Source organism: Schistocerca gregaria, chromosome 8 (genome assembly GCF_023897955.1).
Source record: "Schistocerca gregaria isolate iqSchGreg1 chromosome 8, iqSchGreg1.2, whole genome shotgun sequence".
Lineage (NCBI taxonomy): Eukaryota > Metazoa > Arthropoda > Insecta > Orthoptera > Acrididae > Schistocerca > Schistocerca gregaria.
In genome coordinates this window covers 269,448,365-270,601,797 of record NC_064927.1, presented here as the reverse complement: position 1 = coordinate 270,601,797, position 1,153,433 = coordinate 269,448,365, and the positions used below count along the sequence as shown (strand labels likewise).

General features: G+C 43.1%; 2 protein-coding genes, 2 long non-coding RNA genes and 1 pseudogene across 11 annotated transcripts; 3 read left to right on the top strand and 2 right to left on the bottom strand.

Annotated features, from left to right (window-relative positions):
* Positions 1 to 9,143: 9,143 nt before the first annotated feature.
* On the bottom strand, positions 9,144 to 56,315 carry LOC126285145 (uncharacterized). Its single transcript, XM_049984461.1, has 4 exons — positions 56,238 to 56,315; positions 20,764 to 21,521; positions 10,125 to 10,500; positions 9,144 to 9,509 (listed from the first exon to the last, which is right to left on the bottom strand). The coding sequence occupies exons 1-4, from the start codon at positions 56,313 to 56,315 to the stop codon at positions 9,144 to 9,146; spliced, it is 1,578 nt and encodes a 525-aa protein (XP_049840418.1).
* Positions 56,316 to 224,361: 168,046 nt separating this feature from the next.
* Positions 224,362 to 1,132,988, top strand: LOC126284616 (CB1 cannabinoid receptor-interacting protein 1-like). 8 transcript variants are annotated; one of them, XR_007551513.1, is made up of 7 exons: positions 224,370 to 224,440; positions 422,809 to 423,082; positions 891,252 to 891,396; positions 1,041,874 to 1,042,034; positions 1,058,311 to 1,058,507; positions 1,088,992 to 1,089,148; positions 1,130,409 to 1,132,988. XR_007551513.1 is itself a non-coding variant. In XM_049983682.1 (6 exons), the coding sequence occupies exons 1-5, from the start codon at positions 395,760 to 395,762 to the stop codon at positions 1,058,492 to 1,058,494; spliced, it is 840 nt and encodes a 279-aa protein (XP_049839639.1). In that variant the 5' UTR covers positions 395,386 to 395,759; the 3' UTR covers positions 1,058,495 to 1,058,507; positions 1,130,409 to 1,132,988. The 8 variants fall into 8 exon arrangements, 5 of the variants coding, with proteins under 5 accessions (XP_049839643.1, XP_049839642.1, XP_049839639.1 ...); XR_007551512.1 differs by lacking the exon at positions 224,370 to 224,440 and adding an exon at positions 395,386 to 395,835; XR_007551514.1 differs by lacking the exons at positions 224,370 to 224,440; positions 1,058,311 to 1,058,507 and adding an exon at positions 395,386 to 395,835.
* Positions 514,167 to 514,501, bottom strand: LOC126284618 (uncharacterized). Its single transcript, XR_007551516.1, has 2 exons — positions 514,383 to 514,501; positions 514,167 to 514,299 (listed from the first exon to the last, which is right to left on the bottom strand). It is a non-coding gene; the product is annotated as an uncharacterized LOC126284618 (long non-coding RNA).
* LOC126284617 (uncharacterized) lies at positions 518,548 to 518,944 on the top strand. The gene is made up of 2 exons (XR_007551515.1): positions 518,548 to 518,728; positions 518,812 to 518,944. It is a non-coding gene; the product is annotated as an uncharacterized LOC126284617 (long non-coding RNA).
* Positions 839,477 to 839,594, top strand: LOC126285696 (5S ribosomal RNA; annotated as a pseudogene).
* Positions 1,132,989 to 1,153,433: the final 20,445 nt, after the last annotated feature.

Here is a 1,153,433-nt window from a genome sequence, read left to right as displayed (position 1 = left end):
CCTTTGAATCACACATTTATGTTAAAAAAATGGTTCAAATGGCTCTGAGCACTATGGGACTTAATATCTTAGGTCATCAGTCCCCTAGGACTTAGAACTACTTAAACCTAACAAACCTAAGGACATCACACACATCCATGCCCGAGGCAGGATTCGAACGTGCGACCGTAGCAGTCCCACGGTTCCGGACTGAAGCGCCTAGAACCGCACGGCCACCACGGCCGGCCACACATTTCTGTCTTCTGAAATGTCGTACTTACATCTTTTTGACGTCCGCCTCCGTGACTTAGCGGTAGTGTTACCGTCCACCACGCAACGGACTCGGGTTCGATTCACAGCAGGAGACTGGGTGTTGATGTCTTTCATCATCATTGAGTCGCAAGTCGTCGCTGTGGCTTCACATAAAACGGACTTGCAATACGGCGGCCGAACTCCCCCGAATGGGTCCTCCCGGCCAACAATGCCATACGACCATTTCATTTTTATATTTTTGCCACCTTCAGCCGGAAGCTAGTACAGAAGATCTGTCAAAGCTCTAATGTTAGTCTTCGTGTTTAGGTCTAGATATCACGCCACAGACCACTGTCCAGATGAATCACGATCTGTCCTAGTAATCATATGGGTGCAAAACTAGGTCTTGCAAATGTCAAGTTGTCATTTTAGAAAAATTGTCTGTTTCGAAGAAAATAATCAATCAATCGATGTCCAACAGATTTTATTTTCCGTCTAAATTATATTCATTTTTAGATCTGTTTCCAATTCCCGGTCTAAATGGAATATTCAGATCTCGACAATGTGAAACGCATGGTAATCTGATTTTGGCAGCCCATTAAAAATATCTTACCATTGAATTCAGCGAAAAATGTCTTCCTGTCCTTCTCGTTGGTGTCCCTTCACTGTATCAGAAAACGGTGAGGCTCTTGGGTGTAACTTTGGATAAGCAGAAACTACAGTCTCCACGTACAGGAAAACATTCACTTGCCCTCCAGGATCTTCGGAACATATTTTCACACTACGTGAAATGTGTACTTGAACAATCAGTTGTTCTTCTGGTCCTCTACTGTTGCGATGTAATCCAACAAGGCACGAGTAAAGAAAATTCTAAACGGTTACAGCTAACCACCAATACCTTTATACTTTAGAGCGGTTCTAGGCGCTTCAGTCCGGAACCGCGCGACTGCTACGGTCACAGGTTCGTGTCCTGCCTCGCTCATGGATGTGTGTCATGTCCTTAGGTAGTTAGGTTTAAGTGGCTGTAAGTTCTAGGGAACTTATGACCTCCGAAGTTAAGCCATTATACTTTGCATCTGCAACGTCAGACAGTTCGAATACGTCAGTGGCTTACACGTCCTGTTAGGATGACAGCAGCTATACGAGTTACATAACTTCCGTACACTATACAAACTAAATCAGCTCCATAGTATGCAAGTATCCCATTATGTAACATCTGAGACAAAGTAATCTCAATATAATGTCTGATATTTAGTACCCTAGCTGCGCTCATCTACAGAAAGGTCAGACTTTCTTACTGCTGCTCTGACTCGGAACAAGCTGGCTTGTAGTCTGCGCATTATTCAGTGCCCTACTGCGTTTAGTGACGATGAAGAACCCCCTTTTGCCAACGACATAGCTATCATCCGAAATTTAACAAGTAAGCCCACTTTAGCATCTGTAAACCATTGAAGCAAATGCCACCACCTTCTCCTGTCATGCCGAACAGTCTGCTCGAGCTCCGTTTTGATGAGTCTGCTGTCGTGCTGCTGCAGACGCGCCTTTCAAGAGTTGCTTTCAGCTGCACTAAAGGCGCCATTGAATAAAGCGTGCTCCTACGCCGCGTAACTTCCGTCGCCGCCTCTTTAGTCTGCAGGTTTGGTTATATCGTTCCTCGAGGTTGCGTACGTTCACTGTAACAGCCGTACCAGATTTCCCTCTCCCTTCTTAGACAAACTTTGTGAACTGAACAATGCTTTCTCGGAAACCCATAGATATTACTAAAATGGGTATATGTATGAATGCCCCACGTCTCTACCTAAACAATTTGATCGATTTCAACCGAAAAATGGTTCAAATGGCTCTGAGCACTATGGGACTCAACTTCTGAGGCCATCAGTCCCCTAGAACTTAGAACTACTTAAACCTAACTAACCTAAGGACATCACAAACATCCATGCCCGAGGCACGATTCGAACCTGAGACCGTAGCGGTCGCACGGCACCAGACTGTAGCGCCTAGAACCGCTCGGCCACTCCGGGTGGCGATTTCAATCAAACTTGGTACCCATATCACTGGTTGGAAAGAACTACGGAAGAACCGCCAGCCTATCAAAGGGACACATTGTACGACACATAGTTCAGCAGAAAAACTGAACTGTGTGAAAATAAAACTGCAAGGCGAAATCCACTAGAGATACAGGTGGAACATGTGTACAGATGTATGTGTAATATGTTAAATATGTTCAGAACCAGTTTGTAGAACTTTAGACCATAAATGATCATAATGACTTCAATGTCAAAATTAGTCAGCATGCTCGGCCAGCTACTGCTGTGAGTACACACATCCGATGGCATCTTGTAACATGGCCAATTAGTCGGCATGTACAATCACACCATGTACTAGGACAAGAGACGCTTCTGTACTGAGCGGTTAACGGTTTATGCTGTTTCTGTCTATTAAAATACTATCACTGGCCTAGTAGATCGTGTCTTCTGTTGTGTCTTTATTGTTTTGGAACTTTTAAGTGGTTAATCAAACGCATTCGTACCTCTGTTACTATTATACGCACTGCGGTGACAAATACTGTAAGAGAGATACGCACCATACAGATGGCGTTAGTAAGGTGTACACTAGGTATAAAAGATAAGTGCATTGGTAGAATTCCCATTTGTAAGCAGATAATTCATGTGGAAGGGCGTCCGACGTGATTATGGCCGCACGTTGGAAATTAAGGTTCTGTACGTGGAATAGTAGTTAGGGCTGGACGCATGGGACATTACATTTTGCAAAACGTTAAAAAATTCAATATTCCGAGACGCAGTGGTAAGAGTGGGCCTAGAATAGCAAATTTCACACATTACCTCACACAACGCATTGGCCTAGGGTAGGGCCTTCACTTTCACTTATGCGTTTGCGTAGCGTTGCCAGTGCTAGCAGACATGGAGCACCGCGTCAAATAACTGTAGAAATCAATGTGGGGCATAAGATAAACGTATCCGTTAGGATAGTACGGCGAAATTTGGTGTTAATGGGCTGTGGCAGCAGACGATCGACGCGAGTGCCTTTGTTAATAGTGCGACGTCGCCTGGAGCGCCTCTCTGGGGCTCTTGACTATCGGTAGGACCCCAGACGATCTAGTCTGGTTAGGTGGGTCAGGATTTCAGTTGGGAAGGTTAGAGTGTAGCGCAGACCCCACGAAGTCATGGATCCATGTTGTCAACAGGGCACTGTTCAAGCTGGTGGTGGTTCCATAATGGTGTGGGCTATTTTTAATGGAATGGGCAGGGTCCTATGACCCAACTGAACCGATACTTGACTGGAAATGCGGCCATACACGTATCTAATGTTCCCAAACAATGACAGACTTTTTACAGGTGACAATGCTCCATGTCACCGGGCCACAGTTCTTCACGATTGGTTTGAAGAACGTTCTGGACAGTTCGAGCCAATTATTTGGCCACCCAGATCGCCAGAGATAACTCCCATGGAACATTTATGTTATGTAATCGAGAGGTCAGTCGTGCACAAAATCCCGCACCAGCAACACTTTTACCGTTATGGACGGCTATAGAGGCAGCATGGCTCGACATTGCTGCAAGTGACATCCAACGACTTGTTCGGTCCATCACACCACGTCGAGCTGCTGCACTGCGCCGGGCAGGAAGAGGTACGACACGATATTAGGAGTACATACGTATATGGATATGGACATGCCCGAAAGAACAGACACCATATCCATGTAAGTATATCGTTCTGGCAATACTGGTCATGACCTTCCTCTTCTGTGCGGATGCACACATATTAACCGAACTCTTACTGGACTTGATAAGAATGTCTTCCACGAGTAATGAGTGTGTTGGATAGGGACACTACGAATGTAGTGTGTGGAGATATAAGATGAGAATGTGGGTCTCGCGGGAGGCGTGCGCGAGATAGTCCCTGCAGTCGCGCTATACTTTATGCACTCTTTGGCTCAGATGGATAGAGCGTCTGCCTTGTAAGCAGAAGATCACGGGTTCGAGTCCCGGTCGAGGTACACATTTTCACCTGTCCCTGTTGATATGTATCAGCGCCCGTCAGCAGCTGAAGGTATTACTATATAATTCTAATCTCGATATTAGGAGGTATCCCCATGAATTTTGTCACCTCAGTGTAATCTTACTTTCATGAAATTTAGAGATAAAATCTGAGACCTGCAAACTTTACTCTTGATCACTGAAATCCCCGAGCCTCTATCTTTAAACAGTGTTTCGCCATATCTTCTACAAAGATAAAGTACTCTCCTACATGTTCTGTTACCCTCAAGTTGTTAGTGAGTACCGCTTGTATACTTTCATTTTTTCTTTACATTGTTTTAAAAATACTAATAGACCCACTAGTTTGATGTTATCAATTGTTATGTCTAGTTTGTTTTACGGCACCAACTGCTAGATTATAATATTGCCATTGACTGCACCAGATTATTTCATTCTGAGCACCACTGTCTTAAAAAAGAAGTCCGAGAGTCACACCGATCTTATGCCCTGAGTATTCTGTCCAAAAAGTCTTAATTACATGAATATTTCCATATCACTCCCATATCCACCGCCATCGTTTACTCTAACACCACTCTCGACTTGTGAGGCTGAGGCCCCCTGCTGTCACAAAAATTTGGCCTTTCTTCCAGCGCTTTGTTGTCCCTGCATTGCACGCTATGCTTCTCATCGATAGCATCACATGACCTCATGGGATTCCTATAAAAAATTCCTTATCTTGTCGCTGCTTTTCCTTATCAAACATAAACATAAAATTAGAACTGACTTCAACGTGAATTCAACTATTAATTAACCTTTAAAAAAGTTTTAATTATTTTTCCGAAGATGTGGTCACCTCAACAGATATTAGCAACAGGTAACTATACTCATGGTCATAAATGAAGGATTATTGCAGAATGTTGTGCCACACAACGTGGCACTACACAAAACTGGCGCTAATAGCATAGACACATAAGGAACACACACGACACAGATCTATTAGTCCACGGTATTGGCGGTAAGTTGAGAAAACCGTCCCGAAACACATCTGCTACAAAACGCCACTGCTTCCTGCGCATGTACCCCGACATCAATATGGGACATGATCACCATACACATCTGCACAGGCCGTACAATCGGTTGGCATACTGTGCATCAGATGGACGAGCAGCTGCTGGGGTATAGCCTCCCATTCTTGAACCAGTGCCTGTAGGAGCTCCTGAAGTGTCCCAGGGGTTTGAAGACGTGCTGCGATAGGTCGACCGAGAGCATCCCAGACGTGCTCGATGGAGCTTAGGTCTGTAGAGCAGGCAAGCCACTCCATTCGCCTGATATCTTCTGTTTCAACATACTCATCCACGATGGCAGCTCGGTGGGGCGTGCGTTATCATCTGTCAGGAAGGAGGTGGGACCCACTTCACCCCTGGAAAGGTGGACATACTGGTGCAAAATGACGTCCCGATACACCTGACCTGTTACAGTACCCCTGTCAAAGACATGCACAGGTGTAAGTGTACCAATCATAATCCGACCCCACACCATCAAACCACGACCTCCATACACGTCCCTTTCAAAGACATTAAGGGGTTTGTATCTGGTTCCTGATTCATGCAAGATGAAAACTCGGCGAGAATCACTGTTCAGACTGTACCTGGACTCGTCCATGAACATAACCTAGGACCACTGTTCCAATGACCATATACTGTGTTCTTGACACCAGGTTTTCGAGCGCTCCTGTGACCAGTGATGAGTGGAATGCACCTTTGAGGTCTCCGGGCGAATAAACCATGTCTGTTCAGTCGTTTGTAGACTGTGTGTCTCGAGACAACTGTTCCAGTGGCTACGGTAAGGTCACGATCAAGGCTACCTGCAGTACTCAGTGGCCGTCTGCGGGCACTGATGGTGAGACATTGGTCCCCTTGTGGTGTTGTACACTGTGGACGTCCGCTACTGTGGCACCTGGACAAGTTTCCTCTCTGCTGGAATCTTTGCCATAATCGTGTATCACCATTTGTGGCACACGGAGGGCCAGTGCTACGACCTGCGGTGTTTGATCAGCCTCCAGTCGCCCTAGTATTCTACTCCTCATAACGTCATCAATATGTGTTCTTTAGGCATTTTCAACACACAGTCGCTATTAGCACATCTAGCTAGCTAGCTTCAGCCTGACAGAGACAGATTGGTCTCTGTTGTTCGGTGGAGTCTAAGCTGGTTGGCTATTCCTCCAAGCTGGCGGTGTGTGTGGGTTGTCCTTTCGTTGTGTTTATGTCCTTTCAGTCTGCTGGGACGGCGTTCCTGGCGTGCTTGCAACTTATTGGTCGCGAAGCAGGTGTGGCCATCTGGTGGCGTTGAGACGCTGCACACGGTGGCCTAGTGCTCGGAGGAGCGGATTTGTTGACTGCATGGTCTTCTCGTAGAAGAGTCGTGCAGCCTGGCGAAACCTCTCTCTAACAGTTGGGATGTTGGAGACTCGGTTAAGGTCGTCCGACGGGAAGTCCCGAGGGAGGTGCAACGCCAGCCGTAGGATCCGGTTTCGGAGTCGTTGTAGTCTTCCGACGTGGCTCGCTGCGGCGTTGCCCCAAACCACAGCGGCGTAGTCGATGAGTGGACGGATTAGAGTCAGATACATCGCAACACCCAGGTCAGGTGGGAGTGCAGTTGATGGATTGAGGAAGGGGTAGAGCTGTGTCATTCTACCCCTGACCTTTTTGACTATATCATCGATGTGTTGTCTCCAAGTGAGCTCTGTATCCAGCGTCACACCCAGGTACTTTGCTGTAGTGCCCCAAGGTACGGCGGTTCCCCTAATGGTGATCTGCGGTAGAGCAGCTGGAACATGTTTCTTCGTGATGAGGAGGGCTTGCGTCTTAGCCCCATTGAAGCTGAGGCGCTACCTCCTGGCCCACTGACTAAGTGTCAGCTGCTGCTTGCATGCGTCTTTGGAGTAGAGCTGCATTCATGCTCCTTGCGTACATCGCCGTATCATCTGCGTAGAGGGCAAGGTGGACCCTGTCCATACACGGCATGTCTGCAGTATACAGGATGTAGAGTATGGGGCCGAGGACGGAGCCTTGGGGAACTCCAGCCCTGACCAGACGGCGCGTAGACAAGTCCTCCGTGCGGACATGGAAGCTTCTGTCGGCGAGGTAAGATTGTAGGAGGCGGACATGCGGCAGGGGCACACCGAGGTCCAGAAGCTTGAAAAGGAGCCCCTCATGCCATACAGAATCGAACGCCCGTGAGACATCCAGGAAGATGGCCCCGAAAAACTCCCGTCGTTCGATGGCATCAAGGGCCTCTTCAACTAGTCGAAGCAGTTGGTGCGTTATTGCATGACCAGGGCGAAAACCACATTGTTCGTCCGGCAGTAGACGTTCTTCCTGAATGTGACGTTGTAAGCGTCTGAGATAAAGTCTTTCAAAGACCTTGCTGACCGCTGGTAGTAAGCTGATGGGCCTGTAGCTACTTGGTAAACGAGGGTCCTTCCCAGGCTTCTGGATGGGCACTACCTCCGCATGTTTCCATGCTTGAGGATAGTGTCCAGTGCAGAGAATGTTGTTGAAAAGTCGAGCCAGGTGTTCTGTGGCTGCTGGTGGCATCTGTCGCAGCATTTCATTTGTGAGCTGGTCAGGGCCTCCCGCCTTGCGCTTGTTGAGTCGCCGAAGTTCTACGGAGACTTCATCAGCATCCACCTCTTCGATGTGATCGTCGCCCACAGGTGCATTGAGGAATACCGGAAGACGTTGAGTAACCAGTCGAATGTGATCCGGATCCATGGGGTCCATGATGGGCTGGAAATTTCGTTCAAAAACATCAGCGATGGCGTTGGCTTTGTCCGCTGGGCTGCTGGCGATGTTTTGACCGACTTGTAGCGGCGGTATCCTCTGTCGTCGGCGGAGGAAGAACTGCGTGGCTTTCCAAGCAGTACCATCATCAACCCGAAGAGTGGCCAGGCGGTTGGACCATTCCTGATGGCGGTGAATTGCAACGGCAACCTTTATCTCTCTCCTCATCCGGTTTAGTGCCCTCTTCGTTGCTGCGTTTCGTGTCAGCTGCCATTCACGGAATAGGCGATTTTTGGTGGTTATCGCCTCCATTAGATGTGGTGGCAGTTGCCGAGACCGGGCAGGTGGTTCAGATCGCGGCCGCGGTGTGGCCCGGTGCACCGCCTGTATAGCACAGTCTTGAAGGAATCGGGCATAGCCATCAACTCCAACCTCAGCAGCATCTGGTGCATCTCGGAGGCCCTCAGCGATCAGCTCCTGGTATCGGATCCAGTTGGTGTTCCTGGTCTGGATTCCTCTCCGCGACACTGGCTGAGCATCGACATCGATGTCAAAGATAACTGGAACATGGTCCGAGGATAAGGCGTTGCGAGTGCTGGCCACCGCAATGTCTGGAAGTCCACCATTGTTAGGAAAGTGGGTGGGATCATGAGGTCCGAGGATGATGGCGTTCCACCGCTGTGCGACTCGGAGAAGTTTTCGTCCGTAGTTGTTGGTAAGACGAGAATGCCATTCAGTATGTTTTGCATTAAAATCACCGCGGGCAAAGACCTTTCCAGGTAATGTCAGCAGCGCTTCAACGTCCTGTTGGAGTAACTGCCTGCCAGTTGGACAGTAGACAGCCACAAACGTGATGCGCCCATGTGAGGTGTCAACAGCTACAGCAGTTGCCTCCATCGCTTGTAGTGGCGCCAGTGAAGTCCGGACGTAGACCGCAGTACCACCGCCATGAGTTGGTCTGTCAGTCCGATAGCACACGTAGTTAGCTGCTCGGACGTGAACTCCAGGCTTGAGAAAAGTCTCCGAGACGAGGCAAATGTCAACGGCTTCATCTCGCAGCAGCTGACGAAATTCGCCATCTTGGGTGCGGATGCCCTGGGTATTCCACACGCATACAGTGACTCCTCGTTGACTACGGGCCATGCTGGGTCTTCAGTGGTCCGGTGGTGATTGCCTGAACGGCTGCACTAACAGCGGCGATGAGTTGCCGCGGGATATCCCTGAGAAGCTCCCGAAGTTCTTGCAGGAGGAGTTTCATTTCTTCCATGCTGGAATCGGCCGCCTGGGAGGGTGCAGATGCAGCGTGTGGGTGTTGAGCTGGGGTTTCCACGACGACAGCCTGGCGTCCCTGTTGGGAGCGGTCGTGTTGTCCCTGGTCTTCACTCTGTTGCTGATCAGGACGCAGTGCTGGTGGTCGCGCTGTGCCTCGTGGACGGCGGGCCTTCTTGTTGTCTGCAGCTGTTGCAACAGGGGCTGGCGCCGTCGCAGGTACGGGGGCCTGCGGAGAGGAGCCAGGGGAAACAGCAGCAGCAAAACTGACTCCAGGTCTGACTGGTGCAGGCCGCTTTATTGAGCCAGGGCGCTGGCCACGGCTCCGTGCCGCAGCCCGTTGGAAGCTGGAACAGCCGCGGTAAGAGGCAACATGTTCTCCCCCACATCCAGCGCATTTGGGCGGTCCATCTGTCCGCTGCCGTGTGCAGTCGCGACTAGCGTGCTCCCCTGCACACTTAACACAGCGTGGGGGTAGCGTGCAGAACCGTGCTACATGCCCAACCATTTGGCAGTTGTAGCACTGAGGTTCTCCCCTCTTCGAGCGGAGTTTTTCTGTAGTGACTGGTGTCGCCGCTATCTTCGTGACCTGCCACAGCCCACGGTTGTGTGGGATATCACAAGTGACCACTAGGACCAGCGGCGTCTCCTTTCTGGTTCGGCGAGACGGTAGGCGGGTTATCGACCTGAGTCCAAATCCATAGCCCATATCCTCCAGTTGCTGCCGGATGTGATCCAGGCTGTAGTTTCGAGGGAGCCCTCAAAAGACGATCTTTAGCGTCTTGTCCGTTGCCGACGGATAAGTGTAGAACGGCTTTTCCTGTTCTCCGAACGCAGCCGTAACCTTTCTGTAGTCATCAGCTGTTTTCAGTGTGACCTTGTACAGGTTGGTGCCAGCAGGCTTGATGACAACGTTGTCTTGGCCAACAAGACGAAGCAGCATCCTGTAGAGGCCGTCGTAGTCTTCAGTATGTTGGACCACAATAGGCGGCGGCCTTGGTTCACTCTTCTGAGTAGGTAACTCCACACCCTCAGCGAGCTCATCATAACTGTTTGTCGTCGGAATCGGCGGTGCAGATGACAGTTGAGCCTTCCTGGCCGGCCGTTTGACGAGTTGAAAACCTTCCTCATCGACGACGACATCCGCCGGTTTTGCCTTCTTTCCCTTAGGAGGGGCTCGAGTAGTTCCTGTGGTGGTGGTCGCCCTTCTTTTCGTCGTCCTGGTGGAGGTGGACGCTTCATGTCGTGCCGCCGTCTGATTCGGGCAGCGGTACTTGCAGTGCAGCCGATTCGAAATCCGTAGTCGTGTCCAATGACGATGCCTGGGTCGTCTTAGGTGGGGGGGGCCGGATGGGGCCGCCGGCAAAACAAGCTCTGCCGGACGGCGATCCGCCACACCCTTCGCTGTACGGACATCCTCTCGCTCCGACATCTCAGTGCAGACTATTAGCACATCTGAAAACGTCTGCATGCTTACTCACTGCACCGTACTCTGCGTATGTGGACTGCTGCCAGCGCCACCGTGCGAGACCGCAGGTCAAATGCACCGCATGGTCATACCCCGAGGTTATTTAAACCCACAAACCAGGGCGTTGTTTCACCAGGTACCAGCATTATCCTTAATTTATAAGCATGAGTGTATTTAACAACTGCACAACAACTTCTTATAAACTTTATTTATTGTAACATCGTTTTTTCCCGCTTCACAGATGCATAAACATGTTCCAGTATGAAGAGGTGGATATGTTTTCGCTATACGCCACACATTTCTACGTGAAATATAAACATTAAACGTAAAGACTCTTCCAAAAGGCACCTCACATCTTGCCTATGAGCGATCTACGGTTCGGTACAGGTGTAGATGGAGGCGTAGATTGAGTAATGGCTATAGCACGCAAAAACAGTTAAGTTTGTCGTTGACTTTAACGCCTAACGACTGAATTACAGAATTTTGCCGATTTTAAACCGCTTAGAACCTAAGAGTATGGTACAATGTTTTTCTCCTAATCTTCCCAGAACTTGTTCATAAGTTGGCTGAAGACTTGCTTCTTTTCAGTTGCTCACCCTTCTAGGCTGCGGTTTCTGTTCTTGGATAGGATATTTTGTAGTACTGATCAGTAGCCTGAAATTTTCCCTATCCTGCATGTGTCTTCCGTGACGTTAAGTTTTCTCATTTCATATCTTCTCTCTTCCAGCCATCTTTGGTGTTTAGTAATCAGGAAATCAAATAAATATTTTCTTCGGTAGCCTATTGTCATTCATTCTGTAAATATGACCGTATATCTTTAATTTCCTCTTTGTTATTGTAACTGATTGTTTCTATGTTTTTGTTTAAATTTCATTTATCTTCGTCCAATTATTACGTCTGTTCTTTTGAGGTCCAAAAATTTTTCTGAGTATTTTCCTTTCTTTATTTTCCAGCTCTTGTCCACCTCTTTATTTAGTGCTGTATTCCGTTTCCTCATTCGATATTTGTAATACGGTTTTAGCCGCAATTTTTTGAAGTTTCTGTCACTATCTTTGAATGTGTTTTGTCCTTAGAAATGATTGTATTACCGACAGTAGATCCAAGACGTATAACCTACATCTTCCTCTTCCCTATCCTAGATGGATTCCTTCGATGTTATTCTGTTTTTCTGTTTTAATTGTTTATTGCATTCTCTCATGATTTTGGTACACCGGATTGAAGACAATCGATGAGTGTCCATCGCCCGACCGAGCTGCTGCGTTAATTAGGTTCAGAAACTTCTCCGGGGAGTTTAACTCATGAGGTTGTCTGTGAGTGTCTTTTCGACATTGCCTGATAGTTTTGTCGATACCTACTTGTTCCATTGTTATAGTGTACAGAACTGTTGTCATTTCTAAAATCAATTAATATAACGTTTATGATAAGGTTCCGCATTACTTTCAAATTAAAGATTTGCTCTGGGGACGACGTACTTTTTCTGAGCCCAGACTGGTACACGCCAATTGCGTGTTCTGCTTGCTCTTGTATCCTATTCAGTAGAACTTTGGATATAACTTTGTAGGTAATCGGAAGTAGGGATATACCTTGGTAATTGCTGGTGTCTGTCCTGCCTCTATTCTTACGTAGCGAGTGGATTCGGCCTTGTTTCCAATCTTACGGTATTCCTCATTTCTCCGAGCACACTCTGTTTTCCCCGTTTCATCTAACGCTTTGTTTTTCAGCTGACCAATGTGTTGTTCAGTTTAACGCGTTGAAGGTGGTTATGAAGGTAGATTTTCCTTTGGAGACGGTCTGAAAATTAGTCATTCTGTTCTCCCTCGTAATTTAAGATTCGTGAAGAAGTTTGCTAGCAACTTGAAGTTACGTATGTTACTCGTAACCAGTTTGCCTGTTGAGTCTTTGAGATGAAGGCTTACTGAATCTTATTATTTCATGTTTCAAAATTTCGTAAAAGTCCCTAGTGGTGATCTGACTGAAATTTGTACCTATTTCCTCTAATCGTCATTTGTCATATTTCTCTGTTCGAATAATTTTTTATGTCTGTCTTCTGATCTCAGTGAATGCGTTCGTTTCTTTTTCTTTTTTCCCGCTGTTCAATTTTTCCAAGCTGTTAGTCTATACTCTATCGCTTCGACTCGTATCTTATTCCACCATCTTCGTTTCTTTTTGCTTGTTGAATGTTTTACACTGAAGAGCCAAAGAAACTGGTACAGCTGCATAATATCGTGTAGGGCCCCCGCGAGCCCGTATACGTGACGCAACACGATGTGCCATGGACTCGACTAATGTCTGAAGTAGTGCTGGAGGGAACTGACACAGTGAATCCTGCGGGGCTGTCTATAAATCCGTAAGAGTACGGAGGGGTGGAGATCTCTTCTGAACAGCACGTTGCAAGGCATCCCAGATGTGCTCAATAGTGTTCATTTCTGGAGAGTATGGAAGCCAACGGACGTGTTTAAACTCAGAAGACTGTTCTTGGATCCACTCTGTAACAATTCTGGACTTGTGGAGTGTCGCAATTTCCTGCTGGAATTGCCCAAGTCCGTCGTAGTGCACAACAAACGTGAATGGATGCAGGTGATCAGACAGAATGCTTATGTACGTGTCACCTGTCAGAGTCTTATCTAGACGTATCAAGAGTTCCACATCACTCCAACTCATGATTAATAAAATTCTTTTCCGGGCTATTATGCCGTGGTCTGATGGATTTCGCATTGTAACCCAACGTTTCGTCCCCATCTGCGGAGGACATCTTCAAGGGGGTTCGTGACTTCTGTTAACTTCCGAAAGTTAACAGAAGCCACGAACCCCCTTGAAAATGTCCTCCGCAGATGGGGACGAAACGTTGGGTTACAATGCGAAATCCATCATACCACGGCATAATAGCCCGGAAAAGAATTTTATTAATCATGACAGTTCCGGCCGTGAAAGTTTACATTTTACAATCACTCCAACTGCATACGCCCCACACTGTTACAGAGATTCCACCGGATTGAACAATCCCCTACTGACATGCAGGGTCCATAGATTCATGAGACAGTGTCCATACCCGTACACGTCCATCCACTCGATACAATGTGAAAGGCTCGTTCGAAAAGGCAATATACTTACAATGATCAACAGTCCAAAGTCGGTGTTGACGGGCCCAGGCGAGGCGTAAAGTTCTGTGTCGTGCTGTCATCAAGGGTATGCGAGTGAGCGTTCGGCTCCATAGCGATGATGTTTCGTTAAATGGTTCGCACGTTGACACTTGTTGATGGCCCAGCATTGAAATCTGCAGCAATTTGCGGAAGGGCTGCACATCCGTCAAGCTGAACGATTCTCTTCAGTTGTCGTTGGTCCCCTTTTTAAAATGGTTCTGAGCACTATGGGACTTAACTTCTGAGGTCATCAGTCGTCTAGAACTTACGACTACTTAAACCTAACAAACCTAAGGACATCACACACACCCGTGCCTGAGGCAGGATTCGAACCTGCGACCGTAGTGGTCACGCGGTTCCAGACTGTAGCGCCTAGAACCGCTCGTCCATCCTGGCCAGCGGTCCCCTTTTTACAGGTGTCATTTCCGGTCACAGCGATATCGGAGATGTGATGTTTTACCGGATCCCTAATATTCAGGGTACAGTCGTTAAATAGTCTTAAGGGAACATCCCAAGTTCGCCTCGAAAATGCTGTGTCCACCCCTCGTGCGCCGACTATGACACCCCGTTCAAACACACTTAAATCTTTATAACCTAACATTGTAGCAGCAGTAAACGATCTAACAACTAGAAACTTGTCTTATATAGGCGTTTCCGACCGGAAGCCGTATTCTGCATGTTTTATCTCTGTATTTGAATACGCATACCTGTATCAGTTCTTTGGCGCTTCGGTGTACTTCTTTCACTGTTTCTATAATTGCTTCACTGATCTCATCAGAGTTTCCCCATCTGCTTTGTGTGAACATTTTTAATAAAATCGCTCTTGTTGTGCCGTCCGTTGTACCCGACCGGTTCTAGGCGCTTCACTCCGGAAATGCCCGGCTGTTACGGTAGCAGGTTCGAATCCTGCCTCGGGCATGGATGTGAACGATGTCGTTATGTCAGTTAGGTTTAAGTAGTTCTAAGTTCTAGGGGACTGATGACCTCAGAAATTAAGTCCCATAGTACTAAGAGCCATTTGAACACCGCATTATGATATGTAATTAAGCTCAAATATTTGTAACTGATAGCACTTTCTTATACTCCCTTTGTTTTCCACACGGTTACGTTTGCAACTAAAAATTAGGTATAAAATAAAAATTATACATAGGGAACATTACTGCTGGTAAAAGACCAGGTATCAGTCCATCACCATCATTCCTACGGGATTCTACATAATGACATTGAGAGACATTAGTTTGGTGTACTACAAGGCTGAATATAAAATGAAATTTAAGCTCATCGATTAGATGACATCAGTCATTCACCAGAACAAGGGAGAAAGTCTAATATCTTCCCACAAGATTTCATCACTTTTTGAATACCTAGAAAACACCGATTTACACATTCTCCAGATAATTTAGGGCATTACTCTGAAAATGTTCTGTAATTATACAGGGTTACGTATTAGTACCTCCAGGGTTTCGGAAGACGAGTGAGCGAGAAACTATGAGAAATCACCACATGACTGTGGTCGGAGTGATTCTGAAATTTTCGTTTCTTAACACGCACCGTGACGCCGCTGTAGATGACACCATGAAAGCGCAAAAGTGTAAGCAATTTCTCCACTTTGTATTGTAACATCGAAATAGTTCGCGTCCGAAAGCAGGCAATGCAATGAACGGATTTGTAAAACGAGCTCCATCGCTCCTTCTCGCTGCAGTGACTTGAATGAAATCACAGACATACTGACGTATGATACATTACACAGCTCCCATACTGAGCACCTTTAATGTGAGTTAAGATTTTGGAGGGAAAGTGTGTGCACTGATTTGCTGAGCTTATGTATGCCTCGTAGTTCTCACGGGATTAGCCGAGCACCCGCATCTCGTGGTCGTGCGGTAGCATTCTCGCTTCCCACGCCCCTGGGTTCGATTCCCGGCGGGGTCAGGGATTTTCTCTGCCTCGTGATGGCTGGGTGTTATATGCTGTCCTTAGGTTAGTTAGGTTTAAGTAGTTCTAAGTTCTAGGGGACTGATGACCATAGATGTTAAGCCCATAGTGCTCCGAGCCATTCGAACCATTTTTTTGATTTGCCGAGCGGTCTTGGGCGCTGCAGTCCTGGACTGTGCGGCTAGTCCCGGCGGAGGTTCGAGTCCTCCCTCGGGCATGAGCGTGTGTGTTTGTCCTTAGGATAATTTAGGTTAAGTAGTGTGTAAGCTTAGCAGTTAAGTCCCATAAGATTTCACACACATTTGAACATTTTTTGCGTAATCATTGTAAGCTCTGGAGGCACTTACGAGTAATTACGGATTTGTATTTTCGGAAGGATACCAATAGTGTTCTTTTTGTCTTGTTGTTGGACTAGTATCGGCACGCGCCCATCTAGAACGGCATCTGTTCTGCAGAAAACGAAATACGATGTGCAGTCACACTGCGCTGACTGTCAATGCTAGAGGTCAAAGCGCTATAACCACTCAGACGGAGGGTATATAAAGTGCCAGGGGGACATGAAAAACAGTGCAGTCGTTGTCGTAAAGTGGAAACTGAGTGATTTATGAGACGTCCGAAACGACATGATCATCAGCTTTCACGCCAAAAGTGGAATCATTTTCAAATCGGCTAAATCTGTAAATGCCATTATTCAAAACGAGCGCCAGGACAGCATGGAGCTCAACGGGTCATAGATGACAGTGGTGATCGACGGTGGTAGAGCAAAGCTAGCTTTGGGGTGTGGCAGGTCTTTGGAGGCGGCAAAATTGTGTATTTTAATATGATTGACAAGGAAAAATTGATAAAATGAAAGTTTTGCGTGAGTGGAGAAGTAGTGTGAGAATAAGTGGGAAATAGAGATCATTCATAAAGTTTAGTATCTTACTGGAAATCTATGGTATTGCAAAACGGATGCCAAATGAAACTCTTGAGTTAATCGCCTAGGGAGCGTCTTTCAAAATAGCAAAGTTTACTATTGGCAGTTTCTACCATGTACCTACACAATACTTGAAATATACTTACGTCAGTTTGAAAGACCCTACAGAAACGAAAATCTTTATAATAGAGAGGTAAAAATAAATGTCGGCATATGACAGCGTAACAATTGCTATACAACATCCTTAAACACCCATGGCAGTATCCTGAGAAAACACTTTGTAACAAATAAATAAAGAAAAAGTAAAATTTGGACTATCTTCACATGCCGTAGTGTCTGGAACGAGACACGTGATTTTGAAGTGTTTACGCGTTGAAAGATGCATGGAAGTCTTTCCCCACCACTCCATCTCCTTTGGACCTGCCATTTACATTGCTCTTCTTCCTCCGACGCTCTTCTTACAAGTTTTCAGTTTCTTTTCCTTTCTTTGTGTTAAAGCCTTAACCATTTGTCGCGAAATCATTCGAAATAAATATATTATGTACTACAGACACACTAAATGAGCACCGCCGATTTATACACTCCCATTCCAACAAATAAAACATTTACACTTACGTCACTCTGTGCCATGACACTCTGCTTTGTACAGCAGAAGCAACGATGATACCGCCGACAATGCAATACTCAGCTGTGTGAGTTGCTACAGGTCTCGCGCGGCAGCTGTCTTCGGTTATGCCACTCGTCTGCACGGCTGTGGCACAAAATTACCTCTCCCGGTTTCCATCAATCGATGGTTGACAGTTTCACTGTAAGGAAAAAGAAAAGGAAAAACGTGTTTGTCGCTGATTCAGGTCTGTATGTACTGTGCTTGTTAGAGCCATATTTCATTTATCACACAAAAATTTGTTTTTTACTATTAACTTCGAACAATAATGATGTACGTGAAAAACACTTTGTCGTTGGACTTACCATTCCTGTTGTAGCCTGACCAGAAGAAACAACCGCAACGATCGTGTTAAAAGTTAATATCTGTACATTCACCTGACAGAACCCAGCGATTTGTGATTTAAAGTGAAAAGGCTTCCTTCCTGAGGCAAGAAGTGTTTTCAGCGGGCTACATAGCGAATGTTATAAACTCTTACAATGTGTAACGGCAGGAGGTGCCTCTCAGGAAGGCAGTATAGAAAAAAATGAGCTCAAAACAAAGTGCAGATCAAAAATAGAAACTTTCGTTACATAAATGTCTTCAACCCGAAGGTCGTTTTGGTTAAGACGATACATGCACGAATACAGATGCAAACATAAATCTAGGTAAGACTTCGGTACGTGGAGATGTAACATCAGCACAGATTAAACTGGACACTGTGCGCGAACTCTCTAAAGAATGCGATGCTGTTCCAGCTCATTCTATCAACTGTATATCTCAAGATCAATTGCCTTCGTGCGCAAGAGGCCGCACCAATCGTTCCTTTCGGACTATCTTGCACCTTTCCGCTGGTACTGTATGGATGCTGTGACTCGCAAATGCTTATTCACAGATTAAAAACATGGAATATGCCCTCGTCAGAAGACAATACACTTGCCGAGAAAGTAAGACTCCGATCAATTTCGCCCATAACACCACATCCATCCATCAATCCATCCGATCAATTCCTTCAAGCATTTCACATGCAAATCCATAGCGCGTTTGCTTGTCATCGTGCTTCGTGACCTGCGGAATCTGCACCTCGTATTCATGCAGGTGCAACCGCTTTTTATGGACCTCATGCACAGTTGCGCTTGGTTTCTGAAGTTACCGTGTAGCCTAATGAATTGATTTAAGCTGATTTCGTTGGAATGCTTAGCGGAAATTCTCTTCTCGTTCTTCAGAGACCGTCCATCTGCAGGCCGCTTTAGAATGCTGCCAGTGTCCCGAAACTGCCTATGCTATGCTGATATCCTCTTGGTTTCTGGCGCTACGATCTTGTAAACAGAATGAAACTTCCTATGCACTATCACAATGGATTTACAGTCATGTACCAAAACACAGTTTGTGCCTTCTCTGAACTGATGCCATTTTCGCTTGGGCAAGCAACAATGAAACAACGTTAAATGCAACAAACAATGAAAAAAATTAGGCAGCAACGGCACTGAAAGGAGAAGTGAGATCTGAAGCAAATGAAGATTTACTTCTATTTTACAGATCCCGATACTGTCCGACAATTAAAAAAAAAAGGGGGGGAGGCGAGGTGTGAGCAGGACTCGGGCAATGAGGGTTCTGTACAAACTTAATTATGTATGTAGATAATTCATCAACCTCAGGAATCGAGAATCTCAACGATTTTGCCTGGTATCTATATCGACACTGATAAGACATTGCTCCTTGGAGTTTCAAGTTTGTATCAAAATCCGTACAGTAGCTCCTGAGACTAGCTTTGTCACACAATAAGTGAGCAGGGGATTTTAGTTTATATATGTATAGATAGAAGAGTTAATAAAATATTTTATTTTATTTACTAAAACATGACTACAAATTACATTTTATGTCTGCATTCAGTAACATTTTCTTATTACACTTTTGATGGACTTTGAGTGCAATGTAAGTTATAATGGCAAAAAGATATTTTCCGTGTAAAGTAATTACAAAGTAACAATTTTTGTTTTTTTCCTATATTTGTACTGTGAAACCTTGCTTCTTGCCTATTTCGTGAAACTAGGTCAACGGTTTTGATGAGTGAGTTTCCGAGTACCAAATATGTATTTGAACTTTATACGCCTACGCATTGCTGAGAGAAAGTGGTCTAACCAGACGGCCATACATACACATGGATAAAAAATGGACAAAGAAATATTTTTTCGTGTGATGTAAATTCAAATTAACAATTTTCAAAATTTTTCCTTAACTTGTGCTATGAAATTTTGCTTTTTGCCAAATTTAAAGATTCCGGGGCAAAGTGAAGTGACCTGTATGTCTTGATGAGTTATTATGAAATGCATGACCGAAGAAACATTGCATCTTACTCCTTAACAACACAGGAACTGCTATTTCCTCTTTATTCTCTAATACCAGGCTCTCGACTCTCAGTAAATGATGGTGATGTTTCGTTTGCGGGGCGCTCAACTGCGCTGTCCTTAGCACCCGGACAAATTCCAATTTTTACGTACTCAAATTTTTCACGCAATCCTATCGAGCCACTGACACGGATGATGATGATGATGATGATGATGATGATGATGATGATGATGATGATGATGATGATGATGATGATGATGATGATGATGACAGCACAACCACGCAGTCCCCGCGCAGAGAAAATCCCAAATCTGGCCGGGAATCGAACCTGGGACCCTGTGATCCAGAGCCAGCAACGCTAGCCACGAGCTTCGGACTCTCTCAGTAAATCTGTCCCTCCTGGACGGGAATGTACGGAAAGTACGAGTACCGGGTGTGACTTATGGACGACATATGGAAGTTTAAGTGTGTCCGTAGTTCGTGCTCGGATGGCCGAAGTGGGAAATCCTGTTCTAATTCCCAGTCCAGTACAAATTTTCATTTCCATCAATCCAATATGCATCCGAGGGTGGTACATATTCAAAACTACAAATACATTTCCTGTATTAAATGAGTGAGTTCGGGAGTATCAAGATAGGTCACATAAGAGGCCATTTCTTTTTGTAGCATTGAGTTCAAACTTATCGTTTTTTACACAGACAAGGAACCATAGACATTAGTATGTGACATAAATCTCAGCTTGAGGAAAAGGATTTTTGGCAGCTGGACAGACAGATGGAAGTCAACAAAGTGATCCTGTGAGGGTTTCGGTTTTGCCGTTTGAGGCACAGAACCCTAAAAATAAATGGGTTCTCTTGGACACCTTACAAGACATATTTTCAGTATTTGCAAGCCGCAGAGCGCCATTTCTTTTTTCTTTTATTTCCTTTATCGAGTTTAGATTCCTCCCAAGGTGGGCGGGCTGGGAGCAGCTTAGTACGCTGTACTCCAGCCTACAGAATTTGTTTTTTTAAAAAATGAAGATAAATCTGCGACTTGGAAATCTGCGACTTGGAAATCTGCGACTTGGAAATCTGCGACTTGGAAATCTGCGACTTGGAAATCTGCGACTTGGAAATCTGCGACTTGGAAATCTGCGACTTGGAAATCTGCGACTTGGAAATCTGCGACTTGGAAATCTGCGACTTGGAAATCTGCGACTTGGAAATCTGCGACTTGGAAATCTGCGACTTGGAAATCTGCGACTTGGAAATCTGCGACTTGGAAATCTGCGACTTGGAAATCTGCGACTTGGAAATCTGCGACTTGGAAATCTGCGACTTGGAAATCTGCGACTTGGAAATCTGCGACTTGGAAATCTGCGACTTGGAAATCTGCGACTTGGAAATCTGCGACTTGGAAATCTGCGACTTGGAAATCTGCGACTTGGAAATCTGCGACTTGGAAATCTGCGACTTGGAAATCTGCGACTTGGAAATCTGCGACTTGGAAATCTGCGACTTGGAAATCTGCGACTTGGAAATCTGCGACTTGGAAATCTGCGACTTGGAAATCTGCGACTTGGAAATCTGCGACTTGGAAATCTGCGACTTGGAAATCTGCGACTTGGAAATCTGCGACTTGGAAATCTGCGACTTGGAAATCTGCGACTTGGAAATCTGCGACTTGGAAATCTGCGACTTGGAAATCTGCGACTTGGAAATCTGCGACTTGGAAATCTGCGACTTGGAAATCTGCGACTTGGAAATCTGCGACTTGGAAATCTGCGACTTGGAAATCTGCGACTTGGAAATCTAGTAGACAGACAGTTAAAAACATGGCGACAATCTGGTTTCTGTGCACAAGAGATATAAAAATCACACCCAGCAACAGCTTGATTTCGGTTTGCAACGCTTTGGAAAGATGCACAACATTGAACACTGCACTAAAAGTTGGCACAAATGTCACACCACAGCTGAGGGCAGACGGGGGGAACCTGGATAGATGATGGGAAAGAAAAGGGGGAAAGGAAAGGAGAAACGAAGGTGGGGGAGGGGGCAAGGAGCCGACGGTGGACGAGGACTCAAAGGGGGGAGCAGTGAACAGATGTGAGAGGAAGTGGAGGGGAATGCAAAAGACCTCGGGGGAGGGGGTGTAGAGAAGGGTGACAGAGAGAGAGTATGACGGAAAAAACAAGATGGAAGAATGGGGGGAGGGGGTTAGGGGAGCTCAGGGAAAGGACGGAGGAAAGGAGGAGGAGACGAGGATCAGAGTTGATAGGAGGGATAAATGGAGGGGGAGAGAGCATCATCTGGGAGGGGGAGTTGATGGAAGCCACCTTGGGAAAGGAGATGAAGGGTGTAGAGGTGGAGGGTAGGGGGGACACAACAGTGAAGGCGCGGCAGAGGGCAGGGGTTCGAGAGGAGCAACCAGGGGATGAGGGGGATCAAGGTGGCGGGAGGTGTAGAGTATGCGGATATGTTCGAGGAGCCATGTATTACGCACGCACTCGCCATTTTTATCTTCAAATAACGTATTTTAAAAAATTAAGCCAAGGTAAATGACTGTCGGCGTTGCTACAACACGAAAACACGTTCATGGTTGAGACTGTGCGTGTGTGCGTGTAGCTGCGTACGTCCTGGCTGACGTCAGTTAAACAAATCCAGGCCGAGGGAATGTGAGGCGGCCTCTGGTGTTAGCCTACACGCGGCAGAGCTAATATGGCGTGCAAGACAAGCCATCCAGGGGTTTCGGCCATCGTCCTCAGGCCACGGTGGCGCTACGCGCTGCCGGGTCGGGAGGCCCACTTTAGATGCAAAGCGACGCCCCTCAAGGCTGCCCGGGATTTGGACGTCGGAATGAAGGACTGCGGCGAGGCGCGGGGCGACGTCACTGGGCGTTCCGCTCGCAGATAGATTTATTACAGAAATAGTGGAGTAATAATAAGCGAGCCGTAAACTTAACTGCGTCAGGTTACAGGTGGGAAGACCATAATCGTAAATACTGTTTAAAGTGCCGTGTGGTCTTCATTACTTCCTTTTATTTTTCCGGCAGTTTTCGAGTTTGTAGCTTCTGCAAGTAAACAAAAATCGGTCTGGATGGAAAGTATCATTTTTCTCTCTCGTGCCCACGACATTGCAGTCACACTGGCTATTAGGTTTCCCTGAGCTTCCCATAATCGCTTCACGCTTGTATGGCTCCTCCGAACAGAACACTCCAGTTCCCTTTATCACTCTCGTCCAGTTGATCTAGTACCGCGTCTCGGGTAATCTGAACAAAGACTGGCCTGTGTGGATCCTTGTCCACTTTATTTTCCCAAATTTCAGTATGGACTAAAACACTAGAAAATAATTGAAACAATTAGTAAAAAGAGTAATAGCTACAGCAGAACCAGGGCTGATTCTAGAAGTCGGTCAACGAGGGGGCTAATGGGGGGGGGGGGGGAGGGGGGAAGGAGGGGGAGGGGGAGGGGGTTTGCGGAATATCGCTTAACAAAAGGAGAGTTTGGGTCCTCTAACGACAAGCTGGTAAAATTTAGTGTTGCTTAAAGTAGTAAAGTGGTACCTGTTTTGGAGTCAGGGTAAAAAATGTGGTTTAATAAATAATTAGACGCCTATTTTAAGTTAAATGATATTTATTGGTCCACTCTTATTCTTTTGTTAAAATGTGTTTGAAATACATTGTAACGTATATTACTACATAATTATTTTTTAAAAAAATACTCGAGTCTGTTGGAAAAATATATTCGCTGATTTCTGAAGTCATTTTGTACAGTGTAATATGATACTCCAGTGGGGGGGGGGGGGGGGCGGCGGCTATAGCCCCCATACCTCCCCCCTTGCCACCGCCCCTGAGCAGAACTATACTAGGTTACAGCCTGTCCTGCATGAAACATTGGACTTCCCACCGCATTGTGAAACACTAGTATCGTGTATTTAAGGTTCTCGCTTTCCTATGAGGCTTTTGTAGCGAGTCATATGAAACTAGCTGACAAATCCGGCATTTCTCGGGTATTAGTTTTCCAACTTTCTGTTAGAAACGAAAACTTTCTGTTAGAAATTCATTTTCATGTATTCGTAATAACACCTACGCAATCACGGAAGTCGTACAAAGAAACAGGCATAATTTACAGATATATATAAATACAGTGTCCAAAATAAGAGACATAGAATTCCTGTGTACTGGGTGCAGCTGTTCGGTTGTCTACAGTGCGACATTTTAAACGTCTCTACGGTAACGCCTCTTCAGAACTCAATAGAAAGTTACTGTTTCTGCCTACAGCCGTTTGCGCTCCGCGGTTGAAAGCTGTCAAGAGCACAGCCAGATGTCAGGGATTTCTTTAATTTGATTAGATTGCAGGAGTGTCAAATTTTCTTTCTGGTGTGTAAGGAAGTTCCCGTACCCACATTTCGCCATTTAGCCCGTGCACTTTCCAACTTCTGCTCAACACACTTACTCAACATCAGCTCGGTCCTAGTACGTACATGTGTCTGACAAAATCTGGACCTCTTAGTTAACCACAAGAGCCTACTACTAATCGCGAAAGCACATGTAAGTAATGTGAAAAATTAGATGGTACCTTACACAGAATGGCACAGGAAAATGGGAACTTTTGAAATGCGTAGTGGCAGCCATCTACAGTCCGCATCGTTGCGGTACAGAGACCTTGAGCTCTAAACGGTATTGCAATTTAGTAATCATTGTCCAACAGCGTTCTTTTTGCCGTAAATATATTTTACATAAACGGCACCTTGCAAAAGGAGCAGAAGGCGTTTCGACGCTTTGATAACTTGCAGCTTCACGGCCGATCTCTCTCGAAACACGAGGTAAAAAACTTGGTTTAAAAATTTAGAAGAGATTGAATCCGCTCTAAAAGAGACCAACGAGACTACCGTGAATTGCTCGTAGTCCACAGAATACCTTACGCCACGATTTTAAACATGGCTGAAACAGGAACTGTTGAAAACCTTGAGGGTAAATGATGACAGCCAAAACAGTTGCAGGATAAAGATTTATTAAAATTCTTGGCGAAGGTTTCAGTATATATAAATATACGTTCATCAGAAGTAAAATGTCCTGAACAGGAGGACACTTTCATTAGCAAAAACTTAGCATCGGAAATGATATAAAGTAACACTATAGCTTAAGTAACCGTAAAATTACCAGAGTATTACAGGAACAAAAACTTAGTCACTTATTAAAATTACATCCTGTGATGGAGATAAATAAAACAATTGTGCCAAAGACGTCGTCAGTAGTTAAGACATCATCTCCATTTATACAACATGATTATGGACACAGGGTCAATGCGAACACAGTTTAGCATCATATCTCGCCTATGAACAACAGTGACGAGAGTGTGGAAGCCCTAGGGCAGATGGTTTCGCCGAGAGAGGGCCCTTGTGGTATGTGCTAGACACTCGTGCACATTAAAATCCATGGATACATATACATGCGCATTAAATTATTAAAAGTTGTGTTAATTCAAACCTCCTGTCTTAATAAATAAAATATATCAGAACCATTTAAAAACATCTATGTAAAATATAAAATATACAACTAATTTACCTGTGTCCTTTTTCTTTATCATTTCCGATACTAAGTTTTTGCTAATGAAAGTGTCTTCCAGTTCAGGATATTTTATTTTGATAAAGGTATATTTATATGTACCGAAACCTTGGTCAAGAATATTAATAAACCTTTCTCCTGCAACTGTTTTGGCTGCCATCATTTACCGTGAAGATACCTTACTTCAGTCTTACGGAGTCTACAGCGTTCAATCCTTAAGCGGCGTGCAGGGTGTCCCGAGAGTGTTAACTGAATTCTCAATTGTGATTCAAAATTCGTCCGTATAAGCTGCAGATGGTGCAAAAGCTAAAGGATAACGATTGCCTGCTGCAATTACGAGAAATGTAAAGGACAAGGCAAGCTGTGGATGTCAGATGAGGCCTATCTTCATCGCATAGGTTACGTGAATAAACAGAACTACCGTTACTGAGTAGACAACAGCCGTAATGAAGTTTATAAACGCCCTTTACACACCAGTTAGGTGACATTATAGTGTGGAGACTCGTCACACGGGCTCATTTTCTAAAATGAAGACCGGATCACAGTGGTCGTCTCTTATGTATGTTGAGGTGCTGCAATCTTTTGTTGCACCTGCACTGAACAATATTCCACAACTTCGCGAAACCGGGTTTCAACAGGATGGCAATCAATGGCAGCTGTGCGCGAATTGTTCGGTAACCGTGTCATCGCAAGAGTCTTTAGGTCGAGTCCACACGACCCGGCCAAGGACCCTGGATGAAATGAAACCAAGGATTAAAGACGAAATTCGTTGCATGCCAACTGAGATGTTGCAGCACTCATTGTGGAACCTCAGGAGCAAGCTGGAAGGACGCGCACACAGCGTGCGACGCTACCTACAGCACGTAATTTTCAAACAATAATAATCCGGATCACAGTCTCTTAACAGGAAAGTTGTAGTGGTACAAATACACTCCTGGAAATTGAAATAAGAACACCGTGAATTCATTGTCCCAGGAAGGGGAAACTTCATTGACACATTCCTGGGGTCAGATACATCACATGATCACACTGACAGAACCACAGGCACATAGATACAGGCAACAGAGCATGCACAATGTCGGCACTAGTACATTGTATATCCACCTTTCGCAGCAATGCAGGCTGCTAGTCTCCCATGGAGACGATCGTAGAGATGCTGGATGTAGTCGTGTGGAACGGCTTGCCATGCCATTTCCACCTGGCGCCTCAGTTGGACCAACGGTCGTGCTGGACGTGCAGACCGCGTGAGACGACGCTTCATCCAGTCCCAAACATGCTCAATGGGGGACAGATCCGGAGATCTTGCTGGCCAGGGTAGTTGACTTAGACCTTCTAGAGCACGTTGGGTGGCACGGGATACATGCGGACGAGCATTGTCCTGTTGGAACAGCAAGTTCCCTTGCCGGTCTAGGAATGGTAGAACGATGGGTTCGATGACGGTTTGGATGTACCGTGCACTATTCAGTGTCCCCTCGACGATCACCAGAGGTGTACGGCCAGTGTAGGAGATCGCTCCCCACACCATGATGCCGGGTGTTGGCCCTGTGTGCCTCGGTCGTATGCAGTCCTGATTGTGGCGCTCACCTGCACGGCGCCAAACACGCATACGACCATCATTGGCACCAAGGCAGAAGCGACTCTCATCGCTGAAGATGACACGTCTCCATTCGTCCCTCCATTCACGCCTGTCGCGACACCACTGGAGGCGGGCTGCACGATGTTTGGGCGTGAGCGGAAGACGGCCTAACGGTGTGCGGGACCGTAGCCCAGCTTCTTGGAGACGGTTGCGAATGGTCCTGGCCGATACCCCAGGAGCAACAGTGTCCCTAATTTGCTGGGAAGTGGCGGTGCGGCCCCCTACGGCACTGCGTAGGATCCTACGGGCTTGGCGTGCATCCGTGCGTCGCTGCGGTCCGGTTCCAGGTCTACGGGCACGTGCACCTTCCGCCGACCACTGGCGACAACATCGATGTACTGTGGAGACCTCACGCCCCACGTGTTGAGCAATTCGGCGGTACGTCCACCCGACCTCCCTCATGCCCACTATACACCCTCGCTCAAAGTCCGTCAACTGCACATACGGTTCACGTCCACGCTGTCGCGGCATGCTACCAGTGTTAAAGACTGCGATGGAGCTCCGTATGCCACGGTAAACTGGCTGACACTGACGGCGGCGGTGCACAAATGCTGCGCAGCTAGCGCCATTCGACGGCCAACACCGCGGTTCCTGGTGTGTCCGCTGTGCCGTGCGTGTGATCATTGCTTGTACAGCCCTCTCGCAGTGTCCGGAGCAAGTATAGTGGGTCTGACGCACCGGTGTCAATGTGTTCTTTTTTCCATTTCCAGGAGTGTAGTTGTAAGACGTGTATATTTCTTTTGTGAAACCACAATTTATGAAAGATGTTTATATTTTATTAATATGATTAAGTAGTAATAATTAATATTTGTCATGTTGGAAATAATTGTGGTAGCAGGGAATGTCTGCACCAAAGTATTGTTGGCGGGAGAGGCCGCACTTTAGCGATCGTAGGAAGTCTGTAGTAAGCGAGATAATGAAGCGAGTCGGTAGCAGGTCAGAAGCGAGAGGTTGAGAGGAGCGGTGTGCCTGTCAGCCACCAACTATGATTTACAAGAGATTATAAACGGATGTACAGAGACATCAGCTAACAGCCAACAGTAAATATTTGAACAATCGGTTTCAGAATATAATTAATTTTTGCCAGAAATATTGCATTACTGATTGTAATGCAAAATTTTATTGCGGTCAAGATAAAGTTTAACTATGAATTACGTAACTTCAGTCAAATTAATTAAATAATGTCAGATTTGCTGTTAAAGAGTAACGTCAGCTTTGGTAATAAATACAGCCACTTATTATGACAGCCCACCAGCAATTCGATGAAACAGTCAGATGGCGATCCAGTAACAGTAAAAAAGCTGAGGAACAGTTTTGGGTTATTGCAGGTAACGACTGAGGGCCACTTTTAATAAGCAGCATTTAAATTTGTATGCCAAGGTTGAGAAAGAGAATTAATTTCAAAGGGAAGGTTTCATTTGTTATTATTAAGCAAGAGACAGAAATCCTAAGGGAAGTTCAAAATAGTTCAAATGGCTCTCAGCACTATGGGACTTAACTGAGGTCATCAGTCCCCTAGAACTTAGAACTACTTAAACCTAACTAACCTAAGGAGATCACACACATCCATGCCCGAGGCATGATTCAAACCTGAAACCGTAGCGGTCACGCGGTTCCAGACTGTAGCGCCTACAGCCGCTCGGCCACCTCGGCAGGCTCTAAGGGAAGGTTTCATAGGTTATTGTAGAAGGGAAGGTTGCGTAACAAAAGATATATAGAGGAGACGGGAAGATTTCATTGTCATACGTTTGCTTGGATTTATCTATTTTTACTGGATGTTCCCAAAGTTCTCCTCTGGTTTTATCATCATGTACCACTATGCAAGATCTCAGGACAGCTTGGTGAGACTGCACAATATTTCGACTTAACTTGTCCCATATTTTCTGTCCACACTTGTATGACCTGGTATCGTTGGTCATGTATTGCGTACAAACCGAGATATTCACGGATGAAATTGTTCGCACGTGGGACCACTGCTTCAGAATATGAAATATTCATTTCCCACTGGTGTATTAACTGCATAATTTCGCCATTCTCGCGTAAGTTGCGGTAGACCAGTGCTGCGTATAATGTGCATACTGATCGACGCCTCTATTTGCGGTAATGCTTTGCACGATATTCTCGTGTTGACAGCGGGAGACTCGTAAATTGTTTCACCTGCGTAAAGGCGGGGAATTAATTTGGTCTCATTAAAATAAACTTTTTCTATTACAGTCTACTGTAATTACGCAATGCTAGGTGTACTGTGGAACGTGCGTTTCAGATATGCGAATACTCTTGCGTGGGACGTGGGCACAGTTTCAGGTACTTCACTATTCAAACTTCGTGAATCGACTTTCTAGTCTACACAGTAGTTTTCTACAGGTAATTATATGTTCTGACACGACCTTTATGGCCGTCTGTTTAATATTCAGAGAAAACTTGGGCACCGTTTCCGTTTCCGTTTTCGTGTGAGCGTGTGTGTTTTTGGGTTGCGCAGATATCACACTCGTAGGATGGTAGTTGGCATTCTGATCCGCGCGTAGCGTAATGAATTTGTAATTACATCCGAAAGTCCAAAATTACTTCTGACGTCTTAGTTAACAGTTGTTGCGAATGAGGTTAATACTAGGTTTCTATACACTGCCACAAACCGTACGGCTCACACTATATATGAATGAATACTTGTTACCCATTATGGTTAGCTCAATCACAGACGAAAAGTCTGTCAATAGCTTTATCCGTTTCTCTCTTCTTATGGGCTTTATTCGAGAATTCATGATATATGATTAATTACTGTAGTCCTTCACTGCAATAAGTTGCATTTCTGCTAGTGTGTCATCTTCCTTTGCAAAAACGTTTTTTGTCTTAACTGAGGTCGGGGGGAAATTTCATATTACAAAATTGTTAAGGCTTTCGTGGCCACTTGTCGACAAACTGCCCATTGCCTTCTGTCTCGGGTTCTTCGGCCGACGTTCATCTAATGATTTTACTGACGTTCCGCCAGCACGAGTGGCTGGCATTGTCAAAGATTCATCCTCTATTGACGTCTTCTCTGCCGGTGAAGATACAGAGAAACCTGCGCAACACAGAAGCCCTACCACCTCCGCTACATGGATTACCAAAGATCCGTAAGAACAACGTTCCACTAAGACCGATTGTTAGCGCTCCTGCCTCACCGACGTATAAGTTGGCAAAACACTTGGCCTCTCTGCTCCAGCCACACGTGGGGAAGACCGACACATACATAAACGACTCAGGACATTTGATTGAGAAGCTGAAGAAACTTAAACTTGCACCACATGACATCCTGGTCATCTTTGAGGTTGTTTCTTTGTTTACGAAAGTGCCACTCAGTGACGCTCTGGAGCACATCGGTTCCATTTTCCCGCAAGACGTCACAAATCTCTTCCATGCATGTTTCACCCCGAGATATCTCACGTGAAATGGCGATTTCTACGAACAGCTGCAAGGCGTCGCCATGGAAAGACCTCTGAGTCCAGTGGTGGCCAACTTCTTCATGGAACAATTCGAAGCACAGGCACTGGACTTGGCGACTTGCAACCCTAAGGTGTGGTACAAATACGTCGATATACTTTCGTGGTGTGGAGGCATGGTGAAGAACAGCTCGGTGACTTCCTAAGACACTTGAACTGCTTCAATGCCAACATAAAATTTACTACAGAAGTAGAAAAGGACAAAAAACTGCCATTTCCAGATGTGCTGGTCACAAGGAATGGCGAAAACGTGGGACACAGCGTGTATAGAAAACCGACACATACGGACCGATAACTGCACAAACTATCAAACCACCACCCGAGCCAGAAAAGAGGCATGATTAATACGCTCGTAACGCGAGCAGGACGAATAAGTGAGCCGCAGCACCTCAGGCGCGAAATAAAACACCTGGAAAGTGTTCTGAGGAGCAATGGTTACGCCACAAATTATATTATATGTGTAACAAAGCCAAACACTCGGCGAAGTAAGGAATCAGAAAAAGGAATGTCGGGTACGGCCTTTCTGCCGTACGTTCCCAGAGTGACTAATAGAATCAGCCGAATAATGCGCAAACATGGTGTAAAGACGATTTTCAAACGACAAGGAAAATCAAAATGTGTCTTAGATCGGCAAAGGAGAAAATGAACCCACTTGCAATGTAGGGAATGTACAGCATACCGTGCACATGTCGGAATGACTGGACGATCAATCAACACCAGGATCAAAGAACACGAACGACATTGCAGGTTGGGGCAGGTGGAGAAATCGGCCGTGGCAGAGCACGCACTGAGCGAGACCGACCACATAATAAAATTCGCCGACACGGAAGTTCAGGCTGTAGAGAAGCACTATTACACGCGCTTGTTCAGAGAAGCTGTAGAAATACAGAAACACGCGAACAGTTTCAACAAGAAAGAGGAAAGCCTTGACGTAAACGGATCCTGGCTTCCCGTACTGCAGCGAACGACCTTCGCAGGTAGCAAGAGGAGAACCGCAACGGAAATGACGGCAGAGAAGCCCTCGGACGTTGGCGCGCCTGGTACATATAGTCTGCGGCCGCGAGATCGGCTCTCGTTCACCACCGACAATGGAGGGTGAAGCTTTGACAATGCCAGCCACTCGTGCTGGCGAAATGTCTGTAAAATCATTGGATGAACGTCGGCCGAAGAACCCGAGACAGAAGCCAATAGGCAGTTTGTCAAATTGCATGTTACATGGCGTGAGGCTGACTTATGTACATTAGAGAATCTATCGCGAAGACCTTCAGTATTGAAGGGACTATAAGTATTCCCCTGTTCATTATTCGTAGAACTATGTTTCGTTCATTTATTGTGGGACATATAAAATTCGTCGTCTTCTGAGTAAAAAAAAATAAGGATTCACAATCTCAAGTCCATAGTAGCTCCTATGCACCATTCAGGAGTGTACAAAATCACTTGTGATACGTGTTCCGTTTATTGTACAGGACTCACTGGAAGGTATAAAGTGTCGGCTACAAGGAACACTTATTGTAAAAAAGAGGCACTAATGTACACCATTTCACTTTTGCTGATCATCTGCTAATTTCACGACACAAACCGAAACGGGTTGAAGAAATTTCCATTTTATATAGAGAAAAGAAAGGTCAGTGGCTCGATGTACTTCAAGAGTTTGGAGATTTTCAAGCATATTTCTAAAAGCGATGACTTCATCCTCAGTCAACAGCTGCAACTACTTAACAAAAGTTTTTTCAGTGGTTTCAATCCGCTGCTCGCGGACTTTTGATTCCCCTGTTTTTACTAAATTTTCCTGCGTTTAGTTCATAAACACAATCATCTTCGAATCTCATAGATAAGTACTACTAATGTTACCATCATGCAGATATTTTCTGGATTTACAGCTGTTCGTAAAGAAATTTTTCTATATTATTCTGTCCTTCACGTAAGAGTAATTTCTGTAAACATAATAGGTGGCTTTTATTTATACTTAAAGTGCCTGACTACTGTGTATTTTCAAAAATACATTAACCTCTCTTCCTTATATTTTGTTTTTAAAACTGTCGGTTTTTTCCAAATATTTCTGTTATAATGTATCAAAAGGGGCACATGTCACTGTCCGCGCCAGATAAGCGGCGCAACTTCTGTTGTTTTCGTCCAGCAATGTAAACCACTGGGCCTATCAGTCTGATGACGTTACTAACTAGGCACACGTGGCAAAGGCTGCAACGATTTATTTAATTTTTGATTTGAGCACAGCTGCTCTAAATTCGGGCCTTTTCTTTTTCGCAATGTAATTTTACGTAAGTAACCTTTGTAGCTCATGACAATTTTCGTCTTGGTTCAAATGGATCTAAACACTATGGGACCTAACATCAGAGGTCAGCACGCCCTTAGACTTAGAACTACTTAAAACTAACTAACATAAGGACATTACACACATCCATGCCCAAGGCAGGATTCTAACCTGCGACTGTAGCAGCAGCGCGATTCCGGACTGAAGCGCCTAGTAGCCGGCGTGTAGTCTTGGTTAATGTGTTCTATTTTTGCCACACGAAATGTTCTTTGTATTATTTTACATGGTTTATCAAACTTTCTTCCTGATAAAGACACCCTTAGTACGTGTCAAAACCTAGTCATTGTACCAAACAGTAATTTGTCACCGGTTAACTGCATAATCTTATGTTGAAAGCAATATACGGTTGCTGAGTAACAGCCATATTTAAAACTGATTGATTCATTGATGAAACTAATTTACACTCCTGGAAATTGAAAAAAGAACACCGTGAATTCATTGTCCCAGGAAGGGGAAACTTTATTGACACATTCCTGGGGTCAGATACATCACATGATCACTCTGACAGAACCACAGGCACATAGACACAGGCAACAGAGCATGCACAATGTCGGCACTAGTACAGTGTATATCCACCTTTCGCAGCAATGCAGGCTGCTATTCTCCCATGGAGACGATCGTAGAGATGCTGGATGTAGTCGTGTGGAACGGCTTGCCATGCCATTTCCACCTGGCGCCTCAGTTGGACCAGCGTTCGTGCTGGTCGTGCAGACCACGTGAGACGACACTTCATCCAGTCCCAAACATGCTCAATGGGGGACAGATCCGGAGATCTTGCTGACCAGGGTAGTTGACTTACACCTTCTAGAGCACGTTGGGTGGCACGGGATACATGCGGACGTGCATTGTCCTGTTGGAACAGCAAGTTCCCTTGCCGGTCTAGGAATGGTAAATGGGTTCGATGACGGTTTGGATGTACCGTGCACTATTCAGTGTCCCCTCGACGATCACCAGAGGTGTACGGCCAGTGTAGGAGATCGCTCCCCACACCATGATGCCGGGTGTTGGCCCTGTGTGCCTCGGTCGTATGCAGTCCTGATTGTGGCGCTCACCTGCACGGCGCCAAACACGCATACGACCATCATTGGCACCAAGGCAGAAGCGACTCTCATCGCTGAAAACGACACGTCTCCATTCGTCCCTTCATTCACGCCTGTCGCGACACCACTGGAGGCGGGCTGCACGATGTTGGGGCGTGAGCGGAAGACGGCCTAACGGTGTGCGGGACCGTAGCCCAGCTTCATGGAGACGGTTGCGAATGGTCCTGGCCGATACCCCAGGAGCAACAGTGTCCCTAATTTGCTGGGAAGTGGCGGTGCGGTCCCCTACGGCACTGCGTAGGGTCCTACGGTCTTGGTGTGCATCCGTGCGTCGTTGCGGTCCGGTCCCAGGTCGACAGGCACGTGCACCCTCCGCCGACCACTGGCGACAACATCGATGTACTGTGGAGCCCTCACGCCCCATGTATTGAGCAATTCTGCGGTACGTCCACCTGGCCTCCCGCATGCCCACTATACGCCCTCGCTCAAAGTCCGTCAACTGCACATACGGTTCACGTCCACGCTGTCGCGGCATGCTACCAGTGTTAAAGACTGCGATGGAGCTCCGTATGCCACGGCAAACTGGCTGACACTGACGGCGGCGGTGCACAAATGCTGCGCAGCTAGCGCCATTCGACGGCCAACACCGCGGTTCCTGGTGTGTCCGCTGTGCCGTGCGTGTGATCATTGCTTGTACAGCCCTCTCGCAGTGTCCGGAGCAAGTATGGTGGGTCTGACACACCGTTGTCAATGTGTTCTTTTTTCCATTTCCAGGAGTGTATTTTTAAATGATCATCATCATTATTATTATGACAATTTTGGAGTTTAAGTGAACCAACTTTGGATGACTCTAATGTTGATTATGTAATTTATTAACAATTATTCTTTTCTCAGTTACTATCGTTAAAGAGCGATACTCACAATATACTTACTTTGTGCTTTGTACCATACATGTACGGCAGTAACAATGAGACTTATATGTAGCAAACGAAGAATATATCATGAAAATATATTCTCCAAGTTCTAGATAGTTCCTGCAATAGAGACACAAATGAAAAAATTGACATTATGACACAACAGTGACTACTCAAGGAGTACTATAGTGCTATACACATTATTATTATTATTATTATTATTATTATTATTATTAGAAGAAGAAGAAGAAGAAGAAGAAGAAGAAGAAGAAGAATGGTCAGACTCAATTCATTAACAATCAGAAATTTTCCAGTTTGTTAGTTTAGAAAGAGGATACCGGCAATGAAGTGTTGTACAAACAGCAAGTACGGTGCATACATTTTAACGTGTTTGATTTTAGGTGGGGTACGGGTTGCAGATGAAGCAAGTGCCGCCAGCAGTAGTGCAGGAGAAGTACGAGTATGTTTTGTACCAAGTGCTTGGCATCAGTATTGAGAGTTAGCTTCATTATCTGAGAAAGAATTGTAGGTAATACTCGCAATGCACTGGGAACAATTTGATATTTCACCTTAAAACACTCACCCGCGCGCGCGCGGAGAGAAATATGGCATTCAAGATTTTTGACGATGATAGCAGTGAAAGTAAAAACAAAGAAATGAATGGATTTGGAGCATGATTTATGATGCGCATTCACTTAGAACAATTCACGCATCTCTTAATAACACATCTACAGAAACTAAATGTCATTTACCTTTCATAATTTTAAATCTAAGTGTTCAAAGAAATTTTCTTAATTCCAAAGTTTAATATATGTGCTGAAGTTGCTGATGCGGCGATAGCGGATCTGAGGGGAGAAAGATGGTGGTGGGAGGGGGCGGGGGTGTTGCAAGCAAATACTTGATTGCACTCAGAGGTAGTGGTCTAGGAAAGGTACTGCTCCAGAAGGTACGACGGCAGGCTGTTAAGCATCTCTAGCCTCAACAATGAGTTTTACGGTCTGTTGTTTTGGAATGTGCGGCAGCTTAGCTGAAGTTCTTTGGGAGCGTTGAAACGTTGTCGGACGCAAACTTCTGGTCGGTGAAAACGAAGTCCTGTACTAAAACTTACGGTCGCGTTCGGACGAATACTCGATGGTAGTTGCACCTAGGAAGTGCCGTCCAAAACCGACGTTCCATAAGAATCTTGTGGCGATCTTAACACAATTATTAAATAACAACGTTTGACAATGGATGTAATGAAGTATAGGTTGACTTTTACACAGAAGATTACACCGACTAACCATTTTTTACAATGCTATTTATTTATTTATTTATTTAAATAACGCCGTTCCGGTTTCAAACCGACTGGTTCATCTTCAGACGGCTATTTCACATTTTACATTAGCTTTTACCTTTGTTGCCTCACCTGACGAAACATCATTCGGGTGGTGGTGCCGATGAAGAATCCGCGCCATTATGTTTCAGTGCAGGTTGCTTATCTTGCAGCAGCGAAAACTGTATAATGCTTTTTGTGTGTATATGTATATACAACCATAGCGCCATCTTGTTTCCTCCTTCAAGTTAGACGTGTTTCCGTCTTTTTAGGTTTTTTTTCGTTTGATACTTATTTCGTGAGATATTTGGCCCGGTCACTATCAATGGACCACCCTATATATATTACTGACAACCTTGGGAGAGCCAGTCCTGACAAAACTCTACCATCTGGTGAGCAAGATGTATGAGACAGACGAAATACCCTCAGACGTAAAGAAGAATATAATAATCCTAATCTCAAAGAAAGCAGGTGTTCACAGATGTGAAAATTACCGAACTATCAGTTTAATAAGTCACAGCTGCAAAATACTAACACGAATTCTTTACAGACGAATGGAAAAACTTGTAGAAGTCGACCTCGGGGAAGATCAGTCTGGATTCCGTAGAAATATTGGAACACGTGAGGCAATACTGACCCTGCGGCATATCTTAGAAGAAAGATTAAGGAAAGGCAAACCTACTTTTCTACCACTTGTAGACTTAGAGAAAGCTTTTGGCAGTGTTGACTGGAATACTCACTTTCAAATTCTGAAGGTGGCAGGGGTAAAATACAGAGATATTGTATATTGTATATTGAGCAAGCAGTAAAGGAAACAAAAGAAAAATTTGGAGTAGGTATTAAAATCCAGGGAGAAGAAATAAAAAGTCTGAGGTTCGCCGATGACATTGTAATTCTGTCAGAGACAGCAAAGGACTTCGAAGTTGAGTGGAATGGACAGTGTCATGAAAGGAGGGTAGAAGATGAACATCATCAAAAGCAAAACGAGGATAATGGAATGTAGTCGAATTAAGTCGGGTGATGCTGAGGGAATTAGATAAGGAAATGGGACACTTAAAGTAGTAAACGAGTTTTGCTATTTGGGGAGCAAAATAACTGATGATGGTCGAAGTAGAGAGGATATAAAATGTAGACTTGCAATGGCAAGGAAAGCGTTTCTTAAGAAGAGAAATTTGTTAACATCGAGTATTGATTTAAGTGTCAGGAAGACGTTCCTCAAAGTATTTGTATGGAGTGTAGCCATGTATGGAAGTGAAACGTGGACGATAAATAGCTTAGACAAGAAGAGAATAGAAGCTTTCGAATTGTGGTGCTACAGAAGAATGCTAAAGATTAGATGTGTTGATCACATAACTAATGATGAGGTATTGAATAGAATTGGGGACAGGAGGAGCTTGTGGCACAACTTGACTAGAAGAAGGGATCGGTTGGTAGGACATGGTCTGAGACATCGAGGGATCATCAATTTAGTATTGGAGGGCAGTGTGGAGGGTAAAAATCGTAGGAGGAGGCCAAGAGATGAATACACTAAGCAGATTCAGAAGGACGTAGGTTGCAGTAGGTAATGGGAGATGAAGAAGCTTGCACAGGATAGAATAGCATGGAGAGCTGCATCAAACCAGTCTCTCAGGACTGAAGACCACCCTCACACAGAAGTTTCAACACATCCATGTTAACTAGTCATCTAAAAATGAAACCCCTACGAGACCCACATTCTCACCTTGTATGTCCACACACTACATTCGTAGTGTCGCACCCCAACACACTTATTACTCGTGGAATACATCCTTACCATGTCCCGTAAGAGTTCGGGGAATATGTGTGCATCCGCACAGTAGAAGAACGTCATGGCCGGTGTTGCCACAACTATATATTTGTTTTGGATATGGTGTCCGTTCTTTCGGACTTGTCCTGCAGCCGTCTAGAACTCTTATGGGACTTGGTAAGAAGTCTACAAGGATGAAGTATTCTGCTACACATGCATATAATCTGTTCTGGTACCCTAAAGTTATTGGTGAGTTTCGCTTGTATACTTTCATTTTTTCTTTACATTGTTTTAAAAGTTCTAATAGACGTACAACTAATACTTTTGTATTATCAATTATTATGTCCAGTTTCGTTCTAGACGGCTGCTGGTCATCAGTGGTGTCTGTTCTTTCGGACATGTCCGAAAGAACAGACACCATATCCAAACAAGTATATTGATGCTGAAGGCTGACACATATGACTCCACACTTTGTTTGAATGTTGTTACTTTTGATGTTCCAATGATGGGCTGTGCCTGAAACTCGTCGGTAAATAAGGATCGAAGAACAGGGAGTGAGCAGTTCTGCTCAGCAGCGGCGTGAGACGATTCAAATTTACGTCGTGCTTGCAGACCTTATGAGCAACTTCTCGCACCTTAAGTTAGTGATGAAGCTATCTATCAAAGACAAAGACAAGGGTAATTAATATGTGAGACGGTATAGCAGGGGTCTTCGAACTGATTGTCGCTTATTTTGTTCTCTACTTCATCATATTCCTCCTCATCAGTTCATGGAATTCGTGTGATTGTGCCTTTCCTTTCAGTGTTATTGTGCGTTAAATTTACGGCAGCGCTCATCTCGAAGAAAAAAACATTGGGTTTCCCTCTTCAAGTGAAACTCTTGAAATAATTAATTCAGTAACGGTGACTTCATAACTAAAAGGTGTGGTATGTATCCTCACCGAGCGAGGCAGTGCAGCGGTGACCAGACTGAACACGAAATCAGAACTACAACGGTTCAATGTCTCTTCCGGCCAACCAGACTTAGGTTCTCCGTAAATTCTTAAATGACTCCAGGCAAATGCCAGGACGGATCCTTTGAAATGGGCACGGCAGATTTCCTTCTCCATGCTTTCGTAATCTGAGGTTGTGCTCCATGTTTAATGACCACACTGTCGACGGGGCGTTCATCTAATATTCCTTCTTTCTTTCCTACCTACCTACCTACCTACCTACCTACCTACCTACCTACCTTTCCTGTCTAAAACATAGCCTGAGTACAGAAAAACCAGGAAACAAAGTGACCATTATTAAATTAAGAACAAAATATATTTGGAGTTATTAATGACTCGAATTTACGTGGGTGTTCAATATGTATAGAACACTACCCCTGCTACTGTTATACCATATATTCAGAGGCAGGGGACAGTACGTGTAATGAAACTATGTTGTTAAATCTATTGTGGCATTTAGAAGCAGTGCAATGTTACCGTCTGAAAGAAATTTTGTTGTTTTGACCGTGATGTGCCCAAAGGAGGTTGCCTATTGGACATAGTCAGAATTACGTAATTATAAAACAAGTAACAGATAATATTTTACCTGTTTAAACTGTTCAAATGATAAAGGAAAACGGTTTTCCAGGTTAATTAGGCATAAGATATGTAACATTCCTATTCAAAAATAGATTTAAGTAATTTCAGTGGATAGACACAGCCTATACTTTACCACAAGAGAGTATAGTGAACCCAGTCACAGTCAAATGTTAACGTTAGAGTGCTGACAGTTATAGCAGAACAGACCTATTTGCATAAGCATAACATATAATGACACACACTTTTGTTTTCAAGGCTTGGTCAAACTGAACGGTTTCAATAATATTACTATTAAAGTGCACTTAAGAATTATAAATTGGGCATAGCTTTAGTATCACTTTTCAAACACTTTCCTGTCTGACATGAGATGTGAGTAAAGTCCACTGCAAAATAATAAATTGGGCATAGGTTATGTCTGTCTTTTACCAATTACTTTTCTAACTGACATGGGAGTAAAAAAGTATGCACTAGCAAACTATTTCTCACTGTCCTCTGAATAAAAGAAGTTACTGTTTTCATAGATAGTGGTCTTTCTGTTAGTTGTTATGTATCATGAACAAAATGCACTTTCAATACACAAGAAAAACAAGCACTTAGCAAGTATGAGTATATAACTTTCCACAGTTGCAGTTCTCAGCTTTTACTGCAGTGAGACAGAAAATTGACATATTTGTAAGATACTAACTCACCTTTTGCCATTTACAACAGCCAGCACAATGATCATTGACTAAGAATAACGTTATAAGCCTCAGTTTCAAGAACTTTTAGTTTTGAAACTGACCGTAAATTGTTTTAATGAATGTTTGAACTACTCTACTGCTTTGTATTCAATTATGTGTTTTAGTCTTTGGAAAGCAGTTCCGATTGCAAGCTTACTTTCGACAGACATGATTTACTTTAGCATACTCTTTTGCCACATTGACTTTAACTTTCATTTTACTATATTCAAGATGCATAAATCAGTAAAACACTGGACTTCAATATTTTCTCGATAAGGACACTCGATAAGCAATTTAGCACGGGAAGGATCCTAAGTCGATATGTGGCAGAGGATAAATCAACGTAAGTTTTCATAGATGGTCTTTTTGTTTAACTTATAACTGAAAACAAATAAATCACCCGCATGAGCTGATCCTTCACTGTACATTTCTACGATTCTTCTATTCCGTTATAGTGATTGCGCAATATGCAATATGGTGGCGAGTTCATGTTGGTAGGTGGATTTGCAGTTAGAAATGCTCCAGTCTGTCATTTCTTGGTGGCGATGATAGATACCATTTCCAGAATAGTCCCAGCTATTGATCCATCCATCCGAGGCTTTGGCACATTGGAAAACGGCAGGAAAAGCCTTTCTCGGCACCAGCACAATACACAATTTGTACATGAGCAGCTGGCGGGTAGATAGCTCGTCCCAGCTCTTGTCCCACCTCTTCCTTCATGCCAACCACATTTTGCGCGCGCTGCATAATTCTGTTCCCGAGTGGAACTCCTTTTCACCTTACAATTAAAAAAAATCCTAAGTGAGGATCAGCAATTACATAACAGCAACCAAACATATTAAATAAAACGGAACATCTGTACATATTGACATTTCTAAAAAAAATTATTCACCCGAATTCCAAATAAATACAGTAAGTTTTGTCTCCCTCCAAATGGGGCAAAGTGTTTAACTAATAAAGACAATACATTGTATATATTTTTACCAGGACATCAAAGTTTTTACAAAGAAAAAAAGTAAAATCTCTTATGGTATCGAATTAATCGTACAATAATTACAGAACTCAACGATGGAATGTTGAACAAAACAAAGCAAAATAAATCAGCAGAGCATTAGAAGTATGGTGTTACAAGTGATGCATCACATTTTTATTGGCTAGTTTCGGTTGAAAAATACAAAATGTGTTGTGGGACATCCTGGATTATTCCTATACAGCCCCTATAATTTCATGACGTTTCGATAGGTAGCGGCGATATAAGTAGCCTTCAAAATGGCGTCTGTAGCAGAGGTGCATTTATTCTAAGCAGAGAAGTGTCACTGAGTTCATTTTGTATTGTCCGTGCTTGCTCGAAATGGGAAGAGGAATTACGCCTTATGCAACACCTTTTGTCTGTTTTGTTTAACACGACATCTTTCAGCACATTTTGTGCCATCTGCAGAAGAATATTGTTTTCGTTTTCTAACAGTTTGAAAACAAAAAATAAAAAATAAACTCACCGAAGATCGTCCATGGTACAAAAAACGGGTCAGACACTGTTGTAGAAACAACGAAAAATATGCCAAATTTAACCGGGCATAAAGTCTCAAAGATTGGCGATCTTTCACAGAAGCTCGAAATTTATCCTGGACTTCAATGTGCTGAAACATGTCTGGGTGAAACAAAACAGAAAGTCTTGCATAAGGAGGAATTTCTCTTCCCGTCATTGAGTTGCTTTTGCAAAAAGTCAGGTCATCGCAGATATTAACAGGAGCTTCCAGAATGTCTACGGACACCTGGCAGTGGACAAAAGGACTGTTAGTTGTTGGGAGAGGCGTGTGTCATCGTCGTCTCGCAAACTTGTCCGATCTCATGCGTGTAGGCAGGTCAAACACAACCGTAACCCGTGCAATGTTGGAACGTGTGGATACTCTCGTTAGAGGTAATGCACAGATCACAATCAAACAACTCGCTGCTCAACTGGACGTCTCTGTTGGTATCGCTGACACATCTGTCCACCATTTGGGGTACTCAAAGGTGTGTGTCCACTGGAGCAAAGACGGGTCATCTGCACTGAATTGCTTGCGCCTTACGAGCCTGATCGTTACAATTTTTTATCGGACATCGTAACAGGCGATGAAACATGGGCTCATCGCTTCGGACTGGAAAAAAATGGCAATCCAAGGAGTGGCGACACGCCCTCCGAAGATAAAGTTAGAACATGCACACTCAGCCGCTTAAGTCAAGGTCCTACGGGACTAAAGGGGCTATTTTGTTTGATGTCCTCCCTTATGGTAGTGTACAGTGCCACCATCAGGAAACTGAAGAAACGACCAGCACGTTCGTCCCCACAAAAATGTACACGAACTACTTCGTGACCTTTTTGGAAACTTGAAAGGTCTATGGGACCGAACTGCTGAGGTCATCGCTCCCTATGCTTACGCACTGCTTTGGAAGGACTCGAACTTCCGACGGGGGGAGCCGCGCGAACCGTGACAAGACGACCAAGGCCGCACGGCTACCTCGCGCGGCAAATTGTGCTCTTCATGACAATGCAAGGCCTCACACAAATCTGTAGACTCGAAAGGAACTCAAAAAGCTTCATTGGACTGTTCTTCCGTCTTCCACCTTCCATCTTCAATCTGTCTGACCCAGTAAATAATGCACTCCGCTCGAAGCAGTACATGGCTGAGCATCAAAACGGATACAAGATAAGTGAACACGGGATTTCGTAGCGAGAGTGAATACTGTAACCCCCAAATCCTCCAAAAATAAACGAAAATATGCCTATTCAAAAGACCAGATAAAAATTAACATTTCGCCTTCCTGACATACAATCTCCAATCCTTCCAAATTAGCAGAGTAAGTGTAGACCAGGTGCGGCAGTAATTGAGAGATTTATACAAAATAAAGTAACAAAATACGGAGCTTATCGTCCATGGTACTGAAAACGGGTCAGACACTGTTGCAGAAACAACAAAAAATATGCCAAATTTAACCGGGCATAAAATATCAAAGATTGGCGATCTATCACAGAAGCTCGAAATTTATCCCGGACTTAAATGCCAGATTCTTGTAATAGTTTTCACAACGAAACTTTGTCTCGAAACCTCGCAGAAAATCCAAAAGGATTCTGGTCGTATGTGAAGAATGCTAGTGTCAAGGTACAATCAGCGCCTTCTCTGCGCGATTGCAATGGAAATACTATCGACGACAGTGCTACCAAAGTACAGTTACTAAACACAGCCGTCCGAAGTTACTCCACCAGAAAAGACGAAGTAAATATTGCACAATAAGATAAAAAAAAGTCAAATAGCTCTGACCACTATGGGGCTTAACTTCTACGGTCATCAGTCCCACAGAACTTAGAACTACTTAAACCTAATTAACCTACAGACATCACACACATCCATGCCCGAGGTAGGATTCGAAACCGCGACCATAGCGGTCGCGCGGTTCCAGACTGTAGCGCCTAGAATCAAGATCAGCTGCCAACATGAGTATCGTAGAAATAGATATCCTCGGAGTAGTGAAGCAACTTATATCACTTAACAAAAGGAAGTCTTCCGCTGAAGAATGGATTAGTTAGATTTCTTTCAGAGTGTACTGACACACTAGCGCCATACTTAACAACCATGTACAACCGTTCTTTCGACGAAAGATGTGTAGCCAAAGACTGGAAAATTGCACAGGTCACATAAATATTCAAGAAAGGTAGCAGGAGTAATCCACTGAATTACAAGCCCATATCATTAACGTCCATATGCGGCAGGATTTTGGAACATACATTGTGTTCGAACATTATGAATTACCTCTAAGAAAACGGTCTATCGACACAAAGCCAACACCAATTTAGAAAACATCGTTCTTGTGAAACACGACTGGCATTTTACTCAAACGAGTGATATTGACAAGGGATTTCAAATTGATTCCTTAGTTCCAGAAGGCTTTTGACACTGCACCACAAAAGCGACTCGTAGTGAAGTTGCGTGCTTATAGAATATCGTCTCAGTTATTCAACTGGATTTGTTATTTACTGTCAGAGAGGTCACAGTTCGTAGTAATGGACGGAAAGTCATCGAGTAAAACTTAGAAGTGACTTCTGGCGTTCCCCAAGGTAGTGTTGCTGGCCCCCTCGCTGTTCATCTATATAAACGATTTAGAAGACAATCTGAGCAGCCACCTTAACGTTGTTTATAGACTAGTAATGACTTCAGAGGGTCAAAACAAAATGCAGACAATTTAGAAAAAATATCTGTATGGTGCGAAAATTGGCACTTGACCCTACATAACGAAAAGTGTGAAGTCATCCACATGAGCACTGAAAGGAATTTGTTAAACTTAGATTACACTATAAGTCAGTCAAATTTAAAGGCCAATAAATTCAACTAAATACTAGGAATTACAATTATGAACAACAATTGAAAGGTACACACAAAAAATATTCTGGGGAAGGCTAGCCAAAGATTTCGTTTTATTGGCAAGACATTTAGAAAATGTCACACATCTACCCCCCCTCCCCCCTCCCCCCCTCCCCCTCTTAAACCATGGACCTTGCCGATGGTGGCGAGGCTTGCGTGCCTCAGCGATACAGATGGCCGTACCGTAGGTGCAACCACAACGGAGGGTTATCTGTTGAAAGGCCAGACAAACATGTGGTTCCTAGAGAGGGGCAACAGCCTTTTCAGTAGTTGCAGGGGCAACAGCCTAGATGATTGACTGATATGGCCTTGTAACATTAACCAAAACGTCCTTGAAGTGCTGGGGTAATGCGAACGGCTGAAAGCAAAGGGAAACTACAGCCGTCATTTTTCCCGAGGACATGCAGCTTTACTGTATGATTAAATGATGATGGCGTCCTCTTGGGTAAAATATTCCGGAGGTAAAAAAGTCCCCCATTCGTATCACCGGGCGGGGATTACTCAAGAGGACGTCTTATCAGGAGAAAGAAAACTGGCGTTCTACGGATCGGAGCGTGGAATGTCATACTCCTTGATCGGGTAAGTACATTAGATAATTTAAAAATGGAAATTGATAGGTTAAAGTTAGATATAGTGGGAATTAGTGAAGTTCGGGGGCAGGTGGAACAAGGCTTTTGATCAGGTGAGTACAGGGTTATAAATACAAAATAAAATAGGTTTAATACAGGAGCAGGTTTAATAATGAATAAAAAAATTGGAGTGTGGGTAAGCTACTACAAACAGCATAGTGAACGCATTATTGTGGCCAAGATAGACACGAAGCCCACGCCTACTACAGTAGTACAAGTTTATATGCCAACTAGCTCTGCAGATGATGAAGAAATTGATGAAATGTGTGATGAGATGAAAGAAACTACTCAGGTAGTGAAGGGAGACGAAAATTTAATAGTCATGGCTGACTTGAATTCGAGAGCAGGAACAAGGGAAAAAAAGGAATCATAGTAGGTGAATATGGATTGGGAGTAAGAAATGAAAGAGGAAGCCGTCTGGTAGAATTTTGCACAGAGCATGACTTAATCATAGCTAACACGTGCTTCAAGAATCATAAAAGAAGGTTGTACTCAAGGAAGAATCCTGGAGATACTAGAAGGTATCAGATAGATTATATAATGGTAAGACATAGATTTAGTAAACAGGTTTCAAATCGTAAGACATTTCCAGGGGCAGATGTGGACTCTGACCACAATCTATTGGTTATGAACTGTAGATTAAAACTGAAGAAACTGCAAAAAAGTAGGAATTTAAGGAGATGGGAGATGGATAAACTGACTAAACCAGAGGTTGTACGGAGTTTCAGGGAGAGCATAAGGGAACAATTGTCACGAATGGTGCAAAGAAATACAGCAGAAGAAGAATGGGTTGCTTTGAGGTAGTGAAGGCAGCAGAGGATCATGTAGGTAAAAAGACGAGGGCTAGTAGAAATCCTTGGGTAACAGAAGAAATATTGAATTTAATTGATGAAAGGAGAAAATATAAAAATGCAGTAAACTAAGCAGGCAAAAAGGAATACAAACGACTCAAAAACGAGATCGACAAGAAGCGCAAAATGGCTAAGCAGGGATGGCTAGAGGGCAAATGTAAGGATGTAGAGGCTTATCTCACTAGGGGTAAGATAGATACTGCCTACAGGAAAATTAGAGAGACCTTTGGAGAAAGGAGAACCACTTGCATGAATATCTAGAGCTCAGATGGAAACCCAATTCTAAGCAAAGAAGGGAAAGCAGAAAGGTGGAAGGAGTATATAGAGGGTCTATACAAGGGCGATGTACTTGAGGACAATATTATGGAAATGGAAGAGGATGTAGATGAAGACGAAATGGGAGATGAGATACTGCGTGAAGAGTTCGACAGAGCACTGAAAGACCTGAGTCGAAACAAGGCCCCCAGAGTAGACAACATCCCATTAGAACTACTGACTTGGGAGAGCCAGTCACGACAAAACTCTACCAGCTGGTGAGCAAGATGTGAGAGACATGCGAAATACCCTCAGACTTCAAGAAGAATATAATAATTCCAATCCCAAAGAAAGCAGGTGTTGACAGACGTGAAAATTGCCTATCTATCAGTTTAATAAGTAACAGCTCAAAATACTAACACGAATTCCTTACAGACGAATGGAAAAACTTGTAGAAGCCGACCTCGGGGAAGATCAGTCTGGATTCCGTAGAAATATTGGAACACGTGAGGCAATACTGACCCTCCGGCATGTCTTAGAAGAAAGATTAAGGAAAGGCAAACCTACTTTTCTACCAATTGTAGACTTAGAGAAAGCTTTTGGCAGTGTTAACTGGAATACTCTCTCTCAAATTCTGAAGGTGGCAGGGGTAAAATACAGGGAGCGAAAAGCTGTTTACAATTTGTACAGAAACCAGATGGCAGTTATAAGAGTCGAGGGGCATCAAAGGGAAGCAGTGGTTGGGAAAGGAGTGAGACAGGGTTGTAGCCTCTCCCCGATGTTATTCAATCTGTATATTGAGCAAGCAGTAAAGGAAACAAAAGAAAATTTTGGAGTAGGTATTAAAATTCATGGAGAAGTAAAAACTTTGAGGTTCGCCGATGACATTGTAATTCTGTCAGAGACGGCAAAGGACTTGGAAGAGCAGTTGAACGGAATGGACAGTGTCTTGAAAGGAGGATATAAGATGAACATCAACAAAAGCAAAACGAGGATAATGGAATGTAGTCGAATTAAATCGGGTGATGCTGAGGGAATTAGATTAGGAAATGAGATACTTAAAGTAGTAAAGGAGTTTTTCTATTTAGGAAGTAAAATAACTAATGATGGTCGAAGTCGAGAGGATATAAAATGTAGAATGGCAAGGGCAAGGAAAGCGTTTCTGAAGAAGAGAAATTTGTTAACATCGAATATAGATTTATGTATCAGGAAGTCGTTTCTGAAAGTATTTGTATGGAGTAGCCATGTATGGAAGTGAAACATGGACGATAACTAGTTTGGACAAGAAGAGAATAGAAGCTTTCGAAATGTGGTGCTACAGAAGAATGCTGAAGATAAGATGGATAGATCACGTAACTAATGAGGAGGTATTGAATAGGATTGGGGAGAAGAGAAGTTTGTGGCACAACTTGACAATAAGAAGGGATCGGTTGGTGGGACATGTTTTGAGGCATCAAGGGATCACAAATTTACCATTGGAGGGCAGCGTGGAGGGTAAAAATCGTAGAGGGAGACCAGAGATGAATACACTAAGCAGATTCAGAAGGATGTAGGTTGCAGTAGGTACTCGGAGATGAAGCTTGCACAGGATAGAGTAGCGTGGAGAGCTGCATCAAACCAGTCTCAGGACTGAAGACAACAACAACAACAACAACAACAACAACAACACATCTACTATAAAGACTACCTACGCTACGCTTGTGAAACTTCCTGGCAGATTAAAACTGTGTGCCGGACCGAGACTCGCCCGTGAAAGGCAAGAGCCCCTAGTTCAAGTGCTCTACGAACTAAGCTACCCAAGCACGACTCACGACTCTTTCTGAGAATTTTACTTGCGCCAGTACCTCGTGTCCTTCATTCCAAACTTCACAGAAGTTCTCCTGCGAAACTCGGTCTGGCACACACTTCTAATCTGCCAGGAAGTTTTAAAATCAGCTCACACTCCGCTGCAGAGTGAAAATTTCTTTCTGGAAATATCCCCCAGGCTGTGGCTAAGGCCATGTCTCCGCAATATCCTTTCTTCGAGTAGTGCTAGTCATGCAAGTTTCGCAGAACTTCTGTGAAGTTTGGAAGGCAGGAGACGAGGTACTGGCAGGCGTAAAGCTGTGAGGACGGGTCGTGCGTCGTGCTTGGGTAGCTCAGATGGACAGTCTGCGTTCGGCAGGGCAGCGGTGCGCACCGCGCTCGGCCGCCCACGCCGCTGCGCGCGCGGAGTGTTTTGTTTACTTCTTCGTCACAGCGCTTCTGAGTCGAACAAGCTCTAATGGCCAACTCTTACAGGAAGAACACTCTTAAGTTCACCTTCTCAAATGAATACGCACGACCCACAGCACTGGCCGTCGAACGCTTCCTACGCGAAGACGTGAATATCCCCCGTGACGAACTTATCGGCATACGCCTATCGATCATTAGCAGCGTCGTTTATGTTAAGATGACTTCCGACGCTTGCAACAAGATTATTCAAAGACGCGACGTGGACTAAAATTTCGGCACTCCGACGAAACGTCGGGCCTGTGATGTCAACCATGCAGGAATTGGCCTTCGGACGATCCGTGTATTCGAACTGCCTTTCGAGGTGAATGAAGATGAAGTCATCGCGGCGCTAAGCCCGTTCGGAAAAGTCAAGAGCCACGGGCACAGTTTACGACGTATCTGGTGCTTAATGATGCGAGACAAGTCCGAATCGATCTCAAATGGCACGTTCCATCGTACATTTCTATCGGCGGCTGCAGAGCGGTGGTCATTTACGACGGACAACCTCGAACATGTTCCGGTTGTGGCAAAGAAGGCCACGTCCGTAATGAATGCCTGCAACGCCGCATCACGCAACTAAGGCACGACGATACGAACACCGACAGAACCACAACTACCCTTTCAGTCACCTACGCAGCGACACTGCACGTCCAGCCCTCACAAGACGCCGTTTATGAGCGTCTCTCTGGTCCGATACACCCGGAGGCGTCCCAGCACCTTGACACCGGCGATGCCGCAACATGTCCAACAGCCGGACACACCCACGCTATAAGATCACGAGGATACCAATGAGAGTGTTCTGGAGAATGAAGACCGCATCATAGCACCCACGGCTTTTGTACCGGAACGACGTGAATCTCTTCCTCCCTCAGACACCGAAACTCATTGCCGAAAGCAGAAGTCGCCCAAACGACGAAAAAACGCCGCAAGACATCAGAATCGACCATTGAGACCCCTCCCCAGGACGCAGAAATGGCACATCACTCTGACGGAGAACACGATCACACTTTCTCCTCTGCCACGGAGACGCGTCATCCGCAAGACGGTGAACCATCCAACAGAGATCGTGCGCAAGCCCCGCGCCCAGAAGCCATGGAACATAGCACGCCTGTTGTCACCGACGCGATTGAGCCGACTCGGCCGGCGCTGCCACCTCTCGCCGATGTCAAACCTGTCGGACATTTTTCATGGGCAGATGGCACGGATATCCCACCTCCATCTGATGCTGAAATGAGATCTGTTCCTCTGTTGGACCAACACTAAAATGGGGGAAGTTTCTACTGCGACTCCTACGATTTCTATGGACTTCCAGCATCCTCCACGACAATCTTCACCAGCTACGAACCTATCGGAAGCACGGATCTCCCATCAGGCGTACCGAATAGCTACTATCAATACTAATCATATCGGCTCCCACGTTAAACTTCAACTGCTCCGTGACACGCTAAGAGTAGCGTACATCGACATCGCCCTGTTACAAGAACTGAGGACAGCAACTTGGACTGGGTGTTATGGATATGAGACGTACGCCGCCCCTGCAGCTATGGAACACACAGGCGCAGCCATCCTCCTACGAGAAGGGATTGCAGTTGCCGATGTCGCATACCTCCCAACGGCGCGAGGGGTGGCCGTTACAGTTGAAGGACTCAAAATCATAAATCTCTTCTCCCCATCGGGCACTGATAAACGGAGGGATCGCTCCCAGTTCTACGCAGAAGATATCATGCCTTTATTCCTCGGCCGATACGATCATCTCATCGTAGGTGGAGATTTCAACTGTGTTCTCGAGCGCACAGAAAAATAACCCCATTTCACCACATGTCCGGAACTTCGCTTCCTCATCCGCCGCCTTCGTCTCGTCGACACTTGGCGAGTGGTACACGGCGACCGCCCGGGGAATACACACATCACGAGCCACTCCGCCAGCCGACTTGACAGAATATACATCTCTGACGCTCTAAAATCAGCTCTCCTCGACGCGGAACGTTGGCCGTCTGCCTTTTCGGATCATGACATCTAAATCTGTACCATGAACCTATGTCGACAATCTATATGGCGCAGTGCGTAACCTTGGAAACTCAATGTCACGCTACTGCGGAACCCTGAATGTCGACAACAGGTCACCGACACGTGGCACACCTGTGTTCAACGCATTATGCGTTACGAGACCACACTGCAATGGTGGTTGCTGTGCGCCAAACCGGTTATCCGACACACATTGACACACTATGGCAGAGCCAAAGCCAGGTGGAATCACCACACAACTGATTTTTACTATAGCGCTCTACGTGAACTCATGGATCATCCTCCAACCCCGGATCGTCTAAAAGCAGCTCAACGCAAAGGCAAACATTTTAACCTTGACCAGATGCCGTCTAGAGGGAGCCATTGTAAGACCACACAGCCAAGATAGGGTTAACGGTGAAGAACCTTCAATGCATCATATTGTTCAAAATGTTCGTCGACGCCGACAGGCTTTAATGAAAACTTAAGACCTACGTGATGGACGACGGCTGACTTCGCAAGCTACCATTGAGGATGCATTCACAACGTACTATATACTTTTCTATCAAGAAGTGCCTGCCGATGAAGAGGACATTGCTGAGGTTGCCCAGGAGATACTTGGTACTCTAAACGCAGCAGCTGCATCCCTTCTAACTTCTGAAGTGACCACCGACGGCGTCCAAGGCGCTGTGGTCAAAGGGTCTCTGAATCGATGTCCCGGCCCGAATGGTTTACCCCTCGAATGTTACAGAACCTTCCAAGATTTGATGATGCCACGATGGAGGGACACGTACTGGGAACTTTTGTCCGGCGCGGCGAACTCGCCACCAATGTTCATGGAAGGCTTACTTGTACCAGTCCCGAAACCAGCAGGAGGAACACGACTTGACAGTTGTCGTCCGATAACGTTACTCAATTCCGACTTCAAGATTTTCACACGCCTTCTAGCAGTGCGACTCAAACATGTCTTACGAGACATTGTTTCCCACGAACAAACATCCTTAGGAGGCCATCATAATTTTACAGACAGCCCTCAGTGAATATCGAGATGTGATCGCTGTGGCAACACACTCGTGACTGCCAGGCGCTTTAATCTCCATCGACTTCAAACAAGCGTTTGTCCGCGTCAATCATGCATTCCTCAACGCAGTGATGGACCGAATAGCAATTCTGCCGACGTTCACGCAAATGATTATGCGGCTCCTTCGTGGAGCAACGTTCAGACTCCTCGTCAACGGCAGACTTACAGAACCTATACGGATTGAACGCTCAGTACGGCAGGGTTGCCCTTTGTCAACGGTGCTTTATGTCATTGCGATGGAACTACTCATTTGCGGATTACGGCGACGTTTGACAGGTATTCCACTCCGGGATCATATGTTCCGCTGGCGAGCTTACGCGGACGACTTGGCTCTCGTCGCCGTTCAGCGGCCGACGTACAAGCTGTGATGTGGTGGATTACCCGTTACAGTGCAGGGGCAAGGAGCGCTATGAACGTGGAAAAATCATGCGCCATGAAAATCGGCCGCGGCCTTCCCGCAGACAGCGTAGTCCCATTTCAACTGGTGGACACCCTTCGTTGTCTCGGATTAGTGTACACGCGAGACATTCGCCGCACTTGGGCCATCAATTTTCGGGCGCTACTGCAACGCATCCGGGCCAACATACAAAATCACATACTACGCCCGCTGAATATGTGCCAGAGAGTCACCTTCGTCAATACCCATCTGGCAGCCTGGATACCCCATATAGCGCAGATTCTGCCCATTACTGCGACAATGGCGGCCAGTTTACAGGCGGCTTTCGGCTGTTTTATTTGTTCTGGACACATCTTCAAAGTCCAGTATGAAGCTCTCACCTTACCGAAGCGGGACGGTGGCCTCGACCTGGTTAATGTGAGAGCCAGGACTACGGCACTTTACACCAATACTATGCTCCGGTTATGGAAAAGCCAAACTGCTAGTTTTACTGGAATGTTGACCACCGAGCTCGCACCTGTTTCGAGACGCCCACCGACGTTTCTGGCACACATCTCACCTCCGATGTCACGTATCGGTCGTTTGTTTTTGGAGTACAGCTACATATGCACCGAGCTCCCCAGGACCAGGAAGACGACTACACGCGACATCTATTGCCTTCTCCGAAAGTCTCCACCCCGCAATCCCGCCGAAACACATCACTCCCAGGTTTCATGGCCTACAGTTTGGAAAACGATCCACCAACCATATCACACCACTGACACCATCTCTATGTGGTACCTTCTCGTCAACGGCAAGTATACTACAAGACAGAAACTGCATCGCATCGCACTGGTGGACCTGTGCCTCAAGTACAATATCAAAGATACAGGTTTACATCGTTTTGAGTGTGGGACAGCAGCAGCGGTCTGGACCCTCGTACAGAAGATTGTGGCTTTCTACCTCCGAGTACCACCACATCATGTTTCTCCTACTATGATGATATATCCTGACACGACCTACTTTCCACCGGCTAAGTGGCACGCCGTCACATGGATCAGTGGCATGGCTGTCAACTACCTCTTCCGGGACGACATCGTCGATCCGGCGGACTTTTGGACACGCCTCCAAGTACATCACCACACCCTTCGCCGACATCGACACTTTCGCCACTTTCGCGAACTATTTACAGAGTATTTTCACCAACCCGCCTCAAAGCTGGAATCTCAACGAACCATGCCAGCCAAGAATGGACGATCCCACGCTCCCCTTTAATGTTCAATGATAGAATGCATTTTGTTCTGATGGCGCGCCAAAGTGGAGCATGGCGAGGAAAGTATTCCTATTTTATTTCACTTCTCTTTTCTCCTCCTCTTCTAAGTTTTTTTTCCTTACACATGTTTATCCTTTTCACGCATAGCTCTCTATCTGCAGCCTATTTGTTTTCTTTCTCCTGTGCTGCCCCCCCCAAAAAACATTACAAATAAAAAAATAAAAAAGGCCTTTGCGGAAATATAGATACCTTTCATGTTTTACATTTTCAAAGGATATTGTGTTATTTTATGAAGAACGTTGTCTTTTATTTTCATACACAAGAGGTTGTTATTTGTTTCCTCCTTACGTGTAATATATATATTTAAAAGAAAGTTGGTAAAAAATAAAGTGGCGTCAAATCGGAAAAAAGTTGGTAGAGCACTTGCCCGCGAAAGGCAAAGGTCCCGCGTTCGAGTTTCGATCAGACGCACAGTTTTAATCTGCCAGGATTTTCAAAATCAGCGCACACTCCACTGAAGAGTGAAAATTTCATTCTGAATACACTACACGTGTCTGTCTCCTTTTAGAATACTGCTGCACAGTACGGGATCCTTACCAGAGAGGATTAACGAAGTACGTCGAGAAAGCTCAAAGAAGGGCAGCACGTTTTGTATTATCGCGAACTAGGGGAGAGTGCCACTGAGATGATACAGGATTTGGGGTGGACATCGTTAAAGCTAAGGCGTTTTCTGCTGTGGCAGAATCTTCTCACGAAATTTGAATCACCAGTTTGCTCCTCCGAAAGCGAAAATATTTTGATGACGTCGACCTCCATAGGGAGAAACGATCACCATAATGAAACAAGGGATATCAGAGCTCGCACCGAAAGATATAGTTGTTCGTGTTTTCCGATCGCTGTAAGAGATTGGAACAATAGAGAATTATTGTGAAGGTGGTTCGGTTAATCCTCTTTCATGGTCTCAAATATGATTTGCAGTGTATCCATGTAGATGTAGACGGGGAGGTTACTGATGTAGCAACCATACAGATCCTCCCAGTAACGTGGTGTAAGGCATCGCATTGAAAGAAGACTATGCTGAAAAATACGGTTTTGTAGCCAAAAGACTGGCGAATAATTTGGTACATTAAAATCTTGACTAAAACAAATCTGCTTTCAGGAATAAAAGTGTTACATTACTCACTGAACGCCCTTCGTACTATCTGCTGCCAGTTGCTCAGTCATAGAGGATGTTAGTGGTATAAGTACAGATACTATTATAATTGGTGCATTAATATATACCCACTTCAGTGTGTTAGTTGTCTTTTCTATGCGTCTGTCTTTCCACAAACACGTTACATACTTCACTACCTCATGTTTTCTGCACAGTCATAACTGCAGCACTATGTGGTATAGACTAATCGTTTTGCATCCACATGTCGACCCTTGAACACATGATCTGCTGTCCAGGGCAAACACTGTCCTCAGTCACCAACAAAAAATATATCAAACTATACCCCCTAACACCCTCTATATGAAATGTAGTCACAGAAATACAACGTATCAAGCATTAGACATCTACAGAGACACAATTTTGTGGAACTAAAATCAACTTTACCTTATTTTCCTTTGGCAGAATTGCCGTCTGAACACTGTTATCAAATATTGAGTGTTTTGCAAAGTACAATAAACGTAAATCCATAATAGCCTTTTCGTGTGAAGCCATCCTCTCCTGCTTGGGAACTACGTGTTAGTGGAGTCTCTGGCACCTAGCGGTTAGCCTGAGAATTACGAACGTTCTTGCGAAGTACAGTGCATTCCGAGAACAAACAGTAATAGAATGGATATATCATATGTGGCATATCATATGTGGCATATCATATGTGGCATATCATATGTGGCATATCATATGTGGCATATCATATGTGACAGAAGGAACCACTAGAGGTTATTTACGAATGTTCCATCTCTCTAAAACTGACGCTGCGACGAAGTTCCTTTCCCAGTGCCAAAAACCTTTGTGTTGCCCGACAAACGCCACTCTCAGACGTTTGGCTACATAAAGTTAAGCAGAACGCATAAGCTCAAGTAATTTTTGCCTCACGCTTTAACCGGAGCAAGCGCGAAGTAACCCTAAGCGTATTCTCTTCGAGAAACCAAGGATCCTTTCTGTTTACCCAGGCATATCTTTTTTCATTAACGCTGTTTCCCGCCGTCTGAGATGAATGGCGCGCACGTGCTGTAAATGAAAATTTGCAAGGGTACTTCTCGCAGGGACGGCGAGAGTGCAGGTTTACCTTGAATGTACAGATGAGATGCAGAACGACTTATAAAGGAGAACGTATAGGGCCGGGCTAAGAGATCGACTTCCTCTGAAACTCATTGTGATACGCGATACTGATGAAACAAGTTTCCATAAGACGCATATTGACGTCGGATGGTTCAAATGGCTCTGAGCACTATGGGACTTAACATCTGAGGTCATGAGTCCTCTAGACTTGGAACTACTTAAATCTAACTAACCTAAAGACATCGCACACATCTATGCCCGCGGCAGGATTCGAACCTGCGACCGTAGCGGTCGCGAGGTTCCAGACTGAAGCGCCTAGAACCGCTCGGCCACGGCACCCGGCCTTGACGTAGGAACGCAGTATTTTGTGACTGATCTCGATGTGATACGTAAGTTAACTGTAATTAGGGAAATAGTCTATTACCTGATAATGCCGAAAATTCACTTGTTATAATCTTTATCGTACGTTTATTTCAGCATATTGTGGTCCACCTACGTTTATATAGAAGTGAAAACCTTTTGACTAAAGATACGCATATAAGTGGCCTCGTCAGTCTGACATAACTGTTAGTCTCCAGAGTAATAAATGAGGAAGTCGTTAGCTCTGACATTAAACCAGTATCACAGTTCAGTTTATTACATTGAAAGTGCACCATAGAACACCTGACAAAGATGGACAAATCGAAACTAATACCATGGCAGGACTGATTAAAGAAACAAGAACCCTCTCAGACACAACCACTTCACACAGCGTTTGAAGCCCTTTCTGGGGGTTTGTTTGATCGTCGGACCAGGCGGATTGTGCGTACGCTAGATTCACCAGATTTGGAGGACCGAGCTGCCTCCTCTCGGAGGCTCCCATCTGCTTGGCTGTAAACGAACACCATCCCGGCTTGTTCCCGACATGAATACCGGGCCATTCTGTAGCATCAGTCACACAGCTTGCAACACAAGGAACGTGGTCAGAGGAACTTCCATTCATCAGCGCCATTTACCACGGCGAAGACTTATTTCTGGATACATGTTCATAGGATCTTTTTTCCTATATTTCCAGTCAGGAAACCGAGCCTACAGTTTGCCGTTTTGATTTATGCTCACCCTGTATAATAACGAAATTAAACCGGAAAAAATTATACACCATCCACAGAAAAAGTTGCGAGACTTATTTTATTCCTGGCGTGTAATAGAAATTAGCACATTAACTAAGCTGGCAGATTGAATTAGCGACTGTAAAGAACAGATGTCCATTCAACTAGCCAGTGTTAACTAGTGGACGTGTGATCGTAATGTGTTAAGGTTTTTGTGTCACAAGTCGCAAAGGACCAATGAAAATGAAATCGCTAAACCAAATGTTGGATATTTTCCAGGATGTTTCAAGAAGAGGAGAGTGTGCATTGTTTGCCCGCAAACTCACATGCACGGTAAACAACTAATCAACATGTGGAAAACGTTTGTTATGTGGTGGTACTGCCAAACATGGACAATTCTTTACTGGAAGAAACAACGACCTACCACAACGTACAGAATGGGTCTCCGATGGCTCGTCCAGGCCGAAGAAAGTCTGAATGTGATGCGAGAGTTAAATAACAAGCCAAAGAAGAAATTTTCTGACGGTCTTTGAGGGAGAACGACGGTTCAAATCGGCGTCCAACAATCCAGAGTTAGATTTTTCGTGATTTTCCTAAATCGTTAATGCCGTCTCCAACTTTTTTGGAGTGACAGGGGGTATACACCTGGTTGCAGAATACTCATAAACTGCGTAGAGATTAGGACCATGCGTCCATGTTTTTTTCATTCTTTGATACATGTGGCCGGCGGCAGTGGCCGAGGGGTTCTAGGCGCTTCAGTCTGGAACCGCACGACCACTACGTTCGCAGGTTCGAATCCTGCCTGGGGCATGGATGTGTGTGATATCCTTAGGTTAGTTAGGTTTAAGTACTTCTAAGTTCTAGGGAACTGACGACCTCAGATGTTAAGCCCATAGCGCTCAGAGCCATTTGAACCATTTGACAAATGTGTTGTACTGCAAAATGATGTATTGTAACTGTATCTTGTTATTACATAAAAATGGGTATAGGCCTGAGTGTGGTGGTTAGACAACTGTGTCGTATAGGCATCTGCTTTTTCAGATTTAGAAATCTTTTCATACTGTGTCGAAACTGGCTGACAATAACCTGTTCCACTTTGGAAAAAAATAGCCAAAAAGAAGGGAATAAAGATTATGGTTTAAAATCTCTTCAAGAGCTAGGCGATCAGAGACGAGAGTGAGTCCGCAGCACGTGGTGCAGTGGCTAGCGTTGCTGCCACTGGATCACGGAGTCCTGCGTTCGATTCCCGGCCGGGTCGGGGAGTTTCTATGTCCGCGGACAGGCTGTTGGTGTTGTCCTCATCATCATTCTAGACGTGGGTAGATTGGAAGTGGAAAGATTTGGAACTTGTACGGACGCTGATGACCACGATGTTGAGCGGCTCCACAAACCATCATCATCGTCATCATCGGATGGTTCAAATGGCTCTGAGCACTATGGGACTTAACAGCTATTGTCATCAGTCCCCTAGAACTTATAACTACTTAAACCTAACTAACTTAAGGACATCACACAACACCCAGTCATCATGAGGCAGAGAAAATCCCTGACTCCGCCGGGAATCGAACCCGGGAACCCGGGCGCGGGAAGCGAGAACGCTACCGCACGACCACGAGCTGCGGACCATCATCGGATGATAGACAGTCACGTTTATGCTCATAAGGAGACATGAGTACACTGAAGCTCTATCTAATTTATAGAAGAGTGAGGTAAATGAATGGGACACCCTAATATTGTTGATTCATAAAATATATTATGTCTAAAACTACATTACAATTAATTCACATCGTTAGTAACTATACACCTTAAGTGACAGATTCTGAAGCAACAGTTAAGTTATTTAATGTTACTTAAAGTTCGTATTACTCTTAACATACTATACAGGGTGTAAGTTTTAAGCTGACAAACCAGAATAACTCGAAAAATAAGCTTCACACGAAAAAACGTGTAGAGTCCAAAGCTGATTATTTTCAAGGGGGACATCTGCTGGTGCTAAAATTAGCTCGCCACCCCGCAGCCCCTAGGGGGTGGGGCGAGAGGCAACTTTAAAATTTCAAATTGGAACCCCATTTTTATTGCAGAATCATATTCTACATAAAAATTACGTACATTTTGTTTTAAACATTTGTTTTGATTCTTGGTAGTTGGCACTGTAATTCAAGGAAATGAATGTTCTCGTTTTTGCGTGGAAAACGGTTACGGATAAATAAAAAATACTTATTTAATTCGTAAATTTTGATTCGCTAAAATTAAAACTCTTCCCATAGGGTGGGGTTTGAGAGAGAGGAATTAGTTTTACAAACGTTGACCCAATCCGAATCTGCAGAAAAATTAATATTTCGGTCAACATTTGTAAAACTCTAATTCCTCTCTCTCAAATCCCACACTATAGGGCTAATTTTAGCACCAGCAGATGCCCCCCTCGAAAATAATCAACTTTGGATTCTACACATTTTTTTCGTGTGAAGCTTATTTTTAGCGTTATTTTGGTTAGTCAATTTAAAATTTACACCCTGTATATAGCATAAAACTAGGCCATCGCTTTCGACAAGAAGTTTCTTAAGAGATCTACGACTATCTTTACCACTGAACTTATATTAACATCTCATCATTAAGCGTTCTGGGATATCCTAATCAGGTCTGTGGTATAAACATACAAGACAAGAAATTAAATTTAAAGATTCACAATTGAACATTGCAGTCCAGAGAAACAAACGTATCTGACAAAACCTGTCATTCCAGCAGACGATTAGCGCCCAACCTGATACAAGCAGTACAATGTTACACACAGTGATAAATTTTTGCCAGTAGTTGGCATTTGTTACAGTGTACTTTAGTCAACAGACTGCATTATTATATGTGAAGGCTTAATGAAACTTGATTTATTTAACATAAATACACTGGTGTGCAAAACTTACAAACGAAAGAAATTTCCATTTTATGCGTCACTGACCAGTAACATAGCTCGATTATACTTGAAACGTACATAGAAAGGACTACTTCAGTATAGTACAGAAATTAACTGAAAGAAGTACGCAATGAGACGAACAGAAAAGTCAGTTTTATTCAAAGACAATAGTTACACTGCAGTTACTTCCAGCAGGACAGCTCGAATGGTCCTGAAGGTGTCGAATAGATTGTTCAGGTGTACGCTCCCACCTCAAGACACCCTGACGAAGAAATTGAATCCTTTTATGGAAGTCTGGATAGCACCTGTAAAAAAAAAAAAAAAGAAAAGTAGCGATTGTCACATCCAAATGGTCATTGGCGATTTCGATGCAAAAGTTGGCACCAAGAAACAACGCGACACAGTGGTGGGCAACTATGGGATTGACGACCGAAACGATAGAGGTGAGAGGTTAGTCCAGTTCCTTGAATACACCAATATGCCCATCATGAATACGTTCTTTAAGAAGCACCCTGAACAAAAATGGACTTCGAGGAGCCCAAATTTCAGTGTCAAAAATTAGATAGACTTTATTCTGACAAACATTCCGCAGATTGTAAAAGACGTATCAGTGCTAAATCAGTTACACTGGCAGTGATCACCGTCTTGTGAGAGCAAGGGTCGAACTCAATGTAAGAAATGAAAGGAATAAACTTATGAAAGGGAAGAGAAGGGTAATCAACCTCAAAAACCTGGAAGAACATTCCTCGAAATTCCAAAAAGTTCTCCAAAGCAAGTTTCACGTAACTAAAGATGGTGATTTGGCGGAAATGATTGTTTCAAGTTCACAAGAAGTCGGTGGCTTATGCCACAAAATAAACAACCAAAGGAATTCAGTGCCAAACTGAAACTCATTTACAACATAGGAGAGACTTGAAAATCCAAACCAATCGTGACATGGTAGCACATTCCGAACTATGTAAGGCAGTGCGAAGAAAATGAAAACTGACATACAGAAATCCACTGAAGACACCTTACGAGCAAGCTTGGAGAACAAGACAATTTTGAACTCAGCCAAACGCAAACTCACAATCGGTAAAAAGCAGATTATCGCACTCGATGGAAATGACAGTCGGATCACTGAAATGGAGATTTTGAAGTTCATCACTTTTATAGTAATTTGTATTGCAATCCAAGGGAAAATTTGAGTGTATCTAAATTAAATGATGTACCTAGTGTTCCAGATATACTCCCATCGGAAGTTAAGTGTGCTCTGGATGGCATGAAGAAGGGAACAGTGCCGGGTAATGATGAGCTCAGTGTTGACATCCTCAAACTGGCATTAGAGGTAACAATAAATCACTTGGAAAAAGTATTTACTTCCTGCCTGTACTACGCTTCAATCCCACTATCGTGGAATAAGGCTAAGATTATTTTGATACACAAGAAAGGAACTATTCACAATATTAAAACCTACCGTCCTATCATCTTGCTCTCAATTTTGTACAAAATTTTCACAAAGATATTGTTAAACCGAATTAGTTCCCCCTAGACACAGCCCAACCTGTAGAACAAGCAGGATTCCGAAACAATTTTAGCGCTATTGACCACATTCTGAACGTTAGTGAAGGGATAAGCAGAGCGAATGAATACCAAGTGCCTCTTCAAATGGTTCAAATGGCTCTGAGCACTATGGGACTTAACTTCTAAGGTCATCAGTCACTTAGAACTACTTAAACCTAAGTAACGTAAAGACATCACAAACATCCATGCCCGAAGCAGGATTCGAACCTGCGACCGTAGCAGCAGCGCGGGTCCAGACTGTAGCGCCTAGAACCTCTCGGCCACCACGGCCGGCCAATTGCCTCTCTGCATTGCCTTTGTTGACTTTGAAAAGGCATTTAACTCCGTTAGCCATGTAGCTGTCCTCCAAGCTTGGAGTGAGCAAGGAGTGGGAGCAGCATACATTGAAGTGCTCAGGAAGCTACGAGAATTCTTCAGCTTATATTAACATCGGCGAATCAAGTCAAGAATTCCGCATCATGAGGGGCGTCAAGCACGGTGAAAACATCTCCCCAAAACTGTTCTCTGCTGTATTGGAAATGGCTATGTCAAAGCTGAGCTGGGAAGGTAAGGGAATTAGAATTAATGGAAGAAGGCTTACCAACTTGAGATTTGCTGATGATATTGCCTTACTGGCCAAAGACTTTGCAGAGCTCCAAAACTTAGTTACAGATCTTGGATCGGAATGTCAGCTGGTTGAACCTTTCCAAAACTAAAATGTCCAACAAATGTGTCCCAGCTGGAGATGTGATAGTCTATTAGAAGAGGTCAGTGAATATGTCTACCTTGGCCAGATTATAAATATGAAGGGAGCCGTAAGGCCAGAAACCTATCGACGCATCAAGCTTGGCTGGCAAGCATTTGGGAATAATTCAACAGTATTCAGATCAAAAATACCAGTGAATCTGAAGAAAGCGGTATTTGATCAATGCATTCTTCCTGTGATGACGTATTGCTGCGAGACATGAACTCTGAAATCATTTACAAAAGGGAAACCTAGGACAGCACAGAGAGCCATGGAGAGATCAATGCTGGGCTATACAAAAAAGGATAGGAAAAGGGCAGATGACATCCGGTCTGTAACGAAGGTTAATGATACCTTAGAGACAGTAGGTTCCTTGAAATGGCAGTGCGTTGGCCACGTCGCAAGAAGACACTACAGATGGACAAAGCTAGTACTGGAGTGTAGTCTGAGAGAGCACCGGAGGCCTAGAGGGAGACCACTAGACAGATGGGACAAAGACATCAATAAGATCGCTGGTAACACCTGGCAAAGAACTGCCCAAGACCATCCCACTTGGAGAAGACTGCTGAAAGTCTACCTGAATCCACGACTCGAAGAGGCCACATCATTTAATGATTGAATTGAATTGGATGATGATGATGAGTTACACTGCAGTCAGCGCGACTTATGATAGTCGCCTGAGCGTTACAAAAATGGGACATGGTTATTAATAGGGTGTTGGATGACAAATGCATGCTTAGCAACGTACTCTCATGCTGGATACAAGTTTGGTGGGAGGTCTTGCAGAAGGACGTTCCATTCCACCATCAGCGTTGTTGACAAATGCTGGATAGACGTTCGCGCACGTGGATGTGATGCTGTATGTCTCCCAAACACGTCTCACACATTCTCCTTGCGATTTAAAGCTGGAGGACGAGCAGGTCATTCTATTCGCCAAATATCCTCTAGTTCCAAGAGCTGCTCCAACTGCAGTGTTCGATGCGGTTGTTCATTGTTATATATAAACATGAAGTTGGACCGAGTGCAACCACGTAGCGCCGCACGGGTACAGTATCTCAGTAATGTTGACCGCTGCGTCTACCATGTTCAGGGAGCTGATGGTTAGTACACCCTGCACCATTATGCTTCCACAAAAGACCTGGGTGACCGAAACAATCACGTTCGACGACGTTCCTTGGTGCACACTATCTTACCACATTTCGCCATACGAGAACAAGTCCAGGAATGTCGAACATGATCGTTCCTGTGGTCCAGGTGTTACGGTGTGGGTAAGTATAAAGTTGTGTGGGTGAACCGATTTGCAAATTTTTTGAACACAATACAATCAGTCACGTTATGGTGACTCTGTACTCCTCTTCCATGCACGTCACTTCTGGGGTGCAGTCGACCCTGACTTCATTTTTATGGGTGCCAGTGCGCGACCACATCGAACGGCGCAGGTGAGGGAGCTCTTGGAACGAGACGACATTCAGTGATTGGACTGGTCTGCCCGTTCCCACTCAGCACATGTAGGATGCCTTAGGGAGACATACACTCCTGGAAATGGAAAGAAGAACACATTGACACCGGTGTGTCAGACCCACCATACTTGCTCCGGACACGGCGAGAGGGCTGTACAAGCAATGATCACACGCACGGCACAGCGGACACACCAGGAACCGCGGTGTTCGCCGTCGAATGGCGTTAGCTGCGCACCATTTGTGCACCGCCGCCGTCAGTGTCAGCCAGTTTTCCGTGGCATACGGAGCTCCATCGCAGTCTTTAACACTGGTAGCATGCCGCGACAGCGTGGACGTGAACAGTATGTGCAGTTGACGGACTTTGAGCGAGGGCGTATAGTGGGCATGCGGGAGGCCGGGTGGACGTACCGCCGAATTGCTCAACACGTGGGGCGTGAGGTCTCCACAGTACATCGATGTTGTCGCCAGTGGTCGGCGGAAGGTGCACGTGCCCGTCGACCTGGGACCGGACCGCAGCGACGCACAGATGCACGCCAAGACCGTAGGATCCTACGCAGTGCCGTAGGGGACCGCACCGCCACTTCCCAGCAAATTAGGGACACTGTTGCTCCTGGGGCATCGGCGAGGACCATTCGCAACCGTCTCCATGAAGCTGGGCTACGGTCCCGCACACCGTTAGGCCGTCTTCCGCTCACGCCCCAACATCGTGCAGCCCGCCTCCAGTGGTGTCGCGACAGGCGTGAATGGAGGGACGAATGGAGACGTGTCGTCTTCAGCGATGAGAGTCGCTTCTGCTTTGGTGCCAATGATGGTGGTATGCGTGTTTGGCGCCGTGCAGGTGAGCGCCACAATCAGGACTGCATATGACCGAGGCACACAGGGCCAACACCAGGCATCATGGTGTGGGGAGCGATCTCCTACACTGGTCGTACACCTCTGGTGATCGTCGAGGGGACGTAAGCGGAAGACGGCCTAACGGTGTGCGGGACCGTAGCCCAGCTTCATGGAGACGGTTACGAATGGCCCTCACCGATATCCCAGGAGCAACAGTGTCCCTAATTTGCTGGGAAGTGGCGGTGCGGTCCCCTACGGCACTGCGTAGGATACTACGGTCTTGGCGTGGATCCGTGCGTCGCTGCGGTCCGGTCCCAGGTCGACGGGCACGTGCACCTTCCGCCGACCACTGGCGACAACATCTATGTACTGTGGAGACCTCACGCCCCACGTGTTGAGCAATTCGGCGGTACGTCCACCCGGCCTCCCGCATGCCCACTATACGTCCTCGCTCAAAGTCCGTCAACTGCACATACGGTTCACGTCCACGCTGTCGCGGCATGCTACCAGTGTTAAAGACTGCGATGGAGCTCCGTATGCCACAGCAAACTGGCTGACACTGACGGCGGCGGTGCACAAATGATGCGCAGCTAGCGCCATTCGACGGCCAACACCGCGGTTCCTGGTGTGTCCGCTGTGCCGTGCGTGTGATCATTGCTTGTACAGCCCTCTCGCAGTGTCCGGAGCAAGTATGGTGGGTCTGACACACCGGTGTCAACGTGTTCTTTTTTCCATTTCCAAGAATGTATATATACTACTGGCCATTAAATTGCTACACCACGAAGATGACGTGCTACAGACGCGTAATTTAACCGACAGGAAGAAGATGCTGTGTTATGCAAATGGTAAGCTTTTCAGAATATTCACACAAGGTTGGCGCCGGTGGCGATACCTACAACCTGCTGACATGAGAAAAGTTTCCAACCGATTTCTCATACACAAACAGCAGTTGACCGGCGTTGCCTGGTGAAACGTTGTTGTGATGCCTCGTGTAAGGAGGAGAAATGCGTACCATCACGTTTCCGACTTTGATAAAGGTCGGATTGTAGCCTATCGCGATTGCAGTTTATCCTATCGCGACATCGCTGCCCGAGTTGGTCGAGATCCAATGACAGCAGAATATGGAATCGGTGTGTTCTAGAGGGTAATACGGAACGCCGTACTGGATCCCAAAGGCCTCGTATGACTAGCAGACGAGATGACAGGTATCTTATCCGTATGGCTGTAACGGATAGTGCAGCCACGTCTCTATCCGTGAGTCAACAGATGGGGACGTTTGCAAGACAACAACCATCTGCACCAATAGTTCGACGAAGTTTGCAGCAGCATCGACTATCAGCTTATTAGCTAAACATATAAAGACAGGAAAAACACACATACACAAGGGTACATATACACATAGCGGAATAACACAAAAGGAAAGGACAGGGTTCATTTTCAGTGTAACATTTGGTGTGCTGCAGACCAACCCAAATCTTCATCCCATAGATCTTTCCTCTGATTTCAACATTTGTTCCAGCAAAAAAAAAAAAAAAAAAAAAACCTATCCAAACCTGTTGTCCCTAAAGCCTACTGTTTTGTTCATATCCTCTTTCAAAATAATTATTTCTCATTGTACAATACTCATTGTGTCCCAAATCTTTTTCATATAACTTCTCAATGCATTCTTTTCCTATTCTTCATAACTTATTCTCTTATATAGCCTATCCCCTCTTAAGTTAACTTAAATCTACTGAGCTTAGGATGACGCAATGTAGCAGTGCAGCAGCATAAAAATTAACACAAACAACAATGACAAAAATTGCAAATTGGCAAAGCAAGCAGCAATATATCTAAATTATTAAAGCAAATGCAACATTACAACTAATATGAGCCAGTGTGGAGCAACAAGAAAAATAAATTAGTAGTAAAACTAGCTTAACAGAGTAATACAAAGTGAAATTCAGTAGCACTATGCCTTGCAAACAGAAGCAGCAAATGCAATAATGTATATCTAAACATGACAAACCCACAAGCAGAAAAAATAGTACACTAAAGACAACAATGCAGATAAGGAAAATGTCTATTTGCATCTTAATGTCCATGTCATTAAAGTGGTGCACCACAACAACTTGTTCTACAAAAAAAATTACCAGGTACTTGAAAAGAAAATTATGTATGCAGTTACTGTTATTAGTCCCTTTTATTGTTCTTTCCTTTCCAAGTTCTCCTTTTTTGAAGAAAGTGGATCATAAAATTATTTAAAAGATCTGTTGACAGAAAGTGTTCATATTAGCAAATGCATTTAATTTTATTTTATAAAACCACTGCTGCAACACAGCTGGTAACCAGATATCAAATGAAATAAGCAACCATGTACAAAGCAAAGCATAAAAACATCATTGAATAGCCATGTGGCATTTCATAAGTCAGTGGAAATTCTCTCAACTCTCGTAGAAAGATGTAAGAATATTTCCCATCAGTTCATAAACATTTCAGTAAGTTGCACACAGTACGAGCTCCAAAGTGTAATCATATGTTTCCAAGTAATGAGCGTGTCGTATTTGCGATGCTTTCTACAAAGGAATGTCAATAGCGAGGTTAATGGCCTGTTTTTCTCCACGTAATGGCTTTTTCACCAGGCAACTGGCGCAGCTGGGCGCCCATAACACATTACGTCAGGGTTACTTAGCTTTCTTACCGAAATATTTACGACAGCAGCTTGTGCTTCAGTGACAGTCTCATATAAAAAATTTCACAGGTCGAGAATTTGCATTACAAACATGTAGAAACAAAATCCTATAAATATAACAGTGTCCAAAAAATTTTCGCTGCCATTGTGATACATTCAGGCATGTACACACATTTCATAATTCTTAAAGTTCGATTCTTGGTTTCCAACATCCTTTTCACAAATCAGAGTCCCTAACCACTACTCATTATTCCTTACTTTATTACGCATATACATCTTAGTCGACATTTCCTCAATGTTTCATCATAATAAATATGTGCATAATCAAATTCCTCATATAGCATCAGCTTATTTATCATAAACGTACCTCAACAGCATAATACACATCGTCATAATAATATCATAACAGATCAGTCACATCTCAAAATCGTCACAGGGTTTTTTTCAGTAATTTCCAAACCTTCTATAAAGTCCTCTACCTCAAACGTACTTCAAAAATCATGATCCCTTACCAAATACGACATTCAAAGCTCACATAGTGTCACAATGGTTCCGAAAAAATATGAACAGTTCACAAAGTACAGACAGAATACAATTCATAAGTGTGAAGTTATCCAACTGTATATTTACGTAAACATGTGTCACTGACATAGTACAAAAAATGTTAGTGTCTGTTAAATAATCAGATAGCTGTCTAATTCTGCGTTAGAGAAATATGGTACCGTTGTGTAAAGTTGTATAAGCAAATATCATATTAGCTAGGGTTCCTAGTGCTCGCTACATGCTTACCACACAAAGTAGGCGTGTACCCCCTGATGATTAATGTAATTATACCCTCAGGTGCTACAGATTACAGCAATGGAATGAAATGTATCACGGAAAACCTTTGTATCTTGTAATTCAAAAATATTTAAAAAAATAAATGTTTTAAGTACAAAATTAATCGTTCAAATACATGTACTGTGGCGCTAAACTGTATGTCTTGTTGTAAAATAATATCTGTCATTACTGAAGTGTACAAAATGTGCCAAGTGTCATAATTATCGTCGTCCATAAGAAAAGTTCTGTAGAAGTCAATGTACTTACCTCGTAATAAACAATAGTGAAATGCTATGCGCATAGATATCGTAGTTATAATGTACATTGCTGTGATCTAGAAAGTACTATACGGTAACGTATTGTTGTGCTACGTAAAAGGCTGTCTCATTGTAGCTATACCACAAAAGTTACTACTGAAACATGTTTTACTTTCCAGAAGAATTCAGAAAACTGTGCAGATACAGCACAAAAGCAATAATAGAGTTTGTGTCACTTATTAGTAGCATCATGATATAATCATGTAGCTCTCAAATAAACTAAACACTGTATCATCTGGTATCTCTCAGAAAGTACTTTAAATCCAGAATGTCTTTTCAAGTAAACCAACATGTTGCACTAAAATCTCATTAGCAGTACCAGTATGTGAGAGCCCTATAGTCGTTATGTAATAGTGCAACTAACAAGCAAGAATGAACACACACAATAACACTGTGTCGCCTGTTCACTATAACAATGCATTACTGTCTAAATATGTTCCCTAGGTTCTTGACTAGTTAGTTAACTTCAAAACATTGTTGCATGTTAACTGTTTCTAAGTGTGACAAAGCGTGCTAGTAACGTGAGGTAAAAATTTTATATCAAAGACTAAGTTAAAAAGTAGATTATCTTTCAAGAAACGGTTTTACATGTGGAATGTGGTGCAATCTTTTACTGTTTCTAGTGAGCAGAGTTTCAACTTCAAAGCAATTATGTTGTATACGTCGGTACGGAATGCTAAAATTTTTCTCTCAAGATAAGCGTCTGTTATATTTCTCTGAGCCAGCCGGCGCTCGTGTCTGCCTACGGTGTGAGTCATTGTCGGTCTCTTTGTTGGCACGTGTCGTTATGAGAATTAGGAGACCTAACTTCTACAAATTCACCTTGTGGAGAAGGCCCTGCCCTGTTTGAATCTCTCCAGTTCTGATAAAATTCAGGTCTGTCGTTATGTTTATACCGTCTGTCATGTCGATAATTTCCGTAATTTGTTTCTTGTCGGTCACGTGGTAGAGAACTTCTCCCTGAGTCGTAAGTGCGCAGTGGACCGTTGCGTCTGAAGTTATTCTGTCTCCCTTGATAATAATTGTTTTGGTTCCGCTATTGTCTGTTTCTATGGTTGTCTCTGTCACATTCATTACTATGGAAATGCGATCTTTCTCTGTAATTATTTTTACTCTGCCAACAGTTGTCATACGGGTGGTGTCTGTTTTGGTCACGATTTGAGTTGCAAAAAGAGACTTGTATCCAGTTATTGTTTATATCGTCAGGGAATTGTCATATGTGACCTGTAATTATTGTTTTCCTGTTTTCGCATCGCGCGACTGTCTGTGTCAATTTCTAATTCTTGTCAGAGTTCCTGAAAAGCTTCAATGTCGTCTTTGCAATGTCCTCCCAAATTAATATGTCTTAAATGTTCAGGAAATTTGATTAAGCAAATGCAGAGGAGTTCTGAGGGCCTGTATGGGTTTAACAGGTACTGAGTCTTGTGCGACATGTCTTCAAAATATTTGACAAGACTGGAAAATTCAGATTGTTCAAAGTGTTTCATCATCATGATGCTATGTTTTACGCGATCTTGAGTAGCTTGAGACCAATATGATGAGAGGAAGGCATGATAAAATTCTCCTTGACTGCGACAATCGTTAATGACCGATCGCATTGTTACAGCTGGTGCGTTCTCTAAGTAGCCACACACCAATTCTGTGCTCCAATGACCAGTATAGGAGAAAACAATGAGAGAATTGATGAAGCCACATTTGTGGATGAATGTCGTTTCCAGAATTCTCAAATGTTTTAAATTTACGTGTAGTAATGAACAGCTTATAGTCAAAGTCATCGTGTCGGCGAGTCGTATATCGGTCATTTTTACGTCGTGTGAGCGGTTCCATCTCAAAATTCGGTGCACCTTGCCAATTTCTTTCATAATTTCCGAAATGCCCTGTGTTATTATTATGTGGCTTTTTCGTATTTCCCGTGTTGGAGCGCGAGTCTCCTCTGAAATGGGTAATTCTTGTATTACTTGTGCCAACTTATCTTATACTTCCCGGATTTCTCTTTTGTGTTGAGTATTAATTTGATTTTTATTTTGTTTAAATTTCTTAATTTGTTCATACTCTTCTGTGTCAGTGAAGGCTACGGATCTTGTGTCATTCAAATCATAATCTACATTTGTAGATAAGTTAGTGAACTGATCCGAAAGTTCGGCTACTTTCTCCAATAATGAACACATTTCCTCAGTGTGTTTTTCTGAACCAAGTTTCAGCGTGTCCATTTGTGTTGAAATCGAATCTACTGTGTCCTTTAAGTTTTCCTGAGTTTTTGCAAGTTGCGTAACCGAATCGGTAGATGCAACTGAGCCAGTTTTAGCTTGCAAGGTGTCGTGATTTTCATGAACAATAGTTTGCAGTTCCTTTATGCCTGCTTCGTGATTCTGTAATGCATATTCATGACGCGAAAAAATAGGCTGGAAAGGCTCACAAATTTGTGTTTTTACGTCATTACAGTCTTTTTGACTTTTCGATTCGATTTTAAGTAACTCAGCAGTTAAACCTTCACGTGTTTGTTCAAGTATGGTGTCTAACTTTTGAAGTTGTTGCTGTGTTTGTCTCTGGTGTTGTTCCATTGTGTCTAACTTTTGAAGCTTTTGTCCCATTTGTTGCATTAATTGTAATAACAATGCAGTGGTGTCTGAAACATGATCCTCTGTACTTTTCGGCAGTGCGTTTGCACCGGCAACATTCGCATTTTGAAAAGCAGAAAATGTCTTGACTTGATTGAGAAACGGGTAATGACGCAAAACCTGAATCTACGGTATTTGCAAAATTATGTCCTGTCTTTTCGGATTTCTGTGGAGAGCGGTAGCTGACCGACCGATCGACAATACTACCCTCTTCAGTAGCTGTTTCACTGTCTACACGATTATTTATTGCCTGTTCCATTCCCCTGTGCACAATTACCAAATTACTATGTTGGAAATTAGTTGATTCATTACACGGTGGCGCTAACACACAACTCTCGTCTTCCCTGCGATTTCTCAGTTTACTTTGGAGCCTAGTATTACGTTTTTCACACACCATTATTGACACCATATTTCACACGATAACACAGAAAAGCACAATCTGAAGAGCAAAAAAGGAAGACACATTAATATGGCCCTGAAAATAATATCTAACTGCAATCGCAGTTGCGAAATACTTGGTGCTAATCTACATGCATGCCACAAATGTTTTACTGTCCAACAATGAAAAACTGCAACTACAAAAGAGATTCTCTCTACAATTACGCGCTAGTAATAAAGAATAGCTACACTAATTACACAAACTACAAGAAAAGAAATAGAAGATTCCAGTGAGATATCCTCGGCTAAGGGTCGACAATGAAACATCCCCCTCGAAAATTTTATGCATTACAGTACTGGTTAACCCCTTACATTATTTGATTTTCAAACAGCTGAGCAAAACTCGAAGTACTCAGACATTAAGGGCAGCACAATTTGACTTTCAATAACCCCTACAAAAGAATGGCCCTGACTAACAATAACCTATACCTTTCATGAATCACTTACCTCACAAAAATCTTCGTTACTCAAACTACTGCAATACAGTGTGCGCCAATACTGACAGCTGAATAAAAGATTCTAACTACTGATAGGCATAGTTAGCAAATGAAAGATTTTGATAGAGAACAAACAATGTATTTACGTTAACAATGTTCAAAAGTCATGTTCATGATATCCAATATTACAAATTTACTCTTTCTGGTGGACACACGTCCAGATCGTCCGCTCTCAAAATTCTGCCATCTCTCTCCCTACATTCAATGCTGGCGGCTCACCTCCAACTGCGTAACGCTACGCGCTGTTCACATCCAACTGCCCAACACTGCAATAGCACATATTTCAACAAAGCAAACCAGCCACAGACTTCACACAGCACACGCATTTTCATATAGAGCGCTACGTGGCGTTACCAAAATGAAAACCTAAAGAGCCTACTTACAAGTGTCTCAGATCGGCAAAGGAGAAAGAGAGACGTACTTGCAACGTCGGGAAAATACCGCATACCACGCACATGCAGAAAAGTAATGACTAGACGATCAATCAGCAGCAGGATCAGAGAACATAAGCGACATTGCATGTTGGGGCAGGTGGAGAAATCGGCCGTGGCAGAGCACGCTCTGTGTGAGGCCAACCACGTAGTAAAATTCGCAGGCGGGGAATGCTCTGGCTGTAGAGAAGAGCTGTCACACCCGCTGGTTTAGAGAAACTATAGAAATGCACAAACACAAGAATAGAACTAAGCCTCAAGGTAAACGGATCCTAGATTCTCCCGCTGCAGTGAACGACCGTTGCAGGTAGAAAGAGGGGAGCCGCACCGGAAATGACCGCGGAGAAGCCCTTAGACGTTGGGGCGTCGGGCGCATATAGCCAGCGGCCGTGGCCTCAGTTCCAGTTTGGAGGATGAAGCTTTGACAATGCCGACCACTCGTGCTAACGAAATGCAGAGAAACGCGAGGCGGAAGCCAACAGGCTGTTTGTCAGCAAGTGGCCACGAAAGCCTTAACAATTTTATAACAGATTGTCTTCCTGTTTCGCATCTCAATAAATCAAATTCTTTTCAAATTAACGTTCGAGTTTTGTTATAGCTTCTGATACTTTCTTACTAGTTTAATAAACTTATGTTCCATAATATTCGTCCTTATGTAAATAAAAGTGTGTTCTAACAAGTGAGTTCCATTGGTTTAACCTCCACGAGTTTCCACCACTTGTGGCAAGACATTTCTCACTTTCTCGTTTGAAGTTTTGTACTGTATTTGACGCGTTGTAAATATTCTGGTGCTGAATAGGGATAGTTCAAAAGGTTCAAATGGCTCTGACCACTATGAGACTCAACTGCTGAGCTCATAAGTCCCCTAGAACTTAGAACTACTTAAACCTAACTAACCTAAGGACAACACACACATCCATGCCCGAGGCAGGATTCGAACCTGCGACCGTAGCGGTCGCGCGGTTCCAGACTGTAGCGCCAGAACCGCTCGGCCACCAGCGGCCGCCAATAGGGATAGTGCTCAATTAAGAATGACCTAAGGGTTCTACAAAAAAAGTGAGAACGATGATATAATTTTTATCTTATGTGGACAACTACTTTAAATTTGTATAGCACTGTTTTCAATGGAACTTCCATAAACCGATGTCACCATTAACTAGACATGGTGCTTTACTTTTTCCCTTATAATATGTTAATGGATATTGAAATTTTCATTTGTGTGTACTGTAGACAGAACAATACATTTGACTCGCATTCGGGAGGACGACGGTTGAAACTAGCGTCCGGCCATCCTGATTTAGGTGTTCCGTGAGTTCCCCAAATCGCTGCAGTCAAATGCGGGAATGGTTCATTTGAAAGGGCAAGGCCGACTTCCCTTCACCCCCCCCCCCCCCTTAATCCGACTGGACTGATGACCTCCCTGTTTGGTCCCCTCCTCCCAAAAGAACAGAGAGGAAATGTGCGTTTTAGTACAGCAACGTGAGAGTTTTAATCCAGTCCATTTCGTAAAGAATGCGATTTGCCAACTAGATACATCCGACAACTGCCGCTGGAGCGTGGAGCAATCGCATATACCACGTTGAGTCACACCTGCCGTAGACACAAGTCGCATCGTTTTTGGGCATTCAGCAGCACGCTGAACTCGAAAAGCATCGTTGACGTTCAAAAGCACTGTCCGTGTGCCGAAGGCTTAATAGCACCCAGTGGCGCTCGGCTCAGATGTAGAAAATCTGTATCCTGCTAGGGGAAGAAATTTTCGTCATTGTTGTTTGACCGGAAAGAGAAAGAGATTAAATGGAACAAAAATAAAACGGTGATTGGTAACAGTGAATTTTATCTCCACGACGCGTTTCAAAGGATTAAACCTCTATAATCAGGTGGTTCAAATGGCTCTGAGCAGTATGAGACTTAACATCTGAGGTCATCAGTCCCCTAGAACTTAGAACTACTTAATCCTAACTAACCTAAGGACATCACACACATGCATGCCCCAGGCAGGATTCGAACCTGCGACCGTAGCGTTAACGCGGTTCGACTGTAGCGCCTAGAACCTCTCGACCATTCAGGCCGGCCATGATCAGGTGGATTTAGTTAGCATGACATGGGTGCGAGTATTGTGTTACGATTTTTTGGAGGAACTTGTCGCACTGTCTAGTGGAGAAACAAGACACTATTTCCGAACATGGTTTTGCGTTTCTTCTGACAAAAAATTAAACTTATATCTAACGGTAAACATAAGTAAAATAGAGTACCTCCAGTGGTCACAGTGTTCCTTTCGCAGTCATAACACATCACTTGTATACTGTCATTTTACAAATATGACAGCTAAAGGAACCATGTGAACACTGGAGGTACTCTATTTTTCTTATGTTTACTGTTAGACATAAGTTTAATTTTTTTTTTTCAGAAGAAACGCAAAACCATGTTCTGAAATAGTGTCTTGTTTCTCCAGTAGACAGTGCCACAAGTTACTCCAAAAAACAGTAACACAATACTCACACCCATGTCATGCTAACTAATGTAAATCCACCTGATGTTAGAGATTTAAACCTTTGAAACGCGTCGTGAAGATAAATATAACGGTGGCTGGTAACAGTAAACTTGTTTCATTTAATGTCAATAACAGTCACGGTAAAGCCTAACCTAAACTGCCGGCCGCGGTGGTCTCGCGGTTCTAGGCGCGCAGTCCGGAACTGTGCTACTGCAGGTTCGAATCCTGCCTCGGGCATGGATGTGTGCGATGTCCTTAGGTTAGTTAGGTTTAAGTAGTTCTAAGTTCTAGGGGACTGATAACCACAGAAGTTGAGTCCCATAGTGCTCAGAGCCATTTCAACCATTTTAACCTAAAATGTTCGCATTTAAAGAGAAAGAGAGTTGATTTCGTGAAGTCTGTTACCACCAGATTTCGGGCCCGCGTCCTAGATGATATTCCGAGCCTCTTCGCAGTGTGTCAAGGCATTTCCTCTTGGTATAACTCGAGAGTAGTAGACTAACTGAAGACATCAGCTACATGTAATCCACATTAATGTGGCAACACATATGTTTGAAGTCAACGTGCAATAACCACTCACACCAGGCAGGTGGCATTACTTAGTGTGGAGGATAAATAAAGCGTATCGGAAAGGGGGGGGGGGGGGGGAGGAACAGAGGGACGCGGATTTTGTTGCAGTTTTGTCGTAATGCGGAAACGGAGCGCTTTAAAGACGTCCAAAGGGTGAAAGCACTTCTGAAACGGCTACGTTTCTGAACTGTACGAATGCTGCTGTAGTTAAAGTGCACCACGCTTGGCAAATTGACGCTACCGAAAGCCGGCGAAGAGGAAACTGTAGTGCAATACGACCTATGGATGATGGGGGTGCACGACGGCTGCGGAGATATGTACGGACGGGCAGACGTGCAACTGTTGAGCAACTGAACACCAAGGGGCTACCAGCAGTGTTCGGCGAACATTGCTGTGTGTGGTCCTCCGCCGCAGACCCCGTTCATTCACCCGTGCCCTCTGCTGTTCATTGGTGACGAAGGTTGGAATTCGGACGTCAATATCGTAACTAGAGTTTCTCTGAGTGGCGGTAGATAGCCCTTCAGATGAATCAGATGGCACTTGACGTGTATATCGCGAAACGTCTGATCCCAAGAGGTCTGTTGCGGAGGAGTGTGCGTTATGGTCTAGGTAACTTTTTCGTGGCATTCCCTGGACGATCTGTTCATTCTGGAAGGCGCAATGGATCAACAAAAGTGTACTTTTATCCTCGGGGGCTCTTCATCCGTATATGCAGTTTGTTTTTCCTCGGCACTTACGACATCTACCAGCAGGACAGTGCAAAGTGTCACACAGTTCACAGTGTACGGGCATCGTTCGAAGAGCACCAGGATCGGTTTACGGTACGCCACTGGCCACCAAACTCCCCAAGATGTAAACCCAATCTAAAATCTGTGGAACCACCGCGATCGAGCTGTTCGAGCCATGGATTCTCAGCCGAGGACACTAACGCAGCGGGCAGCAGTACGAGGGTCTGCATGGATCCACATCCCTGTCTGTACCTTCCACAGCCTCACCGACGCTGTTCCTGCACGTCTCGCAGTGCTCTGTCCTGCAAAAAGTAGTTTTTCGTGTTTTCCATACTTGATCACAGCGCAACTAGACAGTAATTATGGTATGGAAGTATGGATTAAAGATGAAGTCTGCATACACATTGTACGGGTTGTTCAAAAAGTCTTTCCGCAGTGAGGTATGACTGTTAGCCGCGCGTGCCGTATGATTGTTCGCCTGCCTTAGCTACTTCCCTTGAAGTGGACTCTCCCAACATTCCACTGTTTCGCTTATATCAGCCAGCGTCAGTAGAATCGTTGATGTGCGTCGTTACGTGTTGAAGTGAACGTTTCAGTTTAGTTCCTTTGTTTCGTTTTTGTCATTGTTAAATGCTAACAATTGAAAAACGTTTGTTTGTAGTCGAATAAGTGTTCAAAGCTGGCGGTAAACAAAGAGTTTCGGTTCGTCAAACATTTAATTCAGTTTTCCTGGAGACAACACACTCACATCGCGATACTGTGTGAGATTTGGTTAACAAATTTCGAAGTACGGGTTCAGTGACAGATGCACCGAGAAGTGGTCGTCCTAACGTTTTGTCTGAAGACAAACTACTCGATATTTCCGATAAAATGTTCATGAGTCCGAACAAGTCAGTAAGAAAACCTGGCCAGGAAATCGATGTTAGTGTCGGAACGGCCCACACAGCTGTAAGGAAAAATTAGAACTTTTACCTTACAAAGGGACTGTCGTTCAAGAACTGAAAAATACTGATCATGGCAAGAGACTGCATTACTGTCAATGGTTCAAAACTTTCGTTCAACAAAATGGAAAGGATATCCTTAATGAAACGTTTCTCACTGATGAGGCGTGCTTTCACTTATCCGGATACACGAACTCGCAAAGTTCTCGTATGTGGAGTACTGCAAATCCATTGTGTATTCATGAGAAACCACTTCAGCCTGTGAGAATAGGAGTTTGGATTGCAATTTATAGACGTTGGATTGTGATCTCATATTTGTCAACGTAACAATAAACGCACAACGATACTGCAGTCATATTCTGTACCCATTCATAGGAGAATTTGTGTTAAGTGAAATACTGAAGTCATTTTCAGCAAGGTGGCTCAAACGCGTATACAGCTCGCGTTTCAATGTCACTGCTTGCTGATGTTTTTGGTGATCGCATAATGCCACAGGGACTTTGGCCTCCACTATCGCCTGATCTAACACCACCTGACTTTTTCTTCTGCGGCGCAACGAAAGCAACTGTCTATAAAAACAGTCCAAAATCCATCGATGAATAGAAAACTGCAATATCCACTTTCACTGTTTCTGTTGTGTTTGGAAACATGATTAGACGAACTGAATTGTGTATTCAACTACAGTAGGGACACTTTCAACATTTAATGTGAAAATTTGTAATTAGAAATGAATATCAATAAATTAATAACTTGTATTTCACTGAGTTTCATTTCGGTATATTCACTGTGGCATACGGCACGCGAGGCTAACAATCATACAGCACTGCGGAGTGACTCTTTGAACAGCCCGTATTATGTAGATCTTGTTTATCAGTAAAAGCACTTTCGCAGCAGCAAAAAATTTCAAAAGCCGAAGAACAAACATTTTTGTCCAAGAGTAAATAAATTTCCATAATTCGCGTAATACTCTACAAATCATTAAATAGCTTGTACTACACACTTTAAAAAGTACCTCATGTTACTTCTCTCCATACCAGATTTCATCAATATCGCTTAAGCAATTTGGTCCTGAAAAGGTAACAGAGACACACACTTCCGCATTTGTAAAACTTCAATTTACGATATTTGTTTCCGATTCCGGATTGTGATGAAATAAAGTATACGCACAGTGATTAAGCTGCTGTTAACGGTTTCGTTTTTCGCAACCCACACTGTCGTATTTTATTTTCAACAACCACCCACGATATTTTCATATTCCCTCGGTCACTACTCGTAAACTGCCATATACTTTTAAAGGAAATTTAATGTGGTTTAATTTTGTTGTGTTCTACGTTTCCGCTAGAGGCCGTAGTTTTCTAGCTATTCAACAAAACCTAGGAAAGTAACCTTCAAACGTTGCCCACGGCCACGCTCAGCACTAATTGTTCAGTATTTCCATTATGTTGTTCATGGCAAACCTCTTACCACTGTACATAAATTTGCGGCTGCACGAATTATTACCAGCATTTGGCCTTTTTAGGTCTTCATTGATTGACTTATTACGCCATCATCTTAGTCGAGCACTTACAAATTGTAAAATTGGCACCTGTGTAAATTTTACTTAACAGCATAATATAAACATTTACAAAGTTGTATTCGTCAGCCTTTCTGACAACGAAACTACTGTGTAAGGCTTACGTTGGGACGGAACTGCCAACGTAATTAGATTTAGCGTGAAGTTTATGAATATCTTTCTTTCATTACACTCACAGGCACGTTTACATTAATCATGCTGACGAAGCAGTCGTCTGTGCTAGTGGCATAATAACCCAATCAATACAGACCAAAGAAGATTGAATATCGGGAGCAGTTCTTGTGGTGGGAAAGTTTCGTACAGTGATAGGAGGGAGTGCCGCCAGCAACGTACTGAAAAAATTTGGAAATTTGTGGTAAGATCTTATGGGACCAAACTGCTGAGGTCATCGGTCCCTTGGCTTACACACTACTTAATCTAACTTGAACTACCTTACGCTAAGGACAACACACACACCCATCCCCGAGGAAAGACTCGAACTACCGACAGTGGGAGCCGCGCAGGCCGTGACAACGCGCCCGAGACCGCGCGGCTGCACCGCGCGGCAACGACATACTGGAAATCCTGATTGATGAGGGATGAATGACGGGATGGAGGTGGGTTTGAAGGTCACTTTTGTAAGTTTCTCTTGAATCCTATTCACGTCACATTAATGGGAAAGATGTAGTATGTTTAAAGACACTATGAAATTTTGAAGTGAATTACAGATATTTAAGCCTTTGAATCAAAGAATTTGGGAGCCAGGCAGAACCATATCAGAGTACAAAATTTAACTACATTAAATTTCTTGCAAAAGGTCCGGCTCGTTTTGAGTGCAGGGATAACAATTTGTGCGTAGCGAGTGAGAGAATATGAAAATCTCGCGTATGGCTTTTGAGGGTATAACATTTCGTATTGAATAGAACGACTTCGGTAGGGTCAGCTAAATCACCTTGTGTGTTACTATGCTCAAGTAACCTGAGAAAAAAGATGAAAAGCCGTCTAGTCGTTTTGTTGATCAGCATGTTTAGACACAGACACGACTGTATACAGTTTTGTTATTAATACGTGTGTACATAAACACTTACGACACAACTTTCATACACAGCAGGGAAACTGTGTATTGTGAACAGAGAAAGAAAACACTTTCCTAACATACAGTTCAATAATCCCTGTGATCTACCAGGCAACAAAGCCATACGAGTCTTTCTTGTTTCTTTATCCAGTTGAGGACAATCGCGATAGCAGGCAGATAGGAAAACATTTGTAGCTTTCGAACTCTGTGATAGGAAAAAAAAATAATTTCTGGCGATAATCTTTTGCTACATCATGTTGTCCACTTCATGGGTTATGTCTTCCGTTTTATACTACTTCTAGAGAAAACATCTGCCCTTATTTTCACGTGTAGAATTCTTTTGAAATTCATCACTTTTTTGAGTTTGCACTTATCATTCACGGGACATCCCGAACCAGCAGGGCATTTCCGAGAAATTACATTACGAAAACATGGTATAAAGTTAACAGAATCTAATTCATAACATAACGTGGATGATGTATAAACTGATAGGCAATGATTAATAAAAACTTAAAACTAATGACAAAAACGAAGGAGTAATTGCTGACACATAATGGAAAAGTAAATGAGAAAAAAAATCTTATATATATTTAAAATCACGACACACGTTTTTGAATCCTATGTGAGTCACATTAATTGGAAAGATGTAGTATGTTTAAAGACACTATGAAAGTTTGAAGTGAGTTAAAGATTTTGAAGCCCCTGAATAGATCTGACGCCTGTACAGAATTGGACATTCTTCAAAAGAATTTTGGAAGTCATATCTTACCTCATACAGGTCTCCGATACTACGAAGGAAAAAGTGTGGTTTTATATACTGTAAGTAGTTACTGGTGTAGAGGATTGGTATGAAAAGTTATGCAAAACGAAACATCTGTTTGATCGGAAATGATGTGGAAAAAGAGAATGTGCGACACCGTTTGGATCGCAGTGGAGCTGATACGATGTGGAAGAATAGTACGTGTACACTTCAGACGATCCTCATTTCCGGAAGCTTTGGCGGAATTACCTGAGTCGTGCAATTTGTTGGAAGCCTCATTCAGCTTCTCAGGCCTTCGTCTATGACGGAATCCGGTCAAAATTGTCTTTAAATCCTGGTAAACGAGCACTATACGACTGTCGATGAAGAATTTTTCTCGACTTGACACGTTTCTTCTGTTTGACCTTTAGGGAACTTCGATGGCATATCTACCATGTTTCGCTAAGCGAGTGACAACCACCTTTGGAAATGTCAGAGAAACTTGGCAGCGGCAACAAGGCGGAGACCTTTTCTCTTAATCTTAGTTAGAGCGGTTCTTGTTCATTCTCGCTTTCTCTTTCTTAATAATCTTGAAAGAGGCACTTGAACTCGCCTACACTAGTACTACTGAAAAGGGCAATTTTTAAATAAAATTGATAGGTTAATACTGAAATCGTCAAAACAGTAACACGACTCCTCTGAAGAAACGTATAAGAACGCTTGTAACCAAAATGAGCCTGACGTTACTGATAAGCTACGTGAAAACACACACGTTACACAGCTGTTTGAGACGTCACAATTTCATAAGACACTGTGATATGAAACTTCCATATGCAGCTATCACAGGCTCAAATGTGTTATTGAATGACAAAAGGTCTGTATACATACCCGCTGTAGCGATTCCTTCGGTTTAAAATCCACAGAATCTTGATCTCGCAATACTTTACAGCATCTGAATATACCAACCTTGTAACTTCTCCATTAAGTGAAGTTGCGTATGAAGGGATGTTGTGGATAAAGCATGAGGTTCAATTCTGGCAGACGGCCCTCAGTGGTCAGTTGATGCCTTGAGGTCTACCTACCTCATCAATACATATTATAAAACTGAACGTATGTATGTACACAGTATGTACTTATATTCTACATCCCCTTCTAGTCCTCCGCTAGTGGTCTCGCTTCCCGAGCACGCGGTCCCGGGTCCGATTCTCAGGGGGGTCAGGGATTTTCGCCTGCCCCGAGATGACTGGGTGTTTGTGTGTCGTCTTCATTAGCTTTATTCATCCCCATGAGAACCTTGCGTAGTACAGCAGTGCAGGTCTCCCGCATCGTTCCTCTACGCTCTGTTAAGAAGCATGAGACTTCATTTCCATCTCCTCCTGCACAACTGGATCGATTACAAATGGCTCAAATGGCTCTGAGCACTATGGGACTTAACATCTATGGTCATCAGTCCCCTAGAACCAAAAACTACTTAAACCTAACTAACCTAAGGATCGATTTCAACCAACATTGTTACACATATCGGTCACTGTATGGAAACGAGTTTGAAAGTAGGAACCTCCTACCTCTCAAAGGGGCGGGAGTGAAAAACGAGTGCAACTGACGACGTGCAATAGCCAGACTATATTCATCCAGCACTTAGTGACTTGCAACCAACTTTACACATACCTTCAAACGTGTAAGAGATGTTTTTTAGATGACATCCCCACAAAACGAAGAAAGCAAAAAAGTTTTTCTCGCCACATTTTCGCTACTTATGCATTAAAATTGTCAAATAGGGTATGACCTTTCAGTTTATTACTTCCTTACCACTAACTCTGTTAGCAATACATTTCGCAGAAAGCGTCCACATATATCACTAGATGTACAGTCGTGCTCAAAAGTGTCCCAACGATTTGAATTGCCTTTCGCCTGATTCGCATGCACCCCACATAACGCAGCTGTCTACCAGGTCCTCTAATCGCTCCTTGGTACAGTCGTTTGACTATTAAAAATGGTTCTAACAAGTCACCACTAGAAAAAACTGCTCTGTATCGCAATAACTCAAGATGTAAAGTAATACCGCGATACAACAAATGTCACGGAAGACCTTATAACAGATAATACTGTCCTTAAGGATTGTAAGCTCACATTTATTACAATAAATGACATACCTGAAATGTTACCACTCTCGCTCTTACGTCAGACAGGTAACGCACGTAGTAAGTTCTTCGTATTCATCATTTCCTCTTCAAAGTAACATACCGTACTTATTATTTAACACAAATGACATTAAAAATTTAAGTTATTCACTAGCAGCTAGTCGAGAATATGTATGAACTTCAAATGACACGACGAGCCGTCACGTTCTCCATGTGGATTCAAAGCCAGGTCATGCAGATTAAGCAAAGATTTCGTGACTGACTGAAACTAACAGTCATTCCTGATTAGGAATACAGAGAGTGATATACCTCGATTTAAGTCAGTATTAGTTAGCGAATATCAACTTTCAATTACATAACGCAAACATTTTTAACGGACGTGAATTCCTACCCAGCACCTATTGTCCCTGTTAATGAACTACGAGAGATGTTAAATATTGCTTCTTAACAAGTAACTTACTCGAAATGCCGTGAGGTAAAGCTTTGCGCTGGACAGGGATTCGAACCTAGAACGTAATCGGATAGATATCGAAGCACAGTCAACTGTGACATTTCGGATTTTCTCGGCAGTCGCTACATGTTTTTACTGAAAGGATGAGACGAAACATTAATTTTTTCCTTCCCAGGACTCCAACCCGGCACCTATCGCTGTTATATTCTCGAGAAAACGAACGTTAAAAATGGTTGTGTAGCACCAGCAGCGACATTTGAGCATGTTTGAACTAGAAATAACATGACGAAGAGTTCAGTGCTAAGTGGAAACCGAACCCCACACGTATCGTTGTTGACTACACACAAAGAGACGTCAGCTACCGAATTTTTCTCCACCAGCATCTTGAACTTACAGTGATCTCGCAAACAGTTCTGTGTCTCACTGGGAGTCAAAAACGTCACATATCGTTAGTGTTGACAAAGAACGAAAATACATTAAAAATCAAAACTATTATCCACCAGCAGATAGGCGTTCTCATACTAGAGCTTGATAAAACATAATGAAATCTTTAGTGCCGGATTAGGATTCGAACCCATTCACGTGCAATATGTGGAGATGTTGAGGAATCTGCAGTTTTGAACAAACAACAAATTGTAGCCGAGCTGTATTGTCACGAAGTGATCAGATTCCGCGTTAAGGGCGGTCTGAGTTGCATTCCCAGTTCAGAACCAATTTTATCGACATACAGAAGCTCAGATAAAAGATGGAATAAGTGTCCTGTGATACTACATAGCGTTTGTTTCGTCACTAGAAATAAATAACTAGTATAATAAAGGTTACTGGTGATAGTTTCTACACGTCACCACTGCAGGATTTATTGTGGTTCAACTTAATGTCTACTTGGTAGAGCAGGAATATCATTTTTAATGCGAATTTCAGACCACAATGCTATTATATCTTCTTCACTCGATGTAGCCAGAAGATAATGGAATCTGTCTCTCCTTATCTAACATCATTGATCGAAGTTGGAATCGAACCCAGACCATAGATATATGAACTTACCATCAGCCCAACAGACCACCAAATCCTCTTCTCTGTGGCTCGTTTTTCTGTCGTAACCCCGTTGCGCTACACTGGATGAGAACTCTGACACACAGGCTCCCTGTAGCGATTTGCAGCATGTTCAGTAAATTCATTTGCTTGGTTGACCGAATCACCATGAACTAGCCGTCTCAGATACCCAGTGCGTACATTCGACTCTGTTTTGTAATCACCAAAATAAAATCACGTAACTGCCACCTACAAAGTACTGCCAACAGTGTAGGATGAAGAAATTTAAATAGGAAGTGTTCCTTTCCACTTGAGCTACTCTATTGCGCTATCTGTTTGTTGAAAACATCGTGAAGTGCAAAATTAAGGAATAACTGTTTGTCTCTCAGAAGTCTAAACCCTGCCATAGCCGGCCGCGGTGGTCTCGCGGTTCTAGGCGCGCAGTCCGGAACCGTGCGACTGCTACGGTCGCAGGTTCAAATCCTGCCTCGGGCATGGACGTGCGTGATGTTCTTAGGTTAGGTTTAAGTAGTTCTAAGTTCTAGGGGACTGATGACCACAGCAGTTGAGTCCCATAGTGCTCAGAGCCATTTGAACCCTGCCATATGCATTATCTCAAAGCGCTGTGGAATACAGTTCTGGAGGAATTGTTTTTGAGTTCTGCAGCTGTTGTAGCTATACATCAGTACGTCAGTTAGTAGCGTAATGGTAAGTGTGGCGACACGTAGATAATATGTCGCGAGTTCGAGTACATACATTGCTATATTATTTAAAACGCGTTTCTACTGTCTGATAAAGTTATCAATGTAATGGAACTTGTAACGAAATTCCCTTCACTTCTCAACCCAAAATAGTCGAATGTGGAAAAAGGGCTAACTTCTGCGACATTTTGTTCTTTTCAGGTTTAATAGACAGCCAGGCGTCAGATGCATCTCGAAACTTTTGTATTATGTATGGGGAGAGCGCATCGTGCCAAAATACGTCAGAAAAGGATTATCTACATTAGCTGTCGTCTGGTAGTGGCATTTTATTCTTCTTCAAACCTTGTTTGACAGCTTTAACTCAGAACAAGTTTTCTACAAGCATGTGATCAATGAACTGCATGTGCATTTTCAGACTGTTATAGATAACACCAGAGAATTCGCATATATCGTTGATGATTAATTTCTCTCTCATGTTTACTATTGTTTTAACAACACTAAAGGAAACCTAACAAAAATTGTGAACTGTATTATAAAAAATGAAATAAAACTACCAACGATAACATTATGACGAAAGTCTGTTTTAATAAAACTGAGTATCTGTACACAAGCGCGCCTCTATCGACACGAATTAGTAAAATACTACTCATTTAGATTTTGATTGGGTCTGTGTTTAATTGTTATGTTGTCTCATACTCAAGAGGTATGCGAATGTGGCATTTCATAAATAAAGTTATGCATTCCTAGAAACCCAAAATTTGCTTGTCAGCAGCGGAAAGAGGCGTTACCTGTTGTGCAGCATTGTAAGTTTTTCACCATTGCACTATGAGCCGAAAGTATTTTCTTGCGATTTCCTTATCGATCTTTGATCTAACTGCCTGTAGCTCTTTCACAGAAGGGATAAAAACGCTACAGTCAATGAGACTGGAACTGCGAACCGTAACAGACGCTTTTTCACAGGTCAGCACGTTACCACAGAGGTGGCGAAGTAGTGTGTGTCTGGGCTTCCTCTTACAAGATCAATAGCGACTATAACTCATGAACAGCTATTTAAAGGACGAGATTAGTTGCGATTTCCACGTGCAGCGATTTTCCTGGGCTGAAAACCGTCAATTTACATTCTTTTGTTACACCTCAAGCGGTAATAACTCAGGTTATTCAGTGGAAATGACAGGTAGAATCAAGTGAACTTTCAGGCTTAATTCCGTGCACACCAGGAAGTAACTCGTTGATCACAGAGTTGCCAAACATACGTTGCCTTGTTGTCAAATCTTAGTTACAGTACCAGCAGGAAGAAGACGAAGCGATGTGATCCTACAGCGGGCTGGGAAGTGACCATAGCTGGTGTCTCCCATGGCGGCTGCTACGGCCTGGAATACGTAATGAGTCTGATTAGAGTTTCTGTAACTAGGTTCAGGGACTGGAGCGTAGTTAGTAATAATACTTAGAACTGACTGCAAACTAAGCATCATAAATCAATAACTCTTATAGTTTTTATATTTCTTTCGTAAATTTACTCAAAACTAAGAAACTCATTCACAGACGTTTTCGTGCCTCCTTATAGTCGTGCACAACAAAGAAATAAATTAAAAAAAGAATGTGTGTGAGTGTGTGTGTGTGTGTGTGTGTGTGTGTGTGTGTGTGTGTGTGTGTGTGTGTGTGTGTGTGTGAAAGGGAGAGGGAGAGGGAGAGAAATAAAAAGAATGAGAGAGGGAGAGTAAAAAATTGTTGTATAGAAATTGAATCATGGTATCTAAAGAAATCTTTCATTAAAATGACCTACCACATCATTACGAAATATTGTATTCATGATCTATGAAACAAGAATTAATCAAATCTAATCATATCATATTGATGGCTAGCCATGAAGAGTCATGAGGTACCGAAATTTTTGCCAATACCAGTAACCAAATCTAAACTGAAAATAAAAGACGACAATTTTTGTAATAAACAGGAACTTCTATCAAGACCCTTTCGTCCCTGTTAATTAACCAAGAAAGATGTCTGATATACTTCCATTCTGAAGTAACAAAGTGTGCATGCATAAAAAATGAAGTGCATGATGTGAAGTTCTGCGACGGAGATACGAACCCAACACGCAATCGGATTGTTGACTGATTAAAATCAAATGTTACATATCGGTTTTTCTTACCAGCTGCTAGGTGTTTGAATCTAAAATAAGGATACAAACTTTTGTGCCTAAGCGACAATCGAACTGCACACCTACCGTGCGTCCACAACTATAGCATAAGTATCACTTGCTTACTCACCAACAGTAAGATGTGTGCGTGTTTGACCAGAAATAACGACACCTATTGCGATTATTGGCAACACATGAACAGACATTAAAAATGTACGTTAATTTTCACTAGCAGTTCATTGCGCACGTGATAGGGCTTGTAATGAAATTATGAATATTTTTGTAATGGATCAGGATTCGGTCCCTTATACTTACCTTTGGAGGAGACCTAGGGAAGATTTTGTGTTAAATAATAAGTATGGTTCGAAACTTTGAAGAGGAAATGATGAATACGACGAACTTACTATGTGCATTACCTATGTGAGGTAATAATGAGAGTGGTAACATTTCAAGTATGTCATTTATTGTAATAAATGTGAGCTTATAGTATTATCTGTGATAAGGTGTTCCATGATATTTGTAGTATCGTGGTATTACTTTTCATCTTGGGTTATTGCGATACAGAGCAGTGTTTTCTAGTTGTCACTTGTTGGAACCGTTTTCAATAGTCAAAAGACTGTACCAAGTAGCGATTAGAGGACCTGCTAGACAGCTGCATTATGTGGGTTGCATGCGAATCAGGCGAAATGCAATTCAGGTCGTTCGGATACTTTTGAGCATGACTGTACTTGCAAAGTTATATAATTGTAGAACACATAGTTAACGAGATATGATGTCATAAACTTTGAGCTGCGTCAAAATGAAACTCCAGTGCGAAAATCACAAAGTTGAAATATGTTTACAAATAAGTATAAAATGTGTTAAATATTTGTGAAACAGACATCATCATACACGGTTGGAGCTCTGGGTAAAAATGTTCTAAATGGATCGATTTCAGCCAAATTTGATACACACAGTGCTTTCTGTCTGGAAAGAAATACTGGGGGTGAGGGGTAAGAACTGGCATCCTCCTACTGGAGTGGGGATCATGATGTGGAGAGAGAATAAGCAAGGAGGAAATGGAAAAAGAGAGAAGGAGGGGGAGGAGGTGGAGAAGGAGGAGGAGGAGGAGGAGGAGAACATAGAGGGGGCGAGGTGGAGATAGAGGAACAGAAGATGAACAGAGGGAGTAGGATTAGATGGGCAGAGAAAGGGAAATGACACAGGGGAAGAAGAGATGAATGGAGTGAGGGAAGGAGAAAATGGACAGGGAGACAGGAAGTAGGAGACAGACAGGATGATGGAGGAGGAGATAGAGTAGGAAGAAATGTGAAAGGAGTGGGGAGGAATGATGGGCAGAGAGAGAGGAAGGAGGATATGGGTGGGTTGAGGCGTATGAAGAGATGAATAGGAAGATATGAAAAGGAGATAAAAAGGAGAGGGCCATGAGAAGATGGACAGGGAGATGGGGCAGGAGGTGATAGGCAGGGAGAGGGGTGAGAGAAGATATATGTAGAGGGGGTGAGGCGAATACAGAGGAGGTTACGATGGTCAAAGAAAGGAAAAAAATGGACAGACACAGAGGGAAGAAGGGATGGCTGGAGGGAAGGGGAGGAGGAGATGGATGGGGAAGGGAAAGGAAGGGATGGACAGAAGAGAGTGAAGAGGATATGGACAGGGGAAGGTGGGAGGAGGAGGTGGGCAGGACGATGTGGTAGGAGAATATGAACTAATTAAAGAGTGGAATTACATTCAGCAGTGAAAATCATTTTGGTGATTCGGATCGCTGTTTTTGTGACTAAAATAACCTGTAAAGTCTTTCATGTAAGAAATTCCGACGCTAACTTGTTTGTCCGAACACAATAATCAGCACTTACATCTAGAACTATGATCAAATCAGTGCCATGTTGTAGGCAGTAATGACACGATAGTCACGTCTGCGGGTAATGGCGAGCACTGTGACTAATGTACGTAATATCGACTGCATAGGCATTTCTGATATAACAGTTCTGGACTCTTAATTCCGCCGTCTTCAGGAGCGACGCTGCTGCCGCTAATTAGCCCAGCTAAAAACTCATACCAAAGCTGGACGCCTTTGTGCTCTATAGTCCCTAGTACTCTATAGGGCGTGTGCACCGCCCAGGACAGATGGTGCCATATCGCACTCAAAGACCATCCTCAAACACTCGGACAGCAAAGAAAGCTGCGTTTCATTGCGAGAAAGCACAGAGCTCCCAAGTTAAACTAAGGAGAAAACCGTTGTCTCTATCAACGAGATTATCTGCCAACCTGTCTGGTGCTGCAAAAGAGATTAGAAGGTGATCATAAATCAATCTTATTGAGGTTTGAGATAACACTCTGAGATGGCAAAGGAGGTTTCTGGGCGAAACATCTATGGAAGATTTCACCAAATGCTCATAGCCAGTTGCACATCAGTCTCCCTCCCTCCCTCCCTCTGCTCCCCCTCTGTCCACCCCACAATCATCTGACCCCCCCCATCCTCTGACCCCCCCCCCCTCTGCCCTCCCCTGTCGCCCCCCCCCCCCTTTGTCTGCTTCTCTCTCTCTCTCTCTCTCTCTCTCTCTCTCTCTCTTTGTGCAAACTTACCTATCAGCTAGTTGCTGGTCTCTCATAATGTGCTAGCAAAACAATACGTGCACTTGCTTGAGTGGTTCACAAATGTATTCTTCCTGGAACCTTCCGATGATTATATGTAGCCTTCTCACTCGTAGCTGCTACGACATCGAATACACCACATTTTGGAGATATCCAGTTTAATGATGTTATGCATTTCATTATATTTCGTAACAGCATATGCAATTATTTACGTTACATAGCCTGTATATAGCTGCATACGTGCAATAATTTACAGTACCTTAAAACAAAACTCGAAAAATATATGAGGATATCATGACACCTTTGCCATGTCGCATAACAAACAATAGCATTTAACTTCCAGGGGACGAAGAGATCAGCTTTCATGGGAGGAAGATCGGGTAGGAAATGGTCAATCTCTTCTCCTAAAACCATAGTCAGTGACCTAACTCCAGTCCTCCCAAATGCGAGAACTGTGCCTTAGCGATTCTTTCTGGACATACATGGCTATCACAGAGGCATGCTCAGAAGATTAGAAATATCTCCGACTGACACTCGTCATTGACTTCGTGTTCTCCTGTGTTTGAGTGTTCTCTATTTCTTCAGGCTGCTGTCATAGACCTGTATGGAAACACAGGATACAATGCTGGTGAGTGTATGTGTACGTCATTTCAAGTTTTATTGCTCTGGACAGTCCGTTGAAAGAATGCTGCCTTTGTATACATGCATAGCATTGCTTTAATCTTTCATTTTTCATAGTTAAGTTATTACTAGTGGTAATGCTACTAGAATGAATTTTCCCCCTGCACCGGAATGTGCGTTTGTTTCAAACTACCTGTCAGTTTAAAATAAATACATCATGGGTTCATTAACTGTAAACCTTGCACTACTTTTCGTCAAAGTCGCCAACGACGTTGGGACGTTTGTCATAGCGTGCAATCACTTTGAAGAAACCACTCTCGTAACACTGTATGCCCTGCTGTTCAAGGTATTGTCGCAGAGCGTGTACTCTAGCAATGTTGTTTTCACTCACGGGTGTTGATGGACACCCACTTGGAACTTCTTCCTTCGCTCTCTGCGTTCCTTCGAATATACAAAACAGCGACCAATCAATTGACGAGAAATGACGTATTATTCACACATGGTCGACGAGCGTCCATGGATGATAGACGCCGGCCGGAGTGGCCGAACGGTTCTAGGCGCTGCAGTCTGGAACCGCGCGACCGCAACGGTAGCAGGTTCGAATCCTGCCTCGGGCATGGCTGTGTGTGACGTCCTCAGGTTAGTTAGGTTTAAGTAGTTCTAAGTTCTAGGGGACTGATGACCTCAGAAGTTAAGTCCCATAGTGCTCAGAGCCATTTGAACCATTATTTGATGATAGACACAATAGTCCCATGTACCCATTCATACCGGATAACTGCATGCACTTCGTTGTCAGTGACATTCGTCTGCTATCGTGATATGTATTCGAATAACCTCGGACACGCTCATATGCTGATACTCTGTTCCTCGACTCTGTGCGCATGCGTCATTCCTCCTCCGCTAAGGCCCTACCGTCAACGAAATAGCAAGTGTCGACTCACATGACGTTTGTTTGTGTCACCTAGTCTTTCACTTGCTCTTACAAAAACAATGACGAACCTTTCTTTCGCAACGTCCGTCGTGTGTGCAGGACTGGGATTCAAACCTTTCGCGGTCAGGTCTCTTCGCACTGAATTAATTCGGCACGTCATCACAGCTCCTTTTGTGCCAGAACATGTCTCCTATCTCTCTAACTTCACAGAAGTTCCGCTGCGTAACTTGCGCGACCAGTGCCCCTGGAAGACACGATTCAGGAGAAAAAATGACTTAGCACAGCCTGGGGGATTATTTCCAAAATGAATTCGCTCTGCAGTGGAGTATGCGCTGGTGTGAAACTTCGTGAGAAAGAGGCACTGGTGGAAGTCGAGCTTGGAAAGCTCAGTTAGTAGAGCACTGTCACGCGGAAGTCTAAGATAAGAGGAGTTTTAATCTGCCAGGAAATTTTATCCTACAATACAGGAGACGAGTCTTTGGTACTGACAGCTCAGTAGCGTCGTTGCCAGAGACCGAATGAAGCCAGTTAGGGATGGACTGCACCTAAGCAAGTAGCTCAAGCCAACTTGCGCACTACAAAAATTACAGGCTCATGTCGAAAAGCAAGCACCAGTGAGTGTTAAGCGTAACCGGTGCTGTTGTTTCGCTTTATTCAGCTAGAGGTCTAGTTAAAGTAGAGTATTTCGTTTTCGCTATTTTTGTTATTATTCGCTTGTATTTAGTTTCAGACCATGTAGGATACGACAAATGGTGCAAACCCAAAAAGTGAAATGAAAAAGAAGCACAAAAGCATACTACTCAGCCAGGGTAGGACCGCGTATTCGTGTGCTCGGTAAGGATCTGATTTGAGAAAGAAGAAGAAAAATATGAGATGGTGTTTGCTTCTGGTAACGTTCTAAAGAGAATTACAACAGCTTTGATAGTAAGCAAGAGCACTATTTCAGCAGTAGGGAAAGAACAGAACAGTACAATACACATTGTGATGGGAGTGTTACAACAAGGCTTCCACACACCAGGAAAGAAGTGGTCCAGAAAGACGCAAATGAAAGCTTAGGACGACTTTCAGAAATATATATATATATATATATATATATATATATATATATATATATATATATATTCAGTTTTTACATTAGTGCAATGTCCGTATTTGACAGTGTTAGTGAAGTTCTATGCAATGTTCCATTGGGTATGCATGATGTCCGAAGGAACGTTGCATCACGCTTTACAGAGACCCACATGCAGACACTACGCTAATGTATTTTTGTTTCCTGTAAATTGTATGGCTGTGGTGCTACCGTATTCGTAATAAGCAAGTACACTTCATTATTCAGTTTTTAATGGACGTAAAGTATTAATGGAAAGGACAGATAAAGTTGCGTGGCATTACAGATTTATGTACAGACCTCTGGTTGCGACATTGGAAAGTTTGGTGTGTCTCGATGAAATTTGGGTTCATTACGTAGAGGCTGGAGTGATGGAATGCCTAAGGGGAAAGTCGAAATATGTGCTGGAAAAGGAGGGCGAACTGTTGTTTCCATACATGCAGGTCCACCGAACGGTTTTGTGCCAAACTCCTTTAAAATGTCTCGTCCGAAAAAGACAGGTGATTATTATTAACAGAGCAATAATACAGTGTTTCAAAAGTGGTTCAACTCATTGTTTGACAAATATGACAAGGTAATCACTGATTTTAATGAATATTGCCCCATATCACCCAAATGTTCAAAATCAGACGCCAGACTTGGCAACATGATGCTATCTTTCAGCGGTTGAACAGATGAGATGTGGAGCCTAGAAGATTTGAAGAACGCAGAACTGGTGCAAATTGTGGCACGAAGTAAAGCACACTTTCCAACAAACACCGTTGTGATAGGCATGAAATCGTTCGGCTCCCTCCACACCATAGCGATTTCAGTGTCACTGAAAGGGTACGGGCACAAATAAAAAATTACATTATAACCAAGAACAAAAAGTTCACTCTCTCTAATCCTGGGAATCTCTGTGAAAACTGACAAGTGGTTTGAGAGACATGAAAGAAAATCGTGGAGAGCACTCCAGGCGCCATCGTAAATGCAGCAAAAACGAATCCATCCTGGAATATTAGCGCAAAAATTAGTTGTCCATCTGGGAGAGAGTAGTGATACTCCAGCAATGCGAAGAAGGCTGTTTTAAATTAGATTCTAACAGCGATGTGAGTGGTGTTCTCCCATTATCTGACCTGCAGCACGCATCACGTTGAGTATTTTTTCAAAAAAATGGTTCAAATGGCTCTGAGCACTATGGGAGTTAACATTTGTGGTCATCAGTCCCCTAGAACTTAGAAATACTTAAACCTAACTAACCTAAGTACATCACATACATCCATGCCCGAGCAGGATTCGAACCTGCGACCGTAGCAGTCCCGTGGTTCCGGACGAGCGCCTGAACCGCTAGACCATCGCGGCCGGCAGTATTTTTTTTTCAGATCATATCTTCTAATGTACTGATAAATAACGCTGTATCTCGTGGTACAACCAGTTAATAATGCAAATATTTAAGAATGGAAAGAAAAAAGAGCGAATTGCAAAAATAATTTGCATTTCTGTTGTGAAGGATAACAAATAACTTCGATATTTCATAAGTAACTCTGTGATATTGTCACTCTTTCGAGTTTTGTATATTGCAAACTGAAGATCGTAAATGTATTCGTACATACAGATGCGACTTGCAAGTGGTCGTGGCTCTTTTTGTTTTTGCCGCTAGAGACCTCGAGTAGTATCGACCGAGTACAGATTGCCGAAAGCCATGTCTACCTTCACTACCACCTGATCTCGCGAATACCTGTCATTCGTCAATACCAGTCTCACGGTCTGCCATCTTAACTGAGTCGTAACGTGTTTGCCTACCATGCAGCGGACCTGGGTTCGATTCCCGGTCGGATTGGAGATTTTCTGCGCTCGTGGACTGGGTGTTGTGTTTTCATCATTATCCCACCATCGACGCGCAAGTCGCCCAATGTGGCCGAACTTTGGCGGATGGGACCTCCCTACCAACGATCATTTCATTTTTACCAGTCTCACGGAGTTTAATGTAATGTGGTTCTTCCTTCCTTCGTCCAGAGTAGTGGACAACTGACTGGCAGTCAGTTTCGAGTAATTAGTGTCGTATGTGCGAGACCGCTTATCGGAATGCTGATATGTGGAGATGTCCGCTCAGAGAGAGTCGCCCGGACTGTGACGTGGTGTACCCCACGCCAACCGCCAGCGGCAGATCGCGGTTCGCGTGCCGTGCCAGCTGTCGTGGGTGACTTGGGAGAAGTGCGACGTCGACTGCAACTATCGACCAGGAAACCGTTGCAGTGCCTTGCACACAAGACACGGGCGCCACAGACCAGCAGAAGAAAGCCGAATGCACGCCTCCTTTCCAACAGTGTTACAAGGACTGGAGTTAGCTGGGGCTTAATTGTGAGAACTTAGTTCAACTGAGATTTGCATGGTTACCCTGCAGTAAACACATTAATGATTTCCTTAAGAGTCTGAAAATGACTGTACTTCAACAATTGTGCATGCAAGAGCGCCAATCGACTGGAAATAACAGCCAACCAGCTGGAAAATACAAGCTTGTTAAACGTTGTGCATCATTTCGACATTTCCAAAAATGTCTTCTCCGGAAAGTGTTATACGTAGAATCACATGTCACCTGTATCCGATGTGAGAGCCATTGCACGCCACTAGCTCCTTACTTGGCACATTTACGCTCTGTGGGCTCCGATGTCACATTTTATATTTTAATATTATCTTTCAAGTGGAACGCTACACGCTGTTGGATCCGCTGTCAAATGTGTGGTACCGGTATTTCAAAAAGTTTAAATACAGAGCTCCACTGTTGGGAGCTACTACTTTTATATCGTGTGTTTTAAATGGTGGTTAAGTAGATGATACGCACATGTTCTAAATTGTCAGTGACTCCCACATCGGATATAGATAATATGTGATTCTACGTTCAATACCTTCTGAAGAAGACGTTTGTAAAACTGTCGCAATGATGGTCAATGTTTAATAAGCCTGTATTTTGCAATTGGTTGGCTGTTATTTCCCATCCACTGAAGCATTTTAATTTTTGGCAGAGAGTTACTAAAGTCGATTAAAAATTATTGCTTGACCGTCCCACTGTCGAATAGCACGTGGTAAAAATGGTCACTTAATGTTTTCGGCCGAGGTCTCTTATTTCAAATCGATGGACATTTTTTCTTACGTAATTGGAAGCAACCTATTTGCTTTGACTTTCGGAGGAGAAATTTAGCATTACCACCACAACTCCCTTAACTTATTAATGACACACTCCCTTTCTCACGATTGAGAAAAAGAGCTGCCCTTCTTTGGACTTGTCCAATATCCTTCGTCAAACCTATCTGCTAAGAATCCCATACCTTACAATAATACTTGAGAAGAGGTGGACAAACGTAGTGTTGACAGTCTGCTTAGACCTCTTGCATATTCTGAGTGTTCTACCAACAAAACTCGACATAAAAGTTTTTTTGGTAGTAGACCCAGAAGAAGGCCGCTGCATCCGTGGCCGAAATGTTGGTTTTTCTCCAGGAGCAGTAGTTTTATACATTATGACGCAGTACCATACCCAGAAAACTTTTATGTCCACTGACACTGGCCGAGGAAGTCTACGCAAAACGTACTCGTTCATTCACCGTCTTCACATCATTTCCTGAGACATGTCTTCAGCTTAAGTTTTAATAACTGTAGTTCGTATGTATTTAGTTGAATCGAGAGCCTTTAAAAATCTGTGATTTACCTTGTAACCGAGATTTAACGGATCTCTTGGGTAGTACACAATTTTAGTTGTTTAGGATCATTTGCCACTTTTCATGCCATGCAGCTTTCTCGTCTAAATCATTTTTCAATTCCTTTTTATCTTCTAATGACCTTATTAGACTGTATACGACAGCAGAAGCTACAATCAATGTAGGAGGGCTGCTCACACTCATTCCTAAATCGTATATTTATATTAAGACATCACTTAGATTTAAATAGTGTACTTTCTGTAAATCACTGGGAACCGAGCGCTTTTATGACAGGTTATCACCAATCTAGACGGACAGCTGACTTAATACTCCATCAACGTAGGACATTTTAATGGCTTCGGCATGTCAAATAAAATAACGTTGCTGAGTTTGGAAAACAGTGTGCAGAATCAGAACTCCGATCCAAATCATATTGCGATTCATTTTTTCATTATTATTCCACTAAAAAGCGAGTAACGTTTCCAGGTACATTGGGTATTCAGTTTAGTTTACGAAAAATAATTCAAAAATTTTTTACGTTCTGTTAATTGTCTTCAGTTGTAATTAATGCAAACGATTCGTCTGTCTATGTGTCATTATTACTAATTTTCACTAAATTCATTCCGGTTTGTTGACTGTATATTATTTTACCTTAAGGCAATCGGTTTTCAGGCCTGCTTTCAAACTTGCCTTATGTTATGTTATGTTCACAGGGGACGTAGAAACGTCGGAGAGGCTCCGTACCCGCCACAGCCGCTGTGGTCCGCAAGCCCACGACGACTACCGCAGTTCACTTCACCCCTCCGCCGCCCCACATCGAACACAGGGTTATTGTGCGGTTCTGCCCCCAGTGGACCTCCCCCCCCTCCCCAGGGAACGTCTCACAGCAGACGAGTGTAACCCCTATGTTTGTAATGGTAGAGTAATGGTCCGCGTACGTGGAGAACTTGTTTGCGCAGCAATCGTCCACATAGTGTAGCCGAGGCAGAATAAGGGGAACCAGCCCGCATTTGCCGAGGCAAATGGAAAACCGCCTAAAAACCATCCACAGACTGGCCGGCACACCAGGCCTAAACGCAAAGCCGCCGGGCGGATTCGTGGCGGGGACCGGCACTCCTCCTCGTCCGCACGGCAAACTGGACGGGCAAACTTGCCTTACTAAGTTAAATTTGTGCTGAAGTGTTTGTGCAGTAGAGGCGACCAGTGCGATGTCGTCAGGAAAACAGAGGTGGTTCAGGTGGGATCCATCAGGAACCAGAAAATTTGCTCTAGAACTGCTGAGGGTAATTTCGGTGAGGTGGGAGATCCGTTCCGGGATACACTTTCTATTGACACTGAGCACTATGCGACTTAACTTCTGAGGTCATCAGTCGCCTAGAACTTAGAACTACTTAAACCTAACTAACCTAAGGACATCACACACATCTATATGTATACACATTCATACTACTGAAGTCTAATGGAACCTGTTGAATATCTTACATTACACCATCAGCATGAACCACACCTTAGCTCTCAAGGTATTTCAGTAAATATTTTATGAAGGCTGTCTAGGAAGGCTGGGTTGATTGGAACTTCTTTCTTTTTCATTTATTTGTCATACTTTATTTTCAATTGAGTACAGCAAATGATTTGTGTAAAAAGGAACTTGCTAACATGCTATAGCCGGCTGAGGTGGCCGAGCGGTTCTAGGCGCTACAGTCTGGAACCGCACGACCGCTACGGTCACAGGTTCGAATCCTGCCTTGGGCATGGGTGTGTGTGATGTCCTTAGGTTAGTTAGGTTTAAGTAGTTCTAAGTTCAAGGGACTGATGACTTTGTAAGTTAAGTCCCATAGTGCTCAGAGCCATTCGAAACATTTTAACATCCTAGAAATTCAAGCCTTGAGACCGGATAAAGCTATGTTTGGAGCTCAGCCCTGTATAAATACAAAATGATGGTAACAAGGAAACTAAATGAATAGAAGCCGCTAAAATATGAAAGTATAGGATGCTGTTGAACATTGAAAGGTGGCTACACTGAGTCACAGCGCCAGAGATTGCGCCAAACAGTATTATTCCGCCGCCTTCACTGGGCAGTAATTGTTCAGAGAATGTCGAGGGCAGTAGTAGTTCAGAGGTTGCCGTGGACAGTACTTGTTGAGAGGATGTCGAGAGCAGTACTAGTTGAGAGCATGTCGTGTGCAGTTGTTGTTCTGTTGGCCGAGAGAGTTGATGCTGTTCGGTTGGTGCAATGTATATTTGGAAGATGTTACAATGATCACAGTGTATTTTTCGTCAATATATGTGGAAGTAAGAGAATTTTTTTTTATTTCATATCTCCTTAATAATAATGCGTCTTGGTCACAGGTTGAGTCAACAAAGCATCTAGCCCGTGTTCATGTATTAGACTTGTAATTCTGCAATTATTGTATTTCTGGTTTTTTAATTAGTTCGTTGTAAATGGTGTTTGAAATTTCTTGTCGCATTGACGAAGTACCGTGCCAGATACATGTACGTTGAATCACACTACCACACGCAGAACAGTTACACTTGTGCTTTGTTGTTTCGTAGCTTTTGTAGTTGCTGGGGACGTAGTTAATCAATTGTGTTAACGGAAATTTCCTTTCATTCTTTATTGTCATTTTATGCAGTCAGATTGCGTACTAATACTACTCAGGGCAAACCGGTTACGAGACTTCGTAACCGGACACACAACTACTAAAATTATTTTTATTGTATATTAATTAAGTCCCCATGCAACATCAGCTTGTTAGATTGCGTAAGGAATGAAGTCTTGCTGCAATTAGCGATGAGAACAACCAAATGAAAGCAATAGACTCACTCGGTTGTTGTTTCACATATTGGTTGATATTACCATTGTTATTATTTCACGTGACTCCATGACCTGGTGCAAGTCTGAACGCCACTTCGCCGACTTGCGTGTTCCTAACCTAACCCAGTTATCGAACCGCAGAAAGGAGACCTACAATTGACCGTGGAATCCGAATCACGTGTCGTTCCTGACGGCTCCTCACGTCGTTGAGAGGTGAAGGCTACGTTAGAACGCAGACTGAAAAATTCGTGAAACGACAGGTATTTGATTCCGCAACGTCTCAGTTTCCAGATAAGCGCTTTACTGCAAGACCACCAGAACCAAATGAACACAACCGAATGGATAGTAGTTTCACCTAACAGTTGGATTGTTATTACTTCACTCCTTTCGAGTTAAAGTATACGAGAACAACTGAATAAAAGAATCGACACAGTCCGTTCTAGTTTTGAATATCGAGTGAATTATTTATTCTTTCTTTTCAACTGAAGCCACTATGTACCAGTTCGTCGGATCTGTCGGCCAGTCTAGGTGTGATTTTTAGGCTGTTTCCCCACACTGTCTTGGAGAAGGCTGGGCTGATATACCATGGACACAATATTAAAAAATTGTGGCAATTATTTTTCGCCAGAAAATTCACGAAAAAATAACAGTACATGCTTCAAAAGCAAGTGTCTAAGTAACCGAACAATTAAAAATACATCTTACTTATTTTATGCTCACATCACCTCAGCATTTACGGAAAGAGAATCATCGGTGATGAGTACAAACCGACTGGAAGCGAGAGAGAGCTTCAGTAAATTTAAATGAAAAAAGTAATCGTTTCTTTCTTCAAACATAAATTTACAATGTAATACCAGTTTTTAGACTTCTAAAGCAACCCAAACACTGATATCTAATGCCAGAAGTACGAAAAATTTGTATTTAAGTAAATAAATACATAAATTTCGGAAATAATTCATTTACAAAAATATATGTATTTTTATTCACCTCTACTTGAAACAACACAGCTTATTTACTACAAAAGAAGTTGTTAGCATATATTAGAAAAGTGAAAACAAGTGCGTAAGTGGAAAACCAACCTGAAGACGAAATGGAAACATTCATATAATTGACGTAACCGTCCCTGACTTGTTAGTCGAGTGTCTCACACTGACGGAAGCTCCACAAACCCTGGGACTGAGTGAAAGATATTTTATAGCTGATGTGGCCGCAGGTACCAATGTCATTCACTTGTTTCATTCGACCCGAAAACCCGACTGACTGAAACAAAATACGACTGGCCAACTAGTTGTTAAAAACAGCCGGTTTTGCCATCATTAACTGCAAAGATACAACGTCCCTGATAAATTACGTGATAAATAGGATGGTACAGGGACTGGACACAAATAGGATAATCAAAAGTGACGCAATCTTATGGAAGAAATTTTTTGTTCGTTCCTGATTAATTAATGAAACAATGAGTAACATAGTACACATCGAATAATCACAATCTCTCAATACGTTAGCAGTGTCAGTTATACCGAGACTCAGAACACGTTGATAGAAAATTATGGTAAGGATGCACCTAGCAAGACTACTATCAAGCGGCATACGACAGTCTCCCCAGAGCAAAATATGTGACAGTAGCTGACTGAAAGTGCCAATACCAGAAAAGCTGATACACACAAGCTGCACATTTTCTGTGTACCTACACCATGTGATCAAAAGTATCTGGATACATAGCGGAAAATGACTTACAAATTCGTGGCACCCTCCATTGGTAATGCTGGAATTCATTATGGTGTTCGCCCACCCTTAGCCTTGGTGACAGCTTCCATTCACACAGGCATACGTTCAGTCAGGTGCTGGAAGGTTCCTTGGGGAATGGCAGACCATTCTTAACGGAGTGCTACACGAAGGAGAGGTATCGATATCGGCCGGTGAGGCCTGGCAAGAAGTCGGCCTTCCGAAACATCCCAAACGTGTTCTAAAGGATCAGATCAGGACTCTGTTAAGGCCAATCCATTACAGGAATGTTATTTTCCTGCAACCACTCGGCAGCAGGCCGTGCATTATGAACAGGTGCTCGATCGTGTTGAAAGATGTAGTCGCCATCCCTGAATTGCTCTTCAACAGAGGGAAGCAAGAAGGTACTTAAAACAACAATGTAGGCATTTGCTGTGATAGTGTCACGCAAAACAACAAAGGGTTCAAGCGCCCTCCATGAAAAACACCACCACCTCCGAATTTTACTATTAGCACTACACACGCTGGCAGATGACGTTCACCGGGCATTCACCATACACACACCCTGCCACCGGATCGCCACATTGTGTACCGTGATTCGTCAGTCCACACGATGTTTTTCTACTGTTCAATCGTCCAATGTTTACGCTCCTTACACCAAGCGAGGCGTCGCTTGGTAATTACCGACGTGATGTATGGCTTATGAGCCGCTCGACCATGAAATCCAAGTTTTCTCCCCTCGCGCCTGTCATAGTACTTGCATTAGATTCTGATTCAGTGTGGAATTCCTGTGTGATGGTCTGGATAGATGTCTGCCTATTATACATTACGACGGTCTTCGGCGGTGGTCTCCGTCAGTCAACAGATGAGGTCGGTCTGTAGACTTTTGTGCTGTACATGTCCCTTCACATTTCAACTTCACTATCACATCGGAAACAGTGCACCTAGGGATGTTTAGGAGTTTGGAAATCACCGTACAAACGTATGACTGCTCTCTGCTGTCTCATGATGTCTAATAACTACTAAGGTCGCAAATACGGAGTACCTGGCAGTTGGTGGCAGCACAATGCACCTAATCTGAAAAACGTATGTTTTGGGGGTGTCCGGATACTTTTGATCACATGGAGTAACTCTACGTGAAACCTGCAATACGGATATGGTCTTTACGGTTTTAGGGTTCAAAAATCATTGTGGAGGACTTTAAAGATGCACCCCTACAGAATTCCTTTTTCATGAGTTGATACTGAAGACAATGGAAAAGTGTAGCTTTGTGTCCGTGGCTCATATTATTTGTAACTTGAGATGGAAGAGTTACTTGTTGCAGACATCAGTTGAAGGCAGCATACAGGACATGTATAAGTTATTAGCTTCTGTGGCTACGTGCCAGACATTTACAATTTCCTAAATTGGCATATATTTCACATTAATCAAAATTTTATTTTTCAGTCCTAGCCGTGTAACTACACTTAGAACTGTTTTTGTTTTGTTTTTAACGGGATACTATTTTCATACCAAAATGCTTCAATGGTACAGAGATGTTGAGATGAAATGACTTAGTTTGATTATAAACTTTGTTTACTGTCTGTCAGATATGTTATGTTGTTGGGCAAACGATCGGAAAAGTTACATGTGTAATTGAGTGCTGACGGTCATTTTTCTTTTGTGTTGTAGGTATGGACATGGCTGTTATTTTCCAATTCTCACGGATCATTTATGGCGGATATATACGGTGCTGTTAAAATGTCTGACTTCTCCAAAATGGTACGTACAAGATGACTGTGAGTGAGCGCCAGGTATTATTCTTATTGTTCCCTTTGGTGTATCAATACTCTTCCTTTCTAAGACATCAGTTAAACTAGAAGATTATTCCATAGGATATTATTCAGTGGAAGTATGCGAATACGTTAGGAGCGTGATTGTTTTCATGGCTGACAATTATTCGAAGAGCAAAAGTAGCTGTAAGCAGTAATTTAATCGTTAGAGCTGCTCAGTAATGTGCTTCTTTCAGTTCAGCTTGTCGTAAACATGTAGACCAAAAAATATCGAACATTCTACCCTGTTCGCAGACTGCAAGAACTCGGTGATTGGTTTTAGTCTGATGAGGTGTGATTCCACGTTGATAATTATGTGAAACCATAGAACGTGCCACATGATTTACGGGGAATTTAGCTCAGGTGTACGAGCCCCCCGTCTGTACGCACAGAGGTGGGTGTTCGGTGTGCGATTTACGTAGATGATTGACCATTGCTTTACTTCATGACTCAGTGAACCATACATTCAAATGGTGTGACAATTTGCATACAGCGTGTCAAAAGACTTGCCGCAGATCCCGTGGTTTGACTGGGACAATGCTTCCGTTCATACAACATGACGTACTTGGATCGGTCTCTTCATTTACACGTGATGTCGATGGGGTTGTGGCCACCTGAGCGGCTCGTGATTTACCTTCGTGAGTATGCTGCCGGAAACCTCAGTCTCATAATATTCTCGAATTGCAGAAAAGACGGGGACGATGTGTTTTTGCAATTCCTGAAAGAACGCTACAACATGTCATGATGAACGTGCATCTTTGTATTCAGTTCTGTGAATTGTACAGCAGAGCTCATTTTCAGCAAATTTTGTAGTTTAGTAGTTTACCATAAGTGTTGAAATGATGTCATACAACGCTTGTAAATTCAGGGATTTATTTTGCTGTTATAGTTGCCGTGTTCACGCCACTGTGAACCACAGTCGACTCTTTGACAGTTTAACGTAGTCACTTCATACATACATTACAAAATTTAGATACTTTCATGGAAATTAGTTGCGCTTGTGATTCGCTTTTATAATTAACTGAAACGAATTACGACAAACCAGTGATGAAAAGGACGTTGTCAGATAAATGATAAAGCTTTTGCGTTTACTTTATTTTTATTTATCTTTGATAAACGATTAACAGGACGCGGATTTTTATTTCGTAATAATCCAACACACTCCGCAGCAAACGTTTTTCAATCGCGAGACCGTTACAGACATCGACACAGTCATAGTTATAGATGAAGCCCAGACAAAACTGCAACGACGAACATTACTAGTGTTACTACTACAGTGGCTGTTACTATTAAGCAGTCTCCACCATCTACCGATTTAGAAACGTGTAACCATCACATGACTGAGATATACTGTTGTTTGGATTACATAAGTTTGCTTTTGGTATTTTACATTATTTACTGTATTGTAGGACATTTAGCTTTTTTTCCCTTTCCAGTAGTATTTATTCGTAACAAAACGATATTGACATTAATAAATTTTAAATTTACTGCATTATTTTTCACTTTCCAAAAAACTTTTTTTTTCATTAATATTAGACGGAGAGTCACATGTATTATTTTAGTTTTTTAACGTTGATTGTAATATTAAATTAATTTTATCTTTTAATGTCACAGCTTTTCATTAAGCAGAAATTTAATTAAAGTAAACCTTGGACTGCTCCATAGACTCCATTCTCAGACATTGCTAAGTTAACCAATTACTAGATTCAAGTTTGAAATGAGAGAAAATTCTCTGATTAACAACTAACAATCAAAAAAAGGAACTTTCTATGCGTAACTCAACGACAGTGAAAAGAATGAAGAGAGAAAGTACTAATCTGAAACAGAAATGTGTCTCCAGTTATGCTTCTATGTACCGCCTTCTACACTATTTGAATTGGCAGTCAAATGACAACAGTCATAAGCGCGAAGACATCTTTCCAAAAATTTGTATAGGCTGAGGACCCACTTAACAAGTATTTAGTTTCCCATGAAGTTACGGAATATTTTGAACACGATGTATTACGTAACGAGTCGTTACTGAAAACTGTAGCTGAGTAGACGATGGAATGAAAGAATGTCGGTGACAGAACTCGACACGGGTATGTAGTGGGCATTACCAGAAAATTGGAGTGCTGTAGCTATGCTTCTAACACAGCCTACACGTTCAGGGTATTTTTCAGCCTCTGTGATTAATTTGTAAATTAATATAAAACAAAGTTTTTTAATGAATTGTAAATTTCACGTGTATATTTTCTATGTTTTTTTTTTTTTTTTTGGTAAAGAGCGTTGACCAACTGGGGTAATCGAAAGGAAAGGTTATATAAACTGAGGTAAATAAATGAAGGCGGGGAAGCCCCCTCGTCGCAGAAAGACATTTAGTCTCCAAAGGGAAAGAGAAAAGGTGCGAATCGCTAGAAAAACCACAGGAAATGCAACCTGTCGAGCAGTGGCCATCTAGAAAGCTTGAGTGGTGAGGCTAGTGCAAGGAGTTTGACCTCATAGCTACGGATAGTGTGTGAATTTATGTCTAAAATAATGATAAGCAATGCTCCACAGCCTCTTACCGAAAGTGGAACCGGGAAGAGAAGCCTAAATCGCATAGAAACTTCTCTTTGTGTACAGTATGCAGAGACGTAAAATACGTGGTAAATTAGTGTTACTACAATATCTGAGTAAATCAGAGTTATAACACAACTTCTGAGTCCTTCTTACATACGGTTTAGTTAGCAGGAAACTAAAACTCATCTCGCAGTCTGCTTAAATTTCTTAGCTTGTTGTGGGCTTTAGTGATCATGTACTTTAAGCCCATCGGTTCCTATAGAGTAGTGTTCGTATTTGTGATTTACATTCTGAAGTTTTATTGTTAGCTAAAGATTTTGTTTTGTACCTGCATCTGTCAGTGCACAATACTCAGTATTTACGTTTATTAGTGTCATTTAGACTCGATACATTGAAGGTAGCAGTTTTTATAGTTTTATAAGGTCATTTTCGCGTGTACGTAAATGTTTGTTTACATTATAAATATGAGGGATACTCAGTAGTTGTAGCTTACCGTAGGTTACTGTTTAATTCCTTAATAATATTCTCTTGACAGCCCCTAGCAGTTTACTGTAGATCACTGTTTTTTTCTCTCTTTAGTATTCACTAGGTAGCCCCTAACAGGAAAATAAGCACCAAATCTAGCTTCTACCATACATTTTTATTGTTTTTCACTGTTGAGTGTCAATTCTGCCAACTAGAGTGTGTTAACCTTGTGTGGGAGTAGGTTTCCTTAAGTTTATTATAGTAAATCACATATTAGCTAGATGGAAAGGGACTGTGTCTCTTGTGTGCGGATTGGCCACACTCCAAACGCTGCTGGAAGCTTTGTTGGCCACAGTCAACAGGCTCCAGAGCGCCATCTTGAGGTGAGGTGGGGATGGGGTGGCAGGGGCCGCCTCTGCTGTACAAGATGTGCTGCGACCTCAGGAGCGACTGAGCCGGCAGGCCCACTCTCGTCTCGGTGTGGGTAGCGGACTGTGTCGAGGTCTCGAGCCGCATCAGAATGCACCTTCGGCAGGATAGTGCCGCTCATTCAGCAAGGTTTGGACAGGCACTTAGCGATAGGGGCTTGTTAGTTATTGGAAGCTCCAATGTTAGGCGGGTCATGGAGCACCTCAGGAACATATCGGTTAGGGCGGGGAAGAAGTCCAACGTTCTGTCGGTGTGCTTGCGGGGGCCCTTCTCCGGGATGTGGAAGAGGCTCTTCCGGCGGCTATCGAGCGTGCGGGATACAGCCAGCTACAGATTGTTGCACATGTCGGCACCAATGACGCTAGTCGCCGGGGTTGCGAGGAAATCCTTGCGTCCTTTCGACGGCTGGCTGCATTGGCGAAGGCGGTCTCCAATTCTCGAGGAGTGGAAGACAAACTGACGATTTGCAGCAGCGTATCCAGGGTGGACCAGTGTCCTCTGGTTTGGAGTCGAGTGGAGAATCTAAACTAGAGGTTACGTCGACTCTGTGACGAAAATGGTTGTAGATTCCCCTACCTACGCTATTGGGTGGAAGGTTGTAGGAAGCCCCTCGATAGATCAAGGGTGCTCTACACACAGGAAGTAGCTACATGGGTTGCACAGTACTTGTGGCGTGCACATGGTTGTTTTTTTTTAGATTAGGTACCTCCCTGCAGTAAAAACCGTTCGCCTAAAAAATTACCAGTTCATGACACTGATTTGGGTATGCCAGCTGTAGAAATTGGTAGTTCGCCTAAACACGTCATTCCAAATGATTTAAATATGATAAATGTGTCTGTAGCAAGATCCCCGAATTACTCACCCAAATAAACAGCAGTAATGCCAACATTATATTAGGTTCCGAAAGTTTGCTGAAACAAGACATAAATAGCAGTGACATTTTGAACTCGGACTGGACAATATTTAGGAAGGATAGTATTGATGCAATGGGAGGTGGTGTGTTCATTGCAGTTAAAAGTTCTTTTAACGTAGTTGAGATCGATACTGTCATCGGACTGTGAAATAGTCTGGATAAATATGTCAATCAGACAAGGAGTGACCATTTGTACTACGATGTTTTTATAGACCACCAGCATCTGCAACAAACGACGCTGAACGTTTCAGGGAGACTTGAGTACATAGGAAATAAATATCCAAATTATCCATTACTTATAGGTGGAAACTCTAATCTGGGGTCCACTAACAGGGAAAATTACACATTTATCATAGGGTGCAGAAGCAAAGTCTCGAGTGAAGTTATTTCAGGAGTGCTCTCAACATACAACTTTCAGAAATTGGTTAGAAAACCAACTCGAGATGGGAACGTATAGGATATCTTGGTGACAAACAGACCTTATCTTTTTGATGAAGTTAATCTAGAAGAAGGTTTTGGCGACCATAATGTCGTTGTGGCTTCTGCGAGAGTGGAAGATTAAAAAAAAAAACAACGTAGAGTTTTCTTGTTTGGGAAAGCAATTAAAAGTGTCATTGATGAATATCTTCATAGTCAGCTCCAAGCATTCAGCGCGAGACTCAAAGATATTGAGCATCTTTGGCCTGAATTTAAAGTTATTGTTCACCACATGCTAGAGAAATATGTCTCTAGTAAAAATATAGGGGAGGGAAAGGATCCACTTTGGTACAACAAATTTATTAGGCAGTTGCTCAGAAAGCAGAGAATTTTACAGACTTTTTAAACGTAGTCACTGCCCCGCTGACATACGAAAATTATGTGAAATGAAAGAAGCTGCCAAAAGGTCAATGAGAAATTCTTTTAACGAATTTGAAAGCAATATTTTATCAGCAGATTAAAAAAAAACCAAAAAATTTTGGTCGAACGTAAAATTAAATACCTTCCGTTACTGACATTACGGGCAATGTAGCGGATGGTGATAAACAGAAGTCCGAAATTCTAAACATAGCTTTCTAAAACTCGTTTACGGCAGAGGACTGCAGCACCATTCCCCCTTGCAATTATCGAACAAACACAAGGCTGGCTGACATAGTGTTTAGAGTAACTCGGATTGTAAAACAGTTAAGATCCTTAGACGCCAGGAAGGCATTTGGCCCAGATGGTATCCCAGTAAGATCCCCCGGACTATGCTACAAATATAGCACCATTCTTATCCATCATCTATCAGAGATAAAGGTAATAAATCGGATGCACATAATTACCGGCCAATCTCACTGACATCAATTTGTTGTAGAATCATGGAACATATTTTGTGTTCAGACATAGTGACCTTTCTAGACTCTGAGAAGCTCATCTGCAGAAACTAGCACGGCTTTAAGAAATAGCGCTCATGTGAGACGCAGCTGGCCCTCTTTGTGCATGATATACAAAAGGCTCTAGATACCGGCTCCCAGGTTGATGCCATATTCCTCGACTTTCGAAAGGCGTTCGACTCAGTTCCGCACTGTCGCTTGCTCCAAAAAGTGCGCGTTTACGGTCTATGCGATGACGTATGCGGTTGGACCGAAAGTTTTCTAACAGACAGAGAGCAGTATGTCGTCCTGAATGGGGTGACTTCAACAGAAACAAGCGTAACTTCAGGTGTGCCCCAGGGCAGGGTAATAGGTCCGCTGCTTTTTACGATTTACATAAACTGTTTGCTGATGATGCTGTAGTCAGCAGGAAAGTAGTATAAGACGAAACTTGTGAACAAATCAATGAGGATTTGCAGAAAATAAATGCGTGGTGTAATGACTGGCAGTTATCTTTCAATATTACTAAGTGTAACCTACTGCGTGTAGCAAAGCGAAAATCACCATTAATGTACGAGTACAAAATAAATGCCCAGAGCTTGGAAGCGGTAACATCCATCAAGTATCTGGGTGTGACTATTCGAAAGGATCTCAAATGGAACGATCAGATTACAAAAGTAACGGGTAAGGCTAACTCTAGATTGAGGTTTATTGGTAGAATCCTGAAGCCATGCAGTCCTTCAACAAAGGAAATTGCTTACAATACTTCCGTTAGTCCAGTCTTGGAGTACTGTTCGTCTGTATGGGACCCTTACCAGTTGGCTCTGAGTAGGTGGAATGAAGAGCGGCAAGATTCGTGACTGGTACATTTAGCCATCGCGAGAGCGTTACAAATCTCATAGCAAGTTTGAAGTGAGACACACTTTTAAATAGACGAGGCGCTAAACGGAAGGGGCTACTCACTATATTCCAAAATCCGATATTCACCGAGAATGTGGAGCATGTATTATTACAAGCAGCTTTCAAATCGCGCAATGATCACCATTCAAAGATAGGGAAAATTGGAGCTGGTACTGAGGCGTTCAGACAGTCGTTTCTCCCACGCGGGATGCGCGAGTGGTGGCGGGGGGGAAGGGGGGTGGGGGGAGAATATGACTTTGGCGCGAATAGTGCCGTCCGCCACACCCCGCTTGGTGGCTATCGGAGCAAATATGTAGACGTAGATTTAGATTCTGTACGGACGACGATAACAGACTTCCGCCACGACACAAAAACACGCCAATTCCTGGACCAGTGTCATTTATAGTTGCAGATGCATGTAACAGTGTGTATTGAATGTGCAACATAAATTATGCATGCACTTCCTACGTGGCTATCCTACTTCATGTTTACTGGGACACGCTCCGCCTTCCCAATGGTACATGCAGGTAGATACAATGTTCAAATGCACTATGGGACTTAACTTCAGACGTCATCAGTCCCCTAGAATTTAGGTACAGTTTAAACAACTGTCAGATTTAATACATTCATTGAGTTATAAAACAACTGCCAAAGGCTCTTCAAATCCCCCATCTTCCCGTGGAGCGCGCCTTCCCGCCACACCCGCAGACAGCGCACCTGCCGGTGACAGCGACGTTGGGTGGCGCCATATTGATATGACTGTATCATACAGTGTCGTAAAATAAAATTCAAATAGGATTTAAATTCAGAAAATTGAGACTGACTGTCAGCATTGAATACTAATATAGAATACTAATTAATGCTTGATAAAATTTTGCACAGCAGATCCAACAACGTAATAGGTATTCAGGAACGATCCGTGTAAGTTAATATTTCACTTTAAAGTGGAATCATAAGGTTCACGTACCGTTGTGAACATTGCCCTCTTAACATTACTTAACTCCGAATGTCCTTTCTATTCATTTCAATTTAAATTTTCCAACATTCACGGGGGTCAATAGTTCCTGTAGGGATTGAAACCGATTGTCATTGAGAAGGCGTGGCACTCGAATACAGTTTCCGTCGATTAGGATCTCTGCGCGACCACTGTTGTTGCATCAGTTGCATGGCTTCGAATAGTACACCATTCCTTGTAGAAGGGTTCCTCAAATTTATTATTTCCAGTGGAGGAAATCGTTAGTGGTATCGAGTACCCAATAAATTTTATCACTCGCCATGTCTCTTTTTCTCGCATGAAGTACTTCTCCGATTCGGACGGAGTCGGCGGTATTCTTAATACACGGATTCCCGACGCATCGATTTCTGCCACGATGCAGATCTCTGGCTTTGTAATAACCCACAGTTTTAAACAAGTGTTCTAACAGAGATAAGGCTCGTGGCTGTAACAAGAGTGCTACCGTAGGGAGTAATTGTCATGTAGGCCACTATAGGCCTACATGAGACAGTGGCGTGGCGATTTAGTTTGGAATTATTATGATATGACGAGTTCGCCTCTTGCAACTGCAGCTACTGCCTTTAATGCCTGTACAGGCACGTTGACCATCCAAAAGTACGTGGAAGAAGAAAATGTTTTCAATGAAGAGAAACTGCTCAAATAACGCATTCACCAGCACGGTCACACCCATAACTTTATATATATATATATATAATGTGTGTGTTGTTGTTGTTGTTGTCTTCAGTCCTGAGACTGGTTTGATGCAGCTCTCCATGCTACTCTATCCTGTGCAAGCTTCTTCATCTCCCAGTACCTACTGCAACCTACATCCTTCTGAATCTGCTTAGTGTATTCATCTCTTGGTCTCCCTCTACGATTTTTACCCTCCACACTTCCCTCCAATACTAAATTTGTGATCCCTTGATGCCTCAAAACATGTCCTACCAACCGATCCCTTCTTCTAGTCAAGTTGTGCCACAAACTTCTCTTCTCCCCAATCCTATTCAATACCTCCTCATTAGTTACGTGATCTACCCATCTAATCTTCAGCATTATTCTGTAGCACCACATTTCGAAAGCTTCTATTCTCTTCTTGTCCAAACTAGTTATCGTCCATGTTTCACTTCCATACATGGCTACACTCCAAACAAATACTTTCAGAAACGACTTCCTGATACATAAATCTATAGTCGATGTTAACAAATTTCTCTTCTTCAGAAACGCTTTCCTTGCCATTGCCTGTCTACATTTTATATCCTCTCTACTTCGACCATCATCAGTTATTTTACTTCCTAAATAGCATAACTCCTTTACTACTTTAAGTGTCTCATTTCCTAATCTAATTCCCTCATCAGATTTAATTTGACTACCTTCCATTATCCTCGTTTTGCTTTTGTTGATCTTCATCTTATATCCTCTTTTCAAGACACTTTCCATTCCGTTCAACTGCTCTTCCAAGTCCTTTGCTGTCTCTGACAGAATTACAATGTCATCAGCGAACCTCAAAGTTTTTACTTCTTCTCCATGAATTTTAATACCTACTCCTAATTTTTCTTTTGTTTCCTTTACTGCTTGGTCAATATACAGATTGAATAACATCGGGGAGAGGCTACAACCCTGTCTCACTCCTTTCCCAACCACTGCTTCCCTTTCATGCCCCTCGACTCTAATAACTGCCATATATATATATATATATATACATAAGAGGTCTGCATCACTTCGGTTCCGATAGTTGCGGAACCTGTACAGAAAAGTGTAATAGCGATCAACATAAACACCATTTCCGCCCTTTTTATTGCTCATGAAAACCACACATTGCATTTTGTACCACCATACAGTGAAACCATCAGAAGTGGTGGTTTAGATTGCTGTACACACCGGTAACTCTAATACCCAGTAGCACGTCCTCTTGCATTGACGCATGGCTGTATTCGTCGTGGCATACTATTCACGAGTTCATCAAGGAACTAGTGGTCCAGATTGTCCCACTCCTCAACGGTGACTCGGCGTAGATCCTTCAGAATGGTTGGTGGGTAACGCCCAAAAACAGCCGTTTTCAGTTTATCCCAGGCATGTTCTATAGGGTTCATGTCTGGAGAACATGCTGACCACTCTAGTCGAGCGATGTCGTTATCCTGAAGAAAGTCATTCACAAGATGTGCACGATGGAGGCGCGAATTGTCTTCCATGAAGACGAATGCCTCACCAATATTCTGCCGATATGGTTGCACTATCGGTCGGAGGATGGCATTCACGTATCGTACAGCAGTTAAGGCGCCTTCCATGACCACCAGCGACGTACATCGGCCCCACGTAATTCCATCCCAAAACAGCAGGGAACCTCCAACTCGCTGCACTAGCTGGACAGTGTGTCTAAGGTGTTCAGCCTGACCGGGTTGCCTCCAAACAAGTCTCCGACGATTGTCTGGTTGAAGGCATATGCGACACTCATCGGATAAAATAACGTGATGCCATTCCTGAGCAGTCCAGTCGGCATGTTGTGGGCCCATCTGTACTGAGCTGCGTTGTGTCGTGGTTGCAAAGACGGACTTCGCCATGGACGTCGGGAGTGAAGTTGCACATCATGCATCGTATTGCCCCGTTTGAGACGTAACACGACGACCTGTGGCTGCCCGAAAGGATTATTCAACATGGTGGCGTTGCTGTCAGGGTTGCTCAGCGCCATAATCCGTAGGCAGGGGACACGCACTGCAGTAGCAGCCCAGAACGGCCTGAGCGAGGCATGTCATCGACAGTTCCATGTCCGCACAATATCGCTATGGTTCACTCAGAGACGCCCGTACACTTCTCTTGTTGAGAGTCCTTCCCGGTGGAATGACTGGAACCGATCGGCTGTCTGACCCCCTCGGTCTAATAGGCGCTGCTCGTTCATGGATATTTACATCTTTGGGCGGGTTTAGTGACGTCTCTAGTGTAATGGACTGAGGCAGTGACACAATATCCACAGTGAACGTCTATCTTCAGTTCTTGGAATCAGAATGATGCAAAAAATTTTATGATGTGAGTAGTTCTGTGTAACGACTATGTCGGTAATGTATATATGTATTTCAATAACAAAAGTAAGGAGTAGAGAATGCTTAGTGACACATGTGTCTCGACAAACACTTCACGGCATTAGCTTCAGAACTGCTACCAATTCGTCGGGCAATAAACCGCGCCGCTCGAACTGTCACTACAACTGTCCCTGCTAAGAGTATCGTACGACTTCCATATCACTGGCAACGGGTTATACACGATGCTGGTGACTACTCTAAAGGTCAGTAAAACTTTGAAACATGTATCTATTTTATACGAGCTGTAAATAAATAGTTGCCGGTATTAAAGTTCCAACCATCGTACATACATACATACATACAGATTTAATATATAAAGAGGAAGCGTTGTTTCCACAAATACCGAAAACTTCTTGACCGATTTACTTCCACTTTTTACACTATATTGTAATGAAAATTCGGACGGAAATAGGTTACTAATTTTTGTAACAGGTCACGTATATAAAAATATATTTAATACATAAAGAGAAAACGTTGTTAGCAAAAATCTCGGAAAGATCTTGACAGATACTGCACAGTGTGTGTGAGGGGGGAGGGGGAGGGAGAGAGAGAGAGAGGAAGAGACTCATATAATTACCATATTAATTAGCAACTGCGGAGCATTGCCAGGTTCGCTAGTGCTGAAGAAATACGATAAATATTTAATTTTTACTTTTACTGCTGTCGTGTCACGTCCACCTGGCAAGTTCTACAGCATCTGCTGCACTCCGACGTGATGCAACACCGGTACTTTTAACTTCTGCGTCTTAAGTTTGCATAAGCTGTAGAGTGAAATGATCGTATGGCATGGGTAGCTGGTAGTCCCCACCTGAATAAGTTCGGCTGCTGAGTTGCTTTTCAGTTGACACCACACTGAGCGACATGGGTGTCGATAACACAACACCCAAACCCGGGCCCGCTGCATGGGAGTCAGACTCACTGACCACTCAGCTGAGGGCTGTGGGATGCGTTTTCCTCTACCGCGACGAGTGCGAGATCATTAATGGTGCCTTAATAGGAACATATTTCCTTATTAACAACAGTATTTAACGTTATTGATCCAAATAGCGGTAGTGGTTAGTGGGCACCTCGTGATAGCCCCGGCTCAATGTTGTCAGCGGCGGCTGACTCCAGGCAGTGACTTTGCTGATGCAAGTAGTCTTGTCAGCTCTATGACTGTAGTGTAACCACGTAAGTTTTGTATAAATGATTTTCTTTTGACATATGACCATGTGCAGACATCGTCACCAACGTCAGTTACAAAACCTCTTTTTAACGTTGTCGCTGAATGGTTCTTGAACGAAACTGTAATGAAAACATCATCATTTGAGTCGTATGCGCAGAGTTACGTCACTCAGTCCAATTGGTTTGAGCAAACTTTTTCCAATTTAGATGTCGTTTGTTTCTTCTCAGAAATTATATTAATGCAATTTATCTGCTTTAATAAATATTAGAACCACATTGAATAAACTGTCAAGACTCAAACTAGCGATGAACATTGTCAAAAATTAATAATCTTGCCAAATAAATTAGTAATACTTCTTCCTTAACATATATCTTCATAAATAAATTCTCAGAACACGTATTTAAACTTTTGTAGTATACACTAGTTTATTATCTTCCTATATACTACATATAGACGTGAACCTGAGCCTTGACAAGATAGGACTGAACATTTGCAACATGATTAAACTTTCTATGACGTCATTGTTGTAGAAACATTACAAATTCTTATTTTTTCAGTTTTTAGAAGCACGACGCAACAACTCGGTTTCAGGATCTTCTGTTGCTGTTTGGCTGGCGACCCGCGACGTATAGTGGCCAGCAATTTTCTCTCTGGTCCCGGCAGCGAAGATGCTGTCTCCGTTCGTTGCGCCGCCCTCTCCGTACATGAAAAATAAAAATAAATACAAAACTTTAGATAATTCACAACCATTACAAATATTACAAAATACATAAACAAAACACTAAATTAAACTTATATTCACCTGCAAATTGGGCTGACACTGGTGGATGGGTGACGCTTCAATTGACGTAAAGCCAAGCCGTGCGGCGGAGTACAGCCGACGGTCTGTTGCACTGGTGAGAAGTGTGCAGGCCATCCGTCAAACCCAGAACCCTCGCAGACTATATGGAGTGTCAGGCGATGGCACCTGCTAGGAGGCCTCGCCTCGGTGGATCCAGATGAAGCTCGGAACCGTCACAATTGAATGATGGCTGTGAGCCTTTATCCTAGCTGTTGATGTTGCTCTGTGAGGCTGTACTAGCTTGTAGGTTGGCCACCAGTGAGTGGTGTGGAGACTGCGCTGTCGAATGCACAGCTCTAGAGAATGCTTTTACTGCCTGAGGGGAACATTTATAGTCGACCAGGCCAGGTGTATTATGGGGAGAAGTAGGCTTCTGTCACTTTGTACTATATCATGCAGCAACGCAGCCATCCACTGACGGTAGAATACCGCTCTTTAGCATAGGGCGCCACCACTGTAGAACCACAATGCGCAATATAAGTAAACCATCACTTTTTCGAAAACCCGTAATTGTTTCCCATTGAAACGCAGAAGTTTGAAATGTGGCTCAAAGGTGGCTCTGTAATGGTGCAAAAGCGTGGTTCCCAGTGACGTCACTCTCGGGCTCAACGACGCAACAAACAGCAAGGTTTCGACAGATGGGGGAAAAGGGCCAAAGCTCAGAAGTCCATGTGACGCACAAGGTGGGTTAATGATGTCACAATGGCACCAAATTTCGAGACAGTTATCCGAGTGCCACTGTGGACGTGTCACGTGATTTGATGTTCACAGCCCCACCACTTACCATTATTTCGTCCCTACTGTTGACGGCACCTTGCTTTGAAGGGGTGTAAATGGGTTGCCTCTCTGTTAGTGCCTAGGACTAATTCACACTTTGCCTCTGCACCAGTACATTCTTAAACTGCCTAATAAAAGCCAGCAAGTGCCATCGAGGGTGTTGTCGAACTGAGCATGTGAAACGGAAACTTTCTTTGGTTTATTCACGCATAATTCAACATCTCAGCCCCTCTAGATCGCATCACATGAGGGTGCTCAAGAGTCATAACCAGCATTTGATGCTTCGGATAATTTTCAAGTTTCGTTGAATGGATTTGAACGGTCCATAGTGGTTCTGTCCTGTGTACCAGAACAATAATTCCGGTGGCGATGCACTTCAAAGTCGTGCGATCATGTTCAGTGGGGATACTCACCCTCAATATCCTTCGACAAAGTTAGCGTCAACAGTGTGTAAGCTTGTCACGTATGTAGTCGTGTTGTTCACCCTACTGTGGAGATGGTGGTGGTGGTGGTGGTGGTGGTGGTGGTTAGTGTTTAACGTCCCGTCGACAACGAGGTCATTAGAGACGGAGCGCAAGCTCGGGTTAGGGAAGGATTGGGAAGGAAATCGGCCGTGCCCTTTCAAAGGAACCATCCCGGCATTTGCCTGAAACGATTTAGGGAAATCACGGAAAACCTAAATCAGGATGGCCGGAGACGGGATTGAACCGTCGTCCTCCCGAATGCGAGTCCAGTGTGCTAACCACTGCGCCACCTCGCTTGGTCCTGCTGTGGAGAGTTGATCTCGACCGCGAACTGTGTGTGTTGGAATCATCGCCCCCAAGGAAAGAGGTGGTCTCCTTGATGGCCTTTACGGCGCCCTCCGAGGCATTTTCGTGACGATATTGAGAGGCGATGTGTTAAAAATGTTTTTTGGGGGTACCCATAAGAAAATCGCGTGATTTCAACGCCGCAAATCACGGTTCTTCGGTTCTTTCCATCGCAGAGCCATCAAGAGGAGAGACGAAATGGAGGTAAGAGGAAAGTGGAAGTGGAGGGTGTGACAACCTTCTCATCGCGCTACTCATGTAAGTTGACGTTGAGAAGAACTATGGTGTAATTTGATACCAGCGTGAGACCGTTAACCTACCTCTCAGTTCACTTGTACTGAGCTCTGGCCGTTCTTTCGCATGTGTCGACTCCTTGCTGTTTGCAACGCTCCTGAGCGAGAGGATGACGTTGCAGGGTACCACACTTTTGCACCATACAGGCGAAGGTTGTAGGCACCTTTGAGACAAATTTCACACTTTCCCGTTGCAATGGAAGACAATTAGGAAGTTTTGAAAAAGTGATCAGTTAACTCTGTTGCACAGTGTGCATCCAAGGGTACGCGGCGGTGCGGTTTGTATTACGTTATGCCTTCCTATTAACATACGAAATGCTCACCTTAATGAGTTCTGCAGAAACATGGACTGTCCTGAAGCTACGTACAGTGCTACTCCTGTTCATCATCTAAAAAATACGTAAAAATTAGCTGTTCTACGTGTGTCAACAGCGCGTATTTAACTGTCGTATACTATTGAAGTCCGATCACAATAACTGACGAGAACCAGGAGAGCGGTTTGCTGACCACATGCCCCTCCATATCCGTATCCAGTGGCGCCTATGGGCTCAGGATGACACGGCGGTCGGTCGGTACCGTTGGGCCCTAAAGACCTTTTCCGCCGGAGTTTAGCTTTTTATACGGTTGAGGTGAGCTAATTTTACGAAGTTTGTAACTACTAAATGAGAAAATTAGAATATCTGTTCCACATTGTCACTCTGTATACACAAATTTGCTTCCACTTCCATCCTAGCATACATGTCAAGAAATGAAAGAACGAAAATAAGCAGATTTTATCCTAACCCTTTGACACCTACATCACTTCTCCTCTCTCTAATATCTAGTTTAACGTTTTAACTCAGACGCCTTACTCAAAGAACCGCACTTTTCATCAGTTTAACTGTTTGTGTAAAATATACGGTGCATAAAAGTTTGAATATTCACACAAATACTAAGCAGATCATTACTTTAGGACTCGCGTTATGACTGTCCAGCATGCTAAACGGAATTTACACCCTTAGAAAAAGTCTCCATACTCACTAAAAAACGTAATTTTCACAGTCGTCTTCCACGAATGATCATAAACATTTAGCGATAAATCATATTCTTCAAAGAACCACTATCACTCAGTTTTGAGGAAAATGCCTACAACTTTGGGCTATGTGACCTTTCGTCAAAGGGCTTGATAGGGGGCTTTCATAGAGTTCTGCAGTCTCTCTTCTGTGTCTGTGTTTTGTCATGTTCTTTACCATGCCATGTAGGAAGATAATGCTGAGAACCAATTTGAGTGTGTGCTATTTTCATTTTTATTACGTCTCATATTCAGCACACCAAGTATCTTTAATCACCTTTCCTAAACATGAATGATTTTTAGTTTGCGTGAGTGTGGATGTAATCGGAAAGGAATGAAATTTGATGAATGTAGGCGGGGATTCCTGGTCTAGCTTTGTACTAGAGACCTGCAAACGTCCGCTGAGTTTAATTTTCAAAGCTGACTTGAGCCACCTGACTGGTGGGACCTTGTATCCCGGTCTTTCCTAACTGCGGCTTCGCGGTTGGTTCTCTCTGGCCCACAAGCAGGGCACGCGTTCGTTCAAATTTCGGACGTTAAATTTTATTGGAGGAGATGTCTGGTATCACTGAAAAGTCGTCTTACACATTGGCCCGTTCACTTCGCCAAATTTTTTCTGTCTCTGTGCTCAAAAGCCAAGGAGGTAGCATGGTGTGCGGAATTTGTCAGTTGTCAAATGAGTATGTGCTATTTCGGTGTGCCCTTCGACGCTAGTTTTGGATGGGAGTTAGTTCATTTTTTCGGGCTATGAGCTTCTTGATAATATTAAAGCCATTTGTCAAAAGCGTTTTGGGATTCTCGCTAGCTACATTTTTGCTACTGCTTAACCGGATTCAGACGATTCAGAACTTGTTTTTCATCCAAATTCACTTCATGCCTTGTGGTCCTGACAAGTTTCTTTCATTTGCGAATCGCAAGCCAGTTATGACGATTCAACTGTTGATAGAATACGGTGAATTTTACCTCCTGTTTTTCACTGAATGTTTGAACATTTTTGTGTGTCATCAGATGTTGTGTTTCTTGTTCAACGTAATACTCGCGGAGTAACGGCGATTACTATAATGGCAATTAGTTTAGCCTTAACGAACCATAGTGTTAGGATTTTATATGCCTTAAATGTCTACTGAAGTACAGTAGTACGTTCCATTTTATGAATAAGTATCCATTCACATTCGACTTAGTTTCTTAAACTTTTCCACAATGTGCTTACGAGGTCTGCTGTGGTTTTAATCTCGTGCAACCTACCAGAGTGTGGGGCGGCGGGTTGAAATTTATATTGCTGTCGTTCTCACCACAGGTTCTCTAACTGCAATGTTGGCAACCAGAAAGTGATTAGCAAACACGTGATGCCTGTAATTAAAGTTCACTACCTCCCCTCTGATGGAGGGATAAAGTCATTGATCATTTTAGTTCATTACGCTGAGGATTTAGGATGATGTCTGGGATTCATAGAAAATGCAGTTCACTATAACAATTTTCACTATATGCTGTAAATGATAAAGCGTAAAGTTCCAGACAAAAGTTTACCCAAGCATTGCTACTATCAGCTCTTGTACTATCAGAGCTGTTCAGAGTCTATTGCGCGGATCCTATTATCCCTAGATAACGAAACTGTTCAATAATCGTTATCAATGTAAATGTTCAAAATGAATGCTCGCCAAAATTTGATGTTAATACTCATTAAACGCCACGCTAGTAGTGATAGATGGTCTGTCCTGTGGAGACACGTGAAATTACGACATACGCAAACTCATAATAAATCACGGAAGGCGTTCCACAATGAACACTTTAACACAATTCGAACTCATCGTTACGTGCATACCGAGTTACGTAATACGGCATCCAAGGCTGTTCCTTGAATCTGCACAGACGCGATGCCGCTTCTGACACACAGTGCGCGCTGATACGAATCTAGAAGAGAACTGGGGACTGAATCCACCTCGCAGTGCTCTTATTTATATGGCCGCGGTGCGGACCGCTGAAAGCGCAAGCGACAAAATTTGCCTTCCTGACTAGCCGCTGGGGCTAGTAGAGCATCACTTCAAATTACTAAATAATTAATTGCTTCATTCGCTGAAGGCCGATGAAGGTCTCTATTTATTTCTGTAACCAGCACACAAGTAAGTATCTATAATAAAATTCTGATATGGCTAGATTAAATACTTTTGGCGAGAGAATTCTTTTAGTTGCACTGCTTGCAATAGATGAGCTCTGAACTTGCCCTTTGGAGAGACACTACAGCTATAGTTTTATAGCTACCTTTTGGAAACTTCTCACATCTTTGTGATTATAGCGTATCTCAATTCTATAAATCGAAACATCCTAGCTTTATCTAATCACTTACTTAATTTATCTTGCTTCCATACTTTTTGGACACAAGAACAGGAAATGATGTATTTCAACCAAAATATTACTTATTGAATTCCAGCATGCTGTTTCCATTATATTAAATTAAAAAAGGAATCCAAATATAAATTTTGAAGTTTCTACCTCCTTCCTGTTGCGCTGATGATTTTTACATAAAACGACCAAATTTCGAAAACTGTAGAAGTTACTAAACTCAAACTTACATTATCATTTTAGCATCACTCCTAACTTGCTATTAACATTTCAGATTATTTACTTTACTTTTAAGGTATTGCGCGACATTCGTGACGTCATAGCTACTTACAGTGGACTAGGCTGCCACACAATGGAAAGCATACGAATTCTATGTGGCGTGACTAGGCTGCTTCTCTACAAGAGAAAGATGATAGGAGACATTTAGTAGAGTTCAATACCTGATTAGTCGATTTGAATGACAGTAGTCAAATTTCCGTTGCGTGCTGTTTTTGTGACAGAACTTACCGTTAAATTCAGTAAATGTTTCTGGGACTTAAGATTATTTGGCACTCACTGGAAGTTAGAGAGCGATAAGAGCTGTTTCGGCAATAGGAGGCTCACGGCTACGAAAGATTCAGTTACGTGGCGAAAGAGAGTATAACCGAAGAAGTGATTACCGATGTTCAGAAATTTTCACACTTCCCTGTTTGGCCGAATAACGTAGTGGGCAATAACATTCATATTTCGAGTCACGCAACTCGTTACCTGCCCAATTTGCACGAACCCCCATAAAAAATCAGTTTCTATGACAGTACATAATAATACCTACCCAAAAATCAAATAAATACAAATCAGCCCCAGCTTCAATCGTCTGAAGTTATGAAGTGAGTTTAAAGTTTCTAAAATACCGATACTGGCCGTTTTTCGATTAATTTTCTCCCCTACAGATGTTATTCATGTCGAGGTTACATAATCTGATTCCCACGCTTTCTTATACTTAATAACACACAGTTTCAGTGACTCACATTTTATACACGTGCGTGTTCATACTCTCGTACAAAAAAAAAGACGAATGAAAATAGCATTATTTAGAAGGCATTGAATTTTTTTACGTAATTTTCTCCATCAGGGTGTTGTTTACTCAGTGTTTTGAAGGTCAGCGGTGACTTCGGGCCAAAACATAGAAATATGCCAGGAAATTATTTCTGAAAGAAAGTCATAAATTCTACACTTTTGGATATCTTTTTGTATTCAAAAAATTACTAAACGTTACAAGATAAAATTCATTGTTTTGTTATGTCACAAACAGCGCTTCAAAAAAAAAAAAAAAAAAAAAGCCGCGCGGGATTAGCCGAGCGGTGTAAGGCGCCGCAGTCAGAGACTGTGCGGCTCCTCCCGGCGGAGGTTCGAGTCCTCCCTCGGGCAGGGGTGTTTGTGTTTGTCCTTAGGATAATTTAGGTTCAAATGGCTCTGAGTATTATGGGACTTAACTTCTGAGGTCATCAGTTCCCTAGAACTTAGAACTACTTAAACCTGACTAACCTAAGGACATCACACACATCCATCCACGAGGCACGATTCGAGCCTGCGACCGTAGCGGTCATGAGGTTCCCGTCTGTAGCGCCTAGAACCGCTCGGCCACTCTGGCCGGCGATAATTTAGGTTAAGTAGTGTGTAAGCTTAGGGACAGATGACCTTAGCAGTTCAGTCCCATAAGATTTCACAAACATATGAACATTTTTTATTGAAAAAAATTAGTTATTACAACCCTTATAATAATACATAGCAATGTTTGCAATATTCGATCCTGTTCAGCGCATATACACGATCAGAAGAGGCGGCTGATTCAAGAGTGTACTACTATCAGCGTCCGAAGAACGTTCTCTGAAGCCATAAATCACTGTGTGTAACAAGAGTTTATGTGGGATTCGCAACAGAGGATGTACGCTCCTGGGTCCAGATGGTCCGCATGTCTGTCAGCTGAATGGGACGGGCAGCAACAGAAGCGACTAGTGTGCACTTTTAAAGCAGCGACCAATATTTTGTCCCGCGAGCTTAACTGCTGAGCGCGCAGCAGCGTTGTTTATTAGACAAAGAGCGCCGGAGCCGCAACGCAGAGCTGCTCTCGAGTGTTACAGCGGCTGCTGGGCTGTTACTGCTGCCCACGCGAGTCCGCGGTGTGGGGTGGGGCGAGACTGCAGGTTCGAACACTGGGGCGCTGGCGGGTCCCGCGCATAATGTCAGCTTGGCAGGCAGCGCTGGCTGTCCGACAGGAGGATACACGTCGCGGTGGCTGCGGCGTACTGGCGCGGCCGGCGGGAGCCAATTAGGGCCCGCGGCCTGACACCGCCTGGCAGAGCGGCAGCCCGCATTGCACGTCGCATCACCGGGTGGAATACTGGCAGGCGCGCCGAACCCGAGTTTCGGCACTGTCGTGCCCTGGTGTGGCTGTTCGGGTAATCGGCTCAACATGTTTCCTCCAATCCAGGCGCTTAGTAGTCTTAATTTCAGTATTTAAACGGCAAGATGTATGAGAGAGGCGAAATTCCTTCAGACATCAAGAAGAATATGATAATTCCAATCTCCAAGAAAGCAGCTGTTGATAGATGTGAAAATTACCACACTATCAGTTTAATAAGTCACAGCTGCAAAATACTAACAAGAATTCTTTACAGACGAATGGAAAAACTGGTAGTAGCCGACCTCGGCGAAGATCCGTTTGGATTCCGTAGAAATGTTGCAACACGTGAGGCAATACTGACCCTACGACTTATCTTGGAAGAAAGATTAAGGAAAGGCAAACCTACGTTTCTAGCATTTGTAGACTTAGAGAAAGCTTTTGACAATGTTGACTGGAATACTCTTCCAAATTCTGAAGGTGGAAGGGGTAAAATACAGGGAGCGAAAGGCTATTTACAATTTGTACCGAAACCAGATGGCAGTTATAAGAGTCGACGGACATGAAAGGGAAGCAGCGGTTGGGATGGGAGTGAGACAGGGTTGTAGCCTCTCCCCGATGCTATTTAATCTGTATATTGAGCAAGCAGTAAAGGAAACAAAAGAAAAATTCGGAGTAGGTATTAAAATCCCTGGAGAAGAAATAAAAACTTTGAGGTTCGCCGATGACATTGTAATTCTGTCAGAAACAGAACAGCAAAGGACTTGGAAGAGCAGTTGAACGGAATGGACAGTGTCTTGAAAGGAGGGTATAAGATGAACATCAACAAAAGCAAAACGAGGCTAATGGATTGTAGTCGAATTAAGTCGGGTGATGCTGAGGGAAATAGATTGGCAAATGAGATACTTAACGTAGTAAAGGAATTTTGCTATTTGGGGACCAAAATAACTGATGATGGTCGAAGTCGAGAGGATATAAAATGTTGACTGGCAATGGCAAGGAAAGCGTTTCTGAAGAAGAAAAATTTGTTAAGATCGAGTATAGATTTAAGTGTTAGGAAGTCGTTTCTGAAAGTATTTGTATGGAGTGTAACCATGTATGGAAGTGAAACCTGGACGATAAATAATTTAGACAAGAAGAGCATAGAAGCTTTCGAAATGTGGTGCTACAGAAGAATGCTGAAGATTAGATGGGTAGATCACATAACTAATAAGAAAGTATTGAATAGAACTGGAGAGAAGAGGAGTTTGTGGCACAACTTGACTAGAATAAGGGATCGGTTGGTAGGACATGTTCTGAGGCATCAAGGGAGCACAAATTTAGTACTGGAAGGCAGCGTGGAGGGTAAAAATCGTAGAGGGAGACCAAGAGATGAATACACTAAGTAGATTCAGTAGGATGTAGGCTGCAGTAGGTACTGGGAGATGAAGAAGCTTGCACAGGATAGAGTAGCATGGAGAGCAGCATCAAACCAGTCTCAGGACTGAAGACCACAACAACAACAACTCACATTGTCGCGACACTTTGTTAATTCTTGTTATACACTGCGACAGCAAGTTTTCAAGCGAACAATAAACTACAACGTAGAATGCAGTGTCATTTACATTCAGTTGCATCACATTTTGTACAAAATGAAGGGTACGTTGTGCAACATGCTGTAATAATAACAAAAAATACACGAAATTTGTACTATTATAGATTTCCTAATGAACACAAGGCAAGTGAAACTGTAAACTACAGGACTATTCAATTATGATTTGCTTATAACTGGCAGACATTTAATGGAGAACGTTTCTTTTTCAGAACAACAAATAGTAAACCGACAGACATGATAAACTGAGCAAAAGACGGCGTATGTCTACTCAATATCGTTTAGTTTTGTTGAATAGATTTCGAAATAATCGCGTTTATGAGTGCGTAGAATAGAAAACTAATATGGAATGCAGCAGCTACATTATTCAACGTACCAGATAAGCCACTTTAGCTATGGCTGAAGAAAGAACTGCTACGCCTCAACCTAAAAGAAGCAAATTTCGCAATTTCTGGTACGTCATAGCCACAATCGTCATAATTTTTCAACAAGGTCGTGTTTTAAAGGAATAGTAATTACATTAATCAAATTTTTGTGAATTGGGAAGTTGAATGAAGTGTAACGCTCAGCAAATCTTTAGATTTCATACAATTTTGTTGCCTGCTGCCCTACTGGTACCACTAAATTATTTACATCAGTCTACCTATCGACGTTCTTACTGCGGCGCCAACTAAAAAAATATCCTGCGTCATTGCACACAATAGAAAAATATATTATATAGTTAACAGTAGTATGCTGTAGTACAGTTTATTAATCTTCGTGCACTGTCATAAGCAGGTTCCTTCCCCTTGGGTGGTGTGCAGTCTGCATACTAATCGAAATAAGGACGCTGCCATAGATGCAGACTCTTAGCGAGTTAGATGAACTAATTTCATGATTTCCAGCATACAGTGGAGTGAGTATTTCAAAAAGCTGTACAAAAAAACTCGCTCAGAACGGATTGTATCTTCTTAACGTGAGAATCACAATATATTAATGTCGGTCTGCGGAAACTTCTCACGACACTCGTAGACAGTAGATATGACGATTGGGGGTTATAACACGTACGTTTAACAAAAGAGATCTTCATACGAAACTCTACACCTGAAGCAGAGGTGTGGCGAAGAGGCTGAAAGTGAAACGTAGACAACAGGAAACCGAGATAGGTAGGATGTGCAAACACTTTGTTTGGTGCAGACTGGTGGCAACCAGTTGACGGAAAAGTAAATATCAAGTGATGACGTTTTAGACGTAACAGAAAAGTAACCTACGGAAAATTAATAGTGGTATGAGATGGATTTGTACGGAAGATTGAAATGTGATGCTGAGATTATATTCAAGCTAAAAAGAAAGAGGCTGACATTAGGAAGAAATCAGTACAACATGAATAAAGCTAATTATAAACAAGAAAATTCTCCCACGCCGTACGTAGTGAATACACTTACGTTTCTAGAAGAATACATGAAGTAATCAAGTTTTTAATGTAAGAAGCGATAAAAAACGTAGCATGTATATAAGCACCGACATGTAAGCAAAGGGATTAGTGTGGCATTCGAGTCTTGCTTAGGTGCCTGCGATAAATGCGAAAACGTGAATCAAGGCGATGTTATTACCAAATGCGTCGAGACAGGACCAATGTGCTGCTATTCTTTCCTTGCTTGCCGAAGGACAAACGCCGGTAGACAGCCACGGGAAATGAATGTGTAATGGGCAGCATGTATGTCGAGAAGCACCGTTGTAGAATGTTGCGCCAAGTTCCTTGCTAATCGCATTTCGACGCAAAACGTCAGTCGATCTTCTCAACTCTGTGACTCAAGTGGGAGACACACGAGCACCTGCCCTATAGTCCTGATCCCTTCCCATGCGAATATCGTGCTATCGGTTCCTTAAAAAAGGCCTAGCAGTGTCCACGATTCCCGTCGGACGAGAACGTGCAACAAGCAGTTACGGACTTCTTCAAACAGGACGACACGTGTTCCACCAAACGACTACCTTCAACCTGGTGTGTCAGCGGATTGCTTGGATTTTGCTTAATTGGCTTACTGATTCTGAACTGCACCGCCTTCGAATGAAAACTTTTTGATCACGCCTTACATTAATCCCCGTGTGGTATGTATAATGACACAGTAGATTTTGATGAATAGTTAAGCAAATGCTAAATAGAGAGAGAGACAGAGAGAGAGATAGATAGAGAGAGAGAGAGAGAGAGAGAGAGAGAGAGAGAGAGAGCTAGAGGAGACATTCAAAACTCATAGTCGCACGTACTGGTTTGTTTGGCACTGCAAAGTGAATTTCCAACCTCAGAAATACGTCAGCCAAGCCACCAGTCAATGCGAATCGACTAGAAAGGAACGAAAGTGTTAGAGTGCGACGGAACTGGTCAGCACAACTTTCCTTTTCTGCGGCGTGAAGCCCCAAACTACTCTGAATGGAATGGCCAGTTGGGGTCGGAGCAACGACGGAGAGATAGGGGGTGGGAGAAGGGGTAGAGGGGAGGGGCTGGTCTCTCGTGATCAGATGCGCAAGTTTGGCACTGCAGAGTGCAGACGAACTTTCCGTTCGTTGTGAGTTATCAATTAAGGTGAAGGCTGCAGTTATAACAACCCGTCTTACACATCTCTCTATATACAGGTCGTGTGCTGTTACTTCACTAAATTTTTAATATGCTCGTGTTACTAATAATTTGTGTGGGTAGTCGGAAACAGCACTGAACTGTACAGTATTCCGCTAAACATAACATAATTAGCGTAAAAATAATTGTAAATTGTTTTTGTTAGGTAACACAAAATTATAGTTACGAATTGTAGCGATGTAAAATTATGATCGCCAGTCTCATTTGGACTATGTCATTTTGCACATTTTTTTTTTTGCATAATACTGTAAGGATAGCTACTTTCAGATTAATGATTATGTTATCATGAAATTCAAATCGTATTATAACAATCCTTAACAGCTAAATTTCGAACCTTATTCGACGAGACTAAATTGGCAAAATGATTTTCAAGATAAGACAAGTCTCTGACAGTGCTGGTTAACGAAATATGACAGATTTTCGTTATACGTATGACGCTATGGTTATTTTAGGGTTCCGGTCAGAAACATAACACAGGTAACATGACATGGATCCATAACAGTCCGTGCGCAAAATTAAATTAAATTTCTCACCAAGCTGATAAAATAACACAATAAATACTGGCCCATGCAATTTACAATACTAAAAAGAATCAGATATACATTCCCAGGAGCCAACGGTTCGAAGTACTGCGGAACGTCGTCGAATATTACGTCGTTTTAGCCTCAGATTTTTGTCATCTTCCCCTAGTAAATAAATCACACGAAATACCCGGTAAACATTCCACATCGTTAGCAGCGAAGGCAAAATTCTTCACGGTCTCTAATTTCTTATGCAGTGTAGACCGTAGTCTCGCATCCAAGCCGGGGTGTGCGTGATCTGGTTGCTGGCGACTACTAGATAAAATGGTTCTCATTTGGCGGGCCTTCCACCTTTTCTATTTCTTTTGCCTCCTTAACAAAATGGCACTTCACTTGTGCTTTTCCTATTCTATCGTTACATTCCCAATCATTAACCAAAAACTAGGACCATTAGGCTAATTATACAATAATTCTACACATTACAATGTATGTACACAAATTGTTTATATTCAGAACAAAAATCACAAGTGAACATAGTGATAAGTTATACACAAAATGCAGGCAACATTTTTTATTAACAGCTGAAAATTTGGGATAATATGTTATGTTACACAATGTTTGATGCGCTGTTCTCCAGAGTTGTTTCCTTAGCTATAGTAACGGCTGAAAAACTGTGTTTTCAAAAATTGCCTGACTAAGGAACCTTTTCTTAAGTTCTCAGTACTTCTCTGACGAAAGAAAATTGCTACGTACAGCCCTCTGTTCAGCGAAGTAAATCAAATTCGGTTCTCAGTGATTCTAAGTAAATCACAATGTGTTCAAAGTCGTGATTGGGTCAGTTCGCCTTGTCTGCAGACAGAATGTATGCTCTAGTGGAGTGCGCTGTGATTTGAAACTTCCTCGTAGTTCAACGCTATGTGTCGGACCGGGACTTCAATCTGGGAATTCACATCTTCGGTTCCGCCACGACGTGAGTCGTACTTCGCTAGCTCAGTCGACTGTAAAGACGAAGTTTCCATTTTCGAGTCCATGTTCAGTATACAGTGTTACGCTGTCAAGCAGTTTCAACACACCTTGTTCACAATATTCAGTCTCAACATGCCTCGAGAGGCCATTTTAAGCTTAGATGGCGTTCTAGTTATCGTTTTGCGACAACTTAGCCTATGGTTTGAGAATAGACAATGCACTCGTAAACTAGTCACCATGAATGCAATTGTGATGGAAACTAGGAAAAATAAAATCAAATTTGCTAATCTTCGCTCCTACCTTACGCTGGAAATACATAACAGACTGCAAGCTTTCTCGGCGAATTTCGATGAGGAAGTCTTCTCGGCTGATGATCCGAGAAGAGTTCATCCTCATAAGAGGGGCTGACAGCATTGCATATTGCTCTCTAATTGACGAACAACAGCTGATGACCAACACCGAGCTTTGTGAGGATGGTGGACAAGAGGAAACGTGGAAGCTGGGTCTCTCCAACGTCGACAGCCGATGAACAATAGTCGGAACCAAGTGCCTCTTTTTCGCGAAAAAGAGATCATTCCTTCGCTAAGAGGAGAATAATATCACAAAAGTCAGAGCAAGTAGAGGAAATCACAAATAGTACTTGGATATAGCTTAAAAAGAACTGGAAATGCGCTTCAGAGAACAAGAAAGAAAGAAACCAAAGAGAAAACTGATTCTAATCAACAAATCAAAAAGAACGCCAAGCAGATTAAAATAGTTTGCCACATAAACTTCCAGCTTCTCATAGTCCAGAAGTGAAATACCGGAGTCATTATTTAAAGTGTCAGGAGTGAGGCACGAATACTGCTCTTGTTCTGAAGATTTTGGAAGCTTCATTTGTCATCTGCTAAATTGCATTTGTCCTGGTTGGCATATTACACTCATTTGTTTGTCTTGCTCAAAAGGCTTAGAATAGGTCATTAAATCAAATTTTCTGTTAACAGAAATAATTATTTGTTGAAAAAGGTGTGTATTACACGAGGGTATACTCTAAATTAGATAACAAAAGAAATCAATACAGCATGTGGTTATATCATTTTAATAATAATGCACAAAGGTAATCGCAGTGAATACGCAGTCTTCTTTCACAGTCGGGGATTTGCATAACTTTCTCGTTTACAAAGTATGCATTAGAATCTCTGTTTTTCACATCCCTTTCGGATTCTGTTATATGATAGCCAAAGTTCATACGAAATGCCAGATAATATATCACTGAAACTCCGAAAGCCATCTTCACCGTGTCGCTAACTAAACTTTAAGTGCGAAATCTTGCTTCGCCTCGCTCTATAGGACTTCATGAAACATTGAGTGACCCGAACAGTCTTCTGATCACTTGGCACGTTTCGTCTCTCCAGTGATCTTCAATAGTCAGCTGCTAGAAACGGAGCGAGCAATGTCTGTAATATGCCGTAGAGTAACTGCCAGGAATGCAGAATCCTTCATATTCTCCGAATACGATACAGCTATAAAGAGCATGCCATTTGAGGACTCTTGCTCACCCAGCAACGCAAGGCAACGAACGATGAAAAGGAGAATGAGGCGACTCAGAAAGAAAATAGCATGCTAGAAACAGTGACGCGATAGGAAGGAGGAAGTATGAACTACAAGTATAGTGGCAGGAGAGTGGCAGAACTTTCTGAACTGCTCAACTAGCCTGCGACATTTTTGTTAACTCTTCTCTCTTTCGTTAATTTTTGTTGTTTCCTGGTGTTGCGGAATGTTACAGAATTCAGAGACAGGCGCCGCCATGAAAGATAACTGACAGTCGACAGTACGAGAATCGTCGTAGTCAACTAAGCGCTGCATGTGGTTCTTGTTACCGTGACAACACTCGTTTGTGTCCAGTGTGTGCTGGACCACAAGCGAGCGCCAGGTGCTGTCGATGGTGCTTAGTAATGCGTGGGTAGAGAGGTGTGGCGGCGACAACGCAGTTATCGTGTCCCAAAGGACGTACCGGGTATGCCGATAACGACCGAGCAACTGCGGTCTCCCGTGAGAACGTGTTGGAGGGTCTCAAACATGCCGTCTGTGAAGCTGTTACGCGGTGTCCCGTGCTCAAAATACCGATGATTCAATCGAAAACTGTTTTCATCACTCCAGTCCTTTAGCTCGTGGCACTGGCGTAATGTGACTGCAGACATTTAACTAAATTAGCTGCCCGTTCTTTAACAAAGAAAAATCATTTACCAGTGTTTTACACTACGCTTTACTCCTGAAAATCAGAATTAAATGGGAGAAAGTATTGCTGCTATCTTGAAGTTAGAACTGACCAATAATTATATGTACGGTTTTATTGTTAGTTTATCAGTAATTTACACTAATTAAAAGATACAAGAATAACCATATCTCTAAGAACGTAAGTCCATTATTATTATCATTATTACTAGAATTTAATTTCGTGGCTCAGGACAAGTTCATCGGGCAAAATATTGGTTACCCCTTAAAAGAGCGCACATGTAGCCTTGGAAACCTATAAACAGCGTGTGACTGGTTCTCGGAGGTTATTTGATCCTCCTCCGCAGACGTAAATAATGGCACTGAAGTCGTGGATAAGTATCAGTCTGTTGGACGGAAATAGCGCGGTCAGATCGGTTGATATGGAGAAGCGACAGAATAGGTTATTTACCGGTTTACTCCTAACATGCTCTTTTCCCTCCTGAATTTCAGTATTCTTTTATAAAAACAGAAATGAAGTTGGAATAATTTGAAATCACTCTAAAACGCTCCATTCGAGTTATGTGATGTCTGTGACGTCACTTGCTAGCTCGCTGCTCCTATTGTCGCAATTTACATTTCAGAAAATGCATTAGAAATGGTGTGTAGTAAAATACTGTACAAATACATTTATAAATACTTCTGAAAATTTGTTTTTCAAAAAAAATGGTTCAAATGGCTCTGAGCACTATGGGACTCAACTGCTGTGGTCATCAGTCCCCTAGAACTTAGAACTACTTAAACCTAACTAACCTAAGGACATCACACACATCCATGCCCAAGGCAGGATTCGAACCTGCGACCGTAGCAGTCGCACGGTTCCACACTGCGTGCCTAGAACCGCGAGACCACCGCGGCCGGCATTTGTTTTTCGTTGCTGCAGGGAATAAGAGGCGTAAAATGTGGTTGCACTGTACCGGCAAATTGCCACTACGTCGACGCACAAGTTCACTGCCTTAACTAAAAAGTGTTGGACTGTGGAGTTAATGTTAACTTGCCTAAGAGATATCCTCTCCTACTGGTACAACGAGGGAATGCGTCTTTCGACGAAATAAACACCTAGTGAAAATTGTTTTACCCAATCATTCGGTAGTTCAGTTGTTAGAGCGGTAGATTGTCGAATTTTATAAGGCTAGGTCCATAGATCGCCAGTTCGAATCTAACCTGAAAGAATGTTTTTAACTTATTTGTAAAACGACTCTACAGTCGTCTCTCACGTAAACCAAATCACAGATTACAAAAGTTCACCACACCGATCAAAAACAGAATATTGTGTTTTCCTTTCTGTTTACATGCGCGTACATTTGCTTTCGCTGCTCACACATGTCACGTTCAAAAAGATATTGTCTAGTTTAAGTTACCACACACTTTGTACCTTACTGGAAACAATGTTTCTGTCTTCGTAGTGTCCACCTTTTATCCTTGTTGTTTAAACTTTCGCCGATTCATCACTAACATCATAGCCCTGCATGCTATACACACTTTATATCTCTCTGTACAGAAAACTTCATCCTTCTACACCTCTTTCCACTGTAGGCATATGGTGATGTCTTAACTACTAGCACTGGTTTCCAAAAAAGTGAATTGTTTGCTCTAAAAGTAAATCCATTTGTCCTCTGTTGTCCATTTATCAGACTGACCAATGTGGAGCAATATATAATACATTCCATAATCGAAAAAAACTGTTACATCAGTTCTTTCTAACGGCATTTTCGTATAGCGTGTAAAACATTTAAAAATATATCATCCATCCAGGCTTCCAATATTATCTGCAGTCGGATGGGATATTCGTTGCGCCTCCGAACACCTGCTACATGCAGTATCACTGCTGAGAGTCTTCCACATAGGAAATCGGCATTAAGTTTTTCCAAAGGTAACTTTATTGTGCTTTGAGTCGTAGCTTGTTACTGTTAGTCAAAAATAGTTCAAATGGCTCTGAGCACTATAGTACTTAACTTCTGAGGTCATCAGTCCCCTTGAACTTAGAACTACTTAAACCTAACTAACCTAAGGACATCACACGCATCCATGCCTGAGGTAGGATTCGAACCTGCGAGCGTAGCGGTCGCGCGGTTCCAGACTGTAGCGCCTAGAACCGCTCGGCCACCCCGGGCGGCTACTGTTAGTCAATTTAGTTAAAATATACGGAACCATTTGCAAAAGTTCTGCATTTCCTTAGTTCTGAGTGAAGCTAATGACGTCGCAGGGAAAAGCATGTCCGTCGTTGCACACATCGCCGCTCTAAACCGCGGAAACGCATCAACTTTTGCAAGGCTTCCACTATCAACGTCCACAAAATTTCTTTCTATTGTTACTTAAAAGCTGTAATTGCGTTATCCATCTCTAAATAGCTAAACTGTTTGCAGAGAAAGAGGTAAAAAACCTCTTAACTTCTGCTAATGTTCCTTAACACACGTATAGCTTCCTCTTAGTTCTAGCCTGTGATGTCAGCGGAGCATCAGCCACTAACGGAACGTTTTCGATCAAATGACGAGATCTTGATATTTAATGATTCTTAAGCTTTAATTACAAAAGAATAAGATATTTGTGAAAATATTGACTGTAAACACTATTTGGATGCCATAATCCGCCGGCCGCGGTGGTCTCGCGGTTAAGGCGCTCAGTCCGGAACCGCGTGACTGCTACGGTCGCAGGTTCGAATCATGTCTCGGGCATGGATGTGTGTGATGTCCTTAGGTTAGTTACGTTTAAGTAGTTCTAAGTTCTAGGGGACTGATGATCACAGATGTTAAGTCCCATAGTGCTCAGAGCCATTTGAACCATTTTTGCTATAATCCAGTGTTTTTCAATCTGTGGGTCGCAACCCCCTGGGCGGTCGCAAAGCCTTGCTGAGGGGTCATCTTCGCATTAGAAAAGAAACTTGTCCATTTTATGCCCGCTCAGAGCGAAGCGCGAAAACAATCACGTCCTTACTTGCGGGCGTACTCGGACAACAGATTGTAGTGACCTACAACAGATTGTAGTGACCTACAACGCACGACTATTCCCCCGCTGACCCCTTCTCAGCCACACGCCTCTACTGCGGCAAATAATATAATTATATATCTACCCGCAGAGCACTGCAACCTCTTTTCACATTGCACATGATTTCTCGATCAGTACAGTATCAATAGAAAGAAAATTAAATTTGTTGCCTTTAAAATGGCTGACATACTTTGATTACGGTTCGGAGTGGTTCTGAGGGTCACCAGAATATTTTTACTTGGAAAGAGATTTTGCATTCAAAAAGGTTGAAAGACACTGCTATAATCAATTAGAAAAACAACAATCCGAACCATATTTTAACATAGGAAAGTACCCTATTGCAGAAAGCAGAATGGAAAGCGAAAACGGCACCACACTCGGAGGAGAGATTATCATTTATATTCCATATTCAGTACGTACCAGAGTTAGCTCTTTTGCTGTCCCATTTTTATCGAGAACATCTTGAAAACGAATAGTCTTCTTTGAATGAGCAAAAGATGTAAAAGATTGGATACACAGATTTACGGATAAATATCGCTGGCGGCCATCTATTCGTCGATCCTATAGCATCCCTAAGCTCAAACATTCCTTTAAAAAATGCTTCTGTCATAGAATCACTACGGATTCAGAAAAAAACGATCGTGTGAAACACAACATATTGCAAACAACACATGCAGGTGAACAGGTAAACGCCATTTACCTAGATTTTGAAAGGCTTGCGACACTCGTCTACTAATAGCCACTGGCGTTAAATACTCAGTTTTCTTTAATAATTGGAATAGGTCATCTAAAATGAAGTTTTGTCTGTGTTATGAACGCCTAAAAAGGGATCGTTGCATGGAGGTGGAGGAAAAGGGGGGGGGGGGGAAGGGGTCTACATAGTAATCCACATTCCCTCTCTCCACGTTCAAGACAAATTATTTGAGGGTACTTAAGTTTGTCCGCTAGTAGCTGAATAGCAACGAAAAGCAAATAAAATAAATGTCTTTTGCCGTGACAGGAGAAGCACAGAAAGAAATAGAATACAACTGAAATGCTAAATTGTATGGATTTTGTGATTTCCGTAATGACTGGTAACAGGAGCTTAGCAGCTAGATGACTTGGGTTGGTTTGAGGAGAGACTGTTAATGATTGTCCATGGCCCGTTACGAACATAAACGACGCTAGTGCTCCCCTCAGACCACAAAGTGGTAATTGTGGTTTAGCATGAGATGTTTGGGTAGGAGTAGACTCCTCGACCTGTAACGCTAGTCTCCCTTCCTTGGATGGAAGGAAAGGGACTGTCTTTGTCCCCGGCACATTCCAGAGTATGCATCGCAAATTACCTGCTGTTCGCAGAACGGAAGACGAAACTGTTGACTTAACCGAGTAGAGAAAGGGCGGTGGCACAAGGGGAGGTACAAGAGGAAGGTGGGTAGTTACGAGACACTTGTCGTTTGCAGCTAGAGGAGGAACAGCGTTTTCTTAGCTGAGGTCGCAGGTACATAAGCTGTTCGCGTGTACATTGTATTTAAGCAAACCGTTGTAAAGTGCTATGTAGGGTCTTCCATATATTACGCAATTTAAAAAAATGCAATAATTAAATCAAAAATGGATCGAAATGAAAATTCTTTTTTTTATTTTCATCTGCATACACCTCCCTTTAAGTACGAAAAACTATCAGTCATATGTCCACATCCACCGTCTCGGCTGGCAATTACTCGGTCTATGAAGTTCGTGACGACCCTTTCACAGACATCTCTCTTGATGTCGTCGAAGACACATTGAATTTCTTTCTCAAGTTGGAGAACACTTTTTGGTTTGACCTCGTAGACCTTGGACATCACATAACCCCATAAAAAGAAGTCACATGAAGTAAGGTAACAAGATCTGGGAGGTCATTGCTAGTCTGAGATCAGACTGAGGGAATTTTTCGTTTAGTAGGGTCATTGTCTCGCAGGATGTGCGACACGTACTTGCGTCCTGCATAAAAACTCATATTGGTCGTGTCCATATCATAGAGCAGGCCAAAAGTTTTTCTTATCATTTCACGATAACGCTCACCGTACTTAATTACCATCGAAATCTTCAAAAAACAAGGGACCGATCATAAGCCACATCAAACAGTGGGTCGCAGTGGATGCATGTGGATCTCTTCGATCATCATAGGGTATTCTTGACCCCAAATACTTAAATTTTCTCGATTAACGAACTTACACAGACTGAAATGTACCTCATCACTGAAAATTATTCTTTTTACAAAATTATTGACCTCTTATTGTTTCCAGAGAACCCATCGGCGAAATTTCTCCATTTCGAATGATGTATGGGGATAAATATTGCGTCGACTGAATATTGTATAGGTGCATATGAAGGTCCCTTTTCAAGATTGTTTGCAAAGAGGCTGCCGAAATTCTCAACTGTTGAGAACGACGTTGAAGCAACTGGTGAAGACTCACAGCCACACTCTCTTGCATCAATGCAATGTTTTGTTCCGTTCGAGCTGTACAATTTCATATGCACGATTCTATGGTTGCTCTGGCCTGGTTGAATCGAATTTCCTTATCAACCGTGGAATTGGTGACTGTGTAGGAGCATTATTATGTCCGAAGATTCTGCGAAGTCTACGAACAGTTTTTGTTTAGCACTCCGGTTCTGTAATAGTAAGCGGAATGACAATCGATGTTAATCGTAGTAGATTCAGTGCTGTAAACTTGAAAGCAATATTTTACCAGTGAATTTAGAAACTGTTCATCTACAGAAATAAAATACTGTATTAAACAGTTCAGTTACAGTGGGTATGGTATTGAACGGATTTGTAACTGATACATTTGTTTGTGTAAATCGTTGCCACCCGCAAGACTACTACTTTCTAGAGACTTCCTGGAGGAAGTGATAAACTTTGTGTTTGTAAGACTGTACAAAACACAATGTTGTTCCGTTTTTATACTTTAACAAATACGTTTCGATATGTGTGTGTACTCTTCAATGGTACTCTTTTTATGTCTGTAAAATATCGTAGAAAACATTTGGATGTTTTTTTCTGTTTTTGGCTAAAAACTGTAACAGGGTCATTTTATTATGTTGTGATTGCTCGCCTGAAACAGCATCCCTTTTAAAAATGGAATAGTTCAGGTTGTCCCGCATTTAAGCGCTAATCGCCTACAGCAAAATAACTGCAAAGTGGTAGGAAGAAAGCAGTACAAAATGTAGTTATATTTGCATGCTTTTTCCGGGGATAGCAGTAGTGTATACGCTGTTTTTTCATCGTATCGTACATCCTTTGTGTTTCATGAAGACTTACGATAATATAAGTTACATTACTTTTTACATCTTTTTCAGTTGGCAGTCACAAATTGTAATAAAATGCAACGATATTTAGATAAACCACTTATGACCACTTACTGGTAGACTTTAGGCTACTGATACTGCTCATACGTTAATCGTATTGGCGATGTCCAATGTGGCACAAATTTTCAATGTCGAGAGTGACTTTCTGTGATGCCGATAAATGAATCGAGAGGTCTACACAAGGAGGAAGAATCCGTAAGTACAGTGAACGACTTGTGAAAGTCACGTGGTATAATTTTTTGGGGGTCACACTAAAAAGCAATATGAAATGGGACGATCACATAAAATCAGTATTAAGAAAGGGGAATGAAAGATTACTGGAGGAGTTCTGGAAGAATGGGGTGCGTCTGTGAATAAAATGGCATACGAAACCCCAGTGCGACCTGTCCAAGAGTACTACCCTAACGTTTGATGTCTTTTCGCCCTACCTTCCTACTCATAACGAATTCTACTCCCAATATAACATTTTCTGCTGCTGTTTGTATTAGACTGTACTCGTCTGACCAGAAAGTTTTGTCTTCTTATCATATCACGTCATTGAGGGTCGGCATTTCCCTTTTCAGATTTTCTAGCTTCCCTATCAGTTTCAAACTTCTAACATTCCACGCCCCGACTCTTTATCCTTTTGTTGGTTATCAGTATTTCTCTCATGCTCATTTCCACCCTGGTAGTCACCTACCGGAGGCGTGAACGGAGAACTGGTCCGTAATGTAGAATGACTAATCATATTACGGACTGGTGCGTAATCTGTTGCTATTATCATGCCTAATAATCTTCAGGGAAACCTTTGGCATTCAAAACAGCTTCCAGTCGTCTCGGAATGAAGAAATGCAGGTTCCGTACGGTTTTCAAGCGAATCTTGTACCAGTCATCTAGCAAAGTAGTGGAATGTTCAGGTAAAGATGTCGGCGGTGGATAGCGATCACAAACCCTTCTCTTCAAAGTAGACCAGAAAGGCTGAATAACTTAGACTTAATGACGGAGGTGACCAGGGGAGATGCTACAATTAATCCTCGTGTTTACAAAAACAGTCCTGGAGAATGCGAGCTGTATGAAGAGGGGCCTTGTATTCTTGCAACACAACATTTCCAATGAGGAACAAACATTGTACCATGGGATGCATCTGATCAGCACAACGGCCACAGAATCCTTGGCAACCTTGGGAGACTAACCTTGAAGCCCGTAGAAATCAGGATATGGCTACCCAAATGATCACGAAAAACCTATCGTGTTTCATAGGCCATAAACTCGACCAAAAGTTGGAAAAAGTGTGCGACAATATGCACGTTTTCCTGTCACGGGCATTTACATCACTGACGAGTTATTTTGGAATTCCAGCCTCTCTACAGGTCCCTGTTTATGGAGCTCCCTTCTTGTTACGGTGCTGCAGGATTGGCAAATGCTACATTCATCCCTGCAGTGACTTCTTCAGCTGTCGTGTTCGTATTTTCCGTCGCAATCCTCTTCAATGACCATGCGTCAGGATCACTCAACACACACTTTCGTCCGTGTTGTGACTTTTTCAGCTTTCCTTGGATGCGGTATAAATCTTCGACAAGATGCCTCTAGAAAATACCAAAGACTGCGTCTACATTGGTTACAGAAGCTCCCACCATGCGGGACCAACATTTTGCCGTTGGTCGAATTCACTTAACTCCAGTGTAATACATTCACAACTATACATAACACTTGTGTTTCCCGTCCGACCTCCTGCCTAGGGACGCCAGATGAAAGTTTATGTCGTCATGCCCTGAATGAAAACTGCGCAACGGATAACTGGGGAGGGGAGCTTGAGGGCGCTACATAGAGAGCGTGCCATTTCTGTATGGTACTAGACAAGGGGCTGGAGGGCTCACACGCTGATGTGTGGTTTCCTGCATTGTATATCTTTTATTTTAAAAGAATTCCTTTAACTTGACTTCTTTGTGATTTTTGAGGTATGTTAAAGATTGATGACAATTGATTACCTATTTTTTTAAACATTATCACTCGATTTTACAGCGATTGTAGCAATTGTTCCAGTTTACAGATACTACAATTTTACAACTTATACCTCGTGTATGTTATATACTAATCTGCATGCACATTTCTACGGCAAGACGCAATTGCGTTGGCCAAATGTATACCACCAAAGTCTCTCAATATTTTACATAAGACATCCACTATGTGAGGAGGATAACGGGCAAACCTAGTACCAGATACGTTAACACGCGGGGTCAAATTTCCGAAATGAAACTAGAACATTCATTTCATTACACAATCCAAAGCTTGAAATAAAAGAATTAGTACAAATATTCAAATACCTTTCTTCCATGCGTGAACATTGAGACAGACGCATTGAGGGCACGTCTGCTCACTTACCCGTCTTCTGTAACACTCCACGAATATGGCAGGCACCCGGAGGTCTTCATGGGCCCCTGTGGAGGGAATGGTCGAACCACTTGGCCGTGACCAACCTCTCCACCCCAAATCTTGTGACACTGGAACGTCTTTGACTTTTACCTGCCTGTGATTCTGATCCCCTACCCAGGAGTGAAGTTGGCACTACTATTCTACAGAACTACTTCCCAGCTAAGATTTGGCCACGCTTTACGGAAAGGTGTGAGAAGGATTACGAAAGTTCATGTGCAGATTCACATTCACGTACAAGAAATGAATAACACACGTCACATATAAATACGTATTATGAAGCCTGACACATTTCTTTCCACCCGTCCACATGGTTTCTGTTGCACCCGCGGCCGGCCGCGTCGTACAATAAGATTGGCGGCAGAGCCGCCTCTGTATTTCTCGGTGCGAGCGAGCAGCCAAACCAGCTGCTTATAGAGCGGAAACTACTGTACGGTTTCAGACTGTTCTGAACGTATACAGGTGCCGTTCGCAGTCAAATACAACAAACAGTACGACCTGCAGGCTTGGATAGCATCTGCATTTATGTTCAAGTACGCCTCTGTCACTGTGTTTCCATATTTTTGTTCAGTCACCGTAGATCTCGCTTAGGAATAATCACAATGAGATACGTGGGCTTAGAGTGCTTCAGAGAGATGTAGACAGTCATTTTCGCCCGCACAGTACGCATTAAAAGATACCTGTCATTCATCACACGAAGTGGAAATTTTGTCCAGCTCCTCCTGCATTTGTTTAAGCTCATCCGATGAATGCAGTTTCTACTACACAACCACATCGTTGATGATTCAAAAATGGCTCTGAGCACTATGGGACTTAACATCTGTGGTCATCAGTCCCCTAGAACTTAGAACTACTTAAACCTAAGGACATCACACACATCCATGCCCGGGGCAGGATTCGAACCTGCGACCGCAGCAGTCGCGCGGTTCCGGATTGAGCGCCTAGAACCGCTAGACCACCACGGCCGGCCGTTGATGATTAATTCGGTAGTACTGTTGACCCTATCTGATAAATCATTCATTTGTGTTGAAAACGTTAGACCTCCAGTTCACCGAGCGAGGTGGCGCAGTGGTTAGCACACTGGACTCGCGTTCGGGAGGACGACGGTTCAATCCCGCGTCCGGCCATCCTGATTTAGGTTTTCCGTGATTTCCCTAAATCGCTCCAGGCGAATGTCGGTATGGTTCCTTTGAAAGGCACGGCCGACTTCCTTAATCCCTAATCCGACGAAATAGGTGACCTCACTGTCTGATCACCTCCCCGAAAAACAACCCAAGTCCAGTTCACTTCCTCCAGCCACACGTGATATTACCGTTGTTTCTCTAGAACATTCGCCGTCCAGTATCACATCATGGATTCTACCAATCAAATTTTCTTCTAGCCAGTAGCGTATTCACGTATCTGCCAATATATTCAGTACTGTAGTATAAATTATATAATGGGTGGTAAAGTAATCGATGTGTATCAATGAGCAGTCGATGATGTGCTACATGGTCGAAGAGCTTTCGGCAATCTAAGTAGGTAGAATGTGCTTGCTCACATGCATCTCCTGCTTGCAAGATATTGTGTAGAAATAAACCAATCTCTGTTTCACACGAATGATTTTTACCGAATTCGTAGAGTAAAAGCTTAGTTCATCCTAGAACGTCATAAGTGCTGCGACAAGCAGACGTCACAGAGACTGGTCTGTAATGCTATGCATGTGGCCTTTCGCCCTCTTCTGTAAACAGGAGTGACTATTTTTCGGTTACTGCAAAACAGGCAATGGCAATGAGCACTTGGAGCTAGAGAAAGTACTACAAACTGGCTGACGACTGATACCAAACTCTCTACTCGCTGGATAACAGGACCATTCCGCACTTCTGCAGCAGATGTCTGAACACCACTATGTTCATGACGTTTTACTGCGGCGGCTTCTTGTTCGAAAAACCGCTGTTGGGCACAGTATTGCGCCACACGATAGGCCATACATATCTTCATTTCATTGTCTCCTAGTCTCAGCGCACTCCAACGAACTGCAACGTTAATACACTCCTGGAAATTGAAATAAGAACACCGTGAATTCATTGTCCCAGGAATGAGAAACTTTATTGACACATTCCTGGGGTCAGATACATCACATGATCACACTGACAGAACCACAGGCACATAGACACAGGCAACAGAGCATGCACAATGTAGGCACTAGTACAGTGTATATCCACCTTTCGCAGCAATGCAGGCTGCTATTCTCCATGGAGACTATCGTAGAGATGCTGGATGTAGTCCTGTGGAACGGCTTGCCATGCCATTTCCACCTGGCGCCTCAGTTGGACCAGCGTTCGTGCTGGACGTGCAGACCTCGTGAGACGACGCTTCATCCAGTCCCACACATGCTCAATGGGGAAAAGATCCGGAGATCTTGCTGGCCAGGGTAGTTGACTTACACCTTCTAGAGCACGTTGGGTGGCACGGGATACATGCGGACGTGCATTGTCCTGTTGGAACAGCAAGTTCCCTTGCCGGTCTAGGAATGGTAGAACGATGGGTTCGATGACGGTTTGGATGTACCGTGCACTATTCAGTGTCCCCTCGACGATCACCAGAGGTGTACGGCCAGTGCAGGAGATCGCTCCCCACACCATGATGCCGGATGTTGGCCCTGTGTGCCTCGATCGTATGCAGTCCTGATTGTGGCGCTCACCTGCACGGCGCCAATCACGCATACGACCATCATTGGCACCAAGGCAGAAGCGACTCTCATCGCTGAAGACGACACGTCTCCATTCGTCCCTCCATTCACGCCTGTCGCAACACCACTGGAGGCGGGCTGCACGATGTTGGGGCGTGAGCGGAAGACGGCGTAACGGTGTGCGGGACAGTAGCCCAGCTTCATGGAGACGGTTGCGAATGGTCCTCGCCGATACCCCAGGAGCAACAGTGTCCCTAATTTGCTGGGAAGTGGCGGTGCAGTCCCCTACGGCACTGCGTAGGATCCTACGGTCTTGGCGTGCATCCGTGCGTCTCTGCGGTCCGGTCCCAGGTCGACAGGCACGTGCACCTTCCGCCGACCACTGGCGACAACATCGATGTACTGTGGAGACCTCACGCCCCATGTGTTGAGCAATTTGGCGGTACGTCCACCCGGCCTCCCGCATTCCCACTATACGCCCTCGCTCAAAGTCCGTCAACTGCACATACGGTTCACGTCCACGCTGTCGCGGCATGCTACCAGTGTTAAAGACTGCGATGGAGCTCCGTATGCCACGGCAAACTGGCTGACACTGACGGCGGCGGTGCACAAATGCTGCGCAGCTAGCGCCATTCGACGGCCAACACCGCGGTTCCTGGTGTGTCCGCTGTGCCGTGCGTGTGATCATTGCTTGTACAGCCCTCTCGCAGTGTCCGGAGCAAGTATGGTGGGTCTGACACACCGGTGTCAATGTGTTCTTTTTTCGTTTCCAGGGGTGTACTTGCTAATGAGTTTTATTTTAGCAACGTTTTAAAATGGAAGAAACAGAAGAATGAGTAAATCCCGTTAATTTGTGATGGGAAAAATGCGAGCCCATTGAGATACTATTTCAAGAACTTACCGACGATGTCGGTAATAAACACAATAAAAAGTTCCTGAAGGCTGTTGTTTACGTGTTGCAACCAGAACTGAAAGGGCCTCACTTTTTCGTAGGGACGAAGATCTTAGTCTTTGCAGACACCTTTCTCGATCATTTGATGTGAATACATCGGCAGCTCTAAAGATAATGTCCAGTTATATGTTTCCAGTTCCCGAAGATACATATAATGTTGTGCTTCGAAGTACTGAGCAATTCACTGCACGCTTTGAACTTTGGTTCTAGTTTTTGTATACAGCTGCACCTATCTGTGGGTTTTATGCATATCGTAAAGGTATCGAAAACCACGTGCAAGATTTTAATATTCTCTCACTTGTTTCTGCCAAATAGTCTTATACGAAAAAAGAAGAACAAAGACCTTTTCGTGGGATATGTAAAGAAGGTAAATTTGGTACTGGGGTTCGTTTCCGCTGTAGGCGATGGTTTCAGAGTTATTTAAGAAAGGCGCGTTAGAAGGTAACTTTTGCACGGTTTTCGTGAGTATTCCGAACACTACGACCTCTAGCGGAAACGTAACCCAGTACAAAATTTAACTGAATTAAGTTTCTTACAAAAAGGTTCTTTTTCATTGTTTTCTGTAGGAATAGTAGTTTTGCATAACAGGACCGAGAATTTGAATATCTTGCATGTGGTGTTTCAAGGCACTGTGGGTGGAATAAAACCTATAGGTAGTGCCAAATGGATCACCCTGTATACTGGATGAAACAGAATTCCAGCGACAAGCTTACGTAGGTCGTTCAGGGTCAAATCGTGACAATTTTTTTATAAGGGATCCACGCTGTCCGGCAGCTCGTTGTCAAGTAATGATGTAATTATGACTCACTCAATTTTTTACAGCACTCAGCCTACTTCTTTGTGAAAATACCTTCACAACTATGCATAAGACTTTAATACGCAATAATCGAAACGTACAACGCGTATCACAGAGTAATGCTACAGTCCTCACGTGAAGCACTGTTATGTGATGCGATTGCCGACTTTCCGTCTCAGTGGGATCAGTTCACTGTAGCATCCTTACACCGCTCTTCCATTGCATTCACCGGACGCGCACACGAACTGCGTATTGCCTAATTCTTCATCACTAAACCTACCCCTACCGCTGTGTATCACCGTTAACGTACAGCTAACACTGCCGGAAAAACAAAGCCCAGGCAGAAGTAAACGGTACTGAATGCAACAAAACGAGCGTTGTCGTGTTGGCAGGCCAACCGATACTGCGTGGGGAGGCAGAATGTCGTACGAATGCACTGATCCCCGAATGTTTGAACGCGGTAAACTCGCAGTTCCACTTTGTGATGCTGCATCACTTCTCTGCGTGCGTCTTCTCGGGGTTGCATTCGGCCCTGACTTCAATTTTATGGATGAAAACGCGCGGCCGCATCGCAGAGCACAGGTGGTGGATCTCTTCGAAGGAGAGAGTATTCGGCAAATACTGGGCTGCTTGTTCCCTCTACTTAAATCCCATCGAGCACGTGTGGGGTACGGTGGGAAGATTACTGCAGCACGTCCACATGCACCAATGACGACCCACAGAACGTCGAGTGTCCTGGTCGAAGAATGGAACGCCCCACCACAAAAACTCCTGACGAACCTCGTAGCTAGCTTGGGAGCACGTTGCAGAATATGTATTGCTGTCCGTGGTGATCGCACAACCAGTTAAGGACCATGTCCCGTTTTTGTAAAGCCCAGAGGACTATCATGTATCGCTGGACTTCAATGTAATTATTGCCTATGAATAAATGTGTCATTTCTGTTTGTCTCTTTTTCAATTTCTTTCAGTTATCTTCTGTATTATACTGTCGTTCCATCGAGCTATGTTACTAGTCACTGAGACATCACGTTAAAGTTACTTTCGTCCTTAAATTTTGCACACCAGCGTAAATGGGGGATTGCGTGGTCACGCAAATTTTGCATGATTAACGTTAAATATTTAATGCATTGAATTATTCGTTATCGGACGTTCGAAAGATGGGAGTTCGATTCTCTAAAGAATCTAGCGTGAGGAAATTGCAGGTCTTATTATTAAAAGGTTTACGCGTCTGTGGCTCGTTGAAAGTGAGTGTCATTGTAAGTTATTCAGGGTGTTTCAGAAGTTATAGCCTATTAAAGCACATGGAAAGCACATGCCAAAAGCAGTTAAAAAGCTCCAATAATCACGTGTTCACAAATCATTCGTTGTCGAGATACAAAACATTTTCTGTGGCGGTTCATCAGTTTCTAGGAATACATGGCACCTTTAAATCTTAAAGTGGGTGCTGGAAGCGTTGTCTATGCGTCTGAATGCAACACTGAAATCGTCTCTGAACTGAGTTGCTAATCCTCTCAGGCAGTCCTGTGGAATTCTGTAACTGCTGGAAGGCTGCTTCAATCTGCAAGCGTAATTCCTGAAAAGAGTTGACATAAGTAGCTTAGACCAGGCTTTTGACATGACCCGACACACAGACATCCATAGGATTTGAATCCGGAAACATTAGAGGCCTTGAAACAGGCCCCACTCTACTTATCCATTGTTGAGCATACGTCCGAGTTAGAAACCGACGACCTCGTAAATGAAAATGTGCTGGAGCTCCGTCATGAATGAACCACATTTCCAAACTTTGGTTCAGTGGGGCATCATCATATACATATGGAAATAAAGTCCGCAGAAACGGCATGCACTGCTGTCCGGTTACCCTCTGCGATAGGAAGTGTGGTCCAATTGTGCCGCCTCCGAGCAGTCCTGCCCAGACGTTCAAGAAATAACGCTGCTGGTGTGATATGTGTGTTGCATAGGATTGACATCGACCCGAATGTGACAGTCATGGTAGTTAAAATTTTCGTCAAGGGTAAGTAAAGGCTCATGCCTGAACGGAATACTGCTTACAGACAAGAAAGTCGGGGTACAATGTTGTTGGACGCACTGGCAGAAATTTTCTCTAGGAGAGAAGTCTGCATTGTTGAGGGCTTGCTTGCACTCGCTAGACATAATATGGATAGAGCATTTGGCCATGTTAACTCCACCACACCCTGGTATGACTGGACACGCTCTAGGGTAGCAATCCTCCTTGCTGAAGTACTCTGACGTTCGTGTGAAATGCGGAACACCCTTTTCTCAAATATTGTTGTGGATCTGGCTCGACCTTCTCGTGCATGGTGCACGAAACTCCCGGTTTCTCTAAGGCTCCGATGTAACTGGCTAAATGAACGCCTGTCGGGCTGCCTGCGGAAAGGAAAAGCTTATCGTTTAATCGTGAAGCCTCAAGGGCACTGACATTCGCTTTAGCATACCTGAAGTGAATGTCAGCGTATTCTTCATTGACGTAACCTCTGCCCATGGTGCTTTTACGTACGGAACTGGTTGTGAAGCCGGTACGGTACAGTGCACGGAGGGGGAAAGGGAATTAGCTGTGCATACTTTGTAACCTCCCAACGGATTAATCTAGTAACCTCGCAATAATAATGGTGACTAACTCTCAACAAAAATGTGACAAATATATAAGCTTTCAATAAATAACTGACTGTGAATCAAAACTGGTAAATATGGACGTCAGCAATGCTGCGTCATGGCCCTGAAAAGTCATTTTGAATAAACCGAAAATTCTTACCTCAATTATGTCGCCGGATAACGAGTACGAGTACATATCTGTTCCTATAAAAAAAAATTCTGGCACAGCCCAGTGGAATGCTGGCCTCTAGATTTTGTTATGTATGAAAAACAACTTATTTTATTTACCATAATTGGCATGACTATGGATAGGAGAAATTAGTAAAAACTTTAAATTCAGATGAATGACTGTCAAAAGTTACCTTTATAAGAAAGATTGTTATTGAAAAATTATTGAAAATATTTACACGTGCCTTTGGTATAACAATAGTACAAAATGACTTGATGCAAATTACATATGGGCGCGGCAATAAATGACAATAATTTTTGCTTTTACCTTATACTATATCTCTCAGGCACCGCCATCGTTCTCCACGACTGGCCTTGGTAATTCCACATAGGACATAAGTGCTCCCTGTGAGCTACACAACTAGACAACTGCTCTCTAAGAGCGACCTGACTCAACCACCCGACTGCGAGCTGCTACTGCTACTGCTGCCGACACTGCTCTCTGGTCTGCGATTCTACTGTAGCTTACATATCGCAGGCAGCGCGTGAGAAATCCATCGAAGTTACATCTGCTAGAGTGCGATAGCAATAAATTCATTATTCATGGACCAGTTACAACTTAAACAACAGATATTCGATCCCAAACCTTGACAAACCAACGTAAGTACTGCGATATTCAGGGGGCGTTTACAGCTGACTTCCAACTCGGATTGCCGGCTGCTGTGGCCGTGCGGTTTTAGGCGCTTTAGTCTGGAGCCGCGCTGCTGCTACAGTCGCTGGTTCGAATCCTGTCTCGGGCATGGGTGTGTGTGATGTCCTTAAGTTAGTTAGGTTTAAGTAGTTCTGAGTTCAAGGGGACTGATGACCACAGATGTTAAGTCCCATAGTACTCAGAGCCATTTGATTTTGAACCAACTCGGATTAATGCGATACCTCGGCAACGATAGATTTGCGGGCCCACGTTTATTGGAGCTTTTTAGCGACTTTGGTCCTGTACTTCCCACGTGTGAATTATTGAGCATCACTTCTGAAACACGAAGTACTTGTAAGGTGCGGGGGAGGGGGTCAGTAAAAAATTTTACCCCTTTCCCCTCCTCACACGCCTGCCAGTAGCGTGTGCTGCAGACAGGAAGCGGTGACTATTAAGTGGCGCACAGGTGGCGAGCTCACCGCCTTTATTAGGTTGTCGGCTTCCCACGCTGCGTGACTAAGGGTGGAGACTACACGTGTGATTGCCGACAGAAGCCCCGCGGCCGCCGCAGAGCCAATTGTCCGGCAACAGTGACGACGCGGCCTTGTCCGGTCGCGACCGCGGCGGGCTTCCACTACACGCCGCCTGCCGCCTCCGCTTGGCTGCGGCTGAATGAAAGCGTAGGGCACAGATCGTGGGATGGATGGGTATTCCAAAAACAGCAGGATTACGTCTACCATGGCTAAAGTACCTATGTCCCAAGATTATTAGGCACAAAAATGTTCTGTGAGTGTAGTAGCGTTATTAGCGTTTTTTTACCATTGTAGCTTCACGTCCTTCAGCTTCTGACATCAGAATGTTACAATCTTCGGTTCTCCATTACTGATTACAGTGACATTTACCTTCTATTACAGAGCACCTTCGAAACAGACCACATTTATTTAGACTGCCCGGCAAGTGCTCCACCAACTGAGCCACCCAAGCACGACTCACGCCCCGTCCTCACAGCTTTACTTCTGCCAGTACCTCGCCTCCTACCTTCCAAACTTTACAGAAGCTCTCCTGCGAACCTTGCGAGAACTAGCACTCCTGAAAGAAAGGATATTGCGGAGATATGGCTTAGCCACAGCCTGGGGGATGTTTCCAGAATGAGATTTTCACTCTACAGCGGAGTGTGCGCTGATATGAAACTACCTGGTGGAATTAAAGCTGTGAGGACGGGGCGTGAGTCGTGCTTGGGTAGCTCAGTTGGTAGAGCACTTGCCCGCGAAAGGCAAAGGTCCCGAGTTCGAGTCTCGGTCCGGCACACATGATTTCTCTGACGTACTGTTAGAGTTCCCTCTACAACTAACAGTCGTGACTTGAAATACCCTTTGGCTCCCCATAGCATGATGTCAAGAGTAACATATCTGCGCCTCTCCAAAACATTGTAAGAATGGGACATTCCTCCATGTCAGCGCCATACTTGTCGACGATGGGCGTCCGGAAAGTGTAGAACCGCAATTCATCACTGAAAACAATTCATGAGCACTCCATGCTTCCCTGTTGCCACACCACCCAAAACGGAGCCGTTTGTATTGTGGTGCTACCAGAAGCCTATGCATGGGACTGCGATTCTCTAGTCCAGCAGTTACTAAATTTCTGACAAATGGTAAGGGGTGACACTGAATGTCACTGCGAGTCCACTGCTTATTCTGAGATGCCAGGCCCTGCTGTGAAGCGATGACGGTATGCTTGGTGTCAAATACAGCGATCGTACCTTGTGGTTGTCAGGCGTGGTCAACTGGCAACTGGACGAAGAGTGTGGCAGCTCTGACTTCCCCGAGCTGTAAAATGTCAGGCCACTATCACATCTGAATGTCTCGCATATCTTGATACTGCACGATTCGTCCAGCCAGCCAAATGGAGATTGACAGTGATGCTCCTTTCAAACTCTTTCATTCGTTGATAACGTCGTCTGACACGTGTCTCCGTGTTGTTCAGTGGTGACTCAAAACATAAGGCTGTTCGCGCCCGTTACACGTACTGCCATACCTGGTAATAACATCAAATACGAACAACACTAATGCACAGAGAACTGAAACACTAATCATTTACATACCCCCTAATATTTGTGTATGAAGTTAGTGATATCCAACCATGTCGTCGGGGTATTTCACTTGTTTTGTCAGGCTGCGTACTTTGAGTGTGTTTTGCGTGTTTAATAACATTTTAAAGCAAGGATAGGAAAAATAATAATGTGCTAGGTTGGAGTTTAAAATTGTCACGTTAGTAGACTGAAAACCACATTTGTGTGACCAAAATAATTTTCTCTGTAAATATTCTGTAAAACGCGTTACACTCGGTCTACCAGTTGAAGAATATGCGTTATGCTACAAGGAACCAACAGCATTTGTACGTATCTGTGAGTGTAATTTTGTAATGTAACTAACAATGTTTCATAATTTTTAAGACTTAACCAAAAATCACGAAGTCTAAGAAAAGCGTTACGTGTGAAAATTTAAAATTTTTCTTTGCCATTTTTCCTAGTTAGGGGTGTGTGCCACATACCTTTCTGCCAGAATATCGCTCGTTTCTCACGTAGAGCAAATTTTCGCATTTATTCTTGAAGATAGATAAACGACAAAGGTAACACCGAGCCATCCAGGCGTTATTGTGCATCAGTATGTGCGTGGAGACACATACTCTTGTATTACCTTTGCGTGTTTATCGCCTTTGCATCAAAGCGCCCTTTTCATTCTCAAAATTAGGCTTACATGAAATTTACACGAAAGATTCACTAAAACCATCATTTTTGTCTTTTTTTATCTATAACAGCTCCCTTGCTTCACGGAAAACATCACAAAATTTAACGGGGCAATTTTAATATGCGAGTCTCTTGTCAGAGGTTATCCCATATGTAAATGCGAAAGTTTGTGTCAGTGTTTGTTACACGAACACCCTGAAACTGCTGGACGGATTTCGAAGGAATTTGGAGGATAAGCTTATATCTTGCATTAATATATAGTCTGCTTTTAGAAGTGCCTATTACAAGATTTTATTGGTTTGCATAATATAGAGCGAAATGTGGAATATTAATCACTCTTAGGTAAGCTATTTACTCTGACTTTTGAACTGTATCGTCTTTGTGAAAACGCTTTTATTGTTTAATATATCTTACATAATACGATTCAACATAATCAGTACAATGCTCATATAATCTTCAAAGCGTTTAAACCATGTTATGTTATGTTATGTTAACCGGGGACCTACAAACGACGTAGAGGCTCCGTCCCCGCCGCAGCCGCAGTGGTCCACAACCCCACGAAGACTACCGCAGTCCACTTCACCCCTCCGCCGCCCCACATCGAACCCAGGGTTATTGTGCGGTTCGGACCTCGGTGGACCACCAGGGAACTTCTCACACCAGACAGAGTGTAACCCCTATGTTTGCATGGTCGTGTAATGGTGGTGTACGCGTACGTGGAGAACTTGTCTGCGCAGCAATCGCCGACATAGGGTAGCTGAGGCGGAATAAGGGGAACCAGCCCGCATTTGCCGAGGCAGATGGAAAACCGCCTAAAAACCACCCACAGACTGGCCGGACCGACACTCCTTCCCGCCCGGAAAGCCGTGCGTTAGACCGCACGGCCAACCGGACGGGCTGTTTAAACCATAGTTTAATACAAACCCGATGCATTTTAGCTCCTGAGCGACGTGCGTATCTTACACATTCTGAGACATTTGAAGACGCAAAACGATGCTACGGTGAGATTTAAATGCTGTGCGACAGAGAAACCTCGTGACTTTACATTCAGAACGTGCTAGGCTTTCAGTGAGGCTGGCTTATATTATGATACAGGCACGCCCGTGAGGACAGATGACGTCGTAACACGTACAAACATTATAAAATTGGAGCTTCACTGAACTAGAAATTGCAGTTTTTCTTTCTTCAACGGTTTGTAAGATTGTTACTCCTTCATTCTGAAGCGTCAATAGTTACAATGAGAACATGAGACGATGCTACTACATATCATGTAGAGCATAAATGAGCGATGGGATAGCCACGCTGCCGGAGTACCTGCATGAGCGTGAGCAGAGCTGAGAGCAGCTGGCGTACATTTTAACAGTTGGTGCGTAAATACTGGATGGCGATATTCGAAGTCAAGGCGCAAGCGTAGCCACAGCTATGTACCTGGCTGACTATATTATGATACAGTGCGTTGTCTAGTCGAAATAGCTAGTAAAAGCAATACGGTAAAGCGGTGTTCTATTTTACAGTTCAACTATAGTTGAGAGTGTGATTACTTGCTCACCGAAAGCGTAGGTGTAGTACAATGTTTTATACATGGTAAAATATTACTCATTGATACGCCCCTCTAAACTCGCAGGACAGGACAGGTGGTTTAAATTGTAGAAAGGGGCCAAAATAAGAGGCTGTCAGCTACAGTCGAACATACAACTTTGTTTATTCGACCAAACATTACTAGAGCCAAGAAAATTAAAAAAAAACAGCATTAATTTTTGGAACTGAATAACCGGCTGAATACGCCATGCAATGTCATGCCTTAAGGGCAAGACCACTTTAATTTAAAATCGGCCGAAAGCCAATAACTTAAAACTCAAACCAAAATCAGAAATTTAAAAGACAGAAGGACTTATCTTAAATCAGTTCTTTCAATTAGGCTGAAGGCCCAAAGGATCTCACACCTTAGGAGCAAAACAACTTTAATTAAAAAAAAAAACGGCTGAAGGCCCATCTCTTAAGATTCAAACCAAAATTAAATTTTTAGAAGACAAAGGCCTTATCTTTAAAACAATTATTTAATTAGGCTGAAGGCCCAAACAATCCTACACCTTAATAGCAAAACAACCTTAGTTTAAGAATCGGCTAGAAGCCATAAAAATATAAACAAGAAGAACAAATAAGAAAAGGCAGTACACCCAACGGCACTCAGAAGTTTCCGAGGGTCGGCCTCGAATTCAAACACTGACGCTCGCTTAGGTGAGACAGGCAGTCGGCCCAACCACTCTCGATCCGACGACAACCCAACAGACAGACAGTCAACGGACCCATCGACAAGATAACTTCCGCTCCACCCGACCAGCGCACAACAATGAGTTCAATGGAACAGCGTAGAAGGTACTGACGCCCACAACCAATTTATACATTGAACTCTCAAACTACACACCGTACTGGACAGAGACAACACGATGAGGAAAATACACTGCCTGAATTAACTTCAATGGCCAGGGCAGGTAACCGAAACGTTAACGGCCACAAGGCAGAAGATTCCGTTGGTGCATATCAATTCAAAATAACCCAGTACAGTTAAACTCCACTAAAATTTGCCAACATGGAAAACACACGTTGTTGCTCGCGGGAATGCCCCAACAGTCGACAATGAAATCCAAACGGCACAATGTAAACAGTCGTGACTTGCTGGTAGATTAAGTCAAAACTCAACTTTCGTGTCCAGGATCGGTAGCCACGGACGTCGTAGCAATGGGAACAGCACCACACACTCGGATCGCGCGTGGACGCCGCCTGCGGTCTCGGCCAAACCACACCCCGCGGAGATTTCATGGCTGCTCCACGCCAACCGACCAACTGATCGCACACAGCACAGCCGGAACTACAAGCGCCAGGCCAAAGAGGCTGCCTGAACTCTATCGACATACTGATGTAACTGCTCCTTACCCCACTGAACTCCCCAAATGTAACGACACTCAAGCTATTTACGAATCCTAGTGGTCAACCTTTGCCTAATTACGAGCTCCCTAGATGCTGCAAGGAAAACCCTTCCGCCATGGCTCGCGAGAGGAGGTTCTGCTACTCGCCTCTAGCTAACGGGTACAACAACGACAAAATTACTTAGTGCGGAATGCGAAAGGCTGCCGTATGTTGTTCTAAGCGAACCAATAACCACAATAATTTTTTCATATGATCAAGTGGCTCCACAACAAATTCAGTAATATCTCGGAAGAAATATGTCAGAGGATTAGGCAACTGGGCAAACATAGCATCTAACTTGACAGCGAATGTAACAGTACCAGGCATAAGAAAAGTACAACTTAGAATTCCACTACAGACTACATCACTTCAACCAGTATGCAAGTGTAGAGGGTGAAATACGACTTAATCTTCTTAATAGTGTACGCGATGAAAGAAGTAAAGTAGAGGTATGTTGTACTTACATACGATATAACCTAAGTACGGTGCCTAATAAACCAAATTTTCGTTTGAAATGACAAATTCGTCAATTTATTACACATTAATGTGATGCCTCTTCTTCCGATGCAGCTGTTCGTGCTAGTTACAGAATAACTTTGCTGGTCGCCCGTTCTTGCCGACCATTTTGTGGCGGCGAATTTGTGAAGCAGGATTTGGAAGTCGTAGCAGACGAAATGTGCCCACAGTTAATACATTCTTTCGCGAGTTTGAGTCTGTCACGGGGCACTGTAATTCATCGTATCGAACGTTCGTCAAGTGATATTGTGAATGAATTAATGGATGTCTTTTCGAGCGTCTTGGTGTATTCTATTGCATTAAATGAGAGTAACGACTTACCGGACACAGCCCAGCTGGCAATATTTATTAGATATGTTGATAAAAGCTGAGTAGTAGGGGAGGAATTGGTTGATTTATGTCCTATCAAACACGACAGGTAATGACACACCGCAGTGCGTGGAAGATGTGTTTATTAGTTTTGGTCTAAAATGAGCAAAGCTCATTTCAATTACCACTGATGGAGCACCCTGCACTGTCGGATGTAGAGAAGGGCTTGTGGGTCGCCTGAGAAGCAAACTACTGCATTACGACGTGAGGTACATACCTGTGCATTCTTCGATTCATCAACAAAACCTGTGAACAAAAAACGTCACAACGGCAAATGTAACGACCATAGCAGTGAGAACTGTTTATTTTTTTAAGTCATGCACTGAGCCACAGATAATTCGAAGCTCTGCTGAAGGATATAGAGTGTACATTTGGAAATTTGTGGTAAGGACTGTAGGACCAAACTGCTGAGGTCACCGTACCCTAGGCTTACGCACTACTTGATCTAACTTACGCTAAGGACAAAACACACACCCATGACCGAAGGAAGACTAGAACCTCCGACGGGGGCAGCCACGCGAGCCGTGGCAAGACGCCCTAGACCTTACGGCTACCCCGCGAGGTGGAATTTGGTAATATTGTGTACTTTTATCAAGTTGATTCATTCAGCAGAGGTAATATTTTGAATCGGTATCTTGATTTGCTGGACTAAATCGTTTTATTCATGGAAAGGAAGGGGCGTCCCGTCCATGAATTCACTGATCGTAAATGGATTAATGAGTTAGGATTTATCATCGACATCACCCCACATGAATAAACTTAATGTTAAGTTGCAGGGAAGCAACATACTTGTTACCCATTTTGTAGACAGTATTGCTGCTTTCAAGCAAATGTTGGAGCTCTCGCAGCGTCAAATGTTGAACGTGAGTTAGCCCATTTTCCCAAATTGTCAATGCAAAAATCTAGTTAAACTCAAGATCAGTTCCAGGCCTTTTCAGATACTCTCACGGGTCTTGTGAAGGAATTTTCCATCCCATTTAGATATTTGGACGATTTATCGATGGATTTGAAAGCGTCTGCTGCGCCCTTTCCAACTGCTACAATAATTGATGCTGTTACGTCCGCTATACAGTACGAGTTGCTCGCAATTCGATGTGTTAATGAATTGAAGACTAAATATGAATCACGAACAAGCCTTTAACATTTTATCAAAATTTTTCAGATATCCAAAAAATTGCTACCAAACAGCTATCAGTGTTCGGCTCAACATATGTGTCAAAATCTGTTTTATCTAGTGAAGATAAATAAATCTCCACGAAGAGCCGCTCTATCTGACATACATCTAACTGAAGTTCTGCGAATTGCAAGTGCGAGATCTATATCACCGAATCCAATTCGTCGTCTTCAGCGAAAAGAGACTCAGTCACCCCATCATCTGCTGAAGGAGATTTCAGACGTATACCAACACTGAAGCGTATCTTTTGTATGTGGTGAATTATATCGCTTTATTTATTTATGTGCTTAACCTAGAGATAGTTTGTCGTTCGTTGGCTAAGCTGTATTCTAAATGAGATTTTATGTTGGCCTACTGTCTTTTCTCGATAGCAGGCAGTAGTCAGTGGAGTATTTGTCAGATGTCAAAGTAATCACTATTATTTCCTACGCATAATCTAATGAAAGGAATATAATTAAACGAATTTATTTAGCACCATAATGTAATGCACTGAATAAAACGAGACATTAGACACCACAAAAATATCACAAGTTTACACCTGGATTGATACGCGTGCCTACTCGAGTTGTTAAGGCAAGCCCTGCAAGCAGCTACAAAGTTAACTTCCGCCACAGCGCAAACTCTGCTCTTTTTCCTGTCTGAACTGGTGCGCTGCTGCTTGAGCCGATTTGTGCCCGCCTCTGCTGTAGAGTTTCTCAATTCGTCAGACTTGTCAGGTGCGCCGTCCCCCACATTCACGCTGAAAGTCGGTGCGCTTATCACACTGGTGCGAAGCCTGGATGCACCAAGACTGCTTAGTGGCACAAGGGTAGCCATCACAACGCTGAAAGGCACATCGTGCAGCCCGCAGTCATCACTACTGACCTAAAGGAAAGACGGTATTCATGCCATGAAGTCCTATCATCCCAACAAACTTGCCTTTCCAGTTCCCTTTGAAATTGGCCTTTGTCGATCACTATGAATAACTAAGACAAACACTAAAAGTGGCAGGTATTCATCTGGGTACGCAGTGTTTTTCGCACGAACAGCACCACGTTGGCTGCTCGCGTGTATCGAGAGCCAGAAATCTCTGCGTACACTCGGGGAGCAAGAAGCCTCGGAACGCTGTTTACGCAGACGTATTACAGTAGATTTCCGCCTCTTCATATATACAGCCAAACGATTATGTTCTTTACCGTCCCAAGAACGTCTTGAAACTATTTAACACGTTTCCTGGTACATATTGTAATTCGCGTAAAAAAAATTCCCTAAACAAACGAGTGAATTGTGAGCGTGGTGTATTCTGTCAGCTTCTCCCACCTTCTCAGAACGCGGCAGTTTTTCCTCGATGTCGCGCGGTTTGCTGGGGCGCAAGCGGCTGACGCCTCAATATATCCAAGAGATGGCGCATACTAGTGAATAATGAGTTTCGACGGTAATGGATGCATGCTATAAAACGGACTGCCAACTCTTTGAGTTCAGTGGAGCGAAAGCGGCGGAAACAGTCCGAAATATTTCCGCCGTGTATGGAGATAATGCAATTGGACACAGCACGGCTGGAAAATGGTTTTCTCTTTTTAAGGAGTATAGTTATCACATTTGTGACTCTCCACGTTCAGGAAGACCTTCAGGGTTTGATGAAGATCATTTGAACGTATTGATCTTCAATGATTCACGTCAGTGTAATCGAGAACTGGCAGCCGTGATGAGTTGTGATCATTCTACCACCGTGCGACATCTGAATGCAATGAATTAAAAAAAAAAAAATGCTTCGAATGGCTCTGAGCACTTAAATTCTGAGGTCATCAGTCCCCTAGAACTTAGAACTACGTAAACCTTACTAACCTAAGGACATCACACACATCCATGCCCGAGGCAGGATACGAACCTGCGACCGTAGCGGTCGCGCAGTTCTAGACTGTAGCGCTTAGAACCGCTCGGCCACCACGGCCGGCACAATGAATTACAGACTCAAAAATCGGGTGTACGGGTACCACATACTCTAAGCCAATTTCGCAAAATGTCTGTTTTGTAAAATTTTATTTTTGTTTGTTTATAGACGCAATCACATTCTTATGACACAGTCATAACCGGTTCGGCCATTCAATGACCATCTTCAGATTCTAAAACAATACAAAAGAAAATTTATATTCAAACCTAAAAATAAATGCAATATTTAACCAGGCTTATTAGTAATTTCACAAAATTTATGCGAAATACATATGAAACTAGATATAAAATGTCACGTAGGAACTATTCCGAAATCTAAAATTTTTCTTATTGAAATGAATTTTAGCTCTGTTTCTAAGTTCTTTAAGTTTTAAATTCAGAAAGGCCCAAACATATTTTTAGGTTTTAGTATAAATTTTCCTTTGCATTGTTAAAGAATCTGAAGATGGTCATTATATGGGCGAAACCGGTCATGAATGTGTCATAAGAATGTGATTGCGTCTATAAATAAACAAAAAATTTATACAAAATAATCATTCACTCACTCCATAGACAAAATGTCGGCCGGACGGAGTGGCCTAGTGGTTCTAGGCGCTACAATCTGAACCGCTCGACCGCTACGGTCGCAGGTTCGAAACCTCGGGCATGGATGTGTGTGATGTCCTTAGGTTAGTTAGGTTTAAGTAGTTCTAAGTTCTAGGGGACTGATGACCTCAAAAGTTAAGTCCCATAGTGCTCAGAGCCATTTGGACCATTTGAACAAAATGTTTTTTTGCATCTCTGTTTGTTTGTTACCAATTAGCTCATAAACAACACCCACCATTAATATCCTGTATCGTTACTGGTGGCTATAAATGGTGTCCATACGATAAAATAAGAAAAGGAACGGAATGGGTGAGCCCAAACAAAGCATCAATTCCCCATACAAAGGCCTGCATGTTATGAATCTGATGGAACAGTGGCGGTGTGCTGCACTAAGAATTGAATTGTTTTACCGAGATGTGAGCTTCACTGCTGACATCAGTTGTTAACAACTGAAATGCCTCACAAACGCAATCCAAGAATAACGACCAGGAAGAGCGCGTGATGTGATGCTACTCCACGATAATACCCGCCCGTATTCAAATGGCTCTGAGCACTATGGGGCTTAACATCTGAGGTCATCAGTTAGTTAGAACTATTTAAACCTAACTAACCTAAGGATATCACACACATCCATGCCCGAGGCAGGATTCGAACCTGCGACCGTATCGGTCACGCGGTTCCAGACTGAAGCGCCTAGAACCAAGTGCGAACCCAAGATCTGAACTGGGGGGGGGGGGCAGGTCATATTAGTCTCAGGAAACAAGGACCCTAGAGAAAATACAGCACTTCTTACTAAATAAAACAGTAAACTAGTGAAAAACTGCTTTTAATAAACATTTTAAATACAATAATGCACTTATACAATCCGAGAAAACATGCAGCATTTCGTATTAAATAAAACAGTAAACTAGTGAAAAACTGAATGCACCTGTTTAAAAATACAACTTTTTGATTCAGTAATAATCTTCTAGGATTTGCCGCAAATTTCTCAATTCCTTTCTTCTCTAACATCCCATAGTTTTCTTTTACATAATTGCGGTGTACTCTCATCAGGCACAATCATGTGAGCCTTTCTTCTCCAATTGTGCTTCTGAGCCACGTCTTCACTCTTCGAAGAGTGTTGAAGGATCCGTCCACAGTCGCTGTTTTGCATGGAATAGTGCTCAAAATTATTAGTGCTGTTTTCATGCTAAGGAAAAAAATATTCGTCTCGACTTCCATATCCTTTAATTTAGCTTCAGTTATATTCTTTTTCCTCCACAAACTGTACCATAGTTACAGTTCTCCGGCAATATGATCCAACCCATAAAATGTTTTAAACAATTCTGCACTTTTAAGGAAGTCTGTTACACTATAATTGCTCATGTTCAAAGGATGTAGCTTATTTAGAGCAAAAGCTGATGTATTTTCTGCTGAAAATTGTACATTTAATGGTGACATGAATGGTTCGATGTATGGTATTACCAGCGAACGTCGCCAGTATTCGTTGTCATTTTGGGATGGTGGATTCCGGAACCGTGCGACTGCTACGGTCGCAGGTTCGAATCCTGCCTCGGGCATGGATGTGTGTGATGTCCTTAGGCTAGTTAGGTTTAAGTAGTTCTAAGTTCTAGGGGACTGATAACCACAGCAGTTGAGTCCCATAGTGCTCAGAGCCATTTGAACCATTTTTGATGGTGGATTGTTTCTGAATTTTTGCTTGCAATCAAAATGGGGATCAGTAATTTCTATTTCCAGTTGCTCTGCTATAACTTGTGCTTTTGCGAGTAATCCGCTAGTTACTCTGTCTGCTTCCTTTCGATCATTACTGAGCACGCCAAGGACTCCTCTGATGTGTTCTCTCACCGCGATCACATCTACAGACTTAGACTGCAGACATTAGCTACTAGTTCCAAAACTGCTGAGTATTTGGCTATTGTTTGTAAAGATAAGATGAACACTGGTTTAGCCGGCCGCGGTGGTCTCGCGGTTCTAGGCGCGCAGTCCGGAACCGTGCGACTGCTACGGTCGCAGATTCGAATCCTGCCTCGGGCATGGATGTGTGTGATGTCCTTAGGTTAGTTAGGTTTAAGTAGTTCCAAGTTCTAGGGGACTGATGACCTCAGATGTTAAGTCCCATAGTGCTCAGAACCATTTGAACCATTTTTTTAAAGGCATTTTCAGCAAAATCACGAAAACTACATTCATCATAAGTCAGTTTGAACACCGTCTCCGAAAAATCAAGAATTTATTTTTCGGGTCTCTAGGTGGAAAACGATCTCTTGCGATATGTTTGTCACTTAAAAGCAGTGGTTCCCTTCAACGCCTCTAAACAGTCTAATATTGGCTGGCTCTGAGGACTATGGGACTCAACTGCTGTGGTCATTAGTCCCCTAGAACTTAGAACTACTTAAATCTAACTAACCTAAGAACATCACACACATCCATGCCCTAAGCAGGATTCGAACCTGTGACCGTAGCAGTCGCGCGGTTCCAGACTGTAGCGCCCAGAACCGCTCGGCCACCATGGCCGGTGACAGTCTAATATTTTGTAGATATAGTTTCCTTACACCTTGTGTATTCCCAACGTACGTAATATATAAACGTTTGATTATGATGACAATGAACAAAATTAAGTTGAATGTACTGTGTTGTCGCGCCTCGCATTATTTTTTAGGCGACATGTTTCTTAATGTGAGTCATTGTGCTGCCTGCATATACTTCATGGGTATTGAAATACGTAACAGAGAACATTCACTTCATTCTAATCGTAGTTTAATTAGTCACGAACTGCCAAGAAGTTCTTTAAGTCTTCTTCTTTGCTGGCAGCGTAGAGCTGCATCTCGCCTGCTAATTATAAACAGACTTTCTTATCGCTTTCCACGGCTCTTAGCGAAGGCTTATCAGCGCTCACCAAAAGTCCATTAGCGTTCGCCAGCAGAGCACAGCACCCCATTTTCTGAGCTCTCACAGGAAACGCGGATATTATCACCCGAGAGGGTTTTATCTCACACCCAGAATCCGAAAACAGCGCTGAACCTCTTGAGGAGAAATTGTAGACTGGTCCACAAGGCCAATTTCCTTCTCTCTATTCCAGCCATACCCGTTTTCAACTTATTGCTAGTCTATATGTTCCGATAATACGCTTCATTAGTTAACTAGAATATTACAGGAGCATTCTCAGCGCCGTTCAGCTATGTAATAAGGAAGCTAAACACTACCTAAAAACTGATGATGATAATGTTTGTGAAATCACACTCGAATTTTCGTTTAGGATACGTTATATAATAACGAATTTAACGGTTCTGCTGTCATGCAAAAGCATAATGCAAATGTGTTTAATAATATTGCGGAATCTTCAGTACGGTTTCCTTTTATTGCTTCTGAAGTATATAAATACAAAATTTATGAGGATTAGAATATGAATAAGTTGATATCAGCGTTTTTCTGTTGTTTAGACGTTTCCAGCATTTTTAGACTTAGAGAAAGCTTTTGACAATTAGATTAGGAAATGAGACACTTAAAGTGGTAAAGGAGTTTTGCTATTTGGGGAGCAAAATAACTGATGATGATCGATGTAGAGAGGATATAAAATGTAGACTGGCAATGGCAAGGAAAGCGTTTCTGAAGAAGAGAAATTTGTTAACATCGAATATAGATTTATGTATCAGGAAGTCGTTTCTGAAAGTATTTGTTTGGAGTGTAGCCATGTATGGAAGTGAAACATGGACGATAACTAGTTTGGACAAGAAGAGAATAGAAGCTTTCGAAATGTAGTGCTACAGAAGAATACTGAAGATAAGGTGGATAGATCACGTAACTAATGAGGAGGTATTGAATAGGATTGGGGAGAAGAGAAGTTTGTGGCGCAACTTGACAAGAAGAAGGGATCGGTTGGTAGGACATGTTTTGAGGCATCAAGGGATCACAAATTTAGCATTGGAGGGCAGCGTGGAGGGTAAAAATCGTAGAGGGAGACCAAGAGATGAATACACTAAGCAGATTCAGAAAGATGTAGGTTGCAGTAAGTACTGGGAGATGAAGAAGCTTGCACAGGATAGAGTAGCATGAAGAGCTGCACCAAACCAGTCTCAGGACTGAAGACAACAACACAACAATAGACTAAACACGTCAGTTGGACATTATCTTTCGTTACATAATGTGTGACTTGCGGCCCCATTTGCACCTGCCGCTACTACAGCTGTTGATCTATTTTCAGATGTACTTACCTAAAAACAAATGACTTGTTAATTACTTCCACGTTTAAGGTACTTGCGAGTTCTGTAAATTTGTTGTTGTTGGTTTTTGTTTTGTAAGAAATCTAGTATGATGGCCTATTTATAAACGGTGTAATACATCTTTGACAGCGTTTACTTAAGTTTTCCCGTGCTGACTGGCGGATTTTGGTTATTTCAGCACTGTTGCTTACACAAACTTTTCATCGCACATTTACCCTTATATGTACCGTACTGCCATTTTGTTTCGCTGTTTGGTTTACGATGTCGGCACGAAGAGTGTGTGTGTGTGTGAAGAGAGGGGGGGGGGGGGGAGCGGACGATCTCCTTCTGTTGTGTATTGTTTAGAAGTTCGCCTAGAGTGCGGAATAATGTTCTGTTGCAGAGTGCTGTTTAACGAGCGTTTGACAGTGTTTCGCATGTACAAAATTTTCTTCTATTCCTACTAGAAGGTACCGTCGGTTACAGCGCCTTAGGAAACGTGGTTCTGTTTCTGCTGCTGGGTGACCATGGTTTCCAGTGAGGAGTATGCAAATGTTGAGTGTGAACTATCACTTTGCACCCGTGTTAAATATTCAGAGATCTACTTGTGTGTCCCACATATTAATTCGCATAATCTTTACAAGTTAACTGACGTATATATCCTCAGCTGAAGCAGTCTGAGATTTTGTTGGGTGTCTTATTTTTTCTGTAGTGTAGTGATTGCCATATGTATTCCCTGCTTTCTAGTAATGTTTCCTATTCTGTAGGTTATTTTATTGTCAAACATGGATTTCGATCACCGGTTTTAAACCTACTTTGTTGCTTCAGTGTGCATCGTGTGTTCGACAACACTGAAGTAACGAAGTAAGTTTAAAACACATAATCGAAATCCATGTGAAGGTAAACAGAGCACTGGCGGGAAAAATTATTTTGCTCTGTTTTGAGTAGTCACAGGTGCATTATGCATTTTATTACAACCAGCTACGATAATTATAACTAAATCCATGGTAAAAATTACATGGGCAAGTAAAACAAGAAACCAAGAAGCAACAAAAAAATAAACGAAGGGCTGTCTCCTTGAGAGAAAGAAAATTTAGCATGTCTCCTAATGTCTCCGAAAATAACTCACCTGCCAACGGACGGCGTAGGGCAGGGGAAAAAAACTGAAGGTTAGACAAAGTTGACATTGCGCAACATTTTATGGAATATGTTGGGTATATAGACAGATATAGATGAAAGATTTATCGCAAAATTGGAAAAGGTGGTAAACGTCATCCAAACGTGATGTTACATAGGGAAGTCTCTAGTGCTGGAATACTGTATTAGTCTGGCTGCACACACACACACACACACACACACACACACACACACACACACACACACACGACAGTGGCTATCAAATAAAACTAAAGCAAACCTCTGGCATGCCACAGGGGTGTGTTATAAGACCATTGCATTTCACAATATATATAAATGACCTAGTAGATAGTGTCGGATGTTCCAGCAGCATTAGAAAATTGTAGCGAAATGCAGAAAGAACTGCAGCGGATAGGCACTTGGTGCAGGGAGTGGCAACTGACCGTTAACATAGACAAATGTAATGTATTGCGATTACATAGAAAGAAGGATCCTTTATTGTATGGTTATATGATAGCGGAACAAACACCGGTAGCAGTTACTTCTGTAAAATATCTGAGAGTATGCGTGCGGAACGATTGAAGTGGAATGAGCATATAAAATTAATTGTTCGTAAGGCGGGTACCAGGTTGAGATTCATTGGGAGAGTCCTTAGAAAACGTAGTCCATCAACAAAGGACGTGGCTTACAAAACACTAGTTCGACCTATACTTGAGTATTGCTTATCAGTGTGGGATCCGTACCAGATCGGGTTGACGGAGGAGATAGAAAAGATCCAAAGAAGAGCGGCGCGTTCCGTCACAGTGTTATTTGGTAACCGTGAAAGCGTTACGGAGATGTTTAGCAAACTCAAGTGGCAGACTCTGCAAGAGAGGCGCTCTGCATGGCGGTGTAGCTTGCTGTCCAGGTTCGAGAGGGTGCGTTTCTGGATGAGGTATCGAATATATTGCTTCCCCCTACTTACACCTCCCGAGGAGATCACGAATGTAAAGTTAGAGAGATTAGGGCGCGCACGGAGGTTTTCAGACAGTCGTTCTTCCCGCGAACCATACGCGACTGGAACAGAAAAGGGAGGTAATGACAGTGGCACGTAAAGTGCCCTCCGCCACACACCGTTGGGTGGCTTGCGGATTATAAATGTAGATGTAGATTTAGATATTACAGCAAGGAAAGTACAGAAATTTATTTTTATATATAGCGATGGATTCATTCGGTTACAGTTACATAGATAACAAGGGATGGACATATTTGGAAAACATGCAGTTTTATTTTCATGTAGCATTACACAACTAGAGAGTAATCAGTAGGAATAAGTTAGCACGCTGCTAAAACATTGCGCTTCGGTATAGTACATAAACTTGCCACTAAAAAGTCGCTTAATTAATTAGGTGCCAGTAAGTAATTAATTATATTTGAAAACGTAAGTATATACTACCTTGAATGATTTTCTGTGTGTCGAACATGACGCTGTGTTGGTAGTGGAAAGTTCTAAATTTGTTTAAATCATGCTATTAATGACAACGGCCGGGCATGCTTAATCCATGATCACGTTTTTTTTGGAGCAGCCGTTAACTTCCACATAATAAGTAAATTAATTAATGCGGCGTTTCCTATGTTTGTGGTCGACAGCAATTAAAACCTCGGGCCCCATTCAATGATGTCACAAATCCGAGTTCTGGATTTCGTCAACGTCATGTGACGAATTTTAACGGCTTTAGTCAGTTTTGGATTTTTGGTCTCAGTTTAATTTGTGCCGTCAGGTTTCTCTATGCGTCATGTAAATACTGATGAGTCAACTCATGTATTCGTACAACAACTCATAAAAGAATTTCACAGCAACAATAGGCATCGGATATGTTGTTGCACTGCCGCGTGGGATTAGCCGAGCGGTCTTAGGCGCTGCAGTCATGGACTATGCTGCTGGTCCCGGCGGAGGTTCGAGTCCTCCCTCGGGCATGGGTGTGTGTGTGTGTGTGTGTTTGTCCTTAGGATAATTTAGATTAAGTAGGGTGTATGCTTAGGGACTGATGACCTTAGCAGATAAGTCCCATAAGGTTTCACACACATATGAGCGTTTGTTGTTGTACTGTTGCCAACCCGTTCAGAAGGTACCCATAGAAATTAACTTATTGTAAGTCTGAGCTATAACGCCAGTTCTCTATGAACTGCCTTCTGATGTCTGTCTGTTTATAGACAAACCTCCCCTAATCGGTTTTAGGGATGTGAGGTTATTTAAACGAAGTAAAAGTTTCTCTTCACTAATAGACTTAAGCTGTTTAAAGGTTAGTGCTATTTTTATTTATAATTATTATTAACTATAAAATGTTTTCCTTGCATATAAAACTTGTTTGAATGCATACTAATGTGGTAGCAAAAAAATATGAGTCTACTGTTATTTCGCCGATTCTTTCTGCAACCTTAATTGTGAAGGAAATTAAGAACTACTGAGCATTGATGAGTAAAGTCTAATCGCAATTGAATTTTCGTAGTGATTCCAAAACTGGCCCCAGATTTTGCGAGTCTGTAACATTTCCAAAGTTATGGAGAATTTGTCATTGATTTATATTTTAGTAACGTTAATTCGCTGATGTGATACGGTTGCAGTGGTATGTGTGAAACATGAAACTTCCTTCTCCAACTTCGAATTAATAAACGCTGCTTTTCAAAACAGTCTTTTAACTGAAATCTGGTATTGCGTCGCTTCTTCCTTTGTTAATTAGTGATAAAGTTTTAGAATTAGCCAAATGAGTAGGTCCCACATGAAACTTGTTATTCTGGTATGGTCTTTAGTTGTTGTAGATGACTTCGTTGCAGCAAAATATGGAGTAACGAATGAAACAGGTTTGAATATTCGAAATCTTAATCAGAAATCCTAAAACACAGTTTCAGAAGGGTTGGTAGCATATCTATAGATTCAGCAAGCAATCCGCAATGTTTTTCTGTTGTGATAAATGCGTCTTACGTATATGAAGGAAGTTCATGCGACATAAATTTAGGTTAGGGTCAAAACGTTTGTTGCTACATGTCGCGATCGACTTTGCTTCTACACTACTGACCATTAAAATTGCTACACCAAGAAGAAATGTGGATGATAAACGGGTATTCATTGAACAGATATTTCATACTAGAACTGTGATTTCATTTTGACGCAATTTGGGTGTATAGATCCTGAGAAATCAGTACCCAGAACAACCACCTCTGGCCGTAATAACGGCCTATATACGCCTGGGCATTGAGTCAAACAGAGCTTGGATGGCGTGTACAGGTACAGCTGCCCGTGCAGCTTCAACACGATACCACAGTTCATCAAGAGTAGTGACGTGTATTGTCGTCTTACAGATCCTCAATTTTCTTCTCCCTTTTTATGGGTATTATTCTTGTCAACAGCCTGGGTACATCAACTTTTGAGCGTGCGATAGTTCCCGCATTTGCCGGTTCTTGCAGTCTTATGAATTGTGTAGATGATGTTTTTTTCTGAACGTGTGATGGTATACGAATAGTCAAATGCGATCTACACACCAACATGAGTAGTAGTTTCGTTGACGTTTACTCTATCGATTTTAGAACTTTCGATAGGATGTTTTCTATAGCTTCTTCTTCATTTGGCCTTAAGTCTTCCAAAGCTCTTTTTATCCTGATTCTAATACGGGATCCCCTTTCTCTTCTCTATCATCTCTTGTTTCTTCTTCTGTGACGTCATCAGACAATTCGTCCCCATCATACAAGCTTTCAGTGCACTCTTTCTCCCTGTCTGCTCTCTCCTCAGCGTTTAACAGTGAAATTCTCATTACTCTTAATGTTACCGCCCGCGCTTTTAATTTCACCAAAGGTAATTTCGAATTTTCGAAATGCTGAGTCAGTCTTTCGACAATCATTTCGTTCTCGATTTCTGTGCATTTGACGTGCACCCATTTTGACTTGAATTTCTGTATTCCTGAATTTTCCTGAACATTTTTTTGCTTCTTTTGTCGATCAACTCTATGGCGTTGGTTACCCTGGTTTCTTCTCAATTATCCTGCTTATAGATATGTTTGTCTTTTCAATTCCTGTGATTGCCTTTCTTAGAGATGCCCATTCCTCTTCAACTGAACGAAGTACTAAGCTATTCGCTATCGTAGTATCAGAGAACTTCAAGCGCATCTCTTCTTTCCTTAGTGTTTTGCGTACCAAAGTTCTTTACGCAGTGGTTCTTCCTGACTAGACTCTTGTACTTCATTCTACTCTTCATCAGTATTAAATTGTGGCTTCAGTCTATATATTGTACTGGGTACGCGTTACAATCCAATACCTGATTTTTGAATCTCTGTCTGACTATTGTGTAACCCAGTTGGATCCTTTCCACGTCTTCCGTCTTTTCCAAATATACCTCCACCTCTTGTGAGTCTTGAACAGAATATTTGCTATAACCATCTGAAATTTATTGCAGAATACGTCTTTCTCGTGTCTCTTCCCTACTACCAAGCCCATATTCCCCCGCTCCCTAACCCTTTCTTTTATTCGTTCACCTACAGCCGCATTCCAGACCCTCATGATAATTCAACTTTCATCTCCCTCTACATACTGAATTACCCATTCAACATCTTCATATACTTTCTGTACATCTTCAGCTTGCGATGTCGACATGTATACCTGAATTATTGTTGTTTGTGGTGTCTGGTTGTCGATTCTGATCAGGAAACCTCTATCAGTGAACTGTGCAGAGTAACTCACTCTCTGCTCTAATTTCCTATTCATAACTAATCCTACATAATTTATACCATTTTCTGCTGCTGGTGATATTACCCTATTTTTATCAGTCCAGATATCCTTGTCTTCTTTCCATTTCACATCATTGGACCCCACTATATCCACACTGAGCCTTAGGATTCCCCTTTTGAGATTTTCTAGCTTTCCCGCCTGGTTCAAACTTCAGTTCCACGCCTCGAAGTGTAAAACGTTATGATTTCGTTGGTTAGGCAATCTTTTTCATTTCCAACTTGGTAGTCCACTCCCAGAGATACAAATAGGGGCTAGTTTGGAATCTTTTGCCAATGGAGAGATCATCATGATAGTTTTTCAGTTACATACCACATGTCCTGTGGGTAAGTATTAGTTCATTATGCGTCGTTAATGCAGTGATTTTCATTGCCTTCTGCATCCTCACGAAGTTGATTCTTCTGCCTTTTAGGGGCGGTTTCCCAGCCCAAGTTCAAGTTAGTGTCTCGAATCTCTGAGCACTCCTCCGTCCTGTTTGACAAAGCCGTTGGCAGAACGAGGGTGACTTTTTAAACCGGCTGTATTCGGCCGCCATTGCTGATGATTTTTATTCAAAATTTTAAGCATCGGCAAGTTTCTAACCTGGGGACCAGGATGTTTTGATTACTAACCGCGTTCGATTCCCGGCGGGGTCAGGGATTTTCTCTGCCTCGTGATGACTGGGTGTTGTGTGCTGTCCTTAGTTGGTTCTAGGGGACTGATGACCATAGATGTTAAGTCCCATAGTGCTCAGAGCCATTTGAACCATTTGATTACTACACGAAGACGCTACAACGGATCACCGGTGCAGCTATAGCCACATTTAAACAGAGCTCCTGCACAGAAAGTGGAAATTTTATCAAAGTCCTTGAGCAATCACTTACGACTGAACGGTTGCGATAGTCTCCAAACACAACGGTATCGTTTATGAATCATCTGATAACGCTACTGAACCTGCTTGTTAAAGTGGCTGTGTGTACTGAAAACATCAGAGGTCCAATTCCGCTTTCCTGTGCACACATGTTGTTGCTTTCGTTTCTGTGGAACGTTCGCCAAGCAGAATATCATCCTGGGATCTAGTGAAAAATTGAAATTGCCAGTCAAATATCTGAGAACATATTTCATGCGATAGTATATTCGTTATTGTGCCGTCACTAGACATTACACGTCAACGGCAATTTGAAGTGATGGACAAACAGAACTGCAGCTGTGCCGCATTGCGATGAAACGGCGGTGCTAGTGGAGCAACGATTTACCAGTGCTGTCTGGAGCCAGTGTGGGAGGCCGACGTTTGCTGCAGACAGCTTATCACAGAGAGGCCCCAGAAGGCAGAGCGGAATGATCAAGCAGTAACCACTGATAGATGCACTTTGGGTGTAGTTCGCACAGAGTAACGCGGCCACCAGATCGCCAGTCTGTAGGGCACTCGTGGGGATAGTGTCACCTGGGTGTCAGCTGATGCCGCCCATAAGAAGGCTACGGGACGTCAAACAGCTAAGTTCTCACGTCTCCTTGACAAACCATCTCTTCAGGTTCCGTGCAAGACTGTCATCAATTTGAGTGGCATGGTGTTGAGTGATGATGCGGTCTCGGTTTTGCAGAAAGGTCTCAACTTCGCTCCCACCCCCTAGTTCACTCCGGTCGCAGAAATTGTTAGTGCTGTTGAACAGGTTGCAGCTCGACTTCCGCCAGAATCAGCCGAGGAAATACGTCGTTAAACTTGTCGTGCGTTGACGAAATCCAAGCCGATGAAGTCAAATATCAGCAGTAAAGAGACGGCGGCCATTCGTGATCTGAGGGAACGCTCTGAAATTGTTGTCTTACCGGCTGACAAAGGCAATGCTACAGTTGTTGTCTCCCATAAGGACTACATTGATAAGATGCAGAGCCTGCTAAATGACGATTCCTACCGGAGGATCAGCGTTGACCCTACAAAGAAGGTGGAGAACAAGACGAGGGTTCTTCTCAAGGACGCAGATTTACCGGAGGGTGACGCCAAGAAATTGTTACCCCAAGGTCCGGTACCGCCTAGACTATATGGACTCCCGAAGGTTCACAAAGAGGGGGTACCATTACGCCCCATTGTCAGTACCATCAGGGCACCTACATATTTGTTGGCCAAATACCTGATGGGAATATTAAGTCCTTATGTGGGTAAATGCCCTCATCACATCCGTAATTCCGTGGATTTTGTTAAACGCCTTGATAGCTTCAGGATGGATGAGTCAGATATCATGGTGAGTTTTGACGTCGTTTCCTTGTTTACGAGGGTACCCCTGCGAGAGTCGCTAGAGTTGATTAGTCAGAGGTTTGACGAGAATACCACTGAACTTTTTAGGCATGTTTTGACTTCCACGTATTTTCTTTTTAATGGAGAATACTACGAACAAACGGAAGGAGTCGCCATGGGTAGCCCACTCTCACCGGTGGTAGCGAATTTGTACATGGAGAACTTCGAGGAGGAAGCCCTGTCGTCATCCGAATGGAAACCTACTTGCTTTTTCCGGTACGTGGACGACACGTTTGTCATCTGGCCACATGTTATGGATAAACTCCTTGACTTCTTTACACATCTAAACGACATACACTCCAACATCAAATTCACTATGGAGACTGAAACGGAGGGTAAATTACCTTTCCTTGACGTCTTGGTCAGGAGAAGGGCTGACGGCACCCTAGGTCATGGGGTGTATCGAAAGACAACACACACTGATCTGTATTTGCACGCAGACAGCTGCCACCACCATTGACAGAGGAATGGGGTACTTAAAACTCTAGTACATAGGGCGCGCGCGCACTATCTCTGACACAGACAGTCTACCCCAGGAATTGGAACATCTGAGAACTGTATTTCGAAAAAATGGGTACTCAGAGTGGCAGATCCAACGTGCTCTCCGCCCAACCACTGCATCACAACCTGTTGAGATGGATGAAGTCACGAGGGAGGAGGTAGGCACTGCATTTATTCCATACACAGGCGCACTCTCGGGGAAAATCGCCCGCATCCTGAAGAAACACCGGGTCGGAACTGTGTTTTGTCCTCCGAATAAAACTCGTGCACTGGTGGGGAGCGCCAAAGATGACCTCGGTTTGAGGGAGGCCGGCGTGTACCAGATTCCGTGTCAATGTGGCAAGTCGTATATTGGTCAGACGATGCGTACCGTCGAGGATCGATGCCGTGAACACCAGAGGCACACTCGACTGATGTATCCGAGCAAGTCGGCGGTCGCTGAACATTGTTTATCGGAAAATCACGCTATGGAGTATGACCGCACGAGGATTCTGGTACAGACGTCGAGATACTGGGACAGCGTTGTTAGAGAGGCCATCGAAATTCGCACCAATGACGACCTCATAAACCGTGACTGTGGCTATAATCTTAGCAAAGCTTGGGAACCAACGATTGGGTTAATCAAGAGTAAATCGAGCAAACGCATAGTTGTGACGACCACGGCGGACAGAGCCATCACACCGACGTCATCTCAGACGCCGTCGCAATCTGTTTCACCGCGCTACCGTGGCGCGGGGCGCGGAAGGCGGAGGGAGCGCGCCGCGGGCGGAGGGTATTTAAATCTGCCGCCGCCGCGACCGAATCCAGTTCCCCCTGAGCAGCCATAGCGCACAGATCTCCGTGCCGGCGCGTTCACAGGAGCTCAGTCCGTCAGTTCACCTGATGATGGCGACATGTTTGATCGCCGAAATATTGTGCACGTTGGACACTATAGACCGGCAGTACACCCGTGGATATTTTGATTATCAAATACGCCGGGAGAAACTCAAGAATCACATATCAAGTTTTGATTATTTTGTAAGACGTCCGGTATTTCCTATACGTTCGGTTTCCACGTAAGTGAATGGGCCGAGGTGCGCCAATTACATGATAGCAACGATTACTGGATCTGACACCTTTTGACTTTTTCTTCTTTGGAATCATCAAGGGTACCTTGTTTGTTTCACCTCTACTGGGTTCTCTGGCACAGCTCAGAGCTAAAATCTTCTTTACAAATGTCCAACTCACGCCTGACGCTCTGTCGCGGTTTTTGCGAGAAATCGACATCAGATGGAATGTGTGCCACACAACCAGTGGAAGCCACTTTTAATCTGTTTAGGTATATGGTAAAAAAACTTGATGTATTTTGATATAAAATGACGCCGGATCCTTGTCTATAGGTTCAATGAGAAAGTCCATGACTTTTCAAATTTGTAAAGTCCTTTGTGATACACCTTATATTATGTACGGTGGAATTCTCTTTCTGTTATGTTTGTTTGTAATAGTATAAATATGCTACCTGATTTTAATATTTTTTTATTATTAGAGTTTTTTACGTTTTGCAGTTTTGCAATCACTCTGAATTTAAATTACAAGCTGTTGTCTGTTGCATTTTACTTCTACTGAAGAAGCGCTCTCTTGTCAATAAATTCTAGTTGTCTTGACTGTCGAAGAGATTGATTCAAAATTGAAAACATTTTGAATGAAATTTTGTTAACTAAGATTTTATGTATTTTAATAAATGTTCGAATATATGTATGTATGTTTTCTCACATCTCAATCCAATTCTACCACTCTTGCTACCATCATTAGGGTTGTTAGTGGACGATGAGGAAGATCAGTTACTAAGTAGTTTTGACGCAGAACAACAAATGGTTTTATTTCTTACTCTCCAGGCAGAAAAGCAAATTGCCAACAAATATTAACTGTAAATATAATTTCCGCCAAACACAATTCACAAGTCTGCACCCCTTATCTGTCGGAAAATTCCCAAAGTAGAGAGAACATATTTTATACAAGTGTACCGCTGAATACGTGCCTGATCGAAAATATCGACCTTGTCTTTTATCGGCGGTGATGCTACCGTCATAGCCGGCCCCCAACAAAAGACCGCAAAATGAACACGTGTGCCACAAAAAGTACGGTGTCCTGAAACGGGCAGTTTGTGTCGACTGGGGAAAATGAGTAGAGGCCTAAATCAGACGTAACTATACCACAAAATTGCGGGAGGGCTTAATAGACGGCCCCTCCCAGCATAAAAAGTTCGCCTCATTTACCAGCAGCAGAACATAAAGCCACTATCTGGCGATGGCCGTTTTCACCGGGGCTCTATCACGCAACGCCGCACCCACACGTTACAGTAAGTGCGGCGTAGGTCTGCCGCTTGCAACAGCGGTAACTGCACAAAGGCCGGCAGCTGGGACGTTAACAATAGGCGCCTGATGACCGTTAGTCTGGCGAACGATACGCCTTACTTGCGTGCGATATTACGCCCAAGAGTCTCATTCTTTAGAGCGCAGTTATCATCATTCCCAGTTTACACGGTATTGCCCCACTGTCAGGATCACGATACGTTAATTATTTCACCTTTTATAGCACTGCGTCAGCACCAAAAAGTGTATCTAATGGAAAATCTCCAACACCTCACAGTATCCCGAGTTACTACGTCGGTTACTACATGTAGTTTGCTGTCGGTTTTGGCTGAGCGGTACTAGGCGCTTCAGTCTGGAACTGCGTGGCCGCTACGGTCGCAGGTTCGAATCCTGCCTCGGGCATGGATGTGTGTGATGTCCTTAGGTTAGTTACGTTAAAGTAGTTCTGAGTTCTACGGGACTGATGACCTCAGATGTTAAGTCGCATAGTGCTCAGAGACATTTTGAACTACATGTAGTTTGCTGAAAATTATCAGAAGGATAATTCTTCCCCTTGGTATTTCTTTATAAATCAGTAATTTATTTCACTATAGCTGCACTGCAACACGAAAAGGGGAAGCACTCTGAAGGAAAGGGGGAGCAAACGAAATGGAACCTCACGGTTTGAGAGGGTATGGGATATTATTTGGCTGATTACAAAATCGAGCCAAATTTACAAAGAAATTAACACGGTGACCCCATTTGTTATTACGATCTTGCATGTCCTCAGCCCCGGATGCGTGCGTTGGTTCAAGTGTGTCATAGAGCTGTTGTATTATCTACTGAGGCAAGGTGATCCAGAACTGATGCAACTGGTCGTTGACATCCTCGAGGCTGGCTGTTGGCACTAGGATGTAGTTGACATTTGAGCTGGTGCCACACACATTCAGTCGGGGCCAGTCCTGAAGTCTTGCTGTCCACAGAAGGACCTCAACATCACACACAGTTCATAGACACATGTCTCACGCACGAACGCGCACTGCCCTCTTTAAAATAGGCGCTACGATACTGTCACAGGATAGGTAACACGTGAGTAGAAGTGTAAGCAGGTTGTCCGTGAGGTACCATTCTGCCGTCAAAGTCCCTTCAATCACTACCAGCCACGACGTTCATTCATACCCGATGACTGCCTGTACCATGACGCCAAAAACCTCAAAGCTGTGTATCCCAAAAAAATTGGAAGAATGGGACCTCTCCCCAGGTTGCAGCCACATTCGCCGACGATGATCATATGAGGCAGTGCAGAACCGCGATTCGTCCCTCAGCACAGTGCGATGCAGCAGGCCATGCTTCCCCATCTCACAAGGGAGAGGCCTCAGACACGGCACACCGATTCGGCTCAGATCTGGCGGGTCGCTTGTGTACAACTTAAAACGAAGGTATCTAAGATATTTTGGGTCAACACCCCCGCGTTTTTGAGAAAACTACCTTTAAAGGTTATGACGAGCAATCGACTCAAAATTGGCGGGATCGATAAATAATTGTAAAAAGAGCATTTTTCATCGTCAGGTATGGGGTCCGAAAACGAATACTCTTCCAGAAATCGAGGTAAGAAACTTTACAACTGCGGCTTCTGTACTCACATGGTAAGAGCTTCTCGCCGACGGCACCGATAGCGCAACTGCCAAGGTAACTGGCAGGGACTGGGAGAACCTGGGTTCGAAACTCGAAGGAACCTAGTGGATGTTGTTCTTTTCTTTTGTATTTTTCCATATCTCAATTGATAGGGATAGAAGGGTTATAAGGTAAGTAAATTAATAAGGAATGATAATAATAAGGTAGGCAAACTAATTTGCCAAACGCCGTGAGTTAGTAAAGTATTAAACTTTTGAGCCTTGTCACATGGAAACAACACCGAGTGCTGCGAATTCCTAACGAGGGATCACAGATAGCCAACCGCGCGTCGCTTGTTTACAGCGAGGCACGGGACAGAATTCACGCTGGGAGAGTTCTGTTGTCCCGGTTGGCTCTTCGTCATATTATAGTTGTGGACATGGAAGAGTGAAGGTGTCCAGCATGAGCCTTACAGAAGTCAATCGGAAAGAGTTGTTTTCCGTCATTAGGCTGCCGCGAACCTCGCGCATACGTGTAGTGATTTTTCCATCGTTAATGCGCCGCATGAAACACGTTTTGTGAATGAATACAGTCATCTTCCGTAAGTAACATATGACGAGTACTGTATGTAGTTTGTAGTAATTAGCTCGTCTGTTTATGCCGTAGTAACTAGTTATTGTTTGTTGTCACATCTTGCAGGTGCATAATCTCAATAATGGAGGATGTACACCCTTCGACAAGCGCTGTACCATGTGAGTACAGAAGCGGCAGTTGTAAAAGTTTCTTTCCTCGATTTCTGGAAAAGTTTGCGTTTGCGGACCCCATACCTGATGATGAAAATACTCTATTTACAATTATCTATCGATCGCTCCAGTTTTGAGTCGACTGCTCGTCATAACCTTTAGGGGTGATTTTCTCAAAATTGTGGGAGTGTTGACCCAAAATATCTGAGAGTTCTTAGTTTTAGGCTGTACACAGGCGACCTGCCAAATTTGAGCCGAATCGGTGGGCCGTGTCTGAGGCCTTCCCCTTGACAGTACCAATCCAAATGCAGTCATTTGTAATGTAGTGTTAACGGGAGTCGACGCATATACCCTAGTCCGCCTGCTACTAGTCTGACTGCTAGTGTAAGATGACAGCAGAATCCTGCAGGGAGTCCATTACTTGTTCTCCAGTACAAGGTGCCGGTGTGAAGGGGCCACAATGGGCTTCGTGTGCAATACGCCGATCGCCCTTTGTGTTGGTCAGACACAGTAGACTGAAACCTTGGTGACGACTATACCCACCCACAAGTTTCCATGCCGTCCAACATTGGATCTGCGGCACTCCTGAATGCCTAACAGATCTGATATTGCATGACTCGACCAGCCGGCCAGATGGGAACTCAATACGAGGTCCCATTGAAAGTCAATCACGTGCTGATAACACCGTCTCATAAGAGCACATGGGGCCTCCGTGTCTTTCACTGATCGCTTAACATTTGACTCCGTTCACGTCCCATTTTACATATACTACTATATAGGTCTGGTAACAACGCTAAACATGAACTGAACTAACGCACTCTGATGGCCATTATACCTCACAGGAAATTTCAACTGTAAATAAACATAATCGTCGATGGTGGGTACGTGTACGGAGTTCCATTAACATCTGGACGTATCTTCTGGATGCTTCACTTTTTTCGTCATGCAGCGTTTAATACACTACTGGCCATTAAAATTGCTAAACCACGGAGATGACTTGCTACAGACTGACGTGCTAGAGACGAGAAATTTAACTGAGAGGAAGAAGATATTGTGATATGCAAGTGAATAGCTTTTCAGAGCATTCACACAACGTTGGCACCGGTGGCGACACCTACAACGTGCTGACAGAGGAAAGTTTACGACCGATTTCTCATACACAAACAGCAGTTTACCGGCGTTGCCTGGTGAAACGTTGTTTCGACTCCTCGTGTAAGGAGGGAGAAATGCATACTATCACGTTTCCGACTTTGATAAAGGGCGGATTGTAGCCTATCGCGATTTCGGTTTATCGTATCGCGACATTGGTGCTCGAGTTGGTCGAGATCCAATGACCGTTAGCAGAATATGGAATCTGTGTGTTCTAGAGGGTAATACGGAACGCCGTACTGGATCCCAAAGGCCTCGCATCACTAGCAGTCGAGATGACAGGCATCTTATCCGCAAGGCTGTAACGGATCGTGCAGCCACGTCTCGATCCCTGAGTCAACAGATGCGGACCTTTGCAAGACAACAACCATCTGCACGAACAGTTCGACGACGTTGGCAGCAGCATGGACTATCAGCTCGGAGACCATGGCTGCGGTTAACCTTTACAGTGCATCACAGACAGGAGCGCCTTCGATGGTGTACTCAACGACGAACCTGGGTGCACGAATGGCAAAATGACATTTTTTCGGATGAGTCGAGGTTCTGTTTAGAGCATCATGATGGTCGCATCCGTATTTGGCGACATCGCTGTGAACACACTTTGGAAGCGTGTATTCGTCATCGCTATACTGGCGTATCACCCGGCGTGATGGTATGGGGTACCATTCATTACACGTCTCTGTCACCTCTTGTTCGTATTGACGACGCTTTGAACAGTGGACGTTACATTTCACATGTGTTACGGCCCATGGCTCTACCCTTCATTCGATCCCTGCGAAACCTTACATTTCAGTAGAATAATGCACGACCGCATGTTGAAGGTCCTGTACGAACATTTCTGTATATAGAGAATGTTCGACTGCTGTCCTGGCCAGCACATTCTCCAGATCTCTCACCAATTGAAAAGTCTGGTCAATGGTGGCCGATCAACTGGCTCGTCACAGTACGCCAGTCACTACTCTTGATGAACTGTGGTATCCTGTTGAAGCTGCATGGGCAGCTGTACCTGTACACGCCATCCAAGCTCTGTTTGAGTCAATGCCCAGGCGTATAAAGGCCGTTATTACGGCCAGAGGTGGTTGTTCTGGGTACTGATTTCTCAGGATCTATGCACCCAAATTGCGTCAAAATTAATCACATGTCAGTTCTAGTATAATATATTTGTCCAATGAATACCCGTTTATCATCTGTATTTCTTCTTGGTGTAGCAATTTTAATGGCCAGTGGTGTAATTAACCTGGGTTCGATTCCCGGTACTGTGAAGGATTTCTCTTTGAGGTGAGTACCGGTAGGCACTGCAGTCATCTTCGTGATGCTAATTAAGGAACTACTTGGCCGAATAGTAGCGTCTTGGCAGTCTGGGAAGTCTGCAAACAGCCAGAAGTGCTGTGTGCTGACCACATGTCCTTACACACAGCATCCGTATGACACCACAAGACAGAGCATGAAAAGGCCGCTGGTAACCATCCCTTGCGTCTTCAGCACCTGGAGGAGGAGGTCGTTAGTGTATGATCATTTCTGCTGACCCAAATTGCAATAACGCCAAGCGTTAATTACTTTATCACAGTTTGCAAAATATTTTATTTTTCAACGCAGGGCTTGCTTATGCCTATGCTTTTTTTCCACTTCGCATCCTCTGCTCTAAGGAGCAGATTTGACTGACCCACATGCCGTTCACTGAAGCATCGCGGTTCTGTCTGACCAATTGGCGCAGCAGCCTGAGAGTGGAGCAGAGGAAATTCCAAGAGGGAGTATGTGAGGGGGGACTTCCAGACTTAAGGTTACAGCATCCGCCTGCTGTTTCTCAGAAAATGTAGATTGTGTTTTTTCCTATATATTTTTTTTCTTTTAGGGGAACGCTCTTTCACTGTGTACCCAAAGATATATGAAGTTAGTTGCAACTACCTCGTGACGTATGAAGATGGTGAGTAATGCTCTGATCTCAGATACTATATCCACCATATCGACTCTTTCTGTTGGGGGTAACACCCATCTCACAAGACTTCGCGCAAACGTGGCGTCATTTTGAGTCACAAGCTTTATCGAAGACGGAAAGAGTTTTCTGTTGACTTTCATCGTCGTATTGTTCACAACATGTGAGGCGAACATGACGTTCAAAACAATGAAATTCGCCTCAGTTAGAGAGAACTGGAGGTTATGCATTTTCTTTACTGGATACATTAGCCAAGGCGTTATGTTGTATATAAATCTGTCAAGTCCCGCATTCATGTGGAATGGGCTGTGGATATGGGAGGGATTAAAATGTTTGCAAAAATTAATTCCAGAACTTAATGAGAATGTTGTACTGCATATTCTTAATCAGCCTCGAATGTGAGACGACTTGCTGAAGCCACTCAACGTATATACTGAACATTGTGCTTGACTCCTATGCACTGGGCCCAGGTTTTAATCCTGGCCGGGTTAGAGATTTTCTCCGCTTGTGGACTGAGTGTTGTGTTGTCCTCACTATCATTTCATCCTCATCATCGGTCGCAAGTCCCTCAAGTAATATGGCGCCGACTGAAATAAGACTTGCACTTGGCGGCCGAACCCGGATGGGACCTCCCGGCCAACAATTCCTTACGATCATTTCGAACATTAACCGAGTTCCAGTCATAACACCCGAGCTAGAACGAGAAATACGCTATCTGTTCAGCCGTTAGCAGCGTTCCTTCGCCGCCGGTCAGTCTATGCGTCAGTCATTGGTCGAATGTGCGATCAAGCAGCTGCAGTCTCATCTAGCAGCGTTATCAACCAGGTGGGGCCGTTAGTCCACCAGCATTCGGTTAGCCCTGCGCTTCTGGACTGAAACTTGATTTTCTGATGTGAGGCCACCCATTGGTGCCATCCCACCTAGTCCTGTCCTGACAGTCATTGGTTCGATACGGGTCGTCGGCGCGCCGTTACCAGCCGCTTTGGCCGCGTGCAGTGTACACCAATTCAGCAAAAGCGTAGCAGCCAGCGGCTGCTACACTGTCCCAGAATTATCGTCTGGTCCTGTCTTGCTGAACCCTTGCGAAGATTCCCAGAATATCACACATGTATCCAGCTGCTTTTTGTATTTTCCGAGATGATCTGGTAGTGATTCCATGGTTGGTTCGTACACCAGCGTTTCCATTTATCCCCAGAAATGAGTCAGCCAGGTTGGCCGAGCGATTCTACGTGCTACAGTCTGGAACCGCACGACCGCTACGGTCGCAGGTTCGAATCCTGCCTCGGCCATGGATGTCTGTGATGTCTTTAGGTTAGAAAGATTTAAGTAGTTCTAAGTTATAGGGGACTGATGACCTCAGATGGTAAGTCCCATAGTGCTCAGACCCAGTTGAACCATTTGAACCCAGAAACGAAAATCCAGCAATTCCAGATTCAGTGAGCAAGGGGGCCATATTATTGGGCGTCCACGTCCTATCCATTTGTTGCTAAAGCTGTCATCCAAGTGCCCTCCTCCCCTACTTTCGAAGTGTGCTGGAGCGCCGTCCTGCTGGAATCACGTTGCATGAGGAATGGGCAAGGTACCTCGTCCAACAACCTTGCTAAGACCTCTCCCAGAAATTAAAGTAAAAGGAATCATCAACACGCATGAGGTGCTGATCTGTGACATAGTCATAAATGGGACCTGCCCATTCGCTGACAGCGAAGTGACATTGGTGGCCCAGATGTGTAGCCCGTAAGGATTTTCTTCCATCCAAACACGGCGATTAAGGTTTTGAACATGCCTTTGCTGTTAGAAGTGCACTCATCAGAAAACCAGATACATCGTAAGACTATTGTGTCTCCTTTGTTCGAACAACCATCGGAAAGAGTTGACGAAGAGACTCATCCCGAGTTATCGCATGAGCCTCCTGGAGCCTGTAGGGATGAAGGTGCTCACTGGGCCTTACTGCCATGCGGTTCACACCCTCAGTGTGTTCTGCAACTTGAGTGCTCGCAGAAGGCTGCTCTGCAAAACGCTGACTTACGACTTCTACAAACTGTGGTGTACGGCGTGTCCTATGGAAGCCGGTGTGGTGGACATTGAAACCTCAGCTGCCAATTCCACGGAAAAGCCTCTCCAGTCTTGCTTACATGGTGTAGGCTGGGTGACGCCTGTTGGGGTAACGTTCTCCATAGCCGACAAGTGTCTCTTACATTTCTTTGGGCTTGCCCATAGACGAGACGCATTTCGGTGTACTCCGGAGTTGTGTAAAAGACCGATATTTTTCATTCGCGTTTTGCAATGGCAACTCGAATGACTGAACACTACGTAAGGTATGAAACTACGGAACACAACACAGTATGGTACTCTACTTTATCTACATAAGACTGTGGAGTGCTGTGGTTTCGTTGCGAAGTGCCAACCTTGCCTTGGCACACCATTCTCGTTTACTAACTTCCTAGCTTGTGTGGTACAAACTGCCTACATTTCAGGGACACTTGCACGCAAAATAAGCGTTTTCAAAGTCACGTTCATTAGCAAAATGTGCTCCCATGATATACATCAGCCAACCACCACGTCTCGTAACGTAGTTTTTTATACACCTTATATACATATATATATAGGGTGAGTCGCGTAAAACCCCCTTTATTCCGGGGGCGATTGCACGTATCGGTATGCGAATCATAGCGGACTATGGGGCACATACGTTAGCACATGCACAATAATCACAACGTTTATATAGACCGAGATAATGATGAAAGTACATGTTTTTTTGAATATGACGCTGTACTTTTTTGACCATCATCCGAACGCTCTGAAAAAGAAGCGTATAGTGATGTAACGCATGTTGCTATTGTGATTCAAACTTCGCTTAAAAAACGCTGGGAAATATTGTACGATTGACGGTCGAGGCGATCGGAAGCGACTGCAGACTTTAAAAACGCCGCAGGCCGAGTTGCCGTGCTCTATGCAGCATGCACGGCCTACGCTACGTAGGTAAATCCCCATCCGACCTCTTTTAAGCAAAGTTTGAATCACAATAGCAACATGCGCTACATCACTATACGCGTCTTTTCTAGAGCGTTCGAATGATGGTAAAAAAGTATAACGTCCCATTTAAGAAACAAGTACTTGCCTCATTATCTCGGTCAATATAAACGTTGTGATTATTGTGCATGTACCAACGTATGTACCCCATAGTCCGCTGTGATTCGCCGAAAACCTCATGCCGGTACGTGCATTCGCCCCCGGCATAAAGGGGGTGTTAAGTCTTACGCGACTTATATATATGTCAGTGTGTGTGTGTGTGTGTGTGTGTGTGTGTGTGTGTGTGTGTGTGTTAACATGCCACACAAAAAAAAAGAGCATAACTGGAAGTTAGACAGTAAAATAATTAATGAAAGAAAATTCTGTCACAAAAGTCCTGAGGAAGTTTTCTCTGTTCAATGAAGGAACTCTCTCTTGTTGACTTTCCAGTGACATTTACGCTTCGCTAAGTTTGCTGGCCTGTGTGTAGCTTGTGGGAAAGCATCCAGATTACAATTGCAGCTGTTGCGAAAGTTATGTCGGTAAGAGGGTAAATTAGCCGACAGGTGGACCTCGGGACACGTCGACACGGGCTGACACTCGCCATTGCGTTCAAAAAAGAGTGACAGCCGTGTTTCCAGATCGTCGAAGCCGACCAGCGGGAGTTATTAATCGCCGCTGCTGGTACCTGTCAACACGATGGACGCAGCCGGCGGGCAGCTTTGACCGCTCAGAGAGCTCGCGTTCTGTTTGGACAAATAGTCACAGGTCAGGCAGACCGTCCCTGCCTATGGCGTATCGCGTGCTCGCCAGTACAAAGTCACAGCTAAATACCACAAACTACACAGACCTATAGTCTAACTCACATTAGTTGCTATCTGAAGTTTCGGCAAAACAGGGGAGAGAAGCGGAGTAGGTGGTGGACCTGGGGGTGAAATACTATTCTCGGAGGTTCTTGCTGGGCTGTGAAATTGTGCCTCACGCAACGGCAATAAATATCACTTGTCTCTTGCTCAAGCAATTTAGGCTTCTACGCCTACTTTCAGGAGCAAAGTGGGGTTTGTGTCCTGCGCTTTGGATGATGGCGAATTCAGTATTTACTGGCAAAGGGCAGACTCTCTCTTCCCTCGTGCAGTTCATGGACGCACAATAATCCTACATCCTCCCACTCCACAACTACGTTGCAACAACCTTAGTGATACATTGTCCGTAAGACAAAATCTAGATTGCAAATGACAGCAGAAGCTTCTGCGACCTAGACTGTGTTTCTTACTAAACACAAAAATCATACTTATAACAGAACTAACCTAGTACCTTATTAGTCCAAATTCTCCTTCCTCCTCGCTCTGCCAATCTTCCCCTACCTCTCGCTCTTTCTTTCTCCTTGTTCTTCCTCCCACAGAATTGGTGCGGATCTCCACAAACATCCAGCTGCGGCCTCGATCGAGAGGGTCCAAGAGGAGTAAGTAACCGGTCTCCCAACAATGAGACGCTGGTAGCCTTATAGCTTCTCCGTTCTAATGTGTCCATTGGGGGGTTCCTCTATACTTGGTTCAGAATGCCAACTGCCAGCACCTCGCAGTGGTGGCAAGAGGCGGTCACATAGTGCCTAAAGCAGCTGCGCTGTACAGTTGGTACCGGATAGTCGGAAAACATGGTATCCCTACACGTTGTTGTTATGGTCTTTAGAGACTGGTTTGATGCCGCTCTCTATGCTTCTCTATCCTGTGCAAGCTTCTTCATCTCTCAGTACCTACAGCAACTGGTTCAACTGGCTCTGAGCACTATGGGACTCAACTGCTGTGGTCATCAGTCCCCTAGAACTTAGAACTACTTAAACCTAACTAACCTACGGACATCACACACATCCATGCCCGAGGCAGGATTCGAACCTGCGACCGTAGCAGTCGACCTACAGCAACCTACATCCTTCTGAATCTGTTTATTGTATTCATCTCTTAGTCTCCCTCTATGATTTTTACTCTCCACTACCCTCTACTACATTGGTGATTCCTTGATGCCTCAGAGTATGTCCTACGCGTAACGGCCACAAATTTCGCTCTTTTTCTCACACTCAGAATTACTTTGCAGCTTTCCTGTTCACTTTTGCAATATCACTAAAGTGTGGGACTGCCTGATCTCGGCATAAACAATTTTGTATTACCTTCAGATGGCGAATTAAAGTCTGGTGCTGTAAAGATAGCCATTTATAGGGTTTTGTTGCTCAGTCTGTAAAAACGGAACGCTTATAGTATCACTTTTTTGTCTGTCTGTCTGTCCGAATGTTCAAACATTTCTCAGGAACGAGCAGACGTATCAAGTTGGAATTTATATCACATACTGAGGCCTATACCGGTTTGTTGGAGTAAATGGAATGAAAAGATACTGCCATTTATATCACATATTTTCGATACTCTCAAACTCATCCTTTAAAATCCATAGAGTACTTCCCCTACACATAGAATCGTGAAATTTGGAAAGAAGGGAGGATCCACAATCCACGTAGAGGATAAAAATCCGAAAATTGTTAATTTATAAAATTTCTTATGTCATTTCAAACTTGAAACAAAAACATTCCCGAATATCTTAGAATCCATGGGACCGATACCTTTCCAGTGTCAATGTCGATAACACAGGAAGATTGTCGAGGCCCACGATTCCCAGAATGGACGAGCTGTCTACATACGTAATTAACTTTGTACAGAACCCTAAGTACACGAGTCCTACTCGCAACTAGGCATCCATTTTGAAAATGTAATGCGTCTGATGTTGTCTAGCCAGATAAATACTGGACGTCCCAATCGCATGCCGCTATGTGCATTTGAGTGGAACGATCTGCACTGGTTGGACTGGCCCTCAGTCAGATCGCTCTTCATGTGCTCATATCCATTTAGTAAAAGGTGTCGCGCAACACATAACTAATAAGACAGGGATGGCCTTATTAAACATCAGATGTAAGTGTTGCACCTTACAAAAGGTAACAAACAGGGTGATCATTTAACTAGGAAATGAAACAATGGTCCACGTTAATCCATGGTTGCTACAAAGTCCCATGCTGTGATATGCATGAACAAGAATTTATTACAGCATCTATTCGATATCAAGAAATGCATAGAATACCAAAGTTGACCGTTATTGGCAAGGGGCACTACTAACCGAACACTTGAATGTCCCGACAGTGACAGGTTAGTTTTGGTTGAGATACAACCTTAATCAACGAATGGGTAACGGGGTGACAAATTTTCAGTGGACACACGACGATTGCGTAAACCATCAGATGAATGGGTAACTATCTCATGCAAATAACACTACTAATGGAGTCACGAATGAGTCTTCAGGCACTTACGTTCGCAAAAAGGTAATCGATCCTTATAATTCGCGTACAAGCGCTCGGTAATTCTCGTATCTTGCTCGCCAAGCTGCAATTTTTTCACCATACTCAGCTCCCAATAGTGTGGATAATTGCAAGTGCCGTGATTCGCTACAGACAGCAACACACCTTCTACCGACTGGCAGAACATCCCTTCTTTACATCTGCAGACGCCATCGTCTCCTCCGTGTCCTCAGACAAAGTATACTGCCTCGTGTCTGCAGCGAAAGTGTACTCAACGAAGATGCAGTTCTTTCTGCTCTCTAAGAGTTCATAGATGAAAATGGTTCTGCGAAATGCTGACCAACAACATTTTCGATAGCAAGACAATATTCTCCCCTACTAGCAAATGTTTTACAACGTAAACAATTCATTTCGCTCCCGTGTATACATGGGACAATGGACACATTTGAACTTCCAAACTTGAGCTAAGGTTTTGCCTCCCGCCAATATGCCAGTCTCCACGTCCGCATTTCCCCGGGACTGGCGACCTTCCACTCACTGCCATTTTTTAAACGATTAATCTATGAGGAACATTCTTAAAACTTTTTAGACACATGGATATTCTTCCCACGTAAGTGGATGCCAGAACGTCAGATCATCGCTTTACAAAGACAAAAGAATTTGTGACCACAAAAGAGATCCGTCGCTTCTCACGGAACACAGACATCTTTGTCTGCTGCTGGCTTCCTCCTGCACAGCATTCTCCGAATGTCACTCGTTGGGACAAGATAAAGCTCCTTTGAAATAAGAGCGTTATTCGGAAAGTAAGGAACTATCGGTCGCGAAATGGAAACCACAGTGAAAAACCGATGAAGTTCTGCAAAGGTGTGTTGGACAGTGTCTTTACTATGCCTGTCGCATTACGTCGTTCTTTTTAGTTCTGAGCACACAGGGAGCACATGAAGGTACCTAGAACAATAGTGTCTCCCGCCAAGTACGAGGGTCTGATGATAAATTTCGCCTGAAGCTATGCATCCAACATTACATAACTGTTGTGCGTTTTCTTCTTCAAGACAGTTTTCGACCTCATTCTGCAGGGGCAATGAAGATGCCCCTGCATGTTTTCAATTGGAAATGTTTTATTACCCGCAATACAGCCCGTAATTGCCCCACGTGAACCGCTGGCTATGGAGACAACATTTTCGCACAGACAACGGACTGTAGGCCAGCGTAGAGAATTGACGGAAAGTACTGGTGGTTGCCTTCTGTAGCGAGGGTATTGGAAAGTTGGTGCAACGCTACGACAAACTTGTAAGTCGGACCGGCGAATATGGAATAAGTAGCTGGAAGTTGTAGCTAAATGGTGCAAATAAAACAGATCTGATTTTCGCCGTGGTTGCCATTTTGCGACCTATCGTTCCTTACTTTCTGAGTAGCCCTCGTATTTATTGGTCAGACGACGCTGCTTCTAAAAACTAAGATTCTAAACAAGGCATGGGTTGGTCACAATACGTTATAGAACTTTTCTGTATGTAGGCATGGGCTAAAAAATTTTCTGCTACGTCTGAGTACGGGCAACAAAAGAAAATGTCGATAAAACGAGTAGTATTCCTGGTTAATTTTCTATAGGTTCGTCTCTGCTATATAGATGAACGAGGCATTCACTTAGGAGGTTGGCATGTGGGTTGGGAGGATACCAGATTATGGTTGGAAAAGTAATAAATTTCAAAATCTAGTTCTTCTGTCCGTTTACATTTTTACAAATTATTCCCTCTGAGCACCGTCCTACGAAAACATTAATTTTTGATCCAATTCGTTAGCATAGCAGTGCGTTTTCAATAGAGAATTAAAATACACACATCAAAAAGAGTTTTGCATCACCTCGGTTGCGAGAGTTCCGGAACCTGTACATAAAAGTGGAATCGAGATCAACATAAATATCATTTCCTCCCTTTTTATTGTTCATGAAAACCAAACATTTAACCTTCAGAGGTGATGGTCCAGACTGTCGCACACACCAGTACCTCTAATACCCAATAGCACGCCCTCTTGCATTTATTCATGCATGCCTGTATTCGTCGGGCATACTGTCCACACGTTCGTCAAGGCACTGTAGGTGCATATTGTCCCACTCCTCAACGGCGATTCGGCTGAGATCCCTCAGAGTGGATGGTGGGTCTCGTCGTCCATAAACAGCACTTTTCGGTCTATCCCAAGCATGTTCGATAGGGTTCATGTCTGGAAAACATGCTCTAGTCGAGTGATGTCGTTATCTTGAAGGAACTCATTCACAAGATGTGCACGATAGGGGCCCCAATTGTCGTCCATGAAGACGAATGCCTCGCCAATATTCTGCCTATATGGCTCCACTATCGGTCAGAGGAAGGCATTCACGTATCGTACAGTGCTTACGGCGCCTTCCATGAACACCAGCGATGTGCGTCAGCCCCACATCATATTACCCCAAAACGTGAGGGAACCTCCACCTTGCTGCACTCGCTGGACAGTGTGTCTAAGGCATTCAGCCTGACCGGATTGCCTCCAAACACGTCTCTGACGATTGTCTGGTTGAAGGCATATGCGACACTCATTAGCGAAGAGAACGCGATGCCGATCCTGAGCGGTCCATTCAGCATGTTGTTGGGCCCATCTGCACCGCGCTGCATGGTGTTGCGGTTGCAAAGATGGACGTCGCATGGAGTGAAGTTACGAATCATGCGGCCTATTATGCACAGGTTGAGTCATAGCACGATGTCGTGTGGCTGCACGAAAAGCATTATTCAAGAAGGTGGCGTTGCTGTCAGGGTTCCTCAGAGCTGTAATCCGTAGGCAGCGGTCATCCACTGCAGTAGTAGCCCTTGGGCGGCCTGAGCGAGGCATGTCCTCGACATTTCCTGTCTGTCTGTATCTCCTCCATTTCCGAACAACATCGCTTTGGTTCACTCCGAGATGTCTGGACACTTCCGTTGTTGAGAGCCCTTCCTGGCACAAAGTAACAATGCGGTCGCGATGGAACCACGGTATTCGCCGTCTAGGCATGGTTGAACTACAGACAACAAGAGTCCGTGTCCCTCCATCCTGGAGGAGTGACTGGAACTGATCGACTGTCGGACCCCCACCGTCAAATAGGCGCTGCTCATGCATGGTTGTTTATATCTTTGGGTGGATTTAGTGACACCTCTGAACAATGAAAGGGTCTGTGTCTGTGATAAAATATCTACAGTCAACATCTATCTTCAGGCGTTGTGGGAACCTGAGGGATGCAAAACTTTTTTTGATGTGTGTGTATATACATCTACATCAATAAGTTAAGAAACAATGTTTACGAAAGGTTACGTATATATGTGAACTTCTTTTCTTTGGTTTGTGGTTGCTAAGAATTCTTTCAGTCTGTTTTTGATAAAGTCATAATAACGCTTCAAAACGTAAGCTAGTCCAACAATACAGTGGTGATTTTCCGGCTCTAGCACAATTGTTGCACGCAGTGACATGGGATCCTCGTAATGCTTTGTCATACTGGGACAACGCATAGCATACAATGTGAGTCATCAGTGATGAGTCCTGCTTCGAACAGATCCCCGTTGATCAGCTACGTCTTGCACGGTATCCCTCAGGACATCAAACAACTGTATCAATTAATGCCAAGTCGAACAACTGCTTGCAATAAGGGCCCGAGGTGGACCAACGCGTTGTTGACTTGCTAAATTTGCGAAGGTCATTCGAATAAATCTCCCATTCTTTTTCTGAAATAGTAATCTGTCGTCTCTCTGTGCATGTAGATCACATCTACCGAAGTCCGTCCCATTCTGATAATACACTCCTGGAAATGGAAAGAAGAACACATTGACACCGGTGTGTCAGACCCACCATACTTGCTCCGGACACTGCGAGAGGGCTGTACAAGCAATGATCACACGCACGGCACAGAGGACACACCAGGAACCGCGGTGTTGGCCGTCGAATGGCGCTAGCTGCGCAGCATTTGTGCACCGCCGCCGTCAGTGTCACCCAGTTTGCCGTGGCATACGGCAGTCTTTAACACTGGTTGCATGCCGCGACAGCGTGGACGTGAACCGTATGTGCAGTTGACGGACTTTGAGCGAGGGCGTATAGTGGGCATGCGGGAGGCCGGTTGGACGTACCGCCGAATTGCTCAACACGTGGGGCGTGAGGTCTCCACAGTACATCGATGTTGTCGCCAGTGGTCGGCGGAAGGTGCACGTGCCCGTCGACCTGGGACCGTACCGCAGCGACGCACGGATGCACGCCAAGACCGTAGGACCCTACGCAGTGCCGTAGGGGACCGCACCGCCACTTCCCAGCAAATTAGGGACACTGTTGCTCCTGGGGTATCGGCGAGGACCATTCGCAACCATCTCCATGAAGCTGGGCTACGGTCCCGCACACCGTTGGGCCGTCTTCCGCTCACGCCCAAACATCGTGCAGCCCGCCTCCAGTGGTGTCGCGACAGGCGTGAATGGAGGGACGAATGGAGACGTGTCGTCTTCAGCGGTGAGAGTCGCTTCTGCCTTGGTGCCAATGATGGTCGTATGCGTGTTTGGCGCCGTGCAGGTGAGCGCCACAATCAGGACTGCATACGACCGAGGCACACAGGGCCAACACCCGGCATCATGGTGTGGGGAGCGATCTCCTACACTGGCCGTACACCTCTGGTGATCGTCGAGGGGACACTGAATAGTGCACGGTACATCCAAACCGTCATCGAACCCATCGTTCTACCATTCCTAGACCGGCAAGGGAACTTGCTGTTCCAACAGGACAATGCACGTCCGCATGTATCCCGTGCCACCCATCGTGCTCTAGAAGGTGTAAGTCAACTACCCTGGCCAGCAAGATATCCGGATTTGTCCTCCATTGAGCATGTTTGGGACTGGATGAAGCGTCGCCTCACGCAGTCTGCACGTCCAGCACGAACGCTGGTCCAACTGAGGCGCCAGGTGGAAATGGCATGGCAAGCCGTTCCACAGGACTCCATCCAGCATCTCTACGATCGACTCCATGGCAGAATAGCATCCTGCATTGCTGCGAAAGGTGGATATACACTGTACTAGTGCCGACATTGTGCATGCTCTGTTGCCTGTGTCTATGTGCCTGTGGTTCTGTCAGTGTGATAATGTGATGTATCTGACCCCAGGAATGTGTCAATAAAGTTTCCCCTTCCTGGGACACTGAATTCACGGTGTTCTTATTTCAATTTCCAGGAGTGTACATTTGCGTTTCGTCGGATTTTTTTAATTCTTTTTTTTTCTTTTGTCTTGGAGAGTGTATGTAATAATATACTTCACGGCAAAGCTACAAAGTTACAAATTACCAAGAACAAGTAAATTTATTGCTATTTTGCAACACGAATCCGCTACACCTACAAGCCCAGAATCAATGGCCCTCTATTGCTCTCTGCCTTAGAGGTAGCGCGCGAAAAGTGATAGATTTCCTCAGGGAAATGTGGGTGCAGAGGGCAAGTAGCACGGCCGCTGAGTTCGAAAAAGTTTTCTCTGCAAGCCAAGCCCAAGGAAGTTAGTAATAACTGCTAAGCTTATTTTTAGTATAGTACTGAATTATTTATTAAACACATTGTCTATTGATCATACAGTCCTATTAAAAGTGCAGTATATCAGTGAAAATATGATTTTTAAGTTTTTATTCAAATGGTTCAAATGGCTCTGAGCACTGTGGGACTCAACTGCTGTGGTCATCAGTCCCCTAGAACTTAGAACTACTTAAACCTAAATAACCTAAGGACATCACACACATCCATGCCCGAGGCAGGATGCGAACCTGCGGCCGTAGTAGTCGCACGGTTCCGGACTGCACGCCTAGAACCGCGAGACCACCGCGGCCGGCAAGTTTTTATTATGTCCGTCTATTCTATCTGCGTCCGTTACGGAAGATCAATCAGTTTTGAATTTAGAGATTCTTTTCGACAAGCTTGCGCCCCCATTTTAATATTATCACGTCGCCCCCCCTTCCCCCCTCCCGGCGCCTCTAGGGGGCCCCTCTCCACGGGTTGATAATCGCTGCATTACTCCGTTAGTGTAAATGTCAAATATTATGAAGGCAGGAAAATTAGGGTTCAAGGTCTCATCGACATTGGCGTCATTAGAGATGGAGCACAAGCTTGGAATATTTGAAGGATGGTAAAAGAAATCAGCCGTGCCTTTTCAAAGCAACCATTATGGTATCTGCGTGGAGAAATCACGGACAACCGCAGTCTGAATGGCCGGACGCGGATTTGAACCGTCGGCCTTTAGAATGAGAGCCCTGTGTGCTAACGACGGCACCACCTCGCTTGGTAAATAATACCTTGTTGTTTTTTTTTTTTTTTTTTTTTTTTTTTTTTTTTTTTTTTTTTTTTTTTTTTTTTTGAAATGGGAAGATCACACTTGAAAAGCTCGAGGGACGACTATAGGAAGAAAGTAAATTGCTGGAAGTATCCCGAGGAATGGAGTGCTTCTGTCGAGGAACTTGCATACATTGTATTTTGTTATAGAGTTTTACTCCAGTGATTTTCGTGTACTAATCAAGCACAAGTGATGGAACACGCCAAAGAAATTCGCTGCTGTGGTCGTAACAGGCTGATTAAGCCCATAATAAACTGTAGCAGATATTCAAGAAAGTGAGGTGGGAATAGTAGGAAGAAAGACGTTGTTCTCGGGAAAGGCCGTTGTATAAATTTAATGAACCACTAAATCAGTCATTGGGCATTATGGGATGGCAGAACCTGAGAGGCCTCTGAGCAGTGTAATTGGGAGTTAGTCCACGCGTAGCACGAAAGTTACGTGATAAGTATGCTGGCGGAGGAAAGAAACGGCTACGCCAAGGAGGACATAAACGAAAACTGTTACGCGTCTTTTTATATCTAAAAGATATATATTCAAATTTCGCTCCAGCCGTTCTCTAGGAGAATGCAAATTAGGTTTGCTTCGAATATGAACTGTAACGGTCGTGAATGTTAGTTACCTTTGAGATTGGACGTGGCGAGTTAATACGAGGGCTATTAAAAAAGTAGGCAACATTTTGGCATTAAAAAAACTAAGTACAATAAATACATTTTATTATACACATCTGAAAGAGCGACTGACATACTGCTTTTCCACATAGTCACCAAACACATTGAGGCACTCATTGCGACAAGCTTTGAAAGACGTTCGTCGTAAAATTCCGCCGCCTGAGACTTCAGCCAGTGAGTCACGCCTGCCTGGAGTTCCGCGTCGTCATCAAAGCGCTGAGTTGCAAGCCAGTTCTTCACTTTCATCTTGGGAAACAAGTGGAAGTCGCTTAGTGGAAGATCGGGGCTGTAGGGAGGATGAGGGAAAATTTCCCATTTGAATGAATTAAGGAGTTCTTTATTGTGGTTTGCCGTGTGACGGCGGGCATTGTTGTGCAAAAACAAAATTTTGGGTGTCAGCTTTCCTCGGCGTTTGTTTTGAATTGTGCTTTCTAAGGCTGTGCAAAGTTTGTCAGTATCGGTCAGAATATATGGTTGCTTCACGTTCGAGAAAATCAATAAGAAGCACACCTTGCCTATCCCAAAACACTGTCGCCATCAGCTTCCTTGCTGACAAGGTTTGCAAACGTTTTCTTGGTTTTGGGGGGGGACCTTGTGTGCCCCCACACCATGGGCTGTAAGTTTGTCTCGCAATTGACGTGTTTCACCCTAGTCTTGTCACCGGTTATGATTCGATCCAGTGTTGAATCACCATGTTTGTGGTAGGCCTCCAGAAATGTCAACGTTCCCCCATTTGCTATTCTTTATGATGCCCTGTAAGCATTTTGGCTACCCATTGTGCACAAAATTTGTGTTAGCCTAGCTTTGAAGTGACAATTTTAAACAACATAGTCCATGACACTTGTGGAAAAGAAAGCTGAAGTTCCGTTATTGTGAAGCTACGGTTTCCACGAATCGTTTCATCAACTTTAGCGAGAAGATCGTGTCACAATGCTGGGCTTCCACTCTTATCTTCATCACGAACGTTGGTTTGGCCATTTTTAAACCGAATGCACCATTTCCGGACGGAACATTCACTCATTACGTTGTTTCCGTACACTTCGCTCAGTTCACGATAAATTTCTCTAGGTTTTAGGTTTTTTTTCCAACAAAAACCGTATCACAGAGCGCACCTCACAACTGGCGGAATTTTCGATTGCAGCGCACATTTCAAATTCGAATATAGAAAAAAACAGACTCGCAGAGACGTTCCCGCTGTCACGGATGGATGCCGACTGAGCTGCTGAGCACGCACATATTAAAATATACGCGCTGGCGCGCGCCTAGCGAAGGAAACGTTCCCTACTTTCTGAATAGCCCTCGTGTTAGTCAGGAATGCCTTTATGGCGACAAATACACCGTCATCATCTCAGTGAATTTGAATGAAGTCGTTTAATAGAGCTACTAGAAGCTTAATGTAGAAAGACTTGGCAGGAATGTAACGAGTATACATGACTGATGGAAGCGGTGGTCACCAGAGTGTACGATCAAAAGAAGCTCGGGTTCCGGACTGCCACATGCCACAACGGAGAGGGAAATGGCTCTGGAGCATTGTACTGTATCTGCAGCAGCAATCTGAGCAGCAGTTGACACACACAGTGACAAAACAAACTGTCAAATATCGGTTACGTCGAGAACAACTACGAGCCACACGCTATGTAGCGTGCATTCCATCTAACTGAAACCACCGCCATTTGTGAGTCAGTGATGTCAAGCGAGAGCTCATTGGATGGCAGGTTGGAGGTCTGTTGTATTTTCTGAGAAAGCCAGTTCTGGTTCGTTACCAGTGATCGCTGTGTGTTGGTTAGGAGACCAGTTGAGGTTCTGCAACCAGACGCTGGATCCTTGACACACTGGACCTACACCTCGAGCTATGGTATGGGATGTGATTTCCTATTACAGCAGGAGCACTCTCGTAGTTATCCCACGTACCCTGACTGCAAATTTCAACGTCAGTTAGCTGATTCGACCTGTTACGGTACGCTTCATGAATAGCATTGCAGCGGTCGTTATCAAACAGAAAACGCTCGCCCACTTACCGCTGTTGTAACCCAACATGCTCTTCAGAGTGTTAAAATGTTGCCTTAGCCTTCTCGATCACCAGATCTGTCTCCAGTCGAGCACGTATACGACATCATCGGACGACAAGTCCAGCTTTATCCATAAACAGCCATAACCAACCCTGTATGAACCGTCCAAATGTAACAGGCACGGAAGTTCATCCCACAGTCGGAACCCCGTCTCCTGTACAAAACAATACATCCATGTTTGCATGCTTGCATTCAACATTCTGGAGGTTACACTGGATATTAATGTACCAGCATTTCGCATTTGCAATAGCTTATCTCGCGCTTACATTAACTTGTGATCTTGCAATGTTAATCATTTAAATAGTTTACGTAGATAATGTATTCACGACATTTCATTACTCTACAGTAATTATTTGTTTGTGTTTCGATTTTTTTCCATCAGCGTCTGATGCACCCAGAAGACATGATCGAATGTTATTGTAACTTCATACACGTGCACAATATCTGCAGGTATGTAGTTTAATTTCTCTGTGAAAGATGAATCTGCCACGACCGTTGTTGCTTCACGAAGGGAACCGGATCAGACGGAAAACGGTCAGAAAGACGTTGAGCAAGAATTTAATCATGGAGTCTGGATATTAGGATAAAACCAAGTGAAAATGCTCAAAATAATTTACAGAAAAAGAGGAAAGATGTGAACGTACATTACTTAGCGCACCAGTGGGTCCTCAGACAAGTGTCCCAACATTGCGCCTAGCTTGCTTACAAAACCACCGTTTTGTGTAAGAGGTCTAGCTGTTGAGCAAGCGTCCCTGTCATGGGGTACCGGAACGTGGTCTGCTGCGAGACTTCAGCGCTCTGCTAATACACCCAGCGTCACGGGCCGCGGGTAGAAACTAAGCCTGGCGCCACCAGAAGTGTCTGGTGGGACGTCTGCGGTCAGAGCACCGGCTGCGTGTGTGTCGTATCTGTTTGGGGTCTTGCGTCACTACTCTCTCTCTGTGTCTTAAACCTTGCAAGCTGCTTAAGATTGTGTAGCTTTCGACTTAGGCCGGGAGTGCTAAGTGTGTGGGCCCGCATCTGACTATGTAGTATGGACACTCACGTTTTCGCGAATTCTTTCGCATCAATGCGGAGTTAATCAAATGCGCAGCAATTTCCTTTCATCTCGGACTCCTATAGTTCACCAATTTGTGCTCGCAGAGGCGCTAAATCCCAAGCTCGTGGAACACGGCGGATGTTATCTCCATGTTGAAAAATGTCAACAGAAGTGAATGTGGGCATTAATCTGCTCAACATAGCCTAAAAGATCTACTAAAAATCTCGATCAATAGAATGACAGTTATAGTTGAGACACTTCTCCAAGAGGACCAAAGTGGAGTTAGAAAAGAACTCTCGTGCAGTAACAATATATTTACAATACAACGACTCCTAGAAAAGCATAGGGAAAATAAGGGGGGGGGGGGGGGATAGGAAGTCAAACTGGCCGACTTGGAGCAGGAGAGGCACCACAGGACATTTTAATTTCCACTGTCTATACTTTTATAAGTAAATTCATAAAACTTTGACAGCATGACCAGGAAGGATTCAGAATTCACACTTGTAGCAGCGGAAGTTCAAAAACATAAAAAATAATTTTTTTACATTTGAAATTTCGTCATGTTTTCACTTACTATTGGCTGCATTTCTTGCTATAGGTACACTTTTCTTCATAAGTAGGAGAGACCCATGAATTTTCCACAGCATACAAACCATAGTTACAGGTGTCTGAAACTCTAGAATCCACTTAATTTATGAAAAAATGAATGGGCTGTTACGTTTTAAACTTTGTTTAGAAAAAAATCAAATTTTGTAGTTAATTATCTCAATTTTTACGACAGTTTTTAATAGATTTGGAAAATCCTAACCTAAGGACATCACACACATCCATGCCTGAGGCAGGACTCGAACCTGCGACCGTAACGGTCGCGCGGTTGCAGACTGAAGTGCCTAGAACCGCTCGGCCACATCGGCTGGCCCGAATAAGTGTTTGGATAAAAGTCAGAGGTGGACCAACGCGACATTGAGTTATTCAATTTTTGAAATTGTAATCATTTCTTCGGGTGTACAGGTACATAAGATTTGCCGTTTCACGCCCTATTCAGATACATGTGCACATGTGGTGTGCTCCTGTTTTCCTTAGAATGTAAAATATCAGCCACAATGGATTGCTGTGCCTAGCTACAATACGTGATAAGTGTATCAAAAGCTACTATCGTTATACAGGAATAGTAATGAATGCAACAGAGGAGAGATCAATGAGATAAAAATCAATGGAGGAGTGAGACACGTCCCCCTCTTTGTGGCATTCATATTGACTACCTTCCTAAAAACTGCCAGAAAGTTTCAAATCAGCGCACACTCCGCTGCAGAGTGGAAATTTCTTTCTGGAAGCATGTCTTAGCCTTTGACAGTTAATTACTGTTTTTTGAATGTTAACTCTGCTTCAGCTGCCGCTTATAAGCAACCCAGCGGCTACATAAACAGCGGCATTTAGCAAGGAATTAGTGTGGCATTCGAGTCTATCTGACGTGCGTGCGGTAAATGTGGACACGTGAGCTTTGGCGACTTAGTTATCAAATCAGTCCTAACAGGACTGAACTGTTGTTGTTCCTGTTCTACACTCCTGGAAATTGAAATAAGAACACCGTGAATTCATTGTCCCAGGAAGGGGAAACTTTATTGACACATTCCTGGGGTCAGATACATCACATGATCACACTGACAGAACCACAGGCACATAGACACAGGCAACAGAGCATGCACAACGTCGGCACTAGTACAGTGTATATCCACCTTTCGCAGCAATGCAGGCTGCTATTCTCCCATGGAGACGATCGTAGAGATGCTGGATGTAGTCCTGTGAAACGGCTTGCCATGCCATTTCCACCTGGCGCCTCAGTTGGACCAGCGTTCGTGCTGGACGTGCAGACCGCGTGAGACGGCGCTTCATCCAGTCCCAAACATGCTCAATGTGGGACAGATCCGGAGATCTTGCTGGCCAGGGTAGTTGACTTACACCTTCTAGAGCACGTTGGGTGGCAGGGGATACATGCGGACGTGCATTGTCCTGTTGGAACAGCAAGTTCCCTTGCCGGTCTAGGAATGGTAGAACGATGGGTTCGATGACGGTTTGGATGTACCGTGCACTATTCAGTGTCCCCTCGACGATCACCAGAGGTGTACGGCCAGTGTTGGAGATCGCTCCCCACACCATGATGCCGAGTGTTGGCCCTGTGTGCCTCGGTCGTATGCAGTCCTGATTGTGGCGCTCACCTGCACAGCGCCAAACACGCATACGACCATCATTGGCACCAAGGCAGAAGCGACTCTCATCGCTGAAGACGACACGTCTCCATTCGTCCCTCCATTCACACCTGTCGCGACACCACTGGAGGCGGGCTGCACGATGTTGGGGCGTGAGTGGAAGACGGCCTAACGGTGTGCGGGACCGTAGCCCAGCTTCATGGAGACGGTTGCGAATGGTCCCCGCCGATACCCCAGGAGCAACAGTGTCCCTAATTTGCTGGGAAGTGGTGGTGCGGTCCCCTACGACACTGCGTAGGATCCTACGGTCTTGGCGTGCATCCGTGCGTCGCTGCGGTCCGGTCCCAGGTCGACGGGCACGGGCACCTTTCGCCGACCACTGGCGACAACATCGATGTACTGTGGAGACCTCACGCCCCACGTGTTGAGCAATTCGGCGGTACGTCCACCCGGCCTCCCGCATGCCCACTATACGCCCTCGCTCAAAGTCCATCAGCTGCACATACGGTTCACGTCCACGCTGTCGCGGCATGCTACCAGTGTTAAAGACTGCGATGGAGCTCCGTATGCCACGGCAAACTGGCTGACACTGACGGCGGCGGTGCACAAATGCTGCGCAGCTAGCGCCATTCGACGGCCAACACCGCGGTTCCTGGTGTGTCCGCTGTGCCGTGCGTGTGATCATTGCTTGTACAGCCCTCTCGCAGTGTCCGGAGCAAGTATGGTGGGTCTGACACACCGGTGTCAATGTGTTCTTTTTCCATTTCCAGGAGTGTAGCTTGTGAAGGACCAACACTAGTAGACATCCATCGGAGAATGAAGAATGTGTACGAGGCAGTACGTCTGTGGAAATCTCAGTTGTGGACTGGTACGTCAAGTGTTCATCAAAAGGCACGTCCCCAAGTAGCAGATGTCGCAGAGCAAAAGTTTGGCGAACTCAAGTGGGAGACGCGCTAGTAACCTCTCTACAGTCCCTATCTCTCCCCATCAGATTATCACGTCTTCGATCCCTTAAAAAGAACCAGAAGGGTCGACAGTTCCTGTAGGACGAGGATTTGCAGCAAGGATTTACGGACTTCTTCACCCAGCAGGAGACGCTGTTCTACCAAATCGATATCTTTAGCCTGGTGCATCGGTATGGTGATTGTCCCAATACTCGCAGTGTTTTTGCCTGGTTGGTATACCGATTCTGAACTGTCTGGCCTTCTAACGGAAACTTCTTGGTAGCCCCTTATAAATAACAACAATTCTATCAACGCTAAAACTATCAATATTATTCCCTTTCGGGTAAAGTAGGATATACATTTAATCTTGACACTTGAAGTCTTGTAGTGGTTTGACCCCAAAGGTAACAAAATAACTCCGACATATATTTTGATAGTTCTGGTTCACTTCCACACTCCTGGAAATGGAAAAAAGCACACATTGACACCGCTGTTTCAGACCCACCATACTTGCTCCGGACACTGCGAGAGGGCTGTACAAGCAATTATCACACGCACGGCACAGCGGACACACCAGGAACCGCGGTGTTGGCCGTCGAATGGTGGCGCTAGCTGCGCAGCATTTGTGCACCGCCGCCGTCAGTGTCAGCCAGTTTGCCGTGGCATACGGAGCTCCATCGCAGTCTTTAACACTGGTAGCATGCCGCGACAGCGTGGACGTGAACCGTATGTGCAGTTGACGGACTTTGAGCGAGGGCGTATAGTGGGCATGCGGGAGGCCGGGTGGACGTACCGCCGAATTGCTCAACACGTGGGGCGTGAGGTCTCAACAGTACATCGATGTTGTCGCCAGTGGTCGGCGGAAGGTGCACGTGCCCGTCGACCTGGGACCGGACCGCAGCGACGCACGGATGCACGCCAAGACCGTAGGATCCTACGCAGTGCTGTAGGGGACCGCACCGCCACTTCCCAGCAAATTAGGGACACTGTTGCTTCTGGGGTATCGGCGAGGACCATTCGCAACCGTCTCCATGAAGCTGGGCTACGGTCCCGCACACCGTTAGGCCGTCTTCCGCTCACGCCCTAACATCGTGCAGCCCGCCTCCAGTGGTGTCGCGACAGGCGTGAATGGAGAGACGAATGGAGACGTGTCGTCTTCAGCGATGAGAGTCGCTTCTGCCTTGGTGCCAATGATGGTCGTATGCGTGTTTGGCGCCGTGCAGGTGAGCGCCACAATCAGGACTGCATACGACCGAGGCACACAGGGCCAACACCCGGCATCATGGTGTGGGGAGCGATCTCCTACACTGGCCGTACACCTCTGGTGATCGTCGAGGGGACACTGAATAGTGCACGGTACATCCAAACCGCCATAGAACCCATCGTTCTACCATTCCTAGACCGGCAAGGGAACTTGCTGTTCCAACTGGACAATGCACGTCCGCATGTATCCCGTGTCACCCAACGTGCTCTAGAAGGTGTAAGTCAACTACCCTGGCCAGCAAGATCTCCGGATCTGTCCCCCATTGAGTATGTTTGGGACTGGATGAAGCGTCGTCTCACGCGGTCTGCACGCCCAGCACGAACGCTGGTCCAACTGAGGCGCCAGGTGGAAATGGCATGGCAAGCCGTTCCACAGGACTACATCCAGCATCTCTACGATCGTCTCCATGGGAGAATAGCAGCCTGCATTGCTGCGGAAGGTGGATATACACTGTACTAGTGCCGACATTGTGCATGCTCTGTTGCCTGTGTCTATGTGCCTGTGGTTCTGTCAGTGTGATCATGTGATGTATCTGACCCCAGGAATGTGTCAATAAAGTTTCCCCTTCCTGGGACAATGAATTCACGGTGTTCTTATTTGAATTTCCAGGAGTGTATATGAATGACAAAAGTAGATTAGTTTCATTTTCTCTGACACCTAATGTCCATATCGATAAATTGTTGTCGTCTTCAGTCCTGAGGCTGGTTTGACGCAACTCTCCATGCTACTCTATCCTGTGCAAGCATCTTCATCTCCCAGTACCTACTGCAACCTACATCCTTCTGAATCTGCTTAGTTTATTCATCTCTTCGTCTCCCTCTACGATTTTTACCCTCCACGCTACCCTCCAATACTAAATTGGTGATTTCTTAATGCCTCACGACATGTCCTACCAACCAACCCCTTCTTCTAGCCAAGTTTTTCCACAAACTTCTCTTCTCCCCAATCCTATTCAATACTACCACATTAGTTATATGATCTACCCATCTAATCTTCAGCATTCTTCTGTAGCACCACATTTCGAAAGCTTCTATTCTCTTCTTGTCCATGATTCACTTCCATACATGGCTACACTCCATAAAAATACTTTCAGAAACGACTTCCTGACACTTAAATCCATACTCGATGTTAACAAATTTCTCTTCTTCAGAAACGCTTTCCTTGCCATTGCCAGTCTACATTTTATATCCTCTCTACTTCGACCATTATCAGTTATTTTGCTCCCCAAATAGCAAAACTGCTTTAAGTGTCATTTCCTAATCTGATTCCCTCAGCATCACCCGACTTAATTCGACTACATTCCATTATCCTCGTTTTGCTTTCATTGATGTTCATCTTATATCCTCCTTTCAAGACACCACCCATTCCGTTCAACTGCTCTTGTAAGTCCTTTGCTGTCTCTGACAGAATTACAATGTCATCGGTAAACCTCAAAGTTTTTATTTTGTCTCCATTGATTTTAATACCTACTCAGAATTTTTCTTTTGTTTCCTTTACTGCTTGCCATTATAAATGAGAATTCCTTCTATCTGGGACGTAGTAGTTGCCTCAGTGATACCTCCCAAGCTTCAGCCTTAGATCACATGGAAATACCAACCAGCGACTTGTACTGTAATATTAGATGTGGAGGCAAGGTTTGCAGCACGAATTCCGGAAGGATGTCATTCACTTATCATATGCAACGACAAACGAAATTTGCAGACTAAAGACTGAGATGGAGCAGTGGTAACACGCTGGACTCTAGAGTACTGCCGTTCATATCAACGTCCGGCAAATTAGATAAAGGTTTGGCGCGATGTCCCTGGCTAGCTTGACCCAAATGCCGATTCATTTCCAAATCTTATGCAGCCTAGTAATGTGTTCCGTCTCTAACGACCTCATCGTCAACAGTACGTTAAACCATAATCTCCCTTCACTCATAAAACATACAGATTAGTACGCTTTATTAATTATCTGTTTCTATGTGTTATTCTTTACGAATTATAAAAATGTTTTACGTATGTATGTTCCACTTCTCCTCCTAAATTACTCGATCGATATAAACCGTACTTCGTGTACATATCCTTTATTCTCAGGCAACGATCACTGCGGGGTTTCACTGCGGGGCTAAAAACGACTTGCCTATCATGACGTCATAAATAATGATCTGCGTTAATAATTGCTGGCCATATGGTTTGAGGCGCCATCTCACGGATTGTGCGGCCCCTCCCGCCGGAGGTTCGAGTCCTCCCTCGGGCATGTGTGTGTGTGTGTGTGTGTGTGTGTGTGTGTGTGTAGGACCGATGACCCTAGCAGTTTGGACCCTTAGGAATTCATTGCATGAACTTTTAACTTATCTTTTACTCCTAAAAGTCCGCAGCTCGTGGCCTTGCGGTAGCGTTCCCGCTTCCCGCGCACGGGGTCCCTGGTTCGATTCCCGGCGGGGACAGGGATTTTCCCTGCCTCGAGACGACTGGGTGTTGTTGTGTCGTCTTCCTTATCATCATTCCAACTCATTACGGTCGGAGGAAGGGAATGGCAAACCATATCCGCTAGGACCTTGCCTAGTATGGCGGTGCCGGTCTCCCGCATCGTCACCTACGCTCATCGGAGTATGGGACCTCATCATCATCACTCCTAAAACTTCCCTACAGTTGAGTCAGTTTAGGAAAATCCCTAGCACCTGGCAGGGCTTTGACTGCTTTCAACTGTGAAACGCAGACTGCTGTAGGCGAAAACAGCCGCCTTTAGCTATAAAGAGGCGTTGCCATATTGACGTTTACAAAATGGTTCAAATGGCTCTGAGCACTACGGGACTTAAATTCTCAAGTCATCAGTCCCCTAGAACTACTTAAACCTGACTAACTTAAGGACATCACACACGTCCATGCCAGAGGCAGGATTCGAACCTGCGACCGTAGCGGTCTCGCGGTTCCAGACTGTAGCGCCTAGAACCGCTCGGCCACTAGGCCGACTATTGACGTTCACAAAATCGCGCGGTAAACACGCGAAGCAATTGCGCCCACCGAACAGGAACTATTTGGGATACTGCGCTTGTAGATAAGTGCGGTATGAGTATTTCTCATACGATTGTCTCACAGCTTCGTGTTTTCACGAATATACGTGAATGAAATGTTTTCGATATTACACTGCACAGTTCTCTTTCGTACTGGAAAATTGGAAAAAATAAATATCCAGGCAGTGCCGAGTTTGTCAGCTAGTTCTTTTATGAATTAATGTTAACGTGTTAACTTTACTTTTCTCTATGCTTCCTTTTTGATACTCCCGAATTCACTTCTGTTTCGAAATATATAGAGAAACAGGCATAAAACTTAATCAATGATTCTTATGCATCCACCACGTACGGCATGGAATGTGTAATATCCGAAATGATAGAGCTTCGGTTGTGTCACCTTTAGGGCGTTGGAGTTGGAATTGATGGGGCAAAAAAAGGTGGGGGGAGGGGCTGGGGCGAGATACGTCTGAAAATTTTCACATATCGTTGAGCATGAGGTGTCGGCTGTGTGTGAAGACGGACTTTCTCGCCATCCTGGTTCTCGCCTGAACCATCTCATCATATGAGTCAGTCGTTGGTATTCCCAGGAGTACTGCAACATTAATTAGGACGAATGTCGCAGCCGAGGCTTGGCGTCACAGAATTCTGCGGCAGAGGGCCACTGCGGCAGAGCCACGTCTGTGAAATGCACGCTACTGCTTCGCGGCGACATCGCGACACAGCGATCCTTCACGTTACGTTAGTCTTATACATACCTTGTATCCCATGTGCAGGGGGCACCGCGTGTGGAAGTAGGGAAAGAGGAACATTTCATCTAAGATTAAATGAATTCACATTACGAAAATTGGTGAATTACGTTTCTAAACCTACAATATTGAATTTCAAACGTTGTGTGAAAATACACTATGTGATGAAAAGTATCCGCACACTTGACTGAAAACGACTTAGAAGTTAGTGGCGCCCTCCATCGGTAATGCTGGAATTCAATATGGTGTTGGCCTAAACTTAAGCTTTGATGACACCTTCCACTCTCGCAGGCATATGTTCAATCAGGTGCTGGAAGGTTTCTTGGGGAATGGCAGCCCATTCTCCACGGAATACTGCATTGAGGAGAGGTATCGATATCGGTCCGCGTTCCAAAACATCCCAATGGTGTTCTGTAGGATTCAGGTCACGACCCTTTGTAGGGCAGTCCAATACAGGGATGTTGTTGTCATGTAACCACACCGCCACAGGCCGTGCATTACGAACAGGTGCTAGATGCTGCTGAAAGATGCTACCGCCATCCCCTATTTGCACTTCAACAGTGGGAAGCACTAAGATGCTTAAAACATCAATGTAGACCTGTGCTGTGACAGTGCCCCGCAAAACAACAAGGGGTGCAAACACCCTCCGTGAAAAACACGACCGCACCATAATGTTGGCACTACACACGCACTGTATTGAAATCGTACGTGTTTCGCTTAATGGATGTTGACCTGCTGTGTGGCTCTAAGCACTATGGGACTTAACATCTGAGGTCACCAGTCCCCTAGACTTATAACTACTTGAACTAACTAACCTAAGGACATCACACACCTCCAGGCCCGAGGCAGGATTCGAATCTGCGACCGTACCAGCAGCGCGGTTCCGGACTAAAGAAGTACTTTTGATGCAAGTACAGTTTTTATGTGCAAACATAACAAATATATATAATTATTGTTGTTATTTTGTACTCACTACAAGGTTGTGTGTTCCTGACACGGTTAGTGTGGGACGGCCCGCAATGTGTGGTAACTGAAGAAAACTTCTCAAGGCAAGATCGTTATAAAAGCCTTGTATTGGGTGGCCGATTTCGACAGATAATATGCTGTCGTGGATAATATGCTGTAAAAATCCAAAGCCATAAGGTTCGGTGGTGACAGCATAGCACTGTCGAAACCTGTCATCCAATAAAACGCGCTTTTAGCAAGCTTGGCTTGCAAAGTTTTATTCAGTTACTGTCAGTAGAACATTATTCTTCATTATCAAAGACAAAACTTTCCTATCGTTAATGATAAATGTGGAAATTGTTTGTTACTAACACATGTGTTTTATATAAGTTCAACAAAGTACTGATTCGATGTTTGATATATTACTGTTTTGCAGTTTTTTATTTTTATCTTTTTGTTTAGGATATTGCATTCTCGACCGCTGCATGATAAACCTGTATTGTTTTGTTTATTTTTACTACAACACCCAAATGTTTCAGTTACTTAACAAAAGTTTTCGAATAAATCTTGAATTCAACTTTGACAGCTTCAGTTACGCTATAAATACTGTGTAAGTACCAGACAAGAGTACAACTATGTAGAACAAAAACGTTTAGTAGGTTACCCAATCGCTTACATATCTTCACTCAGTTTCCTAACGATTAATTGCTTCAGATTTTTAGTGGACTCTAGTAAGATACTAACCGCATACGCAAAGAATTCGATCGTTGTTAGGTAATGGCCAATAAGTATGCAACACACCTATTGAGCAGGTAACATGGGTGCGACCTTACCTGACAAGATTCTAAGGAAAATACCATAGTCAACGCTTACTTATGCTAGTCTACGGTAGCCTACGCTAGTTTTACAACTATGTACACTGCACCTACCGCCACCATTTGCACTGTTATCATGTAACACAGATGCGAAGCTAATTTGGGCAAGACATGGAAGCGCAGTAACTGTAAATAGCCGACGGAGACCCTGGACCCTTTGCATCAAAATATTCAGAATATATCACTCAACAACCTTTGAAACCTTGTCGGTGGCTTTCTGATTCACCCTGTATGAATGACACCCCATACATCTGACCCTTTTGCTTACTGAAATTAACCTCTTGAAGTGTCTGTATAAGTTTTTTCTATCCCAGTGTTATAATCATGCTTATCACTATTTATAGACAAAAAAGTGCCCGTGGTCTAGGGGTAGCGTCTTTGATTCATAATCAAAACGTCTTCGGTCCCGGGTTCGATCCCCGCCACTGCCTAAATTTTGATAAATAATCAGCATTGGCGGCCGAAGACTTTCGGCATAAGAAGTCAGCCTCATTCTGCAACGGCCTGCAAAGAGGGCGGAGGAGCGGATAGAGGTTCAGGGCACTATCTTGTCCTAGGGGTGGGAAATTGCCCCTAAAGGCGGAAGAATCAGCAATGGTCAACGACATGAGGATGCAGAAGGCAATGGAAACCACTGCATTAAAGACACGTAACGTGAATCCACAGGACATGTGGCCTGTAGTTGAAGAAGTGTCATGATGGTCTCTCCATTGGCAAAGGATTCCGGAATAGACCCCCATTCGGATCTCCGGGAGCGGACTGCCAAGGGGGAGGTTACCATGAGAAAAAGATTGAATAATCAACGAAAGGATAACGTGCTACGAGTCGGGGCGTGGAATACCAGTAGCTTGAAAGTGGTAGGGAAACTAGAAAATCTGAAAAGGGAAATGCAAAGGCTCAATCTAGATATAGTAGGGGTCAGTGAAGTGAAGTGGAAGGAAGACAAGGATTTCTGGTCAGATGAGTATCGGGTAATATCAACCGCAGCAGAAAATGGTATAACAGGTGTAAGATTCGTTATGAATAGGAAGGTAGGGCAGAGGGTGTGTTACTGTGAACAGTTCAGTGACCGGGTTGTTCTAATCAGAATCGACAGCAGACCAACACCGACAACGATAGTTCAGGTATACATGCCGATGTCGCAAGCTGAAGATGAACAGATAGAGAAGGTGTATGAGGATATTGAAAGGGTAATGCAGTGTGTAAAGGGGGACTAAAATCTAATAGTCATGGGCGATTGGAATGCAGTTGTAGGGGAAGTAGAAGAAAAAAAGGTTACAGGAGAATGTGGGATTGGGACAAGGAAAGAAAGAGGAGAAAGACTAATTGAGTTTTGTAACAAGTTTCAGCTAGTAATAGCGAATACACTGTTCAAGAATCACAAGAGGAAGAGGTATACTTGCAAAAGGCCGGGAGATACGGGAAGATTTCAATTAGATTACATCATGGTCAGACAGAGATTCTGAAATCAGATACTGGATTGTAAGGCGTACCCAGGAGCAGATATAGGCTCAGATCACAATATAGTAGTGATGAAGAGTAGGCTGAAGTTCAAGACATTAGTCAGGAAGAATCAATACGCTAGAAGTGGGATACAGATGTTCTAAGGAATGACGAGATACGTTTGAAGTTCTCTAACGCTATAGATACAGCAATAAGGAATAGCGCAGAAGGCAACACAGTTGAAGAGGAATGAACGTCCCTAAAAAGGGCCATCACAGAACTTGGGAAGGAAAACATAGGTACAAAGAAGGTAGCTGCGAAGAAACCATGGGTAACAAAAGAAATACTTCAGTTCATTGATGAAAGGAGGAAGTACAAACATGTTCCGGGAAAATCAGGACTACAGAAATACAAGTCGCTGAGGAATGAAATAAATAGGAAGTGCAAGAAAGCTAAGACGAAATGGCTGCAGGAAAAATGTGAAGACATCGAAAAAGATATAATTATCGGAAGGACAGACTCAGCATACAGGAAAGTCAAAACAACCTTTGGTGACATTAAAAGCAACGGTGGTAACATTAAGAGTGCAACGGGAATTCCACTGTTAAATGCAGAGGAGAGAGCAGATAGGTGGAAAGAATACATTGAAAGCCTCTATGAGGGTGAAGATTTGTCTGATGTGATAGAAGAAGAAACAGGAGTCGATTTAGAAGAGATTAGGGATCCAGTATTAGAATCGGAATTTAAAAGAGCTGGAGGACCTACGATCAAATAAGACAGAAGGGATAGATAACATTCCACCAGAATTTCTAAAACCATTATGGGAAGTGGCAACAAAACGACTATTCACGTTTGTGTGTAGAATATATGAGTCTGGCGACATACCATCTGACTTTCGGAAAAGCATCATCCACACAATTCCGAAGACGGCAACAGCTGACAAGTGCGAGAATTATCGCACAGTCAGCTTAACAGCTCATGCATCGAAGCTGCTTACAAGAATAGTATACAGAAGAATGGAAAAGAAAATTGAGAATGCGCTAGGTCACGATCAGTTTGGCTTTAGGAAAAGTAAAGGCACGAGAGAGGCAATTCTGACGTTGCGGCTAATAATGGAAGCAAGGCTAAAGAAAAATAAAGACACGTTCATAGGATTTGTCGACCTGGAAAAAGCGTTCGACAATATAAAATGGTGCAAGCTGTTCAAGATTCTGAAAAAAGTAGGGGTTAGCTATAGGGAGAGACGGGTCATATACAATATGTACAACACCCAAGAGGGAATAATAAGAGTGGACGATCAAGAACGAAGTGCTCGTATGAAGAAGGGAGTAAGACAAGGCTGTAGCCTTTCTCCCCTACTCTTCAATCTGTACATCGAGGAAGCAATGATGGAAATAAAAGAAAGGTTCAGGAGTGAAATTAAAATACAAGGTGAAAGGGTATCAATGATACGATTCGCTGATGACATTGCTATCCTGAGTGAAAGTGAAGAAGAATTAAATGATCTGCTGAACGGAATGAACAGTCTTATGAGTACACAGTATGGTTTGAGAGTAAATCGGAGAAATACCAAGGTAATGAGAAGTAGTAGAAATGAGAACAGCGAGAAACTTAACATTAGGATTGATGGTCACGAAGTCAATGAAGTTAAGGAATTCTGCTACCTAGGCAGTAAAATAACCAATGACGGACGGATCAAGGAGGACATAAAAAGCAGACTCGCTATGGCAAAAAAGGCATTTCTGGCCAAGAGAAGTCTACTAATATCAAATACCGGTCTTAATTTGAGGAAGAAATTTCTGAGGATGTACGTCTGGAGTACAGCATTGTATGGTAGTGAAACATGGACTATGGAAAAACCGGAACAGAAGAGAATCGAAGCATTTGAGATATGGTGCTATAGACGAATGTTGAAAATTAGGTGGACTGATAAGATAAGGAATGAGGAGGCTCTACGCAGAATTGGAGAGGAAAGGAATATGTGTAAAACACTGGTAAGGAGAAGGGATAGGATGATAGGACATCTGCTAAGACATGAGGGAATGACTTCCATCGTACTAGAGGGAGCTGCAGAGGGCAAAAACTGTAGAGGAAGACAGAGATTGGAATACGTCAAGCAAATAATGGAGGACGTAGGTTGCAAGTGCTACTCTGAGATGAAGAGGTTAGCACAGGAAAGGAATTCGTGGCGGGCCGCATCAAACCAGTCAGTAGACTGATGACAAAAAAGAGAGAGAGAAAAGGGAATTATGTGTAGCGACACAGGACATTTACACATTTACATAGTGGAGCAGTTGTACAAGGGCCAAGATTTTTAATGTCTCTGGAGGAAGTTCTAAAACAGACACCAGCGATAAATCTTCAAACGTATTTTATGTATTCTGAAACTACCAACACCATAAGATGAGATTTCCGCTAAGATCTATTGAGTGACAGATTTCCTTTCGCGTCCAGAGTTTATTGAGATCGGAGAGAACATTGTTGTTGTTGTGGTCTTCAGTCCTGAGACTGGTTTGATGCAGCTCTCCATGCTACTCTATCCTGTGCAAGCTACTTCAACTCCCAGTACCTACTGCAACCTACATCCCTTTGAATCTGCTTAGTGTATTCATCTCTTGTTCGCCCTCTACGATTTTTACCCTCAACTCTGCCCTCCAATACTAAATTGGTGATTCCTTGATGCCTCAGAACATGTCCTACCAACCGATCCCTTCTTCTAGTCAAGTTGTGCCGCAAAATCCTCTTCTCCCCAATTCTGTGCAGTATCTCCTGATTAGTTATTCTTCTGTAGCACCACATTTCGAAAGCTTCTATTCTCTTCCTGTCCAAACTATTCATCGTCCATGTTTCACTTCCATACATGGCTACACTCCATACAAATACTTTCAGAAACGACTTCCTGACACTTAAATCTATACTCGATGTTAACAAATTTTCTCTTCTTTAGAAACGGTTCCCTTGCCTCCTACTCAGAATTTTTCTATTGTTTCCTTCACTGCTTGCTCAATATACAGATGGAATAACACCGGGGATGCCTACAGCTCTGTCTCACTCCCTTCTCAGCCATTGCTTCCCTTTCATGACCCTCGACTCTTATAACTGCCATCTGGTTTCTGTACAAATTGTAAATAGCCTTTCGCTCCCTGTATTTTACCCCTGCCACCTCCAGAATTTGAAAGAGAGTATTCCAGCCAAAATGTACAAAAGCTTTCTCTAAGTCTACAAATGCTAGAAACGTTAGTTTGCCTTCCCTTAATCTAGCTTCTAAGGTAAGTCGTATGATCAGTATTGCCTCACGTGTTCCAATATTTCTACGGAATCCAAACTGATCTTCCCCGAGGTCGGCTTCTACTAGTTTTTCCATTCGTCTGTAAATAATTCGCGTTAGTATTTTGCAGCCGTGACTTATTAAGCTGATAGTTCGGTAATTTTCACATCTGTCAACATCTGCTTCCTTCGGGAATTCTTATATAATTCTTGAAGTCTGAGGGTATTTCGCTGGTCTCATACATCTTGCTCACCAGATGGTAGAGTTTTGTCAGGATTGGCTCTCCTAAGGCCGTCAGTAGTTCTAATGGAATGTTGTCTACTCCGGGGCCTTGTTTCGACTTAGGTCTTTCAGTGTTCTGTCAAACTCTTCCCGCAGCATCATATCTGCCTTCACTATCTGAATAATTTCTTTTATTTCATCATACATTTCTTCATTGTCTTCGTCATCTGCAGAGCTAGTTGTACTACTGTAGTAGGCGTGGGCTTCGTGTCTATCTTGGCCACAATAATGCGTCCACTATGCTGTTTGTAGTAGCTTACCCGCACTCCTGTTTTTGTATTCATTATTAAGCCTACTCCTGCATTACCCCTATTTGAATTTGTATTTATAGCCCTGTATTCGCCTGAACAAGGGTCTTGTTCCTCCTGCCACCGAACGTCACTTCACTTCACTAATTCCCTTTTTAAATCTTCTAATCTGCCTGCCCGATTAAGGGATCTGACATTCCACTCTCCGATCCATAGAACGCCAGTTTTTTTTTCTCCTGACAACGACATCCTCTTTAGTAGTCCCGGCCCGGAGCTCCAAATGGGGGACTATTTTACCTCCGGAATATTTTACCCAAGAGGACGCCATCATCATTTAACCATACAGTAAAGCTACATGCCCTCGGGAGAAATTACGGCTGTAGTTTCCCCTTGCTTTCAGCCGTTCGCAGTACCAGCACAGCAAGGCCGTTTTGAGGGAACACATAAACGGGAAAACTTATAGAAGACGCGAGATACAACAACGTCTTGTACGAGAAGCTGTATAGAGGTCAATAGCAATTTGAAGAAAGCCAAACCAACGGTGGAAATAGCCACTAAATTTCTTCATGCGATACAGAAAAATTGAAATGAAAAAACTTTGATGACTGCTGTGTTTCTCACAAGGTACCCATGGAGGTTGTACTGTATCTGAAACAAATGGGCATCCCTTACTCTTCCCTCCATTGTTTTTTGCAGTTTATTGTGCACTGCTCAATGATTCTTTTGCTACATAATGCAGTTCCGTAAGACATTCTTGCGATATACGAAAGTACATGTAAAAAAAACCGTATCCATGTGTTCCCAGTTCGTAACACATTCTGTAGTAATCTCTAAAAACTTCTCTCTTCATATTGATATCATTTTTAGAGATCCGTACGGGAAAAATGACACCCATACAGAATTACTGTGTGGCCCTTCTATCTGTCCAGCAGTTGAGATTCCTTTTTCTCAGGAACAGTGTAAGGCATCAAGTTGAGATTTATGTCACGTACTAAGGTCTATGGTTCCTGGGTGGTGTGAAAACTGAAGCTTCTAAATCAATGCAGTCAGAAGGTACGGCCATTTACGTTACATATTTCTGTACTCGCAAACTTATCAAAACCTATAGAATATTTCCATTGCGCTGAACCATGAAATTTGACAAAAATGAAGGTTTTATAGGGCAGGTAAACTAAAAAGATCCTAAATCGTTTATCTGTAATCATACCGAATTAAAAAAGATCTTTTTGCCGGTTGTCTGTCAGTCTGTCGGTCTATTCCTTAAAACCCCTTCTTCCCAGGAACGGATAGAAGTATCAATTTGAAATTTATTTCACCTACAAGGGTCTACACTCCCTTGACAGTTCAAAAAACGCGAGCTTCTAAGTCGGTCCACTCAAAAGATACAGATATTTAAGTCACCCATTTTGATACTGCCAGACTCACTCATCAGAACCTATAGATGAACTGTCTATAATTAGTTACTTAGTTAGTTACATGTTCCATAGATTATTTGAACTATTCTTTTGTCGAAATAACGGAAAACGAATCAGTTTATAGGATATGCATATATGACTAGTATTAACATTAATGAACACATTAATTTTAGACCTATTCATGGAATTACGCTTAATTTTTTTCTGTTTTTTATTTCTTTTACTGTATATCAATTTTTAAGTAGAATAGTAGTTGTGCAGGAGAACTCATTTTAAATTAAATTTAAAACTTGCTTCGCTATGTATCAAACATTGTGATATTGGGAATATGGTCAAAAAATTTTGTTGCTCCATATTGAATTCCGTTCTGAGCCACTGGCAGCATTAACAATTGGTAACGTAGGCCATTTTATCCTCTAGTGTTGAAGGTATGTATATGACTGTTCTTGTCAAATTGTGATGGAGCATTTCTGGAGAATTTCATCAGCTAATATATGTATCGTGACGGGCGCACTTAAAATGCCTAGCTGCCCCAATCACTTAAATTTTCTACTTTTCCGACATTGAATCATTCATAACAACCTTCCGTATTCTGTTTAAGTATGGTTCAAGTCAGCTGTTCATAAAGCCATATACCATACAAAACTTAAGTTTTTCTAAGAGTAGCATGCTCTAGAAATCAGCGCCTTGGAAAGATCACAAAACATACCAGCTGGCGATATATTAATTATGGCTTGTACTATTTGATTAGTGAATAGCATTCTCAGTCAAGTAACCACACCGCAATTTAAACTGTTTCCACGTAAGTGTGAGAGTACTCTTGAGCACATTACTTGTTCGAATATTTTTTGCCCGCATCTCGTGGTCGTGCGGTAGCGTTCTCGCTTCCCACGCCCGGGTTCCCGGGTTCGATTCCCGGCAGGGTCAGGGATTTTCTCTGCCTCGTGGTGGCTGGCTGTTGTGTGATGACCTTAGGTTAGTTAGGTTTAAGTAGTTTTAAGTTCTAGGGGACTGATGACCATAAATGTTAAGTCCCATAGTGCTCAGAGCCATCTGAACCATTTTTTGAATATTTTGGAAAAAATATCAGTAAGCAAATTGGACGATAATTACATTTCAAGCTTTTTGGTCTAGCCGTAAAGCACATTGGAGAACGAATCTCGGTCGGAACATGGATTTTTCGGTGTTCTTTTTAACCTAGCCATCACCTGTCTGCGATATGAGCAGCCACGTGAAACAAGAAGTGGTTTGGATTCCAAATGAAATTGTAAGCGGCCTACGGACAGACAATTCGCCGAAATGGCATCCTGTAGACTAGCACCAGCTCATTTATTCACAGGAAATTATTGTTGTTATTGTTATTATTATTTATACACATAATTAAGTTTGTACGAAATCTTCAGAGCGCGAATCCCACTCGCACTTGACCGGTTATTATTTCCTTTGAACTCCATTCCTTTCTGTAACGTAATAATAGCTGATATAGATCTAGGCCAAAGTAGACGTAAGTTCTTTTCAGTCAAATTCCATCGAGCTGGGAGCAGACGAAATCTCAACTGAGAATACACACAGTATGTTTCAGATAAGTTGTTTGATACTTAACTTAAAAAATAATCAGTGAAAATAGTATTTAATGAGGTAGGCAAACGTAAGAAATATTACTCTCTCTGTACAGTTACGAACACAGTTTATTAAGTTATTGACTAGAGAGCTACAGCAACGAGCCATATTTTTTTTTAATAGAACGTTTCTCGTTCACTCCTGCAGCTGAAGTATTTGAACGAACCGTGTACAAACCGGTTGAAATCAAATTCTTATCATTTTAAACACGGAGTTCAAAGTTTTAGGGCTGGAAGCACGTGCAGTAGTATATAAAGGTGCTGTTGTAGAATGACAGGCTTCCTCGATGGGCTGTTTGAAGTTGTCTGAGGTTGGGTATTCAGTGAGATAAAAACTATTATTTAAGTATAGCCACAAAAAGAAATCTACTGCTGTTAAATCTGGTGACCATGCTTCCCATTCATGGCGATTTAGACCAACTTTCAGAAAATCTGTTAAGTTCTTGCACAGCATCACTCGTGGAACTGGTTGGGCGATCATTGTGCTGCATACATAGTTTGGCATTTTAAAGGACAGCACCAAAACTGCCGGCACCAAAGCTCGATATATCTCACCTGTCAGACTACCTGCGAGTAGTGCCGACCGAAGATTTTATCTGTAGGATTTCCACACAACACATAAATAGATCGCACCTAATGACGATCGACATGATGTACCCAAATAGGACTATCCCTGACCCAGTAACGCTTAATATGATGGTTCACTGTACGCTAATTTTTGAACGTGGGTTTATCGGAGAGTTTTGTTATGCGTCCAGAGGGGAATAATTCCCGGCGCATTCGCACAAAGTAGCTCTCCGATTTAAATTGTTCCCACGCAGCTACTGTGTCAGTGACAGGTGGCACTCGTGAAACTTCTGACCATGTACTATTCGCCACACAGATTTAAGATTATACCAGTGACTGCAGCAACGATTCGTACGCTGATACACAGTTCGTGGTATACTACAGCTAAAAGAAACCCTTCCACTTCTAGCCATTCATCGGCTGCTACCGACGCGCTTTCTTAAGATGCTTGTTTCTGGAAGTAATGGTTGATAGAGGTCATCGACCAAAATATCTCACAGTATAATGCATCGCTGCTTTATTGTCAGCAAATCATATCATCAGCAACGTATCAAAGTACTCGTTGGATGCTTATGCCACATTTATTCCACGTCATTGTCGACAAGAGACCGAAGCTTGATTGATTTTGTACTCCGACCTACCTTGTATATGGCAATGTAAGGATACTTTTTACAGTGTAACGAAACTAACTTGAAGGAGCGTATGGAAGGATCAGCTTTGAACATCTCGAACACTGTTACAAAAAATTGATATAAATTTGATTTAAATTCATTTGATTGATATTGAAGGTGAAGAGGGGAGGAAAGGAAAGGGCAGCAATCACCGCTTTCAGCTGCGTTGGGACATTACGCGGAATCGGCAGCGATGAGTGAAAATGTGCACCAGACCGGGATTCGAATCCGGGATCTCCTGCTTAGTAGGCAGGTGCAGGAACCACTGCGCCATCCGGGCCACGGTGTTAACGCAACTGCACGGACTACCTCGTCTCGCCTCACGGCCGACCCACACTCCTATCTAGCGCCACCTATCCTCCAAATTCGCTCTTCCGAGATTCCCACAGGAGGTTGGACGTATTCGTGCATCCGCACTGAAGAAGATGGGTTCATTGCCGAGCTAGGCCTATCAAATTATATGAATGTGTGGTGTCTGTTCTTTCGGACATGCCTGAAAGAACAGACACCACGCAGAATCCGCGCAATATTCCAGTGCAGCTGACATCAGTGATCCCTTCCCTCTACTTTCCTTTCTTCCCCTCTCCGCCTTCAGTTTACACATAATGTATAAAGCTGTGGAGAATTTTTCAACCACATCAACAGCAACCATCATAAAATCGGTTTCACGATAGGATTAGAGACAGTTGGTGCCTTGTCATTTCTAGATGTCCCCATCCGCCGGAATCTGTGTCTCAGCCACAGTGTTTATCGAAAACCCACTAACACACACCGATATCTCCATGCTACCAGCTATCACCACCCTTCGCAAAAAAGTTCTGCTCTGAGGACATCGGTGCATCGAGCGAAAGCCATTTCAGACGATGAAAGCCTTCCGAAGGAACTGAGCCACATGAGGAAAGTCGTCAAAGAAAACGGCTACAAAAACTGCCAGATTTCGCAAGCCATCTTGCCCGAAAAATCATAAGCAGAAAACCTCCGAAAAGAACACGAAGCAGCTTACTTTCTTGCCGTTCTGTGGCTCAATAACACGACTGATTAGCCGGCTTCTATAGAAGCAGAAAACCGATACGTTTTTTAGGGCACCGGGTAAAATTCGACAGCTAATGAAGCCTGTGAAACACGATGTTGGACACAGAACGCCAGGAGTATATAAAATACCGTGTGGGTGTGGAGAGTTTGTTGTGGTTGGCAGGAGAGCCAACACCGTGTTACTAGAGGAGGCCGAAAGGCACGCGATTTAGCTCACGCAGGCTGGCGTGAGGCCTGGAACAGGACAAGAAAATTAGAATTTAGAAAAACGGACGTAGCTGGTGGAGTACTTAACTTTACTCCATTAATGACGAACGTCGGTTTTGACGGTACATAGTTCATCATATCAATAGTAACTGATAATGGCGCCTTGCTAGGTCGTAACAAATAACGTAGCTGAAGGCTATGCTAACTATCGTCTCGGCAAATGAGAGCGCAGAAGTCAGTGAACCATCGCTAGCAAAGTCGGCTGTACAGCTGCGTCATGGGCAGTCCCTCCCCTGGTCAACAGTTCAAAAGATTTTGCTCCGCATTCTGCTCTGGTATCCCTACCACGTTCAGAATGTTCACCAACAAAGTCTCCCTAGACCTGCCGTGTGACGGCGCTCGGTCTGCAATCACTGATAGTGGCGACTCGCGGGTCCGGCGTATACTACCGGACCGCGGCCGATTTAAAGGCTACCACCTAGCAAGTATAGTGTCTTGCGGTGACACCACATTCCTCCCCCGCAAATCGGTGTACGGTTGTGGCATAAGGCTTCCGCCCGCCGTGGGGAGGACCACATGTTGACGTATGCGACGAGGTGGGGAGCCTAACAACTGGCGAGGCTGTGCCACCCGCACCCTGCCATTCGGACCGCGGGGAGCTAGGAAACGACTGAAAACCTGCTCCAGAGTGCACGCCAACATGCGGTGTATGCGCCCGTAGAGAGACAGGAGGGGCCGAAGGGTCGACCTCCATCGGGCCGGGGCACCCGACGGGCGAAGACGACATATGGTCCGGAGCGGGCAAGAGTTCCATGTCGGAGGACAACTGGTCACTGGAAGCGATCGGCGGCGCGTGACCCAGGGATCGTGACCCAGGGATGCGCCCGGCGGTTGCAGCGGCGCGTCCACTGCGGGCGTCGCCGGCGGGAGAACAGGCGGCGGCGGCGGCGGCGGCGGCGGCGGCGGCGGCGGCGGCGGCGCCTGTAACACCTCGGGCTGAGGCGAGCCAGTAGATGGGTCCCCGGGGCGCTGACCGGACGGCACCGTTACTGAAAGCAGACGTGTGAGTGGCAGATCCCGTGCGACGACAGAGGCGCAGCTGATTGAGATGCCGACGCACCTCACGAGAGGCCCCCAAAACCAGATACATTGCGCTGCCGAGGCAGTGAAGAATGCACCCTTCGAGCCAACGCCGTGAACCTCGATAGTGGCGATAGTAGACAACGTCGCCTGGAGGAAAAAGCAGGTGTCCGCCGCTGCACAGGAACCTGATGCGGGGGATGTAGCAAAGACATCAAGGTTCGATGATGACGACCGTGGAGCAACTCAGTAGGCGAGCAACGATCTCGGGGCTGAGAGCGATACGAGAACAAAAAGAGCAATAACGCGTCCTCCCGAGAATGCGACTCTTTCAACATCTGTGACTTGAAAGTCTTGACCAATCGTTCAGTGGCACCGTTTTACTGTGGCGAAAACGGCGCGGACGTCAGATGTTGAATACCATTGGCCTTGCAGAATGACTGAAATTCTGCGGACATGAATTGTGGGCCATTGTCGGAAACAATAGTCTGTGGAAGACCTTCAATGCAAAAGAGAGCATATAACGCTTGGATGGTTGCAGATGACGTCGTGGAAGACATCTGGACAACAAAAGGGAAATTACTGAATGAATCTACCACAACCAACCATCGTGCATTCCAGAATGGACCAGCAAAATCGATGTGTAAGCGTTGCCAAGGGGAAGTGGCTTTTGGGCATGCAAAGAATTTCCGCGGCGGTGTTGATTGTTGTTCAGCACACACCATGCAAGAAGAGCACATATTCGTAATCGCGGCATCGATTCCGAACCAAGTACAGTTCTGACGAGCAAGTTGTTTCGTACTCACTATACCCCAATGTCCTTGGTGGAGAAGCTGTAAGACAGAGGACTGTAACGAACGTAGGACCACGACCCTGGACTGATCATTATCAGAACGCAACAGCAAAACACCACGTCGTACAAAAAGTCTCTCCTTGTGAGCAAAGAATCGGCGAACCAACGGGTCCCCTACCCGTGACTTTGATAAGGGCCATTGCGTAGCAACAAAACGCAGAACGGGAGCAAGGACAGGGTCGGCAGCTGTGGCTGTAGCTACACGACGAAAATCAATCGGAAACGATTCGACCACGTCATCGGTTTCCGCATCAATGGACATGCAAGCAAGTTCGGAGGAATCGAATTCCCTATCCTCAGCAACAGGCAAGCGGGACAACGCATCGGCGTTTCCGTGCTTAGCAGTGGACCGATACAAGATATCGTAGCGGTACTGCGAGAGGAAAATAGACCAGCGAATGAATTTCTGCGCTGTACTTGGCTGTACAGGTTTGGTCGGATGAAAAAGCGATGTCAAAGGTTTGTGATCCGTGATTATGGTAAAGTGACGACCATACAAGAAATCATGAAACTTTGTAACACCAAATACGAGAGCCAATGTTTCTTTCTCGATCTGTGAATAATTTCTTTGAGCAGACGAGAGCAATTTGGACGCAAAGGCAATAGGGCGATCGTGCGATCCATCTTTGTGCGCAAGCACAGCACCGATCCCGAAATCCGATGCATCCACCATCAACAAGAGGGGCTCCTGGGGATCGAATGACGTAAGGCAAGTATTGGAAAGCAACGCCGATGTCAACTGGCGAAAGGCGCGTTCGCATTCCGTCGTCCAGACGAACGGAACACCTTTACGGCGTAAGCGATGAACCGGAGCTGAAATGGAAGCGGCATGTGGCACATATCTGTTATAATACGTAATTTTTCCCAGCACACTCTGTAGCTGCTTCAAATTCTGCGGCGAAGGCAAGACTTGTATGGCACGAAGGCGCGTGGGACTGGGATGTATGCCTTGGGCATTGAGTACTTGGCCCAAGTATGGAAAGTCACGAGCAAAAAACACACATTTGTCCTTCCGCAAGCAAAGACCATTTTGTCGCAAGACCTGAAATAATGTTCTGAGATTGGCCAAATGTTCTTCTTCCGTCTTTCCGGAGATCACAATATCGTCCAGATAATTTGCTGCTGTAGGGAGCGACGCACAAACAGTTTGTAGACATTGCTGAAACAATGCAGGGGCGGATGCACACCCGAATGGCAGTCGTTTGAATCGATACAAACCAAGATGCGTGTTAACCACCAAAACGCGCTGGGATTCTTCGTCCACCGGTACTTGCAAGTACGCATCTGCTAGGTCCAACTTCGAAAAATATTTACAGAGGCACAGTTTGTCAAAGATCTTCCGGGCGGGGTAAAGGAAAAGTTGCAGTCACTAGTTGTGGATTCACTGTTGCCTTGAAGTCCACACAAAGTCCTAATTTGCCGGAAGATTTTGGCAAAATTACTAAGGGTGAGGCCCAGAGAGAAGCCTGCACACGTTCTATTACACCTTGTAATTCCAATTCGTGTAATCTTTTTGCGACCTCATCACGCAATGCGTGAGCAACATTGCGCGCTCTGAAAAATTTCGGTTGCGCGTTTACTTTCAGTTCCAAATGTGCTTTATAGTTCTTGGCGCAACCGAAGCCCGGTGCAAAAAGTCTGCAAATGCTTCACATAGACGAGAAACACTGTCTGAAGAGACCGTCTAGTTCACTGATAGGACCTGATTTACTATAGACAAGTTAAACAATTGAAATAAATCGAAACCAAACAAGTTCACTGCGGAAGAAGAACGAAGGACGTAAAATAACACAAGTTTTGTTTGTCCTTTGTATGTTGCAAGAAGGCTGCACTGTCCTAACACAGGGATATCTTGACCTGAATAACTAGTTAACATTTGCGGCACGCAATGGAGGTGTGCCCAGCAGTTTGTAAGTGTCTTGATTCAGCAGTGAAACTGCAGCTCCTGTATCGAGCTGGAATGGTATCACTTTGCCGTTAATGTCCAAGTCGACAAAAACTTTATTGTTCTGCTGACGACAAGAGCGACTGTCTCGTGCAACGTGAACTGACACTGGTACATAATCACTTGCGACTTGACGGGAGTGCCGGCGATGTCGACGCACACTATTTGTAGGACGAACACAGTCACTATTAGAGAGAGTGGCAGTGCGCGGAGTGGAATGAACTACATGAATTTCCATGGGCGAAGTTTCGCGAGCCTGGGTATCCTTGGTTCGATTCCGATTCCGGCGCGAAGCAAAGAGCCTGGAACGGATTTGAGCTTCCGATCTGAGCTTTTTCTGGCAAACACTCTGAGCATGGCCTTTTTTATTACAATAAAAGCAAATAGCTTGGCGTGACGGGAAATTCTCACGCGAATGTTTAGTAGCACACCGCGGGCATGATTTGATCACTGCATTTGCTTGCCGGCGCGGCACATGTGGCTGAGAGCCTGGCGGCAGCGGCGCGGCCGGGCGCGAGGGCTGTTTACTGCTCCGTGCAGCTCGCCCGGCTGGCCGGTTAACCTGACACTGCTGGCGCGGTTTCAAATGATTCCTGAGCAAAATCAAGTGTGTCCTGCCGATCCAATATGTCCATCACTTGTTGAAGGGAGGGATTGACTAGTTTCAAAATCTGTTCCCTTACACGAACATCGGAAACGTTCTGTACAAATTGCATCACGTACCATAGTATCTGAATGAGGGAGTCCACATTGACACTCAAAAGCAGAATCCCTAGTAAGGCGTTGCAAGTTTGCAACCCACTCCCGATTAGTCTGACCTGCCGTACGTTTTGTACGAAAGAAGGTATACCGTTTGGCGACTACATTGACTGATTCTTTGAAATACGCATCTAATGCATACAAAATTTCTTCGTAGGACAGAGTTGCCACATCGCGTCGGGGAAATAATTTGACTATCACACGGTACGTTTGTACCCCGACGGATGAAAGGAGAAAATGCCGCTCGTTACCTTGAATTCTGTAGGCGGCGAGATGGAATCCAAATTGGCGTGACCATTCCGTCCAGCTTTCCAGTGCCGCATCAGAAGGTCGAAAAGTTGGTGCAACAGCGTGTTGTGGCTGCGTTAGCGGTGAAACGGCTGCTGCCGCATTGTTTTGCATCGCACATTGACCCTGGACAAGCTGTCCAAGGGCATCCAGTAAGGCCTGCGTCTGCTGATTCTGTAAGCGATAAAATTCGGACAGTACATCTGGAGATTGTGGCGAAGCCATTACACAAGTAAATCAGGGCAATATCGATAAGAACGCGGTTGGGCCTCGTCGCCAATGTTGTGGTTGCCAGGAGAGCCAACACCGTGTTACTAGAGGAGGCCGAAAGGCACGCGATTTAGCTCACGCAGGCTGGCGTGAGGTCTGGAACAGGACAAGGAAATTAGTATTTAGATAAAACGGACGTAGCTGGTGGAATACTTAACTTTAATCCATTAATGACGAACGTCGGTTTTGACGGTACGTAGTTCACCATATCAATAGTAACTGATAATGGCGCCTTGCTAGGTCGTAGCAAATAACGTAGCTGAAGGCTATGCTAACTATCGTCTCGGCAAATGAGACCGTAGAAGTCAGTAAACTATCGCTAGCAAAGTCGGCTGTACAACTGGGGCGAGTGCTAGGAAGTCTCTCTAGACTTGCCGTGTGGCGGCGCTCGGTCTGCAATCACTGACAGTGGCGACACGCGGGTTCGACGTATACTACCGGACCGCGGCCGATTTAAAGGCTACCACCTAGCAAGTGTAGTGTCTGGCGGTGACACCACAGAGTTCTATAGCGGACAGACTCTACGTAGTATTGAACAGCGCCGTGTGGAACACGAGAGATGTTTTCGCCTACGTTACCATCAAAAACCAGCGGAAGCGGAACGTGCTTTAGAAAACGGACACCGTTTTGCATTTGCCGACACACCTTTTATTACTCGGACTACTAGTTTTCTGGACAGTGTTCTAAAAGAAACGATCGAGTTAAAAAATTTTGACATCGTCCTCAATAAAGACGGCGGTCTCCAGCTAAGCACAGTTTGGAACCCGGCCATCGGAAAGTAGAAGCCGGCGCGGGATGTGCTCAATGAAAACATTACCATTAATGGCGATGGAGCGAGCACCAGTGACGTCATTGAAGAAATCGCGGCTACATGAGGACGGCAGCAGTAATCATTCCACAGTCATCACTTGACAGTGTCCGAGGAGAACTCAGTCGAAAGCTCGTGGATTTTAAATCACTGGACGCGCCAGGGAGGCCGAGAAAATTTAAGCTGCAGTTTAAATTGTTTTAAGAAATAAAGAAACGTTACATTATGATCAAACTGTTAAGTTCACCTCTCGGTCTCAGTAACACCACTCCTAAAATCGTTACAAAAGAGAAAATTCTGGAAATACGCTTTCCACATACAGATTATAAATTGCACTGGAGCCGCGATGCAGCAACATTAGCTCAAAATCTTCCTATTTCTGAATAAATCCTTAGCAAATCATATTTCCAATAAGCAACAGCCTCAGCATTGGCATATTTGCTTTCGCTAGTTATTTCCAGACCACTCAGCAGCGTAACCAACACCCGACTCCCTCACTTCTCTCTAAATGATACTGCCAACAACAATCCCACTGACAACCAAAGTTCACATTGCTTGTACTCAGAATCTCTGTGGAGTAAAATATCGACTATTGAAGGATTCTGTTTGAAAAATATCTAATGTAAAAATATGAAGTATCACACATACAATAAAAAGAGAGCTAACATCATTTTCGTTGAATATAAAAAGTATGCTATTAATCGTACAATAATCATTCAATGTTCATTAATCTGTGTGCTCGTGGAGTACGCTGAAAAAAATAATTCTTCCACTTTCTGACACCGAGTGAAAATATGGCACTGTAAGCAGTCAGAGAGTGAAATGTTTCCTGCTCTGACGGGGTTAAGAGTGTTTAAGGTTTCCGTACGGAACACAATGGTTATTGAGAAGAAGTACCGTCCACTGCTGGTAAAGTTGTTTTATCCGATCGTCAGCAACAGCCAGTGCTGCATTGTAGGAATATCGCCGACAGAAAGAGTAGCGAAGAGGAGTTATTTGAATAAATGGGCTGAAGGATATTCAATAAATTTGAAGAAACAGGTGAATTTGGTGATGTAGTAGGGGAGGAGAGGCGACCAGTCTCATGCAGTTGTCGGTGAAGTTCCTGTAGCTATAGGCAACCCTGCAGCACATGCGTCAAATTCTGCTCCCATTGCTCATGTTGTGTCAAGGGAACTTCGCTCCCCTGGTCAACAGTTGGCAAGATTTTGCTGCGCATTCTACTCTGGTATCCCTACAACGTTCATAATGTTCACCAAATGAAGCCCAAAGACAGGCTACAACGCCGCGACTTTTCCCTTCGTTTTACGGCACACATGGAAGTCGATGACATGTGGCCAGGGAATATTCTTTGTATGGGAGAGGCACATTTTACTCTGCACCGTGCCGTGAAGGTACAAAACTGTCGCATGTGGAGTTCTACTCCGCATCCTATCGTGCAGGAACAGCCATTGCACTCAGCATATGTGACTGTGGTGTGGTTTCACAAGCTCCATGATTCTGGGTCCACTTTTCTTCGAGGAGAAGACACCTCGTAGTGCTGTTAGGAGTGCAGTGAAATCTGCACTTTTGCAACACATGAGTGCAGCTTTTCAAGAATGCAACCGCGTCTACACCGTGTCGGAACCAGATGTCGTATGTCGTTTACCACGTGAAATATTTGCGTCGAGAAAACTTCGGTAACAACCGCATCATTTCTAGGCAATTTAGAGACGAGTGGCCTTCCAGATCTGGTTCTGGAAATATTAAAACTTGTCAATCCAGTATGTATCCGGACTATTCATGATGTTAAGGATAGCATATGACAAAATATCGCTCTGATTACACCTGATATACTGCGAGCAACTATCGACAATGCCGTGTTTCGGCTGTAGCATGCTGCAGATTCTGGAGACCATACTGAACACATGCTGTAATGTGTGACGATATCCTAATAAGCGTGCCAGACGCACCATCACCATGTGTTTGATCATTACCCCACTTTCCCTGCACGCACACCACATTCTCACTACTTTCGGCACCATATTTTCACCTGGTGGTAGAAAGTGGAACTATTAACTCTTAGAGGGTACTCTACGAGCGCACCGATTAATGAAGATACTAGGCGCTTCAGTCTGGAACCGTACGACCGCTACGGTCGCAGGTTCGAATCCTGCCTGGGGCATGGATGTGTGTGATGTCCTTAGGTTAGTTAGGTTTAAGTAGTTTTAAGTTCTAGGGGTGATGACATCTGCTGTTAAGTCCCGTAGTGCTCAGAACCATTTGAACTTAAGATATTTCAGAGTCCTGCAATGTACACAGCCCACACTTCAGCACTCGAAACACCGTCGCCGAGCGGCTCTAGACGCTTCAGTCTGGAACCGCGCGACCACTACGGTCACAGGTTCGAATCCTGCCTTGGGCTTGGATGTGTTTGATGTCCATAGGTTAGTTAAGTTTAAGTAGTTCTAAGTTCTAGGGGACTGCTGACCTCAGATGTTATGTCCAAAACCGTGAGGTCAATTGTCACCACTCTGTACTATGGGGAACATTCAACTGGACTTCTATGGCACCTTTGGTAACAATCAAAGGCACTATCGCAGCTGGGGGCTACATGATCATTGTAGCGGAGCACCTGCATCCCACCATGGTCGATGTCTTCTCCAACAGCAATAATATCTTCAAGCAAGTTAACTGCCCGAGTCACTAGGCCAGAAGCATCCCACAGTGGTTTAAGCAGCGTGATAGCTCGATCACGAAATTCACGTGATCTGAGGCCGATGAAATATATTTAGCAGGCAGGTCTTTGATCAGAAACAACAGACCCGTAATTTAAGGGAAATTCATGACCTGCGCGTAGACGTCTGGAGCCACGTAACTCCGGAAAGATTCCAACGTCTTGTAGAATCCATGTACGCAAAATACGATTAACTATTGCACTGCGTTGAAAGATGCTATTAAGAAGGCTGCCATACAATTTTGGCCCATTGATGTTTATATTGCAAGCAGTAGTTCTCCCAAAGCACATGTGGAAGGAGGTAAGAGTGGAGGAGGCGATAGAAGACAGAGATGGAGGCCCACGCACAGCCACCCTTGTAACTGTCAATGGAAGACACCTCACCAGACATATGCTGTTGTTCCTATCTCTGGAGGTAGACGGCGTTACGGAGTATGTTGGGAACCATTGTATAAAGTGGACTGCTGCTTTACTTCTTCGACTAATTCTGTCTGCAGCTGCATTACTTCACCATTACTGACATGGATAAGTCGACATAGCACATCATCCGTAGAAGTGAGCAACCAGATTGAATAGCTGACGCATAGACATGGTACCCCACGTGGTGTTGGCAAGTCGTCTATCTCCAATTAATTGCCCCGCGATCGGAAACTCGTACCGTAGGCCTTTCCGGGCGGGCGCGTCCACAACGTGGAAGCTAGTGAGTGGTGCACCCCTGTGATACTTCTACGCAGTGGAGCACGATAAGTTGGCGGATTACGCATGTCAGGAGTGTGTCCCCAAGTTACACTAAGACGGACCTTTCTCGATGAAATACGAGGTGAGGCAGAGCGCGGACACCTGAACCGCTACAGAGCCCTACCTGAGCGGCAGCCGCGTCGCCTAGGATACGGGCGATGTCGCCTCGGCCAGTCCTGTGTGTGTGTCCCGAGGCGCCACTCATTAGGTAGCGACGGCGAGCGGCCGCAAGCGTATCGCCTGTCACTGACGTCATAAGGCGACCGCCGGGGATTTCGTGTGAAGACCGCGGCGCGCTCCTGCGGTCAGTGTGACGACGACTCGCGCCGTGGACGCCGGCCGGCAACCGCGTTGTGGTCGAGGAGAGCGCGCGTACACATGGGGGGATCAGGTAAGCGCACCGCACCGGGCGGCACGGCGAGTCCACAACTTCTTGCTTGTAAATAACTTACCACAAGATTACTGGTGAACTTCTGAGGACGTCAAGAACTTCTGAGGACGTCAGATTGTTCAAGTGCCTAGTGCTAATACTAGAAGGGGAACCTCCCCATCGCACCCCCCTCAGATTTAGTTATAAGTTGGCACAGTGGATAGGCCTAGAAAATTTAAACACAGATAAATCGAGAAAACTGGAAGAAGTTGTGTGGAAGCAAAATATACAGACTGAGTAGTCCATGCGTAAGATATGCAACGTCAAGGTTATTGTGATCTCAGGAGCGCCGTGGTCTCGTGGTTAGCGTGAGCAGCTGCGGAAGGAGAGGTCCTTGGTTCAAGTCTTCCCTCGAGTGAAAAGCTTAATTTTTCATGTTCAGGTTATGTGATGAACTCTTATGTTTTCATCACTTTTTTGGGAGCGATTATCACATCCACAAGAAAACCTAAATCGGGCAAGGTAGAAGAATCTTTTTACCCATTCGCCAAGTGCACAAGTAAGGTGGGTCGACAACATATTCCTGTCATGTGACGCACATGCCGTCACCAGTGTCGCATAGAATATATCAGACGTGTTTTCTTGTGGAGAAATTGGTTGACCTATGACCTTGCGATCAAATGTTTTCGGTTCCCATTGAAGAGGCACGTCCTTTCGTGTACTATTCGCACGGTTTTGCGGTGCGGTCGCAAAACACAGACACTAAACTTATTACAGTGAACAGAGACGTCAATGAACGAACGGACAGATCATAACTTTGCGAAAATAAATAAATCACACTTTTCACTCGAGGGTAGACTTGAACCAAGGATCTCTCCTTCCGCAGCTGCTCACGCCAACCACGGGAGCACGGCGCTCCTGAGCTCACACTACCCTTGATGCTGCCTATCTTGCGCATAGACTACTCAGTTTGTATATTTTGCTTATTTTTTTCATAGTTCCACACAACTTCTTCCTGTTTTCTCTATTGATCTGTGTTCCCTTGTAGGTAGTAAATCTACCCAAGGAATATATTTAGACTGTCAACATCTTTGGATATATTGTAGTGTATACGAAAATAAAAATCCATGTTTTTCTATGCGCGTCCATGCCGCTGTGAATGAGGAGAAATACACCCTTGAAAGAAATTGACTAATATTTTTGAATGAACACCGATGAAATGGTAACACACATAAAAAACCACTTCCAATAAAAGTTCTACGGCAGACCTGCCAGGAAGGTCTTTTTGGTTTTTTTCGAAATGCTCCCACTCCCACTATTTCGTTCTCATTTCGAAATCTGACTAATAGCGAAACGTATAGCACCATTAATACCAAATTCAGTCGTACATGATGAAGTGGTATTCCAAAGAAACATTTGTCAGAAATAAGCTATAAAAGTCTCTGTCATTGTATGCGCACCCATTGTTTGTCCGCTTCAGAGCCAGTTGCCATTTAGGGTCTTCACGCACAAATATGTTGTAAACAAATATTCTTCATATAATGCTCTACATATATATTCTTTTAATTTTATGAAATATAAAATATCATTTGTTATATTTGGAGAAAGCAAAGAACTGTTAAGATGAAAAAATGCTGAATACTCTTTGATTCTGCATAAAATTAAAAGAAAAAAAAATATATCGAATTATATATGTAGAACATACATTAAAAATACATTTATGTGGAAAAGACTTATTAACCAACGCAGCATGACAACTGGCATTAAAGCGGACACACACATGGTGCTCATACAGTGATACAGAGATATTTCTAGTTTATTTATTACAAATGAGGCTTTGGAACATCAGTCCGTCATACGTGGCTGAATTTAGTATTAAGGATGCTATATCTTTTGCTATTAGTTAAATGTCGAAATTAAAACAAAAAAGTGTGGGGACGGGATTAAAAGTATTATTTTTTCGACGAATTTTGGTGCATCGTTGTAACGTACATTAAAAACCATAGAACTTTCATTTGACGTGGTTTTTCTTTGTATCTCATACCGTTTCAACGGCATTCATTCTTTTTTTCAAGGGGGTATTACACCCTATTTACATCGGTATGGGCATGTATAAAGATATACGGGTATCTTATTTTGGTGTATACTACAACATATTCAAAGCCAATCAAAGTCGAAATGCATCACTTGGGTAGGTTTACTTGTAAGAAGTGGTATGAAATCAGATGATCTCTTACAAGTGGCGTTATGGAAGGCACACAAAGAGACAAGCCCTCTTCAGTTTTCTTCATGATCTTGTAAGGGTGTTGCAGGGTAGGCCGCTCTGAGAAATCATTGTTAAGAAAAAAATTCGATGCGTTGTGCCGTTTCAGAATTAATTAGCATTGATCTTAGCCATTCAGGTCGTTGTGCGTGCGAATTCGAGGAGCCCGCCAGACGCAGTGTCACCAACATGTTTCAGATTTGGTTTCCACAAACCGAAGAAAAGTAGCTTTTCCTCAACGAGCTTAAATTTATCACTTCCGTAAAACGCAAATTTTAACTGGTAATGGCCATTTCAAGACGTCGTAACTCGGGGACCCACAGATTTCTGTGCAATACCACTTTTAAAGCGCGTAAAAGTGCTTGAATATGTGCACGAAGCGACCTGCCTGTCTAACTTCAATGCTAAATAACTCGGAAACCGTACAACGAATCGAATTCTTTTATGAATAGTTACTTAACGGTACAACGTCCTCTGCCACACCCTTACAATCTTCTCAGGCTGTTTCTGCCTATCCTGTATACGGGATGTCCAGGGACGAAGGGACAATATTTATAGCTATGACAGGAAAGATCATTCGAAGTAAAAAGTGCAGTAAACATGGCTCTCAAATGCATACCTGAAGAACTGTGAGCACGTATTCTTCTTCGCGACTGAAAATATCTCTTCCACTGAACAAGTGCCCATAGATTTTAAGGTAAGCACTTTAGAGTCCAGGTTCACTAGACGTTTTGGTTCGCATGATTGTTTCTGTTATATCTCCGATGAGTTTTTATCTGTAATGGATGCAGTCGAACTCCGTGACTGTTTCTTTATACACTGTGGAATAGTAAACACTACTAGCCTCAATAGGTGATTTTTATTTAACACACGACCGTTTTCGGGCTTGTGACCATCATCAGGTGGTTTACATTCGCTGACATGTTTCCACATTGAATGTTGTAATGCATACTTTCATTAACAAGCAAATAATTAGATGGTGACTAGATAGACATAAGTGAAACTGGAGGTAGCTAAGAGACAAGTGTTGACAATATTAATGTACTTACAGTTGGAATATCTCTAATTCCAACATTACATTTATCATATATTTCAATGTTTCACACGTTAACATTATATTGGTCTCCCAGGTAGTAGCGAACTGACATATTACGCTTTGACACAGCAGTGGAACTTTGTGCGTTATTTGGCCATAGCCTACGTTTTCCAACGTAAGCAAGTTGGATTATGTGAGCGAATGTTACTAACATGTAAAGTATCGCTATCTATCAAAGCATAATACGGAAGTTCCAACAATCATCTTTGTGACTAACGTACAGTTGACGCGTGGAAATCGATATGTGCTCGTAAAATGTGGTATATGTAATGTGGAAACGAGATGGATACTCAGCTACTTATATGTAATTCTTCAGAATTTTGCGGTGAGGCGTTGTCATGTTGAACAAAGGAGTTTCTGCCGATTATTCGCATCTTTCTTGCACGATATTTCAGCAGCATGACTCACAGTCTTCTCCAGGTGCTGTCTGATACTGAGTTCAGTGTGGAACGAGTTCGTTATTTACGCCAAAGTTGTGCTAGGCGGCCAGTCTACGGCCCATGCAACGTCAGGCGCTCTGTCTGTTGTACGTGCCGACCAATAGCAGCGACTATGCGCTGAGCGCGTACTTTGTGGTTATTATCCGTTGTCAGTCTCGTTGTATGAAGTTCTGAATGACGTTCAAGTCGTGCTAGACATTTCATCTGAAGATTGTCGTCATTTAAGCCCTCCTGTGATCAAGGACGTTCTGTTACTGTGACGTGCCTTGTTCGGCGTTCCATCCGAGGTCTGTACCCGCCAGGAGCGGCTGCAGTGTTATTTTCAGGCCGCTGGTGTTCAGATTGCCACTCGAGACTCGGTAAAACCTCTTCAGGTATTGGGTCTATTGTATGAGGTACCGTTTCACGTATGTTACATATACTGTGAAGTTTTCTGTAACTCCATCTTCATATTTGTGTCCCCTGGGGTATTGGTGTTGCCTCCGTTGTGTCTTCAGAAGATAGTGCCGGGTTCCAACTAGAGTTCAGCTGTAATCCAGTATTACCGTTAATGAGATTCTCCACGACCTTAATCTCAATACAGGATATCAAATCATACACCTTCCAGCTGTCTAATTTCCGAACTTATTTGGCTACTAGTTTCGGTGATTTACTACATCATCTTCAGGCCGTTGACCGACGTGTAGGAAGATTCAAACCTCGGTTCCGGTCAAAATAGGGGCAAGCATTCAAATACTGGTATGTCTAGATTTTTGATACAGCGATCACTTCAGCATGAAGAGGGCGTCGTAAATCGCCGAAACTGGTAGCCAAACAAAGTTAAGTTTGGAAATTATACGGGTGGAGCGTGTTTCATTTGACATCCTGTAGCGAGCAACCGAGTTCCGCAATGGTCTCTGAAAAGGCGGACATACATAGACTTAATCTCAATAGATTCTTTGATGACGTTGTTCCAGTATCTCGATCTTTGTGTTAGAACCTTGGCATCATTACAGTTCATAGAATGATTTATATGTAAGTACAGTAATATTTTCAACCCGCGTCACATAGCCACTACCAATTATTTCAGTTGTGTGTATTAAGTCACCATCAAATTATTTGTTTTTTATTTAAACAATGAACTTCAACACTGAGTGTGGAAGCTGCTCGTGTGTTAAATAAAAATCAGCTTCCGCTGTGACTGGTAGTGAGTATTGTTCTAAACTGTATCCCTGAAAACTGACTATTCCTCCTTGGACGCACAGTACAGCATTTCAAGGTCACAAACTGCACATCAGTTTCCTATAGCAGTACAAGACATTTCACGGAAAAGGGTAAATAATCGCCTTTAAGAATTTGAAGATTTTCGATTGCCATTAAGCGGGGAACATTTAGAGCACAGAACAAGGCCGTAGCCAATTGAGAGCGCAGCGTATCGATGTTGTAATTGTCAAGTCGATGGTTCCATTCTCGCTAGTGCAGTTTTCCTATTTTTCTTCATATTCTGTTTTTATTATTATCAAACTGAAACTGTAATTAAGATGTATCGAACCATACTTTTTAATAAAAATAGCCTCTTCTCATTTATAATTACTCACTGCGTGAAATTCTGAGTGTTGGCAATGAATTCAAATTTTGTACGAATCTGTGAAACATCCAATAGAACATGAGCTTTTTTTATTTCTAGAATTATTCTTTGTCTGATACATAATTTTTCAATTTAATAATGAGTTTCGCATTTTTTTACTCACTGTTTCATACAATTAGTAACTGAAAATAGTTTATTTTTTAAATATGGTTCAATATATGTCAGTTAAAATTTTAATTCGACGACAAATGTAGAACAGAAATAATGTTTAAAAATGTTGTAGACTCACAGCTCGATTCTAGCCAGAAGCAAATACAAGACTTCGCGCTACCGACAATTCCGTTACAACGCTCAAATTTTTTTGTAACTATTAGCGCTTATATACCTTCAAATTTTCAAAGACTGGCCTACAAATTCTATAAATTGTTATGTTTTAATGAATCTATAACAGTTTCACGTGGCACAGACAGAAAATTAAATATACATATTTTGTGAATAAAAGTCCCCTTATTGGCTACACTTCCATATTTCTGTGGTTTAAGAGCGAAGCCTCCACCGTCGGAGGCTTATAACACCCACTCGAAGTTTCTCATCATGACCAGGAGCTGTAAACTGAACTGCATCTCCCAGGGCCTTCTTCACTGGGGGACCGTGCTAAAATTCCTCTAAGGTTTTGTCGTTACATAAATACATAGTTAACAAAAATTGTCAAAGCAATATTTAATGGAAGGGTTCTGGGAAAATCTTACACATGTGTAAACGAAATGAAGTACAAAACGATTGTCAGAGAAATTCGCAGTAGTGATCCAGTGTTAGGAGTCCTTATAAAGTGGGCATGACAATACACTGGACGAGTTCAGAAGCGCGCTGCCAGCATAGAAACAGTTCGGTTTAGTCCAAACGATGGCGTAACAGAAATACTCGGGAAAATTAAATGAGAATCCGTGGAATATAGATGACGTTGTTCTAACGAAAATCTGTTGCGTAAATTTCGAGAATGAGTATTCGCAGAAGACCATGCGATCATTGTGCTGCCGCCCACATACCTCGCGTACGTAACATCAGAAAAACATTACAGAGATTACGGCACGTACAGAGGAATACTGATACTTCTTTCCCCCCGCTCAGTACGCGAACAGAACAGCAAATAAAGTCGATTATAGTGGTTCGATGCACCCTCTACCATGCATAGTACTGTGGTTTGCGGATTTGCAGACATACTAAATTGGGCACATCTGACATTCAGTTACTTCAAGAATTGCAGCAACCTTCCGCCTTTTTTGAACTTCATACCTGTCGGGTTTATTTCAAATGCAGGCGTTGGACTATTGTGCAAACTAATCCGTGCAAAATGTCACCTGGATAATACTGATTAGGGTACTCTTCAAAATAAGCTAACTGTAACCATCATTTACATCCGACAGTATATCTTTTTTGTATACAGGGTGAACCAGAACTTTAGGGACAGATTTGAGATGTGGCACTATGGACCAAAACAAGAAAAACGGGTCCAGTAAACATGGGCTCTAAAATGCATACTTCAAAGGCTATGAGCAGGCTCTCTTAGCTCTTAAAGTACGTATTTTAGAGCCCATGTTTATTGGGCTCCTTTTCTTGTTTTGGTCCATAGTGCCATCTCCGAAAGTTGGTCGTTGGAGTTCTGGTTTACCCGGTGTATTGCAATCTTAAGCTTCCCATACAGGCTTCTCGCTCAACGGCTCAACCTAGCAAACGTAGTTTTTCAGTCATATAAGGTTCCTTGTCGACCACAAATAACGCACCTGCTATTTTGCAATGCAACGTAGCATACACAATGGAAATGTTTCCCATTGACATGTATTCTTCTACAAAAACTAAACGTCTTCATCATTAATTTACGCAAGAAAGGTTACTCAGGACTTAGTAACGGACAGTAACTTAAGAGTTGTAGTTACCGATAAAAACAAGTGTAAAAGCTATTACAAGGCCAATGAAGCATTACAATACATACTTTAACAGAAAGAATATCCTCTTAAATAGTCAGTTTTATACATGTAGTCCTTCCTTGCCAATTGTGAAGAGAACCTCACTTCTTAGCTTATTAGTCCACGAAATTTTCAGTATCCTTCTGTGACGGTACATTTCAACATTGTGCAATGACGTCCTGATAGTTTTCACTAAGATGCTGAGTTAGAAGCAGTCAAATGAAAACGAGACAGATGCAAAAAGTAAGCTAAATTTTTATCATTTTAAAAGTGATCGCTATAACCGTTAATACATTTATCGCACTTTGAGACAAGGTGGTCAGTGTCTCCATGGAAAAGCGTTTATGGCGATTACTTCTGAAATAAATAAGTTGATTAACTTTTTACTACTTCGTACCTCAGAAGATAAAAACGAAACCCTAGAATCGCTTTCTTTTCCACCTTTCTGTCCGTGTGTCCGTCGGTCCGTCTGTCTGACTGTTAATAACACTTTTCCTAAGGAAAGAGGAGCCGTAGCAAGTTGAAATTTGTCACATTCTAAGGTTGATGTTTGATGACCCCTTGGTGGTGTACAAAATTTTAGCTTCTCAGTCACTTCAGTCAAAATATACGACCATTTGTGCTAACTGTTTTGACACTCGCAAACTCACTTGTCAGAGCCTATAGGGTATTTCCGTTGAACTAGAATCGTGAAATTTGGCAAGAAGCAATGATTCAGAGTACTAGCAACGGAAAAAATCGAATTTTTTATTTATTAGTCATCCTCAAAAGCAAAATAGAAAAATATTACTGCATGCAAACATAAAATATAAATTGTTACGTTTTAGTAAGTAAATAAAAATTATTTTGTTAAATCCTCTCTCTCTCTCTACATACAGACTGTTTCACAATTCATGTTACACACTTACAGAGATTGTAGAGGGCAATTAGTACATAGTAACTCATGTTCATATATGTCATCCAACGATGCTTCAGGTCGTCAAAGGCGCCTGTAAATGTACTTATAAACAGGGAGATTCTGCGATGTTACAAACTTTCTAAGATGATGGAGAAGGATAAATGTATCAATCTGAGGTAAGGGTCCCCGTACTGGAAACGAACGAGTCGAAAATTATAAGCGAAAACCGTTCTGATATCTCTGTCAGTGGAATGCATGTACTTGTACTGCTGTTCCTAAGATTGTAGGGTAGGACACTTTCACAGGTGGTAGTATGCACTAAAACAAGAAAAATTGTCAGGTAAACGACGACTTTAAAATGTATACCTTTAGAGCCATGAGCACTTTTTCAATATGGGAGATGTGTTTCACAGTAGCGAAGATGAACAGGTGCTCGTAGCATTTTAGAGCCCATGCTCACTGGATATTTTTTCCTTCTTTTGGTCCAATTATTACCCTGAATGTGGCCTACCTTAAAATCTTTGCAACAACAGTGTCAGTACACGTACTCCTTAATCATCCTAAAAAGTCTGTAACATCACCACGAAATATTAACAGGCGCTGGTTATTGGTGCGGGACAGCGACGTTGGATGACGTTTCCGGACATGGATTCCCTGTTAAAACTTCATCTACTAAGTCTCCCCCACAATCTCTATAAGTATATACATGAATTATGAAACTCCCTGCATATAAAGTGAACTCTCCTGTTCGCTCTGTGTTGTACGTTCACGGTAATTTCCGTAACTGGTGTACAGATTTTTATACTGTGCTGGAATTCCCGTGACCGATATCTTGTCAGTGTCGATATTGATAACAGACAAAAATCGTCACACACGTAATGGAGTTTGTACGGAACCCTCAGTATGGGAATCCTATTCGCACTTGGCTAGTTTTTATACCCATGTGTTTCGTTTTCATTTGCATGTCCCTTAACTTTAGGAGGAGAGAGGTATCAAGACTGGATAGTTACGCACTGTTCCCGTTCTTTCTGTGGGAAACCCTACCAAAACCTCACGTTAGCCCCTGTTCCTTTAACGTGACGCCGAAGACTGGGCACGGTAGCCTAATGTGACACAGTTGGCCTTCTTTCTACCCTCTCCTATGTTGTGCAACATCCCATCATGTGAAATTCTATAGCGATCCTTGAACCACAACAATTCAACCTTGTGAATATCATCAGATCTGCCTCTGCTGTAGATTTACAGTATTCTGAAAGCCATCTAGTGGTCTGTGGTGGAGGGTATTTCTGGTATCTCGCTCTCCATTTCTCTTTCCATTCGCGAATGACACGCAGGAAAAATGGATGCTTGTAATGCTTCGTATTACATCTGACTTTCGTTATCTTGTCGCCAACATCATTTCAAAAGATGTATGTGGGAGTAAGTCACGTTGCCATACTCTTATTCCAACGAACGCTCTCAAAATCTCAACAGTAAACATCATGCACAACGCCCCTCCTGTAACCTCTGCCGTTGCAGATTGAACACCTCCGTAAGGCTTCGGCGTCGAGTATTCAATTCCTTGACGAAATGCGCCCCTGGAATTTCTTTATCTCTCCTGCTAGTTCCATTCTGTAAGTGTTCTTGATGTGAACAGTACTCAAGAACCGGTAGAACGACTATTTTGTAACCCAACTTTTTCGTCACAATTCTCCTGACCAATCACAATCTGGCGTTTCGGTAGAGATTTAAGGCGTCCCAACAGTCCCATAGAGAACAGCATCATCCGCCAATAGTCTCGCCGAGCCACCAAAATTATCCAATAGTGTCAAGACTGTGCCGAGAATACCAAATTGCAGACATTACCTCTCATCGCGGGCGATGCAGTGGCCGAGGGCCTTCACTTAACGACCGAGAGCAAAGGCGCTTGCGTAGAGTTATCAGTACTAACTGATAAGCAACACTGCGTGAAGTAACTACAGACGTTAATGTGGGACGCGCGACGAACGTATCCGTTAGGACAGTGCGGTGAAATATGACGTTAATGAGCTTTAACAGCAGATGTCCGACGTTAAGTCTCTTTGCTAACAGCATGTCATGGCCTGCAGTCCCTGTCCTGGGCTCGTGGCCATGTCGGTTGGACCCTAGACGTTTGCAAAACCGTGCCTTGATCAAAAGATTCCCGATTTCAGCTGGTTAGAGCTGATGGTAGGATCAAAATAGCTCTGAGCACTATGGGACCTAACATCTGAGGTCATCAGTCCCCTAGAGCGTAGAACTACTTAAACCTAACTAACCTAAGGACATCACACACATCCATGCCCGAGGCAGGATTCGAAACTGCGGCCGTAGCGGTCGCGCAGTTCCAGACTGAAGCGCCTAGAACCGCTCGGCCACACCGGCCGGCAGCTGATGGTAGGTTTCGAGTGTAATAGAGGCCCTATGACTCCATAGACCGAAGTTGTTAACAAGGCACTGTGAAAGCTGATGGTGGCTCCATAATGGTGTAGACTGTATTTATATGAAATGGACAGGGTCTTCTTGTCCAAATGTTTGACTGGAAATGGTTATGTTCAGCTACTTGGAGAACATTTACAGCCATTCATGGACTTCATGTTCCCAAACAAAGATGGCATTTTTATGGGTGATAATGTGCCATGTCACAGGGCCACAGTTCTTGGCAATTGATTTGAACATTTGAGAATGAGGGCAGTTAACGGCATTCGAGAAACTTTATACATAATTTCAAAAATTTTCGAACCTTTTCTTTTCCTGCTTAGTCGTCAAAATTGTGTTGTCTAGGAAACCGTTCTCGGATCGCTAGACAACATTCAAACAAAACGTATTAATCAGTTTTATTACTAAAGAAGCAATTACAATACTTAACTTTGGTTTACACGAATGTATCGCAAGCAAAGGGCGACATACGAAATAATCAAGTTTCTTCAGTATAACAGTTCCAAAGTTTTATACATAGAGGAGTCAAGCGAAGTAATGAGCTTTGACTCTTCTATGCAGTTCGTTAGTCTTGAGGCTGCTGTTCGACTGGGCCGCTGCTGTCGTCCTAGAGAGGAGTCGGTCAGCGTGCTACTGGCTCACTTCTTCTCACTTCCATCTCTTCTCTCTCTCGTTTCCGACTGGCATGCCGGCGGTTCACTTTACGACGTAACACCTTTTCTCGCTGACACACCTCAGAAAATAGTGAATGGGTAAAAATAACATATATTTTAGAGTGGGGTCCGCTTTTAGCAAAACACAATATTGGGTTTTGTCCCAGAGATGTTTCACTGCAGTTGCAGCATCATCAGCGTGTTCTTTTTTTGTTTTTGTTTTTTTTGCTATGGCTGTTAAACATAAGGAATGTTCTTTACTGTTTGAATACATACAAATATTAGTTTCTAAATCGTAATTACAGGTTTTTGAGGAGTACATAAAATTCTGTCATCATACCTTCTTACTACATGGTGTGTTTTTCCTGCTGAATTACGTTTTTATAGTATCTGTTTTTCTTTACAGTTTGTCACCTGCAAATATATAAAACTTAATGCAAGCAAAACATTTACTCAAAAATAACGATTGCTAAACTGTTGTGGCTATGCCTGAGATTAATAATTTACGTGAAAAGTTGTGTGTGTGTGTGTGTGTGTGTGTGTGTGTGTGTGTGTGTGTGTGTGTGTGTGTGTGTGTGTGTGTAATGAAAGAGAGAGAGAGAGAGAGAGAGAGAGAGAGAGAGAGAGAGAGAGAAGAGAGGGAGGGAAGGATGGAGGTAGGGAGTGAGTGAGTGAGTAGGTTTGAGAGTTATATTATATATATAGTTTTATGTGTGTGTATGTATGTATCTGTGTGTGCTATAGAACTCCCCCCCTACCCCCTTCCCCCCTACACACAGACACATGCATACAAACACATAAAATTAAAAATGATTAAATAGATTAATATAATAATAATAATAAAATCCTCAAACCTACTCTCTCTCTCTCTCTCTCTCTCTCTCTCTCTCTCTCTCTCTCTCTCTCTCTCTCTCTCGCTATTCCTCCATTTCTCCCTCCTCCCCTCCCTTCTTTTTTCACACACACACACACACACTATGAAATTCAAAACAACCGCCAATGATATCTTCAACTGTTCCCCTGTGTGCCATCTTGTTTTCACACCTTCTACTGTTCCGCTGTCCGCCATCTTGTTATCACAGCTGATAGACCGTGACAACTCAAAACACTGAACTTGACCATGAAGAAGATGACTAAAAGAGAAACCGTGTGAAACATAATGTAAATAGACAAACACACACACACACACACACACACACACACAAAACCTTTCACATAAATTATTAATCTCAGGCATGGCCACAACAGTTTAGAAATTGTAATTTTCGTGTAAATGATTTGCCTGCATTAAGTTTTATATAGTTGCAGGTGACAAACTGTAAAGAAAAGCAGACACTATAAAATCGTAATACAGCAGGAAAACCACACCATTTGGTAAGAAGGTATGAATACACAATTTTATGTACTCTTCAAAAACCTGTAATTACGATTTAGAAACTAATTTTTGTATGTATCTAAACAGTAAAGAATAATTCTTATGTTTAACAGCCAGAACAATAAAAAAACACTGTTGATGCTGCAACTGCAGTAAAACATGTCTGAGTCAAAAACAGACGTTATTGATAAAGCAAACACAGACAAGAGCTTCAACATGAAGATAATTAATGGGTAAGAAGTATATCGCTTACTACATTTTCACTGTTCATGTGGTAAAACTTCAGTATCAAGTATGACATTTAAGTAATTATTTCATTACTATTATCTCCATTCGCAACACGTTTCGCAGACATTACGCAAATTTACCCCTGAATGTACCTGACGGTTGTGTCAGAGTGAAAAGACACATTTTAGGATAAAAATGGGTCTTAGCGCTATGGGACTTAACATCTGTGGCCATCAGTCTCCTAGAACTTAGAGCTTCTTAAACCTAACTAACCTAAGGACATCACACACAACCATGCGCGAGGCAGGATTCGAACCTGCGACCGTAGAGGTCACGCGGTTCCAGACTGAAGCGCCTAGAACCGCACGGACATACCTGCCGGCCACACTGTTTAGGAGATACATCATAAACACTGAGATACGTGAAAAACCCTGTTCTTAAAACGGAGGTCGATTCTTTACAAGGCCGTTTGTCTTTGTATGTGAGGGACGGGGGGGGGGGGGGGGGGGGGGGGGGGGAAGGGAAGGACGTCACTGGTTCGGAACCAATTGTGATATCTCTGTGTAGATTGCAAAATATGCAATTAACGTGCTATTAGTCGCAAATTGGTATCGCTTCCCTGTCGTTCCATTTAAGAGCTCCTTGTGCAAATGCCCAACGAGAGTTACGTTCATTACGACGATGATCGCGTAATTGTTACTCAGCGAAACCATTAGCGATCCAGTTTCCATGCTGTGCCGTCTGTCTTACCAGCCCCCATAGAAAAACCATTTTCGTAATGTCCGTTCCCAGCTAAATGCGCTGTAACGATGTGTTATGTTCGTCTTTTACTCAGACGAGTAGCAGAAACTCTGAATTCACAGTAACACGACATGCCCAGCCATTCCGTTCGCTGACGGGTCGGGTATGTAAGCACTTTCTCTCTCCCTATGTCGAAACTAATTCAGTTGCACATCACTGTAAAGTTAATCACTATGACAATTTGTCATGGTGGCTGTTAAATAGCTTTCTTTGATATCGCTCACAAATTGCAACACGTTCTATACTTTTCACCCCAATTAAGGCTGCAGAAGCGTGGTCTTTCCGGATGAATTTCTGACCGAAAAGCGATTCTGGTAGCTGGAGTCTGAGGTTTTTGTCAATCCTACTTTATGAGTTCTTATGCTGAAATTTCCATAGAAACTTTCATTCCCTAACACATTTCTTTACTTCAAACTGAAAAGTGAAATACAAATTTTCATAGATTCAACTTCAAAAATGCCTTCATAATGAAATATTTTCATGAAAACTATCACCCTTATCCTTTCACGCCCACATGGTTGAATTTCCAAAAACGCTGGAATACATACTTTTTATTTGTAATCGAGAAGCCAAATACAAGTTTTTATAGATCTACCTTTAAAATTATTTCATAATTAAATATTTTCATAAAATTTTCATCCCCTATTTCACCTCCTTACGGGTGTAATTTCGAAAAATTCCTTCTTGAGCGTTGTCCACAGAGTGAAAGCGACACCCTCTCCAAATTTACAGTTTCTTTCCCTTCCAGCTTGGTCTGTGGGCTGGCTGTTGATGACATAGGGAATCAATCAGAACATTTCCTTTTGTATACAAATAGTTTTGGGTAAACAAAAATACCTTCCCAGTGCTGGGCATTGTACAACCGACGAAGATTTCAAACAAGGTACGAATTAAACGTGGCAGTCCATTGTTAAAATTTACCAACGACGGAAAATTAAAAAAGATAGGAGCTTAAAGATGAAATCAATTTTCAGGAACTGCCACTAGCGCAATCGATACCAATACAGTCGATTAAAAGAGTGGCTCACATGTTGTTGTTGTTGTGGTCTTCAGTCCTGAGACTGGTTTGATGCAGCTCTCCATGCTACTCTATCCTGTGCAAGCTTCTTCATCTCCCAGTACCTACTGCAACCTACATCCTTCTGAATCTGCTTAGTGTACTCATCTCTCGGTCTCCCTCTACGATTTTTACACTCCACACTGCCCTCCAATGCTAAATTTGTGATCCCTTGATGCCTCAAAACATGTCCTACCAACCGATCCCTTCTTCTAGTCAAGTTGTGCCACAAACTTCTCTTCTCCCCAATCCTATTCAATACCTCCTCATTAGTTACGTGATCTATCCACCTTATCTTCAGTATTCTTCTGTAGCACCACATTTCGAAAGCTTCTATTCTCTTCTTGTCCAAACTAGTTATCGTCCATGTTTCACTTCCATACATGGCTACACTCCAAACAAATATTTTCAGAAATGACTTCCTGACACTTAAATCTATATTCGATGTTAACAAATTTCTCTTCTTCAGAAACGCTTTCCTTGCCATTGCCAGTCTACATTTTATATCCTCTCTACTTCGACCATCATCAGTTATTTTACTTCCTAAATAGCAAAACTCCTTTACTACTTTAAGTGTCTCATTTCCTAATCTAGTTCCCTCAGCATCACCCGATTTAATTTGACTACATTCCATTATACTCGTTTTGCTTTTGTTGATGTTCATCTTATATCCTCCTTTCAAGACACTGTCCATTCCGTTAAACTGCTCTTCCAAGTCCTTTGGCGTCTCTGACAGAATTACAATGTCATCGGCGAACCTCAAAGTTTTTACTTCGTCTCCATGAATTTTAATACCTACTCCAAATTTCTCTTTTGTTTCCTTTACTGCTTGCTCAATATACAGATTGAATAACATCGGGGAGAGGCTACAACCCTGTCTCACTCCTTTCCCACCCACTGCTTCCCTTTCATGCCTCTCGACTCTTATGACTGCCATCTGGTTTCTGTACAAATTGTAAATAGCCTTTCGCTCCCTGTATTTTACCCCTGCCACCTTTAGAATTTGAAAAAGAGTATTCCAGTCAACATTGTCAAAAGCTTTCTCTAAGTCTACAAATGCTAGAAACGTAGGTTTGCCTTTTCTTAATCTTTCTTCTAAGATAAGTCGTAAGGTCAGTATTGCCTCACGTGTTCCAACATTTCGACGGAATCCAAACTGATCCTCCCCGAGGTCCGCATCTACCAGTTTTTCCATTCGTCTGTAAAGAATTCGCGTTAGTATTTTGCAGCTGTGAGTTATTAAACTGATAGTTCGGTAATTTTCACATCTGTCAGCACCTGCTTTCTTTGGGATTGGAATTATTATATTCTTCTTGAAGTCTGAGGGTATTTGGCCTGTCTCATACATCTTGCTCACCAGCTGGTAGAGTTTTGTCATGACTGGCTCTCCCAAGGCCGTCAGTAGTTCTAATGGAATGTTGTCTACTCCGGGGGCCTTGTTCCGACTCAGGTCTTTCAGTGCTCTGTCAAACTCTTCACGCAATATCGTATCACCCATTTCGTCTTCATCTACATCCTCTTCCATTTCCATAATATTGTCCTCAAGTACATCACCCTTGTATAAACCTTCTATATACTCCTTCCACCTTTCTGCCTTCCCTTCTTTGCTTACAACTGGGTTGCCATCTGAGCTCTTGATATTCATACACGTGGTTCTCTTCTCTCCAAAGGTCTCTTTAATTTTCCTGTAGGCAGTATCTATCTTACCCCTAGTGAGATAAGCCTCTACATCCTTACATTTGTCCTCTAGCCATCCCTGTTTAGCCATTTTGCACTTCCTCTCGATCTCATTTTTGAGACGTTTGTATTCCTTTTTGCCTGCTTCATTTACTGCATTTTTATATTTTCTCCTTTCATCAATTAAATTCAATATTTCTTCTGTTACCCAAGGATTTCTAGCAGCCCTCGTCTTTGTACCTACTTTATCCTCTGCTGCCTTCACTACTTCATCCCTCAGAGCTACCCATTCTTCTTCTACTGTATTTCTTTCCCCTATTCCTGTCAATTGTTCCCTTATGCTCTCCCTGAAACTCTGTACAACCTCTGGTTCTTTCAGTTTATCCAGGTCCTATCTTCTTAATTTCCCACATTTTTGCAGTTTCTTCAGTTTTAATCTACAGGTCATAACCAATAGATTGTGGTCAGAGTCCACATCTGCCCCTGGAAATGTCTTACAACTTAAAACCTCGTTCCTAAATCTCTGTCTTACCATTATATAATCTATCTGATACCTTTTAGTATCTCCAGGGTACTTCCACGTATACAACCTTCTTTCATGATTCTTAAACCAAGTGTTACCTATGACTAAGTTGTGCTCTGTACAAAATTCTACTAGGCGGCTTCCTCTTTCATTTCTTAGCCCCAATCCATATTCACCTACTATGTTTCCTTCTCTCCCTTTTCCTACACTCGAATTCCAGTCACCCATTACTATTAAATTTTCGTCTCCCTTCACTATCTGAATAATTTCTTTTATTTCATCGTACATTTCTTCAATTTCTTCGTCATCTGCAGAGCTAGTTGGCATATAAACTTGTACTACTGTAGTAGGTGTGGGCTTCGTATCTATCTTGGCCACAATAATGCGTTCACTATGCTGTTTGTAGTAGCTTACCGGCATTCCTATTTTCCTATTCATTATTAAACCTACTCCTGCATTACCCCTATTTGATTTTGTGTTTATAACCCTGTAATCACTTGACCAGAAGTCTTGTTCCTCCTGCCACCGAACTTCACTAATTCCCACTATATCTAACTTTAACCTATCCATTTCCCTTTTTAAATTTTCTAACCTACCTGCCCGATTAAGGGATCTGACATTCCACGCTCCGATCCGTAGAACGCCAGTTTTCTTTCTCCTGATAGCGACATCCTCCTGAGTAGTCCCCGCCCGGAGATCCGAATGGGGGACTATTTTACCTCCGGAATATTTTACCCAAGAGGATGCCATCATCATTTAATCATACAGTAAAGCTGCATGTCCTCGGGAAAAATTACGGCTGTAGTTTCCCCTTGCTTTCAGCCGTTCGCAGTACCAGCACAGCAACGCCGTTTTGGTTAATGTTGCAAGGCCAGATCAGTCAATCATCCAGACTGTTGCCCCTGCAACTACTGAAAAGGCTGCTGCCCCTCTTCAGGAACCACACGTTTGTCTGGCCTCTCAACAGATACCCCTCCGTTGTGGTTGCCCCTACGGTACGGCCATCGGTATCGCTGAGGCACGCAAGCCTCCCCACCAACGGCAAGGTCCATGGTTCATGTGGCTCACATGCGGGACTGTAAGTATCGCTTCTCAATCTGGACGGTTGTGGTTCGCGCCAGCTGCAGCTGCTGAAGCGTGGCTTCGACAGTACGTTCGGGACTTCGTGCTGGACTAGGCCAACGTGAAGAGGTGTCAGCTGTATATCGTCTAGGCGCATTGCAGTAATCATTAATGGGAAGTAATGGTTTCAGTGGACTATTTTAAGAGTCGAGGAGCATGTAGTGATTTGTAGTAATATGCGAGAGTGCTGGTGATTTCAAGAAAGTAAATTAATTAAGGGCAAGACTTGTGCAAATTAAATGAATTCTTAACAATGTCTGTTAATAGCTAATCTGAGCGAGGACCTTTGTTGAAACTCAAAGCGAGTGAAATACGACTATTTGAAGCTTCATTCATACGGCACACCTTTCTGCACAAGAGTTAAGGAAGTCAGATCCAAAAGCAGGTTTGGTTTCTGCCAAGTATTAACTGAGTGAAAGCTGCTTATTCTTGGGAATAAGCTAATACTATTAACAAGAAATGATAATAAGGAATATACATATTGAGAGGCGAATGTCAAAATACCCAGGCTCGTGAACAGAGGTCGACAAGAAGTTCGTGAACTCACACTACTAATTGCCCGAACCGCCCGTTTCTGAGCCAAAAATATCCTTTTAGAATGTGAAGAGTTTGCCCAAAATATAGTACCATACGACATAAGCGAATGAAAATAAGAAAAGTAGACTAATTTTCGTGTATAACGATCAGTCACTTTAGATACCTTTCGAATAGTAAAAATGACAACAATAAGTCTCTGAACAAGATCCTGAACGTGGGCTTTCCACGACAGTTTACTATCTATCTGAACACCTAGGAATTTGAATTGTTCAGTTTCACTAATCATATGCCCATTCTGTGAAATTAAAACGTAAGGTTTTGTTGAATTGTGTTAGAAACTGTAAAAACTGAGTCTTACTATGATTTAACATTAGTTTATTTTCTACAAGCCATGAACTTAGGTCATGAACGGCACTATTTGAAACCGAGCCAGAGTTGCACCCAACATCCTTTACTACCAAGCTAGTGTCATTAACAAACAGAAATATTTTAGTTACCCGTAATACTAGAGGGCATATCATTTATATAAATAAGGAATAGGAGTGGCTCCAACACTGATGCCTCAGGCATCCCCCACTTGACCATACCCTACTCAGACGCCACATCACAGCCATTCTCAACATTGTGAATAATGACCTTTTGCTGCCTGCTGCTAAAGTAATGACCTTGAGCATCTAGACCACTTAACAAGCAGCTAGACTAGAGATGATAACCGGTGCCTTAGGCACCCCGGATTTATATGAGGCACTCTGTATTTATTGAGCTCGAAACACTAAAATTACCGGTCTATGATCGTGAAATTATGTTTAATGGTGGAAGCAGTGGTAGACTGAGAGGATATGACAAGTTAGGAGTGAGTTTGTCAAACCAGAAGGTGAAAGATCTTTAAAAAACAAGACCAAAGAGTTGAGTTTATAGCAAAAGATATAGTGAAAGTCCGAGAAAAGAAGACGTGTTATCTGATAAAAATGGTGGATTAAGTTGACAGCATTAATGATGAGGTTATTTCCAATTAACATCATGTAACAATAAATATAAGAAATGTCATATGAAAATTGCAAGTGCATTTCTCTCTGTTTGCACACTAAAATGACACTTTTTCTCAGAACTACTCAACTTGTTGGTCAAAAACTATTACGTGTTCCTTCACAATCGTCCATTGAAGCGTACATATACTGTCACAAATATACGTTCAACTGGGTTTAATTTATGTACATTGCTTTGTGGAAATGGTAACAAAAACGCAAGTACAATCGTGGAGTAAAAAGTTATGAAACCTTCCGTTATAAAGTAAAGCCCTTCATTGAAGATCAGGAGAATAACAGTACAATAGTTATTAAGTGATGGAAACTGAAATGGCTGCTCATAACAGGCTGAGATAACTGGTCACAAACAACGGAAATTTAGCATCAACAATCTAGGAGCTCGGTTCTCCCTCTGAGATGGTGGACATCTATTCGGAGTAGCACGCCTCGAATTCCCGTATGACCTACCTAATTTAGAATTTCGACGATGCCTGTAAAGCGTATGAAGAGAGTGCATGATGGTTGCTTCAAAGCAGCCCCCCTCTCATTTGTGTATAAGCGCAACCCTATTTCAGTTTGCGTCTCTGAGCGATATCGAAGTCACCAGGATGTGACGTAGCGAGCTCAACACACTAAAGACGTTGGGAGCGTAATCACAACGCGGTGTGGAAGACGCCCGGAACCGAGCAACCACGTGCACGGATACGGCTTCAGTGGCACAAACTGTTGCCGGGGTCACGTCACTTCACACCCACTGGTATGGCTTTCCACACGTGCACAGAGAACACGTGGGCGGCATGTTATGTTCACCGTCCTCCCCTTTTTCTCTCCTGTCGCCCACCCAAGCAGCTAAACAGTTTCCGCACAGGAACTCGCTGGCAAATTTTCTGCTTCGTTCGTTGTACGACGTAGCACAATTAAGTCGGCCACCATTGGCAGTAAATACGAGTTGTATTCGACTACGAACAAACAAATAGGGTAGGCGTGAGCAGATGTGCGCTCTTATCAAAGTTCAAATGGCTCTGAGCACTACGGGACTTAACATCTGAGGTCATCAGTCCCCTAGAACTTAGAACTACTTAAACCTAACTAACCTAAGTATATCACATACATCCATGCCCGAGGAAGGATTCGGACACGCGACCGTAGCGGTCACGAGGTTCCAGACTGAAGCGAATAGAAACACTCGACCACACCGGCCGGCAAAGAAACTGATTTTTTTCTTTTTTTGTCATCAGTCTACTGACTGGTTTGACGCGGCCCGCAACGAATTCCTTTCCTGTGCTAACCTCTTCATCTCAGAGTAGCACTTGCAACCTACGTCTTCAATTATTTGCTTGAAGTATTCCAATATATGTCTTCCTCTACAGTTTTTGCCCTCTACAGCTCCCTCTAGTACCATGGAAGACATTCCCTCATGTCTTAGCAGATGTCCTATCATCCTGTCCCTTCTCCTTATCAGTGTTTTCCACATATTCCTTTCCTCTCCGATTCTGCGTAGAACCTCCTCATTCCTTACCTTACCAGTCCACCTAATTTTCAACATTCGTCTATAGCACCACATCTCAAATGCTTCGATTCTCTTCTGTTCCGGTATTCCCACAGTCCATGTTTCACTCCTGTACTCCAGACGTACATCCTCAGAAATTTCTTCTTCAACTTAAGGCCGGTATTTGATATTAGTAGATTTCTCTTGGCTAGAAATGCCTTTTTTGCCATAGCGAGTCTGCTTTTTATGTCCTCCTTGCTCCGTCCGTCATTGGTTATTTTACTGCCTATGTAGCAGAATTCCTTAACTTCATTGACTTCGTGACCATCAATCCCGATGTTAAGTTTCTCGCTGTTCTCATTTCTACTGCTTCTCATTACCTTCGTCTTTCTCCGATTTACTCTCAAACTATACTGTGTACTCATTAGACTGTTCATTCCGTTCAGCAGATCATTTAATTCTTCTTCAATTTCATTCAGGATAGCAATGTCATCAGCGAATGGTATCATTGACATCTTTCACCTTGTATTTTAATTCCACTCCTGAACCTTTCTTTTATTTCCATAATTGTTTCCTCGATGTACGAATTGAAGAGTAGGGGAGAAAGGCTACAGCCTTGTCTTACTCCCTTCTTAACACGAGCACTTCGTTCGTGATCGTCCACTCTCATTATTCCCTCTTGGTTGTTGTACATATTGTATATGACCCGTCTCTCCCTAAAGCTTACTCCTACTTTTATCAGAATCTTGAACAGCTTGCACCATTTTATATTGTCGAACGCTTTTACCAGGTCGACAAATCCTATGAACGTGTCTTTATTTTTCTTTAGCCTTGCTTCCATTATTAGCCGTAACGTCAGAATTGCCTCTCTCGTGCCTTTACTTTTCCTAAAGCCAAACTGATCGTCACCTAGCGCATTCTCAATTTTCTTTTCCATTCTTCTGTATATTATTCTTGTAAGCAGCTACGATGCATGAGCTGTTAAGCTGATTGTGCGATAATTCTCGCACTTGTCAGCTCTTTCCGTCTTCGGAATTGTGTAGATGATGCTTTTCCGAAAGTCAGATGGCATGTCGCCAGACTCATATATTCTACACACCAACGTGAATAGTCGTTTTGTTGCCACTTCCCCTAATGGTTTCAGAAATTCTGATGGAATGTTATCTATCCCTTCTGCCTTATTTGACCGTAGGTCCTCCAAACCTCTTTTAAATTCTGATTCTAATACTGGATCCCCTATCTCTTCTAAATCGATTCCTGTTTTTCTTCTATCACATCAGACAAATCTTCACCCTCATAGAGGCTTTCAATGTATTCTTTCCACCTATCTGCTCTCTCCTCTGCATTTAACAGTGGAATTCCCGTTGCACTCTTAATGTTACCACCGTTCCTTTTAATGTCACCAAAGGTTGTTTTGACTTTCCTGCATGCTGAGTCTGTCCTTCCGACAATCATACCTTTTTCGATGTCTTCACAATTTTCCTGCAGCCACTTCGTCTTAGCTTCCCTGCACTTCCTATTTATTTCATTCCTCAGCGACTTGTATTTCTGTATTCCTGATTTTCCCGAAACATGTTTGTACTTCCTCCTTTCATCAATCAACTGAAGTATTTCCTCTGTTACCCATGGTTTCTTCGCAGCTACCTTCTTTGTACCTATGTTTTCCTTCCCAACTTCTGTGATGGCCCTTTTTAGAGACGTCCATTCCACTTCAACTGTGTTGCCTACTGCGCTATTCCTTATTGCTGTATCTATAGCGTTAGAGAACTTCAAACGTATCTCGTCATTCCTTAGTAGTTCCGTATCCCATTTCTTTGCGTATTGATTCTTCCTGACTAATGTATTGAACTTCTGCCTACTCTTCATCAGTACTATATTGTGATCTGAGTCCGTATCTGCTCCTGGGTACGCCTTACAATCCAGTATCTGATTTCGGAATCTATGTCTGACCATGATGTAATCTAATTGAAATCTTCCCGTACTGACTGGAAAAGATGCAGTACTTACAAGTCACATATTAAAAAAGATATGAAACGGAAAGGCGACGTCATGAACAGTTGTGAGATGACGAGCCGCTAAGGACTGCTCGTACTGTGAACAAGGATTGCAACAAGACTGAGGCGCTCACTTTAGAAAGTGTGGGCAAGTAAACATGATGTTGCTACGAGCGCCATCTAGTAGCCGCAGAAACAACTAGGCTACTGTACATTCAAAATGAGACACATGAAATTGTGATAGAGCTGATTCAGGCATAACGTAAGAATTAATAATAACAGGATGAAGTTACATATTTATCTGCTTTAAATTGTTCGCAGTACACGTGATGACAGGTAGTGTTCTCCAGGCATTCGGATAACCCAAACATCGGATAGCCACAGAGCATAGCGTGATTCATAACTCCAAATCACACGTTTGCACTCATCCACTGCCCAGTAACGAAACCACAAGCGTCGCTTAGCGTCGACTGCAAAAATGAGTGTCTTATCAGGAACTACTCGACAATTATATCGCATTGTTTTAAACACTCTACGTATGGTCATGGTGCCAGCACTTTGGAATTCGCGAGTGAGCTCTATCCTCGATTTCATGCATTTTTTTTAGGCTACCCTCCACAATACTCGACTATCCGTGTGCGTCAGTTCATTATCTGCTCCTTGTCTTGGCTTCGCTATGGTTGTGTGGTTGTTCTTTCACTCTCCTGATATTTAGTGGACAGTTCCGCCTTACAGAGAAGTGTCTGGGTACTTTGTCAGGCGTGTACGTTGGTGTCCAAAATTAAAGCAACAAACAGCTATCTCCCCGTTCTGTGTCTAATTAACTATATAATCATACAAACTGTCAAAAGATGTCCTTATGATCGTGTTCAGTACGGAAGACGGCATTCCGATCAACGGACAACCACGCCAGCAGGGCACCTATCAAGCAGGATCGTGTTTGTAGGGTAGTCCCACATTCACAATCGCTATGTACACATTCACAGTACAGCACAGGGAAGACACCTACCAGACTCTCTGCTGTGGAGGGCCATAGGAAGAATGGAAGGAGGAGAGTCGCAAACTGACATGGCTCTATGGCTTGAAGTGAATCGTTCTGTTGTTTCTCGGACGTGGCGACAGTTTATGGAGACAGAATTGTACCGCAGAGACCTGGACTGGATCGACCACGTGTGACATCAGAGAGATTGGATCTTATTTGGCTGTAGAAATGGTTTGAATGGCTCTAAGCACTATGGGACTTAACATCTGAGGTCATCAGTCCCCTAGACTTAGAACAACTTAAACCTAACAAACCTAACGATATCACACACATATGAATACCCGAGGCAGGATTCGAACCTGCGACCATAGTATTTGTCTGTTGGGGCATGACGGTACCGCCTTAGTGCTGCACTGCAATAGGCATCTGGCCTCGCAACATCCCCTGGACATGTTGTACTGAGGCAGATGGTGCGCAGAAGGCATCAGAAGTAGCCTTTATTGTTGGAGGCCTGCTATCTGTTTACCTCTGGCGTGTCTTCACGGAAGGGAACGTCTGGAGTGGAGCCGTCAACATGTCACCTGGACAGTCAAAGGGTGGTTTAGTTTTCTTCTCACATTTGTGTCCCGATTTGGTCTAAATCTTCATTCTCGACGTATTCACATCTGGAGGGCAAGTGGAACATGATTTTGGGACCCAAACAGAGTGGAAAGAGACAGATATCATGGAGGATCCTTAATAGTGTGGGCAGGGAGTATGTTGACCACTCGATAACATTTGTTGTACGGGTGAGTCGACGAGGTTTAACTGGTGTCAGGTATCGTGAGGAGATCGTGGGACCTCAACGGCGGCTTTTGCAGGATTGATGGGCGATAATGCTCGACTTCATAAAAAACAGGTGGCTGATGTTTTCTTAATAACAGAAAAGATATGGCGTGGTATGCTGGCTCTCTCGATTTGAATCCCATAGCGCATGTCGAATGCACTATAGAGACGGGTTGCCTCACGTCAGCATCGATCAACCACTCTCCAAGACTTTTGGGCAGCTCTGCAGGAAGAATGGGCGTTATTGCCTCAACATCAGGTTTATAACGTCATTCACAGCATGTTCCGTCGTTGTTGGGCAAATATTGGTGCCAGACGTAGTCACACCCCATGGTGAACACGTAACCACTTTTCAGAATGTGCAAATCCGTTAAGTTGGAAAAAAACGAAGAACATTTTTGTCTACCGTTATTCATTTAGCAGTTGATAACATTTTGTATTCTTTACATTGTTTCTACATTACTATCATTTGGTTATACTGTTTTGTGGCAAAATAAAGGCAACCTTGCAATTTTGCTTAAATTTTGGATACCAGTGTACTTCACAGTCCCATTGGTATCCAGCCAACGATTACACATAACAGGACAATTGGAGCATCTGAAGACGAATGGTTCGGTCGTCGTAGTACTTTGCACAAAACAGATACAACTCGGCTAGGTGATAAGAACAACACGGTTTATGAATCACGACGAGAAAATCTGAGAAATCACGAAACTTGATGTATGCTTACTGTTTGATAGTCTAGCTAACGAGAAAAGGACAGGTGTCATAGCCCGATTTCGAAACTTCGCTCTGTGAAAGAGAGGTCAAAATGAACGAACACGTGTGTCGGCTTATCCGTACTCGACCGTTTCCGAGAAAAACGACAAAGTTTTCCAGGTATTTTATGTGCCTTTTAGTGCATAATAAGCTTAACCGAAGCGGTGGCACAGTGGATAGCGTTGCGGCTTCACACTTTCGCACCCCGTGTTCGGAACCCGACTGTTGTTTTCATTTTTGTTTTTCATTTATCTACCCATGTCAACAGCACTCCGTCTTCAGGTAACAAGTGGCCTATCGGGACCATTCGACCGCCTTGTCATCCTCAGTTGAGGATGTGGATAGGAGGGACGTGTGGTCAGCACACCGCTCTCCCGGTCGTTATGATGGTTTTCTTTGACCTGAGCCGCTACTGTTCGCTCGAGTAGCTCCTCAATTGGCATCACGAGGCTGAGTGCACCCCGAAAAATGGCAACAACGCATGGCGGCTGGTTGGTCACCCATCCAAGCGCCGACCACGCTCGACAGCACTTAACTTCGGTGAGCTCACGGGAACCGTTGTATCCACTGCGGCAAGCCGTTGCCCCTGTCCGTAGAATATTTATTAAATCCTGCGTGGTCACGAGTAGTGGAGTGTCTAGGAAACCTGCTTTCTCGAATCGCTAGACAAACAATTAAAAAAAAGTATTAATGAGTTTTATTACGAAAAATAAAAGACAATACTTAGAATTGAGAATTGTATAGAGTTGTCGAAAGCAAAGGGCGACATCTGACATGAACAAGCTTCTTCAGCATAATAATTGTAATACAAGCGAAGTAATGAGTTTTGACGCTTCTGAGCTCGTCGCTAGTCTTGAGGCTGCTGTTCGACTAGCCGCGACCAATGGGGTGCAGCACTTATGTACTCTTCGCATAGGAGCTGCTCCTGTAGCATTGTCATCCTGGAGAGGCATCGGTCAGCGTGCAATTGGCTAACCTCTTCTCAAAGACCCCTCTGCTCTATCGTTCTCGACTGGCATGCCTGCAGTTGACTATAAGTCGTAACAGTATTTTTTCTTCGTTTTCAAAAGTATGTTGTCATTATTAGTCTACTGATTGTCTGTCTGCAGTATGAATTTTAAGAAAGAGGCAGTTATTTGAAATTCTTTTCATTGAAATTCCAGTATTGTATCCTGATTCACAATCAGCTGCAAGAGGCAGTTTCCGGTTAAATGATGCATTATGTGCGGTATATTGCTAATTTTATGGTATTTTATGGTTTTGTAGACACGATTATCATGTATTCTTGGTTTTCAAATAGTATATTGAAATGTCAATTGTAACCAAACTCGCCTTTTGTCTGTTTTGTCGTATGGTAATTTCTTGCTGTCACAGATTTCTTGTTGCATGCTCTTCAGTCCATTGAAAGTCTCCGTGTTCATTTGCAGGTTCGTTCGCCAATTAGACAGCGTCTCTCCAACTCCACGTCGACGTAGTATAGCTGAAACATTCGATAGTAATTATAATGATTAGAAAGAGTAATATTTATATTATGAGTCTCACCTACTTATTAAAGATTGGCACTCGTTTATTTCTTCCTTGAATACAACTTTTACTGTCGATCTGTAATACGCAATAGTCGCAATTACAAGGTCCCTTCTTCTTTATCAGAGCAAGACAAAGATAGGAGGTATTACATTCAGCATCAGAGATAATAAAAAATCAAAGATAATGTAGTGATAATGTTCGGTTTTCTTATGTAAGAAGTAACGTCTTTGGTTCCAACACACAGCACGGTATCTGGCACAGTTATTCCCGTAATAAAACTTGATATTACAGTGGTTTGCTATGAAATTATTGCTAACCGAATGAAATCTTCAGCCATGCTGATAAAGTTTCTTTCCCGAGTTAGATACGTAGGAAGAAATGTCACTGTGGCAAACCTACCGTCATGAGAGACTCAGGCTGTTCCGAAAGCTATGTTTAGAGTGTTTCTATGATCGGCTTCATCTAAGAGACTGCATCGAATCTTCCTGGAGAATAAACATAAGAATAAAATGTAAAAATTAATACAAGAACGATATATAAGAATATGAGAATGAAAAGAGATTGTATCGTCTGAAAATACAATACATTTATGAATGTACGACATTTACCATGAAACCCATTTTAATTTTACATTTAATCTAACGCCCTTGTATGGCCTAATTTGCTAAGAAACATTTGTATAGTAATATTCTACGGGCATTAATCGATAAAATAAAAACCATAATCGGGTTTCGGATATGGGTCCAAAAGTGTCAAGCCGCTACGCTACTCATTTCGCCACCACTTCGGCTGCTCTTACCACCTGCTATGAGGTATAAACATTACGTGGAAACTTAGACCGTCACTTTATAAGAAACGGTAGAATGTCTGTGGATAAGCCGAGACAAATATTCGTTTATTTTGACCGCTCTTGCACAGAACAAAGATTTTGGGAAATCGGGCGATGGCATTTGTAGTGTTACCCTCTTAAGAACAGCTGACAAAAGTTCGGGAGAACGGTCATGCAAGTCCCCTCGGAGTCAACGATATTTAGGTTCTCCGTGGTTTCCTCAGAACAAGTAGAATAGGAGGATAGTTAACATAGAAACGGACGCTGTCAAGTTCCTTCCCGATCCATATTTATGATCACCTCGTTTTCGTGTTTCACAAAAGAGCTACTTGCGAAGAGTGAGCCATAAAACAGTTCTGAGTGACTAAGCCACGCATGTAGATGTGTGGTGAGGAGGGGTACGGAGGGGGTATGGGGGTGGGGGAAACGCGGCGAGCCGGGGCCATAACCCGGCACGCAGCCGTGCTGTCGTGTCGTAATGCCTGCAGCGCAGCGCAACGCAGAGCGGCGTGGGTCGCCGTAAAGGGCGCTTTTACGGCCGTGGCTGCTTCCGTCATGTCGGGAACACCTGAGTGGGTAACACACAACGTACACGCACAGCGACAGGCACTGCACTGAGCAACCAGTAACCAAAACCAGAGAGAAATATGACGCAGAAGCAAAAGTCATGGAGAAAAAATAAAAACTTCTAGGTTTGCCGATGACTTTGTAGTTCTGTTGAAAAGGTTAATGTGAATTCCGAGTGGCATTGTTGACTAGAGCATCCGACGCCGCGGGCTCAGCAACATGTTGAAATTAATGTTCTTCCTATGTGAACACGTGCCATATTGAAACTTCCTAGCAGATTAAAACTGTGTGCCGGATCGAGACTCGAACTCGGGACCTTTGTCTTTCGCAGGCAAGTGCACTACCAACTGAGCTATCCAAGCACGACTCACGCCCAGTCCTCACATCTTTACTTCTGCCAGTACCTCGTCTCCTACGTTCCAAACTGTACAGAAGCTCTTCTGCGAGCCTTGCAGAACTAGCATCCCTGAAAGAAAGGATATTGCGGAGACATGGCTTACCCACAGCCTGGGAGATGTTTCCAGAATGATATTTTCACTCTGCAGCGGAGTGTGCATTGATATGAAACTTCCTGACAGATGAAAACTGTGTGCCGGACCGAGACTCGAACTCAGTACCTTTGCCTTTCACGGGCAAGTGCTCTACTAACTGAACTACCCAAGCACGACTCAGTTGGTAGAGCACTTGCCGCGAAACGCAAAGGGCGCGAGTTCGAGTGTCGATCCGGCACACAGTTTTAATCTGACAGGAAATTTCATATCAGCCCACTCTCCGCTGCAGATTGGAAATCACATACGTGCCCTATCTTCTTGGTGTGTATTTGGTGACTGTAATGGATGTCTGTATGGTGTGGTGTCATGTTTGTGTTGATGATAATGATGACGATGGTTAAAGACGGGAGAGGGTAGAGCCTTCTTGTCGAATGGCAGCAACGGAGCTGCCGAGCTTCACTTTCTCATTCGACAGACGGATGAAGGTCAACAGCGTCGCATGCCCTAACTACACGAGACACTGCGGATAGGTTTGGGATTCAATCCCGGACATTGGCGCAAAGACTGGTAATCAGGAACCTCACGCCACAAGATCTTCTCCCCTTACTGGCTCGCTGTTCGGGAGTGGAATAGTAGAGAGATAGTATGATTGTGGTTCGATGAACCCTCTGCCAAGCACTTAAATGTGAATTGCAGAGTAGTCATGTAGATGTAGATGTAGATAGTTTCATCCACTACCAGGATTGGGAGTGGCTTATCTCAGAGTCGGCAACGGCCTTGCCACAGTGGATACTACGGTTCCCGTGAGATTACCGAAGTTAAGCGCTGTTGGGCGTGGCCGGCTCTTGGATGGGTGACCGTCCAGCCGCCATGCGCTGTTGCCATTTTTCGGGGTGCACTCAGCCTCGTGATGCCAACTGAGGAGCTACTCGACTGAATAGTAGCGGCTCCGGTAGAAGAAAGCCATCATAACGACCGGCAGAGCGGTGTGCTGACCATATGCCCCTCCTACCCGCATCCTCAATATGACATGGCGGTCGGATGGTTCCGATGGGCCACTTGTGGCCTGAAGACGGAGTGCTTTGTGCTTTTACCTCAGAGTCGACCGCACAGTCTACCTCGGCCGTGGAGGCTGGTATTCTCTCAAAGACGACAGTTTACAAGGGGAGATAAAAAAATATAGACTTCCTCGTCCTTTTCTTGTAAACTTCATTGAATCAGCCAGGACAAAAATACTCACACCTCATTTTCCTGCATAGTATCCTGACTTTGCTACACATTTTTCCTATCGAATTGGCAACTTTTTGATGCCATTCTCGAAGTAAGAATTGGGACGTGGTTCAAATTGCTCTGAGCACTGTGGGACTTAACGTATGAGGTCATCAATCCCCTAGACTTAGAACTACTTAAACCTAACCTAACTTAGGACATCACACACATCCATGCCCGAGGCATGAACCGAAACTGGGACCATAGCAGCTGCACGGTTCCGTACTGAAGCACCTAGAACAGCTCGCCCACGGCGGCCGGCTTGGGACGTGGGCGCAGCCACTTGCACACGAACTCTTCTACCGCTGCCTCGTCATCAAACCGGTATTCAAGTTCTCCTTACAGCGGTAATCAATCTAAGCGGTAAGGAGGTGTTCCAAAGTTTGGCAGTGAATTTCCTTCAGTTTTTCCTTCGTTAAAGCAGCAGCGTACAGCCTTCCATTGTTGTGCACCAGAATCGCGTTCGGATCGACTGCGGTATGCGGCTTTTGCCTGAACCAAAAGCCGGCAGAACGCGCCTACCTTCTGGAGTAACGTCTTATAAGGCACTAATGTTATCCCCTGTGAGCTTATTCATGGTACTCTTTCGTGAGTTATGAATAAATGTTTTACGCCATTCATACATTTGAATCTTCGGAAAGGTTTCATGCCCAAACTGCGCACGGAGCCTCCTCAGAAACTCCGCAAGTCTGGTGCCTTCTTTCGCAAGGAATTGGCAGACAGTGCACTGCGCAACAGGTCTACCTATTTCTCGCACGTGGCGGCTGGACTCGAGCGGTTGCGTCATGCTAACATCGTCATCACATTGGTATTCCAGACGTCACAGGAACATCGCATGAAGGTCGTACTCATTTTCGTCCACTACCACAGCCGGCAGGTTTAACCCCGTCTCATATTTCAAATGTACAAGGGTCGGTCAAAAAGTAATGCCTCCCATTTTTTTTCTACTTAAAAAAATTAAGTTAAGTGAAAAATTTGAATTTGGCGCCATTCCTCAAACCTTCTGCAATCCACTGCAGTAGTAACTTTCTGTGTCAACAGGTGGCAGCACAGCAGAAGTTTGTAAGATGGCCGACATCGATGTTCGTTTGAGACAGCGTTGTGTGATTGAATTCTTGAATGCAGAAGGTGAAACGCCCAAACGCATTCATGAAAGACTGAAGAAGGTGTATGGTGTTGTGACAGTGGATGTCAGCACTGTTAGACGATGGGTTCGTCGTTGTAAGGAAGCTGAAGGGCAAACACCGTTGACTGACGAAAAGCGGAGCGGCAGGCCGGTGAGTGCAGTGACTCCACACAACATTCAGCAAGTTGATGACATCATTCGTGGTGACCGTCGGGTGACTGCAGATGAAGTGTGTCGCATTATTTCTCTTAGTAAAGGCAGTGTGATCACGATTATTAAACAATTGGGGTACTCAAAAGTTTGTGCACGGTGGGTTCCAAGAATGTTAACCGATCAGAATAAAGAGGCAAGGAAAACAATACCCTCCCAACACTTGCAGCGCTTCCGTTTGGAGGGATATGAGTTTCTGAAAAAAATTGTGACCGGGGACGAAACATGGGTGCATTTTTTTGAACCCGAATGAAAGAGGCAGTCAATGGAGTGGCGTCTCACAAGCTCGCCGAGGAAGAAAAAATTCAAAACTGTGCGATCGGCAGGGAAAGTTATGGCAACAGTTTTCTGGGATACAGAGGGTGTGATTCTGGTTGATTTTTTGGAGCAGGGATGCACAATAAATTCTGTTCAATACGTCACAACCCTCAAAAAACTTAAAGCACGTCTTCAGCGAGTTCGCCCAACAAAATCAATGGCAGATGTTCTTCTTTTGCATGACAATGCAAGACCACACACCAGTCGTCACACCTCTGACGAGATTGTCAAAATTGGATGGGAAGTTTTGCCTCATCCCCCATACAGCCCTGACCTGGCACCATCAGACTTCCATCTGTTCGGGCCACTAAAAGAAGCTCATCGTGGGATTCATTTTGAAGATGAGGAGGCCGTCAAAACATCCGTGCGTCAATGGCTTATGAAGCAGAGCTGTGATTTTTACCGTGCTGGGATACATGCCCTTGTTCAAAGATGGACCAAAACTGTAGAGATGGGCGGAGATTACATTGAAAAATGACAAAATGATCCTCAATGTTGTGGTTTTCAACCTATGTAATTGCATTTCAATTTCCTGACAATTAAACGTAGAAAAAAAAAGGAGGCATTGCTTTTTGACTGACCCTCGTAGTTAAATGGAATGGACAGTGTCTTGAAAGGAGTTGTAAGATGGATACCATAAAAGGTAAAACGAAGATAATGGAATGTAGTCGAATTACATCAGGAGATACCGACGGAAATATGTTAGGAGAGGTGACGCTAAAAAGAGAAGAAGAATTTTGCTATGTAGTCGCAAAGTAACCAGTTGTGGCACCCAGGGCATAAAATGCAGACGGGCAATAGAAAGAAGAGTTTCTGAAAAAGAGAAATTTGCCAACATTCAGCATAAAATTCAGAGTTAGATGTATTTGTCTTTTGTGATGTACCAAAGAATGGAGAAGATTAGACGGGCAGATCTGATAAGTAATGAGGAGCTACTCTATCGATATGGGAAGAAGAGTAACATGTGGCACAACTTGACTAAAAGAAGGTTTCGGTTGATAACATACGTCTTGAGGTATCAAATACAAAATGTGGCTGGAGAAATATATATGGTGAGGCAGTGAAATTTGTGTTAAGATGGGGAGGGGAACGTTGTTGAATAATATCACCCATGAACTACGGCAAGCAGGTTGAATTGGATATGGTATATTGCAGTAGCTATTCTCACATCAAGAGAATTGGTATGGATGGACTAGCGCGGAGAGCTGGACAAAAGAAGTCTTAGGACAGAAGACTTCAGCAACAAAACGTGCCTAATTTTTTTTTTCATATCAGTCTATAATGTTGTTAATATTTCTCGTCAACTGAATTCAGAGCTTTCACTTCGGATTGACGTTGCCTTAGATTAAAACTGATTTTCATGTAAAATCCAATAAGAGACTCAATTGTTTCAAGATGACGCATATTTAGAGTCCGTCATCGATTTGTGCAGCCGTCCAAGTACCCTTAATATTGAGGAAAAAAGTTATCTGGAAGATAAAACCATTATTCCATACGAGGGCACAAGGGCACAAAATAATGGTAAAAACGCCCGACGTGAACATGACTCGCGGAAGAGATGTGTTTAAAACGCCACAGCTCACAAGCGTTCGTAAAAATTAACAGATGATAGCTGTTGATTGCTTGTATTTGTGAATATGATCGGTGCCACATGACGTGTGAGTGGTTATTGCACTTTGACGTCAAACATATGAGACTATCCGATTAATGTGACTAGACGGCCTAACAGCACGCAGCTTCGTGGGACATTATTTGAGTCAAGGCACCGGTTATCGTCAGATTTCATTATTTCTTCTTCCCTTACCGCTTGCAGAAATTCATAGTTGCTCTTTTTGGGATACATCACGTAGAAAGATGTTATGAAGCGGCTGACATACCTTACACAGTTGTTCAAACACAAGGATACTTACATGTGTGTTGTCTTAGGCTTATATCGCCCGCAAGTTAGGAACGTTACTGCCCTACCATTGTTGATGCATGCGTTCATATTCCGTCTTCTCTACAGCATCGCTTGTTATTTCATTGGGAAGTGCCGATTGTATGAGGACCAAATTTCCTCCAGCTTATCCACTGAAGTCAGATATTTGTCATGACATACAGCCAGCAAGCTCAATTTTTTGAGCGATGTAGGCATGACTCTGACGAATGTATATGAGTTTACGAGCCACAAAAGGAGCGCAAAGCAGAAAATTACTTGAAATTTTTAATTTTGGCATTCTGTTGCCATAGTGGGTGGTTCAAAGAACGATGACAACGGCAGATTGCTGAAGGTTTTGCACTTGGTGTTGGGATAGATCGCAGAGCTACAGGATGAAAGTCACTCGGTAGCCCCGTGTGAGGAAGGACTTAGGGCCCTGTGGACGTAAACAGCAGCAGCAGCAGCAGCAGCTACTGCTAGCCACACCACGTACTGCGCGGCGTGGAGTTTATGTCGGCACGTAGCGCGCCGTCAGCTCCGTGTTAGAGCGTACGTGACAGCGGAAACCGTTAGCAGGTGAGCGGCAGAAATGGCCAGCGTGCAGGGAGCTGTCTTGCAACGAGTGGGCGGCACGTACTGCACTGAGTTAAAGGCGACCTCGTAAACAGGCGGCTGTCACCGTAAAAATCACTAAAACGCAAGGAATGAAGGTCGGAGAATAACGTAGACATCGATTTAAGAAACGACAGGGGAGAATCTCTGACGGAACAAAAGTGAAAAGAGATGTCGGCTGTGTCCCTGTCCGATAGGTATTTATTTCAAAATTTCAGGCATTTCGAAACGGTATGCCATATCGGGACTGCATCCATACTCTGTAAGCCATCTTATGGTGTATCGAGGAAAGCACTTTTTGTCCCATTCTCACTTCCCTCCCCGCTCTCCTTTGCTAGTTCTAGTCGCAAATTGTGTATTGAAAGAAATATTGCTTGTGGGCTTACGTGTGGAATTGAATCTGTGTAATTTTAATTTCGTGCTCTTTTCGCATGATAAACGTAGGAGGATATAATGTACTTATTGCTATTTTAGAAACGTACGCTCTTAGAATTTTAACAGTAAACTATTTCGTGATATACAACGCCTATCTTGAGTATGCCGATGGATGAGCGTCTCTGTTACGCTTTCGCGCTTACTAAACGATCCTGTAACGAAAGGCGTTGCTCTGCTTTGGATATTCTGTATTTCCTTCGTTATTGTCTCGTACAGACTTGCGTACACGTTCGATACATACATTATACACTTCGCCTTCCCCCTCTCTATGTCCAACTCTTCCTCCTTGTCCTCTCTATGTCCTTCTCTCACTCCACGCTCTGCCTGTTCATCTCCTCCTCCTCCTCCTTTTCTTCTTCTTCTTCTTCTTCTTCTTCTTCTTCTTCTTCCTCTCTCTATATCCCTCACCCGATCCCTCTCACTCACCATCCCTTCCTCGCCTCCTCTCTATCTCCATCTCATCCCGCTTCACGTTCCCTCTGTCCACCTCATCCTCCACCCTCACTCACTATCCAATTTCTCTCATTTCCACCCTCAGCCTGCTGTACCCAAACACACGTGTAGCCACTGCAAGGCATTCCAAAATATTCTCTTCAAACATCTCTCTTTCTATCCGTCTCCTTCCGCTACCTCCACTCATTTCCACCCTCCCTCTCTATCCAACACCCCCCCCCCTCTCTCTCTCTCTCTCTCTCTCTCTCTCTCTCTCTCTCTCTCTCTCTCTCTCTCTCTCACACACACACACATTCATTTCCTCCCCCTTCTGTCATTCAGCTGTGCCCACCCCCATATGTAGCCATAGCAACATAGGTCGCTAAACCAGGTCTGTTGTTGTTGTGGGCTTCAGTCCTGAAACTGGTTTGATGCAGCTCTCCATGCTACTCTATCCTGTGCAAGCTTCTTCATCTCCCAGTACCTACTGCAACCTACGTCCTTCTGAATCTGCTTAGTGTAGTCATCTCTTGGTCTCCCTCTATGATTTTTACCCTCCACACTGCCCTCCAATACTAAATTGGTGATCCCTTGATGCCTCAGAACATGTCCTACCAACCGATCCCTTCTTCTGGTCAAGTTGTGCCACAAACTTCTCTTCTCCCCAATCCGATTCAATACTTCCTCATTAGTTATGTGATCTACCCATCTAATCTTCAGCATTCTTCTGTAGCACCACATTTCGAAAGCTTCTATTCTTTTCTTGTCCAAACTATTTATCGTCCATGATTCACTTCCATACATGGCTACACTCCATACAAATACTTTCAGAAATGACTTCCTGACACTTAAATCTATACTCGATGTTAACAAACTTCTCTTCTTCAGAAACGCTTTCCTTGCCATTGCCAGTCTACATTTTATATCCTCTCTACTTCGACCATCATCAGTTATTTTGCTCCCCAAATAGCAAAACTCCTTTACTACTTTAAGTGTCTCACTTCCTAATCTAACTCCCTCAGCATCACCCGACTTAATTCGACTACATTCCATTATCCTCGTTTTGCTTTTGTTGATGGTCATCTTATATCCTCCTTTCAAGACACTATCCATTCCGTTCAACTGCTCTTCCAAGTCCTTTGCTGTCTCTGACAGTATTACGATGTCATCGGCGAACCTCAAAGTTTTTATTTCTACTCCATGGATTTTAATACCTACTCCGAATTTTTCTTTTGTTTCCTTTACTGCTTGCTCAATATACAGATTGAATAACATCGTGGATAGGCTACAACCCTGTCTTACTCCCTTCCCCACCACTGCTTCCCTTTCATGTCCCTCGACTCTTATAACTGCCATCTGGTTTCTGTACAAATTGTAAATAGCCTTTCGCTCCCTGTATTTTACCCCTGCCACCTTCAGAATTTGAAAGAGAGTATTCCAGTCAACATTGTCAAAAGCTTTCTCCAAGTCTACAAATGCTAAAAACGTAGGTTTGCCTTTTCTTAATCTAGCTTCTAAGATAAGCCGTAGGGTCAGTATTGCCTCACGTGTTCCAACATTTCTACGGAATCCAAACTGATCTTCCCCGAGGTCGGCTTCTACCAGTTTTTCCATTCGTCTGTAAAGAACTCGCGTTAGTATTTTACAGCTGTGACTTATTAAACTGATAGTTCGGTAATTTTCACATCTGTCAACACCTGCTTTCTTTGGGATTGGAATTATTACATTCTTCCTGAAGTCTGAGGGTATTTCGCCTGTCTCATACATCTTGCTCACCATATGGTAGAGTTTTGTCAGGACTGGCTCTCCCAAGGCCGTCAGTAGTTCCAATGGAATGTTGTCGACTCCGGGGGCCTTGTTTCGAGTCAGGTCTTTCAGTGCTCTGTCAAACTCTTCACGCAGTATCTTACCTCCCATTTCATCTTCATCTACATCCTCTTCCATTTCCATAATATTGTCCTCAAGTACATCGCCCTTGTATAGACCCTCTATATACTCCTTCCACCTTTCTGCTTTCCCTTCTTTGGTTAGAACTGGGTTTCCATCTGAGCTCTTGATATTCATACAAGTGGTCCTCTTTTCTCCAAAGGTCTCTTTAATTTTCCTGTAGGCAGTATCTATCTTACCTCTAGTGAGATAAGCCTCTACATCCTTACATTTGTCCTCTAACCATCCCTGCTTAGCCATTTTGCACTTCCTGTCGATCTCATTTTTGAGACGTTTGTATTCCTTTTTGCCTGCTTCATTTACTGCATTTTTATATTTTCTCCTTTCATCAATTAAATTCAATATTTCTTCTGTTACCCAAGGATTTCTACTAGCCCTAGTCTTTTTACCTACTTGATCCTCTGCTGCCTTCACTACTTCATCCCTCAAAGCTACCCATTCTTCTTCTATTGTATTTCTTTCCCCCATTCCTGTCAATTGCTCCCTTGTGCTCTCCTTGAAACTCCGTACAACCTCTGGTTCTTTTAGTTTATCCAGGTCCCATCTCCTTAAATTCCCACCTTTTTGCAGTTTCTTCAGTTTTAATCTACAGGTCATAACCAATAGATTGTGGTCAGAGTCCACATCTGCCCCTGGAAATATCTTACAATTTAAAACCTGGTTCCTAAATCTCTGTCGTACCATTATATAATCTATCTGAAACCTGTCAGTATCTCCAGGCTTCTTCCATGTATACAGCAAACTGCAAAACCTATACTGACTGTGGAGTTGAAAGTGTTACGTAAGGTAAGAGAATTAAGCATGGCGATAAAAAGCCACTGCATTTATCGTTGAATCGGTCCAGATATCATGAGAAGCACATTATTGGTCGGAATGTGTAAAGGCACGAGGCTCTACGCTCAAAGAACATTTTTCAAATGGCTCTATGGGACTTAACATCTATGGTCATCAGTCCCCTAGAACTTAGAACTACTTAAACCTAACTAACCTAAGGACATCACACAACATCCAGTCATCACGAGAGAGAGAAAATCCCTGACCCCGCCGGGAATCGAACCCGGGAACCCGGGCGTGGGAAGCGAGAACGCTACCGCACGACCACGAGCTGCGGACAAAGAACATTTTTAATACAAAGCAAAGGTGAATACTGATTCCTTCGCAAAGGTAATCTAGTATTGGAGAACTTTAATTACAGGGCACGAAGTCCCATATGGACGATTACAAACAGTCTTAAGTGTTCCATAAAACCTGTCAAATCCCTAGTTTTATAAAAATGACAAGCAATAAAAGCAAGGTCCCTACGAATCTATGTGTGATAGAGAATGAGAGATATAGAGACTGAATGACACGAACGAGAAGTACAACTGAATGTCGTTATCTGTATACGCCCATATTTTCGAGCTGATTGCAAAGGAATTCTGAAAGCTGAACAAACATGTGACAGACAATTTATTACATATGAACTCTGACACTCAATGACGGAGGGGGTTTCTCTTTATCTTCAAACTACAGCTGATTGTGTTTAGCTTCTACACAAACGGAAAATGCCATCACAGTGAGAAATAGTATATTTGTCGCTTGCGGGTAGCATAACCATGGAAAGTTTGTAGTACAGTTAGAGTATGTTGAAATCCAAGTCAAGCCTGAGTATAGTTATTTTTCATTTGCTTTTTGTGATGCAATTCACACAAAACTGATACAGAACGAAGTTCTATAAAATCTCAACAGAACTGACACGAAATAACGCTAACACTGTGGAGGTATGCCGAATCATATGGAAGGCTGCGTGGAGAAATTTGAGCAAGACTTCCTCTTCTGGGCAGCTGTCTAATTCAAAGTAAAGATTCGCCGACTGAACTGTGCTGTCCTTTCTCTTTCTCGCGGTATAAATAACTTATTACTCTAATGTAAAATTTTCCGGTGCACATGTAACGGCTATAGTATCGTAGTCTTGATTTCAACAAAACGAAAGGCTGTTATTCAATCATGTACAGAAATTCCTAATTAGAAATTCAAAATATATATGACAGTTCCTGTATCAAATGTCAAAGGTTTTTGTGTGGCTGGCAGCTATTCTGATTTAAAATTTCCTTTACTCGTTTCAGTCACAACCACTTACCTTCTATTGATCTTTAGTGAAATCCATGCCAACGTCCATATCCCCGTCACGATTCGTGGATTGGCGAGAGGGGGGGAGGGGGCTGGTTTCAGACGTGGGAGACATGACTGTCGAAGCTGATGAGTCCAGAGGGGGCCCTCATCCACGATTTTGCCTGCAGCCCTGCTCGATCCCTTTGCTTTCATGCAACCTTTTATCTCTGGCATTAATATTGCCCCCATTGCCTCGATTTCACCACTCCTACATGCTGCCACGTGTTGGAGAGGTTCCTGACAGACGGCATTAACTCCTGTCTGGCTCTCCCACGATCAAAGTACTGACACACTCGCTGTTTGAGCCCTTAACTCCAACTAACCTACATCTTTATATGTACCCGCAAGTCATTTTATCGTGTGGTCACAGTACTCATTATCCCACTTTCCTGTTCCATTAGTACATGGTTCATGGGAAGAATAACCATCAGTAAATCGTTGTATGAGTCCTAATTTTTTCTCATTTCGTCGTCACTGACGTTTCCCGAGAGGTAAACTGTCTGATCAAAGGTACGCGGACAGCTATTAGTGGACATTAATACGGGAAGTGTCCACTCTTCACCTTAATGACAGCTTGAATGCTGGGGCCACTTTCAATGAGGTGAAGTGCTTTAATATCTGAACATGAATAGCAGTTCATTCTTCAATAGCAGAAACCAGCTCACTCTCTACCTCAAAACATTGCTGTTCCATAGGGTTAAGGTCGGAACTCCCGGCAGACCGTCCATGTCAGTAATTATATAAGACAAGGTGCATTGTCATACTGATAAAATTATTCTCTCGGAACTATTCCTCCACTGTACATAGTACACAATGTAAAATGCGTTTATACACTTCCGCATTTAGAGTCTTCTTAAATGCAGTAACGAGAGCACAAGCTAACCACGAAAACTCCCATACCGTAACACCATCCGTCGTTTCACGCTGCTAGGAGGACCCCTGGTAGCAAGTAGCATTCTCTAGGCATTTGCCAACCCAAGGCCTTCCATCGGTTAGCCACAGGGTACAGCGTGATTCATCACCCATTCGTTTTCGATTATCCAGGTTCCAGTGGCGTCACTCTTTACTCCACCTCAACCATCGTTTAGCACTCACAACAGAAGTGTGCGGCTTATAAGGCGCTGCTCGATGATTGAATCCCATTCTTTAACTTCCTATGCAGAGTCATTGTGCTGGTAGCACTTTAAAACTCACGAGTGGTTCATTCAACCGATATCATAACCACACTCTACGATGATAGACGGTTCCTGTCTATCAATACATGAGGTCTACAATGGTCGTATTTTAGCTATCATTATTCCCTCGCGTTTCCACATCGCAATCGCATCAGCAATAGTCGACTTGGGTAGCTCTAGAAAAGTTGAAATGTCTCTGATGGATTCGTTAATCAGGCGACATTCGATGTTCGATGTTCACGTTCGAAGTGACTGAATTCACCTGATGGACTCATTCCGCCGCCAGTGCTTCTACTGACAACACAACAGTCACTGCCTTCTATTATACTGTCAAGTCTACCTAAAGTGACAGCTAATGGTCATTTCCGCTTTAAATAAGGGTGTCGGGATACTGTTGATCAGATAGCGTATCTGGAAGAAATCAATACCTTCCCAGTCTCTTCTTTGAACGTAAGTTACCAGATTTGTATCAATAGACTACTTCGTAATGCACACAGTCTCCCTGCTAGCTTCTATACCGTTGGGTGAGCATCCCAATTACGCTCTCAAGCTTACTAAATGAACTTGTAACAAATTATGCTAATTAAATTTATCAGGACAGACACAAGTCGCAATCAGTATATGTTACTGACCGGTTTCTCTCCTTAATTTATCAAGAGCATCACCAGAAGTTCCGAAATTCACAGTTAAAAATACAGTATTTGGCTGCTGTCAGAGATCTCTGATCACGAAATGCCAGCAGCTCACAAGAATCGGTCGAACGAAGGTATTGAATGCTACATCTTTCGTGGATCAATCACACTTCCTTTTGGTTTTTCCATCAATGTCAGCGAGGGATCCGCTTTCCTACTTCGAGTATTACATAGTCATATCGTCGTAGGTCTCTCCGGAGAATAAGCGAACTGAAGTATCTGTGTCCGCCTCAGAATCGCTGGCTGAGTGTGTCGAGAGGCAGTGGCGTGACTGCTAGTGAGTCATACGTTGTCGGTGGCCCGGTTGTTGCCGGAAGTGTGGTCTACAAAACGCTAGATGTTGTTGCAAAAACGGGTTAAAATCTTTACGTTGGAAGTTGTATGTTTTATATCAGTTGTCCATAATTCAGTGAGTATTGAGAGAGAGAGAGAGAGCTGTAAATTACGTGCAGTTAAGGCACATACTTTTGTTCATATATCATTTCACGAGATCAACAGCATCCTGTGCTGTGAAACTGTTACACGTACACTAGTGAAAGTGATCGGTAGCGTTATTATGATGCCCATTGCAAGAAACTCCACTGACTGCAAATATCAAAACTAATTATCCTGTTCTAATAGCGTCATAACGTATACAGAGATTAGTGAACTCAAGGTCATTCTAGCGAGGCTCAAAACCATATCAACCAAAATCACTATAAATAAATGCAAAATATATCTATTTAAAACAGTGAATAAAAATTTGCTTTAAGCCTCTCTAAGAGAGAGTCTCCATTCCTTCCAAGCTAATCATGTAAGTGTAGGCCTGATATGGCTCAAATTCAAAGATACAGTATCGACAACAATAGATAGATTCATACCACATAAGTTAATTGGGGACTGATCCACCAAAGGTACACAAAACACGTCAGAACACAGCAACGATAAAAGCATGCCAAATTCAGAAGAAAGCAAAATCCTCAAGACTGGCTAAGTTTCACGGAAGCTCAAAATATAGTGCTGACGTCAACGTGACATGATTTTAATAGTTTCCACAATGAAACATTGTCTCAAAATATAGTAGAAAAAGCAAAGAGATTCTGGTCGTATGTAAAGTACACCAATGAGAGGGGAGAAAAAAATAAACAGTCAATGCAGTCACTGCGCAATAGCGATGGAAATGTTACCGATGATGGTGCCACTAAAGCGGAGTTACTACATACAGTTTTCCGTAATTCCTTCACGAAATAAGATGAAGTAAACATTCCAGAATTCGAAACCAGAACAGCTGCTAGCATGAGTGACATAAAAGCAGATATCTTAAATGTTGCGAAACAACTCAAATCACTTAATGAAGGCAAGTCTTCCGGTCCAGATGGCATACCAATCAGGTTCCTTGGAGAGTATGACACAATAGCGCCTTTCATAGCAATCATACACAACAGCTCACTTGACGAAAGGTCTGTTCCTAAAGACTGAAAAGTATCACAGGTCACACCAATATTCAAGAAAGGAAATAAGAGTAACCCATTGAGTTGCAGACCCATATCAGTAACTTCAATTTGCCGTAGAATTTTGGAGCATACACTGTACTCGAACATTATAAATCACCTTGAAGAAAATGACTTATTGATACATAACCAACACGGATTCAGAAAATAGAGTTCTTGTGCAACACAGCCAGCTCTTTATTGCCTTGAATTAATTAGTGCTGTCTGCAAGGGATGCTCGATTCCCTATTCCCAGATTTCCAGAAGGCTTTTGATACCGTTCCTCACAAGTGACTATTAATCAAATTGCGTGCGTATTGTGTGACTGGGATCGTGATTTCGTCTCAGAGAGGTCACAGTTCGCAGTTATAGACAGTAAATCATCAAGTAGAACAGAAGTGATATCTGGCGTTCCGCAATGTAGTGTCATAGGCTCTCTGCTGTTCGTGATTTACATAAATGATGTAGTCTGAGCAGCCCCATTAGAATGTTTGCAGATGACGCTGTAATTTACCGTCTAGTAAAATCATCAAACTATCAATTCCATTTAGAAAATGATCTAGAGAGAATTTCTGTATGGTGCGAGAAGTTGCAATTGGCACTAAACAAAGAAAAGTGAGGTCATCCACATGGGTTCTAAAAGAAATCCGATAAATTTTGGGTATACGATAAATCGCACAAATGTAAGGGCTGTCAATTCGATTAAATACCTAGGAATTACAATTACGAGCAACTTACATTGGAAAGACCACATAGATAATATTGTGGGGAAGGCGAAAGAAATACTGCACTTTGTTGGCAGAACACACAGAAGATGCGACAAACCCACTAAGAGACAGCCTAAATTACACTTGTCCGTCCTCTGCTGGAATATTGCTGAGCTGTATGAGATCCTTACCAGGTAGAATTGACGGAGGACATCAAAAAAGTGCAAAGAATGGCAGCTCGTTTCGTGTTATCGCGCAATAGGGGTGAGAGTGTCACTGGTCTGATACGCGAGTTGGGGTGGCAGCCACTGAAACAAAGGCGGTTTTCTTTGCGGCGAGATCTATTTACGAAGTTTCTATCGCCAGCTTTCTCTTCCGAATGCGAAAATATTTTGGGGACACCCACCTACGTAGAGAGAGGTGATCATCATAAAATAAGAGAAATCAGAGCTTGAACGGAAAGATTTGGGTGTTCCTTTTTCCCACGAGCCAGTCGAAAGTGGAATGGTAGCGAAGTAGAATGAGAAATGGTTCGATGAACCTTCTGCCAGGCATTTAAGTGTGAATTGCAGAGTAACCATGTAGACATAGAACAGTGATTTTAAGTGACTGAGGTGCTAGTAAACGAACAGTGCGACTGGAGAGCACGACAGTAGACTGCAGTGTATTGCAAATAGACCACCGTAGCTAACGCACTAGTTATAATTTACGTCTATAGTGTGATCAAATCAGTGTATTAGCAGTGCAGCCCACATTAATGTCTTTTACTGGTAGAATGTGTGTGGACATTTACCTGTCCGTATACCAGCGGGCTTCCTCGAGGGGGAAGCGCGCCGGCCCCGATTCAAATCCGTCAACTGGACTAACGATGAGGGCCGTATGCAAGCCAGCCTCGATGTGGCTTTTAGGCGGTTTCCCACATCTGACTAGGTGAATATCGGGGTGGTAAGCACGTCCCCCCTCCGTTACTCGCTAGGTAAAAGTTTGGAAAACCTTCTGATGCTTGAACTTGGAATTTAGAAGCAAACAGACGACGTACATTGATCTTGTTCTCACGGTTGAGTAGGAGACTGATGACGTTAGATGCTTAGTCCCCTTAAATCCATAATTAGCTTCACGTGGTATTTTGGCAGATATTTGTGGTCCTCATCATGTGGATGCTCCTCCAAGCTGCAGGTAATCAAATAAACAATCAGAGGATTAAATTTTGGTTGGTGGTTGCAGCATTGAGAAGTCTAGTGCAGAGCGGTATCAGGGAAGTAAGATCTGTGTACGCGGACATTGAATATTTCGATCCACGTGCCTGTATTTTGTAGCATTAGATATTTGTGAGTGTTTCCTGTATTCATGGGAAACTGAGCAACAGATTACCCAACTCCCTATGTGAGCCCTCTTCTCCCTCCCCCCCCCCCCCCCCTCATGGTTGATTGCAGTATTGTCACTCTTAGGTACCATATTGTACTTTTTCCTGTCGCTTATAACCAATGCTGTTGATGAGTAGCAATGGATCTCATCGCCTACTTGTGCGTAATACGTTGTATTTATTTACGTTCAGCGTAAATTATTTGCCACTGCTTTTTGCTACAGTCGTTCCAATTTAGGTCAACGTACACTATGTGATTAAAAGTATCCGGACACCTGGCTGAATATGATTTAAAAATTCGTGGCGTCTTCCGTCGGTAACGCTGGAATTCAATATGTTGTTCCCCCCCTGCGGGTCTGAGTGTAAGAATAGGCCCGAGGTATTCCAGCCTGGCGACTAAAAGAGTTTCACACGTTTCGGCTTTTATGTGATGGTCCCCTGTAGGGTTTGACCTACATTCTTCAAAATGCTTCCTAAAAGCGAGTCAATTGGGGACTGGCGCCTTATATGGTGCATCTTGTCCATCATGCCTTGAGATCCGTTGCCGACTTTCTAGTCCTCGCATTGCAGTCCCGCCCATTCTCCATCTCTTGGGCGAGGAAACCTTCCTTGTTGCGTTTTGCATCATGCACTATGCAGTGTCGCTTTCTGCGTCGACGATGACCATGGACTTTTTTTCATCTGATATCCAGCACGGCAGCCAATCTATTGTGGTGGGGCCGCCATGTACCCTATTGGCTGTAGCCCCGTGACAACGCAGGATCGCTCTGCTGATGCTTGCACCATTAACTCCACACATATGCCAAGGAGTAGATGCCTGACACCCAGTGGCATCCGGACTCCCGACAATGGCAACCCTGACAGGTGGTCTTTGCTGCGGCTGGGTGACGCCCATGGCGGGGACCGCTGGTCTGAGTGGGTGGTATCAAGGAGGATGACGCGCAATGAAGCGTACTGCTACATCACTTGCTAGTGATCATACACCAGCAATCTATAAGCGTTCTAAGTCTCAGTACACTGCAAGGAAGTATGGCCCTAAACAATTCCCCTCCCTGGCTACACCATGGGAGGAACACCAGGCTAGGGATGGCAGCGAACCTTATTCAGCCCAGAACCTCATATGTGTAAGAAGTAGTGGGGACTCCTTTGTATCAATGAAGCCACAGTTTTTCGTAGAATGTTTAGAGAACAAGTTTGGCGAGGTGGAAGGCTTGTTCCAAAATACACTCTGTGTCAGTCTTGATAAAAACAGCTTCTTCTGCCCAGTCGCTTGTAACAAGTTGGGGGATGTTTCTGTTACCATCACGCCACACAAGAGCTTATATATGGTCCGGGTATTATATTCCACCTCCTTTTGCAGTGTGACGACGAGCTGCACGCCAATTTAGAAACGGCGAGATGTTCATTTCGTGCAGCGCGTCCATCGGGATCCGAGGAATAATCAGGTTGTCACCGGTGCCTTCATCTTGGCCTTTGAAGGTGACACCTTACCTGAGAAAGTCAAGGTGATGGTCTACATTTGTGATATCAAGCCATATATCCCTCCCCTGATGTGGTGCTTTAAGTGCTGGAAGTTCGGCCATACGTCTTCCCGCTATACTTCCAGTGACACATGTCGAGATTGTGGACATCCATCACATCCCAATACCCCATCTCCCATGTGTGTCAACTGTGGAGAGTATCATTCACCTTGGTAGCCAGACTGCAGAATTTTACAGAAAGAGAGGAAAGTCATGGAATACAAGATCCTGGACTGACTGACCTACATTGAGGCCAAGAGAAATAGAGCGCCTACATCCTGTGGCTATGACCACCTCATACGCCGTCGCTACAAGAACAGTTATAGCCCCAAGAGTTCCACTAGTTCCAGTCGGCTCAGAAGGTTACACCTTCCCCCTTGATGGATGGGGGGAGGGGGGGGGGGCAATTCCGCCCTGTTGCTCTCACACCACTTACCTCAGGATCACTGCTCCCCCAACTATCAGGGATACCAGTCCCACTTCTGCGCCAGAGAATCGTAAGTCTTCTTCAGCTCCTCTTGCTAGGAAGGGATCCGTTGGGTCACTCCCTTCCATGGTTTATGCTAGTGGGAAAGATGACATTGGCTGAAGAGCCCAAAGTCCGCTGGTCGTAGGGCTTCATAATGCTCCTCAGCCGCAGAGACTGAATCAGAAGCTACCCCAGCGACAGAAGCTCAAGTAGAAGTCCAAAAAGAAGACTCCTAAGATCAAGGAAATTGCGGTGGCACCCACACCTACAAGCTCTGCATCTGAGGATGAGGTAGAGATTCTGGGGTCTGCTGAGAACCTACATTTCGCTGGACCCTCAGACACAATGAGTATAGACTGCTCAGGCAATAAGTTGGTGGCAGCAGGTGACCCTGAGGCCTAAAGTGCCTCATTGAATGTTCCATGCCTTCCCAGTCTCACGATGTCATCCTCCAGTGGAATTGTGGTGGTTTGTTCCACCACCTGGCTGAGCTATGGCAAGTGTTAAGCTTTACACCTGCTTTCTGCATTGCCCTCCAGGAAACCTGGTTCCCAGTAATGCAGACCCCTGCCCTCCGTGACTATAAGGGATATTACAGGAACCATAGCGACTATAATCGAGTGTCAGGTGGAGTTGGTGTTTATGTCCTAAACTCAGCCTGTAGTGTAACTGTGCCCCTTCAATCTCCTCTTGAAGCCACGGCTGTCAGAATAAGGACAACAAGGGAAATAACTGTCTGCAGTGTAAGTCTTCCTCCAGATGGTGCAATACCCCTGAATGTATTAGCTGTAGTGATTGATCAACTCCCAAAACCTATCCTATTTTTGGGAGATTGTAACGTCCATAACCCCTTGTGGGGTGGCACCATGCTTACTGGCCGAGGCAGAGATATCGAAACTTTACTGTCTCAGTTCGACCTCTGCCTCTTAAATACTGTGGCTGCCACACATTTCAGTGTGGCTCCTGGTAGCTACTCGGCCATTTATTTATCCATTTGCAACCCAGGACTTATATCCATTGGAGAACACATGACGACCTGTGCAGTGGTGACCACTTCCCCATCTTCCTGTCACTGCCCTGGCGTCAGGCCCACAGAGGCTGACCCAGTTGCGCTTTAAACAAGGCAGACTGGGAAACTTTCACCCCTGTGGTCACCGTTCACTATCCCCCCACACGGTAACATCGATGTGATGGTTGAGCAGGTGACTACAACAATCGTTAATGCAGTGGAAAACGCGATTACACTCTCTTCAGGGTGTCCCTGGCGAAAGGCGGTCCCTCGGTGGTCGCCGGAAGTATCTGAGGCAATTTAGGAGCATCGGCAAGCTCTACAGCGGCATAAGCGGCACTCTTTCCTGGAGTATCTCATAGCCTTTAAGCAGCTCTATGCCCGTGTTTGCCAGCTTATCAAAAGATGAAGCAGGAGTGTTGGGAGACGTACGTGTCAACCATTCGTTGCCTCCCTAGTCTGGCCGAAGAAAAGATGTCTTTTTGGGTATCAGACCCCAATAGGTACCCCTGGCATTAACACCAATGGCGTTTTGGCTACCGACTCAGACGAGATTGCTGAGCACTACGCTCGAGCCTCTGTGTCGGAGAACTACCCCCCCCCCCCCCCAACCTTTTCCACCCTAAAATGGCGGATGGAAAGGAAAGTCCTCTCGTTCGCTACACTCTAGAGTGAATCCTATAACGCCCCATTTACAGAGTGGAAGCTCCTCAGTGCCCTTGTACATTGCCCCGACACAACTTCTGGGCCTGATCGGATCCTAGGTCAGATGATTAAACACCTCCCATCTGACTATAAGCGACATCTCCTCATCATCTTCAACTGGATCTGGTGCGACGGCGTCTTTCCATCGCAATGGCGGGACAGCACAATCATTCCGTGGCATAAACCCGCTAAAAAACCCGCTTGATGTGGATAGCTATCGGTCCATCAGCCTCACCAACGTTCTTTGGAAGCTGCTGGAACGTGTGGTGTGTTGGCGGTTTGGTTGGGTTCTGGAGCCACGTGGCCTACTGGTTTCCGCCAGGGTCACTCTACCACTGATAATCTTGTTTCCCTCAAGTCTGCCATCCGAACAGCCTTTTTCAGATGCCAACACACGGTTGCCGTCTTTTTTGATATACGAAAGGCGAATGACACCACTTGGCAACATTATATCCTTGCCACATCATACGAGTGGGGTTTCCGAGGCCCGCTCCCGATTTTTATCAAAAATTTCCTGTGGCTTCATTCTTTCCGTGTCCAAGTTGGTGCCTCCCATAGTTCGCCCCATAACCAGGAGAATGGGGTCTCGCAGGGCTCCGTATTGAGTGTATCTCTATTTTAGTGGCCATTAATTGTCTAGCAGCAGCTGTAGGGCCGTCTGTCTCACTGCCTCTATATGCAGATGTCTTCTGCAATTCGAACTGATTCACCAGTACCGGTGTTGCTGAGCGGCGCCTACAGGGAGCCATCCACAAGGCGAAATCATTGGCTCTAGCCCACGGTTTCCAGTTTTCGGACGCAAAGTCGTGTGTTAAGCACTTCTGTCGGCGATGTACCGTTCATCCGCTCAACCCCAAGTGAGTCATTTCTCTTGTGTACTGACTCCTTGAGCAGCCTACAAGCTATCGACCAGTGCTACCCTAGTCATCCTTCGGTAGCGACCATCCAGGAGTCCATCTATGTCCTGGAACGATCCGACGTTCAGTGGTGGTTGTCTGGATCCTAGGTCAGTCGTAATCCCGGGCAACGAACTTGCCGACAGGCTACGCAAAAACCGCTTGTGGAGATCGGCTTCTCTGAAACTGACCTGCGTTCAGTATTACGCCACAAGATTTTGCGGCTCTGGGAGACGAATGGCATAATGTTAGTACGCACAACAAGCTGCGTACAATTAAGGAAACTGCGAATGTGTGGAAGGCCCCCGTGCGCGCCTCTCGCAGGGACTCTGTGGTTCTCTGTCGGCTCCGCATTGGCCATACGTGGCTGATGCATGGTTACCTCCTCCCTCGTGAGGACCCATCTCGGTGTCGTTGTGGCTCACGAATGATAGTCGTCCATCTCTTGCTCGACTGCCTAGTTTTAGCAGCTCTATGGCGAACTTACATCCTTCCCAGCACCTTACCTTTGGTGTTGGGCGACAATGCCTCAGCAGCAGCTTCAGTTTTACGTTTTATTTGTGAGGATGAGTTTTATTGTTTGCTCTAGCACATGCCCTTTGTCCCTGTGTGTCCTCCACCCTAATGTTTTCAGGGTGGGGATTTTAACGTGTTGCAGAGTGGCTGGCTTTTCCGTTTTATCCTCATGGTCAGCCAGCCATGGTCACCTGCTTTCTTGTGTTAACCTCTTCTACATGCTTGTTGCGTCTTTGTTGATTTCTTGTCCCCTTTTGTCTATTTAAATCTCTGTTGCCCTTCAGTATTTGTTGTGGTTTTCCATTTCATACTGTTTTGTGTTGTCTCGTAGTTTTATTCTCACCCTTGAGCCATTGTTTCCTTCGGAACAAGGGACTGATGACCTCATAGTTTGGTCCCTTCAACCCTCTTTGAAACCAACCAACCAATATGTTGTTGCCCCACCCACAGCCTTGATGACAGCTTACACTCTCCAAGGCATACGTTCAATCAGGTACTGGAAGGTTTCTTGGTGAATGGCAGCCCATTCTTCACGAAGTACTGCACTGAGGAGAGCTATCGATGTCGGGTGGTGAGGCCTGGCACGAAGTCGGCATTCCAAAAAAATCCCAAAGGTGTTTTGTGGAATTCAGGTCAGGACTCTGTACAGGCTGGTCCAATACAGGGATGTCATTGTCGTGTAACCAATCAACCACAGGCCGTGCTTTATGAACAGGTGTTCGATCTTGTTGAAAGATGCAGTCGCCATCCCCGAATTGCTCTTCAACAGTGGGAAGCAAGAAGGTGCTTAAAACATCAATGTAGGCCTGTGCTGTGATAGTGCCGCGCAAAATAACAATGGGGGCAAGACCCCTCTATGAAAAACACGACCACACCATAACACCACTGCCTCCGGATTTTACTGTTCGCAGTACACACGCTGGCAGATGATGTTCACTGGGGATTCGCCATACCCACACCCTGCCATCGGATCGCTATATTGTGTACCGTGATTCGTCATTCCACACAACGTTTTTCCACTGCTCAGGCGACCTATGTTTGCATTCCTTACACCAAGCGAGGTGTCGTTTAGCATTTACCGGCGTGATGTGTGGCATTTGAGCAGCCGCTCGACCAAGATAGCCAAGTTTTCTCACCTTCCACCAAAATGTCATAGTATTTGCAGTGGATCCTGATGCAGTTTCTAATTCCTTTGTGATTGTCTAGATAGAAGTCTGCCCATTACACATTACGACCCTCTTCAACTGTCGGCGGTCTCTGTCAGTCAACAGACGAGGTGAGCCTGTACGCTTCTGTGCTGTACGGGTCCCTTCAAGTTGCCACTTCACTATCACATCTGAAACAGTGGACCTGGGGATGTTCAGGAGCGTAGAAATCTCGCATACAAACATATGAAACAAGTGACACCCAATCACCTGACCACGTTCGAAGTGAATTCCACGGAGTGCCCCATTGTAGTCTCTCACGATGTCTCATGACTACTGAGGTCGCTGATATGGAGTACCTGGCAGTTGGTGGCGGCATAATGCACCTAATATGAAAAACATACACATTGATCACATAGTGTATATTATACTACAAACTTCCTCTCTTCTGCTGGTTTTCAACACAGAGCTGTTGAGAAACAAACGTGAAGACTTCGCTCAGGTGAAAGTCAACTTCCGTGCTTCGGGGTGTGTAGCTGGACAATTTAATGCTGTTCCAGGCAAAGGGAGGTCCTGCATCATCCATGGTATAGCAGCGAGTGTTGAGAGTAATGTGGTTCTTGCAGAGCAAGTGGAGAATTTCCCGTTGGACATTCAGCCAGAAATGTAGTTTATGAATAATGATTGGGTAACATCCCATTTCCTTGTTAATGGTCGACTTCTCTTAGGTGATACTATGACGAATTCCCAGTCACCAGTAAGTTTGTTGTATGTCAGCCACACTCAGCAGAACTCAACCGGTTAGATTCTCTTATTGTGGAGCTATAGTACCTTATTGGTATGTGTTTTTCCAGTGATGTGTGTGAATGGTCTGCGAGATTAGGTTATTTATACAATGTAAGTGATCTTAATATGTGTGGAACGTTAATATGAATGAGATAGTCACTACAGCGTACAATATTACAATGACTTTAGTAGAGAATTTTCCCGTGTAACATCGGACCTGCCACGCCTCAGTTACGAGCAATCACTGCGTACGCACTGCGTGAGTACTGCAGTGTCACGTGTGCTATGCTTATAAACATGCGTAACTGCTCAAAGATTAACTTTGTAAAACTGTGAGTTTTTTTATTCATTTATTATGTCTCATGTCTGACATAAGGCGCCCGCAGCTGTAATTATAAATTTTATCACATGGCAGTTCCAGAAGCATGAAAATGTTACATGACCGGGTTCGGCCATTATAAAGCTGTCAGTTATGTACCACAACATGAGTCACGTTGTTATAAATAATTGTGCACCTGATAATGGCCTCGAGGGTGAAACGGGCCGTATAAATAAATACATTTCCGCTTATATGGAGTTGCCGATAATGATTACCGCGTGACGGAACATTGATTGGTATGTAAGCATTACTGAACGGGTACCTTACATTGCGATGGATACAGCATATCTAACAGCAGAAGTAGCACTTGTAATAACGATGATTTGATATGAAGAGAGTACATGAACTCTCAAGTGTACAGTACCCATCTTCATATAATTGCATACACACAAAGGAACACACAAAAACATATGAAACCACAGACGTAGAGCAATAAGATGATGTAGCTGTGCTACGAGAAACGTGTATGCTTTGACTGACGCGCTCACACTAAGGGGTATAACGCACTAGGCAGTGCGATTGTAGTGGCCTAGCTGATACAATAAAATGTTGAGCAGCCAGTTTAGTGCGCCAGCTCTAGCTGCTAACTGGCGGTCAATGGTATACGATCAATCGAATTGGATGGACGTGAAAGAAGTTATAATTATTTACTTTGGCCTCATAACGAACGGGAAGCCACATTATTCTGGTTCATTGTACCATAATTATAAAACAAATTCATCGTTTTACTCGCTTTATACAATGCAGATTGGGAACTCGCAAATATAGATCTCGGAGAATACGGGGAATGCAGTGACTAGTCTGTTTTAATCGTTCGATTCTACATGAAAAACTCGTTAATTAAACTTTACGAAAACCGGAGAAGATCCTCAGATCATACATGAAGAACCGCCGCCTACGTCATTGTCTGACACGAGGCACTTGGCATATCCGAAAATGTAATGCGTCCATGTGGAGGAAGAGATTTAACAAATAGCGAAAAAAGAGGTACAGATGTGCTCGAGCTAGGTCGTTTACAGTATGCACGATCAGCATTCTGGCAAATAAATTGACAATTTTCAGCGCCCAATGGACGTTTGAGAGCAATAATTTTACAGTCCGTGGTACAACATTGCTATGTTTTACATAATTATCTGCGAGAAAGAGATGGCTACAAGTTTGAAGACAAATGGCACTTCCCTCCAGAACTGGAAATTCTCCCATATCCTGCAAGCAGTTGACTCGTCAAGAATTTTGTTTCGGAATGCAGACATAGGTCCGGCAGCTTAGAATCGTCCACGGACAATGAAGGCGGGCACGAACGTTCTCCAGGCGACAGACTACTCACAACCAACTGCGTGGAGCCAGCTGCCTGGCGCGCAGTCCGACGTGTTTTGTTCTGATGGCTGCCGCGGCCAGAAAATGCTAGCTGTCTAGTGCGAGCACTGCAGCGAACTGCCATCATTGTTGTATTGGCTGCCACAGTTAGGCTAGGCTGCCTAGTAGTCCTTAAAAAAAAAAAAATTAAATGGACGATAAAAATCATAATTAATAATTGACGGAAGTGTCATGTGAATTTGAATTCTGACTGGAAAGCAAAACTTCTGTTTGATTGTAAGTTCAAGATAGTTAATAGGCTCATTTCTGTTGTTCAATAGTAACTGGATGTTTTAGTTTCTGTTTTGACTAAAATCTTTTGAAGACCTCAGGAGTTACATTAAATGGTTACCTGATTCTCCCAGTGCTAATAGTTATGATTGAACAGCAGAATACTGTGTATGTTCCACAATATTAATTTATTTTCTTAACCGGTTTTCGCATTACAAGGCCACCAATAGAAATTAACAAAATAAACAAGAACTGCAGAATGTATGTAGTATTCTGTAATTCATTTGTAATTATCTTAAATGCAGAAAATTTGTTCCTGCTTTTTATATGTCTTACTCGATTAAGATTCACGAATTTGATTGTTACGGGATATGGCCCCTTTAGTATTTGAAAAGAAACACCGTTTCAACAATCGCTAGATTGAAATTTATTGTTCAAGGTCTAACCAAGAGCATAAGATCAACTGGTGTCTGATGGTAGGGGCAGACGTCATGTCAAATGATATGTCACTGTGTCGAAAAACATTCTCGAACCAGTCGTTCCTGTACGAGTTGTCTCCTTTGTGTTTTTAGAGTGCTGCAGCTTGTAACAAAACGAATTTAGAATCGCCATCGACATAAATATTTAATTACAGTTAATTAAACTAACTTGCTCTAATCTGCCCTCCTCACTCTAACCAGTTCATCCAATGAATAAGTATTACATCGGAAAGGCTTTTCTAGAATGGATAAGTCTTAATGATTTACTAGGAAATGCAGAGAGATACACCCTACCACCAAGTAATACCTATGTCAATATATAGAGCCCCTGACAAAAAAGTGAAGCACTCAGTGATGGTCTGGGGAGAAGGGGGCGATAGAAAACGAAATGAAACTTCACGGGTTGAAATGGTTTGTAATGTTACTTCAGTGACTAAAATGTCGAGTCAAGTTCACTAAGAACTTGGCTGTGTGAGCCGACTTACCCGTATCTCGTTGCACCCCCTCTGGCCTGGTTGCACGGCCTGATTCTTTTAGGACTCTCTTTGTAAACTCTCCTGGGGCAAGCTGACCCGCAACTGTTGTAACTGTCCCTTGGTTTCCTGGATACTGGCCCTGGATCGAAATTGATATCAGAGTTGGTCCTACACGTATTATAGCTGGGGCAGATCTGCAGGTGTTTCTGGCCTTGAAACTACCTCAACATTACATACAGTTCATACATACATGTGCTATGTGCTGTGGGATGTACACCAATACGTGAAGCCTGTGAAATACTATATTTGATACAAATGTGTTTCATACGCTGACATAAAGGCTTGGGCCTTGTCCACCACCCGAGCTCAGAACACCAACTGTGTAATACACATTCTAAAATTGTATAAACTATCACGCCTCCTACATAAAATGTAGGAAGAGGGAGGGAATGAGCTCAGAGTGCGTGGTTCAGCTCTCCACATAACAGGTATTGTGTCACTAAGACGTTTTTCCTTCGAACGATTGGAAGATTTTAATGCATACTAGCCACCTATTTGTATCTAAATTTTCAGATATTCTGCAGAAATCTTTAAAATATGTGTTCCTGGGGAATGGTCGCAGCATTTTCGAGTGTGGGAACAGACGCTTTTCACACCACGAGATGCATATCTGATATTCAGTGAGCTGCCTCTTAAATACTCCTTACGAATTTTTATTTCCCTGATGGAAGTATGACCTCCGTTACGGTGCATCACAGACCTTGGTTCCAGACTTCACATAAAAACAAACAATTTTAATTTTATGCATACAGGCTGAATCAGTGAGCAAAAATTTGTGCTAAAGCCGCGAATTGAACCCGGGTTTCTTGATTACTAGGCAAGTACTTTAGCCGCTAACCCATCCAATTTAAAGTAGAATGACGTTACGGTGAGAATTTTGATCGAGGAAGGAGGCGTCTTAGGATAATTCGTGCCGTTGTGTAAATCACTGTGCCAGTGAGGATTATTGGTTAGCTGCACTCTGTAATAAAACGCTGAGTGAATAGATCCACAATGAACTTTAATGGGGATCATGGGACATCAGCCCCGAACAAATGCTACTAGCAATAACGAACAAAATCAGATCAACAATAAAAAGTGGCTAATGCACCTGCCTAGCAAGCATGAGACAAAGTTCAAACCCCGGCCTTCGTACATATTTTCAATCGCTGCTATAGTCTATATACGTAAAATTATATCTGTATGAGACCAGTTAAGTTCCTAAAATTGTGTCGTATCATCTGTATAGTTCTACTCTTTCTTCGTTCACAATGTGTACATTTTTCAGCAACAAATCCAAGCAACAGTACAGATTGTGATGATTTATGGTTGAGAGGGTTAAATAGCAAGGTTATCAGTGCCCGCAAAAACACATATTAGAACCATTAATACTTCAACGCCGATTTGTAAACATCTTTTTCCATAACAGTTCAAACACGCCGGAATAGTTACAATAAAGACAGGTAATGAGAGGACACAGTAGAGCAACGGCAGTGTTTTGGCATACGGGTGACGCAAGCGTAATAAAATGCAAGCGTAATGTAGGCGTAATACCCTGCACGCAACAAAAGTCTGCCGCTCCTACCAGCTGGCCCGTTTCCTCTTCGTGATGCGGCTTTGTGTCGGGAATCCACTAAGCAGCTCCATTAGCAGTTAACTTTTACGATTTCTTTCGGAAGCAAATGCATATGGAACTGCGTTTTTCGCTAAATTCATTTCAGTGCGCTCATGCTTGAGTTCGCCAAAGCTCTTCTATTCTCAGCCTGAAGAAATTTTTCATAATATTGGATGTTTCAAAAAGATCATGCGGTTGTCGGTAACGGTCTCCTTGGAGAAGCTAAGTCGTCATTCATTACCCAAAGTGCACGAGCTCCAGGTGGCAATACCACAGCAACAAAAGGCGTTATGCAGTCTCCGTTTAAAGAGATGCACCTCAGTCGCAACTGTTTGGTGTCGCTTTCGTCGAGAATGCGGCATCACACTTCCCATCAGAATTAAGGGGCCTAGCCGGAGTTCTTATCTCGCATTGCACCATTGGCCTTCAACGTCACCTGATCTCGCAGTGAGGTTTTGAATGGGTGTTCATAAAACGCCCAGACTACGTGTTTGTTCTATTATGTATTACGGCTCAGGAGTGTTGAGGCAGGAGGTGGCAGTATTGATACTAGTTTAGCATTTGCTAGATAAAGCAATGGGTGAGTGTAATAATGCTCCAGATGTTTCTAAACTGTTTTTCTATGCGTTTAAATAAGCAAAATGCTACTATGTCTGCTGTTGTGATATAAAAGGTTACGTGTGAGTTCAAGTAATAAATACTGTTCATTTTAACACTAAGCAGTCCATATTTTAAATGTTAAGTAGCCTACTTATATTAACGGTTACCAGATGGCACTCTTGGTGTGATGTTCAGCTGTCCGCACTTGTTAACGCGGGCGCCTCAGTCCGTTGCTACCTGCGGCTTTACAGATATGAGCAGCCCATAGTGGCTCGCCTTCATGCAAACTTTTTTAAAAAGAATTGTGACTACATCCCTTCTGGCCTGTTATTTATTTTATACGTGACATGTAAGTACTGAGTCTGTCTTATATTGTTAGTCAGTACTTATACTTTTATATGAAAAAATTTCTTTTCCTATAAATTTGTAATTATGTTATTGGCCACTTTAAACATTTAAATTCTGATGAAGCCACTCTAAAAATTGTGACCGAGGGCTCATTTGTTTCAACTTCTACTACTACTATTTTACAATGCGTTCCAAAGCTACCACATTTCAAACATTTTGTGCAGAAAGGCAACAACTGTAAGCAAGCCACTAAAATACCGCGAGTAGCGCCTAAATTATAGATGGGTGTCGTGTTGAACAGAACAGCTCTATTATTGCCACAGCGGATGGCATGATTCAGCATGTGACGCAACTAGAGTGAATCCAGAAAACTCGTCCTACGATCGGCGCATTAGTCCATCACTGGATGTCCAACAAATATTCACTGTCCATTCACATTAATGCGTCCACCGCCCACGCTCGACGTCAACATGCAGTAACGACCCACACGTGGCAGCACTAGCAGTCGAGGGTATATTTAAACGGGAGAGGACGGAGGGAGATACGTGGGAAAAAGTGTAGGCTTTGCTGTAATGCAGGAACGACGGAGCGGTTCATCTGACGGCCATAAGGGCAGCCGGCACGGTAGCTCAGTGTATTCGGTCAGAGGGTTACGCGCACTCTGTAATAAAACGAACATAAATGGATGTCTTACGACGTTCGCCCCGAGCAGAAAAACCGAACAAAATGAGATTAAAAAAAAGAGGCATGAATATTGACTTTCGGGTCAAAGGTGGAAACATTTCCAAAACGGCTGTGTTTGTAAACTGTACCCGTGTCGCCGTGGTTAAAGTACACTACTGGCCATTAAAATTGCTACACCAAGAAGAAATACAGATGATAAAAGGATATTCACTGGACCTATATATTATACTAGTACTTACATGTGATTGCATTTTCACGCAATACGGGTGCATAGATCCTGAGAAATCAGTACCCAGAACAACCACCTCCGGCCGTAATAAACCCTTGATACGCCTGGGCATTGAGTCAAACAGAGCCTGGATGCGTGTACAGGTACAGCTGCCCATGCTGCTTCAACACGATACCACTGTTCATCAAGAGTAGTGAGTGGCGTATTGTGACGAGCCAATTGCTCGGCCACCATCGACCAGACGTTTTCAGTTAGTGGGAGTTCTGTCGAATGCGCTGGTCAGGGCAGCAGTCGAACATTTTCTGTATCCAGAAAGGCCCGTACAGGACCTGCAACATGCGGTCGTGCATTATCCTACTGACATGTTGGGTTTCGCAGGGATCGAATGAAGGGTAGAGCCACGGATCGTAGCACATCTGAAATGTAACGTCCATTGGTCGAAGTGCCGTCTATGCGAACAAGAGGTGAACCAGACGTGTAACCAATGGCACTCCATACCATCACGCCGGGTGATACGCCAGTATAACTATGACGAATACACGCTTCCAATGTGCCTTCACCGAGATGTCGCCAAACACGGATGCGACCATCATGATGCTGTAAACAGAACCTGGATTCATCCGAAAAAATGACGTTTTGCCATTCTTGCACCCAGGTTCGTCGTTGAGTACACCATCGCAGGCGCCCCTGTCTGCGATGCAGCGTCAAGGATAACCGCAGCCATGGTCTCCGACCTGTTAATCCGTGCTGCTGCAAACGTCGTCGAACTGTTCGTGCAGATTATTGTTGTCTTGCAAAGGTCCCCATCTGTTGACTAAGGGATCGAGACGTGGCTGCACGATTCGTTACAGCCATGCAGATAAGATGCCTGTCATCTCGACTGCTAGTGATACGAGGCCGTTGGGATCCAGCACGGCGTTCCGTATTACCCTCCTGAACCCACCGATTCAATATTCTGCCAACAGTCATTGGATCTCGACCAAAGTGAGTACCAATGCCGCGATACGATAAACCGCCCTCGCGATAGGCTGCAATCCGACCTTTATCAAAGCCGGAAACGTGATGGTACACGTTTTAACTCGTTACACGAGGCATCACAACAACGTTTCACCATGCAATGCCCGTCAACTGCTGTTTCTGTATGAGAAATCGATTGGAAATCGATGTCAGCACGTTGTAGGTGTCGCCACCGGCGCAAACCTTGTGTGAATGCTCTGAAAAGCTAATCATTTGCATATCACAGTATCTTCTTCCTGTCGGTTATACACTCCTGGAAATGGAAAAAAGAACACATTGGCACCGGTGTGTCAGACACACCATACTTGCTCCGGACACTGCGAGAGGGCTGTACAAGCAATGATCACACGCACGGCACAGCGGACACACCAGGAACCGCGGTGTTGGCCGTCGAATGGCGCTAGCTGCGCAGCATTTGTGCACCGCCGCCGTCAGTGTCAGCCAGTTTGCCGTGGCATACGGAGCTCCATCGCAGTCTTTAACGCTGGTAGCATGCTGCGACAGCGTGGACGTGAACCGTATGTGCAGTTAACGGACTTTGAGCGAGGGCGTATAGTGGGCATGCGGGAGGCCGGGTGAACGTACCGCCGAATTGCTCAGCACGTGGGGCGTGAGGTCTCCACAGTACATCGATGTTGTCGCCGTACACCTCTGGTGATCGTCGAGGGGACACTGAATAGTGCACGGTACATCCAAACCGTCATCGAACCCATCGTTCTACCATCCTAGACCGGCAAGGGAACTTGCTGTTCCAACAGGACAATGCACGTCCGCATGTATCCCGTGCCACCCAACGTGCTCTAGAAGGTGTAAGTCAACTACCCTGGCCAGCAAGATCTCCGGATCTGTACCCCATTGAGTATGTTTGGGACTGGATGAAGCGTCGTCTCACGCGGTCTGCACGTCCAGCACGAACGCTGGTCCAACTGAGGCGCCAGGTGGAAATGGCATGGCAAGCCGTTCCACAGGACTACATCCGGCATCTCTACGATCGTCTCCATGGGAGAATAGCAGCCTGCATTGCTGCGAAAGGTGGATATACACTGTACTAGTGCCGACATTGTGCATGCTCTGTTGCCTGTGTCTATGTGCCTGTGGTTCTGTCAGTGTGATCATGTGATGTATCTGACCCCTGAAATGTGTCAATAAAGTTTTCCCTTCCTGGGACAATGAATTCACGGTGTTCTTATTTCAATTTCCAGGAGTGTATTTCGCGTCAGTAGCACGTCATCTTCGTGGTGCAGCAATTTTAACGGCCAATTGTGTGTACCGTGCGTGATAAACTGGCAAGATATGCAAGTGTTCCGTAACTGACACATGAACGAGAGGATACCAACAGTATCTCCTCAACGACCGTCTTGTGAACATTGATCAGTATGGCCCTCCGCAGCAGGCCCCTGATCTATGTATCCATACTGATTGCTGTTCCTCGGAGACGAGGAGTGCAAGTTGCACCCTACTACCGCAGCTGGACGTCCGGAGCTTGGCAACAAGTAGCCTTTTCTGATGAGTCACTTTTTATGTTTCATTGGACAGATGGTCGTTGGTGTTTACGGCGTAAAACTTCGGAAAGCAAACATTCTGCAACCAAGACCGAGCGTATAGTTTGGGTAACGTTTTCGTGGCATTCCCTACGTTATTTCGTCATTCTGGAAGGCAGAATGGGTCAAAATATTTATTGCTTGGTGTTCTAGAATAGACCGTAATTTCAGAATCCAATCGTATTTCTCCTTTCACTTTAAGATCTGATCATAGTCGGCTACTAAAAACTGCAACTTTAGGGATGATACCATATACACTGTTCATTCAGTTTGCGTATGTAATACAGAAGGAGCAATACATGACGGAGTATGTAGATGGTATGTGAGCGTACAGGGTGTGCAATTTAGTATACAGAGCACCAATCTCCGGCAGAAACACTCGCAATAACACGATTGGTCATCGATACTAACCGAGACTGAAGCACAGATAAGGATACATCATTCCATGTTGCTTCGACTCTGCGCCAGAACTGATCAATCGTCGTAGCTGACGAGTATTGCAGGCCAGCCTGTCGGTAGCTCACGACCACGTACGTTCAATGGTTCGGAATCGGGAGAATGCAGGGGGCACGCCAACAGTCGAACACACTTCGAACAAAGGAAAGGCAGGACTGCACGGAAAATATGGGATCGTGTATTCTGTTGTTGGTAAATACAAGAAGACAGGGCGCATTCACTTGTCTTTCTTCTGATCTGATGCGGTCCGCAGCAAATTCTTCTTACGCGAAAATTTTCATCGCAGAGCAGCACTTGCAACCTACGTTCTCAATTATTCCCTGGATGTATTCCAATCTCTGTTTTCCTCTACAGTTTTTATCCCGTATATTTCCCTTTGTGACCTACAAGATGTGCCCAGATGTCTGAACACACATCGTATCATACTGTCTCTCCTTGTATTTTTCAATTTCCTTACTCCTCCTCAGTCCTTACTTAATTATTCCATCTAATTTTCAATATTCTTCTGTAGCACCTCATCTCAAAGCTTCGATCCTCCTCTGTTCCTTTTTCCCCCACAGCTCACATTTAACTACCTTAAAATTCTGTGATTTAAACGTACATTGTTGCTCCGTACGTCAACGTTTATGTGGCTGCCTAGATAGCAAAATTTCCAACGGCTTTGTTGCAGTGGTAAAAACGGTTCGGTCAGATCTCCGAAGTTACAAGGTTTAGGGCTGGGATAGCACTTACATGGGCGACCATCTCGTCTGCCGAGCGCTGTTGGCAAGCGGGGTGTCTCCAGCAAACTGAGGAGCTGCTTGACTGGGAAGTAGCGGCTCTGATAAAAAAAAACTGCAAACGGTCGGGAGTACGGTGTGCTGACCACATGCCCCTTCCTATCCGCATCAAGTGATTTCTTTGGGCTGAGAATGACACGGCATTTGGTCAGCACCGTTGGGCCTCCGAGGCCTGTACAGGCATAGTTTTTTTAGTTTAGATAGAATACCTTAAGTTCGTCTACTTCGTGTGAACCAATCCTGATAAGTTTTTTGCTGTTGTCATTTCTGCTACTACTCGTTACATTCGTCTTTCTTCGATTTGCTCTCAATCCATATTTTGTACTCATAAGTCTACTTGTCCTCTTCAGCAGATACTGTAATTGTTCTTCATTTTCGCAGAGCAATTTTAATTTCACTTTGAACCTTTTTTTCATTCCTTTCATTGCTTCTTCAATGTATAAATTGAACAGTGAGGTCGGGAGACTACATGCCTCTCTTAACACTCGTTTTATATAGCTTGCCCCTGTTTTTCTCAGAATTTCGAACATCTCCTGGCCAACAAACCCTATGAACGTATATTGATTTTTCTCCTGTCTTGCTTCCATTATCAATAGTAAAGCCAGAACTGCCTCTCTGGTGCTTTCACCTTTCCTAGAGCCAAACTGATCGTCGTCTAACACACCCTCACTTTTCTTTTCCTTTCCTCTATACACTATTTCTGTCAGCAACTTGCATGCATCAGCTGTTAAGCTGATTGTTCAATTTTTCTCGAACTTGTCTGCTCGTGCTGTCTTCGGAATTGTGTAGATGATGTTTTTCCGTACGTCTAATGGTATGCCGCCAGTGTCATATCCAAAAACATAAGTATTCTATGTAACAGCTTGAATAGTCATTTCGTTGGCGCTTCCGCCAACGATTTTAGAAATTCTGTTGCAATATTTTCTATCCATTGTGCATTAATTAATCACAAGTCCGGCAAAATTACAGATCAATAGCCTTTACTTCAGTTTGCTGCAGAATCCTTGAATATATTCAGTTTGAATATGATGAACTTTCATGAGACTGAGACGGATCACCAATGTTTTAGAGCGCATCGCTCGTGCTAAATTCAGCTACCCCTCTTCTCACATGATATATTGCAAACTACAGATAAGGGGCAGCAGGCTGATTACGTACATACCTAGATTTCCGGAAAGCATTTGACCCGGTACCACATTGCAGGCTGTCGACGAAGACCGAGCATGTGGAATCAGCTCACAGATATGCGAGCGGCTCGAAGACTTCGTAAGTAATGGAACCCAGAATATTGTCCTCGACGGCGAATGTTCATCAGAGAAAAGGGTACCGTCAGGAGTGGCCCAGGGAAATGTGCTAGGACCGCTGTCGTTCTTTATATACATGAATGATTTGGCGGACTGGGTGATCAGCAACCTGCCGTTTTTCGGTGATGATGATGATTATGATGATGATGTGTACAGGAGGGTGTCGAAGCTGAGTGACTGTAGTAGGATACTTGAGGACTTAGACAAAATTTCTGGTTGGTGTGATAAATGGCAGCTAGCTCTAACTGTGGAACAATGTAAGTTAATGCGGATGGTTGGGAAGATCAGTCGTGTAATGTTCGCATACAGAATTACTAGTGCCATGCTTGACACATTCAAGCCGTTTAAATGTCTGGGCACAACGTTGCAAAGCGATATGAGGTGGAATGTGCATGTGAGAAGTGAAGTAGGGAAGGCGAATGGTGGACGTTGGTTTACTGGGAGAATTTTAGGTGTTTGGTCATGCCCTCTCGTCTCGTATAGGGTGCCTACGGGACGCTGCGTTCTCGGAATGCTATACAACAATTCAAGCAAATAACATTAGTAGTTTTATTTCAGTAACGCAGATTGACAATACTTAACTTGGATGTACAAATGTTGTCGCATGCGATGAGGGACAAGCAATATATTTTCAGAGTCCTTGGCTGTACATAATGTTCCTGCAAGTTTGACACACGTCACTAATAAATGTTCTTGTAGCTCTCGATGCTAGGCCGTGCTAATATTAAGCGAATACTCCACTAATGTCCGGCCAAGGCTGCCAGGAGCGGCGCTTATATTCACTTCTTGCAGGTGTCGCTCCTGTCGTGGCGCGGTTCTAATCAGCGCACCATTGGCCGACATCGCTTCACTGCCTTCTCTGGTCTTGCGTTCTTCGTCTCTGTTCCGGCGCTTGTGGCTACACCAGAACATTAGGAAAGAGTGGTTCAGCTGTAAAGGAGACCGTATATAGGACGGTATTGGTGATAAGTTGAGGAAAGCGTCCCGAAACACGCGTGCTACAAAACGCCACTATTTCCTGCGCTTGTACTCCGACATCAGTATGGGATATGATCACCATGCACACGTACACAGACCGCACAATGGGTTGGCATAGTCTGGATCAGGTGGTCGAGCAGCTGCTGGGGTATAGCCTTCCACCTTTACCTGTCGGAGCTCCTGAAGTGTCCTAGCGGTCTGAAGAGGTGCAGCGATACGTCGACCGACAGTATCCCAGACCTGCTCGATGGGGTTTAGGTCTGGAGAACAGGCAGGCCACTCCATTCGCCTGATATCTTGTTTCAAGGTACTCCTCCACGATGGCAGCTCGGTGGGGACGTGCGTTATCATCCAGGAGGAGAAAGGTGGGACCCACTGCACCCCTGCAAAGGCTGACATACTGGTGCACCATGGCGTCCCGATACCCCTGACCTGTTACAGTTCGTCTGTCAAAGACATGCAGGGGTGTACGTGCACCAATCATAAATCCACCCCACACCATCAAACCACGACCCTCATACAGGTCGCTTTTAAGGGCAGTAAGGGGTTGGTATCTGGTTCCTGGTTCATGCCAGATGAAAACCCGGCGAGAATCACTGTTCAGACTATACCTGGAGTCGTCCGTGAACATAACCTCGGAGCACTGTTCCAATGACAATGTACTGTGTTCTTGACACGAGGCTTTACGGGCTCTGCTGTGACCATGGGTCAGGGAAGTGCACCTTGTAGGTCTCCGGACGAATAAACCATGTCTGGTCAGTCGTCTCCAGTCTGTGTGTCTGGAGACAACTGTTCCAGTAGCTGCAGTAAGGTCCCGAGCAAGGCTACCTCGAGTACTCCGTGGCCGTCTGCGGGCACTGGTGGTCAGACATCGGTCTTCTTGTGGTGTTGTACATTGTGGACGTCCCGTGCTGTAGCGCCTGGACACGTTTCCTGTCTGCTGGGATCGTTGCCATAATCTTGAGATCACACTTGGTGGCACACTGAGGGCCCGTGCTAAGACCTGCTGTGTTTGACCAGCCTTTAGTCGCCATAGTATTCTACTCCTCATAACGTCATCAATATGTGTTCTTTGAGCCATTTTCAACACACAGTCACCATCAGCACATCTGAAAACGTCTGCACACTTACTCGCTGCACCGTACTCCGACATGTATCAACACGCCTCTGCTCATGTGGACCGCTGCCAGCGCCACTGTGCGACGACCGCAGATCAAATGCACAGCATGGTTATACCCCGAGATGATTTAAACCCGCAAACCGCCCACCAGAGCGTTGTTTCGCTATGTCTCAGCATTATCCTTAATTTAGGAACATGAGTGTAGTTTTTTTACCTGTAGGTTGAAACAACACGGAAGCGATACGGAGATGCTTTGGGAACTCAGATGGGAATCTGAGGGGAAGGCGACGTCCTTTTCGAGAAAAACTACTGAGAAAATTGAGAGAACCGACGTTTGAAGCTGACTGCCGAACGATGCTACTGCCACTAATATACACTTTGCATAAGGATCGCTAAGATGAGATACGAGAAATTACCGATCATGTGGAGGCCGACAGACCATCGCATTTTCTTCGCTCTATTGGATCAGGAAAGTATGTGACTAGCATTAGTACAGGGTACCCTCTGACACTGACTGTACGATGGCTTGAGGAGTATCTAAGTAGATGGAGATGTAGGATGGATCCTCCATCTCTTTCAAAAACAGGTCAGACATGTACCGGCTGCTGTCAGAATTACCGATCATGTGGTGCAGAGGTGATCATATTATGTACGACCCAATGGCTCCCCCTGTCGTCATGCTAGGTATTAGACTCATTTGATGATTACGTATGCAGTCTACCAACGTTCGTTACCCTGCCAAGCCTCCGCACACGGTTACGTCGGTCCATATGCTGCGCTCAGAACTGGGCCTCGTCTGGAGATAGGACGTGGTGCCACTCCTGCGTCTATCGTTGTCACTGGGTGCACCAGTGTCGGCGCGCTTCTCTGCTGCAGCAGCAACGGTCGCTGTGCTTACAGTCTGTGGTACTCGAGACAACGTCCCACTCACCGTGTGGATACAAAGTGTGGCTATAAAATAAGTGGACCGATGCTGTGCGGATGCATCAAAAATGAACGACGAATGGTTGTGAAGCGGGAAGCCTTTCCCGTGGAATGTGGCATCTCTGGTGTCTGTAGAGAAATTAGTGTGGTCGATGACTTCGTTTGTGTACTAGCTGTTATTTTGTTTTGCCGGAAAAATAAGTGTAATAATAGAGCAACGAACTGTCGTGAAGTTTCGCATGAGACTTGGTCAAACTGCTATTGAAACCTATCTTTTACTAAAAGACGTGTATGGCGTAGACTGTTTATTACGTACGCTAGTTTTTGAGTGGCTCAAGCTTTTCCAATATAGCCTAGAAGACGTTAAAGGTGACTCGGGCCCGTGTCGCCCTTGAAGATCAAAAACTGATGAAAATATCGAAAATTAGCTAATCTGATTCAGTATGATCGTCGGTTGAACATTCGATCGATGTCTGAAACTATAAGAATTGACAAAGAATGCGTAAGGCATATTTCACATAACCACTTTAACATGAAATATTTGTGTGTGAAACTCACGCGGAAAACTGATGATCGAACAAAAGGAGCTCGTACAAATATTTGTACTTTGAATAACATTAAATATGATCGTATTTTCTTGGAGTGATTACATGTGACAAATCTTGATTTTTTACTTATGACCAATAAATTAAGTGCCAATCCATGCGTTATGAGGGCCTGTCTTCACAGATAGCCAAAAAAGCTCGAATGAGAAAATCGAGATTCACAGCGATACTGTTTTAGTTATTTATTTATTTATTTTGCTTCGATGTCCATGGAATTGTGTGTCTTCATCGGATTCCTGAAAGGAAAACTATTAACGAACATTACTACTTCGTGAGAAAATTAGAAAAAAAGACCCGAATTGTGGAAGAACACGTCATCGAGACAACACAGGAGTTCATACCGCACTGGCTGTTAAGAAAAGCCGGCCACGCTGGCCGAGCGGTTCTAGGCGCTTCAGTCTGGACCCGCGCGACTGCTACAGTCGCAGGTTCGAATCCTGCCTCGGGCGTGGATATGTGTGATGTCCTTAGGTTGATTAGGTTTATCTAGTTCTAAGTTCTAGGGGACTGATGACCTCCGCTGTTAAGTCCCACTGTGTTCAGAGCCATTTGAACCATTTGTTAAGAGGATTTCTAACGAAGTACTGCATCTCAGTATTACACTGTCCTATTATTCGCCTCACACAACACCACGTGACTTTTGTCTATTAACCAAGGACAAATCTGCATTTAAGGGAGCAAGATTTCAGTCCATTGAAGCAGTGAAAGGAAAGGCGGAATTCGTCATCAAGGGGCTCACAGAGGAAGACTTCCAGAACTGTTCCCTTCAATGATAAATTCACACGGAGTTTCTAAGGGATAGAGGAGTTGTGTATATTGAGCGTGACGATAACGAAATATTCGTGTGTGTGTATTTTTGAAAAAAAAAATTGTAAAGCAGTAACGCCGCTACTTTAAAGCGCCACCTCGTCTTCCCATAAACAAACCCAAATGAGTTAACATCATGAGAATAAGAAAAGAGAAATTAGAACATTTGCATAAGAACTGAGAGTATCGTTTTTCCCACGATCTGTACATGAACGGAATAGGACAGAGAAAATATAATATAGGTACGGTTTACCCTCCGCCATACACTTTCCACGTACATACTGGAGCACTGTACGCGTGTGAGCGGCGTTCCTTCCCCATCACTCGCTTTCCAAAAGTTCCACAAACGGGCGTCTGGCAGTTGCCTCACTCGACATCAGGCGAGCGAGCGCTCACTGAGATCGGAGCAGCAAGCGAATCGTCTTCCCATGTGGCTAAGCAAACAAGGAGACGATACAACTTCGTCACAATGGAGTGACACTACAGGGCATGACAAGTGTTAGAATGCATTTAGAATTAAAATTTCTTTTTGGCTCTCGGTTTTCCATGTTTTCTGTGGGCGTAATGCGTGCTTTATCCCTGTGAGTCATTAAATATTTCCGTATCGACCAACAATGATTACATAAAACGAAAATTATAATGATGATCGAATACTGAACGTCACTAATTTACCTGTGGATCTGCAGCTTTGTGGGAACGAATAACTGAAATAGCAATGCTCGTATTTATTCTGCAGCTAAAATAGCACTGACAGTGAGACATAACACGCTAACACGAAACGACGCACCTCGAGTGAATGGAAATCGATAGATGTTTTGTACATTACATGAACAGACAAGCAAATTATTACAATTTCAGAAAAATTAGACTATTTATTCAAGAGAAAGAGCTTCACAAATTGCGTAGCTCAGTAACGCGTTCGTCCACCTGTGGCCTTATGCAAGCAGTTATTCAGCCTGGCCCTGACTGATAGTTGTTGGAGGTCCTCCTGAAACAATTTGTGCCATATTCTGTCACATCGGTGCGTTGTTGTTGTGTTCTTCAGTCCTGAGACTGGTTTGATGCAGCTCTCCATGCTACTCTATCCTGTGCAAGTTTCTTCATCTCCCAGTACCTACTGCAACCTACATCCTTCTGAATCTGCTTAGTGTACTCATCTCTTGGTATCCCTCTAAGATTTTTACCCTCCACGCTGCCCTCCAATGCTAAATTGGTGATCCCTCGATGTCTCAGAACATGTCCTACCAACCGATCCCTTCTTCTCGTCACGTTGTGCCACAAACTCCTCTTCTCCCCAATTCTATTCAATACCTCCTCATTAGTTATGTGATCTACCCATCTAATCTTCAGCATTCTTCTGTAGCACCACATTTCGAAAGCTTCTATCCTCTTCTTGTCCAAACTATTTATCGTCCATGTTTCACTTCAATACATGGCGACACTCCACACAAATACTCGTACTCTCAGAAACGACTTCCTGACACTTAAATCAATACCCGATGTTAGCAAATTTCGCTTCTTCAGAAACGCTTTCTTTGCCATTGCCAGTCTACATTTTATATCTTCTCTACTTCGACCATCATCAGTTATTTTGCTTCCCAAATAGCAAAACCCTTTTGCTACTTTAAGTTTCTCATTTCCTAATCTAATTCCCTCAGCATCACCCGACATAATTCGACTACATTCCATTATCCTCGTTTTGATTTTGTTGATGTTAATCTTGTAGCCTCCTTTCAAGACACTGTCCATTCCGTTCAACTGCTCTTCCAGGTCCTTTGCTGTCTCTGACAGAATTACAAAGTCATCGGCGAACCTCAAAGTTTTTATTTCTTCTCCATGGTTTTTAATTCCTACTCCCAATTTTTCTTTTGTTTCCTTTACTGCTTGCTCAGTATACAGACTGAGTAACATCGGTGCGTTAGATCGTCAAAATTCCGAGGTGGTTCTATGGCCCTGCCCATATGCTCTAAATGTTCTCTATGGTGGAGAGGTTCGGCAACCTAGCTTGCTATGGTAATGTTTGGCAAGCACAACAAAAAGCAATAAATCTCTCACCATTTGTGGGCTGGCATTATCTTGCTGAAATGTAAGGCCAGGAATGTCTTATGATGGTGGGCGACAAAACGAAGAGTGGAATATCGCCGACGTACCGCTGTAAGCATGCTTGGATGGTAACCAAAGGGGTGTTACTATGAAAACAAATGGCACCCAACACGATCACTCATGGTTATCGTATCATATGACGAGTGGCAGTTATGTTGGTATACCACCATTGTTTGGCGCATTCCTAGACATGTCTTGGCCTGAAATCTCACTGAATGGAGTAAAGTTGTCTTCTAACCGCCGTCTGCTTCACGTCTGCTGTGCAGCGAGCTACCTTAATTTAAGTATTAACTATATTTTTCTTACTTGTCACTTCTTCTTCGGTGTGTTTTTGCTTTTAGGAAGCTTTAATTGGCGAGTGCTAGTAATAGTGTTCCATAGATTTCGTGTTTGTTTTGAATACAGTCAGAGAGAGTCCCATTAGTCAGCCATAGTGCCAGTAGTGCTAGTGCTTGTTTTGAATACAGTCCAGAGACAGGTAGTGCTATTTTCATTGTTTTCTACAAGAAGTGGTTAGCAATCACAGTTTAGTCAATAATCAGCCGCCTTTAGTGAATTAGCTGTCTAGTTAAAAGTTTATTAAGTCTCTTCAGTAAATTGATTCCTTAGGATGGATAGGATGTGTGACTGCTGTGTACGGACGCAGGAGGAGCTGGCCACTCTTCGCGAACAGCTAAGCGTGTTGATGGCCGCGGTCAGCCGTCTTCAGGCTGCTGCCTCGGAGTGTAGCGGCAGTGGGGAGTCTGGTGCGTCGCAAGGTACACCCCAGGTGTTACATGCTTCACCCACTGTCCCTGCTGTCGAGACATCTTCGCGGGTACCGGGCGCGGTTGGCCCACCCTCTCCCCAAGGGGAGTGGCGGGTTCAGTGGCGTTCGCGGCGCACGAGGCGGAGGGTCAATGTGGAGGCTGGCCGTGTGGCATCGCCCGCTCTGCCTGTGAGTAAACATTTGGCTGCTCCTTCAGCAAGGTCCGAGCAGGCACACGGGGTTTATAAGTTATTGGGAGCTCCAACGTTAGGCGGGTGATGGAGCCCCTTAGGGAAATAGCGGAAAGGTCGGGGAAGAAGGCCAGTGTTCACTCTGTCTGCTTGCCGGGGGGTCTCATCCAAGATGTGGAGGAGGCCCTACCGGCGGCGATAGAGAGCACTGGGTGCACCCCACTGCACATTGTTGCTCATGTCGGCACCAATGACTCCTGCCGTCTGGGTTCAGAGGTCATCCTCAGTTCGTACAGGCGGTTGGCGGAGTTGGTGAAGGCGGAAAGCCTCGCTCGCGGGGTGGAATCAGAGCTAACTATTTGTATATCGTTCCCCGAACCGATCGCGGTCCTCTGGTTTGGAGCCGAGTGGAAGGCTTAAACCAGAGGCTCAGACGATGCTGCGGAGAGCTGGGGTGCAAATTTCTCGACCTCCGCTATCGGGTGGAGAAATGTAGGGTCCCCCTGAGTAGGTCAGGCGTGCACTACACGCCGGAAGCGGCTACAAGGGTAGCGGAGTACGTGTGGAGTGCACATGGGTTTTTTTTTTTTTTTTTTTTGGTTAGAGAATTCCCTCCCTAGGCCCGATAAGACGCCTCCTGAGACGCGGCAAGGCAGGAGTAGGCAAAATGCAACAGGGAATAACAATATTAATGTGCTAATAGTAAACTGCAGGAGCGTCCATAGGAAGGTCCCAGAACTGCTCTCATTAATAAACGGTCACAACGCCCATATAGTACTAGGGACAGAAAGTTAGCTGAAACCACATGTTAACAGTAATGAAATCCTAAACTCAGATTGGAATGTATACCGCAGAGACAGGCTGGACAGTGAAGGGGGAGGCGTGTTTATAGCGATAAGAAGTACAATAGTATCGAATGAAATTGACGGAGATTCGAATTGTGAAATGATTTGGGTGAAGGTCACGGTTAAAGCAGGCTCAGACATGGTAATTGGATGTCTCTATAGGCCCCCGGGCTCAGCAGCTGTTGTGGCTCAGCACCTGAAGAATAATTTGGAAAATATTTCGAGTAGATTTCCGCACCATGTTATAGTTCTGGGTGGAGATTTTAATTTGCCGGATATAGACTGGGAGACTCAAACGTTCATAACGGGTGGCACGGACAAAGAATCCAGTGAAATATTTTTAAGTGCTTTATCTGAAAACTACCTTGAGCAGTTAAACAGAGAACCGACTCGTGGCGATAACATATTAGTCCTTCTGGTGACAAACAGACCAGAACTATTTGAATCAGTTAATGCAGAACAGGGAATCAGCGATCATAAAGCGGTTACTGCATCGATGATTTCAGCCGTAAATAGAAATATTAAAAAAGGTAGGAAGATTTTTCTGTTTAGCAAAAGTGACAAAAAGCAGATTTCAGAGTACTTGGTGGCTCAACACAAAAGTTTTGTCTCAAGTACAGATAGTGTTCAGGATCAGTGGACAGAGTTCAAAACCATCTTACAATATGCTTTAGATGAGTATGTGCCAAGCAAGATCGTAAGAGATGGAAAAGAGCCACCGTGGTGCAACAACAAAATTAGAAAACTGCTGCGGAAGCAAAGGGAACTTCGGAGCAAGCATAAACATAGCCAAAGCCCTGCAGACAAACAAAAATTACGCGAAGCAAAACGTAGTGTGAGGAGGGCTATGCGAGAGGCTGTCAATGAATTCGAAAGTAAAGTTCTATGTACTGACTTGGCAGAAAATCCTAAGAAATTTTGGTCCTATGTCAAAGCGGTAGGTGGATCAAAACAAAATGTCCAGACACTCTGTGACCAAAATGGTACTGAAACAGAGGATGACAGACTAAAGGCCGAAATACTAAATGTCTTCTTCCAAAGCTGTTTCACAGAGGAAGACTGCACTGTGCTTCCTTCTCTAGATTGTCGCACAGTTGACAAAATGGTAGATATCGAAATAGACGACAGAGGGATAGAGAAACAATTAAAATTGCTCAAAAGAGGAAAGGCCGCTGGACCTGATGGGATACCAGTTCGATTTTACACAAGTACGTGAAGGAACTTGCCCCCTTCTTGCAGCGGTGTACCGTAGGTCTCTAGAAGAGCGTAGCGTTTCAAAGGATTGGAAAAGGGCACAGGTCATCCCCGTTTTCAAGAAGGAACGTCGAACAGATGTGCAGAACTATAGACCTATATCTCTAACGTCGATCAGTTGTAGAATTTTGGAACACGTATTATGTTCGAGTATAATGACTTTTCTGGAGACTAGAAATCTACTCTGTAGGAATCAGCATGGGTTTCGAAAAAGACGGTCGTGTGAAACCCAGCTCGCGCTATTCGTCCACGAGACTCAGAGGGCCATAGACACGGTTTCACAGGTAGATGCCGTGTTCTTGACTTCCGCAAGGCGTTCGATACAGTTCCCCACAGTCGTTTAATGAACAAAGTAAGAGCACGTGTACTATCAGACCAATTGTGTGATTGGATTGAAGAGTTCCTAGATAACAGGACGCAGCATGTCATTCTCAATGGAGAGAAGTCTTCCGAAGTAAGAGTGATTTCAGGTACGCCGCAGGGGAGTGTAGTAGGACCGTTACTATTCACAATATACATAAATGACCTTGTGGATGACATCGGAAGTTCACTGAGGCTTTTTGCGGATAATGCTGTGGTATATAGAGAGGTTGTAACAATGGAAAATTGTACTGAAATGTAGGAGGATCTGCAGCGAATTGACGCATGGTGCAGGGAATGGCAATTGAATCTCAATGTAGACAAGTGTAATGTGATGCGAATACATAGAAAGATAGGTCCCTTATCATTTAGCTACAAAATAGCAGGTCAGCAACTGGAAGCAGTTAATTCCATAAATTATCTGGGAGTACGCATTAAGAGTGATTTAAAATGGAATGATCATATAAAGTTGATCGTCGGTAAAGCAGATGCCAGACTGAGATTCATTGGAAGAATCCTAAGGAAATGCAATCCGACAACAAAGGAAGTAGGTTACAGTACGCTTGTTCGCCCACTGCTTGAATACTGCTCAGCAGTATGGGATCCGCACCAGATAGGGTTGATAGAAGAGATAGAGAAGATCAAACGGAGAGCAGCGCGCTTCGTTACAGGATCATTTAGTAATCGCGAAAGCGTTACGGAGATGATAGATAAACTCCAGTGGAAGACTCTGCAGGAGAGACGCTCAGTAGCTCGCTACGGGCTTTTGTTAAAGTTTCGAGAACATACCTTCACCGAAGAGTCAAGCAGTATATTGCTCCCTCCTACGTATATCTCGCGAAGAGACCATGAGGATAAAATCACAGAGATTAGAGCCCACACAGAAGCATACCCACAATCCTTCTTTCCACGTTCAATACGAGACTGGAATAGAAGGGAGAACCGATAGAGGTACTCAGGGTACCCTACGCCACACACCGTCAGGTGGCTTGCGGAGTATGGATGTAGATGTAGATGTAGATGTAGTGACGAGTCCCTCTTCGAAGTGAGTCCCTATGACCAGGGAACACGCATCTGGTGGAGACTCCGCAGACAAGGGTGAGATACGAACCTGACAGTCGCCCGATATACGGCCCGACAACCAGGAGCAACGGTCTGGGGTGCCATTTTATTTCATAGCAGTGCCACTTTGGTTGTCACCCGTGACATCCTTAAAGCACAGTGGTACGTCGACGATATTCTACGCCCCGTCTCGTTGCCCTTCTTGGCAAGCCATCGTGGGCGTACACTACAGCAAGATAATGGCCGCCCGCATACTGTGAGAGTTCCTACTGCATGTCTTAGTGCTTGCTAAACCCTACCGTGGCCAGCAAGGTCGCCGAATCTGTCCCCAAATCAGAGCGTTTGGAACATTATGAACACGGCTCCTTAATCAACTCGGGATTTTGACGTTGTTATGCGCCTGTTCTACAGAATTTGGTATGATATCCGTCAGGAGAATATCCAACAACTCTATCAATCCGTGACAAGCAGAATAAACAAAAGATGTGGACCGACTCGTTACTGTCTTGCTCAACAAATCTTTTTCTTGAATAAACGATCAATTTTTTTCTGAAATTGTAGTTACCTTTTGTACAGCTACCAATTTCCCTCACGTCGGATAGTTCCATCGTGTTGCGTCGTTTTCTTTGAGTTTTGGACACAACAAATGGAAAAGATTTACGCTGAACTAATGATTGCGTTAACGACATTGACGGCAAAGAAGAGGTGATAAGATCCACGTGACCGTAAACAGCGCTCGTTTAGCTGTGTCATAAGGCTAGGCAGTATCGGTCAATTTCGGCAACTTCCCCAGTCCATGTACAGTTAATTCGCATACTCCCTCGCGCATCGCACCCACGTGTAGGCAAGTCGGACGGGCCGCTCGCCTGCAGGGCTCTAGGACATACTTCATGTCTTGCGTTCTCCACTGTCAGACAGGCTAGAGGCACAGTAAGAGGAAAATGCCGTGTGCACATGCGCAACACAATGAACCGAGCCTTAGCTCTAAGTATGAACCGCCTCATTGATAGTGTCTAAATGCGGCCAACGTTCGTATTTTTCCTTTGTGCTAGATTACGGTCCTGTAGAAGTTTTTGAAAGAAATTTCCTCCATTTTTATGCACATGTGCGTTCGTATATTTCACGAAATCATGATTTCGGCTTTATAACCATTCTCAAGTACAATTTAAAATCTCGAAAAATGTTAACTTCCCTAAATGGCAATTCATCGTCAGAAAAACATTTATCTATCGTTATAAACCAGTCGTCGTGTTAAAGGATAAGAGTACATATGTATCTTTGATATGTACTCATATTCTTCAAAACGATGACTCGTTTATGAGATCAGATGAATTTTATTCCGATGATGTCTAGTCATTTAGACATTTTTTAAACTTCAAATTGCGCTTGAGATTGGCTATAAAGCCGATATACTAATCTACAGTCAAATGGCGGAAATTTCCTTTCAATGTTGGCAGCTCAGACTGTAGTGACAGTTTCAGCGCCAGCTGAAGCGCTAAAGAAACTGGTATAGGCACGCTATTCAAATACAGAGATATGTAAACAGGCAGAACACGGCGCTGCGGTCGGCGACGGCTATACAGGGTGTTACAAAAAGGTACGGCCAAACTTTCAGGAAACATTCCTCACACACAGAAAGAAAATATGTTATGTGGACATATGTCCTGAAACGCTTACTTTCCATGTTAGAGCTCATTTTATTACTTCTCTTCAAATCACATTAATCATCGAATGGAAACACACAGCAACAGAACGTACCAGCGTGACTTCAAACACTTTGTTACAGGAAATATTCAAAATGTCCTCCGTTAACGAGGATACATGCATCCACCCTCCGTCGCATGGAATCCCTGATGTGCTGATGCAGCCCTGGAGAATGGCGTATTGTATCACAGCCGTCCACAATACGAGCGAGGAGGCCATGGAATTGGTCCGCCTGTACCAATACATCGGTCACCGAATCTGTTGTTGAGAAGCGTACGAACACTTCGACTGAAATGTGCAGGAGCTCTATCGTGCATGAACCACATGTTGTGTCGTACGTGTAAAGGCACATGTTCTAGCAGCACAGGTAGAGTATCCCGTATGAAATCATGATAACGTGCTCCATTGTGTGTAGGTGGAAGAACAAACTAAAATGAGCTCTAACATGGAAATTAAGCGTTTCCGGACACATGTCCACATAACATCTTTTCTTTATTTGTGTGAGAGGAATGTTTCCTGAAAGTTTGGCCGTACCTTTTTGTAACACCCTGTATAAGACAAGACGTGTCTGGAGCAGTTGTTAGATCGGTTACTGCTGCTACAGTCGCAGGTAATCGGGATTTAAGTGAGTTTGAACGTGATGTTACAGCCGGTACACACGCTATGGGACACAGCACCACCGAGGTAGCTATGAAGCGGGGATTTTTCCGTACTATCATTTCACGAGTGTACCGTGAACATCAGGAATCCGGTAAAACATCAAATCTTCTACAGCGCTGCGGCTGCAAAAACATTCTGCAAGAACGGGAGCAACGATGACTGAAGAAAATCGTTAAACGTGACAGAAGTACAACCCTTCCACAGGTTGCTGCAGATTTCAATGTTGGGCTAAGTGTCAGCGTGCGAACCATTCAACGAAACGTCATCGATATGGACTTTCGAAGGCGATGGCCCATTCGTGTACCCTTCATAACTGCACGACACAACCCTTTAGGCCTCGCCTGGGCCCACAACACCGACGTTGGGCTGTTGACTAGTCGGACGAGTCTCGTTTCAAATTGTATCGAGCGGATGGAAGTCTACGGGTATTGCGACTACCTCATGAATCCATGGACCCCGCATGTCAGCAGGAACTGTTCAAGCTGGTAGAGGCTCTATAATGGTGTGGGGCGAGTGCATTTGGAGTGATAAGGGACCTCTGATACGTCTACATACGACTCTGTCACGCATCCTGTCTGATCATCTGCATCCACTCATGTCCATTGTGCATTGGGCTATTCCAGCAGGGCAATGGGACACTCCGCACGTCAGGAATTACTATAGAGTGGTTCCAGAAACACTCCTCTGAGCTTAAACACTTCCGTTGGCCACTAAACGCCCCAGACACGAACATTATCGAGCGTATCTGGGATGCCTTGCAACGTGCACTTCAGAAGAGAGTTCCACCCCGTCGTAGTCTTATGGACAGCCTTGCGTGATTCATGGTCAGTTACCTACAGCACTACAGACATTAGTCGAGTCCATGCCATGTCGTGCTGCAGCACTTCTGTGTGCTCGCGGGCCCCCTACACGATATCAGGCAGGAGTACCAGGTTCTTTGGCTCTTCAGTGTATAAGCTTCTCCGGCGCGCATATAAAACAGTGTCGTATGTGCTGGCGCCACGTGTGTCCAATATTTTGCTACACTACACTACACTTCACGTGGACAGTTTGCTGTGTAGGCTGTCTGCGACTTTAGGGTAAATGATATTAATGGATTGGCTTTTGTATATCACCGACGTCCTAAAATGTGGACTGCCATTCAGCCCAATCTCGTCTTGGAGGCGTCAGCCAATCTTGCGCGCTTTCATGCTCTGTCCAGAGGCCACCATGGTCTCCGCATGCAGTCTGTACTTGGCGCTTGGACTGTGAGAAGAGTGTAGAGGATCGGCACAGAAGCACTGATGATGTGGTACCACTAAATGCTATCCTGGATGCGCTTGTGGAATGTTGATCTTTGGAGATATGTCCAAAGGAGACGGACGTAAGACACACAATCCCCGTGGCTCTACTAGTTCTGCCAGCCTATTTATAGCAAACAGACTTCACTGATTTGCTGCCAGATAACATAATGTAAACGCAACAGTATTTCATTGGAGCAACTGTTGAGTGCTTTTGGTTGTCACTGCTGCAAGACGGGATTGGTTACATTCGCGGTCGGCGTCCAAATTTATAGGAACACAAGCAGGAATCATACATATGTGCAAAGGTTCTTACAGGCTGACGAAAACTGCGCTCATAGTACCCTGCCAGGAGTCGAATTGAGGCCTTAGATGCCTGCGCCGGGGTCAACGGGTGTTCTGCCGGACGCTGCTGCGGACAAAAGCTGAATTAACACTCTGCAGTACGCAGCGTCGCTCTGTAATCGGCGGTTCTTGTACATTCTATTTTAATTAAATGTCAGTCGGCGCTGGATTCCAGACAGAGCTTAGTTAGAATCCCACATCCCTGTTAATGAGATAGTCTGCTGTACGGGTACGTGTGGTTTTCTTCAACACACACTCCAAAAACGAAACGTTTAGGATAATACTACAGTGCTCTGCTACTGCTGGTTTACCAGGTTGACTCTGGAGCATATGATGATAGTGTTTCAACACTGCAGCTTTGCACAGTGCGAAATTTTTGATCAAAATAAGACTTTCCACGCTACGTAATCCAATGGTGGTTTTGTCTTTGGCCGAAAAATCAGACTCTTCAGTTTTGCTGTGGGCACACAAAGCACTTCCTATGTGAGGATCGTTTCAATTCTTAACGACATGTCCACTGTTGGCTGACAAGAGAAAGCCATTGGTACAAGTCACTACTAGTGTGTTGCTGGGCGTTTTTGATCATGTTGTTTATGTCGTGATGTATTTATTATATTATTCAATTGATGAATGTAATTTATTTCAGTTGCCGTTATTAATTGCTGATAATGCACCGGAATGTAGCAAACTGCAGTGAATTTTTAGATGCTTCTTTGCAGATCCATGACAGTATCACAAAGGCCGAAATCATAGTAACACAACAGAAACAGTTACAGCCAAATGCGGAAAATGGCGTTGTATAACGAACTGCAGTGACATAGACTGACCAAACTAACGCGCTTGGTGCAATGGTTGATGTCAGTGAATTTAAATGATTAGGTATGCTTTCTGCAGGAATATAATCAAAGCACACCATAGCTACTTTTTTTCCACAAATTATCCATTTTTCGCAACAGCTAAATTTATGGCAGGTACCCGTTATAATGTTACTAATACTTTACTCTGAAGTGTTTAAATGAAACTAAATAATATTGTCGCGACGGAATCTAAGATGTAAATCAATTAATATGCTCCTTTATTTTTAAGTAGCTGCGTCAGACAGGCGTTGCAGCGCCTTTTTTAATAAGTGGGTGCACACATACCTAGCAGACAATTACATACACACAATAAATAAAACATGTACATGTCTATAGTAGCCGGCCGCGGTGGTCTAGCGGTTCTAGGCGCTCAGTCCGGAACCGCGGGACTTCTACGGCCGCAGGTTCGAATCGAGCCTCGGGCATGAATGTGTGTAATGTCCTTAGGTTAGTTAGTTTTAAGTAGTTCTAAGGGGACTGATGACCACAGATGTTAAGTCCCATAGTGCTCAGAGCCATTTGAACCATTTTTGACCCACCCGTAAACATGCGACATTTGACTATACAAGAAATATGGTTTTTCCAGATTTAATCCACACGCTTGAAACTGTTTACCGTGGCTTCACATGCATACGCATATCTCAGCTATATTTCACACATACATATATTTCACATACACTTAACTTACTTCACACACAATTTTGCACATATTGCAGCAGTATGTCTGGTGAATTTCGTCCCACAGTTCCACCTGAATTCTGAGGAAACTTGTAGTTCTGCCAGTAAGTGATAATCGTTTTGAGCAAAAGGAGTGTCGCTGGCAACTGTCAGATCCCCGACTGCTTTACACGAAGCGGCTCTAGACAGGACGCTAAATTTATCTGAGTTGTTGAACCGTATGGCATAATCTTTAGCTCCAGAACATGATGATAAAATTATTGACCCGCCAAATGTTCATTCTCACGATGTAGTTGATGCAGTGAACAACGCAAATAAGACAGAAATGGCTCTTCGTGTTTTCAAAGTAGTTTGTTCGGTCAACTGCAAGAAGGAAATGCCAATAGGTCGTTTTCAGACAATCCCCTTCTCATCTTCACATCCGCTTCTAGCTGTAGTAGTGGCAACTCACTGCTCCAGTATTTTACGCAATTAATTAGCCATATATACACCAAATTGGTTGAAACTGCTCGAGATTTTTCTGTTATATGCTTCGATGTCACCCATTTTTAGCCCAAACCCTCGTCGATAGTGACGCTAGATGAATCTTATTGTCGAAGTACATTTTTTCCAAATAGCAAATGAAACGTGCGTCAGTTTCGGTAAATATTCATTTAGGCGTTACAGAAAAATGCTGATATAACACTGTCTTTGCAGCCATCCCCTTCCGGCCACGTTAACTATATAGACTGAAGTGTCTTAGTGATAGTCACCAATGATACTAAGATGAGTCGTTATTGGATAGTTTACATGTCATGCCATCTTACCTCTATCCCCATCCCCCGATGTAGTGCGTATTGATTCATTTATTTATTTAATATGATCTGATTAGGGCCGTCATGGTCTTTTGCATCGGACCACGTTTCGACAATACAGTAGTTTTTGACATCGCAGTTATCTAAGAACTAATGTTAAAACGACAAATAGTACACTACTCGCCATTAAAATTGCTACACCACGAAGATGACGTGCTACAGACGCGTAATTTAACGGACAGGAAGATGATGTTGTGATATGCAAATGATTAGCTTTTCAGAGCATTCACACAAAGTTGGCGCCGGTGGCGACATCTACAACGTTCTGATATGAACGTTTCCAACCGATTTCTCATACAAAAACAGCAGTTGACCGGCTTTGCCTGGTGAAACGTTGTTGTGATGCCTCGTATAAGGAGGAGAAATGCGTACCAACACGTCACCTCTTGTTCGCATTGACGGCACTTTGAACAGTGGACGTTACATTTCAGATGTGTTTCGACCCGTGGCTCTACCCTTTTCGATCCCTGCGACACCCTCCATTTCAGCAGGATAATGCACGACCGCATGTTGCAGGTCCTGTACTGGCCTTTCTGGATACAGAAAATGTTCAACTGCTGCCCTGGCCAGCACATTCTCCAGATCTCTCACCAATTGAAAAGTCTAGTCAATGGTGGCCGATCAACTGGCTCGTCACAATACGCCAGTCCCTACTCTTGATGATTTGTGGTATCGTGTTGAAGCTGCATGGGCAGTTGTTCCTGTACACGCCATCCAAGCTCTGTTTGACTGAATGCGCAGGCGTATCAAGGCCGTTATTACGGCCAGAGGTGGTTGTTCTGTGTACCGATTTCTCAGGATCTATTGCGTGAAAATGTAATCACATGTCCGTTCTAGTACAATTTATTAGTCCAATGAATACCCGTTTATCATCTGCATTTCTTCTTGGTGCAGCTATCTGAATGGCCAGTAGTGTATTAAAATGATTTGGATGTCTATAGAGACAATGTGAGTAAATAGTACTGAATATGAACCAATAAAGTTAATACTGGCAGGAATTGTACTACTGCGTCTGCCGCCACTAACAGTGACAAAGGTCTTGGTGGTGGTAATACTGGTAATAATAGCAGTAGTGGCTGAGCCATGGTCGGCTCGCGTTAATGCCGTTTTGCTCTTTGGGCATTTTGTTACCATCGAGTGGTGTCTAATTCCTCCCTCAGTTACTATATGAACGAGTTGCTCACTTGCCTCCATCAGTGTCAGAAACAGCGTTTATCGATACTGGTACTGCTGTAACTTCTTTGGTGTGGCAGTTATATTTCCGTGTCATCGCGTGTGTGGAGTTGGGCGGTTGCGGAGGAGCAGCGAGGAAGCCTCTGCGGCGTGTGATTAGGCCGGGGCCGCTGGCGGCGTGCACAGGCGGCCGGAATTGTGTGGCACAATCTGGGAGAACTCCCAAGTTCTTCGCCCACCGCACCTGCATACTGCAGTTGAGTAATCGGTGAACCTGTCATGGAAGCTCAACTGTTGTGACATCTCCTAGTTGAGTGCTGGTTGTTGCATACTGGGCTGTCCCCACAAGCAGCAACGTGGTGGTTTATTGGAGTTAGCAAAATTTTGCAGCCGTCTCCCTGTACAGCGTTTACACCTTTGGAAATGATTATAATTTATTGGTGAAGTGCACCAGCGGTATCTTCTGCCTTGTGGCCATTGACGTTCCGGTTACCTGGCCGGGTCGTTTGTGTAGTTTTGTGGCAGTGTGTTTTCCTCGCCGTGTTGATGCTGTCCGGAACGGTGTGTAGTTCGGCAGCTAGGTGTTGTCCCTTTTTCTCTTTGAGTGTTTATTATGCCTTGACTGTGTTTATAGGCCAATTATTAAGACATAATCCTGCTGCGATCCTCGCCTTCGCTGGTACCTAGGATCGTCGTGCTGTTGGTCGGGTGGAAGGCGTTAGGTTTGTTGGTTTGTCAGTTGTCCATATGTCTTGCTGCAACCCAGTTGTTTAGTGTTACGCTTGGCTGTCTGTCTCGCCTAAACTGTGGTTAGCGTTTCCTCCCCAGACCGACCTTTGGAGCACTTCCTGACACCACTGTTTGTTGTTTTTGATTGTCATTTTATTTGCTTGCAGGTCCTGTACCAGGCCTTCAGCTGTGTATCAATATTGTCTGTTTTATGTTTAGTATCTGGCCTTCAGCCGAACTTCATAACAACTTTAAGATTAGGCCTTCAGCCATGTTTATTTCAAATTATTGTTGCTCTGTATTTAGGCCTTCAGGTGCGTTTGTTTCAGAATCTGTGCCTTTAATATGTAAACCCTTGTCTGTAAGGTTTCTCTTTCATTATTTTGAATTTTTGAAACAGCCTTCAGGTTGTCTTTAATTATTCTTGAGTAATTTCTTGGACCTTCAGTCGACAAGATACGTACCAGCGTGACTTCAAACACTTTGTTACAGGAAATGTTCAAAATGTCCTCCGTTAGTGAGGATACATGCATCCACCCTCAGTCGCATGGAATCCCTGATGCGCTTATGCAGCCCTGAGAAATGGCGTAACTGGTTCTCCCGAAGCACTCTCCATAAAGTGACGTGGTCAACGTTACCTTGTACAGCAGCAACTTCTCTGACGCTGACATTAGGGCTATCGTCAACTGCAGGAAGAATTGCTTCGTCCATTGCACGTGTCCTCGTCGTTCTAGGTCTTCCCCAGTCGCGAGTCATAGGCTGGAATGTTCCGTGCTCCCGAAGACGCTGATCAATTGATTCGAACGTCTTCCTGTCGGGACATCTTCGTTCTGGAAATCTGTCTCGATACAAACGTACCGCGCCACGGCTGTTGTCCCGTGCTAATCCATAGATCAAATGGGCATCTGCCAACTCCGCATTTGTAAACATTGCACTGACTGCGAAACCACGTTCGTGATGAACACTAACCTGTTGATGCTACGTACTGATGTGCTTGAAGCTAGTACTCTAGAGCAGAGTCGCATGTCAACACAAGCACCGAAGACAACATTACCTTCCTTCAATTGGACCAACTGGCGGTGAATCGACGAAGTACAGTACTTACTGACAAAACTAAAATGAGCCCTAACATGGAAAATAAGCGTTTCCGGACACATGTCCACATGACATCTTTTCTTTAATTGTGTGTGAGGAATGTTTCCTGAAAGTTTGGCCGTACCTTTTTGTAACACCCTGTATAGTCCATGACCAGGTAAAAACCACGTAAGCACAAATAACCGACTAGACGAATACCAATCAGATTTCTATAAACATTGTAGTTCAACTTCTGTCTTAATAAAGGTAACAGATTACATTAAGCTTGCCATGGATGCACAAGAAGCAACTATCATGTGGTTCATCGACTTCAGCAAAGCGTCTGACGCTGTCGACTTTGACATTTTAGTTTCCAAACAAAGCAGCTTAAATTTCTCGCCAAGTGCATTCCAATGGTGTGGGTCACATCTGACATTTCAGTAGCAGTGCTTCATTTTCCGGCACCATAAAGTCACAGTGGAGGTAGTTAGTATCAGTCGCCCCCTCAGAATACGGTATTACGTCCTATATTCTTTTCTTTGTATATCAATGATTTTCCATCAGTTTTGTCTTACTACAAATGCCATACGCAAGCTGACAACCGCCAGTTGTATCCAAGTGCAAAACCAATGAAGCTGAAAACAGTTTCCGAGAATCTCGATTACTGAAGTGTGGGCACAATCAAAGTTGACGCAGAATTTAGGGTGAAGGTCACCCATCAAAAACCCAAGCGGTACTAGTTGGTTATTCTACGCTGATTAGCCCAAAATATCGGGAATCCCTACCCTCTTTAGTCCTACATGGGTCAAATATCAACTTCTCTCCCTCATAAAATAATCAAGGAATAACAACAGGTGAAAATCTAAATTAGACTGAGCACTCAGAGTGGAATAATGAATTGGCATCTCTCCATGCTCTACAAAATGTAAGAAACACTTCCCTCTTGACTTGAAAAAGAAACTTGTACGAACACTTGCATTCCAATTGTCTCAGAAAAACTCACTGCATGTGGAACTGGTTATGATTAACTGTCCCGATATATCTCTAACGCTCGACCCTTTGATCACATTGCCCATCACATGCACAGCTATCCCTGCTGTGTGCAGAAAAGTGCAGAGATTTCGATATACTCGTTTCCTCTATTGTCTTAACGTACTTTGCCCCTCATATCTCGCCTCAAACTTAACGCTGTTGTCTAAACAACATGGCAGTAACACCTGTTTCCATCAGAGCAAAATCCTTTGTGTCCCACTCCACCGTTCAGCCTGTTTCTCGAAGTCTTTCTCTCGTTTTACATTAGGAAAGTTAGAGAACTGAATAACATCTCCAGCTCCAGTTAATGACATATCTACTAAAGCAACAGTAATGTTTACCGTTGTCCGTGTGCACACCCATTACCGTTGTACATCCTTCTTTCCAACCAGATCTTCCTCTTTTCCCTGTATTCTTAGCTGTTGCAGGTCTCCTTAAAATTCATTCTCCAGAAGTCGCTATACCAGAAAGCATCTACTTTGTACACATATAACTCACATATAACTCTTTTTTTATATCTTCCACTGAAATATAGTTCGCAGGACAGAGCGGATCAGGTTGTGGAAAGGGGCCAAGGTCAATTGCTGTTAGCTATACAAGAACAAACACAACTTTATTCCTCAAATCAATGCACAGTTTTCTCTTTAAAACAACAAAGATCTGTTGCTGTGTGTTTCCATTCCATGATTAATCTGATTTGAAGAGAAGTAATAAAATGAGCTCTAACATGGAAAGTAAGCTTTTCCGGACCCATGTCCACATAACATATTTTCTTTCTTTGTGTGTGAGGAATGTTTCCTGAAAGTTTGGCCGTACCTTTTTCTAACACCCTGTATAGTCTAAGGCCTTGGACAGTACGGGTAGAATGCAAATAGGCCGGTAATCAGAGGGTGCTCTGGCAACGTCCGTTTTGGTATTGGTTTAACTAGTCCCTATTTCCAGATCTCAAGGAAAACACTTATTGTTAAGGAAAAAAGAGTGGTTGAAGATGTCTGTGTTATTGGATGGTAGTGGTCCGGTAATAAACCTCATCATCTGGACAGTGCTGTCATCGTGTCCAGTAGATAGATGCTGATCTGATACTCATGATAGCTTGCTTATTGGTATTGCAAGTAACGAGTTTTAAACTTCCTGGCAGATTAAAACTGTGTGCCGGACCGAGACTCGATCTCGGGACCTTTGCTTTTCGCAGGCAAGTACTCTAGCAACTGAGCTACCCAAGCATGACTCACGCCCCGCCCTCATAGCTTTAATTCCACCAGTACCTAATTCTAGTAACCAGTTTTAGTTTCATGGCTGAAGTCATTTACCTCTATAAAGTAATCAATGAGTCTCTGTTTCTTTCGCAGTTTAACTGTAGTTGTACATAACGTACATACCAGTTTAGTTGTTCAGCTGGGGCAATGGGATAGCTGCATCTTTTACTTTGCAGATACCGTGACTATGTAGGTATTGCCACAGGACAGAAGATCTGTTTCTGTTGTCGATTAATGTATGGGCATGCGTGAGTTTAACATTTCTTACAGCTTGACTGACGGTTCCGCTTCTGCTTGTTATCAATATGATTTCAGGCATGCGCGCAGTTTGTATACCTGATGTGCAGCGTCTCTGAGATTGATAAGCTGTTCTAGATCTTCAGTTATCGAAGGTGCATGTTTCCTTCTTACTGTTTCGGTTTTTAGGATGTATATTTGTTATATAGTTCAGTAATCATATACTTCAGTAATCCATGAAGTTCTTCGTTCATGTCCGACAAGGGAATAGACGATGTCCTCCAAAATATTTCTTGTGCTTCATTTGCAAGTTCACAGAAAGTAATGTGTTTGGAGTCTCGATATGTAGTCAGTTGCAGTTTCTTTTTGGGGCAGTCTAGTAAGTACGTCATGGCCAGACATGACAAGTGCAGATTACTCTGAGGATTTCGTTGCAAATATATCTGTTAGACTGTGTTCACTAAGCAGGTGATGTGTAGAAGCAAGCTGAAGTAGCAACACATTTGAGGAAGAAAGCATCCGCTTGAATTTCAGACTTGAGGGATTATTGTATAAAAAATTCTGGTAATATCACCATCTATAATTATATGCTCGTATGTAGATTCGAGATTTGAAAGAGCAGTTTCGAAGCAAGCAAACCTACCCACTACATATGTTTGGTATGGACACGTATTCGGCACTTTCTTTTAAATGATTTGATCTCTATGAACATACATTACACTTGTTACCTTTATTATTGCTAGATGTGTATAGCACAGTAGATCATTAGAGCGTATGTATGCCCCTATTCCACCCTCTTGTCCAATACATCTGACGCGTCTTACAATTTTGTAGCTATCTAGAATTACTAAACTTGAGGGATCACTTGGTTTGCTCGAGGTCTCTGTGGGAATTATTACATGGATATACAGGAGGAGTGACTAAGTACTGCCAGCAAGAATAACTCCGAAAGTATGATGGGGTCGCTTCAGAGATATGAATGTCAACTTCTTTTTCCTTTAATGGTACTTATTTTCTGGTAACATCGAGACGAATACGATGATGTGTAACAGTAAGGTCTGTGAAGGTTCGTAAAAGACATTGTTTAAAAACACGTTTCAACTGCAACTGAAGATATGCGAGAGGGAATTGTCAGAGCGTGTGCTTCGATAAATGCCGAAGCGATAAGGAATACCACTCAATCCATGATTGATACAAATGATCAATACTCCGAACACCGTCTGTAAATGGACGTTCATGCCACCTTTTTGACCTTCAAAGACCTTACTGTGACATATCATTGGATTCGTCTCTGTAGCCGCTATAAGAAAATAAGTATCCCATTAAAAAAAAAAATTGCCCTTCATATCTCTGACGCGACCCCAGTTAGCAACCAAAAACCAACGTCATATTATGGCCCCCGTTGTCCCATCCAACATTTTTCCCCACAAACTTTTCAGCTGCTATCATATTTTCGGAGTTATTCCAGGTGTCAACAGTCAGTAACCACCCTGTATAAGGAATGATGGAGATGAGCTGACAGAAATTGGACAATAGTGTGTGCAACATGGAGCCTGGTGCGTTCAGCTGAAGAACGTGCGAGGATGCCACCTATGGATGTTTGTGACTGTGGCTCAATGCTGGCGAGGGAAAATGCATAAGGAAACATGCTAAGGTGGGGAGCCTAGGTTCCCGGAAGTGACAGCGGCAGATATCTTCAGGGAGGAGAGAGGTTTTGTGGCTAACATCACCATGGAGGAGGAAGAGGAGATTAGTGTTTAACGTCCCGTCTACAACGAGGTCATTTGAGACGGAGCACAAGCTCGAATTATGGAAGGATGGGGAAGGAAACCATCAAAGGAACCATCCCGGCATTTGCCTGATCTAGGGAAATCACGGCAAACCTAAACCAGGATGGCCGGACGTGGGATTGAACCATCGTCCTCCCGAATGCGAGTCCAGTGTGCTACCACTGCGCCACCTCGCTCGGTACACCACCATGGCTTACAGCGGTCATTTAATGGTAAAGTGGTGACAGGAGAAGAATCTGTTGGAGCATCTGACTAACCAACCAGAGTTGGAGCAATCTGCATACAACAGAACTGAAAGTAAAATAAACGGACCAAAAACAGTGTGTACTCTTAGTGGCGCTAATGACGAGTAACAAGAGTAATGCGACAATAAACTACTAAATAAGAGTGGAAGTGAGACTAAGTTAGTACAGTAATTGACGAAGCAAATAAGAAACTATAAAATACAGGAACTAGCAATGAGGTAAAATAAATCAGATAACATGTTAGTTAAGTTATGGCTAATTTATATATTCTACAATACCGATATACACACACAGTAGCGGCAGCAAGACTTGACATTTTCTTAGCTCTTAAAGCATAGGCCTCAGTGTTTATTTCAATTGTAAACACATTTTTTTCCATTTTAGGTCTTGATGATTATCCTGCAATCATTTATTCGTACGTTTAACAGTCCATGTCTGGAAATAGTGTTCTTCAAAATTTTTAATCTTTCGATTTGAGAACCTCTCGTATTGTCGGACTCCCTAGATTATTTTTATACAAATAATGAGATATGAGTATACAAAACTCGACTGATATGGCTCCAGACGTTCCTAAGTTAAGTTGCAAGTGTGCATGCAACGCACCAAAATTTCGTTGGAATTGGTTGAATGGTGTAGGAAAGCTACAGAGTGAAAAACACATTTATCGCGGAGATTATTATCTGGATAGCCTGAAACTAAGAAAAGTGTTTTTGTGTCCCAACGTAGAGCATTTCAGATTCAGCATGTACGTTGCGTCCCTTTGTATAATTGTTCTGAAGGTCCAAGGCTTCCTGAAAAATTCTGCTGGCAGAGGGATGACGCCATCTGACGGCTCCTTCGACAGCGTGCAGTCCACTGTGGGCATGTAAACTCACGAATTTTTATCGCCATCATCGCTTCGGAGCGTCGAAATGAGTTGGCCAGGCGACGTAGGTCTCCTTTTAGCCCTGCCTATGCTATGGGTTGAGGCGCGTAACAGGCAGGTCCAGGTAGGCAGTTTTGCTGCCTGTTTAGCCGCACGCATTGTCCGCACAGCAGTGCGAGAAATTCTTGGGACCAGCATTCTGCCTATGGTACTGCTTGGAGACTTTCCTTATGCTAATAGCTGCACGTGGCTTCCAAACTCCAAACGCCCACTGCAAGATCTACTGTGGAATGACCAAACTGCCTGCTTGTTCTCAACTCCAAACGATAGTATTTTAAGGAGAGCCGCCATAAAGAACGCACATACATTAACAATGCACATGCTCTAATCAATAGCTGCTCATGCTGATAACTTCCTGTCGCCTCACAAAAATGACGTCTTAAGAGTGTAATCAACATTAAAGAGCAGCCTTGAGTATATGGAATAGTCAGAAAGTCCTCTCTGTGTTAAAATTTTTGAGAATACTTATCTCGGTATACTGTTGTGAAACTATCCCCCCTTTCGCCCACATAGCAGTGACTATTACACAATTCATTCAAAGAGCCAAGAAACACCCACTGCATTGCGTTAATGGTAATCACTCTCAACATGAAAATTTTAGGTAGGTGCACTGGTCCTTTACCAACGTACCTGTCACTAATTATTGTTTCTCTTTTGTTTCAGGTAAGCCACCACAGAGGATAAACGTGACATCCTGCTACGGCGACATACTGAAGTCAAATTACTCTGCAGATCCAAGAGTAGCCCATAAGTATCCTTTGACAGTAAGTTGTTGCTAGTACTTGAGACCGCACAATGAATCTAAGTAATGATTTCTAATGGATTCAGAGAATTTTGTTAATTTTTGTTTTGGTGGTGGTGGCGGTCTTCAGTCGAAGATTGGTTTGATGCATTTCTCCGTGCTATTCTATCCTGTGCGAACCTCTTTTTCTCCAAATAATTACTGCAACCCACATCATTATGAATCTGCTTACTGTATTCATCTCTTGATCACCCTCTACGATTTTTACTACCCACACATCCCTCCTGTACTAAACTGGTGATCGCTTGACGTCTCATAATGTGTGGTATCGACCAATCCCTTCTTTGTGCCACAACTTTCTTGTCTTACCAGTTCGATTCACTAAGTCTTCGTTAGAAAGGTTTTTCAATGTAAAGAAAATTTGTTTACCTGACACAGCCATCCCAACTTCAGTTTCCCATGGTGCTCTCAGTTAGTTACACATTAATGCCAATAGGTTTCCTAACATCTTCCATTTTCCCTGCCTACTATTATGCTTTGTGAAATGAATTGCTATCACATGTAGTTATTATTATTATTATTATTATTATTATTATTATTATTATTATTATTATTATTATTATTATTATTATTACTAATACTACAGTAAATACATAAAATGATGATTTTGGTGGTTTTCGTATTTTCTAACCAGTCCACACTTACCTTGTGCTTAGGACTGTGTGACGTGTTGGTGGATGGTTTGTGCAGGTCCCAGTACAGTGGCTTTTTGTAGTTTTCATGCAACTGTGTTATCAATACCAGTGGTTTCCCAGTGTCCATGCAGATCTTCTGTCTCTGCTTCCAGTGCGCTGACAGTCACTGGGACCACTTCCACTGGTTTACGCCAGAGTCACTGTAGCTAAATTTTCAAGTTGACCCATCTGGCAACTGTTTTGTTCATCGTCGATTCGGTGTTTGTTACGGCGTTCTCTGATTTTTTTTTTCTTTTGACGGTTTCAGTGAGACAAAAAGTAAATAAAGAACTATCTAAATTTGCTCCACCTGGAAGTAGACATCACTACAGAATCGTTGTATACCACTGTTGGAGTCATATTTGAGATATTTGGAATACAGTCGCTTAAGTAAATTTAATTAGAGAAGCAGCTGACGCAACGTAGGTATAGAATGTTTGTACCATCCTTGCAGCATCTCTGCTAACGACAGTAAAAATTGTACAATCGTCCTTTTAAGACCATGTGCATTGTTTATCGTGTATGAAACCGGGGACCTAGAAACGGCGTAAGGATTTCGTCCCGCCACAGCCCCCAGTGGTTCACAGCCCCACAAGAGGCCACAGCAGTCCACCCACCCCTCCTCCGCCCCACCCCGAATCCAGGGTTATTGTGCGGTTCGGCCCCCAGCGGACCCCCCACCCCTCGGGAACGTCTCATTCCAGACGAGTGTAGCCCCAAATGTTTGCGTATTACAGTAATTATGGTATACGCGTATGTGGAGACAGTGTTTGAGCAGCAATCGCCGACCCAGTGTAACTGAGGCAGAATAAGGGGAACCAGCCCGCATTCGCCGAGGCAGATGGAAAACCGCCTTAAAAACCACCCACAGGCTGGTCGGCACACCGGACCTCGACCCTAATCCGCTGGGGACCGGCACGCCTTCCCGCTCGGGAAGCAGCGCGTTAGACCGCGAGGCTAGCCGGACTGGCTGACACCATGAGTTGACATGTATAGCAACACAGCAGTGACTGCTTGGTTCGTTAATTGTGCGTTTGTCCTTGCAGGGGACAGAGCGCCCATCAGTGTCATGTGCGCGCCCAACTATTACCTAGCAAGGGCATAATTTTTATCAACAGGACTTGCCTTTCAGGTGTCGGAAGATGAAGCGATACGTAATTACTTCAATAGCGTCTGTTCAGTGAGCAGTGAGAACCGTTGCATCTTCCTTATGAAAGCCACTGTGTAGTTGGTTTTGTAACACACAGACATAGTATTTACGAAATATAAAGCACTTCGATTACATTACCAGATGAAAACAGCCAGATAACAATAGTGCTTAAGCCATAGAATAGATGTAGGGAAGGAGGAAGAGAGGGAGAGAGATGGGGGAAGAGAGAGAGAGAGAGAGAGAGAGAGAGAGAGACAGAGAGAGAGAGAGATAATGTGGCTGATGCACAGTCACCAATTTTCGTCCAAAGCGGTGCGTGAGTTCATTCGTTTGTTCCAAAGGGGAGGCCAACACTGTCTGCCAGTCGACGATGATAGAATCATAGCGCAAGCCCTGCAGTGTTTCTCAAACGATTTTACACAAACTGTTCGGTAAAAGAAAACCACTTTTGCTTTATTTGCAGAGTTATATGTCAGGTTCATTATGATGTGCCTATAATTTCGTCAACGATCGTTGCTATTGTGATATTTATATGTAAGACACTGTAAAATTCAGAAAAGTGTGAAATGAAAAATAGGGGTCGCTGTGATTTTGCGTTTCGTGCATGTTACATAAATGTTGCTGGATATACATTATTTTTTTCTTTAGACTTGGTTGGAGATCTCTGTCCATCACCAATCTCGAGAAACCTGATCTGTCTTAGCACACTCATCTGCGATCGCGGCGCGCCACCAGTAAAGCCAGAGGTTGGGTTGATTTGATGGAAGAGAAAGAACAGCAAGGTCATCGGTCTCATTGGCTTGTGGAAGGATGAGGAAGGAAGTTGGCCATGCCCCTGCAACGGAACCACCCCGCTTGCCTGAAGCGATTTAGGTAAGTCACGGAATAGAACCATCGTCGTTCCTAATGCGAGTCCAGTGTGCTAACCACTGAGCCACCTCGCTCGTTCAGTAAAGCCAGAATGAAATATCCACAAAATTCCTGATATTTCATAAACGGTTTGAAGTACCGAAACGAGACTTTGGCATGCAAATAGGAGAATATTTTTCCGTGTGGTTATCATGAAAAAATTCATTATCTATCGTTTTATTCCACTAACTACAGACTTTTTGTATAAAAGAATGTAATTTTTAAGGGCGGTCGATAACTGGTGAAGCGAGAAATGCTATGGGTTTTTGGAAAGACATAGGTGAAGACATTACACACTTATTTTCTACAGACTACGTGCTTTTTCATAAGATGCTGACTCACTTGCTGTTTCTCAGATTCTTACCTAATAAACTTGACAAATCACTGTTTCATAATTCTCTCTCAACTGCGTCTGCACAACATGTTAGTGGGGTGAGACTGTAAACTCCGCTGTGTTTTAGTAGAAGAACTAAATTTTAACGTGGTGACTATAGAAATGTGAAGGTTTTAGTCAAAATTCGCCACTCGTGACTCTTCTCTGAAAGTTACAGATACGTAACAAGCCAGTCGAAAATAAATCGCTCCATTTCCTGCGGAATTCTGTTTATATACTAACCAAAGCAGAGGTGACAGATCTTCCTGAATGGTCACCATGAAAATGTGGGCGTGAAGGAGCCCTGCTTAATATTTACAAAACATGTGAATGTAGGCTTCCGTTTTTGAATGGCACTTCCCGTCCAGCGCTCGACATTTCCCTTACATCACGTACCCATAGCCCATAGCCCCCCTCCCTCCCTCCCTGCCCCCCCCCCCCCCCCCGCACCACTACCGCTCTTTCCACGAGTGTCCTGCTCTTTGTGCATCTACCAATCACGGTATTCTGCGTGGATTCTGTCTGATGCCTAGCAACCCTCGCAGCCGCCCAAAGATTGTTTTAATATTTCTTTCAGTAAACAATGTAATTCGAAACCATACATTTCCCTACAATGAAAGAAATTAGTCTCTGTCCATATAAAAGTGTTTCATAGTGATTAATATTTCAAAGCATGTACACGAATGCATGTCTTGCCAACAAATTGAAGAACTTTGCAGCTCTGATAAAACTGACATAAAGTTAATTGTTATACACTGTCCAGTCACACTGATGTGACCAACGTCTATATTCGACGTCAACGTGGAATAACCAGTCACAGATGGGAAGTGGCAGCACTAGCAGTATATAAAGTGTGTCTGGTAGATGCAGAACACACTGCAGTCGTCGTCGTAAAGCGAAAACAGAGTGATTTATTTTACATCCAAGTGAGCATGGTCGTTGGTTTTGGGTCAAGGGTGGAAGCATTTCAGAAACAGCCAAATTTGTAAACTGCTCATGTGCCATTGTGTTACAACATACTGAGGCTATGCAAAACTGGCGGCGAGGCGACTGTGGAGCGATATGGACAATAGACGACTGGGGTGAATGACGGCCGTGGAGATGTGTACGGGCGAATAGACGTGCAACTGTTGAGTAACTGATCTTCCACATGAACCAAAGGCTACGAACAGTGTCTCTTTAAAGAACATTCAGCGAACTTTGGTGTGTAAGGACCTCCGCAGCAGACGTGTGGTTCATCGGCGACGAAGGCTGGAATTTCCATGCTAACACCGCAGCTGGACGTTCAGTGAGTGGCGACAGGTGATGTTTTCAGATCATCCACGTTTTATGTTCCATCGGACAAACAGGTACTGGTGTTTACTGCTCCACAAGAACCTTCGGAAGGGACCACTGGGAATATGAAGTGTTATGGTCTGTAGAATATTTTTGTGACATTGGCTCTGAGCACTATGGGACTTAACATCTGAGGTCATCAGTCCCCTAGAACTTAGAACTACTTAAACCTCACTAACCTAAGGACATCACACACATCCATGCCCGAGGCAGGATTTGAACCTGCGACACTAGCAGTCGGCTCTTCCAGACAGAACCGCTCGGCCACCGTTTTGTGACATTTCCTGGGCGATGTCATTCTGGAAGGCTCAGTAGGTCGACACAAGTATGCAAGTATCCTTGGGGACATCTCCACCTCTACATGCGGTTTGTTTTTCCACGGCACTATACCATATACGAGCAGGAAAACGCGTGTCACACAGCTCGCAGTCTACGTGTGCGTTCCGGAGACCACCAGTATTAGTTTGCCATATTCTCTTGACCATCAGACTCCCCATTCGAGAATATGTTGAACCACCTCGACGACGCTTTTCGTACCATGGATCCTTAACTGAAAACGTAGCGCAGCTGATCAGGCCACCGGAGTCATGTCTCCACATCCCTGTCGCTACCTTCCAGAACCTCATTGACATTCTTCCTGTACGACCGTGCTGCAAACGGTGATTATTCAGACTCCTGACATGTAGTCGCATTGTTACTGGACCATGTAGTACTACATGACCACTATTCATACCTTCAGGGTATGAACATAAAAATATTGAAATTTTCATAACGTCTAAATTTGTACAGGCACATGTCGCCTTTATTACGCCTTGAAGGCACACAAATCTCTAACACCCACATTAAATTTATATATAGTACTCGAACTACAGCAGTAAATATTGAGAATGGTATGTGATTCTTACTTTTAAGTCCGACTTGCAACAATGTGTCACTAACTTGTAGTTAGAGTATTACATTGGCCAGGATGGTTTGGGTAGTTAAGGGATGAAGTACATTCATTGATCGTTATAATTAAGACAAACAAGTAAATTTATTATAAAAAAGACAAACTTCTTTAATAACGCAGAAATTACGAGAAACCTGCCTATAATTTTCACTTAAAAATCTGTTTACTTCTGTAATCAACACAATCAATTGGACCCAAACTGCCTTCATAAATTAAGAGAAACGAGGTTGCTATTAAATTGAAAGAACTTTTTAAATCCAGTTTGGTTTTATAATTTAAGAAACACCACATGCTTTTAGATTTACTGAACCGTGGTTTAATTTCAAAGAATATTCTTAAGAATTTATTTTATTTACTAGCAATTCATCAAGAACATAAACACATTTAATCACACTATGTAAGCATGGAAGTAGTTGTAACTGATGAAGTCATAACCAAATTCCTTGCAACATATCGGAATTTTATTAAGTTCAATAGTGCCTAAAAGCATTTTTTTATAGAAACAAATTTAAAATTATGATCAGAAAGCACCCTCTAAATATCAAGCTACAATTTATTCAGAGGCAGAAAGAAACAAGTTTTGACTGTATGAGCTTTCGGGCAGAGAACCTTGCCGCTCCCTTCCGTCACGGCCGTAGTTACGGCCGCTCACAACAGCCTCTGATAAACTACACTGGTGCAAATCTGCAACACACCATATTACATTTAACTAAAAGTTTTAACAATTTACACAAGCAAACACACAAACTATGCACCTCCGTAAGAGGGACGGAAATGGTACAAAACACTAACAATTAAAATATTAACTTTGCCACCGAAGGTGCAACTTTATTTTAACTTCTAAGAAAAGTCTTACGGTGAAAGAGTGGCAACTTTATATACTAAAATGATCATTTAAATAAAAGCGCATGAAATGCAAATCTTATATAAAATTCTACAAGGTTGGCCAAACAATAGCTAAGATGCTCTACAGTACACAGATACTGCCTCTCAAAATGATAGGCAAGATAAAAACATATTTCAGGTATTGGGCCGTTACACTCCCAGCAATAAATTCGTTAACACGCCAAATCCGACAAACATGACAAAGGCAGCTCGGAACGACGGACACTAACTGCCTAACAATTGCGGACGAGAGACAGACGAGCAAGCTGCGGGCGAGAGACTGACCAAGAAAACAAGCAGAATTTAACAAGAGTGATTCACACAACATATCACCAATCACTTAACTTCTAATAAACTGCGATTTCTCGAGAAGACCTGGCGCAGCACCCCCAAATCGCTCTCCCGAACCGTCCGCTGCCAGCCGCTTCAACGGACGCAGGAAGGCGCGCCGATCTCCCGTCTCACGGCGTCATATCCCACACCGGCCAGACTGATGTCGTGGGTTGACTGCTGTTGCTGTCGTGTCGACCGCGAAGCCACTACCCCTCGCTATACGGCGCGGCCCACTAGACTCACTTGGCGCCCTCACATGCGCCGACGCTCAAGACGGACAAGTCATCTTGTGTCTCAGTGAGCGACCGACCAACCGATCGATCCAGCCGCCAATGACCATTGCCTGAGCAAACTCGAGCAGACGGGCGGCCTAACGCGCAGACTCAGATGCAGGAACTAAGCCCCGACCGGTGGACCACCCGCTGAGTTCTCTTACTGGCGGAGTAGAAAGGCCCTGATTTTGCCGGCTTTAAAGGTTGATCCGAAAGACAGAGAGACACCAACTGCCTAACAAATGCGAACGAGCTCAAAGCGCCCCTTAAATGCACGTGAACAGGCAACCTTTCCCCTTTCCCACCAGAGGGAGACACCAAAGCTGTGATTGCCACGGCGGCGCCACCGCCAGAAACGTTTGACTATTGCTTCACACTACGCGCTGCGGCGCAGTCTTCTAAACAGCAGTTTTTACCACGGCTCCTTTACAAAGCTAAAATGGAACTATTTTGCCAGCAGGTTACATAGTGTACATACAAAAGCTGCAAAGTTACATAAACACAATACAAAGCCGCACAATAAAATGGTTTCAGTTTAGAGCAGTACAGTACAATACAATACAATAAAATACAACATAGTACACTACTCGTTTTTATTAATGTAGCAGTAACCAGCTCAATGGATGACTAGTCCGAGCAGAGACGGAACTGAGAGTAGGGAAAACCATGAGAAAACATGCGCTTAACCTGACCTACAGTATGGCTGCACGTGCCCTGCGGCAACGATTAAACACTCATTAGCGTTCCCACCGCAAGCAATGCCAGCTCATCGAAGCTCATCGTATAGAGCCCTCAGTGCCGGGCCACGGAGCTGCCGCTGTCACTGCAGCTCGCTAACAGCGCGGCTTCGTGGGCCGTCGCCTAGATGGGGAGCGGTCCACCGTTCAGATCGAGGTTAGACTCCAGTCCAGGCTGTGCCTACACCACTGACCACGTGGCGTGCCTCCAGCTTCGTGACCCACCTCGCGGGTTGCCGGGACGTGGACAGGGCGCCAAGTACACTCATGGGTCATCCTCTCGCTCCAACGTACCTGCCCCCAATCCACTCCATTCAAGACAACACCTCGCCATAGCGAGTCCCACCTCCCTTCCCTTCACATACGTACACGCTGTATTACATCATTAGCCCAACTGCTCTCCACCCTCTTCAGTTGAAAGTGAAATAAGTAGGAATAACTTGAAAAAAAGAGAGCATTATTTTATTTCAAATACTTCGCTAAATCGAAATGTGTTCTTAACAATCTATCTCCAATTTATCAAGAAATGAAATAATTACACTACTGGCCATTAAATTTGCTACACCGAGAAGAAATGTATATGATAAACGTCTACTCATTGGACAAATATATTATACTAGAATGTGATTACATTTTCACGCAATTTGGGTGAACAACCAACTATGGCCGTATTAATGGCCTTTATACTCCTGCGCATTGAGTCAAACACAGCGTGCATGGCGTGTACAGGTACAGCTGCCCGTGCCGCTTCAACACGATACCACAGTTCATCAAGAGCAGTGACGGGCGTATTGTGTCGAGCCAGTTGCTCGGCCGCAATTGACCAGACGTTTTTAATTGGTGAGACATCTTGAGAATGTGCTGGCCAGGGCAGCAGTCCAACATTTTCTGCATCCAAAAAGGCCCGTACAGGACCTCCAACATGCGGTCGTGCATTATCCACCTGAAATGTTGGGTTTCGCAGGGATCGAATGAAGGGTAGAGCCACGAGTCGTAACACATCTGAAATATAACGTCCATTGTTGAAAGTGCCGTCAATGATAACAAGAGGTGACCGAGAATTGTAACCAATGGCACCCCATACCATCACGCCGGGTGATACGCCAGTATAACTATGACGAATACACGCTTCCAATGTGCGTTCACCACGATGTCGCCAAACACGGATGCGACCATCGTGATGCTGTACACAGAACTTTGATTCATCCGAAAGAATGACGTTTTGCCATTCGTGCACCCAGGTTCGTCGTTGATGCAGCGTCAAAGGTAACCGCTCCCATGGTCTCCTAGCTGATAGTCCATGCTGCTGCAAACGTCGTCGAACTGTTCGTGCAGACGGTTGTTGTCTTGCAAACGTCCCCATCTGTTGACTCAGGGATCGAGACGTGGCTGCATGATCCGTTACAGCCGTGCGGATAAGATGCCTGTCATCTCGACTGCTAGTGATACGAGGCCGTTGGGATCCAGCACGGCGTTCCGTATTACCCTCCTGAACCCACCGATTCCATATTCTGATAACAGTCATTGGATCTCGACCAACGCGAGCGGCAGTGTCGCGATACGATAAACCGCAATCGCGATAGGCAACAATCCGACCTTTATCAAAGTCAGTAATTTTCAAAGAACAGTGTAAGTTTGAATATCTCGGTAAAATGTTAAATAGCTGATGAAATGCATTAGCTTAGTGACCTCAATTCTTGTCTTAAACGCGTTTTTCCTCATTCTTGTTTGTCCAGACTTGTCCATTAATAATATTTCTACATTTTCATCTTTACTCGAATCAGTGTGAACAGGGTGATTGATGATACTTTTACTGAGCCGTGGATTGACCTCTGCTCCTCTTCCACTCGGAAATGGTGCAGATGAAGAACGAATGTCTCTACGCTCCAGTGCGAGCTATTATTTCCGTAACTTTATCTGTACGAACTCTACGGGATAGATACGTAGAAGGCTAAAACTTTTCATGGTTTCTGGAGCGCTGACGTTAGCCATGGAGCACGTTAGCTTGGATGAAAGGCTCCTTCACCAGTAAGCGCCTTAGCCTTGTGTTAAACCTTTTATTTTGTCAAACAAGCGAGGTGTGTTGCCTTCCCGAGCGTGGAAACCAGCACGTGACTTCCTTACTGACCAGCGTGCGCTCTGCCCTCTTCTCAAAAGTCAAAACAAGACCGCCGCCCCCCTTCCGCGATTGTGTCCCGTTTAAAACTATTCCAGACCGCTGGACGTGCCATATCGCTATGAGCAGCACTTGTCACTCATTGCGGCAGTGAAGCCGAACCGGGAGAGAAGTAGATGTGAGAAATGTACGGAGCATCGCTTTGAGTTCCATCAATTACCGAACGCTTTGTATCCAACGGAAGTTGTTCTTAATAACGTGATCTGCCCCCCCCCCCCCTCACTCCCCCGCCCCTCCCTCCTCCCCCTAGACGTCTGATTCAAAGACTTAGAAACAACCTAAACATATTTAGCTTAGAAAAAATTGCTCAACTTTTGCAACAGCTATTGGTTGTATTAGATACATCAGAACAGCTTTAAATAAAGTTCTTATCAACATTAGCTATGCTGCAAACAAATGAGAAACGCCATAAGATAATGTCGTTGAAGAGCGTAAGTGCTTCCTCTTTAAAATCTTCGTTGCAAGTGGCAGCCAGTGGCCTGAGGAATGCCAATACGTGGAGACGCTCTATCCGTGAATCTGAATGACACTCAGGGTGCAGGAACTGATGCAGTAAAGTTTTTGGGAAAAATTAAGTTGCCTATCGAAAGAATAGGCTAATAGGAAAATCGAAAAGGTCTATTTGTCGTTAAAATGGCTCTAAGCATTATGGGACTTAATATCTGAGGTCATCAGTGCCCTACACTAAGAAATGCTTAAACCTAACTAACCAAAAGACATCACACACATCCATGCCCGAAGCAGGATTCGAACCTGCGGCAGTAGCAGCAGCGCGGTTCTATTTGTCGCAATAGACAAACTCAAATCCACCGAGACAGAAACTGGAACTCCATTTGAAATTGTTTTGCAAAGACTCAGTATCAGGGACGGGCATAAAAATGGTAACCGGAGCCATCTGTCGTCCTGATGTGATCAAAAACTTCAGAGAAAAACTCAGTTCACTTTTACGTAAGTTACAGAATTACAATTTAACCATTCAACAATCAAAGGGAAAATTACAGTTTTGTTAGTGATGGGTGTGATAAGACATCCTGTGAAACACAACTAAATGCCTTCTCTGAAACCACTTAGAATAGATATTTCGGAACCCCACTCATAATGGAAATCTATTAGATCTAATGGCAACAAAGAGGCCTGGTCTCTTTCAGATTATCCACATCGAAACTGGCGTCAGTGACCATGTTGTGGCAACAACGACTACCAAAGTACAAGGGACAACTAAACAAGAAGAAATATGTATATGGTTAGTAAACTAGGTAAAAATCAGTAGTACCATACCTCAATGAGGAAGTTGACATTTTCACCTGAGGGCAGCAGTATGCAGAGCAACTGTGGCTGAAGTTTAAAAGAATAGTTGATCATGCACAGGATAGATACGTACCCAGAAGAACACTTCATAATGGAGGGACCCTCAATGGTATTCAGTCACTGTAAAAACACTTATAAAGAAACAGAGGTTGCTGCATAATAAATGTAAAACAAATCTTAGGACTGCAGATAGAGAACTGCTGAATAAACAACGAGCGAAATCAGTATTAGAGTCTTTGGTGTTGAGAAACAGCTGAAATCGTTTAAATTGAACCAAGTTCCAGGGTCCTGTTGTATCTTTACCAGATTCTGTACCGAGGTAGTCCCTTTTCTAACCAAAATCTATCCCTCGAACAGAAAACAGTGTACAGTAATTGGAAGAAAGCACACGTCAACATGAAAGGTAGTAGAAGTGATCCATACAACTACCGTCCAATAACCTTGACATTAATTTGTTGTAGAATAGTAGAATATATTCTCAGCTGAAATGTAATGAGTGAGGTACCTTGAAGAGAATTGAGATCCCCTGCTATACCTGCAGGACAGGACAGATAATTTAATTTGTCGAAAGGGGCCAAAATGAGTGGCTGTCAGTTGCACTCGAACATACTACTTTATTCATTTGACAAATATTACAAGAGTAAAGAAAACATTAAAAACAGAGCAAGCCGTACATTGAATTTAAAACTTAATTCCAGGCTAAATGCGCCATTCAATCTTACGCCTTAAGGGCAAAACAACTTTAATTTAAAATCGGCTAGAAGCCGTTTATAAACATACAACAACGACAAATAAGAAAAGGCAGCACATCAAACGGCACTCAGAAGTTTCCAAGGGTCGGCCTGGAATGCAAACACTAACGCTCGCTTAGGTGAGACAGGCAGTCGACCCAACAATCCTCAATCCGACAGCAATCCAACTGACAGACAGTCAGTGGACCAAGCGACAGGATAACTTCCACTCCACCCGACCAGCACACAACAGCGAGTTCAATGGAACAGTGCAGAAGGTATTGGCGCCCACAACGAATTACACATTCAGCTGTCAAACTATATGCCGTGCTGGACAGACACGACACAATGAGGAAAATACACTGCTTGAATTTACGTCAACGCCCAGGGCAGGTAACTAGGCAGAAGATTCCGCTGGTGCACTTCAATTCAAAAATAATAAAGTTACACTCCACAGGAGGGCGTGTAGAATTCCGCAAACTTGAAAACACACATTGTTGCTCGCGGGAATGTCCCAACAGCCCACAACGAAATTCAAACGACACAATGTGAACAGTTGGGGCGGCTGGTAGATAAAGTAAGGACTCAACTTTCGTGTCCAGGATCAGTTAGCCACAGAGCTCGTAGCAATAGGAGCAGCCCCTCACACTCTGACCATGCGTGGACGCTGCCAGTGGTTCCGGCCAGACACGTACCACGGAGACTTCCTCCACGCCAACCGACCAACTGCCCGCACACGGCACTGCCGGAAACTATCAGCGCGAGGCCAAAGATAGTACAAGGGTGCGAATATCGATACACGCTGCTGCTGTGACTCACGGAGAGAGAGGATAACAGCATAATCGCGATAATCGTGGGAGACTAATCACAGAATAGGAACCAAGGTTTAATGCAAAGCATAACACGAACCAGCCACGGCTCAAGCATGACCTCCTCCATGCCAACCAGCAGGGATTTCGAAAACATCGATCATTTGAAACCCAACTCTCACTTCTCTCACGTGACACACCGACAGCATTGCACCGAGGCAGTCGGATAGATGCAGTATTTCTCGATTTCCGAAAATCATTTGACTCGGTATCATACCTATTGTTGTTGTCAAAAGTATGGTCATATGGGGTATCAGTGAAATTTGTGACTGGATTGAAGTCTTTTGCGTAGGGATGACGTACATGTTATCTTGGTTGGAGAGTCATCATCAGATATAGAAGTAACTTCGGCTGTGTCCCAGAGAAGTGCGTTGGGACCCTCGCTTTTCGTGTTGGGTACTAATGACCTTGTGGACAATAATAACACTGACCTCAGATTGTTTGGAGATGATGCACTTGTCTATAATGAAGTACTGTCTGAAAGAAGCTGTATAAATAGTCAGTCAGATCTTGATAAGATATAAAAGTGGTGTAAAGTTTGCAAAATTTATTTAAATGTCGGAAAAGGAAAATTGTGCGCTTCACTAAAAGAAAAACTGTTGTATCCTATGACTGTCATACCAATGAGTCACACCATAAATCGGACAACCTAGGCTAACAGTTTGTAGCGATATGAATTGGAATGATCACATAGGCTCACTTGAGGGTAAAGCAGATGGTAGACTTCGGTTTATCGGTTTATTGGTTTAAGACTGGGGAAGTGCAATTAGTCTGCTAAGGAGATTGCTTGCAAATCACTTCTCCGACCCATTCTAGAATATTCCTCAAGTGTGTTGCACCGATTTCAAATAGGACTAACAGGGAATATTAAACGTACACAGAGATGAGCGGCATGAATGGTCACCGATTTGTTTAACCTGTGGGAAAGTGCTGCAGAAATGCTGAAGAAACTGAACTGGAAGACTTTTGAAGATAGACGCAAACGATCTCCTGAAAATCTACTAAGAAAGTTTCAAGAACCAGCTTTAAATAATGATTCTACGAATATACTAGAACCCTCCACATATCACCCATGTGGGGATCGTGGGGACAAGGTCATAATAATTACAGAGTACACAGAGGCATCTTCCCGTGCTCCATACGTGTAATGGAACGGGAAAAAAACCTTAATAACTGTACCGTGGGACCCGCCCTCTGCCATGCACTACACGGTGGTTAGCAAAGTATGGATGTATATGTATATGTACATGTAGATGCGTGCGAAGAGCCTTCGAATTCACTGTTCAACAGCCATGTTGCATCTGTGATATGGTACGTCACTTACTGCGTAATTTGTTGTGTAGAAACCGAATCTACCTTTTAAAACATTCTAGCACATTAGTTTTTATAGTTTTTAAGTGTGTTTAATTGTTTATTCTATGTATTTCGCTGTTTATTACTCTTTTCTTCAGATGTCTTTTGTTTGTAATTTTATTAATAAATAGGAGATCTAAAAATCGTGCTCTGAGGTGGAGGGTAGCCTGTTCCTCTTTGTAACTTGCAAGTCATGTTTTCAGGCCCAGAATTAGTTACTTGGTAGTCTTTCAAAGAAATTGTGAACGGATTTTTGGGCAACTGAACATAACTATTTTTCCATTGTAGATTCTCTGTTCGACAGCTACAAGAACATGATTTCTTTCCGAAATATCTGGAAGCCACACGCGATGAACGTGGTGAGTTCTTTCACCAAGACGTCCTTACAATGCAGTACTGTTACCAAGGCCACTGTCACCTTTTGATGGTGGGCAACTACTGATGGGGTCTTATTGGGAAAATTGATGAAATGTCAAACGAAAGAACAACATCGTTATCACATTTTTCGAGTATCAAAAAAGATTGTTTTAAATATGTTGTGGACTAATTCAGACCACCTCCTGGCGTTATTTCCATAAGTACATACTAAATAGTACTGAGTTCTAAAGTACAGAATATGTGTTCTTGTCTGTTTTAATACTGTGAGTGAAGATTAGTACTGCTTCTGATTATGCTGTGTACCTAGGAAATGTGAAGTGTGGAGAAAACCTGATTTTACCAGTGAATGCAACACCCAGAAGAAGAATAAATCCAATCGTTTAAAAACCAGATGCAGAAAAAAGGTTTAAAATTATTAGCAAGCTTTAACAGTGACAGGAGGGTCAGTTAGATCTCTTTTTTTAAATTACGATAGACGTTTTACTCCCTTTTTTATCGTTAGGGACGAACCTCGTCGTGTTCCTGGAAAAAAGACCTACCATCCAATAAGAGGTGTGCCTGCTGCAAACGATATAGTAAATCCCGTCGATATCTCTAACACCTTGAACCTGCACTTCGCAGTTCCGCATACTACCATCTCGTCTTCCTAACTCGGACGAGAGTGTCGGAAGCCCAGATCTTTCCCCATTCATAATAGTGAATGCTGCAATGCTGTTTTTACTGCGAAGGAACTGCATGCCCTTCTCATCATCACATTCACGTTCAGGTTTTGCGACGCCTAACTTGTGAGGGAAAGCGTTTTCTCCACCATATTTACAATGGTAACCGGAAGGATGGTAGATTTCCTACCTGAACGAATCCCATTGCGTAAGCCTTTTGAAGACATAGACTTTCCTTCCAGCTACCGTACCATTTTCTTTACTAATAGTTTTTGTAAGGCGATGGAACGAATGATCAAGAGCTGGATAGTGTAGTGACTGGAGGCTCGCCAATCCGTAATAGATGTTCAGCGTGGCTTTCGTAAGCATCACTCAGCAGCCGTTCCTTCACCCTGTCGATCCACACCACGGATCAATTTCTGCGTAAGTGCCAGGCTGTAACCATAGTTTTTATTTGGAAAAAAGGGGTATGAGATTCTCCTGAGGATGGATACCCCATATACAATACATAAATGGGCTTTCTGAAGCCGCCTGCCTCACTTCATTAGGAAAATTTTCAAAAGATAGGGTTTTTAACGTACACGTGGGCCCATATTTATCGGACGTTCTTATTCGGGAGAACGGGGTACCTGAAGGCTCTGAAGGGAATTAATCTCCATGAGACTGTTCCCACGGTGAGACGACAGCCGGACGTTGTCGCCGAGCGGTTCTAGGCGCTTCAGTCAGGAACCGCGCTGCTGCTACGGTCGAAGGTTCGAATCCTGCTTCACGCATGGATGTGTGTGATGTCCTTAGGTTAGTTAGGTTTAAGTAGTTCTAAGTCTAGGAGACTAATGACCTCAGATATTAAGTCCCATAGTGCTCATAACCATTTGAACCATTTGAAGAGACGACAAATTATTGTCTGAGGTCATTTGAATGGACTGAACAATTAAAGGCTTAGTTAGCACAGCTTCAGCCTTGACAGCCGCCGTCAGCATTCTCAGTCCCCTGCATCTAGGAACTTGAACAAACGACACATTAGTGCCAGCGAGTAAATGAAGACATGCCTGAATCTATTGCACAGGGGTTATTTTTAATCAAGGTACGATCGGCCGTGATATTAAAACCACAGTGAAAATCAAATTAAACTTACCGCAGATTTGTTGCATAGTGTCTCTAGTGTGCCATCGAAATAAGTGTCCAAGGAATAGAAAAGCAACTGGAATCACTCAACAGAGGAAAGTCCACTAGACCTGACGGGATACCAATTCGATTCTACACAGAGTACGCGAAAGAACTTGCCCCCCTTCTAACAGCCGTGTACCGCAAGACTCTAGAGGAACGGAAGTTCCAAATGATTGTAAAAGAGCACACGTAGTCCCAGTCTTCAAGAAGGGTCGTCGAGCAGATGCGCAAAACTAAAGACCTATATATCTCACATGTCGATCTGTAGTAGAATTTTAGAACATGTTTTTTGCTCACGTATCATTTCGTTCCTGGAAACCCAGAATCTACTCTGTAGGAATCAACATGGATTCCGGAAACAGCGATAGTGTGAGACCCAACTAGCTTTATTTGTTCATGAGACCCAGGAAATATTAGATACGGGCTCCCAGGCAGATGCTATTTTCCTTGACTTCCGGAAGGCGTTCGATACAGTTCCGCACTGTCGCTTGGTAAACGAAGTAAGAGCTTACGGAATATCAGACCATCTGTGTGGTAGGATTGAAGAGTTTTTACCAAAAAGAACACAGCATGTTGTTGTCAATGGAGAGACGTCTACAGACGTTAAAGTAACTTCTGGCGTGCCACAGGGGAGTGTTATGGGACCATTGCTTTTCACAATTTATATAAATGACCTAGTAGACAGTGTCGGAAGTTCCATGCGGCTTTCTGCGGATGATGCTGTAGTATACAGAGAAGTTGCAGCATTAGAAAATTGTAGCGAAATGCAGGAAGATCTGCAGTGGATAGGCACTTGGTGCAGGGAGTGGCAACTGACCCTCAACATAGACAAATGTAATGTATTGCGAATATGTAGAAAGAAGGATTCTTTATTGTATGATTATATGATAGCGGAACAAACAATGGTGGCAGATACTTCTGTAAAATATCTGGGAGTATGCGTGCGGAACGATTTGAAGTGGAATGATCATATAAAATTAATTGTTGGTAAGGCGGGTACCAGGTTGAGATTCATTGGGAGAGTCCTTAGAAAATGTAGTCCATCAGCAAAGGAGGTGGCTTACAAAACACTCGTTCGGCCTATACTTGAGTGTTGCTCATCAGTGTGGGATCCGTGCCAGTTCGGGTTGACGGAGGAAATAGAGAAGATCCAAAGAAGGGCGGTGCGTTTCGTCACAGGTTTATCTGGTAAGTGTGATAGCGTAACGGAGATGTTTAGCAAACTGAAGTGGCAGACTCTGCAAGAGAGGCGCTCTTCATCGCGGTGTAGCTTGCTGTCCAGGTTTCGAGAGGGTGCGTTTCTGGATGAGGTATCGAATATATTGCTTCCCCCTACTTATACCTCCCGAGGAGATCACGAATGTAAAATTAGAGAGATTCGAGCGCGCACGGAGGCTTTGAGACAGTCGTTCTTCCCGCGAACCATACGCGACTGGAACAGAAAAGGGAGGTAATGACAGTGGCACGTAAAGTGCCCTCTACCACACACCGTTTGGTGGCTTGCGGAGTATAAATGTAGATGTAGATGTAGATCGCATCACGTCAAAACTGCCAGTTCTCAGTGCACAGTGAGCCTGTAAGGATGGCTAGAATAATAGTGTCTCTCGCCAAGTGTAAAGCGTGTGCAGTCATTCAATGACTTTATGCTCCAGATTTCATGCAGCCCACTTAAAGTAACTATCATGGGTGACAACAAAGTGCGTCAATGTTGCAGGCAGGAACTTTGAAGGAGGACGCACTGATGTTCGTGATGCAGATAGTCATGGAAGAAAGCGAGTGTCAGACGTTGATCTTGTTCAGCTAGTGGATCAGGCGATTCGAGAAAATCGTCTACGAAGCGCAATTTAGAAGAAGCGAGGAGACATATCGTCCCACTCCCCCAGTGTTTTACATAGGAAATATTTAATTACCTTTGATACAGCCCGGAGTTGGCTCTCTAATTTTCATCTCTTTGTTCACAGTAACCATTGGCTTTGACGACAGCATCTAGGCACAGACAATAGGCTGCAGACGGGCATAGAGAAACGTCAGAAAGCTCTGATTGTAGCTTTGTATGATGCGAGTTTGGAAAGTCAGTACCACTCTACGAGACTATTTAGAGAAGTAGTTGGAAGGTGAAGCTAAATGTTGAAAATAATTTATTTTTGATTTTCACTGTGATTTCCATTTTGCGACCCATCGTACTAAAGAATGGTAGCCGTACCATACACGGAGGCATTGTAGATCACTTAGGGGATCAGAATGTATGACAGATTGGGAAATTCCATTTCACCTGACCCACAAGGAGGCCTGATACAAGGCAAGCAGTTATACACTGAAAATTAGACCACTGATCTCTGAGGCTATATCTAAGGACGCCAACAACAAAGGTGCCACGGTCATTCTTAAAGTAATCGGTACAAATGAAGGAGGCCCCCCAAACTGTGTAGGGAACTCCAGAGGTGTCGAGCGAATGACCGAAGCCCGAGTGGTGTTCTTTGGAAGCGAAATGGGTACAGGATGCACAGATTTATGGGTTTGAGGAGGGCGGGAGGGGAACTGGGAGGGGCGGAAGATTCTCACAAATCGGGGACGTAAGAGGTAACGTGGGATGAAATTTGCGAATTAAGATACGAAAACTAATTCTATTATGCAACAAAACAAGTAGAGCTTATATTATATTGACGGCTGAATGACTGATCAAAAAAGAAAGCATAATTCTGGTGGTCAGATGTAGAATACAGTGAGCGAACATATTTGAGGACGAGGACATTGTACCGGAATGACAATGGATACTCGGCATCTTCCGAGTAGGGGTTCATAGATTCCGTGTGGTGAATCGTATTGAGGTGACGTAAGACAGACGGTCGTGCAGATGAATACACGATGTAATCCAAGGACCATACAAGTGGAGGACCAACCGGTCCGCTTTGGTGTCACTTAACCGCAAGGTCATTCGCTGAACGGATACAGAGAGCAGCTAAATAGGATACATGGGAGGACCAACATAGGTTTTAACCAATACTAACTACTAACTCCAAGAATTTCATCGCTTTGACGAATGAAAGACCAATTAGACGTGATTTACAGACGGTGTCTTTCGGTGGAAAAGTGGAAGCCATTGTAGATGCTCCACGAGTAGACGTGGTCGATACAGTGCTGAAGAGAGCGTCTGAGACGCTCAGAGGTAGACAGTCAGTAACGGGGTTAATTGCTGTAGCAGGCTTGCTATCATTATGCATTATACTTTTAGCCACCTACTGATGCCGTTTAGCCTCCTGTTTCTCGACAAACTTCAAGCACCGCAGAGTGCTTTAGCTATAAAAGTCCTAATCTGGGTGCTTTTGACCTCGGCTGTTTCGCTGTTTTGTGCCCTCCCCCCCCCCCCCCCCCCTCGCCCTAACAAGGCGGCATAAACAAAAAGAGGCTGTGTCGCCAAGCATCCGTATATAACATACTTCATTCTTTAAAATCAGGTATTTAGTTATTTAGTTGCGAATAAATGTAGTCAATCATCAGGTAAAAAAATGGATGGTACCTTGCGCTCAGTTACTGGCTGAGGTGCTTCTCCGCTGCTTTAATTCATTTGTTAGACAATTTATGCTCAATGGCCCATCTTTTACAGATATATTAAGTATGATCAAGTAGTTTATAGCATTACATTTCCATGCTACCTATTTATGAGAGTAACAGAGCGACATGTCGCAGTGAAAAACACTTGACACTCATTCGGTATGATGGCGATTCAAATCCCCGTCCGCCCTATCCTGCTGAGATTTGCCACGGTCGGTCTCTAAATCGCTTGAGGCGGATGGTGGGATGGTCAACTTGAAAAGGATACGGCTGATGCCCTTACCCGTGCTTCCCCTGCACGAGCTTGCGCTCCGCGTCTTATGATCTCGTCTTCTACAGGACGTCGAATTAGACTTCACCTTCATATCTGACAGTGATTGTTTTATACTTATCAGAGAAAAGGGTAAGATATGGTTTTAATATCTACTGCTGCACTTCATTCATTATTTGTTACTTCTACGAATTATCTCTGTCAGTGAACCAGGAGGTGTACAAATAGTTTATCTGCTAGCCCAACGCGACGGATTTGTTGCCTCCTTCGAAGTATTCACGGAAGAAATTTTTAAACCCTACCACGTAGCATGCTATGACTAAACAATTTATTAGTTTTGAAATACAGAGCTGCTTCTTGGTTGGCCTTTGACATCACTCTATGTTTGATCACTAAATTCAAATTATGACTTGATTCATTTTTTCACACCGTTGTATACTCAGCTGATGACAGATGCTCCGTCATGGCGTTGTTCGAATACTTCCTTACATATAGTAATTTTCGTTCCTTATTTTCAGTTGAACGATGTTCGTATCATAGTGCTGACTGATCGTTAGGCGGTAAATGATTGGCATATCTTTACGTCAGAATGATGGTCAAAGCGATTTTTGATTATTTTAACTCAATGAAAGACTTCTCTCGTCTGATCAAATTTATGACTTTTCGTTTCTCCTTTTTTCCCCAGAGGCATCTTATCCTCAGGGGGCATTGCCCCGGTTGTCCCAGCCTAGGTGCTGCCCTGCTTTTATTGCCGTATAGTTTCCTTAATTGAGCGGCAATTGTTTGCCGCTTATGCTCTTAGAGTGCAAAACGAGCCACGGACATGAGGCGGATCTCAACAATACAGGGTTCCCTGCAGCGGGCAACGACATTGCTTAGCATCAAGCTGAGACGGGGCGAATGGCGAGCAACCTGGAATGCACCCGACCCCAGCCAGCAAAACGCAAAGAAAACCGTGAAACGCAGAAAGAGCACAGAGCGGCAATAGCAGTCGAAAGGTAAGCCGTCAAAAAAAATCTGAGCTCTGCTAATCCGTGCCAGCCAAAACATAGGAGTCAAACTGATTGGACCTTTCCGCGGAAACGTATTTTAAATTCTAACAGGCACGGATATTTACTGAATAGAAATTTTCGACACTCCTGTTATTTTCAGGGTAATCTGATTTTTCAAACCAGCCACTCAGACGGTTTCTCGAGGTTCGTCTGTGGCAGTTTGTGTTGGGAAAGCACAAATTTGTCTAATCTTGTCATAGGAAAAAAGAAACACTACAGATTATACATCATTCTACGGATTTTCCTTTCCCCTTTTTTTTTTGTCATTATTCTACTGACTGGTTTGATGCGGCCCGCCACGAATTCCTTTCCTGTGCTAACCTCTTCATCTCAGAGTAGCACTTGCAACCTACGTCCTCAGTTATTTGCTTGACGTATTCCAATCTCTGTCTTCCTCTACAGTTTTTGCCCTCTGCAGCTCCCTCTAGTACGATGGAAGTCATTCCCTCATGTCTTAGCAGATGTCCTATCATCCTGTCCCTTCTCCTTATCAGTGTTTTCCACATATTCCTTTCCTCTCCAATTCTGCGTAGAGCCTCCTCATTCCTTACCTTATCAGTCCACCTAATTTTCAACATTCGTCTATAGCACCACATCTCAAATGCTTCGATTCTCTTCTGTTCCGGTTTTCCCACAGTCCATGTTTCACTACCATACAATGCTGTACTCCAGACGTACATCCTCAGAAATTTCTTCCTCAAATTAAGGCCGGTATTTGATATTAGTAGACTTCTCTTGGCCAGAAATGCCTTTTTGCCATAGCGAGTCTGCTTTTGATGTCCTCCTTGCTCCGTCCGTCATTGGTTATTTTACTGCCTACGTAGCAGAATTCCTTAACTTCATTGACTTCGTGACCATCAATCCTAATGTTAAGTTTCTCGCTGTTCTCATTTCTACTACTTCTCATTACCTTCGTATTTCTCCGATTTACTCTCAAACCAAACTGTGTACTCATAAGACTGTTCATTCCGTTCAGCAGATCATTTAATTCTTCTTCACTTTCACTCAGGATAGCAATGTCATCAGCGAATCGTATCATTGATATCCTTTCACCTTGTATTTTAATTCCACTCCTGAACCTTTCTTTTATTTCCATCATTGCTTCCTCGATGTACAGATTGAAGAGTAGGGACGAAAGGCTACAGCTTTGTCTTACTCCCTTCTTAATACGAGCACTTCGTTCTTGATCGTCCACTCTTATTATTCCCTCTTGGTTGTTGTACATATTGTATATGATCCGTCTCTCCCTATAGCTTACCCCTACTTTTTCAGTATTTCGAACAGCTTGCACCATTTTATATTGTAGAACGCTTTTTCCAGGTCGACAAATCCTATGAACGTGTCTTGATTTTTCTTTAGCCTTGCTTCCATTATTAGCCGTAACATCAGAATTGCCTCTCTCGTGCCTTTACTTTTCCTAAAGCCAAACTGATCGTCACCTAGCGCATTCTCAATTTTCTTTTCCATTCTTCTGTATATTCTTGTAAGCAGCTTCGATGCATGAGCTGTTAAGCTGATTGTGCGATAATTCTCGCACTTGTCAGCTCTTGCCGTCTTCGGAATTGTGTGAATGATGCTTTTCCGAAAGTCGCATGGTATGTCGCCAGACTCATATATTCTACACACCAACGTGAATAGTCGTTTTGTTGCCACTTCCCCTAATGATTTTAGAAATTCTGATGGAATGTTACCTATCCTTTCTGCCTTATTTGACCGTAAGTCCTCCAAAGCTCTTTTAAATTCCGATTCTAATACTGGATCCCTAATCTCTTCTATATCGACTCCTGTTTCTTCTTCTATCACATCAGACAAATCTTCACCCTCATAGAGGCTTTCAATGTATTCTTTCCACCTATCTGCTCTCTCCTCTGCATTTAACAGTGGAATTCCCGTTGCACTCTTAATGTTACCACCGTTGCTTTTAATTTCACCAAAGGTTGTTTTGACTTTCCTTTATGCTGAGTCTGTCCTTCCGACAATCATCTTTTTCCATGTCTTCACATTTTTCCTGTAGCCATTTCGTCTTAGCTTCCCTGCACTTCCTATTTATTTCATTCCTCAGCGACTTGTATTTCTGTATTCCTGATTTTCCCGGAACATGTTTGTACTTCCTCCTTTCATCAATCAACTGAAGTATTTCTTCTGTTACCCATGGTTTCTTCGCAGCTACCTTCTTTGTACCTATGTTTTCCTTCCCAACTTCTGTGATGGCCCTTTTTAGAGATGTCCATTCCACTTCAACTGTGTTGCCTACTGCGCTATTCCTTATTGCTGTATCTATAGCGTTAGAGAACTTCAAACGTATCTCGTCATTCCTTAGTACTTCCGTATCCCACTTCTTTGCGTATTGATTCTTCCTGACTAATGTCTTGAACTTCTGCCTACTCTTCATCAGTACTATATTGTGATCTGAGTCCGTATCTGCTCCTGGGTACGCATTACAATCCAGTACCTGATTTCGGAATCTATGTCTGACCATGATGTAATCTAATTGAAATCTTCCCGTATCTCCCGGCCTTTTGCAAGTAAACCTCCTCCTCTTGTGATTCTTGAACAGGGTATTCGCTATTACTAGCTGAAACTTGTTACAGAACTCAATTAGTCTTTCTCCTCTTTCATTCCTTGTCCCAAGCCCATATTCTCCTGTAACCTTTTCTTCTACTCCTTCCCCTACAACTGCATTCCAGTCGCCCATGACTATTAGATTTTCGTCCCCCTTTACATACTGCATTACCCTTTCAATATCCTCATACACTTTCTCTATCTGTTCATCTTCAGCTTGCGACGTCGGCATGTATACCTGAACTATCGTTGTCGGTGTTGGTCTGCTGTCGATTCTGATTAGAACAACCTGGTCACAGAACTGTTCACAGTAACACACCCTCTGCCCTACCTTCCTATTCATAACGAATCCTACATCTGTTATACCATTTTCTGCTGCTGTTGATATTACCCGATAGTCATCTGACCAGAAATCCTTGCCTTCCTTCCACTTCACTTCACTGACCCCTACTATATCTAGATTGAGCTTTTGCATTTCCCTTTTCAGATTTTCTAGTTTCCGTACCACGTTCAAGCTTGTGACATTCCACGCCCCGACTCGTAGAATGTTTTCCTTTCGTTGATTATTCAATCTTTTTCTCATGGTTACCTCCCCCTTGGCAGTCCCCTCCCGGAGATCCGAATGGGGGACTATTCCGGAATCTTTTGCCAATGGAGAGATCATCATGACACTTCTTCAACTACAGGCCACATGTCCTGTGGATACACGTTATGTGTCTTTAATGCAGTGGTTTCCATTGCCTTCTGCATCCTCATGTCGTTGATCATTGCTGCTTCTTCCGCCTGTAGGGGCAATTTCGCACCCCTAGGACAAGAGAGTGCCCTGAACCTCTATCCGCTCCTCCGCCCTCTTTGACAAGGCCGTTGGCAGAATGAGGCTGACTTCTTATGCCGGAAGTCTTCGGCCGCCAATGCTGATTATTTATTAAAATTTAGGCAGTGGCGGGGATTGATTATGAACTAAAGACGCTACCCCTAGACCACGGGTAAAACTTTACTTGTGACTTCTGTATTCTCTTGAGTAGATATCGTTCGACAAGTCCAGTCTGTCTCCTTTTGTTCCGTGCATATTTAAAGGGTGATACATTTTTATAATAATTTCTACCAATTACAGATGGATTTCAAACATTAACCTGTATTACTTATGTCAGAAAACTAATTTGCCTTTTAAGTCATAGATGGCGAAAAAACGAAATGAAAAGCGATTTGAAACTCTTGTTTCTGCTTAAGCGTCCTCAGTCCCACTACAACGTGCCCACATTTTCTTATCTTCTATTCTCCCTTGCACTGAAACGGCAGAGAACGCTGTAATTCGAGCTGATATGGTGACTTATCTCACTGCTGACATACTGTTAGTGACACTGCGTCCAACATGCCTAACGACACAGTCGTATTTGTTTAATGCTGTTTTATTTGGGTGACAAATAATGTGTACAGTGACTGTCATTCGCACATAATCTTATACGGCACTGTGCACCCCTTGACCTGACACAAGAAATATTAACTGTTAATTGTGAGAAGACTCCCGGACCAAGGGCTGACTGAAATAGCTGCTGAGATAGAAGTTGGAGGACTGGGTATGACTAAGGACTCATATTCAAATGGTTCAAATGGCTCTGAGCACTATGGGACTCAACATCTTAGGTCATAAGTCCCCTAGAACTTAGAACTACTTAAACCTAACTAACCTAAGGACATCACACACACCCATGCCCGAGGCAGGATTCGAACCTGCGACCGTAGCAGCCCCGCGGTTCCGGACTGCAGCGCCAGAACCGCACGGCCACCGCGGCCGGCGACTCATATTCAATCCGCTACCAATATTGTGTACACAGTATCTTCATTGAACGTGTTAGTAAATATAAACCATTTCAGATTAAATATTACATAGCATTCCCGTTATATCCAACTCCGCGTGCTAAGCCTGCTTTCCGCTAAGGGTACAGTAATGCAGTGAACACAGCAACAGCTAACTGACGTTGACTGAAAGACTTACCTGTCTTCACATCAGAATGATTTCCAAAACGAACTTTTATCGTTTAAAACTAGGGAAAGAGTTCACTTGACTCATCGATTTTACTAATTTTTTGTTGTTCTTTTTTCGTTTCTTTCTTTCGTGTGCCAGGGGTTCCTCAACCTCGATAGCCTGGGACAACATCCCAGTTGCCCGTCCCCGCACTCTCCCGGCTTTTTCGGAATCGGACTTCAGGTCTTTGCTGCACTGCACTCGTCCATGGCGCCACCTCAAGGTTTCTCTGAAGACGAAGGCCCTGCTGCATTCGACATGACATCTTTCTTAAGAGAAAAAAAACTGGTTTAAGCAGGTACTGTGTGTTCCTCCACAAGTATCAGTTACGTTTCCTCTGGCGTTTCGGCAGGTATTTCTAGTAGCACTTTGGCTGTGTGTAGCTGGAGTCAGCCCAAACAAACAATGCTCATCACTTCTTTCATGCGATGCCAAACTTTTACGGAAAGCGTGAGTTGCTTTCCCTTTACAAACAAAATTATTTTTAAAGCTAAATTTTACGTGCCCATACGACAGAAAGGTATTAGATTAGTGCGCTATTCGTTTAAGCGGTATATCTTAACAGTAACATGAAAATAAAGAATAACCTGTACTCCAGCAGCCGGCCAGAGCGGCTGAGCGGTTCTAGGCGCTACACTCTGGAACCGCGCTACTGCTGCGGTCGCAGGTTCGAATCCTGCCTCGGGCATGGATGTGTGTGATGTTCTTAGATTAGGTAGGTTTAAGTAGTTGTAAGTTCTAGGGGACTGATGACCTCAGAAGTTTAGTCTCATAGTGCTCAGAACCATTTGAACCTAGATCGGTGGCTGCTCTCCATTATCGAGAGTAAAACTCTCGTTCCCACATCATTTAGTGTTTGCGAACATTGCAAGACTAGCTCTTCAAGAAAAAAGAATTTTGCAGGGACGTGGGTTAGACGCAGACTGGGGTAATGTTTCCAGAATGAAGTTTTCACACTGCAGCGGAGTTTGCGCTGATATGAAACTTCCTGGTAGATTAAAACTGTGTGCCGGACCGAGACTCGGAGTTGGGACCTCTGCCTTTGGCGGTGAATCCTCTACCAACTGAGCTACCGAACCACAACTCACGACCTGTCTTCACAGCCTTGGTTCCGCCTGTACCTTGTTTTCTACGTTTCTTATCAACACACACTCCGCTGCAGAGAGAGAACCTCATTCTGGAAACGTACCTTAGGCTGTGGGTAAGTCATGTCTCCATGTCTCCGCAATATCTTTTCTTCCAGAAGTTCGCAGGACACTTTCTGTGAAGTTTGGAAGGTAGCAGACTAGTTTCCGGCGGAATCAAAGCTGTGAGGACGGGTCGTGAGTCATGCTTGGGTAGCTCAGCTGGTAGAGCACTTACCAGCGAAAGGCAAAGATCCCAAGTTCGAGTCTCGGTCCGGCACATAGTTTTGATCTGCCGGGTAGATTCATTTATAGCACTATTCGAGATGTCAGTTTGTGCACAATTTCCAGCACCGGCAACACTTTCACAATTACGGACGGCTATAGAGGCAACATGGCACAGTATTTCTGCAGGGGATTGCCGTAGGCTTCAGTCCATGCCGCGTCTATTTGCTCATATATTCCGGACAAAAAGTGTCCCGTCACGATGTTAGCAGCTATCCAAAGACCTTTGTCACCTCATTGTAATACACTTTAAACGGTTAAATAAATCGTACACAACATAATCATCTTAATGATGTAATGTTAAAGTTATTTCATTAGCTGTTGCAAATATGCTTATATTTGTTAGTTTCAGAGTTAAAGGGGTTAGTCTTTAAATTACAAAGAATTTTAGTTCAAAAATGAGAGACCGATTTTATCTGCCCTGACACTGAAAACAGCGAAAAAGAAATTTGGCCCTTAAGAAATTCTAGTTACGTTGCACATTAATTACACCACGAAATTGGCTCATTGTGTAGCGCATCGAATGGTTCCTTGTCACCGGAGAAGAGCGTAGAGTAAAGGAATGTATACGCAGAGCATCACTGTAATATCACCAACGCCTATCTTTTCAGTATCCGCAGCACAGTTTTACTTTTTGAGGTTCCTGGAGGAAACCCAGCGTATTTAATAGGATCTGCACGGATTTATGAAAAGTTACTCAAGCGAAACGCAGCTTGCTTTATTCATACACTGCATTTTGCAAACATCATATTCATATAAAGTGGTGTATTTCGTACTCCTAGATTTCCCAAAAGTCGTTTGGCTTTGTAACCATTCATAGACTATTCACTAAGATGCGATTATGAAGAGGATTTTCACAGGTATTTGGTTGGCTCCAGGAATATTTTGATAATAGAACCCAGTACGTTGTAAGCTACTGCAAATGTTCCACAGAAATGTAATATCGGGTGTGCACCAAGAAAACGTAATCGGACCTCAGATGTTTTCCATGTACGTAGTCCATACATATCGTAAAAATGTATGTATGTATGTATGTATGTATATATGTATCTGCATATGTCTCACATTTCTTCTTAAACCACTGGATTGATCTTAAACAAATTTGTTACACATACAACTCACAGTCTGGAAACAACTGCTGTGGCCTAAGAACCATGCACCTATCAAAGGAGTGGGGATGGAGGTGAAAATGATTCGTAGCCAACGACGAACGAATACGCAGAATATTTGAGAATGAGAGTGCTTAGTGACTTGCAACAAACTTTACACACAATTTCAAACCTTTACGAAAATTTTACCGCTGCTCACCTCCCAAAAATGGTGAAAAGAGAGAAGTTTATCGGTTATTACATATCAGCTTTTCACGCGGAAAAATGCGGCCTCAGGCGTGAGTTTTAATTTATTTCATCTGTACCACTTTTTACATTCGCGACCTATTTTGGAGAGAGTATTCACATAAACACTGAATTTAGTTGCAAAATCACATCATTGTAAGTCTCGTGACCATTTTGGCTGAACATGCCCATTCCATGGTACAGTGTTTGATCCCGTGTGGTGATGCTGCATTCCAAGACACAGTCCGAGTCGTGCAAATTTGTTTTGTAAGCACGTGGATGAAGTATCCCATGTCCCCTGGTCACCACAGTTACCAGAACTCAATATTATTAATCCTTCGTGGTCTAGTTCGGAGAGAAGGGTGTGTGGTCAGCATCCACTTCCACCATCGTGGCTTGAACTTGTCACTATTTTGCAGGAAGAACGGTATAAGAACCCACTGGAAACCGTGCGAAACCTGGATTCATCCATTCTGAGATGCCAACGGTTGTCCTACATGGTACTAGGCATGGTGATGTATTTTGCTTTCTGTGGTTTCATATTCCTAACCGTGGTCGATGGTGAGCGGTTTGAGCAAACCACAACGCATAAGTATTTAGTCAAGTAAATAGATGCAGTATAAAATTGATCGATCATGTAAAATCAGTAGAATGTAAGACTTATGGAAGACCTAGAAACATTGGGAAGATTCCGGGAAAATAGAATGCATCTGTGGAGGAAAATCTCATACAAGGCGCTTGTGCGATCATTTCTAAAGTGTTAGGAGTCCTCGTCAAGCAGCCATGAAGACATCGAACTTGAAACATAGGCTGCGAGATCGTAACAGGTCGGTACCACCCGTACCGAAGTGTAACGGAAATTTTCTGGAATTTAAATGCGAATCATTATCGCGAAATTCTGTTGAGTGAACATAGATAAGCTCTATTTTAAGAAAACTGAGCGGGCATTATGATTCCACCAAACAATGTGTCGTGTAGGTATCGCGAGAATAAGAAAGGTAAAGGCACTTGTAAGGTACATGCAGGGTGATCCAGAACTCCACCAACAAACTTCAGGAGGTTGTTTAGGGAAACCCTCTGAGTATTTTGGTACAAGGGACCCATGGTCTCGGGCAGCTCGTTACAGAGGTACTGTACTTCATTTGATTTCTTACCCTTCTGAGGTATGTATCTACACTACTGACCATTAAAATTGCTACACCACGAAGATGACGTGCTACAGACGCGAAATTTAACCGATAGGGAGATGATGCTGTGATATGCGAATTATTAGCTTTTCAGAGCATTCACACAAGGCTGGCGCCGGTGGCGACACCTACAACGTGCTGACATGAGGAAAGTTTCCAACAGATTTCTCATACACAAACAGCAGTTGACCCGGGGTTTCCTGCTGAAAAGTTGGTGTGATGCCTCGTGTAAGGAGGAGAAATGCGTACCATCTCCTTTCCGACTTTGATAAAGGTCGGATTGTCGCCTATCGCGATTGCGGTTTATCCTATCGCGACATTGCTGCTCGCGTTGTTCGAGATCCAATGACTGTTAACACAATATGGAATCAGTGGGTTCAGAAGGGTAATACGGAACGCCGTGCTGGATCCCAACGGCCTCGTATCACTAGCAGTCGAGATGACAGGCATCTTATCCGCATGGCTGTAACGGATCGTGTAGCCACGTCTCGATCCCTGAGTTAACAGATGGCGACGCTTGCAACACAACAACCATCTGCACGAACAGTTCGACGTCGTTTCCAGCAGCATGAACTATCAACTAGGAGACCATGGCTGCGGTTACCCTTGACGCTGCACCACAGACAGGAGCGCCTGGGATGGTGTACTCAACGGCGAACCTGGGTGCTCAAATGGCAAAACGTCATTTTTTCGGATGAATCCAGGCTCTGTTTACAACATCATGATGGTCGAATCCATGTTTGGCGACGTCGCGGTGAACGCACACTGGAAGCGTGTATTCGTCATCGCCATACTGGCGTATCACTCGGCTTGATGGTATGGGGTGCCATTGGTTAGACGTCTCTGTCACCTCTTGCTCGCATTGTCGGCACTTTGAACACTGGACGTTTCATTTCAGATATGTTACGACTCGTGGCTCTATTCTTCATTCAATCCCTGCGAAACACTACATTTCAGCAGGATAATGCACGACAGCGTGTTGCAGGTCCTGTACCGGCCTTTCTGGATACAGAAAATGTTCGATTGCTGCCCTGGCCAGCACATTCTCCAGATCTCTCACCAACTGAAAACGTCTGGTCAATGGTGGCCGGGCAACTGGCTCGTCACAATACGCCAGTCACTACTCTTGATGATCTGTGGCATCGTGTTGAAGCTGCATTGGCTTCTGTACCTGAACACGCCATCCAAGCTCTGTTTGACTCAATGCCCAGGCGTATCAAGATCGTTATTACGGCCTGAGGTGGTTGTTCTGGGTACAGATTTCTCAGGATCTATGTGCCCAAATTGCGTGAATAATCACATGTCAGTTCTAGTATCATATATATTTGTCCAATGAATACCCGTTTATCATCTGCATTTCTTCTTGATGTAGCAATTTTAAAGGCAAGCAGTGTATATGACACTGAAAATGTCTGCATAATGATGCAAATGTTGTTGGTATGCACTATGTGTCTTGTTCGAAGCAAACTTGCATCATTCGCTTACTGTATTTGTTGATAGTAAATCCCGCTCCACCCGTTGCCCTCAAATTTGCATCAGTATTGCTGGGTTGTGTCCCGGATTTTCTTTTCCAGTAGTAGTATTGCATAAACGGTGATACACAGCAGTACAGACAGGTTCACTAGGATGAGTTGTCGATATGCAGATCTTGTGAGGGGCTCACACAATGCAACAGAAGAGCGATCAGGTAACCATAAGCTGAGCTGTTCCTTCAGCGATGGCAATCGCATTAAAATACTTTTACATCTCAGTTGTCGCATGAAGTCGTGTTTTGCGTTGTGCATTTTATCCACTGCATATAACAGGCTTCTTTACTGTTGTGAAGGTTTTTTGGATCCCTATTCCAAAATACTCAGAAGTTATCCCTAAACATCCTCCGAAAATCTGTCGGTGCAGTTCTGTTCGCTCTGTACATACTCATTTATCCCTCGCACAATACGCAAATGTAACAGGAAACTAAACTGGTAAGACTGGTATGATGTGTCCTACGCTAAGCAGTCTACAGTGAGTTTCTGAGTAAGAGTGTAAACGCAGATACAGAATAATGGCAGTAGGTACTTCGGTGGCGCTTGCATAAAAGACGTCGTATCACGGAACTGTCGCAGGGTCACGAACATGAATCTATGTAGCCCTCTGCTGCCTACTTTGCTGTACACCTGGGACGACGGGCAATATTTACGGCAGCAGTCCGCTGAATTGCACGCATGGAGAGCAGAATTTTTGCTCCCTCGCTTAATATACGACATTGCTTCCACGCGCCTGGGTGGAGTAAGCGTGAAATTGGGCCCATTGTATTTTCACAGCCAGCTGGTGGCAGTAATAAGTTACAAGCCGTTGGCCGTCGCTTTTGCTTCCGGCAAATACCTTCCCAGTCTACGGGCTCTCCTGCAGTTACACGATATTTCTGCGTTCCTATTTCTGAGGGCCGACCAAACGAAGGCTGTGCCTGACGGTGTGACGCTGTTGTCCTGTGAAGGAAAACAGATGTAGCCATGATCAGGGTAAATGAAGAACGAAATACTGTCTGCAATATCCTACACTCCCTGATGTTCTCCCGGAAACAGAAGGAACACACGAGAATTAGCAATGCAAACGCGCCGGCGATTAACAATTTCGGGTACTTGTGAAATGCACCTTTGAACTTTTAGTTAGATATTGTGCTAGGCAGGATTACATACATGATGATCCAGCTACGCTGTTCACTTCAAATATTTCCAGAACCGTTGAAGATACAGCAATTCTCTTTACACCATGTGAATTCTAAGAAGGTCCTCAATAAAAGACCTTAACTACGCATTACACCTTATCGTAGCTATATTATTTACAGAGATACTCGTGTCAACTTTTTTTTATAAAACTATATGAATTTCTGCTTCTAGTAGCTCTAAAACAGTTGAATTCAACGACGTTTCACACTCCAAAAGCCGATAACTAATTTCGGGGTAATTTCGAAAAGTAGCAAACAGTCTTATATGTAGGGCATTCACAGCCAAAATAATTATACATGCTGAAAGGAACACTCTAATTACATTGTACTGACATGTCGAAATGTTGATAAAACTGAGAGTCCGATTTGCCACGTCAGCTGTTTCATTGCAGTCGCTCAGAAAGCGGTACAACAGTTTTCCTGCCATACAGGTATATTCTCAGTTGCATTTAATGTCTAATGTCGCATGTTATCTCAGTTGCTTTTTTGTGCGTGTTCCAATGTACACAAATTTTGTAGTGTTCTGTTGCTACTTGGACTCTGCATGTTCTTCACGCAGACTATGTCGTCCTTCAAGCCAGGAAGCCAATTCTGACAGCCCTTCTATTACTACTACTACTACTACTACTACTACGATGATGATTATGATGATGATGATGATGATGATGATGATGATTTGCGGGGCGCTCAACAGCGTGGTCATCAGTGCCCGTACAAGTTCCAAATCTTTCCGTTTCCAATCTCGGACTTCGCGCATGACGACGAGATGATGAGGACAACGCAAACTCCCAGTCCCTGGGCGGAGAAAATCCTCGACCCGTCGGGAATAGAACCTGGGACCCCGTGATCCAGACGCAGCAACGTTAGTCAGTAGACCATGAGTTGCGAACCCCTACCACTACTACTATGCAAAGTGAATGTTCATTCTACAAACAATCTGATGGTGTCAAAATGGGAACGACAGACATTGGTATATTTTCCGCTCTCATCTCACTATTTATATGTTGAACAGCCTAGGCAGTTTGACATTATTGCATGGACGTCTAGAGTTCATCGAACGTAAATTATCTGTGACAGTTGGCTTCGTAAAGTTTGACTTCCGTTAGTGGTTGCGTCACTATTGCTCCTCATTTCCCCTTGGAACAGGCGTTAAGCCATTCACATAACATGGGACATTAGCCCTTAAATACACCGGAGAATGTACCTGCATGGTACGAAACTGGTAGTACCAGTCTCTGAGATACTACAGAGAAACAACTAACGTGGCATCAGTTTTACCACCACTTGTCAATCTAATTATATTTTATATTGTTTGAGTGTGCCTTTCGGTATGTATACAAGATGTAGAGCATGATTTCTCTATTTTGAACATGAATCCAATCGTTACATTATTCAGAAATTCATTATTTAATTTCCAAATAAATACGTACGTCATCTCGCCTAAGGAGAAAACAGAGCGTTGCGCTGCGGCCATACAGGTGAAAAATGAGCACAGAGGAATTCTATAGATTCGTTCTGTCGGCGTCGTTAACGTGTGTCAAATGCTGGTTAGATTGAAAACACAGCTATCTTTGCCGAACCAAACCACAGTAGATAAGATAGCTGTTTATAGAGACTGCAGAAGAATGCGAATTGAATAGATGAGCTGTGCTGACAAATGTGTCCCTATAGACAATATCCAACAAGCATAATTCAGCAAATGCACAAAAAAATGTTACTCGAAAGGCACTGGAATACTACACAGACGGTAGAAAGCAAGCCTCTGACTAGTAGAGTGACCGCAATAAATGTTCTGGCAACCGCTGCTCAAAATCCACGGTTTATCTCCAGAGAAACTGCAAGTTTCCCTGAAATAAGGCAGCTGAAAAAAGTGTCACTTCACCTCATAAATCAGCGGGATTGCAAAAGACACAGGGCAATCTTTCGGTTATTTCTGATGCAGCATCGTGGTATTAAGTTCTGTCGTTATAAGATTTTCTTTACCGATGAAGCTAACTTGACAAATCATGGGAAACTGAAAGTCAGGTGTGTCCATTATTGAGCTTCTGAAAATCTGTAATGACTCAGGCAGGATGAACAACTGAGGTGGCAGTGTCATATGAACATTTGTTAAGAGATTATTGGAAGTTATGTGGGGGTTCCTTACTTCACTGGAGAAACTGTTACAGGTAAAAGATAAGCACAATTCCTTACCAAAGTGTGACCTCCTCTAATAGAGGAAGTAGTACTTGAAATACGGACATCTATATGGTACGAGCAGGACGTGTTTCTGGCTCACTGTACGCTTGTGGGTAGGAAACGTTTAACCGGCTCTTCTCTGATCGCTGGATAGGATATAAAGGCGGTATCTGACCACCTCGTTCACCTGATTTGATGCCACTTGTCTTTTTCCTCTAGAGTAAACTGAGTGACGAAGTCTATGAACAAGTTCCGACATCCCAAAATGATTTAAAATGTCGTTGATGGAGCATGTGCTATTATGTCGACGTAATTTTTTCTCTGTCCATAGGTCACTACACCAGCAATGCAAACCCGCGTTTCAGTAAACGGTGGGCGTTTTAGACACTTGATGACTGAACTGGAATTTTAAGGAAGTGTTTATAACCACATTATTTTGGGATTTCCTGTTTGTCGGTGATGTAATTTTCCAATGTAAGTGTGTATCTTGATATTAAACTCATGGCGCAGACTTATTATCTAACATTCTTTGTACCTGAGCAGCATGTAATTGCAGTTCCGGGTACAGTCTGCATTGCTGCCAAATTTCTGACGACATACTTTCTTCTATTACACCGTGCAGTGTTTCCAGATTTTTCCATCTCCCACGCGACGCCCCCTGCTCCACTAATGTCACAATGTCGCAATCCAGGATGCCGTAAATAGTCCACTGGTGCTGAGATGGGAAATAAAAAAAAAGATAAAATATCCTAACCGAACAAGCCCTGGGGTTTTGAGTTTAAAATCATTGGAAATTCAAAACATTTCTCTTCTGGTAGCGATAAATTCAAAACTGCCGCCTATACTATTTCAAAATAGCGAGCAATCCCCCTTCTGCTAAGTTTAGTTTCAACTCATTCCCTATTTAACATATTATAACACGGAAACTAATTACTGCACGAGTAACAAATTTGGTAGCAGAGTATGAGCTGCATGATTTCCATGCGCCACAGCGTCACCGATCAGTTCCAACTACGGCCACCAGGTGCTGTGATCAGTCATCGTGATTCATAGTCACTTGTTGACGTGTCAACAAGAGCTTGCACAAAAGGAGCAGGGTATTATTGGTGAAGCTCTGTTATCGAAACAGCTGTACTTTGAGAATATCGTCGGCTGAAAGGATTGCGGAAGCGTTCCCTTTCTCAACCTGCTGTTCGCAGCGTGAAGTAGTTCGAATCAACTGGAGAACTGGGCGTCGCTCCAGTAAGAGACCGGCGACCGGTAGCACCTTAGGTGATTGATGAAATCGCTGTTGCTATGGCAGTGAACGCTGTGCGCAATTCCCGTCAGGCTGTGCGCGTGCTTTGTTACGACAATTGAAAATCGCGTGGTCCACTGTGCTTCGAACCATTCTCAAATGGTATCCGTACAAGAGCCATATCGTACAGCACCTTGCACCACAGGACGCACGACGACGTGTAGACTTCTCTCTCCACTTTCTCGCAAGGACTGAAGTTGAGGAGGGCTGGCGCTGGAGCATCCTACGGACAGACGAACCTCATTCTTTTCCGGCGGGTGAAGTGAACACACAGAACTTCCGAATGTCGGGATCTTCACCTCCAGCCACTGTGCATAAAGTTACTCTGTTTAGTGAACGGCCACCGTATGGTGTGGCTTCACGGCTACGTTCACCATTGCCCATTCTTTTTTTAACAGTTTGCCGCTCAAGGTCCAAACACGTACAGTGTGACTGCCCAGCGTTAATGCGATATGCTTCGCCAGCATGTCATACCCGCCCTACGGGAGAAAGACGCATTGAACTCAACAATTTCATGCAAGATGGGGCCTACCGCATATCGCTTGTAAAGTTCATCTGCTTCTCCGAGACACATTGGAAACGGTCGAGTTATCAGCCGATCGTTTACAAATTCTTGTTCAGCACGATCTCTTGAACTCACTACCTGCGATTTTTAGTTATGGGGCTACGTGAAGGACCAGGGAATCATTCACGCGTGTGTTGATCTGAAGCGCAGCATATCAAGAGGGGTGGCCAGCATTCCTAGCGATATGCTCCGTTCTGACGTGCAGAATGCAATCCTGCGCTTCCAGACTCTTCTGGACACTGATGGGCGCATCTTGAGCCCCTTTTGTAGCAGTAAAAGTACCGATATGGAATGATATGATGAACCGTAGCAGCACATTAAAAGTGTTGCAATCGAATTGATAACAGTATTTCTCTTCCCCATCTCCTTGACATTCATGTTACCAAGTTTGCTCCTCGTACGGTAATTAGTTTCCGTGTTATAGCGTTCTAAATACGAAAGTTTAATTACAGCCACACGGTACATTTAAAATTAAAACAGGTGTCCCCTCCAGTTCGTTGTACATTAGTGGTGTTATCACTGTGTTTTTGTAGTTGTACAGGAATGATTTTATTTGAGCATCTGTAAGCGAGTCCCGTGCCAAGCTTCAGATACCTGCCGGCAGGAAGCATTCACTGAGCTGATTGCCACCGCTTACTTACTGAAACTACTGGAGTGTCACAATCGGTGACGTCTTGGATGCGCTGATTTGAGGTCGCCTCGAACATGGGCTGGTCGCACCGTTCTGCATGCCGTCCATCCACCACTGTTGGACGCTGGCTGGCACTTCAACTCCATGCCACACCACGTGCTTGACGCGAGGCCCAGCGACTTCAAACCGTTCTGTAGAGGGGCAGCTACTACCACTGCCACCAGTCAACCATATCGCATGGCCAAGTGGTTGCGGAGGACTTACGCACGCCATACTCACAGACTGACCAATTATACATTAGTTGTATACTATTTCCGCCCAGCGCCAGTCTGGCGCTAGAATAGTGTCTGACATGCCTCCAACTACATTTACATCTTCATACATACTCTGCAAGCGACTTTATGGTGCGTGGCAGATGGTCTCTTGTACAACTACTAGTCATTTCCCTTCCTGTCCCACTCGTAAATGGAGCGAGGAAAAAATGACTTTTTAAACGCCTGCTTGTGAGCCTTGATCTCTCTACATTCGTGGTCCTTAAGCGAAATGTACATTCAGGGTAGCAGAATCATTCTCATGTCAGCGTCAAATGCCAGTTCTCTGTATTTCATCAACAGTGCTCCTCGAAAAGAACGTTGCCTTCGGAGCAGCGATTCCCATTTGAGTTCCCGAAGCATCTCCATAATATTTGCATGTTGTTCGAACCTAGCGCTAAGAAATCCAGTAGCCCGCCTCTCAATTGCTTCGATGTCTTCCTTTAACCCTATTTACTGTGGGTCCCAAACACCCCAACAGTACTCAACAATGGGCCTCACTAATGTCATATATGCGGTTTCCATTACAGATGAACCACACTTTCCTAACATTCTCCCAATAAATCGAATTCCACCGTTCGCCTTCTGCACTACAATCCTCACATTTTCATTTCGTACGTGACTGTGCCTAGCAACATATTATTAATGCTGTAATCGAATATTGTGGGTTTCTTTTTCCTAGTAATCAGCATTAACTTAAATTTTTTTCTAAATTTACTCCCACTTTTCATCGCAGCAACTATAAATATTGTCTAATTCAGTTTGTATCCTCCTACAGTCACTCATCGCCGACACTTTCCTGTACACCACAGCATCATCAACAAACAATCGCAGATTGCTGTACCCTTGTCTCTGATGAACACTAGTCACCGAGTACAACATACCGTGTTCCTTTCTATCTTTACAGACTTAACAGCCAGTGAAAAATTTTAGCAATACTGGGAATTGACCTCGGATCTCCTGTTTACTAGGCTGGTGCGTTAGCCACTAAGCCAGGCACAGCGGTTCACAGAACTGCACGGGTTACCCTACCACGTCTCCATCCTCGATAAAATTCTCATTGGCGCACCAATCTACTTTAAATACTCTCTTCCACACGAACAGGACTGCCGTATCATAAATGGGCGATCAATCCTGAAACCCATGTGCAGGTACTTATACAAATGAAATGATACAATTTGAGAGATTTTATTGGTCTCGCACATATGATTTTACGTATGAGACCAATAATGTCCTGGAAATTGTCACTTCATTTGTACTGTGTTCTGTTACTTAAGAAGTCTTCGCGCCCTTCACACATCTGGGAATCTATTCCGTATGCTTGTACCTTCCTTAAGGGTAGGCAGTGAGGTACCATGTCAAATCTTTGCGGAAAAAGTAGGACTATGGGATCCGTCTGTTGCCTTTCATCCATAGTTCGCAGGGTATCATGCGAGAAAAGGGAAAACTGAGTTTCGCAAGGGCGAGCCTTTCTAAAACCGTACTGATTTGTGGCCAGAAGATTTTTCCCTCTCAAGGAAATTTACTATATTCGAAATGAATGTTAAAGTATACTGCAGCTAACCGATGTTCACGATATTGACCTGTAATTTTGTGATCCGTTCTTCTACCCTTCTTATATTTTAGAATCACCGGCGCTTATTTCCAGTCGCTTGGGAGTTTGCACCTAGTGAGATATTCGCGTGAAGTGCCAGCGAAGCAAGGGGCCAAAGCTGTAGAGAACTCTTTGTTAAACCCAATTGGGACCCCATCAGGACCTGACGACTTATTCGCTTTCAGCTGTTTCAGCTGTTTCAGTTGTTTCTCTGCGCCAGGGGTAATTATTACCATATTCCCAATATGGGGCTCTGCGGGACTGTCGAACGACGGTATATTTGTACTATTCTCCTGCGTGAATGATTTCTTAAACACGAAATTTAAAACTTCAGCTTTACTTTTGTTATCTTCCACTGCCACACCAGACTAATCAGCAAATGAATGGATAGAATCCTTAGACCAAATTAGCGATTTTACATAGGACCAGTATTTTCTTGCGTTCTCTGCCACGTATTTTGGTAAAGTATGACAGTGGTGGTTGCAAACTTCGCGCATCGGTCTTTTTGTTGACGCACGAATTCCTAGTAATTTTTGCCTGTCGTCATCTGCGCGTCCTCTTCTGAACTGAAAGTGAAACAGCTTTTGCTTCCTCAGCACTTTTCGAATTTCATTGTTGAATCACGGTGGATCTTTTACATCCTTAATCCACTAACTCTGCACATACTTCTCCAGAGTATGATTTACAACACCTTTAAACTTTTCCTATAATTTCTCTGTGTCCCTCGTACTGGAACTAAATGATGTCAATTGATCGTCCAAGTGGGATGCTAACAATTGCCTGTCTGCTCCTTCTAGCAGAAACATTCTCCTAGCCTTCTTCACTGGTTTATTAACGTTACTAACCAGAGCTGATATGAAGACTTCATGGCCACTAGTCCCTGTCTCCAAACCACGCCGTCGATCAGGTATGACCTATTTGTAGCTGCAATGTCTAAAATATTTCCATTGCGTGTCTGCTGTCGGACTAGCTGCTCAGGACAGTTTTCAGAAACCATGTTCAGAAGAACGTCTCAGGATTGTTTGCCTGTACCCACTGCGATGAACCCATATACGTCCCAGACCAAAAGACGACTTCGCCTAACATTGGGTGCTGTGTGTATTTCCATGCTGTTGAACGTAGGCTTTCTTTGAATGACTTTAAAACCACCACACCGGGGTTGGATAGTCGGTAAAATAATCCAACAGTTAACTTCATTTCACCTAGATCTGTTATACGTGACCAGATATTTTCACTGTCACACTCAAATCCGACGTCAATAGAGACTATGTTTGTCAAATGCAATAAACACACCACCTCTTATGGTGTCTAATCTGTCTTTTCGCTATACGTCCCATGAATCGCTAAACATCTGAGAGCTTTCCCTTTCGGCTTTCAACCAGCACTCCAGAAAAATGCACCCAAGACCATTACAGAGTCTACGACTCTCCACTCCAATCCAAACCAAAGGACCCTGATCTAGTCTGAGAACCATTCTGTAAATTGTGAGCTCTCTTTGCACCCTGCGAGCGAGGCCAGCGGCTTTCAACGGCCACGGTAACCGCTTGTATGAACTGAGGATGGCCTCAGAACCCAAGCGATAAGCGTCGTTGGTGCCAACGTGAGCCATAACTTGCAGACAACTGCAGCCAGCACGCTTGATAGCAACAGGCAAGGCCTCCTCCACATCTCGGATGACGCCCCATGGGAGATATACCGAGTGCAGCTGGCATTGTTTCTGACCTTGAATGCTATCTCGTTAAGGGGTCCATAACGCGCCTAGCGCTGGAGCCCACAGTAACTAGTAAACCCTTCCTCCTGTGTGCCTGCTCGTCGTATAGATGTGGATTTGTCTCTTACTCACGAGTTAGATAATAGAAGAAAATTGTCCTCCCGCTCGTAGACATCAAATCAGTCGAGAAAAATCTGTTAAAGCTGTTGTAAGCGTCTCAGATTTTGACGAAGTAATGACTACATTCCAATATTTTGCTGCACACTCATAAACCTTTTTTTTTTTTTTTAATCATTCGACCAAAACAGCCAATACTCTGTTGTAGGCATTTGTCGATTGTTGGAAATATTTTTTCAGAAAGGATTAGAACATACTGCACTGTACACAAGTAGCCTTTTTCATATTTCGGTTCATTTCCAGTGCAAGTAAAGAAATACTTGAGTAGTGAAACGTTTGCAAAGCGCTGAAAGAATGTCTCCATATTTGTCACAGACTCATAATCGGTTCAGCTAGGAAGCTGAGAGCTGCACACACAATTATATAGTTCGCTATTCCTTTTTAGGTTAGAACCAAGTCTCAGGCACCTCGTTTTGAAAGAAGTTGCTATAACAGAAGAGCCCCACAGGAATGTACAGGAAAGTAACGTTAGCTTATTCCACCAAAATATTAGACGAATTAGTAATACGGTAGAAGAACTTCTTGCCTGCTTGCAAAATTTAGAGGAAAAGACAGACATTCTGTGCCTGTATGAGCACCACATAACAACAGGGTTAGACAAGTTACATATAAAATATTACAGTCAAGCAGTTTACTCTTGCAGACCTAATATTGGAAAATGAGTTGTTGCATATATTAAGATAGGACACAAGTTCAAAAGCATTGATGCTAGTAGATTATGTAGTGATCAGTACATAGAAGTGTATGCTTGTGAATTAATGCTGAAAAACAGTTCACTTTTAACTGCAACAGTATATTGATCCCCAAATAGAAATTTTGAATTATTTATGAGGAACCTGGATTCCTTACTATGCTTTCTATCAGACATGAGCAAGCAGTTAATATTCTGTGGTGACTTCAATGTAGATTTTCTAAAGGATTCTGATACGAAATTAATCTTGGAAACCTTCTTTGGATCCTACAAATTTCTCTCAGTAGTTAATTTTCCAAGACGGGTGGATAAAAACAGTAGGTCCCTAATTGATAATGTTTTCTTTGATGTGACACAAAGCAAGAAAATAGCTGTTTACCCAGTAAAAATGGTCCCTCTGGAGTTAGTCAGGATAAATGACATAGTGCCTTACAGTGTGGCTACGTCTCAGTAGAAGTCAGTTAGAATCATTAATGACTGCAGGGCAAATGTTTTAAAGAGTAGTTTACAAGAAAGAATCTGGGATGAAATTTATAAAGAACTAAATGCCCATATACAATTTAATCTATTCCATGATAAATTCTTATCAGTTATTGGAAAATAGCTGTCCGCATAAGCTAATCAGAAGGGACATTAAACAGCCATATAAAAACCATGGACCACTAAGGGGATTTAAGTATCTTGTGAAAGGAAAAGGGAAGTGTATCATTTGGCAAGAACAAGTACAGACCCTGCAGTAGCTTCACACTACAAAAATTACTCAAAATTACTAATAAAGGATATTAAAAACAAGAAACACGCATATAACGTCAGAAATCAGTTCGTCTAACAACAGAGTTAAGGCAATATGGAATATAATGAAGCAAGAGACAGGACAACCAACCACAGAAGGAGATAACCTTACTATTGAATTGAATGGAAGGGTTATAAATGAGAAGTCACAGGTAGCAAATTTATTTAATAATCATTTCTTAAAGATAGCAGAAAGCATAGGGACCAACATTTCAAGAGAGATCACAGCAATATGTTGAAGAAGTAACTCTTATAAAATTACATCATGTGAATGTACCCCCAACTTCTACTTCTGAAATTAAGAGGGTCATATATTCTCTCAAGAATAAAGGCTCTTCTGGTTTTGATGGTGTTTCCAATAGAGTACTAAAGATTTGTTCCCATATAATATGTCCAGTAGTGTCCGAAATGTCTAATGCATCCCTAACTCAAGGCATTTTTCCAGAGAGACTAAAATATGGAATTGTTAACCCCTCTTTAAGAAATGGGATAAGAAAGATGTCAGTAACTACCGACCTATTTCACAGCTGACATCATTTTCCACAATTTTTGAGAAGGTGATGTATTCTAGAACAGTATCTTACCTTGGCAACAATAATGTCCTCAGCAAATCACAGTTTGGGTTTCAGAAGGATTGCTCTACTGTGAATGCCATTTACATGTTCACACACCAGTTATTACAAGAATAAATACCAAAACAGTATCGGTAGTTATTTTCTGTGACATATCCAAGGCATTTGATTGTGTGAATCATAGTATACTCCTAGATAAATTGAAGTTTTATGGGACTGATGGTGCTGCCAAACAATGAATCATGTCATATCTAACCAAAAGAATGCAGAAAGTAGTGCTCAGTCGTAATTCAACCAACAGAATCCAGGGACATAATTCTGACTGGGGAGAAATCACACATGGGGTTCCCCAAGGCTCAATCTTAGGTCCACTACTGTTTCTCATATACGTAAATGATCTACTGTCTACCAGCACTGTATTAACTCCCAGTATACATACAGAAATGGAAGAAATGGTGAACAAAGTTCTCAAAAGTCTCATTGACTAGTTTTCTGCTTATGGTCTCACCCTGAATTCACATATTCCGTTTGCACCTCTAGGGGTAAGTGTAACACATGGTGATGAAATAGCATATAGAGTGAAAACTTCAAAATTCTTTGGTGTCGATATTGACGAGAATTTAAATTGGGAAAAAAAACACATTTTGGATCTCCTAAAACAACTTAATTCAGCCACATTTGAAGTGAGAATCATAGCAAATTTTGGGGAGAGAAAAATCAGTAAGTTGAAGTATTTTGCTTATTTTCATTCACTAATGTCATATAGAGTAATGTCCTGGGGTAACTCCTCTTTAAGAAAGAAGGTCTTCATTGCCCAAAAACGTGCTGTAAGAATAATATGTGGTGCTCACCTGCTATCATCTTGTAGACATCTGTTTAAGGAGTTGAATATTCTGATTATTGCTTTGCAGTATATTTATTTTCTCATTAAGTTTGTTGTAAATAATCCACTACAATTTAAAAGGAACACTGAGGCCCATAACAACGATACTATAAGAAAAAATGACATTCATTACCCAACAAAAATTTTTGACCACTTGACCAATGATATAAAACGTCTGACAGACAGCAAGGTAAAGTTTGAAAATCAATTGGTAAGGTTTCTCCTCGACAACTCTTTCTATTCCGTAGGAAAAATTTCTATGTTTGTAATGTGTAAAAGGTCGTGGGTAGGAATTGCTAACTCAATCTGTATATCTTGTTTTTATTTCGGGTGATAATAATAGTAGTAGTAGTAGTAGTAGTAGTAGTAGCAGTAGCAATATGGTGATGTTCAGAGGACAAATATGTGTACAAATTAGTTTGAAATATTAATGTCAAGTGACTCGTTCCACATCATGACGATTTACCGTGCAAAATGATCCATGGAACATGAGAGTAACTAACTAACTAATTAACTAACTAACTGAATAATCTGATGTAAATGCTCCTTTTCTGGAGCGTAATTTCTGATTGCCTATCAGGCTAATACTTGAGCCTCTGGCTGTCAAACTGTCTGCTACATTTATGGAGTTGTCAATAATCTGTAAAATCGGACATACCAGACATTTTTACGAGATCAAATCACAAGTATACAGCAGTCAGTCACTGCAAGTATATTAGAGGCTTATAGAGATACCGTATCTAGTGTACTGTCATATATGGTTCACGGAGTAACTCATCTGTTATTGGAAGAATAACTCAGTTTCGTTCTAGGCACAGTACGGCGTCAAAGACGATTGTGACGGATCTCACCAATGAAGGTGACGGCTTAATATACGTCTAGAGCAGGCATGGCCAACATTTGATGGTACGCATGCCTGCTTGATCTATATGCTACATCTCGTAGGACACCTAGTCATGTGACGCTGCAGCAGGGCTCGTAGCCCACGAAGTCAACACTGTAGCGTCAGTGGTGTTAATTTTTACTGGGTAACGCACCGGTATCTCAACATGTGATGAAATCACTCATAGCATGCTCCGTCGTCGTTAGTCCTGTATTGCTCCAAAAGGTGGTCACACCCCATACTGAACACATTATCAGTTGTCGGAATGTGTGTGTGTGTGTGTGTGTGTGTGTGTAAATCCGTTAAGTTGGGAAACAAAAACGCGAAGAACATTTTTGACTATCGTTCTGCATGTGCAATTGCTTACTATCTGTATTCTTTACATTGGTCTATCTTACTATCACCTGTTTCTGATGCTTTTTGGCAAAATAAACGTAACTTTGTAAAAATTCCGTTTGTTGCTTTAATTTTGGACACCAGTGTAGATGACATTTTGAATGGCTGTTCATTTCGTGCGACAAGATTTGGACTCCCAAGGCGATCAAATATTCCAAAATAATTCCACACTCAATTGACCGAGAATATCTGGGATTGTTTTGACGATCGTGAGGTCGAAATAATACTCTTGAAGAATGATCACATTTAAATATTAACGAGTCGTTGTGGTGAAGTGTAATAGTAATGACTGGCCTAATAATCTTCCCATCTCTAAGCAGTAATGGTAAAAAACGACATTGACATGCATCTAACAGGTGCATGAAACGACCCCAGAACAATGTCTGTCAAAAAGGATTCTACAGAACATTTTGTGGCCATTAATATTATGTTCCCTAAAACAAGGAAGATGAAGGACGGAGAAAACTCAGAAGATGTCAAACAGCGAACAGTTGCAGTATATTGTGGTGGTGTCCTTCATTACAATAAGGGTACAGAGATAACATGTGGATGATTTTTACATCGAGAAACGAAGAAGGATGAAGTGACACGGCACAGGTACTAGAAAGAGAGGTGGCGGTCGACCGCGGCCAACTACACCAGCAAATAACCACTACGTTGTGCAACACGCGAGACGGAACCCACGCCAAACAGAGATTACAGTTGCAACCACGTTTAAAAGATGTACAGGGCGCGCAATACCTCATTCCATAGCGGCATGGCGACTGCGTTGAGATGGTCTCTTTGCCCGATGACTAGTAAGGTTGTGTTTCGTTCCTACCTGCATATCATCAGCATCATTCCGAGCGTAGTGACTGGACCAAGTGAACCGTAAAGTTAGTACTGGTTCACCAAAGGTTATTAATCTCAATCAATACACAAAATGTAGTGTGGAAGTAGGTGCCAAGGAATAACTGGTGAAATTACACACAATTTTGAGTACCACTTGTTATTCAAATTTGGTGCAAGACTTTACGATATTTTAAAAACTAACAATCATTTAACAAATAAGTCACAATTTACGATATGAAAGGACTTTTAAATTATTAAATTATTATAAAAAATTTCACGCCAGTAAAAGGCAAGTACAGGCAAGCAATTTAACATATACAACGCGACGCTGTATAATATTTCCAGCTCAGCTAAATTACAGGTGAATTTCCCTCCATTCCTTAAATGGCGCCGAATATAACTTGTCTGCAACATATAAAGACAATGCTGTTTACAAAAGTTCTCAAAATAGAAACACCAAAAGGCATGAGTCATGCACACGAGGGACACTCACAGTTAATAACATTTTCAAAAAATATATAAAAAAACAAATTATACAAAATTCTGCCAGTTAACTTACGGCAAACACACACGCTCGCCAGGTAGGACTTGCGAACTTTTGCAACATTCTCCTTTCTAGGCAACAATTTCTACCCGTAATGAAATGGCGAACCTTTGCATGGCAAGTGAACACACTAATAACCAACTACCTGTATAAAACACATAAGCACGTTGAGTAAAAGTCATAAAAGGTATTGAATTGGAAAAACACACAACAGTTTTTGCTGACTAGAAACAATATAAAAAAATCTACTACGGCGTACATTAACAACCTTGCTTACCTATAGCCAAACATACATAAACACAACTTGACGTAAGTTGCAGCTTCCAGATGAGCAGGAATTCATTATGCAATTGATTAATACTTACCACGAGGCAAAAGGAATCTTTCTCCTTTCTCAGAGTACGTTTCACACGTGAGTCTAGTAATACTAGTTATGGCAGGCGAGAGAATGGATCAGGTCTTAGTGCCTCGCATTTAAAACAGTACATTCATTGGTGCCTTAGACTTTCACAGACATGGCAGAGTCGAATAAACCCATATAAACCCGTAGGTAAGCTGGGAGGGGAAAGAAGCAATCCGAACAGCAGATTTACTCTGACTCCCCCCCCTTTCGTCCTCAAAAGGGGACAAACGGACCACCCTTTGTAATATTACCATCTTCCCGCGAGTGGACAGACGAGCATGAATGGCGGAACCCCCCCCCCCCCCCCCACCACCACCACCACCACCAACACCAAAAAAAAAAAAAAAGGCTGTTATAATTAACAAGAATAAGTAAATTGAATTCAATTAAACTTCATAAAATCTGTTAACAATCAATACTCAACTTCTGGTGCGTTACGACTCCCAGGACTGAACCAACGCAGCACCTCCAAATGCTCTGCCGAGCCGCCCGCTGCCAGCCGTTTCAACGGACGCAGGCAGGCGCGCGGATTTTCACAACCTCCTCACCTGTCGACAGAATACGGCCGAACTGCAGATTAGGCCCCTTGCGGATCCACGCTCAGGAAGATTGCTTTCGCGACGAGCAGTTAACGCCCCATACCACGGAGCCGCTGCTCGCGTCGCTTACGCTGATACCGCGATCTGCGTGCTGTCCCTCTAGCACATGGAGAGAAGCCGCTTCTTGATGGCCCCGACTGCCAACTCTCCACGAGAGCCCATACAGCCACTTCTTAAAGCCACGCGAACAGCCCACTTTTCCCCTTTCCCGCTAGAGGGAGACACCGAAGCCTTCAATTGCGACAAGGCGCCACCGCCAGAAAAGGAGTGCGACTGCTTCACGCTACGCGCTGCGGCGCGCTTTCTTTTCAAATCTAACTTTGCTACGGCTCACCAAGGAGCACTCAGTTCGAGTGCTCTTCTCAGATGAGAGTAGAATTTTTACTCTGCACATATTCTCATAGGGTGAGAGGTCGGAACACAAAATGCATCAAATAGCAATGTTGAAAACGAACGATTTGGCTGTCCAACTCTTCGGAGTGGGGAAGCTTAATGTTGCATGGGTTTACAGTCCTCCAAATCTTTGAACACGGTGTACTCTTCCTCCATGTGCGTCTTTCCATGGGTGCATTAGGCACTGTCTTCATTTTTAGGACGACAATGCACGACCGCATCGAAGAAAGGTGGTGGAGCAGCTCTTGGAACGAGAAGATATTCGGCGAATAGATTGACCTGCCCGTCCCCCTCACTGAAATACCATCGAACTCGTGTTTGATAGGCTGGGGATGCGTATTGCAAAGCGTCCACGCGCAACAATTCCATCCAACACCGTCAGGCGCGCTGGAGGAGGAATCGACCGCCCTATCCACCTTGTGCCCCGTATAGGAGCACGTTGCAGGACGTGCATTGCTGTCGGTGATCACACGTCCTATTTAGAGCCATATCCCGCCTTTTTTAATGACCAGGGGACCATCCTAAATCTCGGTGACTTCAGTGTAACTATTGTCTTTGGAAAAATAGTCATTTCTGTTCGTCCCATTGCCTCTTTTTCTCAACTGCATTCTGTACAATTGTGCAGAAATTCTTTCTATGTATAGTAGAAGTTTCATCGAGCTATGATACTTGGCAGTGATATATAGTGTGGAAGTTACTTTCTTTCTTAAGTTTTTTCTCGACAGTGTAATTAAAACTATAGGAGGATAGAACGTAGTTTACAAACTTTTTACGGCCAGGGACGTTTACTTGTCAACTTTCGGACATTCTTAGTTCTCTAGTAGCCAAGTCATAAAACGCTGTTAAATACGACGCAACAGTTGTTCTGCAAGCTTTCCAATGGTTTGTACCACATACGAGCAAATGACACATTATAGATACTGCCTGCCAGCATTTAATACAGTTACGTAGTCTCCGCAGAGTCAAACAGGTCATCCATTCTGTAGCTGAATGCCAATTCTGATGGTTCCATGTTCTTTAGCCGAGGAAAGCATAATAATGTTTATCTGTACATGTTATGCAATCGATGAGGTGCTTGCGAATACATTCGTTAACTCCTACGCTTGTAATATATCGTTATTCTGCAGTTTGGATGTTTACAAAAATGGTTCAAATGGCTTTGAGCACTATGGAACTTAACTTCTGAGGTCATCAGTCCCCTAGAACTTAGAACTACTTAAACCTAACTAACCTAAGGACATCACACACATCCATGCCCAAGGCAGGATTCGAACCTGCGACCGTAGGAGTCGCGCGGTTCCAGACTGTAGCCCCTAGAACCGCTCGGCCACTCCGGACGGCGGATGTTTACAATCACATACAATTTTCATAATACCACAACACTCACCGATTGTCAATATTTGTTTAGTCAGTTACGATTTCGGTCATTATAATCTACCTCTGCATCTACAGCTACATGACTGCACTGCAATTCAGAATTAAGTGCGTGGTGGAGGGTTCACCCTCAAGCTATTTCAGCCCACTTTCTAACAGGCGATGGAAAAGTGAGCTCCGATTTCTCTTGTTGCATTATGATAATCATTTTTCCTTATGTACATGGGCGAAAAAAAAAAAATTAACTCTCCGAGGAGGATGTTGGTGATTGAAAGTTCGTGAAAATATCCTGCCGTAACGAAAAACGCCTTTGTTTTAATAACTAATTCGCGTATCCTATCCTTAGCACTCCCTCCCCTATCAGCGAAAATACAGAACGAGCTGCCCTTGCGCGAAGTTCGCCGGTGTCCTCAGTCAATCCTATGTGATGCGCATCCCACACTGCACAGCGAGACTCGATAAGAGGGCGGACAAGCGTAGAGTAACCAGTCCCTTTTGTAGAACTATTGCATTTTACATGTACTATGCCAGTAAATCGCAGTCTTTGGTTTGCTTATCCCCACCGTTATCTACTTGATATTTCAATTTAAGTTATTTTGAATCGTAATCCCTAAGTATTAGTTGAGTTTACATCCTTCAGATTTGCGTAGTATATCGCGTAACCGAAATTTAGCGGATTCCTTTTAGTATATATGTGGATGACGTCACATTTATCATCATTTAGAGTCAATTGCCACTTTTCGCATTACACAGGTATCTCGTCTAAATCATTTTGCAATTGGTTTTGATCATCTGATGACTTTCGAGACGGTAAGTGGCTGCGTCATCTGCTAAGAATCTAAGAGGACTGCTCAGGTTGTCTCCTACAACGTTTATGCAGATCAGCAAGAGCAGAGGGCCTATAGCACTTATTTGAAGAGCGCCAGATATTACTTTTGTTTTTTTCGACGCCTTTCCGCCAGTTGCTACGAAGAAAATCTGGTCTCTAGCAGCACAACTAGACGATACTCCACAGGGACTCAATATCAGTAGAAGTCGCTTGTGAGAAACGATATCTAAAGCTATACGGGAAACTAGAAGCCACGCTGGATTAGCCGAGCGGTTTGAGGCGCTGCAGTCATGGACCGTGCGGCTGGTCCCGGCAGAGGTTCACGTCCTTCCTCGGTCATGGGTGTGTGTGTGCGTCCTTAGGGTAATTTAGCTTAAGTAGTGTGTAAGCTTAAGGACTGATGACCTTAGCAGTTAAGTCCCATAAGATTTCACACACATTTGAACATTTTTGAAACTAGAAACATGGAATCCATTTGAGATTCCCTATCAACACTCATGCTGATAAAGTAAGGATAATGCCGATACATGGTGGAACAACGCTTTGGTGGGCGGTTTGCGCGTTTAAATCACCTCGGGGTATGACCATGCGGTGCATTTGACCTGCGGTCGTCGCACGGTGGCGCTGTCAACAGTCAACATACGCAGAGGTGAGTTGGTGCATGTCAGAGTACGGTGGAGCGAGTAAGCGTACAGACGTTTTCAGAAGTGAAAATGATGCCTCTGTGTTGAAAATGGCTCAAAGAACACACATTGATGACGTTATGAGGGGTATAATACTAGAGCGACTGGAGGCTGGTCAAACACAGCAGGTCGTAGCACGGGAGCTCCGTGTGCACAAAGTGTGATGTCAAAATTATGGCAACGATTCCAGCAGGCAGGAAACGTGCCAGGCGCTACCATAAGGGACGTCCACAGTGTACAACACCACAAGAAAACCGATATCTCACCATCAGTGCCCGCAGACGGCCGCGGAGTTCTGCAGGTAGCCTTGCTTTGAACCTTACCGCAGGCAATGGAACAGTTGTCACCAGACACACAGTTTACAGACGACTGAACAGACATGGTTTATTCGCCCGGAGGCATGCAAGGGGCATTCCACTGAATCCTGGTCACAGGAGAGCCCATGAAGCCTGGTGTCAAGAACACAGTACATGGTAATTGGAACAGTGGTCCCAGGTTATTTTCACGGACGATTCCAGATATAGTCTGAACATTGATTCTCGCCGGGTTTTCACCTGGCGTGAACCAGAAACCAGATACCAACACCCTAATACCCTTCAAAGGGACCTGTATGGAGGTCGTGGTTTGATAGTGTGGGGTTGTATTATCATTGGTACACGTGCACCCGTGCATGACTTTGACAGAGGAATTGTAACAGGTCAGGTGTATCGGGACGTCATTTTGCACCAGTATGTCAGCCTTTTCAGGGGCGCAGTGGGTCCCACCTTCGTCCTTATGGCCACATGAATGATAACGCAGGGCCCCATTGAGCCACCATCGTGGAGGAGTACCTTCAAACAGAAGATATCAGGTGAATGGAGTGGCCTGCCTGTTCTACAGACCCAAACCCCATCGAACACGTCTGGGATGCTCTCGGTCGACTTATCGCTGCACGTCTGCAAACCCCTGTGACACTTCAGGAGCTGCGGGGGGCACTGGTGCAAGAATGGGAGGCTATACTCCAGCAGCTGCTCGACCACTTGCTCCAGAGTATGCCAACTAGTTGTGCGGCCTATGTATGTGTGCATGGGGATCATATCACATATTGACGTTGATTTACATGCGCAGGAAAAAGTGGCGTTTTGTAGCACGTGTGTTTCGGGACTGGTTTCCTCAACTTATCACCAATACCGTGGACTTACAGATCTGTGTCGTGTGTGTTCCCTATGTACCTATGCTATTAGCGCCTGCCTTGTGTATTGCTAAGTTGTGTGGCACCACATTCTGCAATTATCCTTAATTTATGAGCATGTGTGTATCTGAGATTCCCTTCATGCGAATAAAGAGCTAGTTGTTTGACAAGTGCGATGTTTCCTGACTCTGTGCTGACTGTGTGTTACCAGACTGTTATCCTGTAGGTCATTTATAATGTTCGAACACAGTATACGTTCCAAAATTTTACAGCAAATCGACGTTACAGATAGGGACCTGTAATTCAGCGGACCACTTCACTTTCTTTTCTTATCTTGGGTTATTGGTGTGACTTGTGAAACTTTCCAGTCTTTAGATACGGATCTTCAGACTACGGAACAGTTTTATATGATTGTTAACCATGGAGCAACTGTGTCAGGGTACTGTAAATGGAACTGAGGTGTATACATTGTGGACCGGAGGTCTTGCCTTTAAAAAAGCCGTGAATGGCACCGTCAAGTAGAGTAAAATCGTGATAAAATGATAAAGAATCATGGCCCGTTATATCGCGCCGTCGCTGACATATATAGCCTACAACTACAGAGCAAACAGCTGAGGAGGAGTTACTAGATGTAGCTGGCTCAAGGCAGTTTTCAGCTGCACAAAACAAATTCGGTTACATTAAAATGTACTTAAAGAAAGAGAGAGAGTTTTAACACAGGTACAGAGAGAAACATTGCTTAAATTATTGAAAGTAGCTGCAAATTAGTGTCTGTGGCATATTAAAGGATAAAAAAATGTCGCAGGCACAGCTTTTTATTTGCTTATTAACTTCACTATTTTCATCTAAACGGTTTAATAAGCGTTCGGTCCTGGAACTGATGTGCCCCACTATATTTAAAGTTTTGCGAGTTTGTGGAGGAGAAGAATTAAAATAGCATATATATCATGAAGAGACTAGATCGCGCTAAGATATTAAAATATGTGTAACTGAGACATACGATGTCTGTAGAAGGCTGTCCGATCTAGTGTCAAAGCTGTGTACAGGATATTACGAGGTGGTTCAATGGGTTATGCGACCAGATACCCCGAATTACGTGACCTAATGTATATCTATAAGTAAAAGGCTTCTGTCTGTACGTACTGACAGACTTTCCTCCGTGTCCACCCACTGCCAACTATACATGGTTGCGGTGGTAGATACCCTTGCTCTCATGCCGGTAGTGACAGAGTCTGCTTGCGATGGCTAGCAGTCGACGAGTGTAGAGTGCAGAAATCCACAAAATATGGAGCGATACATACTCTTAGGAAGAACTGTATTCTCTGCGACTTCACCGTACATGTGAACATGCGTTAATTGTTTCATTCGTCCGACATAATACGATGCTTGCGCGGTTTTGACATTCGTACATTAATAACGACCTGTAATATCAGATATATCAGTTTTAATCTCTCGGCACGTTTTAGTGAATCACACTTCACCGACGATCAACACAGACACAAAGGAAAAACATCGAGATGAACTCAAAGATAAAGATACTAGTAACTGACAATGTATAATCGAAAAGTATACTATAGAGATTTCGGACAAACATTTCACTTATTCTTCGTGAGTATAATCCTTTCCAGCTTTATTTGAATACTATTATTAAGACAATATTACTAAGGTAGCATTGGCCCAGTGGTTTTACCCATAGTCAAATATGTCTGGATAATGCAATATCGAAACGTCATGCAGAATATGGGTTTCGAGTATATTAACTTAATACTGTAACGTCATATATAATGTGGCATATTTAAAGACAACTAAGTGTTCCACATCCCGCATTATATTGAGACATTCTGCCAACCACCATCACCCACTTCCACCCACCACAATATGGATGAAACACGTTCAGGACTCTATCACCATTGCATTTCATCGTGAATGAAACAATAAAAACTTATTTATATATATGATAAAGTGCGTACATCATATATTATTTAGCTTTAGCTAAGAACATTTATTGCTCGATATTTCACAGGTTTTCCTCACCACACTCACCCGTTGCCACGCAACGCTCCCAACGTACTTATTGACTGGATAACTGCATTCATTATGTCCTCAATGAACTACACGTCTGCACTCATCTCATATCTAAAATGGTACTCATGTTCTCTCTCATGCTACGTTTAAGTTCTGACCTGCCCAACGCTGGGTTTTCGTTTTCTTGTACATTCAGAACCGCACTAAAAGCAGCATTAAGTCATATATTTTACTTTCCAAAACTTGCGTGGGTGAACGGATCGCCTATCTCCATTGAAAAATGTGTGAGTTGCTACTGACGACAAGATGTTGTACGTAATAAACTGCGTTCACCACCTAACACCTTTGTTGCCGTAACGATAGCAAAAAACAGTTTCCTCGTTAGCTTTCCCTGTAGCAACCATTTTCACGGAGTGGTGATGGTAAATAAACAGTTGAGTGTCGAGTTTTAACGCTGAATACCGTAAATTTCGGAGCGTATTGTCACAACTCCCGTGACAGATAATGCCAATCTTCTGCTACGCATTTTCGATAGCACAGAGCCGTCGTATCGCGATAGATTTATCTGCTGCAGCCTGTTGTTAATTGCTCTGCGATGCAGTGTTGTGGGATGCGATGGAACAGAATAGCGTAGCTCGTGGCGTGACGTCACAACTGTGCCCGTAGTAGTTTGTGTTCGTTCATCCGTCTGGAAGATATCCGTTCCACGAGGTCGTCCTGCCTAGTTAGAAGCACACCGTAGATTGTCCCTGCAGTTATTTTAAACATTACATAAGGGGTTGCGGTGTTTAGTGTACTAAACTGTGTTCTTAGCTGCGTTGTTTCAATCTTAACCCACGTGAATGAGCAGGGTGATTGGATGAGAGTATAAATACACTACTGGCCATTAAAATTGCTACACCACGATGATGACTTGCTACAGGCGCGAAATTTAACCGACAGGAAGAAGATGCTGTGATATGCAAATGATTAACTTTTCGGAGCATTCACACAGGGTTGGCGCCAGTGGCGGCACCTACAACGTGCTGACATGAGGAAAGTTTCCATACGATTTCTCATACACAAACAGCAGTTAACTGGCGTTGCCTGGTGAAACGTTGTTGTGATGCCTTGTGTAACGGGGAGAAACGCGTACCATCACATTTCCGACTTTGATAAACGTCGGATTGTAGCCTGTCGCGATTGCAGTTTATCGTATCGCGACATCGCTGCTCGCGTTGGTTGAGATCCAGTGACTGTTAGCAAAATATGTTAGCAGAATATTGAATCGGTGGGTTCAGAAGGGTAATACGGAACGCCGTGCTGGATCCCAACGGCCTCGTATCACTAGCAGTCGAGATGACAGGCAACTTATCCGCATGGCTGTAACGAATCGTCCAGCCACGTCTCGATCCCTGAGTCAACATATGGTGGACTTTTGCAAGACAACAACCATCTGCGCGAACAGTTCGAGGACGTTTGCAGCAGCATGGACTATCAGCTCGGAGAACATGGCTGCGGTTACCCTTGACGCTGCATCACAGACAGAAGCGCCTGCGATGGTGTACTCAACTACGAACCTGGGTACACAAACGGCAAATCGTCATTTTTACGGATGAATCCAGGTTCTGTTTACAGCATCATGATGGTCGCAACCGTGTTTGGCGACATCGCGGTGAACGCACATTGGAAGCCTGCATTCGTCATCGCCATACTGGCGTATCTCCTGGCATGATGGTATGGGGTGCCATTTGTTACACATCTCGGTCAGCTCTTGTTCGCACTGACGGCACTTTGAACAGTGGACGTTACATTTCAGATGTATTAAGACCCGTCGTCTACCCTTCATTCGATCCCTGCGAAGCCCTACATTTCTGCAGGATAATGCACGACAGCATGTTGCAAGTCCTGTACGGGCCTTTTTGGATACAGAAAATGTTAGACAGCTGCTCTGGCCAGCACATTCTCTAGATCTCCCACCAATGGTGGTCGAGCAAGTGGCTCGTCACAATATACCAGTCACTACTGTTGATGAACTGTGGTATCATGTTGAAGCTGCATGGACAGCTGTACCTGTACACGCCATCCAAACTCTGTTTGACTCAATGCCCAGGCGTATAAAGGCCGTTATTACGGCCAGAGGTGGTTGGTCTGGGTACTGATTTCTCAGGATCTATGCACCCAAACTGCTTGAAAATGTAGTCACATGTCAGTTCTAGTATAATATCTTTGTTCAAGGAATAACTGTTTATCATCTCCATTTCTTCTTGGTGTAGCAATTTTAATGGCCAATAGTGTACGTTAATGCTGCATAGTCAGAGAGTACAAAGTGAACTAAAACTCCTCTACTATGGACCAAAAGTCCAGAAAACATGTCCTCTAAAGTGCGTATCTTAAGACCTCTGAGCAACTGTTCAGTAGAAGAAATGCATTTCAAGGTAGCGAAGATGAACAGGTGCTCGATGTTCTTAAGGTACGCCGTTTATTAACAGCCTTTTTTTATTGTGGTCCATACTACCACCTCTGAAAGATTTTGTGTGGAGTTTTGGTTCACCCTGTACATGAAGCATGTTACGTGATTGGAAGACAGGCTAGACATTACTATAGACACATCATTACTGTAGGTGCGCTAAACATGTGACTCACGTGGACACAAGAAGTAAAATAAAAAATAATCATGACAATTATATGTAACAAACTTTGTATCTGGACGCATCAGTACGAGTTATAGCTCTTAACAAATGTATGGACTGGTCTAACCTCAGCACGAGATCCAGAATCAGGCCAAGCGTTCTTTCGCCCTGAAAAATTAAATACCAACGAAAAGAGAACAGAAATGGAATGAATTAAAAGAATTGCTTCGACATGAATCATACTACCAAAATGTGAGCCCTGAAATCCTCGATGCGAATGTATTTCTCTCACTTTCACTCTGCGTGGGTCTCATCGTTCCCATCTTAAAATTTATGTAACGTCTTACTGTTTTATCTGACAAACCTTATAAAAAATTCCTTATGAAGCAACATGAGTAGCTCTTACGACCAGTTAGAAATAAACAAAAAAAGGAACAAAGTAAATCTGGCTTCTGCGTGATAATTGCACCTCCATAGCATTCTACAGCTCTAGATGTCGTGCATTGTGAGCTCAACCAGTACCCACAACACACAAGATTAATATCGATCACCACACCTTCCTATTCAGCTGCAGCCGAAAACCCGCCGCCATAGATAACTAGTGCAGCCCACAAGTCAAAGAAGTTAATATGACTAAGCGACCAACGATTTATCTGCCACATTACTTACGCACCAATACATACGTGAGGTAAAGCTGAGGAGGCTGACGGAAGCAGTGAAAATTCGACAAACCTCCTTTCACAGCTGCCTATTTTTAGCTTATCCAAAAGTACTGTATGGCCGATACAATTAAATGTTTTCGTTAAATCGAAGAAAATACATACTGTCATCAACCTGTTGTTTAGTAAAGTTAGGTCTCACACCCAAAAGAAAAAGGACATTGTCTACTCATACTCCTTTCCTGAAGAAAAATTGAGAGTCTGGCATCAAATTATCTGTATTGAGATTCGCCGCTATTATCCTACACATTACTTTCTCAAAAACGTTTGAAAACATTGGTAAAAATTGGTTCGTAATTGTCCAAGTTATCTCTTTCAGCCTTTCTATAAAGTGGTTTCACTAACCAGTATGTCAGTCTGTCAGGCAGTTGGCCACACCTGAAATACACGTTGCACATATGACCTGATGCAGAACAAATGTATTGTGCATGATTTTCACATTCCTACTTGAAATATTGTCATATCCATGCCAGTCTTTACTCTGGAAAGATATAATAATTGATTGAGTTTTATCATAGCATGTTCTCCGTAGTTGCATGTGATGTGGTTACCTCTGAACACCAGCTTACAAAACTTCTACAGATTTACCTGTTCCGAGAAAATTCTGGTTTAATTTGCCACCTATTGACAAGAAGTGATTATTAAATATTTAAACAACTCTGATGGTTCACTATCACTTCCACCCGTATTCAAGAAAGGTGTAATGTGTTAAACACGTGCATTCTCTCCTGACGTCTGCTTAACGATTGACCACATAGTTTTAATTATATTCTGAGAGCTTTCTATTCTCTTCTTGTAATGCGCTGTATTGACCTATCTAATGACACTGCTTATCATTTTGCAGTATTGCCCATAGTAAACTGCTAATACCGGGCTCGGGCTGTCTTTCACATTACTGTACAGCTCTCGTTTCCCACTACATGATATTCTAATGGTATTATTTATCCTAATCTATTACTTATTGCTGCTGCGTATCTCTCTGCAAATGTTAAAAGTTTGGCAAGTTAGCTCTTCAAAATCAACTTCAAATCTTTCTTAAGAAACGATCCTAGCACAGCGTCAAGTCTGAAGAGGAAAGCCATGTGCTTTGAACAGAAGGATCTGTAAAGCCTCCCCTCCCCCCCTCCCCCCCTCCCTCCCTGAAGTAAAAAGACTTTTCCTTGAAAATAAGGCTCTTCTCCACATCATCCAAATAGATGGTCTTCACAATGTTTTGAATGTCAACTCTTTTGAATGAGACTTTTCCCTTAGAATAAGTGGCCACTCCGTCCCTCTGCAACGAACTCCTCGAATAGAAACTGTGTAAGGTAAACCACTCCAAATAAAATGTTAGTATTTCTTCACTAGGTAACTGACGCCATGAAATACAAATAATGTGTTAAGATGAATTAGCAATTCAGCTGCCACAGCTTAATTCTCATAATATTTTCATGAAATAAGAATACTGCTTATTCTGATCTATATTCCCCATTTATTGACCTAACATCCAGCGTCGAAGGAACCTCCGTCAAGCACGGCTACCCCATTCTTGAGTTCATCTTAAAGTACGGTCTAGCCTTTCTGCACGTCAGCCTTCAGTGAATCCAAATATATATACTAAACTCTCACTTTCAAGCTTCATCAACCATCCTTTCCTAGTCACATTTAGGTGTAGGCAGTGCCTAATAAAGTCGAACCTACGGATACTCTTAACTGACACGCGGATGGCAACGCTGGCCTCCACAAACAGGTGCTGTAATTTGGCGAAAGTCGTCACTGGCGAAGGTATCCCATCTGCTGCATTTCACGATTCGGTCGAATCCTACCAGCCATTTCGTCGAGCGCTTACTAGCGTCTCCGGAAAACGTTCAGTGGTACCTGATGTGCAACGAACTTACTCCTGTTATGGAATCACCCTGTCTCCTGAACGTATGGATCTTAGGAACAGTGAACTGCACAGTGAAGCTGAAATCCGAAAGCAGGGGTGTCAGTCAAATACAACACTTAGCAAGGAAAGCACGCTTACTACGAAAGTGAATGTACAGCCAGAACTGACCTCTTGCATGAAGAGAGCAGCTATTTACACAAACATCGAATATTCCATAATTGTAATATTAGTACAAACAGCGAATACTCTAGAATATACAAACACTACAAAAGTAAACCATTTGAAGAACATGCCGTAAATGATAAGTACAACATAACAAATAACAGCTGGCGGACAGATTTGAACTGGCGATCCACAGAACGCCATAGAGTGATGCTGATCACGAGGCAAAGCTGCATGCACTTGTATCAAAAGAGCTTGCATAAAACTACGTGTAGAAAACATAGCTGTTTAGAGGAGATACAACGAAACCCGTTGTTATATGAGAAAAATGTCATAGTTTCATCGTTTTCCCGATAGGGATCAATGAAAGTTTTGATATTAGTGATGTTCAGAGAGACGGTATTTCAACTGCCGTGTAATGAATACTGTTTTCAAGATGTTGCTGAAAATGCCAGTTGCGCATTAAAGTAAACAGACATCTGCGTACTAATGTCTGTATTGGTCACGAGTGTGTAACTGCGCCGTGCCTTCTGCCTAACAAGTTCGACGGAGGAAATTACCGTATCTTTCTCCTTTAGGTATTACTGGATGTGGAACACCTCCAGCTAGCAGCCAGGCAACGACTATCTTTCCAGCATTAAGGCACCACTATATAGTTTGCACAGTGTTCCGTCTTCTGTAGGTATTTTCTGTAAAACTGCAAAAACATTTTAGGTCGTTCAGAACATGCATGTCTTAGACAGGAACAAATTTATATGGGTTGTATATGCTGTTTACGTCTAAAAGCTAAGGCATGGCCATGTTTGGTACATTACATGGATCCGAAGCATGTTACCGCAAAATAGCGATGTTAAATCCTTGTGTTTCCAGGAAAAATGAGTGCATAGATCCTGAGAAATCAGTACCCAGAACAACCACCTCTGGCCATAATAATGGCCTTGATGGTTCAAATGGCTCTGAGCACTATGGAACTTAACATCTGAGGTCATCAGTCCCCTAGAACTTAGAACTACTTAAATCTAACTAACCTAAGGACATCACACACATGCATTCCCGAGGCAGGATTCGAATCTGCGACCGAAGCGGTCATGCGGTTCCGGACTGAAGCGCCTAGAACCGCATGGCCACTCTGGCCGACAACGGCCTTGATACTTCTGGGCACTGAGTCAAACATGGCTTGGATGGCGTGTACAGGTAACAGCTGCCCATGCAGCTTCAACACGATACCACAGTTCATCAAGAATAGTGACTGGCGTATTGTGATGAGCCAGTTGCTCGGCCACCATTGACCAACGTTTTCAATTGGTGATAGATCTCAGGAATGTACTGGCCAGGGCAGCAGTCGAACATTTTCTGTATCCAGAAACGCCCGTACAGGACCTGCAACATGCGGTCATGCATTATCCTGCTGAAATGTAGGGTTTCGAAGGAATCGAATGAAGAGTAGAGCCACGGATCGTAACACATCTGAAATGTAACGTCCACTGTTCAAAGTGCAGTCAATGCGAACAAGAGATGACCGAGACGTGTAACCAATGGCACCCCATACCATCACGCCAAGTGATACGCCAGTATGGCGATGACGAATACACGCTTTCAATGTGCGTTCACCGCGATGTCGCCAAACACGGATGACATCATCATGATGCTGTAAATAGAACTTGTATTCATCCGAAAAAAATGACGTTTTGTCATTCGCGCACCCAGGTTCGTCGTTGAGTACACCATCGCAGGCGCTTCTGTCTGTGATGCAGCGTCAAGGGTAACCGCAGCCATGGTTTCCGAGCTGATAGTCCATGCTGCTGCAAACGTCGTCGAACTGTTCGTGCAAATGGTTGTTATCTTGCAAACGTCGCCATCTGTTGACTCAGGCATCGTGACGTGGCTGCACGATCCGTTACAGCCATGAGGGTAAGATGCCTGTCATCTCGACTGCTAGTGATACGAGGTTGTTGGGATCCAGCACGGCGTTCCGTATTACCCTCCTGAACCCACCGATTCCAAATCCTGCTAACAGTCATTGGATCTCGACCAAAGCGCATAACAATGTCGCGATACGATAAACCGCAATCGCGATAGGCTACAATCCGACCTTTATCAAAGTCGGAAACGTGATGGTACGCATTTCTCCTCCTTACACGAGGCATCACAACAACGTTTCACTAGGCAACGCCGGTCAACTGCTGTTTGTGTATGTGAAATCTGTTGGAAACTTTCCGCATGTCAGCAAGTTGTAGGTGTCGCAACCGGCGCCAACCTTGAGTGGATGCTCTGTAAAGCTAATCATCTGCATATCACAGCATCTTCTTCCTGTCGGTTAAATTTCGCGTGTGTAGCACGTCATCTTCGTGGTGTAGCACTTTTAATGGCCAGTAGTGTATAAACGCGTAGATTTGTAAGTATAATAGTAGCTATCATGATGTGCTAATGTTTCACTATTTTCTGTAATACATCTGAGCCGTATTGTTTTCGCGTTTCTTCTATTTGTCGTACCTTTATTTTACACTAAAAGACTAATAACGAAATACAGAGAACACAATGGAAGAGAACTGTCAATGCTACTCTCGTTTTGTGGCATCTCCCTCCCCCTCTTATACGCACGAGTTCGCTAGCACTCATTATCTCAGATCCCTAAAGTTTGTGCACACGAAAGTTCGGCCGCGGCATGTAGGTAACATTTGACGGTTATCTGAAAGTAATATCAAGTTCGGAACCCAAGGTTGTCATTGACTAAAGCTTCCTTTTGTAAACTGAATTGCGCTGTGGCAGCTCATTCGTTTAACTGGCATGGCCAGTCGTTTCAATTCACAAGTCCCGTGTCAGATTATTCTATAAATAATTCGCTAAAGCCTCTCAGAGATACGTCGATCACAGTGAGTTCAGTTTGAATTTTTATGACTCTACGTAATGTGAGCTGCGGCGCGCGACTGCTGCTGTTGCAGTTTTAATGAACGCTCTGACGCTAGTGACACTCAAATCTACGGCTGACAGCTTGCACAGAATGTAAGCCAGACCAGCGTCAGGCGACACTCCCATCAAACAAAGCCCTTCCAGACTGACGAGTATATTTTGGATTCCATAATGCCCTGTATCCTTCGTTGACATCCCAGTGTGCAGGGTGTATCTCGTGACATGAATGCTCACAAAGTGTCATTATAAAAGTATATAGAACAAAGGGATAGCGTAGCCAGACTGTCGTCTGCGATCAAAATCTGAACGAAGCCAGCTCTAGCTTTAGAAGAGCCATTCGTATAGTCTTCAACTAATTCGTAATTAAAATGCCGCCGTTCCAATAGAAAATCCTAGAACATTTGTTGTTATGTAACTCAATAAATGGATTAAAACCATTCATTCAGACCCTTATGGCATCGAAAGAGAGCATGATTGATGCCGAATTATTAAATTTCTTGATACAAACTGGAAATTTGTGGTAAGTTCCTATGGATGCAAACTGCTGAGGTCATCGGTCGCTAGGCTTACACACTACTTAATCTCACTTAAACTAATCTACGGTAACGACAACACACACACTCGTACCGAGCAAGGCGCCTCTGATCGCGCGGCTACATCGGCACGGCTTTAACCCAAAACTGTTACACTGCGGAGGGCACTACTGTCGCTCCTCTAACATCAGTATGACCGATACGAAGCAAAGGACCACGAGATACCGTATCAGCTAAAATCGCTTAATACAGAAAAGGCATTTGGGCATGATGGAATACCAATGCAATTCTGTCTCTTCTAGCAACCATATTCCATAAGTCAAAAGAGGAAGGAAGTGTTCCAAGTGATGGTAAAAGTACGCAGGTCATTCCCGTCTTCATGGAGCATTGTCCAACAGACACACAAAACAATAGCCTATATCGCTGACGTCAGTCTGTCGTAGAACACATTCTATACGCAGGTATTATGACCTTTCTGGAATCAGAAAATCTCCTCTGTAGGAATCAACACAGATAACACAAACAGCTACCATGTGAACAGTTCGTCTAGGAGAACCAGAAGGCAGCAGATACTGACATCTAGCCCCCTAGGGGGTCCACAACTCTTTTGTGGATACATGCGTAGTGAGCATGGGACCCTGAATTAGAATGGCCTTCCTTCCTTTCTGGGCTGCATACCTTCCTTTTCAACATCCTTCCCCATCCCCCATCTTCCACACATACCCCTCACCTCCGCCCTCCACCTCTTCCCTTCACTTTCTCCCCCTCTGAGAGTATGTTTAGTGCCTACGTCCGGAGACGGACGCTCGAAGCTGTAAAACAGTCTCTCTTCTTCACTTTCTCTGCTGGCATGTCTTTGTCCTTCCTTTGTCCTTCTATTTCCTTACCTCTTGTCTTTACCAATTTCTCCACTGCGGCGTTTGAGACCTCTCTTCTTAGAAAAAATGGTTCAAATGGCTCTGAGCACCATGGGACTTAACATCTAAGGTCATCAGTCCCCTAGAACTTAGAAATACTTAAACCTAACTAACCTAAGGACATCACACAACACCCAGCCATCACGAGGCAGAGAAAATCCCTGACCCCGCCGGGAATCGAACCCGGGAACCCGGGCGTGGGAAGCGAGAACGCTACTGCAAGACCACGAGATGCGGGTCCCTCTCTTCTTTCCTTTCCTTTCCTTTGTTCCTCTCTTTCTCTTTTTTCCTCCCTGTGCGTGTCTGAAGGCTGACGCACGCATTCCCATGCATAGCCGGTGACGGGGTAACGCGTAATTCCCCGCCCCGGGTAGACAGGTAGGACACGTACGTACCCCCTGGTAATGGCCAGGCCCAGGAAGGGGTGATTACCCGAGCTGATACCTTCCGAAAGTGCCGATTGGTCCCTGCGTCCGTTTCTCGGGAGGTGTGAGTAATCACCTAAGGCGAGAGTGCCCTCAGAGAGGGCCCCCACAAGGAAGGAGCGCGCCATCGGAGACGCCGGTAATCATGGGTGATGCTTCTGCAATGGTTTCCTCTTCATCTACTATGTCTGCTCACAAGCGAAAGTTAAATGAGTATCAAACACGGACAATTCTTCCATTGTTGCCACAGTTGCTTGTTGTTTGGCTGTTGATACACTTTCCGGGATGTGAGGTCGTGGTCCAAGAACTTTTCTGCTCCTTACGTTTCGTCCAGGACTGCGCTGGGCTTCCTCAGAGGCGCTGATCCGCTGACTCTTGCCGACTGACTGGTCGGGTGTCTGAGAGCGACTTATATATTGTGAGAAAGGGGGACGTGGTTCAGGTGACACGTGATGAGCAGTGATAATCCATAGCAAAGATAAGGTTGACTATCGATTACCACCTTGTCAAAGATAAAAATTGTTAGCAATTTTGTAGAGCCACTGTCCATATATCGCTAAGTTTCATAGCCTCCTCTTTCCTATTAAAATTATCGTGATGTTTATAAATTTCAATAGCTTCTCTATGTAGCTGTGGATAGTAATTTAACGTTGTAGATAAAACTTCGGTATCCGAAAACTTCACTTGGTGGTTGCCTGGTTGAAGAGCATATTCCGCTACAGCTGATTTTTCTATTTTTCCAAGTCGACAAAGACTTTTGTGTTCTGTCAGTCGCGTATTTACGCTTCTTTTGGTAGTACCAATATAAACTTTACCGCAGGTACATGGAATTTTATACACACCACATGTCGACAGGGGAGGGCGTTTATCCTTCACAGATCGTAGTACTTGACTTATTTTCTTTGTTGGTTTAAAGACCGGTTTTATGTCATGTTTTCGTAAAATCTTACCAATCCGATCTGTTACTTTTTTAATAAAAGGGAGGCGCGTTCCTGGCGGCCGATCAACCGGCTGGTGGCAGAAGCTGCTCCTGAACAACCTATGGATCAGCTGAGTGCCGTTCCACGCTGTCGGTCGCAAGCTCTGAGCAGTCGTTGAGTTGACGGTAACCTTGGTCAAATTCTTCCATTTTCTGTCCACCCTATGTCCATTATCCATTGGAATATCCGTGGCACTCGAGCCAATCGGGATGAATTGTCGATCCTCTTACGATCGCTGGTCGTCTTCTGTCTCCAGAAAACAAAACTGCGTCCCCACGATCGCTTTGTTTCCCCCCATTTTCAGTTAATCCAATTTGATCTCCCCTCTGTTGAAGGCACTCCAGCACATGGAGGACTCATGATTCTTGTCCTCGATACTCTCCATTATCACCCAATCCCCATAAACAGTTCCTTTCAAGCTGTCACTGTCTGTCTTTCCCTCTCTGTGTACACCTTCTCTCTTTATACTGTATACATTCTATCGTCCACACCAATGGCAAAAGCTGATCTCCTTCATCTTCTTGGTCAGCTTCTGCCCCCCCCCCCCCCCCCTATTTGCTGGTTGGGGACTTCAATGCCCACCACCCGCTTTGGGGATCTCCGCGTCCTTGTCCGCGCGGCTCACTATTGATAGATGTCTTTCACCAAGCGGATCTTGTTTGCCTCAACACTGGGGACCCTACATTTTTCTCTGACTCCACGACAAATTTATCTTATTTGGACCTTTCGGTCGGTACTGTTCCGCAAGCTCGGCCCTTCAAATGGTTCACTCTTGCTGATAGACACTCGAGTGACCACTTTCCATGTGTCCTTAGATTGCAGCCACAACTGCCATAAATGCGCCCGAGACGCTGGAAGTTTGCCCAAGCCGAATGGACACTTTTTTCGTCTCTAGCGACATTCGATGACCGTCATTTTCCTAGCGTCAACGATGAGCTCACTTATATTACAGAAGTTATTCTTACAGCTGTGGATCGTTCAATACCTCGCACCTCCGATTTGCCCCGGCGCCCCCCAGCTCCTTGGTGGAACGAGGCATACCGTGACGCAATACGTGAACGGCGATGTGCTCTTCGCGTTTTCTGGCACCGTCCTACTTTGGCCAACTGTATCCGTTATAAGCAGTTCCGTGGGCGATGCCGTCGCGTCATCCGCGATAGCAAGAAGGCAAGCTGGGACTTCCTTACTAGCACATTTAACACCTTCACTTCCTCCTCAGCAGTTTGGAGTCGGATTCGACGGTTATCGGGCGCGCCTAGTTTCTCCCCGGTCTCTGGGCTCACTGTCGCGCATGATACATTAGTGGACCCCATCGCAATTTCTAACTCATTGGGTCAACACTTTGCTGAGATTTCGAGCTCTTCAATTTAACCTCTAGCTTTTCTCCCGAAGAAACGTGCAGCGGAAGTTCAACCTCTTGCTTTCTCCTCTCAAAATCCCGCAAGTTATAATACTGTTTCCTCCATGCGGGAACTCCAACACGCACTCTTCTTCTCGCTCTTCCGCCCCAGAACCAGATGGCATCCACATCAAAATGTTGCTGCATTTATCATACCATAGTCTGCGTTACCTCCTTCGCCTTTATAATCGAATTTGGACCGACAGTACTTTTCCCAGAAGCTGGCGGGAAGCTATCGTCGATCCTGCTCCAAAACTTGGAAAGGACAAACATCTCCCCTCTAACTATCGCCCCATTTCTCTCACGAGTAGTGTATGAAAGGTTTTGGAGCGTATGGTGCATTGCCGTTTAGCCTGGTGGCTGGAGTCCCGAAGCCTTTTAACACCTGCCCAATGCGGTTTCCGAAAGCATCGTTCTGCAGTTGACCATCTTGTTGCTCTGTCCACTTATATCATGAACAATTTTCTCCGGAAACACCAAACAGTAGCAATATTTTTTGATATGGAGAGAGCATACGATACCTGTTAGAGAACAGGCATCCTCCGCACACTGTTCTCTTGGGGATATCGAGGTCGGCTGCCCCTTTTTCTTCGTGAATTTATGGCAGAGAGCACATTTAAAGTGCGGGTGAACACTACTTTCTACCGAACTTTCTCCCAAGAAAACGGGATACCCCAGGACTCCGTGCTAAGTGTTGTAATGTTCGACATTGTCATAAATCCAATTATGGATAGTGTCCTTCCTGATGTCTCGGGCTCCCTCTTTGTGGACGATTTTACGATCTACTACAGCTCTCAACGGACCAGCCTTCTTGAACGACGTCTTTAAGGATGTCTCGATCGCCTCCACTCTTGGAGCATCAAAACCGGCTTCCGCTTTTCTCCCAGTAACACCGTTTGTGTTAATTTTTGGCGTTGTACGGAGTTTCTTCCACCTTCCTTACATCTAGGCCCTGTCAACCTTCCGTTCACGGACGTCGCTAAACTCTTGGGTCTTATTTTTGACAGAAAACTGTGCTGGTCCTTCGACGTTTCCTATCTTTCGGCTCGCTGTCTGCGATCCCTCAACACCTTCCGTGTCCTGAATGGTACTTCCTGGGGAGCGGACCGAGTGGTCTTTCTCCGCCTCTATCGCGCCTTTGTGGGCTCGAAACTGGAATATGGAAGCATAGTTTACTCCTCTGCTCGGCCATCTATTCTTCGGCGTCTCGACTCTGTCCACCACCGTGGATTACGTTTAGTGTCTGGAGCTTTTTAAACCAGCCCTGTGTGGAAAGCCTTTATGCTGAGATTGCTGAACCTCCGCTGTCCAGTCGGCGAGCTGTCCTTCTGAGTCGTTATGCTAGCCGTCTGTATTCCATGCCTGCTAATCCAGCCTCCTTGAATTTAGGGTATGCAGGCCGCCCTTCCTCCCTACTACCATTGGGATTCCTCTTCCGTCAACTGCTACATTCTCTTTCCTTCCACTTTCCTAAGACTTTCTTGACAACTTGGGGTACAGCACCGCCTTGGCTCCCGCCCGGGACCTGCCTGTTCCGTGACCTTTGTCAGTTTCCCAAGGATGGTACCCCTTCTCTTGTTTATCGTCGGGCATTTTAGCAGATGACACGTGCTCAGCCGATCGCGTTCTCGAGTTTATTAGTGCCAGTGAGATGACGTCAGTCATTTGAAGCTCTTTTTGAGGACAAACAACCCCCTTCTATAGTGTCTTTTTAAGATTTTCTTCTGTTTTTAGTTTCCCCACTTTCTTGAGTTTCGCTCCCATTGCTTCTGGTTTCCAGTTTCGTTTTCTTTACCTTTTCCTAAGTCACAGACCGGGCGCTAATGACCGTAGCAGTTTTGTGCCCTAAAACCTTAACCATAATGAAAAACCTGACATCCAGGAATTTTCCGTGTTCCGCGACTTCCGGAAGACGTTCGAAATATACGGTCCTTTCACACCTCTCGGAATCCTGACTAAGCACCTTTAGAAGCGCAGACCATTGCGAGACTCGCAGGAAGAGTGTCAGCGAGGTTCTTGAAGCTACAGATAGGGATGTGGAGACACGCCGACTCCACTGCCGTGGCTAACGGCGATAGGTTTTGTAAGGTGTCAGGCAAATCCAACACCTTCCATGAAAACCCTGACATGATAAGCAAATCCAGTAGTATGTCACGTAGCTCCGAATAAATCGTGGCATTACATTAACCAAAGTAATACGAGTAGCGTGTGAGCAAATGGAATACCACAGAGTAACACATGAATGCCTAAATGCATGTCATACCTTCCCACCATGAGACAGACGCAGTTCTGAGGGGAGAAACGAGAACAGAAGCCGAGAGCAGAACCGTGTTAAGCTAGAAGGCCCTACGATAAGGGACAGAGAGGACACCCACGTCGCCAGTTAACTACTAGGACACTGCCAGCTGCAAGTTGTAGCGTGAGACTTTTTCGCGTCTTTGTTACGTCAAGGACCACCCCCCAGTCCATGTTAAAAGATAGAGCTCTCCAGAAAAACAGTATAGATCTACCACACTAGCTCCAAGTTTCAGCGTGAGACTTTTTCGTGTCTCTGTTACGTTGCAAACTTTAAAAACATTACCCCACCACGAAAAGTATAACGTTTCTCATTGGATAGACAGAATTTTTGTATGCGGAGCTTAAGGTTAACATTGAGACTCTGATTGGTCAGATGAAAACACAGCCACATAGGTTTTTTTTTTAAACCTACTTCGGTAAATGGTAGTAAGGAGAAGTTAGGAGAGAGTTGCTTCCGAGATGGCGAGGTGAGCGGAGCTGTGCTGTCCGCCGCCGCCCTGACCCTGCCTAAACACCGACAAGGTAATGAACGCGCACGATGCCGCATTTTTGAGCGCATAAGGCTTCACTCAGAACTGCACAAGTCTCATCTGTTACACCCCCTTTTTGCGTAATACTAGTGTCGATCGTCAATTAAAGCTCATGGTGTTTCACATTTGCCACTTGAAGTAAAAATCTGAATCGCGATGATTTTTCTGTTATATAGTTATTGAGAAGCCGCATCAGCCACTGTAATTTACGACAAGTTACATATGTAATTAAAGATAATTGAGGCTCACTGCAGACCATTTTGATAGTTTTCTCTTTTGTGAAACTTAATTTAAACCTAGATTATAGATGTGATATGGCATAGGTCATCCTTCGATCCATTGTAGAACTTGGAAACCCATTCAGGGAATATTCGTTCACATTTTTGTTGAACACAGTTGGTTTTTACCATCCTGTATTAAAACACTTCCATTTATCAATAGTGCAATTTATAAACAATGTTTTGTCAGTACAAAAAAAATTTCCAATGGTGAACTTAACTGCTTTTTCGACGTTATTTTACCAGCTAACTAAAAATAGGAAAGCCTTGAACCCCTTCCACTAAATTTAGTTAGTATTAAGATTCTTTTACAGGGAGTGCAGTGGAGCTGACGCTGAAATCATTAAGTATTTGGTTATATCATGACCAGTCTCACTGAACTCTTCTGAATTCTACATGTCATGTGTGGTCTGGCGTCTCCTTACCAGCAACAGGTCCCAGGTTCAAACTAGTCAATTCCCTAAAAAAAAAACACGCTCAGAGCGTCGCTGCGCGAAAGTGGTAGGGAGACACGATATAGAACAAACAGACAGCAACCATGAATGTTAGAGTTTCTCTGATGAGGAACAGTGTCACCAACAGCCCGACCGAAGTGGTCCCACAGACTGAAGATTGGATTCAGTGGATTCAGATTCGGGAGGTGCGGGAAGGAGGGGGGAGGCGGGGGGGGGGGGGGGTGTTGGCCAGGACAGTAACCGTCCGGTGGAGCATAAAACTTGATTCATAATAGCAGTCAGCATGGGAGAATAATCTAGTGAGTGCTGCGGAGGCTCATATACAGCAAAATTCGCTGAATGTTGGTTGAGGAGGCACTGTTCGTAATCCCTCTGTTCAGCTAAGCTGTCAGTCGCACGTCTATTAACCCGTACACATCTCTGCAGCCGTCATTCCCTCCTGTCCCCTATAGCCCGTGATGCACCACAGTTGCTAGGTGCCGGCTTTAGGTACTGACATTTTGCCATCCGCTGTATACTTTTAACGACGACTGTACGGGAACTGTTCACAAAGTTAGCCGCTTAGGAAATGCTTCCACCCTTGGCTGGAAAGAGAATGGTCATGCCTTTTGGGACATCAAATAAATCGCTCTGTTTCCTCATAATGACAAAGATTGCTAAGTTTTCAACGTCCTCCAGTCACACTTTACAAACCAAAGGGCCAAAAAAACTGCTAAATCTACCTAATATCGTGTAAGGCCCGCGCGAGCATGCAGTAGTGCCGCAACACGACGTGGCATGGACTCGACTAATGTCTGAAGTAGTGCTGGAGGGAACTGACACCATGAATCCTGCAGGGCTGTCCATAAATCCGTAAGAGTACGGGGGGGGGGGGGGGGGGGATCTCCTCTGAACAGCACGTTGCAAGGCATCCCATATATGCTCGATAATGGTCATGTCTGGGGAGTTTGGCGCCCAGCGGAAGTGCTAAAGCTCAGAAGAGTGTTGCTGGAGCCACTTTGTAGCCGCTCTGTACGTGTGGGTTATCGCATTGTCCTGCTGGAATTGTCAAAGCCCGTCGGAATGCACAATGGCCAAGAATGGATGCAGATGATCAGACAGAATGCTTACGTACACGACACCTGACAGAGTCGAATCTTGACGTATCAGAGGTCCCTTATTACTCCAAATGTACACGTCCCACACCATTATAGAGCTTGGAGAAATAAAAGTTAAGGAAATCTTCTGTTTGATGTGTTAACTCGTTCGCTAATCGCTTGTGCTCCTGTCCAGCTTTCCTGCGACGACAGTTGCCGCACCACTGTAACCCACCTGAACTTACTTCGTACACGATGCAGTACACAGCGAACTGGTCCCTGACTTATATGAAGAGTCCACACACAATCCATTTCCTGTTAAATAATATATTTTTATGTGATACTTAAACTTGCCCTACCGCAATTGCTGATGAAATATTTCGCGGTTGAACAGCCGAATGTCAGTTCCCAAAAGACACATTACCATCAGTTGCGCTGACAAACTGTCTGGGAGCTGATGCACGGCTTATAAGTTTTTCCCTTTCATCTGACCCGAGACTCTGTATGCGGTCCGCGCCCAAGAGCGGCTGTGCGAACAGTATCTCCTCCCCATCCTCCCTCCCCCTACCTCTTCGCTCCCCTCCCCTCCCTCCCCCCCCCCCCCCCCCCCACAAGTTGCTCCATCGGGCGTTGGCGCACAGGGACGAGTGCTGGCGGCGTCTCTGCTATTCCTTTGCCGTCCCCGAGGTCAATTCATTGTCAAATATCTCCCTCCTCTTTTTTAATCTAATTAATTGCGGATTCACAGACTTTATTAAGGAAGTAGCCATTATCACGATTGATCAGCAGTTCTTTTACTTGAATCTCGATGGATTCTTTAATGACACAACTCTAGAAGTTGGACGTCTGTACCAGAACCGTAGCACGGCTACGCACGCATAACGTGTTGTTCCGATAGGCCGGCCGGGGTGACCGTGCGGTTCTAGGCGCTACAGTCTGGAACCGCGTGACCGCTACGGTCGCAGGTTCGAATCCTGCCTCGGGCATGGAGGTGTGTGATGTCCTTAGGTTAGTTAGCTTTAAGTAGTTCTAAGTTCTAGGGGACAGATGACCTCAGAAGTTAAGTCCCATAGTGCTCAGAGCCATTTGAACCATTGTTCCGATAGGCGATGTTGATTGGCTGGTTAATATGGTTGAGGAGACCAAACAGCTAGATCATCGGTCCCAACAGATTAGGGTCGGATAGGGAAGGAGGTCGACCGTCCCCATCCCAGCATTTGCCCGAAGCTCTTCTGTTTCGAAAACAATGACGAAGCATAAAATTCGGAACGTCCTAAACGTCAATGAGTGTCATCTTACAGTACACTCTGTGGCCCGCTGATCTTCTTACCAGAACGTCCAGAAAGGAAAGCACTCCATCAACTTATATTTTAATGATATTGAAATTGATGATCTGCTTTATAAAACTGAGTTGTATGAGGAAATCATTTAGCTTGTCTCTTCCACTGAGTTTAATTAAGAACAACAAGATGTCCCACAACGAACTGAAAGGAACTGACTTCGGCATCAGGCAGAGGAACAGCGGAATCTCTAGCACACGTCCCTGTGCGCGAATCTCGGACTGGTGTATGCGGGGGTGGTTTGGGAGAGACGAGGGAGAGGGTGCTGGACGCTTGAGCGCTGACTGAATACAGAACATCACGTCGGAGGGGGCTGCAGCGTAACAGATTACGAGCCCTGCGCCAGTTCGTACGCCGTCAGATAGTCAGATAGTCAGATGACGGCAACATGGTCGCTTGTTCGCTGACTACAGTCGTTCATCCACCTACTTTTTAACACATTTTACTAATGAGAGCTACCCAGAGACGCGAGTAGGTGGCGTTACAGGGAACCCAACCTTCATCGTCTTCGAAGATAAACGAGCATACTTGCTAGGACTCATTTACAGCTAACTGATATAAAAATGTATTGATATTTTGGGGTCAAAACCACAATTCAGTACCCATTTCCGCATAATTGGTTTACTAGCTGTGTCTCTGAAAGCCTGCAAGGAGAATCCTTGCGTTTCCAAATGCATAGGATATTATTCTAAAAGTATGTAGTATTGAATTTTTCAGACTGTAACAAGGATCTAATTATGATTTTACATCATCGTTCAGGAGTTGCGATAGTAAGCTGCCTTAATCAGTCAAGCTACTATGCCCACAAACATTCGAGGCAAGTGTCGTCTCATACCCATTAATATGGGAACTCTACCCTTCGTGTTACAAATATTGGCCACTTTTGACATGATTTTCGGGGCGCTGAATAACAAAAGAGGTATTGATTACGACGCTGTGTCCAGTTTGGATCAAATCAAATGGCTCTGGGCACTATGGGACTTAACTGCTGAGGTCATCAGTCCCCTAGACCTTAGAACTACTTCAACCTAACTAACCTAAGGACATAACACTCATACACGCCCGAGGCAGGATTCGATCCTGCGACCGTAGCGCTCGCGCGGTTCCATACTGTAGCACCTAGAACCGCTCGGCCACTCTGGACAGCAGTTTGGAACAGCTGTAGCCGATATGCCCATTTATCGATCCCTTCTACAGTAGATTTTTTCCTTGAATTGTATAACTACCGTCGGCTACGGTAGGTATCGTAAGCAAGTGTAGACTACGGTAGTTAGTAGCTTTGATCAGTTAAGTTCGTAACGGCGTTACCTTAAGTTATGTGTGTTGCATACCTGTCGGGCGGTAACTCATTTCTATCGCTTTGTTCACGTGTGCGGTCAATGTATTACCAGATTCCCCTAAAAATTTGAAGCGGCGAACCGTCTAGAAATACATAGTTACCCTCCTGTTTATTACCTAAAAATAAAATGTACTTATAGCAAAATTGAGACTGTCTGATTGAGGTTTTATTCGACAATAGTCGATTTATAACGTGAAACAGAGGGATTCTGTAGTAAAAAAATATAAAAGATAATGATATAACGCTAGAAAACGCTGTCTCCTCAGAAAAGGTAAAATTAAAAAAGCGCAGAACAAAAGCGTATCAAACGTCGCTTCAATACTTCTTCGAGCTTTTACAATGGGTTATTCCGATCTGCGGTATATAATACGTGTTACACTGCGTTCATGGGGGCAATGTACGAGTGTTCAACGTACGTGACAAAAGATTTTAAATACAGGGGCTAGATTGTTATCAGAGGAGGCAATGTGGTTTTCCGATTTCGTCCTCTTTCCGAAATATTTTATTTTTCGACTGAACTTTCTAAAGGAAATTCACACAAAATTGTGTTAGAACGTACCATATGACCACAAAAAATTCCGAGACTGATTTTATTCCCGGAGTACAAGCAACATCTGAACAGTAACTACAGCCTAGCGGCAGCTTCAACTGAAAACTGTCAACTACAGATGTGTCTGCGACAAAGCAGGCGGTCTTCAGTAGTGGACCTGAGACCGTAGTGTGTTAAAGTAGTCATGTCAAAATCGCAGTGAAGCAACATCTCTAAATAAAGCGTTTAAAACATTCTCCAGAATGTTTTGTAGAAGAGACGGTGTGTGCAAAGTACGTCTCACACACCGTATCTCCGGAACAAAGACAACAAAGCATGGACCCCTGCCGCGACGTATTTGAAATGCAAATACGCGGATAAGTCTCTTCTAGAAAAAATTATCATGGGTGATGAGACTTGGTGTTATTAGTACGAACGTACCGCAAAAAGACAAAGCCCAGAAAACCCAAAGGAAGGCTCAACGCTTCGACGCCATAACCAGCAATCAAGCCAGTGTGACGCTCGCGCTGAACAACATTTCAACACATACAATGAAGGCTTTCACGACCGGATGTCTCAGCTGCCGAGAACTCTTCCGACAAGACTCAGCACAACTAGGAGCACCTCCAAGGATGTCCAACGTAGCTGTGGACGAAACGTCAGGGACAGAAGAGGTCCATGGATCACGACCATACAACCCTGGAGATTTCTCGGCAGCATTCCCACACATAGTTCTCCATGGTTGTATGATCATTTTCTGCTTTGTCCTCGAGACGGAGAGGGAGAGGGAGAGGGAGAGGGAGAGGGGGGAGGGGGAGAGAGGAGGAGGAGTGAGGGAAGAGATATCAGAAATACTTGCACAACACTTTTCGTCATTTTCAAGTTAACGTAATGGGTAAAATGAATTGCAAGGAAAAGTACAGAATAATTTAAACTAAAATAATTTTTTAAGAAGCCACGTTTTCAAATCAGACTAAAAAGTATAAAATACTTTCTCCTAACTCACGCTGATTCCTAACACCATACAGATACTCTGAAAATTTGCGATTGTGTACATTTTATAGCTGTGCAAATAGTTGTAACTTTTAAAACGGAAAAACATGGGGAACATGTGATAGATAACATTAGGGACATGGGCTGTTCATGCATCTATTATGTATTGCCTAAGTGCCATGTTTATCATTTTAAATCCTACGAGTATGTTCAAAGCTATTAGAAACCAACAATCAGAAATTTTTAGACTGTCTCCGTGGAGTTAGGAAACTGCAGGTCTCACAGAAACTATTTTATACTTTCTTACTCTCGTTTGTGGGACATTTTGTTATCGATTTCTAAAATTTGGTAAAATTACAGCAGAGATACGTGGTAAATTTCAGGTGTATTTCATTTTATCTTCACCTGACTCAACCAGTGTCTTGCTCCCCACGTATATCCTGCGAAAACATCTCGAAGATAAAAATTAGAGCGATTCCAGTTCACATGCAGCCATAGCATGCAGTTGTTGTTCTCACAAGGCACTTGCGACTGAAACAGGAAAAGGGAGAAATGGCAGTGGTACACAACTTTCTCCTCCCACACTGGACAAGAGAGAGAGTTGATATTGAATTGTCATATGGTTTTGAGCAATGTTAAAAATTTCAAATCTCTGGCTCATCAGAAAACTGGTCTAAAATCAATTGCAACATTTTTAGTGAAAAGACAGACACAGTATTGGCCGCTATCTATGTTCAGATGCGCCCATCCGCTCGCATACCACCTGGAATGCATTCTGATGCCGGCCGCTGTGGTCGAGCGGCTGTAGGCGCTTCAGTCCAGAACCGCGCGACTACTACGGTCGCAGGTTCGAATCCTGCCTCGGACATGGATGTGGGTGTTGTTCTTAGGTTAATTAAGTTTACGTAGTTCTAAGTTCTAGGTGACTGATGACCTAAGATGTTAAGTCCCATAGTGCTGAGAGCCATTTGAACCATTTTTGCATTCTGATACTACCTGTACACGTCAGTGCTGCAGGTCAGCCGAGATGTCAGGTATTACCAACTCTTTTTCACTCCAACCCCCACTCCTGTGGGAGCTAGGAAGAAAGAAGTGAGTTAAAATTGCGTGGTCATCCAGTTGCGAGCTACGTCTAAGACAGGCTCATCCAATAATTGGGCCCGGCGGGCGCACCCGCGCCACGCGGCCGCAAGGCAGTGTACTTCGACGGCGACCGTGTGTCGCTAGTGTCGCCATAGGAGCGGGCGCGCGCGAGTGAGAGAGAAAGACAGAGAGAGACCGAGACCGAGACCGAGACCGCACAGCACTGCTCTGCGCTGGACTGTCCCGCGGTCTGATCCAACGTAAACAAAATATTCTATTTCAGAAACAGCTTTATATAAGGGATATAGTGTCTGATTATTACTGTTAGTAGTTACAATGAAATATTTTTTGTTATACTTCGAGCTGCAGTTTTTTCTAGCCCTTCGCAGAGTTTAGAAATCGGATCCTTAGTTTGCTGTTTTGTACGTAATAATTTTAACTCACCAAGTTTGAAAACTTATTAAAAATAAAATTAAGGTTATAAAGCTCTTTAATTCTTAAAGTCTACATTGTTAAAGAAGACAATTAACATTTTACACGTTTTTCTTTTTCGAGGAAACGATTTTGTCTAGGTTTGCTACAATATTCTGTGAGACTGCTAACCTCAAAGAATTAGTCAAATTTTTATCGGCAAGTAATGGACGTTTCTTAGTTTTAGTAACCTTTAAAAGAGAGAAAAAGCGCTCGCAAATATACGTAGAACCAAACATTGAGAGAAATTTGGCACCGTGCTTGTGCAAAAGAGGATATTTCTCTCGTGGAAGACATCTGTAAAAGTCATTCAAAGCTTTACACATAAGAAACCGGTTCTTCAGGCGCATATCGCACTGAAGGTCAATCAGCTCTAGTTGAAGCACTTGTGAGATGTCCTCTGCCCGAAGGGAAAACGAGCGAACAAATATATATATAAAGCCGGTTGAAGCTCACTTATCTCCAAAAATCTGTTTTCAAACTGTTCTTGTAATTCGTAAATGATTTGAACATAATCTGAAAAATCCACATCTTCTTCAACACTGTCTAGTGCAGGAAAGTGTCCACAATTCTTCTCGCGCAACTGTTTTCCCCACAGCCGGCCGGCCGTTGTGGCCGAGCGGTTCTAGGCGTTTCTGTCTGGAACCGCGCTACCGCTACGGTCGCAGGTTCAAACCTGCCTCGGGCATGGATGTGTGTGATGTCCTTACGTTAGTAAAGTTTAAGTAGTTTTAGGTTCTAGAGGACTGATGGCCGCAGATGTTAAGTCCTGAGGTGCTCAGAGCCATTTGAACCATTTTTTTCCCATAAAATAAGTTTTTTTTTAAATGATTGAATCGTCTGCACTTAATCAGCAACAGAGAAAAATGTCCAAAGTACACTCCTGGAAATGGAAAAAAGAACACATTGACACCGGTGTGTCAGACCCACCATACTTGCTCCGGACACTGCGAGAGGGCTGTACAAGCAATGATCACACGCACGGCACAGCGGACACACCAGGAACCGCGGTGTTGGCCGTCGAATGGCGCTAGCTGCGCAGCATTTGTGCACCGCCGCCGTCAGTGTCAGCCAGTTTGCCGTGGCATACGGAGCTCCATCGCAGTCTTTAACACTGGTAGCATGCCGCGACAGCGTAGACGTGAACCGTATGTGCAGTTGACGGACTTTGAGCGAGGGCGTATAGTGGGCATGCGGGAGGCCGGGTGGTCGTACCGCCGAATTGCTCAACACGAGGGGCGTGAGGTCTCCACAGTACATCGATGTTGTCGCCAGTGGTCGGCGGAAGGTGCACGTGCCCGTCGACCTGGGACCGGACCGCAGCGACGCACGGATGCACGCCAAGACCGTAGGATACTACGCAGTGCCGTAGGGGACCGCACCGCTACTTCCCAGCAAATTAGGGACACTGTTGCTCCTGGGGTATCGGCGAGGACCATTCGCTACCGTCTCCATGAAGCTGGGCTACGGTCCCGCACACCGTTAGGCCGTCTTCCGCTCACGCTCCAACATCGTGCAGCCCGCCTCCAGTGGTGTCGCGACAGGCGTGAATGGAGGGACGAATGGAGACGTGTCGTCTTCAGCGATGAGAGTCGCTTCTGCCTTGGTGCCAATGATGGTCGTATGCGTGTTTGGCGCCGTGCAGGTGAGCGCCACAATCAGGACTGCATACGACCGAGGCACACAGGGCCAACACCCGGCATCATGGTGTGGGGAGCGATCTCCTACACTGGCCGTACACCTCTGGTGATCGTCGAGGGGACACTGAATAGTGCACGGTACATCCAAACCGTCATCGAACCCATCGTTCTACCATTACTAGACCGGCAAGGGAACTTCCTGTTCCAACAGGACAATGCACGTCCGCATGTATCCCGATCCACCCAACGTACTCTAGAAGGTGTAAGTCAACTACTCTGGCCAGCAAGATCTCCGGATCTGTTCCCCATTGAGCATGTTTGGGACTGGATGAAGCGTCGTCTCACGCGGTCTGCACGTCCAGCACGAACGCTGGTCCAACTGAGGCGCCAGGTGGAAATGGCATGGCAAGCCGTTCCACAGGACTACATCCAGCATCTCTACGATCGTCTCCATGGGAGAATAGCAGCCTGCATTGCTGCGAAAGGTGGATATACACTGTACTAGTGCCGACATTGTGCATGCTCTGTTGCCTGTGTCTATGTGCCTGTGGTTCTGTCAGTGTGATCATGTGATGTATCTGACCCTAGGAATGTGTCAATAAAGTTTCCCCTTCCTGGGACAATGAATTCACGGTGTTCTTATTTCAATTTCCAGGAGTGTATTTAAATGACCAGTAAGGTCACTCAATAAAGCCAAATTCGCCATCCACTTAGGATCACAAAGTAATTCTTCTGGACGTCCTTCCATTTCAAAAAGGCATTTATTTCACCCCTCAAGGAGAAAAACCGATGAAGCACCTTTCCTCTGCTCTGCCATCTTACTTCAGCGTGGTGGGTGATGTCCGGGTATTCCGCTTCGATATCAGCCAGAAATTCTTTAAATTGGAGATGTGTGAGTCCATGCGATCGAAGATAATTAACCGTTCGAAGAACTGTGTGCATAACAATTTTTATGTTGACAATCCTTGCACAGAGTGTCTTCTGGTATGTCAGACAATGGACTGCCGCGAATAAGGAACAGCCGACTTCAGCCATTTTTGACCTGACGTAACACAGGAATCCAGTGCGTATTCCTCGTAGGGCAGGGGCTCCATCCGTTGTAACACTGGTCAGGCGTTCCCATTTTCAACCCATTGACGGTAAAGCGTTTTCCACGGCTGGAAAAATGTACAAACCCGGTCGGGCGGTCCGTACGGCCAGCTGAGCGACACAGCTCGGCCACTGGGACAACATACGAATTCGCCCGGGGCGCTGGCCGCGGGCGATCGCGGGCGCTAGCACCCCAGCAGTTTGGACGAGCCTGGTCAGATGTCTACCTCGACAGAGAGTTAGTTAAAAACCAGTTGCAAAATTTTGTGACGAACAGACACGCAAAATAAAAAGCGAGCTAATGCAGCCATCGTTAAAAGGCATAGAATCAAAGTCGATATACATGCGCGTAGGACCCTCAAGCACAGCTCCAACTAGCGACGGCTTGGGTCTTCAAGTGTGTGTGTGTGTGTGTGTGTGTGTGTGTGTGTGTGTGTGTGTGTGTGTGTGTGTGTATCTTGCAACACACTAACTTCTTTAATTCTTGAAATATCGGAAACAAATCATGATCGTCATATGCACCGTAACGTTTGTTTAGTTCCGAGTGGTGTTAATTACAGGTGTCCCGAAATTGATCCTGCTCTTAGCCTTCCCTTGCCGGTGTGGTCCGCGCGAGGTAGCTGAGAGGACGGCGATTACCGGCGACCGCGTGCGCGGCTATTATTGTCGTAAAACAGGAGAGCGAGCGCGCGTCGGGAAGGCGTCGGGGCGCAGCGTCCCTTGTTGCGCGCGGGCCGCGTTTAAAAATACGTCGTGCGCGCAGATAGCCCGCCTCGGCCAGGTGGCGGCTCTTCCGTGGTCTCTAGTCTCTACTGGCCTCTGGTCTGTGCGGCCGCAATAAACCAGCGTCCTCGGGGCGGGTACTCGGGGTGTACCCCACGACGCGACCGTCGTAACGCGGTACAAGCGTCCGCTCTAATATTCAACCGCCTGTCGATGCACCACTCTCCTGCTCCTCGTTCCCTACCTACTTTTTCAGCGTAATAACCGAATTTTTAGTATGTGGATAGTGCTGCCATAGTAATCTGTTCTGTGCTTTGTTCCTGTGACGCAAAGTGTGCGAGATGCAGAAATTTACCTTCAGTACACAGGTGCCAGTTTTGTAGGAAACAACTTGGCTGTCGTTCGATTACCTGTAAAAAGCTGACGTGTGATTGGACCAGTTTCCTCAAGATATCTTGGCTGTCGTTCGATTACCTGTAAAAAGCTGACGTGTGATTGGACCAGTTTCCTCAAGATATCTCCTAGCTGCACCGTGTGAATGTGCTGTGACATAAGAAATCGTGCATGATCTGCCTCCCAGCAACAGTGACGTTCTGACCTGCGTATTTAGTAGGTTTTGCTAGCATATGTTAGCATAGGAAGATTTATGAGAGTGGGACACAGCAGGACTGTAGTGTTTCCAGACGTTTATCAGCGTAGCATCTCGCACATTGGACATGGTCATTTCTTTCGGGGCTTTTAGTCAAAATATGGAATTTACTTTAAGGCAGCTGCGTTCACTTGGTCCTGTAACGTGCTGACTGCAGTGTTTCAACAGAAATGGCACGAGAGTGGATATGTGTGAAACGTCACCTGTGGTAGTTTGTGGTTACGGAGAGCCAATCACATAGCAGTCAGTGGACCGGACATACTGTAATGGCGCCCGGCGATATCATCAGCATCGACTGTTGTCGCTTCTGGGGCAGCAAGCGCCACAGGAGAGACTTAGCCGGTAAGTCTACAAATAAATCTACGGTTGGGTTGAACCTACCGATACCGGAAATCGGTTTTAACCCTGACGTAATGATGTTGTGGAGTGTGATCTCATACGAGAGAAAATGTTGAAATGTATGTGAAGTCCTAATGGACCAAACTGCTAATGTCATCGGTCCCTAGACTTACACACTCGTTAAACTATCTTCAACTAAATTACCCTAAGGGCAGTACACACACCCATGCCCGAGGGAGGATTCGAACCTCCGGCGGGAGGGGCCGTCATACGAGAGAAACATAGATAGAATAGAACACTAACAACACTTAATTTGCTTCTAAATTACTTTTTTATAAGAGGACAGACTGAACTGTAGCCTAGCCAGAGAGCTACCTTAGTCCGGATAGTAGCAGTTCGCTTGTGAGTTGACTAGACCAATAAAATACTAATTATGCTTAACGTAGATTTATACAAGTGGTTTGTATCCACCATTTTGATGGATTCATGGGTCTAAGCAGATGGCTGGTATGGGCTGCTTCACCGCGGGGGGTAGCCGCGCGTTCTGAGGCGCCTTGCACGGTTCGCGCGGCTCCCTCTGTCGGAGGTTCGAGTCCTCCCTCGGGCATGGGTGTGTGTGTTGTCTTTAGCGTAAGTTAGTTGAAGTTAGTTTAACGAGTGTGTAAGTCTAGAGACCGATGATCGCAGCAGTTTGGTCCCACAGGAACTTACCACAATTTTTTTCGGCTGCTTCTGCGTTTCCCAAAACTATTCCCAGCAATGCCAATGATCCCTCCAGACCAGTTGTCAAACATTTTTGCTCAAGAATATTACCGGCATTATTGGTCGATACCTCGGGCCGCGCATGTGCCGATCTTGATATTATTTGATGATCCACATAAATTAGTACGTTATGAGCCCCCGATTGGCTACATGTAGTAACGACGCGATAAGCTGACAATCGGCCGCTAAGGAGTGGTCGTTAAAAGCCGACTCCATTAGCATCGCTTCGTGCAGAATGTTGCCTGTTTCAGATAGCTGCCACCCTCAACGACCCCAAAGTTGTGATGTTGTAATTGCCTGTCATCATTTAAATTGCTGACTCTGGTCAAAAAGTTCAAAAAACATTTAATATCTGGGCCGTATCGGATTATTTTCCCTGGCACAGGCGGTCTGTCGACAATAAGTCCTCCCATTGCCACCACTTACTTGCGACGGAAATAGTTTCTGAACAAATTCTACACAGGACGTGCCAGTGTTGACACTTTTTGATTTACAAATCACTATTAAGTATTTGGCATTTTGCATCGGGAAAAAAATAATAGACTGTTATTGTTGAGGATTTAGGGGGTTTAACAGCGTGGTTATTAGGATGAGGACAGTTAAAAAAATAATCATAGGATGAAAATGAAACCATGACTTTTATGTGTGAGTGCAGGCTTTCTCGGCGAATTTCATATATGAAGTCTTCTCGGGTTGTCAACCGAGTAGCGTCGTCGTCTCGTAGCAACGTTTCGATGGAATGCGTCTCCATCATCTCCAGCTGGATCTTCCACTTCGTCTGAAGATGATGGAGACACATTCCATCGAAACGTTGCTACAAGACGACGACGCTACTCGGCTGACAATCCGCGAAGACTTCATACAAAAAACAAAGACTTGTTAACTCTTAACAAATATTAAATGATACCAACATACCTAAAGCAGCGTGTTTTTAGTATCGAGATAATATACGGTTGAGAAAAAAAAAGGGAACACAAAGGAGGAGTTGTGCGACTTAAACGAGAGTTCCCAGAATGAGATTTTCACTCTGCAGCGGAGTGTGCGCTGATATGAAACTTCTGGCAGATTAAAACTGTGTGCCCGACCGAGACTCGAACTCGGGACCTTTGCCTTTCGCAGGCAAGTGCTCTACCAACTGAGCTACCGAAGCACGACTCACGCCCGGTACTCACAGCTTTACTTCTGCCAGTACCTCGTCTCCTACCTTCCCAACTTTACAGGAGACGAGGTACTGGCAGAAGTAAAGCTGTGAGTACTGGGCGTGAGTCGTGCTTCGGTAGCTTAGTTGGTAGAGCACTTGCCCGCGAAAGGCTCGGTCGGGCACACAGTTTTAATCTGCCAGGAAGTTTCATATCAGCGCACACTCCGCTGCAGAGTGAAAATCTCATTCTGGAAACATCCCCCAGGCTGTGGCTAAGCCAAGTCTCCGCAATATCCTTTCTTTCAGGAGTGCTAGTTCTGCATGTCTCGCAGGAGAGCTTCTGTAAAGTTGGGAAGGTAGGAGACGAGGTACTGGCAGAAGTAAAGCTGTGAGTACCGGGCGTGAGTCGTGCTTCGGTAGCTCAGTTGGAAGAGCACTTGCCCGCGAAAGGCAAAGGTCCCGAGTTCGAGTCTCGGTCGGGCACACAGTTTTAATCTGCCAGGAAGTTTCTTAAACGAGAGTTGGTAGGCGTGTGTCTACCTCTGAGGGATTACGTCTACTCGCATTTCGCGCCAGTCGCGCAAGATTGGCGCTACGAGCACCCTCTTGTTGTTGTTGTTGTTGTTGTTGTGGTCTTCAGTCCTGAGACTGGTTTGATGCAGCTCTCCATGCTACTCTATCCTGTGCAAGTCTCTTCATCTCCCAGTACCTACCGCAACCTACATCCTTCTGAATCTGCTTGGTGTATTCATCTCTTGGTCTCCCTGTACGATTTTTCCCTCCACGCTGCCCTCCAACACTAAATTGGTGATCCCTTGATGCCTCAGAACATGTCCTACCAACCGATCCCTTCTTCTAGTCAAGTTGTGCCACAAACGTCTCTTCTCCCCAATCCTATTCAATACTTCCTCATTAGTTATGTAATCTACCCATCTAATCTTCAGCATTCTTCTGTAGCACCACATTTCGAAAGCTTCTATTCTCTTCTTGTCCAAACTATTTATCGTCCATGATTCACTTCCATATATGGCTACACTCCATACAAATACTTTCAGAAATGACTTCCTGACACTTAAATCTATACTCGATGTTAACAAACTTCTCTTCTTCAGAAACGCTTTCCTTGCCATTGCCAGTCTACATTTTATATCCTCTCTACTTCGACCATCATCAGTTATTTTGCTCCCCAAATAGAAAAAACCCTTTACTACTTTAAGTGTCTCTTTTCCTAATCTAATTCCCTCAGCATCACCCGACGTAATTCGACTACATTCCATTATTCTCGTTTTCCTTTTGTTGATGTTCATCTTATATCCTCCTTTTAAGACACTATCAATTCCTTTCAACTACTCTTCCAAGTCCTTTGCCGTCTCTGACAGAATTACAATGTCAAAGTTTTTATTTCTTCTCCATGGATTTTAATACCTACTCCGAATTTTTCTTTTGTTTCCTTTACTGCTTGCTCAATATACAGATTGAATAACATCGAGGATAGGCTACAGCCCTGTCTCACTCCCTTCCCAACCACTACTTCCCTTTCATGCCTCTAGATTCTTATAACTGCCATCTGGTTTCTGTACAAATTGTAACTAGCTTTTCGCTACTTGTATTTTACCCTGCCACCTTTATAATTTGAAAGAGAGTATTCCAGTCAACATTGTCAAAAGCTTTTTCTATGTCTATAAATGCCAGAAACGTTGGTTTGCCCTTCCTTTTAATCTAGCTTCTAAGATGAGTCGTAGGGTCAGTATTGCCTCACGTGTTCCAACATTTCTATGGAATCCAAACTGATCTTCCCCGAGGTCGGCTTCTACTAGTTTTTCCATTCTTCTGTAAAGAATTCACGTTAGTATTTTGCAGCTGTGACTTATTAAACTGATAGTTCGGTAATTTTCACATCTGTCAACACCTGCTTTCTTTGGGATTAGAATTATTATATTCTTCTTGAAGTCTGAGGGTATTTCGCCTGTTTCATACATCTTGCTCACCAGATGGTAGAGTTTTGTCAGGACTGGCTCTCCCAAGGCCGTCAGTAGTTCCAATGGAATGTCATCTACGCCGGGGGCCTTGTTTCGACTCAGGTCTTTCAGTGCTCTGTCAAACTCTTCACGCAGTATCGTATCTCCCATTTCATCTTCATCTATATCCTCTTCCATTTCCATAATATTGTCCTCAAGTACATCGCCCTTGTTTTATATACGCCTTCCACCTTTCTGCTTTCCCTTCTTTACTTAGAATTGGGTTTCCATCTGAGCTCTTGATGTTCATGCAAGTGGTTCTCTTATCTCCAAAGGTCTCTTTAATCTTTCTGTAGGAAGTATATATCTTTCCCCTAGTGAGATAAGCCTCTATATCCTTACATATGTCCTATAGCCATCCCTGCTTAGCCATTTTGCACTTCCTGTCGATCTCATTTTTGAGACGTTTGTATTCCTTTTTGCCTGCTTCATTTACTGCATTTTTATATTTTCTCCATTCATCAATTAAATTCAATATATCTTCTGTTACCCAACGATTTCTAGTAGCCCTCGTGTTTTTACCTACTTGATCCTTTGCTGCCTTCAGTACTACATTCTTCTTTTACTGTATTTCTTTCCCCCATTCCTGTCAATTGATCCCTTATGCTCTCCCTGGAACTATGTACAACCTCTGGTTCTTTAAGTTTATCCAGTTCCCATCTCCTTAAATTCCCACCTTCTTGCAGTTTCTTCCGTTTTAATCTATAGTTCATTACCAATAGATTGTGGTCAGAGTCCACATCTGCCCCTGGAAACGTCCTACAATTTAAAACACGGTTCCGAAATCTCTGTCTTACCATTACATAATCTATCTGAAACCTTCTAGTATCTCCAGGATTCTTCCGTGTATACAACCTCTCTTTATGGTCCTTGAACCAAGTAAGTCTTGTTCCTCTTGCCACTGAAATTCACTAATTCCCACTATATCTAACTTTAACCTATCCATTTCCCTTTTTAAATTTTCTAACCTACCTGCCCGATTAAGGGACCTGACATTCCACGCTCCGATCCGTAGAACGCCAGTTTTCTTTCTCCTGATAACGACATCCTCTTGAGTAGTCCGCGCCTGGAATCCGAATGGGGAACTATTTTACCTCCGGAATATTTTACCCAAGAGGATGCCATCATCATTTAACCATACAGTAAAGGTGCATGCCCTCGCCGGCCGCCGTGGTCTGGCGGTTCTATGCGCTCAGTCCGGAACCGCGTGACTGCTACGGTCGCAGGTTCGAATCCTGCCTGGGGCATGGATGTGTTTGATGTCCTTAGTTTAGTTAGGTTTAAGTGGTTCTAAGTCTAGGGGACTGATGACCACAGCAGTTAAGTTCCATAGTCCTCAGAGCTATTTGAACCATTTTGCATGCCCTCGGGAAAAATTACGGCCGTAGTTTCCTCTTGCTTCCAGCCGTTCGCAGTACCAGCACAGCAAGGGCGTTTTGGTTAGTGTTACGAGGCCAGATCAGTCAGTCATCCAGACTGTTGCCCTTGCAACTACTGAAAAGGCTGCTGCCCCTCTTCAGGAACCACACGTTTGTCTGGCCTCTCAATAGATACCCCTCCGTTGTGGTAGCACCTACGGTACGGTACGGTACGGCGACAACATTTAATTTGCTTCTAAATTATTTTTTGGGTGTAGAGTGTAAGGACAGATTAGTCTGTAGCGTAGCCAGATAACTGCTTTAGTCCGGACGGTAGCAGTTCGGTTGTGAGTTGACGAGACCAATAAAATCCCAATTATGCTGAATATAGATTTATAGAAGTTGTTTGTATCCACCATTTTGATGGTTTCACGGGTCTAAGCAGACGGCTGGTATCGGCCGCTTCGCCGTGCGTGGTAGCCGCGCGTTCTAGGACGCCTTGCCGCCATTCGCGCGGCTCCCCCTGTAGGAGGTTCGAGTCCTCCCTCGGGCATGGATGTGCGTGTTGTCGTTAGCGTAAGTTAGTTGAAGGTAGATTAAGTAGTGTGTAAGCCTACGGACCGATGATCTCAGGAGTTTGGTCCCACAGGAACTTACGACAAATTTTTTCGGCTGCTTCAGCAAAACTATACCCAGTAACGCCAATGATCCCTCGAGACCAGTGGTTGTCAAACGTTTTTGCTCAAGAATGTTACCGACATTATGTGTCGACACCTGGGGTCGCATATGTACCGATCTTGCTATTACTTGATAATACACATAAATTAGTAAGTTACGAGCCCCCGATTGACTACATGTAGTAACGACGGGATAAGCTGACAATGGGCCGTTGAGGAGAGATCGTTAAAAGCCGACTCCATTAGCATCGCTTCGTGCAGATTGTTGTCTGTTTCAGATAGCTGCCACTCTCAACGACCCAAAAGCTGTGACGTTATAATTGCCTGTCTTCACTTAAATTGCTGAATCTGGTCAAAAATTTCAATGTCCCAGTATCTGGGACATATCGGATTATTTTTCTTGACACAGGCAGTCTGTCGATAATAAGTCCGCCCTTTGCAACCACTTACTTGCGATGGAAATGGTTTTTGAACAGATTCTACACAGTACTTTCCAGTGATGATTTTCATTATTTGACTCTATTTGTTTTACAAATCACTATTCAATATTTGGAATTTTGCATCTGGAAACAAGAATATACTGTTATTGTTGAGGATTTAGGGGGCTTAACAGCGTGGTTATTAGCATGAGGTCAGTTAAAAGAATTGGCACGGAACGCTAATGAAACTATGACTTTTATATGTGAGTGCAGGCTTTCTCGGCGAATTTCATATATGAAGTCTTCACGGGCTGTAAGCCGAGTAGCGTCATCGTCTTATAGCAACGTTTCGATGGAATACGTCACCATCATCTTCAGCAGGATCTTCCACTTCGCCTGAAGATGGAGTCACAATCCATCGAAACGTTGCTACGAGACGACGACGCTACTCGGCTGACAACCCGTGAAGACTTCATAAAAAAACAAATACTTGTTACAGTAAATCATAACGAATATTAAATGATACAAACGTACCTAAAGCAGCGTGCTTTTAGTATCGAGATAAAATACGATTGACGAAAAAAATCACAACACGAAGGAGGAGTTGTGCGACCTAAACGACAGTTGGTAGGCGTGTGCCTACCTCTGAGGGATTACGTCTACTCGCACTTCGCGCCAGTCGTGCAGGAGTGGCGCTACGAGCACCCTATAAGGATGGAAATCAGTTTTGCTTTAAACTCACGCTGCAGCTGTCGTGAGCTGAGAGATGGGACCTGCTGAGTCGATTTTAGTCAGGAGTGCCTTTAAGGCGGCAAAGACGCCATTTTCCAAAACTCACTCAGTTCGAACGAGGTCGTGTAATAGGGCTACGGGGAGCTGGATCTTCCTTCTGCGATACTGCAGAGAGACTTGGTAGAAATGTAGTCACCATATGTGACTCCTGGTAGCAGTGGTCACGATAGTGTACTGTCGCAAGCAGACCGGGATCCGGACTACCACGTACATTGACGGGAGGGAAGACCATCGCGCTGGGCGTTTGGCTCTGGAACATCGTACTGCACCTGAAGTGGCAATATGAGCAGTGGTTGGCACCACAGTGACACCACCAACTCTTACTTCATGTACAGATCCCTGCCTGACGCCCTATAGCGTGCACTCCACTAACCCCAAACCAATCGCATTTGGTACTTTACTATTGTCAAGCCAGAGCTCATTGGAGGGTAGGGTGGAGGTCTGTCCTGTTCCCTGATGAACGTTGGTTCTGTAACTGTGATAGTGGTGGCCGTGTGTTAGTTAGAAGGAGGCCAGGTGTGTTTATGCAACCATCCTGTGTGTGTGCTAGATACACTGGGCCTCGGATTGTTGTCTGGAATGCGATATCGTATGACAGTAGGAGCAGTCTCGTTGTTATTCCACGCACGCTGACTGCAGTTCGTGCGTCAGTCTGACGATACGGCCTGATGTGCTGCCATTCATGAACAGCATTCCAGAGGATATTTCCCAACGGTATAACGCTCGTCCACACACCTCTATTGTAGGCCAACATGCGCTACAGCGTGTCGACATGTTGCCTTGGCCTGTTCGATCACCATATCTGTCTCCAATTGAGCACATATGGGATATCCTCTGACGACAACTCTAGCGTCATCGACAAACAGCATTAGCCGACCTCGTATTGACCGAACAAGTTCAACAGGCATGCTACTCTATCACACAAATTGATATCCGGGACTTGTACAACAACGTGCATGCACGTTCGCACGTTTTCATTCAACATTTTGATGGTTACACCAGTTATTAATGTACCAGCATTTTACTTTTACAGTGGCCTATCTCGTGTTAGTAATGTTAATTGCTTAAATTATAATTTTATTTAATATTGTGTTTATACTGGATGATGGTGAGGAGGAAAGTTAGTTATTAGTATTTTATTAATGATCTCATTCATAAGCAGCCATATTACAGTCATCACAGTCGCTCAAGAAAGTTATAATTAAGCTTTACTTGTTTAATCAGAATCGGACGATGAATCTCCTTGTCCGCAGTCTTGATGATTCGAAGCGATCTGCAATCCTGTGTAAATAAAATGTTATGGTTTTCTTCCGTTGCGTAGGCAGTCGTGAAACCTCAGATCAAGCGGAAAGTTTGCTTTGATAGAGTTTAATTATCCGATGAAATAATGGAACTCTTGGATCTAATAATTGCAGGTTCGTTTCCAATTCATCGGAAGCTCCCATCTGATTACCAACGAAACGACACCTCCGTGCAAATTTCCAATTAGAGAATACATACAGGGTGTTACAAAAAGGTACGGCCAAACTTTCAGGAAACATTACTCACACACAAAGAAAGAAAAGATGTTATGTGGACATGTGTCCGGAAACGCTTAATTTCCATGTTAGAGCTCATTTTAGTTTCGTTCTTCCAACTACGCTCAATGGAGCACGTTATCATGATTTCATACGGGATACTCTACCAGTTCTGCTAGAACATGTGCCTTTTGCAAGTACGACACAGCATGTGGTTCATGCACGATGTAGCTCCTGCACATTTCAGTCGAAGTGTTCGTACGCTTCTCAACAACAGATTCGGTGACCGATGGATTGGTAGAGGCGGACCAATTCCATGGCCTCCACGCTCTCCTGACCTCAACCCTCTTGACTTTCATTTATGGGGGCATTTGAAAGCTCTTGTCTACGCAACCCCGGTACAAGATGTAGAGACTCTTCGTGCTCGTATTGTGGACGGCTGTGATACAATACGCCATTCTCCAGGTCTGGATCAGCGCATCAGGGATTCCATGCGACGGAGGGGGGGTGCATGTATCCTCGCTAACGGAGGACATTTTGAACATTTCCTGTAACAAAGTGTTTGAAGTCACGCTGGTACGTTCTGTTGCTGTGTGTTTCCATTCCATGATTAATGTGATTTGAAGAGAAGTAATAAAATGAGCTCTAACATGGAATGCAAGCGTTTCCGGACACATGTCCACATAACATATTTTCTTTCTTTGTGTGTGAGTAATGTTTCCTGAAAGTTTGGCCGTACCATTTTGTAACACCCTGAATATAATGAAATTCCTTACACACCTTTGATGTAAATGCTGAGTATATATTTTCTTGAGTAGCATACAATATATTTTCAGTCTCTTTCTTCCAGTAATCTCGATAGCAAAATTACAATTATTCAATGCGGTTATTCGGCACGGAGAAGATCTTAAAAGACCCCTCAACACACCAGAGAGAATATTACAAAGAGTGATTATGCGCTCATGGAATAGTAATAGTACTGTACTACTTTTCGCATCGATTCTGCGAGTATATAGATGGTCAACTACGAAACGTAATTCACTCATAGAATCGTGCAGGGATAATTAGTAGAATACAAAGAGATATTACAAAATACGTTACATAGGCAAATTTATTTCCTAAATTTCATTACTCTGCATTAATTATTATTTGATGGTGGGTTTTTCCGTCAGTGTATTTGCAGCACGGACGTATGGAGTGAAACTTAAAATGCCATAGTTGACTCTTCTGTGCAGAATTGGCTGGCGGCAGGGACTGCAGTGCGGTGCATGCGATCGTCGATTGTCGGAGCCTTCAAAGATGTGTTGAAAACATGTGTATAGGAGAGCGTCTAAGCGTGTTTGCTACTTTTTTAAAATGTAAAACCAACGAAAGTACTTACGCGCTAGTCTTCGTTTACTGAATTTTAACTAAGATTCTTAAAAAGTATTTATTTCCAAACAATCGAAGTTCCCCAAGCGCAAGACAGATCCAGGTCTGTCTAAGACCATTTGATAAAAATGCTCGAAGACGCACCCAGACACCCCCAAAACCATTAGAAGTCCAGGGAACCCTGGACGTAAGGCAGCCATAAAATTTCCTACATGTTGTGTTGTCTGCGTGAGTGAGTGATTAATTTATTAATAAGAGTGCAATACGGAAAGAAATACTAAATATTTTGGACGTCATTTTTCCTTCTGCTCATTGCATTGTTTCATAATAGCGTTAATAATATAATGTTCTTTGGTACAAAAAATACCATGTTTAATGATGACTGTCTCTGTAATGCGCAACCACGAATTCATGTTACTTCCGTGTCAAAATTTAGAAACAAAGTGGTTGCAAACAGCTGCAAAGTTTTCCTAGCTGACAATTTAATTCCGAATTGTTATATTGGTTCTCCGACATATATTATTAATGTTACAGATATATTTAAACTATTAAAAATAAGTGCACATCTGTGAAAAATGCTTGAATTCTATAAAGAGTTTTGTGCAGAAAATAATTTACCACCTGTTAAGGAAAATTGCTGCAGATTTGTGTTCAATACGGCCGTCAGTCTGGGTTACCATACACCTTGTACTGATTCTTGGGTGACTTCCAACAGATTGAAGAATTTCATAGTGCATGGAAACACAAAAATGTTCATGTACTGACTCTTGAAAAGGAATTAAATTTACGTAGGCAACATATAAGCAAAAGGTAGGCCAAAAGAATGATTAAAAGAAAACAGTTCGCAAATTGCAATATGTTTTGACCTACAGAAGACTCCTAGAGCTGTGTTTTATTGCAGCAGAGCGTACAGTGCAAGACAGCTGTGAACCTACAGTTTTCGCATACACGATTTATCCTCTCGAGTAGCAGACAGACATTTGGCATGATGGTAAAGCTGCCCTTGGACAAGAAGAAATTAACTCTTGCCTTTTACCTTATGCAAGTAGATTGCCACACCAGTTAAACTCATCACAGCTTTTAGTGACGACGCGGGGGATTAAAATAAAAGTAAATACATTGTTAAGTTCTGGTTTTACGTTACTTAGACTACATACATTGAAACTGCAGATCACAAATTCATGATTTCTGGTCATTCCTACATGGGAAGCGACCAAGATATTGGAATTATTGAGAAGGTTGTCAGGAAGAATCCTTCGATTCTTGTACCTGATCAGTGGACACTGCAAGTTTCTGAGGCCAACAAGGACTTTTAGGTAGTCCAGATGACTGTCGATGATTTCATCACACCAACTCAGTTGATTATATCAAGGACTCAGTGGAAGGGTTGGGGAAAATACGGCGGTTGCAATTCCAAAAGAAATCACTCATCATGTCTTACAAAAAATCTCTCACTGAATAGCTGGAATAATTTCAAGATGTTAATAACAAGAAAACGCATCGTTGTGTCAGGAATATCAGTCTTCCCTATTCTGTAAATAAATAATGAAAAACTTTAAGTTCAAATATCTGAAGTACAGAGACCTTTAGAAACAGACTCGGAGTAGAATCATAGTCATGTTCAACTCAAGTAACAAGTTCACACGTGCCTTTACAGTCTTCATCTTAATGTCACTGTGATCCATGGTATTTAATCAGTAATAAAAAAATTACTGACAAAATTCAGCAATGATTGTTCTGAATAAGGCAGGCAATAAAGATTCAAAAGTGGGCAAATAATCATGCGCACCTTAAGTTGTTCATGGAATTTTCTGGAGTGCCTCAACTTGGAACTTTATTTACGCAATTGAATTGTCCCTCTCAATACATCCTTGTGCACAACAGCGAACCAACACTTCCTTCACGTTGTCAATATTATATATCTGTTCCTGTTTTCTTTCTTACATCTGATCTGCTAACAGTATGCACTTCTGCTCACTCACAAGAACTAATCAAATTTTTTCCCCAAATTTTAATCCACCTGTTGCATTGGCATTAAGTTCTGTAGGTATCATTATTACCATTCAATAAGGCTATAATTAGAGATTGCTTAATAGAACATCAATAAGTCTGACTTCTTTGTGTGCTATGTGTATTGTGACATTGTGTGTCTTTTGATATGAGAGCGCCTGAAGGCCTAACCATGCCAGCTGATGTAAATGTGTATGTAACGTAGTACATAGAATAAGCCGTTCGTAATACAGGACGGCGAATACTGAACAGAAGGAAGACTTTTTAAATAACACTGCCGCCATTTGACTGTGTGTTGTTTGGTGTATTATTTCCACTACCGCGATTTCGGCTTCTGACACATTATCAAGTACAGCTGGGAAGGTCTATAGCTCATTTCGCTGCTTCTGGCGTTGCCTTGCTTTCCACGCAAATAAATTTATTTTCCGTTCATGTTTTTTTTAATATAATACACTCAGTTGTTTTTACCAGCTTCATCTTCATACGCTGGTATTGGAGAACATCCCGATATGGGCGGTTAGACAAACAGTCGATGATCTTGTACTCAGATTTCCGATCTTTCCTTTGCTGGAGACCAAAGTCACACAACACTCACTCCAAAAGACTTCATACAGCATCGAATGCAGAAGGAAATGCTGTCGACTTTCCCTAACGTTCGATGTGGGGTGCCTGGGACTCGATATATTAGATTTCGTATGAACACTAGCGTGTTTCTGTGTTATGGAAGTACACCGTGCCAAGGCAACGTCACAGCAAAGACTTATAAAACCACGTCGTTCTTGGTGCGATTTGTATAATTAAAGTAACTACGATGTTCTCTTAGGTCATCGTGGTGTGACGGTTATATGCGTTGAGATGTGAAAGCAATATCGTATAAAGCAGTGGTTCCACATCTAGCAGTTTACTTACGTTGTGTAGACACGTTAATGAACAGTGTTGAGTATGGATTCAGTTTCTTTTTGCTTGTAAATCAGCAAGTCGTCTCTCATTCAGTGTTGATTAAGATGTTTTAGGAAAAACGCTCAGCTCAAGTTTTTTAGTAAATTGCAGAATTAATTCTTGCAAAAACTTCAGTCTCTCCCATAACCAGAGCCCAGTCCACATGAGTATAAAACTTTGCACATTGTACACCAGTTACATTAGGCTGTTTCTGCATCACTTTTGTTTCCTACAACATCCGCCAATAGGCCCCCGTGTTTGGAATTGCTGCCAGCTGTGTGCTGTGCGCAGCGAATAAAAACCCTAATCGCATTTAAGCCGACGCGCCGCGTAAAATCAGCTTATAACACGTTCGCACGAAGTCTCGTAAGATAAGTGTTACCCCCTCCAAAGCTGCTGTCGCAAAAAGGGTTATTGCAGAAAATAGTTCTCATCAAAATTATAATAAACTGCAAATTACACGAATTTTGACATTCAAAGATATTCTTAAATGTTGAATTTAGCTGTTTTTAAGGAACTGCAGTTATCGTATTCTACAAATAAGTGAAAATTCTCCAAATGTTGACCCAAGGCTACAAACACATTCAATATGCGTAATAGGTTGGAACTTCCGCCAGACACGACTGGTAGCCGCAGGTAATATCTCTTACCTTAAAGTCTCTAGGCGTTCCGTCTGCTACAAGTTAAAAATAGTACTGTAACGTTTTAATATGCTTCTGAATGTCGAAAAATTGAAATATTATATTAAGAATATTGTTTCTGGTTTAAGATGTTACACAATTTCTAGCATCTATGATTCCAGGGCGTGTCTGGTTATTTCTCCGTGCTTCTTACTTCTCCCATAAGTCTTCAGGAATATTCTTCCCACTCATTAATGACTGAAACCCCTGCAACCAAGTATTACGTACCCGCCCCTTTTTTTCTTCTCCTTTTTCTTTTGGCATCCAGACCATCATATGCTTTCACTTTGTATTTGGAAATATTGCATGAGCCGTACACCAGTTACATTAGGCTGTTTCTGCATCACTTTTGTTTCCTACAACATCCGCCAATAGGCTTTTTTTTATCAGGTGATTTGTATTCCATGAACAGAAGCTGGCCAGTTCCATCAGCACTCAACCTGTAAAATGCTTTTTCCATTCACCTTTGCTAGTTCAATACCGAAAGTGAGAGACAGGAAGTGATACTTTTGATCTCCTCTAGATAATTTATTCCCACAGTTCTCTCCATACCTGTTAGGCATACCCCTATTTGTACCTGAGAAGACACCCAATGGGAAACCAGCAGCTATATCAGCTATAACAAATATGCTTGGTCCACTTCATGCACACGCCGGAAATCTTCGCAGTAATGAATTGTTTATCTAATGTAAATCAAATGGTTCAAATGGCTCTGAGCACTATGGGACTTAACTTCTGAGGTCATCAGTCCCCTAGAACGTAGAACTACTTAAACCTAACCAACCTAAGGACATCACACAAATCCATGCCCGAGGCAGGATACGAACATGCTACCGTAGCGGTCGCGCGGTTCCAGACTGTAGCGCCTAGAACCGCTCGGCCACCCCGGCCGGCATCTAATGTAAAGAACCTCCAAATAACATTATACAACTTAGCATACAAGAAACACTGTAAACGCATCTGAAGACGAATCTTAACAATTGTTGTTAATTAATTCACATACCTGACAAAACTAGATGAAAAAGGTCTGAAACTGCTGCATATCCAGCAACTAACACAATGCAAGCAACAACACAAACATTCATTGGGCTACTGCAACTCCAGGAAGACAGAGCGCACTTTGACCTGGAACCGTACAGTTTCGTTTAACGAACCGAACGGTAACGTCAACATGCGGGCGTGACCAGGTCTGCAGGTCAGGTGCGGAATCCCGCCACCCTCCACCCCCTCTGTGTTTGGAATTGCTGCCAGCTGTGTGCTGTGCGCAGCGAATAAAAACCCTAATCGCATTTAAGCCGACGCGCCGCGTAAAATCAGCTTATAACAGCGCGCATTTGTAATGTCCGCTAACGCAACAGCGTGGCATTCCAGTGATTACTGATTGCCGTAATGGGGTCGTGGGTTGCACTGGCTTTCACCGCGGGATTAAAATCATAATCTTTCATTCACTGTTTTGGACAGAAACACTGTCTGTCATTCATCCTGCTTTTCCGCCTCCGCTAAATTCGAAAAACAGGCAAATATATACGTGAGACAGTAGTAAAGTTTTAATTATCATCCTGAAAAGAATTACGCAATGAAGGTTCTATTTCTTCGTAGGTACATGTCTGCAGTTGTGGTACACACGGTAGTCCCCTGGCCACGATACCGTGCCATGCCGCAGTTCGACTTCGTCAATGGACTGCAACATATTTTTTGGCTCTCCTAGTGACAGGCTCGGCTTATTCTAAGCTTATGTCAAAATGATTTGTACGTGTCCAGCAGCAAATTCCGAGTATGCTGGGGCTGATACTGACACCAGATTCTCCCCTGGGTGAGTGATCCCTCAGAAGTTGCAGAAACAACTTCTAAATTCACAGTTAAGTCACATTAATGTGACCACTTGTCAAAAAAATAAATAAGCACAGTTTGCTGTGGTGCCGTCGATGAAGAGTTTCTACATTTATACTCCGCAAGCCACCCAACGGTGTGTGGAGGAGGGCACTTTATGTGCCACTGTCATTACCTCCCTTTTCTGTTCCAGTCGCGTATGGTTCGCGGGAAGAACGACTGTCTGAAAGCCTCCGTGCGCGCTCGAATCTCTCTAATTTTACATTCGTGATCTCCTCGGGAGGTATAAGTAGGGGGAAGCAATATATTCGATACCTCATCCAGAAACGCACCCTTTCGAAACCTGGACTGCAAGCTACACCGCGATGTAGAGCGCTTCTCTTGCAGAGTCTGCCACTTGAGTTTGCTAAACATCTCCGTAAAACTATCACGCTTACCAAATAACCCTGTGACGAAACGCGCTGCTCTTCTTTGGATCTTCTCTATCTCCTCCGTCAACCCGACCTGGTACGCTTCCCACACTGATGAGCAATACTCAAGTATAGGTCGAACTAGTGTTTTGTAAGCCACCCCATTGTTGATAGACTATATTTTCTAAGGACTCTCCCAATGGAACTCAACCGTGCACCCGCCTTACCAACAATTAATTGTATACGATCATTCCACTTCAAATCGTTCCGTACGCATACTCCCAGATATTTTACAGAAGTAACTGCTACCAGTGTTTGTTCCGCTATCATATAATCAAACAATAAAGGATCCTTCTTTCTATGTACTCGCAATCATTACATTTGTCTATGTTAAAGGTCAGTTGCCACTCCCTGTACCAAGTGCTTATCCGCTGCAGATCTTCCTGCATTCCGCTGCAATTTTCTAATGCTGCAACGTCCTTGTATACTACAGCATCATCCGCGAAAAGCCGCATGAAACTTCCAACACTATCTACTAGGTCATTTATATATATTGTGAACAATGAGGTTCTGGAAGGTACCCGCCGGTATGTGGAGACATGCCGACTCCAAGACCGTGGCCAGCTCGAGGAGCTTTGATGCGAACAGATCGACGTGGTTCCAAAGAATGTCGGCTTGGTTGTAATCCGAGGACTTTGGTGGCCAATAGGGTACCATAAACTCTCCTGGTACTCTTCGAATAACTCACGTAGATTGCGAGCTGTTCGACTCATTGCAATGCCTTGCTGGTAGATGCCGTTGGGCCCAGGAAAAATATACTGCATGTAGAGGTGGGTATGACCTCCAAGGACATACGCATACTTCGGTTGATGCAATGAGCCTTCCAGAATAAGGAGATTACACATGGAATGCCATGAAACCATTGCTCAGACTATAATGCCCGCTCCTCCCGCCTGAAACTTTCCGGCGGTTAAAGCAGAGCCTTATTTACCAACGGCCATCTGTTTTATGGGACATAAAGCGTGATTGAAACTTCCTGGCAGATTAAAACTGTGTGCCGGACCGAGACTCGAACTCGGGACTTTTGCCTTTCGCAGGCAAGTGCTCCACCAACTGAGCTACCCAAGCACGACTCACGCCACGTCCTCACAGCTTTATTTCTGCCAGTACCTCGTCTCCTACCTTCCCAACTTAACAGAAGCTCTCCTGATAACCTTGCACTTAGTAGAGCACTTGCCCTCGAAAAGCAAAGGTCCCGATTTCGAGTCTCTGTCCGGCACACAGTTTTAATCTGCCAGGAAGTTTCATATCAGCGCACACTCCGCTGCACAGTGAAAATCTGAATCTCTAAAGCGTAATTCATCCAAGACCACCTGTAGCCACGAAGTGAGCGTTCAGTTGCGGCACTGGCATGCAGATTCCAACGTTCGCCGCCAATGAACAACATTCGACAAGAAACAGCCAAATATTTGTGACAGGGAAGGAGAAAGGATATTAATGTTGTTGCTTTTCGTTTCACTCGCAGAAATACTAGCTGTCTGTTAGTTTCCTGCCTAACCACACATTCGAAAATCGTGACACATAACAAAAAACAGTCAAATATTTTGTGACAAAGAAAGTAATATAAATTTCATTGTTGCTGGTTTCAGTCCCAGCAGTTTCATCCTTGTTTTCTGATCAGCCATATGCCACTAAATCGTAGAAACTTATTCTTTTGAGAGCAAGCTCTTACACATAAATAACGTGAAACATTGCAGAAGATACTTGTATTTTATTCATAAGAAAGTCTCAGAATACGTTAAAAAAGCTAAGATGAAAAAAGATTGGCGTTTTGAAAGATCCAAACTTAATTTCTTGGGTCCGTAATTCAAATCCTTCATCATTACGATATGCCGATGATATGCAATTTTGTTCATATTAGTTCCTGAAGGCTTTTACCACCGGTGAGAAAATATGTGGCATTTAATAATAAGAAATCGTACTAACGGTGACGTTTTTGTGAAAATTTTCCATGTGCCGTCGCCTTTTTATGTATACTGACACTACAAGTAAGCGAAATACGACGACATCAACATGGTATCTGTTGCATCAAGTGACACGTCATTTTCACGTCTCTTCCTAGTGAGCTGATTACGTACCTAACTTCTCCCCTCTAGTGACATGCTACCATACTGCAACGCAATACACTACTGGCCATTTAAATTGCTACACCACGAAGATGACGTGCTTCAGATGCGAAATTTAATCGACAGGAAGAAGATGCTGTGATATGCAAATGATCAGCTTTTCAGAGCATTCACACAAGGTTGGCGCCGGTGGTGACACCTACAACGTGCTGGAATGAGAAAAGTTTCGGACCGATTTCTCATACACAAACAACCGTTGACCGGCGGTGCCTGGTGAAACGTTGTGATGCCTTGTGTATGGAGGAGAAATGCGTACCATCACGTTTCCGACTCTGATAAAGGTCGGATTGTAGCCCATCGCGCTTACGGTTTATCGTGTCGCGACATTGTTGCTCGCGTTGGTCGAGATCCAATGACTGTTAGCAGAATATAGAATCGGTGGGTTCAGGAGGGTAATACGGAACGCCGTGCTGGATCCCAACGGCCTCGTACCACTAGCAGTCGAGATGACAGGCATCTTATCCGCATAGCTGTAACGGATCGTGCAGCCACGTCTCGATCCCTGAGTCAACAGATGGGGACGTTTGAAACACAACACCCATCTGCACGAACAGTTCGACAACGTTTGCAGTAGCATGGGTTATCAGCTCTGAGACCATGGCTGCGGTTACCCTTGACGCTGCATCAGAGACAGGAGCGCCTGCGATGGTGTACTCAACGACGAACCTGGGTGCATAAATGGCAAAACGTCATTTTTTCGGATGAATCCAAGTTCTGTTTACAGTATCATGATGGTCGCATCCGTGTTTGGCTCCATCGCGGTGAACGCACATTGGGAGCGCGTATTCGTCATCGCCATACTGGCGTATCACCCGGCGTGATGGTATGGGGTGCCGTTGGTTACACGTCTCGTTCACCTCTTGTTCGCATTGACGGCACTTTGAGGAGTGAACGTTACATTTCAAATGTGTTACGACTCGTGGCTCTATTCTTTATTCGATCCCTGCGAAACACTACATTTCAGCAGGATAATGCACGACCGCATGTTGCAGGTCCTGTGCGGGCCTTTCTGGATACAGAAATTGTTCGACTGTTGCCCTGACCAGCACATTCTCCAGATCTCTCACCAATTGAAAACGTCTGGTGAATGGTGGCCGAGCAACTGGCTCGTCACAATACGCCAGTCACTACTCTTGATGAACTGTGGTATCTTGTTGAAGCTGCATGGGCAGCTGTACCTGTACACTCCATCTAAGCTGTGTTTGACTCCATGCTCAGGCGTATCAATGCTGTTATTACGGCCAGAGGTGGTTGTTCTGGGTACTGATTTCTCGGGATCCATGCACTCAAATTGCGTGAAAATGTAATCACATGTCAGTTCTAGGATAATATATTTGTCCAATGAAAACCGGTTTATCATCTGCATTTCTTCGTGGTGTAGCAATTTTAATGGCCAATAGTGTAAATTCAGTGTGTAGCAGGACTGAAGACTTACCTACCGACATATAAAACTTTAATTAAGTTATTATTCATGGTGAATACGAGAAGTTAATGACTATCCCCGTAAACATGAATACAGTTTGAAACGCCACAGACAAATGATTTACTTTCATCGTTCAGTAATGGAAGACAGTAAGACACATATTCAAATCGCCGAGTATCGTTCTGTAAAAACTGTGTTGTCAGGGGCACTGTATTGTGGACGTGCGCATAGCGGTATGATTATTTCGTACACTTTTCCAAAGAAGATATCAATTATATACGGACGTTGTTGCCGGCCTTTTAAGGAAGGCAGACGTGTTTTTCATTCACTCACGAACCGCCGCGCGAGGCGATCAGCTGTTGCCGCTGTCACTGTGACAGCAGTCTCCATTAGGACCAAAATCAATGTCAGCTGCAACAACAAAGAACCATTTACTTGGAGTTTGGTTGTAAGCAATATTGGTGATCACCAGTCTTCCTCTCCTATGCCATCACCGTGTCTCCCTCCTCTCGTGGTGTACTGAGTATGTGGTAAAAGCTTTGTTTACTGATGGGAGCAGCTTCAGTCCTGGTGTGAGTAATGATCGCTTGCTAATTTGTCGTCAGTTAGGACTGTACCATGCAGTGACACAGGACCAACGCTGAAGTTCCTGTTGGGGGCAGCCACAGCGTACACTAATCGTACACCTCTTCTGATGGTGACAGAGGAACTATTGACAGTGTACTTGGCGTCTCGCACTTCATTCAACCAGTAGAGGTGCAGTTCCTGCAACGTGAGGAAGATTCGATCTTCCAGCAAGATGTTCCCCGTGGAACTGAAAGACTGTGTCCCAGCGAGATCAAATATTCAATCCCCCTGGTCATCATATTTAGCAGGTCTCTTTCTAGCGATGGGGTGAACTATTAATTGTGAGAGTTAGATCACAGTTTCTTGCTTCCAACCAGGTAATAGGTCTCCTGTGCATTGCTTCCCAGACCGCTCGTCATCCACTTTTTTGATCCTCCCACTGTGGTGAGCCTACGATAGCTCCCCTCTTCACGGAGCTGCAGCAGTAACGTTCTCCACGCTTGAGCTCTCATTTTGCACTGTACTCAGCTTGAGACCTCCATCTCTGAATAACCACTATTTTGTGTGCTGAGAGAGCCTATAACCTCCTCCCCAGACCGATCGTATGCATTATGCTGAACCTGTGACATTCTCTAATGTGTTGCTGCACTGAACCTGAGATACCTCTCCTCCTCTCCTGTCCTCCTCGCAACGGCGATGAAGCACAGACATGCTCCATGCTTGAATTGTCGTTATTCGCTGTATTGAGCTCGAGATTTCTCTCTTTGTCTTGCATAAAAATGATCCCACCCACACATCCACGCTGTTGGAGAACTGGAATGACGTGGTTGCGCAAAAGACACTCACAGATCTTACCAGTGACGTTACAGATAACAGGGCCTGAAGCACCTGTCTCTTCGAAAAATTATAGCATTTTGATAAATGATGCCATAAACCCGCACCACACAGTGGCCTTTTCAGGATGAAGTGGTACTGGTTGATTAGCGTGTCGATTTTGCGTTGCCCATATTCAATAATTCTGTGTATTGACATATCGTGTCAGATGGAAGTGGGCTTCGACTGTCCACAAAATCTTCCACTGCTAACCATTGTCTACCTCCATGCGAACAAGAAATTCTAAAGCAAAGGTCTCTCTTGCTGGCAGGTCAACAGAAAGCAACTCGTGCATAAGGGTAATTTTGATTGGACAGCAAAGAATGATGTTTTGTAGGATATTACCCACCGTGCTCACGGTTATGTCCAATGTTCGGGCAATTCTCCGTGCACTACAAGTTTGCACACCACCACTCGTCTCCTCCTGCACTGCTGTGGCCACTGCTTCCACTGAGCTCGAATTAATTCGCTTCTTCCGTCTACCAGATTGCACACCAAAACAACCCGTCTTTTCGATTTCCGAATTATTTTCTCCAGACCCACGGCAGTCATCGGACCAACGCTTTTTTTCTCACCCTTCCGTGTCGGGATCTTCTGCAGAGCGACGTGTGCGGAGTCATCAATCCTGTAATACAGCAGAGCGCGATCCTGCATTGAGCGAGTCATGGCGAACGCCGCAAACGCGAAAGGAGGAAATGCCGTGTAACCGGCGTGTTTACACCAACTTCAATGGGTCGTACGCAAGACACGTGTATTCATTTACGTATTCTGACACATACAGCACCATTTATTGATCAATTTTCACACTATTTTTCTTCTGCCATACGGTTTGCCTCATTCTCCGATAATATTCCGTTGCAGTGTGACGCCATTCTGATCAAGGGGGTAATTTCTATAGCGTTTTGATCGTTTAATTATAATCACCCTGTGTGTATGAGTAATATTATATTGTATGTGTATTAATTTTATATATATATATTATTATTTTGTAACTTTTATATACATTTTATTATTTTGTAACTTTTATATACATTATATTCATGAAATTATATGGCCATCCATTGATCGTGATCGGGCCAAATATCACGAAATAAGCGTCAAACCAAAAAACTACAAAGAACGAAACTTGTCCAGCTTCAAGGGGAAAACCAGATGCCGCTATGGTTAGCCCGCTAGATGGCGCTGCCATAGGTCAAACGGATATCAACTGCGCTTTTCAAATAGGGACCTCCATTTTTTATTACATATTCGTGTAGTACGTAACGAAATATGAATGTTTTAGTTGCACCACCTTTTTTCGCTTTGTGATAGATGGCGCTGTAATAGTCAAAAACATATGGCTCACAATTTTAGCGAACAGTTGGTAACAGGTAGGTTTTTAAAATTAAAATACAGAACGTAGGTTCCCACGCCCGGGTTTCCGGGTTCGATTTCCGGCGGGGTCAGGGATTTTCTCTGCCTCGTGATGACTGGGTGTTGTGTGATGTCCTTAGGTTAGTTAGGTTTAAGTAGTTCTAAGTTCTAGGGGACTTATGACAATTGATGTTAAGTCCCATAGTGCTCAGAGCCATTTGAACCATTTTGAACAGAACGTAGGTACGTTTGAACATTTCATTTCGGTTGTTCCAATGTGATAAATGTACCTTTGTGAACTTATCATTTCTGAGAACGCATGCTATTACAGCGTGATTACCTTTAAATACCACATTAAAGCAATAAATGCTCAAAATTATGTCCGTCAACTCTCAACAGCGAGTAGTTCGCCTTTCGTAATGTCTGTACATGCATTGACAATCCGCTGACGCATTTGTCAGGCGTTGCCGGTGGATCACGATAGCAAGTATCCTTCAACTTTCCCCAGAGAAAGAAATCCGGGGACGTCAGATCCGGTGAACGTGCGGGCCAATCCACCTGTCATGAAATATCCTATTCAATACCACTTCAACCGCAGGCGAGCTATGCGCCGGACATCCGTCGTGTTGGAAGTATATCGCCATTCTGTCATGCAGTGAAACATCTTGTAGTAACATCGGTAGAACATTACGTAGGAAATCAGCATACATTGCACCATTTAGATTGCCATCGATAAAATAGGTCGCAGCCATCGTGGATTTTCCGCTGCCCAGTAGTGCATATTATGCCGGTTTACGTTACCACTGTTGGTTAATGATGCTTCGTCGCTAAATAGAACGCGTGCAAAAAATCTGTCATCGTCCAGTAATTTCTCTAGTGCCCAATGGCAGAACTGTACACGACGTTCAAAGTCGTCGCCATGCAATTCCTGGTGCATAGAAATATGGTACGGGTGCAATCGATGTTGATTTAGCATTCTCAACACCGACGGTTTTGTGATTCCCGATTCTCGCGCAATTTGTCTGCTACTGATGTGCGGATTAGCCGCGACAGCAGCTAAAACACCTACTTGGGCATCGTCATTTGTTGCAGGTCGTGGTTGACGTTTCACATGTGGCAGAACACTTCCTGTTTCCTCAAATAACGTAACTATCCGGCTAACGGTTCGGACACTTGGATGATGTCGTCCAGGATACCGAGCAGCATACATAGCACACACCTGCTGGGCATTTTGATCACAATAGCCATACATCAACACAATATCGACCTTTTCCGCCATTATTGGTAAACGGTCCATTTTAACACGGGTAGTGTATCACGAAACAGATACCGTCCGCATTGGCGGAATGTTACGTGATACCCCGCACTTGCACATTTGTGACTATTACAGCGCCGTCTGTCACAAAGCGAAAAAAGTGGTCCAACTAAAGCAGTCATATTTCTTTATGTACTACACGAATATGTAATAAAAATTGAGGTCCCTATTTAAAAAAAAAACAGTTGATTTCCGTTTGACCTATGGCAGTGCTATCTAGCGGGCCAACCATAGCGCCATCTGGTTTCCCCTTTCAAGCTAGACGAGCATCGTTCTTTGTAGTTTTTTTGTTTGAAGCTGATTTCACGAGATATTTGGCCCGGTCACTGTCAATGGACCACCATATATAAAATACAAAATTAAATGTTTTTCCAATACTTCCAGAGTAGATTCTACAACAGGATTAACGACAAAATTTTAAACTATAGTTACAATACAAATTCTAATACAGTTTCATATTGGAAAAAAATTGTGCATATTTTGTAAATTAGTTCTGTTTATGAAAAAGGTGTAAGAATGAATAAGGTTGTTAAATTTAATATTTTGATTCAATTGGATTGTCAGGAATTCAATGTGAGTATGGTATGTGACGAAGTGCCTTCAATAAGTTACGCAATTTTTTTTCTGGGCCAGTTTCGGTTAAGAAAAATGCGCAATTTTTGTGGGACATCATGGAATATTCCCGCTTTAGTCCTTACAGTTTTTACAAGTTGTTATAGGTGATAGCGCTATATGTAGCCTTCAAAATAGTCCTTAACTGAGATACATTCCAAGCAGACAGCTGGTATTGAGTTAGTTTTGGAGGGAAACGAGAATATCTCAGATATTCATAGGTGATGGCTGTCATCATCGCAACAAGCCCGCGCAAACCTGTCTGATCTCCCTCGTGACTCCTGAAATGTTTATACGTGCGGAGACTCTCATTCTAGGTGATGCAATTGAACGTCTCTTTTTCTATGACTACTCAAGGGCTCACAAACGTGTGCGTACCCGAGATTAGCTGACAGGACTTCATTGGACTGTTCTTCCTCATCAGCCGGCCGCTGTGGCAGAGCGGTTCTAGGCGCTTTAGTCTGGAACCGCGCTGCTGCTACAGTCGCAGGTTCGAATCCTGCATCGGGCATGTATGTGTGTGTTGTCCTTAAATTAGTTAGGTTTAAGTAATTCTAAGTCTAGGGGACTGATGACCTCAGATGTTAAGTCCCATAGTGCTTAGAGCCATTTGAACCATTTCTTTCTCATCCATGCTACAGCCCAGATCTCGCACCTTTCGACTTCTAAATGTTTGTACCAATGAAGAATGAACTCCACAGGAAGCTGTACTTGGATGATGGGGAGGTTATTAATGGGCAACACGTTGGTTCCAGCGTCGACCAATACAGTGGTACCATGCGGGCATACAGCCAATTCCAGTAAGATGGTGTAAGGTCGGTGCATTGAACGAATTTTATGTTGGAAATATGCTTTTGTAACCAAAAAGGCGAAGAATAATATGGTTTATTGCAATCTTAAAGGGAAACAGCCTGCTTTCAGGAAATAAATGTTTGTCATAATTTATTGAATGCCCCTCTTACAATATGTGATGGAGATGGGGGCACTTGCCAGTTCCACCACACCTTCCCTTGTCCCCTGTGCTGAATCTGACGCTGCTCTTCAATCATCCAGTTCCTGTGATCGTGAACCCCTATATCTCTTACCTTCCATTGCTCACTGCCCACTGAGCTGGACTTGAGACACTCCTCATTCATCATGCACTGCCTTCAATCATGAGCACCTATGCCTCTGGACTTCCAAGGCCCACTGTCCAGTGTGCTGAGCCAGCAAAGCTCCTTATCAATCACACACTACCTCTGATAACGAACATATACACCTCTGACCTTCCACTGCCCACTGTCCAGTGTGCTGAGCCTTTGATGCTCATCAATCATGCACTACTGCTGATCACAAACACCTACACCTCTGACCTTCCACTGCCCACTGTCCAGTGTGCTGAGCCTCTGAAGCTCAGCAATCACACACTACCTTTGATCACAAACACCTACACCTCTGACCTTTCACTGCCCACTGTCCAGTGTGCTGAGCCTCAGGAACTCCTCATCAGTCACTGATCACGAACACCTACTCCTCTGACCTTCAATCACGCACTACATCTGATCACAAACACCTACACCTCTGACCTTCCACTGCCCACTGTCCAGTGTGCTGAGCCTCCGGAACTCCTCATCAGTCACTGATCACGAACACCTACTCCTCTGACCTTCAATCACGCACTACATCTGATCACAAACACCTACACCTCTGACCTTCCACTGCCCACTGTCCAGTGTGCTGAGCCTCTGAAGCTCAGCAATCACACACTACCTTTGATCACAAACACCTACACCTCTGACCTTTCACTGCCCACTGTCCAGTGTGCTGAGCCTCAGGAACTCCTCATCAGTCACTGATCACGAACACCTACTCCTCTGACCTTCAATCACGCACTACATCTGATCACAAACACCTACACCTCTGACCTTCCACTGCCCACTGTCCAGTGTGCTGAGCCTCCGGAACTCCTCATCAGTCACTGATCACGAACACCTACTCCTCTGACCTTCAATCACGCACTACATCTGATCACAAACACCTACACCTCTGACCTTCCACTGCCCACTGTCCAGTGTGCTGAGCCTCTGAAGCTCAGCAATCACACACTACCTTTGATCACAAACACCTACACCTCTGACCTTTCACTGCCCACTGTCCAGTGTGCTGAGCCTCAGGAACTCCTCATCAGTCACTGATCACGAACACCTACTCCTCTGACCTTCAATCACGCACTACATCTGATCACAAACACCTACACCTCTGACCTTCCACTGCCCACTGTCCAGTGTGCTGAGCCTCCGGAACTCCTCATCAGTCACTGATCACGAACACCTACTCCTCTGACCTTCAATCACGCACTACATCTGATCACAAACACCTACACCTCTGACCTTCCACTGCCCACTGTCCAGTGTGCTGAGCCTCCGGAACTCCTCATCAGTCACTGATCACGAACACCTACTCCTCTGACCTTCAATCACGCACTACATCTGATCACAAACACCTACACCTCTGACCTTCCACTGCCCACTGTCCAGTGCGCTGAGCCTCTGAAGCTCATTAATCACGCACTACCTCTGATCATGAACACCTACACCTCTGACCTTCCGCTGCCCACTGTCCAGTGTGCTGAGCCTCAGAAACTCCTCATCAATCACGCACTACCTCTGATCACCAACACCTAAACCTCTGACCTTCCACCGCCCACTGCGCTGTGCTGAGCCCCGGACGCGCTCTGCCCACAGGGCGTCAGCATGCGAGGGGCGGCGGCAGTGGCGCCCCCGCACAGCACATGCAGAGCCCGCCCACGCCCACGGCCGCGCAGGCCGCGCGGCAGCAGTCTCCCGGCGCCGGCGGCACCTTCCGCGTCACGCTCTCCATGAAGAAGGAGCCCGACGGCGGGCCCGTGTTCTGCAAGATGGAGCAGACGCAGCGCTTCAAGCAGCTCAAGACCGTCAAGCTGCACACCGACACCGTCTACCGCATCGACGTCAGCTTCAAGCCGCCGCGCGCCCTCCAGTGAGTACCCCTGGCACTGCACTCTCATTCCAGCCCACACGCCGCGAACAAAGTCTTGTGCTGCCTGACGGGGATTTTAATCTCTCTACTCACTCCACAGCTATCACCAAAGATGTTACTCTAGTACAATTTTTTAGAAATTGTTTCAGTAGCACCCTTAGAGCAATTTCATTGTCTCACTTTCGTAAAAGCAGATACAGTCACACACTGTCATTGCGCATCATGAACAACGGCAGTCAAACAATTTTGGCCCCTTCTTGGTTACGATGATAGTAATTGTAGAAGTCTCAGTTATTGATTCAGATTCTTTTATAAACTGAAGAGCCAAAGAAAGTGGCACACCTGCCTAATATCGTGTAGGGCCCCCGAGAGCAGGAGTGCCGCAACGCGACGTGGCAACGACTCGACCAATGTCTGAAGTAGTGCTGGAGGGAACTGACACCATCAATCCTGCAGGGCTGTCCATAAATCCGTAAGAGTACGAGGGGGTGGGGATCTGTTCTGAACAACACGTTGCAACGCATCCCAGATATACTCATAATGTTCATGTCTGGCAAGTTTGATGGCCAGCAGAAGTGTTTAAGGTCAGAGGAGTGTTTCTGGAATCACTCTGTAGCAATTCTTGTAGTGCGGAGTGTCGATTTGTTCTTCTGGATTTGCCAAAGTCCGTCGGAATCCACAATGGGCATGAATGGATGCAGGTGATCGGGCAGGATGCTTAGTACGTGTCACCTGTCAGTCGTGTCTACACGTATCAGGGATCACATATCACTCCAGCTGCAGGAGCCACACATATTGTCTACCAGCTTGAACAGACCTCTGATGACATGCAGGGTCAATGGGTTCACCAGGCTGCCTTCATACCCCTACAAGTCCATCCGCTCGATACAATTTGAAACGAGGCTCATCCGACTAGCAAAGTGTTTCCAGTCATCAACAGTCCAGTATCAGTGCTGACAAGCTCAACGAGACGTAAAGCTTTGTCTCGAGCAGTCATCAAGAGTACATGACTGGGACTTCGGCTCCTAAAGCCCATACAGATCATGTTTCGTAGAATGGTTCGCACGCTGACACTTGTTGATGGCGCAAAACTGAAATATTTGCAGAAGTGTTGCACTTCAGTCGTCGTTGGTCCCCTTCTTCCAGGATCTTTTTCCGTCCTCAGCGATGTCGAAGATTTGATGTTTTATTTGGTTCCTGATATTCACAGTACGTTCGTGAAGTGGTCATACGGGAAATCCCCAGTTCATGGCTACCTCGGAGACGCTGTGTCCCATCCCTCGTGCGCCGTCTGTAACACCACGTTCAAACTCTCTTAAATATTTGTAACATGCCATTGTAGCAACAGTAACCGATCTAACTGCTGCGCCAGATACTTGTCTTATGCAGGTGTTGCCGACCGCAGCGCCGTGTTCTGCCTGTTTATGTATCTCTGTATTTGAATACACATGCCTATAGCGCTCCAGTAAGTATTCTCTCACAATTGCCAGTTACATATACCACTGTAGGTATAAAGATCACACACATATTGACCTATCCTCCATTCAGACATTTTGGTCCTTGATAAAATGCATATTTATGCTTGAACTTGTAGGCTAATTAATGGGTTCAGTTTATGCTTAAGTGATTCAACTAACTAATGTGATTTGTTGATAACCCAAGACAGTTAAAGAAAAACGCCTCAGTGAGCAGAAACTCCTGAAACAGATGATGACAGGAAACTGACACGGAAGTACGGTCTGTCAAGTGACGAAACATTAACTTTGGTAAGCTGGATCATTGTAAATAATCGTAAAGAGCACGACTAATAGCCAATCGTGGCTGGATGACTGAGAAGAAGTCTTTATTAATGGGTTGCTCAGACAGCTGAATTCTCGCAAGATATATTGCTTGTGATGTTTAGGCATATGTTTTATGAAAATATTTAGAATATAGTGACCCAAATTCCACAAAAAACGAGAGCGTGCTGAAAAGTAATGTCTCCAAATTTTTTATGTGAAAATTGTTCAAGCTTTTTAAATAAAATAAACTTCATTAAGATTCTTCTTCTTTATTCTTCACTCAGCCTGTGACGAACACATTTCTCTCAACGAGAGATCGGGGAATGATGTCCCTGTAGTTTGGTCTCTCTATCCCTCAAGCCAACAAACAAGAGATCAGTTTGTTGATATCGTCACTGTATAATGTTTGGCTTTGTTGGCGAATCATAACCTCACCTCTGCTTGCACAGCTTAATCACTATCAAACTGAAGTCCCCTAAGGTGTTCTGTAAGTTTTAGAAACATGAACATTGGCTTCGGCCATGTTGGGACTATATGGAGAATGATCGATGATAGAGAACTCAAGGCATCTGACTGTCGCAGCGCTGGTGTGAAGTGCCAAGCTAAAGAAGAGGGTGCTCCACATGTGGACGAAACCATGAAATCCGTGCTTTCGGTTTTCCGAGAGAACACAGTACACTGTTTCTCATGCACCAACTTGTTACACGCTACGATTGAAAGCGCTCTCTCGGCAGTGGGTTGTAAGAACATCCGTGACGCAAGAAAGTCGACTGAATAATACGCATGACATGTAATACTTCAGCTGACATTGAGAACAGAATAAAAATTTCTGAGGGCTCATTTTTCAGTATGTCCTCGATTAGGGGTGTAATCGTGCAAGTTTTTACCTCTTATTCGACATAAAATAAAGATAACCTACTGACGATAGTGAAATTTTACTGAAACATGAAAGTGCGAAAAAATAAGAAAGCAGTATTATTCCATCATCTTTCGGGAGCGCATCCGGTACAGTATTGTTTATTTTTCGGATATTTCGGCTAATAGCTTTACAGCTATTTTCAAGGTAAGTCTCTGGCAGAATTGAATCCGCTTGACACCATACTGTGTAGTAAACGTACGTGCGCCAAAGATAAAATACCTGGCAGCAAGAGCGTAAGTCATAGATAACACATTACGCATCTACGGATAAATCAAAGCAAGCGGAAAGTAAGGAAATGCAAAATCTTACGAATCATGTCGTTAATTATTAAAATGAATGGCATTTTTTGGAATACTAGACAATGGAGACTCAGAACAATAATTGCTATTAGAGCGCAAAGGAGAATGACTCGTTTCCATGATTTGTTGAGATGGAAATCCTCGTTTCGGTTGTGCACCTTGTGTGCTAATTATGTTTCAACAGCTTCCTTCTCCAATGAATGTGGGTGGGGAGAGGCAGAGGTCAGAATCTTGACTTTCTCGTTATCTATGGAATGGCCTGTGGAAACAAGATGTTCAGTCACTGCTGATTCCTTGGGCTGTAGAAGTAGAATGTGTCGCTGGTGTAGTAGGCATCATCCTTGTATTGTTTGTCCTGTGCACCTTTTACTACACTGACAAGTAACTTCATGTATATCCGCCTTTTGCAAAAGCAAGTTATCTTCCAAACGTACCATGAGAGGTGCCGTCATGGCTGGTGGGTGGAAGATCACATACACTTTATGCTTGTTGATTATTATGCCATTTTCCCCTTACTTTGGTTAATCTGCCATTTTCGCTTGCAAAGCTCTTAGTTGGATATTTTGTATATCCATTTTTGCTAAAATCTACTTTAAAGCGTACCAGTTCTCCCTGTAGGCTGTCAGTGTCAAGCACTATATGGGCCATATGTACTAAAGCTTTAAGAATGCTAATAGTTTGTGTAGGGTGTTGGCAGCTAGACGTCTGCCAATATAAATAACTACGAGAGGGCTTATGGTACACGCAGTGCCTACCGGGAAAAATTTCAAGCAAGAGCATACAGTTTCCTGAAGCCGAAAAATCCCCTTCCAAAACATATTCAGTTATTCTACTGAGGAATTCGTCCACTTCTCAACTGTCTTATCCAAGTTAAACATTTAGCTGCCTGATATGTCCAACTAATGCGCATGCCATTAGCTTAGTTTCTTTCGTATGTGCATGTTACAGTTGCAAGTTAGCACTCGCCCCACTTCATTAAATACCTGATTCAACTTTTTCTCACTTTCGGCGATTACTGCATGTCCCAAGCGAATCGTATCATGATGATTTTCTTTCCGTGACAAACAACTGAGAGTCCGCGAGAACAGCTAAGACGTTTCTGGGGATGCCCCGGACAGCAATGGGATACCTACCTGTCACCCGACATACAGCCCGACAACCATAAGTGACGGTCAGGGGTCCCATTTCGTTTTACAGCAGGACCCCTGTGGTTGTCATCGGTGGCGCCCATGAAGGCACAGCGGTACGTGGACGATATTCTACGCCCTGTTTTGTTGCCCTTCGTGGCAAACCACCCTGGGCTTACATTTTAGCAAAATACTGCCCGCCAGCACACGGTGAGAGTTCCTACATCTTGTCTTCGCCCTTAACAAACCAAACCTTGGTCAGCAAGGTGGCTGCAACTCTCCCCAGTTGAGAACGCTTAGAACGCTACGAGCACGGCCTTCCAACCAGGTCGAGATTTTGACGGCGTTAATTGGACAGGATATCTCACGATATCCATCAGGATCACACCCAACAACTCTACCAACTGCCAGGGTATTAGGGTCACAGATGGACCAACGTGTTATTCCTTGCTCGGGTCACAGATGAGCCAACGTGTTATTCCTTGCTCAATTTGTTAAAATCTTTCTCTGGAATCAGTCATAAATTTTTCTGCAATTGTAATCATTTGCTTGTCTGTACATGTACGTCACATTTAACTATTTTCTTCCAATTTGGATAATTTCTTCGTGGCAGGTCGTTTTTTTTTCTTTTTTAGTTAGGACTTCCAATAAATTTTAATAATTTCTAAAAGGGAAACCGAATCTGAAAACTTGAGCTAAAACTTGAAATTTGGCAAGTATACATAAAACTATTGACATGTAAAAGTACCGAGCGAGGTGGCGCACTGGACTCGCATTCGGGAGGAAGACGGTTCAATCCCGCATCCGGCCATCCTGATTTAGGTTTTCCGTGATTTCCCTAAATCGCCTCAAGCAAATGCCGGGACGTTTCCTTTGAAAGGGCACGGCCGACGTACTTCCCGTTCTCCTCTAATCCAATGAGACCGATGACCTCGCCGTTTGGTCTCTCCCACCAAATCAACCCCCAACATGTGACGATAAGTTCAGGCGATTTTTCGTTGTAGCCAATAAATCTGTTGTGTTACATCAGAACAACAATATTTACGCTATGATGAACGAAGAGCCTTTTTCCTGAAGCAATCAGACGTAGATAGAGTCCTTGTTACCAGTATTTTCTGCATAAAACCAGCAAATAATTTGATAGAATCACATCGTAACATGTAAAGGCAGGTGTAGAGAAATCATTTACGATGATCACAGTGCTTGAAAAAATGTGAAGTCTCCAGGTGGGGAGGATGAAACGAAATGAACCTTCACGGATCGAGAGGACATGTGCCGTTATTTCAGTCATTGCAATGTCGAGCCAAATTAACAAAGAATTTGTGCAGAATGAGCCTTCCTCCCTGCCTGTCTGGATGCATACACTGATTTCGATTGGGAAGGGTTAACAACCGCCAACGCTTTTATTATACTTCTTAATGTTGGTAATTGAATTTGTATCTCTTAATGTAGGGCGAGCATTTTCCACATAACATGGATATGGTGGAGCCAAGTATTCCGTATCTCGAGCAGGCTGTGATTCCCGTTGTCCGGTTCCTCTGACTGAAATGTAGTTTGAAGACATACTAAGTTTTCATTAGAGTGTAGTTCAATATATAATTGTGAAAATGCGCAAAGGATAACTGACAAGAAGACTTCAGAACGATCGATCAGGGATAGACATAAGTTACTGCGTCAAGCCAAGGTTTTAAGGCTTCTCTTAGAGAGTATCCGTGGTTAATGAATACAGAATGCTGAGTGGAGTGCTGGAGTGCACATCAAGATGAATAAGATGAAGAGTGACATTTATGTACAAAAGTGGAGTGCACTCCTCAACTTGGGCACACAGTTAATATGAAGTCACCTAAACACCTCGGTTTCTTAAGAGGGTGGCGATCTCTACAAAATCCTTACATATTACTTAATCAACAAGGAATAATGTCGTCAGAGGAGCGGAACGTGAATACCCGTGTGCGTAACTAAAAGACTGAAACATTCAGTACAGATAAAACTAGAAGACAAGTTCACCATGTATAATTATATTGGAATCATTTCTATAAACCCCAAAAAACCTCGTATGTCCGGGCTTCTGGTCCATCTGTAAGTTCACGAAATTTTCTTGGAACCCGATACATTAAGTGGCTCGTGTATAGATCTAAACACAAAGTCGACCATAACAGAAACTAAGTGCGAAAACCACATAATTCGGTTGCGGCGGCAAATAAATTTCATAACCACGGTGAATTCCTACCTACGACACGAAAACTAAACGAACGCCCATCCAAAATATTCTTTTTAAGTGGGCATGGAGGCTGCACGTCTTAACCATGTATGTCGAATCGACCGAAATCTCCAATTGTCCTTACTCCTTAGACCGACTGTAGGAAAAAATTTGTGGGGCGGGACGCCAATCGAGAAAACACGCCGCAGTGATTCAGGACTATTCTTCAGTCAGATGAAACTCAAAAACGCCTGTGACCGCTTATCAAAATTTTCCACCGGTTTAAAGCCGAAAATATGAACGTGCGCTCACCTTATTCGTTGGTCTTAGGGACCAATCGCCGAGCGGGATAGACATAAGTTACTGCGTCAAGCCAAGGTTTTAAGGCTTAAATTCAAGTAACATTCCTACGCCTTATTGCAAGACCAAACCTTGAGAGCTATATCCATCTACTAACGTACATACATTTCCAGCCATTCACACATTCGTAAATTAGCGTTTATCCACGATTAGCAGTATGGATGTGTAGCGTAGAATGAAGATGTCGAACATAACGAGAAATTGAATGAAATTAATCAACCTTTTTCCCAACGCGACATTCCCCCTTCGTGATGAAAATGAGCGTTTGGAGTCATTGGCCGGGAGGCCCATTGCGGGGCAGGTCCGGCTGCCGTGGTGCAGGTCTTATTACATTCGACGCCACATTGGGCGACCCAGCCGGGAACCGAACCAGGCCCCGTAGGACGGCAATCCGTCACGCGGACCACTCAGCTTGATTACAAGAGCAGAATACCCGGAGAAAAGGCGCTCTGCTGAGCGCACTGAAATGGTTGATTATTCACATTTCATGCGATTACAAACTGTCACCTTTCGAGGTGTCTTCAAGCTGTTGAAGTCTCTCTTGAGGCATGCTGGCCCACAACTGTTATAAGTGTTAAGTGGCCCATTCATATCCTGGATAGTGGCAGAGCTGACGTCCGAGCTGACCCCACTCGTTTCTCGGGGAAAGACGTGGAGATGTTGCTGACCACAGCAGTGCCTCAACATCCTGCGCACGTTAACATAAAGACACGTCCCATGGGTGGACGAGAACTGACCAGTTGAGGAAAGGCCCCACGATACTGTCGTATGAGAGGCAGCATATGAGGGTGCAGGGTATCCGTGACGCATCGCTGTGATGCCATTAACCACTATAAGCCATCACTCGAAATTATACGGTCCGCAGCTCGTAGTCTCGCAGTCGCGTTCTCGCTTCCCGAGCACGGGGTCCGGGTTCGATTCCCAGCGGGGTCAGGGATTTTCACCTGCCTACAGATGACTGGTTGTTTGTGTCCTCATCATTTCATCATCATTCATGAAAGTGGCGAGACTGGACTGAGCAGAAGTTGGGAATTTGTATGGGCGCTGATAACCGCGCAGTTGAGCGCCCCACAAAGCAATCATCATCATCATCATTGTCGAAGTTATACCCGTTGGCTCCCCACACCATGACGCCGAGAGTAACCTCTGCGTACACATTGGAAGACTGTGTGACCTCTCCCAGGACGACCCTCCTCGTCGACAATGGGCATACGGTGTAGTGCAGAGACGCGATTCATCGCTGAACACAATGTTACGAAGTTCTTCAGCATTCGATGCTTCCAGGACACGCCACCACTCCATTGGTCGCGATGTTAACGGCAACCTATACACAGGACGGTAATTCCCTAGTCCGGCTGTTGCTGTGCGAGATGACACAGTATGTCACATAGTCCATTACTTGTTGTCGACTAGCAGGTATCGATGTTGAAATGGTTATGATGTGGCTGCTGCATAATGCGGCGATACTCCCTTGTGGTGGTCAAGCGTGGTCGATCGGAACTTGATTACAAGATACCAGCCCTCAGGTTCCCACGCAGTCCAACATTGGGCCAATGCCACACCCGAATGCCGCAAAAATCTGGATATTGCATGACTCGACCATCCGGCCAAATGGAGGCCCACAACGATGTCCCAGGCACTGATAAATCTCTCCCGCACGAATAAGAGCACCTCCGTGTCCTTCAGTGATCACTCCACATCTGACGCTGTTAACGTCCTTTATACTCTACATGGCCTAGTAAAAACACTATAGTAACGCGGTAATCTTTGAAGTCATTTTGACCATTTTCCGACCGTGACTGTCTCAAGAAATATGTAACGGTTTTTTTAAACTACGGCTACCAGTCACAAACGTTGTTAACTATTGTATTATTTATTTAGTTTGCTACATGTTTCGAGAGAGTACCTCAAGTTCAGGCTAAATGGTATTACAAAAACAATTTCACTACAAGATTATACTGATGTTATATAGTCTTTTCATGAATGCTGTGGTTATCCTATAGAAGAAAAGGAAACTTAGTAAGAGGAAGCTAGACTGATGTTACACGAAAATATTATGTAACAGTCACTCACTTGTTCTTCTGGCGTGGCAGTCTCGTTGTGGTGAGCTGAGGTGTTTCCATTTCCGTGGCTCTCGTGGCTTTCTTGATCACTGTTCACAAATATTCACTAACGTAACAGTAACTTGGAAACATGAACACAAAAGCAAATCTGTAGTACAGTGGACAAGATGTCTCTGTTTAAGAGCACAGAAATTCCCACTTGCTGCTGCCAACAATGAGACAGAAATGAACACTATCAAATAATTTGCACATAATAATGGCTATCACGAACATGAAATAGACACACTATCACAACGCACAACTAAAAATAAAAACAAACAATCTGACACAGCTTCTCCACACAACATCCAAAATCCCAAGTATATAACATTACCATATTTAGGTATCATTACCATATTTATGTGTCATACCAGACAACACAGCCAAGCTGTTGGAAGAAAAAAAAAACAGACATCAGGATCATCTTTGCTACTAACAAGAACTTAAAGAAAAAACTGATACATGACATCTCACATCCCACAGAGAAAATTAACAAATCAGGAATTTGTAAAATTACATGCAGTCATTGCAACAAATAATACTTTTGGGGAAGAAGTTTTAAAGCCTACCTTAAAGGACACATTGACTGTTTCAGACGTGAATGAGATTTTCACTCTGCAGTGGAGTTTGCGCTGATATGAAACTTCCTGATAGATTAAAACTGTGTGCCGGACCGAAACTCGAACTCGGGACCTTTGCCTTTCGCAGGAAAGTGCTCTACCAACTGAGCTACCCAAGCACGACTCACGACTCGTCATCACAGCTTCAATTCTGCCAGTACCTCGTCTCCTACCTTCCAAACTTCACAGAAGCTCTCCTGCGAAACTTGCAGAACTAGCACTCCTGGAAGACTCGTCAAACCGAATAAATCAGCTATAGCGAAAAATATAAATGAACAGGACACGTTGTTACAATAGACAACGATCTCAAGGTACTACATAATTTATAAAAGAGCTGGAAAATGGACATCTTGGAAGAAATGGAAATATTCATCCACGGAATATGGGAATAACCAGATCATGAATGATATGACAGACTTCAAAAATTCACATTTCTTTTCAAAATTCACTACATTACTCTTAGAATAAAAGATACATAACATGACTGCCGTTTGACTCTAGGTCCAGCAATAGCTTACAAATATGTAAAATAATTACTTCATATCATGATTTGTACAATAATATTGTAACAGGTGCTCAATTTGTCATGAATTTTGTCAACTTACCTCTGTAATACGATAACAAAACGTGCAGAAGACTATGAACATCTGACACCACGTAGATAGACAGAGCGATAGTCGAATCTAAACCAGCTGTATTTTGACCGCCATCTTGTCCACTCCACTACAGATTTGTTCTTGTGATCGTGTTCCAAGTTACAGTTACTTTAGTGAAAATTTGTGAACAATGATTAATAGTGACACGGAAATGGAAACACCTCAGCTCAACACAACGAGACTGCCACGTCAGAAGAACAGAGTGAGTGACTGTTATAAATCATTTTCGTGCAAACATCAGTCCAGTTTCCAAAGTGACATCGCTTCTAACTAAGTTTCCTCTCCTTCCACAGGATAACCACAGCATTTATGAAAAGACTATTTAATACCAGTATGATCTTATCGTGAAATTGGTTTTCTAAGGCCATTTAGCCTGAAGTTCAGGTATTCGCTCGGAACATGTAGCAACGTAAATAAATAATACAATAGTTAACAAGGTTTGTGACTGGTAGCAGTAATTTAAAAAGACATTTACAACACGGTAGGCGTTCTACCTGTCATAGAGAATTGCAGCTTTGTAATCATATGCATGTCCGCCGATGATGTGAAAGTTGTCGGAGTTACATTTGCATTGACAGGTCTTCTGACATGTTCCACACCCAAGAGAATCATCTCACTTTTTGTCTATTGAACGAAAATTGAATCAAATCTCTTCTCTTTTCGTCACGTAGCACAATTTTATTAATTAATCTGGATGGATTAATTAATCTTAATGCGCCAACCGTCAACAGTGACAATCCAAATATTTAAACTCAGTCACCAGGCCTACAAGAGTCCTTGCATGGCGTCAGTTAACAAGCAGATAATTTAAAAATTAATGGTAATTCACTTTGTATCCCACATCTGTTGCGAGAGTAAAATAATACCAAGGGGAATGTACTTAGCAGTGTACAAAGATAACAAGTTACATTTGTGAGTCCACTGGCAATGTGTGTACACTGGTAACATGTCGACCCGACGGAGATCGAGGAAGCATTTCAAATATTGCAGGATGCACAGATATAGGTGGTAATGACGCAAATGACAGTATGGTTTCTAACGACGAGATTATCGCCGTTTATACATCTGAAGACAATGACGATGGTGGTGATGTATTAGAGAAAGAAGTTAGTGATCAATCTGAAGACATTACAACGGATGCAGAGTCAGAAAGATAATGCATTATTTCGAATACCAGGTGGAAACTACTTTCGTTGAAATAAAGCTGGTTGACACGCTTGCGTGATCAGGTTGCACAGAAACGAAATACGGATCTGGCTCAAAATGAACGTCTTAATTATTTCTCTGTATAAAACTGTACCATTCTTCCCACTCCATGGCACGTCTGTTACAGGGACTGTAGATGATATTTCGGAAGTAAAACAGACTTAATTGTATGGGAAACAACACTTTTACTAACGCGTTTCCCTCTTCTAGGGCACCATCAAAAAAATCCATAAGAGAAAGGAAATAATGTTCATCGGGCTACGGTCATATCCTGCAGAGCTATATTGGTAATTAAAAGATTTATCAGAGGACTTACTTTAATATACTGCAAAATCCGCATTCATCACCTCTTTGTGGACCGTTGCGTGTATCTACAGGGCAAATAACGGGGCAATGCAGGTACCGAGAGCTACAGAGCAAGGAAAACAAAAAGAAAAAAGTACGTGCGCTGCCAAACCTTACCTTAAACACACCAATTGAAACGAACTCGTAGTTATTTAAAATACGTACGAAAATATGTGACGCTGCATCTGTAACAACAAAGGAATTCTGATTGAGAACAAATAGAATTAATTACTCTTCCTACAAATCCTAAAGAAATAATTCTCAAGTATCTGACTGCGAATTTTAAAATATTCTCTAACAACTGTTTTGCAATGCTCCTGTACGCAAACGACAACCTACCTCGGCTTGCAGCTGCAACTGCGTGATCAGCAACATGCTAGAAGTAATAGAAAAATAATACTGCGATCCATACAGAGCGCAACACATGGTCCAGATATTTGCACTAACTGCTGCCATACTTGTTTAATATACAAATTGAATGATAAAGAGTGGTTTGGTCAACAGCCTTAAGCGGTGTATAAAAAAAGAAAGACACCAATAAAGACTTTACTATAATCGCAAAACAGCTTATTTAAATACTAACAAACTTTACACAGACCTTAATTATTCCACAAAGTCTATAGTCAATAAACACGTCGCTGGCCACAGCGAAGATACGAATATTACTCTCAATGTATGCATACAAAAGTCTGACAAAATACCTCCAGTGAGCAAGCAAGCAGCAACGACTTGCAACAAAAAGATAAATTAGCAGAAATCCTCAACTGATACGCAAGTCTCCACCGGCGCTACCAGCACAGTCATGGCAAGCTGCGACCTCTCGTGTCGCGCGGCTTCTCTCTACCGCAGGCTGCGTCCGACCTTTTCAGAATCCTCTCAACGTTTGTTCGCTCGCTGCTACTCGCGATAATAATACCTCACACACAGAGTTTGTGTATCCACACAAGCAGAATCATTGGTCAACGTTGCAACGAAGTATAACGTCCAACTTTCACAATGTACTTCAGCACGGAATCCACATTGGTTCACTCGGCAGCCGCTTGACCAGCAAAGAAGGGGAGCACTGCTTATCCCTAAATAGCAGATACTTACATAAAGTGCTATACGCACATCATTTTTATTACTCAAATCAACATCTAGGTTTTGTTTTTAAATGCAAAGTTTTTTAACAGATTATCTGTAATCGTATTACTTTCTTACATTATGTTTAAAGTACTATTAACTAAGCGCGCATGTGCGTCACCTAGGGGATGGCTATCTAGTAAACTGACGACGTGAACAGTATGTGTTTTGCATGCGACCATGTAACGTGTGTATGGAACGAGCTATTGCATAGTGTACAGATTGCGCTAGTGCTCTGTAAACCTGTAAACATGATCCCATCCCAGCACTGACTTCAGTGTGCTTAAGATAAGATTTTTTTACCGCTCGTTAACATTCTTTTGGTTTTCCCCACACCATGGCTCTGAATAGTTGAATTTTGCCGTTCTTTGCCCTGTAGGTACACACAACAGTCATCAGAGATATGACGACTGCCAATTTTTCAGTATATTAAAGGAAGTTCTGTAGTATATATTTTAATTTCCAGTACAGTTGTCCAGGACAGGACCATACCCTTCTAGATTTTCTGATGATACCCCAGAAGATTGAAACGCGTCACTGTCAGTACTCTGTCCCCTAAATCGAAAACTGTTCTTTTTTTCGAAGGTTATAAAACTCTGTTTCTGCTTCAATATCCTGTCACAATATGTTAAAATAGTGCACAGTTTGTGTGTTTATATGAAAATAAATACAACGTGTTTGTTTATGGCGTTTAAACACGTAAGCTTTCTATATAAATTTATCTATAAATTAAAATAGTGAATATCGTTTTACAAAAATTTTGTCTTCGTCTGACGAGTCCTTTAGACATCGTATTCAACTGATGAGCAATACTGACTGTTGATTGGCCCTCTGTTGTTCATGTGAACAGTGTCGTCAGACAAAACTGTAAACTTAGTAAAATACTAAATTTGACATAATGAAAACGAATGTAATTAAAGGACATAAGTAGGTAATTGTGTACTCAGTTAAAATTGTTTAACTGAAACTCGGTACTGAAATACATTGTTGAAGCTACGTGACATGAACTGAAACTTCTGACTTGGAATTTAAAAAAAAAAAAAAATACTGCTCTATTCAGAAAGAAATAACTGTTTGAGACTCCGTCTAGCGCTCACAATAATTAACCTACTTGTAACACCTGCTGATCCTGACTACGAACTGTTTGCTCATAAGATAGCGAATTGGAACCAGCCTTGAAATCAAAGTAACTTTCCTCATGCTCAGCTCTTTGTTTTGTGTCTGTAATCCTGACGTACTCTAAAGCAAATAAAAACCCATCATATGTAACAGCCCGAAAAAATTTTCATAAACGTGTATTCCATCAGCTTCACAAATAGGATATCTCCTTTTCTGAAAACTCGACTGCTCGCTGCTATGCCTCAAACTGGAATACCCCAGAGCTCCACAACTGACAGGCGAGCAAGCGAACCACAGATAAACTTAAACACTGAATCCAAAATCTTATCCACTACTCGTGCAGCGTGCACATCTTTATCCCACTACCGTAAAGGTGAATTATTTTCAATGTCAGAAAACATGTGAAAACATTAAAATCAATGTAATTCCAACTTTTTTCCTTATTTTCCGCCGGCCTGAGTGGCCGAGCAGTTCTAGGCGCTACATTCTGGAACCACGCGACCGCAACTGCCGCAGGTTCGAATCCTGCCTCGGGCATGGATGTGTGTGATGTCCTTAGGTTAGTTAGATTTAAGTAGTTCTAAGTTGTAGAGGACTGATGACCTGAGCTGTTAAGTCCCATAGTGCTCAGAGACATTTTTTTTAACCTTGATTTCCGGGTTATCCGGACTCTCGTTAAACCAGATAACCTACATACGGTTCCAACAATTCCAGCTAAACCACGTTCTACTGTAGTACAAACTGCGCAATACGAGATTGCGGTCTGTGCTTTGTAGGGAATCTTGGACTATTTAATATTGTTCGACGCAGTAAACGGATAGGCGGGCCCAGAGAGGACGGTGGACTTTCCCCTGTGGAGGCACGTTGCTCCTAGTAGCCGCGGGGCAAAACCGGGCCAGCCGTTCAAAGTGCAGCCCCGGGCTATGAATTATTCATTTCCAAGTAAGGCGGCCGGCTTCAGACATAAAGAAAATAACTGGAACTGCACTCCTCGCAGAAGCCAAACGCGTGCGTATCGACGCTGAGGGGCATAACGCGACTGTCCTAGTGGTCCCTCTGACTGGCTTCAGATTTACGGTCTGCAAGAACTTCTACAAACTATTTCGCTAGTCGTCTCCAGCATAAATGGGCAACAGTAAAACCTAAATTAAAAAGGGAAAACAATGTCGAGAAAAGAAAATAGCATTAACGTTCCACAGGCTAGTAACGTATAAATTACCTGTAACTTTAAGAGCGAAAGTAATCTAATGCATGTTTGGTGGGAGTTACGAAGCCGTTCACAGTCCCAATATAAATTGTTATGAATATGTCCTTATGCAAGTATACGAGTTGATACAAAAATCCTATAACAGGCTTCTAGGGGTTGTAGAGGGGACTTGGAAGATGAAGGTTTGGTGAGGAACATATGTCTGGAAACGTACCGTTTGGATTTAAAATCTGTTCAAGTTTCTGAACACGCTGGACTCTCCCGTTTCATGGTTCGCAAATTGGAAATTTGTGGTAAGTTCTATTGGACCAAACTACTGAGGTAATCGCTCCCTAAGCTTCACACTACTTAATCTACACTCCTGGAAATGGAAAAAAGAACACATTGACACCGGTGTGTCAGACCCACCATACTTGCTCCGGACACTGCGAGAGGGCTGTACAAGCAATGATCACACGCACGGCACAGCGGACACACCAGGAACCGCGGTGTTGGCCGTCGAATGGCGCTAGCTGCGCAGCATTTGTGCACCGCCGCCGTCAGTGTCAGCCAGTTTGCCGTGGCATACGGAGATCCATCGCAGTCTTTAACACTGGTAGCATGCGACGCACGGATGCACGCCAAGACCGTAGGATCCTACGGAGTGCCGTAGGGGACCGCACCGCCACTTCCCAGCAAATTAGGGACACTGTTGCTCCTGGGGTATCGGCGAGGACCATTCGCAACCGTCTCCATGAAGCTGGGCTACGGTCCCGCACACCGTTAGGCCGTCTTCCGCTCACGCCCCAACATCGTGCAGCCCGCCTCCAGTGGTGTCGCGACAGGCGTGAATGGAGGGACGAATGGAGACGTGTCGTCTTCAGCGATGAGAGTCGCTTCTGCCTTGGTGCCAATGATGGTCGTATGCGTGTTTGGCGCCGTGCAGGTGAGCGCCACAATCAGGACTGCATACGACCGAGGCACACAGGGCCAACATCCGGCATCATCGTGTGGGGAGCGATCTCCTACACTGGCCGTACACCTCTGGTGATCGTCGAGGGGACACTGAATAGTGCACGGTACATCCAAACCGTCATCGAACCCATCGTTCTACCATTCCTAGACCGGCAAGGGAACTTGCTGTTCCAACAGGACAATGCACGTCCACATGTATCCCGTGCCACCCAATGTGCTCTAGAAGGTGTAAGTCAACTACCCTGGCCGGCAAGATCTCCGGATCTGTCCCCCATTGAGCATGTTTGGGACTGGATGAAGCGTCGTCTCACGCGGTCTGCACGTCCAGCACGAACGCTGGTCCAACTGACGCGCCAGGTGGAAATGGCATGGCAAGCCGTTCCACAGGACTACATCCAGCATCTCTACGATCGTCTCCATGGGAGAATAGCAGCCTGCATTGCTGCGAAAGGTGGATATACACTGTACTAGTGCCGACATTGTGCATGCTCTGTTGCCTGTGTCTATGTGCCTGTGGTTCTGTCGGTGTGATCATGTGATGTATCTGACCCCAGGAATGTGTCAATAAAGTTTCCCCTTCCTGGGACAATGAATTTAGGGTGTTCTTATTTCAATTTCCAGGAGTGTATTAACAGCGAGATTAATTGAAGGTGTTAACAGAAACAAGTTTTAAATGAACACGTTAATTTATCAATTAAAGCACAATCATGGAAAAAATCTATCTGACATCATCAGTTAATATTACAGAGCTACACAGAATGGATTATACCATGCGAACCTGTTGGTTCTCAGAGTTACGTGGAAGCCTTGAGAACGTGACCTTCACACGCAGCTACTGTTTTAAAAATGATCCTCATGCTTCCAACTTAACGAACACAGCGACTGTTGGGCTGAGCTCTGTACTGAGAAACGCATGCCTTTACCAAATCCCTGCTAGACTTGAGAGAGATGACTGAACTGACGTTACTAAATTTTGACGAAGGGTGTCCTAACTGCTGCTGCTGATACTCGTCATAAATGATCTACATGAGGTGAACAGAGCAATGCCACCATGACTGTCTCTCTGAAGAAAAGGTGAGGCTCATGCTCCCGCCAATACAAACTCTGGACTCCCCTAATCGCTGCTCAAGTAGACGGAAGCATACAGAGTTCTGTTGCGTGCCAAGACCCATGTCGAACTCAGAGATGCACGCTCCACCTTGTGCCCACATGAACTCCAAATTTTCTAGCTAAATCGTACAGCCTGCCCCTCCCTTCCCGCCAGAAAATACGCCGTATAAGAACTCTTAGCCTGCCAATGGCGTGAATGGTTCTTCCGCAAAATCCCGCCAGGAAAAATGCATTAAAACTCCAAATACTTCTTGATCAAGCCCTCTTCCCCAAAAACATTCTCCCTATGTTCCATCTTCCTGACTCCACAAGCATTGTTACCAATCACGCGTTCTCGCACCCAGCAGCGAACCTTGTGTCAGATGTGTTCAGGGAGCAAAAATCTGTGCTCGAGGCTGGCGTGTGTATTACTGCATGTCACGGTCCTTCACAAGAGCGCTAGACTGCTATCTGCTGGTGGCACTCTCCTGAACAGGGCAGAGCGCCGGCCTCCCACTGACAAAAAGTTCCTCCCCTCCACACTGCTCAGCCGCTAGGCTGGAGACGAGTCATAAACGAACAATAACTCTGCTTGCTCTGCCCCCACCCTCCCCCCGGCGTTCGCCCAGAGATGCAACTTTCATGGCGACAACAATAAAATGGTTCAAATACCTCTGAGCGCTATGGGACTTAACATCTCGGATCATCAGTCCTCTAGAACTTAGAACTACTTAAACCTAGCTAACCTAAGGACATCACACACATCCATGCCCGAAGCAGGATTCGAACCTGCGCCTAGAACCGCTCGGCCACCCCGGCCGGCAGGGCGACAACACCTAACGCTACCTGCCTTACGTGAATGCCAGAGTTCCTGCTGGCTGCTCAGTCCCATCCTTTCGTTGCATCGGACATTGCCTTTTCTGTCAAACATCCCGTGTGCCCTGTTCCCAGGTACACTCAGAAAGCAGAGAAAAAGACGACCTGCACCTTGGTAGAGGTAGCTAAGATACGTTTGCTGGAGGTCAGTACATACAGTCACTGCAGTTCAGGTCGCGTTTATAAGCCATTATTGTCATATTCTGCCTCCTCATCATCCTCTTAGAAGAACGTAGTTCTTATATTAAATGGAAAGGGAAAAGTTTAACAGCTTCCTGTTTTCCAATATTTCTGCCATGCCTGAATAATAAATAATTCTGAAGTTCAATGTTAAATGTGCATTATTCAGGAAATAGTGTATAGTTCAGAATTTTTGAACAAGTGAAATCAGAAAATAATAAAAAAAATCAAAATCTCGAACTCGATTATTCTAACGCAAACCTCTGTGCACTCTAATTTGGCATCACAGCTATCCAGCACTGAATGATGGTACTTGTCCAACATGTGATCACACTGTTGCCAACTTTCCCATTCTGACTCCCAGTTCTTACCCAAAATGCCAACTCTGGAGGCGATCTGTTCAACAGTCATTCGGCGATCCCCCAAAACAATCCTCTCCACTTTCTCGATCATGTCGTTAGACCGGCTTGCGTGAGCTCGAGGTTGTTTCGGTTTGTTGTCACACGATGTTCTGCCTTCATTAAACTGTCGCACCCACGAACGCACTTTCGACACATCCATAACTCCATCACCACATGTCTCCTTCAACTGTCGATGAATTTCAATTGGTTTCACACCACGCAAATTCAGAAAACGAATGACTGCCCGCTGTTCAAGTAAGGAAAACTTCGCCATTATAAGTATTTAAAACATTTCTCATTCTCGCCGCTGGCGGTAAAATTCCATCTGCCGTACAGTGCTGCCATCTCCGAGACGCATTGACAATGAACGCGGCCTCATTTTAAAACAATGCGCATGTTTCTATCTCTTTCCAGTCCGGAGATAAAAAATCGGAGGCCTTAGAACTTGAATGCACCTCGTACTTCAGGCATTGTCGTACTGTTCGTACGCTAGTACGCACACAGTCGCACTGCGGCGTCCAAGTGGTGTATTTTGGTTCACCTCTTAGATGTTTATGTGCATATACCGAGTAGCCACTTTAGAGTCGTCAGGTACATTGTCTCTGGTGTTTCAGGCGATACTTCTAATTTCGTTTTTGCAATGAGAAGGTGTAGTATTTTACACGACGCCCAGTATCGACGTGAAGTATTGGTTTGTTACAAACAAATGATTTTCAGAGTATAATTTTACGTATCCATTCAGCAGACGAGAAGCAAGTTTGTCTAGTACAATGTAATAATAGTGACAATGGAAATGAAATTAGCGTTTAGTATCATTGGCCGGGAGGTCCCTTGGGGGGCAGGTCCAGCCGCCTTGGTGCAGGTGTTATTACATTCGACGCCACATTGGGCCACCTGCGCGCCAAATGGGGATGAAATGGTGATGAAGACAACACAACACAACACCCAGTCCCTGAGCGAAGAAAAATCCCCGAACCAGACGGGAATCGAACCCGGGCCCATAGGATGGCAATCAGTCATGCTGGCAACTCTTTTTTTTCTTTTTTTTTTGTTCATTTCAATTGTTCGTGACGGACGTCACCTGACGCCCATTGAAGTTCGTTATTGATCCATTCACTCAGTTTTTTTATTACAGAGGGCAGCTAACCCTCTGACCGAACACGCTGAACTACCGTGCCAGCAACCACTCAGCTGTTGGGGCGGAGTCAGTGACAATAAAACACGATAAGCATTCAGGGCTGTAGCAGCGACGTGTAAAATTCTCCACCTTCTCATTGCAAAAACGAAATTAGAAGTATCGCCTGAAACACCAGAGACAATGTACCTGACGACTCTGAAGTGGCTACTCGGTATATGTATATAAACATAAGAGGTGATCAGTCGGCTGCTGGAGAACTGGATGTTTATCGTGTTTTACAGTACCTGCTAAAATATAGTAATAAAGCCAATATCTCACTAGATTAATTGAGGAGCAGTCTGTCAAACGGACACGTATAATTCCAATTTAAAAATCATTTTGTTTGTAACAGTTAGTAAAACGACGCTTTCTGTTGACGCTGGGCGTAGCTACAAAGATATGATGAGGTGCATTTGTTTCGACTGACTCCATCTACACATTGCAAAAAAACGAAATTGCAAGTATGTGACGAAACACAAGAGAAACTACACATGGTGACTCCTAGGAGAAACACGTGATAACCTATATATACGACGAATAGAAACATTGCCTGTGTCACTGTTTCCGTAATGGTGACTCGTGGCGATCTGATTAACAGATCGTCTTGCAGTGAGTGCTGTAAAAAGGAAAAATAATGTGCGACAATATAAAATATTAAAATATATAACGGGATTATAATACCGACAAAAGTACTTACGTTCTTACATCATTAAATAAAAATAATTACTAAAGCAAAATAACTTACAAAATACATTAATACAATATTTCTCATACGAGATTAACGAGTAGTTACCTATATTTGACCATAAACATTTCCCCTTTGTGTCGCTCATTTACCGTTAGATAATAAAATGAAGCAGACGCAAGACATTAACGTATTACGAGTAAAAATTTCAGAAACGCACGGACTCCATCACACACACAGCTCTTGACGAAAAGTCAGCCAATAACACCAGATAATGTATGTCGAAATATGTAAGTCCCTTAAATGTCAGATGTCTTATTGTAACACGAGTGCGATTTTTGACATCCGTAGTTCACTCCAGTAAAACACCTCTTTAAGCGTTACTACCCCACGATATGTAATTTGATATGTCGGCTAATGGCAAACGTAAACAGGATGAGTGCTATTTTAATTTCAAAAGCATTAAGACTCCAGCCATTAACGTCATTTCAGGAATAAAACAATCGTGAAACGTTAAGAAGAATTTCCTATAAATTGCTCAAGATGGCTCCAAGCAACCAATGAGTTTTCTAAAATTCTGCAGTCCGTAACAAGACAAACTGAAGGGGGCAAATGGGCGAAACAAAACGGCAAATTGAATTTCGTTGTGTCATAAAGGGAAATGAGACGTCTCCGGTTCACCTTGCGAAATATTCATGACTCGCTCCGTCGGAAATGAATTGGACTTGCCTCGGCGGCGGTAAGGCGTGGTGCAGTTGCCAGATTGCTGTTTAAACATTGACAGCGGGGTCGAGCCGGGATTCCGAGGGCGGAGAACAATTTTTCGGGGAGAGGCGGCTTTGTTCCGGCGGCGACTGTCACAGATGAAAGCTGGCGCGAAAAGTCGTTTGGAGACCGCTGCCTGCCGCCAGTTGGAGAGTGCGATACAACCCGAAAGTGATGAAAGTTCAAAGGGTGGTGTAGAGCCGCCCACCATGTCGGCAGCAGTCCGACGGCCGCACCTCTGCTTACAGTCGGAGCGCAATGTCACACAGCTCCACGTGTTTAGTCCGTCAGCAAGGTGGTACCAAAGTTTTTCCGAAATTTCCTAGAACTGAGAGGTCCAGTATTTACATCTACATCTACATGGATACTCTGCAAATGACATTTAAGTGCCTGGCAGAGGTTTCATCGAACCACCTTCACAATTCTCTTTATTCCAATTTCGAATAGCGCGCGGAAAGAATGAATACCTATATCTTTCCGTACGAGCTCTGGTTTCCCTTATTTTATCGTGGTGATCGTTAAGCCGTATGTAGGTCGGTTTCAACAAAATATTTTCGCATTCGGAGGAGAAAGTTGGCGATTGGAATGTCGTGAGAAGATTCCGTCACAACTAAAAACGCCATTCTTTTAATGATTTCCAGCCCAAATCCTGTATCATTTTGTGACACTCTCTCTCATATTTCGCGATAATACAAATTGTGCTGCCTTTCTTTGAACTTTTTCGATGTACTCCGTCAGTCCTACCTGGTAAGGATCCCACACTCCGCAGCAGCATTCTAAAAGAGGTCGGACAACCGTAGTGTAGGCAGTCTCCTTAATAGGTCTGTCACATTTTATAAGTGTCCTGCCAATAAAACGCAGTCTTTGATTCGCCTTCCCTACAAAATTTTCTGTGTGTTCCTTCCAATTTAAGTTATTCGCAATTGTAATACCTAGGTATTTAGTAGGAATTTACGGCTTTTAGATTAGAATGATTTATCGTGTGGCCGAAGTTTAAAGAGTTCCTTTTCGCACTCATGTGGATGACCTCACACTTTTCGTTATTTAGGGTCAACTGCCACTTTTCTCACCATTCAGGTATTTTTTCTAAATCGTTTTGCAGTTTGTTTTGATCTCCTGATGACTTTATTAGTCGATAAACGACAGCGTCATCTGCAAATAACTGAAGACGGCTGCTTAGATTGTCTCCAAAATCGTTTATATAAGGAACAGTAAAGGACTATAACACTACCTTGGGGAACGCTTGATTTGGCTTCTGTTTTACTCGATGACTTTCAGTCAATTACTACGAACTGACCTCTCTGACAGGAAATCGCAAATCCAGTCACATAACATAGTAATTTTGTAACGAGCAGCTCGTGTGGTACAGTGTCAAAAGCCTTCCGGAAATCCAGGAATACGGAATCTATCTGAAATCCCTTGTCAATAGCACTCAGCACTTCATGTGAACAGAGAGCTGGTTGTGTTTCACAAGAACGATGTTTTCTAAATCCATGTTGACTGTGTGTCAATAGACCGTGTCCTTCGAGGTAGTTCATAATGTTCGAACACAGTATATGTTCTAAAATCCTGCTGCATATCGTATGTTTGTCATTGCGTGTCTCCGCTCTTCATGATTTCGATTTTTGGTTTTGGGAGCACTTGAAATCTTCAATGTATCATCATCATCATCATCATCATCATCATCATCATCACCATCATCATCACCACCACCACCATCATCATCATCATCACTAGGCTGTCTGTTTTGCGGTACGTTTATACTTCATAGCCCTCTATGCTTCTCTGTCCTCTGCTTTCGTCTTCGTTCTTTGGTCCTTGTAGGCTACTGGCGTCATCCAGCATCTCATATTATCTTCTTCTGCCTCTCCCTCTCTTTTCCGGAGTAAAACCTTCAAATGCCTCTTCTAGAAGGAAACCTCGTCCTACATTACACCTTACAGAATTTAGCTTCCCATTATTCAGTCTCAGCAACATTCTCCAATCTTATCCAATTCTTCTCAGTGGCTTAGCATTCCTGACTTCATCAGTGTAGCTGATCTCCTCCATTCTGTACCACATCCACGTTTCACGAGCTTCAATATTATTCCCCTTAGTGTCCATGTTTCTGCGCCTTAGAACACCACACTCCTTATCAGGCATTTCACCAGTCGCTCCCATACTTCTGTGTTTGTCTCTAAGAGTATTTTCTGCTTTGAAATGCCTCTTTCACCAGCGCCGATCTGACCGTTCACAATTCAAATCTTTCCAAATCCAACCTCTCAAATACTTGAGTGATTTCTGGCTGTAACGTTCTTCAAGTAAGGTGTCCGGATCCATGTAACAGGATTTTGATAAGATTCGTAATTCAGCGTGCTGTCCGCGTGTAGAGTGGGGAAGGCGCGCCATCTATCTGGCAAGGGGAGGCTACGCCGTTATGGTCACAGATTTTCTTCAGACTTTGTACGCCTTCAGTAGGTCATAAAAACTACATAATGTGCAAATAGTATGGTACACTGCTCTGTCAATTCAGAGAAAAAACGCGAGAAAAGTATTACGCGTCTATTATTAACTAATGTGTCTGTGCGAATGTACAGTCGCAAGAAGTCATTGGGGTCAAAGTCAAACGGTTGGCGGACGTTCTTAGCAAGCGAGTTTCAGACGAGACGACTATTCGAATCTTGGTACTACGTACTTTTAAATCTTTGTTTTTTTTCATCACCGGTCACATTATTCAATTTACAAGACATTTGAGAGATAATATAATAAAAAACCAAGTGTATTTGCATGAAGTTTCAATTAATGTTTTCCCTGTCTCCATGACAAATACCATCCTACAACGTGTGATCTCGAGAGCACATCCGACGAGTACATTACTCTTGCGATCTGGCACATTCGGGCCCTCGTCCTTAAAAATTTAATTACAAATAGTAAATAGTCAAATAACGTATGAAATTCACTACAATTTCAAGAATTCGCACGTGTTTATTTTCATTATATTACCTCTGAAATGTCATATGAATTAAATAATGCGACCACTCATGAAAATGTAAAGATTTGAAAGTAACTAGTACGAGGATTCGAACCGTCGCGTCGTCTGCAACTCGCCTGCCAAATGCGTACGCTAATCACTTTTGTTTTTTAATCTCATTTTGTTCGTTATGGCTTGTTGCATTTGTACTGGGTGGACATCGCATGACATCCATTTAAGTTCATCGCTGATCCGCTCACTAAGTTTACAGATGGCAGCCAACCCTCTGACCAAACACGCTGAACTGCCGTGCCGACAAGTGTACTGCAGAATATTTTCCAGTGTAACGTGGTAGCATATGGCATAAAATACCGATCATTAAGTGTTTCATAACAGTCTTTAATAGCTCTGTCGCAGGGAGAGCACAAGGTACAGAGGTAGAAATACAAACAGCTCTTCTTCACCCTTAAATCCCATGTGCCTCTTTCTCAGTATTCGTTTCCTCCTCCCCCTCCTCGTATCGCTCCCCTCCCCCTCCCACCCCCTCATCTCTAACCATCAACTATTACACACACACACACACACACACACACACACACACACACGCACACAGAGAGGCATACATACATACACGCACAGGGTATTTCCCTTAATAGTCGTCGTCATATGCCTTTTCTCTAGTATTTTTGCAGATATGTCCATTTCAAGGTACAGGAGATTTAGCAGCACACCATTCCCGGGCCGCGCATGGGCCCTCTGTCCCAGTGGTTGTTCTGTCCACCGGATCAAGTATCCAGCACAAGGTGTTCAAATTATTCAACAGCTAACCTGCTGCTACTGCACGCCTGTAGCAGGGCGCAGTCTGGGCTCCAGCGACTGGTCCGTCTTGAAGCTGAAACTGAGTGAGCCCTAATGTGGCGTCGGCCAGACATTTTATGGGCTCAGAAGCGCCACACTCTGGTAGTCTCCCGACTTCAAAAGATACCTGGGTGAGCTAAAGGGTACAAGCTGCCTCCAGAGACATGACCGCATCAAAAAAAAAGTTTTGCATCACCTCGATCACGAGAGTTCGTAAACCTATAAAGAAAATTGGAATAGAGATCAACACAAACATCATTTCCGCCTCTCTTATTGCTCATGAAAACCACACATTGCATGTTGTACCATCATACACCGATACCTTCAGACGTGGTGGTCCAGATTTCTGTACATACCGGTACCTCTAATACCCAGCAGCATGTGCTCTTGAAGTGATGCTTGCCTGTATTCGTTGTAGCATACTATCCACAGGTTCATGAAGACACCGTTGGCACGGATTGTCCCACTACTCAACTGCGATTCGGCGTAGATCCCTCAGAGTGGCTGGGGGGTCACGCCGTCCATAAATTGCCATTTTCAATCAATCGCAGACACGTTCGACAGGGTTCGTGTCTGGAGAACATGCTGGCCACTCTACTCAAGCGATGTCGTTATCCTGTAGGAAGTCATTCACAAGACGTTCACGATGGAGGCGCGAACTGTAGTCCATGAAGACGATTTCCTCGCCAATATGCTGCCGATATGGTTGCACTATCGGTCGGAGGCATTCACGTATCGTACAGCCGTTATGGCGCTTTCCATGGCCACCAGCAGCGTACGTCGGCCCCACATAATGCCACCCCAAAACAGCAGGGAACATCCACCATGCTGCACTCGCTAGACAGTGTCGGCCTGACCGGGTTGCCTCCAAGCCCGACTCCGACCATTGTCTGGTTGAAGGTGTATGCAACACTCATCGTAAAAAGAACGTGATGCCAATCCTGAGCGGTCCATTCGTCATGTTGTTGGGCCCACCTGTATCGCGCTGCATGACGTCGTGGTTGCAAATGGACCTCACCATGGACGTCGAGAGTGAAGTTGCGCACCATGCAGCCTATTGCGCACAGTTTGTCGTAACGTCCTGTAGCTGCATTATTCAACATGGTGGCGTTGTTGTCAGGGTTTCTCCGAGCCATAATCCGTAGGTAGCGGTCATCCACAGCAGTAGTAGCCCTTGGGCGGCCTGACCGGGGCCTTTCATCGACCGTTCCTGTCTCTCTGTATCTCCTCCATGTCCAAACAACATCGCTTTGGTTCACTCCAAGACGCCTGGACCTTCCCTTGTTGAGAGCCCTTCCTGGCATCAAGTAACAATGCGAACGCTATCGAACCGCGGTATTGACCGTCTAGTCATGGTTGAACTACAGACGACACGAACCGTGTACCTCCTTCCTGGTGGAATAACTGGAACTGATCGGTTGTCTGACCCCTTCCGTCTAATTGGTGCTGATCATGCATGGTTGTTTAATATCTTTGGCCGGGTTTAGTGACATCTCTGAGTATTCAAGGGGACTGTCTCTGTGATACTGACTGTAGTCAGCGTCTATCTTCAGAAGTTTTGGGAACCAGGGTGTGCAAAACTATTTTTGATGTGTGCAGTTACTGGCCACGTGTTTTTTCCCCACAGAGGTTTGCTATACTGATGCAGTTCCAACGATCGGAACCGCGGTTTTCACTGATAATCCACGCCTCACATGAGTAGTGCCACGTCCTTTTAAAAATTGATAGGGTTTTGATGATTACTGCCATGTTGAATAAATTATCAATTTATCTCAAACTGACAATCGCCGGAATCTGTTTCTAGATTTAGATTATTCAGGAATTATTTTCCGTTATGGTGTAAATAGCGACTGACTCGACAAGTACCTCGAAATAAGTGATAGTGCACTATGCATACATTGGAGAGTTGCTTGTTAATCACACATTTTTCCTGGATTTGTCATCTGATTGACTACTGATTAATTCCTATTTGACACTTTGTTTTCGGCCTTGTGCGGTCGCCTACACCTGTGTCTACGCACGTGGCGGTTTTTTGGTGGTTCGTAAGAAGTGTTGTTAGATAGGGATATCCCTAGCCGTAAACACGTAAACAGTTAGCTTATCGCTGGGTTAAATGTAAACTTTTATTATCGGTGTGTAAGTTAAAAACCACCCCAATCTTTCATTTTGATTCGTTTAGGAGATATAGGTTTATGAAATCGACCGACTCTCTTTGAATCATTCGGTATATTAGTCACATTGATAAGACTTGGAAACCGACAGGCAACTGCAATCGCCACGTCGCCAGTGATCAAAACGTAGAATACCAGTGGACTGCAAAGCTTCGATTTTTGCCGTTAGTAAGGATGCAAAGTAGTCTCCAAAAAATAAGGACAAAGTACACGGCATACTGTGAAATACGTCATGTAACAGTTTTGTGATATTCGAAGAAAAATGAGATGTAAAAACGCACTGGTGACGACGAAACCTATCATTCAGAGATTTCGAATAAAACAAATAAAATGTTTTCAAAGAAGACTGAATAATAAATCCTGCAATATTTACTGCCGAAAATTAGTCGTAAAGAGAACAGAAGTGTGCGGTGAACATCACAATGTCGTCTTGCATGCACCCTATCCGTGATGAATCGCGGTTGTATAACAGAAAAAATCTTCGTACCCGAATTATGTCGGTGCTTCAGACGTTTCCATTATCCTTTACAGCCTTTGTAGTTTAGCTGTTGGCTTCCCTGAGTAGCAACCCAAAAAGAGCTCTCGCCGCTATGCCCGAGTGCCCCCAGGCCCTCACCATCCGCTACACAGAGAACTTCAGCCACGTCACCTCTGACAGCGCAAGACATTAATCCCATCCGTATATCCTGCATGGGCTTTTCCTCGTTGCTGCACTTGGCTTTTACAGCGAGAGCTTAGCCATTCTGCTCTGCCCAAGTCTGTGTTTCTCACTCAAGTCGTTCATTTAATTTTCAACAGGACTGACGAATGATCGACAACTCCGAATATAATTACCTGTCACTTTTTAAGATTTCTAGTCTGGTTAGAGACAGAAACAGGTTTCTAATTCGAAACATGGTAACACAAGTATATTGACGCACTCATTCACTGTACACTGGCTTGTAAAGAATATATGAAGGGGTGGTTTTAGATAAGCACACTTTCTTTGTTCATCTCAAAATCTTCATGTTAGTTGGTTCTAATGTTCTTTCTTTTACTTTTCGTTTGAGTCCATATTACAGTTCCACAACAAAATGCTGGGAGAGTCATGATTTTACAAAATATAAGCACTATCCTTATTCTTCCTAGTTTTTGAAACTTTTACCGAGTGTGTCATTATTGTAATTGGCTCTCCCAATTTTATTGTCTATGTGCAATTATTCACAGAAATAACTTTAAATAGTAAACAGTAAACACTGCCCAAAAGTTGTGTGAAATATTATTTATTTGGTAACGAACCAGATTACGGCTTGTTAGGCTACAGTCAGCTGACAACTTACAAGGGATAAAACTTGGTTTCGTCTAAAACCACAAAGTTGTATTATTTTGCCTGTTGGCCACCGGTTTCGGTACACACTGTCATCCTCAGGCCATCGCTAATACGGAAATTTTCCACGCCCACTTGGGAAGCGAGTACGACGACTGCATGCTAGAGGATGGGCTGGTGAAGGTACTGTGTACCAAAACCGCGAGCCAGCAGGCTAAATAATAAAACATTACGATTGTAGACTGGGACACACATTATTACTAAAGTGTATTGGTTGCTGTTCCAGACGGCAGTATGTCGATAATATGTGACTGCTGTCACAAACACCGATGAAATTACGTGGACTTAACACAGTTATTATTTATGCGGAATATACAAGAGATGCAAAAAATGACATATTGGGTGTTTACAAAGGAAGTGTTACATATTATGTCAAGTAGAAATAGTTACAGTTAACTAAAATTTAAAGTTTTTATGAGGTCGTCGTTCCATTTATCAACAGATGAAAATTATGTTGAATTTACAATATTTGTGATCTTATGTTTGTGTAACTGAAACTTGATTTAGCCGAAAGGAAAAAGGAAATGGAGTTTGGTCATTTAAAACTAGGCAGGTATTATGCCTTACGTTAACTGATTTCACGTATTCCCGATAGTCATATTCCTACTTTTCTTAATAGTATGTTAAACCTCACAATCTACAGGACGACCCAAAAGTCGGTTAACATTTGAAAATTCAACACTTCACGAATGATGTAGGTACAGAGGTAAAAATTGACACACCTGCTGGAAATGACATGCGGTTTTACTGAAACCAAAACAAGGGCAAACAATGACCAATTGAAGGTGGTTTATATAATACACTCCTGGAAATTGAAATAAGAACACCGTGAATTCATTGTTCCAGGAAGGGGAAACTTTATTGACACATTCCTGGGGTCAGATACATCACATGATCACACTGACAGAACCACAGGCACATAGACACAGCCAACAGAGCATGCACAATGTCGGCACTAGTACAGTGCATATCCACCTTTCGCAGCAATGCAGGCTGCTATTCTCCCATGGAGACGATCGTAGAGATGCTGGATGTAGTCCTGTGGAACGGCTTGCCATGCCATTTCCACCTGGCGCCTCAGTTGGACCAGCGTTCGTGCTGGACGTGCAGACCTCGTGAGACGACGCTTCATCCAGTCCCAAACATGCTCAATGGGGGACAGATCCGGAGATCTTGCTGGCCAGGGTAGTTGACTTACACCTTCTAGAGCACGTTGGGTGGCACGGGATACATGCGGACGTGCATTGTCCTGTTGGAACAGCAAGTTCCCTTGCCGGTCTAGGAATGGTAGAACGATGGGTTCGATGACGGTTTGGATGTACCGTGCACTATTCAGTGTCCCCTCGACGATCACCACAGGTGTATGGCCAGTGTAGGAGATCGCTCCCTACACCATGATGCCGGGTGTTGGCCCTGTGTGCCTCGGTCGTATGCAGTCCTGATTGTGGCGCTCACCTGCACGGCGCCAAACACGCATACGACCATCATTGGCACCAAGGCAGAAGCGACTCTCATCGCTGAAGACGACACGTCTCCATTCGTCCCTCCATTCAAGCCTGTCGCGACACCACTGGAGGCGGGCTGCACGATGTTGGGGCGTGAGCGGAAGACGGCCTAACGGTGTGCGGGACCGTATCCCAGCTTCATGGAGACGGTTGCGAATGGTCCTCGCCGATACCCCAGGAGCAACAGTGTCCCTAATTTGCTGGGAAGTGGCGGTGCGGTCCCCTACGGCACTGCGTAGGATCCTACGGTCTTGGCGTGCATCCGTGCGTCGCTGCGGTCCGGTCCCAGGTCGACGGGCACGTGCACCTTCCGCCGACCACTGGCGACAACATCGATGTACTGTGGAGACCTCACGCCCCACGTGTTGAGCAATTTGGCGGTGCGTCCACCCGGCCTCCCGCATGCCCACTATACGCCCTCGCTTAAAGTCCGTCAACTGCACATACGGTTCACGTCCACGCTGTCGCGGCATGCTACCAGTGTTAAAGACTGCGATGGAGCTCCGTATGCCACGGCAAACTGGCTGACACTGACGGTGGCGGTGCACAAATGTTGCGCAGCTAGCGCCATTCGACGGCCAACACCGCGGTTCCTGGTGTGTCCGCTGTGCTGTGCGTGTGATCATTCCTTGTACAGCCCTCTCGCAGTGTCCGGAGCAAGTATAGTGGGTCTGACACACCGGTTTCAATGTGTTCTTTTTTCCATTTCCAGGAGTGTATTTTTTTTATTAAAAGACGTTCCTCAGACGTTGAATGAGCCTTTCCGAAACTTCGGTTTCTCTCATGTTTCGATAACTTTGTTACTTGGGTGTTACATCCGTTCTTTGTACAGATTCCGAAACTACTTTGAGTGTAGTTATAATTATCTTTAAAATCTGAATAACACAGCGTACTAAAGCCTTTCTGTACATCTAAATGTTCTTCATTTCTAATATCAGCTAATACTAAATCATGAAAATTCTTTTTATTATCATGTGGATCAGTAGTAACAGTAGAAGTCTGTAGTCCTATTGTTACACTTTGTTTATCCGATCAGTCAGAAATTCATGACTGGACGTTCTTTTCTGCTGTTACATCCGTCTTGAACATAAACTGATTTCTTTTGTTGCTCTTAAGTAATAAATGTGAAGGGTCTATTGGTGTGATACATAATTTGTTCGGATGTAAATGCGTAGGCTTCCACAGCTCTTGTCCACAGGATTACAATCCATGTGGGTGTGCTGCCGCAACATCATAAAAATACTTGAAGACTAAAATAGCATAGCATAACGAAATCTGCCTGGAGCACCACAACAGCTGGGCACTAGTGGAACAGCGAATGTGGACAGCCCATCCAGTTCTTGGCTGCTTGCGAGGCAGACTTGGGCGTAGATCCGAGAGTGGCCACTGAATTTTTGGAGCAGTCTGACATCATAAGCAGAGATGACGGCTACTGGTCTCACAATGTGCTGGTTGCCAGCATGTGATCATAAGAGTGCACCCAGAAAGGAGGCAGGTTACCTGGGGAGGGCAACCAGCAGGAGGTGACTTGAAACAGTGGGGAAAATATTTCCTTGTTGCGTAATCAGGCAGAAAACAATGGCGGCGCGGTGGCGGCGCCGACTGGCGTGTTCCCGCGCCTGCCAGTGAGCCAGAATCAACGAGACATCCTATGCCCACTTTCAGCGCACCAGTTGGCGAGCGCCCGGTAGTCTTTCCCAAACGATTACGCAGAAACAAATATGTATAAATTGATTTTTACATTACTTATATCTTTGTGTGCTTCATGGTGACATGTCTGTCATCTCCCTAATGGTCATACTTATTGTGAAGGCAGCTGTCTCTCAGGGCGTTGAACACTGCCCCAGCTGGCTAAACGAGCAGCGAATGCATAAGTGTCGTCAACGTTTACCAGCACACCAGCTAGCCCAAGAATAATATCTCACATATTTCCTCACTCCATTCTTCAATCAACCAGTAGTATTGTGAGGCCAATGAAGCACAGTAATCTGATGTTAGTGGCTTGGGCCACTGGTAGAAATAACATAATTTAAAATATCCACCTCCAGCAAAAACAGGCTACAGCGAGACGTATGGTGATACAACCTGCAATGAGTGGTTTTCATGAGCAACAAAAAGAGCGGAAATGATGTTTATGTTGATCTGTATTCCAATTTCCTGTATAGGCTCCGGAACTCTCGGAACCGAGATGATGCACAATTTTGTTGTTGTTGTCGTATGTAGATAAACAAAACGAAAAGGTTAAAACATTTAAAATTTAGTTACACTTCATCATTTCGTTTCTTATTCATACTTGTAACATGTACTAGTGATGTTTAGTGAGGCAGCCTACCTTAAATAACAGTGTGTGGCCGTTAGGTGGCACTAAATACAAGTGGAAAAGTCATGGTAAATTTCAAATGAACGACTGAAAGTTTTCCAACATTGAGCGTGTAGTCATTTCATACAATTAATAATAATAATAAAATTGACGATTGTGGATATGAAAATAATTTAGCAGAGGGCCTAAAATTCTAAATAACTTCCCTTTTACTGTAAAGTCTGTGAAAGCTATATTGCAAACAGAATTTCTTTTTATCTCATGAGCAAATAAAACATTAAGAATTTATAATTAAAATACATTCTAAGGACACTGAAATATTAACATAAAAGATGGAACTATAGGCTTTTGTATCAGCGCCATCTTGCGGCTGTTGTTTTTACTTTTGATGTTACAGTAGTGTTAATTATTTTATATGACAAGATAGCAATATATCCAGAATGGAGTAATGATAAAAATTTTAAGGGCTATTACAGAGTGCTTAAAAGTCAACTTTTCTTAATTTTATAAATACCGCTGATTTGAGTAATCTACTGAGGGACCAGAAATTTCAAGGTTTTGCTGTGTGAGTGAAATGGCGGAGAAACACGAAAGATTTTCTCATGAGAAGGTGCTTGGACTGTAGCTGTCTGAGATTAAGCGCAGGATTCAGGTTTAAATGAAGATTTTCTCTGCCTCAGGCAGCGCTGTTGGTTCATTGTCTGCAGTGGTAAGCGACGCTTCTTGCTCCACCAACCATTTCCCCCTTTCTCCTCATCCTCGTCCTCATACTTCACATCCTCATCCTCACTCCCCCCCGCCCACGCTCTCCAAGAAAAAGGAACAGCAGGGACGAAAGAGCGTGGAGGCCCCGCCGACAAGCCAACGATTTCGTCTCCGCTGCCATACTGAGACAGCTCAGTGATAGACATTGGCATCTCCAGGCTGCATCCTCCTCCTGCTGCTGCTCCACAACTTAAAAGAACACTGCTGATACATTCTCTGAAAGATTCATGTTGGAACAAATTACACAGCGTCGTGGACATCTTTATAACCCTCGGACACAGGCTATGAAGGCCTATCTGCATTCAGTTGAGTAGTGGCTCTACCTTTGCGAGTCCATAGGTTTTGTCTATTTTAAACATTTTCCTTCCGGAAGTTTCCTTCTTCATAACTGCGTCTTTATAGAATCTTTTGTGAACGAAGGCGTTATCACTATTTTATCAATTTCAACACGCCGTCTTTCGGAAATTAGCAATGTAGAGGGTGATGTGGAGCTCTTTCCCAGGTTACGAAAATTTACTTCTAACCCATAATGAAACCCTTTTTGTTGGAAAAAGAAATAGAAAAATCATTGCTGCTGCTGACAACATAATTTACACTCTTGACAGTTTGATTAACAAGAATATTATGTAAATACGAATTCTTATCATAAAGGAAAGACTGAATGAAAGAATACCTATGATACGAAATAGAAACTTTAAAGAAAGGATTCAAAAAATTATTATTTACGAAGGTTGAAGCCCAGACCATAAATTGACCAAAGATAACATTTATCCTAGAAGAGAGTTGTAGCCGCATCGAGCTGTAAGTTCGCTGTGACTACAATGTAACTCGGCAATGGAGATGTTAACTTCACTTATCTCTTGTACTCTTGCAGTAGTGGTACGCACGTTAAGCGCTACTAGATTGTTTTAAAACCTATCTGAAGTTTAAAAGTTTTACGGTATAGACTGGAAGTATTAGTCAGAAGTCGGACTGAAGTAAAATCCTCTTTACGGTTTAGATAACGGGATAGTTGATATATGTGACAGAAAAATAACTAGTGTGATTACTGTTTGGTGATGGGACTTACCCTTCGTGTTACTTAATAGTCACGAACGTCAAAGGACATAGAAAGAGACTGATCGTCGACATAAATTCAATTATTAGACTTGAGTAGGAAACAGATAAACGAAATCACGAAGAACTTACAATTGCGCCGTGTTGTCAGAAGCTACTGTCAAAGTTAGAATTGCTGCTGTTAACAGACGCAATCCCCTGAATTATATATCGGTGTGTGTGTTCCGTGTAGGGACAACTAATTACGAATAACAATAAACTTTAATTCAACTTTAATTCTTCGTGTCGCCTACATCATTTAATGGACATTTAATGTGCATTTGTGGAATTAACTGATTCTTCGGATAACATAAAAGTGAAAAGTGATTTCGTGTTAATTTAACTGTAAACAGGAATAAGTTTACACCGAAATACGACGCATTCTGAACATTGCTCATGGGTATGTTATCCCTGGGATTACGTCGTGTAGTTGTTGAATACGCGACGTACCGACGCCTTGACAACGGAATAATAATTAACAACTCAATATCCTCGCAAAATCATGATGTGGCATGGGCTTGGGTGATGGATTCGTGATTCAAGACATTATATTTTCAATGTTTGAATACCCATTCTCAAACCGGGCATTAGAACTACAGTCAGCAAATTCGCGTAAACTGAAAAGTCTGTTGCGAACACCCAAAGGACTTTTGGTTATCATTTCAGATCAAGGAAGTCATCGCGTTATCGAGTGGTGCAGTCGCTATATTTATAAGTGGAGACGATCAATGGACATCGAACACCATTGCTTTAATTACAAGGATGGGCGGTGCACACACTCCGGCGCGCTGCTCCATCGAGACGTTGATATCACTCTTGAGAGACAGTATCTGAAAAATACCAAACCGCGTGAGGAGTTTGTTTTTCTAATACTTACAGATTGGCGTTGTCGTGATCGACGGACGCCATTCCACGTCATCTCCACTGGGGCAACCATCACCATCGAGCAGAGACAAAACGAGACGTCACACTATGCTAGATACATCTGTGCGATTTATTGGAAACGATAGCGTAATTCAAAGGTTTTGTGGACACAGTTTCACTTGAAAATGTGGTTTTCTTCATGTGATAAGTATACACTGTGAGACAAAGCTGTACCTGTCTCCACGATTGTTTAGTGGGTATAGCGATCACATTATGAGGGAGGTTCTTGAAGTTTGGTGTGGTGAAAATTAACAATCTCAGTTACGCAGATGACACTCCGATAATGAAAACAAACGAACATCAACTGGAAACCACCATGGGAAGGTATCCCGAACGAAACAGAGAATCTAGTCTTGAAATCAACAGCACGTAGACCAAAGTGATGATTCTAAGCCGCCCTAACGACAGCAGACTTGACATGGCAAGAATTGCCGTCTACGAGGTCGTCAGCAACTTTGAACAGTTAGGGTCTAGTGGCACCGATAATGAAGATTCCTAGCCTGAGATCCTTAGGCACATTCCGATTGCGAGAAATTCTACGGCAAAACATGCTCTCATCTGGAAGGACAGCTCCATTACTGCCAAGACGAAGCTCAGCCTCGTCCGAACTCTAATATTCGCTATCGTGCATTATTCTGCTCTCATACGACAGTGGAGCTGCTAACACAGGCAGTATCTGCGTTCACTGTAGGGAGGCGAGTACAAACTCATTTTTGAAAAATGTTTTGTTTTTGATAACCAAAAACTCATCATGAAGATTTCGTTTTGCCGATCTAAGTTTCACAGCTAGCTAGCTGCACCCATTATGGACATAGGTGAGAGTACTGGCGGTTTTTCATACTTTTCCAGGATTTTTTCTTTCACTCATTAATGTATTCTGCAATCAATGGACACATCCACGAACGCAGTTAGACGATTCTTGTATTCTTGACTCAGTGAATCAAACATTTTTGATGTCACCTAGTAATAAAACAGACAGTTACAGTAACCCCTAATTTCTTTTGTAGTTTGGTGGATCCCGTTATCGATTTATCCTTGTGAAATTCAGTGCCCTTATTGTCATGCTTCATTGGCCTTCCCTTCCTAATTCAGGTGGATAAACCATTATCCACTGCGCGACCTTGTTTTCATTTTATTAGTATTATCTTATGGAAAGTTATTTTTCACTGTAAATCACCAGGGATATATTCTATAGCATCTCAGTTGTATGCTGAACTGCTCAACCGACACATCACAGTTAGAATTGACTTTGCCAGTCTGGTACAAGAGGACTTCTTGTTTCTGCGTGAACTCCGAACCTCAGAGTACCTTTACGTTTTTCATATATACAAAGTATTGCGATAGGTGAAGAAGAAACAAGGAACAGAACAAAATCCTAGGTCAAACTCAGGATTGAATTTCGAACCTTACGATTTGTAGTAGGGCACTTAAACACTCAGCAGTAGAATTGCATAAGCTGGAAACAATATTCTAATTATTGATTTTTCAAGTTTCTGCTAATTAGGATTATTCTGCAGTCCAAGTTCCAGATTGGCCCTCAGTTTACCTGTTCACCCCTAACACAGTGTGAAGCCAAATTCCACAGACAAATTTTTGCTTGCATGGCCATATCCTGCAGCACCCGTTACAGATCAGTCATTATTGTTTTTTTCGACTTCAGCTTACTGCGATTAAAGTGTGTATATAGACAGGCGCATTTCGCTTTATTTACGAAGCACCTTCAGTGGATTTTCTTCAAATGTGGCATGCGTAAAATTGTATTTACTAGGCTGGCAATACTCACGACCAGCAAGGGGGAAAAGTGAACAAACAAGAACATTGTACTCAGAGCGACACATTTGAACATACAGTATTATTTTTTGCGAAATATACAAAAGTGAAGGGAAAAAACCGGAAGTGCAGCAAACAAAATATGACTCATAAAAGCTGAAAAACTGCGACAAGTGAATGCGCGTCCACGGACGTTTACAACTCCAGGTTCCGCTAATAACGAGGAAAAAAATGGTCTTAAGGACAAGTAAACAAGTGGAAAAGGGACCTTCATTAATTTGTAGGCCAATTTTATAAAGAAAATCTGTTTTTTAATCTATAAATACCGAAAGCTGTTAAGCAGTGTAATTATAATTTATTTGGTTTTTCGCGTTTGTTATCCTTCTTTCTGCGGACATAGCTTCGCAGCAGTTAAAAATATTAATTCACGAAAAGGAACGACACTACACACAGTATAACGTACAGATGCAAAGGTACTGTGATGGGGCAGCCGTCGCTGAATGAACACCTCAGCATAGCTTCAACGTACTGCTCTCCTATTGCATTCAGTGAACCAATACACGAGACGCATATGAGCCATCTATTTATCGGTAATACTATTGATGATGCTGTGTATCACTGTTGCAGTACAGCATGCCCATAGAGACCGCCGGACAAAGAATTCTGGTCTGTGTTTCCAGGATCTAATTCGATGACTTTGTCTTCCGCATTTCGGTGCTCATTTCCATACTGTAACACAATGGAATTTATGAAAACATTATTGCTTGAAAATGCGCATTGGCATAATGTTTAATTTTGCTACGTCGCAAAGGTAGAGTTTCACCTTTGTAAATGTAACCTTCTATGTGAAGCTAGCTAAATCCACTGTTCTGAGATAGAGTTTGCTCCATGTACTATAATTAATATCGTTATTCAATCATTCATTCATTCATTCATTCCTTTGTGAAAGTAGGTCATGGCATCTATATTAGTGAAGGCTAACCCGGGACACGGTATAAGTACGGGCAACAAAAATTAAACTCTCACTCCACCGAATTTAAAATTCCAAATAATGTGCTAATCTATTCATTAAAAGGTATGGCCTTATATTAAAAGATTGACACAATAAGCCAAGTATTACAGACAGAAACTGCGTTTTTCTCTTGAATACATAACGTTTTAACTCATTTATGATCAAGCGTTTCAAATTGTTTAGTGCTTGGCAGTTCCTTTCTTTAGAGAGTCGGGGGGCTTAATGATATGCTTATATCTCGCTTGTTAACATAGCGATGGGAATTTATGATCGTGTGTGGTTTCTTTTTGTTCTGATTCAAGCACTTTGCGATACTTTTTGTTCATTTATTTTATTTTTAAAAAGGTGTGTGAATTGCTACGGGACCAAACTGCTGAATTCATCGGTCCCTAGATTTACACACTACTTAAACTAACTTATGGTAAGAACAAGACACGAACCCATGCCCGAAGGAGGACTCGAACCTCTGGCGGGAGAGGCCGCACAATCCGTAACGACATCTCAAACCGCGCGGCCACTATAGGCTGCCATATCCTCTCGATAAGAAAGGATGCAAATATACTTTCAATTGATGTCAGAAAGTTAGAAAGTGTAGATCGTAATGTAGTATTCACTTAAAAATACATTAAAACTCCCTTTTCATTTCTTGTTGTGCTATGAAGGTCCTTCCTACTCTTGAGTATATCAATAAGGAACACTCAGAGAGTGTTAATTTTCATTCACGGCCAAAATTTTGTATTAAGTGAGACTGATTACAGGGCATTTTCACCAGTTACATAGTTTAAATTTAGAAGGAAGTAATAGCCTATCAACTTATAACACACGAATGGAGCAAGTTTGTCGCCAAACAAGATACATAGTGCGTAGTGCCACTATTTGCCCACGTAACAGTGTAACAGAGATGCTCAGCACACTTAAATGAGAGTCATGGAATAAGCTTGACTCAGAATGTAGAGATGGTGTATTCGAAGAGAGCTGGGCGATCATTACGCTGCCACCAGCGTACAACTCGCTTAGGAATCAGATAAGAGAGTTTAAGGTTGGGTTGTTTTTGGGGAAGAGGACCCGACAGCGAAGTCATCGGTCTCATCGGATTAGGGAAGGACGGAAAAGGATGTCGGCCGTGCCCTTTGAAAGAAAGTTTAGGGCGAGTAGAGAGGGGTAAAGACAACCACTTTTCCTTCATTTCATACTCAGATGTAACAGGACAGAAGATGTACAATATTGGTCCGAAAACCCTCCAAGACACACTTCACAGAATGGCTTGTGGAATGTTTAGCGTGACCTCTAACTCTGCCGACGAGATTTTTGAGGTCTGATTCTTCAGACTCTCCTGGCGTATTTGCTGACAGAACGGTCCACAGCTGCCGGTAGCGATGTCCAACGGTACACACAGCGCCAGCAGTACACCTGTCGACCGTTGAATCATTTCGGAGGTGGTTCAGGCTTATTTTCAGAGTATTTTGATACGAAAAATCTGTTGTCTATGATGATTCGCCTCAGAGTAATTCCGCTTCGTTTGATTTATTACCCACACTTATCTTCGAATGCGTATTGCACCATGCCTCGTTACGGTCATATCGGCGCGTTTAAGAAATTATTTGATGTCTGCTGTCATGATGTCAGTTTGGGGGATTGCGACAGCCTCTGAGCTGGACCATCTCGCCCGATCCACTTATCCGGAAACTTTCCATCTCTAAATTGACAGACATTCAGGGATTAGTAAGGTGGTGCTCCATCCTATGACGTAAGGTTGCAGGTGTTTCAAATGTAGCACATCAAACTCTTGTTACATGTCCGTTGACGGCAGACTCGATGAAGAAGAGTGTACCAATGCATCATTTGTGTGTCAGTGCCCCTCCAAAAATTGACGTTACACAGTCTCTTTCCACTTCACGTGTAACATGAGGATGCTGTGAATCCCGTATACGAACGTTATGACAATTCATTTGCAAGCTACATAAAGCGTTATCTCATCGGAGAAACAAATCCTTTCCAAAAAGTCACTGTTCGCGTCAGTCTTGCTTAGTAAATCCACTGCAGACTGTTCACGCTGAGGTTTGTCTGTAGGCTTTAATGACTCAAGTACCTGCACCTTGTCGTAGCCTCTTATGCAAGGCACTGTGCGCGGTTGATAGTCTCATTTCCAACTCTGGCCGCCGTAAGCACCAATTTTGTCGGGCTGCTTGCAAGCGCATACCCTAGCTCGTCCACGTTGCCGTCTGAAACAGATGGCCGATCCTTCCCATTTTTTTATGGAGAACACTACTTGCTTTTATAGATGACGTCTGCCTCGTCTGCCAAGCCCTAATAGCTGGTCGAGACTGTGATTGCCTTACCGTTCGAAAGCTTCGTTGCACTTGCGTATCGGACGTCGTCTGTATGAACAAGGCCTTCTTTGGTGTCCACATTTTATCAACTTTTCAAGTTCAATTTTGTATCACAATTGCGCCACCTGCAAGATAAAGAACTTTGAGTTATCTTATCACTTGTTGAAAACAATTTGTTAATAACTAGTATAGTTTTAAGGTTATGAAAGTCTTGAGTTTTAAAGATAGTATGGACACCCTGTTCTTTAGAGATCCGAAGCACTTTCCGAGAAGTCTAAGGCTTCCGTTCGTCGTCCTTAATACTGATTTTTACGTGATCGTCCCATTTTATATAACTTCTTAGTAATAAGACTAAATACTTGTGCGATATGACACGACCAAGATTTTCACTACTAATCTAATTGAATAGAGCGGCTTCTTTCTTGTTGTTAGATGAATTATCTTGCATTCACCTATATTTACAAAGAGCTGCCATTCATTGCACGAAGGGAAATTATATCCAGGCCTTTCTTTATTTTCTTACTGGCGTCCAGCGACGATATCTCTGTAAGTAGACAACCCCATGCGGACTGAAGTGTTCTCTGGAACGGCGACTTAAATGAAATGTATTGAGATCGAGCACAGAGCATCAGACTTTTTAAATAGATTCTTTATTCATTTCAGACCCCCTTACATGAAGTAAATTTCAGTCAGACGTAAACGAAATATTGAGGTTTCAGGCTATAAGATTTGAGAGTGTAATATGTAAGAATTATTGACTGATTTAGAAATCAGTTAAGTCGGTGTTCCAGAGAACACATCGATTATGAAAGGCAATAATGAGCGCAGAAGTATACTAGTATCTCTGCACTGTTTCCGCTTTCTGACGAGAATACAGTGCAGTTCTGGTCAAGATCTGTCAGATAAAAACGCTATTATAGGTGCCTGATAACATCTAAAGCATATAGTTCTGCCTAGCGTTTGTCACGCGCTGGTGAGTCCTCTCCAGGAGTTATGCAGACACTTAAAGACTATACCGCTTCTAAAATCTGAATACTTAGATCATTTTACTGGCCCTGATAAAGAGAATGGCCGAAGCACGATCTACATTACGAGTAGCGAATGTCATAGTAGCTAAACGGAAACTGTCATACATAGGGTATAACAGGAGGAATGGTATAACAGGAGGAATGGTCAATACTTAGGGATATGGTAGAAACGCTCGTTGGAAGCAAAAAACTTTATATGAACATATCCCCTATTTTGAATGGTTTCCTAAACGTGATGTACATTTGTTCTTGAGCTAGTTGTGTGCTCCTACAAGTCTTATCCACACAATCCTATTCATGTCTTACAGTAGCTCAACTCGCTGCTTTCAACCTCTTTTTCTCGAGATGTTGTAACACTGTTCCCTAACAGAACCACTTAGTCCTGTCACGGTCGCCACGTACAACAGTACAGGCTAGTATTAAATTAGGGATTTTCTGCTAGTGTTCGTTCTGTGAAATGATATTTCTTTGACCGCTATGGTGCGTAATGGAAAGATATCAGACTACTTTTGTTTCCCTAAAGATTTCTATTGAAAGGAGGCAGTAGAAACACACACGAGACTCGAACCAAGGTTCTGTTAGTAATCAAGTAAACTGTAATTACGAAAAAGGAAATCGTCGCTAGCCTGATTAGGCTATGTTGTACCCAATACTGACATGGTTCATAAAGAAAGCAACTGTTGGTCTTGCCTTTATTTGATATTGAACTTCTGGTTTGCAGATAACATACAAGGCAGTTCACAATCTAGTAATTAATGTACCAATGATCTGACTTGAGGAGACAGGAGAAGTATTGATGCGTTTAGGCAGCAACTGACTCTCAATAACACTATCTGTACATTACAGCAGGAAGACAATGATAATTATGGGTAAATGATTATTAGTGGTGGAGCACTACTGCCTTGGGCAAGATGTCCTTTTGTCACTTTAATCACAGGAGAATCCTGCTATTGAAATAATTATGAAGTAATTGCATGTTTTGCATTATTATTAACATCCACAAGAAGCATTCGCTTCCCTATATTATTTAGGTCAAGTGCGACATGTGATACCTGGATCTCGTATAGTCTAAATTTTTGTAACCAGTTGCTTATTCTTGATCGCCGTCATTACAATATGACACGCAATATGGGAAACACTTTTAATTACATAATTCATGAAATTGTAAACACTATCATTTCCATAAGAATCATCTTTGAACTGAATACTTTACATCTGACGGCCTGTGTGGCCGAGCGATTCTAGGCGCTGCAGCCTGGAACCGCGCGACCGCTACGGTCGCAGGTTCGAATCCTGCCTCGGGCGTGGATGTGTGTGATGTCCTTAGATTAGTTAGGTTTAAGTAGTTCTAAGTTCTAGGGGACTGATGACCTCAGATGTTAAGTCCCATAGTGCTCAGAGCCATTTTAACTTTTCATCTTCTCTCAGTAACGACTATTCAATGAAACTTTAACTGTCCGTTTATGAAAACTACGTAGGTTATTTCTAAACTTATACTCACCAAATGGTTACGTACCCTACAACTGTGCAAAGTTTATTATCTTCTGTTAAAGAATTAAAGTAGACAACCGCATTCATTGTAACACTTGTGATAGTACCCTGTATAGGTAAATGACTAAGGATAAATTACGGTGGCTCAACGCAAAGTTTACAGAATGCAAACTTATTATTGATAATGGAACCGCATAACAAAAAAAAAATGGTACAAATGGCTCTGAGCACTATGGGACTTAACTTCTGAGGTCATCAGTCGCCTATAACTTAGAACTACTTAAACGTAACTAACCTAAGGACAACACACACATCCATGCCCGAGGCAGGATTCGAACCTGCGACCGTAGCGATAGCGTTGTTCCAGACTGAAGCGCCTAGAACCGCTCGGTCACTCTGGCCGGTTGAACCGCATAACAGGTCCGCCCAATTATACAGTACACAACTGATAATTTGAGATGAAGGTGGTGGCAGCGTCGATCTCCTTTGCAGTTCACGAAAGGCGAAAAAAGTATCCATGGCTCTTCCTGTGTAAGAAGTTCTGGAAAAACTCTTTTTTAGCGTCGAATTTTCATAGTATGTCGGAAATAGTGTTACAATGTCTTTCTGCTACTAAAGTAGTCGGTTGAACACCCAGTAGCCTATGGTGCGTTATGACTGAAATATAGCGAGTGCGAGTGACTGAGAGAAGCACCGGTTAACTGTGTTGCCACACATTTACGTCAATCAGGATTGTGCAGGCATGACGTATGTTTCCAGCTGCTACGATGGCAGGACTCCTGCTACTGTCTAAGAATACCGTCGGCGCTTTCCGACAAGTCGAAATCCTGACAGTACAGTGTTTACCAGCGTTTTCAACACATTGCGTGAAACAGATATTCTTCCAAGTTCGTACTTTTCTTCTGAACGTGTAGTTCAGACACCTGTGCAGGAACAACAACAAATGGTTCATATGGCTCTGAGCACTATGGGACTTAACATATGAGGTGATCAGTCCCCTAGAACTTAGAACTAGTTCAACCTAACTAACCTTAGGACATGACACACATCCATGCCCGAGGCAGGATTCGAACCTGCGACCGTAGCAGTCGCGCGGTTCCAGACTGAAGCGCCTAGAACCCCTCCGTCACCACGGCCGGCTGAACAACAACACATCGTTGAAATCGTGCGGCGTAGTTGTACTAGCACTACACTGCGAGTCTCTGAACATTTCAATGTCTCACGAACATAAGTATGGCGAACATTACATGCGGAAAACTAGTGCCCATTTCACATGAACTGTGTTCGCCATCTTCACACTGGCGATCATGACGCACGACATTCAATCTGCCACTGATTAAATGGCAACAGACACCGGGTTCCGTTAATACTGTTCAATGATTAAGTCACTTTTACATGAAATGAAATCATACAAACAAAATAATGCTAGATGATCACCGGAAGATCGACGCGCTACACATTTTTAATTTTGTTTTTCGAATAATGTTTGGTGCAGCATGATCGGTAACAGGTCGACAGGTCCGGTCATTTTAGAAGAACGAATGACGGTGCGGTATTACTGGCATTTTTTTGAAAAATTCATTTATTGTACACCTTATGGACGCTCCTTTGTCCACGCGGACTTCAGTGTATTCCCAGCGCGTGGGAGCCCCTTCACATTTTACCATACGTGTGTGGGAACATCTCAAACGCTCTTACCCTAATCGCTTCATTGGTTGTAGTATTACCATTAAATTGTCACCAAGATTGTCAGATCTTACTCCATTATTATTTTGTTGAGTGGTTGGATGAAGTCTGAGGTGTTACAAACGAAAGATGAATATGCTAGACGAACTGCTTTGTCGTATCATAAGGCTGCTGCCCTCATTAGAAGTGAGTAGGTGCATTCGGACAAGCAAACAGAATATGATCTTCCGAAAGCGCGCAAATGCAATGAAGTTTACGGTGGGATATTAAAAATGTATTGTGAACTGTACAACAGCCGTGATGTTGCTTAGAGACGAATGTGTTAAAAAAGGGTATTTTGCATTTGACACTTCGCAAAACTCTTCTTGTAATTTGTAATAACTTTTGTATATGTGTAAGCACGACAGCGTCCTGGAGAACAGACTTCCAGGGTACAAAGAAACTCAACGGAGGAAGGGAAATAAAGTACTAACCTGACTACAGAAGATGTTGAAAGTGACCACCATTCATCTGTTATCAATTCTGGGCCTTGTCAGCGAGTTGCTGAAGGAGGATCGAAGCCGGACTATTGGAATTGCTGCAGTCTGCTTCGAAATGTTCTGCCACACTGCTTGAAGACTACGAATGTCGTTGCGACATTGTACCTTAGACATGAGGGCTCCCCACACAGAGCAATCGCACGCTGCCTTTCTTAGCAATCATACACAACCCCTCACTTGACAATAGGTTTGTTCCTAAAGACTGGAAAGTAGCAGAGGTCATACCAATATTCAAAAAAGGAAATAGGAGTAACCCACTGAATCACAGACTCATATCACTTACCTCAATGTACAGTAGGATTTTGGAGCATATACTGTACTCGAACATTATGAATCACCTTCAAGGAAATGACTTATTAATACATAACCATCACGGATTCAAAAAATATCATTCTTGTGCAACGCAGCTAGCTCTCTATTCCAATCAAGTAATGAGTGCTGTCGACAAGGGATCTCAGATGGATTCCATATGCCTAGATTTCCAGAAGTCTTTTGATACCGTTCCTCGCAAGCGACTATTAATGAAATTGCGTCCATATGGAGTATCGTCTCAGTTGTGTGGCTGGATTCGTGATTTCCTCTCAGAGAGGTCACAGTTCGTAGTGTGATACCTCGCCGGCTCTCATTATTAACCACATTTACTTGCGACGGCAACGTGTTCTTATCACACCGAAACATGGCTATGTGCTGTGCACAAATGACCACACTTCAGATAAGCAAATAGTTTTAAGTACTTCATTCGATAGTTAAGAATATGAGGTGCCTTCAGAAAGAAACCCCGTTGTTGTACAGGCAATGGAATTAAAGCTATAGCGTTTCTAATTAAGCGAGCGCCGCAGCAGGACAATAGACAGGCTGATGGCCAGAGTGGAGGTAGCGTGCCGAAGGATTCCGGTAAGAGCCGAGTTTGGCGCGGTAGGGCGGCACGGTGACTTGCAAGAACGTGGAGGCGGAAAGACACAGAAAAGCCACGGCCAGCTTACAAATACGGCGCAGCATCCACAGGCGGACGCCTCTTGGAGGTGGAGAAGGTGGACTGGTTCGACCAGAGACTGCCGAAGGGTAAAAAATTAATTCGTTTGAAAAAACGTTGATTTAGAGCAGGGAGCAGAGTAAAATTTGCAGAAGAGTGTAAATCAAAAGTGTATATCCACAAAAAGCAGCAGGGAAGGTATGAGGTAAAATGTGCCTGTTCTGAGGGAAAAGATGGTGGCTATAAATAGAGACGGGGCCCCTCCACGCCCGCACCAAAGTGGTGACCAAACCAAAAGTTCTACTGTCACCTCCGTCAACATGTTAGTTATCTAATAGGTGTATCACAGGATGCTGGGCTGTGATGTTACCGTGGATCTGGGTAAGACTACGCATTAACACGGTCCATCAGGTGATAGATAGTGGACGAAACGCGAATGAGGACAGCAATTTGAAGAGCAGAGGAAAAGTGCGAAGGCTCGCGCCCTGGGAAAAAGATCTTTGCAACAGTGGGATGAGTAGTAAGAGCAGTAGTGGCTTACTAGCTGCGATAGTTCATGCAGGGTTGGGTTTGTTAGTATGGGTACCATGCATCATTACCGTGACAGACGATGGCGATGTGTCCGAGTTTGCTGCAGCCGCTGCATTCCGGGAACAATCAGGATCGTTATATATTAGTGGGAGATCGGCCATAGATCATCTCACTGTGGGGGGGGGGGGGGGGGGGTGGAGCTTGTCTGCATGTAGTGTACGGTACGGCTTCCCTGTGTGGTGCCAGTTATTCGGCAAGTGTGTTCCAACTGGATATCCAGTAATAGTGGCTGATTTTTGTGTTTGCGTGTACTTGGCCATATATGTTAGGTCCTTACAAGTATGTATTTTGGTCTTTTAAGTTTCCATCTATGGTTGTGGTCGTAGTTCCCCAGATTCAGAATAAACGGGTTCTGCGAATGTCTGGAGTTTCTGTATAGTCTTGTGGTGGGTCTGTGGATTACCTCCGTGAGAGTCTCAAGTCGGTATTCCCGGTGAAGGTCCGCGATGAGTGTATATTATGGAGCATTGCTTATGATTATGAGAACTTGGTTTTGTATGATCTGCAGACGGCGCAGGCGTGTGGCCGCAGCGTATCCCCAGACAGGGGCTGCGTACGTCGTTAGGGTCGAATGTGTCACGTATATGAACCTCGACACCCTTCTGTTCAGTGTCCTACGCCTGTTGGGCGTAGGGTAGAGCTGTTTGAGCCTCGCGCTTGCTCGGTTGGCGGCTGATGTCACAAGCGGTTTAGTGTGGCAGAAGGTCACACGGCACATCATTGTTGAGGACTAGCTGTTGGACCGGGGAGCAGTACCAATGGCCGGCCGTTGCGCTCCCGCAAGATTACAAACTAAGCTTTTCTTTTTGGCTAGAGCTGAATAAGACCCTGACAAAGCAACATTCGCGCAGATGGTGAAGTTATTTTGACTGTGAATGAATTTTTATCAATTACTGAGGCATAGTCACAAATAGGCAACTGAATGAAGTTTATTGCGTGCAACAACACGACAGTCATTGAAAACGGTAACTCGGCTGCTGTGCTCGCTCCTCTTATTGCTATTCTGTTTTTGTTTTCTTTTTTTTCTGCCAAGGCTCATTATGACCAGTTGGTTATGATCATGTTTATTTGTATGTAGGGTATCAAGTATAAGTAAAGACTGATTTCGTGGAGTCCGGTAATACAAAATCCTGGCCTTGTGCGTTAAAAGACCCGCGTGGCAGCGGAGTGAATTATATTAATACTGATCACAATAGAGATTAGCCTGATTGAGACAACAACTACATGCCGTCAGTATCCGACAGTGATCTTGAACCCACTGAGATGGGCACATCCGTCTGACAACTATCTACCAGGATTCTGGCGTGTAAACTAAGATTTCGCAATTTCTTTGTAATAAATTGTATCAAAGGATTTTGAGGCCAACGTGTCTTTAGAAAGTAATTGCTTTTATCAGAGCTGCGTTGCATTATTTAGTATCATCGAAATTCCTCTCCAAACCTTAGTTCTATGTATTTGCTAAGTCCAGAATCCACAGGCTGCCGAATAACGTACTAATGGCTCAACTGGAGGTAAGGGGCGGTACGACTACAGACAGAGAAAGTGCGGAGACCGACTACACTGCCACTCCGCAGGTAAGTCACAAAGATGACCTGCCACATACCCTTCCAAGTCTACCGCCTATCATATCCGGCTGTCCATGGGGTCCAGTACGTTATATGTTAGGTCTTGTCATTCTGCAGTGGGGATGTTACAAAGTGGTACATCGAACGAGGGAATGTTACAGCATGATTGATATTCTGTAAGCAATGTGTAGTATGAGAACTGACAAGACTACAGAAAGAGAACAGATATTTCAGTGACCAGACAGAAAGTTCATAATGATGTGAAAAAAAAATCTATGATAGAAGTGAGTTTTGAACCCGGCCCACCCGTTTGACAGTTCAACAACGTGTCCACTTACCCACACTGTTCTTTGCTACACTTCTGTTCTTGGACCTTTCACTGTTTGTATTCTACCTTTTTCTCCACAGTTTGTAAACTCCCAACAGAAAAATTCCGAAACCTCCCGACAGATAAATTCAGTAACCTACCAATAATACAATGTGACTAATCTCTCAATAAAATTGTGGTTCACTTATAACCATCCAATAATTAACTGTGAATTTAAACTGCTAAGTTTTGGACGTCAGCAGTGCTGCGTCATGGCCCTGAAAGATCATTCTGAATAAATTGAAATTCTTACCTCAAGTTACCGGATAACACACATATATCTGCTCCTATAAGAAATTTTCTGGCACAGCCCTGTGCAATGCTGGCCTATAGATTTGTCATGTATAAAAAGAAACAACTGATTTTTCTTTACAACAATCGGGATGACCACGGATTGGAGAAATTGGTAAATTCTTTAAATTGAAATGAATGATTGTCAAAAGTAAAATTTTATAAGAAAGATTATTACTAAGAGATTTTTTAAAACATTTACATGGGACATGATGTAACAATAGTATGCGCGTGGCTGCTTTTACCTTATACTACAACGCTCAGGCACTGCCATCGCTCCCTCACGACCGGCCCAGCCAAGTCGATACACACGTCTCCTCGCTACTACTATTACAACTGCCACACAGTTAATCTCACTTCTCTCTGGTCTGAGATTCTCTTATAGCTTACATATCACAGGCACCGCGTGAGCGATCCATCGAAATTACATCTGCTCGAGTGCACTAGCAACAAATTCCTTAATCATGGACCTCTTACAAGTTCAGTACCCCTTCTTCCTGTTTCGTGCTTGATCTATGTTCAGTTTTTGACGAGCTATCTACTGGGCCACCTTACCACTAAATCTGAGGGGGGTGCAGGGGAATTTCCTTTGTGAGTATCATTTAAAAATTGCACATTTCTTCTTGCACCTCCTGTGCACTAAACTGATTATGCACACTGAAACGTCCCCTTAGAAAATTAAGTGAATTACTGTGCTGATAAACCTGTTACGTTACTTGATTTTCAAACACCTGACCAGAACTGAACGTAATCAGACATTTCGCTCTTTTACCTATTCTGATCAACACTAAATTGACACACAATATTTTTTGCGCAACGCAATGTGACTTTCAATAATCTCTACAAAAGAATGGCCCTGACTGACAATAACCTATCCCTTTCATGGATCACTTACCTCACAGAAACCTTCATTATTCGAACTACAGCAATACAGCGAGCGCCAATACTGCCAGCTAAATAAAAGATTCTAAATACTGAAGGCACTAACTACTGATAGGCATAGTTAGGAAATGAAAGATTTTGATAGAGAACAAACAATGTACACTCCTGGAAATTGAAATAAGAACACCGTGAATTGATTGTCCCAGGAAGGGGAAACTTTATTGACACATTCCTGGGGTCAGATACATCACATGATCACACTGACAGAACCACAGGCACATAGACACAGGCAACAGAGCATGCACAATGTCGGCACTAGTACAGTGTATATCCACCTTTCGCAGCAATGCAGGCTGCTATTCTCCCATGAAGACGATCGTAGAGATGCTGGATGTAGTCCTGTGGAACGGCTTGCCATGCCATTTCCACCTGGCGCCTCAGTTGGACCAGCGTTCGTGCTGGACGTGCAGACCGCGTGAGACGACGCTTCATCCAGTCCCAAACATGCTCAATGGGGGACAGATCCGGAGATCTTGCTGGCCAGGGTAGTTGACTTACACCTTCTAGAGCACGTTGGGTGGCACGGGATACATGCGGACGTGCATTGTCCTGTTGGACCAGCAAGTTCCCTTGCCGGTCTAGGAATGGTAAAACGATGGGTTCGATGACGGTTTGGATGTACCGTGCACTATTCAGTGTCCCCTCGACGATCACCAGAGGTGTATGGCCAGTGTAGGAGATCGCTCCCCACACCATGATGCCGGCTGTTGGCCCTGTGTGCCTCGGTCGTATGCAGTCCTGATTGTGGCGCTCACCTGCACGATGCCAAACACGCATACGACCATCATTGGCACCAAGGCAGAAGCGACTCTCATCGCTGAAGACGACACGTCTCCATTCGTCCCTCCATTCACGCCTGCCGCGACACCACTGGAGGCGGGTTGCACGATGTTGGGGCGTGAGCGGAAGACGGCCTAACGGTGTGCGGGACCGTAGCCCAGCTTCATGGAGACGGTTGCGAATGGTCCTGGCCGATACCCCAGGAGCAACAGTGTCCCTAATTTGCTGGGAATTGGCGGTGCGGTCCCCTACGACACTGCGTAGGATCCTACGGTCTTGGCGTGCATCCGTGCGTCGCTGCGGTCCGGTCCCAGGTCGACGGGCACGTGCACCTTCCGCCGACCACTGGCGACAACATCGATGTACTGTGGAGACCTCACGCCCCACGTGTTGAGCAATTCGGCGGTACGTCCACCCGGTCTCCCGCATGCCCACTATACGCCCTCGCTCAAAGTCCGTCAACTGCACATACGGTTCACGTCCACGCTGTCGCGGCATGCTACCAGTGTTAAAGACTGCGATGGAGCTCCCTATGCCACGGCAAACTGGCTGACACTGACGGCGGCGGTGCACAAATGCTGCGCAGCTAGCGCCATTCGACGGCCAACACCGCGGTTCCTGGTGTGTCCGCTGTGCCGTGCGTGTGATCATTGCTTGTACAGCCCTCTCGCAGTGTCCGGAGCAAGTATGGTGGGTCTGACACACCGGTGTCAATGTGTTCTTTTTTCCATTTCCAGGGTTGTATTTACCTTAACAGCGTTCAAAAGTCATAATAAATATATCAGTTCGTCACATCCAGTCTTACAAATGTACTGCCTCTGATGGACACACGTCCAGATCATCCGCTCTCAAAACTCCGCCATCTCTCTCCCCAGATCCACCACTGCTGGCGGCTCACTTCCAACTGCGCAACGCTATGCGCTGTTCACACCCAACTGCCCAACACTACAATAGCGACTATTCGAACAATGCCAACCAGCCACAGACTTCACACAGCACCGTCAGTGATTTTCATACAGAGCGCTACGTGGCGTTACCAATATAAAAACCTAAACAGCCTACTTACAACACTTACATCCTATAGTGCAGGTGTCCCGACATGTTTCCAATGAGCAAGCCGTTTGTTTACGGCCAGTGCGCTTCACTCGGCGGGCGTTCTGCCTGTTGCCTGTCAAGAACTCAGACCTCTCCCCATGTCGATTTTCTAGAGCGGTGCTTCCCAAAGTTTTCTTCCGACGTAGCACTTCTCTTTTTTAAAAAAAAAAATAATATAATTTTAAAAAATGAGAAATCTTGTTTTATCCAGCGGTTACTTCTATTTTAAATCATAAAAAATAACACAGGAGTCATAGAAAAATTTTAAAAAGTAATTAGCATTCTCAAAATAATATTGAACAAGATGACGCAATGTTATTAACAGTTCTTCGAGGAACACTTATTTTCTTTTCCCCGCGGAACACATTGTGAGAAACCGCGCTCTAGAGTCAGTGGTGTTTCCTTGGGAGTTGCACTCTGTCTGAAATAGAAATTGGCCGCTCGCTGTCGGACGGTGACGAGGTAATTAAGGCGGGCGGGCGGCGGTCGCGCCCACAGCCGCTTCACGGGTACTGCGCGAGCACAAAACCGCCAGCGGCGGGGGGAGGGGGGGGGGGGGGGTTGGTACTTGTACTCCTCCTTGTACTTGTACTTACAGCCGCGCATTGGCGTCACCGGGACAGCCGCGGCCTAACTGATTACCAACCACCGGGCTCCCAAGGCACGCGTTCTAATTACGCCTTTTTGTCTCGTCAACTTCAGCGGCCGCCTGCAGCGGAAAGGTGTTCGGAATAACAACCGAGTGAGCCAGTGGCTCGTTTGTCATACAGGCCAGCCAAGAAACGTTAAACGAAAAGTTCTATCGCGACCGACTAAAGCCGTGAAGTCTTTTCCTATTGTTGTTATTGTCTACTTTTTCACACCTAAACCTTCAGAGCTGGCCGCTGTGCCCCACCGGTTCTAGGCACTTCAGTCGGGAACCGCACTGCTGCTACCGTTGCAGGTCCGAATCCTGCCTGGGACATGGATGTGTGTCATGTCCTCCAGATTTCAGACACTTAGATCGGTACCAGACGTTGTATGACGATAGAGTATCTGTTGTGGTTGGCAGGAGAGCCAACCGTGTTCCTAAAGGAGGCCGAAATGCACGCGTTTTAGCTCACGCAGGCTGGCGTGAGGTCTGGAACATGACAAGGGAATTATAATTGAGAAAAACGGACGTAGATGGTGGAATACTTAACTTTAATCCATTCATGGAGAACGTCGCTCTTTATGGTACATGATTCACAATATCAATAGTACGGATACTGGCGCCTTGCTAGGTCGTAGCAAATAACGTAGCTGAAGGCTGTGCTAACTATCGTCTCGGCAAATGAGAGCGTAGAAGTCAGTGAACCATCGCTAGCAAAGTCGGCTGTACAACTGGGGCAAGTGCTAGGAAGTCTCTCTAGACCTGCCGTGTGGCGGCGCTCGGTCTGCAATAATTGATAGTGGCGACACGCGGGTCCGACGTATACTACCGGAAAGCGGCCGATTTAAAGGCTACCACCTAGCAAGTGTGGTGTCTGGCTGTGACACCACAGTATCAGTATTTAGTTCTTACTGTGTTTGCTGTCGTCCAGCAGTACAGACGTAAAAAAGTAATACCAGAACCACGGAACACAGGAAACAATTACTTTGAGTAACTATCGTGTATAGCTTCCGTGGGTAAATTGGTAGAACGTTACATCGTCGTACCAAAGGTCTTGGATTCATATTCAAGAGACAATTTTTTTACAGTATTACGAGCGAAAATGTCGTATGGGAGTATTAAACGTGTCCCTGTGTAAAGCTTGATCCTTTGATCCACTATTGCAACACTTCAACGTAACTGAGTCAGTGAACAAATTATGATATAAAGGCTCCTTAAAGAAAGCAGTTTGGTCTCCTGGTTAAGGCGCTCAGTCCGGAACCGCGCGACTGCTACGGTCGCAGGTTCGAATCCTGCCTCGGGCATGGATGTGTGTGATGTCCTTAGGTTAGTTAAGTTTAAGTAGTTCTACGTTCTAGGGGACTGATGACCATAGATGTTAAGTCCCATAGTGCTCAGAGCCATTTGAAAGAAAGCAGTTTATCGTTAATACTGGGTTTATCACGTCTTTAGTTCATAAAATGTCCCTAAATCGATCTAAAGTCCACTCGGAAAACATGAAGGCACATAGTATCAACATTTTCGCGGAATTTATGCGTTGCCCTTTTTGGTTCGTCTTGAAGAAAATTACGCTGCTCCACACTGCACAATAAAAATTACAGATAAATCACGCCATCGTTTCCACGCCTCGTGTCGTACTTGTTCATTAATTACCTACCTCAACACACTTCCTAACTGTCGGGGCATCCCCGTACCGCTTCTGACCCTGGGTTCTAACTGACATTGGTTAAAGTAAGATTCGAATGCATAGTAACGGTTTCGATACCTGTGGATGTACAATCTGCAGAAAATCAGTATTTGGTAAAAAGACCCTGACGTAAACAAAAGTTAAATGGTTCAAATGGCTCTGAGCTCTATGGGACTTAACTTCTGAGGTCATCAGTCCCCTAGAACTTAGAACTAATTAAACCTAACTAACCTAAGGACATCACACACATCCATGCCCGAGGCAGGATTCGAACCTGCGACCGTGGCGGTCGCGCGGTTCCAGACAGAAGCGCCTAGAACCGCTAGGCCACCCAGGCCGGCAACAAAAGTTAAAAGTTCCTTTTAAAAAGCCGAAAGGACCTCTTATTGTTTGATTACGCAATTGACGATCAGTCGCTGAATAACAGATTGGAACGTAAAGGTTTATGGATTTATTGGATCGAATGATTCTAGGTACAATCACCACATAAAATAAGTTCCAGGACTGACAGATTCCATACAGTGTTTCATTGAAACAATCATAAAGGAACGTGTCGTCGTTTATAAGGATCTCGTTAGAACAGCTCTTGAATATTGCTTGTCAGACTGGAACCGTAACGGCAGGCCTTGTCTCTGCTCTCTGAGCGTAGCTCTGGTTTCCCCCACCACTGCGCTAGTCTTGAGTAGGCGTGTGAACGAGGCGGCTATATATGCCGAAGGCTACACACGGGGGAAACTTATGAAGATGTGTTTGGAAAACAGTGTGACTACTTCTAAGAGGCGAATATTGTACCACACTTCTGTAAACAGGATTTTACCATTAGCATTTATTTTCAAATTTTTGTCTTTGTTTCAAAGCAATATTTTCATTGGTTAATTAAACAAAGTACACTAGACACTGCCAGTACGGTGAGCAGAACCACTAAAAGCTTTACATATGGGCAAATAACATTAAGTTGTCACATTAATAATTTATACACATTTCGATTTTAGAATATGAAATACACCTGGAACTATGGCTCGTAATAAAGTCAAGCACATGGAGTTACGCAGATTAAAATTTGTTAAGCTCGAACGATGGCGGGGCTTTGTCAGTTTCATAATAGAAGAAACTTTTGCACACACGTTGAACCAGACACTGACTTGACTTAACTGGCTTGTCACTACACACAAGGATTTTACTCTTGGGATCACGTTTTATAAAGGCCTTGTAAATTCTTGGACTGGATAAACATGTCATTGAACGGTGTGCTACACTGTACGTCTGTCAGCTCAAGTTGGAGGTAATGAGGCACACAAGCAGTGTCGTACTTGCGGGCTGACACAGTGAATTACACTACACATACTTTTTATTTGTTTGAAGATGACTCGTCATCGAGCTGACACTAGTTGGCAATAAAGAATTTTTGCGATCTTGACTTAGGATTATCATCCGCAAATATTAACACAACAGCTCATCTGTCTCCCTATTTGACAATGTCAAATAACAACGTGTACTAAGTCGGTCGCGTGCCTTTACCGTAGAAACACTTTACATCGTAATCAGATAAAAAAATTCACACCATTCCGTCAGACATCCCTTTCTTCGTGAATTAGACCTTTTCATTTTGTAGTTAATTAATGATTTTAATTTATAGGAAAGTATGAAAGTAACTGTAGTGTACAGAATTTACCACCTGTTCAGACTGCTCTGGAATAGTGATTGTCTTACATTCTGTGTGGAAACGAGAAAGGTAAATAACTGCACTAATGCGGAAGTCAACTTAAGTTTTCTGCCTTTGGTGCAGCATCGTATTGTAAAACATCACGAAGACTACGGCAAGAAAATAAAATTCAATGAAACCGGCATACTTCGCAATAGGCGGCGTAGACAATTGAGACGCGAGCGTTACCGGCGAGTAACTGCCACTGCGTGACCCATGTGCCCCATCAGGAGAACAAGAGGCCTGCCAGTCAGAGCACATGCTGTAAGGAACAATAGACAACAGCAGATCTCCATTTTCTTCAGCACAGGAAACTAGTTACAATAATCGTTCCGTGAAAGGAGACCAATAATATCGAGGGTTTAAAATTGCGAAGTAATGTCATGCTTCATGGAGGAGTCATGACGAGACACACTGCCGTTGACAAAGAAGGTGAAGCAGCCGTGAAGAAAGTGGGAAACGAAATGTGACTTCACAGGTTGTGTGGTATATTTCACTGATTTCAAATTCGAGTCGAATTTACAAAGAACTTGGCAGTACGACGCCCTCTGGCATGGGTGCATGCACTGAATTTTTTGCTGTTGTGCCTCCTCCTCATACAACCTGGCCCACAGCTGCTGTAATTGGTCCTTGATATCTTAAATAATGCCACTGAGATAGAATTGATGTCCTAGATGTCCACATATATTCTGTAGGGGACAAATCTGGGGATCTTGCTTCTCCTGAGGCAATCTAGTCCATAGCCGTCGTAATTGGTCCTTGCTATCTTGAATACTGGCACTGAGATGGAATTCCTAGATGGTCCACATATATTCAGTCGGGGGCAGATCTGCGGATCTTGCTGACCACTGGAATACATCAACATCACACAGAAAGTTCAGAGAGGCACATTCCATGTGTATACGAACATTTTTATGTTGAAAAATGGCACTGCGGTACTGTCACATGAGAGGTAACACATGAGGCCACATGCTCGTCAGAGTTCATCCAGTCACTATCAGACGTGACATGAAGTCATATCCCATGACTCCCCGTGCTATGACGCCTGGAGTAACACTGCAGTCTTCTCCAAAACATTGGAAGTTTGACCCCTGTTCATGTCGCTGTCATACACGCCGAAGATGGTCACCCGAGGTAGTGCACAACCACTGTTCATCGCTCAGCACATCCGTATACTTCACAGCGATCATCCAACACCTGACGCTTTTCACGCCCCTTGTATATCCTACCATTTCTAGCAACAACATTAAATACGGGGTGACAATTATTGAACCATATGAAATAAAATCATCATAAATTCTGAACGGTTTGCGTTAGGACTTTCAAACAGCAAGGTTTCCCGCGAGGTATGATGCGAATTAGTATGTGCATTATGGGTTTGGTTGAGCAACGAAGCCCACTTTCATTTGGATGGGTTGGTCAATAAGCAAAATCGGCGCACTTGGGGGACTGAGAATCCGCATTTTGCGATCGAGAAGTCTCTTCACCCTCAGCTAGTGACTGTGTGGTGTGCAATGCCCAATCATGGAATAATCGTTGCGAGATTCCTTGATGACACGGTGACTACCGTACGGTGCGAGAAGGTTTTGCAAGATGATTTCATCCCCATTTTCCAAAGTAACCCTGACTTCGACAAGATGTGGTTAACCCAAGACGGAGATCGACCCCATCGAAGTAGAAGAGTGTCTGAAGTTCTGGAGCAGCACTTTAGGGACCGCATCCTGGCTCTAGGCTACCCAGAGGACACTAGCATGGTCCTCGATTGGCCGCCGTATTCTCCGGATCTGAACACATGCGACACCTTTTTGAGGGGCTATATTAAAGACAAGATGTACAGAAATAACCCCAAAAGCCGGCCGGAGTGGCCGAGCGCTTCTAGGCGCTTCAGTCTGGAACTATGCGACCGATACGGTTACAGGTTCGAATCCTGCCTCGGGCATGGATGTGTGTGATGTCCTTAGGTTAGTTGGGTTTAAGTAGTTCTAAGTCCTAGGGGACTGATGACCTCAGATGTGAAATCCCATAGTTCTCAGAGCCATTTGAACCATTTAACCCCAAAACCATTGTTGAGCTGAAAACAGCCATTCAGGAGGTCACGACACCATCGATGTTCCGACACTTCAGCGGGCCATGCTGAATTTCGCTATTCGTCTGCGCCACATTATCGCCAATGGCAGCAGACATATCGAAGATGTCAGAACCTAAATCTGAATATCTGTAGTGACGTTTACATGTTGAAAAAAGGGTGTGCATGCCGGAATTTGTAACTAATTCACGTTTTTTTCATATAGTTCAATAATTGTCACCGTGTACGAAGAGCAGTAATGTTGTCTGATAGCCATTCTGCTTGTCACAGAGAATTGCAACTGCAACCGCTTATATACTTGCTGATGTAGTGTACGTATACTAAATGACATTTAGGACCCACCACACCTTCTGGAAGCTTCACTGTTTTTGTTACACATTGCACAAGGGACCTTGAACTTCAGCATACATCAGTAAATCCAAAAGGAGGTCATTGAAACCGTGATCGAAACGACGGTTTCACTGATAGTTAACGCGACACATACGCTGCAATATTTTATGTTAACTGACTGGCAGCGCAAATTCTACCGAATTACAACGTAGAGATTCTTTGTGATCTGAAACACTAAAAAGGGTCTGGAAATATGTTAGTGACTCTCACCGCATAACCCAACAAGCTGCGATTCTGTTAGATCAAGAACAGGTTTTTTTCATTAGGCCTAACTGATGCCACGCTATCAGCGATGTTGTAAAGATGAAGGTGCGCGTGGGGAATACTATCATCCATCTCTGTGCATAAAATGTGACATTCATTAATATAAAATATGCGCAAATAGACTAATAGAAGTTTACCTGTAAAAAGGCATTTTAATTGTTAATGATTGCCATATCAAACATCCAGTTACTTCTCAAAAGGTATGTCACTTCATGGTATAAACTCGTGTAGCAGTTCCAGTAAATGAAAATTCTAAACGTTGCTGCAGTAAGCAACTGTTTCTGCGCTGTTTCGTCGCTGTGTTTAAGAGTATCGCACAGAGCCAATTTGATACCAGGGTCCAGGTGTGACCAAGCGTTAAGTGGGATTTGCACAACAGCCGCTCTATGAAACGCATTCGAGTAGCTCTATGGCCTCCATTTACAGATTGCGCTGCATCATACACGGATTACGCCGCATATGCTCGCATACACCTGTACCATCGCAGTCAATGGAAATACGTAGTATATTATGAACACGAGAGTATGTAACCTGTAGGAGAATCCGACCAGCACGCTGCACAGTCTGTATGCGGCGTTCTTCCGTTCCACTATCATGTGAACTTGCAAAACGCAAACAAAAAACAAAACAAAAAAGTAGGTGGGAAAACAAACCAGTTCTAAAATTCCTGAAACATGGCACGCCGTCTGTCATGCAAGAGCAGCCCAACTTTTTTTTAGTCTGTAAAGCATTTCGTTTTTAAATTTGTACTGAAATGTAGGAATATCTTCAGATGATTCATATTTTCTGCATACACTAGCAGTTGACCGACAACATTACAGAGAAAAGTTATACACTCAGCCAGTAAATGAAGTAAAATAATCTTTTGTTAATGAACAGTTCCGTTATGAATTTTTATTGTTTGCTATTACGCTTTTATGCACGCTTTACCACCCAGCATATGCATTACTATGCATAAATAGACAGAAGGGCTCATTACTTATTGTACGATTATTCTCTGAAACTTTTCCGAAGGCATTTCCCTGGAGTGAAGTCTTGCACGGAAGTGTAACTTGAACGATATGCAGAAGAAGACAAGAGGAGAATAGAATCTTTTGAAATGTGGTGTACAAAATAATGCTGAAGATTAGATGGGTAGATCATGAGGAACTGCTGATCAGAACTCGGGAGAAAAGAAATTTCTGACATAACTTGATAAAAGAATGCAGAAAACCTCTGCAAACTTCTATATCAATGAAATATCTAGAAGTTTGCTTACAGAACTATTTAAAGTAGAACGATTGTGTAAAATTAGTTACATGTGAAGGAAATACCAGAGTGTTATTCATCGGAGGAATCCTCAACAACTGCAGTCCACCTAAATAACGTAATTTGATTCATATTTGAATGGTACTTGTCACTCTGCGACTGGTAGAGAAAATACGAGAACATGCAAAGAGGAACAGCACATGTCGTTAAGGGTTCGTTTACTAAGAGCGAAAGCGTCACGGAGAGGATCCTCCAACTCCATGGGTAGACAGACGCTACAAGAGAAGGTACTGTGCATCAGATTGTGGTTTATTGTTAACATTCAGAGGCTGTGTGTTTCTAGAACAGCAATCAGTATATTGCTTCCTCCCAGGTATATCTGGCGAAAAGACCCAAAGGTAACATTAGAGGGACTCGAGCACACGCGGAGCCTTACCAACAATTGTTCTTCACATGGGTCTTTCGTCGGTGGATTTGGGGGGGGGGGGAGTGAGTTTGCAATCAAACTACCCACCGCCACACACCATAAGAGTATAAATCTATATGTATTACAGAGAAAAGTTATACACTCAGCCAGTAAATGAAGTAAAATAATTTTTCGTTAATGAACAGTTCCGTTATGAATTTTTATTGCTTACTATTACGCTTCTATGCATGCTTTACCACGCAGACATTTAGCTGTAGTCAGCAAATATGTATTCTTGTATCAGTCGCACATTTATTTTCTACCTCATGCATCTGTACGGCCAAGATGCCCTCGCTCCTGGCCTTGAACTTTGGGGATTGTATTATACCTTCTGCACGTATTCATCCTTCAGTGCAAACTATTTATGGGTTGCTGGGGACCTCAGTTGTAGACGTCTACATTCAGGACGTATTGTATCTCGAAAAACATCTCGTTGTCATTCTTGAAAATCCATCTATGCAGTGATGTCTTCATCCGAGGAATGAGTAAGCTGTCATTGGGTGAGATGTCAGGAGATACGCTTGGCGGATTGGGGACGGGGGTAGGGATGCCGCTCATGTTCTACAGGGGATCTGGGGATCTTGCTGACACTGGAGTGCCTCAACATCGCGCAGACAGTTAACAGAGATACGTGCCTTGTCTGGAGGAGCATTGTCCGGTTGGGAAATGGCACCACGCTACTGTCGTATGAGAGATAAGGCATGATAACTTTCTATGTCCGTGACGTGCCGTTGTGCTATGAAAGTTCCCTCAGTCAGTACCAGTCATTCTTTTTAAGTCGTACCCCCCAGGGCAGGTTTAAGGCCCATGCGACACAAGATTATAGAGGCGATAGATCCGCCGCAGATGTGAGATTACTATGAAGACGGAGTACCACAATTAGTAATTGCCTCTTGAGGCACCAATCTCAGAGGGCCCCTTTAGCACCGAAATGAAACGTTTTTAACCTGTCTGTATCACTGTTAGTAGCGACAAATGACACGGATGAAAGTGTGTGAAGGAAAAGTAGGGGAGGAGCGCCCCGAATGATAAATCGCTTGTATCGAAGTATGACTACGAACCTGGTCGTACAGGATGACTCCACACGCCATGACACCAGGTTTAACATTGCAGTGCCTCTACGAAACATTTGAAAAATGGGACCTCTCACCATTACGCCGCCGTACTAGCCAACGATGCTCATCCGGAATAGTGCAGAACGGCGAGTCGTCGCTGAACACAATGCAGCAGCAGCAGCACTGGCTCATGTTTCTCGGACACGGTATCATCCCAAACACAAACCAAAGCGCGGGACGGTAATACTCTAGTTCTGGCGCTGTTGTCTCTGGCCAATGGTTCGAGATGCACACTGTGTTGCATGGGGCCCGTTACTCTAACGGCAGGTGAAGATGTCGGCGATCACGATGGTTTTGGTGCATAATACGACGATCCTTTCTCGTTATGGTTAGACGGGGGTCGACCAGAACCTTGACGACAATACTGCCTGCCCTCAAGTTTCCATGCATTCCAACATCGAAACACTATCACATCGGAATGCCCCACAAGACGGGATATTATACAATTCTACCAAGGTGACGAGCAAAAAGGTTCTTTCAAACTCTGATAGGTACTGATAACGCAGTCACAGACAAATACGAGGCATCTTCGTGTCATTCAGTGATCGTCCGACATCTGACGCCGTTCACTCGTCTTATATACCCTGCGAGGCGTGCCAGAAATACTAAACAGGGACAGCACTAACGCCCTCACCTGCGACAGAAGACTGCAACTTTCAAAGTTTGCTTGGCCGCCGATGGTGTGTACATCAACGAAGCTAAGGTGACGCCCACCCATTTATTCTTGGTGCTTCACATTTTTTGGCAGGCAGTGTGTATTAAGGTAATATAACGAAATGTATCCCGAAGATACATGGCCCCACCAAAGTTAGAGATTTTCTCTGCCTCGTGATGGCTCGGTGTTGTGTGATGTCCTTAGGTTAGTTAGGTTTAAGTAGTTCTAAGTTCTAAGGGACTGATGCCCACAGTAGTTAAGTCCCATAGTGCTCAGAGCCATTTGAACCATTTTTGAACCCACCAAAGTTAAGAACAGTCAAGAAGAAGGAATTATCCGTATCAGAATACTAAATGAAGAGAGAAGTGTTCCTCTTATTCATTACCTTCCGAATGGTAGAGCAAGAATTAAAGAATTCTGTGCATACACAGCGGAATCAATGGATGAAAAATGAAGCCTGGAGAGAACTGAAATGCAAAAGAATCATTTTCATGGCAATATGTCTACAAAAGGGATGTAGCAGTAGGATAACCGAGGGTCGTAAGATGTAGTTCATGGAAAATCCGCTCTTTTCACCAATTTCGTCAAGTTGTGACTGCCATCTTGGCCTGCATCTGAAGTTGGAGGAAAATGTGTTTATTCTAGTGAAAAGATTATGGGCACTATGGGCTGGTATTTTTCAGGTCAGCAAGAATAACACTTCAGGGATGTAACTGAATCGCCTGTCTTTTTTTTTTCACTCTGCTGCGGAGTGTGCGCTGGTATGAAACTTCCTGGCAGATTAAAACTATGTTCCGGATCAGGACCTTTGCCATTCGCGGGCAAGTGCTCCACCAACTGAGCTGCCCAAGCACGACTCACGACCCGCCGCAGATTTCAAAAATGCACTTCCTTGGACTATGTACAAGCTCCGCTATATCTAACAGGAGCCATCTACATCTACATCTACATCCATACTCCGCAAGCCACCTGACGGTGTGTGGCGGAGGGTACCCTGAGTACCTCTATCGGTTCTCCCTTCTATTCCAGTCTCGTATTGTACGTGGAAAGAAGGATTGTCGGTATGCTTCTGTGTGGGCTCTAATCTCTCTGATTTTATCCTCATGGTCTCTTCGCGAGATATACGTAGGAGGGAGCAATATACTGCTTGACTCTTCGGTGAAGGTATGTTCTCGAAACTTTAACAAAAGCCCGTACCGAGCTACTGAGCGTCTCTCCTGCAGAGTCTTCCACTGGAGTTTATCTATCATCTCCGTAACGCTTTCGCAATTACTAAATGATCCTGTAACGAAGCGCGCTGCTCTCCGTTGGATCTTCTCTATCTCTTCTATCAACCCTACCTGGTGCGGATCCCACACTGCTGAGTAGTATTCAAGCATTGGGCGAACAAGCGTACTGTAACCTACTTCCTTTGTTTTCGGATTGCATTTCCTTAGGATTCTTCCAATGAATCTCAGTCTGGCATCTGCTTTATCGACGATCAACTTTATATGATCATTCCATTTTAAATCACTCCTAATGCGTACTCCCAGATAATTTATGGAATTAACTGCTTCCAGTTGCTGACCTGCTATTTTGTAGCTAAATGATAAGGGACCTATCTTTCTATGTATTCGCATCACATTACATAGTCTTGGAAGTTTCGCAGAAGAATTTCTGTGAAGTTCGGGTGATAGGAGATAGGGTAATGGCGGGAGTAAACTGTGAGGGCTAATCGTCAGTCGTGGTTTGGTAGCTGGTACAGCACTATCCAGTGAAAGGCAGAGGTCCGTGGTTCGAGTCCCACTCTGGCACTCAGTTTTAATTTGTCAGGGAAGCTTCAAAGTTTACCGCGCCCTTTGAATACAAATAAATGAGAAGTTCTGAGCAAATAAGCAGTGACATTCACGCCCACGCAACTAAAGTGGCGTCCAATCGAAAGGCTTGAATCAGGCTAGAGGCCTCATATTTTCTAATTTATTCATGGAAACAAATGTTAATCATTCATTATACAACAAGACCGCATTCTGACTTGTTACACGAGTGCATTCCTGCGAACTGCATTCTAGAAGTTGTTAAGAACTGCAAGTAATATTTTAGTATTACAAAACTTGTAATGCAGAAAGCTGTTATTCATTTTACAGGAATGAAGGAAGCGGGAGGGGCGGGTAGACTCCAATCGTCTAGGACATTAGAGACAGAGCGAAAGATTATTTGGCTAAGGTTATCAGAGCAAGTATTTCTCAGAAGACTTAGCGTAAAGTTTGCGTCAAGTAATTTATGGAAACAGCAGTAAGAACAGTATTGCGTTAGAAACCTTGATCGAGGCCTTGCACTCACACACATTATTCTTCAACCGCGCGTCAGCTACGCAGCAGTAACACAACTCCGTAGTTGTATGCGGTTTGTAAATCTCAATCAAACTTTCAGCAAATCGGAATACATACAGCAAGTAAAATATTAAAATTCAGAGTGTATCACCTCTGTGTAGAATACGATCGTAAGAAATTCGGGAACAAGTAGATTAATACCCATAGTCAGCGCGTTCTCATGTGGAACTACTTTCGTCTTTTACACTAAGGTTTTCTCCCAAGATTTATTCAGCAGAATTTCCTTCCTTACTGCAATATGGCGCTATTACACGCCGAAACCATCATTCTTAACTTCACAGTACGCATATCACCCTCGTAAACTAAAAGAAATATGTTTTAGCTCCTATTTCTCACCTGATTAATGGTTTCTAACTTTCTTCTGTGAGAATTATGAGTAAAAATTGACTAGAAGATTTTTCGTGTTTTAAAATAGTTCGTTCAGTTAAGACAGTTCCTTTAAAACGGTTCAATTTTAATCAAATACTTTATCACAGTTTTCTTTTTCTTTTTTCAGTTCAAGTAATGTAAATGAAAAATAGAAAGATATAGCGAACGCCTAATTTCAATTGAACTATCACTTTAACAGAACTTGGAAAAAAATCGACAATGTCTGTGGGGTACAGTACGCTGTGATTACAAATGTCAACATTTAAAACGAAGTTCTCCACATTTAAAAACGTAAAACAATCCTCGCCTTTCCAAATCAAGATTATTAATAAATGTGCTACATATAGGAATTTTTTAATTCCTGTTTAACAGCTCTTTGCTACTCAAAACCCTCTATGCTTTCCCGCAGAGATTATTTTTACTGTTACCTCTGGCCAATCTTCGAAGAATAAGTAAAAAGTGAGCTACATTTCATTGCGAAAACTTCAAAATAAACCAGTTATCGTAGATATATTTCTGATTATAGTTACAATATATGATCAGGTCAATGTGACCACCTGACAAAAAGCAAGCGCGGACCACTGCGAACCGCGCAGGCAGTGTGGAAGGTAGCGACAGGGATGCAGAGCTGTGACAAGTCCAGCTGCTAAGGCCGGAGGGTCTGGTACCCAGAGGAGTACAGTAAACTGGTGTTCCGCGAACAACGCACCTACACTATGAGTTTCAAAGGAAAATGCTATATATACTTTCACTAATGAAATATTAAATGCTCTGAGTAACCGTAAGTCACCCGTTGGAATTTTTTGTGATCTATGAAAGGCTTTGGATTGTGTAAATCGTGAAATACTTCTAGATAAGCTCAAGTACTGTGGTATGAATGGGACAGTGCTCAAATGGTTTAAATCATACCTAAGTGGAAGAGTGCAGAAAGCAGTTCACATTATATGCAAAAAACTGGTGATTTCTCAAACTGGGAAACAATCAAGGATGGGGTGCCGTAAGGTTCGGTCTTTGGGTCCTCTGCTGTTCTAAATATATATTAATGACTTGCCATTCTATATTCAAGAAGATGCAAAGCTAGTACTTTTTGCCGATAATACAAGTATAGCTATCACACCCAACAGACAAGAATTAACTGATGAAATTGTAAACGACGTTTTTCAGAAAATCATTAAGTAGTTCTCTGCAAATGGGCTCTCGTTAAATTTTGACAAAACGCGGTACATACAGTTCCACACAGTAAATGGAATGACACCATTAATAAATATAGACTTCGATCAGAAATCGGAAGCTAAGGTAGAATATTCAAAATTTCTAGGTGTATGCATTGATGAGGGGTTGAACTGGAAAAAACACCCTGAGGATCTGCTGAAACGTTTGAGTTCAGCTACTTATGCTATTAGGATCATTGCAAATTTTGGCGACATACATCTGAGTAGATTAGCTTACCAAGCCTATTTTCATTGTCTGCTTTCGTATGGCATCACATTCTGGGGTAAGTCATCGTTGAGTAAAAGAGTGTTCATCGCACAAAAGCGTGTAATCAGAATAATTGCTGGAGCTCATCCAAGATCATCCTGCAGGCACTTATTTATAGAGCTAGGGATCTTCACTGCAGCCTCACAATATATATATGAACTTATGAAATTTGTTACTAACAATCCGAACGAATTCAAAAGTAATAGCAGTATACATGGCTACAACACTAGGAGAAAGGATGATCTTCGCTACTCAAGGTTAAATCTAACTTAGGCTCAGAAGGGGGTAAATTATGCTGCCACAAAAGTCTTTGGTCACTTATCTAATAGCATCAAAAGTCTGACAGATAGCCACATAGCATTTAAAAGGAAATTAAAAGAATTTCTCAATGGCAACTCCTTCTACTCATTAGATGAATTTTTGGATATAGTAAGTGGATAATTTCCCAACCCCCACAAAAAATATTAAGTGTCATGTAATATTTTGTCTAATGTAATATCTTGTACAGACATCTTTTATTAACCTGCACGTTCCATATCATTACGAAGTGTCGTATTCATGATCTATGGAACAAGTACTAATCTAGATTTAACCTTGAGTAGTGAAGATCATCGTTTCTCCTAGTGTTGTAGCCATGTACACTGCTATTACTTTTGAATTCGTTCGGATTGTTAATAACAAATTTCATAAGTTCATATATATATTGTGAGGCTGCAGTGAAGATCCCTAGCTCTATAAATAAGTGCCTGCAGGATGATCTTGGATGAGCTCCAGCAATTATTCTGATTACACGCTTTTGTGCGATGAACACTCTTTTACTCAACGATGACTTACCCCAGAATGTGATGCCATACGAAAGCAGACAATGAAAATGCGGGTGGTAAGCTAATTTACTCAGATGTATATCGCCAAAATTTGCAATGACCCTAATAGCATAAGTAGCTGAATTCAAACGTTTCAGCAGATCCTCAGTGTGGTTTTTTTTTTCAGTTCTACCCCTCATCATTGCATACACCTAGACATTTTGAATATTCTACCTTAGCTACCGATTTCTGATCGAAGTCTATATTTATTAATGGTGTCATTCCATTTACTGTGTGGAACTGTATATACTGTGTTTTGTCAAAGTTTAATAAGAGCACATTTGCAGAGAACCACTTAATGATTTTCTGAAAAACATCGTTTACAATTTCACCAGTTAATTCTTGTCCGTCGGACGTGATAGCTATACTTGTATCATCGGCAAAACTACCAGCCTTGCATCTTCGTGAATATAGAATGGCAAGTCATTAATATATATTAAGAACAGCAGAGGACCCAAGACCGAACCTTGATGTACCCCATTCTTGATTGTTCCCCAGTCTGAGAAATCACCAGTTTTTTGCATATTATGTGAAATGTTTATTTCAACTTTCTGCACTCTTCCAGTTAGGTATGATTTATGGAGAAGACACTGTTGGTAGTTTCTTGGTTCATCTTGGCTGTCAGTTGCACGTCTATTCGCTCTTACACATCTCCGCAGCTGTCGTTCACCCAGGCATCTATGGCCTGTGTTGCAACACATTTGCCTCAGAACCGGTTTTGTATAGCGCCATTTTGCCATGGATGGTATACTTTAACCGCAACGGCCCGTGAACAGTTTACAGAAATTAGCCGTTTGGGAAATGCTTCCACCTTTGCTTCGAGAGTCAACCAATGATCATACTCTTTTGGACATGAGATAAATCGCTCCGTTTCAGAATTAGACAACAGCTGCATTGTTCTCCACATCCCCCTGCCACGCTTTGTATACTCTCCACTGCTAGTGCTGCCACGTTCCATCAATGAGTGGTTATTGGACGTCGACGTCGAACACAGGCGGCGGTCACATTAATGGACTGCAACATGTAGTTTACAATCACTCTTTGTTTCGCAGTAAACCAGGCATATAGATTCTAATAAATTATGTACACGTTTATCGCCGTTTGAACGAGCGCGACAACGTTAAAATTTTGAACTGGATTGAAATATTGGCACCATCCATTGAACATACGCACGATTAACGTCTCTTCGCGGAGCAACCTGCAGTTTTGACAGAGTGCATTCCTCACGTGTAGTGATCCGCGTCACATGGAAAAACGAAAGAAACAGGATTTCACTGCAGTGTCGACTTAATACTGTTCTTTAATTGACAGAGATAGTAAAGAAATTAAAAATATCGTAAAATAACTGTCTCTAGTGGCACTGTTCGCAATGTTATTCATCAGTTCACCTCACTTCCTTCCACAACTTATTCTCAAGCTGATAAAAAAGACGTGGCTGACTCGCCTTTTTTTCTTATAATTCTCACGTAAGGTAATGGGATTAAGGTCAGAAGCTCGAGAGAGTGTTTTAAATCCGCTCCTACGAAATAATAAATCAGTTCTTAAACACCGCTACAAATTGTCCAGTATCTTCACAGAAGCCATTCCATAAAAATAGTTGAAAACTTCTTTAATTGCAACGCGCCTTGAATCTCCCCTCCAATCAAGTTGAAATATCTAGAGAAAAATATTCCTGAAAATTAGTAAACACAGTATTATTACTGAGCAAAGCCAATACATACGTATTAAATAAGTATATAGCGCCAGCAGCGGTGGTCTAGCGGTTCTAGGCTCGCAATCCGGAACCGCGCGACTGCTACGGTCGCAGGTTCGAATCCTGCCTCGGGCATGGATGTGTGTGATGTCCTTAGGTTCGTTAGGTTTAAGTAGTTCTAGGTTCTAGGGGACTGATGACCACAGTAGTTAAGTCCCATAGTGCTCAGACCATTTTTCAAGTATATAGCACACCAGAATAAAAATTTCTTAGAAATGTATGATATTCTCGTCACGGTTCACATATGAACCGATAAAAGCAGTGTCAATGGTGTTCTCTTTCCTTACGTTGAGAAAAAAAATATTTCCCCCACATATTAGAAACCTACAAACCTGAAAAAAAAACAGCATGTACATCGTCTGTATATAAACGAGAAAAACTACGATTAATGAAAAATTGGAATAATAAATAAACATAGTGAAATAGATTTAGGTAGATCAGGGCTTCCCATTCTTCATGTTTGTCGCAATATCGAATGAAATAAAGGATTTTTAGATACTCATACATAGCATATAACATTGCTGAACTTTCCAAGGTACCCACACCAGTTATTTACGACATGTCAGTGTTTCACATATTACGAGCACTTATTTGGAAAGAGAGCAAAATTTATTGAAGTACAGCTTTTTCGCCTTAGAATCATAGTATTGTTTGAACCAATAGTGTGTTATAAACTATACCTCTTCACCAGCATGAAGTATATGCCGAAGTATTACGTATTGTTGAAAATGGAGCAAGACACTGGCATTTCGTACCTACACATATGCAAAAACTCTAACCTATATTCACGTTTCACGTCATGGTCATCTGTGTTGTAGGGTCGAGTGGAGAAATTTGACACGGTGGATAAAATGACGCATATCAGTATGTTATTAACTGTGAGAGCTAGTCTTATGTGATCAGCGTTGCCATCTGGTGCTCAGTTATAGAAATTAGCATACAGAAAGCGGGAATCGTTACTTGCCAGCTGTCTTCCCAAGAAGCAAGAGTGTGTTTTGTCTTCGTTTCTTCTAATGTTTGATCTTTAGTTTCTAAGAGATAAACCATTTGCTGTTATGTTAAAACACAAGATATTGTTGTTACGCCTATCTCTACACATCAACACTCATGATTATATTAGTATTATTTGTTATAGCAAAGTGCGAGTGTCTAACTATAGTTGTGTATAAGCCATGCATGTTGGAGTAATTTGACGCATAGAGGCCGAGTGTTTCAACTTGCTTTACTTCAGTTTGTCACTAATGAAAGTAGGTAGATGAATGAGATACTGCATATGTAATAAAAGTGAAAATAACATAGTGCATCCTTTTTATATGAATAGGTTCATCTGTTCAGATGCCAAAGACGTACATCCGTAAAACAGAGCTTTTTGGACGGGGGATGAATTAAGAAATGCCGTCACTGATTTTCATAATGGGTCTTTTATTAGACTTAGCACCATCCTATATAATATACCACAGGTAAAGATCTGTGCATAGTATGGGGCGAATTCGCAAGGGTGGCGAGAAATGGTAGTGGTACACTTCCTGTGCTTTTTGGTGTCACTGTGATTGCAGTGGGTGAGACAGTCCTCAAAACTATAACTGTGACTCCTATCTGAAGAACCGTTAGTTGCTTTACAGACATGCAAGAGACCAATTACTGAATGCGCTAATATTAGAGTCTCTTCTTCATTTTTGCCACTACTTTATAAGAAAATTATCGTTATCGTTTTTTATCTTTTCCACATTTAATTAAGCTGCTATTTTCGATATTTTCCTTTTTGTAAACTGTGTTGCTTAATAAACATAATATTCAATACATATATTTTGTAATTCTTCAGGCTTTCCCGGCGAGGAGTTTTCATGTTGAACAAATAGGTTACTTCTGCTTATTCACGTCTTTGCTCCACTATGCGGTTTTACATTGTAAGAATTGCGGAATTAAGTATCTCATACCATTAACTACCTTATATCATTAAACTATCATACCATTAAATACCTTAAACCAATCCTTTCGCCAATTGATCCCACTCACTGTGTCATTTTACCCCGTGTCTTGGCTAAAATTATGCCGAGCAGTGATGTCATCATTAGCATTTTTTTCCCCAAAATGTGTAGCTGTGTATTTCGGGTTTTAAGATATGTTACAGTAAACACATGCAGTCAATGCTAATCGAAAAGTTGAGCCTCTAGGTATTATAGAAAAAAGGTTATAGTCAAAATGCCTTAAGTACGCAAAGTTACCTCACACTCTCCTATGTTTCGTCTTGAAAATTACGGTCGATACTGCAGTCACGCTGACTGAAAGAAAACCGATAGCCAACGACGAAAAACGTCGGCCTGCAAAATTATTCGCAAAGTTGCGACGCTCGCTCAAGAAACCTTAGTAGAATAAACATTTTACTATTAGTTAAATAACTACATTAAAACGTGTTGTTGCTTCATTAACGGGACATATAATGGCATTATAAAAAACACGAGCACCAAATACTTGAAAATCTCGAAAGTAACTTAATGAATTTCTTTATATTTTTGAGTAAAATTCTCGAACTGAACAAGTTTAAAAGTATGATGCGCAAGGAATGTATCCTGCTAAGGAATTATGTTCTTCACGTTACTAAAAAATTTTGTATACTGACATCGCAATATCTATGATTTGTTGGCTATGCGTAACTTCATATTTTTGTCTTTTTTTTTTTTACATTTCATTTCTTTAGCATATAAAAATCATCTGTCATAGTGATGTATTTTCTATGTAAAGGAAACTCCAACGTCTGGAAGAACAATATAGGACAATAAACATCAATAATGATCGGTGTTTATATGTTTACATTACAGCAAAGTTACCCATGGAATTTAAGATGTCCTGTTGCGCTTAAAAATGCGCCTTTGACAGCAAAAGTTGTTCTGCGAAATGCGTCACGTACGATCGAAATTAATGTAACAGGAATAGGCATTGCAGCAACAAATTCTTGCGGTATCAAAAAGTAAATGTTCTTTAGAACTCAGGCTCTGAAGCGGAATTTTCTCCCCAAGCAAAAATGATTTGGAACATTGTTATTCCACTAATAGTAACTGACATTACTACGAAGCAACGGCTGGTTTGTAATTCTACAGCGAAGTGCCAAATGAATAAGTAATCCTCTTGCTTCTCCTGGTGGCTTTGGATTGGTCTCTCCTTGTGACATCTTCTGGCAGTCTGAGTGCACCGTTTTCCAGAGGCGCATATTTCTTCTCTGCGCTGAGAAGCCTGGAATGCAAACAAGCCGACGGCCCCTACCCTTCCGCTACCCTAGCCCCCCCCCCCCCCCTCTGTTCCCTTCACCCACGGGCCTATTCTTGCCTCCATTCTTTGCTAACCTACCACCCCTTCCCTCCTCCCACTGTTTTCAACCATCCGCCGCTGGGCGATGCGGGTCCAGCAAAGACTCGCTTAGTCCGGGAGTTCCTCAAGGCGTAGTAATTGGCCCTGAATTACCCATGGCCTTCTGGCTTCTTTGCACACGGCAAGCGCCGCTCAGGGCGAATTGCTGGAGACATTTAGAAGCAAATAGAGTCTCGAACCTCCTTCGTTTGCCATTCTAGTCGTTTCCCTGTGCAGAATGTGTAGCTCTGGCAACCTGTTCGGAGAAAAAGCTCGCGCTTTAATGGAAATAGATGGGCGTCTTTGATTGGAAACTACTCCATAAGCTGAAATATTGCTTTAGGCACCGCAAGGCATCCATTTTACGTAGTATAATTCAGTTTGATAAAAACTGTGAAGTAGATGTAAATTTCAGTAAGCAAATGTTGCTTTCATGGGACACAGAAACAGTGTTTTCAGAGTCTATCACTTTTGCCTTGATTAGATAAAATAAACAAAGCCTGAGTAGAATATGTACATTAACATTCAGCTTGTTCTGCAGTTACTGTATGTATAAATAAATGATTAATTTCTTAAACATTTTAGGAGGAGCTAGAAATTAGTTTCTACAAAACTTTGTACAAGTAAATCTGTAAGTAGTGATTTTTGGAAACAGTAACGAAATTACCAGGTTGTCTTCATACCTCTATGTCTTCATCTATATTCGTCTACCACAAACCATCTTATCGTACATGGTGGTAGGCATTTCTGCTACCACAACCATTTTCCCTCCCCCATTCCAATCGTGAATGGTGTGTGTAATAGGCGGCATAGAATGAGCCTTTGAATAAGCTTTAATCATTATATTACTGGCGCTTCCTGTAACGTGCGAATTTGGAATTTAATAGCAAGCCTCCCAATTGTGCATCAAGCATATCGTGTAGCGTATGCCTTTGCAGTAGGAGCTTCTGTTCGATTATATCTGCCATTCTCCTAAATAGTAATATGTGGTAGTTCTTCCTAAATCACTCATGACGGAAAGCTCTACTTATTTTACTCGTTTGCATACTCTTCACATGCAAAATTTTTAAGGCTTTCGTGGCCACTTGTTGACAAACTGCCTATTGGCTTCTGTCTCGGGTTCTTTTGCCGACGTTCATCTAATGATTTTTCTGACGTTTCGCCAGCACGAGTGGCTGGCACTGTCAAAGCTTCACCCTCCACTGCCGGTGGTGAACTGGAGCCGAGCTCGCGGCCGTAGACTATATGTACGTGGCGCGCCAACGACCGAGGGCTTCTCCGCGGTCATTTCCGATGCGGTTCTCCTCTTGCTACCTGCAACGCTCGTTCGCTGCAGTACGGAAAGCCAGAATCCGTTTACCTTTAGGCTTTCCTCTTTCTTGTTCAAACTGTTCGCGTGTTCTTGTATTTCTACAGCTTCTCTGAACAAGCGCGTGTGATAGTGCTTCTCTACAGCCAGAACTTCCGTGTCGGCGAATTTTATTACGTGGTCGGTCTCATTCAGTGCGTGCTCTGCCACGGCCGATTTCTCCACCTGCCCCAACCTGCAATGTCGCTTAACCTCTTTGATCCTGGTGTTAATGGATCGTCCAGTCATTTCGACATAAACTTTTCAGCGTGCATTTCGAACGAAGTATGGTGTTAAACCTCCTGATAGGTGGTGTATTAAATGTTGGTATAAACAGTTTACAGAGAATGGGTGTTTGTGCAAAGGGAAAAGTTTTGGACGGCCGAGAACGAGTGATGAAAATGTAGCAGGCATCCAGCAAGCATTTGTTCGCAGCCCAGGAAAATCGACTCGCAGAGCTAGCAGAGAGCTGCAAATTGCACAATCAACTGTATGGAGAGTCCTACGAAAAAGGTTAGTTATGAAACCTTATCGTCTGAAATTGGTTCAAGCACTGTCTGCACCTGTAATATTAAATGAATCGATTTCTGTGATTTTATCCTTGCTCAAATGGAAACAGATGAATCTTTCGTTTCAAAGATTGTGTTTAGTGATGAAGCAACTTTCCACACTAACGGGAAAGTCAACCGTCACAATGTCTGTATATGGGGCACTGAGAATCCACGGGAAACAACTCAGTATGAACGTGACTCGCCTAAGGTGAACGTTTTCTGTGCCATTTCAGCCAATAAAGTTTTTGGTCCCTTTTTCTTTGAATGTGCCACTGTAACTGGACTACAGTATCTGGAGATGTTAGAGAATTGGCTGTTCCCTCAGCTCGAACAAGAAGCACAACAATTCATATTTCAGCAGGATGGAGCGCCACCACATTGGCACTTATCTGTCCGTAACTACCTGAACGTCAACTACCCGAGGCGATGGATCGGCCGCAGCCCGTGACAGAGCACTTCATCACTGGCCTCCAAGAAGCCCTGATGTTACCCCCTGCGATTTTTTCTTATGGGGGTATGTTAAGGATATGGTGTTACGGCCACCTCTCCCAGCCACCATTGATGATTTGAAACGAGAAATAACAGCAGCTATCCAAACTGTTACGCCTGATATACAACAGAGAGTGTGGAATGAGTTGGAGTATCGGGTTGATATTGCTCGAGTGTCTGGAGGGGGCCATATTGAACATCTCTGAACTTGTTTTTGAGTGTAAAAAACCTTTTTAAATACTCTTTGTAATGATGTATAACAGAAGGTTATATTATGTTTCTGTCATTAAATACACATTTTTAAAGTTGTGGTATTCTTTTTGAATCACCCTGTATTTTGTGGAGTACCCGTTGCTCCTCAGGACAGTTTCCAGATGTTGCATTTCTCTTTTGAGGTGTTGCGGCTAACATATTCGTCCTGCTCTCGTTACGAGCGTACTAATCATGCCTCTTTTCTGGCTCGGGTGGTGGTTTGACAGTTTGTGCAGCTATCGGTCCGTGTGTGTCGGTTTTCGCCGTCCCTTGTGACCAGCATATCTAGAAATGGCAGTTTCTTGTCCTTTTCTACTTCCATGGTAAATGTCATGTTGGCATGGAGGCTGTTCAAGTGGATTAGGAAGTCACTTAGTTGTTCTTCACCGTGGCTCCACAGCACGAAAGTATCATCGACGTACCTGTACCACACCTTAGGTTTGCAAGTCGCCGAGTCCAGTGCCTGTGCTTCGAATTGTTCCATGAAGACGTTGGTCACCACTGGACTGAGAGGACCACCCATTGCGACGCCTTCCAGCTGTTCGTAGAAATCGCCATTCCACGTGAAATAGCTCGTGGTGGGACATGCATGGAAGAGCTTTCTGATGTCTTGCGGGAAAATGGAACCGATGAGCTCCAGAGCGTCACTGAGTGGCACTTTCGTAAGTAACGAAACAACATCAAAGCTGAACAGGATGTCGTTTGGTCCAAGTTTCAGTTTCTTCAGCTTCTCAATGAAATGTCCTGAGTCCTTAATGTATTTGTAGGTCTTCCCCACGTGTGTCTGGAGCAGAGAGGCCAAGTGTTTTGCCAGTTTATATGTCGGTGAGCCAGGAGCGTCAACGATCGGTCTCAGTGGAACGTTGTTCTTATGAATCTTGGGTAATCCATACAGCCGAGGTGGTAGGGCTTCTGTGTTGCGCAGGTTTCTCTGTATGTTCGCCGCAGAGAAGACGCATTGATTAATCGATTCGTATTAAGTGTGATGCGCTGAGTCGGATCTGCGCTTAGTTTTCGGTACTTCGTCGGATCTAATAGGTCTCGGATCTTTTGCTCATAATCTTCGGTCTCATTACGACTGTCGCATTCCCCCTATCGGCAGGCAGTACCAATATACTCTTGTCGGCGTTGAGATTCTTAATGGCTTGTACCTCTTCTTTCTTCAGGTTGCAAGCTGGTGGTTTTGCTCGGCGAAGTAAGGAAGCAGAAAAAGATAATTGTATCGAAAAACGTTTCGAAGTTCCCGAGAATGTCATATGGAGTAAAGGTTTGTCGTGAGGAGAAATGATATAAATGTCCATCACCCATACTTGGTACTTTTCGTACCAAAACATGAATTTTTTATGTTTTTTCTCAGGAACGACCGTGAAAAAATGGTGCTTTACGCTGCGCAATGTCCACCCTAAACCGCACCTAATGCGGTTCAACCGATTTACTCATTTTGCCTGGGATAGAGGAGGTGCGTAGTGTTTAAATTTTGACCCTGTGCTGTAGGATAATACAGTATTCCCGTTATTCCGATAGGTATACATACAGCTGCTATGCCAAGAGCTATCCAAAACATTTGACCCCTTATGTCTGTGATCAATAAGACTCGAGATATGAGGCACTGAAAAATAGCATTTCCCCACGCGGCTCTTTGGAACATACTGGTACCGTGAACTAGTGATTAAGTTTGCTACTTTACTTCGGAGAAAATACCTTCACAGCCAATAATGTGCAGTCATCAAAAAGTACAACACAAAACACAGAACCCGGTTTCTCTATGTACAGGTGTAAAAGCACTTTCATGTGGTTGCCGTGTCCGCAGGAACAGCTTAACATAGCGTCGTTTTGTCGCTCTTGCATTACATCCACTGAGCCACACGCAAGGTGCGTATCAGCAAGCTCTTCATCAGTAAGCCTATCCAAATTATTGCGTACCACTGTTAATGTACGGGTAGTACTCCCGGAAAAGCAAACGCTGGACATAACCGAGCAGTATTGAATGCACACTACAGGTCGAGAACCAAACGCGTTTCTTTCGAAAGAAGAGTCATAGAGCTTTTTATCGGTAGAGTTCCGGTTCATGATATATTAACATTCTTAGTAGTTTCGTGACACTGGCTGGTAACACGATACAAACAATGTGAAAAAACAGCTCTAAGCACTATGGGACTTAACATCTGAGGTCATCAGTCCCCTAGACTTAGAACTACTTAAACCTAACTAACCTAAGGACATCACACACATCCATGCCCGAGGCAGGATTCGAACCTGCGACCGCAGCAGCAGCGCGGCTCCGGACTGAAGCTCCTAGAATTGCTTGGCGACAGTGGCCGGCCAACATTGTGAATTGAAGGCACAATACTGCTGGAAGCTTTTAGTAGACACAGCGTGTTATGAGACCGAGAAAGCTCAGTGAGCTGACGTGGATATTGCGCTCACGCCCAAATACACTCTCCCGAAAGAGAGAGAGAGAGAGAGAGGGGGGGGGGGCTGTGTACGTGGGAGTAGAGGGGTTGGGGTGGGGTGGGGGGGGGCTATGTTTGCCCGTCCGGAAGGAAGCGTCGCTCGGCAGCAGGGCTAACAAGTCAGGCTGTCCCAGAAAAGCCAGTCGCCCCCAACGCGCCGTGGGCGGCAGGCATGTGGTAGTCCGCCGTCAGCAACGGCTGGAGTGCCGTCCGGGTGGCCGGCAGAGGGGCCGCTACCGTTGTGTCAGATCTTCTCACACAACGTGTCGAATGAAACTCGAAAAAAAATTCAAGTTTTCGACAATTTCTTTCGTTGTCTGTATCGGGATGGTTGGCGACTGTCCAAGAAACTACATGGTTCCGCTGTTGTGTCAAGCTCTACGTGGAGAGCACCGGACAACAGTGCCACTTATGGAGCTGGCATATTGCGATTAAAGAATAAAGAACGGTGTAAATATGCTAAAAGAAAAAGTAATCGCTTTCAGCGATGACAATAGCTTTGGAGATAGTTTTGAACAATAATATGCATCTCCATATCTCCAAAAACAGCTCGAACATCAAACATGAGGCTGTTGCAAAGACTGGTATAGGCGAACTAGCAGGATCTTCAGATAGGGTTACAAAGAAACGTAGTTGTCTTATTTATTCATTCATTTGATTTGATCTGATAAGGGCAATCAGTCCCACTCTTAAATTTGACCTGGATTTCAGACATGCAGTACCCTTTCTTACACCATTTTAAATGACAATATTATTAAAATGATTTGAGTCTCTATACAGAAAATGTGAGTAAATAATATTGATTATAAACTAATAAAGTTGATCCTACGTAGTGCTTGTACTACTAGTACTGCTGCTACTGCAACAAATAATAATAATGATAATAATAATAATAATAATAATGGTAGACATAAAAAGAATTCGTAGGTGTAAAAAATCGTTTTCCCATAGCGAGTCTTGGGGAGGACGATCTGGTTGAAAAAAGATGTTCGGGGATAACGAGTACATACAGAGGCAATAGTAGAAATTATTGTTGTTTCAGTAGGGGTGTCGTTAACTGTCTTCTGCAGCCAGAGATGTAATTCAGTTCTCTGATGGAATAAGGGAGGTTATTCCAGAAACGGGTTCCTGCTACTGAGAAGTACATAGTTGAACGAAAGAGTGGAACAGAAAGGATATTGCTTTGATGGCAACTGGAGTTTCTTCCATGTAGTTCAGACAAGAACATTAAGGCCGAAGAGAGAAAAGAGCGACAGTGTCTTTTTTCTTTCTTTTTTTTTTGTGTGAGACGCCTATGCGGCATCTCACCCGCTCTCGCTATTCATCGCATTTACTTGCGACTGTAATATGTACTTACCACATAACTCACATTATATAACCAATGTACAGTGTGACAATTGCCGGCTCTACTGAAGGAGAAGAGACAAGTCAGTGACCGGACAGTTAATAATTTTGTGTTAAAAAAAAAATGTACGTGGGAGATTTGGACACAGATCTCCCCCTTCAGAGTCCAAACTGTGATCATATAACCACGATACCGTGGTTACTATTCAGTTCCGCTCAATGTTGCTCATCTTAGGCTTTGGCCATTCATTTTTTTCTGTTTTCCTTCTTTTTTCATAGTTCAGTACACCTTCTTCCTGTTTTCATGCTTCATCCGTGTCCGGCTGTTGACGGCTTATCCACTGGACGGTCTCACCACTAAATGTGAGAGGAGTTCAATGAGGAATCTCACTTGTGAATTGTACAGTTTAAAAATTGTTTCTGGAACAATTCTCTATTGGGTTTAAATGGAGGGAGTGTGGTGACCAGGGGAGTACGGTAAACTAGTCCCAGAATTCTTCGAACCATGCTCGCACATTATGAGCTGTGTGACACGTTACATTGTCCTACTGGTAGATGCCATCGGGCCGAGCAAAAACAAACTGCATATGGGGACGGACAGGGACCTCAAAGACACGTGCGTACTCAAGTTGATCCATTGAGGCTTCCAGAATGACGAGAACATTCAGGATATTCTCTGTGGCCTGGACCCTTCCAACGATTGTCCCAGGGTGACTGCTTTCAAATGTTACGCGGCGTACACACCAACGGCCATCTGTCCGATGGAGCATAAAACGTGATCAGTCTGAAAAGGAGACCTGTAGCTGCTCAATGCGCATTCAGTTGCGGCACTGGCGTCTAAATTCCAGCCTTCATTATCTATGAACATCAGTCAGTATGGGTGCATGAACGAGGTGCCTGCTTGAAGAGCAATAGGCACCAACTTCCGCTGAACGATCACGAGAAGATATTGTTGGTAACCCCTCGCTTCTTATGGACTATCAGTTCCTCAACAGTTACAGACCTGTTCGCCTGTACACATCTCTGCAGCCGTCGCTCACCGTGTAAGGTGGCTATAATTTCGCACCTTACAAGCACTCATCCACATACTATGCCGTGATCTACAACCACATTAGGTATTGTATGATAGGTAGTATTTTGTAAATATCACGAACAGACATTGTTGGTAAACCCGTCTCTTCTTCTGGACTGTCAATTGCTCAACAGTTACACACCTGTTCGCCCGTACACATCTCTGCAGACGTCGCTCATCGTGTAAGCACCTTACAAGCACTCATCCACATACTTTGCCGCAATCTACAACCACATTACGTATTATTTGATAGGTAGTACATCGTTGTTGTTGTTGTTGAGGTCTTCAGTCCTGAGACTGATTTGATGCAGCTCTCCATTCTACTCTGTCCTGTGCAAGCTTCTTCATTTCCCAGTACCTACTGCAACCTACACCTTTCTCAATCTGCTTAGTGTATTCTTCTCTTTGTCTCCCTCTACGATTTTTACGCTCTACGCTGCCCTCCAATACTAAATTGGTGATCCCTTGATGCCTCAGCACATGTCCTACCAACCGATCCCTTCTTCTGGTCAAGTTGTGCCACAAACTTCTCTTCTCCCCAATCCTATTCAATACTTCCTCATTAGTTATATGATCTACCCATCTAATCTTCAGCATTCTTCTGTAGCACCACATTCCGAATGCTTCTATTCTCTTCTTGTCCAAACTATTTATCGTCCATGTTTCACTTCCATACATGGCTACACTCCATACAAATACTTTCAGAAATGACTTCCTGACACTTAAATCTATACTCAATGTTAACAAATTTCTCTTCTTCAGAAATGCTTTCCTTGCCATTGCCATTCTACATTTTATATCATCTCTAGTTCGACCATCATCAGTTATTTTGCTCCCCAAATAGCAAAATTCCTTTACTACTTTAAGTGTCTCATTTCCTAATCTAATTCCCTCAGCATCACCCGACTTAATTCCACTACATTCCATGATCCTCGTTTTGTTTTTGTTGATATTCATCTTATATCCTCCTTTCAAGACGCTATCCATTCCATTCAATTGCTCTTCCAAAGTCCTTTGCTGTCTCTGACAGAATTACAATGTCATCAGCGAACCTCAAAGTTTTTATTTCTTCTCCGTGGATTTTAATACCTACTCCGAATGTTTCTTTTGTTTCCTTTACTGCTTGCTCAATATATAGATTGAATAACATCGGGGGCAGGCTACAACCCTGTCTCACTCCCTTGCCAACCGCTGCTTCCCTTTCATATCCCTCGACTCCTATAACTGCCATCTGGTTTCTGTACAAATTGTAAATAGCCTTTCGCTCCCTGTATTTTACCCCTGCCACCTTTAAAATTTGAAAGAGAGTATTCCGGTCAACATTGACAAAAGCTTTCTCTAAGTCTATAAATGCTAGAAACGTAGGTTTGCCTTTCCTTAATCTATTTTCTAAGATAAGTCGTAAGGTCAGTATTGCCTCACGTGTTCCAGTATTTCTACGGAATCCAAACTGATCTTCCCCGAGGTCGGCTTCTACCAGTTTTTCCATTCGTCTGTAAAGAATTCGTGTTAGTATTTTGCAGCTGTGGCTTATTAAACTGATAGTTCGGTAATTTTCACATCTGTCAACACCTGCTTTCTTTGGGATTGGAATTATTATATTCTTCTTGAAGTCTGAGGGTACTTCGCCTGTCTCATACATCTTGCTCACCAGATGGTAGAGTTTTGTCAGGATTGGCTCTCCTAAGGCCGTCAGTAGTTCTAATGGAATGGTGTCTACTCCGGGGCCTTGTTTCGACTCAGGTCTTTCAGTGCTCTGTCAAACTCTTCACACGCAGTATCGTATCTCCCATTTCATCTTCATCTACATCCTCTTCCATTTCCATAATATTGTCCTCAAGTACATCGCCCTTGTATAGACCCTCTATATACTCCTTTCACCTTTCTGGTTTCCCTTCTTTACTTAGAACTGGGTTTCCATCTGAGCTCTTGATTTTCATACAAGTGGCTCTCTTTTCTCCAAAGGTCTCTCTAATTTTCCTGTAGGCAGTATCTATCTTACCCCTAGTGAGATAAGCCTCTACATCCTTACATTTGTCCTCTAGCCATCCCTGCTTAGCCATTTAGCACTTCCTGTCGATCTCATTTTTGAGACGTTTGTATTCCTTTTCGCCTGCTTCATTTACTGCATTTTTATATTTTCTCCTTTCATCAATTAAATTCAATATTTCTTCTGTTACCCAAGGATTTCTACTAGCCCTCGTCTTTTTACCTACTTGATCCTCTGCTGCCTTCACTACTACATCCCTCAAAGCTACCCATTCGTCTTCTACTGTATTTCTCTCCCCCATTCCTGTCAATTGTTCCCTTATGCTCTCCCTGAAACTCTGTACAACCTCTGGTTCTGTCAGTTTATCCAGGTCCCATCTCCTTAAGTTCCCACCTTTTTGCAGTTTCTTCAGTTTTAATCTACAGGTCATTACCAATAGATTGTGGTCAGAGTCCACATCTGCCCCTGGAAACGTCCTACAATTTAAAACACGGTTCCGAAATCTCTGTCTTACCATTACATAATCTATCTGAAACCTTCTAGTATCTCCAGGATTCTTCCGTGTATACAACCTCTCTTTATGGTCCTTGAACCAAGTAAGTCTTGTTCCTCTTGCCACTGAAATTCACTAATTCCCACTATATCTAACTTTAACCTATCCATTTCCCTTTTTAAATTTTCTAACCTACCTGTCCGATTAAGGGATCTGACATTCCACGCTCCGATCCGTAGAATGCCAGTTTTCTGTCTCCTGATAACAACATCCTCTTGAGTAGTCCCCGCCAGGAGATCCGAATGGGGGACTATTTTACCTCCGGAATATTTTACCCAAGAGGACGCCATCATCATTTAATCATACAGTAAAGCTGCAAAGTACATCGTATATATGAATATTTAAAGGAGACTGACATTGTCACGTACGCCTTGTAAACAATTGTTAACGCTTATTGCAGGAAAGGTGACTGACTGTCCTTATTATCGTACTAGTTGGAACGACAGTGGAAATGAAACGGCAGACGGAACTCAAGCCCTGGGTGGAAGAACCACACAGGTGTTTTGGTCCTGCTTAAACACAGGAAGTAGGAGACGGACATGGTAGAACCTAAGCGTTGGAGCACAATAGAGTCGGGACCGGCGACTATTGTAGCCGAACTGGAAGGTTTATACTTCGGAAACTACGGAAATCTTGGACGCAGGTAAGATTAACGGAGAAGTAACACCTCGGAAACCACGCACGCTGGGTTATTTCCAAGGATTTTTACTCAGAAACGTACCATTGTACGAGTATAGGTATTGCCTGGCAAACTTTCCGCGCTGGACGACAAAAGACTAAAATATGGTTGGTCGGCGTTCGGAAAAATCTGTAGAGGGAGAATAGTCCGTGGTTTCGGAAATATGATTCACTTTCTGAAATACGATGGTGGAGAGCCGAGCCTTGCTGGGAAGCCAGCGCTGGAGAGACGTGGTCTTCCGTTGTGAGCGCCCGTTTCTGACAGTCTCTCGATATCTGCTTTCTTGCTACAGGCGGACTTTCTGTCTCTGCTCTCAGAAGAGTTTATAATAGTTAGAACAGTTAGGCACTGTACTGTTGCGAACCTGTACGATTCTGATTTTCACCTCCGGGTTCGAAGTCATCGTTGAGTACGCAGCGTTCAGTAACTGAGAGCACTTCTCTGCCTATACTTACGTTGAAAAGTTATCTGAACTCCGTCCTTGTGGCTGGGAGTTCGCGTTTCTCGTCTGCAAAACACAGAGAGGAGAAGACAGTATTAGAGTATATTAGTCAGAGGACCGCCTTCTGCCGTCCTAGTGTTTGAAAGAGTTTAATTGTCGCTATAGTTCTTCCACCGTCGCCGACGAGTAAGAGAACCATCGCTTCGACGCACCGGACGCAGTACATATGGTGATATCGCAAATTTCTTCTGCTTATTAGGGCTATAAAAGCTAAACAGCTGAGATCACGTTAGGTTCCACACCATCGTAGATCATTTCTAAAAAGTAGTGTCTTCTAGTGTTTGGTATGTAGATGATGTCAGTCATCTCGCGTTATTGATACTAGACTGCGCAGTCATAATAAGGGGCAGAGTTCGGCAATTGATTAGTAATTTTACTTAGGAAATGTAAACCTTGTAATCTAAGTGGTTTTGTTAAATCTACAATAAATATATAAGCAGGAAAAACGTTTATAATTTAGTAGGATTAGTTGCCTTCATTATTCATTTATGTTTAGTTTGTAATTTATAGAATTAAGAGATCCTAACTTACACCCACCTGGAGTAGCATCTTGGAACCGCTGTCAACTATGTCCCGTGGTGCACCACAGTTGTCTCAGCACCAGTTCTGGATAACGCCATTTTGCCATCCACGGTATACTTTAACCACGACTGTACACGAAAAGTTCAAAAACTTAGCTGTTTCTGGATTTGCTTCCACCTTATCCCAAAAGCCCGTGATCATTCGCTTTGGGACATCAGATAAGTCGCTACGTTTCCGCATCACGACGACGACTGTACTGTTTTCAGCGTCCCCTCCGCACGCTTTATACACCTCTTCTGCTAGTGCTGCCACCTGGTGTCTGTGCGTGGTTATTGCACGCCGACGACGAACGTACGAGGTAGTCCCATTAATGTGACTGGATCTTGTACGAGGGTCGTTCAGTGAGCAACGCTCCACATTTTCTGTACAGCCGTGAATATACATACACAAACATCCTTGTTGGTGCTTCGCATTTCATGTTTGTTCTGTGCGCCGGTGAATTTTCGATCCGTTCTGGCAGAGCCGTAGTACAGCGTGAGAATGGCGTCTACATACGAGTCACGATGCAAGCAGCTTGCTGTTATTCAATTCTTGTGTGCGGAAAAACAAACCGTGGTGAACGCCCATAAATGTTTGTGTGCAGTGTAGGGCGACGCTACAGTTGGGCGATGGGTAAGGAAAGTTACAGCCTCAGGAAATGAAGAAACAGAGCTCCATGATCAGTCACGCTCGGGACGTCCTGTCTCAGCCACTGCTATGGCTTAAATGGCTCTGAGCACTATGAGACTCAACTTCTGAGGTCATTAGTCCCCTAGAACTTAGAACTAGTTAAACGTAACTAACCTAAGGACATCACACACATCCATGATCGAGGCAGGATTCGAACCTGCGATCGTAGCGGTCTCGCGGTTGCAGACTGCAGCGCCTAGAACCGCACGGCCACTTCGGCCGGCCAGCCACTGCTCCAGACATGCTGAATCGTCCGCATGCCATTATTCGTGCCGACCGAAGCATCACAACTCGACAATTGGCTCTACAATTGTCGGTCAGCATTGGAAGTGCTCCTGCAATGATCGAGACTCTCGGATATTCAAATAGTTGCTCTAGATGGGTTCCACGGACCTCCACGCCGTAACGGCGGACCACAAAATTGAAAGAAAGGCCGTTTCATCTGAGTTGTTGGAGCGTCCTGAGACCGGCGGAGAGGCCTCTATGTCACACATAGTTACAGGAGCAAAGGCTGGGTACCACTTCGCGCCGGAAACAAAAAGGTAGTCCATGGAGTGGTATCATCCTCATTCACTACCAAAGATAAAGCTCAACCCCCTCTGACGGAAGAGTCATGGTGTCAGTCTTGTGGTACTGTGATTGCGCCATTCTCGTGGATGTGATGCCAAGATAGTCAACCATCAATTCAGGGGCATACCTGAAGACTCTGAATAAACTCAAGAACCGTTTCCGACATGCTCGATCGGACAAGAATACATCAGAAATCTTGCTCCAACTCGATAATGCATGCCCACAAACAAGCCTGAGGGCCCGGGATCACATCGCCAAATTGGGTTAGACATCATTCCCTCTTCCACACTACAGTCCAGACGTGGCACCCTGGAACTTCCATCTCTTTCGGCCGCTTAAAAATTGTCTGCGGGGAACACACTTTGAAGATGCCGAGAGTGTCAGTTATGCAGTGAAAACATGGCTACGCATACAGGACTCAGCTTTTACCAGCAGGGAATACATGCTCTTCCATAACGTTGGCGTACGGCCATAGAACGTAATGGAGACTACGCAGAAAAATAGAACATGGACAAGACATGCTGATGTATATTGTCAAATCTGACTCTTAAGGTAAATGTCTTCTGAGAAAAAAATGTGTGGCATTTCTTATTGAACGATCCTCGTATATTCACAGCAAGTTAATTATTCAGCTATCTCTTCATAAGCCTACGACCGTGCCCCGACAGAAACAGTGAAAACATATCTGACACGTCTTTTCCCATTCTATCTACGCGTCATAATAGTTATTTTAAAAAGTCTGTTTCTCAGCGTTACTTATTGCCTAATCAATGTCTCTACGAAAACTGTTGGAGCACATTTTATTTCCACGACTTGTGTGGTGTTTGGTTCCCAATAATTTAAGCTGTGTAATGTGGAACTAGTAACTTTAAAATTGTCTCGTTCATAGATCCCCCGCGCTGTATTGAATCTTGAATTTTGTACGCAGACAGCTAGTCGGCGAGCGGCTGTGACGTGACACTGGCTTCCGTGACGTCACGCGACGCTAGAGCTAGTGCTGACAGCAGCGGCCTCTGCAGTGGCCGCCGACTATCTGCTGCACCAAAGTTTCCCGCGCTCAGCTTAATTGCGTCTACTTTGCGCAGTCCTTCTGGCGAGTTTCCTCCCAGCTAATTCTCTGTGTACAGAAAGAAAAACAAGAGAACTCTCCAATCGCTCTTCTTCTGTCCTTAATACCACCCAAGTTTCACAACAACAATTTTCGTTCTCTATCTTTTGGCATTTTTTGGGGGTAGCTTCTTCTTTCTGTGTGGGTAGTTTGCTAGTCAACTGCACAGGCAAAGACTTCAAGCGAAATTACAGTTGTGGAAAGTAAGCTTAAAGCTCCCAACATACTTGAAGGTGAAACAGAAGAAACCAGATTTCTCTTTAGACAGTTACTGCAAGCGACATTTACAGATTTTGTTTGTCATTTATAATGTAATTAATGAAAATGTGCACTTTAATGTAGCAAGTACAACTAAACATACAAAACGTGATTAGACGCACCAGTTTGAAGAGTGGGGAAGCATCAGTAGGAATACGTGTTTTTACAGTCGCATAATCTCCTCTGTATTGTGATTACGTAAAAGCTTATGAGTTAATGTTTGTTTAAAACTGGCCGTGTAATTAAATCTTCTCTCTAGTTTTGAGATGCATTTTCGTAGCCTACGCTTGTCTTTTGACCTGATTAACAAAGGTCGATCGGCTGCAGCTTGAAATATTTCGCTCTTGAATTTACTACAAGCAAAAGCCTGAGTTATTTTAAATAAAAACTTTCTCAGTAAGTCACGGTGAGAATACAGTGTGATAGTTAAAACACTGAGAAATGTAATATCGTAACGAGAAAGGGAAATGTCGAATGATGTCAAAATTGAGCTAAGATTCTAGGTAAATGGAATTAATGATTGTTTGTAAAAAATGATTGTTACGCATTCACGAAATAGTTAAGGTTGCTGCCTGTTGATTTTGGCGAGGCACAATATATCAATCCAGTGAAGTGACTGCCGACGTTACTTTTTGAAATCAATTGGCCGATCAACCAAAGAAGATACTTAGGCAAAAAATATACGCATGTAGCTAAAAGAAATGGTAGGAAAATCAGTCTCAAGGAAATTCTGCTTAAAGATACGATATAAATAACGAGAGAACACGTAATGTGTTCGGCTATTCCTTTCTTTAAGGCCTCTAAAAAATTAAAATTCTAAAAATTGCTACAAAATTTTGGTTACTAATGTTAGAGATAATCAGGTCTAATACATAAAATGAATTCCACGTACACAGGTAAAACAACACTCTCTCTTTAAATCAAAATTAGGGCACATAGAAACATGAATACTCATGTTACAATTTCCAGGCGATAAGAGCCTCTTACCTTTTTTACATCCATGCTTCTAACATGGTGAGAATAATTGAAGTAAGCTTTTTATCACGGTTTTAGAAAAGGTTACATATATTTTAGTCGATTCAGTAATCTTGACTCGATTGTAAAGTCTCTGACGAAATATATATACCTTTCGATGTTAAAGACATGAAATGTTTCACATACAGGAGGGAATTCACATTCATTATACAATTGTGGGTATACAATTATTTTGTGACTTATAATTTCACCAGGCTTCATGGATATTGCATATATCTCATGGTTAACATGCATAGTGTTATAAGCTGTCTCGTGGCTGTTAGTACGTTGCAGCAATATATTTTCTTTTTTATGTCTGTAATGATAGTAGAAAACAGTGCGTCTCCATCAGCAGAGCATATCTTCCTGGTGTCTGTCTCGTTCTGACAGTCCAACTAGCATTTTAGTCACGGTAGTCAAAATATCTGTCATAAAATGTTACTGTCAAGACGTTCTGTTTTTCCAATAACAAAGATGTATTTTATTGCGCTTTCTTACATCGGCATCCAATTTAAGTGACCATTTTTTTCCTCATTCGACGTATACGTTCTCCTATTAAGTCCCTTGCTGTCATAAACATCTACAGCCTCCAATTGCTGAATGTTTGCCTGTCTGCTCTGGTAAAAGTCAAAAACTCTTAATCAATATGGGTCTTGCTTCTTAAACAAGAGTGTTTCACAAAGCGTCCCAAATATTTGAGTGGTGAGATTTTCTTCCATCGTGAATCTCCTTGACGTATCCCACTCTGGAGTTGTCTGTTAAAAATAAGTGCGCACCAGGCATTAAATACCACTACAGTTGCCTTCTGCAAATTCCCAATATGGTGCAATCCGAGATGTTCTACTTTCGGGAGTCATATGGTAGAAGATAACTAAAACAGGACTAGAACACTATCTTTGTGACCAGAAAATCGTTATCTCCGACTGTGGAGATGCAGCAAGACAGTTGTGAAACTTCTGTTTGAAACTGTCTTTGTAATACGACAGACTAACTAAACTCCACCCGAAGAGGCCATGAAGGGCCAACTGTACCGACCGGACGCCGTGTCATCCTCAGCCCATAGGCGTCACCGGATGCAGAAATGAAGGGGCATGTGGTCAGCACACTGCTCTCCCGACCGTATGTCAGTTTCCGAGACCGGAGCCGCTACTTTTCAATCAAATAGCTCCTCAGCTTGCCTCACAAGAGCTGAGTGCACCCCGCTTGCCAAAAGCGCTCGGCATACCGGATTGTCACCAATCCAAGTGCTAGCCCATCCATGAACGGTCAACTTCGGTGATCTGACGAGAATCGGTGTACCACTGCGGCAAGGTCGTTGGACTTTGTAATATACTGGATGTTAACAATCGCGATACCGACGAACTTCGAGGGGTTGTAGAGCATGTATCGGAGAAAAACTGAGGATAGGAACCCACGTCAGGAGACATGATCCAACGGCACTACAGAGCGTCGAAATTATGGGCACTGGCGCCTGTCGCTAGGCCACTCCTTTGGCAGCAAACGTGACTTATGTGACGGCTTAACGCAGGCGGAACGTGTTGCATTGTTGTTTGTTATTCAGTGATCTTGACTGTTGCCACGATCGCTTTTCATCTCCATGCACTGGAAGAATGCTCTCCACCATGCTCGCCAACAGTGGTCACCTGGGGCAGTGGACAAAACGCTATTAATTGTTGAACACAATGCGACGCCATTCGTCGGCACGTCCTACCTAGTCACAGCACCACTCCAATTGTTAGAGTTTATGTTGTGCTGTTAATGGCAGCTCAAGCATGGGCCAGTAATTCCCTAGTCTGGCTGCTGGCTGAATCTGACCAACAGCGCGTGATGACACAGAATGTTGCAGGAAATCTTCTACTTCTTCTCGAATGGAAGGCGCAGATATGAAGGGGTTAGGATCTGCTTGATGCACAATACGGCGCCCCCCCCCCCCTTTTGGTGGTCAGACGTGGTAGACTGGAGCCTTGACGACGAGTATGCTCGCCATCTCATTCTCATGGGATCCAAGATCGAGTCACTACCATATCTGAATGCCATAAATCAGGATACCGCATTATTCGACCAGCTGGCCAAATGGAGACCCACAATGAGACTCCTTTCAATTTTCTGCTACGTGCTGATAACGCTGCCTCACACATGTCCTTCACAGTGATCACTCGATAAGCCCATCCGGTTAGCCAAGCAGTCTAACGCACTGCTTTCCAGAATGGGAAGGTGCATTTGGTCCCCGGCACGAATCCGCGCGGCGCACTTGTCGAGGTCCAGTGAGCCGGCCAGTCTGTGGATGGTTTTTAGGCGGTTTTCCATCTTCCTCAGCAAATGCGGGCTGGTTCCCCTTATTCCGCTTCAGCTACACTATGTCGGCGATTGCTGCACAACCAAGTTCTCCACGTACACATACACCACCATTAATCTACCATCGTGCAAACATAGGGGCTACACTCGTCTGGTGTGAGACGTTCCGTGTGTGGGGGGGGGGGGGGGGGGGGGTGTCCACTGGGGTCCCAACCGCACAATAACCCTGGGTTGGGTGTGGGGCGGTGGAGCGGTGGGATTGACTGCAGTAGTCGTCGTGAGGTTGTGGACCACTGCGGCTGCAGCGGGGATGGAGCCTCTCCGTCGTTTCTAGGTCCCCTGTTAACATACAATACAATACAATCACTCGATATGTGACGTTGTTCACAGCCCTTATCTCCCCTGACAGACCTGGTAACAACACCGAAAACGAACAAAACTAATGCACAATAGTTTGCATTATACCTGTAACAGCGAATTTTATCTGTCCCAGTTTACATATCTGCTGCTCGTGTGTATGTGTATGAAGTGAGTCACATCCCACCATGTCTTCTGGGTGCTTCTAGTATTTTTATTTTTTTTAATTTTTGTCAGACAGTTTATTTTATTGTAACTGAACTGGACAATAAGAGAGATGTAGTTACTAACACAGACGCCGTTAGAGACTAGGTTCAACAATAAATACCTTTGGAAGGAGGCAGTTTGGAGACATTAAATGACAGTAAACTTTCCTTCTTCTTTGAACATTCTGTAACTAGCTTGCTTGGTAGAAAATAATATAAAAATATCTTCAGTTTGGAGTGCAACGCTAGAGATCACTGTTAATTCAGACGACAAAGAGTTAGGTTTCCCAAATATTGTTTGTGGTTTCACTTTTGCGCAATCCGGTATGCAAGCACATATGTTCCAACTATTCGGTCCACTCTCCCCATGCAATGAGTTACTGACACAGGTAACTAAGACGAGAATTTTGTTTTCTTTCCTTGAGTAATCATGTATGTTATTTCTCAAGTCTACATCCCTTTTTCTCTACACATACTAATCGTACAGGAATAAATGTGATATGGGTAGAAGGGATTTTTAACCGGCTTCTGACACTGCAAAAATATTTTGGGCTAAGACTTATTATTTATGGAAAATTTTAACGTAAAATAGACTTTTAACTATCATAGGCGAAAGGGCATTATAGATGCACAGCCACATACCTGTATTATACGAAGCTAACTTCCTAAACACATATAAAACATAACAATTTGTCCATTTTATTTGGACTATTGAGCTCCGTGGCCGTGGATAATGATATTTCACTGAAAAAATACGGCAACCAGCCACTTTTTAATGCGTTTTTTATTTACGCCAATATGCATTTCGGGTTTGCACCCATCTTCAGCTGGCAAATTACATGGATCTTCAGTTACTACAGTAGTACAATCTCGACAGCAGTTTGGATGCTGCAGCAGGCCTGTGCAAAAGCAACGACTCCAATCATTTACTTCAATTTCGCGAGTTTAAAGTCACACACTATCAGCTGTTCATTTTACTTACATTCTCCTCTCCTTGTTTTTTCCTGGCTTTTCTTCTTTTTTTGCAACGACACAAACACTTTTTATCACGTATTTTGCACAGGCGCACTGCGTTATCCGCCATGTTGTCGACTGACAGTTTTTGTTTGCATACAAATGGTTTATCTATGGACAGAGTTATATTTTTACGAAAGTTTTGCGGTTCTAAGATAAGCTATTGTTTTCTAAATATTGACTTGGCTGATAGAAGTATTCTAACATAACACATTTATACAAAGCAGTAATTCATACATTTACAATATAACAAAGATAGAATTAAGATATTAGAATTAAGATTTTTATGTTTTATATTATTACATGCATTTGCTGGGTTTATAATAGATTATGTTGTTTGTTGATTGTGCTTAGTAAGTGGTTTGATAAGTAGAGTGTGGAAGTTTTTTATAAATATTCGGTTTGGCAGCTCTGTTTGGTCGTTAAGTATGTCAGAAGGGGATGCATGTTTATGTGAATAAATTTCGATTTCTTCTAGGAGGTTCATTCTTTTTCCTTTGTTGGCTAAGTGGAGAACTTGTAGGTTATGGGATATGTCTGTTACTTGATGTTCTTCTTCTGCTACATGTTGGGCGAATGTGGATTTATTTAAGTTTTTTAAACGAAGAGCATCCATGTGTTCTCGAAACCGTATGCTGAAGTTTCTCCCTGTTTGGCCTATGTATGTTTTTGGACATGAGTTGCAGTTAAGTTTGTACATTCCTGATTGATTGTACGGTTTGGTATTATTTTTAATGTTATGGATAGCTTTGTTCTTTATTTTGTTATTTGTAGAGTAGCTGATTTTGATATCTGTTTCTCGGAACAAGTTTGCTATTTTATATGACAGCTTTCCTACAAATGGCAAGCTTACATATTTTTCATTTGGCTGTGTTGTGGTATTCTTTAATGTAGTTTTGTTATTGTGTTTGTTTATGTGGGGATTTATCTTAGAGTTTAGTTCATCTATTAATTTTGGATTGTAACCATTATTGTAAGCAATTGCTTTGATGGTGTTTAGTTCTTCTATTTGGTCAGCTGGTTGTAGTGGTATTTTGTGCATTCTGTTTAGCATTGCTCTGTATGAAGCCGTCTTATGTTTATCCGGGTGGCAGGATGACTTCTTAATTGTGTTATCTGTGTATGTTGGTTTCCTGTATACTTGAAATTTGTGTTTGTTGTTGGAGCTACTTATGCAGAGATCCAGAAAATTTAAACCTACTTCTGTTTGGTGTTCTACAGTGAAGATGATGTTCTGATGCATTTTATTCACTTCTTTTGCAAGGTTATCAATTTCTTCTGCTGTTCCATCAAATAAGACTATTATATCATCAACATACCTTTTGTAATAAATTATCTTGTTTACCATCTGGGGGTTTTCTTTAAAAAATGTACATTCTAAGTTATTGATGAAAATATCTGCAAGCAAACAGGCAACGCAGCTACCCATAGCCAGGCCCTTTTTCTGCTGGTACATTTTGTTATTAAAAGAAAAATAGTTGTGTGATAGTACTAGTGTTAATAGATCAATGAATTCATATATTTCTGGTAATGCCAAATTTTTATGTTTAAGTAAATTGTTTTTAATTATTTCTATTGTTTCTTTGACGGGTATGTTTGTGTAGAGGTTTGTGATGTCAAGTGATGCAAACCTCGCAGTATCAGGAATCTGAATATCCTTTAGACAATTAATAAGTTCATAACTGTTCTTTACTGAGTATGTCTCTTCAAATTTGAATGTGTTGCTAAGGACCTCATTCAGTTTCTTGCTGATTTTATAAGTTGGGCTGCTCCGAGAATTAACAATTGGACGTATGAGACAGTTAACTTTATGAGTCTTAGGTTGTGCTCGTAGACGTGGTGCATAAGGGTTCATAACAGTGCATTCATGTATATCTTTTGCATTTAAGAGGAAATCACTTTTTTTCATCATATTTTTAAGTTTATTCTGTAACTTAAGAGTGGGATAAGACTTAATTTCTACTATATTATTATTACTGAAAAATTCAATGGTTTTTCTTACATATTCACTTTCATACATTACAACAATAGCATTGCTTTTATCTGCTTTTACTACTAAAGCTTTACTGTCACTTAGTTTCTTATTAACACTTTTAAGTATTGTTCTGTCATGGTGCTTTATACTATTATTATTATTTGCTTTCTCTATTTGTTTGGTGTTAAAATTGTTAACTTTGTGGCCTATGGCAATCTGATCATTCTGAGTTAGTTTTGCAGTATCACAGGCTATTTTGGTGCCTACTATTAATTCTTTAATATTATTTTCAGTCAGAGATGAGGTGATATTATGTTGAAGCCCTTTATTCAGCAAACTTACTTCTTTATCACTGAAGATGATGTTAGTTGAATTTACTAGACGTTTGGAGAATTTATGATTAGTGGAAGGTAATTTGTCATTCACCTTTGGAATTTGTGACATAAGCTTTTTCAACTTATTGTTATGCTGTTCTTTCATAGCTATTATAGTGACAAAATCTAATGCATGTTTGAATTGTGTAGGAGTAAGTTGTTTACCTAGCTCTAAATGTAATCTATATAACTGGTGGTTTAAAAACTGCTTCTTTCTGTGTTGGTTTCGGATTTCAGATTGGAGCCATATAATTTCACTTCTTTCTTTAGCTATTTTCGCTGCTTTGCTTTGACTGTTGATGTTCACTTTCACATATTTTGGAGTTACATTCGCACTTAAACACTTTTTATTGAACTTGATACTAAGAATTGTTCTTCCTAACTTAATTTTGTACTTCCTGAAGTCATGTAAAGCGCTTAGTACCTAGCTAGGTAGTGTCAATAACAATTTGTCCATTTTATTTGGACTGTTGAGCTCCGTGGCCGTGGATAATGATATTTCACTGAAAAAATACGGCAACCAGCCACTTTTTAATGCGTTTTTTCTTTACGCCAATATGCATTTCGGGTTTGCACCCAACTTCAGCTGGCAAATTACATGGATCTTCAGTTACTACAGTAGTACAATCTCGACAGCAGTTTGGATGATGCAGCAGGCCTGTGCAAAAGATATACATGAATGCACTGTTATGAACCCTTATGCACCACGTCTACGAGCACAACCTAAGACTCATAAAGTTAACTGTCTCATACGTCTGCATAAGTAGCTCCAACAACAAACACAAATTTCAAGTATACAGGAAACCAACATACACAGATAACACAATTAAGAAGTCATCCTGCCACCCGGATAAACATAAGACGGCTTCATACAGAGCAATGCTAAACAGAATGCACAAAATACCACTACAACCAGCTGACCAAATAGAAGAACTAAACACCATCAAAGCAATTGCTTACAATAATGGTTACAATCCAAAATTAATAGATGAACTAAACTCTAAGATAAATCCCCACATAAACAAACACAATAACAAAACTACATTAAAGAATACCACAACACAGCCAAATGAAAAATATGTAAGCTTGCCATTTGTAGGAAAGCTGTCATATAAAATAGCAAACTTGTTCCGAGAAACAGATATCAAAATCAGCTACTCTACAAATAACAAAATAAAGAACAAAGCTATCCATAACATTAAAAATAATACCAAACCGTACAATCAATCAGGAATGTACAAACTTAACTGCAACTCATGTCCAAAAACATACATAGGCCAAACAGGGAGAAACTTCAGCATACGGTTTCGAGAACACATGGATGCTCTTCGTTTAAAAAACTTAAATAAATCCACATTCGCCCAACATGTAGCAGAAGAAGAACATCAAGTAACAGACATATCCCATAACCTACAAGTTCTCCACTTAGCCAACAAAGGAAAAAGAATGAACCTCCTAGAAGAAATCGAAATTTATTCACATAAACATGCATCCCCTTCTGACATACTTAACGACCAAACAGAGCTGCCAAACCGAATATTTATAAAAAACTTCCACACTCTACTTATCAAACCACTTACTAAGCACAATCAACAAACAACATAATCTATTATAAACCCAGCAAATGCATGTAATAATATAAAACATAAAAATCTTAATTCTAATATCTTAATTCTATCTTTGTTATATTGTAAATGTATGAATTACTGCTTTGTATAAATGTGTTATGTTAAAATACTTCTATCAGCCAAGTCAATATTTAGAAAACAATAGCTTATCTTAGAACCTCAAAACTTTCGTAAAAATGTAACTCTGTCCATAGATAAACCATTTGTATGTAAACAAAAACTGTCAGTCGACAACATGGCGGATAACGCAGTGCGCCTGTGCAAAATACGTGATAAAAAGTGTTTGTGTCGTTGCAAAAAAAGAAGAAAAGCCAGGAAAAAACAAGGAGAGGAGAATGTAAGTAAAATGAACAGCTGATAGTGTGTGACTTTAAACTCGCGAAATTGAAGTAAATGATTGGAGTCGTTGCTTTTGCACAGGCCTGCTGCAGCATCCAAACTGCTGTCGAGATTGTACTACTGTAGTAACTGAAGATCCATGTAATTTGCCAGCTGAAGATGGGTGCAAACCCGAAATGCATATTGGCGTAAATAAAAAACGCATTAAAAAGTGGCTGGTTGCCGTATTTTTTCAGTGAAATAACATATAAAACACCTGTTTTTCATATTATCCTAATACAATTTTATTTGTGCGTATTAATTGGGTAATCTGTATACGGCATAGTTGTAGATACAAACCGTGACCAATGTGGAAGTCCATTTTTTCTGCCCCTTGTACAAACTGACTTTCCTAAACGAATATAATTACCGAAACGACAGACATATTTATCATTGTCGCATTCGTGGCGTCATAGATAGATACTACCCCATCATCTTACAGTTGACAACGGAAGCTCATGTTTCTGACAGAAGTCGATAGCGTCTCGGTGTATCCAACAATATGCACCCACTGAGCTACGAGACTCCGACTATAGCCGCCCCTCTGCAGCCGCAGCATACGATGGCCGGCAGCAGCTATACGCCAGTCGCAGTCTCTGACAGTCTCCAGTCTTACTCAGGCTTCGTCAGTTCATTCGTGCGTTAGTAAGAGATACCTCACACTTCACAATGCTCTTTAGTTTGCTTCTTGCAATAGCTGGACTGTATTGCAGTTGGCTCTTTTGTAAAGTTTCTTCGCAAGGCTTGGAGAAACCTGTAAGTTAGTAAAACTTCTGTGTACTGTATTTACGTGTTAGCTAATAATTTTCGCTCCTGACTAGCTGACCTATGGCGACAGCTCCTACACCACTATGTAGCTTACCGCTCCTTACTATTGTGTTAGACGTAGCACGCGACAGCCTTGCATTGTGATTGACCTGTTGCTACTACAGCCAAAGGTGCTTAGCGAATCTGAAAATGTCTCTCGAGCTAAAGGTTGTGTGGCCCTACTGAATGTCCCTGCTCTCTGTCTAACTACAAGACATGACAAACACTGCAAATGAGGAACACCTTTTTGGACACATGGAAATGTGTATACGTGAACGCATCATAAATTCACGATTACTATTTCACCTCGTTTGGTTCATTTTCAGAGATATTTTCTCTTCATTTCCACAACTATCCTTATGCCAACGACTTCACTTACTCCTGATACTGTCATTATTTAAAACTACACACATCAAAAAAAAAAAATTTGCATCACCCCAGTTCCCAGAACTCCAGAAGACAGACGTTGACTGTTGATATTGTACAACAGACACAGTCCCTTTGACTGTTCAGTGATGTCACTAAACTCGCCCAAAGATGTAAACAACCATGCATGAGCAGCGCCTATTAGACGGAGGGGGTCCAACAGCCGATCAGTTCCAGTCATTCCACCAGTAAGGAGGTACACGGCTCGTCTGTAGTTCAGTTGTGCCTAGACGGCCAATACCGCGGTTCGACCTCGTCCACATTTTTACTTTGTGCTGGGAAGAGCTATCGACAAGGGAAGCGTCCAGGCGTCTCGGAGTAAACCAAAGCGATATTTTACCCACATTGAGGAGATACAGAAAGACAGGAACTGTCCATGACATGCCTCGTTCAAGCCGCCCAAGGTCTGCTACTGCAGTGGATGATGGCTGGGAGGAACCCTAACAGCAACGCCACCATGTTGAATAATGCTTTTCGTGCAGCCACAGCGCGTCGTGTTAAACTGTGCGCAATAGGCTGCATGATGCGCAACTTCACTGCCGACGTCCATGGCGAGGTCCATCTTTGCAACCAGGGCACCAAGCAGCGCGGTACAGATGAGCCCAACAACATGTTGAATGAACCGCTCAGGATCCGCATTACGTTCTCTTCACCGATGAGTATCGCATATGTCTTCCACCAGACAATCGTCGGAGACGTGTCTGGGGGTAGCCCAGTGAGGCTGAACGCCTTAGGCACATTGTCCAGCAAGTGCAACAAGGTGCAGGTTCCCTGACGATTTGGGTGGCATTATGTGGGGTGACATACGCCACTGGTGGTCGTGGAAAGGGCCGTAACGGCTATACGATACGTGAATGCCATTCTCTTATCGATAGTGCAACCATCATGACGATGACGATTTAGTCCTATACTCCTTGACAGAGCGTAGGAGACGATGCGGGACACCCTCACCGCTGTACTGGGCAATGTCCTAGCGGAGATGGTTCGCCATTGCCTTCCTCCGACCGTAATGGGGATGAATGAGGATGATAACGACGAAGACGACTCAACTACACCCAGTCATCTCGAGGCAGGTGAAAATCGCTGACCCCGCCGGGAATCGAACCGGGACCCCGTGATCGGGAATCGAGAACGCTACCGTGAGACCACAAGCTGCAACCATATCGGTAGAATAGTGGCGAGGCATTCGTCTTGAAGGACGACGATTCGGCTACCCATTGTGCACATCTTGTGAATGACTTCGTTCAGGATAACGACATCAGAGTGGCCCAGCGGTTCTAGACGCTAAAGTCCGGAACCGCGCGACCGCTACGATCGCAGGTTCGAATCCTGCCTGGGGCATGGATGTGTGTGATGTCCTTAGGTTAGTTAGGTTTAAGTAGTTCTACGTTCTAGGGGACCTCAGAAGTTAAGTCCCATAGTGCTCAGAGTCATTAGAACCATTAGATAACGACATCGCTCGACTAGAGTGGCCAGCATGTTCTCCAGACATGAACCCCATCGAACATGCCTGGAATTTATTGAAAAGGGCTGTTTATGGACGACGTGACGCACCAACGACTCCGATGGATCTACGCCGAATCTCCGTTGAGGAGTGTGACAATATGGACCAACAGTGCCTTGATGAACTTGTGGATAGTATGCCACGACGAATACAGGCACGCATCAATGCAAGAGGACGTTCTACTACGTATTAGAGGTACCGGTGTGGAGAGCAGTCTGGACCACCACCTCTGAAGGTCTCGTTGTATGATGGTACAACATGCAATGTGTGATTTCTATGAGCAATAAAAATGGCCGAAATGTCGTTTATGTTGATCTCTATTCCAATTTACTGTACAGATTGCGAAACTCTCTGAATCGAGGTGATGCAAAACTTCGTTTGATGTGTGTGTATAAAAGTGCGAATGTTTCGCAAGAGTCCCCTGATAAAAGAGTGATTCTTGTAGTGGTCCGTTCTGTTTTTCTAGGCGCAGTTCAGTAGCTTGCTTTCCTCGAGGTTAAATATGCAGTGGAGACGCGTCTTAAACCTGTCTCGGATGGTAATAGCCCTACGACAAGCAGATTTACGACACGGGGCCGGGAACCCATTACTCTGGCGAGAGTGACGAGTGTTTGTCGCTGAGTGGCGCGTGGCTCGGAGAGCGCCAGAACGCCGCGTCGCCAGCGGAGTGGTTGACGAGGCGTGGGAGGACGGCCCGCCAGCCGGCAGGAGGCAGCAGGCAGGTCCCGCATAAATCGAGCATTTACGGGCGCGCCGCGCTCGTTACTCGCTCATCCCCCGTGCCATCAGCTCACGGGGGCGTAGTGCGCCAGACAGCTCCATCTGCACCGTCCAGAAATAGCGCGCGGCCGATTCCTGCCGAGGCGACGTGTGATCGAAGTCTTTTCAGCGGGTCCTATTTGTTGCCTACCAGCGGGCAAACAGAATACCAGTGCGGCAACATAACGAACGGTACAGCGTCCGTATCTCTTAAGATTTCAAGCTGCACCATGTTGCAGTTGCTGTGTTATTCAGAATCTCAATGTAGACAAGTGTAATCTGCCGCGAATGCATGGAAAGAAAGATTCCTTATCATTTAGCTACAAAATAGCAGGTCAGCAACTGGAAGCAGTTAATTCCATAAATTATCTGGGAATACGCATTAGGAGTGATTTAAAATGGAATGATAACATAAAGTTGATCGTCGGTAAAGCAGATGCCACACTGAGATTCACTGGAAGAATCCTAAGGAAGTGCAATCCGAAAACAAAGGAACCAGGTTACAGTACGCTTGTTCGCCCACTGCTTGAATACTGCTCAGTAGTGTGGGATCCGTACCAGATAGGGTTGATAGATGAGATAGAGAAGATCCAACGGAGAGCGGCGCGCTTCGTTACAGGATGATTTAGTAATCGCAAAAGCGTTACGGAGATGATAGATAAACTCCAGGAGAGACGCTCAGTAGCTCTGTACGGGCTTTTGTTAAAGTTTCGAGAACATACCTTCACGGAGGAGTCAAGCAGAATATTGCTGCCCCCTACGTATATCTCGCGAAGAGAACATGAGGATGAAATCAGAGAGATTAGAGCCCACACAGAGGCATACCGACAATCCTTCTTTCCACAAACAATAACAAACTGGCATAGAAGGGAACCGATAGAGGTACTCAAGGTACCCTCCGCCACACGCCGTCAGCTGGCTTGCGGAGTATGGATGTAGATGTAGATGTAGAAGTACGATGCAGTGTTCATTGCTTCTAACATGCATGTATGTCCGAAGGAACAGGCACTGCGCGACTAGAGATATTATGAAATACGTAAAATATATTCAAAGCTGCGAATACAGCAACTATCAGCTGTATAATGGAATGGGGACAATGAAAACGTACGGATGGGGACTCTAGGATATCCCGTTTATCACGAGCGTTCGCTTTCCTTTAGGCTACCCGAGCACGCTTCACAGCCAGACCTCCCAACCACGTCTGCCGGCGAAGCGTGCTCCGATAGCCTAATAAAATGATTCAAATGGCTCTAATCACTATGTGACTTAACATCTGAGGTAATCAGTCCCCTAGACTACTTAAACCTAATTAACCTAAGGACATCACACACATCAATGCCCGAGGCATGATTCGAACCTGGGACCGTAGCAGCAGCGCGGTTCTGGACTGAAGCGCCTAAAGGCGCTCGGCCACACCGGCCGGCTCATTCCACTACACAGTTGATGACCGTCTGTATCACCAAATGCGAATACATTTCATGTGTTTCCATTTGTATTCAGAACAAATACTCTGATTTGAAGTTGAGCTCTTCTTTATCCACCACTATCCTTTATACAGGGTGTAAAGGATAACCATTTACAACGTACCACAGTGGTGTAGAGAAAGTCGAGATCAACGATTTGATACAGGACGCATGTGGTGTATCGAGTCGGGTAATCACCCCAAATTGGTCTACAAAAAAACACCCAAGCTACACCAAGTTCGTGACATGAGACCTTTCATATCCTGTCTTCTCTTCCTGCAAACTATTAGTCATGGAGAAAAAAAATGAATAGAACCTTTTTTATAGGAAATGTAATGTAGTTTAATTTTGTGCGGATATAAGTTTCCATTAGAGTCCGCCGTTTTAGGGTTACTCAAGAGCCTACAAAATTTTTCCCATATTCGACCAGTTTCGGGCTTCATTGACCACTGGCAAAGTGTAAAAGTGAGGTTTGTGTAAATTTTGACTCACAGCTTGGTAAATTTTAACACATAAAATTAACAGTTGAATCGTTTTCTTTGTATGGCCTCCTTACTATTCAGTTAGTAAGTGTAATTAGTTTTTGCATAACTTTCATAAAAGTCTTTCTTCTTTCATTACCGTGGCTGTATAGTTTAAATTAATGATGTTAATGAAAAAGCCGATTTAGCAGGTGGAGTAAGAGCCGAATCAATTAAGAACAGAATGTCGAAAATCGGAAATAATTCAGTAGCGGAAATTTTTTTTACACTGCTAGCCGGCAGTGCTCTGAACAACATTCTAAAAATCCTGATTGGTGGGCGATGGGCGGGGGGGGGGGGGGGGGGGGGGGGGAGATGTCAGTGTCGGAGTGGGGTACGTTTGAAAGTCACTTTTTCCGTTCTTCTTAAAAACCCCGAAAACTCCGACCTCCAAAGGAAACGTATTCCAGAACAAAAGATGTCGTATTCAGCTTTTCTCTAGGACTAAGAGTTTACGTGAAGAGGACATGGGGATACTGAAAACCTCACACAGCAAACATGCATTGCGGCGTAGGAGGCTTTTGTAGAGCAATCTGAAGTATTTTACCTACTTTATGACCACAGACCCCTTGTATCAAATTATTCATCACGACTTCCTCTACGTCCCTGGGGTACGTTGTGAACAGTTACCACTTAAACCGTGTATAGACGCTGCTGGCCATCAAAATTGCAGCACCAAAAATGTTGGCATGCAGCAAGTGTCAAACTGGTATTAAGTGTACTACATGTTTGGATACGTAAATGGTTCATTTCCAAGTTGGAGGGACGCCAACTGTATTCTGAATAATTATGAATACCAGAAACGATTACGGAGGTGTTTTCTCACTTTGAAATCGCGTTTGACTGTAGGTTATGTGTGACAATACCGTGCTATACATGACCCAGTCATTAATGTGACCACCTTTCTAATGGTTGAAGATCTCCTTTTGCAGCGTGGACGTGTTGAAAGTGTGTCACTGATGTTCTGGACGGTATTGACAGCGATTTGGAGCCATCTGACTGCAGTGCCTTGCCAAGGTGCGCTAGGGTTCTCGGTTGAGGAACCATGACACGAACAACACGATCGAGGTGCTCCCGCAGATTTTTTGGGTTTAAATCGAGGGTGTTCGATGGTCAGAGCAGTACAGTAAACTCATGCTGGTGCTCTTCAAACCACGCACGTACTCTATAAGTTGTGTGACACGCTGCACTGTCCGGCTGGTAATTGCCATTGTGCTGACGATAATAAACAAATTGTATGAATGGGAGGACATGGTCCCCGAGGATAGATGCACCCTTGTGTTGATCCACTGTGCATTCCAAAATGATGAGATCACCCACGGAATGCCATGACAACATTCTCTAGACCATAGCGCTCCCTCCTCTGACCTGGACCCTTCCAACTATTGTAACAGGGTGTTCGGTTTCAGACGTACCACGCTGATGGAGCACAAAACGTGATTCCTCTGAAAATGCCATCTGTTGCCACTCAGTGAACGTCCAGCTGCGGTGTTGGCGTGCAAATTCCAGCCTTCGTCACCGACGAACAGCAGTCAGCATGGGTGCATGAACGAGGCGCCAGCTATAGAGGTCCATATACAACAATGTTCGCTGAACAGCAATTCAGGAGACACTGTTGGTAGCGCCTTGGTCCATCCGAACAATCATTTGCTCAACAGTTGTACATCTATTCCCCATACACGTTTCCGTACTCGTCATTCACCCCTGTCACCTATGGCCCATGGTTCACCACAGTTGCCTTTGTGCCGGTTTTGGATAACGACATGTTGCCAAGCACAGTACATTTTAACCAGGGGGACATGTGAACCGCGTACAAACTTTGCCGATTTGAGAAAGATCCACCCTTGTCTCTAAAGTCAATGACCATTGTAACAACATTCTGTTTCCATGTCCCGCCGACATGCTTCATATACCCTCTACTGCTGTTGCCGCAACCCGCCGCTCTTTGAATAGTTATTGCCTGTTGAAGTCGAACGCAGGCGATAGTCATCTGGACTGTGTACCTCCTGTAACCAAGGAAACGTCCGTCAGCACTTGTCACAACTGAATATAACAGTGGGATATTGAGACTGTGGTTTATTGTTCAGCGTATTACTCCCTGGTTTGGTCGGAATGCAACGACTGCGCTGTGAATACTGAGTCGATTGGTTCACTATACTCTGTTCGTCACAAGAATAAACCTGATGTAAACAAACACGAATGTGATGATTGGGCGGAAGCCATAGCACACATACACTGGTGTTGTTACACTCTTGGAAGTAGATCCTACTTTTGTATTAAATATGTTATTAGTAAATTACGTCAAATCGAACTTTAAGATATTTTAATGTATTAACAGCCCTCAACGTCTTTCGCGTAATCACGCGTTAGCTATGCAGTTTTTATTTCAAAAATCGTGTAAGGTCACAGCCTCTGTACTGTTGTGCTGTGATCGTCGCCCTGTCAGTACACATCGGGAAAATGCCTGAGGCTGCTTCCTATTCTGTAACGAAAAAAAGCCTGTGAAGCCGGTTAAAGTGCACTGAGAAAGATATTGTTCTTAAGGTTTTTTCATAAATTTATAGAAGATACAGTTGAGCTACAAATGCACGCTGGATGTATAACGGAATCGGCAGTGTGGAAGAATATTATTATCTGGTGCTAATTTATGGATTGCTGGTTCAAGTCTCGACTTGGTCATCCTTTTCTTTCGTTCAATTTGAAATACCTACATCTTGTAATTGTAAAATTCATCATCATTTTGTATGAATAATGCACGTCCTCTTGTTTCTAATAACATATTGCAAGTGAACTTTGGTTTCATTACAAATATAAATTCTTAGCTATTGATATTTTATGAAATATTGTTCATTAAGGTTGCTTAAATTAAGTAAATGTAACAATTTAATTTTTGGGACAAATACGAAAATTCAAATACACTTTTTTGTACTACGCCCATTGCTTTATACCACAGATGTAGTCTCACACGAACCGGACAGATAAGTGTCGTAGAAACATGTAAAACAATTTTCACAGCATCGAGCACACCATACGAGTGCTGCATTTTTACATTTGCCACTGTATCATTAAAATATGAACCCAACAGAAATGATCTGGACCCAGAAATAAGCGAGAAATGACGAGACTGTTAAGCTGTCAGACATACTGGAACTGACACATGCTGCTTTTTACATATCACTACCGAATGCTGGCGCTATATAGAACGGCACACCAGAGGAGAGGATGCTGCACCTGGGTGGCTTGTGGATTCTGTTGTTAATCGACACTTTATCAACATAGCAGATGACAGCTCCAGAACTGAAATATATTTCTCGAATTCGGATAAGGAAGGAGCTAAGAGATTACCAGATGACTTCAGTGGCTTCAGTATTCAACAATATGGTGAAATCCCTGCAGCTTGCTGTTCCTTCACACAAAGCTTGCTCAGAAAAATTACCCTGTGTTAAGTTAAGAATTTTCATCAATCTTGTTTGCAAACAGAATACTGTGTTACATGAGAATGAAAGAATTTTATGCTTACTGTCTGGCCACATAAGAAGCATGCGGTAGTGCTGAAGTTTCGCCGATATTATTTCATTCTCTTTAAAAATTAATTAACATTCAGAGCTATATTGTTTCTCTGCTAGTCTCTTTTTACATCTGAACTGCAACAGCGCACATCATTGAAGGTTAATTGCACCAGCTGGTTGGCCAGTGGTGTCAAAGTTAAATACACCAGCAAAGGTATTGTCCCACATTATTGCTCAGTCTGTGTGCAAGTAATGCCACATAAAATGCACTCTTATGGTCGTACTTGGCTGTACTGGACACAGCTTGGCTTTTGCTCCACATGAAGTGAAATCTAATGAGATTCAAGCAAATTTTGAAGAATAGATAGTGCACTGTTTACATCAAGATTAATCTGATGATGAGCAGAGTATAGAGGCAGAGTGGCTGTCTGGCGACAACAATGGACGCGAGAGTGGCTGTCTGGGGACAACAATGGACACAGGAGTGACCGTCTGGTGACAACAGTGGACATGGGAGTGGCTGTCTGGCAACAACAATGGACACAGGAGTGGCTGTCTGGCAACAACAATGGACACAGGAGTGGCTGTCTGGGGACAACAATGTACACAGGAGTGGCTGTCTGGGGACAACAATGTACACAGCAGTTGCTGTATGGGACAACAATGGACACAGGAGTGGCTGTATGGGACAACAATGGACACAGGAGTGACTGTCTGGCAACAACGTGGACACGGAAGTGGCTGTCTGGCGATAGCAATGGACACATGAATGGCACCACATATTCAGACTATTCATTTGAACAGCATAATGGTAGACATATCTGTGTCTGTAGGTTTTTGGCAGCTGGGCTGCATTTATCACTGATGTATAGATCTAACATAAGGTGTGATGATACAGGATGACACTGGATATATAATACTATGACGTCTGGTTTGTATAGCTCATAGTCTGGAAAGGAGGTATTACATTTATGACATGTTGATTGCAGTGGCTGTGCCCTGTCTTCAAGGTCTGTGTGATGTTATCTTTTATGAGATGTCATAAGACTGCACATTGCTTGTGCTGTCTTGAATATCTCGACACAGAGATTGTGCAGCAGTTGTTGTAGCCAGCACTTTTTCCAGATCTCTTTTCTATTGAAAACATCTGATCATGTGTTGCCAATAAACAGCCACGCAGCCATTCGCTAGCCACTACAACTGACAGACTCTGATGTAGAGCTAAATCAGTATAAAATGATGTATGTGTATCTGTCATCACAGCTCGGCTTGGCATGATGCTTAGTGGGTCAGAGCCACTGTTACTGCCAGAGGCGGCAGGTCTGTGTACTAAATTTTGTACTCTGTATAATCACCTGCATATTGAATCATGTATTTCATGAACTGCACTGTATACATACAAAGTATAATTTTGTTATTTTCTGTATATTAACCTATTGTAATATTTTTGGCTAACAGTGGATGTGCTATTTTGTCAGGAGATGAGAGTAAGCATTTGAGAGTAAGCATTCCCATGGTCCTATGGTGAAATACCTTTTATAACAACTACTACCAACTAAATTGACAACATTTTTTAAAACATTTTACTGACTTTTTTCAATAGTAGTTTCGAACATTTTGTTCACCAGGTGGCTTCACTTCATTTAAAGCGCCAGCTATTAATCAATTTTTAACGTTTTGATTGCCATGGTGTCAGAAAAAAACGTTCGATTTATTTCTGAAAACTATCATTCTCCATTTAGCGCAAAATCTGACTTTGAGACAGTTACCACAGTCAAGGATTGCAGCACAGTCACCATACTAAGCTATTTAGTACCCAAGTTGAAAGATCGAGGGAGTTGTGATTGTGCTGACAAAGGCACCCACGACTATAATAAGTGCATCGCCGCCATGTGTATTGTTACACGAAAAAAAAGTTTACGAAAATGCAAGGGACTTTTTTATTGGCGCTATGTCACTTGAAAGATTCAACAGTTGGATAGTAATTCATACTATGAATGCAATGGACGTATATTAATGAAATATTTTTGAAATATCTAATTAGTTCAGTGGTTGGTAGCTGTTGTTAAACGTCCAAATTTGAAGGAGCTCAGCAGTCAGTCACGTTTCAATCTACTTTCTGCAGATCTAGCTTTTAGGTACAGTATAGCCACCATCAGTGTCAGAAAATATAAGAAATAAAAAGTACTCAAACACTGAAGGACATAATACGAGATTTATCTCACAAATATACGGGAACTGGAGAATCCATATAAGCAACACACGTTAGAAAGTCATTCATGTAGAGGCATCAGGCCTGCAAATGCACATGTTGTTACATGACCTTAGCATGTACATGGATTAACTGAAATTGAGACAAATAATTATATTAAAATAATAATAGTTTACGTTGGTAGTCTGCCTTACACGTTCTTCTCGATTTAACAACGCGTCATAGTTCATCAAATGACGACAAAAAATGTGTTTGCAAATTTATGTAATTTTTTGTGTAGCTATAGGTATTATTTTCGATAATAATGTTATCAACGTCAACTCGGGTCGTTATGTGTTTAACTGAATTTTCTAAAAATCTTTCATTGGGAGCTTTGTTGTACATCACTTTTCTCAACAGCCACGACAGTGTAGTTCATATGACTACTACATAGGATGTTTCACGTCAGCATCAGCGGGTTGTTCCGCTAAGTCATTATATTAGTCTCACTTTGCCCTATTGTCATCTGTTCAATGCAAAACTGTAACTCTTATGAGATCACTTTTTTTAATACAAAAGTGTGTTTGAATGGCTAGTCATTCACATATGTCGTTGGTGGGCTATAGAGGGCATTGTTCATCCTCTTTGACGTGTAGCCGCCTGGCACTTTATTGTGAACAGCAGAGTAATCACTTAGATGTATACTTAAGTGACACTCCTTTGTAAGTAACATAACGTATGTGGTGAGTTATGCAGACTTAACAGTCTTGTAAGTGCACATGTTATTACACAACCTTAGCACATACACAGCGTATATTAATGAAATATTTTTGAAATATCTAATTAGTTCAGTGGTTGGTAGCTGTTGTTAAACGTCCAAATTTGAAGGAGCTCAGCAGTCAGTCACGTTTCAATCTACTTTCTGCAGATCTAGCTTTTAGGTACAGTATAGCCACCATCAGTGTCAGAAAATATAAGAAATAAAAAGTACTCAAACACTGAAGGACATAATACGAGATTTATCTCACAAATATACGGGAACTGGAGAATCCATATAAGCAACACACGTTAGAAAGTCATTCATGTAGAGGCATCAGGCCTGCAAATGCACATGTTGTTACATGACCTTAGCATGTACATGGATTAACTGAAATTGAGACAAATAATTATATTAAAATAATAATAGTTTACGTTGGTAGTTTGCCAACAACATTATCTATGTGATCGTTCCAATTTAGATTATTAGTAATTGTAAGCCCTAAGTATTTAGCTAAATTTACAGCCTTCAGATTTGTGTGACTTATCGCTTAATCGAAATTTAGCTGATTTCTTTTAGTACTCATGTGAATAACTTCACACTTTTCTTTATTCAGGGTTAATTGTCACGTTTCGCACCATACAGATATCTTATCTAAATCATTTTTAAGGTGTTTCGATCACCTGATGACTTTACATGACGGTAAATGACACCATCATCTGCAAAAATCTAAGATGGCTACGCAGATTGTCTCCTATGTCGTTAACATAGATCAGGATAACTGTGATATAGATGTTGTTGTGTGCAATTCAGTGTCTAATTCCTTCGTTTTTCTTATATTTTCTAGCACTGATGATACCTAAACTGTAGTTGAAATTTAAGATCTGCAACAACGTACAGACTGAATCGTGAGTGATTGATGACTTCTGACTTCCTTCCTGTTTGAATTAAATTACAGTCGTTGTGGAAAACAATTCCAATAGCATTAAACTTGCTATTATTAAATGTGCTGCAAATTTTTTTTAAACACTCTCCTTTCGACATCTCCCTTCTTATGGATATAGTATGATCCCTAAATCGACTGACAAAATTTTGGAGGTTTTTTAGGGATTTCTTTTCCGTGTTTTAGTATACTGCACTAGTGGTCTACGGTTCTAGTTATAGACTAATTCAATTCGTATGATTTGCTACCCCTTATAACTCAGTTTGTTGGTACGCTCTGTACGTCTTGCGAGGAATTAAACTTATTCATCTGGCTCGCGGTACTTGCTGTTGACAACAGTTAAGCATACTTCGCTCTTAGCCCCCAATCTTTCATTCAGTACTGGTCGGTGCTGCCTCAGATTAGTTTTTCCGAGAGCGTTAATTCTACTCCAACAGTGATGCAGAGCGATATTAATAGATTTACTGATCAACTGGCCGATGCGCAGCTCGCGTATGGCTTCACATTAACACAGTTGAGCGACACAGTGGCGCAATGTTGCGCTGTTCCCGCAGCGGCCGCAACCACATCACAGCACTGGGGGTTGTGGCGTTCCTCTGTATTCTGCGTCGTACGTTTTGGTGATTGCATACTACAGACATATTCACTCCTGCGAAAAAATACTTTCTACGAAGCAGAGGTAGTTGGAGTAACAGATGTAATATTGGAGATCATGAGTCCACTATGCCAAAATACTCAGAAAATATCTCCGAATAATCAGCGATAGTTTATTGTTATAAATCTGTTTCATCCTGTACGTAGAGAGCCCTTCTCAGGATTAGCTATGCGCCATTTCTGTGTAGTTTATGAGACCATTATGTCATCTAGCACTGAAGGCAGGATCAAATCTTCCTCTAGAATTTTCCGTCATTGGCGGTCTTCAGCTCCACACAGGTAATGTACTCGCGATTATGAACCACCATCGGCCGTATACTGGAATCACAATGAAAATTTGTGCTGTATCGGGACTCGAACCGGGGTTTCCCACTTAACGCGAAAGGTCGCCTTAACCACTTTGGTTATCCGTGCACGAATCAGGGCCAGACCCCCAAACTTCCATAAGTCGTCGTCTGTGTCTCAACCTGCAATAGTCGAGAAAGGGCATATTTATAGAGAGTAGAGTGCCTGGAATTGGCGAGTAAATACGAAATGGCAGTGCCTGCGTTAGTAAGAAGTACGGTGCGATGCTCCTTTGGATATACATGCATGTCTGAGGGACACTGCATCTTACTTTTTAGTAACACAGGCACCGCTATTTCGTATCCAGGCAGTCAGATTGCTCAGAATGTTTTCTAAAGTCATCTTCCTACCCTGCATTACATCGTCGTCTCGGTCTTTGTCTCCTGGAATACAGCAAAGAACCGTCTGCCTCAGTCTATCACACGAGAGAACTTCAGAGAGTAATATGCCTATTACTCTGGCAGGCCAGGGAACTTTTATTAGTTGCTAAACTACACTTCTAAGTAGGGGAGGCCACGGCGATGGTATCACGGATTTACTTACAACTTTATACACTTTTAGTAGGCCACTAAAGCAACATAATATGCAACTAGAAAGATGCACTACTCTCGCAATTCCGAGAAAATCGTCCGCAGCTCGTGGTCTCGCGGTCGCGTCCTCGCTTCCTGAGCACGGGGTCCCGGATTCGATTCTCGGCGGGGTCAGTGACTGGATGTTTGTGTTGACCTCATCATTTTATCATCACTCATGAAAGTGGCGAGACTTGACGGAGCAAAGGTTGAGAATTTGTACGGGCGCTGCTAACCGCGCAGTTGAGCGCCCCACAAACCAAACATCATCATCCAAGAAAAATCGCATGAGAAATTTTACACAGCAGTTATGTAACTGAAGCATCTGTGCGTAGGTGCCGGACGTTACACTTGGTGGTGCCGGCATGGTAGCTCAGCGTGTTCACTCAGAGGGTTAGCTGCTCTCTGTAATAATAAATTTTAAAAAAACCTGAGTGAACCGATCAACTATGAACTTGGCTGGGTGTCATCGGACGTCAACGTAAGACGGAAATATGAGGTGACGTTTCGACTCCCACTCAAATTTAATTTGTAACGTACATTTTTTCATCACTGTTCATATTATTTAATATTAATGATATCTGAGAGGTAATATAATTTTTAAAAAAGCACCTGTATTTGCATGAAGTTTTAGTGAACTTCATCTTACACTACTGACCATTCAAACTGCTACACCAAGAGGAAATGCAAATGATAAACGGGTATTCATTGGACAAATTTATTACACTAGAACTGACATGTGATTACATTTTCACGCAATTTGGGTGCATAGATCCTGAGAAATCAGTACCCAGAACAACCGCCTCTGGGCGTAATAACGGCCTTCATACGCCTGGGCATTCAGTCAAACAGAACTTGGATGGCGTGTACAGGTACAGCTGCCCATGCAGCTTCAACACGATACCACAGTTCATCAAGAGTAGTGACTTGCGTATCGTGACGAGCCAGTTGCTCGGCCACCATTGACCAGACGTTTTCAATTGGTGAGAGACCTGGAGAATGTGCTGGCCAGGGCAGCAGTCGAACATTTTCTGTATCCAGAAAGGCCCGTATAGGACCACCAACATTCGGTAGTGCATTATCCTGCTGAAATGTGGGGTCTCGCAGGGATCGAATGAAGGGTAGAGCCACGGGCCGTAACACATCTGAAATGTAACGTCCACTGTTCAAAGTGCCTTCAATGCGAACAAGAGGTGACCGAGAGGTGTAACCAATGGCACCCCATACCATCAAGCCGGGTGATACGTCAGTATGGCGATGACGAATACACGCTTCCAATGTGCGTTCACCGCGATGTCGCCAAACAGAGATGCGACCATCGTGATGCTGTAAACAGAAGCCGGATTCATCCGAAAAAATGACGTTTTGCCATTCGTGCACCCAGATTCGTCCTTGAGTATACCATCGCAGGCGCTCATGTTTGTGATGAAGCGTCTAGGGTAACCGCAGCCATGGTCTCGGAGCTGATAGTCCATGATGATGCAAACGTCGTCGAACTGTTCGTGCAGATGGTTGTCGTCTTGCAAACGTCCCCATCTGTTGACTCAGGGATCGAGACGTGGCTTTACGATCCGTTACAGCCATGCGGATAAGATGCCTGTCATCTCGACTGTTAGTGATACGAGGCCGTTGGGATCCTGCACGGCGTTCCGTATTACCCTTCTGAACCCACCGATTCCATATTCTGCTAACAGGCATTGGATCTCGACCAACGCGAGCAACAATGTCGCGATACGATAAACCGTAATGGCGACAGCCTACAATCCGATCTTTATCAAAGTCGGAAATTACACGAGGCATCACAACGTTTCTCTAGGCAACGCCGGTTAACTGCTGTTTGTGTATGAGAAATCGGTTGGAAACTTTCCTCATGTCAGCACGTTGCAGGTGTCCCCACCGATGCCAACCTTGTGTGAATGCTCTGAAAAGCTAATCATTTGCAAATCACAGCATCTTCCTCCTGTCGGTTAAATTTCGCGTCTGTAGCACGTCATCTTCGTGGTGTAGCAGTTTAATGGCCAGTAGTGTTTTTGACTAATTACTACTTTTAATTAAATTTTATTAATAGAACAAACATTTATAACGATCGACTAGTAAATGAAGTAACGCATTGAGTTTTCTTGAAAATGTATGCCTGTCGTGATTTGCGAAATCCCTTATAAATGCAATCTGGAAAGGTACCCGGAAACTACTTTGCACCTCGACCCTTCGAGCTGCAGACACAGAGGTAGGTGTCATGTGGCAGTTAACCTACGTAGCAGTGAAACGTTACTAATGTAGCAAGAACGACTAGCGTAGGTGCGAACTTTTTTAATATTACAGAATCGACACGTATACTACAAAAATGAAGTATTGAGCGGGAGTCGAACCATCGCTTCATACGAGTTCGCCTTATGACGCTCGAACGCTAACAACTTGATCACCTCGAACTGTAACATACCTACGAACAGATACATTAGTTACGTAACGGACGCGTAAAACTTCTCTTATGATTTTCTCGGAATTGGCAGAGTTGCTGCACCTTACTACTTGCACATCGTGGTGGTTTAAAGTATACTAAAAATATATGAAGTTTGAAGTAAATCCGTGATTCTATCGTCGTGGTCTCTCCTTGTGACACAGACATAAAACACTGTTGTTTAAACTAGTCATCGAATATCTGTAAACCACGAACCGAACGTTTATTATTTCCTTTGCAATGTTGTTCATAAATGTTCAAATGTGTGTGAAATCTTATGGGACTTAACTGCTAAGGTCATCAGTCCCTAAGCTTACACACTCCTTAACCTAAATTATCCTAATGACAAACACAAACACCCATGTCCGAGGGAGGACTCGAACCTCCGCCAGGACCAGCCGCACAGTCCATGACTGCTGCGCCTAACACCGCTCGGCTAATCCCTCGCGGCTGCAATGTTGTTGCTATATTTTATTCTAATTATAGTTGATTTCCCGGCTTACCTTTAATTTGCTCTATAAAGTTTTTCCACATCGTGTTGAGTTTTGTGTGCTTTCATCTTGTGAATGTTGCAGTTCTTCTTATTTCAGCGCTCGCTAAGAAAATTGGAGAAGAAATCCGGCTTTTCCATGACACCTTTTTAGTTTCGTTTTCATCCAGACATGTTTTAGGACTTTTTGAGCTACCTTCAGTGGGCTTTTTTGCTAGAAAAACTGTTTTTACGTATTAACCTTTAAAGAAACGTTTGGTACAAAATACTTACATTTGTAAAATGAGCTATTATTGCCAAATATTTTACATTTGTTTGCATAAAGCAGAGTTGAGACGTTTATCACTAAATTGAGGCATTCTATGCTGTTTACTTTCGATATGTCTAAAGGTTTTAGTTTTGTAGTAATTTGGAAATACAATGGATGTATGCATTTGTTTACATACTTCACGTGAAACTATTTGATGTTTATGCTGGTAGCCTTAAGACTACTACACAATCTACAGCTTGTCATCTGCAAAAGGCAAAACGTTACTTTGTTGTTCCGTTGATTACACATTTCCGACAGAGAATCACAATGTATTGTGTTATTTAGCGTGTTACTTAATGTTTTAGATGTTTCAGTGTATTTACTTTGTGTCGAGAGACCGTGAGACAGAAGAAAGAGAGAGAGAGAGAGAGAGAGAGAGAGACACAGAGAGAGAGAGACAGAGAGAGAGAGAGAGAGTGAGAGAGAGAGATATCGGCATATAGAGTGGTGTGCGACATGGGGGAATTTAATTGTGGAGGCTGATCATTTGCAGTTTTGGAGTGAGCTGTTCTATTGTGACATAGAGGGTTTGTTGCACAGTAATGTGTATTGTTTAGTACTTACTTCCCTTGGGCTATTGATTTTTGGACGTGATAGTTTTCTTCTATTGTTATTTTTGGCACAAGCTGTTACTAGTTTTTAAGATTTTTAAGTCGATTTCTATGTTCGTTGGGTGGTGTTTATGTGCTGTTAGGTGAACAACTGTTGAATGTAAGCTATTGTTTTAGGTGACCTTCCATACAATGCTGTGCATCTGACGTACGCTCTGTGTCAGAGTCACAAAGTGATTGACAGTTGAGCATGTAAAGGGAAGCACAAGCGCAGTATACTCCGGTACCAACAGGAGTTGAGCAGATCCATACGGAGGACATTCATGTGTTCCCCTTAGCGTAAAATAGTGCTTTCACGTTACAGGATTTTTAACGTTCTCACCATTTTCCTAAGCATTATCACATATAGGTTCACAGATTCCGCAAAAGTAATATACAACACGGAGAAACGAACTATATAATAGCAAATCACAACAGCTGCTCTGCAGGCTGCATTTGCCCGCATCAATAGGTGACCAAACTCGTGTTCTGGTTGTTTGTTGCTATGATATTTGTGCTACAAACAACTAGCTGTTAATCACTTTTTTCTTTTGATCCAGTTATAGCACAATTCTCTGGGTGAAGAGTGCTGTCTTTCCCTGTGTTAATCTGTTTCTTACATTCTAGCTGCTTCGTCCGGCATGCACTACTTATATTGTGATTGTAAGGTAGCAGAGTTCCTTCCCTTCCATATACTCTCACATAAAAATTTCTCAAATGCAAGTAACTCTTGTGGCATGTGCTACTGTTGGAGTGTCTAAGGGACTTTTTTTCTGTCTAGCTGTGTCCCTGTTTCGTAAGCTAATATCTCTTTCGTTATTTGGATTCGTAAAGCCTGACTGTTTGTACACTTGTCCAGAAATAGCTTCCGAAACGTGAATCCACAAATTTCTGCCATTCTTTCCCATCCGCCTCACACGTGGTGAGCTTAAATTTGTGATGTCACTGCCATGTGGTACAGCTTACGTTTTGTTTACAACTGTTGTTACAGCTTAAATTATGACCTATGCAGCGCTCTTCTCATTCGCATAATGTTGTAGATTTTTTTTTAAGAAACACTCTCCTCTTCCTAGCAATTCCCAGTACGCACAGCGTGAAAAATATTTTTTATGCTGTAGTGAACCATTCTCTGCAACAGAAAAATTGACTTCTTCAACGATGAAAATTAGTCGTTTCAAAAATGCGTAGTTCAGTGAATTCTAAAGGCTGTAAATTGATTAAATTCGATGTTGTTGGTGAATTTCACTATTAGTTCGATGGTGATGTGGTGAAAAGTTGTTATACGTTGTTACCACCACCACGTCTCCTGATTTCAATGAGTAGTAATGACAGAAAAAAGGAAAAAAGGAAAAAAGGACAACATTTACCTGGAAACTATTGCCAAGCTTAGCACCAATAGGGAGAAAGGATATAAAGCATATAAATGGGCTGGTCGGTGTGGCCGTGCGGCTCTAGGCGCTTCAGTCTGCAACCGCGTGACCGCTACGGTCGCAGGTTCGAATCCTGCCTCGGGCATGGATGTGTGTGATGTCCTTAGGTTAGTTAGGTTTAAGTAGTTCTAAGTTCTAGGGGACTGATGACCACAGATGTTAAGTCCCATAGTGCTCAGAGCCATTTGAACCGTTTAAGCCATATAAATGGAACTGAAAGAAGACTCACGCAAAATGCAAAGCCTTCGTAACGACTTTCCGGAAAATTACGGTGTTACCAATGCAGTGATTACGTCTACATCTACATCTACATCTACATCTACATGGATACTCTGCAAAGCACATTTAAGTGCATGGTAGAGGGTTCATCGAACCACCTTCACGATAACACTCTATTATGCCAATCTCGTACAGCGCTCGGAAAGAACGAACACCTTTATCTTTCGGTGCGAGCTCTGATTTCCCTTATTTCTTATGGTGATCTATCTCCCTAAGTAGGTCGGCGCCAACAAAATATTTTCGCATTCGGAGGAGAAAGTTGGTGATTGAAATTTCGTGACAAGATACCGCTGCAACGAAAGATTCCTTTATTTTAATGATGTACACCCCCAAATCCTTTATCGTTTCAGTGATACCTCTCCTGTTTCGCGATAATACGAAACGTGCTGCTATTCATTTAACTTTTTCGATGTACTCCGTCAATCATTTCTGGTAATGATCCCACATCGCGCAGCAGTATTCTAAAAGAGAGTGGAGAAGCTTAGTGTAGGCAGTCTCCTTAGTAGGTCTGTTACATTTTCTAAGTGTCCTGCCAATAAAATGCAGTCTTTGGTTAGCTTTCCCCACAACATTTACTACGTGTGCCTTCCAATTCAAGTTGTTCGTAACTGCAATTCCAAGGTATTTAGTTGAATTTACAGCCCTTAGGCTTCACTACTAAATCGTGTAACCGAAGTTTAGCGGATCTCTTTTAGCACTCGTCGGGATGACGTCCCAATTTTCGTTATTCAGGGTCAATTTTCAACTTTCGCACCAAACAGATATCTTTTCTAAATCGTTTTGCAATTCGTTTTGATCTTCAGATAACTTTACTCGTCAATAAACGACACTGTCATCTGCAAACATCCTAAGACGGCTGCTCAGATTATTCCCAAATCGTTTATATATACAAGGAACAGCAAAGGGCCTATAACACTACCTTGGGGAACGCCAGAAAACACTTAAGAAAAGTATGCACTTTAACTGCTGCATACCACACATTAAACTAAGCACAAAGGCAATTCGGAATTCCCCTTACACAATAGATGATATATTATGCAAACTACCATTTAAAAATCTTGTAGTGTACAACACTAAAAGAAAAAATGACACTCCTCCTGGCGTGTTTTCACGACCACGCGTCTACGGCCGATATCTAATTCACGTTTCTGCGATCGCCTTCTACCACTTCACGGTTGTCCGCAGTGTTTTCTGACATCAGGATGTAACATCTCGTCACTCCTCGAATATGGAGAGGGACTCGGAGAGTGGTGATATATTCTTTGTACGGCTCATAATTCTAGATTCAGCAGTCGGAAGCGTAGAGTTCGCAGGAAACGTATCGTGTATAAATCGCTGTACAAGAAAATTATTGCTATTTCTTTCCCCACCGCTTGCCACCCTCAGAAGTTCGTCATTGGCTTGCAACACGTCACGCGATATATTCCGCCAATCTGAGCCTTTGCGGTTCTTAGCAACATAGGAAGTGTTGCATTGTTCCCTAAGTTTCGTGCTGAGTAATGCCATTGTCTCCTTCGCTCTTTCTATAACACAATTACTGTATACTATCTTCAGTATTAATTGGTTTTCCGTCTCTTTCCCACTGCCGCTGTCGTCTTCTATTACAGCATAAAAAAAGCGCGAATATGTTTGAATTACCATAATTTTTGCGAAAATTTGTAAAGGTGCTGAGGAATGTAAAATAATGCAGTTGGTACCCAGTTTTCAGTCAATCTTGTAAACAAACAGAAACATATTCTCATTTTTATGCTAAGATAGGAGCATTTTTCTGCTGGTTCCCTTCTTTTCCATGGTGGAGCAGGAAAGTCACTCTCATGAAAAAAGTATTGGTCAGAATAATTAAGATAGTTTACTTATGTGAAATTGAAATAACGCAAAACTTTATAATTTTACACCTGAGACCGGATTTTACGCGCAAAAATATTCTCATATACTTCAGCACACGCACGGGGTTCTCAAATGATAACGGAAACACTTTACTGCACATTTGCCCGTGCTACGTCAGTTTTTTAAGTACGTTTTCATCTCTCACCAGATTTTACGTGCGTATTTTACTTGTGAAAGTAGGGTACTTTGAACCTCGGTATCTCGGAAATTGGGGGAAAAAAAGAAAGCAAGAAAATTTTCAGTGTTGTTAGAGATGGGGATCTTAGGAATATACCGTAAAAATTACAGCCATTTGATGTTCATAGCCGTCTTGGAATCCGCGGCTGGGTATTGATATGCAAAAATTAAATTTTTGTGTTGTTTCTCGATAACGGATAAAGATTTTAACGGAGAGATGGCTCTCCTAGATCAATGCATAGAGAATGTACCGTTAAATTTTGAGCAATTTGCTGCGGTTATTTACCATTAAAATTTCGCCTTAGATCGGATTTCGCGCGTACAAGTAAATTAATTTTGAACCTCTGTGTCTAAGAAAAAGATAAAGATATCAAGAAAACTCTTAACATTGTTCAAGATCAGGATCTTAGAAACATATTGTAAGAAATTTCAGCCATTTGCTGGGCATAGCCATCTTCGGCTGGATCTTGTCCGCTGGTGACTGTGAAAATAGAGTAAAAAGCCCGTTTTGTGGGGTGTTTTCCCGAGGAACCGGCCATCAACTAACGGTGCCTCCATAAGTCCCATCAAGCCCACCGTAGACCACATCGAATGCGAAAAGAACCAACATATTCGCTCCATTTACCCAAGCAGGAGGAAGAATGGTATATTCGTACTTTGACCCCGTGCTGTAGGGTAGTGAAAGTAAGACGATCCTTCCGTTGTGTATAGAATTTGTCCCTAGCCCAAGAACTATCCAAAGCAGTTGGTCCTATCATTTTATCACAAACAGAACCCGAGGTATGAGCAGCGGAAAATCCTGCTTTCATGCGCGGCGTTTTGCAACATTATAGGTACGTATGCTGTCAGATGCATACAGGTTATAGGATGTTAAGATTTACCGACAACTTTATAACGTAGCAGACACCTCCAGTGTTTCAACTTAAACAAATTTGAGATGAAAATTGCTCCATAACCTTACAGGAGAAAATCTAGAAATACTGCAGTTGCTTAGGAATTCGGTGGTGTGTTCGGTAGCTTTAATATTTTGCAACCTAATGTTGGTTACCTTCTTCTGCTTCTACCACCAGCAAGTGGGTCATACTTTCCTTATACAGAGCCTTAATCACGTGTTTCTAGCCGTTAGCCTTCTACCGGTAATAAATACTCGACACAGCTGGCGGATCTAACACTTTTATTTCTTTACAGAACCCGTTGCTACGCCTCTCGAATACATCTATTACGTCGCTTCCTGGAAACGGACTATGATAAGGAAATATGTTGGAGTTTGTGTGGTTGTGCAAGACGCTTCTGGATTCTCACACTAGATCAATCTTAATGCTCGCTCTCTGTTGCGGTTTCGGCTACCGGCTTATCGCCGCCCCTCGTCTCTTCATGCTACATGCTCCGCAGCAAGTGTCTGCCTAGGTTAGTATCTGGTTACGGCACTTTCAGGACCCCTTCGTCTCCAGTGACTCGTTACAGAGAGATTTGGTTCAGTTCCTAATTCGAATCAAGGCCGCATTTAAGGGGGAACGACAGGGTGACGGACGAAAATATGCTCATATTCAGGATTTTTTCTCCGTACTGGAATGTAGTAGACAGATCGGGTTTGGTGCAGTGAGTAAAACATACATTGAAGTTTTATTGGTATTTTTATTGAAAAATATTAATATTTTCACTTTGTGATTGGGTTTTCCCGAGGCTGTGAAATATGAAAATAACATATGATCATGGTCCTTACAGATGTAATTTTAGTCCATCGAAGGGATTTGCAAAAACACTTGCGTAATTATAGATATTCGAAGAACACCCATTTTTGGATCCCTCGTTTTTGGCTGGAAAAAAACTAAATATCAACAGAAAAAATAGACTTCGTTGAACTGAAGAGAATTCAGTTTGCTTCAAGGGAGACAAAAAAATCATTAAAATCGGATGAAAATTGTGGCGTGGGCGACGACAACGACGCCCAGAAATATGGTTTTGAGAAAAACGCATTAAAATTTGACAAGTATTCATCATTAAAAAATGGACAAAGATTATAACTTACGGCTTGCGGATAGCCGCTTTCTGCTACTTTGACCTGATAGACCCTCATTTACGCCCTCAAAGTCCTTTTCGTTGCTAAGCGCATTCTCGCTGGCGCCTCTATCTTCAAGAATCGGGGAATTTCACTGCTAATTTTGATTTGAAGGCCATTTGCCACGTGGATTCGTGCAGTGTGGCTCACATTGAACAGATATACGGCCAAATTTGAAGCAATGCTGATAATTTCACTTCGTCTGGATGTTATTTTTGGAGCTTACCTCCAAATTAGAGTATAGAAACTATCATTCACCTCTTCAGTGAAGCCACCCAAACAATGCTCCAGCAAATCTGTATAGACAGGGAGGGTGGGCACGGAACCGGTTCTCTAATTCCGAGGCGTGCCGTGCACGCTCGGCTTCAAAAGCTCACAGAATCGTTACTTTTTGGAGTTCACGCACAATAACTTGGGGAGTAATTCTTCAATGTATATGCTATCGAATACCGTTATGAAAAAAAATTTCTAGGTTTTTGGACCGTCGTCCTGTCGTTTCCACTTAACCGCAGGATATTTAGGCTTCAGTCTAAGGATTGCACCACAAGAATTTGAAATAGAAAAGTATTTGTTTTAATGCTGTGATGCGGACCCATTTGTTATCGTAAAATACGTTGACATAAATACGTAATATAAACTAAATCGGCTGAATTTTTCAATGGACAACTCATACGAATGAAGTCAGGAGCATCTTCAAAAAGCTCAGGTGACGCCTGTATATAAGAAGGGTAGAAGGACGGATCCTCAAAATTACAGACCAATATCCTTAACATCGGTTTGTTGCAGGATTCTCGACCATATTCTCACTTCGAATATAATGAATTTCCTTGATACAGAGAAGTTGCTGTCCATGTTTTAGAAAGCATCGCTCCCGCGAAACGCAACTCGCCCGTTTTTCACATGATATCTTGCGAACCATGGATGAAGGGTATCAGACGGATGCCATATTCCTTGACTTTCAGAAAGCTTTTGACTCGGTGCCCCACTGCAGACTCCTAACTAAGGTACGGGCATATGGGATCGGTTCCCAAATATGTGACTGACTCGAAGATTTCTTAAGTAATAGAGCCCAGTACGTTGTCCTCAATGGTGAGTGTTCATCGGAGGTGAGGATATCATCTGGAGTGCCCCAGGGAAGTGTGGTAGGTCCGCTGTTGTTTTCTATCTACATAAATGATCTTTTCGATAGGGTGGATAGCAAAGTGCGGCTGTTTGCTGATGATGCTGTGGTGTACGGGAAGGTGTCGTCGTTGAGTGACTGAAGGAAGATACAAGCTGACTTGCACAAGATTTGTGATTGGTGTAAAGAATGGCAGCTAACTCTAAATATAGATAAATGTAAATTAATGCAGATGAATAGGAAAAGTAATCCTGTAATATTGGAGTACTCCATTAGTAGTGTAGCGCTTGACATAGTCACGTCGATTAAATATTTGGGCGTAACATTGCAGAGCGATATGAAGTGGGACAAGCATGTAATGGCAGTTGTGGGGAAGGCGGATAGTCGTCTTCGGTTCACTGTTAGAATTTTCGGAAGATGTGGTTCATCTGTAAAGGAGCCCGCTTATAAAACACTAATACGACCTATTCTTGAGTTTTGCTCGAGCGTTTGAGATCCCTATTAGGTCGGATTGAGGGAGGACATAGAAGCAATTCAGAGGCGGGCTGCTAGATTTGTTACTGGTAGGTTTGATCATCACGCGAGTTTTACGGAAATGCTTCAGGAACTCGGGTATGAGTCTCTAGAGGAAAGGAGGCGTTCTTTCCGTGAATCGCTACTGAGGAAATTTAGAGAACCAGCATTTGAGGCTAACTGCAGTACAGTTTTACTGCCACCAACTTACATTTCGCGGAAAAAACACAAAGTTAAGATAAGAGAGATTAGGGCTCGTACAGAGGCATATAGGCAGTCATTTTTCCCCCGTTCCGTTTGGGAGTGGAACAGGGAGAGATGATGCTAGTTGTGGTACGAGGTACCCTCCGCCACGCACCGTACGGTGGATTTCGGAGTATGTATGTAGATGTAGATGTAGATCTAGATCTTGCGCTCCCTTGCGTTAAATTCTCAAAGGCTACCGATCAGACGCGCTGTACTGCACTTGGCGAAACCGTTAAGGATTTTAAAAGAAGGGGATACGGAATTCTGGTAGTTTAAAATCAGGTAGATTTCATGGAAAGTTGTCCGCAGCTAGTGGTCTCAAGGCCGCGTTCTCGCTTCGCTAGCACGGGGTCCCGGGTTCGATTCCCGGTGGGGTCAGGGATTTTCACCTGCCTCGAGATGACTGGGTGTTTGTGTTGACCTTATCATTTCATCATCATTCATGAAAGTGGCGAGTTTGGACTGAGGAAATGTTGGGAATTTGTACGGGCGCTGATGACCGCGCAGTTGAGCGCCTCACAAACCAATAATCATCATCATGATCATCATCATCATCATCATCATCATCATCATCATGGAAAGCTGATTTTATGCATAACTCTGTTCTTCCAAACTAGGATTGTTTTCATACTGTCGAGGTCCCTCTATGAATTTACCTGTCACTGTTATCGTAAAAAGGTAGAGGAAAAAGTCTCTTTCTGAACTGAAATGAATTAAAAGCAGCTCTCCATCCTCCTTGTACTTCGCTCAGTACTGAAAGTAATATTTGAAGTCAATTAATTTATGCAGATATTACAAGTAGCTTCATTAGTATTAAGTGTAGATGCAAACCAATTAACCACTGAGTGGTTAAGGCCTAATTATTTGGGAAAGTATTGTGGTTAAATAAAATACGGGCAACTTTTGCTTGGTTGATACATTAATTTCATCATCTTGCACTTGCATTACAAAACATGGAGATACCAATTTTTGTAGGGAGATGAAAGTAAACTTCTTTCTTTTTTTCAGTTATAGTTATTCATATAGACCATCTGGCCCGTGCAAAGAGCTCCCATTCTGTCCTGATCAGTCACCGACAGGTTATATAGTAACGGAGAAATAAGTAAATGCTAGAATTTAATAACATAATATATTTTTAATACTAGTGACAAGAATTTTATTGTAAGAAATCGATGTCATTATATACAATATACGTGAAAACATATAAAAAGTAGATACAGTCTGTCAGATTTTTTTTTTATTTTTTAAAATCTCTTTATTTTACAAAACTTCTTAGAAAGCAAAGTTAGCACTTTCAGTGTGTTAGTATTTGGTTGTCTGTGTTTTTAGCACAAATATGTCACTGAATGTGCGAACTGTTGAAAAACCGATGTATAACTGTTCGTACGAAAAAAACAGGTTATGGTAAATACAATCTTGCCCTTTGAAGAGTCTAAACGTGTGCTTTATTAATGGTCATACCAAAGGCTACTTTTATTGAGAATTGTTTTCTTCTCATTTGGGAACGCATGATGGGATGAGAAGGTGTGAGATTAATGATTTGTCGCACCCAGTGAATGTAATATACTCGTTAAGTGACTCACCACTAACCTTCTATCATTAATTTGTTAATTGATTTCTCTGCCATTGAATATGTTGCTAATAAAACTATCGTAATAATAACAACGATATTTAAGAATTTTGTTCGCTTCTTTGAAATAATGTATGATTTGTTAAATTACTGTTACCCATTCGGTGAAATGGTACCACTATTTGCATTCATATTTTGAGTTAACTTATGACTTTCAACATGAGAACATAAGGCTGATCAGCTGCATGTAGTTTTCTAGATAAGTTTTATATCTGAATGTCTACCGACGGGTAATACTTAATGGAAGTCTCCAGCAAACAGAATTATTTTGCCTTTGTAAGGGGGGTTGTTATTCATGATATCCCTTAAAAGTCATCTAGAAAAGTAAGCGCGTCTTCGGAAACCGCTGAAACCTCTCCCCAAATTATGAGATCAGAGTTACGGAGAAGTTGTGCATCCTTGATTTGAGTGCGACTCGATGAGTCCGACATGTTCAAGATGGGTGCATGTAATTTAAAAATCGAATGTGGTGTTCGCCCCGCTGATAGGATATTGGCAGTAATACCTGTCCTTACAACGGTTAAAACAACTTTAATATCTCCTCGCAAAATGAAGTAAGAACTGTAAATCTTACTTAGTACTGAATGTACTGTATGACTTTATAAGCTATCTTCTCCTGTTCTTCCATTAGCTTTTCGTAAGCTATCTTTCCGTTCGTATGTTGACGTTACTCAGTTTATTCGTACTACACATACTGCTTGCCTAAAAAAAGTAAACTGTACCAACCAAACGCAGTTGTTCACGATAGCAAAACAAGACTCTCAGCAGATGGCGCCTTATAAATTCTTTGCATCGACGTGCGTGACTATTATCGCATGACAGACTACGATTGCGTAAATAATCTAAACAACTAAAACAGATTACAAATTGTCTGAGGACGGCATTTTCTATATTACTGAAAATCTTTTCAAAATAAATTTTGCTAACGTAAACAATAACTTTAATTTATTTGTGTATTTTTCGTTATTAGTGGTGAGCGAAATCTTGAAAATGATGCCTCAGTCATTTATTTTTATTAAGTGGTATGGGGGATACGCATAGCGACAAAAATACCTTTGAGAAATAATATACCTCCTGTTACTAAGTCATGATGAGTACCATAACGAATTCAGTTCTTTTCATTTTTTTAATCTCATACACTCCTGGAAATTGAAATAAGAACACCGTGAAGTCATTGTCCCAGGAAGGGGAAACTTTATTGACACATTCCTAGGGTCAGATACATCACATGATCACACTGACAGAACCACAGGCACATAGTCACAGGCAACAGAGCATGCACAATGTCGGCACTAGTACAGTGTATATCCACCTTTCGCAGCAATGCAGGCTGCTGTTCTCCCATGGAGACAATCGTAGAGATGCTGGATGTAGTCCTGTGGAACGTCTTGCCATGCCATTTCCACCTGGCGCCTCAGTTGGACCAGCGTTCGTGCTGGACGTGCAGACCGCGTGAGACGACGCTTCATCCAGTCCCAAACATGCTCAATGGGGGACAGATCCGGAGATCTTGCTGGCCAGGGTAGTTGACTTACACCTTCTAGAGCACGTTGGGTGGCACGCGATACATGCGGACGTGCATTGTCCTGTTGGAACAGCAAGTTCCCTTGCCGGTCTAGGAATGGTAGAACGATGGGTTCGATGACGGTTTGGATGTACCGTGCACTATTCAGTGTCCCCTCGACGATCACCAGAGGTATACGGCCAGTGTAGGAGATCAGCTGCATGATGCTGGGTGTTGGCCCTGTGTGCCTCGGTCGTATGCAGTCCTGATTGTGGCGCTCACCTGCACGGCGCCTAACACGCATACGACCATCATTGGCACCAAGGCAGAAGCGACTCTCATCGCTGAAGACGACACTTCTCCATTCGTCCCTCCATTCACGCCTGTCGCGACACCACTGGAGGCGGGCTGCACGATGTTGGGGCGTGAGCGGAAGACGGCCTAACGGTGTGCGAGACCGTAGCCCAGCTTCATTGAGACGGTTGCGAATGGTCCTCGCCGATACCCCAGGAGCAACAGTGTCCCTAATTTGCTGGGAAGTGGCGGTGCGGTCCCCTACGGCACTGCGTAGGATCCTACGGTCTTGGCGTGCATCCGTGCGTCGCTGCGGTCCGGTCCCAGGTCGACGGGCACGTGCACCTTCCTCCGACCACTGGCGACAACATCGATGTACTGTGGAGACCTCACGCCCCACGTGTTGAGCAATTCGGCGGTACGTCCACCAGGGCCTCCCGCATGCCCACTATACGCCCTCGCTCAAAGTCCGTCAACTGCACATACGGTTCACGTCCACGATGTCGCGGCATGCTACCAGTGTTAAAGACTGCGATGGAGCTCCGTATGCCACGGCAAACTGGCTGACACTGACGGCGGCGGTGCACAAATGCTGCGCAGCTAGCGCCATTCGACGGCCAACACCGTGGTTGCTGGTGTGTCCGCTGTGCCGTGCGTGTGATCATTGCTTGTACAGCCCTCTCGCAGTGTCCGGAGCAAGTATGGTGAGTCTGACACACCGGTGTCAATGTGTTCTTTTTTCCATTTCCAGGAGTGTACATTCATTGAATCTGGACCGTCATCAGCTATGCTTCGGTGACGCAAGTCAAACGCGTACAATGCCAGTTGCTTTGATAACATAAGAAGTCAGTTATCCCTGCTGTAGGTCGCTGTGCACAGGGGCAACGCCGACATGGTAAAGTGACTCAATTCGAAATACCATCGATTATATTGTTTTAATAGATCATCTAAACAAACCAAGTTGCAGGATATGTTAAAGGATTTCGAAGTCTAAGTCAAGACTGAGATTAACAGTTATTTATTTGCTTCAATGACTGATATAATCACAATGATACTGACAGAGAGCTAAGCTCTGTGTAGTTCAAATTAATTTACAAAATGACGCTAACGCGGTGTAGGATACCAAAAAACTATGGAAGATTGTATGGAACAAGAGCAACGAGATTCGCTTATCTGGGCGGCAGCTGGGGCAATGGAAGTCATCAGTACACCAAGAAGCCACAAATGATGAAATTAAGGAAAACAAAAAGCGCGGTATTCAGTTAAGCGGCTCTCATGCGCCAACGAACACTAATCGGCGACCGGAGATGACGCTACCTCTATCGGTCCAGAACAAAATGCTCTCCCTACGGCGGCTTGGAACAGAATGCCTTCAACTCTCAGTACACAAAAAAAAGCTACATGAAGGGGATACTGTTGCCGATATGACGACCAAGCATTGGCACTAATTTCATGAAGACGCAGGGAAAGTACACGTAACTTCCCTCCTTTTGCGCCCAAGATGCACGTTTACGAACGAGAATTTGGCATTCAGCAAAGCAGTGTCTTCATAATTAGTCAACTTAATTGACCAAGAATTATGTGCAGAGCGATGCGATACTCTTGGCACAACAAAATTTTTACAGCGAACGCAACAGATTCTCCCACGCTAGCCAGACGGTGCTGTACCAGCTAAACCTCTGAAGTCGAACAGAAAAGAAACAATGTCGCGCTCAATTATTTTCTGAGAGCCGTTGATTGGCCGTGGCGTTCACTGGCCCCACGGTTGTACGTACCAGACCGGCTTCGTTAGCTGCAGACCGGGTCGTTACCGGAGCGCCTCGAACATCCCGTTCCCCAGTACAGTAGGTCCGCTCGACCTAACGAGATTTCGCGATCGTCTTTCCGCCCACACAGAAGACTACAGAGTCGCTCCCAGCGACGCACCACCCACTGTGGCGAGTGCAGGCAGGGCTGTCTTCTCAGGCACACTGCTCCACTGTATTCACCACATGACCAAAATAGCTGCGGAAAAATGAAATAATGTTGCATACTGATATTTGACAGTAACGTCACATTGTGACAGTAACGCCACAAATATTGAGTTAACTAATAAGCCTGAAATAATGTGTTAGACTCTTCTAATTGGAAAACTGCTATAAAATGCTATTTTCTGGTATTATCTATCACAAAATTCTTCGATCTTGTGTGCCCTGAGAAAGGCTTTTTGGTTGTTTGCTCTGCATTCCATGATCGGGAGGCCTTTTCGGGCAGTTCGGTCTTATCCTGTTGTTGTTACTCACTTAACACCACCACACTCGGTAGGTCCCTAACTTCCAGACAACATCTCGCCAACGTGGCCGCAAAAGTAAAGACCTGTAATAATATCATTCAGAAGCTTGCTGGTACCTCCTGGGGTTGCAGCGCTCAAACCGTAACGCCAACTGCTTTGGCACTATCATACTCTGTCGCTGAATATGAAACATCCCCTTTTATACACGACTGTGCTTAAACTGACACACAATATTTTTAGCGCAACGCAATCTGACTATCCATAATCCCTACAAAATAATGGCCCTGACTAACATTAACCTATACCTTCCACAAATCACTTACCTCACAAAAATCTTCGTTGCTCAAGCTGCTGCAATAGAACGAGCGCCACTACAGCCAGCTAAATGAAAGATTCATTTACGGAAGGCACTAACTACTGATAGGCATAGTTAGCAAATGAAAGATTTTGATAGAGAACAAACAATGTCTTTACCTCAATAGTGTTCAAAAGTCATAATGTTTATAGCAGTTCATGACATCCAGTGTTACAAATTTCAAAACTCCGCCATCTCTCCCCCCATATCCACCACTGCTGGCGGCTCACCTCCAACTGCGCAACGCTACGCGCTGTTAGCATCCAGCTGCCGCTGCCCAACACTACAATGGCAGACAACAATGCAAACTAGCCACAGACTGCGCACAGCACAGCCAGTGATTTTCATACAGAGCGCTACGTGGCGTTACCAATATAAAAATCTAAACAGCCTACTTACAAATACTGTTGTCCAACTTGGGTGAACAGCGCTCACTGTAGCAAGACAGATGTGCAGACAATGCGTCTTATCACAGGCTGCATACGTAGCACTCAAACTGCATGGCTACCAGTTTTAGGTAACATCCAACCTCCATCTCTACGAAGATCAGATGCTCTCCTGAAGATCTGGAGAAACATTCAGGAGAACCCTCAGCTACCCGCATACTTCGATATATTGATAGCAGAACATGAGCGTCTGAAGTCAAGAGCCGCGCGGGATTAGCCGAGCGGTCTGAGGCACTGCAGTCATGAACTGTGCGGCTGGTCCCGGCAGAGGTTCGAGCCCTCCCTTGGGCATGGGTGTGTGTGTTTGTCCTTAGGATAATTTAAGTTAAGTAGTGTGTAAGCTTAGGGACTGATGACCTTAGCAGTTAAGACCCATAAGATTTCACACACATTTGAACATTTCTGAAGAGAGGTTCTAGGCGCGCAGTCCGGAACCGTGAGACTGCTACGGTCGCAGGTTCGAATCCTGCCTCGGACATGGATGTGTGTGATGTCCTTAGGTTAGTTAGGTTTAAGTAGTTCTATATTCTAGGGGACTGATGACCACAGCAGTTGAGTCCCATAGTGCTCAGAGCCATTTGAACCATTTTAAGTCAAGAAAACCACATTGGTGAACTGCACAACATCTTGAAGCCTCCTACTTTAACATCAGCTAAGTATGGAGAAGTCAGTGGGAAGAATCGTCAGTGTTAAAGGGTCGTCTGGTTGAAAAGCCATCCATGCGAGTTCCAGGTTTCAAACACCCCAGACGCCAGTGGTGAACCCTCAACCACATCCGAACTGGACAAGGGAACTGCGGATATCTAAAGTACAGATGGGGCTGAGCAACATCTTCAGATTGTGACTTTGGAGAAGCCCTACAAAGAATAAATCACATTACTGGTGAATGCCAGAAATGAGCTTTCGGGGGATCAATAAATGGCACCCACCGTGCTTCACCTGAAGGGCTTAACTGGATCAACAGATCGGACTTAGAAATCTAAGAACTTGTGTAATATGTACATAATTTAGCATAATCTTTTGACATTTAATTCTGTACCTGTATTTTGTTTGCTATTTCTTACACTGTATACTCTTAAAATTATGTATTTGATCCAAGCTCTCTACCATCATACCATCAATAAAAAATAAAAATACCACAAAATATCCTGTGCAGGGCCCAGTCCACAGGCCACAGTCTAACGGTGCACAGACCTAAATATGGCCCTGGACCATAGCCACCGTTTTACGGTGCGCAGTGAATGCTGTGACCACTAGATGCACAGACGGCAGCGCACAAGTGAGGAGAGCGTTAGTGCTGCGGGTTACGGGCAGGCGCTGGAGGGGAAACGCTGAGCGCTGGAGGGGTAGTGCCATTCTAAGCTCTGAAGCCTGTGTTCACATTTTCTGTAAACATTACGTCGCGGCCCTCCACGCCCGCACTCGCATGGTGGCCGATCAAAAGGACGTACTGTGACCTCTCCTTTGGCTAGTAGCTAAAAAGAACTTCGCCGAAAAGGAGGCAATTGATTTTAGCCTGGCTTTTTAACCATTTGTAACCTTCAGAGACGCATCGAGAGTGGCGACGTTTGAGTGAAACCTACATATTTCACTGGTTGTCATGTTTAAGTTTTTTTTGCCAAAACACAGCAGTTTACACAGTCTCACTTCATTAACTTGTTCTGCAGAAGCAGTTGCAAAAGAATTCAGAAATAGTGGTTTATTAAGTTTATTAAATCAGGAACTCATGAAAAGTAAGGTTAAGGGCTTATGAGAAATAACAGTCTCGACACCAAATAAACGTCTTCAGTTACCTCGATCGAAAACCCATAGCATTTTCGTTTCACCAGCTATCGATGGTCCTTAAAAATTGCATTCTTTAATAGAAAAAGGCAGTAATTAGTGGAATTACGGGATACATAACGAAGTTTTGCGGCGCGGTCGCAAATGAGTGTGCTACGTCAGACAAATTTTCTCGAGATTGGTGATAGCCAAGTCTAAAAAAAAGTGCAATATGTTAGCTAAATTTCATTCACTCCAACATATGTAATATGCACCAAACGCAAAATCATAGCGACCTCTATTTTCATTACAAAGTTTTTCGAATTTCGCGCAGTGTCTTACTTCCATGTAAATATCACAATAGCTATGACCATTAACGGAATAATCGGCACGCCGTCATGAACCTAACATAAAAAGCTAAAAGTAAGGCAAAAATGATTTTTTTTACCGAATAGTTTCTGTAAAATCGTTTGAGAAAGATTGCAGGGCGGGCGCCTCGATTCTGTCCCCACAGACCGGCCGATAGCTTTCAGACACTGACAGCCTCCCCTTTCGAACAAACGAATGAACTCGCCCAGTGCATTGGACGAGAACTGCGCATCGGCCACCCCACCTTGTGTGGGCTGTACCTTTATTGCACTGAGAACACCTGCACGCTGGTGCAAATACGTCTCACATGGACTGCCTCTCGTGTTCGTGGAACAAAGGTACTGGGTGTTGTCAACACAGTTTAATCTCTTTCGCCTATCGATTCGGTTATGCAAACAGAAAGAAAAATTAAAACTGGCCAAGCGAGAGAATGACTCGTGCTTGAGCGTTGCGTAAAAACTTAATTCCGTCGATCGATCGCGGTAATCGAGAAGATCGACGATTTTTGCCTATTGTCGATATTGAAACTGGCGAGATATCGGTCCTGGGATTTCCAAGCCTTTCGTGGATGTTTGAGAGGTAGCATGACCCTCTCTCATATTTCTATCTTACTCTAAGTAATTCGATTTTCCTCTCTAATTGCATGCGGTGAAAAGTTGTTATTCCTTCACACGTGGACTTCCCACGCAGCGTCTCTGGTCACTCAGGTGGTCCGGAGACAGGCGGGTTCAGCTGATCTTGAAAGGGTTAAGCCGACGGGTGTGAGGGAGTCGAGTGGATGCTTTCCAGACGCCGACATTGTCATAAGAGCGGGGGCGACACGCCCACAGGGGCCTGACAGAGCGGCTGGGCTAGAGATTACGTTACTTCACAGAAACACTTTCTGGCAGGCTACCAGCGAGGCGTGGGAATGACTTGTGTTCTCAGGCAGTCTTGGAGGGCAAATTCCCGCGTTTTCTGCAAAATCATAATTGTGATTGGATTGCTCAGGAGATAGCTCCGTGACGTAGCAAAATCGGCGCAGAAATTGGCGCCAAGTATCTCCATTGGTGGAATAGTAGTGCGTCGGCAATAGACTGGAATTTTCCCCCGATTTTCGAGTTGCTGTCGTGGGGGCCGGAATGTTCTGTGTTCGGCTTGTACGGGTGCTCTTGAGGGAGTCGGCTCTCACGTTCCACTCGGGGTAGGTTACAAGACTCAGCTCTCGCTGCTCTGGACAGCCACCCTGCCGCTGTCTGTCTAATATACTTTCATTTAATTGTAACTGTTTGACGAAGTTGCTGAAGTTTCGACTTCAACGTGACTTTCTGAGTACAGTTGGCAATTGAGCGTTCTGCGTACAAGCGACCTATGTTGTCCGTCTTGAGCAGTTTTGGCTAAAGTTGACTATATCGGAGATACTGTGTGACTTTGCTTGTTAAAATCAACCACTGTACCGTCTGTGATTGTGTGGCGAGCCTTCTTCGTCTCCCTCAGAGGCGCATTTGTATTGATAGGAAATCTTTAGTCTGGAACAACACGACCAGGATAATTTGTTTCGGGCTATACTCGCGACGTTATCATCACCACGACGGGACGTCGAAGCAACCAGCCATAGCCTCCGGTACGCCAGGTCGTGTCCTTGCAGTTAAGAACACTGCTTGGTAATGTATGTCCGCAGCAGCGGCAGATTAGGGAATTTTGCTCTGTGATAATCAGAGCTGAGCAGAGCGCCCCTGTTCCCGTCTTTTCTTACGTGGTTCTGTCTTGGATGTTCATTGTCTGAGTTCTCACTACTGTAGTAGCAATTAATGTTGGGTTGGCTTGGTGTTTCTCTTAAGATTTGCGTTGCAAGGAATTGCCTCCACATACCACTTGGTCATAAACGTCACAAGCTAGTTTATACACAACTTCACCTTCACAACATTTATTTGAGTATCCAATTTGACGTATTGTAAATATTTTATGTGTTTTGTTTATCATTTGGACTTTAGTCATAATAAATCAAATTGTTATTTTGGACAGAACTTTCATTGTGTGAATCGGTAAAGCAACCCTTTCATTTCTCATTACGTTAAAAAATGGTTCAAATGGCTCTGAGCAATATGGGACTTAACATCTATGGTCATCAGTCCCATAGAACGTAGAACTACTTAAACTTAACTAACCTAAGGACATCACACAATACCCAGTCATCATGAGGCAGAGAAAATCCCTGACCCCGCCGGGAATCGAACCGGGAACCCGGGCCTGGGAAGCGAGAACTCGACCGCACGACCACGAGCTGCGGACTTATTACGTTAATGAAACATTCCTTTATCAAATTAATTTCTATGAAATTACAGGTGCCAAACTCTTTTCTACTCCACTTGCAGTGTCGATTACACTCAATTCGCGTTTTTTCTTAATCCATGTGCAACAGCAAAAGTCGGAGTTATAAAAGGGGGGGGGGGGTTAGAGCATCATTTCCATATGAAGATTCTAGAAGAATTTAGTGTTAAATACACTGCTAGCCCCGGCACCTCGCATGGTTTACTCGTAAGTTTGAAATCGAATAACAAATAATAATAGAAATATTTTTTGTGATATAATTACAACTTAAGTTTTCCAATTTTTCCTTTAGATCTTCTGTGAAACCTTGCTTCTTGCCAAATTTCATGATTCCGGTTCCCTATAAGTTTTGACCAGTCAGTTCGCGTGTATCAAAATATTTGACATAAATGTCCGTATCTTTTGACTGCGTTGCCTCAGAAGCTTCCATTTTCTACAGCTCCTAGGAACCGCAGATCTTAATAACTGGAATAAACTTTCATTTGCTACTTCTACCCGTTTGTCAGAGAATCGGTTTTTAACCGACTGAAGACAGACAAACGAACAGACAAAAAATTAATCCTGTAAGTGTTCCGTTTTCACAGTTTGAGGTATGGAAAGCTTAAGATAGAAAGAGGAGCTAAGCGCTACAACGTCAACTTTTTTATGCTGCCTTGTAATATGTCTTTAAATAACAGGACTGAAATAAAGGGGGTAAACAAAAGTGGAGTGACGCTGAACACCCTTAAATATGCGGATTACATTACCTCGTTTGTTAGAACTGGAGAACGAATCCATCAGAGAACTGATAAACTGAACTGAGTATATACAGTAATGGGACTGAAAATTTATTAGATAAACGTCAGACTGTAAAATAATGAGTATGCTAAACCTAGCTAATAAAGTTTAATAATGGCGCTATTGGAGCAGGGAAGAATTAATGTACCGTACTTCAATCACTTACAGGTGGCGAGCCTGCCGAGAATATGCCACAGCGATGAAGGTCACTGATGGATTTTCACGAGGAGCGTGGTTAAAATTCATGCTCGGTTACCAAGACATAGGTCTTTGGTCTTTGGTAGTTACCCTAATCCAGTGTAGGCGAATGACTGGACGTTTCATTTCTGTAGACCACAGCTCACTTCCTGCACCGCCTTTGTCCAACTGACCTAGAATAAGTACAAAGAGGTGACAAAATTCGAAGGTGCGAGCTAACATCTCAAAGATGTTCGGGCTCACATGCGGTTCCTCTTCGTCCAAATGTCTTGGCTCAGACTTGTCTAGGGGTTGAACCGCACGTGTCGCATTACACGCGCTAAATTAGACACTTGTGACCCTTTGGTTAAATTGTCTGGCTGATGGCAAGTTTGCGAAATACAAAGTTAACATAACGTCTAATAACAGTAATAATATATCGGGAACTAAATTAACGATCCGTAAATGATGTAGCCCACACAGTTGCTATTTCATTAAATTTATGTTTATTCAGAAAGCAAACTAATAGTGAAAGTGGTCGTATTTAGAGTTACTGTTACATTCGAGCGCATATCCACTTGACACAGTTCGATCACTCTATTTCATCGCAAAATAAAAGTTCCATACTCCACCTCGTTAACTACACGGAAAGTTAGAGTTCACACCTGGTAAGCCGCTGCTCGCCACTCGGAACTAAGTCCCGCCATACCACACAACGCGAAATTTCCTAAGTGGTTTCACTTCTTAGCAGCCTAATGATCGACCGTCAGCTTTCGCGTCTCCACCAGCGCTGTCCCCGGCTGTGTTTACCGCCTGCCGTACATCCTCGCTCAGCTGACTGGGGCTGTTCTCTTTCCTGAAGCCGTCCATCTGATTAGCTACAGCTTATTCTACATTATTTTACATTTTAATGTATTTAAATAATCAAAGCTTGACCACTTTCACGTGCTAAATAAAGTAACGACAAAACCCATTACATAATATATGTTAAATTCTTTTACATAGAACCAGTACAATTTCCTTCTTAGCTTTGAATGCCACAGGCATTAGCCTTGCGCCAGTGTGCTTTCTAATAAATAAATAGATAAATAACAAAAGTAATTAGTATGCGCTAGACTCTACAAGAAATATTCTGTTACCTAATAGTTCAATAAGGTGTCATGCTGTCATCGTTCAATGTGTTTCGTGTGGAGGAAATGATGATCTGACGCTTAACTGAAAATACTGATAATTTAAATTTACTGTGTCATTTAAACAAATTAAGTTACAGAGCTGATATTTACAACGTTTTTCATTTAATGATGTGCTTCCCTACGAAATGTCGATCGTTAAGGTCGACTAAAGCGTTCAGATTTTAGCATTCAGGTCGTTGCTACAAAACTTGTAAATTTTATTTCAACACTAAATCTTAAACTATTATAGATATGATCGATATTCAAGTTTTATTGGTATCACCATGAAAATTTATGTAGGATGGCAGATTAAAACTACTGTGGATTGTTTCGCTGCATTACTACAGAATTAAATAGTTTTCATGAATGTCCGCCATATTTAACACTGCTACATCTCCTTGGCCCCAAAAGGCTGCTGCTGGGTTTCCTTATGACGTAGGTTCCTGGCTGTGTCAGTCGCTCACTACAGCGCTTAGGCCTCAATAGACAATAGACGCCTGTGAGTTTCCCCATCTCGTGGTGAATCTGCATCCTTTGTGGCATCCGGTCCTGGACGACAGCGTTCGTTTCACAATTCCTGTAGGCTGACTCTTTCGGTCATATATTTAAATGAGAGAGCAGTGCTCGTTAGTTCACAAAGGATAGCGATATGCACATACCCGGATGGTGGTAGTGTCGCATACACAGGATATAAAAGGTCACTGCATTGATGAGGCTGTCGTTTGTACTGGGGTGTTTACGTGAAAACGTTTCTGACGTGATTATGGCCCTACGACGGGAATTAACGGACTTTGAACGTGCAATGGTAATTCGAGCTAGAGGCATGGGACATACAGTTTCAGAAATCGTGAGGGAATTCAATATTCCGAGTTCCACAGTGTCAAGAGTGTGCCGAGAATACCACATTTCAGGCATTATCTCTCTCCACGGACAATACAGAGCCCTTCACTTAACGATCTAGAGCAGCGTCGTTTGCGTAAAGTTGTCAGTGCTAAGCGAGGAGCAACACTGTGTGAAAGAACTACAGAAATCAATGTGGGACGTACGAATAACATATTCCGTTGCGGCGAAATTTGGCGTTAATGGGCTATGTCAGCAGACGACAGACGCGGGTACCTTTGCTAACAGCACGACATCGCCTGCAGTGCCTCTCCTGGACTCGTGACAATATCGGTTCGGCTCTAGACGGCTGGAAAACCGTGGTCTACTGAGATGAGTCCCAAAAGTTGATAAGAGCTGGTGATCGGGTCCGAGTGTGGCGGAGACGACGAGAAGCCATGGTCCCAAGTTGTCAACAAGGCACTGTTCTAGCTGGTGGTAGCTCAATAATGGCGCGGGCTGTCTTTACATGGAATGGACTCGGCCCTCTTGTCCGACTGAATCGATTATTGACTGGAAATTGTTATGTTCGGCTACTTGGAGACCATTTCCAACCAAATAACGATGGAACTTTTATGGATGACAGTGCGTCATGTCACCGCTGAAAAATGTTTTTATTTAGTTCAACGAACATTCTGTACAGTTCGAGCGAATTTATTTGGCCCAGCAGATCGCCCTACATGTATCCCATAGAGCAGTTATGGGATATAATCCAGAGATCAGATAGTGCACAAAATCCTCCACCGACAACACTTCCACAATTATGGGTGGTTGTAGAGGCAGCATGACCCAATTTTTCTCCAGGTGATTTCCAACTACTTGTTGAGCCCATGCCATGTCGAGATGCTACACTACGTCGGACAAAAGGAAGTCCCACACTATTTTAGAATGAACCCGATGACTTTTGTCACCTCAGTGTAATGAGCTGTGTAGTCGGAAATTTTGAAAGAAACCAACTGAATTAACAAGACTTTTGGCTGCTGTAATGGTCTGCACTGACTGAGACACAGATTGCTCTCCACGAATTCAGGTACAAAAAAATGGTTCAACTGGCTCTGAGCACTATGCGACTTAACTTCTGAGGTCATCAGTCGCCTAGAACCTAGAACTAATTAAACCTAACTAACCTAAGGACATCACACACATCCATGCCTGAGGCGAGATTCGAACCTGCGACCGTAGCGGTCGCGCGGTTCCAGATTGTAGCGCCTAGAACCGCACGGTCACTCCGGCCGGCGAATTCAGGTACGTAAATGATTATGTGGAGCAAGGGATTGAACGATACGAACAGAATGGTCTTCGTAAATGAGTCCCAGGTGTTAGTTCTCACAAAAGCATTAACGGTTAAAAACTGGATTTCTTCTAGCTGCTGAATTATAATTCAACCCCAATTAATTAACATCATTGCTTACAAACACATATGTAATCAAGAAACCAATAATTACACATTAACGTGAACTATAAATTACAATGTGAGAGGAACTAGCAATTACGAACATTGAAACACACTTCGGCAAGGAGCTGCCTGTAGTACGACTACACTCTCAATGTCACTCTAGAAAATATATATTGACAGACGGGTATGCAATGATTAGCCCGATCGTACTAGAAAGACGCATGAGACCCGCATTGCAATTACAAAGTCTGTTCGGTCATGGATAAGCCCACAAATCCCTCCCCAAGCGTGAAACCAAATGCAATAAACTACAGAGATACAGGGAAATTACATGTGTTAGCGACTCGACCTATACACTCACAGATCTCACTCACGTTATCAGCAACAGATATTCGAACGACTGGTAGAAACATGATACGGATTTCGATAAAATGAATCAAAAGCAATGATATGTGAGACATGTCAGTCATGTGGTCGACTGACATGTTTCAGTGTCTCATAAATAATGATACTATGTAGAAGTAATGCATGACTTTATGGCAGAGGCGGGAGAAAAAAAAACTAAACAAATGACAACCAGAGAAAACTATATGTGACAGGGAAGCATAAAACACTTTAAATTTATTTAGTAAGTGGAATGTACTATTCTAAACTAAATTCGCTGCGTGTTTTACAGCCAGCTCCAAAAATGTATCTGAATTACAAATTATCCAAAAGTGATATTTTCACAATGGGCTGCAGAACACGGTGTAATGGGAAGGACGAGAACAAGTAGGAAAACAGACAATTGGTAAAAGACAAGACAGGCATTTCCAACACCATGGTGAGTGATCAAATAAAGCTAGTATGGGTGCTGTTTGAATGCAGGTGGTAGACGGAAGATGAAATTATGGTAGCTGTTTGCAATATTTCTTGTGATTGAGAAGGACCTAACAGAGGATGAATAAATGACTTCAGGAAGTACTACATTCTTTAATGTACAACGCTAATCAAGTCTGGAAGAGCGCTTCATGCAAGAGTTGACAAATAACTATTGCTTGTGGTGCTGATTATCTGGACACGGCTGCTGCTGATTGTGGTTGTGGTGGTGTTTATTATTATTATTATTATTATTATTATTATTATTATTATTAATCGCTGATTGACAGAGTTAGTTATTATGAACAGCGTACCATCACGAATCCCTCTGAGAGTGCCCCTGCTTTTACTAGATTAATTTTCTTCTCAGGCACGACTACAAGGTGAGAGAGAAATCGCAAGATATAGATATTAAAACTTCCACCACAGCATTCGTAATCTAGAGTCTTACTGACCTCTCTTCGATGGCAGCAACTAGAACTACAATCATGAAAAAGAGACAGTTTTTCTGTTACCCCTCTCCTGGGGTCTGACCCCGAAGACGTAGCGTCTATCATGGTTTGTAGCAGTACGTCTCTTATTACATCGAACATTTTCATTTGGCATCATCCTACTGAACGGGTCCCACTACAGTCCTTCCTACTCTATGACTACACGCTGCAAGCAATCTTACGCGCCATTATCTTTTTTCCCGCTTTTCCTTTTGCATTCCTGAATGAAGCGTTGGAAGGACGATTGTAGCTAAAGCTGCGTAAGACATGTAATATCTTTGATTTTCACGTCAGAATCATTTTGCGAATAAGGAACAGTTGGGAACAGTTGCCCCACTCCTCTTGGAACGTACGCTCTAGAAATTTCAACTGTAAATCGCTCCTCTCCGGCGCACATTGTCTCTCTTATCGCGTCCGTTAGTGCGGTTTATTGCATCTCTGTAACCCTCTCGTGCCAACTAAACGATTACATAACGGATCGCCCTGCTCTTCGTTGCGTTTGCTTTCCCTCTTCTATTAATCCTACTGAGTAAGGTTCCGAGACTCGAGAATAACATCCAAGATTTTTCGAACTAGAGTTTTGTAACCCCAGTCTTTCGCGGATGATTTACATTTTATTAAGATTTTCCCAATGATTCTCATTCGCCATGTGCTGTTCCCACCACGCGGTCCGGTCACAAGACGTCAGAGTGCAGCAACTCTGTAAACTCTTCTCGTGCCGCCAGGTTTAAAACAGACGGTCCATGGCAAAATGGTGCTATCCAAAACCGGTGCCGTGGCAGCCCATAGATGACAGGGATGAACAACGGCTGTGGGAATGTGAACAGGAGAATTGACGTGCAATTGTTGAGCAACTGTCTGTCCAGATGAATCAAGGGGCTACCAACAGTGTCTCGTCAACGATCGTTGAGCGATCGCTTTTACGTATGGGCCTCTACAGCAGGCGTTTCGTTCATGCACCCATGCTAACTGCTGTTCATCAGCGACAAAGGCTGGAATATAGACGACAAAGTGGCGGCCGGGTGCCTTTTCAGACGAACCACGTATTATGCTCCATCGGACTGATGGCCTTTGGTGTGTACGGCGTGAAACGTCTGGCAGGAAACAACCTACATCTACATCTACGTGATTACTCTGCTATTCACAATTAAGTGCCTGGTAGAGGATTCAATGAATCACCTTCATGCTGTCTCTCCACCGTTCCACTTTCGAACGGCACGCGGGAAAAACGAGCACTTAAAGTTTTCTGTGCGAGCCCTGATTTATTTTATCGTTATGATCATTTCTCCATATGTAGGTGGGTGCCAACAGAATGTTTTCGCAATCGGAGGAGAAAACTGGTGATTGAAATTTCACGAGAAGATCCCGTCGCAACGAGAAACGCCTTTGTTTTAATAATTGCCACTCCAATTCACGTATCATGTCTGTGACACTATCTCCCCCATTTCGCGATAATACAAAACGAGCTGCCCTTCTTTGTACTTTTTCAATGTCATCCGTCAGTCCCACCTGATGCGGATCCCACACCGCACAGCAGTACTCCAGAATAGGGCGGACAAGCGTTATGATCTGGGGGATGTTTTCGTGGCATTCCTTATGTGGTTTCGTAACTCTGGAAGGAACAACGGATCAACACAAATATGCCTCTAACCTTGGGCACCATGGCGTCGACCAGTAGGACAATCCAATGTGTCACACATCTCGCCGGGTACATGCGTGGTTAGACGGGGACAAGGAAAAGTTTACCGTACTCCCCTGGCCACCTAACTCCCCAGACTAAAACCCAATCGAGATACCGTAGGACCCCCTTGATCGGGTTGTTGGCGCCATGGATGTTCAAACTGAGAAACCTAGCACAGCTGGCCACAGCACTGTAGTCAATCTGGCTCCTCATCCCTCGCAGTGTCTGCCCCAATAGATGAGTAGTCAGCGTGACGGATTGCCGTCCTACGGGTCCGGGTTCGATTCCACGCTGGGTCAGGGTTATCTCCGCTCAGGGACGGGTGCTGTGTTGTCTTCATCATCATTTCATCCCATCTGGGGCGCAGGTCACCGAATGTGGCATCGAATATAATAAGACCTGCACCAAGGCGGCCGGACCTGCCCCGTAAGGGGCCTCCCGCCCAATGATGCCAAACGCTCATTTGCATTTTTCCATCCCTCTCAGTACCTTCCATGTCCGCCCCCGGTAGCTGAGTGGTCAGCGCGACAGTCTGTCAATCTAAGGGCCCTGGTTCGATTTCCGGCTGGGTCGGAGACTTTCTCCGCTCAGGGACTGGGTGTTGTGTTGTCCTAATCATCATCATTTCATCCTCATCGACGCGCAAGTCGCCGAAGTGGCGTCAAATCGAAAGACTTGCACCAGGCGAACCGTCTACCCGACGGGAGGCCCTCGTCACACAACATTTCAGTACCTTCCATAATCTCACTGACACTCTTCCTGCACGTCTCCCAGCAGTTTGCACTGCAAAAAGTGGTTATTGAGGCTTATAAAAGGTGCTCACATTAATGTGACCTGACAAGGTATTTGTTTCATTTGGCCATTCCAGTTTGTTTCTCCAGATAGTTACGTTGAGGCATTTTTCGGTAGTTACTGTGTCCAGTGATTTTTCGCCAGTAGTGCAGTCTAACAGTAGTTGATCATTTCCCTTGTTTCTGCATAATATTGTGTTCAGGCTCAGCTGCCAATCTCTCCAATAACAGTCGACCTTTTCCAGATCCCTCTGCATTCCGCTAGCTAATGGAATCGTCCTCGAATATCCTCACAGAGCAGCCAACGTTGCCCACTAGATTATGAACACCACTTGTAATGACCCTATAACGCGCGGTTACCAGACAGTCGGAGACGAGTCCCCCGTGTCAGTAGAGGACACTGCTCACTACTGCAGATAGCTCACCAGGCGTATCGTAGTGAGACGTAAGAGAAAGAGAAGAAGGAGGCAACGCAGAGGGTATCCGCGAGGGGCTTTTAAACTGGCGATGTCAAAATCACATTAGGTTATCAGGGCGCGACGGACCCTGGGTCGTTACCACCCACTGTGGCGACAACACAATGGGGGTTCGGAGTGGATTGGGGGATGGGGGTGTGAGAGGGTCTCCGCCCTGCCACTAATGCGACACGCCACGGGGGGGGGCAGCGATGGTGCTGAAGCAGGAACCTCAGCCCTGTAACTCTGTGGTAGAATAATTACGTATCAGTTTTGCAGGGATGCGACTAAGGCTTTACCGGGACTATGCCGCAGATTCCCGTTGATGACTGAGCTCGTATGGTCCACGGCGCGATAGTTCTGCAACTGATGCCACTTGGGCTGCTCCCTTGCCACGAGTCAGAACTGACTCGTTCTGATGCCTGTAATGCATTTGTGTGCAGTCTAGCCCGACTCCACATTTCGCGAGGTAGGTGCTGACAGGCGTGCATACTACAAAATTATAAGTGCAATAAGTGAGGGTTGCAAAATGCCGACACGAATTATTAAAATCAAATGGCTCTGAGCACTATGGTACTTAACGTCTGAGGTCATCAGTATACTAGACATAGAACTACTTAAACCTAACTAACCTAAGGACATCACACACATCCATGCCCAAGGCAGGATTCGAACCTGCGACCGTTGCAGCAGCGCGGTTCCGGACTAATGCGCCTAGAACCGCACGGCCACAGCGACCAGCCACGAAGTATTAATGTAAGAATGGAAAAATAGGTAGAAACCGACTACTCCGAAGATCATTTTGGCTACTACGTAAATGTTGGAACACGCGAGGCAATACTGACCCCACAAACGTTTTAGAGGACAAGTTAAAGGACTAACCTAACATTACAGCATTTGCAGATTTAGAAGAAGTTTTTGATAATGTGACTGGAATGAACTCTTAGACATTTTGAATGTAGCAGGGATAAAATACGAGAAGTAAAAGGTTATTTGCAGCTTGTACACAAACTAGATCGCATTTACAACAATCTAAGGACATGAAAGTGAAGCAACAGTCGAGAAGGCAGTGAGATGAGGTCGTAACATGTGCCATATGTTATTTAGTCTGTACACTGGCTAAATGGTTCAAATGGCTTTGAGCACTATGATACTTAACGTCTGAGGTCATCAGTATACTAGACATAGAACTACTTAAACCTAAATAACCTAAGGACGTCACACACATCCATGCCCGAGGCAGGATTCGAACCTGCGACTGTAGCAGTCTCACGGTTCAGTCTGTACACTGGGCAAGCATTAAAGGGAACCAAGGAGAAATTTGAAATGAGGAGTTAAATCTCAGGGAGAAAAAATAAAAAGATGAGGTTCGCTGACGACATTGCAATACTGTTAGAGACAGTAAACAGCTTAGAAAAGCAGCTGAACAGAATGGATGGATTTTGAGATCAAACATACAGGATGTACCGGGAATAAGTGCATATATTTTTATATAAGGTGTCTTAATACGTACATGTGTCAATGTGCTGGTTATTTTTTTCTTTGGACGAAAGAGTCTTCCCACAAACATATCACAAACTTTAGGACAAGATGTTTTCTGCATGGTCATAACTGCGCCATTAAGTGGACTACACCTGTCAGTATACACTAACCATTTTGCATCCACAGGGCCACACTTCAACACCTGGCCTGCTGCCCAAATGTGTATAAGCATTAATGGCTTGCTCCTGTCACGTGTATTTGTAGGTACTAATCAACCTAAAACATACTACTGCTAATAGCTATAACATTAGCCTACTAATAGAGTAAATACTAATGTAATTTTGTTCAGTACACCGTACTCAGTCACCAATAGAGATATCTGAACTTACGCCTGTCACAGACTGTATAATCACATATGAGGCATGTGATAATTTTACAGATTTCGATTTTTTTCTACACGCTTCTGTTATTGTATCTGGAGAAAAATTTTAGTCACTTGATGTTCAGCAGCTCAACTTTATTGACGCATATCGAGCAAATTCATCTGCAGAATATCAAAGGAGGTAGGGAGCTTCACAGACAGTTCAGTATAATGTCATAAAATGAACATTAGTGAAAGTAAAATAAGGGTACCTGTAATTGAATGTAGACGAGTCAAATCATGTGATGCGGAACGAATCAGATTGGAAAATGAGATACCAGAAATGATGGATGATTTTTGCTATTTGGGCAGTAAAATAACTGGTGATGGCCAAAGTAGGGAGGATATATTGTTTTTTTATAATTAAAGTGCACTACTCGTGAAGGTTCAGTGTGAGCTTCAAGTTTTGTATGGCAGGAAAATTTGGTTGATGCGCTAATGTGTTAATGCGAAAAAAATTAGTTCCTATTTTGGTCGCCAGTGCATTTCTGGCGTTGTAGTGCATCTCGTCTACGTCTCAAGTGCTCGTATTGGAAAAATTATGAAGGTGGCAGTTAATAAAAAAATCAACGTTACGCCTTTCTCATTTGTTTGATCTTTCTGCCCACATACCGTTCCTAATCTATTACATATGGAAAGATTTCTACACGTCTTTCCTGCAATCTCAGCGCCAGGTTTGTAACTGGTGGCCAGTATTGGAAATAATTTTTTTCTAGTATAAGTATGTTCCACATTAACATATTAAACTATCTACCGTATTTCACTGCTATACAATAATTATAGCTCGACACTGGACATCTGAGAGTGACTACCCTTTAATTGTAATGGACACTAGCTACAGCAAAGCAGAATATTTTTCTGAAAAAGAGGAAGTTGTTAACATCGAGTGTAAATTTAAATGTTAGGAAGTTTTTCTGAAGGTAATTTGTCAGGTGTGCAACTTTGTGTGGAAGTGAAACGTGGATGATAATTAATCCAAAAAAGAAGATAGTACTAGATTTCGGTATGTGATTCTACAGAAAAATGGAGATTAGATCCATCGAATAAAGATCGAGTAACTAAAGTTGAAGCAGTGAAACAAACTGGGAGAAAAAAGGAATTCCGAGAAGATGAGGCTTGCACAGGATAAGCTAGCATGGAGAGCTGCATGAAAGCAGTGTTTGTCACGACCAAAATGTCGTGTAAGACTTTGAAAACTCATCCATGAGAGATTGGTACTTTTCCTACTATCGCCTCGATTGTGATACGCCGGTCCAGTACTAGGGTCACTACTTGATTTTTCCCGATTTTCCCGATTCTTCTCAGATTCTTCTCCCGATTCTCATTCACATGTGTCTCACAACACTGGATGTGTCGTACGACCAACCAAAGGTGTCAGAGAGAGGTGCGTTGTTATCGTACACTTAACACCAAATTAACACTGACTGTTGGGTAGTTGTTCTTCCCATACAGAAAACGTAACACTGTACGATACTCCACTTTGTAAATGAACTGCACCCTGTTGTTCGAGGGGTGTGATGCGACACATTTTTTATCGAGCAATTTCAATTGAAAACATGTGGAATTTGTTGTTTCGGGACATCGTGGAATATCCCCATTTCAGCCCCTATAGTTTCACGAAGTTTCGACAGGTGGCACCGTTAAATGTAGCATTCAAAATGGCGTCTGTGACGGAGGTGCGTTCCAAGCGGAGAGCTGTCATCGAGTTTCTTTTGGCGGTAAACCAGAGCATCGCAGACATTCACTGGCGCTTGTAGAATTTCCTGACGATAAACAAAAGCAAGGTGAGTCGTTGGATGAGGTGTCTGTCACCATCGCAACAATGTCGCGCAAACCTGTCCGATCTCCGCTGGCCGGCTGGCCGGCCGGCCATAAACACCTGTGGGTGCTGCAGCGTTAGTTGATAACCTCGGCGTCTACCGTCCGTAAGCTACTTCCTCTCCTGCAGTGCTGGAACATAAGAACACTATCGTTCGAGGTGATCGAGGGATCACCGTCAAATTTCTCGCTGCGCAACTCGACGTCTCTGATGGTAGTGCTGGCACACTCGTTCGCCAGTTGGGTTACTCAAAGGTGTTGGCCCTCTAGATTCCTCGCCGCCTAACGGAAGACCATAAAGAGCAACGAAAGACCAGAAGACTTCACAAAACATTATTGCACTGTTCTTCCTCATCCACCCTGCACCCTGGATCTCGCTCCTATCAGCTTCCGTCTATTTGGCCCAATGAAGGATCCATGGGAAGCAGTACGTGGATGGTGGGGAGGTACTTGACGCAGCAAGAAGTCATCTCCGACGTCGACAAGTAAATTGGCAAAGTACATACAGGCCCTCCCTGTAAGGTGGCGTAAGGCTGTCTCATTGAACGGAGATGATGGTGCAGAATAGGGTTCTGTGGCCACAGTAGTGGGAAATAATGGGGTGTATTACAATCCTGGATGAACCCAACCTGCTTGCATAAAAAATTCTGGATTACTCATAGAACGCCACTCGTAGCTACATTCCGTATTTGAAACTACTTCAAAGGTAGATTGTTTTTTGCCACACACGTTTTCCTTCTTTTATTTATTAACCATCTTCAGTGGTCTGTAATAAATGTTTGTTTTGTGAATATAATAAATCATTTGTATGGTATTCAGAAGTATGTTACTAAATTATCTCTTATTATTCTCTTTTTTTTTAGTTCAAAAATAACTATTACAGCGGACGTTTCCGAGCTTGAATGATCGTTTAGTGATCCTTACGAATTCCGATGTCTGTAGTCCATGTGTGTCGTCCTGGAGATGCTTACTCGGTCTTCCATCCTCCAGATGGCCGATATTCAGCGTTGTTTTCACCACACTTATGTCAACACTTCACTTCCAATATTCAGTATGTCTGAATGCGTTTACAGTGTCCAGTGCTACCAACTGCTGGTGTTTATCGTTCGTTGTGTGTGTGCGTGTGTGTGTGTGTGTGTGTGTGTACGTTCTACGTCTCTATTTGTTGTTCTTTTAGTGGGGCTGACAGGATCAGAGACTTTGTGCTTGTCTTCAGTTGGTCATTAATTACTTTCTGTTTTCATGCAAGGGCTCTTTGAATATGAAAGCTTTCCTGTAGTGTTAAGAGTTTTCATTCCCAGACGCCGAGTCAAATGTTCGACATTCTAATTACGGTAATAAATGCCTGCTCCTTGGCATTTATCTACTTTCTCTATTGCTTTTTGTAAATGTTACTGGAGAACGTTTGTTGTTCTTAGCAAAACACGCACACTCTCATATATATATATATATATATATATATATATATATATATATATATATATATATATATATATATATATATTTATTCTATCGCGTAAGCCTTGTCCCGCAGGGTCAGCCATCGTTAGTCGGATATGGCATGTTAATGTTTAAGAGGTGGCCGGATGCCCAGAACATGGAGACCAGCCCGGTATTCACCTACCACGATGTGGAAAACCGCCTAAAAACCACATCCAGGCTGGCCAGCACATCGGCCCTCGTCGTTAATCCGCCTGGCGGATTCTATCCGGGGCCCGCGCGCTTACCTGAGTCCAGGAAGAAGCGCTTTAGCGCTCTCGGCTACCCTGGCGGGTGTGTATATAATAAACAAATATCAAACCACACATACTCAGCACAACACAAACAGAAGACGGAGGGTAAACGAACAGCGATATTTCGTAACACTAAACACTCAGTACACAGTGAAAAGAGAAATTGTACTTTGACATAAATGTTTTGGAAAGAACGCCGAAAATCGGCCATCGGGAGGATACAGACCGAGTAAACATGTCTCCATGACAACACACCTGTACTAAAATTATCGGAAATCGTTAAGTAGCACCAGACAATAGTTTAACCTCACGAAACTTGTGCTGCAAAAGCTGTTTCTAGCCTGGAGAACAAGAGAATATCAAGAGAAAACATAATAAAGTAACAGACTAATAAATACATCTAATTTCTTTATTATATTCATAAAACAAACTTGTTAAGAGATAGTTAAAACTTCTGAACTGCCCTTTACGTACCGTATTATTGTGTCATCTCCAGGGGTATAAAACTTTTTGATTGGTCTTCTTAGTTATCTCTAGCTATCACAGGTAAATGTTATAATGTGGGATGCTGACCCAACAAATGATCAAAAGTTTGGGACAGACACAGACGTAACGAGATGTGCTCGATTGTTGCAGTTTCTGAATCTGTGAACCGACAAAAAGACTGAGTGTGTCGTTTCCTCTATCGGCTACGCCTCTGTCAACAGAGCTAGGAAGGAGTTGCAAGCAAATCTATATCCACTGCCCCAGCTCAAGAAATTCCTGCGATCCTATTAAGAGAATGCAATCTCTGAATGCTGGCACCCTGCCTTGAGACCCCGCCAGTCGACAGGGTTAAACTGGTGACACAATAGCTTCCTATCATACGCCTTTGTTATGTAACAAGGCCTCTGCAGAACACGACACTGAAATCCCTGTGTATCAAAATATGACGTCGATCCAATTTTCTTAATGCGTAATCTACAAGACTTCCTTTTTTACGTCGTCTGAACATATCATCTCGCATCACGATTAATCATTTTGGCACACGGCACAAATGTTAGTGATAATTTTAACAGAAAAATAGGATCTTCTGACGTAACCATCCGATTATACGTCGGAAAATGAAATTGTCAAATGGCTCTGAGCACTATGGGACTTAACGTCTGAGGTCATCAGTCCCCTAGAACTTTGAACTACTTAAACCTAACTAACCTAAGGACATCACACCCATACATGTCCGAGGCATTCGAACTTGGGACCGTAGCAATCGCGTGGTTCCGGACTGAAGCCCCCTAGAACCGCTCGGCCACAGCGGCCGGCAATGAAATGGTCCAAACAGCTAAAAGTTGTTGTGACAGATGGTTTGATCGGAACAAGGCGATGTACATCACCATGAGTTAACAGCACCGAATGGTAACTTAGAATGGAAACAGATATTTTACGATAATTTTACTTATCCATAGGGACAGAGATAACTGTTACCTGGGACCATCGTTGAGCATCAATGATCCTAAATCTGATTTCATTCACTTTTTTTTATCCCTCCAAATAAAATCAAGTAGTTCATGATAATTTTCAGTTACGTATTTCTCTGACTTACGTAATTAATTTTTACTTTCCTAGTTTTATATGTATAAGCACAAAATGTATGCTGAATTTGTATTAAGTTAATAACACTATATGAAATATTTCATACATAGTGTAGTATTAAAAAATTTAAACAATACTTCTGACCTTATTGCAAGTCAGGGTAAGCTATATTTTTGATATGAAATCTAGTGAGATTTTTGTTTAAACGATTTCTTTACTTATATTTTAATTAGATATTAATTAATATTAGACTTTTATTGCTAATATATTTTTGATGTCTGTGTGTGTTATAGATCCTGGTACATACAAACTTTGTGAAATAAACGACAATACCGGGGCCTAGGAAGTCTGTCTAGTATAACATATAAGAAACTATCAGCCTAGACTACGGTTATGAAACCAACCTTTACCTGGGTTTCAACCTAAATAATTGAGCCTACTTCAGAAGTTATACCTGAATCTATATGTCTAAGAGGGCATGGTCTAGAAATAAAACTAAAACAGCCTGAGTAGGCCCTCTCAGACAAATTATAGATTCAGGAATAACTTCTTAGGAAGGCTCAATTATTTGAGCTGAAACCTAGGTAAAGGTTGGTTTCATAACCGCAATCGAGGCTGATAGTTTCTTATATATTAGATTATCACGATTGCTGACTGTGCTGCAATGTTGAAAGTACAAAAATCTTTCTAGAAAGATCTAATGAAAGTAAATCTGCATAAGAAAGAATGAATGAAAGGTGTATGACTCTAAAGCAGATATAAAGCTCATTTTCACATAGAAATAGAAATGGACAAATCAGTGGTCACGTAAAGCGTACGTAAGAAATTCACGACAATAGGAGTTAGTCACTAGGTTTTGAACAGTAAGTTCGTTCGGTGTGGTGTTTCCCTTCAACCAAAGATGAAATTGTGAAGCTCCTTAGGCACGTCTAACATGTCTATCCGTAACAAGAAGAGACCACAATGTAACTGGCTTCTTTCAACAAATTTTATGTGATTCTATTGGATATCACTTGACAGTTGTCTGCTGTTGATAACTTGCACGCCATGTAATTCATATGCTTATCGATAAGCAAGTTTATGTCGCGAAGACCCTTTAGTGACATAGTCGTGTACTAGATTAACTTATTTTTGGACGAAATTGCAAGGCACGTCTTAAGCAAATAGTATGAACTCTGAGGTAAGCCAGCCAATGATACTGCTTGGTCGGGAGACTAAGCAAGGTCCACATGGCCAGTGAACAAAGGCACGCACTCTGCTCTTCCGCCTGCTGTTGTATAGACGTGCCGACCCGTTTGGTACAAATGCTTTGTTTCGTGATAAAGACAGGCCCATTGAGGCGAAGTTCTGGATTAGAATGATACGGCTTCTTTGCGTGATTATGAGTTACGTGGTTTTTAAGAGATTTTTAAGAGAGATATTTTGTAGTTTTATTTCACCAGAGCAATGTTAATTTTTTTATTTCACTTTTTCGTTGCAAGTTACCGAAATAAATATTCAGTTTATATTCGGTCAACACAGGCCAAAAGTTGCTTATCTCACTGCTATCCCAGTCATTAAATAATATTACGGTCGTTAATATGAATATAGTTATTTTTCGTTGTCTTTTATAAATGTATGGTCATATACAGTGACGTGGTCCGTTGAAAGTGACTTGTATGTATGAAGGGGACATGACACTTTTTAATTATTTTCTGAACAACATTGTAAGATGGCGTTATTTTGCAACTTAAAAATCGCGTTTACATCCAATACGACATAAGGTCGCAGTTTGTAGTAATAGACGGCAAATCATAGAGTAAAACTGAAGTGATATCAGATGTTCCCCAGGGAAGCGTCCTGGGACCTCTGCTGTTCCTGATGTATGTAAATGACCTGGGTGACAATCTGAGCAGTTCTCTTAGGTTGTTCGCAGATGATGCTGTAATTTACCGTTTAGTAAGGTCATCTGAAGACCAGTATCAGTTGCAAAACGATTTAGAAAAAGATTGCTGTATGGTGTGGTAGGTGACAGTTGACGCTAAATAACGAAAAGTGTGAGGTGATCCAGATGAGCTCCAAAAGAAATCCGTTGGAATTCGATTACTCGATAAATAGTATAATTCTCAAGGCTGTCAATTCAACTAAGTAACTGGGTGTTAAAATTACGAACAACTTCAGTTGGAAAGACCACATAGATAACATTGTGGGGAAAGCGAGCCAAAGGTTGCGTTGTGGCAGGACACTTAGAAGATGCAACGGAAGTCCACTAAAGAGACAGCTTACACTACACTCGTTCGTCCTCTGTTAGAATATTGCTGCGCGGTGTTTGATCCTTACCAGGTGGGATTGACGGAGGACTTCGAAAGGGTGGAAAAAAGGGCAGCTCGTTTTGTATTATCACGTAATAGGGGAGAGAGTGTGGCAGATATGATACGCGAGTTCGGATGGAAATTATTAAAGCAAAGACGTTTTTCGTCGCGGCGAGATCTATTTACGAAATTGCAGTCACCAACTTTCTCTTCCGAATGCGAAAATATTTTGTTGAGCCCAACCTACATAGGTAGAAATGATCATCAAAATAAAATAAGAGAAATCAGAGATCGAACAGAAAGGTTTAGGTGTTCGTTTTTCCCGCGCGCTACTCGGGAATGGAATGGTAGAAAGATAGTATGATTGTGGGTCAATGAACACTCTGCCGAGCACTTAAATGTGAATTGCAGAGTAATCGTGTAGATGTAGATGTAGAAGTAAGCCCCCTTCAATGATAGAAAAGACAGGTTTGTGCTCGTTCAGTAAAAATATGTATGCAACTGACATCGTCTAGTCCACTAAATTTATTATATAATGTCTGCAGGTCGGGTAACTGGGGAACAGACAGTGCTATGAAACTCGCGGTAGAACAGAAGGCCAGAGGAAGCTCACACACTCCTTCGGACAATAGGACGCTTCCGGCGCTAATCCCGGGACCCACCCGCGAGCAGCACCGCCTGCAAAACGGGAACGCGTATCCGGCGGGCGAGCGTGAGAATGTGGCCTGGTCGCCCAAAAACACGTGGCAGCACGTATTCGCGTACTTTCCTACGGACATACAAAGAACTTCCTGAAACTTCGATCTCGATTCTAAACTTCGATTGATCGGCGTCCAGAAACGAGCGCCTTCCAAAAACATAATTCGCCACCCCAATTTAAGGGAGAGAAACGTGTTTGAGCAGACAAGAGGAGAGAAAAAACAAGCGGAGTCATTGCGGGGTCGTGGAGCAACGAGAGTCGTCTTGGAGGGCAACGGCAGTCGACTGACATCTTCGGCTGTAATTTCGGTGAAGTACAATTTTGCTTATACAGGGTGTTACAAAAAGGTATGGCCAAACTTTCAGGATACATTCCTCACACACAAATAAAGAGAAGATGTTATGTGGACATATGTCCGGAAACGCTTAATTTCCATGTTAGAGCTCATTTTAGTTTTGCCAGTATGTACTGTACTTCCTCGATTCACCGCCAGTTGGCCCAGTTGAAGGAAGGTAATGTTGACTTCGGTGCCTGTGTTGACATGCGACTCATTGCTCTACAGTACTAGCATCAAGCACATCATTACGTAGCATCAACAGGTTAGTGTTCATCAAGAACGTGGTTTTGCAGTCAGTGCAATGTTTACAAATGCGGAGTTGGCAGATGCCCATTTTACGTATGGATTAGCACGGGGCAATATCCGCGGTGGGGTACGTTTGTATCGAGACAGATTTCCAGAACGAAGGTGTCCCGACAGGAAGACGTTCGAAGCAATTGATCGGCGTCTTAGGAAGCACGAAACATTCCAGCCTATGACTCGCGACTGGGGAAGACCTAGAACGACGAGGACACCTGCAATGGACGAGGCAATTCTTCGTGCAGTTGACGATAACCCTAATGTCAACGTCAGAGAAGTTGCTGCTGTACAAAGTAACGTTGACCACGTCACTGTATGGAGAGTGCTACGCGAGAACAAGTTGTTTCCGTACCATGTACAGCGTGTGCAGGCACTATCAGCAGCTGATTGGCTCCACGGGTACACTTCTGCGAATGGTTCATCCAACAATGTGTCAATCCTCATTTCAGGGCAAATGTTCTCTTTACGGATGAGGCTTCATTCCAACGTGATCAAATTGTAAATTTTCACAATCAACATGTGTGGGCTGACGAGAATCCGCACGCAATTGTGCAATCACGTCATCAACACAGATTTTCTGTGAACGTTTGGGTAGGCATTGTTGGTGATGTCTTGATTCGGACCCATGTTCTTCCACCAACGCTCAATAGAGGACGTTATCACGATTTCATACGGGATACTCTACCTGTGTTGCCAGAACATGTGCCTTTACAAGTACGACACAACATGTGGTTCATGCACGATGGAGCTCCTGCACATTTTAGTAGAAGTGTTCGTACGCTTCTCAACAACACATTCGGTGACCGATGGATTGGTAGAGGCGGACCAATGCCATGGCCTCCATGCTCTTCTGACCTCAACCCCCTTGACTTTCATTTCTGGAGGCATTTGAAAGCTCTTGTCTACGCAACCCCGGTACCAAATGTAGAGACTCTTCGTGCTCGTTTTGTGGACGGCTGTGATACAATACGCCATTCTCCAGGGCTGCATCAGCGCATCAGGGATTCCACGCGACGGAGGGTGGATGCATGTATCCTCGCTAACGGAGAACATTTTGAACATTTCCTGTAACAAAGTGTTAGAAGTCACGCTGGTACTTTCTGTTCCTGTGTGTTTCCATTCCATGATTAATGTGATTTGAAGAGAAGTAATAAATGAACTCTAACATGGAAAGTAAGCGTTTCCGGACACATGTCCACATAACCTTTTTTTTTCTTTGTGTGTGAGGAATGTTTCCTGAAAGTCTGGCCGTACCTTTTTATAACACCGTGTATATCGCCGAGGCGAGACGTCCTGCGGTTGTAGCTTCTGATTATTACGGTAATCTTGCTTATGCCCCGGCATGTGGGAAAGTGAATTTACATTTGTGAATCACGTGTTCCACTCCGTTCTGCACTGAGGTTTCACACTGCTCATCGAGATAGTAGTTCCTTCTTGTTATTTAGTACACGGAAGACGTCAGTTACTCCGCGCCTAATGACAGATCGCGAGTACATTATAGGGCAGAGTAAGACAGTTTAAGGGCCAATATTAAAACAGGGAGAACCTGAGATTTGCAATCCTTACATAATTTCTTGAAATTGCTTTTATGATGAATAAATGTATTAACACTATGCCGACCGGCGACACCGCAGTGGTGTCCTGAGCATAGTATTGCGCAGTGGCCGGCGACGGCACTTTAGTATCTTTTGCATTCTGTTGGTGTTTTGTTTAGGTAACAATAAGTTACACGCGTCAACAAGTGTTTTGTTTTTTAAGTACTTGTGCACTTTCATCATTGTGAATAGGATTATTAACGATGAATGCGCGGACGTTTTGTCTGACGTTCCAGAGGACCTGGGCGATTGAGAAGAAGAGACTGGATATCAAAAAAATGCAAGTAAAGCAGAATCGCTGAAAGATAGTGAAATATGTCCAACAAAAATTCGGCGAACGCTACGGTTGCCAACTGATTCGGATGAATCAGACGAAGAAGACAGACTATGATTTACTGAGGACCAATAATAAATTTGAACGATCTTCGGGTCCATACACATTTCCCAAAGATACACAGAACGTCGTGGATGTTGTAGAATTATATATTGGGAACGAAACCAACAAGTATTACAGTAAAAATTGCAATAGAAGGAAACTGGATAAAAAATGCCATATTTTTCAACGTTACTGGACCCGAACTTAGAAAATGGTTTGGGCTTGCGATCCTTATGGGAATTGTAAAATAAGCAAGGATCCATGATTACTGGTCAACGATTCCTTTGATAGACACACGAATATTTCGCAAAACGATGTCCCGCAACCGGTTCAGACAAGTATTATCATTTTTACATTTTTCCGACAGCAACAATAAACCGGTTACTGCCGACAGGCTTTTCAAAGTGCAATTCGTAATTGATTATTTTTTCAAAAAGTTTAAATAAACGTTTAATCTAAGTCAAAACATCTCAACTGATGAAGGAATGATATCTTGCCGTGGACAGTTAAATTTTGAAATTTACAATCCGTCGAAAATTACGAAATATGGCATAGTCATTCGGATGCTGTGTGATTCGTGAACGGGAACATTTCCTCATTCAAGATATATTCCGGCGCTGGAAAACCTTTAGCAAAAACAGTGATGGAACTATTGATACCTTCTTATGGGAAGTGGCATCACCTCTACATGGATAGTTATTATAACAGTGTAGAACTTGTAGAGAAGATACTTGAAAAGAAAATTCAAGTTTGTGGAACAATGCAGCAAACTAGAGGATTTCCGGAAAAATTAAAGCGCGCAGAAGTCAATGTGTTTGAAGCTTGTCATCAACGGAAAGGTGACAAGCGACCGGCGATAAGCCAAGTAATCCGAATTAGCGTTGCCGGCGCCAAGCGGATAAATTTGTACCAGACCTGCGGACGGCAAAGTGTTAAAATCACGGCATTTATCAATTAGTACACAGTATTTTTCTGTACGACTTAATCTTGTCTCTTGTGTATATTTTATAACTTATTCGTTAAAATGGGGACTGGATTTTGTCGGTTTATCCTGACATTCTATCGTATCCACAGGATAAGATTAGGAACGGATAGGTTATCACATGTCAGTTTACATAATTACTGAGAATAACGTTCTCCTACTGGGGGACGTCTAAGTGTCAATGCGACTTCGGTAGCGTTAGAATATCCACTGCGCAAATTATCACTTGTATGCACTTATGGCAATGAAGTGTTGTAGAATTCACTAAGTGCATTTGTATTAGACGGATTACACCCGTAAGGTGTAATACACATACTCAGATATCGAGTAACTATGTGAGAGATGTTGTAAGGATAGAGGGTCCAGTTTTGTATTCTTTTAGTTTATGTTAAACACCCTTTAATTAATCCTTTGCACTGTGACATAGTCCATGCCACTATAAAATATACAATAAAGTTAGTCAGATCGAGTTTTGGTGCCTTGTGGATCACATTTCATATGAAGGGCAATGTTTCAGGACATTACAACCAGGGTCATAGTATCTTATGTACTAACAAGTTAAAATCTAATGCAGTGACAGATTTTCACACTTTCCATCCAGCTCCGTGGTGCGGAACGAGAACAATACCCTAATAGGTGGCAGACAAATGCATGCATTCATTCCTTGCTCAGTCTTCATGTTGCTGCCTTTACAGTAAATGGGCCAATCTGTGTAGTCTTGTTAGCAGAACGTATCTTACAGGATGTCTGGCGAACAAACTAATTGCTGTGGTCCCCTACACACAATTTTTAGATAAATTGCGACGTGTAAGACTCACACAACCTCTCCTTAATACCTTAGGAAATGAAGGTATGTGACACGTTTGATGGTGATAAGCACGCCGGATGGGAACCTTAAGCTACTGGGTCCCCCCAAATGTATTCCTCAGGAGTAAACTACAGACTAGAAATCTGCTGGCATATTAACTCCGGCTGCAGCTTCTGCCAACAACGCACCTGTCCTAAAGTTAATCCGCCTTCAACTCTCTGAGTACCATATGAAACTTGTTCGTATCGCTTGAACTTCGTTTCTTAATCCCGAATTAGTATTTATCTTTGTCAGATGATCATTAGCGCAAATTAAAAGACTGAGACATGAATCTCTAGGTCTTTTAACACATTTAATTCCAATTAGAGTATTTTATTTGATTTTACTGTCACTTATTATAGATCATAGAGAGACCCATTTTCTGCGACATATGAATTTTAACAAGGTTCAAAATAGTTCAAATGGCTCTGAGCACTATGGGACTTAACATCTATGGTCATCAGTCCCTACAACGTAGAGCTACTTAAACCTAACTAACCTAAGGACATCACACAACACCCAGTCATCACGATTTTAACAAGACGGGAAGAAAACTGAAGGGACGTCCATTAATTACGTGAGTGCCTTCTTCTTTTTTAATTTGTACCCCCGTCCAACCTTGGTGACATTGGTGGGAAGTAGTGGGATCCCTGCTCTCTTCATCTCACGTGAGTTTTACGCCATAGTCGAGTAAAAATACGTAAAAAATTACTTGTTTTAAACAATGATTGAAGGACCCTAATGAGGACGTGTTTTACTTAGAAAGTCTACTAAACTGTGTTCTTAAAAGGTGATTGAAGACGCTTTATTTTAAATATGCCAATCGTGAGTAATGTTCTGATGGACGGACAGCCAGAGAGAGACAGACAGAAAAAAAAACTGCTCGAAAATAGTATTAATGGTTTTGGCGGATCTCTAAAAAATTGATACATACATAAAATATCACTCAACCTTTACTTACTATGCCAACAGAAGAGAATGTTGTTTGTATCTTCCTGTGACCGTATGATTACCTAGATTTTTAATCTCTTGATTTATTCAATCATTAACAGAATTCTTCTCGATGAACTAAAGCTTAGCTTCCTTCCACAAACAATTAACTTCTTGCTCGCTTGTGTGTTTCAACTTCTGGTGGCGCTCGGTACACGTATTGTAAAAGTTTTTGTACAAATTCATGTTGAACACAATAATATCGCCTTTCTATGCGTTGTCGAATATCACGCTTGATTCACTGACTGACAGGCAGTGATTTGGACCGACGTGGCAGAATGAAATCTTTTGTACGACACCTGTTTCAATCCGTGGAATGCAGCGCAAGCATTCCGTTCCGTTCGGAGAGCCCATAAAGCCTGGTGGGCCCTATAACATTATCTATGCTCAGCATTAACTTTATAAAAGAAAATGTTGTCCTTTATCATGTTATTGAGTCAAGTAGTTGACGTGTGATTTTCATTGCCCTTTCCGGCTTTAAATGAGACTTGGTGAGATTTTGCCGGAGTTACCCCACCCCCTTTTGAGCTCACGAAATTTATTACCTCCCAGAAAATATTTTATACCACATTCCGTTCACATCACATAAAAATTTCCAGATTGTTATATTACCTTTCATAGAAGCATATAAACAATAACAAATACATTAACAGTTCTTCACTCACGGCTTATCCAGACGTTATTCTTACTGTGTTATCAACGCGAGGAGTTGTGCAAATGTATGTTTGTTCTGCCAATGTTTGTTATATAGAAACTTGACTGTGATATACAATCGTAACATGGTTTACATGTTATTACGGAATATATAATTTTGTCCGCTTGGATGATCTGAAATTGGGTTCATGAACAGGCAACTAGCCATCAGTTAAACAAGAAAATGAATCTTGCGTCTTCGGCTTTTTAATACATCAAAATTTGTTAACGTAAGTTCCTGTCCAGTTATTAACACAACAACCATAATTACTTTGCATGGAACTCGGTACCTGAGTCCTAATAGCACACTCATCAAAAAAAGTCTTGCATCATCCCGGTTCCCAGAACTCCTGAAGATAGACGTTGACTGTAGATATTGTATCACAGACACAGTCCCTTTGACTGTTCAAAGATGTACGCAACCATGCATGAGCAGCGCCTAATAGACGGAGGGGGTCTAACAGCCGATCAGTTCGTCATTCCACCAGGAAGGAGGTACACAGCTCCTGTTGTCTGTAGTTCAACCATGCCTAGACGGTCAATGCCGCGGTACGATCGCGTCCGCATTGTTAGTGGGAAGGGCTCTCAACAAGGGAAGAGTCCTGGCGTCTCGGAGTGAACCAAAGCGATGTTGTTCGGACATGGAGGAGATACAGTGAGACAGGAACTGTCGATGACATATCTCGCTCAGGCCGTCCAATGACTGCTATTGCAGTGGATGACCGCTACCTACGGATTATGGCTCGGAGGAACGCTGACAGCAACGGCACCTTGTTAAATAATAGTTTTCGTACAGCCACACGACATCGTATTACGACTCAAACTGTGCGCAATAGGCCGCATGATGTGAAACTTCACTGCCAACGTCCATGGCGACGTCCATCTTTGCAACCGCATCACCATGCAGCGCGGTACAGATGGGCCCAACAACATGCCGAATGGACCGCTCAGGATTGGAATCAAGTTCTCTTCTCCGATGAGTGTCACATATGCCATCAACCAGACAATCGTCGGAGACGTGATTGGTGACAAGCCGGTCACGCTGAACGCCTTAGACACATTGTCCTGTGAGTGCAGCAAGGTGGAGGTTGCCTGCTGTTTTGGGGTGGCATAATGTGGGGCCGACGTGCACCGCTGGTGGTCATGGAAGGCGCTGTAACGGCTGTACGATAAGTGAATACCTTCCTCCGACCGATACTGCAACCACATCGGCAGAATATTGGCGAAGCATTCGTCTCCATGGACGACAATTCGCGCCCCCATCGTGCACTTCTTGTGAATACTTTTCTTCAGGATAACGACATCGCACGACAAGAGTGGCCAGCATGTTCTCCAGATATGAACCCTATCGAACATGGCAGGGATGGACTGAAAAAGGCTGTTTACGGACGTCGTCAGCTCCCTACCACTCCGAGGAATCTACACCGAATCGCCGTTTAGTATTGGGACAATCTGGACCAACAGTGTCTTGACGAACCTGTGGATAGTATTCCACGACGAATACAGGCATGCATCAATGCAAGAGGAGGTGCTCCTTAGTATTAGAGGTACCATTGTGTGTACAGCAATCTGGACCACCACCTCTGAAAGTCACACTGTGTGGTTGTACAACATGCAATGCGTGGTTTTCATTAGCAATAAAAAGGGCGGAAATGATGTTTATGTTGATCTGTATTTCAATTTTCTGTGCAGGGTCCAGAGCTCTCGGGCCCGAAGTGGTGCAATATATATATATATATATATATTGGTGTGTGTATTACTAGGGATTTTTTCTTTAAATATCTCTCACGCGGCTACACTCTGACTCTATTCGTTTGCTCAGGATCGCTTGATGTATTACTTCGACTTCGAAACTTGTCAAATAAATACACCGGTAGTTAAAATACGTAAGAGTCACTTCCAAACGTATTTTTGCTCTAACCTCGAAACTGCGTGGATCGTTGAATGATAGAAAGCAATGCTGGAAAGTGCTGGAACTGACATGCTTGTGCTCCAATCACGGTGATAAAGTGCGAGAATCGGTGATACCAGTCGTCAAGAACACAGTTATGATGATGCTCTGCAGAAGTGACTTCCGCGTGTGGTCGAGACTTACGTAACAAGTTACGGCCACTGAATGGCTCCCTGCGACAACTGTAGCGTCGCTTATTTGTCCCACAGTCTCTCGCGGGGGAGTAAAAGGAAGACAGACCAGTCGGGATGAAGCTACTAACCCCGGCCGTTTGTAACTGCGAACAGTCGGAAGCCGGCAGAGGAAAAACTCTGCCCAGTGGCAGCAGCTGCCCTAGCAGAAGTGGGCACATCAAGGCTCCAGCCAGCATCCAGCGGGCTGCACGACACGACAGTTTTTTTCTCGTCCTTCCAGTACTCGCCACCGCTGACTTCCTCAGGTGGAAGTGGGTCCATTTTCTGAAAAAGTTGTAAGTTCCGGCTCGAAACTATCGGATAAAATTTTAATGAACCGAGATGTTGGACAAGGATGTACTCTAACACATATTTAATTTAATTTATATTTTCTTGACCTAGTTGTGAAGTGGAAAGATGAAATACAATAAGGAATTAAAATGGGCTCTACCGTAACGTTAATTAACCTATATGCTACTGATCAGCTAACAGGAAACCGAAGATAAATTACAAAGAGTGGTATATAGATTGAGCCAAAACACAATGTACTAGAATTTAATTATATCTGCGAATAAGACAAACATAATGGATTTCAAAGGGAAGAATCCAGTCAGATCGAAAATAGTAATAAATGAGAAAATCTTAGAACAAGTTGTCCACGTCGGTTATTTAGAATGTGATATCAGTTTTAAGTATGACAAAGACGTCGAGAAGAAAGTTACTAAATCTCGAGCTAACTGCGCAACAACGGAAGAACTTCGGAAAGAAAAACAAGGAGAGAAACACAAATTCAGTTACATAAATTTGGCTCACTCTAGTACTCCGCAAATGGTTCTGAACCATGGACAATAACGAAAAAAAATTACGTATACAGTCAGCAGAGTTGAAGGAAGATATGTAGGGGGGTTATAAAAAAATATACAAAATAACGAGTACAACAATAAGACCAAATTTTAAAAATCTTTTCAGTTAATGACAAGGTAGAAGATGATAGGATAAAATGAAAAGATCATCTTGATAGAATGTTGAAAAATATATGACTGATGAACTATCGGCCGATCGGAAAGGTAGAACAAGGAAGACCTCAGGAGAGATGAGTACAGATCGGAATGTGTGACTCCAACACCTAACCCTTGGAAAGAAGATGATGACGATGACGGTGACGACGGTGACGGTGACGGTGACGGTGACGACGACGTAGATGATGATCGTGATGACGATGTAGGTGATGACATAAATGGTGATGGTGATGATGATGATGATGATGATGTAGATGGTGATGGTGATGATGACGATGATGATGATGGTGGTGGTGGTGGTGGTGGTGGTGGTGGTGGTGGTGGTGGTGGTGGTGACGTAGATGGTGACGGTGATGATGATGCTGTAGATGGTGATGATGTAGATGGTGATGATGTAGATGGTGATGACGTAGATGGTATATAGATTGAGCCAAATCGCAATGTACTAGAATTTAATTATATCTGCGAATAAGACAAACATAATGGATTTCAAAGGGAAGAATACCCATGTAACAGTTCTGGGTAATATGTGTCCGTCAAGACACAGTCGATCAATCTAGTAAACCTATTCTTTTGTTTTTATCACACTTCTCATATAATCCAAAGTCAGTATGTAAGGCTGCAATAGTAATGGTTGTGATTATAGATGTAGTTGCAGTTGCAGTTGTCATTGTCTGCTGTCCAAAGACAGGGTTGATGCAGCTGTCCCGCTACGCTATCCTGTGCAAGTCTCTTCAACTGTGCATAACCACTGAAACCAATATCCTTTTGAACCTTTTTAGAGTTGTAGAACCTTAGTTCTCAATTACAGGTTTCACACCCAGTAATGCCCTCCATTATCTTGTTAACAACTCCTTGTTGTCTCAGACTTTATCGTATCAACTGATCCCTTTTTTTTCTATGATGACACAAAGCATTTAATCGTCAGAATTCTTTTGTATCACCACATTTCAAAAGCTTCTATTCTCTTCTTGTCTGAATTACTCCTATTCCACGTTTCATTTACATACAAGGGTACACTGCAGACAAATGCCTCAGGAAACGGCTGTCTGATACTAAATACTCAGTGTTAACAAATTTCTGGTTTCTTTTTTTTTTTCAGAAATGCTTTTCTTGCTCTTGCCGGTCTGCATATTATATGCACACCTTTTTCGGTTACAGCCAGTTATTTTGTTACTCAAATAACAAAAATATATCTAACATTCTTTTTATCTTATTCCCTGATACAATTTCTGCAGCGTCGCCTGATCTGATTCCCTCACAGTCCATAACGCTTCTTTTGTTGATGGTCCACTTATAAACTACTCCTACTATTCAATCCGTTGAACTGATCTTCCAAGTAATTTTTGCTAACTTTGACAGAATTAGTGTGGCCACTCAGCCTCGATGTTTTTTTGTTTCCAATGGGCCCGCAGCTCGATATAAGTCGTGTAAAGACATTATGAATTAAGTCCAAAAAGCTGCTTCTTTTTTTGAGATGTTTATTTAATCACGACAGGCCTGTTTCAGCACTATTGCCATCATCAGGCGATCTATAACATCGCTGATAGTCACTTAAGCGTTTTTCTTACGTCTTTTATTTTATGACGTAGCTTTCATAGGCTAAATTTTTTGGAAGTTGTAGCCTGAATAAAATAACTTAAAAGACGTAAGAAAAACCCTTAAGTGACTAACCAGCGTTGTGATAAATCGCCTGATGATGGCAATAGTGCTGAAACAGGCCTGTCGTGATTAAATAAACATCTCAAAAAAGAAGTAGCTTTTTGGACTTAAATCATAATGGCTCAATGTTTTTATTTCTTCTACCAAAATATTAATGCCCTTTCGAAAATTACAACTTGATTTCTTTTACTGTTTATTCAGTGTTCAGACTGAATAACATAGGGAGAGGCTACAGCCCTGTCTCTCTCTCTCTCTCTCTCTCTCTCTCTCTCTCTCTCTCTCTCTCTCGCGACTTTTGACTTCGCTTTCATGTCCTCACACTCGTACAGCGGCAGTCTGATTTCTGTACAGTTTGTGCTAGATAGTCGTTTCCCTTCATGTTTTTATTCCTGACAAATTCAGAACCTCAAATAGGGTGCTTTAGTCAATATAACAAGATCCTATCTGTCGGTGCATAAGGTTTCTTCGCAGTAAAATAAACAAAGGCAGTCGCAGTTCAACGATCTGGCAAAAGATGTACAGCTGCCTGCAACTAAAGCAGACTTGAGAGTTCTAGATTTCAGAAGTAGGATCGCTCCGACCAGATTGAAATTCGATACGATATTGCAGCGCTTGTGTTATTCTGAAAAATTCCTTTGGACATGCACGGCCAGACCAAAACTTACATAGGTCGTCAATCTCGTGACTACGACATATGTCGTCGGTCCGGAACGAATTTTCGTTATCGTCTTTCCATTCTACAACTGATGGTTGTCCTTAATCGCAATTAAAAATTCATTTAATGTATAGACCGAAATTCGGTGAAGTCTGGTGGCAACCACAAACAATTAATTCCATTTTTCTCAGTTAAAAATTGATATTTTCTAGTAATATGAGTGGGCTCAGTTCTGAACATTATTTACAAAATGTACGAATCTATGAACAGGCTCAAAGATTAAATGTAAAAGGTGTACTTCAGAATAATACTAACTGTTCTAACGGTTCCAACTGGCTGAGCAGTCAATAAGGAGGAAATTAATGAAAATGTGTAGCAAGTATTAGTCACACATTTACGGTGGTCACAGTCAGCAGCACAATTTCTGACTCAGTTGGTTCATACGGAATTCAGTTGCTTCTTGTGGTTGTAGGGCAACCATGCCAAGGCATGTCACTTCAAACAATCAAAACTAGCCAATCTGTCAGTTAAAATCACGTGAAGCACAGGAACCACTTGAACATTCCAAAGTGGCTCACTCTGGGTTAGACGCAGAGAATGAGTAGCAGTTTTATTGGAACGAACATAATACTTCAGACGGAGCGTAATTACACAACGTAAGATATGGTTCACAATTAAGTCTCTTCCTCTGAAATGAGTTAGGTGCACAAGTCTGGGGACTCTCAACCACTATCACAATTAGTAGAGTCAAAATGCTGGTCCACGAGTAACTGACAGTCTTTACTTATACAGACATGGCGTCGAACCAAAATACCGAACTCCCAGAGGTCCGCGCTATAGAGACCAGTTATTGGCGTAGCTCGAGAACAACTGGTGGCGACTCAACGTAGTGTCAGAGCGAAGATCGCTGGCTGATAGGATGCGGGATGAGTCTAGGTGAGCTTCTGACTGGGGATGCATGGAAGCTCATACACCCTGCTTGTGGAGAACTGACTAGATGTAGCCATGTGTTGGCCTTAATACCGTTTATGTGCCAGGGCACAGTGAGGGCTATTTTCGAGCACGTGATCCTGTGGAAGTGAGAAGGTCCGCACTGACTCCACCCTCTTGTAGCAACCCAACAGCTGCCTGTCAGTGAGCCGTCCACCCTTAACTGCTATGGAGGTATTTGTCATTGTAGATCCTTCCACTTTTGACATAGGCTAAACATGCGGTGCAGAGTTGTAATGCTGGATGGCTATGAGCCCCAACATAGCATATTCTAACGAAATTTTTTATTTTAATAGATTGCCCATTAGCTCGCATTTGGTCTGGTCAGAGCACTCGACTTACGATATACAGCGGGGGGGGGGGGGGGGGGAGGGGGCGGTCCCAGAAATATTGCGACAAACTTCGAAGGATGTACAGGGTGTCTTGAGGAACAAATCGATGATAGGAACCCCTGCCTGAAAACGTCATCCAATAACGCTACAGAGCGTCGTAGTTATAGGCGCCATCGCCTGGTGCAAGGCCACCCCTTCAGCAGCAAACGTTACTATGTAAGCTGATGGGCGAAGGCGGAATGTCTCTAAATGTTGTTTGTTTTTCAGTGATGTCGACTGGTTGGCACGATCGTCAGTGAAGAAGATTTCGATAGCTGCTGCGTAGAAAGACCTCGTCTCCTGAGAAAGCGAAGCTCTTTGTCGCAGTGGATGACACATACTGACACAGGTTTCCAACTGCAGTTTATTTTTCACCAGTATACCTAAAACATTGGAGATGTTACAGCGTTCCAAGAGAAAAATAAACTGTGGACGGACACCCTTGCCTGAAACCACCATCCACTGATGTAACAGGGCTTTGCATTCATAGGAGACAAGCCTCTTTTTCCATCTTCTCCACTGCCGATCTTCTCAGTCAGTCGCTATCACTAAATAGCAAATAATATTGCAAGACATTCCATCTGCGGCCCGTCTGTGTACAAAGCCGTGTTTGCTGCCGAAGGTGTGGCATAGTGGCAGTCGCTGGCGCCTACAACCTCGACACTTTTCAGTGTCGCTTCCATTTGTTCCTCAAGACCGCTACAGGTTTGTCGCAGCATTTCTGGGCCACCCTGGTTATAAATCTGATCAATTTTCTGCAGATCATGACTGTTGCAGTGTGCCCTTTACACACAGACTGCTTTATGTTGCTGTTACGTATGTACGAGTTGCATTCAAGTACTAAGGCCTCCGATTTTTTTCTAATTAACTACTCATCCGAAATCGATGAAACTGGCGTTACTTCTCGACGTAATCGCCCTGCAGACGTACACATTTTTCACAACGCTGACGCCATGATTCCATGGCAACGGCGAAAGCTTCTTTAGGAGTCTGTTTTGACCACTGGAAAATCGCTGAGGCAATAGCAGCATGGCTGGTGAATGTGCGGCCATGGAGAGTGTCTTTCATTGTTGGAAAAAGCCAAAAGTCACTAGGAGCCAGGTCAGGTGAGTAGGGAGCATGAGGAATCACTTCAAAGTTGTTATCACGAAGAAACTGTTGAGTAACGTTAGCTCGATGTGCGGGTGCGTTGTCTTGGTGAAACAGCACATGCGCAGCCCTTCCCTGGCGTTTTTGTTGCAGTTCAGGATGCACATTTTCGTAGGATGCACCTCTTACCGTAGTGCCCTTTGGAACGCAATGGGTAAAAATTGCGCCCTCGCTGTCCCAGAACATGGACACCATCATTTTTTCAGCATTGTCAGTTATCCTAAATTTCTTTTGGTGGCGGTGAATCTGTGTGCTTCCATTGAGCTGACTGGCACTTTGTTTCTGGATTGAAAAATGGCATCCACATCTCATCCATTGTCACAACCGGCGAAAACAAAGTCCCATTCATGCTGTGGCTGCGCATCAACATTGCTTGGCAACATGCCACACGGGCAGCCATGTGGTCGTCCGTCAGCATTCGTGGCACCCACCTGGATGACACATTTCGCATTTTCAGGTCGTCATGCAGGATTGTGTGCACAGAACCCACAGAAATGCCAACTCTGGAGGCGATCTGTTCAACAGTCATTCGGCGATCCCTCAAAACAATTCTCTCCACTTTCTCGATCATGTCGTCAGACCGGCTTGTGCGAGCCCGAGGTTGTTTCGGTTTGTTGTCACACGATGTTCTGCCTTCATTAAACTGTCGCACCCACGAACGCACTTTCGACACATCCATAACTCCATCACCACATGTCTCCTTCAACTGTCGATGAATTTCAATTGGTTTCATACCACACAAATTCAGAAAACGAATGATTGCACGCTGTTCAAGTAAGGAAAACGTCGCCTTTGTAAGTATTTAAAGCAGTTCTCATTCTTGCCGCTGGCGGTAAAATTCCAACTGCCGTACGGTGCTGCCATCTCTGGAACGTATTGACAATGAACGCGGCCTCGTTTTAAAACAATGCGCATGTTTCTATCTCTTTCCAGTCCGGAGAAAAAAAATCGGAGGACTTAGAACTTGAATGCACCTCGTACGTCTGCAGCGAAAACAGTCTTAAGACAGCATTTCCAAGATTTGTGATTTAGCACTGCTAACGGAGACGTGATACAGATGAGGGCCCGATTAGAAAAGTGTACAGGTTAATATCAGATGCCTGTCAAAAGTTGGTCTGATGTGCAGATGTTTGAAAACCTTCTGTGGTGTCACCGCCAGACACAACACTTGCTAAGTGGTAGCCTTTAAATCGGTCGCGGTCCGTTAGTATACGTCGAACCCGCGTGTCGCCACTATCAGTGATTGCAGACCGAGCGCCGCCACACGGCAGATCTAGAGAGACTTCCTAGCACTCGCTCCAGTTGTACAGCCGACTTTGATAGCGATGGTTCACTGTCTACATACACTCTCATTCGCAGAGACAACAGTTTAGCATAGCCTTCAGCTACTTCATTTGCTACGACCTAGCAAGGCGCCATATTCAGTTACTAACAGATAATATTGTGAATCATGTACCATCAAGAGCGACGTTCATCTTTAATGGAGTAACGTTAAGTATCAAACTAATTACGTCCGCTTTCTGAACTCTAATTACTTGTCATGTTCCAGACTTCACGTCAGTAGAGTCCTTCCCTCCTCACGCCAGCCTGCGTGAGCTAAAACGCGGGCATTACGGCCTCCTCTAGTAACACGGTGTTGGCTCTTCTGCCAACACAACACCTTCCATGGTTAAATCTGAGTCGAGCCATTCAGAAAGCTGTGGCTCGAGACGGAGGATCTATTGGTTAAACTAACACGTGGTTCTTGTCTTTACATGTGGTTCGTAGCTCCCAGACTCGTTGCTTAAATTCTGTCACGCCTCTAATTAGCACATGTGTGGTACTAATACCTGGGATTACAGCCCAGATTGTCCCTTCCACAATAGCTTATTTTCCTTGATGGTCAATGAATTCATTACCCATGATTCCATTATGTCCTCATCAAACAAGAAATGCTTATCCAAAGCTGTTCCCAAAATTGGGACAGTGTGAGGTTTCCCAAAGCTGCGGCCTACTCTCACTAACAAAATCCTGTGTCACCTGTGCTCTTTGTCGTTTGTCTTCTTCACATAGTGATCCAAAAGATGCAATCTTAACAAAGTATAAGGAACTTACCCATGACACATGAAGACCGTGAAAAATTCAAAAGATGTGACCCAATTCCATCAGATAGCGTTACGAAACAAGTTAATTTATAAGGGAGCAGTCATAAAGTTTCAGTTTTAGAGGGTTGTTGGTGCGTATGTACAACCCAGAGCGAACCCGGTGCGGCTGTATAAGCACTGCCGTATAGTAGGAGGAGTGTGTGTGGCCTTCGAACGGTACCGTTTTTATCAACCTTATAGGTTAGAAATGCAAAATACTGTCATCTTGAGAATGCATGCTCTATAATGGCTCTTTGTAGCTCGTAAGCCAACACAACAGCAGTAGTGTGAACTTCAAACGGTTATAACTGAACATGAAACAATATGCGTTAGGTCTGCACCATCCGTCTACTTGACTAAGTCAGTGGTTTATAAACTTAATAAATTTGGTTGCGTCGAGGCGAGTTAGATGGCTACCATACGCTCTCTCTCTCTCTCTCTCTCTCTCTCTCTCTCTCTCTCTCTCTCTCTCTCTCCTTCACCGGCTACTTAGCGCACAAGCATCGCAATACTTCGCTACAGATTTTGAGAATTTATTAGCCCAACATAATTGAGAGAAAAGACCTGACTTACATAGCTGTAACAGCCTGTCGAACGAGCTCGCGTGCACTCTGCACTTCATTGAAGGCCTTGTTGCTTTTAACACTTTGCCGTCCGCACGTCTCGTACAAATTTATTCGCTTGGCGGCGGCAGCGCTAATTCGGATTACTTGGCTTGTCGCCGGCCGCTTGTCACCTTTCCGTTGATGACAAGCTTCAAACACATTGACTTCTGCGCGCTTTAATTTTTCTGGAAATCCTCTAGTTTGCTGTATTGTTCCACAAACTTGAATTTTCTTTTCAAGTAACTTCTCTACAAGTTCTACACTGTTATAATAATTATCCATGTAGAGGTGATGCCACTTCCCATAAGAAGGTGTCAATAGTTCCATCACTGTTTTTGCTAAAGGTTGTCCAGCGCCGGAATATATCTTGAATGAGGAAATGTTCCCGTTCACGAATCACACAGCATCCGAATGACTATGCCATATTTCGTAATTTTCGACGGATTGTAAACTTCAAAATTTAACTGTCCACGACACGATCTCATTCCTTCATCAGTTGAGATGTTTTGACTTGGATTAAACGCTTCTTTAAACTTTTTGAAAAAATAATCAATTACGAATTGCACTTTGAAAAGCCTGTCGGCAGTAACCGGTTTATTGTTGCTGTCGGAAAAATGTAAAAATGATAATACTTGTCTGAACCGGTTGCGGGACATCGTTTTGCGAAATATTGGTGTGTATATCAACGGAATCGTTGACCAGTAATCATGGATCCTTGTTTATTTTACAATTCCCATAAGGATCGCAAGCCCAAACCATTTTCTAAGTTCGGGTCCAGTCACATTGAAAAATATGGCATTTTTTATCCAGTTTCCTTCTATTGCAATTTTTACTGTAATACTTGTTGGTTTCGTTCCCAATATATAATTCTACAACATCCACGACGTTCTGTGTATCTTTGGGAAATGTGTATGGACCCGAAGATCGTTCAAATTTATTATTGGTCCTCAGTAAATCATAGTCTGTCTTCTTCGTCTGATTCATCCGAATCAGTTGGCAACCGTAGCGTTCGCCGAATTTTTGTTGGACATATTTCACTATCTTTCAGCGATTCTGCTTCACTTGCATTTTTTTGATATCCAGTCTCTTCTTCTCAATAGTCCAGGTCCTCTGGAACGTCAGACAAAACGTCCGCGCATTCATCGTTAATAATCCTATCTACAATGAAGTAAGTGCACAAGTACTTAAAAAACATAACACTTGTTGACGTGTGTAGCTTATTGTTACCTAAAGAAAACACCAACAGAATGCAAAAGATACTAAAGTGCCGTCGCCTGCCACTGCGCGATACTATCCTCAGGACACCACTGCGGTGTCGCCGGCCGTTGACCGCTGTTTCGCTCACGACACCACTGTGGTGGCGCCGGTCGGCATAGTTTTAAGAAGCTGCTGACGCACTTCCTTGTGTCTGCCTCATAAGGTATCCCCCAAAATTAATGTGTATATATACGAAATAGGATGTATGTAATAGCCAGTATCTCTTCCCAAACCACTGATTCGACTTCAAATAAATTTGGTACACAGTTGCTTGCTGTATGAAAATCAGCTCTGTTGCGGATAGGAAAAAAAGAGGTTCAAACCTTGCAAGACAGTCGTGTTGTGTGGGTGGCAACATCATGCCATGTCGAGAAGGGGCTGCACATGTGGATGGGCCAGCTGAGCGGTGAAAGAGGGAGGACGAGATGGATACTGGGGGAAGAATGAGGGTGATATGGATGGAAAAAGGGGAAAGAGATTGACCGAGAGAGCAATGAGGATGAGGTATACAGAGGGAGGTGGTTGGAGGAGATGGTCAGAGGGAGGGGGAAGAGGAGAAGAGGAGAAGATGCAGAAGGCTGGTGGAGGGTATAGAGGGTAGTGGGCAGGTGGGAAAGGAAGAGGGGGGAGGAAGAGATGGACAGAGAGGGAGAGGAAGATATGGTTGGATAGAGAGAGTGGAGGAAAAGAAGATGCAGAGATAATGATATGCAGGAGACGAACAGAAAAAGATTGAAGAATGTGGTGGACATAATAGGGTAGGAGGAGATGTGTGCAATATATATGTGTCGAACACGTATGCAAGCGAAGCTGCTGAGAAGACTAGTTTAATTAATATAAGAGCAGCCTATCTGAAGATGATGTGACAGGTTGATATCGTTTAAAGCTAGTTCCATCTTTTTCACGATTATGCTGCAAGTAGTTGTTCAATAAGTGACAGTCGGCGATGCTCCATCACCACATGCCTGTCATCAGGTAGTGTTAATAACTGTGCTGCTGTTTAATTCATCTCTGTCCAACATCTGAGTTTTTGTTCTGCTAGTTCTGTGGCGCAGAACGCCCTTGCATGCAGAAATTTAGCCTCTGAAGCAGACGCTGTCAGCACCAGGGGAGCCACAAAAAGCCCCCGCTGCCAGCTTCGTCTTTTGCTCTTGACCTGGGATGCGCTTAGCGGCTGACGGTCTCAGGAAATGGGAAGCGACGAGTGCGGATTCGACGCCGGCAAAGAGGAACGAGGATCTGTTTACTCGCGACACGGACGGATTATCTGGAGAGGCTTACAACGCTACGCGTGAGGGCGGTAGGGAGGGGAGGCTGGCCGCGCAGCCCGGCCTGCAGCCGCTGCTGAGGGTGGCGGTGCGCCTCCCGTACTTCCAGTGCGACCAAGTAAGCCGGTGCACTCAGTTAGCGCACACCAGAAAGGAGTGTGCAGACACTGCAGACAGTCAAGAAGGTTTAGCTTAATGGCGGTAAGAGAAGCGAAAACTAAGCATTACTTTTGATGCTTCAGGAACGCACTTAAAAATCTTGGTGAAGAACCATACACTACTGGACATTAAAATCGCTACACAAAGAAGAAATGCACATGATAAACGGGTATTCATTGCACAAGTATATTATACTAGAACTAACATGTGATTACATTCTCATGCAGTTTGGGTGCATAGGTGCTGAGAAATCAGTAACCAGAACAACCACCTCTGGCCGTAATAACGGCCTGGATACGCCTAGGCATAGAGTCAGACAGAGCTTGGATGTTGTGTACAGGTACAGCTGCCCATGCAGCTTCAACACGATACCACAGTTCATCAAGAGTAGTGACTGGCGTATTGTGACGAGCCAGTTGCTCGGCCACCATTGACCTGACGTTTTCAGTTGGTGAGAGATCTGGAGAATGTGCTGGCCAGGGCAGCAGTCGAACATTTTCTGTATCCAGAAAGGCCCGTACAGGACCTGCAACATGCGGTCGTGCATTATCCTGTTGAAATGTAGGTTTTTGCAGGGACCGAATGAAGGGTAGAGCCACGGGTCGTAACACACCTGAAATATAAAGTCCACTGTTCAAAGTGCTGTCAGTGCGAACAAGAGGTGACGGAGACGTGTAATCAATGGCACGCCATACCGTCATGCCGGGTGATATGCCAGTATGGCGATGACGAATACAAGCTTCCAATCTGCGTTCACCGCGATGTCGCCTAACAAGGATGCGACCATCATGATGCAGTAAACTAGAACATGGATTCATCCGAAAAAATGACGTTTTGCCATCCGTGAACCCACGTTCGTCGTTGAGTACACCATCGCAGGCCCTCCTGTCTCTGATGCAACGTCAAGGGTAACAGCAGCCATGGTCTCCGAGCTAATAGTCCGTGCTACTGCAAACGTCGTCGAACTGTTCGTGCAGATGGTTGTTGCCTTGCAAACGTCCCCATCTGTTGACTCAGGGTTCGAGACGTAGCTGCACGATCCGTTACAGCCATGCGGATAAGATGCCTGTCATCTCGACTGCTAGCGATACGAGGCCGTTGGGATCCAGCACGGCGTTCCGTATTACCCTCCTGAACCCACCGACTCCATATTCTGCAGACAGTCATTCGATCTCGACCAACGCGAGCAACAATATCGCGATACGATAAACCGCACTCGCGATAGGCTACAATCTGACCATTTCAAAGTCGGAAACGTGATGGTACACATTTCTCCTCCTTAGATGGGGCTCACAACAACGTTTCAGCAGGCAACGCTTTGTGTATGAGAAATCTGTTGGGAACTTTCCTCATGTCAGCACGTTGTAGGTGTCGCCACCGGCGCCAACCCTGTGTGAATGCTCTGAAAAGTTTATCATTTGCATATCACAGCATCTTCTTCCTGTCGGTTACATTTCGCGTCAATAATACGTCTTCTTCATGGTGTAGCAATTTTAATGGCCTGTAGTGTAAATCAACGCATTTATAGATGAGGCGTGGAAACACTGTATTTACTGTATATTCACAAATTCCCAAGTTGAAGACTAAATAGGAATCACGTGCTAAGTGTGAAAACTCTGGAGCCATGACTGCGATATCTTACTTCCCGTATTTCAGTTGCAACAGGCCCAACAGGCAGCCACGAGTTATCTGAATGACAATATTTCTGCCATTCTGCCTACCAGAGAGTAAATTAAAATATTTTTTGTGGATATAGTATTAAGGCGTAAAGACAACGCCAGTACGCCAATCGGGAACGACAGGGAAGAGAAGGCTATGAGAAGACGTCAGCCAATCGCACACTGACAAGCACACTTAAATAGCAGCGACAACTTTAATCACTTCGTTAGGAATCTCTACGTAGCATTGCCTTGTGGTTGTCTATTCATGAGAGGGCTGATTATTTTGTATATCGCCCTTTTCTTGCGACACATCTACCCAAGTTAAGTAACTGTACCTTGTCTTATTGTAATTTGTTCATCTAGCAAACCGAGTATGCAGGACTCCTAGACACAACATATACACTCCTGGAAATTGAAATAAGAACACCGTGAATTCATTGTCCCAGGAAGGGGAAACTTTATTGACACATTCCTGGGGTCAGATACATCACATGATCACACTGACAGAACCACAGGCACATAGACACAGGCAACAGAGCATGCACAATGTCGGCACTAGTACAGTGTATAGCCACCTTTCGCAGCAATGCAGGCTGCTATTCTCCCATGGAGACGATCGTAGAGATGCTGGATGTAGTCCTGTGGAACGGCTTGCCATGCCATTTCCACCTGGCGCCTCAGTTGGACCAGCGTTCGTGCTGGACGTGCAGACAACGTGAGACGACGCTTCATCCAGTCCCAAACATGCTCAATGGGGGACAGATCCGGAGATCTTGCTGGCCAGGGTAGTTGACTTACACCTTCTAGAGCACGTTGGGTGGCACGGGATACATGCGGACGTGCATTGTCCTGTTGGAACAGCAAGTTCCCTTGCCGGTCTAGGAATTGGTAGAACGATGGGTTCGATGACGGTTTGGATGTACCGTGCACTATTCAGTGTCCCCTCGACGATCACCAGAGGTGTACGGCCAGTGTAGGAGATCGCTCCCCACACCATGATGCCGGGTGTTGGCCCTGTGTGCCTCGGTCGTATGCAGTCCTGATTGTGGCGCTCACCTGCATGGCGCCAAACACACATACGACCATCATTGGCACCAAGGCAGAAGCGACTCTCATCACTGAAGACGACACGTCTCCATTCGTCCCTCCATTCACGCCTGTCGTGACACCACTGGAGGCGGGCTGTACGATGTTGGGGCGTGAGCGGAAGACGGCCTAACGGTGTGCGGGACCGTAGCCCAGCTTCATGGAGACGGTTGCGAATGGTCCTCGCCGATACCCCAGGAGCAACAGTGTCCCTAATTTGCTGGGAAGTGGCGGTGCGGTCCCCTACGGCACTGCGTAGGATCCTACGGTCTTGGCGTGCATCCGTGCGTCGCTGCGGTCCGGTCCCATGTCGACGCACACGTGCACCTTCCGCCGACCACTGGCGACAACATCGATGTACTGTGGAGACCTCACGCCCCACGTGTTGAGCAATTCGGTGGTACGTCCATCCGGCCTCCAGCATTCCCACTATACGCCCTCGCTCAAAGTCCGTCAACTGCACATACGGTTCACGTCCACGCTGTCGCGGCATGCTACCAGTGTTAAAGACTGCGATGGAGCTCCGTATGCCACGGCAAACTGGCTGACACTGACGGCGGCAGTGCACAAATGCTGCGCACCTAGCGCCATTCGACGGCCAACACCGCGGTTCCTGGTGTGTCCGCTGTGCCGTGCGTGTGATCATTGCTTGTACAGCCCTCTCGCAGTGTCCGGAGCAAGTATGGTGGGTCTGACACACCGGTGTCAATGTGTTCTTTTTTCCATTTCCAGGAGTGTAGATTATCTTGGCGTATATTATTGATGGAAAAACTCTCTGCTCTCCAGCAAGGAGGTATGTTGAGCAGCGCTCCGTTTCGACGAATGTCATCTTCCGACGACGTCAGATGATAATGACCATGACACATGTACAAACATCGCGGTACGTCAGCATTGCCGCACTGTTGGAGACTTCGGAGGTTCTTAGCATCTCTGTATTCGGTTTTCATTGTTGTACATTTTTGCTGTGAGGCCATTTTCAAATGAATGTCTGAAATCCATATCAATGATGACATGGTTTAAATATAAATGGGACTGCTCGACCACAGCGGGCGGCTTTTCTTAAGAAAATTCATCATCATTTGCCCTCTTTGGTTCCGCGCTGAAAGTCCCAAATTTCCGATGAAGGAATGGTATTCTGCAGACTTCATTCCTATTTCGGTATTAAAATCGCCAAGTGTTAAGGAAAACGACGTTGGTTCTGGAACTTTTGCTGTTGTCATGTCTTCATTGAACTCCTCTAGCTGCGTTCTGTGTGTCTAGCCACAATTGATTTGAAGGCTAATCTTAGTATTCACCTAAACCGGCACGTAGATTACTCTGTCTGAAATGGAAATGGCCTTGGTGATACGTTATTCCCTCTGTTGTGAATTATCGGAACTGTACTGCTAGCGCCGGCCGCGGTGACCGAGCGGTTGTAGGGGCTTCAGTGCGGAACCGCGCGACTGCTACAGATTCGAATCCTGCCTCGGGCATGGATGTGTGTGATGTCCTTAGGCTAGTTAGGTTTAAGTAGTTCTGAGTTCTAGGGGATTGATGACGTCAGATGTTAAGTCCCATAGTACTCAGAGCCATTTTTTTTATGCTGCCAGTATGTGATTTACATCTGAATTAATTTACAATAGGAGGCTCCGGGATCTGAGACGGTAGTCGCTTCGCTTTTGAGCTTCGTTTCACTGACTCCGAGCATGTCGCATTTGATGTTCTACATTTAATGTTCCGAGCAGCCGAGATTTCCTGCAAGTTTCATCTTGCGAATATATACGTGGCAGCATAGGAAGTTTTGTTCACCTCAATGCTTTCTTTGTGTTTATTTCGTGGTATAACTTGATTAGTCAACTTTTTGCACCTTGTCTCTTTTCCTCCGGAATCCATGTGGCAGACTGATACTCCAGTGCGAGATTCCGAGTCTCCAGATCTATTTGTCTTCGGTGTGGTCGCTTTAAAATTTGACATTTTTGTTCAGAGAAGGTTTGCACAATGTCTTCTCATGTTAGTCGCATGTGAGTTGAGAAGACGGTTGTATAGAAATCAATATAGATTTGAACAGAGAAGAGATTTAAGGTCTATCCCCCTCAGGATATGCAAATAAAGAAGAAAAAGTGCTCATATAGGATAGCGTCGCCAGTCCTTAGGATGATCTTGCTCTCCCCCGTTCGTGAGAGGGAACAACCTGCTATCACAGCCTTTGCATTACACCTCAATAATTCCCATACGAATATTGTGTAGCCTTGAAGCGTCGTTCGTATGAAACCATCAGAGAATGAATTAATAACTCTATGCGCCCACTGCTGTGGAGAACAGCACGACGCTCAGTTTCGTTCTGTCTTAAGCGTACTGCAAGTCGAAAACCTGTTCGGCACAGAGGCTTTTCAATTTATCGACTAAACATGAGAAGTGGTAATATTTTAATAAATACGAGCAGACGATTCTCATCGTATTTTCAGTTTTGCTTAAGAGTACCTTATTGTACAAAATATCGTCAGCGTTCCTTGACCCACGTTCTGGTGACAACTGCTTCCCTTTCATTTCATCTGGTTTAAAGTTCTTCAATCCTTTTTGACTCCTATTTATATGTCATGGTGCATGGTGTCCTACTCAGTAAACTTTCTTAATATCGAACTTCTTTATTCGTAGCTTACGAAATCTCCCTTTGGATGTTCAGGCTGTGCAATCAGTGCTGTGTTGTTACATATTCATTTGTGTTCCTATGTTCTAGGGACACCGTTCTTAAGAAAAACATTTTGGAAGTCTATAATAGTCAAAAGAAGTGTGAGCTACTCATATGGTATAACCACAGGAACGCTCCAAAAATCTGCATCTCGTATGGTGAAAGCTTTTTAGTTTTCAGTACCCTTAAAACACAAATACTTGCGACTGCTATTGACATACAATGTTTATTTTGCAGTCGGTATGTTTGAGTGTCATTAGTGACAACGCTCAAATCCCTATGGCTAGTTAGAAAAATTCGAGTAAGTCACTTATACTTTGGGTATCCCAACTCTAGACAGCTACGTCGTGATTACACGTTAAGTCTCACTGCTACCCCACTCAAGGAATTCATCGGCTGGTATTCTTCCTGCGAGCAGTATAACTGAATATTGGTAACGACGAGAATATATGTGATCATCGAGTTACTTCCTGATTCGCAAAGAATTATCCTAGTCAAATCACTTGATTTTTCGTTATACTGCCACTGAATAATGAGTGATTTTCACTTAGTGTGCGACGTAAGGTTATCACTTTATGATTTTGAGTCCAAGAAAGTCGTTCCACACGGATATAGGAACTAATTTCGCATTTTACATTGCAGTTCAACAGTCCTAGCGACTACTGGAACAATAAGGGAGAGGTGAACACCACGGCTTTTGGAGTAGCTTTGCGGACAAGTGTTAGAGCAACAGGGTGCTCGGTCAGAGGGTTAGCTACCCCTCTGTAACAAAAAAAACTGAGTGAATGGATCAAAGAAGGACCAAAAAAAAAGGTAGCGTCTGTGATTCATAATCAAAACGCCATAGGTCCTGGGTTCGAATCCCGCCGAAGCTTAAATTTTGATTAATATAATCGGCAAGGCGTCCGAAGACTTCTGGCATAAGGAGTCATCCCTCATTTTGCCAAAGTCCTTGTCAAAGAGGGTGGAGTTGCGCACAGAGGTTCAGGGTACTCTCTTGTCCTAGCGGTGCGAAACTGTCCCTAAAGGCTGATGAATCAGCAATGATCTTCGACATCAGAATGCAGAAGGCAATGGAATCTACTGCACTGAAGGCACTTATCGTATATCGACAGGACATGTGGGCTGGAACTACAGAAGTGGCATGATGATCTCTCCATTGGCAAAAGATTCCGGAATAGTCACCCATTCGGATCTCCGGGAGGGGACTGCCAAGGGGGAGGTTACCATGAGAAAAAGATTGAATAATCAACGAAAGGATAACGTTCTACGAGTTGGAGCGTGGAATGTCAGAAGCTTGAACGTGGTAGGGAAACTAGAAAATCTGAAACGGGAAATGCAGAGACTCAGTCTAGATACAGTAGGGGTCAGTGAAGTGAAGTGGAAAGAAGACAAGGATTCCTGGTCAGATAAGTATAGGGTAATATCAGCAGCAGCAGAAAATGGCGTAAGGGGAGTAGGATTCGTTACGAATAGGAAGGTGGGGCAGAGAGTGTGTTACTGGGAACAGTTCAGTGATAGGGTTGGTCTTATCAGAATCGACGGCAGACCAACAGCGACAACCTTGATTCAGGTATACATGCCGACGTCGCAAGCTGAAGATGAAGAGACAGAGAAAGTATATCAGGATATTGAAAAGGTAATACAGTACGTTAAGGGAGACGAAAATCTAATAGTCATGAGAGACCGGAATGCAGTTCTAGGGGAAAGAGTAAAAGAAAAGGTTGCAGGAGAATATGGGCTTGGGACAAGTAATGAGAGAGGACAAAGACTAATTGACTTCTGTAACAAGTTTCAGCTAGTAATAGCGAATACCCTGTTCAAGAATCACAAGAGGAGGATGTATATTTGGAAAAGGCCGTGTGATACCGGAAGATTTCAGTTAAATTACATCATGGTCAGACAGAGATTCTGAAATCAGATATTGGATTGTAAAGCGTACCCAGGAGCAGGCACAGAGTCAGATCGCAATATAGTAGTGATTTGAGTAAGCTGAAATTTATGGCATTAGTCAGGAACAATCAATACGTAAAGAAGTGGGATACGGAAGTACTAAGGAATGACGAGATATGGCTGAAGTTCTTTGAGGCTATAGACAGAGCAATAAGGAATCGCTCAGTAGGCAGTAGAGTTGAAGAGGAATTAACATTTCTAAAAAGGGTCATCACAGAAGTTGCGAAGGAAAACATAGGTCCAAATAAGGTAACTGCGAAGAAACCTTGGGTATCAGGAGAAATACACTCCTGGAAATGGAAAAAAGAACACATTGACACCGGTGTGTCAGACCCACCATACTTGCTCCGGACACTGCGAGAGGGCTGTACAAGCAATGATCACACGCACGGCACAGCAGACACACCAGGAACCGCGGTGTTGGCCGTCGAATGGCGCTAGCTGCGCAGCATTTGTGCACCGCCGCCGTCAGTGTCAGCCAGTTTGCCGTGGCATACGGAGCTCCATCGCAGTCTTTAACACTGGTAGCATGCCGCGACAGCGTGGACGTGAACCGTATGTGCAGTTGACGGACTTTGAGCGAGGGCGTATAGTGGGCATGCAGGAGGCCGGATGGACGTACCGCCGAATTGCTCAACACGTGGGGCGTGAGGTCTCCACAGTACATCGATGTTGTCGCCAGTGGTCGGCGGAAGGTGCACGTGCCCGTCGACCTGGGACCGGACCGCAGCGACGCACGGATGCACGCCAAGACCGTAGGATCCTACGCAGTGCCGTAGGGGACCGCACCGCCACTTCCCAGCAAGTTAGGGACACTGTTGCTCCTGGAGTATCAGCGCATACCATTCGCAACCGTCTCCATGAAGCTGAGCTACGGTCCCGCACACCGTTAGGCCGTCTTCCGCTCACGCCCCAACATCGTGCAGCCCGCCTCCAGTGGTGTCGCGACAGGCGTGAATGGAGGGACGAATGGAGACGTGTCTCTTCAGCGATGAGAGTCGCTTCTGCCTTGGTGCCAATGATGGTCGTATGCGTGTTTGGCGCCGTGCAGGTGAGCGCCACAATCAGGACTGCATACGACTGAGGCACACAGGGCCAACACCCGGCATCATGGTGTCGATGGTGTCGGGAGCGATCTCCTACACTGGCCGTACACCTCTGGTGATCGTCGAGGGGACACTGAATAGTGCACGGTACATCCAAACCGTCATCGAACCCATCGTTCTACCATTCCTAGACCGGCAAGGGAACTTGCTGTTCCAACAGGACAATGCACGTCCGCATGTATCCCGTGCCACCCAACGTGCTCTAGAAGGTGTAAGTCAACTACCCTGGCCAGCAAGATCTCCGGATCTGTCCCCCATTGAGCATGTTTGGGACTGGATGAAGCGTCGTCTCACGCGGTCTGCACGTCCAGCACGAACGCTGGTCCAACTGAGGCGCCAGGTGGAAATGGCATGGCAAGCCGTTCCACAGGACTACATCCAGCATCTCTACGATCGTCTCCATGGGAGAATAGCAGCCTGCATTGCTGCGAAAGGTGGCTATACACTGTACTAGTGCCGACATTGTGCATGCTCTGTTGCCTGTGTCTATGTGCCTGTGGTTTTGTCAGTGTGATCATGTGATGTATCTGACCCCAGGAATGTGTCAATAAAGTTTCCCCTTCCTGGGACAATGAATTCACGGTGTTCTTATTTCAATTTCCAGGAGTTTACTTCAATTGATAGATGAAAGGAGGAAGTACAAATGTCCTGTGGGAAACTCTGGAATAAACAAGTAAAAGTCGCTGAGGACTGAAATAAATAGTAAGTGCACGGAAGCTAAGACGAAATGGCTGCAGGAAGACGGTGAAGACATCGAAAAAGAAATGATTGTCTTAAGGACAGGCTTAGCATACAGGAAAGTCAAAACAACCTTAGGTAACATTAAAAGAAAGGGTGGTAACATTAAGTGTGCAACGGGAATTCCGCTGTTACGAGCAGAGGAGAGAGTGGATAGGTGGAAAGAATACATAGAAAGCTTCTGTGAGGGGGAGGATTTGTCTGATGTGATATAAGAAGAAACAGGGGTCGAATTAGAAGAAATAGGGGATCCAGTATTATAATCAGAATTTAAAAGAGCTTTTGAGTACTTAAGATCAAATAAGGCAGAAGGGATAGATACCATTCCATCAGAATTTCGAAAATCATTGGGGGAAGTGGCGAGAAAACGACTATTCACGTTGGTGTGTAGAATGTATGAGTCTGGCGATATAGCATCTGACTTTCGGAAACGCATCATCCACACAATTCCGAAAACGGCAAGGGCTGACAAGTGCGAGAATTACCGCACAATCAGCTTAACAGTCTATGGAGGAGGCGGCATCGGCTGATCATCTGTCTCCGCCATCCATCACATTTTTCAGTTCCACTTCATTATCCTAGTATCCCAGTGAGTATTGGGGGCGGGTTCCATGACGTGTACTAGTCCCCACGATCATGGAATTGTCCTGCAGCATAGTAGCTTCCATCTCGTCGCCATGCGTGTGTTGCTTCCGGTTGATGTTTGAAAGCTGCTTGACGAGAGTGGCTGTATCCACCGCTGCTGGCAGTCATGTGTTGCGGCCGACCTTGTCCTCCATCCACGCACCTCCCTCGTGCATCACTACTCCTGTGGGCAGCCGCCTCTTCTCACTCCGTTTCGGGGACTCCTGTTTGCGTTGCCGCTTCTCCACATCGGACGTGGGTCGATGGTCAGTATGATCCTCTTCAACTCCCGCATCCACATCGGAAAAAGGGTCGACTGTGGCGTCAGTTGTTCCTGACCCTGATGTACTTTTAGAGTGACGGAGTGGAGACGCTGCTGGATCAAATGTGACTGCTGCAGTCTACGATCGGGGCAGAACTGACGCTCACCTGAGATGAGAGCCAGTCGGGTTCGACATCCACATCATTCCTCAATGCCTCCACATATCTGAGAGGGAGAGACGTGATCTGCGGCGTCAGTGTCTGTTCTGCAGGAGATACCTGCTCCGGACATCTCTGAAGGCAGTAAGAGATAACATCTCCTTGTCCACAACCGGAGCAGGTCCTCGTTTTTCCGTCGTAAATGACGGTTGTGGTGACATCTACGCGATGGACACATACTAAGCTACGTGTTTTCGGACCTCACTAGGAACTTGACGCACTCTGCTGAGTACAGGATACATCTCAAAAGTTTTCCATTTTTCCTCCACATGTCTAAGATCTGCTCGTACGGCAGTAAAGCGTCTATGGCCAGATCTGCGGAGACTTCAAAGGGGAGTTCGAAATCGCACACCGTCCGAACTTCCGAAACGTCTTGTTCAATTGCTACCACGCTCGTGTTCCCATCAAAATGACAAAAGCCGAAGCAATTTGTCGATCTACGTAGCAGCGTATCACGAGCCGTTTTGTACACTAGTCTGAGCTAAACCGTGCTGGAGATAATCAACAAATGAATTCTTAGTAGATGTTGTGGTTCTAAGTGCACCAATACAGGCAAAACACGTTCGATTTCATGAGCTTAGAGTCAGATGTATTGTGCGTTGAACGTAAGCCTGATCGTCGCCATTCGGTACGTATGAGCAATCGTGCTTCGAGTCGATCTAAATAACACTTCCATACTACGCTGCGAGCACGTACGCAAACACTCGCTAGCGGAACGCGGCTCTGAGCGCTGAGCACGCCCGCGCCGCTACAAAGTGCAAGGCCGATACCGCTAGGCCACGAGCCCATACAGCACTAAAACAGATCTGTAACGAGACAGTACATCCTCGACACCCATACTGCCAAATAATGTCAATGGCTTACTTAGAATTCCGAGGAGCGGCCGGTTTTATTGCTCGCCTTAAGTGAAAGGCTCGAACTTGTTCATTGCGGTGTCCGGCCATCGGCCAGGATTCATGTCTTAGACTGTACAAAAGTTTTCAGTGTTGCCCTCGTCTTGTTTAAATGAGATCGTTTAAGCAATATGCTATCTAATGTGAAGTGACTGGTGATGTAATGCCGAAGGTAAAGTCAAATGTTCGATCTGGTTTGCAACAATATGTTGCCGAATTTAGTGGCATCTATGCTGTCAAAAATGTGAGAAATCAGTAAATGCAGACTATCGGTCTCAAGTATCGCTGCATTTAACCACTTCCAGACAAGTTCTTTTAATTGAACCAGCTTCCTCACAAATCCAACTTTTTTAAAGTCCCGTATATTTTGTAGATATATGCAACACTTTTCTTTCTTGAGATACTTCGTTATATAAAAGAGAAGTCCAGGTCTTAAAAAGTTCTTAAGAAATATGCAAAATTGAAAAACCAGAAAAATCAACATTAAGAAAAGTATACGTGCCTTCGTATTACAAAGAAATACTAAGAAAGATCAAAACAGAAAGAGAAAATTAAAAAAAATAAGGCTAAGCATTGACAGATCACACTTCTCTAACGATAGAAAATTGGGAAATGTTGATAGGTGTTTTAGAAAATGATGAAATTGCTTAGCCCCTTAGGAATAGTTAAGCCCCTTCTTGGGCTGTACCTAACTTGAACCGGTCCACCTCTTATAATGTGTCAAGTGATGCGGTATCAGAATCATGGATGTCCTGTGCATAATGTTTATTGTTGCGAAATGACAACTAGAGGTACAATTAGTGGTAATAAAGTTGGTTTCATGTTTCTAAACCACATAAGTTCTGAAATATGTGGCTTGTAAAGGATAGCAACGGCGTCACAGTTTGTGACGTAACGCATCGCATGAGGTACTGTGCTCAGACCAGGGGTTGCCTGCACTGGCGCCTGTGTCCTGCCGTAAGCATACCAGTATCACCACGGCACGCTCTACCTTCAGTGTCTGGTCTGATGAACTGCTCTCATACTACAAAGTAATTCACATAAGTTGCCACATTAAAACCTGTTTTCTTGTAGCTTGTTGCATTTGCCGTCATCTAGTCGATATGCCGCCCTTCAGTAATGGAGAAAAACTAGATACTATTTTAATTTATGGCGAATGTCACAGAAATGCAACCGCAGCTGTGACAGTGTATGCTGACTGCTACCCAGATAGGCGGCGTCCGTCACGTTGAACCATTAGTAACATCTGCAACACACTCACGCAAACAGGAAGCCGGGCTCCCACAAAACGTCGACGTACAACGCCAGCGATTGGCAATGGAAACGATATTGCTGTTCTGGCTGCTGTAGCACACAATCCTCAGGTGAGTGTACGAGAAATTGCATGAGGTGTAGGAATAAATCACAGTAGTGAGTGCAGGATCTTACATCGGCATCGGTTTCATCCGTTCCATATCTCACTGCACCAAGAACTGTACAGGAATGATTTTGAATCCCGCATTGCATTCTCTCGTTTTTCACTTCAGTAGTTTGCAAGGTAATCCAGTATTCCTAAGCAATACGTTGTTTACGGACGAGGCTTCATTTACAAATCATCGTAATGTGAATCTGCAGAACATGCACTGCTGGTCCGTGCAAAATTCCCACTGGATTCGCGAAGTTGCTCATCAACGACAGTGGATTATCAATTCTTGGTGCGGTATCATTGCTAACTGTACTGTAGGCCCCGATTTTTAACGTGGAACATTGAATGGACAGCGATATGCATCATTTCTTCAACGCACACTAGCGCTCCTCGTGGAGGATCTAGGATTGGAAACTCGTCTGCCAACGTGGTTCCAACATAATGGATGTCCCACACACAAAGCAAAAGTTGCCAGAGACGTTCCAGTTGCGACATTCCTAAATAGGTGTATTGGGCTGGGAGGTACTGCGTGATGGCCAGCACGGCCCCCCACAGAGTGTATCAAAAAACCCCAACGACAGTAGAGGATATGCAACATCGTATTACTGCGACGCTTGCGGAAATATCTGCAGAAACTCTACAATCTGTGCAACACTCTCTCGTTACTTGTCTGCAAGCATGTACTGATGCAAACGGAGGGCAATTCGAATTTGACGTGACACAGTTCCACTGGTCAAGATGTGGGTGTATTTTCTATGCTGGATGTAATGCACAGTTTCAGTGGGCGTCAGGGCACTAGTAAATGTGATTCGCAATGTGAATTCAAGTGTGTTAGTTGGGGAGCAAAATAACTGATGATGGTCGAAGTAGAGACGATATAAAATGTAGACTGGCAATGGCAAGGAAAGCGTTTCTGAAGAAGAGAAATTTGTTAACATCGAGTATAGATTTAAGTGTCAGAAAGTCGTTTCTGAAAGTGTTTGTATGGAGTGTAGCCATGTATGGAAGTGAAACATGGACGATAAATAGTTTGGACAAGAAGAGAATAGAAGCTTTCGAAATGTGGTGCTACAGAAGAATGCTGAAGATTAGATGGGTAGATCACATAACTAATGAGGAAGTATTGAATAGGATTGGGGATAAAAGAAGTTTGTGGCGCAACTTGACCAAAAGAAGAGATCGGTTGGTAGGACATGTTCTGAGGCATCAAGGGATCACCAATTTAGTATTGGAGGGTAGTGTGGAGGATAAAAATAAAAATCGTAGAGGGAGACCAAGAGATGACTACACTAAGCAGATTCAGAAGGATGTAGGTTGCAGTAGGTACTGGGAGATGAAGAATCTTGCACAGGATAGAGTAGCATGGAGAGCTGCATAAAACAAGTCTCAGGACTGAAGACCACAACAACAGCAACATCTCTAATTGTAGCTGTAGTTGTCATTTTACTAGAATAAACATACATTTACAGTTTGAAAAACGTTACTTTGTGTTGGACGTGTTTCTTGTTTATTTTCGTGGATAGTGCATACCTTCCCATTGTGTGAGCCCCTAACACAGGCAGCGTGAGGCTCACACTTGAGTCTCAGCACATGCGCCATCTGTGCACTTCACTTCTTTCAAGCGTCAACTTCGCTTCGCAATTTCTCGGGATGTAATTGACGTATTACGATGCAACCAACGCAGTTATTTTTGTGATTTTTCATTCTATTGATTGCATGCGAAATAGTAGGGGGTTTACATGTAAAAATACACAAGTTTGTGTTGAAAATAGTATTTGTTTACGTTTTAAAATTTCGCTTAGTATTTGGTTTCCCAAGCCCCTGGCGTACGTTCATGCTGGTGAAAACAGTTTTTGAATATCTATTGTTGTTCCAGAGATATTTGAGGTGGCAGAGTTAGGTGAGATACCCTGTATGTAAGAACGGATACCACATATATACACTCAGTACAAATGCAGACTACGCTCCAACTTTTGCAGGAATCGGCGGAATGCGGTGAATAATGAGGATAATGGACAAGTGGCACTACATTGGACATTGGAAGTGGGTGGATAAGTTGAGAATTTGGGTCTGACGTGTTAGGGTAGTCTGTGCAGTAGCAATGACCACTGTGTGTCGGGATGGCGTAGTGGTCAGAGCATCTGCCTAGAAAACAGGAGACCCGAGTTCCAATGCCAGTCCGGCACAAATTTTCAACTTTCCTCATTCATTTAAAACAATACCCATTGGCAGCCGATGTCTGAAGTTCCTTTTTATCTTAAGCTACAGATTTCTGTGGACGGACATATCCATCGAACCCTCTGAGGACGTGCAGGACAGGGGCGGATAATCCGTGATGCCCACTTAAAGGGTTAATAGCACCTGGGAAGTAATCGCCCCTAGCGAACCGTTTTGGCGTTAGCGCGCACACGTATAGGCAGCTGACAGCGCAGCTAGCGTGACAGCAGAGGCAGCAGGTGTTTGGCAGCCCTTTCCTCCCCCGCCCCGGCCCGCCCCGCCCCTTTCCTTCCCTACTCCCCCCCCCCCCCCCCACCCCCCGCCGCCCACGCCTCGCCACGGCAGCGGCCGCGCAGCACAGCAGTCGCACTGCGGAGGTCCCGCTCGCTGCACTCGGTCGCAGTGCGGACACCTCGCCGCTATCCGTGTCAATAGGCGAAAGCGACTCACCTCCTGTCCCGCGTCCCTGTCATCACAGAACACAAGGCGTACACGCATCGGGCGCGCGTGCACACACACACACAAATATTATACAGGGTGTTACAAAAAGGTACGGCCAAACTTTCAGGAAACATTCCTCACACAAAAATAAAGAAAAGATGTTACATGGTCATGTGTCCGGAAACGTTAACTTTCCATGTTAGACCCCATTTAATTAATTCTCTTCAAATCACATTAATCATGTAATGGAAACACACAGCAACAGAACGTACCAGCGTGACTTCAAACTCTTTGTTACAGGAAATGTTCAAAAAGTCCTCCGTTAGCGAGGATACATGCTTCCATACTCCGTCGCATGGAATCCCTGATGCGCTGATGCAGCCCTGGAGAATGGCGTATTTTATCACAGCCGTCCGCAATACGAGCGCTAAGTCTCTACATTTGGTACTGGGGTTGCGTAGACAAGAGCTTTCAAATGCCCCCAGAAATGAAGGTCAAGAGGGTTGAGGTCAGGAGAGCGTGGAGGCCATGGAATTGGTCCGCCTCTACCAATCCATCGATCACCGAATCTGTTGTTGAGAAGCGTACGAACACTTCGACTGAAATGTGCAGCAGCTCCATCGTGCATGAACCACATCTTGTGTCGTACTTGTAAAGGCACATGTTCTAGCAGCACAGGTAGAGTATCCCGTATGAAATCATGATAACGTGCTCCATCGAGCGTAGGTAGAAGAACATGGGGCCCAATCAAGACATCACCAACAATGCCTGCCCAAACGTTCACAGAAAATCTGTCTTGATGACGTGATTGCACAATTGCGTGCGGGTTCTTGTCAGCCCACACATGTTGACTGTGAAACTTTACAATTTGATCACGTTGGAATGAAGCCTCATCCGTAAAGAGAACATTTGTACTGAAATGAGGATTGACACATTGTTGGATGAACCATTCGCAGAAGTGTACCCGTGGAGGCCGATCAGCTGCTGATTGTGCCTGCACACGCTGTACATGGTACGGAAACAACTTGTTCTCGCGTAGCACTCTCCATACAGTGACGTGGTCAACGTTACTTTGTACAGCAGCAACTTCTCTGACGCTGACATTATCGTCAACTGCACGAAGACTTGCCTCGTCCATTGCAGGTGTCCTCTTCGTTCTAGGTCTTCCCCAGTCGCGAGTCATAGGTTGGAATGTTTCGTGCTTCCTAAGATGCCGATCAATTGCTTCCAACGTCTTCCTGTCGGGACACCTTCGTTCTGGAAATCTGTCTAGATACAAACGTACCCCACCACGATTATTGCCCAGTGCTAATCCATACATGAAATGGGCATCTGCCAACTCCGCATTTGTAAACATTGCACTGACTGCAAAACCACGTTCGTGATGAACACTAACCTGTTGATGCTACGTACTGATGTGCTTGATGCTAGTACTGTAGAGCAATGAGTCGCATGTCAACACAAGCAACGAAGTCAACATTACCTTCCTTCAGTTGGGTGAACTGCCGGTGAATCGAGGAAGTACAGTACATACTGACGAAACTAAAATGAGCTCTAACATGGAAATTAAGCGTTTCCGGAAACATGTCCACATAACATCTTTTCTTTATTTGTGTGCGAGGAATATTTCCTGAAAGTTTGGCCGTACCTTTTTGTAACACCCTGTATATGTATGCCTATGAAATATAACGATTAATGTTACCTGAGTTTATGAGAAAAAAAAAACAATCGTGCAAGAACAGGTGAACCTTATTTACCACAACTTACCAATAATGGACATAAAATCGATCCGTGTGTCACGTCCCGATCATGAATGTTTCTTGGGGCGAAACGGTATCATTCAATGATACACTTGCCCTAAAGGAAATATACCCACGAAGAGACCAAGTCTTTACACAGAGAGGGTGTCTAACTAGTACTGTTCTGTCTGCTCAAAATGTAGCTGTCCGTACGATCTGAGCTCACAACACGACACGCAGAATTCAACAGCTAAACGACTAGGATTCCAACAGCTGCGCTGCGGCTACTGCAGAAAACACTCCTTAGACCTGCCTCGCCACTTCCTTCTGCTGCCTCTGCTGATACAACTTCGAACTTCCTAATCTGACGGCGATAGTCCTCTCTGAGCATTCTGCTTCTGAGTTTTATCGAGTTCCCCCTTCGCCCCCACCACGCCGTGTTGTCAAAGGGCCCTTCACCATCACTGTGCCTAATTGTGCACTGTTGTTCGGCGGCCGGGTGGAGGGAGGGAGACGTCTGTCGTTAAATCAAATACGCCTGCTGTAAGCTCTTCGTGGTGTATAGGTACCACGTACAAAGAATCGCTCTCATTATCCCTCTCTCGCCGTAGCGTCTTGTCTGTCATTATACCACTCTATTTTTTACAGCTTACAGTGTTACCGCTATACTCGACCGTCGCTTCCCTGGTCAGTATTCTTTCCCCAGTGCGTTTAGAAGCCCTTGGCATTTTATGTAACTGCCCTCCCACGTTTGGCGACTTCTCTTGTGTCGTAACTTTCTCCTTGTTATGTTTCAAACTAACAAAACATAGTCCTTTCCAGTGGGTTCTGGTCCTGCTTGTGAGTGCACGGTTCCAAAATGTTCCGAAAAGCTTAGCGTGAAAAATGTTACTTTTGGAGGGGTCATATCTCGGATACCTTTCATCACAGAGATGGGGAGTCAAGTGTCTTTAATATCCCTTGGTTGGCTCTGAGCACTATGGGACTTAACTTCTGAGGTCATCAGTCTCCTAGAACTTAGGACTATTTAAACCTAACCAACCTAAGGACATCACACACATCCATGCCCGAGGCAGGATTCGAACCTGCGACCGTAGCGGTCGCGCGGCTCCAGACTGTAGCGTCTAGAACCGCTCGGCCACCCCGGCCGGCAGTGTGGTATTTTGCCCACTTGTATATTATACAGTACCTAGGATGCTGCTTTCTCGGATAACAAAACAACAATTCAAGCAAATCACATTAATGGTTTTTATTACAATAAAGTAGATTGACAATATTCAACTTGGCGTCTTTGCAAAGATTGGTCGCAAGCAGTTGGCTACTTGCACATAATATGAAACGCCTGGTTAAATCCGCAGAACAGAACAGAGTTGGAATTTTGGAAAATGGCCAGAAATGAGCGGCTGTCAGTTACACTCGAACACATATAACTTTATTTAGTTGCCCAAACGTTACAGCGCAAATTTCCGAGCTTAACTATCGACTGAATATGTCACACAGTCTTATGGATTAAGGGCACAACCTCTTTAATTTTTTTAAACGGCGGAAGGCCCATGATTTGAAAACACAATTACAATAAATTTTTACAAGGCAGAAAGCCCAAGGCTTAAATAAGTAATGTAAGATTTAACAAGTAAGGAATTTAAATTTTAAGACAGGTGAAAGCCCATGATCGAAAAACACAACTACAATAAATTTTCGAAAGTCAGAAGGTCCAAAGCTTTACCAAAAAAATATGTTTTAAATGAGGCTGAAGGCCCAAACAACACAAGACTTGACAAGTAAGGAACTTCTTATTTTAAAACAGCTCAAGGCCCATTATTTAAAATCCAACTAAAAGCATACAAATTCAAACTATCGGCTATGAGCCATTAAAATACACAATCAAAAACCATCCAGAAAAGGCACTTCACGTAGCCGCGCTCAGAAGTTTCCGGGGGTCAGTCTGCACTTAAAATATTAACGTTCGCTTAGGGGAGACAGGTAGTCGCCCTAACTATATCCGATCTGCCGGTAACCCAACCAAGATACATTTAACGGGCACACCGAAAGGACAACTTGCTTTCCACACGACCAGGACACAAGGGACTCCAAAGCCAAAACGTAAAATGCGTAGCCGCGACAACCAAGTAGGCATAAGTTGTCAAAACTACACAAATGTTGGACAGCGACAACACGTTGAGGAAATGACACAGCCTGAATTTTACGTCAACTGCCAGGGCAGGTAACCGGAACGCTAACGGTCACAATGCAGAAAATTCCGCTGGTGCACTTGGACTTCAAATAACCAAAATACAGTTAGACTCCACGGGATGGTGGCCAAACTTTCACCAACTCGAAAACTCGCTGTTGCTCACGGTGAAACGTCCCCTTAGAAAAATTATACAAGACTGTGCTTAAACTTACACACAATATTTTTAGCGCAACGCAATCTGACTTTCAAAAATCCCTACAAAATAATGGCCCTGACTAACATTAACCTATACCTTCCACAAATCACTTACATCACAAAAATCTTCGTTAATCAAGCTACTGCAATACAGCGAGCGCCACTACTGCCAGATAAATAAAAGATTCAAACTACGGAAGGCACTAACTACTGATAGGCATGGTTAGCAAATGAAAGATTTTAATAGAGAACAAACAATGTATTTACCTTACTAGTGTTAAAAAGTCATAATGTATATAGCACTTCATGACATCCAGTCTTACAAATTTCAAAACTCCGCCGTCTCTCTCCCCACATCCACCACTGCTGGCGGCTCACCTCCAACTGCACAACGCTACGCGCTGTTAACATCCAGCTGCCCAACACTACAATGGGAGACAACAATGCAAACTACCCACAGACTGCGCACAGCACAGCCAGTGATTTTTCATACAGAGCGCTACGTGGCGTTACCAATAAGAAAACCTAAACAGCCTACTTACAACGGGAATACCCCTCAACAGCCAACCATGAAAACCAACGGCACAATGTGAACAGACTGGCTTCGGTAATTAAATCACCAGTCAACTTTGATGTCCTGGGTCGGTGAGCCACAAACCTCGTAGCAATCGGAACAGCTCTCACACATAGACACTGCGTAGAGACTGCCAGCGGGCCCGACCCACTGCGCCACGTGAAGATTTCCTGGCTCATCCACACCACCTGGCGGATTCCTCAGAGCCAATACGCCGACAACATTTATAATAACTTGTCAGTCAAAGTCACACAAACTACACACTGTTTCACGAACACTCGCATGATGAACTAGACAATGCTGACGGCAGTGACTGTACAATAACAGGGACGAATCACGCGTCAGCACACAGAGCCAACCCGTAAGCAATCGCCGGCCAAATACACGTCGTCCGGCAAGACGACAGACCGACGACCAACCAAAGTCGTCCCCACTCCAATCATGTACGTCGGCAACCGTCGGGCGAGTCATGGCGGTCCGGACCTCACTTCTGCCCCGCCGCGACTGAACTTGTGCCGCGTGCCAACTCAAACACTGCCAGGTCCGAACTAACTGCTGGCACCTTCCAACTGACTGGTCGACTCACGACGACCGGGAAGTAATAGCAGCCCAGCGAAGATAATACGGCAGGCTTATATCGATAAGCGCTGCTGTTGCCACTCACGGGCAGGCAAAGCAGCAACTCAATGACACAAGTAATTGAAGGTAACATAACGAGGTGGCAGTACGGCAAAAACAGAATGTTAAATAAGAAATGGCACGAAGACGAGTCACGCACGGCTCATAATTAATGTCCTTCAATGTATACAATGTCCATGCAAGTAAAAGATACTGTTCACAAATCAAGGCTCTTCTTTCAGTGCGGCTCTTCTAGTGTGGCCGAAGCTAGGCGCCACAGCGCTTTTATTCTCTTCGTGTACAAGCCGCTCCCGTGGTGGTGACGTCCTAGTCAGCGTGCTGTTGGCAGACAGAACGCAGCATGTCATTCTCAATGGAGAGAAGTCTTCCGAAGTAAGAGTGATTTCAGGTGTGCCGCAGGGGAGTGTCGTAGGACCGCTGCTATTCACAATATACATAAATGACCTTGTGTATGACATCGGAAGTTCACTGAGGCTTTTTGCGGATGATGCTGTGGTATATAGAGAGGTTGTAACAATGGAAAATTTTACCAAAATGCAGGAGGATCTGCAGCGAATTGACGCATGGTGCACGGAATGGCAATTGAATCTCAATGTAGCGAAGTGTAATGTGATGCGAGTACATAGAAAGATAGGTCCCTTATCATTTAGCTACAAAATAGGTCAGTAACTGGAAGCAGTTAATTCCATAAATTATCTGGGAGTACGCATTAGGAGTGATTTAAAATGGAATGATCATACAAAGTCGATCGTTGGTAAATCAGATGCTAGACTGAGATTCATTGGAAGAATCCTAAGGAAACGCAATCCGAAAACAAAGGAAGTAGGTTACAGTAAGCTTGTTCGCCCACTGCTTGAATACTGCTCACCGGTGCGGGATCCGTACCAGATAGGGTTGACAGAAGAGATAGAGAAGATCCAACGGAGAGCAGCGCGCTTCGTTACAGGATCATTTACTAATCGCGAAAGCGTTACGAAGATGATAGATAAACTCCAATGGAAGACTCTGCAGTAGAGACGCTCAGTAGCTCGGTACGGACTTTTGTTGAAGTTTCGAGAACATACCTTACCGAGGAGTCAAGCAGTATATTGCTCCCTCCTACGTATATCTCACGAAGAGACCATGAGGATAAAATCAGAGAGATTGGAGCTCACACAGAGGCATACCGACAATCCTTTCCACGAACAATACGAGACTGGAGAAGAAGAGAGAACCGATAGAGATACTAAAGGTACCCTCCGCCACACACCGTCAGGTGGCGTGCGGAGTATGGACGTAGATGTAGATGTAGACGTCTTCTTACAGCCCTCTCTGCTGTGTTGTTCTTGATCTTCGTGCCGGCACTTGTCGTTACGGCAGAACAGATAGTATGTTCGTAAGCCAAAATTTTTTATAAGGTAGGCAGAATGAGGATTGAGGATTGGGGCTGCTGATCCTCCACATCTCTCTTTTTAAACATGGGCTTATTCGCCTTTTTTGTGCATTTTTCCGCTGGGAGAAATTTGACTGAATTCCTTGAACGTATTAAATACTGATCAGCACATGGCCTAATATTAACGTATGTAACTAACTCAGCCGTTTCACGTGCTATGGGCATGTTTGTCCCAGTTTGTTACCATAGCCTCCATCTATCAAAAGCTGAATATCAGAACCGCAAGAGATTTATATTAAACATAAAGCGATGTATTGTCGAAAGCTGCTTGAACTCCGGCTGTGGACACACTACTCTGTAAAATCACATGGACAAGATATACTTAACATGTTGTTCAATGTCGTTTTTGAAACTCATGTATGGTAATGCATACTGCAATGATAATACAGGAAAATACTATCTCTGCTGATGGCAGACTGAACATTACATTGAAATACCCGAATACACGTTGCAAATTGCAATTAGGGTGTAAAACTATCAAAATTATGAGTAAATTGTAAGGGATGATGAATGACTTTGACAAGCTTTTAGTAAGAAAATATGTAATTGTATTTAAAGCATGGAGCTAACATGACCCACACAATATAAGTGTATGAACCATCAGGAGCAAAGAATCACAGCAGATGCAATAGTTAAGCACAAATAAATCAATATGCTGCAGAAACTACTGAGAAATGTTCTACGAACTGAATGCGGTGGATTCAAATGCCCTAATATTTGCATGAATTAATTTAAATGCGATTATGTACCGTGCTTCGAAATTTACACATCTCACAAAGCCAAGAACGTATTGCCTCAACACAGAAAGTGCTCAGCACTGTTCTGAAGTAGCTGCCACGTTGAACCTTGCAATGCGAATCAGAAAACACACACACACACACATTTATCCGACTATGTCAGTAAATGTACGACAGACTGTGACTTGAGTCCTACAAAAATTGTGCTTAACTATAAAAGAGCCTTGCCACAAGTGCGTCACCTGAGCATCGACAGCCAAGCATGCTCTGTCTACTCAAATCAAAACGTTCCCTACTAGTCCACGTGCCACGTCGATTCTGATTGGCTCCCCGGAACTCGGTTTCTTAAAGAGCTTCTTACTAGAATATTATTGAGTGTGGTCAAAGAAAGTAAAGATTTAATAGATCGATATCTTGGTACAGAATATATCTTTGCAAACTACCTCCGTTTTAACAGCATGCGAAAGAAAATATGTTCTGAAAGTTGTGAATGTGACAAACAATTTTCGCTATAAATTATCGAAAGGGTGTTGGCAAACACCAGAACTGTATGGTCTGACTGTAGCGTGCCTGTAATTCATAGATAATGGAAAGTAGTACTTCAGACTCTCAGCGACATAGCCGCCGCAGCACTTAAATTATCCTGAACTCTGCGGCTGGATTCGTAATTCCAAGTCATAATTGTCACCGTTCATAGTAAATGAGGGGAAGTAGTGAAACCGAAGTTATATCTGGGGTTCTCCAAGGCGGCGTTTTAGGCCCTCTGTTATTCTTAATCTAAATAAACGATTTAGGAGTCAATTTAAGCAGCCCACTTGGATTGCTTCCAGATGACGTTGCCGTCACTGTGCTTTACAGTAGTCTTCAAACTGAAGGCCATAACAATCACACGGGATCTTCACTAGCTAGATCTGCCCGAACACATCGAAAATTTGAAAAGTAGTGCGGCTTGTTTTATATGGTCACAAAACAGGGAAGAGATTGCCTAGGAAATAACAGAGTTGGGAAGGCAATTAAAACAATGGCATGTTCGTTGCGACGCGAAATTTTCACGAATAAATCACCAAGTATCTTCCTCAAGTGAAAATACATCTTGTTGACAACTACATACATAGGATGAAATGACCGTCGTGATAAAATAAGAGAAATCAAAGCTCACACCGAAAAATTAGGTGTTCATTGTTCCCACGTGCTGTTGGAGAGTGGAACGCTAGAAATTTACAGCAGTCCGAATTTGCTTTGTGCACTCTCTTCCATAAACGCAAGTGTAGATTGCAGAGTAATCACATAGATATACAACCAGAAATTTTCTCTGTGTATGGGTAGGAGCCCTGTCTATTTTGAAGCGGCACGTAATACAGAAATAATTACACGAATGCTCTAGGATCACGACACTAACACTGTAGCAGCACTTCAGTTTTTCTCTTAGGGACCTACAGTCATTCGGTGAATTGAAGCAAATAAGATTTAAATTATACATGTTAAATGTGGGTGAGTTTCATGGCTGTCGATTGAATTTCTTCAGCAACCAGCCACTTCTTTTTTTTAACTACATTTACGCCAAGATGCGCTTCACGCATTCCATTTGTATCTTCATCATGATAACTCTTTTTCTTTCTTTTCCAATGCATTTAGAACAAAGAAGATGCGTTTTTTCTGTAACCTGTAGTTCCTTTTTCGACTTTATTTGCACGAACATCTTTAGGTGCACCAAAGAAATAATGCAACACAGAATGCACCATGTAGTCGATTAATGCGTTCAACAGCACTGGATGAAGTACAAACAGACATTCCAATACTGTGGCGACGGTCTCGAGAACACTGTATAGATTCGTCGAATCTACAAGATCGGACAAAAGTAGCCATTCAATAATAATACGGCCATGAGGCCTTAAGTGCACTAACGAATGAAATACTGGCACCAAAGACAAACGTCTGCTCATCTTACAGCTGTCTCTGATTCCCAGGTAGCTGTGGTCCGTAGACTCAGAGCAGTCGGTCTGTATGCCCTGCACACCAGACGTCTGGCGCTGCAGATATGGGTCCATTTCGGATGGATCACCTAAGAAAGGAGCAATGTTTTCTTCACAGCTGAATAACGCTATAGTTTGGACGTATTTCCGACAAGAAAAATTCTTCAGGATAAATGTTAGGAACTTCGTAAAAGATACTGGTTCCGCGGTGTTCGAAGAGTAGCCTTAAATAGAGTAACATCTTCGTTGGTCTACATCTGCATCTGTAGTCTGCAAGACATTGCCACAGCATACGAGATTAATCTGACCCTTTTCTGTGCTAATCGTGGATGGTATTTCAGAAAACAGACTGTCGGCAGCTCTCTGTGTAAACGCTAGTTTCTCTAATTTTACCTACATATATGTTCTAGGAAGTACTAGGTTCCTTAACTCCTTTTGTAACTTGGGCTCTCAAAACGTTGTGAACAAGAGATGCCTTCCTAGCACCGCATCTACTCCTGTGCGTTGAGCATTTCTGTTACTTTCTCACCCTGGCAAAGTAACCAGCAAGGAGATGCCCAGGTCTTTTTTGAATCTTCTCCGCTCTCCCCCTCCGCTCCCCCTCTTTCTCCCTGCCCATTAAAAGAACTTAGCAAGAGTCGCAGGCTTTTTAGTGTGTCTGAGCACAACACACACACACACACACACACACACACACACACACACACACACACACACACACACACACGCTCACGTGCATTACAGGGTGGACACTGAACCATAGCTATAGCAGAAGTACAGGTGAAGATGTCATGTCTGACTCAAAAAATACTCAAACTTACATGTGAAAGAAGTAAATACAAGATCCTACGATAGAAGTAGGAAGCGGCTATAGAAGTTGTTTGTGGAATAAATTAACAGGAAAAACAAACAGGTTGAGTCAGAGTTGTTGAGAAAAACATTTAAAAAATATTGTGGAGGATACGATCGTAGGGAAAATCTACATGTTGAACCAAAAGAACCTCAAAGATTAAAATGTAAAGGTGTTAACCAATGAATCACAAATGGGGAACCTCTATTAAACTGAAAAGAAAGGGCAGAGAGACGCAAAGGGTACAGTGAGGGCCTGTACACCGGACAGAAACTGTCAAAAGTGTGATACATAGGTATGAGGAAGTTTATGTGGAAGGAGTAGATCACTAGTCATGCAGCTAGAATTTTCTAAAGTACTGACTGATCTAAGATCAAACAAATCAGCTAGAGTCGGTGATACATCTTCAGAGAGAAGTAAATCTATGTCGAATATAAGAATGTAAAGTTATTTGAAACAGTGTCAAAAAACTATGATGTGATTCACCACCAGATATCCAAAAAAATTTCTATCGTGACGTCACCAAAGACGGCACTTACCCATAAATGTGAAAAATATGCGCGATTAGTCTGATAGGGTACGCTTAAAAAGTATTGACCAGAATAACTGGCAGAAAGACTGGAGACGTACTGGAGGAGGATCAGTGGTTTCAAAAAGGAAACATACACCAGAGAAGCAACTCTTGACACTGGGTTATGTAATGGAAAGCAGAGGAAGAAAACTCCCTACCTACCATTTGTGGGATAAAGAAAGTCTTCCAGAGTTGAAGTGAAATAAGACGTTAAAGGTCTTCAGAAGTTTTGGATTTATATGCAGAGACTGGCGAATAACCTTAAACATCTGAAACTTTAATCTGAATGATAAGCTAGTTCTTGACTGTAACGGTTAGTGATTCTACCTTGTAACTAACGAAGACCTGATTATATGTTCTGGCGCCTTAACACATACACACAAAGGAAGCCGCGCGGAGTGGCCGCTCGGTTAGAGGCGTCATGTTACGGATTGCGCGGCCCCTCCCGCCGGAGGTTCATGTCCTCCCTCAGACACGGGTTTGTGTGTTGTTCTTAGCATAAGTTAGTTTAAGTAGTGTGTGTGTCTATGGACCTATTACCTCAACAGTTTGGTCCCTTAGGAATTCACACACACGCACACAAAAGAAAATGTTGCTTGTGGTCCTCAAACTAAAAATATTGTCGGTGTAACGGAAACTCTGCTCTACTCTGTTCTTCTCTGCGCCAGTACTTTAAATATAATCATCTGTGTCTGTACCTGAAATAAATCACGCCGGCCGTGGTGTCCGATAGGTTCTAGGCGCTTCGGTCTGGAACCGCGCGACCGCTACGGTCGCAGGTTCGAATCCTGCCTCGGGCATGGATGTGTCTGACTTCCTTAGGTTAGTTAGGTTTAAGTAGTTCTAAGTTCTTGGGGACAGATGGCCTCAAATTTTAAGTCCCATAGTGCTCACAGCCATTTGAAATAAATCACGTTGCTGTGAAATGCGATTGTACTTATTTATACAAGTGGTTTTTCGAGCAGTTAATGGGACATGTAGAGTCGTAAGGTAAAGCGAGTCACTAATGTGCTTCAGTATCACTTAAATACGGGAGCTAGAAAAATAAGTATATGGTTAAATCACTCTATTTACATTTTAAATTTTCAAATGTAGGGCTGTTTAGAGTAGCATGTCAGTCAGGTCCACATGGAGGTAAGAAAGGAATACAGAAAGCATACTAATACGACACATGCTCGTCGAAAGACATGAAATATGTTTACATACCGAAAATGAATGAAATGCGACAATCACTGCCTGGACATTTATGTAGCGAGAAGTTCTGGCCGGCTGTTAACTTACAGGGTACAATAGAATTAGAGGATCGCTTTTTCAGAACCCCGTAAATGTCTCCCATTGTGATGCGTAAGTTTAAAATTTGGCTCAAAAGGGCTTACAACGTCCCGACGTAATGGCGCAAAAGCCTTACGCCCTACGACGTCGCCCTCTGGGTCGACAACGCTTCAAACAGCAAGCTGTCGAGATATACGGAAGGTCCAGAGCTCAGAAGTTCATGTAATGTGCAAAGTGTGTTAGTGATGTCATTGGAAGTCACTCAGTTTACGAAGCTACAAGCGTAAAATCACAACTCAGAAGCTTGTCTTAAAGTTCTGAAAATCCCGTGAAAGTTACCACTCCAAGTCTTTCAATGTGGACCAGAAAGTAGGCACACATTAACCGCACATCTTTGAATGATGGACAAGTCTGGGAGAACCGACACCACGTATATGTAATTAAGGTGATGACGGCCAATCATACCTTCAGTGCAGATGCACACCAACATCAAACTCTTCTGGGAATTGGCGAGTTGTTGCGAGTAATGTGGCTAATGAACAGGGGCACTGCATCAGTAGTGTGTGGTACAAGTTGAAAATTAGGGTCTGACTGGAGGCGTGCTAGGGTTGTCCATGCGGTTGTGGCCACTGTGTCGGCCAGAAGACCCCATGGTCAGAGCGTCTGCCTAGTAAGCACAATACCTGAGTTTGAATCACAGTCTGGCCCAAATTTTCTACTTCCCCTATTGATATAAATCAATGCCCACTGGCAGCTGATGTCTTTAATTCCTTTGTGTCTTCACTTTCATTGTTCTTAAATATTACACAATCATACAGCATCTGACGTATCGGTATCATAAATGCAAAGCATTTCCTGCTTGCAGTACTACTGAATGTGTCAAAGATGCTTACACTTGTAAAAGACTGATAGCTCGGTACAGAATACACCTTTGCAGTTTGCCCGTGATTTAAGAATACGCAAAATAATTCAGTACCGTATCGAAACTTATAGGACAGACAGCTTTCAAGTTCTCGTCAGTGAACGAATTCCATTGATGTCAGATTTTCATGTGGAACGGAGGAAGGAGTTCTTGAAAGTGTATGTGCATTGCCTTGCGATCACAGTGTATGAAAAACGACTGACAAAATTGCATCACGTGTAGGTACTCAAATATTCAAATGTGTGTGAAATCTTGTGGGACGTAACTGCTAAGATCATCAGCCCCTAAGCTTACACACTACTTAACCTAAATTATCCTAAGGACAAACACACCCACCCATGCCCGAGGGAGGACTTGAACCTCCACCGGGACCAGCCTCACAGTCCCTGACTGCAGCGCCCTCGACCGTTCGGCTAATCTCGCGCGGCGGTTCACTCATCAAGTTATACCACGAAATAAACAAAAAGAAAACATTAACGTCAACAAAACTTATTATGCTGCCACATGTATGTTCGCACGATGAAACTTGCAGGAGATCTCGGCTGCTCGGAACATGAATTGCAGAACATCAAATGCGACATGCTCGGGGTCAGTTAAACGAAGCTCAAAAGCGAAGCGACTACAGGCCTCAGATCCGAGAACCTCCTATTCCAAATTAAATCAGACGTGAATCACATATTGGCAGTATAGTTCAGCTAATTCGGAACAGGGGGAATAACTTATCACCAAAACCATAGCCATTTCAGACAGAGTGATCTACGTGTCGCTTGAGGCGAATACTAAGATCAGCCTTCAAATCAATTGTGCCTAGACACCTAGAACGCAACTAGAACAGTTCTATGAAGACCTGAAAACAGCAAAAATTCATGAACGAAGCATGTTTTCCTTAATACTTGGCGATTTTAATACCAAAATAAGATTGGGGTCCGCAGAGGACCATTCCTTCATTGGAAATTTGGGGCTTTCAATGCGGAACCAGAGAGGACAAATGATGAACTTTCTTAAAAAAACAACAAAAAAGAGAAGAGGACTGGAACTGAACCAACTCTCAATAGAAATTTAAAAATATATTCAAAAGGCTCTGAGGACTATGGGACTTAATATCTGAGGTCATCAATCCCCTAGAACTTAGAACTACTGTACTTAAAGCTAACTAACCTAAGGACATCAAACACATCGATGCCCGAGGCAGGATTCGAACCTCCGACTGTAGCAGTCGTGCAGTTCCGGACTGAAGAGTCTAGAACCGCTCGGCCACAGCGGCCGGCACATCTCAAACATAGTACTGCATAGCAATAAATTTGCATCAACCGAAATCTGTAGAAGAACAAACTTGAAATATGACGACAGGGGTCTATGGAAACACCAAAAAAAAGGACAGGTTAATGGCAAATGTGCTACGATATCCATGAATGGTCAACATGACGCTGGGAGGACCAGTACGGAGGGGAATAGAATAGAGGCAGACCAGCAATGAGCTGTACATAATAGACTGTAAAGTAAATTGGATGTAACAATTACAGAGAAGTGAAAAGTGTAGCCCGAGGTACGACAAGATGTAGAAGTCATAAAACTAATCGTAAGACTAATGACTTGTTAAGGAAAAAAATCGTTCTAGTGTAGTCTCACTGCAGTACAGTGACGTTGCAAATATATGTCACGCAGACGTAATACATTTTGCCGTTTAGCCGCATACACTGCGTCAAAAAGTACACACATTCCTTGTTCGTGTTGCTATATTCACCTGAACTCAATTTTATCTATAACGTAGGCTATAGCGAAAACTTCTATGATTATGCAGCGATGTTCCAGGGCTTAATTCTGCTTCAAGAATATTACGTAAGTCGAGATTATCAGTCTAGATTTTATTTACACACAGTCTGAAATCACGCGGTGGATATCCCGAAACTTTCGGGTGTGAATCCAGGTGAAGTTTATGGTCCTTATGAAAACTTCTGGGATAAAAGTTAACAGTGACACTACTGTGCTGCCGGCTGGTGTGGCCGAGCGGTTCTAGGCGCTTCAGTCTGGAACCGCGTGACCGCTACGGTCGCAGGCTCGAATCCTGCCTTGGGCATGGATGTGTGTGATGTCCTTAGGTTAGTTAGGTTTAAGTAGTTCTAAGTTCTAGGGGACTGGTGACCACAGATGTTAAGTCCCATAGTGCTAAGAGCCATTTGAACCATTTTGAACTACTGTGCTGACAAGAGGCGAAGAATTCAGACAAGTAGAGAAGAAAAAAGGAAACAATTATTTATTTTTATTTTTATTAATTTTTGACAGTTCACATTTTTGTTGTATCACTGCTTACCAGTGTCCTCAACGAAAATGTCCTACGAGGGCAGTTTGAAAAGTTCTCGGAACGGAAGAGAAAAAAAGTACTTGCATCACTGAAACTTGTCTATTTTTCAATGCAGTCTCCTTGTAGATTAATGCACTTGGTCCAACGATGTTTCAGTGTCTTGATCTCATCTCGAAAATGAATTTCCCCCAGCCCTGCAAAATAGTTGTCAACTCCGCCTATCAAGTCCTCGTTTGAAGTGAATCCTCGTCCACCAAGAAAAATTTTCAGTTTTGGGAAGAGATGGAAGTTTGACGGAGCCATATCAGGTGAATAAGGTGGATGTGGCAACAAGTTATACCTTAGTTCGTGTAATTTTGCCACGGCGACGGCACATATGTGTGGGCGCGCGTCAAGAGTCGCGGCTCCTATCTTTCAGATAATTTTTTCGTTTCTAATTCGTGAGTTAAAATGTGATATACCCTTTCAGATGACATCTGACAAGCTTGGGCAATTTCACGCACTTTCAATCGGCGGTCCTCCATGACCATTTTGTGCACTTTTGTAATGATTTCTCGAGTAGTAACACATCTTGACCGACCGCTGCGCAGATCATCTAAGCTCTTTAAATTAATTTGTCCAGTTGGCAACAATTGGCAAATATGAAGGAGCAGAGTCCCCCAGTGTATTCTGGAAATCAGCATGAATGTCCTTTACTTTCATACCTTTGTTTACGAAGTACTTAATCATTGCTCGAATCTCGATTTTTTTCCATCTTCACAAATCACTACGCTGGAACAACAGTGCCACGTCACCGCCACAGCTCTCTTCCAAGGGCGCTGACGTGGCAAGTGTTTACAGGCAACAGTTCAATGAATATCACGTGAGCAACTCGTTATGCTAGCGCTGACCTCTCGCGGAGATACCGAGAACTTTTCAGACCACTCCCGTATAACAAAAGCGTATTCGCAACATTCGCAAAGACACAGTTCTGATTATTTTCACTGGAAAATCCAGGGTGTCATACGTTTCAAAGACGCTGTGGGCGCTCAAATAGGTTAATGGTTTTCACATTTGCTCAGCTATAACTTTCGATGGCTTCCGACTAAGTAGGTGCTGTGAGATGCCACTTTTAATAAGGTAAACCTCCATCGACACGTCGAATTACTGATCATGCAAATTTGTGTAATTTAAAAGCAGTCATGCCCGCATTTAGTAATTTTGAATCTGTGCGCTTCATTGTCTTCTTCGGGATACAATTGTTATCACAAGTGGTCTTTTTTTATACAAATAAAACTGGAAACTTCCAAGAAAGATTATTAGATCAATGGAGTTAGGAGTAGGTTTATTTTAATTAACTGTGTATCTGCAATTTATGAAGTATGCATTCTGTGTTGTTCGAATTCCTTAACGTATGGCAAGAAAATTAGAGTTTTGTAATGTATATATGAAAAAAGCTAAAGGATATGTTGAAATTTTGAATTATTATAATACGGATATGTTTACGAAAGAAGTATGTTTGTTAAAAGCTGTTTCATGGTTAGATCTCTTGTATTTGTAACATGTAAATGCTGCAGGGTAGTTCCTCAGCAACAAAAGTGGCATGGCACAATGTAAAAGGTGGGTTTGGCTGTCGAACTGAGAGGCTCCTTTGTGTGAAAGGCATGAAGTGTGTGGCTAACCTTAGCATGGTACACGTCGACGGTGCTAAGAGAGGCAATTGGAAGCTTCATTACAGGGATTTGCCTCGGATGTGAATCTGGCTATTATTTGGTATTCACGGAATATTGCAATGGCTCTAATATGTTGAAAATCGGACGCCAAGAAGAGATTTTATAGAGCATTCACACATCAAGAACCGTGAATGCAGTTAGCCGCCATTTCGCCTAGCACTAACCTTTGCCACTGCTTCACAGACTTGGTACATTCATTTATGTAATGTATATTGGCAGGGACCAGTGCAGTTAATCTGCATGTTGTTTCAATGATCATCATATAATTTCTGTATTCTTAACCTTCGAACTACTGGCTCACAATCATCATTAAATTTCCAAAGTAATATAATTTCCGTTGGTCATTTGAACTACAAAATACCAGTCACTCACTACAACTGCGCAGACATGTCTGTGTCTACATCGTCTCTTATCATCACAGGTTGCGGAAGTATTTCTGTCGACTTTACAAGGTTTTTACTGCAGTGAAAATGTAATGTTTGTTATTAATTAACTTCAAAATCTGTTCCACTCACATCGAATGAAAACACCAGTTAACAACGATATTAAATATAAATAGCCTAACTATATTTTTACAAATGAAAAGATCGATATCCACCAGTATCGAAGGGTTCCTATATGAATTAAGCTTGATTACATCACAGTGCTTACATGCGGAAAGTTGGTGACGTGACAGGTATATCTGCTGCCAAACAGCGTGTTGCTGATTTCTGGTTCTGTCGCTAGTCTGGTAAAGCCGGAAACTATAACAGCATGGGTATTTAAACTCACCGCCCTCTAGCATTACTCTGCCTTCATATCGCAGCGTAACATCAACTGTAGGGAACTGAAATGCAATAGAATTAAATCTTTGTTTTCCAGTAAACTTCCCGCTGCGCTTGATTTTAAATCAAGTAAATTCCTGAGGGACGACCGACTGACGTATGTTTCGAGCGTATTATGTAAGGGAACGCCAAGGAAACAAACTGCCCGAGACGAGATGGCATTTTTATGTAAGCCTCTCTTCGAACGGAAGGCTTTATTGTGCAAGTTCCCACTTAAAAAAATGTAGCCGTAACTCAGAGTGGAGCGGATATTACATGTTATGAAAGAAAAATACGTAAGTGTTGCGTTCTTAGGCAACCTCTTACATAAGAAGAGCTGACTGTGGGCATACTGTGACAAAATATTTCTCTCTTCTGCACTATTGCGAATAAACAGAATTAGGTGCTGTTATTATTAAAGTTTCACACTCTATTATACGATGATCGAATGGTAGGGAGTGGAGGGAGATGGAGGGCATTTTGCGAGCGGTATGCCTTCACTGCCTACAGTAAGTGGCTAGTAGTTAAGATAAGGGTTTTAATAAGTGTAATATTTCCGACTGAAAAAGCTTACTTATTAGATTTCATGAGAATCTGCTGTGTTCAAAACTGCTACATTTATATATGAGTACTGGAATACTATTTTTCAAATTCTGCAGGTGGAAGGGGTAAAGTACAGGGAGCGAAAGGCTATTTCCAATTTGTACAGAAACCAGATGGCAGTTATAAGAGTCGAGGGACATGAAAGGGAAGCAGTGGTTGGGAAGGGAGTGAGACAGGGTTGTAGCCTCTCCCCGATGTTATTCATCTGTATATTGAGCAAGCAGTGAAGGAAACAAAAGAAAAACTCTGCGCAGGAATTAAAATCTATGGAGAAGAAATAAAAACTTTGAGGTTTGCCGACGACACTGTAATTCTGTCAGAGACAGCAAAGGACCTGGAGAATGGACAGTGTCTTGAAAGGAGGGTATAAGATGAACATCAGCAAAAGCAAAACGAGGATAATGGAATGTAGTCGAATAAAGTCGGGTGAGGCTGAGGGAATTAGTTTAGGAAATGAGACGGTTAAAGTAGTAAATTAATTTTGCTGTTTGGGGAGCAAAATAACTGATGATGGTCGAAGTAGAGAGGATATAAAACGTAGACTGGCAATGGCAAGGAAAGCGTTCCCGAAGAAGAGAAATTTGTTAACATCGAGTATAGATTTAAGTGTCAGGAAGTCGTTTCTGAAAGTATTTGTATGGAGTGTAGCTATGCATGGAAGTGAAACGTGGACGATAAACAGTTTAGACAAGAACAGAATAGAAGTTTCGAAATGTGGTGCTACAGAAGAATGATGAAAATTAGATAGGTAGATCACATAACTAATGAGGAGGTATTGAATAGAATTGGAGAAAAGAGAAATTTGTGGCACAACTTGACTAGAAGAAGGGATTGGTTGGTAGGGGATATTCTGAGACATCAAGTGATCACCAACTTAGTACTGGAGGGAACCGTGGAGGGTAAAAATCATATGGCCCTGAACACTATGGTACTTAACATCTTAGGTCATCAGTCCCCTAGAACTTAGAACTTCTGAAACCTAACTAACCCAAAGACATCACACACATCCATGCCAGAGGCAGGATTCGAACCTGCGACCGTAGCAGTCCCGCCGTTCCGGACTGCAGTGCCTAGAACCACAAGACCAAAAATCATATAGGGAGACCCAGAGATGAATACACTAAACAGATTCAGAAGGATGTAGGTTACAATAGGTACTGGGAGATGAAGCTTGCACAGGATAGAGTAGCATGGAGAGCTGCATCATACCAGTCTCTGAACTGAAGACAACAACAACAACAACAACACCAACAACAACATATATGAGTAAAGCGATAACACCACCACCAACAACAACAACATACATGAGTAAAGCGATATGGCACTAGCGACTGGTATCGTTGTTAAACGAAGCGAAGGTTCAGAGTTCGGCTGAGGGTGACTACCTCAAACTTTTCAGCGATGAGAACCTCTCCTACGATTTAGTCCCCTAATAATGCTCATCGACAAGCCACATTGAAAATCATTTCAATGCAGACGTTTCCCTACTAAAAATTGTGTGTAACTTATGTCATGTTTGCATTTTAAAGAGAAAAAATACGTAAAATATAGGAAGTATGACAGTAATGAATAACAAAAATGAAAGAGGGTGAATCACGTTGATAGGAAAAGAATGTGCAATGTGAAGAATTTTATGTTACCAGGGCAATCATTTGTGCTGAAAAGAGAATTTTTTTTTCGAATGAGAAGGTTTAACAATCCTAGAAGTGATTTTGATTCTCCATTGGAAGGAAACGTCATTTTAGGCCTATGTGGTCCAACAATAAGTTTCATGTTCATCAAACTAAGGTATCCAATTTCCACAGTACAGAACGCAATGAGTTCCAATTGAAAATTAAGCTGTATGTGACGGCATTTGTCACCCGTGTGATGTGGCCTACATTCAAACACGTGACTGACACTTTTGTTCATATGTAATATTTGTATATGTTTAGCAATATCACCTCATTAAAAGTCGTTACTTATTTCACTATAAGTGTATTTCCAAAAGATTCAGTGAAACAGAGGCAGTTATTCGAGTGAACCAAAACAGTTTGTTACAATTTATGAACAGTAGTTTTAGAGGTGTCAACTTTTCACAATCCTTCGTTAACGTGCTTCAAATTATTTTAATACTGCAATATCTTTCGAGATATGACCACGTAATCAGGCGAATTGGAGCTACAAAGCCATGTAATGTTGTTCTGTTGCCATTTTACCTCTATAGATGATCCAGTATTAAAATTAATTTCAGCAAATTACCCAAGATTTGACTGGCAACAGTCTGTAAAAAACTGTTTTTATTTCGAAAATACACACTCATGGAAATGGCAAGTGTAACACCATGCAGCGCCAGCCTCATATTTATCAAACATTGTGGATATGTTCATCTTATAGCTAGTATTAGGCACGAGTAATTCAATTTTCATTAGGTTCGGAATTCATTCTAACAACAAATGGTTCAAATGATTCTCAGCACTATGGGACTTAACTTCTGAGGTCATCAGCCCCCTAGAACTTAGAACTACTTGAACCTAACTAACCTAAGGACATCACACACATCCATGCCCGAAGCAGGATTCGAACCTCTGACCGTAGCGGTCGTGTGGTTCCAGACTGTAGCGCCTAGAACCGCTGGGCCACCCAGGCCGGCTGTTATTTACACATATTTGGCTGTTTCTTATAACTAGAGGCATCATACAGACATTTGTCAATATTCTTTTAGATCTATTACAGTGACTTCATGGAGGTGTCATAATTCCATTGCAGATGTGTAATGATCTGTTGGAAAGAGGTTGTAGAAGAACACGCAGACAATTTAGAATCAGGAAGAGATTCTCATGCAGATGATGTATCTACTATTTCTGCAGTTACAAACACTACTTAACTAACATTAGTTGATATTGTTAATTTCCTGCAGGTTTTTCTAAACATTTTCAACACAGCTTTTGTGCTTCTTCATTCATTGGTATGAATATTTACTACCCCACAACTCACAGTGGGCGTAGAAATAGGTAGGAAATTGAGAAATTTACCTCCCCTCAATCCACAGTGGGCTTAGAAATAAATTGAGAAGTTTTATTGGTTACTACTACCAAAGATTACATACTGACATTATTAAATTATTATGCTGCATAAAACATTTACTGTACAGTAGCTCAGAGAGCTGCATCAAACCAGTCTCTGGACTGAAAACAACAAAAACAACAACAACAAAACATTTAATAACTTAAAAAGTTAATCATCCCTTGCTCATGTCCAGTCGCCGCAAAGGGAACTGTTACAGTTAATAGTCACCAGAATATCTCCGTTCGAACAGGCCCTGGAAGGCCCAACGGTACGATCGGCCGCCGTGTCATCCTCAGCCCACAGGCGTCACTGGATGCGGATATTGAGAGGCATGTGGTCAGCACACCGCTCTTCCGGCCGGACGTCAGTTTACGAGACCGGAGTCGCTACTTCTCAGTCAAGTAGCTCCTCAGTTTGCCTCACAAGGGATGACTGCACCCCGCTTGCCAACAGCGCTCGCCAGACCGGATGGTCATACATGCAAGTCCTACCCTAGCCCAACAGCGCATAACTTCGTTGATCTGAGGGGAATCGGTGTTACCACTGCGGCAAGGCCACTGGCTCACCAAAATATAGTGGAACTGAGTTTCCTATGTTTATTATGTTGCTCACATAATGGTTCTAAAATCAATGAGCACAGGTATGTTAGTGCTTAAATCCACACAAATCATTTTACTTAATCATATGGCTAGTGTGCCGAACTTTTAATCTGACGCCACTTCGGTGACCAGCAGTCAATGAGGAAGATAGGATGATGGCGAGGACAGCAGAACACCCATTTCCTGGGCGGAGAAAATTCTCCGACCCAGCCGGGAACCAAACCCGGGCCCAGAGGATTAACAATCCATCACGCTGATCATTCAGCTACCGGGACACACATGTAATAAAACTGTATGTATGGACCAAACTGAACCAAAGTTGGTACACACATCACTTACTATATGGAAAGAACCACTGTTGGAGAAGAACCACTCACCTAACAAAAGGGTAGAGGTGAAAAAGCAGTGTAGTGCACCACTTGCGTATATGCCTAGTTTAGTCATCCAGTTTTGAGAATGAGAGCACTTAGAGACTTGCAATGAATTTACATACGCTTTCAGATACTTTCTCGATGACAAACTCTATAAAATGATGAAAGGAAAAAAATTGTTGCAACCATTTCGCCATCCATGCAGTGGAATATGAAGCATGATGTTTGAATTTATTACTTGTTTACTAGTAACCGTAATCGTGATACATTTAGCGGACAGTAATAACACATCCCACTGAACAGTCCACAAAAATTTCATCATTATACGACACTTAGTTCAGGGGATACGGCGCCATAAACACTAAATGCGTGAAAAACTACCGCAACATGTAAGACGTTTAAATTTGTTACTTAGTTGCTGCTAGCTCTATTTGCAACAAATTTCGCATATAGTATCCACATACGACGTTAAATTTACCTGCAAAAATATATCAATGTACGACACAGTTTAGGAGATGTGGCATCATAAAAACTGTGTGAGAAACTGCCACATCATGCACAAAGTTTTAATTTATTACTTCTTCACACCTAATTCTTCTCCGAACTTATTTCCCAGACAATAGGCACGCATACTGCTGGATGCATCTGCATAATTACACCATCGCACAGCTCAAAGTTCTGGATATAAGACGTCATAAGCCTTGAGCTGCGTGAAATCGAAACTTCAGGACGAAATTGGTTAGACATACACGTGTAAAATGTGTTAAATTTGCGTAAAATATATATGACATATGCATATGTAAGCAAAGCCGGGGGTAAAAAGCTCATCCCATACCTCTGGAATGGTTTCAATCAAATTTGGTGTACATGTTAGTTACAGTCTATGAAGAAATATCCTAGTGCGGTGAGTGTGATACCATGGAGAGACGAGGAACGATGAGGAGATTGACAGACATCAAGGGGGAGGGAAGAGATAGGCAGAGATAGGAGAATGTGGTGATGGACAGAGACAGGGAAAGGAGGGAATGGGCACAGAAAGGAAATGTGAGGAGATCAACAGGGAGGGGGATAGAGAGATGAGGAAGGAAAAAACTGACAAAGAGAGGGGGAGAAGCAGATTGACAGGCAGAGAGTGGGGAAGGGTTGGAGGAGGTGAATAGAGAGAGGGTGTGGTGCAGACGGGCAGAGTGAGGGAGGTGTGGAGGTGATGGACAGGGACAGGGAGGTATGGACAGAGAGAAGAGAGACGAAAGGTGAGTGAAGAGAGAGGAGAAGGATAGAGAGGGGGGGGTGGATGGAGAGAGGAGGAGATAATGGACTGGGAGAGGGAGGGGTCCAAGAGGAGATGGACAGACAGAAGGAAGGAGGAGATGCACAGGACAGAGGGAAGAAAGGAGGAGATGGACAGAATAGAGAGAAGAGGGGAAGATACAGACGAATAGAAGATAGGAATAAATAAATCCAAGAGCCACGCCCTGTTTCCCACCTAGTTAGTGAAATAAAAATTCACGCTGACATTACTTTCGCGTATTATATGGAATGAACATAAAACGTGTAAAACTATATGAACACATTACTTGGTAGATGTCCGGCAGTCCAGCAGTACCACGGGTCCCCTACACCCTTAAACCAGTTCTGGCTTTATAGATAAGTCAGGAAACAACTTCGGGAACCTCGTAGCTTTCGTCAAGACTCTTTTTGTTACTTTACACAACGCTCTAGTACTGGTGCAGTGTGTAGCTATGCGGACAGCACTCGCTGATTAATGTAAAAGTTGCTGGCGCGGCCAGAACGAGTTGGGCAGGTCTTATTCCGCGCCGCTTGCCGGCCGGGCATTATGCGTAAATAATCAGCGGGGCAGTTTAGCCCAGCGAGGCGGGTAATTGGGAGCGGATAGCGCTGGAAGGCGGGTAATGCCACGACGTGCCGCCGTTACCCGCCCGCGGCCGTTACCCCCTGCGGGCGATTAGCTCTGATGCAGCCCGCTGCCTCTGCGTAGACTGTATGGAAACGTGAGCCATAACAGATAATACGGGCGTATGTTTTCGAAACGCGCTCAGACCGTGCCAGCGGGTTTTATTAACGAACAACTGATAGTGTGTTTATAGATAATTGACCTGTGACCTCAGGGCTAGCGTTTGTGGAAACTGCTGTAATCAGACACATTGGCCCAAAATAATCCGAACTCGGGGAATATGTAGAAGAATGCACCAACAATATGCTATTAAAATTGCAGAGGATTGTCGCTCTAATACTGCAAACAGTCTGTATACATGACCAGCTTAGTGCCCGGTGCTTCGCTCACGTAGACACAATGGTCTGAACATTTTTTTTTTTCTTTAATTAAATTTTTATGTTGTTCTCAGACTGCAATATCTTCTGAACTTTTCACGCTAACTGAAGCCATAGAAGCAACGTATTTTCCGAATGTAATTCTGAACAAAAAGCGATTCTAGCAGCTGGAGTTCAAAGTTTTTATTAATCATGCTTTTTGAGTTCTTGTGGTAGTATTTCCACAGAAACTTCCATCCCCTTACATATGTTTCTTTATATCCAACGGAGATTCAGCTTTAAAAATTTTTTGATATAACGAAACATTTTCTTAAAAATTCTCTGCCGTATTTCACCCCCCTTTGGAGGTTGAATTTCAAAAACCAATTAAACATGATTTTTTTAATTTCCAGCAGAGAATCAAAAACAAATTTTCATAGATTTAGCTTAGAAAATACTGTCATAATGAAATATTTCATTAAATTTTTCATTCCATGTTTCACTTCCTTATGAGGCTGAAAGTCCAAAAACACAAACATGTGTTTCTTTATTTCCAAACGAGATATCAAATACCAGTTTTTGCATACATACTTCTAAAATGGTATAGTAGGTGTTTAATAAATATTTATTTTCTCAAAAAGTACCGCCCACTACTAAACCCCTTTAGTTCTTGAATTTACAAAAATGCTGAAACACATTGTTTTTAATTTATGACTGAGAAATCAAATACCTATTTTCGTAGTGCTAGCGTCAAAATTATCTTAACAGCGACACATTTTCAAAAGGCCTTCAGCACCTGTTTCACTCCCTTAGGAGTGAAATTTCGAATAACCCCTTCTTAATCGATGCCGACAGTGTAAGATCCAAACCCTCTCCAGATTTCAAGTTCCTATTCTTAGCAGTTTGGACTGGACGATGATGAGTCAGTGAATCAGTCTGGTACTTTTTAATCCCGTTAGGGAATGAATTTCCTAAAATAGTGAAACACGTATTTTTCTACTTGTTACAGGGAAACCACAAACCAATTTCTCAAGATTCAGTTTCCTACATACTTTCACAATGAAATACTTTCAAAAAAATTTCAGCCTCTATCTAAATGTAATGTGCGACTTTTTTTTATATCTGACAGAGATGCAAAGTACTAATTTTCATAGATTAAGCTTCGAAAATGCTTGTTTAATGAAATATCTCCATAAAAACCTTCACCCCTATTTCAGCCCTATTGAGGTTGAATTTCCAAAAACAGTGAGACACATATTTTTGTTTTCAACTGAGAAGCCAAATTCAAATTTTTATAGATTTAGGTTCAAAAATCCTTTCATAATAAAACATTTCACCCCTTATTTCACCCTCTTAGCGGCGGAATTTTCAAAACTCCCTTCTTGAACGACACCTACAGAATAAAATCAACAGCATCTCCAAATTTCAAGTTTGTTTCCTCAGCAGTTTGAGCTAGGCCAGGGGTCTCCAAACTACGGCCCGCGTTTTAGCTGGCCGGACATCCCCAGTATCCGGTCCACCTATTATTTGTGGTGGTACCTATACTGCCAACAATTGAGTTTCGAGGCCTATCGCGACCAATACACTGCGACATTGGCCCTGCTACTCGTTACAAGACTACATAACTAAACTTATTGTTGCGCCGCTTGAAAATTCAATGTGTTGACATACTCTACCTCTGTTACGTCTTCCAGTAATAGTGTTGCTAACAATGATTTTGAGATTTCGTTAACTTTGCAGGACGCTTTCGTGAAGAATGTGCAGTGACATACTTTTTTGTCGGTGAAATTCGTCAGAATGAAATGCGACAGGTACGTCCACCAATCAAAATTATGTAATTAAATAAAAATCGTAGTTCGTTCAGTGCTAGCTATTCCCACAACCTTAGATTTTTGCGATTTCATCTTTCCTTTAGCCTTAAATTACGGTGATCATGGAGTGCTAAGGTGCTTTAATCCCACTAGGTAGGTTTTGGCCCTTATGACTTCGTGGAAGAGTCAATGTGGCCCGCGGACTAAAAAGTTTGGGGACCCCTGAGCTAGGCGATGATGAATCAATGAACTATTTACTTGGAATGTTGCCTTTTATATACGAGGTGGGACTGGAAAATATTAATAACGTGTTTCTAATTGTACAGTGATGGTACTTACACGCTACTGTGATGCATCCCCTTTTGGCTGAACACACCGAATCCAACGATGTTTCCACTTTTGGAAACATTCCTGGATTTTTTTTTCCTGAAGTGTGTTAAGGACGCTCTCCATATTTTCCTCGATGTCTTCAGTCGAACCAAGTTGCTTCCCTTTAAGAGAAAACTTCAGTTTAGGAAACAGGTAGAACTCTGCACGGGCCAAATCAGGGGAATATGGCGGTTGTAGAAGCACATGAATTTTGATTTTGGTCACAAATTCAACAATGGAGAAGGCACGATGAGCCGTAGCATTGTCATGGTGTAGCATTCAACTCCTGTCTTTCCACAATGCAAGCCTTTTCTTCCCCTTTCAGTGCAAACGCTCAAGGACACATTTGTAGTATTCCAGGTTAATTTTCTGTCCTCCAGGGGTAAATTCATGATGCACAGTACTAGTAGAATCACCAACATTGTCTTCACCTCCGACCTATTTTGCCGTGTTTTTTTTTTCAGTCATGGTGAAGCAGAAGTCTTCCACTACGAAGACTGCACTTTGGTTTCAGGATCATAGCCATTTACCCACGATTCGCCACCTGTAATTACCATGTTTAGCAAATATGGGTCATTTTTAGTCCGATTAATCAGTTCTTGGCCCACTTCAGGTCGGTATTGTCTCTGGTCAATTGACGGCAGTTTTGGAATGAATTTTGCAGACATTCGATTCATGTTCAGATCTTCAGTTAAAATTGACTGAACTGCGTAGAAACTTAAATTAAGTCCATCAGCCATCTGCCTAATTGTAAGTCTACAATCAGAGCGCACCAAGTCGCGAAGTTTCACAACATTTTCATTCATTTTTGAGGTGGAAGAACGGCTGGACCATGGTTCATCTTCAAATGATTCATGGCCATATTTAAATCTGTTGAACCAGACGAAAGCATCTGACTGCCTCATAGAACTACCTCCAAAAGCTTTTTATAATAGTTCATAAGTCGCAGAAGCTGATTTCCTGATTTTAAAGCTAAAATTTCACACAAACTCGTTGCTCCGTATTTTATGTCCATTTTCACACAGACATAATCCAGCAACAAGCTCTAACAGATCTGCACTCATCCAGCTGCCACAACGAACTGAATAAAGGAAACGCGGTTTCCTGTCAGAGGGCGTTCAAGAACAAGGCAAAGACTCACTCCCCACCCTCAGTGTATCTGCCTGCCTAACCAGTAAGCAGTAGCGGATCCACTCTTAAAACTTTCCAATCACACATCATACAATGATCAGCCAGAACATTATCACCAACTCCTAATAGCACGAATGTCCACTTTTGGCACGGATAACAGCACCGATGTGTCGCGACTGGAAGCAATGAGGCCTTGGTAGGTTGCTGGAGGGAGCTGGAACCACATCCGCACGCCTAATTTCTGTAAGTTCCAAGGAGGAGAGCGATGAGCTTTGACGCCACCTTCAATCACATCCCAGAAATGTTCAACCGGGTTCAGTTCTGGCGATTTGGGGAGAGGGGGGGCAGCACATCATTTGAATGTCGCCACTGTGTTCTTCGAACCATTCCCTCACACTCATTGCTCATTAACTTGCTGAAAAATGCCACCGCCAATGGGAAATATGATCGTCATGAAGGTGTGTTCGTGGTCTTCAATCAGTGTACAATGCTCTTCGGCTGTCATGGTGCCTTGCACGAGATCTTCTGGACAAATGGATTCCCACGTGAATGTTCCCCAGAGTATAATGGAACTGCCGCCAGCCTATCTCCGTTCTCGCGGTACAAAAGAAAAAAAAAAGGTTCAAATGGCTCTTAGCACTATGGGACTTAACATCTATGGTCATCAGTCCCCTAGAACTTAGAACTACTTAAACCTAAGTAACCTAAGGACATCACCCAGTGATCACGAGGCAGAGAAAATCCCTGACCCCTTCGGGAATCGAACCCGGGCGCGGGAAGGGAGAACGCTACCGCACGACCACGAGCTGCGGGCACTCACAGTACAGGTGGGCAAGAATTTGTTCCACTGGAAGACACCAGATTCGCGCGCTCCCATCGGCATGATGGAGAAGGTACAGGGAGGGATTCATCAGACCATGCAACTCTGTCATTACGCGAAGGTGCAGTGCCGATGGTCGTGTGTCCATTCCAGTAGTGGTTGCCGATGTCGTGATGTTAACATTGGCACATGCATGGGTCGTCGTCTGCGGAGGCTCATCGTTAGGAGTGCTCATGATGCACTTGTACGCTGACCAGCATTAAAGTCTGATGTTAATTCCGCCAAATTTCGCTGCCTGCCCTGTTTCAGCAGTCTGCCCAGCCTTTGATGTCTAACATCTGTAATGAGGTGTGGCTGCCCAACCCCACGACGTCCGGACGTGGTTGCACCTTTGTTTCGCCACGTGTTGAAGGCACCCACTGCAGCACAACTCGAACACCCGATAAGTTGTGCAGTTTCCGAAATGCTCTTGCCGAGCCTCTGGACCGTCACGATCTGTTCTCGGTCAGACTCACATAGATCTTGCACCTACCCCATTCTACACACGAACAGCCCACTTACTGTACTACATGCACCATGCGTGTATCTGACTAGCAGTCATTCCTCGCTAGGTGACGCTGCTATCGACTGGACGGGTTTATATTCATAGTAGGTCGTTGGTTATAATGTTCTGACTGATCAGTGTATAAAGATACCACAGCCCGAATACTTAACGAATAGCAATCCTGAAATTTTATCTTTGACAGAATAAAAGGCAAAATATATCGTAGCACTTACATCAGCCTGGAGGTAATGGAATTTTCTGAGGGGTAAAAATGAAAATTGTATGATTATTTTACTGTCTTGAAACTAAATTACTTTTAAAAGATCACTACTAACATCACAGTTTGGTAAGACTCTAATACTGATTAGGTAAGTCATCAATAACAACTTTTTTTATCAATTACTAATATTAATGGGTGACAGTATGTAGTAGTGGTTACAGATTCCACACATAGTCCAACCACTTTGTACCATATATCGCTGACAGTAAAAGTGAGACATATGTGTGACAAACACAAAATATATCATAAAAACCATTGAATTGCAGAAATTAAAGTTATTGGAATTCTGTTAGTAGTTGTTACGATTTAGTCAGAAAAGATAGTATGCTAGAATCAGCTTCACTCTTTATGCATTGCGCTGTGTTTTCATGAAACCAATAAAAAGAAACTGACACAAAAACTATTAGTAGTAATGTCACATATAATGATATAATGGGACAGAAGTTTTTTGTATTGCTTACCGGGACCCCGTGACAGAAAGTTATGAAAGCTAAGACCACGACATGCTGATAGTGCTGTGTTGACGTTGGAGCACTACACGGTACGCGGTGCTGCCGGCACTGGCGGTTGAACACAGTCTTCTTCTGCCTAGACTAATGGCAGGCACTACACTTTCCCTGCACTGTCTGTCCAGAAACAAAAAAAAAAAAAAAAATGTGATAAGTTCGTATGGGACCAAACTGCTGAGGTCATCGGTCGCTAGGCTTACACACAACTTAATGTAACTTAAACTGTCTTACACTAAGGACAACACACACACACACACACACACACACACACACACACACACACACACACACACACACACACAGACCTATGCCCGAGGGAGGACTTCAACCGCCGAGGGGTGATCCGCGCAAACCGTGGCAATGCGTCCTAGACCGCCCGGCTACCGTAAGCGGCCAGAAACCAGATACGCTTCGGCCAGCGAGGGTATGAAGACGCCTATACTGGAAAGATGAGTGGAAAAATGTAGCGTTTTCAGGAAAGTGCCGCTCCTATCGACTCCACAGTGATGGACGAGTACGGGATAGAAGTAATCAGGCCGCGTGAATTGTTAAGGGATGATGATGATGATGGTGGTGATGTTTGGTTTGTGGGGCGCTCAAATGCGCGGTCCTCAGCTCCCGTATAAAGTCCCAATTTGTTCACAATCCAATTTTTTTTTCACAGTCCAATCGAGCCACTGGCACGAATGATGAAGAAGATGATGAAATGAGGACAACACAAACACCCAGTCGGCGGGCAGAGAAATTGTTAAGGGGGGAAACCACATTAGGAGGCTGTTTGACACTGATTTTTTGCCTTTCTTTTTTGGGGTGGGAAGATTTAATTAGAATTCAATAAAAATTTTGACATTTCATTGATATTTCGAACAGTTTTTGTGAATTTTTTGAATAATTTCAGCCAAAAATAACAAAGTTACGCTGTGATGTCGCTGAAGGTTGTAAGTATAGTTCCCAATTGCGTGCAGTGTACCCATTCCAGTTTTTCATCGGAAGTCAAAGAGGTTTTGATTTTACGTTAATAACTTATTTTCTAAGAATATGAACCTCAATGCAGTTGAAAATAATGAAATTTTTTTTGCTGGCTTTGGAACAATTTACTTCGATTTTCACTACCTTTTTCTCTAATTATGCAAAGAAAAATACCCTTAAAATCATGATATCACCTCACAAGTTGGTTCATAATTTCATGAAGAATCATAATATCAATTTTCATAATGATCGGTTCAATACCGAAATGTGTAAAAAGTCCCTTCGAGGTAACGCGTTTCAAAACTAAATTCTCGGAAACTAGAAACTCAAGGACGTTAACAAGAATGTAAAACGCTTATCGATTAATCTGAGATTCCAGCACCTTCTTCCTCCTCATAGGCTTCGTTTTGCGCCTGCATAGTGCTTCCCGAGCTTTCCGACCTTCCTTCGGTTTCAATGCACTACGTCGATTCTGCCGGCTCACTCGCTGGTTGTCTATTTGTTCGGCATAATAGAAGATTTGCGAGTCTACTAAAATTCCTCCCACGGTCATGTCCATCAGAAGGGATGAATTTTCTTCCCTGAATAAGCCCACCACTAAATACGATGCAAATTCAACGGCTTTTAGTTCGGAGTGCAAGTGTGTAGGAGCTAATCACCAAATAGTGGAATTAAAACTTTCTTTCGCATGTTGCGTGTGGCCACCTAAACATATCTAAAGTAATTTTTCCCTTGATAAATCTTCGTATATTGCAAGAATTTCCTTCTGAACGCCGGAGTGCAATGGCGTAGAGTGTGGTTCACGTTCCATTTCAAGGGCTGTTCGTTTCTGCCACTCGCACCAGCTGTTCTCTCACTCTGGGCAATACTCGTGTCGAGGATTTCCAACCGTGGAAATCAGATGATAGTAGGCCGCCATAATTTCTTTTTTCATGTCTAGTACACTATCTATATGTCTTCGGATCGCTAGTCCATAATAAGTGCTGAGCTTTTTCACTAATGTCTCTGAGAGTTTGCCTTTTCCACCAAGCTTTTTAGTTTTTAGAATGTCTCGGAGTCGAGTCCCTACTGTCTTCTGGACGTGACCTGTACATTCGCTTTTTAAAACTTGATGATCTTAAAGCATAAAATCTAAACGAATGTTAATTACGCTTTGAAATTTTTGACAGCGTGTTCTTGGAAAGTTAGACTAACGATTTGTACAATAAAAAATCGGATTTTTTTAACTTCCTAATGTGGTTCCCCACTTAAGCGACACAGCATGAGTAAAAGATGCGTTATGATACGGAGCGGCATTGAATACAATTTTCAGTTTGAGGTCCTACGTGTTTTCACCTACAGTAGTCGAAATCAGCAGAAAGGTATGGATATTTCTAAGAAAATTAACACTGTCTGTTGGAATAGCTGTTAGCAGTCTATATATCCTGTATACTGACAAATGTAGTCAAATGGTATCGCATTTGATGTCAGTTGTACAGTATATAACTAGACCTCGATTCAGGTGGTAGAGATCTGAACTCGATATAAAGGCAGTCGGCTCTGTGTGGTGCTGGTTTGTGCGCATGTGTCTTTCCTGCTTATAGGAAACAGACACCATCAGTGACATTGTGTATCCAGTACATAAACCACGATTATGACATAGCCACGCGGAAAACAGTTACCATGTGACGAAAATCTGCAAAAATCTGTGGGTAGAAAAAGTGGGGGGGAGGGGGGGGGGGGGGGGCGGACCGTGACAAAGCGCTCCAGACCGCGCAGCTACCCCGCGCGGCTTTTTAATATTTGAATATTCTGTAATATAAGACTTATCTGTTCAAGGTCTCTCCAGATATTTCATTACACATGTATTTTGTATCCGTATAGTCATAAAATGTCACGCATCTTTGTACAGTGATCTTTGTACAGCTATGAACTCTCACTGAAGTTGTGTGGACTACCTGTCTAGTATTAAGTTACCTGACTATGGTCTAAGAAGCTGAAAGACCGTTCATGAAGAACCATTAAATAATTATTGTGGGAAATTAATAATGTGTATTCACGTTTTTAACAACTATTGTAAGTTAAATTTCGAGGAAGACGATTGACTGTAATGAATAATAGAATTTATTTGGGATACGGACGCTAGTAAATGTGGAGAAACAAAGAGTGTCATGTAAGAGAGAGAAATGACTCATTAAAGTAGGTCGGAACCTAATAGTACTGAAGGAAAAATATTTAATACTGTACGAGTATCTGTACCATTGTGTGTCTGTAAGATGTATGAGAAACAAGTGAAATATTGGTACGGTTTTTATACAGACACTTAAATGCGCTGATGAAGCTGTGTCGTGGTGCATGTTTTGTGTGTGTATGTGTGTGTGTGTGTGTGTGTGTGTGCGGTATGTGTCGAACAGAAATCAGGGCGTGTTGACATTCCACGCAGAGACATTCAGCGTAATCTGCATTGCAAATCTGTCTCTACAGAAACCGTGGGTCGACGCTGCGGGCCTCTGCTCTTCTCTGCCCGGCGAATTTACAAACACAGCCAGCCAGCCAGCCAGCCAGCAGCTAGGTAGTAGGTAGGTAGGTAGCTAGACAGGTCGAGGCGTCCATCCATCAACGTCCGGCTCTCCGCTGTCACGAAGGGCTGTCCTGAAAGACACGAAAAGGCTCTCTCTGTGAGAGAAGAGTCGCAGTGAACACTGTCTCCCCCGCTATCGTCGAGGAGGCGAGTTAAACATCTGGGACTCGATTATAGTGTCTCCTGGCACACGTGGCTGGCCAGTTTGTATTGGCGAAGCAGCTAACCCATCAAAACTTTGATCCAGGTTTTGAGACATAATTGTCCATATACCGGGGCCACTATGCATGTACTCATCTGAATTCGCAGAAAGTTTAACTTGACTTGGCCCTCCGTCTATGCCCCACTATTGACATCACGGACTTTTAAGTCTGGTAGTTCGACCCTAGTTGACGTATATCAGGCGAAGGTGGGAGAGAGTAATTCTTTCCTATAACGATAGGTGTATTAGTTGATAGTATGAAGGGAGAAGCAAACGTGTTTAAACTTTTTAGTGGGTGTCAATTACGTATGTTTGTACGAGATGTGACAATAAAGTAATGAGACTGATTTTATTTGCAAGATGTGGCAACTCTGCAGGCTTGAGTAGGCACAATATCTTTGACCTTGGTCTATAAGCTGCTTCTAGTCCAAGCAGCATATCGATGCAACTGCTCAGTTGTGAGTTGTGCTGTAATAAGTTAACATGTGTTAGTGTCTCTCGTCAGAGAAATGGAACCGCATAATATTCCTTTAACGGTATGCCATTTCTTTTCGCGTTCAGTTGGGTGAAAACGCGACGACAACTTACGGTAAGCTTCAGAAGGCTTTTGGAGAGGAGAGCTCAAGTTTTTCGTTGGCATAAAGTCTTTAGTGAACGCAGAACGATTGTTGAAGATGAAGACTGCAGTGGACGACCATCAACCTCACGGACGGATGTGGACATGGCCAGGGTGCGTGAACTCATACGATCTGATCGAAGATTGTCCGTGAAAATGATTGCAGAAGAACTGAACATCAATCGAGAAACGGTTCCTCTAATAACTGAAGATCTTGGTATGATAAAGACTGGTGCATAAATGGCCCCCAAAAATCTCACACCACAACAGTGAGAAAAACGGAAAAATGTTGCAGCCGATCTGTTAGAGCAAACGCAAATCACTCCAGAATTGTTTAACCGTGTAATGACTGGTGATGAAAGTTGGTTTTTTCAGTACGATCCAGAGACAAAATGCCAAAGTTCGCAATAGTGCTCAAAGGGATCACCCAGACCAAAAAGAGCTCGCATGTCAAAGTAAAAAGTGAAATGCATGCTTGTGTGCTTCTTTGATTCCAAGGGAATTGTTCATAAAGAGTGGGAGCCTCCTGGACAAGAAGTTAACCGATATTACTACTGGGAAATTTTAGAAAGACTTCGTAAAAGATTTATTCGTGTCAGTGCCAACATTGCTGATAATTTGACTCAGCATCACGATAATGTACCATCCCATATTGCTCTGTGAGTACAGAAATTTTTAACCTCAAAACAAATTTCAGTACTACCACAGCTACCTTATTCACCAGACATCGCCCCATGCGACTATTTTCTATTTCCAAGAGTCAAAACGGCGGTCAAGGGACAACATTTTCAAGTAACACAAGATGTCCAAAAAACTGTGACGAGGGTCTTTGAGGATATATTCCAGAAATGTTACCATCAATGGCAGAAGCGCTGGAAAAAGTGTGTGCAGTCAGAAGGGAACTACTTTTAAGGAAACAACACTAAACTTTACTCAAGCGGTAAGCAACATTTTTCCCCACATCAGTCTCATTACTTTATTGTCGCACATCGTATGTATGTTTCTATGTATAATACACATCATATGTTAAATAGGAAATCACTCTGTATTCGGAGGCCACTAGCATTTATATCCATTCTAATCATAGGAGATAAATCACTTGAATTTGCGAGCTAACATCCCATAGATGTTCGGGCTCGCATGCGGTTCCTGTTCGTCGACATGCCTTGGCTCAATCTCGTCTAGGGCTTGAACCGCATTTGTCGTATTACACGTCCTAAATTAGACACTTGTGACCCTTTGGTTAAATTGTCTGGCTGATGGCAAGTCTGCGAAATACAAAGTTAATATAAGGTAATAGCAGTAATAATAACATTGGGAACTAAATTAACGACCCATAAATGATATAGGCTACACAGTTGCGATTTGGTTAGAATTATGTGCCAGGTGTCGGGGTGGAAAAGAGTTTGTACCTCTTTAATTCAGACGAATTTTGCATGAGAACGAGACATGCACTCGATCCCCTCCTTATCTACCACCTAATTAATTATGCACACAACGGTAATGGAATAAAATGATGGTGGACCCTGCTAGTTGGTAAAATAATTTAATAAGAATCGTTTTCTACTCAGAAAAAAAGAGAACTTTACCATAATAAACAACAGGAAATTGAATGTTGCCTATATCTAACGAAATGATATGCGGATTAAATATTACAATTAGATTTATTATACATCAGAACATAAATGCACACGATTGTCGACAGAAACAGTAGGTTAAAGGATTGGGTATACTGAACTACACTCCTGGAAATTGAAATAAGAACACCGTGAATTCTTTGTCCCAGGAAGGGGAAACTTTATTGACACATTCCTGGGGTCAGATACATCACATGATCACACTGACAGAACCACAACAACATAGACACAGGCAACAGAGCATGCACAATGTCGGCACTAGTACAGTGTATAGCCACCTTTCGCAGCAATGCAGGCTGCTATTCTCCCATGGAGACGATCGTAGAGATGCTGGATGTAGTCCTGTGGAACAGCTTGCCATGCCATTTCCACCTGGCGCCTCAGTTGGACCAGCGTTCGTGCTGGACGTGCAGACCGCGTGAGACGACGCTTCATCCGGTCCCAAACATGCTCAATGGGGGACAGATCCGGAGATCTTGCTGGCCAGGGTAGTTGACTTACACCTTCTAGAGCACGTTGGGTGGCACGGGATACATGCGGACGTGCATTGTCCTGTTGGCACAGCAAGTTCCCTTGCCGGTCTAGGAATGGTAGAACGATGGGTTCGATGACGGTTTGGATGTACCATGCACTATTCAGTGTCCCCTCGACGATCACCAGAGGTGTACGGCCAGTGTAGGAGATCGCTCCCCACACCATGATGCCGGGTGTTGGCTCTGTGTGCCTCGGTCGTATGCTGTCCTGATTGTGGCGCTCACCTGCACGGCTCCAAACACGCAAACGACCATCATTGGCACCAAGGCAGAAGCGACTCTCATCGCTGAAGAAGACACGTCTCCATTCGTCCCTACATTCACGCCTGTCGCGACACCACTGGAGGCGGGCTGCACGATGTTGGGGCGTGAGCGGAAGACGGCCTAACGGTGTGCGGGACCGTAGCCCAGCTTCATGGAGACGGTTGCGAATGGTCCTCGCCGATACCCCAGGAGCAACAGTGTCCCTAATTTGCTGGGAAGTGGCGGTGCGGTCCCCTACGGCACTGCGTAGGATCCTACGGTCTTAGCGTGCATCTGTGCGTCGCTGCGGTCCGGTCCCAGGTCGACGGGCACGTGCACCTTCCGCCGACCACTGGCGAAAACATCGATGTACTGTGGAGACCTCACGCCCCACGTGTTGAGCAATTCGGCGGTACGTCCACCCGGCCTCCCGCACGCCCACTATACGCCCTCGCTCAAAGTCCGTCAACTGCACATACGGTTCACGTCCACGCTGTCGCGGCATGCTACCAGTCTTAAAGACTGCGATAGAGCTCCGTATGCCACGGCAAACTGGCTGACACTGACGGCGGCGGTGCACAAATGCTGCGCAGCTTGCGCCATTCGACGGCCAACACCGCGGTACCTGGTGTGTCCGCTGTGCCGTGCGTGTGATCATTGCTTGTACAGCCCTCTCGCAGTGTCCGGAGCAAGTATGGTGGGTCTGACACACCGGTGTCAATGTGTTCTTTTTTCCATTTCCAGGAGTGTATTATGAGAACAAGAGTCCGCTCGAGAACAAGGGGCTGCTACTCTCTGTGATGCAATAGATTGACGATAATGACTGGAGGTCTTAATGAATCAAATATTAATCTTCCGACTATATAGCACTATTGCAATTAATAGTGAGAGCTCAAATGGGATTTCATGGAGAAACAAGAAAGGTGGACTTGTAGCAAAGCGAGCACGTGTGCTGCTGAGGGATTCAGTATAAAACTGATAATGTCCTACAATGTCAGAGCCGCAAAATACGGTACCAGTACTGAAGTCTGCAGCACGTCGTCGGTAGGCAGCATCCTGGTGATGTAGGTGCCGACTCCTGCCATGCAGCAACTCTGTGTCAACCTCTGGCCGCGAAGGCTGTCCGAGAATTCTAAGTTCTTCCGAAAGAGAGCGACCAAGTTGCAAGACCGTCTGACTCTGACGAAGATCATATCCCGAATCCCCCTGCCCGTGCAATGCAAGAGCGAAGCCAACATTGCTCAACTCCCTACTCTCCTCGAAATCCGCGAATCAGCATTCAGTTCTAATTCCAGCATTCCCCCACACTGTCTCAGAAGATCATTCGCGCCAGTAGCGACCATTCCCTCCAATTTCGAGCAGGGCTTTATGACGTCAACTAGCATCAGTTTAAGTTGATCAATCATGCCTCTGCCATTCAGCTGAGGGCACTGAACCTGCCGTTTGACCGGCTACGAAAGCAACCTGCCTAGACCACCGGTCATATGGCGCCAGACAGTCGCACCCAGCAGGGCACGGTCCACAAGGCTTCTCAGAATCAGGACGACAATGCAGTCAGTGGGTGCCAGGAGTCTTCGTTCCATATGCGCCAGAACGGTAAACACATAAACTGCAGCTACTCTCAGACGTCTCGCAGGTCGTTTCGCCCTGCATACAATAGGCGAAACTCGACCGACGTCAGTCGTCCCGCCAGGCACTTAGGCCTATTCTACGAACCCCTCAGAATTAGGGGAAGTGCAGCCCCCAGCGGGAAATGCAGTGTTCCGCGTCCTCCGATGCTTGCCTCGCACAGGCCACCCAGGAAAGTAACCCAACATGCATAGGAATCAAGTGAAAAGTATTTTTTGAGCTCTCAGTAGAAATACTCTCATTACAATAACCTTATTCGGTCTGTTACTGCCGTGCAGTGACATAAAACATTAATAAAATTGATGAGAATGAGAGGCGACATGTAAAAGAGGGCATGGAACCTCTCTCAAATGTTTATTCAGAAAGCAAACTAGTAGCAAAAGTGGTCGTATTTAGAGTTACTGTTACTCTCGATTGCATATACATTTGACATAGTGTGATCATTCACAAGCTTATCACCAAATACAAGTTGCCTATCCGAAAAGTAAGAGTTCACAACTGGCACACAACTGCTCACCACTCACAGACTTAAGTCCCGGGATGCCACATAACGCAAAATTTTCTAGGTCGTTTCACTTCCTAAAGACCGATCGTCCACTGTTGCGTCTCCACCAGCACTATCCCTCTGCCCATCCCCGAATATCATTGCTCAACTGACTCGAGCTGTTCTCTTTCCTGAAGCGGTCTTTGTGATTGGCAACAGCTTATTCTACATTACATTGTAACATATTTAAATAATCTAAACTTGACCACTTTCATGTGCTAAATAATGTAACAATAATATCCATGACATAATAAACGTTAATTTTTTTTTACGTAAAACCAATATAATTTCCTTCGTAGCTTGGAATGCCGCAGCCAGTAGCCTTGCACCAATGTGCTTTCTGATAAATAACGAACAAAAAAATGGTTCAAATGGCTCTGAGCACTATGGGACTTAACATCTATGGTCATCAGTCCCCTAGAACTTAGAACTACTTAAGTCTAACTAACCTAAGGACATCACACAACACCAGTCGTCACGAGGAAGAGAAAATCTCTGACCCCGTCGGGAATCGAACCCGGGAACCCGGGCGTGGGAAGCGAGAACGCTACCGCACGACCACGAGCTGCGGACAATAACGAACAAAAGTAACTCTTAAACAATAAACTTTACAACAAATGGTCTATTACATAATGATTCAATAAGGTGCCATTCTGTCATCTTTCAATGTGTTTTGTGTGGAGAAAATGATGATTTGATCCTTAACTGCAAATACTGATAATTTAAATTTACTACCTCTTTTAAACAAATTAAGTTACAGAGTTGATATATACAACGTCTGTCATTTTAAGGATACGCTTGTATCTGAAATGTCGATAGTTAAGATCGACTAAAGCGTTCATATTTTAGTATTCAGATCTTTGTTACAAAACTTGTTAATTTCACTTTGACAGTAAATCGTAAACCATTACAGATATGATCAATATTCAAGTTTTATTGGGGTCACCATGAAAATTTATGGAGGATGGCAGATTAATATTACTGTGGCTTGATTCCCTGTATTACTATAGAATTATATAGTTTTCAAAAATGTTTCCCTTTATAGCCGATCTTAGGTCCTCCATATTAAACACTGCTACGTCTCCTCGGCCACAAAAGCCTTCTACTGGGTTTCCCTATGATGTAGGTTCTCGTTCGTCTCACTTGCACGCTACAGCGCTTAGGCCTCAATAGACGATAGCTGTCCGTGAGTTTCTCCATCTCGTGTTGAATCTGCGCCCTTTGTGGCATCCGGTCCTGGACGAAAGGGTTCGTTTCACAATTCTTGAAGGTTGACTCTTTCGGCCATACTCTTGAATGAGAGCGAAATGCTTGTTAACTCACAAGTGGCAGTTAGTTCTGGCTAACATACGAAATAATACTGGTTTCACTACTTGCAGCGTAAAACCCTACAGCATAGAAAGCGAGTCAGTATCGAGTCAGCACACATCAAAGTCTCACCGCATCTACTGATGCTCATCGGTAGACGAGTTTCCCGCATCTGGCATATCTGCTTACTGAACAGGCTGTCTGTACATTCCCTGTAGCTTGCCTCAGATCATAGGCTACATAGAATCTCCTCCCGGCTGTAGCTCAGCTCGACTGTCCAGTGTTATACTACCGATGACCAATAATGCCAGTGTCCATAATCAATTCTGACCCCACTCTCTCTCTTTTTTTATAACACTGTGTAGGCCCATTTTACCCCTAGGATGACGTGGGAACTGTGTAGTTTGTTGCTAAGCCACATCTCCACACTGTTCTTTCTTCCAGGAGCAGTAATCTCGCATAATACATAGGAAAACGTCCTTAACGTTTGGAAGACAGGAGAGATGTTGTGGATGACGCGAAGCTGTGAGGGGGAGGGGAGGAGGCAGGTCGTGAGCCGTGAAAGGATAGATCTGTCATTATGAGAATTATCCGTGAAAAGCAAGGTTCTGGGTTAGAATCCCCGTCCGTCAGACAATTTTCATCTGCCTGCAAGCTTCAGATCAGCGTACAATCGACTGCAGAGTGGAATATTCATTCAACAGCCCACTAAGATTATTTAAAATAAATTACTTTCCAAATTACAACTTTCTGAAAGGATGTTTCAAATGAACCCAAACATGTAAATCAGAGTAACAACAGTGAATGACTAAGACCGAAAAGAGGTGGCACACCTATGGGTACAGGAACACCCCCCCCCCCTCCCTTCGGCGAACAGTTAGGTGGAAGTTACATCAAACTCAGTCGGAGGACATCCAGCTACCAAAGAGGGAAAGTGAAATGTTAAGTGCCTGTAAGTCCTGACGAGTACGAAATCAGCAGGCTAGTTCGAATGGGGCAAAATTGTCAGTCTAGGAAATAATTTTTAAGCAGGTACCGCACAGCGCCTGCAACTACTACTGTGATTCTTAAGTTGCATCAATAGACAAAAGATACGGAACGAGCAAAGCCATTTCCACGTACGTTCGAGTACTGAAAGTAGCGGCTCCGATCTCTTCTTCTTCACATTCTGCAGCAGTGTCGGCTCTTTGCCAGGACTAAATAATGAAAACTAACTTCACAAATCAACCATTATTCTCCCAGCTGACAGTAAAATATTAGTATAAATTAGCAATCCAAAACAAGCTCGAATTTTTACTCGCAAGTCTCTTGAGAACATTCGAGAACTTACGGATGGAATGACATGTTCTAAATACAAACAAGGTAAGCCTATTTTCCTCATATTTCATTCGACTGTAGTACATACTTAGATGTGGCGAAAGCTTAAGGCGGCGGGCTGGAAGGCTGCTCATACAACATTCAAGTCACTTCATTTCTTTTCTGATGTCGTACCAAACTCTGGTATCTCTATCATGAATCATGTTTCTCCTGAAAGGAACAATAACAATAACGATAACGGTAACGGTTATTAGTATTATTCCCCCCCCCATAGACCATGGATCTTGCCGCCGGTGAGGAGGTTTGCGTGCCTTGGCGATACAGGTAGCCGTACCGTAGGTGCAACCACAACGGAGGGGTATCTGTTGAGAGACCAGACAAACGTGTAGTTCCTGAAGAGGGGCAGCAGCCTTTTCAGTAGTTGCAGGGGCAAAAGTCTGGATTATTAACTGATCTGGCCTTGTAACAATAACCAAAACGGCCTTGCTGTGCTGGTACTGCGATCAGCTGAAACCAAGGGATACTACAGCCGTAATTTTTCCCGAGGGCATGCAACTTTACTGTATGGTTACATTATGTGGGGTCCTCTTGGGTAAAATATTCCGGAGGTAAAATAGTCCCCCATTCGGATCTCCGGGCGGGAACTACTCAGAAGGACGTCGTTATCAGAAGAAAGAAAACTCGCGTTCTACAGATCGGAGCGTGGAATGTCAAATCCCTTAATCGAGTAGATAGGTTAGAAAATTTAAAAAGGGAAATGGGCAGGTTAAAGTTAGATATAGTGGGAATTAGCGAAGTTTGGTGGTAGGAGGAACAAACCTCCTGGTCAGGTGAATGCAGGATTATAAATACAAAATCAAATAGGGGTAATACACGAGTAGGTTGAGTAACGAATAAAAAAATAGCAGCGCGGGTAAACTACTACAAACATTATAGCAAACGCATTATTGCAGACAAGTTAGACAGGAAACCCACACAACCACAGTAGTACCAGGTTCGCAGACGACGAAGAGACTGAAGAAATGTAGGATGGGATTAAAGAAATTATTGGGATAGTGAAGGGAGATGAAAACTTAATAGCTAATTGGGACTGGAATTCGATAGTCGGAAAACGAAGAGAAGGAAATGTTGTAGATGAATATGGAATTGGGGTAAGGAATGAAAGAGGAAGGCGCCTAGTAGAATTTTTCACAGAGCATAACTTAATCATAGCTAACACTTGGTTCAAGAACCATGAAAGAAGGTTGTATACATGGAAGAAGCCTGGAGATACTAGGATATCTCGGATAGATTATACAATGGTAAGACAGAGATTTAGGAACCAGGTTTTAAATTGTAAGACATTTCTAGGGGCAGATGTGGACTCTGACCATAATCTATTGGTTATGAACTGTAGATTAAAAATGAAGAAAATGCGAAAAGGTAGGAATTTGAGGAGATGGGACCTGGATAAACTGAAAGAACCAGAGGTTGTAGGGAGTTTGAGAAAGTTTGAGAGAGAGCATTATCGAACGATTGACAAGAACAGGGGAAAGAAATACAGTAGAAGAAGAATGTGCAGCTTTGAAAGATGAAATTGTAAAGACAGCAGAAGATCAAGTAAGTAAAAATACGAAGGCTAGCAGAAATCCTTGGGTAACAGAAGGGGTATTGAACTTAATTTATGAAAGGAGAAAGTATATAAATGCAGTTAACGAAGCAGGCAAAAAAGAATACAAAATTCTCAAAAATGAGATCGACAGGAAGTGCAAAGTGGCTAAACATGGGTGGCTAGAGCACAAATGTAAGGATGTAGAGGCATGTATCACTAGGGGTAGGAGTCCATTAGAACATTCCATTAGAACTACTGATAACGTTGGGCGAGTCAGCTCTGACAGCAGTCTATCGTCTGGTGAGTAAGATGTATGACACAGGCGAAATACTCTCAGACTTCAAGAAGAATATAATAATTCCAATCCCAAAGAAAGCTGGTATTGACAGATGTGAAAATTGTCGAACTATCAGATTAATAAGTCAGGACTGCAAAATACTAACACGAATTCTTCACAAAGGAATGGAAAAACTGGTAGAAGCCGATATTGGGAAGGATCAGTTTCGATTCCGTAGAAATGTTGGAACACGTGAGGCAATACTGACCCTACGACGTATCTTAGAAGATAGAGTAAGGAAAGGCAAACCTACGTTTCTAGGATTTGTAAACTTAGGGAAAGCTTTTGACAATGTTGACTGGTGTACTCTATTTCAAATTGTGAAGGTGGCAAGGTTCAAATACAGAAAACGAAAGGCTATTTACAATTTGTACAGAAACCAGATGGCAATTATAAGAGTCGAAGGGCATGAAAGGCAAGCAGTGGTTGGGAAGGGAGTGAAACAGCGTTGTAGTCTCTCCCCGATGTTATTCAATCTGTGTACTGAGCAAGCAGTAAAGAAAACAAAAGAAAAATTCGGAGTAGCAATTAAAATCCATGGAGAAGAAATAAAAATTTTTAAGTTTGCCGATGATACTGTAATTTTCTCAGAGGCAGCAAAGGACCTGGAAGAGCAGTTAAACGGAAGGGACAGTGTCTTGAAACGAGAATATGAGATGAACATTAACAAAAGCAAAACAAGGATTAAATCAGGTGATACTGAGGGAATTAGATTAGGAATTAAGATAAAGTAGTAGACGAGTTTTGCTATTTAGGGAGTAAAATACCTGATGATGGTCGAAGTAGAGAGGATATAAAATGTAGACTGGCAATGGCAAGGAAAGCGTTTCTGAAGAAGAGAAACTTATTAATATCGAGTATACATTTAAGTGTCGGAAAGTTTTTTCTGAAAGCATTTGTCTGGAGTGTAGCCACGTATGGAAGTGAAACGCGGACGATAACTAGTTTAGACAAGAAGAGAATAGAAGCTTTCGAAATGTGGTGTTACAGAAGAATGCTGAAGGTTACATGGGTAGATCACAAAACTTATGAGGAGGTATTGAATAGATTTGGAGAGAAGAGGAGTTTGTGGCACAAAGTGACTAGAAGAAGGGCTCAACTGGTAGAACATGTTCTGAGACATCGAGGGATCACTAATTTAGTATTGGAGGCAGCGTGGAGGATAAAAATCGCACACTGAGACCAAGAGATGAATACACGAAGCAGGTTCAGAAGGATGTAGGTTGCAGTAGTTACTTGGAGATAAAGAAGCTTGAACAGGATAGAGTAGCATGCAGAGCTGCATAAAACCATCTCTGGACTGAAGAGCCGGCCGCGGTGGCCATGCGGTTCTAGCCGTTGCAGTCCGGAACCGCAGGACTGCTACGGTCGCAGGTTCGAATCCTACCTCGGGCATGGATGTGTGTGGTGTCCTTAGGTTGGTTTGGTTTAAGTAGTTCTAAGTTCTAGGGGACTGATGACCTAAGATGTTAAGTCCCATAGTGCTTAGAGTCATTTGAACCATTTTTTGGACTGAAGACCACAACAACAACGGTATTATTATTATTATTATTATTATTATTATTATTATTATCATTGTGATCCATTTGTATAGTAAGGTATCAATCAGTTAGAAGTAAGACAACTGACTAATTACGCTTTTTGTTTTTGTTGATTTTATCACGACACAGCGTGACTAATGCCGCTTACACAATGTATCTTTCGTTTGGAGGTGACTGACTGGCCGAAACGATTAATAGCGTTGTCAAATCCTCATGTGATTTTGTCATAGTAGAAGACGCCTGAGACCTCTGTGAATGCTTTTAATGCAATGATGAAAGATATGCTAGAAGCTGCAATAATTCAATAAATAAAAATAGTAACTAAACACAAAGAATTAAAAACAACTTCCTGGCCTTTTCAGATGACCTGCCAGTCTTTGTGAAAGACACAGAATCAACTGTCACCCAAAGAAACCTCTTCAATAGAATATCAAAGAAGGTAGATCTACAAATCTCGACATCCAAAACATAATAAATGACAACTACCGTTGGTGTCCAAGTACCGTTGAAAATATATTTTCTAAAAATTAACAAAGTTCAGAAATATGAATATCTCGGAGAAATCATTCAAAGCACTGCATGGACCAAAGATACAAAAAGCGTGAGATCACAGAAGACGGGGATAGCATATGAACTCTCCAAGGACAATTAACAACGATAAATCAACGTCCTTTAACGCGAAAGTTCCGTACTATATAACAGCTTAAAAACCACAAGCGTTATATGCAGCACGGTTCATTGCCACAGTAAAACAGGAGAAACAGAAAAAAAATGGAGGAAAGAGAGAGGACAATCCTTCGAAAAATTCTGGGACCATCGTAGATGAAACTGGTAGCTACAAATTAAGGAGCAACAATGAAATCTATGCAATTCGAAGGAGGGAGTCCGTTTCTTTGGACATCAGAAAAGAGTGAAGGACAATAGATTAACTAACATATTTCATTAACAGCAAGAAGAAAAATCAATGGATCAAAGGTACTCAAAATTTCTTTGCTTCTGTCTGCATCACAGATGTTTGAGACTTTAAAAGGTTGCTGGAACCATACAGTTTCATTTGATTACTCGAAAAGGCTCAGAGATGAACGTAAATGAACAAGACATTGGAAAAAAGAGAGATTCAGAATGAAAGTAAAAATTTCAAGGGTTTTTGAGAAAAAGAGAAGAAACGTGGTGAGTGTTGACCCACAAATGAAAACAAGAGCAGAACACGAGAATGAAAATATAATGCGAAGACGGGAAGAATATTCTCATTAGAAAGAACTGCTCCTCTCAGTAATTGTTTTAAGTGGTCAACAACTGCCCTGATTCGATGCAAGAAGAAGAAGAAGAAAAAGAAGAAAGATAAACATGTCTCAAGTTCACTTGTTACATTGATTTAGTTTCGATTTCGATTGGGTATAGCTGATCTTCAGATCCATCGCTGATCGTTAGCAGGAAGAAGTAGCTTTTGCAGGAAAGTGTACTTCAGATAAGCGGATGGCAGCTGCACTGTAAAGAGTATTTGACAATGGTCCGCCACGATCGATTATCTGTATGTTCAGCACGACAACCATCTGGCGGTAGAAAAGGGGGAACTCACTGATTAACATTAACTGTCGCTGAAATTGATACTAATACTAAATTACCGTGAATCCTCGTCTGCACGTAAGACGGTTGGTAGCGCGCACTTGCGCAGAAAGGAATACTGTGAGTATACTTTCTGACTGTCATTTGTTTACAGCGTGCTGTTAAAGTTGACATCCGTGGCCAGCAGCTACCTTCGGTTTTCATATTGGAGACTTTTGCTCATTTTTCAGTGAGCAAATTTTCATAAATACAGTGACTAAACAAAATCGAAATTTTTACCAGCCGACTTTCTTTTATACAAGGTAGTTGCGAAAAGCGTTATTTGTACTGACTATTTCGTGTTCTAGAAATGGAATGGACCAAAGAACCATTACGCTTCCTAATCCAAGCGTAAAGCGAGTAAAGATGTCCGTGTGATCTTCACGGTTCGTTGTCTCATAATAAGGTTCCTTAACAACCGTTCATTTGTGAGTAATAAATTTATACATGATTTTCGTTTAGTATACATAACACTTCAATTGACGAAAGTTCACGTTTGATTTCATTAAGCCTTCTGCTTTATTTCGGCGTGGCTATACCCGGCGATAGAGTCCGCTCACAAAATGTATAAATGCTGCCAGGATAATAGCGTCAAAAAAAATGGCTCTGAGCATTATGAGACTTACCATCTGTGGTCATCAGTCCCCTAGAACTTAGAACTATTTAAACCTAACTAATCTAAGGACGTCACACATCTATGCCCGAGGCAGGATTCGAACCTGCGACCTTAGCAGTCGCGCGGTTCCGGACTGAGAGCCTAAAACCTCTAGAATAGCTTCAAAAACAACTGTGGTCTTCATGTGTGAAATCTAGGCGAAATAGGTTGAGAAATGTGGCTATAATACTGCAAGGTTGAAATGGAAACAACAAGTAGCCACAATTATGGTTTAACAAGCTTTATTTGGATAAAAGCATGACCGGTTTCGGATTTTTTACAAATCCTTCTTGAGATATTTGTTATACGTTTCTTTTTGTATCTGTTATTGGCTCGCTGTACTAGGAAAGACAGAAAATTTTTTGTTCAGTATTTGGTAATGTTGACGATAGATTTATTTCTTACGACATCTGTCAAAGCATTCATATGAGAAGGTTTTCAAGTCAATAAAACGTGAAATGTGGTGAAAACTCACGATTTATAACTTCAAAAACTTTTAATAAATTCTTAGATTGAGGTCATCAGTAATTTGTCTTAAACTGTACCAAACAGTGAACAAAATCTTTTTTTCTATCCTAGTATAGCAAACCAATAACGGATACAAAACGAGCCCCCAGCAACAAAACAAAACGAAACGTGTAATAAGCATCCCAAGATGGATTTGTAAAAAATTCTAAAACCTGTCACGGTTTGATCCAAATAAACCTTGTTAAACCATACTTGTGGCTCGTAGCCGTTTCAGTTTTAAACTTGAAGAGTCGTAACACAAAACGAAACAGTTGAGCCCATTATTCAGAGCAGTAATAACTTAATCCTGTGATAGCTGCGTAATACAACGATAATTACTTAATAAATAGGAACCTTGCGCTGCCACAGCTTTTTAACTGGAATGAAAGACTTTAATAAAAACCAGACATTCTCGTTCCTGTTTCGTGTGGTATTCCCTCTTAGTGCGCAGGTACCGATTCGATGTCCCTTGTGTATCATTTACTCGGTGACGTGAACCAGTCTGCTGTTACGAACATGTACGCTTTGGGCGCCGCTGCAGGAGTGCATATCTTACCGGGTGACAGTTACTGAAGTATAAGGAAAAAACTAAATTAAACTACGCCGAGAACACACTTTATTCAACATGTAAAAGTCACTACAGATATTAGGATTTAGGTCATGACTGCCATCATTAGCGATGATGTGCTGCACACGAATAGCGAAATTCTGCATGACCCGCTGAAGTGTCAGAACATCGACGATCTCCTCAGTAGCTGTTGTCAGCTCACCAGTGGTTTTGGGGTTATTGCTGTACACCTTGTCTTTTGTACAGCTCCACAAAAAGGAGTCGGATGTGTTCAGATCCGGAGAATATGGCACCCAATCGAGGCCCATTCCTTTGGCCTCTGGCTACCCCAGAGCCAGAAAGCGATCCGCAAAGTGAGCCTCCAGGACATCAAACACTCTCCTGCTTCTATGGGGTGAAGTTCCGTTTGCATGAACTACACCTTGTCGAAGTCAGGGTCATTTTGGATAATGGGCATGAAATCATCTTCCAAAACCTTCACCTTCGGCAGTCACCGTGCCATCAAGAAATATCGCACCGCTAATTCCGTGACTGGACATTGCACAGCACACAGTCAGCCGTTGAGGGAGAAGAGACTTCTAGATCGCGAAATGCGGATTCTCGGTCCCCTCAACGCGCCAATTTTGCTTGTTGACGAACCCATCCAAATGAAAGTGGGCTTCGTCGCTAAACCAAACCATACTAATTCCCATCATGCCCTGCGCCCAACCTTGTACTTTGGACGTCATAACTCAAATCCTTCACAAGTTATGACGACTTTATTTCATATAGTTCAATAATTGTCACCCTGTATGTACATTGTGTAATAGCGGCTTAAAGCGCGTTTCACCGTTTCACACTATCCACTATCTGGTCAAAGTCGACGATTCAAAGTACAGGCACCTTTTGTATCTGTGTGTAAATCGGCAGCCAACCAAGAAGCGAATATGTATATGACGTCAAAGATCTACATTGCCGAGTGCGATGTTCTACATTTCCGAGTGCGCGGCAAGTTGCGCATGCGCATAAACAACAGATTTTGGCGGTGTCTGCTAAAATGGAAAGTCGATCTCTTCTGGTCGAGCTCACGCCTATTAGAAATGGATTTCGGGCGTTCATGTCTCTTCAACCTTTGTGTTGTTTGCTTTATTTTGGAAAAATGCGGAAAAGTTACACAAAATTATGGTATTTTTTTCCTATTAGTGTTCTCTTGCTAGATCAGGGGTTCCCAACAAAATTTTCTCGAGGACCCCCCATCGAGCATGATTGATACCTCGTCGTATCACAATATCAAGTACCTAAAAAAGCCAGATTAAGAGTCTTTTTATACGTTTTCTATTTTTGGTACTTAGAAAAAAACATTGAGATATTCATTTTTGAAAAAAATATTGAGCTTAGAACTTTTACAATTTAGCCATCATTGTTATTGTTAAATGTTTGATTATTGCTCAAAATCTCTGCCTCCAAATCTGGGTGTTTAGTATTTATTTTACAAACACTACTGTTTTAATACAGAATATTGAATATGTTAACAACATGGTCTGTGAAAGCACTGGCAATAAATTAACAATGGCCGATTGTCGTCTGAAATGCGAGTTTCTGTGTAATGTGATTGTCAGTTGGCAGCTGCAAAGAGGCAGCTTGCGCAGTCTAACGGCATACAGCAGAACTATTTTGCCTGTATATAATTCTATTTTTGCGCTAGATTGTGCTAGCGCCAGTTGGCTCTAGGAAGACGCTAGACGCTGAAGTTAGCGTTCGCGAAAGCTCTGCTCATGCAGGAAGCGGCCAAAACAAAAAATCTGTTATCATACGAAATATATTTAATATATTTTTATTCTAATAGCATCTTGTGGACCCCTCTGGCGTAACTCGCGGACCCCTGGGGGTCTGCAGACCACCTGTTGGGAACCACTGTACAAGATAGACGAAATAGCTGAAACCAAAAAAGTACTGAAGTCATCTCCGCCGTGCAGAAATAAGCACTTAAATAGGTAAAGTGTTTTAGTGAAAATTATTTCAACCGTGAAAGGGTGAGAGTTATTTGACGAGGAAAATAATTTTCGATGATGACTGGAGCTTATGCAAGAAAACTAGATATAAATTATTCAACAAAAATACGCTATTTTATGCGTCCTGGATAATGTTTGATGTTTTTTTTCACATTGCAAGTACATATTTTCTGGAACAAATAACTATACCGTTATTTTCTGAAATGTTTGGGTGACATATTTCAAATTCTTTCACCTCTCAGAAGTGTAAGGAATTTATCACATGCACGTTGACCAGAAGATCCACTATTAATTCTGCTGTGGATAGTGACGAATTTCACTATCATTGCTTGCTTCAATATTTTGCTACTATATTTGTATTATTTGGTAAAAAGGTTAGTCTCTCATAAAGTCACATTCACCGTTAAGATGCCAAACTGCACAAAAGATATCTCTCACAACACACACTGACGTTAAACGAAAATGGCCACTCGAAACAGACGAGACTCAGTTCAGAAGTGAAACGGCAGGGGCGCTACAGTAGACTCACTTGCCACGAATAGTCAACTGAGACAAGAAAGTCTTTCGTGTAAAAGAGGCGTACCAGCGCGGGATTAGTCGAGCGGTCTCAGGCGCTGAAGTCATGGACTGTGCGGCTGGTCCCGGCGGAGGTTCGAGCCCTTCCTCGGGCATGGGTGTGTGTGTGTTTGTCCCTAGGATAATGTAGGTTACGTCGTGTGTAAGTTTAGGGACTGATGACCTTAGCAGTTAAGGCCCATAAGATTTCACACACATTTGAACATTGAACAAAAGAGGCTTAAGGTTAATCGTCGTGTTACCTGCGTTCAGTACTCAGCCTGATCTCCGACACCTGCAGGAAAGATGCACTCATTCCGTCTTCAGGCCACGAGTGGCCTACCGGGACCATCCGATCGCCGTGTCATCCTCAGTGGAGGATGCGGGTAAGAGGGGCGTGGGGTCAGCACATCGCTCTCCCGGTCGTTATGATGGTATTCTTGACCGAAGCCGCTACTATTCGGTCGAGTAGCTCCTCAATTGGCATCACGAGGCTTAGAGCACCAAGAAAAATGGCAACAGCGCATGGCGGCCTGGATGGTCACCCATCCAAGTGCCGACCACGCCCGACTTCGGTGATCTCACGAGAACCGGTGTATCCACTGCTGCAAGGCCGTTGCCCCGCAGGAAAGATGGGCAAGGATATTTTCAGAGTGGCGTGGATCGTACAGGGACGTCCGCGCTGTACGAACGCTTTTGTTGAAGAGCCGCCTCTGAGAGGAGTCGAGCTGTGACCTGGAGGCAGAGGGGCAGTCAGATTCTCGGCTGCACCAGCTATCCCCCAGCAGTGGCAGCCTCGGAGCGAGACCACGGCACAAAGGGCAGGCGGCGGGCGCACGGCCGTGCACTTTTAATGGCGGGCTGCAGCTGCTGCGGTATTCCGCCAGGGGCGCTGCTGCTCATCAGTATTCCGCGATCGTCGCCCAGCGCTGCCTGGCTTTGCGAGGGACAAAGGGTTGTGCGGGGATCTCAAGATCTGGGGGGCCCGGCGAGACTACTCTCTGCCCGGCTTCACCTTCCTTTCACCCTCCCAGCCATTCCACCATCATAATAACTTCCACCAAGTTTCACAGTCACATCGTAGTCATATCAGTGCTTTACCAACAGGTCGCTGCGGACGGAATGCAGATCGATCCACCAGCGGACTCACATTGTTTTTAACACTTTGAGTTCCTCTTAACGCCTCAGAGTCTACATCTATATCTACGTGACTACTCTGCTATTCCTAATAAAGTGCCTGGCAGTTCAATGAACCACCTTCAAGCCGTCTCTCTCTACCGTTTCACTCTCGAACGGCACTAGGGAAAAACGAGCACTTAATTTTTTCTGTGTGAGCCCTGATTTCTCTTATTTTATTGTGATGATCATTTCTCCCTATGTAAGTGGATGGCATCAGAATGTTTTCGCAATCGGAGGAGAAAACTGGTGATTGAAAGTTCATGAGAAGGTCCCGTTGCAACGAAAAACGCCTTCACGTAATATGTCTGTCACACTATGTCCCCTATTTCGCGATGATACAAAACGAGCTGCCCTTCTTTGTACTTTTTCGATGTCACCCGTCAGTCCCACCTGATGCGGATCCCACACCGTACAGTAATACTCCAGAATAGGGCGGACAAGCGTGGTGTAAGCAGTCTTTTTAGTAGACCTGTTGCACCTTCTAAGTGTTCTGCCAATGAATCGCAGTCTTTGGTTTGCTCTACCCACAATATAATCTACATGATCGTTCCAATTTAGGTTATTTGTAGTTGTAATCCCTAAGTATTTAGTTGAATTTACAGCCTTCAGTTTTTTGTGACTTATTGCGTAATCGAAATTTAGCTGATTTCTTTAAGTACTCATGTGAATAACGTCACACTTTTCTTTACTCAGGGTCAATTGCTACTTTTCGCACCATACAGATATTTTGTCTAAATCATTTTGCAAGTCATTTTGATCATCTGATGACTTTACAAGACGGTAAATGAGAACATAATCTGCAAACAATCTAAGACGGCTACTGAGATTGTCTCCTACGTTGTTAATATAGATCAAGAACAATAGAGGGCATATAAAACTTCCTTGGGGAACGCCGGATATTACTTCTGTTTTACTCGATGACTTTCCGTCTGTCACTACGAACTGTGACCTTTCTGACAGGAAATCACCCAGTCGCACAACTGAGGCGATACTCAATTGCCACGCAGTTTGGTTAGAAGACGCTTCTAAGGAACGGTGTCGAAAGCCTTCTGGAAATCTAAAAATATTGAATCAATTTGACGTCCCCTGTCGATAGCACTCATTACTTTATGAGTATAAAGATCTAGTTGTGTTTCACAAGAACGATATTTTTTGAACCCATGCTGACTGTGTGTCAATAAATCGTTTTCTTCGAGGTACTTCATAATGTTCAAATACAGTATCTGTTCCAAAACCCTACTGCAGATCGACGTAGGTGATATAGGCCTGTAATTCACCCGATTACTCCTACTTCCCTTTTTGGGTATTGGTGTGACTTGAGCAATTTTCCAGTCATTAGGTACGGATCTTTCTGTGAGCGAGTGGTTGTATATAATTGTTAAATCTCGAGCTATTCTATCAGTAAACTCTGAGAGGAACCTGACTGGTATACAATCTGGACGGGAGGCCTTGCCTTTATTAAGTGATTTAAGCTGCTTCGTTACACCGAGGATATCTACTACTATGTTTCTCATCTTGGGTGTTGTTCTTGATTGGAATTCAGAAATGTCTACTTCGTCTTCTTTACTGGATGAGTTTCGGAAAACCGTGTTTAATAACTCTGCTTTAGTGGCACTGTCATCAGTGACTTCACCGTTGTTATCGCGCAGTGAAGGTACTGATTGCGTCTTGCCACTGCTTTGGTTTATGTATGACCAGAAACTCTTTGGATTTTCTGCCACATTTCGAGACAGAATTTCGTTGAGGAAATTATTAAAAGCATCTCGCATTGAAGTACGTGCTATATTTCGAACTTCTGTAAAACTTTGCCAATCTTGGGGAATCTGAGTTCTTTTAAATTTGGCATGCTTTTTTCGTTGCATAGCTTTATTTACAGTGGAGAAGTTGTGTCATCTATTCCCTATATCGACCTACATTTTATTACATTTCATCATGCAGTGAGATAGGCTTTCGCTGATGTACGCCAGCAAGCAGTTAGCATTGGCAGCAATCCTCGTCCCATAAAACGACAGGAGATCACGGAGCGTGAGAACAGGGACGCGACTGGGAGCAACGTCTTACTGGAGCACCCATCTCTGTGTGGTCCAGTACGACACTGCTTCCAGTGATTCACAGCAGAGAGGCTTAGTCGCAAAATCATAGCTTTGTTTATTAATATTAACTGTTCAAATGTACGAGGGTGAGTCAAATGAAAACCTTAAATTTGTAAAAACAAATCGACATTTCGCGCCGTTATCCTGTAAGTTGGTAAGCGTGTTACAAACAGCGTGGCCTGTAGGTGACAGAATAGTGCAGGTGCACACATACCGTAGCAGTATCAGTATAAAGATGGCCGCCCCACTAGCGACTTGCACCAGGGAAGAACAGCGTTCTGTTATTCGGTTTTTGCGTAGTGAAGGTGTGAAACCTATTGAAATTCATCGACGAATGAAGGTTCAGTACGGTGATGCATGTTTGTCACAGCAGCAAGTCTACGAATGGAGTAGTAACTTCATAAATGATGTGACTTCAGTGGAAGATGCTCCTCGTCCAGGTCAGGCACAACGAGTTGTGACTCCACAGAACATTTCAGCAGTTGAAGCCATGGTGAAGGAAAACCGCTTAGTGACAATGAATGACATTGCAGCATGTTTACAGATTAGTCATGGGTCAGCACACCGCATTGTGCAGATGTGCTCCAGTTCCACAAAGCCTCTGAAAGATGGGTGCCACGGCAGCTGACTTCCAACAATCACTTCCTCATCCACCATACTCACCAGACCTTGCCCCCAAGTGATTTCCATATGTTAGTACCACTGAAGCAATGAGACGAAAGAAATTCCGTTCTGATGAAGAGGTACGCCACACGGTGCATGAGTGGTTGTGGGGACTACCAAAAGCATTTTTTTCTAAAGGAATTTATGCACTTTGTAAGCGCTGGAGGATTTGCATTGAGCATGGGGGAGATTATGTTGAAAAGTGATACAGCTTTGTACCACTTCTGCACAATAAATAATATTTAAAGAAATATTTAAGGTTTTCATTTGACTCACCCTCTATGTATAGAGTGTTTATTTTATCTTGAGACAACTATACATCATAAAAACGACGCACTGTGCAACAAAAATTTTCTAGGTGAAAAATTAATATTAACAACGTGAACATCTGTCAGTGCTGCAAAGCTCCTTCCTCCCTCCCCCTCCTTACGCCCCCCCTACCCTCTCCCCCCATTGTGGGCTGGGTCAACTTCGTATTTTCAAGTCTGAACCCTACATTTTGATTGCGTATTCGGATTCTACTCAAAGACTTATGTACAATTGACAAACGATTGTTTTCCATCGGTGGTAGATAGCGCTGTGATAAAAAAATATCAAGCATGCCTATTGTTCCAATTAACAGCTGACGCATTTGATTCTACATTTAATTTACGATGTACATGTAAATCTTTGTGTTCTAGTGGTTGACATTTATGTTGGAGGTGTAGTGTTGCAAATTTGATTGTACAGTACAGTATGGTTAGCCGTTTCAGTATACGGATACAAACTACATTCAGTGTGATCCAGGAATGACGATGTGCATGTAATAGTCTTGTGTTCCTATCGGGATGTTTGATTTCCCTGTGTCCCCTTGCCTCTTACCATCGGGGTGCTTGGATTTCATTGAGTTGAGAGATTGCAGGGCACTCTCACATCTGATTCGGTGTAGGGAATACGATCTATGGCGATTTGACTTCATACATTGTGATGAAATGGTGGGCAGCAGTTTATGGGCTTGTTTGCGTGCTTTAGGGAAAGAAATACGGTAAGCTTTACCTGCGTTTAAAGGAAGAGGGTGCTGACTTAAACGGCTGCAGTAAAAGCTCGGCGTGGGTGGGGCGACAAAGCGCGTTTTTCTGGGGAACGATGAAGAGACATTTCCAGATGGCCACGTGCAGCGGTCGCATTGTGCAAAACACATTAGCTTTGGCGCCAGACGTCCAGGTATACGGCCTAGTGGCGAAAAGTCGCCGACAGCGCATTGTAGGCCTTGTTAGCGATCAAGCCGCGAAAAGAGATGTAAACGTTCTGCAAATGTCCATGGGACAGGGAAACTGGGGCCCAGATGGCCAGACTCTGTTTCACAACATGTTTTGTCAATGCGAGTTTATGGCCGTTCTTTGCAAACTTTGAAATGAACGCAACAGGGGAGATAACAAGCTGTTTATGGAGGGCTGTGCTTCCACCCTGTATTGTGTTAGCTAAAGACACGGCAAATGTGTGGGAAAGAGGCGGCGAAGCTGAATTTTTTCTGCTTTCTGCCAATTAACTTTAAGTCTTTGATTGGTCAAATCGATTTGCAGTGCAAAGACCATTCACCGAGCTTAGAATTCTGGGCTCCAGCTCGTGATTGACTTGTGTGAAAATGGGGGAAGTCAAAAAAGAGAAATATGCTTTTGGAACTGAGCTGACGAGGAAACGAGGAGAAAGGGAGATCGGCACTCTTGTACAAGTCTCTTGTACCGGCGCTTCGCTATTAAAGAACTGCAGGTCTCTACCTAAACTGTGAGACTTGTGTCCTACTTGGAGCCTGTGCCAGTCCTCTTCTGAACTGTCAGAGGTACTGCTTATATCATCACAGGCACAACGAGTGACAAATGGGTGTACTTATTTGTCTTGAGTCGCCGGCTAAACATTTGACGTATTCCGACACGCACAGTCGTGGCACAGAGTCAGATTGGTTTGTCAGACCAGCAAACGGGTCCACCTGCACACTGGAATCCGTCGGGGTTTCAGAGGCTCTTTTTCGGGAACGCGCATTTAACAACAGATTGCCGCCGTCCATTACTTCAGTCGCCGATCGCGTTGTAGTGTGCCGCCTTGACCAGTAGGATGGAAAATATACGCTGCTAAGACATAGGGCTGTAATATCTATTTCTCAGCACCTGTTCCTTAGAACCATATTTTTCCTTTTTTATGATGGAATATAGATTCTTGGTGGTGGCGTAGTTTGATGTCATAACCTGGATTCACGCGTATGAAGTGAGATAGAGCAAGTAGTGCTCTGGTTAGTGTCATGTGTCGAGCCCTATCGGATCACTTTATCCACTACAGAGCCCATTTTAGTAAGGCTTTCGTTAAATGAAAATTTTTTGTATGATGTTTCTTTAATAATTTTGTTGTCCTGTCTCGTTTAAGATCAATAAATCGATTGTGAATTAGACTAAAACTTCTCCCTGAGTTCTGATTAACAGTTCCTTCATAATTTTATGGCAGTCTAGATCAGAAACGTAAGAAGTAGCTTTTTCACTTGGTGTCTAATGCGTGGATATTTTACTTCATTAACAGTAATCTTCTCTCTGAGTATCCATGGCAGGTGTGCCTGTCATTATCACTTTGTGGAAACTTTATTTAATTACACCGGTTGTGGTTTTTATTCTGCGGAGCGGCGAGCGTGAGAGTTAAGGTAGTTGGACGGAAGCACATATCGAAATCAATCACCCTCAGGGCGGTGTTCGAGGGCGGGGCGGACTCACCACAATCAGCCTCCTAGAGTACAGAAAACTACGTTACCATACAATTAGCTTATTTGCCAGAAATGTCCATGTCTAGCCATCAGATCTGCTATACTCAAGTAACGTCTGAACATCAATATCAACCGTTAGAACGCAGAAGTTTACATTTACATCGAAAATAAAATGTAGAATAAAATGCGTCGGTTCTTAGTTACAAAAAGAGGCACACTTGTTAATCGTCGATTACAATGACATCTACCACGGATGGAAAACAATGGTCAGAGTAAACTGCACGTATTTTTGGGCGTAGAAACCGAATATGCAATAAAATAGGGCGGGGAAAAGGCGGTTCCCGTTTGAAAAAACGAAGTTGATCTCGTCCACGAAGGAGAGGTGGCCAGTTGTAGCACAGACATATGTCTCCTTTATTAGTATTAACTTTTCACCTAGAACAGTTGTTTCGTACGATTCAGTTGTCTCAACTGAAAACACCCCATCTATAGTCAGTCACATCTATTAAGTATTTTGTCGATGGCATAGAAGGACTTAACCAACAATGAATCCCTTAGGGTCCTATTGAAATGAACTTTATTAGTAGTTTAGTTCTTTATGACAGCTGGTAAGTTATTGAAAGTGTGCGTTCCTAAATGACGAACCCCTATCTCAACCAAAGTAAGTTATTTTAAATCTTTCAAAACATTATTCTTATATCTAGTATTGATTTTGTGAACTGTGCTGTTGGTTAAAAAAAGATTTATTATTTGTATCAAATTTTATTAAGGAATAAATATATTGGCAAGCAGTAGTTAGTACCCCCAGGTCCTCGGGCCTCTTCAGGGCGGTCTTGAATTCACGCCACAGGTAATTTGTATCACACGCTTTTGGACACGGAAAAATTTAGCGTGGCTTGATATGCTACCCTAAAAAATGATCCCGTATGATACAATGGAATAAACGTAGGCGAATTATGCTATCCTTTTCATTTTTATTTTACCTGTGTCTGACAACACCCAAATTGCAAACAGCGATTTATTTAGGCGCTCCAGCTGTTCCGTGGTACTCACCTACCAGATGGATGTATTATCAAACTGTAATCCCAAGAATTTAACGCTGTCAACATCTATCTGTTTCTCTTTATGTTTTAGAGTCCTCGTCTTATCTCATCTTTGTACTGGCCCGTCCCATATACTCTTACTTTACTTCTCCTTAAATTATTTCTTAGTTCTGGCAGTAATATTGCTTTCAGTGCATCCCTTTTACGACTCCTACATACTTTTATAATTCGATCAAATTGCTGGTTGACGTCACCAATTGAGACGACCTGTCTATTGACCGGTGACCTCGCTGTTTAGCCTTTTACCTTCCAACAACTCAAAAAAAATAAAAAAAATCAGAATTTGTCTGATGTGCGACGATCCTCGTAGAAGTAAGTGGAGCCGACCAGGTAAAAATGTACATCTTAGACAGACAATCACACAGGATCGTCAGGGAGGTAAATCAGTTGCATTTTGGGTCCTGTATCATGGACCGATGTACGTATGTACATGTGGCGCATGTTTACAACAATGCCCAAGCTGTATGGAGCATGCGAACTGCACTCACTGCTAACAGTTGACTCATGCGGTTCAGAAAAGCCCGTCTTGCTGTGTAAACACACCACCGACACGGAGCCGACAAGAATAGTTCAGAACAAAAATGAGAGGAAAATGCTATTTCCAGTCTTCTCCTTCACAGTTAGCCCAGTTTCTGTCTTTTAGATTCTGCACAATAATGTACCCCTAGTTTCAAGGGCTCTCTGAAGCCACAAAAAAAAAGTCGTGTGGAGAGGGCCTCCCGTCGGGTAGACAGCTCGCCTGGTGCAAGTCTTTCGATTTGACGCCACTTCAGCCACTTGCGCGTTGATGGGGATGAAATGATGATGATCAGGACAACACAAAACCCAGTCCCTTAACGGAGAAAATATCCGACCCAGCCGGGAATCGAACCCAGGCCTTTTTTTTACTGTGATTTCATTCCCCTGCCCCGTATGGGCAGTGGAGGGGCCCTTAAGATTGACAGTCTGTCGCGCTGACCACGCAGCTACCGGGGGCGGACTCTGAAGTCATAGATACGTCCCCATCTCCATTTAAAACAAGCCATAGTTCCGTCAGTATCTTGGTAGGTAAGAACAACCTCGCGGATATTAATCACACAGATAAAAAAAATGCTCAGTTTCTTACGTAACGTTAGAAAAGACTTGTTTCACTGCCTTAGATCGTTTATGGAATATTTTCAGTGCCCAAGTTAATCAGTGCACAGAGGGTTGGAAATGTAGAAGGCCCATGTCGAAAGGCACACACATCTGAATCAGGTGAAATTTTCTGCAGATGTTCGTTAAATAATTTGAGACTTACATCGACTTTTAAATGAGCATTCGACAGATTTGTATAAAATGGCTCTGAGCACTATGGGACTTAACATCTGAGGTCATCAGTAACCTAGAACTTGGAACTACTTAAAGCTAACTAACCTAAGGACATCACACACATCCATGCCCGAGGCAGGATTCGAACCTGCGACCGTAGTGGTCGCGCGGTTCCAGACTGAAGCGCCTAGAACCGCGCGGCCACACTGGCCGGCAGATTTGTATACAATACACACAGAAGTTTTCTGTGTAGTTCATGACATATTACTATGGCATTTGATGATTAAATGCTGACAAACCTTACAGAGACTTCCAATCATTCCACTATGTCTATACTCAATAAACACGATTCTGATCACAACAAAGGTACGAATATTACTCTGAGTGTTGAAAGTCGGACGTCTATGATTCTGCTGTGTGCATCACGAACTCTGAGTATGAGATGATGATATCGCGAGTAGTAGTGAGCGAGTAGTTGTCGAGGGGAGTCTGAAGTGGTTGGACGCAGGCTGCGGCGTGGAGAAGCCGGCGACATGGGAGGTCGCAGCCTGCCGTGATCGCGCCGGAGGACACTTTGGCAGTAATTGAGAATTTTTGGTAATTTGCCTTTACGCTGTACGTAAGTTATTGGTTGCTTGCGCACTGCAGGGATTTTGTCAGACTTGTGTTTAGAGACACTCAGAGTAATATTCGTATCTTTGTTGTGACCAGAAACGTGTTTGTTGAGTATATACATTGTCGATTGACCGAAAGTCTCTGTTAAGTTTGTTAACATTTAATCATCAATTTTCTCGATATAATAAACTAGAAGTGTTTGTTTCCTTTCATTGTTCTTTACATTCGTTTAAGATAAGTTGACCACCCTCCCCCCCCCCCCCCCATGACCATTCAACTTCTATGTACAAAAGTATGGTAGCAACTGTTGCAGTTAGTTCACGCATTGCACTCTGCATGGATCGCAGTATTGTTTTCTGAAATATATTAGCATATTGCTCATCACGCAGCGGCAAGACTAGGTAAATTGTCTGTTGGGACAGGAGCATTGCAGAACAGTTGTTAGGAGACGTTAGACGCTATTCAAAACTCGCATTCATACGGTTGATAATTGCATTCTTTATAACTTGTGGGATAAGTAATGTGTGACCTATTTCTTTTTCTTTATTTGTCCTCAATCAGAATTTCATTATTGTCTGAGACGGAACGTCACACGCACATTTCCATACGTGTGTTTAGTTAAGAAACCGTTTCACATTGATTAGGCAGTCGCTCGGTAAGTGGTGAACACTGCAAATTAGCGATATCGTTACTGTATCCATCTTCCGACACAGTAAATTTTTTTTGTCGTGAAAATATAAGGTGTCTTCTGGGCTAGAGGCATACATAAACAACTGCTTGTAATGAAATAACTCGACATTTTCCGTTTTTGGTAATTACGCAACCGATAGAGACACTCAAAGATTTGATTCTCATCATTTCATGAACAGCCCTGAGTCGTATGGAGCACGCTTCAAAGGTTTGCAGAGCGGCAGGCAGAGGTACTCCTGAGGGTCAGCAAGTGGACGCCAAAAAGAGAGGAGCAATGTGTGTGCTATGGTTAGCAGACTTAAAAATCTGTAGCTCGCGTTCAGCACCGTGCAAGAAAAAAATGGAAAGTGGGTTCTCCCACGCGTAAATCCACTTATCGGTAGGGCAGAACTCTACGAGAAACGATAGGCTTGATTTCAAGTGGCGGAAAAGTCCTAAAACACACCTGAAAGAACAGACGATGGAACGCGTGCGCGAAGCATTCGGTGGAATCCTTCGTAAATCCATTAGACAAGTTAGTGGGGAACTAGCCGTCTCCGTTCGACGGTGCACGCCATGGGTACAAATGTCTCCCGCTGCGTGCTTATAAACTCCAACTTTGGCATCACATTAAGTCTGAGGATCACAGGAGACGTTGTGCTTTTGCTGTCGAAATGCGTCTACTGACGAAAACAACAGCAACTTCAGTGCAGTGCTGCTGCTCAGAATGAATCTGCTTTCCACATCTGTGGCAAAGTTAACCGTCGAATATGGGGAAGTGGGAATCCTGGAGAAGTGACTGAGTGCGAAATGGACAACAAAAGAAAATGTGTGGTTGGGAATATATTGGAAATGTGTAGCACGTTCCTATGGGACCAAACTGCTAAGACCATCAGTTCCTAGGCTTACACGCTGCTTAGACATCACACACACACACACACACACACACACACACGAAGGAGGACTCGGACCTCCGACGGGGGGAGCCGCGCGAACCGTGGAAAGACGCCGTGACGGCCGCTGTGACCGAGCGGTTCTAGGCGCTTCAGACCGGAACCTCGCGGCTCCTACGGTCTCAGGTTCGAATCCTGCCTCGGGCATGGATGTCTGTGATGTCCTTAGATTGGTTAGTTTCACGTAGTTCTAAGTTTACTGATGACCTCAGTTGTTAAGTCCGATAGTGCTTAGAGCCATTTGAACCAAAGCGCCGTAGACCGCATGGTTACCCCACGCGGCTGGGATTATATAAATGCGGTGTGACTGATCTATTGTTTTACGTAGTCTGCAGACACAGGTCACACCTACCTCGACATGTTGGCGAGCTATGCTTTTCATTCGGGAGGACGACGGTTCAATCCCGTCTCCAGCCATCCTGATTTAGGTTTTCCGTGATTTCCCTAAATCGTTTCAGGCAAATGCCGGGATGGTTCCTTTGAAAGGGCACGGCCGATTTCCTTCCAAATCCTTCCCTAACCCGAGCTTGCGCTCCGTCTCTAATGACCTCGTTGTCGACGGGACGTTAAACACTAACTTCCACCTCCATCTATGCTTTTCCACACATGCATCCCGATGTCATCTTCCAGCAGGATCGTGCTACACCGCACCATCTGGGGACGTTAACACATTTGTCCGTGAGACCTTTCCTGAGCTGTGGATCGGAATAGGGGATCCCATTGTCTAGCCGCCTCCCACTCCCCCCTCCCCCCTCCCCCCCCCCCCCCCCCCCAAAGCAACTCCTACCCCGGTCTCCTAGTCTGACTCCGCTGGATTTCAGTACATGGGAGTTTATCAAGGACGATGTTTAACCGAACAAAGGATTCGAGAACTGGTAGATATGAGACAAAGGATTTACGCCACAGGAAAGGTCTCAATACCAGTTATGGACGGACATGTGGCTAGAAGTGGAGTATCATTTCGATATCTACCGAGCTACAAACGGTACCCACACTGAGCTGTACGAACATGCATAAAATGTCTGAGCTCACGTGTACCTTGTTGCACAAATAAAGTTGTAAACCTTAATAGGTTCTGAAACAAAAACAAATGTTTCTGTATACCTACAACCCAGACACCCTGTACATTGTCTCAATCATTCATTTAATGTGAAAGAAATTAGGTAAATGTTCTCATAATAAAATAAACGACCAATCTTGTTTATGGTCAATAAAATTCTTCTGGGTATGTGACCGCAAAGTCAATGTGTAAAATCGTGAGAGATTTCTGCCAATGTTGCAAATAGTCGTCCTCAGATTGAGTAAAAAAAACTATTTGTAACAGTGGCCGAAACGTCAGAGAATCTTACACATTGAAAATGCGATCGCATACCCAGAAGAATTTTATTGACTGTGACAACGGCCGCGGAAGCCTATGGTTACAATTTTGACTCGAAATACGCAGTAAATTTCCACATAAATTTAAAACAATACTGAAAAACGTTGACATCAGAAGGCACCGTAGCAGGTCGAAACTCGCTGAAGAGCCATTTCTCATCTTGCTGACGTAGTTCGTTCGTAGAGTTACATTTCAGTTTAGTTCATCCGTTATTTCACACAACCAATGTATGAATGCTTTACATGCAAATCTTACAACTTTAGAAAACTTTTGGTTCAATGCGCTATCCATCCAGACATCTAGTGTACGAATATCTTAAATATCTTTTCTGCAGCAGTAAATAATTCGTATGATTTTGAAACCTTGTTGCGAAAAGGCCATATTACTTTTTATGTATTGCAAAGATTGCTGTGGCATCTGAACTATCTCAAATTGTTTTACGGACTATTAAAGAGGTTCCGTGGTCCACTATTGAAGTCCCCTGATATAAATTCAAGAGAAGCACTACTATTAGCTTTACAAAGCTGGCGCTCTTAAAAAAGCGGTACAGTTGAGAGTATCTGAAGCACAGATTAAGAGGTCGTCGTTAATAACGCTTAGAACTATAACTTCTGCTCCGCTCAAGAAATTAACGATTTAGAATTCTTGCCGAAATAAACTGAAGACAAGGCGGCGATTATGTTCTACGTGCTTCCTCCTCCTGTCCCTGGAACTATTTATGAAACTCATTTTAGCTTTGACGATTGCCAGCTGACGTAAGATATGGCTGCTGGCGGAACACAGTGAAATACAAAGAATTATATCGATGAAAACTGAAACGATTGCTTGGGCCCCACAGATTCTTCAGCCAGAAAAACAAGTTTAGAAAATAGCACTTGCAGCAACCTTTTCACCTTTTACTCCATTTTATTCTTCGCTGATCCGTATAAATTATTCGATTTTATGAGTACGTCGGATTTATCTCTTCGGTAGCTGTGGAGTCGACTTAACTTTACTGGTTTGTGCTCTAGGAGATGACGTGTGAATCACGTTTTGTCTTTCTTGATGAAATCAGAGACCTTTCCTTACACGTGTTGTAACATAGTACTTCCACCGTTTTGAGGAAAACTAAAAGTTACTATATATCGCAATACAAACAATGTAAGTATGTAAAATATTATCGGTGGTTTTAAGGTTGAGGAACTGACGGAATCATTTGCTATTAACAAATAAAATACAAAAATCTTTTAGTACGTCATGTCTTGCAGCTGTCAAATATTGAAGAAAAGAACTTTAAATGTTTATTGCCGAAGCTACTAGTTACTGTTATTATTTATTGGCTGACTGGTTTTTCGTAAGTCATGTATTTTGTTTTTGCGATCTACTTGGTGTGGACAATTCTATTTGTCATCTCACTTTAAATTTAGCTTAGGTTTTCAGTATCACGCATGACCTGCGGTAATAATATTTCATATATGATACACATTTTGTTTTCGTACGAGTTTACAATGTGCCAAACTTACGTTTTTATGACAACGCTACGAATATTATCAGCATGACACACAGTGAACTCCAGCGAGAACAAAAGCTCCATTATATATGAAATTTCATTGTCAAGTGGATAAGGCCATGCTGGATAATGACGATCTGAGCTACATCTAAAGTGTGATGACGTAACTAGAACTGTCCACAACAAGTATATAGCAAATACGTGGCTTGTGAAAATGGGCGAAGTCCGAAACTATACAGAAAATATATAATTAGCAGCTTTGGTGCAAAAAATTCAAAAGTCTTCTCTTCAATTAAAATATAAAATTATGTTAGCCCTTTATTTGTAAGAACGTCTCTAAGACTGAATGGAAATCACGAATTTGTACCCAGACGCATTTCATCCCATATGAGACGGAGACTCAGTATTTGTCTAGTTTAGGACGACCAGGGAAATAAATGAAATGAAAAGTCTGAATATGCTTTAGATATCGTTTATAAGTCGCAGATACGGTAAAAGGAAATAAAAATTTAATTTTGAGACTGAGGAAGCTATCGAGAAATACACTCCTTACACCATGCCGCTTGACGTACATAACCCTGCCTGAACAACAAAAATCACATAAGCACACGCACACACACACGCACGCGCGAACACACACATCCTCTTCCACCCTTAGTGGAATGCTGCCATGAATTTGGCTAAGGCCGCACTGGCGTGGCTGGTTTCCGCGATCACAGTCACCTGCGTATCAAGGTGCAAGGTTCGTGGCGTCTCTGGATTTCCTTCGGCATTGTTCCTTGGAAAGCAACGACTTCCTAAGCTGCATCATTACAGGCGATGAGACACGGACCCATCATTTCACATCTGCAACAAAGAGAACGCTTATGGAGTGCAGATACACCACCTCGCCTCAACAAAAGAAATTTAAAGTTACGCCACCGCCTAGGAAGGTCACGGCCACCATTCTATTTAAACGTCAAGAAGTTGCGTATGCAGTGTTTATGGCAAAGGAGACAACCATTAATGCCGATCTGCACTATGTAACACTGACATCGGTGCGCAACGTCATAAAGAAGAGCAAAGCAATCTTTCTCCCGCACAATGCAGCACCTCACATGACGCAAAACACAAGTTTTACCTCAACGTTTTCGGTGGGAGGCCTTGAGAGGATCCCCCATAGATTATGGGTCTTTCACAGCGTAATTTCCATCCTTTTGGCAATCTGAGAATACATCGGGAGCGAAGAGATATACCAACAGTGAGTACGTTAACACAGTGGTACTCAAGTAACTCTATAGTCACGGAGGGGAATCATTTTGTGGAAATTAACTATTCCTAGAACGTCTCTGTTGATCTATTATGGACTTGGGGCAACGGCTGGTCAGATATTTAACAATGGAATTTGGCAAACAGGCGTGTAATTGAGATGTTATTTTATTTTCGCAACCAGTTTCTGCAATTCACTAAGCCGACTTCCAGGCCCAGTATGCAGCTCTCAAAAATAATCAATATTGGTATGTTAGGGCAATATGTTTCTGGATGTGGTGAATTCGTAGTTTGAGTTGCAGTCGATTCTTCGAAGGAAGTACCTGAGCTACGAATTCTCGATGTTCAGAAACATATGGTCCTAGTATGCCAATATCCATAATTTTTGAGAGGTGCATATGCAGCCTGAATATGGCATAATGAATTGCCGAAACTGATAGCGAAAATAAAGTAACATCTAAATTGCACGGCTGTTTGGCGAATTTCATTGTTAAATATTTATAGAACGTTTGCGACAGTTGTTTCCAGAAAATTTGTGTCGCCTTTCTCTTCTTCTTCTTCTTCTTCTTAGCGATTGTCCCGTAGTGCCAGGGTCTGCTCGTTGGCACACCTGCTCATTTTGGTCTGCCAAGAGTATCTTCATAGATGGCATTGATGAATTCCATATCCTACTTGATACGGTCTATCTATTGCGTCTTTGGCATGCCACGAGATCGTCAGTCATTTATGTCTAGACTGCGTATGACGTGTCCGTACCATCTGAACTTGCTTTCCAGTAGTTTGTCTGAGATGGGTTCAACTCCAAGTCGCCGACGAGCGTGAGCGTTTGTTGCATGGTCAAATGGGGTTAGCCCACGGAGCCAACGGAGTACACGCCTTTCCATCACGTGGAGAGCATGTTGATGCTTCGTTGTCGTTGGATGAGCAGACTCATTATTTCACTATGTCGAAAAACAGTGTTAAGTATCTGTCCCACTGTGAAGTATAGTGCAGCATTCAATAAAAATTACTTGACCTCCTGTAATAATGTGTAACTTACTTTTTCAACTGCCCTCATACATACACAAATGTGCAGCATTCTCGTTTCGTTTTTTTATTAAACCTTGTACATTCTACAGCAGAGCTCAAGTGTAGTGAACGACTCGCCCGCTCTCACTGCAGTGCTGGGCAAGCCTAGACTTGTCACAGTGAAAGCGCCCCCAGTAGGACTGCAATGCTCTCGGGTGTTTCCAATTGTTCCTAGTTCTGACGGCTTCCAGAGGCATACTGGAGAGATTTTTATACAACTGTCCGGGTTAAACCCAGACCTTTCTTCGTGTCTGGAGAAATTCGATTGATTGGAAATAAATAGGCTCAATAAACCTTAGTCAAAATTCATTCAATGAGGACCAGCTCGTTTCAATCTGTTAAAAACGCAGCGGCAAGCACGCTTCGACGCTCACTTGTACAGGATATTTCAAAGTGATCTTCAGAAATTTGATCAAGTAGATTTCAGAAACGGGAATTGGTACAGAGGTCCGGTTTGTGGCATAATGGTTCACACTCGCCAAAAGCTGTTTTGTTTCTTTTCCCTGGCAGTTGTTGACTGCCACTCCGCCAATTAGCTGTCACAGCGTGTTGAATGGTTGAAGCAGATGAATTCTGACACCCAGTCCTGCGGAATCGCATTAAATAGCTTTTTCTTTGGACGGGAACTGCAGGAACTGTCAGCTCGCATCAGATCAGCAGTAGCACACGTTAATGAGGTCATGACAGGCCGGACATGGAATTGTATTATGGCTTAAATAACCTGCGCGCCACAGATGGCGCACACACATGACCATCCGTCGTATCCTACCACCTACCCCCTCTTTTTTATGTTTTATTTATTTATTATAGCCACGATTTTTATAGCTCTCTCCCGAATTTTCCAACAGTTTTTCGGGACACCTATTTGTATCGTATTTAACAAATAAATGTTCAAATGTACTTTGAGGGGAGCCGGAGGTGCCTATGCTGCCTATGTTAAAATCACTACGTTTGAGGAACATTTATGAATAAACTACCAAATAGAAAAATTTGATTTTTTTTTGCATATAGAGTGGTTTAGTATTGCAGTTATGACTGAGGGATTTTGGAGCATCTTTTCTAGTTTCCTTCCAATTATTTTTTTATTAAAGACCCAAATTTTTTACAAATAATTGCTTTATAATTAAACTGAAATGAAACTACTGAACATATTGCCAAATGGCTGTGTTATAATGTAAGTTTGACCACTAGGAGTGCTGTATAAAAATTTCATCTCTCTAGCTTGAGTGGATTTTGAGAAAACGTTCCTTATATTCGAAAAATTCTAATTCATGGGAAATGGCTATCGAAGTTTCTCAATACATTCCTGCACTATAGGATGGATTATCAGGGTCTTCTTCTTCATCCTCCAAAATCTTCATCTTCTGTCTTCTTTTCTGGCCTGTTGTTCCATCATACTTCATGTGCCTTTCTCTTCTTTCTGCTCCTATTATCCTTTCTCTGTCTATATTTCTTAGTGCTCGAACAATTTTCACCCCAGCTGTATATCCTAATGCCTTCAGAACTTCACACTTCACACTGTTCCCTTGGTTGTAGGTTGCTATTGCATCATAAATGCCAAAATGCAGTGTTTTTATGCTTACAAACACCCTTTTAGGAATCACTTTCCAAATCAAATTGTTTACGCTCTCATTAGGATTCTGCGTCTTTCCGTGTAGACATTTATGTAACAATTGTGGCTGTGCTAAGTCATGAAAAATTGGTTTCATTGCGTTTATCGCAGCTGCTGGCAAACTATGTTTGTGATCATAGTCCTTTTTTGCATTATATTTGCACCAGGAATCTTTTGGGCACAGGCTGTGTTGAGGGTATTCATTGGAAGAGGCAGTATGAAGGAACAATGCCCACACTGCTCTTCGCATGTCACTAACATTACTAGTATTTTGCCTTATAGCATACCCACAGTATCTCTGCAGACGTTCAATCACCTCATCAGTAAGCCTTCCTCTCCATCATATTGTCTTTCCATCACTGAGCTTACCTGAACCCAAAGTTTGTTTGAGCCTTCGAAGCCGTGCACCCATACGCTTTTGCACATGCCCAATGCATTACAACTTTTCAACTACAAATTCATTTCCATATGGTTTCAGTTCCTCTATAGTCTTGAAACCTTTGGAGTCGCCATCCCCAAGGTTGTATTTGTACCTAATGTTGTATCTGGGAACTGAACGTTCAAAAATTTGTTTCACTCCATCCGCTTCCATTGCTCCACTTGATCCACTAAAATTTGCCTCACAGGTTCCACTGTGCTCTCCTTTGATTTTATTTTTGCACCTACAATGTTTTGATAATATTGCAACATCTATCACTTTTGCACTATCACCACAAGTAGCAGTTACAACCCCATTCAGGGATTTATGACCCCTCTTTTGCCAGGAACCATCTAATGCCACTACCAAATCCCTAGAACCACCGTTCCTTTCTACAGATTCCTCCACTGCTTCCTTCATTGTTTTCAAAGCCACATCTTCAACAGAGGATCCTACCAGTTCACAGTATTACCCAAATTTGCTTGGAGGCGATGGCAAGTTCATAATACTACAAAACAGTTTACCAGCAGCAGACCCTTTTCCAATGGATCGAAGACCATACACAAGTCGAACATTCACATCAAACACTCTAGATTTTTCACCAAAGAGACTGGCATGTGAATTGTAGAAGTCACTTGATACTTGCAACATTCACAGATTTTCTTCATCTCACAAGCTAAACCAAAGTGCTTTGTTATCTCTAGTCCCACTCCTACACTTGAACACATTTTGCACAGAACACTTTCTTTCAGCACAGAAGATAATAATCCAATATTCAGTACTTCGTTAATATCATCACTGCCACTAACATATTCACGAAATCTGTCACTTCCACCAGTCAGCTTCTTGCTGGAAGATGTCACAGGGTTATGGCCGGCCATGTGTTGCTTAGCAGAAGAACGCACTGTGTCAGTAATTGTAGTATCGCAACTTGGTATTAGTGTTAATTTTCTTTTCCCTAGGTTCTCTACATGGAAGAATCCTGGAGATACTAAAAGGTATCAGATAGATTATATAATGGTAAGACAGAGATTCAGGAATCAGCTTTTAAATTGTAGGACATTTCCAGGGGCAGATGTGGACTCTGACCACAATTTATTGGTTACGACCTGTAGATTAAAACCGAAGAAACTGCAAAAAGGTGGGAATTTAAGGACATGGTATCTGGATAAGCTGAAAGAACCAGAGGTTGTACAGAGTTTCAAGGAGAGCATAAGGGAACAATTGACAGGAATGGGGGAAAGAAACACAGTAGAAGAAGAATGGGTAGCTCTGAGGGATGAAGTAGTGAAGGCAGCAGAGGATGAAGTAGGTAAAAAGACGAGGGCTGCTAGAAATCCTTGGGTAACAGAAGAAATATTGAATTTAATTGATGAAAGGAGAAAATATAAAAATGCAGTAAATGAAGCAGGCAAAAAGGAATACAAACGTCTTAAAAATGAGATCGACAGGAAGTGCAAAATGGCTAAGCAGGGATGGCTAGAGGACAAATGTAAGGATGTAGAAGCTAATCTCACTAGGGGTAAGATAGATACTGCCTACAGGAAAATTAAAGAGACCTTTGGAGAGAAGAGAACCACATGTATGAATATCAAGAGCTCAGATGGCAACCCAGTTTAAGCAAAGAAGGGAAGGCAGAAAGGTGGAAGGAGTATATAGAGGGTTTATACAAGGGCGATGTACTTGAGGGACGGCCTCAGTGGCCGTGCGGTTCTACGCGCTACAGTCTGGATCCGAGCGACCGCTACGGTCGCAGGTTCGAATCCTGCCTCGGGCATGGATGTATGTGATGTCTTTAGGTTAGTTAGGTTTAATTAGTTCTAAGTTCTAGGCGACTGATGACCCCAGACGTTAAGTCGCATAGTGCTCAGAGCCATTTGAACCATTTTTTTTCTTTTTTTGTACTTGAGGACAATATTATGGAAATGGAAGAAGATGTAGATGAAGACGAAATGGGAGATAAGATACTGCGTGAAGAGTTTGACAAAGCACTGAAAGACCTGATTCGAAATAAGACCCCGGTAGTGGACAACATTCCATTAGAACTACTGACGGCCTTGGGAGAGCCAGTCATGACAAAACTCTACCATCTGGTGAGCAAGATGTATAATAGAGGCAAAATACCCCCAGACTTCAAGAAGAATATAATAATTCCAATCCCAAAGAAAGCAGGTGCTGACAGATACTAACGCGAATTCTTCACAGACGAATGGAAAAACTGGTAGATGCGGACCTCGGGGAGGATCAGTTTGGATTCCGCAGAAATGTTGGAACACGTGAGGCAATACTGAACTTACGACTTATCTTAGAAGAAAGGTTAAGGAAAGGCAAACCTACGTTTCTAGCATTTGTAGACTTAGAGAAAGCTTTCGACAATGTTGACTGAAATACTCTATTTCAAATTCTAAAGGTGGCAGGGGTAAAATACAGGGAACGAAAGGCTATTTACAATTTTTACAGAAACCAGATGGCAGTCATAAGAGTCGAGGGGCACGAAAGGGAAGCAGTGGTTGGGAAAGGAGTGAGACAGGGTTGTAGCCTCTCCCCGATGTTATTCAATCTGTATATTGAGCAAGCAGAAAAGGAAACAAAAGAAAAATTCGGAGTAGGTATTAAAATTCATGGAGAAGAAATAAAAACTTTGAGGTTCACCGATGACATTGTAATTCTGTCAGAGACAGCAAATGACCTGGGAGAGCAGTTGAACGGAATGGACAGTGCCTTGAAAGGAGGATATAAGATGAACATCAACAAAAGCAAAACGAGGATAATGGAATGCAGTCAAATGAAATCGGGTGATGCTGATGGAATTAGATTAGGAAATGAGACATTTAAAGTAGTAAAGGAGTTATGCTATTTAGGAAGTAAAATAACTGATGATGGTCGAAGTAGAGAGGATATAAAATGTAGACTGGCAATGGTGAGGAAAGCGTTTCTGAAGAATAGAAATTTGTTAACATCGAGTATAGATTTATGTATCAGGATGTCGTTTCTGAAAGTATTTGTATGGAGTGTAGCCATGTATGGAAGTGAAACATGGACGATAACTAGTTTTGACAAGAAGAGAATAGAAGCATTCGAAACGTGGTGCTACAGAAGAATGCTGAAGATAAGGTGGATAGATCACGTAACTAATGAGGAGGTTTTGAATAGGATTGGGGAGAAGAGAAGTTTGTGGCACAACTTGACTAGAAGAAGGGATCGGTAGATAGGACATGTTTTGAGGCATCAAGGGATCACAAATTTAGCATTGGAGAGCAGCGTGGAGGGTAAAAAGCGTAGAGGAAGACCAAGAGATGAATACACTAAGCAAATTCAGAAGGATGTAGGTTGCAGTAGTTACTGGGAGATGAAGAAGCTTGCACAGGACAGAGTAGCATGGAGAGCTGCATCAAACCAGTCTCAGGACTGAAGACCACAACAACAACAACAACAGGTTCTTCCTCTTCTTATATACACGGTTACTAAAACGTGGCATCGTAACCAGAACAACGCTTTACACAATAAGTATAATACTACCAACAACAGGCGCAACACTGAACTAATTCGAAACGGTAAACAGCAAAGAGACGATATTCCACGCTCTTCGCGCTTCATTTGTCACAGAAAACAGTGTAGCCAAGCCTTGCACACTCGCTGTATGCGTAACAGGCCGAGAAAATCCCAAGCAATTCGCCAGGAAGTCACGAGAGGGTGTTAGATGCATTCAGCGGCCGCCAATTTCCTCTGCAGGCGTGGGGGAAAATGGTAATAACTCCACTTCTAGGGCGAGTAGAACAATAATTCAAAGTTTACATGAAAGAGAAATGTTCCAATTAATTTGCGGTAGCAAAAAAAGAAAAAATCGTAATTTTTTGGGTTTGACCACCTTCAACTCCCCTTAAATTTTATAGGACTTAAGTGCTAAGGTCATCAGTCCCTAAGCTTACACACTACTTAACCTAATTTATCCTAAGGACAAACACACACACCCATGCCCGAGGGAAGACTCGAACCTCCGTCGGAACCAGCCGTACAGTCCATGACAGCAGCGCCTTAAACCACGGGGCAAAGTATTTAACTATTATCAAAGGATTTCTCCGGAATTAAATGTTACTTCAACTGTATCAGCATGCTGGTGCTCAAAGGGTATTTTCCCATATAGGAAATATATAGAGCTGTGATAAAACATAGTTTATTGTGGATACTGCGAAAGCAATGTTATTGATTAGAGTGAATTATGATGAGACTTGAGTTGAAAGTTTCTATATTCTGTTGAAGAACACAGACACGCTGAAGAAAAGTTACAGTCTTGATAAATTCTGTATGTCTTCTCGCTCTCCATCTTAGAGGGTACTAATAAAATATAAACTAATATAGCTTTTGTAACTAAGTGATAGATTGCATTTATTACATTTAATAAGGACGCTTTTTTACAGTATCAAAATTTTCTAATACATCCCGACTTTGGGTCCAGAAAACATGATCCCCTTAGCACAGTGAACTCTGCCAAAGCGAGACAACTGAATATTGTAAATATCATTTGCCTTCCACTTCACTGAGTGACTTCATTTAAGTTAATATTCTTTATTGCAAACGAGTACTACGTTTGAACATAAACATCTCAACAATGCGCTTTCACAATTCCTGGTTACTCGCATGTATATTTATTTCTGCTGATCGGTAGGAGGCGCGCGCCGCTGGAATTGTCAGCAGTGAAATGCTAGAGAAGAATGATTCCCCCTCTCGCGTCCCCCTTCCCCGCGGAACATCACGGTGATTGTCAACTTATGATCTACAGACTGTGTATGTCCGGAAAAAATAATCCGATTTTACCCGGATGTCCTGAGTTTTTGAAGTTTTTGTCTGTAGTCGCCAATCTCAGCGATGGTAGGCCTACCGAGCGACGAGTCAGCTGAATTAGTTATGTGTTGATTCTATCGGGAACAACTTAATCCACAACAATGTGTGATTTAGTTTTAATTTACTTAAATAAAAATTACTGAAATCAGTACATAATTAAATGAACATGTATACTTGTTATTTTAACTTTGTCATACCCTCTGAGATATGTCTTGACTTATCCATGGAAGTAGAGCTACGCTCCGAGGGCATACTGTACTATTAAAACACTAGTGTGGTTTCAGCTGAAAGACTGAACACATGGTTCAACACACAGAAAAACTACTGACTGTTTTCACTTGAAAACAAAGAATGAGTAATTCAATCAACATGGAAACCTACTACGGTGCCGAATGCTTTCACTCGAGAAAAAAAATTAGTAACAGTAATACAACTGGCAAGTAAACCTCCAACCGACTGACTCGGCTGTCTTCATTCGGTTGCTCCCACAGACTGGTTTCTCTCAAAAGAGTGGCCGTGCGGTTACAGGCGCTACAGTCTGGAGCCGAACGACCTCTCCGGTCGCAGGTTCGAATCCTGTCTCGGGCATGGATGTGTGTGATGTCCTTACGTTAGTTAGGTTTAATTAGTTCTAAGTTCTAGGCGACTGATAACCACGGTAGTTAAGTCGCAAAGTGCACATAGCCATTTGAACCATTTGAACCTCTCAAAAGAGTGAATGAGTACTTCAATCTCCTCGTAAAGCTGCAATCTAATGAGGCTATTGTTATACAACACCCGAGTGAATCGGTTGTTTTCATTCGATTGTTGCTGTCACTAGCGGATGTGCTTAGTACCGAGTAGTCGAGGGAAAGCGAAGCTCTACACAGTGTGATCTATCCTCTAGCACACCGACCTCCTTGATCGCATGAAGTAATTTCAACCTATCTGAGAGGAGAAGAGAAATTCGAGAGGCGAGAGAACGTTTTGGATGTATACTGCGTAGAAATTACGAAAGGACCGTTCTTCACACTGTATACCGATTTGGGTAGCAATGAACACAAATTTTATACATATTTTCGTAAGTCTGCTCGTCTCTTTGCCAAGTTCATCGCTAGAATACAAGACAGTCTGACACTATTAGCCCACTCTGCTGCACAGCCGTATGACAGTGCCAGTGGAATGCTTCAGCTGAAATGAAGGCATTCCGCTTCGCCTGTGCGTGGTATCCGCAGGACTGTGCACGCACCAGTTTGTTTCTAAGTACTCGAGGTCCACGAGAAAAATATACCGCGGCGCTTACGTCACAGCGCATGACACTACAGGTCTTACGAGCGCCAGCAACCGTCTCCGGGGGCAGCGAGTAGCTATTTCAGACGAGTTTAATAATTCTCAACTACGCGTTTAAACGCTTTCAAGTTCCCGACAGCACACGATAAAGTTAAGACCTTTAGTAGATACTTTTTCATTAACATTTTGATTTCCAGTTGGCCGTGAACGGTACAGAGCATTCGTGAACTATGGCGGACACGGCAACGAAAGTGACGCTACAAGTTCGTTGCGTATTTCTCGTAGGCGCCGCTATGAACCTAACTAGTAGTCGTAAAACGACCTTACTGTTCTTGGTGTATTTAAATTACCTGGCACACACTATTTATAATGACACCATACATTGTGCAGTTGGAATTGTCTGTAACAAAGTACTGCTCGAAATATTACAAATATTTGACAGCAAATTGATGCCTTGCCAGAGTTCGCGAGTCACCGTCCCCTCACGCCACGCCCCCGGCGGAGGTTCGAGTCCAGTCCTCCCTCGGGCGTCGGGCATGGGCGTGTGTTTTGTCCTTAGCGTACGTTAGTGTAAGTTAGATTAAGTAGTGTGCAAGCCTAGGGGCCGATGACATCAGCAGTTTGGTCCCATAGGAACTTACCACAAATTTCCAAATGGTTCAAATGGCTCTAAACACTATGGGACTTAACATCTGAGGTCATTAGTCCCCTAGGCATAGAACTACTTAAACCTAACTAACCTAAGGACATCACACACAACCATGTCCGAGGCAGGATTCGAACCTGCGACCGTAGCAGCAGCGCGGTTCCGTACTGAAGCGCCTAGAACCGCTCGGCTACAGCGGCCGGCAAAAATGTCCAATTTCACCCTCATATGTAGCGCTCACAGAGTCATTTAAGCAACCACTTCCCCTGCACTCCACTGGTGCAGGAAGAAACCTTAATATGTAGTACAATGGGAAGCGCTTTTGCCATCCACCTCGCAGCGGTTTGCAGAGAACGCGTGCAGATGAAAGGAACGATACCAGCTATAATTTTACTAACATAATGTCTCAAACGAATTTTTACGTACAAGTAATGGGTTTGCAGTGGTTGCCTTCGTTCGGCCACAGAATATATGTCGCGTATAAATGGAAATGAGCGTTTGGCCGAGAGGCACCGTGCGGGGCAGGTCAGGCCGCCTTGGTGCAGGTCTTATTACATTCGACGCCACATTGGGCGACCTGCGCGTCGGATGGGGATGAAATGATGATGAAGACAACACAACACCCAGTCCCTGAGCCGAGAAAATCCCCGACCCAGCCAGGAATCGAACCCAGGCGCGTAGGACTGCAATCCGTCACGCTGACCACTCAGTTTTTTTTCCCGATATACTTCGTTGCGTTTGGTCTGGGTGGACATCACAAGACATCCATTAAAGTTGATCGTTGACTCCTTGACTCAGTTTTTTCATTACAGAGAGCACGCAGCCCTCTGACCTAACATGCTGAGCTGCCGTGGAGGCGGCTGTCGGGGTGGACATATGTCGTGTATATCGATGAACAACCACCTCACTTTCACTTCACTAAATGTGACATTTTTACTAATGCCGATATTACGCTGTTAAATTTATTGGACAAAGTTGATTTGTCCAATATATTGGACGTAGTGTAATAGGAAAATTTTATCAAATGTCACCTTTCCTACAATTTATTTCATCAGATCTATTGCCTCGGCGTAGAGATGATGAAGGAAATTGTTCGTATTCTGTTTACCACAACGAAAAATGTAACTGCTTCGAGTGCCGCTGCAACTCTCTGGCATTATGTTCATCGAAACGGCTTCGAAATTTACGCGGTACTTCGCATCTACAACGAAATTGATATAAATGTCCGAGGCAGATGAAACATCCCTAAAATAAAAATAGAGTAAGAAGAAAGGGGAGTTATTAAAAAAATTGCTGAGACCTTTTAGCCTTGAATTAAGGCCAGGATGTACCCCCGAGGATATAAAGGAGAAAATTTACAATTTTTGTATAAATGAAAATATTCCTTAATGGCTGTAGTATGCCGTAAGCAATTATTTGCCTTCTGATATTCCTCCTTCAGTGCTTTATAAATAGCTTCACACGTTTACTGGTATTATTTTCATCAGTGTGCGCTGCAGTATTAGAGTGATATATTGTACACTAGAAAAGATTTTTCCTGCTGCAACAAATCTGTCTTACCGTAAGTCTGTCTTTTGTGAACTTACCATTTCTGTGGCGAGTGCCCTGCTTCGTAATACGAGGCGCCACTTTCCCGAGCACTTTCTGAAATGTACTCTCGTCCATTCGCAAGTAATATCCTTACGACTTTCAGCTCCGGTAACAAATTTTGTTGTGTGCCTTTATCATCTCGCCGCGAAACCCACGGCTTCACCCAAGTGCGTTTCGTTTTTTTCCGCTGCTCTTCCAAATGCGAACAAAATGCAATTGCAATACATCCAGCTGCAGAGCATAGTAACAAGTTAATGTCTGAAACTTGGACGAAATATTACATGAGAGTGTAGCAGCATAGTAGGATCTATGTCAAAGATCGTCTATGTCAAAGATCGTCATTATCCAATACTTGATCATATTTCTTTGCCCAATAAATCTGATAGTGTAATTGCACCTTAATATTTCTTTTTGACTTTAATTCACACGTAGACTCTAGGTTGTTAACTGTGAATATAGTGTGCAACACTGTTAGAGGATCACTTTTTCGAAATCCTGTAATTGTATCCCATTGCGTCACAAAAGTTTAAAACTTCACTAAAAATATGCCCACAATCTTCCTCTCTAATGGTACAAAAGCGTGACGCCCAGCGACGCCGCCCACTGACTCAATGATGCTTCAAACACCAAGCTGTCGTCACAACGTAAAAATAAGGACAGAGCTTAGAAATGATTGCAACGTAGAATATGGGTTAATTATGTCACATTGTCACCAAATTTCACCACAATTTTGCTGTTTTAGAGTCCAACAATCTGATTAAAACCTCAGAAACGAAATTTCTCTCGACTGTACAATGTTTGGTTGACAATTATGAGGGCGTGATAAGTTAGAACTTCGCACCGGGAGCCAAAGAAGCTACTGCACCACGCTCTCCGTCGTATTTCATCGCAGTCTCAGTACACCATCATACTGGAGAACTGGATCATTAAAGTCAAGTCGATACGTCAGCCTTAATGAGGAGACTGCATTTCGTATTTTCTGCAAAAGCCGAACGTCAGGGTTCGATTCCCGGCTTGGTACCCTTTCAGTAAATTAATAGGATTCGAATTAGTGTATATTGCCCTTACGAGTGGAGTAATGCATATGCATGAAGTGATTAGCACGCAAATACGGCGGCGCCGTTTAGACGGGATTCTCGTGTAATCACCTCCCGTAGTCGGTTTTTGAGATGGATTTTACGCCAAAGGTTAATTAACGGATTTCATTGTGTGTTCAACTATTAAGAACTAAAAGTATCATAAAACTTTTTTAGCTATGTGTATCACGTCAGTTATCTTCTGCTAGCTTTCCGAGCTCTATATATTTCATCAAGAGAAGGCTATCACGTGTGAGAGGTGTCACATAAATGCATTAATTATTGCTTTGTTTAACAACGCTTCGCTAATATTTTCCTCTTGCCGAGTCAGAGGAGTTGTACAATAAGTGCAGCTACAAAAACAACCGTTATAATACCTATCATCCGTTACATGAGCGTCACTTTAAATAGCGTTGCTGGAATCGAGCGTCAGTGTTCATCTTATCCTTGCGCGTATTTTTCAGTACACAAATGAAGATAAGTTTTGGTTACTGTGGGCGCCAAAGCCATAAATGTATAGAATAAAGGTGACATTATTCCACTTAGAGCTTTTATTTAGACCTTTTTTTCGTTAGACTACCATTTTCGGATTTTTTTAGCCATTTAGGAGAGTTTAGTCCGTACTCATGAACTGGCAACTTTTCACTTTATTTTTTACTGTTCGTGTTGGTTTGCAAATTGTATGGTTCTTCTAGGTTTGCCAGCCTAAACGGAACAGTGGCACCTTCGTGGAATCCAAGTTACGTTTGCCGCAACTCATTACTGAACAAGTTCCTGCATGCAACATGATTCATTTACTAAAGAGATGTGATGGATTTTTTTCTGGCGTTGCCCAGCACAAATTACGTATGAATTACTCACAGCACATCTTCATTAAGAAAGTTCGTTGGGGCCTTGCAATTCATTAGCATGAATAAGTGCTTTATTTACTGGCAAATCGCGACATCTCTTCACTAACCCAGTGCTGTAACTTAAATTTAGGGTAAAATTAGATTATAAATTGGCAGTAACTGATATTCGAGCTTCACATAATTTGATTTTTCTGAGACACTATTGTATTACAGAATCTTAAAAAGTTGCAGTAGAACAAATTGAAGATGTGTTTTTCTGATTTCTGTATCCGTTATGTAACATTATTTGACGCAGTACAGTTCCTCGCGAAGTCTATTAATTGTTACGTAAGCAATCACAAGTGAAAAAGAAATTTAAATCTCTCAGGCGCATACGAAGAGGCAATCACGTGATTTGTGTTTTTGACGGCGGCTCCACGGTCGTCAGGAAAGAAACGCGGCACAGCTACCTTCATTTAAATAATCGATGGTCGGAAATAATCTCTGTCTGCTCTTCCTGGCCAGTAATTACCTTATAAATAAATCATGGCGCCTACATACAAGGCAAATTTTTCATTCTGCTAAATAAGAGTTTTGGGTTATAAACTCTCAGATATTTTTGAATCTGTAGGCCTCTTCTGCGGCCAAGAGTGGAAGTTTACTTCTCACATACTTGATATGGACTTGAGGGAATACAGGATTGATGACATTCTCAGAAAAGCACTAAAACTATGTGACCTAGTAACATTTTTGTGTATTCTTTGTTCAACAGGTATTCTATTATACCTCTGCGGCAGTGGCAGAAAGTCATAAAACAAGTCATGAAGTACTCATACCTTTCTAAAACTACTACTGCTACTACTACCGCTGCTACTGTTACAAAAGCGAACGTATATGCTCCATTGTTGAACCCATCTGTCCCATTCAAAAACTGCCAGAGACGCGATATCGCATCAGTCATCGACAGCCACTGTCGCATCTTCCTTGTCCTCAAGTCGTTGTCCCTGGCGATTTCCTTTCATTGGACCAACTGGGACGAATATGAGGCCAGCCCAACCTGCGGATGACGTGATTTCTAACCATACAAGCGTGCAGGCCGTCACGGTTACCTTAAATACACTCTAAAACAAAAGGAAACGACGCATCACGAAGGAATTATTCGAATGGGGTGGAAATCGGTAAATCATTACAGGTTCTGTAAAACTTGATGATTTATTGAAGAGGAAAAGCTTCACAAGTAGAGCAAGTCAATACAACTTTAGCCCAAATGGTTCAAATGGCTCTGAGCGACTATGAGACTGTCCGCTAGAACTTATAACTACTTAACCCTAACTAACCTAAGGACATCACACAGATCCATGCCCGAGGCAGGATTCGAACCTGCGACCGTAGCGGTCGCGCGGTTCCAGACTGTTGCGCCTAGAACCGCTCGGCTACTCCGGCCGGCAACTTTGGCCCACCTGTAGCCCTTAGGAAAGCAGTATTTCGCTTGGCACTGATTGGTAGAGTGAGTGGGTATTCTCCTGAGAGATCTCGTGCCAAATTCTGTCCAATTGACGCGTTAGATCGTCAGAATCCCGAGATGGTTGTAGGGTCTTACCCAAAATACTTGAAACGTTCTCTCTTTGGGACAGATCCGGCGACCTTGCTGGGCAAGGTAGTGTTCGGTAAGCACGAAGTGACGCAGCAAAAACTCTCACAATGTGCGGGCGGACATTATCTTGCTGAAATGTAAGCACAGTATGGTTTACCATGAAGAGCAACAAAACTGGGCGTAGGGTATCGACGACGTACCCCTGTGTTGTATGGGTGCCGTGGATGAAAATCAGAGGGTTCCTGCTGTGAAATGAAACGGCACCCCAGACTACCGCTCCTGGTTGTCAAGCTGTATGGCGGCCAAGTTGGTAACCTACCGCCGTCCTAGGCATCTCCAGGCACGTCTTCGGCCCGGCATCTCATTGATTGGAGTAGAATTGTCTTCAGAGACGGGCGTCAGTGACCAACGAAAACTTATATGGAGACACCCCAGACAGCGGGGGCCTACCACACGGCCCGACAACCGGGAGTAATGGTCTGGGCTGCCATTTATTTTCTTAACCGGATCCCATTGGTTACCTTCCGTCGCACCCTTCCGCTTCAGGGGCACGTCGGCGATATTCTACGCCGTGTTACTATGGCCATAGTACAGTTTTAGAGTAAGGGCGCAGACTGCGACATCTGTGAGCGTTGATCGTCTCGCCGACTCGGTGCCTATTCGTGTCAGTGGCCACCGTTTAGGGCCTTCCACTTTGCTGTGACAGAATCGTCAGAAAAAAGTGAAAAAGTGCTCGTACATGGGACGTTTTTACCTAACACATGCTTTGTTTAACCTTTAAAGGGAGTGAAAGGGCTGACGCAATAAAGTGAACATTTCAATTCCAATGTGTTCATTAACTACCAAAAACAATCCCACAGGCCGGCCAGGGTGACCGAGCGGTTATAGGCGCTACAACTTGGAACCGCGCGACCAATACGGTTCTAGGGGACTGATGACCACAGAAGTTAAGTCCCATAGTGCTCAGAGCCATTTGAACCATTTGAACAACCTCACATGAAAATTTGACAGGCAACATTATTTACGAAACACTCATTACATAATATCATAAGCAACTTAATAAATCACACTCCCATAAACACTGAGAAACGGGACTAAGGCTGAATTTAACCATAACTTTAACGAAACAACTCTGGTTAAGACACGTTATTTAAGACCCTTTCAATTTCAATACTTTAACATTACATTTAAAATAACCGTGCACACACTGTCTCAGTTTTAACACGAATACTTAGAACTATTTATTAAAACGTAACTTCGGCAATCTTGCAAATTACTACACTAGAGAACCTTGCAGAGCGAACCACGAAATTATTCAAATGTCCGATGGCTTGTAAGGTGGGCCTTTAGGACATGGAAAGTTACAACTTTGTACAATCATAAATGTGTAACAACAGAAGTAAGGTCCTAGTTTTTAAGGCCGAAGTTTGACCACGAACGGTGGAGCCGACTGAGGGAAGTAATACTTAACTTGGAACCAAGTTTGCAACCTCACATCGAGTAGGCCACCGAAATGTGAACCCAGAAAACGCTACAGAAGAGGAACTCATGAGCTCAGGCGAAGTCCACCGCTCGTAAGCCAAACTTGTGATCTAAAGGAAAGCTCTGCGCTTCGGTTGTCCGCTGCCTCAGCTCACTGAAACACAAACCACCCCCGACAGCAGCATGCCAAAGAAACTTTTCTTAACTTTAATATTCAAGATTGACCAGTAAATTAACACTATAAAATCAAGACTAAACAACAACTAATTTCACTCGCAATTCCTTTCTTTATGTGAAACAGTACCACATAAACAAAAGCTAAGAGTGGAACATGAAATGGCTCACGAGAACCGACACTCTCTAGAACTTAATGACACGCATATTGGCTACCTTAAGTGGGCGTGCAAATCTCAACACGATAAGTTTAAGAAATAAAAACTCAGATTGCACGCAGAGGACATACTGACATGGATTAACCGACACCGTAAGAAAATTAAACACTTGCTAATAATAGCTAATGAACTAACATTCTACAAGTACATCAATATTATGCGGAATCAGAGCACACGCTTAGTAAGAGGCATCAAATGAAATCGAACATACACACCATCACGCGTCCGGCAACGTCTTACTATACCAAGAGCGATCACAATCACAGTTAACTAAGCGCTCTTAGTAATTAGAGTAGCTAACTGGGTGTCTCGATGCTGGGGCGATTTTGCGAAGATGTCAGACCATCACTTCGCAAGACCTTAACAGCTTGTCCCTCCAGGGAAGCGGGCACATCCACAGCTCACGAGGTTGCCGAAGAACGCACAGCGCCGGCCAACTCCCGCCGCCTCCAGTATAACCACGTGATAACCGCCGCCCGGGCTATGGCACGCCGTCTTCGCTTCTGCCCGCCGACTCGCGCACCGCCGCCTTCCGTTCTCAAAGTGTTGTTCGCCTTACTTGCGGTCGGCACTCGCTTATATCTCGAGCCGGCCCAAGCCCCAAGACAAAGGAAACCGATCGTACTCATGACAGAGATACTATTGGCGCCGGTCCCACCACGGCTCAGTACAACTTTCGTTATTTCATTGTTTCGTGATCTGAAATTTTTCACTAACGTCAGAAGCTCATAAATTTTCTGCACTGGAGATAGCGACAGCTATCAAAAGGAAATCGGAAAATAGGTAATAATAGGAAATGTATGCAGCAGAACCCCTAATAGAAAACATCTAACCAAGAAGCTGGAAGCCAATGAAAGAAAGATCGGAAGGAAGTTGTTAGATGCAAGAAGAGAGAATGACAACAATGAATTGCACTCGCATGGGAAAAAGTTGAAAACCCACATCATTCCAAAAAGATTGGATTGCTTTCTTTGGACACACAACAGCAATTAGCTTGAGAGTACACCGAGCAAGATGATTTTTTTCCTATTTTTTGAACAAGGACCGTTGGGGCTGCGGCGTACTGCGGTTGAGTTGGTCTTCCAAAAGAGAGATAATAACTGAAGATACCTGGAAATGATATCCTATTCAAAACGTCATTTGGAACACATCAATATTTTCGAGAAAATCCAAATTGACAGGCATGGACCGAAGAAAGACAGGAGGCGTACATAAAACTAATGGGAGAATACTCATAGCCGCCAGTACTAGGTTTACACTCGGCAATTCAGTTTATGGTGTGTGGTGAAGGCCTCTTCGTGTCCTACTGTCAATTCCCCCATATAACAGTCGCGAATAATGCATGGGAGCAACTATTCTTATTAGTTCTCTATGTAAGCTTGAATTTCTCTAATTTTTACCTTCACGATCTTTTCGCGAAGTGTACGTCGGAGGAAACAATATATCGGTTAATTCCTCTAGAACCGTACGCCCTTGGGTTTTAACATTCAGCCATGAAATTTTTATGATTCTAGCTGCCTGTAAGAAACCATTAGCTGAGACTATGCGAAACTTTCGTATTTTGACTTACAATGCGTGTAGGTGTGTAAGCTTCGTGCAGTGTCTGCTAAGTTTAACGTTCTGACCTTTTAGATGTGATTGCAGGTATAACTGTATAAACTTTAAGCGTTCTTTTTATATTGTAATTTCTAATACAGAACATTTATACAATCTTTCAACTGCACAACATCGCTACGTGTGTTAATATATGAGCAACAGCGGAAACGTAGTTCTTGTGTGCTGGACATTCCTACCATGATTATAAGCATCTGCAACAAGATGAGCTGGAAGGGAACACGCTGCTTTTCACGTTACGTAAGAGTCATAAAAACATTAACTAGTAATCGCATCACGCGAGCTGCAATACGTGTCCAAGTAAACGTACTTAAAATTTTTGAATCGGTAGGTGGGATGTGAAGGCTCAGTAAGGATTAACTTGAACATTTGGTATGTATTAACCGTGAACGACTAACACGAATAGAATTAGAAAAAATGAATTCCCTGCATTGACGGTCGTAATTATTTCTAATTACTGTAATTTGAATATAAAGCAGAAAGTTCACGAAATGAACATTTTTGACAAAACTTCCTCTTACATCTCCATCTACATTCTGCAAACAATTGTGAAGCGCAAGGCACAGTCACGTCCCACTGTACCATTTATTAGGGTTACTTGTTGCTCCGTTAAAGTATGGAGCGCTGGAAGAATGATTGCTTAAATGGTTCTATGCGTGCTGTCATTAAATTAATCTTGTCCCCACGATCGCTATGTGACCTGTATGGAGGCGGTTGTAGTATATTCCGAGAGTCAGCATTCAAAGCATGGTTCTTGAAACTTCGCAAGAAGGCTTTATCTGGCTGGTTTACTTCTCTCTTTGAGAGTTTCCAGTTCAGTTTCTTCAGCATTTCTGTCACACTCTCCCACGGGTCAAACAAACTTGTGACCGTTCTTGCTGCCCTTGTCTGTACACATCAATACACCCTGTTAGCCCTATTTGCTGCGTGTCCCATGCAGTTGAGCAGTACTCTTGTATGGGTCGTACGAGTGATTTGCAAGCAATCTCCTTTTGTATGCAACCTTTCCGCCATCATCAGGTGGTTCTGATGGACTGGACAAGATCTGCCTAAATATTTATGCAACTTCCTTCAGACGGTACTTCATTACAGAAAACTGCATCATCTTCAAAAATTCTGTCGTTGCTGTTAATATTAGTTCCAGGGTGGGGGGGGGGGGTACCTCCAAAGTTACTTCTACATCTATCAATGACTCTCCGTCAAAGATAACACGCTACAACCTCTCTACCAAAAATTCTCAACCCAGTCACAAATTTTGCTTTGTACTTCATATGATAGTACTTTTGATAATAAGCGTAGATAATGAATGTACTTAGTCAAATGCATTTCGAAAATCTAGCTGACTCCCTTGACCCAAAGCTTTCAATACGCCACGTTAGAAAAGTGAGACTTGGATACATTCAGTACTTTAAAAAGAATATTGTAGGGAGTGATATGTTGCTTTCATGAGTTCATGCATATTATGAAGTGCTCCACCGACAATGTTCAAATAGTCAAAACGAAAGTTACAATACTGAAAAAGCTTAAACTGATAACGCTTTCAAAACATGACATTCCGTTTCCTGCAATATAATCTCACGCGAATACATAGGCAGTTAGGATATGTTCCAAGCGGCAGCAACTGGATTCCGAAATCAAATCCGCACATCATCGTGGCCAAGACAAGACATTCTATCGATGCTAGTAGACAAAGAAGCTAGCAAGCGACAACAGTATAATCTTTGATAACGAAAGTGTCTCCTCTATACATGTACGCAGGAAATAGGCTCTCTATGGCAAATATTACAAACACAACTGCCATCTCTCAAACACACCATGATCCATGAGGCCCCTCTTCTAGCAGGACTGACACTGGAGTTGGATTAACATCTTTGTGGCGCTTTTGCGCAGACTAAACGAACTTGCGACGAACTTTCTTTGGATCTTCTCTATTTCATCCATCGACTCTGTCTGGGAAGGTTCTCAGATGAGTAGACATACTCAAGAATATCTCTAACTAGGATTACGTAAGCTACCATCTGTGTGGTTGGACAACACACCATGAGAATTCTTTCAGTGAATCAGTATCTTGTATCTGCCTACCCTACGATTAATTTTGAGTAGTCGTTCTATTTTAAATCTCTCGTACGCATATTACCAGATACTTTATATATACGACTGCTTCCTGTGACTGTTCGACAATCACATACTCCTACAATCACGGGTATTCCCACCAACGTGTTCATGCTGGTGTTCAGGTGCAAATTCTTAGATCTTAGGTCGGTCCTCTGTATACAACATATTCATGCGCGACCTACCTCGAAGAACGTCTCACCAGATATACAGTCCAAGACAAAAAGAACGAAGCATCACGAAGGAATTATCCGAATGACGTCACGAGCCCCATAATGGGACGTCCATATGTCTACAGTGGCTCAGTCATCGGAAACGAAATCTCTGTCCATGTGCTTTAGATGTAGAGCATATGCGTTTTTCGGGTCAATTCGAGTGTCCGATTGCACTAGTCGGCTTTGAGCAATGACGCCATTCCTAAGGCAGAGAAGCTACTTTGGGGGCAATCTTTGAAAGCAACTGATCATATTTGTAAACAAACGAATGTAGCATGCCATAAAATTACAAATACAGTTCGCGTGATTAATTAGTTAGCCACAAATTATACCGACGATAATTGAAGATACTGAAAATAAACAAGAACAGGAACAGAGAAGTATACATGACTGAAATAGATTATCATAATTTATGCGAGTAAGGAAATCACAGAAAACCTTTAAATCCAGTACAGTATAGCGCATGATGAAGTCGTACTGTTATAAATCAATGTTAACTTTTAATGCTAATTGGTAAATATAACGGAACGAGTACACAAGTAACGAAAATTGACAAAGGTAGGGTCTAACAAATACTGGAATCGGTAACTGAAACTGACCTATATGGGTTAATCCTGCTTACAGATTCCAACCATTCCACGATTCGTTATTTAGATCTTATAAACAAGTGTATGAACTAAAGTGTTACAGGATTTATACATATACTACTATGAAAAAGTGAAAAATTTTGGAAGCTGTACCTACAATATTTGTTTTTCGTAGCAGTTCTGAGATCAGTAAGAAATGTAGAAGTCCTACTAAAACATAGTCCATAGATTTACTTCAAAAATGTCCAAAATTAAAAGTTGGAATCGGTAACTAAAATTGACCTATATACGCCAATTCAAGTTACCGACTCCTGCCATTTGGTGATTCATTAATTAGATCGTTTTTTTCAGCACGTGTCTGCACTAAAATGTAGGCTAATATGATTTCTACATTTGTATCAGCTCTCTGAACTACTGCAAAAAAGTTACTAATATCGGTACCGGCAACTAGAACTGACCTACATGGAACGTCAGTTCTAGTTACCGATTCCAATTTTGTTTATACATCGCGGTGGTTTTATAGAGAAATTACAAATGTAGAAATGGTATTACGTTTCAGCGTATACAAATGCAAAAATAATTTACATATGAATCATGCACCGGTTGGAAACTGTAACTGGAATTAACATAGGTTAATTCTAGTTAGCGATTCCAATATTACTTATTTTTTGTTGATATTCGTTTGTCATGTATTGGCTTTTCTTGTAGAATTTAGTGTGTGGCTTTTTCCACATTTTATGCTACTTTTTCGTATTTTTTGTCATTCACTTAATTTCCCCGTTTTTCTGATACATTTTAGTTTCTCCCCTCCCAAAACCCGAACTTTTCTCTGCTCTTCCCGTCACATTCAATAATTAATGTAAATTTAAAGCTATTTTTTAACAGTTTGACTTCACATGCGCTTTACTGCAATGAAATTTAAAAGTACTCTGTGTTTTTCTATTCCCATAAATTACGAGAATATTTCTTGCCAGACATGATTAGTTTTTAATTGTTGTTCTTAATTTTCCTTATTTTCAGCTCGTTTCAATAGAATTCACGACCAAGTAAATAACTGCGTGAATGTGACTGTAATTTTATCGTATGGTACTTCCGTTTGTTTACGAGTTTGCTTTCATGGATTGCCTATACGTAGCGTTTTTGCCTTAGTTATGGCGCCATTGCTCAAAGCCGACGAGTGGAATCGGACACTAGAATGTATCCTGTTTTTCAGTGGGTTATACTCCTTCACCTCCTACTCTTTTTCGTTCAGAATTCAGTACTCAAACTTGTTTGATGCAGTTCTATATTGCTTTCGGTTCTTCTCTTCATCCTAATGGTGACACAACCTCTCTGGTCATCGCGTCTCAGTTCGGCGCGAGACTCACCACTGATGACAGTTCTACTCCAGTCAGTCTCGAAGACGTGACTGGAGCGCCCCAGACAGCGGTTGGATACCAACCCGACTGACGCCCGCCATACAGCCCGACAACCAGGCGCGGTGGACTGGGGTGCCATTTCTTTTCGTAGCAGGACCCATTTGGTGTCATCCGGGGCATCTTTACAGCATAGAGATACATCGACGATATTCTACGTCCCGTTTTGTTGCCTCCGTGGAAAGCCATCGTCGGCACACATTTCAGTAAGATAATACCAGCTCGCAAACGGCGTTAGTTTTTACCGCTAATCTTTGGCTTGTCAGACGTAGGTCATTTATGTACACATCAAAAAAAAAAAAAGAAAGAACACCGTCGGAACAAGCCTAGAAGGACCAACGGTACCGACCGTTCGCCGTCCGCAGCTCGTGGTCGTGCGGTAGCGTTCTCGCTTCCCGCGCCCGCGTTCCCGGGTTCTATTCCCGGCGGGGTCAGAGATTTTCTGTGCCTCGTAATGACTGGGTGTTGTGTGATGTCCTTAAGTTAGTTAGGGGGACTGATGACCATAGATGTTAAGTCCCATAATGGTTCAAATGGCTCTGAGCACTATGGGACTTAAGATCTGTGGTCATCAGTCCCCTAGAACTTAGAACTACTTAAACCTAACTAACCTAAGGACATCACACACATCCATGCCCGAGGCAGGATTCGAACCTGCGACCGTAGCAGTCGCGCGGTTCCGGACTGAGCGCCTAGAACCGCTAGACGACCGGGGCCGGCTAAGTTCCATAGTGCTCAGACCCATTTGAACCATCGACCGCTCGCCGTGTCATCCTCAGCCCTTAGGCGTCAGCGGATGTGGAGTCGGAGAGACATATTGTCAGTACACCACTCTCCCGGCCGTTGTCGCAACCGGTGCCGCTACTTCTCAGTCAAGTAGCTCCTCAGTTGACCTCCCAAGGGCTGAGTTCACCTCGCTTGCCAACAGCAGTCGGCAGACCCGAACGGTGATCCGTCCAGGTGCTAGCCAAGACCGAGAGCGCTAAACTTTGGTGATCTGACGGGAACCGATGTTACTATTGCAGCAAGGCCGTTAGCATTTATATGTACATGTCCTGACAGAATGGGTAAGTACCCACAAGACACGCGGTCGTGCCGTTTTTTGTTTCTCATCTTGTTTTAGTGGTTCTGTCGCCTCGTTTTTCTTTTCATTCGATGTACTGGCGTCACTAGGTTGCTAGTTTGCTTGCGCGTAAGTGGCAGCAGCAGCGCTTATCGATAAGTTCACTGTCGTATCATCTCTGGAGCGACCACTAGTATTTCCGGGACGTCGTCTGTCGAGAGTTGAGTCCGGACGCAGCAGCAACGAAGTCGGGGACAGAGCGCCAGTGAGGTGCGGACAGCCAGTGGTCACCGACCGCTGGCGATACACATGGTCCGACTGAGGGAGATTGGAGCGGGACGACCGTTGGTTTGTCGTTCGGTTGGTCGTCTCATCAGGCGACGTGTGTTTGGTCTTTTGACCGTTGCCGGACCTCGTCACTTGGTCATCTTGCCGGACGTGGGTCGGTTCCTTCCTTGTGGAGAGACATCGTGGCCAATGGGCAAGAGTTACCACTGCATGGATGGGTCCGAGCCAGGGAGCCCGGATCGCCGTGTCTCCGAGTTCCGAACGGACATAGAGGTGAGTCAGGTTGGAGCTGCAGTCAGCTTCGGACAGCCAAGACTCGCCCGACCGTCGCCGACACACGTAACTTGAATGGGAACGACCTGGGTTGGTCGTTCGATCGGTCGTCTCATCGGACGACGTGTATTTGGTCGCCGACCGCTTGTGGAAACACTCTGTATGTCGAATTGATTCGTCCTTGTTCCACAGCGATTGATTTTACGATTGTTCAAGTTCTTGTGAAAGTGTGTTTACGTGGAACTGTGTGCAGGTTCTGTGATTTCCACTGAGCAAGCGAATGCCGTCTGAGTACTGGAACACTCAGTTGGCCGGTTGCGGCAGAGGGAATTGATTAGGTTGTTGGTTGGTTCTTCAGCCGTCCCAAGGTCGTGTTGCAATCCGATTGTTTAGTGTTACTCTTGGCTGTCTGTCTCACCTAAACTGTCGTTAGACTCCCCCCCAGGCCGACCCTTGAAACACTTCTGAGTACCATTGTTTGTTGTTTGTGATTGTCATTCTATTTGGTCTCAGGGACTGTGCCAGGCCTTCAGCCGTGTATTAATATTGTCTGTTTTATGTTTAGTATATGGCCTTCAGCCGAACTTCATAACAATTTCAGGCCTTCAGCCGTGTTCCATTTAAAATTTTTGTTGCTCGGCATTTAGGCCGCGTTTGTTTCAGAATCTGTGGCTTTAATATGTAAATCCTTATCTGTAAGGTTTCTCTTCAATTATCTTGAATTCTTGAAACCGCCTTCAGCCGTGTTCTGTAAATGCTTATCTTAAGGTTGTCTTTAATTATTCTTGAGTAATTGTTTGGGCCTCCAGCCGACAAGATACTTCAAGTTTTCTTAAGATGTTTTTCTGTTGTACTGTGCAAAGACTTATCTTTAAAGTCTCTCTTTTATTATGTAAAGAAGAATTGACTTGAATTTTCCTTAATATGGCCTTAAGCCAGAATTTGTAAATGCTTGGCTTTTAGAGAATTTTCTTAACTGATTTGAAATATTAGTACGGCCTTTAGCCGAGAAGATATTGTAATTTTACTTAAGCGAGGCCTTCAGCCGATTATCTAAATATGTGAAGACAGTAACTGTTCTCGAAAGAACAGATTCTGTAGATGACCGTGCAGCTTTTCCCTGACTATAAGGTACAATACATATGTAGAATTGTGGACAGTTGGGAATGTGAGTCTCACAGGAAGCGTGCAAGGGATAAGTCCCTGCAGTCGCGCTGTTCATGTGTGTCCTCGGTGGCTCAAATGGATAGAGCGTCTGCCATGTAAGCAGGAGATCCTGGGTTAGAATCCCGGTCGGGCCACACATTTTCAGCTGTCCACATCGAGGTATATCAGCAACACCTGTCGGCAGCTGAGGGTTTCAGTTAGTCATCATTTGTTTCTCTAAATCCTGGTGTTTTAAAAGCAATCATTTAAACGTATTCTGGTGAAGTTACTTGGGCCCTCAGACGTGAATTGATCTTTGTTGTTTTAAAGAGGAAACTGTGCATTGGTTTGAGGTATAAAGTTGTGTTTGTTCTTGTATAACTAACAGTAATTGACCCTGGCCCCTTTCCACAACCTGATCTTCTATGTCCTGCGAAACTAGATTTCAGTATGTACAGTATTACAGCTGCTATTCTCTCGTCAAGTAGAACGGCCACTACAGTGCATTACTGTAGTTCGTGTTTAGTGTTGTTACCAGTCCTGAGCGGTGTATAAGGGGTGTGAACAGCGCCTGATGTTGACTGATCACTGTGAAGGACACGGAAATACAGCATACTCGTGTAAGACCGCGTTATCAGCACTCGACAGTTTGGAAAGGGCCTCCGTTTGGCAGGCTGGTCGAACCGTGCAACATCCAGATCTATAAGGCATTCGACTGTAGCAGTGGTTCAGTCTTGGACTCCGTGGGAACTTGAGAGCAGCCATATTCTTAGTCAAAGTAGTGGTCGACCAAGTCTGTCGACTACAATGGAGGATCGTCGCAGTGTTCAGCAAGCACGCCCTAACCGCTTCCGGTATGTGGCTGCCATCCAAGAACAAGTAATGCACTGCCTACAGATCCTGTGTCATGCCGCAGCATTGGTCGGAGACGAGCAGCAGCGAGACTAGGAGATCACTGCCGTATGAAAAGGCTGACTTTGACACCCCAACACAGATGGTCGCATTTGGAGTCGTGTCACGACCGGGCAGCGTGCACTGCAAACGCATGCCGTAGCATTGTGTTCAGTTGTGAATCGCGGTTCTCCACTACAGTGTAGCGCTAATTTGGAAAGGGTGCTATTCTTCCAGAATTTTGGTGAGGCATAGCGTTGTTACTTCTTGCGTTGTTCGTGGGGAGCCATCGGGTATGGTTCAAGTTCACGTTTAATAGGCACAACACTACGTCACGGACATCCTGCGTCCTCTTGGCTTCTCCTTCATTCGACAGTATCGTGGTACGATTTTGAAACAGGACATTGCTCGTACAGACATGGCACGCATCTCTATGAACTGTCTGCGTGAAGTCGAGGTCCTCCTGCAACCGGCAAGATCCGTCGGCGATAGAACGCGTGTGGGACCAGTTCGGACGCTAACTCTGTCCCAGCACCCGTATCCGGGATATCGAGGACCGATTCAAACATTTGCGTGCCATGTTGGCTCCGGAGAAGATACAACAGCGTTATATTACAGTTCCCGACCAAACCACTGCATGCCTCCAGGCCAACATATCTGTAACTGAGCTCACTCCACCAAGTTCTTTGTAAATTTGGTTCGATATTGTAATGAGTAAAATAATAAAACATACCATATCAACCCCTGAACTCTTACTACGTTTCGTCTTCTCCTCCAGGGTGCATCACTTTCTATGTCAGGTAGTGTATTTTGAATATTAATGGTCGTCTAACTCTCCCTACATCACTCGTCTTTATTCCTACAGATATCTTTCCATTAAGAATAAAATGCTGTGTTCTGTTTTCAAGGAAATCTTTGGTCGAACCACCAAACTGATCTGCATATTCCGTATGCACTTACTTTGTTCGTTAGGCGACAGTGAGGAACTGTGTCGAACGCCTTCCGGAAGTCAAGGAATATGGCATCCGTCTGATACTATTCATCCATGGTTCGCAAGATATCATGTGAAAAAATGGCGAGTTGAGTTTCGCAGGAGCGATGCTTTCTAAAGCGTGATGTGTATCAATGCCTGTCGACAGGTTAGGGTATTGATTTAATTATAATTTCATAAAAAACAGATGTGGTGTGACTATTAATCGCAACATAGTGCCACTTCAGGATTATGTAACTGTCAGTATTGATATAATTGAGACTGCTGCAGCGAAATATAGTTGGATACATCTGTAAGTACTTTGAAAGTCCATTTAAGAAAGAGAAACGACGATTTGTGAGAGGCATTGCACCTTTTTGTATTTTGTCTGCCTCAGAGTGCCGAGGCGTACATGGAAGTATAGCAGGGAAAAAAGTCTGTGTCCGGTTGGCGGTGTGCGCCTGTACTAGGTGAAGAGACTAGATCGACTAATTATTTTCACAAACATTTCAATGACATTCTGTAGATTCCTGTTATCAGCATGGCCTGTAACGTCTATTGCATTCTGGGTCACAAGACCAGACAGAGCGAGACGGGTTGAAGCCGAAAGAAATACACGTTTTAAATAATTCTCTTCACAGCTGGCCGAAGCGGTATAGGAAGGTGAAATTAGGGTGAATAGAAGTACAGAAAGTAATGCAGAACTGAGTCAAACAAGTTTGAAGACAGATTTTTGAGCGAAAAAGAGCAGAAGGTTAAGCAGCCTGATCGACCGAAAAAAGCATACGTTCTTCCTGCAAAGCGGTGTGAGACAAATTTCGTTTCCGGAGACTGAGAGATGGACGTTCCCCTAGGGGGCGGGGCTAACGACGTCAGTCGATGTAAGAGTCAGAGCGCCCGTGGCCCGGTATCGGCGGCTCGCAGATGAGATTTTTTTCCCGTCGTCGCACAGCTGGAGGGAAAGTAGCGCCAGGAAATACGAGTGGAATGTTTGGGAGTAATCCACAGCCGTGGCAAAATTTGTACGGGAGAGATCGAAGGACGAGGTAGGGCTCTGCTGGGGAGAATAAAGGGATGGTCGTGAGAGGTCTCTGGCAGCGATCCATCCGCCATCCAACGCCCACCCCACTCACCCTTTCTCTCTGCCTTCCTCAACCTCTCCCGCCACCCTCCACTGCTAAGCTGCCCACCCTGCCAGAAAGTGTCCAAGAGCCGAGAGCTGCGGAGGGAGGAGTGGAAAGAGGGATGAGCCATTAGCCAAAATGTTTATTTGCAGCCTGGGGCTGTTACAGGCAACTGTTGTAAAGCAATTACCACATTTCGGCTCTTCCGGCCATTATACAGCGTCTAAAGAACTTCGCAGGAGGTGCTTCGGGGTAACGCGGAAGCTGTTAAACGTTTTTCTCAAGGAAATTTCGTTAGGCGTTTTCTGCCCTCCCCCTGACCTATTTTTTGTTCCCGTCTATACTGTTTGCTGCGAGGCAACCACCAGTTTAGCATGCAACGGCTGCAAAATACTGACACGAATAATTCACAGACGAATGGAAAAAACTGGCAGAAGCCAACGTTGGGGAAGATAGGTTCGGTTTCTGTAGAACAGTAAAATACACAACGCAGTACTTGGAAGACGGGTCGAAGAAAGACAAACTTACATTTACAGCATTTTCATATCTTGAGAAAACTTTCGACTATATTCACTGGAATATCTCTTTGCAATTCTGAAGATAGCAGAAATGAAATATAGGGAAAGAAAGGTTATTCCCAACTTCTACAGAACCCAGACTGCAATTATGAGTCGAAGGCCACAGAAGGGAAGCAGAGGTTCAAAAGGGAGTATGGCTGGGTCGAAGGCTCTCCCCAGTCTTCCTCAACCTGTACACTGACCAATCAATAAATAATACCAAGGCGACATTCGGGAAGGAAATTAAAGTTCAGGGAGAAAAACTAAACTTTTGTGATGATAATGGCTTTAAAACAGCTGGTTGGTCGGAAAGCATATTATACATATTGTAATTATGTATCGGTCAATTAAGGCAGCGCCACAGCACTTACGCCATCTAGCGTCAACAAGCTCTCTTACGTTGGACTATCTCCCAATCACACCACTTGGCTATAAGTGGCGCACACGTTAGGCTCATAAAGTAATTTGCTGATTGTACTCGTAAACGTTATTTCTTTCGACCCAATTTGACATTCTTATCAAAGTTGTATTTTAATTCTGTGATAAATTGTATGTATTTTGTTTGAAATTAGTTTGTTGTTAAATCATATTTTTTAAGACACTAGTGTAAACTTGCGATATTTTAAAACAAGAAATTTTCTGTTGCCAATTTGTCAACAGGCCATCTAAACATGGGCAGAGTCCGAAACGTGTAGTGAATAATAAATGTATTCAGAAATCTGTGGCTGTTACTTTGCGAACATCCAGCTGTTTTAAAGTCATTTTTATCATTGTGATTATAATGGTCGCATACCTCTACTAGACTTTGTCTCGTCTGCGAGAAACTTTGTGGTATGCCAGTGACGTTGCGATTCTATCAGAGACGGTGAACGACTTGGAAAAGGAGTTGAAGGGGATGCATAGCTTCCTAAAAAAGGACTGTATATGATGAGAGTCAACGAAATTAAGACAATGGTAGCTGGATATAGTCGAATTAAAACAGGTAATAGTGATTTAGATTTCGAAATGACACACTAAATGTAGTAGTTGAGTTTTGATATTCGGGCAGCAAAGTAAATGACGATGGCCAAAGTTGACAGCATGTAAAATGAGATCGGACTGTAGCAAGAAAAGACTATTTAAGAGGGGACTTTGTTAACATTCAATATAAATTTAAGTGTTACGGAATCTCTTATGAATGTTCCTTAAACCGTTTGTCAGTGGTTCTGTCAACAGTTGCGATAAATGTCAACAGTTGCACTATTTATTACTTGACTATTTCCGAAATTTACAGATTCATTTTGAAGTCTGGACTACTTAGGTTACAATAGTATCACATAGTTGTCAGTGAACAGTGAATACCAACGTGGTTATATATATTATATATATATATATGAATTTGGCCAACTATTTACTGCATAAAGTTAAGACTTAAGGTGTTTCTTTTTCTTCCGTTCTTCCCAGTACTACTTCGTTTTCTCGCCAACTACTCGTCTCTGCTCATCTGGCCACACTCTCTTGGGTCGAGGTTTTGGACCATCTTTTTCATAGTTTGCGTTTTCTATCAGTAGCGTGAAGTGATTCCTGTCATGTATTACTTCTTGTGTAACACCTATTTTGTTGGCGTCTTTCTTTACTGCTTCTATTCATCCTTCAGTTTTTTTCACCTTACTAACGTAATCAAAAATTTTCTTTGTAAGCCATGTTTCTTCCATTCTTTATAAATGTCCATAAAATTTTAGCTGTCTCCTCCTCACTGTATCGTGATCTTCTTTGTATTTTTGTATAAGTCTTCATTTCTCCTTTTAATACACTTATTTTCCTTGTTTTCCTCAGGACCTAATATTTTTCTCTCTCTTTTTTCTATTTCTCTTAATTCGCCTTTCTTATTCAATGTTAGGCAATCTGATCCATACGTTGTTTGTATCCTAATAATTGAATTATAATGTCTAATCTTCTCTTGTATGGATTTTGATTCCTTATTGTGATAATTTATATGCAAATTCTAACTTTCTTTTATTCTTTCTTTATTTATTGTGTTATCCAGTCCATTGGCTTGGATCCACTCCCCCAGGTATTTGAATGTATCAACTCTTTTAATTTTTACATACTTTGTTTGCATAAACTTTTCTGTATTATGTTTGTGTTCTATATACTCGGTTTTATTCATAGCATATTTTTAGCCCAGTCTTTTCAGAAATCTCGTGTAACAGATCAAGCCTAACTGTTCCGTCTGTTCAGTTTTCAGTTATCAATGACATATCATCCGCAAAGGCTAAACAACGTGGTATTACAACAAAAAACTGAAATTTAGCTAATTAATTTTTTGAAGACAAACATACCTGCACAGACAGTAATAAACATTGAGTGGCAATACATGCTCTACAAATGTTTGCAGGATGACTGTCACAATCCACACCTGCCTGTTACCAAGTCAAAATCAGACACGATGCAAACATAGCCACCAGCACTAGGAAACTTTCGATGGCGTCGCGTCTCACATACAAGTGCACGTCTGCAGTCAGTGAGCATGTCACGTTTTAAAATGTGGATGCGTGTAAGCATTTTTGTTAAACCTGACATCATTTCAGTGAATGACAAGTATTACACAAATGCAAATACTAGTGTCACATGTACCGTTAGATATTTGACCTGAAGACAAGCATTTCGTGTTCAAGTGTCGGTCCACGGCCAATGGACGCATCGAATTAAAATAGGCGGCATGGCAGCGTCTTTATTAACCAGTCACATTTAATGTAAATTGCAATGAAACAAATGACAGTTGTCGCTCCATTACAAATTCTGAGTTCCAAATCTACATAAAGGTCGTTATCTTCCAAAAGTCTACATACATATGGCTTACATACAAAAAAATGGCTCTGAGCACTATGGGAGTTAACATCTGAGGTCATCAGCCCCTAGAATTTAGAACTACTTAAACCTAACTAGCCTAAGGACATCACACACATCCATGCCCGAGGCAGGATTCGAACCTGCGACCGTAGCGGTCACGCAGTTCCTGACTGAAGCGCCTCGAACCGCTCGGCCACACCGGCCGGCAGCTTACATACAGAAGGCTATTAAAAACAATACATATCGTTCGTTTCACCAATAAGTTTTGTGAAAAAAAAACAGTTACGTAGTACTACCACAATACGTCTCATAGCATAGAATCATTACCTCATCACGTCATGCGCGACCGCCTTGAAATCGCCTTATCCTGTACTCTAAGTGCGTATCTGTTCATGCGAGTCCTGTTGCCAGTTACAGAGGACGAATACTGAAATACGGATGCTCAAGCATTTTTATAACTTGAAACAATTTGGCGTTACTGGTCAAACACGCTGCATGAAGAACCTTTCTCATATAGTGCCCCTATGACCATGCCATCTTTCAGATACACACATGACCTGACATAATTTACTAACTACACATGCTAATCAAGTTACAGATGCACTTAGATACTCTCCTACAAAACATTGTTTCAGACTGAAACGTCCTGATCTAACATGGTTGCTGGCTTGATATGCATCTCTAATTACGAATTACACCAAATGATATGATACCCACTAAAAAGCGCTCTCGTGCGAAACATTCTGCTGTGCATCATACAGTGCGCAGTACTTTACTATTTATTCGTTGTGAGATCATCACATACTATTTCGGGCACCTAATGAGGTAATTAACATTGAAACGACCATTATATGTAACCTGCGCGTGAAAACCCACACACCCATAGCTAAAAACGAAATTATATAAAATTAAAATTAATAAAATTTAGTCAGACGTCCGTGAACGAGTGTTTCGTACGTTATGTGCACACACTACTTAAAAACCATTTAATGCTTGAGATCGTACCATACACACCTTAGCCCTCGTTAATATCCTTGCATTATCATCATCTTGCAATTATCGAGAAACAGCACTGGTGTCCCACACGCGTGATAAAGACACTGGTGACACTGAGTGAAACATTAATAAACGCTTTAATGAATTTGAATCACGTTGTCGTTCCCTGTCAAACTGAAGTCTTCTGAATGTATTTCTCTGGAGAATAGCCTTGGTGGATGTGATAAAAGTTCAGACAAGAAGTTGTAAGCATTCAGATATCGATCATGCACTTGACGGATCGAATCTAAACTTTTGTTTCTTTGGTACAATGTAACGGCATCGCTGACGGTGAGGTCCCGTGGTTCTTGAAGGGCGGGTTGCCACCTGGAGATCGATTGGCGCGAATGGGTGAGTCAGTCGCGACAGAGGCATCAAGCGAGTAAGACGTGTATGTATGTGAGAAAAGCAGTCGTGCATAAAATAATAATTTTGAAGCGCAGGATAATTTCGCATTGGGGGTGTTGCAATATAATTAAAAGGCCACTGTACTGCACGGTATGGGCAACGGTAAATTAAGCTTGTGATAAATGAGTGACTGTCATTGTAGAGTGAGTGCGATCAGAACAAGTAGGGACGTGGTACATGAAATTAAAGTGCAATAAATTAACTGTGTCGTAAAAAAGTGTTCACGCATTGCAACCTCTTTGTTATTATTAGAATATTTTGGAGAGGACTGTGTTATAGAACAGTGTTGGCACCTTACAAAGTAAATAGAAGATTTTGAAATGAGCCGCTACAGAAGAATTAGATGGGTAGATGGAGTAACTAATTATGGGGTGCTGAATCGAATTGAGCGACAAACTAAATTTATGACACAACTAGAAAAAAAAGGATCAGTTGATGGAACACGCTCTTAAGCATGAAGTAACGTGGAATTTGGTGATTGAGGAAAGTATGACGGGTAAAAATTGTAGAGAGAGACCAAGGTATGAATACTGCTGTGTCGTCCGAACAAAACACAGCCAGGGCAAAAGCACCACAGGCACAAAGATGAGAGCTGGTGCCGGTGCTATAGAGACTCGCCAGTTATGCGAGTTCCAACAGCGCCAAGAGCGGTGATGAGTACAATGCTTCATTGACGGGACGACAGCGGCAGAACCCTACTCGGAAGATAGAAGAGCAGCCCTCGCCCACTTGGTTATAGACCATCGTCCAGGGAACGTCGTTTAATGAATTCTTATAAGTGAACAGGCAGCTGTTGTAAATTTCATTCGCTGTGAACTATGAAGTTAACCTACGGTTATTTACACGTAGCTGTTGAGGGCCATTTTTGTGTTGTATTACATGCAGGGTTGCAGACTCTTTTATTCAACAAGTCACAAAGGTAAGTAAACCTTTTTAACTCACTCGCGTGACTTTGTTACTAATTTGTTGGAGTGTTGTAGAGCCTTCCTTCTCCTATCTTTTTGTCTGGCCCTGGGACACAGCTGTGTAATAGTAGCAGGGAGAAATTATCTTAGCGGTGTACTGCACCAGAAGCCGTTCCACGAACACACAAAGTCGGTCTACCGTAAAAACAGTGGCAAGTCGGCCTCCACAGCAGTAGCGACTAGACCTTTGCAAAATTGGCGACAAGTGTTTACAAGAAATACAATAAGCAGATTCAAAAGGATGCTGGATGCAGTAGTTTAAGAGGCTCGCTGAGGTTAGACGAGTATGTCGAGCTGTATGATACCGATCCTGGGACTGAAGTTAACAACAGAAGCAACACTTGCAACAAAACGTTGTATACGTAAACACCATAATTTCTAAGAATTGTAACTCGCAGAAGAAATGGCCTAAAGATTGGAGTCCAAGTGGAATAGCATTTCATCAAAAGATGATGTCAATTTGTAGTTAAGTTAGCAAAGAGACACCAAAAGGAAGAGGAAATGTGGAAGCAAGTGCGAGTAAATCTCTTACAGGTCAGAGGACATAATATCAATGTATCATTTTTAAGGTGGGAGGAAGATCGGTCTATGGAAATAGGCCTTGCGTTTCAGTGACGCCATACTGGATGCACTGCCGCTACAGTGATGCGTTTTCGAGGCCAGTACCTAGAAGAGAACAAGGAACCACGACATTTCTTCACAGCACAGGATGGGGGTCACAATGTCGGCTTGTTGGCTGCAACAAACCGTACAGTTTCCTCCACTACTGGCCAAAGATGGAGCACTGCAACTATTGCGGATCTACCTATGTGGATGATTCGACGCCGCTGACATGCATACTATTGTTAGTTTCCGTTGCCCAGAAATTACTGACGCCTCATACTGCAAGTGACACGTGACTTTTGTCGCTAGCATACTTAATGTCAAAATACTGTGTTTGCCAATAAATCATCTTTCAAACTGTCCATCATAGATGTTTGCGTATGACATCAGCTATTCAAAATAATGATCTTAAAATGCACGGTTATTCATAAGTACTTTTGAAGTTTCCTAAGACAACTGCTCGCAAAAACTAAAAGATATACAGAAAATGACATGTATCTGTAGACAGAACGTCTGTGACAGTTTCGATTCGTAATACGCGCGGCGGCTTAGTTGCAAAGCGCTCCACTATGGGTTAGCGTGTCAGAACATAATGCAGTGTAATGTGCATTTTGTGTTCTTGAATTCTCTAAAGGTGAGCCGGTTGTGACAGTTCAGCGACGGTTTCGTACCAAATATCAGTCAAAAGCTGCAACAGACAAAATAACCTGTGGGTGGTACAACACATTTAGTGAGACTGTCGGCTTATGTGGTACGATGAAAACAGGCTGGCTGGGGCTGTCATTACAAAAGATGGAATGTGTGATTCCTCAAACCGTTGCGGTGTTTCTAACGCATCACAAGGAGACTGCCACGCCAGAAGAATAAAGTGAGTGACCGTTACAAAACATCTTCGTGCTAACATCAGTCCAGCATCCAAAGTGACATCGCCTGTTCCTAAGTTTTCTCGTCTTCCACAGGATGACCACAGCATTTGCGAAAAGTCTATGTAACATCAGTATGACCTTATTGTAAAGTTCTTTTTGTAATGCCATTTTGCCTGAAGATGAGGTTTAACCCTCGAAATATGTCGCTAAATAAATAAGTAATACAATAGTTGACAAAGTTTGTGACTGGTAGCGGTAATGTAAAAAAAAATCTTTACATATCAAATAGTTTTATTGTTGACAGCCTACATAGGGAGAAGTGATCGAAGGTGTTTCGAAGAACCGTCTGCCAAGTACCTAAGAGTGAGTTGGACAGTAATTATGTAGTTGTGGATGTACATAAAGAAGGCCATCGTTAACCTTGGCGTCGTAGTGCACACATCGAAAAAGTCATTAATTTTACTCTGTGCATTCGTTAACAAATACACTTGCACATACACCAAGGTTTGACATTTTGTCTCTGTCACAGAATTAAACCAGAAATAGGACCCACCCCGCTGGTTGTGAAGCCAAATGCCGAAACTGGAAACCACCTACCGGATACTCGCAACTTTCCTGCCGCGCTGCCAGCTCGCCCGTTATTGGCTGGAAATTCCGGTCAGCCTGCTTCTTGCAGCCAAATGTTACACACCGGCCCCCAGGGAGACATTCACACCAGTACAGCTGTGGAGTTGTCTAGCGTTGGCCATTAATTGTAGTTGGACTCGGTGGAGTACGTCTGCTGAGGGAACCAGGCCGATGATATGGGGGTCCTCGGCGGCAAGGTACACACAACACGAAGGAAAGCAACGAAAAAGATAAGGAAAAATAAAAATGAGAGGGAAAAATTAGTAAAATAAATCAGACATGTCAAGTCTTCCACTATACTGAAACAATCATGGCTGGTTCCAGAAACATATACGCACTGTTAACCTCCTTTACCAACGTCGAAGATCAGTCTCCACGCGAACATGAATTAACTGGATCTATAGAACGAAAGGGCCTTCATGTGAACGAATTTTGCGGCCAATCCTATTCCAGACGATCTGTCACGAGTGTGGCTTCTGCAGCAGTTTGAAATAAAAATTAAGTCACAATTTAAATTTAGTCCTTCAAGGCGCTATAGAAACTAATCAAGGAACACCTCATTGTTTCGAACAGTTGACAAATTTTGTATCCATCGTATGCTATGGTGGAAGGATTGAAAGGCTTGTTCAGTGAGCACTTCCTAGGAAACGCTAAAGACACTAAAAGCCAACGGTCTCTACTGCCAGGGAGACGAGAAGCCAAGTAAAAGTGGTAGCACTGTACTGGGATTGAGGATGCGAACTCCACGAGTACAAAGACGATAAAGCTGATTCTTCTTATATAAGTCAGTAGAAACATTACTTTACAATCAAATTTAATTCCGTTCATGTTCAAACTTTCTAAGACTTCTACTATTTACAAGACAAATTAGCCCCTTGACCAAACAAAAGCTTAATGAATGAAATCCTTGTATAATAAGTCATGAATTCTCATAAAAATGTGTTATTACTTATTAGTATTCTTGGAACACTTGTTTTTGAAGATGCCAAGCTGATACGCTCGATTTGTCGAACATTATCGGCATGAGAGACTGTTGAAGTCTATTTAGGAAGGAAGGTTAGGAGAAGAATGAGTAATTTGCAGTTTTCTGATTTTTCCTGTAATCGGAAGAATTATAAATTTCAGGCGGCTCCAACATGTACTGCTTCTGCCTGGATGACTGGTTTTGCAAAACCAAATTAGTTCATCTTGGGTATTAACAGCCGCTTCAGCTCTATTTAATCCTTTATTATTGGACCACTACCGCTTTGTGTGTGTGTGTGTGTGTGTGTGTGTGTGTGTGTGTGTGTGTGTGTGTGTGTGAAATCTTATGGGACTTAACTGTTAAGGTCATCAGTCCCTAAGCTTACACACTATGTAACCTAAATTACCCTAAGGACTCGAACCTCCGCCGGGACCAGCGGCACAGTCCATGACTGCAGCGCCTGAGACCGCTCGGCTAATCCAGCGCGGCAGTACCGGTTTCGTGGCACTAAAAGCCATTTCCTCAGGTGAACACATGACTAAAACATTAGAGCGGAAAAGCTCGGAATCTTTTTACCCAACATTCATTGTCAGTCAGAAGAAAACACCGATAAAAGGCGGTATATCATAAAATAAAACAGCCGGATTCTAATATAGTGGATGGTCCGCTTCTCCGGTCTGTACGGAACCGCGTAGAGGGGAATCTGGCTGTTTTATTCTATGACATATCGCCTTTTAACGGTGTCTTGTTCTAACGGACAACGAATGTTGGGTAAAGTGATTCCGAGCTTTCCCGCTCTACTGTTTTAATAGAATGTTCACCTGAATATGTGGCTTTTAGTGCCATGAAACCGGTAGTGATCCAGTAATAAAGGACTAAATGCAGCTGAAAAGTTAATACACAAGATGACTTCTCATAGCTTTGCTTGCCCTACCTGCAAGGTTGTCTACAAAAAAGAATACAAGTGCCGTAACGAAGATTTCCATGGCTAGTCTGACAAAAAAAGTGAGGCACTCATAAAAGGAGGACGGAACGAAATAAAACTTTGCGAGCTGAGAAGGTTGATTACAAGATCGAGTCAAAGAAGTTGTTAAGTATGCACCCACTTATCAGTATGGAATTGCATCTCTGTTTGGCATGCGTGCGTGCACTAATTCGGTGCGGAACAGTGGCATAAAAACGTTTATTCTTTGCCAAGGGAACTGGCAGCCAACTGTTCCTTGATATCCCGGATACTGTCGCTGGGACGGAGTTGACGCCCGAAATGGTCCCAAACACGTTCTTTCGAGTCAGGTTCAGGGATCTTACTGGCCACGGGCGACCTTCACATCACCAGACAGTTGATGGAGCGACGTGCCGTGTGTACGACTGAAAAATGGCACCACGATACCGTCGCTGAGAGGTAACACACGAGGACGCTGGATGTTGGTTGGTTGGTTGGTTGGTTGGTTGGTTGGTTGCTTGCTTGCTTGCTTGCTTGCTTGTTTGCTTGATTTGGGAGGGACCAAACAGCGAGGTCATCGGTCCCATCGGATTAGGGAAGGAAATAGGACGTGACCTTCCAAAGGAAATATCCCGGCATCTGCCTGAAGCGATTTAGGGAAATCACAGAAAACGTACATCAGGATGACCGGACGCATGTTTGAACCATCGTCCTCCCGAATGAGGGTCCAGTGTGGTAACCACTGCGAAACCTCGCTCGGTACGCTGGATGTCTCTGACGCACCGTTGTAAAGTCAGAGTTCCCCCGGTCACCACCAGCAGTGAGCTGAAATCGTTTGCAGTGGTTCCCCATACCACGACGCCAGCTGGAATCCTGCAGAACTTTGCAAAGATGGGACCTCTGCCCAGATCACCATACTCATCGACGATGTTCGTTCGGAGCAGTGGAGAACCGCGACTCATCGCTAAAAATAGTGCGACGTCATTCGTAAGCCGTCCATGCTTCCCACTGACGGCATCGCTCCAAACGCAGTCGTTTGTGCTGTGGCGTAACTGAACTTTAGCGTAGAACGGTAATTTCCTAGTGCGGCTGCTCCTAAAAAATGGTTCAAATGGCTCTGAGCACTATGGGACTCAACTGCTGTGGTCATCAGTCCCCTAGAACTTAGAACTACTTAAATCTAACTAACCTAAGGACATCACACACACACATGCCCGAGGCAGGATTCGAACCTGCGACCGTAGCAGTCTCACGGTTCCGGACTGCGTGCCTAGAACCGCGAGACCACCGCGGCGGCTGCTCCTAAATGACCGACTAATGATGCGGGATGACGCACAATGTTACTTGCTCTGGGATGGCAGGCGAAGACGTGAAGAGGTTGCCGTGTGCTTGCACAATATGTTAATTCTCCCTTGTGGCGGTAGGGAGGGATAGACTAGAATCCTGACGAGCAGTGAGCCTGCCATCGCGATCCCGTGCATTCCAACATCGGGCCATTATGACATACGAACTCCTCACAAACCAGGACATTGAACGATCCGACCATCCGGTCAAATGGAGACTCACAACGAGGCACGCTTCGAACTCTGCCAGGTGGTGACAAAATTTTATTACACGAGTACGTGGCATCTTCGTGTCCTTCACGCTGATGACTCAACATCTGGAGCTATTCAAGCCACTTGTCTGGGGGAAAGTTTTGCACATTGGAACACTTCTCAGATTTTCTCTTCTAGTCGGTTCCATAATAGGATTTTTAACAAATTTTCTTGCCGGTTTTTTAAATGACGACATTCATTGTGTATGCTGCGCTCTTCTTCTGAACTTAAGAAAAATTACTCCAGAAATTACGTTTTGTTCCACATATGAAAATACAATCCAACGTAGTCGTGTACCTCGGAACAGATATTCTATTGACATTTCAAAGAAATTCTGGTCTATATTTAGTGGTCTACTTGATGCATTATTACTCAAGTACACACCAATAATAAGTAAGCGAAATCAAATTAAGCAGAAGCATTATCAAATATCATTTACACATTAAATACATTTTCAAACTGAAGCTGTTGGGAGACGGCACAAATTTCCATTTTCAGGAAAGGTTAACTTCTTAAGACGTTAACGAAACTCAGTTTGTAAGTACTGCATGTTCAGTAATAAAAGAACTACTTCTGTTTCAATGTGCAAGATGGTGCCAGAATCCTACTTGTCACAAAAACCTATAATCGGAGAGTTAATATTCTAAATACTCCAAATAGCTTTAATATATTATTCACCTCTTAAATACGTAGAACTCAAAATATTTACAAATGGAGCACAAAGCTCAACTTCGTGTCTAACACGAAAATTCCGTAACTACTTCTGGTGGTCCCTAGTGGGTATTCCTACACGTGATTTTACACTGAGGTACCGATCAAGAACAGCATGTGCTCCTAAATACAACACTCTTCCCTGCCTTATCAGGCCTGTCAACAGCACTAAACACGCAAAACATTCAGAAGGATGCGTTCGATTTGACGCCTAATGTATTGGTGCCTCCTACTGGCGCAAGTCAGAGATGTTCTTTGATGGCTTACCTTCTGGCTGCTGCTGACGCTCCGCGTTTCTTCGTGCGTCTCACGGTTTTCGTACAATATAGCGTGATAGAAGACGGACAGACCGACACATTCATGTTGCTCGCTAATCGTCTCATCTGAAACTGTTGCTAAGCAACCGCATTACTCGCTGCAGGGACGCATGTATTGTTGAGAAGTTCATCTCTTGGCGATTTGTTTGCTCTTAGAGGAGATGAGGAATATAATCACTGCGCAACTAAGGAAACTGTCTAGCCATAACAGCAAGGAGTAACTTGACCGTGGCCCTGCGACAATGTCTCAGGGAGTCGCAGAACAAAGGGCCCATGGCGCAGAAGGATTGAAAGGAAAAAGAAAACAACATAACAGGAAAAATTGAAAAATAGTAAACTCGATCAATCATGTCAATATTTCGATATATTAAAAACAAACGAAAGATGGTTTAGGAAATCTTTCACAGTTAAAGACCTGCGAATCATTTGCCTCCGTAACACAGGTCCAGTCGTGTAACTAGAGTACGGCAGGCGGGGCACATGCTGCGGATGCCATTTCTGCGAGGGCGTAGTTTTGTCGCGGGTGAAATGAACGAATAAGGGTAAAAATAAAACGGGAAGCAGGAAGGCGAAGTAGGAAAGCGAAGATGACGAACAAGAAGAAGAAGAAACGACTGGAAGGCACTAAACGGGAATGACAAAGGGATATGTATAAAGGCAGTGACAAGGAGATTCGGATTGGACTTCGCTGAGCCACAGCTCCACCTTTCACTGGTACGGACGCGCCTGTTTCTCGTTTTCAGTTAGTAGCCGGAGCCATTCTCCTAATGCCAGGTGACCTATCGCAACGAAAGTATATAGAGTTTACCTTGTACTTCCTGTTTTGTTTGTTATGGTTTTTCATTGATTGCAGGCAAGGCGAATTTGATATAATTCAAAGCATGGAATAACATGCAGACCACACGAACAGTTTATTGACACGTGAACGTTTTTACTTCACTTTAAAGTGGTCTTGACCTTAATAGAGGGATAAACGGCCATGGGAATGATCACGTTTTGCTGTGCTCTCCTTAGTAATAAAACATAAGGCTTACTCGAACCTCTGATTGAGTCCTGCTAGTGGTCTCAAGATGTGAGCAAGCAGAGGTGGGATCGTGTAGCAGCAGCTTAAAGCACAGTAGCTAAAGCTAGAAATTTGAGCTGATAAGGTCCCGGCTGGAATCTCTACGAGATTCTGAAGTTGATGCTAGAGGACTCAGTTTGATATACCAAATCGTAATATACCAAGCGATGATTACATTGCTGTTTCTCTCAGTCTGCCCATGACAGATTATCTCAAGAGCCTAAAACAAAGTATGGGTACAGTTACGCATGAACACATTCAATTCACCAACGACTCAGGCTATGTTCAGGAGAGAACTAGTTGCTAGTAACATTCATATCGAGTTACGAAGGACACAGGCAAGACTCAGATCTCTTTACACAATATTCGTGTTGATTCCTTAGCCACTCCTTGTTTCTTAGGTTCTCAGTACATGAAATTAAATACCGTATTTTAGGGACTATAAGACGCACTTTTTTCTTCGAAAAATTTGTTCCAAGATTCAAGTGTGTCTTGTACTCGAAATTAATAGCTACAAATAAGTCCAGTGTTCCATTTAAATTCCCGCCAGTCTTAAAAATGGCCATATACTCGACGCTACGGAAAATTTATATCTATGTGGCAACACGGGGTTCAACTGGCGGCAGCAGTGCAGCAGTGCGACGAACGTGAGTTGCGGGGATTCACTAGCTTGCTAACACTGTCTCCGGTATCACAAACTCAGAGCGGTGTTTAGCGTATGATGTATCACGGCAGTCTACGGTGCCAATGAATTTCAATTGAAAGTGATTTGTGTTTCGGTAACAGTGCAATATTTTTGTTAGTAGCTAGCTTCGTAATGGAAAAAATAAATGTATTTATTTGATGAGGGCAAAAAATTAGAAGCAATAGCATAAGCAGGAGGACATGGAAATAAAGCAGTTGAGCGGTGTCCAACAGAAGCCGTTCGCGATAGACGGACTAGAAATGAAGAACTGGAAAGAGCTAGTAAAGGTAAGCGAAAAAAATGAGGAATAGTAGAAAACTGAATGCAAAATGGGCAAAACTAGAAAATGACTTACTGAAACGGATTCAAGGACACCGTCAAAATGGCGTTCGAATTAATAAAAAAAATGATTCAGATACACGATCGTAAGCCGGCGCTAAAGTGAAATTTAAGACTTATGAAACGTCATGGACTTAGCATGCAAACCAAAACCAAAAATCTCAGATAATGTCACAATAGTATCAATATTATCGTTCCATCATCTTATTAAACAACGAAAGAAAGAGTGTATGTAAGTCAAATAGGGACGAAACTCCTCTAACATTTCATGTGCGAGTAACAGAACTAGGCACTAAATCTGTAACTATGAAAACAATTGGACATGAAAAATTTCTTTCATGTTGTGCTGGCGGTACTAACCTTAATCCACTGGTCATTTTCAGCGCAAAATAACGCCAAAACTTTCTGAAATACCGCCTGGTGTTGCTGTTGACGTACGTGACCTACGGCTGGATGGACGAGCTGGTATTAAATTATGGATTAACAGAGAGTGGGAGAGAAGAAAAGATGCTTTATTCAAGAAAAGGCTCGCTTCCTGTGTTAGATCAGTATAGTACTCATTTGAAAACTTCTGTGAAAGAGAAACTGAGACGGGGGAATACAGTGCTTCATGTTATTCCGGGACAGATTAATTCACAATTGCAATCTCTTGATGTCTAGATACATAAACCATTTAAAGTGTATGTGGGAGAGGAGTGGAACAAATGGATGGTGGACGAAACCCAACATGAATTCACTCCGAAGGGAGCAACCAAATAAGTGTGTCAGTGCATAAAACAGTCTGGTCTTAAGTGAGAGAAGATATTATTGTTAAATCTTTCAAGAAGTGCGGCATAAGTACCGCTCTCAATTGGTTCAAATGGCTCTGAGCACTATGGCACTTAACATCTGAGGTCATCAGTCCCCTAGACTTAGAACTACTTAAACCTAAGGACATCACACACATCCATACCCGAGGCACGATTCGAACCTGTGACCGTAGCAGTCACGCGGTTCCAGACTGAAGCGCCTAGAACTGCTCGACCACAGTGGCCGGCTGTACCGATGTCGATAACAGTGAAGCCATCTCATATAACAATAGGATGACGATGAGGACGAACAGGAAGAAGAAGAAGAAGAAGGAAGTTCAGATGAGTACTTTCAGGGATTTTAAAGGTCAGTTCAATTTTATGAACTAAGAATTTTCTTAGTCTGGAGTTGCAGTCTCAGAATAAAAATGGTAAACATATTATTTTTTTAAAAAAATCTTAAAAGTTAAGGTGCGTCTTATAGTCTGTAGCCTCTTATCTTGACAGAGAACACTCCCTGTACATCGAATACTTGCCTTATTAGATGCTTCTGACTTTGATAACATTATTTGAAGTACTACTTCAGCGGAAGTTATTCCGGGGCACACAGTGAACGAGCCACACCCTGCGTCATCTAACTAGCGTCGAAATATTCCTTAAGTTATTCTGGAGTACACAGTGCATGGGCTACAGCCATCGGCGATAAGTGAAACAAAGCTTTGACTTCTATACTAATGCTTGCCATTATGAGCAACAGATGTCAATATGTTGCTCGTACGCTACAGGATTTTTTGAGCGGAGCAAAGCCAAAGTTTGCCCTGGGTTCTAGTTATGCCACTGCCTGGACTTCGTGCCTTCTGTCACCGACTTGGTTATTCACTGGATATCAGTATCAGTGGTCCGCTCCCAGTAGCTAAGTCGTCAGCGCGACAGACTGACAATCCTAACGGCCCGGGTTAGTGGTCCACAGTGATTTCCACCCACAGAAGTGCTAATCTCAAATCTGTGCCACTCTCTGCAATGAACCTTGATTCGACGAAAATCAAAATCGTGCCAAACCCATCTACCCCTGTAGTCCTTCATATCTGTTTTTATTACCTCATGTGTGAATAGTGCTCTCGTATTTAAATTCCTTCCTTTTCTCCCTTTTTTTTGTTACATTAATATGTGTTGTCTCTCTTCACTCCAAGCCCCATGTAACCCTTGTCAAACATAATAACCTTCATTGTAAGAATTTGTACTGTATATTTGCCGCTATTGTTACTGTATTTACTGCCACACAGCAAAATTAACAAAATTGACATTGATTATAGCGAACTGTTTACCTAAAACTGAATACAAGCAAATCACACGGAGAAACTATGCGATGAACTCTTGATATGAAGACAAACAACAAAAGGAATATAAAAGGAAAATTAACTCCTTGGAAAAACTGAAACAGACGAAATTCATAAATTTTATATCTCACTGTTATCTTTGTACATCGTTACAAGAAATAAAATTTTATGATATTGTTAAAAAAAAAGGTTCGATTCCCGGTTGGGTCGGAGATTTTTCTAATCATCATCATTTCATACCCATCGCCACGCAAGTCGCCGAAGTGGCGTCAAATCGAAAGACTTGCACCCGGTGAATGGTCTACCCTACGGGAGGCCCTCGTCACACGACATTTACATTTTAGTATCAGTAAACCTTTATCTCTGCTCAAGTGTATTTTGTCAACATTCAGTTAAGCGTTTCATGCAGATACTTTTACAATATTTTCTTCTATAGTTCGCGTACGACAGCTGGGTTGATATCCCACCACTGTTCACAAGGTCTCCAGACACATCTTTGGCCTGAAATCTCATTGAGAAGAGTAGAATTGTCTCCAGTGATGAGCCCCGCTTCGAAATGAGCCACACTTCGAAATGAGTCCCCCTGAGTTGCGAAGACGTGTCTCGTAACGCCCTGGACATCGTCCCCTACAAACCACGACTGATGGTCTTTGTTTGCCATCTGTCGTACCTTTACAGCACATCAGTATGTCGAGGATATTGTGTCACCCGTTTTACTGCCTTTCATGGCAAGCCATCCTGGGCTTATGTTTCAGCAAAATAATGCCCACACGCACACAGCTTTTTGCTGCTTCTCTTCGTGATTGCCAAGTCCTGCCTTGACCAGGAAGGTAGCCGAACCTCTCCCCAACTGAGAACGCTTGGAGCATCGTGGGATTTTGACGATCTAATACGCCAGTTGGCCAGAACTGGGCACGATTTCCATCAGGAGGATATCGAACAACCTATCAATCAATGATGGGCAGAATTTATTTTATTTTTCGGATTTATTTTATTTATGTATTCTTCAGTTCCTGCTTGGTAGAACATTTCTATATTTAAGACTGAATAACAAGTATACTGTTTTTGTTCTGCTGATCTTTATTTCAAACTAGTTCTCGGTTTATTGGGCCTTCTTCAGGAAACAACTGACAGGTGCCTCCAGAGGATACTAGATGTTAGGTAAGTAAACACTATAAGCAAAGATACAATCCACTTGCATAGAATGTTGTGTATCAAACTTGTTTCTTAACGTTGAAATTACACTTTACCCAATGGACAACATTAAGCACAGTAAATTGTTAAATTATACAATATTACAGGTTAAATGGTTCACTTTGGTTAAAACAACATTCGAGACCGGAATAACATTTGCTTATTATGACTGATATCGGCTTATGTTAAAGCCATCTTCACACTTTTTGAGCCCCCCACGGCTTGTGCTGGCGGCTCCTCGGCTTTTCCCTTGTACGATCGTGGAATCAAGTGAAGAACCGAGGAACCGCAACCACCAGCCAAAGCCAGTCATAATAAACAAACGTTATTGCGATCTCGAATGCTGTTTTAACCAAAGCTCAGGGTGATTACAATTAATGTTAAACTTTCAAACCGCTATAGAAATAACACCACTGGTCAGAATGACGTCAATATTATCGCAGTAGGGTGAAAACGTATGGCAGAAGAAAAATAAACAATTACAAAATGTAGTAATAGATAGCGCCGTAAGCGTCATAATTTAATAGCAGTCGACAAATAAATCATAGCACAATGCCTAAGGTGTACGTTAGCTGGTAAACAAACTGTACTACTCAGTTTGCGCCGGCCGCGGTGGTCTAGCGGTTCTAGGCGCTCAGTCCGGAACCGCGCGACTGCTACGGTCGCAGGTTCGAATCCTGCCTCGGGCGTGGGTGTGTGTGTGTGTGATGTTCTTAGGTTAGTTAGGTTTAAGTAGTTCTAAGTGACTGATGACCACAGATGTTAATACCCATAGTGCTTAGAGCCATTTTTTGAACTCAGTTTGCATGGGTGTACAGGTGTGATACTGTTAGTTACGTAAGCCCATCAACCAGGGAAAGGTCATAACACATCGGATGGAAAACATCGCTTTTTGACTGTCCTGAGGCGAAAAACCGCATAAAAAGCATCAATCAAAATCAAATGGGGTTATTAATTTCTATGTGACTGGCGCGCAAATTTGTGCAGTACGCTGTCCACTGTTTTCTGCAACAAGTTGAAATCGAGAAACAGCATGTTCCACAACTGATCGAAGTGTTTCCGGGGTCACTTTCAGAATGTGTTGCGCAATGCGTGCCTTCAGTGCAGCTAAGTTTGCAATCGGAACGCTGAACACATCTTTCCGCTAGCTCCACAGCCAGAAGTCACACGGAGTAAGATCAGGTGATCGGGACGGCCAGGCTGTAGGGAAATGGAGGCTGATAATTATAGCATTACCAAAATGGCGCTTCTGCAGCTGCTAACTGGGTTTTCAATGTGCGGAGGTGCGCCATCTTGCATTAAAAAAATGATACCATCCTCACATCCACGCTGTTGGAAAGCTGAAATGACGTGATTACACAAAAGACACTCACAGCGCTTACCAGTGATGGTACAGGTAACATAACGGAAGCACCTGTCTCCCCTAAAAAATTTGGACCTATGAAAACTGACGCCGTAAACCCACATCCCACAGTGACCTTTTCAGGATAAAGTGGTAGTGGTTGATCTGCGTGTGGATTTTCCGTTGCCCACATTCGACCATTCTTTGTATTGGCATATCCTGTCAGATGGAAGTGGGTTTCGCCTGTCCACAAGATCTCCCAAGACCAATAATCATTGTCCACTTCCATGCGAGCAAGAAATTGTAAAGCAAAGGTCTCTCTTGCTGGCAGGCGCACATGGTTAATTTTGAATATATAGAAACAAGGATGTTTCATAGGATTTTACGCACCGTTCTCACGGGTATGTCCAGTGTTCGGGCAGTTCTCCGTGCACCACACGTTTGCACACCACCACTCGTCTCCTCTTGTTTTGCTGTGGCCATTGCGTCCAGTGGTGTCGAATCAATTCGTTTCCTCCCTCTACCAGGTTGCGCACAAAAACAACCCGTCTTTTTGAATTTCCGAATCATTTTCTCTAGACCCACGGCAGTCATAAGACCAAAGCCTTTTTTCAAAGCCTTTAGTGTCCGGAACTTCTGCAGAGCGACGTGTGCACAGTCATCATTCTTGTAATACAGATTTACAAGCATAGCGCGATCTTGCATTGAGACAGTCACGGCGAACGTCGCAGACGCGAAAGGAGGAAAAGCCGTGTACCCGGCGTCTTTATACCACATGCAATGGGTCGTGCGTATGACAAGTGTTTTCATTCGCGTATTTTGAAACATAAAGCGCCACCTACTGTCCAACTTTCACACTATTTTTTTCCTTGTGGCATACGTTTTCCCCTTCTCTGGTAATACTGCATTCCGTTGCAATTTCACGTCATTTTCACCAGTTGTGTTATTTCTACAGCGTTTTGAAAGTTTAATTATAATAACGCTGTATAGCACTAGATCGCTGGGTTCCGTGGACAGTGATATCTATATTCATTCACTCACTGGTCATACCGGACTCGAGAGTCCATTATCGCAGCAACGTATTTTCGCCATCTGTCCCTGTCTTGTGCTATTTCCTTCCATTCACCTTCAATATCTAGGCTCCTCAAATCAGCCTTCACATTGTCCTCCCATCTACGCCTCGGTCTCCCGACAGGACGTTTTCCTCTAAGTGCCCCACCAGTACTCTGCGCGCTGCCCTGCCCTCATCCATTCGAGCTACGTGACCCACCCATCGCAGCCTACGTGATTTAATAATACTGATTACGTCAGGAGAAGGGGAAAACGTACGGTAGAAGGAAATAAATAGTGTGAAAATTGGACAGTAGCTGGCGCTTACGAAAAATGAAAACACCTGAAATGCGCACGACGCATTGAATGTGGTATAAAGACGCCGAGTACATGGTTTTTCCTCCTTTCCCTTTTTGCTCCGAAAATTTTTCTCAAAATTTTGTTTTTAGATACTCGAAACGGCTTTTCATTTTGCACAGTGAGAGACCAAGTCTCACACCCATACAGCATAACAAATGGCTGTGTGCACTATGGGACTTAAGAGCTATGGTCATCAGTCCCATAGAACGTAGAACTACTTAAACCTAACTAACCTAAGGACATCACACAACACCCAGTCATCACGAGGGAGAGAAAATCCCTGACCCCGCCGGGAATCTAACCTGGGAACCCGGGCGGCGGAAGCGAGAGCGCTACCGTACGACCACGAGCTGCGGACTACAGCATAACTTGGAGGATAATAGTTTTGTATATTCTAATCTTTAAATTCCTAGACAATATCCGTGATGAAAGTAATATCTTCAGTGAGAAGAAGCACGCATTTCCCGCCCGTAATCTCTTCTTCAGTTCGGATTCAATTTCATTTCTCGAAGTGATGTCCACGTCTAGATACTTAAATAGTTAAAATTCTAAGTCTTGACGCTAGCTGAGAAACTATTAAACTGAGCACGTTTCATTTATGTTGTGCAACAAACACATTTTTTAACTTTGGATATTAAACTTTAGGAAATTTGCAGTGTTATACACAATAATTAAAATATTCAGTCTTACAGTATTGCAGTTACTTGGTCTCCTTTTACTACTCATGTGGATTTTACTCGCTCTTTGGTACTAAATCTAGTCGCAACATACTTCGCAGACGGTACCCACATATACGGTTAATGCACCTGCAAAATTACATTATTAAACACATAGTTGTGGAGATACGATGTTTCTTACATGGAAGTTCGAGTGTCTAAAGAATCAGGGATGGGTGTTTACTGCTGCCTACAGGAACGAGCAATGATACGTCGCATCCCACCCTGCGTTTTGCTGTGCCGTGGACAGCACGGCAGTATCAGCACGCTGCCGCGCAGCTCCTTTTCACTGCAGATAGCAGCGCTGCGTGGCACGCCGTGGCCCCAGGCGGTGTGTGAAGCTCCGCCCCGCTTCCCTTCTCTCCCCTCGTGCGGGCGTATCACCCACCGCGGAGGGAACTTTTTAAAGCCTGCATCGCCTCAGCCCGCCCAGGCTCACCTGCCTCTATAGGCGGACCCTCCCAGCTTCCCCTGCTCTGCCTTCCGTCGGAACTACGCCGATAGCAGCCGATGCCGTCCAAGTGTCGGCGTGAATAACTTAGCCGCGGTCTACAGCCGCAACAACCTGCACCACACAGTCTGTTCCTGCCACACACGAGACCGTCGGATGCAACAAGACCGCAATACCGGTACCTTAATGTCCTATGTGTATGTCCCCTAGTTCCAGATATACACAGGGCATTCAATAAATAATGCAACACATTTTTTTCTGGTTGTAGATTGGTTTTATTCAGGGTTCCAGTACACTACATTTTGGCTACAAAACCCTGTTTCTCAACATAATCTCCGTTCAATGCGACGACCTTTTCTTTTTTTTCCATCAGTCTCTTCTGACTCGTTTGATGCGGCCCGTCTCGAATTCTTCTCATGTGGTAACCTCTTCATCTCAGACTAACAGTTGCAACCTACATCCTCAATTCTTTTCTGGGTGTATTCCAACTTCTGTCTTCCTCTACCGTTTTTACTCTCTTCTACAGCTTCCATTGAAGTGATTCCCTCATGTCTTAACAGATGTCCTATCATCCTGTCCCTTCTCCTTATCAGTGTTTTCCACATATTCCTTTCCTCTCCGATTCTGCGAAGTACCTCCTCATTCCTTATCCTATCAGTCCACCTGATTTTCAACATTCGTCTGTAGCACCACATCTCAAATGCTTCGATTCTTTTCTGTTCTGGTTTTCCCATATTTCACTACCATATAATGCTGTACTCCAGACGTACATTTCAGAAATTTCTTCCTCAAATTAAGGCCGATGTTTGATATTAGTAGACTTCTCTTGCCAGGAATGTCCTTTTTGCCCTGCCTAGTCCGCTTTTGATGTCCTCCATGCTCCGTCCGTCATTGCTTATTTTACTGCCTAGGTAGCAGAATTCCTTGACTTCATCTACTTCGTGACCATCAATCCTGATGTTAAGTTTCTCGCTGCTCTCATTTATACTACTTCTCATTACCTTCGTCTTTCTTCGATTTACTCTCTGTCCATACTGTGTACTCATTAGACAGTTCATTCCGCTCAGCAGATCATGTATTGTTCCTCACTTTCACTCAGGAAAGCAATGTCATCAGTGAATCGTATCATTGATATCCTTTCACTATGAATTTTAATTCCACTCCTGAACCTTCCTTTTATTTCTACTATTGCTTCCTCGATGTACAGATTGACCAGTAGGAGAGAAAGGCTACGTCCTTGTCTTACACTTTTTTTAATACGAGTGCTTCGTTCTTGGTCATCCACTCTGATTATTCCCTCTTGGCCGCTGTACATATTGTATATGACCCGTCAAAGCTTACCCCTACTTTTTTAAGAATTTCGGACATCTTGTACCATTTTACATTGTCGAACGCTTTTGCCTGGTCGACAGATCCTATGAACGTGTCTTGATTTTTCTTTAGTCTTGCTACCATTATTAACCGCAAGGTCAGAATTGTCTCTCTCGTGCCTTTACCTCAATTTTCTTTACCATTCTCCTGTATATTATTATCGTAAGCGACATGGATGAATGGGCTGTTAAGCTGATTGTGCGATGATTCTCTCACTTGTCAGCTCTTGCCATCTTCGTAATTGTGTGTATGATGCTTTTCCGAAAGTCGGATGGTAGGTCGCCAGACTCATACATTCTACACTCCAACGTGAATAGTCGTTTTGTTGCCACTTCCCCAATGATTTTAGAAATACTGATGGAATGTTATCTATACCTTCTACCTTATTTAACCTTGTGGCCTGCAAAGATCTTTCAAAGCTCTTTCAAATTCTAATACTGGATCTCGTATCTCTTCTAAATCGACCCCCGCTTCTTCTTCTATGACATCAGACAAATCTTCCCCCTCATAGAGGCTTTCAATGTATTATTTCCTCCTATCCGCTCTATCCTTTGTATTCAATAGTGCAATTCCCGTTGCACTCTTAATGTTATCACCCTTGCTTTTAATGTCACCGAAGGTTGTTTTGACTTTCCTGTATGCTGAGTCTTGCCTTCCGACAATCATTTCTTTTTCGATGTCTTCACATTTTTCCTGCAGTCATTTCATCTTAGCTTCCCTGCACTTCCTATTTATTTCATTCCTCAGTCACTTGTATTTCTGAATTCCTGAGTTTTCCGGAACATTTTAGTACTTCCTCCTTTCATCGATCGACCTTACACCACCTAAATGGGAGGATCTGTATGCCACCATAGTAACCTCCACTGGTCGACGTCTGAGCCAACGTAACTTCCATATCATCTACTCACGGTTTCCCCTGTAGTGCATCCGTCATTTGGCTGAGGAAGAACAGTCCCGTGAAGTGCTGTGAGCTCCTCTCGGGTACGTACAGACGTCCAGTTTTGGAGATAGGTGTTTGTGATCCCTCGATCATCTCGAATGAGATTACCCGCACGTTCTAACATTGCAGGAGTCACAGCTATGTACGTCCGGCCGACTCGAGGGATATCAGTTCTACGCGATCGTATTGCTATTATGACAGACGCCCCACCCAACGATTTACAGTGCTATTGTTCACTGCCAGGTCTCCTTAGACATTCTGCAAGCGCGTATAAATGTTTGTGATATTGTGGTTTTCTGCAAAAAGAAGCGCTATGACAGCTCGCTGCTACGTTACAGATTCCACTTTGAAGGCTACATATAGCACTGGCACCTATCGGAAATTCATCACCAGGGTCTATTAGACGGGAGTCTCGCTCGCTTGTCACTCGGCTACTCGCTCACTTGCCACAATCGTAAAACTTTTCTGTATATAAAGAGCTGCCCAAACTTTAACAGGCAATATTTGAAAAACGAGGCCGTATTGGCACCTACAATTTTAGGGTGTGATAGATGCCTACCCACACTATAAACAGGTGAAGTGGGAGTTCATAACTCGATGAACCTCCCAGAAGGTCCCCTCGTCAGTCAAGCATCGAATTGTTAACAAAGACTGCATGTCGGAAATTCTTAACTCAACTCTTATTTTGATTTTACTCCTTATTTTAGCCGGCCGGAGTGGCGGTGCGGTTCTAGGCGCTACAGTCTGGAACCGCGTGACCGCTACGGTCGCAGATTCGAATCCTGCCTCGGGCATCGATGTGTGTGTTGTCCTTTCGGTTAGTTAGGTTTAAGTATTTCTAAGTTCTAGGGGACTTATGACCTCAGCAGTTGAGTCCCATAGTGCTCAGAGCCATTTGAACCATTTTTGAACTCCTTTTTTTCTGAAAACAAACAGATTTTATGCTCAAGTCAAAGTTACTGAATAGCTTTGGCTTGTGCGGTTGCGTTTGAAAACTCTATTTACTGAAAATTAGATCGCGTAAGCTAATAAAATCGCCGTGCGGTTCTAGGCGCTACAGTCTGGAGCCGAGCGACCGTTACGGCCGCAGGTTCGAATCCTGCCTCGGGGATGGATGTGTGTGATGTCCTTAGGTTAGTTAGCTTTAATTAGTTCTAAGTTGTAGGCGACTGATGACCTCAGAAGTTAAGACGCATAGTGCTTAGAGCCATCTGAACCTAATAAAATCACCTAACTCCAAAGTAAGAAAACTATATGCAGGTTCTGATAAACGATAGACGCAAGAAGTTACTTTTAAGAATGAAAATCAGTTAACTTTATTATGGAAATCCACATTTACTTCCACTTGTACAATCACAGTGGCAACATTTAATTCCTAAGGATAATAAAAAGGTAGAAATTACGTAAAGAAAGTTAAATAACTCTTATGTTGTTATTTATTCCAATAAAAACAACAAATTTACATTCATTAGTACAGAAGTGGCTTCAGATGAGAACTCAATCAGAACAAATGCAGCGATGAACGATGCATCGTAGTACATGCGCTGACTCTTAGACAAAAATGGGATTGTACGTACATGGTATCACTGTAACACATTCATTTTCATTATATGTACGTAAAATTAATTAAAAAAACAGGAACATTCTCTTAAAATAGCAGGTGGATCATAAAGAGGCACCTCAACAGTAATCCCTTGATGTCCACTATTGAAAGGATAAAAGATTGCGTTGAGCCGGACGGGAAGGCCGAGTGGTTCTAGGCGCTTCAGTTTGGTACCGCGCGATCGCTACGGTCGCTGGTTGGATTCCTGGTTCGGGCATGGATGTGTGTGATGTCCTTAGGTTAGTTAGATTTAAGTAGTTCTAAGTTCTAGGGACTGATGACCTCAGCAGTTAAGTCCCATAGTGCTCTGAGCCATTTGAACCATTTTTGATTGCGTTGAAGGCAATGTACGTAAATCTTTTATTGTAATTTGTAAAAGCCATTGAGCAACAGCAGATAGAGTTCTGATTAGTGTAATCTTATAACAGAGGCTCCTCGGGAGCCATTTTACGTCAGTCTGCGGAAGGTTGTGGAATATGTAAGATCAATATCCGCCGATAAAGGGAAATGTACCACAGACGAGTTAGCACAAATTACAAATCGTAATATGTAGCGCGTTTTTTTTTTAATTTTGTATGTGGGTGTTTATTCCATGATTTATTTACTGTTTAAATGATTAACTGTAAGGTGTAATTGTAATGACAGACTGTGTCGAACTTCAATAATGCTCACTGTGACATTGGTATCGACATGTAAACTGTGTTACTTCCAAATTATACTTACTGTTTACATCGTGTTTGTACTGATTTGATTATTAGATCTGAAAGTTAGTGTGTTAATAACTTTAATAAGTGACTGTGTTAATCGTATGTTTGCCACACACAGATTATTGTGTCACTTCCTTTTTACGTTTCTGATCTCGAACAATCACATCACAGAACACATACTGAGTGGAGCACGTAGCTACCTGTTTACACTTGCATAAGTTATAAAAGCTGGCCGTGGTGGCCGAGCGGTTCTAGGTGCTACAGTCTGGAACAGCGCAACCGCTACAGGCGCAGGTTCGAATCCTGCCTCGGGTATGGGTGTGTGTGATGTCCTTAGGCTAGTTAGGTTTAAGTAGTTCTAAGTTCTAGGGGACTGGTGACCTCAGAAGTGAAGTAGCAAAGTGCTCAGAGTCGTTTTTATAAAAGATGAGACACTCGATCTGGCCATTAACAGTAGTTCACTCAACCTCCAAGGAAATTTTACGTGTGTGACTGCAAATCTGGTATTTTTATTAGTAGTAAACTGTCCTCAGAACAAAACATTCAGCCAAATTCGACGGAGGTGCTGCTACCTTTGGCACAGGTAAATACGGTTACACTATAAGACGATAGTTCCTTTCTCTACTTCTGTTACGTTCTGCCATCGATCTCTTTCACTGCGCTAATTCCATGCAACCCCGCATACACACCACCTCCTTGGCATAAATTACGTAAACGGTGGGAGTCGCTATACAGCATCAAAGCGCCGTGTGTGGTCGTTGAAGGGGATGAGCAATATTCTGTCTGGTGTGCTTACGCATTGGGAAGCATGTTGAGCGTGCGCTAGTGATATCTTGCAGGCGGCCACTAGGTATCGCGCAGCAGGCAACACTACGGTCCCTGGGCCACACGGGAAGCGCGGCCTCACGCAACGTCACGCGCAAATGTGCGGCCAGCACGCGAGTGAGCGGACATGCACGTCCGCAAACTGATCCCGCGCCACACCCTTCAAATCCTGCCTCGGGGATGGATGTGTGTGATGTCCTTAGGTTAGTGTTGGTTAAGTAGTTCTAAGTCTAGGGGACTGATGAACTCAGGTGTTAAGTCCCAAAGTGCTTAGAGCCATTTGAACTGGTAAGCCAAAGGATTATGACCACTGCCCACCACGACGTCGGATACTGCCTGGTGGCTTTGGCAGCACGTGACGCGTTAACAAAAGTACACTGGTGTCCAAAATTAAAGCAACAAACCACAATTTCCTCGCCCTGAGTCTAATTCACGATATAATCATACAGACTGTGAACAGGATTCCGTACAATTTTGTTCTGTACGGAAGATGGCATTCCGGTCAAAGGACAACGATGCCAACGATGACGCCAGGACAGCTATGAAACGAAAATGGCTCTGAGCACTATGGGACTTAACATCTGTGGTCATCAGTCCCCTAGAACTTAGAACTAATTAAACCTAACTAACCTAAGGACATCACACACATCCATGCCCGAGGCAGGATTCGAACCTGCGACCGTAGCAGTCGCGCGGTTCCGGACTGAGCGCCTGAACCGCTAGGCCACCGCGGCCGGCCTATGAAACGAGGCAGTGTTTTCCGGGTAGGCCCGCATCCACAGTCGCTGATTACACAGTGACAGGCAGTGCAGTATAGCACAGAGAAGACGCATACCAGGCTCTGTGCGGTGGAGGGCCATATGAAAGGTGGAGAGCCGTAAACTCATGTGGCCCGATTGTTTAATGTGAATCGTCCTGTTGTTCCTCGTGTGTGGCAGCAGTTCATAGAGATAGGTACTGAGTAGCGATGACCGAAGAAGGGCCGACCACGTGTGACATCAGGAAGAGTGGACCGTTATTTGGCTTTAAGGGCACGACAGTACCGCCTTAGCAATGCACGGCAGCTGGCATGTCTGGTCGCAGCATCCACTGGACCTGTGTATGAAGGCAAACGGTGTAAACAAGGCTTCGGCAGAGTGGCCTTTATTGTCGAACACATGCTGCATGTCTGCGCTTCACGAGTCTTCGCAGAAGGGATCTTCTAGAGTGGAGTCATCAATGAGACACGTGGGCGGTCTAACAGTGAGCCAGTGTTGTTTGCACAGACAAAGTCCCGATTTAGTCTGGCGAGTGATTCTCGATGGATTTGCTTCTCGAGGGAACGTGGATTTCGAGACCCAAGCATTGTGGAAAGAGAATGATATCAAGGAGATCCCCGATGTTATGGGCAGGGATTACGTTAACAACTCGAAAACTAAGGAAATAGGTTACAGTACGCTTGTTCGCCCACTGCTTGAATACTGCTCAGCAGTGTGGGATCCGTACCAGATAGGGTTGATAGCAGAGATAGAAAAGATCCAACGGAGAGCAGCGCGCTTCGATACAGGATCATTTAGTAATCGCGAAAGCGTTACGGAGATAAACTCCAGTGGAAGACTCTGCAGGAGAGAGGCTCAGTAGTTCGGCACGGGCTTTTGTTGAAGTTTCGAGAACATACCTTCACCGAGGAGTCAAGCAGTATATTGCTCCGTCCTACGTATATCTCGCGAAGAGACCATGATGATAAAATCAGAGAGATTAGAGCCCACATAGAACCATACCGACAATCCTTCTTTCCACCAACAATACGAGACTGGAATAGAAGGGAGAACCAATAGCGGTTCTCAGGGTACCCTCCGCCACACGCTGTCAGGTGGCTTGCGGAGTATGGATGTAGATGTAGAATCCCTAAATTGCACGCATGGCGTGACCTTCTCGCTCCCCTGATTTGAATCCCACAGAGCATATCAGGAATGCACTAGGAAGATGGCTTGCATCACTTCAGCATCCTCCAACCACTGTCCAAGACTCTGAGCAGCTCTGCAGGAAGAATGGGCGTTATTGCAACATGAGACATATCAGTCACAGCATGCCCAATCTTTGTCAGGCCTGAATTCCTGCAGGATGGAGTCACACCCCACACTGAGCACATTAACCGGTTATCTTAATGTGTGTGCAACTCCGTTAAGTCAGAGAATAGGAAGAACATTTGTGTCTACCGCTATGCATGTTGCAGTTGTTTACGTTCTGAATTCTTTGCATTGTTTCTTCTTTACTATCACCTGTTTATACTGTTATGTGGTTCAAAATGTCTCTGATCACTATGCGACTTTACTGCTGAAGTCATCAGTCCCCTAGAACTTAGAACTACTTAAACCTAACTAACCTAAGGACATCACACACATACATGCCCCTAGGCTGGATTCGAACCTGCGACCGTGGCTGCAGCGCGGTTCCGGACTGAAGAGCCTAGAACCGCTCGGCCATACCGCCCGAATACTGTTATGTGGCAAAATAAAAGCAAAACTACAATGTTTTCGTTTGTTGCTTTAATTTTGGACATAAGTGTATGTAAGCGCAGTAGGCACGGACGGAAGACCACACTACGGGAGACATGGGCTGAAAATAGGAAAATACATTGAGATAAGCGACTTTGACACACGGCTGATTATTATTAAGCAGAACCTGTGACCTAGTTTTTCGAAAGCGGCGACGTCGTCTATTACGATTGCAGTGGGCACGGGACCATCAGGATTCGACCGTCGATCAATGGAAACGTGTGGGCTTTTCGGGTGGATCGCATGTTTGCTACGCTGGGCCGATTTTTGTCACCACAAATGTCGTCATCGAGGTCAACGGCGGCTCGAAACGTGCAGCGCGCCACATACGCATGCTGTTGGGAGCAGTATTATGTTACGGGGGATATTCTCCTGCGCATGCATGGAACCTGTGGCAATAATCAAAGACACGCTGATAGGTGCTAACCATCTACATTCCTTCATGCTTGATGTCTTCCCTGACGGCAATGTCATCTTTCAGCAGTATAACTGTCAGTGTCTCGGAGCCAGAACAGTACTACAATGGTTTGAGGTGCATTGAAAAGAGCTCACGTTGATATCTCTGTGTCCAAATTCGCCTGATGTAAATTCTATGGATCCTATTTGGGATGCTCTCGGGCGCCATTACCGCGTACTCAAGTCAGCGTCCAGTCATACAGGGTGAAGCGAAATTCGTACCCTCGGACTTCGCAGCGCGGCTCCTCACATGCAAGCGATAAAAAAAATGTCTCTCACAAAAACTCGTCTGGTGAGAACATACGGCAGATAAAGGACGTTAAAGAGTGGCAATCTGGCAACACTGTAAGCACATGGTACGGTAACTACCTCCGTCAGCAAACGTTTGCCGTGTTGTACAGTTTGTGCTGTGGAAAGCGTTCTCGGGTTAGGATGCAGGAGGTCGATGGTTCGATCCTGGGTGCAGGCATATACTTTTTATTTGGTAAATGTAGTCCAGGTGGTACGGTATCTGGCATCTTAATCGTCAACAGCGATTGCAACGGGTCCTTTATAAAACATTTGCACTTACATACTGCAATCGTAGAAGTGGAAGATTGGTGAGCTTTAAAAGAAGCCCTTTCCACGTCGTGGGCGTGAATTTATTTGCACCACTTCATCTAGTAGATGCAAAACCTGTTTTCTTTGTACCCTCCTCCAATTATCCCATAGATTAGTGCCAACTATCATTCTTGCCTCGTTCACATCCATTACGTTCCGCGAGGGCCTTACGTTACGAGTAGGACTAACAACGTTCTTTGCGAATAATGTCCAAACTTGGTTACTATTTGTATGTATTATCGCCATGGTCCCACTAATTATGCCTTGCAACATTGAGACTGATAAACGTATGCTGTTCAGTTTGTATCTCAATGCATTATTATTATTATTATTATTATTATTATTATTCTACAGATGGGATTTTGGAAACATCATATCCATTACCGTAAGTGAAACAGTGTAATTCGAAACCGAACATTTCACAATTTGCGGTGTCGGGATGAATCATGCAGAAAAATATCTGAGAGAGGCGCAATGTGCGTTAGGTGGGACAGCGCACAGGACTGGCGGCGTGTTTATATTGTATGCGCTGTCCACCAGACAGGGACTATTTGCGAGCAGGATAAACGCGCCCATGATAGACTCCAATGTACATCCGTACAGGTATCGAATTACCGCATTCTAAACCTCTGAACCAGTGTGGCAGACGTATGGCATACACAAACGATGAATATGTGGATATACTTCTGGTTCTTGGTGCATCTGATAACCGGGCTGGTCTTTCCGCTCATGAATATGCTGCTAGATATCCTCATCGATGCCATCCAGTTAAAAATGTGTCATCTGGAGCTGCACCTTCGGGAGTGAGGTTCTCTCCTTCCACCATCTCGTGACAGAGGTCGCCCACTCTAGCTACTCCAGCTACTGAGGGAGCTATTCTGAATGGTCATACACAAGAACTTCAGCGAAGCACACGTAGCATAGCAAGGCAACTACGTGTCTCGCAACTCACGGTGGTTAACGTGCTGCACGAGCATGGGCTGCACCCCTATCATTATGCTTTCACGCAATACCTACATCCTGCAGATCTCTATCAGCGGATGTAATTCTGTGAATGGTTCCAACAATAACAGGAGGCCAACGATGACTTCGTGAACACCGTAATATAGTCGGATGAAGCAGCATTCACTCGTGAGGGTGTCTTAAATATGCACAATGCCCTCCATTGGTGTGAGGTTAATGTACACGTCGCCCGCGACCATGGATATCACGTTCACTTTGGTATCAACGTCTGGCCGGAATATTGAGCGACAGATGTTTGGGCCCCTACATGTTGCCTGACCAGTTGACAACATGAAGTTATCATGCATTCCTCTCAAACTATCTGATTGATGCGATGGAAGATGTTCCACTACATTGTCGGCATAGAATATGGTTCCAACATGATGGTGCATGTGATGTGCATACTGTAAGACCTTCAGTACACACACCATCAGATTATTTGACTTGTCGCTCTAACGAAGTAGGCGAGTGTCAGCAATATGACTCGTGGTCTTATCGTGGCGTGTTTATCTTCCGCCTTTAGATCAGACAATAGAAATGCCACTTGCATGCTTAGAGTAGCAGATTGACGGTGACCAACTTTAAACTGAACTTGATTAATTTTCACACACATTTATTAAAATAATAACAAGCATAAAAATTACTTAACTTGGTTCTGGATGCCATTTACAGTTGACAATCTGAAGTTCTTTGGTATTGGTACGTTAATCTTATTCTCACATGTATCTATAATACATGACAGAAGTGTCTATACATTTATCTTCATGGCTATGTACAGGAATATGGTAATCTTATTAAGCGCAGACTGAAACTTGACTATAGACTGGTACAGACAAATATAGAACTCGTACAGACTGGTACAGACTACTGCAGACTGGTACAGACAAATGCAGACTGACTAATCGGAGGTCTGTACACTCGTTATAATACCTCACGCGTTCATGTATCACTGCGCGAGTGTGATCCGTGAGGAGAAAAGGTTCTATGATAGCAGCAATCTCATTGGCTGCGTTACATATTAATACGCTGATCGGCGGAAGCAAATGGTCCGTCTCTATGGCAGCGCCATCTCGTAGTGCGGAGACGGACGACCGCTGCGCCTGCGCCGTTGTGCTTAGCGGGGCGCGCTCTAGTGAGAAAGTTGTGTACGCGCTGACTACGCGGAACTATGTACACAGCAGTGCACCTCCACACTCTGGAATTAAAGTGAGACGGTATTTGGACAGAAAATTCCAAGGGAAAGGCTCAGACGCGGAGGTCCAGTTGTATGGCCACTGCGTTCATCTGACCTAAATCTCCTGGATTTCTTGCTGTGGGGACACATGAAGGAATAAATGTGGAAGAATTGGTAGCACTTGTTCATGCTGCTCTTGTTACTGTGGACGCAGCTTTGCTGCGAAGGATCCAGAGCTGTATGATTCGGTGGGTTGCGCTATGTTTGGACGTGCAGGGAGTACGCTTTGAGTATCTGTTGTTCTGACGATAAAGTATTCTGGTGTGGACGTCATGTGGTCATTAATATGGACATTATTATAATCACTGGTTGCTAATGTGTGACACCTGAGCGATCATATTACATGTAGTATAAATGACAAGTAGATGTTGTGTTACTGTTCTGTGTTATCATCTTTAGCATCTCGAAATTCATATTGTTTTTGTAGTTATCCTGTCCTATGAGAGGTCATTTGTTTCAAGTGCGTATTTCTTACCTGTCTAACTACGTATTTGTTATGTTCAGCGTTACAAATTTTGTAGCCGGCTGCTGTGGAAGAGCGGTTCTAGGTGCCTCAGTCCGAAACCACGCTGTTGCTATGGTCACAGGTTCGAATCCTGCCTTGGGCATGGATGTGTGTGATGTTCTTAGGTTAGTTAGGTATAAGTAGTTCTAGGGGACTTATGACCTCAGATGTTAAGTCCCATCGTGCTTAGAGCCATTTGAACCATTTGAGCAAATGTTGTAAATTTAAGATACATGTTATAACGGTACAGTGTCCCCCTATATTCATATGAAATGTCTGATACCACCTTTTTTCAAGCATCCAGGTGGTTTTCGGATGATTTAGTGCTTCCTGGAGACTTTTGTGTATGTTTTGGAAGCATTATTCAGTTCAGTTTTCCAAAATACAGTTTATTATTTGCAAACACGTATAGAATATTCTGGTTGGACTTATATTATCGTAATTGTCTATGGATTGTGTAATTAACAAAATTATGTACAGGCTCCAAATCAAAAACCTCGTTGAGAAGTTGAAATAAGAGATATTTAGTAACAAATGTTAAGACGCTGTGGAAATGTTCGCATAAGTGGCTGAGCCTCTAATTACTTTAAATGCAATTGATAGGTGGGTTGACACAGAGAACCACATTATCTTGAGAAGCGGCTTAAAAATTATTACCAAGTGATGTATTTTCATTTGTTATCTATTTTTATGTCCTCTTCTGTAATTAATATGCTTTATAATTACATTTATAATTAACTCTCCAATTGTTTACGCTACAAAACTTTCCGCTTTTCAGAATATAAGGCCTTATTGGTAAATTTTACGGATAAAGCACGAGATTTGTGCTGTCATTGAATGTTAGTAATCAAATCCAAACTGTAATTAATTATGTAACTAGAATAATAAAAGAGACATTACTGCAATTAAAGTTCAGATTGATTTTTTATATTTAAAACTACAGAGAATGCTAAAAAATTTATGTAATACGATATTGTATTTTATACCTTATTTGGCTGTAGCGTCAGTTTCTTTACGTTTTGTAAATTTTAATCGTAACATGAAAATTGTACAAAATTAATAATGGGTTATTTTGAAATTTGTTGTTAAAATTCTATACAAAGCGATGCAGCGAAGTTGTAAGTTAATTATTGAGTTGTTGTTTTGTCAGTCAGTAAAACAGATCTGTGAAGTAGGTTAGTTAACGTGACGAGTATGCAGTTCAGCTGTCAATAAATTTTGTGAAGTTGGAAACTATTATATTCTTTTATCAAATGAACTCCAGGACAAGTTGAGTTAATTAAGTAACGTCCAAGAATAAAACATCGTTGCAATGTGACCTAAGAAACGGTGTATATTACAGTATGAAATGTCAGAATGAAATCAGCAAATTAAAAAAAACGCCCAAACGCAGGATCGAACCCTTGACCTCCTGCACGCTAAACCAAAGCTCTATGCACTGCACCATCTGTACAGAACAGACGTTGTGTGCCAACAGAGGTACTTACCATGCATGTAGTTGCAGTGCTGCCTGATTGCCACTCTTCAATGTCCTTTTTCTGCCGGATATACAGACTGGACCAAATTTTGTGAGAGTCATATGTATATATGGCTGATCTACACTTCAATGTCCTTTTTCTGATGGATATACACGCTGAACCAAATTTTTTGAGAGCCATATGTATATATGGCTGATCTATTCTTCAATGTCCTTTTTCTGCCGGATATACAGGCTGAAGCAAATTTTGTGAGAGCCATATGTATATACGGCTGATCTACCCTTCAATGTCCTTTTTCTGCCGGATATACAGGCTGACCCAAATTTTGTGAGAGCCATATATATATATGGCTCTCACAAAATATGGTTCAGCCTGTATATCCGATAGAAGAAGGACGTTGAAGAGTTATATAATTTATCACTGGCATTTGAAGAGCTTATATACGTGAATTACATGAGCTGTGCATAGACAACTAATGTCACATACCTCCACAAACCTACCAACAAGCTATCGGATGCATGATACGCAGAATCAGTGATGTATTTCGTTCCAAAGATGGACAAACAAGCTATTAAGAGGTGGTCATAATGTTTTGGCTCATCAGTGTAAAAATCATGTCAATACATAATGCTTTGTATTACATAACTGTTCATAAGGTTTGCTAATAACAGCCACTGTTAACATGTGTTTAAGAAGCAAAACAAAGCGTTTAAAATACAAACGAAATGGGCGAGGAAGGGCAAAGAAAAGAGCGAATCATCCTTTCACACAGACCATGTATACGAAAGGGCAGTCATATCAGTGTTAAAGAACTTTTAATGCCTGCGTTTATTTCTGAACACAGCTAGTCAGGCGTAGATTACAGAGTAGTAAACAGCTATGTACGCAGATAAAAGGTGAGTTACAGTTTCCCTCGAAGGTACCCAAATAAAGTTAGAAAGCGCGGAATCCATTTCCATTGTACATTTACATTAACGACACAACATCGCGCTCGTAACGTGCAGTTTGTGGGAGCAGTACGGGATAAGAATCACGTCGTTCTGTTACGTCGGTTGGCAGAGCGCAGTATAGGTATTTTCATTATAGGGGAAAGCGACCGTGCCGTTTGTGCGATATGGTATGGTATGGTTTGGTACGGCGCGGCAGAGAGCGGAATGCGGGACGGTAGACGCTGCGGGCTCCGGTAAGCCGGATGAAAGCGCGGTGCGCACTTCCGCCTGGGAGCCAACTTACTTTTACGGCTCGCCTCGTCTGGCTAATAGCGCGAATGCGCCGGCAGCGTTCCCGTCTGGCGGCAGAGAGCTTCATTGCAATACTGGACCCACCTTGCTGCCATCTGTGGCGCGCCCTACCGATGCGGAACAATGTGCCGGTATTAAGCGAGTTTAGGGTATAAGCGAGTTACCCGACGGAAGCGAGGTCGCTGCATCACAAATAGTGAAAACTACACTACCGGCCATTAAAATTGCTACACCAAGAAGAAATGCACATGATAAACGGGTATTCATTGGACAAATATACCCAATTTGGGTGCATAAATCCTGAGAAATCAGTACCCAGAACAACCACTTCTGGCCGTAATAACGGCCTTGATACGCCTGGGCATTGAGTCAAACAGAGCTTGGATGGCGTCTACAGGTACAGCTGCCCATGCAGCTGCGACACGATACCACAGTTCATCAAGAGTAGTGACTGGCGTACTGTGAAGAGCCAGTTGCTCGGCCAATATTGACCAGACGTTTTCATTTGGTGAGACATCTGAAGAATGTGCTGGCTAGGGCAGCAGTCGAACATTTTTTGTATCCAGAAAGGTCCGTACAGGACCTGCAACATGCGGGCGTGCATTAGCCTGATGAAATGTAGGGTTTTGCAAGGATAGAATGAAGGGTAGAGCCACGGGTCGTAATACATCTGAAATGTAACTTCCACTGTTCAAAGTGCCGTCAATGCGAACAAGAGGTGACCGGGACGTGTAACTAATGGCACCCCATACCATAACGCTGGGTGATATGCCAGTATGGCGATGACGAATACACGTTTCCAATGTGCGTTCACCGCAGTGTCGCCAAACACGGGTGCGACCATCATGATGCTGTAAACAGAACCTGGATTCATCCGAAAAAATGACGTTTTGCCATTCGTGCAACCAAGTTCGTCGTTGAGCACACCATCGCAGGCCCTCCTGTCAGTGATGCAGCGTCAAGGATAACCGCATTCATCGTCTCCGAGCTGATAGTCCATGCTGCTACAAACATCGTCGAACTGTTCGTGCAGATGGTTGTTGTCTTGCAAACTTCCCCATCCGTTGACTCAGGGATCGAGACGTGGCTGCATGCTCCGTTACAGCCATGCGGATAAGATGCCTGTATATCTCGACTGCTAGTGATACGAGGCCGTTGGGATCCAGCACGGCGTTCCGTATTACACTCCTGAACCTACCGGTTCCATATTCTGCTAACAGTCATTGGATCTCGACCAACGCGAGCAGCAATATCACGATACGATAAACCGCAATCGCTATACGCTACTATCCGACCTTTATCAAAGTCGGAAACGTGATGTTACGCATTTCTCCTCCTTACACGAGGCATCACAACAACGTTTCACCAGGCAACGCCGGTCAACTGCTGTTTGTGTATGAGAAATCGGTTGGAAACTTTCCTCATGTCAGCACGTTGTAGGTGTCGCCACCGGTGCCAATCTTGTGTGAATGCTCTGAAAAGCTAATCATTTGCATATCACAGCATCTTCCTCCTGTCGGTAAAATATCGCGTCTGTAGCACGTCATCTCCGTGGTGTAGCAATTTTAATGGCCAGCAGTGTACTTCGGTCAGGTATAATACAGTCAGAATGAGTCTTCTCATCCACCACCACTACCACAGTCATAATAAGCAGCAACGCCACTACCACCACCTTCACCATCACTACTACGACTACTTTAAGGGGCGATTAAAAAGTTCCGTTTGAGGGCGTTGCTGCAGCGCATATGCAATCAACGTGGTTCCAATGCGGGTATATAAGCACCGACATTTACGCAAGGCACTAGTACGGCAATCGTGTCTTCCCGACTTGCATGTAGTAAATGCGGAAACGTGAACTATGGCGATGTTATTATCAAATGAACCAACATGCTGTTATTCTTTTCTTTGCTGCCGAAGGACGAACACCAGTAGACAGCCATAGGAGAATAAAGAATGTATATGGGGCAGCGTGTCAGTCGAAAACCGTTGCAGAATGGCGCTCAAAGTTCCGTGATGATAAAGCACATCGCCATATCTCAAATGTAACGTAGAAACGCCAACTCAAGTGGGAGCCACTCTAGCACCCACCGTATAGTCCTGTCTCTCCACAAGCGATTATCACAGCTTCGGTTCCTCGAAAAAAATGCTTCAAAACTTACGGCGATTTTGTGTCATTGGCGTACCGATTGTTGAGTGTGTGGCCTTCGAACTAAAACTTTTTGATCACCCTTCATACTACGGCTGGTGCTGCTTCCATTTCTGCAACTATTTTTGCTATCACCACCACAATCATCACCACTTCTGCTATCACCAGTTCAACAGTAATTTTCTTACTACTAATACTACACACACGAGACAAAAAATAGTGCTTTTTATACCTAGGATTCACATGCATGTAGAACTTTATAAAAGACATATTTACGACAGTGACTGTAACACTTTATTTCGCGATTTCAGTTTCGGCCTTAGGCCATTATCAAGTGCATTGCTTGCCTAGCCAGGCACACGGGGTGTTGCTGCACTTGATAATGGCCTAAGGACGAAATTGCAATCGTGTAATAAAGGAAGTGTTACGGTCACTGTCGTAAATATGATGTCTTTTTTAAAAAATAGTGCCTCCTGGAGACATCACGCTAATACCGTGTGACACCTGAAAGCCCAGAACTATACTGAATTCTGAACTGTGAGTATTTCGTATATTATGACTAGTTATAACGCCCAGAAAACATTCCCGTTTATATAAAATCTGACCCACAAGTGAAGGAAACGCGATATGACTAACTTAACTGCTGGTTGGTGTGGCCGAGCAGTTCTAGACGCTTCAGTCTGGAACCGTGCGACCGCTACGGTCGCAGGTTCGAATCCCGCCTCGGGCCTCGATGTGTGTGATGTCATTAGGTTCGTTAGGTTTAAGTAGTTCTAAGTTCTAGGGGACTGATGACCTCAGATATTAAGTCCCATAGTGCTCAGAGCCATTTGAACCATTTTGAACTAACTTAACTTTATATGCTGCAGTGACCTGGAACTTCCTGGTGGTGCAACGGAAGAATGAAATGGAGATTTAATGTAAGCTAACCCGAGATAAATTGATACCATTACCTTTACAAAGGATGTCATGTAGCTATCCCCAGTCTGTGTTAACGAATCATGAATAGAAGGGGGAACTGAAATGTCTTCGTGTGGTAGGTAAATGTCTACAAACACGTGCCTTGAAGCTATACTGCAACAAACACTATTCTCGTTGGCTGAAAGCTTCATTTAAAATATAATAAACTATCGCCTCTGCTGAGGGCAGATCATTGTCTCTCGTCTTTGGATATAATGAAACCGAGCGTATTTATCACACAAACGAAGTTCTTCACTGAGAACGTGTGATAATTTGCTTAAATATCAGAGGAAAAATAATAATTTTGTAAGAATAGCAAACCATATGAATACTAAATGTGCATGTGTATATTGTCCAGCAAATGAGTACAGAGTCTCATATCTTATATGCTAGTGCCCTTCGACGGACCACGTGACTTTATATGAGCAAGCATATACAGAAGTCAGAAAAAGAATTCCAGAATTATGTTACGGCCTGTAATATTATTTAATGAGTAGAAAAGCAATGAGATAACGTACTTGGAGACCCCAGTGTAACTGAATCGAAAATGGATGTTGATTCGCAGGTGTTCCAACCAAATTGTGAAATCGAACAAAACACTAGCATTGCTCACATGAAATCCATTTACACAGTATCTATCAAAAATAAATCTGGAAAAACACAAAACGTATAATTAAGCGAAGACACCGCAAGCCAACAACCACCTCATCTCAGCCACGGAGGAATCGGCTTCTGTGTTCACATTTCAACATCACAAGCAGAAAAGCAGAGCATATTCACGGCACAAGCAGAAGCGAAGAGTGTCCGTCTATTCACAATCCATGTGGACCTTACTAACTGGTTCTCCGCACCAAGCAGTATCTTAAGCGACTTTCCGGTTCCCAATAATAGCTAAAGCTACTCTAACTGACGAAATAGTGACTATAAGTTCTTTGAGACATACAAGTGCTTAGTGAAACACGTATGGACGCGTCGCTTGAAAGGCGTCAGTAGCACACAGCTTCCACATTGTCGGTAGCCTTGATAATGTCACCATTTCGGCGAGGAAGTGTGTCACACGTTTCGTCAGTCACTCATTGATGAGATCCCGTGAAGCTACTAAATTTCAAGTATGCTGATTGCTGCGCATCATGCCGCCCTTCCAAATAGAGCAAGACAATTATTACGGGCATTCTTGTTAAACAAAACGCAATTATTGGGTAATACTTTGTTAGTAGAATCAGTTTCGCAACACTAAAATGCATCATTAGAGTTTAATTCCAAACTGAACAAGTCTAAACTGAAGAGTTTCCTCATGGCTCACTCCTTCTATTCTGTCGAGGAGCTCCTGGAAAAGCTGAAAAATTAAGCAAATTCCAGTGTTACATTGTTGATTTTCTTTCTTTAAACTTACGAATTGTCGCCTGAATATGTTACTTATATTTCATTTTATCTGTTTCTACTACCGTGTTATGATTTCATGTATTGACTCGTTCTGTTATGATTTCATGTATTGACTCGTTCCATGACCATGGAGACTTCTCCTTAATTGGGTCCCACGGAACAATAAATAAAAAACAGACACATGAGGAAAATATAAAACATATTTTGAAAAGGGGTCCAGTTAAATCAATATGTAACTTCAATGATGTTTAGATACTGGGCAATAATCATCAAGAGAAACTGTTATGCAATAAGTAGGATACTCACAATTAAATAATTGACAGTGAAACATAGAGAAAGCAAGACGTCCCCACAACTTTCACTCATTTTGCTTTAAAGCGTCCATAAAAGTTATTGTAGTCAAAGTAAGAATGGCGGAGAGGAGGAGGCGGCCACGGTTCAATACTAAAGTTCTAAAAAGAAACATGTAGGATACTAAAGATGGTGAGTGAAAAAGGACTTTACAATTTTCGAATGAGCGTTTTAGCGGGATATTCTACCTTTGCTGAGTATTGGAAGTAATATTTTCAGACAACACAACTAAATTATGAAGATTTCCCCTCCCTCCCGCTCTCACTTCTCCCCCACCCTCAATACAGAACCTGCGTAGTGCATCTCATGTTCGGGTTCAAAACTGGTTCAAATGGCTCTGAGCACTACTTAAACTTCTGAGGTCATCACTCCCCTAGAACTTAGAACTACTTAAACCTAACTAATCTAAGGACATCACACACATCCATGCCCGAGGCAGGATTCGAATCTGCGACCGTAACGGTTGCACGGTTCCAGACTGTAGCGCCTAGAACCGCTCGGTCACCCCGGCCGGCCATGTTCACTCTGTGAGCACGTTTTCTACATGTCTGCATAACGTGTATAAGACGCAGGACATGAGTACTAACCCGGCATTCACGTAGTTGTATGTAGAAAACCGCCAAAAAACCACATCCAGGCTCGCCAGCGATATTCCACGACTCGGATTCTAGCCGGGGTAGATTCGCTACCCTGAAACTCGGAGGCGGCGCATTACCATTGGTGGTTTTCAGTAAATCGAGTTTAATTCTTTAGTTTTTTCAGGTCTTATCACTTTTTAAAAATCTCATCAATTTATTAATTTACAAATTGTACAGCAATCTTTTACACAATTCTGCAGACTGAAGAGGCAAATGAAATTTAGAACCAAGGCCGACATTCAAACACAGGTTCCTGCTTGCTGGGCTTGAATGGGAGTTTGGATCGAGAAGGTACATGTGTTAGGATAGTTCATGCAATTGTAAAAACCTTATGTTCAAGGGTGGCGTGGTGGTTAGCCCATATGCCTACAGAGCAGGAGACCTAGGTTTGAATCCCAGATTTGGTACAAATTTTCATTCTTCGTTTCAGTCTGTATACATACATCACAGGTTTTTGAGACTCGAAAAGATCTATGAAATTGGAAAATTCCCCGGTAGCTGTATGGTCAGCGGGACGGATTGTCAATCCTCTGGGTCCGGGTTCGATTCCCGGCTGGCTAGGGGAATTTTCTCCGCCCAGGGACTGGGTGTTGTGCTGTCCTCATCACCATGCTGTCATCCTCATCGACTACAGGTCGCCGAAGTGGCGTCAAATTGGAAGACCGGCACTCGGCGAACGGTCTGCCCGACGGGGGGCCCTAGCCATACGATTAAATAAAAATTCGAAAATTATTATAAATAGTAGTTTTGTGTTTAGTACTCACAAATGCCCTTCCAGCAGAATTCGCAAGGTAGGTTCATCCTAGTTGATTTTAGATCCTGAGTACTGGCCAGTCCAGGTACTTAAAGTTATGTACATGTCCTAATGTTTGTCCATTCAGTATTATCTTCACTCTTTTTTTTCCTCTCCTAGATCCATTATTTTAGTTTCTTTTTATTGATTTTCGTTCCATAACTGTTTACTTTAGCTTCAATGAGTTCCAGTATTTTCTGCAACCTTTTTTTTTTTTTTTCACCCGTTGCTAGGATGACCATATCGTCTGCAATTTTGAGACACATCATATTTCTTCCTACAGTTTTCAGCCCCTTGTTCGTTATTACGTTGACAAATTCCAGATTTCGTCCGTCTACATGCAACTGAATTAAAATTTTACATGTCATACGCCGCAACGTTGCCGGCGCTACATTCATCAGCAGTGTAAACTTCATCTGCTGTGTAGGCTATGGTTTGGTCCGCCCCTCCACTTCCCAATAGCGATGCGGCATTTGCATTCGCCGGTGGCCGCATCAGCTCCGCGCAGTGACACAGGAGGCTGCGGCAGAGTTTCTAAAGGGAGTGTACGGCAGGAGAGGGGTCCGTACTGCGGGCAGCCTATACAGCGGGCGCCGCTGCTCAATGTTTCACGAGACGGCTGGCAGCTGCTACATGGTAGTACTGCGGTTGTGCCCAGCTGCGGCGAATCCCTCGGCCCCAACACGTCTTCCCTCGTGACCACAACCTCGATAACAAGTCTCTCTGCACAGCTCCTGGGTCGACATTACGACAAGACCTTCCTGTAAACATACGTGACTGCCGTTATATCAACATACCGAAAAAGACTCTACCGTATTTTAGTGCTCCGCCTCTTTCCTTTGAAATCGATAAATTAACTTGCTACGACAAAATATTTCGGAACACCAGCTCTGTTGTGCTCAGTGCATTTGTGTCAACGAGATTCATACTTCTTAGTGATTCAATAATTACATTAATTTCCAAGAATATTCAAGTATTTAGGTCACAGACATGTAATAATGTTTGACTCATATATCCGCCGTTTGACATTACTGTCATTATTTCAGCCTTTAAACCAGTATTAAGTAGAACAATGTTGGTATAACTACCTTTTTTAAGGATAAGTGTATATGTTTGTATGATTTTGTACATATCTGTACGCTGAGACATACAGCTGTATAGATCTTGACGATGCCTTCACTTAATGTCAAGATATACCCAACACTGTTGTACTTGATAATGGCTTAAGGCCGAAATCATGACAGGAATATAAATAAAGAAGTTTGTACAGACAAATGGCGAAAAGATCATTCAAACATTAGTTTGCAACTCGGTGTAATAGTACTTTACTTTTCAGTTACATAAAACATTCTCGGTTTGCTTGCCGCATCTCTCTATCACGAGCAGTGTTGTCTACGTCAAGTTAGTAAGTGACGAGGTGTGCAACAGAATCGTGCACGCACATGTGAACGATCCTAAATTCAAACATTCTGATGGCCATCTTGGGGCAGTCTCTATCACGCGGGGCTTCGCCTCCGCATGCTACGAGTCTTCTAACTCCAGTTCGAAGTACCACCGGACGTAGTCACCGCGACTTTCCAGCCTTACGGTAAAGTGGTCAGCCGCATGGCCGAAAAATGGACCACCTTTAAAACGTACCCAGTTATTAATGGGGTACGACATCTCAAAACTGAACTTAAAAAACATGTACCATCCTATCATGTCGTCGGTGGATGTAGGGCGATCATTATGTATGACGGACAGCCACCCACTTGGTTCAAATGGCTCTGAGCACTATGGGACTTAACATCTATGGTCATCAGTCCCCTAGAACTTAGAACTACTTAAACCTAACTAACCTAAGGGCAGCACACAACACCCTTATGGGCGCCTATGATTTTTACGAGTTTTATCCATTCCTTGGCCCAGTTCATACACTTTTATTATACAGAGTGAGGAGAAAGGATTTTACAATTTTAGAATGATATGCAAATTTGTTGAGGTAAATTACAGAATCGATAGATGTGTCGTTGTGTAGTAAAAAACTCTAGTTTGATTTACGTAGTGCTTCAGTGCCCCATTCCGCCACCAATAGCGTCGGTGTAGTGCGCAATTAAAATGGCTACTTTCACTGATGCAGATCGCGCTCGCTGTGTGTTTTGGTTTCATGAAACGAACAACTTGTCGGCGTCAATTTCGTACCACAGACTCCGAACAGGCCTACAATTTACTCATGGCAAAAGAACTATATTGAGATGGATTGTTCACTTATGCATGATACATTTCGTCACCCGCGTGTCACTGGTACTGTGCATATGTATGAGCTTGAAAACTTTTTAATTCGTGATGATGATGATATTTGGTTTCTGGGGCACTCAGTTGCGTGATTATCAGCGCTCGTACAAATTCACAATCTGTTCATTGTCCAGTCTCCTCACGTTCCCGAATGAAGAGGAAATTGCGAATCAGTAAGCTATCTGTCAGATGCTGCGGATCTTAAAGACACCTTGTACGAAGCCTTCAATACCTTCTTAACGAATAAAATTGTCTTAAAATGGTTTTCTCGAACTTGTGTAGCAGATCCGCGTCTGGCGACAGGAAATACAAACACTGACGGATCCAGGTTTGGTTAGAATGAAACACTGACAATATCGGATTTTATTATATGAATTGTGCTGTCTGTTCTTTCGGACATATCCGAAAGAAGAGGCTACGAATTCATGTAAGTGATTCGCCTCGATGGGTAATGAATCTACAACCTTCAATGTGGATGCACTTTTACATTCAACCTCCAACAGGAATCTGGAATTAGCGGGCATGGAGGGGGCTGGGGATAGGTGGCGCTAGGTGGGTATATGAGTCAGCCGGGGATCGTGTCGAGATAGTCAGCGCATTTGCGATAAACCCTGTGTCCGGGTGGTGCAGTGGTTAACGAAACTATCTAGTGGGCTGGAGGTCCTGGGTTCGAGTCACGGTCCGGTATATATTCTTACTCGTCGCCACTTATTCCGCACAAACTCTCGGTGTAGCTGGTATCTTTAGTTATTTTCTCTCTATTTCCTTTGCTTTTCTTTCTCCTCCTCCCCTTCAATTTACATAATACCGGATTCTCAAGGAATCGAACTCACTTCAGACTACTAATATTAGACTAACTGTTCTCTATAAACGTCTTAGCGATTTTGCCAAGTGAAGTGCTGGGAGTTTGCCCTCCCGTCATTGCGTATTTAATGCGAGGGAGTGTGGGGATTCAGAGCTGAATGCTTTACTAGTTCATATCCGGTATCTACCGAAAAATAACGGTTCCATAAGTCTATGCCAAACTTCATCTTTGTCTTTTATGCTTATAAGAGAGCCCACATCAAAATGCTAAATCAAATACATTTCTTTCTGAAATATCTTGGCAAATTAAAACTGTGTGCCGGACTGGAACTCCAACCTAGAACCCTTGCCTTCAGCGGGCAGGTACTCTGTCGACTGAACTATCCAAGTATGATTTACGACTCGTCCTAAGAACTTTGCTTCTTCCAGCACCTCACATCCTTGTTTTCAAATGTCAAAAAATTTCTCCTGAATGTGGTACAAGCATTTCTGAAAGAGTAAAAAATGTTGTGCACACATGCCTCAAAAACAAACTAAATGGCCGTTCGGCACACAGTTTTAATCTGCCAGGGAGTTTCAAATTGGCACATACTCTGCTGCAGAGTGAAATTCCATTCTGGAACATTTGTTTTCTATTTACATTTTTTGTGGTGTGGCTCGCTTTGTGGTATGGGTCCCTACGCTGCAACTATATATCATGCGCCTAATGCCGGTCTGTACCTAGAAAGTACAACAAGGTCTACTGGAAGTACAGCACAGGAATTAATAGTAGGGTAGAAATAGGTAAAGAGCCATTTTTTTTTTAAAAAAAAAGGCTTTTCTGCATTAGTATGAATAAAGATTTGAGGGGAAAACTGATAGTGTTTTGTAAGCGCTATCCTCCTGTGTGCCGCTGAAACATAGACCATAGGGAAGAAAGCAAGAACTAGAAGGTTGTATGTTTCTGAGATGTGGACATGGTGGAGAAATCAAAAAATAAGTTGAATCATGCATGGCTCGTAGTTAAAGACTGTGAGGCAGAGAGATTCCAAAGGAATATTAAAATCTGTGTCTCAGTAATGGAGTATAGAATTTAGATTGCCAGGAAGCATTTTGAATATTTGCCACACGGATATTAATAATGTCAGTCGAAACTTCCTATCAGATTAAAACCGTATGCCGGACCGAGACTCGAACTCGGGACCTTTGCCTTTCGCGAGAGTGAAAAACTCATTCCGGAAACATTCCCCAGGCTGTGGCTAAGCCATGTCTCCGCAATATCCTTTCTTCCAGGAGTGCTAGTTCTGCAAGGTACGCAGGAGTTGTTCTGTGAAGTTTGGAAGGTAGGCCGCGCGGGATTAGCAGAGCGGTCTCAGGCGCTGCAGTCATGGACTGTGCGGCTGGTCCCGGCGGAGGTTCGAGTCCTCCATCGGGCATGGGTGTGTGTGTTTGTCCTTAGGATAATTTAGGTTAAGTAGTGTGTAAGCTTAGGGACTGATGACCTTAGCAGTTAAGTCCCATAAGATTTCACACACTTTTTTTTTACTGTTTTGGAACTGTTGATATTGACCGAAGTTTTTCACACCGAAAGGAAATAAACGGAGCGACAGAAGCTTTTCTATTGAATCCTTGTTCTGTATACCTCTACTACGCTCTGATGTTATCGTTAACCAATGTTTGAGATTCATTTTCTAGGTTTTTTTTCTATTAGCCAGTCTATCCTGCACAATGAAATAGCTCATGTACATCTACATCTACATGACTACTCTGCAATTCACATTTAAGTGCTTGGCAGAGGGTTCATCGAACCACAATCATACTATCTCTCTACTATTCCACTCCCGAACAGCGAGCGGGAAAAACGAACACCTAAACCTTTCTGTTCGAGCTCTGATTTCTCTTATTTTATTTTGATGATCACTCCTACCTATGTAGGTTGGGCTCAACAAAATATTTTCGCATTCGGAAGAGAAAGTTGGTGACTGAAATTTCGTAAAAAGGTCTCGCCGCGACGAAAAACGTCTATGCTGTAATGACTTCCATCCCAACTCGTGTATCATATCTGCCACACTCTCTCCCCTATAACATGATAATACAAAACGAGCTGCCCTTTTTTGCACCCTTTCGATGTCCTCCGTCAATCCCACCTGGTAAGGATCCCACACCGCGCAGCAATATTCTAACAGAGGACGAACGAGTGTAGTGTAAGCTGTCTCTTTAGTGGACTTGTTGCATCTTCTAAGTGTCCTGCCAATGAAACGCAACCTTTGGCTCGCCTTCCCGACAATATTATCTATGTGGTCCTTCCAACTGAAGTTGTTATTATTTTAACACCCAGGTACTTAGTTGAATTGACAGTCTTGAGAATTGTACTATTTATCGAGTAATCGAATTCCAACGGATTTCTTTTGGAACTCATGTGGATCATCTCACACTTTTCGTTATTTAGCGTCAACTGCCACCTGACACACCATACAGCAATCTTTTCTAAAACGCTTTGCAACTGATACTGGTCTTCGGATGACCTTACTAGACGGTAAATTACAGCATCATCTGCGAACAGTCTAAGAGAACTGCTCAGATTGTCACCCAGGTCATTTATGTAGATCAGGAACAGTAGAGGTCCCAGGACGCTTTCCTGGGGAACACCTGATATCACTTCAGTTTTACTCGATGATTTGCCGTCTATTAATACGAACTGCGACCTTCCTGGCAGGAAATCACGAATCCAGTCGCACAACTGATACGATACCCCATAGCTCCGCAGCTTGATTAGAAGTCGCTTATGAGGAACGGTGTCAAAAGCTTTCCGGAAATCTAGAAATACGGAATCAACTTGAGATCCCCTGTCGATAGCGGCCATTACTTCGTGCGAATAAAGAGCTAGCTGCGTTGCACAAGAGCGATGTTTTCTGAAGTGTCCAAATGTCATAGAAGAGTGGACTAGAACACGATAACATATCTGGCCCCTCCTAGGGAGGGCTTCACGAATTATTAGAAGAAATAAATGCGCAAAACGTATCCCATTACGTTTAGTTCAAATGGTTCTGAGCACTATGCGACTTAACTTCTGAGGTCATCAGCCGACCAGAACTTAGAACTAATTAAACCTAACTAACCTAAGGACGTCACACCCATCCATGCCCGAGGCAGGATTCGAACCTGCGACCGTAGCGGTCTCGCGGTTCCAGACTGAAGCGCCTAGAACCGCACGGCCACACCGGGCGGCTACATTTAGTTCCTAAGAATGTTCTTGGTCGTTGATTATGTCTTACTAGCAAGTTTCTTTTTATGAGTATACTATGCATGAGTTACTGTAAGTTTTATCTTGTTGAGTGGAACTGTAGCATACCGCGAGTCTGAAAACAACACGAGTTCAGTGCAATTTGTTAGGCAGAAATTAGAAACATGAGCTTAGGTCCTGATCCAAACAACGAACAATAAGGAACGAAAATTATGTAAATCCCGGCAATAGTATAACGTAATTTCATCGAAACAAATACGGTAACATGTTTAGCTGCGGACGGTTCATTTCCCAACAGTTGGTACAGCGAGCCATATTAAAATAACGAGTTTTGGTGACATTTTTAATGTACTGTATCACTCGTGCTGCAGATATTCGTACTACCCACTTATAAATACGAAACACAGCAAATACTGCATTCTGGCTTCGCGGATACTTCAATTATCATGGGGACTGCTCGTCTTCCTTATGTCAGCCAATCACAGCACAGGATTTGTGACGTCACAGGACATCATTGTATCATAGCGCGAACTCATGAACGCCACGAACTGAACACACCCGAAAAATATTAACCTTGTCAACACTGGAACTGAAAACACGAAAAACTGTTCGAGTCATTTTTAGTTAATTTTTCTGTGTCGGGGAATGTGACATCTGTGGCTGAATATGCTACCTATCGCTCTTACTCCGGAATTAACTTTTCGTTTTACTTAACAGCTGATCATGATAAGAAAAGGAGATACAGTGTATAACTTTAGAGAACCCTGGCTCCTATCTGTAAACGTCATAGACTTTGCAGTGCGAAAACCACTAGCAGTGTCTGATATGGATGGAAAGAGTGACGAATGAGAAAGAAACGAAAAGAGTTGGAGAGCAGAGGAAATTACTGAGTGTAATAAAGAGAACTGAAAGAAACAGGATAGGACGTACGTATGTAACGAAAGGAGGAGGTTGTTCAGTTCTCCCAGTCACTTTTGCAACTGCTAGTGGCATCTAGTGTTGTGTCCTGCAACTGGACACATTAAGCTGTCCAGTATAATCCTCCCCCGATGGGAGATTTGTAATTTCATTTGAATGTGCGCGCCACCTAGACCATCCGTTCGCTTTGTTCATGGCGAGCACGTAGCTTGCAGACACCGCAGCGAGCGGATGCATGTTTCAGCCCGGCGACGTCTGCAGAGGATGAAAGCGTCGTGTATCTTGGAAGCTTTTATGAGAATGAAGGAACGATATATATGAACTTGGAGAACACACACACACACACACACACACACACACACACACACACACATGCGCGCGTGAAACGCAGCCACGTATGAGTAGCACAAGTTTCGGTGTCCGTCTTTAAGTGCTACCGTGCGTCCTAAGGCATGTACGGCAGTTGTTAACAACAGCCTTAACTCCAATGTTTGAAGCTATTACTATGCTGATATGTTATTCACCTTGTTGAGCTGTACCAAAGAGTACTGCAGACTCGTAAGGTGTTAGTTAGGTAGTATTCTCGACAAAGGTTCGCAATGATCTAAAGCATAATCGAACTTGGACCATACCCTGTATATCTGCATAAAACTGGCATTAGACAGACAGACAGATGTGAGTGTGGAGACGTCCGTACACCAGATCATGCTGTATTACAGTAACCCCCAATCAGTGTTAGTGGCAACAACGCTCTAGATGTCGGCTTCGCTGTGTATTTGAAAGCCTGATTCCTGCCTGACTAGGAATAGCGTTGCTAACCAAACATCCCACAGCGAACTGCTAATGTTCAAGGAGCAAAAGAGTGCAAATAGCTGAAGCGTAAAGCACGTCTCTGGTTACCTCAAATACACTTTCAGACATAGTTAATTACAATATTATGACCTAATAAACAATGAAGGCGCATATTTATCAGAGTTTTACCACTTTCCTTTTATACCGCTTATTATTGTTTGCGTCCGCAGCGCGTGGTCTCGCGGTAGCGTTCTCGCTCCCCGAGCACGGGGGCACGGGTTCGATTCCCAGCGGGGTCAGGGATTTTCACCTGCCTAGAGATGACTCGGTGTTTTTCTGTCGTCTTCATCATCATCATTTCATCCCCATTACGGTCGGAGGAAGGCAATGGCAAACCACCTCCACTAGGACCTTGCCTAGTACGGCGATGCGGGACTCCCGCATTTTTCCCCTACACTCTGTCAAGGAGTATGGGACTTCATCATCATCATCATTATTGTTTGTAGACAAAGTTAGCATGGAATAGCTTGTACGTGCTTCATAATTTACATTCGCACAGAGCATAACTGACCTGAACACCTGTCAAAAGTCTATCGTGCAGAGAGATCTTGAGAACAACTCTGCGCCCTTTGACGACTGGAGTTCCCCGGCGGTCTTGTTGTTCAGTAGCTTATTGAAATAAAACAGAGAAGTTACAATAACGATATTCTTGAAGTATGCGGGGTTGTCAGTAATGGACTGAAACCTTTTTATAAATAAAGTTATTGCTTTTCATTGTCTTTGCATGAGCGTATTATTTGCAAGGAAATGTAATTATTTATTTAAAGTCGTTATTATTATAACTTCAGATGTGTAAAACGGAGGAGAGGTAAAGGCTAAAAGCATCGTTTAAGGGCAGTTATTAAATAATACCGATGTGTAAACTGGTTATACTACTGGCAGTAGGTATTTCCACGTGATGTTTATCTGTAAATGCAGCAAGCAAGGTAGAAGTTACGGCACCGAACACGCACTGGGGAAGCCGGCGTTTCAGATGCCCATACGGATGTCCAGGTTTGGATTTTCCGTGGATTCCCCAAATCTCTTAACGAAACTACTGGGATGGTTCCTTCGAAGAGGATACAGCTGATTTCCTTCTCCACTTCTAGCTCGTGCGGGAAGAGACGCTTCAAATCCTCTTTCACCCAAACAGACCTACGTTTTTCGTGATTTCACTAAATAGCTTGAGGCAAATGGCGGGACGGCTCCTTTGAAAAGAGCACGGACGATTTCCTTGCGCATCCTCACCCAACCAGTGTTTCTGAGCCATCTCTAATAGCCACGCTGTCGACGGGCCGTTAATCACTAATCTTCCTTCCTTCCTTTCTTCCTTCCCAGCTTGTATTACGTCTGTAACGATCTCGTCATCATCATTTCCTTCCTTCCTCTGTAACACCTTTACGAAAGCGATCATTCTATGCACGAGGTTGTAGAAAACACCGTGCAGTTAGGAAAGGAGAGGCAATAATAATCATCTATTATTACCGGATGACTTTTATGAGGTACAAACGTAATAACAACAAAATGTCCACGTATGAGGAGTAGTCGTAAAAGTTTATCACTCGCAAAAAAATCGCCCTGCGGCCATGAAACTTGATGAATGTGTACTTCATATTCATCCTCCAATGCGACAAGTCTTACTCAAAGATGGATCACTTTGTAGAGACGATGGTTATAAAAGTCTGCAGAATTTCGACTGTTAACCTCTTGCGTACTAGTAGTTTCGACTGAAAATACAGTTTTATTATTATTATTATTACTATTTTTTTAGTACCAATACCTTATGCATGAGCCGCGCGGGGTACCCGTGAGGTCTGAGGTTCCTTGCCACTGTTCGCGTGGCTGCCCCCGTCTGAGGTTCAAGTCCTTCCTCGGGCATTGGTGTGTATGTTGTTCTTAGTTTAAGTAGTGTATAAGCTTAGAGACCGATGACCTCAGCAGTTTTGTCCCATAAGATCTTACCAGAAATTTCCAAATTTCCATGAAATGATGGGCCGTTGAAAACAACGTGCCAGTGGTTACAAAGTGAAACTACCTCCTTAAAACAATTGATTCTTTACTTCTTGTCAATTCCCTCTCGTATTCGCTGTTCAGCGTGACGATGAACATCAATTTTGTGAAACATTTTAAGGCACTAACCAAAATCTAGATGTGCCGAATAAAACCTGCAAGAAAAGAATGACTGACTGCTGTGCTCTATCTTTTGAAATTATAAGGTTAAATTTTTCTTTATGTTATTGGGACTCAAAGCGTTATGGAAGCCTTCCACCTCGAAAATCGCCTCGTTGTTTTTCAGGAGCTGCCTGCAACGCAATGAATTCTTCGTGCGAGGAAAGAGGAAGAAGTCACTGGGTAACATGGCAGTGAGGTACTCTGATTAGGGGGGGGGGAGGGGGGTTTGAGGCGAAATTTGACGGCCAATAGACGCCGAATGTGTGACTGTGTTCCCCACTCGGACACTTCCCGTGACAGCAGCCTCCCATAACCTCGTCATGAGATTTCTGCAGTACACTCCGTGGAAGTTTTGCCCTGGCTAGTATCGTCTGTTTCCACCACCCATTGGTAGCCCCAAAAAACCACTCAGCATTACTTGCCTCATGTTGGTTTGATCTTCGCTATTTTCGACGGTGCTGAATCGTCAGGTTCCCGCTGCTTGCTTTGCTCCTTAGTCTGGCGGTCATAGTAATTAGACAGCTAAATAAACCACATGGATAGGCCTGACACAACTGCAACATTTCCAGTGGCGCCTCGGCCGACATTATGAATGGGTGAGAGCAGTCGCGCAACTCAGCGAGCACGTGCGCTGTTCCGGCCCGCTCATGATGTCAGTTGCTGCTCCCCACAACGAATTATTTGATGTTTAAGGACTTTTATTTCTTATATAGTTGATGTGGTGACAGTGTGTCGCCACGATGCAGCAGCACAATCGCAGTCTAACCAGGAACAGTGTGAATCCGCATCAGTCAGCATCCTCCTCCTATCAAGTCGAGTTCTTTACCAGCAGACGCTTTCGCTTACAGGGAGTACCGCATGGTTACAATTAAAGTGCAGCTACTCAAAGAGATGAAGTGTCGGCTGTAACTATAGTATTGAGCGAAACTTGATAGATATTCTAATGTGTTAATGCGGAATTGATCTATGTTGAAAAAAGCTCCAATTTTGGTCGCCAGGTGCAAATATGGCGCTGTGAATGCAAGAAAGATGTATAGAAATGTATCCATATTTAATGTATTAGGAATGGGACATAGACAGAAAAGGACGAACAAGTGATAAAGGCATAATGTTGATTTATTATTAACTGCTGGTTACGCAGTTTGTTCAATACGAGTACTGGAGACGCCGATGAGATTCTGTATAACACAAGATTTACACCTGGTACCCAAGATTGGAACTTTCTTTTTCAGCGTAAATCGGTTCCGCATTAATCATATCTACCAAGTTTCCCTGCTATACGATAATTACATCCCACCCTGGATCTCTGTGAGTAGCTGCACTTCATTGTAACCAACTTGGAATGTTTCGGACGTAGAATGTTGAACCGCGTTCGTGAGCAAAAGTTTGCAATTTTGTAAAACAAACCAGGTCTCAGTAAATTAATGTTCAAACAGTACATTAATCTCTGGTTGTAGTTTCTTCTTTCATACACATTTATGTTGACAATTTTGCCTATAAACCTTTCCAGAGTACTGATACTGTTAAATAACCACCTCCATTTGATATCACCTCAAAACTTCATTAATACAGGTTAAACATTAATGTTCAAACCGAAACTTTCAGGCAGATTAAAACTGTGTGTCGGACCGAGACTCGAACTCGAGACCTTTGCCTTTCGAGGGCAAGTGCTCTACCATCTGAGCTACCCAAGCACGACTCACGCCCCGTCCTCACAGCTTCACTTCTGCCAGTACCTCGCCGAAGTGAAGCTGTGAGGACGGGGCGTGAGTCGTACATGGGTAGCTCAGATGGTAGAGCACTTGCTCTCGAAAGGCAAAGGTCCCGAGTTCGAGTCTCGGTCCGACACACAGTTTTATCTGCCTGAAAGTGTCATATATCAGTGCACACTCCGCTGCAGAATGAAAATCTGATTCTGGAATGTTCAAACCAGTTACGAAACGCCGTCAGAGATAACACGAAGAATGTAGACAATGTATACTAAAATATCTCGTTAATATTCGTTACAGATATCTGCTGCTGTGATATAAAATTTGCAGTTCAGTCATATAAGTGCTACACCAAACTATAATTGCCGTCAATAAGTGAGTTCACATCATTCGGCCAAAATTCACGCGAACTAAATTCTTAAGCTTTCGTAATGTTATTCGATCGTCTCCTTTCACTAACTAATCGTTATTAATGGCGACTAAACGAGCTTCAAAAATTTACAAAGATCAGTACGTGATTGAATACTGACGTGCCAGTTAATTATAGAGGTCCTTTCACTGTTAACAATCATAAATACTAATATCACTTCCGATCACACACTATGCAAATTAGCGTTTATTATGATTAGTCTTCGACTTAAGCTTACATAGACTTCATCTGCGGTCAGAGAGATTTCCTTAAAGTTGCTTAACAAATCTTCCTTTGAATAGAGCCCTTAAAATGATAGTTATCTCACCTCAGCTATTTCAGTACTTCTCCATAAGAATTCTTGCCTATTAAGAATCAACATTACCCAATACATGACAGAACAAAACTTTTAATTTTCCCAATTTGACATAAGATACAATAGTGAATACAACTTCAACATTTCATTCCATTAGGAAGACATATTTTTGATTATTGATAAGTCCTGACAGTGTCTTCCAGGTCGACTAACCCTCGCTGTCCGTCGGATGAACTCAAACGGTATACTCGTTGTTGCAGCAATGGAACACATAGACTGGACTCGAATCGCAGAGCCTAAAACAAGCAACAGACATAGCATTTTAATATAACAATTCATTTAAAATTGAAACTACAAATTATAACGCATATTTATACTTGCCTGTCGTCGCTCAGCGCAACGTATCATTGTTTACCACCATTCTCGAAAACACTCCTCAGCGGCATTCCTCATGGTCAAAATATCCTGAAAATCGTTGAGAATTCATCCACGACTGATTTTCGTCTCTTTCATCGTTGTCTCAATTGTGACAGGTCGATATTCGAGCGTCAGACCTCCCACTTCCCTTGCGATTCGTGGTTCTTGACAGAGAAGAGGTCTCTCACTTCGTTCCTCCTCTTTCAGATTTGTTTGACAACACCAGGATCGTCTATGCCAAGTAACCGCCATATCAAATGGTGGTGATTTATCAGTGGACTGGGATATCTCGTTTCTGTTCCTCTGCCGAAGTGCTACGGTACGGCACTGTGGCGCTGGCATTGCATTGTGTACCAGGACTGCAGCCATTTGCCTGCAAGTAAACAAGAAATGCTTTACCTAAGTCTGTTTTGTCTAGGATATAACTGAAAGACTATGACCACCGCTCATTCAAGGCAAGCGCATGCAGTTTGTGAAATCATCACGCAGCAGCTCACGATGCTCTTTGAAGTACCTTTTCCCAAATTCAATGCTGTTCTCTTTGAAGAGATCGATAGTGAGTGGATCGTGTTTACTGGTGCTCCACGTTGCACAGCTGGTGGCAGCAGACCAACCACAATGCCGGAACTACACAACGCAGAGTGTCGTCAAAACCGTTCAGCGCAACTCTGCACATTTGGGGTGGACGGTTCTTGGACCTCGCGATGAGGATATTTCCGAAACAGATGTTCAAAGGTTGTGCTTCTGTTCATTGACTGTAGGTATACGTAGCACCTCGAAAGAGTTACACGCCAAATTAGTAAGGAAATGCGAGGTGAATTTTCCAAATTCGAATAGCCAGCGTTACTCAATCAGTGGAAGTATCAATAGCCGCCAGCCAGGAAGCGCTAAACATTTCAACACTGTTACTTGTCCAGGAAGACAATAACGTTGATACATTTGTGTGCGACTGCGAGCGAGTTCAGTAGAAACTGGAAGAGCACGGTCCTGAACCTCCTTCGTTACTCTCGCAATGTTATGTAAGCTACCCTAGTAGGACGCAACATCGCCTAGCACGAGTCTGATTGAGCAGTAAAGACACTGCAAGAAATTTGTTAAGCAAATGTCGTGGAACTAAAGACCGCTGACAATTTGAGGACAGAAGAACCGGTCCAGTCAGTACGAATGAAGTCGTACAGTGGAACCTCTCCCCAACGTCATAAACATTGCACCCCCCAGTAGCTCAGAGTATTCAATGAAAAGAATCTATGGCGTTCCTGTCATTCACGTCCAATTCTCTGTTTGTTGTGCCGGCGTAAGCTGCCGCCAGCACACCTGTCGGCAAAGATGTAGCGCGAAGACCGATAGTAGGCATTGGATCAAGCGCGCCTAGCACGACAGAGGCCAGAGACACACCAGCAAGCAACACGCCCCAACGCCCTCTCGACAGTAAGCATTTAGGCTGCCACCGCTGACCGGAGGAGCTCACTCGATTGACTAACTCTCCAGTTTGGCGTCTGTCAGTTCAATAGCGAAGCGGATACACAGGGTGGTTCATTGACAGTGACCCGGCCAAATATCTCACCAAATAAACATCAAACGAAAAAACTACAAAGAACGAAACTTGTCCAGCTTGAAGGGGGAAACCAGATGCCGCTATGGTTGGGCCACTAGATGGCGCTGCCATAGGTCAAACGGATATCAACTGCGTCTTTTTTTAAAATAGGAACCCCCATCTTTTATTACATATTCGCGTAGTACGTAAAGAAATATGAATGATTTAGTTGGACCACTTTTTCCGCTTTGTAATAGATGGGGCTGTAATAGTCACAAACGTATAAGTACGTGGTATCATGTAACATTCCGCCAGTGCGGACGGTATTTGCTTCGTGATACATTACCCGTGTTAAAATGGACCGTTTACCAATTGCAGAAAAGGTCGAGCCGGCCGGAATGGCCGAGAGGTTCTAGGCGCTACAGTATGGAACCACGCAACCTCTACGGTCGCAGGTTCGAATCCTGCCTCAGAGCATGGGTGTGTGTGATGTCCTTAGGTTAGATAGGTTTAAGTAGTTCTACGTTCTAGAGGACTGATGAGCTCAGAAGATAAGTCCCATAGTGCTCCGAGCCATTTGAACCATTTTTGAAAAGGTCGATATCGTGTTGATGTATGGCTATTGTGATCAAAATGCCCAACGGTTGTGTGCTATGTATACTGCTCGGTATCCTGGACGACATCATCCAAGTGACCGGACCGTTCACCGTTATTTAAGGAAACAGGAAGCGTTCAGCCACATGTGAAACGTCAACCACGACCTGCAACAAATGATTATGCCCAAGTAGGTGTTTTAGCTGCTGTTGCGGCTATTCCGCACATCAATAGGAGACAAATTGCTCGAGAATCGGAAATCTCAAAAACGTCGGTGTTGAGAATGCTACATCAACGTCGATTGCACTCGTACCATATTTCTATGCACCAGGAATTGCATGGCGACGACTATGAACGTAGTGTACAGTTCTGCCACTGAGCACAAGAGAAATTACGGGAGGATGACAGATTTTTTGCATGCTTTCTATTTAGCGACGAAGCGTCATTCACCAACAGCGGTAACGTAAACCAGCATAATATGCACTATTGGGCAACGGAAAATCCACGATGGCTGCGACAAATGGAACATCAGCGACCTTCGCAAGTTAATGTATGATGCGGCATTATGATAGGAAGGATAATTGGCCCCCATATTATCGATGGCAATCTAAATGGTGCAGTGTATGCTGATTTCCTACGTAATGTTTTACCGATGTTACTACAAGATGTTTCACTGCATGACAGAATGGCGATGTACTTCCAACATGATGGATGTCCGACACATAGCTCGTGTGCGGTTGAAGCGGTATTGCATAGCATATTTCATGACAGGTGGATTGGTCGTCGAAGCACCACACCATGGCACGTTCAGCGGATCTGACGTCCCCGGATATCTTTCTGTGCGGAAAGTTGAAGGATTTTGCTATCGTGATCCACCGACAACGCCTGACAACATGCGTCAGCGCATTGTCAATACATGTGCGAACATTACGGAAGGCGAACTACTCGCTGTTGAGAGGAATGTCGTTACACGTATATTCAAATGCACTGAGGTTGACGGACATCATTTTGAGCATTTATTGCATTAATGTGGTATTTACAGGTAACCACGCTGTAACAGCATGCGTTCTCAGAAATGATAAGTTCGCAAAGGTACATGTATTACATCGTTGGAACAACCGAAATAAAACGTTCAAAAGGTACCTACGTTCTGTATTTCAATTTAAGAAACCTACCTGTTACCAACTGTTCGTCTAAAATTGTGAGCCACATGTTTGTGACTATTACAGCGCCATCTATCACAAAGCGAAAAAAGTGGTGCACCTAGAACATACATATTTCTTTACGTACTACACGAATATGTAATAAAAATGGGGGTTCCTATTGAAAAAGAAAACGCTGTTGATATCCGTTTGAACTATGCCAGCGCCATCTAGCGGACCTACCATAGCGCCATGTGGTTTCCCCCTTCGAGCTAGACAAGTTTCGTTCTTTGTAGTGTTTTCGTTTGGCGCTTATTTTGTGAGATATTTGGCCCGGTCATGATCACTGGACCACCCTGTAGTTCATCGCAGGTGACAACAGTACGTAGCAACCAGGTTAGTGACTAAAGTTTTGTAATAGCAAGGTTACCAATGTTGTCTGCAAGAGGACTATTACAGATTAGCTTGTACCACAACACATGGACTCTATTACAGTTAAGTAGCAGTTTCATGTGTTGTAGAAAGAGGATACCGGGCATCCATAACATCATTCTCTCCTTTGCTTCCTTGTGGTACAAGACTCTACCTTTACGGTGTGGCAATATCCTGTGTGTGTGTGTGTGTGTGTGTGTGTGTGTGTGTGTGTGTGTGTGTGTTTTTTTTCTAGTGTTGTGTTTACAGTTGCTGGTTCGCGATAAGATCAGCGCTCTGTAGCCCTCTGGATAATGGAGTCCAGGAACCAGTACTGACATCAGCTCAGCAGCCAGCACTGATGGTTAGTTGAGAGATCAACACGGCCCCGATTCATGGTAGAAGCTATCCTAAAATATCAGCGTCACACGAGCCTGACGGACTACAGTACAGGCATACCAGGTTCAGCATTCAGCACTGCATACTGGTATCTGACATCATGGTCTGCCTGAGGGGACAACAAGGGCTGTTATCTGGGAGGGATTGAATATTTCCCTAAACAGCGTGCAAATCACACACACCACGCAGTCACCGGCATCTCCATGCACAGCTACTGATGGGGTGTTTGTATTTCTCCAGCTGATGACGAAACCGCCGCACCATCGATTTCCTCTCGGAGTTGATGCAGCATCCTCGGCAATCATGAATCTGCTATTGGATTCAGCAGTTCCTCTCCGTATTACGTAGACACTAGCCGTCCCAGAAGACACGGAAACTACTTGTGTTCTGAGTAATAAATGGAACAGTCTTGAATACTGTGTTATTGCGTCTAAGGACGCCTAATAGGTCCTCGGTCTACATACTCACAAAACAGAATGCGTTTCCGTCCCGGCAGTAGGCGATCCCTAATGAAGAGTAAATCACCGCAATCTTTCCAATAGCGATTCAATATCAAGTACTAATTTTTTACACGGAACAATATCATTGTTGGGGACTGTGCAAACATATCTTGTGATTTCGTCATTGTCGGTGCAGCGAAGCAGCTTAAAGCACTTATTAAAAAAAAATTTAAAAATCAGTCTTCCTGTCCACACAATATACTGACTGGTTGTCTTTCGAACAAGACTGATACAGCAGCACCGCACCTAACAGTCATATACAACGTTTCGCTGGAAGAAAGATACGTTCCTAATGACTGGAAAGCTCCACAGGTCACACCAATACTCAAGGAAGGCAATAGAAGTAATCCACTGAATTACAGACCGACACATGCCACTGACCTAGATTTGCAGTAGGATTTTGGGATATGCACTGTGTTCGAACGTTATTAATGACCTGGAGGATCAAAAATGATTTAAATGGCTCTGAGCACTATGCGACTTAACTTCTAAGGTCATCAGTCGCCTAGAACGTAGAACTAATTAAACCTAACTAACCTAAGGACATCACACACATCCATGCCCGAGGCAGGATTCGAACCTGCGACCGTAGCGATCGCTCGGTTCCAGACTGTAGCGCCTAGAACCAACGGCCACTCCGGCCGGCACCTGGAGACAAACGGTCTATTATCACACAGTCGTCGAGGATTCAAATAATATCGGTCTTGTAAAAACAATTAGCTTTTTATTCACATGAAGTAAGAAGTGCTATCGACAGGGGAGCTCAAATTGATTCGATATTTCTGTATTTCCAGAAGGGTTTTGACACCGTGACTTCTACTCAAATTGATCGGCTATGGGGTATTGTTTCACTTATGCGACTGGATTCGAGATCTCCTACCGAAAAGGTTACCGTACGTTGTAATCAACGAAAAGTCATCCAGTAAACCGTAAGCGATATCTGGCCTTCTCCAAGGGCTCCCTCTGCTGTTCCTAGACTATATAAAAGATTTAGCTGACAATCTGAGCAGCCCTCTTAGATTGTTTCCAGACTGTGCTGCCATTACCGCCTAGCAAAAGTCATCAGAAGTTGAAAGCCAATTGAAAAATGATTTAGACACGATATCTGCATCGTACAAAAAGTGGCAATCGAATTAAATAATGAAAGCAATGTGGTCATCCACATGAGTACCAAAATAAATACATTAAATTTCGCTTACACCATAAATCTCGCAAACTGAAGGCTTTCATTTCAACTAAATACCTAGGAATTACAGTTGCAAACAGCTAAAATTGAAACGATCACATGGATAATGTTGTGGGGAAGGCAAAACAACGCCTACATTGTAGTGACAGAACACCTATAACATGAGACAGGTTTACTAAAGAGACTGCCTACATTGCGCTTGCCCGTCATCCGTTACAGTATTTGTGTGCGATATGGGATCCTTGCTACATAGGATTGCCGTAGGACATCGATAGAGTCCAAAGAAGGGCAGCTCGTTTAGTATAATCGCGAAATAGGGGAGAGAGTATCATGAATATGATAAGTGAATTGGGTTGGCAGTCATTAAAACAATGAAATTTCACGCTGCGGCGAGATCTTTTCGGGAAATTTCAATCAGTATCTTTCTCCTCTGCATGCGAAAATATTTTACCTGCGCTAGCTTACATAGGGAGAAATGATAATCGAAATTAAAAGAGAAATCACAGCTCGTACGGAGAGATTTAAGTCTTCATTTTTCCATGCACCGTTAAAGAATGGAACGGTAGAGAAATAGTCCAAAGGTGGTTCTAAGAACCCTCTGCCGCGCGCTTAACTGTGAATTGCAGAGTAATCATATAGATGTGGGTGTAGGTGCAGGTTTAGATTACATCTAACGAGCGTCGTGTGCCTCATTAAAAGGATTGAGCCGGACAGTAACAAGTTCCATTAGTTTCCCGAAGTAGGGCGTCCCATAAGGCACCCGAAATTTTTCCTAACGAGGAATCTCAATTAACTGTGTGCCCATCTGAGTTTGCGAGTAGTTTATGACGCTGCTACGCGACGCGGAAGCACCGTCACGCCGTCATTAGTATCTACATCTACAAAGATACGCTGTAAGCCACAGTGCGTAATGCAGGGTATTTAGCTTGGTACCACACGCATAGGGTTTCTTCGCGTTCCAGTCGCTAATGGAACACGCGAAGAATAACGGCATACACGCTTCTGTGCGTGCTGTAAACAGTCTAACTTTGCCTTCGCGATGCCTACGGCAGGGCTACATAGGGGGCTGCTGTAAATTCGTAGTTTCCTCACTTAAAGCTGGTTCTTCAAACTTTGTAGCTTTACTTTCACGAGGTAAGTTCCATCTGTCTCCAAGCTTCTATCAGTTCAGTTTTTTCATCATCCCCATGATGCTTTTCCATGGGTCAAACAAGTCAGGAACCACGTGACTGCTACGGTCGCAGGTTCGAATCCTGCTCTGGGCATGGATGTGTGTGATGTCCGTAGGTTAGTTAGGTTTAAGTAGATGTTAAGTCCCATAGTGGTCAGAGCCATTTTTGAACCATTCGTTACGGCCTACTTTTATACGATCAATATCCCTCTTAGTCCTATTTGGCAAGATCCCCATTCACATGATCAATATTCTAAGATCAGAAGCACAAGTGATTTATTAACACACTCCTTCGTACATTGACTGCATTTTACTATTGCCTCGCTAATGGACCGAAATCTGCCACTTGCCTTACCTACAATCTAGCCTACGTGATTATCACATTTCATATTCCTGCAAATTACTTAGATAATTATGTGAGTTGACTAATGGCATTTGTGACGCACTGATGTTATAGTCACAGGTTACAGCATTTTTTTTACCTTTTTTGAACGTATAAAACAAGTTTCCAATCTTTGCACCACGTTGAAAAAAGACGCACCGCGAAGTAATTATCCGAATGGGATGAAAATGAGTGGATGTGACATACGTGTGAACAAACAAATTATTACAATTTCAGAAAAATTATATGATTGATTGAAGAGAAAGAACTTCACTAACTGAGTAAGTAAATAACGCGTTAGTCCACCTCTGCTCCTTATGCAAACAATTATCGGGCTTGGAATTGATCGATAGAGTTGTTGGATGTCCTGGGAGCTAAAGTCCCAAACGCTGTCCAACTGGCGCGTCAGATCGTCAAAATCCCAACTTGGTTGAAGGAATCTGCCCATAATTCTCCAAACGTCCTCAGTTGGGTAAAGATCCAAGGTAGGGTTTGGCAAGCACGAAGACAAACAGTAGAAACGCTCTCCGTGTGCAGGCAGGCATCATCTTGCTGAAATCTAGAACCAGGATGGGTTGCCGTGAAGAACAACAAAACGGGACGTAGAATATCGTCGAAGTACCGCTGTGCTGTAAGGGTGTCGCGAATGGCAACCAGAGGGGTGACAAACAGATTGGATTCCGACAGCTGTCTGGGGCGTCTCCAGATACGTCTTCAGTCATCATCGGGACTCAGTTCGAAGCGGGACTCATTACTGAAGACAATTCTGCTCCAGTCAATTAGATTTCAGGCCGAAGACGTTTCTGCAGACAAAGCGGACAGTGGTGGGATACCAGCATGACTGTTGCCCAGAGGACCCCTTTGGTTGTTATCTGCAGCACCCTTATAGCGATACGCCAGCGATATTCTACACTCCGTTTTCTTGCCCCTCATAGCAAGCCATCCTGGGCTTAACAACTGAGCAAGACAATGCGCGAGAGTTTCTACTGTTTGTCTTCGTGCTTGCCAAACCCTACCTCGACCAGCAAGATCCCCCAAATGAGAACGTTTGGAGCATACTGGGCAGGGGCCTCCAACGATCTCGGGACTTTGACGATCTATCACTCCACGTGGATATAATCTGGCACGATATCCCTCAGGAAGAAATCCAACAACTCTATCAATGCCAAGCTGAATAAGTGTTTGCATAAGGGCCAAAAGTAGACCAACGCGTTATTGATTTGCTCAATTTGTGAAGCTCTTTCACTTGAATGAACTTTTCTGAAATTGTAATCAATTGTTTTTCTGCACATAACTTCTGCTGATTTCCGTCCCATTTGGATCATCCCTACGTGGTGCGTTTTTTTTCTTCTTTTTCCTTCGTCGGAGTATATTACCATGATCTGAATCGATACTTGTGTACCATGTCACTGATATGTGGCATGAACAATAGTACCAGCTTACCCATCTGGGTCATGCCTTGGGTCGGATTAAAGGAAGACAACGAAGAAATTCAGAAGTCCGTTATTAGATTTGTTACAGGTACGTTCGATTAGCATTCGAGTATTACGGAGATGCTTCAAATGGGCCTGATCGGGTCGGAGTTTCTCTCCGCTCTGGGAGTGGTATGCGATTACGTTAGTATCGTCGCCATTGATATTCCACTATTGAAATGGCTGAATGGGTCTGTCGAAAAAGCCAATAAATTAAAAGGAAAAAAAACCTCAAATGGTAATTCCTGGAAGGTCGATGTCCCTTTCGTGAGGCACTGTTGCGGAAATCTAGAGAACCGGTTTATTTGAGACCCACAGCCGAAGGTTTCTGCTGCCACCGACGTACATTTCGCCTAATGACGACGAAGATAAGATGAGAGGAATTAGGTCTCGGCTTGGAGGCTTTTTGACAGGCGTCCTTCCCTCGCTCTGTTTGCCTGTGGAACAGGAAATAAAATGACAAGCACTGCTACGTGGCACACTCCGTCATGCCTCGTACGGTGGCTTGTGTAATACGCATATAGATGTATCGTGTCAACCCACCTATTTTTAGTTAAATTGTCCCATAAATTTCTTTTCTTTTCTCCCTTGTTCGATTCAGTACATTCCTCTGCAGCACCAGATTTCAAATATTCATATTCCATTCTTCTCTATACTGTTTATCATCCAGGTATCGCTTCTGTACAATGCTACACTTCAAACAAATACCTTCTGAAAAGACGTCCTAACACCTAAATTTATGTTAGATGTTACCAAATATGTGATGTTAACAAATACATTTTTTGTTGTTGCTATAATCAGTCTGCATTTCATATTCTTTCTACTTCGGCCATCGTCAGTTATTTTGCTGCCAAAATAGCAAAACTCATCTATGGTTTTTAGTGTATCATTTCCTAAACTAATGCCTTCAGCATCACCTGACTTAATTCCACCACATTATCCTTAATGTCCTATTTTTTATTTTCGTCTTATAACCTCTTTTTAAGACACTGTCCATTTCACTCAACTACTCTTCCAAGTCCCCCTCTGACAGAATTACAATGTTTCCGGCAAACATCAAGGTTTTTATTTATTCTCACTGAACTTTAACATTATTTTCAAATTTCTCCTTTACATGCTTAATTGCTTGCTCATTGTACAGATAGAATAATATCTGCAACAGGCTACAACTGTGCCTAAGTCAAATAATTGCTCTGGCTCTGGCTCTGAAGACTATGGGATCTAACTTCTAAGGTTATCAGTCCCCTAGAACTTATACCTACTTAAACCTAACTAACCGAAGGACATCACACACATCCATGCCCGAGGAAGGATTCGAACCTGCGACTGTAGCGGTCGCGCGATTCCAGACTGAAGCGCCTAGAACCGCTCGGCCACAACTGCCGTCAGTAAACTACGTATCTACACAATTTTCACAAGATGCTTCATCACAATCGACGATGACAGGGTGCCCTCCATAACGAACGCAAACGCGACGTCGTCACACAAAGGTCTGTCGTGGAGATTCCTGCCCCCACACCCCTCGCCCCTTTCATGATGTACGGTTACGTTGTCATCAGCTACGTTCATAACGTATCAGTTCGTTACGTCGTACAAGCTCCGATTCGTAGGCCACAATATTTACAATATTTCGCTGAAAGCGTTATCTCACAACATATCTGTCTTCGTACCTTCTCCGACCAAGAATCAGTATCACAAACTCATAAATTTTCCCTACCTCATTATTCCTTAAACTCTGAATCATCATTATGGAGATACTCTTTAAAAAAAGGCTGAGTTTAATTATCGAATGAACTTTTGAGGGGGGAGGGGGAGAAGAAGAAATGCACTTAACTCGAAACAAAATACAGCTTCTGTTCTCCGTCGCGCTATGCAGAGAAGCTGGGTTGCATGGTTACATTTTAAAGTGGTACAGGAAACAGAAACCACAATCAAATTAAAACTGCACAACGGCGAACAGTTCCGTGTAGAATTATTAACGGAACTGGGATGAGCACCAGAGAATCCAGCGTCTGGAGAATGTGCCACAAGTGTATTTCCATAGCAGGTGGCGGTACTGGAGAGCGTATTGTCCGTCGAAATTAACATGGCTGGTCTGGTATGTTTACGGGCAGGTGGAGAGCTGTTCCTCGTGCCAGGGCGCGCCGTTCCCTGGGACACGGGTCGCTTTACAGCCCTGCCTGGAGAATATCCTGTCTTGCGAGCAGTCCCAGCCCTACCTAGGGGCAAAGACTACAGCATCTCACAGAACAGAAACTGGTCGGTTGTCTTTCCTTCAACAGAAAAAAATGTTGTGCGGAAAATACTGACACCAAAACACAAACAAAGACAGACAGAAGAGCACATCGTGATAGTTATTAACACCACTAGTCTGCATAACCTAGAAACAACTGACGATATAAACAGTGGAATGTACCAAATCGGTGAGGGGAAGTTTGTACGGTCCCCTTCTAAATCCGACACACGACATTACAGTTCTAAGTTCCACGAAGCTGTGTTGGAAAATTCAAGAATCGTCAACCACTCTGCTGTTCCTAGTCCACAAAAGTAACTGTAGGAAACAGTTTTTTAAGTTCCTGAACTCTTATATAAATTTTATCAAGTCCCGCAACACGTCTCCTCGAAAACACTTCAGTCATGACTGACACCCCGTTGATCAGCACACACAACCGGACTCGCACACCTCCTCCTAAAGCGAACTTTCTCGGAGCGACATAGCCGCCAACCATATATAGACGCGATGATCACAAAATTGTACTCGTTCCGAAAGATTCACATATTGTGAGTATGTATTAGCGTCAGCTACTCGCAAGAAATTAAAATTTGTACCGGGACACGAACCCGGTGTTCCCACTTGCCGTGAGCAACCACCTTAACCACTTCGGCTACCCGAGCACACCCCCAGTGCCCGTCCAAACCCCCATAGGACTATGTCACGCAGTCGCAATTCAAAAGCTCGTACATTCGTGAAACTACGCATAGGAAGACAAATGTTATGTTTTATCGTCATTTCAGTCCCGCCAGGGGTGATTATATCATTTTTGCGACGCTGTCTATGTTTATGCAGTCACGGCATTTATTACAATACCGTGTGCTTCAGACATGAATGCATGACGACGGTGTCTGAGTTTATGCAGTAACGGCACGTGTCACAGTACATGCATAAATACAGTAACTATTGCCATTAATGATATTATACTTTATGCACACCTTGTTATAACGTCTATAAATATAAATACTCTTCATGATTAGTGCTTGTACGCTGACTCTTTGAAAAGATGAAAGAAATTAGCGTCATTGTCTGTCCGTGTAATGTCCATTTCTAGTTACACCTGATCCTCGTACCGAACAAAAAATATATTGAACGTATTGCACGTGAATAAGGGTTAGAGTTTCAGCGGATTTTCAATGGTGGCAGGTTTTTTTGCTGCGTCCTTGGGTTTTACTTCCTTTGCATTTTTATCGAGGAGATAAAGCATTGCCATTATTAGTCTATATACCCTGGACTAGCATTCGGAAGGACGACGGTTCAAACCCGTCTCCGGCCATCCTTATTTAGGTTTCCCGTGATTTCCCTAAATCGTTTCAGGCAAATGCCGGGATGGTTCCTTTGAAACGGCACGTCCGATTTCCTTCCCAGTCCTTCCCTAATCCGAGCTTGTGCTTCTCCTCTAATGATCTCGCTGTCGACGGGACTCCAAACACTAATCTCCTTCTCCTCCTATCTGTCTATAGCCGCGTCTGTCTGTCATGTCTCGACCCTCCTATTTCAGTCTGTGAGAGTCCTAGAAGGACGAGAGCACCGCAGCTGGAGGACAGTTCCTTCGTGTAGGTGACGAGAATTCATGTGTCAGCGTAAGACAAGTAGCTGCATCAAGTATTCATTTTATTTATTTATTTATTTGCTTATTTAGCCTGACCATATTAGGGCTTAAAGCCCTCTCTTACATCTGACCAGGAACAGCACATACAGATATATTACCAAAACATTCATAAAAACTATATCATACAGATCATAATAAGCATAATAATAATAATAATAATAATAGTTGATAATAATGAATGTAAGGATAAATGGCAATAATAACAGTAATAATAAAACAAAGTGCATTAAAAATAACATAGACTAGTTAAGAACAACTTGAACCATGTTTAGTATTGTCAGAAGAAGAAAGGATGAAGAACAAGAGAATTGGAATGACAGTAGCAGTGGCTGTTAGGAGAGGACTTGATTTAAGAAAATAACTCGGTAAGCGAGGAGAAGGGAAAAGTTGTAGGGGGAGGGGGGATTGAAGAGTGTGGGCTGCAGAGAGATAGCTAATGTGAGAGAAGGTGAGCCATTAGCTGCGTTTTGAAGCCTGGAAATGATTTAATTTCTCTGATATCTTGAGGAAGATAGTTCGAAAGTCGGGTTCCTGGTACAGAAAATTATTTACAAAACATGACGATCTTGTGTGGTGGTACTGAGAGGATCTTACTCGGTTGAGAACGAGTATTTCTGCTGTGCTGTTTTGATAGTAATATAATGGCTGAAGGTAAGTAAGAGGGAGTCTGATGATGGAGGAGGCGATGGAGTAAACACAAAGTATGGCAGTCCCTGAGTTTATCAGCACGTAGCCACGATAATTGTTCATAGGTTGAACTGATATGATCGTAATAACGAAAGTCACAAATATATAATACGCAGCATTCATCGCCAGTCCAGGCGTGTGAGAGTTTTCGTACGAAAGTCCTTGAAGAATAGCATCGCCGTAGTCGCAAATAGGGAGTGTTAGAGATGCTTCTTAAGCTCGAATGGAAATATATTTTTATACTTCTGTAGACAATGAAGGGATGCAGAAACTTCCTTGCAGACTGCAGCAGTGTGTTTAGTCCAGTCTAAATGGTGGTTCAGGATCATCCCCAAGTTCTTTTCAGAAGAAGAAAAGCTTATTTCGGCGCCATTTACAATTAAGCATAGAAGAGATTCTCTGTGCTGTGTAGTAATAAGTCTTTTGTAGGCGACTAAGATTGCTTGCAGTTTGTAAGGGTTTAGTTTCAGACCTTAGTTCTGCGACCTTTCTGATAAAGCTTGTAAGTCAGCATTTACATGATCGATGGCTGTGTGCATGTTTGCTGAACTTACAGTGAGATATAACTGAAGGTGATCAGCATATAGGTGGTATCTGCATCGGGAGGGAGTAGTTGACGCATCAGTAACATATAATGAGAAAAGTAATGGGCCCAATACTGATCATTGTGAGACCCCTGATACAACATTCTTCCACTGCGACCTTTTAGTACCTACCACTACACACTGCGCACGTGATTGGCCAGCTGCTGTTAAGCCTTATCCACACCGGTACTCAATGTTGCGCGTCTTTGTTGCATGGCTGAATCGAATGTGAATCGACACTCCTGCGATTCAGAATTGCAACATTTTTCTGTGTCCCTTGAGATCTTCGCCAAGGTACTGGACCACTTTATTCATAGCAAGAAGTCTAACAGCAAAAACAACCGTTATTCTTTTTAAAATTTTCGTGATATATTTTAGAAATTTATTTTTGCATTTTAGTTTAGTTCGCATTGAACAAAAACAACACCCAAACTTCAACTAAACCTTTTAACATAAAATTCTTTTAAAATATGTGTATCTTTATTCTTATTCGCTGATCTGTTTCATACACTTTTAGTCGCCTATCAACTAATACCGTTCTAGACTCTTTCTCGGTATTTTCACGTTTGGTAGCAGTTCAGTGTAGCCCATCATGGGATGATCTGCAAGAAGTGTTTGGGTCAAATGGCTCTAATCACTATGGGACTTGACATCTGAGGTCATCAGTCCCATAGACTGAGAACTACTTAAACCTAACTAACCTAAGGACATCACACACACCCATGCCCGAGGCAGGATTCGATCCTGCGACCGTAGCAGTAGCGCAGTTCTGGACCGAAGAGCCTAGAACCGCTCGGTCACAGCGTCGGCGAAGTGTTTGGCCGCTAAGGGGTTCAGCCTCTTATGTCTTAACTATTTCAAATGAAAGATTACTACCAACATAAAACGACTTTCCGTTGGCGATAAACCGACCTAAATAAATGATTTTAGGAACAGTGTTTCACTTCAGGTATTTGAATGAAACACGCACTTACGACAACTTTTAAAGGTGTACATACAATGTTATTTCCTAGAGCAAGCTGTAACACAACATTTAAAGACGTAATTTACTTTTTTATTTCTTTTTGCTGTATTTAGTATAGTGTTCTAAATTTCTGATACATGGTCTGTGTGTTATATTCCTCATCATTCTGTTTGCTTTTATGAACAAATTCTATTGTTTGGTAGCGTTGTTGCAACAAAAAGTACCATTGTAAACCTGTAAGCAACAGAAAACCATATTTAAAATTAAAAAAAATCTGTAAAAATAACCAAGTATTATTGCCGAATTAAGAAAAAAAAGACATTGTTAATGTGCTCCGACAAAGTAGAGTCGTACGCGCCAAGCATAAAGCTACAGAAGGTTTATGTTGTGAAATGCGGTTTTGTAATTCTCGCTCTAAGCCGTCCTGATTACTGGTACGAGCAGAATTCTGCCATGAGCAGGAATACTTCTCCTTGGTCTGAGGGAGGTACCACGCTGGACTGAGATGCCTATATACACTGCGGGATAAAATGATGAAAGGAGCAAACCAAATGAAAGTTCACGACTAGAGGGGGTATGTGATGTTATTTGAGTGATTACAAAATCAGCCAAATTTGTAAAGAACGTGGCAGCTTGAGCCCACTTATCAGTAGGAAGTTGCAATCCCGCTGACATGGATGCATGCATTGATTCTGTGGGGAAGGATGTCATAAAGCTGTTGCATACAAGCCGAAGTAACTGGTCCTTCATATCCTGGGACGGAATTCAGATGCCACACATATCCTGTCGGATACAGATCTGAGGATCTTGCTCACTATGGTAGTTCCTCAACATCACACTCGCAGTTCGTAGAGACATCTGCCATGTTTGGAAGGGCATTGTCCTGTTGAAAAATGACACCATGATTCTGTCGCATTCTATGCCAGAAGCATAGATAATTTGTATTTATGTAATAAAATACATAAATTTTGAAAATTCGTCATTTTTAGAAAGATATTTTTCTTCAACTCTCCCCGAAATAAGATACGTCATTTTATCTAAAAAAGGTGAAAAACTGTAGCCATGGCTCATGTATAACTTAAAGGGCTGAACGACTGGCAAATGTGTTCTTAAAAGTAGCTGGCTGTCCCATCACTTGTTAGTTTGTCAGTCTCAGTGGCGCCTAACTTGTGCAAATTGTAGGCCTATTAAGCGGTACGATTACCGTCGCCCCCTTGGCAGCAAGAAACTTATTAGATCACCCAAGCTGTGACAATGGCTTCCAGTAGACCAACTTTAGCACAGCATCGCGTTAAAATTTCAAAAGTAATATCTTCACTGTCCACTCCGATTTCTGTGACTACCTGCCAAACGCCTGCATAGTGCGTGCCACTGCAGCAAGTGCAGGAAGAGTGTCCATGACATTCTGGAAGGTATTGACAGGGACGTGGAGCCCTGCCGACTCCAGTGTCGTCACCAGCTCCTCTAGGTTCCTTGGCTAGTGGAGCAAACAGCCCAATCGAGGTGGACCCGCAGATAGTCGAGTGGGTTTAAATTCGGGGTTTGGTGGCCACGAAAGTACGGTAAACTCATCCTGGTGCTCTTCGAACATGTACCTACAGTACTATGAGCTGTGTGACACGTTACATTGCTCGTAGATTCCATCATGCTGACGAAAACCAACTGCATGTAGGGTGGACATGGTGCTCAACGATAGAGGCACACATGTGTGGCTCCAATGTGCCATCTAAAATGACGAGATCACCCAAGGAATTCCACGAAAACATTTCCCGGACTATAACTGTGGTGTGTGTATTGTAAGACCTTCAGTACACACGCCATCAGATCGTTTGACTTGTCGCTCTAACGAAGTATGCGAGTGTCAGCAATATGTCTCATGGTCTTATCGTGGCATGTTTATCTTTTGCCGTTAGGTCAGACGATAGAAATGCCACTTGCACGCTTAGAGTAGCAGATTGACGGTAACCAACTTTAAACAGAACTTGATTAATTGTCACACACATTTATTAAAATAATAACAAGCATAAAAATTGCTTAACTTGGTTCTGGATGCTATTTACAATTGACAATCTGAAGTTCCATTGGTATTGGTGCGTTAGTCTTATTCTCACGTATATCTCTGATACTTGACAAAAGTGTCTATACATTTATCTTCATGGCTATGTAAAGGAATATGGTAATCGTATTAGATGCAGACTGAAACTTTACTATAGACTGGTAAAGACTGGTGCAGCAAATGCAGACTGACTAATTGGAAGTCGGTACACTTGTTATAATACCTCGTGCGTTCATGTATCACTGTGCGAGTGTGATCCGTGAGGAGAAAAGGTTCTACGTTAGCAGCAATCTCATTGGTTGCGTTACATATCAATACACGGATCGGCGGAAGCAGAATTTGGTCCATCTTTATGGCAGCGCCATCTCGCAGTGTGGAGACAGACTAGTGCTGCGCCTGCGCTGTTAAGCTTAGCGGGGCGTGCTGTAGTGGAATAGTTGTGTATGCGCTGACTATGCGGAACTATGTATACAACAATAACGCTTCCTCGTCTGCCCTAGACCATTTGGACGATTGTTGGAGGGGTTTGTTTTCCGATGTTTCATGCTGTTCACACCAAGTCATCTGAGAAGTCACCTGTCGCTACTCAGTTGTAGCTGTCATTGCCAAATCTAGATGTTGGTGTGCGGTAGAAGAATGTTGGACATGGATGGAAACTGTCAGGATGTGCTGTATTAAAACTCAGCCATGATCTTCAGGTGTTTTATTATTCCCAGCTACAGTGCCGCATTCCTCTCTGTCGGTGTCATACGTTACCGTGAAGCCAAGGACGCCACTTTCTTATCAGCAAAACAGCTTGGCGCAGAAGGGCTACCTCAGCGGCCTGTGCAGTATACTGCGGCATGCCAGCAGTGTACAGCCGCGGTGTTTTGACGACGACAGGAAACGCCGGCAGTCGACTCAGTGGCCTTCATCCCCATTACCTCACCGCCACTCATTGGGAGCCGCAGGGCGGCCCACTCCATGCTTCTTTGCCATAGTGGTTAAGATCGCAGCGACAACAAGCGCCTGCGATCCGACAGCCAAATCTGCGTTCCTCGCCTTGGGATGCCTCCGGCGTCTTGTGGGAGCCAACAAGACTGCCTGCGGTAGCGAGCCGTCGAGTGGCGCGTTGCTGGCTGGCTATCGACCCCGCGTTGGCCTCAGAGGGTCGAACCGGCGACCCGCTGTGGACTGAAAAGCTGGCACCCCATCTGCTGCTGCGTGTAGCGGGTGGTGTAACACGCCCCTCCATCCAGGAGAGCTGCCACACTTGAATCCCCTCAGAAAACCGGCACCTATTTATTTGCCGCTGTGCACCTCTGTATTTGCTAACGCGCCACTCCGAGTCATGTAATCATAACGTGTAGGTTGTGCCATCGGGCCTTTTCTGCCTGTAACTTGCGCCATGCAAACCGCTGCATTAATCTTTTCAGTGGGTTGACGGGCGTGTCGCCCCCATTCTATTTCGCAACCCCTGGTCAGTGTAACTTACAGTCAAGAGGCCTGTGCCTGCTTGTAACTCGTGCGCTCAGAAATATTGCACCAAATCTAACTTTCCTATCTTAAACGGTGGTACCGCTACACAGTGGACGTCCAGTTGGGTATTGCCTTGCTAATTCCATCCATTGGCACCAATGAACAATGGAATAGCATGGGTCTGTGAACCAGACATATGCTGTGTGGCCTCCATTCTATTTCGCAACCGCTGGTCAGTGTAACTTACAGTCAAGAGGCCTGTGCCTGGCTGTAACTCGTGCGCTCAGAAATATTGCACCAAATCTAACTTTCCTATCTTAAACGGTGGTACCGCTACACAGTGGACGTCCAGTTGGGTATTGCCTTGCTAATTCCATCCATTGGCACCAATGAACAATGGAATAGCATGGGTCTGTGAACCAGACATATGCTGTGTGGCCTCCATTCTATTTCGCAACCGCTGGTCAGTGTAACTTACAGTCAAGAGGCCTGTGCCTGGCTGTAACTCGTGCGCTCAGAAATATTGCACCAAATCTAACTTTCCTATCTTAAACGGTGGTACCGCTACACAGTGGACGTCCAGTTGGGTATTGCCTTGCTAATTCCATCCATTGGCACCAATGAACAATGGAATAGCATGGGTCTGTGAACCAGACATATGCTGTGTGGCCTCCATTCTATTTCGCAACCGCTGGTCAGTGTAACTTAGAGTCAAGAGACCTGTGCCTGGCTGTAACTCGTGCGCTCAGAAATATTGCACCAAATCTAACTTTCCTATCTTAAACGGTGGTACCGCTACACAGTGGACGTCCAGTTGGGTATTGCCTTGCTAATTCCATCCATTGGCACCAATGAACAATGGAATAGCATGGGTCTGTGAACCAGACATATGCTGTGTGGCCTCCATTCTATGTCGCAACCGCTGGTCAGTGTAACTTACAGTCAAGAGGCCTGTGCCTGCCTGTAACTCGTGCGCTCAGAAATATTGCACCAAATCTAACTTTCCTATCTTAAACGGTGGTACCGCTACACAGTGGACGTCCAGTTGGGTATTGCCTTGCTAATTCCATCCATTGGCACCAATGAACAATGGAATAGCATGGGTCTGTGAACCAGACATATGCTGTGTGGCCTCCATTCTATTTCGCAACCGCTGGTCAGTGTAACTTACAGTCAAGAGGCCTGTGCCTGGCTGTAACTCGTGCGCTCAGAAATATTGCACCAAATCTAACTTTCCTATCTTAAACGGTGGTACCGCTACACAGTGGACGTCCAGTTGGGTATTGCCTTGCTAATTCCATCCATTGGCACCAATGAACAATGGAATAGCATGGGTCTGTGAACCAGACATATGCTGTGTGGCCTCCATTCTATTTCGCAACCGCTGGTCAGTGTAACTTACAGTCAAGAGGCCTGTGCCTGGCTGTAACTCGTGCGCTCAGAAATATTGCACCAAATCTAACTTTCCTATCTTAAGCGGTGGTACCGCTACACAGTGGACGTCCAGTTGGGTATTGCCTTGCTAATTCCATCCATTGGCACCAATGAACAATGGAATAGCATGGGTCTGTGAACCAGACATATGCTGTGTGGCCTCCATTCTATTTCGCAACCGCTGGTCAGTGTAACTTACAGTCAAGAGGCCTGTGCCTGGCTGTAACTCGTGTGCTCAGAAATATTGCACCAAATCTAACTTTCCTATCTTAAACGGTGGTACCGCTACACAGTGGACGTCCAGTTGGGTATTGCCTTGCTAATTCCATCCATTGGCACCAATGAACAATGGAATAGCATGGGTCTGTGAACCAGACATATGCTGTGTGGCCTCCATTCTATTTCGCAACCGCTGGTCAGTGTAACTTAGAGTCAAGAGACCTGTGCCTGGCTGTAACTCGTGCGCTCAGAAATATTGCACCAAATCTAACTTTCCTATCTTAAACGGTGGTACCGCTACACAGTGGACGTCCAGTTGGGTATTGCCTTGCTAATTCCATCCATTGGCACCAATGAACAATGGAATAGCATGGGTCTGTGAACCAGACATATGCTGTGTGGCCTCCATTCTATTTCGCAACCGCTGGTCAGTGTAACTTACAGTCAAGAGGCCTGTGCCTGGCTGTAACTCGTGCGCTCAGAAATATTGCACCAAATCTAACTTTCCTATCTTAAACGGTGGTACCGCTACACAGTGGACGTCCAGTTGGGTATTGCCTTGCTAATTCCATCCATTGGCACCAATGAACAATGGAATAGCATGGGTCTGTGAACCAGACATATGCTGTGTGGCCTCCATTCTATTTCGCAACCGCTGGTCAGTGTAACTTACAGTCAAGAGGCCTGTGCCTGGCTGTAACTCGTGCGCTCAGAAATATTGCACCAAATCTAACTTTCCTATCTTAAGCGGTGGTACCGCTACACAGTGGACGTCCAGTTGGGTATTGCCTTGCTAATTCCATCCATTGGCACCAATGAACAATGGAATAGCATGGGTCTGTGAACCAGACATATGCTGTGTGGCCTCCATTCTATTTCGCAACCGCTGGTCAGTGTAACTTAGAGTCAAGAGACCTGTGCCTGGCTGTAACTCGTGCGCTCAGAAATATTGCACCAAATCTAACTTTCCTATCTTAAACGGTGGTACCGCTACACAGTGGACGTCCAGTTGGGTATTGCCTTGCTAATTCCATCCATTGGCACCAATGAACAATGGAATAGCATGGGTCTGTGAACCAGACATATGCTGTGTGGCCTCCATTCTATTTCGCAACCGCTGGTCAGTGTAACTTACAGTCAAGAGGCCTGTGCCTGGCTGTAACTCGTGCGCTCAGAAATATTGCACCAAATCTAACTTTCCTATCTTAAACGGTGGTACCGCTACACAGTGGACGTCCAGTTGGGTATTGCCTTGCTAATTCCATCCATTGGCACCAATGAACAATGGAATAGCATGGGTCTGTGAATCAGACATATGCTGTGTGGCCTCCATTCTATTTCGCAACCGCTGGTCAGTGTAACTTACAGTCAAGAGGCCTGTGCCTGGCTGTAACTCGTGCGCTCAGAAATATTGCACCAAATCTAACTTTCCTATCTTAAACGGTGGTACCGCTACACAGTGGACGTCCAGTTGGGTATTGCCTTGCTAATTCCATCCATTGGCACCAATGAACAATGGAATAGCATGGGTCTGTGAACCAGACATATGCTGTGTGGCCTCCATTCTATTTCGCAACCGCTGGTCAGTGTAACTTACAGTCAAGAGGCCTGTGCCTGGCTGTAACTCGTGCGCTCAGAAATATTGCACCAAATCTAACTTTCCTATCTTAAGCGGTGGTACCGCTACACAGTGGACGTCCAGTTGGGTATTGCCTTGCTAATTCCATCCATTGGCACCAATGAACAATGGAATAGCATGGGTCTGTGAACCAGACATATGCTGTGTGGCCTCCATTCTATTTCGCAACCGCTGGTCAGTGTAACTTACAGTCAAGAGGCCTGTGCCTGGCTGTAACTCGTGCGCTCAGAAATATTGCACCAAATCTAACTTTCCTATCTTAAGCGGTGGTACCGCTACACAGTGGACGTCCAGTTGGGTATTGCCTTGCTAATTCCATCCATTGGCACCAATGAACAATGGAATAGCATGGGTCTGTGAACCAGACATATGCTGTGTGGCCTCCATTCTATTTCGCAACCGCTGGTCAGTGTAACTTACAGTCAAGAGGCCTGTGCCTGGCTGTAACTCGTGCGCTCAGAAATATTGCACCAAATCTAACTTTCCTATCTTAAGCGGTGGTACCGCTACACAGTGGACGTCCAGTTGGGTATTGCCTTGCTAATTCCATCCATTGGCACCAATGAACAATGGAATAGCATGGGTCTGTGAACCAGACATATGCTGTGTGGCCTCCATTCTATTTCGCAACCGCTGGTCAGTGTAACTTACAGTCAAGAGGCCTGTGCCTGGCTGTAACTCGTGCGCTCAGAAATATTGCACCAAATCTAACTTTCCTATCTTAAGCGGTGGTACCGCTACACAGTGGACGTCCAGTTGGGTATTGCCTTGCTAATTCCATCCATTGGCACCAATGAACAATGGAATAGCATGGGTCTGTGAACCAGACATGCGCTGCGTAGGCTCATTGGCAGCAACGTTCGCTGAACGGTCATTAGGAGACATTGCTGGTAGCCCGTTGGTCCATCTGGGCGGTCATTTGTTCAACAGTTGCACGTCTCTTCGCCAGTTCATATCTCTACACCGTTGTTCATCCCTGGTGGCCAGTTGTGCACTACAGTTGCCTCAGCGCCGATTTTTGATAGCACCATTTGGCCACACACAGTATACCTCAAACACGGCGGCACAGTGCAAGATTCCCTCGCTTCTAAACTGATTCTGTTGTTACTTAGCTTAGCCGCAAGTCCGTAGAAGGTGGTATATGTGACGTACAGTACAACTGGTGAGCATTTCCACCCGGAATTTGCGAGTGTAAGTCGGACCTTCCTTGATCCGCCTTGGTGGGTCGTGTCGTCGGATTTCCTCCTACCTGTGCGCGGTGCAGCTCTCGTAAATCTCGTCCCATGCAGATTGGCGCATTGGATGCCTCTGTCGGTGGAAGGTAATTACCTGAAACTGCTGTCGATCAACTTTGGGGTATCTATTTACTCGAAATTAACATCCAGATTGCCGTACTATCACTTTTATTCCTATTAGATCAATAATGAAACACTCATGTCACAAACTACTCGTAACCGAGAGTATAGATACCATCGAACAAGACAGGAAGAGCTCTTAACGCCGACTGCGACTTTGAAGCACAGTCCGTATCTCTTACTAGTTTCGTCACAGTTCGTGGATTTCCGATCAAGTTCGTACTTACTAAGATGTGCATTTGTTAATGAACGGGTGTGAATTTTAATGAGGCAAAATTATGATAAATAGTTTTAAACATCCAGAGGCTCCTCCTAGTATTCATGTTGTCATAAATGACTTTAGTTATTAAATATAAATAAACAAAATTAAGACTTTGGCGCCAAAATGGCGGTACTTCCCGCCGTGTATATTTCCCAGGCTGCTTGTTGCTACGGTCCAGCGCCGAGCCCCACCCCACTACGCGGGACATTGGTCGCTACGTCACCTAGCCAGCCTGCGTGGGAAATGCTCTCCGATTCATGCCCGGCTACGGACTACAGCCCTTCTTAACTTTCGTGAATACATCAATGAGAGACAATAATTTATTAAAACTGGTAAAAATGTCTTCCTCACGTAAGAGGCACCTTACAACGGGAACAGTTTACAAACATAGCCGCTTCTGAAATACTTTGAGCTTGGTCCGAAAGCAAGTGACACGCCCTACTGGTCGTCAGATAAATCGCTCCATTTCCGCATTTTGACAAGGACTGGACTGTTAAGCGCGTCCTCGAGACACGCTTTGTGTACCGTGCACTGCTAGTGCTGCCATCTGCCGTCTGCGAGTAGTTTTTTGTCCCTGACGTCGAGCGTTCGGCGTGGTCACGGTGACTGGACGTTGTAGTTGCGTGCACGCTGTATAAGTGCCATACTTGGATGCATTTTTCAGTGTTGCAAATTCGGCAACACTTGAGACTGAAAACCGTTCCCAAACTGACATTCGATTTACATATGAGCGCGGCGTATATCGGAGTAAAAAACAGTTTCATTTACATCAGAGCCACCTGGTTGCTAGGTGGAGAAGTCCCCTCTTGCTTTCGCATACCCCAGCCGGTCACGTGTTATTTTTTATCGAAATGTTTCGTGCCCTCCCGCCCTGGGCCTTTCTCTCCCCCTCCAGCGGCTGCGTGTGGAATTCGTGCATAGGTTTACTCGGCCGAAATTGGATTCCAGCTGGCGGAATATAAATGAGGACAGAGGATGCAACTTATTAAAAAAAATTTCCTCCGTCGAAAATATCTAAACATGTGGCAGCCGGGGGCGTTATTAAAATCCAAAAGCGCAACGGTATAAAAAGATCATCCACACAAACAAAAAGTGGTGGCACTTACGAACCGTTGCGTCGCTGTGACAAAGTTAGCGAAAACGTGCGCTGTGTGTGCTGCAATGTCAAAGGAGACGTTCTCGTCAGTCAACACACACATTACATCTTTCGTAAGACTAAAAATTCCTTAGTGCCTTGTTGCCATTCTCCACATACTATATAAGTGACTATCAGAATAAAAGATATCACTTAGCCGAGCGGTCTGATGGCGCTGCAGTCATGGACTGCGCGGCTGGTCCCGGCGGAGGTTCGAGTCCTCCCTCAGGCGTGGGTATGTGTGTTTAACCTTAAGATATTTTAGGTTAAGTAGTGTGTAAGCTTAGGGACTGATGACCTTAGCAGTTAAGACCCATAAGATTTCACACACAAAAGATATCGGTTTCACTCTATCCCTTCTAACATCGCCATACGACACAAACATGACGCTATCCTCACACAGCCATTAAAATCACCTACACGCAACAGATATACGTAACAAACGCACGACTCTCAAACTTCGCCAAGGAATGTCGCCAGTGTACATGAAGGAAAGAAACTTTCCAATCAGGCGGCTGAAACTGCCCCTCGTGATCTGCCAACTAATCGTGAGGATCTGTCTAAACTCTGGAAAACATTATAATAGGGAGGTGGTAAACCTCGAAATTGCACTCTGCCACTGTCTTTCTTTTAATTACTCGTAATTTAAGAGAAGTTACAGCGTTCTTCTTTTACTTCTCAGAGAAGTTAAGGCGTTCTTCGTTATTAAGGCGTTGTGCACCGACGTAACTTATTCTCAGCATCGTTGCATTGGAATTTGTTCCCGCGGTAGATAGGAGGCACTCCGAGCCGTTCTGCGTTCGGAGCCAACCACGGGTTCGGCATATTTCTCAAATATGTCTGAATCAATGAGCACATTTATCTGTTTAATGGGACCTCCGTGTATCTACAGGATGATCAAAATGAAACTGGCCCAGAAAATATGTCATGCACCTTAAGATATGCAACCTAACTTACATCATGCGTATCCAAAACGAATACTGTAATTGGAATTGTCTATTTTAAGGTGAATCACATTTTCTGGGTCAGTTTTAATTTGGCTACCTTGTGTTAATCATACGAGTATCATAATAAAGAACACTAAATAAGGGAACGTGCAGAAGCACAAACAAAATAACACGTTACATTGACTGGCTCCGCCTCAGCAGCTGAGTGGTCAGTTTAGAACTTTTGTGATTTGAAAGCAAAGTCATATACGGAAACAGAAGAAATACCTGCGAACCTGAGAGATTGGTGCTATGACCATTGCAGTTCATGTTACGCATTAAATAATTTGTTTATAGTATTACCTTAAATCTCCAAATTTTGCAAATCACGCATTTACCTCAGAGGCATTCTTACCCGACAGAAAGTGTACCGACATCGGTTAGTAACTGGACAAAATATCAACATAGTGTAAAAACTGACCTGTCCTATTTTTGCAAAGAAAATGTCATTTTTTGACAGAAATTAACACTTGGAGACAGGTTATATCCTAAAACAGAAGTCAGGACATTGCAGGGGTCACCGCATGTATAGGGTGGCTCACTAACTTAAACAAAGACGTTACTTTCGGGGGGGAAGAATATACTTTCGTTAATGTTTGTAAAGAGCCGGTGTTTTGTGCGTATGTTTTTTTCCTTAGTACTTTCTGTATAAGGGAGAATAAAAATTCCACATAGTGTCCAGTTGTTCAACGAAACGCAGTTATAACTAATAATAATAATAATAATAATAATAATAATAATATGATCAGCGATATTGAAATGCCCTGTTACTCGAAAAAAAACAGAGTAGTGAAACTTGTCTCTTGTTTTTGTATGAGTCAAAGAGCTCAGTCACTCTTATTTTGTCTTTCTGTGGTAATCTGCCGTAGCAAGCAGACATGCTGTGTAAGCTGTCTTTAAATTATAATGTTTGCTGGCTTAAGACCGTTAATTATGGTGTGCGTTTAGAACTTTTGTAATTATTTTAAATCTACCTACTATCAGTGTGGATAAGTACAGGAATTCTGGGTATTGTTCAGTTTGTTACAGAGCAGATTCAGCGAAATCTGCAGATCATTGTGAAGAGACTTAATGACTGAACCCGTATTGCATTAAGTCATTAATCTGCCTTTGCTCATAGCAATCATCCACCCTGAGATTAAAGATCGATCATTTCAGTGTATCTTGTATTCACTTCATGCAAGAAATATGCGAATGATTCTGTCATTCATCTTCGAACAACGTTGCTGTCGGTCTTTGCCAATGTCAGACACCGGCCCCCGTTCAATTATTAGTGGTCCACCATCTTACAGTGATGAGTTGTCCTAATGTGACATTGTAAGGGTAAAGTAGAAGTAAAAGTAGAATAAAACGAGCGGTGCGACGCGTCGCTTTGAAACCTGACACTCCTCTTGCACCAACAAGTGTACAGGTATGAATATGAGCACTGTTCATGCTCCGATCCATATCCCCAAACAGTAAATGTGATTTAAGGATAAAGCGATCCGACTTCTGGCTATTAATAAGGAGACAGTAAAGCTTCGGCAGCGCACAAAAACGAGGGAAAGTTACTCGCTACCATATGGACACTGAATAAGTTGCGTAAACTGTAAACTCTACGCTACACTTACTCATAGTGGGATAAGGTACGCCTTAAAAGTGAAACTAGATCGAGTAATGTGCCATACTAGGAGTCACCCTTCATCAATGAATAAACTAAGAGCATAATTCCTATTGGCTAAAGTTATTAATTGCAAGTTCGTCGGATGATCTCAGAGTGCGGCATCAGCATCCGACGTAAGGTTTGGAAATCACTAACAAACATAAATGTTAAGATGGGACCAAGTTTTGAAGTCCCGATAAGGATGCCGTTACATTTGATAGAACTTCTAAATTAGGAAAATTTGTGTAACATAATAAATTTCTATAGCCAAAATGAAATCCAATATGATTTGCAAAGGAATTAAATTTACAGCTCAGCCTTAGTGACGTTGAATGTAGTCTTTAACTCTCTTCAGTATCTCGGAACAAAGCAACAAAATTAACGTTCCATAATATGTAAAACATAAAGTTCACAAAGCTGCCTTTAAATCACTCGAGGCTATAGATGAGTACCATTGAAACCAGGGCAAAAATGCTCCTATCCTAGCATAACATTGATAATACACAACTGGCCATTAGAATTGCTACACCAACTACAACTGCCGGCCGCGGTGGTCTCGCGGTTCTAGGAGCTTCAGTCCGGAACCACGCGACTGCTACGGTCGCAGGTTCCAATCCTGCCTCGGGCATGGATGTGTGTGATGTCCTTAGGTTAGTTAGGTTTAAGTAGTTCTAAGTTCTAGGGGACTGATGACCACAGCAGTTGAGTCCCATAGTGCTCAGAGCCATTTGAACCATTTTGAACCAACTACAACTCACAGGCGATTACATTTTCAGGCAATTTGGGTGCGCCGGCCGATGTGGCCGAGCGGTTCTAGGCGCGCAGTCTGGAACCGCGTCACCGCTACGGTCGCAGGTTCGAATCCTGCATCGGGCATGAATGTGTGCCGCGTCCTTAGGTTAGTTAAGTTTAAGTAGTTCTAAGTTCTAGGGGACTGATGACCTCAGAAGTTAAGTCGCATAGTGCCTAGAGCCATTTGAACCAATTTGGGTGCAAAGATCCTGAGAAATAAGTACCCAGAACAATCACCTCTGGCCGTAATAACGGCCTTGATACGCCTTGGTATTGTGTGTCAAACAGAGCTTGGATGGCGCGTACAGGTACAGCTGCCCACGCTGCTTCAACACGATACTACAGTTCATCAAGAGTAGTGACTGGCGTATTGTGACGAGCCAGTTGCTCGGCCACCATTGACCACACGTTTTCATATGGTAACAGATCTGGAGAATGTGCTGGCCAGTGCAGCAGTCTAACATTTTCTGTATCCAGAAAGGCCCATACAGGACCTGCAACATGCTGTCGTGCATCATCCTGCTGAAGTGTGGGGTTTTGCAGGGATCGAATGAAGGGTAGAGCCACGGGTCTTAACACATCTGAAATGTAACGTCCACTGTTCAAAGTGCCGTCAATGCTAACAAGAGGTGACCGAGACGTGTAACGAATAGCACCCCATACCATCACGCCGGGTGATACGCCAGTATGGCGATGACGAACACACGCTTCCAATGTGCGTTCACCGCGATATCGCCAAATACGAATGCGACCATCATGATGTTGTAAACAGAACCTGGATTCATCCGAAAAATGACGTTTTTCCATTCGATCACCCACGTTCGTCGTTGAGTATACCATCGCAGGCGCTCCTGCCTGTGATGCAGCGTCAAGGATAACCGCATCCATGGTCTCCGAGCTGATAGTCCATGCTGCTGCAAAAGTCGTCGAAGTGTTCGTGCAGATGGTTGTTGTCTTGCAAACGTCCCCATCTGTTGACTAAGGGATCGAGACGTGGCTGCACGATGCGATACAGCCATGCGGATAAGGTGCCTGTCATCTCGCCTGCTAGGGATACGAGGCCGTTGGGATCCAGCACGGCGTTCCGTATTACCCTCCTGAACCCACCGGTTCCATATTCTGCTAACAGTCATTGTATCTTGACCAACGTGAGCAGCAATGTCGCGATACTATAAACCGCAATCGTGATAGGCTATAATCCGACCTTTATCAAAGTCGGAAACGTGTTACGCATTTCTCCTCCTTACACGAGGCAACACAACAACGATTCACCAGGCAACGCCGGTCAAGTGCTGTTTGTGTATGAGAAATAGGTTGAAAACTTTCCTCATGTCAGAACGTTGTAGATGTCGCCACTGGCGCCAACCTTGTGTGAATGCTCTGAAAAGCTAATCATTTGCATATCACAGCATCTTCTTCCTGTCGGTAAAATATCGCGTCTGTAGCACGTCATCTGCGTGGTGTAGCAATTTTAATGGCCAGTGGTGTATAAAATTATTTTGTTTTCTATGATGTTCTGTTATGTAAAGTTGTTATGTGAAAGAGTTAAGTGATAATTTAACAAAAATGACATATAATCTTGCGAAATCGGTTGAATTATTATTTTTAACAGGTTTTATGTAGGACAATAAAAATTACTCTTTGGCATTCACTTTCCCCTACCCGATGGAGGAACGAAGGTCTTAACGGCAGGATCGCCCATGACTGGCAAATACGCAGTGTGTACGTGTGTGTGTGTGTGTGTGTGTGTGAGAGAGAGAGAGAGAGAGAGAGAGAGAGAGAGAGAGAGAGAGAGAGAGAGAGGAGAGAGAGAGAGCGCCAACGATCGTTTCGGTTCAGAACATTGGCGACTGAAGAACTTTTGAGCGAGGAAATGCTGACGAGATGCTGCACTCCCTTAAGTTGATAATCCCAGAGCTCCCTGAGTCCGAGTTACTGGGTCAGCCAGATCTGCCCAGCGTCTCCAACGCCGCAATTAGCGCGCAGTAGGAATTTATTAGACTAATTTTGTACTCCGCAAGTCGCTGTGCGTTAGCACCTGCTCGAGGAAAAACGCCAGGGCCAGGAGTTTCTTAAGGAGGGAACTTCCTGTGGTTTCGACGGAATAACTGCCGAAGCAAATCGTACGCCCGAGTTTATGCGACGTTAACAATTCGTGGCTGGTATACGGGGAAACTGCAGTAATGCAGACTTACTAACAGTCGCATTACAATTGCAAATTGGAAACACTCGGCGCCAATGCCGACATTGCGAATCTTCTTACCAGTTTCAGAGTCGCAATTGTACGGCAGAGTGGTCACCATTAATTTAGATGAACGCACGCACGATAACATAACACAATGCCTTAAGTTGGGGTTTCCATGTGTTCTTAATATTACACCATAATTGATAATTGGCGGAAGAAATTATCTACGTATTTTAATACGATGCTTTTTACAGATAATTGGATGAATCAACTCCATCAGATGAGGGTCTTGAAAGGAGGCTTTGCAAACCGATAGAAGTAGTATGGAAATCTGATCTATCGAAACAGCAAAGACTAAAATTATTTCATTTAAAGAGCAAAATACAATATGTAATGAGTAATTAACAGCAAAAAAGTCTTATAACTATGTTCAGACACTTCATACAGACGCAATGATATCAGTAGAAACATCAAAATCTTCAGTATGTGCAGGAGCCGTCAAGGGATCTATAACGTACATATTATCTACGATGTACTTAAGGCTGTATTGTGACTGGTGTACCTAATGTTCCGCTAGTGGAAACAGGGTGTCGAAACCGAAGATCATTACTCACCGATAGAATATAGATGGTTACATCGTGATCGTTATGACACTGGTGTTTATTACTATGTACGACGACTAATTACATGTAAAACATGCTAATAATTAAAATCTCACTGCAATCAGTTTAATTTTGAATACCAGAATTTAGTTTAAATTAATTTCGATTGAAAGATACGACGGTCGGAAGCACCAAACGAGCACAAATTTCAATTTGGTAAGTGATTGTAATGACTTTGAAATCACGTAAATATCGTGTGAGAAAGACAAAGCAGCAACTGCACCAAATACACACGCGTCCGCTGACACTAACTACGTTAATCTGGAGTGCAATGATGTGATACAACAAGGAATGATTAGCAAAACTTCATGGAAATTGTACTGTGTTACGTAAATCTCGATAATGCAGTCTAATTGAAAATATTGTTAATCGTGACAAGAAATGAGTATTATTCTTTATGTGCTACTCTCCAACTAATTTCTTTTCATTCATTGTAATAACTGTTTTTCAGTACTAATGTTACGTAGGCGTACCCACGTTATGTCATTTACAAAATACAACGTAAAATTCTAAAACCATCTTGACTAAAAGAAATCGAGAATACTTTTGTCATTGAATATGATTGTCACTTAAAATTAGTTTTAATTTGAATTAATTGTCTGCAGTAGCAGGGCAGTATTATTCTAAACCCTATAGTTACTAAGCTTTTAAACACAATAACTACTTTATTGAAAAGCAACTGCAAATTTTACTAAATTTGGCTTCTTTCGACGATTTCTTTCACTTGTGTCTTTATTGGAATTTATGGTTAAAGGATAGGACTCTGATGATGGTCAACAAAGTTTCTCTAGACAAGTTTGTTCTTTGACTAAAAGTTACAAATACGCTGGCATGCCCATTACGCTGCTACAAAATATTGGCTGGCCCTTACTTTCCTATCAATTGCTTGTGGTGCTAAGTAGTGATTATTATGAGATCCAGCATTGGCAACAGTCTCTGCTTGTTTAGCGAGCAGCTCGAATAAATTTCGCACCCACCGTATTCTTCATTACTTCCAAAATCTTCTTGTGACAGTATGCTGCGCCCACATACTTGTTGGCCCATTTATAATTTAGCTGACCACATATTACAACAACATTTTCGATGCGAAACACTCTAGCATTTGCGCGCTAACACATATGTCTGTTGCACACTACCGATGATCCCCAACTTCTTCTCTGCCTTCACCTCTACGACTGCGCGCACACTAATTACTGACAAAATTCATCACTGCATATATTTACAAAAAATGTTTCTAAATTCGAGAAAAAAATTGCTGAAGAATATATGGAATGCTGGGTTGTAGGGTTAAAAGCTTCGGAACCAGAAGACGACAGGCAAATAGTACTCAAATTCTGTACAGTAATTACATTGCCAAACTTGATTTATACAGTGCAACAGCTGGCTGCTAACAAAATGACTGACTTAAGAACTCTACTTCATAGGAAGAGATACGAAGTCATCAGACAAAGAATCCAAGATATTTAACCTGGATGAAGAAATACTAAAATCTTGTAGAAAACTGATTGACACATGACAAGAATGGATTTAAATGGCAAAGACAGTCCTAAACAATAAGCCAGTATCCAGATTATGGGGACTAGATTTCCGACTAAAGCACGATCGTATCCAGACATTTTAGGTAACAGTATTCCCTTCATGTCGGTGACGTTCACAAGACATATCTTACAAAAATGCTTATCCTGTGGATATCTCGCCCGTTACTGTTGTTATGTCATTAAATACCGAAAATCACACTCCGACGTCATGTATTCCACAACCACCGCTATTACTTGAATCACATATTCACAAAATTTCTTGTGTGTAAATCATCATTACGATAAAGGGAGGCGCGATTTTGACGGCATGTTGTCCATATTGGCTAATAGATTATTATCCATGTGAGTCCCACAACTTAAATAAATTGAAAAACCCCATTGATTACAGGAGGCTTTCTCATTGGGAAAGACGATATTTGGGCGTCTTCCAGTAGCGCTTGAAACTTGATTAGTGAGTGTATGGCAGCAATAATGTGTCTAATGTGTGTTTATATCAACAACCTAAGTCAATTTTCACTACATAACCACTGACGCAATACACACAAGACTTCATGTAAAATCGTATAGAAACGCCAGGCCAAAGACATAACTGTCAAGTAGAAAATCCTCCACCACTCTACCTAATTACAATAGCAACGGTGCTAGAAAATTATCGTGAGAAACTTACACCTTTCATTACCTACTCCTGAGAGTACTGAAAACGCAGAGATAATAAGCAGGTTCTTTTTTTTAACGTTACACCCAAAAGGAGACTTCAGTCCATTCTCATTCTTGTTTCTTAATTTTACGACGTTAATTACGGTTTTCCTTGGGCTACCAGTGCAAGGTCAGACATTTTAAATTAACGCATCAAAAATATAAACTCCATCCTAAAGGGGTCATCAAAGCCCAACGTTACCGACCAACCACCGTGTCATCCTCAGCCCACAGGAGTCACTGGATGCGGATATATGGATGTAATCAGTACATAGCTCCCCCGGCAGTTGTCAGTTTTCGTGACTGGAACAGCTGCTTCCCAATCAAGTAGCCCCTGAACTGGCCTCTCGATTACTGAGTGCACCCCGCTTGCCAACAGCGGTCCGAAGACTGGGCGGTCACCCATCCAAGTGCTACCCCAGCCCGATAGCGATTACATTCGGTGATCCGACGGGACACTGCGTTACCACTGCGGTAAGGATATTAACGCAGCATAGGGAAAAAACAACTCAACGGCCAAGTGAGCTGCAGCATTAAGAATTTTTTTGGATGTGTCGCCTATTATACGAGGGATGTTTTTTTGAGTAAATACCGTTTTGAAATTAAAACAACGTGCTAAGATATCTCCATAATTTTACTTTTACAGGAAAGCCTATACCTTAATCTACGCACTGACGCCATTACAGTCTGATTCTTCCTTGTTTACGTTATGTACTGAGTGTTTAAGATTCGTCCGATAATCTTGGCTCACGCCGACTGTGAAGTACGAACTGTTATACGATTTCCTAGTGCTAAAGGCCTAAAAGAGATCGATGTTCATCGTGAGATCTGTGCAGTTTACGGAGAAAACCTTATGAGTAATGGAATGGTAAGATCCTGCCTCGGGCATGGATCTGTGTGGTGTCCTAAGGTTGGTTCTACGTTCTAGGGGACTGATGACCTCAGAAATTAAGTCCCATAGTACTCAGAGCCATTTGAACAAATGTGCATGATGAACAACGGAGTGGGCGTCCTTCGGTCGTTAATGAAAGTTTGGTGCAGAAAGTGGACAATCACGTGAAAGAAAACAGACGCCTTAAGATTTCCTCCTTGCGAAATGACTTTCCTAATGTTACTCGTAGTGTTTTGTATGGTACTGTGACCGAGCACTTGAATTACCAAAAGTTGTGCGCACGTTGAGTACCAAAAATGTTGACAAATGTGCACAAAACCAAACGTTTAGACAGTGCATTGACTTTCCTTGAGCGGTACCTCAACGACGGTGATGATTTCTTAAGCCAAAATGTTACTGGCGATCAAACGTGGATGGCCTACGTGACAAAAGAATCAAAGCAACAGTCCATGGAAGATGAGCAAGGGCATCGTTTTGCTGCAAGACAATGCCAGTCCGCATGTGGCGAATCAGACCAAAGATCTCATCACATCTTTTCGATGGGAAACTCTAGATCATCCTCCGTACAGCCCCGATCGGTTCCTGCACTTGAAGAAACACCTGGGCGGTCAGCGTCTTCAAGTCGATGACGAAGCCAAAACAGAGGTGATGCCGTGGTTAACAAGTCGCTGCTGATCCTCTTGCATTTCAGTACAATTTTCCATTGTTACAACCTCTCTATATACCACAGCATTATCCGCAAAAAGCCTCAGTGAACTTCCGATGTCATCCACAACGTCATTTATGTATATTGTGAATAGTAACGGTCCTACGACACTCCCCTGCGGCGTACCTGAAATCACTCTTACTTCGGAAGACTTCTCTCCATTGAGAATGACATGCTGCGTCCTATTATCTAGGAACTCTTCAATCCAATCACACAATTGGTCTGATAGTCCACGTGCTCTTACTTTGTTCATTAAACGACTATGGGGAACTGTATCGAACGCCTTGCGGAAGTCAAGAAACGCATCTACCTGTGAACCCGTGTCTATGGCCCTCTGAGTCTCGTGGACGAATAGCGCGAGCTGGGTTTCACACGACCGTCTTTTTCGAAACCCATGCTGATTCCTACAGAGTAGATTTCTAGTCTCCAGAAAAGTCATTATACTCGAACATAATACGTGTTCCAAAATTCTACAACTGATCGACGTTAGAGATATAGGTCTATAGTTCTGCACATCTGTTCGACGTCCCTTCTTGAAAACGGGGATGACCTGTGCCCTTTTCCAATCCTTTGGAACGCTACGCTCTTCTAGAAACCTACGGTACACCGCTGCAAGAAGGGGGGCAAGTTCCTTTGCGTACTCTGTGTAAAATCGAACTGATATCCCATCAGGTCCAGCGGCCTTTCCTCTTTTGAGCAATTTTAATTGTTTCTCTATCCCTCTGTCGTCTATTTCGATATCTACCATTTTGTCATCTGTGCGACAATCTAGAGAAGGAACTACAGTGCAGTCTTTCTCTGTGAAACAGCTTTGGAAAAAGACATTTAGTATTTCGACCTTTAGTCTGTCATCCTCTGTTTCAGTACCATTTTGGTCACAGAGTGTCTGGACATTTTGTTTTGATCCACCTACCGCTTTGACATAAGATCAAAATTTCTTAGGTTTTTCTGCCAAGTCAGTACACAGAACTTTACTTTCGAATTCATTGAACGCCTCTCGCATAGCCCTCCTCACACTAGATTTCGCTTCGCGTAATTTTTGTTTATGTGCAAGGCTTTGGCTCTGTTTATATTTGTTGTGAAGTTCCCTTTGCTTCCGCAGCAGTTTTCTAACTCGGTTGTTGTACCACGGTGGCTCTTTCCCATCTCTTACGATCTTGCTTGGCACATACTCATCTAGCGCATATTGTACGATGGTTTTGAACTTTGTCGACTGATCCTCAACACTATCTGTACTTGGGACAAACTTTTGTGTTGAGCCGTCAGGTACTCTGTAATCTGCTTTTTGTCACTTTTGCTAAACAGAAAAATCTTTCTACCTTTTTTAATATTTCTATTGACGGAAATTATGTAGAAAAGTAGATTAAGGTACAGGTTTTCATGTAAAAATAAAATTATTGAGATATCTTAGCACGTCTTTTTAATTAGAAAACGGTAATTACTTTAAAAAAAGGCCTCGTATTTCTCCTTGTCCTTTGTTGTTTGCAAACTGACGAAACAACGTAACTGTGAAGTCGGCAAAGGTGTCATGAAAACATTGTCTTAGAAAACGTTATGCAACGCACACAGGAGACGCAATGCAGCAAGGAAATGCATTTCAGCTCATCCACCACCATCACTAGTGGAAATAATCTCTGCAAAATTAATTGTTGTACGACATACATGCCGACTTTTTCTCGTTACATAATAAATTTTGTTGAGATATAAAATGTAGACTATGGCACTTTATTTACCCAAAGGCTGAAATCCACATCAAAAGTAGACACACGTATACAGTTTCCAGACACAAGGTACCTACCTCCACGACGTTTCTTTCCAGAGTGGTTGAAATCAGTCCAATGGTTTAGGAGATGTGGTACATCCATACGTACATACATAGATAAATTTTTATGATATACTAGCGTTTTATATGCGTTTTACCTGTGCACACACGTCACATATATTGCACACCAAGCAACCTCGAAAACTTGGATTCGATACTATTATCGGTCGCTACCAAAAAATTTTACATGTTACATCATCACCCTCTTCTCTAAACTTATCTGCTCCTCCTTCCTCTCTCTGTCAACTTCTCTTCCCTCCTCTCTCTACTGAGCCTTGCTCATCCGCAAGTTTACCACCCGGAATGCATTCCAATTCCACCCACATGACTCGCCATCCCTCCCGCCTCCCCTGCGGGGTGCACTTAGCCCTGACGAGGCAAATTGAAGAGGAAGTTGCCTGAGAATTAGCGGCTTCGGTCACGAGGCCTGACAACGGCTGAACGAACGGTGTACTGACCAGATGCTCCTCCATATCCGCATCCATTGATGCCTATCGGCTGAGGATAACAATACTGTCGATCGCTACCTTTCCTACTTTAGAGGCCTCTTCAGACGAATTGGTTTTTATTATTCAGTTCATAAACAATGCTAACCCTCCTCATTGGTAACCGCTATTTCCATCACAAACTAAATATTGCTATAAAATTTGTCAGAGTCTTTGAAATATTCGAAGTCCTTGCAAACAGTTAAGCCAAAAACACTCTTCTCTCCTCTAAAGTGACTCCTACAAACGTGAATTCGTCTAACACAACACTTATATTTCATTACCACCACTTTGCGATGCTAAGCACGCCAATATACGCATTGCTTCACGCGTTGCCTGACCCAACTCATTAGGGTAAGGCGGAATGATTACGTAAATTTCCTTCTTTTTAGCTTTATACCGTAGCAGGCTGGTAGTGGAGCAGAGCTATTCCCTAATGTTAGTGTCAACAACTGTTTTTGTCTAACCAGTGTATGATATACTGTCAATAATTACTATTCGGTTTTTTCGATCAGACGCAGAATCGAATTTTACCTATACATCTCAAACCAAATTGACTTCTACTCTTAATAACGTGAGGCATCGACATCGCCCGTATCAACACTGCGAGGATATTTGTGTTCAAATACACAGAATTCACCCACGAGAGCATTTGTTGGGACTACTGCTTTCTTGTGTGGATGAACGCGGGCAAGATGCGTGGGAATGCACATATATCTAGCTGAATTAAAGCTTTGAGGACGGAGCGTGAGTAGTGCTTGGGTAGCTCAGTTGGTAGAGCATTTTCCCGCGAAAGGCAAAGGTCCCGAGTTCGAGTCGCGGTCCGGCACACAGTTTTAATCTGCCAGGAAGTTTCATATCAGCGCACACTCCGTTGTAGAGTAAAAATTTCATTCTAGACACTATTTACTTCTACATACATACTCTACAATTCACTGTGTATGAATTTCAGAGGATGATAGCGTTCCTTCCCGATCCAATCTTGTTTAGGACGCTGGAAGAACGAATGGTTCAATGCCACGGTGTGTTCTGTCATTAGCCGGGAATTTATCCTCGCGGCTTCTACGGCGCAATGCATACGAGACTGAAAAATATCTCTGGATTCACTCCGAAATACTGGTTCTTGAAACTTTTGTAAGGAGACTTCCCTTGCGAGACTATGTGATTAGTGCACTTTATACCCATACAAATCTTCGTACCCAAATATTTGTACGAGTACACTAATTCCAGTCCGTGACCCACTGGCGTTGTAGTCATAGGCTACTATTTTTCTGCGTTTTGTGAAGTGCAAAATTTAAAATTTTTGAAAAGTTCAGGAAATTGCCGATTTTTTCACCACTGAACAGTTATCAGATCTGATCGGATATTTGCACAGATTTTTTTCTTGAAGGCCATGCTTCATTATACGAGAATCGTTATTAAATAACGCCCCAAAAATTTTATACAGCCGTATAAACCTAAAGGAAAATGTTCTCGTATGTGCATCAGTTTTGAAGTTTCTTCTGCTCCTGTGCGAAGTTTCGAACAATTCCAACGATAGCGGAGCCATAATCCACACAAGACATTCGTTACAAGAGTAACGAGGAGTACAATGCCGCTGATGGTATTGGCTATATTCGTATCTTCGACAACTTTGGAAACTGCATGGTGACTGCGTGTTATCGCTAAATACTGTTTCAAAGTGCAAAATGGCTAAGCAGGGATGGCTAGAGGAGAAATGTAAGGATGTAGAGGCTTATCTCACTAGGGGTAAGATAGATACAGCCTACAGGAAAATTAAAGAGACCTTTGGAGAAAAGAGAACCACTTGTATGAGTATCAAGAGCTCAGATGGAAACCCAGTTCTAAGCAAAGAAGGGAAAGCAGAAAGGTGGAAGGAGTATATAGAAGGTTTATACAAGGGCGATGTACTTGAGGACAATATTATGGAAATGGAAGAGGATGTAGATGAAGATGAAATGGGAGATACGATACTACGTGAAGATTTTGACAGAGCACTGAAAGACCTGAGTCGAAACAAGGCCCCCGGAGTAGACAACATTCCATTGGAACTGCGGACAGCCTTGGGAGAGCCAGTCCTGACAAAACTCTACCGTCTGGTGAGCAAGATGTATGAGACAGGTGAAATACCCTCAGACTTCTAGAAGAATATAATAATTCCAATCCCAAAGAAAGCAGGTGCTGACAGATGTGAAAATTACCGAACTATCAGTTTAATAAGTCACAGCTGCAAAATACTAACGCGAATTCTTTACAGAGGAATGGAAAAACTCGTTGAAGCCGATCTCGGCGGAGATCAGTTTGGATTCCGTAGAAAGGTTGGAACACGTGAGGCAATACTGACCCTACGACTTATCTTAGAAAATAGATTAAGGAAAGGCAAGCCTACGTTTCTCGCATTTGTAGACTTAGAGAAAGCTTTTGACAATATTGACTGGAATACTCTCTTTCAAATTCTAAAGGTGGCAAAGGTAAAATACAGGGAGTGAAAGGCTATTTACAATTTGTACAGAAAGCAGATGGCAGTTATAAGAGTCGAGGGGCATGAAAGGGAAGCAGCGGTTGGGAAGGGAGTGAGACAGGGTTGTAACCTGTCCCCGATGTTACTCAATCTTGATATTGAGCAAGCAGTAAAGGAAACAAAAGAAAAGTTCGGAGTAGGTATTAAAGTCGATGGAAAAGAAACAAAAACTTTGAGGTTCACCGATGACATTGTAATTCTGTCAGAGACAGAAAAGAGCAGTTGAACGGAATGGACAGTGTCTTGAAATTAGGATATAAGATGAACATCAACAAAAGCAAAACGAGGATAATGGAATGTAATCGAATTAAATCGGGTGATGCTGAGGGAATTAGATTAGGAAATGAGACACTTAAAGTAGTAAATGAGTTTTGCTATTTGGGGAGCAAAATAACTGATGATGGTCGAAGTAGAGAGTATATAAAATGTAGACTGGCAATGCCAAGGAAAGCGTTTCTGAAGAAGAGAAATTTGTTAACATCGAGTATAGATTTAAGTGTCAGGAAGTCGTTTCTAAAAGTATTTGTATCAAGTGTAGGTATGTATGGAAGTGAAACATGGACGGTAAATAGTTTGGACAAGAAGCGAATAGAAGCTTTCGAAATGTGGTACTACAGAAGAATGCTGAAGATTAGATGGGTAGAGCACATAACTAACGAGGATGTATTGAATAGAATTGAGAAGAAGAGGAGTTTGTGGCACAACTTGACAAGAAGAAGGGACCGGTTGGTAGGACATGTTCTGAGGCATCAAGGGATTACAAATTTTGCATTGGAGGGCATCGTGTAGGGTAAAAATCGTGGAGGGAGACCAAGAGATGAATACACTGAGCAGATTCTGAAAGATGTAGGTTGCAGTAAGTACTAGGAGACGAAGAAGCTTGCACAGGATAGAGTAGCATGGAGAGCTGCATCAAACCAGCCTTAGGAATGAAGACAACAACAACAACAGCAAGTGTTTCAAAGAACCCATCGTTTATTAGTATATTGTTTCGAGGCAACGGCACATTGAAGATTATCACAAACAAGTCAGCTTTATAATTAAATGTCAGTTAACGACGCAGCAGTGACATAAGCCTTCAAGAGAGACTATGACAGCCAATACAAAAGACGAAACATACGTCTCTTCCCTTCATTGTAGTAGATCAAGACGTGAATTACGAAGCTGTAAGATGTAGATTCGTGCCCCACTATATGCTAATTTTTTTCGTCTTTGCATTTTTAACACATTCTAGGACTTCCTTGTGAAAGTAATACAAGTATGTTCAGCAATATTCGATGTTATTTACGTTTCTGTCCGATTAAAAATCGAAGGATTAAATAAATACTCGACTTTTACTTTGCAAGTACGTGGCGTTTTCTGAGTACGCAAGAACCTAAGAGAACAGCTTAAATTGCTGCTGGTGAAACGAGCTGCAATCAAATTCACGATCATCCCTGTGCAAGCGTTTCCATAGTTGTCTCTGTGAGAAGAAGACATCATGTCCCGACGTCTTATCGTTACAAGTAATTGAATTCTCGGTTACGGAAAAGGAAACTGTGATGAACATCCGTAAAGGCTTGTGTGCAGAGTGTGCTAACGATACAATTGATAGGAGCGCTGTTGGGCGATGGTTAAGGAGAGTTAAAGCGTCAGGATGAGCAGGAACTGGGGTCCACGATCGGCCACGGCCGGGACGCCCTGTCACAGCCAACGCTCCCGGCCCTCGCGGTTGCCATTATCTGTGCAGGCTGTAGAGCATTGCTCCTCAAACTACGGCATTCGAGTGACTCGGAGCCGCCAATCGTTATTTTGTAATAAAATGCTACTACCAGACGAGTCCAACGTCTGCTAACATTAAGAGGTTCTTAAGAGTGGATTTCTCTCGCTCAGTAACTAACAAAGATGTCTACAGAGACAGAAATATTTTAAGATGCGCTCAGTTTTAATAGACGTTGGAGAATTCGAGCGAGACACAAGTAAAATTGGCCACTTATGTCAGCGGCGGAGTAGTATGTACCGTGGCCACGAAGACTTAATTGAAGTGAGGGTGGGAATGCTTTATTGTCTGCTGACAACTAATAAGCATGCGCAAAAAGCACCAGTCGCCTACTATCGTATAGCTATCAAAGGGAAGTAACAACCGAGCCAGGTGGCGCAGTGGTAGCACACTGGACTTGCATTCGGGAGGACGACGGTTCAATCTCCCGTTCGGCCATCCTGATTTAGTTTTTCCGTGATTTCCCTAAATGACTCCAGGCAAATGCTGGGATCGTTCCTTCGAAAGGGGACGGCCGACTTCCTTCCCCCTCGTTCCCTAATCCGATGAGACCGATGACCTCAGTGTTTGGTCTCTTCCCCCCAAACAACCCAACCCAACCCCAACGGAAGTAACACAGATTCGTGAATACACATTTTGAAGAGGGTCATCTTCAGATGCGGTACATGTTTGTAGCAAGTAATATGAAATTAAATTAAGGCTGTTGTAATACAATGCAATGAGTAAAAGGAAAATTACATTCAAAATTGTGATTGTGTCATTAATTAATATAAATCCATTTATGTGGGCTATCAGTTAGTAGTAAGATCGTAGGGGAAGGTATGGTAAAGTGCCCAGGATGCAAAAACTGGCTATTGAATATTTTTCGACGTTGAGAGTGCTGCTGGGTGTCGAGAAGTGGTCACACTGATTCTGACATACCTACAGCGCCAATGTCAGTGACATTGACTGAGGAAGCTTGTACCCTTATTTTTTATTAGAAACGTTATTATTTTAGAGTTATCTGATGTAAGATAAATTATTTATATTATTCTTGTTACCTCATTTGCACGGAGAGTAATAAATTTTTACAACATCAATTTTTTAACAATATCTTGGCATACAAATGTAGTTCTTTGTTATTTATTTCAGTTGTGTAATCTCTTCTTTGAGTCACTAACGCCGACATGGCATGTGATCGAGAAAAGCATCCAAGGTGTAAGTCCCAGTGAGAGTTACTCACTTCCAAGAAACACCCACAATAGAACAAATGAAGCTGACTTCAAAATCATTGTATGTATAAAGCTCTCACCCGCCATTCCACCCCTTTATTACATGTTTGAATTAAGTTATATTATTTAGAACCATCTCTGTTCCATCAATCTGGGGTCATTACCAGGTAAGGCTGATAGAAGATCCAAAGAAGAGCGGCGCCTTTCGCCACAACGTCGTTTACTCCGCGCGAGAGCACTGTAGAGACACTCAGCAAACTCCAGTGCACAGGTTACAAGAGAGGCGATGTGCATCACAGCGAGTTTCATTATTGAAAGTACGAGAGAGCACTTACCCTTAAGAGGCAGACAACGTGTTACTTTCTGCCACATACATCTCGCGAAATTACCACGACGAGAAAACTCAAGAATATAGAGCTAATACAGGGGCTTACCGATAAACATTCTTCCTGCGCGCCATTCCCGAGTGGAACAAGGGAGGGGGAAACTTGTTAGTGGTACCACAAGTATTCGTTAAGCGGCTCGCGGAATGTGATGTAGAAGTATTTAACCTAACACGAAAGTACGTTTGAAAATGGCCTGCTATAGCCATCACTATGTAAACCTTCAGAAAAATACATGTACCCAATATATTATTTTTCACTTCAAATATTTTGTACGATACCATATAATGTGTAGATACAAAAGGTGTAAGTGGTAAGCTATCAGTAACCATGGTTTGGTGCAAACCGAATTTCGCTTTGAGTGGCCCGCTGCTGGCCCCGTCCCCCCTTCCTTTGTCACCCGACGTGTCGCCCTACAGTGTCAGTATTTGCTCTTACGCAGAAAAGTTTGACGCCCACTGCTCTAGAATTACAGTGTGGGTAGTGCGTGTATGTATGTGCATTGACTGACACTCTTTGGATATTCAAAGGTGTGCTTAGGATGGGTTTCACGAATGCTCTCAAGATTAAAAGAAAACCCATTTCATCTCAACTGTTCGAGTAGTATGAAGTCAATGGAGAGGCTTTTCTGTCACGAATCGCTGCAGACGACGAGACACGGGTGCCTCACGTTGCGCCAGGGAAAAAGCAAGTAACTGGGATGGCAGTACTCACAGTCAGTAAAAAAAGAAGAAATTCAAGGCAGTTCCTTCTGTTGGCAGAGTCATGATGACTTTCTTTTTGAGATAGAGATCGTGTCATTCTGATGCGTATGTTGCCAGAAGGATCAACCATCGATTCAGGGGCATATGTGAAGATACTGAAAACACTCAAGAACCGTTTCCGACGCGTTCCGTCTTGAAGAACCCAAAAATAACTAAACCAATCAATCAATCTTGCTCCAACACGACAATGCGCGCCTACACACAAGTCTCACAAAGTGGAACTTATCTCCAGATTGTGTTCGACATAATTGCCTTCGCCACCCTATAGCCCAAACCTGACGCCCCGGACTTCAATCTGTTTGTGCCACTTCAGGTTTCTCTACATGGAACACACTTTGAAGATGATGGCAGCGTAATTCATGCAGTGAAAATATGCCTACAAGCATAGGGCTAGAGCTTTTACAAATAGGGAATACATACTCTTAAACAGCGCTGACGGCCGACCATAGAACGTGATGGGAATTATGTAGAAAAATAACACGTGTAAAAGAAATTTTGGTTGATATTGTCACCAGATTCTAACTGTTAAGAACAAATATATTTAGAGATAAAAGTTGTGGGACATTATTTATTGAACGAATCTCAAGGATAGCTGTATCATCTGCAAAACCGTCTCAGGGACAGCAACGATCCCGTCACTCTTTCCTGGGGGAACACCTAAAACTACTTCTATTTCTGTCAATGACTCTCCATCTAAGATGACATGATGCGTTCTTGAATCGAGTCATGCATTTCGTACCCCACATAGTTATACGTTTGCTTCGGTGTCATAAAGCACCCCGTCTTCAGGCCACGAGTGGCCTATCGGGACCATCCGACAGCCGTGTCACCCTCAGTGGAGGATGCGGGGCGTGAGGTCAGCACACCCTCTCCTGGTTGTTATAACGGTATTCTTGACCGAAGCCGCTATTATTCAGTCGAGTAAAAGTGTTCAAATTGCTCTGAGCGCTATGGTACTTAACATATCAGGTCATCAGTCCCCTAGAACTTAGAACTCCTTAAACCTAACTAACCTAAGGACAGCACACACATCCATGCCCAAGGCAGGAACCTGCGACCGTAGCGGTCGCGCGGTTCCAGACCGAAGCGCCTAGAACCGCTCGACCACCAGGGCCGGCTCGGTCGAGTAGCTCCTCAATTGGTTCACGAGGCTGGGTGCACCACGAAAAATGGCAACAGCGCATGGCGGCCTGGATGGTCACCCATCCAAGTGCCGACCACGCCCGACAGCGCTTAACTTCGGTGATCTCACGGGAACTGGTGTATCAACTGCAGCATTGCTTTGGTGTCACACTGAGTCAAATGCTTTTCGGAAGTCAATATGTACTACTTCCACCTGATTGCCTTAATCCATGGCTTTCACAATTTCACGTGAGAAAAGTGCAAGTGTATTTTTATGTACTAGATCAGTTTAAGAAATCATCTACTCCCTGAGAAGGTGGAGCAAGAAGACACGCGAAAAAAAGGCCACAGTCATGACAAGACAACTCACGGTTCTATCACCATGATAGTTATTCATCTTCGCCAGTTGTCGAGTGTTGTGCCAAACGTCACATGACTATCTTCTACCATTCATCCTATCTCTCCAGATCTTCCTGCGTCTAGTACTTCTTATTTTTCCAAAATTAAAACCAGTTGTGGAACGCTGTTTCTGTTCCGTGGATGAAATCGATGAGATTTGTCGTGCTCTGCGACAGACACAGCAAAAGAATGTTGTCTGACTTAAATGACTTCTCAGCCTGCACTGTCTAGATTTTCATATTTTGCTAGCTTTTTCCCAGCGACTTCTACCATGTACATGTCCCTCAAATGGACTGTATACATCTTCTCCTCCATCCTCCTGTCTCTGTCCACATCTTCCGCCACTCTCTCTGCCCACCCCCATCTTCCCATTTCCTATCTGCTTATCTCCTCCTCCCCTCTCTTCGTTCATCTCCTCCACCCTCATCTCCAGCTATACCTTTCTCACTCCTTCCTCTGTTCATATCCTCTTCCCTCTGTCTATGTCACCTCATACATCTCCTCTATCTTTTCACCTGCCCTCTACCTGCCTATACCTTCCACCTGCCTCCTGCATCTCTCTCTCTCTCTCTCTCTGTCCCCCTCGCCCTGTCCTTCTCACCCTGTCTCTCTGACCATTTCTTCTTCCCCTCTCTCTGTCCATCTCCTCCACTCATACTATGTGGCCTCCTGCCTCTCTCTGTCCCTCCCCTTTCCCCTCCCCCCCCCCCCCCGACTTTCTGTCACCTCCCCCCCCACTCTATCCACCTGCTTCTCCATTTTACTTCTGTCCATCTCATCCACCCCCTTTCTCTTTATCTATCTCCTCCCACACTCTCCTCTCAACCACGCCAGAGAGCATGTGTAGCCCCTCCAAGGCATACCAATATTACATGTACAACACACCTGTCATGCCACACAGCCTATGTACATGACAGGTAGAAAAATCCTTTTTGTCCATATCTCCGCTCCTACAGCACACATGTCCTCCTCCTCTCCCCCTGTATGTGCCTCTCTCCCTCCCCCACCTCTCTGTCCATTTCTTTCTATCCCTCTCGCTATCCATCTCCCACTGTTCCACCTGGAGTCCTCCGCATCTTTGCTCTCTCTTTGTTCATCTCCTATTCCACAACATTGCAATAGGATGTGACTTTTACCATCATAGCACTTCTTTCCAGAGAGATGTGTACCAAGTTTGGTTGTGATCGATCCAATTTAGCAGGTGTGAACAGAGACACAACATCCAATCTTACACACGTACTAGTTGAGAAATTTGGTCTTGCCTGGATATTATTCTTATCTTCTAATAGTCTAGCTCCTCCTCCAACTTCTCTCTGTTCATCTTCTCTTCCCCCTGACTATATCTACCTTCTCCGTCACCATTCTCTATCACTCATACCGTTATCACCTTCAATACAACCCTAATGGGAGGCTAGTGGTTTCTACCGCCACTGTATTCTTTTCCAGATAGCATGTAATACGTGTACAAAGTTTAGTTGAAATCGATCCAGGAGCTAGGACTCGATCGTGAAAATAATCGTATGTGTTATACATGGTGAGTCACTATTTCCATCTAGAATAACTCCGAAAGTATGATAGTAGCTGGTAAAGTTTCTGACACAAATGTTGCATGGGACAATGCGGGCCATAATATGACATTAGTCTTGTTAGGTGGGGTCGCGTCAGAGATATGAAGGTAAATTTTGTTTTTTCAAATGGGATGCTATAGTGTAGTACTTATTTTCTGATAACAGCTATCGAGACGAATCCAATGATTTATAACAGTAAAGTCTTTGAAACTGAACGAAGACCAAAAAGGTGGCATGAACGACCATTTACAGAAGGTGTTCGACGTGATGACCATTGGTATCAACGCAGTGCTGCAATCTTCTTTTCATGGATTGAGTGGTATTCCTTATCACTTCGGCACTTATCGAAACACACGGCCTGAAAGTTATCTCTCCCTTATCCTTAGGCGTAGGTGGAACGACTTTATAAACAATGTCTTTTACGTATCCCGAAAGAAAAAATCCAGAGGTGTCAAGTCTGGCGAACGATCCGGCCAAGACACATCTCCTCCGTGTCCAATCCAACGATCTGGGAATTGTCTCTTCAACCCATTTCCAACCACACGTCCAGATCGTCCGCTCTCAAAATTCAGCCATTTCTCTTCCCACATCCACCACTACTGGCGGCTGACCTCCAACTTCACAACGCGACGCCCTATTCACATCCAACAGCCCAACACTACAACAGCAAAAATTCCAACAATACAAATCAGCCACAGACAGCAAACAGCACAGTCAGTGATTTTCATACAAAGCGCTACGTGGAGTTGCCAACATAAAAACCTAAACAGCCTACTTATCCACACAGCAGAGTCAGTGATTTTCATACAGAGCGCTACAAGGCGTTACCAACATCAAAATTTAAACAGCCTACTTACAAGTTGTCCCAAGCAACTTTTGTCCCACAAACTTTTCAGCTCCTATCACACTTTCGGAGTTATTCTTGGTGAAAATAGTTAGTGACTCATCCCGTATACTGTACACGCACGTGTCTCATTGCCTGCCGTTTTACACTATACGACTCCAGAGAGACTGTTAAACTTATCTTTGCAGCTTGATCTTACGTTTCAAAACACGTTAAAAAATTATTGGCTCGTTGCAGTACTCATTCTAGCGACCAGGTTGACGCATTGAACTGCACAAATTAGAGAGAAATTGCCCTTCATTTTTAAAAATGTTTCAAATAACAAAGTACAAGAAACAAGTACCAACACGTCGTTCTCGAACTCATCGTAGTGGTAGTGGGGAATCTTAAAAAAATGGTTCAAATGGCTCTGAGCACTACGGGACTTAACATCTGTGGTCATCAGTCCCCTAGAACTTAGAACTACTTAAACCTAACTAAACTAAGGACATCACCACATCCATGCTCGAGGCAGGATTCGAACCTGCGACCGTAGCAGTCGCGCGGTTCCGGACTGAGCGCCTGGAACCGCTCGGCCACCGCGGCTAGCTGGGAATCTTATTACAACAGCATTTATATGCAAATAATAAGACAGGACCGTAAAATTTTTGGTTGAAATTGCTCAAGGAGTTCCTGCATTATGCTTGCATGTCACCCCCTTTTCATTGCCACTCCTATGGGATGTAGGTGGTTCTTAACTACGCAATGCTTCTTTCCACGTATTAAGTGACGTGTAAACCCGAGACTTAGAAGAATGAGCTACCTTGTATAAAGAGATTCAAACTGCTGATCACTTTAAAAATGACATACTGTGTTAAATATTTGACGTTAAGCATGTACGCAGGAAATAGCTTAGAACAGGTTTGAAATTATGTTGAAAGTTTGTCGCTAAGTGTTTTTGTTATCAACCAATGGACGAGTACATTCTGCGTAATTTTCACTCTGTTTTAAGAAACTCTGATTTCTCATATATCTCATTGTTTACGATATTTTGTCTCCTGAATTATTTATTGTGCAATGATATAATTCACTTGTACATGTGGATGCCGAGAGCAGAATTTGTCGCGAATAGAATTAGGAGTAAAGAAGTAATAAATTTAAACGCCGTGTTTGCATGAACAGCGAAAATGTAGTAAGCGATAAACTTTCTCACTTTCATCTTGGGAGCTGTCAACGAGGAAAAAATTTCATGAAGGCTTGAAAATATATGTGAAGTTTGTTGGAAGTTACTAAGTGTTTCATTATCAAACACTGGATGGAAATATTATAGGTATCTGCGCGCAGTTAGTTACGCTTCTATTTCACTCCAGCCTCCACTCCTTTGAGATGTAGATGGTTCTTACCGCACAGTGCTTCTTTATACTCGCAAATAGTAGAAACGTGTACGAAGTGTGGTTGAAATTGTTAAAGTGGTTTAGGAGAAGATGTGAAATATATTTTTATAATGAAAATGCGATATAGATACAAGCAGACTTTCGAATTTTCCTTTGTGAGAGATCACGCGTGCCAGTTAGGTCCAGTTTGAAATTATAATTCTAATACTTTTATGTTAGTGTCGTTTTTCCATTATCCGAGACTTAGTGTCAAGGTTTGTGTGTAGCGTAATATAACAATATCATGTATTTTGCGAGTACAGAATTCAAACTGTGTCATCAATTGTAAACTAAATTTGTGTTTCCTACAAATTTCGGCATCAGCATCCTTGACCTAAAACAATCACCCACCCCCCCCCCCCCATTTTTATAGACTGTTCGTGTAATAACATATTTATTTTTGAGAATTTTCGGATGCTTAAGAGTATTGTGCGTAAGCACACTCATGTTCAGAAAAACATAACACCTTGAACAACTAGAGATAGGACGTTCATATTCACCAGTCAGAAATTATTAGCATTTCAGTCACCTCAGTTCAGCATGTGTTCTATTGCTTAGTATGGGCAGGATTCGCCTAGAGCTCTGACAACTTGTTCCAAGCATCATACGATCGATGCGTATGAGACACGAATGGCCCTCCTGTGGTATAGACATTCATGCTACATTCACCTGGTTCCAAAGTTCGTCTGTAGTGGTTGGCATTTGGTCACAGCGCTGCACCCGCCGTTTCACCACACGCCACACATTTTCTATTGGCGACAAGTCTGCTGATCTGGCGGGCCAGAGTAAAAGGCCGACATCCTGTGACACCAAGAAGGCCCGTGTTTGTGCAGCAACACGTGGTCGTTTACCGTCTTGCTAAAAACTGGTGTCTGGAATGTTGTGCAGAAAGGGTGTGGCCACGGGTCGCACGATGTCGTTCTGGGAGGTCACACTGGTCACAATACCCTCGCCACTCATCAGCTGTGATTTACGGCTGTACCCATAGCACCCCACACCATAAGGTCTTGAGATGGCTCTGGTGTCTCGTGCGTATGCAGTCATTGTGGTGCCGCTCCCCCAGTCAGCGGCGAACCAAACTGCGCCCATCATTTTCGATCAAACAGAACCAGGATTTGTCCGAAAACACTATCCGATGCCATTCCTGTCCCCAGTGACATAGTTCCATGCACCACTGCCGCCTCACACGTTTCTGAACATTCGTTAAAGTAAGCGGAGTCTAACATTCATGATGGTGTCTGTTTGTTCTATATCGTGTCTCCCTACCACTTTCGCGCAACGACGCTCTGAGCGTGTTTTTTAGGGAATTGGCTGGTTTCAACCTGGGACCTGTTGCTGCTAAAGAGACGCCAGAACACACATGACATGTAGCATTCAGAAGAGTGATACTAGCGATGATATAAACAAATACTTAATGATTTCAGCGTCAGCTCCACTGCACTTTCTGTAAAAGAATCTTAATACTAACTAAATTTAGTGGAAGGGGTTCAAGGCTTTCCTATTTTTAGTTAGCTGGTAAAATAACGTTGAAAAAGCAGTTAAGTTTACCATTGGAAATTTTATTCAAATGGCTCTGAGCACTATGGGACTTAACATCTATGGTCATCAGTCCCCTAGAACTTAGAACTACTTAAACCTAACTAACCTAAGGACATCACACAACACCCAGTCATCACGAGGCAGAGAAAGTCCCTGACCCCGCCGAGAATCGAACCCGGGAACCCGGGCGTGGGAAGCGTGAACGCTACCGCACGACCACGAGATGCGGGCGGAAATTTTATTCTACTCACAAAACATTGTTTATAAATTGCACTATTGATAGAAGGAAATGTTTTAATACAGGATGGTAAAAACCAACTGCGTTCAACAAAAATGTGAACGAATATTCCCTGAGTGGGTTTCCAAGTTCTACAATGGATCAAAGGATGACCTATGCCATATCACATCTAAAATCTAGGTTTAAATTAAGTTTCACAAAAGAGCAAACTATCAAAATGGTCTACAGTGACCCTCAATTATCTTTAATTACTTATCTAACTTGTCGTAAATTACAGTGGCTGATGTGGCTTCTCAGTAACTATATAACAGAAAGATCATCGCGTTTCAGATTTTTACTTCAAGTGGCAAATGTGAACACCATGAGCTTTGATTTACGATCGACACTAGTATTACGCAAAAAGCGGGTGTAACAGATGAGACTTCTGCAGTTCTGAGTGAAGCCTTATGCGCTCAAAAATGCGGTATCGTGCGCGTTCATTACCTTGGGGTGTTTAGGCAGGGTCAGGGCGGCGGCGGACAGCACAGCTCCTCTCACCTCGCCATCTCGGAAGCAACTCTCTCCTAACTTCTCCTTACTACCATTTACCGAAGTTGGTTTAAAAAAAATATCTGGCTGTGTTTTCATCTGACCTATCAGAGTCTCAATGTTAACTTTAAGCTCCACCTACAAAAATTATGTCTATCCAAAGAGAAATGTTATGCTTTTCGTGGTGGGGGCAACGTTTTTAAAGTTTGCAACGTAACAGAGACGCGAAAAAGTCTCACGCTTAAACTTGCAGGTGGTGTGGCCCTTTTTTGTGTTATCGTAAGATCTATACTGTTTTCCTGGAGGGCTCTAGCTTTTAACATGGGCTGGGGGGTGATCCTTGGCGTAAGAGAGACGTGAAAAAGTCTCACGCTAAAACTTGCGGGTTGTGTGGCCCTAGTGGTTAACTGGCGACGTGGGTGTCCAGTCCGTCCCTTATCGTAGGGCCTTCTAGCTTAACACGGTTCTGCTCTCGGCTTCTGTTCTCGTTTCTCCCCTCGGAACTGCGTCTGTTTCACGGTGGGAAGGTATGATATGCATTTAGGCATTCTTTTGTTAGTCTGTGGTATTGCATTTGCTGACTCGTTACTCGTATTACCTTGGTTAATTTAAAGTCACGATTTATTCGGAGCTATGTGACATACTACTGGATTTGCTTATCATGTCAAGGTTTTCATGGAAGGTGTTGGATTTGCCTGACACCTTACAGGAGAGGTGGACCACGCACACGTAAACCGTGCCGTAATAAACGGTGACGGACTGTTACCCCTGATAGTGTGCGATGTGTTACATTGTTCCGCTGGCACCACAGCCTAGGAGGACCCAGATCTGTCTTGCAATGCCATTCGGATGAGGTGTCGAACATCTCGGGGGGTGGTATGTGAGATGCGATCTGACCCATATCCTCGTGTTATACGGCCTTCCCTGAACCATTCTGCACACACCCGTTGCACTATCGAAACGCTTCGTCCCACACGAGCAGCGGTTTCCCGGATAGATCCATCACTTTCTCCCATGCCAACAGTGCGCCCTCTTGCAAAACCACTGATTTGACGCAACGGTTAGAGCAATCTCTACGGGGCATGTGCTCTAGTCTCACTGATCCATTACCTTCGGCTTACAGTGACAACGACAGCCGCAGGCAGATTTTACTGACAGGTGGTGTTGCGCCACGATATCTCTCTGTTGACCATGAACCTCCTGGTCGACTTGGTTCAGATGCTAATCACTTCTGTAGAACACGCTAATTTAAAAGCCTTGTGAATATGAACGCCCTATCTCTTGTCGTTCAAGCAGTTCTGTTTTTTTCTGAACATGAGTGTAACTTCGTAGTAAATTACGGGCTACAGCTGTGTATTTTCTAAACGTTGGTAAGTTTCATAGTCATGCTTCAGAGATGGAAAATTCTCACTGGTAAAAGTGGTGGACGAAGTGCGTGGGAATAAAATAGGATCAAATAAAAAAAATGCTTTTTAACCCAAAAAGAACAGTTCGTCAAGGCCAGGCTGGAGGAATTTTTGCTTCCTTAGGAGGATTTTTTTTTTTTAATCACGTCCTGCCAACAGCCTGGAATCCAGCCTCAGCATTCGATGTCTTTGCTAGTTTTCCAAGCAGATCGACGTGATCGGCGCTAGCAGAAGTCTCCACTACGTTGTTAAACCTTTGTATTGACAGCCGAGAGAGATGGTTCTCTGTCCTTATATTTCCTTTGTCTTTGGTATGGTTTAATTATGCCACTTAAGGTAATGTGCCTGTGAATCCACTGTAAAAAGAATTTTTTCCTTAACTTAAACCGATGTTTGCAGATTTTTGAAGAAAACTGTGGCAAAAAAACTCAACTTTAAATCGAGAAGTTATTTAAAAATTAAAAATATCTCGATGGACTTCCACAGCCATGTTTCCACCGCCTTCACAAAGCAATGTTGTCATTACGCGGCTATTCGAGAAATAGGTACTGTAGAACTGTTGTTCAGGTTGATAGCCCTGCTATAAGATACGCTTTGCGATGTTCTTATGTTCCCTCGTTTACTTTTGGTTTTCGTGTGTTGTTTTCCTTATAAACTTTCCTGTAGCTGGAGTTGCTGCTATTCGTCATTCTTGAAAGTTATTAAGCCTGGAATTGGTTTCAGTGTGGGGCAACTAACCGGTGTGATGTGGAAGTACATTCTGGGTGTAATGTGAGGCAATAACTGTTGGCAACTAATGCCACGAGAGTGGCAGAAGCTGGGAAGTGGGTCCTTGAGCATCTGAACATGCCACAATGACAAGGAGAAATAACAAAACGAAGAGTGGAGATGAGGAACATGTATAAACTAAGAATATTATGCCACTGGAGTGTATTCGAAACAACAGAGGCGCCGGTCGCGGTGACCGAGCGGTTCTGCGGTCGCAAGTTCGAATCCTGCCTCGGGCATGGATGTGTGTGACGTTCTTAGGTTAGTTAGGTTCAATTAGTTCTAAGTCTAGGGGACTGATGACCTCAGATGTTAAGTCCCATAGTGCTTAGAGCCATTTGAACAACACAGGTCAGCCACAGTTCAAATATAACTTTGAATTAAATTTCTCGAGATTTAAATTTTCTGACATCTTTATTGTGCACAAAAAATCTGTTTGAGCTAGAGGTCTGAAATATTTTGTTACTATATAGACGAAAATAGACTACAGACGCTAACATAGTATTAACAGGAAGGAACATACATACTGATAAATTGTTAAAAAAATAAGCTTAATTTTAATCACCGGGTGACAATATTTCTAGAATAAAAAGTTGTGTGCCGCGCGGAGCGGCCGCGTAGTTTGAGGCGCCATGTTACGGATTGCGCGGCCCTTCCCGCCGGAGTTTCCAGTCGTCCCTCGGGCATGGGTGTGTGTGTTATTCTTATCATAAGTTAGTTTAAGTAGTCTGTAAGTCTAGGGACCGATGACCTCAGCAGTTTGGTCTTTAGGAATTCATACACAATCACATAAAAATTTGTGGCTGAAATGATTGTAATCTACTTTTTGACAGACATGTTGTTGATGTGTACTTACGGTTTCAAACATCTAACTGAGATAGATAGTGCATAGACTCCAATTATGGATCGGCATATAAAAACAAAAAACTGTAATAAAGTGAACGTGTGAGCTAATGTGACTAATTGTATATCAAACTGTCTAGCAGAAATCACTCCTATTATCCTAAATTTTCATGCTACTAAGAGCTCAAAATTTGTAGATAGAGCCCGTGTAAACTTTACGAAAACTGTTAGTGTGTTCCAGGCGTTCACAAGCAAGTTACCTTAACGCATTGTTATTTTTCTTGTGCTAACGGTCTTGTACTCAGGTGCAGTTACATGTAATTTATGTATCATTTAGGGTACTCTGTAGATCTAGATATCGAATATACATTATGTGCAAGGTGAAGCCAAACTGCGACAGACGGAACGTTAAACAGAGTTCGTTTGGCAGCCATTGCGCTATTCCGTCTCTCGCCACATAATGTATACGGCCTCGTTAGCTCGTCGTAATTGCAACAACGGCCACCTGGGGACTGATGCCAGTTTATTAGCCAATCGGGGCTGCCGGCTCGCCTGTGTTGGATTTACGGCAGAGGTCGGAATGGTAGAAGACACGGCGGAGGTAATCGATACTGCCTTTAGTGGGTGACATCCGTCACGAAAACATCCACTACGACTTTCGTAATCCCAAAAGGGTTGCACCGCTGAATAGGTCAAGTGGGAGAGGCTCTGCAGTTTAATGCAGATAGTTCGTCACACTCTGCCTCTTTATGTCCCTAAAGCACCCTTGTGCAGAAGAACTTCAGTGCCCAAGTCGTATTTATATAGACACGAAAGAATCCAAGTTTAACGCAGACATGAAGTAAAGGTGTGGCGTGATTTTTTTGACGTGAGATTACGAATATTGGTTGTGTACATATCATTTCTTATATTTGAGGGTATTGACCATTCGTAACCTTTTTCTAAGAAACCTTTCAGCAACGTCGCCAGATGACTTTAGGAGTAATGTCTAAGTTTGTTCCACGGCCGATTTCGGAACACAAACTCTTTTCAAGTGGTTTTGAAATACTATGTCACAACAACCTGAAAACAGTCTTCTTCCTGCAATAAACACGAACATTATATTATTACACACTGATATAAACACCCATGCCCGAGGGAGGACTCGAAACTCCGCCGGGAGGGGCCGCGCAATCCGTAACATGGCGCCTCACACTACGCGGCCACAACGCGCGGCCCACAACTTTTTATTCTAGAAATAATTGTCACCCGGTGATTAAAACTAAGCTTATTTTTTATATCAATGCTTATTGTCATCTAACGGAAATATTACCACTTCATAAATGTAACGTGACAGTTACGCAAAACAAAGTGAAAATTAAAAAAAAAGACGGAATCATAGTTTTATTCTATATAGGTGAGAGTGTTGTACCTTGAAGATAGAGTCCCTCGGAAAGCCCGATATTTTCTGGATGGTGTCCGATTTCATACTCATATGGAAAAAGCACACTACAGACCAGTATAAGTAGTTTCTGGCATTTGATACTATTTTTATCGTTGTGATACTTAAGTTTTGTTTTGTTCAGTGGTTGTAAAAATTTTTAATTGTATGCATTTGAGAGCTGTATTACAGGTATTTGGAAGATATTGTTAATTCTTCAGTTAATTTTATGGCCAATAGTATATTTTTATAATTACACTGCCGGCCGCGGTGGTCTCGTGGTTCTAGGCGCGCAGTCCGGAACCGTGCGACTGCTACGGTCGCAGGTTCAAATCCTGCCTCGGGCATGGATGTGTGTGATGTCCTTAGGTTAGTTAGGTTTAAGTAGTTCTAAGTTCTAGGGGCCTGATGACCACAGCAGTTGAGTCCCATAGTGCTCAGAGCCATTTGAACCATAATTACACTGCCAGAAAAAAATCGCTACAGCAAGAAGGAATTGTGCACCGTAAACAAAAGTTAGTTTGTGTGTTTATGCATTTGAAAGATGATATCTATTCAAATTTTGCGCCAGGCCCAGTGCATAGTCATCCATAAAAATCCTGTCGTTATTTGCCTGCAAATAGTCGCCTACTAGCCGAACATAACCATTTCCGGTCAATAATCGGTTCAACCAGAGGACACAGTCCATTCCATATAAAGTCAGACCACACCATTATGGAGCCACCAACAGCTTGTACAGTGGCTTGCTGACAAGTTGGGTCCGTGGTTTCGTGGAGTCAGCGCCACACTCGAACCCCACCATCAGCTCTTACCAACTAAAATCAAGACTCATCCGACCACACCATGGTTTTCCAGTTGTCTAGGGTGCAACCAATACGGTCACGAGCACAGGAGGGGCGCTGCAAGCGACGTCGCACGGTTAGCGAACGCACTCATGTCCTTCGTCTGCTGCCGTAGCCCATTAACGCCAAATTTCGCCACACTGTGCTAACTCATACGTATGCCGCACGTCCCACATTGCTTTCTGCGAGTACTTCACATAGCGCTGCTTGTCTGCCAGCACTGACAACTCTATGCAGACATTGCTGCTCTCGGTCGTTAAGTGAAGGCTGTTGGCCACTGCGTTGCTGTGGTGAGAGGTAATGCCAGAAACATTGTGGATCTCGGAATAATGAATTCCCTAACGACGCACGAAATGGATGTCCCTTGCGTCTAGGTTCAATTACCTTTCCATGTTCAAAGTGTGTTAATAATGTGGCCAAAATCATGTCGGAAACCTTTTCACATAAATCACCAGAGTACACCAGCACACTGCCCTTTTATACCTTGTGTATCCGATACGACCTCCATTGCGCGTGTGAATATCGTTATCCCATGACTTTTTTCATCTCAGCGTATAATAGTTCTGATCACCTTATTTTTCTAGGAGACTTGTTGTCCAATTTCACTTCTCCCTTGTTTCACACAAAACTGTCAGTTTACGTTGCGAGAGAGAGAGAGAGAGAGAGAGAGAGAGAGAGAGAGAGAGAGATCCAAGATAGGGGCACAAATATACGAATGCAGCCACCGGTCAGCTCAATGTCTGCAAAAGTATGTATTGTGTTTTGTTATAGGGCGTGACAATGAGTTTTCCGTAAGCAATACATGGACCATTATGGAACAGAATTTGCCAAACGTCTTACACTTCATTCCATTTCTTTTGCAGTGGCACGCCTGTTTCCTGGTGAATACAAATTATTTATAATCGGCTACCAGATTAAGTGACAATTATTTATGAATGTGTTACTAAGCCAGGTGATGAAGATTAACATTGTGTCGACAGCGCGGTTGTTAGAGACAAATCACCAGATCGTATTACGAAAGGACAGGGAAGGAAATCGGCGGTACAATTTTCAGCGGAACTACCTTGGAATTTGCCTGCAGTAATTTATGGAAGTCACGAGAAACCTAAATCTGGACGGCTGGGCGCGGATCCGAACCGTCGTCCTATCGAATGCGAGTCGAGTGCGCTAACCACAGCGTCACCTCACTCGGTAGGTAGCGAAGTGGTTAAGGAACTAGACACCTATACTGAAGGGGCGGTTTTGCAATCCCATTCCGCGCGTCCACATTTAAGTTTTCTGTCACTTACTTGCGTTGCTTTAGGTGAACTGTCCTTCCCCGTTCTTGTCTAATCCTAGCCTGAGCCCCATCTCTAAGAGTAGTCACGGAGCGATACTGATCTCCGTTCCTACGTTATTTACGGATAGCAAGGAAAAACATGGACGTAGAACAGAACCTGTTCCTTAAAACACCTCTGTGTTTCTTGGTGTTCTGCCGAGTTGTCTTCCCGTTTTACGCACAATACGGGGCGCTTAAAAAAGCGTGATCTGCTTTCAGAACTCCACAATTATTGATAAAATCATAGTACAAATATAGAATGAATTACAAAATACAAAATCTTAAGGTTTTATCTATGCCATTACAAATACTGTTTTTCCACCAGGAGAAGCATGAACAACATCTACATGATTACCTAAATTCGCCAGACATAGTGGCCGAGCGGTTCTAGGCGCTACAGGCTGGAACCGCGTGACCGCTACGGTCGCAGGTTCGAATCCTGCCTCGGGCATGGATGTGTGTGATGTCCTTGGGTTAGTTAGGTTTACGTAGTTCTAAGTTCTAGGGGACTGATTACCTCAGAAGTTAAGTCCCATAGTGCTCAGAGCCATTTGATAACTAAATTCGTCATAACCTCTACACAATGTATCTGCTTTTACGGAAGTTATGACTGCTGTTATTCTGTTCCTCGTTTCATCTCTCGAGGTAAAGGGAAGATGAACACACTTTCCTTTACATACCGCTATCAGAAAAAATCTCATGCGACCATGTCTGGCGATCTTGGACGCAGACCGTCATTGAGAAACTGACGTACTCTGTTATGCCAGTGTGGTGGAAAATGTAAACATCTGAGTCCTGCTGAAGTTGTGGAAAAAGCCAATTCTGAATTTGAAGATAGCTAATTCCAGTCCATGTGTTTTCCTCAAAAAAGAAAATATCGTACATTTTTCACGATATATAGCATAAAAAACGTTGACTTTAGATGAATCTCTTTCTTGCTCAGTGACATCACGAGCATTGTCGGGTCCCCATATGCACAAGTTATGTCCGTTTACTTTATCGCTAACATGAAATATTTCATCATCACTGAAAATTAACCGTGGTAAAAATGTATCGTCTTCCCGTTTCCTTTTATCACCAACCTCGAAAGCACTAATTGCAGTCTGTACGGCTTATAGACCAAAGGAGGCTATCACACTTGCCAGAGCGTCGTATGAGACATTTCTGGTTCTGTGCCTGCGCGGCAGCTATACGTCCGTGGTCTCCGCTTAAACGTTTGCCCAATTCTTTCAGCCGTATGATAAGAACTGCAAGGTCAACCTGGACTGTTACCTTTGGACAAGCATCCTGTCTCTTCGGATTGACGATACTAACGACGAAGGTTTTTGGGTGCAAGCGGATCAATAGGAAAACGCCGACAAAAAGCACGCTAGATTGAAACCACTAATTCACTGTCTGAAAACTGCAGCACACAAAACGCCTTCTGTTGAGCGGGCACCATGTTATTTCTGACTGACTGGAAACAGAAGATCCGTTGACTAACATCTAACGGCGATTTTCTGAACATCTAGGCTACGCCCATGCACATAACACACATTTCCTTGCCGACGCATCCCATGTCTCGTAATTATTACCGTTCAAAATCAAGTCATTCCCTTTTGAAACACACTATATTTAGATGACCAACCTAGACGTCTTCTTCCGGTGCTGCCGTTTTTGCTGTCACTGAGCTCGTTGTCTGGACTCCAATCAGGCAGAAAGTGCACATAACAGCAAGACTTACAACACCGGAAAAAGATGTCTGGGTCGGTAATCGAAACATTGCGCATAAAATGGAAACAATAACTCGACAGATCAACCGGAGGCACACCGTCATCACGCCGAGAAAACATGAGAGATCACATCACCTCTGTCACTCAATTGTTTCATCACTTCCAGTGTCTCTCGGTATTTTCTCTGTGTCGCTGCACCCTGTTGGTGTACTTCCACTTTCCACGCTCTTATAGCCGTAAACTATTTACTCCCATAGTGCTAGAGATATTGTTGGGTGATTGTGCCATTCTCCACAATAGCGTCGCGTATAAACAAAAAGCGTATGCTACGGCGAACGAGAGCCATTACTTAGCTTCTGCTATTAAAGCGAGCTCACGTTTTATGGGCGCTGGCTATATCTATCAACAACTGCTCCCAATCTGCGGTCTTGCGAATTCACTAACACCACACGTGCTAAAATTATTCCTGCGGTCATTTTACCCGTCAGCACATATTGCTCGCTCCTGCAGAACGCTCTTTTTTTTCCCCTCCATTCAGTGCTCTTTTGTTAGGCGGCCGACTTGTTGCCTGATAGCAGTCGCGCGAGTCGTCGCCATCCGCAATTCCAATTAGGCAGGTAATTGGCCGTTGGTACACGTGCCTCATGCATAAACTACATAAGCACGCTAGCCGCCCCGCCTTCCTGCACGTATCTCTCGCAAACATATCTCACGTAAGCGCCCGGTTGGCGGATTAGCCACACGCGGGAGGACGGGCATGCGTTGGCGGAATATCGCGTTTCTGCTCGTTCCAGTATCGACAGCCTCTGCAGCCTACAGTTCGGATATATCGTGCAGCCACTGAAAACAGTGTGTGTCCACAATTTATAATACATTTACCAATGATATCTCTCACCAAGGTCTCTCTCTCTCTCTTCCTATTTTTCTTTCTATTCTTTTGCCCCACTTCTATCTTTTTCTCCTCCTGTCTATTTCCTTTCTCTCCCGCACGCTGAGGTGACAAAGTTATGTGATTACGATATGCACGCACATAAATAGTCTCCACGAGTTATAAAAGGGCAGTACTTTGGCGGAACTGTCATTTGTACTAAGATGATTCGTATGAAATTGTTTTCGACGTGATTACCGCCGAAAGATGGGAATTAACAGACATTGAACGCGGAATGGTAGATAGAGCAATTTAGGCATAACCTCTCACTATGGACAACACAATGACTGGCACCTTAACTTCACGACCGAGAGCAGCGGCGTTTGCGTCGAGTTCTCAGTGCTAACAGACAAGCAACAGTCCGTAACATGACCGCAGAAATCAATGTAGAACGTACGACAAACGTATCTGTTGCGCCAGTCTGACGAAACATGGCATTATTCGGCAATGTCAGCAGACGACCGGCAGAAGCGCCTATGCTCACAGCACAACATCGTGCGCCGCGCCTCTCCTGAACTCGTGACCATATGGGTTGGATTCCAGACGACTGGAAAATCGGCGCCTGGTTAGATAACTTGCAGTTTCAGTAGGTAATAGCTGATGGTAGGTTTCGAGTGAGGTGCAGACACCACGAAGCCATGAATCCAAGTTGTCAACAAGGTACTGTGCAAATTAGTGGAGGTTCCATAATGGTGTGGTCTGCGTTTCCACAAAATTGACTGGGTCCTCTGGCCCAACTGAGTCGATCATTGACTGGAAATGATTATGTTCGGCTACTTGGAGACCATTTGCAGTCATTCATGAATTTCATGTTCTCAGACAACGATGGAATTCTTAGGGCTGACAATGTGCCATGTTGCCAGGCTACAATTATTCGCGGTTGGATTATCAGCATACTCTGAGAGCATGCTGATAAAATAGCTCTATATTTAGCAATTGTATAGAACCACTCGCTCACAGAAAGATCTGTAACTAAAGACTGGAAAATTGCTCAATTCACACCAATGCGCAAAAAGGGAAGTAGGAGTAATCTGCTGAATTACAGGCCTACGTCACTAACGTCAATTTGCAGTAGGGTTTTGGAACATACACTGTATTGGAACGCCGGCCGAAGTGGCCGAGAGGTTCTAGGCGCTTACAGTCTGGAACCGCGCCACCACTACGGCCGCAGGTTCGAATCCTGCCCCGGGCATGGATGTGTGTGATGTCCTTAGGTTAGTTAGGTATAAGTAGTTCTAAGTTCTAAGGGACTGATGACCACAGCAATTAAGTGCCATAGCGCTCAGAGTTTTTTTTTTTTTTTTTTTTTTTGTATTAGAACATTATGAACTACCTCGAAGAAAACGATTTACTGACACATAGTCAACACGGATTCAGAAAATATCTTTCTTGTGAATCACAAGTAGCTCTTTATACTCATTAAGTAATAAGTGCTATCGACAAGGGATGTGTGCGACTGCTACGGTCGCAGGTTCGAATCCTGCCTCGGGCATGGATGTGTGTGATGTCCTTAGGTTAGTTAGGTTTAAGTAGTTCTAAGTTCTAGGGGACTGATGACCACAGCAGTTGAGTCCCATAGTGCTCAGAGCCATTTGAACCATTTTTTTGACAAGGGATGTCAAATTGATTCCATATTTTAAGATTTCCAGAAAGCTTTCGACACCGTTGCTCACAAGCGTCATCTAAACAAACTGCGCGCCTATGGAGTATCGCTTCAGTTGTGCGACTGGATTCGTGATTTCCTGTCGGAATGCCCACAGTTCGTAGTAGTAGACGGAAACCATCGAGTAAAACAGAAGTCATATCCGGCTTTCCCCTAGGAAGTGTATAGGCGCTCTATTGTTCCTGATCTATATTAACGGCATAGGAGGCGATCTGAGTAACCGTCTTAGGTTGTTTTGCAGATGATGCTGTCATTTACCTTCTTGTAAAGTCATCAGATGATCAAAACGACTTGCAAAATGATTGAGATAAGATATTTGTACGGTGCGAAAAGTGGCAATTGACCCTGAATAAGGAAAAGTGTGAAGTTATGCACATGAGTACTAAAAGAAATCAGCTAAGTTTCCATTATGCGGTAAGTCACACAAATTTGAAGTCTGTAAATTCAACTCAGTACTTAAGGATTACAATTACAAATACCCTAATTTGGAACGATCATATGGATAATATTGTGGGTAGAGCAAACCAAAGACTGCTATTCATTGGCAGAACACTTAGGAGGTGCAACAGGTCTACTAAAGAGACTGCTTACACCACGCTTGTCCGCCCTATTCTGGAGTATTGCTGTGCGGTGTGGGATCCGCATCAGATGGGACTGACGGATGATACTGAAAAAGTTCAAAGAAGGGCGGCTCGTTTTGTATTATCGTTAAATATAGGAGATAATGTCACAGGCATGATACATAAATTGGAGTGACAATCATTAAAACAAAGGCGTTTTTCGTTGCGATGAGATCTTCTCATGAAATTTCAATCACCAGTTTTCTCCTCCATTCTGTCAGCACCCACCTCCATATGGAGAAATGATCATCACGATAAAATAAGAGAAATCAGGGCTCGCACAGAAAAAATTGAAGTGCTCGTTTTTCCCGCGTTCCGTTCGAGAGTGGAATGGTAGAGAGAGAGCTTGAAGGGGGTTCATTGAACCCTCTGCCAGGCACTTTATTGTGAATAGCAGAGTAATCAAGTAGATGTAGATATAAATGGTTTGAAGAACATACTGAACAATTCGAGAGATGAGCTGGCCGCCCATCGGACATTTAGACCTTCGCTCATTTCACTACGAACATCTGCTGGGAGCCGTTACAATCAGATTAGGCGCGCACTGGCGATTTGTTTCTCGCAAGAATGAAACACGGTGGCTGTAATACGAGCGTGTGCAGCTGCGAAAAACAGTAGCGGCGATTGAAAAGACGCCACCGGCTTTATTTCACGTGTGGCGTGATAGGACCTCTGGCATGGGACCGCGCGGTCCAGCGACGCTGTTTCTCAGTCGATCTTGCATTGTGTTGTGGACGGACACTTCCTGTTAGGTAAAAGTATGTCTGACAGCGAGAGTTGCGCTGGAAATGACGTTTTACGTTGTGTTGTCGGTTCAGAAAGACTAATTTCAGAATTGTAAAGGAGGACATCTCTCTACAACAGGAAATAAACAGAATACTGTGATAGCAAACTGTAAGGAGGAGTGTGCTGTAGCGTCATTCGATACTTGACTGAACAGTTTGTACCAGAAAAGAATAACAAAGGTTTTCCATAGTTCACTAATTTTATTCGTTCATGTAAACATCGCCATTACAACAATTTAAATTTTTTTTATATTTCCAAGCTACTGATCCTTGTGGAGTCTCAGTGTAGCTTGTAAAATAATTACTTACTTCCATACCGAACATATGCTGTCTTATACCCATAGACTCACAGCGCAGCAGAAGCCATTGTTATGACTCATCCCCAATTCGTACATCGCTATTTATTCTTACGAAATTTTGTAGGATACAACACGCTGTTATGATTATGTCTCAAAAACCAACATCCACATCGACAGGTCGTTGAAATAATCTCAATTTGTTAGCCAAAATCCCAAAAGCACATCGCACCATTCTACGAGCAGTTGCAAAGTATCTGGAAGAAATAATATTTAATAATAGCATTAATATTTGTTCGTAGGAATATTAGGCTACATATTTAAAATAAAGTATACACAGTGTTAATTTCACTCATGACAGGTAAAGAAATTCGAAAGAAGTGGAAAAATGTGAAGGATTGTTCAGCAAGAGAGCTGGCATCACAGAGAAATTTTCCGTCTGGCGGTGCTGCAAGATAACGGATAAAATATCAGCACTTCGATGCAATGTTATTTTTGCTCCCTCAAATGGAAGAGACACTGGCCACCAAAGACATCGAAATTCTGACAAATAGCAGAAGAAACAAGGAAGGATGTCGCCGTCGTCGTCGATCGCCTTCATCCCCCCCTCCCCCCCACCCTCCGTTCCGCTCTTAGATTGTCTTCACAAAACAAGAACAACAATGCAGCACAGAGCACAAAAGTAAGACATCCTACTAAAAGATAAGCCAAGAAGGTTACTTCATACAGAAAGCTCTCTTAAATATTTTTCAAGAGAAATCAAACGAAGAAATTAACGAGGACAAAAGACTTGCTTCAATGCCTGTCGCCATATTGGCAAAGTTAAAAGAAGAGCAAAAACATTTCGCGAAAGTAGAAATACTGAACGTGATGAGGAAAGATAGATGTTATTAGCTTCCACAAATTATCCACAGCATCCGACCATGCACGTCATAAAAGCACCACCAAGGCAGCTTGTCCTCCAGCAACTTCATCTGTTCAGCCTTATTCGAAATGATGTCCTAAATGAAACGAAACCTCTACAAAGGCTGTGCATCGGTGCCCCTCTGCTGACAACTGCACCACGAAATCTGAAACTTGTACGTACAACATCGTCTTACAGTTTTCACAGGAAACCAGTTCGCCGATTTCGACTTTTAATAGTAATTTTTTGATATATCTAACTTGGAGGTAAAAGGAAATAAAAACTTGAATGAAGTGATATGTGCTTACCTCAAGGTCACTGATAAGCGATCCTTAGGGTAACTAACTTCCCACAAAAACATCACATAATTTACTGTATGATGTTTTCTGAATGTTCGTAACTGAACCAGTAGATGGACTATGTCCGTCAAGTATAGACTAACCGTTCTGCGTCAACGCGTCCACCTTGCATATTAAGGATGCCCCAGAATTGTTGCGACAAACTTGGTGGGATTGAAGAGGGTGGCTTCAGGAGCACATCGAGGACAGGGACCCAGATCCAGAAACGTCATCCAATGAGTCTACAAAACATCGAAATTATTGGTGCCAGCAGCCGACCGTTGTGGCCGAGCGGTTCTAGGCGCTTCAGTCCGGAACCGCGCTGCTGCTACGGTCGCAGCTTCGAATTCTGCCTCGGGCATGAATGTGTGTGATGTCCATAGGTTAGTTAGGTTTAATTAGTTCTAAGTCTAGGAGACTAATGACCTCAGATGTTAAGTCGCATAGTGCTTGGAGCTATTTGAACCATTATAGGTGCCAGCGACTGCCATGGGACCACTCCTTTGGCAGCAAACACGATTTTGTTCACTGACAGAGCGTAGACGGAACGTCTTGCTATGTTCTGTGCTTTTCAGCGATCGTGACTGATAGCCACAATCGCCTGTGTAGAAGATGGAGGCTGCTGCATAGATAAGCCTTGTCTCCTATGAACACGATGCTTGTTGCCTTGAAGGACGTCGGTTTGGTGTTTGGGTATCCATCTACATTTCATTTTTTTCCCTTTATACCGAAAAACAATGGAACAATGGAGATGTCAAAGGGTTCCAGGAGAAAATTAAGCTGTGGCTGGAAACCGATGTCTGAAAACATCATCCACCGAGACAACAGAGCATTGCATTAATAGGAGACAAGAACATTCTATGCAGCAGCTAGCACCATCTTCTCGATTGGCGATCGTAGACAATCAGTCGTAATCACTGAATTACAAAAAACATTGCGACACGTTCCACCTATGGTACGTCAGCATAAGTTACGTTTCCTGGGGAAAGGGTGGCCTATTGGCAGCCGCGGCGCCTATAACTTCGACGTTTTGTAGCATCGTTCGATGACGTTTCTGGACACAGATTCGTAGCATTGATTTGTTCCTCAGGTGCCTTCTGCAATCACTCAAGGTTTGTCGCAAATTTCTGTGACACCATATTCATAACATAGTAAAACAAACATACATAACTCAGAACAGAGTAGAGTAATCTGAGGACACTGGTCATTACTAACCTTATTCGCAAAGCCTCATGTAGTAGGGGGAGAACAGTAATATGTATGTATGGGCTAGAGGTACATAGGCCACATCGGAAAATCACAACTTCATTTCCTTTCCTACTTTCTTTTTGTTCCCAAAAACTCTTCAACAATTCAAGGTTTTTCTTTTCTTTTCATCTGTCCACTTTTTCCCCTGTTGGTTCTTTCGTTGAGACTTATTCAAGTTTCTTGTTTCTGATTTTACTTCTGAACCGTTTTCTGTCTTGAGTTTCTTCTTCTGAAATTTTCAGTTATTGCGTATCTTGTTCTGTTTGTTTCATCCAACTGGTCTTTAAAATTTGGTTTCATTAACGACGTGAAAAATTTTCTTAGTGGTACTGTTTTCATCCATCCTACATAGGCGTCAATAGAACTTTGGCGTATTTACCTAAATTAATCTGTGATGATGTCTGTGTGTTCGTAGAGTTCGTTCATAGTTTTTCTGACCCAAATTCTGCTTCTGAGAACAGCTTCATAGATTTATCTAAGAATTTTTCGTTCTTGGTTTTTTTTCGAATTTTTGTCGTCTCTCTTATTACTGTGGTTTCCTCCTCATAAAAAGTTTCTGGTAAAACAACTGTGTTGTAGTGTCGTAGTTTTTCATTACGAGTTATTGTTTTTTTGTTTATGGCACTACCGAAAGGGAAGACCATCGTATTCGGCGTATGGTTGTGGAGCATCGTACTGCATCAGCACCAGCAATTAGAGTAGCAGCTGGCACCGCAGAGACACAATGATCTGTTAAAAACAGGCTACTTCAATGGCAGCTCCAAGTCGGACGTCCTATATCGTGCGTCCTACTGAACTGAAATCAACACAGTATGCGACTTCAGTAGTGTCAATCGAGAGCTGGTTAGGAGGAGGCCATGTGAGCGCAGCCAACATCTACAGTTACGGTCTAGGGTGCGATTTCGTATAAAACTAGTAGCCTTCTCGTGGCTTATCCTACGCACGCTGACTGCGAATTTCTACGTCAATCTGATGATTCGACCTGTTGTGCTGCCATTCATGAACAACATTCCAGGGGGTGTTTTCCAACAGGATAACGCTCGTCCACATGCCGCTCTTCTAACCTTAAATCATCTACAGAGAGTCGACAAGTTGCCTCGGTCTGCTCTATCACTAGGCCTGACTCCAGTCGAGCACGAATGGGACATCATCGGACGAAAACTCTAGTGTCATCCATCACCAGCGCTAACCGTCCCTGTATTGACCGACCAAGTGCAACAGGCAGGGAACTCCATTTTACAAACTGGCATCCGACGCCTGCACTAAACGAGACATCTACGTTTGCATGCTTGCATTTAACATTCTGGCGATTAGGTCGGTTGTTAATGTACCAGAATTACATATTTGCAATGGCTTTTCTCACGCTCACAATAACCCGTGATCTTGCAACGTTAATCACTTCAGTATGTCACCTACACAAATGTATTCCCGAAATTTCGTTATTCTACATTAATTATTTCTTAGTGGTGGGAATTTGTTTCCGTGGGTGTATACAGACAATGAGAGGGAGTTGCTGAGTATGAGGGTGTTACTAAAGAGATGGGGTAAAAGGATTTAGGATGATCTAAAAAGAGCGTAAATATATTCGCATGCCAACATTTTTGGTGAGGAGGTGGGAACGAAGACAGAGGCAGCTGGTTACCTAATTTTCTCTCTGAGTCGTTTAAACAGGGCATATTCACCTTTATTGTGCGTCGACAGGAATATTTTTCCGCTGTAGTAACTGAATCGGCCTTCCTGCCAGTTTATACGCTATACGCTACATTTGTTTATGTCGGTGATCAATTGCCGACCTCTGCACCAAGGTCGATCCTCAGAAGGCCTTCTTGCGTTTCCCTATAATTTCCTAGCGTTGCGAGTTTTTTGTATGCAACAGCGTCATCCGCTAAAAATCTCATGGAGCTACCGACTTTACCGATTGTATCGTTTACGTATATTGTGAAAAGTAATGGTGCTATAATACTCCCTTTGGGTACGCCCAAATTAATTTTACGTTAGAAGATCGACCTCCTTCACGAGTAGCAAACTACACTACTGGCCATTAAAATTGCAACACCACGAAGATGACGTGCTACAGAAGCAAAATTTAACCGACTCGAAGAAGAACCTGTGATATGCAAATGATTAGCTTTCCAGAGCATTCACACAAGGTTGGCGCCGGTGCGGGACCTACAACGTGCTGACATGAGGAAAGTTTCCACCCGATTTCCCATACATAAACAGCAGTTGACCGGCGTTGCCTGGTGTAACGTTGTTGTAATGCTTCGTGTAAGGAGGAGAAATGTGTACCATCACGTTTCCGACTTTGATAAAGGTCGGATTGTAGCCTATCGCGATAGCGATTTATCGTATCGCGACACTGCTGCTCGCGTTGGTCGAGTTCTAATGACTGTTAGCAGAATATGGAATCGGTGGTTTCAGGAGGGTAATACGGAACGCCGTGCTGGATCCCAACGACCTCGTATCACTAGCAGTCGATATGACAGGCATCTTATCCGCAAGGCTGTAACGGATCGTGCAGCCACGTCTCGATCCCTGAATCAACACATGGGGACATTTGCAAGACAACAACCATCTGCACGAAAAGTTCGACGACATTTGCGGCAGCGTGAACTATCAGCTCGGAGACCACGGTTGCGGTTACCCTTGACGCTACATCACAGGAGCGCCTGCGATGGTGTACTCAACGACGAACCTGGGTGCACTAATGACAAAACGTCATTTTTTCGGATGAATCCAGGTACTGTTTACAGCATCATGATGGTCGCATTCGTATTTGGCGATATCGCTGTGAACGCACATTGGAAGCGTGTATTCGTCATCGCCATACTGGCGTATCACCAAGCGTGATCGTATAGGGTGCCATTGGTTACACGTCTCCGTCTCCTCTTGTTCGCATTGACGGCACTTTGAACAGTGGACGCTACATTTCAGATGTGTTACGACCCGTGGCTCTACGCTTTATTCAGTCCCAGCGAAACCGTACGTTTTAGCAGGATAATACACGACCGCATGTTGCACGTCCTGTACGGGCCTTTGTGGATACAGAAAACGTTCGACTGCTGCCCTGTCCAGCATATTCTTCAGATCTCTCACCAATTGAAACGTCTGGTCAATGGTGACCGAGCAACTGGCTTGTCACAATACGGTAGTCACTACTCTTGATGAACTCTGGTATCGTGTTGAAGCTGCATGGGCAGCTGTACCTGTACACACCATCCAAGTTCTGTTTGACTCAATGCCCAGGCTCATCAAAGCCGTTATTTCGGCCAGAGGTGGTTGCTCTGGGTACTGATTTCTCAGGATCTATGCACCCAAACTGCGTGAAAATGTAATCACGTTTCAGTTCTAGTATAATATATTTGCCCAATGAATACCCGTTTATCATCTGCATTTCTTCCTGGTGTAGCAATTTTAATGGCCAGTAGTGTATGTTCTGTTCGTTTGGAACACGCAGTTTGTGTGATGTTCCCAACGCTCTATTTTGTTCTTTAGACAGCAGTATGGAACTGTGCCGAAAGCATGGCATGGTTCATTTTCTGTCGGGACACAACACTAATCCCACGCTCCTACATCGCATGACACTAAGTAACGATTCAAACCGTACATGCGAGGAAACTGGAACTCCGTAACACACCGTCCTGACTTATAGGTTGTTCAAAAATATACTGCAAACAGGACAACACAGAAATACGTTAACATGTGACACCATACACAACAAACTGCGTAACGAAGACACATGGAAGACACTCAGCACACTAGCCGAGACAAGTAAACTACAGACATCTTAATACGCAACACCAAGAATAACCCCACATCATAGACGAATACGGACGATGGACGAAAGAAAAGCAAGAGTCAATATGCATGTGGTGCAAAAGCCACACAAGCAAATACGTAAATACAGCCCAATCTTAAAGAAAGCTTAGACACGTAAAAGAGCCATCAAATAAACTTATTAGTATCCAAACAAAAGTATATGTAGCACAATCAGACAGTGACTTGTCATTGTACCGCAAAGAGTAACTCTGAACTTGTACTTAGATACACAATGAAACGTCCGCTTGGAACAGTTATACAAGACTGTGCTTAAACTGACACACAATATTTTTAGCGCAACGCAATCTGACTTTCAAAAATCCCTACAAAAGAATGGCCTTGACTAACATTAACCTATACCTTTCACAAATCACTTACATCACCAAAAATCTTCGTTACTCGAACTACTGCAATACAGCGAGCGCCACTACTGCCAGCTAAATAAAAGATTCAAACTACGGAAGGCACCAACTACTGATAGGCATAGTTAGCAAATGAAAGATTTTGATAGAGAACAAACAATGTATTTACCTCAATAGTGATCAAAAGTCATAATGTATATCCAGTCTTACAGATTTCAAAACTCCGCCATCTCTCTCCCCTCATCCACCACTGCTGGCGGCTCACCTCTAACTGCGCAACGCTACGTGCTGTTAACATCCAGCTGCCCAACACTACAATGGCGAGTATTACAACAATGCCAACCAGCCACAGACTGCACAAAGCGCAGCCAGTGATTTTCATACAGAGGTGGTGTTAAAAGTAAAAAAACCTAAACAGCCTACTTACAACAGTTACAATAGTTTAAAAAAAACACCCATTGCAACAACATATACCAGATGCATATAAACGCAGTATGAGATCAAAAATGAGGATTATAATAATTCAGCACAATTAAAAGCGTCTGTAAGTCAACGGCTCGACGAACGTACTGAGATTTTCACCCCCGAAAGCCTAAGGTGGCGAGACGAACCTCTCCCCTCCACTCTGTGCTGTCATCCATTTAGTCTGAATTCTTTCCTATCCTCTTTATGTTTTCTTTTTGTACATAAATTGTTAGGTTCAAGTATTTCCTTTCCATAATTCGTTTTAACTTTATAATTATTTAAAGCTGCAGCATCGTTTCACTTAATTAGAATCAGAAGAATTCATCATGTTTCGTGTATGTAAAAGGTGGTATTCTAAAAGCACGACCTGTTTTAGCATCTAGGTGGTAGGTCTCAGTAAATGGCAGTGAATAAAATAAAACGGAAATAAAATGTGCCGAAAGCCTTCCGGAAGCCAAGGAATACGGTATTTATCTCGGCACCCGTATCTACTGCCTCTTTGAGTCTCGTGAACGCTGGATTTTCCACAATTGCTGTCTTCGGAACCCATGTTCATTCCTACAGAGGAGATTTCCAGGCTCAGAAATGTCGTAACGCGAGCATAAAGCATCTTCCACAATCCTTCAACAGACTGAGTCGGTGATCATGTGAGCATGCGATTGGAATTGACAGGAAATTGCTAATATTGATATGTTACAAGCGACCACTCCACCACCTACTCTGCACACGCCGAGAAAGGTCACGTGAACTGACTACTGATGGAACGTTGAGCCGTTTTTCATTGGCAGCGGCTGCAATTTTCCTCACAAAAGGAGCCTAACTGGTCAGTCCCCTCAACACCCCTTCCCCCTCACCGGTCTTAAACCACCCTTCTCCCACCCACTTCCTCGCTATGCCATCAGATAAAGGCAGCCGCTGAGAACTTGGCTACTCTCTGCAACCCAGAGCTTCAGTTAGGCAAGTTCTCAAAAGTCCGCTGAGCCGAATAAAAAGCCTGTAAAGTAAGAAAGTAAGGAATGAACCCGTTAAATAACTGAATGAATAGGTCAAAGGTTTTGCATTCAGCGGCTTTGCTTAGAGATCGAGTTTCTGAGACCTTCCGGAATTCGGCGAAAACACCCTCTCTGTCTCCGGAGCACGAGAATGAGCGCTCAGAAAAATCCTTTCATCTTTCTCAGCAAGTAACCGTTCTCCACACACTTTTCAATCCAGAATCTTACGTATTTAAATTTAAGAGGCAATGTAATATTTACAGTACCACAGCTCAAAGAGCGTGGACAGAAAGCTTTTGGACCAGATCCGTTTACATTTACATACATACTTTGTAAGCCACGGTAACTGTGTGAGGAGAGTATAATAGTATTATCCACTCCACGTCGCTTCCTCGTAGCGAGGTAAAACTCATTGTTTGCCTCCATATGTGGTGGAGTCCTCCTTGTCGTACACTCACGAACCGCACGCTAGTTATATTGTGGAATAAGGAAATTATGGCACAATATACTTCAAACACTTCTCTAAATTTATCTCCATTGTTTTGTGTGAACAACATCACATTTCGCTCAAGATTTCGATTCAACTTCGCTGAACACATCTGCTGCTCTTTAAGTATACCGACCTATTTTAGTCTCAGCAGAACGTCTGCATTCCTTCGATGTCAGCTGTTGAATTTACTTGATGTGATGTCACTTAGTAGGACATAAAAATTGTTGTAAAGAAAAAATGTTATAATTCTAAAAATGTTTAACAGAAAGTACGTATTTATTGGAGAAAGATATATGGGACAGTGTAATCTGTTAACTTGCCATAGAATGGTTGATGTAAAAGAAAAAGTGAAGTTTTGTGATCCTGTTTGATTACTCTCTTCTTAGAGATGGCCTCCTGCTTTGTTCTGAAAAGCATGAGCCGTACAGTCCTCTTTATTTATAGGAGAAAACGAAGCAGCGTTTTACGTAATTCACACGCAAATATACAGTATAAAACATTTAAGCTGGTTCAAATGGCTCTGAGCACTATGGGACTTACCGTCTGAGGTCATCAGTCCCCTAGAACTTAGAACTACTTAAACCTAACTAACCTAAGGACATCACACACATCCATGCCCGAGGCAGGATTCGAACCTGCGACCGTAGCAGTAGCGCGGTTCCGGACTATAGCGCCTAGAACAGCTCGACCACCCCGGCCGGCAAAACATTTAAGTGTTCGTGGATTTATGTATCACTTAATACTACATGAGATCAGTTGTAACACAAGAAGACTTAACGTACTGATGTCCGTGTCACCTCCATTACGGCTAGCACGAGGATAATTGTCAAAAGAAATGGGGATGCAGCAAACCACACAAGAAGCCAAAAGGTAAAGCTCGAAGTTTATAAAACTTACGAACACTGGACTATGTGAGTGCACCAACGAATCGATGTGCAGAACTTCTAAAGATAGGCGACTCACCGTTGCCTCAAAAGTTTACGTATACAATATAAACATTTCTACTATTAGCAATGACATAATTTTCTCATATGTCTATGAATGTCTTTTCCTTGTGTGGTAGTCATAATTATTTTGTTAACGTATTATAGTGATGAAGACTTCAAAAACTTTATAATTACTGCAGATTGGAATGCACTCGTGAAACATTAATGGATACACCGAAAATTTTCAGGCTCCTTGCAAGATATATGAGTCTTCCATTTTTCGTTTACACAACTCATTTCAAGTGTTTGCTCTTTTATTATCGATTCAAAATACTACACTTAGGTATTAAAGCGAAACGAAAAGAAAACCTCTATATACTTCCCACTCATCATTAAATCGGATATTATCGTGTACTTTATGTTTGTCTTGCATTTACGTATAGCAAAAGGCAGATGTCTTCAGAACAGCAGGTGAAAAAACTGTATAAGCGAGGGTCGACCATGGCGTACAAAATTTCACGCTTGCACAATGTTCTGTCTGCGTGCAGTCCGAGGCTCAAATGTATGTGAATGCCTAAGTGGCCTAACTTCTGAGGTCATTGGTCCCTAGACTTAAGCACCACTTAAACTAACTTATGCTTAGAACAAAACACACACGAGGGAGGACTCGAACCTCCGGCAGGAGGGACCGCGCAATCCGTGACATGGCGCTTCGAACTGCTCAGCCACTCCGCGCGGTTGGCATGTCTCGCTACTGCCCGGTACGTTTCGGCTTTACTCGGTCGTTGCTGGTGTATCATTTACCAGTGTAATGCGACACTTTTTCTCAGAATTTGGTATAGCTTATGTTTGTCACCACGACTTTCTTCAGCTCGCCAGAACCGTTGTGTAACCGCTGCTTTTCCTTCGCTATTTGTTTGTGATATAAAGGAAGTTCACAGGTCTAGTGACTGTTTGTACAAAAAGACGCAGCTAGCGATCTATCGGCACAGTCCTTTAAAAATGAATGGGACTTATAGAGGAGAAGAATGGCGTCTCTCAATATCTATTATATAGTCCCATAATGGACGGATACCACAAATTTCCTGTCAAACGGCATTACCCTACCATGCAGAAACAATTTAAAGATTTAGTTGACGAACAAAGAGCTACAAATTGCAACAATCGACAGACTATTTTAAGGGATTTATCGTTCTGTACATCAAGAAGAATTTTGTGTCACATTTGCAAGTACTGAACACGTGATGAAATGGATCTTGCGAATAATAAATTTTCCGAAGCCGTACACACTACTATATAATCAGTTGCAACAGTTTTTGATGGAATTGAAAGAAGAGTATGAAGACGTTATATATTACTGCAAAGCACATAACGTGCGTTGATTAAGTCAAAGGATATGCCTAAACGAGTTCTTGAATCAAGCCTCGCTCTTGTTGAATTCCTGAAGGGAAAACGGAAGCAAGAACGAAAGTATAAGATCCAGAATTTCAAATAGCGTTGACTGTACACTGCCCTCAATAAGACATGAAAGGAGAGGATTAACTGATTTCTGATGTCATGGCAAAAGAGGACGCATTTAAAACAAAAGCCGCATTGTTGCAGAGACAACTTCCGACAAGGAACATTGTCCATTTCGCTAAGCTCGCTGTCGTTAAAGAAAACGTGAATTTCGAACAATCCATTGTGGTGTTGGAAGAACTAAAGGAATAGCTTTCTAAAAGTTTGAGGAACTGCTAATCGTACATTTGTTTGTGAGATCATTTAACATTTCAGTTGAAAGTATCCCTGCACATTTCCAGGTTGAACTTGTCGATTTTCAAGGTAATTCCTATTTAAAAGACAAATTATTCTACGTTACAACTGTCCAGTAGTTTTAAGTTTCTGTTCTCAGAAAGAATTGTCACCTCTCGATAATAAGGTCTTTCGCCCAAAACAAATGAGTGGGAAGGGCTTCCTCTGGTTATTAAACTAAATAAGTCAAAAATACGTGACAACCTGAATGACGGAAATCTGTGAAACTGCCTGCATGTGTCCGTATGCTTCCAGTTTGCGCCAGACATACATTTTATTATGTTTTCTACCCGCCAAAAGTAGTTAAATAATATAAAAAACGTGTTTCGTTTGTAACATATGTCGTTGAGAAACATGAAATACGAGACACAGTCGTATTTGCCATTTTCCCCCTCTTACTACACTGACAATGCGGGATGGTAGAGGGGGACGTGTGCACTTGTACGAGAGAGATTGGCACGTGTGCCAAGCACTTATGGCAGCCAAGTTCTTGGTCGTCCCTGTCCTAAGTCGTTCCCCATTTCCTTAGTAATCTGGTGACGATACTTTGAAAGTTGTCTGTCAAAATTCCAACTTTGAGTACTGACTTTCTTTGCGTGTTTGATACCTGTATCAGCGCTTTTCTGTTTTCACTTTTTCGTCTAATAGGTGAAAGTTTGATTTAATTTATTACACATTGACTGTCATTGAAGGGCATTACTTTTATTTAATATTGTCCAGGCAAAGTATCAGTTTGATTACTTTTAAAACCCAGTGTTAAACGTGGGTCACTACACGTGTAGTCTTCCCAACTCTAAGAGAAAAAATCTTTAGTAGCTTTACTACCAATGTTTACAGACGACGATACTTTAACCTTTCGTTCAATTGTTTTAGTTACGAATCGCTAGCTTGTTCTTGGCGTAGATCACGTAACCTTAACGTTTATTAATATAAGTTGAATTAATGTTCAAGACTTGTATTATGTTTCAAATTAACAACGTCAGTTTATTGACAAGAATTATTAATAAATAGGTTCACTCATACCATCTCATTCAAAGAAGTTCTTTAATTAGATGTCTAAGCAGGATTCCCGCTAGCATCAGAGATGTTAGATAATATCCTGTCACTTTCGGTAAATAAGTTATTTCTATTTAATATCCGCAAACTGTCATTAACTATGATCACTAGTCGCGTGAAGTCAAAGTTTCCCACTATCACAATTCAAAGTCAGAATCCGGTTAGAATTCTCAATTCAGCAAAGCGTTTATATATTCACACGAATTGACATTAAAGCCAAAGAGATTACTATTCACCTTCCGGTTTATCTAATCTGATAAATGTGCGCCGGCCGCGGTGGCCGTGCGGTTCTGGCGCTGCAGTCCGGAACCGCGAGGCTGCTACGGTCGCAGGTTCTAATCCTGCCTCGGGCATGGGTGTGTGTGATGTCCTTAGGTTAGTTAGGTTTAAGTAGTTCTAAGTTCTAGGGGACTTATGACCTAAGATGTTGAGTCCCATAGTGCTCAGGGCCATTTGAACCATTTTTGATAAATGTGCAAATTAATGTCTTGAATTGACAATCCTCAAAAACAATCTCGTCACGATCTATTCTTGATCCCCGTTTAATAAAGTCCCAATTGTTGTTCTCTAAAGCTGTACGTCCAAAATAACTTCCGAACTAGAACAGACTAGAGACTGGAGTATCGTAATTACAACGTATGGCTGTTTATACTTTAATAAACACTATCTTTGGTGTCCCAGACCTACGCTCTATGACTATAATATCGATTTTCTTACGTATTGGAATAACTATTTTCTACAGCTTTTCCCCCTTCACAAGTTTCTAAAATTTATAATTAAATTTTCCTTTTCTTCTGCTTTCTATACTATATATTTCCCTCTATTTGTTTTTTATTTTTATTTTTTTCGTAATTACTACTTGTGGAGGGACTTGGGTCATTTTGTGAATTCATATTTTAAGGAATGGGAGCTAATTTTGGAGCTATTTTTGTTTTTTCAACACGGAGAGGAGCTGTAGGTGTTACATATCACAGATATTCTGCAAAGTATACTCTGTACCAAGCAGTCGGTCTCTAAAAGCATGGCTCTTTGTCCATTGTCAGTAGGATGCTAGTAGGAAGTTCTTCTCGTGCTGGTTGTAATGGACCAATGACAACGGAGCTGAATCCATTGTTCATTGGGAACGTTATATTTGAACTGACACGAAGGGTGGGCAGATGTTCTGACATAGTAAGATGCCACATTGTTGAGTGTGATTTGACTAGAATTGCAATCAGTCTGCTGGTCATTCGCAGATTTACTATTGCGTCCTCGTCCCTTGGTATGTATTTGAAGACATAGAGAAGTTTTAATTTAGAACTTTGCGTATTCATATCCACATGGAGTTGTTTCGTGTGATTATTAATGAGATGGTTAATTTTCGAAGCTCGGTACAGAATTAGGTTTAAGCTATATTAACCCATTCAAATACTAGGGCATTTGAATTCGTCACATTCTCACTGACAAACAGTGAGCTTATTTCTGTATGTTTTGATGCATATGACGTTGCTTTTCTTTAAATATTTTACACACAGTTATTCAATGTACCATGTTTTTTACACATTGCCGGCCGCGGTGGCCGAGCAGTAGTAGGCGCTTCAGTCCGGAACCTCGTGACTGCTACGGTCACAGGTTCGTATCCTGCCTTGGGCATGAGTGTGTGTGATGTCCTTAGGTTAGTAAGGTTTAAGTAGTTCTAAGTTCTAGGGGACTGATGACCACAGATGTTAAGTCCCATAGTGCTCAGAGCCATTTGAACCATTTTTTTATTATCGAACACTATCTAAATCTTCCTACTAGCTCCAAAATTGACAACAATCGCCATGTCCTCAGCGGGTGTACGCATCACCCTCGACAATGTCGCACGACAGACAGCAGGTCAGGATACAAAACAAAACACTCCCTCTCGGTGCCCATGTGCATAAATATGAGCCTAAAAGTTTGTTCCAGAGAGAATATTTCACTCTGCAGCTGAGTGTGTGCCGTATTGAAACTTCTCTGGCAGAGGTAAGGACGGAAGCAAAACTATGATGGCGGGTCGTGAGCAGTGCTAGGGTAACGCAGTCGGTAAGGGCATTGCCTACGAAGGGCAAGGCTCCTGGTTCGAGTTCTAGTGAGGCACGCAATTTTAATGTGTCAAAAATTTTCAGATACAAATCTGCTAATACCAGCATTTTTTTAAGAGATTCTTACAAAATCTTAAAATTAAGTTTACGATGAAACAAATGTATACGTTCTTATGCTCCAACGGCCAGTGTCGTTTTCGATAAGATAATTTTGGGTGTTAGGGTGCGTCAGTGTAAAACACTAAACCCACTAAATCAGCTAAATTGCAAACATTTTGATCGACTGCCTACGGCTGACAGCCTTGAAAAGGACCGCACATGTCGACCAAAACGTCGGCAATTTAGCTGATTCAGTGTTTTACAATGACACAGCCTAGTACCCAAATTTATTTGATTGAAAATTGATGTTTGCGCTACAAAGGGCTATATCAGTCTTCATCAGACAATGGTGGATACATGTGGGGAGGGGGGGGGGGGGGGAGCCCGCATTGCCAGCCGCGCCGCCCCGTCCCCGCTGCTGCATGGTGGTAGACATCAGAGTGGAATAGGGCGGTGCTATCGGTGCTGGAGTACTGGTTATTCTTCGTGTCCCTGTTAATTCATACCGCTAAAACGAATATCGCACTAGATTAACTTGGAACCACTATATCGAATGGATACATGAAACTACACGTTAAAAATAATTTTGTTTGTAATGGGAAACAAACCGAGGCTTTCTGTCGACGTTGGGCACTGCATGGCACAAGTGAGGAGCGGTACTTGCTTGAGCTGTCTCCAGCTACACATTGCAAAAATGAAGTTACAAATATCTACGGAACACCAGAGAAAATGCGCCTGATGACTCTTAGAGACTGCCGGCCGGAAACGCCGAGCGGTTCTAGGCGCTACAGTCTGGAACCACGCGACCGCTACGATCGCAGGTTCGAATCGTGCCTCGGGCATGGATGTGTGTGATGTCCTTAGGTTAGTTACCTTTAAGTAGTTCTAAGTTCTAGGGGACTGATGACCTCAGACGTTAAGACCCATAGTGGTCAGAGCCGATTGAACCACTTACTACTTAACTACTTAAACCTACTACTTAACTACTTAGAACTACTTAAACCTAACTAACCTAAGGACATCACACACATCCATGCCCGAGGCAGGATTCGAACCTGCGACCGTAGCAGTCACGAGGTTCCGGACTGAGCGCCTTAACCGCGAGACAACTGCGGCCGGCATTCGATAATATATTTCCTTAATTTAATTACATTAATTAGGTTCCGAGTAGCTATGAAAGTCAAGACTAATTAGTAATGGAACGAGTCACTAGATGATTCACAGCTCATGAGAGATTAAAAAACCTAAAATGGCAGTAAACATTTAAGAAAAGATTTAGAATAGCATATACGTACAATAATGGCAACGGCCTTGCCGCAGTGGATACACCGGTTTCCGTCAGGTCACCGAAGTTAAGCGCTGTCGGGCGTGGCCAGCACTTGGATGGGTGACCCTCCGAGCCGCCACATGCTGTTGCCATTTTCCGGGGTTCACTCAGCCTCGTGATGCCAATTGAGGAGCTACTCGACCGAGTAGTAGCGGCTCTAGTCAATGAAAACAATCATAACGGCCGGGAGAGCGGTGTGTTGGCCAACCGCTCCTCCCATCCGCATCCTTAGCTAAAGATGACACGGCGGTCGGATGGTCCCGATGGGCCGCCTGTGGCTTGAAGACGGAGTGCTTATACGTACAATACGTATTGGCTCTTAACGATTTCGAGAAACTGCTGAGCAAAATAAAAGGAATGTTCCACAAGAAACGCTTTCAATTTACAAGAGGACCGCGTCTACCCGCAACATCCATTTCGTCCAAATTTATGGTCCACGCAGAGCTTTGCCAGAGATGAACGTGACTGCAGTGGGAGCTCCAGAAAATGACGCGTTTAGAAATAAAAACTTCGAGAAAAAATAACCATTAGAGGGAGAAGCAAGGAAGATATAAGAAGCAAACTAGCACCTTCAGATGGGACATTCTCTGAAACAAGAATACTGATAACAAACATCGCCTTTAATATGAGGCAGAAATATCTACATCTGTAGCACAGTACAGCATGGCACACTTATTGTACTCCATTCGTTTCTCATTTTCATCGTCCTAACATCGCCAGTATTCAATTTGATGTAAAAGGTTTTTGGCGCAGGTCGTGCGAGACATCAGCTATTTATCTTTACATAGTTCCCAGGCAGCAATTGGTTCAGCGGAAATAGTACAGAACGGTAATACGGTAATTCGAGGATCGTGTGCTAATGCGGGAACTTTCTTTTATTTTCAATTTTTATATTACTTAGACTACAAATAAAACGAAACAATGCTCAATATTTTACTTATTAATATCTTCAAACTGGCATGAAAAGGGAAGTGAAAATAAAATTTGAGATTGCGAATGATTTCCAAGAAATGACTGTACTTACAGCGGTCACAAGGGCTGTGCAAATAACTTTCCCGGAAGGGATTTTAATTAAAGCTTATAGGGCTTCCGCTAGCTTCATTTTGTCCTTTGAACAGCCCTCTGCAGATGCACGCAGAAAACAAGCTCAACTGTTTTTACGATGAATATTTTCCCAGCACGGTAAATCATCAATTGTAAAATAACTAAAGAACCTAATTTTGTATACGAAATTCTCGTATACGCCTTACAATCCCTTTCTGAAAATTCATTTACAGTCCCAAATTTTTCTTTGCCTTTCCTTTTCATGCCTTTTATGAAAATAATAACAAATATGATATATTGCTCATGATTTCGGTTCATTTGAAGCATAAGTAATGTAGAAACTGAAACTTGGAAAAATTTTCCACTTAGGGTCTCGATCCTACTGTTCGGCGTAGGGTAAGTAATCAAAATTGTTGTTACTTCGTTACGTTGTTATGAAATGATACTTAGATTGTCTGCGCCTGCTTTGCACCTACCTATGCCGTTTACAAAACTATTTTTGCGGTCAGCCAGAAAGCTATGGAGAACGTACTGTTCATAATTTCCAGTCTGGACCTCCACATTAATTTTCGTGCTCACTGTCAGAAACCGTCCCTGCTTGTTATTATTGAGCGGGATGAACTATAACTATAAATAGAAGTTTAGAGTTTTAAGTGACTGATATGTTCTTTAAAAAGTGACACGCACAAAATATACAATGATATCCTCTATAATAATAAAATAATAATAATAATAATAATAATAATAATAATAATAATAATAATAATTGGACTGACGTCCGCAACAAAAAACCAGAAAATCCAAAGAATACTGCAAAAGAAGGTAAAACACCCCTGATGAAATTCTGACTGAGATCAAGCCATCATTAACCGCTGAGTCGCCTTCCAAAAATACAACAGGCACAAATCACCAGAAACCCAACAGCACTTCCTCAATGTCCGCAAGCAGACAAACAGAACCATCAGGAAAACAAAACGTGACTACATCACTGAACAACTCAGATCAATAGAGGATAACTTCAGGAACTTCAACAGTAGTAATATCTACAATACTTTCGCGAGCAGAATTAAAGGTTTAATTTTTCATGCTTTCCCGGCGATCTGTTGACATCTTGGATATCCGGTTGGATTCCCGAATATCCAGAATTAAAAGTTACTCACCGCATAATCTGAAGTTCAGGAAACCAGAAGGAAAACTTGCACTCACCAACCAAGAAAACTGCGAAGACCTGGCACCGTACTTTTCCGACCTCCTCGACTGCCCCCAACCACCCGAACATTTCCAACACCTAGTCCCAGAGCGCACAAAACCAGATGCAGAGCCGCCAACACAATAAGAAATCCACCAACACATCAAGAAACTCAAGAATGGAAAGGTATCAGGAGAAGATGCAATCGTCGCAGAATTACTGAAAAATTTGGGGCCTAATTGCTTCAGAAAAACACACAGATGATCCAAGAAATCTGGCAAAGTGAAAAACTCCCAGACGACTGGAAATGTGCACTCATCCACCCACTCCACAAAAAAGGAAACAAATCCGACGTAAATAACTACAGAGGAATCTTCCTCTTACCCGTCCCTTACAAAATGCTCTCCGCCTGCCTCCTACAACGCACACAGGAACAGCTCAAGCCTCTAATTGGTGAATACCAGACAAGGTTTAGGCAACACAGATCATTCTCTGAACAAATTTTCAACCTGAAATTCACATTAAAACTTCCAGCCACATGAAATCTCCCAACCATCTGCACATTCGTCGACTTCAAGAAAGCCTACGACTCCATCGATCGACAATCCCCATTCAATATTCTCGAAGAAAGCCATCTTGAACCGAAAACACAACGACTCATCCGACAAACCCTAACCGACACAACTTCCAAAGTCGAGTTCAGAGGAGAAATCTCCCAACCTTTCCTCATCAAAACGGCGTCCGACAGGATGACGGACTCTCCCCACTATATCGTTCTCGATAAGGTCGTCAAAGAATGGGAAAAGGAACAGAAAAAAATGGGATAACATCAATGTCATATGTTTAGCCTTCGCTGACGATCCTGCGATCCTCACTGAGGATGAACAAACTTCAGTTCGTCAGATCGAAGAACGCAAGGAATGTGCCGTAAAAGTCGGGCTCTAAATCTCTTTCATAAAAACTGAATTTATAGCCAAAAAACACATCAAAACAGAAAATTTGATCACAGAATACGGCACAATAAACAGAGTCAATCACTTTAAATACTTGGGTGAAATCAGCGAAGCCCCGGGAACAGAAAGATTACTCCAAAAAGTACGTGAAGTCAAAATTCGAAAAGTATAAGGGAAAATTGCGAACATCTACAACAAAAGGTGCATGAATATCAAAACAAAAATTCGACACCGTGCGACTGTCATCATACCTGAAACACTGTATGGAAGCGAGACCCTAAACCTCTATTACAAAGGGGATCTCGACAACATAAAAAAAGTTGAAAGGAAAATCATTCGCAAAACCCTGGATACAAGGCTCCCAAACGAAGGATATAGACGACTGAAGTTCTATGGAAACATCGTGAGACTGGGTGGCAACAGATTAACAAAGAAAATTCTAATGTACTCACAGGAATTAAAAACGACATCAGTCTGGACCAAAAAATTTCTAACTGATCTCAAAAGTGCCAGCAGCACATCCGCAGACATCGCAGTTCGAAAGATCTTCAGACAGAAGATCCACTGCTGGGAAGTTGGACCAGGAGAAATAACCCAATAGATCTACGGGAAAATGGAAAGAAGAACGTCGAGCTAAACGTAACGAGAGGATGAAACAATTCTTGAAGGACACTAAAAATAACAACGACAGATCGTAGTTCGCTTTGTGTGATCCTCTATGCATCTAAACAATTTAAATAAATAAGTAATAATAAAATGTATATCAGAAACAGCGCCATAAACAGTTCACAGGCTACTTCTACGGGAAGTTACAAATAAAATGGTCTATTGCCCTCTCGTGTAATCACCAAAAGTTAATTGCTCAGCTTAAAAGTGGAAAACAATCTCGTCACTCGCCATACAATTTTGTTAGCATTACAGGCGGCACACAAACAGTTACCTCCATGAAATTTAAGCAATTCAGGATGGTGTACAGTCCTTGCGGTTTTCCTTCCTACTGCTACCGAAAACACATACAAGTCTGCCCAGCTCTGACGCCATCCGAGGCACAACGCAAGCTGACGTTTGTTTGACTGACGCGAACAGATTAATATCTGGGTGAGAAGTGCGTCCCTCCACTGCCTCTCTGGCTGCATTTCGATATGGGTGCACCAGACTACCAAACGGAACATCTGCTTTGAACCACCCGCCCTAGGCACAGGTAGCAGCTTCTAAATGGACCCTGACTCAGATACGTATTAATTAATAGCTCTGTTGTTTAACAATTTACAATCGTCTAAATTTATATATAAACAGAGTGAAGACCAAAAAAGGAGGTGCTCGTATTAAAAAGAGTTTAAAACAAGGATGTAGCCTTTCGCCCCTACTGTCCAATCTGTAAATCGAGAAAGCAATGATGGAAATAAAAGAAAGGTTCAGGAGTGGAATTAAAATTCAAGGTGAAAGGATATTGTCGCAGAAGAAGCTGAGCCGGCCGCGGTGGTCTAGCGGTTCTAGGCGCTCAGTCCGGAACTGCACGACTGCTACGGTCGCAGGTTCGAATCCTGCCTCAGGCATTGATGTATGTGATATCCTTAGGTTAGTTAGGTTTAAGTAGTTCTAAGTTCTAGGGGACTGATGACCACAGATGTTAAGTCCCATAGTGCTCAGAGCCATTTCAACCATTTTTAGAAGAAGCTGCGTAGTACCGTGGTGTAGTGTTTGTTGAATTGAGGGTCCTGCATTCAAAACTCACCTGGACTGTACCATTTTAATTTCTATATTCTGTTCGAGTACATTCTAGAAGTATCCACAAGTGTGAAGAATGGTTGTCCTGGAATGTTCTGTTGCTGTTTATACACTGTACGTGTTCTGGCCAGAGGCAGTTCGCTCCGCGCTCTTGTATGAGCAATTGCTGAATAAACCTTCGTTAAGTGAAATTAGTGTTCGTCATTCATCTAAGTACACCTTCTTCCATGTGACAATATCAATGATACGATTAGCTGATGACATTGCTATCCTAAGTGAAAGTGGAGGACGATTACATGATCTGCTGAACGGAATAAACAGTCTAATGAGTACACAGCATGGACTGAGAGTAAATCGAAGAAGAGCCAAGGTAATGAGAAGTAGTCGAAATGAGAACCGCGAGTAACTTAACATCAGGATTGATGGTCACGAAGTAGATGAAGTTAAGGAATTCTGCAACCTAAGCAGTAAAATAACTAACGACGGATGGAGCAAGGAGGACATCAAAAGCAGATTAGCTATGGCGAAAATGGCATTCCCTGGCCAAGAGAAGTCTACTAATATCAAATATCGGCCTTAATTTGAGGAAGAAATTTCTGAGAATGTGCGTCTGGAGTACAGCATTGTATGGTAATGAAACATGGACTGTGGGGAAACTGGAACAGAAGAGAATTGAAGCATTTGAGATGTAGTGCTACAGACGAATGTTGAAAATTAAGTGGACTGATAAGGTAAGGAATGAGGAGGTTCTACGCAGAATCGGAGAGGAAAGGAATATGTGGAAAACATTGATAAGGAGAAGGGACAGGATGATAGGACATCTGCTAAGACATGAATGAATGACTTCCATGGCACTCGAGGGAGCTGTAGAGGGCAAAAACTATAGAGGAAGACAGAGATTGGAATACATCCAGCAAATTATTGAGGACGTAGGTGGCAAGTGCTACTCTGAGATGAAGAAGTTAGCTCAGGAGATGAATTCGTGGTGGGCCGCATCAAACCAGTCAGAAGACTGATGACAGAAAAAGTCAAGTTTACTTTAGTTACTAAAACTGTTTTAGCTCGACTGCATTTAAACGTTGCGAGCTGGAATTTTTAGAACGGGACCGACAGTAGAAGATGGCCTCTGAACTGCCGCTTTAAGATACCTTCTAACAGTTTTTCTTCCAAAAAAAAAAAAAAAAAAAAAAAAAAAAAAAAAAAAAAAGTAACGTGAAACTTGGTACAGCTGCATTATTGCATGAATGTAATCGAGTGCTGTAATTAGAACTTTCTATTACAAATACAATGATACTTAATATCTCATTAATAAAGTAAATAACTTGAAAACTAATAGAGGAAGCTTACTGATGTCACATATTTAATGTTTTTATTTGAATCTGAGGCTACATACCAATTTCCAGCTTTCTGAGTTTAATATTTAGCGGATTCAATTTTTCGTAAAAATGCCGAATTTAACCAAAATATTGCTCTGATCAAGTTGAGATTTGTAATTATGACATATATTTGCACGTTCTGGACAGCATTTAGCTTTGTGGTCTTATTATTCAGTGCCTCTTATGTTTTTCTTAAGTTCGTATATTTTGTGTAATACATTCACTTTGATAATTCTAAGACCTTACAGTGCTAACATTAACATAAAGAAGCATACACTGACGAAGTTTCGAAAACTTATTTTAATTTTTAATTTCACTCTTACAGGGTGTTTCAAAAATGTATATTTGAAACGGCAATAAAAACTAAACGAGCAGCGATAGAAATACACCGTTTGTTGCAATATGCTTGGGACAACAGTACATTTCAGGCGGACAAACTTTCGAAATTACAGTAGTTACAATTTTCAACAACAGATGCCGCTGCAAGTGATGTGAAAGATATAGAAGACAACGCAGTCTGTGGGTGCGCCATTCTGTACGTCGTCTTTCTGCTGCAAGCGTGTGCTGTTCACAACGTGCAAGTGTGCTGTGGACAACATGGTTTATTCCTTAGAACAGCGGATTTTTCTGGTGTTGGAATTCCACCGCCTAGAACACAGTGTTGTTGCAACAAGACGAAGTTTTCAACGGAGGTTTAATGTAACCAAAGGACCGAAAAGCGATACAATAAAGGATCTGTTTGAAAAATTTCAACGGACTGGGAACATGACAGATGAACGTGCTGGAAAGGTAGGGCGACCGCGTACGGCAACCACAGAGGGCAACGCGCAGCTAGTGCAGCAGGTGATCCAACAGCGGCCTCGGGTTTCCGTTCGCCATGTTGCAGCTGCGGTCCAAATGACGCCAACGTCCACGTATCGTCTCATGCGCCAGAGTTTACACCTCTATCCATACAAAATTCAAACGGGCGACCCCTCAGCGCCGCTACCATTGCTGCACGAGAGACATTCGCTAACGATATAGTGCACAGGATTGATGACGGCGATATGCATGTGGGCAGCATTTGGTTTACTGACGAAGCTTATTTTTATCTGGAAGGGCTTCGTCAATAAACAGAACTGGCGCATATGGGGAACCGAAAAGCCCCATGTTGCAGTCCCATCGTCCCTGTATCCCCAAAAAGTACTGGTCTGGGCCGCCATTTCTTCCAAAGGAATCATTGGCCCATTTTTCAGATCCGAAACGATTACTGCATCACGCTATCTGGACATTCTTCGTGAATTTGTGGCGGTACAAACTGCCTTAGACGACACTGCGAACACCTCGTGGTTTATGCAAGATGGTGCCCGGCCACATCGCACGGCCGACGTCTTTAATTTCCTGAATGAATATTTCGATGATCGTGTGATTGCTTTGGGCTATCCGAAACATACAGGAGGCGGCATGGATTGGCCTCCCTATTCGCCAGACTTGAACCCCTGTGACTTCTTTCTGTGGCGACACTTGAAAGACCAGGTGTACCGCCAGAATCCAGAAACAATTGAACAGCTGAAGCAGTACATCTCATCTGCATGTGAAGCCATTCCGCCAGACACGTTGTCAAAGGTTTCGGGTAATTTCATTCAGAGACTACGCCATATTATTGCTACGCATGGTGGATATGTGGAAAATATCCTACTATAGAGTTTCCCAGACCGCAGCGCCATCTGTTGTTGACAATTGTAACTACTGTAATTTCGAAAGTTTGTCTGCCTGAAAATGTACTGATGTCCCAAGCATATTGCAACAAACGGTGTATTTCTATCGCTGCTCGTTTAGTTTGTATTTCCGTTTCAAATATACCGGTCATTTTTAAAACACCCTGTAGATTATGGTGCAGTCCTTCGTATATTAAGCACAGGCGCGTTATGACGACTTGGCCTTTGGTAGCAGTGAACTGGGGTAAGCGCCCTCACACTTGCTCGCTCTTACAATGATACAGCTCTTGTCCTGCCTTTGCACGACCCTCGGATTACCGTTCTGTACTCTTTCCGCTGCAATGACCGCCGCTTGGAAACTACTCTAACCGATGTCACAAATGCTAGTGATTCTAGACAGTTGGCCATCTTGAGCTCCCACTTCCCTCACTTTTATCTCACTTTTATTTCTGCCCAAGCCCAGCACATACAAAAAATTTAGACAAAATCGGTGACGATGCGTAATCGCAGTCCGCTAGTTAGATCTGAAAATCGGGTTTATATTAAAAAAAACTAACCTAAGGACATTACAGACATCCATGCCCGAGGCAGGATTCGAAACTGCGACCGTAGCAGCAGCGCGGTTCCGGACTGAAGCGCCTAGAACCGCTCGGCCACAGCGGCCGGCTGACACGGAGGATAGTGCGACTGCAAACACTTATCTCTGGCACGCTCCCCGTGAGACCCACATTTCCAACTTTCTGTCCACACACTACATTCGTAGTGCCCTGCCCACTTTACTCATTACGCGCAGCAGTCAATCTAGCGATTCCCTTAAGAGTTTGAGCGATGTGAGTGCATCCGCACTAAGGAAGATCATTGGCCGGTAAGCCTTATCTATCTGAAGATGTTATCTGTTCTTTGGAACGTGTTCCCCAAGACAGGATGGAGGGAGTGAAGCAGGTCAGAAGAAACTTTTTCGTAGTGGAAATGAAAACAGGACTTTTTCAATTAAACCCTTGGATGCCACAGCAAAGAATAAAGTTGGTAAAGACAGAGAAAGGAACGCAACACAACGGAGGAATATCTGGCGGATGCGAATCAGCAAAGGAAATTCTCTAGCAATGGAATTTATAGAAGCAGATTTTAGGTGACCGAATTTTGGTCTGCTGTCAATACTACTTCTGCAGCCTTTGCATCAAGATGAGTTCCAAATAAAATGTGAGAAGCGGAAAAATCTTTAGGAGACGGTGGACTATAGCCTTCCACTTCAGCATGAGCTCTTTAACAATGTATCCCATTCCCAGATAGCAATAACAACAGTTGTAAGAAGAGGGAGTGGAGAAAGAAGAAGACGTGGCCAAAGAAGGGGACGAGGAAGACCGAAAATTGCACACCACAGTGGTACAGCATCAAGTGTGTAGTCCAGCAAGGGCATTCTTCAAGGATTACCACAGAAAGAAATCATTATGAATCTATTGACACTGACTGTCAGGGATTATGGAAAGTCAGTATGAATAATCTCTCTTGTGTGTTGGAACCACATCAATACATTTTCGTTATGATATTTTCATTTCATTTGGTATTTACTTCCTTTTATCTAGGTTGTTATATTAATTTCACTTTACTTACTCACATCTCTTTGTTTTATAATGAACATGTATCATAGTATGTATATCATGTATATTGTATCAAACAATCTTCAAGATATACCACAGTAAATAAAATGTTTTTGCACTTGTACCTGTTTAACTCTAAAAAATCAAGAATATAAGTATTTTTAATATGTTATAAAAAGTTATGTAGGGGCGTTGCAATCTTTAACTGTGCCTACAATTGTACACTAACTAATTAACCATCAGGAAAAAATACGTTCCGATAGTAGCTGATGTAGTTAATGAAGAGCCATTGAACTTCGGCAGTCGGTTACTTAGTTTGCTTCAGCAAGCGCTTGTACCACCTGCCCATCAATTATGCCTCATTCGTCTCGGCTCTGCTTACATGCGTACCTTGCAACGTCACTTCAGCTGTGCCCCAGGATGCATTCATCTCACTGTGGCAGTGGTCGTAATGTTTTAGTCTCTCAGCGTATATTGGCTTTTCTGCTTACAATCTGCACGTTGCCAACAGCAGAGGTAAGCCTGTTATAGGAGACGAATTAATTGGAAGAACGTGCCAAACGAGCACCGACTACCGCTCTATGCCGTACTCAACGCTGTTGAATTTGCAGCCCGCTCACGGAGAGAACTCGCGCATGCAAACCAGTTTATGCGTATTGAGTTAGGCTGTGCACGGCTCTTTCCAATAGGGAAGACTGCTGAAGCGACGGGAGACACGTCTTAACTGTGTAGCACGACCAGTGGAGCTGTGCGTCTGGATCTACGTGCTTCTTTGCTCATTACTTTGTACCACATCCTCGAGAGAGGAAATCAAAGCACACTGCGTGACTTTATACTATCCATGTATGTTTCATTGTTGCATCAGCGTCTTATCAGTAGCTTGCCAACGCCGCAACGATGCACTGGCTTTGGTGCGTGCATCGCACTCTCGAGACGAGTAAGTGTGGGAACACATAGACAGCCGGTAGTCCGCATGCTGACTCACTGCGCCGTGCGCAGTTGTCGAGCCATATATATATATATATATATATATATATATATATATATATATATATATATATATATATATATATATATATAGTTAGTTCATGATATCCAGTATTACAAATTTTCTCTTTCTGATGGACATACGTCCAGATCGTCCGCTCTCGAAATTCTGCCATCTCTCTCCCCACTCCCACCACTGCTGGCGGCTCACCTCCAACTGCGCAACGCTACGCGCTGTTCACATCCAACTCAATACTACAATAGAGAATATTACAACTATGCTAACCAGTCACAGACTGCACACAGCACAGTCAGTGATTTTCACACAGAGCGCTACGTGACGTTACCAACATAAAAACCTAAACAGCCTACTTACATTAGGACAACACAACACCCAGTCCCTGAGCTTTCCCTTGTTACGTCTAGATTACTGTGCATGAAATATAGCTAACAAATTGAATTCTTCTTTCAGCTTGGGAGGAGATCTTTGTTTACCTTTATTCTCAAGAAAATGGATTATACGAAGGTGTGATGCAAAGTAATGCCTCCGAATTTTTTATGTGAAAACTCTTAAAGCCTTTTAAATAAAACAAGTGTGATAAAAATTCCACATCTTTATTCTTCATGTCTACGTATTGATTTCTCAACACAGTCGCCCTGGCCGCGAACACGTTTCTCCCAACGAGAGATCAGTTTATTGGTATGTCATTGTACAGGGAGGTTTTTCCACCGTGTACAAACTCTAGGGACTGATCGATGAGAGGATACGGAACAAAAATGGTGTAATGAACTTATGTTCGGAATTGCATGGTTTCCATGCTAGAGACCATTCGTTCAGTCAAACGTTGTTACAGAAACTGCGTTCTAATACGGGCTGTACCACGCAAACACGGTTACAGTGTGTGCTGAAAATGGTTTCCACACGTTACGTGCCGCGGCACTTTCTGTCTCACAAGTTCACGTCGGCCAGGCTGCATACGTACAGTGTCAAAGAAGCGTGAAAACGGTACTTCAGTGTCTCCACAGCTGGAATGGGCTGTGCATACCCGATACTTTTGAGATGGCCACATAGTCAGAAACTGCACGGGTTGAGATCCGGTGAACGAGCAGGCTATACAACTGGACGCCCTCGTCCGATTCATCGACCAGGGGAGACACGATTGAGAGGCGTCCGGACATTAACAGCGAAGTTAGTTGCAGCCTCCACAGAAACGTTCGAATCATCAATGGCATTTTTTTCCAACAGGGGAGGCAAACTCATCCGCAAGGAACGCCGGTGGTTCCGGTCTTTTACGAGACGTGGAAGGAAGACGTCCAGAAATTAGGTCGCCAATTACCGCGACTTACATATTCCGGCTGCTCCGATGCTCATGATTCGCTGTCATCATCCCATGGTGGTTTTGCCTACTATCAAACAGAAAACTGTTACAAAAGTTGAAGATACCACTCGGTGTAAAGGTGGCCTCATCTGTAAATAGCATGGATGACACAAATACCGGAATTGAGCTTATGTGGTGAAGAAACCTGTGACAAAACTGCTCCCGGTGTCGAAAGTCTGACGCTAGTAAGCCCTGCACACGCAGTAAGTGACAATCGTAGTAACAATGGTGGTGGAGAATGTTCCATACGGCTTATCCTGTACTAATGGACCAATTGCCTGGTACTGACATGATGGTCGCCTTTCACAGTGTTAATCACATTTTCCTTCAAGTCTGGTATCCAAAGATTTCGGGTACGTCTTTCATGATTTCCTGCTTCCTGAAACGACCCTGTGTCAGACAAACGGCGAAGCACTGTTGCAAACATTGAATGCTGTGGTCTCGATTCGAATATGGAACCATTGTGTACAACGCTGTATCACATCCACTACAAGGTGAGTCAGAAAGAGAAATGAATCGGACACATAATTACCAACTGCTATAGCAGGAGAGGGCGCTATGGCATGACTTGTGGCGAACAGTATAGTCTCTAGTAGCAAACCATGCATGTGGCTGCATGGTAGAGCGCATATTAGACCGCAGTCTCTGTAACAAAGTATTATTGAATAAATGGTCTCTAGCATGGAAACCATGCATTTCCGTATCCTCTCATCGATCAAACCCTAGAATTCGTACACGTTAGAAAAAGTCACCATGTAGAATATTTGATTTTATTGACAGAGCCACAAATTCACTTCTGCGTTCACCGCTTTGTCACTATCAAGTTCTTGGACGTGTTCTTTCAGTTTCGAAACAGATGAAGCACTGTATAGAGGGTGATCGGTGACAGTAAACCCAAGGCGTCAGATTGTTGCGGATGTCGCAGCGCTCGTATGGGATCTGACAACGTCATACTGAAGGAGGGGATGCTCCGTATGTGGACAAATTCTTCTAATTCGAAACTCGATTATAGCACGCTGTTTCTCACGCATCGACTCAATTATGCTACACACCGCCATGTTATACACTGCAATCTGGAACCCTGTAGCGCCAGAGGACTGGAAATATGTAGACTTGAAGAATGAAGATGTAGAATGTTAATCACGTTTATTTTATTTAAAAACGCATAAGAGTTTTCACATTGAAAATTCATAGCCATTACTTTCCAGCACCTCCTCTTTTGTAGTGTGTGTTAGCTTTCTCTGACGCCCGCTTAAAGCGAGAATGAAATATTCACAGCATACGATGTACCTCCTAAATGGATCGAGATGTTGTCAACAGTTTTTGGCAAATAGTAACGCGCAAATAACAGAGTATTTTTGCCACATTGTTAATATGTGTAATTTCCTTATCCGCTGCCGTATAAGTAACTGCAGACTTTTTGATGTAATAAAGTAATTTTTAAGGGTCATTGATAGCCGGTGAAATAAGAATTACTGTGGTGTTGCAACAATACAAGTGAAGAAGTGACACATTTATTTTCATAACGAGAATGTGGTTTGGAAATTTGTGGTAAGGTCTTATGGGACCAAACTGCTGAGGTCATCGGTCCCGAAACTTAACCACTACTTAATCGAACTTAAACTAACTTACGTACGTTGACAAAACACACACACACACACACACACACACACACACACACACACACACACCCATGCCCGAGAGAGGACACGAACCTCGGCGGGGGTGAAGGGGTGGGGGTGGGGGGGGAGGCACGCGAACCGTATGATAAAATACTGCTTCAGCAATTCTGTGGCAATGATAATTGCATTAGCATGTTAACGAGGTGTGTGTATTTGTGTATTGTGTATTAAACCGGGTACCTAGAAGCGACGAAGATGTTTTTTTCCCGCCGTAGCCCTCAGTGGTTCACAACCCAACAACAGGCCACAGCAGTCCACCCACCCTACCGCCGCCCCACACCAAACCCAGGGTTATTTTGGGGTTTGGCTCCCAGCATGTCTCCGCTTTGAATACGAATGCAATATTTCGACTTCTGAAATAGAGAATAGTTTTTTGCGATAATCGATTTTTAGCATTCTTCTGTTAGCATTTCAGTTTATTTCAGCTGAGAAATTATGAGGTCTGCAAAATGATTTTCTCGATAGAAGAAAGAATTGAAATTGTGGAGGCATATGTGAAAACAGTTTCAATTAAGTAAACTCGCGAAATTTTCGGGATCAGGTATTCGGATAGAGGACTACCAGCAAAGAGAGCAATACAGAGAGTTTATAAAAACTGGCGCATCTAAGGTTTGTGCAAAACGTAAAACGATTAAGAATTTCTTCAGTTCTGACACCATATGTTATTGCAGAATTATTAAGAGCCCAAAGAAGTCTACACGGAAACAGACGTACGTAAGTAGGAACACCTGCAAGCGGAAAGTTTTGATACGAAGTCATATCGCGTGACGGTTGTGCGGCAGTTATGGGAGGATGGGCGTCAGAAACTTGTAGGTTACCTCACGTGGCTTTTGAATAACCTCAACGATGGTTTTTAGACCCTTTCCAGTACACCATCAGTAATGAAGCATGGTCTCATATTTGCGGTTATGTGAATTCGCAGAACAAGAGGTACTGGGCAACGGACAACCTACATATTGTGCGTCAGAAACCACTCCATGATGAAAACATCGGCGTTTGGAGCGATGTAACAGGAAAGCGCATCATTGGACCGAAATTTTTAGACACTACCCTAAACATTGTTGCACATACGAAATTTTTGATACATTTTGTGCTCAACTCACAGACTATGAAAGACAGTACTGCTTCTCCAAGCAAGACAAGGCAAATGCTTCGCGTCTAAGGTGTCCCTGGAGCTTGTCCATGATGTGCACTGAGGAATGAACTGTCAGCAAACATTTATGGCCACCACATTCGTCGGATCTAACAACATGAGATTTTTTTCTGTGGGGACACTTGAAGAGCATGATCTATGAAACAAATCCAAACACAATATAGGAATTGAAAGACAACGTCAACCGTGAAGTTGCCGATATCAGTATCCGAACTTCACGCCAGGTGTACCTGAATGCTTAGATGTGCACATTTGTATATTGTAGGGGGTATTTTTCACTGCATTTTTTATTGAAAACAGATGGCAAGTCCATATCATCTCGTCTTTTCTATATTTTCATTGCAGTTTGTACTTACACGAGCTATTTACATCCACATCCACAAAGATACCCGACAAGTCACCGTATGGTGCATGGCGGAGGATACCCTGTACCACTACTTGTCATTTCCATTCCTGTTCCACTAGCAAATAGAGCGAAAGAAAAACGAATGTCTATATGCCTCCGTATGAGCCCTAATTTCTCGTATCTCATATTTGCGATCTTTACACGCAATGTACGTTAGCGGCAGTAGAATCGTTCGTCAGTCAGCTTTAAATGACGGTTCTCGAAATTTTATTGGTGTGTTTGTCGAAAAGAACATCGGATTCCCTTCAGGGACTCCCATTTGAGTCCCTGAAGCATCTCCGTAACACTTGCGTGTTGTTCGAACCTACCGGTAACAAATCCAGCAGCCCGTCTCTACTTTGATGTCTTCCTTCAATCCAACTTCGTACGGATCCCAAACACTCGAGCAGTACTTGAAGAGTAGGTCGCACCAGCGTCCTATATGCGGCCCCCTTTACAGGTGAACCACTCTTTCCCATCATTTTTCCAATAAACCGATTTCGACCATTTGCCTTCCATATCACAGTGCTCACATGTTCGTTCCACCTCACACCGCTCTGCAACGTTACGCCCCGATATTTAAACAACTTGACTGTGTCAAGCGGGACACTACTAATACAGTATCCGAACATTACAGATTTGATCTTCCTACTCATCCGCATTAGTTTACATTTTTCCACATTTAGGGCTAGCTGCCATCCATCACACCAACTGGAAATTTTCTCCTAACCGTTTTATAGCTTCCTACAGTCACTCAACTTTGCCACCTTACCGTACACCACGGCATCATCAGCAAACAACCGCAGATTGCAGCCTCCCCTGTCCGCCAAATCATTAATGTGTACAGAGAACAACAGCGAGCCTATCACACATCTCTGGGGCACTCCTGACGATAACCCTGTCTCTGATGAACACTCACCGTCGAGGACAACATACTGGATTCTACGAGTGTGAGTTAAATGAAAACCTTAAATATTTTTTAAAATATTATTTATTGTGCATAAGTGGTACAAAGGTGTGTCACTTTTCAACATAATCTCCCCCACGCTCAATGCAAGTCTTCCAGAGCTTACAAAGTGCATACATTCCTTTAGAAAAAAATTCTTTTGGTAGTCTGGGCAACCACTCATGCACCGCGTGGCGTACCTCTTCATCAGAACGGAACTTCTTTCCTCCCATTGCGTCTTTGAGTGGTCCAAACATATGGAAGTCACTTGGGGCAAGGTCTGCTGAGAATGGTGGATGAGGAAGGAACTCAAAATGCAGGTCTGTGATTGTTGCAACTGACGTACGAGCAGTGTGGGGCCTTGCTTTGTCATGTAGCAAAAGGACATCTCCTGACAGCAATCCACGTCGCTTTGATTTGATTGCAGGCTGCAGATGATATTTGAGGAGATCTGTGTATGATGCACTGGTGGCAGTGGTCTCTCTAGGCATGTAATGCTCCAAAATGACGCCTTTTTCGTCCCAAAAGAGAGTCAGCACTACCTTCCCTGCCGATGGTTCTATTCGAAACTTCTTTGGTTTTGGTGATGAGGAATGGCGCCATTCCTTGTTCGCTCTCTTCGTTTCCTGTTGGTGGAAGTGGACCCAGGTTTCGTGCCCAGTAACGATTGTTGCAAGGAAGCCATCACCTTCTCGTTCAAAGCGCCGAAGAAGTTCTTCACAAGCATCAACACGTCGTTATCTCACTTCAGGAGTCAGCTGCCGTGGCATCCATCTTGCAGACGCTTTGTTAAACTGGAGCACATCTGCACAATGTGGTGTGATGACCCAACACTAATCTGTAAACATGTGCAATGTCATTCAGTGTCACTCGGCGCTTTTATTTCACTACGGCTTCAACTGCTGCAATGTTCTGTGGAGCCACAACTCGTTGTGCCTGGCCTGGACGAGGAGCATCTTCCACTGAAGTCACACCGTTTGCGAACTTCCTACTTCATTCGTAGACTTGCTGCTGTGACAAACATGCATCACCGTACTGAACCTTCATTCGTCGATGAATTTCAATAGGTTTCACACCTTCACTACCCAAAAACCGAATAACAGAACGCTGTCCTTCCCTGGTGGAAGTCTCAAGTGGGGCGGCCATCTTTATACTGGTACTGCGACGGTATGTGTGCATCTGCACAATGCTGCTACCTACAGGCCATCCTGCACGCTATTTGTAGCACGCTTACCAACTTACAGGATAACGGCGCGAAATTTCGATTTGTTATTACAAATTTAAGGTTTTCATTTGACTCACCCTCGTATTATTTAAGAAGTCTTCGAGCCACTCACATATCTATGAACATATTTCATGTGCTCGTACCTTTGTTAATAGCCTGCAATAGGGCACCATGTCAAATGCTTTTCAAAAATCTAGAAATATGGAATCATCCATAGTTCTCAATACACAATGTGAGAAAAAGGAAAGCTGAGTTTCGCACGAGCGATGCTTTCTAAAATCATGCTGATTCCTGGAGATAAGCTTCTCACTCTCAAAAAATTTTATTTTATTTGAACTGAGAATATGTTCAAGGATTCTGCGCCACCCTAAAACATCGGCAGGCGTACAGTTTCATAACACGGTCCAGTTTAAAATCGGTTTGGGCAGTGAGGCCCGAGTGGAAAAGTGCGGTGTTCCGCCCCGGGCATCCATCACGGAGCGCGCGCCGCCGAATCGCCGGACAAATTAGCTGGGAGCGGCGCCAGGGTGTCGGAAGCTCTGCTTCTTCCTGCCACTCTGTGATTGGACGGCAGCAGCAGCCGGCCGTCAATTGAAACGCCGGGTAACGCGCTGAGCTGATAGCGACGACTGCCGACCAGGGACAACGCACGCCGGCCGAAAAAAAAAAAAAAAAAAAAAAAAAATATTCTGCCCGGAGGCCGTGGTGCTTCGCTTTTATACGGCCATCAAAGCCGTTCTGTTACGAGCGACCGTGTGTACGAGGAACGGCTGAAACGCTCGGTGAACGGATAGATGTCTGCACGGCAATGAGAACTAACAGTGCAGGTACGTGCATAAGTTGGAGAGGTGAAGGAGGAGAGTGTGATTCGTTACCTTGTAACGATTCATGCTGAATGTTACTTAAGTTTCTTCTGCCTGGTCCATTGATGAATGAATGCGAAATTTTCATCCTTCACTAAATCTATTCACATTAATTGACATCCGAACTGCACACTCGTCATGTAAACAAGACACGGACAGACTTCACTGATCTCTTTGACTTCCAAAACTAACATCAAAACTGACTTGTCGCAGCATCGCTTTATACAGAATTTTAGCAAATGCTTCCAAAATAATGCATTATTAATTTTGTACAATATTTATGTTACAATTAAAATTTGCAAAACTTAAAGAAACTGATATTACAGCCGAATAAGGTATGAAATACAATATTCAATGACAATCTTTTATAGTAATAATTTCAGTTTCCCATAAGAAGATCATTCTGAAATTTAGTTACAATAATGTCTACATCTACATTTATACTCCGCAAGCCACCCAACGGTGTGTGGCGGAGGGCACTTTACGTGCCACTGTCATTATCTCCCTTTCTGTTCTAGTCGCGTATGGTTCGCGGGAAGAACGACTGCCGGAGAGCCTCCGTCCACGCTCGAATCTCTCTAATTTTGCATTCGTGATCTCCTCGGGAGGTATAAGTAGAGGGAAGCAATATATTCCATAACTCATCCAGAAACACACCCTCTTGAAGCCTGGACAGCAAGCTACACCGCGATGCAGAGCGCCTCTCTTGCAGAGTCTGCCACTTGGCGTTTGCTAAACATCTCCGTAACGCTATCACGATTACCAAATAACCCTGCGACGAAACGTGCCGTTCTCCTTTGGATCTTCTCTATCTCCTGTGTCAAACCGACCTAGTACGGATCCCACACTGGTAAGCAATACTCAAGTATACGTCGAACGAGTCTTTTATAATTGTTTCTCGTATTATTTTAGTTACGCGATTAATTACAATTTGGATTTGGTTATTAACATTCAATGGTAGTACAGAGCCCGTGCTTTATGCGATTACATACATAAAATGCACAAATAAGGCCTCATAATCTGGAAACTGGAAAACTGTGAGATGTAAACAATTGGAGAGTTAATTATAAATGTAATTACAAACAATATTAATCGCAGAGGAAGACATAAAAATGAATAACAAATGAAAATACATCGCTTGGTAATAACTTTTAAGCTGAATGAGATTTTCACTCTGCAGCGGAGTGTGAGCTGTTATGAAGATTTCCTCGCGGATTAAAACTGTGTGCCGGACCGAGACTCGAACGTGGGACCTTTGCTTTTCGCAGGCAAGTGCTCTACCATCTGAGCTACCCAAGCACGACTCACGCCCCGTCTTCAGGTCCCGAGTTCGAGTCTCGGCGTGGCACACAGCTTTTATCTGCCAGGAAAGTTTCAACTATTAAGCTGTTTCTCAAGATAGTGAGGTCATCTGTTACTGGAATTTTAGATTAACATTATGTTAATTAGAAGCATTGATTTTTCATGCTAACATCTCTGCAGTCTCAAGCTATTTATTGCAAAGGACTTATTACTTCAATTTCTTGATTAGCTACTTAATTTGGTATGTGTACATAATTTTGTCAATGACAACAATCCACCGATAATTACGACAACGCACGTCCTTCCAGAACTTTCCACATGCCTTCGCAATGAATATTAAGTTTTTTATCAAATAGGGCAGAATGATACATATAAAGACACACATACAAGGCCTTAGGAAGCACTGAATTGTCCGATATTATACGGATGCATATAAAAAAAAGGTGGCATCGGACATTTCATATGAGTCCTAGGGGAGGCTGTACCGTTATAACCTTCTGTCAGTCGAACATATTGGGAGGTGTGCTTTGTGCCACATTGCAGTATGTAGGGTTCTCATATGTTCTGTACGATCGTCAATATTTCACCTTTACTGTACTGGGACAAAAAAGCACGAGTACGCTGCAAGAATAGTGTATAAGATCCTTGACTCTGTTTAAATGTAATCTGTGGTGCGCTTGGTCACCGGTCAGTTACATAGCTCTAGGCCGTTTTCATTAGAGGCATAGTAGCTGGCAGTTAAGTTTCATAGAAGGAGATCTGATATTTGAGAATCTGGGAGAAATTATGTGGAATACATTATTACGAAGATGAAAATTTGTTTCTAAAGACATTTTTTCTTTTTTTACTATATAGATGGAGAAGATTTTTAGATGAATTTTTCAAGGTAACCAACGCACGTGCAAGGAGGTTTGTTTGTCAGAACTAACACCTGAAGGATATCTTTGATCCGTAGGTAACTAGTAATATTCATGATTAGTGTTAATTTGATCTCTTTGTTTTCATTATGTCACAAATAACGCAATTGGTTTAAATTTTAATTTCTATTCCTATACTGATTTTGCGATACACCTATTGATTTCCTTGTAATAAAAGCTTAAGTCGAGTCGCCGTAATAAAAAATATCCGATAGTATGCCCACCTTTTGAAAATATCGTAGTCTTGTCCTATATTTTATATTTTGAAAAAAATTGTTGATTTCAATGAGTTCTTATATTAGATTCGTAACTGGTTTTACATTTTTCAGTAAAACATAATCCAAAAATTTGTCTTAGTAGTGAATGTGACTCTTCGCTACAAATGTCATATTCAGTTTTCATATTCAGGACCCAACCATCTATATAACTTCAAAAGCTATGTTATGAATGAAAATTAACGACACTTAACAAAATTCGGAATTTTTTGTGATGGCTATGAAGTGCCCCTCCGCTTCGTGTAAACTTACAGAAAATGCATTGATGTTGCTAAGGTACATTCAGGCTCTGCACCCTACTTGTTCATCAGTGCCTACGCAAAAAGTATGTTGTTAATATAAACAAATAAATAGAAACAAATAAATCTAACAAAATTTGTATTTTTATAGGATTTTTTGGTGGTGTGTGCAAAGTACCACACTCCCATCCTCTGCCCCCCCCCCCCCCCCCCGCAACCCACCCTTGATATTAAGCATTATTGAAAATGCGTTGGTATTGCTAGGTTTAAACTCACTTATAGAAGAAGGCAAGTGTATACCGGCCTATACACAGCAATCGTTGTCAAACACATGATGACGATGACGATGACGATGACGAGGAGGAGGAGGACGTTGACAGAAGGGAGCGATTCCATGAAAATCCCAATTTTTTTCTTTAAATTCTTTTCTGTAACTGGTCGCAAGATGATTTGATGCCATTTAAATTATATCAATAAAACAATGCCCCTGTCTATTAAACTTGTTAAAAATAGGATGGTATGTGTTTCTTTTGGATTAAACAATGGATGTATTTCAATTTATTAGACTCCTCTGTTGTTAGTGGTTCTTTAACTTGTTAGCAATAAATCTCTTCAGGCGACACCTGAATGTTTCCCTCGTCCAGTCAAGGACAATTTCCTTTGTCTTTCTTGTCAATTCCAAATTAGTACACCGTTTTCAGCGACCCACTGTCGCTGATTCATGAAAGTGTACAGTCTTTCTTCGTTCCCTTCTTCCTTCATAACCTTTAAGCACTGTGCGGTCGTTCCAAAGTGAACGGATGTAGACTTTATACATGCCAGAGACATATTTCACTCCTATCACCAGTTATCTGTACGCACCATTTGACTGATGATTCAAGCGTTGAAACAACAGGGGGAAAATTCGTTGCGTAGCGCAGTTCATTAACGCACCACAAAGCTTATCGCCAAGATAAGAAGCAGGTGTTCACTTCCACGCTTTTGTTGTACCCATACAAACACTTCACCGCTCGTTATTGGAAACAAGGGGTAAAATCTGTTAGACATGAGACAAGTACACCAACGAAGGAAGGAAGGAGCAAAGATTAGGTTTAACGTCTCTTCAACAACGAGATCATTAGCGACGGAGTACACGCTCTGATAATTTTTAAGGATGGGGAAGGAAATCAGCGGTGCTCTTTCAAAGGGTAGATCCCGACATTTGCCTTAAATGATTTAGACAAATCACGGGAAACCTAAATCTGGATGTTGGGACACGAATTTAAAGCGTCGCCCTCCCGAATGCGAGTCCATAGGGCAACGAGCAGGTGTGTGTGTGTGTGTGTGTGTGTGTGTGTGTGTGTGTGTGTGTGTGTGTGCGTGCGTGTGCGTGTGCGTGTGTGAGTGTGTGTCTGAAGCTTCTAGTTCAATTCGCTCGTCTCTTGTTGATCCGTGAGTTTCCCTTTCCAAATGATTTATTGATAGAAATGATTCCAACTACGCATCTGGAGTAAAATAACGTAGATGTTAAATATGGACAATAGGTGAACCACGGAAGAGAAAAACTGTACACATGTGATGTATGACGGAAGAGGAGGACAAAATGAAGTGCAAAACTGGACTTCCACATGGAAGTATTTTGGCTAAGCGTGTCAAGTAATAAATCTATACAAAATCCTTACTCTCCTTAATACGAGAACACGTAACTTGATAATGCATATTGTATGATAATTGACATTAGTTACTTCTGTAATTCGCTGAAGGGGACACATCATAGAGGCGACAAAATACTGCAAATGGAAATTGAAGTATTTTCCTGATTTCCTCGTGTATTCATACTCGAACCCGGCCATCAGCTCTTGCCAACTAAAATCGAGACTCATCTGACCAGGCCATGGTTTTGCAATCGTCTAGTGTCAAACCACATGGTCACGAGTCGAGGAGAATCGCTGCAGGCGATGTCTTGCCGTTAGTAAAGGCACTCGCGTCGATCGTCTGCTGCCATAACCAATAACGCCGAATTACGCAGCACTGTCCTAACGGATAAGTTCGTCGTCCATCCCACAACTTGCGTGTTGATATCACAAGAAGTTCTACCGTCACGTCTTCGAAACTTTGTCAGATACTTGGTAAGTCCTTACATTGTGTGTGCGATGATGGCCTTCTATGAGGCTGTGTATTCTCATGACTTTAGTGTGGGTTTTCGTTATTGTGATAGTGCGAGATTTCTTTTGGATTCTTTCAGACCAAACACGTCTGACACTATGCTTGACTTTGTTCAAAGTCTTCACATATGCCTCGGATTTCGTGTTTGAGTTTTTTGACAACACATACACAAGACTTACCGCTCCACCATCTCAAAAAACTATCGTCGTGACCTTACCATCGAAGGATGCTGGCTAGAATTTCTTTTTTTGGTGACAGCGAGTGGCACCACTACAGTGACTGCATCTTTTGTTTTTGGCTCAAAGTGATTCCCCCAGGATTTTTGTCAACTATAACGATCTGTGACAAATTCTTTGGCATCAGATCGCTCCAACAGTTCAGATGCTCTCTGAATCTTGTGGTCTGTTGTGAGCACTTGTGGACCTCATCTTGAACACACCTTTGAATATCCATGTCTGAGTCATTACACATGCACTTCAAATACTCACCTAACTCCTCATCTGAAAGTAGAAAGACAAATTTTTTAAAGAGAGGCGTTTAGGGCAAGGAGAAAACATGCCAAAAAAAATTATGGGGGAAGAAATCTCCGCTTAGTCTGTCCGGATATTAAGGGAGTTTGTAGACTGCATTTGCCAAGTTTGGTAGTCCATGCAAGTATGCACTGAGCTGATGGTACAGCAAGCTTCCGGTTTTCCGCATTAAAACGGACCCGTGGTTGCACAGATCACCAAAAACACGGAAATCTAAAAAAAAAAAAACATAAACTGCTATTTATTATACACTCTAAAACACGACAAACGACGCACTTTGAAGGAAATATCCGAATGGAACGAAAATCTGTAGATGCGATGTGTATGTGCAGACAAATAAATGATTACAAAAATGGTTCAAATGGCTCTGAGCACCATGGGACTTAACTTTTAAGGTCATCAGTCCCCTAGAACTTAGAACTACTTAAACCTGACTAACCTAAGGACATCACACGCATCCATGCCCGAGGCAGGATTCGAACCTGCGACCGTAGCGGTCGCGCGGTTCCAGACTGTAGCGCCTAGAACCGCTCGGCCACCCCGGCCGGCCTAAATGATTACAGTTTTAGAAAAAGTGTATGATTTATTCAGAGAAAGAGCTTCATAAACTGATCATGTCAGTTACGCGTACGGCCATTTCATCGCCTTAGGCAAGCAATTATTCGGCTTGGCATTGACTTGTAGAGTTGTTGGGTGTCATCCTGAGCGATACCGTGGTAAATTATGCCAAATTAGCACATTAGGTCGTCAAAATCAGGAGCTAGTTGAAGGGCCCTGCCCATAATGTTCCAAATTTTCTAAATTGCGGATATATCTGGGGATTTTGCTGGCCAAAGCAGTATCTGGTAAGCCCGAAGAGAACTAACAGAAACTGTAGCCGAGTGCGGGGGCATTATATTGCTGAAATGTAAGCCAAAGATGGCTTGCCGTGAGGGGCAACAAAACGGGTCTTATAATATCGTCCACGTGCCGCAGTGCTGTAAGGATGTCGCGGGTGACAACCAAAGGAGCCCTGCTATGAAAAGAAATAACATCCAGCCCATCACTCCTAGTTATGGCATCGTACAGCGGGCGACAGTCAGGTCGGTACCCCACTTCTGCCCGGGGTGTCTCCAGACGCGTCTTCGGCTTCGATTCTCACTGGCTGGAGTCGAATTATCTTCAGGGATGAGTCCAACTTCGAACTGAGCCCAGATGACCAGCAAAGACGTGTCTGGGCAACGATGGCGCTCGCCATCACTCTGACAACCAAGAGTGATGGTATGGGTTGCCATTTCCTCTCATAGCAGCACCTCTTTGGTTGTCATCGGTGGCACCCTTACAGAACAGTGGTAAGTCGACGATATTCAACTCCCCGTTTTGTTGCCTTTCACGGCAAGCCATTGTGGGTTTATGTTTCAGCAAAATAACACCTGGCCAAATTGGTGACAGTTCCTACTGATCTTCGGGCTTGCCAAACCCTATCTTGGCCAGCAAGGTCGACGGATCTCTCCCAGTTGCGAACGTTTGAAGCTTTATGGGCAGGGCCGTAACCATCTCGCAATTTTGACGATCTGATGTGGCAGTTGGCAACATTTGGCACGTTATCCGTCAGGAAGAAATCCAACAACTGTATCAATCAATGCCAAGGTGAACCAACGTAATACTGTTCTGCTCGATTTGTAAAGCTCTCTGTCGTCAATAAATCTTCCATTTTTTTTTTTTAATTTGTGATCATTTGTTTGTCTGTACACATACATCACATCTACCGATTTCCATCCCATTCCGATAATTTCTTCATGGTGCGTCTTTTTCTTTTTGTCTTAGAGTGCATTTACAAACTAGCTAATCTTACATTTGAAAGCTAATAACACTAGTCAAGCTTTACTCGGCGAAAACTAACTACTTACTTATAAACGACAATTTCCTATCATATGCTTTCAGTAACTTTGGGTAAATAATCGTCCAATTTTTAATTCCTGTTTTTCTTTCACTTTCTTCCTGACGACGGTCTTCACTTTGCAGAGAGTCAAAACATCGATTTAGTTGAACGAATTTTGTCCTTCATCCTCTCATAATAAAAATGGTTCAAATGGCTCTGAGCACTATGGGACTTAAAATCTGAGGTCATCAGTCCCCTAGATTTAGAACTATTTAAACCTAACTAACCTAAGAACATCACGCACATCCATGCCCGAGAAAGGATTCGAACCTGCGACCGTAGCAGCAGCGCGATTCCGGACTGAAGCGCCTAGAACCGCTCGGCCACAGCGACCGGTCTCTCCTAACAGATCAACACATTTCAGTGGCTCAGTATTCGTGGTAATAGTTTCCTCAACCGCATCGTCTTCAGCCGAACACGCTTTGATCATCATATCCGCGCCATTTAGTTGTTCGCATCCCAGTTCGTAGCCATCGATATTTAACTACTCGGGTATGTTTTCATCATCTGCGTCTTCACAGCGTGAAATTTGTATTCTAAGCCAAAGTATTTGTTCCAATTACTACAGAATTCTTTAGGTTTCTTTTATTTTTTAACTTGTCGAAAATCGTCGATCTCTGTACAGATTATCAGAACCCCCTCTTGGGTTGTTGACTATGTTGCTGGTAGCCGAGGATGTTTCGCGGGTCAACTGCACGGTTTCCTCTCTGTAACTCGCGGACGTCGTTATCGAACGTATTAGCCGCCTCTCAGTGTCGCTTTGTGTAACGGACATGTCTGTGTCTTCAAGGTACCAGCTTTCCTGTCGTAGTCCACTGTGGCCGTTTCCCCAATGTGTCAGATCATTTAATGGACAATGTTTACCCGTCACTTCGTCTTAACGTTGTAACACCCCAGATATAGAACCCATAACAACCACCCTTTCTGTTGCAAAAGAAATAGCAAAATTAGTCATCCTGACAGTGACGGAAGCAACTGACAACAAAATTTACACTCTTCTCTTTTTGATTAACAGGACTGTTGTATATCATAAAGAAAGGACTGAATGAAAGAATACCATACGATTCAAAACAGAAACTTTAAAGAAAGAATTCAAAAATTATTATTCACTAAGGTTAAATCCCAGACCATAAATCGACCGAAGATAACATTTACCTTAGAAGAGAGTAGTATCCGTATCGAGCTGTAAGTTCTCTGTGACTACAATGTAACTCGGAAATGGAGATGTTAACTTCACTTCTCTCTTGTATTGTGCAACAGTAGAACACACGTTAAGCGCTACTAGATTGTTTTGAAACCGATCTGAAGTTTAAAGTTTTACGATATAGACTGGAAATACGAGTCAGAAGTCGGACTAAAGTAGGATCATCTTCACCCTTAGAGACAAATAACGGGATTTTCATGTATGTGACAGAAAATTCAATCGTGTGATTACCAATCTGTGATGGAACTTAGCCTTCGTGATACTTAATAGTCACGAACAACAAGGGACACAGAAAGAGACTGATCGCCGATATAAACTCGGTTGTTAGACTTGAGTAGGCTACAACTAACCGCAATCACGAAGAAATTACAATTTCGCTGTGTTGTCAGACGTTAACGTCAAGGTCAGAATTACTGACGTTAACATATGCAGTTCCGTGAAAGACATATCGATGTGTGTGCTCAGCATAGGGACAGACAGTGATTACGAAGAACAATAAACCTTAATTCAACTTTAATTCTCCGTGTCGCCTACATCATTTCATGGACATTTAAAGTGTATTCGTGAAATTAACTGATTATTCTGATAACATAAAAGTGCTAAGTGATTTAGTGACAATTCAGCTGTGTACAGCAATAAATTTACAACAAAATTACGACGCATTCTGAACATTGCTCAAGGGTATGTTATCTCTAGAGTTACGTCGTGCAGCTGTTGAATACAAGACGTAGCTACGCCTTGGCGACAGAATAATAATTAACGACTTAATATCCTCTCAAAATTCATAATGTAGCCTCGGCTTGGGTGCTGGAATGATCATTCAAGACACCAATTGTTAACGTTTGTATAACCATTCTCAAACCGGGCATAAGAACCATAGTCAGCAAGTTCGCGTAAACTGAAGGGTCTGTCGCGAACACGCAAGGGACGTTTGGCTATTTCGGGTCAATGAAGGCATCGCGTTATCGAATGGTGTAGTCGGTACATTTATAAGGAAGAAGAATGACAGACAACGAGCACGACTGCTTTCATTACAAGCAAGGGCGGCGCACACACTCTAGCGTGCTACTCCATCGAGACAGTTATCTCATTTTCGAGATACAGTATCTGAAAGTAACCAAACCACGCAAGGAGTTTTTTTTTCTTCCTAATAGTTAAAGATTGACGTTGTCGTGATCGACGGAAGCCGTTCCACGTCATCTCGACTGGAACACTCATCACCATCGAGCCGAGAGAGAAAAGCGTCACAGCGTTAAGCTAACACCACCATAGGTGTTGTCGGTCGACTGTGTTTTCATCTACAGTGGGTCTTGTTTCCCAGATTCAGAATGATTCTATCGTTAGTGTCTCGAGTTTCGTCTGCCATACATCGAGGTTTAATTAAAGGTGAATGTCCGCATTGCGTGTTAGGGGGGTTGCGTGAATCTGTGCTGTTGATTGTGTACAGATAACTGTAAACACCATGAAACTTTTTAAAAAAATCATTATAGGTAAATGGCTAAATATAACTTGAGCAAACGATACAGAATGTGAAGGGCAAATTAGCAATGCTTTTCCATGAAGTTAGAATGGTAAACCACCGACATGGGCGCCACTTACCGTAGTTACTGAAAATGGAGGCGAACCAGTCGGAGAAAACATTTAGTGTACTAGAATTTACCCACTTATCTTACAAGATAGATTAAGGAAAGGCAAACTTACGTTTCTGGCATTTGTAGACTTAGAGAAAGCTTTTGACAATGTTGATTGGAATACTCTCTTTCAAATTCTTAAGGTGGCAGGGGTAAAATACAGGGAGCGAAAGACTATTTACAATCTGTACAGAAACCAGATGTCAGTTATGAGAGTCGAGGGACGTGAAAAGGAAGCAGTGGTTGGGAAGGGAGTGAGACAGGGTTGTAGCCTCTCCCCGATGCTATTCAATCTGTATATTGAGCAAGCAGTGAAGGAAACAAAAGAAAAGTTCGGAGTAGGTTTTAAAATCCATGGAGAAGAAATAAAAACTTTGAGGTTCCCGATGACATTGTCATTCTGTCAGAGACAGCAAAGGACCTGGAAGAGCAGCTGAACGGAATGGACAGTGTCTTGAAAGGAGGGTATAAGATGAACATCAACAAAAGCAAAATGAGGATAATGGGATGTAGTCAAATTAAGTCGGGTGATGCTGAAGGAATTAGATTAGGAAATGAGACACTTAAAGTAGTAAAGGTAGTAAAGGAGTTTTGCTATTTGGGGAGCAAAATAACTCACGATGGTCGAAGTAGAGAGGATATAAAATGTAGACTCGCAATGGCAAGGAAAGTGTTTCTGAAGAAGAGAAATTTGTTAACATCGAGTGTAGATATGAGTGTCAGGAAGTGGTTTCTGAAAGTATTTGTATGGAGTGTAGCTATGTATGGAAGTGAAACATGGACGATAAATAGTTTAGACAAGAAGAGAATAGAAGCTTTCGAAATGTGGTGCTACAGAATAGTGCTGAAGATTAGATGGGTAAATCACATAACTAATGAGGAGGTATTGAATAGAATTGGGGAGAAGAGGAGTTTGTGGCACAACTTGATAAGAAGAAGGGACCGGTTGGTAGGACAGGTTCTGAGGCATCAAGGGATGACAAATTTAGCGTTGGAGGGCAACGTGGAGGGGAAAAATCGTAGAGGGAGACCAAGAGATGAAAACACTAAGCAGATTCAGAAGGATGTAGGTTGCAGTAGGTACTGGGAGATGAAGGAGCTTGCACAGGATAGAGTAGCATGGAGAGCTGCACCAAACCAGTCTCAGGACTGACGACCACAACAACAACAACAACAACAGAATTTGCCCATTGCAAATCGGTAGTGACAAGTTTCACAGGACACCACCAGTTTGCTGAGGGAAATGTAAATAGTACCACCTGTCTACACACGCTGCAACTATAGATCATGCCACAACTTGGAACTAATAACGAGGATTCCATCTTTCAGGAAGGTGGTGCACGTCCATTTTTCCACAACTGCACGTGAGTTTACCTGATTTAGTCGTTGCCAAGTCGCTGGATATTCGTGTTGAGCTGACGCTAAATCCAGTGATCAACGCGATCGTCGGTCTCGACGCTTTACACATTTTTTATTGTTCCACTTCTATCACAGAACCTCGTAGACTTGCGACACCTTATCGCAGCAGTCGCTCTTATCGTCACTTCTGATTTGTTCATTTGGATATGCGTAGAACTGTACAGGTATTAACAGTTAAATGTGAACACACGGAACATTTATAAACATTATAAAAAAGCTTCAAAGTTTGTTGTTTGACTGACAGGAGAAGAAGCGTATGCAAATGATAATGGACTGATGAACGTAGGAAAGTGTATCTAAACACTACTCTGAGCTTCCAGTTCACGAATGTTTTAACATGCCGAAGCTGCAAGTTGTGCTCAGCATTATCGGCAGTACGATCTGCACAGGAGGATGAAGACACACCGGCCTCTATCGAGTTCGTCGCTAGAACCGCTCTGCCGAGGACTCGAACATTGCACCCACTTTGCTAATGCAGTCTGTTATTCCAGTCGAGAGTGAAGCTTGTGGAGTAGCGACGCGTTCAGCGCTAAGTTCGGAGACAAAGCGCCAATTTCTAGTCCGTAGAGAACTAAGTGCACACTTATTCCCACCAAGAATATCGGCAACCAATAGTTATATCGCTCCACCAATGGCGCGATTGTTTCCTAGAAACAAAATCCTCCTCCAGAAGAGGCGAAACGTTAAAAGCCAATAATCTAGATTTCCTCCACACTTTTCTAAACAACTTCGCACTACCGTGGCACGTCTTGCTGACGTCACATCATGTTCACCAATCAGTGCCCTCTCAAGCAGGATTCAGCCGCGCATCACAGGCAACGGAAAAAACTAGAAGCACGTTATCCACTAACTCTCCGGTTTCTTCTGAAACTGTAACAAGTCACAGCTGTTTTGCCATGTTTTTTTTGAACATCTGGCACATGCTTATCAGCTGAATGTACTTTTCTGTGCATGGCCCAACCGCCTATCCCCTGCCTTTAGATCCGTCGCCTGGAATTAATTCTGCTGGCTCGGCCGTTCTAAATGGATACATGCAATGGACTGCATAATAAGCCAGTATGACGCTAGCCAAGCCGACTTTCTCCAACAAAACACGAGGACAGCTTCTACCTGTCCATCACCCCTAGACGTTCTGCAAAAACAGTGTTCCCTCGCCTTACATGGGGTTGGTGTCGGCGTGCTACACTTGCGACTCTTCTGTCCAGTCTCTTCAGCGCTTCTCAACTCTGAAGCTCAGCCAGAAAAGCAATTCAAATAGCCAGCATCAAGCTGAATTACAGAACATTAAAAAAAAGAAAAGAAATTAAATCAGCGCATACAACTGTTTTAATTTAACTAACCTATCCAGACCTTTACATTATCAGATCCTGTCTAGCTTAACACATGCACGGTCCAATTATTTTATGAAATTTAAATGAAAAGAGAAGAGCCAAATCGCTATCTGCTTTTCGTTTGGCCCAGAGAGGTGAAAGACTGGTGGTACCAGATCTAGACTGCAGGGTGGATGAGGTTGGGATGTTCAAGCCAATTTGGCAATGTTTACCTGGGTTTTAAGACTTGTGTGTGGGCGTGTTTCGTCCTGTTGCTGCAAGACTTCTTTTTTTCTTTTGGTTTCTCGAGAGGCCGAACACTTCAGAAACTGTTTGCGAGTTTGTTCAGAATTCTCACATATGTCTTTTATTTGGTGGTTGGCTCTTTTGGCTCCACACCCCAAGAATTACGTTATCATTACCAAAACAAACGGCCATCGTGACTTTGCCAGCAGAGAGAACTGCATAGAATATCTTCTTGTTTGGCGATGGCTGGTGGTGCCTCTTCAGTTTCTTTCCAGCTTAAAGTGATCCACCCAGGTTTCGTCAGCCGTAACAATCTGTGACGGAAAGGCCTCTTCTTTGGCCTTAGATTGCTCCAACATTTCAGTCCGCAGCTCGTGGTCTAGTAGCCTGCATTGCTGTCTGTGGATCACTGAGTCCCAGGTTCGATTCCCGGCAGGGTTGAGGATTTTCTCTGCCTGTGGACTGGGTGCTTATGTTGTCTTCATCATTATCATCATTCGTGACAGTGGCTACATTGGATGGTGTACAAAAAATTGGACTGTGTAGAAATTGAAACTTTGTATGGTCGCTGATGACCGCGCAGTTGAGCGCCCCACGAACCAAACATCATTGTCCAACCGTTCAGATGAAATGGCTTTTCTTTGAATCTGCTGTCTGTTGTGAGCGTTATTGGAAATCATCCTGAAAACACCTTTGAATATCCATGAGTCTCATTCGCTGCACATGCAGTTTCAGTGCTCGCCAAAAAGGTGCAGTGTCAGTTATCGAGTTATGATGCGACAGTCTAGTCGAATAATAGCATTTGTACAAGTCACTATGTCCAGAAACAGTGGCTGTGACAGGACGTCCAGAACGTGGAAGATCATGGAGTTCAGTTTCTACACTTTTTGATGCTTTACCTCTCTTTACCCATTACAATGTCGAACAGTGCTCATAACAACCACATCATTTGAAACGTCCCCTTAGAAAAATTTATGAATTACTGTGCTGGTAAACCTCTACGATACTTGATTTTCAAACAGCTGAGCAGAAATGAACGTACTCAAAAGTTTCTCTCTTTACTTATTCTGATCAACACTTAACTGACACACATTATTTTTAGCGCAACGCAGTCTGACTGTCAATAATCCCTACAAGAGAATGGCCATGACTAACAATAACCTATACCTTTCATGAACCACTTACCTCACAAAAATCTTCGTTATCTCGAACTATTGTAATACAGCGAGCGCCAATACTACCATCTAAATAAAGGATTCCAACTACTGAAGCCGCTAACTACTCATAGCCATAGTTATCAAATGAAAGGTTTTGATAGAGAACAATTAATGTATTTACCTTAAAAGTGTTCAAAAGTCATAATTTATATAACAGTTCATGACATCCAAACTTACAAATTTCGTTTTGCTGATGGACACACGTCCATATCGTCCGCTCTCAAAACTCTGCCATCTCTCTTTCCACATTCACCACTGCTGGCGACTCACCTCCAACTGCGCAACGCTACGCGCTGTTCACATCCAACTGCCCAACACTACAATAGCGAATCTTCCAACAAGGTCAACCAGCCACAGACTGTACACAGCATAGCCAGTGGTTTTCATACAGAACGATACGTGACGTTACCAACATAAAACCTAAACAGCCTACTTACACATTGCCATACACAACACACATATGTTACCGATGTTCATGGTGGTTTATTTACCGTAACCAAGAATTCATTTACAGCACTGTGCTTGTAACAAGTGTCTTGCGTAGCCTCCATTTTGATGGTTCACACACATATGTTTACCGTTGTTCATGTTGGTTTATTTGCCGTAACCAAGAATTCATTTACAGCACTTTGTTTGTAACAAGTGTCTTGCATAGCTTCCATTTCGATGGTTCACTGCTGCTGCTGCTATTTGTCGGAATTGTTCGAAACTTCATACATATGCAAAATAAACACCTAATTTTAAGCACGTTTCTCTATGCACACGTTAATGGCTATAAAAATGGCGCATTGGTTATTGAAGAACCCTCATAATTTAGTTCCTGGGTTCACTTCCGTTCTGAGAAAACAGCGCACGAATTGCACATACCGCTTCGAAAACGTTGACGGGTGGAGTTTTTGATGAATCACACCTTATATGGACCGACGCATTCGGTGCTACTTCATCTCCTATTATCGGTTTCTCGTACCCGACAGGAACGCTTGCTTTCGCGAACCAGCGGGAAGAAGTCGTAAAGTTCGTCGTTCAACACATCTGTCGGCACATCATTCGCTGTAGATGGCTTTCCTTCCCCTTAACCTTCTGCCCTTCCCCCCACACAGGATTCTTCATTGAGGTCACCTATTGTGCGGTGGGATCCCCGGAGCACAACCCACTCGGCCGTTCTTATTGCGCTCCGGAAACATAGGCGTCAGTAGTAAGCTAACATCTCCAGGACGATGAAGCCGGTACATGACCCGCAGGCTCTCACCTACACGTCGTTATGGCATCTGCCGACCAACATTTACGACACAGTATTACAGCAGTTTGTACGCTGACAAAGCATATTTCCAGGATATTTCCTAGAAAATAAATTTCACTGATTCTTTTGACATGATTAAAACCAATATTAGCTTATAGTCCGTCTGTATTACTATCGCACAGTTTTTATTCCAGTGCCATATTCGTATCTAAAAAACAAGTTCGCTCCGTCTGAACAGGTCTCGAAAGGATCAACGGACCGACCGACTGCCGAGTCATCCTCACAGATAGACGTCACTGGATGCGTATACAGAGTGGCATATGGTCAGCACATCTTTCTCCCCAGTGGCTAGCGTTGCTGCCTCTGGCTCATGGGGTCCCAGGTTCGATTCCTGGCCGCGTTGAGGATTTTCTCTGACCGGGGACTGGGTGTTTGTGTTATCATCATCATCATCATTCGGGACAGTGGTTACCTTGGAACGTGAAAAAATTGGACTGTGTGAAAATTGGGACCTTGTACGGGCACTGATTACCGCGCAGTTGAGCGCCCCACAAACCAAACATCATCGTCATCACACCTTTCTCCCTTTCGTTGTCAGATTTCGTGACCGGAATATTCAGATCTGAATTAACTTAATGATATGAATTATTTACTCCAATTTGATGTAGAGACAACTGAACTGTCCAGTTATTTTTAATAAAAAAAATGGCTCTGAGCACTATGGGACTTAACATCTCAGGTCATCAGTCCCCTAGAACTTAGAACTACTTAAACCTAACTAACCTAAGGACATCATACACATCCATGCCCGAGGCAGGATTCGAACCTGCGACCGTAGCGGTCGCGCGGTTCCAGACTCAAGCGCCTAGAACCGCTCTACCACACCGGCCGGCTCTTTTTAATCAAACTATATGTATTAAAAAATTAGAACTGGACTTTATTGTTCTCTATGTTTTTCTACGATATTTTCATTGCCTCAAGAGTTCTTCTATTCAAGGTTATTGAGTAGCTCTTGTGGGCCGGGTTCAGCAGACTGATGCTTCTGTAGTATCCCCATTCGCTTCTATTGTCCATTTTGAACGGAGAGATAGCCACGCGGAGTGGCCGCCCAGTTCGAGGCGCCATGTCACGGACTGCGCGGCCCCTCCCGCCGGAGGTTCGTGAATTTATTCGAAATGAGTTTAGGATTACGAATAACAATGTACAGGGTGATCAAAAAGACAGAATAAATTTGAAAACTGAATAAATCACGGAATAATGTAGATAGAGAGGTACAAATTGACACACATGCTTGGAATGACATGGAGTTTTATTAGAACCAAAAAAATACAAAAGTTCAAAAACATGTACGACAGATGGCGCTTCATCTGATCAGAATAGCAATAATTAGCATAACAAAGTAAGACAAAGCAAAGATGATGTTCTTTACAGGAAATGCTCAATATGTCCACCATCATTCCTCAACAATGTTGTGAACAACACTGTAAAGCATAGCCGGAGTTATGGTGAGGCACTGGAGTCGGATGATGTCTTTCAGCATCCCGAGATATGTCGGTCGATCACGATACACTTGCGACTTCAGGTAACCCCAAAGCCAATAATCGCAGGACTGAGGTCTGGCGACTTCGGAGGCCAAGCATGATGAAAGTGGCGGCTGGGCACACGATCATCACAAAACACGCGCGCAAGAGATCTTTCACGCGTCTAGCAATATGGGATGGAGCGCTGTGCTGCATAAACATTGTACGTTCCAGCAGGTGTTTATCAGCCAGGCTGGGGATGATGCGATTCTGTAACATATCGGGGCACCTCTCACCTGTAACGGTAGCAGTTTGCTGTCCAGCGCCATCTGTCGGACATTTTGTGAACTTTGTTTTTGTTTGTTCTAATAAAACCCCATGTCATTCCAAGCATGTGTGTTAATTTTTACCTCGCTATCTACATTATTCCGTGGTTTATTGAGTTCTCAGATTTATGCTGACTTTTTGATCACCCGGTACTTTTACTGAGTAAGTGAGAGTGAACACAAAATGCACATTGGTATTGTTTTACAGAACGGACACTAAGTTATGTAAGCAAAACATACTGTAGCGCCGGTCGTGAGGTCGTGAGGACGGCCAGCTGCCGTTCCCGAGCTACCACGCCTGGCAGGGCGGGGCACCGAACTTGTTAACCGACCAATCACGAAAGTGCCCTGGTCGGACACGAGCGCAAGTGTTAGGACGGCCCAGTAGAAGTGTATGACTAGCTTTCATGCTAGCAGCAAGTGTGCTGTACAAGTTACTTTCTCGTTTAATTAAAACTGAGCTGGAGTTAATCTTTGCCTAGGAAAGCGTTTAAATCGGTCTACGACCAGATTGCATGCAGGCAACATGTGCTTGCCTCATTCAAAAGGGGCTAAAGTTTAACTTTGCTTCGGGAAACATTAGCACCCTGTCAGCGGCTAGTTTTTAGCCCGCCGACACGTGTGTTCTGTGAGTAGTTATCCCGTTTAATTAAGACTCAGTTAATGTTTAACTTTGTCTCGGTAAATGTTTACATGCGGTATCATATTGCTATTAAAATTGCGTGAAAACAGATATAGTATACTGGACTGTGGTTTCCGATACGTTGTAATTAGACTCCTCGGTCGCTAACGCAATTAATACTTTGACAGCCTCTCAGATAGGATCGATTGTGGAAACTAGTTTCCTCATTTTGGTTTGAACTAATAAATGAGTGGGCTGGCCGGTGTGGCCGAGCGGTTCTAGGCGCTACCGTCGCAGGTTCGAATCCTGCATCGGACATGGATGTGTGTGATGTCCTTAGGTCAGTTAGTGTTAAGTAGTTCTAAGTTCTAGGGGACTACTGACCTCAGATCTAAAGTCCCATAGTGATCAGAGCCATTTGAATTTTTGAGCATCATAGCAGTATTCCCAAAAGCCATTATTGTCCGCATGTTAGATGCCGCTCACAGCGGAGAAAAAATCCAATGGGGCATCGAGACAGCTTTAGAAGAAACGAGGTAAGCAATCCTCCTACTGATGATCTAGAGAAAAATTACATGCAGATTGCTGGAACTCTCCCATGCGGATCGTTTAACGTAGCCCTACACATGCAACATTCCGCACGCTACAACTTGGGCGGTCAGCACGTTAGACGTAGTAATGTACCACGGCAAGAACACGCCTTCTCTCTTCCCAGCAAATTAGAAACGATGCCGCTATGATACTACACCGCTCTGCAAAACTTGAGAAATATCTAGATAACGTAACATAACGAATTAACTGTTCCGTGAAAATGAATGGAAGCGCGGAAGCATGTTCTCAGAGGTCCCCAGTCGTGCAGAGAACGCTAGACGTTACATAGAGTGAGGTCAGAGTGACTATAGAGCCAGATGGGACTGGCCTCGTAACGCGAGGCAGTTGTAGTATCGGGAGAAGACAATATATGTCAGTCAGCGAGCAGTTACAATGTACAGGCTGTCTTCTTCATTACAACACAGCCATGAGACATTTGGATGATTTCATACTGCGAAGAATCATCTGGAAAAATTATCGGGAAACAGAAAGAAGGACGAACTCTGCGAGAATAGCCCAGGAATTTAGTACTGATTGATTCCCGTACGTGGTGAGCGTTCAGAACCACATGCACTGCTTTTGGAAGGAGAGCAGGCGGTCGACCTGGGTCAACTGCAGCAGCAGATGACGGTTGCTCCTTTGCAGTAAGCAAGAAGGTACCCACGTCAAACAGCGGGTGCTGTTTCAACCGCATTTAAGGCCTGGCCAGACAGAATGCGGCCTGGCCATCCGCCCTATGGCCTTGAACCCATGCCAGAGGGAGGACTCGAACCTCCGCCGGGACCAGCCGCACAGTCCGTGACTGCACCACCTTAGACCGGAAGCATTCTCGCGACATACGAAAATATTTGAAGAAACTATCTTCGTCAGACTCTAGATCAATACACAGATGATGGTATTCTCCTAAACTTTCTCTCTACCTATTAATGTCGTGCACCGAACATCTCCTCTTCTTGGTGCCATTTCGTATCGCTAGTGCGAGCTACTCATTTCCTCGTACAAAGATAACGTGACCCGCATGAAGCTTCCAAATCGTCTAACGCCAAGACGATCGCGCTACGCATGCAAGCTTAATAATGGGGTTCGGCCTCTTCCACAGTGTGACAGCTGACGCTTCAAGAGTGGCTGCGGCCGGCCGAGTCCCTGGCCGCTGACAGGCCCGGCCTCCCGCTGCGCCGTCCCTCTCAGCGGCAGGCCGGATTTTGTCTGGCCAGGCCTTAAACACGACTTGAAGGGATGCGGCCTCGCGCTCTGCAGTGGCACGACTACTGCCTAGTGGTTGTCTCTCTTGCCGACGACCAGTACGTTGTCTTCCGTTGACACTCGCACATCGACATCGCCGTCTGCGACGGTGCCAAGAGCGTAGGGACTGGACCATCGAGAACCCGTCGACGAGTGCAGTCGCACGCTCTTCTCGAGTGAGGGCAGACTCAGTGTGAGTAGTGATTCTGGACACACCCTCGCGTGATCAGAGGTGGGAAAACTGAATGCATCCAGGAACACTGTCGAACGTGATCGCTTTAGTGGTCCAAGTTTTACGATGGGGAGGCGTAATTCCGCATGGGCTGCTGGCCTCCAAATCTTTGAACAAGGTAGGTTCACTGGTCAACGTTACTGTGTCACTGCTCCCCTTTCTCATGCGCTTCTTTCCAGGCGTGCATTCGACACTTCATTTTCGTGGATGACAGTGCGTCTCTTGGAATGAGGGGATATTTGGCGAATGGACTGGCCTGTCCGTTCCCCAATTTAAATCTCATTGGGCTATGGGGGGAGGGGGGAGGGGCGAGACGCACTTAGCACGTACACTGAAGAGCCATCCAGCAGTAGTCAACCGCGCTGGTAGAGGAATGAACGCCCTGCCACAAGAATTACTACCAACCTTGTGGGCTGCATGAGAGCTCTTTGCAGAGCATGCATTGCCGTGATCACATATCCTATTAACAAACCTGTCCCGACTTCTGTAATGTTCACAAACCGCGATGATTTCAGTGTAATTATGTCTTTGTATGAAGGTGTAATCTATGATTGTGTCATTGTGTATTTATGTCAGTTATGTTCTGTGGTGTAGTGTAGTAGTTTTCTTGAAATAAGACAGTCTTGCTTGCAAATTATTTTATCTATTTATTGGTAATGACGAGTTTCGTCCTTGTGGGGCATCTTCAGGTTAATCTAAAAATCTAAACTCCGCCCGAACTGGCAATGAAAGCCCAACGGTACGGACGTGCCGCCGAATCATCCTCAACCCACAGGTGTCACTGGATGCGGATATGGAGGGGTATGTGGTCAGCACATTGCTCTCAAGTCCGTTTGTCAGTTTACGAGACCAGAGCCGCTACTTCTCAATCGGGTAGCTCCTCAGTTTGCCTCGCAAGGGCTGAGTGCACCCCGCTTGCCAGCAGTCTGGATGGTCGCCCATCCAAGACCAGCCCGATAGCGCTTAAGTTCGGTGATCTGACGGGAACCGGTGTTACCACTGAGGCAAGGCCATTGGCCTCGGGTCAGCCTAGGGATGTAAAATAACATTGTGAGGCATAGGTTCAAATGTTCGAATGTGTGTGGATTCCTAAGGGACCAAACTGCTGAGGTCATCGGTCCCTAGGCTTACACACTACTTAAAGTAACTTAACGCTAAGGACAACACTCACACCCATGGCCGAGGGAGGAGGCATAAGTACAGTAAAAACAAGAAGATGGTGGTATTATGGGGCAAAATTTCAGGCTGTGTAGCCCTCTCTGCAACTAACAATAACGGTGAACTTACGTAAGAAGTAACGTGGTGAGGCAAGAATTACCCTTTAATGCGAGCATATGACATTAACACAAAAATTATAAGAAAACATGGTCCCGTCGTTATCAGCAAATAAAAGCATAAAGGACCAGAAAAATATTTAAAAGAGGTTACATAATACGGAGCCAATCACGTTCCGGCGTACACGACATGGACCGTTGGGTACAGCGGACGAAGTGCAAATACAATGCCATACATACAAGATAGGTCAGACCTGGCATTCGGCCACTCTGACATAGAATCTTAAAGACAAGATTATACACCCGTAATGACAGACATTAAGAGTAGATGGCGCTGGTTAACGAACGTACTTAAGAATAGCGGTTGCACAGCTAAATTATGTAAGCGGGAAATAGTAAGTTACGTAAACAGTAAATTTATTAAATTAAATTAGTGCAAAATGACTCTGAGCACTATGGGACTTAACTTATGAGGTCATCAGTCCCCTAGAACCTAGAACAACTTAAACCTAACTAACCTAAGGACATCACACACATCCATGCCCGAGGCAGGATTCGAACCTGCGACCTCAGAAGTCGCGCGGTTCCAGACTGTAGCGCCTAGAACCGCTCTGCCACCCACGCCGCCTAAATTAGTGCAGGCATAGCGATAAAACAGGTGCAAAGACGCAAGCTGTGCTGCATAAAATACGGAATTTTAAAACCTGCCTGACAACAGAACTTAAATTGAGAATAACACATAACATGTCACAACATAAAACACCACTTAGAAGACAAAGAAATGAATAAGGTAGCGTCATATTCACGACGAAAAACTATTGATGAGTTAGTATAGTGGGTATTGTAATATCATAATATAACTGGTTTTTGAAAACCAATTAATCATTCAATAATCTACCTTTCTCTGCATCAGTGCTCCTGAGAAATTCCATTTCCTCTAAAAGACTCAGCTTTTTCCCTTTGCAGTCAGTAGCGGAACTGCGGAAACGACGAAGTGTTACACATCCAGTACGTCCTCGCTCACGTGCCCTCTTCTATATATGGTCCAAGTTCCAAGAAGCTATTTTACTTGGCAGTGACACATCGTGCAAAGTTGCTTTCGTCCTTAAGTTTTGCACACTAGTGTATGCGAGGCCGATTAAAACAAAATGTCGTGTGACTAGGGCCTTCCGTCGGGTAGACCGTTCGCCAGGTGCAAGTCTTTCCATTTGACGCCACTTCGGCGACTTGCGCAGCCGCGCGGGATTTGCCGTGCGGCCTAAGACACAGAAGTCATGGACTGTGCGGCTGGTCTCGGAGGAGGTTCGAGTCTTGCCTCGGGCATGGGTGTGTGTGTGTTTGTCCTTAGGATAATTTAGGTTTAGTAGTGTGTAAGCTTGACCAACAAGCCACGGTGAGAACTATGAATGGAACAATGAAATGAATAAAGATTCAGAAAGGGATCTGGCAAGGATGCATACTGTCACCTTACTTATTCAGTCTGTATGTAGAACATGTTATGAGGAATGCGAGGCTAGATGAAGGAGAAACAGGAATTAAAATAGCTGGAATAAATGTAAACAACCTCAGGTACGCGGATGACACGTTCCTATTGGCAGAAAGTGAAGAAGAATTGAGAACACTCTTGCTGAAGGTGAAAGACGAAAGTGAAAAGGCCGGTCATAGGCTGAATGTGAAGAAAACGAATATTATGGCAACTACACCTACCAATTCGTGGGATATAGCAGGAGAAATCATGGAGATAGTGACCGCATTCAGTTAACTCGGTTCCCAGATCTCTGCTGATGGCCGCTGCAGCCATGAAATACGGAGACGCCTGTTGCTCGGTAGACAGGCGGTGTCGAACCTTGAGAGGGTTATAAGGTCCAGAGATATAACACTAGCAACAAAGATCCGTATTGTGAGGGCTATGGTATTTCCAATTGTGATGTATGGATGTGGGACCTGGACCATTAGAAAGGCTGAACGGCGAAGAATTGACTCCTTCGATTTGTGGTGTTGGAGAAAACTTCTCAGAGTTCCATGGACTGCAAAGAGAATCCACAGATCAATATTGGAGCAAATGAAACCAGATTTCTCCCTGGAAGGTCTAATGTTAAAACTAAAGCTTACTGTGGTGTGCGTACTGTAAGACCTTCGGTACACACGCCATCAGATTATTTGACTTGTCGCTCAAACGAAGTAGGCGAGTGTCAATAATATGTCTCGTGGTCTTATTGTGGCATGTTTATCTTCTGCCGTTAGGTCAGACGATAGAAATGCCACTTGCACGCTTAGAGTAGCACATTGATGGTGACCAAAATTGACAATCTGAAGTTCCTTTGGTCTTGGTACATTAATCTTATTCTCATTATCTCTGATACTTGACAAAGTGTCTATACATTTCTCTTCATGGCTATGTACAGGAATATGGTAATTTTATTAGGCGCAGACTGAAACTTGACTATAGACTGCTACAGACTAATGCAGACTGATGCAGACTAAGGCAGACTGACTAATCGGAGGTCTGTACACTCGTTATAATACCTCGAGCGTTCAGGTATCACTGCGCGAGTGTTAACCGCGAGGAGAAAAGGTTCTACGTTAGCAGCAATCTCATTGGCTGCGTGACATATTAACACGCGGATCGGCGGAAGCAGAATTTGGTCCGTCTCCAAGGCAGCGCCATCTCGTAGTGCGGAGACGGACGAGCGCTGCGCCTGCGCTGTTGTGCTTAGTGGGGCGCGCTCTATTGGGAAAGTTGTGTACGCGCTGACTAAGCCGAACTATATACACAACACTGACCTACTTTGGACACACAATGCGAAAGCATGTCTCGCTGAAAAAAAACATTAATGCTGGGGAAGATTGAAGGAACTAGAAGAAGAGGACGTCAGAGGATGAGATGGATCGATGGCATCACAGAAGCAATGTGTTCCAACCTGGAAGGTCTACAGGAGAAAGTGCAAGACAGGAAAAAGTGGCGTGATTTGGTTCATGGGGTCACGAAGAGTCGGAACCGACTAAACGAATAGAGAGAGAGGAGACGCGTAGGGACTGATGACCTTACCAGATAAGTCCAATAAGATTTCACACACATTTGAACATTTTTTCGGCGACTTGCGCGTCGATGGGGATGAAATTATGGTGGTTAGGACAACTCAACACCCAGTCCCTGAGCGGAGAAAATCTCCGACCCAGCCGGGACCGAACACGGGCCCTTAGGATTGACATTCTGTCGCGCTGACCACTCAGCTACCGGGGGCGGACGTGAGGCCGATTGGAAGCTGAAGATGAAGAGAGCACATCTACGTGTTAGCAGTGTGATCAATCGAAAATGTACCGTTTCCCGTGGGCCACGCTACGTACGTATGAGCAAAGTCGAAAGAGGCCAGCAAATGAGGCCCTGATGGATATGCTCCGGTTGGGCCTTCCCCGCAGTTCCGCTGTGAACCTTACGCACAGCCTTATCGCTGTTTTTGTGAACACGCCCACACGTGCGACACGTGGAGCGGTCGTAGGCCAGGCGGACAGGTAAGACGCCAGCGTGCCCCGCGGGGTTCGCGGAAACATCAATACGGGGCGTTGAGTCACCGGCTACCGGCAACCGGCCACGCGCTGTTGCGCCGAGCCCAGCCACGTTACCGCCCACGCACGGGTACGGCGCCAGCTCGCGCCGGACTTCCCGCTGCGTGCCTTTGGAAATTAGGCGTAGCGCCACGCTTCTTGCTGCCTGTTATAACTGCTGTCCTCCTGGCATGCTCCACGTAACTTTTCGCTTGGCATTGCCGTATGGTCTATCGAGACAATTCCGCGCTTTGAGTGGTTGGCGCTTCAGGCTATGTCAGAGACCGTGGGATCATGCGAGCCAAAGCACAATGCTCGAGGAACGAACCAGTAGGAACACTGTCCGACTGTAAGCATCCAGTCTTAATGAGGAATTGACCACTATAAGTCAACAGCGGCGGACCCGCTAGTATAAATATAGGCGGGGAGCATTGTGAAACTGTATGGTTCTAGAGACCTTTATAGTCACAAACACACATAACGTATATAAGCAAGCGTCGCATTTACTCGGCTGACATTAGAAATATTCAACCAGACAGAGGCGTACATTTATTTATTATTTATGCACTGAAGTGCCAGAAAATCTGGTACACCTGCCTAGGCGCTACAGTCTGGAACCGAGCGACCGCTACGGTCGCAGGCTCGAATCCTGCCTCGGGAATGGATGTGTGTGTTGTCCTTAGGTTAGTTAGGTTTAATTAGTTCTAAGTTATAGGCGACTGATGACCTCAGAAGTTAAGTCGCATAGTGCTCAGAGCCATTTGAGCCATTTACACCTGCCTAATATCGTGTAGGGCCCTGCGAGCACGCAGAAGTGCCCCAATACTGCACGGCAGGGACTCGACTAGTGTCTGAGGTAATGCTGGAGGGAACTGACACCATGAATGCTGCAGGGATGTACATAAATCCGTAAGAGTACGAGGGGGTGGACATCCCTTCTGAAGAGCACGTTGCAAGGCATCAATCATATATCTGGGGAGTTTGATGGCCAGCGTATCTGTTTAAACTCAGAAGAGTGTTCCTGGAGCCACTATATAGCAATTCTAGACGTGTGGGGTGTCCCATTGTCCTGCTGGAATTGCCCAAGTTCGACGGAATGCACAATGTACATGAATGGATGCAGTTGATCAGACACGATGCTAACGAACTTGTCACCTGTCAGATTCGTGTCTAGACGTATCATGGGTCCCTTGACTCTCCAACTGCACACGTCCCACACCATTGCAGAGCCTCCACCATCTCGAACAGTCCCCTGCTGACATGCAGAGTCCGTGGATTCATGAGGTTGTCCGTACCCGTACGTGCCCGTCCACTCGATACAATTTGAAATGAGACTCGTCCAGCCTGGCAAAACGTTTCCAGACACGTTTCCATGGCTCTGAGCACTATGGAACTTAACATCTGAGGTCATCAGTCCCCCAGAACTTAGAACTACTTAAACCTAACTAACCTACGGACATCACACACTTCCATGCCGAGGCAGGATTCGAACCTGCGACCGTAGCGGTCGCGTGGTTCCAGACTGAAGCCACTAGAACCGCTCGGCCACAGCGGCCGGCCGAGGCGTAAAGCTTTGTGTTGTGCAGTCGTGAGTACACGAGTGGTCCTTTGACTCCGGTATCCCATATCGATGATGTTTCGTTGAATGGTTCGCACTCTGACACTCTTGATGGCATAGCACTGAAATCTGCAGCAGTTTGCGGAAGGGTTGCACATCTCTCCAGTTGAACTATTCTCTTCAACCGTCGTTGGCTTCGCTCTGGCAGGATCTTTTTCGGGCGGCAGCGATGTCAGAGACTTGATGTTTTACCGGATTTCTGATATTCACGGTACACTCGTGAAACGGTCGCACAGAAAAATATCCACTTCATCGCTACCTCGGATATGCTATGTCCCATCGCTCGTGGGCCGACTATAATACCTTGTTCAAACTCACTTAAATATTGATAACTTGCTATTGTAGTAGCAGTAACCGATCTAACAACCGCGCCAGACACTTGTCGTGGTATATAGGCGTTGCGGACCGCATCGCCTATTCTACCTGTCTGCATATCTCTATGTTCGAACTTCAGACTATATCAGAGTCCGTGGGATTACGCGAGCCAAAGCTAAATTCTGGATGAACGAGCCAGTACATACACTATCCGACAGTAAGCATCTAGGCGTCCCTACGTAATGAGGAATTGACCACTAGAAGTCACGACGGGCGGACCCGCTGGTATAAAAATAGGCGGGGAGCATTGTGAAACTCTATGGGTCTAGAGACCTTTATAGTCTCAAACACACATGATGTATATAAGCCAGCTGAAGCGACAAATGAAAATTTGGCATGATTTTCAGCTCAAGTAATTGCCTGCTGCTACTGCAGACCAAGTCCTTGGAAGATGAATGAATACTGTATCTGCAATTGCAGTAGTCTTCACCTCCTAATCTGCAGACGATAGTGACAATGTTGGTTAGCACCACAGTTGCACATCGATATATAGTCATGTACAGTTAACGTCGGTGGGCGTCTTTGAACATCTGAGAATGAGTATCAGATTGGGGGTCTGCTGGCCAGTACTTTACCAACAGCAATATCCTCATCCCTGAAGAGAGAACAGGCTGCATCAACCTGGCGTCGTCCATGGCTACAACGAAAAGCCAGCCAAAGTTGCAAATTTCACTGTTTTTTGCTTACTCGATACAGATATATGTATGCGCTGTAGCTGTTCGTTTGCACTTCATTATATATATATATATATATATATATATATATATATATATATATATATATATATATATATATATATAACATGGTTTTTGTGTTTTCGGAGAAACGATTTTGCGACTTCAAATGGTTTTTGTTGTACTGATTAACAGAAGTAGCTGGCCTGCAATTATTCCAGCTAGCTAGAGGTTCGTCGTCATTGGATGCCAAATATTTCCTTCGGTCATTTCTTCCTGTTTCGTCAGATTGTGAAAGAGTCTGCCAAGAACTGGAGTATTCCCAAATATCGTCCTACAGAGGCGCTGGCTAGCTTCTTCCGCTTCGTCTGCTTCCTGAATAAGCGCTCTTTCAGTTTGAATACGGTTTCTTGCTTCATAGTGCGTGGTCATCAGAATTACGGCACGTATCTATCTCTCCCCCTATGACCTTTTTTTTTTTTTTTTTTTTTTTTTTTTTTGCACCAGTCAGTTCTGTGCTCCAGACTGGGTCCTGGCGCCATAGAAGGAACTACCATGTACACATAAGGAGGAAGGAGGAAATGCATAATACTTCATAGTAAGAAAATCATGATTCCGACTGAAGGTGAATGTTTTTCTTTTATAAAAAAAATGGTTCAAATGGCTCTGAGCACTATGGGACTCAACTGCTGTGGTCATCAGTCCCCTAGAACTTAGAACTACTTAGAACTACTTAAACCTAACTAACCTAAGGACATCACATACATCCATGCCCGAGGCAGGATTCGAACCTGCGACCGTTGCAGTCGCACGGTTCCGGACTGCTCGCCTAGAACCGCGAGACCACCGCGGCCGGCTTTTCTTTTATATTTTGTAAATATCTGTAGTTGGTTGGTACAACTGATAACAAAATATAAATCACTCACAGCTCCATGATACATTCAACTTAGTAGATTTATTGTAGAATGTTAATTATGGCGCTACAAACAAGATGATATTTCAAGATGAACACGTAACCTTCACCACAATACCAACAAGAAAAGGAAGGTAACGTCTTTTCGAAACAAACAGAAGAAAGTAGTCACGAGCAAAAATTTGGCGCTCCAAGATCCAATAAAATAGTGTTTTTAACGCAACGCTTCAAATGGATTTGAAATGAAATAGTGTCGTTAACATTTATAGGATAAGACGTAGTACTTTAAAAGGACCGGTCGGTGGAAAAAGAGCATACTAATCTCCATTCCTTCTTTAACTTCAGAAACATAGGTCCGTGTGGATGGTGGTACCATCTCTTCTATTGCGTATGTGTTTCTGGCTTTTTATAATTCCCTTCAACTCCAGCATCAGTTCACTTTAATGAAGAACGCTTTAAGCTTTCCTCCTTACTGCGAGCGCTGCTTCACGGAAATAGCTATTCAGACCTTCTGAATGAAGTCGGGATCTAAGCCCCCCCGTGGAAAATGCCTTTACCCTATGCAGAAAATCACTTCTATGTGCTGCAGGAAGGCTTCATCAATGGGAACTGACGAACGCAAGGGAGGATTGATGGTGGACTCCATTTTGAAAGTCATCACCATCAGTTTTCTGTTCTGTCAAAGGCTTCTCTCCGTTTCTGCATTTTGTACTCCATCGATTCTTTCTCCAGGTACTTGAATTGCGTCCTTTAAGCACATAGTTAAAGATCTCGGTCCTCTCTCGTCCTTACCATCTCTTCCCTGCACAAATACTTCTAAAAACTTATTGACGCCATATCCAATTTCTGTTTCGATCTTCAGTTGCCTAGAAATGGTTTTTCTTCTCCTGCTCTTCTCAGCATGTCTTCAGTTGTCGCCATGTGTATTCATTATATTTTCATTCTCCCGCAGTGGTTAGCACACTGGACTCGCATTCGGGAGGACGACGGTTCAATACCGCGTCCGGCCATCCTGATTTCAGTTTTCCGTGATTTCCCTAAATCGCTCCCGGCAAATGCCGGGATGGTTCCTTTGACAGGGCACGGCCGACTTCCTTCCCCGTCCTTCCCTAATCCGATCAGACCGATGACCTCGCTGTCTGGCCTCCTCCCCGAAACAACCCAACCCAACCCTTTTCATTCTCCATCATGTCCATCTGCAGTCGTTTCCTCTCTTTTCATCTCATCGTCCATGTTTCGACGTAGCACAGGAACATACTCCAGACAATAGTTTTTACCAACTTTTTCTTTAATCATATACTCTATACCAGAAAATTCTGGTATAGAGTATGCCAATTTCACCAATGTTAATATCGGTTTAATGTTTGAGCTGCACTTCCAGTTGCTTTCCGTAACACCTAATACATATTTAACATCATGGACACATACCAATGTATCTCGATTCATCAATATTTTTACAAATTCATCTACTCTTACTGTTTATTTTATTATTTTATTTTCGTTTTATTTACATTTATTTTCATTCCACAAACTCTTCAGTAGTTTTGATCTCCTCTGTCACATTCTCTACAAATCCAGTCCTCAATATGTGTGTAGCACTCCGTCGTCAGGACACAAGTGGCCCATCGGGACCATCCGACCGCCGTGTCATTCTCAGTTGAGGAAGCTGATAGGAGGGTCGTGTGGTCAGCAGACTCCTCTCCCGGTCGTTATGATGGTTTTCTTTGACTGGAGCCGCTACTATTCGGTCGAGTAGCTCCTCAATTAGCATAACGAGGCTGAGTGCACCCCGGAAAATGGCAACAGCGCATGGCGGCTGGATGGCCATCCATCCAAGTGCCGGCCAAGCCCGACATCGCTTAACTTCGGTGATCTCACGGGAACCGGTGTATCGACTGCGGCAAAGCCATTGCCATTGTGTGTGTACTATATGATGAAAACTATCCTGACACCCCTGTGTAATGCGGAATTGACACCAGATGTCATGACCGCACAACTCGCGAGTATAAGTTGAGTCGGGGTGTATTGTGTTGTCATTGGAGAATCAGTAGCCGGCCGTTGTGGCCGAGCGGTTCTAGACGCTCGCTTCAGTCCGTATCCTCACTGCTGCTAAGGTTTCAGGTTCTAATCCTGCCTCGGGCATGGTTGTGTGTGATGTCCTTAGGTTAGTTAGGCTTAAGTACTTCTAAGATACTGATGATCTCAGATGGTAGGTCCCATAGTGCTCAGAGATATTTGAGCCACTTTTTGATAATCAGTAACTTCAAAATCGGTCAGTCAAGAGATATCTATGACACCGAACGTAGACTAGTCATCGGATGTCACCTGAGTAATAAATCCAATAGGGATATTTCACCCCTTGTAAAGCTTGACAGTTGATTGTGGAAATACGGAGAGAGCATCACAGCTGAACCAAGACCAGACAAACATCACTCGCTGACAGAAAGGAACCATCGAGCCATGCGCAGGGTGATTATAAAAATAGCAAGATATCAACAGAGAGATTCACTCGTGAATTACAAAGTGCTATTAGCAGGAGTAAAATATAGGGAGCGACAGCCTATTTACAATGTGTACAGAAACCAGACGGCAGTTATAAGAGTCGAGGGACATGAAAGGGAAGCAGTGGTTGGGATGGGAGTGAGACAGCGTTGTAGTCTCTCCCCGATGTTATTCAATCTGTATATTGAGCAAGCAGTGAAGGAAACAAAAGTCAAATTCGGAGTAGGTATTAAAATCCATGGAGAAGAAATAAAAACTTTGAGGTTCGCCGATGGCATTGTAATTATGTCAGAGACAGGAAAAGACTTGGAAGAGCAGTTGAACGGAATGGATAGTGTTTTGAAAGGAGGATGTAAGATGAGCATCAACAAAAGCAAAACGAGGGTAATGGAATGTAGTCGAATTAAGTCGGGAGATGCTGAGGGAATTAGATTAGGAAATAAGACACTTAAAGTAGTAAAGCAGTTTTGCTATTTGGGGAGCAAAATAACTGATGATGGTCGAAGAGAAGAGGATATGAAATGCAGACTGGCAATGACAAGGAAAGCATTTCTGAAGAAGAGAAATTTGTTAACATCGAGTATAGATTTAAGTGTCAGGAAGTCGTTTCTGAAAGTATTTGTATGGAGTGTAGCGATGTATGGAAGTGAAAAATGGACGATAAATTGTTTGGACAAGAAGAGAATAGAAGCTTTCGAAATATGGTGTTACAGAAGAATGGTGAAGATTAGATGGGTAGATCACATAACTAGTGAGAAAGTACTGAACAGTATCGGGGTGAAGAGGTATTTTTGGTACAACATGACTAGAAGAAGGGATCATCTGGTAGAACATCTTCTGAGACATCGAGGAATCACCAGTTTAGTATTGAAGGCAGCGTGGAGGGTAAAAATCGTAGACTGAGACCAATAGATGAATACACGAAGCAGGTTCAGAAGGATGTCGGTTGCAGTAGGTACTTGGAGATGACGAAGCTTGCACAGGATAAAGTAACATGGAGAGCTGCATCAAACCAGTCTCTGGATTGAAGACCACAACAACAACGGTATTATTATTATTATTATTATTATTATTATTATTATTGTGATCCATTTGTATAGTAAGGTATCAATCAGTTAGAATTAATAAAATTGACTAATTACGCTTTTTTTTTCACAACACTGTGCAGCGTGACTAATGTCGCTTACACAATGTGTCTTTCGTTTGGAGGTGACTGACTGGCCGAAAGATTAATAGCGTTGTCAAACACTAGTTTGATTTTGTCGTAATAGAAGACGTCTGAGAGCTCTGCGAACACTTTTAATGCAATGATGAAATACATCTTAGCTGGAATAATTCAATAAATAAAAATAGTAACGAAACACAAACAATTAAAATCAACTTCCTGGCCTTTTTAGATGACCTGCCAGTCTTTGGCAAAGACACAGAATCAGCTGTCACCCAAAGAAACCTCCTCAAGAGAATATCAAAGAAGGTAGACCTACAAATATCGACATCCAAAACATAATACATGACAAATACCGTTAGTGTCCAAGTATCGTTGAAAATATATTTTCTAAAAAAATAACAAAGTTCAGAAATATGAATATCTCGAAGAAATCATTCAGAGCACTGGATGGACCAAAGATACAAACAGCGTGAGATCACAAAAGACGGGAATAGCATATGGTGTTACAGAAGAATGCTGAAGATTAGATGGATAGATCACATAACTAATGAGGAGGTATTGAATAGAATTGGGGAGGAGTTTGTGGCACAACTTACAAGAAGAAGAGACCGGTTGGTAGGACATAGTCTGAGGCATCAAGGGATCACAAATTTAGCATTGGATGACACCGTGGAGGGTAAAAATCGCAGAGGGAGACCAAGAGATGAATACGCTAAGCAGAGTCAGAAGGATGTAGGTTGCAGTAAGTACTGGGAGATCAAGAAGCTTGCGCAGGATAGAGTAGTATGGAGAGTTGCATCAAACCAGTCTCAGGACTGAAGACCACAACAACAACAGGAAGTTCTTTTTCGGTTCGGCGTCATTAAAAACTTTTTGGCTACTTACATACCATTTGTTGCGTGGTGGAGATTGCTCCACGGTACAGAGTGCTAATCACTGTTTTGGTTTGGTGCAAATGGCTCTGAACACTGTGGGACTTTACTTCTGAGGTCTTCAGTCCCCTATAACTTAGAACTACTTAAACCTAATCAACCTAAGACATCACACACATCCATGCCCAAGGCAGGATTCGAACCTGCGACCGTAGCGGCCACGCGGTTCCAGACTGTAGCGCCTAGAACCGCTTGGCCATGCCGGCCGGCAACCACTGTACTGCTGGATAGTACAGAGTACTAATCACTGTATCATCAGCGTGCCGTTCAGCTGTCGAAGTAGACCCCTATCCCCCTCTAGTTTGTGGTTCCCTTCACAACGGAGTCCCCTCCTGCACCGTTGTCTCCGCAGCTGCGGGGCCGAGTTATTTTGCACAGAGTTTCTGACGCGCTGCCTGTTGTTTTGTGTGCAGGAGCCTGGTGATCCAGGGCCAGGAGATGGAGCCTTGCGAGCGAGCGCGGGACAGCACGGCGTGCGCCTACTCCTCCTACTACAACACGGAGGGCCTGAGCCCCAGCAAGAAGGGCACCCGCGAGGACCTCACCATCATCATGAAGGTAGGTGGCTCCCGTACTGAACTCCACCCTGTCAAACCGTGTGCTTCTGCAGGCACAGTGAACGACCAGGACAGAAGTGGAGGTGTCTCACTGAACGAAGGAGCGGAACCCGCCCTAACAGAGTTCTGCAATGAGCAGGCTGCTCATATAAGACGAGAACGTTTTCGCACAGCAATGCTTCCAACAGTGTTACTGAAATACGTTAGCAACCCAGAGTGATAAATGAGAGCGGTAAAGTGCCGGACCACAAAAATCCTAGCCCTTCACCCAGAAAAGACACTGTGTATAAAAAAAATATTCTCTAAACTGTTGTTATGAATTTCTTTTAACATATGTGATCTGACAGACACAAATGAACGCAAGAGATTCATCAGTGATTAATTAAATGTATTTCCAGTTACGAATTCGATTAGACTTCAGCTGTACTAAGCGTTAGTGACAATGAAAATTCGTGCTTATCGATAAGTCACCTACCCAAGCACGCTATCAGTATCGATCCAAACTCCCATAAGTCACTATGTGCCCCCTGCCTGTGCTTGCTCAGAAGCTGTGATTTCTGCACAGAGAGAGACTTTCATTATTGCTGTCGCGGCCTTGTCTATGCATGAAATAGTATTTGTAGTCTGTGCTCGCATGTCTGAAGGATAGTGCATAGTACGTCGTACAGTACAGACACTGCAACTAGACAAGGCGGCGACAATAACAATGAAGGGCTCTCCCTGTGCAGAAATCACAGCAACTACGCAAGTACATACCGGGGAAACACAGTGACCCATGGGAGTTTGGGTCGGCTCCGAAGGCGTCCTCGGGTAGCTTCAGTGGTTTAGGGGCCTCTCGCAATAAGCGGGTATCCAGGTTCGAGCCCAGGTGTGGCACAAATTTCTGTTGTCACTGATCTTCAAGTCGCAAATAATCTACGGAAAGAACGGTTGTTGATAAGCCTCCACATGAGCTCAAATCTAATTTTACCTTGGTGACGTTTCCACGAGACATACGCAGGAGGAAATGATACATCGGCTGACTCTTCTGACATACATCCTTGTCTGAAGGACATTGCATAGTACGTTGTATAACGCAGGTATTGCAGATACTACTAATCACCAATAAACCTGTAGCTTTTGAAATTTGAGCAATTTTCTGTTACTTAGAAATCGTGAATTTGCTTAGATCTTCTGTCTCAAAATAAATTCAACAAAGCGTTGTATGAACTGAAACACTACTAGAACAGACAGAAAAAGATCTCAATTATCATCTATTCAAAAAAAAAATTACATCCAGCATCGCTAAGCATTTCGATAACACATCAATCAACACCTATAAACACAGCATAACGCAACAACCAATGAGTAGCTATAAAACAATGCAAACATTTACGCAAATCAGACGAATATTATTTGATCTGTATGAGTAGAATGCAAATAACTCAGGGTAGTAAGCTAGCAATGTGTAAATAAGATTTAAAAGACACCCACATGGTTTCAACTAAAACAGCAGCTAGTAAAATTGAATTTACATTAACCCTGAGTTAAAGATAAATTACTCAAAAACAGCAGAAAGAAAATTTAAAAATTGCGAACAAGCAATTTTAGAGATGTAAGTTAGCCAACCAGCCAATGTAACCATTAAACTCTTTAAATAAAATCTGGCTTAACTAAATCCTAAACACACAGAATAATTGCCCTACTGGACACAGGATAGCTTCAAATAACCGTTCGTATAGTCTACACTTTGTAACGCTCACCAAGAAACTGTAACAAGCGCCGATGACTACAGCTCAGTAATCCCACTTTGCCCGTGAATTCTGTAGACGCCAAATAGCAGACCAAGTTCCCAGGTGGTCTTCCATGAAATCCGATTGACATGCTCCTTGAGCGTAAGTTGGAAGAATAGAGAATCATACAATCGCTCAAAGTAATGCTTAAGTGGTAGCGTTCATGTCCCACATGGCTGACAGCACTTGCCATTGGACGGCCATCCTGCAGTTACCGGTGGTAAACGATTGAGGATCATCCGACGCTTCGCCGTTAAGTTGCCTAGCTAGAAAGCGCGCATGTCCAATGGCGGGACGCAAAGAAGGCGTTTTCTTACAAGGGAAACTCCCCATCGCAACCCCGTCATATTTAGTGGTAAGATGACCCAGTGAATAGCCCGACAAAAACTGAACATAGATCAAGCATGAAAACAGGAAGAAGGTGTGCTGAAAATTCTCTACTGCAATTTATTTTTAATTTTTTTCACGATATTATGAAATGTCCATCCGGTCTTTGAAATGTTTGTTTTCTTTCTACAGTCATGGCAGTTCTCATACTATTCATTGGTTATAGAATATGAGTTATATGGTAAGAATACGTTACCATCGCAAGTTATGAATAGTGAGGCAGGCTAGATACCAAATAGTGGTGTCACAGAAATGAAAACAACAAATAAACAGGTGTGAACTGTGTTACAAGAAAGGAATTCAAGAGTCAAAACTTCCGAAATGGAACGCAACTTCAGAAACGTTAAGAACATATTTTTTGACAGAGTACAGAGAAACTGTGTGATTGTGAAACTGTTGCTTTCATTTGTTGCAGCTTATGTGACAGACTGGAATGTTTTCATCATTTTCTTAGGAGTGATCACATTCACGTTCATTTTTTTTTCCATCAGTATTCTGACTGATTTGATGCTTCCCGCCACGAATTCCTCCCCTGTGCTAACCTCTTCATCTCAGAGTAGCACCTGCAACCTACGTATTCAATTATTTCCTGGATGTATTCCAATCTCTGTCTTCCTCTATAGTTTGTGTCCTCTACAGCACCCCCATGCCTTAATAGATGTCCTATCGTCCTGTCCACATTATCAGTGTTTTCAACATATTCCTTTCCTCTCCGATTCTTCGCAGAACTTCCTCATTCCTTACCTTAACAGTCCTCCTAATTTTCAACATTCGTCTGGAGCACCACATCTTAAATGCTTCGATTCTCTTCTGTTCCGGTTTTCCCACAGTCCATGTCTCACTACCATCATAATGCTTGACTCCAGACGGACAAAAAAAACAAATGGTTGAAATGGCTCTGAGCACTATGGGACTTAACTTCTGAGGCCATCAGTCCCCTAGAACTTAGAACTACTTAAATCTACCTAAGCTAAGGACAACACACACATCCATGCTCGAGGCAGGATTCGAACCTGCGACCGTGGGGGTCACGCTGTTCCAGACTGCACCGCCTTGAACCGCTTGGCCACTCCGGCCGGCTCCAGATGTACATTCTCAGAAATTTCTTCCTCAAATTAAGACTGATATTTGATATTAGTAGACTTCTCTTGGCCAGGAGTGCCTTTTTTGCCATAGTTAGTCTGCTTTTTATGTCCCCCTTGCTCCGTCCGTCATTGGTTATTTTACTGCCTAGGTAATTTTTTACCAATCCTGATGTTACGTTACTCACTGTTCTCATTTCTATCATTTCTCATTACCTTCGTCTTTCTTCGATTTACTCTCAGTCCATAGCGTATACTCATTAGACTGTTGATTCCGTTCATCAGATCACGTAATTCTTCTTCACTTTCACTCAGGATAGCAATGTCAACAGCAGCTAAATTGGGTAAGGAGGTATATCCCACTCACCTGTCGTACAAATTGGGTACGTCGATAACAGATTCCTGTCATATGACACACAGAATTTTACTAATGCCGTGTATGACCCACCACTCATGTTTTCCGGTGGAAGATTCAGTTGATTTATCGCCTTGTCATCGAACGTTTGCGGTTCCGATTCGAAAGCCACTTCTTTTCGGATACTAATAGTCCAGTTGTGCAGAAGCAACTGTCATCATAAGTCCCTTCCTTACACCTCGCTGTTGCAGACAGACGTTTACACCACGGCACAGATACAAATTTGAATATAGCGAACATTAAAATGAACACGGCTGATTTGTGTGGCAGTCCAACACTGTGACACTGCACGACGATGCCGTTGCTCTTTTAGGCTGCGCCATATTGCACTTCTTGGACCGTTCACTGTTTCCATATTATTGTTTTCACATTTCAGTACACCTTCTTCCTGTCTTCGTGCTTCATCTGTGTTCAGGTTTTGACGGCCTGTCCACACGGTCCTCTTTCCACAAAATCTGAGCGGGGTGCGATGGGAAGTGCCCCTTGTTAGTTACATACTGTAGGCAAAGAGATTATACAGCGCTATTGCTTTCGTATCGAAGCACCGCACCGGTTAATAATGTCAATTCGCACTGGACATAACATCGGCAAGGGAAAGGAAAGAGACGTCGTCAAGGATTACCACGCAGAAAGTTTGGGCGTTGATAGTAATGGGGTGATAAGATAGCCAGCAGCAGCAGGTAAATCGCCGAGAAGTACGTAGTACTGCGAGGCGGAGCGTAGCAAACGCGTTGCTACAATAAAGCAAGAGGCGTGGCTTAGTGCATTAGAAGTGATCGCTCGGATTTTGAATTTTGCATACCAACTTGGGCTTTTATGGGAGAAGGCGGCTGCCTTCTGTATGCATGTGTTGTAGAGAAACCTTCGGGTAGTTTGGACCGTTGGTGGGACCAGCTTGTCAAATGGATGACCATTCTATTCAACTATAGTTTCATTATATATGAACAATAAATACGAGAAACAACCTAAGCACTTATTTTTATTCGTATTAATCAGATGAGCTGATAGAGAATTCACAACAGTCTACAGAATGGAAATTGGCAATATTTTGGTATCCATATACATTATGAAAGTGGGTGTACGTCTTGTTAAACTTCTCCTCGTAAACCACTGGCTCGATTTCGCCCAGCTTTGATACGCATATCACTTACTGTGTAGGTTATAACCACCTATCTCTGAAAGAGGGTGAGGTGAGGGTGGTGGAGGTGTAAAAGAAGCGTAGGTCACAGCGCGCAAATAGCCAGGCAATATTCATCCAGTTAAATTATTCATTTGTGTGGCCATATTGCTTGTAGTTGCTTTACAATTCCTGAGGATATTTTCGTTCCGTCGTCGCAACTACGAGTAAGTTCAAAAATGTGTGTGAAATCTTATGGGACTTAGCTGCTAAGGTCATCAGTCCCTAAGCTTACACACTACTTAACCTAAAGTATCCTAAGGACAAACACACAGATACCCATGCCCGAGGGAGGACTCGAACCTCTGCCGGGACCAGCCACACAGACCACGACTGCAGCGCCTAAGACCGCTCGGCTAATCCCGCGCTGCTACGAGTAAGTTTATTTTTTCACCAGTTGCGTTTCGCGTTTTGAGATAAGACGTCATCAGTGGGCTTTAATTAAAGTTATTTATAATTTGAATTACTAATGAACTGTTTTTCAATCTTAAAAACAAATCAAATTGTAAGTACCTTTTGTTGCAGTCCACTAATTATGTCTTACCTTAATAAAGCGGAACGCATTTTTGAAGTTGTAATGACGGAATGAAAATACCCTCGGATATATATATTCATGCAGCATCTGAGCACTTAGTCACTTGCAACTAACTTTAAACATAATTGCAGACATTTCAGAGACTTTCAATTTATTACTTCTTTACTAGTAACTCTAATCACAAAAAAATTTTCAGACACTATTCACATATACCGCTGAATATACCTGTAGAATTATATCTTTGTATGAGACATAGTTCAGGAGATATGACGTCATAAACTCTGAGCTGATGGACACAGGTGTGGGGGAGGAGGAGTTGGACAGTCGCAGAGGAGGCGATGAACTGAGGGAGATGGGAAAAGAAGATGGAGAGGCGATGAGGAGAAAATGGACAGAGAAAGGGAAGAGAGGACTGAGATAGAAAGGGTGTATGAGGGAGAGGAAAGGAAAAAGGAGCAGATGGGGGAAGGAGATATGCTCGGAGACGGGAGGTGCAGGGGGAGGAGATGGACAGAGAGGAAAAGAGCACGTAGAAAGAGGGGGAGGAGCAAATGAACAGAGAGAGGGGATCAACAGATGGACAGAGAGTGAGGAAGGTGAAGGAGATAGACAAAGAAGTGGATAAGCAGATGGGTAGAGGTGAGGGAGGGGGAGGGGTGATTTTGGACTGATATTTCGAAATACATACATACCCAGCCAACGCCAGATACTCAGCTAGTACAAACTAAATCAACCAATTCGGCAGTCAATAAAATATAAAGCGTTATTGCATCTGTATAGCTGCAGAAACGATAGGTACCGTACTGCTAATAGCTGCATCAAACGAAAATGTCTCGGCGACCGATTAAACGATGAAGATGCTACAACACGAATAAAAGCAAGCAATATGCAAATTCAGCCAGAACGCTGTAATTCAGTCGTGTAGACGTAATAAGAGTACCGCATAAAGTAGATAAAGACATTACCTTTCTACTTATGTGGGCAACAGCCTTGCCGCAATGGATACACCGGTTCCTGTCTGATCACCGAAGTTAAGCGCAATTGGGCGTGGCCGGCACTGGGATAGGACACCGTTCTTGCCGCCACGCGCTGTTGCCATTTTTCGGGGTGCACTCAGCCTCGTGATGACAATTGAAGAGCCACACGCCCCTCCTATCCGCATCGTCAGCTGAGGATGATATGGTGGCCACTTGTGGCCTGAAGACGGAGTGCTTTGCTTTCTCCTTACGTGAAATCACTGTGGATATAACTTTGATTTATCAGTGCAGTTAGCATGTTCGGAGCACTATTGAGAAGCACATAAAAAGCCGGTTCGGAATGACATGTCCGTACAAATCAGTAGAGTAACATACAGATATGTTTTCTCTGGGAGCTTTACTTTTATGAACTGGCACATGTACAGTTTTTGTGATAAAAAGAGAACGAGTAATTGCAGAGCCGATTGTAAAGTCCTAACTGTCATAAAAACAGGGGAAAAATGACAACGATCTTAATATAATTATGGTCGAAATTCGAACAAATGTCCATTTTCTAAATTTTCACTAATCGGCTGAAGCAAGTCAGTTCAACTTAGTATTGGGGAGGAAGCGAGCTTACGCAAACTGCACGTCTCGCGCCCCGTCGTATGAGGGTTTTTGCGCTCGGAACAGCACTCACCTATCTGTCGGAAGCTACACAGTTTGGCCTCAGCACTTGGTGAATCTTCTGTGTGGAGGCAACCAATGGAATTCTGTTTCTGAATGAGTCGTTGAGGAGCTTAACTTAGAAATTTTCACTTCTTCTTCTTTCTGCGAGTTTGCGGCGTCTCTCGAATCCAAGTTTCCGTCTCTTTCTATCTTGCCAGTCCTCTTCTCGCATTGTTCTGTTCTTCATCGCACGCCTCACTACTTCGCTTCAATGTATCCAGGGTCTTCCTTTTCTTGTCGTGCAGGTCTCCAGCGCCATGTACTAAAAGGCCATCTGACATGTTCATATCAAGCTAGTAGTTCGTTTTTAATTGCGTCTACTGTATTCATGGTAACTACCATCTGTTCCCATAGCACTTCAATTTTTATTTTGTCTCTTCTTGTTGCGTCACACCTTTGTCTCCAAAATTCCATATACATTGCCTTTTATTTCTTGTGATTGACCATGGAGAAACCCCACAGTTCAATACCATACCGAGCAATGCTCTCAACTATGTAGTTTTGTATATTGTTCTTTTCAAATTTTTTGCCGTATTTTTACTCTAAATAATGTTGCTGCTTAATATCCATCTTTCCCTTCCCTTTCCTGTCCTGTGCTTCATTTCCTCGTTGCATCCACTTTTGTCCGAAATGCCTGTCCCTAATTATTTACATCATTTACTACACTTTACTGTAGATCCATCAGCTTTAACAAGGTCACTTTCTATACCTCCAACAACCAAGTATTCTATCTTTGTGAAGTTTATTTTCATACCACACTGTTCTTATTCTTCTTTAGCCGGCCGCAGTGACCGAGCGGTTCTAGGCGCTTCAGTCTGGAACCGCGCTGCTGCTGCTGCGGTCGCAGATTCGAATCCTGCCTCGGGCATGCATAGGTGTCATGTCCTTAGGTTAGTTAGGTTTTAGTTCTAAAGTCTAGGGGAGTGTTGACCTCAGATGTTAAGTCCCATAGTGCTTGGAGCCATCTGAATTTATTCTTCTGTAAGGTTTCTTAACATATAACACACTTCCTCATCTTCCTTGGAGCAACTTATGATGGACAAGAAGTCATCACCTATTCTAATGCCCACATTTTTACACCTCCTTTTCCTATTTTTCAATGCTTCGTTCAAAAATATTTTAAGCAGCACCCTTGTTTGAATCCTTTGCTACCCTTAAGTTTCTTTGACAGTAACTTCCCAACTTTAACTCAACATGTATCGTCTACATACAGCTTTCTAACGTCTTGTACATAACATTAATGAATATTCGGGTTATTCATTACTTGTCACATCCTAGAAACTATTTCATTGTTATACACCTTTTGCAAATCTATAAAAACCATGTGTTGTTCCATATTTTCACGTTGAACTAAAATCAATGTAGTTCGTAATTTTCGCGAGAGTAGGACTTCATGCTGGCAATAGGTTGTAATGTTGAGTAGTATTTTCTTGAAAGGAGTGATTTGTACTTAGTCGCATTCGCTTTCTCACGTATTATATAGAGGACGTACCAAAAAGTAAGGCTTTCAGGAAACATTCCTCACACTTAGAGAAATAAAATGTATTGTATGGGTCAGAAAACGCTTTATTTCCATTGTAGAGTTGTTTTTCTACTTCTCTTCATATGAATGATGGGAAACACAAAGAAACAGAACAACATTACAACAAACGTTTCCTTACATGAACTGTTCAAAAAACCCTCTTGGTTACGCTTGGTTAAAATTTACACTGAGCTGTAACTTTTAGGTTCACCACCAGTGTTGGTTGTTCCAATGGAACGAAGGTAATGCTGACATGTGACTCATTTCATTGCTTGTTTTGACAAGTGACTAACTTCGTTGCTCTATTAGCTCCGAGCGGGGTAGCGCAGTGGTCAGCGCACTGGACTCGCACTCTGGAGGACGCCGATTCAAACACGCGTCCGTCCACCCTGATTTAGGTTTTCCGTGAGTTCCCTAAATCGCTTAATACAAATGGTGGTATGGTTCTTCCGAAAGGGAACGGCCGCTTTCCTTCCCCATCCTTCCGTAATTCGAGCTTATGCTCCGTCTCCAATGACCTTGTTGTCGTCGGGACGTTGGGACGTTAAACACTAATTTTCTCCTCTGCTGTATTAGCATCAAGCGCGTAGCATCAACAGTTCAGTGTTCATCACGGACTTTGTTTCCGTCGCAGCGCAATGGAAGAGTTCTCAAAAGCGGATTCGGCAGATGTCCGTTTGATATGTGGATTAGCAGATTGTAATGGCCGTGGCGCTCAACGTTTTTATCAGGAAAGATTTCCAGGACGACGGTCTGCCAAAAGGACGACGTTTGAAACGACTGATCGTTGTCTTAGGGAGCATAGGATATTTAAACCTACTACTCGCGAATGGGGGAGGCCTAAAAGGACGAGGACACATCGACTGGAGGAAGAACTACAAAGTGCCGTTGATGACAACCTTAGTGTCAGTATAAGAATATTAGCTTCAACAAGTAAGGTTGACCGCATGACTGTCCCAAGAGTGCTACACGAGAACCTGCTGTAACCGTACCACGCACAACGCGTATAGGCACGGTCAGCAGCAAGTTCTCCTGCACGGGTACTCTTCTGCAAATGGTTCATCCAGCTGTGTGACAAACCTCATTTTAGTGCATATGTGCTGTTCACGGATGAGGCTTCGTTTCAACGTAGTTGATTAATGAGCTGAATAGTTACAGAAACTGATCTCTAACATAAGAATAAAGCATCTGTGCACCTATGCTCTCTAGATATTTTACAACCAGTGTCAGTGTGTGAGCGTTATGTTGCCGAGTTGCGCAACGGTTTGATCTGACAAGTACTGTTTAGCTTCTGCAAAGAAGAAGTTTCCACTCCACAGTACTACAGAAGTAAGACAGACGCTTCTAACGTACAAAAAAAAATGCTTGAAAAACTTACAGCAATAGATATCTTCTGGAGTCGTCCGCTGTAAGGAAAAAAACACAAAAATATTATATTTTCTTACGTATCTAGTGGGATACTTGCGTACTGGAGTATTGCTAGTTAGTGTAAGAAAAACATTAAACAAACGGAAAATAATATTTATTGCAAAATTTAAGAAAATCAAGTGAAACTTTTATTTACTAACGGATACACAAATTTCCAGGTTCTTTTCAGAATAGGAAGTTACCTCTTATGGATGGGAGTCCTGTTAATTACATTTATATACAAAGTGTGGGAAAGCACTTTTATCCCTTTTCTATAAGGATGTTATTTACTCGGCAAAATGGCAGAGAGCCGCGCCTACTCAACTTGAATAATTATCCGATTGAGGCTGTCGCGTGAGAAATTTAATGGAGTGACGTGAATGAAGTATGTTATTTCTAATGCAGGAAAGATGAGGGCTCGCCTACGCTGTAGCGCACAATCCCGTGAGCTGTGGCGACTGCTGCCTGTGCCATTCGCCGCTGAAAAATAACAAAACTATCTTTTTCTATCTGGATTGACCTTCGCCAATCGAACTCTCACTACGCCTTGATGAAGTCAAAGACTCCTATCTGCCCCTAGTCTAACTATTGGCGTGGTACACCGGTTAGATAACCAGTCCACCGCGATGCCACTCAATGTTCGCTTGCAGGCGCTAACTAATACTCTGTCTGTGTTCACACCACGCATTAAGTGTCGCGGCCACGCAGTTAACAAACGCTTAATCGTGAGCGACTCAATATAGAGTATCACTCTGATTCACTAGCGACAGAGGTGCTCTCTCAGTAAAGTACTGAGTGGAGACTTGGTTCCTCGCTCTCTCCGTACACGCATGAACGCACTCGCTCCCACTATGTGTTCCCTTTACAAGAGCGTCACCGGAACGACTTCGCTCCACGCAAAAAGCGAAAAGGTATAACATCCACTGTCTTTCCCTCAACCCTCCGGCTCATTACGTCAGAAATAGTCCACCAATCAGCGTTACTCTTACAAATGGAAGAATGGCTAAGCCAACCAATCGGGAAATATATAGCATCTGCATTAGGCGTTTACTGTCCACTTGTGAGAACTCTGAAACTGCGCACTAGGTCCTTCAAAAAATGAGTATGCTGGGACTCTCCCAAACAATACAGCGGGTTTTGCTTTTAAGGTGAACACATGGGCCATTATCCCTTTTCTCTGGCAAAAACTGTTTTGGTCCATGGGCGGTCGGCCGACCAGCGCAGCTGCGTGCTAACCCTCCCTCCTACGTACTTTCCAGCAGGCTGGTTGCCTCTGCCAAGCAAAAACTCCAGTGGCCATCGTGTCTTGAATGTTTGTGTACGCCAGCCTCGACTTCTTACTCTCAGTGCACACTTGCGATTTATTTATTAGATTTGCATATTGATTAAATGGAAATGTGTAAAATTGACTCTACCCTATCGAGTTTGAGCTCGAATGAAACGTCTTGATACGCAGAATACGATGGCGAGATAGGAATATGTAAGAAATGAATGTCAGGAGACCACGTCACCTTACACCAGTTTGCTCAGTTTTAAGCTGCAGAATCCGAACAAACTATTACTTGAGCACTTGTAACCATGTGGATTCACAACTTTTATTTACCTAGCATTTTTAGAATTTTCAAGGCACCGGCGTCGTTTTGAAAAGGTATAATCAATTAATAAACAGCGTTATTCATACAAGCTACATACGCTGTACCACCTGCACTTACAAGTTGTGTGCTATTATTTGTACCGTGGATCCCATGAGGAAATTTGCAGGCTACACAGATCTATTGATAAGAAAAAGATTAAATGTATGTGTACACCATACGAACCTACAGCATCAGCAAAGAGCCATCGCTGTTCAGTTAAGAATCACGCATGTTAGCTCAGCAGCATAAAGCGTGAGAACTGAAAGGCATCACCTAACGTCCGAAAGTAACCTATTTTCGCCCGCCGACTCCTGTTCTGGTAGTCTATTTTGTGCCGTTGTGTCTTACTTTATTGGCACATTAGTTTTCGTGACACAAACCGATGGCTCCATGACGTCTCTAATATGTTTCCTCTGAGTGTTCCTCCACGAAAAAGATGCCAGATATATGAAAGAGAAATATTATTTAGATTTTTCTGTACTTGGATAATTAAATAAACAAGAACAAATACAGATGAAACAATCTGCATTAAAAAAGAACGGTTTGCAATTGTGAAACAGATATTTCCGTTGAAGGAGAAAAACACTATTTCTTTGCGTTATTTGGTCCTGAGAACGAAAAACAAAACTCACTGAATAAAGAAAAGAACCGTTTTCTGTTGTCTTCTAAATATTGCTTGGCGTGTTTGTAAAAATGCATTTAGCACAGAAAATAAATATTATCATTTTGAATTGTTAAGACGTTACTTTTTCTATTATTCCACCTCTCATCTGTGTTGAATGTTTACGATAGAGCTTTTGTTAACATACGTTAAGAATTTTGATGTCGTTGTCGTGGTTTTCAGTCCTGAGACTGGTTTGATGCAGCTCTCCATGCAACCCTATCCTGTGCAAGCTGCTTCACCTCCCAGTACGTACTGCAGCCTACATCCTTCTGAAATGAATTTTAATATGCTAATAAATTCTATTCTCTAAGCTAATTTCTTAATTCTGATACTATATTGACTGATCCCGGTGGAGGTTCGGGTCCTCTCTCGGGCATGGGTGTGTGTGTTTGTCCTTAGGATAATTTAGGTTAAGTAGTGTGTAAGCGTAGGGGCTGATGACCTTAGCAGTTAAGTCCTATAAGATTTCACGCACATTTGAACATTTTTTGATACTATATTCCGACTTTTTATATCACGGCTGTCTCTCATAACCTCACTTTCACGGTTCAGTATTGGCTTAAGCAAAGTGCTGCTGTGTTGACGTTCCACCTAGAGTGAATATACCTCCATTTGACAGTAGCCTTCCCTTTCCTTCCATTGAGGACTGGTGTGAATCGACTTTTATGATCCCGGGGTCCACAGCCCGAAAGAGGAAAGTACTGAGTCCAAGCAATAAAACATGTTAAAATTGGAATATTGCAGAAAGACGAAAAATATTTCGTTGCTGTTAACATTGGAGGTCATGTGACAAAACATTATTCGCCAAACATTTGGATAGTGAGAACTACAGGAAAAGGCTGGCCGACCTGAATGAGATGGGCCCATTCGTTGAGATGAAAGATCGCCTTGATTCCAACAGAACTGCCGTAACGGAATTCCAAGCATCTGCTGCAGCTGTAAGCTAAGCATCCTGTTCTGGCCGCTACTGCTGGAGAGCTTTTAGGTGAGGTATCTGTTACGGACTTCAGACATTCCAAGCCGCTGCATACCTAAACTACCACAGCGGTGCACTATTAGAGACAGACACCACTGCTTGTGTTCCAAGTATGGTAATCAGCGCCAGCAGACACGAATAAATTACCGTATCGTTATCCGAAACTATACCTCAAAGCCAGATAGAATTGATGTAGATCAGGAAATTGTAACGTTCCCTCTTTCTGTTTATTTAGGTTTGATTTGTTTGTTTGTTATTCTTTATTTCTATTATTCGGAATCTTTTTTTTTATTAAATTGAGCCTGAAACTTACGTAATAAATACTTCGCGTGAAGTGCGATTTGCAGCATAAACAAAAATTAATTTCGGAAATGTAATCCACTGAATATTAAAAGTAAAGCTTTTGAACAACGCGCGTGACTGACTAGATACATTCAGAGGGTACGTACATTCGCGTGCGAGTGGTTGCGGTCTGATGAGAAATTTTCATTGTGAAATAATTTCGTCGTAACACACTCGGAGATTGCGAACGTACATTCAGAGTAGAGGCACGTACGTTCTATCATTCCCCGTGGCCTGGGTAAAAGAATGGCAATCATTTAAATCTAAGAGTATTTCTTTTGCATCGGACTAGTATTTTTATAAGAAAAAGAAGATTGCAGGTTCTGAATGTCTCGGCAAAACGAATCGGAAGTAATTTTAGCGGCCACGAAAGGAAAGTAGAGAGCACAATCACGTACCTCTATTGTTGAGCAGCGCCGTTTTGAAGATCTTCGGTTCCATCTAAAACTCGCCTTCTCTGCTTAACATAAATACTCCATAGGCATGGGAATAAGGCTTGTTGTGCGATTAAAATAATATAAAACACATCTTGCGTCTTTTAACTCATTCATTTACCACACACACACACTAGTAATTAGACAGTACGACATCCCACCAGCCCATCAGAACAAAAAGTAGTCGTTCATACAAGAAATAAAAAACGAAGGGCGAAACTGTTCCTATGTCTCTCAAAGATAAAAAGTTTACCAGATATTTCTCTGGTGTGTCACTGGAACAATTTTTCAGCACCTCTGCGATTAAATCACAATATTTTCAGTTCCTTTACAAAATCGACGCGGAGGGGTCCAAGTAACGCGGACAATTTAACGGAACAGTAATTCATTTTAAATGCAACATCCTTTTACGTACATGTTCTTAGATGTTATGTACAACTAGTAACCACGAAGAAAGCTTTCATTTTGTCGTTGCCTCAAATACACGTAGCGAGTGCGACAGTTCCGATTTACGTGCTTTGCCACAGCCACGTTTGCTTGCTACAGGCACACCTAATCAAATTAATGTATATAACTGCTGTTTCTAAACTCAGTCGCATATCTTACTTAAAATAAGCTTAAAAACAGTACTCAAAATACAGGCTGTTTCAAAAGGTGGAAGAATAGACTAACTCGATAAAACATGTATCCAGTTTTTCTCCGCTACAGAGAGGAAGTTGTTAGAATATCACCCAAATAAGTATTCAGACGAGCTAAGAAAAGATAAATGATTTTCATAAATTCCACCTCTGACTTCAGTGCAGTTTGGAAGTCCCTTGACAACCTCTTCCGAGGTCGTGTTTGCCTTCTTTTGTTGGGGGCAGCGCTACTCAGATGGCTCTGAGCACTATGGGACTCAACTGCTGTGGTCATCAGTCGCCTAGAACTTAGAACTACTTAAACCTAACTAACCTAAGGACATCACACACATCCGTGCCCGAGGCAGGATTCGAACCTGCGACCGTAGCAGTCGCACGGTTCCGAACTGTGCGCCTAGAACCGCCAGCGCTGATCACTTTATCTCCTGTGTTTCCTTTTCCTTTGTAAACTTTTCCTTTCAACCATTCGCACAGGTAAAAGTATAAAGTTGTAAAGCGTGGGGACCTTGATGGCCAAGAAAAGTTACTTTTTCTGTCGATCCATCTTCCGTGGAATGTTTGTTTTAGATGACGTAGCATTTTATGCGTAGAATGTTCAAGGGCCCCGTCATGCTGCAGCATGACCGAGCGAGGTGGCACAGTGCCACACTGGACTCGCATTCGGGAGGACGACTGTTCAAATCCGTGTCCGGCCGTCCTGATTTAGGTTTTCCGTGATTTCCTAAATCGCTTCAGGCAAATGACGGCATACTTCCTATGAAAGGGCACGGCCGACTTCCTTCCCCATCCTTCCCTAATCTGATGGAACCGATGACCTTGCTGTTTGTTCCCCTCCCCCAACCCAACAACCCAACCATGCTGCATGAACATAACCATCCTTGTAGCCAAATGAACGCTTTCCTATAATGCTGGAGGCTCGTTCTCAAGAAAAATTAGGAGAACGTGGTCTTGTAAGACAATGGGATACGCAGGAGGCCCAATGAACTGAGTTCTACCACACCACATCGCACATTTACAGAGAAACGTTCTTGAAATCATGTCTCCACGAAGATACGTTTCTTTTCAAATGGCTCTGAGCACTATGGGACTCAACTGCTGTGGTCATTAGTCCCCTAGAACTTAGAACTACTTAAACCTAACTAACCTAAGGACATCACACACGTCCATGCCCGAGGCAGGATTCGAACCTGCGACCGTACCAGTCGCACGGTTCCGGACTGCGCGCCTAGAACCGCGAGACCACCGCGGCCGGCACGTTTCTTTTCGTCAGATCACCGACGTGAGTTGCGGGTGTTATTGATACCTTCACCAGCAGCGTGTGTTCAATACTAAACACTGTTAATGAGATTACTCGAGGATTTTCGTCTAGCCAATGACAGAATTTTAATTCTCTACCGTCATCTTCTCTTCGAAGAGTTGAACAGGTGTAAATGAGGACAGACGCCGTACGTGCTTGTTTTCCGCCGTATTTGTCAACTTCCAACATTTGAGAATCATCGTTACCGTTGATATGTTCAGTTATGTAAACTAAAACACGACTTCACACTTCTAGCTCGAAACAAAATCGACAATCGTTAAATATACCATAGCAACTGGAATACCAAAAAGCGAAATAAGGATTTACCACTATCACAAAGAAAATTTGGACGATTTATTGAATGTAATGTTTTATTTAAATTAGTCTATTAATTACTTTATAAAATAGTTATTATTCCTGCACGTACACCTTGTGTATTAACGCCGCAAAAAGTCAGAATACATGATGATAGCAAAAGTTAACATGAGATTATGTTGAAACTTAGGTACTCGGATACTGTTGGTTCGTCTCTACCTCCTATTGGCGAGTATTCTACCTCGCACAACCTGTTGTAGCTCTCGGATTCGCAAATACATTTACCTTATAGGAACACACGGTTTTCTCGCAAATAGTAACTATAGGTGGCGAAGATAAAGCTGAAGACATATGTTCTTGACATTTTCTTTGCAGTCATTCTGTCCTTGTGCACGACAAAAGTCAACTCCTTGGTGCACCTTGAGAGTAGAACCCAAACCTCTGAGAGGCATCATTCTTCACTAGAAGTGTAAAAGTCAGTGTCTGAAAATCAAGAACATTTACAGATGTTTTTAACGCTAAAAGTTATTATTCACATCGAATATTCGTGAGCGCCTCACTGTTTACACAGAGACGTAGTTTCCAGTATATGGCAATACTGCTAGTACATCCAGTTACTGAGACACGCGCACATTTTATAACGCGATGCTCAAGTTTTTACAAACACTTGTACGGTAAAAATGTCTTTCATTAAACAAGGAGAAGCGTTTGGCGTGCAAGAAACAGTATGTCTACAGCAGCGCAATCGTTTGCTGAGGTAACTGTCTAGCGCAGTTTATATTTTGGTGATATAATTCATGGTGCGACAAATTAATGGTTTTATTCATTTTGGGGTTGAAGCTCTTTTTTCCGTACTTGCTTTAACAATACATATGGTTTTGGACGGCGTCCGCCTTTAGCAAAACACAATTTTGTTTTTAACCCAAACATGTTTCACTGCAGTTGCAGCATCTTCAGTGGGCTTTCAATTTATGGCTGTTAAAGAATGTTCTTTACTGTTTGTATGTATGTAATTATTATTTTTTAAATCGTAATTACAAACAGTAAAGAACATTCTTTATCTTTAACAGCCATAAAATAAAAGCCCACTGAAGATGCTGCAACTGCAGTGAAACATGTTTGGGTTAAAAAACAAAATTGTGTTTTGCTAAAGGTGGACACTGTCCAAAACCATATGCATGGTTTTATTATCTGACGTCAGTGATTTTATTTTCATCTAATGTGATGTTATAAATGCTTTGCGCAAACTGATGACAGTCTATCAACCGAAACTAGTTGTTAAATAAACAATTTTATCAGCAATTTGAGGCGATGACAATGATATTTTTTTTAATTTTTGAGGAGTTAAAGAGCTACACTACGTGATCAAAAGTATTCGGACATTCCCAAAAGCATACGTTTTCTATATTAGGTGCTTTGTACAGTTACCTACAGCCAGGTACTCTATATCAACGACCTCAGTAGTCGTTAGACATCGTGAGAGAGCAGAATAGGGAGCTCCATGGAACTCACGGGCTTTGAACGTGGTCAGGTGATTGGATGTCACTTGTGTCATACGTCTGTACGCGGATTTACACTCCTCTAAACATCCCTAGATCCACTGTTTCCGATGTGATAGTCAAGTGGAAACGTGAAAGGACACGGACAGCACAAAAGCGTACAGGGCGACCTCATCTGTTGACTGACAGAGACCGCCAACAGTTGAAGAGGGTCGTAATGTGTAAAGGCAGACATCTATCCAGACCATCACACAGGAATTCCAAACTGCATCAGGACCCACTGCAAGTACTATGACAGTTAGGCGGGAGGTGAAAAAACTTGGATTTCATGGTCGAGCGGCTGCTCATAAGCCACATATAACGGCGGTAAATGCCAACGACGCCTCGCTTGGTGTAAGGAGCGTAAACATTGGACGGTTCAACAGTGGAAAAACGTTGTGTGGAGTGACGAATCACGGTACACAATGTGGCGATTCGATGGAACAGTGTGGGTATGGCGAATGCCCGGTGATCATCATCTGACAGCGTGCGTAGTGCAGCAGTAAAATTCTGAGGCGTGGTCGTGTTTTTCATTGAGGGTTCTTTCACCCTTTGTTGTTTTGATTGGCAGTATCACAGCACAGGCCTACATTGAAGTTTTAAGCACCTTCTTGCTTCCCACTGTTGAAGAGCAATTCGGGGATGGCTATTGCATCTTTCAACACGATCGAGCTACTGTTCATAATGCACGGTCTGTGGTGAAGTGGTTACTGGCCTGCTCAGAGTCCTAACCTGAATGCTATCGAGCAGCTTTGGGATGTTTTGGAACGCCGACTTCGCGCCTGGCCTCACCGACCGACATCGATACCTCTCCTCTGTGCAGCACTCCGTGAAGAATGGGCTACCATTCCCCATGAAACCTTCCAACACCTGACTGAAAGTATCCCTGCGAGATCGGAAGCTGTAATGAAGGTTAAATGTGGGCCAACACCATATTGAGTTCCAGCATTACCGATGGAGGGCGCCACGACTTGTACGTCATTTTCAGCCACGTGTCCGGATACTATTGATCGCGTAGTGTATCTCTCTACACAGAAAGATCTTTTTTCATGTATAATTCAATGGCTCAGTCTTTTTCAGGCATTATTTTTGGGTAACAAACTCTACTGAAACGTATCTGTTACTTTCTCTCGCATTTGACGTTAATCTGATTTTGCCGTTTTGGTTCTAATCGAAACAAAACACGTCGGTTTCCAATGAGAGAATTTAACTGATGTCCAAACACGAACAAGCATCGAGACATCAACAAACTACCTTCATCAGGAAGTGAAAGCATAAAAGGGTGCTTGGTTCAACTGAGTCGCAGACATATCTATTAGTTTTGCGTCTTTGATTTTAAACTTACTCGATGCAGCTGATAGACCGTTGCACTCCAACATACGAACTTTGATGAAAAATCATTCTAAGACAACAAAACACTCGTAAAATCTAAATATCTTGTTGAGGGCCAGTATCCTGCAAATTAGTTGCTTTTCAGTCGTGACATCAATTGCGCTATGTTGTAAGAGTGGCTAGAAGACTTCTTAAGTAATAGAACCCAGTATGATGTCCTCGATAGTGTGTGTTCATCGGAGGTGAGGGTATCATCTGGAGTGCCCCAGGGAAGTGTGGTAGGTCCGCTGTTGTTTTCTATCTACATAAATGATATTTTGGATAGGGTGGATAGTAATGTGCTGCTGTTTGCTGATGATGCTGTGGTGTACGGGAAGGTGTCGTCGTTGAGTGACTGAGGGGGATACAAGATGACTTGGACAGGATTTGTGATTGGTGTAAAGAATGTCAGCTAACTCTAAATATAGATAAATGTAAATTAATGTAGATGAATAGGAAAAAGAATTCCGTAATGTTTGAATACTCCATTAGTAGTGTAGCGCTTGACACAGTCACGTCGATTAAATATTTGTACGTAACATGGCAGAGCGATATGAAGTGGGACAAGCATGTAATGGGAGTTGTGGGGAAGGCAGATAGTCGTCTTCGGTTCATTGGTAGAATTTTGGGAGGATGTGGTTCATCTGTAAAGGAGCCCGCTTATAAAATACTAATACGACCTATTCTTGAGTACTGCTCGAGCGTTTGGGATCCCTATCAGGTCGGATTGAGGGAGGACATGGAAGCAATTCAGAAGCGGGCTGCTAGATTTGTTACTGGTTGGTTTGATCATCACGCGAGTGTTTCGGAAATGCTTCAGGAACTCGGGTGAGAGTCTCTGGAGGAAAGGAGGCGTTCTTTTCGTGAATCGCTACTGAGGAGATTTAGAAAACCAGCATTTGAGGCTGACTGCAGTACAATTTTACTGCCGCCAACTTATATTTCGCGGAAAGACCACAAAGATAAGATAAGAGAGATTGGGGCTCGTATAGAAGCACATAGGCAGTAATTTTTCCCTCGTTCTGTTTGGGAGTGGAACAGGGAGAGAAGCTGCTAGTTGTGGTACGAGGTACCCTCCGCCACGCACCGTGGATTGTGGAGTATGTATGTAGATGTAGAAGTGTTTTTGTCAGAATCATGGAGCTCACGCCACTGTAACTCCTTATTCATGACCCGACACTACCGATACTAAAGAAAGTGTTACTCGTGCTGAGTTCACTATTCTAAGCAGCCAGCATATGACTTGTGGTTGACTCCAAATCTCAACGCCAGAGTAGTTTAGGATTTGCTGGCAGTTAGTAAGCCGATACTCTCCAAGACAGAAAAATAATATAAACCCCCTCCCACTTGCAACCAAGTGGTCACCAGCGATGAGCAAATCACAATACTGAAGCAGTGAACACTGGAATAGTGACAGCATCCCACTTACCGACATGCGATGAGGCGAGGTATACACTAAGGCGACAAAGGCATGGGATAGCAATATGCACATATACAAATGCAGCAGTATCACGTACACAAGGTGTAAGAGAGCAGTGCATTGGTGGGGCTGTCATTTGTACTCAGGTGATTCACGTTGATTATAGTCGCACGACGGCAGTTAACAGACTTTGAACGCGGATTGGTAGTTGGAACTAGACGCACCTCAGAAATCGTTAGGTAATTCACTATTCCGAGATCAGTGTCAAGAGCGGCAGGGAATACCAAATTTCAGGAATTACCTCTCGCAACGGACAACGCAGTGGCCTACGGTCTTCACTTAACGCCCAAGAACTGCAGCATTTGTGTTGAGTTGTCAGTGTTGTCAGTGCTAACAGACAAGCAACAGTGCGTGAAATATCTGCAGAAGTCAATATGTGACGTACACCTACCGTATCCGTTAGCACAGTGTGGCGAAATTTGGGGTTAATGGACTATGGCAGCAGACGACCGACGAGATTGCCTTTACTAAAAGCACGACATAGCCTGCAGCGCGTCTCCTGGTTTCCTGTCCATATAGGTTGGATCCTAAACGACTGGAAAAGCTTTATCTGGGCAGATGGTTCACGATTTCAGATGGTAAAAGTTGATGGTAGGGTTCCACTGTGGCAAAGACACCGTGAACCTGTGGATCCAAGTTGTCAACAAGGCACTCTGGAAGCTGGTGGTGGCTCAATAATATGCGGAATGTGATTACGTGGAATGAGTCATCTGGCTCAACCGAACCGATAATTGTCTGAAAATGGTTATGTTGGGCTATCTGGAGACCATTTTCAGGCATTCATCGACTTCATGTTCCCAAATAACGATGGAGTTTTTATGGATGACAATGCGCCATGTTACGATGCCGCGAAAATTGTCTGAGCATGTACTTCGATAAGTGCTGATGTGATAAGTAATTCCACTCAATCCATGATAAGAAGATTGCAGCACTGCTTTGATAACAATGGTCATCACTTCGAACACCTTCTCTAAATGGACGTTCATGCCACCTTTATTACCTTCGTTGACCTTCAAAGACCTTAATATTACCCATCATTGGATTCGTCTCGATAGCCGCTATCAGAAAATAAGTACGAAACTATAGCATCCCATCTAAAAAAAAGCAAAGTTAACCTTAATATCTCTGAAGCGACCCCACCTAGCAACAAAAAGCCAACGTCCCATTATGGCTCCCTTTGTCCCATGCAACATTTGTCCCATAAGCTTTTCAGCTACTATCGTCTTTTCAGAGTTAGTCTTGATGGCAATACTTAGTGACTCACCCTGTATATTCTCTTCAAATTATGGTAATTATATTGCATATTCAAGTTACACACTCTTTAACTTTTTCAATGGTTCATTCAGTTCACTTATCTCACGACATCTTTAAGTTAATATGTAGACCACAATGTATATTTACTTCGTTGCTTGTCTCGTAAACAACTCCAGTTGTTTTTAAAATTACGTTTCTTTCACAGTATGGTTATTCTTCTAATTTTGGTATATAGAACTAATGTAATTAATTTTTATGATGTTACATCTCCTCCGTTGACTCTTCATCAGGAGACTATTTCCAAATATTCCTTTTTTCAATTAATTTGGGCTATGCTACTGTGAACGTACTTAATGAAAAGTGATATAACTTCTGAATACATTTTAGTCAGTATTACTTTATGGAGTAGTTCCTTGAAGATTATTGTATAGTCAATGAAGATTATATATTATTGTACTCAAGGGTGTTGATGGCCAGTTCTGGAAGTCCTTCCTTGATGTAACTTGTTCTGGTATCTGGTTTCATCTACAATAACAGAGATTCCCTTATTCACTATTTTGATTAATAATGTATAGCTTTTTGAAATCAAATTTGTGTCACATTTATTGTCTTTTTCGGGTAATATATTAAACAAAAACTACAGAGAAGGAAGTACGTATGTTATATGGATCTCGCTGTACATCACAATTCAGTAAAGAATTGATGCTGAATGGCATACTTGTAAAATTTATTGTAAGTAAACCTAGTCTACATTTTTCTATTCTTTGAGTCGTTAATTTCATATTTAATTTTTCCTGATGCTATAGGTGGAATATTGGCAGGGATATTTTCTCCACCACCAGTATTGGCCTTCTTTCCCAACTAAATATAATCTTGAATACTATATAAATCTTTAAAATAATTGTTGGAGTTGGTCTGGTGATCTGGTGATCTGGTTTGACGCAGCTCCCCAGACTGGTTCATTCTATGCCAATTTCTTCATATCTTTATAACTATTGCAACCTACAGTCAACTCAACCTGCTCACTGCATTCGAGCCTTGGTTTCCGTCCACACAACACACTTCTCTCCATTAAGAAATGTACCATTTCTTAGAATGTGTTGTGTCGATCTAGCCTTTCGTCTAGTCAAGTTGTACCATAAAGATGTTTTTTCCCTAGAAAGATTTAGTGCCTCCTCATTGGTTAACGGAACTATCCACTTAACCTTCAGTATTCCTCTTAAATACCTCATCTCAAAAGCTTCTATTTGCTTCCAGACTATACTGTTTGTAGTACATGTTTTGTTTTCGTGTAAGGGTGAACTCCACACAAACGGCGTCAAAGAAAACTTCTTAACCACTCAAATTTATGTTCAGTTAACTTATTTTCTACTCCAGGGAAAGAGAGGGAGGAGGGGATGCTTTAACCTCTTTTCCGACAGGTTCATGGATATTCAGAGTTTTCTTCTCATAGCTGCAACCTTGGCGTTATAGAACAGTGTACTGAGCTGGAACAAAACATTATATTTGTAGATTTAAGATCTTATACATATGAGGGTTTTGCTGGGGTAAGAAAGAAAACGGTAGTGCTCAAGAACAGGATAGTAAGTAATGTCTGCCGGAAGAGCTGGCCTTTCGTAGAGCACAGTACTGGCCACATTCTGCATTCACAAGGTGTCAAAAGAAGTAAGTCGTTTCAGCATTTAGAATAGCGAGCAGTCACACGAGTCACGTTTGTAGCTTGCACAAGTGTAAGAGAGCGATCAGAAAGTTGGCGTCTGAGAAAGTAGCTCTAGCGGATATGCAACGTGACTCGACTGCGATGCAGGTATATAAGAACCGCCGTGCAGGCAAGGGACTAGTGTGACATTCGTGTTTTTCTGATATATATATATATATATATATATATATATATATATATATATATATATATATATATATATATATATGTGTGTGTGTGTGTGTGTGTGTGTGTGTGTGTGTACACTCCTGGAAATTGAAATAAGAACACCGTGAATTCATTGTCCCAGGAAGGGGAAACTTTATTGACACATTCCTGGGGTCAGATACATCACATGATCACACTGACAGAACCACAGGCACATAGACACAGGCAACAGAGCATGCACAATGTCGGCACTAGTACACTGTATATCCACCTTTCGCAGCAATGCAGGCTGCTATTCTCCCATGGAGACGATCGTAGAGATGCTGGATGTAGTCCTGTGGAACGGCTTGCCATGCCATTTCCACCTGGGGCCTCAGTTGGACCAGCGTTCGTGCTGGACGTGCAGACCGCGTGAGACGACGCTTCATCCACTCCCAAACATGCTCAATGGGGGACAGATCCGGAGATCTTGCTGGCCAGGGTAGTTGACTTACACCTTCTAGAGCACGTTGGGTGGCACGGGATACATGCGGACGTGCATTGTCCTGTTGGAACAGCAAGTTCCCTTGCCGGTCTAGGAATGGTAGAACGATGGGTTCGATGACGGTTTGGATGTACCGTGCACTATTCAGTGTCCCCTCGACGATCACCAGAGGTGTACGGCCAGTGTAGGAGATCGTTCCTCACACCATGATGCCGGGTGTTGGCCCTGTGTGCCTCGGTCGTATGCAGTCCTGATTGTGGCGCTCACCTGCACGACGCCAAACACGCATACGACCATCATTGGCACCAAGGCAGAAGCGACTCTCATCGCTGAAGACGACACGTCTCCATTCGTCCCTCCATTCACGCCTGTCGCGACACCACTGGAGGCGGACTGCACGATGTAGGAGCGTGAGCGGAAGACGGCCTAAGGGTGTGCGGGACCGTAGCCCAGCTTCATGGAGACGGTTGCGAATGGTCCTCACCGATACCCCAGGAGCAACAGTGTCCCTACTTTGCTGGGAAGTCGCGATGCGGTCCCCTACGGCACTGCGTAGGATCCTACGGTCTTGGCGTGCATCCGTGCGTCGCTGCCGTCCGGTCCCAGGTCGATGGACACGTGCACCTTCCGCCGACCACTGGCGACAACATCGATGTACTGTGGAGACCTCACGCCCAACGTGTTGAGCAATTCGGCGGTACGTCCACCCGGCCTCCCGCATGCCCACTATACGCCCTCGCTCAAAGTCCGTCAACTGCACATACGGTTCACGTCCACGCTGTCGCGGCATGCTACCAGTGTTAAATACTGCGATGGAGCTCCGTATGCCACGGCAAACTGGCTGACACTGACGGCGGCGGTGCACAAATGCTGCGCACCTAGCGCCATTCGACAGCCAACACCGCTGTTCCTGGTGTGTCCGCTGTGCCGTGCGTGTGATCATTGCTTGTACAGCCCTCTCGCAGTGTCCGGATCAAGTATGGTGGGTCTGACACACCGGTGTCAATGTGTTCTTTTTTCCATTTCCAGGAGTGTATATATGCTTCGTGATACATTACCAGTGTTAAAATAGACTGTTTACCAATTGCGGAAAAGTTCGATATCGTGTTGATATATGGCTATTGTGATCAAAATGCCCAATTGGCGTGTGCTATGTATGCTGCTCGGTATCCTGGACGACATCACCCAAGTGTCCGGACCGTTCGCCGGATAGTTACGTTATTTAAGGAAACAGGAAGGGTCCAGCTACATGTGAAACGTCAACCACGACCTGCAACAAATGATGATGCCCAAGTAGGTGTTTTAGCTGCCGTCGCGGCTAATCCACACATCAGTAGCAGACAAATTGCGCAAGAATCGGGAATCTCAAAAATTTCGGTGTTGAGTATGCTACATCAACATCGATTACACCCGTACTGTATTTCAGTGCACCAGGAACTGCATGGCGACGACTTTGAACGTCGTGTACTGTTCTGCCACTGGGCTCAAGAGTAATTACGGGACGATGAACGATTTTTTGCAGGCGTTCTATCTAGCGACGAAGCGTCATTCACCAACAGCGGTAATGTAAACCGGCATAATATGCACTATTGGGCAAAGGAAAATCCACGATGGCTGCGACAAGTGGAACATCAGCGACCTTGGCAGGTTAATGTATGTTGCAGCATAATGGGAGGAAGGACAATTGGCCCCCATTTTATCGATGGCAATCTAAATGGTGGAATGTATGCTGATTTCCTACGTAATGCTCTACCGATGTTACTACAAGATGTTTAACTGCATGACAGAAAGGCGATGTGCTTCCAACATGATGGATGTCCGACACATAGCTCGCGTGCGGTTGAAGCGGTCTTGAATAGCATATTTCATGACAGGTGGATTGGTTGTCGAAGCACCATACCATGGCCTGCACGTTCACCGGATCTGACGTCCCCGGTTTCTTTCTGTGGGGAAAGTTGAAGGATATTTGCTATCGTGATCCACCGACAACGCCTGACAACATGCGTCAGCGCATTATCAATGCATGTGCGAACATTACGGAAGGCATACTACTCGCTGTTGAGAGGAATGTCGTTACACGTATTGCCAAATGCATTGAGGTTGATACCGAGCGAGGTGATGCAGTGGTTAGCGCACTGGACTCGCATTCGGGAGGACAACGGTTCAATCCCGTCCCCGGCCATCCTGATTTAGGTTTTCCGTGATATCCCTAAATCCTTTCAGTCAAATGCCGGGATGGTTCCTTTGAAACGGCACGGTCGATTTCCTTCCCCTTCCTTCCCTAACCCGAGCTTGCGCACCGTCTCTAATGACCTCGTTGTCGACGGGTCGTTAAACACTAATCTCCTCCTCCTTTGAGGTTGACATCATTTTCAGCATTTATTGCACTAATGTGGTATCTACAGATAATCACGCTGTAACAGCATGCGTTCACAGAAATGACAAATTCACAAAGGTACTTGTTTAACATTGGATCAACCGAAATGTTCAGTTTTAATTTAAAAAACCTAATTGTTTACTAACTGTTCGTCTAAAAGTGTCACTATTACAGCGCCACCTATCACAAATCGAAAAAAGTGCTCCAACTAAAACATTCATATTTCTTTACGTGCTACACGAATATGTAATAAAAGATGGGGGGTTCCTTTTTAATATAACGCAGTTGATATCCGTTTGACCTATGGCAGCGCCCTGTAGCGGACCAACCATAGCGCCATCTGGTTTCCCCCTTCAAGCTAGACAAGTTTCGTTGTTTGTAGTTTTTTCGTTTGATGCTTATTTCATGAGATATTTGGCCCGGTCACGATCAATGGACCACTTTGCATATATTTGTTGCCAGATGCATCCGAAGAGAACCAGGTTTATTTTCTTGGTTGCTGAGGAACAAACACCAGTAGATATTCATCGGCGAACGAAGAATGTGCGTGGTGCAGCATGTCTTCTGAAAGCCACCGTTGTGGAATGATGCACCAAGTTCCGTGCCTGTCGATCTGCGAGGCAAGTAGAAGTTAGGTCTACCCAAGTGGAGACACTCGAGCAACCGTCCTATAGTCCTGATCTCTCCCCAAGCGATTATCACACCTTTCGTCCTTAAAAAAAAAAGACCTTGAAGGGTCGACGATTCGTTCAAGACCTACAGAGGATGTGTAGCACACAGTTACGGACTTGTTAATGAAGCAAGATACTGTGTTTAACCAAACGGATATCTTAAACCTGGTGTGCCGGCGGGATGTTTGCCTCATTGTTCACGGCGATTTTTCCTGATTGTCATAACCGATTCTGGACCGCACGGCCTTCGAACGGAAACTTTTTTATCACCACTTACACAGCCACGTGTAACATTTCACTTAGCTATTGTAGTCATATACCTGCTACACTTGGTCATAATATGTCTATTCTGGAGCTGTCCCCATTTCTCTGTGTCCACAAAATAAATGAAACTTATCGTCAAGCTTCCTCTCCCGACCTGTACATTTGCAGGTGGAGGCCACCCTGCACATTCCGGCCTGGCAGCGCATCCCCCTAATTGCAGCTCGGCTCTTTCTTTCAGACATAATTAAGCGCTCCGCTGGCGACGAAAGAGTCCGCAGCGTTCCTTTTCTTTATGCCTGATCCATCGTCGTTAAATGTCACGAAACTAAAAGCACGATAGCTTTTAGTCTGGTGCTCTCCTTCCTTTTCCCGGACATTTCTCGCCTTTCCAGGCCTTTCCCTTCAGTTTTATTGTCCTGTTGTGCTCAGGCAATTAGGGATCTCTTTTACTGCCGGCAAAATAAGAGGTGAGTTAGCAGTTTCATTTTTCGATTGCCTGTAAGCACCATAGGCAAAAGTTTAGTATCTGAGAGGACAATAGCCATATCACCACGGGTATTCATTGGATAAATATATTATACTAGAACCGACCTGTGATTACATTTTCACGCAATTGGGGTGAATATATCCAGAGAGATCAGTACCCAGAACAACCACCTCTGGCCGTAATAACGCCCTTGATACGCCTGGGTATTGAGTGTCAAACAGAGCTTGGATGGCGTGTACAGGTACAGCTGCCCATGCAGCTTCAACATGATACCACAGTTAATCAAGAGCAGTAACTGGAGTAATGTGACGAGCCAGTTGGTGAGAGATCTGGAGAATGTGCTGGCCAGGACAGCAGTCGAACATTTTCTGTATCCAGAAAGGCCTCTACAGAACCTGCAACATGCGGTCGTGCATTATCTTGCTGAAATGTAGGATTTCGCAAGGATCGAATGAAGGGTAGAGCCACGGGTCGTAACACATCTAAAATGTAACGTCCACTGTTCAAAGTGCCGTCAATGCGAACAAGAGGTGACCGAGACGTGTAACCAATGGCACCCCATACCAGCACGCCAGGTGATACGTCACAATGGCGATGATGAATACACGCTTCCAATGGGCATTCACCGCGATGTCGTCAAACACGGATGCGATAATCACGATGCTGTAAATAGAACCTGGGTTCATACGAAAAAATGACGTTTTGCCATTCGTGCATCAGGTTCGTCGTTGAGCACACCATCGCAGGCGCTCCTGTCAGTGATGCAGCGTCAAGGATAACCGCATCCATGGTCTCCGAGCTGATAGTCCATGCTGATACAAACGTCGTCGAACTGTTCGTGCAGATGGTTGTTGTCTTGCAAACGTCCCCATCCGTTGACTTAGGGATCGAGACGTGGCTGCATGATCCGTTACAGCCATGCGGATAAGATGCCTGTCATTTCGACTGCTAGTGATACGAGGTCGTTGGGATCCAGCACGGCGTTCCGTAGTACCCTCCTGAACCCACCGATTCCATATTCTGCTAACAGTCACTGGATCTCGACCAACGCGAGCAGCAATGTCTCGATACGATAAACTGCTATCGCGATAGGCTACAATCGGACCTTTATCAAAGCCGGAAACGTCATGGTACGTATTTCTCCTCCTTACACGAGGCATCACAACAACGTTTCACCAGGCAACGCCGGTCAACTGCTGTTTATGTATGAGAAATCGGTTGGAAACTTTCCTCATGTCAGCACGTTGTAGGTGTCGCCACCAGCGCCAACCTTGTGTGAATGCTCTGAAAAGCTAATCATTTGCATATCACAGCATCTTCTTCCTGTCGGTTAAATTTGTGCGTCTGTAGCACGTCATCTTCGTGGTGTAGCAATTTTAAATGCTTCTAACATTCATTCGACGGGCTGCATGTCCTCCCTATCTCCACTTCATTCTTATGACATCCATAATAATGTATTCAATCTAGTCTTGTGTGTTGACCGACCCATTTGCTTGTTTTCTTCTGTCTCCTAACATTCATAACATCTCTGTACAAACCTCAGTTTTTGAATGTTTTCTGCTCTGTAAATCCTTGTCTCACTGCCATAAATCAGAGCTAACAATATGCATTGATTGTAAATTACCTGTTTCACACAACCGGAAGTTTTTTCTGAAACGTCTCTTTAGTCTTCCAAACAAACACTTGGCCCGTTTTACTCTTCAGTTTTTCTTTTACTTCCCATCCAGTAGTTGTCTACAGCAGATTCAAATACGAAACTCGTGAACTGATTAATGGCTTTAGACATGACCAAAAGATTTTTCCGAGTCGATGTACAAAGAGGCAACGCTGGTGGAGCTACTCGCGTGTGGGTTGAACTGCCGATTTCCTGATAACACTGCAGCAACATGCAGAGTCCCGCTGTCCAGTAAAGTTACACACGAAGGGGTCGATATCTGTCCACAGCCTGACCAGCGAGGAACTCCCCTGGCCGGCTTCGATATTAGTTCCACGTCCTACAAAAGATGAAGAGTAAATAGCGAAAGCGGGATCAAGTTAGCGTTTGATCTCGTCATGCACCCCATCACAGTCCATACACAAAGTGTCCCCTAGTTGTATGGTGATATCTGTATGCAAAGCGGCAAATACCATATCATTAAACGTAAGCACATCTGCTCACACAATATAGCGTTTCATCTGCAGTGTTTGCTTCAGTTGAAGCTTCTGGGCTATGGTCGATCTGCGAAACTATTCCCTGACGTTTCGTCTCCGACTGCGAGGGACATCTTCTTTCTTCAGGAAACCACCATTCGTTACGTAATGCCGATTACATGATTATCTCTAGCTGGCGCCTTCGTTCTCGACTACAACTAATCGATGGTGTATCTGTTGGTACAATGTCGATGTCATTTCGAGTAATTTAACGTCTTCTTCTTTTGTGTTAAAATGATCAAAGTGTCGGATATCTCTGTTGTCTCCTCGCAGTGTCTCAAAACTATAATTCTCCATACACATTAATAGCATCATAAAAAAATCAATTTATGATGCAGAAAGAAAGCAATGTGCAACTTAATTTTCTGGATGAACTTATCAAACGGGTGGAAGGGGCTGTAAGCCATAAACTGTACAGAAAATCTGTACACATTGGTCGATACCTCCATAATGATTCAAACCATCGCTGAAGAACGAAAAAGAGCTGTCATAAAACCTTGATGGACAGAGCTAACATCATTTGCGAGCCGGTTTATTTACAAGACAAGCTGATTCATGTACGGTCGGCTTTCAGGAAAAATGTTTATTCCTGTAAGGAAATAGCTCGAGCAAAAAATGGTTCTAATGGCTCTGAGCACTATGGGACTTAACTTCTGAGGTCATCAGTCCCCTAGAACTTAGAACTACATAAACCTAACTAACCTAAGGACAGCACACACATCCATGCCAGAGGCAGGATTCGAACCTGCGACCGTAGCGGTCGCGCGGGTCCAGACTGTAGCGCCTAGAGCCGCTCGGCCACTCCGGCCGGCTCCAATAAGATAGTAATCTGCGGCTGATGAGGAACAACTTCCGTCATCCGGGAAAGTTTCTCCCCATTTATTAACAAAAATTAACAAAATGTAACGTTCTCAAAGAGTATTGTATTTCTAGGTCATGTGTGCTCGAATACTTGCCAGTATATTAGATACACGTTAATGAAAAATTTGGTGCGCTAATAAGGTAAGGGATGAGAAGGTTCTTCGCAGAATCGGCGAAGAAACTAACAGAGGGAAAACACTGACAAGGAATGGAGACAGGATGATATGTGTTAATGCATCATGGAGTAACCTCCATGGTACCAGAGCAAGTGGTGGAGAGTAAAAACTGTAAAGAAAGACAGAGATTGGAACACATCCAACAAATACCACAGGACGGAAATGATACTCCGAGATGAAAAGGTTATCGCAGGAGAAGAATTCGTGCCGGGCCGCATCAAACTTGTCAGAACACTGATGACACAAAAAAACTGCAATTAACCACCGAGCCTAACTCTCTTTTATTGGGTCTCCTGTAGTCACTATCTCCATTCGAAAAGAGTTCCCAGATAACATAAAGTTGGTCTGGGCTTCGGTAAACGAATACGGTATTCTTGACTATTATAAAACTGTCCCATGGTAGTTCACATGGCTCTGAGCACTATGGGACTTATCCCATGGTAGTGTCTGTCAGTTTTGTAACGTTCGTAAATATTCGTTGCACCTCAGGAAGAATGTGCACGACTTTCAGCATGAGTGTATGAGAATCCAGTCGGAAACCTGAATGATATAAGCTGTCTAGCCCTACATTACACCAACACCGAATACCGAACCTAACGGGTCATTCAGTACCGACCGGCCGTCGTGTCATCCTTAGCCAATGGCATCATCTGCATTTCATATGGAGGTATATGGTGCCAGCACACCACTCTTTCGGCCGTTGTCACTTTTACCCGCCTTAAGAGTCCCATTTTAGTTCACCTGAAACGCCTGGTTAAATCCGCAGGACAGAACAGGCAGTTGGAATTGTGGAAAGGGGCCAAAAATGAGTGGCTGTCAGTTACACTCGAACACACATAACTTATTTAGGTGCCCAGACATTACAGCGCAAATTTCCGACCTTAACTATCGACTGATTATGTCACACAATCTTATGGTTTAAGGGCACAACCTCTTTAATTTTTAAAACGGCTGAAGGTCCATGATTAAAACACAACTACAATAAATTTTCAAAAAGCAGAAAACGCAAGGTTTTATCCTTAAATGATATTTCAAATTAGGCTGAAGGCCCAAACAATCTAAGACTTGACAAATAAGGAATATTCATTTTAAAACGGCTGAAGGCCCATGATTTAAAAACATAACTACAATAATTTTTTAAAGGGAGAAGGCCCAAACTTTTATCCTTACATAATTTTAAAAAAGGAGGCTGTAGGCCCAAACAATATAAGACTTAACATGTAAGGAATTTTAATTTTAAGACCGCTGAAAGCCCATGATTGAAAAAACACAACTACAATGAATTTTCAAAATACGGAAGCGCCAAACCTTTATCAAAAAAAAAAAAAAAAAGAAAAAGATTAATGAGGCTGCAGGCCCAAACAATGCAAGACTTGGCAAGTAAGGAACTTTCAATTTTAAAATGGCTGAAGGCCCATTATTTAAAATCCAACTAAAAGCACACAAATTCAAACCATCGGCTATGAGCCATTAAAATACACAATCAAACACTAATCAGAAGAGGCAGTAGAGCCGGTGGCGTTCAGAAGTTGGCGGAGGTCGGTCTGCACTTGAAATATTAACGTTCGCTTAGGGGAGACAGGTAGTCGGCCCAACTATATCAAATCCGCTGGCAACCAATCCAAGAGACAGTCAGCGGACCCACCGGCAAGACGACTTGCTTTCCACCTGACCAGCTCACAATGAACTCCAGTGCCAAAGCGTTAGAGGAGTAGCCGGCCACAACCAAGTATGCGTAATCTGTCAAAACTACACACACGTGTTGGACAGCGACAACACGGTGAGGAAAGGACACTGCCTGAATTTTACGTCAGTGGCCAGGGCAGGTAATCGGAACGCTAACGGCCACAAGGCAGAAAATTCCACAGGTGCACTTGGACTTCAAATAACCAAAATACAGTTAAATTCCACCGGATGGTGGCCAAACTTTCGCCAACTCGAACACTCACTGTTGCTCACGGGAATAGCCAACCATGAAAACCAACGGCACAATGTGAACAGACTGGCTTCGGTAGTTAAATCATCACTCAACTTTGATGTTCTGGGTCAGTGAGCCACGAAGCTCGTAGCAATCGGAACAGCTCCCACACTCTCAGACACTGCGTAGAGACCGCCAGCGGGCCCGGCCCAATGCACCATACGGAGATTTCCTGGCCGATCCACACCAACCGACCGACTGCCGCAGACAGGCTAGCCGGAAACTATAAGCACCAGATCAAAGATAGTACAAGGTGCGAATATAGATACACACCGCTGCTACCACACGTATAAAGAGGAAGAACCACGGCATAACTGCAACAACCGCGGGAAACCAAACTCAGAGTAAGAGTCAAGGTTTAAACCAACGCATAGCATAAGCCGGGGTCAGCACGGCTCACTTCCCACCAAGGAAGACTTTATATAGAAAACACTGGTAATTCAATCTGGGTCCTTCACATAGCTCTCAGTAGCGCAGACCACTTACGTATGGACGCGGACGCTGTGTACATCGCTGTCCACTGATAAAGAAACACCGAGAAGTCAGTACACATAGTGGAAATCAATATAAAGACAGGGTTTCAACGAAAGTAGTATACAATGTCTGCAGCATACATGTATAGAATTTATTATGAAAGTGATACATGTAGGATATAAACATCTATGACTGAATTACGTATATTTCATAACACAAGTAACAAAATAAGGCGTTTGCATTTCCTGGATGGAAATCGGCATAAAGCCACTCACTGCCCAGGACGTTGTCCAACCTCAGTTCTTCCTCAATTACCTCAAAATTCTCTTCGGCATTTATTTTGTTAGGGTTTCTAGTTCTTGCACTGAAACTGTCGCCAACTCCCCTCGTATCACTCTTTCCAGCCCACACACGACCTCAAATTGCCTCTCATTGCGATAAACACAGGGATAAACATCCCTTGCAAGTATTCCCCAAAGGTTTTCGACGAATTTCAGATCCATGCTACCTGGAGGCCAGGGCAAGACAACTACCAAGTTTTCTTGTAGCAGAAACATCACAGATGCATTATATTGTACATCTACATCTACATTTACATTTATACTCCGCAAGCCACCCAACGGTGTGTGGCGGAGGGCACTTTACGTGCCACTGTCATTACCTCCTTTTTCTGTTCCAGTCGCGTATTGTTCGCGGGAAGAACGACTGCCGGAAAGCCTCCGTGCGCGCTCGAATCTCTCTAATTTTACGGTCGTGATATCCTCGGGAGACATACGTAGGGGGAAGCAATATATTGGATACCTCATCCAGAAACGCACCCTCTCGAAACCTGGACAGCAAGCTACGCCGCGATGCAGAGCGCCTCTCTTGCACAGTCTGCCACTTGAGTTTGTTACCAAATAACCCTGTGACGAAACGCGCCGCTCTTCTTTGGATCTTCTCCATCTCCTCTGTCAACCCGATCTGATACGGATCCCACACTGAAGAGCAATACTCAAGTATAGGTCGAACGAGTGTTTTGTAAGCCACATCCTTTGTTGATGGACTACATTTTCTAAGGACTCTCCCAATGAATCTCAACCTGGTACCCGCCTTACCAACAATTAATTTTATATGATCATTCCACTTCAAATCGTTCCGCACGCATACTCCCAGATATTTTACAGAAGTGACTGGTACCAGTGTTTGATCTGCTATCATATAATCATACAATAAAGGATCCTTCTTTCTATGTATTCGCAATACATTACATTTGTCCATGTTAAGGGTCAGTTGCAACTCCCTGCACCAAGTGCCTATCCGCTGCAGATCTTCCTGCATTTCGCTGCTATTTTATAATGCTGCACCTTCTCTGTATACTATAGCATCATCCGCGAAAAGCCGCATGGAACATCCGACACTATCTACTAGGTCATTTATATATATTGTGAAAAGCAATGGTCCCATAACACTCCCCTGTGGCACGCCAGAGGTTACTTTAACGTCTGTAGACGTCTCTCCATTGAGAACAACATGCTGTGTTCTGTTTGATAAAAACTCTTCAATCCAGCCACACAGCTGGTCTGATATTCCGTAGGCTCTTGCTTTGTTTATCAGGTGACAGTGCGGAACTGTATCGAACGCCTTCCGGAAGTCAAGGAAAATAGCATCTACCTAGGAGCCTGTATCTAATATTTTCTGGGTCTCATGAACAAATGAAGCGAGTTGGGTCTCACACTATCACTGTTTCCAGAATCCATGTTGATTCCTACAGAGTAGATTCTGGGTTTCCAGAAACGACATGATACGCGAGCAAAAAATATGTTGTAAAATTCTACAACAGATCGACGTCAGAGATATAGGTCTATAATTTTGCTGAAACATGAGACTTTCTTCCCCTAGGTCCTCATACGGTCTAATCCATTCTCTCCCTAGTATCTTCGTGTGCATATTACAGTTCATTCTATTGTTGACAGAAGCATACCTTTAGTGGAGAATGCTGCCCAAATCGTGATACTTCCACCGCCAAAATATCTACTCATTCTTGCCTGCTGCTCTGTCCTCAGATCATGCCAATCATACTGAAATTTACCCGGACCACCTAAATTAAACTACTTATTATCGCTGAAGATCACGTTATCCCAGTCTCAAGTCAATCTCATATGTTTTTTTCAGAAAACTCCAATCCAACCTGCTTATGTTTGTGTATTATAGCAGGCTTCTGCAGTCGTTTCTTGAATGTAAGATGTTTGTCGTTTGACAAAATTTGTCGTACTCCTCTGGCAGTTACTGTCAACCGAAAATCGGCAACACGTTGAGAAGAATAACAGTTTTAGGCCCTTGCTTTGCACAAAATCAACGGTCTCAATTTCCCAATTATTTTTTTTTACTTTCGCCGTATTTTCCGTTCGTTGTGTCCATATCGTGCGCCCAATCTAAGGAAATTATAAATCATTGTTCTTGAACGGTCAACTTCTTGGCTATTTGACGATTAGAGTCCCATTTCCTTCTACGCAACGATTTTTTGCCTTTTCGTTACATGATGCCTGTTTTCCGCGTGTCAGTGTCGTATTCGTGGTTTATGTACACAAAAAGCACTGTCACTAATGGTGTCTGTTTCCTGTCCGCCATAAAGCCACATATGCACACACCAGAACTGCAGAGAGTCGACTGCCTTTATAACGAGTTCCACCCTCTGCCACCTGAATCGTTGATATCTTCTTACATACTGTACTACTAACTTCAAATGCGATATCATTTGATTGCGTTTGTCTGTACACAGGATCTCACATTGTGTCATTTTCATTGCTCACAACTATTACAACCGACAATGTTAATTTTCCTACAGATATTCATCTCTTTATACTGATTTCCACTACTGTAAAACAAACATCAAATTGACTTGGACATGCTTTGTTACGCAAATGATTAGCGTTTGAGGACTGCTGCACAAACTATGTACAAGTAACACCATATACATTCTCTATGTAGGGACAGATTGTGTAACAGATGCATATTCAAAAATCGCATTTTACTGTTATTTGTAATAAGATCGCATTTGCCTCGTGTCAGAAAGAGAGAAGTCCTGGCCTGTCTAGATTGTAGTTCATCGTTCCGCGATGTCGGCGCTCTGGTTGGTCGGGATCCCACGACTGCCAGGTGGATAGGGACTCGAAGGGTTAAGGAGGGCCATTTTGAGCGCCTTAGAGGATCTCAGTACCCCGTGTGTCTAGGGCCAAAGAGGACAAACGTCATGCAGAATCGTACAGTCTTCTTTCATGTCCGTTGTGCCAGCAAATGGGTTTGTTTGTGGCAAAACAGATTTCCAAAGAGATTGTGAAAGACGTCAGAAACACCACGGTCTGTCATCATGACAACCACTGTTGGTGCTTTCCTTGATGCGACTGCACAGAGAAGGGTTCGGACAGTGGTGTGATGTGTCCGACAACAACATTGGATATTACAGGAATGACATTTAGTCGTCTTTTCAGACACCTACAGGTTCTGCCTACATGATCGCGCTGGACGTACCAGGATAAGTCAGTTATTATCCGCAAAGTAGTTATAAAATTTTATTGTAATCAAATAGCAAACTTACAAGAACATCATTCTTCGACAGTCTCCTTGCGTTTCATCGCATTTGGTTCATCATTGTGCAAGTTTCCTGATGGCCTCATAAAAGTAGGTTCTTGGTTGAGCTACGCACCAGGAATGCACCGCTTCTTTCACTGCTTCGTCCGAGGCAAATCGACGGCGCCTTAATGCCTGTTTGAGTAGGCCAAACAAGTGACGATCAGAACGGGCAAGATCGGGACTATATGGAGGATGATCCAGTACTTCAAATTTAAGTTTCTGGAGCTTTTCAGCAGTGTGGAGAGCAGTATGCGGACGGGCATTGTCGTGCTGTCAACACAGCGCCTTTTGACAGCAATCCTCGGAGTTTGCTTCGAATTGCAGGCTTAGCCTGGCAGTAAGCATCTCACTGTAACGTACACTGTTTATTGTTGTGCCCCTTTCCTTATAATGTTCCAGTACTGGACCTTGTGCGTCCCAAAAAATCGCAAGCATCAGTTTTCCTGCGGACGGTTGGGTCTTTAACTTTTTCTTGCACGGCGAATTTAGATGTTTCCATTCCATACTCTGCCTTTTACTCTCCGGCTCGTAATGATGGATCCATGTTTCGTCGCCAGTAAAGATCCTGCCTAGGAAGTTGTCCCCTTCGTTACCAAAGCGAACCAAATGTTTATGCAGCTGTGTGAGTTGTTTTGGGTCCCATCTTGCACAAACTTTATGAAACCCAACTCAGTTGTGGATGATTTCGTGGGCAGAACCGTGACTAATTTGCAGACGATGTGCCACTTCCTCAATAGTTAATCGTCTGTCTCAGAGAATCAAAAAAATGTTCAAATGTGTGTGAAATCCTATGGGACTTAACTGCTAAGGTTCTCAGTCCCTAAGCCTACACACTACTTAACCTAAATCATCCTAAGGACGATCACACACATCCGTGACCGAGAGAGGATTCGAACCTCCGCCGGGACCAGCCGCACAGTCCATGACTGTAGTGCCCTAGACCGCTCGGCTAATCCCGCGCGACTAAGAGAATCATTTCACGTGAACTCCCAATGGTTCCTTCATTTGTGGCGCTAAATGGTCGTCCGGACCCTTCGTCGTGCGTAACACTTGTGCGACCATTTCGGAATTTTTCAATCCATTCATGGACACTCCTTTGTGGCAAAACACAGTACGCGTACTGTACCGAAAGTCTTTGATGAATTTCGGCCCCTGATACGCCTTCCGACCACAAAAAAAGGATCACTGAACGTTGCTCTTCTTTGGTGCAAATAGACAGCACGACAGCGATGGCGAAACTAACCTAGCAGCTTGAAAATTGGAAAGATAAAATAATAAATAAACAAAGCATGCGTCATCAACGTAAAACGACAGTACTACCAAAATAAACAAAAATATAACTAAATTGCGGATAATAATTGACTTACCCCCGTAATTCCGCCTAAAGGCTCTGAGGAGAACGGACATTGTTAGATAACATTTGTCATTGTCATACTGGCACAGCACATAGAGTGACGGTATGTGGTGCTACTGTGCAAATAACACGACCACCTCTGCTTTGTATAGCTGCCAATTTTAACTGCGACCATTACATTTATAACGTGCTAAGGTTGGTGACTGTGCCGTATTTTCAAGGTCTCCATGATGTTATATTTCAACAAAATAACGCAAGACCGCATACTGCCCGTTTTGTCCTACCAACCGCAATTCAGAGGGTGCTAGATTGGTGCCCTGACCAGAATATACTCCAGATCTCTCACCCAATGGAAACACGTGTTCGTGGGTTGCAGGAGACCGGCAATCAATAGTTAGTGGTCATGCGGTTGGCGCTGCGGATTTTCGTAATCACGGAGCCCTGGGATCGATTCCCACCAGGCCTACATTTTATCCGCTCCGAACTGTGTGTGTGTGTGTGTGTGTGTGTGTGTGTGTGTGTATGTGTGTGTGTGTTGCCTTGATCATTTCATCGTCATCATCGACAACGACGCACAAGTTACTGAAGCGGCTTCAACTAAAACAGTTGCAGCGGGTGGCCGAACACTCTAGGTGGAGTCTCCCAGCCAATAATGCCATGCGCACGTTTTAGAGGGGTTGCCACGCTGCCAGTCGTGATACACTACGTCTGATGAACACTGGGTCAGAGTTGCAGCACCGTGGAATGAAGCACCCATATCTCGCCGAAACAGTTAAAACAATGCCCAGTCGGATTAGCCTCTCTGTTGCTTCCACACACGGCATCTTTGCAGACTAAATTTCGCACATTGAATATTCCTAAATCGCCCTCAAATTTAATCATGTTATTCTTTGCACTACACCATATACACACAACAAGTAAAATTTCGGTACATACTGTTGTACCAGCAGTAAAAGCGCAACAGTAAAAGGACCTCTGACGCACAGTCACATTTTAAATACCATAAAAGTGTGTTTAGAGTCTTGGGACTACGTACTGAAAGTCGTGTGACTCATACAAATACCTTGATGTAAAACTTTGTAGGAACGATCATATAGGCTCAATCATGAATGAAGCAGGTAGCGGACTTCCGTTTATTGGTAGAATGCCAGAGAAATGTAGTCAATGTGCAAAGAAGATTGCTTAGAAATCAATCGTACAGCCCATCCAAGAGTAGTGTACCAGCGTGTGGGGCTCATACCAGACAGTACTGACACGGGATATTGAACGTATTCAGAGAAGGGTAGCACAGAGGTCATAGGTTTGACGAGAGTAGAATCGAGATGTTGAGAGGACTGAACTGGCAGACTCTCGAAGACAGACATAAACTGTCTCGAGAAAGTCTATTTATAAGCCGCGCGGGATTAGTCGAGCGGTCATGGACTGTGCGGCTGGTCTCGGCGGAGGTTCGAGTCCTCCCTCGGGCATGGGTGTGTATTTGTGCTTAGGATAATTTAGCTTAAGTAGTGTGTTTTTCTTCTACTTATAAGTTTCAGGAATTAGCTTTGAATTCCCACAGGGATCGTGAGAACAAGACCAGACTAATTGCATATGCACAGAGGTACTGGGTGGTTTAAGTAAGTGCAGCTACTCACAGAGGTAACGTGTGGGCTGTAATTATCGTTTGGTTGGGAAAATTGGCGAATATGCTAAGGCGTTAATGCGGAACCAATTTACGCCGGAAAAGATTAGTTCCAATTTTGGCCACTTGGTGCAACTCTGACGCTGTACAGCATTTCGTCGACGTGTCCGGTCCTCATATTGACAAATTGTGTAAGCGGCGGGTAATAATAAAATCGACATTATGCCTTTCGAACTCGTTAGACCTTTTCTACAGAAGTTCCGTTCCTAATCCATTACATACGGAAATACTACTATATGTCTTTCTTGCATACAGAGTGCCTGATTCGCACCTGGTGGCCAAAGTTGGAACTAACACTAACGCATAGGAACATCTAACAAGTTTCGCTGCCACACTATAATTACAACCTACACTGGGCCTCTGTGAGAAGCTGACTTTAATTATAACAACCTGGTATCTAAACAGTCATTCTACCCGTATTTCATACGCAAGCTGGACGGGAAAAAGCGATAATAACTAATAGAATGGAGTGTAATCTCTGCCGTACAATTCACATCGGACTGCGGAGTGTGGACGTAGATGAAGAATACCGAAGCACATTCTACCATGGTCTGAGTTGCTTAAATCGTGAGGAATATCTACCAACTCGATCGTGGCCCGCAGCCTTGAACCAACCGCTAGCCTGCTGTAGCCGAGGCCCACTCTGCAGAAGGAATATTGAGCGGCAGAGGGCTCTGGCCGCCCTTATAGGCATTCGCCACTCCAAACTACAGATGGGAAGACGCGCCTCTGAAGAGCTGCACAACTATCGAGCAGAGCGCCGGAGCTTTCTTGAGGGGCGGCGGCGGCCACTTGAAAGCACTTCGCGATCGCTCCGGCCCGCGAGTTGCATTCCCGCCCCGCTCCCCCCCCCCCCCCCCCCTCATCCACACACCCCCTTTGCCAACCATCGTAGAAACACTGAGCTGCGCGCGGACTGCAAAGATCCCCTGGAGGCATCGTCTAGCGGGATCGCCGGCGAAGTGCCCAAGTTATCGGGGTGATTTTAAATTCCTGCACGAATGGTTCTTGCAGGTAGCACATAAAAAAAAATGAAAATACTCCGCCCGAACAGGCCATGAAGGCCCAACGGTACCGACCGGACGCCGGGTCATCCTCAGGCGACGCCGTAGCATCCTCAGGCAATAAGTGTCGCCACAGCCGTATCCCAGATTACGAGATCGGAGTACCTACCTCTCAAACAAATAGCTCCTCAGTTGGCCTCACAAGGGCTGAGTGCACCGCGTTTGCCACCCATCCAAGTGCTAGTCCACCTCGACAGCGCTTAACTTCAGTGATCCCACGGGAAACGGCGTTACCGCTGCGGCAAGGCCGTTGGCCTTCACTTAGTTCATAGAAAGCTTTAAATATACTACTGGCCATTAAAATTGCTACACCACGAAGATGATGTGCTACAGACGTGAAATTTAACCTACAGGAAGAAGATGCTGTGATATCCAAATGATTAGCTTTCCAGAGCGTTCACACAAGGTTGGCGCAGGTGGCGACACCTACAACGTGCTGACATGAGGAAAGTTTCCAACCGATTTCTCATACACAAACAGCAGTTGACCGGCGTTAGCCGGCCGCGGTGGTCTAGCGGTTGTAGGCGCTCAGTCAGGAACTGCGCGACTGCTACGGTCGCAGGTTCGAATCCTGCCTCGGGCATGGATGTGTGTGTTGTCCTTAGGTTAGTTAGGTTTAAGTAGTTCTAAGTCCTAGGGGACTGATGACCACAGATGTGAGGTCCCATAGTGCTCAGAGCCTTTTTTTGACCGGCGTTGCCTGGTGAAATGTTGTTGTGGTACCTCATGTAAGGAAGAGAAATGCGTACCGTCACGTTTCCGACTTTGATAAAGGTCGGATTGTAGCCTATCGCGATTGCGGTTTATCGAGATTGCTGCTCGCGTTGGTCGAGATCCAATCACTGTTAGCAGAATATGGATCGGTGGGTTCAGGAGAGTAATACGGAACGCCGTGCTCGATCCCAACGGCCTCGCATCACTAGCAGTGGAGATGACAAGCATCTTATCCGAATGGCTGTAACGGATCGTGCAGCCACGACTCGATCACTGAGTCAACGGAAGGAAACGTATCCAAGACAACAACCATCTGCACGAACAGTTCGACGACATTTGCAGTAGCATGGACTACCAGCTCGGAGACCATGGCTGCGGCTACCCTTGACGATGTATCACAGACAGGATCGCCTGTGTACTCAGCAACGAGCCTGGGTGCACGAATGCCAAAACATCATTTTTTTGGATGAATCCAGGTTCTATTTACAGCATCATGATGTTCGCATCCGTGTTTGGTGACATCGCGGTGAACGCACAATGGGAGCACGTATTCGCCATCGCCATACTGGCGTATCATCCAGAGTGGTGGTATGGGGTGCCATTGGTTACACGTCTCAGTCACCTCTTGTTCGCATTGACGGCACTTTGAACAGTGGACGTTACATTTCAGATGTGTTTTAAGACCCGTGGCTCTACCCTTCATTAGATCCCTGCGAAACCCTACATTTCAGCAGGATATTGCACGACCGCATGTTGCAGGTCCTGTACGGATCTTTCTGGATATAGAAAATGTTCGACTGCTGCCCTGCTCAGCACATTCTTCAGATCTCTCACCAACTGAAAACGTCTGTTCCATGGTGGCCTAGTAACAGGCTCGTCACAATACGTAAGTCACTACTCTTGATTAACTGTGGTATCGTGTTGAAGCTGCATAGGCAGCTGTACCTGCAAACTCCATCCAAGCTCTGTTTGACTCTATGCCCAGCCGCATCAAGGCCGTTATTACGGCCAAAGGTGGTTGTTCTGGATACTGATTTCTCAGGATCTATGCACCCAAATTTCTTCTTGGTGTAGCAATTTTAATGGGCAGTAGGATACGAGTACTGAAGATTATCAGTTCAGTTATATTTTACATTATTGTTATTATTATTATTATTTCATATTTCCGTACTGACCTTCTGGGGTCTTGTTTCTTTCTTGTTGTTTCCTGGTCTTCCTGTATTCATTCATATTCTATACACGTTCTCTTTACTTTTCTTCTGTTCATGTTGTTCGTAATTTCTTAATTCTCTGTCTTGAAAGATTGTAAATTTATTATTTTAGTCCTAAAAAAGATTAATTTTGTTATTCCCGATTTTTTAATGTTGTTTCTTTCCAGTTTATTTCTTATTTCTGTAAGCTATGCAAGTGTTGATTTCTTTTTCCAGAAGTACAGGAATATTTTACAAGTACCTAACATTGTCACTTCTGAAGGAGGCAATGATATGTAACCCTATCGCTATGCAATCTATTTTCTTACATATATACAGTTGAATGTTGGCCAGTAAACTGTTCCTTAAATATTTTATGATCTTAAGATGACTCCTTAATTTGCTGAAATTATAGGTACAAATATCTGCGGTCAAGGGTAATTATGCACTCCCATAAGAAGGCTACACGATTGACAAGAATATTTCTTTCATTAGCCTGTTCTCATTCATTCATCAGACACGTCCAAGGTCGAATATACTTCACTTTGACATTACTCCCGCTATTTTCTGTATATTTTGTTAAATTTCTTAATTACTCTTCATTTTCCATGCATCTGTAGTTTGTGTTGAACTCATCCATTTTTCAGGCGTCTCTATTTCGTCCAGCTTGCAGTTCATCGTGAAGCACTCACAGTCACATAAAGATTCTGGTCTTACTACTGTGGAACTGATTTTTAGTTTTGTATTTCTAGATACGCATTTACTGCTGTGGATATCTTTTGTCAAACTAACCAATATCTATTATAAATCTTTATTTGTGGGTTCGCCAAGATATTTAAATCTGCTAACTCGTTCTCTGCTACCAGTTTGTGTTCCTTTGTAGTTTGGTGCATTTTTATATTTGTCATAATTTTGTTTTTCAGTGGAAATTCTGAGACTTATTCCCCATTCTTTCAAGCAAAATTATCTGAGTAGTTGCCTCTGTCAGATTTTCTTAAAGTATTGCAAAACCGTGCGCAAAGCCAGGCTGTTTACCTAAATTCCATCTGATTTTCTTCCCAGAATAATTGGTTCAGTTTTTGGATTATTTTAGCTATAGAGTCCAGGTGCTTACAATTTTTTCTAAAACTCAAATATTAATGGTGATAAACCGTTCCCTTGACTAGCACCAGCTTATTTCGAAGGGTTAGAAATATTCACTCATAAATTTCGCTTTAAGTATCTTATTGTCTCGAGCTTGACGAATTACGGTTGCTAATATTGCACTAACACCGAATGCAGCGCGACGTAGCCGCGCCGTTTAGGGCGCCTTTCACAGGTTCACGCTGCTCCTCCCGTCGGAGGTTCGAGTCCATCCTCGGGCATGGGTATGTGTGTTGTTCTCAGCGTAAGTTAGTTTAAGTAGTGTGTAAGCCTAGGGACCGATGACCTCAGCAGTTTGGCCCCGTAGGAACGTTCCACAAATTTCCAAAACTTTCCAAATGCTCTAATGATTTTATCTATTGTTTCTCCGTCTACGGAATCAAATGCTTTCTTAAAATCAATAAATGACGCTGCTACAAATTCGCGGATCAATAACAGTTTTATTATTATTATTATTATTATTATTATTATTATTATTATTTTGCACACCAGAGATTACATTGCTCGATGTGGTCAAACGTACTTCAGGTTACTTTCATCTTTCTCTTGAGTACATCTGATGAATTAATTGATTTTACAGTTATTTACTCAAGAAACACCGTGTCTTGTATTTCGATATCTTCACTACATCCTGGGTTTCTGGACAAGGCGTTCTTCAGTATTGAACCCAGGACAACAGTGCAAATGGGAATGATATCACTTTCAACATTTCGCATTCCACTTACCTCGGTGCTCAGACCCTTATATTTCAACTTACGCAGCACCGTCTTACCATTAAAATGCCCAACGCGCAAGACTGTCATCGATTAAGAGGCATGATATATTATCTGACTGGCACAAAAATGTAGGTACTGTTAGGCGCTAGATACTGTTCAGTCCCTGTGTTTATGTTCGTCGCATAGGACAATGTGGTACTCAGCTGCCGTAACCGCCTTAGATGGTCGTACAATTTTTTTTGAAAAGGTCTGATACCCCTAGAGCTCAACACATTTGCCAATGGAGGTGTGACCACATCTTATACCTCCTGGGATATTCATCCTTCATCAAGATAGGATAGTCTGACGTATGTTGTTGAGGCCTCACAATTTACTCTACAAAACAGAAAATCGACGTCTGTCGTTTTGAAACGTTTTCGTTGTAACGTTTGAGCAGTTCTGTGGCCCTCAAAGCGTGCTCTTGTTCAGCCACTGCTGAAACGTCTTAGAGTGCTCTCAGTCTTCCCCTTTCAAGCCACAGATGCGTCTGATCGCTGTCAGTATTTTAAGTTATCCATGCGCTTTGGGTGCTGATCATGCAGAGACTTTTGCCTCCATGTTTATTTTCGCTTATTCTTGGTGTGCACTTTGATGTTACTTTGTAGACGTATCAATATCTTTTGCATCTGTGAGAATGGTTTTGCAACTTTCTTAACCTGTGCAATAATTTCCCGGTTTTAATTTGCCATCTCAAACAGTGTTTTTTGATACGTTAGGACATCATTCATGAACTGAACCACATACCTGTCAAACCCAGCTTGAATATGGCTTTTTAATATTCTGCCTATATTCGTCTCAGATCTCGAATTCCTTCCTTGCGCGTAGCCTACGGTTTATTATTTTTTTATTGGTTTGGCCTGTTGAGGACCACATGAAATAACTTACGTCTTCTTCCCTTTCTCATTTCTTTCTTTCCAGTACATTTTCTTCCTTTACATATGTAAGGTCTATGACTGAACACAACTGTGTAAACTGTAATGACATTGTTTAATATTGCAATTTTTTTCAGAGAAATACATGATTTTACACAGTTTACAACGTGACAGTGTTAAGACAGTTGTCAAAATGACGCACCTCGGCCTCTGAAAGTGGACTAATCCTAAACAGCCGGCCGCGGTGGTCTCGCGGTTCAGGCGCTCAGTCTGGAACCGCGCGACTGCTACGGTCGCAGGTTCGAATCCTGCCTCGGGCATGGATGTGTGTGATGTCCTTGGGTTAGTTAGGTTTAAGTAGTTATAAGTTCTAGGAGACTGATGACCACAGATGTTAAGTCCCATAGTGCTCAGAGCCATTTGAACCATTTGAATCCTAAACACAATAGTATTAAATTTTAACTCTCATAAAGTTAAATAATCCTAAGCACAACAATATTAAGTTTTAACTAGAAGTTTCTTCACAAAATTATTCTTGCGATTATGTTACGATGTTGGCCAGTCTCAGGCGCTGCAGTCATGGATTGTGTGGCTGGTCCCGGCGGAGGTTCGAGTCCTCCCTCAGGCACGGGTGTGTGTTTGTCCTTAGGATAGTTTATATTAAGTAGTGTGTAAGCTTAGGGACTGATGACCTTAGCAGTTAAGTCCCATAAGATTTCACACACATCTCAACAACATCATCTACCATTGAACTGCGTCGAAATCTCGGCACTTTACTTCTTCCCAGTGCGTTTCCGCCAATCGGACGTTTTGTGCCTGCTCCACACACCTGAAAAGTTACATGTGTCTATGACATGTGTACCACCTGCAGTTCACGTGATCGAATGCGTCACTAGTTTTGTTTGTATCTCATTGGGATTCCGAAGCGCAGTTTTCTAAAACTTCTTTGTGTCCTACTTCTGGTGGCCCGTTACTCTCCCTGAGGTATGCGTCACCTGTCTGGTCGCTGACTCGCTGCGGGGTGTGTCCCCTTAAGAGATTACTGTGGTGCCTCTCAGGGTGCAGCCTCTGCATCTGCTCATCCTGGATTCCACACAAAACGTTTCCTCTCCCTGCTTGGTTCACCTTCTACGCATTGACATGCATTATATGGGAGTGGTGTGCTAATACCGTCGATTGAGTGTCATCCATTTTGCATTACATACTTGTAGGCAAATCTGCTCATTACCACCAAAGTAAGTTAGGTGTCATATTCGCCTTCCCGTTACGAAGTATGAACACTTATGTAAGGTGTGAAATTGACCTTCATTTATTCTGTCACCTTACACATATGCTGTTCTTTCTTCTGTTCATGCCGCGCCTGTGCTCTACCTTTTTCTGCCGGAATTCCTGAAACGCGTTATGTTCTTCTATTTATTCCTCACTTATTTTAATTTCCCTTAGTTCTGCTTTGACTTAGATCCTCGTTATTGATGTGCATTGAAGTTAAAAATACTTTTTGTTGTTCTTTCCTCATCTAGCCTTTTTTTAGGTGTATGAAGAATACAACTATTTCCTTAATCATTGTGTCCACCTGCAAGCGAACATCCAATAGCTGACCGAGATGTTGCTCTCAAAATAAAGACATCATCCGCGATATATATATATATATATATATATATATATATATATATATATATATATATATATTATTTTTTATGGTCTAAAATTGTCATTGTTTCTTCAGGGTTCACTCAATTGCTTTCTGTACATTGAACAAGCATTACCTGGCGGCTAGACGAGCTGATACTTAAATCGGTGATAGCAATTATCTGTGTTTTAGATATACCTTTCTTGCTACTGATAGTCTGTACTTCGGCCATCGTCAGTTATTTTGCTGTCCATATAGCGAAACTCGTCTATCAGTTTGGTGTCTAATTTCTTTATCCTATTTCTTCAGCGTCTCCTGATTTAATTCCAAGTCATTTGACGTCTCTGTCGGAATCACAATATCATCAGCCAATCACGAAGGTTTCATTTCTTTCTTCTGTATCTTACTTTGTTTTCAGATTTCTCCGTGATTTCCTTTACTGCTTGCTCAATGTACAGATTGAGTAACGTCACAGACAATCCATCGAGCATAAGTTCATAGCGTTTTTCCATAAGTTTAATAAACTCAGCAGGTACATATGAGAGAGACTTAAGTCGTCTAAAACTATTCTCCTTCACTACAAACAACAGTCTCCCAACGCTGCAGTAACTTTTCGTTTCTGTACTGTACGAACCACGTGGCTTTGAGGTGAAGTACACGTCGAGCCCCGTTCGGAGCGCATTTGCATTCGGAAAGGAATCTGGATGAAGGCGGGAAAGGTGCAAATCTGAAGGCGCAGGATCAGGTGAATAAGATGAACGCGGAACGACTTCCAACCCAACTACTGTATAGCATTTTTTGTCAGTCTGGCAGCTTGGGAGTGGCCGCTGCCTTGGAGTAGCATCACTTAATTCAGTCTTCCTGGTCGTTGTTGTTGGATTGCGTCTGCAAGACGTCTCTTGCCAATAAATGTCAGTAGCGATGTTTAAACTTCATGGAATGAATCCGTAGTACGTCACACCGTCGCTGTTCCACCAGATGCATAACGTTATCTTTTGCGAACGTGTGCAGGTCTTCGTACGGATAGTTGCTGCTTTGTTTGGGCTCAGCCATTCCTCTCTTTTTCCTTAAGTTATCATAAAGACACTATTCTCCTCGCCAGTAACAATACAAGTTAGAAATGGTCGATTTTGTTTCTGAGGCAATCGAGCAGAGAAGCACATGTGGCCACCCGCTAATTCTTGTGATTTTGACGTAGAGCATGCGATACCCGTACACCCGATTTCTGAACCTTCCCCACTGCATGAAAAAGGCAGACGATGATGGAATGATCACGCTTTGTCACAACTGTCAGTTCTCGAGTACACTGACGCGGAGCATTGTGGCTTAATGCCCTACTGGCCATTAAAACTGCTACACCACGAAGATGACGTGCTACAGACGCGAAATTCAACCGATAGGAAGAAGATGCTGTGATATGCAAATGATTTGCTTTTCAGAGCATTCACACAAGGTTGACGCCGGTGGTGACACCTACAACGTGCTGACATGAGGAAAGTTTTCAACCGATTTCTCGTACACAAACAGGAGTTGACCGGCCTTGCCTGGTGAAACGTTGTTGTGATGCTTCGTGTAAGCAGGAGAAATGAGTACCATCACGTTTTCGACTTTGATAAAGGTGGATTGTAGCCAACCGCGATTGCGGTTTATCGTATCGCGACATTGCTGCACTGTTAGCAGTATACGGAATAGGTGGCTTCAGGAGGGTAATACGGAACACCGTCCTGGATCCCAACGGCCTCGTATCACTAGCAGTCGAGATGACAGGCATCTTATCCGTATGGCTGTAACGGATCGTGCAACCACATCTCGATCCCTGAGTCAAGACGTTTGCAAGACAACAACCATTTCCACGCACACTTGGACGACGTTTGCAGCAGCATCGACAATCAGCTCGGAGACCATGGCTGCGGTTACCCTTGACGCTGTACCACAGACAGGAGCGCCTGCGATGGTTTACTTAACGACAAACCTTTGTGCACGAATGGCAAAACGTAATTTTTTCGGATAAATCCAGGTTCTGTTTACAGCATCATGATGGTCGCATCCGTGTTTGGCGACATCGCGGTAAATGCACATTGGGAGCGTGTATTCGTCATCGCCATAGTGGCGTGTCACCCGGCGTGATGGTTACACGTCTCGGTCACCTCTTGTTCGCACTGACGACACTTTGAACAGTGGACGTTACATTTCAGATGAGTTACGACCCGTGGCTCTACCCTTCATTCGATCCCTGCGAAACCCTACATTTCAGCAGGTTAATGCACGTCCTGCACGGGCCTTTCTGGATACAGAACAACATGTTCCACTGCTGCCCTGGCCAGCACATTCTCCAGATCTCTCACCAATTGAAAACTGGCTCGTCACAATACGCCAGTCACTACTCTTGATGAACTGCGGTATCGTGTTGAAGCTGCATGGGTAGCCAGAGGTGGTGGTTCTGGGTACTGATTTTTCAGGATCTATGGACCCAAACTGCATGCAAATGTAATCACATGTCAGTTCTAGTATAATATATTTGTCCAATGAATACCAGTTTATCATCTGCATTTTTTCTTGGTGTAGCAATTTTAATGGCCAGTAGCGTACATTTAAACCAGCATCATACTAATGTCAAAACATTCCTCGTTAACACGAACATCCGTTTTCTTGTCGTGCTCAGTCCAAAGGCATTAGCGCCACACACGGCGCAGCTTTTTCTGGCTGCCTCTGTCGCTGTCACCCCTCTATTGAACACAGATAGAAGAATACGTCGGAAACGTTCCGATGTCTCCACTTTGCACTTTTCGAATGTCCACAGCTTCACTCACTATCTCCAAATGATAAAATGACAATATGTAAATTCAAATAGCAACCGTGAACTAGTAATACAAAATTTCAATCGATAAACAAACCCTTAGCAACAGGAATACCAACATGCAGAACAAAAACGCTACGAACTTATGCACCAACCTAATGCAACCTGTCTCACTCCCTTCTTAACTACTGCTTCCCTTTCATGTCCTTCAGCCCTCATAACTGCAGTCTAATTTCTATACAAGTTGCAAAGTTTCGCTAACTGTGTGTACTGATGAGCGATATCTGTCTATGGAGCAACGCATAACTGTTGCCCACAATTAAGAACAGGTCTAGAACAATTCAGTAAGGTACGCAATACCATAATGATTTTCTTTTGACCCATTCTCTTTATTCTCATACCAAACTGAATTTCAGTGAGAGCGCTCCTACAGTTCAGTACTGTTACTGGCGCAACAGCGATCACCATGAAATATTACAGACGACCGTTACATGATCCTCCTTTCCAGTCATCGCTCCATGTCAGTCTTGAAGTAGTTCAATCGTAGATACAATTCTCCTTAATTATTAATGTCACTCCTATTCTTCTTGTTCTTGTTCTTCTTCTTCTTCTTCTTCTTCTTCTTCTTCTTCTAGTGGCAATTACTTAGCAGTGTGGGCTATCGCAGAACGGCATCTCGTCGGGTCGCTATGCTATCCTTAGCAGCACAACAGAACACTTACCACTGATTGCGTCCTGCGAACGATTTCAAGATGTCAGTAAACAGAGGCGGGATAATCCAGCAGAAGCTGAAAGGCACAAGAGCGAAAGCTAGAGTCTGGAGCTGATAAGAACTCAGCTGGAAACTTAAGAGATTCTGAAGAGCAACTGGAATCACTCAACAGAGGAAAGTCCACTGGACCTGACGGGATACCAATTCGATTCTACACAGAGTAAACGAAAGAACTTGCCCCCCTTCTAACAGCCGTGTACCGCAAGTCTCTAGAGGAACGGAAGGTTCCAAATGAATGGAAAAGAGCACAGGGAGTCCCAGTCTTCAAGAAGGGTCGTCGAGTAGATGCGCAAAACTAATCTCTGACGTCGATCTGTTGTAGAATTTTAGAACATGTTTTTTGCTCGAGTATCGTGTCGTTTTTGGAAACCCAGAATCTGCTCTGTAGGAATCAACATGGATTCCGGAAACAGCGATCGTGTGAGACCCAACTCGCTTTATTTGTTCATGAGACCCAGAAAATATTAGATACAGGCTCCCAGGTAGATGCTATTTTTCTTGACTTCCGGAAGGCGTTCGATACAGTTCCGCACTGTCGCCTGATAAACAAAGTAAGAGCCTACGGAATATCAGACCAGCTGTGTGGCTGGATTGAAGAGTTTTTAGCAAACAGAACACAGCATGTTGTTATCAATGGAGAGACGTCTACAGACGTTAAAGTAACCTCTGGCGTGCCACAGGGGAGTGTTATGGGACCATTGCTTTTCACAATATATATAAATGACCTAGTAGATATTGTCGGAAGTTCCATGCGGTTTTTCGCGGATGATGCTGTAGTATACAGAGAAGTTGCAGCATTATAAAATAGCAGCGAAATGCAGGAAGATCTGCAGCGGATAGGCACTTGGTGCAGGGAGTGGCAACTGACCCTTAACTTAGACAAATGTAATGTATTTGCGAATACATAGAAAGAAGGACCCTTTATTGTATGATTATATGATAGCGGAACAAACACTGGTAGCAGTTACTTCTGTTAAATATCTGGGAGTATGCGTGCGGAACGATTTGAAGTGGAATGATCATATAAAATTAATTGTTGCTAAGGCGGGTACCAGGTTGAGATTCATTGGGAGAGGCCTTAGAAAATGTAGTCCCTCAACAAAGGAGGTGGCTTACAAAACACTCGTTCGACCTATACTTGAGTATTGCTCATCAGTGTGGGATCCGTACCAGATCGGGTTGACGGAGGAGATAGAGAAGATCCAAAGAAGAGCGACGCGTTTCGTCACAGGGTTATTTGGTAACCGTGATAGCGTTACGGAGATGTTTAACAAACTCAAGTGGCAAACTCTGCAAGAGAGGCGCTCTGCATCGCGGTGTTGCTTGCTCGCCAGGTTTCGAGAGGGTGCGTTTCTGGATGAGGTATCGAATATATTGCTTCCCCCTACTTATACCTCCCGAGGAGATCACGAATGTAAAATTAGAGAGATTAGAGCGCGCACGGAGGCTTTCAGACAGTCGTTCTTCCCGCGAACCATACGAGACTGGAACAGGAAAGAGAGGTAATGACAGTGGCACGTAAAGTGCCCTCCGCCACACACCGTTAGGTGGCTTGCGGAGTATAAATGTAGATGTAGATGTAGCTTCAAGAGAACAATTCGGATTGACATACAAGTTTTAATATACCAAGCGATAATTACACCGGTGTGTATCTCAGTCGACCGACGACTGAATTCGACCCACGACACAGACTGTGTTAAGAATAGAACTGCTGATAACATTCAGTTAGAGTTCTGAGGTACACGGGTAAGACGAGACAATCCTGCTATAGACTTACAGAGGCTGACGTCACAGGCTCCACAGTCTTCAACTGATGGCTTCTCATCGCTCTCCCTCGGGATTCCCAGTGCAGGAGTTCTACGCTGTATGTCGAAAGAGACGCCCTGTCCATGGAATCCTTCCCTTTGAGGTAATGTTTACGGTCCATCGAAACACTGTGAGACGGAATTACTTTTTATCTATAATTCACCTCCCTTAGATAACTATTTTCTTTCCTTGTCTTTCAACTGATTCCAGATATACAGGCAATGAATAATCGCTGTTGTTGTTGTGCTCTTCAGTCCAGAGACCGGTTTGGTGCAGCTCTCCATGCTACTCTATCCTGTACAAGCCTCTTTATCTCCAAGTTCCTACTGCACCCTACATCCTTCTGAATCTGCTTAGTGTATTCATCTCTCGGTCTCCCTCCACGATTTTTACCCTCCACGCTGCCCTCCAATACTTAATTGTTAATCCCTTGATATCCCAGCGGGTTCCCTACTAACCGATCCCTTCTTCTATACAAGTTGTGCCCCAAATTCCTCTTCTCCCCAATTCTATTCAGTACCTCCTCATTAGTCACGCGATTTACCCATCCAATCTTCGCAATTTTCCTGTAGCGCCACATTTCGAAGCTTTCTATTCTCTTCTTGTCTAAACCATTTATCGCCCATGTTTCTCATCCATACATAGCTACACTCCGTACAAATACTTTCAGAAAATACTTCCTGGCATTTAAATCTATACTCCATGTTAACAAATTTCTCTTCTTCAGAAACACTTTTCTCGCCATTGGCAGTCTACATTTTATATCCTCTCTACTTCGACCATCATGGGGTATTTTACTCCCCAAATAGCAAAAATCATCTACTACTTTGTCTCTTTTCCTAATCTAATTCCCTCATCATCACGTGATTTAATCAGAGTACATTCCATTATCCTCGTTTTCTTTTTGTTGATGTTCGACTTACATCCACCTCTGAAGACATTGTCAGTTCCGTTCAACTGCTCTTCCAGATCCTTTGCTGTCTCTGACAGAATTACAATGCCGTCGACAAACCTCGAAAGTTTTCATTTCTTCTCCATGGATTTTAATTCCTACTGCAAATTTTTCTTTTGTTCCCTTTACTGCTTGCTCAATATATAGATTGAATAACATCGGGAATAACATCGGGGATAAGCTACAACCCTGTCTCACTCCTTTCCCAACCACGGCTTCCCTTTCATGTCCCTCGACTTTATATCTGCAATCTGGTTTCTGTACAAATTGTAAATAGCCTTTCGCTCCCTGAATTTTACCCTTGCCACCTTCAGAATTTGAAAGAGAGTATTCTAGTCAACATTGTCGAAAGATTTCTCTAAGCCTAAAAATGCCAGAAACGTAGGTTTGCCTTTCCTTAATCTATATTCTACGATGAATATTGTATGAACACAAAACTGTCCAGTTATTACTTGAGTAGTATTTGATGTAATATTATAAGGTACAATTTTCTGATCCCATATCCATATACATCCAGATCAATTCCATAAAATATTTTCTTTCAAGATAAATTGTTAATTGAAATTATTTCCGGGCCAAGTGATAAGGAAAATGCCGTGATCTAATAACTATTCGTTCACAAAAGACCTAGCTGAATCGAAAGCCCTAATTTCGATGTTTCCAGAAGCCATTTTATTTTATCAAAAAAGTTCATTCACTCGGGACTTAATCGTAATTAAAGTTCGGACACACGCAGAAATACTTTTGGTGTTCGGGCTTTTAAGTTTGATTATTTCCCAGATTTCTTATTATATTATTGTTGTCCTATTTTTTCCCGAATCAGCTAGTGCTCTTGATTATCCAAATAAGCCACCAATTAAGAAGTTGCATAAATTAGAGAACCTACGAACCTGAGGACCTGTCACGACGCATGGTAATTCATTGCACAGGTATGCACTGTATTAATCAAATATTACATCTGACTTTAATGCCTTTGTAATCATCTAGCCGTCCGTTGTGGCCGAGCGGTTCTAGGCCCTACAGTCTGGAGCCGCGAGACCGCTACAGTCGCAGGTTCGAATCCTGCCTCGGGCATGGATGTGTGTAATGTCCTTAGGTTACTTAGGTTTAAGTAGTTCTAAGTTCTAGGGGACTGATGACCACAGATGTTAAGGCCCATAGTGCTCAGAGCCATTTGAACCATTTTTTTTTAAATTTGCTCTAACACTGCTTTATAAATTTTACAAACTATTGTTACTTCCCCAGTTTATAAATCACCATTTCTTGGAATCGGTGGGCAGTTGGAAAATTTTACTATTCACAGAGATACAAAATTTGGGGGTGGGGGGGGGGGGAGGTAAAAAAACCGATTACCCAAATCTAATACGTAGTAATATAACATTATTTTTGGGCTACATAGATTTACACTACTACTAAATATTATTACCGATATAAGAAAACATTCGTAAGGTCGTCCTTATATGCCACTTCCAGACAATAAACCTTCAGTCTCTGTTTGGAAACCGTCACGATAACGTCTAAGAGTAAAGAGTACTTGTCAACCAATCAACACCTCAGAGTAGAAGCCCATGGTTAGTACTCTTTTTCGAGCAACATCTCCTTGTCACTCATTTAGAAAGTCCAGGATTCACTATGAACACATGGACAACTGTGTGTAAGAACATTGCTCTATGGTGCATCCTTTTTGTGAACATTTTAGAGAAAAAGACCACGTGACTGGACGATAGAACACTAAGACATGTGAGTAAACATAGTGGTGTGCAAAACTTAAGGACTAAAGCTATTCTCTGCTGATGTATCACTGCCAAGTTACATAGCGCTATGAAACCTGGAGAATATGAACTGCTACATTATGGTAGAAAAGTTAACTGAACGGAATAGACAAAGAGACTAGCACAAATAACACATTTATACCTAGACAGCAATTACACTGAAGTCAGCGCGATATGATGGTACCTAGGACATCACACAAGACGACCATTAAAATTGCTACACCAAGAAGAAATGTAGATGATAAACGGGTATTCATTGGACACATATATTATATTAGAACTGACACGTGATTACATTTTCACGCAATTTGGGTGCATAGATCATGAAAAACCAGTACCCAGAACAACCACCTCTGGCCATAATAACGGCCTTCATACGCCTGGGCATTGAGTCAAAAAGACCTTGGATGGCGTGTACAGGTACAGCTGCCCATGCAGCTGCAACACGATACCACAGTTCATCAAGAGTAGTGACTGTTGTATTGTGACGAGCCAGTTGCTCGGCCACCATTGACCAGACGTTTTCAATTGGTGAGAGATCTGGAGAAGGCAGCAGTCGAACATTTTCTGTATCCAGAAAGGCCCCTACAGGACCTGCACCATGCGGTCGTGGATTAGCCTGCTGAAATGTGGGGTTTCGCAGGGATCGAATGAAGGGTAGAGCCACGGGTCGTAACACATCTGAAATGTAATGTCCACTGTTCAAAGTGCCGTCAATGCGAACAAGAAGTGATCGAGACGTGTAACCAATGGCACCCCATACCATCACGCCAGGTGATACGTCAGAATGGCGATGACGAATACACGCTTCCAATGAGCGTTCACCACTATGTCGCCAAACACTGATGCTACCATCACGATGCTGTAAACAAAACCTGGATTCATCCGGAAAAATGACGTTTTGCCATTCGTGTACCCAGGTTCGCCGTTGAGTACACCATCGCAGGCGCACCTGTCTGTGATGCTGCGTCAAGCGTAACTGCAGCCATGGTCTCCGAGCTGATAGTCCATGCTGCTGAAATCGTCGTCGAACTGTTCGTGCAGATGGTTGTTGTCTTGTTTTGCATCATCCCTCTGTGTCAAGTAGGAGTGTTGCTACCGTGACTATTCTTCTGGCGATGAGAGGATCACTCCTAACGTTGTTGGTAAAGAAACACACAATTGTCATGCGCTCTGCCACATTCGAGAGGATTGCAGCATTTCAATTGAAAGCAAAGCACCAGTAAGGACTCATTGTAGACGCCTTGGGACAGTAGAATGAACATCCATATTGCTAAGAAAGACACTGGCGACCAGTGATCAGTCTGTATCTTCACGTTACGTGAAGATGGCTTGTCAACCAGGGAAGCTGTTCGACGTGTCTGCTGGAGTCAACGTAATGTGGTGCAGGCATGAAATCGATTGCAGTTGACGGGTAGTGTAGAGGACTTAACTGCAGAGGCCGTCCACAATCGACAGGTGCAAAGGCTGATCGATATCTACGACTTTTGAGTCAAAGGGTGAGATGAATGCTCCAGTACGAATTCGGCGTTGGAAGAGGACACAGGACGTTCATTAGTGTTAAGAGACGATTACATGATGTTAATCTCCATTCCTGACAACCATGGCGAGCACCAAGTCATACAGCACAACGCTATGGACTCCGTCAGAGAGGGGCAAGATATAATGCAAAACGAACGCCCCAGCGTTGGTATTGGGTGTTTACGGACAAAATTCGGATATGTTTGTACCCTGATAATCGCTGAAAATGTGTCTGGAGACGTCGGCTCACGTGTGCAACAAGATGCTGGTGCAGTTATGTTTTGGGGTGGCATTACGTGGCACCACCGTACTCATCTAGAGGTAAAGGGAGGAGATTCTGCAGTCAGTAGTGGGTCGCATAGCCAACACTTTGGTGACAATTTCGTCTTGATAGGCGATAACTCGCATTCTCATCGTGCTGTTGTCGTGAAACGTTCCTTCAACGTTCTAGGTTCTCCAGAATGGAGTGGCCTGCCTGTTTCCCGGGCATGAACCCTATAGAATATGTGTGGGGTGATTGAAACGAGCTCTTTTTGGACGTTGACAACAACCATGTACTTCGCGCTAGCTACGCAGAATCGCCATTGAAGAGTGGGACAATTTGGACTACAGCTGGCTTGATGATGTCACCCCCAGCATGCCACAGCGGATTCAGACCTTCATCTGACCAAGGGAACGTTGTGCTACACATTGATGTTGCTCAGGAGTTTTTCTTTTTTTGTGATTGGACACATTGAAAATAAATATATACACATGCTTTACAGGCAATTTTTGTTTTCTGTGCTATAAATTTCGAAATTAAGGGGTGATGCTAAACTTTCGTTGATGTGTACAGGGTGGTCCATTGATCGTGACCAGGCCAAATATCTCACGTAATAAGCGTGAAACGAAAAAACTACAAAGAACGAAAATTGTCTAGCTTGAAGGGGTTAAACCAGATGGCGCTATGGTTGGCACGCTAGATGGCGCTGCCATAGGTCAAACGATATCAACTGCGTTTGTTTAAATAGGAACCCCCATTTTTTATTACATATTGGTGTAGTACCTAAAGAAATATGAATGTTTTAGTTGGACCACTTTTCTCGATTTGTGATAGATGGCGCTGTAATAGTCACAAACATATGACTCACAATTTTAGACGAACAGTTGCTAACAGGTACGTTTGTTAAATTAAAATACAGAACGTAGGTACGTTTGAACATTTTATTCGGTTGTTCCAATGTGATACATGTACCTTTGTGAACTTATCATTTCTGAGAACGCATGCTGTTACAGCGTGATTACCTGTAAATACCACTTTAATGCAAAAAATGCTCAAAATGATGTCCGTCAATACGTGTAACGACATTCCTCTCAACAGCGTGTAGTCCGCCTTCCGTAATGTTCGCACATGTATTGACAATGGGCTGACGCATGTTTTCAGTCGTTGTCGGTGGATCACGATAGCAAATATCCTTCAACTTTCCCCACACAAAGAAATCCGGTGACGTCAGATCCGGGGACGTCAGATCCGGTGAACGTGCGGGCCATGGTATGGTGCTTCGACGACCAATCCACCTGTCATGAAATATGCTATTCAATACTGCTTCAACCACACGCGAGCTGTGTGCCGGACATCCATCATGTTGGAAGTACATCGCCATTCTGTCATGGAGTTAAACATCTTGTAGTAACATCGGTAGAACATTACGTAGGAAATCAGCATACATTCCACCAATTAGATTGCCATCGATAAAATGAGGGCCAATTATCCTTCCTCCCATAATTCCGCGACATATATTAACCCGCCAAGGTCGCTGATGTTCCACTTGTCGCAGCCATCGTGGAGTTTCCGTTGCCCAATAGTGCATATGATGCCAGTTTACGTTACCGTTGTTGGTGAAAATAGAACGCGTGCAGAAAATTTCATCGTCCCGTAATTTCTCTTGTGCCCAGTGGCAGAACTGTACACGACGTTCAAAGTCGTCGCCATGCAATTCCTGGTGCATAGAAAAATGGTACGGGTGCAATCGACGTTGATGTAGCATTCTCAACACCGACGTTTCTGAGATTCCCGATTCTCGCGCAGTTTATCTGATACTGATGTGCGGATTAGCCGCGACAGCAGTTAAAACACCTACTTGGGCATTATCATTTGTTGCAGGTCGTGGTTGACGTTTCACATGTGGCTGAACACTTCCTGTTTCCTTAAATAACGTAACTATCCGGCGAACGGTCCGGACACTTGGATGATGTCGTTCAGGATACGGAGCAGCATACATAGCACACGCCCATTGGGCTATTTTATCACAATAGCCATACATCAACACGATATTGATCTTTTCCGCAATTGGTAAATGGTCCATTTTAACACGGATAATGTATCACGAAGCAAATACCGTCCGCGCTGGTGGAATGTTACGTGATACCACGTACTTATACGTTTGTGACTATTACAGGACCATCTACCATAAAGCTAAAAACGTGGTCCAACTACAACATTCATATTTCTTTACGTACTACGCGAATATATAATAAAAAATTGGGGTTCCTATGTTTAAAAAAAAAAAAAAAAGTAGTTGATATCCGTTTGACCCATGGCAGCGCCATCTAGCGGGGCATACATAGCGCCATCTGGTTTCCCCCTTCAAGCTAGACAAGATCGTTCTTTGTAGTTTTTTCGTTTGGTGCTTATTTCGTAAGATATTTGGCCCGGTCACTATCAATGGACCGCCCTGTATATGTAGGCGCTTCTGACGAGCTGCTACCGTCGCCATAGCAGCAGAGATGTTACGCAGCCAGGACGTACGTGGCTGAGTTGTACACCAGTACACCTCAAGCAGAAATTTAATCAGTTTTTTGTATATCTGGATTGTGAAGTAGAGTGTAATGAGTGATGGTACAGTGTAGTTCGTGTGTTTTGTTAGTAGAGATCTGGTGGTCGCTAAACCCAAGCCGACGCTCTTTCAGAATAGTCTGATGTAAAAATTCTTTTCGCCAATAGAATTCGAAACGATTGACCCGCATAATGTCCATTGCACTGCTATAACAACCTGATCCTAATCAGAAAATTTTCAGACTTCCGCGCGGACGTCGTATAGGAAGATACACGTTTACGTCTATTCTGCATCGTTATCATTAGTGACGTTTAACGAAGTGACAGATACATTCTCTCATTCTTTGAGTGCAATTACTACCTGTCCCTGATATTCTAAGTAATATTTTCATAAAAATCTGGGATGTTTAAAACCAATATTCTGTCGAAATATCCGCAGGTCATCAAAGGCATTACATTGAAGTTGCATCAAGTCTTGATCTCATTTCTCTTCCGCTTCTTATTTCAGCAACAACAAAAATTGTGTTATAGCTCTTATGAAGTTCCGGAAATCTGGGAGAAGGTGCGGGTACTGCTGCTTCGTACATCAAAGTGTGTCAGGTAATAACATGTGAGTTAAATGTATTTGAGAGTTCACTCTTTGCTCCAATACTGAACCATTAGCTACACTATCCTTTCTCAACTTGTGTTACACGTTTGGACTATTACTTCCAAGTATTGGAACGTAAACTTTCGCAATATCAACCTTCATAAAGTAAACGTTCATACTGCGGCGTGTCTCTTCATACCCTCCTCCCCTCCTCTCTCTCTCTCTCTCTCTCTCTCTCTCTCTCTCTCTCTGTCTCTCTCTCTCTCTCTCTCTCTCTCTCTCTCACACACACACACATCCACACACACACACACGCAGACACACACACACACACACACACACACACACACACACACACACACACACACACACACACACACACGCACATACACTCAAACACACAAGTTCGCAGAGTGTACAAATGAGAAACAATAAGTCTTCAGCGTTTGTACTTAGTGTCTAAATTGGAAGTTAAACGGCTAAATGAATGCTGTCCCTCGTGTAATTATACGAAAAATTATTTATGCGCTTCACAGAAATAATGATTATCTAACTTATTGTTCCGTACCCTAATGGAACCATCCGAAGAAGACTTCAGCTTGAATTTATGGAAACAGCAGAAGCAAGTTACTGTTGGATGGTGCTATAGTCGCCTTGGAATTGCAAATGCGGCTTTGCGGTCCGCGAGAAATTTTGTCAGTAAACTCCTGCCTGTGAACTTCGTTAGGAAAACTAAGCTAATCTCCGGCATTCTTCGACGAACTGTAACGAAAATAGGGGTTCGACCTTTTTCTTCGCATACGCTGATGGAAATGGAAAGTGTTACACAATTAAGTACCATTTCAATATTTATCGAACTTTGTGGAGACGTTCATCACGTAACTGATATCAAATGATTAAACCTTCATTTCATTCGGAACTAATTCCCATTATCATCAACAATATGAATACGATGTGTGATGCATGGGTACGCTTTCGTTTATTAGTTGTAGCAAGGCAGGAGGCATCCTCTGAATGTTATTTCGAGGAATTTCTTGCCACGCCACCCTAAGCAAGTACTGTGACAATTCATGAGGATTAGTGAACGAGAGCTGCTAGGAAAGTATATGACTCCCCATCGCATCACAGACATGCTGCATGGGTGACAAATCACTGCCAAGACAGGCCAGTGTATATAAATAATTCGTTAGCAAAGTAATCCTAAGATGTGCCAGTACATTCCTAAAGTGATCACTGATGTGAATTACGACATTATTTTGTAAATAAGAGGAAAATGATTATTCGCCTTCTATCTTTTGTCACTCCCCATTTGGTCTTACCTCTTGCAGCAGCTTAGCATGTAAGCATCACTGTAATTATATCTATGGAGTTGAATAATAATAAACGTAATCTCTACTTTTGCGCATATGTTATTGAAAGAGCGCTGTTGTTGCCCTTTGTCACTAATTATATAAAATGTTTCTGTATACCAGTGCAATTGGAGTTGGAAGGAGATAAATTTTGTGATGTATCTATTTGCGTTCCAATCAAGAGCCATTACGTGTATATTTGCACACCACAGAAAAGTCGAACATTAGCTGTTTAAATGTATTACACGAGGTCTGGTCTACTTGATGCAGAATTCTTTGTGCCGTTGTATTTAATGCGCCGCCGCCTAATTTATCCGCTAGCCAACAACAATTTGGAGCCTGACACCAAAAAATTAATCATAACAGACCATCCACAGTAGAAATTGTAATATATCATAATTTACTTGGTTCAATTACGATTTTCCTATTCAGTTCCAGCTAAGGTCACTGTGACTCGTCCCGACTTCCGAACAAGTAAGATTCAGAAAAATGGTACACCAGTTAGTTTCTCGGTTCTTAAAAAAGAACATGAAAAACATTTCAGCTTATCCCTCTATCTCCTCTCTCCTCTGTGTTATCGGATGAGTTACAGCAGTGAAAGATCAGTACATTCACCAAGCCGTTTCCGATGTGCGTGTGCACTGCAGGTGTGTGTGTGTGTGTGTGTGTGTGTGTGTGTGTGTGTGTGTGTGTGTGTGTGTGTGTGTGTGTGTGTGCAGAGGAACGAGCTGGCATTATCCTGCTGAAATATGTGGTTTGGTATTCTGGTCATGGAGGTATGACGACAGGGTTTACCGTTCTTCCCACATACTGGCCAGCATTCAGCCTCCTTTCAACAGTTTCCAAGTCAGTGCTGTTGTCATATCCATTACATTTGCAAACCATCGCTACAGGATTTAGGAAGGTGTGGTTCTCGGGAATCCCTGCCTGCTCTGAGCTTACATCAGATAGTCCATGCACACACTGGAGTAGATCGAATCCTATCTCGAGCATGGATGTGTGTGATGTCCTTAGGTTAGTTAGGTTTAAGTAGTTCTAAGTTCTAGGGGACTGATAACCTCAGAAGTTTAGTTCCATAGTGCTCAGTGCCAAGCTATTCCTTGAGTTGGCAGCAAACGCTGAAAACATTTCTTTATTTTCTGCTTTGCGCATCTGTCAAAATAAGCATTGCTTCGAGTTTTCTTTATCTGTAATCCTGGACAGCCAACGACAACAAATGCACCCACGGGAGCTGTTTGTTTGTAAATCTGATGATGTGGACTCGCTTTTTGTAACCTAAACAAATTCTTTTTCATGCCTACGGTCTTTCCAACCGTCGCAAGGAGTGTAGCCTTTGACAGTGAATAGGGGAATAATGTATGGCGCCTTGTAACTAGTACTGAGGTTAGCCAGTCAGGCTGTTGTGCCCGCAAATTCAAGTAGCCCGCCAGATACAATTACAGTCAGTTGTTGTCACAGCGTAGCTGATGACGCACAAGACTGCTCAGACTTTGCCTCGGGTCCGATCCTTATTACAGTCCCATGTCCAATTTATCTACCCTGCAGCACCCGTACAAGCTTTTCAGACTATTTCTGAACATCCTATATTTTCAAGCAATAAAAGCTTTTACCGTCCACCTTACTGACGAATAGCCTCTGGATTGTGGAAAGTTACTCCAGGAGACAATGTTTCGCCAGGAGAGATCGCAGTTAATTCTAAAAGTTCAGCATTTTTTTGTAGTTGCTTCCAGTGGTTACTTAAAGCTTTTAATTTTGACACCCTGTTTCTCAGCTACACTACAGGAATTAGTGCATTTTTCCCAACTCACCTCCCGCAATGTTAATCTCCCACTTTGAAAGACAGTTAATTTCCATACCTAAAAATTGCAGAAGAAAACTATCAATTTAATATTATCCAGTTTTCGAGTGTAAGGTTGCGATTATTATACAATGAACAACCAAAGAAACTGGCACACCTGCCTAATATCGTGTAGGGCCCGTGCGAGCACGCAGAAGTGCCGCTACACTACGTAGCATGGACTCGACTAGTGTCTGAAGTAGTGGAGGAGGGAACTGACACCATGAATCCTGCAGGGCTGTCCATAAATCCGGAAGATTACCAAGGGTTGGAGATCTCTCCGGAACAGCACGTTGCAAGGCACCCCAGATATGCTCAATAATGTTCGTGCCTGGGGCGTTTGATGGCCAGCGGAAGTGTTTAAACTCAGAGGAGTGTTCCTGGAGCCACCCTGGAGCAATTTTGGACGTATGGGGTGTCGCACTGTCCTGCTGAAATTGCCCAAGTCCATCAGAATGCACAATGGACATAAATGGGTGCAGGTGATCAGACAGGATGCTTACGTACGTGTCACCTGTCAGAGTCGTATCTTGGTCCCACATCTTGGTTTTAGTATTCCTTCGGCCTTGGTGTTTTCTGTAGACGTAGTGCTGTCTGTCTCATCGCCCTCGCCTAAAAATATTCCATCGTTGTACCGGTGATCGGACGTTAGGCGCGTTGGTTAGTCGGTCCGTCGGCGCTTAAGCTGCCCCTAGTTTGAGTTACCATCCTGTTATGTGAGGACAACTCTTGGCTGCCTGTCTCATCTTACCTTATGTTTGAGTTACCTTTCCAGGCCGACCCTTGCTGAGAACCGCTTGTCCTGCTTCCTTAGATTGTGATGTTTGCTTTAAGGATATTTGTAATTTTCTAATTATTGGTGGTGTGGCCTTCAGCCAAGCAATAATTTTACTTCTTTCGTAATAAGGCCTTCAGCCATGTTACAGTTTGTTTTAAAACGAAGTATTTATCTTAATATGTGCTATTTGCAATTGTCCTTCTGACGTTTAATTCAGGCCTTCAGCCGTTTGTTGTTTGAAATTATTGTTCGTGGTCTTCGGCCCCAAAATTGTGGAATTTATTCCTTGTGATAAGGCCTTCAGCCGTCATACAGTAAATTGTGTGTGTGTGTGTTTTTTTTTTTTTTAAGAGATTGTTTTAAAATTTTAATTTCTTTAAATTTAGTTTACATATTGGTTGTGCTAACAAAAACTATTGGAGTTCCTTCTTAGTAAGGCCTTCAGCCGTTAGTGTAGTAATTTCTTTTAAAAACGATCGTTGAGAGTTATTTTTTATAATAAAATGTATGTCTTTTCTATGCAACCAACTGATTAGGCCCCGTCCACATCTTTTACTGCTTTCCCTAAGTCCCACGTCACTCCAACTGCACACATTCCACAGCATTGCAGAGCCTCCACCAGCTTGAACAGTCCCCTGCTGACATTCAAGGTCCATGGATTCATGAAGTTGTCTCCATACACATACACGTCCATTCGCTCGATACAATTTGAAACGAGAATCGTGCGTCCAGGCGACATGTTTCCAGTCATCAACAGTCCAATGTCGATGTTGAAGTGCCCAGTCGAGGCGTAAAGTTTCGTGTCGTGCGGTCATCAGGAGTACAAGAATGTGCCTTCGGGTCCGAAAGCCCATATCGATGATGTTTCGTTGAATAGTTCGCAAGCTGACACTTGTTGATAGCCCATCATTAAAATCTGTAGCAATTTAAGGAAGGGTTACACTTCTGTCGTGTTGAATGGTTCTCTTCAGTTGTCGTTGGTCCCATTCTTGCAAGACCTTTATCCGGTCGCAGCGATGTTGAAGATTTGATGTTTTACAGGATTCCTGATATTCACGGTACACTCGTGAAATGGTCGCACGGGAAAATCCTCATTTTGTCGCTACCCCGGAGATCCTGCGTCCCATTGCTCGTGTGCCGACTATAACACCATGTTCAAACTCATTTAACTCTTGATAACATGCCATTGTATAAGCAATAGCCAATCTGACACTTATTGTCTCGTGTAGGCGTTGCCGACCGCAGCGCCATATTCTGCCTATTTACATATCTCTGTATTTGAATTCGCACGCCTATACAAGTTTCTTTGACGCTTCGATGTACTTTTTCAGAAATAATAATTTCTAATCAACCAATTAATTCGACTCTGAAAATTAAGTGAAATCTGTTCTGTATAATCAGAATCCAACTTTAAATACTTACACCCTGCAACAAAATGGTTCGTTTTACTTTGTCACGTGTTTTGTTTTTTTCATCTTCAGCATTTGATCTGGCATGTTAACTTGCGCGGAGTGGTAGTTTTGGGTGGTAGTTGTGGGCTTCTGATCAAAAGTTTGACACTACATGAATCATAACAACAAATTCTGCCGCGTGCTGTTTTGTTCTTAATCTTACCGACAACTATCCAGCCTTTCATACAGTATGACGAGTCTGTCGTTTTACCCTATATTCTGTAGGATGTGTCGTTTTCGAGTTATAAGCGACAAATTGAAAAAAGACCAAAAATTTCTTGATTCTACAGTCCTCAGAGTTTCAGCACAAGCCAGAAACCGTTGCAAACTCATTTAACTCTTATCTGTGGTGTCTAACGTCGATTAGGATTAGGAGGGTCGTTTCAAATGCTTTGCACGCTGTAGTATAGAACTGAATATAATGTTGATTTTACAAAATACCTTAACAGACCTTCAATATAATCTCCATCCTTCTTATGACAGCGTCCCAACATTATGGCGACTTCTGTATTCTGGACAGTGCATCTTCATTGTTGAGCTGTCTTTTTACTCGAGTCACCTCACTGGAAACTTCATCAGTTGTATCAAAACATTTTCTTTCAATTTGACAAACACATCAGGCTAGTGGATGCAGGACTATATGGTTGGTGGGGAAGTACTTGTCACCCATATTTGTGGAGCGTTTCTCTCACTGGTGGGGGAATATGCGGTCTTGTATTATCACAAGAAATGAGGACACTAGCTGCAAGCATTTCAGGCTTTCTTTGACGAAGTTTCGGGTGCAGAAGATTTTGCAGAAACAGCTTGTAGTGCGTGTCTGTTACAGACGTCCCCTATGACACTCTGTTTTATACCTATGACTTCAAATGGCTCTGAGCACTATGGGACTTAACATCTTAGGTCATCAGTCCCCTGTAACTTAGAACTACTTAAACCTAACTAACCTATGACATCACACACATCCATGCCCGAGGCAGGATTCGAACCTGCGACCGTAGCAGTCGCACGGTTCCGGACTGCGCGCCTAGAACCGCGAGACCACCTCGGCCGGCATACCTATGACTTCATGAATTTAAAAGGGAAAGATCATTATCAGCTTCGCCTTTTATTGCCGGCCTTGGAACGTGACGACGTGACGACTGATACTTCAAGTCTGGCTCAGAATCACGTATCCGTCTTTCATCAAGTGCAAAAATCCTTTTCAAAAACTGTTCTGTAAGTAGGCTGTTTAGGTTTTTATGTTGGTAACGTCACGTAGCGCTCTGTATGAAAATCACTGGCTGTGCTGTGTGCAGTCTGTGGCTGGTTTGCATTGTTGGAATATTGTAGTGTTGGGCAGTTGTTGGCTGTTAACAGCGCATAGCGTTGCGCAGTTGGAGGTGAGCCGCCAGCAGTGATGGATGTGGGGAGAGAGATGTGGAGTTTTGAGAGCGGACGATCTGGACGTGTGTCCATCAGAAAGAGCAAATTTGTAAGACTGGATATCATGAACTGATATATATGATGACTTTTGAACATTATTAAGGTAAATACATTATTTGTTCTCTATCAAAATCTTTCATTTGCTAACTATGCCTATTAGTAGTTAGTGCCTTCAGTAGTTAGAATTCTTTATTTAGCTGGCAGTATTGGCGCTCGCTGTATAGCAGTAGGTCGAGTAACGAAGTTTTTTGTGAGATAAGTGATTCGTGAAAGGTATAGGTTATTGTTAGTCAGGGCCATTCTTTTGTAAGGATTATTGAAAGTCAGATTGCGCTGCACTAAAAATATTGTGTGTCAGTTTAACGTTGATCAGAATAAGTAAAGAGCGAAATGTCTGAGTACGTTCAGTTCTGCTCAGCTGTTTGAAAATCAAATAACATAAGAGGTTTACCAGCACAGTCTTTTATAATTTTTCAAAGGGGATGTTCCAGTTCTTCTTGTATTGGAAAACGTTGAAGAAATTCGTCAGTGATTCTTTTGCGACCTGCTTTCTGCTCTTCTGCTCAGGTCATCGGAACTCACTGGCGGCAACTTTTCACACCATTAACTTTTCAGTTATGATTCTGTAAACTGAAGTGACAGACATTTCTGGCGTCATTTGCAATTTCCTCACATGTTTTTCGTCGATTCTCGAATTATCATTAACAATAACCTGAGAGCTGTAGTCTCTTACAGTTGATGGCCTTTGACCACTGCAGAAACGAGCAGACCACCGTGACACTGCGCTTCAATCCGCTACACTATTCCCACGCGCTTCTCTCAAACCGTTGTATAATTCCGTTGGGTTCTTTCCACGTAGGGATTCGATTTTAATGTAGAAACTCTAGTCACTACATGTAATACGACGTGACTCGTTTCCAGCTTCCATTTTAAAACTGAATTACACACGCACAGCCACAACAACCAGCAAAACATATATACAACCGTCACGCACACAGCTGACACGAATTTCAACATGATCAATGTGACCGTAACTGTCGAGCATGCGCAGTGTGCAGAACCTTAGAAATGACCCTCGTATTTCCAGCTTGTGCATATTTACTGGCCAGCGCGCCCTTTCTTCCAGCTAATTTTCTTGGGCTATTTGATTTCAGCATGATTCTTTAATATCACACATATTTTTGAACATAAAAAATTATTGCTCATTGCAACGAATTGTAAGCCAAAACATGGAGAAGCTGTTGACTGCTGAGAATTCTATCCGAAGAATACGTCGTGATAATCAACGGTTACTGAACCGTCGCACCACGAACTTTCCACAAGTGCTAATATTTTGTAGATAGTATGATACTCGTAGTATTGAATTTGATAAATATCGGAAAATAATCAACTAATACAATTGGGACATTTTTCTCGTATAATTATGATTCATAAAGCAGTTTCGGCTGTGGTGACACTATCAAAATGGTTCAAATGGTTCTAAGCACTGTGGGACTTAACATCTGAGGTCATCAGTCCCCTTGACTTAGAACTACTTAAACCTAACTAACCTAAGGACATCACACACATCCATGCCCGAGGCAGGATTCGAATCTGCAACTGTATCAGCAGCGCCGTTCCGGACTGAAACACCTAGAACCGCTCGGCCACAGCGGCCGGCATGACATATCATTCTCGTTTCTATGTGCACATACCACGGCGAGGACGACATCGCATCATTTTTTCGATATTTGACTTTTGTGCAACAAATAAATACATTTGTGTTTAATGCTGCACCAATGGGTTCCTCTGTCTTTGTGATAGCATTGTCAGTGCCCTTAAACTCATTGACATGAAACAGGAAAATAATCAGATGGTGTATTATTAGGTTATGCATGAGGCCCGTAGCTCTCTTTTACTTATGCGATATTGCCAACTGCCAGGTGTTAAGGCACGTTAAGAAGTCGATACTTGTCGCTCACTGTCGGTTGGAACAGAGAGCAGCCTTTATCTCAAGTGCACCACAGCCTGGTCAACAGCAACGGAACTCTGAATACCAATAGAAACCGTCGGCGGCTGTATTGTCAGAGTATGCTTTGAATATGGAGATGTATGATGTCGGCGACGTTAATATCACGGCACTGTACTGCGCAACCACGGGACGGCACAAACAGTTTCACCGAATTCTGCTCCAACTAGTCATGATTCATCGGCGTGCCAGAGTAACGACGCGCTAACATCTAGTGACAGTGCATAAATTGCAGTCAATAGATGACGTAGGTGTGAAACAATGCAATATCTCTGTGACTGGTTGGTACTGTGAGTAGGAACATCGTAGGCTGATCTACGGATTTCTACGTCATTTATCATTGTTGTACTGATCGAAATTACAGTCGTCGACACAGTGGTGAGTTCATAGCTTTACTCTTGGAGGGGCCGAGATGACACTACATCATATAAAATACCGAATCACTTTATTACAACTTGAAAAAGATGAAACATTAAACTTTGCTTCAATTTATTTGGTGAGTATTCATTATTGTCATGGTACGTTAATGTATCAGTCGATTCATTAGAAAATACTAGTCTCTTCTCACGAAGCACCCCCCCCCCCCTAATATCGTGTCTAATCTCCTTTCGGCCGGTGTAGTGCAGCAACCAGACGTGGCATGGACTCGAAAGTTCGTTGGAAATCCTTTGCAGAAATACTGAGCCATGCTGCCCATATAACCGTCCATAATTACGAAAGTGTTGCAGGTGCACGGGTTTGTGCACGAACTGACCTCTCAGCTATGTCCTATAAGCGTTCGAAGGAATTCAAGTCGGACAACTTCAAACCAATCACGAGCAGTTGTAGTCCAGTGACATGGTACATTGTTTTCCATAAAAACACGATCTTGTTTGGGAGAATGAAGCCCATGATTGGCTTCAAATGGTCATCAAGTAGCCAAAAACCACCATTTGCAGTCAATAGTCCATGCAAACAAAGTCGACACCATTATGAAGCCACCAATAGCTTGCACAGTACCTTGTTGACAACTATGATCCATGGCTTCGTGGGATTTGCGACACACTCGAAACCTACCATCAGCTCTTACCAACTGAAATCTGGACTAATCTGACCAGGCAACGGTTTTTCAATTGCCAATTCTCTGACCGATATGGCCACGAGCCCAGAAGAAGCGCTGCAGATGATGTTGTGCTGTTTTTAGCAAAGGCAGTGGTGTTGGTCCTCTGCTGTCATAGCCAACCCCAAATTTCGCGGCACCATTCTAACAGGTACGTTCGTCCATTTCCCACACTGATTTCTGCGTTTATTTGACGCGGTCTTGCTTGTCTGTTAGCACCGACAACTCTACACTAACGCCGCTGCTCTCGATAGTTAAGTGAAGGCCGTCAGCCACCGCGTTGTCCGTGGTGAGAGGCCTGAAATTAGATATTCTCGGCACACTCCGAAATGGAATGTCACGTGCATCTAGCTCCAACTACCAATCCGCGTTTAAAGTTTGCTAACTCCCGTTGTGCGGCAATAATCGCTCCGAAAATCTTTTCACGTGAATCGCCTGAGTATAAATGACAGCTTCGCCGTTGCACTGCCCTTTTATACCTTGTGTACGCGATACAACCGCCATCTGTGTGTGTTCATATCGCTGTCTCATGACGTCACCTGAGTGTTGTAGAATTGCGAGGCACTCTGCGTCCTCTCTGCGTTTTTCAGTAAATAAACGTTAGGTTCTGATAGGGGGATAAGCCTAGGTGACATCATTGAAAGCATCTTTAGGCTACGAAAGTCATAGTATAGTCCGCAAATGTGACGAAATGTGCGGTCGGTGTATTTTTTCCCGAGAACGAGACTACGTATTAACCATAAATTCTGGGTCATACATTGAAACAATTTATAACCTTCTCACAGCACAACTTGCCTTTTCTGTAATGAGTGGCACACTCACTTTTCCAGTAATACACAGCAAAAGAAGCGTCGTTTCTGAAAACGGAGATACCGGTACCCCTTGGCCTCTAGCCGCCTCATTGTGAGTTTTTTTTTTTTTTTGTGAGGTACACAGAAACAAGAATTTTGGGCCGAGGCACACACTACAGGCCAAGCCCTCAAACAACATACTGTCGACGAGATTGCATCTTTCAGCGATTGCTAAAGTTCACGACCAGACATTCGTCTGACGTAGTGTTAAATAAAAAAAAGTTTCATATATTGTACCCCGAAAAACTAGTCTTGTACTTTCAATTATATGAAAGCTTGGTATAGCCGGATAGCGTGCTGAGATAGACAGCGCATTTGCGATACACACAGTGTCCGGGTTGAGCTGTGTTTAATGCAACTGCCTATGAAGAAGGATGTCCCGAGTTCGAGTCTCGGTTCGGCGCACATTTTCAGTCGTGGCCGCTGATTTCGCATAAAGTCCCGATGCATCTGATGCCATTAGTTCCCCTCCTTTCGTTTCTTCGCCCTCCCCTCTTCCCCCTTTCAATTTACATTACTTACACTTTCATTTTACGATTACGAGTACATGTAATATAGTTTTTAAGTAATTAATTTTTAAACAAGCAGTCACTTCTTTAAAATCTTCTCGCTTTGTTAGTGGACCCTATAGTTTCATCTGATCTTGCTTCTGAAGGAAATAGTTACTTGAAAGACCATAATCAGCGCTGAAGACTTTACTAAGATATGAAAATGTGTACAATAAACAACGGAGTGACAAGCCAAGAAGTTTAAGGCCTCACTAGTGCAAGGAAACAGAATATGGAGCCATTTATTCTGTCGTAACGGACATGACAGGGGCTTTTCAGAAGAAGAGCGTTTGCAGAGCTGGTAGTATAGGCCGTTTTGCATAAGAATTGTCATATGGACATGTATCCCGATTTTCTGCACAGTTTAATGGTCTCGCTAGCTTGTGAGACGGGGAATTTTCCAGACGCACATCGCATCCGCCTGCCAGATAAACGGCCTTTGTCCGGATGAATCTCATAGCAGCGATGGTCAGCGACCGGCAGCGGTCTGGCATCGAGTCATGCATTTTTAATCTGCCAGCAAGTTTCATAACAGCGCGCACTCCACAGCAGAGTAGAAATTCCTCTCCATAGCTGTGGTAATCCATCCTCCGCAATATGCTTTCTCCATAGAGTACGGCGTACAGGCGAGCGTATGAAGAGTTTGGGAAGTAAGAAGGACTCACTGACAGAAGCTGTGAGCTGGCCCGCCAGTCGGAAGTACCGTGAGTTCGGGTCCCGACATGGCATGCATTTTTATCCAGCTGATGATTTTCATAACGACGGTTTGTGTGTGCACTAGCGAGCCCGAATGTGTGTTTAAACATCATTTCTTGCTTGTTAAGGCGGAGGTTGTGTTGAATCCATGTTCCCACTTTTACACAGTTAAAACACGAACACAAACAGAATTAACTTCATTCTGTTTGCACAGGAAGTGCACAAATCATGTTCCTGCATTATGATACACTTTCGATAACTTTTCTTATGTGGCACTACACACGCAGGCAGATCACGTTCACTGGGCATTCGCCATATTTACACCCTGCCATCGTATCACCACATTGTGTACCGTGATTCGGCCTTGATGTGTGGCTTATGAGCATGAAATCCAAGTTTTCTCATCTCCCGCCTAACTGTCATGGTACTTGCAGTGGATACTGATGCAGTTCGGAATTCCTGTGTGATGGTCTGGAGAGGTGTCTGCCTATTACACATTACGACCCTCTTCAACTGTCGGCGGTCTCTGTCAGTCAACAGACCAGGTCGGCCTGTACGCTTTTGTGCTGTACGTGTCCCTTCACGTTTCCACTTCACTATCACATCGTAAACAGTGGACCTAGGCATGTTTAGGAGTGTGAAAAACTCGCGTACAGACATATGACACAAGTGACACCCAATCAACTGATCACGTTCGAAGTCCGTGAGTTCCGCGGAGCGTCCCATTCTGCTCTCCCAATATGTCGAATGACTACTGAGGTCGTTGATTTGGAGTACCTGGCAGTATGTGGCAGCACAATGCACCTAGTATGAAAAACGTATGTTTTTGCGGGTGTCCGGATACTTTTGATCACATGGTGTATATGCGCATACGTTCCGCCGCGTTCGATGTGTGCACTTCAGCACTTGCTGAGCTATACTCCTCTATCTCTATTAAAGGTGTTTTAAGTAATTTGTATATCAATACCTTCTTTAATTACACTTTCTCCGAAGTCGTTAACGAAAGCTTCAACAGAGGTTTCGTTAAATTTGACCCAGTGGCCTTTTATACAGAAAATTTTAGCGAAAGCGGATATTTCTGGAAACGTAGGCGATGAAACCTTTAATGCTCCTTCCTGCATTGTCCATTAGTAAGCACTCTTCATCTAACGTAAGACTGGCGGCAGAATATTTTATAAATCCTGCGTGTTTGTAACACCAATATCGATATTACCTACACTTAGCTCACACACCTTCTTTGTCTGCTAATGTTTAGCGTGACTTCTGCATTTCCATGATCTTTGATATAACATCTAGGCAAATGTTTTATTCATTAATTACGTATATTTATGTAATTCTAATTAATCTAGGGATGCAATTTTAAAAGTAATGTTCTGTGAAAGAGGGTAAATGTTAAAACTTTACTTGCAATACTGTTTCACGCATAGCGTACTTAGGTTTGTAATTATGTAAAAACAGGAGGTACGTCTCTCCACAACAAAACCCTCCTGGAGAGAATAAAAAGGTGGTTTGGGCGGTCGAACTACAAGGCTCCTTTGAGGCAAGATTTAATAAGTGGCTAGCATGCGAAGTTGCGAAGTGTTCTCATCTTGTGTGTTGAACGAACAAGAAGAGCAGCAAGTGTTTTAACGCAGCCTCAGATGTGTAAGAAATTGGGCTCGTTATTCATGGAATACATAGGTTACTTCTGTTTTACGGAAATCCCCCGCTAGCAAGATAATTTTCAGAACTTTTTATGCAACACAAAGCCCAGCCACAGGAAATCGCCACAACCACCACCTTCATCACATAGCATAAGTTGGCTACTGGATAATTGAGTGGAAAAAAACCATGTTTTACTATCCAATAATAAGTTTGTGCTCTCTAAATTTTGTGTTGAGTACCAATATTTTATCCTTAGTCCTTCTCCAAGTGCTGCGATATTTCCTAGTATCCTGTTTTATTGAACTTAAAGTAACAACATTTAATAATATTTGTGAAGTAGTGAATCTTGTTCCTGAAGTTCTCCGAGTGGTTTTCATTGAAGGGTAGTTGAATCATCAGTAAAGTGTAATTGGCCAGAAAAGATTTAAGGTATTCAGTTCTTACTGAAATTTCAGAACAATGTTACAGTTATCAAAAACTGTGATGATTCATAACAGCTACTGGCTAGTAGACTTGAAGGGCCAGTATAAGGATTAATTATTGTGCAGTTTTGGACCGAACTGTGTTTATAATTTCCTGAGTATATAATTGAAGGCGTTTCTCATAATGTATTGTGACTAAAATGTTCAGCCAGAATCTGAATCTGCTGGTAGATTAGTTTCTTGGTCCCCATGATAATTGTTGAGACATGTTTATATTTAAAAACACAATTACAGAATTAATGAGCTGCACTTGCTAGTTTTGGAATATTTGTGTGCGATAATAACGAACTGGCTATAGCTATTCAAACTATACTAGGTCCAGGTACTAAATGTCCCATTTGAGCTAAATAGTGTAAGGAATTGAATGCTACTTGAGAATACAAATAATACACACATCAAAAAAAGTTTTGCATCACCCCAGTTCAACATAAATATTATCGCTGTACTATTTATTACTCATCAAAACTACACATTGCATGTTGTACCACCATACAGCGAGACTTTCTGAGGTGGTGGTCGAGACTGTTCTACATCCCAGTACCTCTAAAAACCAGTGGCTCGTCCTCTTGCATTGATGCATGCCTGTATTCGTCGTGGCATACTATCCACAAGTTCATCAAGGCACTCTTGGTTCAGATTGTCCCACTCCTCAACGGCGATTCTGCGTAGATCCCTCATAGTGGTTGGTGAGTCACGTCGTCCATAGACAGCCCTTTTCAATCTATTCCAGGCATGTACGATAGGGTTCATGTCTGCAGAACATGCTGACCACTAGTCGAGCGATGTCGTTATCCTGAAGGAAGTCATTCACAAATGTGCACGATGGGGGCACGAATTGTCGTCAATGAAGGAGAATGCCTCGCCAATACGCTGACAATATGGTTGCACTATCGGTCGGAGGATGGCATTCACGTATCGTACAGCCGTTACGGCGCCTTCCATGACCACCAGCAGCGTACGTCGGCCCCACATAATGGCGCCCCAAAACAGCAGGGAACCTCCACCTTGCTGCACTCGCTGGACAGTGTGTCTAAGGCCTTCAGCCTGACCGGATTGCCTCCAAACACGTCTCCGACGATTGTCTGGTTGAAGGCATATGCGACACTCATCGGCGAAGAGAATGTGATGTCAATCCTGAGCGGGCCATTCGGCATGTTGTTGGGCCCATCTGTACCACGCTGTATGGTGTCGTGGACGTCGGGAGAGAAGTTGCGCACCATACAGCCTATTGCGCACACACTGAGTTGTAACTCGATGCCCTGTGGCTGCACGAAAATCATTATTCAACATGGTGGGGTTGCTGTCAGAGTTCCTCTGAGCCATAATCCGTAGGTAGCGGTCATCCACTGCAGTAGTAGCCCCTGAGCGGCCTGAGCGGGGCATGTCATTGACAGTTCCTGTCTCTCTGTATCTTCTCCATGTCCGAAAAACATCGCTTTGGTTCACTCCGAGACGGCTGGACACTTCTTTTGCTGAGAGCCCTTCCTGCCACAAAGTAACAACGCCGACGCGATCGAACCGCGGTTTTGACCGACTAGGCATGGTGGAACTACAGGCAACACGAGCCGTGTACCTCCTTCCCGGTGGAATGACTGGAACTTGTCGGTTGTTGGACCCCCTCCGTCTAATAGGCGCTGCTCATGCTTGGTTGTTTACATCTTTGGCCGGGTTTAGTGACATCTCTTAACAGCCAAAGGGACGATGTCTGTGATACAATATCCAGTCAACATCTATCTTCAGAAATTCTGGTAACTGGGGTGATGCAAAACTTTTTTGACATCTGTAATTAGAACAAATAATATAATCATCTGAAAACTATTTCAATGACGGTGTTTCCCAATAAAAAAACTGATAGAAGAACCTCACGTCCAAGTTAGTAGTGCTCCACCATCAGCAAAACGTTTTAACACTTCCACGTTGGTATTCATGACAAACTACTGGTGTGCCCCATTAGTGTCTCGAATCCTACACACAAAAACAATGTTTCACTATCGAGTAAAGTGATACCAATGGACAGCTTGGTGTAAATTCGTCAATTAGCCTGGCGATCGTTCTCTTTTACGTAACTGCACCTTACTTGTAACTAATATAACCTCGGTTCAAATAGTGTTTGCCGGCCGGAGTGGTCGTGCTGTTCTAGGCGCTACAGTCTGGAACCGAGCGACCGCAACGGTCGTAGGTTCGAATCCTCCCTCGGGCATGAACGTATGTGATGTCCTTAGGTTAGTTAAGTTTAATTAGTTCTAAGTTATAGGCGACTGATGACCTCAGACGTTAAGTCGCATAGTGCTCAGAGCTATTTGAACCATTTTTGAATCAACCATGGACCTTGCCGTTGGTGGGGAGGCTTGCGTGCCTCGGCGATACAGATAGCCGTACCGTAGCTGCAACCACAACGGAACGGTGTCTGTTGAGAGGCCAGACAAACGTGTGGTTCCTGAAGAGGGGCAGCAGCCTTTTCAGTAGTTGCAAGGTCAACAGTCTGGATGATTGACTGATCTGGCGTTGTAACAATAACCAAAACGGCCTTGCTGTGCTGGTACTGCGAACGGCTGAAAGCAAGGGGAAACTACGGCCGTAATTTTTCCCGAGGGCATGCAGTTTTAGTGTATGATTAAATGATGATGGCATCCTCTTGGGTAAAATATTCCGGAAGTAAAATAGTCCCCCATTCGGATCTCCGGGCGGGGACTACTCAAGAAGATGTCGTTATCAGGAGAAAGAAAACTGGCGTTCTACGGATCGGAGAGTGGAATGTCAGATCACTTAATCGGGCAGGTAGGTTAGAAAATTTAAAAAGGGAAATGGATAGGTTAAAGTTAGATATAGTGGGAATTAGTGAAGTTCGGTGGCAGGAGGAACTAGACTTCTGGTCAGGTGACTACAGGGTTATAAATACAAAATCAAATAGGGGTAATGCAGGAGTAGGTTTAATAATGAATAAAAAAATAGGAATGCGGGTAAGCTACTACAAACAGCATAGTGAACCCATTATTGTGACCAAGATAGATACGAAGCCCACATCTAATACAGTAGTAAAACTTCACATGCCAACTAGCTCTGCAGATGACGAAGAAATTGAAGAAATATATGATGAAATAAAAGAAATTATTCAGATAGTGAAGGATGACGAAAATTGATAGTCATGGGTGACTGGAATTCCGTAGTAGGAAAAGGGAGAGACGGAAATATAGTAGGTGATTATGGATTGGGGCTAAGAAATGAAAGAGGAAGACGCCTGGTAGAATTTTGCACAGACCACAACTTAGTCATAGGTAACACTTGGTTTAAGAATCATGGAAGAAGGTTGTATACATGGAGAAACTGGAGTTACTAAAAGGAATCAGATAGGTTATATAATGGTAAGACAGAGATTTAGGAACCAGGTTTTAAATTGTAAAATATTTCCAGGGACAGATGTGGACTCTGACCACAATCTATTGGCTATGACCTGTAGATTAAAACTGAAGAAACTGCAAAAAGGTGGGAATTTGAGGAGATGGGACCTGGATAAACTGAAAGAACCAGAGGTTGTACAGAGTTTCAGGGAGAGAATAAGGGAACAATTGACAGGAATGGGGGAAAGAAATACAATACAAGAAGAATGGGTAGCTTTGAGGGATGAAGTAGTGAAGGCAGCAGAGGATCAAGTAGGTAAAAGGACGAGGGCTAGTAGAAATCCTTGGGTAACAGAAGAAATATTGAATTTAATTGATGAAAGGAGAAAATATAAAAATGCAGTAAATGAAGCAGGCAAAAAGGAATACAAACGTCTCAAAAATGAGATCGACAGGAAGTGCAAAATGGCTAAGCAGGGATGGCTAGAGGACAAATGTAAGGATGTAGAGGCTTATCTCACGAGGGGTAAGATAGATACTGCCTACAGCAAAATTAAAGAGACCTTTGGAGATAAGAGAACCACTTGTATGAACATCAAGAGCTCAGATGGAAACCCTGTTCTAAGCAAAGAAGGGAAAGCAGAAAGATGGAAGGAGTATATAGAGGGTCTATACAAAGACGATGTTCTTGAGGACACTATAATGGAAATGGAAGAGGATGTAGATGAAGATGAAATGGGAGATATGATACTGCGTGAAGAGTTTGACAGAGCACTGAAAGACTTGAGTCGAAACATGGCGCCCGGAGTATACAACATTCCATTGGAACTACTGACGGCCTTGGGAGAGCCAGTCCTGACAGAACTCTGCCATCTGGTGAGCAAGATGTATGTAACAGGCGAAATACCCTCAGACTTCAAGAAGAATGTAATAATTCCAATCCCAAAGAAAGCAGGTGTTGACAGATGTGAAAATTACCGAACAATCAGTTTAATAAGCCACAGCTGCAAAATACTAACACGAATTCTTTACAGACGAATGGAAAAACTAGTAGAAGCCGACCTTGGGGAAGATCAGTTTGGATTCCGTAGAAATACTGGAACGCGTGAGGCGATACTGACCTTACGACTTATCTTAGAAGAAAGAATAAGGAAAGGCAAATCTACGTTTATAGCATTTGTAGACTTAGAGAAAGCTTTTGACAATGTTGACTGGAATACTCTCTTTCAAATTCTAAAGGTGGCAGGGGTAAAATACAGGGAGCGAAAGGCTATTTACAATTTGTACAGAAACTAGATGGCAGTTACAAGAGTCGAGGGACATGAAAGGGAAGCCGTGGTTGGGAAAGGAGTGAGACAGGGTTGTAGCTTATCCCCGATGTTATTCCCGATGTTATTCAATCTATATATTGAGCAAGCAGTGAAGGAAACAAAAGAAATATTCGGAGCAGGTATTATAATCCATGGAGAAGAAATCAAAACTTTGAGGTTCGCAGATGACATTGTAATTCTGTCAGAGGCAGCAAGGGACTTGGAAGAGCAGTTGAACGGAATGGACAGTGTCTTGAAAGGAGGATATAAGATGAACATCAACAAAAGCAAAACGAGGATAATGGAATGTAGTCGGATTAAGTCGGGTGATGCTGAGGGAATTAGATTAGGAAATGAGACACTTAAAGTAGTAAAGGAGTTTTGCTATTTGGGGAGCAAAATAACAGATGATGGTCGAAGTAGAGAGGGTATAAAAGGTATACTGGCAATGGCAAGGAAAGCGTTTCTGAAGAAGAGAAATTTGTTAACATCGAGTATAGATTTAAGTGTCAGGAAGACATTTCTGAAAGTATTTGTATGGAGTGTAGCCATGTACGGAAGTGAAACATGGACGATAAATAGTTTGGACAAGAAGAGAATAGAAGCTTTCGAAATGTGGTTCTACAGAAGAATGCTGAAGATTAGATGGGTAGATCACATAACTAATGAGGAGGTATTGAATAGAATTGGGGAGAAGAGGAGTTTGTGGCACAACTTGACTAGAAGAAGGGATCGGTTGGTAGGACATGTTCTGAGGCATCAAGGGATCACCAATTTAGTATTGGAGGGCAGCGTGGAGGGGAAATATCGTAGAGGGAGACCAAGAGATGAATACACTAAGCAGATTCAGAAGGATGTGGATTGCCGTAAGTACTGGGAGATGTAGCTTGCACAGGACAGGGTAGCATGGAGAGCTGCATCAAACCGGTCTCAGGACTGAAGACCACAACAACAGTGTTTGTTCTACTATTGGTTCCTTCCAGTAGTAATCTTTCGAGAAACGAAAACTTAGTCCGATACCTTATCCATTACACACAGTCACAGTCATCTTCAGATCCTTTGACAGGAGTAACATTATCGTTGTATTCCTAAATTAGTAAGAGCCGGTAGTGTTATACTCGGCTTTTCCCATAAGACTACTAGTACTGTCAGAGAAAGTGTTTTATGTTCTAAAACGATACCTTCCCCCTACTCGACGCCACAAACGAAACAGGTGCCTTGGATGTCTTGGCTACAGCGTTTACAGATCTATCAGCCATCTTTACTCGGTGGAAACGTTGATACATCGTGCGCGAGCGAAATCACACGCCGATAACCTATCCCATGACCTGTAGCACCTACGCAAGGATTTCAAGATCAACAGCTACAACGCTCACCAAATAAATGAAATGGTGTGAAGTAAGAATCATAATAAGACCACTGACGAAATAGGTTGATTTTTTGCCATTCTTTCGCTCTGTGTCGGGTACGATAACCCAACCACTGAAAAGAGACGAAATCTAATTGACTTTAGGCCTTCATCGAAAATCCGGCAGTTATTGAGACCAGGCAAAAATGCTACATTTCTCCGGGCACCTGGAGTCCAAAATGTGTACCATGTGCGTCCAATCTTATGTCGGGCAAGCAGTGCGCACTGCAGAACAACACAACAAAAAGCACAAAAGGTTTTATAGCCTTCCGTACCCTGAAAAATATACTTTGTGCAGAGTGACATGATCATCTTGATGATTTAGTTTCCATCCTTCGCCCTCATGTGAGTCTCGCTCGCGCTGCTTCCCACCAGCCTACAATCATACAGGGGCCACTGTGATCAGCTAGAGGCCGCTCCTGCAGTCTACAAGTGGATGCCAGAGATGTCCCCACCGAGACACTTTAACGGAAGAAACCATCGAAATAAAAAAAATTACCGATAACACACTTAACAGAGATGGCGGTATTCTGTTCATAGTGGCGCAGCTTGGGATCCAGATATTGAGAGATCGAAGCAAGCGCAGCGAGCGCGGAGTCAGCGTACGTTCATATACAGTATGATAGTATTACGGGCTCCAGTGACGTCATAGTCAGCAACTAGAATAAATGACGTCATACCAGGGGCCCATCCGCAGACGTTCATTCGGTTCATTCATTCTTTTGTATCCCGCCTGGGAGGCGGCGAGTGGATAGGAAAAGGTACTAATCTCTCAGTTGTGCAAATACGGTTTAAGCACCTTTACTACTGGATAAACGTATGCAAACATATTACATAACTTGCAAGGTGGTGCGATGCTGAAGCGAAGTGTCCTGGCTGGCTGCACCTGATGAAAATGGCCTGAAGCAGTCGTGGAGCTCGTAGACCTCTACAGCGCCGGCTAGAGGGCGCTGTCGTCTGTGTCTCTCATAGTGCCAACTTGAGAAACTATTCCGTGGATCGTTGCTATCGATACCACATATTCCAGTTCGAGCTGAGATGTCGCTGCTTATGGATGGTACTGCGAAGGGTATGGCCCATCCAGCCCCCACCCTCAATCATAACCAACCACAATACGACTCATGACAACCATATGGATATAGGAACGGACAAGTCTGCGGGAATTAACCTACTAGAAGTGCCCCTACCCGATTATGAGGACGGGGCTGCATCACAACCTTCTACATTTGGACCATCGTCACTGCAGAAGAGGGCGACCACAACATATGACAGTGCCCGGAGTTTGCCCAGGGGGAAGAAAATGAAAATGTCTCTACGCCAGATGCTGACAGCTTTGTAACGCCAAGAAAGACGAAAAGGAGTGCTTCTCTTTCCATCAAGCCACTGTAAGAGCTCAGAAACTTTTTCCAAGCCTTGGACCGACACCTAGAGGCCAAGACGGATGAAGCACGACCTCTGCCAGTCGTCGTCCACTTCGCCAAAGATTATCACGAGCTGCACCGCCTCCTCAAATAACTCATAGGATGGGATACCTTCACTGTCAATTATTCGGGAATTGATGGCTTCCGATGGTCTCTCAAACACGCCACTGTCTTCAGGATGGTTGCATTCTCCGTGTGGAGATCTCTTTTCTGCACATACTGTTCCTCAGTGGACAAGGTGCTGAAGATTGTTTTCCGCCGACTGCCACACAAATTCAACCTTGAGCGCTTAAGGCAGTACCTTGAAGAAGACAACTTCAGTTCTGGTCTGCGCTCCACCTCCATGCCTCTGTCGCCAAAAAAATTTCGAGGGACGCAGCTGGTGCTCGTCGCTGTGACCGACATCCCACACAATCGCGGTATCCATTGCATCACAAAGATTGTCGCCATTCCCGTCAATACAGAAGACCTCAGGCCCAAGGCTATCTACAATACTACAACTGCCAGGTCATCAGCCAAGTCATTCGATATTGCTGCATGCCAGGGAGGTGCATGAAGTGCACCAGCTCCCAAGCCAGTCGCGACTGCAGGCGATTTAAGACTGAAGACCCACTTTGCGCCAGCCACCGAGGATGCATCTTCTTTAAATGTATAGCTGCCAGAAACAGAGGACAACGCCAGGGAAAGTTCTCCACCATTGGCCCTGGAGTGAGTTTCGCTCGCACTGCCTCTGACCAGCTACCATCCAGGGGCCACTGAGATCAGCTACAGGCTGCCACCTGCCAACGAGAAGAAGGAGCAGTCTCGTTATCAGGCGGCCTCTGCTGCCTGCAAATGGATGCCAGAGATGTACCCACTGAACGGAGCAGCCAGTGGAAGTGACGCCTCTCCTGTCTGTCCACAAACGTCACCATCCACCACGGACCCTGCCGCCACTCAAGAGTGTGGGGCACCTGTTCCCGCTGCCCTCAATGGGAGGCAGAGCCCGCATGCACTCAAGCCCAAACATCACCCCATAATGTGCATAGAATACATCCCATGGTCCCCGTATTTCTACAAGATGACATCGCCATCATCCTGGCCATGATTAAGACTCTCTCCTCACTCATGCGTTCCTACAACTTCACCACGGTCTGTAATCTGTGAAGGCTGACTATCTGTGTGTGGAACGCCAACTGCCTCTGCACACAAGAAGGCGAATTTCGTCAATACTAACATGAGGAAGCTGTTAATGTCTTCCTGGTGAGCGAAACCTACCTCAAGCTGGGGATGCATGTTTGGGCTGGAAATTACTCCTGCTACAAGACTGAAAAGCCTAGGGTCGGTGGTAGAATGACAGTTTACATGCACATATCTCTCACTCACCACCAAATACACCTCCCACCCCTGCAAGAAATGGAATTGCACAGCTGTATCACCTTGGTGGTGGCGTACAGCCCACTGAGTTCTCCACTGCAGCCATCTGACACTGAAGTCCTCCTCTTCCCTCAAAGCAAGGTCTTCAACAGGGAAGACTTCAACATGAAGCACAAAGCCTGGACCTTCTGCATCACGAACTTGTACGTGAGGCAGCTGCTTTGCACCACTGAGCTGCTTGATGCAGTTGTTGTGGGCCACCATGAGTCCACCATCTATCTGACGACCAGCCACCAACCAGACCTTTTTTCATGTGGCTCATGTCAAAATTTATCATTTCCATAAACATGTGGACAATCTTCCATGCTCACTAATGTGTACATTCTTTTCATTTTGGATGTCAATGAAGACCCACCGCCACCCTATGTTCTTGACACTCTCCAAACTGACTGGGACAAATACATGGAGCTGCTCTCCGAGGTCTTCATCAAAGTGCCTGCTTCCAGTGACATCAGCAATGACACATCAGTACACTATCTCACAAAACAAACACTGAGAGCTGCTGCTGCTGTGATGCTGCCTCACAACCAGACTTTCCCTGACCAGTCCAGATAACTGCCACCACACATCCTCACAGTGAACATGATGAAGAGCCACGTTTTCTGGGAGGGGTAGAAGATGTGGCTGCTGGCCACCTAGTTCCAGCTTAGTCGGATGTGGTGTGAAATAAAGATTGCAGTCGGTCAGTGCCAAGACTGGTCCAACTGGCTTGCTAGTCTCTTTGTCAGCGATGGAATAGTGTGGACAGCTGTGAGAGCTTCCTCCGCCATCGCCATAGGCTCCCACCACTTCAAGTTGGTCTTGACATTAGTGAGCCATCTGTAAAATACAACACCCTTGCGTATGTTTTCGAGGCCAACTTTGTACCAACTGCTGACCCCATTTATCCTCTACATGTCGCTCTCATTGAGTGGCAGATCCCTGTCTTCACAGTGGCTGTTGATGGAGAGAAGCAGCAGCTGGTAGCAGTCGATGTGGAAGAGGTGGTCCTCCAGCTACATCATCTCAACTTGAGGAAAGCGGGAGGGCCTGACCTGCCAACAAATCAGCTACTGCTGCATCCCCCATGCCATAGGCAAACACCTGGTGTGATCTTCACCATTATGCTCCACACAGGGAATTATCCAAAAGACTGGGAGAATTCTAAGATTTTCGAGGCTCCCAAACATGAGAAAAATTTTCGTCTTTCCTGCAGCTACCATGCCATCAGCTCAGTTCCTACAGTCAGCAACATGATCTAAAAGATTTATATACATTACTTCCTGCAGCATGTAACCATCGAGCAGCTACTTCCTGATGAATAACTCGGTTTCTGTCAGGACCATACGACTACCCACCAGCTGTTGTGCTTTAGTGAGGAGTCTATGGAAACTTTCGTGAGGAGGGAGTACTTCAGGGTATTGCTCCTTGACATCGAGAGTGAACTCTCTCTGACATGAGAGACTTCTCCACATTTCCCCACGATGGGGATGCCCCTGTTTCATATCTAACTGGTTTGGTCCTACCTGTAAGGCCGCACTTTCCTTGTCCGCACTGATGCCAAGTCAATGAAACACCATATTCTCACTGGCATAAGTTAGGGGCCAGTCCTTGGCCCACTGTTTTACACCCTCTACGTACCCAAATAACATCCCCAAGTTCAGATGGCTCTGTACGCTGACAGCATGGTGCTCTGTTCGCAGAGTACAAACGCTGACAATCTCGAGTGTTACCTTGAACGCACTTGCAGTGTCCTCACTTAATGGGTAATGAAGTGGAGGCTGAAATTTGATGGCCTAAAGGTGCACGTGCTGGTCATCACTCATCGACCATTTCCTGCAGACATAACGCCAGTGACCATCAGGGCAACAGTAATGCCTTGGAGACGCACTGGTTAGTACCTGGCAGTCACCATAGACAATTGCCTCACTTGGTGTCAGCACATCCACTATCTCCACAAGGAGTCATCAGTACAATTGCGGAGGCTCTAACCCCTCCTCAACCCATGATTGTTCCACACCTTGGGGTGCCAATCTACATGGTAGTTCTATGCTCTGTTTTCGAATATGCGACTGCCATTTGGGGTAATGCTGTGCTCATGCACCCCCAGTGCCTCCAAAGTCAGCAGAACTTGGCGTTCTGGCTCGCCCTACGCCTGACCGGCGGATTCCCAGCCGAAGGTTGCTACCATATCAGCCAGGTACCTCCCCTCAGAGGCAGGTTTCGTCAGGTGACGTGAGTCTTTTATCCAGGAGACTGCCCATGCACCGAATCAATACACCCACACACTTGGGACGTACATGCGATGTATGAACACCAGCCGATTGCCTCACTTCCTTCAGAACCAGCACTCTCGAAGTGCAGGCGCTGGAGCCAATACCCAATAAGAATCGACTTCAGGAACATCATGAAGAAAGGAGTATATAGCCAAACCTCGAGTTTGGAGGATTAGCTCACGAACCTGAACTCCGAAAGAACATGGAAAGTCACGTTATTCTCCATTAGTATCACGACTACTTCAGCAGTCATTCCACATGACAACAGCCAAGTAGTACTTAGTCGAAAGCTTATGGCATTTCAACCAGGAGATGCGGCTGAAAGCCCGAGAAAATTCTATTCAATCTTACCACCATGAGACTCTACAGCCATCCGCTGTGGCCGAGCGGCTCTAGGCGCTTCAGTCCGGAACCACGCTGCTGCTACGGTAGCAGGTTCGAATCCTGCCTCGGGCATGGATGTATGTGACGTGTGATGTCCTTAGGTTAGTTGGGTTTAAGTAGTTCTTAGTGTAGGGGACTGATGACCTCGTTTGTTAAGTCCCAAAGAGCTTAGAGCCATTTGAACCATTTGACACTCTACATCCTTACAGTACAGCAATCTTGTACACAATTGATTCAAGGTTACTTATTATAAATGCTTCAAAATTATATTTTTTGGAAATGCACATTATGCTCATGCTTTCACCCTAAGCGTTGCAGTTTTATTGATTGCATACCTATTGTGGAAAAACTCGTGTACCTCATTCCCATTTGCGAAAACCTGCGAGCCGCCATTTCCGTCTTCTGCCCGGCACCTGAGTTTCAAGCCGTAGTTAGCGCCACAGTGAGAGTAAGTAGCGGCGGCAGACAGCCGACAACCAACGTGTGCCGTCGTCTCGCAGGATTTGCTCGTCTGATTTACGGGTCCGATCCCCACCTCAGCCAGGCATTCAGTGTAATGAGCTGCAGGGATAACGCCCCGACACGGTGATAAACTAACTGGGATCTCCGCCTAACATTCATAGCCCTGCCAGCAGAATCCTCAGCGGATGTTCCCGCCCGCGCGTGCATATAGCAGGTAGTGGACGCAGTCTTACCACCGAACACGCTGCCTTATAAACACTTCGAATGGGTCCTCTCCAACAAAAATTTTCTATTCATTCTTTTTTCATCGAGCAGTAGACTTTATGGTACATTTAGATTTGGCATCTGTTAACATTTCTTTTCCTTCGCTGATGGGAATGGAGAATTATTTTACGTACATTTTCATGAAGCAGCATCTGTAAGTGCTTCACCATTTGCTCCTTATCTCTATAATTTTAATCTCAGTGGCGAAACTTTATGTGAAGGCACTATGACAAAAGTCAGTCGTCGCTGCTGAAGTCTATGTAGTGCATTTGTCTCTGCACAGACCTGTAGAAATAGACTGCAGATACCCCACCTGAAACGGGCGACTACATGATTCACTGTAGGCCGTCAAGGACCCCATGTGGCCTTTGCAGGACCGACTTGACCGTTCGTCCGACACTTGGCGGTCATCCTGCTCTGCTGTTTTCGAGTGTGGAACTACTGTCCCTGCTGTACTGAATATCCACACTACATCTACATCAAACTCCGCAAGACACCTAACGTTGTGTGGCGGAGGGTACTTCTGTTGAGACATGGGACTTAGGGAGGCAGGATTTGGTGTGGACGGAGCCTTACTCAGTTACCGTTGGTTGCTCAGTTTTTTTTAATTACATACACTTTATTTGAAAGCAAATTTCAAATGAGGTTGACAATAAGGAACAATTGTCAAATTTGAATATTACACAATGTCTAATAAAAAAAATTCTTAAGCAGGTTGCAATCAAGGCTGAAGGTCTTATTGTGCAGAATTCAAATTATTTGTCGGCTGAACGCCCTAATAGTAATAACTGAAAATTAAAATATAAAAAAAACAATCATCACACTCTGATCAAGCCATGAGAGAAGTGGACCTCAGACAGTGCTCCAAGGATCGGCCTGGGAAAGTCGCTCAACTTCGCAACCGATGAGACAGGCAGCCAAGAGTTGTACTCACTTGACCGGATGGCAACTCAAACTAGTGACAGTTTGCACGCAGACCAACACTCTTACAAAATCTACCTAACGTCTGGTAACCAACACAACGATGGAATAATCCAGGCAAGGCGGAGCCGTCGAACAGCACGGCGGCTTCAGAATCTGGTGTTCAAAACTTCAGGAAGAAGAAGGAGCCTCTACGACCAAAGCAGTCCAACAGAAACAGATCTGAGCCACAATCAAGGAGGCTGCCTAACTACACGCCTTACCGGATAGTAGCGGCAAGGCGAGGAAAGGTACACTGCCACGAAAATACGCTAACCTCGAGGGCAGGTTACTGGGGCGTTAGCGGCCACTAGCCAGAAAAATACCGCTGGTTGAACTTCATCAATAAACACAAGGAATTCAATGATTAATAATAAAGAGTGGAGGATGGCTAATTATTTTCGCAAAATCCAAACACACCACTCATTGCTCTTCGTCTAGGCGACCCTGTGAGCAGCAACGTTCGAACAAATGGCGTGATCTCAAAATAGTGATGGTTTCACTACTGGGTTAATGTTCACTCAACTCAAACGTCGTGAGTCCGATGGAGAACGAGGTTGTCGCCCTCGCAACTGCAGCCTCTAGATCCGGCAGTGCCTGTGTCCGCCAGCGGTCCCGGCATGTCCTAGGGCTGTCGGACCTCACTGCTGCTCCGTCCCAACAGAACACATCCGGAAAACACTTGATGTCCTTCTAAAGATAGTACCACGGTGCTAGATATTGATAAACGCTGCTGCTGCCGCTCACGGACAGACAACGCCAGCAACATAGTGGTGCCAGTAAACACAAGAAGAAAACGAGACGCCACTATCCCTATTACATTATGCCAACCTACCAACGGCACCAATTCGAGCCGAACACAGCTCATCTGTACCGTTTACTGATCCCCCCTTCCCTGTTCCACTCCTGAAGGCCGCTTGGGAAGAATGATAGTTGTTAAACCAGGGTATTAGGTCTAATTTATCGAATTTTCTTGTCGTGGTTATTTCGCGAGATGTATGTGGGAGCTGTCCAACTCATCTGGAAAGTTCTCTCTAAATTTCGATAGTAAACTTCTCTGTGATGCAGAGCGCTTCTCTTGTAGCTTCTGCCACTGGACTTTGTTGAGCATCTCTGTACCGCTCTCTCGCCGATTAAACGACCCTGTGAAGAAACACGCCGCTCTTCGTTGGATCTTCTCTTCCTTTTCTACTTTGTAATGATCCCAAATAGATAAACAATATTCAGTAATCGGACGAACAAGCATCTTTTGTGTCACTTCCTTCATGGATGAGTTACATTTCCTTAATATTGCTCAAATTCAGTCTGGCATCTTCTTTCCCTGATGTTTGCTTTATACGGTCAAACTTAAGGGCGCCCTGGATGAGTAGTCCTAGATAATTTACGATGGATACTGTTTCTAGCACTTTGTCATCAGTAGTGCAGTTGTGCGGAAGTGGATTTCTTTTCCTATGTATGCGCAATATGTTCAATTTAATTACGTTCAGGGTCAACTCCCAGAGTCTGCATCATTCATCAACCCTCTGCAGGTCATTCCGCAAATCGAAACTATCTTCAGTCATTGCTGTTTTGTTATAGACAACCGCATCATTTGCAAACAGACCTAAAGAGCTTTCGACGGTGTTGACGTGAGAAATTTGAATTCTTGTTTGGTTTCCAGTTTGCTGTACGGGTCGCCCACTGCTGGGCTGGAAACCACTACAGTTTTGTCAGGACGCAGACCGAAGATCTGATGCAATAAAACAGTGTTCAAGATTACTCCATTTATTACTCAGAATACAAGTGGTTGCCGTTTCTTCTACGAAAGCTGGTGTCTACGTAATATGGAGAGGAGTCCCCTGAATCCAACAGTGGAACTACAGCTGAAAAGGACGCTGCAGCAGCTCGGATCGGAAGTCGGAGATGCTGATGGGGCTGTTTGGCGTTCGCTGGCAAGGTAGGCGTGCTCCATCGGTAACTCTGCATGGAGATTGCCGGGATAGCAAGCTGTTTGTTTGATTCACACGCCCTTTCGGGGAACTTCCCACGTTGTTTCCTCAAGTGGACCACGATATCGGTTGCCGGGATGTTGTGCTGAATGCTGAACCTGGCCCGCCGATCTGTAGGCCGTCAGACTAGTGCGATGCTGGAGTTTTAGGGTAGACAGAAGCCTTATTGATACACCCCTGCGGGCTACTGTGCTGACTTCAGTACTGGATGTTGGATTTCGTTATCCTCGGCTAGGGATCGCTGATCTTCTCTTGAGGCAGCAAGTATAAGACCAACCCTAGAACAATCTCACACATAAGATGCTACGATACTTTTGTTGTTGTTGTTGTTGTTATTGTGGTCGTGGTCTTCAGTCCAGAGACTGGTTTGATGCAGCTCTCCATGCTACTCTATCCTGTACAAGTTTCTTCATCTCACAGTACCTGCTGCAACCTATATCCTTCTGAATCTGTTTAGTGTATTCATCTCAGGGTCTTCGTCTACGATTTTTACCCTCCACAATGCCCTCCGATACTAAATTGGTGATCACTTGATCCCTCAGGATAGGCCCTAATATTCTGTATTGCGCGACGCTGTTTCTTAAGCACGGTAGACATTTGCTTTGATTATTTCTCCCCGAGGTAAAGAAATGACGAACAAACTGACGTGGCTATCTCAAAAGACATGACTTAACGAGATGTCAAGATCTACTTGGCTTAGATATTTACTGGTGATGCATTGTGGTCCCCTTACACTGATGTCTTAAATTGAGGGGTTTCATACTAGAGCAAAGCCTCGTGCATGGTCATTATCTTGCTCAGAGAATCACCACCATCTATGTTGTAAAGAGTCGAAACATTAAGTGCGTTGCCTAGACGCTGTTTTTTGGGTTGCTCTATAAGACTTTTTGGCACCCAACGAGCACACAGTTTTCTAAAATCCAATTTTTCTAATTTCGAGTAGTAATAATCTCCAAATTTATGGGAAGTTGTTAGGACGGTCTGATGCTTTAAACTTACGGTTTTGACTTAACGATTTCTTCAACTGAACGAATCAATTTTTCATTAACTGAACATGGACGCTCATTTGGTTCGTCATCCTGCACATGATCACGTCTTTCATCGAACTGTCGGACCCATCGCCTTATTGAAGTACTCATCGCATTTTCTGCATAAATCTCACAAATATGTCGATGAATGTCCAGTAGCTTAGTGCTCTCTGCATTCAGAAAACGAATTATAGCTCTTACTCTATGTGATCAAAAGTATCCGGACACCTGCCTAGAAATGGCGCCTTCCATCGGTAATGCTGGAATTCAATATGGTGTTGGCAAACCCTTAGCCTTGATGACAGCTTCCAATCTCGCAGGCATACGTCTAATCAGGTGCTGGAAAGTTTCTTGGGGAATGGCAACCGATTCTTCACGGAGTGCTGCAATGAGGAGCGGTATCGGTGTCAGTCTGTGAGGCCTGGCATGAAGTCGGCATTCCAAAACATCCAAAAGGAGTTCTATAGGATTCAGGTCAGCACTCTATGCAGGCCAGTCCATTACAGGGATGTTATTGTCGTGTAACTACTCCGCCACAGGCCGTGCATTATTAACAGGTGCTCGATCGTTTTGAAAGATGCAATCGCCATCCCCGAATTGCTCTTCAACAATGGGTAGTAAGAAGATGCTTAAAACATCAACATAGGCCAATCCTGTGATAGTGCCACGCAAAACAACAAGGGGTGCAAGCCCCTCTATGAAAAACACGACCACACCGTAACACCAACGCCTCCGAATTTTACTGTTGGCACTACACGCGCTGGCAGATGTTAACCGGGCATTCGCCATACTCACACCCTGGCATGGGTTCACCACTTTGTGTGCCGTGATTCGTTACTCCACACAACGTTTTTTCACTGTTCAATGGTACAATGTTTACGCTCCTTACACCAAGTGAGGCGTCGTTTGGCATTTAATAGCGTGATGTGTGGCTTATGAGCAGCTGCTCGACCACCTCCCGCCTTACTGTCATAGTACTTGCCTAGGGTCCTGATGCAGTTTGGAATTCTTGTGTGATGGTCTGGATAGATGTCTGCCTATTACATATTACGGCTCTCTTCAACTGTCGGCGGTCTCTGTCAGTCAACAGATGAGGTCGGTCTGTACGCTTTTGTGCTGTACGTGTCCCTTCACGTTTCCACTTCACTATCACATCGGGAACAGTGGACCTAGGGATGTTTAGGAGTGTGGAAATTTCGCGTACAGACGTATGACACAAGTGACACCCAGTCACCTGACTGCGTTCGAAATCCGTGAGTTCCGCGGAGCGCCCCATTCTGCTCTCTCACGATGTCTAATGACTAATGAGGCCGCTGATGTGGAATACCTGGCAGTATGTGGCAGCACAATGCACCTAATATGAAAAACCTATGTTTTTGTGGTGTGCGGATACTTTTGATCACACAGTGTATCTCATAAGCACGGTGTTTTCAGTCAAGTTCATCATTCACAAAATGGTGGCATACTCTTCTAATTAAAAATGTAAATGTGACATGAGATTATTGACTGGGAAATAGCGCGTGTCGGTTCAGCTGACCAGCGGAAGGGGTGTTCTTTCTCTATGCACGTTGGTTCCTTTCGTTGAGGATATGTGAGAACCGTGTCGTATGTTGTTTGTTGAGTGTAGCTGAGTCTACTTGAAATCTAGTGAAACCTTCCCGTCCCGTATATATCACTTTTGTTACGCAACCTTCCCTTCTACAGCAACCTATGAAACCGCTCAAGATTTCTATCTCTTGCTTAATAATAACAAATGAAATCTTCCCTTTGTAATTAATTCTCTTTCTCAATAATAATAGGCGCACTCTTGGTATGCAAATTTAAATGCTGCTTATTAAAAGTGATTTGCAGATTATTTCGACGAAACATAGAATGTGTCGTGGTCGTGGCCCTCATTCGTTGCCTGCAATAACCCAAAACTGTTCCTTACGTTTTTCACTGTTACTTGATCGCCATCTGACTGCTACATCTAACTGCGACATGAATATACTTACTCTGTTTTACTATACTCTACTAGCTGCTGGTGGGCTGTCATAATAAGTGGTTGTATTTATTACCAAAGCGGACGTTATTCTTTAATAGCAAAGCTGACGTTATTTTCTAATTAATTTGACTGAAGTTACGTAATTCATAGTTAAGCTTTTTCTTGACAACAGTAAAATTTTGCAAAGTTTTACGTTGATTGTTTTTGGGATGGACTATATATAATTAGAAATGCAATATTGCTGGCAAAAATTAATTATATTCTGAAAACGATTCTTCAAATATTTACTGTTGGTAATGAAATGATTTTACAAACGTTCAAATGGGACTTTTTTATAATAATCTTGGAACTAACACTGCGCAAACATATCTTCAGTAGTCTTGAGTTTACAATAATCTTACAACTAGCAGTAAGCAAACATACCTTCAGTAGTCTTGAGTTAGTCAAACAAAAATTCAATAACATTAGATCCTCTTATGATAATAGTTAGACCTACTACCGACTCCCTTCGCATCTCATTTACTACTGACTTCATACGAACGCTAAACTGCGGTCTCTCCCGCCAACAATGCTGTCTGGTGCAGACAATCCCTGCTACCACAATTATTTCCAAAATGACAAATATTAATTATTCCTACTTAATCCTATTAATAAAATATAAACATCTTTCATAAATTGTGGTCTGACAATAGAAATATACACGTCTTACATAATGGATGCGTATTCAGTAGAGTATCACTTTTCTGTTGTATTAGGATGATGATGATGATTATTGTGGTGGTGCTGCTGCTGATGATGACGATAGAAGGGATACGGTGAAATCCGGTACCGGAGCATAGCATACTCCTTTCGAATGGCACCAAGGGAGTGGTCAAGCTCTACGTCCACATCCAACGGACAGATCACCAACAACAGTATCACAAGCCATCGGAGAAATTTGAAATTTAATGCTGGACATTGGCGCAAAGAATTCTACGCCACAGCCCCTCCTTCCCGTGCCGACCATATATTGGTAGTAAAAGTTTCATCCACAATCAGGTATCTCCGAGTCGTGCGCAGCCCACAGGCGTGCGTTAGCGATGTCGGCTACGGAGCCAGATGTCTTCCCTTGAGTAAAAGCAACTACCGAAATGTCATAGTAGCGTTGCCACGGAAAGAAGTCCAGAGGGAACTTATTTTCCGGACGTGCCTTGAATTTCGTGGTGGGCGCTGCGGAGCTCCTGCAACACCCTGCGGGAAAAGCGGCAGCTGCACTGCAGAGGGCGCAGGCCCACGGTATGGCGGGACGTGGCGTGTGCTCGCATTGCAGCGCAGCGCAAAGTGACGTCGATTGCTCGCAGCATGCAACGGCCGTCATCGCAGAAGAATTCCGGCCGTATGGACAGATGCCAAGTGCGAAGCGACACGCGATGCCCGGGTCACCTCGGCCGCTGTCACAGAACGCGCTCTCTGCACAGTCTGTGAGCAGTAGAAATGTTACACTGAAAGCATAAATTCGTGTTGAAGGGAAAAACGCAACCCGTGCCGACTGGAATGCCTACCGGGACACCCTCTCCACCCAAGTCGATGGCCACCCCTTCACCTACCACCACCCTGACGATATTACCCATGCCGCCACCTTCCTCCAGCAGAGCAGGCCCACGTCCCTTCTGTCGCCATCCACCCCCCCCCCCCCCCCGTCCTACCTTACCCCCACAGGCCGTCCTCCTCCTCCGTGAATCCCGCCGTCTCTACCGTGCCTTCCTCCGCACGCTTGACCCGGACACACTACGACGCCACCGGCAACTCCAGAGACACATCCGTAACTTGCTCGCGGTTAAGAAACGCCGGGACTGACGACAGACATGCACCCGTTTAAACGCTACCCTCCCTTTCAACTCGTCCAAGTACTGGTCAGCCTTCCGCCGCCTTACCGGATCTAACTCCCCCTCCCCCCCTACTATCCTCTCCTTCATGACAACCAACCCTTCCCTGACGCCATTAGTAAGGCCAATCACTTTGCCTCCTACCTCTCCGATGTCTTTACCATCCCTGACGATCCCCAGTTCGATTACTCCCTCTTCCCAGATGTCCGCGATCGAACTGACACCTCTGTCCCTCCCCTCGCACGTGGATTACAGTACTTGGACAACATTGCACACACAGAACTCAATGCCCCTATCACTACACAGGTTCTCATCGCTACACTCCACACGAAACGCAACACCGCTCCTGGTCACGATCATGTAACCTATCGCCACCTTCGTGAAGCTCCTGCCTCTTTCCTCTCTACCCTGGCCAGGCTCTACAATGTAGTCCTGTCCACCGGCTACTACCCCGACCTGTGGAAAACCTCCCGTATCCTGATGTTCCTTAAACCCGGTAAACCGCCATCCGCTGTCTCCTCCTACCGTCCCATCAGCCTTACCTCGGTCTTCAGCAAGGTCCTGGAATCCATCCTCACCCGACGCACCCACCAGCAGCTCCGCCAGCACTGCCTCCTCCCCATTACACAGTGTGGCTTTCGGCCGTCCTTCTCTTCGAATGACCTTCTCCTTCACCTCACTCATCTCCTCTCCAAACAGCTTAATTCCCGTCGTTCCGCTATCTTCCTCTCTCTTCACCTTGAACGAGCCTATGAACGCGTGTGGCATTGCGGTCTCCTCTTCAAGCTCCAAACCTTCGCCCTTCCTATTAACTACGTCCGTCTGATCGGCTCCTTTCTTTCCCAACGTCCTTCCTACGTCACCATCCACAACACAGATTCCTACACCTTTTTCACCTCCGCCGGTGTGCCCCAGGGTTCCGTCCTCTCCCCTCTTCTGTACCTCTTGTATACGCGGACATGCCGCCGTCTTCACCCCCCATTCACCTTCTCCAGTACGCCGATGACACTGCCTTCCTTGCCCTTGTCCCCACCCTGCAGCGCTCCCAACACCTTCTCCAATCCCATCTTGACCAGTTCACAGCTTGGTGCAACCAGTGGTTGCTTAAGGTCAATCCTGCCAAAACCCAGGCGATCACTGTAGGCAAAACCACCCCTTCCTTCCGCCTCCTCGATTTCTACATCACCATCTATGGCCGTCCTATCGCCCTCGCCTCCACCCTTAAGTACCTTGGTGTCACCCTCTACCATCGCCTCTCCTGGACCCCCCACCTCCGGACGATACAAGCCAAGGCATGCTCCCACCTCTGTCTCCTCAAACTCCTTTCCGGCCGAATTTGGGGTCTGGACCCCTCCACCATACCTATAAATCCCTCATTCGACACATCCTTTGCTATGCCCACCCTGCCTGGATTTCCGCTCCCCCTACCTTTTACAAATCCCTTCAGATCCTAGAACGCCATGCTCTTTGCCTCACCTATCGCATCTGTCTCCCCTCCGCCACGTGCATCCTATACGTCCCCATTCCCTTTCCCGCCTCCTCCTTTTCCTCGAATGGATATGGATCGTCTATACCTCATGTAAACTCGATCCTCCTCACCCGCTGGTCTCTCCCATCCTCTCCCACCTCTGTCCACTGCCACGCCTGTACTTCCATGTCCCACCTACTCTCCATCTCTCCACTCTCCACACCCTCTCCCAAGGTGGCTTCCGCCAGCTCCCCCTCCCTAATGATGCCCTCCTCCCCTCCATTTACCCCTCCTACCAACTTTGATCCCCCCCTCCCTCCTCCTGTGTCTTGTTCCTATGGGCACCCTCTCTCCCTTCTCTCCCTCCTCCCTCTCTCCCCACTCCTCCCCCGGGGTTCCCCTACCCCCATTCCTCCGCTCCTATTCCTGCCTCCTCTGCCATTGGCATCTTTGTTCACCCCTTCCCCTCCCCCTTCTTCCCGTCTTGGCAGGTCCCCGGACTCGTACTCGCTACGTGGACATTCGCGCGCCCGAGATTGTCACCTTCAGTTTCTCGTGTGTGTGCAGTCGTGTTCTTGTTAGTGTTCACCGTCACACTCCAACGTTCACCTGTGCCGTCGAATCATCAAGTTTTGTGCGCCATGCCAACGTGTTTCAGTGTCATTTTCGTCGAGTGTGAACGGCTTCGTGTTTTGTATTTCTGTGCCTACTGTTTTTTGCCAATCAATCTATCTATTATGTGTCTTCTTCATGTTTTTTCTCATTGTAAACTCGAAGGCTGAAGAGCAGCGTACGATGCTGCTGCCAGCCTACCTATGTATATGTATAGGTATAAAAATTACAATAAAGAAAAAAAAAGAAAAACGCAAAGACAAGAATGATCAGAAGTAGTGAAGGGGAAAGAGGAGGTAGCCGATCTGCTGTCGGTGAACGCGCTCTCCTATGGTCTCTCAACCATGGCTCCCCGCGAGAAGATAAAATGTTAGACTGAAACCGCACAAAATTGTGTTAAACCTCTGAACACCAATGGTTTCTGCCTCAGATTACCGTTTTATTAATTTTTTTTGGAAGTACCAGTGCCTTTCGTACGAAACCACCGTTGCTATTACATGAGACACACACCTAGTGGTACAGTGAGGTACTTCTACTAACTTAGTGCATTGTAGCAATAAATCATTTACAGCGTTGAAACCAACAGAGATTGTGCTACATGATTGTAGGAAATTGTGGCGTTTTATAGAGGTCACGTTAAGAAGATCATTGACAGAGAAAGTAAATGCTGGGTGATCAAAAAGTCAGTATAAATTTGAAAATTGAATAAATCACGGAATAATGTAGATAGTACCAAAGTATCAGTATAATAAGCCACAGATGCAAAATACTAACGTGAATTATTTACAGACGAATGGAAAAACTGGTAAAAGCCGACCTCAGAGGAGATCAGTTTGGATTCCATAGAAATGTTGGAACACGTGAGGCAATTCTGACCTTACGACTTATTTATAAGAAAGATTAAGGAAAGGCAAACCTACGTTTCTAGTATTTGTAGACTTAGAGAAAGCTTTTGACAATGTTAACTTGAATACTCTCTTTCAAATTCTAAAGGTGGCAGGGGTAAAATACCGGGAGCAAAAGGCTATTTACAATTTGTACAGAAACCAGATGGCAGTTATAAGAGTCGAGGGACATGAAAGGGAAGCAGTGGTTGGGAAGGGAGTGAGACAGGGTTGTAGCCTCTCCCCGGTGTTATTCAATCTGTATATTGAGCAAGCAGTAAAGGAAACAATACAAAAATTTGGAGTAGGTAGTAAAATGCATGGAGAAGAAATAAAAACTTTGAAGTTCGCCGATGACATTGTAATTCTGTCAGAGACAGCAAAGGACTATAAAATGAACATCAACAAAACTAAAACGAGGATAATGGAATGTAGTCGAATTAAATCGGGTGATGCTGAGGGAATTAGATTAGGAAATGAGACACTGAAAGTAGTAAAGGAGTTTTGCTATTTGGGGAGCAAAATAACTGATGATGGTCGAAGTAGAGAGGATATAAAATGTAGAACGGCAATGGCAAGGAAAGCATTTCTGAAGAAGAGAAATTTGTTAACATCGAGTATAGATTTAAGTGTCAGGAAGTCGTTTCTGAAAGTATTTATATGAAGTGTAGCCAGGTATGGAAGTGAAACATGGACAATAAATAGTTTGGACAAGAAAAGAATAGAAGCTTTCGAAATGTGGTGCTACAGAACAATGTTGAAGATTAGTTGGGTAGATCACGTAACTAATGAGGAGGTATTGAATAGTATTGGGGAGAAGTTTGTGGCACAACTTGACTAGAAGAAGGGATCGTTTGATAGGACATGTCCTGAGGCAATAAGGGATCACAAATTTAGCATTGGAGGGCAGCGTGGAGGGGAAAAATCGTAGAGGGAGACCAAGAGATGAATACACTAAGCAGATTCAGAAGGATGTAGGTTGCAGTAGGTACTGGGAGATGAAGGAGCTTGCACAGGATAGATTAGCATGGAGAGCTGCATCAAACCAGTCTCAGGACTGAAGACAACAACAACAACAATGTAGATAGAGAGGTACAAGTTGACACACATGCTTGGAATGACATGCGGTTTTATTAAAACCAAAAAAATACTACAGTTCAAAAAATGTCATCTGATCAGAATAGCAATAATTAGCATAACAAAGTAAGACAAAGCAAAGATGATGCTCTTTACAGGAAATGCTCAATATGTCTACCATCATTCCTCAACATTAGCTGTAGTCGAGGAATAATGTTGTGAACAGCACTGTAAAGCATGTCCGGAGTTATGGTGAGGCATTGGCGTCGGATGTTGTCTTTCAGCATCCCTAGAGATGTCGATCGATCACGATACACTTGCGACTTCAGGTAACCCCACGGCCAATAATCGCACGAACTGAGGTCTGGGGACCTGGGACGCCAAGCATGACGAAAGTGGCGGCTGAGTACACGATCATCGCCAAACGACGCGCGCAAGAGATCTTTCACGCGTCTAGCAATATGGGGTGGAGCGCCATCCTGCATAAACATCTTACGTTCCAGCAGTTGTTTATCAGCCGGGCTGGGGAATGCTGCGATTCTGTAACATATTGGCGTACCTCACACCCGTCACGGTAGCATTTAAGCAGTCACTGACGTTTTGCTGTCTAGCGCCATCTGTCGGACATATTGTGAACTTTGTGTGTGTGTGTGTGTGTGTGTGTGTGTGTGTGTGTGTGTGTGTGTGTGTGTGTGTGTGTGTTTTTGTTCTAATAAAACCCCATGTCATTCCAATCACGTGTGTCACTTTTTACCTCTCTATCTACATTATTGCGAGGTTTATTAAGTTTTCAAATTTATACTGACTTTTTAATCACCCGGTATATCTAAAGTTCTTGTAACGTAAATTTGAGTTTGTACCACTGCTTCTATGAATGGTTTCGAAATGAAACACCTGAGGCAGTATCTGCTTTTGATTTAAATTAACTAGTTTTTAGGACCGTTTTTACTCGTTATTTAGCTCTATAATTCGTTATATGCGTTATGTGTTCCTGTAAGCTTCGGAAAGTGAAATTTAGTCTGGTCAAAATCGAAATTGCTTTCAAACATGTCACATTAAATGATAGGTGGTCGTAAACAGTACACTGTGTGATCGAAAGTATACGGACACCGCCAGAAACTTACGTTTTTCATGTTAGGTGCATTATGTTGCCACCTGCTGCCGGGTACTCCATATCAGCTACCTCAGTAGTCATTAGACATCGTGAGAGAGCAGAATGGGGCGCTCCGCAGAAGTCACGAACTTCGAACGTAGTCAGGTGATCCGGTGTCACTTATACGTCTGTACGCAAGATATCTACACTCTTCAACATCCCTAGGTCCACTGTTTCCGATGTGACGGTGAAGTGGAAACGTGAAGGGACACGTACAGCACTAAAGCGAAACAGGCCGATCTGCTCTATTGACTGACAGATATCGCCGACAGTTTGAAAGAGTCGTAACGTGTAATAGGCAGACATCTGTCCAGACCATCACACAGGAATTCTGACCTGCATCAGGATCCACAGCAAGTACTATGACAATAAGACGGGAGCTGAGGAAACTTCGATTTCATGGTCGAGCGGCTGCTCATAAGCCACACATCACGCCGGTAAATGCCAAACGACGCCTCGCTTGGTGTAAGGAGAGTAAACATTGGACCATTGAACAGTGGAAAAACGTAGTGTGGAGTGACGAATCACGGCACACAATGTGGCGATCCCATGCCAGGGTGTGAGCATGGCGAATGCCCGGTTAACATCTGCCATCGTGTGTAGTAAAATTCGGAGGCGTTGGTGTTATGGTGTAGTCGTGTTTTATATAGAGTGGACCTGCACCTCTTGTTGTTTTGCGGGACACTATGACAGCACTGGCCTATATTGATGTTTTAAGCACCTTCTTGCTTCCCACAGTTGAAGAGCAATTCGGGGATGGCATATTTCTACATGATCGAGCACCTGTTCATAATGCACGACAATAACATCCATGTAATGGACTGGCCTGCACAGAGTCCTGACCTGAATCCTATAGAACACCTTTGCAATGTTTAGTAACGCCGACTTTGTGGCAGGCCTCACCGACCGACATCGATACCTCCCCTCAGTGCAGTACTCCGTGAAGAATCGATTGTCATTCCCCAAGAAACCTTCCAAGCCCTGATTGAACGTAGGCCTGCGAGAGTGGAAGCTGTTATCAAGACTAAGGGTAGGCCAACACCAATGTTGAATTCCGGCGCCACGAAGTTGTAAGTAATTTTCAGCCAGGTGCCCCGGATACTTTTGATCACATAGTGTATGTGGCAGGGGTTACAAAGTGAAACCATCTCATTAAAACAATTTATTCTTTACTTTTTGCCTATTTCTTCTTGTATTTGCTTCTTACTGCGATAACAAAGGTTAAATTTGTGAAAAATTTTAAAATCATATATTTTTTTATAGAAGGAAGAAGGGAAGATTGGGTATAACCTCCCTGCGACGTCAAGGTCATTAGAGTCGAAGCATAAGCTAGGATTGTGTCAGGGAGGAGAAGGAAATTGGTGGTTCCCTTTGAAAGGAACAATCCTGGCATTTGCCTGGAGCGACTTAGGGAAGTCACGGACAATCTAAATCTGGATGTTCGGACACGAGTTTGAACCGTCGTCCTCCCTAATGCGAGTCCACTGTATTTTTCTTCGTGTAGTTGGGACCCGAAAAGTTAAAGGGAAATAGCCAAAGACAACAATGATCAGAAGTAGTAGAAGAAAGAAGAACGTAAATCATCTGTTGCCAATATGCTGTCCTTACGACTTCTGAATAATGGTTGTCTCCATCAGAAACTGAAATGTTGGACTTAAGGAAACGAACTGGGGTTAAAGGGAAGAAAAGAAATAACAATGATCATAAGTAGTAGACGAGTGAAGAACGTAGCTGATTCGCTGTCTCTAAAGGCGCTCTCCCCACAGTCTCTGACTAATGTTTGCCTCGTTAAGAAGCGGAGACGCCTGGTTGTAAGAACAGAATTCGAGTTAAAGTGAAAATGTGCACTCGTACGGCATTGTTGACTGGGAGACACAGAAGGAGAGACTGAGCAAACTAGCTGAAAAAGTTTACGTGCCTTTGGTGCGTAGTGGCATCTTTCAAAAATGGTTCAAATGGCTCTGAGCACTATGGGACTTAACATCTGTGGTCATCAGTCCCCTAGAACTTAGAACTACTTAAACCTAACTAACCTAAGGACAGCACACACATCCATGCTCGAGGCAGGATTCGAACCTGCGACCGTAGCGGTCACGCGGTTCCAGACTGAAGCGCCTAGAACCGCACGGCCACGCCGGCCGCCCGGCATCTTTCCTCTCTAGATTAAGAGAGCTACATTTTTTAAGTGTATCAGCGGAAGTAATGGGTGTGATATGTCTTGTGCCGCTGAACGCGCAGTGAGAAGCCTGTTCAGGTAAACAATGTATAATAGCTTTATTTTAATACTAAAGAACGTCCTCCATGGAGTTCGAAGTTAATTACAAATGAAAGTTCGCTTTGCATTTTGATTCCAATCATAAAGACATACGAGAGGGTACCAAAAAAGACCTGAATTATTTTTTAAAAGGTATATATTTTCAAATTGTTTACAGAACAACCTTATCCCCTTCAAAATACTCTCCATTAAAACTAACATATTTGTTCCACCGGTGTTTCCACTGTTCCAAACATTTTTTGCAGTCATCAGAAATGGCTGGCTGGTCTCCCCCCGTTTTTTCTTGACTTTTGCAGTTTTATAAAATCGGTGTCCTTTCGTGCCCCTTTTCATTTGTGGAAATAAGAAAAAGGTGCAGGGAGGCAGGTCAGGCGAGTAATGTCCGTGGAGCAGCAGAACTCAAAAACTAATACAGTCGGCTGTCTGCGCAGGTGCGTTGTCGTGGTGGAAGAATCAGTCTCCCGTCTGCCACATATCGGGTCTAATTTGACGAACACCGAGCTCCAACGTAAAGCACTAATCTCTGACAATTTATCAATTAATTATCTGTCGACGGTCTATGAGCATAAGCTCTCGAATAATTTCAATATTTTCCTCGATTCGGGCATTTGATGGATGTACAGAACGAGGTTTGTCATCAATCAATGGTTTAAATGGCTCTGAGTACTATGGGACTTAACATCTGAGGTCATCAGTCCCCTAGAACTTAGAACTGCTTAAACCTAACTAACCTAAGGAAATCACACACATCCATGCCCGAGGCAGGATTCGAACCTGCGACCGTAGCAGTCACGCGGTTCCGGACTGAAGCGCCTAGAACCGCTCTGCCACCGCGGCCAGCTGTCATTAATCAACATGTCGCCATTTTTAAATCTAGCAAAATCTCTCGTACACTTGAGTTTTCCCCATAGCGTCATCTTGGTAAGACGTTTCCAACATTAAGAGTTTCAGCAACATTTTTTACCGAGTAGAAAAGAAACTTTCACAGCTGCACATTGTTCACTTAATCTTGTCATTATAAAAAACGAAATAAGAACAAAACAGCGCAGACGAACAGAACAAGCGAGATAGACAACACAGGCGCCAGTGAACTCGCAATGAGTTGCGCTGTACACGTCTAGAGCATAAATACGTACTACACAAACTCCACCCAAGGTAATGTTATTCCGTCTTTCCTTCTTTTTTTCTTTTTAAACTACTGGTGTAACGATTAAGTGTCTAAAGATCAAAATGGGTTGGATATCCGAAAGTTAATAGCATGACCAGTACGGTGTTTCTTTAGTATAAATCTTAAGTCTGAAAAAGCAATGTCACCGTCCTAAAATCGGTAGGGAGTAGAAGACAAACACTGAACGGCTCGGTAAAGATTCGAAGATAAACACTGCAGGGAACTGTCCGGCAGCGATTCCTTACCGAGAATCTGATTGATGGGCTACGGATGCAGCCGGCACCTGGGGCAGAGAGCTCGAACGGATAACCGGTTAGACAGCTGAGACCGAACATCCGAGCCATGGCTGAGCGCCGCGCCGTCGAAATACTGTCACACGGATACGGCACGAGTTGCTGGCGTGGACGCAACATGTAGGAAAACAGTGTCCTCAATCGCAGTGCCGTGCTCATGGAAATGCGCTTGCTGACAGCGAAGCTGGCGCGTCTCGTGGCGGCAGCTAGAGACTCCGTCGACAACAAATCGGCATGTTGCTGTTATTTCTCATGTTGTTGTCCGGAACATTTACCAACATATGTTGCCTGTTGCGGCAAATGGTGCATGAAGTACGAGTATGGCTACTCGCAGGACACGAGTGAGTTGCTGGTTTTCATGATGCTGTCTTGTAGGAGCGACACAGCAGGGTATCACAAGCTGCGACAGTGTCGTTAATCAAACATTGACCCGAATATAGAATAAATTTCCTTTACTTTACGTCTATGGTCACAAACTTTTTGTCAACAGATTACCGGTTTCGGTCTATAACGACCATCTTCAGATCTGCAGCAAAATACGGGAAAACACAGATACAGTAGCAGATTGTCTACAGCTTAAAACAATACAATAGACCATAATGAAAAGTGCTACTGGCATAAATATACATTTGTGCGCTTTAAGAGGCATATCTGTTTTATAAAGAAACGTATAACAAACAGCAGACACACACTCACACAGAAAATAGAACCACTAAAGAAAGAACGAAAACCATTCCTATGAAATTTAACAGCAAAATGTCTCTCCAAGTAGAAAAGTGTTTTAAAAAGTCTGATGTCAGATGTAGCTTTCAGGTTAACATAACCCTAAAACTGCGAATAAAACAAACTGAAAAGGAAGTATGACCAATTTGATGGGTCTGGAGTATACAGTATTGACAGCAGTAACTGTGAAAAATACTATATCGCTCTTACGGGCCGCTCTTTTATCCTAAGGGTTAAAGAACATTCACAGCCACGGAACAAAACTGCTTTGGGACAGTATTTATCTGAAACTGGTCATTCTATAGGGAGCATTGAGAATTGTATGCGTATTCTCCACAGAGTGGAAAAGGCCGTGCTCTTAACTTGGTTGAGATGCTTGATATTTATGAGGCAAAAAGGAAAGAATCAACAACACTGCTTAACTGGCAGAGCGATTTCATGCTCAATGCCTACTTTGCTTTGTTTGACAATGTTTAACGTTAATCAGTGAACGCCTCCGTTTTATATAGTTTGTTGATAGTTTCACCTAGTGTAGAGAGCCTTACATATTTACTTCGTTTTCGTAGGCTTTGCGCATAACTCTAGTATTTTCTTGTTCCTATACTGCATTAACTAGATAATCTTGTTCATGTTCTGGTATGGAGTTTTATCGTTCTTTTCATGCAACGTCATGAAGCAGGGTACGAGGGGCCCTTTGGTGGTCACGCTTCTCTAACCACTTCTCCCCTATGCGTAATTCTGGCGTTAGCGCTAGCACAGGGCGCTGATTATGTGCGGCAGTATGTTTTCTTTCATTGTGGCTTCTTTAGCTATTTGTTTTATATTTTTTATATTATTCTGTGCACTATGAAAGCTGTTTATTATTTATGTCATTATCCATAATATTGGCACTTGAGCATATGTCAATTATTGTCTCTGAACTCTTCCTCTTTTTAACAATTTAACTTTTGTCGTGTTTTATTTCATGGCTTTTTAGTACTGTGATGGCTCTTACACATTATAAGCCTATTGCACACTTTACCGATTGTATGCCCCCTTTATTTTACGTTATTCCATTAATCATTGAAGACTTGTGTATGGCCACACTAGCGACATCTGGTGAACTTACAACACAAACATCTTGTGGCTACTGTATGGCAGTTTGTTTTGAACAGTAATGCTGCTGACAAGATCACTCTGGCATATGGTGTTATTTATATATATTTGACGATGCTGGTAGTGAGTTTGCGTTTAACATTTGAATACGCCACTATGGCTACAGTACTTCAGGACATTGTTTTTATAAAACAGGTATACCTCTTCATACTTAAAGCGCACAAATTTATATGTATGACGGTAGTACTTTTCATTATAGTCTATTTTATTGTTTTAAGCTGTAGACAATCTGCTAGCGTATTTATGCTTTCCCATATTTTGCTGCAGATCTGAAGATGGTCATTGTAGACGGAAACCGGTAATCTGTTGATAAAGTTTGTGACCATAGACGTAAAGTAAAGGAAATTTACAGCAGAGTATTTGCAATGTGCTGACGTGTTTGTGTTGGATGAAGACGAGAGGAGGGAGAGGGTACAACCCGGTGGTGGCTTATGCCCTACTCCTCTTAAATAACACCACACCATCATATGAATGTCACTCGCGCACACACACAAACACACACACACACACACACACACACACACACACACACACACACACTATAAGAAACTGCGGAGATGTTTGGTATATAATGCAGGACATTAGCACAAAGTTGGTGATCAGGAATTTTACGCCACCAACCCTCGTCAGCTAATAGCACATGGCGTACATAGGCAGTAAGATATTCACATACTGGTCGCTCCCGACGTTGCTTGACCTTGGTGATCCGACAAGAACCAGTGTATTCAACGAGGCAAGATAGTTTGCAGTATTAAATTGAAAAAGGCAAAGACAACAATGATCAGAACTGTTCGTCGAAAGAAGAACGTGACATTGCCCACGAAAATTCGAAAGACATGATAGGATACATGAAAGAGAGCAACTGTTTTATTTGCCGTGCTATACCTAACGCGGCTTTGCTAAACTCATTTTGGTGGTGTTGGCTTTCTTCTCTTAGTAGATATTTTACACCGCTGGTTATGAAAATGCAAGACCCAGAAGGATAGTAGACAACCAAGTTTTACTTATTGTGCGACTACATTATAGCGGGAATTAAATTTATAAATGATTTGGAGACGTACAGATTGCTAAATTTTGTACATTTGCCGTTTCTGGAAAGAACGGTTCCTACTTTTATGCTTTCGCTACTAACAACGAAATAGTCTGTACACAAATTTTGCACTGCTGCGCTTTTAGCGCCCCTCGCATTTTGGCGCCCCAAGCGGCCAGCTGTGTCTCTTGAAGACTTAAAACGGCCCTGAACTGCAGATACGTTTTTGCCATATGATATGGTAACACTAACCATCGTTTCGATCATCTGTGCATCGCTTCTCCTCAGCGCTACATAACTATTTCGTCACCTTGAAGAAGACTGAAGCGTATACTGTTGAAATGTCAGTTTTACAGTTATTTAAGTGTCACAAAAAGGCGTGACTTGACACCCAAAAGGAGATTATTCAGCTAAATGAATACATTTGGAATTTCCAAAAATTTTACAACATTAATCTCATCTGATCTCTCTGCGTGATTGATTAATAGTGTGCTTCCGGATTTTCTGCGGAGTTGTTGTTTCCATTTTGTGCATAACAACATAACTCGCGGCACGTGAAGAAGCGGAAGAACACCGGAAGCACACTATTAATTAGTCTCATTTCATTTGTGTCGTACAACGTAACACGACATTATCCGGCAAGGCACAAGAGCACGTCTGTAGTAAACTGAGCGCCCACTACCACGAAGTTTATCCACTTCCTTGATATTTGTTACATCGTAAGTACACAGTTCAAAGTCGAAATACAGTCTCCCCCTAGTACGCAGCGAAATACGAGCATGCTTATTCTTATTTGTGAAGATGGGAGACTTGCGCCAGGATCTGTTTGAGCAAAAGACGCACAGTACGTAGTAGCAAAAATAAAAAAATTACTTGATACAGTGCTATATGTGTGTCAAGCTGAGAAATTTTATCGTTGTACTCCTCCATACACAGTTTTTGTACTGTCATATCTGTGTGAAAAAACTAATCTCCAAAACTACTTGACTTTCCACGCTCGGGTTCCCGAGTTCGATTCCCGGCGGGTCAGGGATTTTCTCTGCCTCTTGATGGCTGGGTGTTGTGTGACGTCCTTAATTTAGTTACGTTTAAGTAGTTCTAAGTTCTAGGGGACTGATGACCATAGATGTTAAGTCCCATAGTGCTCAGAGCCATTAAACCATTAATTAATCTACTTGACGAATTTTCATGAGATTTTCACAGATAACTTCAGTATAGCTTGGTGGAACCTTTCCATGACTAAATCGCTGAACCAATTTCGATGAAATTTAGTACGGAGATAGCATGGACGCTGAGAAAGAACATAAACTACTTAAGAAACTATGCGGTATACGATATTTACTGATTTGTACAATATTACGCAAATTAGGGAAATATATTTACTCTTTCAAACCACTATTTATTCTTTTACTTATGAAATTTATTATAATTGTGAAAATCCTTTTATTGAGTGATATTTTCTGCATAATAGAATTCAGCTAAAGAATACAATGCTTAGGCAACACTCAACGAGTTTAATCCATACATCCACACTGTAACACAATACGTGCGAAAGTAGCTCGGTTGCGTCTTCACGACTAAACCGCTGAACCAATTTCTATGAAATCTAATACGGAGATTATCTGATCCCTGAGGAATAACATAGGCTATATTAGAAAGTAAAAAAGACACCTAGAAGTGTGAAGTAGAAGGTGGAACCCCTTTTGTACACACGTGGAAGTAGACCACGTTAAAAAATTACTATATCTGTTGCATAATGTACATACTGTATAATGCGTAGCTACTTCAGTAGATGCACGTACCTGTCCCTGCCTGTACGCATGTATCGCTCGGCAGTAGCGCTGTAAGCGTGGCACGTCCGCTGGAGCGGAGGGGGCTCATGTATGCTTTGTGCGACGCTTACCCGAACAGGCAGACACGTGTGAGCAGTTGCACGTACAATAGCTTACTTGCCGTCACTCATTATAACAATACTGGTGATATGCGAGCTTTGCCGCGGGCAACAGCTACTATCAGAAAAAGCTGATCGACACGAAGGGCGTATTTCCACAAGGAGCCGCTTGTCGAGCGTTAGGCAATAGCCTCGTTGAAGCGTCCAGTAAGAGAATACCCTTGGTCTTGCTCGCCGCTGTCAACCAGTGGCACTGATTAGTGAATGACTTTTGTCTAGAAGTGGTCAGAGAACAGATTAAACGAGAAATAAATCGGAGTACCGAGCAGTGAACTCCCTGCAGTTTCATCCGGTACTACCGCTGCAGGTGAACGAGCTGCCATTGCCCGGTCGGAGAGACCGGAAAAGGCAAACATTTAACCGGAGTACAGTCAGATGGCGATCAATTTAATCGGAGCTTCCAACAAGTGCGCGTCTTCTGGTTATCTATAGCCCTTTCACACAAGGTGATAGGAAGACGGATGAAGCTGTTATCTGATGAAAGCAGATTTAGGTTGACACTTTATGTTCTATGCTACTTGACACAAAAAGTGAAGCACTCATGGGACATAGTCGAAAGCCAATGTAAGTTTATATACCAACATAGCATCGCCCGGCATGTAAATGATTAGAGTTGTTATTCTCTGTGGCAGGCAGAGCGAGCAAATTTTTTGTTCATGTTTAGTGTTGTTATCAAGCCCGGTAGACGCAGGTTCGAATCCTGCGTCGGGCATGGATGTGTGTGATGTCCTTAGGTTAGTTAGGTTTAAGTAGTTCTAAGTTCTAGGGGACTGATGACCTCAGCAGTTAAGTCCCATAGTGCTCAGAGCCAAGCCCGGTACAGTGTACACAACCATTCACGAAAAATGGTTCAAATGGCTCTGAGCACTATGGGCCTTAACTGCTGAGGTCATCAATCCCCTAGAACTTAGAACTACTTAAACCTAACTAACCTAAGGACATCGCACACAACTATGCCCGAGGAAGGATTCGAACCTGCGACCGTAGCGGTCGCGCGGTTCCAGACTGTAGCGCCTAGAACCGCTCGGCCACTCCGGCCAGCATTCACGAAAATATGCAAATATTTTAATGTGTTATTCTACAAGTAAAACTAGAGAAAGAAGTTCATACAAACATAGGTCCGCTAATGTTTAGTTACAGAGTTGTGGCTAATAATAGATGTTGCCAGAAATTTACTGACTTCGCTAATATGAAGCCATCGCAGAGCTGTAAGAGATTAAAGCAAAGCAGGATTTCCATTAATTTTGTTGTTATTGGTCTGGTGACTCTAATAAAACATGTCCCAGACATGTATCTGCAGTACTTTTCCAGACCATCGCCGGCCGCGGTGGTCTCGCGGTTCTAGGCGCGCAGTCCGGAACCCTGCGACTGCTACGGTCGCAGGTTCGAATCCTACCTCGGGCATGGATGTGTGTGATGTCCTTAGGTTTGTTAGGTTTAAGTAGTCCTACGTTCTAGGGGACTAATGACCACAGCAGTTGAGTCCCATAGTGCTCAGAGCCATTTGAACCATTTTTTCCAGAGCATCCAGAGAAACAAAGACGTAATTCCGTAAATTTTTTAATTTATTAACTACTTAGCAAAATTTGTTTTTCAAATTCCAGACAATTGCACAAAGTTTTCAACAGAAGTTGTAGAGAATTTAATTTCGGGAAAATGATGATAATGTTAACTGAAACTGATTTTATTTCCATAGCACACATGAATCCATGTTAAACCGGAAAAAAGATAGCGCACTGTTACGCAAATTGAACAGTGTACATACCGTTACCAACAATGATATAGACGTTTCTATATTCTTAATGAAAAGTACAGATTTATTGTATAATAATCTTTGCTTCTCTGTATGTTCTGGAAAACTACTGCAGATGCACGTCTGGGACATGTTTTGTTAGATTCACCAGACCTATAACAACAAAATCAATGGAAATCGTGCTTTACTTTAACCGCGTACAGTTTCGCGATGGCTTCATACACTCCTGGAAATGGAAAAAAGAACACATTGACACCGGTGTGTCAGACCCACCATACTTGCTCCGGACACTGCGAGAGGGCTGTACAAGCAATGATCACACGCACGGCACAGCGGACACACCAGGAACCGCGGTGTTGGCCGTCGAATGGCGCTAGCTGCGCAGCATTTGTGCACCGCCGCCGTCAGTGTCAGCCAGTTTGCCGTGGCATACGGAGCTCCATCGCAGTCTTTAACACTGGTAGCATGCCGCGACAGCGTGGACGTGAACCGTATGTGCAGTTGACGGACTTTGAGCGAGGGCGTATAGTGGGCATGCGGGAGGCATGGTGGACGTACCGCCGAATTGCTCAACACGTGGGGCGTGAGGTCTCCACAGTACATCGATGTTGTCGCCAGTGGTCGGCGGAAGGTGCACGTGCCCGTCGACCTGGGACCGGACCGCAGCGACGCAAATGCACGCCAAGACCGTAGGATCCTACGCAGTGCCGTAGGGGACCGCACCGCCACTTCCCAGCAAATTAGGGACACTGCTGCTCCTGGGGTATCGGCGAGGACCATTCGCAACCGTCTCCATGAACCTGGGCTACGGTCCCGCACACCGTTAGGCCGTCTTCCGCTCACGCCCCAACATCGTGCAGCCCGCCTCCAGTGGTGTCGCGACAGGCGTGAATGGAGGGATGAATGGAGACGTGTCGTCTTCAGCGATGAGAGTCGCTTCTGCCTTGGTGCCAATGATGGTCGTATGCGTGTTTGGCGCCGTGCAGGTGAGCGCCACAATCAGGACTGCATACGACCGAGGCACACAGGGCCAACACTCGGCATCATGGTGTGGGGAGCGATCTCCTACACTGGCCGTACACCTCAGGTGATCGTCGAGGGGACACTGAATAGTGCACGGTACATCCAAACCGTCATCGAACCCATCGTTCTACCATTCCTAGACCGGCAAGGGAACTTGCTGTTCAACAGGACAATGCACGTCCGCATGTATCCCGTGCCACCCAACGTGCTCTAGAAGGTGTAAGTCAACTACCCTGGCCAGCAAGATCTCCGGATCTGTCCTCCATTGAGCATGTTTGGGACTGGATGAAGCGTCGTCTCACGAGGTCTGCACGTCCAGCACGAACGCTGGTCCAACTGAGGCGCCAGGTGGAAATGGCATGGCAAGCCGTTCCACAGGACTACATCCAGTATCTCTACGATCGTCTCCATGGGATAATAGCAGCCTGCATTGCTGCGAAAGGTGGATATACACTGTACTAGTGGCGACGTTGTGCATGCTCTGGTACCTGTGTCTATGTGCCTGTGGTTCTGTCAGTGTGATCATGTGATGTATCTGACCCCAGGAATGTGTCAATAAAGTTTCCCCTTCCTGGGACAATGAATTCACGGTGTTCTTATTTCAATTTCCAGGAGTGTATTTGCGAAGTTGCTAAATTTTAAAAAAAAATTACTGTGAGCACTATGGGTCTTAACTGCTGAGGTCATCAGTCCCCTAGAACTTAGAACTACTTGAACCTAACTAACCTAAGGACATTACACACATCCACGCCCGAGGCATGATTCGAACCTGCGACCGTAACAGTCGCGCAGTTCCAGACTGTAGCGCCTAGAGCCGCTCGGCCACTACAGCCAGCTGCTAAATTTCAGGCAAAACCTTTTATTAACCGTAACTCCGTAACTAAACATATTAACAATCCGAACGAATTCAAATAGGCTATATGTCCTTAATGTTAAGTAGAAACTGTAACTCGTTCAATCTGAGTATGCCTGGTTAGGTGTAAGAGAGGGCCTGAAGGCCCTAATCTTGCCAGGTAAAATAAATGCATGAATAAATAAAAATGCATAAATAAAAGTAATAGCAGAGTACATGGCTACAACACTAGCAGAAAGGATGATCTTCACTACTCAAGGTTAAATCTAACGTCTCAAAAGGGGGTAAATCATGCTGGCCACAAAAGTCTTTGGTCACTTACCTGATAGCATCAAAAGTCTGACAGGTAGCCATATAGCATTTAAGTAAATTAAGTAATTTAAAAGTAAATTAAAAGAATTTCTTAATATATAAGTGGATAATTTCGCCAACCCTCGCCAAAAAACAAAAAATAATTTAAAAATATTAAGTGTCATGTAATATTTTGTGTAATGTAATAACTTGTATAGACACCTTTTATTAATCTGACACGTTCCACATCATTACGAAGTTTCTTATTCAAGATCTATGGAACAAGTACTAATCTAATCTAATCTGCCGCTAACACCTCAACACAAACGACAGTGTCTGGAGTGGTGCCGCGACCTGGATGCATGGGCTATTGATGAATAGCGTCGCATTATGTTCACCCACGAATCGCGGTTCAGTGCTGCTCCATGTGACCATTGTCGGCGAATATGATGGCAACTTTGGGAGAGCCTCATTCTTCCAACGTCTTAGAGAGCACGACGGTGTAACTCTTAGCATCAAGGTGTAGGTAACCACGGGGAATGACGTCAGGTCACGGCTCGTAGTGATTGAGGGAACTCTGAAGACACAACCGTACGTCACGGATATTCTGCGTCCTCATTTCAACAAAACAATGCTCTTCCACACGTGGCACGTGTCTATATGCAGCGTCTGCGCGATGTTGATGTATTCCCGTTGCCATCAAGATCTGACGAAATAAATGCGGGTGAACAGCCTGTATGAGTGTGCATAGAACACAATATTTCGGCAATCGACCACGCTACCATCATCAGGTGTGCTGATGTACTGACCGGTGGTGTTTTTGATATAGAGGTGGAGCCCCTCCACGCCCACACCGGCATGATGGCCAACACAAAAGGTCTACTGCCATCTCTGCATAAGGGCTAGTATTCACTAAAGTGAGGTGTCGCAGGATGTGGGTACTGCGATCTTTGCGTACGTCTGGTTAGGATTAACCATTAATACGCGCTCATCTGGAGATAGATTGGTCGAAATCTGACGAAGGGTAGCGGTTTTAAGGACAGAGGAAAAAAAGTGCCAGGGCAAGAGCCAAGGGAAAAAAAACCTCTGCGATAGTTAGGTCGGGTGGTAAGAGCAGTAGCGGTTTTCTTGCTGCCTGCGATAGGTTGTGCAAGGATAGGCTTTGTTAGTAGTGGGTATCATGCTTGTCGATACCTTGGCGTTGTGCGTTGTGCTGCTCGGCGGCTGGCGCTGGGTGCTGCTACGGTACGGAGTCCTCGTTCAGCGTCAGCAACCTGCAACAGTTAGGTTTGTTATCGATCTTGTGTCCGATAGGTCATATACCGGGGACACAGTGTGAGGGAATGTTGGCAGTTTGTTTGTGCGCCTGTGGGCGAGCTCGGTCGGTGTCCCTGCTGTGGCCTGTTGATCGGCTCTAGTAGCAGCTGGTAGTTGCCAGTCAGTGTTGCTGATGTGCAGGGGCTTACCGACGTTTGTCGCTGTTTGCGTATGTTAGTTTACCACAGGTGGCTATGCCCTAGCTAGCAGTGTCTTTGGCCGCTTGTGTTTCCACCTGTGGTTGTGTGACCGGCGGTAAGCCGGTGCCAGGTATATATAGGACAATCTACCCGCCCGCTCCTCCCTAAGGCGCTTCCTATGAGTCGGTGCGGTCCGCGCCCCGCGCGCGGTCCAGATACAGCGTCCGTTCTGCCGCCGTCTGGGCGCTGCGTATTGTCTTCTCGTTCAGAAGGGTCTGCCGACACCGCTCTCGTTATTATTCCCTCCTCCCTCGAAGTCGGTACACTCTGGGAGATATCCTTCTTCTTCTTAATCCGGGTGATCGCGGGTTCCCACGCCTTGGTAAGAACGTAACCGCTGTCACGGTTTAGTTGTGGCTCCCTTACTCTGATCTCTATGGCTTCTTTGTGACACAGTCCCAGTATCTGCAAGTCTGTGTCAGGACTTTGGTTTGGTCATAATCTATGCTGTGGAGTTCCGACAGGCAATGCTCAGCGATGTCGGCAATCGCTGAGCATATTGTGTCCTATGCACACTCATACCAGGCTGTTCACCCGAGATTTATTTCGTCATAAAATACTCCTGGATAAATTGAAGAATCACATCTCCAGATCTGTCCCCAATAGAACATGTGTGCGATCAGCTCGGATGTCAACACCGTCGCGGTGCCAGTATCCAGGATATCAAAGGCCAATTAAAATAGTGATGAAACTGCTTGCTTCAGGAGAGGATACAATCTTCCCGACCAAATCAACATGCTTCCACACCACGGGAGTACAACGTCGTACCGATTAGTGGACCCATATCAAGTTCTATGTAAATTATATTCGAATTTGTAATCACTAAAGCAACATCACATGCTCTCTCAACACACAAAGTTGCATATCGTTTCCTCCTCCGCTCCTGAGTGCCTCATTTTTTTTCCTGGCAGTGTCCGCCTCCTTAGCTGACTGGTCAGCAAAGATGGCTGCATTGCGAAGGACCCGGGTTCGGTTTCCGGTACTACCAAGAATTTCTCGTTGGTGGGAGAATTGTTGTGGGCCGCACTCAGCGCCGTTATGCCAGTTGAGGAGCTGCTTGACCAGGTAGTAGTGGCTCCATGGTCTGGAAAGTGCGAAACGGCCAGGAGAGTGGTGTGCTGATCACATGTCCCTCCATACTGCTTCCGCATGGCGCTACAAGGCAGAGGACGACATGGCGGCCGGTAGACATTGCTTGGACCTTCTGGCCTGACGAGGAGTTCGTTTTTTTCTTTGTTTAATACTACTGTCACATAGAGAAGTATATGTAGCTTCTCAGTTTCTGCCTGGAAAAGAGCTTTATGTAAGAATAATGACATACGTAATCGAAAATGAATATTTTACTGCCTGAGTAGCAGAATTCTTTAATTTCTTCTACTTCGTTAGCCCCTATTCTGATGTTAAGTTTCTCACTGTTCTCATTTCTGCTACTTCTCATTACTTTCGTCTTTCTTCGATTTACTGTCAGTCCGTATTCTGTACTCATTAGACTGGTCATTCCAATCAACACATCCTGTCGTTCTTCTTCACTTTCACTGTGGATATCAGTGTTATCTGCGAACCGTATCATTGACACCCTTTCACCTTGAATTTTAATGGTTCAAATGGCTCTGAGCACTATGGGACTTAACTTCTAAGGTCATCAGTCCCCTAGTACTTAGAACTACTTAAACCTAACTAACCTAAGGACATCACACACATCCATGCCCGAGGCAGGATTCGAACCTGTGACCGTAGCGGTCGGGCGGTTCCAGACTGTAGCGCCTAGAACTGCTCGGCCATCCCTGCCGGCTTGAATTTTAATACCACTCTTGAAACTTTCTTTTATTTCCGTCACTGCTTCCCAGTTACATAAATTGAACAGTAGAGGCGCAAGACTGCATCCCTGTCTTACACCCATTGTAATCCGAGCACTTCGTTCTTGGTCTTCTAGTCTTATTGTTCCCACTTGGTTCTTGCACACGCTGTATGTTAACCGTCTTTCCTTATTGCTTACCCCTATTTTTCTGGGGATTTCGAACATCTTGCCCCATTTCAGAATGTCAAACGCTTTTTCCATGTCGACAGATCCTATGAACGCGTCTTCATTTTTCTAAAGTCTTGCTTCCATTATCAACCGCAACGCCAGAACTGCATCTCTGGTGACTTTACATTTCCTAAAGCCAAACTGATGGTCAACTACCATACACTCAATTTTCTTCTCCGTTCTTCTTTATATTGGTCTTGTCAAAAACTTGGATGCATGAACTGTTAAGCTGTTGTGCGGTAATTATCACACTTGTCACCTATTGCAGTCGTCGGAATTGAGTGGATGATGTCGGTTGGTATATCGCCAGACTCGTATATTCTACACTCTAACGTGAACAGTCGTTTTTCTGCCACTTCATCCAATGATTTTAGAAATTCTGATGGAATGTTATCTGTCCCGTCTGCCTTATTTGATTTTAGTCTTCCAAAGCTCTTTTAAATTCTGATGCTAATATTAGATGCCCTATCTCTTCGATATAGAGTCCTGTTTTCTAGCATATCAGACAAATCTTCCCCCTCATAGAGACTTTCAGTGTATTCTTTCCATCTCTCTGCTCTCTCCTCTGCGTTTTTCCCATTCTCCTCTTAATGTTACAGCCCTTGATTTTAATTTCACCGAAGGCTGTTTCGACTTTCCTATATGCTGAGTCAGTCCTTCCGACAATCATTTCTTTTCAGATTTCTTCACATTTATCATGCAGCCATTTTGTCTTAGCTTCTCCTCACTGTTTATTTCCTTCCTCAGCGACTTGTATTTCTGCATTCCTGAATTTCCCTGAACATGTTTGTACTTCTTCTTTCATCGGTCAACTGAAGTATTTCTTCTGTTACCAAGGGTTCCTTCGCAGTTACCTTCTTTATACCTATGTTTTTCTTTCCAACATCTGTGTTACACGTATTGCCAAACGCATTGAGGTTGATGGACATGATTTTGAGCGTTTATTGCATTAATGTGGCATTTACAGGTAATCACGCTGTAACAGCATGCGTTCTCAGAAATGATCAGTTCACAAAGCTACATGTATCACATTGGAACAACCGAAATAAAATGTTCAAACGTACCTACGTTATGTATTTTAATTTAAAAAACACCTACATGTTACCAAGTGTTCGTCTAAAATTGTGAGCCATGTGTTTGCGACTATTACAGCGCCATCTATCACAAAGAGAAAAAAGTGGTCCAACTAAAACATTCATATTTCTTTACGTACTACACGAACATGTAATAAAAATTGAGGGGTTCCTATTTTAAAAAACGCAGTTGATATCCGTTTGACCTATGGCAGCGCCATCTAGCGGGCCAACCACAGCGCCATGAGGTTTCCCCCTTCAAGCTAGACGAATTTCGTTCTTTATAGTTTTTTCGTTTGACGCTTACTTTGCGAGATATTTGGCCCGGTTACGATCAACGGACCACCCTGTATAGCAGCAGAGCTTATCTGTAACTTCTGTTCTCTAACTAAACAACTGCGTTGTCTCATTAATATTCTGTTATTAGATAATACCTTCAGTTGTTTCATTGATATTGCTAAACTCACGTGCTTAGGTTGATATAAATAGTGATCTCTCAATTTATCCACTCGTCCTCAGTTAAATTTCACTTTATTAGTTACTGGTGGTCGGTTATTTATTTTAACAGACACACATTTCGGGATGAACTAAATCTTAGACACATATCATTGAACTTGGTGACTGCAGCTGTATTCATCAACTTCACTTTGTTAGATAGGTACTCTAGGCCCACCTACGTGACGGTCGCAACGCACGGTGTGACACATTTATATGAATTAAATACTGTAAATAAATCAGCAACAGCGTGTTAATGAAATACAGTTGATCGTCCTAAGATTCCACCCATGAAGATGAATCTCACAGAAAAAAGCTGTATCTCAAAAATAAATTTAATAGTTACTTCTCTGTAGTTAATGAGGTTATGATAAAACGTTGTTATGAGGCTGGGGTGGCTCTTTGTCAGAAGTAAAAAGAGACTGTCAGTATCTTTATCGTAGCAAAAAGTATATAAAGTGCGTCGGTCTATGCGAGAAACCCGAGGAAGCTACGTTAGACCTGGATCACTGAGGCCGGCTGTTTCAATTACCTCCGCTCCTTCTTCAAGCGCAGCGCTTTGAGGACCCGACTGAAATGAAGCTTCAGTTCCGCCTCCGCGAGAGAGAAACAGCGATAAACTGTGACACGCCGACCTCTTGCCTCACGCCGTCCTTTTGAGCGCCCACCTACTCCCCGCGCTTCGATTCGGACATTTACAGCAAAAGTCACGGTCTCCCATACGTACATGAAAGCCTGGCACTACGCCACAAACGGTGAGTCTCGACCTTGTGATGCACTAGGAAACCAAATCTTTGCGTTATAACAGACGTCTCTGACCTATCGTGCCATACAACATCAAGGTCGATTCCCACTTGACAGTGTGGAACGGACCGTCAAAACATTTCACAGTAGATTTCAGGTGGCGACATTCACAGAGGCCTTTGATAGAACGGTGTGGAACGGAACGTCAAAATACTATACTCGCAAACTAAGTTGACACTCGGCGCGGTTGCTGATGGGAGCAATAGTAAATGGGAAATGCCTTGACGGTCGCTTCCTTCAGATGTTGTGTTGCCACTGCGCCGAGTGCCTGTTTAGTTTCTGCGTACAGTAAATGTTAGTCAGGAAGAAAATATTGACGTTGCCATTCGTGGGAAGGAGGGGAGAGTGTCGCCGCCTGCTAACGTGGGTATTTAACTTATTTTCACCGCGTTAATTCATGTTGTAAGAGTGTATTTCGTTCTTTTCCTTTTTCTTGGTGTTTATTTTATTACTTTGCTTTTGTTCTTCAAAGACAGAAGCCAGAAAGAGAAAAATTATTTAAATTTGATAACACCAGGATGGTGAAAAGGCTTACACCATGTGTACATCTGCACTGTGTATAAATAAGAACATATAATGATATACTAATTTTCTTTAAATCCAGTAGCTCAGTGTTGCCGGCGCGGTAGCTCAACTTGTTCTGTCAGGGGACAGGCACGCTCTGTAGTAAAAATGCTGAGTAAGGTTTTCATCGTTGAAATTTCAGAGGCCTCATGTAGCAACCACACGGAATTGCAGAAGAAAAAAGACGAAAAAATAGGTAGGAAAAAAAGAGGTGAAGTGCCAGACTATAAATCAAACGGTCTCTGTTTCAGTCCCTGAGCTATCCTAAGATTTTTATCTGTCACTCACTAAGTATTTCACTTCTGGCAATGTTTATACCAGCGCTAAAAACATTAACCTAGCAAAAAAATGCGTGCCCCTATACACTCTTAACGTTTGCCGAAAACCGCATTTCGACGTGTGTAACCGTTCATATATAATAATACTTCTACATCACTACTACCCTCGTCTCTATTCATTTTGTTAGCAATCACACGAGTCCACAAAAAAATTAATTTCACAACTAGTTTGTACTTATCTTTCCTTTTTGATATCCCTCGCCGGCCGGGGTGGCCGAGCAACCTGATAACAGGTAAGAAAGTCTGCTCCATAAATTCTTTTCTATGACTTTTTTTATTTTATTACATTTTTCTATGTCTCACTGTATTTACAATCTCCACTTTAAAACAGAAACTTACATTATTATTGTCAAACATAAAAACACGTCCAATTGTATCAGTGGCATGTCTACTACTACCAACTCATTCTGACGTACTAACAATATTCCAAAGAGTTTACAAAACAAAAAGAGTTTACAACTTTCTTGACGAAAGAAGAATCTTCGCCAAGTTATATCATAATCTTGTAAATTAATACACAAATAAATTTAATAAATATCGTCAGAGTGTGCAATTAATAACAGGAATTTTAAGTATGCCAGATATTTCGTAATTACAAATATTTTCAAATGAAAAGTACACTACTGCCCATTAAAATTGCTACGCGAAAAAGAAATGCAGATGATAAACGGGTATTCATTGGCCAAATATATTATACTAGAACTGACATGTGATTATATTTTCACGAAATTTGGCTGCATAGACCCTGAGAAATCAGTACCCACAACAACCACCTCTAGCCATAATAACGGCATTCATACGCCTGGGCATTGAGTCAAACATAGCTTGGATGGCGTGTGCAGGTACATCTGCCCATGCTGCTTCAACACAATACTACAGTTCATCAAGAGTAGCGACTGGCGTATTGTGACGAGCCAGTTGCTCGGCCACCATTGACCAGACGTTTACAGTTGGTGAGAGATCTGGAGAATGTGCTGGCCAGGGCAGCAGTGGAACATTTTCTGTATCCAGAAAGGCCCGTACAGGACCTGCTACATGCGGTCGTGCATTATCTTGCTGAAATGTAGGGTTTCGCAGGGATCAAATGAACACATATCAAATGTAACGTCCACCGTTCAGAGTGCCGTCAATGCGAGCAAGAGGTGACAGGCGTGTAACCAATGGCACCCCATACCATCACGCCGGGTGATACGCCAGTATGGCGATTACGAATACACGCTTCCAATGTCCGCTCACCGCGATGTCGCCAAACACGGATGCGTCCATGATGATGCTGTGAAGAGAACCTGGATTCATCCGAAAAAATTACTTTTTGCCATTCGTGTACCCAGGTTTGTCGTTGAGTACACCATCGCTGGCACTCCTGTGTGTGATGCAGCGTCAAGGGTAACCGCAGCCACGGTCTCCGAGATGATAGTCCATGCTGCTGCAAACGTCGTCGAACTGTTCGGGCAGATGATTTTTGTCTTGCAAACGTCCCCATCAGTTGACTCAGGGATCGAGACGTGGCTGCACGATGCGTTACAGCCATGCGGATAAGATGCCTGTCTTCCTGACTGCTAGTGATACGAGGCCGTTTGGATCCAGCACGGCGTTCCGTATTACCCTCCTGAACCCACCGATTCCATATTCTGCTAACAGTCATTGGATCTCGACCATCGCGAGCAGCAATGTCGCGATACGATAAACCGCAATCGCAATAGGCTACAATCCGACCTTTATCAAAGTGGGAAACGTGATGGCACGCATTTCTCCTCCTTACACGAGGCATCACAACAATGTTTCACCAGGCAACGTCGGTCAACTGCGGTTTGTGTATGAGAAATCGGTTGGAAACTTTCCTCGTGTCAGCACGTTGTAGGTGTCGCCACCGGCGCCAGCTTTTGTGAATGCTCTGAAAAGCTAATCATTTGCATATCACAGCGTCTTCTTCCTGTCGGTTAAATTTCGCGTCTGTAGCACGTCATCTTCGTGGTGTAGCAATTTTAATGGCCAGTAGTGTAATTTTAATTGTGCGTGCAGAGTTAATACATATCGATGATAGTAATTTCTTTTTATACATCTTAGCCAGAAATACAATACATCGTATTCAAAATGATGTGAAATTCATTTAATTAAACAGCTGAGATAATGTTCAACTATACAAGATTCGAAAATATTTTTAGAATCGATTACTTCTGTTACAGAAAGGTAATGTTAGAGGAGGGTGTCCCATTTCAGGAGTAATCCACTTAACATTCACGATAAAATATGAGTGTAGGGCTGTAGGCTTTAGTTCAGGATGGCGCCTCTCCTCCAGCGCTTGGCATTTCCCCTACGGCGCCCACCCGCAGCCTCACCCACTACAGCTCTTCCCACTGTTATCATGCCGTCTGACCAACTACTGGCCACATTATTTTCGCGCATTGTGCAACATGTATAGAAAGAGAGTGTATGTATACATCTATCGAGTTTGGTAATAATTTCGAGTGGGTCAGTGTCGTGTTGCAAGTCTTTCAGCTGGATGTCAAAGCGTCTTGCGTCCCCTAGCTAGTTATCCAACTGGGAGAAGCCGACGTACAGCCGAATGTGGCATCTGAAACACGTTCCGTTTCTGTCGAAACTGCGCCATCACTGAGAGGTGTTTCCTATGTTAAAAAATAGAGTTAGAAATCCTCGGTCCAAGTAGCGTCCGATCCCGCGACATTTCTGTTGTTACACTCGCTAGACCACCAGGTCCGACTCAAGTTCAGCTCAAATTTCGCTGCTATCTGGAACTGCGGCCGCTGTACCGCTAAGTGTCTAAGTCATAGTTATCACTGCAGGGGCGGAATGTAAATCGTCATAAGTTATACACATGAGTCCTGCTCATGAATCAATCCTACAGTACTTTCTGAGCTTAGTCCGTACATACAGACAGAATCCAAAACCGACCATCAACGTGAAGAACTTCCTGCTCAGTAATAAACAGAAATACTAGCAGAGAGAGAGATATTTTACGATGTGCTTAATTGTAACAGACATAACTGAATTTGGTCGGGAGATGAGTAAAGTTGGTCGCTTATCTGAGGTGCAGAGGGGTAAATACTGTGGCCATAGAGGGGTTATAGGATATGAGAGAGGGAATGTTTTGTTGTTTGTCTTCTAGAGCTGACAACTCACGTGCTTGCTTATTTTGTACCGATCACCAGCTGTGGCATAAATTTTGCCAAGGGTGTAACATGGATTCGTAAATACGCATTAGACGGATGGTCTTTTAGAAATGCAGTAGTTACACTCCTGGAAATGGAAAAAAGAACACATTGACACCGGTGTGTCAGACCCACCATACTTGCTCATGACACTGCGAGAGGGCTGTACAAGCAATGATCACACGCACGGCACAGCGGACACACCAGGAACCCCGGTGTTGGCCGTCGAATGGCGCTAGCTGCGCAGCATTTGTGCACCGCCGCCGTCAGTGTCAGCCAGTTTGCCGTGGCATACGGAACTCCATCGCAGTTTTTAACACTGGTAGCATGCTGCGACAGCGTGGACGTGAACCGTATGTGCAGTTGACGGACTTTGAGCGAGGGCGTATAGTGGGCATGCGGGAGGCCGGGTGGACGTACCGCCGAATTGCTCAACACGTGGGGCGTGAAGTCTCCACAGTACATCGATGTTGTCGCCAGTGGTCGGCGGAAGGTGCACGTCCCCGTCGACCTGGGACCGGACCGCAGCGACGCACGGATGCACGCCAAGACCGTAGGATCCTACACAGTACCGTAGGGGACCGCACCGCCACTTCCCAGCAAATTAGGGACACTGTTGCTCCTGGGGTATCGGCGAGGACCATTCGCAACCGTCTCCATGAAGCTGGGCTACGGTCCCGCACACCGTTAGGCCGTCTTCCGCTTACGCCCCAACATCGTGCAGCCCGCCTCCAGTGGTGTCGCGACAGGCGTGAATGGAGGGACGATTGGAGACGTGTCGTCTTCAGCGATGAGAGTCGCTTCTGCCTTGGTGCCAATGATGGTCGTATGCGTGTTTGGCGCCGTGCAGGTGAGCGCCACAATCAGGACTGCATACGACCGAGGCACACAGGGCCAACACCCGGCATCATGGTGTGGGGAGCGATCTCCTACACTGGCCGTACACCTCTGGTGATCGTCAAGGGGACACTGAATAGTGCACGGTACATCCAAACCGTCATCGAACCCATCGTTCTACCATTCCTAGACCGGCAAGGGAACTTGCTGTTCCAACAGGACAATGCACGTCCGCATGTATCCCGTGCCACCCAACGTGCTCTAGAAGGTGTAAGTCAACTACCCTGGCCAGCAAGATCTCCGGATCTGTCCCCCATTGAGCATGTTTGAGAGTGGATGAAGCGTCGTCTCACGAGGTCTGCACGTCCAGCACGAACGCTGGTCCAACTGAGGCGCCAGGTGGAAATGGCATGGCAAGCCGTTCCACAGGACTACATCCAGCATCTCTACGATCGTCTCCATGGGAGAATAGCAGCCTGCATTGCTGCGAAAGGTGGATATACACTCTACTAGTGGCGACATTGTGCATGCTCTGTTGCCTGTGTCTATGTGCCTGTGGTTCTGTCAGTGTGATCATGTGATGTATCTGACCCCAGGAATGTGTCAATAAAGTTTCCCCTTCCTGGGACAATGAATTCACGGTGTTCTTATTTCAATTTCCAGGAGTGTATTTGTAGCAAGTGACCGAGTCTCTTGTAATACAATGGAGTGAGTAGCGGAAAATAGGCATTTAAATCATTTATCAAACTTCTGTGATGGTGCCTCACATTCAAAAGTACATTTAAGTACTGGGCGGAACAGATAAAAGTGGCATCGAGAATAGAGTTCCAGGGTGCTAAGAAACACAGCAGAGGAAGGGAAATACAGTACTAACCTGACTATAGCAGATGTTCAAAGTGACCACCATTCACCTCTTGGCACTTTCGGGCCCTTGTCAGCAAGTTGTTGAAGGCAGATCGAAGTTGGACTGCTGGAATTGCTGCAGTCTCGTCCAAAATTCTCTGCTGCAGTTCTTGATGACTATGAGGGTTGTCGTGATATACTTTAAACCTGAGGGCTCCCCACACATAGTAATCGCACACTGACAGATCAGGTGACTTGGGTAGCCAACTATGGCCGTGACCTCTGCTAACATGTGTAAATCTGCCTGTTGGGAGAAACTATAAGTATTTTCCTCCTCCATTAATGCTACCACAAATGGTTGGCAATGTAGCGCGTCGAAGCCAGCGTCTGATGACAGAAGCTGGGACCAATAATGCGGCATGCTGACACTGCACACCAAACCCCAACCTTCCGATCGTCCAATGGTGTTTCGTGGAAGTTATGCGGATTCTCCGTTGCCCAGAACCTGTGATTCTGTGAGTTGACATAACCACTCAGATAAAACCAGGTTCCATGAGACATAAAGAGCAGATCCATGTCCATGTTTTGTAACACAGATAATGCACATAAAATATTTTCTCCACCATGCAAAAATTTTCGGCGTTTGATGTTGTTGTGCTCTTCAGTCCTGAAACTGGCTTGATGCAGCTCTCCATGCAACTCTATCCTGTGCAAGCATCTTCATCTCCCAGTACCTACTGCAACCTACATTCTTCTGAATCTGCTTAGTGTATTCATCTCTTGGTCTCCCTCTACGATTTGTACCCTCCGCGCTGCCCTCCAGTGCTAAATTTGTGATCCCTTGATGCCTCAAAACATGTCCTACCAACCGATCCCTTCTTCTAGTCAAGTTGTGCCACAAACTTCTCTTCTCCCCAATCCTCTTCAATACCTCCTCATTACTTACGTGATCTATCCACCTTATCTTCAGCATTCTTCTGTAGCACAACATTTCGAAAGCTTCTATTCTCTTCTTGTCCAAACTAGTAATCGTCCATGTTTCACTTCCATACATGGATACACTCCAAATAAATACTTTCAGAAACGACTTCCTGATACATAAATCTATATTCGATGTTAACAAATTTCTCTTCTTCAGAAACGCTTTCCTTGCCATTGCCACTCTACATTTTATATCCTCTCTACTTCGACCATCATCAGTTATTTTACTTCCTAAATAGCAAAACTCCTTTACTACTCCAAGTGTCTCATTTCCTAATCTAATTCCCTTAGCATCACCTGATCTAATTTGACTACATTCCATTATCCTCGTTTTGCTTTTGTTGATGTTCATCTTATATCCTCCTTTTAAGACACTGTCCATTCCGTTCAACTGCTCTTCCAAGTCCTTTGCCGTCTCTGACAGAATTACAATGTCATCGGCGAACCTCAAAGTTTTTACTTCTTCTCCATGAATTTTAATACCTACTCCGAATTTTTCTTTTGTTTCCTTTACTGCTTGCTCAATATACAAATTGAATAACGTCGGGGAGAGGCTACAACCCTGTCTCACTCCTTTCCCAACCTCTGCTTCCCTTTCATGCACCTCGATTCTTATGACTGCCATCTGGTTTCTGTACAACTTGTAAATAGCCTTTCGCTCCCTGTATTTTACCCCTGCCACCTTCAGAATTTGAAAGAGAGTATTCCAGTCAAAATTGTCAAAAGCTTTCTCTAAGTCTACAAATGCTAGAAACGTAGGTTTGCCTTTTCTTAATCTTTCTTCTAAGATAAGTCGTAAGGTCAGTAATGCCTCACGTGTTCCAACATTTCTACGGAATCCAAACTGATCCTCCCCGAGGTCCGCATCTACCAGTTTTTCCATTCGTCTGTAAAGAATTCGCGTTAGTATTTTGCAGCTGTGACTTATTAAACTGATAGTTCGGTAATTTTCACATCTGTCAACACCTGCTTTCTTTGGGATTGGAATTATTATATTCTTCTTGAAGTCTGAGGGTATTTCGCCTGTCTCATACATCTTGCTCACCAGCTGGTAGAGTTTTGTCGTGACTGGCTCTCCCAAGGCCGTCAGTAGTTCTAATGGAATGTTGTCTACTCCGGGGGCCTTGTTTCGACTCAGGTCTTTCAGTGCTCTATCAAACTCTTCACGCAGTACCTTATCTCCCATTTCGTCCTCATCTACATCCTCTTCCATTTCCATAATATTGTCCTCAAGTACATCGCCCTTGTATAAACCTTCTATATACTCCTCCCACCTTTCTGCCTTCCCTTCTTTGCTTAGAACTGGGTTTCCATTGGAGCTCTTGATGTTCATACAAGTGGTTCTCTTATCTCCAGAGGTCTCTTTAATTTTGCTGTAGGCAGTATCTATCTTACCTCTAGTGAGATAAGCCTGTACATTCTTACATTTGTCCTCTAGCCATCTCTGCTTAGCCATTTTGCACTTCTGGTCGATCTCATTTTTGAGACGTTTGTATTCCTTTTTGCCTGCTTCATTTACTGCATTTTTATATTTTCTCCTTTCATCAATTAAATTTAATATTTCTTCTGTTACTCGAGGATTTCTACCAGCCCTCGTATTTTTACCTACTTTATCCTCTGCTGCCTTCACTACTTCATCCCTCAGAGCTACCCATTCTTCTTCTACTGTGTTTCTTTCCCCCATTCCTGTCAATTGTTCCCTTATGCTCTCCTTGAAACTCTGTACAACCTCTGGTTCTTTCATCTTATCCAGATCCCATGTCCTTAAATTCCCATCTTTCTGCATTTTCTTCAGTTTTAATCTACAGTTCATAACCAATAGATTGTGGTCGGAGTCCACATCTGCCCCTGGAAATGTCCTACAATTTAAAACCTGATTCCTAAATCTCTGTCTTACCATTATATAATCTATCTCATATCTTTTAGTATCTCCAGGATTCTTCCATGTATACAACCTTCTGTTATGATTCTTGAACCAAGTGTTAGCTATGATTAAGTTATGCTCTGTGCAAAATTCTTCCAGGCGGCTTCCTCTTTCATTTCTTAGCCCCAATCCATAATCACCTACTATGTTTCCTTCTCTCCCTTTTCCTACTGACGAATTCCAGTCACCCATGACTATTAAATTTCCATCTCCCTTCACAACCTGAATAATTTCTTTTATCTCATCATACATTTCATCAATTTCTTCATCATCTGCAGAGCTAGTTGGCATATAAACTTGTACTACTGTAGTAGGCATGGGCTTTGTGTCTATCTTGGCCACAGTAATGTGTTCACTATGCTGTTTGTAGTAGCTTACCCGCACTCCTATTTTTTTATTCATTATTAAACCTACTCCTGCATTACCCGTATTTGATTTTGTATTTATAACCCTGTATTCACCTGACCAGAAGTCTTGTTCCTCCTGCCACCGAACTTCACTAATTCCCACTATATCTAACTTTAACCTATCCATTTCCCTTTTTAAATTTTCTAACCTACCTGCCCGATTAAGGGATCTGACATTCCACGCTCTGATCCATAGAACGCCAGTTTTCTTTCTCCTGATAACGACGTCCTCCTGAGTAGTCCCCGCCCGGAGATCCGAATGGGGGACTATTTTACCTCCAGAATATTTTACCCAAGAGGACGCCATCATCATTTAACCATACAGTAGAGCTGCATGCCCTCGGGAAAAATTACGGCTGTAGTTTCCCCTTGCTTTCAGCCGTTCGCAGTACCAGCACAGCAAGGCCGTTTTGGTTAATGTTGCAAGGCCAGATCAGTCAATCATCCAGACTGTTGCCCCTGCAACTACTGAAAAGACTGCTGCCCCTCTTCAGGAACCACACGTTTGTCTGGCCTCTCAACAGATACCCCTCCGTTGTGGTTGCACCTACGGTACGGCCATCTGTATCGCTGAGGTATGCAAGCCTCCCCACCAGCGGCAAGGTCCGTGGTTCATGGGAGGAAGCGGCGTTTGATATCCGATGGTAAATTGTACTGTACTTCTGATTCTGTATGTGGAAAGTGTATTACAGAGATTTAAGTTAACAATCTGGACTTCATGGTCTTGCGGTAGCGTTCTCACTTCTCGCGCACGAAGTTCCGGGTTCGATTCCCGACGGCGTCAAGGATTTTTACTGCCTCGTATTATGGGACCTCATCATCATAATATTTATTAAGTAATCGATGTAATGGTTCAACTGGCTCTGAGCACTATCCGACTTAACTGCTGTGGTCATCACTCACCTAGAACTTAGAACTACTTAACCTAAGGATATCACACACATCACACGTTCCTTCAACTAACCGGTGTTATTTTCCTTCGGGAACGACAGCCTTACTCACTGCAAAATTTCATTAGGCAGTCAGTTATTTCGCTATCCGGTAGGCCGATTAGGAGGGGGGAGGTTATGGTTTCTCAAACAATCACACACATCCATGCCCGAGGCAGGATTCGAGCCTGCGACCGTAGCAGCGGCGTGGTTCCGAACTGAAGCGCCTAGAACCGCTCGGCCATCGCAGCCGGCTTTAAAACTCTACATGTCGTCACTGCACAGTACATATTTCAAAAATATATTTGTATGTATGAGGTACCATACTCTGAGGAGTGGAGGGGACGATGCGGGAGGAGGGGGTAATTAATAAAAGTACTTTGAAATCAACTTCAAGATCAAAATACATAGTTCTCGCACTCTTTTTTGATAGTGATTCAAAATGATCAAATTACCAATATGTCCTCTCCTGCACCCTTCGTGTGCACTTGTCAAGAGACATGAACTTTTGTTTTCACAGAGGTAAGGCGGACAGGACTCAATTAGACGGAAGCACAGTATTCTTTCTTTTAGTTTACTGAAAACAGACCACCAGCACTTTGTTATTTTCTGCACTCTTGAACATGGTGGCAGTCATTCTGTAAAATTCTGTCGGCGGTGAATCCTCTCATTGCCTCGCGCTACCACAACGATTATTCCAGTCATCGCCAACACTCGACACCCGTGAATACTAGGTGAAATTGTAACTGTTATTAAAATTCCACCTATCGTCTCCCAAGAATACATCCCTCAAAACCTAATTGTTCTCAAACCGGCACATGGCGAATTAAAATTCTTCTTCCCTGTACTGCAGGATTTTAATATCATTAACACGGCTGATCAGTGTCAGCAACCGCACTGTAATTTTCTTCGACGAAGGAGTCAGGCACGGCCAACAGCTGCGAATCGTAAGTATTTATTCTTTACCTGTTTCGAAAATACAGGGTGGTCGGAAATTCCCGTTACCGACTTCTAGGACTTGTAAAGGGGAGTGAGTACATCGCATTTTGAATAGGAACCCATGTCCGGAAACGTCATCCAACGAGACTACAGACGGTCAAAGTTATAGGCGCGGGGGTCTGTAAATGTACGTATACACGGGGTGATTCCGTGATGATGTTACAGACTTTCTAGGATGATGGAGAACGATAAATGTATTAATTTGAAGTAAGGGTCCCTGTAACGGAAACGAACGAATCGAAAGTTATAAACGCAAACCGTTCTGATAAAACTGACAGTTGAATACATGTATAGTGTGTTAACAGTAAGACGGCAGAGTTGGGAGGGGAGTTCGGAGAGAGGAGGAAGCAAGCATTGGCTGGCGAGGGGAGTGGTGACGTTGAGGGGGGGGGGGGGGGGTGTACAAGGCACGCCTACCAGTTGCAGTGCTGGCACTACAAACTGCGCGTCATGCTTAAAGTAGACGAATGGCTTGGAAGTAAAATTCGCTTTAAGCAATGTTAAACTATTAATTATAAAATTTAAATATACTTACGCAGGTCATATAGTATAACGTAACTGTCAATCTCTATATATAAAAATGTATGTCTGCCCTCTGTGCGTTCTGTTTGAATCTTCCAATGCTACGCTTGCTTTGTCCTGTGTATGTAGCAGCTCTCACTGAAGATTTGTAAATGGGGTGAAGCAATTTTTTCTGCTCCCTTTCCCTTTCGCAGCATTCAATCACACGCAATATAATTTTGCGAGTATCGCTACGTAATACTGGCTTCCTTCTAACCGTAGGCCTACCGGTACGGGTTGTTGGCGACTCCTGAGATGGGCCAGCAACTGCCTCTTCACTCTTTTTGATAATGTTTTCCACAACTGCACAATAAAAACACGCAGAACAGTACAGCGCGAAACAATAACGAAGCACACTACAATGGCTAACTTGTACAAGACAAGTCAGCTAAGTAATGTTGGCAGCAGTCGAAACTGCGTGCCTACCGAAGCCTCCCGACGTTTACCGACTTCTACCGATTCAGGACTAGGGAGAGGTCTGCCATCTAAAAGTTTACACACTTGTACCGGTTCTTGTGCTGCGAGGAGTGTAGGGCTCGTGACTTTCAGTGGTGGCAGTGTGGACAAAAACGATAAAAAATGTCCAATAAACGTGAGCTCTAAATTGCATACCTGAGGAGCTATGACCATTCGTTGGTCTTCAGTAATGTGAAACACATCTCTACTGAGCAAGTGTTCATAACTGTTAAGGTACGCACTTTAGAGCCCACGTTTATTGGACATTTTTTTCGTTTTTGTCCACACTACCATCACTGAAAGTTCCCCACCCTAAACTCTTAGCAACACAATAACCGGTACATGTATTCGCCTGTCAGAGATATCAGAGATATAAGAACGGTTCTCGTTTATAACTTTCGACTCGTTCGTTTCCAGTACAGGAATCTTTACTTCAAATTAATACATTCATCGTTCTCCATCATCCTAGAAAGTCTGTAACATCATCACGGAATCACCCCGCGTATACATACATTTACAGACCCCCGCGCCTATAACTTTGACACTCTGTAGTCTCGTTGGATAACGTTTCCGGAAATGAGTTCCTATTCAAAACAAGATGAACTCACTCCGTGTACAAGTTCTAGAAGTCTGTAACGGGAATTTCCGACCACCCTGTATATTTCAGTTTGTACAGGCGTTAACAGTGAGCAATGTTAACTGATTTATATGCTTACCTGGTAAAGAATAGTTTCTACTTACCATCTGCAGCTGTTGGGTGCACCTGATTCCTTCGTCGAATCAGAAATACAGAGTCCGCCAGAAAAATGTACACACACTTTAAGGAACGAAAAGTATTACTTATGTGTTTATTTTACGTTTAATAATTGATCACACATGTTGTAAAACCTTTAGTTTAGCACAGGGTTACTTTAAATCTTCCAAATGTTCACCACTGGTGGCTATACACACAACAGAATGACGAGCAACTACGTCAGTCAATTTTACAGTGGAGATCGCTGCACATCTCGCTGTAATTTCTTGGCGAAGTTCCTCCACCGTGCGTGGCTTACGTCGATAGATGTTATCTTTCACAGTTCCCCTCAATTAAAAGTCCATTGGTGCTAGCTAGGTCTGGCGACCGTGGAGGGAACTCAATGGGCCCTCTTCGTCCAATCCAATGCCCCAGAAAATTGTCATCCACGAAAGCTAGTAGTGTGGTGGCGCCCCGTCCTGTTGGAAGAAGACCTCTTCATCAGCTCCATAAAGCACACGTATACCTGGAAAAATTGAAGTGCGTAACATTTCCAGGTACACCGCTGGTAGATTGACCGCTTTATCCACATAAACATGTGGATTTTCCGGTACCCAGTACACACTATTACGTCGATTCACGGATAAATTAATTTTAAATTGTGCCTCGTCGCTGCACACTACCTTTGTCACAAATTGCTCGTCGTCAGTTACCATTTGCTGATACCATTCGCAAAATTGCTTTCGATGATTAGGATCATCATCATTAATCGCGTGCAGTAATCGTGGAATGTGAATTTTTAACTTTGCAGCTTTCAGAATTCTTTGTACACTTGTACTGCTAACCCCCACTTCACGTGCACATTGCGTAGCAGACTTCTGTGAAGAATTAACAAATGTTTCCAACACAAGAGCCGACGAAACAGGATTTGTAGCTGTACGCTCTCTTCCTGATCTTCCTTTGTGAAAATCACTAATCGTTCCATGCAATTCAAACTCGTCAATGATGTGTTTAATTGAAACTTACTGGCAGATTAAAACTGTGTGCTGGACCAAGACTCGAACTCGGGACCATTGCCTTTCGCGGCCAAGTGCTCCACCATATGAGCTACCCAAGCACGATTCACGCCACGTGCTCCCAGCTTTACTTCCGCCAGTACCTCGTCTTCTACCTTCCAAACTTCACAGAAGCTCTCTTGCGACTCTTGCAGAACTAGCACTCCTGGAAGAAAGGATATTGTGAAGACTTGGCTTAGCCACAGCCTAGGGGATGTTTCCAGAATGAGATTTTCACTCTGCAGCGGAGTGTGTGCTGATATGAAACTTCGTGGCAGATTAAAACTGTGTGCCGGACCGAGACTCGAACTCGTGACCTTTCCATAAAAGAGAGAGAGAGAGAGAGAGAGAGAGAGAGAGAGAAGAGCAGTCTGCTATACAGCCTGTGGTAGAAGTTCAATAAAGTCACTACTGGGTTGCATCCCGAAGTGGCACATATACTGCAAGAACGGCCCACCCTGCGGGTCCAAGGGTTAGAATAGGCCTGAGGTATTCCTGCCTGTCGTAAGAGGCGACTAAAAGTAGTCCCTCCCCCCCCCCCCCCAGGAGGTAGTTTGCCATTTTGGTTTTTCACTTATTCTGGTTTCTTCCTTCCTTTGTTTGGTTCCTTTCTTCCTTCTCCCTCTCACTGTCTTCCTTACTTCTTCCCTTGCCTTTTTGTCCACCCTTTGGTCTCCGCCTCGGCGTTTGAGACAGTCTGTCCTTTCTCTCCCTCTCTCCCTTTTTTTGTCCTCTTCTTCTTTCCTCCCTGTGTGTGCCTGAAGGCCGACCCATGCGTTCGCACGCGTAGCCGGTGACGGGATAACGCGTAATTCCTCGCCCTGGTTAGACAAGTAAGGCACGCACGTACCCCCTGGTAAAGGCCAGGCCCAGGGAGGGGTGATTGCCTGAGCTGACACCTTCCGACCATGCCGATTGGTCCCTCTGTCCGTTTCTGGGGAGGTGTGACCTGAGGTGTAAACATTCACCTATGGCGGAGTGCCCTCTGAGGGGGTCCCCACAAAGAAAGAGCGCTGGCAATCATGGGGGATTCCTCTGCAATGGATTTCTCTTCTTCTTCTCTCTCGACTTCTGCCCAAAAACGGAAACTTGACCAGCAACCAGTGACAAAAGTACTACCGCCTGCCCCAAAGTTCCTCGTAGTTTCTCGATCTGAGGACGGAAAGGATTTTTCATCTGTCAACCCTTTCGTTATCCAGAAGGGTGTAGAAGCCATAGCTGGATCTGTCAAGTCTTGTACCAGGATGCGTAACGGTACGTTGTTGTTAGAAACTGAGAGCGCCTTTCAGGCTCAAAAACTGCTTCAGGCCACACTCCTGTACCAGTTCCCTGTCCGGGTGGAGGCTCACTGCACTTTGAATTTGTTGCGTGGTATGGTATATACCAGATCACTCGACGGATTGACTGACGAGGAGATTCAGTCTTTCCTCGCTGAGCAGGGCGTGACGGCTGTCCATAGGGTCATGAAAAAGGTCAACAATGACCTTGTACTAACCCGGACGCTTTTCTTGACCTTTGATGTTGTTCAGCTGCCGTCGTGCATCAAAGGGGGCTACGAGGTTATTTCTGTTCGCCCCTATGTCCCCACACCTACGCGCTGCTACCAGCGTCAGTGTTTTAATCACACTCGCCAGTCTTGTTCTAATGCGGCTAAATGTGTCACTTGTGGCAGGGACGCCCATGAGGGTGACTGTCCACCTCCGTCTCCTCGTTGCGTGAACTGTCAGGGTGACCATGCAGCGTCCTTCCGTCACTGTCCCATCTACAAGGATGAATGCTGTATACAGGAGATTCGGGTCAAAGAGAAAGTGTCCACCTCGGCTGCTCGCAAGCTATTTGCTAGTAGGAAGCCCACACTGCTCCCAGCGGGGAAATACAGTACTGTCCTCGCCTCTCCTCAGACTACCAGGGAGGTGGCGATGCAGACATGCGATCTGGCCTTCAGCACTACGGTCGTACTTTCGGCCAGTGCTAAGATCACCCTGTCAACGTCTCCTCTTCCTCCCGTCATCCCTAAGAAGCAAGCACCTTCATCAGCTTCTGCCAAGACTATGACTCCGAAGTCAGATGCACGGGCCTTCAAGAAGGAACCGTCCCATACAGACTTCCTACGTACCTCGAACTCCCAGCCATCGACCAGTACTTCCACTAAACGACCTTCCAAGAAGGCTCATAGAAAGCAAAGTTCTCCCTCTCCGCCACGGCGCGTTTCTTCTCCTGCGCCACCCAGCGGTTGCCGCCCCAGACCGTCATCCGTATAGCCTGGCCGCACCGCTGGTAGCCGAACATCTGGCCGTTTACCGGCGGAGGAAGCTTCCCCTCCCAGCCATCTTAACAAGATGGCCGACGAACTTATTGAGCCGGCCGCGGTGGTCTCGCGGTTCTAGGCGCGCAGTCCGGAACCGTGCGACTGCTACGGTCGCAGGTTCGAATCCTGCCTCGGGCATGGATGTGTGTGATGTCCTTAGGTTAGATAGGTTTAAGTAGTTCTAAGTTCTAGGGGACTAATGACCACAGCAGTTGAGTCCCATAGTGCTCAGAGCCATTTGAACTTATTGAACCAATGGACGATGACTCTCCGCCTATTGATAGCGGCGGCAGTGCTCGCTCGAAGCCAGGCTCTCAGCGGCCTTCGAGGTGACCCTTTCTTGCTTCTACTTTTTCTTCTCACGATGGCACTTCTTCATTGGAATATTCGCGGCATTCGCTCCAACCGAGAGGACTTAAAGTTGCTGCTACGCTTGCACTGTCCGCTCGTTGTAGCTCTCCAGGAAACGAAGCTACGCCCGTGCGATCAAATTGACTTGGCACACTATGCCTCTGTGTGTTTTGACCTACCCCCTGTGGCAGGTATTCCAGCTCATGGAGGGGTTATGTTGCTGGTCCGGGATGATATCTACTATGATCCCATCACATTCGACACTGGCCTGCAGGCAGTTGCCGTCCGAATTACTCTCCCCACTTTTACATTTTCCATTTTAACCGTTTACACTCCATCGTCGTATGCCGTTACCAGGGCAGACATGATACAAATTACTGCTCAGCTACCTGCACCATATTTGTTAAATGGAGACTTCAATGCCCACCATCCCCTTTGGGGCTCTCCAGCATCCTGCCCGAGACGCGGGCCTTCCAACCACCTCAATCTTGTCTGCCTCAGTACTGGCGCCCCTACTTTTCTTTCAGACACAACTCACACCTATTCCCATTTAGACCTCTCTATATGTACTACCCAACTTGCACGCCGGTTTGAGTGGTCCGCACTTTCTGATACGTATTCGAGCGACCACTTCCCTTATGTTATCCATCTCCTGCATCACACCCTCTCTCCGTACTCAACTAGTTGGAACATCTCCAAAGCCTACTGGGTGCTCTTCTCTTCCAGGGCGACCTTTCAGGATCAAACCTTCGCAAGCTGCGATAGTCAGGTCGCACACCTCACGGAAGTCATTTCACTGCTGCTGAATTCTCCATCCCTCACACTACTTCTCCTCCATGTCACGTACCGGTCCCCTGGTGGACCGCAGCATGTAGAGACGCTTTACGTTCTCGTCGACGTGCTTTACGCACCTTTAAACGCCACCCTACGATGGCGAATTGTATCAGTTATCAAAGATTACGTGTGCAGTGTCGTCTTGTTATTAAAGAAAGCAAGAAAGCCAGCTGGGCTGCTTTCACAAGCACTTTCAACAGTTTTACTCCTGTTGTCTGGGGTAGCCTGCGCCGGCTATCTGGCACTAAGGTCCACTCACCAGTTTCTGGCTTGACGATAGCGAATGACGTCCTTGTGGCCCCTGAGGATGTCTCCAATGACTGCGGCCGCTTTTTCGCAGAGGTTTCGAGCTCCGCTCATTACCTCCCTGCCTTCCTCCCCAGAAAACAGGCAGAGGAGGCAAGGCCACCTAACTTCCGCTCCTCGAATCGTGAAAGTTATAATGCCCCATTCACCATGCGGGAACTCGAAAATGCACTTGCCCGGTCACGGTCCTCCGCTCCAGGGCCTGATTCTATTCATATTCAGATGCTAAAGAACCTTTTTCCCTGCAGGTAAAGGTTTTCTTCTTCGTACTTATAATCGCATCTGGATTGAGGGTCATGTTCCCACATGCTGGCGCGAGTCTATTGTTGTCCCGATTCCTAAGCCGGGGAAGGACAAGCACTTGCCTTCCAGTTATCGACCGATCTCCCTTACCAGCTGTGTCTGTAAGGTCATGGAGCGAATGGTTAACTCTCGTTTGGTTTGGCTGCTCGAATGTCGACGCATACTTACCAATGTACAATGTGGATTTCGTAGGTGCCGCTCTGCTGTTGACCATCTGGTTACCTTGTCGACCTTCATTATGAATAACTTCTTGCGGAAGCGCCCGACCGCAGCAGTGTTCTTTAATTTGGAGAAGGTTTACGACACCTGTTGGAGGGCGGGCATTCTCCGCACCATGCATACATAGGGCCTTCGCGGTCTCCTCCCTCTTTTTATTCGTGCCTTTTTAATGGATCGACAGTTCAGGGTATGTGTGGGTTCTGTCCTGTCCGACGCCGTTCGCCAGGAGAATGGGGTGCCACAGGGCTCAGTTCTGAGCGTCGCTCTCTTCGCCATAGCGAACAATCCAATAATGTATTGCCTCCCAGCTGATGTATCAGGCTCCCTTTTCGTGGACGATTTTACCATCTATCGTTTCCTGGAGCGCTGTCTTCAGCGTTGTCTTGGCCGTCTTTACTCCTGGAGTGTCGCCAATGGCTTCCGTTTTTCTGCCGAGAAGACGGTCTGTATTAACTTCTGGCGCTACAAAGAGTTTCTCCCACCGTCCTTACGACTTGGTCCCGTTGCTCTCGCATTCGTGGAGACCAAAATTTTTAGGTCTTACATTTGACAGGAAACTTAGCTGGTCTCCACATGTGTCATATTTGGCTGCCCGTTGTACCCGTTCTCTAAATGTCCTCCGTGTTCTCAGCGGTATGTCGTGGGGAGCGGATCGAACCGTCCTACTTCGCCTATATCGGTCGATCGTCCGCTCAAAGCTGGATTATGGGAGCTTCGTATACTCCTATGCACGGCCGTCCATCTTACGCCGCCTCAACTCTATACAACATCGGGGTTTACGTCTTGCAATCGGAGCGTTCTATACTAGTCCAGTCGAGAGTCTCCATGCTGAAGTCGGTGAATTGCCACTAACCTACCGGCGCGATATACTGCTTTGTCGATATGCCTGTCGGTCATTGTCAATGTCCGACCACCCGTCTTATCGTTCCTTTTTTGACGACTCTCTCGACCGTCAATACGGGTTGTATGTCTCTGCACTGCTACCCCCTGGAGTTTGCTCTCGTCGCCTCCTTCAGCACCTTGATTTTTCACTCCCTGCAACCTTTCGAGTGGGCGAGAGCCAAACGCCACCTTGGCTCCGGGCTCAGGTTCGAGTTCAACTTGACCTCAGCTCGCTCCCAAAGGAGGTTACGGCAGCTTCGGCATACCGCTCACGTTTTGTCGAACTTCGTTCGAAGTTCATTAATATGACCTTCATTTATACAGATGGCTCTAAGACAAATGACGCGGTCGGGTGTTCTTTTATTGTCGGGGCACAAAGTTTCAAATACCGTCTCCATGGCCATTGCTTGGTCTTCACAGCTGAGCTCTTTACCCTGTACCAGGCTGTTCTTTACATCTGCCGCCACCGACATTCTGCTTATGCCATCTGCTCCGATTCCCTGAGCGCCATCCAGAGCCTCAGTGATCCGTATCCGGTTCACTCTTTTGTGCACCGGATCCAACGCTCTCTTCAGTAGCTGGTGGACGACAGTTCTCCGGTTAGCTTTATGTGGTTTCCTGGCCATGTCGGAATCCCTGGGAACGAAGCTGCAGATGCCGCAGCCAAGGATGCGGCTCTCCAGCCTCAGACGGCTTCTTGTTGTGCCCCTTCATCAGATTGTAGCACGGTCATTTGTCGGCGCATTTTATCGCTGTGGCATGCCGATTGGGCTGCCCTTAGGGACAACAAGCTTCGGGCCTTGAAACCTCTTCCCGCGGCTTGCACGTCCTCCTCACGCCCTTCTCGGCGGGAGGAGGTCGTTTTGGCCCCGTTACGAATTGGAAACTGCCGGTTCAGCCATCTGCTGACGGCTGCGCCGGCGCCGTTCTGCCCATGTGGACAATTGCTGACGGTACGCCACATTTTAACGTCCTGTCCAAATTTTAATACACTGCGCGTTGATCTTGTACTCTGGATGCCATTTTAGCGAATGACCCAGGGGCAGCTGCTCGCGTTCTTCGTTTTATCCACTTGACAAACCTGTCTAAGGACATTTGATTATGCTGTTTTTTTTAATCCTTTGCCTGTTAATGTCATTTATAGTTTTGTCCCTTTTAGTTGCTGTTTTACCCTTGTGCATCGGGGTGCATTCCTAATTTATTCTGGGCGCTAATGGCCATTGTAGTTGTGCGCCCTAAAACCACAAAAAAAAACTGCAAGAACGGTTCTCCACGAAATTTAACCTGTTTTTATGTGTGAAATGCAGAGACCACAGTATACATTAGAAGACTTTGTAGTGAGCCACTCCATTTCTTGTATGACTATCAGTAATGGGTGGGACAATAATAAGTGTCTCTCAGGAGCTGTAAGATATAACCGTCTCCTTTATGATACCTTATTGTCCTGCTAATGCTTTCAAATGGCTATCATCAAAAGATCAGTGTTCAGTTCCCATTTCCCAACTACTACTCTTATAGAATCATCCCTGTCTGTGTGCAAATTCAGTTCACCCATACAAGTTTAATGCGAAGCAAAGGAAGGAAACAAATTAACTGTTTTCAACAGTGTAGTGCTGACTGTTACCTTGTAGGCAATTTTAATTCATGGAAAATCATAAAGAAGTAAAATAATGACAGAAGACATTAATAATTTGTGAATAATATCATAAAAAGAAAAGTGGATATGAAACTATATTTTATTTTTTGTTACAAAATGCTTTCCAATAAAATTATGAATTGGTTTCCCACTCACTTATAACGTTGTAAAGTAATTATTTTCATTCTGAAATACCAGTTTTGCATGACATTTACTTAAAATCAGCACTTAAATATTTAAGTGTCCATGATTTTTTGACCTTGAGAGTCGAGCTAGCTCTACTAACAAAATTCCTCACATTCTGTGCGGACAAGTATTGTCTGCTCTGATTGTACATTCCCTAAGTACAATGACCAACGAACATACCATGATATTTTTAGAACATTTCGGATGGGAGTTTTGCAGAAAATAATTTGTAAATAATCAAAAAAATTCTTATTCTTTCATCTTCATGTGCAAATATTTTGACAGTTGAAGAATTTCGTATATTAATACCGTAGCTGACAGCAGTCCTTCCACTTTATCATTTCTCAAGGCAGTGGACATCCTGTGACTATTCACATATTCAAAACGTAATTTTGAAATTCGCAAAAAGGTACAAATTTTCATAGTTTATTAAAAAAAGAAAGAAAGCTCAGAAGTGAGATATCAACTTCGAATGTGTTCAAAAACCAACAGGGATGCATTTCAATACATTATTGTTGGGAACAATGTATTTATTGAAAATAATTTCAGATCTCTATCACTTTTGGTTTCTTTATTACAATTTTTCAATTTTCCCTTTCGTTATGACGTTTTTTGCCAATAGTCTCATTTAGAGGGATCTGTAGCGTTTTAACAAATAATCAGAAAATCAAAATATTGTGGCTTTGGAGAGGTATCATGCGGAACTTCAACGTATATCTTTTTCAGCAAACTTTGAAATAGTGATGTGACACATTCGCTCTTGACCTGTATGATTTGAGATGAAATCGCCAAATATGAAACATAAAACTAGTAAAGACAAGAGACACAACAGACAGTACACATTTCTTCAATCTTTAGGTCCCGGCATTTTTTTCACTCTTAATCTTGCTACTGATTTACACAGAGTTTTCCCTTCCTGCGAGAGAATCTATTGCATCAAAGTTCATCAAACGTGTTGCTAAATGAAAAATCAAATTGTTGTCTAATACTGGAAAAGGTTTTAATAAGGATAGTACCCAAGTCTGGCGTGGTTTCTCGATTTTATTACGTCTATTTTGTCACTATCTGCTAGGTAAAACGTCATAGGCCTTTCTAATATCGCAACAATTATATAACACACGCCAAATAAACAGGACTGTTTAGCACAAATGGTTATTTTTATTTACTTCATTTACATAAAAAACACGACAGAATATAATTCACGAAGCACCAATGTCAAATTGCTCTTAGGCCTACTACAGGGAAAAGTTTTATGTCAGGAAATAGTTTCACTTTTCATTCATATTCCCGGGTTCGATTCCCGGCGGGGTCAGGGATTTTCTCTACCTCGTGATGGCTGGCTGTTGTGTGCTCTACTTAGGTTAGTTAGGTTTAAGTAGTTCTAAGTTCTAGGGGACTGATGACCATAGATGTTAAGTCCCATAGTGCTCAGAGCCATTTTTTTCATTCATGTGCTCCAGTTTCTAAAGGCATGAGATGTAAAAGTACGAACTTTTTGTACGAATTTAGAATCGTCAGCGTGAGATGTAAAAGTAGTAATAGTACGAATTTTTTGTACAAATTTAGAATCGTCATATTATTCCACATAATTTGTGTGGTGTCCTAATTTCTTCTCCTTCCTCATTCTAACAAACAATCCTGTCATCAGTAATTCTGTAACTATTCCTGCCATTGTCAAAACTTACAGTCCAGTTAACTTCGTTAACCCTGCAACAACCTTCGATTCAGTTATCCCGCGTTTATTCTCCGGTTACGTGACTGTACAATGCGTTTTCCGTGGTATTTCGAGAGTAGAATTTAAGCGGCTGCTGCTAACCAGGGAACTGTTCATGTGATCCTTCGTGGTGTAGCGATCTGGCATAAATTTTCTGTCAAAATTTCATTTTCTTGGATACACCGAGAAGATGCCTGTTAGACATTTATTTCCACTCTGATAGTTTGAATCTATGGATTTCGCTAATAGCTATAACAAAGCTTATCATTCACACGCTAATCAACGACACAAGCCGGCCGATGTGGCCGAGCGCTTCTAGGCGCCTCAGTCTGGAACCGCGCGACCGCTACGCTCGCAGGTTCGAATCCTGCCCTTGGCATGGATGTGTGTGATGTACTTAAGTTAGTTAGGTTTAAGTAGTTCTAGGGGACTGATGACCTCAGACGTTAACTGCAATAGTGCTCAGAGCCATTTGAACCAAGTACACAAACAAACAGTTCTCTGAGACTGCAGACGTGTGTGTGTGTGTGTGTGTGTGTGTGAGAGAGAGAGAGAGACAAAGGCCTTAATGGCCGAAAGATATAATTGTGTGAATAGGTGGGGAGGGGGGGGGGGGGCTGGTCATACTAGTCTCAGGAAACAAGGACTCGAGACAACATACAGCACTTCTTATTAAATAAAACAGTAAACAAGTGAAAAACTGCTTTTAATAAACATTTTAAATATAAGAATGCACTTGTACAATCCGAGGAAACATGCAGCATTTCTTATTAAATAAAGCAGTAAACTAGAGAAAAAGTGCCCCCCCCCCCCCCCCCCCCCCGCCGGGTACGCCCATTCTGGTATTGTTACATTCCATCGTGGATTTTCCATTGTTTCATTCTCAGTATAGATCGCTGCCGAGATAGCAGTATTTAGGTTTTGAAACCACACATCACTTTTGTTATTTACAAATTATCTTCAGGTTATGCACTAAGTGCATGTATAAATCGTGGTTCCATTTCTTCCAATTTTCTTTTTACCTACTGTTTTCTTCTTGTGCTTCTTATCTTTCCTGGACATTTAAGGGTGGACATAGTAGGGGTTACACCAGTCCAGTGCATCAACAATTTCACACTCGGGAGTATAAACACCTGCAATATCTTCTTTAGTTTCACATTCAGGTGATGGTGATCATTCAGGTGGGTTGTCATTAAATTTCTTCGTGTAGTGAGTGTAACAATTCCTGCACCATGGATGTGATACTAATACCATTAATTGAGGACCAAGATATTTCTGCAGCACCTCTGATAGATTTCCAACAACTGTGAAGTGTTTTTCACATTTCTTAAACACCACCTTCTTGTGTCTACTTTCATAGTCCACACACATCACTCTTTCACTACTGTATTTATTCACTGACATTGTATCGAACAAAAAGTTCAAACCAAACACAAAACTCGATGCAAAATGGTTTATGTGCAAGTTCTCACTCGTTTGTTATAAACATCAGAGTGCTGGGAAAAGTGTTGCCAACATGCAAATTTTACACTAAAAATTCAGTGATATGAAATATCCTGAATGCGGAAAATTTTTTAACACTCTACACAGACCAGAAAAATTATTAGGTGGAAAAATTAACTTAAATTTCAGTATTTTTGACTTAAATTTGTAAGTTAAAGGAAGCTCATAAGAGTGGGGGTGTCCCCTAATTTCAACACACTAAGAGGGAGCAGTAATGTAAAACATCATCCAGGTCTACAATAGTTACTTTTGTTTTATTAGTTATATTTTTTTCTTCTCTACTGTTTTAAGAGTTAATTACAAAATATACATGTTTAAAAGGGCCACACCATTTACAAAAATTAAGATAAAACGAAAATACTTTATGTCTTAACACTTATGATAGAGATGTCTAATATGTATTTTTTCCAGAGAAATTCATGACCACAAGCTGACAGGACCTGAATGATTTGAGATGAAATCATTGTGTATTTAATTTTAAAAAATGGAAAATCCAGGATGGAATGTAACAATATTATGAGAAGGAACGTTGCTACTCACCATATAGTCACAGATAGGCACAACAAAAAGATTTTCACACTGAAAGCTTTCTGCCAATGGCCTTTGTGAACAATAGACATACATATGCACATACATTGCCTGAGACTGGAGTCGCGTGTGTGAGATGCTTTTGCATGAGTGTGTGTGTATATGCGTGTTTGTGTGCTTATTGTTGGCAATGGCCATTGGCCGAAAGCTTTAAGTGTGAAAATCTTTTTGTTGTGCCTATCTGCGACTCAGCATCTCTGCTATATGGTGAGTAGCAACTTTCCTTCTCAAAATATATTTAATTTTGTGTCATACAAAAGAGAGGGTTGTTCGCTACTAGGCAATCAAGAGTGCAGATTTTCTGAAGAGTTCTTATTCTCCCAGATTCAGATTCTTTATTGGTCATTCAGCATTATTACATGCAATAGACTTTGTCAGTTCACTTAACCTAATATTTTTATTTAATATATTTAACACATTTAACTTAAGTTGATATGTCACAAATAAACCCACACAGTATTAATTGTGAGATTTTTTCCCTTCCTTCCTTTCTTTTCAGGGGTAGGATGTCAAACCGGTCAACTACAAGTCATTTTAGTTTCCACTGTCCTGATTATAGGTATGACGGCTTCGCCTACAGAACATACATATTTGAATTCCATACACTATACTTTGGCACACTTAAGATCAAATAACATGTCTTACATTTCCTCAAACATATATGTTTTATATATCAAACTCTTAGAAAGATGTGCACTACAAAAAAAAATTAAAAATATTTTTTTTTAACTTTGATGTCCTATCTCAAAAGCTCAAGGGAGAGGGGACTGCCACTATCAAGGTTTTGCGCAGTTCAGAAATATCATAGAATCAGTACTGTGGTAGTGCCTATAAAATTTTAATGAAACTTAACATGAATTTGTGAATGTACCTTATAGAGAAGAGCACCTTCAAATGTGGTACATATTAGCAAGGAATGTGAAATAAAATCAAGGCTAATGTAGTACAATGCAATAAGGGAGAGAAGAATGGCATTGAAAACATTTAGTACCAGTAAACATTTGTGAATGTGTCTCACGTTACATAGGCCTAAAGCATTTATTTATTAGTTCATTTACAGTTATTAACCAGTTAATCATGCACTCAGAAAGACAACAAAACAATACTTTATTCGGCAATTACTGTGTCACAGTTTTGCGTCCATTGCAGTAGGAGGCAATCTAAGATGGAGAACAGTCAACATGAAGTGTTGCAAATGGTGTCAGCTTTTAACAATTTGTACTTGAAGGTCAGTGATAAACTTATTGCTCCTTTACAATGGATAGTCTGTTGGCAGTTCCTATGATATTAATAATAATAATAATAATATGAAAATGATGATGATGATGATGATGATATATCGATATTTATGTGGCTGGGAGTGCCGCCCCACAATAGCAGTATTGGCTCTTGAGCAAAGAGTTTGACGACCACTGACATAGATGCTCTGTGTCAGCTGAAACATTACAATATGACAAACCCACTCTCCAGATAACTGAGATTACATCTGTTGACATTGGCAGGATATACTGATATTTGTTTACATACTTCCACTTTGAATCACAGCTCTTCATTGACCTTCCCAAACACAAGAGAAATGCTGTTTCTAAGTCTGTGCCACATCTGTGCAGCCTCATCACTCATTACTGGTACACTTTTGAACACATACTCCAAGTTTAGACTCCTTTGGTACATTAGTTTTTGGTGCTGCGATTTACAATAACATTAAGGTGGTAAAACTAAGCAATTTTCTTAAAAAAAATTTTATGGTTTAATAACAACACTTATAACATCCAGGTAGAGATTTTCAGTTAAGTAAATGTGACCGAACTCTGCCCTCCATATACTTTTTCATAAGAACAAAAATAATCAATTATTGATAATATAATGTAAATGTATCTAAAAACAAATTTGATGTGACTTACCTAACAAAAGCGCTGGCATGTCGATAGACACACAAACATACACACAAAATTTCGAGCTTTCGCAACCGGCGGCTGCTTCGTCAGGAAAGAGGGAAGGAAAAGGAAAGATGAAAGGATGTGGGTTTTAAGGGAGAGGGTAAGGAGTCATTCCAATCCCCGGAGCGGAAAGACTTACCTTAGGGGGAAAAAAGGACAGGTATACACTCATGCACACACACACATATCCATCTGCACATACACAGACCAAATGTAAATGGATAGATAAAAAATTACTCACCAACCGGCGGCAGGGGAACACACACACACACACACACACACACACACACACACACACAAGGATTTGACATTTACAATCTTTCAGAGCCAATGGCTCATTCTTCTGCCAGAATAGTTGAAGGGGAAGGAAGAGAGGTAAAGGAAAATGATTGGAGAGGTTTAGGGAAAGGGGTACAGCTCAGAAAAGTCACACAGAATCCTGGGTCAGGGGAGACTTACCAGACAGGATGAGCAGGAAAGACTGATTGTTGGAGTCTGTTGACTCCATTATACTCCCTGCAGACAAAGTATCTACCACTGTGGTACTTGAACAACAAGTGTATGTTAGTGAAGGTCTACACCAGCTGTCTGACACTTCTACATACACCACCTGCCATCAAGATCCCGTCCCTGTAATTCAAACTGACCTGCAATCCCTCCTAAAAGCCTCAAGTCCCTCACAAAGTCTTACACTGCAGTCCATAGTACTACTTACTCCAACCAAAACACCCACCCCCATGTTTCACCTTTTCCTAAGATCCACAAATCCAGTTGTCCTTGACATTCTATAGTTGCTGGCTTCAAAGCACCCAGCGAATGTTTCCCTGTCGTAGTTGATCAACACCTGCAACCCATAGTGCAAAAACTTCCCTCCTATATTAAAGATACCAACCATTTCCTAGATTGTCTGAAATCTGTGCTATTCCACTCCCACCACACAGCTTGCTTGTTGCCATTGATGCCATCTGCAACACCCACCTGATTCCAAGCCTATGACATCCTTCTTGCTCACCTTAATCAACTTTATACTTACCAACAATTTCTTCACCTTTGAGGGGCAGACATACAAAGAGATCAGGGATACGCCCATGGGAACCAGGATGGCTCCTTTTTATGCCACCCTTTCCATAGGTCCCATGGAGGGGGCTTCCCTGGGCTGGTTTGGTTCAGATACATTGATGATATCTTTGCTGTATGAACTCATAGTGAGGCTGTCATGTTAAAATTCCTGGAATCTCTAAATACGTCCTCTCAATTAAATTTCACGTGGTGCTATTCCGAATCCCATGCCATTTTCCTCAATGTTGATCTCATCCTCAAGGGCCGGCTACAAACTTCTGTCCACATTAAACCTACTAACAAACAACATACTTACATTTTGACTATTGCCATCCTTTCCATGTCAAATGTTCCCTCCCATACAGCCTTGGCATTTGAGGCAAACGTCTTTGTTCAGATGCGGAGTCTTTACAGCAATACACCACCACTCACACTTTAGCCTTCACTGGATGTAATTATCCTAATAGGCTAGTTCAAAATCAGGTTTCTCAAGCCATCACATCCAATCCTGGTACTCTTGATCCCTCCAAAAAACAACTTTCGCGCAAACCACTTGTCACCCAGTCTCATCCTGGCCTGGAATGTATCTACCAGCTACTTTGACAAGGCCGTGACATTCTAAGATCATGTCCTGAAATGAGATCCAGTCTGTCTGAGGTTTTTCCCACCACACCTAGAATAGCTTTTTGTCACACTCCAAATCTCCGCAATATCCTTATCAGACCCTATGCTCCTTCTGCACCTATTTCCCTACCCTCTGGCTCCTGTGACCACCCCCACTTCAAGACTTGCCGTATTCACCCTCCTACCACCACCTATTCCAGCCCTGTAACTGACAAAACATATACTATCAAAGAGAGACCCACCTGTGGATCATCACATGCCATTTGCAATGTGTTATGTGAACACTGTTTGGCCTTTTCAATTGGCGTGACTACCACCCAGTTATCAGTCAAGATGAATGAGCACAGGCAGAGGGTGTATACAGGCAACACTCAATATTCCATTGCTTAGCATGCTGCACAACATGGCAGTCATGACCTCGGTGCCTGTTTCACCACACACACCGATTCTTCCCCCAGACACCAGTTTCTCAGAACTTCGCAGGTGGAAACTAGCACTACAACATGTACTTGGTTCTCGCTAGACACTTGGCCTAAATTTACATTAATTCCTTCCATCTCAGCATTTATTCACAGTAACTACTCCTTTCTTTACTCCATTTTAGTTTTCTACATCTTTCATTTTCTGACTTGACTATTTTTCACCGAGCCCCCTCCCACCTCTGTTGCATACAATTCACTTAGCGTTTTACTCTTCTTACCTCATGCACAATGTTTTAGTAGTAATCTGTGTCTTGCATATTACCCTCTTTTCCATCTGTAAGCTCTCTGCTTTTCACATCTCATCTGGTACAGTCCTCAACAATCAGTCTTTCCTTCTCACCCCATCCTGCAGTAAGGCTCCCCTGACCCAGGGTTATGGGTGACTTTTCGGAGCTGTACCTTTTTCCTAAACCTCTCATTCTCTTCCTTCACTCCTCTTCCCTCCCTTCAACTCTTCTGCCAGAAGAAGGAGCCACTGGCTCTGAAAGCTTGTAAACATTAAATCCTTCTCTCTCTCTCTCTCTCTCTCTCTCTCTCTCTCTCTCTCTCTCTCTCTCTCTGTGTGTGTGTGTGTGTGTGTGTGTGTGTGTGTGTGTGTGTGTTCCCCTGCAGCTGTTTAGTGAGCAGATTTTTTTACCTGTCCATTTACACTACATATACTCTTTATAACAAATAACTTGAAACCCTGAGCAGTTTTTAGCAGAACAAATGTATCTGCTAATCTAGTGCATTAAAATTGTCTGCAGTGTGGTACATTATAAACTAAAACAAATATTGCATTTTTAGCTCAGCCAAGAGGATGATTTTCGTTCCTGGGAACTTGGTGCATGACCTCAAACTTGATTACAACTACTCATCAAGATACTGACAACTGAACAATACATAGTACTCTGCATGGCAATTACACAAACACACTGAGCCTAAAACAACAAAGAACTATGCTAACAATATGCTGAGGCATGTGACTATGGCCAAGATAATATTAACAATCTTTCAACAATTAATATGTGTGTCATTTTATTAAAAATTGTTATTACAATTGAAAGACTTCTTGTCACAAATTATTTAATATTTTTGTCTAATTTTTTTTAACATTAGATTCATCCACAAACTGATCTCTCTTACAAAAAATGCAATCTTCTTAATACAATGTACATATTGGTTTTCATTTACGGAATTTCTTATTCATCTTGAGATCTGTTACATGTCCTCATACATTCAGTAATTGTTCATTAATTATAATCATACACCCCTTGTTTGGTATCATTTGCATTTTTTACATGATAAATCATGGATTTACATCACTTAGAACAGTTACACTGATAAGCCAAAACATTATGACCACCTTTGACATGGTAACAAAAGTGTGTAAGCAGAGCAGACATGGATGGCAGATCACCCTAATGAAGATAAGGTCTGCAAATTGGGAAATCCACTGAGATAAGCTACTTTGACAAAGGGGTATATCAAAAATGGTGAAGCTGGTGGAATATGCACATGCAACTGTTGTGAGCATCTATGGAAACAGGTAGAAGGGCAGTGAAACTACCATCAGGCACTAAATGGTTGGACGTCCACTACTTTTCACAGAATGTGGGTTCAGTGGCTTGTCTGCTCTGTAATGGAGGATGGATGGTGATCTGCGGTATCTCTGCTGAAAGAGTACAATGCTCATGCACACCAACTGTTTCAGAGTACACTGTTCATCACACATTGTTGAATATGGAGCTCCACAGCGGACCACACCTTTGTATTCACATGTTGACCAAATGACATTGTCAGTTACGACTGCAGTGGGCACAGGACCACTGTGATTTGACCATCAATCAATGGAAATGAGTCATCTCTTTAGGTGAATCACGTTTATGCTGTACTGGCTCGATGGTCGTCTTCACAAACACCATGATTGAGGTGCACGGCATATCGTGTATACACCACACAATGGATGCAGACTGGTGGGAGCAGTATTATGGGAGACATTCTCCTGCATTGGCATGAGACCTATACTAGTAATTAAAGACATATTGACAGCTGTGAACCACCTGCATCCCTTCATGCTTGATGTATTCCCCAATGGCGATCTCATCTTTCAGGATATTAGTGTCCACATCTTGGAGCCAGAACAACATTACAGTGGTCTGAGGAGTATTATAGTGAACTCCCATTGATATCTCAGCAAACAAATTTGTCTGATGTATATCCTATGGAACCCATTTGAGTCACTATTGAGTGCCATCACCATGTACACAAATCAGCGGTGCATTGTTTATGCAAATTACATGACCTGTGTATAGATATTCTTATATCACATACCTCAACAGACCTACCAACAAATTGTCATCTCACTGACATTCAGAACCAGTGATGTATTTCATTCCAGAGGTGGTGGCCGGCCGCGGTGGTCTCGCGGTTCTAGGCGCGCAGTCCGGAACAGTGCGACTGCTACGGTCGCAGGTTCGAATCCTGCCTCGAGCATGGATGTGTGTGATGTCCTTAGGTTAGTTAGTTTTAAGTAGTTCTAAGTTCTAGGGGACTGATGACCACAGCAGTTGAGTCCCATAGTGCTCAGAGCCATTTGAACCATTTCAACCATTCCAGAGGTGGACAAACAAGCTATTACATAGGTGTTCATAACGTTTTGGCTCATGAGTTTAACTATCTATCAGTTGTGTGTTATTACAGGCAAGTGTCGACAGATTCAAGCACCTGCCTGAGGTTAGCACAAGACTGTTCACCTACCTGATGCTTGGGTATCTCACATTCACCACATTTCTTCCACTCCTCCAGGCATTCCATTCTCGTGATCAGTTTTCAGAAGAATGTAAGATAATGTTCACTTGCAGCTTTTAATTCCAGAATGAAATAAATCTTTTGGTTAATAAATTGAGTATTTTGTCTGTCCAAATCATGTTATTGCTGAAACCCTAGAATGACAAGTTGCAGGATGAAAATATGTTGATGTGTCAGGTTCTTCATGAAACATTTGGGTCATGTAGCATATTATAAACCATCTAAGGCACTTACATTTCAATGCACTCCTGTTGGACTGTTCTAACTGTCACTTTGCCTTCATTACCACAGGTGGATGGCTCTGGTGAACTCTCAACATGCCTGCAGATAAAACTGTACAAAGCCCATGACATACAGCACTGTGAATGGGGCAGCCGCCTACACTGTATAGAACTGGACTGCACATCAACTGAAGGTCCTGAGGGAGTGCGTGTCAACCGTGAGACGTACAGGCAAGTGTCCACAGATTCAAGCACCTGCCTGAGGTTAGCACAAGACTGTTCACCTACCTGATGCTTGGGTATCTCACATTCACCACATTTCTTCCACTCCTGCAGGCATTCCATTCTCGTGATCAGTTTTCAGAAGAATGTAAGATAATGTTCACTTCATTATGAATTATTTTGAATGACCTTTAACAAATCAAAACTTTATATTCTTATCATTAACTTTGTGAATATTTTAGCCAGGTTAACATCTGGCAGTGATAATGGTTTGTATAAATAAAACTTTTAACAATAAATGTAAATAAAATTGGCATATTCAATTACTTAAATGGTTATAGAGCAGACAACATGAAAATTTTGACAGAATGTCAATGTGTGCACATTTAGCACCCTAGATTTGTCAAGGAGTTTCCTGTGTTTCCAACAAACTGATATTCTGTCAATTTTCTCCTGTTGCTGTCATCTCTTTTTCCATTTGTTGTTTTGATCATTTATCTTTCTATCTTCTGTTGCATCTGAACACTTACTCCTTTGCTATTTTTTTATTTTGCATTTCTTTCCTTCTGTCCACTTTGCATAAAGTAACACTACCTTTTCCATTTGTTGTTTTGATCATTTATTTTCCTATCTTCTATTGTATCTGAACACTTACTCCTTTGCTATTTTTTTATTATTTTGCATTTCTTTCTTCTGTGCACTTTGCATACAGTAACACTACATTGGAGGAAAGTGAAAGCAAGTTGTTATTGCACTCTCCTCTTTTATTTGTCCTCTACTACAGCACTAAATTTTATTGCTTAAGACAGAAAGTCACTTCATTGGTAACAACTGTGAGCAAGAATGCAATTCCTCTGTTTTTAGCATTAAACATTGAGATATCATTTTTACAAACTGTCAGTCTCTGATTCTTCATTGACAGTTACTGAGCTTTTTAAAAGTTTTCTGTAAGACTGTATAGTGGACACGCCTTAATTTTTTCAAGTTATTTTGCACCACATAATGCAAAATACAGGGCAAACCATATCACTTGCTTTTTAAAAATAGGAGAATTTTCATTTATATTTTCACATTGCAAAGTTTGTAAAGAAATGCCTTGCAGTATGAGTCATTTTCAGAAATGCTGGATGTGTGAGATCACCACCTGCATGTTAGTAAGTAAATAACTAACATATCTAAAGCTTATGTAAAATGTAAAAAAATAACTGTCGAGTTCTTATTTGTACTAATATGTATGGGACAACTTCACAATAGTCTCACCCTCTGTCAATAAAACTGAGTTACAAGTAATCTGTATCCTATACAAATGAGCAAGACAGTACCATAAAATGACATCAATGTAAGATGCTCATCAATTATGAATTTGTGATATTATTTAGCCAGTAGAAACACCTCAAGAATAATGGTGAACAGTAAGTTTTCATCATGGATAGTTTATTCACAGTGAGTCCAAACAGTATTCGCTCTATCTCTACATTTTTTTTAAAAAGTAAATCTCTGCCACATAAAAGAAGTGAATAAAAATCTGAAGAACCAATCCAGTAGAATGTACCTCAGTAAAATGTCTTTATTGAAAAACAAAGAAAAAATGCATTAATAGTGATGATCAGGTTAATAAAATAGAAAATTTTGTTTAAAAAATACTTCATAAAATATTTGTCCACCCAAGCTTTTTGATGTTTAGAGCCCAAAAATTAATATTTAGTGGGGTTTCCCTTTACAGTTATTATTTCTGGCAATTTTTTGGGAATAAAGCTGACTAAGCTCCTGTCACAGAAGTTGGAATTTTGTTCCATTCTTCTTGAAGAGCTTGTTTTAAGGCTTTGTTATTAGAAATTTGTCTTTTTCTAAAGTACTCTTGCAGTGCTTGTCAAAGCTGTTCAATGGGATTCATATCTGGGTATTGAGGAGGGGTAGTGAGTTGTTTCTGAGTGCAGGAGCCATATCCTCATATTTCTAGGCACATGCTTCAGGTTGTTGTCCTGTTGAGGGATGTAACTTCCTTGGAGACCTAATTTTGTCCATTGTAAAATGTAGTCTTCTGCCACCTGCAGCACTTGTACACCCCTGCAGCATCAGGGAACCCCCACAGAGTGTCACCACAGCAAGAAGTTCTTTGGCATCATCTCCCTATTTTTCTTATGCCACACCATTCACCTGCCAGCTGACCTGAGTATATTATCTTTGCTTTCATTAGGAAATATAATTATATTGCAGAAGTCTTCCTTCCTTCTGATTCTGTTCACTGACCCAAAATGTCTTGCAAACTGCCCAGTCATTTTATCTATATTTCTTGCAAGTATTTCTGGCTGTGTTGGTACATACCTTCTTGCCCCCTAGACTTTAACTCCCCAGCCATCTTTTAGGAGTGCTGATTTTAGGATATTTCTTGGTTTCCCTCATGATAAAGCTTGTGTCTTCATCAATGACCTAGGGCATTCGTACGTGGCTGGTTCCTCAATGTTTTTGTTATGCAATAGTGATCTGTTATTGACTGAACTACCAATCTAGATCTACTGAGTACTTTAGCAGTATCATTGAGTATATGAGTGTAGAGTAAGTCTTCTTTCAGTTAGTGCCATCTGACTACCCATACAGACTATGTAGCAAATTGCACTGTCGTGGCACCATTCAAAACAACAACAGATAGCACACTGTGGCTGTGAATTGTAGATGCTAGAGTGTCGAGGGTCAGCATTAAAAGTTTCATCCTTAAGCAATAGGTATATTCAGATGGTGGACAAATACTTTATAAAATGTCTTTTGTATGAAATTCTGTTTTGTTATCCTCATATCACTATGAATGTATTTTGTTTCATGTTTCTCAATTAACATTACTTTCTTTTCAGTACAACATGCTTACTTTTCTAAAAATGTACAGCTAGATGAATACTTCTGGACTCACTGTATGTTCATGCAAGTGCACCGCCCCTTGCAGTAAGATATCCAGTAAATAATACATCCAAATATTAGGTCCCCCTTTTTCCCTCCTTTTCTTTCTGCTGCTCCATTTGAAAATTATATATAGTCCTGAAGAGCAGTATGTATGTTCCACCAATAAAATTACTTTTCAGCTTATTCACAACTGGAGGCAAAGTACAACACTTACTAAGTGTTCACATTGCTGTATTTCACCAGAGACAATGAAAGATGAATGAATGATATCATCATTCAACTGCCACATCACTGTTAAGTTAAATGGTATGGACTTCAGTGCTGATTGTGATGAAAAGCATCCAAGAACACTAATACCCAACAAGGCACCGTAGACCAGTAGGGTAAATTTTCAACAAAATCGACTAATTTCTAATATGCAGGTTACCAAGGAGCCATTCAGTAGAGAACTGTTCCCAGCAACAGGGAGACAGCAAGCACATCAGCAACCATCCCATGTTGCTGACCTCTTTTTGCAGCAAAATTCTGTAATTACTGTAAGTTTAAAACACAGGATGAAATGACCTTCTCTATTATAATATTATGGCACAACTCTGAGAACAATGATCACATGAATCCCAAATTGAGCTTCTTCCACTTCATATTCCATGAGCCATACACAATCATAAGCAGACTCTGAACTTCCAAAAAGGCTTTCAGCTTTGTATTACATGAATTTGTACTAAAGAAAACAAGTTGGAATGACATATCTAACCAGATCTGTGACTGGACTAATGACTTACTGACAGGGAGAATGTGGCACATTACTTGTTTACAGAGACCCATCCACAGGTGCAAAAGTAGTTTTGGATGAATGACAGTGATGTGTGCTATTGTCATTACTATTTGTGTTGTAATGGACTATTAGACAGACTGCTAGTGGATGATGCACAACATGTGAGAAAGTATTATATAATATCCATATTGATCTTGACAAAATAGCAGTTTGGTACAAAGTTGGCCAACTAATTCTTATTTTAGAGATATTTAAAGTTGTGAACTTAAGGAAACACAAAAAATATAGTATCCCATCCCTCCTCAGTTAATGTGAGACTATCGGGTTCATCAATTATATAATACCATGGATTTGGACTAGTCTTCATCATGTTTCATGAGACAATTTAATTGGAATGAGAATGAGTGTTTTTCTAGGGCAGTTGTTTTTGAAGCACATAATGATGTATAGGTTTGCTTGTAGTTGACATTCAATCTTTAACCATGAATTACTAGTATTCTATATGTCCTATGCACTTAAGATGCTCCCTGCTTCTGAATAATTATTAACTGAAGTGCCTCATTGAAATATCTATGGGCCTTAATCAGTTTGAAATGTAATTATATCTGTATCTGACTAGAACAGATAATTGTTCTTCTGGAAATCATTCATAAATAAAGTAGTCACTCAGCTACTTACATTTAAAGTCTAGCCTAACCTTATAACAAGTTAAATATCTCAGTGAAAATGAGCTCAGATAAAAACTGTTACCTGGTTTGAATATAAAATGTCATTGGCAATAAAAATTCTCAATCCAAATAACAAATACAAGTTTCTCTAGTAATTCATAGAGTGTGGAATATTTGTTCCATACAGAATGATGCTCAGTAGCAGTTGTTTTCTTAATGTGCCCATATGACATGTTGCTAAAGTTCTCATAGAGCTTCAAATAAGTAATCAGTTAGACTTAATCCCCTGAGGCTCCATGAAACTCTAGATGTGGTCTCCTTACACAATCTGAAACTCAAAATAGATTCAGCAGAAAGGTGATGGTCAGCCACCGGCTATGGATGTGTTATACAGGTCATTCTTTTTTGGCTAATTACTGAGATCAGAGAGAATAAAGGTAGTCCCAAAATAATGACTGTGCTGGTGGAAGATTTCCCAGTTTGCAAAGCCAGACTGTGCAGGCTCTCATCGGTAGTCGGTCCATGTGGAATCCAGCTGCCCAAGCAGTATTCTATTGTCTTAAATACCAAAGAATTGTGTGTTCGATGGAAAAGTCTCACCTTAAACTACTTTGTATTTATTGTAAAATACTCAGCAGTTTACACTTTCTACACTTGATAGCACCGTAGTATTTAACGAAACTTTTGATAAATCCTAAATCTTCATATAAATTGAACTGGAAACAAACACAGGTTACTTACCAAATAAATTAAGTAGTGCAGTAGCTGCAGCATTCATTTCCTTTTGGTGTCACTCATATGGAAAATAGGTGTGTTGTGGTATTAATGACTTATAATTTCACCTCTGAAGTTTCATGGAATTTCTTCTTTGATTGTCCTCCTGCTGTTAATGGACTTGATGAACATTTGTTCAATAAAATACACAACAAACACCATAGCAATTGATTTTTGATCTCTTCATATTTATTACTACACAATGTTCCCACTCTGATGGTCAGCTTTGTAACATGCAGGTGCCTCTATATTTTGTACAAATCAATAAACTACACAAACCAACCAAATTTCACAAAGGTCAATGGTGGCAGAAAAATATACATTACTTTACATGATTCAAACTAATTGACATTGTATATGCATGCTTTAGCTGTCCAACAAATCCACCTGAACAGCCAAGCATGTTAAAGCACCACTTCCATGATATGAAGAGGTGTGCCAGCCCCGGATTAAATCCGCCTTATGAATTGCTGGGCAGCCTAGATGTAGTTTTTTCTTGGTTTTCCACACCTGATTAGGTAAATATTGGGCTGGTTTCCATGTCTCACCTTAGATACACAGTGCACAAACACTCTGAAAAAGATGTTACATTTAAACATGTGATCTCTTTACATGCAGACTGGGTACACAGTTTCCTCCCTGGGAATAGCTGGCAATAACTTTAAAATGCCTATGGTAGAGGTGACATCATCGCTCCATCATAGTAACAGCCTATATACGGGTATCGTTGGTTCTCTTCAGTACCATGCTAATCATGACCCAAAATTGGCCAGATAAAGGGCATTAGAAAGGAAAGGAGCTTTCCAATCATGACAGTGACATGATACTTTCTGCTATGATTATCAAATGCTGACTGACTGATGAAAACTTGTTGTGCACTTTGTAACTATTAACCACCAACTGACACACACTGATAGTTATGTTTTGAATAACAAATACAAAATGAAAATTGCATGTTGTTTACTTTTGAACTACATTGCTCTGATTGACTAAAGTTTTGTGTGCAGAACCTATTTATAGATGTGTGTTTTACAGAAAATTACAAATTGGTAAAATGTTACGTAAGTATGTTTTGATTATTTGCTTAAAAACACAAAAATTAAAAGGTATAGAGACGTTATGCAATTAAGTCAGTCTGCTTAAGTAGTAGCTGCATAATTAGAAAATGGCAAAATTATCAGTACCATTTTATGGGAGAGCATTTCATCGTGAAAGGGAATTATCAAAATTTGTTCATGAATCTCGAGAAAGTGAAATTTTCTAATTGGAATAATTAACAAACTACCAAATTATGAGGTCATAAAACAAAATGTTACTGTATGATGGCGTTCTCTTGGGTAAAATATTCCGGAGGTAAAATAGTCCCCCATTTGGATCTCCTGGTGAGGACTACTCAAGAGGACACCATTATCAGGAGAAAGAAAACCGGCGTTCTACGGATTGGAGGGTAGAATGTCAGATCACTTAATCGGGCAGGTAGGTTAGAAAATTTAAAAAGGGAAATGGATAGGTTAAAGTTAGATATAGTGGGAATTAGTGAAGTTCGGTGGCAGGAGGAACAAGACTTTTGGTCAGGTGAATACAGGATTATAAATACAAAATCAAATAGGGGTAATGCAGAAGTAGGTTTAATAATGAATAAAAAGATAGGAGTATGGGTAAGCTACTACAAACAGCATAGTGAATACATTATTGTGGCCAAGATAGACATGAAGCCCACGCCTACTACAGTAGTACAAGTTTATATGCCAACTAGCTCTGCAGATGACGAAAAAGTTGATGAAATGTATGATGAGATAAAAGAAATTATTCAGGTAGTGAAGGGAGACGAAAATTTAATAGTTATGGGTGACTGGAATTCGAGAGTGGGAAAAGGGAGAGAAGGAAACATAGTAGGTGAATATGGATTGGGGCTAAGAAATGAAAGAGGAAGCTGCCTGGTAGAATTTTGCACAGAGCATGACTTAATCATAGCTAACATTTGGTTCAAGAATCATGAAAGAAGGTTGTATACATGGAAGAACCCTGGAGATACTATAAGATATCAGATAGATTATATAATGGTAAGACAGAGATTTAGGAACCAGGTTTTAAATTATAAGACATTTCCAGGGGCAGATGTGGACTCCGACCACAGTCTATTGGTTATGAACTGTAGATTAAAACTGAAGAAACTGCAAAAAGGTTGGAATTTAAGGAGATGGGACCTGGATAAACTGAAAGAGCCAGAGGTTGCAGAGGGTTTCAGGGAGAGCATAAGGGAACAATTGACAGGAATGGGGGAAAGAAATACAGTAGAAGAAGAATGGGTAGCTCTGAGGGATGAAATAGTGAAGGCAGCAGAGGATCAACTAAGTAAAAATATGAGGCTAGTAGAAACCCTTGGATAACAGAAGAAATATTGAATTTAATTGATGAAAGGAGAAAATATAAAAATGCAGTAAATGAAGCAGGCAAAAAGGAATACAAACATCTCAAAAATGAGATCAACAGGAAGTGCAAAATGGCTAAGCAGGGATGGCTAGAGGACAAATGTAAGAATGTAGAGGCTTATCTCACTAGGGGTAAGATAGATACTGCCTACAGGAAAATTAGAGAGACCTTTGGAGAAAGGAGAACCACTTGCATGAATATCAAGAGCTCAGATGGAAACCCAATTCTAAGCAAAGAAGGGAAAGCAGAAAGGTGGAAGGAGTATATAGAGGGTCTATACAAGGGCGATGTACTTGAGGAAAATATTATGGAAATGGAAGAGGATGTAGATGAAGATGAAATGGGAGATATGATACTGTGTGAAGAGTTTGATAGTGCACCGAAAGATCTAAGTTGAACAAGGCCCCCAGAGTAGACAACATTCCATTAGAACTACTGACAGCCTTGGGAGAGCCAGTCCTGACTAAACTCTACCATCTGGTGAGCAAGATGTATGAGACAGGCGAAATACCCTCTGACTTCAAGAAGAATATAATAATTACAATCCCAAAGAAAGCAGGTGTTGACAGTTGTGAAAATTAACTAACTATCAGTTTAATAAGTCATGGCTGCAAAATACTAACATGAATTCTTTACAGACGAATGGAAAAACTGATAGAAGCCAACCTCGGGGAAGATCAGTTTGGATTCCACAGAAATGTTGGAACACGTGAGGCAATACTGACTGACCTTATGACTTACCTTTTAAGAAAGATTAATGAAAGGCAAACTTATGTTTCTAGCGTTTGTAGACTTAGAGAAAGCTTTTGATAATGTTGATTGGAATACTCTCTTTCAAATTCTGAAGGTGGCAGGGGTAAAATACAGGGAGCAAAATGCTATCTACAATTTGTACAGAAAGCAGATGGCAGTTAAAAGAGTCGAGGGGTATGAAAGGGAAGCAGTGGTTGGGAATGGAGTGAGACAGGGTTGCAGCCTATCCCTCATGTTATTCAATCTGTATATTGAGCAAGCAGTAAAGGAAACAAAAGAAAAGTTCGGAGTAGGTATTAAAGTCCATGGAGAAGAAAGAAAAATTTTGAGGTTCACCGACGACATTATAATTGTGTCGGAGACAGCAATGGACTTGGAACAACAGTTGAACTGAATGGACAGTGTCTTGAAAGGAGGGTATAAGATGAAAATCAACAAAAGCAAAACGAGGATAATGGAATGTAGCCAAATTAAGTCAGGTGATGCTGAGGGAATTAGATTAGGAAATGACACACTTAAAGTAGTAAAGGAGTTTTGCCATTTGGGGAGCAAAATAACTGATGATGGCCAAAGTAGAGAGGATATAAAATGTAGACTGGCAATGGCAAGGAAAGCGTTTCTGTAGAAGAAAAATTTGTTAACATCAAGTATAGATTTAAATGTCAGGAAGTCGTTTCTGAAAGTACTTCTATGGAGTGTAACCATGTATGGAAGTGAAGTAAATAAAATAGAAAGAAACTTCCACATGGGAAAAATATATTAAAAACAAAGATTCCAGGACTTACGAGGCGGGAAAGTGCCGGCAGACAGGCACAATGAACAAAACACACAAACACACACACAGAATTACAAGCTTTCGCAACCGATGGTTGCTTCTTCAGGAAAGAGGGAAGGAATGGGAAAGACGAAAGGATGTGGGTTTTAAGGGAGAGGGTAAGGAGTCATTCCAATCCCGGGAGCGGAAAGACTTCCCTTAGGGGGAAAAAAGAACAGGTGTACACTCGCACGCACATACATATCCATCCGCACATACACAGACACAAGCAGACATATTTAAAGGCAAAGAGTAAGGGCAGAGATGTCAGTCGAAGCGGAAGTACAGAGGCAAAGAAGTTGTTGAAAGACAGGTATGAGCGGCGGCAACTTGAAATTAGCGGAGGTTGAGGCCTGGCGGATATCGAGAATAGAGGATATACTGAAGGGCGAGTTCCCATCTCCGGAGTTAGGAGAGGTTGGTGTTGGTGGGAAGTATCCAGATAACTCGGACGGTGTAACACTGTGCCAAGATGTGCTGGCCGTGCATCAAGGCATGTTTAGCCAAAGGGTGATCCTCATTACCAACAAACACTGTCTGCCTGTGTCCATTCATGCGAATGGACAGTTTGTTGCTGGTCATTCCCACATAGAAAGCGTCACAGTGCAGGCAGGTCAGTTGGTAAATCACGTGGGTGCTTTCACACGTGGCTCTCTCTTTGATCGTGTACACCTTCCGGGTTACAGGACTGGAGTAGGTGGTGGTGGGAGGGTGCATAGGACAGGCTTTATACCGAGGGTGGTTGCAAGGGTAGGAGCCAGAGGGTAGGGAAGGTGGTTTGGGGATTCCATAGGGATGAACCAAGAGGTTACGAAGGTTAGGTGGACGGCGGAAAGACACTCTTGGTGGAGTGGGGAGGATTTCATGAAGGATGGATCTCATTTCGGGGCAGGATTTTAGAAAGTCGTATCCCTGCTGGAGAGCCACATTCAAGGTCTGATCCAGTCCCGGGAAGTATTCTGTCACAAGTGGGGCACTTTTGGGGTTCTTCTGTGAGAGGTTCTGGGTTTGAGGGGATGAGGAAGTGGCTCGGGTTATCTGCTTCTGTACCAGGTTAGGAGGGTAGTTGCGGGATGCGAAAGCTGTTTTCAGGTTGTTGGTGTAATTGTCGAGGGATTCAGGACTAGAGCAGATTCGTTTGCCACGAAGGCCTAGGCTGTAGGGAAGGGACCGTTTGATATGGAATGGGTGGCAGCTGTCATAATGGAGGTACTGTTGCTTGTTGGTGGGTTTGATGTGGACGGATGTGTGCAGCTGGCCATTGGACAGATGGAGGTCAACGTCTAGGAAAGTGGCATGGGATTTGGAGTAGGACCAGGTGAATCTGATGGAACCAAAAGAGTTGAGGTTGGAGAGGAAATTCTGGAGTTGTTCTTCACTGTGAGACCAGATCATGAAGATGTCATCAATAAATCTGTACCAAATTTTGGGTTGGCAGGCTTAGGTAACCAAGAAGGCTTCCTCTAAGCGACCCATAAATAGGTTGGCATACGAGGGGGCCATCCTGGTACCCATGGCTGTTCCCTTTAATTGTTGGTATGTGTGGCCTTCAAAAGTGAAGAAGTTGTGGGTCAGGATGAAGCTGGCTAAGGTGACGAGGAAAGAGGTTTTAGGTAGGGTGGCAGGTGATCGGCGTGAAAGGAAGTGCTCCATTGCAGCGAGGCCCTGAACGTGCGGGATATTCGTGTATAGGGAAGTGGCATCAATGGTTACAAGGATGGTTTCCGGGGGTAACAGACTGGGTACGGATTCCAGGCGTTCGAGAAAGTGGTTGGTGTCTTTGATGAAGAATGGGAGACTGCATGTAATGGGTTGAAGGTGTTGATCTACGTAGGCAGAGATACGTTCTGTGGGGGCTTGGTAACCAGCTACAATGGGGTGGCCAGTATGTTTGGGTTTGTGAATTTTAGGAAGTAAGTAGAAGGTAGGAGTGCGAGGTGTCGGTGGGGTCAAGAGTTTGATGGAGTCAGGTGAAAGGTTTTGTAGGGGGCCTAAGGTTCTGAGGATTCCTTGAAGCTCCGCCTGGACATCAGGAATGGGATTACCTTGGCAAACTTTGTATGTAGAGTTGTCTGAAAGCTGACGCAGTCCCTCAGCCACATACTCCCGACGATCAAGTACCATGGTCGTGGAACCCTTGTCAGCCGGAAGTATGATGATGGATCGGTCAGCTTTCAGATCACGGATAGCCTGGGCTTCGGCTGTGGTGATGTTGGTAGTAGGATTAAGGTTTTTCAAGAAAGATTGAGAGGCAAGGCTGGAAGTGAGAAATTCCTGGAAGGTTTGGAGAGGGTGATTTTGAGGAAGAGGAGGTGGGTCCCACTGTGATGGAGGACGGAACTGTTGCAGGCAAGGTTCAATTTGGATAGTGTCTTGGGGAGTTGGATCATTAGGAGTGGGATCAGGATTGTTTTTCTTCGTGGCAAAGTGATATTTCCAGCAGAGACTACGAGTGTAGGACAGTAAATCTTTGACAAGGGCAATTTGGTTGAACCTGGGAGTGGGGCTGAAGGTGAGGCCTTTGGATAGGACATAGGTTTCGGATTGGGAGAGGGGTTTGGAGGAAAGGTTAACTACTGAATTGGGGTGTTGTGGTTCCAGATTGTGTTGACTAGAATTTTGAGGTGTTGGGGGGAGTGGAGCTGGAAGTGGGAGATTGAGTAGATGGGAGAGACTGGGTCTGTATGCAATGAGAGGAGGTTGAGGTTTGTCGGAAAGGTTGTGGAGGGTGAGTGAGTTGCCTTTCCGGAGGTGGGAAACCAAGAGATTGGATAGTTTTTTGAGGTGGAGGGTGGCATGTTGTTCTAATTTGCGGTTGGCCTGTAGGAGGATGCTGTGTACAGCCGGTGTGGATGTGGGAGAGGAAAGATTGAGGACTTTGATTTGGGATAGGAGTTGACGGGTGTGTTCATTGGCCGAGTCGATGTATAGGTGAAGGATTAGGCGGGTGAGGGCTATGGATTGTGCTGTTTGGAACTGGTATAAGGACTGATGGAAAGAAGGATTGCAGCCAGAGATGGGAACTTTAAGTGTGAGGCCTTTGGGAGTAATGCCAAATGTCAGACAAGCCTGAGTAAATAAAATATGGGAGCGTAATCTGGCTAGGGTGAAGGCATGTTTGCGGAGGGAATGTAAATAAAATTTAATGGGGTCGTTGTAGGGATGTTGTGAGGTTGACATGGTATTAGAAGGTGGAAAGGGTAACATGAGGTTAAAGTGAAAGTAAATAGAGATTTATATAGGGAGAGATAAAGGTGTGAAAAAAGTCGAAAAAGTGTTGGTTTGAGATGAGCTATGTTGATCCTGTGCTGAACTTAGGTTGGTGAACAACAATGGGTGCAAAGGTTGGGTAGTTATGTTGTCTCCAGATCACGTTAAAGGGTGGGGAAATTGAAGAAAATTTAGGAAAAATTTTTTTCGAAAAAAGTTTCGAAAAAATAATTTCCGAAAAAATAATTTCCGAAAAAATAAAATTCGAAAAAAATGAATGGACACAGGCAGACAGTGTTTGTTGGTAATGAGGAGCACCCTGTGGCTAAACATGCCTTGATGCACGGCCAGCACATCTTGGCACAGTGTTACACCGTCCGAGTTATCTGGATACTTCCCACCAACACCAACCTATCCGAACTCCGGAGATGGGAACTCGCCCTTCAGTATATCCTCTCTTCTCGATATCCGCCAGGCCGCAACCTCCGCTAATTTCAAGTTGCCGCTGCTCATACCTGTCTTTCAACAACTTCTTTGCCTCTGTACTTCCGCCTCGACTGACATCTCTGCCCTTACTCTTTGCCTTTAAATATGTCTGCTTGTGTCTGTGTATGTGCGGATGAATATGTGTGTGTGTGTGTGTGTGTGTGTGTGTGTGTGTGTGTGTGTGTGTGTGGTGGGTGTGGGTGGAGAGAGAGAGAGATCATATTTGGTTTGTCTATGTCTGATGGTGGACTTAGTCCATAAGTTAACAATATCTAGAAATTGTCTGTCTGTCATTGATTGCAGTCTTCATGTGGTTGCAATCTATGCTTTTCATATTGTTGTTATTCAGCACATATTCCCATTGTCTGATAACTTAAAATTTCATTTCATACATTGCATTGTACCCTAAATTATTAATGAGTTTATTGCAACCAATAGGAAAAACAGTTTTTGAGCAAGGAATGACACATTAATATATTAATACTTAAATTGACAGATCGAGAGTGTCCATCTTTGCAGATTAAGCTAGCAATTCATCTCTGTTTGCTACAGATCTCGTAGACTTGCATCTTTTTGGAGGGTGCTTTCTTCATTTGTAAATCTCATATTTTTGCTTTTTGCAATTAAATTCAACATACATGGTTCCTTAATTTTCTTTGTTTGTTCACAAAAACTGTGCCAAGCAAATACTAATTGCTTTACAATAACACTATTGTACTTCACTAACTGTAAATAATTACTTTGGCCTAACACCAGCCCTAATAAAGAATTCTGACAACTTACACCTTTTTCAATATTCTCACCAGAAGGTAAAAATATAATTTAAACAAGTTGTTTTATAAAACTCATAGGTTTTTAATGTTGTATTTTGTAAAATGAACATTTTTAACGATTACTATGGAAATATACAAACTCTATTAAAAATAAATGGGTATTTTAGTTACCTACAATAACAACAAGTGTAATTTTTAAGCTTTAACATTTTATACAAAAATGCTGTTTTGCTACATAATGAAGATTAGTAAACTGAAAATTGTTTGCACTAGGAACAATCAGTTTTGTCATTAAATATAATTTTATTAAGTTACTTTTGGTTTTGCTCTGACCGTTACTCCTCATATTGTTATACGATGTTTAGTATATGATGAAAATTGAGACATGACCAATACATATATATTTATGTAATGAAATTATGGTGTACCATGTCATTTAATAATTAGCTGTTTCATGTAGTTTATTGGAGGAATCCTGGTCTGTTGCATTGTGTCTCACAAAGCATCATACTACAACAGTATTATGAAAAGGATGGATTACCACTTGTCATGCAGCAGAGGTGCTGAGTTGCTGATAGACCAAAAGTGTACTCGTTTGGCAGCCTTTTTGTTGTACCTATCTGCAACTCAGCTTCTCCGCTATATGATTAGTAGTAATGTGCACTTTTCATAATATGTCATTATTCCATTCTGGATTTTTCATTGTCTGAAAATACCATATTATATCGTTTCAAAAAATTAAAAATACACATGTACTGTATTACAGTACATGAAATACAAATCAGGCACTAGTCTCAGCATCTTTTGAACTTAGAAGAATCTAACAACAAAAAATGAAGTATTAATGCAAGAAAACTGTCCAGTATTGAGTAGATAAGCACACAATTTGGAGAAGCCTGTTCAAAGAGCTTTAAAATGTTACACTTACTTCCCAATACTTTTATTTCTTCTTAATAATACAAACTGGTGTCAGTTGACCTATACTTACATAACCACAATACAAGACAGAAAAATATTTTCCAAACAGACTTTGCTTCCTTTACTGGGTTTCAACAGAAATTTCTGTATTCTATTGTGAAGGTCTTCAACAAACATTAATTCAAAAAAAAAATTAAAATTGTATCTTATTAGGCACTCAAATATGTTGTCCAATTATACAAATTCAAACACAGGAAGTTTCTGTTATTTGGGGTCAATGTTGATCATAAACAAGCCTATATCTCTACAGAACACAGATAACTGTTTTTCTATGGTAAATACAAATATGATCAACTAGATATTAAGCACATAATAGGGTATTAACAATATCTGTTTAATATAACTGAGGGAGTGGCAGCTTCATTGTCAATATTATGATGTTAAATTGAGTAGGTACAACTAGTTTGCTACAGGTTAACAATAGTTAGTTATTAACACAGTGTTTAGGAGCTGTTTCTCTTATTCCACATCTGTGGAGCTTCTAACTCATGGTATTATCTAAGAACATGAAGAATGAATGAATGAATAAAAGAGTAGCAGTTTGTCATTACATTTTCAAAAATATCAGGAACAGCCACAAATTTTTGGACATGTTAGAAACTTCATCAGTACTTTAATTTGTAGATATTTACCTTAAAAGCACACTGTTTGTTAAAAGTGGGTTCATTTAATAAAACATTGTGAATACCACATATATGGCCATTTAGTTACAGCCTCACTAACATTAATTGAAAGTTAGTTCATTAATATAAGGTTTTATTGCAGCATAAATCTCTCTCCTTTTTCTACTGAACCTGGTTCAGTTTTAATATTTAATAGTGAATTCCTATCATGTCTGCTATTCTATTTATCTTTTCACTTTTATTCTGAGATTATCTGCACTTTTCAAACGCAGACTTACTTGCAGCATGAAGTACAATTTCATCTGTAGATTTCAAAATTAATATTTGAATTGCTTGCACCATACCTACAATCATGGAGTTTTCTCCCATTTGGGTACTGCCCCTTTTACATAACAGCTGAACAATGATGGTAATATGGCTACGAATATGATGGTAATAAACTGCAAATCTACACTGCATACTTTCTCATGTGAGGTTGTCTCACTTTGTTTCTTTTATTTCATCTTTGTTTTGTCAGATTCAGTCACTGCATTGCAACATTCTTTACCTCAGGATTTCAAAGGTCATATTTCACATCACATTTTGGGGGTTCTGTCATTGTCTACAAATTGCATGAAGGTACATTAGTAAATCTTTTAGTTTTCTTCATTTAGCAAGTGCAAATTCAAAAGTACTTAACTGGCACATTAAAATTTTTTTGAAGTTTTCATATTTTCTATTACCCTATTTTAGCCAGCAGTGTAAATGTCAGGCAATATAACAGTCATCACATTACTTTCTTCTGCACTGTGTAGTTAGTACATTCTAAAAACCTGTTATTCATATCATTTGTATAAAATTCTAATTTCTGAATCATATAGTGGTTTTAGAAACCTTTATGGACAACTCATAACTACAGAGACATCCTCTGATATTAGTTATTTGTTTCCTTTTAAGAATGTAAAATGTTATGTATCCAATAAGTGCTAATGTCATCTCACACAAATAAAGAGGAATTAAAAGAAAATGACAGATGCATGCTTCATTTACAATCAAAGCAAGATGTTTAAGTGGCCCTTGGGATGAATGCCAGATATAATGGAAACAATGACACAATATTTCAGTGGTGCAGCTGCCTGTCATCATCAGGTGTTGCAGAAAACTGAGTGCTTGCTGCTAGCAAGGCCCAGAGGAAATTCCTTTTTCCAGCACCGGAGGAAGCACACTGCAGCCTCTGTCCAGCTAGTGGACAGCAGGGTTACCGAGATCTCTCATACCTGTCCAACTGCAGACAGCTCTGATGAATAGCAATTTTCCAACAGTGAGTACTCCATTTTGTAGTGCTGATGGCATGCTTGTGTTCTGTTGGAATGTCTAGTTGTTTCAATTAGATGAGACATTCATCCCAGGAACCTCATAAACGAAGCATGAGGCATCAGAATACAAACTTAGTTGGGAGTAGGACTGGAAAATTGAGGAGCTTTGTGATGTACGGTGATGATGGCATAATGAATTTAAAATAAAACTACTGAGGGAACCCACTTTTTCAGCTATTCAATACATTAGACTGATAACAAAAGTTCATCTAGTAGAGTATACAGAAGATAGTTGTTAGATGACACAGTCTCAAAACAACACTTTTTAAAGCTTACATTCCAAGATTGTTTCACCCGTCACTATAGATCACCTGTTACAAAGAATGGTGTATTATAACTTCATTTAGGAAGTGGTAGATTGGATGGGAAGTTTGAGGAGGAAATGAGTTATATTGATTAATCTGTGAGATATCTCAGATAGTGTTTGTTTGACTGAGTGAGATGCTGCAGTAGTACAGCATTGTACTCAAATTTGGAAGGACAATTGTTCAGATACTCACTTAAGTTTACCATAGTTTCTCTAAAATGCTTCAAGCAAAATCTGGGATTACTGAAAAGGACACGGCTGAACTTCTTTCCCACCCCATCTCAGTTTGAGCTTTAGCTCTGTGTCTACTGACCTTGTCAGCAACAGGAATTTAAAACTAATCTTCCTTCCTTTCCTAGGCAGGTAAGATTAACAGTGAACACAGAAAGAATTTAAAGAAGAGCTCCACGGAACAGAACAGTCAAAAATTCATCTAGTAAATGAGGGAGAGTCATAGTGACACACCAACAATGGCAGATGCCACAAGAAAGACAGTTCACAAGCCCAGAGGAACATAATGTTTAATGCCTAAAAGCACATGTTCTAAGAAGAGTCAGGCACTAAGTTGCCGTAAGTCACTGTTATATGATTAGTGCCCACAACACAGTATTGAATTCAACCCAGAAAATGAACTGTTGATAAAAGATAATAATAACAAGAATCAAACAAAAGTGTACATAACGTTCACTTAATTACAGTGGACCATGATGGAGCTCAGTTATGAATGTACAAAATGTAAAAAACAGTTTGTGAGAAGATATAATATTGAATGATGTAAAACTTTTTGAAGCAGCTGTGAGAGGACATCTTGTAGGTTGGAAGTGAGAAATATAAGGGTAAGCAAAAATCTCTATGTTGAGGAATATGAACGAGACAATGTTATGGAGTTGAGACATGAGAACATGATGGACAAATAGTCTAAAGCCCTTATTACATATAAAAAAAATATGTCAAGGATTATTTAGATTACATGTGGGTATTACATCTGGTGTATAAGTGATAACCCATGTCAGTGATCTTCCTAAGAGTCAGTCCACCTATTGACTTGTACAGTTAACGTTCATGCAGTCAGATGTTATGCTTTACTGGTGCTATAGAATAACTTAAGGTACTTATGGAAAGGCAACATACTCTGTAAAAAGGGCTCTTTTGCTGCTGCAAGTTCATGTCAAGTTATTATATTAAAAAAGATACATATTTATTGGAAACTTCATTAATTATTAACTACCAATAAACTTCTTTACACTATTTGTACTCATTCATAAATAAGAACTCAAACATGCTTAACTTACTTCCTTAACATCTCCCTCCCAAACAAATCATTCCATCTCCTCCTCCAGTGAATCTCTTTCAACTTTTCAGTTCATTAGTTATGGGTTGGTTTCTCATTCATTTCATCTCTTGCCTAATACCATGTCTGTCAAGTATATTCTTGCTTCAGGATTTTAACAGGCAATGGCCTATCCATTATACAAATGATCCTATTGTGCTATTTGCACCTATAATGTTGATATTCAGTAATTTAATACTCCACTGAATAATATTGCAAGCTATATTTTTGCAGTCCTCAGCAGCTGTTGTAAGTTACTTTTTTAACTCTCTGGTTTATCAAATTCTTCAGTTACTCACATGTGCTCTTCCCAGTAAGAGTGTAATGGCTATTTTCAAAACTCGTGCTTTTGATCCTTTCTAATGATGTGTGAGTTCGTGTTCTTATTTCTGACACTTGGTATTGAGTCAGATCAGTTTATGATAACTTGACTGAAAGAATGGATAGGTTGATAGGACATATCCTGGGCATCAAGGCACATTTAATTTGGTAATGGAGAAAAAGGGAGGGGGAGGGAGGGTCCTAATGCACCTAGAATAGAGAGATGCATCATACCAGTCTTCAGACTGATGACCACAATAGCACCAGCTTGGTGTGCTTCATACTAAAAAGGTAAGAATTTTGATACAAATGAACAGACTCCCATCAAATCTGCAGATGTTATTTTTAATATCAGAATAGCAAGGGACAGTTAACCATCATCATCTGTCATAGATATAAGATTTACTCCTTGAAAGAAGACAACATATTTTAGTGAAGGCACTTCAAATATCAAATTTCTTTTAAAGCAAACTTTATTATAGGTGTCTTGATATTTGATCTCCAAATGATCATAAATACTTTCTTTTGCTCACTTTATAGTGCATGCAACAGTAGTTAGAGCTTATGATCATATCATTCATTCAAAGTGAAAACTTCAAACTTTTTACAAATTATAAAATAGTAGTTGTTACCCATGGCTGTGTTCACATATCAATAGTTTTGTTATGGCATGTGATGGTGAATATGTAAGCTATTGTATATGTAATAATGTCAGCTGCCCTCAAATGTCTGCTAGTTCACTCAACCCACCCCAACTTCCACAATGCATGATGCGGCAGCTTGTGTGGCACCTCTGCTGAGCACTGTATGCAAAGGACCATGGGCAGGAGTGTACATCTATACATTGTGCTATTGAAATAGCTATGGAACATGTGAATAATGCAACAAATTTAATAATTTTTTAACATGGCTTATGTTCACTGATATTAAAAAAAGTCCCATTCTCTACTTCACCCACTTAGATGTTGATATTTTTCTCCTTACTGTAGCTTATGTGCTTCCTCAAGTTTCAAGCAATCTCCATTTAAGATTTCATCAAAAGTAGTACAGTGGTTTAGTCATGAAAACAGAACATGCAGAGTTACTTCCACATTTATTATATTAGTCTGGATTTGGGATTTTTCTTCTTCATACCATACATTTCACATATTAAGTATCATTGAGCAGCTAGATGATATGAAATTGAGTCACTCATGTGCCACTAGGTCTCTGCAGGGAATCTAGAGCAATGTTGTCAGCAGAATTTCGCACAGCACCTAAAGAGTGTGTGGTGGAGGACTCACGCAGCAAAAGCAATTATCACGACTGATTAATTGTCAAATAAGCTAAGGTTCAGGAAATACGGAGGACAAGTAGCTATTCTGAAGTATAACAATGTTCTTCAAGATATTCAGAGACATTTCTGTCTATGTGGTATGTCATCAAGCTAAAATTTCACTTCAAGTCTAGAAAAAGTGACTATTAGACAGGCACAATAAAATAACACACAAACACACACACAATATTATGAGCTTTCGAAACCGGCGGTTGCTTCGTCAGGAAAGAGGGAAGGAGAAAGAAAGATGAAAGGATGTTGGTTTTAAGGGAGAGGGTAAGGAGCCATTCCAATCTCGGGAGCGGAAAGACTTACTTTAGGGGGAAAAAAGGATAGGTATATGCTCACGCACACACACACAAACACACACACACACATATCCATCCATGCATATACAGACACAAGCAGACTTATTTAAAGGCCAAAGCTTTGCGGGATGTGAAAGCTGTTTTCAGTGTGTTGTAACAACCTGAAAACAGCTTTCGCATCCCGCAACTACCCTCCCGACCTGGTACAGAAGCAAATAACCAGAGCCACTTCCTCATCCCCTCAAACCCAGAACCTCTCACAGAAGAACCCCAAAAGTGCCCCACTTGTGACAGGATACTTTCTGGGACTGGATCAGACTCTGAATGTGGCTCTCCAGCAGGGATACGACTTCCTCAAATCCTGTCCTGAAATGAGATCCATCCTTCATGAAATCCTCCCCACTCCAAGCATGTCTTTCCACCGTCCACCTAACCTTCGTAACCTCTTAGTTCATTCCTATGAAATCCCCAAACCACCTTCCCTACCCTCTGGCTCCTACCCTTGTAACTGCCCCCAGTGTAAAACCTGTTCCATGCACCCTCCCACCACCACCTACTCCAGTCCTGTAACCCGGAAGGTGTACACGATCAAAGGCAGAGCCACGTATGAAAGCACCCACGTGATTTACCAACTGACCTGCCTACACTGTGATGCTTTCTATGTGGGAATGACCAGCAACAAACTGTCCATTTGCATGAATGGACACAGGCAGAGAGTGTTTGTTGCTAATGAGGATCACCCTGCGGCTAAACATGCCTTGGTGCACGGCCAGCACATCTTGGCACAGTGTTACACCGTCCGAGTTATCTGGATACTTCCCACCAACACCAACCTATCTGAACTCCAGAGATGGGAACTCGCACCTCAGTATATCCTCTCTTCTCGATATCCGCCAGGCCTCAACCTCTGCTAATTTCAAGTTGCCGTCGCTCATACCTCACCTGTCTTTCAACAACTTCTTTGCCTCTGTACTTCCGCCTCAACTGACATCTCTGCCCTTACTCTTTGCCTTTAAATATGTCTGCTTGTGTCTGTGTATGTGCGGATGGATATGTGTGTGCGTGCTAGTGTACACCTGTCCTTTTTTCTCCCTAAGGGAAGTCTTTCCGCTCCCGGGATTGGAATGACTCCTTACCCTCTCCCTTAAAACCCACATCCTTTCGTCTTTCCCTCTCCTTCCCTTTTTCCTGAAGAAGCAAACGTTGGTTACGAAAGCTAGAATTTTGTGTGTATGTTTGTGTTTCTTTGTGTTTCTATTGACCTGCCAGCACTTTTGTTTAGTAAGTCACATCATCTTTGTTTATATATATATCTCATGTGGAATGTTTCCATATATAAAATAGAAAAAAACTTCCACATGGGAAAAATATATTAAAAACAAAGATTCCAAGACTTCCAAACGGGAAAGTGCCGGTAGACAGGCACAATAAAAAAAACACACAAACACACACACAAAATTTCGAGTTTTCGCAACCGGCGGTTGCTTCGTCAGGAAAGAGGGAAGGAGAAGGAAAGATGAAAGAATGTGTGTTTTAAGGGAGAGGGTAAGGAGTCATTCCAATCCCGGGAGCGGAAAGACTTACCTTAGGGGGAAAAAAGGATGGGTATATATTCGCACACACACACACACACACACACACATATCCATCCATACATATCAAATGTATGCCTTCACCCTAGCCAGATTACGCTCCCATATTTTATTTGCTCAGGCTTGTCTGACATTTGGCATTACCCCCAAAGGCCTCACACTTAAAGTTCCCATTTCTGGCTGCAATACTTCTTTCCATCAGTCCTTATACCATTTCCAAACTGCACAATCAATAGCCCTCACCCGCCTAATCCTTCACCTATACATCGACTCTGCCAATGAACACACCCGTCAACTGCTATCCCAAATCAAAGTCCTCAATCTTTCCTCTCCCACATCCACAACGGCTGTTCATAGCATCCTCCAACAGGCCAACCCCAAATTAGAACAGCATGCCACCCTCCACCTCAAAAAACTATCCAATCTCCTGGTTTCCCACCTCCGGAAAGGCAACTCACTCATCCTCCACAACCTTTCCAACAAACCTCAACCTCCTCTCATTACACACAGACCCAGTCTCTCCCATCTACTCAATCTCCCTCTTCCAGCTCCACTCCCCCCAACACCTCAAAATTCCAGTCAACCCAATCTGGAACCACAACACCCCAATTCAGTAGTTAACCTTTCCTCCAAACCCCTCTCCCAATCCAAAACCTCTGTCCCATCCAAAGGCCTCACCTTCAGCCCCACTCCCAGATTCAACCAAACTGCCCTTGTCATAGATTTACTGTCCTACACTCGTAGTCTCTGCTGGAAATATCACTTTGCCATGAAGAAAAATAATCCTGATCCCGCTCCTAATGATCCAACTCCCCAAGACACTATCCAAATTGAACCCTGACTGGAACAGTTCCGTCCTCCATCACAGCGGGACCCACCTCCTCTTCCTAAAACTCACCCTCTCCAAACCTTTCAAGAATTTCTCACTTCCAGCCTTGCCTCTCAATCTTTCTTGAAAAACCTTAATCCTACTCCCAACATCACCACAGCCAAAGCCCAGGCTATCCGTGATCTGAAAGCTGACCGATCCATCATCATTCTTCCGGATGACAAGGGTTCCACGACCGTGGTACTTGATCATCAGGAGTATGTGGCTGAGGGACTGCGTCAGCTTTCAGACAACTCTACATACAAAGTTTGCCAAGGTAATCCCATTCCTTTGTCCAGGTGGAGCTTAAAGGAATCCTCAGGACCTAAGGCCCCCTACAAAACCTTTCACCTGACTCCATCAAACTCCTGACCCCACCGACACCTCGCACTCCTACCTTCTACCTACTTCCTAAAATTCACAAACCCAAACATCCCAGTAGCTGGTTACCAAGCCCCCACAGAACGTATCTCTGCCTACGTAGATCAACACCTTCAACCCATTACATGCAGTCTCCCATCCTTCATCAAAGACACCAACCTCTTTTGGACGCCTGGAATCCTTACCCAGTCTGTTAACCCCGGAAACCATCCTTGTAACCATTGATGCCACTTCCCTATACACAAATATCCCGCACATCCAGGGCCTCGCTGCAATGGAGCATTTCCTTTCACGCCGATCACCTGCCACCCTACCTAAAACCTCTTTCCTCATCACCTTAGCCAGCTTCATCCTGACCCACAACTTCTTCACTTTTGAAGGCTACACATACCAACAATTAAAGGGAACAGCCATGGGTACCAGGATGGCCCCCTCGTATGCCAACCTATTTATGGGTCACTTAGAGGAAGCCTTCTTGGTTACCCAAGCCTGCCAACCCAAAGTTTGATACAGATTTATTGATGATATCTTCATGATCTGGACTCACAGTGAAGAACAACTCCAGAATTTCCTCTCCAACCTCAACTCCTTTGGTTCCATCAGATTCACCTGGTCCTACTCCAAATCCCATGCCACTTTCCTTCACGTTGACCTCCATCTGTCCAATGGCCAGCTTCACACATCCGTCCACATAAAACCCACCAACAAGCAACAGTACCTCCATTATGACAGCTGCCACCCATTCCATACCAAACGGTCCCTTCCCTACAGCCTAGGGCTTCATGGCAAACGAATCTGCTCCAGTCCTGAATCCCTGAACCATTACACCAACAACTTGAAAACACATTTCGCATCCCGCAACTACCCTCCCAACCTGATACAGAAGCAAATAACCAGAGCCACCTCCTCATCCCCTCAAATCCAGAACCTCTCACAGAAGAACCCCAAAAGTGCCCCACTTGTGACAGGATACTTCTCAGGACTGGATCAGACTCTGAATGTGGCTCTCCAGCAGGGATACGACTTCCTAAAATCCTGCCCTGAAATGAGATCCATCCTTCATGAAATCCACCCCACTCCACCAAGAGTGTCTTTCCGCTGTCCACCTAACCTTCGTAACCTCTTGGTTCATCCCTATGGAATCCCCAAACCACCTTCCCTACCCTCTGGCTCCTACCCTTGTAACCACCCCCAGTGTAAAACCTGTCCTATGCACCCTCCCACCACCACCTACTCCAGTCCTGTAACCCGGAAGGGAGAGCTCAAAGGGAGAGCCACATGTGAAAGCACCCACGTGATTTACCAACTGACCTGCCTACACTGTGACGCTTTCTATGTGGGAATGACCAGCAACAAACTGTCCATTTGCATGAATGGACACAGGCAGACAGTGTTTGTTGGTAATGAGGATCACCCTTTGGCTAAACATGCCTTGGTGCACAGCCAGCACATCTTGGCGCAGTGTTACACCGTCTGGGTTATCTGGATACTTCCCACTAACACCAACCTGCCAGAACTCCGAAGATGGGAACTTGCCCTTCAGTATATCCTCTCTTCTCGATATCCGCCAGGCCTCGACCTCTGCTAATTTCAAGTTGCCGCCACTCCTACCTCACCTGACTTTCAACAACTTCTTTGCCTCTGTACTTCTACCTCGACTGACATCTCTGCCCGAACTCTTTGCCTTTACAAATGTCTGCTTGTGTCTGTGTATGTGTGGATGGATATGTGTGTGTGTGTGTGTGTGTGTGTGTGTGTGTGTGTGTGTGTGTGCGCGCGAGTGTACACCTGTCCTTTTTTCCCCCTAAGGTAAGTCTTTCCGCTCCCGGGATTGGAATGACTCCTTACCCTCTCCCTTAAAACCCACATCCTTTCATCTTTCCTTTTCCTTCCCTCTTTCCTGACGAAGCAACCGCCGGTTGCGAAAGCTCAAAATTTTGTGTGTGTGTTTGTGTGTTATTTTATTGTGCCTGTCTACCAGCGCTTTCCCGCTTGGTAAGCCTTGGAATCTTTGTTTTTAATATATTTTTCCCATGTGGAAGTTTCTTTCTATTATATATACACTCCTGGAAATTGAAATAAGAACACCGTGAATTCATTGTCCCAGGAAGGGGAAACTTTATTGACACATTCCTGGGGTCAGATACATCACATGATCACACTGACAGAACCACAGGCACATAGACACAGGCAACAGAGCATGCACAATGTCGCCACTAGTACAGTGTATATCCACCTTTCGCAGCAATGCAGGCTGCTATTCTCCCATGGAGACGATAGTAGAGATGCTGGATGTAGTCCTGTGGAACGGCTTGCCATGCCATTTCCACCTGGCGCCTCAGTTGGACCAGCGTTCGTGCTGGACGTGCAGACCGCGTGAGATGACGCTTCATCCAGTCCCAAACATGCTCAATGGGGGACAGATCCGGAGATCTTGCTGGCCAGGGTAGTTGACTTACACCTTCTAGAGCACGTTGGGTGGCACGGGATACATGCGGACGTGCATTGTCCTGTTGGAACAGCAAGTTCCCTTGCCGGTCTAGGAATGGTAGAACGATGGGTTCGATGATGGTTTGGATGTACCGTGCACTATTCAGTGTCCCCTCGACGATCACCAGAGGTGTACGGCCAGTGTAGGAGATAGCTCCCCACACCATGATGCCGGGTGTTGGCCCTGTGTGCCTCGGTCGTATGCAGTCCTGATTGTGGAGCTCACCTGCATGGCGCCAAACACGCATACGGCCATCATTGGCACCAAGGCAGAACCGACTCTCATCGCTGAAGACGACACGTCTCCATTCGTCCCTCCATTCACGCCTGTCGCAACACCACTGGAGGTGGGCTGCACGATGTTGGGGCGTGAACGGAAGACGGCATAACGGTGTGCGGGACCGTAGCCCAGCTTCATGGAGACGGTTGCGAATGGTCCTCGCCGATACCCCAGGAGCAACAGTGTCCCTAATTTGCTGGAAAGTGGCGGTGCGGTCCCCTACGGCACTGTGTAGGATCCTACGGTCTTGGCGTGCATCCGTGCGTCACTGCAGTCCGGTCCCAGGTCGACGGGCACGTGCACCTTCCACCGACCACTGGCGACAACATCAATGTACTGTGGAGACCTCACGCCCCACGTGTTGAGCAATTCGGCGGTACGTCCACCCGGCCTCCCGCATGCCCACTATACTCAACTGCACATACGGTTCACGTCCACGCTGTCGCGGCATGCTACCAGTGTTAAAGACTGCGATGGAGCTCCGTATGCCACGGCAAACTGGCTGACACTGACGGCGGCGGTGCACAAATGCTGCACAGCTAGCGCCATTCGACGGCCAACACCGCGGTTCCTGGTGTGTCCGCTGTGCCGTGCGTGTGATCATTGCTTGTACAGCCCTCTTGCAGTGTCTGGAGCAAGTATGGTGGGTCTGACACACTGGTGTCAATGTGTTCTTTTTTCCAATTCCAGGAGTGTATATAATTCCAGAAGCTGTACCAAGACCAAAAAGTCTGTCACTATTGTTTTGTATACTTCCAGAACTCATTCTCCATTTTGTCTTACCATACACACTGACATCTGTCCATTCTATGATACAAGAATGTTAGTCATCAGAGAAAGCTACCCAGTGCTATTCCACAACCATGCTGTAATGGTGCTGTTGAGCAATCACACTTCTTTTCTGCCAACATACTGTCATTAGAATGGATGCATATACCACACTTCTGTTTAGGGCCCATAAAAACAGGACTTGGTTACTGTTTCTTCATATGATTACTGAGCTATTTAATTTAGTATGCTGGTCAAATTTCACAAACCATTCTAGTCAACAACAAACTCATTCATCTCAGACATCTGCAGCATGTAACACCTTTTGGGTTTCCATGGTGCTCACTCATATTGTCATTAGTTGATTCGGCTCTCCACAGAATGCAAGCATTCTGGAATACTGTCCTCCTCCTTTGAAAGCCAATAATGAGATAATTTCAGTTTGCAACTCAGGTACACTGTTTTCTTAACTTGCTACAGCCTTCTTATTTAACTGACTTGTTACAGCCTTCTTATTTAAGTGCTTCAACAGTGCAAATCATGTGAAGCCTTTCAAATGATACATGCTGCACTTACCACTCCTTTCAGGTCATCGTAATGATATGGGTCAACAGCTTGGATTGTAATTCTTCTTTGCTCATCATTTCAAAACAGCTACTTTAATATAAGGAATACCTGCCTTCTTGAACCATTTGCACTAAATTGATGTAGCATAATAAGCTCTAATCTGTCTTTAATTGATGCTCTTAGACAGGAGCTCCCAAACTTTCTCTGTAACGGAACCCTTTGAGAACCCTAGTACTGTGACAAAGCACCTTGTTTGTCCAGAAAGTTAATAAAATTTGAAAAAAAATGAGAAAAAACTTGTTTTATTCAGTGATCAGTTCAATTTTAAATTATATCTAGCAATACAGAAATCATAGTACAATTTTTAAAAAGCAACTACTATCATCAATGAACAATCCCATGTTATTAATTCTTTTGTGGATTACTTATGTACTTACTGTGGAACATGTGTTCCAGAAAACACAGTTAGGGAAACCCTGCTCTAATTTTACAATTGAAATTAATTTCATAATTAAAATTATATTTTAGTTGACTGAATTTACAGCAGCCTACCACAGAAGAATATTGCCACATGAGCATGTGTACTTGAATGACATGTTTGGGAAGCAAAATTGTGAACAGTTTTCAAATTAAGTACCATTTATTAAAATTTGATAACATTTGAAGATAATTCTGCATGCCAGCAAGTAAGAAGTTTGAAATAGACGCAGTGCTAATTTAAATTATGCATGGTATGCATTATCTGTGGCTTTTACAAAAAAAATAGTTTACATATTTCTTTGGCTTCATTCTGTTGTGGACAGTTAACCAATCTTATTTTGAGTTTTGTTTCATAAATACTCTATCTGTTTTAATAACATATTAATAACAAAGTAATAGTCCATGGCCACACCCTAAATGGAAGTACAACAGCATTTGAGATGATAGTTGAAAATTAACTGCTATGTGCAATCAACAGCCTCACGATATTTTGAGCATCATTTTTTATTGCAATAAACTGGTAACTTCATTTATTTGTTCTGAAGTAGGTGGATTAGTTACTCCTAAAACATTTCCTTTCAAAATGCAGTGGGTTCTGAAACCTCATCAAAATTCAGATTTTTGTGAAATGAAATGCTGCTCATGCAGCAGGTCAAATTTTTGCATTTAAGTTTAATCAGGAAATGTGGCAAAGAAAATTTCATGGTTGATATTAAACATTCTTTATTTTACTTTGGTGTACACGTTATACAGCCAATTTTTAATAAACTATTCTTAAGTAACAGGTCTGTATGTACATATAAGATTTTGTAGATATCACAGAATGTTTTATTCTGGTATTTCATCTGGAGATAGATGCCCCTTTGAGGATAGATCCCTTGATTAATAACTAAGACCCTCCAACCAACTTCCTTTTGATGTGTAAGTGTTTGAAGGCAACATCAGCAAAGTAGTGTCCAAAAGCTCATTTCAGATGTTGAAAATGCTAACCATTTAACATATTAAGTGACATATGTGAATATCCCACTCCAGCCATAGACATCACTAATTACCAGTACTGCCTCCTTTCTTTACATCAACATTCCACATGTTCACTGCTCATTATTTCCTCATCCAGCACTCAACTGAAAGCAAATGTTTCCTATTCATTAATGATAATTTCACATGTGAAAAGCAGATACATAAGCAAGTTATACGTATGTGAAATCAGATAAGCATCTCTTTCTTTTATGACAAACCCTTCATTGGCTCCAAGCAGAAGCCACTACTATAGTCCAATTGTCAGTACAAAATTAGCATCTGTGTGGGTCTTTATTTTAATAATCTTTTTTCCTTTAACCATTTCCTCTCTTGATGAAAACTTCTCAGTTTCCAGCCAGATAGCAGTATTATAAAACCATGACTTTTCAACGAGTGACATACTACTCATCTTCTGGCAAAGTGCTGAGATTTTGTGGATGTTGTCCTATTTATATCGGCAGTGTTACATCCCTCCCACCCCCCACTCCCAAGCTTCAGGAAGCTGGGTAGAGAGGCCAATAAGAGGGGTGGAGGATGAAGTTGAAGTGGTGGAGGTAACAGTAGTCTCCCTTGATGTTGTGTTCTGCTATCATCAATTTCTGTGTCTGTCCCAGCTGTTCATGCCCAATATGTTCCTCTCAACATTTAGAAATACGTCATTGCATTTTTCCAATGAACTGTTGACCCAGTTCACAGGTGATGCTGTAAGTTCTGGTACATTAAGTTGAAATGGATCTTTCACAGAGCCAAGCCACTCTTTCATCTTCAGTGTTGGTTAGAAGATGGCTTTTATGTTAATTTTCCAGAAGCCTCCCAATTTTGGCTGACAGCTGTCCCAAACAGGAAAGAAAATTGTGTTACTTGTTTTTTGCTGCCTCTTCCTGATTTTCCAGGCCTGTCTCATCTGGAATGCCCTCCCAATCTGCACTTCACTATACCCATTTCAGGTGCTGCAGTTGTGTACACAGGTGGACAGTACTGCTTGCCACTGTGCTGGTTGGTGGCAGCTTGTTGCATGGAGTTAGAGGTCTGTATGTGTGTTCTTCCTATATACAGAAAAACCTTGTGTGCCATCTGCCTTCCCATTCTCCTCTATTTCCGGTGTGAAGACAATGTTTTCTTGGATGCAATTAAGATGCCTGCCTGGTATCATCACTATAATGGTAGAAATGTTTGGAGAGCCATCTCGTCAAAGTATTCCAGGTATAGATTTGTGATCACTGGAGCAAGAGGGGATCCCATGGGCACTCCATCTGTCTGATCATAAAACTCTCTAATGCTTTTGAAGTAAGGGATTGCTAGTGCATGTTCAAAGAGTTTCACTGTTTGAGGCTAGAGCCAAGGAGTCTTACAGAGATACTTTAATGGAGGATGAAGTAATGTTGAAGCTCACTAGAAGGCTGCATCAATATTTCAAGCCTCAAGTAGTGGCACTCTTTGAACATACATTAACAACCACCTATTTTTGGTGCATTGGAAAGTTTTGTGAGCAGATGGATTGGGTAGCCATGGAATCCCCTGTTGCTCCAGGGATCACAAATCTATATCTGAAACACTTTGAGGAGATGGCCTTCTGAACTGCTTCCCAAACACTTTATTGCTATGTTGACGATACTTTTGAGGTTTTGGAGCATGGCATGGGGGCAGTGGATGAGTTTCAGGACCACGTTAACAGCATCCAGGAAAGCATCGCTATGGAAATTGAGGAGAATGGCTGCCTCCCATTTCTGGATGTACTAATACAGAAGAAGGCAGATGGCACACTAGGCCATTCAGTATATAAGAAGAAGACATACACAGACCTGTATATGCATGCAACAAGCTGCCACCATCCAGTGCAGTAGCAAACAGTACTGTCCACCTTGGTACACATGGTGCACATGATCTGTGGTGAAGAAAGCCTCTTTGATGAACTGCAGCACCTGAAGGAGGTATTTCAAAAAATGGGTACAGTGAAGCACAGATTAAGAGGGTGTTCAATACAAGATAGGTCATGGAAAATCAGGAAGAAGGAGAATATGACAAGAAACTCACTTTTCTCCATGTTTGAGACTGATGTAATCACGAACTGGGAAGCTTCTAGAAAAATCAAATGTAAAATTTGTCTTCTGACCACTGCCGAAGTCGAAACAGTGGCTTGGGCCTGCAAAGACCCACTTTTACTCAACATACCAGGAATTTACAGCATTATCTGGAATGTGATTAACAGTACATGACAAATTAAGTGATGTATTTCTAAACAATGCAAGGAACATATGAAGCATGTACGGCTGTGAAAGACAGAGGAATCTGTGACAGCAGAACACAGCATCAAGGAAGACCTCATGTTTGACTTTGAGAACACCAAGGTGATCTGCCAGGCCACCAGCTATTGTAACGGCATCACAAAATTCAGATTCATGAGGATCTTTAAAGCACAGGCAAAGGATACCAACTGAGTGTGGCATGGAATGCAGCAATAGCAGCAGTTTGTCAAGAGCATGCTCACCATTGTTATCCTTGTGAGACAGAGGTGCAATCAGCAGGCTTGCTATCTCCCCCCACTGTGACTTCAAACCCCACCCCTGCTGCTGACCTCTCTGTACCCAGCCCCTGAGAGCCAGATGGAGGAAGGCACATTGCAGATATAAATAGGATAGCATCCACAAAATCTCGACACTTTGGCAGAAGGTGATAAGTGTGTCACTCATCAAAATATTGTGGTTTTGTAATACTGCAACTCGGCTGGAAGCCCTAGAGCTTTTCATGAACTATATGTGAGGGAAAGTCTACATTCTCATTTTTTCTCTTTCCCCAGATCTAGAAATCTTTAGTTCCAAAAATTAAAATGAAGGTGGAAATTAAAACAAGAGAGGATGAAAATTTTGACATTGGCAAATGAAAAAGATTTACTTTTTATCTTTGTTTTGTTGAATAAATGGTTGGAAGCTACATGTATGTGAAAAGTATAAATAAAATGCAGACTGAATATGGTGAAAGCAATTAGCTAGTGCCAGCTATCTGGGATCTGAACTTATTCCTCATTTTCTGTGTGCATTTCTTTTTCTCAAATGAGACCAATATAGATTACAAGTATCATTTAAAAAATAAATCCCCTCGTAGTGAGAAATATCTTCCCGTGAAAAATTTTTGGTTGCCAAAAGTTGCATTTTCAGTTAAATTTATATTTACCACCTGACATTCATTTGCATCAAAACATGGAAATGTACACTTAACAGCACAAAAATTGACCAAAATTAATCACAACCAGTACTAAATCCTATACAGTACAGACACTGATGATATGTGATATGCCAGTTTTCCAGCCTGTAGTGAGACACTGTGAAGAGAAAAAAATTACTTGACACATTATACATAAATGTTTCTGACATCAATGAAGACCTATACCAAGAAGCTACTAAAACATTCCTGCAATTACAGAGGTTGGACATAAATACAAAAATACTGCAAGAAATGCATGCTTGAACATAAATGCTGATGCTAGCCATGCTCACATGTGATGCTGCTCTATTTGACAATCAATGTAAGCAAGCTGATGGTGCTTGTATGGTGGGTGCTTCTGCAACTAAGATAACTGAAGCATTAGTGTTTCAAGAGGCAATGCATCAAAGATTTATCTCACATACAGGAAACTGGTAAAACATCATCTGCTGAGTCACGGATGAAAGTGTGTCTTGAATGGTCATGGCAGACAGCAGTCATTGAAGATAATTGTGATGCAAAATGAAGAAGATGACTGATACAAACTCATTAGAGAATTGAATCTCACACTCACAAACCCTGTCAACATCAAAAAAACATGAACTGAGCCCCATAAACAGAAAATTGCAGGACATGCTGGAAATCCAAAACCATTCATCTGTGATGCAAATGCCTGCAGGAAAACATGCGCTGTGGAGCAATGGAAGAAGGCCATTTGGGTGGATGAGTCTTGTTTCACTCATTTTCCAGCTTCTGGCTGAATTTACATCCCAACACTGAAACATGGCAGGTGTTGAGTGATGATTCAGGTAGCCATATTGTGATATTTCATGGACACATGGGTATTCTGTAAGCTTGCATTACTGCCAAGGGTTACATGACCATTTTGGCTGATGGTACAGATGACACCATCTGGGACTAGTTTTGTGAACATAAGGATTAACTGCCATAACTCCACTGGCCACAACAGTTACCAGATCTCACTGTTATTGAGCCTTTGTTCTCTACTTTGGAGGGAAGGGTGCATGATCACTATCTACCTCCATCATCATTACCTGAACTTGGTGCTAATTTTGCAGGAAGAATGATATAAGATTCCAGTGTCTTAATCCATTCCAAAATAACTGGACACTGTTTTGAATGCCAACAGTTTTCCTATATCATGTTATGCAAGGTAATGGATGTATTTTTCGTGTTTCCATATTTTTGACCACCCTCTGAATAATATTTTGTCATTGTCGAAAGACACACTACATTGCAAGTGAATAGGATAATGTTTGCTAGTGGTCTCTATCACGCAATGGACATCATCAAAACTGTCTGTGGAAAGGGTCACAAATTCAGCTTCAGATTTGGTTGCTTCTCCTTTTCCCTCTCTCCTCCTCACCCCTTTCGCTAACCAAATAAGAAACATATGCATCTAGCTTCATAGCTGAGTATATGGTACCCACTTTGTACTATATGAAACGTAATCCTAAAACATAATACAATAATATGCAATTATTCTCTAATGCTATAGGAGACATATCAATAGAAGGACAGTAAAGCTGACAGCAAGTTAGAAATTATCAGGTGGCAACTTTTGATGTTAGGCTACTGATGTATAATAGTTCTGACATCTGGATGACTGAATTTCATTACAGTCAAGCAGGGGGTTGACAGTTATTGACAGCTGGAGTATAGTCTACACAAGAAAATCAAGAGGGTTGCAGACATTTTCCTGTGATTTTACTACCAAACTTCATTTTAGTCATTGCAGCTTCATTAAATACAAAGTAGAAGTCTGACAAAGGATGCTGCTTCTCCAGAGAGTTATGAATGTAACACTGTGGTAGCCTTTACATCAACAGATGAGTGCTGTATCACATGGCTAATGAGAAACTGTTGCCATGGTGCTGCCCATTATTCTATTGAAGGTTAAGATGTACAGCTTGTAATGTGAAATATGAGGACAGTTGTAATGTACTCATAGAAAACTCTCCCTAGAGCTGAAAAACTAAATTCATGAACTCACTGTCACATGATACAACAGAATTTATAATAGTTCATTAAGTTGATGAAACATTATCATGTGAATTCAGCATCACACTAGTAAATCCGTCGATCATAAGAGAGTTGCCAAATATTTCTCATAATTTTGCCATGTCTCAACTACTCAACACGAGGAAGAACTTGTTTCCATACACAATCTTTATCTTACCTTGAACCAAATGTCTCACACTGCTAACCAAAGTTCGTGATTTCAAGCAAGATCCAGTGGTGAGCTGAATGAGATATTCTTATAGTTTCACACTAACAGTGCTGTTAGGTGTGATCTTAAGCTTTCCTGGTCGATCAACAGTTTGTGTTGCTCTTGGGTGTTCAGGTGGGTGAAGATTTTTCATAGACAACTGCACCTGACTAGACTGCTACCTTAAGTAATGGTCAGTAAAGTAATTAATAACTACTCTTCATCAAAATTCACACAATTCCTTAAATCCCCTCATGAATAAGAAATGTCATATAATGAAAATGAGTTAAGTTATACATTAATTAGCAGAAGTACCACTGCAAGCTACTTGTTAAAGTATGCTAACAATGTTATCACTAGTGCTAATCTTCTCACATTGATAACTATAATGACATACAAAACCTGTTCTTGACCCAAAGGTTGGTCGGAACACCCCATTGTGTTACAAGGTTGCCAGCCAGGGTGGCCGAGCGGTTCAAGGCGCTACAGTCTGGAACCGAGTAACCACTACAGTCGCAGGTTCAAATCCTACCTCGGGCATGGATGTGTGTGATGTCCTTAGGTTAGTTAGGTTTAAGTAGGTCTAAGTTCTAGGGGACTGATGACCTCAGAAGTTAAGTTCTTTTTTATGACATGGGCTGACATCACTACCATATCACTGTCGCATTGAATGAAGTGTCTTTAATTAACTGCACCTTCTTTTTCTGCAAAAATGTTGTTTAGGCTGTATTCATTCTTTTGAGAGTGACCAAGCATCCTCCTCAAGCAGCACTTGACGGAGAGTACCATACATTCCCACCAGTGTCCCCTCCAAGTCACCTGTGATGGTAAATACTTCGAGATGATTCCATGTAGGGCACAGTAGTACTGTATTTCAAAGTGCTGTATTTTTTTGAAGAGCTCTGATGGTCCTGTGCCTTCAACATGGAATGCTGTAGCATTTTCTGAATAAGCTTTGAGTGATAGACTTCTACATCCTGCAAAACACTGCATGAGCATTAGAAATCTGTAAAGCGTCAAGCTCTATATGAATTACATGTGTTGTGGTGCATTTCATTAGAAGCTTGTATGACTTATTGGTTTTGTGTCCAATTTTAACAAGTAATACTCCAGCTAAATTACTGTCTGTTACTGCGAATGGTCTTGTGATTTTCACTCTGTCCAGTGGTAGTGCAGCCTCCATTTCTTCATATTGACAACTTGCAGGGCAGACAAGAGTGAAGAACTTATCTAACAGCTTCTTATACTCACAAAATCCTAAACTCCTTTCTTAGCACAACACATATGCCACGATGGTGAAGTCTTACATGTGTGTGTGTGTGTGTGTGTGTGTGTGTGTGTGTGTGTGTGTGATCAGATGCCCTGTGAAATTATGATATCCATACAAGGTAATTGAATTGTCTGATGCCATTCATTGTAGCCTTCCACAGAGCTGAATCATGCCATCTTACAGGAAAGGATTTTATGAAGCAGTTTTTGATGCTTTTGGGTAACTGTCCTCCCTTAAGTAATATAGACAATTCAGCTGTAAACAGTCCCTCTTGATCTCTTCTGACCCAATCTGTAATTCCAGAGCAATCAGTCTGCCAGTACCTTTAATCTTCCCCTTCATGACATCAGTAAACTGAAATATGAGGGCAGTTATATAAGGTATGAACTGAATTTTTGCAAGTTGAGTAAGATGATGATCAGAGTGACATTTGTTTGGTTTTTGGCTTCTGGCATTGATTTTTGTGGATCTAAGATGCGGTGACCACAACTGCTTGTCTTTTGAAAGCCATTGTGGACTGTATCACCAGATTTTGAAGCATTACTATCAGATCTGCTGCTTCTAGTGCCCATGTAAGGTGATCTGCAGGATTTTGACTTCCAGGTCAGTGCCTCCATTGATTGGGGTAGTTCGATAGGTACCTCTGTGATCTGACTACGAATGAAGATTTTCCTTTCGTTTGGATCTTTTACACCCACTCCACAGTGACTGTTGAGTTCCACCACAAAGTACCTCTTTTGGCATCAAATACTGTTTCCTGGTAATAGTAATGAAGGAATCATGAGCCAACCAATGTGGTAAGTAATTCCACCACAGATAAGGTTATCTTCTTGATTGGTAACTGTACGATCTTTCTGAAAACGATATACACTGTGCAAACAGGTCATCACTTGTCTATACGAGACTGGAACAGAACGGAGAACCAATAGAGGTACTCAGGGTACCCTCCGCCACACACCGTCAGGTGGCTTGCGGAGCATGGATGTAGATGTAGATATACATACAAAACAGCACCATAGGCTCTTTCAGATGCATCACAGATCACATGGACCTCTGCAGAGTCACTTGTGCCTGCTGTACCTATCCATCTGGGAATGTGCAACAATGACATGTGACAAAGGTTTCAAACCCAAGAGTGCCAGTTGGGTGCAAGATCTGAGGGCAAGACATCCTTCCATTAAGGAGCCCTCAGCCATTTGTCGTGAAAGATTAGTTAAGCAACAAAATAAATGGGTGTGAATAGACTAAGATGTTTAATTTGTGGCTGAAAGAATGTTTCTCTTAGTTGCCAGTTTGTCATTCAGGTCTTCAGCTATCTTTTGGTAATCAGTGGAAATGGTCATCTTCAGTATTCCAGTTGATTTCCAAGTTTGCATGATAAACAGTTGCAGCCTCATCATAGTCTCTCATGCTAGCTACAAAATCTTCCATGAATATATTAATGTATATGAGTACAGACACTAGTCAATATTTATTTCTATTTATCTAGCTCCCTTATGGCTGCTGACAAAAGGAATGGGCTTGGTGCAAGACCAAATCACAAGAATTTGAAGTGATATGTTATCACATCAACCACTGGTGGTGCAGACACAATTCTCAGTTTGTTCAATACAATACCACAAGAACCTAGTGACATCTCAGTCTGGTTAATTAAAGGTCAGCTATGAGACGTTCAGCTGGAAGCCTGAAGAATAGTAACAAAGTTGTGAGAATGTCTGGCAGTAAATTAGGTTCTATTTCTAGGACATCATTCAAAGATGGAGAGTCTGGTTCATGTGATGAGACACTGAACATAATCATGTATCTGATACATTTAAATACTATTGCATTTCCCATTTCCTCTCTATATGGTGTGGCTGGTAAAATATGTTTCCAACTGTTAGTTGTTAGTTCTATCTTATCCCTCTTAATGTAATGTGACATGTTTTCATCATAAATGAGCTTCAGTTTTTCATTCGCCTGCAACTTTTTTTTTTCTGAAGTACAGAAGATGTGCTTCAGCAGTAGTGCAATTGCTAGACAAAGACCATACTTCTTCCTGATGCATGCTTACAAATCTGCAGCCATTCTTTATGTGCTATGACTCTCAGGACCCCAGCAAAATAGGGATTTTGCACGTGTGTCAGTGCTCATTCTCGATTCTCTGTTATGCCAGCACACAGACCCATCAGACATCTCAAGCTACTCTGAATTAATTTAACAGTTTCCCTGTTAACTACAGTACTAGTTTTGCTTCCACTAAGAATATATCTGAAGATTGTGGGAAGAAGACACAATAAAGGTGACAGTTCAACTAGTTGTTGCAAAGACACAATTTTCCAGTTTTACAGCACTGGACTTCAGTAGGAATATCATCAGTCTCCTCTTATATCTACCATGTGTGTACCCTCTCTCAAGGCCATATCTCCCACATCTTGCAGTATTGTCAGTTGATGTGAGACATCAATGCTGCTTTTGAAGAGCGTAATTGATATGTGGGTGTTGGTGGAGTATTACATCATATCAAAATGAACATTTTCCCTTGAGACAGATAAAGTACAGGACTCAGATGTCATAATCTTCAGAGTTGCAGTTTTAGTGACATTGAGTTGGAGCACTTCAATCATTGAATAATCAATAAAACTTGACTGACTCCCCATGTCTTGAATTGTATGTCACTTTACTCCTACCAGTTGATCCTCTTATACTCATATGAACAGTTGGCAAGTATGTGAAGTTGGCAATGACTGAGCCACAAGAAGTAATGGTTTATTTTCTTCTATTCTAGCTTGTAAGCTTGCAACCTTTCAGGACTCTTGGCTCCAGTGCTCCCTTTATTTGCAGTGCAAACAAAAATGGTCTGAATTTTGTCACCCGTCATTTTAACTCTCATATGAAAAACAGATGCTGTGGGTACATAATCCTCTTGTGAAATGGTACCTCCATGTATTGTGCATGTGATGATGATTCCCTCCACCTCTTTATTTAGAAAGTCTACATGGCATATGATATTTCCTTCTTGAATCTTTTGTGTTCATGTGTGAGTAAGCCAGTGTTTGCAAATTTCTTCTGGGAATGCATGTAACAGTTTGAGGGCGAGCACTCTCCCATAAGAATCCACTTTCTCTCCCAGTGTGGTCAGATCTGCTTATGGCACTCAATGTAGGTGGTGTTGAGGGTCTCTGAACTGCCTGAAATAGAAGCATTAAGTTTCTCCAAGAAGTCAAGATGACTTTGGATAGCCAAGTTCTATTCTTATCCCACATATCTGGGTTTTAAAATTAGCTTCATCTTCTCACATGTGTTGGCTGTAATGACAAACCCATTGACTTAAGGGGAGTTTTCCGGGCCTATGTGGGTAATTTTAAATTAGCCTAATTTATGTACCTTTATATCTGGAACCAGTGAAGATAACACTCTAAAATTTTTACAGGTATCTTATCCACGTTATTTATGACTACTGAAGCAGAATTAAGAGATGAGGTACAAAAGAAGGAGATATATATATATGTATTTTCAATTACGCTATTTTTTATTACAAATAATTGTACATATAAAGCCATAGATGTCTATTTATTCAAATTATTGCTATGGTTGTGCTTCAGTAGGTGCAGTATGTTATAATAAAATAGGCACCAAAGTTTCATATAGCTATAACAAGTAGTTTTTGATGAAAGAAACATAAAGCATAAAAAATTTTATTTCGAGAAAATCACATTTAAAGTTTGAAATGACAAAAATTGACTTGTAATTTTAAATTAAGTCTCAAAAACACTCAGCGCCATACTCAGCATCGTCATCTTTCCCAGCTTCATTCTCTAAAAGCTTTTTTCTTCTGATTGACCTTGCTTCTTTGGTGATGAACTCAGCTGCATGCCGTGCCTTGGCGAATCTCAACTTGTCCCATATCTTCAAATCATTTACAATATGGAGTGATGTTAAGATGTTTCAGAACTCTTATTCTTCCCATGTTTTCATTATTAAATGTTAATCCAGCCTCACTAAGTCCCCATTTTAGTGTACTGAGGCCTATAAAAACATTTTTGGGAACTCGTGTCCAGAGAATGTTTTATGAATGACTCGTTAGGATTCTGTGTTTGCCCATGTAGACACTTTTCTGATAGCTCTCATGTCATAGAAAAATCTTACATTTACCTCATACAGATTATTCTTGCATTCATTTGGTGTTACAGATGACTTTCTGTTGTCACAGTAGTTCAAAGAACTGTGATTGTTGTAGCAAGTCCAATTCTTGCAGAAAAATCTTCAATGCTTACTTTTCCACCACAAATATCACACCACAATGAACCATACAACACCTGAATTAAAATGTCCAATACAAGGAACGAAAGGCTGTTTACAATTTGTACAGAAACCAGATGGCAGTTATAAGATTTGAGGGGCATGAAAGGGAAGCAGCGGTTGGGAAGGGAGTGAGACAGGTTTGTAGCCTGTCCCTGATGTTATTCAATCTGTATATTGAGCAAGCAGTAAAAGAAACAAAAGAAAAGTTTGGAGTAGGAATTAAAATCCATGGAGAAGAAATAAAAATTTTGAGGTTTTCTGATGACATTGTAATCCTGTCAAGGACAGCAAAGGACCTGGAAGAGCAGTTGAACAGAATGGACAGTGTCTTGAAAGGAGGATATAAGATGAACATCAACAAAAGCAAAACAAGGATAATGGATTGTAGTCGAATTAAAACAGGTGATGCTGAGGGAATTTGATTAGGAAATGAAACACTAAAAGTAGTAGATAAGTTCGGCTATTTGGGGAGTAAAATAACTGATTATTGTCAAATTAGAGAGGATATAAAATGCAGACTAGCAATGGCAAGAAAAGGATTTCTGAAGAAGAAAAATTTGTTAACATCGAGTATAGATTTAAGTGTCAGGAAGTCTTTTCTGAAAGTATTTGTATGGAGTGTAGCCATGTATGGATGTGAAACGTGGACTATAAATAGTTTAGACAAGAAGAGAATAGAAGCCTTAGAAATGTGGTGCTACAGAAGAATGCTGAAGATTAGATGGGTAGATTACGTAACTAATGAGGAGGTACTGAATAGGATTGGGGAGAAGAGGAATTTTTGGCACAACTTGACTAGAAGAAGGTATCAGTTGGTAGGACACATTCTGAGGCATCAAGGGATCACCAATTTAGTGTTGGAGGGAAGCGTGGAAGATAAAAATCGTAGAGTGAGATCAAGAGATGAATACACTAAGCAGATTCAGAAGGATGTAGGATACAGTAGTTACATGGAGATGAAGCAGCTTGCACAGCATAGAGCAGCACGGAAAGCTGCATCAAACCAGTCTCTGGACAGAAGACTACAACACACACATACTTCATGCCAAACATAACCTAGACCAGAAGTGCTATTTTCTGATTTGAGGGGCAGTAATGGAAGTCTGATGGAGCTGTATCAGATGAATAAGGTGGGTTTGGCACTTGTGTGTGGACATGCATTGTCTTGTCATGGCATCCACTTTGCAGATAAATTTTTCATTCGTAAATCTTCAGTTAAAATGTTATCTACCCTATCAGATGACATCTGGCAAACGTGACACATCTTGGCCAACCAATGGATCATCATTTAAGCTCTGCCGACGAAATTTAAATTCATTTGTCCACTTGGCAACAGTTGAATATTAAGGAGTAGAATCCCCTAGGGTATTCTGGGAATTGGCATGGATGTCCTTTGCTTCCATACCTTTCTTTACAAAGTACTTAATCACTGCCTGAATTTCGATTTTTTCCTGTCTCCGCAAATCACTATGCAGGAACAACAATAGAGCCACGTCACTGCCACAGCTCTCTTCCAAGAGCACTGACATGGCACATGTTTACAGGCAACAGTCCAATGAATATCACGTGAGCAACTCGTTATTTTAGTGGCCTCACGTGGTGATTCCGAGAACTTATCGAACCACCCTCGTATGTCGGACATAAATTGATAACTGTCATTCCTTTGGGCTCACACAGACGTGATATATGTGATAAGAATGACAATGAGAAGTAACTTATTTTGGAAGAATTTTAATAACAATTACCAACCACAACAGAGCATTATCTAGCAGTCAATGACAGTGAATACTATTGTGGTCAAATAAGACACTCATAGTTATTACAAGGGGGCAGTCATAAAGTTTTAATTTAACCTCAAAATAATTAAGTTTCAACTATCAGCCTTGGTGCTGACATTGATCCTTCTTATTTACCCTTCAATGTAGCACATTTTTCACAATGATGGATGACTTGGTAGAGATGCTTGCTGAAAGCTGCAGTTCTGCTGTTCAGCTACTGTTTCATCACAGAAATTACCACATCATCACTCAGGAAACGCCTACCACTGAATGGCTTCTTAATCCACAGAAAGAGTAAAAAGTCACTAAGTGACATGCCAGGAGAATATGAATTGTGACACAAAATTTGATAGCCCTAAGAAGCAGCACATGTGACTGTGTCTTGCACAAACTGAGCTGGGTTGTTGTGGAGCAAAAACACCCCATTGGGCAGCTTCTTGCAATACTTCATCTCAAAAGCCTCTCATTGCTTCATCAGGGGGTTTTGGTAGTATGTTCCAGTGATAGTTTTTTTCCCTTATGAGCATACTCTGCTAGCACCGTACCATGGAAGACCCAAAAAACAGTCAGCCTCACCTTGCCTGATGCAAGTCGGGTCTCCACCTTTTTATGTACTGGTGAATCTACACATTTCCACTGTTTACTTTACGCCTCTGTCTCAGGATCTTGGTGATACACCCAGCACTTGTCCATGGTAAGTAGGTGCCTAAAGAAGTCACCTGTACTGGTATGATACAGCTGCAATGTTTCCACTGCTGTCTCAGTTCAATGGATTTTTTGAATGGGTGTGAGCAGTCACAGAACAGAGCAGGTGGCAAGATTTGCAAGCTGGCCACTGTGGCCAAGCAGTTCTAGGCGCTTCAGTCCGGAACCACAGAGCTGCTACAGTCGCAGGTTCGTATCCTGCCTTAAGCATGGATGAGTGTGATGTCCTTAGGTTAGTTAGGTTTTCATAGTTCTAAGTCTAGGGGACTGATGATCTCAAGTCCCATAGTGCTTAGAGCCATTTGAACCATTTTTTGCAACCTTTGATGTGTTCAAAATGTTGCGAAAGATGTTGGAAACTAATTCACTTTTTCCACTGTCAACTCAATAGTTGCCTTGTTCCTATACACTTCTGCCAACTCAGGGTGGATTGTTGCATTGTTGTTGCCCTTCAAATGCTGAACACAAATTACTGTATGACACTCTGCTTTATCAGTGGACTGTGCCATATTCTTTTGGTTCCTCTAGTGGTGTGAGAGAGTACTGTGGCATGGGTATTTCAGTGTACCAAGTACACAGTATAAAGTCTGCAGACATATAACTGCAAACAAACAGAAAATTAATTCTTTTTTGATGTGATCATAAATCTTTATGACTACCACTCATATTTACAAAACATCCCATTCAGTGCATCTGCCTAATGCCACCTTAGAGAGAGAGCCTTTATGCCCTCTTGGTACCACTCTATTGGTCATCTCTTGTCCCATCAATAACCTCTATATTGTTCACATACTGTTTTCCATGGAGTGCATTCTTCATTGGGCCAAACAGATGGAAGATGCTGTGGTGTATCGAGAGGTTGCAACAATGGAAAATTGTACTGAAATGCAGGAGGATCTGCAGCGAATTGACGCATGGTGCACGGAATGGCAATTGAATCTCAATGTAGCGAAGTGTAATGTGATGCGAATACATAGAAAGATAGGTCCCTTATCATTTAGCTACAAAATAGCAGGTCAGCAACTGGAAGCAGTTAATTCCATAAATTATCTGGGAGTACGCATTAGGAGTGATTTAAAATGGAATGATCATATAAAGTTGATCGTCGGTAAAGCAGATGCCAGACTGAGATTCATTGGAAGAATCCTAAGGAAATGCAATCCGACAACAACCCAGGAAGTAGGTTACAGTACGCTTGTTCGCCCAATGCTTGAATACTGCTCAGCAGTGTGGGATCCGCACCAGGTAGGGTTGATAGAAGAGATAGAGAAGATCCAACGGAGAGCAGCGCGCTTCGTTACAGGATCATTTAGTAATTGCGAAAGCGTTACGGAGATGATAGATTAACTCCAGTGGAAGACTCTGCAGGAGAGACGCTCAGTAGCTCGGTACGGGCTTTTGTTGAAGTTTCGAGAACATACCTTCACCGAAGAGTCAAGCAGTATATTGCTCCCTCCTACGTATATCTCGCGAAGAGACCATGAGGATAAAATCAGAGAGCTTAGAGCCCACACAGAAGCATACCGACAGTCCTTCTTTCCACGTACAATACGAGACTGGAATAGAAGGGAGAACCGATAGAGGTACTCAGGGTACCCTCCGCCACACACCGTCAGGTGGCTTGCGGAGTACGGATGTAGATGTAGATGTAGATGTAGAAGTGAGAAGGTGTGAGATCTGGGCTGTAGGCTGGATAAGGAACAAAAGTCCAGGGACTTTCTGTGAGCTCCTCTCTGGTGTACAGACTTGTGTGAGACATTGTGTTGTCATGGAGAAGGAGAAGTTGGTTTGCATTCTTGTAGCAATAAACACACTGAATTTGTTTCTTCGGTTCCAATGGGTAGCACAATACACTTCAGAGTTGATCATTAGACGATGGGGAAGGACATCAAACAGAATAACCCCTTTGGAGTCCCAGAAGACTATCACCACGACTTTACCAGCTGATGGTGTGGCTTTGAACTTTTTCTCTGAAGGAGAGGTAGTGTGGCACAACTCAGTGGACTCTTTTTGTTTCTGGTTCAGAGTGATGAGTCCATATTTCATTGCCTGTAATGATGTGAACCCAGTGGGCACACACTTTTGAGTACCCCAACTGATGGATGATTTTGTTAACATTACCAACAGAGACATCCAGATGTGCAGCATGGTGCTCAATTGTGATCCATTGATCACCTCCAATGACAGTGTCTGCATGTTCTGGCTTTGCAGGAATTATAACTGTGTGTGGATGGCCTGCACATGGGAGATCAGACAGGTTTGTGCAACCTTGTTGCAATGAGGACACATGCCTCATTCAACAACTCACCATGCTTCTGTTCACTTCTATGTCTGCATAGATATCCTACAAGTCCTGTGAATATCTGTGATGCTCTGATTTTCTGCCAAAAGAAATTCAATGACAGCTCTCTGCTCTGCATGCAATCTGTTACAGATACCAATTTGAAGGCTACAGTGCTACCACCTGTCGGAACTGTAGGGGCAGAAGAGGGCATATTCCACAATGTCCCACAATAAATTCCACATTTTTTCAACCAAAATTGGATAAGAAAATAATGGTGGCAACACCTGTTGTATTTGCTCAGCTACACAGCTTCCTTGCTGTACAGCTTGAGATGCAGATGTCAGCATACTACCTTCAGAACTTACATTTTTAAACAATAGGTGTATGTGGATAAATATGGAGGTATTAAAGGCTTATCTTCCTTACAAAGCCATCTCATCCAAACTGGAATGTCATTCTAGAATGGTTTTCCTGTAAAACAGTATGACATATTAGAACATGTTCCTGCCTGTGCTGCTCATAAATTAACACACTAACATTATATATATATAGAAAGAAACTTCCACTGTCTGCCGGCACTTTCCCGCTTGGTAAGTCTTGGAATCTTTGTTTTTAATATATGTGTGTGTGTGTGTGTGTGTGTGTGTGTGTGAGAGAGAGAGAGAGAGAGAGAGAGAGAGAGAGAGAGAGAGAGAGAGAGAGAGCAGCTCAAGATGGTGAAGTGATAATCACATCATGGTAAAATCTATTTTTAGATGCAACACTGTTTCTAAAAACTACTGTGTTTTCCAATGGAGGCTGTGCTATAGAACAAAAATAGGACTGTCAAGCAGAAGCTTTGTAATGAACATAGACTCCACTAGCTATCGTTTGCTGAAAACAGTGTCAATCATAACCAATCTCCAGTGCACTCATTAGCAAGAGAACAGTGATGATTCGCTGAACACAGCAGGATGCTCTGCTCAATTGGTGTTTTCGGAACTATTTATAATGGGTCAAATCAGATCTTTTGCATCAAATCTCAACTGACCTGAGTGTACACCTATCTTCTTGCAAGGACATAGCATAAAATTAAAGAACACCTATGGTCACTGTAGTTAAAGGCCTTTGGAAGCATATTCCATAGTGTTATCTGAACTGTGCCTAGCTGCATACTGCTGCATTTCAGCCTTTCAACCCAATGAACTACTTACACTGTAAATTGGTTTTGTCAACATTGAGGCATGTCTTACAATTTGCCATCTTGGAATTTGCCTTACCACAGTAATGTCATTTTCCAGCTATGTAACACCATGTACTTGATGGTGCATGTTCAGGTAGGTGTTTTTAAATAGCGTCCTTATACTGGTCTTTAACAAGATATAACAGGCATCACGTTCTATTAAACAGTTAACAAAGTATCTGAAATTGATGTGACATAGTTTTCTATAGAACAAAAGTAATTTCTTCTGTAACTTGTAGTATCTATGGAAGTGTGATATAAGTTCTTCGCCCTTTGTTTTAATGAAGTCCATAATTTATGGTGATCAATGAACTCTCTCATCCAGCCGTGAAATTCTGTCTTGTTTTAGAAGAGTTATGACTAAGTGTAATGCAAATGTTTTACAATGTCATCACTTATTTTTTTAAAAAAATACTTCCTCACAAAGGGAAATAGTGCTGCTCACAGGCAAAGGGTTTCCATACTCTTAGCTGCATCTAGTATTTCATATGGGGGATCCAGATAACAAGCTGCTCATGTTATACACTAGTGTATTTGCAAATGATGTTCAGTTAGCATCACAAAAATTCAAAGCTTAGTGTCAAATGAATTAAGCAAAAAGATTACAGCAGTATCTCGTATCATCCTGGTCCTGAACATATTTCACAGTGCTGACCTTATTACTTGATCCCTTAAGAATTTTGATGTGGTTTTCTTATGATTCTTCAATGTACTTGTAAAAAGCAAGAGACAACATATATTTGGATCTTAACCATATATCCACACACATGTACTAGATCCCTGTCCAATTTGTCTTGATGTCCTAATGTTTTATCTTTCATAACGTGTTTTACTTGCCCTGGGATCACCAACATTTGCCCCACATATATATGTTCTTTTAAAATTAAGTCCATTGTTACTTGCCTCTCTTCTCACATGCTGTATTTATCCTCTTGTTTTATAATTTCATTTATTTTTGTGCACTTTTAGCTTTTATTTGTTGCTTTATTTTTTCTCTCAGTATTTTGTAGCATAGAGTAGAGTGAAACAGTTTTATGCTTTTCAGTTGGTTAATTCTAACATTTCATTAAATTTTCTCTTTATTCTTTACTTTTTCTCATTTCTTCTCTTTCTTCCATTTTTCCTTGTCTCTGTTTCCCCTATTATGTCACATTAACTCCTTTCCTAACTTCTCTCACTTGTGATCTGCAGCTGTTATACCTTGTTAGCCATCTTTCCCATACTACATTCACTCCAATCCTTCTGTATTCCATTTTCTGAGGAAATTTTAATTTTAATACCTGCACTTAGTCTTCAAAACTTTATTTTCGTCAGATTACACTTTCATCCATCACTGAGCAGTCCCTTTCACTTTCCTGTTCTTGGATGATAACTTTCCATGCACCCAATCCTTGCTCCCATCTTTCTTATGTAATACCCTGCCAACAGCAACGTGACGACTGGATACAGATCAACTGCCCACTTTTAACAAGGATCAAGACAGGAATTTGGATGGTTCTCTAACCAAGGTCATGACCATCATTTGCCCGCAGAAATAAATCAGCACAGAAAACATGACTGAGGATATTTTTACCTGGATTTAAAGGTGAGTCTTCTGAAATGCATATCCACTGTTCCAATGTTGTATTTTCTCCAGATTTCTGCAGTTGCAGATATAATAAGTCACTAACTGATGATTTAGTGAAGATTTAAATTAGTGTTTTCCTTCCACTTCTCATACAAAGCACCTTACATTTTTTAGAAATGTACCTTGACTCTCACTTCCTTGCATACGCTACTAAGCACAAAATAATTTTTTTCATGTTTTATGTGCCCAATGTTATTTTATAATATTTCATGAAGTACAGTTCTTCATCAGTGAAAATAATTCTCTATATCATAACACAGATGACACGTTGCTTTATCGAAAGGACAAATTGTTTTCAGTATTCGAGTAACACACATCCATCTGCTTCATTTTGCCCGCTCCATTGTTTTGCATACCAGCAGTGGGAAGCACTATGTCTTGCATGCCTGGCACTACAAAAATAGCAATGCACTGAATGACTGTTTAAAATAAAAGTAAAAAACTATTGTAAGAGGACATATCTGCATACTTGGTAGTGCAGAAACTAAAACACTGGAGTAGGACTGACAGGCACAACTAAATAACAGCTAGTTTTCAAATTCCTGAATACACCCAATAATCAGCTGTTGATAATTATAAGCCAATCATGAGTCATCATCATTATTTCCTTGGGCCTTTGCCCCACTTCAATGCATTTCAGCCCTGTTACTATGGATTTGGCACTGTTAGTTTCAGAGGGTGGCTGGATGCCCACCTTTCCTGCCTCCTCACCCCACCCCAGCACAGAATTAGTGTACCCCAGCTGTCTGCGTCTAGTGTAAGCCATGAAATAGTGCAAATGAATGTTTGCAAATGTCTGCGAGTTATGTAACTGAGGTGGGACATGGGGACCAGCCCAGTATTCACCTAGTGGGACGTGGAAAACCACCAAAAAACCACATCCAGGCTGCCCGGCATACCAGCCCTCTTTGTTAGTCTGCTGGGTGGATTCAATCCAGAGCTGGTGCGCCTACCTGAGTCCAGGATGAAGCACATTAACGTTCTCGGTTAACCTGGAGGGTCAATAAGCCAATCATGAGTGTTTACAAAAATAGATAATGAAGTCCACATGGAATGAATGGCAAATAAATTTAGAGAATCGGATGAAAAAATGGAGGGAGGAGTGTGAAACATTATTGGAAAAGAACAAATACAGAAACAGGAAGAAAGAGATGAAAGAGAAAAAAGTCACTAGTGCATTAATGGTGGAATTTTAAAAAACATATTTTCTTTTAGTCTACTGTTACTTCCCTGCCTTTTTAACACCTTGATTTTATTCTGATCTAGGGCTTGGGACATTTCTGTTTCCCTTCAGCATTTGTAGAACATATGCTTTAACTTTTATTTTCCAGTTTCTTATCTTTCTCCTGGTGTTTTTTTTTTTTTTTTTTTTTTTTTTTTGAAAAATCTGGAAGCTACAGATATCAGTGTTGTCTAAATTTGTATTTCTCAATCTTCCTCAAAATACTCCATTTTCAGAGGCTCATAAGCAGAAACATCCAACCTGTTGCAGTCGTCGTTAATTCTCTGAATTGTATGTCTCTGAGAATGCATGAAGGAGGCACAGCACAGAAAGGATTCAAATTCATTATCTACTTGTTCTTAATGCTTTTTGCTCATTCTGTGACACAGTATCTAAGGTAGAAAGAACTGGGGATATGAATCCTCTCAGAATAGCATGACAATTTTCACTGCTGCTATATTTTTAGTCATCTTTACTGATCACAATCTACTTATTGTTGCATTTATCAAGTAACTGTTTTTGTACATGCTATTATGGGACTTCATCATAAAATTTATGTGGAGGAGAAGCAGACTGCACATTGTATCTGCAGACAACTAACTTAAAGAAAAACCTGAAATACTGAATACTGCGGTGTAAGGATGGGTTAAAAATAAATTAGTCTTTTTAGTTGCTTGCTCACTGTAGATGTGATGATTTCAAACTTCTACAGTTACATGAGGAGGTATGCCTGAAAGGCTGTACTGACCCTGGAAGGCCTCACATTTTCCCTGTCATCAGTGTCTGCTGTAACGAGAGAGACAGTGGTGGATTCTGCTGTTGCATAAAACAGCATAAAAAAATTTGTCATTAATGAGACGGTTAATGCTGTTGAAATTTGTCGCCATTTACTACTAAAATTTGGGAAAAGGCCCTTTCATGGCCCTATACGAATTATTGGTGTAAGGAGGTCAAGAAATGACAAAAGAGTGTTGAAAACTCTGCCTGTCTGTGCCATCCCCATGCCAGCTCAAGACAGAATATTAAGCCTATATGTGGACTTGTTGAAGGTAACGAGCAGTGTGTTTGAAAGCCTTTTGGAACCTTGACATCAGTTATGCAAATTTTCAGTCAATCATTTGGAATGAGGTACGTTATCCAAATGTGTCAACTTATTGTCTTCTGGAGTTGCTGAAACAAGAACAGAAAACTGTGCGCATTGTAGTTTCTCACACACTTTTCACAAAGTAAAAGGAAAAATAAAGATGCTGTTTCTTTGGAAAAAATTGTCACATGGTATGTGACTTTACTCAGTAATTGGACCGACAATTTTTTTAAAAAAATGCCTGTACAGAGTGACAAGGGAGCCCTTGTGAAAGTTAAAATGAATTTTTTTACTGATGAGGTCATGGCCATGACATTCTGGGACAGCAAAGGCATTCTGCTGGTTGTTTTTGTGCAGGAACATAGGATCATTAGTGTAGCTCACTACTGCCATCTTTTTAATGCTGCTCACTACTGCCATCTTTTCTGTGCAGTTCAAGCTGCCTACTGCACAAAACAGTGTTACCCCCAAATCAAATGTGTGTTCCTCTACCATGACAATGCCAGATCTCACAGCACATGGTAACCCAGCAAACAGTGGTCAACATGGCTTGCATCGCTCTTGAAGATCAAGCCTGGAGCTCAGCCTTGTTGCTCTCAGATTACCATATGTCTGGGCCACTGGGGAAGGATTACAATCAATAATCTTAAGTCATGTTCTCATAGTTAATTTGAACATACAGTTAAAAATCCGTTGGCCAATAGCAAAAGTGGGTCAATAAGATCAGTTTTATGTAGAAATAACAAAACAGAACATTTGAATTAATTCTGCATCATAGATCTTTTTTGGTAATAACACAACCCCTTTCCTTTGCTTGCATTTATCACCAATCTCTTGCCCAGTGCAAAGTCTCAAGCGAATGGAAAAAAGTGAATCTGGGACTTCAGCAGCTTTCTGAGTGCAAACCTACACCTGTTTCCTGCCTGGATTCTTGCCATTATTTCCTGGCCCGTCTCATTCCTTTCAATATAATAAATTTTCTTGAGATGGAAAACTTTCTGTCCACAAATCAATATGGATTTACAAAAACATTGCTCACACAAAACACAACTTGCCCTTTTCTCACAAAATATCCTGTGAACCAAGGACAAAGACCAAAAGACAGATTCCATATTCCTAGACTTCTCGAAAGCATTTGACATGGTGCCCAACTGCTCACAGTTAATGAATAAATGAGCATAAGGAATAAGTTCCCAGATATGTGAGTGGCTCAAACACTCCTTATGTAATGGAACCCAGTATGTTGTCCTTGTCAGCAAGTGTTCATCGGAGACAAGGATATCATCAGGAGTGCCCCAGGGAAGTGTGAGAGGACCACTCTTATTGTCTATACACATAAATGATGTGATATAAGGTTGAGTAGCTATTTGAGATTGTTTGCTGCTGACATTGTGGTGTTTATTGCAAGGTATTGTCATAGAGTGACTGCAAGAGGATACAAGATGTGTTCACAAAATTCCTAGTTGGTTTGATAAATGGTAGCTTGCTCTAAATGTAGAAAAATAAAAGTTAATACAGAAGAGTGGGTGAAACAATCCCATAAGGTTTGAATACAGCATTAGTAGTGCTGATTGACAAAATTATGCTGATTAAATATCTGGGTGTAATGTTTCAATGTGATATGAAATGGAATGAGCATGTGAGGATGGTAGAAGGAAAGGCGAATGGTCAACTTCAGTTTATTGGGAGAATTTTAGTAAAAGTGTGCTTCATCTGTAAAGGAGATCATGTATGCAACATTAGTGCAACCCATCCTTGAGTACTGCTTGAGTGTTTGGGATCCCTGCCAAGTCAGATTAAAGGAAAACAATGAAGCAGTTCAGAGGAGGATACTACATTTTTTACCAGTAGATTCTCAACAGGATGATTGCAAAATGATTCTGCTGCCACCAATGTACATTTTGCATAAAGCCTGTGAAGATAAGAGAAATTAGGGCTCATATGGATGGAAATAGACAATCATTTTTCCCTCCCTCTATTTGTGAGTGGAACATGAAAGGAAATGACTAACAGTGGTACAATGCACCTTCCACAACACACCATATGGTAGCTTGCAAAGTATATAAGTACATGTAGATGTAGATGTAGAAACTGTGTGATAGCATTTAGTAGGAGATTCAGTGAAATCTAAACAATGAAATTTTAAATAATATAAAGGAAAAGGAGTAAATATGATTTTTTAAAGTAGGGGGTTGCCTGTTATGTGTAGTGATAGAGCAGAATGTGATGGAAATGAGTGATGAAATTAAGTTTTTATTTAATGTAGCAATTGGGAATATCTGTTAACTCTTATTAAATCAGTTTCTTTGGTGGACATCTCATATGAATTAACATCATTAATGACAGTTTCAAAGATCAAATATCTGATCTTCAGTTTTGTTGGTTATAGGATAGTAAGTTACATCCTGGTAATATAAATTTAACAAGTGGATTCTTGCAAAGAGGAAAACAGCAGCCAGTCATTTCTTTGCAAGAATCAAACTGTATTTTGTACATAACCACAGTTTCAAAATGTTAGTTTTTGATGGAATACACTAACTAACTTCATCTGAACAGGCCACAGGAGGGGCTGCATCACTGACTGACCACATGTCATCCTCAGCTGATAGGTGTCACTGAATATGGATATGGAATGGCATTTGGTTAGCAGACGGGTCTCCCAGCTGTTGTCAGTTTTTGTGACCAGAGCTACTACTTCTCAATAAAGTAGCTCCTCAACTGACCTCAAAAGGGTGGAGGGCACTCCACATGGCAACAGCGCTGGGCAGACCTTGACGGTGATCCATCCGTGTCCAAGCCAAGCGCAACAGTGCTTAACTTTGGTGATCTATTGGGAACCAGTGTTAACACTGTAGAAAGGCCATTGTCTTTTGATGAACTAGCAAATAATATAAATTTTGTTATAATCTGAAGGACTCAGTGAAATAAGACAAACCTAATGCAACATTAAATTAATTCAGTGACCAGTCATAAATACACCACCATAAATATTGAAAGAGATCTATTTTGAAGCATTAAAGAAAGTGCATGGGGGCAGTATCATTAATATTCCCACTTAAGGAAGGAATTGAGTCCTGCACGAACATAACATATGAGCTTAATTGTTAATACATGCTTACATAATGCCAGCAGAATCTAGAACCGATAATAAGGAAATATACAGGATGTCTCTCCTGTGGATCGCTACACACACATCCTCTGGTGTTCCAGCAGATACTTCCAGTTTAGTTTTTGCAGTTTGTACCTGGTGTCACCCCCCATGAACCATGGACCTTGCCGTTGGTGGGGAGGCTTGCATGCCTCAGTGATACAGATGGCCGTACCGTAGGTGCAACCACAACGGAGGGGTATCTGTTGAGAGGCCAGACAAACATGTGGCTCCTGAAGAGGGGCAGCAGCCTTTTCAGTAGTTGCAGGGGCAACAGTCTGGATGATTGACTGATCTGGCCTTGCAACAATAACCAAAACGGCCTTGCTGTGCTGGTACTGCGAACGGCTGAAAGCAAGGGGAAACTACAGCCGTAATTTTTCCCGAGGGCATGCAGCTCTACTGTATGGTTAAATGATGATGGCGTCCTCTTGGGTAAAATATTCTGGAGGTAAAATAGTCCCCCATTCGGATCTCCGGGCGGGGACTACTCAGGAGGACGTCGTTATCAGGAGAAAGAAAACTGGCGTTCTATGGATCAGAGCGTGGAATGTCAGATCCCTTAATCGGGCAGGTAGGTTAGAAAATTTAAAAAGGGAAATGGATAGGTTAAAGTTAGATATAGTGGGAATTAGTGAAGTTCGGTGGCAGGAGGAACAAGACTTCTGGTCAGGTGAATACAGGGTTATAAATACAAAATCAAATACGGGTAATGCAGGAGTAGGTTTAATAATGAATAAAAAAATAGGAGTGCGGGTAAGCTACTACAAACAGCATAGTGAACACATTACTGTGGCCAAGATAGACACAAAGCCCATGCCTACTACAGTAGTACAAGTTTATATGCCAACTAGCTCTGCAGATGATGAAGAAATTGATGAAATGTATGATGAGATAAAATAAATTATTCAGGTAGTGAAGGGAGACGAAAATTTAATAGTCATGGGTGACTGGAATTCGTCAGTAGGAAAAGGGAGAGAAGGAAATATAGTAAGTGATTATGGGTTGGGGCTAAGAAATGAAAGAGGAAGCTGTCTGTTAGAATTTAGCACAGAGCATAACTTAATCATAGCTAACATTTGGTTCAAGAATCATAAAAGAAGGTTGTATACATGGAAGAACCCTGGAGATACTAAAAGGTATCAGATAGATTATATAATGGTAAGACAGAGATTTAGGAACCAGGTTTTAAATTGTAAGACATTTCCAGGGGCAGATGTGGACTCTGACCACAATCTATTGGTTATGACCTGTAGATTAAAACTGAAGAAACTGCAAAAATGTGGGAAATTAAGGAGATGGGACCTGGATAAACTGAAAGAACCAGAAGTTGTACAGAGTTTCAGGGACAGCATAAGGGAACAATTGACAGGAATAGGGGAAAGAAATACAGTAGAAGAATAATGGGTAGCTCTGAGGGATGAAATAGTGAAGGCAGTAGAGGATAAAGTAGGTACAAAGACGAGGGCTAGTAGAAATCCTTGGGTAACAGAAGAAATATTGAATTTAATTGATGAAAGGAGAAAATATAAAAATGCAGTAAATGAAGCAGGCAAAAAGGAATACAAACGTCTCAAAAATGAGATCGACAGGAAGTGCAAAATGGCTAAACAGGGATGGCTAGAGGACAAATGTAAGGATGTAGAAGCTTATCTCACTAGGGGTAAGATAGATACTGCCTACAGGAAAATTAAAGAGACCTTTGGAGAGAAGAGAACCACGTGTATGAATATCAAGAGCTCAGATGGCAACCCAGTTCTAAGCAAAGAAGGGAAGGCAGAAAGGTGGAAAGAGTATATAGAAGGTTTATACAAGGGCGATGTACTTGAGGACAATATTATGGAAATGGAAGAGGATGCAGATGAAGACGAAATGGGAGATAAGATACTGCGTGAAGAGTTTGACAGAGCACTGAAAGACCTGAGTCGAAACAAGGCCCCCGGAGTAGACAACATTCGATTAGAACTACTGACGGCCTTGGGAGAGCCAGTCATGACAAAACTCTACCAGCTGGTGAGCAAGATGTATGAGACAGGCGAAATACCCTCAGACATCAAGAAGAATATAATAATTCCAATCCCAAAGAAAGCAGGTGTTGATATATGTGAAAATTACAGAACAATCAGTTTAATAAGTCACAGCTGCAAAATACTAACGCGAATTCTTTACAGACGAATGGAAAAACTAGTAGAAGCTGACCTCGGGGAAGATCAGTTTGGATTCCGTAGAAATGTTGGAACACGTGAGGTGATACTGACCTTACGACTTATCTTAGAAGAAAGATTAAGAAAAGGCAAACCTACGTTTCTAGCATTTGTAGACTTAGAGAAAGCTTTTGACAATGTTGACTGGAATACTCTCTTTCAAATTCTGAAGGTGGCAGGGGTAAAATACAGGGAGCGAAAGGCTATTTACAATTTGTACAGAAACCAGATGGCAGTCATAAGAGTCGTGGGGCATGAAAGGGAAGCAGTGGTTGGGAAGGGAGTGAGACAGGGTTGTAGCCTCTCCCCGATGTTATTCAATCTGTATATTGAGCAAGCAGTAAAGGAAACAAAAGAAAAATTTGGAGTAGGTATTAAAATTCATGGAGAAGAAGTAAAAACTTTGAGGTTCGCCGATGACATTGTAATTCTGTCAGAGACAGCAAAGGACTGTAAAATGAACATCAACAAAAGTAAAACGAGGATAATGGAATGTAGTCGAATTAAATCGGGTGATGCTGAGGGAATTAGATTAGGAAATGAGACACTTAAAGTAGTACAGCAGTTTTGCTATTTAGGAAGTAAAATAAGTGATGATGGTCGAAGTAGAGAGGATATAAAATGTAGACTGGCAATGGCAAGGAAAGCGTTTCTGAAGAAGAGAAAGCTGTTAACATCGAATATAGATTTATGTATCAGGAAATCGTTTCTGAAAGTATTTGTTTGGAGTGTAGCCATGTATGGAAGTGAAACATGGATGATAACTAGTTTGGACAAGAAGAGAATAGAAGCTTTTGAAATGTGGTGCTACAGAAGAATGATGAAGATAAGGTGGATAGATCACGTAACTAATGAGGAGGTATTGAATAGGATTTGGGAGAAGAGAAGTTTGTGGCACAACTTGACTAGAAGTAGGGATCGGTTGGTAGGACATGTTTTGAGGCAGCAAGGGATCACAAATTTAGCATTGGAGGGCAGCGTGGAGGGTAAAAATCGTAGAGGGAGACCAAGAGATGAATACACTAAGCAGATTCAGAAGGATGTAGGTTGCAGTAGGTACTGGGAGATCAAGAAGCTTGCACAGGATAGAGTAGCATGGAGAGCTGCATCAAACCAGTCTCAGGACTGAAGGCAACAACAACAACAACAACCTGGTGTCAGCCCAAACAAATACTGCACATCATATCTTTCACACAACACTCAGTGTCGATGGAAACCATCTGCTTGTTTTCCGTTATGAGCAAAATGATTTTGATAGCAGAATTTTACATACCAATTTGATTGAGTAGTCTCAGATTAGTCCAGTATTTTTTTTTCATTGATCTGTATTAACAGGGACAGTATAACATGAAAAATAACCAGTACTCCAGCAATAACAGTAACACTCATGTACGTGCCCAACTACTATCGCCAAGCACAGCATTGTTCAGTTGCTGCTAGAGTACCAATTATACTTCACATTTTACTGTTTCTGGTAATATATATCGATAAAACAAATACCCTAAACTAATTTGGGACTGCTCAATTGAATGGGCACATATAATCCCACTTTAAAAATTATTTTGTCCATAATGGGAAACAAACTGATGTATCCTGTCATCCCTGGGTGTCGTACGCAAGACTTGATGAGCAGCGTCTGTTTGGCTGACACATTGCAAAAACGAAATTGCAAATATCTGCCAAAACACCAGATGAAACCCATCTGTTGCCTCATACATAGAGAAGTGCGTGTGCAGAAAATGAGCTAAAGTAATTTTTTGGGGAGTTAGGAGCCTTAAATACCATGGTTGGAAATATGTTATGCAACAGTAAATAGTATATTTTATGACCCAACCATTAAAACACCACCCAATGGCAAACAAAATGAGATGAGCCTACTGAAGCACATGAAAATATTGAAAACTGGGACGTAGACAAACTCATAAAACACAGCATAACTCATAAAATGAAGAGTGAAGCAATGAATGAAAATTTGCAACCAGGCTGGGATTTGAAAATGAGTCTTCTGCTTACTAGGAAACTGCTCTAACCACTACATTGCCCTAGCACCCACCTTAGCATGCCTACCTCCTGAATCCAAATTCACATTTACTCCTTAGCCCACATGGTATTCCCCTGAAACTGAAACGGCATTGCAAAGAGTCTCCAAATGTAATGGAATAGCACCTCAGCATCGAATAAAATGGGTCATCCTGTCTGAAATCCAGATGTAGGTACTATAATCAAACGAAACTATATGGCTCCAGAGACATTTTCATGTTTCAAACATCTACAGTATCAATCTGCATATACAGGGTGGTCCATTGATTATGACTGGGCCAAATATCTCACAAAATAAGCGTCAAAAGAAAAAACTACAAAGAACAAAATTTGTCTAACTTGAAGGGGGAAACCAGGTGGCACTATGGTTGGCCCACTAGATGGCGCTGCCATAGGTCAAATGTGTTTTTTTTTTTTAAAAAAAATAGGAACCCCCATTTTTTATTACATATTCGTGTAACACATAAAGAAATTTATTGGACCACTTTCTTCGCTTTATGATAGGTGGCACTGTAATAGTCACAAACATATGGCTCACAATTACAGGCAAACAGTTGATAACAGGTAGGTTTTTTAAATTAAAATACAGAACATAGGTACGTTTGAACATTTTATTTCGGTTGTTCCAATTTGATACATGTACCTTTGTGAACTTATCATTTCTGAGAATGCATGCTGTTAAGCGTGATTACCTGTAAATACCACATTAATGCAATAAATGCTCAAAATGATGTCTGTCAATCTCAATGCATTTGGCAATATGTGTAACGACATTCCTCTCAGCAGCAAGTAGTTTGCCTTTCGTAATGTTTGCACATGCATTGACAATTTGCTGACGCTTGTTGTCAGGCATTGTCGGTGGGTCACGGTAGCAAATATCCTTCAATTTTCCCCGCAGAAACAAAGTCTGGGGAAGTCAGATCTAGTAAACATGATGACCAATCCACCTGTCATGAAATATGCTATTCAATACTGTATCAACCGCATGCAAGCTATGTGCCGGACATCCATCATGTTGGAAGTACATCGCCATTCTGTCATGCAATGAAACACCTTGTAGTAACATCGGTAGAACATTACGTAGGAAATCAGCGTACATTGCAACATTTAGATTGCCATAGATAAAATGGGGGCCAATTATCCTTCCTCCCATAATGCTGCAACATACCTTAACCTGCCAAGGTCGCTGATGTTCCACTTGTTGCAGTCATCATAGATTTTCTGTTGCCCAGTAGTGCATATTATGCTGGTTTACGTTACCACTGTTGGTGAATGATGCTTTGTTGCTAAATAGAATGCGTGCAAAAGATCTGTCATCGTCCCGTAGCTTCTCTTGTGCTCAGTGTCAGAACTCTACACGACATTCAAATTCATCACCATGCAATTCCTTATGCGTAGAAATAGGGGTCAGGTGCAATCATTGTTGATGTAGCATTCTCAACACCGACGTTTTTGAGATTTCCGATTCTCGCGCAATTTGTCTGCTACTGATGTGCAGATTAGCCATGACAACAGCTAAAACACCTACTTGGGCAGCATTATTTGTTGCAGGTCATAGTTGACCTTTCACACATGGCTGAACACTTCCTGTTGCCTTAAATAATGTAACTATCCGGCGAATGGTCCGGACACTTGGATGATGTCGTCCAGGATACCGAGCAGCATACATAACACACGGCTGTTTGGCATTTTGATCATAACAGCCATACATCAACAGGATATTGACCTTTTCTGCAATTGGTAAATGGTCCATTTTAACACGGGTAATGTATCACGAAGCAAATACCGCCCGCACTGGTGGTATGTTACGTCATACCACATACCTATACGTTTGTGACTATTACAATGCCATCTATCACAAAGAGAAAAAAGTGGTCCAACTAAAACATTCTTATTTCTTTACGTACTACACGAATATGTAATAAGAAAGGGGGTTCCTATTTTTTTTAAAACGCAGTTGATATCCGTTTGACCAATATCACCATCTAGCTGGCTAACCATAGTGCCATCTGGTTTCCATCTTCAAGCTAAACGAGTTTTGTTTTTGTAGTTTTTTTGTTTGATGCTTATTTTGTGAGATATTTGGCCCGGTTACTATCAATGGACCACCCTATATACATCATAGATGTTTGAGACTTGAAAAGGTCTCTGGAACCATACAGTTTCATTTTATGAAGGCACCTGTGCCTGGGTTTCAGGCACGATCTCCTGCTTCATACTGAAACACTACTCCAATACAGTTGGAGAGCCTCTGCAATGCTGTTCAAGTTAAGGGGGAATGTGATGGGGTAGTCAGTACAGTTCAGCAAAGCCACTGTATCAGGGTGACGTAGTGGTTAGCACATCTACCTAGTATGCAGGAAACCCAGGTTTGAATCCTGCCCTTGGTACAAATTTTTAGTCATTGCTGCAGTCAGCGTACATACATCATAAATGTTTGAGATTTGAAAAGGTCTCTCAAACATTTTAGTTTCATTTAAATAGAGTGTTGCTGTGTCTGTCTTCAGGATGTATTGCACACGAAAGTTAATCTCTCAGTTATCAAGGTGGCTTCACAGCTACCAATTAACAGAACTGAATCAAAGTTACCATATTTATTAAAAGTAATGAAATTCTTATGAATATTATCAACATAAAACACTTAAGTGCACTAACGATCCTTTACATACAAAGTTGTAAACAAAGTATTTTACTCATGCCAAAATCTAAGTTGTTTCAAGAGATGCTGGCTTGCATGGCATCATCCAGGAAGAAGGTGCTTGTAGATAGTTCACTATTAACACAAAGACAACTCACTTTTGTCTTGCAGCCCCCTCTCAATACCCAATTAGTGGAAGTATACCGTCATACTCTATTTCACTGCATGTGACCAGTGTTGTAGAGCAATGCAGCCACATTGGCTCCTTCTGTGAGCCTGACTGGAACTTCATTGTGGCTGTACTGTTTATTTCTGCTGAGCAGGCAACCCTGCAGACATGACTATACTGCAAGAGGTCACAGTCACCCTTGTCCTCCTAGGGGAGAAGTGGTGGAGTCATCTCAGTGTGCTAGAGATAACCCCTGGAAGTTATGTCAAGGAAGATGAGTCACCTTGGTGTCAACAACATTGACATTCATTGAGATGGTTTTGAAATCCTCAGCAAAGAACCTGTCGCTGGAGATGCGGTCCTGAGATATGGGAGACTGGCTGTGGGGCAATTGGAGGTATTGTGAGGGCAAAAAAAAAAAAAAAAAAAAAAAAAACGAACATGGCAGCATTTACATTGTTTGAGACAGGATCTAAAAGCTGATTTTAGTGCTTCTTGGCTTGGGCCACATGTACTGTTTGAGTGCCAGATGTGTTGTCTGAATTTCAAACATGGAGCAACCCAACAGCTTGGTAATTTGTGTCGGTATGCACAGTCACCCTGATGAGGTATCAAGGCAAATACCAGGTCATGCACCTTGAATTTGTGCATACAGAAGATACTTGGTTAGTTGCTAGGGGTCAAACCGTTTGACAATAGACAGGAGGGACCTTTGTGGCTGGCCATGTAGCTTGTCCACTGGACATTGATCATTTTGAGGTGTGTCACAATATGCAGATTAAAAACCAGTTAAAGTATCATCTCTGTTGTACTCATTAAACGACTTGATCATTTATGTCACAAAAGTCCTCATGAATCTCACTGCCAGACTGTTGTATGCTGGGTGAAATGGTGCTGACAAAATGTGTGTAATACAATTTCCTTCACAATATGTCTCAAATTCCAGAGAAGTGAATTGGGCACTGTTTTCAGTAACCAGTATGGAAGGTAAGCCTTCTATAGTAAACTCTTCATAGTGCCTATAACGTCTTTGAAGACAAACTGACTATAACTTGGAGATGTACTGAAATCTGCTAAAAGCATCCACTACAAGGAGCCTCCTAAAATAGTCAAGCAAAACCAAAGTGAAGCACTGTCCAAGGGTGAATGGGCTGTGGGCATGGGAAATACTTCTCAGATAGAACTGCTTGATGGTGTTGAAAGTTTGTGCAGATTGGAGTTCAATATTATTGTCAATTCCCTTCCACGAAATGTCTTCACTGGCTGTCCATTTTATGAAGACAACACCCCAATGACCTCAGTATACTCAATTCAACCCTTTTTATTGTAGATTCCTAGGAAAGGTGACTAGTTTTTCCATTCTCATCATGTAAGAGGAGAACCCCCATACAAACATTGATTCCATGCTTTCTATCCAATATGCCATCTTCTCAATGTTACAGAGTAGCATATTATTGACTGGTCACTGTATTTTGACGTAATGTTTGACATCCTACAGAATAAGGCCCCTGGGCATAAGAGTGGCAAGGGAAGTGGCACTAATAATGAGATGTTCCACTGTTACTTCTGTATCAGTGTCCATGTGGAAGCAGATTTAGGGTGCTACATCAAACAGTCCGTCGTATACAGATGGCTGGTGTGAAAGTACATTGGGTTCTTTTATGCTAAGTGGTGTTACGCTATCTTATCTCATATTAAATTTGACGAGGAACACAGCCCAACATTGAAGATGCCACACAGTTCCTTGTGTAATGCTACTACCAGCATTAAAGATGGAGGCCAAAGGCATGTGGTCCTTAAACATAAGAAATCTTCATCCATACATATAATCATGTAACTTTTAGAGAGTGGAAACAATGTTCAATGCCTCTTTGTTGATTTGGCTATCGTTTTTCTTTGCAGTGCGTGAAGTGTTTTCTAAGAAAAAACTGTCAGTCGTTCTGCCACACTGACTTTGTGTGAAGGATCAGCAGCCATGATGACTAACTTCTCTGGATTGTAATGAATTAAACAGTGGGTTTGGCGAGGGCCAGCTTAATCCTGTGAAATGTGTATTGACATTCAGTAGACCAGTTTCCAAACTGCTGCCAGAGCGGTTTTAAACAGCTGTAGCATGCGAAATCAATTTCCTATAATATTTGAGCTGACCCATAACAGACTCCAGCTGCTTCATATCAGTGGGAAGCAGTAACCTTCGAACAGCCTCAGTATGTTTCAGTATGGGTGTTATGTACTCAGTGCTGAATGTGTGTCCCAGGTACTCTATGCACCTAATTAAGAAAACACACTTTTCTCTGGTGCACTTTAGATTAGTGTGTACTAGAGGTTGAAAGATTATGCAAAGAAACTTGCTCCCTTTCTAGCTTCCCTTTTGAGCAATGAAAGGTACCTAACTACTGGAAACAAATGCAGCTCATTCCCATTTTTAAGAAAGGTTGTAAGACAGATCCACACAATCATAGACCTATATCATTGATGTCGATCTGTTACAGAACATGTTTTATACTCAAGAATTAAGACGTTTTTGGAAAATGAACAGCTCCTCTATAAAAATCAACATGGATTCCACAAAGAAAGATCCTGCAAAACTCAGCTCACTCTGTTCCTCCATGAGATCCACAGTGCAGTGGACAATGGCTCTCAGGCTGGTGCCGTGTTCCTTGACTTTGGTAAGGTATTTGACACCATCCCACATTGCTGCTTAATGAAAAAATATGCGCTTACAGAGTATCAGAGCAGCCCTGCGATTGAATTCAAGACTTTCTTGCAGATAGAACTCAACACATCGCTCTTAACAGCGGTGTGGGATTCTTACCAGGTAGGACTGACGGAGGACATCAAAAAAGTGCAAAGAAGGGCAGCTCGTTTCATGTTATCGTACAATTGGGGTGAGAGTGTCAGTGATATGATATGCGAGTTGGGGTGGCAGTCACTGAAACAAAGGTGGTTTTCTTTGCGGTGAGATCTATTTATGAAATTTCAATCACCAACTTTCTCTTCTGAATGTGAAAATATTTTGTTGACACCCACCTACATAAGGAGAAATGATCATCATAATAAAATAAGAGAAATCGGAGATTGAATAGAAAGATTTAGGTGTTCCTTTCACCCACGTGCCATTCGAGAGTGGAATGGTAGAGAAGTAGTATGAAAATGGTTCGATGGACCCTCTGCCAGGCACTTAAGTGTGAATTGCAGAGTAACTATGTAGAAGTAGAACTAAATTGACAGAGGTAAAGGTAATATCAGCAGTACCACAAGGACCATTGCTGTACACAATATAGATAAATGATCTAGTGGAAAGCGTCAGATGCTCTTTAAGGCTATTCGCAGATGATGCAGGTGTTTATACCAAAGTAGAAACACCAGTAGGTAGTAAGAATTTGCAGAACAACCTGCAGAGAATTGATGAATGTTGCAGACTCTGGCAGTTGACCCTGAATGTAAATAAATATAACATACTGCACATACATAGGAAAAGAAATCCACTACTGTACAGATAAACTATTGATGACAAACTGCTAGAGACAGCATCTGCTGTAAAATATCTAGACGTAACTATTCAGAGCCACCTTAAGTGGAATGACCATATAAAACAGATAGTGGGAAAAGCAGACACAAGACTCAGATTCATTGGAAGACTCTTAAGGAAATGTAACTCATCCATGAAGGAAGTGGCTTATAAGGCACTTGTTCACCCAATTCTTGAGTGTTGTTCATCTATCTGGGACTCCTATCAGGTAGGACTGATAGAGGAGATAGAGAAGATCCAATGAAAAGTGGAGCATTTCATCACAGGACCGTTTAGCTGATGAGAGAACGTTACAGAGATGCTAAACAAACTCCACTGGCAGACGTTACGAGAGAGGCGTTTTGCATCATGGAGAGATTTACTATTGAAATTTTGGGACAGCACTTTTCAGGAGGAGTCTGAAAACATATTACTTACCTCCACATACATCTCACATATTGACCATCAGGAGAAAATTCGAGAAACTAGAGTCAATATAGAGGCTTACCGACAATCATTCTTCCCATGCACTACTCACGAGTGGAACAGGGTTAGAGGGATCACATACCATTAGATGGCATCCATTGTTGGCATCCAGAATGGCACTAGTTAATTGTTCAAGATATCATTGGTAAGTGGCCAGAGTGCTAAAGATGCCAAATGACAACATCCTACATTGAAAAACATGTTGTTGTTCATTCATGCATAATTGAAGATAAGCTTTGGTTGGATCAATTTTGGCAAAAATTGTATCTCCACCGCTTTTTTTTTTAGAAAGCACTATTGGTGCAGCCCATGGGCTACTCATGATTGGTTTCAGTACATATTCTTCCTATCAAATTAAGTTTATCTTCCATAGCAGAAGGCACGTTACACACTTTGCTAAGCTTGGTTACCAGTTTAAGCTTTGGTGGGACATGTGCTCCATAAGCCTTGACACTTAAAGTTTTGCCATCAAATATTGTTGTATATTTGCTTAATAAATCCATAATGTGAGTGTGGAGTTCCATAGCCTGTACCTAACAGGCACAGTCATATAATACAAGGCTCGATTTAGAGAACAATCCACACTTAGAAAATTATTAGCTTCATGCAACTTGACCACAGTGAATCTTGCTGAGACTGTAATAGCTTAATATTTCACATTAGCACAGAAATGACTGCAAACTACTACACTGTTGTTACTGTAAATGGCCATAACTGCAGCAAGCCTAACTGCCAGTACATTTGCAAATTTAAAAGTGTGGAAGATGAGCCTAAATCAATTTGTATTGGAATGGGAGTTCTATTGATTGCCACTTACAGAATTTAAGATTTAATGGTACTTAGCAAGACTGCAGTGAGTTGAAAAGTTTTGTGACATAAGCAAGCCAAGTCCTGTGCACTGTCTAGACCTGCACCATTAAGGGTACATTTACACACAGCCTCGCAGCTGGCAGCTCACTGCTTGCTGCTGGCACTACACTTCACATCTCACTCCTCAGCAAGAGCCTTGTTGCACTTAGACTGTAGCCTAGCTGCTAGCACATCAAATCTTGCACAGGCCTATTACTTCTTGCTGGGAACCTTTACCTTGCAGCTGTTCACAGCAGTAGTTGAGTGGATTATTTGCAGTGTATAAAGCAAAAAATATGTTCTACATGTTGTCTGATAACAACAATAATGGTTATTGACAAGGAGAAAGAAGAGGAGGTCCATATGCAAACTTTGAATGTATAGTGTCCACACTGCAGATATTTTTACCAGTTCAAACAAAAGCTCAAACACCATAAGAGCACTTTCTCAGACAATTACAAATGTCAAAATAACTTCTCCAGTTTATTTCAGATATTACCAATCCAGATTAGTATAAGATATGAAGAACTGACACAAAACTGTTAATGTAATTACAGTTGGAGAGCGATTCGTAGACCTGCTCACTTTGAGGTAATATTTCTTCAGTTGTTATCCATGTCTACATACATTGGATTTGCCACTTGTAGAATTTAATGCTGATATTCTAACCAAAAAATAAAATAAAATAAAATGATAAATTAGGCAAAACACAATGCAGTTATGATGATCTAAATGCCCCTGGTACCAGGTAGCTTTGTGTCCAAAAATGGGTTAAATAAGTACATGTTCAAAACCATCACTTGTAGCTCTCACATCGTTACTGACTGAGTATGGTGGTGTCATTGGTAGGATACAGTCTCAAAGAAGATTGTTTACAAAACACTCACAATCTATCCTAGAATATAGCTCAAGTTTGTGGGCTCCTTACCAAATAAGACTGTCAGCAGACATTGAAAGTATACAAAGGACAGCATGAACATGTTGGTTTGATTATGAGAGAGCATCATGGGAATGAAGAAAAGCTTGAGCTGAAAGATGCTTGAAGTTAAATCCAAACTATTTATAGAAAGTGTATGTACAATATTTCAAGTACCACTGTTAAGTAAGGAATCTAGGAAGATACTACACTTCCCTGTGTATCAATCTTGCAATTGTCACAAGGATAAAATTACTCTAATTAAAACGTGCACAGTTGTATTTGAGAAGACACTTTTCCCTTGCTCTGTACCTTAATGCGGGTCTGGTCACATTAATATGACCACTGCCTATGTTTGACATCAGTCTGCAGTACAGACGGCAGGTGGCAGCACTAGCAGTGGAGGGTATATACAGTGTGCTGGATCAGCATGGAAAACACTAGAGGCAGTGTCATAATGTGGAAATGGAGCAATTTATCTGACACCCAAAGGGGCATCATTATTGGCTTTCAGGTCAGAGGTGGGAGCATTGCCAAAACAGCTAAGTTTGGAAACACCTTGTGTGCTGCCATGGTTAAAGTGTACTGTACATGGTATAATGGTGCTATCCAAACCTGGCACCTGACACTGAGGCAACTATGTTGCACCAGGGGCCATAGATAACAGGGCTGAATGATGGCTGCGGAGATCTGTATGGATGAATAGATGTACAACTGTTGAGCAACCGACTGTCCAGAAGAAATACAGGGCTGCCAACAGTGTCTGCTCAACAGCTGTTCAGCGAACATTGCAGCTTATGAGTGTCCACACCAGATGCCTGGTTCATGAATCCATGCTGACTACTGTACACTGGTGATGAAGACAAGAAGTTACATAACAACAGCACAACTGGTTGTCCACTAAGTGGTGATGGATAAACTTTTCACACAAATTACGTTTTATGTTCCATCGGACAGATGGTGTGTACAGCTCTGCAACAATTGTCGGAAGGGTCCATGCTGGAGGAGCGTGTTTTGTTCTGGGGAATGTTTTTGTGGCATTCCTTGAGTATCTCATCATTCTGCAAAGCACAATAGATTAACAAAAATATGCATCTATCCTTGGGAACTATGTCCAGCCCTAAATGCAGATTTTTTTGTCGCTCGTCTGCCAGCACACAGCTCACATTGTACATGTGTGGTTCAAAGAGCACTAGGATGAGCTTACTGTACTCCCGTGGCCAAAAAATTCCCTGAGTTAAAATGTTGTTATGCAGGCTTTTGACAGGTGGGCACATTAATGTGTCAGGACTGTGTATATGGTACAACAGAAAGTAACTTCTGCCATGCACTTCACAGTAATTTGCAAGGCATGGATATAGGTGAAAATGTGGAAGACCAGACATATGCTGTGCGAGAAACCGAGCAACAAGGAACATTCAACATGGCATGGCTTGAAGTAGCCAACACAGCTCAAGTCTCAGAACATGTAGCAAAGATCTACATGTAGAATTACATGTAGCCTTTTTATAAAAGGTATTACACTTGACCTTGCAGTAATAGTAATTCTGATGCTTCTGACTGATGAAATACTTGGGAAATAAGCATATCTTAGTGTCAACTTGCTTTCCTGGTATGCCCTGCGAATGAATGACAGTCCGACCTACCTTACTGGGGCAGCATGAGCAATCTCACATTGGTTGTTATTCATTAGTCTGACAGATGGCTGAGGTATACTAGATTAGATTAGATTAATACTTGTTCCATAGATCATGAATTCGACACTTTGTAATGATGTGGAACGTATCAGGTTAATAAAAGATGTCTGTACAAGAAATTACATTACACAAAATATTGCATGACACTAATGATTAACTTTTTTTTTTTTTTTTTTTTTTTTTGTGATACTTAGTTTATATCTAAAAATTCAGCCAATGAGTAGAAGAAGTTGTCATCTAGAAATTCTTTTAATTTATTTTTAAATGTTAGTTGGCTATCTGTTAGGCTTTTGATACTGTTTGGTAGGTGCCCAAAGACTTTTGTGGCAGCATAATTTACCCCTTTCTGTGCCAAAGTCAGATTTAACCCTGCATAGTGAAGATCATCCTTTCTCCTGGTGTTATAGGTATGCACACTGCTATTACTTTTGAATTGGGTTGGATTATTATCAACAAATTTCATAAGGGAATATATATACTGTGAAGTTACTGTGAGGATCCCTAGATCCTTAAATAGATGTCTGCAGGATGACAGTGGGTGGGCTCCAGCAATTATTCTGATTACACGTTTTTGTGCAATGAATACTTTTCTACTCAACGATGAATTACCCCAGAATATGATGCCATACGAAAGCAGTGAATGAAAGTAGGCATAGTAAGCTAATTTACTGAGATTATTATCACCAAAATTTGCAATAACCCTAATAGCATACGTAGCTGAACTCAGACGTTTCAGCAGACCATCTATGTGTTGCTTCCAGTTTAACCTCTCATCAATGGACACACCTAAAAATTTTGAAAATTCTACCTTAGCTACAGACTTCTGTTCAAATTCTATATTTATTACTGGAGTTGTGCCATTTACTGTACGGAACTGTATATACTGTGTTTTATCAAAATTTAAAGAGAGTCCGTTTGCTGAGAACCACTTAATAATTTTGTGAAAAACATCATTTACAATTACAACACTTAGTAATGCTGTGGACATGATTGGTTGCTCAAAAGCATGTATGAGGTAAACATTTGTCTAACTAGGAGTTGTTCAACTTTAACAAACAAACAATCTTTCAAACATCATTACAGGAATGCACTAAAATCATGTCCCATCTTGGCCAATTAGCATGTGTTCCCTTACATTTATAATTGAGATACTGAAATTTGCAGTCAAGTTGATTCTGCAACTGAACACTACATTGCAGTGGCTTTTATGGCTTTTCATAACAGAACTGAAAAATTTATGACTTGCAATAGTCATATCAATCTGCTACTTATAACAATCTGGTAACTTCTCTTTTAGCTGAATGTGTGTCAGTTAGTTAGGTTCATGTTCCATGGATCATTTTGCATGATACATCAAAACGATGTGCAGTGAGTCTTTTTACACTCACATCACAAATTAATCTGTAAATGTGGCTACAAACTGACATTCCTAAGTTTTTTTTTAAAAAAATATGCAGATTTGAGTTAGTAATTCCTATCCATAACTTTCACACCTTACAATAATAGAAATTCTTCTATGAGGTAGAAGAAATTGTTAAGAAGAATTGTTTTAGTTTGTTTTCAAATTTTGTTTTGCTGTCTGTCAGACATTTTATATCACCAGGTATGTGATCAAAAATTTTAGTTGTAACATTGTGCACCTCTTTTTGTGCTGAAGACAACTTTAATGTGGATTAAAATGTTATTTTTCTTTCTGGTATTGTAATTATGTACATCAGTTTCCTTTTGGTCTATAGTGGGTTATTTACAACAAACTTTATGAGGGAATACAAGTACTGTGAAGCAACAGTCAGAATGCCCAACTTCTTAAACAGAGGTCTATAAGATGATTGTGGTTGAGGACTACATGTTATTCTTACTGCACATTTTTGAGTAATGAAGACTTAAGGATGAGTTACAAAAGAACATTATTCCATACGGCATTATTGAATGAAAATATACAAAATATCGCTACCAAAGATTTGCAATGATTCTAAATGTAAAAGTGGCTGAACTAAATTGTTCCAAAGTGTGTTTTTTCTGGTTAAAATTCTCATTGATATTGAGACCTAAGAATTTTCAAGTTTCCACCCTATTTATCACTTCCTTGCTATGTGTCACACTTGTCTTTAGTGTTGTACCAATAGATGTACAGAAATAAATATGTTGTGATTTTTTAAAATTGAGGGTGAGACCATCCATAGGAATCAGTCAATGATACATTTAATAATATGTTGACCATTTCTTCTGTTTTTATATGTATTTTACAATTCTTGTGTTCTCTGAAAAAAAGGACTAATTCTGCTTTTTATGTATTAGACAGCGGATCATTTACATGTGTGAGAAACAATAGTGGATCTAAGCTAGAACCTTAGGAAAGCCCATATGTGATTTCTCCCAAGTCAGAATCACACCCCTAGGCCATATTAGTTCAATTATGAAGTATAACTTTCTGCATCCTATTGGTTAGACATGACATTATTTATTGGTTGGATAGACCTTCAGTCCCATAAAACTGCAATTTATCTAGGAGGATACTGTGGTTCACACGGTCAAATGCATTAGATGGGTTGCGGAAAATACCAGCTGGTGTTATTACATTATTTAATGCTTGTAAAATTTTGTGAATGAATGTATAGTTGGCATTCTCAGTACAGCATCTCTTTTGAAACCCAAACTGTGATTTGCTGAGGATATTATTATTGCTAAGATGAGATAATATTGTAGAATACGGGAGGTCTGTTCAAAAAATTCAAGAACTTTGTCTACAAAATTTTTCTGTGCTTGCCTTTTACTTATAGTGCATAGTCTCCTTCAAAATACTCTCCTTCACAATTGATACACCACTCCCAATGCTGTTTCCACTTCTGGAAGCAGTCTTGGTATGTATCTTGCTGGATCGCATGATGCACCATCTGCAGATTTTCTTTTATCACGTCTGTCATTGCAAATCTTCGCCCTTTCAATGGGGTTTACAACTTCGGAAGTAAGAAAATGTCCACAGGGGCCAACTCATTTATTTGTACAAGCCGAAAGTTCTTCACAGATTGTGAGGTGAAAGTCTTTCTGGTCTTGACTCGTGGGTCGTGGGAGGAACTGGGCACCAACACAGTGCATTCCAAGATGCTGTGTCAGGATTTCAAGACATGATCCAACTAAAATGTTACATTCATCTCCAATCTCTCAGACAGTCAGTATTTGATTGGCATGCACAATTTCATTGAAGTTCCTGACATACACATCGTTGGTAAATGCCGAAGGGTGTCCTGAACAAGGGTCATCTTTAACTTCCGTCCAGCATTTTTAAACCATGTGACCCATTTGTAACACCAAATAAAGCTTAAGCACTCATCACTGTAGGCTTTCTGCATCATTTGGTACATTTCTGTAAAGGTTTTTTTGAGTTTCACGCAAACTTTAATGCAGACGTATTGCTCTTCTAACTCTGCCATCTTGATATTCGCAAACTGTGCGACACAATGTGCTACTCAAACAGGACTGAACAACAACAAAAACACAATTAAACTTGTGGCAGTTACACATTAAACACAGGTGTGTGCAGGGATGCTAACCACCTTTCACTCCAACACGCCATTGACGCAAAATTATGAACGATCCACAATTTTTTGAACAGACTTTGTACACTGCCTTCTCAAAAATTTTAGAAAATGATGTCTGCAGTGAAACAGCTCAGTAGTTATTAAAATCTCTCCTATCACCTTTCTTACATAGGGGTCTGCCAATGGCAATTTTTCAGTCTATCTGGAAAAATGGCTTGAGGTAGTGAAGTGTTACATATTTCAGATTAGTCTGGGTTTATTATATGAACAAATCTTAAGTACTCTATTGGAAACGCCTTCAATATCAGATGAGTTTTTATTTTTGACAGATTGTATAATTTTCTTAATATCAGAGAGAGAAGTTGATAATGTATTCATATGATTTTATGAGAGTTGCTTTTTGAACATACTGCTGTGATTTTTCTCTTGAACTATTTGTCTCTATACTTTGTACTTTATTTAAGAAATGATTATTAAATATATTTGCTATCTGTGACTCATCATTTATAGACCCTCTATTCAGTTCAGTGGAGAGGTTATCCCATTCTGTGGATGGTTGTCCTGTCTCACGTTTAACTAATGGGCAACTACTGCACGATCTCTGCTTGTTCTTGTCAACAGAGACATTTCCTATTTCCTTTCACAAGATACTTTAAACCCTCTAGTGTCAATGATTTTTTACAAGTCTGTTTACTGTCTTTCTGATTATCTTATCCCAAAACTATTTCCAAATACTGGTATGAATTTATCATGGAATATATTAACTTTTATAGCATTTGGTTCCTTATAAATTTTATTCCAGGTCATCTCTTTCTTGTAAAGTGTTGTTAAAATATTTGTTCTGGAGTTGTTGGCAATTCTAACTGATTTACACTGATGTGTATTTATACTGTAAGGTACAATGTCAATTATGCTAAATAATGTGCATGATGATCAGAGAGAGCATTTCTTACTAGGTGAAGAGTTAAACTCTTGCTTTGAGCTTCACCAAAGAAAACATTACTGATTAGGGTCATAGAGTCTACATCCATCCATGTCAGAAAGTTAATGTGATCAAATTCTAGGATCCAAATAAAGTTTCCAGATAATTTTTCCTGACACATTCCTTTAGAAAATCTGCACTGATGTCACCACTGCTTGTGCTGTCTGACAGATAACATAGTGACAGTACTAGAGAAGGAATGTTGCTACTCTCCATATGGCAGAGAAGCTGAGTCGTGATAGGCACAACAAAAATATTCACACAATTATAGTTTTCAGCCATTAAGGCCTTTGTCAGCAATACACGCACACACACGCACGCACGCGCGCACACACACACACACACACACACACACACACACACACACACACACACACACACACAATCATCATCATCATCATCATCATCATCATCATCATCACCACCTTGCACATGTCTGCAGCCTCAGACAACTGAAACCACACTGCTAGTACCAGCACCAGTGCATGATGGGAGTAGCGACTGGGTGGGGGTAAGGAGGAGGCTTGGGCATGGAGGGGGAGGGATAGTATGGTGGGGGTGGCAGACAGTGAAGTGCTGCAGTTTAGACGGAGGGAAGGGAAGAAGGTGGTATTCCGCTGTTCACCAAACCTACACAATATACTCATCCATTCTTACACAACCCCTGCTCCCAATCCCTTACCTCATGGCTCATACTCCTGCAATAGACCTAAATGCACGACCTGTTGCATACATCCTCCTTCTACCACCTACTCCAGTCCGGTCACGAACATCTCCTATCCCATCAAAGGCATGGCTACCTGTGACATTCCTCATAGTCATATGATTTACAAGCTAAGCTGCAACCACTGTTCTGCATTCTATGTAGGCATGACAGCCAAGAAGCTGTCTGTCCACATGAATGGCCACTGACAAACTGTGGCCAAAAAACAAGTGAACCATCCTATTGCTGAAAACACTGCCAAACATGATAAACCTCATCTCAATGACTGGTTCACAGCCTGTGCCATATGGATCCTTCCCACCAACACCAGCTTTTTTGGATTGCCCAGGTGGGAACTTTCCCTGCAGTACATCCTATGTTCCCATAACCCTCCTAGCCTCAACCTTCATTAGTCATTATCCTCACACATCCAGCCCCCTCCCGGTTCCCATTCCAGCACTACACAGCTGTCATTTCACTGCTACACCCAGTCTTTTAATTTCTTTTTATTTCTCTCCTTTCAGCTCTTACACCCCCACACCCTCCCCCACCTTCTCCCCTTCTCTCTGTCCAAACTGCAGCACTTCACTGTCTGCTACCCCCAACATACTATCCCCCCCCCCCCCCCCCCCCCCCCCCAGTTGCCACTCTCATCATGCACTGGTGCTGCTGTTCGCAGTGTGGTTTCAGTTGTCTGAGACTGCAGATATGTGTGCAAATTGCAGTTGTGTGTGTGTATTGCTGACAAAAGGCCTTAATGGCCAAAAGCTATAATTGTGTGAATATTTTTGTTGTGCATATCGTGACTCAGCATCTCCACTATATGGTGAGTAGCAACTTTTGTTCTCTAATATTGTTACATTCCATCCTGGATTTTCCATTGTTTGAGATAATACAGTAAGGAGTCCATATTCCTCATAAACAGTTCAAAATTTCAAAGAAACTTCCACATGGGAAAAATATATTAAAAACAAAGATTCCAAGACTTACCAAGCGGGAAAGCGCCGGCAGACAGGCACATGAACAAAACACACAAACACACACACAGAATTACTAGCTTTCGCAACCGATGGTTGCTTCTTCAGGAAGGAGAGGGAAAGACGAAAGGATGTGGGTTTTAAGGGAGAGGGTAAGGAGTCATTCCAATCCCGGGAGCGGAAAGACTTCCCTTAGGGGAAAAAAAGGACAGGTGTACACTCGCACACACACACATATCCATCCGCACATACACAGACACAAGCAGACATATTTAAAGGCAAAGAGTCAAGCTACACGCGATATATATATATATCTCAACACCTTGAACCCATTACATGCAGTCTCCCTATACACAAATATCCCGCACGTCCAGGGCCTCGCTACAATGGAGCACTTCCTTTCACGCCTATCACCTGCCACCCTACCTAAAACCTCTTTCCTCATCACCTTAGCCAGCTTCATCCTGACCCACAACTTCTTCACTTTTGCAGGCCAGACATACCAATAATTAAAGGGAACAGCCATGGGTACCAGGATGGCCCCCTCGTATGCCAACCTATTTATGGGTAACTTAGTGGAAGCCTTCTAGGTTAGCCAAGCCCGCCAACCCAAAGTTTGATACAGATTTATTGATGACATCTTCATGATCTGGACTCACAGTGAAGAACAACTCCAGAATTTCCTCTCCAACCTCAACTCCTTTGGTTCCATCAGATTCACCTGGTCCTACTCCAAATCCCATGCCACTTTCCTTGATGTTGACCTCCATCTGTCCAATGGCCAGCTTCACACATCCGTCCACATCAAACCCACCAACAAGCAACAGTACCTCCATTATGACAGCTGCCACCCATTCCATATCAAACGGTCCCTTCCCTACAGCCTAGGCCTTTGTGGCAAACGAATCTCTGCTCCAGTCCTGAATCTCTGAACCATTACACCAACAACCTGAAAACAGCTTTCGCATTCCGCAACTACCCTCCTGACCTGGTACAGTAGCAAATAACCAGAGCCATTCCTCATCCACTCAAACCCAGAACCTCTCACAGAAGAGCCCCAAAAGTGCCCCTCTTGTGCCAGGATACTTCCCGGGACTGGATCAGACTCTGAATGTGGCTCTCCAGCAGGGATACGACTTCCTCAAATCCTGCCTCGAAATGAGATCCATTCTTTATTAAATCCTCCCCACTTCACCAAGAGTGTCTTTCTGTCGTCCACCTAACCTTCGTAACCTCTTGGTTCATCCCTATGAAATCCCCAAACCACCTTCCCCACCCTCTGGCTCCTACCCTTGTAACAACCCCCGGTGTAAAACCTGTCCTATGCACCCTCTCACCACCACCTACTCCAGTGTACACGATCAAAGGCAGAGCCACGTGTGAAAGCACCCACGTGATTTACCAACTAACCTGCCTACATTGTGACGCTTTCTATGTGGGAATGACCAGCAACAAACTGTCCATTCGCATGAATGGACACAGGCAGACAGTGTTTGTTGGTAATGAGGATCACCCTGTGGCTAAACATGCCTTGGTGCACGGCCAGCACATCCTGGCACAGTGTTACACCGTCCAGGTTATCTGGGTACTTCCCACCAACACCAACCTATCCGAACTCCGGAGATAGAAACTTGCCCTTCAATATATCCTCTCTTCTCGTTATCCATCAGGCCTCAATCTCCGCTAATTTCAAGTTGCCGCCACTCATACCTCATCTGTCATTCAACATCATCTTTGCCTCTGCACTTCCGCCTCGACTGACATCTCTGCCCAAACTCTTTGCCTTTAAATATGTCTGCTTGTGTCTGTATATGTATGGATGGATATGTGTGTGTGTGTGTGTGTGTGTGTGTGTGTGTGTGGATGGATATGCGTGTGTGTGTGTGTGTGTGTGTGTGTGTGTGTGTGTGTGTGTGTGTGCGTGTGTGTGCGCGAGCATATACCTATCCTTTTTCCCCCTAAGGTAAGTCTTTCCGCTCCCGGGATTGGAATGACTCCTTACCCTCTCCCTTAAAACCCACTTCCTTTCATCTTTCCTTTTCCTTCCCTCTTTCCTGACGAAGCAGCCGCCGGTTGCGAAAGCTCAAATTCTGTGTGTGTGTTTGCGCTTTATTCATTGTGCCTATCTACCGGCTCTTTTTCCGCTTGGTAAGTCTTGGAATCTTTGTTTTTAATATATAAGATGTGACTTACCAAACAAAACCGCTGGCAGCTTGATAGACACACAAAATTCGAGCTTTCGCAACCAGCGGTTGCTTCGTCAGGAAAGAGGGAAGGAGAGGGAAAGATGAAAGGATGTGGGTTTTAAGGGAGAGGGTAAGGAGTCATTCCAATCCTGGGAGTGGAAAGACTTACCTTAGGAGGAAAAAAGGATAGGTATACACTTGCGCACACACACACACACATGTGCATCCGCACATACACAGACACAAGCAGACATTTGTAAAGGCAAAGAGTTTGGGCAGAGATGTCAGTCGAGGCGGAAGTACAGAGGCAAAGAAGTTGTTGAAAGACAGGTAAGGTACGAGCAGCAGCAACTTGAAATTAGCAGAGGTTGAGGCCTGGCGCATATCGAGAAAAGAGGATATACTGAAGGGCAAGTTCCCATCTCTGGAGTTCTGACAGGTTGGTGTTAGTGGGAAGTATCCAGATAACTCGGATGGTGTAACACTGTGCCAAGATGTGCTGGCCGTGCACCAGGGCATGTGTATGTTTGTGTTTGTTTGTGTGTCTATCGACCTGCCAGCGCTTTTGTTTGGTAAGTCACATCATCTTTGTTTTTAGATATATTTTTCCCATGTTGAATGTTTCTATATAATTAAAAGTGGGCTATTTTTCAGTATTAATTCACAAGCACATGCTTCTATAAACTGATCACGACAAAATCTGCATGTCTCAAAGTTTTTGAAAATATATGTAACAACTCCCCCTTTTCTCATATTAGTTCTGCATTTGTAAGGTGGTGAAATGTAATCTTTCATAATAACTTATCTAGACCTATTGTTGCATGGTGCTCAGATAGGCACAGTATGTCTATCTCTTCAGTGCTCTCTAAATTTTCCAAACAGACAAGAAGCTCTTCTGATAAAATAAGCTAACCTTATTTTCCTGTGCATTCTTAAGCATTTCATAGGCCACTTCTGTCATTTTGACTTCTTTCAGAATAGGGTGTCTGATTCCTGATTCTAATCTAAAAGAGGCACCTCTCTGATACTATTAACCAAAGGGATCTTGCTTGGTGTAATGACGGCCTTGCTTGCAGTATCTGCAAAAAGCTTGGCAAACGTATATATCCCTCTCCTGTTTAGGTGTAGGTCATGTCTAGTACATCGACATCTTCCAGTTGTAGTGACAGGCATTGCACTCACATGAGATTTCATTTCAGCCATCAGCAGCCTGCTGACAAGGATCACAGCAGTGTTAACCCAAGGTTGGTCATCGCACTGCAAGACCTACACAAAACTCACATTTGTGTGTGCTGTTTTACTCTTATTTCATCACGTCATCCATAATTCTGTAATTACTGTCCTTAACCAGGCTGTTTCCCACTCAGTCTACTACAATAACCTGATTATCTTTGCCAAAACCTTTGCTTGAAATTCCCTATGCCCTCTGGCACCTGATTTCACAATACTTGTGATGTGGTGCCCTGTTCCTAATTTGCCAATTTCCAGTTCCAAGTGACATACGTACAAATAAATGTCGCTGTGACAAATCTGCCTCTTCCTGATGATCATGATGTTTGGAATTTCTGTGTTTTGAATGTTTCTACAATCAGCATCATCCAAGGAAATTCAGTTAATCTTCCTGAAGAATAAACATATGAATAAAATGTAAGAAATAAGAATGACATCATAATGAAATATAAGAACATGATAATTTAAAAAGATTGTACCCCTGAAAATATCACATACACATATTTTATATAACAAATGTATGATACTTATTGAGAAACCCAGTTATAATTTTATAATTAATATAACACCCTTGTATCTCCAAAGTTAATGAGAAATATCTGTGTAGTAACCTTCTACAGACATGGGTAGATAAAAGAAAAAAAGAAAATGAAATAAATAAAGACAACAACAGTATATTGAATATGCAATGCAAAAGTGAGAGGCCACAATGCTAGCCACTATGCCACCAGTTGGGCTGAGCTTATCAAGCACTAAAAGGAATCTAGATTACATTGGAAACTTAGACAGTCATTATCTCAGAAATGGCTGAGTTTCTACAAATAAGCCAAGACAACCCGTTCACTTATTTTGGCTTCTCTTCCAGTGAGCAAAGTTTCTGGGTAATCGAATTATGGCACTTGACATATTCTCCTCACTAGTAGCAAGACTTTTCTTCCTACTCTCTTTTGGTACTGACCTACACTGAGTTATTTCACTTTCGGTAAAAGTCTATAATCATCTGTGCCAGTATAAATGAGTAAAAAAGTTTTTTGCTGCATGTCACTTGTGATCTCAAGGGCTGTGAATTACTGTGCAAATCTGGTAATGTAGTTCAGCCACAGCTCTAACTTCTTTTTGAGACTTGGGAATGGAAGTTGTGGCAACCTCACTGCCTTAACCTTGTAGTTGATTCTCTTGAGGCAGGCTTTGATACATACCGGGTCAGTGTCCAGGTTGGACAATTTCATCAACAAAGGCTCCTGCATCCTCTTCATATATTTTAATAATATAGGCACTTGCATTGAGATATTCAGCAGTGGAGTTGCCATATTGAAACATAAAAGTTTTACTATTAGAGCATTTTACAACAACTGATGAGGACACCAAATTGTTTGAGTCATCAGTCTTCTGACTGGTTTGATGCTGCCCACCATGAATTCCTTCCCGATGCCAAACTTTTGACCTCGGAGTAGCAATTGCAGCCTACATCCTGAATGTGTTCCAATCTCTTTCTTCCTCTACAGTCTTTGCCCTCTACAGTTCCCTTTAATACAATGGAAGTTATTTCCTGATGCCATAACAAACAGCATATCATCTGTCCTTTCTTCTTGTCAACATTTTCCATACATTCCTTTCCTCACCAATTCTGCAGAGAACTTCCTCATTTATTACCTTATTATGTTCGAGTATAATGTCTTTTCTGGAGACTAGAAATGTACTCTGTAGGAATCAGCATGGGTTTCGAAAAAGACAGTCGTGTGAAACCCAGCTCGCGCTATTCGTCCACGAGACTCAGAGGGCCATAGACACGGCTTCACAGGGAGATGCTGTGTTTCTTGACTTCTGCAAGGCATTTGACACAGTTCCCCACAGTCGTTTAATGAACAAAGTAAGAGCATACGGACTATCAGACCAATTGTGTGATTGGATTGAGGAGTTCCTAGATAACAGAATGCAGCATGTCATTCTTAATGGAGGGAAGTCTTCCGAAGTAAGAGTGATTTCAGGTGTGCCGCAGGCGAGCGTCATAGGACCGTTGCTATTCATAATATACATAAATGACCTGGTGGATGACATCGGAAGTTCACTGAAGCTTTTTGCAGATGATGCTGTGGTGTATCGAGAGGTTGCAACAATGGAAAATTGTACTGAAATGCAGGAGGATCTGCAGCAAATTGACGCATGGTGCAGGGAATGGCAATTGAATCTCAATGTAGACAAGTGTAATGTGCTGCAAATACATAGAAAGATAGATCCCTTATCATTTAGCTACAAAATAGCAGGTCAGCAACTGGAAGCAGTTAATTTCATAAATTATCTGGGAGTACGCATTAGGAGTGATTTAAAATGGAATGATCATATAAGGTTGATCGTCGGTAAAGCAGATGCCAGACTGAGATTCATTGGAAGAATCCTAAGGAAATGCAATCCAAAAACAAAGGAAGTAGGCTACAGTACGCTTGTTTGCCTACTGCTTGAATACTGCTCAGCAGTGTGGGATCCGCACCAGATAGGGTTGATAGAAGAGATAGAGAAGATCCAATGGAGAGCAGCGCGCTTCGTTACAGGATTATTTAGTAATTGCGAAAGCGTTATGGAGATGATAGATAAACTCCAGTGGAAGACTCTGCAGGAGAGACGCTCAGTAGCTCGGTACGGGCTTTTGTTAAAGTTTCGAGAACATACCATCACCGAAGAGTCAAGCAGTATATTGCTCCCTCCTACGTATATCTCACGAAGAGACCATGAGGATAAAATCAGAGAGATTAGAGCTCACACAGAAGCATACCGACAATCTTTCTTTCCATGAACAATACGAGACTGGAATAGAAGGGAGAACTGATAGAGGTACTCAGGGTACCCTCCGCCACACACCGTCAGGTGGCTTGCAGAGTATGGATGTAGATGTAGATCAGTCCACCTAATTTTCAACATTCTTGTGTAGCACCACAGCTCAAATGCTTAAATACCCTTCTATTCCAGTTTTCCCACAGTCCATGTTTCACTAGCAGACAACACTGTGGTCCAATTTATTTCTCAGATTAAGGGCTATGTTTAATATTAGTGGACTCCTCTAGGGAAAAATTACTTAACTGTGAATTTCACTGTACTATGTGGCCAACAACTTAACTGAATGCATCACTTATTTCCAATAATCCTCATTGCCATGACTGTCATCAACAAATGCTGTACTGCACACAAAAGTTGTCTCGGTTATCAAGGTGGCCACTCAACTACCAAGTGACAGAATGTATCAAAGTCACCACATTTATTACATGTACACTAAATACAATTCTAAATCTTATGAAGAGCATCAAAGTAAAACACACACTTCAACTAATGATCACTTGGAGACTAAGTCCTAAGCAAATTACTCATCCTGGAATCAAAGTCCATTTGAGGGATGCTGGCTTGCAGGGTGTCCTCCATTAAGCAGACATTTGTAGACAGCTTGTTGATAACCTGCAGAGAAATCACTCATAGCTATAAGATAACTCACTGTCTTTGGGCTGTGCTGCCCTCTAAACACTCAACCCTGCAGAAGGATACTGTCACATTCTACTTCAGTGATTGTGGATAAAGTTGTAAAATAGTGCAGCCATGCTGGCACCCTCTGGCATAGTTGGAGCCATTTGTGAACCTGACCAGAACTATTTTGTGGCTATGGTGTTTAAGCATGCCAAGCAGGTAACCCTACAGACATGTCTGTACTGCAGGAGGTCACAGAGCTCCTTGGATATAATGAGGCTGCTATCCTTAACTTGTGTTACTTTGCAGCCTTATTTCTTAAATTAATCTCTCATGACATTTTTAGTACTCAGTATGCTAAAGGCAAAAATAAGGGCTGCCTTGGTTAATTCCACTGATTTTACTAATATGTTATTCACAAAAAATTAGCCACTTCCAGAATGAAGCTAAAGCAAACTAGTGTCGTTGTTGCTTTTGTGATCTTCAGTCTTAAGACTGGTTTGATGCAGCTTTCCATGATACTCTATCCTGTGCAAGACTCTTCATCTCTGAGTAACTGCTGCAACCTATATCATTCTGAATCTGCTTACTGTATTCATCTCTTGGTCTCAATTTTTACCCCCCCCCCCCCCCCTCCTCCACTTTCCCACAGTACTAAATTGGTGATCCCACGATGTCCCTTCTTTTGGTCAATGATCCCATGATGTCCCTTCTTCTAGTCAGGTTGAGTCAGGTTGTACCACAAATTACTTTTCTCCCCCATTCTATTCAGTACCTCCTCATCGGTTTTTTCCATGTTTCACTTCCTTGCATGGCTACACTCCATACAAATATTTTCAGTAAAGGCTAATAACACTTAAAATCTATACTTGGTGCTAGAAATTTCTCTTCTTCAGAAACTCTTTTTCTTGCCATGGCCAGCCTACATTTTATATCCTCTCTACTTTGACCGTCATCAGTGAATTTGCTGTCCAAGTAATAGAACTCCTTTCCTACTTTAAGTGTCTCATGTCCTAATCTAATGCCCTCAGCATCACCTGATTTAATTTAACTACATTCCATCACCCCTGTTTTGCATTTGTTTATATTCATCTTATATTCTCCATTCAAGACACTATCCATTCTGTTCAACTGCTCTTCCAAGTCCTTTGCCAACTCTGACAGAACAACAGTGTCATCAGCAAAACTTAAAATTTTCATTTTTCCTTCTTGAACTTTTAATACCTTTTCTGCATTTTTCTTTAGTTTTCTTTGCTGCTTTGTCAGTGTACAGATTGAACAACATCGTGTATAGGCTACAACACTGCCTCACTTCCTTCTTAACTGCTGCTTCCTTTCATGCCCCTAGACTCTTATAACTGCCATGTGTTTTCTGTACAAGTGTAAATATCTGTTTGCTCCTTGTATTTTACACCTATTACATTCAAAGCGAGTACTCCAATCAGCATTGTCAAAAGCCATCTCTAAGTGTACAAACGCTATAAACATACGTTTGCCTTTTCTTAACCTATCTTCTTAGGTAATTTGTAGGTTCGGTATTGCCTCATGTGTTTCTGTGTTTCTCCAGAATCCAAGCTGATCTTCCCTGAGGTCAGCTTCTACCAGTTTTTCCATTCTTCTGTAAAGATGATGTTATCAAACAACAAAAAAACATATAAACAATACAGAAAGTAGAAACGTGTTCCCATGGCGGAAAAATGATTACATATGTAAATCATTAGCTACCAGATTTAGTGATTATTTACTTCCAGTTGCAGCAAACACTGCATCTATTAACAAATAAAATAAACAATCTGGGACTAAGGGTAACAACTACGTGAATAACTAAAGCATCGAGTCTTTCACAGGTATATAAATAAGACAAAGAACTTCGCTAATGGCAGTATACATAAAAAAAAAAAAAAAAAAAAAAAAAAAAAACTTTCAGGGTTTCTCTTCAAAAAGAGATATAAATGCTAGCTGTACAATGTTTGGTTCTTGTGCAATAAATAATTGAAAGTGTTCCTGAACTTTATTTACACCCTGTATGTATATTTTCTTTTTTATATATCTTAGCAAAAAGCCAAGGCTAGGTAGGAAAAATTTGTCAGTATAAAAATTGTTGCTAGTTAATCAGAAGTGTCTTCCAAATTATTTTTCTTAACACTTTTGTAGTCATTTTTTCAGACATTCACCATTATCCAAAATAACTTTAGGCACCATGTCATATTTTTTCTTATTTATTTGTCCTAATAATTCGGTTCATACTAGGTTAGTTTGTTATTGACACACAAAAGTTATTTTTACATGTAGCACATAGGTTCTTGTGAGAACCTGAGTATGTGATCTTTTACATTATGTGAAATATGGTTTGCCTATTCTGCTCTGTATGGTAGATAAGAAAAACCTGTAAGAAACATTGACTACTGAGATGTTTTGATTCTTCATATTTGTTTAAATGCTACACTTGTGTGTGTGTGTGTATGTGTGTGTGTGTGTGTGTGTGTGTGTGTGTCAAGGACCAAAAATGGCATAATCACAGGGAGTGAGGTCTCGACTGTATGAAGGGTGGCCAAGAACCTCCCATTTGAATTTCTGTAGGAGTGCTGCAACTATGTTGGCCATATGAGGCTTTGCATTGTCGTGGAGCAGAATGACCCCACAGGTGAGATTGCCTGGTCGCTTGGAGAAGGGTGGTAAAGATTTGTGAGTAATGCTGGGCATTCACTGTCCTCTTGTGCTGCGGGAATTGAATCAGAAGGGGGTCATCTTGGTCATCAGCATAACCTTTACTGCACTCATGTGGATGGCCTTGGCTTTTCTTTGTTGGTGGTGACCCTGGATGCTTCTAGTGGAGACTCTGTCATTTTGATTCTGGTTTGAAGTGATAAAAACCATGACTCATCTCCAGCCACCACTTGTGCCAGGAATGCATTCCCTTCGCAAGCATAGTGCTGCAGATGAGCAAGACAATGGGCCATTTGACATGCTTCAGGTGTGGCTACAGACTGTGGGGCACCCAGTGGGCACACACAGTCATTCCTTCATGATGGTGTGAACACTTCTGATGCTCAGTCTGACCATGGCAGCTATGGCTTTCACTGTCACTCGGCAGTCCTGGGTAATGAGTGCATCCACCAGCTGGACAATGTCATCGATAATGCAGTGTGGTGCTCCAGACAATGCATCATCGGCTAATGACACCCGTCCTTCCCTGAAACGCTTGTGCCACACCCTGACCCTTACAAGGGACATCCAGTGTTCACTGTATATTTGTGATATTTGTTGGGGAATGTTCGTTCCTCCTACTCTTTCTGCTCTCAGAAAACAAACAACACCTCTTTGCTCTCCTATTGACACCTCCATGTCACTGTTTGCAATGCAACTGGCAGCATTGGATGATTGATGCATACTGCTGCTAGCTCTGTATTAGTCACGTGACATGCACGCGTGCCCTCTAGCAACAGGCTGTGAACTTCCACGCTCTGGTCGGAACCACACCTTGTTACACACACCACGGTACTATCCTCCTGTCTCCAGTTTGGGCATTCCAGACTCTGGCTCATTTGTTTTTGAACGCCCTTTATACATAGCAAAAGTGCACTAGACAGCCACAGAGAGTGGCCACACAGTTTGAGGTGCCATGTCACGGATTGTGCGGCCCCTCGCGCCAGAGGTTCGAGTTCTCCCTTGGGCATGGGTATTTGTGTTGTTCTTAGCATAAGTTAGTTGAAGTAGTGTGTGAGTCTAGGGACTGATGACCTCAGCAGTTTGGTCCCCCTTTTTTTTCGCTACACAGGTATAAATTTGTCATTTTATCACTGTATTTGCAAATCACAGAGCTAGAGATACCACATGATTTTTACATTTTGTCGTGCTGTATTTACTCCTTATTTGAAACTGTAGTTGCTTTGAAATTATTTATTTTCTTCATGGACATGTCATGCTATGCAATATGCTAGTTACTGTTGATTGTTTTGTAGTGTTGGTCATTGCTCTGCGGACTTCAGGGCTGTAACTCCAGTTCCAATTTGAAAGATGCAGGTCAAAGAATCTGACACTTTTTTCCACTAGACTGTCTATTGTGAACATTATTTCTCAATGTAAATTACTGAAATCATTTAGAACTTCTGTGATTTTACATGTGTCTTTTCCTAATGACAGCATTGTGGTACCTCTGAACCTCTAACAATAAATTACTACTAATATGTTATGTATGCCATCTGTGATGCACAAGGAGCCCATTACCGTTCCGTGAGGCTATGTTGTTACCATTGTTAAATAATGATAATGTAGAGTTAAATCAGGTCACTGTATTGATATCACAGTCATTACAGCTGGTAATTATTGTGTTTTATTGAACTATTTTGAATAACAGTGATTCCTTATACACTTAAAAATATAAACTAGGCATCGACAACAATGAGCAAATTCGATTTTCTAATTTTTTGCGGTTCCTTCATGGAGTTTGTGTGTTCACATATAAAGAGGTTAAATATAATTTCATTATTCACTGAAAACTGGAATGAATCAGAGTTCATGATCTACACTGATGAAAAAATGAAGCATAAAAATTTAGCGTGTCACTTATCAGAGAATACAGCTTAGTACTTTGAAATAAACTTGTAAAATTGTCTGACTTGGCAGTGAAATTCAATTCTGAAAATGTGTTGATCTTAGAATAACAAACACAATAAAGAGGCTCTCAACACAGTTCACTCTCAAACAAGTAATCTTGAAATCCAATTACAGGATTTTGAACATTTTCTTCATAATGAACAGAATTAAGAGAGGTAGAATGAGTAAAAGATGAACAAAATGCTTGTCAGATACAGATGAACAGAAAGGGTAAGGAGAATGAAAAATTAAATTACTAGAGGAAAAGGATATGACATAAGAGCATGAGGCATGAATATGAATAACAAAAAGACAGAATTTGTGGGAGTAAACAAATTGGATCATAAGTTAGGAACCAATTCCAAGAGTATTATCACTACTTTCAAAATTATTCTAACTAAAACTAAGAGTGAAGTTTTCAGCTCAACTGATTAATAGTGTGTTTTTGAGTGTTCTGTCAAGTTGTTTCCATTTTATGCACAATATTTCATGGTCCCAGCCATCTCTTTCAGGTGCTGTGAGTTTTGCTCTTATAAATCCTATCAGTGTTTTAAGACTCTGGTGAATATGATCGCTGGTGAGATTTTAATAAATTGAGTGCCGGACCCCAAGCATTATTTAAATTGAAACAGTCATCCCTGTACAGTAGATTTTCTTACATCTTCGTTTCCATTGAAATGGTTCAAATGGCCCTCAGCACTATGGGACTTAACATCTGAGATCATCAGTCCCCTAGAACTTAGAACTACTTAAACCTAACTAACCTAAGGACATCACACACATCCATGCCTGAGGCAGGATTCGAACCTGTAACCGTAGCATTCACGCAGTTCCGGACTGAAGCACCCAGAACCGCTCGGCCACAGCGGCTGGCTCATTTCCATAGCCTCCTTCATTACACTCCCATGGAAATATGGCATTTGCACTATGATACTTGTTTCGTCATATCTTATTTTGTGTTTATATTCAAGGCAGTGCTGATTTGCTTGGTTGTTTTCATCAGGTATGTCACTAGCATCTTTCATCGGTTGTTCTGATAGTCTTCTCCATGTATTATTCTATTAACATTGATAGTTATGGGAACTACTTCCAGGTACTTTTATTCATACATACCAAGTAGCTATTCAGATAAAGCCACTGGTCTTTCCCTTACTCTATTCAGCTACTGTTTTTGTAAATTATTCAGCTACTGTTTTTGTTAATTCCTTTACACTGACTATTTGTCTAATTTTACGTACAACACTGTAGCTCTGCATAGATCTCATGTTAAAACTTGTTGACAGTAGTTTACATCCCAGAGTCGAAAATTCTGATACATTGTAAGAGTGTTTAGTAAGGTACTCCTTTACTTTACTTTATTCCTGAATATTGAGAGATATCTAATTTTGTGTCTGATGTTTGCTGGGCATTAAATTTTGCACCAGAAACTAAAACTGAATTATAAACATAGATCTAGTTTATATGAAAACTAATTTTACTTCTATTATATGTTTGAATTGTACAATTCTTCCTAAATTCACTTTTGTTACTATCCATAAATAACATTAAGGAATAAATATGTCAAAAGAAGAATAAAAAGGTCCCTGAAGAGATTTCTGCAAGATGTTCCTTTAACAGCCTTTGCAACATGTGACTTCCTGGGTGTTATTGTTGTGAGATGAAGTCTACAGTAAGAGCTGATTCTCATTCCAGAGTTATGCCCGGCCCTTTCATGCAATTTGATAAGTTATATCACACACATTTTAAGTATGTATTGGATGCCATTCACAATGTGCCCATACATAAACAATTGCTTCTACTATAATTCTCTGTAACATTCTGTTCATGAGTTTGTCAGCAAATACATAAGTTCCTTGATAGCCATGTATGGTTTCATCTTTACCAGTACATATTGTTTCTGGCTATTGAGTGTTTTGAGTTGGTTACTATGGGAGTTGGCACTGACACAAACAAGGAAGGAGAGAAGTTGCGAAGGTCAGTGGAAGGAATCCAAAATGGTCTGTACAAAACACTCAAATTAATGTGACACTTTATTTCTAAATAGAAAAGAACCATAACTTAACTCCTGTTATGAGGTGGATTGATATCCTTCCTGTGCTTCCTAATGCAAGTACTTTTATAGACTATTACTACTCACAGAATGCACGCTTAGTATCGTCTTCTTATTACACAGTACTGATGCTCTCGAAGTCTGTGACTGATATGCGCCAACCAGCGATGGGCGGTTGCTACATCAGCATTGACAGGCAGGCTGAACTCTGTCTTCCTGGAGGTGTGGTGCTGCCTGCTCTTTCCACTGGTGTGTGGGTCAGCATCTTCTTGATGCCATTCTGCACACTGTGCTGGTCAGTGTGCAGTCAATGCACAAAGTGGGTCCACACTCCAAATGGATAACTTGAAATTGAAAACCACATGTTTTTTGCTGGTGCAGTATGTATTGCAGTTGGTATTCCTCCTCTCCCTTTACAGGTTGTAGAGATGACATACTAAGGTGCAATTTGGAAGTTTCATTACTGTAGAGGCCTCCTGACTCCCATAGCAAGTATAAGATATCCCTCCATTGTGACATCCTGTAGCTATCACGCCATTCCTCATACCCATACTCATACCAAAAAGTCCACCACTAAAAATTTGTGAGAACAAATGTCACATGAAGAAAAATCAAGCCTTGTTGAGTATTTTCATCCATCTCTGTCATAAGTAAATTGTTACTTGGGATCAGATAAGGCATTATATGCAGAAGAAATTGTATGAATTAGTCCCCTGCTTCTGTGTTGCTGTTAGAAAAAAATCCCGTTTCCAATGGTATCTTCAAAACGAAGACTGAAGTCTCCATTAGTTGATGGAACTCAGTAAGGAGAAAGCTGTTAATGTAAAAACTTGCTCCAAATTGTGTTGTTACAAAATGAATTTCAATGCCATATCAATATCTACTCAGTGTCTCCCAAAACTGACAATGTAGGTTTTACAGTGATTTTAGAGCCCTGTCAGGCGAGAAACCTCTACATAAACAACTACGTGATTAGTTATATATATTATTAGCCAGCATTAAAGACAGGTCACTGAACACATGTGAGCTGTTATTTAAATTACATCATTTTTTAAGATGATTTTCTCTCCTTGCCATAAGTTTTTCAGTTTCATCCAGACTACTAGACTACTACTTCCCAATAAATTGGACAACAAATGTATTCAGAATTACCACTGATTTTCAGTAAAGCTTTATTCTGTACTCCTGTCATTAGTGCTTTGAAATTCTTGTTGGAATTATTAATCAGTTATGTTCCTCATTACTGCATCTTAAAACACACATATCTCTTAGTAAATAAATAGAGGAAAACCTTTCTACAAAATAGAGTAACAGATGGTAAGAACACTAGATTTCAGCAGCAGAGGTTCCTTCTAATGGCAAGAAAGAGAGAGAGAGAGAGAGAGAGAGAGAGAGAGAGAGAGAGAGAGTTTTCTACCATTAGTTTTATCAGTCAAATCTAAATATTAAATGATACTAAGTAAATAAAACTTGTGCATGTAAACATCTCATACTCATTTGTTACAGCCTATGGTAAATTTTATGTTCTTTTTCTGTTGCAGGAAACTGGGTCTTGACAGTTAACTTCATTGCCCACGAGAAGTTATCAATGTGGCTATACAAAACATTATCAAAAATAAACCCCACAATCTTGAACTCATTGGTAAATGACTCTGCTTTATAAAAATAAAGAGGCAAATTAATATGATAACATCTATGCAAAAAATATGGTATTTTATTTGAAATACTTATTCAAATAGCATCCACTGACAAAGCATGTCATCCATATGGACAGTGAAATGTGATGAATAATGAATCTGAGCTGTATATGTGGCAAAAATGATACCGAACAGAAATGTCTCTGCTAGGGAGACAAATATATAAAAAGCACAAGTTCTTAAAATGAAGTTTCAGTCATTAAACAGTCTGAATTACCTCATATTGAGGTAATTTTCAGCAGCCATGTCAATTTTACCTGCATTTTTATAAATGCTTTCAGTCTGCTTAAGGTGCCTAATTTGCAAATGGAAATTAATAACTATACCATATTCTTAATTTTTATCTGTTAACGTATCTTATTGTAAACTATTTACCTGCCCACGCAAAGATAAATGCTCTTGTCATTCTTAAGATTCAGCATTTCACAAGAAAGTAAAAGTTCTTTTCTACTATTGAGTAAAAAACTGAATAAAAATATTTTCAGATGATGTCAGAAATTCTATTATTTGGTCTCTATATAAAAGAATAATATAGCTATCTCCCTTTTTTTCTTGTTTAGTTCAATTGATTGCAGTGCTCTAGAATTTCTTGTATTTATATCTCTATCCTGTAATCTCAGTAAACTACATTGGATTCTCAATAAAATGCATTATATCTTACACTTTCCCTTATTTTCATTATCTGTGGTTCTTTCTATTATCAGTCTAGATCAGCATAATTTGAGACCTAAAATGAAATGGATTTTGGCCTAATGTTTCTCTCGTGCATGAATCATCAGCATATGAATGCTTTTGGTTTGAACTCCTGTATGTCACATCATCACTGAATGCTAAATAAAGATGTTATCTCATAAGAGAAAACAATCAGCTCTATTAGTGCCTACTCTTGAAAACAAATGCAGGATCTTGCAGTTCAATCAAATCACCCAGAGCAATGATTTGTTTGTCAGCTCCTTGCAGTGTTAACAAATCATATCAACCAAACCCAATTCAGTAAGACTGATTTGTGGATTAGGCAGCCTGAAACCAATAGACCATCTCTCTTTATATCTATTTCTGCATTATTATCAAGAAAACATTACTCATTAAAATGTGACAGGAGCTGAAATTTCATCAGATGAACATAAACTTTGCCCATGAAACATATCAATGTAATTAATGTATCAGGAAAGATCAGGTAATTTTTTTCTCCTTTTTGTAGGGTCATCATCATCACCATCATCATCGCTTTGCTTTGCATTTTACTTACATCACATAAACAATCTGCCTTATTCTGCTTACAAATGGGAACAACTTTCTGCCTTTCAATCTGAAATGAGTAATTCAAATGGCAATATAAAGTAGGTATTTAGTGGACCGTTTTAACCAGCTGATAAATGTAGCTTGCATTGCAATGTTACATCTTAAACTAAACCATTTATACAAGGCAGTTAATAACATTTATAATACAATGCTATATGGTTATTTTTGTCTAAGATTGCAAGGAGAGTAGTGCTGTTGTAGAAATGTACTAAAAATATTACTTAGACACTGAATATTAAAATATTAGGTATATTTTTAAATAAAATTATTTTCAAAGTTATACTAATTCAAAGCTAAAATAATACATTTAGAAGTATATACATTTAGTGGTTTTGCAAATTGTATGAATGACTTTGACACCAAAAGTCAATAGCTCATTGTAAAAAATTATATTATATATTAATTTTATGAGATGCTCAACTTAATATGTAGTCTTTAAAGAATATACTTAGTGTTACTACTAGTGGTAATGTGACTCTTTCTCAAGTAAGAGAAAGAAAATGGCTTCTTTGTCTGCTCTGGATATGAAGCAGCAATGATATCACGACATGTTTGGACTTCTTCACTTATCAGAAAATGTACTGAAGTAAAAAAGACAACAACGTCTGAATCAAAGCATACATGGCACAGTTGTTTGCTATTTGCTGAAAGTCCTTTTGAAATTTATTTTTGTCCATTTGGATATAAACGCAATAAACAATTTGCGCCTCATCACCATGTGTACTGTGGCACCATGGTATCCAGTCTAGAAGCTGTATTTTATGTAATATATCCAGAAATTCTGTTTTTATTGTTACTATTATTATTTTATTATTAACAATATTTCAATTCTTGCTGTACACATGGAGACAACTGGTTTATGTGAAGAACTGTCTTTTTGAGTACTCATGAGAGCACTAGTTGACCGTAAGGTTTTTTGTGAATCAATTAATAATACAATAAATTTTAAAAAATCTGTTTAACGTTAATGGTTCTGTTATAATTGTTAAATGAACAAGCAATGAGCAGAACTTTCCAGATGGATTACCTATGGCTAGTATTTTTCCTGCTGCATGTACTGTATAACCTTGTTGAATACAATTGCATAAATAAAATACGGACTTTCTTTTGTCAAACATAAAAGTGCCAGAACACAATGTTCTTTTCAGTATCTTATCCTTTTATTCCTTCCCTTATTTGTTAGAATATTTTGTGTTTGAAAACATCACCTACCTAGACAGGTGTTAGCACTGCAAACTCAAAAGCAACATTGGTACAAAAATTATTCCAGAAGTAAAAAGAAAAACTATTACAGTCACACAAGCAACTCTTAAAATTTTAGTTTTGTAAAATAGAAATATGATGTACATATTTCAGGGAAATCATGAATTTAAAAAAAAGGCCAAATTCTTGCATTTTAGCTTAAACTGCTCATGGCTGTAGACAAAGTCAACAATGATATCTATTGCAGTGGTCCTTGACATGAATGCAAGGTGCACACAGAATAACTTGCCCACTCCCATGCAGGTATCACAGCAGGGGAACAGAACATGGTAGAGGTGGCAATGGTTCCTTTGCAAACATCCACTGCCTTGTGAATTAGGTGCAGTTCAACTGCTGAAACCTATGGACAAATGCATATCTCGCAGAACTTCTAAGCTACCATCTCTTACTCCTTTACTTGATCCATTTGATCAGTTGAGGTGCCTAGAAGCAAAGCCAGTAACCTCCACTTTGTAAAATTTTACAGTAGAAGCAAAAAACTGTATAGGTGTTCATAGGCTAAAAGTTCATCCAGTTACTATGTGGGTATGTGGACTGACATTAGAAAAACACTTTTACATAACCTTTTTTTTTTTTCTTGAAGCAGTTGTGGTAATGGATAACAACACTTTTAATTTGGAGATTACAGTTTTTGCTTCTCTCACATGAATGTTGGGCCTCAGCTTGGTTGGTAATAGAGCTCTGAAAGTGTATTTGAAGGCCTGAAATTAAATATGGGTAACAAAGATTATTATTAAATTAACAATAAAGCCTATTCTCAAAGATTTATATTCCACTTTTCATTAGTTGAAGTTACAAAAGATCACAAGTTTTTCTACACACACAATTCTGAAGACTCCTCCATTAGTTCACATTCACAGTCATTACTGTCTGCCTCATTAGGGATGTTGGATGGATGGATGGATGTTGTTTTCAATTAGCGGCTTGTAGAAATCCAGTTTTTTATTCTCATGCGGATTCTTAATTGAAGTGGTTGAATGAGTTTCTGAAGTGTCTTTGAACAACATGGATGTCTCTTTTTGTTACATATTTAAAGCAGCCTATGCCAACCATGTAGAAACTCTCACCTCTTATGAGTAAATTGTGCTTGTGATTAGTAGATATCTCGAGTATGAATCTCTTGCAGGAAGGAAACTGGAAATGCCAAGCTTACACAGTCTTCAAAAATTATCTTTTCTGCTTCAATTTTTTCTGTGCTATTCATTTTATTTACAATCTAGTAATAGCTACTACTGTAAATCTCTCAATAGAACCATAATTAACACAGCGCATGACAATGTAAGGTTTTACAACATAAATGTAACAACATGCTTACAGTCTTACATTGCTGATTGCTGGCACAGGTCTACAAATTGGTGACTTCACTCCCTCATATTCGTTCTAACCAGGCATGGCGCAATCAAGTATTAATGTCTGCAGTAGGGCAGTATATAGCAATATATGCTTTCCATATTACTGTGAGTATATGTTTCACCATCATGATGGATCTGTCCTCTTTATGGCAATTTATAATTTTACACTAAAATTTAATAAATTTATTTCATTTATCTAAACATTCAGCTACCACTTTTCTGTTATCTGATACTTGTCTCTGCCTGGTAAATGTAGTACAGCACAAATAATTTAGAAGTCTGCAAAATGTACCTGCCAACAACCTAACATTTCACTGAGTTGTTATCTTTACTCTTAAATTATTTATATTCTGCCAGAACATCCACATCATATTTATACAGCCTAAACTAGACTGTGTGTGTGTGTGTGTGTGTGTGTGTGTGTGTGTGTGTGTGTGTTTGTTGCTGACAAAGGCCTTAATGGGCGAAAGCTTTAATTGTGTGAATCTTTTTATTGTGCCTATCGCGACTCAACATCTCCTCTATATGGTGAGTAGCAACTTTCCTTCTCTGGTATTGCTAGACAAACATTTAAATGAATACTCGACCTAAAGTACCTCATTTTTTCTCTCTTTATGAGGTATTTTGACTTTAACTTGTATAATGTGGATCATAATGATGCAATGCCTCTTTTAAATGACTGTGAAGTTGTGCACTGTGTATGAGCCACGTGGGATTATCAGTTAGTCTCCTGACAAACTGTTCATCAATATTATATAAATAAAATCCTCCTCCTGCCTCCTCTTTCTTGGAATATAGATGCCTTTGGTCATATTGAAGCTATCATTTCCACCTCCTTGTCTGCCTTCTCATCCTCTTTATTCTGTAACTCGAAATGCCTGTGGCTGCTGCATCCCCTCTAACACATTTTTAATAGTACTTTTACTTTTTCATTTGCCTCATCCAACATAAATGTAACGATACGGATTACAATCTTATGCTGCTGACAGAGGTCTGCAGATTGGGGATTTCATTGACTCATACTCACTTGAGTGCACTCTAATCAGGCCTGACATGATCCAGTATGAATGTCTGCAGTCTCAGGCTACCTGGCCTGGTGCACTCACCGCTCTACTGTTGGGACTACTGTAATAGTTCTGCGTGCCCATGGCTCTGTGTGCCTGCAGGCTGGCATTGCTTCCAATATACTACCATCAAGGTAAGGGCCTACACTCAGATCAATTAAGGTATACAGTAGACACACATTCCTGCATGGCAGCATCCAATTGCAGTGTTATTATGATCCATAAGAGGAAAAAGCTTGCTTTAAACACAATGAACATTTGTGAAGTCAAGTTCGACAGAAAATGTAAGTAGCAACCAAGTTTTGTTTGGTCAGTCTCATAATGAAAAATTACATTGCTGTCTTTTGTAATGAAATAAAACTTACACAAAATAATTTTCTGCTAGCACTGCAATTACAGTGCATAATCAGGATCTCTTCAGACGATACATTGGCAAGTCTGCTTTGTCTGTCCAAAGTAACGTTCCCTGCCTCTTTAATATTTATTTCACTAGGTTCACTTGAGGCTGTAACAGAAAATACTCTTTTCACTAAAACAGCTAGCTTTGGAAAGAGACTATTGTTATCCTTCCACCATTCAAGGGGACCATCATTGTCATCCCCATCCATTTGTTAAACACAGATGAATCTAATCAGTGGATTAAGTATCATATAGCCCACAGTAATTATAGTGTGGGCAGGCTGGATGTGTAATCATACAACTTTGTCATCCGAAGTCACATGGCATCTTGTGAACAATCTCAATACAAGCATAACAATGGAAGCACTTATGTTGCAAGCAAATCTGTATTATGACTGTTTGTGAGGCCCTGGACGTGCGGGATATTCGTGTATAGGGAAGTGGCATCAATGGTTACAAGGATGGTTTCCGGGGGTAACAGACTGGGTACGGATTCCAGGCGTTCGAGAAAGTGGTTGGTGTCTTTGATGAAGGATGGGAGACTGCATGTAATGGGTTGAAGGTGTTGATCTACGTAGGCAGAGATACGTTCTGTTGGGGCTTGGTAACCAGCTACAATGGGGCGGCCAGGATGTTTGGGTTTGTGAATTTTAGGAAGTAGGTAGAAGGTAGGAGTGCGAGGTGTCGGTGGGGTGAGGAGTTTGATGGAGTCAGGTGAAAGGTTTTGTAGGGGGCCTAAGGTTCTGAGGATTCCTTGAAGCTCCGCCTGGACATCAGGAATGGGATTACCTTGGCAAACTTTGTATGTAGAGTTGTCTGAAAGCTGACGCAGTCCCTCAGCCACATACTCCCGACGATCAAGTACCACGGTCGTGGAACCCTTGTCAGCCGGAAGAATGATGATGGATCGGTCAGCTTTCAGATCACGGATAGCCTGGGCTTCGGCTGTGGTGATGTTGGGAGTAGGATTAAGGTTTTTCAAGAAAGATTGAGAGGCAAGGCTGGAAGTGAGAAATTCCTGGAAGGTTTGGAGAGGGTGATTTTGAGGAAGAGGAGGTGGGTCCCGCTGTGATGGAGGACGAAACTGTTGCAGGCAGGGTTCAATTTGGATAGTGTCTTGGGGAGTTGGATCATTAGGAGTGGGATCAGGATTGTTTTTCTTCATGGCAAAGTGATATTTCCAGCAGAGACTACGAGTGTAGGACAGTAAATCTTTGACAAGGGCAGTTTGGTTGAACCTGGGAGTGGGGCTGAAGGTGAGGCCTTTGGATAGGACAGAGGTTTCGGATTGGGAAAGGGGTTTGGAGGAAAGGTTAACTACTGAATTGGGGTGTTGTGGTTCCAGATTGTGTTGACTAGAATTTTGAGGTGTTGGGGGGAGTGGAGCTGGAAGTGGGAGATTGAGTAGATGGGAGAGACTGGGTCTGTGTGCAATGAGAGGAGGTTGAGGTTTGTTGGAAAGGTTGTGGAGGGTGAGTGAGTTGCCTTTCCGGAGGTGGGAAACCAGGAGATTGGATAGTTTTTTGATGTGGAGGGTGGCACGTTGTTCTAATTTGCGGTTGGCCTGTAGGAGGATGCTATGTACAGCCGGTGTGGATGTGGGAGAGGAAAGATTGAGGACTTTGATTTGGGATAGGAGTTGACGGGTGTGTTCATTGGCCAAGTCGATGTATAGGTGAAGGATTAGGCGGGTGAGGGCTATGGATTGTGCTGTTTGGAACTGGTATAAGGACTGATGGAAAGAAAGGATTGCAGCCAGAGATGGGAACTTTAAGTGTGAGGCCTTTGGGAGTAATGCCAAATGTCAGACAAGACTGAGTTAATAAAATAGGGGAGCGTAATCTGGCTAGGGTGAAGGCATGTTTGCGGAGGGAATGCAAATAAAATTTAATGGGGTCATTGTAGGGATGTTGTGAGGTTGACATGGTATTAGTAGGTGGAAAGGATAATATGAGGTTAAAGTGAAAGTAAATAGAGGTTTATATAGGGAGAGATAAAGGTGTGAAAAAAGTCGAAAAAGTGTTGGTTTGAGATGAGCTATGTTGATCATGTGCAGAACTTAGGTTGGTGAACAACAATGGGTGCAAAGGTTGGGTAGTTATGTTGTCTCCAGATCACGTTAAAGGGTGGGGAAATTCAAGAAAATTTCGAAAAAAATTTTTTCGAAAAAAGTTTCGAAAAAATAATTTCCGAAAAAATAAAATTCGAAAAAAAATTTCGAATAAAATCTCGAAGAATATGTGTGTAAATGTATTCAAAGGACTGGTTATGTACTGGCAGGTTATGAGAATGAGGCTAACAATTGTTTGATGAAGAAATAATAACGTGTAAACCTGTGGGAAGCTGCTAAAAAATGATCGGTTATGTGGGAAAAACGGAAATGGAAATAAAACGAAAGTTGTTGGAAAAAACTGAGATGGTTGTGTAATGGGTGAAAGGAACTGAAGCTGTGAAATAGTATTCACGAGTTTACACGAAATGTTTGTAAACTTGGAACAATGGATTTTCGAACCATCATCATTCTTCCGGCTGACAAGGGTTCCACGACCGTGGTACTTGATCGTCGGGAGTATGTGGCTGAGGGACTGCGTCAGCTTTCAGACAACTCTACAAACAAAGTTTGCCAAGGTAATCCCATTCCTGATGTCCAGGCGGAGCTTCAAGGAATCCTCAGAACCTTAGGCCCCCTACAAAACCTTTCACCTGACTCCATCAAACTCCTCACCCCACCGACACCTCGCACTCCTACCTTCTACCTACTTCCTAAAATTCACAAACCCAAACATCCTGGCCGCCCCATTGTAGCTGGTTACCAAGCCCCCACAGAACGTATCTCTGCCTACGTAGATCAACACCTTCAACCCATTACATGCAGTCTCCCATCCTTCATCAAAGACACCAACCACTTTCTCGAACGCCTGGAATCCGTACCCAGTCTGTTACCCCCGGAAACCATCCTTGTAACCATTGATGCCACTTCCCTATACACGAATATCCCGCACGTCCAGGGCCTCGCTGCAATGGAGCACTTCCTTTCACGCCGGTCACCTGCCACCCTACCTAAAACCTCTTTCCTCGTCACCTTAGCCAGCTTCATCCTGACCCACAACTTCTTCACTTTTGAAGGCCACACATACCAACAATTAAAGGGAACAGCCATGGGTACCAGGATGGCCCCCTCGTATGCCAACCTATTTATGGGTCGCTTAGAGGAAGCCTTCTTGGTTACCCAAGCCTGCCAACCCAAAGTTTGGTACAGATTTATTGATGACATCTTCATGATCTGGACTCACAGTGAAGAACAACTCCAGAATTTCCTCTCCAACCTCAACTCCTTTGGTTCCATCAGATTCACCTGGTCCTACTCCAAATCCCATGCCACTTTCCTAGACGTTGACCTCCATCTGTCCAATGGCCAGCTGCACACATCCGTCCACATCAAACCCACCAACAAGCAACAGTACCTCCATTATGACAGCTGCCACCCATTCCATATCAAACGGTCCCTTCCCTACAGCCTAGGCCTTCGTGGCAAACGAATCTGCTCCAGTCCTGAATCCCTCGACCATTACACCAACAACCTGAAAACAGCTTTCGCATCCCGCAACTACCCTCCCAACCTGGTACAGAAGCAGATAACCCGAGCCACTTCCTCATCTCCTAAAACCCAGAACCTCTCACAGAAGAACCCCAAAAGTGCCCCACTTGTGACAGAATACTTCCCGGGACTGGATCAGACCTTGAATGTAGCTCTCCAGCAGGGATACGACTTCCTAAAATCCTGCCCCGAAATGAGATCCATCCTTCATGAAATCCTCCCCACTCCACCAAGAGTGTCTTTCCGCCGTCCACCTAACCTTCGTAACCTCTTGGTTCATCCCTATGAAATCCCCAAACCACCTTCCCTACCCTCTGGCTCCTACCCTTGCAACTGCCCCCGGTGTAAAACTTGTCCTATGCACCCTCCCACCACCACCTACTCCAGTCCTGTAACCCGGAAGGTGTACACGATCAAAGGGAGAGCCACGTGTGAAAGCACCCACGTGATTTACCAACTGACCTGCCTGCACTGTGACGCTTTCTATGTGGGAATGACCAGCAACAAACTGTCCATTCGCATGAATGGACACAGGCAGACAGTGTTTGTTGGTAATGAGGATCACCCTGTGGCTAAACATGCCTTGATGCACGGCCAGCACATCTTGGCACAGTGTTACACCGTCCGAGTTATCTGGATACTTCCCACCAACACCAACCTATCCGAACTCCGGAGATGGGAACTCGCCCTTCAGTATATCCTCTCTTCTCGATATCCGCCAGGCCTCAACCTCCGCTAATTTCAAGTTGCCGCCGCTCATACCTGTCTTTCAACAACTTCTTTGCCTCTGTACTTCCGCCTCGACTGACATCTCTGCCCTTACTCTTTGCCTTTAAATATGTCTGCTTGTGTCTGTGTATGTGCGGATGGATGTGTGTGTGTGTGTGTGTGTGTGTGTGTGTGTGTGTGTGTGTGTGTGTGTGCGAGTGTACACCTGTCCTTTTTTTCCCCTAAGGGAAGTCTTTCCACTCCCGGGATTGGAATGACTCCTTACCCTCTCCCTTAAAACCCACATCCTTTCGTCTTTCCCTCTCCTTCCTGAAGAAGCAACCATCGGTTGCGAAAGCTAGTAATTCTGTGTGTGTGTTTGTGTGTTTTGTTCATGTGCCTGTCTGCCGGCGCTTTCCCGCTTGGTAAGTCTTGGAATCTTTGTTTTTAATACATTCTTCTCTTTATTTATACATAACATTTACCCATTTCTTCCTCCTTTTCTGCTGTTTCTGCCTTCACCATAGCACAACAGAATGTCATCAGCTACTAAAAATATGTCAGTCTGAAGAATATTCCTGCAATGTGGTTGTTCAAGTCACAAGCTTATAATGTGCACATAGCACAGAGTGGATGGTTGGGCTACTCAAACATGGAATGCTTGAACAAGCATGTAGGAAAATCAGACACAGTTGTTTTCCATATCCAAAGTGACTATATTGATTTCTGATGGACTTTCATGGAACTACTTTCGTCAAGGAATTCAAGCAAGCATAAATGTCAGATACAGGCCTCTGATGGCCAAATATTAAGAACTTTCCATGGACCTACTGTTCATGGACACTGTGATGCCATGCTGAAATAGCAAAGAGATAGCAATGACAATGCTTAAAGAATACAGGTTAGCAGGTTACAGGTAACTGAGGTGGCCACCCCTTCAGATCAAAGAAATGGTCTCACCAATACAGTCAGGACAAGAATGTGTATGACACAACATAGTTGCTGGTCATTAAATTGTGCACCAGTGCTCAGTCTTCTCCATGCTGTCCCATATGGTGATGGCATGTGACACTGTTAATGGTAAAATGTTAGTAAGGCACACATATTATGACCAGGGACACCATGGTATATTTGAGGGGCAGAGATCAACAAGCTGGGAATAACTTTTACTCTTTCCCATTGTAATCAAGACACATATGACATTCTACACAATAAGCATTCTCCATCACCCATGCTAAAAGGAATTAAGCTCAAAACATAATTAATGATGGGTTATTATTAAATATGCCTTGCACTCTCTCCCACCCCCCACCCCCACCACATGTGAACCACAGACATTGCCATAATGGAGTAGAGTGATTTGCATGCCTCAACAATACAGATAGACATATCACACATGCAACCAGATCAGAGGAGCATCTGTGAGAAGATCAGACTAATAATAGTTTATGACACAAAGGAATTACCACATGTAGCTGCTTTGTTTATATTACTGCATCAGACTGGGATTTAAAACCTGGATCTCCCGTTTACTAGGCACCTGGTCTTACCACCGAGCCTTCCAAAAACAGTGGCCATCACAACTGCACAGACTACCCTAGCATGCCTCCTGTCAGACCCATATTATCAACTTGTTCGCACACTACTGACATTTTGCCACTACCCATTGTCCTCATTACTCGTAGTGTTTCAATGATTTCTGTAAGAGTTCAAGTGTGGTGTGCATTTGCGCTGAGGGTACCATTGGCTAGTATTGCCTTAATTACACATGTGTTGTGTGTTCTTTCAGGCTTTTCTGGAAGAACCGATATTGATTTGACCTCACAGCCATTATCAGTCAATCAATCATCAGTAGTGTGGCCAATGGTCCCTTCAGTGCAGATGCACACCACACTTAAGACTCCTATGGGAATCACCGAAACAATGGGAGTAGTAAGGAAAATGGGCAGAGGCAGTAGGTCAGTAGTGTGCAGATAAGTTGAGAATTTGGGCCTGACAGGGGACATTCTACGGTGGTCCATGCAGTTGAGATGACCACTCTGTCCGGATGGCTCAAGTGGTCAGAGTATCAACCTAGTAAGCAGGAGACCCGGGTTCCCACGTTCGAATCCCAGTACGGCACAAATTTTCAGCTTTCCCCATTGATATAAATCAGTGCTCACTAGCAGCTACATGTAATTCCTGTGTGTCTTGACTGATAATGGTTGCAGGATCAAAATGGTGCCTGTTCTTTCAGGATGTGTCCAAAAAACAGACATCGTGGTTCTTGAAGAGGGGCAGCAGTCTCTCTAGCAGTTGCAGGGCAACAGCCTGGAAGATTAACTAATTTGGTCCTGTAACACTGGCCAACACAGCCTCACTTTGTTGGTATTGCAAATTAGTCAAAGCAAGGTACACTACAGTTGCTGTTTTACCCAAAGACATATGGATTAATGGTGATGTACAATATTGCCTTGCTCTGAAGAACAGATTAGAGAACCTGATAACAGAGATGAGTAGTCTGAAGGTAGATACAACGGAAATTAGTTAAGTGTAACAGAAGGACGAATAAGGCTTCTGATCAGGTGAACATAGGGTTATCAGCATAAAACTGGGTAGCTTTTTGAGATGAAATAGTGAAAGCAGTGGGGACAACTATGAAAAAGTACAAGACCCAATAGAGATCCTTGAATAACATGAGATATTGAATTTAATTAACGAAAGGTGAGTATATATAAATGTAGCAAATAATGCAGCCAAGGAGAAATACAAATGTCTAAAAAATGATATTGATTATGTGAATATCCAGAGCTCAAATGGCAAGCCAGTACTAAGCAAAGAAGGAAGGTTCAAAAGTGGAAAGATGAAAAGTGAAAGGAATGTATAGAGGGGCTAAACAAAGTAAAACTCAGAGACAATATTGAGGAAGTAATGAAATGGGAGATAGGTCTTTCAGTGCCTCATCAAATTATTTTTGCACTATCCTAAGTCAAAACAAGACACCTTGAATATATGATATTCTCTCAGAATTTTTATGATCCTTGGGAGAACCAACCATGATAAAACTATCCTGGTTTGTGAGCTATTTAAAAAGAATGTCCAACTTCAACGAAAGGCCATCTCTGATGGCTGCACTGTCAAATGGACTTAAATCCTAATCTTCCTTCTTCCAAGGAATTCACATGTGAATATCACCAAATCACCAGCTTTTAGTTCATGTTTGTAAAACTGTAACAAAAATTATTAATAGAAGAATTAAAAAATGGCAGAAACCAACCCCACTGAAGATAAGTTTCTATTCTGAAGTAATGTAGGAACATGTGAGATAATATTCACTCCACAGAGTATCTTGGAAACTAAAATGAAAAAATAGAAACCTTTGTTTATGGAAGTACATAATACATTTAGAGAAAACATTTGACAATGTTGAAGAAACTCTTTGAAAACCTGGAAGGATAAAATACAGTGAGCAAAAAAAGCTAATCACAAATTGTGCAAAACCAGGCTGTAGTTAAGAGTCAAAGGACATGAATAAGAAAGCAGGACTAAGAATAGAGTGAGACAGGGTTGTAGCCTGTCCTACATACTGTTTAATCTGTACATTAGGCAAGCTGAGGAAATAAAGAAGTAATCTGAACAGGGTGTTAATGTTCTGGGAGAAGAAATACACACTTTAGGTTAGCATGTGACATTGTAATTCTGTCAGAAATTGCAGAGGGTTTGTAAAAACAGCTGAATCAAATGGATAGTGTTTCAGAATGTGGATACAAGATGAATATCAACAGAAGTAAAACAGAGAATAGAGTGCAGACAAATAAAATCACATGATGCTGAGGGAATTAGACTGGGAAAGAGACACTAAAAGTAGAGGACACCTTTTCCTAACTAGGCAGCAAAACAACTGACAATGATCAAAGTAGACAGAACATAAAATGCATATAGTAATAGTAGGAAGAATGTTTCTGAAGAAGAACAATATTTTAACATGTAATACAAATGTAAGTTTGTTCTGAAAGTATTTCCTTGGCATGTGGCATTCTACAGAAATGAAATGTGGACAATAAACAGTGTAGACACAAGAAAAGAAAAACTTCTGAAATGTGGCACTGCAGACGAATGCTGAGGATAAGATGAAGGTATCAAATAACTAACGAAGAAGTACTGTATTACATTAGGAAGAAAATAAATTTATAGGGACACTTGACTAAAAGAATGATAGAATGCATCTTGTGGCATGAAGGAATCATTAATTTGATAATTGAAGGAAGTGTGGAGTAAAAAACTTATAGGGGGAGACCAAAGCTTGACAACTGTAAGCAAGTTAAAGTAGATTTAGGTTCCAACAGTAACTCAAAGATAAATAAACTTGCACAGGATAGACCGACGTGGTGAGCTGCCTCAAACCTGTTTTCAGAGTGAAGATGACAACAACAATAACTAACTCTTCTCATCCAACTTTGTAACAAGAAATCTTCTCATCCAACTTTGTAACAAGAAAGCTCCAAGGTAAGCAGTACTCAGGGTTTCTCAGTTTTCTGCAAAAACATCCACTCAGTAAGAAATAAAGTACTACATCTAAAAGGGAACTGTGTTTTTTTTCATCTCATGACGTACATTTGCAATCAATTTGGTTTGCGTACAGGAGACATGTCAAAAATTTATAAAACAATTACAATGATTTTTACATTAATAAATAATAGCACTATAATAAATAAAAACACTATAAGGATAACACATTGTACCCAGCTCAAATTTCCAGTTTGTCCCGCATGAATTCATCCTCTGAGTAATAACACTTCAGGGTCAGTAGCTCATATAGCTTTCTTTTAAGTGAACCTAAATTCATCTTGAATGAGATTTTCACTCTGCAGCGGAGTGTGCGCTGATATGAAACTTCCTGGTAGATTAAAACTGTCTGCCCGACCGAGACTCGAACTCGGGACCTTTGCCTTTCGCGGGCAAGTGCTCTACCATCTGAGCTACCGAAGCACGACTCACGCCTGGTACTCACAGCTTTACTTCTGCCAGTATCCGTCTCCTACCTTCCAAACTTTACAGAAGCTCTTCTGCGAACCTATTACAAATTTTCATTCCCATGTATTGAGGTCCCTGGGCATACAGTCTGAGGCAGTGGGTGGGGAGCATAAAATTTTCTTGTTTCTGGTAGCATTGAGAATGGACAAAATGGTTTCACTGAAATAATTCATGTGTGGTGTACAAAAATATAATAGTCTCATATATATATATATATATATATATATATATATATATATATATATATATATATATAAGGATGGCAGAGCTAATATTTTCAGTTTTCTAAATAATGGTCGACATGGTTCTTCGTGATTTGCAATGCACATATTTCGTATGATTTTTTTTCTGTATTTTTAGTATCCACATACAAAAAAAAGCTTGTATATGCTACTTTTCGTGTGTCCATGTCAGTTGCAGTTGACAATATTTGCATTGTAAATGCAAAGCTGCTCAGTTTGTTTGTCAGGTATTCAATGTGTGCCAGCCAGTTCAAATTTTTATCTACATTTAAACCTAAGAATTTGACTGAGTCAACTTCTTCTATACCTTGGTTGTTGCATACAATCTTAATCTACTCACATTTTGACTGTTTGGTTCTGATCTGCATCACGTGAGTGTTAGATATTTTTAGATTCAACCCATTTAGCTGAGGTACTGATCACAGATTTGGGAATTTTTTTCCGAGTCCTGATCTTCAACAGAAGTATCATCTGCGAACAGAACTGATGGGGAGCTGATATTTAATGGTAAGTCATTAACATAAAAGAGAAATAGGACTGGACCTAATATGGAGCCTTGTGGAACACCGTGAGATATTTTTTTCCGGTCAGAAAAGTAATATGTGCCATTTGAAGAAACTCCAGACTACGGACAGCTCACTTGTTTGCATAACAAAACAATATTGTAGGGGATCTGTAATAACACATGGAGTTGTAAAATAATATAATCTGGCAGGCAGTTATAGTGGAACCATAATAAGAGATTGTATACAGTTATGAATGGTTTGCAGAGTATAGTTACAGATGTAGACATTAATGAATCAAGAGAAAGAAAGTTTGTAGAGATATCAGTTACAGAGATAATAGAGCCATATATTGCAATGGTGGGTAAGTTCCAAGCATTTTTCCATAAGTCTAATAAACACAACAGATACACATAACAGAGACTTTAGTCATCAATAATATATTCTCCTTTACTATTTACAACAGTCTGCCAATGCTGCAGTAACTTTCCAATTCTACAACTGTAGATTTCATGTGGTTTTTGAACTGAAGAACTCATCGAGCCATGTTTGGAACCATTCTCATCCAGAAAGGAAGTTCCTTGAAAACTGTTTAATAAAAAAAAAGTGGACAATGTGGAAATCTGAGGGAGCAAGCTCAGGTGAATAAAGTGGGTGTAGAATGACTTCCCACCCCATCTCCTGTATAGCGTTTTTTGTCAGTCTAACAGAATGTGGGCAGGTGTTGTCGCGGAGTAATGTCACCTTACATAGTCTTCCTGGTCATTGTTCCTGTCGGTCGTTGACAATAAATGTCAGCAATGATAGTCACACCTCAGGGAAACAATCTGTAATACACCACAGAGTCGCTCTTCCACCAGATACATAACATTGTCTTTTGTGGATGTGCACAGGTCTCTGTATGGGTTGGGCTCAAACATTCCTTTTTTTCCTTAGGTTAGCATAAACACACTATCTCTCTTCACCAGTAACATTACAGGATATGATAGGTCGGTACTGTTCATGAGCCAATTGATGTGAGCAAGTAGAGGTACACACACATGCACCTGCTGATTTTTGTGATTTTGGCTTAGAGCATGCGGTACACATACACTTAAGTTTTGAACCTTTCCCATTCCATGCAAATGTTGCATGATGGTGGAATGATCACAGTTCATCTCATTTGCCAGTTCTTGAGATCACTGATGGGAATCATTGTGGATTACTGTGTTTAAATGATCTTCATCAAACCCTAAAGGTCTTACTGAATGTGGAGAGTCACTTGTCAAAATGATCCTCCTTAAAGTGAAAAAACCATTTTCTTGCTGTCCACTATCCTATGCCATTATCCCCATACACGGCACAAATGTTTCAAGCTTCCTCCACTGCCGTCACCTTTCTACTGAGCTCAAAATGAAAAATATGTCAGAGATCTTCCAATTTCTCCACTAGGCACTCCATTTACTAGCATCCGCAGCTCCAGTCATTATTTCCAGATGACAAAATGGCAATATATAAACTCAGATAGCAACAGTGAAAATTAAGTAAAAATGACAATCAATAAATAAGCCCAAAGTACCCACACTACGAACATGCAAAACAAAAATGCTACTAACTTATGAACCAAGTAAATACTAATTGTCCTATGTACACACATCAAAAAAAGTTTTGCATCACCCCAGTTCCCTGAACTGCTGAAGATAGATGTTGACTGTGGATATTGTATCACAGACACAGTCCCTTTGACGGTTCAGAGATGTCACTAAACCCACCCAAAGATGTAAACAACCATACATGAGCAGTGTCTATTAGGCGGAGGGGGTCCGACAGCCGACCAGTTCCAGTCATTTCACCAGGAAGGCTCGTGTTGTCTGTAGTTCAACCATGGCTAGACGGTCAATACCGCGGTTCAATCATGTCCACGTTGTTACTTTGTGCCAGGAAGGGCTCTCAACAAGGAATTGTCCAGGCATCTCGGAGTGAACCAAAGCGACGTTGTTCAGACATGGAAGACATTTGGAGAGACAGGAACTGTCGATGACATGCCTCGCTCAGGCCGCCCAAGGGCTACTACTGCAATGGATGACCACTACCTATGGATTATGGCTTGGAGGAACCCTGACAGCAACGACACCATGTTGAATAATGCTTTTTGTGCAGCCACAGGACTTCGTGTTACGACTCAGTCTGTGTGCAATAGGCTGCGTGATGTGCAACTTCGCTCCTGTCGTCCATGGTGAGGGCCATTTTTACAACCACGACACCATGCAGCGCGGTACAGATGGGCCCAACAACATGCCGAATGTGCCGCTCAGGATCTGCATCACTTTCTCTTCACTAATGAGTGTCGCATATGGCTTCAACCAGACAATCGTCGGAGACATGTTTGGAGGCAACCCGGTCAGGCTGAATGCCGTAGACACACTGTCCAGTGAGTGCAGCAAGGTGGAGCTTCCCTGCTGTTTTGGGGTGGCATCATGTGGGGCCAACGTACGCCACCAGTGGTCATGGAAGGCGCTGTAACAGCTGTATGATATGTGAATGTCATCCTCCGACCGATAGTGCAACAATATCAGCAACATATTGGCAAGGCATTCGCTTTCATGAATGACAATTCGCACCCTCATCGTGACATCGCTTGACTAGAGTGGCCACAATGTTCTCCAGACATGGACCCTATCGAACATGCCTGGGATGGATTAAAAAGAGCTGCTTATGGATGATGTGACCCACAAACCACTCTGAGGGATGTATGCCAAATTGCCATTGAGGAGTGGGACAATCTGGACCAACAGTGCCTTGATGAACTTTCGGAAAGCATGCCAGGACGAATACAGGCATGCATCAGTGCAAAAGGACGTGCTATTGGGTATTAGAGGTACTAGGGTGTACAGCAATCTGGACCACCAACTCTGAAGGTCTCGCTGTATGGTTGTACAACATGCAATGTGTGGTTTTCATGAGCAATAAAAAGGGCAGAAATGATGTTTAAGGTTGATCTCTATTCCAATTTCCTGTACAGGTTCCAGAACTCACAGATCCAAGGTGATGCAAAACTTTTTTTGATGTGTGTATTTATCAGTCTATCAGTTTCATTGCAAAATTTATTGAAATATTGGACATGGTTTCTAATCCTAAGGGCAAAATTCTCATCTGTGGAGATTTAAACAATACAATGAACCTAAATGCTTCTGATATACATTTTTGAACATTATGTTTCAGCCCCAGAATATCACCATTAGCACTGCCACAAGGTTAACCAAGCACTAAGTGTCAATCATTGACGATGTATTAATTGACACAGAGAAAGAAAGTTGTGGTACTGATGTTAACAACCTTGGCCTTATGAACATTCTAGCCATATCTTAAATTTAAACATAGCTGTAGAAGACAAAAGTAAAGTGCTCTCATGCAGAAGTGTTTTGTCAAACCAAAAAATAGTTGAATTTTTCATGCAGGTGACCAATGAAACATAGGAAGAACTGTGCACTGATAGTAGCACAAATGGGAAGTTTTTGAAGTTTCTATAAACATTTAATTCAAGTTTGAAGAAGTGTTCCAAAAGGACTAACAGACATTGTAGAAGAAAGAAAAAGAAAAAAAAGAGGAAAATAAGAAAGAAAGAAACAGATGACGAACAGGATAAGTAAATCAACCACAACCCTGAAGCTCCTCAGCAGCAATTAAAAAGACAAAATAAAAGTATGAGCTAAAATGTCTCAAAATGATAAATTTATAGGAAAGGCAGAAAACAAAATCAATGCAATCTAGATTGGCACCAATGAGGAGGGGGAAACAGACACACACACACACACACACACACACACACACACACACACACACACACACACATCTTACACACATGTGCCTTACAGACACACATCTTAGAAACATCTGCTTTCTCATTTCTTTCCTTTCCATTCAAGAAGAATGCTACAGCAAAACAAGGGTGGGTACAGCTCGTAGAGGAATAAAATTTGTTACGTGGACTTGGGCCCTGTAGCATCTCGGTTTCATTTTAATGCCTCCAATGTACAAAGTACGTTTTTCTTATGATATGTTTCAAGTATTTTCTCAGCTGCGTTTTTCAGCAAGGTGGTGAATTGCATATTAATCTCTGGATTTTCATTTGCCCTCCTCTCTGCTGAGATACAGACAATGTCAGACATTAGTTCTGGTTCATTAGTCAAATAAACTAGAATCTTTTCTGAAAAACTCAGAATTAGACACTTAGCCAGCATTTTATGAAAGCATAGTTTAATTAAATATTACTGCACCATATCAATTACTAACCACAGTCAGATTAGAATGTACCGAGTGCATGTTGGAAGTTAACATAGTGCTCAAAAATAATCAAAGAACAAAGTACAAAACTGTCTTTTTTGTCATTTAACAATAACTGCTAGTTGTTTACAAATTTATGTCTGCAGTGCCAATTGCCAAACGGTGACAGAAGATCGGAGACAAAATATTCATTTTCATATTTCATGTGTGATGTTCAGAATGACAAAATATTAATTATATTACAATGATTGGGCAATATAAAATCTTTTTATCGAGATATGAGTGTGCATTTACATGTTAGAACTCACTTTCTAATTCTCTTCATAATCATATTAACCATGGGAAACAGAGAGACAGGAAGTACCAGCATTACATGAAAGATTTTCTTACATGAATTGCTCAAAATATGTTTGATGAGAATATACAGTAAGTCTTAAGCTCACCGTAAGTGTTTGTTGTTCCAACTGAATGACGGTAATGTTGACATGTGACTCGCCTCATTGCTTTTGTTGAAATGCAACTAACTACACTGCTCTATTAGCACCAAGCAAGTAGCATCAACTGTTAAGTGTTTATAACAGACTGTGCAAGCACACAGCATCAGCTGTTTAGCATTTGTCACCAACTTGGTTTCCGGTACAGTGGAATGGAAGCGTACTCAGATGTGGAGTTGACAGATGACCATTTGCAGTATGGTTAGCAGATGGTAATGGCTATGACACTAAACATTTGTATCTAGAGAGATTTCCAGTATGATGATAGCCTGAGAGAACAATGTTTGAAGCAACTGACCATTGTCTGCAGGAGTCTGGGGCATTTAAACATACTACTTTTCACGGAGAGAGGCCTACAAAGACGAGGACACCTCAGCTGGAGGAGGAATGTCTCATGCAGTTGAAGACAACCCTAGTGGCAGTGTAAGTCAACTAGACATGATTTCTGGAGAGTGATACATGAGAACCTGCTGTATCCGTACCAGGTACAGCCTGTGCAGGCACTGTCCATAGCTGAATTCCCCTGCATGGGTACACTTCTGTGAATGGTACATTCAACAATGTGCATTTCAGTGCAAATGTACTGTTCACGAATGAGGCTCCATTTCAACATGATCACATTGTAAATTTTCAAAATCAGTTCATATGAGCTCTAAGGAATCCTCAAAAAGTTGGTCGATCGTGTCAACAACAAAGATTTGGGCCAGCATTGTGGCTGACTGACAAGGTCTCACATTCTTCCATCCAAGTTCAATGAAAAAATTTACCACACTTTCTTATAGAATAATTTATCTCTTCTGCTAAAACATGTGCCTTTATTATATGATAAAACTTACTTCATGCATGATTGAGTTCCTCCTCACTTCAGTGCTAATGTTTGTTAACTTCAAAAATAAAAGACTCTGTGACAGTGGATAGGAACAAAGAGCCAATTCCTTTACCACCATGCTCTCCATACCTAAACCAAACAGACTTGAAATCTTCTCGGATTATCAGCCGGGTGGCATTGTTGTCTTGCTGCAAAGCTTCAATGAATTTCGTATCCGTCAGTCTGAAGGTGATGGATACAGAAAACACTGAAATGCTGAGACAAGGCAATGACGCCAATTGGCTGCTAACCTGATAAGATTTCATAGCTGAAATGCACCAAGAAAGCCTACAATCATATATATACCAACTAGACTTATTTGACGGGAAGTTTGACAGCTCTTGTGCACACAAAGTCAAAACAAGATTTGTGGAATCTTAATGCCTATACTGTGGAAGGCCATGAAACGTGCATCACTCAGGGATTCAATGAATGTATCCTTGCCAATGAAGGGCATTTTGAACTTTTAATTTAGGAAAGTGTTCCATATTGTGCTGATACATTCTTTTCCTGTGAGTTTCCCTTGATAAATGTGATGAAAAGTTAATAACTGAGCTCTAAAATTGAAATAATGCAGTGGGAACCCATGTCCATACAATAACTTTCTTCTTGTGTGTGTCAGGAATGTTACCTAAAAGTCTGGCCGTACCTTTTTGTTGCACCGTGCATAGACACTATCAAAGGCCCTTTGGTGCAAGTCATTAATGAATCCTTCACCACAGGTTGTTTCCCAAACACACTAAAGCATGCAAAAGTCCTCCCTTACAAAACAATTGTGACCCAGAAACTATAGAAAATTACAGGCCCATCTCTTTACTGATCAGTTTCAAAAGTACTGGAAACCATAATGAAAAACAAGAGTTGTGAGGTACTTAATGGTTCACAGTCTTCTTTGTAAATAACAGTTTGGTTTCAAATGTTGTTCTGGAAGTACTAGACAAAAGGGATCTCATTAACACGCATCTTCCATGACTTTGCGACTTTGCCAAAGCCTTTGATAGAGCTGTAAGATAACTGACATGCTGGCAAGAATTTGGCCACATTTAAGTTAAGATTTAGCCTGGTGCAGACAGCGACGGAATGGGGAGGGCAGCCTCACACTTGCCAACAAAGGGACAGCGAGCGGCAAGTAAGTAACAGTTTTTCCCATGGAAGGCAGGGACCGGAGTGAGTTCTGGCCAGCATCAGTGTAGGAAACATACAATGGTGGTGTTAGCCACTTGTTGGAATATGGCAACTTTCTAAGAGTCTAAATTCTGTAATAGTTCAATGTTTCATCTTAGAACAAAAACAAACATACCAGTGTAATCACAGCACTGAGATGCATCTATTGGAATATTAATATTGTGTACACCCAAGAAACTAAAGAAATTAGATGTCAACAGTAAATATATATTATCACATGAATCAGTGAAAATTAATAACTGCTGAACATCACATTATATCTTAATAAGCATGGTATGGGATGTTAACCTAGCACTACAGCTAACATTTCCAAATGCCTCACATTTATATCTATTTTAATTATTAAGCTACTGCCATTTTTATAGCTTTATTAATGAAATGTGTCAGATTATTGACTCCACCACAGGTGTACAGTCAATGAATGCAGCAGACCAAGACTCGTATTGTAATAAACGTTACCATGTTGTACTTTTAAAAATTGACAGTTAATATCTAGATTACTTAATGAATAGTCATCTTATACCACATTCAAAGCAATTTTAACTTGAAAATTGCAAATTATCCACAAAATGTGATGCTATCAGCAGATTGAACTTGGGATGACGCTTCAATAGA

Excerpts from the sequence above, each read along its gene's own strand:
- LOC126285145 (XM_049984461.1), bottom strand. The coding sequence starts at position 56,315 with ATGGTGTTCGTTTACAGCCAAGCAGATGGGAGCCTCCGAGAGGAGGCA. Across the intron at positions 21,522-56,237 it reads CCAAATCTGGTGAATCTAGC|ATTTCCAAGTCGCAGATTTC; the intron begins GTACGCACAATC and ends TCTGTCTACTAG. Across the intron at positions 9,510-10,124 it reads CAGCTGATGACTACAGAAAG|GCCCCCGTACCTGCGACGGC; the intron begins GTTACGGCTGCG and ends TCCTCTCCGCAG.
- LOC126284616 (XM_049983682.1), top strand. The coding sequence starts at position 395,760 with ATGGCGCCCGGCGATATCATCAGCATCGACTGTTGTCGCTTCTGGGGC. Across the intron at positions 395,836-422,808 it reads CCACAGGAGAGACTTAGCCG|GGCGTCAGCATGCGAGGGGC; the intron begins GTAAGTCTACAA and ends CTCTGCCCACAG. Across the intron at positions 891,397-1,041,873 it reads ACCTCACCATCATCATGAAG|GTGGATGGCTCTGGTGAACT; the intron begins GTAGGTGGCTCC and ends TCATTACCACAG.